At 44.9% G+C, this 1,153,433-nt stretch overlaps 5 protein-coding genes and 3 non-coding genes across 9 annotated transcripts; 2 read left to right on the top strand and 6 right to left on the bottom strand.

Moving 5' to 3' along the window:
• Positions 1–20,703: 20,703 nt before the first annotated feature.
• On the top strand, positions 20,704–38,425 carry LOC128941406 (heterogeneous nuclear ribonucleoprotein K-like). Its single transcript, XM_054283155.1, has 13 exons — positions 20,704–20,760; positions 21,614–21,712; positions 23,274–23,330; positions 24,769–24,812; positions 25,759–25,831; positions 26,416–26,529; positions 27,545–27,673; positions 28,164–28,471; positions 28,794–28,848; positions 36,754–36,775; positions 36,850–36,932; positions 37,374–37,543; positions 38,313–38,425. The coding sequence occupies exons 1-13, from the start codon at positions 20,704–20,706 to the stop codon at positions 38,344–38,346; spliced, it is 1,245 nt and encodes a 414-aa protein (XP_054139130.1). The 3' UTR covers positions 38,347–38,425.
• Positions 38,426–41,392: 2,967 nt separating this feature from the next.
• LOC128941405 (uncharacterized) lies at positions 41,393–119,033 on the bottom strand. The gene is made up of 4 exons (XM_054283153.1): positions 118,958–119,033; positions 48,926–48,981; positions 48,209–48,814; positions 41,393–41,485 (listed from the first exon to the last, which is right to left on the bottom strand). The coding sequence occupies exons 1-4, from the start codon at positions 119,031–119,033 to the stop codon at positions 41,393–41,395; spliced, it is 831 nt and encodes a 276-aa protein (XP_054139128.1).
• A 76,064-nt stretch (positions 119,034–195,097) lies between these two features.
• On the top strand, positions 195,098–682,684 carry LOC128941423 (CBP80/20-dependent translation initiation factor-like). Its single transcript, XM_054283182.1, has 18 exons — positions 195,098–195,277; positions 198,108–198,191; positions 211,576–211,647; positions 216,096–216,110; positions 220,737–220,766; positions 267,199–267,272; positions 268,200–268,304; positions 334,039–334,114; positions 363,673–363,680; positions 404,925–404,932; positions 417,138–417,159; positions 527,174–527,191; positions 528,034–528,054; positions 548,833–549,274; positions 551,012–551,341; positions 642,008–642,163; positions 680,625–680,678; positions 682,469–682,684. The coding sequence occupies exons 1-18, from the start codon at positions 195,098–195,100 to the stop codon at positions 682,682–682,684; spliced, it is 1,911 nt and encodes a 636-aa protein (XP_054139157.1).
• A 97,316-nt stretch (positions 682,685–780,000) lies between these two features.
• On the bottom strand, positions 780,001–814,472 carry LOC128941424 (mothers against decapentaplegic homolog 7-like). Its single transcript, XM_054283183.1, is given in 6 exon segments — positions 780,001–780,539; positions 807,843–807,914; positions 811,164–811,166; positions 813,373–813,426; positions 813,982–814,298; positions 814,300–814,472. Coding segments are annotated over 6 exon segments (1,158 nt in total).
• A 204,127-nt stretch (positions 814,473–1,018,599) lies between these two features.
• LOC128941422 (60S ribosomal protein L17-like) lies at positions 1,018,600–1,021,854 on the bottom strand. Of its 2 annotated transcripts, none has more exons than XM_054283178.1 (6): positions 1,021,808–1,021,854; positions 1,021,685–1,021,748; positions 1,020,416–1,020,550; positions 1,019,907–1,020,005; positions 1,019,083–1,019,274; positions 1,018,600–1,018,647 (listed from the first exon to the last, which is right to left on the bottom strand). In XM_054283178.1, exons 1-6 carry the CDS (start codon positions 1,021,852–1,021,854, stop codon positions 1,018,600–1,018,602), a joined length of 585 nt encoding a protein of 194 aa, XP_054139153.1. The 2 variants fall into 2 exon arrangements, with proteins under 2 accessions (XP_054139153.1, XP_054139154.1); XM_054283179.1 differs by having other exon boundaries at positions 1,021,685–1,021,725; positions 1,021,815–1,021,854.
• Positions 1,018,926–1,018,997, bottom strand: LOC128941441 (small nucleolar RNA SNORD58). Its single transcript, XR_008483556.1, has one exon. It is a non-coding gene; the product is annotated as a small nucleolar RNA SNORD58 (small nucleolar RNA).
• LOC128941440 (small nucleolar RNA SNORD58) lies at positions 1,019,494–1,019,563 on the bottom strand. The gene has a single exon (XR_008483555.1). It is a non-coding gene; the product is annotated as a small nucleolar RNA SNORD58 (small nucleolar RNA).
• A 113-nt stretch (positions 1,021,855–1,021,967) lies between the features above and the next one.
• On the bottom strand, positions 1,021,968–1,022,036 carry LOC128941442 (small nucleolar RNA SNORD58). Its single transcript, XR_008483557.1, has one exon. It is a non-coding gene; the product is annotated as a small nucleolar RNA SNORD58 (small nucleolar RNA).
• Positions 1,022,037–1,153,433: the final 131,397 nt, after the last annotated feature.

The raw sequence follows: 1,153,433 nt of genomic DNA, 5'->3' as shown, positions 1-1,153,433 counted from the left end.
CACTGGCCAGAACCTGAAGGAACAAGGAGTTCAAACCAATGAGAGCATCCAGACCGAGTCTTTCAAATGCACTTTATAAGGGAGGGCTTGGGAAATAAAATCTCTGTTGCCACATGAACACCGGGGTGAGTGGTCATTGTTATGAACAAAAATTCAGTTGATTTTTTTCTGTGAGAAAAAAAGGGACCACTACTGCTGGGCTGCTGCCTGTGTTATGGTAATTACAGGTCGTTGCCATTAATGGTTGTTTTTGTATTAGTAAAAGCCCTGGCTAGGGTGAGGTAATGGCCCTTCTCTGACACAGTGAAGGGTGGGAACCTTCCCTAACCGTGAGGAGAAGACACCTGAAAAGGGGAGGGGGTTATGCAAAGTGACTCCAAGACCAGAATGCAGCATGGGTCCCCCGCTGCACTGAGAAGACCCCAAAAACAACAAGCCAAATAAGAGTTGAGAGACTGGAGTGATGTCTGGACGTGAGGAGCCGAGTGCTGGGCCTGCAGAGATGCGGAACATCTTCGGAGCCTCTCGCCCTGACCATGGGAGTAGCCCCCGGAGATGAGGGCCTGCTAAGACAGCCGGCAAAAGTAGGAACATCTGGCGGGGAATACCACGCCCTAAAGGCTCCCACGAGGACTGGATTCCCCCAGCTCTGCCCCTTGTGGACAGAGCTGCGCATATCCTCCTCCTCTGAGTCGCCCTGGGAGACGACGGGACGCTGCAGACCCGCCGAGCCACCCAATCCTGAGCTGATCACTTTTAATAAAGGCATTAAAAAGGAGAAGAAGTCTCCTGGCCCTGTTTATTTCAGCTGGGCGCTCGTCCAGAATAGCCATGCCGCAAGAAGACTCAGGACTGGCCATCTTGGATCTTCAGAGGACAGCTGGCTACCAGGACCAGAGAGATCAGCTCAGGAACAGCGACGCAGAGGAGCACCGGAGCACCGGACTGGTGAGAAAACCGGTGGCGGGAGTGGGAGACGTGCTCATGTGTGTGTGAGTGAGACGCGGGCCGGCAGCCGGACCCTCGACCTGAGAGTGGACTCCTCAGTACTGCGTTTCTGGTTTTTCGCGAGAAACCCGGCCAGCAAACGGGGGGAAGCGAGTGGAATTAGTGTGAGTGAGTCTCCCAAGGGTGAATAAAGGGCCCCCCCCCCCCTCCGGGTGTGCGAAGGGAATTTGTGTTTGAGTGGCACGCACCCAAAGTAAGTCCTGACAGAGGAAGGTCAAGTACTTTTGTAAGTCTCGAGAAGGATTCGAGTAAGATTTGTCAGTCCCGAGAAGGATTCGGGTGTTTCACAAGCCCTGCAGGCAAAGTAAGTCCTGACAAAGGGAGTCAGGCACAAACCCCAGCGAAGGAGGCTGTGGTTTGCTTTTAAGTCCTGATACGGTGAAGCCTAAAAATAGGCAAACTAGAAATCAGGCGGTTGTTTTTCCTGACTGAGGGAGTCAGGCACGACCCGGACTCTTCCGCCGAGGCTTCGTGTGTTCAAGTCTCGATAGATGTAAGACCTGACATTGGGAAGTTGGGCAATCAAGAGATTGGGCAGTTGTTTCAGTATAAAGTCCTGAGCATCAGGCAGAAATTTGAAGTTCAGTGGAGGAGGCTGAAGCTCCTCAAACAAGGTTTTTTTGAAATTACCGGTCAGTAGAGGCACCTTTGGGACTTTTTTATTGAGACCTGAAAAATGGGAGGTTGTAATAGTAAAAAGACCGGCAAGAGACTGAGGTATATACATCCCTATAGTCCCTTAGGAGAACTGTTAGTAAAATGGGATTCTATAGAGGCCACGGAGGGATTAGATAAAGTGAAAATGATCCATTATTGTATGGAAGTGTGGCCAGAATTAGAGCTGCAAGGAGGATGGCCTTGGTGTGGGACAAAGGATAAGTGGATGTGCCAACTATTAAATAATTATCTGACAGCTCGAGGCGATACTGATCCTGAGCAATTACTGTATGTAGCTTGCTGGGTAAAGAGCGCTGTTGAGGATGAAGGGGTGCAAATTTGTAAGGTACAGAGGAAGAAAGAGGGGAGTGAAGGAGGGGATGATAGAACTAGTAAAAGATGGGACCCCCTGGATTATTTGCCTCCTTCTGCTCCTCCGCCTTATAATCCTCTTCTTCAAGCACCTCAAATGGCAGGTCCGGTTCTTCCCCCGGCTGCCATGTCATTACCACCTGCTCAAATTCTTTCTTCTACCTCTTCAGCTTCCGCTATGATAAACCCAGTATCTCCTCCAACCACTCCCTCACCGCCCCCTTCAGATCCTCCAGATCCTTCTGCATCACCACAAGCGCCTATTCCACCTGCTGCATTCTCCACCCCTTCTCCAGCTCCGCTTAATATCCACTCAGGCTCTTCTCCCCCTCCTATTGCTGTCCCTTTACCTCCTCCTAGTTGGGGCACAAATGCCTCCTCGCCTGATAAACAGCTATCAGCAAATAACGGAGCCCAGCTGGAACCCTAACCAGGAGGAGGGGAGGAAGGCCATGAGGGAATATAGATCTTTGATGATACGGGGGATCAAAGACTCAGTTCCCAAAGGAACTAATACCCAATTGGCATTTGAGGGTGCACAAGAGAAGGATGAAGCTCCTGCTGCCTGGCTTAATCGCCTAAGGCGGAACTTTCAGTTGTACTCTAGAATAGACCCAGACACCCCAGAAAGTCAAATGCTACTAAAAGTCCAATTTGTTACCAAATCTTGGCCTGATATAAGGAGAAAACTGGAAAAGATGGAAGATTGGCAAGAGAAGGATATTAATGAGTTATTAAGAGAAGCATTGAAGGTGTATTTAAGGAGGGAGGAAGAAAAAGCAAAGGCCAAGGCTAAGATCATGGTTGCTGTAGCTAGAGAAAGTGCAGGGTGGGCGGGTCCACCACCAGGAGGAGGCAAGGATAGGTCAGTACTGTCAGGTGCAAGAGGGAAGGAGACACCTCAAGGCCCTTTGAGAGAGCGACATTGCTCTTACTGTGGAAAGGCAGGACACGTCAGGAGGTTTTGTAGAAAGCTTAGTTTCGATGCGGCAATAGCCAGGGAACAAGATAATTTAGGGAAGATCCTTAGAGGTGACGATTAGAGGGTCAGGGGCTTTACACTATAGGGGACCCGATGCAACATCTAGAAGAGCCCTTGGAAAACTTTGAAGTGGGCCCCCTAAATGAAGAATTTGAATTTTTGAATAGATACAGGAGCAGATAAGTCCTGTCTCAACAAAGTACTAAGAAGTATAGTATAGTGAAAAAAACATCTGAAGTTAGACAAAAAACAGCTAGGTAGAAAGGATATCCAGTAGCACCAAAACTGGCCAGTAATACTAAACTTGTAATAAGTGATGTGAAAGTAAAAGGTACCTTATTGTTGTCTTGTTGTGTGTGTGAGAGTGAGTCACAAGCAAAGTCAGCCTCAACTTCCCGGGCAGGTGGGAAGGGAGCAGTAGAAGTGTGTGTATGTGTGACCTGCAAACCAGGCTTGTGTCCCCGGGCAGGTGGGGGCTGTGGCCAAAGAGTATGTGTGACCTGCAAACCAGACTAGTGCTCCCCAGAGGTGTGAGGGAGCTGTAGCTGTAAGAGTGTGAGTGACACGCAGGCAGCCTCACAGGGGACTGTGCAACAGAGGCAACCAGAGTAAGGGCCCTTCCAGGGGGCCCAGAGATGCTGAGACCTGTGGGCCAACCCCAAGGTGAGGGGGGGGGGCTACAAGACCCGTGATTATCTAGGAATAATGATCCAGTTTGTGTCTTGAGGGTGTGAAAGAATGTGTGAGAGTGAATATAGACAGAATAGAGGTGATGTATTTAAGCATTAAGTGAAAGTAAGAAACAGAAGCAAGAGATAAATAGATAAGATCTTGAAAAATAGAACAGAAAACCAGTGAATTAAATACACAGAAAAATAGGAGAATAAAAGTACTTTGGGAGTTAAGTTAGCTAACAGAAATACAACTCCTTGCAAAATACAGAGTATGTAGAGGTTGATGAGAGAAACATTCAAGCTATGGAAAAAGAGAAGTTAAACAATAACATGAGACAGAGAAACTGAGTTTTGATAAAATAATTAAATAGCAGACCATTAATGCCTGTGTTTGAAAGCCCGTTTCAGGTACTCTTCATTACTAATTCCACTGTGCAGACCAAAAGAAAAAGGTTGGACTCAGATCACTCTCTCCCCCTGGCATTGGACCAGGATTCAACATCAGGGTTTTTTCCCTCTGGCATTCTGGCATTGGACCGGAGTGCACCCCATTCTCCCTCTGGCATTGGACCGGACTGCACCCCTTTCTCCTTCTGGCATTGGGCCAGACTCCCAGTTTTTCCCTCTGGCATTGGGCCAGAGTCCACACCACTCTCACCCCCGGAGCTGGACAAGGTTCATCTGTTTCACAAGCTAAATCACCTGAGTATACTGTGGTAAAAGGACCAAAGGATTTAAAGTTGACTCTCAGAAGGCAGAGTCAAAAAGACTGAACTGTGTGGGAAAAAAATTAGGATCAAGAGTTCTAATATTGCTTAAAATGTTTCAAAACTGTTCTGTGTAAACTATGTTGGTAAAAAGTTTAAGACTGTAAATAAGTAATTCTGGTTAAGTTCCTTAATTTAATTCTAAAGATTCCAGGTTAATCCTCTACAGAGCACTCCCCTGGGAGGGGAAACCAAAATTGGTAGGGAACAGACCAAGAGGGGTTTAACCAGAGAAGCGGGTAGAAGGGACTCTAAAGAGCTTGGAAGCTTTTCCTCAGTAAAATTCCCCAAGAGGCAAGGCCGGGTGGGCAGGCTGTGCAAGATGACCCATACCGGACTCTTGGGAAGGGTAGTAATGATGGCTCTGATGGCTGGTAGTGCTCTGGGAAGCCCAGCTGAGCCATGCAGTGAATGCTACCAATCCCTCTATGAGGAGGAAGTGAGCTCCTTGTCGAGAGTCCACATCAGTTCTGACCCTGATCGTGTTAACCCCTCCCAATTGGTCCTTTATCAGAAAAATAAGAGTGTATTGGAGAGCATACAATACTGCCACTTTTAGGCAGCCACTCCTAGGAGAGTGTACTATAGGGGAAGCCTGGTTGTGCTTTGAATGTGATGCTGCTGAAACAAGCTCAGCAGAACTAGTAAAAAAGCAAAGAAATGGTGAAAATAGTAAGAAAAATTGTTTGCTACAAGTATTTATATGAGTGTACTGGAAAAGAGATAAACCCCTTTTGGAACACATTTCAGGGGAGCCCTAAACCCCTAGGTTTAATCTCGCCTGGCAGTTGCATTGCTAGAGTGATAAAACCAATTTTCTTATTACCCAAAGAAACTGGATCAAGTGTGGGAGTTCCTATATATAATGATTTGGGAGAAAATAAACAGAACCGGGAAAGTGAAATAGAAATTCAGAAAATCCAAAATTGTAAAAGCCAAATTTGGATCCCAATATCTATGTTAAACAAAGTCATCCGGCTCCAGGCAGTATTAAAAATAAAGAACTCAATTATTAAGAACATTTCAAACGAAATAAAAAGATTAGCATGTGTAAATAATCGAGATCAAACTCCTACACTTGATCCCAGTGGGTGGGAGAACCTAAAGATTTTCAAAAAGGATGTATGGGAAAAGGTAGTTTTTCTCGGTGTGTGTATACTTGGAGGATTGCTCTCTTTACTATGCTTATTTATCTGTTTTAGTAGAATAGTACTTGCCGTGCAGACCAACCTGAAGAAACCAAGAAAAGTAACAAGGTTAAGTACCCATGATTACCAAAGTGCACAAGAGATTTATAGTAGATTCAAAACGAAAAATTGTGAGTTGATGCGAGCTTAGAATTTAAGCTCGATCAAAGAAAAAGAGGGGGGACTGTTATGAACAAAAATTCAGCTGATTTTTTTCTGTGAGAAAAAAAGGGACCACTACTGCTGGGCTGCTGCCTGTGTTATGGTAATTACAGGTCATTGTCGTTAATGGTTGTTTTTGTATTAGTAAAAGCCCTGGCTAGGGCGAGGTAATGGCCCTTCTCTGACACAGTGAAGGGTGGGAACCTTCCCAAACAGTGAGGAGAAGACACCTGAGAAGGGGAGGGGGTTATGCAAAGTGACTCCAAGACCAGAATGCAGCATGGGTCCCCCGCTGCACTGAGAAGACCCCAAAAACAACGAGCCAAATAAGAGTTGAGAGACTGGAGTGATGTCTGGACGTGAGGAGCCGAGTGCTGGGCCTGCAGAGATGCGGAACATCTTCGGAGCCTCTCGCCCTGACCATGGGAGTAGCCCCCGGAGATGAGGGCCTGCTAAGACAGCCGGCAAAAGTAGGAACATCTGGCGGGGAATACCACGCCCTAAAGGCTCCCAGGAGGACTGGATCCCCCAGCTCTGCCCCTTGTGGACAGAGCTGTGCATATCCTCCTCTGAGTCGCCCTGGGAGATGACGGGACGCTGCAGACCCGTCGAGCCGCCCAATCCTGAGCTGATCACTTTTAATAAAGGCATTAAAAAGGAGAAGAAGTCTCCTGGCCCTGTTTATTTCAGTCATTGTCCCCTGTGCCGCCTTCCCCCCTCCCACCGTGACTTAATACTTGGTGACCCATGAAGTGATCAGGATTTAGCCATAGCCAGACACAAAGGAGACAGACAGCGTAATAGCCGGAACGGCGTAAAATCCAGAAATCGGTCCAGAACCAGGATATAGACAGCATAAATACTGGGAAGCGGCATGATAGCCAGAATGGCGGGAGAGCCAGCACAATGTACATCTGGGACTTTGCTAGGTAGACAGCGGAATTGTGGTCAATCTACCACAGGCAGGGGAAAACTGCAGCAAAAAATCCCCTCGGAAGACAGAGGAAAGTGCTATGTGGCTTCAAACTCTGTTTTTGTGGACTAGAATGTTATGAACAAAAAATTCAGTTGATTTTTTTCTGTGAGAAAAAAAGGGACCACTACTGCTGGGCTGCTGCCTGTGTTATGGTAATTACGGGTCGTTGTCGTTAATGGTTGTTTTTGTATTAGTAAAAGCCCTGGCTGGGGCGAGTTAATGGCCCTCCTCAGACACAGTGAAGGGTGGGGACGTTCCCAAACAGTGAGGAGAAGGGACCTGGAGGGGGGGGGGGGTTATGCAAAGTGACTCCAAGGACCAGAATGCTTTGTGAGACCCCCGACTCCAAACCCACGGAAAGACCCCAAAAACAACGAGCCAAATAAGAGTTGAGAGACTGGAGTGATGTCTGGATGTGAGGAGTCGAGCGCTGAGCCTTCAGAGATGCGAAACACCTTCGGAGCCTCTCGCCCTGACCATGGGAGTAGCCCCCGGCGCTGAGACCAGGCCGACTGGGTGGGAGGGGCACCATCTGATGGGATCAGCAGGCCCTAAAGGCTCCCACGAGGATCTGATCCCCAGCTCTGCCCCTGGTGGACAAAGCTGTGCATATCCTCCTCCTCTGAGTCGCCTTGGGAGAGCTGACGGATGCTGCAGACCCGTGGAGCCGCCCAATCCTGAGCTGATCACTTTTAATAAAGGCACTAAAAAGGAGAAGAAGTCTCCTGGCCCTGTTTATTTCATAGAATAATTATCGAGACCATGGGATCCTGGACTACAACAATAGAAAACTCCACCTTAAAGGTATGGATTTGCTTAATTTAAAAAAGAGAGATTAATTATAGTAAACGAGCTCTGTAAACTGCACACATGGTGTGAGAGCCATGAACTAAATGTGTCCGAAGAGACTGCTTTAAATTTATCCTTTTAGGAGGAGGTTGAACAATATATACTTGCTGCAGCCTCTAATGGTGAGGACACAGCCATCGGTGCTATAAAGCCTTGTCAATAGTTATGGACTTGCTAAAACAGTTGGAATATGAGAGGCAAAAGGGCAAGGGCAGCAGCGTAGCCGCTTCTTTGTACAACCCCGCGTGGGAGCCGGCACTTCCCAGGGAGCCGGCGGGACCTGGCCGCTGCGAAAACGTGCCCTGCAGCAGGACTCTGGCTGACTGCTGCAGAGCGACTGTGGGGAGCGGCACAGCTCCGGGGAGTGGGGGAATCTCAGAAAAATGAGACAATCTGAGGGCTGCCCGTGCCGCGAATGCCGGCACTGCCCCCGGGAGGCGGAGGGGCCGATTGCGCAATCCGGTCATTTGGAGATATGGCGGCCGCCGCAGCCCCGACAGCTCCGAGATGCCCCGTGTCCACTCCGGACTGCTGTAATCACAATGCAGCCAACTTGGGCCACTATATTGCCAATCAAGGCGCGCACACCATGCCGCCCTGTTGTGGAGGACCAGACCACGTGGCGGCCCGCTCGTGCCCCCCTCGGGACACCGTGCCATGCGGCCGCTGAGACCACCCCCCCACCATTTGCAACGGGGCCGCCCGCACTTCCCATCACCATGGAAACGCCAAGACTGCCCCCTCCGGAGACCGAGTGGGCTGGCTCCAAAGCCACGCCTTCATGGAGCCTGGCTGAGCCTATATCGGGGGATGTGCCTACTCCCCCGATCCCGCCTGCGTCAGGGGGTAGGGCCCCGCACCCAAGCCAGCCTCCGTGGAACACAGCCGTGCCTCTAGTGGGAGTGGCCTCATTTCCGACCCTGCCCCCAAGGCCGAGTCTGGGAACGTCACCACCTGGCGTTCCTGCACACGTCAAACCCAGAAGTGGAGCATGGGAAAAGCCCTTGCGAGGAGCCTGTCCGGCTAAAGGCAGAGGAAAAAAGCATGCAAAGATTTCGTGCCGTAAGAGCAGAAACAATCAAGTCTGCCCGAAGAGATGAGGCCGGATACATGGGATAACTGCAACACAACAGCTGAAATCAAACCAACCTTTCACCCAGTCCAGCGAGAAGCCAGCTTTTCCCTGCAAATGGATGATGAGGAGAAAAACAAAAACTGGGTTTCCGCCTCTCAGGAGCCTCACAACCACTTTGCCTCCTGATATATCAAGGTTTTCATATTTCAAAGACTCTAATAAACTAATAACATATGCCAAGAGTAAAAATATCGAAGGGTTATCACACAAGAGTTACAAAAATGCACAACTGTTTGTAAAATCTGCCTTAGAGTTCATAGTACAATATTTATTATTCTTGTTTGCATTTGCTAAAACCAAAATTGATAAGCCTGTGATTGCTAGTTCTGCTAAAGTTATTTGGAAAATATTACATTTCTGTCTCAGGCAGGTACTACTGTGTCTTAAAGAAACCCTATTATGTGTATTAACATGTCTTTTCTTAGTACTCCTAGTAATTATTCTTGCATTGCTTCAAGACAAATGGGTAAGATTCAAAGAATATCCACTGAGGTACACATAGAACATCAGTTTATCATAAGCAAATATCATTTGCAAAGTTTTTTAACTGAAATTCTGCCACTTGTCATAATTTTAAAAGTTAAAAGTCATCTATTAAAGTCAATAACAAAATTTCTAACAAAGGGAAAAAAGTATATCGCTTGCACTGTTATGTTAAAAATTCTTCTTGCACTAGGTATTAATAAAAGCTTGTTTTTAAAATATAAATACAGAAAACCTCTCCCAACCAAGTTCATGGCCCTGATCAAACCATGAACCTGGCTGGTAAAAAAAAATATATGTTAGTAAACCTAGATGAAGCTTTGCATAAGTTAAACCCTTTTCCCATTGGGATAAATGAAAAAGCCTCATCTGGAAGATGTTTTTTCAAGTCCCCATAGGGAAAAAGAGACCCCCTCAGTAACCCCCTAAGTAATAGTATTCAAATTCCATGTTTTGTTCCTATTTTTATTAATTTTACAAAGAAAAAAGGTTGAAGGTACATCCCCCTCTTTTGAGTCTTAAGTAGTATGATGTTCTCATGCTTTACAATAAATCATATAACAGTACAATAACCCTATGAGATGACAAATGATCACCTACCTCATGGACAGTTCATATAAGGACTTGATTTGTTTACAAATTATTTTTCATGTTTACAAACTCTTTTCCTGTTTACAGATTGTTTTCTGGGAGTTGGATTTTTCTCCAAGGGATAAATGGGTTACAGGTTGTTTTTTAATATTTGGGTTTTTTTCTAAGTGTGAAATGGGTTAAGGGTTAAATAGCTTTCTGCTTTTAGAGAGAAGTTGTAATTTGTAACCAATAAGCATAATGCCTGTGGCCTGAATTCTCCCCTAAGAGGTCCTGGAAGTGAATGCTGCAGCTCCAGTGCAAATTAGACCCATGCTGTCCTCTGTCACCCTGTTTGCAAAGGGCCCTTGCAGATAGGTGACAGAGAGCAATTCACAAAATTTTATAGACAAGAAGGGTGAGATATTACCGTGATTGACAGGGGTCTTGTCCAATCAAATATCTCCCAAGGCTGCAGGCATCTCACTGGCCAGAACCTGAAGGGGTGTGGAGTTCAAACCAATTAGAGCATCCAGACTGTATGTCAAATGCACTATATAAGGGAGGGCTTGGGAAATAAAATCTCTGTTGCCACATGAACACCGGGGTGAGTGGTCATTGTCCCTTGCGCCACTTCCCCCCCCCCCCCCCCCATCGTGACTTAACAGTTACTATGATTTCATTCTAAACGTAAATGTTTGAGATTATTATAGCAAGTGAAGGGGAAAGTGAAATTGTAACTGCTTGGCAGTGATAATCTGTGACCAAGAAAAGATCTGCCATGGAGGGCAAGAGGGCCCTAATGCAGAAGGGGTTGAACTGTCTGGAAGCAGGAATGCCAGAGACAGGACTCCCTGTAAGGAGTGTTCCCCTGGTGATGAGATAAACAGCTACAGCATTGTCTTGTAGCCATCCTGGAATGCAAGTGCTCAGAGGCCACCTTTGGGCAGCAGAACTGGGCAGAGGGGTGGTTCCAAGGCAGGGCTGACACCTCATACAACCGCTCATGGAATTGGTGCTGGTGCAGGGTATATAACAAATCAGCTTGTGATGCATCCTACACAAAAGATATTAAGAAATGGGGTTATATTTCTTTATAAATGTTATATTTATGTTCTATCTGTAAGTGCTCCATACTCAACTTCTGTGAAGATTCTCCTTCTGATACGACCTAAAAAATTATATTTTTTGAAGTGTGAAATCACAGTAATGGTCCTAGACTGGAAACCCTTTATCCTTTAATATTCCTAACTGGTGCTTTAAGATGATATTATTACAACTAACTGTTGCTTTCTTAGGATGTTACCTTCATTCAACAAGAAACAAGTTACTGGGTTATAAACACATGTATCACTGTGGCCAAATTGGTATCTGGAAGGATTAGGCTAATCCTCAAGCTGGTTGGGCCAGCCTAATTTATTTGGAATCTTACCACATCTTTGGTCTAGTCACTGCCTTATTTTACAATTTGAGAGTGAATATATTTAATGATAAGTCTTTAATAATATTCATAGATCTTGGGCTGCCCAGTCCTGAGTTGGAGGGCCAAAACTGCAGGAACAGTGACTTTCCGTTTGTGCACACTGAAAATGTACCAGCTGTATCAGTTGAGTGTTCATAAGTCCATAAGGCCAGATAGGATTCATCCCAGAGTACTGAAAGAGCTAGTGGATGTTACAGCAAGACCCCTCTTGATCAGCAGGACCCTGACCAAAGGTCTTTGGAGTCTGGGGAGGTCTCTGCTGACTAGAAGCTAGCCAGCATTATTCCAATTTACAAAAAGGGCTTGAGGGAAGACCCAGGAAACTACAGACCTATTAAGCTAACCCCAGTACCTGGAAAAATGATGGAAAATATCATACTGGGTGCTATTGAAAGACATGTAAAGGACAATGCAGTCATCAGGCACAGTTAACATGGGTTCACAAAAGGAAAACCCTGTCTATCTAATCTAATATCCTTCTACAATAAAGTCACCTGCCTAGTAGAATGAAGGGAAGGTGGTAGATGCAGTTTTTCTGACTTTTGGAAGGATTTGGATACTGACCCTTGCAGCATCTTTCTGGAGAAGTTGTCCAACTGTGGTATGAGCAGGTACACACAGCACTGAGTGAAGAACTGACTGAAGGGTGGGGCTCAAATGGCTGTAATGAATGGGGCTACATATGGCTGGTGACTGGCCACCAGCAGCATTCCTCAGAGCTCAATTCTGTTCAATATATTTATCAATTATCTGGATGCAGGAGTTAGTTGAATGCACCATTAGCAAGTGTGCTAGTGCCTCTTACCAGGGATCAGAGGCCTTGCAGGGGGATCTAGATAGACTGGAGCATTGGGCAATCATCAGTGGCATGAAATTAAACGAGAACAAATGCCGGCTTCTGCACCTGGGACAGAGAAACACCAGGCACAAGTATAGACTGGGAGACGAATGGCTGGAGAGCAGCCCTGCAGAAAGGGATCTGGGGGTGCTGATTGACAGCAGGCCCAATTGGAGTCAGCAGTGAGCCCTGGTAGCCAAGTGGGTAAACCATGTTCTGTGGTGCATTAAATGCAGTATAACCAGCTGGTCAAATGAGGTGATTATTGCCTCTGTAACTAGCAGTGCTTTGGCCCATCCTTGAGTACTGTGTGCAGTTCTGGGCTGTATAATTTTAAAAGGATGTGAAGGTGCTTGAATACATCCAGAGGAGGGCAACAAAGCTGGTGAAAGGGCTGAAAGGAATGTCCTATGAGGAGGTGCTGAGGGCTCTGGGTTTGTCTAGTTTGGAGAAAAGGAGGCTGAGGGGTGACCTCATGGCTCTTTGCAGCTTCCTGAAGAGAAGCAGAGGAAGCAGAGACAGGTGCTGAGCTCTGCTGTCTGGTATCCAGTGACAAGATGTGTGGGAATGGTTCAAACTGCACCTGGTTCAGACGACATTAAAAAGCCTTTATTTGCCAAGAGGGTTGTCAAGCACCAGAACAGGCTTCCCAGAGAGGTGGTCAATGCCCCATGTGTGTCAGTGTTTAAGAGGCATTTGGACAAAGCCCTTAAGAACATGCTTTAACTTTTTGACAGTCCTGAAGTGGTCAGGCAGTTGGACTCGAGGACTGTTGTAGGTTCCTTCTAACTGAACTATTCTACTCTATAGCTAATAACTGAAGAATAATAAACCTTGCTGGATGTCCAACCAAATGGAAGCAAGTCTAAAGAAATGAAACCTCTCACCAGACAAAAGCGTTTTCTGTTACAGTTCTAAATCATGCACGGACTAACACCCTCTGTCGTGGGTTGGCCTTCACTGACAGCCAGGTGGTCACCAAGCTACTCTCTCACTTTCCTTCCTCTGCTGGATGGGGAGAAAATAAGATGGTGAAACCTCTGGGTTGAGATAAAGGCAGTTTAATGAAGATAAACAAAGGTTGCATGCCAAAGTAAAGGAAACAAAAGGATTTATTCTCTACTTCCCATGAGCAGGTGATGTCCAGCCACTTCCTTGGAAGTAGGGTTTTACTATGCATAGCAGTTACTTCAGAAGACAAACACCTTAAAAATGCCCCTCTCCCTTCCTTTTCACTTTTAATTTTGGTCATTACATCATCTGGTATGGAAGATCCCTTTGGTCTTTCTGGGTCAGCTGGCCTGGCTCTGTCCCCTCCTAATCTCTTCCCCAGCCTATCAGCCTTTGGGGGCAGGGCAAGGTTGGAGAGACAGCCTTGATGGTGTGTGAGCACTGCTTAGCAGTAGCCAAAACATGCCTGAGTCATGGATACCATTCTCCCTACAAACAGAAAGCACAGCACCCTGAGGAAAGTTAACTCCATCCCAGCCAGACCCAATACAGCCTCTCAGAAAATAACCCAAAGATGCCTTGCACAGTCATGGCTTGCTTGGGTTTTCGTTTGAGAAAGAAAAGGGAGGACAAGGTAAAAGACCAAGTGTGATATGTAACGTAGTTAATTCATGCTGTATAAACAGATATGCGTGGGTATAAAATATTGTAGAAATAGTGTTTTAACCTCCCCAGCCAGGAACAGAGTTCTATTCCAATTGTAACTAATTCCTGGCAGCTCAAGATAGCATCAGGCCTGTTTAACGTCTGAATGGGACCTCCCTGGACCATCAACGATCACTTTGTTGTCTCCTGCACCTGGGAGATAACATCGGGGCCTTCCTGGCCCATAATTAATTGCTGTGTCCCAAGAATTTCACTAAATTTAGACACGTCCTGATTGCATCTGGGTACTCAGGGACCGATTCCAACATATTACATGTGAAAGCAAACCTCTCCTGTGTACCTAGACTTCTGTCTGCAGACTGGGACCCGTCTTTATCTATTTCAACATATGTATGGAAATGGATTTACATTCGAATAAGTGAATAGAAAGATGTGGTCATCTTTGCCTGAGGCAGAATAAACTGTATATAAACTGGATGCTGGAAACACTCGGTGTGAACCTTTGAGGGGAAGCGACACTCTGTCGGATGAACAACCAGCGCCTGTACCCGGGACTGACGCTGTCTTGATTGTGGTGGTTGCTTGAAATTCTATTTTTTTGTAATTGACCCAATAAATCGTTGTTAAATTTTTCATAAACTTTGCTATCGATTTGATCATTTATAACACCAAGGAATTAATAATTTATTACTTGTATGAAATAAAGCCTTTAAAGACTCATGCTTTACAAAGTTTTCTCCTCTTCTACTTCCCTCCATTTTTTCCATGGTCTAACATATATTGTTTGGATGACGAAAAGGCTTCCAAAGATACAGTCCAATAAAAAAATTTAAAAAAAAAACCCAAACTACCTCCTCTTCTAACTACCAATTTTACATTCTTTGAAAAAAAATCAAGGAAGGGAAAAAAGGAAAGAACAAAACCCAAGCAAACCATTTCTGATACTCTGTGGTAGTCTGTTATTTTACAGTTTGTTCTTCTGTAGTAGGTTTTAAATATTCCTTGTTATAAGTTTGTAATGGTTCATTCCATGTACCCCATTTGGCTTCCCTAATGGTTCAGTCCTGAGTTGTTTACCCCAAGATTTTCCCACCAAGTCTATGTCAATCCCCCTGTCTATCAAAGATAGCACAGCCTTCTGTTCTGGAGTGTTCCCTGTCTTTCATCCCTTCCTCGAAGCAAGATTGGATTGCAAGGTTTGCTCCTTCTCCTTGTTGGCTTCTATTGGATAGCCCTTACCCTGCACTCCTGCCCTAATGCCTTCCTATTGGTTAAAAGTTGTGTCCTCCCCTCATTCCCTCCCTTCCTTAAAAAGCAGGTTTTTGCCCTCAGTTATTATCACTTATCCCTGACTCCTCTGGGGAAATAAACTTTCCTTAGAACTCAAACAAGTGATCCCTCTTGTTTCCTTCGCCTCGGTCCCTCGTATTGGGTTGTTGCTGTGTCACGTGCGCCACAGCCATCTGCTGCAGGGAGCTGCGAGCCCCTGTAAGCACCTCCACCCGGGAAGGTCTCCGTAGAGATCTGGAGGCAGCCTCTCTTGTGACTGTCCATTGGTCTCAGGGAGTGAGCTGGCCGGAGAACATACTCCCTGTGACCACAGCCCACAGTTACAATACTCTATACACAGTAAGGTGTAGATTATCCTTTGAAAATTACTAAAGAGCTTCCACCAAAATGTTTTCATTTATACTTTGTTAAGCTTGTTTTTTTTTAAATACAATCTAAAAGCAGTAATTAAAAAAATTCAAAATTAAAGCCAGTGCAATTATACATGTACATCATCCTTGGAACACAACAACTATTTGACTACATTGTGAAAAGGTTAGACTAGTAAACATGAAGAGCAAATAAATAAGGATAGCTGTGGGTTCAAAATTATTAGTAATACTTAACATGCCAAAAAGTAGATCCCCTGTATGATACAATCATTCTTTTCTGATATTAAGTGATGTTAGAAACAGTTGGAGGGGTTAGGTTTGTTTTTTAAAATAAGTACATCGCTTTTAATTCCATTTATATATACACTTTTTTCCTCACATGAATATTTAGGAAATTTTAATTTCTCTACACTTCAGGTTCCTGGCATTATTGTAAGTGACTGCATCCAAACAGTTATTGTTTAAATGTACTCAACCATTTTAAGACAAGGCTGGTCATGTCCTATAGCTACCTCTTAAAAATCAGCTAAATAATCATCCTTGAAAAAAGTGTAAGAATTACCTGATTTGTTTTTTATTGTTTCCTGACAGTCCCTTAACCCATATCACCAGTCAAGAAGATAGAGGATTTTGCAGAATAAGAGTGATACATGAATATTTTAAATCAAGCCCAAAAAGTTCAAAAGTTTATTTCAATATTCTCACCATAAGAAACAAATTCCTAGCTGCTAAGACATCTCTCACTTTTCCACTAACATTTGAGAGAAAAAAGGCATACCACTTAACTTTAAAATTTAATTTTCAATAGTCTTTCAGGGAAAATTTTGCCATAAATATTTCCCAATGCATAATCTACAAGTTTGTGCATGTTATTTATTCAAACAATTCTTCAATTGTTCTAGATGCCTTGCATCTGTATCCTGTAGAATTAATACAGTGGCTTTAGACTGAAAAAGGAATCAACTCTATAGTCATCAGAGACCTATCAGTCATCCTTGACATTTCTCTAAACCATGCTTAAGCTTTGGATGTGAAATGGTATCTTTTTCAACATATTCATTTCAGGCAGTGAAAATCCAATTACACTTGTTCGAACATCATCAGCAAAATCTACTTTGAGATAAACTGAACCATCAGAAATTTTTGTGTTTATACCCCTGGACTCATTGCTGTTTGTGAGGTTTCTATTAAGACTTAAAATAAAACATCTAACTTTCAGAATTAGAAATTATTCTCTCATTTCATTAGCACTGTGAAGAGCACAAGTGAGAAGCCTTATTTACAATATAAACAGGCTGACGTCTGTATTTGTATCATAGAGGTGATTTTTACACTTTAACCACGTTAAAGCTTTGGAACTGATAACAGAAGGCTAGCCAGATCTATCAATGTTATCTAGAGACCCAGTCCAGGATTTGGCTATAATAGCACCAAATTTTGGTGGTCATTGTCTCAAGAACATCAGTGGTTAATATGCTCTAAGTTCTTGATAGTTTTGGAAGCATCTATGCACATTTAAATTGTATAACTTCACTTGGAACCTATTTATCCCCTAAAGGGGGATGACCAAGGAACTCAACCTCCCTACAGAATTACACCAAAGAAAAAATACTATAAGAAAAGTAAAAAAACCACAAGGTTTTTGTCTTCTGACATTATAACCCGCAGCTAATAAAAAAATACCCTGCCTTTAAGTTTGCCCCAAAACTCTACCACTTGGAAAAAACGGTATAGTTACTTACAGGAAATAACCCATTTGTTTACTCATTTCGATAAGTTTCTCATGTCGTCCATGCAGTCCTTAGCCTGTCACCAGCTTGGCGCTTCTACCCTGTGCCAAGACCCCCGGGGGCGGTAAGGCCAGCTGTCACCCCACATCCCGGCGGACACCGACTAGCTGCAGTGGATAGCGATGGATGCTAAGACAAGGTGGCCCGCCCCACCAGTCACATTAAGGACGACACATGCCTCCTTACTCCTCAAACAGGCTGACCAGAACCCAAGCCCCTTTCCCCACACCCTACCCTCAGCCGAACCACCCCATACACTTGTCTGAGGCAGGGGCGATGCCGAACGAGCGGGCGGGCAGAACCAGCGAGGCAGCCTGCTTCCCCTCACCTGAGTTGTAGGTGGGAAGAAAGACGAGAATACACCTACCCTCTGTACACAACCCCAAAATCACCGCGCAACTCAACAGCCAATAGGAGGCGTGGCGCCACGCGCGGCTTTAAGCATCGCAAGAACACTGCCCCGCCTCCTCCAGTACTAAGGAACAAGCACAAGACGGACTTTTCACGGACGCCATTTTTTTCAAAAAAACCTCAGCGGTCGCTCTCCTTCTCTGCCTTCTATTGTCTCCACTGTTCTTGCCGCACTTCTCGTGGCCCCCGTCAAGCAGGTAAAACAAACAACCCAGGCACACTGCAGCGGTGTAGGGTGGATAGTGCTCTTCTTCTCGTGATTACTTAGGCCTTTCTCTCCGTGGTCCACACGGAGGGCGGGGCGAACTAGAGGCCATCCCTGCCCTGATGGGCAGCTGCCTTACCCAACGGGGCCGCAGTGGGTCTCCCACAGCGGGAGGAGACGAGGTGGTTGGGCTAGTCATTTGGCGGTGCTGGTGGATGTGTGTTGGTAGTAGGAGTTGTTCGCCTTTCTCTCCTGTACGGGGTGCGTGCAGGTAAGCGCGGTTCAGAGGGGGTGTTGCTTGCACTGGGGGTGGGGTAGGGGGGAATGGGTTAAGCCGGCTTGAAGGAAACTAAGCTGTTGATCGAACCCCTCCCAACCCTGTTGTGTGACACAAAAACACGGGCGGCCTGTCGCCGCCGGGCCCCAGGATTTTCTTGGACTCTTGCAGAGACTGCGCTGGGCGGCGGAATTGAGTAGGTCTAGGAACTGCTGCGTGGAGAAGGAGGGGGCCGGGAGTATGACTCCTTAGCTAATGTGGAGTGGTTTTGTGTAACCTGCGGACCCAAGGGTCTCCCTCTACCCTAAGGGAAGGGTGTAAAGGATGATTTGTGTCTCACCCGTCGCGCTTCGGTGGCCTTAGTGCGAGCACGGCGGCCTAACTGGTGCCGTTCCCGGAGTGGCGATGTGGTGGAGGCTGGTCGCACTAGCGGGTGCGTACTAAGGCTGGGGGGGGGGGGGAGGGGGGCGGTCGCCGCCCTTTTCTGGCACCTGCCTAGGGTAGCTGTGGATGGGGTGAGTTTTTGGTAATTATGGTGGGTAGAGAGGAAGATGAGGGCACTCTGCTGCGGCCTGTGCGGAAGCAGCCGTGTCAAAACGATTGGGGAGCGTTCTGCAGCAGAGCCTGCTTTTAGGGGCCATGCCAGAGTTCTCGTGGCAGGGCTGTTGCGCTCTGTCGGCTCTGCTTGAGCTGGGGTGAGGGCTTCTGAGTGCCTCCTTTGTGTCTCTCTGGTTGGAGTGGGGGAAATCTTGTGACCGCGTGGTGGTCGTTTTTCGGCTCACGGCTCCGCCTAGCAGTGGGTAGGCGCTATCACAGTGGCCGCCATTTCTGCTGGTCCCTGCCACCGCGGAGGTGGGTCTCGGGCTGTGGGGTTATGTAACGGCGCCTTTCCCCCTCCCACCTAGGGCGCGAGCTGGGATTTCGAGCGCTCGGCGGCTGGCTGGTTTTAAAAGCTGTGCGAGGGGTAAAGGTGAACATTAGCCTGAGCAGATTGGCGCGTGGGCTGTGGAAAGGGAGGCTTTCGGGCGGGAAGGGCCCTTAGTCCCGGAGGGAGCGGGGGAGAGACACACCGGCATCTCCCAACCCTCTACTCATGTCCGTGACTGCTTTGTTCTTTAGATGTTTTTAAAAATTTTGCGTTAGCGAATTTAATCCTGCAAACTCGATCTGCACAAAAGAGCACAGCAACTAGTCGAGAGCATCTTGTCCTGAACAGTATATTACATTTCTTCCCCCGGCAGGTCTAAAATTTTTGGGAGGGTCGTAAATAGAATGGGGTCTGGAAGGGTTAACCATTTGAACCTGGTGAAATTTATCTTCCTGCCCCCATCCCTGCGTTCTAACGGCGTCTGTTTCGACACTTGGCTATTCTTTAGGCGGTGCTTTTTCTAGAAGCTCAAATTAGGGGCCTGGAAATACTAGCATGTGCTGGGGAGGTGGTGTCTCAGCAGCGACTGTAAAAGAGTGCATACCTACCGGCAGTGCTTGCTGTTAGCCTGCAAAAATAGGGTAACTTACAAATTAACGGACAATAAAAAGGATGCTTTAAAAAATTAAACATACCTCACTTTTTCTTTGTAGATATGTATATTAACCATTTGTTCAGGCTGTGAAAGTTGACCAATAAAATTCAAAGGAAGGAAAATAACGTTCTTTGTTTGGCTGTATCTGTACAAATTAATTTTTTAATAAGGTGCAAAATTATTCTGCCTGACTTCTAATTTGTTTTACAAGTATCCTTAAGTCGTGGATTTAGCAAAAACAGATCTTGTAAGAGGTACCTGTTTCACAAAGTCAAAAAAGTTTGTCTGCTTTTGAGATTCTTCATACATGTATGCAGAGGTTATACATGATAGTGTGCTATTTTTAACAGAATTTTTCAAGTGTGGCTTGTGTGTAATGTTTTGTTCATCTGTTATATTGATGGAAGGCATGCTAGTAAGTGGATAGAAAACGTCTAATCGCCAACATTAATTTTATAACTTTTGATCTAAATTGTTGAGTCTAAATTTAGAACTAAACAATTAGCATATTGAAACATAGCATCTCCTAAAAAGGAAATTCAAGATATGGTATATAACATCCTAAAAGTAGGACCCAGATAATTATTCACTTTAAATATTTGAAAGTCATTGTCAATAAATGTGATTGCTTAAAACTAGCAAATGCTTGAAAATGAGCAAGGTTGAAATAATTCAGAGTGCAATTGTGTGTCTATAAACCTTTGTACTTGATTATTGTTTCTCCTCTTAGTGATGTGTTTGGTCTTGTTGTTTTTTCATTTATAAAGAAAACCTTTGCCGCAAAATCTCAGTTCAAACTTCATTTTCAGTTGTAGCAAGATTCAGACCTGTAAGTGAACAGAGCCTGATCTATGCTGTTTTCATAGGCTTCTGAAGCAGTAGGGTTTTGATCCTGCCCAGAACACTTGGGTTTGCTCTGCAAGTATATATAAACCTGGTAAACTCTAAAAGCAGGCATTTCTTCTTGCTTTTCCCATTAGTATGATGTACAATTAACCTTTTCCCCCACAAAATAATGTACTAGCTCTTTTTTATTCTGCAACAGATTTTATCTTCACTCCTAAGAATAAAAGGTAATGGAGACTGAACAACAGGAGGAAACCTTTACCAACACAGAGACAAATGGTAAATTTTTTTATAGGGCTATTTTATTTTGGGAGGAAGGAAACTTTTTGAGTCTTGATGTTTCTAACTGTTTTGAAATGCTTTAACTGTATCAAATGCTTCATTTAATCTTTTAATTTTTAAATGTCCCATGTGGTTTTATGTAAATTTTGTATCATGAATACGTAATTTTTCTTTGGGAGTATTTTAGTCATGGTATAAGTAACTAAAAGTTATAAGGAAAGATTTGAAAATATTTGATAGCTAAATGCTCAGTATTTGTATGGACAACGTGATCACGTAAAGATACTGTTAGGCATATCTGTTACTGTATTTAATTTATAGCAGTTGTTAGTTTGAGGGAATGTATATATATATGAAATATCTCTAAATATTAGCTAAATGAAAAACCTTTTGGACATAATTAGTGAAGAAGAGTTAGAGCATTAGTATTGATTCAGGCCATTTTTTTAAAGTGACTTTAAATACTGCTTTCCTACTGTTTCACCAGTATTTCAGTATTGCACAAGCTACTTTTAATCTTTTGTGCTTTAAGGTTTTCCCAGTTGTAAAAGAAATACTAAGTAGGTGATGCAGCACTGTTGCAAACAGTGTTATTTTTTCACAAAGTTTGAAAAATTTGCATTTCAGCTGTAGTTTATAGATTTGAATAAGTCTTCACTTATTAATTGATATGTAGACTGATGAAGTAAAAACCTGTTTCTGTCCTATAGGTGCTCAGGGTAGATGTCAGAAGTTAGCATTGGGCTAATGGGAGGGAATGCTTCACTAGGAATTCAGTGCACAACTTGATATACAGTTTTATCATGACTTAGAAAGTTAAATATACATTTGTGTTTTCCCCCTATGGACCTGTCTACAGGCAAACGTCCTGCAGAAGATATGGAAGAAGAACAGGCCTTCAAAAGGTCTCGGAATACAGATGAAATGGTTGAATTGCGCATTTTGCTTCAAAGCAAAGTATGCTCTTAGTATTGCTATGTTCCTGCTTATACCATTGCTTAAGACAGTGGTGACAGTGTATGTTTAGAAAGAACTTGTGCTTTATTTAAAATTTATTTAGAAATACTTGTGTGCATGAATGACAGTAGAAGTGTATTGCGATCTTCAATAATTTTTTTCAAGGGTGAGTCTAACAATCTATGGGACTTCTTTGATTTTAAAAAAATGTACTTATTGAAAAAATAAAGACATAGAAATGATAAGCCGCTTCTCATGCTTGAATAGAACATAATTGTTTCCAAGGGAATGACTATGTATTAGTCTTTAGAAAGCAAGCAGTTTAGAAAATGATCAGCTTTTAATTGTAAATTAAATATGAGGCAAGATGAGAACTTCCTCAAAATTTTAGTAATTTCTCCAGATTTAATAAATCTATCAGTATCAACAGTAGGAAATATAAGAGTAATGTTTCATGGCTTGCAATTGCTTCATTGACTAGTATAAATAGTAAAACTGCTATTTATGAATCTCCTTTAGTATTTCCAGTTGATGCAGATGTTTGTGCTGTCTGAAGTAATTCAGTCTTTTGTCTTAGGGTAGGGGAATGTTACCTTAACTCTACATGGCATTTCTAATGAATAGTCGAGTGCTGCAAAATATTTTTAGCACTGTTAGCATCATGTATGAACTGCATAGTAAAAGTAATAATTTTGCATGTAGGTCTTGAAATAGCCTGGTAAAAAATTAGTTTTACAATTTCCCCTCTTGAATATCTTGAGTTTATTCCTCTTGATTTTAGCAACTAGAGATTAGCAATTGTGTATATTGGTTTTACATTCTTCAGACTGTACCTACCTGAGTGATCAGTTTTACGTAGGCTTCAGTCAAAAGTAGCATTTGCTCAAATGTTTGGAGTGAGAAAGTGAAATTTGCAAACATTAAAAAAGTGATCAAATAAACTAGCAAAGCTGTTGACTTACATAACATGCATGGAAACCTGTAAGCTTTTTTTTTCAGTCATATTCTAACTATGAGATGGTTGCACCCTGAGCAACCTGATCTAGCGAGTGGCATCCCTGTCCATGGGGGGGGAGGGGGTTGGAACTAGATCATCCATCTTTAAGGTCCCTTCCAACCCAAATCATTCTGTGTTTAAACATGACAGATCCCAGGACAGACCTCCGTGGTACCCCACTTCTTACCAGCCTCTAGGTGCAATAAGATCCATTAACTATTACCAATCATCCAACCAGTTTTTTATTAATCTGCTTGTCCACCTATGATTCTATGAGAATATAGGCAGAATTGCCTAGAAACTTAAATTTAAAATTGAAAAAATATTACTGAGTATTTTTATCTCTGCATTGATCTTTTTTTTACCTTTTTTTTCCTCATGATAAAATCACATCAGTTTGTTTTGATTTAATTTGAACCTTTCAAAAGGAAACAAGCCTCACCCCACCCTTAAATGCACCCCACAAGGTAATGCAGAAATAGATACGTTGTTCTTAGTCTTTGGTTCAAAAAAACAGTCTGTGCTGTTTTTAGCCTAATGTAAATTCTGAAAACTGTTTTCCAGAATGCTGGAGCAGTGATTGGAAAAGGTGGCAAAAATATTAAGGCACTTCGTACAGATGTGAGTATACATGAGTTTGAATTAATTTAACACCAATTCTTCCAGGGTACTGCATTGAAAACTTGATTGCATACATTTCTAGAAATTGAGAAATTCAAACCTAGACAACAATAATCTAATAAGCCACTTGTAATGATTGTTGGAGAAGATAACTTTAGTTTTTCAATTTGTGTTTTAATTGAAGCCCAGCTCAAGTCATGTGGGAGGAGAGGTTTATGTTAAACCTCTTTGCTTTCAAACAGGGTTCCTCTAAATTACACAATTACATGAGTTAACATCTCTTATTAGAAATATTGGTAAAACTTAAAACCTGTAACTATACCATTTCCCATTTATGTGAATCCATTATAGTGCTATTGAAAACTATCTCTGGTGGCTGGCTTAAGCCAGCAATAAAAGAATATTTGAACTTCCTTTAAAAAAAAAATCCCAAAACATAATGGTCCATCTGTTTTTGCTTTAACAGTGTGGACATAAAGCACAAAACCATTGATGTTAGGGTTGCATGATTTAGGTACAGGTATAGAACAGTAAAGAAGTATTTTATTTTACTTGGAAGAATTTTTAAATGGTCATAACTTACTTAGCTATTCGTATTTTATGTGGGTTGACTCTTGTGATTAGACACACATCCAGTGTAAATGTTATGTATTTATAAAACTTGGCAATGCTTCTTAAATTCCTTTTGTTTACACTCCTGTACTTAGGATCAGCTACAGTTTTTTTCAAGCAAGACTGTGTTCAACACAATATTTGCTAATATATCATCACAGAATCAGTTCCATCTAAGTTCACAAACTATTGCAACTAGAATTGAGGATTAAGCTGAAATGGTCAGGAATCATGCCAACAAACTTTGGCAGCTAGTGGTTTTGTTTGTTTGTTTAAGTAAATGAACACATCCCTTTACTCCAGATAATTTAACTGGTCTGGAATACTAACTTTCCCAACTTGCTCAAGGTTTCAGTAATATGCATCTCAACAGTTTTTGTGTCTACCTTCATGAGCCAGCCTGCTACTGAAACATCATTGTTAAAGTGTAGTTTAGTCAGATAACGTAACTTGTGAAGATCCATACTGTTAAGTCACATTTGATGTAGCAATCCATTATTGTGTTAGTCTTCAAAGCAACTTACGCTTGCTTCATTAACTGAAAGTAATAAGTATAGTTTGTATTAAATTAAAATTTATTGCTTTTCCCCCTTTTCCCTCTCCTTGTTTTTTTGGCCATATATCTCCGTTACCCATGTACTGGATCGACTTGCCCCTGCGTTGCCCACCATGACGTTGGCCCATCCGCCCCTGAACGCCCATGTGAAAACCCTGGTTGGCTATGCCCAAAAATGTGCTTGTTGCCAAACGGGTACCATACTTGACAACTACTGATTGAATGCCCATGCCCAATGCCAACATCCACGAACGCCAATGACCAATGCAGTACAATGCAAGTGTTTCAGTCCCAGACAGCAGTGGCCCTGAGCGGTATGTCCCAACAGTTTATGCCTCACTGCCTGATTAGAAAGAGAGAAATGTATTTTATTACCTGCCTTTGATATAAATAGTATCCCCTTATAGACCGTGTATTGTTTTTTTTAAAGTTTGCTGTCTTATTTTCCCCATTAAGTCTTTTTGTCACTGAATTTTTACGTGAGTTGGCCACCCAAACAATCCACTAATTTTATTTCAATTGAAAGAGCACAGCTTCAAGTGTTGTATATTTACTGGATTATAAATCAAATTGTTTCAGGAGTCTCTTGCTCTGGTCTTTGTGGCCCACCTTTCTCCCCCCAGCATTGTCCATTCATAATTATTTCTGCTGAAATACTAAATCTAGTTCACTTTTCTTCACTTCTCATTTGTGTTATATTTTTGTTTGTTTGTGGGGTTGGTTTTTGTTTTGTTTTGGGGTTTTCCCCCTTGTATTTATGTTGCATTTTTTGCAGAGCCCATTAGTAATCTAATTTTTAACTGGTATGTCGACCTTACTCCAGATATAATGTTGACTACTTACATATCCTCACCTTTTCTATAAAAAGGTGTGCTAGTTTTACCAATGTAATGTTAAGCGTATACTAAATTAGTGGTGGCAGGGGAAATGAATATTCACTCATACTTTAGTTTTGCGTCAATTTCTTGCCTGGTTAATCTGTCTGAGCCCTTCCAAAAGCTCTAGTGAGTTCTTTTGCTCTCTCTGCAAGGCCTGCCTAGCCTTAAATTCTTATATTCATCATGCATATGTATTGGACATAAACAAAGATGCATGTGTTGTAAATCCAGTGAACAGGTTTACTTTAAATGGAGAATATTAATTGTAAGGTCTTCTGTGTAGTCAGTCTTGTTAGAATTTTGTGTATGATTATGAATAATAAGCTTATTTCTGCTACTTTCCACCTTCTCTATGTTTTCTGACACTATGGCCTCTTAACAGTATCTTGAGTATAAGTGCAGATACAGAGACAATTGGAGAAATCTTGAAGAAGATTATCCCTACTTTGGAAGAGGTATGTCTCTTAGGTTTGTTTCTTTTTCAGAGGTATGAATTTAGATTTTAAAACAAGATAATTCTAGATGATTGTGTCCTATTTTTAATATATTAAAATAGAAAGTAAAACCTAGCTTTTTTTGAAAGAAGACCTATAGCTCTCAATGTATGTGTTGGCATTTTTTTAATAGGGGACAGAGAAAATTTCTTAAAAGAATAATATTTGGAATAGCCTCCTTCCCTTCAAACCACCTGTTTCCTGACTAGTTCCTGATTTAAAGTAGCTCTACTGTAATTTCCATTCTGCCTTTACATGGTAATCAAGTGTGTTGTGCTGTTGGATATATTAAAATTCTGTACAACAGCAATAATAATAAAATAAAGAAAGAAAGCTAATTTGACATCACCTTGTGTTGAGACAAATTACTTAAAAATGTGTTGGTTTTTTTTCTAATAGTAAATAAAGTATTACAGTTCAGCAGTAAATTAAGTCATACCATGCTGTTTGGAGAAAAATCTTGAAAAAGAAAATCAAAATTAGTATTTGTATTTTTCAATTATTTTTCCCCTGACTAATATTTTATTCTTGTATGCATCTTACAGTACCAGCACTACAAAGGTAGTGACTTTGACTGTGAATTAAGACTTCTAATTCACCAAAGTCTAGCAGGAGGAATTATTGGTGTCAAGGGTGCTAAAATCAAAGAACTCAGAGAGGTACAGTTTCCTATTCTTTTCAGATTCTGCTTTTATTCTATAAACAAATTCGTTTTTTGTGTTCATATGCTGTGAGTGTAAGCTTCATCTATGATCTATGAGATCCTTAAGAACATATTTCATACATGAAGTAGCGATTGGTGATAGAGCCCAGAACTACTTATAAAGCTTTTAAGTGTATTAGCAGTAATCTTTATAAATAAAGGATACTTTTTAAAATTAAAATGCCATTTATCAGGAACTGCTAAATAGGTTATATCGATGGTGTTAGACAAGGAAAGCTATTTAGTGTGAATAGATCTCCATAAGCTATTTAATGATAATTTAATTGATGTTTGAATATTGTTATAAAAAAGTATGGTGGAGTTTTCTTAGGGTTTTGTTTGTGGAGTTTTTGGGTATTTTAACTTTCACTTCCTCAAAGGCCATTTTTTCCTTTATGAAGGAATGAGGTTTTGTCTTAAAAAGCTAGTGGTCTCTATCAGTCTAGATTGTTCGTTTCTGTCCTTTCCTCACATTGCATCAAAGGCAATTCCAGGTCTGTTTAGGCATAACTTACTATTTGTGTGGAATGAGGGAAAGGCAAGATGAATAGACATGATCCTTGCAACATTGCTGTCTTGCATCCAAAGCATGTTTATATGAGATATGAAGGCTTATATAACCTGTAAGGTTATAATGAATATGTGGTCCTTTTGCTTGTATTTGATTAAATAACCGTGTAGATGAACCATAATTAAAAGACTTCAAAAATCTAAATTTTTCACTAGCATTTCATACCAGCTGGTGCCATTGCGTGGGTATTAAAAATATAATATTTTAAGATTAAATTTGTTGTAAGAACTTGGAAGCCAAGCATTCACTTAAAGTGACTGGAAGTTGAATGATTTGTTTGACTGTTTCTTTTCAAATGTTTTAGTGTGTGTCTTACCCATTTTGTTTTCAATAAGTTCATAAAATTGTTAAAATACTTCTATTTGAAAATTTTGGGGGTTGCTTTTCTTCTATTCAACAGAATACTCAAACCACCATTAAGCTATTTCAAGAATGTTGTCCTCATTCCACTGATAGAGTGGTGCTTATTGGTGGAAAACCTGATAGAGTTGTGGAATGTATCAAGATTATCTTGGATCTTATCTCTGAGGTAATGTGTCTTAAACTTATTCTTTCATTGGTATTTATGAAAGTCAGGATGATTTGGCTGGAAAATTATATATTTCCATTTCTATTTTTAATTCATTGCCTATTCTCCAGTAACAAAATAAGCATTGGACTGTTAGCACCCTTTGAAATTGTTCCTGCTTGCTAGAATTGGAGTGTACCTTATTGGGGAAGACATTTTTGGTACCAAGGGACTTAGTCATGCTTTACATATCCATAAAATAAGAAAATTTTATTTAGGGGAGGAAGTGAGAGAAATGTATGTGCCACCCATCGATAACAGCAATTTCTTTATCATAGATAAGCTCTCAGGAAGTCTATCACTCCCCCTGCCTTGCTTATGAGTATTGTGAAATAAAGAACATATTCAGCATGTATAAATTCATATTTATATATTTATTATATTAATGAAATATAGTTGCATCAGTGCTAACTGGTGGGAGGGGTGTTATTTTTGTTTTTGTGTGTCTTAGTCTCCAATTAAAGGACGAGCCCAGCCTTATGATCCAAATTTCTATGATGAAACATATGACTATGGTGGCTTCACAATGATGTTTGATGATAGAAGGGGACGGCCAGTGGGCTTTCCCATGCGTGGAAGAGGAGGCTTTGATCGAATGCCTCCTGGTCGTGGGGGACGACCTATGCCTCCATCAAGAAGAGATTATGATGATATGAGCCCTCGCAGAGGACCTCCACCGCCTCCACCAGGCCGTGGTGGCAGAGGTGGCAGCAGAGCTCGTAATCTTCCTCTTCCTCCTCCACCACCTCCTCGTGGCGGGTAAGCTGTTGCATAAATGCATTGTACAAGTTGAGTAACATTTACTGAATTGTGTTCATGTTTCCAGGACTTGTTTCACACTCCATGTTGCTAGTAGTTATTCAGAATTGAGTGTGTATTGCACCAGAAAATTTTGAAAGCATTTGAATTTAATTATTTCTACACTATTATCAGGACTAGTAGTTCTGTAACTTTATGTCATTCAGAACTAGGCTAAAGCATTTAGAAATTCATAATTGTGTGTAAATTGTTAAAACTTGAATTAGAATATATAAACTAGTTCATAACATGAGTCATATGCTGCTGCTTTTTCTCATTTTAGAGATCTTATGTCTTATGACCGAAGAGGTAGACCTGGAGACCGTTACGATGGAATGGTAGGAGGCTAAAATTTATTTTGCTTAGTAAATACAGTTAGCACTTTGAGGAAACTTCTTGAATACATACATTTAAGTGTGGAACATGTGTGCCTCTGATAAACTTTGATATCTCCACAATCTTTTGGCTATACAAATGGTCTCCCCAAGAATACAACTGTTGGAGGTGTAAGGAGTATTTGGGATGTGATCTGCTGTGTGGTTTTAGTTTGTGGGATTTTGTTTGTTTGGTTGGTTGTTTTTCCCTGCCTACCATCAATAATGGAATAGAAAGTTGGTAGAGCACAGTCCCTTCAGGTTTTAATTACACAGACCTTCTTGTAGACTGTTTCTTGTAAATCAGGATGACAGAAATAGAAATTGGTAGGCTGTTCAGATTAGGAAAGCATGTCAGAACAATGTTTTCCAACAAATGTTTACAAAATTTAAGAGAGCATGAATAATATCTTTAAAGGGATCTAGTTGGTTTGGCAGATAATTGCTTTTTCAATTCAGTTCTTTATGCCAATTTATATCTGAAAAAAATCTACTATGATTTCAAATGTTTTGGAGCCAGGACCACTGATAAGATGAATTTTAAATGAAATTAGATACGTTTCAACCATGTTGGGTGGTGAGGAGAATTAAAAAATGCGTAAAGATATTTTTCCATGTTGTACTCTGAAATATGACATCTCTCTTTTTTTTTTTTTTTTTTTTTTAACCTCTTCTGACTGTTTGGCACATTCTTTAAGATGACAGGTTAGATGAGATTATTTTAAATAAATGGAAGAGAAAGTAGAGGAACTATGAAATGGGCTACCTAAATGAGATTTACACATTGGTGCCTCCTGGGAGGAAGAGGCAATTACTTCCAGTAACACATACTGGAAGAACATATTGAAGCAATGTCACAATTGAGGCACTGGAAGCCTAGCAGAAATACTAAAATTAAAGACTTGCATTTAAAATTACTAAAACCAAACAAACCACCCCCACCCTCCCAAAAAAGAAGTAAACAAACCCACAACATTAAAACCAGCAAGTTGTTTATGCTACTCAGAATCTTAAGAAGCTAGGAGTTATGAACTAGACCTCTAAGAGCACTTCTTTGTATTTTCATGTTTTCAAAGCTTGGGTTTTGTGTTTTCTTATTAGCATCTGGTAAAACCAATGTCAGGGCATATAAACATAGCAATCTGCCCTTCCTTGGGTATGTGGTTGAGAACAGTCTTCAGCTTGGGGCAATAGTGTGTTCTAGTTCTGTTCCATTCCATTTAGAATAGAGAAATCTATTTGAACTCTAGTCTGACTTTGATCAGGTTGACCTTGGCTTTCTTGACACGAGTTTCTACAAATAAATAGGAGTCATCTCTGCTTGCTTGTTTTCCACGTTCTGAAAAGCAATTCTATTTCTTCCTCTTCACAGTGGAGCTGCTCGTGGCTTTGGCTGCTTTATGCATGAGTTTCATAGACAGCCTACAATGAGGACTGCTTTCTGACACAGATCTTAATTTCTACTTTTGGCTAGCCATAGTCCCAGTATCCTTAATTGTATAAGCACATGAAAAATCTTTCCATGGATTGTGAGGCTAAAACTGAAAGTGTCATACCAGAAATATAAGGTCTTGGGCTACTATACATTTCACATAGAAACCATTCTGTAGTGAAACCTTTAGAGTAAACTAACATCCTTGTGATTTGTGAAGTAATGCATGGGAAAGGCTAATTTCAGAGAGCAGGACTGCCATTTTACATAAATACATTAAAAGGCAAGAATAGTCTTTTCAGACCAACATCTTGGAGATGTTGAATCTGCAGAAATCCTCATTTTCTGCCAGATCTCTTCTCTAAAAATGAGAAAGTTCAGACTTGTAAGATGGTGAACCAAGACTGGATGGTGAAACTTGACTTTTTTGAGATGTAACAAGACTGACAGTCTTGTAAAGTTGAAGATGGGAGGAAAAAATAATTGTGTGTGTGTATATATATATATCATTTATTCTGAAGCATTTTACTGGAAAACATACATGCATTGTTTCTCTTATTTACAGTGGTATATATTTTAGGTTGTAAGTACTAAATGCCTATGGGCCATGACAGCTATTTTGATAGCTGAGAAAACACAAATGCATTTCTGCTATTTTTTTTTAACACCCCCATCCCCATGGGTGCTTTAGATAGACAAATGCACAAAAACATACCAGGGAAAAAATAAGGTGGAGAAGTACATATAAAGCTGTTTAATCTTCCACTTCCCCTTTTTTTTTTTTGTTATAATGGCCTATGCCTAATACTTTCAAAGTATTTTTAAATTGGAGTTGAACAAGAGCTAAATCAGTGTCTGTTGTAGTATATGTTCAGACACCTCATCTGGTTTTTCTCATTCAAATGATTTCTACTGCTAAATCATTATATATATATGTGTGTCTGTGTATATACATGTGTCTGTATTAGGACTTCAATAAAGGTACATACCCTAAAAAAATATTAAACATACTTTATTTTTTAAGAGACTTGATGTTAAGGAGCATGTCAAAGAAGAGAAAGTGAAGAAAATATGTTTGACACATCTACATAAATACTAAAATTACCAAAATTTCAATTTTCACTCTTCTTGGCCAAGGAATTTCCCATCAGTTAGTATTGCATGCGTATTTTTCAATTGCATGCTAAAGGCAATAAATTCTTATTAATACTAATAATTTTGTCTAATCCAGCCAGTGTTGTATTTGGTTTTGATTTAATTTGCGTTGGTTACCAGTAGTAACTAGCACAAATGAGTCTGTAGAGAAGAAAATTGTATGCGCCTAATATTTTAGGAACCATTTTTAAAGGAGCACTTATGTTTTCATAGAATCACAGAATATCCTGAGTTAGAAGGGACTCACAATGATCATTGAGTCCAACTCCTGGCTCTGTACAGGAGACCCCAACAATCCCACCCTGTGCCTGAGAGCATTGTCAAAATGCTTCTTGAGCTCTGGCAGCCTTGGGGTTGTGACCAGTGCCCTGGCTTCTAGTGCCCAACCACCCTCTGGGTGAAGAACTTTTCCTGGTATCCTCCCCTGACACAGCTTCGTGCTGTCTTCTTGGGTCCTGTCACTGGTCACCCAAAAAGAGATCAGTGCTGCCCCTCCACTTCCCCTTTTGAGGAAGATGTAGACTGCAATGAGGTATCACCTCAGTCTTCCCTTCTCCGATGACCTCAGCTGTTCCTCATATGGCTTCCCCTCAAGACCCTTAACCATCTTCATGGACTGCCTTTGGATGCTCTCTAATAGCTTAATATCTTTCTTCTAGTTTGGCACCCAAAACTGCACACAGGGCTCAAGGTGAAGCCACCCCAGTGCAGAGCAGAGCAAGAGAATCACTTCCCTTGACTGGCTGGTGATGCTGGGCCACAATTGGCCCTCCTGGCTGCTAGGGCACTGCTGCCTCATGTTAAACTTGCCATCAAGCAGGACCCCCAGGTCCCTTTATGTGGTGTCACTTTCCAACATCTTTTTCCCCAGTCTGTACATCCAGGGTTGTCCCATCCCAGGTTCAGAATGCAGCACTTTCCCTTGTTGTACTTGATATGGTTGGTGATGGCCTCTCATTTGTTGAGGTCTCTCTGCAGGGCCTCCCTGCCTTTAAAGGAGTCAATAGCTCTTCCCACTTTAGTGTTGTTGGCAAAATTACTTAGTATACCTTCAAATCTTGTATCCAAGTCATTTATGAAGATGTTAAAGAGAGCTGGCCCTAAAATGGAGCCCTGCAGAACCCCACTAGTGACAGGTCAGTAGTCTGATGTCACTCCATTCACTATAACCCTTTGTGCCTGACCTATGAGCCAGTTGTCCACCCATTGCATGATGTCGTTATCCAGCTGGACATTTTGTCTAGAAGGATCCTGAGAGAGACAGTATTGAAAGCTTTACTGAAATCTAAAATGATCACATCAACCGGCTTCCCTTGATCAAGTGGGTGGGTTACCTTGTCAAAAAAGAAATCAAGTTTGTCAAGCAGGACCTTCACCTCATGAAGCTGTGCTAGCTGTGACCAATGACTGCAACATAGTCATTATCTATCACGTGTTTTTCAGTAACTCCCAGAATAATCCTCCATAAGTTTACCAGGTACTGAAGTGAGACCGACAGGCCTGTAGTTACCATAGTCATCCTTCTTGCCCTTGAAAATTTGGACAACCATTGTCAGCTGAGACCTCTCCAGATTCCCGAGATTGTTCAAAAATCATTGAGGGGAGGTCTCACAATGACATCAGCCAGCTCTTTGGGTACTCTTGGATGAATCCTATCAGGCAGCATAGATTTATAGGGATGCACCTGGAGCAGCAGATCCTGCTGAACTACAGGGTTAACTGGGAGTTGATCGTTCTTGCAGTCATGGTCCTCCAGCTCAGAGCACTGGGACCTCCTTGGTTTGTCATCCGAGTTGAAGACAGAGGCAAAGAATGCGTTAGAGACGTTTGCCTTGTCTCTGTGAGCTGGCCATCTTCATCCTGTAACAGGCCAATGTTATTTATGGTCTCCTTTTTTGCTACTGATATATTTTTTAAAACTTTATTGTCCCCCACAGTTCCGGCAACTTCAATTCCAGTTGAGCTTTGGCTGCCCAGATTTTCTCTCTAGTGGGGCAAGCAGCATCTCTGTATTCTTCCCATATCTCCTGACCTTGCTTCCACTGGGCATACACCTTCCTCTTTTGCCTTAGCTCCAGAAAAAGATCCTTGCTCCGCCAAGCTGGCCTTCTGACTTGCCTGCTTGACTTCTGACATTTGGGAATTGCCTGTGCCCTTAGGAGGTGGTGCTTAAAAAGTGATCAGCACTAATGGACCCCAGCACCTTCCAAAGCATTTTCCCGGGGGCCTTACTTGTTCCCTGAGCAGCTTGAAGTCTCCTCTCCTCATGTCCAGGGTTGAAGTTTTGCTGGCACTTTTTTTCCTCTCACCAGAGATTTTAAACTTTATTGTTTTGTAGTCACTGTGGCCAAGATGGCCACCAATCGCCACTTCACTCTTGGGCTCCTCTCTGTTAACGAGCAACAACTCAAGGAAGGCCCCTTTCTTAGTTGGCTTCCCTAGTATCTGTACCATGATGTCATCCAGGTGTTTTTAGGAATCTTCTGGCCCTGGTTGTACCAGCTGTGTGGTGTTCCAGTTAACATCCAGCAAGATGAAGTCCCTCAAAATGTCAAGGGCAGTTGATTTGGAGGTGTCCCTTAGTTCCTTAAAGAATAATTCATCAGTGATGTCATCCTTTTTTTGGTGTGTCATCCATGTTATGTTGCATGTTTTAACTCAGCAAAGGCCTTTGCCATAATAGTAATTTGAAGTGGATACTACAAATTGTATTTCTATAATTTTGTTGAATTTTTTTTCCCAACATTTGTTAAGGAAGACTAAAGAAAAGATATGCTATATATCACACTTTAAAAAAAAAGTAATTGGATTTCCAATATAATTAGACAGTAGTAGATTATTAGTTTAGCTGTTGGCTGTATGAGGTATATGGAAAATAATAACATATGAGAAGCTGTCTCCTTCCTGCTTGACCTGTTGGTGACACAGATATATCAATGACAGTTACTTGTTTTATCAAATGCCTTTCCTGTTTTTTTTTTATGTATAAGAGAAGTAGAAGGTTTTGGTATCTGAGAGTAACATCTTTTACTATATAGTGCAGTTCCAGTACTTAGAGGTAAAAAAACCAAGTAACCAACTGTTCAAGCTTTGCTTGGCCCTTAACTGTCTGAATCCTTTGTGTAAGAGGAAAATGTGTTTATGCCACAGAAACAAGGGAAAAAGGAAGTGTGACCAGTAACAGTTCCCTAGCAGTGAAAGTAAAAGGGAGTAAATTGTGTAACTGGTCTGTTATTTACTTTTGAGCCTTTGTAGTAGTTTTAAGTAGTGCAGAAAAATGTTTCTTTATATTGCTCTGTGTGTGTTTGCCAAGTTATCTGTAAGTCTCCAAAACATGGACTTAATTTGGATTCATTTCCTCTTTTTCTTCTATTACATTGTCCCTGGAAGATGATGCAGTGTCATGTAGATGCCTGTGATGACATGCAGCCACCAGAGTTGGTGAGTGTGCTCATGCTTTTATTTGACTAGTTTAATAGTTTATTTTTGAGGAAAATAATTTGAATTGTTTAAGTGATAACTGGAATTTTTTGAGATTGAATGTAATTAGTGGCAGCTTGCACCTTTGAAAAGTCTCTAAAGCTGTCATTGTAACTCAAGTTATTAGCAGTTTATTTCATAAACAGTGAATCCTATACAGGCAGTTAATGTTCCTCAATGGAAGCATGCAGCAGCACAGCCAAGAGCTTTTCTCTAGTACTGTCTCTTTTGTACCCTATTTTACAGTTTCTGTTGTAACTTTTGCTGTAACTCTTGCTTTGTCAGCACCCTGTAGATGCATCTATTTAGGACTATGTTTTATTTTAACTTCATCATGTTGTGCTTTCCCCTGTTTCAAATGAGGAATGCTAAAAGTAATTCTTTACTTATAGTTCTGGATAAACTTGTGCATTATCTATCCATATATTTGAAATATTCCATTTGATTTGTGTTTATCAAACTTCTTACTCTTAGAGGGTTTAGGGAGGAAAGTTCAAAGGGTATCAGCAAGTGTTTATGCTGTGTAGATGTCAAAGTGCCACCAAATATTAAATGTTAGTTCCTATCTTACATAAACATTGCAGTTAGAATTACTCATCTGCTGTCAAATTAATTTGCTGTCTTGTAGTCTGGGGAGGGGAAGCAGCAGAAAGGATGAAGAAAATGATTGTTCATTACAAGTTAGCCCAAAAAAGAGATTCCCTGGGCAAAATATCAGCAGAAATAGGTAGAAGAGTATATGTGGAATATGCAGCTCTGATCAGTCTCTGAATTAAGTTCTACGCAGTGTCCTTCATTGTTTTGTATTTTGCACTCCACTACAAGCTCTTTTTATATTGTATTATGGTCAGTATTGCTAAGCAATGTGATTGCACAACACAGGTTGCTTAGAAACAGATAACTTTTTCTGAATAGCTTCCATTTTGATGTGGCTCTAAAAAGCTGACAGGTGTTTGGTTATTGTTTTGGAAAAAAATATTGCATTATAACTTCTGCAAACAAGTAGTTCACAGATTCCTGTATTTCAGTGTTATCAGTTGAGTTCTAGAGAAGTGTGCACATCTGTTTCTGCTTCTACAGGAAGATTAAAATGAATGTGTGTGCATACAAAAGGCATTAGATCAAATTAAGCACTTGATATCAAGTACCAGTCCTAAAAATAAAAACAGTCAGGAGTGCTGCAGTACAGTGATTTGGATTTGTTATATGATAGTTTTAGCAGAACAGTAGTAATAAGTGTCATGATTGTCCCTTCTAAGATGCAAAGGATTGTAGCATAGTCTAAATGGAGAGAGACAAGTTATAAAGTTATTAGAGTTGAATTGATTTTTCCTCAAGATGGAGTAGGAGGGTTGACAGTTACCGGGTAAATGTCTTGTCTCAAACTGAAACTTTAATTTCTCCTGAGCTGTATAGGTAGTAATAATAAGGCTGAACTCTGATCTTTGGATTTGAATACTAGTTTAGTTCAAGGGTCAGGAATAGATCAATATGAAGAGCTGTTTACCAACTGAATTGATAAGGTTGCTTGGTAAATTGGTATGGCTGGATCTTAATGACTTATTCTTACAGATTTTAACAGAGCTAGCTAAAAGGTTCTTGTGAGATTCCTCCCTGCCCTCTTGTTCCCGGTCTGCCCTCTTCCCCACTTTGTCTTTAATGACACTTAGATTAAGGTTGTGGGTTAGGATTTTTGCATAAAATAGGCTCAAAGTTAACAGTATAATACTTGAGATGAAAACATGTTAATGAATCACTGCTGGTTTCACTAATTAAGGTATTTCTTTCTCTTTTTCTTATAGTTTGAGGGTGGCTCTGGATATGGTAAGTTTTTATAGAGAACTTTGACATGCACTTCATTTAGTCAGTAAGAGGCTTGATGCATGTGTTTAAATCAGACTATTCTTACACAGGGGGCCGTGGTTCATATGGAGATCTTGGTGGACCCATCATCACAACACAAGTAACAATTCCCAAAGATGTAAGTAAAGCTGACTTGCTTTACAATTGTGTTTAAATAAATAAATTAAAAGTCACAGTCTTTTCTTAGGCTATGTAAGTAAATCAGAAGTATTTGGTATGCTTGATAAGTACTTTTAATATAAAGCAAGTGTTTCTAAATAATTGGAAGTTTATTCTCAAGGATGTTTGTTTTGTCTTGACTTTAGAGATTGCACTGAACTATTTTTAATTGTTAATATTCAATAATAGAGATGGTCTATATGACTTGGTTTTACAAACACTTGGTTCTTCCAACTTTATCCCACCTGTGTTTGCTAATATACATTACAGCGACTGCTTTGAGGCTGTAAAAGAGTAAGCTTCCATTGAAACTCATAAAACTAAATGGATGGAAGCTACTTGAACAGTACTGTGCAGAGAAAGTTATATCAAGAAATGAATGCTTTATTTTCTTCCCTAGTTGGCAGGTTCTATTATTGGGAAGGGAGGCCAGAGAATCAAACAAATACGTCATGAGTCAGGAGCTTCAATCAAAATCGATGAACCACTAGAAGGCTCAGAAGATCGAATAATAACTATTACAGGAACGCAGGACCAGATACAAAATGCTCAATATTTACTGCAGAACAGGCAAGTTGAAGCTTAATGCTGTCCTTACTATAATTTTTAAACTGACTTTCCTACTACTACATTCTAAAGCTCTTCTCTGTAATATAGTTTTTAGAAGACAGGATTTAAGTAACTATTGAACCTAACTTCTCTAGTGGTAGGTCTGCCTTGATTCTCTTTTCTCTGTTCTAACGAAAATGAAAATTCCCTCAAAACTAATCTTGATGGAAGACACCTTGGCCAAACAGTCCTTTCATTTCTCTGGTGAAAATTGCTGCAAAAAAATTACTTGTAATTAATTATATAGAACCTGTAGAAAATATAGAAGATTTCAGTGGATGTTGGTCTAGTTCTGTGTGGAAGACTAGTGATTTTGTTGTTTTTAGATAACCGACAACAAATCACAGTCTGCCATATGGCACAGGCCATGCCTCTACAGGACAAGTTGAAATCAATTGGTGCTGTTATGCAGCATTTCACACCTTGCTGGCATTACTTTCTCTTCTTCTGAATATTAATAATTTTGGACATAGTTTACCTAGTTTTGCTTTAATAACATGTTGGCTGTCATAGGATTATTTAATGTTTACTTGAATGTTTGGCTTTAGATTGCTAATATTTAAATGTACTTTTAAATAATTAAATGCCTATAATTATTAGTCATTACCCTTTCAAAATTATTTACTTTAAATAGTATTGGAAATTTATAGTTTAAGAATGCCATTGTAAATATTGATGTAAGTGTATGGTCAATCATTCTAATACATGCTTTTTTCTTTTTCTTTTATAGTGTGAAGCAGTATGCAGATGTTGAAGGATTCTAATGCAAGATTATTTTTTCTTTTTTATAGTGTGAAGCAGTATTCTGGAAAGTTTTTCTAAGACTAGTGAAGAACTGAAGGAGTCCTGCACCTTTTTTTTTTTTTTTTTTTTAATATCTGCTTCTGTTTAAATAGCCAACATTCCTCTGCTTCATAGGTGTTCTGCATTTGAGGTGTAGTGGAATCTGCTTTTCGCCAGATGTAATGTTTTAGTTCATTACAAATATTTGGGGTAGGAAAAGGTTGCACAAGACTAACACTGAAATTTTGAAACAGCAGCAGAGTGGATTTTATTTTTGTTCAATGGTAGTAAATTGTAATGTGGTTTTATTTTTCCTGTAGCAATTGTGAACACCCTGCTTTATGTACACTGTAATTTTTTAAATTTTTTTTTTTGAAGGGGGGAAAGGACTGGTTGTTCACATGTCCCTGGCATCCTTTGAGGGCAGTGTGCAGAATGTAATGTTCTTTTTTAAGATGTATTTTACAATTTTTAAATAAATTTAGTGAACCTATTATTGGTGGACGTTTTTTAATATATGTAAGGTAATATCTAAAATGAATACACCCTTCCCCCGCCCCCAAGAAAATGCGTAAATTAAAGTTGCTGTTAAGCTTACTCTTCTGCTTCTTTAATATAGATGGAGTTACATGTTTTTGGCAAATTAAAGAAACAGTGTGAAAACTGGCTTGGCTTTGCTATTTGGGGGAAAAAAGTAAAAAAATATTAATGCTTACATTGTGTGAAATTTGACCTTTTTTCATATTTTTGGCCCTCTGCCTTGTATATTTATCTATATATAGGTGACAAAAAATATTTTAAAACTGGGATGCCACTAAGTTAAGTGGGTTAAATACACCTGGTTCTACACAGATTGCTTAATGCAAATATAGTTAAAAATAGCAGTTGATGAAATTAATGACTGGTACTTTTCAGAGCTCATTTTTGTCAGATAAAACTTTTATGAATTGACAAATTGGCAGTATCTAACTTGATTTTCATTGTATACAGACTCAATTTCTTTGATTTCCCTGTTTCTTGAGTTCCATAGGAAATATTTGTGAGAAATTAAAAAATAATAATGTACTCCTGGATTTTTCATGTAATACCTTGGCATTTGTATTTATAGGTTACAAGTTTTATTTTCGCTTCCTAAATAAAAGCAAAAGCAAGACGTTCGAGAACTTTGTAAATCTCAGTGTGATTGATCCAGATTAAGTGGATTATTTCACTCTGGGGGGGGTTGTGTCTTGAACTTTTTTTTTCCTTATATTTTTGAACCATGTGGGGTAATTCCTGTCATAAGGAGCTACACTTAAAATGTCATAGGAAAGGGCAAGGAGCTAAGAGATTACCTACTTAGCAGAGCTGTAATAAATCCCTAGAAAACACCCAAAACCTGATTTTTACTAGGGTAAAGGAGTATGGCAGTTGTCTCAGTAAACAAACATACATGTAGAATTGGTATTTCCTTAGGAATGGCTGAACATAAATAAAGGAATTAGCAACCTAGTAAAAAGGGTCAAACAAAACTGCAAAGTTAAAACAAAATTGGTGCAGGTTTTTTTTCTATACACTTCTACACTGTGTCTATGGTTTGTGTTTTTAAAATATTTTAGCAGGGAAAAAGCTGCACAAGTCAATATACAGAAGAATGTGTTTTGTTTTTTCTTGTTAATGATTTGCATCTTTCTAGAAGCTAGCCTTTTCTTATAAACAAGTTAAGCACCGTCTCTAGCTTTAGTTGGATTTTCTTTAAGGTTTCCTTAAAACCAAGCACTTATGTTTTGAGATGAGCCTAAGGGATTCCTACTGTAAAAGGAACTGGGTTTGGGATTTGTCTTATGCCTCTGTCTCCACCCCTCTTTTACCTACTGAGTAAGGGCCAAAAAGATGCTTGTTTCTTGAGGAGGACTATGGTGATGTTCACAGGGGTCCCAGGACAAGGGAAGAGACGAGAATCTTGACTCCATGTTTCAGAAGACTGATTTATTATTTTATATATTTTATATGAAAAGAAAATTATATACTAAAACTACTAAAAGTATAGAAGAAAGGATTTCATCAGAAGGCTAGCAAGGAATAGAAAAGAATGGAATGGTAATAAAATCTTTTGACTGACCAGAGTCTCCAAGACAGCTAGACTGTGATTGGCCATTAATTAGAAACAACCATATGAGATCAATCAAAGATGCACCTGTTGCATTCCACAGCAGCAGATAATTATTGTTTTTCTTTTCCTCTGAGGCCTCTCAGCTTCTCAGGAGAAAAAATCCTAGCAAAAGGATTTTTCATAAAATATGTCCATGACAGAGGACTGCTGGGCTTTTCTGTTAGGAAAGGGATGTAGGGGAATACTGATAGCACGATAGTCCTTATACTTCTACTTCAAAAATAGTTTAGTAATACTGATTGTAGAAACTGAAACAATTTATTCTTTATGGAGGCCTTTTTTAAAGGCTGACTGTTATGCACAGAAACTGCTGGATTTGAAATGTAGCCCTTAAGGCATGGGTTCTATAGCAGCATTCAGGTCCATGTTTCTGTAGATTGTGTCTGAAATTAACTTGAAATATCTATGTGTAGAAAAATCACACTATGAAAAGCCAGTGTCCATAAAGGAGACAGAGGAGTCCAGCAACTTTATTAGAATAAAGAGAGTCCTCTGGGGCACACGTCCGCGGGGTTTTCTCTCTCAAGGGTTTGGAGGGCTCAGCCTCCTTTTACCCTAAACTTGTGGCTACATGTTGCTCTCTTCCTTTTCCCACTGGCTGAGGTACTAGGAAGGTACAGCCTTCCTGAACTGCCTACCACATATTCCCACCTTAAACATGTCATTTTACCCCAAAGTTCAGAAACTCAGTGTCCTTGGTTAGATAAGGAAGTGAGTTTTTTGGGAGGTTGTGGTCCAACCAATCAGTGCTCAGATTTTAATATTGCCACCTGGTGTGGCCACTGAAGACAAGGATACGCCTCTGAGAACACAGGGGGTTAAAAAGCAGAGAACTCCCAGGGGAACTCTCTCTTGGTTCTGGTCCCTGAAAGAGGTCAGATCTCCCCTGCGATCTGCGGGCTGGGTGGGGGAGGGGAAGCCATGCAGCGGGGGTTGAGGTAGGCCAGAGCCTTGGACAGAGAAGGCCCCTGCAGGATGGAAGGGTGGAGGAACACTGAGAGGCATCAGGCAGTCCATCTGTCTCCCCTGTCTCCGCCCCCCTCTCCCCCCCCCCCCCCCCCCCGGTAGGGAGAGCGAGTGAGAGCCTGTGCCTGTGCCACCTTGAAATTTGATATCTTGTGCTGGCAGCACGACCCTGCCGAGAAGGGGAGGGGGGACAGCGAGAAGGTGCCCGGCAGCCATAGGAGTTCTGGGCAGGCAGAGCCTGAGATTTTAACCTGTTTCTTGGACAATGAAAACTTTGCGAAACATTAAAACCTCCCAGAAGAGAGACAAACATAAAATAGAAGGAAATGGGCAACTGTGGTGAAGGTTTGAGCAAGTGAAAGATGCCACAAGAGTTGAGAAGAATCCTAGGTGGGAGGAGATGATGGAGTGGCCTTCAGCTGGAGTTTTCTTGTATAGCCATGGACAGAACCTTTTTTTTTCTGTAACACAGGGACTGCATTTGGGGCAAGGCAATGGCTTGGAGCCAAGAGAGTGTGGTGATGTTAAGTAAAGGAGTGACATGAACAGAGATGACAGATGAAGAGGGTGGTGCCCTCTCTCTTCAGTGAAGAAGAAAATCTCTGTTCTCTAGACCTCTCGGCCCCAGGGGGTGCATTTGGGGGAGAGTGGTGTCCCGAAAGTGAGAGACTGTTGCTTTTTTGGAACTGGGCAAAGCATCCTTACAAGGGGAACCCTAGAAGCAGCTCTGGTCCATGTGCAGCGGTGAAAGTGAAATAAACAGGGCAGGAGACTTTTTCTCCTTTTAATGCCTTTATTAAAAGTGATCAGCTCAAGATTGGGAAGCCCAATGGGTCTACAGTCTCTGTCGGCTCTCCCAGGGTGACTTGGAGGAGAAGGATATGTGCATCTTTGTCCACTAGGGGCAGAGCTGGGGGCCCAGTCTGTTATGAACAAAAATTCTGTTGATTTTTTTCTATGAGAAAAAGGTTACCACTACTGCTGGGGTGCTGCTTGTGTTATGGTAATTACGGGTCGTTGTTGTTAATAGTTGTTTTTGTATCAGTAAAAGCCCTGGCTGGGGCGAGTTCATGGCCCTTCTCCGAGACAGTGAAGGGTGGGGACCTCCCCGAACTGTGAGGAGAAGAGGCTTTGGAGGGGTTGGGATATGCAAAATACTCCAAGGACCAGCATGCTGTGTGGGACCCCTATTCCAAATGCACGGAGAAAAACCCCAAAAACAACGAGCCACCTAAGAGTTGAGAGACTGGAGTGATGTCTGGACGTGAGGAACCGAGTGCGGAGCCTGCAGAGATGTGGAACACCTTCGGAGTCCCTCTCGCCCTGACCATGGGAGTTGTCCCCGGCGCCGAGAGCGGGCGGGAAGGGGCTGGGAAAAGTAACATCGGATGGGATCACCACGCCCTAAAGGCTCCCACGAGGACCTGATCCCCAGCTCTGCTCCTAGTGGACAAAGCTGCGCATATCCTCCTCCTCTGAGTCGCCCTGGGAGAGACAACGGGAGACTGCAGCCCCGCCGAGCTGCCCGATCCTGAGCTGATCACTTTTAATAAAGGCATTAAAAAGGAGAAGAAGTCTCCTTGCCCTGTTTATTTCACAGTCCTTGTGGGGGCCTTTGGGGCATGACCCCAATCTCGAATTTCTAGTGCCTCCCGCTCCCGGTCTCGGTTTAAGATGATTTCTTTGCTCAGGGTGAGGGGCAATGAAGGTTTTCAGCATCTCTGCAGGCTCAGCACTCTGTTCCTCACGTCCAGACATGACTCTAAATTCTTAATTCTGCATTGGCTCGTTGTTTTTGGGGTCTTTTCAGTAAGTTTGACTCTTCCCATGGCATGCTGGTCCTGAAGTTATTTTCCATCTTCTGATGCCCCCCCCCTCCCACGTCTCATCCCCTCCCTTCACTGTCTGGGAGAAGAGCCATTAATTTAGCCCTAGCCAGGGCCTTTACTGATACAAAAAGAACCATTAACTTCAACGACTTGTGATTATCATAACAAACAGGTAGCACTGTAGCAGCAACACTGGTCTGACTGGTTTTTGTAACTCTTCTTTCACAAAAAAAATTGGTAGAATTTTGTTTATAACAAGAGCGCTGTACATGGAAGGAAGATGTCACGATAGCAAATGTTCTCCAGGCGGTGCCACGTGTGTCATGGAAGCACAAGAGGTTTCAGCCGTGTTTCCTGGGGAAGCCTATGGTACAAGAGGGACTCCTCTCTTCTTGATGAACTGAGAGTTGATTATCTGAAGGGTGGGGATGAACTGAGAGTTGGTGATCTGAGGGGTGGTAACTGGATTGAGAATCTAAGGTTCTGTTTCATGTGGTGGTTAAAACTGGGGGGAGGAGGAGGAATGTTTTTGGAAGGTTTTCAATATGACTTCTGTATGTTCCTTTTTTTTCATATTTTAAGTTAATAACTTTCTTTCCTGTATTCCCAAGCTGGAGCCTGCTTTGCTCTATTTCTGGTCACATCTCACAGCAGACACTAGGGAGAATATATTTTCATGGGGGCACTGGCATTGTGCCAGCATCAAACCATGACACTCAGGCTTATGCCAACACCCATTTGTCTATTTTAGGAGTCAAACTGTCTGGGCTCTGCAACAAATCTGCTGCCCAAAGTTAGTAGAGACACTAAGACCCATTTCAAAAACGTTAACACCCATAGCCTCACCCATTAAATTGTTTGTAAAGACATTAGCACACACTTTTCGTATCAAACCCTCCTTATTTGCCAATTTGTCTTTATAAATCTTAGTTATCATTAACTTACCTTTTTGTTAACTGCCCAGCATGATATAAAAATTTACATTTGAAACACCCCCTCCCAACTTTTCCGCATCTGGCCCCTGCACCAGGTGTTATAGGTGGCCATTGAATCTTAGTATGTATTGTATAGGTGCCCTTTGAGCCATAGTAAAATATATGTATTGTATAAGTGGCCTTGCCCCGATCCTAGTTGTTCTAAATGGGCTGCAGCTGTGATGTCCTTAATTGGGCGGCAGCTGTGGCTAATGACGATACCTGGGATAAAAGGGGGGGGGGGGGAGGCAGTCAGGGAGAGCCTTGGAGGAGCTCTGATCAAGAAGCAGGAACAACACTGCTGTGAAGAGATGATCGTGAGAAAACCACCCAGAAAGTATGGGACTCTAGAAATATGATAACAAGAAGGTGTGGCAAGTAAATACAAAGAAACAACTTCGAATAAAGTGAACAATGACAGTTCATATTAGCCCACTAATCACTAGAGGCCCTTGTAGATGATCCGTAGCTACTGATAGCTAAGGTCTCCCATCCTTGTCCTCCTACTGAGAAGTCCACGGTGGGTGGTACGGGGGCGGGTCGCACGGGGGTCATCCCTGAAAGGCATGACTGCCAGTGTAATAAACATATCACTTTTTAACTTTGATTAATTAGAGAGTCTTTGTCCATGATCTTCGGTTTAAACGATTCCATTGGCGAGCCAAGCTAGGAGGAGACTCTGCTCAGCTGTGAGACCAGCCCAGGTTGTGGAACCCCTCAGGGCGCCCCCAGGATATTCCTGGAAGAGTGGGCTCCGCTGCCCAGACTGTTGATCCAGCAGCAGACAAGGACCCTTGATTACTAAAACTCCGGACAAAATGGTATGTTTGAAAATTGAAACAGTTTTAAATAGTGACCTGTAAGGCATATGCATGGTCAAGAAAGGCCGTTTGGTAAGTCGTGGGAGACATCCCACGCACAACTTGTGCCTCTGTAGTGTGCTTGCAAGCTGAAGTTGCAGTTGAAATCGGGTTTATCTAGTTGCCAGCAGAAAGAGTTGTTGAACTGTTGTACCGAGCTCAGGCTTTTGTTGCTGGCAGAAGGGGATTTTGCCATTTGTTCTGCTGTAGAGGGCTCAGTTTGCTAACAATTTGGGGCTAGCAGTCATAAGGGCAAATCCTGGTCTAAGGTTGTTATAACTGTGTTGTGTGTGTGGAAAGAAATACCCCTTTCCCAGTTAGTTTGCATGTGTGAACTTTCTAGTTGCAGGGAACAGTATTCCCTGTGACACCTAGTACTTGACTATAACCAGTCTTTCATAACACTTAGTGTTCGGGTATTAACCAATCCTTTGCCTGTGGGACCTGGGAGGCAAGGGTCTAATGCTGTAACACGGTACATTTGTGGTCCCTCTCCTTGCAGAGTTTGCAAAGTTGCAAGTTTGGATTCATCTGGTGTAGTGTGAAATTTTGCTGGTTATTGTGTAAAACTTATAATTGTTACAAACTGGTAATTTTTGTTTTGTGTCAGCTGTGTTGTTAAGCTGTACATTAAGCTTGAGCCTGAGTTGAAAGGGTTAAGCAACCCTTTTAGAAGGGTTTTATCTTGAACCAGTGTTTGTGGGCTGTTAGAGCTGTAACAAAGACAGCTTGTTAAAAGTTGATTCCTGGGATTTGAGGCACATGGGGGGGTTGTGTGGTTTTCCCCACCGCACTGTAGTAATTTGATTCTTGGGACTGTATGGTTGTGTTTGTGGAGATTTTAAGATTTTGTTTGCAACAAATGCAGCATTTTATGTGGAAAAGACTACAGTGTGGGGATTTATGTATGTTTAAAACAAATTAAAAGAATTCCAGGAATTTCTGCTCCCCAATTTGTGTTTGTGGACATATCAGAGTTTTTGCTATAACAGGGACAGCCTTTTCATTTGTTTTAATCGTGGCTAGACAGATTAAAGGAGTCCCTTTACCTGGGAAGTTTGGATTTGATCTTTTGGAATTTGTGCAAGACGATATTATTTTTATTCTGCAAGGCAGCAAAGTAAGTGTGCCCTGTATCAGTAGAAATAACACTTTAATCGAGCTGATTTTGAACCAGAGATTTTAAAGTTAGTATGTTCAAAGTCACACTTAGTACTTGAAGATTGGATTGTGCAGGAAAAAACTAGAAAAAGACTGTAAAATTTTGTGAAACAAAGTTTAGGTAGAGTGAGTAAAAATAAGTAACTGAGGTGTCCTATAAATAAAATTAGAAATCAGAGGAGACCAAATTTGGTAGAGGTTGCTTGTCTGAAGGGCTGCCCTTGTGAACCCTGAGTTTGTTTTCACTGTATTTGGTGTAAAAAGTTGTAGTATAAATAGACATTTAGGAAGAGAAGGCCAAGACAGGCACTTTGTCATTTTAAAGAAACAAAGGCTACTCAGAGAGCTATAAAGATTTTGGTTGCAACTGGTCGTGAGGAGAAAGGAAATAACAAGTTGTTTGAGAAAAATGGAAACTAAGAAAATAGAATTTTTAGTAGACTATTACAGCGACTTGAGGAGGTCGCTGGGGTGAGAGATAGATGAGAATCTTGTTTCTTGATCAGAAGGCTGGATTTATTGATATATGATATATAATACATTATAACTATACTAAATAGAATAAAGAGAGAAGTTGCAGAGGCTTGCTAAGCTAAGAATAGAATAGAATCTATAACAAAGTTGTGTCCAGGGACTCTGTCCCCAGCTTGCTCCTGTGATTGGCCCTTAATTATAAACACATGGAACATGAACCAATCACAGGTGCACCCTATTGCATTTCACAGCAGCTGATAATAATTGTTTACATTCTTCTTCTGGGGCCTTTGCTTCCCAGAAGATGAACAAATCTGAAAGAAAGGATTTCTGTGAAAAAATGTCTGCGACATCTCACCTTTCTAAATTCTATAAATTAAAAAGAAAAATGCTGATGTGACATGAACAGGAAATTTCTTCACCTGTAAAATATACAATACTAACAAATCACTAAAACAATCCTACAATCTAAGAAAATGCAAAAACAATGCAAAGAAAATTCAAGTCCAAGCAGCTGAGTTTCAGAAACAGTCCAAGAGCTGAAGTTGTTTCCCTTGGAATATCTGAGAGTCCTTTTTGGTCCTGAAAACAAACTTGCTGCAAAAGAGTCCCATCAATAGTTATCACAAACCATTGACAGTCTTAACACAATTTCAAACAATTTCAAACAATTTGAACAATTTTGGAATGTCCTTTTCTGGCCCTTCAATGCTTCAGTGCTTCAGAGCTGCTGCCCGCTATTTTCAATCTTTTTTATTTAGTTTTAAATTTTTTTTTTTGATCGAAAAGGAAAAGAGCAGCAGCAGAGCAGTGCCAGAGAAGGAAAAGGCCCTGGGGGCCCTGGCCCATGATGGACCAGGAACCCCAAAACTGGCCCACAAAGGGGGACCGGGACCGGTAGGAGAAACCACAACTCCCAGAAACACCAAGAGGCCAAATTCTGGCCCTGGCCCAAAAACTTCGTGAGCCCAACAGGCCAGGCCAAACCCATGAAACAGGCTCTGCATTCCCACAGGCCTGCACCCTGCTGCCAGCACAATGGCAGCACGGGTGGTGACACACTTCCTTTCCCCAAAACCACTGAGGCATGCCAGCAGCAGGGAAATAGAAGCCTTCCCCAGCAATCCCATCTGGGGTCTGGAGATGTTTGTTTCCCACAGCAAACCAGCTATGGTCTCCTCCAACTGTGCCCTCTCCCTCTGCACTGCAAACGCAGCAGGTGTATCTTCCATCCGCCCCATGGCATCATCCCCACCCCCTCCAGGCTGGGGACCAAAGGCAGAACTCTCGGGACCCACCTGCCCCATGCCACTAGGGCACAAGAGAGGTGGCAGAGATGGCAGCCTCCATGGGACAATCCCCGAAAAAACACCCCCCAACCCGCCGAGAATGCTGATCTTGAACGCAGGCAAATGCACTGCCCCCACAGTCAGCTGGCGAGCACTCCCCGCTCCACGGAAGGGGAGGCCAGCCACCGGGGCCGCTGCTGGGGCAGCCAGTCCAGGATGGTCCGAGCTCGAACAAGCCGCCGGTTCCAGGGCAGTCTCTGACTCCGACACGGAGGACTGAGTCTCCGACAGAGGCAGAACTGCTGGCGCAGCCTGTGCAGGCAGCGGGAGGGAAGCCGGAACCGGGGAGGGAATCACGCTGGATGTAGGAGCAGCCGCGGGCTTTTCCGAGTGTCCCGCGGGTTCGGCGCTGTCTCCAGCACCCTCCTGAACAGGGACCGTCTCGGCTTGAGGCGACGGGAAGGCCGATGGAAGCGGCGGAGGGGCCGAAGGGGCCAGAGAGATCTCCTCCGCTGAGCCGGAAGCTGGAGACGCGTTGTCGTCGCCTGGCAACAGCGACTCAGCCGCAAGAAGGGAAGCTGGTGAAGCCGCGGGCGGGGCCGCCTGGAGAGGCGGAGACAGGATCACCCGGAGAGGCAGCACTGGCAGGGGCGGGGAGGCCTCAGAGACCGGTGCCGCCCCCATCTCTGAACGGGGCGGAGTCCGAGAGGCCGGCTGGGGAAGCACCGTCCACTCCCATCCCCCCTGCGGGGGAGAAGGGGGGGAAAGAGAGCATTCCATCTGCGCAGGCTTGGGAGAAAGAGTAAAAAAAACTTCTTCGCGTGGCGAAGTTTCGCCCCCCCCCCCCCCCCCCACCGCAAAGCAGGGGGGGCCGGGAAGCCCCAACTCATCCGCCACGGGGTCTTCTCCCACTGGGGACAGTGGAAACGGAGCCTGCCCATAGCAGTTAGAAATCCATGGAAAAGTAGCTGCTCTCCTTTTCAAAACTGGGAAGAGCTTTATAAATGCTGGGTAGATAGAAGGCAAAAGACGTCCCTGACTGTAGACGAAATAAAAGGTGGAATTCATGTACTCCCAGACGAAAACATCCAAAGCATATAGGACATCAGTAAAGAACCCAAAAAGCTTTGCCCATCGAAAGAACTCATAGAGATCTGTTTTTTCCAAAAAAAATCCGTCCTCTCTACACCAGTTTTGCCAGAGGGCAATAAGTTTCTCCTCTGAAGGAGAAAAACGAACCTCTTCTTCCAGGGCATGTGTCTGCCACACGAACAGCCACAAACTACGAAGAGCTGAATCCTCAGGGATAGAAAAATCAATAGTACCTTTTGAAAGAGTCCAGCTTGCTCTGGCCAGCTCCACGGGTCTGCTGCTCTTGTCTATCATGTTTCCTGAAGGTTTTCCAGAAGAAGGTTCTCTTTGTGGTCAGCCTTGGCTGTGAACTCTGTCCAAATCAGGATCTTCAGTTCTTCAGCTCCTGGCTTGAATCCACTTCTGTGGTCACTTCAAAGCAACCATCACATGCTACACATACAGGATTTTACCCAGTGCAGCCATTTTGCTCCTCTGGTCTTATCAAATTAATTCCTGCTCTGACACAAGGGGTCACCAAATATTACAGCAACCTGAGGAGGTCGCTGGGGTGAGAAAAAGACGAGAATCTTGTTTCTTGATCAGAAGGCTGGATTTATTGATATATGATATATAATACATTATAACTATACTAAATAGAATAAAGAGAGAAGTTGCAGAGGCTTGCTAAGCTAAGAATAGAATAGAATCTATAACAAAGTTGTGTCCAGGGACTCTGTCCCCAGCTTGCTCCTGTGATTGGCCCTTAATTATAAACACATGGAACATGAACCAATCACAGGTGCACCCTATTGCATTTCACAGCAGCTGATAATAATTGTTTACATTCTTCTTCTGGGGCCTTTGCTTCCCAGAAGATGAACAAATCTGAAAGAAAGGATTTCTGTGAAAAAATGTCTGCGACAGTAGACATGAAGGCAACCAACTCAGTGTTAAATAAAGCCTTAACGTCTATAACAGATGATTATGTTATGGTAAGGGGAGCCGCTGGCCAATCTGAAAAAGCACATTTTTGCAAACCATCAAAATATAAACTTGGAAAACAAGTGGGGATTTATAGATTTGTGTAGCAGTTAAAAGCAAAAGATGGGAAGATTATTTTGGAGGCAAAGGATCAACAATGTGTAGACATAGCTTAATGTTAATGAAATTACCAAGAAAATAATGGATCGGGTACCTCCTAAGGTGTGGGCTTCTAACATACCAGGGAGAGCAAAGAATGCACCCTCAGTGCAAGTTAAATTTAAAGAAGAAAAACACCCAGTTAGAGTTGGACAACATCCCTTAAAGAAGGAAGACAGAGAAGAGATTAGCCCAGTAATTGATTTTTTTTTTTTTTTTACAGCTAAGGCTATTAAAAGAGTGTCAGTCTGAGTTCAATACTCCTATTTTACCTGTTAAAAAGCCTGATGGATCATACTGAATAGTACAAGATTAAAGGGCTGGTAATAAGATAACTGAGGATTTATACCCAGTGGTTGCCAACCCCTGCACTTTGTTAACCTGTTTATAACCTGAATTAACCTAGTTTACCATTTTAGATTTGAAGGATGCTTTCTTTTGCTTCCCTCTCCATGAAGCCAGCCAGAAAATTTTTACCTTCGAATGGGAGAATCCCAAGAGTGGATGTAAGACTCAGCTCACATGGACGGTATTACTCCAAGGTTTAACAACAGCCCCAGGATATTTGGAGAACAACTTGCAAGAGATCTAGAGTCCTGGGAAGCTCCATCAGAGGAATAACAGCTGCTGCAGCATGTAGATGACCTCCGGATAACTACCTGAGCCCAAGAGGCATGTGTGGACTGGATGGTAAGCCTCCTTAACTTTTTGGGTTTACAAGAGTATAGAAAAAGGCTCGAGCAGTGAAGCAAATGGTCATCTACCTGAGTTATGAGGTCAGTGTTGGACAAAAGTCTCTAAGGCAAGACTGCAAGGAAGCAATATATCAAAACCCCAGACAAAAGGACTGTAAGTTTACAATTATGACCAATTAGTTAAACCCCTGTATACTCAGATCACAGAGGGAAACCGAGATCTCCAATGGAAAAAAGAAGCTACATCTGCCTTTGACCAGCTAAAGAAGGCCCTCGTGTCAGCTCCAGCTTTAGGACTTCTGGATGTGAATAAACCACTTTTTCTGTTTTCTCATGAGAAGCAAGGGATTGCTCTGGGAATACTAGCACAAGACTTAGGCCTGTATCAGAGGGCAGTTGCCTACTTTTCCAAGCAATTGGATGCGGCAGCTAAAAGATGGCCAGGGTGTCTCAGAGCCGATGCAGCAGTGGTGCTGAACATCCAGGAAGCACGCAAATTCACCCTGGGCCAGAAGATGACTGTGCTAGTGTCCCACACGGTGTCAGCAGTGCTGGAAGTAAAGGGGGGACATTGGCTCTCCCCACAGAGGTTCCTGAAGTACCAAGCCATAATGGTAGAACAAGATGATGTAGAAATTGTGGTAACTAATATTGTGAACTCAGCTTCCTTTCTCAATGGCAGTATGGGAAAACTGGTGAGCCATGATTGCCTGGAGACCATCGAAGCTATTTACTCCAGTCACCCAGATCTGAAGGACACCCCTCTCGAGGACACTGAGACCTGGTTTACTGATGGAAGCAGCTATGTGATCAGCAGAAAAAGACATGCTAGGTATGCAGTTACCACCTGCAGAGAGGTAATCGAGTCTGGACCACTGCCAAGAAACACCTCTGTGCAAAAGGCCAAAATAATTGTCTGGACCCATGCCTTAGAATTAAAAGAAATCAACATTTATATGGACTCAAGGTATGCATTTGGGGTTGTGCATGCACAGAGCGATCAAGCCATAGCAGAAAGCGAGCTTTGAATTGGAAGAAGGGAATGAGCTGGCGAACAAAGGCAAAAGGAGCAGCTAAAGATGAGGTAATTGTTAAAACAGTTAAGGCAGCCTTAATTCCAGATGGGCAGATTTCTACTGAAGTTAAATCAAGGTACAGTTAAAAAGAAAAGAGGCTTATTAAGAAAACAGAAGGGTTAATCAAGAGGGGTGGCCTATTGCAGATAAAGAGATCCCCTCTTATATGCTATAGCCATTAGTGAAAAGGGAATATAAGAAAGCACGTTGGGGAATAGATGCTTTGTATAATTATTTGAAAGATAGAATCATAACCAGAAACTTGCAAAGTACATTGATTCAGGTGACTCACCAATGTAGCCTTTGCCTCCAAACTAATCCCAAAAATATTCCTAAACCAAAGCTTGGGCAAACTGGGAGAGGATTTGGACCTGGGCAACAATGCCAAATTGATTTTTCAGAACTGCCCAGGAGAGGGGGGTATCGATACCTATTGGTGCTAACAGATACCTTTTCAGGGTGGCCAGAAGCTTTCCCTACGAGAACTGCCAAAGCGCGGGAGGTAACCAAAGCATTGTTACAAGAAATAATACCGTGTTTTGGAGTCCCAGCCACAATGTCTTCAGACAGGGAGCTGTTGGAATGTTGGGGGCCACAAGACAGATGATGGACATTGGACCTGGTTAACATAAGATATTTGATAACAGGATGCCTTGGCAATAGCAAACAGAACTTTGAAAATTAGACCTAAATAGCAAGAAGATGAAATCAAACTGGTTTACTGGAAAAAAAAAATCCTATTAAACTGTGCAAGCAAGAGATGTTGTTATATGCATAAGTTTGTGTGTGTGATTCTAACCTAATAATTGTGTTATGAGTAAAAAGAGGTTACCCATTTTTTTTGTAAAAAAGTTGCAAAGTGAACAGGTTGGACCAGTTGCTGCCAAGGTGGAGTTCTACTTGTTTGTTATTGTAATCACCAGTCATTTTCGTTAACTACTCCTTTTGTATCAGGACCATCCTGCCTAAAAGCCAGGTTGATAGCTGTGGAGGAATGGCTACATGACAGAGGTCATGTAGACATTCGCTTGTTAGCCAACCAAAGGCTGGGAAAGTACGGAGCTCAGCTAGTCTGAGTTCTTGCACCTGCAAGATATCGTGTCCTTGGGCATAGCTGGGTATGATAACAAGTAGACAGAGAGACATGGGAAAAGGGAATGTGGGCCCGAAAGAATGAGGAAGAATTGATGGTATAGCATAACCAATAGGTGGCTTGGCTTGCAGAATATTCATGAGCTTATTACTTGTTGTGTATAAACGTTTGATGCTCTTTGCAATAAACGGAGCTTGCTGATCTCATATTGAGCGTCCAAGTTTTCCCTCACCGTGACAAATGGCTGCCCGACCAGGAGACGAGGCCCTATAGCTGATTTGAACCTGCGAGCCATGGTCTGGTGTAATATTTGGTGTCGGTCCCGACGCACCACGGGAGGCAACAAAGGGCGGGCTCTGCGCCCCCAGGCAACCTTACAGAGGAGTCCTGGACAGAAGGCGAAAGAGCGGGCTCTGGTTGCCCCGGTGACCCCACAGGGGAGTCTGGCTGACTGAATGCCGTCGACGTCTTGCAAGGGCTGCAGCAGCGCGCTGAGTATCAGGTTAGAAGGTAATGGAAAGACAAGCGGGTTACCATCTTTTTAAATGCTTTTTAGAAAAGCGTGGATTACAGGGTATAGATTTAGCGAAAGACCTCCTGGGGTTACTTGAATATGGAGTTGCAAACGGGTGTTTTATAGATCCTAGTCAGGTCTATGAAGAGGTAGAGTTGTTATGAACAAAAAGATCTGCCATTTTTTTTCTGTGAGGAAAAGGTTACCACTGTTGCTGTTAGGCTGCTGCTTGTGTTATGGTAATTACGGGTCTCAGTAAAAGCCCTGGCTGGGGCGAGTTAATGGCCCTTTTCTGAGACAGTGAAGGGTGGGGTACCTCCCGAACAGCGAAGAGAAGAGACTTTGGAGGGGAGGGATATGCAAAATACTCCAAGGACCAGCATGCTGTGTGGGACCCCTACTCCAAACGTGCAGGAAGAACCCCAAAAACAACGAGCCACCTAAGAGTTGAGAGATTGGAGTGATGTCTGGACGAGAGGAGCGGAGTGCTGGGCCTGCAGAGATGCGGAACACCTTCAGAGTTCCTCTCGCCCTGACCATGGGAGTCATCCCCGGTGCCGAGGGCCGGCTAAGACAGCCAGCAAAAAGTAACTTCGGATGGGATCACCATGCCCTAAATAGCCCCCACGAGGACCGGATGCCCAGCTCTGCCCCTAGTGGAAAAAGCTGCGCATATCCTCCTACTCTGAGTCACCCTGGGAGAGATGAAGGGAAGCTGCAGCCCCATCGAGATGCCCAATCCTGAGATGATCACTTTTAATAAAGGCATTAAAAAGGAGAAGAAGTCTCCTTGCCCTGTTTATTTCAGCTGGGGCACCCGTCCGGGATAGCCATGCCGAAAGAGGACATCAGGACTGGCCATCTTGGACCTCAAGGACAGCTGGCTACCAGGACCAGAGGGATCGGCTCAGGACCAGCGACGCAGAGGAGCACCGGACGTACCGGACTGATGAGAAATCCGGTGGCGGGAGTGGGAGACATGCGCATATGTGTGTGAGTGAGACAAGGGCCGGCAGCCGGACCTTCGGAGCGAGAGCGGGCCCCTTAGTACCGCGTTTCCGAACTTTCGCGAGAAAGCCGGCCGGGAACAGGGGAAAGTGAGTGGAAGTAGTGTGAGTGAGTCGTTTCCTGAGGGGGAAAAAAGGGCCCCCCCTCTGGGCGTGCAGAGGGAATAGTTGTATGAGTGGCACGCACCCAAAGTAAGTCCTGACAGAGGGAAGTCAGGCAGATTTGTAAGTCCCGAGAAGGATTCGGGTAGGATTTGTAAGTCCTGAGAAGGATTCGGGTAAGCTCACAAGCCCTGCAGGCAAAGTAAGTCCTGACAAAGGGGTCAGGCACAAACCCCAGCGAAGGAGGCTGCGGTTCCTTTTTAAGTCCTGATACGGTGAAGCCTAAAAATTGGCAGATTAGGCAAACTAAAAATCAGGCAGTTGTTTTTCCTGACTGAGGGAGTCAGGCACGACCCGGATTCTTAGGCCGAGGCTTCGTGTGTTCAAGTCCCGATAGATGTAAGACCTGACGTTGGGAAAGTTGGGCAATCAAGAGATCGGGAAGTTGTTTCAGTATAAAGTCCTGAGCATCAGGCAGAAATTTGAAGTTCGGTGGAGGAGGCTGAAGCTCCTCAAAGGAGTTTTTTTTTTTAAATTCCCAGTCAGTAGAGGCACCTTTGGGATTTTTTTACTGTTAAATCCTGAAAAATGGGAGGGTGCAATAGTAAAAAGACCGGCAAGAGACTGAGGAATATACCTCCCAATAGTCCCTTAGGAGAACTGTTAGAGAAATGGGATTCTATAGAGGCCACAGAGGGATTAGATAAAGTGAAAATGATCCATTATTGTGTAGAAGTCTGGCCAGAATTAGAGGTGAAAGGAGGATGGCTTTGGTGTGGGACAAAGGATAAGTGGATGTGCCAACAACTAGATAATTATCTGACAGCTCGAGGGGATACTGATCCTGAGCAATTATTGTATGTAGCTTGCTGGGTAAAGAGCACTGTTGGGGATGAAGGGGTGCAAATTTGTAAGGTACAGAGGAAGAAAGAGGGGAATGAAGGAGGGGATGATAGGACTAGTAGAAGATGGGACCCCCTGGATTATTTGCCTCCTTCTGCCCCTCCACCTTATAATCCTCTTCTACAAGCACCTCAAATGGCAGGTCCGGTTCTTCTCCCGGCTGCCATGTCAGTACCACCTGCTCAAATTCCTCCTTCTACCTCTTCAGCTTCCGCTATGATAAACTCAGTATCTCCTCCAGTAACCACTCCCTCACCGCCCCCTTCAGATCCTCCAGTTCCTTCTGCATCACCACAAGTGCCTACTCTACCTGCTGCATTCTCCACCCCTTCTCCAGCTCCACCTAATACCCACTCAGGCTCTTCTCCCCCTCCTATTGCTGTCCCTTTACCTCCTCCTAGTTGGGACACAAATGCCTCCTTGCCCGGTAAACAGCTACCAGCAAATACACCTGCTGATGGGCAGAAAGTTCAGGGTAACCCAGATATCCCTCAAAGTAGTTTGGCATCTGAAGATGGGCCATACTGTAGCACCAGATCCAAGACCTCCAAGGCGGAGAGACTGTTTCCCCTCAGAGAGGTTCTTATGGGAGGAGTAGCGGGAGGTGTTGGCTTTGTGAATGCTCCCCTAACTGCTTCTGAGGTGAGAGGATTCAAGAAAGAGTTGGGGCATTTAGTTGAGGACCCAGTGGGCATAGCCAACCAAGTGGATCAATTTCTAGGTCCAAATATCTACACTTGGGGGGAGATGAATTCCATCCTGAGTATATTATTTTCCCCAGAAGAGGTCCAGATGATTAGGGCGGCTGGAATAAGAATTTGGGAGAAAGATAACAGTCCAGGACCCCAGGTGCCAACAGGTGAACAGAAATTGCCACTAACAGATCCCAGCTGGAACCCTAATCAGGAGGAGGGGAGGAAGGCCATGAGGGAATATAGGTCTTTGATCATACGGGGGATCAAAGAGTCAGTTCCCAAAGAAACTAACACCCAATTGGCATTTGAGGGTGCACAAGAGAAAGATGAAGCTCCTGCTGCCTCGCTTAACCACCTAAAGTGGAACTTTCAGTTGTACTCTAGAATAGACCCAGACACCCTAGAAGGTCAAATGCTACTAAAAGTCCAATTTGTTACCAAATCTTGCCCTGATATACGGAGAAAACTGGAAAAGATGGAAGATTGGCAAGAGAAGGACATTAATGAGTTATTAAGAGAGGCATTGAATGTGTATTTAAGGAGGGAGGAAGAAAAAGCAAAGGCCAAGGCTAAGATCATGGTTGCTGTAGCTAGAGAAAGTGCAGGGTGGGTGGGTCCACCACCAGGAGGAGGCAAGGATAGGCCTCTTGTACTGTCAGGTACAAGAGGGATGGAGAGACTTCAAGTCCCTTTGAGAGAACGATATTGCTATTATTATGGAGAGGCAGGACACGTCAGGAGGTTTTGTAGAAAGCTCAGTCTCGATGCAGCAATAGCCAGGGAACAAGATAATTTAGGGAAGATCCTTAAAGGTGGCGATTAGCGGGTCAGGGGCTTTACACTTTAGGGGACCCGATGAAACATCTCGAAGAGCCCTTGTTAAACTTTGAGGTGAGACCCCTAAATGAAGAATTAGAATTTTTGAGTAGATACAGGAACAGATAAGTCCTGTCTCAACAAAGTATTAAAGAAGTATAGTATAGTGAAAAAACATCTGAAGTTAGACAAAAACAGCTAGGTAGAAAGGATATCCAATAGCACCAAAACTGGCCAGTAATACTTAACTTGTAATAAGTGATGTGAAAATAAAAGGTACCTTATTGTTGTCTTGTTGTGTGTGTGAGAGTGAGTCACAAAGTCAGCCTCAACTTCCCGGGCAGGTGGGAAGGGGGCAGTGGAAGTGTGTGTGTGACCTGCAAAAACCAGGATACTGTTCCCCGGGCAGGTAGGGACTGCGTCCAAAGTGTGTGTGTGTGTGACCTGCAAACCAGACTAGTGCTCCCCAGATGTGTGAGGGAGCTGTAGCTGTAAGAGCATGAGTGACACGCAGACAGCCTCACAGGTGAATGTGCACCAGAGGCAAACAGACTCAGGGCCCTTCCAAGAGGCCCAGAGATGCTGAGTCCTGTGGGCCAACCCCAAGGTAAGGGCAGCCACAGGGACCTGTGATTTACTAGCAATGCTGATCCAGTTTGTGTCTTGAGGGTGTGAAGGAATGTGTGAGAGTGAATATAGACAAATTAGAATGGAGGTAATGTAGGTTGTGCATTACAAGTTTTACCACATCTCCTTAGAGGGAAGTGTTTTGTGTAGAAGAATAGAGTGAGAAAAAGTGTAAGGGGTTGAAAGAAAAGTAGTATTGAAGCTGTAAGTGAAAGTAAGAAACAGAAGCAAGAGTTAAATAGATAAGATCTTGAAAAATAGAACAGAAAACCAATGCGTTAAATACACAGAAATATAAGAGAATAAAAGTACTTTGCGAGTTAAGTTAGCTGACAAAAATACAACTCCTTGCAAAATACAGAGTATGTAGAAGTTGATGAGAGAAACATACAAGCTATGGAAAAAGAGAAATTACCAGTAACAATAAACAGAGAAACTGAGTTTTGATAAAACCATAAAATAGCAGACCATTAATGCCTGTGTTTGAAAGCCCGTTTCAGGTTCTCTTCATTACTAATTCAACTGTGCAGACCAAAAGAAAAACGTTGGACCCACATCACTCTCACCCCCTGGCATTGGACCAGGATTCAACATCACTTTTTTTCCCCCTGGCATTCTGGCATTGGACCAGACTCCACCCCATTCTCCTTCTGGCATTGGGCCAGACTCCCAGTTTTTCCCTCTGGCATTGGGCCAGAGTCCACACCACTCTCACCTCCGGGCACTGGATAAGGATTCAACCACTTCACAAGTTAATTCACCTGAGTATACTGTGATTTAAAGTTGACTCTCAGGAGGAAGAGTCAAAAAGACTGAACTGTATGGAAAAAATTGGTATCAGAGTTCTAATATTGCTTAAAATGTTTCAAGACTGTTCTGTGTAAACTATGTTGGTAAAAAGTTTAAGACTGTAAATAAGTAATTCTAGTTAAGTTCCCCAATTTAATTCTAAAGACTCCAGGTTAATCCTCTACAGAACACTCCCCTGGGGGAAACCATAATTGTTAGGGAATAGACCAAGAGGGGTTTAACCAGAGAAGCGAGTGGAAGGGACTCTAAAGAGCTTGGAAGCTTCTTCTCAGTAAAAAAAAAAAATCCCCAAGAGGCAAGGCCGGGTGGGCAGGCTGTGCAAGATGACCCATACCGGACTCTTGGGAAGGGTAGTAATGATGGCTCTGATTGCTGGTGGTGCTCTGGGGAGCCCAGGAGAGCCGTGCAGTGAGTGCTGCCAACCCCACTATGAGGAAGAAGAAGTGAGCTCCTTGTCGAGAGTCCACATCAGTTCTAACCCTGATTGTGTTAACCTCTCCCAATTGGTCCTTTATCAGAAAAATAAGAGAGTGTATTGGATGGCATACAATACTGCCACTTTTAGGCAGCCACTCCTAGGAGAGTGCCCTATAGGGGAAGCCTGGTTGTGCTTTAAATGTGATGCTGCTGAAACAAGCTCAGTAGATCTAGTAAAAAAAAGAAATTGTGAAAATGGTAAGAAAAATGGTTTGTAACAAGTATTTAGTAGTGAAGTATTCAGCTACCCAGTGGATCCCAAGAGATCCAAACAAATTAGAGACTGTTGAGAAAAGAGAAAGAGAGAAGTGTGATCACCATGAAGTTTATGAATGTTATGAGTGTACTGAAAAAGAGATAAACCCCTTTTTGAAAATGAAAGAACTATGTAAATGTTGGGAATGCCCAACAGAAGCTGAAAACACATTTCAGGGGAGCTCTAAACCCCTAGGTTTGATCTCTGATACCACAGCACACACCAAATTTTCAGGAGACTGGTCTGGTAGCTGCACCGCTAGAATGATAAAACCAATTTTCTTCTTGTTGCCCAAAGAAACTGGATCAAGTTTAGGAGTTCCTATATATAATGATTTGGCAGAAATTAAACAGAACAAGCAAAGTGAAATAGAAATTGAGGAAATTCAAAATTGTGAAGTACAAGTTCAGACCCCAATATCTATGTTAAACAAAGTCATCAGGCTCCAGGCAGTATTAAAAATAAAGAATGCAATTATTAGGAACATTTCAAATGAAATAAAAAGATTAGCATGTGTAAATAATCAAGATCAAACTCCTACACTTGATTCCAGTTGGTGGGAGAACCTGGAGATTTTCAAAAAGGATGTATGGGAAAGAGTAGTTTTTCTCACTGTGTGTATACTTGGAGGATTGCTCTTTTTCCTATGCTTATTTATCTGTTTCATTCAAACAGCATTTACCGTGCAGACCAACCTAAGGAAACCAAGGAAAGTAACAAAGTTAAGTAACCGTGATTACCAAAGTGCACAAGAAATTTGTAGTCGATTAAAAAAATTAAATATGAAACCCATGAATCAAAAAATTGTAAGTTGATGCGAGCCTAAAATTTAAGCTCGATCAAAGAAAAAGAGGGGGGACTGTTATGAACAAAAAATTCTTCCAATTTTTTTCTGTGAGAAAAAGGTTACCACTGTTGCTGTTGGGCTGCTGCTTGTGTTATGGTAATTACGGGTCTCAGTAAAAGCCCTGGCTGGGGCGAGTTCATGGCCCTTCTCTGAGACAGTGAAGGGTGGGGTACTTCCCGAACAGCGAGGAGAAGAGACTTCGGAGGGGAGGGATATGCAAATAACTCCAAGGACCAGCATGCTGTGTGGGACCCCTACTCCAAACGTGCAGGAAGAACCCCAAAAACAACGAGCCACCTAAGAGTTGAGAGATTGGAGTGATGTCTGGACGAGAGGAGCGGAGTGCTGGGCCTGCAGAGATGCGGAACTCCTTCGGAGTTCCTCTCACCCTGACCATGGGAGTCATCCCCAGCGCCGAGGGGCGGCTAAGACAGCCAGCAAAAAGTAACTTCGGATGGGATCACCACGCCCTAAAAGGCTCCCATGAGGACCGGATGCCCAGCCCTGCCCCTAGTGGACAAAGCTGCACATATCCTCCTCGTCTGAGTCACCCTGGGAGAGACGACGGGAAGCTGCAGCCCCGTCGAGCTGCCCAATCCTGAGCTGATCACTTATAATAAAGGCATTAAAAAGGAGAAGAAGTCTCCTTGCCCTGTTTATTTCAGAGTGGCGTAGGTTTGGAGATAAGTTATGGGAGACGGTGCTAGATGATTGTAAAACTGCCTAGAAGTTGTCAAAAACTTGGAGGATAGTTGTGAATGCACTAAAACAACATCAGGCCGAGCTGAAGGTTTCTCAGGCAGCCTCCGCTCAACTGAGAACGCCTTTTTCTAGTGGGGATAGCAGGGCTTCAGCGTCCACATCTCCTTATCCTCTCCCCCCAGCAAGTAACACTGTGTATCTGCCTGCGGGGACGGCCTCAATGGCAGCCGCACCCCCCACTCGCTCTGTGCCACCACTGGCCGTGGGGGCTTGCTCTCCCTCTGCTCCTCCTGTATCTCCGCTGGCCGCGGGGGATCGGCCCCCTCCTTTGGCTGAAGGGGACGGCAGGAAAAGAATGCCTGACCCAGAAGCGGTGTGAATTGCGAATGAAAGGCGTAAGGTTTGGCAAGCCATTACAGCAGGGGCAATAGTTGCAGGCGACACAGTGGCTGCTGAAGCTTTACTTGAGGTGGCTTGCCCCGTAGTTTTTGCACCAGATCCTGCTGGAGGTTTTCAAGCAACAATAACTGCCTTAGATTGGAAGTGGCTGGCGCAACTCCGTGCCACTGTAAGTGAGTGTGGTATCCACGGAGAGCCCACTTGCCAGATGCTGAATTATTTATGGGGAGGAAACATACTGTTGCCATCAAATATTAAAAGCCTCATGAGACTAGTGCTTACCCAGCATCAACAGTTGTTGCTCAATGGTCACTGGCAGGCTGCGTGCCAAGAGTCTGTGGCCACCCAGAGACAGCCGGGAGACCTGCTGTATGGAGTCACTGTAGAGGAGCTTATGGGGATAGGGGCATACCTAAGGATGGAGGCGCAAGTGTTAACCGGACTCAAGAAGCTGAGGGAGGCTATGCAGTTGGCCCAGGTGGGGCTCGATAGGGTGAAATCCCCAGGGGGTATTCCCTCATACATGGGAATTAAACAAGGGAGAGATGAGTGGGTTGTTTATTGACAGAGTGGCGAATGCTATTCAGACAGCAGGGGTCCCTGACTGTATGCACGGAGCACTATTAAAGCAATGTGACCTGCAAAATTGCAATTCTGCTACTCGGAATATACTTGTAACACTCCCTGGTACCTGGACTGTTGAGGAGGCTTTAGAACAAATGGCTCAGGTACCGGTGGGGCCGCAGGCTATGTTGGTGGAGGCAGTAAGGGACTTAGGAAGTAGTTTAAAAGAACAGGCGCAGGCGACACAGAGTCAGGTGTTAGCTGCTCTTGCCCCCTTGCAAACGTTGGTAATTCGGCCTCAGGGAAAAGGACCATCATGACCCTGATGCTTCTGCTGCAGAGGTTTTGGCCATGTGCAATGGAATTGCACAGTGAGAACTGTCTGGTGCTGGCGCTGCAAATCCAACTCACACCATGAATCAGCCTGTCATCGCGTGTCGGGAAACAGGAAGGCCAGCCGGAGGGGCCACCCCGCTCCGACAAAAGTGGCTGCCCAGAACCCGAGCGCCTTCCCAGCACAAGTGCCTCCTCCCTCCACCCCGCAACCAGTGGAAGCCTCGGCTTGGACCTGGCAACCTCAATAGACTGTACCTTAATAGACTGCAAACCACAGCGTATCCCAACGGGGATTAAGGGCCCTGTTACAGCAGACGGACAACCAGTGGGGGCTTTATTGATTGGACACTCGTCTGCCAGCATGGTGGGACTTACTATTATTACTGGATTAATTGATGCTGATTATACAGGAGAAATACAAATAATGGCACAAACACTATTCCCACCATTGTTCATTCCGGCTGGATCACGAATTGCTCAATTGGTTCCCTTATCTCAATTAACCAGAGGAACTTTGCCACTTGGTGAGCAGCAATGTGGTGAGGGTGGTTTTGGCTCAACAGGAACAATGGCATTGTTAACAGTGGACTTGAAGCATCGTCCTAAAAAGCATATTGACGTTCGGTATCAAGGCCACACCATCTCCCTGGTTGCGCTCCTAGACACCGGCGCAGATGTCAGCATCATAGGGACGCAGAAATGGCCACCTCAGTGGCCCACCCATGCGGCAAATGCTACAGTGGCAGGAGTAGGAGGACTCACACTTGCACGGAAATCCCCTCTGCTGAAAATTCTTATAGAGGGAAAGACTGTCACTTGTGCAGTTTCTGTAATACCACTCCCTGAGGGTGTCCACGCCTTGCTGGGCCGTGACGTGTTGGCACAGTTGGGAATGGTCCTTACCACAGATCTCCCTTTATAGAGACGGCCATTGCATGGACTTTCCCAATCCCACTACAATGGAAAACAGAAGAACCGGTGTGGGTTGAGCAATGGCCTTTAAAAGGGGAAAGTCTCATTCAGGCACATAAACTGGTACAGGAGCAGTTTGCCCAAGGACATCTCCGGCTATCTGTTAGTCCTTGGAATACTCCTGTTTTTGTGATCAAAAAGAAATCTGGCAAATATCGGCTCCTGCGTGATTTACGTGCCGTCAATGATCAGATGCATAGTATGGGAGCCCTGCAGCCCGGACTGCCTAATCCTGCAATGCTCCCTGAAGGATGGTCCCTCCTCATTATTGATCGAAAGGACTGCTTCTTCACCATCGCCTTGCATGAAGCAGATACGCAACGCTTTGCCTTTACCCTGCCTGCTTTGAATCAGGAAGGACCTGCCCAGAGATATGAGTGGACGGTACTCCCACAGGGAATGCGTTGTTCGCCTACCCTTTGTCAGTTGTATGTTGATGCAGCCTTGCAGCCAATTCGAAAGGCATGGCCCGGAGTTATAATTTACCATTATATGGATGACATTCTTCTTGCTTAATCATCACCGTTCTCTCCAGAGCAAAAGCAACAATTGGCTCAACAGCTCCAACTGCAAGGCCTGGAAATTGGTGCAGAAAAGGTGCAGGAAACGAGCCCTTGGAAATACCTAGGATGGAAGATCACTGACCAACATATTCAGCCTCAAAAACTCACTACTATGATTGATCTTCAAACACTCCATGATGCTCAGCGACTATTAGGAGATCTGCAATGGCTTCGCCCAGTGACTGGCATTCCTAACGAATATCTTGAGGAGCTGCGACCTCTTCTGAAGGATACGGACCCTGCAGCTAAAGTATCCTTAACTCCACAACAAAGAAGAGTACTGCAGGACATTGCCTCCATGGTTGCCCATCACGTCACTTGTTGCCGCCAGGAGGGCCTTCCATTAAATCCTACCATCCTGGCAGGAGATAGGCACCTATTAGGGGCCATCATGCAGCACAAAAAGAAAACAGGGGAGAAGCAGGCAGCCGAACAGATCATGTTAGAGTGGATTGCCCCTCCCCTACAGCCTCGAAGAATGGTGCAGGAAAAAGTACGGACATTGGCAGAGCTTATTAAGAGGGGCAGACTCCGAATTCTGCAAATTACAGGAGAGTGACTGGGTGAAATTCATGTTCCTATCCAGGAAGAAGATCTAAAGTGGTATTTGCTCAACTCCACAGCCCTCCAGATTGCATTGCTGGAAGATGAAGCTGCAATTCATATTGAGCCTTTAAAATCACCTGTGTTAGAGTGGATGGCAAATCAAGGCTGGATAAAAATTCCGAAACGGGCTGATCAACCACTGCCGAATGCTGTCACGATTTTTATGGACGCTGGGAGGTGGTCTCGAACAGCTGCCACCACTTGGAGAGACGTTGATGGATGACATCATCAAATCCTGCAGGTAGAGCAAAGTGATTCCCTGCAGACTCTTGAGCTGTTGGCAGTAGTATGGGCCCTGTCACACTGGTTGCACAAACCCTTGAACATTGTCACACATTCACTATATGTGGCAGGTGTAGCAAGTCGCATTGAGGATGCCAGTATTAGGGACGTGACCAATAAACGGTTAGGAGAGCTCCTGATGCAGCTCCAGCAGGCTACGCGGCAAAGGACTGCCGGCTATGCTGTTTTGCGTATTTGCAGTCATCAGTGGGACCAAGGGCTCGGAGAGGGCAATGCAAGGGCAGATCATCTAGTGACTCTGACGAAAGAAGCCCCATTGTTGCCTCATTGCCAAGCTAGAGAGGCTCATGCAATATTCCACCAGAACGCTCGGGGTCTCCACCGAGCATATGGTCTCTCCTTGGAAGAGGCTAGGGCCATTGTGAAGGCCTGTCCCACATGCAGCCATCATAATCAGGGTTTGGGGCTTGGGGCAGGAGTAAATCCGAGGGGGTTGAAGGCCAATGAAGTGTGGCAGATGGATGTCATGCATGTGCCTGCATTAGGTCGGTTAAAATACCTGCATGTTACCGTTGACACTTACAGCCACATGATTTGGGCCACCCTTCAGCCTGGTGAAGAGTCAAGGGATGTACAACGGCACCTTACAAGTTGCTTTGCAGTTATGCAATGCCTCAATGTATTAAAACTGACAATGGGCCTGCCTATAAAAGCAAGACAATTGTGCAATTCATGCAAACATGGAATATCAAGCACGTAACGGGCATAGCTCATTCCTCTACAGGTCAGGCAATAGTGGAACTGTGAAGAAGTATCTTGAGAAATTTCGGAGCATAGCAGACTGATGTGAAAGGGTTAATAAGAGCCTGTTTGTAATGAATCATTTATGTGTTTTTGGTGACCACCAAGAGCCTCCTGTAATTATGCATCATGTCAGCCATACAGAGAAGCAAAAAGAGCCATCTATGTGGGTCTCTTACAGAGACCCCAAGACAGGGCAGTGGAATGGGCCTGCAGAAGTGGTCTTTGTAGGCAGGGGTTATCTTTGTGTGCTTACCCCAACAGGCAACATCTGGGTCCCAAGCCAGTGGACCAAACCTGCAGTCGGCCATCCTGGATCCAGCAGCCAACGAGGAGGAAAGGCGGTTGCTCCGGCTGCACCTGGCAATCGACCCACTTCTCCGGCCAGTGAGACAGCAGATTGACCCTCAATTACTCAACTGGAGGGCTCTTGACCAGCTGGCACAGCTGTTAACTACCTTGCCTAATATAGGACCTAGTGGCCTTGTGCGCACTCTTTGTAGAATCTGTAGGGACATGCGTTGTTGCCGCTGGATCAAGATTTTCTGTGGGGGTTGTGAAAGAGATTTCTGGGTGCGGCAGAGTGTGTTGACAGGATTGTGGTGTGTTGAGTGTAATCGTGTGTGGAGAAGGAAAACAACACTTGATGCATTACAGGAGGAAACCGGATTACCTGGGATCCAGGGGTTATCCCTATATGACAGTTGGGAGCAAAGGAAGATTGCTAGGTTAAAGTGGGAAGTACGGCAGCAAGTCAGCAGAATTAAGAGCCAAGCAAAGACAAGAGTCCTGCAGGAAATTTGTGGTAAACATGTCGACCTGCCAGGGCAGTGGATGGTTCAACTAATGCAGATGGAAGAGCCATGTCATCGCCTTAGTATTCTCCCTCCTCCTAGTAGAGACAATGAGCCATGTAGAAGGCGCAATAGGAGGAGGAGGGGTAGGAATTCCCCGCAGGGCCCCAACTCAACCTAAGACCAATATTTGGGTCACTCTAGCAAAATTAACCAACCAAGAGGCCATTTGTTTGTGATTGTCTTCTCCAGGTAACCCATTTACAACCTGCTTGGTCGGGCTACCAGCCGATCGTTGGCCATGCCCCTCAAGTACACCCACCTGCCGGACCAACAATGCTAGGGCAAGTGTAGATCACTGCGACCAATGGGTTTCCCATTTTCCCATAGCACTGCAGGAATCCCAAGAATTAGAACTGTTAGGCTCAGTGATGGCAGATGCATGCCTTAATTTTCACCATATAAGCCGGCTGCCAGTCAAAAATCATTCCACTATTGTAACTTCCAGCATGGCTGTCTACCGTAATGCAACCGCCTGGTGCAATTATACAACAAAGAAAGTGTCAATCTCGTCAAATGACCCTATTCAATTGCTGGCCGGTTACTTCTTCATATGTGGAGACCGTGACTGGCCTGGTATCCCATCTATGCTGTGAGGGGGGCCATGTACAATTGGACGGCTGTCTCTACTTACACCCAACACTTCCATGATACTAAATATGAGCCGCCGCCATCATCGAAGTAAAACAATGGCCCATGCATTTACTGCTGATTGGAAGGATGATGTAAAATTTTGGTCCCCAGGGGCCATAATTGCGGCATCCTTTCTGGCTCCAGGGGTGGCAGCAGCAGGTGCCCATGCCACCCTAAATAAATTGGGATGCTGGCTTGTGAAGCAAACCAATGCCACTTCTCTGGCACTTTCTAGCCTTTTACTTAATGTTGATTCTATTCGCCATGCAATGCTTCAAAATAGAGCTGCCATTGATTTTCTTTTGCTTGCACAAGGCCATGGCTGTGAAGAATTTGAAGGCATGTGTTGCATGAATCTTTCCGACCATTCGCAGTCTGTCCACTCCCAGCTCTCTGAGTTGCAGAGGTTAACTGGAAACTTACAGGTAGAATCGGGCCTTGGTATTGATGGATGGCTCAAATCCTTAGGCCTGGGATCATGGCTACACTTTATTGTTAAGGCTGGTATTATAGTAGGTATTATAGCTTTGTTAGTAGTGTTAGTGTTGCCTTGCTTTTGTAAATGCTTGCAAAATATGGTGCAAAGGATGATATCTGCTGCATTTAATCAAACCTTGCTTGTGCAAAAAGAAACCAGGGGAATTGTGGAGGAATGGCTACATGACAGAGGTCATGTAGACATTCGCTTGTTAGCCGACCAAAGGCCGGGAAAGTACGGAGCTCAGCTAGTCTGAGTTCTTGCACCTGCAAGATAGCGTGTCCTTGGGCATAGCTGAGTATGATAACAAGTAGACAGAGAGACGTGGGAAAAGGGAATGTGGGCCCGAAAGAATGAGGAAGAATTGATGGTATAGCATAACCAATAGATGGCTTGGCTTGCAGAATATTCATGAGCTTATTACTTGTTGTGTATAAAAGTTTGATGCTCTTTGCAATAAATGAAGCTTATTGATCTCATATTGAGGGTCCAAGTTTTCCCTCACCGCGACAGATAGCTCTTCTCACAGTGAAAGGAGGGGACAGGAAGGGGAGACATCAGAGGACATGCAAATTAACCTCGCAACCAGCATGCCATGATTGTCACCCCATCAAACTTCTCGAAAGACCCCGAAAACAATGAGCCAACACAGAATTAAGAGATCCAAGTGATGCCTGGACATGAGGAACAAAGTACCGAGCCTGCAGAGATGCTGAGAACCTTTGTTGCCCCTCACCCTGAGCAAAGACCTCAGCTGGAGCCAAGACCCCAAGACGGCAAACCCAAAAAGTTGTTACAAGGGGCATATCCCCACTGCTCTCGTGAGGACGGGACCCCCAGCTCTGCCCCCTAGGAGACAAAGCTGCACATTCCTCCTCCTCCAAATCACCCTGGGAGCGATGATGGAGAGGCCGCGGACCCGTCAAGCCTCCCAACCTTGAGCTGATCACTTTTAATAAAGGCATTAAAAAGGAGAAAAAGTCTCCTGCCCTGTTCATTTCAATTGTAGTACACATTACTAGTCTCCCTGAAATAGTATATAAGCATTTGTATCCCACAGTAAAATCGGATTCTGATCACCGAGTCAGTCTCCCCGTCTCTCTCCATTGTCGACAATTGGAGCCTCCTTGTGAGGAAATGAACTGGCCTGACTGGTGGCAGTCAGCGAGCCCCTGGAACTGAGCGTGACGGTGAGAGAACCGTGTTTGGGCCCGCAATCCCTGTTTGCAGCTGACAGGTGAGCCAGGGGACCTAAAGGAATGGGAAAGAAAATGCCCAAGGAGAGAGATGTCTATGAAACCATGCTTGCTGGCAAGCATGACTCCCCCATCCTGAAGGAGGACCTTAAGTCACTTTTACTCCCATCCTGGAGAATACCTTTTAAAGATGTTGAAAAAGCGAGAGCGGCTGGATGGAGCCGGTCCCCTACCCGGCTCTGTCTCTCCTCACTTTGACTCTCCCTGCGCGCTAGAAACTGGCGCCTCTGAGACAGAGTAGGGATCCATTCTGAATTAGGTGAAGTGTCTGGAAAAGGTGAAAAGTCTGTGAGGCCAAAGCTGAAGGAAAAGCCACATTCCAGAGACAACAAGGAGACAGAGAAAGAAAAACAGAAAAGACCACGAGGTCAATTTGCCCCCGACCTAGAAATTCCTTTGATAAAGAAGAACTGGTGCTAAATGTCACGCGGAATGAATATGTATGAACTTATTGTGAAACTGTATGCATATGCATTTGGAAGGGGGATAAAAGAAGACCCGAGGTCTTCAGAGGCACGCATGCCTTTTGAGGAGAATTTTCTCCGTATGCGTCCGGCGTTGTAAATAAACATACCGGGCTTTACAACTTTTATAAAGTTGTGAGGTTTCTTCTTTTCTCTGCAAAACACCTCTGATACTGAAGAGCGGCTGCAGCCATCAACCTCGCCCCTGCCCAGACAAAGGAGGGGGAAGCATCCTTTCTCACGGTCATTAGCAGTTTATATCGCTGACCACAGCTCTAGCAGGGAGGAGGGAGAGCCCTTCGATCCAGGGCCGACAGAGTCAGATCATGAGACTGATCCATTCCCTCCTGACCCTCGTGAAAAATGGATGCAACTAAAGAAAAAAGCCCTCAAGGAGGGGGACCCCCAAACTTGCAGGAAATCTCGGCATTTGAAAAAGGACTGTTTTGAAAAGGGGGAGGCCAGATCCAAAGCTCCCGGTATTTGCCCTTGGTGCCATAATCAATGTCAGTCCAAGTATGATTTTGAAGGGTGTCCGATATTGAGAAACGGGAGCGGAAGCACAGAGCGGCATCATGTGAGACACAGATGCCCCAGCCGATGCCTCAGAGAGACCACCGCAAGCCTCAGCCCAGTCTCCCCAAGCAGCCTTTGCCGGACCACAGGCAGCCCTGGCCGGACCATCACCGACCAGCCACCCCAGTGCAGGGATGGACCTGGCAACCTCCAACACAGTAACGTTGCTTGATTCATCTGTTCATTTGATTCCCATAGGAGTCTTCACACCACCTAGACAGTGTATAAATACTTTGTTAGTTTTCCCTGGAGCTATTGACTCCGACTCATGGCATGGACCCCCCAGTCACCCTGTGTAGTCCCGGCCGCAAGCCATATATCCTAACTTGTTATGAACAAAAATTCGGTTAATATTTTTTTGTGAGAAAAAGTTACCACTACTGCTGGGCTGCTGCCTGTGTTATGGTAATTACGGGTCGTTGTTGTTAATGGTTGTTTTTGTATTAGTAAAAGCCCTGGCTAGGGCGAGGTAATGGCCCTTCTCCGAGACAGTAACGGGTGGAGACCTTCCCGAACAGTGAGGAGAAGAGACCTGGAGGGGGGGTTATGCAAAGTGACTCCAAGGACCAGAATGCTTTGTAGGACCCCGACTCCAAATGCACAGAGAAAACCCCAAAAACAACCAGCCAAATAAGAGTTGAGAGACTGGAGTGATGTCTGGATGTGAGGAGCCGAGTGCTGAGCCTGCAGAGATGCGGAACACCTTTGGAGTCCCTCTCGCCCTGACCATGGGAGTCGTCCCCGGAGATGAGGGCCTGCTAAGACAGCCAGCAAAATCAACAGCGGCAGGGGATCACCACGCCCTAAAGGCTCCCACGAGGACCGGATCCCCCAGCTCTGCCCCTAGTGGACAAAGCTGCGCATATCCTCCTCCTCTGAGTCGCCCTGGGAGACACGGCGGGAGACTGCAGCCCCGCCGAGCTGCCCAATCCTGAGCTGATCACTTTTAATAAAGGCATTAAAAAGGAGAAGAAGTCTCCTGGCCCTGTTTATTTCATAACTCATACTTTTTCCAGCAGCACCCCTCTCTGCATCCCTGATAATTGAACAGATGGAGGGGGATTTTTGGTACCACAGGAGTCCTGCAGATTTTATGGACACAACATATTATATCTGAGCGTCCAACATGCCAGTGCAAAGTGACTCTGAAAGGCAGAGACACTCCTAACAGGACTCATTGATACAAGAGCCGATGTGACTGTTATCTCAAGGAGCCAATAGCCCAATGAGTAGCCATTAACGACTCAGGAACTCTCTGGCATAAGTGGAAGGAGTGAAAGCCTGCAAAGCCAACACTCAGTGCAAATAACAGAGCCTGATAGGCAGATCGCCACAGTTAAACTTTCTGTGCTGTCTGTCCCCCTGGTTTTGTGGGAGAAAGATTTGTTAACACAGTGGAGAATTTTTATGCATTCAGATTTTGTACAAGAGTCATTTGGGACACTCGCCACCCCCACAATGGTCCCTGGCTGAAGCACCCCAAGCACTTTCAAACATTGGAAGGAACAGCCCAACTATTAAAAGCCACAGTTCATACAGATCTAAAGCCCTGAAGGACACCTAGCCTGAAATAAACAGGGCAGGAGACTTTTTCTCCTTTTAATGCCTTTATTAAAAGTGATCAGCTCAGGATTGGGCAGCTCGGACGGGTCTGCAGTCTCCCCGTCGTTTCTCCCAAGGCGACGAGGAGGAGGAGGTTATGCGCAGCTTTGTCCACTAGGGGCAGAGCTGGGGGTCCGGTTCTCGTGGGAGCCTTTAGGGCATGGCGACCCCTTCGGATGTTGAATTGGCCCCAATCTCGCTCCCTTCGAGACCCGGCCCGGGGGCTCTCAAACGCAGGGTGAGGAACAACGAAGGTTTTCAGCGTCACTGCAGGCCCAGCACTCCGCTCCTCACGTCCAGACATCACTCTAACTTCTCAACTCTGCATTGGCTCGTTGTTTTGGGGTTTTTCTCAGTACATTTGGAGCAGTAGTGTCCCATAGCATGCTGGTCCTGGAGTCACTTTGCATAGCCCCCCCAGGTCTCTTCACTATTTTGGGGAAAAGTACAACTTAGCCTCGGGCAAGGCTCTGCTAATACAAAAAGAGCAATTAGCCACAACGATCCGTGATTACAATAACAAAACAAGCAGAACTTTGGCAGCAACAGTGATCTGGCTGATTTTTGTAACCTTTTCTCACAAAAAAAAATTAGCAGAATTTTTGTTCATAACATAGCCCTGGTCAAATTTCCAGTTGCTTGTCTTTTTTTTAACAACATATTTATTGTGAATTTTTTGGTACAGCTATTTAGTACTATATAACTAAATACTAAGCCAAACATAAATCTATCCTACAAGCAATCTTTAAAGCTGCTGCAGGGGGTGCACCCCCCCCCCCTGCCTGGCGCCAGCCAGTGTTGGGAGTTACCTTCTAACTTGTGATTTGTGATTTTTAAAAAGATTGTTACTAGAAAAATTTAAAGGTGTTAGTATAGAGATAGTGTCTTTTTACATATTAGTAACATAGCAAAACTACATCGTTCACTAAGAGGAATTAGATAAGTTTTAAATTCAAGATTATTTAGCTCACATTCAACACAAACCTTGAACTTTATCTGTACTGATTTTTTTGAGACTTAATTCCACTGTCAGCTTTGTTAAGTTCTTGCTTTTTACTCCATAGTTCTAACAAGGTAATTCTATGGTGAAGATTTCAGTACAGTTGTTTACTTGCATGTTGTTTATTTTAATGTTTACCTGTTATATGACAAATTTTCAGTAACCGTTATTACAAATAGAGTTTAAATAAGTTAATTCTTGTTAAGATTGATTTTTGTTTAATCTCAGTGATGTTAACTTTAAGTTCTTTTAGAGATACTTTATTAAGGTTAAGTTTTAGTGAAGTTGATTTTAAGTTTTGTTGAAATACACCTGTTTGAGTTATATAATTCCTTTGCTGTACAAGTGAATGATATAAAGTCTGAATGAATTTTTGTCAAAATTTGCTCATTTAAATTACAAGATAACACTATCTTACTATAGAAATAAGAACAGTTTTTTGCTATTTTATTTTTTATAAGTAATACTGACGAATGAGAAACAATTCCATATTATGACTCTATTTAGGTATGAGTTATTTAATGCTTTCTTTTACTTTTTTCCTTTAATGTCATATATGTCTGGGGAAATATGACCTCAATTTCTTAAGACAATTTCTACTGATATATTAATTAACCCTGATTATACTGTTAATTTTATGATGTGAATTCACTGACTTTTTATAACAAGCATTACTTTATTCATTTGCTATTTGTCTATGGTACCATTGACTAACTAATGATAAATGAGAAAGCCAGCTACTTTACAAACCTTCCCTTATTGTTGTATAACTATTTATAAGACATATATTATTTTTCTAACTACTATTACTAAGAGGATTCTAAAATATATTAAAAAGACTCTTCCAGTTAGAAGCCTGGACCCTGGACAAGTCCTGGCCTTAACTAGCTGAGAAAATTTTCTGCACCAAAATTATATTCAAGTAAGTTTGAATTACCAAATTTGGACCTATAACAACTAAACCTCCTTTTAAGGTGAACTTAGAAATCTTACCCGGGAATGATTTTCCAAGCCCTAACTTTAAAAAATAAAGCTTGCCAATTACTACAGACTCTAAGTAATAGTACAATATTAAAGAAATTGATAAGGTATTGTTTTAAATCACCATTCTGTTTTTCACATGCTACTAATTGTATCTATTATCTGATTTATTTTTACTTAGTATAAGTTCATTGTTATGTTACATATTGTTTGCTTTGATACCTTCATGTTCATAATGACAAACACACATGTTATTAAAAAACAAAAAAATAGGGGGGAATATAGCTCCTCCAGAACTTTACACTAATTTTTTTTTTTTTGAAAGCCAATCAAATCACATTAAATTGGATCCCTTACCCTCCTGAAACACCATTGGTGGAACCCCAAGAATTAGAATTCCTGGGTTCTGTGAAATTGGATTTTTGTGTTAATTTTAAATACATGGGAAGAAATCAGTCTAAAAATGTTTCTCCCTATCACCCTGTGTATAAGAATCAAAACTTTTGGTACAATTACACTTCTGGCAGCCTTTCTAAATCGAGTAATGTGGCTGCCATCAGGAATGTTTTTAGTTTATAAAGATCAAGCCTGAGCCTTGTAGTGGCTGGAGTTTTTAACTAAAAGTTTCTCTTTAGAATAGGTACATATGTAGTAATTTTAATAATAATCGTATTAATCATGATAACTTTCAATGTGTGCAGAGATTAATTAATAAGGCCATTTAGTCAAAAGGAAAGGGGGAGATGTTGGAATGTTGGGGGACACAAGACAGATGATGGACTTTGGACCTGGTTAACATAAGAGATTTGATAACAGGATGCCTTGGCAAAAGCAAACGGAACTTTGAAAATTAGACCTAACTAGCAAGAAGATGAAATCAAACGGGTTTACCGGAAAAAGAAAATCCCATTAAACTCTGCAAGCAAGAGATGTTGTTATATGCATAAGTTTGTGTATGTGATTCTAACCTAATAATTGTAGTACACATTACTAGTCTCCCTGAAATCGTATATAAGCGTTTGTATCCCACAGCAAAATCGGATTCTGATCACCGAGTCAGTCTCCCCGTCTCTCTCCATCGCCAACAGGGGTCCACATTATATTTCAAAAATTGTGCAGCAAATTAGGCACCATTTAAGCATAGACTGGGAACTTCATACTCCATATCATCCTCAGTCAAGTGACCAAGTAGAGAAAATGAATCACTTGATTAAAACTGGGACAAGAGGTGAAGTTACCTTGGCCTTAGGCTCTTCCATTAGCATTATTATGAATTCGGACCAAACCAAGAGTAAAAGAAAAACTGAGTCCCTTTGAATTCAAGAAGGGACAACACCCACTCAAATAGGGAAGAAACCCTACACAGATATATGGTGGCCCTCAACAAACAACTCAAAGAAATTGAGAAACATGTGGCTGGGGCTCGAAGCAGAGAATTAGATGGACCAGTACATGATGTACAACCTGGGGATTATGTATATATTAAGTCTTTTACAGAAAATACTCTGGAACCGCAGTGGGGAGGAACCATTCCAAGTGCTCCTCACCACCTTTTCTGCAATCAACATTAAGGAACAAGGAGCCTGGATCCATCACTCCTGAGTAAAGGAGGCTCCTGAGGGACTTTGGAAAGTTATACCAGGTGACAACAAACTGAAATTAAAACTTTCTCGGGAAAATAAATAGTGTGTGGGTGAAATTATAAGCATAGTGTAATAATCCCCCAAAGAATAGAAAGTCTTGTAGTTGTTATGAATAATCAAGTAGGTGTAGCTTGGAGAGTTGTGACATTTATGATTATTGCTACAGCCACAGCTAATGCAGCACCACTTGCATATAATGTGACTGGTATATATAAGTGCCAAGGGAAAGCCTATGATTTTGACTCCTGTAGGTCTCTGGGTCAGATGCTAAAAGTTACAAATGCAGCTGTATGGGAAAGAAGAAATGTCTGGGGATGTGAATATGTGTTTGTCCAGGACTGATTTAATTAATTAATCTTAAATACTGTGACAAATGCTTAACTAACTGCTCTGAGTTTAGGCTCTGGATACAGAGCAAAGCACATGTCACTTTGAAATGCATCCCATTAACCAGACAACCTTACTTCTGTATGCAGGACAAGATTGTGTCTGTCTTAGGACAGCATGCCCCACTATCATGGTAGATGAGATCACTGTGAATGAAACTCAATTTAACCTGTGCATTTGTAACTTTGCTAAAATTGAAGGATGTGACTTCTATTGGGCACCTGTTATATTGTACCAACATACAAAGGCAAATTTGACTAATTATCACCTGTACCTATAGGGATGAACTTAACTTTAGTTGCCCACTTGTTGAAACATAATGAACTAAAGAAAATTCTTAGGGAAATTAAAGATGAAGGAAAGAGAACTTTGATTACAATACACCATGACACAGAGACTATACAGAGAGTGTTTAAAAGATTAGAGGAAGGTCCATCCCATCACTGGTGGGAAGCACTTTTTGGGTGGTCACCAACAGCAACCAGCTTGCTCAATACCTTGGTTCATCCAATTATTGTTTTGCTTATTTTAGTTGGTATAAGTTTGATTTTGTCTGTTATAATACTTGTTTGGAATTGGAGACTTGCAGAGAGCAGCATCTTTGACTTCAGTATTGTCCTGGGTTGACTATATGATGCTTTTATCCCAAATCATCTCATTTTGTTTATGCTGAATAATAAGCTTTGCACCTCTAATACTTGTTCCAGAGATTGAAGGGGGAAGAGAAGAAGCGCACAGTTTTTTTTCAGACACTGTACTCACTCCTCCACATTCCTGCTCCTGGACTGTTGTTGTCTGCGGATGGACAGACAGCAGGACAGAGCTCTCTTTTGCTTTTAGTTAGTTTAGCTAGCTGAGGCAAAGAAGTTCCCTGGACTGTGGGGTTTTTTTCCTTTTCTTTGGACCTGTTTAAACCTGCTCTGGACTGAACATCCAGAAGAGCACCGGCAGCTCACACCTGTGGCCCACCGGGCCTGGCCTGGCCTGCTACATTTCCAGCACCGGAGGGACTGATAAGAGACTGAGTGAGCTGAGCCGCAACCCAGGGAGGGGACTTTGTCAGTTTGTCATCTCTTTTGGAGTGGCAAGGGGTTATATTGTTTGATATTGTTTAGGTTTTATTGTTTAATAAACAGGTTTTTTCCACCTTTCGCCAAGGAGGTATTTTCTCCCGGACCGGTTGGGGGGAGTGGCCGATTGAATTTGCTTTCCTACCGGAGCCTGAGACAGAGTGAAAAATCCCCCCAGAGTAAAAATCCATTTTGAATTAGGTGAAATGTCTGGGAAGGATGAAAAGTCTGTAAGGCCAAAGCTGAAGGGAAAACTGCAGGACAGAGTTAGTGAGGGGACAGAGAAAAAAAAAACAGAAACGATTCAAGGGCAGGCCACCCTGACCCAGGAATTCTTTTTGATAAAGAGGAACTGGCGATAGATGTCACACGGAGTCCATAAGAATGAATATGTATGAACCTATTGTAAAACTGTATGCATATGTATTTGAGAGAGAGATAAAAAGAGATCTGAAGTTCTCACAAGTATGCATGCCTTTTTTTTGAGAGCAATCTCTGCATGCGTCCAGCACTGCAATAAACATACCAGCTTTAAACTTTTACAAAGTTGTGGGGTTTTCTTCTTTTCTCGGCAAAACATTATGGCAAGCCAGACAGGAGTTCTCTGTCCCTGCAGGGGCAAGGGGGATAGATGGACCTCCAAGGCGCACCCTGGGATTTTTTTCCTGGTGGGGCTCCGCTCGTCTCGACTTGCCTCCTGCGAGGACAGACAAGGACCTGCTGGCTGCGGAGGAGGATATGGTATGTACTGAGGGGCCCCCGGGGCAAAAGAGAGCTAGTGAGTAAATCACTCAGAGACGTCTGGGTGTAGCTGATGGAGCAGCTATATTTGAGACGGGGATTCATTGTTCTGATAGGGCAGACCACTAGCAACCCTGGGGGTGGGGGTGGGTCGAGCGGACCTCTATGCGTGTGTGTGTGTGGGGTCCAGACACTGTATTGGGGGTTCATTGCCTGATAGAGCAGCCACTAGTGACCCTGGGGGTGGGTCGGGAGAACCCGTGTATGTTTGTGTGTGTGTGTGTGTCCGTGTGTGTGTGTGTGGTGTCCGGACACTGTGTCGCTGTATGGTTAATGCATTGTGTGGTCATTGCATTGTGTTTGTAATCGTGCAAGTGTATAAGTGTATGGTGTATAAAAGAGAGTAGATCTACAGTGCTCTACAGTGGGGGGGGTGGGTACTACACATGTTTGAAGGAGCCGAGTGAGGCCTGAGGCGCCGGCTGCAGCAGGCTGTGAGGGCAGGGAGAGAAGTGCCCTGCGGAGAAGCGGAACGTCAGTGACGGTATTTATTGTGTTTAAATATAATGATTTGTGTAGATTTGGTACATTTTAACTATGAGTACGAGCTCAGAGAGTTTCTTTTCCCTGGATGTTTGGACTTGATCTCTGGATTGTGTGTTGTTTTTTTGTTATTTTGATTGTGTCCAGGGAAAACTGATGTAAGTAAATGCTGAATTATGGTATGATGTGTTGTGTTGAGAAGAGTGGGCACTTTGAGAGATATGCCCTTTCCCAGTGATTTTGTGTGGTGATTTTCTTCCACTGCATTGTGGTAATTTGATTCTCGGATTGTATAGTGGTGTTTGTGGAGATTTTAAGATGTTGTTTGCAATAAGAGTAGCATTTTACATAGAAGAACTATGGTATGGTGATTTATGCTTAACTATGATAAGGTGAAATAAACGAATTCCAAGAATTGTCCCCCCCACAGCAATTCAAGCCTTGGCTCTAGTGAATTTGAGATAAAGTGTGTGTGGGGGGGGTGGGGTGTGCGTGTGTCTGTGGGCATATCAGAGTTTCGGCTGTGACTAGCACAGCCTTTTTGCAAGGCAGTAAAACAAGTGTAAGTAGACACAGTACTTAATTAAATTGTGCAAGAAGAGAACTAGAAAAGACTGCTTTTTTGTAAAACACAGTTTAGATAGAAGAGACGAATGAGTTTATGAGACTTCAGCTGGTACTATAGTAAGTCTGGACTGGGAACAGCCTGCTGTCGCAGACATTTTTTCATAGAAATACTTTCTTTGGGATTTGTTCATCTTCTGGGAAGCTGAGGACCCAAAAGAAGAATGTAAACAATTGTTATCGGCTGGTGTGGAATGCAACAGGTGCAGCAGTGATTGGTCATCTGTGAGTGTTTGGATTTGCTGACCACTCACAGGAGAGTTTGTCCTTGCTTTCTGCTGGACACAGAACTTTGTTATTCATTCTTTCCTATGCTATTCTTAGCTTAGCAGCCTCTGCAACTTCTCTCTTTATTCCTTTTAGTATAGTTATAATGTATTATATATCGTATATCAATAAATCCAGCCTTCTGATCATGAACCAAGATTCTCGTCCACTTCTCTCACCCTGAAGACCTCATCAGGTCGCTGTAATAGCCTGCTGTAGGGATTTAGAGTTCTCTGTAATAAACGGAATAGCCTGCCTTTGTGGGCAGTTTCGGGGAGCCTTTGGTGCATCAAGAGGCTGGCACGCTGTGTGGGTATTATTGCAGTGCAGAGTTTGTGGGACACGTTGGTATGGCTGTTCTAATAAGCGTCAGGGCACATGCCGCAAGTGTAAATTAAAGTTTTCTGATCAAGCTGATTCAGAACCTAAGATCTTAAAGCTCGTGTGTGGGAAATCACATCTGATACCTGCCACCTGGAGCTGTGTGTGTGTGTGGGAGGAAGACTGAGAAACTACAGTGAAGCTTTGTAAAGAGAAGTTTGGGTGGAAGCGAGATAGGGCAAGGAGAAAGAGATAATGAGAACTGACCAGAGTAAAGAGGTTCCTAAATTAGCCCCTTTTAGGAGGGGCTCACTAAGAGAAGGCTGCCAGTAGGAGCAGATCAGAAAATAAAAATATTTATAATACTTCATTGCAGTTAGTACTGTTTTGAAATAGGAAGGTGAATGGGATGGGGTTTTGTATGCTGATGTGTCTTTTTGCTTTAAGAGAAAACCCAGAATGGCAAAGAGACTGTGAGATCAGACCACCCTCTGGTCTTGGCCCTTGAGAAGGAAAACAAGGCAAAGAGAAAGCAAATCAAACGTGTTGTTCAGCATGCAGCATAGGATAGCAACGTATGAAGTCAAACAAAGATTATCATGCTGAAATGCAAAGCAATCACAGTTCGCAAAATGAGTACATATGATTTGTTAAAGGCTTCTCCTAAGGTAAGGGAGGAAGGATAAGATGACCTCCTGTCCTGGGGTGACGTTGTTATGAACAAAATTCGGGTAATATTTTTTTTGTGAGAAAAAGTTACAAAAAGCAGCCAGACCACGGGTAGCTGCTGAAGTTCTTCGTGTTTTGTTATTGTAATCACGAGTCGTTGTGGCTAATCGCTCCTTTTGTATCAGCAGAGCCTCGCCCGAGGCTAAGTTGTACCTTTCCCAGAAGGGTGGGAACCTTCCCGAACAGTAGAAGAGACCTGAGAAGGTGGGGGGGGCTATGCAAAGTGACTCCAAGACCACAATGCAGCATGGGTCCCCCGGTGTACGGAGAAAACCCCAAAACAACGAGCCACCTAAGAGTTGAGAGACTGGAGTGATGTCTGGACGTGAGGAGCCGAATGCTGAACCTGCAGAGATGCAAAACACCTTCAGAGCCTCTCGCCCTGACCAAGAGAGACGACCCCGGCGGTGAGACCAGGCTGACTGAGCTGGCAAAGGTACCATCTGACGGGATCAGCAGGCCCTAAAGGCTCCCACGAGGACTTGATCCCCAGCTCTGCCCCTTGCGGACAGAGCTGCGCATATCCTCCTCCTCTGAGTCGCCCGGGAAGACGACGGAGACTGCAGACCCGTCGAGCCACCCAATCCTGAGCTGATCACTTTTAATAAAGGCATTGAAAAAGGAGAAGAAGTCTCCTGGCCCTGTTTATTTCAGCTGGGGGCTCGTCCGGGATAGCCACGCCGCAAGAAGACTCAGGACTGGCCATCTTGGATCTTCAGAGGACAGCTGGCTACTAGGACCAAGGATCGGCTCAGGACAGCGACGCAGAGGAGCACCGGAGCACCGGACTGGTGAGAAATCCGGTGGCGGGAGTGGGAGACGTGCGGATGTGTGTGTGAGTGAGACGAGGGCCGGCAGCCGGACCTTCGAAGTGAGAGGGACCCCTCAGTACTGCGTTTCCGGATTTTCGCGAGAAAACCGGCCAGGAGCAGGGGGAAGCGAGTGGACTCAGTGTGAGTGAAGCCGTCTCCCAAGGGGGAATAAAGGGCCCCCCCACTCCGGGCGTGCGGAGTGAATTACTGTGTATGAGTGGCACGCACCCCAAAGTCCTGACAAAGGGAGGTCAGGCACTTTTGTAAGTCTCGAGAAGGATTCGCGTAAGATTTGTCAGTCCCGAGAAGGATTCGGGTGTTTTCGCAAGCCCTGCAGGCAAAGTAAGTCCTGACAAAGGGAGTCAGGCACAAACCCCAGCAAAGGAGGCTGTGGTTTGCTTTTAAGTCCTGATACGGTGAAGCCTAAAAATTGGCGGGTTAGGCAAACTAAAAATCAGGCAGTTGTTTTTCCTGACTGAGGGAGTCAGGCACGACCCGGATTCTTGGCCGAGGCATCGTGTGTTCAAGTCCCGATAGATATAAGACCTGACGAAAGGTTGGCAATCAAGAGATTGGGCTGTTGTTTCAGTATAAAGTCCTGAGCATCAGGCAGAAATTTGAAGTTCAGTGGAGGAGGCTGAACCTCCTCAAACAAGGTTTTTTTTGAAATTACCGGTCAGTTGAGGCACCTTTGAGACTTTGTTATTGAGACCTGAAAAATGGGATGTTGTAGTAGTAAAAAGACCGGCAAGAGACTGAGGTATGTACATCCCAATAGTCCCTTAGGAGAACTGTTAGAAAAATGGGATTCTATAGAGGCCACGGAGGGATTAGATAAAGTGAAAATGATCCATTATTGTATGGAAGTGTGGCCAGAATTAGAGGTGCAAGGAGGATGGCCTTGGTGTGGGACAAAGGATAAGTGGATGTGCCAACAATTAAATAATTATCTGACAGCTCGAGGAGATACTGATCCTGAGCAATTACTGTATATATCTTGCTGGGTAAAGAGCACTATTGGGGATGAAGGGGTGCGAATTTGTAATGTACAGAGGAAGAAAGAAGGGAATGAAGGAGGGGACGATAGAACTAGTAGAAGATGGGACCCCCTGGATTATTTGCCTCCTTCTGCCCCTCCACTTTATAATCCTCTTCTTCAAGCATCTCAAATGGCAGGTCCGGTTCCTCCCCCGGCTGCCATCTCATTACCACCTGCTCAAATTCCTCCTTCTACCTCTTCAGCTTCTGCTATGATAAACCCAGTATCTCCTCCAACCACTCCCTCACCACCCCCTTCAGCTCCTCCAGTTCCTTCTGCATCACCACAAGCGCCTACTCCACCTGCTGCATTCTCCACCCCTTCTCCAGCTCCGCTGAATATTCACTCAGGCTCTTCTCCCCTTCCTATTGCTGTCCCTTTACCTCCTCCTAGTTGGGGCACAAATGCCTCCTCGCCTGATAAACAGCTATCAGCAAATACACCTGCTGATGGGCAGGAAGTTCAGGGTAACCCAGATATCCCTCAAAGTAGTTTGGCATCTGAAGATGGGCCATACTGTAGCACCAGATCCAAGACCTCCAAGGCGGAGAGACTCTTTCCCCTCAGAGAGGTTCCTATGGGAGGAGTAGCGGGAGGTGTTGGCTTTGTGAATGCTCCCCTAACTGCTTCTGAGGTGAGAGGATTCAAGAAAGAGTTGGGGCATTTAGTGGAGGACCCAGTGGGCATAGCCAACCAAGTGGATCAATTTCTAGGTCCAAATATCTACACTTGGGGGGAGATGAATTGCATCCTGAGTATATTATTTTCCCCAGAAGAAGTCCGGATGATAAGGGCGGCTGGCATAAGAATATGGGAGAAAGATAACAGTCCAGGACCCCAGGTGCCAACAGGTGAACAGAAATTGCCACTAACGGAGCCCAGCTGGAACCCTAACCAGGAGGAGGGGAGGAAGGCCATGAGGGAATATAGGTCTTTGATAATACGGGGGATCAAAGAGTCAGTTCCCAAAGGAACTAACACCCAATTGGCGTTTGAGGGTACACAGGAGAAGGATGAAGCTCCTGCTGCTTGGCTAAATCGCCTAAGGCGGAACTTCCAGTTGTACTCTAAAATAGACACAGACACCCCAGAAGGTCAAATGCTACTAAAAGTCCAATTTGTTACCAAATCTTGGCCTGATATAAGGAGAAAACTGGAAAAGATGGAAGATTGGCAAGAGAAGGACATTAATGAGTTATTAAGAGAAGCATTGAAGGTGTATTTAAGGAGGGAGGAAGAAAAAGCAAAGGCCAAGGCTAAGATCATGGTGGCTGCAGCTAGAGAAAGTGCAGGGTGGGCGGGTCCACCACCAGGAGGAGGCAAGGATAGGTCAGTACTGTCAGGTGCAAGAGGGATGGAGACACCTCAAGGCCCTTTGAGAGAGCGACATTGCTATTACTGTGGAGAGCCAGGACACGTCAGGAGGTTTTGTAGAAAGCTTAGTCTCGATGCGGCAATAGCCAGGGAACAAGATAATTTAGGGAAGATCCTTAGAGGTGACGATTAGAGGGTCAGGGGCTTTACACTTTAGGGGACCCGATGCAACATCTAGAAGAGCCCCTTGGTAAACTTTGAGGTGGGACCCCTAAATGAAGAATTTGAATTTTTGAGTAGATACAGGAGCAGGTAAGTCCTGTCTCAACAAAGTACTAAAAAGTATAGTATAGTATAGTGAAAAAACATCTGAAGTTAGACAAAACCAGCTAGGTAGAAAGGATATCCAATAGCACCAAAACTGGCCAGTAATACTTTACTTGTAATAAATTATGTGAAAGTAAAAGGTACCTTATTGTTGTCTTGTGTGTGTGAGAGTGAGTCACGAAGTCAGCCTCAACTTCCCGGGCAGGTGGGAAGGGGGCAGTGCAAGTGTGTGTATGTGTGACCTGCAAACCAGGCTTGTGTCCCCCGGGCGGGTGGGGGCTGTGGCCAAAGAGTGTGTGTGACCTGCAAACCAGACTAGTGCTCCCCAGATGTGTGAGGGAGCCCTAGCTGTAAGAGCGTGAGTGACACACAGACAGCCTCACAGGTGATTGTGCACCAGAGGCAACCAGAGTCAGGGCCCTTCCAAGAGGCCCAGGGATACTGAGACCTGTGGGCCAACCCCAGGGTGAAGGGGGGCTACAGGGACCCGTGATTTTCTAGCAATAATGATCCAGTTTGTGTCTTGAAGGTGTGAAAAAAATAGACAAATTAGAATAGAGGCAATGTAGATTGTGCATTATAAGTTTTACCACATTACCTTAGAGGGAAGTGTATTGTGTAGAAGAATGGTGTAAGAAAAAACCCCAAATTTTAAGTGTAAGGGGTTGAAAGAAATATTTAAGCTCTAAGTGAAAGTAAGAAACAGAAGCAAGAGATAAATAAGATCTTGAAAATAGAACAGAAAACCAGTGAATTAAATACACAGAGATATAAGAAAATAAAAGTACTTTGGGAGTTAAGTTAGCTGAGAAATACAACTCCTTGCAAAATACAGAGTATGCAGAAGTTGATGAGAGAAACATGCAAGCTATGGAAAAAGAAATTAACCAATAACATTAGACAGAGAAACTGAGTTTTGATAAAATCATTAAATAGCAGACAATTAATGCCTGTGTTTGAAAGCCTGTCTCAGGTATTCTTCATTACTAATTCGACTGTGCAGACCGAAAGGAAAAAGGTTGGACTCACATCACTCTCACCCCTGGCATTGGACCAGGATTCAACATCAGTTTTTTTTCCTCTAGCACTCTGGCATTGGACCGGACTGCACCCCATTCTCCCTCTGGCATTGGGCCAGACTCCCATTTTTTTCCCTCTGGCATTGGGCCAGAGTCCACACCACTCACCTCTGGGCACTGGATAAGGATTCATCTGCTTCACAAGCTAAATCACCTGAGTATACTGTGGTAAAAGGACCAAAGGATTTAAAGTTGACTCTCAGAAGGAAGAGTCAAATAGACTGAACTGTGTGGAAAAAATTGGTATCAGGAGTTCTAATATTGCTTAAAATGTTTCAAAACTGTTCTGTGTAAACTATGTTGGTAAAAAGTTTAAGACTGTAAATAAGTAATTCTGGTTAAGTTCCCCAATTTATTTCTAAAGACTCCAGGTTAATCCTCTACAGAGCACTCCCCTGGGAGGGGAAACCAAAATTGGTAGGGAACAGACCAAGAGGGGTTTAACCAGAGAAGCGGGTAGAAGGGACTCTAAAGAGCTTGGAAGCTTTTCCTCAGTAAAATTCCCCAAGAGGCAAGGCCGGGTGGGCAGGCTGTGCAAGATGACCCATACCGGACTCTTGGGAAGGGTAGTACTGATGGCTCTGATTGCTGGTGGTGCTCTGGGAAGCCCAGCTGAGCTGTGCAGTGAATGCTACCAATCCCTCTATGAGGAAGAAGTGAGCTCCTTGTCTAGAGTCCACATCAGTTCTGACCCTGATTGTGTTAACCTCTCCCAATTGATCCTTTATCAGAAAAATAAGAGAGTGTATTGGAGAGCATACAATATTGCCACTTTCGGGCAGCCACTCCTAGGAGAGTGTACTGTAGGGGAAGCCTGGTTGTGCTTTGAATGTGATGCTGCTGAAACAAGCTCAGCAGATCTAGTAAAAAGTAAAGAAATGGTGAAAATGGTAAGAAAAATTGTTTGTTACAAGTATTTATATAAGTGTACTGGAAAGGAGATCAACCCCTTTTGGAACACATTTCAGGGGAGCCCAAAATCCCTAAGTTTGATCTCATCTGGCAACTGCATTGCTAGAGTGATAAAACCAATTCTCTTATTACCCAAAGAAACTGGATCAAGTTTGGGAGTTCCTATATATAATGATTTGGGAGAAAATAAACAGAACCGAGAAAGTGAAATAGAAATTAAGAAAATCCAAAATTGTAAAAGCCAAATTCGGACCCCAATACCTATGTTAAACAAAGTCATCAGGCTCCAGGCAGTATTAAAAATAAAGAATTCAATTATTAGGAACATTTCAAATGAAATAAAAAGATTAGCATGTGTAAATAATCAAGATCAAACTCCTACACTTGATTCCAGTGGGTGGGAGAACCTGGAGATTTTCAAAAAAGATGTATGGGAAAAGGTAGTTTTTCTCACTGTGTGTGTACTTGGAGGATTGCCTTTTTTACTATGCTTATTTATCTGTTTTAGTAGAATCGTACTTGCCATGCAGACCAACCTGAAGAAACCAAAGAAAGTAACAAGGTTAAGTAACCATGATTACCAAAGTGCACAAGAGATTTATAGTAGATTCAAAACAAAAAAATTGTGAGTTGATGCGAGCTTGGAATTTAAGCTCGATCAAAGAAAAAGAGGGGGGACTGTTATGAACAAAATTCGGGTAATATTTTTTTTGTGAGAAAAAGTTACAAAAAGCAGCCAGACCACGGGTAGCTGCTGAAGTTCTTCGTGTTTTGTTATTGTAATCACGAGTCGTTGTGGCTAATCGCTCCTTTTGTATCAGCAGAGCCTCGCCCGAGGCTAAGTTGTACCTTTCCCAGAAGGGTGGGAACCTTCCCGAACAGTAGAAGAGACCTGAGAAGGTGGGGGGGGCTATGCAAAGTGACTCCAAGACCACAATGCAGCATGGGTCCCCCGGTGTACGGAGAAAACCCCAAAACAACGAGCCACCTAAGAGTTGAGAGACTGGAGTGATGTCTGGACGTGAGGAGCCGAATGCTGAACCTGCAGAGATGCAAAACACCTTCAGAGCCTCTCGCCCTGACCAAGAGAGACGACCCCGGCGGTGAGACCAGGCTGACTGAGCTGGCAAAGGTACCATCTGACGGGATCAGCAGGCCCTAAAGGCTCCCACGAGGACTTGATCCCCAGCTCTGCCCCTTGCGGACAGAGCTGCGCATATCCTCCTCCTCTGAGTCGCCCGGGAAGACGACGGAGACTGCAGACCCGTCGAGCCACCCAATCCTGAGCTGATCACTTTTAATAAAGGCATTGAAAAAGGAGAAGAAGTCTCCTGGCCCTGTTTATTTCAACGTTATGATGCTTGTATCCCCATTCATCTGTTCTGTGCCTTTAAGACTGGCTCTGAAGAGTGGAAGTTTTGTTTGGCTTTCTCTTATCAGGGACACAGAGACTAGCAGTACATAGGGCTGTTTTTCACTTCTTGCTTTCAGCTTGCTGCTTTGCTTGCTCTCTTTTCTGCTCTCGCTTCTGCTCTCACTTTTGCTTCTGCTTATAAGCTAGTTTAGCTAAACAGTCCACATCCCTTCCTGGACTGTTTCTCCTCTCCTGTTTCTGTGACCATCTCGAACCTGCTCCGGACTGGGACCCGGGAATACCGAAGGTTTGCACCGTTTGGCTGCAGCAGCTGGCCCAGCGCTGGAGGGACTGAGAACAGAGCAACCACCCCCGAAAGAGACTTTCTGATTTTGTCATCTTTCTCAGAGCGGTGTCATCGGGTATTGTTCATTTTGTGTGCTGGGGGGTGCTGGGCCAGTCAAATAAACAGGTTCTTTCCACCTCTCTCCAAGGAATTTTTTTTTCCCGAACCGGTTGGGGGGAGGGGCCGTGTGGGTTTTGCTTTCTGGAGGGGCCCTCCTTTGCAGATTCTTTAACAAATTTGCCCTAAACCAGGACACCTCCCCAAAAGGGAAGAAGACTTAGGCCCCAAAAGTATACCCTCTTGAACCCATCCCCCTCCGGGCAGTTCAATTTCATCCAGAACTAGGATGTAACAGACCCCTCTGCGAGAGGCAGTGAGATCAGAAGAAAGAAAAGGGTAGAATTTTAGTCGACACAAGGGCCATATATTCAGTTTTAAATAAAGCTTTAGTACCTGTGGAGAATATTTATGTTGTAGTGTGGGGAACTGTCGGAGAATGACTTAAAGAAAAGGCCATGAGACATACAATTGAGATAACAGCTTCCAGTCAAGAGCGCTAATTGTGGCTTGAATTCCTCCACCAGCCTGAGGGTTAAAGACAACCGGACAAACCAGCTCTCGAGCCGAACTTATCAGCTCCTGATCTCCCTTGTCAATTGCATCTTTGGCCAGGGCAGCCCACGCGTCCCGTCTTTCCCTTGCAATTGCCGCCGCCAAGCCGCTTTCGGACCCAGGGACCGGCTGATTGCTTGTCGGGAACGGAGTACACGTATTTGGCCCCAGCTGCTGAGACGCAGCAGGTACGGGAGAGTCAGAAGTGCTCTGTGTAGCCTGCGGCAAAGCAGACAACAAGGCACCCCGCGGAGCTTGGCTCGTTAGGGGGGGCTGCGAAGCGGGTACTAAAGCAATCTGCGTGGCCTGGTTTGTAGGCTGGCTCGTAGCCGGGCTTGTAGCCTGGCTCATTAAGGGGGGCTGCTCGGCGGGCAGTGAGGCAGACTGCGCCTGGCTCATTAAGGCAGCCCTTTTTTCAGCTTGAAATTGCAACAGTTCGGTGTTAACGACCTGCCATAATTTACCCCACTTCTTAGCAGTTTTATCATCATCTAACGTAGCCTGCCACAATAAATCACCAAATTTACGCCACTCAGACAATTCGTGAACTGTGTGAGGATTTATAAAGATCCCCCTTTCTAGGCCATAAGCTAAAAGACCCGGTAATTCTTTCTGTAAATATATTCCCTTAATTTGCCATTTTTGCAAAAGGGTAATAAAAAGTTCATACGCGGCTTGCCTTTCCATACGTATGTGCGCACGTTGCAGCTCTTCAAATCAAGGTCGCGGCCGCATGTATCGGACGAGCCTATCTGTATAGTCGCTCGCAGCACGGCGCGGGCCGGCGGGTTACCCTCCGCTTTGTCTTCCGCGCTTCTTTGCCGTTCCGGCTGCAGTTTCGATCTTACGGAACCCGAACCTGGCTTCACTTCGCGTGGCGTTTGCTTCCCCGTGGTGTTCGCTATCACGGTCGGAGGTCACCATATATTGAAGTGAAGGGGAGATGACCATCCTGGTAATGCATCGAACTCCAACTTTATTGATCAATCAATCACCTTAAATAACAATACTAACGAACTTCATGAATATTCTGTAATCCAATTTCATGATAGGCTAACAGAGAAACTTCTAACCACTCCCTTTGTTTTAGAATACCTACAATTGTTTATTAAAAACAGAAACCAAAAACAGAAACCAGAAACCAAAACAGAAACCAGTGTTCCCAAAACTTCTACATCTGTTCTCAGGATGGCAGGCCTTCCCAGAGACGGTGTTCTGCTTGTTATGGGAAGACAGTCTGAGAACTCTATTGTTTATAAAGTGATGCCTGAGAGAGTCTAATTGTTTATACAAATCAGAAGGCTGAGAACTGTTAGAAACTGCTTTACTTTTCCCTTATACTTTTCTCTCAATTGTATGTCTCATGGCCTTTTCTTTAAGTCATTCTCCGACAGGGAACAAATGAACAACTGGCCAGTCTGAGAAGGCATACTTTTGCAAACCTTTAAAGTAACATGTGTACTATGTGTACTTAAAAGCTTTTGTACAATTCGCTCAGTTTGCTAAACATTCTCAAATGAGAAAGCTTACTTTGGAGGCAAATGATATAAAGATGTTAGGCTTAACATTAACAGCCATTGAAATTAAGAAAGACATTAGTAAGGAGATATTAGAATAAATAAATAAGTGTTTCCGAGGGTATGGGCCTCTGCTGTACCAGGGAGGGTGAAAATTGCCCCCGCATAGTAATCAAGCTTAAGCAAAGAAAACAACCAGTGAGAATTGAGCAGTACCCTCAAAAGGAAGATAAGGAAGGAATCAGCCCAATAATTGATACTACAGTATTGAGGGCTGTCAAGAAGATGACACAAAATGTATACCCTGTGGTAGCAAATCCATATACTTTACTAACTTGTTTAACACCTGAGCTAACCTGGTTCACTGTTTTAGGCCTAAGTGATGCCTTCTTTTACCTCCCTATCCACGAAGCCAGCCAGAAAATTTTTGCATTCAAACACAGCTCACATAGTCCATTTGCCTGAAGGCTTCAAAATTCCCCACTCCGATTGGAGAACAGCTTGCAAAGACCCAGAGTCCCGGGAAGCTCCACAAGAGAAAAGGAGGCTGTTGCAGTACGTGGATGATCTTCTAGTAGCCACTCAGATGAGGGAAGCCTGGACGGTAAGCCTTTTGATTTTCCTAAGACTCCAAGGATACAGAGTCTCAAAGAAAAAGGCATAGGTAGTGAAACAGAAGGTAATCTACGTGGGGTAAGAAGTGAGTGCTGAGCAGCAGACTTTAAGGCAGGGAAGCCATATGCCAAACCCCGAAACCCCAGAAAATGAAAGAACTCCGAACCTTCTTAGGCATGGCAGGGTAGTGCCGGCTGTGGGTTTATAATTATGGACTGCTTGTCAGACCCCTCTATGCTCTTATTGCCGATGGAAACAGAGATTTCCAGTGGACAAGAGACGCCACACGGGCCTTTCACCAGCTAGAGAGTGCCTTCATGTCAGCTCCAGCTTTGAGACCTCCAGATGTAAGTAAACCATTCTTTCTATTTTTCCACGCAAGGAATTGCCCTGGGAATATTGGCTCAGGAAATAGGTCCATACTGAAAGGCACTTGCTTACTTCTCTAAGCAACTAGATGCAACAGCCAAAGGATGGCCAGGTTGCCTCAGAGCTGTAGCAGCAGTTGTGCTGAATATTCAAGAGGCACCCAAGTCTACCCTAGGACAAAAATGACTGTGCTAGTGTCCCACACAGTGTCCGCAGTACTGGAAGTAAAGGATGGCCACTGGCTTTCACCACAGAGGTTGCTGAAATACCAGGCCATCATGGTAGAGCAAGATGATGTAGAGATAGTAGTGACTAATATTGTCAACCCAGCTTCTTTTCTCAGTGGAATCAAGGAGAAGCAGTACACCATGATTGCCCAGAAACCATTGAAGCTACCTACTCCAGCCGCCCAGACTTAAAGGACACGCCTTTGGACGATGCAGAGACCTGGTTCCCTGACAGGAGCAGCTACATTGCCAGTTGAAAGCGACATGCAAAGTACACAGTGACTACCTGCAGAGAGGTAATAGAGTCTGGAGCCTTACCAACAGGTACCTCTGCACAGAAAGCTGAGATAAATGCACTGACCCATGCCTTAGAAACAGCAAAAGGCATTCAGAGTCGTGCATGCACATGGAGCCATCTGGAAGGAGAGGGGACTGCTGACCTCACAAGGGAAGGAAGAGACAATCCGGCTGTTGGAAGCAGTTCAGCTACCTGAAAAAGCATATTAAGGCACACCAGAGAGTGAGCTTAAAATTGGAGGAAAGAAATGAGCTGGTGGATGGAGAGGCAAAGAAAGCAGCAAAGGATGAGGTAGAGATCTCCCTCGAAGGTAAGCCATAACACAATAATACTAATCAAAAGAGATATACAACTACAAGGGGTGGGCTACCATTGAAAGAGAGCTAGTAATCCCTTCCCATTTTTGTGGTTACTAGTGAAGGAAGAGCACTAGAAAACACACTAGGGCCTAACTACTTAAAAGCTTTTTATTAAGTGTGTCTCCTTTCCCAAAATGACCAAGGCTGCCAGTGATACAGAGTTCATTGAAATGAAGTGTTGACTTTGAAGTAGTAATTTCCACAAGCTTTCTAAAACATACATCTGATTGAAAGAATCATTGTCAGGAATTTACATGCCACTATCACCCAGGTAAACCGACAATGTGATCCTTGCCTCCAGACTAACCCCAAAATACCCCCCCAGCCAAAACTCGGTCAGACTGGGAGAGGCCATGGGCCTGTACAGCAGTGGCAAATTAACTTTTCAGAACTCCCAAGGAAAGGGGGGTATCAGTATTTACTGGTATTGATAGATACATTTTCAGGGTGGCCAGAAACATTCCCCACCAGAACTGTCAAAGCTCAAGAGGTGACCAGATTATTTTTACAAGAAATAATACCATGCTTCAGAGTTCCAGCCGCAATACCCTCAGATAAAGAATCGTATTTCATTTCCAGAGCAGTGCAACAGATCAGTAGCCACCTGGGCATAGATTAGGAACTTCACACTCCATACAGCCCCAATCAAACAGCCAGGTAGAGAAAATGAATCATTTGATTAAGCAGCAGATTGTAACACTGGGGCAATAACTTAATCTACCCTAGCCCCAAGCTCTTCCACTAGCACTATTGCAAATTCGAACTAAACCTTGAGCTAAAGGAATGCTGAATCCTTTTGAAATGCCTTATGGAAGACCATATGGAATACAAAGGGAATGTCCACCCACATTAAAGTGATAACACTGGCCACCTACATGGTGGCTTTAAGGAAACAGCTCATAGAAATTGAGAAACATGTGGCTGGAACTCGGAGCAGGGAGTTAAATAGCCTGGGGATGATGTATATGTTAAGTCTCTTGCATAAAAGACTTTGGAACCACAGTGGGAGAGACCACTGCAAGTACTTCTCACCACCTTCTCTGCAATCAAAATCAAGGAGCAGAATGCCTGGATCCATCATTCTCAAGTGAAGAAAGCCCTGGAAGTCTCTTGGAGAGTGATACCAGAAGACAGTGGGCTGAGACTAAAACTTACTCGGGCAAAATGAGTATATTGCGGTCGGGAGTAGTTCATACTTTAGTTTACAGGATTTTTTTGTATGGAATTATAAGTGAAGTTTCAGAACTAAAGAGTACCTCTACCCAAAGCAATGCTGAATGGCCTTGGTCCCTGGCATTTAATCAGTATACTGGATCCATGAGACAACTTCCTGAGATAAAAGATTTAAACCTATCTACTGTAGTAATCCACGGGAATCGGGTATATGAGAAGCAAGAATGGCAGGAATGAGAACTGTGGGCACTTCAAGGAATCAGAGGAGAAGAAATCAAAGTAAGGTGCCAGGTCATCAGTAAGACGGCTTATGAGAGATCAGAGGCAATTAGTGTCTCAACTTCTCCTGGTGTATATGAACATCAAGAAGTTTGTGATAGCCTAAGTGAATCAGACTGTTGGTGTAATTTCACCTTGATACAGCCTGTAGAAGTGACCTGCTTTTGAGCTCGAGTTGCTGTCAGACTTTCATTTAAATTCAAAGTAGACACTGCACTTTTTACAACAGCAGGGCCTTATACAACCCATACTAGGACTCAAATAGTTCAGACTCTACCCAAACTTGAACCTAAAGTGCATGAAATAGGCCCCTACGTAGTAAAGAATGTGGGTGAACAACAACTGTTATTCAATCCAGCAATCCAGAATGGTCTCTCAAACGTGTAGAGTTGATAATGCAAATTAACATCTCAAAAATCCAACCAGCCTGCTCCTCCTTCCTAAAAACATCCTTTGAAGGTTAGACAACATACCTACAAAGACAAGTATATCTCAAGAGCAGAATAAGAAATGATCTAACTGAGATAATAGGGACAGGATTAGGAGTTTTAAATGGAATTGATTCAGAAATACTGATGAATAAGCTGGCCACTGCAGCAGGTAGCCTAACAAAATCCAAGCAACCTTTACAGTCATCTCTATTGGCATTAGGAACTAGCCAGTGGCAGATTTCAAAAGTACTGCCAAAATAAGGAAGTACGAAAAGGCCAGGGACCAAGACCACAAGTTAATAGTAGAAGCACTTAGTACAGTTCAAGATAATGTGTCTTTAGCTTTCAGTTGTCTACAAGCACAGTTATAGATGCAAGCAATGGCAGCTCTGATCATACAGGAAAGGGGTGAAGGTAATTTTCCAGCTGAAATTCAGAGAATTGTTTGGGATAATGCAATTGATTTTGAAAGGAAGTCTCAGTCCTGGTGGACTATGGTGAATTTCACCTATGACCCTGCTTCTAATGTGGCCACTGCCTTTGTGCTTACCGTACGTAATGCCGCTGTTTATGTTATCCATCCCATCATTGCACTAAGATTAAACCATGAAAAAACAATACTCTACCCTTCAGAACATAGAGTGTGGGCAAAAAAGATGAATGAAAAAATGGCAGACAGTAAACTTAGAATCCTGCATTACTAGAGAACAGATGAGATTCATTTGTGAAAGCAGTACTATTAATGCCCAGGATTTGTGTTTAGACACTGAACGGAGTATTTGTCACTCCGAAGTTCATCCAGTCACTGACCAGAAAACTGTGCTTGTATATACTGGAAAAGAGTGTGTGCCTGAGAACTGCTTGTGCTGCTGTAAAAATTGATAGCAATGATGTTATTTGTCTAGTAGAAATCATTCTAATTTCTGTATTTGTAATTTGTTAAGATTATAGAGTGTGGTTTTTCCTATGTGGCCCCAGTGACATCCCACCAGTTGATTGAAACCAATTACACAATGAATCACAGACTATCACCTACTCCGATTAGAATGGACCTTAGATTAGTAAAACAATTAATTAAGCACCAAGACCTACTAAGGATCTTGAAGAAAAACTGAAGGAAGCAGGGAGAACTGTCCAATGTGATACAAAAAGAAATAACTAGAATTTTGCAAAGAATAAAACAAAATGCAGATCATCACTGGTGGGATGTGGTCTTTGGGTGGTCACCAACTGCAAATGAAATCTTTAAAAAGTTGTGTCATCCCATTGTAGTTTTGTTTATGTTAGTTGGGATAAGTTTAGGATTATCTAGTCTATTGCTAATTTGGAATTGGAGAATACTACAACAAATAGCTGTATTAACCTCTTTATCAAACGTACAGGGTAAAGCATTAAGAGACACTTATTGTCGTAAGGGTTTGCATTAAGTAAAAGAATTTACTTATTTTCTAGGAAAGGGGGGAATGAGACAGAGTGAAAAATCCCCCCAGAGTAAAAATCCATTTTGAATTAGGTGAAATGTCTAGGAAGGGTAAAAAGTCTGTAAAGCCAAAGCTGAAGGGAAAACTGCAGGACAGAGATAGAGAGGAGACAGAGGGAGACAGAGAAAAAAAAAAAAAAACAGAAACGATTCAAGGGCAAGCCGCCCTGACCCAGGAATTCTTTTTGATAAAGAGGAACTGGCGATAGATGTCACACGGAGTCCATAAGAATGAATATGTATGAACCTATTGTGAAACGGTATGCATATGTATTTGAGAGAGAGATAAAAAGAGACCTGAAGTTCTCAGAGGTACGCATGCCTTTTTTGAGGAGAGCAATCTCCGCATACGTCCAGTGCTGTAATAAACATACCAGCTTTAAACTTTTACAAAGTTGTGGGGTTTTCTTCTTTTCTCTGCAAAACAAGCCCCGTTGGGGATTGTCTCCCAAATTTGCTCTAAACCAGGACAAATATCAAGAGCATATGGTACAGTTTTAAGAAACACCTGTGACGGTGGTCACAACGGTTGCAGGTAAAGAGAGATGCGAGAATGTTGACCTCATGTTTAGAAGGCTTGATTTATTATTTTATTATATATATTACATTATAACTCTACTAAAAAGAAATAGAAGGAAAAGTTCTCAGAAGGCTAGCTAAGCTAAGAATAGAAAAGAATGAATAACAAAGATCTGTGTCCCGGCAGAAAGCGAGAGCAGCTCTGCCGTGAGTGGTCAGTAAATCCAAACATCCACAGGAGACCAATCACGGATCCACCTGTTACATTCCACAGCAGCAGATAACCATTGTTTACATTTGTTGCTGAGGCCACAGCTTCTCAGAAGGGAGAAAAATCTCAAGAAAGGATTTTTCACAAAAGATGTCTGTGACAAACACCTACCTCACAGGTTGGTTAGATGAAGAAGAATCTATATTTTAGTAAAAGAATTTACTAACCTTGAAGAAGGAGTGGGGAATGAATCATGATTTTAAAAAGTTAAGATTTTAGCTGAGGGATAGAAACAATTTATCTAAGTTAGGTAGGTAGACAAAAGGTTAATGGTTGTTAGATGCTTATGCTAAAACTGATTGTTCCATTATGAGCTTGCTTATAGAAAGGAGTGGAGTAAGTGAACCGTTATAAGAACATGTTGAAACCAGTGGAACAATGGTTAGTACCTGGGCTTTACGTCAATCAATTACATAGCAGGGGGCCTTGGATTGTGCCAGAGTGTCACAGAGACCTGATGAAGACTGTCCTGACTTCATCCTTCAAGACCACTGACCCAATTTGAGACCACTGACCCAATTCAAGACAAGAATTGCACATGTGTGAAGGACTAATAACCTCATTTTAATACAGAGTGGAGATAGGAGGTGCTGGGGTTATGCATATGTATTGTATGTAAGATCTTGGGAAATAGAGGGAAAAGAACCTTGTACAGAGCGGTCATGCCTTTTGGGGACAATCCCCGTGCAGCTCGCCGACGTAATAAACATACCACTTTCTAACTTTGATTAGTTAGAGAGTCTTTGTCCGTGATCTTCAGTTTTAATGACTCACTCTTGAAGATCCATCAAGAAGCAACTTTACCCCATTTGGCGGAGGGGTATTCTTTAAATCTTCCCTATCTCGAGTTCCTTTGGCACAACCCTGTTTAACATCCACAGGCAAGTCCAATTGTTTTTCTGAGTCTGACTATAGTTTTGCTGTCTTTGTCATGTCCATACCACAACATTGGGGCTGTGTTTATGACGAGGTCTCTGGTGTCGAGATGACCCCGAGGTGTTAGAAAGTCTTTTTTTCCCAGCCCCGAGACTGACGAAGAAGACAGGATTCCTCGGCTCTTGTTCTCAAGGTTGTTTATTTTCTCTTATCTAATACATTGTCTTTCTGACCCACTGAGGTCTGTCTGGCAGGTCGGGTTGAGGCACACTGACCACTTTGGGGCGGTGATATCTTTTTATACTAAAAACTACGTGTACATAATTTACAATAATTTTCCAATACCTATCACCTAGAGACAGTTTGTCTCTACTCTAAACCAATCCAAAAGTGCCATCACAGCTGAAGATGGAGGCTAAGAAGAAGAAGGAGAAAGGCAGAACATGCCCAGATTCCTCCATCTTGCCTCCTGAACTCCCATTCTAAAAACCCCAAAATTCTACATTTTCCACCTGGTGATAAATTCACTATCATTCTATTCAAACTCTTGTGGCTTGTACATCTTCATACAAAGTTGGTAGTTTTTTCCAAGGGCTAAAATCAAAGGCGCAGGTGTCTTTGACTCTGTGCGGAGGTCTCCGAGCCCCCTGTCAGGGTCTCGAGTCCTCCAGGGCAGCCAGAGCAATGTCCTGGGTTGGGACATGTTTAAAAAGTCACAGAATAAAAAGTCCTCAACCCAAGTCCTGCAATACCCTATTAATTCTAAAAATTGTCACAGCTTCCTTTCAGTCCTGGGCAACTGCACCCCCAAGAATCCCTGGACCCCCTCTGGGCCAACACACCCCAAACCTTCAGTCAAAATCTGCCCCAAACATTCAGCCTTTCTCTCCATCACCTGTGCCCTCCCTTCAGATACTCCAAGCCCCTCTCAAGTAAAAAAATTAAGTGATTTTGCAGTGGCTTCCCCTACCACCTCCTCCCATTCTCCCAAAAGAAACAAGACCTTCACATACTGCAATAACGTAATTCCTAGGGATGGAGTAAATTAATTTAATATCTTGCCCAAATAAGACCAGTGCTTCTGTGTATTCCTGTGAAAGGACCATCCATGTCTTTACTATTTTCCCTTCTCCCTCTTGTTCCCACTGTGAGAAATGACACATCACTTTTAAAATTTCAAAGGTTTATTAAACCTTAACAAAAATACAACAAAGGACTGAATAAGGAAAAATTACAGCTCTGAGCGTCTCCATGACCAGCAGCCAAGTGCTCTCCTACAAAATGGATGCTCTGCCTTTTATACCCTTAGCCCCTCCCAAAGTTTTGTCAGTCAACTCCTTCTCTGCCATCCATCAGTGGAGATTACTTTCTTACGTCTTGATTGGAGGTCAGGTGTTGTCATGTTGCATCTCCTAGTAACAAGCTGGCCCTCCTCAAATGCCCTGACAACCAAGGCTATTGCAAGGGGGAGGGGAAAGAGGACTATGGGAGGACATATTACAATCTACATCACTATAAATCTACAAAACTTCTCTTAACATACACATAATATCTATCTCTTATTTGTGAGAGCCAACTATCACATTACTAATCTATAACAAACCCCCGTTTTCCATTTCTATAAGTCATTTGGCTCGAACAATTAACTCTCATTTTTGATTCCAATAATCTAGTCTTACTTCTCAAAAAAAAAATTCTTTTTAATGAGTCATACTAGCATTTGTTGATGTGGGAGAGGACAGTGGGAACAGAAGAAAAAATCCCAGGTTTTCCTTAGACACACTTATTTGGAATGGACAAAACGGGACATCACAGAGGTCCAGTATGGCTTTTTTTTTTTTTTACCCCCATCTACTGTGCCTATGGAGTTGCTACCCATAGCAGGTGTATTTTAGTGGCGACTACAGAGGTCAACTCGGTCTTGCCTTTTAGTCCCTGTTATATTAAAAGACAATTGAGGAATGATAGAGGTTTGGTATGGCCTTCTTGCCCCCACCTTACCATGGCTACAGGGTTGCTACTACAGGGTTGCTACCCACAGCAGGGCTATAATCTTCTTGGTGGCAAACACAGGGGCCAACCCAGTCTTGCCCTCTATTTCTTGTCTTACTCCGCTTGTTGGTTCCTAAGGAAACCCTCCCAATATCTCTTACGGTTTCCTATGTACTTCCCCTCAACAGATGCTTGTAATTCCCATCTATTAAAACAGGACAATTACATCAATAACCAATACAGTTCAAACTCTCTGCCCAAAACAGTCCTCTAGCTGGCTGGTGGAAACTCGACTCTACTTTTCGGATGTCTTTGAGCTTCTTTGGGTATCTCTCACCCGGTCTGGATGTTATAGTCTATTCTTTGGGTTCTTTCACCAGACCGTTAATTCTGTTGACATGAGTCCACTCTCGCTCTGCGGTTCACACAGCCCATTCAGTGGTTAGCAGTACCTACAAGGGACCTCCCCACTGAGGAGTTAAACTGAAGACAATGCACATAGCACAGCCTCGTATGTTTTATTATTTGAAAGGATGTCTTGGTTTGAAAAGACAGGTGTCTGCTAAGGAAGGCAGGGGAGCCTCTCTTGAAATGGAAAATGCAAACCTCTTCCTTCTGAATTACAGTTTTGAAATAAAGGGGCTGTCAGGCAAAGATATGGGAGTAGGAATAACAGTTCTTTATTAGGAAAAAAATAAAAATAAAAATGCAGTAATACAAAAAAATACTGACAGTCAGAATACGACCTGACACCCTCTTGGTCAGGGTGTTGATAGAAGTTTGATTAAATGGCTGCTGCAGTCCTTCTGGAGTGACAGATGTAGTTCTGTTGAAACAATGAGCCTGCAGGAAAGATATCGTTTTCCTTTGAAGGTCCAGTGGTGGTGTAGATGGGCCTGGTCGTCTTCTGGGAATCCAGTGGAAAAAAGGCTGATCTTCTGGGAATCCAGTGGGAAAAAGCTGCTTGTGGTGTTCCAAATTTCAGATTATATCCAGGTAGGAATGCTTTGCTCCTCCCCTTAGGCAGACCATCTCACAATGGAATGATGCAATTTTATCAGTCATGTAGTGAGACTCAATGGCCCATTAGCTGAAGTTATCTCCTGGGAGGGAGAATTGGTTGTGGAAGAGATAAAGAAAACTGCCCAACCTGGTTTTAACAGGTGGTCCAATTAACAGCAAATAACTGCCCCACCTCTAACAGATGACCATAGAATACACATCCCTGGTCACATCTTGCATTTACAACCTAAGACATTATCCACCCCTTATTCTATTGCCATCTGGATTATACCCAAATCAATAAACTCTACACAATGTAACCTTATACACAGTTCTCACTTAAGACTAGGTTTCCTTGTGGTACACAACGAATTTCTTCAGATTTCTGCATTACCCATGAAGTGTAACCAGATCTTTGAGCAAAAACAATTTCACAGATGAGTTTGCCTTTGTTTTGCGGAGAAAAGAAGAAACCTCACAACTTTATAAAAGTTGTAAAGCCTGGTATGCTTTTATTAGGACGTGCACCGGACGCAAGCCCCCAAAAAGGCAAGCGTGCCTCTGAAGACCTCGGGTCTTCTTTTATCCCCCTTCCAAATGCATATGCATACAGTTTCACAATAAGTTCATACATATTCATTCTGCGTGACATTTAGCACCAGTTCTTCTTCATCAAAGGAATTTCTAAGTCAGGGGAAAATCGACCTCGTGGTCTTTCTGTTTTTCTTTCTCTGTCTCCTTGCTGTCTCCTTGCTGTCTCGGCATGCAAGTTTTTCCTTCAGCTTTGGCCTCACAAACTTTTCACCTTTCTTAGACACTTCACCTAATTCAGAATGGATCTTTACTCTGTCTCACCTTTGCCTGAGGTGGGACTAATCTAAACAGTCTTTACTAAAATACCTTTCATGTGTGCCACAGGGACTTTATCCACTGTGTGCAAGGGTTCAGACTGGGCAGGACCAGCTCGATTGCTGGACCCTTGGGTGTTGACCATCTAGGTGGCTTTTGCTAAGCTCATTTATTAATTTTTGAAGGTTCCCCCACCAAGTGCCTTTAGGGTAGTCTTAAGTAGTTTGTTGCACTGTTCAATTTCCCCAGCAGTTGGTGTATGATAAGGGATATGATGTATCCATTCAATACTATGTTTTCTGGCCCAGGTGTTTATAAGGCCATTCTTGAAATGGGTCCCGTTATCTGACTCGATTCTCTTAGGGGTGCCATGTCTCCACAGGACTTGCTTTTCCAGGCCCAAGATGGTGTTCTGGGCAGTAGTGTGAGGCACGGGGTAGGTCCCCAACCATCCAGTGGTGGCTTCCACTATGGTTAGTACATAGCACTTCCCTTGGTGGGTTTGGGGAAGGGTGATGTCAATCTGCCAAGCCTCCCCATACTTATATTTGGACCATTGCCCACCATATCATAGAAGCTTTACTTGCTTGGCCTGCTTGGTTCTCAGCACACAACTCACAGTTATGGATAACTTGAGAAATACTGTCCATGGTTAAATCTACCCCTCTGTCTCATGCCCACTTATAAGCAGCATCTCCGCCCTGATAACCTGAGGCATCATGGGCCCATTGAGCTAGGAACAAATCCCCATTATGTTGCCAATCTAAATCTATCTGATACCTCTGTCTTTGTAGCCTGATCTACCTGATGATTGTTTCGGTGCTCCTCACTGGCCCGACTCTTGGGGACATGGGCATCTACATGATGGACTTTCACAGATAGCTTTTCTACCCAAGTGACAATGTCTTTTTACGCATTATCAGCCCAGATTGGTTTTCCCCTAGGCTGCCAGTTGGCCTTTTTCCACCTTTCCAGCCAACCCCACAGAGCATTGGCTACCATCCATGAATTGGTATAAAGGTATTGTTTTGGCCACTTCTCTGTTTCAGCAATGTCCAGGGCCAGTTGAAAGGCCTTGAGTTCAGCAAGTTGACTTGATCCACCTTCTTCTTCAGTAGTTTGTGCAACTTGCTGTGTGGGGCTCCATACATCTGCTTTTCACTTTTGTTTCATCCCTATGATGCAACAGGAATAGTGAAAAGAGTGCATTGTGTTTCTTCTGCTGGTCATTGGTTGTACAATGGAGCTTCTTCAGCTTGTGTCACTTGTTCCTGCTCTTTGTCAGTGAGACTACAGTATTCACCTTCTGGATAGTTTGTAATTATTTCTAAAATTGCAGGGCGATTCTGGTTTTCAATACAGACGCGCTGTGTGATGAGGGTAATCTATTTGCTCCATGTGGTGATGGTGGCGTTGGTGGCATGGTGGGTAGAGGGAACTTTTCCTTTAAACATCCACCCCAGCACTGGTAGTCAGAGTGCCAGGAGGAGTTTTGCTTCCATGCCAATTACCTCCGAGGTGGCTTGAACTCCTTCATAGGTGGTTAAGATTTCCTTTTCTGTGGGGGTGTAGTTGGCTTTGGACTCTGTGTAACTTTGAGTCCAAAATCTTAGAGGTTGGCTTCAAGTCTCCCCTGGCACCTTCTTCCAAAGGCTCCAGGATTAGCCATGGTTCCTGGCTGCAGAATAAAGTACATTGTTCACATTTGGTCCTGTCCTGACTAGGGCTACTGGGCTACTGTCCTGTCCAGGGGCTACTACATGAGCAATCTCCTGTTTGATCTGGGTGAAGGTTTGTTGGTGTTCAGGGCCCCAGTGGAAATTGTTTTTCTTGCAGGCAACCAGGTAGAGAGGGCTCACAATCTGGCTGTACTCAGGAATGTGCATTCTCCAAAAACTTATGGTGCTTAGGAAAGCTTGTGTTTTCTTTTTGGCTGGTTGGTGGAGACATCACGGTTATCTTATGGATGACCTCAGTGGGAATCTGACACCATCTGTCTTACTGCTTTACACCCAGGAACTGGATCTCTTGGGCAGGTCCTCTGACATTGCTCTTTTGGATGGCTGTGCTGGTTTGACCGGGAAATGGGAATTCTGGGATGCTGTAGTCAAACTAATGGGTGCTCAGATTTTAATATTGGCACCTGATGTAGCCAGTGAGGTTTGGACACGCCTCTGAGAACACACAGGGGTTAAAAACCAGAGCTGCGCCCCTGGCAAGCTCTCTTGGGACTTCGAGGGAAAGAGGCCGGATCTCCGATCCGTCCCCCGTTCAGCTGCTGCTGCTGGGCGGGGGGAGGGACAGCCATGCGGCAGGCCTGGGCCTGGACAGAGATGGGGTGTGAAGAGGCCCTTGAGGATGGCAGGGTGGAGGAGCACCAAGAGACATCAGGCAGCCACCCCCCCCCCCCTTCCCCTCAGGAGAGAGAGAGGGAGAGCTGGCATCTGAATTTGATAGCGGCCGGCCCAGGAGGAGAAGGGGGGGGGGTGCTGCAAGAAGGTGCCCGGCAGGGCAGTGTGGGAGTTCCGGAGCTCTGGGACAGGCAGAGACTGAAATTTTTAACCCTTTTCCTGCATGATAGAAACCTTGCAAATGCTAATCCTCCTGGAGCTGAATGAGAAGAAAGGTTAGAGATGAGATAAGAGGGAATGGGCCACGAGGGAAGTGCAGAAGACTCTTGAGTGGGGGGAGAGATGATGGAGTGGCCTTTTGGCTGGACTTTTCTTGTGTGGCCATAGACAGAACCATTTTTTTTTCCCCTGTGACACAGAGACTGCATTTAAGGGGAGGCAGTGCCTTAGAATCAGGAGGGTTCAGTGCGGGTACCCCTTGGCCCCAGGGGGTGAAAAAACTGGGGGGGGACAGATGTCCCAAAGGAGAGACTGTGCCTTTTTTGGAGTGAGACAAGGCATCCTTGAAAGACAACCCTAGAAGCAGCTCTGGTCCATGCACAGTGATGAGAGCACTGGGCATGGAAGGAAGGTGTCACGATGGCAAAATAATTTTCTGGACGGTGCTGAGTGACATGGGAGCACACGAGGTTTCAACGTGTTTCCAGGGGAAGCCTATGGTGCAAGAAGGAGTCCTCTCTTCTTGATGAACTGAAGATTGAGTATTCTAAAGCGTGGTGCCGGACTGAGAGTTGGTGATTTGCGGGAATGTAATTGCATTGGGAAATTTGGTGGGGGGGAGGAGGAAAATGCTTTTGTAAGGTTTTCATTTTTTCCTTATGGTTTTTTTCCCTCTTTTTTTGTAGTTTAGTTAATAAAATTTTCTTTATTTCTAAGCAGGAGCCTGCTTTGCTTATTCCTGGTCACATCTCACAGCAGACACCAGGGAGAGGGTATTCTCATGGGGGCACTGGCATTGTGCCAGGGTCAAACCATGACAATGGCGAAGCCAGCTTCCAGCAGAATTTGGATGATCCATTTTCCTTTCTTAAATATTTCCATTCCATGTTCCCCCACACAATGATGTCATTGATATACTGCAGATCTTCTGGAGCTTCGCCTTTTTCCAGTGCAGCCTGGATCAGTCTATGCCAGATCGTGGGGCTGTGTTTCCACCTCTGGGGCATTTGGTTCCAGGTGTACTGAATGTCTGTCCAGGTGAAAGCAAACTGAGGCCTGCATTCTGCAGCCAGAGGAATGGAGAAAAATGCATTGGCAATGTCAGTAGTGGCATTCCACTTTGCTGCCTTGGACTCCAGCTTGTACTGGAGTTCTAGCATATCCGGCACAGCAGCACTCAGTGGTGGAGTCACTTCATTCAAGCCACAATAGTCTACAGTCAATCTCCATTCTCTGTCAGAGTTGCGCACAGGCCAAATAGGGCTGTTGAAGGGCAAGTGGGCCTTACTGACCACCCCTTGGCTCTCCAGCTCACAGATCATTTTATGGATGGGGATAACAGCAACTTAATTCGTCTAATACTGCCAGAAGTGTACCGTTGAGGTGGCAATTGGTACTTGTTGCTCATCCACCCTCAGGAGTCTTACTGCACATGGGTTTTCTGATAGTCCAGGCAAGGTGTTCAATTGTTTAATGGTTTCTGCTTCTACTGCAGCTATTCTAAAAGCCCACCTGAGTCTCTTTGGGTGTTTGTAATAGCTGTTCCAGAGGAATTCTATGTCTAGAATACACGGGGCCTCTGGCACAGTCACAATAGGATGTTTCTGCCACTCCTTCCCAGTCAGGCTCACCTCGGCTTCCAAGAGGGTCAATTGCTGCAATCCCCCTATCACCCCATCTTGGGAGGCTGCAGTTTATTGCAGCCCCAAGACACATGAAAAGTCGGTTTCGGCCCGCACATTCAAAGAATGAGTCGGAGTTCTTCAGTTCTCGGTCTCAGAGTTGTTTATTGTAACTTATCTATAAAAATTTTTCTCCTGCCCTGCGAAGGTCTGTTCAGCAGGACAATTCCGGGCACTCTGACTGCCCTCGGGGCGGTGTTATCTCTGTATACTAAAAACTACGTATAACATGTTTACGATTACTTTCCAATACTTATCACCTATGTTAGACAGTGAGCTTCTATTCTAAACCAATCCAAAAGTGCTAACATCACAGTAGAAGATGGAGGTAGAGAAAAAGAAGAAGAAAGGCTGGACATGCCCAAGTACCTCCATCTTGTCCCCAAAACCCCTATTCTAAAAACCCCAAAATCTACTTTTTCACCTAGTGATAATTTTATTATTGCACTACTTAAACTTCTGTGGCTTTCAGGTCTTCATACAAAGCTGGTAATTTGCTCCACGGGTCATAATCAAACCCACAGGTGTTCTGGGCTGTGTGCCAGGGTCTCCGAGCCCCCTGGCAGGGGTCCCGGCAACTCTGGACACCCAGAGGGATGTACTGAGTTCTGACATCTCCCCCTTCTGTTTGCACCAAAAACACCTCTTTGGCAACTTGGTTCATGGCCCGTCGCATGCACAAAAAGATGCATGACAAGATGAGCAGAAGAACCACAAGCCCTGCTAAAATATAAAAACCTATCTTTAAAAGTTCCTTCCACAACGGTGAAAGGTTAAAAAATCCAACCACATCATCCATCCAGGATCCAGTGACCTCTCCAAGCTTTTTAATACTTTCTTGTAATTTTTTGATGTTCTCATGAATCGACTTTGAATTATCTGACATGTTCATGCAGCACATTCCCTCAAATTCCTCACATCCATGTCCATGTGCCAGCAGCAGATAATCAGTTGCTGCTCTATTTTGAAGAGTTGCTCGTCTCACACTGTCAATGTCTATTAACATGTCACTCAGTGCAACAGAAACAGCTCGAGCATGTTTGCTCAGCCAGCAACCTATATGGTCCAATTGAGTCAAGGCCACCCCCGATGCTGCCTGAGGTGAGAAAATTACAATGGCAATTCTCCGAGCCTTGTCCCATGTGTGCAGCTCATCATCACAATTTGGACTATATTGTTCCACTGATCTTTTCTCTTTATGTTTTTGCTCTTTCAAGAATTTCAAATCAGGTGATAACAATGAAATTCTTCCAATGCTGTATGGACCACCTTCGACATTTGCAGGGATGCCATGCCAAATTCTGTCCCCACAAATGAGAAAGATCCCTCCTGGTAACGGTGCTGGAGCCTGGAGTGATGCTTTGGTTGTCGTCTTGGTGTACTTGCACCAAGCAGATGCATTTCTATAAATTCCATGATTTGGAGTGACATCAATTGTCTTATTTTTTGCTTGCATCACATCCGGAAATTCAAATTTTATGCAAAATTCCATTGTTGTTGACCCGAGAATTTCCAGTTCCTGAGGTTCAGAAGAAGCCACAGGAAGGAGTTGTGTCCAAAAATGCCACTCATTCACAGGATCCATAATGACCTGTGAAACTTTTACAGGAGTGTGTTTTGGAATCGGCCATTCATCCACTGGCAAACCAAACATACATGTTGCGAATGGTTTCCCTGGTCTTGAGTGTGTCAAACAAATGCTGTCTAAACCCGCTGCTTGAGCTAAAGCTTCCCAAATGTTTTGTTTTGGTTGGACAATGGGCAAATTCGCCCCATTGCCTAAGGCGATAGGTGGAAGAATGAGGCACATGAGCAATACCAAGCTCATGGCTTCACTCCTCGCGAGAAGTTTTGCCATGTTTTGACACCCAAGCCCTAAAAGAAACCCCAAGTCCTTGGACTTTTTATGTTTTTTCCGAGTAGATGTCCACAGTCTGGTCCTCCTTCTGTCTGCGTGCTTGCCTCTCTGTTTCTGGGATCTATATCTTCTTGCGTCCAAGTCCGATAGGGCTTCACGTGTCGTGCTGACACCCACTTAAGACCTCGTCCTGTGGAAACACAAGCGAAACCCTTGCCCCATGTAATTAATTTGAAAGGGCCTTCAATCTGTCCTGTCTCTGGATTTCTGATCAAAACTAAAGGATTCTCCCTTAGTTTTGCCTGAGTGTTGTTCGAAAAATGTCTGAGAATTGGTGGATTGGGTTCTGAAAAGGAGCTGTTAAGAAAATTCAACACATACAATGCCTTATTCAATCTCATGTGAGGCGTTGCCTCTGGCTCACCCCTTTTTTGTTTATCCAAAAGGGATTTGAGAGTATGATGTGTTCTTTCAATGATTGCTTGACCTGTGGGGGAGTGTGGAATACCAAATGAATGTCTGACATCCCACTTTTTCAGAAACTTGTCAAGCACCTTCCCTGTATATGTTGGGCCACTGTCTGTTTTCATCTCTTGAGGCACACCAAATGATTCAAATGCTTGCAAAAAATGTCGACAGGCATGTTGTGCAGTTTCTCCCGCATGTAATGATGCAAAAATTGCTCCTGAAAATGTGTCAACTGAAACATGGATATTTTTTAGCTTCTTAAAAGATGGATATTTTGTGACATCAGCTTGCCACAGTTGAAGACTTTGCAGTCCTTGCGGATTGACTGCTCCTGTGGATGCAGGTGGCTGCACAAGCTGACAGTCTGGGCAAGCACTAATGATTTCCCTCGCTTGGCTTTTTGAAATGCGAAAGGATTCCATCAGTGCCTGTGCATTCTGATGAAAAAATGCATGGCTCAACCTTGCCTGCTCAAAAATATTTGGTAAAGTTTGTGAAATGGGCATTGTCAACCTGTCTGCCTGGGCATTCCCTTCCGCCAAAAATCCTGGAAGTGATGTGTGTGCTCTTATGTGAGTGATGAAATATTTATGTTCTCTGCTTTCCAATAGTGTTTTCATGCATGACAAGTATGAATATAAAACGCCATTGCTTGTCTCTTTTAAAAGTGAACCTTCCAACTGTTTGACCACATTTGCAACATATGCTGAATCTGTGATCAGATTGAGAGGTTGTTTGAACAATTAAAAGGGCCTTACCATGGCTGCCAATTCCACGATTTGTGATGAACCCTGAAATATTTATATGTCTGAGTTCCATTCTCCTGTTACTGAATTTTGCCAAGTGATTACTGATTTGTGTGTTTTTCCTGAACCATCAGTGAATACTGTGATCCTGTCCAATGGTTCCTCACTTATTCTTGGTTTTTTGCGCGTGGGCGTACACGGCCCTAAGTCCGGCTAGCTGAAGGGGTGAAGCGGCCGACGCCCCTGCGCATCGGAAGCCAGCCCCCCTTGGCGTCCTGGCCTCGGGCTGGGCTGGATTGCGGACTTGGATTCGCGCTGGACGAGACGAGAGAGGAGGCGACCACTTGCTGGGGGTAAAACGTCGGTTTATTGAAGAGCCCACATGCAGCACAGGGCAAACCAACAGGTGGAAAAACCCACAGCAAAATGGCCCCGAACACGGGGGGAGACAGAGTTTTACAGGGAAGGGGTGGAGATGGGAGGGGAAGCCCAGCTAACCAATAAGAGAACATGTGGGGAGGTACATAAGAAAACTGACACAAGAACTTATCCAATAAACATAGAACAAAGGAGGGGCCCCGGGACGCCAGCCAACCACAACCCCCAGAGAGAAGAATGTTCTCGAAAGCAGGGAGGAGTGGGGGGTGATTGGCTGGGCCCAGGGAGGAGGAAAACTTTACTTATATGGTGGGATAAAGGAGGAGCAGTTATGTAACTTGGGAGATTGACAATTAACGGGGGCAGGGGTGACCATAGTAACATAACTGCCAAAGGCTCTGTGGCGGGAAAACTGGAGGGGGAAGAACCATCTTACAAAGAACAGGGGGGGAATAATACATAAAACGGGGGAGCAAACTGAGAAACTTAAAAACACACCACAACAGTTTTTCCCTATAACATATATTTGATTGCAACAGTCTGTGACGTGGGAAATGAATTGTGCAAGTGCCTGGATAGCCTAACAACGCGAATAACAAATCTTTTGATTTTTGCATCGCCCAATCAAAATAATCTTTTTTCAATGGTAGATAAATTAGTGAAAAGTCCCTGCCTGACATTGTCAGCAACCTTGTTCTCGCTTTTATGATAATTTGAGATGCCATCTTCAGATCTGTGAGAATCGTCTTTGGAGACCTGTAAGATAAAAAGATCCACTCTATGATTAAGAGAGTCTCTTTGAGACGAATCCCACTGGAAGATCAGACCATGAAACTGTACTTTTTCCCCCAACATTGCCAATTGAAAGGGCAGTGATTCTATGAATCGATGTGCTTGTTTCTTCTGAATCATCTCTGTAACTTTCTCAAGTTCTTTTCGTGCTTCGTGTGTGAGTGTCCTGGGAGACCTGATGTCTATGTCCTCTCTCAGAAGGTCGAGCAATGATGGAATATCATCATTTTTGATTCCCAAAATTGGTCTCATCCAGTTGATCTTTCCTAGGAGCTGTTGTAAATTATGTAAATTGCTGACTTTGGAACTGACTTCCATCTTCTGTGGTCTTATTGTTCGCTCTGAAATCTTCCACCCTAGGTATTTCCACGGTTCAATCTCTTGGATCTTTGAAACACTGATTTCCAGTCCTGCCTTTTGCACCTCTGCAATCACACGGTCGCGGGTTTCTTGCAGTTCCTGTTGTGTTGGCGCTGCAATGAGCAAATAATCCATGTAATGAATGATTTTTGCCTTTGGATATTTCTTCTGCGCTGGTGACAAAGCTGCTGCCACGTACCATTGGGAAATAGTCGGTGAGTTTTTCAGGCCTTGTAGAAGAACCACCCAATGGTACCTCTGCAGAGGCTTCTCCCTGTTGATACTTGGAATGGAGAAGGCAAGTCGAGGAACATCATCTGGATGAAGCAGAATGCTAAAGAAACAGTCCTTGAGGTCAATGACCACAAGCGGCCAATCTCTGGGAATCATTGAGAGTGAGGCAAGTCCCAGTTGAAGTGCTCCCATGTCTTCGAGGACTTAGTTGATCTTCCTGAGGTCATGCAACAGTTTCCATGAGCCTGAAACTTTCTTTCGAATGATGAACACTGAAGAATTCCATGGGCTGTTTGTTGGTTTGATGTGTCCCTTTTGCAGTTTTTCTTGAACCAGGTTCTTCAGTGCACTCAACTTCTTTCGCTCAAGGGGCCACTGATCCACCCAGACAGGACTGTCTGTCTTCCAGGTTAACTTCAGTGTGGCGAGTGTCGCGGTGACCCCCACTAAAAATCCGCCTCCAATTTCGTGCTCCATTGTGCTAAAAGGTCTCTTCCCCATACTGTGATGGGCTTTTGCACAACAAAGGGACGAATGATTACTGTTTTGTCTCCTGGTCCTGTAACAACAATTGCGTTCTCACTCTGCAGACACAGGGAACTTCCCCCTATGCCTGTGAGAGAACCCAAGGGAGCAACCAAATTCCATTCTCGGGGCCAAAAGACGTATGATATAACTGTGATGTCGGCCCCTGTGTCAAACATCCCTCCGATGGCAATTGTCCTTTCTCCACAAGTCAACTGACAAGTGACAGTGGGTCGATCTCGGCCTATATGTTTTATCCAGGAAGCGTGTACTTCCACGTGTTCCCCAGAGGGAAATCCTTCTTGTTCAAACACTGGCATGACTTGTTCCATTGCATGGGGTGGCAAAGCAATAGCTTTGGCTACCGGGGTGTTTTCTGGAACAATCAGTGGTGGTTGAAGAGCCTTGGCTAAAACTGTCAACTCCTCGTTCCGATTTGCTGAAATAATTGAAGGATAAATGACGAGTCCGAGGGTACTACTCCTGTCTTTTCCAATTATCAAAAAGTCTTGTCTTTTGTGCGAAGTTCCGGTGACACCCATGGGTATCACTGCATGGCTTCCATCCATGAAGCACGTCAATTTAGAAGCTGCCAAGATGCACTGTGCCCCTGGTGGAAGGAGCTCTGGGTCACTGGGGATTCTGCTGATGGTTTTGCTGAGGGAGTTTGTTCGACGTTCTCCGATGACTGTCCTGTTTGTTCTTGTGTCAGCACCATCACTTGTGTCGACATGCATTGGCAGTGCTGAGCATTCTTTTTTGAGTTTCCTGGATACGGTAGAAGTTTCCCATCTATATCCGTTATATCCATCTGAGAATAACATTCGTTCGCAAGATGTTTTCCTCTCCTGCACCTTGGACAAAGGTCCGATGGCTTTTCCGTCTTTGGCACGTGTGCTTGTGGGCAATTCTTCTTGAAGTGTCCAGATGCCCCACATTTGTAGCATTGTCCTCCAGATGAACGGTTTTTCTTTTCAAAGTTCGCTAAAACTCTGTCAGTCCTGTCGATCTTTTAATTCTGCGTTTGAAGTATTTTCGCCATTTCTTCTCCCAATCGTCGTTACAGTTGTTCTTCTAATTGTCCTTGCAATTCTTGTCTCACGATGGATGCAACATGCTGAGGTGTTCCCACTTTGCTGCATGCCTCTACCATTTCTGCCAAAGATGGTTGACCGGGCATTGCACTGATGACCTGTTGGCAATCTGGATTGGCATTGGCATAGGCAAGACTTTTGATGAGGTGTGGCTTTGCCCCTTCATCAGGCACTTGTCAATCCACTGCTTGTGTGAGTTGATCTGTGAACGAAGAAAAGGGTTCAGTGGGACCTTGCCTAACATTTGTATAGAGGGTATCTTCCACTCCCGCTGGTGCGATCTGCAGAATTGCTCTCTGTGCTGCTTCTTTGATGTCATTCAGCACCTCTCGTGGAAGCCTCACTGCTTGATGCGTTGGATTGTCGCCTGGAGGATCACTTGCTAACTGTGCCACAGTGAGGTTTGCATTTGGTCCGCCTTGGTATCTGAGCCTCAGTTCAGTGAGAGCTCTTCTCCATCTGGCGTCCCACATGTGATTCTGCGTGTCTGTAAGAATCGTTGACACAAGACATCTGATATCATAAGGTGTTAAGTCATACATGTTGAAAGTGCCCCACAGAAGCTGCTTAAAATATTGAGAACCCAGTCCATTGTCTCTGATAGCCTTAGCTAATTCTTTGACTACTTCGTGGTCTAGTCTATCCCATCTTGGATTCTGACCCTGTGCATAGTATGTCACTGGCATTGTGATGTCTCCCGCACTTTGCAATAGATCCTTTTCTTTCTTTAGTTCTTGTCTAATATTTGCCCAATCTATTGTTGGAATTGTTTTCTCTTTGGGTACCTGCATTTCCAGGGATACTTGCATGTACAGTGGAGTCATCTGTGGAGGCTGTGACCATGCTGCAGCCTCTTCCATCTTAGAAGTCATCGGTGTCACTGGAATCTGCATTCCTTGTCTGGTTGAAGCCTTGGCCCTTGATCCTAAATTTGGAACAGGGATTTGAAATACTCGTACTGTTGTTCCCATAGCTTTGCTTAAATACTGTAAAATATATTTGGCTGCACTCCTTGGTACAGTAACTCTTGGTCCCCGGCCAGATGAGCCAGCAGCTGCTGCTGAAAGCATCCAGACTGGAACACCCTCTGAGGCAGTAATGTGTACTGTATCATCCTGTTGCTGCACCTCATCAGAAGTGTCCTGAGCCTCATGAGATTCAGGAGCTGATGGAAGCTCCATTTGCTGTGCTGGAGCTGTTTTCTTCGATCTATATTTCTTTTTATATGAAGTTGGGAAAAAACGTTGCAATGTTACAGTCCCGCCACTAGATGGCGTTGCGGTTTGACCGACCAGATCTGGCATGGTCTCCTGCAATGTGGTGGTCCCACCACAAGGTGGCGCTGTCGCCCACCTGGTTGGATCTGGCACGGCGCTTGACTGCAACACTTCTGATTTTGATTGAGGCTGAGGCTGTACAGTTTGTATCTGGGCTGACTGTTGAGATTGGATACGTGTCTGTCGCCTTGGGACCGGAGACGGGGTGGTACCCCGGGACACGACCGAGCCCCGATCACGCCCCTTCTCTGCCTGTGTTGTCACGGGGGAGCGGGCAGACCGCCCCCGACCGCTTTCAGCCCATGCCCTTCTCTGCGCATGCGCGGTCTCGGGGACGCCCCCTTCCTCCCCGAGACTGACATTCCCCCCGTCCCAGTCCAGTTCCGTCTCCGATGTTTCCTCCCTAGCTTGATCCCTTTCGTAATCCTCCTCCTCTGACACTGTATCCGCCCCCACAACCAACGGGCGCAATTCCCGTGACGCTTCAGCAATCCGAGCAGATCTCCTCTTTCCGACTTCCGAGTGTGGCATCATCACTGCGCGCCTGCCGCATTTCCCTGCGGTGGTCACCTGGGACTCTGCAGCTGTCCCGTCTAACTTGTTCCCTCCCAATGCAGCCGCTGTGGTCTGAGAGCTTTCCCCGAGTGGCTGCTTCTCGCACACCACAACTGCCTCACGAGTTCTCCCTCTTGCTCGCGTCTTTTGCACTGCACCACCCGAAACTTCCGCCGCCCTCGGCACTGCGCCCGCGCAAACCGCATTAGCTCCCGAACCTCCCACCGCCTCCGTGGCCCCCCTGGCTGGCCCCGCCACCGCCCCAGGCTGCTGCCAGCTGCATGGTGCTGCCGCAGCGGGACCCCGCCTCTCGCAAGAGGGCACTTCCCCCTCCCCCTCGGGTCCCGACTCGGCCCCCCTTCCTGCCGATTCCGCTGCTGTCCCTGCCCTGCCCTGCGACCGCTTTTTGGCTTCTGCAAATTGGGAGGACATGTCTCAAGAAAGGCAAAGTCCAAGTCTTCCAACTCGTTTGGGGAAATTTCCACCCTAAGCTCTCCCGGGAGTGACAGGGATGTGTCGGAATCAGAGTCAGATGGCCCTGAAATTTCTGGGGTTCTCGGATACCCTGGGAGTCCCGCGGACCTTTGAGGTGATGAGGAAATTGGAGGAGCCATCAGGGATTTGGTCTGCTAGACATGGTGGAAGCTTCCAGCAGCTTCCCACAGGAGTCACCTCTGTGGCCCCCTGCTACCAAAAACCAGGCTGTGCAAAACCAATACACCTCCCCATCATCCCTCACAACACTAAGCCTTGGGCCCACAGAATCAATCTCTCCAAACCATCCCAGGAAACAGACGCCTGTTTCCACTCCAGGACCCCCCTCCAGAGATCCAAAATGAGGGAATCATCCTGGAAAAACACAGAGGTTTTCATTGCCCGAGAACAGCAGGCAAAGCACCAAAAAAGGAGGGGGAGAAAACCTCACGGCAATCCGCTGTCCGTGTCTCAGCCTAGGCTGCAATACACTTCGGCGGTCACCAGATGTCGCTGAAGGACACGAAAGAACACAAGCACACCACCCCTCTCAAGGTGAAGGAAAAAAAGGAAGTTTTATTCTCTGACTCCAATATTTATAGTTTTACAAAAGTGACAGCGGATTGGAAGGTGACAGTGACACCTCTGCAATGACACTGGTCAAACCAACAGTCCATCAACTCTCTCCTCCTCCATAAAGGAATGCAAAACAATGAGTTATTTACAGAAAGTGTGTGAGAAAGTTCACTACAAGAATGTCAACATCAGAAGGCTTAGAAAATCTTAAAAAAACAGGGTGACAAAAGGGTTAAAATGTGGAACATCCATTGTGTGGATGAGCACATGGTGGGAAACATGCTTTGCTCCTGGTGCCATAATATTTTCTCTTTTCAGTCTTCTGTTGTATTTTTTATAAGGTTTTAATAAACCTTTTAAATTTTTTGGAAGTGATTATCATATCTTGTTGTGGTGTGTTTTTAAGTTTCTCAGTTTGCTCCCCCATTTTATGTATGTTCCCCCTTTGTTCTCTATAAATGGTTTCTCCCTTCCCAGTTTTCCCGCCACTATTGCCCTGAGAGTTGAGTTACTATGGTTACCCCTGCCCCCTTTAGTTGTCAATCTCCCAAGTTACATAACTGCTCCTCCCTTATCCCACCATATAAGTAAAGTTTTCCTCCTCCCTGGGCCCAGCCAATCACCCCCCACTCCTCCCTGCTTTCGAGAACATTCTTCTCTCTGGGGGTTGTGGTTGGCTGGCGCCCCGGGGCCCCTCCTTTGTTCTATGTTTATTGGATAAGTTCTTGTGTCAGTTTTCTTATGTACCTCCCCACATGTTCCCCGATTGGTTAGCTGGGTTTCCCCTCCCTTCTCCACCCCTTCCCTGTAAAACTCTGTCTCCCCCCCGTGTTCGGGGCCATTTGCTGTGGGTTTTTCCACTTGTTGGTTGCCCTTTGCTGCCTGTGGGCCCTTCAATAAACCGACGTTTTACCCCCAGCAAGTGGTTGCCTCCTCTCTCGTCTCGTCCAGCGCGAACCCAAGTCCGCAATCCAGCCCAGCCCGAGGCCAGGACGCCAAGGGGGGCTGGCTTCTGATGCGTAGGGGCGTCGGCCACTTCACCCCTTCAGCTAGCCGGACCTAGGGCCGCGTACACCCTCGCGCAATATCTCACAAATGAGGGCACTCTGCCATGGGCAGGGATGCCTTCCTCTATCCCAGGGTGCTCCAGGCCCTGTCCAACCTGACCTTTAACAATTGCAAGGATGAGGCAGCCACAACCTCCCTGGGCAACATCTACTAATTGTTTTTCTAGAAGTCTCTTTGTTTGCTGAGGCAGGGGGGACCCTCCCCTGAGGGCTGCCGCAATGATCTGCCTCAGTGCAGCACACAATCTCCTGAGCTCTGAATAGACCCCATCTGTACTGGGAGCACTGGTCCTGTTGTGGGCTGACAGCCAAGAGCCACACAGGAGCACACAGGCTTAGCTACCAGAATATTTGAACACTACAATATTTAGCTGTTACTTCCGCTTTAGTAACTGAGATTAACAAGTAACAGCTAGTCTCTCCTGGACAATCAGGGAGCTGGCTAGAACACCCAAGCTCTGCCCTGCTGCTCCACCTTGTCTTCCTCATTTTTCAGAATAACCAGAGAGCACAGACATGCCTGAGTGTCTCTAAGCAATGCCCTCTCCCTGCTGTAGGGAGGGTAGAGGAGCAGAACTGAGTAAGCTCTTCCTTTCTTCACTTGTCTTCATTCCTTCTCCTTCTATCCAGTTAAGAGGGTGGGCCTTACTGAGGGGACCTGTAGTTTGCTATTGGAGGGGTCTCCAGGGGGAAAGGGAAGATCCTCTCCTGTGGAAACCTCTGAATCCTTCCCCCTCAGGGAAATCCCCAGGGCCTTGCCTTGGAAGAATATACCATAGAGTTTTCCCCACCTAGGCTAAAAAGAGGACCTAGCCCATGGTGCTCTGCAGCACTACTGTCAATCTACATTAGATTACTTCCCCCATTGGCCAGTTGACACTATCCACCCCAATTATTCATCCCTCATCCCCCCTACAGGTTGTTGTCCTTTTCCCTGCCCTTTGCACTGCCCTGTGCCCTCAGGTCATTGGTCCTTGACCCCATATTTAAGTCTGTGCAGATCACATGGTTTCGTCTTTGTCCCTGATCCCTTTGGCGTGCTTTGGAATAAACCTTCACTGGAATCCATCATACAAAAACCCTTCTTGTCTTTCCTCTGCTGAGCTATCTGTGGGGTGTGTGTGTGTGCATGGACTTGAAATGACTGTTCTGGTGGCCTTGCTCTGAGTGGCTTCTGAAGGAGACACTTCAAACAAGGTTGCAGCATTTCTACCACCCTGCCATGCTGCAACACTCTCCCCTCTTCTCTTGCCCTCCTCTGGGCTGCTAAACCTCTGGGCTTTTCTTTGTCAAGCTTTTCATCTTGTAGTTGCCGAGGAGAAGAGGGTTAAGTGTCAGGAGGTTTGGACACAGTTGCCTTTCTCTCCTTCAGTCTGAGATGACGGGCCTGTCTGCTCCCACCCCAAGGGCACAAAAAGTGCTCTTTGAACTAAACCACAATGTCACACCCATGCTCCCCTCTTGTGTCCCCATCCTTGCCATGACATGGGAGACCCACAGGGGTGTCAGAGCCAAGAGAGCTCTGACAGGGTGCTGAACACGTGTGTACCAGTGTGTACAACTCTGTGTGCACATGTGTTTTTCTAGTGTGCCAGATATAGGTGTGCATGTCCTGCTTTGCACAGTGTGAATGTATACTAGTGTGCACAGCACTATTCACATAGATGCACTGAAGTATGCCCACAATGTGTGCACTGCTGTTTGCATGTGTGTTAAATCACATACTCTCAGGTGTGAGTGGGTCTGTGCACAGCTCTGTGCTTGAGTAAGCACAGGTTCTGCTAGTGTGAACATAGCTCTGTGTGAGACATACGTGTATTAATATGTATAACACTGCCCACATTGGTGTGCTCAAAACACTATGTGCAAACAAGTCATACTTGTAGACACGTGTGCATCAGTAGAGACTACATAAGTGAGTGTCTGTGTAACACATGTATGCTGGTGTAACCAATTAAGAGTACACAAGTGTGTGCTGCTAGCAGGTACTGCAGTGCACAAGAACTCTGTGCAAGTGAGCAAGTACCTGTGTGTATGTATACTAGCTCTGCACATGTTCCTGTGTACATACACGAGTTAGGCAGGCCCAGAGACATAGCTCTAGATACACAGTTCCGTACACCCGACTGCTGTCCCACCTGGAAAAGCAGATGGGTGTGTAAATATGTGTTTGTGTATATGTCACTACCTAGCTCTGCTAACTGAGGTAGCCCCTGGCTCTCTGTGTACACTCTATTCTTGTAAAGAGAAAAAATATGCCTGTTCATAGAAGTTTGCCAAAAAGTTTATATAAGGTTATGTACAGTGTTTTCCATCAAATTTAATAATGCTTAAGTTTCCGTTAAATCCCTATAAACAGAGGTATCTATAATTGCTGTAATTCACTACTGTTCTAACAAACGTTCCCTAGGAACTGCTTCCATCAAAACAAGATACTAGGCCAAGTACGAAACCTCTCTGTGATTGTAATACTTCTTAGACCGCACAGTTCCCTTGTGTCAGCAGTAGTAAGTTCAAATAATGAAACATATGAAGCAGTGCTATGTGCATTGTCTTTAGTTTAACCCCTCAGTGGGGAAGTCCCTTTCAGGCACTGCTAACCCGTGAGTTGTCTGTGTGAACTGCAGAGTGAAAGTGGACTCATGTAAATAGAATTCAAAACCCTGTTCAAGAACCCAAAGAATGGACTAGAGATAACCGAAGAAGCTTGAAGATGTCCAAAAGTAGAATCTAGCTTTCATCAGCCAGCTTAAAGATTGTTTTAACTAACACTTTGGGTGAGGAGTTTGAACTGTATAGTTTATTGATGTAATTATCCTATTTTAATAGATAAGAATTACAAGCATCTGTTGAGGGAAGGTACACATGGAACCATAAGGAGTATTGAGACAGTTTCCTTAAGAACCAACAAGTAAGGTAAAACAAAAAAAATATAGAGGGCAAGACTGGGTTGGCCCCTATGTTTGCCACCAAGATTATAGCCCTGCTGTGGGTAGCAACCCCGAAGACATGGTGAGGTGGGAAGAAGAAAGACATACCAGACCTCTATCATTCCTCAGTTGTCTCTTAAGCCAACAGACACTAAAGGGTAAGACTAAATAGGCTTCTGTAATCCCATATTGTTCAATTTTTCCTGTTCCCACTGTCCTCACTCACAGATGTTATTATTTATTTTTTTGAGAAGTAAGGGTAAAGTATCTGAATAAAAAATAAGAGTTAATTATTCGTGCCATATGACTTATAGAAAAGGAAAAGGGGAGTTTTCTATAGATAAGTAATGTAATAGTTGGCTCTCACAATTGGGAGATGGCTATTATGTAGATGCATAATAATGTTATTGTAATATGTCATTCCATAGTCCTCTTTCCCTCTCTGCCTTGTAATAGCCTTAGTAGTCAAGACATTTAGAGGAGGCTGGCTTGTTACCAGGAGGCACAGCATAACAACACCTGACCTCCAATCAAGATGTAAAAAGTAATCTCCGCCAACGGACGGCAGAGAAAGAGTTGACTGACAAAACTTTTGGAGGGGCTAAGGATATAAAAGGCAGAGCATCCATTTTGTAGAGGAGACACAGGACTGGTAGTCACGGGGCGGGAGGAGGAGGGGGCTCCCAGTGCTGTAATTTTTCCTTATTCAGTCCTTTGTTGTCGTTTTTTGCTAAAGTTTAATAAAATTTTAAAAAGTGAGCAGTTGTTTCTCACAAAAGGAATGCAAGGATATCCTGATAAGGAGAGCTTCTTACCCTAAACAAGGTGGAAGGAATGCAAGGCCTGCAGAGCTGTTGAAGATAAGAGAAGCTCCTTGGACCCTAAACTGGCTTCAACCAGCCTTGTGGTTTGAACTGCAACCAAGAGACTAGAGGGCATGCGCAGCCAAAGAAAGGTGAAGAGTTCACATTGATGAACACTCATTTGCCCTTCCTCTTGTGACCACAGAAAGACCACCAGAGAGCACTGCGCAAGTACAGAATGACTGCTAAGCTAATTATAAGGCAAAGCGGGGCTCAGTGGAGCAGGGAAATGAATATGCTCAGATCTATTCCAAAACTTGATGCATATGAAACATTTTAGAGAATAAAAAGTATTGTAGCAGCAAGCTCCTGAATGGGTAATAATTGGCATTGACTCCTTTTGTAGTGTGTTTTGTTAGTTTATTTAATTACTCCCCCATTTTCTGTATCACTCCCCCATTTTCTGTAATGGTTCTGCCCTCACCAGTTCTTCCTGCCATTGTATTGTCTATCATTTGGTTACCTTGGTTACTCCCACCACAGTTTATGTCAATCCTCTCTGTTATATGATTTCCCCTCCCCTGTGTTTCCTTATATGGGAATTTGTTCTCCTCCCTGGGCCCAGTCAATCACTCCCCACCCCTCCCAAGTCTCCAGAATCTTCTTCTACCTGGGAGTTATGATTGGCTGTGGCTCCGGGGCCCCTCCCTTATAATGTAACTACTGGTTTCTCCCCAGTGCCTATTATGTTAAGTCCACTCCCCTACCTTCCCCTATTGGTCCTTTGTAAACCCCTCCCTGAGATCCCTCCTCCCCTTTATAACCCTGTTGCACCCTTTGTTCGAGGTCACTCACTGGCTGACCCCTGTTAGATACCAGCCAGGTTGTCACTCCCTGGTTGGCACGTTGGGTTCTACAATAAATCTGACAAGTCCCCAGTGAGTGTCCGGACTCTTTACTCTCGTCGGCCAGCAGTGATTCCGTCTGCTGTGAGCACAGCCCGAAGCCTTCTGACGCCGAGGGGTGCTCACACATTTGCAGTTGGGTGTTGGCCGCCCTTCTGCCAGCCGGACACCTGACTTTAAGGCCACACCTCGCTCCATGATTCCAGAAGGCTGATCAATCTCTTTATTATACCATACCATACCATACCATACCATACCATACCATACCATGCCATTAAGAAAACCCATTGCCATTGCAGACAGTCCGATACAGCTTTGACCAGATTGGTCAATTGAAATCCAAACTCCATCACCAGTGGCCAATTAAGAAATTACCCTTTAGTAAAGAAATCTACATAACATATTCCACATGTTCACAACAACAGGTGCAGCAAGTGAAAATAAGAATTGTTTCTCATTCTTTTCTCTGAGCTTTCTAACAGCCTTTTTCAGCACAATGCCTGGGAAAGTTGTGCCTGCTGATCTCTGTGGAGAAAGCTGCGGCCACAATTCACCCTTTTGTGTTTAAAGAAAAAAGGGGGTGTTTGTAGTCCTCTGTAGGGCCCTTTATAGAAAGTGGAACAAACACAGCTCAAGAGGTTCCCTTAGCAATTTACTGGTTGTCAATCAAAACCTCAATCAGATGCTGACTTCGAATGATCAGGGAGATTCTTTACCTGTAGAATATCTATTTCGATCATATCATTAAAACAAGGTTTACAATATAAGAAAACCAAACAACAATGCAAAGAATGATCATTGTTTCAAAGTCCAAACAGCTGAGTTTCAGGAGAAGGTCCATTAGTTGGAGATGTTGATCTTTGACATCCCTGAATGTCCTTCTTGGTCCTGAAACAGAGAACAGCTGAAGACGGTTACTAACAACTATTAGAAATCAATCAGATAATGCACATAATCAAGAACACATGTGACATTACACAACTATCAGTCACTATAGCACTGACTGCCATTCCAGAGTCTGCAACAGCTGATAAACCTCAACTCAGCAGAGTTGGAAATCATGTCTGAATCATGATGTTCCAAACTCCCTTTGAAAGTAGGCTTAGCTGTCATATATATATGTGGTCAAATTGCCAAGCCAAAATTACTTGAATCCTTTGGATGCAGAAAACATCTGGGTTGATTGTCAATCATCCCCATCCAGGTAGAGTTAGGAGCTGGCCACAGCCCAAGCTCTAATTGGATGGTTTGCAGGATTACCTTTTCTGTGTAACACTGCTATCAAATTCAGAGGTACTGAGAAAATCTCTGGAATGCCGTGACCACAGCCTTTAATTCAACCACTTGGTCTGAGGCTGACTCGTGGCCTTCCAGCACACTGAGCTGTCAGTGAAGACGGTAGTTCTTTCCACCTTCTTTTGTTCTTCTTCTTCAGAAGGCCAGAAGCGGAGGCGGGCCATAGGACCCGGCCGGGGTGGGCGGTCCAAGGAACCCAGACCTGGCCGTTGGGACGGCCACACCGCTGCTGCTGAGGCCAGATTAATTTGGCTCGTACCCTTACCCCAGCTTTTCACTGGTATCATTTGGGGTCCCTGGATCTGGGATGCCTGGGTGTCACAGTTTGACACTGGCACAATGCCAGTGCCCCCATGAGAATACCCTCTCCCTGGTGTCTGCTGTGAGATGTGACCAGGAATAAGCAAAGCAGACTCCAGCTTAGAAATAAAGAAAACTTTATTAACTAAACTACAAGAAAAAGAAAAAAACAAAAAAGAAAACCTTACAAAAGCATTTTCCTCCTCCTCCCCCCCCACCAAATTTCCCAATGCAATACATTCCCCCAAATCACCAACTCTCAGTCCAGCACCACCCTTTAGAATACTCAGTCTTCAGTTCATGAAGAGGAGAGGAGTCCTTCTTGCACCATAGACTTCCCCTGGAAACACCTTTGTAACCTCGTGTGTTTCCATGTCACTCAGCACCGCCCGGAAATCCTTTGCCATCGTGACACCTTCCTTCCATGCCCAGTGCTCTCACCACTGTGCACGGACCAGAGCTGTTTCTAGGGTTGTCTTTCAAGGATGCCTTATCTCATTCCAATAAAAGGCACAGTCTCTCCTTCGGGACGTCTGTCCCCCCCAAATTTTTTGCACCCCCTGGGACTGAGGGGTACCCACACTGAACCCTCCTGGTTCTGAGGCACTGCCTCCCCCTAAATGCAGTCTCTGTGTCACAGGAAAAAAAATGGTTCAGTCTATGGCCACACAAGAAAAGTCCAGCCAAAAGGCCACTCCATCATCTCTCCCCCTACTCAAGAGTCTTCTGCACTTCCCTTATGGCCCATCCCTTCTTATCTCATCTCTTATCTCTCTTCTCATTCAGCTCCAGGAGGATCAGCATTTGAAAGGTTTCTATCATGCAAGAAAAGGGTTAAATATCTCAGTCTCTGCCTCTCCGGAGCTCTGGAACTCCCACGCTGCCCTGCCGGGCACCTTCTCGCCGCACCCCCCCCTTCTCCTCCTGGGCCGGCCGCTATCAAATTCAGACGCCGGCTCTCCCTCTCTCTCTCCCCTGGGGGAATGGGGGGCTGGCTGCCAGATGTGTCTTGGTGCTCCTCCACCCTGCCATCCTCAAGGGCCTCTTCACCTCCCATCTCTGTCCAGGCCCAGGCCTACCGCATGGCTGCCCCTCCCCCGCCCAGGAGCAGCAGCTGGACGGGGGAGGGAGATCCGACCTCTTTCCCGCTGAAGTCCCAAGAGAGCTTCCCGGGGGAGCAGGTCTGCTTTTAACTCCTGTTTGTTCTCAGAGGCGTGTCTGAAATTCAGTGGCTAACCAGGTGCCAATTTTAAAATCTGAACGCCTATTGGTGGCCACATCATATCCAAAAAAAAAACCTACTTCCTGTCAATGTCTCAAACCACGACACTGGGACAGCCCGTGCCCATCCCCAGATGGGCGATTCACTTCCGCCTTCTCCTTCACTGCCCGCCCCCACCACGCTGCCAATGTCTCGGCATTACTCTGGCATTCCGTCCTTTCCCCGCCCCTCCCAGGCATAGACCAAGCCATAGCCTCTTGGGACCCCGCTTCTACCGCCCTGCGAACGAGAGCGGGATGCACAGAGTGCCCCAAGGCACGTCAGGGAAGGCTTTTCCCCCAGAGGAATGTTGATCTTCAGATTTCACAGCACAGTCGGGCCAGCGCCCTGCTGCGAGGGCATGCCCCTGCTGACGGACAGGCTATTGATGCTCAGTGCTGTCCGTGTTCCCGGGAAACCCAAGGGAAACAGCAGGGGGCGGGGCAGGGGGGGTGGTCAGGCAGGCTGAAGATCTTCAGTGCCATAGCTCGCATCCCGGATGGGAGCTGGGCCGGCTGGAGGTGGCGGAGCCGGCGGGGAGACATCCCTGGCCGGTGCTGCCGGCGCCGCTACTGATGAATCAGCTTCAGGCTGCGGCGCAGGAGGGCTGGATGTGCTCTCCAGCGTGGGGCTGCCGGCTGCTGTCGCGGAACCGGCTGCTTCCCTTGTCGGCAGCAGGGACGACTCCTCCCCCTCCTGCGGCGCGGGGGGGGGGGGCGGGGGGGAACCCAGAAGCAGGGCTGATCCAAAGCTGCACGGGGGGGAGGAGGAGGAGGCGATGGTCCCCCTTGCACTGGCGAAGGCAAAGAGGCAGAAGTGATCACGGCTCCGGTTGGAGAATTGCTGACCAAGAAAGTGGAGCCGCTGAAGGCTTCAGTCCTTCCTGCCCATGCCCCGGGAAGACAGGAGAGAGCTGCTCTGAGTGCTCTGTGGGCAATGCCAGAAAGGAGCCAGCGTCAGCTGTCTGTGAAAGGATCGGTCCCCAGCTGGCCGTGGCGGAGAGGCTGATGGCAACCCACTCGGGGCCAGGCTCTCCTCCATGTCCAAGTCGGACATGCCCACCAAGGTGGAATCACTTTCCAAAGGGGTCCGGCCCCATACTACTCTGGAGAGCACTGACCAGATCGGTAGTAGTCGAGGTGAAATTGGGCAGGAGATTTTTTTCTCCTTTTAATGCCTTTATTTAAAAGTGATCAGCTCAAGACTGGGCAGCTCGACGGGTCTGTAGTCTCCGTCGTCTCTCCCAGGGTGACTTGCAGGAGGAGGATATGCGCAGCTTTGTCCACTAGGGGCAGAGCTGGGGTCCAGTCCTTGTGGGAGCTGGTTTCGGCGTGGTGACCCAGATGTTGAATTCTCAGCTTCCGTCCTCTCCGGGTCCCGGTCTGAGAGGACTCTCCCACTCAGGGTGAGGGGCAACGAAGGTTTTCAGCATCTCTGCAGGCTCAGCACTCCACTCCTCACGTCTAGACATCATTCTAATTTCCTAACTCTATATTGGCTCGTTGTTTTGGGGGTCTTTTCAGTAAGTTTGGAGTAGTAGCCTCTCATGGCATGGTGGTCCTGAAGTTATTTTGCATGTCTCCCTCCCACGTTTAGTCTTTTCTCCTCACTGTCTGGGGAGGTCCACGCCCTTCACTGTCTCGGGAGAAGAGCCATCAACCCAGCCCCGGCCAGGGCCCTCACCGATACAAAAAAGATCCATTTAACGACAACGACTTGTAATTATCATAACAAACAGGTAACACTTCAGCACCAACAGTGGTCTGCCTAGTTTTTGTAATTTTTTTCTTAAAAAAAAAAAAGGCAGGTTTTTGTTCATAACAGAGGTATTCTCGTACCTCGCCTGAGTTTCCCCAAAAGATAGAGACCCAGTGAGTCCCAGGCCCGCGGATCCAGGGTGGATTCCACATTCAAGGGGAAATCATGAACTTTTTCCCAACTGAAAAACCTGTAGAGAGCCTCTTCTGACACAGGGAGTCTGTGATGATGAATCAGAAATTTCCACATCTCAAGGGTGTCCTCTTCTAACATCTAAAATTGGACACCCAATTCTGCAGGCATCACTTCCCAAGTGCAAACCCACCCCAGGTCACAGGCAGTGCTATTGTTGGGAGATATGTTCCCTGCCCCAGCCTCTAGGCTACGGGGCCAAAACGCAGTCCCAAGAGAGAAATCTTCTCCAGGAAGACGCAGGGAAAAGTCAGTGTTACCTTTCCGAGGAAGCAAAAGGTGTCCAGTTATGAGTGGGCTGCGCAGGGTTCCACAGGTCCCAGCAAGAGTCTGATGGCGTCTCCCATCCCGCGACTCCACAAAGAGTTGCCGGACGCGATTTCTGTGAGGGTTCAGCAGACCCTCCTGTGTTCAGCCTTGGCTGCAAACTCGGCCAGATCCATTGGGGTCCTGTTTCTTCAGCCTAGGCTGCATTCAGCGTCCGGGTTCACCACTTATTGTACCAGTGAGCCCCCAAACAGGGAATAATTAGCATTGACTCCATGATTCCAGAAGGCTGATCAATTGCTTTTTGTACTATACTGTATTATACTAATAAGAAAAAACCCATCACCCTTGCAGACAGTCTGATACAGCTTTGGCCCGATTGGTCAATCAAATCCAAACACCATCACCAGTGGCCAATTAAGAAATCACCCTTTGGTAAACAAATCTCCATAACACATTCCACATGTGCATAACAACAGGTGCAGCAAGTGAAGATAAGAATTGTTTCTCATTCTTTTCTCTGAGCTTTCTCACAGCTTCCCAGGAAAATCCTGGGAGAGCTATGTCTCTCTCTGTTCAGATGATATGTGATTATCACAGTTTATGTCCAAAACGGTGACAGAGGAGTCCTTTTACTTTATTCGAATAAAGGGAGAGGCCATGGGGCATTCCCCTGGGGTGTCTCAAATTTTTGGAGGACGCAGCCTCCTTTTTATCCTAATTTCCCTGACGCATTTCCCTTCTCTCTTTCCCCATTGGTTGAGGTACTTGAGAGGTACAGACTTCCAGATATGCCTGATACCGAAGATTTCCCTCTAATGTATAACTCTCCCTTTTAATTTTTAGTTCTTATGGAATTCAGGGGTTTTCCCCATTGTTTCTTTAATCTTTCAATGTCCAATTTCATCTATCAGCAAACCTACAGTTTATTTGTAAAAGCAAATATCGTTTTCCATTCATCCATCAGTGGAATCCTTCCCATTGTTTTTTTTCTCTCTCAGTGCTAGTTTTATCTACCAGCAGACCCACAGCTTGTTTGTAAAGACAAATCCGTCATTCCTCTCACTGGTGACATAGCTGCTATTTTGTAAACCTCATGCATTGAAATCTGACAACATCCATCTTGCCATTTTACTCCTAAAAAATGGAATTTCCTGTTCAAGTCCCTTAACAACACTTTATTTTATGGTAGAACTGGCCTTAGGATCTGGATTATCTTCTCCACTTTCTCGAAAACTTCCTCTGCTGTGTTCCCCACATGATGATGTCATCAATGTATTGCAAGTGTTCTAGAGCCTCACCATTTTCCAGTGCAATCTAGATCAGTTCTGGGCAAATAGTGAGGTTGTGTTTCCCTCCCTGGGGCAGTTGGTTCCACATGTACTGCACACCTCTCCAGGTGAAAACAAACTGTGGCCTGCACTCTGCTGTTAAAAGAATGGAGAAAAATGCATTACCATTGTCAGTGGTGGCACCACTTTGCTGCCTTGGACTTCAGTTCATACTGAAGCTCCAGCATGTCCAGTACAGCAGCACTCAGTGGTAGTGCAAATTCATTCAGGCTGTGATAGTCCACTGTCAGTCACCATTCTCCATTGGGCTTATACACAGTCCATACAGGACTATTGAAGGGTGAGCGAGTCTTGCTGACCACTCCCTGGCTCTCCCATTCAGGAATAATTTCATGGATGGGGATCACCAAGTCCTGGTTGGTGCGATATTGCCGATGGTGCACTGTTGTGGTAGCAGTTGGTACCTGTTTTTCTTCAATCCTCAGCAGTCCCACAGCAGAAGGGTCCTCTAAGAGACCAGAAAGATATTCAGTTGTCTAATTTCCTCCGTCTCCACAGCAGCTATTCCAAAAGCCCAATAATGTCCTTTTGAGTCTTTGGAACACCATCTCCTGAGGTAATCTATGTTAAGGATCCACAGGGCCTCTGGGCCAGTCACAATGGGGTGTTTCTGCCACTCATTCCCAGTCAGGTTCACTTCAGCTTCCAGTACAGCCACCTGGTGGGATCCCCATCGCCCCAGAAATAGAGATGGGTTCTTCTCCCAACATATCTTGATGGCATCAGGGTACATTGTGCGCTGCTGTCAACTAAAGTCTTATATTCTTGTGGATCTAATATTCCAGGGCATCAGATCCACTCTGATGCCTTGAGAAGCTACCTAGAACAGAGGCTAGACAGTGTTAAAGGAATAAAGTAGGCATTTATTAAAAGGCCTTCAAAAGATACACCTTGGGCAGTACAAGAGCCTGGACGAGGCTACACCCAAGATGGACGATGGGATACACCTTTTCACACTTTTATAAGTTTTGGTCCATTTGCATATTGAGGTTAATTGTCCAATTACAGCTTCAGGTTATGAAGTCACATTTTCCCAGTTGCTCCCCCCAATTTGCTGTTGTTTATACTTTTTGGGCCTGAAGCTGCAACAGTGTCCGGTGTCCTTGGTTCTCGGGCTGGAAAAGGATTGTTTTGTCTAACTTAACTGTGAAGAGAACTTGCTAACACTCTATATGAAGTTCAGAGTTATATAATAATACAGTACCGAATCTGGAAAATATGAAAGCTAAAACTTAAGGCATCGACACCGTCCAATACATTTGATTATTCCTTTACTCCACCTGGCCAGACGCAGGGCCCCTCTAGTTCTGGTCACGTTACTCATTGCTCACTCCTTGTAAATATGAACTGGAGGTCCCTTCAAGAGGATCAGAGGCAACATCAGACCTATTCTGCCTGAGGGCTTTCCTGCTGAAAACTGGTGTGGCATTTATCCTTGAAGAGTTTCCTGCGGTAGTCGCTCTTTCTCTCAACTCATGCACCTGTGCTTGTAGGGCAGGGGTGGGTTTTCCATCCCACTTCATCATGTCTTCTCCATGTTCATGCAGGTAAAACCACAGATTACCTTGTGGAGCATATTCTCTCTCTCAAGCTGGGGGGCATTGTAAGGCCCCAGAACTCACTCAACGAGCACCCTAAAAGTGCTTATATTTTTATTTATATACCCTGAGTTAGACACACAGGAGAAATACTGACAAGATATTCTCAAGAGGTCAAAACAACAAAAATTTACTGGCAAAATTTAGAAAATCAGAGAACTTAGGCAAAAGCTTACAGCAATATTCAATCAACATGAAACTTTCCAAAGAGCATTAACTTAGCCTATTCAACTTAACAATCTCCAAGCCCATCTGTAGTCAAGTTACTTAAATGTCGGAGAATGACTTAAAGAAAAGGCCATGAGACATACAATTGAGAGAAAAGGATAAGGGAAAAGTAAAGCAGTTCTTAGCCTTCTGATTTGTATAAACAATTAGACTCTCTTTATAAACAATAAAGTTCTCAGGCTGTCTTCCCATAACAAGAAGAACACCGTCTCTGGGAAAAGCTGGCATCCTGAGAACAGATGAAGAAGTTTTGGGAACACTGGTTTTGTTTTTAATAAACAATTGTAGGTATTCTAAAACAAGAGGAGTGGTTAGAGTTTTCCCTGTTAGCCTATCATGAAATTGGATTACAGAATATGCATGAAGTTCGTTAGTATTGTTATTTAAGGTGATTGATTGATCAATAAAGTTGAGTTCGATGCATTATAGAATGGTTGTTTCTCCCTTCATCTCCAACACTTAAACTTAGAGAAGAGGGAATTAAAAGAAGATAAAGAAAGGGAGAAAGATATAAGAAATATAGAAAAGAACAAATGTGCCTTCCACTCCTAGTTCCAGCGGTGTTCAGTTCATAGAAATTCCAAGAGGAGATAGGGTCAAGACATGTGATCTCCTCATGCTTTGACTTTCCTTGGCCCTTCCCCCAGGTGGGACTTGTGGTCATCTGGCTACTCTGGGGCTAGATTGGAGCTCCAGGGATGGTGTATGGAGCATTGCCTCCAGTGTGCCAGTGATTGGTGGCCACTGTGGGGACTGGGGTCTAGGAGGGGTGGGGTGTGCAGAGCAGGGCATTACCTCACATGGGTAAGACCCGACCTGCCCCTTCATCCACACATGTGCCCAAAATGTTTCGAGACAGCATTCTCATACAATCTCTCACAGGCACCTGCTCCTAATAGCAGAGACTCTGCTCTGTACTGGCAGGGCATGGAAAATTTCCTATTTCATCTCCTCTTTAAGTTTCTGGTGACCCTTTTTAATTTCCTCTTAAATTCAGGCAATCCTTGGTTAGTCTTTCCATGGACAAAACATAGACCTATAAAGGGGCAGAGATAGTTTCTTCATATTTATGAAGTTTGCCAACCATAATGTACAATTTTTGTTCTCCCTCCTTCAATGACATCACTTCCAAGGAGTCGGCATATGGTGCCAGTGCATGCTGTACAAATTTCTGCCACATGCTTCCTGTATACTGGACACTGTCTGAATTATTAGGGAATTACTCGATATGTGTGTAGTGGGCTGACCCAGGCTAGATGCCAGGCATCCACCAAAGCAGCTTTCTCACTCCTCTCCGTGTTGCTGTTGTATTGAGGACGGGTGAATAAAGCAACATATAGACTCTAAGGTCTCAGAAGGCAAAATGCAAAGCTTATTCAAAACCACACATGCTTTTTATAGACAGTTACGATAAAGACGGACCTGATTGGCCCTTAATGAACATCCTTCACACCACTGGCTAACTGGGAACAACCCCTGTCTTGTAAACATTTTACAAGTAACAAGTTCAAAACACCAGCTGCAGGATTATTTTAATTCTTCCTCTGAACTTTCTCAAAACTTCCCAGAGAAATGTCTGGGAAAGTTTATGACTTTCTTCTCTGATCAGTTCTCAGCACCCACATCTCTGCAGCTGGACAGAGGAGAGAAAATTTAACAAAAGGTTCATGTGTTGAGATAAGGACCAGGAAAGATCATTCATCAAATACCATCATGGGCAAAATAGGCTTGAATTAGAGATATGAAATGAATTTATTACTAACAAAATGAGAGCAGGATAATGAGAAATAAAATAAGCCCTTAAAAACACCTTCCCAGCTCTTCCTTGTGGAGGCCCTGGAGGGGCTTCTCCTAAGTTACACCCTATTGGCTCCTTCCCCTGTTCCTATGCCTGAACATAGGTGTTCCTGAGGCTCTCCCTCCCTTTTCCCTGATTGGGCCTCACCTTGATACTGCCTGGAGGACCAAGGTCATCTGGGAGGCCCCTGGGGGAGAGAGCTGCACCTTGGGGAGGGGGGAGGGGAGGGTGTGTCTGAGGGGAGAACATCTCACCAAGCAGCTGAATTAAACATCTATGGATATTATGCAAAAGCCTTTTTTGCTTCTTTACCTTGAACTTTACTTTACTAGCAGCAATTCAGGCTGCAACAAATGGTGCCCTGAACATGGAGCCTCGGGATTAGTCTGAGACCTCTTCTCCTGGAAAACATCTGCACTAGACCACCCTGAGAATTTTCTTACCCCAGTGTGATGAGTTTGAAATTTTAGTTCCTTCCTCCTTGTACTCTCAGGTGTTGGGAAGAGACTTGGCTAAGATGGAGACAACACTCATCCATGCACAACAAGAAGTTTACCTTAAAGAGTCTTTCCTTCAAGAAAATTTTTGCTTTTCAGAGGAGGAGTTGAAGTATTTTATACAGTTGTTATTTAAGCATTTTCCTTATATGAAATGGGAATGGGAACCATTGGAAAATCTTCCACCCCCTTACCTTGTGTCCCCACAGCAGCCCCATCCCGCGCAGGCACAAGCGGCGCCAGGGATGCCTCCCGAGGCGGGAGCTCAGCAAACCCAGGCGACCGCACCGCCGCCGCCACTGGAGCAGGTGGCAGCATCCGCTTTCCCTCATGGCCACGTGGCGGCGGCACAGCCACTGCAGCAGGTGTCTTCAAAAATCAAGGAAAGAAAGGTAGACATCTCTAGGGACGTCTCTGCCCCGGCACGCCGAATGAGGTGGCGAACAAGGAGGGTGACCACGGGAAAGTGGGGAGGAGGAGGAAACACCTGGCATCTATCCCTTACGGGAGGTGCTTACAGCTCCGGGGGTGACTGGATACGTACACATCCCGATTGACACCAGTGATGTGAGGGCGTTCAAAAAGGAAATGGGAAAACTGATGGATGATCCTTTGGGGGTGGCAGAGAGGTTGGATGAGTTTTAGGGAACCAGCATATACACCTATGAGGATCTCCAAGCGATCTTAAGATCGCTCTTTTACAACGAGGAGAGAGACATGATCTTGGCAAGCCGCCATCAAGGACTGGGAAAAATGGAACCCAAATGGGGGGGACAGGGAGGAATGGTGGCCAAACCAGAATCCATCTTGGGAAGCCCAGATGGACGAGGGGAGGCAAAAGATGATTAATTTAAGAAATATGGTTATTCAAGGCGTTCGGGAGGTGGTACCGAAGGGGCAGAACATGAGCAGGGTACTCAGAGAATGTCAGGGGAAAGATGAAACCCCCACAGAGTGGTTTGAACGGCTCTGGAAGGGTCTGAGAATGTACTCAGGAATAGACCCTGATTCCCCGGTGGGAATGGTGTTTTTAAAAAGGCAGTTTGTGACGAAATCTTGGGAAGATATTCGGAAAAAGCTAGAGAAAATAGACGGGTGGCAAGAGCAGGGATTGCAGGAACTGCTGCAGGAAGCCAAAAAAAGGCTATATGCCAAGGTTTGGGTGACAGCAGTAAGGGAGGCACAGAAGCAGGAGCAAGGGAAAAATCCCGGCTCAGGGTGAGACTTTACAGCCTCACTGTTCAAGACGAGGGAAAGATAGACTTGAGGGTGTGGTATGTTCGGGGGAAGCCGGGAGGCTGGACATAGAACCAATTCGGGTTGGAATTGAAAGACCAGAAGACCCGATATGGGTCAAACAATATCCCCTCTCCATGGAAGGGAGGAGGGGTTTGAAACCAGTGATTGATGAATTAATAAAGAAAGGTACACTGTCAGCTTTTGGGGTTGTTGGGGTATTGCCAGCAGTGGATTGAAGGGTACAGTGAGAAGGTGAAGTTTCTGTAAGAGAAACTCCCCACGGACCGGATCAAATGGACACAAAAAGACGAGGAAGAATTCAGGTGAGTCAAGGAGGAACTCACGGCAGCACCAGTGCTGAGTGTCCCTGACGTGAGAAAACCCTTTCAGTTGTTTGTGGACGCTAGCAATCACACAGCACACAGGGTGTTGATGCAAGACTGGGCGGGAGGTCAGGAAACCTGTGGGTTACTTGTCTTGGCTTTTGGACCCGGTCAGCAGGAGTTGGCCCACGTGCTTGCAGGCAGTTGTGGCTGTGGCTTTGCTAGTGGAGGAGGCAAAGAAGGTGACCTTCGGGGCACCTTTGGTAGTATTCACACCACACAACAACAAATGGCTCACTGATGGCAAGGTTGCTAAAATATGAAACCATTCTGATTCAGTCGCAGGACTTGGAATTGAGAACTACCACTGCGCAGAATCCTGCGCAGTTTCTGTTTGGGGAAGCTGCAGAGAAGTTGGTTCATGACTACGTGGAGGTGGTCAAGTTGCAGACCCAGATCAGAGAGGATTTGGAGGAAGAAGAACTGGATGAGGGCGAGAAGTGGTTTGTGGATGGGTCAAGCAGAGTGATCGAAGGGAAAAGGAAGTCAGGATATGCAGTTGTGGATGGGAGAACAGGAAAGGTGATTGAAGCAGGTCCCCTGAACGCGAGCTGGTCAGCGCAAGCATGCGAACTGTACACAGTTCTGAGGGCATTGAAGGGACTGAAAGGGAAAAGGGAAGATTTTCACAGATTCAAGGTATGCCTTTGGGGTGGTTCACACATTTGGGAAAATTTGGGAAGAAAGGGGACTGATGCACACGAGAGGGAAAGGAACTGATGCACGGGGAATTAAACCGACAAATTTTAGAAGCTCTAAGGGAGCTGGAGGAAATTGCTGTGGTCCATGTAAAGGGGCACCAGACAGGAATTCAGTTCCGGACCAGGGGGAACAACTTGGCAGACCAGGAGGCCAAAACTGCGGTGTTGATGATGGTAAGTGCCCTGGAGATCGAAAGAGAAGAAATCCCTGACGATCCTCCTCAGCTCTCCCAAAAGGAGTTCGAATGCTGTGAAAAGATGGGAGGAAAATTGAAGGAGGTAAGTGGAGGTTACCTGATGGGAGGGAACTAGTTTCCAGAGGCTTTACCAGAAGAATTCTGTGGAAATTGCACCAGAAAACGCATTGGGAGGGCACAAGCCCTGGCAGAGCAATTTCTGAAATTTTTCAGGTGCAAGGGAATTTATGAATTGGCGACAGAAGAGGTACAAGGGTGTTTGATTTGTCAAAAGGTAAGCAAATCAAGGGCCAAAAAGGCTGCCCTGGGGAGTCGCCCCATTGCGTACCGACCATTTGAAAGAATCCAAGTTGATTTCACTGAGCTGCCGAAAGTGGGAAGGTTCAAATTTGTACTGGTAATTGTGGACAAATTGACTCATTGGGTAGAAGCCTTCCCCAGCTCTCGTGCAACAGCCCAGACCGTGGCCAGAAAATTGTTAGAAGAAATTGTACCCTGTTATGGGGTGGTGAATTGTATTGATTGAGATCAAGGAACACATTTCACATCGAAGGTTATTAAGCAGATGGCTGATGCACTGGACATCCGATGGGAGTACCACACTCCATGGCACCCCCAGAGTTCAGGACAAGTGGAAAGAATGAATCAAACTTTGAAGGCACAGTTACCTAAATTTTAGAAACTAAGATGTCCTGGCTGAAGTGCCTGCCTTTGGCACTGCTTAATATCCAAACCATGCCTCACTCAGAGACGGGGCTCTCACCATTCGAAATGCTATATGGAATGCCATATAGACATGGAATGCTGGTGGGACACCCCAGGTTTGAGGATGGTCAGATTCAACCATATCTGGTTGCAATCAACAGGAATTTACAGGAACTCCAAACGCAGGGAATAGTGGCCCAGAGTGTTCCTCTGGGGTTCGCTATTCACAAAATCCAACCGGGTGACAAAGTGTTTGTGAACGTATGGAAAGAGATGCTGCTCTCTCCTCACTGGGAAGGTCCTTTTCTTGTGCTCCTGACAACAGACATGGCCATTTGGACAGCGGAGAAAGGCTGGACACACGTGTCTAGAGTGAAGAAAGTCGAACCGCAGGAAGAAGTACCCGAGTGGAGGGTTACTTCTTCCCCTGGAGATTTGAAGATCAGACTCCAATGTCCTTGTAAATGACCGACGGTGAGCGGATAAGTTGTATACTGTCACATTGTGTATGCTATCCATTTGTACACTTAAAGTGTGAATATTGTCAAGGGGTTTTTGTCATTCATTGTAGAAGGGAACAGAGGCCAAAGGGACTGTGTACCCAGTGTTTAGAGGAGGACCTTGAATTAACTGACAGTATTCTGACCTTAGCCACCAATTTGGGGATCATTGAATTGGACTCTCAGGATTGGTTCCGCATTTTTCAAAATGGGGATGCATGGGAAGCTTAGATCTCAAGCAGAAATCTTGGATGTGGAGTGCCGGAAATTCATCAGGGTGCCGTGCTGTTCTGATGCAATCAGAGTGTTGTGGTGGGGCGCCTTTAAAAGGAGGCATGCGGCTAGGTCTGAGGGCGTCTTCCCTGAAGAATACTCCTGCTGCCATGAAGATGGTCTTCCTCGCTGCTGGTGGCACCCCAGGGGGCAGAGGCAAAGGCAGAGGACTACTCCTGGTGGGAATCTTGATTGGCCTGAGCCTAGTCATGTGCAGGACGCAGAGTCTGCGCACTGAGGTCCTGAGGAAAGGCAGAAGCAACAGCTCCATGGATGAGTGTGGAAAGTGCACTCAGGTGGTCCCAGTTGCAGGGGACGGTGGACACTCAGCATACCAAGCCCCAAAAGAATGTCTTAGGAGAACTGGCAGGTACTGTTGGAGGAATGGCACTGGAGTAAAATTATGTGAATTGGAGATCGGGATTTGGTGTATCTGTCCTGAGGCTGGGCTGAGGAACGGGCAGTCAAGTGAATATAAGCATCAAATGAAGAAACGAAGTGTGGAACTGATGTCAATCCCCATGTGTAACCAATGTAACTGAACCATGTGGGTCGGGGGGAAGACAGAATCTATTTTTATTGCATATCAACAGGTGAACCCATTGTGCTATGACAATGCAAGGTTGGGAATATGCATGATGAATGGGAAAATGTATTGGATGGCAAGAAATTTGTCAGCAAATTTACCTTGAACAAAGACCCACTCATATTGGACCTGGCACCAGCAAACCATGACAGGGTGTGCCTGCAATATGATCGGGTTGTTTCACAAAAAAATAAAAATGACAAGGATCCTGAGGGGAGAATGAGGGAGATAACTCAGGAACTGAGGAGAAGGGAGTCAGAAATGAGGAAGAAAAGAGTTGAACAGGAGCAATTGAAAACATTGGGCAAACAGTATGAATTGCTGGAAAAACAATATGCTGATGGCGAATTACCTTCCCCAGACAGCAACCTGTTCATTGATTTGATGCAAGAGATTGCAACTGAATTGGGATTGTCAAATTGCTGGATTTGGGGGGGGCTGAAGTCTGCAGAGAAATGGCCTTGGAAAGGGGAAGGTTTGGCTCCGGAACAGCTTCTAAAGTGGGACAATCCAAGGGTCTCAAAATTGGCACAGAGACCCGAGGGATGGATTTTGGATCAAAGGGTAATTGGCACAATCTGTGTCAATCGGGAGGGAAGAGAGTACAACGAGATGGTGGGTTACACTCCGTGCGCATCTACCCTGACAGTGAACTCAGACACAAAGAGCAGGGTCTGGCACTCAGTCCCTCCCTTGGGGTACTGGAGCCAGAAGAAGGAAACAAATTGTGAATTGGACAAAAGAATAGGATTGTGCTAGGTCAAAAGTCGAGGAGCCAACCCTTTTCAATCCTTGGAAGGTATGAGGGAATACTGGAGAAATCCAGGGAGAATAAACTTCAAATGGAAGCCCCTGATGGAATTTACTGGATATATGGGAAAAAGGCAAATGAATAATGTGGTGTATCAGGGCATCCCACCAGGGGAGTACCGAATAGTGTAAAGGAGAACTCTGTTTGTGGGGAACCCTTATCAGTGATGGGTAGATATAGATAATTAAAAATGTAATAATTGTGAGGATGAATTAAATTGGTGAAATAAATGGGGAGGGATTGTAGTATATGGTAGAGATAATTCATGCTATATATGTGTATAAAATATTGTAGAATCTAAGGTATGTCTGTGATCACCCTGGCTGGGAGCAGAGTCTCATGGTTATTCAGTTAGTTCCCGGACAATGTTAAGATAATATCAAGTCTGTTAATGTATGAAAGAAACCTTCCTGGCCCATGATTGATAGTTTCTGTGGAATGTCTAAATCACTCACGGGACTTGCACCTGGGAAGATTACATCTACCGTACTCAAGAACCATCGTCACTGTACTACATACGAATGCAGACTTCGCTGAGGTGTTCAAACATTCGTCTGGACCCCTGGACCTACCTTTGTCTATTCTTGCACATGTATGGATCCGGTTCTACATGTGAAGAGACACAAAGAAACGTTTGGTAATCCCTGCCTCAGGCAGAATAAACTGTATATAAGCTAGTTGCTTGAAGCATTCGGGGTGAGCCACTGGGGAAATGCTGCCACTTTGTCAGTCGGATCCTGGTTCACCCAGCGCCTGCACCCGGGGCTGACGCTGTCTTGGCTGTGGTGGTTTTTTGAAATTCTATTTTTGTTAATGATCTAATAAATCTTTGTTACGTTTTTATTATAAAATTGGCTGCTGATTTGATCATATATAACAATGTATGAAATGTATGAATATGCAACAGGCTATTGTTTTTAAGGGTTAATCCTTTGTTAATGGGTGTCCTTTTTCGGGCTTATGCTGCCCAGAAAATGTACCTGGATGTCTGTAATTCTTTGTTTCTATTGTCTCATATTGTCCTAATTCAAATTGTCCAAATTATTATTACTCTAATTGTATTACTATTTTTATAACCATTTTATTGCTATTAAACTTTTAAAATTTTAAAAACAAGTGATTGGCATTTTTCACAGTGAAGTATGTGTTAATAAGGTCCCAGTTCAGTGGCTGGTCTCACAAGCAGAGGCTCACCTGAAATAAACAAGGGCCAGGAGACTTCTTCTCCTTTTTAATGCCTTTATTAAAAGTGATCAGCTCAGGATTGGGTGGCTCGACGGGTCTGCAGGTCCCGTCGTCTCCCAGGGCAACTCAGAGGAGGAGGATATGCGCAGCTCTGTCCACAAGGGGCTGAACTGGGGGAATCCAGTCCTCGTGGGAGCCTTTAGGGCATGATTCCCCGTCAGATGGTGCCCCTCCCACTCAGTCGGCCTGGTCTCACCGCCGGGGTCGTCTCTCTTGGTCAGGGCGAGAGGGTCCGAAGGTGTTCCGCATCTCTGCAGGCTCAGCATTCGGCTCCTCACGTCCAGACATCACTCCAGTCTCTCAACTCTTTGGTGGCTCGTTGTTTTGGGGTCTTCTCTGTACACCGGGGGACCCATGCTGCATTGTGGTCTTGGAGTCACTTTGCATAGCCCCCCCCACCTTCTCAGGTCTCTTCACCCTTCTGAGAAAAGAACACCTTAGCCTCGGGCGAGGCTCTGCTAATACAAAAGGAGCGATTAGCCTCAACGACCCGTGATTACAATAACAAAACACGAAGAACTTGGGCAGCTACCGTGCTCTGGCTGCCTTTTTGTAACTTTTTCTCACAAAAAAAATATTACCCGAATTTTGTTCATAACATCACCCAACAGCAGAAGCATCATCTCTGGGCTGGACTACGGCCGCAGCAGTGAATTTCCTTCCCCCAGCAGCAGCTGCAACTGTTCTCCAACGAAGCTGAGAGAGAGGAAAAAGGAGAAAGAGAGAGAGAGAGAGAGAGAGAGCTGGCAGCTGCCCCAGCCCTGTCTTTTACCAGTCCAATTCTCAAGGTATCTCTGCCCCTTGGAGAGAAACTCCCAGATAGGAGAAGTGCAACCAGATGCCCTCCTCCCCTGAGCTTGGCCACTTGTGTTTTTCTTAAGTACCCAGCCGTTTCTGTTTCCTAGCAACTTATGGGAAAAAATTCCCTAAATAAAAAGGAACAAAAAGAAAGAAATCTAACCCCCAACACAGAGCAACCACCACATGTGCTAAAGCGCTGCTTCCAAGGAAGTGTCTGAACATTGCTCGCTGATGGTAAGTAGAGATTTTTTTCCCCTTTGCTTATGTGTGCACAAGCTTTCACTTGTTTTTTTCGCTTTGATTTAGTAAACTGCCTTAACTCAACCTACGAGTTATTTTCCATCTAATTTTCTCTCCCGTCCTGCTGAGAAGGGGAGTGATAGAGTGACTTTGTGTAGGAAGCAAAGCAACAGAGTCCCCAGGCAGGTGCAAAGGAGAGCCCCTTTATTGCAAAAAACGTGCCTTTTAAAGCAGTTAGGCCTTTATCAGTTACATTCCATTTAAGTATAACAAATATAATTCAACCAACCACCATAAATCACGATGTGAGCATGCAATGTTTATATAACTTGATTTTCTACCTCCAATTCAGCTGAGTCACATTCCCATAGTCATTTTCTGCTTAGCCGAAGTAGCAAGCCTGAGCCATGATTTTACAAAGGTAACAAGGCCCTTATTTTATAAGGTTTACACAACAGCTTGGTGGGCACCTGGCACCCAGCCAAGGTCAACCTGCTACAGTCCTTTTTGGTGCCCAAATGTGGGGCAAAATAGAGGCAATTATATAGACATAAACATTGCACGCTATAGTAAATGATAAATAGTAGTTATCAAGCAGCAGGCTTGTGTGCAGCAGCACATGGTGTTTCTCAGCTGCACTGCTTATCTTTCTATTGTGCTGCCTTTGGGAACATGTTAACACAAACGATGGTGAGGGAATCACTTCCTTCTCCCTGATCGAGGTAGATGTGAATGCATTTATAATGCAGGCTCCCACCGACTTTGCTCATCCTTACGTAAGCTGTTTAATACTGTTAATAATATTAGCTAATATTGTTGGCACACTATGGAGTTCATGGAATCTGTTGTCATCCTGGTGTAAGAGAAAACAAACTTTAGGTGAGGAGCTTTTGAAATCTGGCCTGAGGCATCCAGTTCCTGGGTGGCAGGGTGCGTGGAAGGATTTGGGAAGGGTTTCAAGATAGTTATGACCTCCCATTACCTGGGATTTTAGACCTGAACAGGTAAAAATCTTTAAGAAACGGACCTGTCAACTGATAGAAGGGTGCCTTACCTACCCTAACAAAAAACCAGAAGCTTCTCACCCTGTACTGGGGCCTGGTCTGTGCCTACAGAGCCACTGTTCAGTACTCTCTGAGGACTGTAGTTGAGGCAGGAAGACAAATGGTGTTTGAGGACACTATGCCTGAGACAGGGACTCAAACCACAGCAACTACAGTTATTGCCTCAGTAGTAAAAACAAAAAAATGGACAAGGCAAGTTATCAGGCCTGTACCATCAATTCGTAAAGGAGTGCCCTGGTTTGAAAGACAGATGTCTGCCAAGGAAGGCAGTAACCTTCCTGGAATGGAAAATACGACCCCTTACCTCCTTATTAGTATAAGTTTAAAATAACAGGGCTTTCAGGCAAAGATGTGGCAAAATGAATAAGTTCTTTGCTAGAATATATGTATTTATATATAAAACAAGGCAAACAAACAACAACAACAGCAGCAACAACAAAAAAACCAGACAACCCAATAACAGTCTTTTCCCACCCATCAAGCAATTTCCCCTTTGGTGTAGTCATGACCACAACCAGCAGGGGGCACTATTGGCTGGTGTTGAGGCACGGAGGCTGCAGTGATTTCCTCGCAGCTTCAGAGGGCACTGTTGTCAGAGGGGCTGTGATGGTTCCCATGGCCTCAGTGGTGCTCCAATGCAGGCTCCAAAACCTTCTGAGGGGGGCCTGGGAGCTCGGGTGAAGGGGAGGACAGGAGATTGCTCCTTTGCACAGCTCACAGGCAGTGGCTGGTTGTGATGTCGGACTACCATGCAGAGAAGTGGCCTGGTGGGGGCAGCCTCAGTCCCAGCAGCACCTCACACATTGACTCTGGACCTCCAAACAACTGGGAAACAGGGAGAAGGCGAGCAGGCTTGCAGTGTAGAAACAGTGGCAGATCATAGTCTCGGAGCCTAACACACAGGAGCAGCTATAGGGGCAGGGGCTTGGCAGAAGGTGGTCCCAGGTTTCACCATCTCACGTGCTGACTCTGAGCTCCAGAGTGGCAGGGAAGCAAGCAGGTAGGCCCTGGTTGCAGTGCCAAAAGGAAAAAACACCCCAAAAAATCCCTCCAGGGCAATAGGATCTCAGGTCAGATCCAGTCACCATGCCAACCATACAGCATTGATCCCCTCCCCCCACCGGAAAAAAGGGCCAGCCCCCGCCCCTACGTCCTCTGGATCCTGGGCTGAACCTTCACCCATAATGATATTCCCCAAGCCACGGGGGAGAGGGGACGAGACAGGACGACACAGTAACAATTCTGGGCACAAAATTACTATGGGATAACCCCATCAGCATGAGCCACCATCCCAAGACAGAGAGGAAGAAGAAGAAGAAAAGGAAGTACTAGTAGAAAAGGAGGTGTGAGATCAAGAGGCAGGTCCTTCAACAAAGGCATTGAAAGGAATGAGGTCAATCAAACAGTAAACCAAAGTTATTAGGTCCCTAACCTCATCAGAACTTCAAGACTTGCAAAAATATTACAGCTGCCAGCCAGGTGAGCAGATTCTGCCTGGCTGCTTTGATGCTGGGATAATGGGGCCAACAGTCAGCAGTTAGAGGGTCATGAAGCGCAACAGCTGGGATTCCTCGCCAAAGAAGAAGAAATTTAAAGAGGAATTGGAAAGGAAGAAGCAATTTGCGCTCTCTGGAGATGGCTTCTCTCAAGCTTGAGAGCAAGATATCCATTTAAGAAAGAGCTTCTGAACTCCACCGGGAAGTGCAACACTGCAGACAAAGGTATCCAGTACTTGAAGGAATTAGCAATCTAAAAGGTTACAGTGTCTCTAAAGATCCAGAGGACGTCCCTTGCACACTGGCCATGTGGAGGAAGGTGGTTCAAAGCACCCTTGCTTTACATTCTAGAAGCTTGGTATTCTGTCACCTACAAAAGGATATACTAAGTGTAGAGATGGTGTCGCCCTAGCTCCAAAATGTAGAAGAAACTCTGGGTACTTCCTCATCCCTATGAGTCAGCAACCCAGCTTTTAGGGGCAGCCCAAGAGATCGTTCCTCTCCTGCCCTGGTAAGAGGAAAAGGAAGCCCCAAGTGCAGGCCATGTAATGAACTCTGGTTCTTTCTGCATGAGTAGAGGGTCACCAATTGTGACCGTGGTCACAGGGGTTTTCAGGTGAAAGGAGAGATGAGAATGTTGACTTCATGATCAGAAGGCTTGATTTATTATTTTATGATATATATATTACATTGTAACTATACTAAAAAGAAATAGCAGGGAAAGTTCTCAGAAGGCTAGCTAAGAATAGAAGAGAAAAGAATGATCACAAAGGCAGCTCTGTCCGACTCTGTCCGAGATAGCTCTGTCTTGATTGACCATTAATTATAAACATTCAAGATGGCCCAATCAAAAATCCACCTGTTGCATTCCACAGCAGCAGATAACCATTATTTACACTCTTTTTCTGGGGCCTCAGCTTCCCAGAAGGGAAAATCCTAAAGAAAGGATTTTTAGTGAAAAAGATGTCTGCGACATGTCACCTTTTTTATTTAGTTAAATTAAAAATAAAAGTGTTTGTAATTTTCTCTGCTGGGCACATGCAGAGGAAAAACAAACACTTGACAGGTTTTCTGTTGCCAATCCAAACCTCAATCAAGTGCTCCTGTGGAATGAACAGGGAATTTCTTGACCTGCAGAACATAAAATTCTATCATATCAGTAAAGCACTTTTACAATATAAGAAAATGCAAAAACAATGCAAAGAAAATTCAAGTCCCAACAGCTGAGTTTCAGGAAAAGGCCATGGACTGAAGATGTTCCTCTTTCACATCTCTGAAAGTCCATTTGGTCCTGAAACAGGCTTGCAGAATCCTGAAAAACCAAACTGCTGAAGAAAAATCCATAAATGTTATCAAAAGTCCATTGACAGTCATCAAACAATTTCAAACTATTTTGAGAAAATTTCTAAAATGTCTTGGCCACAGCCCTTTATTGAACAACTTGGGCTGAAGCTAATTTTTGGCCCTTCAATGCTTCTGAGCTGCTGCCAGCTCTTTCAACTCTTTTTATTTAATTTAATTTTTTTTTTTTGGCGGAAAGAGCAGCAACAGCAGCAGAGGATTCAGAAAGAGGCCCTGGGGGGCCCTGGCCCATGTGGAAGGATCAGGAACCCCAGACCTGGCCCACAGAATGGTGGCCCAGGACCAGAAGGGGGAAGCGAAGCCCCCAAACCCAGCAGGAAGCCTGGAGGTGGCCCTGGCCCAAGGAACCAAGCCAAACAGCCCAGGCCCAGCCCCCGAGGCAGGCTCTGCATTGTCACAGACCTGCACCCTGCTGCCAGTACAATGGCAGAACGGGTCACCAAACGCTTCCTTTCCCCAAAATCACTGAGGCATGCCAGCAGCAGGGGAATAGAAGCTGTCCCAAGAATCCTCATCTTGCGTCTAGAAATGTTCGTTCCACACAGCAAGCAAGCCATGATCGCTTCCCACTGTGCCCTCTGCCTCTGCAATGCAAATGCAAAAGGTGTTACTCCCATCTGCCTCCTGGTACCACCCCAACCCTCTCCGGCCTGGGGACTGGAGGCATAACTTTCGGCAGGCACCTGCCCCCTGCCGCTGGGGCGCGCGAGGGACGACAGGGACTTCTGGAACCCCCAAGGAGAAACCCCTGACCAAACATGCACCCACCCGCCAAGAATGCTGATCTTGAAAGCAGGCAGTCAGGCTGCACCCACACCCAGCTGTCGGGCCATGCCTCCTCCACGGAAGGAGAGGCTGACACCCTCTTCCCCTGTCCCAGCTTCCCCCGCAGGGGCAGCCCTGGGACAACCCGAAAAACGGGGGGGAAGTCATGCTGGGTGCAGGAGCCATCACGGCAGCTGCCGCCGGGGGCAACGGGACCGCGGGCAGCTTCGAGGGTCCCGCGGGCTCGGCGCCTTTTTCAGCAGCATCCTGAAAAGGGACCGGTTCAGCGGAAGGCTGCGAGGCCGGAGAGAATGCGGTCGCAGAAGGCAAAAGTGGCGGAGCCGGCACAGGCGGCGGCGGCGGCGCGTCGTTGTTGCCTAGCGGTGTTTCAGAGGTCAGCCTCCCAGGCGCAGGCGGGGCTGGCACGGGAGGACCCGGGTGAGGCGCCGGGTCTCTGTCATCGCCAAGTGTGTTGCCTAGCAGGAAGCAGTGTTTCTGAGTGCTCAGGCACAGGCGGGGAAGCGGGCGGTGCCGTGGGCGGGGCTGCCGCGGCCGGACCCTCCACAAGCTCTGCTGGAGGGGCGGCCGCGGGAGGGGCCATGCAGGGAAGCGCCTGCACCCGCGGGGCTGGTTGGGACGGCGGCCCCAGGAGGCCGGACCTCCGGCACCGATGCCGCCCCCAGGTCTGGGGGGGCGGGGTCCAGGGGCCCAGCTGGGGCGGTGCCTGCAGGGCTGCCAGGGGCAGCACCACCCACTCATCATCCCCTGGAGAGAGACGAGTAGGGTTAAAAGACGGCTCCGTCTGAGCATGCTCTGAAAACACAGGGAAAAAAACTTCTTCGGCTCCGGAAAAGGTTCCCACCCCCCGCTGCGATTCAGGGGGGCTGGGAAGCAGCAGATCGCCCCCCTCCAAAGGGTCTTCTCCCGTGGGAATCAGGGGGAATGGGGCCTGCCCCTTGCAGTTAGCAATCCAGCGAAAAACAGCTGCTCTCTTTTTCAAGATCGAAAAGAGCATGCTGAACACCGGGTAAACGCGAGGTTATCCCAAACCACGGTCCCAAACAAAACGGAAAATGGATTCCATGCATTCCCAGACGAACATATCAAGGGCATACAGCACATTCGTAAAAAACCCAAAGAGCTTTGCCCATCGAAAAAACTCACATAAATGTCTCTCCAACAGCAGAATTCCGTCCTCTTCACCCTATTTTTTCCAGAGGGCAATAAGTTTCTCCTCTGAAGGGGAGAAATGAACCTCGGCCTCTGTGGGAGAGGTCCTCCACATTAGCAGCCACAAACTGCGAATGGCAGCATTTTCAGGAGGGGAAAAGCTAACAGTACCTTGTGACAGTGTCCAGCACTCTCTGGCTGACTGCATGGTGCTGCTAGGCTTTCCAGACATCTTCCTGGAGGCTTTTCAGAAGGTTCTCTTTGTGGTCAGCCTTGCTGTGAACTCTGTCAGAATCAGGATCTTCAGTTCTTCAGCTCCTGGCTAGAATCCACTTCTGTGGTCACTTGTGAAGCGACCACCAATGCCACACACTCGGGGTTTACCCAGTGTAGCACTGCTCCTCTGGTGTCTCACCAATTGATGAATGTCTTCCTCAGTCGAGGGTCACCAATTGTGACCGTGGTCACAGGGGTTTTCAGGTGAAAGGAGAGACGAGAATGTTGACTTCATGATCAGAAGGCTTGATTTATTATTTTATGATATATATATTACATTGTAACTATACTAAAAAGAAATAGCAGGGAAAGTTCTCAGAAGGCTAGCTAAGCTAAGAATAGAAGAGAAAAGAATGATAACAAAGGCAGCTCTGTCTGACTCTGTCCGAGATAGCTCTGTCTTGATTGACCATTAATTATAAACATTCAAGATGGCCCAATCAAAAATCCACCTGTTGCATTCCACAGCAGCAGATAACCATTATTTACACTCTTTTTCTGGGGCCTCAGCTTCCCAGAAGGGAAAATCCTAAAGAAAGGATTTTTAGTGAAAAAGATGTCTACAACAGGACATGAGGAAGTGGGATGGTGAACCCACCTTTATGCTGGAGGCCCATGTCTATGAACTGAGGAGGAAGAGAGCTGTTAAGAAGGGATCACCCAAGAAGACTGTCAGTGTAGTTGCTGCAGAGAGACCAGAAGGCAATCAGTGATCTCCCAGATATAAAAGAACTGCAATCACTTCTGATCTGGCATTGCAAAGATCAGATAGTAAATATTCTGTCCAGGAACAGGAATAGAGGGTCCCTGCCTTCGGCCAGGAGGAAGAAAATTATGACTGAGCATACTGGACCATTTGGATTTGATAGCCTGGCACATCAGATCCACAAAAGTATAAAGCTTTAATAGATACCAGTGCACAGCGTACACTGATGCCATCAAGGCACAGGAGTGCAGAACCCATCTGGATCTCTGGAGTGACAGGGGGATGCCAGGAGCTATCTGTAATAGAGACTGAGGTGAACTTAACAGGGGACAGATGGCAAAAGCATTGTGACTGGCCCAGAGGCCCCTTGTCTCTTTGGCATGGACTACCTCAGGAGAGGGTACTTCAAGGATCCAAAAGGGTATTGATGGGCTTCTGGTGTAGCTACAGTGAATATAGAGAAGATCAAACAGTTATCCACCCTGCCAGGTCTCTCAGAAGATCCTTTCATTGTAGGATTGCTGCAGGTTGAAGACCAGCAAGTACCAATTGCTACCAGGACAGTGCATTGTCAGAATTATCACACCAACTGAGACTCTGTAACTCCCATCCATGAACTAATTTGTCAACTAGAGAGCCAAGGAGTAATCAGCAGAACCATCTCACCCTTTAACCGTCCCATATGGCCAGTGTGAAAGTCTAACAGGGAATGGAGGCTGACAGTACACTATTGGGACCTGAATGAAGTCACACGGCCTCTGAGTGCTGCCATACCAGACATATTGGAACTCCAATATAAGCTGGAGTCAAAAGCAGCCAAATGGTTTGCCACAATTGGTATCGCTAATGCATTTTTCTCAGTCCCTCTGGTGGCAGAGTGCAGGCCACAATTTGCTTTCACCTGGAGGGGTGTCCAACTGGCCCAGGGATGGAAACATAGCCCCACCATCTGCCATGGCCTGATCCAGGCTGCCCTGGAACAGGGTGGAGGTCCAGAACACTTAGAATGTATTGATGATATCATTGTGTGGGGTGATACAGCAGAAGAAGTTTTTGAGAAAGGAAAGAAAATAATCCAAATTCTTCTGAAAGCTGGTCTTGCCATAAAAAAAAGTAAGGTAAAGGGACCTGGACAAGAGATCCAATTCTTGGGAATAAAATGGCAGGGTGGATGTTGTCATGTGCCTACAGAAGTGGTTAAAAAAATTGCAACTATGTCTCCACCAGCTGCCAAGAAGGAAACGTGAGCTTTTCTAGGCCTTGTGAGGTTCTGGAGAATGCATATTCCAGATTATAGCCAGCTTGTGGGCCCTCTTTATCAAGTGACCCAGAAAAAGAACCATTTCAAGTGGGGCCTTGAGCAACAAGGGGCCTTTGAGCAGATCAAACAGGAAATATCTTGTGCAGGAGCTCTTGGGCCTGTTAGGACAGGATCAGCTGTGCAAAATATACTCTACACTACATCTGGGGAACAGGGTCTTGTAGTAATCATATATCCTCTGAACAGAGAGAGAGGCATACCTGTCCCAGGATTTTTCTGGGAAGCTGTGAGAAAGCTCAGAGAAAAGAATGAGAAACAATTCTTATCTCCACTTGCTGCACCTGTTGTTGTGCAAATGTGGAATGTGTTATGGAGATTTGTTTACCAAAGGGTGATTTTTTAATTGGACTCTGGTGATGATGTTTTGGATTTATTGAACAATTTGGATCCATGTGTGTGTTGTGACTGTCTGGTGTTTTGCGGAGGCAAACAAAACTCCACAACTTTGTGGAAGTAGTAAAGCTGGTATGTTTACTACAGCACTGGATGCATGTGGAGATTACTCTCCTTAAAAGACATGCACACCTCTGGGAACTCCAGATCCTTTTTTATCTCCCTCTCAAATACATATGCATGCAATTTCACAATAAGTTCATAGATATTCATTTTTACAAATTTCGCATTACATTTGCCCCTAATTCTTCTTTATCAGAAAGAATTCCTAGGTCAGGCTGACCTGCTCTCACAGCAGTCTCTGTCTCTCTCTGTCTCCCCCCCTTATCTCTGTCCTTTGGCTGAAGCAGTTTCTCTGAGCACAGACTTTTTATGAGAACAGGCAGTCAGACTAAACAGCCATGTTTTCAAACTACAGACTTAACTCAAAGATGTACATTTCACCTAAATCAAAATGGATTTCTACTCTGGAAAATTTCCACTCTATCTCACTGGCAAGGGTGATGGGGTTTTCTGAATAGTATAGTATAATATAGTACAATAAAGGGATTGATCAGCCTTCTGCAATCATGGAGTCGATGCTCATTATTCCCCAGCAGGACCGCTGCTACAATTGGGTCTGTCCTGGAGCCTCTGGCAAAGGACCTCAGGAGAAACCCGAGGTCGACCATTAGGGTTTTGGAGCTGGAGTTATCAAGGATCAGAAGCCCACTGTACTCCAACTGAAAGAGAGATATTAGCAGCCTACAAGGGGGTTTGAGCTGCCTCAGAAGTTGTTGGGACAGAAGTGTGTCTCCTCTTAGCACCGTGATTGCCTGTGCTACAATGGATGTTCAAAGGAAACATCCTCTCAATGCATCATGCAACCAGTACATAGAGGAAGTGGGTAGCACTGATTACACAACAAGTCCAAATGGGAAAACTCAATTTCCCAGGAATCCTACAAGATATTGCTGACTCACCAAGAAGCCAGAGATTTTTGAGCATTGATACTAAATGGGTTAATTAAATTTTTACTGTGTCTGTGAACTTTTAGCCGAGAAACAATGCATGAAAACACTGCTTTTCCAGAAAGGACAGTTGGAAGATAAGAAGACACCTGGCTCAAAAATGCAGTAATAGACAAAACAAGGGCTGAATCTGGGAACTTGGGGTGGGAGTTATGGTAATGGGTAAATTGTAATATGCATGTGTCATGGTTTGAGGCTGGAGCAATGCCAGTGCCTCCATGAAAATATATGCTCCCTGGTGTCTGCTGTGAGATGTGACCAGGAATAGAGCAAAGCAGGTTCCAACTTAGGAATAAAGAAGAAAAACTTTGTTAACCTACAACTGTATATAAAAAGAAACACACACAGAACTCAGAATGAAAACCTTGCAAAAACATTCCTCCTCTCCCCACGAAATTTCCAATATTCACAGTAGTACAAAACCTTGGATTCTCAATTCAGTTACCACCCCTCAGATCACCACCTCTCAGTCCATCACCACTCATTAGGTAATCAATTCTCAGTTCATCAAGAAGAGAGGAGTCCCTCTTGTACCATAGGCTTCCCCTGGAAACACAGTTTAGACCTCTTGTGCTTCCATGTCACATGTGGCACCAACCAGAGATCATTTGCCATTGTGACATCTTCCTTCCATGTACAGTGCTCTCACCACTGCACATGGGCCAGAGCTGCTTCTAGGGTTCCCCTTTTAGGATGCTTTGCCCAGTTCCAAAAAAAACACAGTCTCTCACTTTCGGGACACCTGTCCCCCCCAAATTCACCCCCTGGGGCCGAGGGGTCTCAAGAACAGAGATCTTCTCCTCCACTGAAGACTGAGGGCACCAACCACCTTCCTCACCCATCGTCTCTGTTCATGCACTCCTTCACATATCACTGCACTCTCTTGGCTCCAAGCCATTGCCTCCCCCTAAATGCAGTCTCTGTGTCACAGGAAAAATGGTTCTGCCCATGGCTATACAAGAAAATTCCAGTCAAAGGCCACTCCACCATCTCCTCCCACCTAAGATTCTTCTCAACTTCTCTCGTGGCCCATTTCCTCTTATCTCATCTCTGTCTCTCTTCTCATTCAACTCCAGGAGGATCAGCATTTGTGAGGTTTCCGTCATCCAAGAAAAGGGTTAAAAATCTCAGGCTCTGCCTGTCCACCTTCTTGCCACACCCCCCCCCTCCTTCTCAGCTGGATGTGCTATCAAATTTCAAGGTGGCACAGGCCCAGGCACAGTCTCTCTCTCTTTCTCTCCTGGGGAGGGTCTGCCTGATGCCTCTCATTGCTCCTCCACCCTTCCATCCTGCAGGGGCCTTCACCTCCCTTCTCTGTCCAAGGCCTGGCCTACCTCACCCACCGCATGGCTTCCCCTCCCCCACTGTCAAGGTTTGACACTGGCACAAGGCCAAATGCCCAATGAAAATACACTTTCTCTAGTGTCTGCTGTGAGATTTTGACCAGGAATAAACAAAGCAGGCTCTCACTTGAAAAAAAGAAAAGTTTATTAACTAAACTACAAAAACAATTTCTAAACTACACACAAAAGAAAAAGAAAACACAAGGAAAATGAAAACCTCACAAAAACACTCTCCTCCTCCTCCCCCCTAAATTCCCAATACAATACATCTTCCAAAGTCACCAATTCTGGGTCCAGCACCACCCTTTAGAATGCTGAACTTTCAGTTCCTCAAGAGGAGAGGGAGTCCTTCCATGTGTCGTGGTGGCCTTTTCCGTCCTTGTTCCGGTGCTCTCACCACCGAACAAGAATCAGGGCTGCTTCCAGGGTTGTCTTTTTAAGGATGCTTTGTCCAGCTCCAGAAAAGCCCAGTATCTCACCTTTGGGACATCTGTCCCCCCCATATTTTATATACCCCCTGGGGCCGAGGGGTACCCACACTGAATCTTCTTTGGCTCTGGGACATTTCTCCCCCTGGACTCAGTCTCTGTATCACACGGAAACATGGCTCTGTCCATGGCTACACAAAAGAGTCCAGCATAAAATGCCACTTCCTCTTCTCCATTCTTCCAACATCTCTCACTCTCTCTCTCTCTGGTCCAGACCTTCATCACTCGTCTAGGAAGGGTTAATGTTCTGTAAGGTTTTCATTGAAATAAACAAGGGCCAGGAGACTTCTTCTCCTTTTTAATGCCTTTATTAAAAGTGATCAGCTCAGGATTGGGTGGCTCGACGGGTCCGTCGTCTCCCAGGGCGACTCAGAGGAGGAGGATATGCGCAGCTCTGTCCACAAGGGGCAGAACTGGGGGAATCCAGTCCTCATGGGAGCCTTTTGGGCGTGGTATTCCCCCGCCAGGTGGTGCCCCTCCCACTCAGTCGGCCTGGTCTCACCGCCGGGGTCATCTCTCTTGGTCAGGGCGAGAGGGTCCGAAGGTGTTCCGCGTCTCTGCAGGCTCAGCATTCGGCTCCTCACGTCTAGACATCACTCCAGTCTCTCAACTCTTAGGTGGCTCGTTGTTTTTTTGGGGTTTCTCCGTACAGCGGGGGACCCATGCTGCATTGTGGTCTTGGAGTCACTTTGCATAACCCCCCCCACCTTCTCAGGTCTCTTCTACTGTTCGGGAAGGTTCCCACCCTTCACTGTGTCAGAGAAGGGCCATTACCTCGCCTCAGCCAAGGCTTTTACTAATACAAAAACAACTATTAACGACAACGACCTGTAATTACCATAACACAGGCAGCAGCCCAGCAGTAGTGGTCCCTTTTTTTCTCACAGAAAAAATCAACTGAATTTTTGTTCATAACATTCATTGTCCAAGAAGGGTTAAAAACTCCTCCAAGCGGCTGGACTCCTGGCTGCACCCCCCTCCCCCATCTCCTCAGCCAGGCTGCCTGCTGCCAGCACATGTTTACTAAATTTCAAGGTAACGGCCACAAACACAGGCTGCACTCTTTCTCTGTCTGTCTCCAAGGGGGGGGGGGGGGCGGGAACAGGGGCTGCCCATTGCTTCCCGGCATTTCTTTACTTCTTCCTTCCACCCTTGGGGGGGCCAGGCCTACCTCTCCCGGGCTGGGCCGCATGGCTTTTCCCCTCCCCCCGCCCAGCCAGCAACTGGGCCTGGGGAGAGACCCAACTCCTTCCCGCCAGAAATCCAAAGAGCAACTGCCAGGGGGAGAGCCCTGCTTTTACCCTGTGTTCTCAGAGGTGGATCCAATGCCCAGTGGTTGGGCCAGATGGCAATATTCAAATCTGAGCACTCATTGGCCCTATCTACAGCATCCCAGAAATCCTGTTTCCGGGTCAAACCATGACACCCACCCAGCCAGCAGCTGGGCAGGGGAGGTCTGACCTCTTTCACAGATGGAACCCAAGAGAAAGTTTTCCTGGGAGCTCTCTGCTTTTAACCCCCCATGTTCTCAGAGGTGTATCCATGTCCTCAGTGGCCACACCAGGTGCCAATATTCAGATCTGAGCACCTATTGGTTTGACCTCAGCATCCCAAAAAACTCCCTTTTCAAACCAGGACAGCATGTAGCAATTTTATATAAGCAACACACTTGTAGAATCATGTATTACAGCGTCCTGAGTGGGTCGCTGCTGGTGAGAGAGAGACGATGAATCTTGTTTCTTGATCAGAAGGCTGGATTTATTGACATATGATATATAATACATTATAACTATACTAAATAGAATAAAGAGAGAAGTTGCAGATGCTTGCTAAGCTAAGAATAGAAAAAAAAGAAATCTATAACAAAGTTGTGTCCAGGGGCTCTGTCCCTAGCTTGCTCCTGTGATTGGCCATTAATTATAAACATGGGAACATGAACCAATCACCAATCAAAATAGGTGCATCCTATTGCATTTCACAGCAGCTGATAACAATTGTTTACATTCTCTTTCTGGGGCCCTTAGCTTCCCAGAAAATGCAGAAATCTGAAAGAAAGGATTTCTGTGAAAAATGTCTGCGACAATCATGTGTCTGCATAAGGTTAGGAGTTATGCCCCGTGTGACCTCAGACCTGAATAAATGATGCCCTCTTTAACACCACATTAGTGTTAAGGAGTGTTATTCCGATATTTTGGAAGATTTGATGACAGCATTGTCTGAGAAGGTGATTCATACCCAAAAAGCATCACCATATAACAACTTACCAGAAAACAAAAGAGGCTATGCTTTATTTACTGATAGATCCTGAAATGTCATAGGAAGACATCAGAGGTGGAAAGCTGCTATCTAGGCATCTGGGAAGGGATGCAACATACAGATGGGCTTGTGTATGATGGGTAGACCTGACCATGGAGGCCATCACACAGATCATTCATGAATGTGAAATGTGCTGCCATCAAGTGAGCCACACAAGTGAAATCTCCTTGGAAGAGAGGGCAGTGGCTGGGTTTCTGATATGGTGAGGCCTGGAAAACTGACTATATTGGACCACTGCCATGAACACGCCAAGGCAAATACTACATCCTCACCATGGTAGAGGCAACAACTGTCTGGCTGGATATATACCCAGTAAAACATGCTACTGCTTGAAACACCATCTCAGGCCATGAGAGGCACATTTTGTGGCCACATTGAGTCAAGGGGCCAGCTGGGAATATAATTAGAACAGCAGAAGATTGAATATTTTAGTTAAGATTTTAAAATTAGTTAAGAAGCTAAGTTAGTAATATAGATGGCAAGAATTAAGTACCTTAGTTAAAGAGTAACAAATACATTAGGAAAGAGAAGCTAGGAGTGACAGGGATAAATGTAGCAATTGCGAAGGAGCAGAGACCATAGAAATACCTTGCCTTAAGAATAATCAAACAGTTAGGAGAGGCTTGAACCCTGACCAGCAGATCAAAAAGTCCTGCCAACTGGTCATGGGTGAAGAGTTCACCATGAGGAAGACGGCTTTCTTCCTCCCCTATGCCCACTCCCTTATTTCAAAATCCCACCAACCCAATTAAGGGAGTACAATTGAGTAGTGGTAATGGATATTCAGCTGATCATAATACAAAGCAGGCAGGTAATGATTATGTGCTATGTGTCCTCAGAAACCGCTTAGATATGTCAAACCTATTCTGTATAAATATAGGGCAGGAGTCTGCAACTCCTTGCACGTGTATTTAGAAATGATTCCACATGTGTCCAGCGTGCTGCAATAAATATCCTTCTTTTCAACTTAATTAGTTGAAGAGTTGTCTGTCCGCGCATGAACATCGTACCCCAGAGAGAATTGAATCAGACAATGGGACTCATTTTCAGAACAATCTCATAAACTCTTAGGCAAAGAAACATGACATTGAGTGGATATATCACAACCCTTATCATCCACAAGCCTCTGGGAAGATTGAAAGGTATAATGGACTGTTGAAGATTATGTTAGGAGCGATAGGTATGGAATAAACCATGTGGTCACACCCACACAGTGCTAAAAACTCCACCCCCTTTCTCTGTCACCAGGACATGGGGGAAGGAGTCCGTGTGAGAGTCTGTCCGAAATATCCTTAATTTTTGCCTCACAATTGTCATGAAGAAAAGACCACCGAAAAGTTAAAAACTGTTCAGCCAGTGGGGAGGGGGAAGTCATGTGCTTCTCAGCTCACTGTTTCCACAGGTGTTGTTTGCAGAACACACCACGCTGAACTTGAAGGGGGCATTCTGCCCTTTCTGAACAATGGATCTGGACTTTCTCCCTACCTCCTGGCCGGGCTGGTCTGAGCTCTGGGGCGGTCCTCCCCCTCCAAGAGAAGACCCCTCTTGCCTGCCTTCAACCACCATGACAGACAAGCAGAGATGGCAGAGATGTGAGCCTCTTCATCAAAGAACCAAGACAAGAAATCCCCGTGCAAGAAAAACGCCCCTCGCACTTTCTTCTAGAGACTGGGACTGAATACCCCCCCCAGCTCTGGGGAGGTGTGCACGAAGGGGGGAAAAACTGCCCACGATAGACACACCTGCGAGCATTGGGCCATGAAAACAATGATTTTGCCTGTTGCTTGGCTTGGACTCTGTGTACCCCCCTTTTTCTGTTCTTTACCCCTCCCTGGAGACCTTTGTTTCGGCTCCCCTTCCCCCCAACGAAAAAATCGTATAATTGGAGCCCTGGTGAGGCCTGCTTTTTGAGATCTCCCCGGGCGTGACCCAGTGAGCTTTGACGGCTGGACCCCGAAAGACAAAAGCGGCACCACGTCTTGGTAGCTATAACCCCTCTGCCCTCCTTTCCTCCCTCTTTCCTTATCTTCTCCCTTTCTTCCCCATTTCCCCTCACCAACGCATTTCAGTTGTGGTTATTTCAATAAAACTGCATTTTTGTTGATTTGTTACTGCAAATCCCCTTTGCCTTGTTGGTTATTTTTGCACCTAAAAATCATGGCATTACCTGTTCACTGGGACGGATCACGACAGTCTGTCCCCACGTTTGGTGTTTCAAAACCAGCTTCTCTTCTTGGCATAAACAAGCATTGCTTCAGCTGCGGATACCCTGGTCTGAAATTTGATTATTTGATTTATTTTATGTATATATATATATATATATATATATATACACATAAATATGAGAGAGTTTTGACAGCTTTGTGCTGTTTCTTTTGCCACAAATGCCCTGGCTGGCCACATTCACACCCCATCACCTCAGTTTGTCTCTTGCTTTGCAGCTGGGATATCTCACTCCATAAGATTTGGATGGAAGAGAAACTGCTGGAGCCCCACAACCAATGAGGCCAGCCCCTCAGGCATAGACAGAAGTCTCTGGGCTCAGGAAGTAAACAGAGCTGCTCACTCAGGCTCTTTCAGGATGAGAATAAACACCTTGTCTGTCTCCAGTTCTTGCTTTTACAGTAGGTCTATTATTTGGGTTTTTAAAGGAGGTTTATTAGCTTTCAAGTCAACTGCAGCCCAGACAGACTAATGATGTCTCTGATTCTGGCAGGATGATTGCTGACTCAACTATTTTAAGGGTTTCTTTTCCTGCAGGAGTCTCTGATGAAGCATTTAAGCACCTGATGACCACAGCAGCATTTTGTAGGTCACCTGTTGAGGGCACCACCGTGTCTTCATCCTGGATGATATTCTCATCATCCCACCTATGCCAGAAGGACTTGAGGAAGAAGAAAGGAACTCTCTTCTGCTTTAGTTTATTTTGTCAGTACCTATCTGTATGTATAACTGAGCTTTCCATGCACGGGATGTAAAATTTTGAGTAGAATAAAGTATGTCAAATTTTGCCTTCAGCAAATAGCCCCTCTGAAGCAGCAGGTTCTCATCATTGCTAGGCTTCTTGCTATTTTCCTGAGACAAAACATTTGAGGTTGTGTGAAATACCTCAATGACTTGTTTTAAAATTTTAAAAGTTTAATAGTAATAAAATGGTTATAAAAATAGTAATACAAATTAGAGCAATAAGAATTTGGACAATCAGACTTAGGACAATAAAGGACAATAAATGCAAAGAATATGAATGTTCGGATGCTTTAAAAAAAAGCATGGCTCTCTAACAAAGGATTAACTCTTAAAAGCAGTAGAAGAAAGTTTTTCTTTTCTGATAATGAGGCAATTTTTCTTTTCTTGGAGCTTGTTGCTGTTATCTCTGTGCAAAGAATTCCTTGATTATCTCATTTCTTTCTTGAGCTAGTTAAAGAGTATCTTACATAGCATAGTTTCTGTTTTAACATTATGTTATAACCTAAAACTATATTTAACACACTACTTAAGAGAATTAATACAGCATAACTTTCTAACATAACACATATAATATTCATTTTAAAATTTGCGAAAAGCCAATCATATAATAAACATTTTTCACAGCTGGAGCATTTCCCATTGGCAGAGATCCACCAGTTCCCACTGAATTAGGAAAGAACTTATGGAGGCTCTTAACATCTTTCCAGAGATGCTCAGTGCTTCCCCAGAAGCAGCCCTGGGAGGATTCTGAGACAGGATACAGTCCTTCCCACACAGGTTCCAGCACCTTGTGGACTCTGTGCTTGGCAGCATAAGGAGCCAGGCAAGCTTGCCTCAATTCTCACTGCTAAGGTGATGTAGGAACTCCCCTGGCACCTCAGTATCTCCCTGAATACACACTTTTAATAAAGAGCAATTTTAATTTCCGAAACACTGAATCATCTTGTGTTATCACCTGGCATATGGTACCCAGAACAGTAGCCATAGCATCTTTTCCCTGAAAGAAGGACATTTGTGTTCTCTCCTACAATAGGATTAAGCCAAAAGCAGGGATAAAAGGATCAGGTCAAGACATGCAGCTTGGAGGGGTTGAAGCACCAGGCTGAGGGGAGCAAGGTTGCACCTGCATGGGGACAGGACCAGCGGCTCTGCTGTGCTCTTTGAACCTGGAGCTGTGCCAGATCCTTGAGAAAAATTCCCGATTACCATAAAGCTACACTTTCTTTGTTATTTGACACATTAATAATGAATGGAATGCTGTGACCAGGGTGGCCATGGAGCTTGGAACCCATGTGAGGGAGGGAGTGCAGGGGTGAGATGGCAGTGATGGCCCCTTTTCCCAAATCCCAGGCTGATGCTGCCCAGTACCCATCCCTGGGTTTATCTTTAGTCACCCTACTGTTATTCCTGTCCAAATTCCACCTCCACCTACTAGAGGAATGAATCCAATTTCCTCACACACTCTCACAGACACCATGCTTTGCTGGATGGTTCATTACCCAAAAAGCTCAGGCTAGAAGTTGTGTGCCCTGATCCAGCACTTATTTTGGCTCCTAAACCAGAGCCTCCAGCTCCCAGCCTTGCCACCTTCCAGCTTCCAGCAAGGATGGAGGGAAGCTCATAGTGGCATTTTCTGATGTCACCAGGCCAAGGATGCCTTGAGCAGGTTGGGGCAGGACCAGGATGCACAGAGAGGTCCCACTATGTGGGGCCAGGACCTGTTATGCCCACCCAGAAGCTGGATTTACACACTTCAGTGTGTTGACACCATTAATATTATGGGCCAGTATTCTCCAAAGAGGGCTATTTGCTTTAAATAGCTAGATGAGATGAATTGTTATCAGGTTAAAGTTGACAATTCCAGTTGCACTGGGATTTCAAAAAAATTATCATTAATGCAAGGGCAGATCCTGCCTTTTTCTTTTTCCCTAACCTTGCTCCTATTATATACCAAGAACATCCCTGGGAAATCCTGAGCCTGGGGGGTCTCAACTGAGAGGCTTGGGGGCTGGAGGGAATGGGAGGGAGCTGCATGAGATGTGCCACAAAAAAGAGATGCAGGCAGAGGTGTTTTCTGCCCCAGTGAGCCCTTCATGGCAGCTCAACTTTCACTGAAGCAATGCTATTTGTGCTTGGAATAATAATTAAACCATAATATGATAATAGATAAAGATATGAAAATCCAGACAGTTCCTCTTTGCTTAAAATACAACAAAATAAAAAAATCTGGAGCTAAATTAACAATGTACTCTCCTAATTATAGCCATGCTCCTGTGAATATTGGGTTGTCATGGAAACTTGCCCAGCAAACTGATATGGCCCTGGGCACAGCAGGGAGAGAGATCTTTTGAATCTGATTTTGCTGTCAGAGTAAAATTAAGGTTTATTCAGAGGCCAGATCTGGTGAATTTATGGTTGTGGTTCTTCTGTTGATGTTCATTATCATGATCCATTTATCCGGATTAATGTTACAGCAGAACCAGACAGAAAGCAACAAAGACTCCATGGTCAGAAATAAAGTTAACCTCTTGAATATTGCCCAAGAAATAAGAAAAAGGGAATGATTGTTGGGTCAGTGTTTTTGAGAGCCTGGTGGGGTAAAGAAAAAGTGGTTTAAATCCCTTGTAGGAACATTTGAGCAGGTCTGAAGGGGTTAAATGGATCCAGTTAGCTAGAAGGGTGTTTAAAAGGTGTTTGAATTATTTTTCTTTACATTTCTCAACTCAGAGTTGTGTGCATTTATATAGAAGCGCTTTGATTATTTGCTATCCAGAAGGACCTAGACAGGCTTGAGAGGTGGGCCCGTGTGAACTACATGAAGTTCAACAAGGCCAAGTACAAGGTCCTGCATCTGGGTTGGGGCAATCCCAAGTGCAAGTAAAGGCTGGGCAGAAAATGGATGGAGAGCAGCCCTGAGGAGAATGACTTAGGGGTATTGGTGGATGAGAAGCTCAACATAACCTGGCACTGTGCACTCAGGCCAGAAAGCCAACTGTGTCCTGAGCTGCATCAAAGGCAGGTCAAGGGAGGGGGATTCAGCCCCTCTACTCTGCTCTGGTGAGACCCCACCTGTGGTACTGCATTCAACTCTGGAGCCCACAACATAAGAAGGATGTAGACCTGCTGGAGCGAATCTAGAGGCAGCCACAGAGATGCTCAGAGGGCTGGAGCACCTCTGCTATGGAGACAGGCTGAGAGAGTTGGGATTGTTCAGCCTGGAGAAGGTGCCAAGGAGACCTTAGAGCACCTTCTGTGAAAAATGCATATTTTATGATTGGCTTTTTGCAAATATTAAAATGAATATTATATATGTTATGTTAGAAAGTTATGCTGTATTAATTTTCTTAAGTAGTGTGTTAAATATAGTTTTAGGTTATAACATAATGTTAAAATATAAACTGTGCTATGTAAGATACTTTTTTAAAAGAGAGGACTCACACTGAGATAGCAGCCACAGGACACCTAAATCTTTCAGAGAAAAAGAATTTATTGCTCTCTTATCAGAAGAAACCAACTTCTTCCTGCCTTGCTCAACCCTGAAGATGCTGTCAGGATTAAGAGGAAGAAGCTAACACTGACCAGACTGAATCCTTTGTTTGAATTGAATTTATTCATCATGTATGAGATGTATGAATATGCAACAGGCTATTGCTTTTAAGGGTTAATCCTCTGTTAACGTGTGTCCTTTTTTCAGGTTTATTTTGCCCAGAAAGAGGTACCCGGACTGTCCGTAACTCTTTGTTTTTATTGTCTCGTATTGTCCTAATCCCAATTGCTCAAATTTTTATTACTCTAATTATATTACTATGTTTATAACCATTTTATTACTATTAAACTTTTAAAATTTTAAAAATGAGTGATTGGCATTTTTCACACCTCCTAATACCTAGAGAGGCTACAAGAGAGCTGGAGAGGGACTTTGGACAAGGGCATGGAGTGATAGGACAAGGGGCAATGGCTTCAAACTGACAAAGGGCATGTTTAGATTAGATACTGGGAAGAAATTTTTGACTATGAGGGTGGTGAGGCGCTGGCATAGGTTGCCCAGAGAAGCTGTGGTTCCCCATTCCCCAAAGTTTTCAAGGCCAGGTTGGATGGAGCTCTGAGCAACCTGGTCTAGTGGAAGATGTCCCTGCCCATGGCAGGGGGTTGGAACTAGATAATCTTTATGTTCCCTTCCACTCTAAACCTTTCAAGGATTCTGAAACACTTGCTGTTTCCTTCTTTTAAGCTCAGTTGAAATCACTCTCCTGTAAGCTCGATGGCCATGAGGAGGAGGGATGGACCGGAGACGATGTGGTTCTAGGTCTGAATCCCAAAGGATGAGGATAGGAACATGAGACAGTGTTCAGCCCGGGCAGGGAAAGGTGTGTATGTAGGGGGAAGTAAGTAGCACCACAAAGGCTGCTCTGCGACCTGGTCGGTCTCAGTCGCCCCGCCGGGCTGGCCTCTCGGTAGTTGCGGGGGCACCGGCAGAGCCTCGGGGCCCGGGTGATCGGGCCGTGGCGGGCAGGCTGGACCCAGGTCCAGGCCCGAACTACTTCTCCCGACAGGCCCGACGGGAAGGCTGGTGGCGGGGCGGGGCGGGTCCGGTCCGAGTGAGCGGTGCGTCACTCCCTGGCCGCCCCGGCTTGTCTCTGCAGAGCCGAATTTTCTTCCCCGGTGGGTGATATTCCTAGTGTCCATCCGCATTTTCCCCGCACCACAGCGCTGCGCCCATGAACCTCCCGGCGGGGGTCTGATTGCACCCGGTGCCCCGTAGGGTAAGGCCGGGGCGGAGGGGAGGGGTCATGACAAAGCAGCGGCGAAGCGGGGGTTGAGCACGTCCGGCCTTTGTCTCCCTAGGAAAGAATCAACCCCCCACGCGCCGGGCTGCCGTGGGTCTGGGGTGTTGTTTTGCACACGGACCCGGTTTCTCATCTGGTACCAGCGACGGTGCTACCCGAGTGGCCTCGTCCCGGGTGGGTTTCCCCCTCTTCGCCGACATTCTGTGCGTGGACTTGGAGCCCTCCCTCCCTCCATGATATTCCCTCTCCTGGAGAAGGTGAGCAGCGGGCAGGGCGGTAACTGCGGCGGCAAGGTCCAGGGCCGGATTTGGATACGCTCCTGACCTCTGGAAGCTACCTGGCAGCTTCATTAGCCCTGCCAAAGGGCAGGGCTGACCTCTCTCTCCGGGTCCTCCAGCGAGCCCCCTACGGACAAAAAGGAGAGGGAGACCCATTGAGTCCCCATCGCAATAACTACTGTTCATCGTGGTCCCTGCCGCAGCAAAGGTGGCGGAGGTTCCTGTACAGCAGCATCTGCAGACACAATGGTGCCACCTGGTTTAGGCTTGAGCATCTTCACAGGGGGGACGTTCCCAGTGGGAATGCTGCTGTGAGGTACCGAGGTGGGAGTATCTCCCACCTCCTGGGAGGTGCTTTCCTTGTCTTTGGTGCAGGATTGAGTTTGGGTGTAGCAAGTGAGGACACAGCAGGGACTCAATTTTGTTGTTATTTTATGGTTATCATTTTCCTGCAGAGTCATTCTGGCTGCATGTGGTCTCAGGGGCTGTGGGTGACAGTAGGGGAAAACAGATGTTGTGGCAGCGGAGCAGTCGGCACTTGTGAGACTTTTGCCACAGCTGCCCCCAGCAATGCTGAACAGCTGGAGGCACATTTGCTGGTTATCCCTAGCATTCCAATGCCTCAAAACTCAGTCCTTGGAGTTGTTTTTCCATAAAATGAGACTAAGATTCATCTCCTGGGGCTGTTACATGTGTTAGGCTCCTCTGGAAGGGATGAGACCCCCACCAGTAAGACCCCACACTGGATAAGGTAGCAATACCATTAGATTGGAAAGGGGCAGGTGCAGTATGATGTGGAGGGCTGGAGTGCCCGGGGCCTCTCTGGAGACCTGATGACTCCTCTGAAATAGGCTGTTTCCACATGTCCATTTGTGTCGCTTTCACTCCTGCTTCAGTAATCCATTATTCTTCCTCCACCACTCAAGTAGGTATGGGATGAAGCTTGAAGTCATGGCCTTGTTAACAGAAATTAAAAAGGTGTGAAGGAGCAGAAGATATACTGAGCTTCCAGGTTGTTTCTCTCAACCCAAAGATACCAAAATAAAGCCAGGAGATTTAATAGTCACTCCCCTCCAAAATCTAGAAAGGCTTTTTGATGGTGGACTATCCTCTGAGCATCCAGATGATGGCAGGGGAGTGCCACATGGGATGGAGAGGGAAGCATCCCACTCCCCTTGCAGTTTATGTCACCCTGAAAAGCAAATATCCACACTCTGTCTCCAGTGAGTGAAAAAAACATTTTATTGTGTTGATATACATTATGTTTCCCCATAAGGACTGTACCATAAAGACTTTGCTGTGCCATTGATGATCCTGAGGTCCAAGAGCAAAACCTTGCACTGGACTTTATTCTCAAGCCTTGGGTAAAATGTGTAGGTTGTGGTTTCCCTGCTTTGTGTTATCTTTGGCAGAGAGATTGTTACCAAAAATTCAGTAAAATAAAGAAACTCCTTAACACCAACGTAGCATTAAGAAGCAGACATTCTTTATTTGGCCGGATGCATGATGGGGGGGGAAGCATAGCTCCTCCCAAATCTGTGAATACTGGGTACAGGAAAGTTTCTGTTTATATACTGTATTCTACATACATATTCATTGATTGTCCCAGACTAAACATACATATGATAATAATTTCCTCAAAATCATTAACATATTTCCCCTCCCCTTTACGCATGCCTTCTTCTGTCCTGGGGATCTCTCTGGTGGTCCTTAGTGGTCGGAGACCCCAATATTCCAGTCGACCTGGTTGAGTTGGCAAGGCACTGGTGCTAGTGAACTTACAGTTCTCCTTACACAATGGGCACTGTGTAATTCCATAGGCCAATGGTTTTGGTAGAACAAGAATTGTGTTAGCTCACCAGGTATAGACAATTTATCATCTGGTAACAAGATGAGTGGTGTCTGAGGAAGTTCAGGCTATGCTTGTATGTGACGCTTCTTCCTTCTGAGCTCTATCTGTGCCCTTCTTGCAATGTGGATACTGTACCAGAGGGCTCTGTGAATTTGAGGTGTTGTGGTTAGTGTCTTGTTGAACTTGTCCAGCTCTTAGGAAGCATTTTTTAAAACAATTTAGAAGATCTCTGGATGCTTTTAAAGGAAAGCAGAGGAGCAGTGGTTGGATGCTGAAGGTGAAAGTGATATGTGGAAGTGACTTGTCTCAGGTGACCTGGAAGGTTAAGTCTAGCACCCAGGAGCTCCCCTGCTGATGGGAGACTGGAGAAACTGTGGAGATAAATTAAACATCAGCTCTGCCACTTGCAATGGGATTTGGGAGAGGAGTGAGCTTTCTGAGGGGCTTGGCTGGGTTTGACACCTTCATTTCCATAGCTGAGTCAACCTCATCCACAAATGGGATGGGAGTGGTCTATGCAGGGTTCCTGAGAGGTGTGAAAAATAATGTGCAAAGCATGAAAACATACTTGATACTTGTTAGCCCTTGATCTAAACTGTGGGAGCTGACAAGCTGCTGAGCTTTATCTTTAGATGTCTCTCCTTCAGCACTTGATCTCGAATGAGAAAAATATTTTTTTTTGCTCTCTCAGCATCCTCACTTTGGGATGAAGCATTCCCTGGTGTTCACTCTACCAGGGTCTCCTGGTGAGGACAAATTTTGCTCACTGATTCTCCCATTTCATTTTGGGTTTCTCTCCTGTTTCCTCTTTTCATCCTTGCTGCTGCTTGGTCTTTTCCCAGCAGGAGTGGGATGAAATTGTGGTAGTTATCACTGGTTGAGATTTTGTCTGCTGATCTCTGCAGAACAGCAAGAAAACCCTCCTGGGTCTTATTTAATTTCATGTTCTTGCTGCTCAAGTGAGTCTTTGGGGTCTTGTGTATTTGTAAGGAGCTGTAGCTAAAAATATAGCAAGACCCTATGGTATCTAAGGAAGCTGGGGGCAGCAGATGAGTGTCTCATTTTAGAGACAAGTTTAGAAGAAAAACACTCTGGAATGAGTGTTTCCTTTAAAAAAAAGTGTTCCAACAATAATTTTCTGCCAATAAGAGATGAATACTAGTGGATGAAAGTGAAAAAAACCTCAACCATTTATTGTCAGTGCCCACATGGCACAAAAAAAAAAAAAAAGACGTCGGCTCCTGTCTCAAGGAAAAAAACAAACAAAAGGTTCATGCAGGAGCTCAGGCAAGCATATGAGAACCTGGTGAATCTCTGGTGTTGGTCCCCTCTTTACAGCGGACAAAGCAGGTGGATTTGGTGTCCTTTTCTCTCATCGGTTTGGCTTTTCTGAGCTCTGGGGCCGAAAGGGAGCAGCCCCATGCCTTCCCGCTGGTCCCCAGCTGATTCCTCTCCTGTCAATTGTTCTCTCTGACCTTGGACCAAAACCAAACTGTCCAATTCAAGAAAAAAACTGCCAAAGGAATGCTGTCACAGTCTCCAAGGCCAGGGAAAGAAAAAAAGAACTTGTTACCTAAGCTAACAAAACCCCAAACTAGCTAAGCAGAAAAAAAAACCACACCGCAGTCCACGAAGTCCACAAGGCACCACGGATGCCTGGGGAGTGAAGCTTTGAAGAAAGCCTGCCAAAAAGCCCCGGGGCTCCCCCCTCTCCCCCTGGACCCACCTTAAAGCTACAACAACCATTTCTGGGCATAGAGCAGACGATCAGGGAATAGAGTATCATCATTAAATCACCCCAAGACAAGAGCTATTTCAGGAGCTCTTTGGGGCACATTTAGTATATTGCCTTACTATTTCAATGGAGCAATTAAATATTGTTAATTATTTCACTGTTTTTATGTTTTGCAGAAGTATTGAGACATTTACATTACTTATGCCATTGTTTAGTTTCAAATTTAACAGTGTGGTGTTCTCTTTGGGGTAACTCATAGTCTTCATCAGGTTGGGAAAAGGACAGCTCTTCCTGTCTTGAAAATCTGGAAGCATTCAGGCTTCTGGATGAGCCTTGGGATGTTCTGAAACTTCTTGGAGAAGGTACAGTTCTGCTACCTGAGTATAATTAGCACATTACTAAGTCATCCAAAATAAAGCACTACTGTAGCTAACCAATAATTTTCTGTTTGAGACCCTGGCTATTTTATTTTTATTTTTTTATGTATGTGTGTGTGTGTGCATATATATATATATTCATTTATAGCAAAGATGCCTTGCTAGTGATCCTAAGAAAAATACATTTCCTGTTTCGTTCAGACTGAAATGGGAATAACATGGGATACTCTCAAAACTTTTGTGCATTTAGCCATCAACTTTCCTGCTAAAAAGAGAAGTTTTGTTTTTTCCACATCTACTTTGTGCTGTGCCAGGTTAATGTAGATGTACTTCAACAGTGGCCAGGAATGGGGATGGTGTCTCTATTGTGGGTGGATAGTGAAAAATTTGTTATGGAAAGTAATGGATTTTAAATCTTTACTGTTTTGAGTTAGCTTTGGAGACTCCTTTGAGGCAGTCCATGGACCTCTGAGGCTTTAGGGACCACAGCTTGACTAGATGTGGTCTTATGCTTACTTCAGAAAAGTCACTACTCCCATCTCCTATAGAGACAATCCTTGGCATCCTCTGTCCTCCAGGCATGTAACAGTTGTGGTACAGGAGAAGAAAAACCTTGTTTCTTAGGTGATAGGAGAAACTGTGGTGATAAAACTTAAACTTCTGCCTCTGCTATCTCTGTAGGACCAAATCCTACCACACCTGTGAGCTAGGAGCCTGTCACAAGAGTATTTTATAATGTGCAACCATTTATTGAGGGCATCTCCTCTGTGGCCACCAGCACTGGCTCAGCTTCATCTTCTTCCTTAGCATGGTTGTGTTCACCATGCTGTTGAGTGGTGATGGAAGTCATCTGCATCTCTCAAATGGCAAGATAGAAAGGATTATGGATGGGATGACATGTCCATGATGGGGATGTCCCTGAGATGGGGAGTGGAGCTGGGTGGCTGTGTGGTGTGCTTCATCCCTTGGTGTCATGTCATGCCTGGGTGATCTGAGGATGCATGTGGGCTTCCACAAGCTTCTAATTTCTCACCAGCAATTTTAATTTGCCTTAATGCAAAAGAAAACAACCCAACCAACCTTCCCTCTCCCTCTGGAGCTGTCCTGGCTCACTGGGACTGGTTTGTACAGCCTGTGCTGACCTGGGAAGGGTTCACCACCACTGGAGCCTGCCCCATGCTGGAGCAGAAACTACAGGGAGACACACAGCTGCCACCAGCTTTCTCAGCCACCTGTGATGGGGAACCATTAATGGGGTTCGTAATTAATTCTGAAAAATGCTTTTGAACTTACAAAATCCTGGAGGAGCTGTGTTGCTTGGCTTGTGTTCACTGGGACCTTGGGACAAGCTTGGGAGAAGTTGGTGTTCACAACCAAGCTGTCGCCATCCCTGTGCTGCTGGTTGTGTTGGGTGATCGCTGGCCTGGGAAATGAGCACTTGGGTTGGTGTGGGAATGGTGGCTTGAGAGACTGCAACATAGCGGTGTAGCATGCTGCAACAGTCCAGGTCTCTGCCATCAGGTGTGCTGTGCCACGTGGCAGGGAGGGCACCCAGTCCATCCCCAAGCTAGCACTGAGGTCTTCTGCAAATAAGTATATACAATCTCAAGTGTTTTGCATTGTTTGATTAAGTCTCAGGAGTCTGTCTGCAAGCACAATCTTTCGAGCTAGAACAGAATTGCATTGTAGATAATTCAGGGGTCTTGGCCATTCCAAGCATTGAGCACCTCCTTTGTGAAGCCAAAGCTTTGCCAACTGGCCTGGAGCTGGTCGCAGATGACATAACCTTGGGTGAGATCAGGGCTGGGGCAGCTGCTTTGCACAGCTGGGTTTGTCTGTGTCTGTGATTGCAAGCTGCTTCTTCTGCTACTTGGTCCATGGAGGCACTGTTTTAGGGGCACCATCTTCTTCAGAGGACTTTGAAGGGTGTTCATGTCTGTGAAAACACATCTTAGTGTTTGCTAATGGGGGATCTTGCATGAATTATCCTGGAGTATATTTTAACGGACTTTTTTGTTCTGCAGAGAAGCGTGCACTCCAAGTAGGGCTATGGTATGATCTAGGTCCTACCAAGCCAGCCCAAAGCAGTAGTCTGCAAATGCTGATTTGCTTTTGGGTTCTGGCATCTCCCTCTACCACCCACCCAACCAGAAGTAAACCCCCTGGGTTGGAGGGCTCCTGGGTGCCATGTTCAACTGCAATGAAGCCAGAAGGGATTTTCATAATGTTGTCAAAAATACCATGTTGGATTTCTGGGCAAGAGAGGAAAAGAAAGCAGGAAGGATTGTGGTTGTGCTGTGGTTGTCAGCTGGAGTTTAATAATAGAGAAATGTTTTATGTTTAAGGTGGTCTGCTTTACATGGTGAGAGGAGACAGGGGAAGATGCCTGTACCCACAGGAGCTGTATTCCCTTAAATCAGGGTATATTTCCAGCTGGGTAAATGCCTTGGAGACATCTTTGATTACATTTTTCTCTAGCTCAGGAAGCCAGGCTGGTGATTCTAAAACTTGCAGCAATAATTTTTAGAGCTGGAGGTTTTACAGCAGGACATGAAGGTGAGGAGTGCTTTTGAAAATTATTTATTTATTTTTCTTGCCATGTGCATATTTCATTATTGAAAAATTACTTGGAGTTTTCAGTGTCCATGGGGTCTCACCGCGATGGCTACAGATCCCTGTAAAGGAAGAGGAGGCCATGGATGGGGATGAAGAGCTTCAAGGCACTAGCTGTGACGAAGTGATGAATAGCTTTATCCAACAGTTTTTTCCCCTTCTTTTGAGACCAGCAGATTCTTGCATCCTTATGGCAGCTCTGCAATGAAATGCACGCTTCTGGAAAGCTCTTCTGGTGAACAGTGGGTTTTCCATCCCTTTCTGCATCCCTGCTCTGTCCATCCCTGTGCCGGCCTGGTGCAGGTAGAGGAGTGTTTTTACTTGCCCTTGCAGGTGCTCAGAGCAGCATCAGTGGTGGGCAGGACACTGTAACCCTGTGGAGCGCTTAGTTGTCAGCAGAATTGCAACATTCCTCCCTGCCAGGATGCTTTTTAACGCAAAGATTCACCCCAGGGTGCTGGTCTCTCTCCTTCCCTCCTGAGTTTCAGAGCATCTGTGAAGTACACATCATCTTTCTCAGAACTGGCTCTGAAAAAGGATATTTACACGTTGTTTGTTTAATATATATTTTCATTACATTGGGTGAAAAATTTATTTACTGTTTCTGTGCTTGTTTTTTTTTTTTTTTAATTAATAGAAATGAAGCTTATCTAACTCAGAGTGGCTGCCACTTGCTATTCCTCTGGAAGCTCTTTTTAACTCAGGGACTAATTTCAGCCAAATTTGACAGAGGAGTGCATGTCTCAAAGTTAAGAAATTACAGGCTGTAAGAAAGAGGGTGGAAAAGTGAAATGCAGATTTCTTCTTGCCTCCAAGGAGAGTCTGCAGCAACTGTAAGCTTAAATATCTGTCTGTGTGCAAGCAGATCAGTTAACTTAGAAGTACCTTTAGTAAATCACTACATTTTCTTTAAGGAAATAACCTAAATTGTCTTGAACATGGGGAAGAGAAGCTGGCCCCAGGGATGCTGCCAGGGAGGGTGTGATGAGATAATGCTAGATGATTTTTAAAGGTCCTTTCCAACTCAAACTATTCCATGCTGCCATGCTGTTGTCCCAGGACTTTGTGCTTGTGCATGACCACCAAGCTTGCAGTGAAAAGCTAGTGGTTGATTTCTCCCCAATCTCCTGCCTGTACTGGTATTCTGCAGTTCAAAATGCTTTTCCAGCCTTGAGCTTAGCCTCACTGCATACCTGCTGGGATGGATAATCAGGTATTATATTGTTACTGCTCTTAATAATGACATTTCAAGTTCTACCACCTCACTCACATAGAGCATTTGCACGCTGAAGACTGGATAAAATCTGTCCTCAAAAGCTTGGCTAGGCTGTGCCCACACTTGCTGCAGTTTCCTGTTGAGACCAAGGTCTTGACTGACTGCATCACCTGGAGGAGATGAGGCAGTAGTGCAGTGGCTTTTCAGCATCATCCATGGTCCATGAACTTGCCTTGAAACTGGAGCTGCTGTGTTTGGTGAACCTCCAGTTCCCAAAGGATCCGGGGATGATGCTCTGCCCCTCTCTGCTCCTGACAGCCTTTCCCATTACAGCTGCAGCAAGAGGCTTCCTTTTCTATCCCTTCCCCTTCTACTGTCACTATATGCACTTTCATTTTTCTTTTTTTTTTTAACTGTGGATTTTCCTCCTTTTTTGTCAGCTTGGAGAGTGATTTTCCTTATGTTCTTCTCTATTTAGGGCTGTGGGGGAGAAAGTGACAGCCTTTCCCATGCTCTGGTGTCCAGGTTTAGAGCAAAGTTGGGGAAGAATCCCCCAAAGGAGCTCCGGTGGGAAAAGCAGATCCAATCAGCCCCTCCCCCCAACTGGTCCGGGAGGAAAAAATACCTCCTTGGAGAAAGGTGGAAAAAACCTGTTTATTAAACAATAAAACCAAAACAATATCAAACAATGAGACCCCTTGCCACTCCAAAAGAGATGACAAACTGAGAAAAACCCCGTCCCTGGGTTGCAGCTCACTCAGTCTCTTATCAGTCCCTCCGGTGCTGGAATTGTCGCAGGCCAGGCCCGGCCCGGTGGGCCACAGGTGCAGCTGCTGGTGCTCTACTGGGTGTTCAGTCCAGAGCAGGTTTCAAGAGGTCCAAAGAAAAGGAAAAAAACACAGTTCAGGGAACTTCTTTGCCTCAGCTAGCTAACACTAACTAATAAGCAAAAGAGAGCTCTGTCCCGCTGTCTGTCCGCAGACAACAACCGTCCAGGAGCAAGAATGTGGAGGAGTGGAGTACAGTGTCTGAAAACAAACTGCGCGCTTCTTCTCTCCCCCCCTTCACTCTCTGGAACACTCTTAAAGGTGCAAAACTTATTATTCAACATGAACAGAATGAGACGATTGGGGATAAAAGCATCCTATAGTCAACCCAGGACATCTGGTTTTCATAGATATCCCTCGCTAGCTTAGCTAAGGTTTTCCTTGAGCACCTCCCATTACACTTGTTTCTTTCAGCAGAAACGTGTCTTCCTCCTCACTGCACGTTTCAGTAGGGAAGGGCATGGTGGGGGAGGATGAGCCATCAGCATGAGTTTTCCCTGTGCCAGGAGGATAGCAATGCAGCAAGGAGGACACTCTGCCAGACCTGTGGCAGCTACAGGTCTCCTGCTCTGCTCCTCATCCATGCATACAGACATCTGTAGAGAGACAAGCGAGTCTAGTCAAATGAAACTTTGAGGGTTGAATCTGTTGAATCTGATCCATCCAGTTTAGCCAGATGTTTCTGGAGAAGGCTTGGTAGCCTTGCAGGAGGTAGGTTTCACCCCAGAAAACTAAGCCTACTGTTTCTTGTAATAGTCATGTCAGATCACATTTCTTCTCCTTCCTTGAGTCCCTTGGTCCTTGACCTGGGCTAGCCCCTTGCAGCAGGTGGGGCATGAGTGCCTGGGGATATAATGTGTTTTCTGTCCAGTTCTGGCTGTTGTGAGACAATACAGGCCTTACAGTCAAGTTTTATTGGAAGTGCTTTAAACTTGCATCATGATAAGGTGATGGCTGATGTTGTGAAAGCTTGTAATTGAGGAGTTGTAGAAATTTAGCAGCCAAGGTGAATATTTGCATAAAGAAATAAGGTGTGCTGAGAAGTCTGAAGTTCACCAAGAAAAGCTTCAGTAAACCAACTTGGGTTTGGCTTTTTTGTGTTCATCTGTTGGAGATGAAGGGGAGACGACCATCCTTTAATGCATCGAACTCCAACTTTATTGATCAATCAATCACCTTAAATAACAAAGTTAATGAACTTCATGCATATTCTGTAATCCAATGTCATGATAGGCTAACAGAGAAATTTCTAACCACTCCTCTTGTTTTAGAATACCTACAATTGTTTATTAAAAACAGAAACCAAAACAGAAACCAGAAACCAAAACAGAAACCAGTGTTCCCAAAACTTTGACATCTGTTCTCAGGATGGCAGGCCTTCCCAGAGACGGTGTTCTACTTGTTATGGGAAGACAATCTGAGAACTTCATTGTTTATAGAATGATGCCTGAGAGAGTCTAATTGTTTATACAAATCAGAAGGCTGAGAGCTGTTAGAAACTGCTTTTACTTTTCCCCTATACTTTTCTCTCAATTGTATGTCTCATGGCCTTTTCTTTAAGTCATTCTTGAAAAACTCTCCAACATTTCCCCTGTTTTTTTTCTTTGAGAGAAAAGTGGTTAGGTTGCCAGGTTTTCTCTACCATCCTACCAACCATCTTTTTGAATGCAACAAGGTAAGATAATGGTGAAGTTTTTCCTCATAGAAACTCTTGTGGAGGAGGCATTACCAGATGTCAAGAGAAGTGCAGACCCCGCTCTGCCAGGGCTCAGCTGCACCAAAGGCCTGAGGATAAACAGGACACTCAGTGTCAGAAATGTGATCCTGTGGAGAAGGATCAGAACCAGTGCTCAGAGGTGGAATAATGATAACTTGCTTAAATAACAAGATCCACCCTGCGCTTGGGCTGGTGTTCCATTCCAGGCTCTATCTCTGCAAATTAAAAATATCTTAGGTGTCATAATAGTAGAGCCTTTACACTGGTTATAAAGCTGTTTGGACACTATTTCCAGGTTTAGAGATGAATCCAGAGTAGCCCATGTCTGTTTATGCTGACTCATCCTTTGAAATTTTTAGTAATCAAAGCTGTAACTCCTCCAAGGCTGAGACAAAGCAATGACTGATTAATCTGTCTAGCAAGTGTTATCCATACATTATCTCTAGGTTGACTAAAATGTGCTACCTTTAATTCTTCAGCTACTACTATACTAAGCAATATAACAAAAGTGAACCTCATTTTTCTGTTTTTGTATTGACCTTCCTTTTCATCTCAGTTTTTAACCTTACTGTTCCTGACACCTGAAAACCACACCTTTGTAACCTTCTAATGCAGTTATCTAATGCTTAATTGGGATCTCCTCTTATAGGACCTACAACAGAATGTTGTGTTAAAGGCACCAGTTTTCTACACCCTATCGAGGCTATATATGATGCACTTTGAGCTTTAACCCCTTTCAAAATACACTGTACCTCTCACCGATAATAAGCTAAGATTTACTGCTCATGAGATTCATAAAGGTCTAAAGCTGAGGCAGTGTTTAGCTCTGTCTCATTGTCTCATTCCGTAGTGCCCACTCCCAATTATATTCCCAGGTCGTCCGGCAACGGCGTGTTACGGCCTTATCAGGCATTGCACGACAGGTGGTAATTGGACTAAGAAAAGAAAGCTGTTAGCTGTTTTCATTCATGCGAACCTGGAGAGGAGGTGAAAAAGTCTGAAAATTATTCTTTTTTGTCCTTGAATTATCACATCCACCTTTTTTCATGGGTTTCTCAGAAATGTTCAAAGTCAGTTTTTAGTCTGTAATCCTTTAGTCATTTGGCTCAAATGGCATCAGCTGGGCGATTCTCAGTCCTTTGTTAATTTGGAGTGGTGAGAAAGTAGTATGCATTTAAAGCACTTAAAATATTTAACTTAAAATTTACAGAACTAACAGAAAGATGTCATACAGCAGACTAGCAAGTAGGACAGAGACACCAGTACAGAGTAGAGGGCAAACATTTGTCATTTTCTTGACTCTCATATTTTTAAAGCTGACAAACAGAGGTCACTAGATCACTAGATAATTAACTTGCACACTTCTGTAAAAGCATGATCTGAGAAACTAAAGCTATTTCCCAGTAAGGAGCAGGACTTACTGTAGTATCTTTTTTGCAACTAAATAGGACTCTAGCAAATAAAAGATGCTTAGGGTTTTTCTATTTTTATCTTTTTACTGGTGTGTTCTGTGACACAGAAAATAAATACCATTGTAAGACCTATTTTTATCTAATAGAAACACTTGGAGCAAAACTTTAACAAATCTTCCTAACAAATGAGTATGGCTTCCAGCTTTCAGCTCCCAGTAGGAAATAATATTTGATTCATATTCAGTGAATTAATAGCCTTTACAATTGGAGACAAGATGTCACTTGAAAACTCATAACTTTTTTTAAAAAAGTGTTCTGGAAGATACAGACTTAGAAAGCAGCAATAAATTAATGCTCCGAGAATTTTAGAATATATGAAAGTAATTTACAAGATTAGCTGCTTTGAGGAAATTATGCCTAAAATAAATATACTAAACAGGATTATTAAAATAAAGTTAATTTCAGTTACTCATTCATTCTCTGGGAAGTCTAACAAGGCTAATTATAGCAGACTTATTTGCAAAACATGTAAAATCACTTAAATCTAATTCAAACTTATCTATAACAAAATTTACCTGACTTTAAATTCTACACACCTTAACCCAATATAATCTAAACAGAATCTAGCTTTACCCAAACTTAATAACACTCAAACTAAACAGAAACCAATTTCAACAGAACTTAACTGGCTTCAAATCCCACACAACTTAAATCTATATATAATTTAAACTTAGAAGACCTCGAACCCAACCGAAAACAAACTCAACAAACTTAACCTTAACATTTAATGGCACTTAATTGATAACCCAACTTAAACTACTTAATAACAGATAAAACTCACTATAGAAATAATATATGGCATTCACTATAACTCACTCACGGGCCCGATTCCAAAACACTCAACTAAAACAACTTTTCTCACGCTTTTTGCTGCAGCATTTATACCAAAAAACACACTCACAACATCTCACTCATACAATCAATCCAACACATCTCAACATTTTTAAACTTTTCAAAACACAGCTTTAAAGTCTAATGTTCCACCGGCCCAGCCATCCGGGCTTCTGATGTTCAAAGTCTCTGGTAATACAGATGTTTCCAAGACAGCATAACCAATGCCGAGCCAAATCGGCTGAAATTTGACTCCTGCATTCATTTACGCTGATCTGCTTTACAGTCTGTGCTGGGGAGAACAAAAGATCTCTCTAACTTAGGTGAAAAACATCCTGACAGCAACAGTCCTTGGTGTCGCTTGTTTAGTTTCACTAGTCTTTTAATTGCAATAGGAATCTTTTCTTTTGTTGACAAGAGTCACGATTATTACGGCTGTTAGATCTCAAACTGTAGCTCCTGCCGGCTACGGGGCGGAGGGAGAAGCGCTCCCGCTCGAAAAAGCACTCTGAAGTCGGAATCCGCTAAGGAGTGTGTGACAACTCACTTGCCGAATCAACTAGCCCTGAAAATGGATGGCGCTGAACGCTCATCAGAGCCCAAAAAAGATGTCGGTCGATCTAAACAGCAGGACGAAAACTATCAATGCACAGCATGATTGCTCCTCCATCACCTGCTCTCTGATGTCCAGTCACTGTTCCCAAGCAGCAACTGGCCGCCCGTGGACATCTGGCCCCCAGTTCACACATGAGGTCGATGCGGCTCCGGTCGCTCCCCCCGCGGCGCTCTTTGTTCACTTCCGGCGCGGCGCGGCTTGGTTTCTGCGGCGGCGGCTCCGTTCTCGGGGCGGCGCGGCCGCTCCCGCGCGGCGGCTCCTGCGGCGGCGGCTTTTGATCTTCCCGCCGCTGCCTCCGACGCGCCTGTGCCGAGTTCGGAGTAGCACAGCACTGCAATTCTACCATAAATCACCGAATTCACACATTTCCGTTAATCCGTAAACTATATGGAAAATCCCTTTACCGTAACTATAAGTCCAAAGTCCTGTTAAATCCTTCTACTAATTCATCTCTGCTCTGCGCTGCGGGTCACTCCCTTCGCGGCGGTTCTGCTTCGCCCGCGGCGGCTCCCTGTGGTGTCGGGTAGAAGGCTCCCTGTTGCGGAGGGTTAGAGGCAGGATAGAATACCGATGCTGCAGCGATGACTTCTGTTGGTGCCTGGCATTCCCGGCACAAGTGACCCGTGCCTTCGCATCGGCAGCATTTCGTGCGGCCCTCTTTATTTGATGCTGCAAACGCAGCTGACGTTTGAAGAGGTGCAAGAGCGGCTAACACCTGAGTCTGAGAGGACTTTGCTTGTTCTTGTAAGCCTACTCCTAACTGTTTTATTGCGTCTACTACGAGAGCCTGTTGTCTGGTTGGTATAAGAGCCATCCTTTCTAATGCTTCCTCTACAGTCCAATTCGCACCTAAGGCATTAAGTATGTTTCTAGTAGCAGAATTACAATTTTGAAGGACACACTGCCTGAGTAGGACCTCGCGCAAATATTCTGGCACGCCTGCTTTCTTAATTGCAGCCGCAGCTCTACCAACAAAAGCATCAAATGCTTCCTCTCTGCCTTGCTTAATTCCTACAGACACTGGTATCTCTCCCGGTTCCTTCACCATGTCTATTGCGAGTCTGACTAACCGCATTGCCTCCCGGCACTTTTCTTGGCCTATTAAAGCTTGTGCCTCAGTTCGAAGGAAAGGTCCCAGACCCATAAGCTCATTTATAGTGATACCATGCAAGGGGTCGCCTGGCTGTCTCTGAACTGCTACGCACTCATTTACGAGCCCTTGCCAATGGGCATTAAACAGCAATTGTTGATGTTGGGTAAAGATTAATTTTACTATGCCACGACAATCATTAACAAGGAGAATGCTAGTGTCAAAAATATAGTCGAGCATTTGCCTGGCTGGTTCGCTTTTAAATCCAGACTGACTAACAGTAGCTCGCAATTGAGATAACATTTTCCAGTCAAGAGCACTGATCGTCGCCTGAATTCCCCCCCCCCGCCTGAGGGGTAAAAACAACTGGACAAGCCAGTTCGTTAGCCATGCTCATTAGCTCCTGATCTCCCTTTTCAATTGCATCTTTGGCCAGGGCAGCCCACGCATCTCTTCTATCCCTGGCAATCGTCACCGCCAAATCGTTTTCCGACCTAGGGACCGACTGATTGCTTTTTGGGAACGGAGTATACGTTTGTGGCCCCGGCTGCTGTGAGATAGCAGATACGGGAGAATCAAAAGTGCTCTGTGTAGCCTGCGGCAAAGCAGACAACAAGGCACCCCGCGGAGCTTGGCTCGTTAGGGGGGGCTGGCTTGTTAAAGGAGGCGGCGAAACGGGTAATACAGTGCTCTGCGAAGCTTGGCCCGAAACCTGGCTCGGAGCCTGGTCCGGAGCCTGGCTCGCAGCCTGGCTGGAAGCCTGGCTTGCTAAAGGAGGCGGCGAGGCTGGTAATAAAACCGTCTTCAATGCAGGGCCAAGGGGAGTGCCCGAATCCTTATCAAACTCCCTGTCTCGATCATAGTCCTTATTACGGTCATGAGCTGCAGAAGCCTGGTGCGCAGCCCTTTTTTCAGCTTGAAACTGTAAGAGCTCGGTGTTAACAACCCGCCATAATTTACCCAACTTCCTGGCAGTTTTATCATCATCTAAGCTAGCCTGCCACAATAAATCACCAAATTTACGCCACTCAGACAATTCGTGAACTGTATGAGGGTTTACAAAGATACCCCTTTCTACACCATAAGCTAAAAGACCCGGTAACTCTTTCTGTAAGTCTATTCCCTTAATTTGCCTTTTTTGCAAAAAAGTAATAAAAAGATCATATGCGGCTTGCCGGTCCATACCTATATAAATGAGCGCGCTCTGCAGCACCTCCGGCGTCGGCCACACGTACCAGCCAAGACTCTTCTATAAGGTCGCTTGGGGCCCGGCATGTCTCGGCGACTTTTGTCCGCTTTGTATTCGTGCTTAAAGCTGTTCCGCAGCTGCTCCTCGGAACCTGGACAAGTCCTCACCTCCCCGTGGTTTTCGTTATCCCCAAGAGCGTTCGATCGTGGTTCGGTATCACGTCCAGGGGTCAACCATTTGTTGGAGATGAAGGGGAGACGACCATCCTTTAATGCATCGAACTCCAACTTTATTGATCAATCAATCACCTTAAATAACAAAGTTAACGAACTTCATGCATATTCTGTAATCCAATGTCACGATAGGCTAACAGAGAAACTTCTAACCACTCCTCTTGTTTTAGAATACCTACAATTGTTTATTAAAAACAGAAACCAAAACAGAAACCAGAAACCAAAACAGAAACCAGTGTTCCCAAAACTTTGACATCTGTTCTCAGGATGGCAGGCCTTCCCAGAGACGGTGTTCTACTTGTTATGGGAAGACAATCTGAGAACTCCATTGTTTATAGAATGATGCCTGAGAGAGTCTAATTGTTTATACAAATCAGAAGGCTGAGAGCTGTTAGAAACTGCTTTTACTTTTCCCCTATACTTTTCTCTCAATTGTATGTCTCATGGCCTTTTCTTTAAGTCATTCTTGAAAAACTCTCCAACATTCATCTTTTTTTTTTTTCTTTTAAGAAATCCAATCAAATCATGAACCTGTCAGAGGCCATTAGTTAACCAGTGTGGTGGTTGTAGAGCATCCAGTGATGTAACTCTTGGATCCTTCTAACTGGATGTCAAGAGGTAGATCTGTTGGTGAGTTGTCCCTATCCCTTAATGCTTCTGACCTTTTCTACACATCTACTAGTGCTACACTGAGCTTGACGGGAAGTGTAAGCCAGTAAAGCCTTCATCTGCTCTTCATAGGCTAATAAGTATAAGAATATAATTTTCCACTTATTTCAGTAATTCTGTTTATCCACTTGATTACAGTAGACACATCCATCATGTGCTTCCAGCTTCTCTCTTCTCATGTCTCTTCCACATCATCCAGTGACATGAATGAAAAGCTGTAGCCTTGTTCTCGCAGCACCTACACTCAGCTGAGGCCATGTTAGCTCTCTTATGAGCATCTCTGTCTATTGATTAAAGCATTAGGAGGAATGTCATCTTGGAAGCAATGGGTTTGATCAGCCAATTATTTTAACAAAAAAGCAGTGAACTTGATTAAAAGTACATAAGAAACTGTAGCCATTGGTTTTTTAATCTGCTGGAGGGAGGTTGAAGCACATAACCAAATGAGAGCATTGGTTGGGAAGCTAATGAGAGGAGTTTGCAGGCTGAATATGAACATCATGCATGAGGTCTTCTGCAAGACCTAGGAGTATGCAAAAATGCTTATGTGTATCTAAGGGGCACTGCCATTTTTTTGCTAGTGAACTGTAGTGACTGCAGGAACTTCATGGTTCCATGAAGCATGTAGAGGTACAGTTGAGTCTGTAGGATGTTCTTGTGTGAAGATTGGGTTTAAGACAATTTACAGGGCGTAGATTCCTAAATAAGTTACCTCCCCTTAGTTTTCAAGATACAAATGCAAGAAGACATTAGTGAAAAAAATAACAGTTTACTAAAAAAGAAACAGAAATAACCACTAGATAAAAAGGTGCTGAGTCATTTGGCCCCCCAGGGACAAAGAAAACAAGATGGCAGCCACTGGGGCAGTCCATGTAGCCCAGAAGACAAAGAAAAGATGGGGGAGAAGCCCCTTCTCTGGACCACCTGGCAGAGAGAGAGAACAAAGGAAAAACAACATGGCAGCTGAGTCTCTGTGGTTCCAGAACTCCCTTCCCCTCAAAAAACAAAAACAAAACCTGGAAAAACTATTTTTTTTGTTTGGAAGGAGTCAATGTTCCCAGAACGCTGGAAGAAACTTCCTGGCAGTTGCAGAGCTGACCCCCTCAGTGGCTGGAACTCATGGAGTGGGCCATCTCCCTCCTGGCACTGCGTGGCTGGACTGGGGCCAGCGGTGAGCTGCTGGCAGCGGCTGGAAACTCGTGGAGTGGTGTAACACCCCAGACACTTAAATGTAAGGGAGTAAACCAAAGTTCCTTTGCTCTGGGTAGGTGCAAGGGAGAGATACTGACCAGATATTCTCAAGAGGTAAAAATTACACAAAAAGTTTACTGGCAAAATATAGACAATCAAGGAACTTTGGCAAAAGTTTTAGTACAACATAAAACACTTAATCACAGCATAGACTTAGCCCACTCAGTTTAGCAACCTTTAAACCCATTTGATGTTACATTCTATGAGAAGAGATTTAGAAGCCCCTGGGATATCACTGTTGGGTTTCTCAGCTCCTCAGGAATGTTGCCACTTTCGAGCAAGGCAGCAGTGCACACATGCCTGTGTGCACTGAGAAGGCTTATTGCCAACAGATCTAATTATTATAATCTCATTCTTCCTTAGATAGCACAGGTTTCCTTGGCTGTCATGAGGCTTCCCAGCTTTCTCCAAGCTGCTGTTTTGATCTCTCATCTGTCTTTTAATAATATTATTCGTTTGCTCAGGCTGAGTAAAGTCAGAGAATAAGGCTTGTAGCCAGATAGAGTGTAATACTTGTGAACTGCCCTTCCTGCTCTGATGGACATCTTACTGGGTTTGGTGGCCTCAGCCTGCCAAACCTTCCAGGCAGCCCCCTGCATGCTTTTCCTTACAACCCTGCTTTTCATTGTGACTCCCTCCTCTTTCCCCTGCCCCAACTGTACACATGCATCCTCTCTACTGTGGAAATCATCTGGCTGCTGAAGTTAATGGGTAAAAATTGTGCATTGCCACTTTCTTCCCTGCTCTTGGATGCAGGGTTGTTGCCTATCCCATTTTTTTGTCCCCTATTTCATTTTATTGTTCCCCATCCTATTTTTGTTGTTGTTCCCTATCCTGCTTTTTGTTCCCCATCCCATTAAAAAAAAAAAAATTGTTCACTACCCTTTTTTTTTTGTTCCCTATCTTATTTTTTCTTTCTTCTGCCCTGCCTTGCCTGCTGCGGATTCTCCCTTCCTTACCTGCTCCCTTCCCTGTTCACAAGGGGTTTATTTGGCCACAGATATAGGACAGGTACTTGTTAAAGGTGCCAAATTCTTTTTTTCAGCAAGACACAGATTTGCAGCATGTTAACAGGATTTTTTAGAAGAGAAAAAAAACCCACAAAACCCAGCCCAACAACCAAGTCTTGCAACCTGGTACGAGTTCCTTCCATTCATAAACTTAATTTTCTTCTTGAAAATTTTATTTGGGATTTATCCCTGTGCTATCTGAAAGCCTCTGCGTTCACTGTCAGCCAGAGAATAACCTGGTATAACATGGTGCCTCCTTGCAGGGATAGGGCTTATTGGTAAGCTTCCTGGTTAAACCACCTGATAGGATCAAGAGAGGTAAGCAGCACCCCGGAGGCTTGCTGGCAGAGGGTTTGAAAAACAAGTTGTTACAAAGCCATGCAACGTAGAGTCCCCAGGTAGGTGCAAGAGAGAGTCTTTTATTTCAAAAACCAGGCCTTTTTAAGCAGTTAGTCCTTTATCAATTACGTAGTTTTAAAACATAACAAACATAATCCAACCAACCACCATACACCATGATGTGAACATATGATGGCTATATAACTTGTTTTTCTACCTCTAATTCAGCTGAGTCACTTTCCCATAGTCCTCCTCTACTTAGCTGAAGTAGCAGGCCTGAGTCATGATTTTACAAGTGTAACAAGGCCCTTATTTTGTAAAGCTTTACCTATATGCAACATCTTCCCGTCTTTGTTTTTTGTGCAAAGGGTTCATGTACCCTAATGCCAAAAAAATCTGCACCTGTAAGACCATTATCTTATTAAGACTATTACTGGTCATCTGCTGGACTCAGGATAAGATACATGGAATACAGATCACATTCAATAAAAACCCATCAAATACAACCATGCCACTGAGAATCCTGCAGCATAGGAAAACACAAATATAGTGTTCGATGTCCCCAGGAAGTGGAAGTAAATGGCTACTGTTCCAAAGCTCACATGGCTGGATTTCAGGGGCTGTGCTGTTTAGGCAGGAGGAAGTCCATTAGCTGGAAATGCTGTCTTTGACATTACTGAATATCCTTCTGGAAGCATGGAACAGGGAATAATTAAAGGATATCAGCATGAACGCAATAACATGATGGTAGGTGCAGTGGGACCTGTTGGCAGGCTGCCTCTGTAAGCCTCCAGACACAGCCATGTTCCTGGCAGTCCTACCCCTGCTCCTGCCTGGGCTATGAGGGCTGGATAGTGATTAGATCATTTTTTTTCTCACTGGGCCTCGTCTCCTCAGAGGTGATTGATGTTTGTCCAGATGAGGTTATTACTAACAGGATCAGAGGAGGATAATGAGAAGTAAAATAAGCCCTTAAAACACATTTCCCCCCCCCCCCCCCCAGCCCCTCTCCCTCCTTCCCACTGATAGCGCAGGGAGATGGCATGGGAGTTTTGGTAAGTTCATCACTGAGATTTTCTTCTGTTGCTCTGGAAGAGGAGTCTTTCCCCTGTGAGGCCATGGGGTCCCTCCCATGGGAAACAGTTCTCTGTGAACTTCTCCAGCATGGGTCCACTCTCACAAGCAGCAACCATACCACAACTGCTGCAGTGTGAATTCCCCCCACAGGCACAGTCCTCCCAAAACTGCTGTGGCGTGGGTCACTCTTCCACAGGGTGCAGTCATCCAAGGACAGGCTGGAAGCAGGGGCTCCTTCTCTCCACCGGGTCTTCTGGATCACAACCTCTTCCAGACATCCACCTGCTTTGGCATGGGCACCTCCCTCCTGGGCTGTGGCAGATCTCTGCATTCCCTGTGGACCCATGGGCCGCAGGGGGACAGCCTGCTTCACCATGGTCCTCACCACGGCCTGCTGAAGAATCTAAGCTCCAGCGCCTGGAGCACCTCCTCCTTCTTCGCTGACCTTGGTGTTGCCATGTTGTTTTGCCTCACATATTCTCACCTCCTCTTCTCTGACTAGACGCCCAACTTGTGACTTTGTTTTGATTTCCTTCTTAAATATGTCATCACTGAGGCATTGCCAGCCTCTCTCATTGGCCCAGTTTTGGCCAGCAGCATGTCCATCTTCAGAGCCATCAGCCATTGCCTCTGCTGGACATGGTGGGAAGCTTCCAGCGGCTTCTCACAGGAGCCATCTTTGCTGCCCCCCCCCCCCCCCCTGCTGTAGCATATTAAAATGAGACTCACAAGCTGAGAGCAAAATGAATCTGTTTATTGCAGAGTTAAAACAGTACTTATACACTTAGTGTGAGAATTTTTGTTCAGTCCTTCACATGCAACCTGGTTGCAGGCCTGTAATAAATCCATCAGCCTGACAGTTTGTTAGTTTCCTCAAGGTTTGCAGGCTTCAAAGAAACAGGATGCCTTTCCTGTTCTCAGATAGCGTGTAAATCTACTTTCTCTTGTGCTTCCCAGGAATTTTCTGCAGTGCCAGACTTTGCTGTTTCCTTTCACCCTGCTACCAAAAACCAAGCTGTGCCAAACCAATACATGCCCATTATGAAAAGTCAGTGAATTCACACTATTACATTAACGACATATTCAGGTTCATTAATAGAGCAACAGTAACTGTCCTAAGAAGTTGAGGTAAGATTTATCCACACATGCATACATATATGACAATAAAGCAAAATAAAAGTAAGAAAGAAAGCACTAAGAGCCATAATTTGGAGTTGTTACTCATTCTTCTGTGCTACCTATGGATGATAAAACAGCAAAGATTGTTATGAATAATTATGTTAATTGACTGATGTAGAATAGTTATACCCATAGAATTTTCAATAAAATTAACGATCTTATAAACTGCATCTTCACATATTTTTACACAACTTATTATCTTATATTCTTAAACAGTTGCTTACCAATTCTTCATTATAATTATTTCAGTTGGTTCCATCATATCTGTATAACAAAAGAACTGTATCTTGCAATTTAAATGATCAGATTTCAACATAACTTAAACTTAACATCATTCAAACTTAATGTCACTCATCTCTGTAACAAAAAAATTGTATCTTGTAATTTAAACGAGCATATTTCAACAGAACTTAAACCTAACTTCACTGAAACTTAATGTCACTTAAACGTAACAGAAAGTACACATAACAGAACTTAGTTAACATTACTGAAATTGAACAGAAATTAATCTTAATAGAATTTAAACTTAACAGAACTTAAACTGAACTACACTTAAACTTAACTCTGCTTAGTTATCAACACTTAAGCTTGACAGAAATTAAACTTTACAGAACTTAACCTCAACAGAACTTAAATTTACCAGAACCTAAACTTAGCAGAATTCAAATGCAACAGAACTTCAAATTACCAGAATGTAAACCTAACATCACTTAAATTTAACAACACTTAAGCTTAACAGAACTTAACATCACTTAAACTTAACACAACTTAAACTTAACATCACTTAAATTTAACAAAACTAAAGTCAGAGTTGAGTGTTCCTTTAAAAGTTTCAGACACAACAGAATTTAACTCATTTTGACTCCATCGTTGCAAGAAAGGTACCGAAAATTTGTCATACAGCAGTTAAACATCAATGGACAATATACAGGCAAACAACTGATTCAAAAATGAAATACCAGCAACATGGATTTACTGGAGAGATTATAAAGGTGTGGCAAATACATTGTGATTTTATATAACTTAGTTTTGGGAATAGCTCATGGCAAATGTAAATGTTATTGAAAATACCCATTCACAGTCAGGACTTTTCTGGTGTAAGCATAACTTTGCCAGGGTATTTTAAAGTGCAGCTTTACTCAGAAAAATGACAACAGTGTCTATCTTGGCAAATTGCACTGCAAACCTGCTCAGTTCACAGATGGTAAGACAGATTTTCAAGATTTCCTGTACAGTAGATTTGAGTTGGGACTATTAAAGGTAATGGGATATAAATATTTAAAGCTAAACCAGCAAGGACCTAGTTATATAATAATGCCATGAGTTTTGCACATGTAACTCAGTTAGGTCAGTGGGTGTGTAAGATTGACACTTGTATATAAACAGCTACAAAGTCATGGTGTCAGATGATTCTAAAGGAGTGAGCTACTGTTTACAGCACTTTTGGTCCATCAATGTACTTACACTCTTTTGATGTCAAGTCCAATTTCAATTTATATGTGGCAAGGAAGAATAACTACACTTGAATCACTAAGTAGCTGTACCTATCCGAAATGCTGTCATAAGTTTCTTCATGATGAAAGAGTCACAATAAAATTACCTTATCAAAGCTGTGAAAAAGGCGAGCTAACAGGCAAAGCTGGCACAATTCTGTCTGCTTTTACAGTGGAGAGGTGTGAGCTAATTATATCTTATTCTCAAATAGCTGCTGCAGATAAAGCTCAGGGTTTGCCTTCAAGTGAGCAAAGGAGTGCCTGATTTACAAGTGGCTTGGGCCTCCCCTAGCTAATTGCTCCCTGCAGGTAAATCATGCAATGTTTTGACATCAGGCTTGAAAGTTAATTGCTGTGGTGTAATATTTTGTTCCATTAATATCCACTCAAAGTATTTCCATGGAGGGATCTATGGAATTTTCTAAGGGACCACAATATCTTACAAGTATGAATCTTGCTATCCACAAACTAAAACATTATCTACATAGTGATAAATGGTGCTCTCAGGGTACCAACTTACAAATATTTTTTCAGGTATACAAGTTTCTAATTTTTGTGGTAACAGCTAACTGAGAAAAGAATCAATATTAATTCAGTGCAATCAGACTTTTTAATCAAAATTCCTGAAAAAGCAGTATACATCCCACATGGCAAGTTTTACCAATCGTGCAATATATCAGCATTTCTGTTGAAGAATTTAGACCTTGCTATGCTACCGGTATGCAGGAAGACTCTACATTCACACAGCTAGCCTTTAATCTCTCCAATAAACAGTCCTGTCAAAATACACAGCTCACTGAAACTACAAGGTTAGTTTTAACCAAGTTCCGGTAATGATGTCACAAATATCATGAGGATAGCCCATCTGCATTCTGGGGTTTGAATACGCAGCATCACCTGCTAACTGAACTAGAAGCTGTCCTGTACCAATTTCCGCAATTTTCTGATAACAGAGTAGCCTAAGATCTCTATGTTTCAATGCGTCTTCTCAGCATTCTGACAGCGATTTGCTGTAGCTTTAGCACTCCGTGTAGGCCATAAATTTGCCGTGAGCGGTGATTTATGGTTCCGCGTTCGGGGGAGGGGGTGGGCCGAGCCAGGGTAGCTATCAAAGTAACAGCTCTCTGAGTCAGCTCGTATGCTGCTAGCTGGTGGCTCAGCTGGGGGCTCCCGAGGGGGTGGGGGACATGTAAGGTTCAGGAGGGTGACTGTGCCCGAGTTGCCAACTGAGGCCAAGAAGCCAACCATAGCCAGGGGGCTTCAAAAAGCCAGGGGGCGACTGTGCCCAGGGGACCGAAGGAGGCCGAGGGGGCTGCCCCTAGAGGAGCAGCCGCGGGGGGGCAGCTGGCGAGGGAGCCGCTGCGGGGGGAGCTGGCAGCCGAGAAGCCGCATGAATGGAAGGCACTCTGCAGAGCGGCCTGTAGAGTGGCCGCAGCAGGGGGGGAGCGTTCTGCTCTGGGGGCAGCTCCGGGGTGGCTTCGTTAATGCCCGCAACAGTGCGCGCTGAGGAGTGATTTGTTCCTTGGATCCGTGCCCTGGATCCATGCCTGGATTCGTTATTAGTATCTTTTCTAGCAGTCCCTGCCTCAGCTGCACACAGGAGTTTTTAACATCAAGGACTCTCTTACTTAGGAAAGAGTTACAGGGTTCTTTAACCCGTAATAAAAGTTGCTCCATGTGGAGAATGTGCTGCTATATCTTTGAGCTGCACCAACACTACCAGGACACCTCCCCAGTCCCAGGATACTCACAGTCCTGTGGTTCTTCATCCAGCGAACACCACTGACCTAACCTTATTGGCTGTGCCAGCATCTTGCTCTCTGTCACGCTGGTTTGCAAAGAAAGTTCCCTGTCTTTGTAGCAGGGTCTGAGCTCTGCTCTCTGCTTGCAGTCTGAGGGTCTGCCTTGCCGAGTTGCAGTCCATCTCTTCATTGCAATCTGCTATCCCAGTGTTCTGGGTCTGTGGGTCTTTGTTGTTGGCTGCAGTCCTCCCCACTGTGATCTTATCTCCTATCGTTTGTGCACCAGATGTTAAGAAGCCATGCAATGCAGAGTCCCCAGGCAGATGCAAGAGAGAGCCCTTTATTGCAAAAAACCAGGCTTTTTTAAGCAGTTAGGCCTTTATCTGTCTCTATAGAGCACGACACAGTACAATAATACACAACTCCATCAGAAGGGTGAAAGAGAGAGATTTTATTAAACCAACGTAGCTTTTATAGTTCTTCCAGATATTGACACCCATCTAACACATATACAGTGCCCATTGGCCATAAAAGAGAAACAAAGTTCTCAGTAGACAACCGGAGAGCCACGTCACTCGGCGAGCCAGCTAGAGTCCATATCTCTCACCTTTCTCTCCTTCCTCTGGTCTCCAGGGTAATGACCTTGGCGTTCCTTCAGGAGAGATATAGGGCTTCTCCTTATCTTCAGGAGGCCCTTGCTAGCTCACAGGGACAGCACAGAATGTCTTTCCCACATTTATCAGTTACATAGTTTTAAAACATAACAAACATAATCCAACCAACCACCAATACACCACAATGTGAACATGTGATGTTTATATAACTTGTTTTTCTACCTCTAATTCAGCTGAGTCATTTTCCCATAGTCCTTTTCTACTTTAGCCTGAGCCATGATTTTACAAGGGTAACAAGGCCCTTATTTTGTTAGGCTTTACCTAGATGCAACAACAAGTCCCCAGAATTATCCCGAAAACATTTGGCTTTTTATCCCCTTGTCATGTACAAGATCCAGTTTGACCTGAAAGGGAGCAGGAGAGATGTAGTAGGGCATCTGAGTGTCAGCAAGGCTTTATCTGCACTGGAGCTTTTGCAGCTCTGAGTATTATCTTGTGTGATGCCTGATAGTCTCTAGAGAGTAAATATTTTCTCCTGGGGCAGAGCAGCCTGTGGAGGAGCTGGGAGCAAGCCAAAGCAGAGGCATTACTGTAAGGATAAAGCCTAAAGTGCTGTGAGCGGGGTTGTGCCCCACATCATGCCTTGCCTCTAAAACTGGGGCTGCAGCAGTGTCCCCTCTCACTGGGGAAATGTTGGTTCCCATTTTCCTTATTTCAAAGAATCACAGAATCATTGAGGTTGGAAAAGACCTCTAAGATTTCCCTCTTTTTTAAAAAAGCCCCAAATATATATATATATATATATATGTGACCTCCCCTGAGGTTCCTATGACTTTCTAACATATATGTGGATCACAGTAGCACTTTAAATTACATCTGTCCTGGAGCACTGCTGCATCCTTTGGGTGGGTATCCCAAGTTATTCTCAGGTATTCTGAATACTCCTCAACTTCAGCCCATAGAATAAATAATTGATGCTAATTGTATTTTTTATCCAGTTAATTAGTCTGTAGAAAAATTTTGGTAGTGAAAATAGTTTTGGAGGATAAGATAATTTTTAGCTGGGATCAATGAGAATAGGTATTTTTACTTTGTTTAAACAGGAACCAAAATAATGTCAAGTCCTATTTAAATCCAAAATGAAATCTGTCTTTCAATATTTTACACCATAATGGAGAGACGTGGAAATTTAGGGTATGTCAACATAAATTAAAAGTAAAAATCCTTTGTTTAAAAATACCAGTCCTTAAAATAAACCATGAAAGAACTTCTAGCATTTTCTTCCCAGTGTTTTAGCTTCAGTGACTTGACCAAAACTATTAAAAATTCACCAAGACAAAAGTAGGCTGTTAGCAAACAAGTGGTTTTTAAAAATTATTTGATGGGTTCAGTCTTTTACTTCTGCAAAAGTGGATTGAGTGACTGTGACAGGAGAAACTTGACCCTCATCCCACACTGGAGGAGGGAACATATGGGGCTTGAGTGCTAGATGTCACCTCTGGTTCCTCATACTGAAAGGCATTGGGCTTCTCTGGACATTGTGGACATGTGGGGATACTCACCAGCAGCAGCGTGTCCCTGTGGACTAGGTGTAGTAGTTTGGCTGGAAATAAGATTTTTGAGATGCTGTAGTCAAACTAATGAGTGCTCAGATTTTAATATTAGTACCTGATGTAGCTATTGACACATTTAGATCTGCTTCTGAGAACAGAGGGTTAAAAGTAGCACTCTCTCTTAGAAAGTTCTTTTTAGATTTCTAGCAAGAGAGAGTTTGATTCCTCCCCCGGCCCAGCTGCTAGCTGGATCGGGGGAGGGGAAAGCTACACGGCTTAGGAGAAGTGGGCCTGACCTTGAGGGGCTCAAAGGTAGAAGCATCAAAAAACTACTGAGAAGTATCCCCCTCCCTTCTAGGAGATAGAGACAGAGACAGAGAAAGAAATAGAGCTGTGCTTGAGAGTTACCTTGAAACTTGATAAACATATGCGGCAGCAGGCAGCTTGGCTGAAAAAGAAGAAAGGAGGGGGGGGGGGGGAGAGGCAGAGGAAGCAGCAATGTGTCCAGCTGCTTATAGGAGCTTTTAACTTCTTTGTAAATAATGAAAACTTTACAGAACATTAACTCAGAAGAGTGAGGAAAGTATGAACAGAGAGAGAGATGTTAGAAGAATAGAGAAGATAGAGTAGCATTTTTTGCTAGACTTTTTTTGTATAGCTATGGACTGTTTGCTTGTGATACAGAGACTGCTTCTAAAGGAAGCAATGCTTCAGAACTAGGAAGGTTCAGTGTGGGTACTCTTCGGCTTCAGGAAGTGCAAAAAACATGGGGGGGACAGGTGTCTTAAAGTTGAGACTGTACTTTTTTAGAAGGAGAGAAAGCATCTTTAAAAAGAACTCTAGAAGCAGCTTTAGTCCATGCGCAGTAGTGAGAGCACTGAGCATAGAAAAGAGATATCATGATAGCAAATGATCTCTAGGCAGTGCTACGTGTGACAAGGAGCTCATAGCACAAGGAAAGACTCTTTCTCTTCTTGATGAACTGAAGATTGAATATTCTAAAGAGTAGTGCCAGACCGAGTGTTAGTGATTTGAGAGCTGTATTGTATTAGAAATTTAGTGAGAAGAAGAAGAAAATGCTTTTGTGAAGTTTTCATTTTCCTTGTATGTTTTTTTTTCTTTTCCTTTCCCTTGTAGTTTAGTTAATAAAGTTTCCTTTATTCTTAAGTAAGAGCCTGCTTTGCTTATTCTTAGTCACATCTCACAGCAAACACCAGGGAGAGGGTATTCTCATGAAAGCACTAGCATTGTGCCAGTGTCAAACCATGACACTGGGGGTCATTAGCAAGCACAAAGGTTCTTCCAGGGCTCTCCAGGAGGGAGAAGCCCTGAAGAAGGTAAAACACTGGCACAGGTTGCCCATAGAGGTCGTGGATGCCCCATCCCTGGAAACATTCAAGGTGAGGTTGGATGGGGCTCTGAGCAACCTGATCTACTTGAAGATGTCCCCCCTCATTGCAGAGGGTTGGACTAGATGACCTTTTAAGGTCCTTCCAACCCCAACACATCTATCATTCTATGAAAGCACTAGCAGGAGTGGGGAAAGCTTGCCCCAAGCTCCAGCATTCTGTGTTTATGTTGGCATTCTTGGCATCTTCCTCTGAAGTCTTCAAGTGCTGCAGAAACTCAGGGCTAGGTACAAAATTTATTTTCTTAATCATTCATATTGTATAATTTATTCCAGAAGTGTCTTTTTCAGTCCCTTGTTAAGCTCAGCTACTAAATTGCTGGGTCATAACGATTCCTCAGATGACCTCATCTGACCTGCACTGTACAGGCATCCAAGAGCCAGCAACAGAGTGGGCTTCCATCTGCAAGGCCCTTTGATGTGAGGTACCGTCCGGGTATATAGTGTTATACAGTCTCTTGATTAAACAAATTCACATCTCTTTTCTTTCCTTTTTTCCCCTCCAAAGCTATATAGTTTGAGCTCTTTATTTGCATCTTTGAATTCAGAGGTACGTCAATAGCAGTTGTCCTGCTATGATGTTTTTGCTGAAACTGCTAATGTTGCTCCCATTTGTTGCAATTATAGTCCTCTTTTCATGTTGTCATTATGACTACCTTTCACAGAATCACAGAATATGCTGACTTGGAAGGTACCTGCAAGTATCAAGTCCAGGTCCTGGCCCTGCACAGGACTATCCCCAAGAGTCACACCATATCCCCTAGAGTATTGTCCAAATACTCCTTGAACTCTGTCAGGCTTGGTGCTGTGACTACTCCAGTGAGCTTGTTCCAGTGCCCAACTACCCTCTGGGTGAAGAACCTTTTTCTAACATTCAGCGTAAACCTCCCCTGAGACAACTTCAGGCCATTCCTTCAGGTCCTGTCACTGGTGAACCAGAGAGAAGAGATCAGTGCCTGCCCCTCCTCTTCCCCTCACAAGGAAGTTGTAGACTGTAATGAGGTCTCCCCTCAGTCTCCTATTCTCTAGGCTGAACAGACTGAGTTGTTTGACCCTGGCTAAGTGCCAGATGCCCATTAAGCCACTCTACCACTCCCCTTCTCAGTGGGACAGGGAAGAGAAAATAAGATGGAAAACAACTCACAGGTTGAGATAAGGCAGTTTGCTAAAGCAAAAAAAAAAAAAAGTGAAAGTTTGTGCACATAAGCAAAGGGAAAAAGTGGGAGAGGTGCTAACACTGGAGTGGGTGGATGCCTGGAGGAGGTTGTGGTCCAGTGGAAGTCCTGGTGGAGAGACGGAGCCCCTGCTTCCAGGCTGAAGTAGCCTGTCCTTGGCAGACTGCACCCTGTAGATGAGTGACCCATGCTGCAGCAGTTTTGGGAGGACTGTCTGCCCATGGGAGGAACTCATGTTACGGCTGTTTTGGGAGGACTGCTGCTCGTGAGAGTGGATCCACACAGAAGTTGTTCATGGAGAACTGTTGCGGTATTCACATATTTTTGAACAGAGATTTAATTCTCTCCCAGGATTTTTCTGAGAAGCTGTGAGAAATCTCAGAGAAAGAAGAAAAACAATTTTATCTTCACTTGCTGCATTTGTTTTTTGGCACATGTGGAATGTGTTATGGAGATCAGTTACCGAAGAGGGATTTCTTAATTGGACACTGGTGATGGGTGTTTTGATTGATTGACCAATTAGGTCAAAGCTGTGTCGTGACTGTCTGAAAGGGTCACGGGTTTCTAATATAGTATAGTATAGTATAATATAGTATAGTATAGTATGGTATGTAGTATAATATAGTATAGCTTAATAAAGCTTTTGTTCAACCTTCTAAATCATGGAGTCAATGCATGTTACTCCCGCGTCGGGGGCTCTCTGCTACAACAAACTGTCTCCTGTGGGAAGGGACCCCACGGTACAGCAGGGGAAGGACTCCTCTCCCTAAGCAGCGGAAGAAAACCTTGGGTGACAAACTGATCAAAACCCCCACACCATCTTCCTGAGCTGTCGGTGGGAAGGAGGGAGATATTACGTGAGGTGCCACATGCCATGTGTTACATGGGGTCGGTGGGTCGGAGACAGGGACGACACACACTCTCAGAGATCCATGCAACAACAGCGAGTTTTACTGTTTGAACTCTTTATATAGGGGGTTTGAAACACCCCGGTCTAAACTGCTGATTGGTCTGATTTTCACACAGCCCAGCTTTTTGACCAGTGAGATGCCTGCAGCTTAGGATGGAACATGACTGGGTGAAGTATCTGTTTAGGTTTGAATCCAACCTATCCCTGCCTCATCTGAGGACTTGTTTTGAAGGTCTGATATGACCAAATTTATTTGGCAGCTACAGGCTAGCTGCAACTGTGACAGGGAGAGGCTGGGGGAAGAAAAGGTGTTTTTAAGGGCTTATTTTAATTCTCATTATCCTCCTCTGATTTTCTTTATAATAAATTTAATTTGTACCTTTAAGCTGAACCTGTTTTGCCCTTGGAGTGTTTTCTTGTGGTCTTTATCTCAACTCATAGACCCTTCATTTAAATTTTTCTCTCCTCTGCCCAACTGTGGCAGGGGAGGGTGAGTGAGCAGTTTTTGAGGTTGTCTGGTGTTTGGCCAGTGTCAAACCATGACACTTTCTTACATTGTGGTGCCCAAAATTGCGCACAATGCTTAAGGCGAGGCCACACAGTGCAAAGTACACCAGAACAATCACCTCCCTTGACCAGCTGGTGATGCTTTGCCTGATGCACCCCAGGACACAGTTGCCAGGGCACTTCTGATTCTTATTCAACTTTCCATCAATTGGGACCCCTAAGTCCCTTTCTGCAGCACTGCTTTCCAGTGTCTCATTCTCCTGTCTCAGTTCATCCAGGGTTGTCCCATCCCAGGTGCAGAATCCAACACTTTCTCTTGTTGAACTTCATATGGTTGGTGATTGCCCCATCCTCTAATTTGTCAATGTCTCTCTGCAGGGCATCCCTGCCTTTGAGGGAGTCAACAGCTCCTCCCAGTTTTCTATCCTCTGCAAACTTGCTTAGTATTTCTTCAAGTCCTGCGTCCAAGTCAATAATGAAAATGTTGAAGAGCACAGGGCCTAAGATGGTGTCCTGTGGAATCTCACTAGTGACAGGTTGCCAGTCTGACGTCACCCCATTCTCTGTAATCCTTTGTGCCTGACCCATGAGCCAGTTGCTCATCCATCACATTATGTGTTTATCCAGCTGTGTGCTGGACATTTTGTCCAGAAGGATACTGTGAGAGGCAGTATCAAAAGCATTACTGAAATCCAAAAAGATTACATCAACAGGCTTCCCTTGATCAACTACATGGGTTACCTTGTAATAAAAGGAAATCAGGTTTGATAAGCAGGACTTCCCTCTCATGAAGCCATGCTGGCTGTGACCAATGACTGTGTTGACTTTCGTGTGTTTTTCAATACCTCCTAGTATAATCTTCTCAATAACTTTACCAGGCACTGAAGTGAAACTGACAGGACTATAATTTCCAGGGGCCTCCTTCTTGCCCTTCTTGAAAATCGGGACAATGTTCACTAGCTTCCAGTCAGCTGGGATCTTTCCAGATTCCCAAGACCGCTCAAAGATCATTGAGAGAGGTTTTGCAATTACATCAGCCATTTCTTTGACTATTCTCAGATGAATCCCATCAGGCCACATAGATTTGTAGGGATCCAGCTGGAGCAGCAGATTCCACACAATTTCAGGTTTGGCTGGGAGTTGACCATTCTTGCATTCATGGTCCTCCAGCTCTGGGCACTGAGACCCCCTTGGTCCATCACCTGTGTTTAAGACAGAGGCAAAGAATGCATTAAATACCTCTGCCTTGTCTCTGTCCCTGTTTGTGAGGTGACCATCCTCCTCCTGTAATGGGCTGATGGTTTTTTTACACTGCATTTTGCCATTAATTAATTTGAAAAAACTCTTTTTATTGCCCCCCACAGTTCTTGCACCTTCAACTCCAGTTGGGTTTTGGCCACACAAAGTTTCTCCCTACAGTGGTGAGCAGCATTTCTGTATTTTTCCCATGTCACATGACCTTTCTTCCACTGGGCATACACCTTCCATTTTTGCCTTATTTCTGAGGGAAGGACCCTGTTCAGCCAAGCCAGCCTTCTGCCTCACCTGCTTGACTTCTGACATTTGGGAATTGCCTGATCCTGGGCCCTTAGGAGGTGATGTTTAAAAAGTGACCAGCACTGATGGACCCCAGCACCTGCAAAAACATTTTCCATGGGGACCTTACCTACTAATTCCCTGAGCAGCCTGAAGTGTGCTTTCCTCATTTCTGGGGATGAGGTTTTGCTGGCACTTTTCCTTCTGTCAACAGAGGTTTTAGACTCAATCACTTTGTGGTCGCTGTGGCCAAAACAGCTGCCAATCTCCACTCTGTTGACAATCAGTAGATCACGGAGGTCATCTTTCCAAGTCAGCTCCCTTAGGACCTGTTCCATAAAGTTTTCATCCAGGTTTTTTAGGAACCTTCTGGCCCAGGTTTTACCAGCTGTGTGATGCTCCCAGTTAACTTCTGGCAGGCTGAAGTCCTCCCTAAGGACAAGGGCAGTTTACTTGGAAGCATCCCTTAGTTCCTCAAAAAATAATTTGTCAGTGTCATTGTCCCGTCTTGGAGATCTATAGTAGACTCCCACAATGACAGCCACATTATTTGTTTGCCCCTTTATTCTTACCTGGGAGTTCTCAACTGTGCTATTGCCAACTGGGAGCTCCATACATACCCTTCTATTACATACAGTGCCACCTGTCTGCCTCTTCTGCCCTGCCTATCCCTCCTGAATAGTCTGGAACCATCCAGCAGGGCACTCCAGTCACAGGACTCATCCCACCAGGTTTCACTTATGCCAATGATGTCAAATCTCTGGGACTGGGCCAAAGCCTACAGCTCCTCTTGCTTGTTCCTCATGCTGCATGCGTTAGTGTCAAAACATTTCAGGTGTGGTACATTGTATCCAACACCTTGTGAAGTAGATTGAGGGATCTCATTAGTGCTCCTTTCCTCAAGTTTTTGCACACCATCCCATCACTCATCACTAGCAAGCCTGGTTTTATCCCTCTCCCCCTTCCAAGCTAGTTTAAAACTCTATCAACAAGCCCCACTAGCTCTTGTGCTAGAACTCTCTTGCCCCTCTGAGATAGGCGCATCCTGTCAGGCGTCAGTAGACCAAGTGTTGAGTAATTCATCCCATAGTCAACTGTGCTGGTTTGACCAGGAAATGGGAATTCTGAGATGCTGTGGTCAAACCAATGGGTGCTCAGATTTTGATATTGGCACCTGATGTTGCCAGTGGGGTTCGGACACACCTCTGAGAACACACAGGGGTTAAAAACCAGAGCTGCACCCCTGGGAAGCTGTCTTTGGTCTTCGTCGGGAAAGCGGTCGGATCTCCCTCCCCCGTTCAGCTGCTGCTGCTGGGCAGGGGGAGGGGCAGCCATGTGGTAGGCCTGGGCCTGGACAGAGATGGGGGGTGAAGAGGCCCTTGAGGATGGAAGGGTGGAGGAGCACCAAGAGACATCGGGCAGTCACCCCCCCCCCCCCTTCCCCAGGAGAGAGAGAGGGAGAGCCGGCATCTGAATTTGATAGCGGCCGGCCCAGGAGGAGAAGGAGGGAAAGTGCAGCGAGAAGGTGCCTGGCAGGGCAGTGTGGGAGTTCCGGAGCTCTGGGACAGGCAGAGACTGAAAATTTTAACCCTTTTCTTGCATGATTGAGACCTTGCAAATGTTGATCCTCCTAGAGCTGAATGAGAAGAGAGATAAGAGATGAGATAAGAAGGGATGGGCCACAAGGGAAGAGGAAAAGACTCGAGTGGGGGAGAGATGATGGAGTGGCCTTTTGGCTGGACTTTTCTTGTGTGGCCATAGACGGAACCATTTTTTTCCTGTGACACAGAGACTGCATTTAGGGGGAGGCAGTGCCTCAGAACCGGGAGGGTTCAGTGTGGGTACCTCTCGGCCCCAGGGGGTGAAAAATTTGGGGGGGACAGATGTCCCAAAGGAGAGACTGTGCCTTTTTTGGAGTGAGACAAGGCATCCTTGAAAGACAACCCTAGAAGCAGCTCTGGTCCATGCACAGTGGTGAGAGCACTGGGCATGGAAGGAAGGTGTCACGATGGCAAAGGATTTCCGGGCGGTGCTGAGTGACATGGAAACACACAAGGTTTCAACGTGTTTCCAGGGGAAGCCTATGGTGCAAGAAGGACTCCTCTCCTCTTCATGAACTGAAGATTAAGTATTTTAAAGGGTGGTGCTGGACTGAGGGTTGGTGATTTGGGGGAATGTATTGCATTGGGAAATTTGGTGGGGAGGGAAGAGGAAAATGCTTTTGTAAGGTTTTCATTTTCCTTGTGTTTTTTTTTTTTTTTGTCTTTTCTTGTAGTCTAGTTAATAAAGTTTTCTTTATTTCTAAGCAGGAGCCTGCTTTGCTTATTCCTGGTCACATCTCACAGCAGACACCAGGGAGAGGGTGTTCTCATGGAGGCACTGGCATTGTGCCAGGTCCAACCATGGCATCAACAAACCCAAATTTTTTCCCCTGACACCAATCTCGGAGCTATGCATCGTCCTGATGAATCTGCCTAATCCTATCAATACTATTTGTTGTTACTGGAAGAATTGAGGAAATCACTACCTGTGCTCCTGATCCCTCTGCCAATTGTCCCAGGGCCCTGAAGTCTCTTTTGATTGTACTTGGACTTCTCTTTGTTATTTCACCACTGCCAGTTTGAACAACCAACAGCAGATAACAATCAGAAGGACTTACCAGACTGGAGAGTTTTCCAGTGGTGTCCCTTATGTGAGCCCCTGGGAGACAGCAAACTTCTGTGAGTTGTGTCTGGTCTGTATATTAGGCCATCCGTTCCCCTTAAAAAGGAGTCTTCAATTACTCTTTTTTTCCTCCTAACAGAGGAGGTCTTGATGCGGGGTAGAGGTGGTGTTGTTTTAAGATGTCCCATGATCCCAGAAAGACCCACCTCATCAGTTGTCCGGCCTTCTAGTTCCAGAGCCTCATACCTGTTGAGCCATGGAGAAATAGTGATGTGTTACTCTTCAAGCCAGGTCGTATGAGCTCTCAGAGAAACCCATCACACCCAAGATAGCTCAGCCACCCCAAACAGCATAAAATTAGCAGGATGTCTTCTGAAGTAGTGTTGGAAACAGAAAAAAGTTTAATAAAAGGCAAAATAACAAAGCTCTTACAGAGAAAAACTGAGCCAGGGACAAGAGGTTCTTGCTTCTGCTAAAACATCCCACAAAAACAGTTATTTCCTTTGTTCTCTTCCTTTTCTAGTGAATTACCTAGGCAGGACCTCTTGGCCTCTGTCCAATCAGACAGCCTCAGGTCTGAGGTGAAGTCCCAAAGGTCCTATGAGGTATCTTTTGTACCAAATTGGGAGAGAAGCTTCTGGGTTTTTTGCCTTTTTAAGCAAAGAATAATTTGGTCACTCTGTCAACAGGGGGCACATTCCTACAAAAAAGGAAGGAGAAGAGCATCATAAAGCCTGTATATCTTCTATAGAGCCACTGTCCTGAAGAAAGAGAGGTTTTAAAAATCAATTCTAGTGGGATGTCTGTTTCACCTCCATGTGCAAACCTCCTCTCTTGACCATTTGCAGTCACATCATTGACTCAGCACCATTTACTGCCACTGTCCTAGAGAAGCTTTTCAGTTATCATCCTCTTCCTCACATCCTTGCCCAGTATCCCCAGCTACTCACCCTTATCCAGCACAGCTGATGATGTGGACTTTTCAAATTACGTTTTTTAATTTTGTTCTCCTCTTGTGCATTTCTGGAGGTTTTCAGTAGTTTAGGTTTTAAGGAGGACAGGAAAACTGTCTGTTGTCCTTAGATGTAGGAATATTACAGAAATCACTTTTTTTTTTGCACACATGAAAACGCTAAATATGACCACCTAGGATTATTATAAATATTACTGGAAATGTAGATGTACAGCGAAAAATATCCTGTCCCTGGAAACCAATAAGCTTCAGCTCCTGTTTTTTTAATCTTTTTATAATTAGTGGAAAATAATTTCTTGCTCCTTTTTATTTTGCTCTCTCAGGCCCCCTCTGTTCTTGACATCTCTCCTGAAGGGATGGAGAACTCGTTAGTGGCATCAGCCTCCTCAGAGGCAGGGAGCAGCCACTCTCAAGAGATCGAGGAGCTGGAGCGTTTCATTGACAGTTATGTCCTGGAGTACCAGGTCCAGGGGCTGCTGATGGATAAAATGGAGGGGGATGGTGAGAGCCAGAAGACGCAGTCCCACATCTCACAGGTAGGTGGACAAAGGGCACATTGTGGGATGGGAGAGGGGCTGTCAAATGCTGGTGGCTTACAGCCTGGATTGGGGATGCACATCCAGCTTAAGCAGGATGTAGTAAAACACAAGATTTGGGGCAGCTTGCTTGCACAGCTATATATGAGGTCTCTAACCAGCTGGTAGAGGTCTCCTGCCAACTGAATTTTAGGTTTTATGGTCTCAAGATGCATCATTGGAAATGTTCAAGGTCAGGTTGGATGGGGCTTTGAGCAACCTGGTCTAGTTGAAGGTGTCCCTGCCCATGGCAAGGGAGTTGGAACTAGATGAGCTTTGAAGGTGCCTTCCAACCCAGGCCATTCTAGGATTCTATGATTCTATGAATACATGAAGTCTTTCAGGACATAAGTACTTGACCAATTGATTGATCCAAGTTAAATTCAATCTTCACACAAGAAGACCATCCTACAGACTCAATTGTCCTCAACATGCTTCATGCAACCGTGAAGTCTCTGCAGTCACTACAGTTTACTGCCTTAAAGGATGCATTAAGAATGAATTCTCATCTCCCAAAGATATTTTTTTCCACCTCATATCCCAAATTTGGATAAGAAATAATCAGGAATTTTAATTTCTGATTTTGTCTTCCTGATCACTTCTTAGCAAATCAAGGAATAAGCACTCTTATATCCTGAAGCTTGCTGGAGTAACCCTGGTGGAAGCCAGCCTGATTGAAAGTGGCATGTTCTCTCTTAATGAGAGCCAGAGGAAAAAGAATGGGTTTAGAGGGAAGGCACTGGACTGAGACCAAGAAAATTGTTTTTAACTGTGAGTTTCTGCTGGCAACTTAATCTTTAATGTTGGGCAAGTTGCTTAATCTCTCTGCAGTTCTTTTCCTTCTGGCTGTAAAATGGTTTTTCCTGTCTGAGGGAGGATAAATACACTTACCCATGTGTGTGAGATGCTCAGATGGTACCACATCCCCTGATAGCCTCTCTGTGCTGGGGGAAGGAATGGAAGGCACACTGTATGCTGCTTCATCCTCCATACCGCTCACAGCAGGGCTGAATCCATCACCAGTCTAGAAAATTCCAAGGTGTGGATGTTCCCATGGTGGGGATGTCTCCAACCTTGCTCCCACCAGGAAAGAGAGGAAAGTCAGAGGGAAAATGTAATTTTCTTTTGTCTGCAGACATAATAATAGTTGAGCTGTACCTTGGGAAAACTTTCCAGGCATGTGGTTGCACTCCAAACTGTTAAAGGAGATGGGGATAGGTGTAGTAGAAGGCTCTCAAGCATGATAGTATCATGAGCTTCTCCAGGTAGGTCAGCAGAGGTAGCAGGAGAGTGATGAGCAGCTCTTTAATGAGAGGCTGAGGTCCTCCATCTGTGAGCTAGAACCAATAAGGGCAGAGCTGTGTAGGGATTATGGGTAGTTCTATTGGTGGCTCTTCCTCTTATTTTGTGGCCTCATCCATACCTGTCAAAGAGCTCTCAGGTGGTTGCTGCTTGTATGAAATTGACTTTTCATTTTCTCGACTCGTCGGCCTTGGTGATGACATCCAAGCAGTGAGTCTCTCTGGAGCAGCCAAACATTTCCAGGATGAAAGACCTCAGAAATGGGGATGGTCACCGAGGTTCAGTCTCAGCTTTGTTGGTAGGTGTGGAGAGCCATGAAGGTATACAGCTGAGGGAAAAGTAAAAAAGGTAGTTGTGAAGCATTTCCCAGGCTTGATTCTTTAATATTAGGCTCTCTCAAGCACCACTTTATAAACAATAAGATTCTCAGACAGTCTTCCCATAACAGGCAAAACATTCTGTCCTTGGGTTCTCTGGGAATAGATAGCTGTTTTGAGAACTTTTCATATCACAGTGAGAACGCTGTCCTGTTTTCAATAAACAAATCATAGGTATTGTAAAACAAAAGGAGGGGTTAGAGTTTTCTCTGTTAACCTATCGTGAGCTTGGATTTTGCAATATGCATGAAGTTCATTAACACTATTATAAAAGTGGCTGGTTTGATCAATAAATCGGAGTTCGATGTTCATCAATCGGATGGTCATCTCCCTTCACTTCAACAGGTAGGGGTGACAAAATGACTTTAGAATTAGGCAGCATCCTTTATATTTGTTTAATGAAAAATGCTTTTAAAAAATATTATGTTTTCCTCACTATGATGCAGCCCTTCCTTTCTTCGAGGGAAAAACCCCAACAAAACAAATTACCCCAAACTGAATTATTTTTGTGGAGGCACCTTGGGGGAAGCTGACCAAAGCAGCTCATGGTCCCCCATGGCCGGGAAGTCTCCTGATGTCCACGTCCTTCACCATGGGGCAAAGCCGGTGTGAGAGTAGTGCTGTCATCCAGTGGCACGTCACAGTTGCCACATTTTTTGTTTTATTTAAAATAAAACCATAGTTTTTCTAGAAGCTCAAGGCTCATATCTGTCCCTGAAGTGAATGGAGTTGGGAAAAGCAGAAATTTCCCAACTTTCCGTGGAAGACTCCATAGAAAAGAGTTATCAAGTCAAGTCACCTTGGTGCATACCACATGCCTGAGATACCAAACACTGATGGAGTCTGCTAGGAAATAGTGGGGATGGATTTTATTGCAAAGCATAATTTCAGGTGCCTTCCTGTAATCGTTCCTGCATCTTCCCTCTGTTTGCCATCAGCAGGTGGAGTGTTTCCTAGCCAAAGCCTGTGGGATGATCCTCTAAAATGAGGGAGTGTTGCACATGTACTGTGATGCCTGCAGCCAGATGGTGTTTGCTGTGTGCTGTGGACAGACACAGCAGTTTTCTCCTGACTATTATTTTATACAATGCCTTTTTTTATCCCTATTACAGTGGACAGCGTGTTGTAGTGAGCAGCTTGATGGCAGCTGTTCCCTATCCCAAGGGAAGGGCTCATCATCTCATGAACACAGTCAGGTAGGAGTTGTGTTTAGCTCTTCCTCACCAAACCTTTTCTTTTGTTCTTGTACTGTCTCATGCATCAGCATGAAGCCTGCCCATGCTGCCAACTTTCCCTTTCCCATGGCAGGGAGATGTGTCCCTCTGTTTGGCATCTGAAAGCTCATTCCCACCCAAACCATGGAAGATGAGCAACATCCCAATGTGAGGATGGATTTTTTGACCAGGAGCTTATTGCTCTGTTATAAAAGGGAAAAAATATGGAGTGTCTCATTTATTGCTGAAGAGCTTCTTGTGGCCACCTGTGAAAGCAACCTATTTGGAGCATCAAAGCTGACTTGAAAGTATGAGATGTAGCTGGGATGAGTGATCTTTGTGTAGCTGTGCTTCTTGGTTATATGTCACAACACAAGGATGATGTTATAGGGAAGAGGATTAAATAGCTGAGGGAGTGAATTGGGAAAAGCAAAATTGTATGTGTCAAGAACCTGTTTGGTGTACAATGACAGAAGCCAGGTGTAAGTTGATTTGGGTGGTTGTACATGGTGTGAACGTCAGTGAACAGTATTTACCAAGTGCTGTTGGAGGTGGCTGTCTCTCCTCTGCGTGAGCACTAGCATGGGAGAGGGTTGGGTAGGGTAGAGGAATGGCTCTGACCATTGTCATCTGGTTAAGGAGCTACTGTGCCACCATGAGACTATCGACTGTAAGAACAGTGTTTGCCTGAGGAGATTTGAGACTGAGGTGGCTGAGGAAAGGGTGAAGTGGCATTTGCAGTAGCTGTGGCTGATATATATGCCACCTGGAGAAGGGGCTTCAGGCTGGTGATTTTGGTGCTCTTGTCTTGCTTGATGTCCTCCAGGCTTCAGTCCCACAAGTGGGATCCATGAAAAGAAACCTGGGAGCCTCTTGCAAGGTGTACAAGAGGCTGTGTCAGTCAGAGCAGTGCCTATTGCAACTTTAATTTTGGGTACAATTTCTTCCTGCACAGAGACGTGATGGAAACTGCTTGGCTGTGGGATGGGGGCTCATGCATGCCCTCCCTGCCATGGGTCTGGACGCAAGGATGCTGGGAATATCTATACCAACACCTGTGTCTGACAAAGACAAGATCTTGTTGTGTAGGAAGGTGCATGCTGTATGGAAATGCTGCTTCAGATGAACCTTTGAAGGTGCCAAAAGAAATTGTGGACCTAATTTATTATAGTTTTGATCTGCTCAGAAATATTCACCATCAAAACCTCATCCATGTTCCAGCTGGCTGCTTGATATTCAGCTGTGAAGCTAGCCACTTCCATTGAACCTCCTTGGGTTGCTAAGGGTGATAAGAGGACCAGATGTTTACCCTGGGGGTAGAAGGTCCCTTGCTCTTCACCCAAAGGCTCAGCTAATGTGCTGAGCTGGTGGGTACTACAGGAGGATGCAGGAGTGTCATGGTTTAGCCCTGGCACAAAGCCAGTGCCTCCATGAGAATACCCTCTCCCTGGTGTCTGCTGTGAGATGTGACCAGGAATAAGCAAAGCAGGCTCCAGCTTAGAAATAAAGAAAACTTTATTAACTAGACTACAAGAAAAGAAGAGGAAAAAAAACTATAAGGAAAAAGAAAAAAAAGAAAACCTTACAAAAGCACCTTCCTCCTCCCCCCCCCACCAAATTTCCCAATGCAATACATTCCCCCAAATCACCAACCCTCAGTCCGGCACCACCCTTTAAAATACTCAATCTTCAGTTCATGAAGAGGAGAGGAGTCCTTCTTGCATCATAGGCTTCCCCTGGAAACACGTTGAAACCTCGTGTGTTTCCATGTCACTCAGCACCACCCGGAAAGTCTTTTGCCATCGTGACACCTTCCTTCCATGCCCAGTGGTCTCACCACTGTGCATGGACCAGAGCTGCTTTTAGGGTTGTCTTTCAAGAATGCCTTGTCTCACTCCAAAAAAGGCACAGTCTCTCCTTTGGGACATCTGTCCCCCCCAAATTTTTCACCCCCTGGGGCCGAGAGGTACCCACACTGAACCCTCCCGGTTCTGAGGCACTGCCTCCCGCTAAATGCAGTCTCTGTGTCACAGGAAAAAAATGGTTCAGTCTATGGCCACACAAGAAAAGTCCAGCCAAAAGGCCACTCCATCATCTCTCCCCCACTCGAGTCTTTTCCTCTTCCCTTGTGGCCCATCCCTTCTTATCTCATCTCTTATCTCTCTTCTCATTCAGCTCTAGGAGGATCAGCATTTGCAAGGTCTCAATCATGCAAGAAAAGGGTTAAAATTTTCAGTCTCTGCCTGTCCCAGAGCTCCGGAACTCCCACACTGCCCTGCCAGGCACCTTCTCGCTGCACTTTCCCTCCTTCTCCTCCTGGGCCGGCCGCTATCAAATTCAGATGCCGGCTCTCCCTCTCTCTCTCTCCTCTCCCCTGGGGACTGGAGGGGTGAGGGGGTGGCTGTCTGATGTCTCTTGGTGCTCCTCCACCCTGCCATCCTCAAGGGCCTCTTCACCCCCATCTCTGTCCAGGCCCAGGCCTACCGCAGGGCTGCCCCTCCCCCGCCCAGCAGCAGCAGCTGAATGGGGGAGGGAGATCCGACCTCTTTCCCTCGAAGTCCCAAGAGAGCTTACTGGGGGAGCAACTCTGGTTTTTAACCCCTGTGTGTTCTTGGAGGTGTGTCCGAACGTCAGTGGATACATCAGGTGCCAATATTAAAATCTGAGCCCCCATTGGTTTGACTACAGCATCCCAGAATTCCCATTTTCCGGTCAAACCAGCACACAGAGCGACCATCCCCGAGAGAGACTTTCTGAATTTGTCACCTTTTTCAGAGCAGTGAAAGAGTGGTATCATCCAGTATTGTTCATTTTGTGTGCTGGGGGGTGCTGTGCCTGTTAAATACACAGATTCTTTCCACTTCTCTCGGAGGAATCCTTCCCAAACCGATTGGGGGGAGGGGCCGTGTGGGTTTGCTTTCTGAAGGGGCCCCCTTTTGGAGGTTTTCTCCCAAATTTTCCCTAAACCAGGACAGACAGGTACAGGCTTCCTCCATTTGCTGAATGGTGGGTTCAGGGTCTGAAGGGAGCGCTCTTATAATTTTCTTGCATTCTGCATTCGCGTTGGACACTGCTAGCTTGCTGAGCAGCTCCTCTCCAGCCCTTGGGCAATCTATTTGCTTATCAATAGTGTCTTTTAGTCTATCTATGAATTTAATAAATGTCTCATCAATGCTCTGGTGAATGTCAGATAAAATTTGTTGTGGGGTGGTGCCATCTGGTGTTTGAAATAAAGCATTCTGGGCAGAATTTTTAATGTCCTCTAAAACAGTTCTGGGGATAAATTGTGCCTGCTCATGCTTGTTTTTGAAATTGTCATCTCCATTTAATTTCACTAAAGTCAAATGGGTCTGTCCATCCTCACCTTTGTAATTATTTAATAATGATTTTAGTTGTTTTTTCCAAATATATTCCCACAGAAAAATCTCTTTGGGTGAGAGGAGGAGGGACGTAATGTGCTGAAGGTCGTGTGGCACAAGGGCATGGCCTGAGAAAGTCACTCGTAAAAGGTTTTTAAATTAGGGTGATTTCCTCCCATAATCTTTACATAATTCCTTAAGTTCCCCATATGGAATTGACTCTCACTTAGTGTTCCTCCCTCTTTTAAATATAACTGGGGCTGCTGGGATTTGCAGCTTTCTAGCTATATCCCAATCACCCTCCCGAGCTGCTTGCTTTCATACCTCTGCCCAGTGATCTCCAGAATCAGTATCTGAATCTGAGGAATCACTGCCCTTCTCTGAGGAGGGAGATGTGCTGGCATGGCCATGAGAGCCCCGGCTGACTGGCAAGCCCTGGGGCTTGGGGTCTTTGGTATCCAAGATGGCTACCTTCTGGTCAGCTTCACTTCCGGTTCCCAAAGTGGAAGCGTGGGAACCAGGAGCGGCCAGGTTGGAGGGGGCAGGGGCTGCACAAGGGCAGGGCTTCCCAATGGAAGCAGAAAGGTCCTGATGGGAGGGCAAAGCCCGATGTGGAAGTGAAGCCCGACACGGGGGCAGGAGAGGGGAAGGGAGGAGGAGGAGGATCACAGGCGCCATTTTGTGTGGCTACGGCAGGAAATTTCGCACCAGATCATTCAAAATGGAGGGTCCACCCATGAGGCTGGTGCCATTTTGAGCCATAGAACTGAATGGGGGAATTGGGCACATGGGCATAGGAAAGAGGGTTAGGTTGGAGCCCTGGGTGGCATGGCCAATGTCATCCTGAGAAGGGGACAGGAGAGAACCAGAGACAGCAGAAGGCAGGTAGCTCTCCTGCGCCTTTAGGCGGTTTCCATCTCCAGACCTGTCCTGAGTGGCGAAGGAACAGGGACATGGGGGGAGGGACAAAACAGCTGGGGTAATAATTGGAGTACTGAACTCAACATTCCTTGAATTCCCCCCCAAACTCTCAACCACTTCATAAATAGAGAAAATTTGGATAAAATTTCCCAACCTGAAAATTCCCCTCAGATTGCAAGATATAGAACTTTTTCCCAACTTTCTCCCAGACTGCACTGGAAAAGGGCGAGGCTCCAGAATACTTGCAGTACATCGATGACATCATCGTGTGGGGCAGGACAGGAGAGGAAGTTTTTGAGAAAGGGGATAAAATAGTCCAGATTTTCCTGAAAGGTAGTTTTGCCATCAAACAAAGTAAAGGGACCTGATCAGGAAATTAAGTTCCTAGGAGTTAAGTGGCAAGACAGATGCCCAGATTCCAACCAAGGTTATCAGTAGAATAGATGCTATGTCCCTCTGATCATCAAGAAAGAAACACAAGCTTTACTAGGCACCATGGGTTTTTGGAAGATGCACATCCCCAAGTACATCCAGATTGTAAGTCTTCTCTACCTTGTGACATGAAAGAAAAATGACTTCAAGTGGAGCCCTGAGAAACAGCAAGCCTTTGAACAGATCAAGCAGGAAATTGGCCATGTGGTAGGCCTTGGCCCAGTCAGGACAGGAGAGGATGTGAAGAACATGCTCTACACCACAGCCACGGATAATGGTCCTTCTTGGAGCCTCAGCCGGAAGGTACCTCGAGAGACTCGAGAATGACCTCTCAGGTTCTGGAGTTGGGAAAACGCATATGGGCTGCCGAAGAGTGGCAAGACATCGTTACCTAGGTAGAGAAGCTGATAGTGAAAGTCTGCCATGTAGATGCACATGTGCCTGAGAGTTGGGCTAATGAGGAGCACCACAACAACAGACAAGTGGATTGGGCAGCCAAGATCCAAGTGTCATAGGTAGATCTAGACTAGCAACATAAGGGAGAGTTATTTCTGGCTCAGTGGGCCCATGACACCTCAGGTTATCAGGGAAGAGATGCAACATACTGATGGGCTCATGACTGAGGAGCGGACTTAAACATGGACACTATATCCCAGGTTATCCATAAGTGTTAAAAGTGTGCTGCAATCAAGCAGGCCAAGTGGGTAACAACCCTGTGGTATGGGGGTAAGTGATCTAAGTATGGGGATTCCTGGCAGATCAATTACATCACACCACTGCAAACCTGGCAAGGCAAGCATTACATGCTTACAATGGTAGAAGCAACCACTGGATGGCTGGAGACGTACCCAGTGTCTCACACCACTGCCCGGAACACCATCCTGGGCCTTGAAAAGCAAGTCCTTTGGTGACATGGCACCCCTGGAAGAATTGAGTTAAACAGTGGGACTAATTTCAAAAGTAGCCTCATAGACACCTGGCCTAGAGAACATGCTATTGAGTGTATTGTATTCCCTATCATGCACAAGTTCCTAGGAAAGTCGAATGATACAATGGACTGTTAAAAACCACGCTGAAGTGAATGTGCAGTGGAACCTTCAAGCAGTGGGATCTGCATTTAGCAAAGGCTATATGGTTGGTTAACTTCAGAAGTTCCACTAACTTAACTGGCCCTGCTCAATCCAAACCCCTGTGTACAGCTGATGGAGATAAAGTCCCTGTCGTGCATATGAGAGGTATGTTAGGAAGGATGGTGTGGATTAATCCCATTTTGAGCAAAGGCAAACCTGTCAGTGGGATTGTTTTTGCTCAAGGAGCTGGTTACACTTGGTTGTAGGAGTGACGAGGGGTAGGATGGTTGGGATGGAAGGAGACGAGAGATCTCTGAAGCTAGGTCTTGGAACTTGTGGTTTATTGTAAAGGGTGTGCGTGCAGGGGCCCTGCTTGGAGCTGCCAGCTGCAGCCCGGAGCAGGCCCGAAAGAGGGAGAGAGAGGTAAAGAGAGTGGTAAAGAGAAAGAAGGCAAAAGCATGGTAAAGAGGATGAGAGAGAGCGAGGTTGTTGCTATAATACTATAAGTCTTCTTCTGTGTTGAATATTCTAATTTTTATTAACTAATCTAATACTTTCAGGACTTCTGCTGGTCAGAGTGACCCCGAGATATGTTAGAAAGTCTCTTTTCCCAGCCTGGTGGTCGAAGAAGGAGTCAGAACTCTTCAGCTCTCGGTCTCAAGGTTGTTTATTGTTTCTTATCTATAAAATTCTTTCTCTGGCCTGTCGAGGTTCGTTCAGCAGGTCAGACAGAGGTACTCCAGCTGCCCTTGGGGCGGTATCTTTTTATATTAAAAACTACGTGTACATTATTTACTATAACTTCCCAATACCTATCACCTATGTTAGACAGTGAGCTTCTACTCTAAACCAATCCAGAAGTGCCAGCATCACAGCAGAAGATGGAGGCAAAGAAGAAGAAGGAGAAAGACTGGACACGCCCGGATTCCTCCACCTTGCCTTCTGAACCCCCATTCTAAAAACCCCAAAATTCTACATTTTGCACCCCGTGACAAACTAATTATTATTCTACTTAGACTTTCATGGCTTGCAGATCCTCATATAAGACTGGTAATTTTTTCCATGGGTCATAATCAAAGTCACAGGCATCTTGGGCTCTGTGCTAAGGTCTCTGAGCCCCCTGGCAGGGGTTCGGGCAATCCAGGACAGCCAGAGGGATGTCCTGAATTCCGACATAATACAAGATATAAATCTTATAGCATTTACATACAGCCTATAAGAATTATACATTACCATACTGTGTTACATTTTAAACCCTAAAAACTACTCTTTGGACCCCTTATGCCAAGTTACTAGGGTCTGCTCTGACCCTTGGATTTGTCTGCAAGCAGTGAGTATTGTTTCATCAAAAGGGGATTGCCTTCAGCCAGCCATACTATTGTTTTCCAGTTGTTCAGTAACTAAGGTATCTCAAGGCTTGCTTTCATTTCAATTTCGCTTATAGTTTCCATATTCTTAAAATTTTTTGCCAGGCAATTAGATTTATAAGGCTTTCCTGTTTCATCGTCCCCAACACTTGGTGTATAATGCAGAGGGACAAGGAAACATGTTGTGTACCTCAGGGGCATTTGACTTTGGGTGAGAACAGCCTGTAATGTTGGAATGCATATGTAACACTGGTTGCTGAATGGCACTGCCACTGCATGTTTTAACTACTATGGACAATGAGAATGGTCTGCTCCAGATACATCAGTCATGGACCAAATGAACTCCATCCATGTCCTGGGGAATGGTCAGTGGCTACTGAAATAATTGTATTTGTATGCAGTTATATGTATATCTATAGATATGTATACATCTGAAAGGTATTCATTTGGGCATGAGGTAAATGATATGGAGTAAGGTGCTGTGGTGTTGTGAGGGTCCCCAGGACGAGGTGAGAGATGAGAATTTGACTGCAAGTTCTCAGAAGGCTGATTTATTATTATGTTATGTTATGTTATGTTATGTTATATTATATACTAAAACTATACTAAAGAAAGAGAAAGGATACAGAGAGAAGGCTAGCAAAGAATAATAATAAAAACCCGTGACAAACTCAGAGTCTGACACAGCTGGCTGTGATTGGCCATTAATTAAAAACAATTCACATGTTTGGATAAACAATCTCCAGACCACATTCCAGAGAGGCAAAACATGGAAAAGCTGAGGCTTCTCATCTTCTCAGGAGAAAAAATCCCAGCGAAGGGATTTTTCAGAAAATATCATGGTGAAAGTAAGGGGTGGATAATGTCCTTGGTATCCCAAGATGTTGATGTACTCCATATCTATCTGTTCCAAAAATGTGTTGCTGTCTCTTAAAGTCCTGGCAACGCAGCCAGAAACGAAATCACAAAATCAGGAGGTGCCGGTCTTTTAAAAAAGTCAGGACACCCAAGCCAAGTCCTTTTCTGCCTGGTGGCTTTTGCTTGGGGCAGAAGCTCTACTTCGTTAAAGGTTGTCTCAGGTGGGTTTTTCTGGGTTTGCAACAGCAGCAACTCAGAAAAACTGCATTTCGCAATCAGAAACTCTTTCGGAGTGAATTTTGCAAACCCTGTCAGCGGCACAAAGCTTGAACTGGTCCCAAGGCTGGGCCATGTTGCGTCGGTGCGGAGAGACTGTTTTTTTCCACCCCCTCCCTGCCCTTCCCCAGCCAGCAGCTTGGAAGACAGCAGCACCAATACTGGTGGAGTCCAGCTGGTGGTAGGAGCAAGCGGCAGAAGATGCAGAATGGAGGGTGAGCAGTGCCACATCTCACTACCATGGGGCTTCAGCTTTCTGCTAAAGTCAAGCTACCTGTATGGGTTTGGGATGGGATTCTCATGGGTTTTGTGATGATGATGCTGGTGGGAGACTTTTGTTGTTTGGTTGTTTTTTTAAGGATTGATCATTACTTGTATACTCTTGCCTGGTCCTGGAGCATCACCCATGAGGTTTGTGTGAGCTTTGTGCCTTCCACAGAAAGGAGGTCTGTAAGGAGTATTCATTTTAGCACAAAAAGGCTTTATTAGAGGAGACAAAGCCATCAGAAATGTCTGGGAGAGTTTCTGATGGACATATTTTTGTTCTGGAGTTTTGAACCACCACTGGTAAGGTAGCATTAAAAAGTTGTTCATCTTTGTCAATTAGTCAGAAGTTTTGGGGAAATATTGAGCTTGGTTGTGCTGTTGAGTTTGAACATGAGTATATTTAAGCCATACTTGAATGGACTATTTCAGCTTCAACAGAAGTTGCAACAATTTTTAGTTTAACATTTTTTCTTTTAAAAATATTTTGGTTATATATATATATATATGGTGTGATAAAGATGAGGAACGTGAATGGGGAAAAGACCCCAGGCCATGAGTTAGAGCTAGGAGAGAAGCTGATTTAGTGAACAGGTACATGTGATTTTTATCTAACTGGTTTGTGCTGTACCTGCTGGCTTGTCTTGGTGAGTTTGGACATTGATATGTGGTGCTACCAACCTCCCCATTTATTAGAAGTGTTTTATTGTGGTCAGTCATGTTTCTGGAATTTGAAGGTTGCTTGTAGAGAACCACAACCAAAAGTTGGGTCCACTGACTATAAGTGAATGGTGATGTTTATATTCAGGGTGTGTTTTAAAGTGAAGGGTGTGGATGCTGATGTGGTCCCATGGTAGCATTTGGCACAGAAATTTTTCATACATGGATGAACAAAATGTTAAGTGTGTAGGATACAATAAACTGGTAATTAATCCTTAAAACATCTAGGTGGTGAAGGTTCATTTCTCCCAACCACCTTTTCAGTTACTGCACATCTTTCTCACATCAAATGAGATATTTCTCACTTCTCAGGATGCCTGCAAGGCTGGATCTTCCCCAAAGCTTCCTAAAGTGGCCACCTGCTTGTGTCTCACAAGTGGCATCGATCAAGTTTGTTTTCCCTCTGTGTCAATTTAACAGCTCTCTGAACTTTGTCCCACTCAGTATTTCTCAGCCATTGGAGATTGAGATCAGGGTGTGATGAGGAGGGAAAGAAGGTGCTTTCTACTGTTATTGTAACATGGTGGGAAAAACCATAACCTCTCAAATTTCATCTATATACAACTTGAAAACCAGATGACCTCCTCTTTTCAAGTCAGTACTGATTTTAGGTTATAGCAACCACAATATATTTGAGCTTGCTTGAGACTTGGTCGGTTTGAGGATGAAGAACGTGCAGCTGGAGCAATACAGACACCAGCACTGATGTGTTTTGCTTCCAGTCCCTCATGTTGGGTAAACACTTACATGTTTCTTATACACAAAGGTCAGTTCTGGACCACTGGGTAGCATGACCTTAGGTAGTTTAGGGTCTGCTGTGGAACTGTCTCCCTGACCTATCCAACCCAGGTGGCAGTAGTGGAGCTAGGACCTGGTCTGTGCCCTCAAATTAGTGACCTGGACTTGGCTGTTGTGTGCAAAGAGGAGTTTGAGTATTGAGTCCTTTTGGCTCTTGAAGGCCAAGGTTGCTGTGCCCTTGACTTAGCCCATGGCAGTGGCTGCAGGACCTCATGTAGTCCTGCAAGGATGTCTGAGACAAGAGAAGCCCTCTTTAAGTGTCAGATCTCACACCAGTCCTAAAATGAATGCTTCCCTTTGTATGTCCCAGGTTTTCAGAGTGCTTGAAACAGTTGAATATTCTGCACTCTGGGATTTCATGTCGTTTTTTAGGTCACTTCAAAAGTCTCTCCCAAGTGTCTTGGGGTGATTTTATGATGATGCTTTATTCTCTGTCTGCTTTATGCCCAGAAAACAAGTGCTGTAGCTTTAAGATGGACCCGGAGGATGGGTCAGGGAGCCTTGGGCTCCTGCGCCTGCTCGGTTCAATCTCTCCCTCTCTGGCATGATGGTCAGCAGCTACACGGAATGTTACTTCTTTGCCTTTTTTTTTTTTGGGAGGGGGGATTAATTTTCACCAATTTAGGCACGAAGCTTCTGGGAGTTTTTTTATTTTTCCTTGTCGCAGCCTGGAGGCTTTTCACTGGCAAATATTTTTGGGGGTTTTTTTTTTTGTTTTTTTTTTTGTGTTTCCTCTCCGACCCAGGGAGCCTGCAGGGTGGCTCTAGCCAGTACGAACCCCAGAAAGACTGAGTCAGCAAAAGAAAGGACGTTAAACTCCACCAACTTTGCCGGCTGCGAGGAGAACACCCACACCAGAAATCCAACAGGTGCCCAGCCGCGTCATGAACTCTGTTCTCCTCCCCTCACAGGGACAAAGATGGGCAGTCGCTGTCTTTGCCTCTTGGCCACTCGATGAGATGGGGTGTAATGTTCAATTTCCTTTTTCTGTGCCTTGTGGGCACCTTTTTTTTTTTTTGGTGTTTTTTTTTTGTTAATAAACAGGGCTTTTGCCACTTTCACCTGCTGGTATCAATTTCTCTCATGGGCAGACGAAAAGGGAGTTATTGAAGTCCTTTCCCTTTTAGAGTGCTTTCCCAGGGTGTTTTTTTCCTGAAATTTGTCTCCAAAACCAAGACACTAAGCATCTGAGCAAACCTTTTGAAGCAATTACCCTGACAATACACACCCAAGCACCTTGGGGGATATTTGGGTAGATGGGTCTGGTCTGGTGAGTTATTCTGGTTTTCAGATGACTCATCTTGCTCTTAGGGCTGCCAGCTGAACAAGAAAACTTGCAGGTTGCTTCACAGCAGATAAAAAGTGTAGGGGAATAAAGGAGAACATTTGACACAGCTCCTTAAGAGGCAAAAATAGTTATTTGTGCAATGCTGACTCCTGCTGAACTCCAAGTGTTTTCAGGTATGTTAACAGCTGGACTCCAACAGTGGGCTAAGAAGAAGGAAAAACTGACTAAGAAGTTGATTTGGTCTTGGGAGAGGAATTAAGGAGATAGGACAGGCTAGAACAGAACAGAATGTTTTGGTTGGAAGGGACCTATAGTGATCATCTAGTCCAACTGCCTGACCAATTCAGAGCTGACCAAAAGTTAGAGTGTTGTTAAGGGCGTTATGCAAATACCCTTAAGCAATTTCTAGAGGATGTGGGTTTGCTGAATATGCACAATTAATCCTCATGAAGACAGAGGAGGTAAGTATTATTTTCCCCATGCATAAACCAGAGCACTAGAGCCAAATCTTATCTTCATTGAAGCCTCATAAAATGTCATCCCTTTGAAAAGTGTAAATATGTGAGAAATGACTGCTCACTTTAAAATTTTTAAAAGGTTTATTAAACCTTAACAAAAATACAACAAAAGGACTACATAAGGAAAAATAGCAGTGCTGGGAACTGCCCTCATGGCCGCCTACCACATGGCCAGTTCATCTTCAAGATGGATGGCTCAGTCTTTTATACTCTTGAGGGTTGCATCAGCCAACCCTGGCCCTCCCAAAGTCTGTCAGTCAACTATTCTTATTGGTGGAGACTGCTTTCTTGTAACTTGATTGGAGGGTTAGGTGTTGTCATGCCACGCCACCCTAGCAACAAGCTTTTCTGTTCCCAACTGCCCCATGCAAGGGGCACATGTGCACACCTTTGTCGCTGACGGACACGAAAGAACACAAGCACACCACCTCTCTCAAGGTGAAGGAAAAAAGGGAAGTTTTATTCTCTGACTCCAATATTTATAGTTTTACAAAAGTGACAGTGGATTGGAAGGTGACAGTGACACCTCTGCAATGACACAGGTCAAACCAACAGTCCATCAACTCTCTCTTCCTCCATAAAGGAATGAAAAACAATGAGTTATTTACAGAAAGTGTGTGAGAAAGTTCACTACAAGAATGTCAACATCAGAAGGCTTAGAAAATCTTAAAAAACCAGGGTGACACACCTTCTTTCTTTCTACCTGCCCTAAGCAACCCAGGCTGTCGGATGGCAACAATACAGGGGGGAAGGGGAACTGGGGAGAGAACAGAGGACATCTACACTGAAATAACATAACTATACATCACTAAAGCTTCTCTTAATATTCACACAATATTCATCCCTTAAGGGCAAGAGCCAATAATCTCATTATCCATCCATAACAAATAGAACATATTAAAGAACTCTTGAGAAAATCCCAAAATCAGGGCATTAGGCATGGATGTGATTTTGTAAGTACTTTCACTTGTGATCTGGGAGCTGGAGCTCTTCTGCCTCACCAGGTGGGTGGTTTTTATTAGTGTGGACATTGTTGCCCTTGACTAAAGTGAACCGTTAGTTGTTTCCAGAAAGAGTGGGATTGTTGCAGCAGACCTCGCATTTGAGATACAAATGAGCTAAGACACACACTCTTATTTATCAGTGTGAAAAGGGTCCCAGTTTATTCTTCTTCACAACTCAGCCATCCTGACTAACTACTCACTGACTGACTACAGCAAACTCCCACTGTAGGCTTCCCTTGCAGACCCAGACTGACCTCACAGCAGATCCCTCACAGCAGCAAATCTCTCTCTCCTGTTTGGCCCATCCTCCAGTCCTTATGAATCATTCCTTCAGTTCCCCCCTCCTCGGAATGCTCCCCTGACTAGGCAACCCGCCCTTTTATCACACTCGTCCTTATTGGATATAGCTGTGGCTCATCAGGGGCAAGGTTGTTTTGGGTAATTAACACATCTGTGACTCATCAGGGGCATGGTCACCTGTAATCCCTTCTCCTGCATGGGATCACAATTGCAGCGGGAGCTCAGGCTCCAAGCATGGGCCCGGATCCAGGTCTGGCAGCCATGTGTTTTGTGGAGAAAAAAAAAGTACTCTACAACTTTGTGAAAGTTCTAAAGCTGGTATGTTTATTACAGCGCTGGACTCATGCGGAGATTGCTCTTCTCAAAAAAGGCATGCGTACCTCTGGGAACTTCAGGTCCCTTTTTATTTTCTTTTCAAATACATATGCATATAGTTTCACAATAGGTTCATACATATTAATTTTTATGAATTTTGCGTGACATTTGCCACTAGTTCTTTTTATCAGAAAGAATTCCGAGGTCAGGTTGACTTGCCCTTACAGCAGTCCTTGTCTCTCTCTATCATCTTCTGTCTCTCTCCCTTTATCTCTGTCCTTCACTAAAGTAACTTCACAGAGCTTAGGCTTTGCAGTCAGGCTAAATAACTATGGTTTCTAACCACAGACTCAACTCAAAAATGTACATTTCACCTAAATTAAAATGGATTTCTATCCTGGAAAATTTTTGCTTTGCTTCATTCCCCCCTTTCCTAAAAGGTGGAAGTAAATTCTTTTACTTCGTACAAATTCCTATGACAACAAGTGTACTTTAGCGCTTTATCATGTACGTTTGATAATGGATAATCTTAAACTTATTCTAACTAATATTAACAAAACTACAGTAGGATGACACAACTTATTAACGATTCTATTTGCAGTTGGTGACTACTTAAAGACTACATCTCACCAGTGATGATGTGCATTTTGTTCTATTCTTTGCAGAATTCTAGTTATTTCTTTTTGTATCACACTGGACAGTTCTCTCTGCTTCCTTGAGTTTTTCTTTAAGATCTTTAGTAGGTCTTGGTGCTTAATTAATTGTTTTATTAATCTAAGGTCTATTCTAATAGGAGAGGGTGATAGTCTATGATACATTGTGTAATTGGTTTTATGTAACTGGTGGGATGTCACTCGGACTAAGTACGAAAAACCACACTCGATAATCTTAACAAATTACAAATACAGAAATAAGAATGATTTCTACTAGACAAAATAACATCATTGATACCAATTTTTACAGCAGCACAAGCAGTTCTCAGGCATACACATTTTTTCTAGTATATATGAACACAGTTTTCTGGTCAGTGACTGGATGAACTTCAAAGTGACAAATACTACGTTCAGTGTCTAAACACACATCCTGGGCATTAATAGTATTGCTTTTACAAATGAATCCCATCTGTTCTCTAATAATGCAGGATTCTAAGTTTACTGTTTGCCACTTTTCATTCATCTTTTCTGCTCACACTCTATGTTCTGAAGGGTAGAGTATTGTTTTCTCATGGTTTAATCTTAGTGCAATGATGGGATGGATAGCATAAACAGTGGCATTATGTATGGTAAGTACAAAGGCAGTGGCCACATTAGAAACAGGATCATAGGTGAAATTCACCATAGTTTACCAGGATTGAAACTTCTTTTCAAAATCAATTGCATTATCTTAAACAATTTTCCGAATTTCAGCTGGAAAATTACTTTCACCCCCTTCCCGTATGATCAGAGCTGCTGTTGCCTGCATCCATAACTGTGCTTGTATACAACTGAAAGTTAAAGACACATTATCTTGAACTGTACTAAGTGCTTCTACTATTAACTTGTGGTCTTGGTCTCTGGCCGTTTCTCACTTTGGCAGCACCTTTGAAATCTTCCACTGGCTAGTTCTTAATGCCAATAGAGATGACTGTAAAGGCTGCTTCAATTTTGTTAGGCTACCTGCTGCAGTGGCCAGTTTATTCATCAGTATTTCTGAATCAATTCCATTTAAAACTCTTAATCTTGTCTCTAATATCTCAGTTAGATCTTTTCTTATTCTGCTCTTGAGATATACTTTTCTTTGTAACTACGTTGTCTAGCCTTCAAAGGATGTTTTTAGGAAGGAGGAGCAGGCTGGTTGGATTTTTGAGATGTTAATTTGCATTAGCAACTCCACACGTTTGAGAGACCATTCTGGATTGAATAATAGTTGTTGTTCACACACATTCCTCACTATGTAGGGGCCTATTTCATACACTTCAGGTTCAAGTTTGGGTTGAGTTTGAACTATTTGAGTCCTAGTGTGGGTTGTATAAGGCCCTGCTATTGTAAAAAGTGCAGTGTCTACTTTGAATTTAAATGAAAGTCTGATAGCAACTCGAGCTCAAAGACAGGTCACTTCTACAGGCTGTATCAAGGTGAAATTACACTAAAAGTCTGATTCACTTAGGCTATCACAAACTTCCTGGTGTTCATATACACCAGAAGAGGTTGAGACACTAACTGCATTTGATCTCTCATAAGCCGTCCTATTGATGACCCGGCACTCTACTTTGATTTTTTATCCTCTGATTCTTTGAAGTGCTCACAGTTCTCATTCTTGCCATTCTTGCTTCTCATATACTCGATTCCTGTGGATTACTACAGTAGACACGTTTAAATCTTTTATCTCAGAAAGTTCTCTCAAGGATCTAGTCTACTGATTAAAAGCCTGGGACCAAGGCCATTCAGCATCGCTTTGGATAGAGGTACTCTCTAGTTCTGAAACTTCAGTTACAATTACATACAAAACAATTCTGTAAACTAAAGTATGAACTACCCTTGACTGCAATATACTCATTTTGCCCGAGTAAGTTTTAGTCTCAGTTCATTATCTTCTGGTGCCACTCTCTAAGGGACTTCTAGGGCTTTCTTCACTCGAGAGTGATGGATCTAGGCATTCTGCTCCTTGATTTTGATTGCAGTGAAGGTTGTGAGAAGTACTTGCAGTAGTCCTTCCCACTGTGGTTCTAAAGTCTTCTCTGTAAGAGACTTAGCATGTACATCATCCCCAGGCTAACTCCCTGCTCTGAGTTCCAGCCACATGTTTCTCAATTTCTCTGAGCTGTTTGCTTAAAGCCACCATGTAGGTGGCCAGTGTTATCACCTTAATGTGGGTGGACATTCCTTTTGTATTCTATATGGTCTTTTATAAGGCATTTCAAAAGGATTCAGCATTCCTTTAGCTCAAGGTTTAGTTTGAATTTGCAATAGTGTCAGTGGAAGAGCTTGGGGCTAGGGTGGATTAACTTCTTGCCCTAGTCTTACAATCTGCTACTTAATCAAATGATTCATTTTCTTTACCTGGCTGCTTGATTGGGGCGGTAGGAGTGCGAAGTTCTCAATCTATGCCCAGGTGGCTACTAATCTGTTGCACTGCTTTGGAAATGAAATATGATTCTCTATCTGAGGATATTGTGGCTGGAACTCTGAAGCATGGTATTATTTCTTGTAATAATACCCTGGTCACCTCTCAAGCTTTGACAGTTCTGGTGGGGAATGTTTCTGGCTACCCTGAAAATGTATCAATCAATACTAGGAAATACTGATACCCCCCTTTCCTTGGGAGTTCTGAAAAGTTAATTTGCCACTGCTGTACAGGCCCATGGCCTCTCCCAGTCTGACCGAGTTTCGGACAGGGGGTATTTTGGGGTTAGTCTGGAAGCAAGGATCGCATTGTCGGTTTACCTGGGTGATAGTGGCATATAAATTCTTGACAATGATTCTTTCAATCAGATGTATGTTTTAGAAAGCCTGTGGAAATTACTACTTCAAAGTCAACACTTCATTTCAATGCACTCTGTATCACTGGCAGCCTTGGTCATTTTGGGAAAGGAGCCACACTCTATAAAAAGCTTTTAAGTAGTTAGGCCCTAGTGTGTTTTCTAGTGCTCTTCCTTCACTAGTAACCACGAAAATGGGAAGGGATTACTAGCTCTCTTTCAATGGTAGCCCACCCCTTGTAGTTGTACGTCTCTTTTGATTAGTATTATTGTATTCTGGCTTACCTTCAAGGAAAATCTGTCCATAATTACCTCACCTTTTGCTGCTTTCTTTGCCTCTCCATCCGCCAGCTCATTTCTTTCCTTTAATTTTAAGCTTACTCTCTGGTGTGCCTTAATATGCTTTTTCAGGTAGCTGAACTGCTTCCAGCAGCCGGATTGTCTCTTATTCCCTTGTGAGGTTAGCAGTCCCCTCTCCTTCCAGATGGCTCCATGTGCATGCACGACTCTGAATGCCTTTTGCTGTTTCTAAGGCATGGGTCAATGCATTTATCTCAGCCTTCTGCGCAGAGGTACCTGTTGGTAAGGGTCTAGACTCTATTGCTTCTCTGCAGGTAGTCACTGTGTACTTAGCATGTCGCTTTCTACTGGTAATGTGCAGCGTGGTGTGGCCTTAAAGTAAGGTGTCCGACTGGCAGGAGGGCGGCCAACACCCAACTGCAAATGTGTGAGCACCCCTCAGCGTCAGAAGGCTTCGAGCTGTGCTCACAGCGGATGGAATCGCTGCTGGCCAACGAGAGTAAAGAGTCCGGACGCTCACTGGGGACTTGTCAGATTTATTGTCAGCCAGGGAGTGACAGACACCCAGATGTTGAATCTAACCTGTCTGCCAGTGAGTGACCTTGAACAAAGGGTGCAACAGGGTTATAAAGGGAGGAGGGATCTCAGGGAGGGGTTTACAAAGGAACCAATAGGGGAAGGCAAGGGAGTGGACTTAGGATAATCGGCATGAGAGAAAACCCAATAGAAACAATGTAAAGGAGGGGCCCCGGAGCCACAGCCAATCAAGTCTCCCTAAGCACAGAAGATTCTGGCAAACTAGGAGGAGTGGGGAGTGATTGACTGGGCCCAGGGAGGAGAACAAATTCACATATAAGGAAACACAGGGGAGGGGAAATTATATAACAGAGAGGATTGACATAAACTGTGGCGGGAGTAACCAAGGTAACCAAATGATAGATAATACAATGGCGGGAAAAACTGGTGAGGGCAGAACCATTACAGAAGATGGAAGGAACAATACAGAAAATAGGGGAGCAATCAAACAAACTAACAGAACACACTACAACAGTAATGTAGCTGCTCCTGTCAATGAACTAGGCCTTTGCATCGTCTAGAGGAGTGTCATTCAAGTCTGGGCATCTCGAGCAAGTAGCTTCAATGGTCTCCAGGCAATCGTGGTATACTGCTTCTCCTTAATTCTACTGAGAAAAGAAGCTGGGTTGACAATATTAGTCACTACTATCTCTACATCATCTTGCTCTACCATGACGGCCTGGTATTTCAGGAAGTTCTGTGGTGAGAACCAGTGGCTGCCCTTTACTGCCAGTACTGTGGACACTGTGTGGAACACTAGCACAGTCATTTTTGTCTCAGGGTAAACTTGTGTGCTTCTTCAATATTCAGCACGACTGCTGCCTACAGCTCTGAGGCAACCTGGCCATCCGTTGGCTGTTGTATCTAGTTGCTTAGAGAAGTGAGCAACTGCCCTCTGGTACGGACCCAAGTCTTGAGCTAGTATTCTCAGGGCAATTCTTTGCATGGGAAAATAGAAAGAATGGTTTACTTACATCTGGAAGTCTCAAAGCTGGAGCTGACATGAGGGCACTCTTTAACTGTTGAAAGGCTTGTGTGGCTTCCCTTGCTCACTGGAGATGTCTTTTTCTATCGGCAATAAGAGCATAGAGGGGTGTGACGAGTAGTCTATCTTAAAGTCTGCTGCTCAGCACTCACTTTTTATCCGAGGTAGATTACTTTCTGTTTCACTACTTATGCCCTTTTCTTTGATACTCTGTATCCTTGGAGTCTTAGGAAATTCAAAAGGCTTACCATCCAGGCCACACGTACTGCAAAAGCCTCCCTTCTTCTTGTGGAGCTTCCCAGGACTCTGGATTTTTGCAAGTTGTTCTCTAATCTGAGTGGGGGAATCTTTGAAGCCTTCAGGCACATAGATCATGTGAGCTGTGTTCTAGGACTTTCTCATTTGAATGCAAAAATTTTCTGGCTGGCTTCGTGGATAGGGAGGCAAAAGAAAGCATCTCTCTCAGGTCTAAAACAGTAAACCAGGTTAGCTCAGATGTTAAACAAGTTAGTAAAGTATATGGATTTGCTACCACAGGGTATAAATTCTTTGTTATCTTATTGACAACCCTCAATCTAGTACTATCATTTGTTCGGCTGATTCCTTCCCTATCTTCTCTTTGAGGGTACTGCTCAATTCTCACTGGTTGGGTTCTTTCTTTAAGCTTGATTACCATGCAGGGGCATTTTTCACCTTCCCTGGTACGGCAGAGGCCCATACCCTCGAAAACACTTATTTACTTATTTTAATATCTCTTTACTAATGTCTTTCTTAATTTCAATGGTTGTTAATGTTAAGCCTAACATCTTTATATCATTTGCCTCTAGAGTAACTTTTCTCATTTGAGAATGTTTAGCGAATAGAGCATGTACAAAAGCTTTTAAGTACACATAGTACACATGTTACTTTAAAGGTTTGCAAAAGTATGCCTTCTCAGACTGGCCAGTTGTTCCCCACACTACAACATTAACATTCTCCACAGGTACTAAAGCTTTATTTAAAACTGAATATATGGCCCTTGTGTCGACTAAAATCCTACCCTTTTCTTTCTTCTGATCTCACTGCCTCTCGCAGAGGGGTCTGTTACATCTTTGTTCTGGATGAAATTGAACTGCCAGGAGGGGGATGGGTTCGAGTGGGTAAAATTTGGAGCCTAAATCCTCTTCTCTTTTGGGGAGGTCATCTTTATCTTTCCTTCCTTACCTTAGGAGGAGCCTTTACAAATCATATGTACTCATTTTGCGAACTGTAATTGTTTTGCCTTTCAGCACAATAATCTTTGTTTGACTTCACATGTTGCTATCTTATGCTGCATGCTGAACAACACGTTTGATTTGCTTTCTCTTTGCCTTGTTTTCCTTTTCAAGGGCCAAGACTAGTGGATCTGAGGGCAGTCTGATCCCACAGTCTCTTTGCCATTCTGGGTGGTTTCTTAAAACAAAATGACATATCAGCATTCAAAAACCCCATCCTATTTACCTTCCTCTTTTAAAACAGTATTAACTGCAATGAAGTATCATAAATATTTTTATTTTCTGAGCTGCTCCTACTGGCAGCCTTCTCCCAGTGAGCCCCTCCTAAAAGGGGCTAGTTTAGGACCCTCTTTGCTCTGGTCAGTTCTCATTATCTCTTTCTCCTTGCCGTATCTCACTTCCACTCAAACTTCTCTTTACAAAGCTTCAGAGTAGTTTCTTAGTCTTCCTCTTACACACAACTCCAGGTGGAAGGTATCAGATATGATTTCTTACACACAAGCTTTAAGATCTTAGGTTCTGAATCAGCTTGATCAGAAACCTTTAATTTACACTCAGGACATGTGCCTTGATGCTTATTAGAACAGCAATACCAGCGTCCCCCACAAACTCTGTATTGCACATAAGGTGCCAGCCTCTCAATGCACCAAAAACTCCCAGGAATTACAGAGGCAGGATATTCTGTTTTTTACAGGTTGTTCTCAGTCCAGACTTTCTATAGTACCAGCTGAAGTCTCATAAACTCATTCATCTCTTCTATCTAAACTCTGTTTTACAAAATGTCAGTCTTCTCTAGTTCTCTTCTTGCACAATGTAATTAAAGAATTGTCTCTACTGACACTCACTGTACTGCGTTGCAAAAGGCTTGTTCCAGCAAAACCTCTGATATGCCTACAAACACAGATGCACACACTCCTCTTATCTCAAATTCACTAGAGCCAGGGCTTGAATTACTGTGGGGCGGGGGGAATTCTTAGAATTCCTTCAATTCGCTTTAACACATATCACCATAATCACCATACCATAGTTCTTCTGTGTAAAATGCTACACTTGTTGGAAACAAAATCCTAAAATCTCTACAAACACTATTATACAATCTGAGACTCAAATTACCACAATGTGGTGGAAGAAAATCACCACACAAAATCACTGGGAAAGGGCATATCTCTCAAAGTGCCCACTTTTCTTAACACAACACAGCATACCATAATTCAGCATTTACCCACATCAGCTCTCCCTGGACACAATCAAAATAACAGCACACAGTAAAATTCTAGAGATCAAGTTTAAACATCCAGGGCAAAGAAGCTCTCTGAGCTCGTACTCACAGTTAAAATGTACTAATTCTACACAAATCACTACATTTAAACACAATAAATACCATCACTGATGTTTCTCCACTTGTTCCACTTCTCCGTGGGGCACTTCTCTCTCTGCCCCCACAGCTTGCTGCAGCCAGGGCCTCAGGCCTCACTCGGCTGCTTCAAACACGGGTAGTAGTCACAGCCCCCCGCGCCATGGGTGAACTCACTTGTTCTCTTTCTCTTTCATATACCACACACTTGCACGATTACAGACACATTAACATTAACCACACAATGCATTAACCATACAATGATACAGTGTCCGGACACGACACACACACACACAGGTTCACTCGACCCACCCCCAGGGTCACTAGCGGTCTTCCCTATCAGAACGATGAACCCCCATCTCTAATCCATCTGCTCTATCAGCTACATCTACAGGCCGAGCACCCAGACATCTCTGAGTGACTTACTCAGCCATCCTAGCTCTCTTTTCCCCCGGGGGCCCCTCAATACATACCGTGTCCTCCGCATGCCAGCAGGTCCTTGTCCGTCCTCGCAGGAGGCAAGCTGAGATGAGCGGAGCCCCACTAGGAAAAAACATCCTAGAGCACACCTTGGAGGTCCGTCTATCCCCCCTGCCCCTGCGGGGACAGAGAACTCCCATCTGGGGTGCCATAATGTTTTGAGGAGAAAAGAAAAAGTACTCCACAACTTTGTGAAAGTTGTAAAGCCCGGTATGCTTATTACAGCACTGGACGCATGCAGAGATTGCTCTCCTCAAAAAAGCATGCGTACTTCTGGGAACTTCAGATCCCTTTTTGTCCTCCTTTCAAATACATATGCATACAGTTTCACAATAGGTTCATACATAGTCATTTTTATGGATTTCGCGTGACATTTGCCACCAGTTCTTTTTATTTGAAAGAATTCCGAGGTCAGGTTGACTTGCCCTTACAGCAGTCCCTGTCTCTCTCTATCATCTTTTGTCTCCCCCCTTTATCTCTGTCCTTCACTGAAGTAACTTCACTGAGCTTAGGCCTTGCAGTCAGGCTAAATAACTATGGTTTTTAACCACAGACTCAACTCAAAAATGTACATTTCACCTAAATTAAAATGAATTTCTGTCCTGGAAAATTTTCACTTTGCCTCACATGAGAGAAGCAGCCAGTTCAGGCAATCAAGCAAGGTATACCTGGTACCAACTTGCTGAAGTGGTGTTCTTTGCTTGCTGTTTACTGGAGGTATCCTCCTAACAACTTGTTTGGTGTGTGTGTCCCACATAGGGTGTGAGTACATGTCAATTATGAAGGACACCCTAAAGACCTACTTAATTGCTCCATAATGCCTAACCTGGCTGCTGAGGGCTATTGCTGTCCTTCAACCTCAAGAAATCTGATGAGATGTCCTGAGCGCCTTAATAATGGGAAAGTCCCTAGTCAGCTGGTTTAGTGCAAAGGAAATTGTTTTGGTTTTTTTTCTTGATTTGAAGTCTTGGAATAATTTAATTTTGAGAAATTAAGATATGTCTGTAATTATTTTTTGTTAAGTCTTCATTAGAAGTTGATATATCGAGTGGACACCACATAGATGGAGTTAAATGGTGACAAGATATTCTCAAGAGGTCAAAACAACAAAAAACTTTACTGACAACTTCAGAAAATCAGAGAACTTAGGCAAAAGTTTAGAGCAGCATTCAATCAACATAAAACATTTCACAAAACATTAGCTTAGCCCATTCAACTTAGAAAACACCAAGCCCATCTGATTTCAGAGTTACTCAAAACTCCAAGAAAAGGTAATTAGCAGGAGAAAGAGAGGAAGATAAAAAAGAGATAGAAAAGAACAAATATAGCTACCACTCCTGGTAGTGGTGTTCACCTGATGTAAAGTCCAAGGGAGATAGGGTCATGATATACTTGCCTAATGTTCTGGATTAAGCACACTTTGGCTTTCCAGGACCATTCTCCCAGGTGAGATTTCCAGTCATCTGGCCACTCTGGGGCTAGATTGGGGCTCTAGGGCTGGGGTGTGCCAGTGATAAGTGGCTACTGCAGGGACTGGGCTCTAGCTGGATAGGGGAGAGTGTGCGTGTGTGCAAAGCAGGGCATCGCCTCACCAGGGCAAGATTCAACCTTCCCCTTTCCCCACACACGTACCCAAAATGCTTCAAGCCAACAATCCTTCTAGTCTCTCGCAGCAGCTGAGAAGGAGGAAAGATGGGTGAAGCTCCTTAAACTTGGAACTGAAAAATGCTTGGGGTAACACATGACACAGGATAATTCCTGCATTTATACCATGGATTGAGCCGAGCACTTGGTATTTTTCTATGTTGATGCCAGGCACAGAGATGAACTAACAAGGTTGTAGTCATGCAACAAAGAGCATGATTTTGTATTTGTAATGCTTTGCTGGAGGATGATAATAATGAATGTTGAGGCCGAGGACGCTGAGCTAGGCTTTGAAAAGTTGCTGCATGCATGCAAATGCAGACTTTGTGGGCAATTTGCTGTTGCATGCATGGGTAAACAGTCAGAGTCCATGTGGTTGGTAGTGTGGTCCATCCCTCCTCAGCTACAGGGGTTGGGCAGTGGTGGATGGAAGTGATGTGTACTCACAGGGGCTGAAAGACATTATAAATGTGCATTTAAACCATACTGTGTGTAGGATCTGTTTTACCAGTCCTCTGACCTCTCTATTGATGTTATTCTTGTTAGTGTGCATCTCAGTCATCATTCCCAGTGACTTAATTAATTTTCGGTTTTACTAGCTCCTTTGCAAAGAAAATTATTTTCTAAAGCTGAGGCTTGGGTCATTGGGAGCTTCATGTTAAAACTGCTTATGGTTATAATTCCAGTCCTGGGGAGATTGACAGCAAGTCACTTTCCTAAAAACTTGCAGTTTGTTGGGAGATTTTTTGTCATTGAACTTGAGAATTGGCTTTTTTAGTGTCTTGCTATTAAGTCTTGGTATCATGCTGTGAGCATTTTAGTAAACACCCTGCAGTGCAAGGCAGCAGACACACTCCCTGCCTTGTGAGTTCAGAGAGAAACCAGTTATAAAGACAGGTCAACAAAGACCAGAAGGATATCTTGAAATTACCATAGTGACACATGACTTAATTACAAGGTGTGTTATTTTTTGGCCCTGGTGCCATCTTTATGGAGTCTGGCTGATTCTTGGAGTGTCTCCAGAAGTCATAGGAATGTTGTTTACAAGGAGCAGGTTTAGGTGAGAGCATCCAGCTGCTGCCTAGAAGCCTGCACCCATCTGACCTCCTGCACCACCTGAACTTTCCCCTAAATGCTGGGTGTATTGGATTTGTGTGGAAAGGTTTTAGTAGTGGGAGGGCTACAGATGTGGCTTCTTTGAAAAGCCACTAGAAGCTTCCCCTATGTCTGACAGAGCCAATGCCAGCCAGCTCCAAGACAGACACACTGCTGGCCAAGGCCAAGCCAATCAGTGATGGCAGTAACACGTCTGTGACAACATAGTTAAGAAGGGGAAATAAATTATTGTGCAGAAGTAATTGTGGCCAGAGAAGAGAGGGGTGAAAATATGTGAGAGGAACAACTCTGCAGACACCAAGGTCAGTGAAGAAGGAGGGGGAGGAGGTGCTCCAAGCACTGGAGCTGACATTCTCCTACAGCCATGGTGAAGACCATGGTGAAGCAGCTGTCCCCCAGCAGCCCATGGAGGTCCACAGAGAATCAGAGATCCACCTGCAGTCCATGGAGTAGCCCCACACCAGAGCAGGTAGATGACCAAAAGAAGGCTGTGACCCCATGGGAAGCCCGTACTGGAGCAGGTTCCTGGCAGGACCCGTGGATCCATAGACAGAAGACTCCATGCTAGAGCAGGTTTTCTGGTAGGACTTGTGACCTTGTGGGGGACCCATGGTGGAGCAGCCTGTTCCTGAAGAACTGGACCCTGTGAAACAGGACCCATGCTAGAGAAGTTTGGGAAGAACTATAGCCTGTGGGAAGGACTCGCATTGCAAAAGTTCGTGGAGGACTGTCTTCCGTGGAAGGGACCCCAAGCTGGAGCAGGGGAAGGACTCCTCTCTGAAGAAGCAGCTGCATGAACTGACCATAACCCCTTGTCTTGGTTTAAGACAATTAAAAGGAGAACCCTGTGAGTTATCTCCTTTAGGGTTCCAATAATCCCTTTCCACCAATAAGAAATTAATAATAATAGATAAAAGTGAAAAAACAATGGTTTATTAACAAACAGGATGCCAACAGACAGGAAAAAAAAAGTAAATAATGGCTAGATATCAAACTGCTAGACCTCACCACTCCATTGGAACAGAGAGACCTGAAATGGGAGAGGATTCCCATTTTTGATACGGCCCCAAGCTGGGTGAGAGAGAGCCTGGGCAGTCAGATTTTAAAAATTGCACACACCAAAGCAAAATCCCCCTCCATTCCCTCACATACACACACAAAGTTCCCAGCTGTGGGGTCTTAAAGATACAGTAACAATTTTTGGGCTCAGATAATTTTTGGGGTACACTATCATTATGAATCACCCCAAGATACCCCTATTTCCCATCTCCCTATGTCACTGTGTGGGAGGAGGTAGAGAATCAGGAACAAAGTTAAGCCTGGGAAGGAGGGACGGTAGGGGGAATGTGTTTTTAAGATTTGTTTACTTCTCATTATTCTACTCTGATTTTGATTGGTAATAAAATCAATTAATTTCCCCCAGTTGGGTCTGTTTTGCCCCTGACAGTAATTGGTGAATGATCTCTCTGTCCTTATCCCAAATCCATTAGTCTTTCATTATATATTCTTTTCCCTGCCCAGTTGAGGAAGGGAGTGACAGAGCAGCTTTGGTGGACACCTGGCATCTGGCCAAGGTCAAACCACCATACTGGGATTAGTGCTAGATCTGACCTGACTGTGCTCACCAGTAGAGCACTAATGAGCTGATGCACGAAGGAGGTGTGGGGAACCGGGTAGGACAGCTTGTGCTACATCTACTTATGCCGCAAATTAGAAGGTATCGGTGCCAAGGGTCTCCATTCACATCCAAATAGATCTCAAGCCAAGCATCAGAAGGTAACTGCTAGATGCTTAGCTTCAGGGCTGTGGTGGTTTAAAATCCAGCTGGAAAAACAACCCACTCAAGTTGCTCCCTTTCCCTCACCCCTTCCAATAATGGAGGAACACTAGGAGAGATTATCAGTTGGAATAAAAATTTACTGAAAATTGCAATAAGCATAATAGTATTAATAAAAAGAGTACAAAAGAGAGAAATTTGTACCTATAAAAGGGTATTTACCACTGAACAAACAGAAATGCTTCCCAAAGACAGCACCTGTCATAGTTTCCAGACAAATGCCCTGCACTCAGGCCACATGGTATTCAGGAAAACAAAAGCAATATGACCATGAGAACTTCTGTGGTTTAACATTCATCTCCCCTCCCTCCCCCATCCAAAAAAACAATGAAGAACTAGAGCAAACAAGCCCTTTCGGAAGCTGGATAATCCATGTTGTGCCACGCCTCCACTTTGGACCGCTCTGCTTTTCTGGTTTGATTCCATGCAGTTGCCTCCAGGACCAATTCTGCTCTGCTAGTCTCTGCTGGGGCTTGGGCTCCATACGGCATGGCTGGGCTTTGCCCTGCACCAGCGCCTCTCTCTCCCTTTTCTTTTTCTCAGAGCAGCATCTCAGGCTCACAGTCCTTCAGCACCAAGCCACAAAAGCCGCAGCACAGAGGAATGGGAAAGGATGTGATGGAGTGGGACTAGATCTGCCAGGCTGACCCTGATACCTTCTCCCCACAGGAAGTCATGCAAAAAATGGCACAATTTCCATTTCTGGCCCCAGCTTCTTCCAGCCGAAAATCACACCCTCAGCCATGATGTGGATGGTATTGAATAGACAGCACTAAAACCTCCACTCCTTTTTCTCTATAACCATGACAAGGGCTTAAGAAAAGGCTTTTCAGAAATTCTGTACCGAGCTGAATTTGGGCAATAATTTTAGGATGCTACCTTTTGCATCAGGAACTCGCTTGAATGTTTGCTATTTAAGATCTTTGTTGCTCTTTTGTCCCAGAGTCATAGAATCATAGAATGATTAGTGTTGCAGGGGACCGTAAAGATCATCTCATTCCAAACGCCCTGCCATGGGCAGGGACACCTCATACCAGACCAGGTTGCTCAAAGTCCCATCCAACATGGCCTTGAACACTTCCAGGGATGGGGCATACTACACAGTTTCTCTGAGGAACCGATGTCAGTGCCTCACCACCCTCACAATGAAGAATTTCTTCCTAATATCTAATCTAAACCTGCCCTCTGTCAGTTTGAAGCCATTTTCCCTCTTCCTGTCACTACATGCCCATGTCTAAAGTCCCTCTCCATCTCTCTTCTAGGCTCCCTTCAGGTGCTAAAAGGCTGCAATAAGGTCACACCACAGCTTTCTCTTTTCCAGACTGTGAAAAATGCCATTCACTTGTGTCAAAATATTAGAAGTTTAATAGTAATGACAATAGTAATAAAAATAGTAATAAAAATTAGGACAATAAGAATTTGGACAATCAAAATTAGGACCATAAAAGACAATAAAAAGCAAAGAATTACAGATGTCTGGGTGCCTTGCTCTCTGCCACAAAGCACACTTTGCTAACAAAGGATTAACCCTTAAAAACAATAGCCTATTGCATATTTATATATCTCATACATGATTCAAACATTCCTTTCAAAGTAGGGTGCTTGGCTTAATTTCAGCTTCCCCCCATCTTGTAAATCAATCTTCTTAGTCTATCGAAGTCTGGGCCTTCCCGATAAGGAGGCAATAATTCTTCTCTTGAGATCTTGGTGTCTTGCTGCTGTTATCTCTATGTGAAGAATTTCTTGATTATCTTATCCATTCCTTGAGCTAGTTACAAAAAGTATCCTACATCACATAGTCTCTATTTCAATATTATGCCATAGCCCAAAAACTATATTTACCACACTATTACAGCGACCTGAGTGGGTCGCTGGGGTGGTGAGAGAAAGACGAGAATCTTGTTTCTTGATCAGAAGGCTGGATTTATTGATATATGATATATAATACATTATAACTATACTAATTAGGAATAAAGAGAGAAGTTGCAGAGGCTTGCTAAGCTAAGCTAAGAATAGAAAGAAAGAATCTATAACAAAGTTGTGTCCAGGGACTCTGTCCCCAGCTTGCTCCTGTGATTGGCCCTTAATTATAAACATGGGAACATGAACCAACCACAGGTGCATCCTATTGCATTCCACAGCAGCTGATAACAATCGTTTACATTCTCTTTCTGGGGCCCTCTGCTTCCCAGAAAATGGACAAATCTGAAAGAAAGTATTTCTGTGGAAAAAATGTCTGCGACACTACACTACTTAAAAGAGATGAATACAGCACTGCTTAAAAGAGATTAATACAGCACAAATTTCTAACATAACACATATAGTATTCATTGTAATATTTGCGAAGAGTCAATCATATAATATGCATTTTTTACAAGACTGAACAACCCAAACTCTGTCATCCTTTCCTCATAGGAGAGGTGTTCCATCCCTCTAATAATTTTGGTGGACTCCTATGTTGGTTTGCCACAGCCTGGTTTTTGGCAGCAGGGGGCCACAAACATGGCTCCAGTGAGAAGATGGTGGGAGCTTCCTACCATGTCTAGCAGAGCCAATGGCTCATGGCTCTGAAGATGGACATGCCGCTAGCCAATGCTGAGCCAATGAGAAAGGTTGGTAATGCCTCTGTGATAACATTTAAAAAGAAAATCAAAACAAAGTGGGGCACACAAATATGGGGATTTTTTCTAGCCAGAGAAGAGGAGGAGGTTGTCCACTTGCAGCCTGTGGAGATCCACAGGGGGTGCAGAAATCCATCTGCGGTCCATGGGGGGATGCTCGTGCCAGAGTGGGGGGATACCTGGAGAAGGCTGCAATTCAGTGGGAGACCTGGTGGAGAGAGGGCCCTTGCTTCCAGGCTGGAACAGCCTGTCCTTGGAGGACTGCACCCTGTGGAAAAGTGACCCACGCCGCAGCAGTTTTAGGGGGTCTGTGTGCCCACGGGATGGACTCACATTGCAGCAGTTTTGGCAGGACTGCTGTTCATGAGATTTGGAGCCACATTGGAGAAGTTCATGGAGAACTGTCTCCTGTGGGAAGAGACCTCACGGTGCAGCAGGGGAAGGATTTTTCTCCCTGAGCAGCAGAAGAAAACCTTGGGTGATGAACTGACCAAACCCCCACATCATCTCCCTGCACAGTCAGTGGGAAGGCGGGAGGGGTTGGGGGGAGAAAAGGTGTGAAAAGGTGTTTTTAAGGGTTTATTTTACTTTTCATTATCTTCCTCTGATTCTGTTAGTAATAAAATTACCTTTGCAATTTAAGTTGAGCCTGTTTTGCCCTTGAAATATTTTGCCCCTCCTTATCTCACTCACAAAGTGTTTGTTAATTTTTTTTCCCTCCTCTGCCCAGCTGTGGTAGGATGAGCGAGCAGCTCTCATGGGTGCCTGGCATTCGGCCAGTGTTAAACCAGAACACCAATGCACATGATCATTAGCAAAGAATTATAAAAGAATAAGCTAGGCAATTTGCCTAATTATTGCTACAAAAGACTGATATCTTAGGTTGCAAGATGTAGCTGGGGGTGTGTATTCTATTGCAATCTGTTAGAGGTGGGACAGTTATCTTCTGTTAATTGGGCAGTTTTCTTTATCTCTTCCACAACCAATCCTACCTTTGGGAAATACCTTCTGTTAATGGGCCATTGAGTCTCACTGAATGACTGATAAAATTACATCATCCCATTGTGAGATGCTCTGCCCAGGGGGAGGAGCCAAATATTCCTACCTGGATATAATCTGAAATTTGGAACAGCATAGTCAGCCTTTTCCCACTGGATTCCCAGAGGAGCAGCTTTCTTCTCGACTGGATTCCCAGAGGAAGACCAGGCCCATCTACACCACCACTGGAGCTTCAGAGGAAAACTACACCCTTCTACAGGATCACTGCTTCAACAGAACCACATCTGTCACTCCAGGAGGACTGCAGTCACCATTTAATTGGACTACTACAAACACCCTGACCAACAGGGTGTCAGGTTGTATTCTGACTCTGTCGTTGGCTTTTGTTTTTTTTTTTTTTTTTTTTTTGTAGTATTGCATTTGTATTTTTAATTTTCCTAGTAAAGAACTGTTATTCCTATTTCCCAAATCTTTGCCTGAGAGCCCCTTAATTTCAAAATTATAATAATTAGGAGGGAGGGGGTTTATATTTTCCATTTCAAGGGAGGCTCTTGCCTTCCTTAGCAGAAACCTGTCTTTTCAAACCAAGACAATTGCCTATAGTGATTAAGAAACCACTTACCCTGATACTTTACTCCTTCATCCAGATCCGCAATCAGCAGCTGGGGGAAGCTGTCTCAGCAAAGTATTGGAGAACCACTCCCGGTAACTGGGAAATCCTGCAATGCATCCACCTTTGCAGGCAATGAGGCTCCTGACTTCTCTGTGAGAGTAGTCCAGCTTTTATCATAAACAACCTACCATTACTTCTAATGCAGGAACATCTGATTTTATTCTTTTGTTGGATTTCTCCTAAAGCCTGGCCCGGGCCCAAGGAGGAACCAAGGGAGTTGTCTTTGATCTTGCATCCCCAAACAAGGCCAGATGTGGCCTTGTCCAGTTTCTAAATTTGGAAAGGTAAATGCATATTTCACCAATGAAAGGTTGCATATATTGTATTGCTATTAATACTTCGTTGATAAGCAGATGCCTATAACATTTGGTTGGAAGGTTCATCTAGAGGTCAACTTTGGCTCAGGGCCTGTTGTTCAGGCCTTAGTACCTGAATCAGTCCTCTGACCTATAGATGAACTACAACCTTCATAATAATTCTTTTGATAATAGAATCTTAGTTTTAGGTATTAGGCATAAAGGCATAGCCTCTTGTTCTTCAGTTAAGTGCTTTTCGAGTTCAATACTCAGAGCTATGATTTGCATTTCTTTTAAAACATGTTTAATTAGTTGCTGTTCTCTATGTATTTATGAAATACCCTTTCCTTGAGACTATATATCCTTTTAGACAAGTCTCAAGACTCCATTTTCCAGCACAAAGTGTTACAACAATTATAACATTGAATCATAATACGAGGAATTACACATACTACAATGATTACAATGACTGCCATGAATGCATTTGGCAGCAGCCTCCAATTTGGTAGCCATGAAGTATGCCAATCCCACCAAGAAGAATTTTCGTCTTTCTGCCACTCTTCTACTGCTCTTTCTATCAAGGTAATTCCTGATTGTTGGACTTCAAACTCATCACCGATAAAAGTGCAACATTCTTGTCCTGTAGTAGCACATGTTCTTCCCTGGCTAGCAAGCAGATAATCTATGGCCATGCAGTTCTGTAGAGTCACCATTTGTGTTTGCTGGAGCTCATAGGATGTGCTATTTGATATTTTACTAGTATCACTTGCTACTTCTAATAATCTATTTAGCTTTTTAATGGAAACTCCATATGATGAGGCAGCACACATGGGGCATAGGGTGAACCATAACCTTTTGCTTTCTGAAATCAAAGGCACTCTTTGGGTGGAAAATGTTCTCTTAGTAATAACTCTTCCTTCTGGTTGTTGCCAAAGTACCCTAAAGGGAGGCATTAATATTGCCTGGAAACAGGAACCAAAACATCCTTTAGGAAGCCATTTATAGGCATTGTCTCTGCATAACCAATAGGTCCCATTCCCAGTACCAAAGGTCTGATTTCCTATTTCCCACTGTTGTGCTACTGATGGATCTAGGGCTCCTACATGTTCTACTGTTGTGTCTTTGGTGCTATTAGGCCAATGGAGTTTCATAGTGGCATTGTGTCTGGGAGTGATGTAGTACTGACATTGACTCGTTTCAGCACTCCAAGTTCTATTTACATTTTGAGTAATGTTAAAGCATATGAATCCTTTCACATTGTGACCTCTAACTATAATAGGGCTAGGTTTCTCCTGACAGGAAATCTTATTGAATTCTGTAAAATTGATAATTTTATTCCTTTGTTCCACAGTACAGATTTCTTTAACTATCCTGTCACTGACTCCATTACAAGTCATAGCCCATTGACAAAGTTCTGGCCACCCCGTAGGGTGGGCCCTCCAATGCAATCCCATTCCTCCCAATATTATGTGAGAACATATCCAGCACTTAATTATATTTAGTATTTTGGCTATTTTGCTCTTTAAATTTTCATAAGAATTTTCATGACTGAATCCTTGGTGAAACTCTAGAGGTGTCTTTGGGGAAGAAAAATTCTGGTTAGCTATCAAGATAGAACTTGAAGACATAAGTAATACTTTAGTGACAAGGTTATTAATTCTTTTTCCTCAGTGTTATTTGGGTTGGGGACATGAATTCTGTTGTTCACAGAACTGATGCCTTTTTAATTCTAGAATAATGCACCCAAGGTCCTTTTCTGTTCAGCTTTACCACAGTGTATGTGGTTAACAGTACTTGGTAAGGTTCCTTTTCATTTCGGTTAGAAAGGTGACAAATTTCAGTCCTTGAGGTACACCCAGTTTCCTGGTTGGAATTCGTGCGCTGGTGTCTAAATCACTCAGTGTGCGCATCAGTCTTCATATCAAGCCACATGGACAACAGTGTTTTCAAAATGGTCCATTGTGGTAAACAGGTAGATTTAGTCACACTGGATGTGTAAAAGAATATTCTATGACATCTAGTAATTCTCACATATAACACTTGGTTGCAGGGACACATTCCACTCTTTCTTGCCCAGGTTTCCTGAATAAGACAGTATTGTCTTTCCCTAAAACTATTACTTCAGCTAGTTTGGTAGGGCCATTTGACTCCATTATTAGCACTGGTGGATCTAAACCCTTTATCTCCATGAACAGTAGTGACTGGAGGTGGATCTCTTTTTTTCTCAATTGTTTTTAAAAATGAATATCAATAATTGTGCTACCCTGTCATGGAGTTGAATAATCAAGTCTTGTTCACTATTGTTTAACAGAATGACTTTAATTTCTCCTTGATAATTACTCCTTCCATGACATGAACACTTTTCAGGGCCAAGCTCTAGCAAGCAGTTATCAAACTGTCGCGATGAGGGAGAGCTCAGACGCTCAATATGAGTGTTCAGCAAGCTTCATTTATTAATGAGAGCATCAGACATTTATGCACAACAAGTAATAAGCTCATACATATTCTGTAAGCTAAGCAATCTATTGGTTATACCATAGATATCAGCTCCTCTCTTACTTCCTCATTCCTTACGACTTACATCTTCTTTTTCTCATGTCTCTCTCTCAGCTACAGCATCTTGTTATCGTAATACAGCTATGCTTCAAGGTTACGGTGTTTTTGCAGGTGCAGGGAGTCAGATTACCTGGGTCCGGTACTTTCCCAATTCTTGGTCAGCTACTCAGAGCATGTCTACGTGCCTTTTGTCATGTAGCCATTCCTCCACATCAAATCAAAGTGTGCTGGAGGAATCTGAATTCCTGTTCCAGTACTGACAACTCTTATTTGCTTCTGATTTAACCTAATTAATTCTAATGCATCAAGGTCATGCCCTGCAGCCTCTGGAGTGGACCTGTAAGGGGCCATTGCACCTGGAACAATTTCCCAGTAAGTCAAAGTCTCACTTAATGGTTGTATTTGCAAATTGGGTGTAGTCATGCATCTCAAGGGGGTTTCCATTTCCCCAATGGGCCTATTGTTAAGGAAATGTAGCGCATCTGTGAGATAGGTTCTCCATCAGGACAGGTTCCCATCTCCTAATTTTTTTCAGCTGCTCTTTTAACAATCTGTTCATCCATTCAATCAATCCTGCAACTTGTGGATAGTATGGTATATGAAAACCTCACTGAATGTGTTGCTGCTTAGCATATTGTTGAACAAATTTGTTTCAAAAATGAGACCCGTTGTTGGCTTGGATCTGTAAGAGAATTACATAGTACAAAATTATTTGGTCTATAATACAGATGGTACTATGGTGTGTAGCCTTCTTAAAAGGATGGGGAATCAAATATCCAGAATATGTATCTACAGTGGTACAGACATATTTACACCCATGGTCCTGCAGTAAAGGTCCAATATAATCCATTTGCCAAATTTGTCCTGGCAATTTTCTTCTCCCCAACTGTCCTTTCACAAAATTTGGGACTGGGCATTTGTGAGTGTGTTGGCGCATGGGATACTGGGCAATTATGGTTTTGATCATATCAAGTGACATTGTAATGCCATGTTCTTAAGCTCCTCTGTAAGTGTCTTTTTCTCCAATATGCCCACACTTTTGGTGTGCCCATTTTGCCAAGCCTTCATGATTTTCCTTCTGAGGGAATTCCAATCCAGCTTGAGAAATCTTTGCCTGATTGTCTGCAACAGAGTTATAATGTCATTCTAAAGTGTCCATTTAACCATGAACATCAACACGAAACACAGTCAACTTGGTCCTTTGTACTATTTCCCAAATATCTTTCCTCAGATTTCCTTAGAATCTATGTTGCAATCTTTGGCTGCCCAAGTTGGTAGCCAAGTAGCTAACCCATTAGCTATTGACCAAGAATCTGTATACGAATGACATTCTCCTAGATCTTCCTGTTTTAGAGCCATATAATCAGCCTATAGTTCAGCATATTGGCTGCTTTTCCCTTCTCCAGTTGTTTCCAGAAATTTCTCTGAATGGGAATGGTAAGTTACAGATTTCTAAAACCTCTTTCCTCCTACATATTTAACTGATCCATCAGTAAACCAAGTGTGTCCCATTTCAAAGGGCATTAATTGATCTAAAGGTTTTCCCCATCATACTGGGGATTCCTGTTCAACTGTACAATTGGGAATTATTTCCTGATCCCACATGGAGGCAGTAGCCACTCACTCATTGGAGAGCAGTTAATCTGCCAACCAACCTCTGCATCATCCCTACTTCGGCTCTATCCTTAATATATTATTTCCAATTTATGATGCTTGATTCCTGAGCATGCACAATTTGATGGATTTTCAGAGAACTTTTGACCCATTGCATGATGGGAATTTCAGGGTGAAGTGCCACTTCACATCATATTGTAAGTTGTTCTGTCTCCACAAATGCCCAATAACATGCTAACAATTGTTTCTCAAAAGGGGCATAATTGTTTCCTGCCTCTGGCAGCTTTATTCCTCAAAAGCCCAAGAGAACCTTTTTCTTTCCCTGTTTTTGCCACAGGCTCCAATTGGCATGTGACCCATTTACAGATACATTAAATTCCACTTCTCCTTTCTTTGTGGGCCATTAATCTAAAGCCCTTAGAATAGCCTCTTGTCATGGTTTGACACTGGCCAAACACTAGACACCCACGAAACCCACAAAACCTACACAGTCGCTCTCCCCTACCACAGCTGGGCAGAGGAGAGAAAAATTTAAATGAAATGTTCATGAGTTGAGATAAGGACCAGGAGAAAACACTCCAAGGGCAAAACAGGCTCAACTTAAATTGCAAAGGTAATTTTATTACTAACAGAATCAGAGGAAGATAATGAAAAGTAAAATAAACCCTTAAAAACACCTTTTCACACCTTTTCTCCCCCCAACCCCTCCCGCCTTCCCACTGACTGTGCAGGGAGATGATGTGGGGGTTTGGTCAGTTCATCACCCAAGGTTTTCTTCTGCTGCTCAGGGAGAAAAATCCTTCCCCTGCTGCACCGTGAGGTCTCTTCCCACAGGAGACAGTTCTCCATGAACTTCTCCAATGTGGCTCCAAATCTCATGAACAGCAGTCCTGCCAAAACTGCTGCAATGTGAGTCCATCCCGTGGGCACACAGACCCCCCAAAACTGCTGCGGCGTGGGTCACTTTTCCACAGGGTGCAGTCCTCCAAGGACAGGCTGTTCCAGCCTGGAAGCAAGGGCCCTCTCTCCACCAGGTCTCCCACTGAATTGCAGCCTTCTCCAGGTATCCCCCCACTCTGGCACGAGCAACCCCCCATGGACCGCAGATGGATTTCTGCACCCCCTGTGGATCTCCACAGGCTGCAAGGGGACAACCTGCTTCACCATGGTCTTCACCACAGCCTGCAGAGGAATCTCAGCTCTGGTGCCTGGAACACTGCCTCCCCCTCCTTCACTGACCTCGGTGTCTCTGTGTTATTTCCCTCACATGTTCTCACCTCCTCCTTTTTTCTGGCTAGAAAAAAACCCCATATTTGTGTGCCCCACTTTGTTTTGATTTTCTTCTTAAATGTTATCACAGAGGCATTACCAACCTCTCTCCATGGCCCAGCATCGGCCAGGGGCATGTCCATCTTCAGAGCCAACAGGACATGGTGGAAGCTTCTAGCAACTTCTCACAGAAGCCATCTCTGTGGCCCCCCCACTACCAAGAACCAGGTCATGCAAAACTGACACACAGTACAATAAAAGTTGGTGCCTCATTCTTATTACAAGATGCTGCAAAATCCAAAATAATATATCAATCTTTGGTAATATTTCCCTTTGCCTGCAATGCCACTGAATTCCTAGAAATTTCACTGTTTGGTACAGTCCTTGGATTTTAGTGAGATTAATTTCCCAGACTTTCTGTTTCATATGATCCACAACTGCTTCCAGCAGCTGTTGTATTTCTTCCTCATTATTTCCTTGAAGTAGTGTCATGGTTTGAGAGGAAGTGAGTTTTTTGGGACACTATGGTGAAACCAATAGGTGCTCAGATTTGAACATTGGCACCTGGTGTGGCCACTGGGGACATGGATACGCCTCTGAGAACACAGGGGTTAAAAGCAGAGAACTCCCAGGAAAACTCCTCTTGGGTTCCGGTGGTGAAAGAGTTCAGACCTCTCCCCTGCCCAGCTGCTATGGCTGCGCGGGGGAGGGGAAGCCATGCGGCTGGGTGAGGTAGGCCTGGGCCCTGAGGATGGAAGGGTGGAGGAGCACCAAAAGGCATCGGGCAGCCACCCCCGCCCCAAGAGAGAGAGAGAGACGGTGCCTGTGCCACCTTGAAATTTGATAGCAGGCCGTCTGAAAAGGAGAAGGGGGGGGGGTGCGGCAAGTTCTGGACAGTCAGAGCCTGAGATTTTTAACCCTTTTCTTGGATGATGGAAACATTACAAATGCTGATCCTCCTGGAGCTGAATGAGAACAGAGATAGAGATGAGATAAGAGGAAATGGGCCACGAGAGAAGTGGAGAAGAATCTTAGGTGGGAGGAGGTGATGGAGTGGCCTTTGGCTGGACTTTTCTTGTATAACCACGGACAGAACCATTTTTCCTGTGACACAGAGACTGCATTTAGGGGGAGGCAATGGCTCGGAGCCAAGGGAATTCAGTGATGTTATGTGAAGGAGTGGCATGAACAGAGACGACGAGTGAGGAGGGTGGTTGGTGCCCTTGATCTTCAGTGAAGAGGATCTCTGTTCTCAAGACCCCTAAACCCCAGGGGGTGAAATTTGGGGGGGAGAGGTTTCCCGAAAGTGAGAGACTGTGCTCTTTTTTTGGAACTGGACAAAGCACCCTTAAAAGGAAAACCCTAGAAGCAGCTCTGGTCCATGCGCAGTGGTGAGAGCACTGGGCAAGGAAGGAAGATGTCATGATGGCAGATGATCTCCGGGCGGTGCCACGTGTGCCACGGAAACACAAGAGGTCTCAACTGTGTTTCCAGGGGAAGCCTATGGCACAAGGGGGACTCCTCACTCCTTTATGAACCGAGAATTGATTATCTAAAGGGTGGTGATGGACTGAGAGCTGGTGATCTGAGGGATGGATGTATTGGAAATTAGGTGAGGGGAGGAGGAAATGTTTTTGGAAGGTTTTCATTCTTTCTGTGTGTTTCTTTTCACATATAGTCGTAGGTTAATAAAGTTTTCTCTTCTTTATTTCTAAGTGGGAGCCTGCTTTGCTCTATTCCTGGTCACATCTCACAGCAGACACCAGGGAAGATATATTTTCATGGGGGCACTGGCATTGCGCCAGCGTCAAACCATGACAATTAGAATGTCATCTATATAATGAAGTACTTGCATATGAGGAGGCAGCTCTATCTCATCCAAATGCTTAGTCACTATTTGGTTACAGATTGTAGGACTATGTAATCATCCCTGAGGCAATCGAGTGAAAGTGTACTGCCGTTCCTGACCCCAGTGTTCTTCTGCAACTGGGATAGTAAAAAACTGCATTAACCAAATCAATCACAGCATACCAAGTTCCTGAATGCTTCTGAATTTTTTTCTATTAAAGTAACTGTCTGGTATGGCTGCAGTGAGAGGTGGAGTGTGCTTTTTTAATTCCCTACAATCTAGTCATTCTCCATGACCCATCATTCTTTTTGACAGTTCATAGTAGATTATGCCAAATGGTGCTAGTTGATTTTAAAACTCCAGTATCCAACAAATCTTTAATTGTCTCTGTTATTTCTTTATGCTCTTTGGGAACACTACATTGTTTTATGGTGACTAATTTGGTTGGAACATGAATCTGCGCAGGAGGCATTTTTACTTTTTCTACTAAAATTCTCCAGACATTATTATGGTTCTTTATTTGAAATTGGTATTGACTATCAGGAAGATTGAGGGTTAATCCCTTTAGACTATCTATCCCTTGTCGGAACTCATCCCTGAACAGGCCACCAATTATTGGCGTCAGTGCTTGGCACCAATCTGACTGCCGCTGTCAGTTTATCATCTTACTATAAAACTTTCATACCTTCTCTCAGTGAGTTCCCATGGGCAACTTCTCGTAACACTGACTCCTTTTCTTTTCCTTCTGCATGGCCAGCTGACTCCTTCCTGTCCCTTGCACGACCACCTAACCCTTACTGTCCCTCGCAATACATACTAACCCTTACTGTTCCTTGCACGACCGCCTTACCCTTACTGCTCCTCGCAGCACTGCCAACAAACTCTAACTCTCCAGGTCTCTTCTTGATCAACTAACTCATTCTTTTATAACACCCATCTTTATTGGACATAGCTGTGGCCTATTAACGGCAGGGCTGTTCCTACTCTTTCATAATTAGTACAGTTGCAACTCCTCAGGGGCGAGATTGCCTTCAGCACTACCTCTATTCTCCTACATTCCATCCTCCCACAATACCTATTATATATTAAGGGACAGGGAGAATCATAACTGAGTAAGAGCATTTTTGAAGATTTCCTATTTTCATTTCTATTTGTGTTTATACGGTTTTAATTTGTTTCCCTCCCAGACCTGTACTAATTACAGATCATCCTTTAAATTTCTGGGAGTTCCGATATATTAAAGAGGCCTCATCTCCAGTGTCAATTAAAGCTGTTACTGTTTGCAAGGACTGGTTTTTCAAAAAAATTGTAAGCTCTACATGGAGCAGCCAGTCTTTCTGCTCCCACTGCACTGCTGCTTGGCCACTATCTCAGTCTTGTTTATTACTCTGAACTTCTGAACTATTTCCTGACGCGTTGGTGTTCATATGTCTGAGACTTAACACATGACAGACTTCCCATGTTTTCATCAGCCAGTCTGGTTTATTGTTTCCGAACTCCTTTTATAGACAATTCAAAAACTCCCGATGCTATACAGACATTGGTCTGGTCTCTGCACCCCCTAGACTCTGAACCAATCAAATGCTGGGATTTTAGGAGAGCTGCCATTGGTTGGAACCTCTGTCAGTGTCTTGGTTTGGAAAGACAGGAGTCTGCTAAGTAAGGCAGGAGCCTGTCCTGAAATGGAGAATGTTAACCCTCCCCATCCCTCCGAATTGCTATAAATTTTAAATTAAGGGGGTCTCAGGCAAAAATACGGGAGCAGGAAATAACAGTTCTTTAATAGGGAAAAAAAAAAGATAAAATTACCAATGCGGTACACTAGAACAACACTGACAGAGTCAGAACCCAACCTGACACCCTGTGGGTCAGGATGTTGGTGGCAGTCCAATTGGAAATGGGGCTGCAGTCCTCCTGAAGTATCAGGTGTGGTTCTGTTGGAGCAAGTGGGATCTGTAGGGAAGGATGTACTCTTCCTCTGAACTGTTTTGTGGAGATAATCAAAATCTTACAACTTTTGTGAAAGTTGTAAAGCTGGTATGTTTATTACAGTGCTGGACAAAGGTGGGAATTGTTCTCCTAAAATGACATGCATACCTCTGGTAACTTCAGGTCTCTTTTTATCCCTCTCTCAGATACATATGCATAAAATTTCACAATAGGTTCATACATATTCATTTTTACGAATTTCGCATAACATTTGCTGCTAGTTCTTCTTTATCAGAAAGAATTCCTAGGTCAGGCTGACCTGCTCTCACAGCAGTCTCTCTGTCTCTCTCTATCACCCTCTGTCTCTCCCCCCTTATCTCTGTCCTTCACTGAAGCAACTTCTGTGAGCTTAGGTTCTGCAGTCAGGCTAAATAGCTATGTTTTCTAAACACAGACTCAAATAAAAAATGTGCATTTCACTTAAATCAAAATGGATTTTTACTCTGGAAAATTTCTACTTTGCCTCTTTCCCCCCTTTCCTAAAAGGAGGAAGTAAATTCTTTTACTTCATGCAAATTCTTACGACCACAAGTGTACTTTAGTGCTTTACTATGTGCGTTTGATAAGGAGGTTAACACAGCTACTCGCTGTAGTATTTTCTAATTCTAAATTAGTAACATAATGGATAATTTTAAACTTATTCTAACTAATATTAACAAAACTACAATGGGATGACACAACTTATTAAAGATTCTATTTGCAGTTGGTGACTACTCAAAAACTACATTTCACCAGTGATGATCTGCATTTTGTTTTATTCTTTGCAGAATTCTACTTATTTCTTTTTATATCAAGTTGGACAGTTTTCTCTGCTTTCAGGTGTTTTTCTTTAAGATCTCTAGTAGGTCTTGGTGCTTAATTAATTGTTTTACGAATGTAAGGTCTATTCTAATAGGAGAGGGTGATAGTCTGTGATACATTGTGTAATTGGTTTTATGTAACTGGTGGGATGTCACTCGGGCTAAGTACGAAAAACTACACCTGATAATCTTAACAAATTACAAATACAAAAATTAGAATGATTTCTGCTATACAAAATAACATCGTTGTTATCAATCTTTACAGCAGCACAAGCAGTTTTTAAGCACACACACTCTTTAAGAGTATATACGAGCACAGTTTTCTGGTCAGTGACTGGATGAATTTCGAAGTGGCAAATACTCTGTTCCGTGTCTAGACACACATCTTGGGCATTAATAGTATTGCTTTCAGAAATGAATTTCAGCTGTTCTCTAGTAATGCAGGATTCTAAGTTTACTGTTTGCCACTTTTCATTCACTTCTTGTGCCTACACTCTGTGTTCTAAAGGGTAGAGCACTGTTTTTTCATGATTTAATCTTAGTGCAATAATGGGATGGATAACGTAAATAATGGCATTACATATGGTGAGCACAAAGGCAGTGGCTACATTAAAAGCAGGATAATAGGTGAAATTTACCATAGTCTACTAGGATTGAAACTTCTTTTCAAAATCAAATGCATTATCTCAGACAACTTTCTGAATTTCAGCTGGAAAATTACTTTTTTCTCATATGATCAGAGCTGCTGTTGCTTGCATCTATAACTGTACTAGTATACAACTGAAAGCTAACGACATTCTCTTGAACTGTACTGAGTGCTAAAACAATTCTGTAAATGAAATTACAAACTACTCTTGGCCGCAATATACTCATTTTGTCTGAGTAAGCTTAATCTCAGTTCATTGTCTCTTGATGTCACTCTCTAAGGGGCTTTTGGGGCTTTCTTCACTCAAGAGTGGTGGATCCAGGCATTCTGCTCTTTGATCTTGATTGCAGTGAAGGTGGTGAGAAGTACTTGCAGTGGTTCCTCTCACTGTGTTTCTGAAGTCTTTTCTGCAAGAGGCTTAACATATATGTAATCTTCAGACTGTATGTTATGTACTGGCCTACCTAACTCCCTGCTCCGAGTTCTAGCTACATGTTTCTCAATTTCTCTGAGCTGTTTGCTTAAAGTCGCCATGTAGGTGGCCAGTGTTACCTCCCCAATGTGGGTGGAAATTCCCTTTTGTATTCTATATGGTCTTCCATAAAGCATTTCAAAAGGACTCAGCGTTCCTTTAGCCCGAGGTTTAGTTCAAATTCGCAATAGTGTCAGTGGAAGAGCTTGGGGCTAGGGTAGATTAACTTCTTGCCCTAGTCTTACAATCTGCTGCTTAATCAAATGATTCATTTTCTCTACCTGGCTGCTTGACTGGGGGCGGTATGGAGTGTGAAGTTCTCAATCTATGCCCAGGTGGCTACTAATCTGTTGCACTACTTTGGAAATGAAATGTGATCTTCTATCTGAAGATATTGTGGCTGGAACTCTGAAGCATTGTATTATTTCTTGTAATAATACCTTGGTCACCTCTTGAGCTTTGACAGTGTTGGTGGGGAATGCTTCTGGCTACCTTGAAAATGTATCTGTCAATACCAGTAAATGTCAATACCAGTAAATGCCAATACCTCTTTTTCTTTGGGAGGTCTGAAAAGTTAATTTGCTACTGCTGTCTAGGCCCATGGCTTCTCCCAGTCTGACTGAGTTTCATCTTGGGAGTATGTTTGGGTTAGTCTGGAGGCAAGTATCTCACTGTCGGTTTACTTGAGTGATAGGGGCATATTAATTCTTGGCAACGATTCTTTTAATCAGATGTGTGTTCTAGAAAGCTTATGGAAACTACTACTTCAAAGTCAACACTTCATTTCGATGCACTTTGTATCACTGGCAGCCTTGGTCATTTTGGGAAAGGAGCTACACTTTATAAAAGCTTTTAAGTAGTTAGGTCCTAGTGTGTTTTCTAGTGCTCTTCTTTCACTAGTGACCACAAAAATGATAAGGTATTACTAGCTTTCTTTCAATGGTAGCCCACTCCTTGTGGTTTCATGTTGTCCCGTTCTCAGCTGTTTTTGATGGCCTGGAAAGGCTCAGGATGGCCTTGGACAGCCCGCGCTCCAAAGGACGAAACAAGTCTTCAGGTTTTTTCTCGGTCTTCAGTGTTTATTAGTTTTTATCTACAAGATTTTCTCTCGGCCCAACAGAGGTCTGCACAGCACGCCAGCCATGAGCACACTGAGAGCCCTCGGGGCGGTCACTTATCTTTATACCCAAAACTACGTATAAGATATTGACCTATTTTCCCCAATACCTTTTACCCTTATTGACAAGTGCACTTTTAGTAAGAACCAATCCCAAAGTGCCACCACCACCACAGAAGATGGAGGCCAAGAAGAAGAAGGAGGACAGGACACGCCCCAATTCCTCCATCTTACTTCTCTAGACCCCCCTGAACCGAAATTCTAAAACCTGTGTTTCACACTATAATTAACCTATCCCTTCACCATTTATCCCAGTGAGATCCTTCCATCCTCATACAGGTGTTGTCTCCTGTGCAGGATCAAAGTCCAGCCACCAGACACTTCTGGCAACATTCCAGGACCTCCGAGCCCCCCAAGGGTTGTCTCGGTGTCTCTGCACATCAGGACTGATGTGCTGAGATCCCACAGCATGTCTCTTTTGATTAGTACTATTGTATTCTGGCTTACCTTTGAGGAAAATCTGTCCATAATTACCTCATCTTTTGCTGATTTCATTGCTTCTCCATCTGCCAGCTCATTTCTTTCCTCTAATTCTGAGCTCATTCTCTGGTGCACCTTAATATGCCGTTTCAGGCAGCTGAACTGCTTCTAGCAGCCGGATTGTCTCTTCTTTCTTTGTGAGGTCAGCAGTCTCTTCTCTTTCTAGATGGCTCCATGTGCATGCATGACTCTGAATGCATACCTTGAGTCCGTATAGATGTTTATTTTCTTTTCTTTTTGCTGTTTCTAAGGCATGGGTCTGTGCATTTATCTCGGCTTTCTGTGCAGAGGCACCTGTTGGTAAGGGTTTAGGCTCTATTACTTCTCTGCAGGTAGTCACTGTGTAGTTAGCATGTCGCTTTCTACTGGCAATGTAGCTGCTCTCATCAGTGAACTAGGTCTCTGCATCGTCTAGAGGAGTGTCTTTCAAGTCTGGGCATCTGGAGTAAGTAGCTTCAATGGTCTCCAGGCAATCATGGTGTACTGCTTCTCTTTGATTCTACTGAGAAAAGAAGCTGGGTTGACAATATTAGTCACTGCTATCTCTACATCATCTTGCTCTACCATGATGGCCTGGTATTTCAGGAAGTTCTGTGGTGAGAACTAGTGGCCGGTCTTTACTGCTAGTACTGCAGACATTGTGTGGGACACTAGCACAGTCATTTTTGTCTCAGGGTAGACTTGTGTGCTTTTTGAATATTCAGCACGACTGCTGCCTACAGCTCTGAGGCAACTTGGCTATCCTTTGGCTGTTGCATCTAGTTGCTTAGAGAAGTAAGCAACTGCCTTCTGGTATGGATCTAAGTCCTGAGCTAGTATTCTCAGGGCAATTCTTTGTCTTTTATGTGAAAATAGAAAGGATGGTTTACTTACATCTGAACGTCTCAAAGCTGGAGCTGACATGAGGGCACTCTTTAGCTGGCGAAAGGCCAGTGTGGCTTCCCTTGCTCACTGGAGATCTCTGTTTCTATTGGCAATAAGAGCATAGAGGGGTCTGATGAGCAGTCTATAATTATAAACTCACAGCTGGCACTACCTTGCCATGCCTAAGAAGGTTTGGAGTTCTTTTGTTGTCTGGGGTTTCGGGGTTTGACCTATGGCTTCTCTGCAAGCCTGCCCTCAAGTCTGTTGCTTAGCATTGACTTCGTACTTTAGGTAGATTACTTTCTGTTTCACTACTTGTGCCTTTTTCTTTGATACTCTGTATCTTTGCAGTCTTAGGAAATTTGAAATGCTTACTGTCTAGGCCACACATGTTTCTTCTGTCTGAGTGGCTACTAGAAGATCATCTATATACTGCAACAGCCTTTCTTCTTCTTGTGGAGCTTCTCAGGACTCTGGATCTTTGCAAGTTGTTCTTCAATCGGAGTGGGGGAATTTTTGAAGCTTTCAGGCACATGGACCATTTGAGCTGGGTTTTTCACTGCTTCTAGGGCTTTCTCATTCGAATGCAAAAATTTTCTGGCTGGCCTCGTGCATAGGGAGGCAAAAGAAGGCATCTCTCAGGTCTAAAACAGTAAACCAGGTTAGCTCAGGTGTTAAACAAGTTAGTAAAATATATGGATGTGCTACCACAGGGTATAAATTCTTTGTTATCTTATTGACAGCTCTCAATCCAGTACTATCAATTATTGGGCTGATTTCTTCTTTATCTTTTTTATTGAGGTGGTACTGTTCAATTCTCACTGGTTGTGTTCCTTCTTTAAGCTTGATTACTATGGGGGGCATTTTTCACTTTCCTTGGTACAGCAGAGGCTCATACTCTTGAAAATACTTATTTACCTGTTCTAATATCTCTTTACTAATGTCTTTCTTAATTTCAATGGCTGTTAATGTTAAGCTTATCATCTTTATATCATTTGCTTCTAGAGTAACCTCTTCATTTGAGAATGTTTAGCGAATTGAGCATATACAAAAGCTTTTAAGTACACATGTCACTTTAAAGGTTTGCAAAAGTATGCCTTCTCAGACTGGCCAGTTGTTCCGCACACTACAACATTAACATTCTCTACAGGTACTAAAGCTTTATTTAAAACTGAATGTATGTCCCTTGTATTAACTAAAATTCTACTTTTTTTCTTTCTTCTTATCTCACTGCCTCTCGCAGAGGGGTCTGTTGCCTTCTAGTTCTGGATGAAATTGGACTGCTAGGAGGGGGATGGGTGCGAATGGGTATACTTTTGGGGCCTAAGTCCTCTTCTCTTTTGGGGAGGTCATCTTTATCTTTCTTCCCTTACCTTAGGAGGAGTCTTTAACAAATCATATGTATTCATTTTGCGAATTGTAATCACTTTGCATTTCAGCATGATAATCTTTGTCTGACTTCATACATTGCTATCTTATGCTTCATGCTGAACAGCACATTTGATTTGCCTTCTCTTTGCTTTGTTTTTTTTCTTTTTTTTTTCAAGAGCTACACCAGTAGGTCAGAGGGAGCTCTGAACCCACAGTTACTCTGCCATTCAGGGTGATTTCTTAAAGCAAAAAATCACATCAGCATTTGGGGCTTTGTCTCATTTACTTTTTTATTTTAAAACAGCATTAACTGCAATGAGGTATTATAAATCTTTTTATTTTCTGAGCTGCTCCTACTGGCAGCCTTGTCCCAGTGAGCCCCTCCCTAAAGGGGTTAGTTCAGGAACTTCTTTGCTCTGGTTAGTTCTCCTTATGCTATCTTGTTTCTTCTTAAGCCTCACAGTGTCTTTTCTCAGTTTTTCTTCACACACAGATCTCCAGGTGGCAGGTATTAGATGTGCTTCTCCACACACAAGCTTTAAGATCTCAGGTTCTGAATTGGCTTGATCAGGAACCTTTAATTTACACTTAAGACACAGAACAGCAATACCAGCGCCTCTCGCAAACTCTGCATTGCATGCAAGGTGCCAGCCTCTCAATGCACTAAAAACTCTCGGGAATTGCTTGCAAGCTTTCTCGTTTATCACTTCGGCATTTATCATTTAACCTCTATGGCAGGTTGTTCTCAGTCTAAGCTTACTATAATACCCACTGAAGACCCATAAACTCATTCATCTCTTCTATCTAAACTCTGTTTTACAAAATGTCAGTCTTTTCTAGTTCTCATTTTGCACAATCTAATTAAAGCATTGTTTTTACTAACACTCACTTTACTGTCTTGCAAATGGCTGAGCTTGTTACAGCAAAACCTCTGATATACTTACAAACACAGACACACACACACACCTCTTTTCTCAAATTCACTAGAGCCAGGGCTTGAATTGCTGGGGGGGGGGGGGGGAATTCTTGGAATTCCTTTAATTCGCTTTACCACAGTTAAACATAAATCACCATACCATAGTTCTTCTGTGTAAAATGCTACACTTGTTGCAAACAAAATCTTAAAATCTCTATGAAGACTACAATGTGAGAATTAAATTACTACAATGAGGGGGAAGAACTGCACAAACTCCCTGGGAAAGGGCATATCTCTCAAAGTGCTTACTTTTCTCAACACAACACAGCATACAATAATTCAGCATTTACCTACATCAGCTTTCTCTGGACACAATCAAAATAACAGCACACAGTAAAATTCCAGAGATCAAGTCTAAACTACCAGGGCAAAGGAACTCCCTGAGCTCATACTCACGATTAAAATGTGTCAAATTTACACAAATCACCACATTTAAACACAATAAATACCCTCACTGACATTTCTCCACTTGTTTTACTTCTTTGCAGGGGACTCCCTGCCCCTACAGCCTGCCGCAGCCGGTGCCTCATGCCTCACCTAGCCGCTTCAAACACGGGTAGTACTCATCCTCCCGCGCTATGGGTGAACTTACTTGTTCGCTCTCTCTTTCATATGCTACACACTCACACGATTACAGACACAATACCATTAACTACACAATGCATTAACCGTACAATGATACAGTGTCCGGACACTACATACACACACACAGGTTCACTTGACCTACCCCCAGGGTTGCTAGCGGTCGCTCTATCAGACAGTGAACTTCTGTCTCTAGTCCAGCTGCTCTATCAGCTGCATCTACAGGCTGAGCACTCAGACGTCTCTGAGTGACTTATTCAGCCATCCTATCTCTCTTTTCTCCCGGGGGTCCCTCAATATATACCGTATCCTCCGCACACCAGCAGGTCCTTGTTTGCCTCTGCAGGAGGCAAGCCAAGACGAGTGGAGTTCCTCCGGGAAAATCCCAGGGGTGCGCCTTGGAGGTTCGTCTATCCCTTCTGCCCCTGCGCGGACAAAGAACTGCCATCTGGGTCGCCAAAATGTTTTGTGGTGATAATCAAAACCTTACAACTTTTGTGAAAGTTGTAAAGCTGGTATGTTTATTACAGCGCTGGGTGCATGTGGGAATTGTTCTCCTAAAATGACATGCATACCTCTGGTAACTTCAGGTCTCTTTTTATCTCTCTCTCAGATACATATGCATAAAATTTCACAATAGGTTCATACATATTCATTTTTATGAATTTCGCATGACATTTGCTGCTAGTTCTTCTTTATCAGAAAGAATTCCTAGGTCAGGCTGACCTGCTCTCACAGCAGTCTCTCTGTCTCTATCACCCTCTGTCTCTCCCCCCTTATCTCTGTCCTTCACTGAAGCAACTTCTGTGAGCTTAGGTTCTGCAGTCAGGCTAAATAGCTATGTTTTCTAAACACAGACTCAATTCAACAATGTACATTTCACCTAAATCAAAATGGATTTCTACCCTGGAAAATTTCCACTTTGCCTCAGAAGATCCTGTGGAAGAAGAAGACAGCTGCTCTTTCTCTGGGGAATCCCATGAAGAAAGCAGTGCCGATGTCTCAAAAACTTCTGGATTATATCTGGGTAGCAATGCTTGGCTCCTCCCTCTGGGCAAAGCATCTCACAATGGGATGTTATAGTTTTTATCAGTCATGCTGTTACATTCAATAGTCTGTTATCAGCAGATGTCCCCTCCCAAGGGAGGTGTTAATGTGGTCACTCAAAGAGAGAGATAAAGCAAACTGCCCACTTGACAAAGTTTATCTGCCATACAGATGGTAATTGAAAACAACTTGCATTGCAATCTTCAACAGTCAGTCAGCCCAGAAGCTAGGTAATGGAACCGGGCTGGATTTCTTATTTACAACTGGATTAATGCTATCTACAGATCAGCTTGCACAGCAACAATTTCCCTAATCTCTTTCCAAGGATAAAAATCAGAATATGGTTCCCAATCTGCTTTTTCCCCTGGAATAACTGATCCACTTGCAGAGGACCCTTTGTGAGCAGATGTGAAATCCTATTGAGTCTCCAGCAGGGATGACATAGGCTGAGTTGTTCCTGGATTGTTTGCCACAGAATTTTGCATTTTCTTACTACATTTATTCAACCTTCTCTGTTAATAGATCGGCCATCGTTATGAGTTGGAACATCATCAAGTTTCTCCCAAGACATACCATCCTTTAATAAAGCCAGAAACATTTCCTTATGAGGAATTCTGTTTTCACTCCCCTTATAGCCATCTCAAGTGTCTTGGTTTCCTGCACTTCCCCATGAGCTCCATTTAACAAGGTTACTCAACTGCTGCATTTTCTCAATTACTTCATCGAGGGGATTCCCTGTCTCCTTAATCAAGGGAGCCATGATTACATTTTTATATGCTGGTGAAGCCATCCTAATCAGTTTATTTCTGACAGTAACAGACAAAGCATTCCACATTGTAGAATCAGCATCTCCAATAAAGATAGCTGATCTCATTCCTGTTGCCTTCTGATATAAGGCAAGGCGACCTGGTTCTGAGGAACAGCATGGTGACCCAAACTCTCCAGGGTCGCTTGGGCCAAAGAGCACGCAGACACCAATGTGGTGGACGGTCAAAGGCGTTTATTATCTCTTCTCGTGGGGTTTTATAATCTAAGGGGTTCTCTTCGTCAGAGGGGGTCTGCCTTTACTATGTATGGTTAGTAAGGAGTGGAAAGTTACCAGGGGTGGAATGGAAAGTTACTGGCTCTACTGTTAGGGGGGCTACATTCCTAGGGTAATCTCTTATCTTAGGGGAAAAAGGAGTCCTGCCTTTCCGTTACATCGCGTAATCTTCCGACCGCCTGTCCCTATCTACCACATCTCCCCCCCCTTTTTCACAAATGAATGAGGTAGTCATATACATAGGCACTGAAATGAGGTATAAGGTTGTAGTTCGACAAGGAAAGGGGTTTGGTAAACCTGAGTAAGTTTTTGCCAGGCAAGTTTAGAAAATCTTGTGACTGGCAGTGTTCCCCTGTTGAATTCACAGCAATTGTTGCCGGCCTATGAACCGGATGTTGGCCCGTTCTAGGCGGGTCTGAACGAATGAGACTAGCTTGTTCAGCAGGCATGGTCCGAAGGTAACTGCTAGAAGCAGCAATGCCAATGGACCTTCTAGGGTAGAAATCAGAGTGGTTAGCCATGGTGATTGTTTGAACCAGGACTCGAACCAACCCTGTTGGGCTTCCCTGTCTTTCTTTCTCTGAGCCAGTCTGTTTCGGAGTTCCGCCATAGAGTCTCTTACGACTCCCGTGTGGTCTGCGTAGAAGCAGCACTCCTCTTTCAAGGCGGCACACAGGCCTCCTTGCTGCATGAACAGGAGGTCCAGTCCTCGCCTGTTCTGCAAGATCACTTCCGAGAGTGAGGAGACTGACTTCTCTAGAAAGGAAATGGATTTCTCGATCCTTTGCAGGTCCTCATCGATGGTCATTTGCAGCTGGGACAGTCCTTGGTGTTGGGTCGCTAGGGCTGAGACGCCCGTTGCCGTTCCTGCTGCTCCTAGGCCGAGCAGCATTGCGATAGTTATACCTGTTATTACTTCTCTTTTGTGGAGCCGGCTGGGTTCCTCAAAAAGGTGGTACACTTCTTCGTCTGAATGGTACAGGACCCTAGGAACAATCAGAACTTGGACACAAAAGTCATTAGAGTCATCGAATTTGGCAAGGAACACACAGGGACTCACTCCAGATCGCTGGCAAACCCACCTCCCAGATGCGGATGGGACTACCCACTTATTGTTTTTCCTGTTGGGCTTGACTACTTTGGTGCAGACGTTGCCTTTCCGCCTAGCTAGGGTTGCATTGCCAAAGCATCTGCCCTGGCCTGTGACTTGACTCAGGGTGATTCCTTTGTTAGGGCTATCCCATCTGCACTGGTGAGGGGCATCGGCTGTGGAGTAACTGAAGGGAGTGTTTAAAGTGACTCCTTCGTAAAAGGGGGGTTTGACATAGTAACAAAGCCAGCAGGACTCCGTTAGGTTAGGGTTGGATTCGTTCAGAGATACAAAGGTAGCTTCTAACATACGAAGGATTGGGTCTGAGTCCGACCCGGCTGTACAGCCTATCTGAAAGGCTTCCGCATGGTCGGTCGGGACATTGCTGACCCTTGTGGGTAAGGTTTTGGGGTAGGTCGCGTTTCTCCCTTTCGGCACGCTTTTAATCACTTTGTTGGGTCCGACTGCTCGGGATGCCGATGGTTGGAACCTGATAATTCGCACATTCACCCTCTCTTTTGACCCCTGAAGGACTATTGTCCATGTTTTGCCTATTGCCAAACTAGGGTGATCTGGCTGCAAGACCGTCATGTTGTAGCCTGTGCATTTCCAAATTTTTGGGACTTTATGGCGATTTCAATAAAAGCTTCCCTGGAGGAAGACGGGTGTTTTGCAGCTGCTGGGTGCCCAGGTGAACTGTAAGAATTTGTCGGGCTCTTGTGGATCCCACCCAGGCCCCGACTGTCTGGCATCTGTAACGATGGTTTCGCAGCCCCAGTGCCCACAATATCCCCACCCTGGGTGATTGCAGTAGCTTTTTCCTGGGTTTGAAGCTGGGCACCAATAGGATAGGTACATGTGTGTGGCGTGTGGGGAATTGGGGTCTACCTTTGGTTGTCCTGGAAACAGGTCGGTGATGCGGAGCACAAAGGATGGGGTGTTCGGTGTGGTGATTTCTTTGAGCACCTTGTCGCTACTAAGGTGTCGCATGACCCACCTGAATGGCCGATGGGAGTAGTGGTCTGGGCTGGCTTGCCCTCTGGCAACAAGCCCCAACAGCAAAATCACACAGAAACACCCTTGATGCTTGGGTCTCTCCCGTGCGGGTGTCTTGGGCTCTGCCTGGCGGCTTGGTGGTCTGTCTCTTTCCTCTGGAATGGGGATGTACGCGTCACGAGGACGTCCCACGACCATGTCCTGTAAACAGAAACTCGCAATTCTCGTCAGTCTCATTCTGCTCGTTGTGAAGGTCGGGCTTGATTGACTTAAGTGGACACCACCTGATTTTGCCGTCCTTTTTGACAGCTGCGTACCCTCGCCCCGTGAGCATCAGCCTCCAGCCCCGTTCCCATTCACCTAGCTCGTTTCTAATTACCACCTGCGGGCCCTCCTCTAGCGTTCGGGTGGCCCAGTGTTTTTGAACGGGACTGTTTGTTTCATCTCCCCTAGGGAATTGATTCAGTGCTAGCAAAGCGGTTTCCAACATACGTGCCTGATCTCCTGGGGGAATGGAATTGGCAAAGCCCTCTGCTTTCGCCAACACTTCTAGCTTGGTTTTCAGGGTCTGATTTGCTCTCTCAACTATGGCCTGCCCAGTACTGTTATACGGGATACCTTGCACTAATGTGATGCCCCAATTTGAGGCGGATTCTTGCACTGGTTTGGAGGTGAAATTGGAACCGTTGTCAGTTTTGATCTGCTTGGGGATACCAAGCCAAGCCATGGCTGTCAGCCAGTGCTGGATTGTGGCCTTGGAGTTTGTTTTGGGGTGCTGTGTGGCTATGATCGTTCCGCTATAAGTGTCTACTGTCACTGCAAGCCATGCTCGGGGCTTCAGCAGTTGACACCAGGTGAAGTCCGACTGCCAGATCTCTGAAGGCTTGAGACCTCTCGAGTTTACCCCGCAGGTCCATAGTGGTGACTTCTGGCAATGAGGGCAGGTGGCTACCACATGTTTTGCGTCCGCTGTCGGGATTCCGCATCTCTTCGCCAGTGCTTTGGCTCCGATGTGGAGCAACTCGTGCAGTTGACGAGCTTCCTGCAACGTCCATACACCTTTCGCTGCGGCGTCTGCTTTGTCGTTGCCGATCTGGAAGTAACCTTTGACTGGGTCATGGCTGTTGATGTGGATGACTGACACGGTGCCCTGTCGGGAGGAGAGTGCTTCTTCCAGCATTAGGGCTGCTGCAGATGTTGACACACCTGGTCCTGCCATGGCTAGGCAAAGCCTTGCCACGAATATAGAGTCCATTACTATGTTGAGGTGTTCGTCTTGGAAGAGTCCGCACGCCAAGACCACTGCTGCTGCCTCCAGTTGTTGCACTGACAGTGTGGGGTCACACGCTTTGACGCAATGCCATTGTTCTCCTGCCTGTCACACTGCCGTTGCGGTTGAAGTCGTGGAGGAAGCGTCTGTGAAGACCGTTGGTCCTGGCTGCGGTCAGTCCTTGACCTTTGGCGGCATGTCCATGTCGACTACGGTCAGCAGCTGAGTCCAGAGTGGTCTGGCAGAATAGGAGATTTCTCCTCCGAAGCCGGAGAGAGCAAGGGCTAGGAACTCCGATATTGTGGCTGACTCCGTGGTCGGTTGCTTGCGAAACGGAAGGTGGATGCTTGTCGGCTCGGTTCCTAGGTGTTTCAAGGCAAGTTTCCTGCCTTTCATGATGAGGTTAGCGATGCATTCGATTCCCGGGGAAAATGCACGAGCGGGTCTTCCGAGGACCACCCATTGGATTGGTCGGGCCTTTTCGGAAGGTCCTTGGGCCAGTGCTCCCACTCCCCCCTTCGGTGTAAAGTGGACGTATAGGTCCTGCGGCACGGCTGGGTTCCACCTGGCAAATGTGCCAGTGGACATCTGGTTTTCGATGAAGTCGAGGGAGCTCGTGGCTTGCGGTGTCCGCTCCTTGGGTTCCCAGGGGTGCTTTCCTTTCAGGAGGTCATATAGAGGGTCCATGACCTCGGGAGGAATTAGGACGATGTTGCGAAGCCACTGCAGCGATCCTACCAGGCGTTGCACGTCTGGTCCCTTTTTCGTGTGAAGTGTTATAGCCACCAGCTGGGTGCTTTTCCATGTCCGGGACTGCCCTCCCACTCCATTCACTGGAGGGACTTCTTTGAATTTCCAATGTCCAGGCCACTGTGCTTGGGGAAAAATCGTGCAGTCTGATCCCGTGTCCGCCCAAAACTGAAACCCTATGACGTGGGGATCCTGACTGCCATAAAGGCGGCATGTCCTCCACACCATCAGGGGTTCCTTCCCTATTTTCATGGCCAAGGCCACCCAGGGGTCCCGCTCTGGGGCGTCCCCTGCTGACCCTGTGACACCGGCGCGGCTTGTGGCGATGGGGGGTGTGCAAGTACTGCTGGCAGGGGTGCGAAACTGACTGCTCCCTGTGGGGGCATGGGGTATGAGGGTCCCCTGCCCCACTGGGGGTTGGCATAGATGGGCCGTCTTGCATTCACAGCGGGAGGAGGCTGAGTATGGCCCGGCTGCCCCCTCCCTCTCCCGTTTCCCCGAGGCCGGGATCTACAGTCCCTAGCGAGGTGTCTTCCCGCAGCTCCCACAGATCCCTCTCGGGCGTGCTTGGAGTGGGGATGCTGCCAGGGAAAGCTGTGCCGGCTGGGGACAGCTCGCTGAGTTTCTGCCCTTCCCCAGAAGCCTGGGCTAACGCGGTCGTCCTGCCACACCTGCCTAAATACAATCAGCCCCGCCCCATCAAAAAGCATGCGGCTTATTTGCGTAATATCAAAAGGGAGCAGATCGTCATTGCTAAAAAGGCCGTCCACAAGAGTGGATACTACAGCTGAGTTGATCCCTTTTTCTGAAATCGCTTTGACAATAGCTCGCACTTCTTTTGGGTTAACCGGGGTATATGCCCTTTGTTGATTTCCCTGCGCTCCGGTGACCCTCACCGGGAAGGCGTGTATCGTAGCTGCCGGTGCCCGGTCCGCATAAGCTATTTTTATTTTTCCCCAATCGGTGAATTTGTGTTGCGATTGTTTCCCGATATTGTTTAAAGCTTTATTCGGTTTCGCTTGAAACCGCATTAACTCTGCTCTCTCAGTTTCCAAGTCCCAGCCGGGCTCACTCGGCTCTCCCGAGCTGTCTGAGCAGCTGTTACTTGACTCTGAGCCAGAAGTTGACTGCCAGTACATTTCCTGCGCTCCGTGCCATTTTGTGCGGCTTCGACCCCGCTCCTCCCTTCGGGGGTGGTGCCGTTCCCTGCCCCTGGGCTCCCGCCGCCTCCTGCTGGGGAAGGTCCTTGCCGCATAAGGACCCAATTTGAATTGAGTGCTCTGATTGGTCTTATGCTCCTCCGAGGGGGCTGCCCCTTCTCCCCGCTCGCCTGCGCATGCGTTGTTGAGCAGGCTGACTGCATTTCCGCCCCCCTCCTCCTCCTTTCCGCCCTGACCACGCGGCTCGGCGCCATTTTCAAACGCATACGGTTTGGGGGGCGGTTTTATCGATCCCTATGGCGTCTGACAATCCGGCCGCTTCCCGCGCCTCCTCCGCGAGTCCCTGCCAAAAGGACCACGCGCGCTGCTCTGCCCCCTGCGTCGGATCGGCGACCGGCGGGGAAGGGACGGGTAGAGAGACCGCGGACTCCTCGGAAGGTTCCACGGGGGAGCCAGGACCTGGCGGGCTCCACGGGAGGGTCGGGGGGTCCCCTGGGGGCTCCGGGGGGTCTCCTGGGGGCTCCGGGGGGTTTTGGCTCGAGCTCGGGGAGGGGTGGAACGCGCCCGGCCCCCGCGTATTCCCGCTTTCCATCAGATCGCTCTCAGAGGCGGTTTGCGTCGCAGCTTCCCCCCCCAGCTTTGGTGTAGCTAATAAACATGTACGCTTGGCTTTCCACGTCTCCTGTTCTTCTAACGCCTTGCGTAGGGCCTCTTCTACTTTCCCCCATGCTTTGAGGCTTTTTCCACTGCCTGAGGACTTAGTGTCCTTCGCTGGGGCGGCAGTGCATTTCTCCCACACTTCCGAATATAATATATTTACCGGACGTTCGATTGTCCCCAGCTCTAGGAGCCTTGCAATAGCAAGATTAAAATTCCTGAGCTCACATTTAATTCCCCATTGCTCATGAGTCTGACTTACGACCTTCGCTGTGGATTCCATGGTCCACGCTGGTCCGGAGGCATCCCTCCAGCTGCACTAGGCCAGCTGTGCAGCCGCCGTCCTCTGTCCAGGCGAAATCCCCGAACCCCGGGCGCTGATTGGCTCCAGGGTTTCAGCACCAGTTGTTGCCTTCTGATATAAGGCAAGGCGACCTGGTTCTGAGGAACAGCATGGCGACTCAAACTCTCCAGTGTCGCTCGGGCCAAAGAGCACGCAGACACCAATGTGGTGGACGGTCAAAGGTGTTTATTATCTCTTCTCGTGAGGTTTTATAATCTAAGGGGTTCTCTTCGTCAGAGGGGGTCTGCCTTTACTATGTATGGTTAGTAAGGAGTGGAAAGTTACCAGGGGTGGAATGGAAAGTTACTGGCTCTACTGTTAGGGGGGCTACATTCCTAGGGTAATCTCTTATCTTAGGGGAAAAAGGAGTCCTGCCTTTCCGTTACATCGCGTAATCTTCCGACCGCCTGTCCCTATCTACCACACATTCCCTCCTTCTTTATTTATTTTATACAGTCTGGCAAAGTATACCACTGATGTTCAGATCCTATCCAATCATTTTCTGTAGGGTATTGAGTATTATAACCTTGAGCAGCCAAAACTAACAAATCAGTACTGTGAACATTATTCCAAAATGCATCCTGCACAAAAGAAGCTGAGTTCAAAACTAAAAATTTCTTAGAGTTCCCTGAGTCTAGGGTTACCCCAATGCTCCCTAATTGTGCAAATGCACCATTCAAGAGAGGAGGGGTTTTCCCACTCTTTACCTAAACCGTTCAATTATAAAATTTACTTCATGCTTAGTGTAATCCTCTGTCACATCTCTGCTAACATGCTGACCATTAGCTTCTGTCCTGTCCTCCAATTCTATCTTTTATCTCTATGCTGGTCACACATCAACAAATTCTTCTGGGGAACCAACCTGATGCCTTAAGGAGCTGGAACAGAGGCTAGATGGAGTTAAGAGGAATAAAGTGGATATCTATTGAAGTGTCTTCAAAGGCCACACCCTGGCAGTACCAGAGCCACAGTCATGGCTCTGCCCAGGTGGCTCCAAGATGGAAGCAAAAGAAGGCTTGATCACGAGATCTCACATTTTTATAAGTTTTTGTCCATTTGCATATAGGAGTTAACTGTCCAATTAATAGCTTCAAATTATGAAGTTTCATCCTCCTTGCTTACTTGCTCGCTCTCCTCTTTTCACGTTGTTTATGCTTTGGGCCCGAAGTTTGAAAAGATTGTCCGTGAGTCTCCAGCTAGAATAGGATTGTTTTGTCTTCACCACCCTGTGAAAAGATCCTAGTAACACAATATAAAGCTTAAAGCTGCACTAATATGGCCTCCTTCTGGGTTCAGGGTGTCTTCCAGCAGGCCGCACGGGTCTGGATAGCGCAGTCCTCTCCAGGACAGACTGCCCTAGTACCCAAGCAGTTCTCAGCCACTGGCAACCTAAGCAAGCTTAAGTGATATCAGCTCTTCAGTGATTATCAGCCCATCGTGATCTCAGCTCTTAGCTTGCTAGGTGCCGCAGGCAGGCAGACGCAGGGGAGAGAGAAGTCCATTTGGAGTTCCACAGTGATGTCTTTATTGAGTCTTCTGAGAAGGGTTCAAGTGACAGCTCTTCTACCAGAACCAGGCTAAACCAGCCCTTTATATAGGATACAGGGGGATCAGAAATTGTCCAATAGCAAGGGTTAAAGGAAAGTGACCTATAGGGTTACAGAGAGATAAGCAGGGGTCCAAAGGCAGAAAAGGGTCTTTCTAGCCCATTCACCATGACTTGGCATTTCCTATCTTTAGGCTTCTGCTCGCCACGGGGCCCTTGCAGGCCCTGTGCCTGCTACACTGCGCACCAAAACAGAACAGAAAAAGTTAAAACCTAAGGTATCAAGCCTCATCGGAATCCATAGAATCCCAATTATCTCCATCCCATTTATCAGGATTCCTCTGTACACCTGCCTCTGCAATCACCGTATGCACTTGCTTGTGATTCACTTGCACCCTTCTTTTCTTATACTTCTAATGAGCCACTCGAACTGCAGCCTTCTTGGCTACAGTCTGGTAAGTGTCCAACTTATCAGCAAGCAGCTTGTTTTGACACTGTGACATTACAATTTAATTCTGCAACTCAGACATCTGTTGCTTCATGTTAGAGCATTTCAACAACAACTGTCCCTTCTGTTGGTGGTTTTTTTTTTTATGTGTTCTTAACAAAATCCATCTCCGTTTTCCCAAACCCACAAGGTCTTTTACTTTTTCAGTATGCAATTTTTGGATACATTTCAATACATCCAGTGGTTTAGCTTCTTTTAACTGAATTCCCCATTGATCACACAGTCCTCCAACCTAAGCCCACTCAAGAGCCAGTGAACTATGGGGAAGATCTTTCCATCCAGGAATTTTGGAGAGGACTGATTCCTTGAATTTAGATTTCTTACATTTAGATTTAAAAAGCGGCATTTCGTTCTGATCTAGCTAACTACACCAATTTTGTTTTGCTGGTGGGTAGGGTCAACACCAAAGACACAGACACCAACTTAAGGAATAGTGTAATTTACTATGATCCAAAACTGTAAAGAATTGCAAAAGGATGAGCTAAGCTGTCCCAGACGAGTGTGCTTGTGATCGCCCGAAAATCACCAACAAGGATATGAGCAAAAGTCAGATTCAATATTAAACTACAAAGCTCAACTTTCACTCTACTTACAAAGGACAACTAAGGCACAACTAGGGAAAGCAAGCAACAACAAAACCAAACAGAATTCAGGCAATCAAACCAGAAATTAATTGAAAACTACCTAGGGGGGTGAGTGGGGGTGTGTGTGTGTGTGTAAAGACAGTGTAAACAAGGGTGAAAAGGAATGCAGTCTAAAGCTTAACAACACTTAACAGTACTTTAACTTAACTCATACCTTAATTTATAGCCTAACCTTAACAATCTAACAGAGAAATAACACTTAACAGCATTTAGCCTAAATTGTAACTATAACTTGACCTAACTTCCAGATTTGCTATAGGTGTTTTCAAAGACAAGGAGGCCTAACAATCATTTTCTCAGATCACACTGCAGCCTAGGAAGGAGTGGGGAAGTTGGGGGGGAGGGTGTCGCTACAGACCCCCAGCTGGGTAATAATTAGCATTGACTCCATGATTGCAGAAGGCTGATCAATCTCTTTCTTATACTATATTATACTATACTTGTTAAGCTCGTAACCCTTACAGACAGTCCGATACAGTTTTGACCTAATTGGTCAATCCATCAAAACACCATCCAGTGTCCAATTAAGAAATCACCCTTTGGTAAATAAATCTCCATAACGCATTCCACATGTGCACAACAACAGGTGCAGCAGGCTAAGATAAGAATTGTTTCTCATCCTTTTCTCTGATCTTCTCACAGCCTTCCCCAGAAAAATCCTGGGAAAGTCGTCTGTTGCTTTCTGTGGCCAGAGAGCTGCTGCCACAGGGAGGGATGAACCACCACATAAGCAATGCACCTTAACTTTGTACAAAAGATTGCCTATAATGATTAAAAGATACATCACTAGTGACTGTAATACTTTACTCCTTCATCCAGATCCGCAATCAGCAGCTGGGGGAAGCTGTCTCAGCGAAGTACTGGAGAACCACTCCCGGTAACTGGGAAATCCTGCAATGCATCCACCTTTGCAGGCAACGAGGCTTCTGACTTCTCTGTGAGAGTAGCTCAGCTTTTATCATAAACAACCTACCATTACTTCTAATGCAGGAACATTTGTTTTTATTCTCCTGCTGGATTTCTCCTAAAGCCTGGCCAGGGCTCAAGGAGGAACCAAGGGAGTTGTCTTTGATCTTGCACCCCCAAATAAGGCCAGATGTGGCCTTGTCCAGTTTCTAAATTTGGAAAGGTAGATGCATATTTCACCAATGAAAGGTTACATATATTGTATTGCTATTAATACTGCGTTGATAAGCAGATGCCTATAACATTTGGTTGGAAGGTTCATCTAGAGGTCAACTTTGGTTCAGGGCCTGTTGTTCAAGTCTTAGTACTTCACAGAGGAGACAATATATAATGAAAGGTTCATGAGTTAAGGACAGTGAGAGATCACTCACCAAATACTGTTACAGGCAAAATAGGCTGGAATTAGAGATATTAATTGAATTTATTACTAGCAAAATCAGAGCAGAACAATGAGAAGTAAAATAAGACCTTAAAAACATCTTCCTCCCCTTCCTTCTTTTCAGGTCTACCTCCTCCTCTCCAGTGGTGCATGGAGACAGAGAATGGGGGTTAAAATCAGTTCATCACATGTTTCTGCTGTTGCTCAGGGAGATGAGCCCTTTCCCTGCTCCAGTTTGGGGTCCCTCCCACGGGAGACAGTTGTCCATGAATTCTCCAATATGAGTCCATCTCATGGGCAACAGTTCTCCACAAACTGCTGCAACGTGGGTCACTTTTCAGTGGCTACAATCCTTGAAGAACAGGCTGTTTCAGCACAGGGCTCCCACAGGGTCACAGCCTCTTCTCAGGCATCCACCAGCTCCATCATGGGTCTCCTCCATGGGCTGCAGGTGGGTGTCTGCAACCCTGTAGTCTTCCATGGGTTGCCGAGGGACAGCCTACTTCACCCTGGTTTTCACCATGGGCTGCAGAGGAATCCCAGCTCTGGTACCTGGAGCACCTTCTCCCTCTCTCTTACATGGGGTCATTGGTTGGAGACAGGGATGACACAAACTCTCAGAGATCCATGAGACAACAGCATTGGTTTATTATGGAGGCCTGCTTATATAGGGGGTTTGAAACTCCCGGGTTAAAACAGCTGATTGGTAGAATCTCTCTCCACTCAGATCTCTGGCCAGTGGTGTGCCTGCATCTAAGCTTGAACAGGGTTGGCTGAGGGTCCCCTGTAGAGGTTTAAATCCAACCTATCCAGGGACTTGTTACTGTGACACCCTTCCTTCTCCATTGGCCTTGGTGTCAGCAAAGCTGTTCGTCTCACATATTCTCACCCCACTTTCCTCTGGCCGCAATTACATCTGCACAATAACTGCTTTTTTTCCTTCTTCTTAAATGTGTTATAACAAAAGGCAGTACCACCATTTCTGATTGGTCCGGACTTGGATCCAGATGGCATTGGATCTCCTGGACATGGAAGGAAGCTTCTAGCAGCTTCTCTCAGAAGCCACCCCTGTAACCCCCCCCACTACCAAAACCTGGCCATAAAAACCCAATACACACTGATGTCCATCAGGACTGAGCCATTGACTACTACCCTCTGGATTCAATCATCCAACCCATTCCTTATCCATTGAAAAATCTCTCCAATTTAAAGGGAAGGATGTTGTGGGGGTCGGTGTCAAAGGCTTTAGAGGAGTCAAGATAAATGACACCTCTAGCCCTTCCCTTGTTCACTGATGTAGTCACTTCATCATAGAAGGCCACTAGGTTGGTCAGGCAAGACTTGCCCTTGGTGAAATTGTGCTAGCAGTCTCAAATCACCTCCCTGTCCTCAATGTGCCTTAGCAGAGCTTCTAGCAGGATCTGTTCCATTATCTTCTCAGGCATACCAATGAGACTGACAGGTCAGTTGTTCCCAGGGTCCTCCTTTCTACCCTTTTTAAACATGGGGGTAGTGTTTACCTATTTCCAGTCACCAGAGATGTCACCTGACTGCCATGACTTTTCAAATATCATGGAGAATGACTTGACAGCTACATCAGCTAATTCCCTTGGGACTTTGGGATGCATCTCATCAGGTCCCATGGACTTATGTACAATCAAGTTCCTTGGGTGTTCACAAACTTGTGTTATGACCCATGCCACAAGGCAAGAGTAACCCAGGTTCTTGTTGATAGATCCCTTGGGGTGGATTAGAATAAAATTACACTGAATGATTGGTTTTTGTAAATATATGGATGTAGGGTTTATTTTAGAACAATTTGGTTGCAGTGGAAAGCAGGTATGTAGCCATTTTGATTATTACCATCTATAGTAATATAGCAATATGAAAACATTAAAATATCACTTAAGAAAATGCATAAGGTAAAAGAAAGAAAGAGAAAGAAAGGATAAGAGCATAAACATATGTAATATATGATATGTATAAATTCATGCTGAGGCTACAGTAATCTCACCTGATAAAAATCCTGACATACCAAAGGAGGGTTCCAGGAAATTCCCTCTGATGAGATTACAGCGATATGCACCAAAATCCTAGCCTGAATATTCATCTCCAGAAATGTTGATTCCAGAGAATTATTCTTTGGACCAAAGCCCACCAATATGCATTCAATATGCATCATCGATAAGGTAAATATGTGTCTCCTAGAATGTATATTGCAAGAGATTTTCCTCTAACTAAGTGAATTATTTACCAGTTTCAAGAAACTCTCTGCAAGAGGGACAGCAAGAAAGGAAAAACTACATGAATATGCTAAAAAGATAAGATCAACAATAAGAAAGCAAGAAACCCTCCCCGGCCACCCTCGGAGGTTGGAAATGTATAAAAAAGACTTTGTAAGAGCTGTCTCTTTGTAATGTTCAGAGGAGAGGAGCCATAGTGCCCCCTCCACACTGTTAGCCTGGTTCAGGGCAGATGTGATCTTTGCTTGTGGCGTTTTTACGATTGTATTTTAATTATAAAATAAATTCTCCTCATTAATCAAACTGGCTAATTCGTTTATAACACATATAATCACCAATGAATCTCACAATGAAACTTGGTCATTGCAATTAATATGTCCATTGGTCGAAGTGATGGTCGTAGTCTTGTCAAAGTGAGGGTCACCATCTTGATCTGTCAGGGTGGACAAAAAAGCCCATGAAACACAAAATACAATGGGTTAATATATGCTCATGCTAGGTGAGAACTCCCAGGTACTTTCCCTGGGGGGCTGAGAGCTTTCAGTCCTGTCTTGAGGTGACTTTATGATACTCTATCCCCTATTATCTGCTTTATGCCCATATGCCCAGACATGGGTACTGTAACTTTAATCTAGGTCTAGGGAGCGGGGGGGGGAAGCTGGGGGAATTCTTTCAGTGGTTTGTGTTTAAACACACATCCTCCCCTGTTCTTTCTCAGTAGAGAAGGAGTGATTTATTAAAAATATGGATATTGATCTAGTACTGATATCCAACTGTGGCGGACAAAGACTCTCTAACAGTTTTAAGTTAGAAAGTGTGTGTTTATTGTGATGCTGGGCAGCATGCGGGATAGCTCCCAAATACACACTGTGATTTACAGGTGATTACAGAATCCTTTTATCTATACAAGTATTGAATACCCAAAATACAAATGCATATTCATAACTTTGGTCCATCCCATTCCCCACTTCATATGGTAATTAGTTCAAAAGCTATTAGGCATGAGTAGTTTGATCCTTGAAATGGGTCAGTGGTCCCTTTCATGGGGAGGGGTCCCAAAATGAGGAAGTAAATTAAGTCTTCCTCGTTCTGACCTTTCTACCTTTTCAATGCAAATATGACAAATGAACTCTTGGTAGAACTCCCATTCCCGGTCTTCAATTGGTTTCAGAACAGAGGAGGCCTAAAATTGTCTTATGTTCCTAAAAGCTATTTATCAGTTTCTATATTCTTCATTATAAACCCAGATAACCAAACATTATGTTGACAAGCAATCAATTATTAGTTAACTACTAACTCTTAACTTCATCAAGGCCTACCCATTTATTTTGATTAACTCCAATAAAGCTTATCTTTAACTAAAACCTCAGATACTCTAAAATCCCTAAATTTCTTAAAGTTTATGTCTCAGGAGAGTTAATCACTTTGCTTTTAGCTAGCTTCTTTTTTGTTAGCTGAGGCAAGAAGTTTTCCCAGGACTTCATACAGCTTCTTTGTTGACTTCTGTGGCTTCTTCTGGACCTGTTCAGCTTTGCTCTGGTCCAAGAACAGACCATAGCCGGGAGCCAGTGGGGAGGCCCCGGGATGTTGGGATGTCGCATCCTGGCTCTTGACCTCGGGAAGAGCTAAGCCACACCTACAGAAAGAACTCTGAATTCACCAGCTTTCTCCACAGTAAGATGGTTTTAATAATTAACATTATTCTTTTTTTCCCGTGCCTGTGTGCACTTTGTGTGTGTTAAAAAAACAGTTTTTTTTCACTTTCCTCCAAGAAATTACTTTCATTTGGTCAGAGGAGGCAGTGCCAAAACCTGCTTTCTTTAAAGGAGACGTTCATTTCAGGATGTTTCCTCCTAACTTGTCTCAAACCGAGACAAGTCCTCTGGTGAAAGGCCTCAGAAATGAGTCTGGACACACTTTGGGAGCCTTTGATGGTTTATGATGTCATCGTTGAGTTACAGACAGCAGAATGAGCAACACATACACCCTAGGTCTCTTCAGAAGGCATTAAGCAAGCTTTATTACAAACTCCCCATATTTAGAAGCAGGATCGTTCACCCAGAACCTGGTTGGTCCTTAAAACAACACCTTTCACACCATAAGTTGATTAGGAACAACACCTTCTTGTACATCTCTTTCCATAAACATCACATACGTGCATTCCACGTGTTCAAAAACAGCAGGTGCACAGACTGAGATAAGAATTGTTTTAATTCTTTCTCATAGTTCTCACAGCTTTCCCAGAACAATGCCTGGGAAACCAATCTGTTTGGCTCTCTGACCAACTTGTCACATCCACATTATGACACCTTCTAAGACATGACAGCTGCCTCTCACCTCTGTGCAGTTGAGCCAGTTATGCCCCATCAGAAGGGATGAATACCCTTAGGCCTATGTTTAACTCTCCCATGTGAATGTGACCTTCCCCAGGGGTTGGGGGGGAGATTTTACAATTTAGCCAATTTTTGTAAGGGAGGACAGTTGTCATGGTAAAAAGCACCATCCTATCTCTGCAGGGTCTGCCTCATCTAGTTTGTAGCTTCCATGGTAGGTGTTCCTCTCTGTTTTATGCAGACCAGAGGATGTGCCACCACACATCCAAACACACCTCCTTCCCCTAAGGGAGTGCAAACCTAGCCTCAGAAAAGCACCCTGCTGCCTCTACAAAGGGCTGATTGTTTTGAGTCATTAGCCATCAACATTTCAGTCTCTCACAACCGCATCTTCACTCACAGCAGGAAGAACTTTCTTCCTCCAGTCCCCATTTTGTGGTCAATCCACTTGAGAGGTGCGGGAAGAGTGACTGCAATTGAAGACTGAGGCAAATGTCATGGTTTAGCCCTGGCACAAAGCCAGTGCCCCCATGAGAATACCCTCTCCCTGGTGTCTGCTGTGAGATGTGACCAGGAATAAGCAAAGCATGCACCAGGTTAGAAATAAAGAAAACTTTATTAACTAAACTACAAGAAAAGAAGAAAGAAAAAAAAAACCATAAGGGAAAAAATGAAAAACCTTACAAAAGCACTTTCCTCCTCCCCCCCACCAAATTTCCCAATGCAATACATTCCCCCAAAATCACCAACTCTCAGTCTGGCACCACCCTTTAGAATACTCAATCTTCAGTTCATGAAGAGGAGAGGAGTCCTTCTTGCACCATAGGCTTCCCCTGGAAACACGTTGAAACCTCGTGTGCTTCCATGTCACTCAGCACCGCCCAGGAAGTCCTTTTGCCATGGTGACACCTTTCCTTCCATGCCCAGTGCTCTCACCACTGTGCATGGACCAGAGCTGCTTCTAGGGTTGTCTTTCAAGGATGCCTTGTCTCACTCCAAAAAAAGGCACAGTCTCTCCTTCGGGACATCTGTCCCCCCCAATTTTTCACCCCCTGGGACCAAGGGGTACCCACTCTGAACCCTCCTGGTTCTGAGGCACTGCCTCCCCCTAAATGCAGTCTCTGTGTCACAGGAAAAAAATGGTTCAGTCTATGGCCACACAAGAAAAGTCCAGGCAAAAGGCCACTCCGTCATCTCTCCCCCACTCAAGAGTCTTCTGTGCTTCCCTTGTGGCCCATTCCCTCTTATCTTATCTCTTTTCTTATTCAGCTCCAGGAGGATCAGCATTTGCAAGGTCTCAATCATGCAGGAAAAGGGTTAAAATTTTCAGTCTCTGCCTGTCCGGAACTCCTACGCTGCCCGACCACTCCTCCCCCTTCTCCTCCTGGGCCAGCACCGCTATCGAATTCAGATGCTGGCTCTCTCTCTCTCTCTTCTCTGGGGCGCGGGGGGGGGGGGGGGGGGCGGGGGGGGGGGGGGGGGCTGCCTGATGTGACTTGGTCTCTTCTACCCTTCCATCTTTGGGCTGGGCCTACCTCATGGCCGAGTGGCTTTTCCCCTCTCCCCGCCCAGCCAGCAGCTGGGACAGGGGGAGAGATGCAAAGCCTTTCCCGACGGAAGTCCCAAGAGAAACTCCCAGGGACGAAGCTCTGGTTTTTAACCCCTGTGTGTTCTCAGAGGTGTGTCCAAACCCCACTGGCCACTGGCCACATCAGGTGCCAATATCAAAATCTGAGCACCCATTGGTTTGACCACAGCATCTCAGAATTCCCACTTCCTGGTCAAACCAGCACAGGCAAAAAAGTTGTTGAGTACCTCAGTCTTCTCCTCATCTGTTGTTAATGGTTTGCCAGTATTGTTTATCAGGCTTTGTTTATTTCAGCCTCATTGTAACTTCAAATATTCCATATCCATAGGAAACATTTAGGGGCATGGTTTAGTGGTGGACTTAGCAGTGCTGGGTTAATGGTTGGATTCAATGATCGTAGAGGCCTTTTCTAACCTTAATAATTCTATGATTCTATGAAGTGGAAAGAGAAATGGATTTGTCTGCAGGATGGCTTAGAAGACCTGCCCATGTGTATTTTCATTATACTGCATGAGGATGTTTCTATGGCTTTAGAAAACTAATTTATCTTCTTGGTGGGAGAAAATCATATTTGCCTAAAATAAAAAGATTGCTTTCCATCATCGATCATGAGAATTTAATATATTTCTCATGCTTTGTTTCTTGATGAAGACATGTTAACCTGCAGATCCCTGGAGGTTAAAGTCATAGTCCATAAACCCCTTCGAGGAGACCAAAAAAAGGGGGGCAATATGGCTTTGTTTGGAGTATCTGGTGTCTAAATTGATTGTACTGGGAATGGCTGTGAAGTGAAACTATCTGTGATGTGCACTGAGGATGTGCATCCTGCTCATTGGGAAAAGATTCCTCACTTTATAGGCAGATTGAGGTCTGGGACTTCATTAAGAAACAGTCGCATTTTTGAGTTTTTAGTACCTTGGTTATTAGCAATAATATTTTAAAATTATAGAAATTATACAATGGGGAATATATGGAAGCCACCTTCTCCAGCATGTTTCACCAGTGGGACTATTTGTGCTGAAGTACTTCAATAACCTGAATATGTTCAAGATAAATAATCCGAAAATGCATAAGAAATGGGAGGGGGAGAATTGGTAATATGGGATTCCCTATTTGTGATGCATTTACTTTTCTATCCTATTTAAGTCTGAGTTGTTTGTTTTCTTGAATGGTCTTGAATTGTAAAATCTGATCCGCTTTACTTCTTCCCCTGTTAAGGGTAGAGAGGGCAGCCCTCTTTCTGCAGGGACGATATGTGAGGGCTGATGACTGTAAAGAGGCCTTGAAGGATGAGTGTAAGGTCTTCACCTTAGTGTTGGTAGAATGTGTACCAGAATAACCATGTGAACCCATTTGCTAGTGTTATAAATGATCAAATGTGAGCCAAAATTATCAAAAATTTTGAAAAAATTTATTAATTTGTCTGCAAGACTGAAGTTCGGTCTTCGAAACCACCACAGTCAAAGAGCGTCAAGCCTGGGATCAGCGCCGGGTGAACGCAGATCTGACCTCCCAAGTGTCAGAGTCGCCTCAGTTCACGCTCGCGGCTTCGCTCAGCGAGGTTTTATACAGTTTATTCTGCCCAAGGCAAAGATGACCAAATTTCCTTTGTGTCTCTTCACATGCATCGCTGTTGCTTTTCATGTGCAGAGGTGGACAAAAGCCTCGTCCAGGTGTGCCATTGGTGTCAATTGGCTCCGGAGGAGCCGTGCATTCAGATGTATCAGAGTGGCGTTGCTGACTATCTTGATAGATGCAATCGGCAAGGCGATAATCGCTTTCGGGTGGCTCCCGACAACTCAGGAAACAGACAATCATCATCCTGGAAGCTTCTATTCTTACATTAAGGTGTAGATTGTTATCTTGTGTCTGGGAACTAGTTGAATCTGAATAAGACAGCTGCTCCCGGCCAGGGTGGCCAAAAGACATGGTTTGGATTTCACAATATTTTTATACCATACATTAATAGCATGAATTATCCCTACCATATATTACCCTAGTGTGCATGGCAGAGGTGGCACAGTGCACGGTTCCAATGTTCCCTGCCTGGTTTTAGAGCAAGGAGAAGTCATGACACCATGACTCCTTGAAGAAATAGGATGACTTTCCCCATCTTTTTTGGCGACAACAGGCTCTGATAGCTGCTGAGAAAGAGTATCTCCATCCTTAGAGATATTCAAAAGCCATATGGATGTCATCTTAGGCACCTGATTTGACTAGGTGACCTTTAAAGGTCCCTTCCAACCCAAACTATTCTATATTAGATGATCCTGCTTGAGCAAGAGGGTTGGATAAAATGAGCTTCAGAGGTTCCTTCCCACCTCAATGGCTCTGTGACTCTGAAGCTGTGTCTTTATGACAGGAATAGCACTGCACCCACTGGACCTTAGTGAGTTTGAAGGTTATGGAAAAGAGGGGCAGAAGTCAGAGCTGAGTCTATAAATTATCTGCTCCATGTTGTCCGCAGCTTTGTGTCCTCAAGGCTGTAACTCTCACTTCTTGCCTTCATTGGTGCACTTTTGCAGTGGGCAAGGGGACTCTGCATTGCAGTGAGCATTGATTCATATAGGAGCAGAGGAGCCCACATGCAGAGCTGGAACACTTAAGCAGCTGGCAGTGGGAGAGGCTGTGCCAGTCAGTGTTGTGGTTGGGATAGTGCTTTGTGCCTTCTGGCCAGTAACTGCCTTTCCCTCCCTCCTAGAATGGCAACAAGGAGAGCTCCCTTGACATGCTGGGCACGGACATCTGGGCTGCCAACACCTTTGACTCCTTCAGGTAAGTCAGTTTTTAAATGCTTTAAGTGAGAGATGGACTGTGGCGTCTCAGCCTTTGCCTGCATATCCACCCTGCTAGAATCCAAGCACCAGTGAATACCCTGCCAGTACTTGCATCACTGCTCCTCCTCCCCTCCATCCCAATTTAACCTGCAGCACTAAGAACAGTCAGTCTACTTAAAGTGTCCTATGTGCTTTGGAGAAGCTTCTGAATGGATTTGCAGTCCAAACATCTGAAAGTGATACTGATTAAATTACTTGTAATCATCCAAGAGCTGCACAGGCAAGACTTGAGGCAGTTTTGAGCTACTGCTCCAGGTTTTTACACTTCTATTAAATGGAGGTGTGATTATGTGTTGGCTTTGCAGCTACTGGAAAGAGCTCTTCAATTCATGCTTCAACATGGAGAAAGAAGTGAGATATGTTTTCTGTCCAGTTTTATGCATCTCTCTCTGTGTGCCTGGAGCACTGCAAGAATCTATGGGGGTTGAGTTCCCACCTGGCACTTCCTCAAGGCCATTGGAGCAGGTTGTGCAGGACCAGAGAGAATATCTCCATTGCATGGACCAGACCACTACCTGTTGCAATACCCCCTTTATATAGAGAGCAAGTATAGCTTGCAAGGTGCGTGTTGGATCACGCTGCATCATTTTACAAAACTAGGGGTTTAGATCAAGCAACAGGAGCTCAGTATCTCAAAAACAAAAAAAAAAAAGAGAAAAAAATTAAAAGAAAGGAGACAGAAGTAGGAACAGAAATATGAAGACTGGAGGCCTCCATCCATGCGTTCTGCAGCAGGGAGTGGTGATTTGTGAAATATCAACTTTCCTTGCCTGTAGGCTCCTATGTGCCCTCTCGTCTTCAGCTCAGTGGTGTTTAGTTAGTAGTGAACTTTCTTTCTTTGATTTTTCCCGTTTTTCTTTCCTAGTGGTGCGACATGGGACTTGCAGTCTGAAAAACTAGATTTCACCCAATTTCACAAGAAGCTGCAAAACAACTCCAAACACCTGTTGCCTCAAAAAGACAGAGAAGGGTGAGTGCTGTGCATGCAACACCGTGCTGAGAGGGACCGATTTGATTTTTCTTATAGATGAGTAATGAGATGGTTGGCTCTCAAAACTAAGGGGTGAACATTATATGTATGTTAAGAGAAGTTTCGTAGATGTATATGTATGTTACTGTAATATGTCCTCCCCCCCCCCACTGTTATCATGGGATCACCTTGGTAGTCAGAGCATTTGTGAGGGTTGACTTGTTACTATAGTAATACCTGACCTCCAATCAAGGTAGGAGAAAGTGAACTCCACCACTGGACAGCAAGGAAGGTGTTGACTGACAGGACTCTAGGAGGGGCTAGAGATATAGAAGGGGGAGCATCCATTTTGAAGATGAGCCACGTGGCTGGTAGTCACGGGGGGCAGGGGAGCTCCCAGTGCTGCAATTTTTCCTTATTTAGTCCTTTTGTTGTATTTTTGTTAAGGTTTAATAAACCTTTAAAATTTTAAAAGTGAGTGGTTGTTTCTCACAATTTTTATTTATGCCTCAACATATGTTATACATGAGGTGAAAAATTACTATAGGGACTGTGCATGTGCTGGGAGCCTTAACAGGTATCATATGTTAAGGGGAGACATCACCTGGCAGCCAGTCAGGGGAGAGAATGCTTTTGGGAATGGGCTGCGAGTGACCTCCTCCCCCTTTGCCAGGGGGACAGACTCCTGGATGCCTGGGAAAAAATGCCCAGGAAATCAGGCTATGGGAGGAGCCATAGCACATAAAAGCAGTTAACTCCACCACAACTGGGGGCATTTTTCCAGCTTGATCCCCCTCCCCCCTGCCTTTTCCTCCCTGCAGTCCTGCTTCCCACTCCACACCTGTCGATCTGCACTGCTTTGCTGCTTCCCTGAGGCAGCTCATCATCACGACAACCTAGTGTGTTGTGAACAAAATTCGGTTAATATTTTTTTTGTGAGAAAAAGTTACAAAAAGGCAGCCAGAGCACTGTAGCTGCCCAAGTTCTTCGTGTTTTGTTATTGTAATCATGGGTCGTTGAGGCTAATCGCTCCTTTTGTATTAGCAGAGCCTCGCCCGAGGCTAAGGTGTTCTTTTCCCAGAAGGGTGAAGAGACCTGAGAAGGTGGGGGGGGGCTATGCAAAGTGACTCCAAGACCACAATGCAGCATGGGTCCCCTGGTGTACAGAGAAGACCCCAAAACAACGAGCCGCCTAAGAGTTGAGAGACTAGAGTGATGTCTAGACGTGAGGAGCCGAATGCTGAGCCTGCAGAGATGCGGAACACCTTCAGACCCTCTCGCCCTGACCAAGAGAGACGACCCCGGCGGTGAGACCAGGCCGACTGAGTGGGAGGGGCACCACCTGGCGGGGAATACCACGCCCAAAAGGCTCCCACGAGGACTGGATTCCCCCAGTTCAGCCCCTTGTGGACAGAGCTGCGCATATCCTCCTCCTCTGAGTCGCCCTGGGAGACGACGGGAAATGCAGACCCCCCGAGCCGCCCAATCCTGAGCTGATCACTTTTAATAAAGGCATTAAAAAGGAGAAGAAGTCTCCTGGCCCTTTGTTTATTTCAGCTGGGGGCTCTCATCTGGAATAGCCACGCCGCAAGAGGACTCAGGACTGGCCATCTTGGATCTTCAGAGGACAGCTGGCTACCAGGACCAAGAGGGATTGGCTCAGGACAGCGACGCAGAGGAGCACCGGAGCACCGGACTGGTGAGAAATCCGGTGGCGGGAGTGGGAGACGTGCACATGTGTGTGAGTGAGACGAGGGCCGGCAGCCGGACCTTCGAAGCGAGAGGGACCCCTCAGTACCGCGTTTCCTGACTCCTGCGAAGGGGCAGGCCAGAAACAGGGGAAAGCGAGTGGAATTAGCATGAGTGAAGTCGTCTCCCAAGGAAGAATAAAGGGCCCCCCCCACTCCGGGCATGCAGAGTGAATTACTGTGTATGAGTGGCATGCACCCCAAAGTCCTGACAGAGGGAGGTCAGGCACTTTTGTAAGTCTCGAGAAGGATTCGCGTAAGATTTGTCAGTCCCGAGAAGGATTCGGGTGTTTTCGCAAGCCCTGCAGGCAAAGTAAGTCCTGACAAAGGGAGTCAGGCACAAACGCCAGTGAAGGAGGCTGTGGTTTGCCTTTAAGTCCTGATACGGTGAAGCCTAAAAATTGGCGAGTTAGGCAAACTAAAAATCAGGCAGTTGTTTTTCCTGACTGAGGGAGTCAGGCACGACCCGGATTCTTGGCCGAGGCTTCGTGTGTTCAAGTCCCGATAGATGTAAGACCTGACGCTGGGAAAGTTGGGCAATCAAGAGATTGGGCAGTTGTTTCAGTATAAAGTCCTGAGCATCAGGCAGAAATTTGAACTTCAGTGGAGGAGGCTGAAGCTCCTCAGACAAGGTTTTTTTGAAATTACCGGTCAGTTGAGGCACCTTTGAGTCTTTGTTATTGAGACCTGAAAAATGGGATGTTGTAGTAGTAAAAAGACCGGCAAGAGACTGAGAGATATACCTCCCGGTAGTCCCTTAGGAGAACTGTTAGTGAAATGGGATTCTATAGAGGCCACGGAGGGATTAGATAAAGCGAAAATGATCCATTATTGTATGGAAGTGTGGCCAGAATTAGAACTGCAAGGGGGATGGCCTTGGTGTGGGACAAAGGATAAGTGGATGTGCCAACTATTAAATAATTATCTGACAGCTCGAAGAGATACTGATCCTGAGCAATTGTTGTATGTGGCTTGCTGGGTAAAGAGCGCTATTGGGGATGAAGGGGTGCGAATTTGTAAGGTACAGAGGAAGAAAGAAGGGAATGAAGGAGGGGATGATGGAACTAGTAAAAGATGGGACCCCCTGGATTATTTGCCTCCTTCTGCCCCTCCACCTTATAATCCTCTTCTACAAGCACCTCAAATGGCAGGTCCGGTTCCTCCCCCGGCCGCCATCTCACTACCACCTGCTCAAATTCCTCCTTCTTCCTCTTCAGCTTCCGCTATGATAAACCCAGTATCTCCTCCAACCACTCCCTCACCGCCCACTTCAGCTCCTCCAGATCCTTCAGCATCACCACAAGTGCCTACTCCACCTGCTACATTCTCCACCCCTTCTCCAGCTCCGCTGAATATTCACTCAGGCTCTTTTCCCCCTCTCCCCCTCCTATTGCTGTCCCTTTACCTCCTCCTAGTTGGGGCACACATGCCTCCTTGCCCGATGAACAGCTATCAGCAAGTACACCTGCTGATGGGCAGGAAGTTCACGGTAACCCAGAGATCCCTCAAAGTAGTTTGGCATCTGAAGATGGGCCGTACTGTAGCACCAGCTCCAAGACCTCCAAGGCGGAGAGACTCTTTCCCCTCAGAGAGGTTCCTATGGGAGGAATAGCGGGAGGTGTTGGCTTTGTGAATGCTTCCCTAACTGCTTCTGAGGTGAGAGGATTCAAGAAAGAGTTGGGGCATTTAGTGGAGGACCCAGTGGGCATAGCCAACCAAGTGGAACAATTTCTAGGTCCAAATATCTACACTTGGGGGGAGATGAATTCCATCCTGAGTATATTATTTTCCCCAGAAGAGGTCCGGATGATAAGGGCGGCTGGCATAAGAATATGGGAGAAAGATAACAGTCCAGGACTCCAGGTGCCATCAGGTGAACAGAAATTGCCCTAACGGAGCCCAGCTGCAACCCTAACCAGGAGGAGGGGAGGAAGGCCATGAGGGAATATAGGTCTTTGATAATTCAGGGGATCAAAGAGTCAGTTCCCAAAGGAACTAACACCCAATTGGCATTTGAGGGTGCACAAGAGAAGGATGAAGCTCCTGCTGCTTGGCTAAATCGCCTAAGGCGGAACTTCCAGTTGTACTCTAAAATAGACACAGACACCCCAGAAGGTCAAATGCTACTAAAAGTCCAATTTGTTACCAAATCTTGGCCTGATATAAGGAGAAAACTGGAAAAGATGGAAGATTGGCAAGAGAAGGACATAAATGAATTGTTAAAAGAGGCATTGAAGGTGTATTTAAGGAGGGAGGAAGAAAAAGCAAAGGCCAAGGCTAAGGTAATGGTTGCTGTAGCTAGAGAAAGTGCAGGGGGGGCAGGTCCACCATCAGGAGGAGGCAGAGGTAGGCCAGTACCGACAGGTGCACAAAGGATTGAGAGACCTCAAGTCCCTTTGAGAGGACGACAGTGTTATTACTGTGGGGAGGCAGGACACACCAGGAGGTTTTGTAAAAAGCTCAGTCTCGATGAGGCAATAGCCAAGGAACAGGACAATTTAGGGAGGATTCTTAAGGGGGAGGACTAGGGGTGTCAAGGGCTTTTTACTATAGGGGACCCGATGAAACATCTAGAAGAGCCCTTGGTAAACTTTGAAGTGGGACCCCTAAATGAGGAATTTGAATTTTTGGTTGATACAGGGGCAGATAAGTCCTGTCTAAACAAAATACCACAAGGTATGGAAATTGGGAGAAAATTTTGTGAAGTATTGGGTGCAGAGGGGAGACCATTTAGAGCATCGGTGATTGAAGAAGTGAAAATAATTGGAAACTCAAGGCAGTGTGAAGCTAATTTTCTTTATCTGCCTAACTTAGAAAAAAGTTTGTTAGGAAGGGATCTGCAAGTTCATTTGGGGGTTGGGATTGTTCCAAGGGAAGGGAGAATGGTAGTACAAGTGATGAAGCTGTCTCAAGGAGATGTTGCAGAGATAAATCCTGTGGTATGGGCTGAGGGGGGGAAGAGAGGCTTATTAGACATTCCACCGATAACAAAAAAATGCAGGATGATACCTCACCCATACGTGTTAAACAGTATCCGATTTCCCTAGAAGGAAAGAAGGGACTTGCTATAGTCATTGAACAACTGTTGCAAGAGGGAATTTTAGAACCCTGCATGTCACCACATAATACCCCTATACTGGCAGTTAAAAAGGCTGAAGGGAAATATAGGCTGGTGCAAGATTTGAGGGAAGTCAACAAAAGAACCATTGCCAGACATCCAGTTGTGCCCAACCCATATAGTCTCTTAAGCAGAATTCCAAGAGAACATGCTTGGTTCACTGTTACAGATTTGAAGGATGCTTTCTGTGCGTGTCCTCTGGCAACAGAAAGTAGGGATTGGTTTGCCTTTGAATGGGAGGACCCGGGTACAAAAAGGAGACAACAGCTAAGGTGGACCCGATTACCACAGGGGTTCACTGAATCCCCCAATCTCTTTGGACAAGCTTTAGAGAGTTTGTTGGAACAATTTGTCCCTGAACAAGAAGTGCAGATCCTGCAGTATGTTGATGACCTGATGGTATCAGGAAAGGAAAAAGATCAGGTCAGACAAACTAGTATTAAACTTTTGAATTTTCTGGGGGAGAAAGGACTAAAAGTGTCCCAAGGGAAACTACAATTTGTGCAATCAGAAGTAACATACTTGGGGCACATAATAGGGGGAGGGTATAAGAAATTAAGCCCCGACAGAATTTCAGGTATTTTAGCTCTCCCGGCCCCAAAAACGAAAAGAGATGTGAGAAAACTCCTGGGCTTGTTTGGGTATTGTAAGTTATGGTTAGACCAATACACACAGAGTGTGAAATTTCTGTACAATAAACTAGTGGATCCAGAACCCCTTATTTGGACAGCTGAAGATGATCAACAATTGGAAAACTTAAAAAACAAATTGTCTTCTGCCCCGGTCTTAAGCTTACCAGACCTCAGGAAGGGCTTTGACCTGTTTGTGAGTGCAGAAGGAGGTATAGCCTATGGAGTATTAACTCAAGAGTGGGGAGGGTGCAGGAAACCTGTGGCGTACATATCCAAATTGTTAGATCCAGTGGCTAGAGGCTGGCCAGTTTGCATACAGGCAGTAGCAGCAACCGCAGTTCTGATAGAGGAGACTCAAAAATTGACCTTACAAGGAAAAATTAAAGTCCATACTCCTCATGATCTTAGGGCAGTACTGAGACAGAGAGCTCCGCAGTGGTTAACCGATGCTAGAATATTAAAATATGAGATAATACTAATAAATACAGAGGACTTAGAATTTATCACATCAAATGCCCTCAATCCAGCACAATTCTTAATGGGAGAGCCTATAGAGAATTTAGAACATGATTGTCTTGAATTGGTTTATCTCCAAACAAAAGTAAGAGAAGATTTGGAAGATCAGCCTCTAGCAACTGGAAGAAGCTTATTCATAGATGGCTCTTCGAGGGTAGTAAATGGAAAAAGAGCTTCAGGTTATGCCATTATAGATGGAGAAACATTACAAATTGCAGAAAAAGGGAAACTATCCCCAAACTGGTCAGCCCAAAGTTGCGAAATATATGCCCTGAAAAGGGGACTGGGCCTACTGGAGGGGGACCAGGGAACCATTTATACGGACTCCCAATATGCATATGGGACAGTTCACACATTTGGGAAAATATGGGAGGAACGTGGGTATTTAAGTTCAAAGGGAAAGAGCTTAGCCCATGAGAACCTAGTCTGATCAGTACTCGAAGCCCTACATAAACCTACAGAAATAGCAGTGGTCCATATAAAGGGGCACCAAAGAGGAGACAGTTTAGAAGTTAGGGGAAACCGACTGGCTGATCAAATAGCCAAAGAAGCAGCTTTAGAACCAGGAGATCCAGTAAAAATTTTGAAGACAAAAATGACGCCTGAAAAAGGAGAAGAACCTGTATTTAGTGAAGAAGAATTAGAAGCAATAAAAGATTTAAAGTTACATCAAGGACAACAGGGGGAGTGGGTAACCTCAGATGGACGGGTGTTTTTGAATAAAGCACTGGCTCGGACAGTGCTAACAGAACCACATAAATTAACTCACTGGGGAGTCCAAGGACTATGTGATCATTTCCTAAGAAATAACCTATGCATCGGTGTATATAGCCTGGCTAAGGCTGTTACCAGAGGGTGCGTCATTTGTCAAAAAGTGAACCAGAAAGTTATGAGAAAAGTAGCACCTGGAGGAAGGGAATTAGCCCTGAGACCCTTCCAAAGCATACAGATAGATTTCACTGAGATGCCTCCAGTACAAGGGTACAGATATTTACTGGTTATAGTTGATCATCTCACACACTGGGTAGAAGCCTTCCCGACCAGGAGGGAAACGGCTCAAGTTGTGGCAAAAGCAATCCTAGAGAACATTATCCCCAGATATGGTATGGTGAACACCATAGATTCAGACCGAGGTCCACATTTTGTGTCCCAAACATTACAAAATATAATTGGGGCTTTAGGAATAAAATGGAGGTTGCATACTCCATGGCACCCCCAGAGTTCTGGGAGGGTGGAGCGAATGAACAAAACTCTCAAAAATGTGTTAACTAAATTGATTGAAGAAACAAAAATGAATTGGCTGAAATGTTTGCCCCTAGCGCTATTGCGCATCAGAACAAGACCTCGGGCTGACATAAGAATTTCACCTTATGAAATGATGTTTGGGCTGCCATTCTTGTTAACACCTTATAGCACAGGAGACTATCTGGAAGGGGAAGAAGCTACCAGAAAGTATTTAGAAATAATTGGAAGAACTCTGGAGGGACTTAGAAAGAAAGGATACCTTCCTCAAACTTCCCCTCTCGACACAAAAGTTCACAATATTAGCCCAGGAGATTGGGTTTTGATAAAATCATGGAATACGGGAACATTAATGCCTAAATTTGAAGGCCCCTTCCAGGTGCTCATGATCACTAATTCAGCTGTGCGGACCAAAGAAAAAGGTTGGACTCATATTACAAGAATAAAAGGGCCAGTGTCACCCCCAGGTACGGGACCAGATCCAACATCAGCTTCCTCTGGCATTGGACCAGAGTCCACATCACTCTCGCCCCCCGGCGCTGGACAAGATTCATCTGCTTCACAAGCTAAATCACCGGAGTATACTGTGGTAAAAGGACCAAAGGATTTAAAGTTGACTCTCAGAAGGAAGAGTCAAATAGACTGAACTGTGTGGGAAAAAATTGGTATCAAGAGTTCTAATATTGCTTAAAATGTTTCAAAACTGTTCTGTGTAAACTATGTCGGTAAAAAGTTTAAGACTGTAAATAAAAAATTCTAGTTAAGTTCCCCAATTTATTTCTAAAGACTCCAGGTTAATCCTCTACAGAACACTCCCCTGGGAGGGGAAACCAAAATTGGTAGGGAACAGACCAAGAGAGGTTTAACCAGAGAAGCGGGTAGAAGGGACTCTAAAGAGCTTGGAAGCTTTTCCTCAGTAAAATTCCCCAAGAGGCAAGGCCAGGTGGGAAGACTGTGCAAGATGACCCATACCGGACTCGTGGGAAGGGTAGTACTGATGGCTCTGATTGCTGGTTGTGCTCAGGGGAGCCCAGCTGAGGGGCACAGTGAATGCTACCAATCCCTCTATGAGGAGGAAGTGAGCTCCTTGTCGAGAGTCCACATCAGTTCTAACCCTGATTGTGTTAACCCCTCCCAATTGGTCCTTTATCAGAAAAATAAGAGAGTGTATTGGATAGCATACAATACTGCCACTTTTAGGCAGCCACTCCTAGGAGAGTGCCCTATAGGGGAAGCCTGGTTGTGCTTTGAATGTGATGCTGCTGAAACGAGCTCAGCAGAACTAGTAAAAAGCAAAGAAATGGTGAAAATGGTAAGAAAAATTGTTTGTTACAAGTATTTATATGAGTGTACTGGAAAAGAGATAAACCCCTTTTGGAACACATTTCAGGGGAGCCCAAAATCCCTAGGTTTGATCTCGTCTGGCAACTGCATTGCTAGAGTGATAAAACCAATTTTCTTATTACCCAAAGAAACTGGATCAAGTTTGGGAGTTCCTATATATAATGATTTGGGAGAAAATAAACAGAACCGGGAAAGTGAAATAGAAATTGAGAAAATCCAAAATTGTAAAAGCCAAATTCGGACCCCAATACCTATGTTAAACAGTCATCAGGCTCCAGGCAGTATTAAAAATAAAGAATTCAATTTTTAAGAACATTTCAAACGAAATAAAAAGATTAGCATGTGTAAATAATGAAGAACAAACTCCTACACTTGATCCCAGTGGTTGGGAGAACCCGGAGATTTTCAAAAAGGATGTATGGGAAAAGGTAGTTTTTCTCGGTGTGTGTATACTTGGAGGATTGCTCTCTTTACTATGCTTATTTATCTGTTTTAGTAGAATAGTACTTGCCTGGCAGACCAACCTGAAGAAACCAAGGAAAGTAACAAGGTTAAGTAACCATGATTACCAAAGTGCACAAGAGATTTATAGTAGATTCAAAACAAAAAAAATTGTGAGTTGATGCGAGCTTAGAATTTAAGCTCGATCAAAGAAAAAGAGGGGGGACTGTTATGAACAAAATTCGGTTAATATTTTTTTTGTGAGAAAAAGTTACAAAAAGGCAGCCAGAGCACTGTAGCTGCCCAAGTTCTTCGTGTTTTGTTATTGTAATCATGGGTCGTTGAGGCTAATCGCTCCTTTTGTATTAGCAGAGCCTCGCCCGAGGCTAAGGTGTTCTTTTCCCAGAAGGGTGAAGAGACCTGAGAAGGTGGGGGGGGCTATGCAAAGTGACTCCAAGACCACAATGCAGCATGGGTCCCCCGGTGTACAGAGAAGACCCCAAAACCACGAGCCGCCTAAGAGTTGAGAGACTAGAGTGATGTCTAGACGTGAGGAGCCGAATGCTGAGCCTGCAGAGATGCGGAACACCTTCGGACCCTCTCGCCCTGACCAAGAGAGATGACCCCGGCGGTGAGACCAGGCCGACTGAGTGGGAGGGGCACCACCTGGCGGGGAATACCACGCCCAAAAGGCTCCCACGAGGACTGGATTCCCCCAGTTCAGCCCCTTGTGGACAGAGCTGCGCATATCCTCCTCCTCTGAGTCGCCCTGGGAGACGACGGGACCTGCAGACCCGCCAAGCCGCCCAATCCTGAGCTGATCACTTTTAATAAAGGCATTAAAAAGGAGAAGAAGTCTCCTGGCCCTTTGTTTATTTCATAGTGCTCCGCTGTTTCCCCAGTGGAACAGCTGCTGCCTGCGCCCTGCCTGCACCCACCCCACAGCCATTGCTGCTGCCATGTTTCCCATGTTGCCCGGCAACAGCCTACCGCAGCTAGCCTGCAGCTGTCAATCACCGACACCAGAGGCAGGCTGCCCGCTGCTGCTAGGGAATAGCGACCAGCTGGTCACAAGAGCAGTGCAGGCTCACCACAGCTTGCAGCACTCACCCCATCTGCCAAGCTGACGCAAACAGGGCGCCTGGGGTCCTAGTGGTAAAGCTGTTCCTGTCTTCTGTTTCTCCCTCCGTCTCTCTTTCCCCCCTCTGCTCTCTTTTCTATTTGTCTTTGGTAAGAACACTTATCTTTTGTGAAAAACACCAAATACTTGTTTTAAAATTCTAAAAGTTTAATAATAATAAAATGGTTATAAAAAAAGTAAAATAATTAGAGTAATAAAAATTTGAACAATTATGATTACGACAGTACGAGGCAATAAAAAACAAAGAGTTACGGACAGTCCGGGTGAGACAGAGTGAAAAATCTCCCAGAGTAAAAATCCATTTTGAATTAGGTGAAATGTCTAGGAAGGGTGAAAAGTCTATAAGGCCAAAGCTGAAGGGAAAACTGCAGGACAGAGATAATCCGGGAAACAAAAAAAACCCCAGAAACGACTGCAAGGGCAGGCCGCCCTGACCCAGGAATTCTTTTTGATAAAGAGGAACTGGTGATAAATGTCACAAGGAGTCCATAAGAATGAATATGTATGAACCTATTGTGAAACTCTATGCATATGTATTTAGGAGCGGAGATAAAAGGAGATCTGAAGTTCTCAGAGGCACGCATGCCCTTTTAGGGAGAGAAATCTCCGCATGCGTCCAGCGCTGCAATAAACAAACATACCAGCTTTACAACTTTTACAAGGTTGTGGAGTTCTCTTCTTTTCTCAGCAAAACATTATGGCAAGCCAGCCAGAGGTTCTCTGTCCCCACAGGGGCAGGGGGGATAGACGGACCTCCAAGGCGCGCCCTAGGATTTTTTTTCCTGGAGGGGCTCCACTCGTCTCGACTTGCCTCCTGCAAGGACAGACAAGGACTTGCTGGCCTGCCGAGGAGGATACGGTATGTTCTGAGGGGCCCCCGGGGGAAAAGAGAGCTAGGGAGTAAATGACTCAAAAATGTCTGAGTGACCCTGATGGAGCAGCTGGATTAGAGACGGGGGTTCATTGTTCTGATAGGGCAGACCACTAGTGACCCTGGGGGTGGGTCGAGTGAATCTCTATGTGCGTGTGTCAGACACTGTATCATTGTATGGTTAAAGCATTGTGTGGTTAATGTTAATGCATCTGTAATCATGCGAGTGTGTGGTATATGAAAGAGAAAGCAAAAAAGTGAGTTCACCCATGGCGTGGGGGGGCGTGAATACTACCCATGTTTGAAGCAGCTGAGTGAGGCCTGAGGTGCCAGCTGCAGCAGGCTGTGGGGGCAGGGAGTGCCCCGCAGAGAAGTGGAACGAGTGAAGGAACGTCAGTGATGGTATCTATTGTGTTTAAATGTAGTGATTTGTGTAGATTAGGTACATTGTAACCGTGAGTACAAGCTCAGAGAGTTCCATTACCCTGGATGTTTGGATTTGATCTCTAGAATTTTACTGTGTGCTGTTATTTTGATTATGTCCAGGGAAAACTGATGTGGGTAAATGCTGAATTATGGTATGCTGTGTTGTGTTGAGAAAAATAGGCACTTTGAGAGATATGCCCTTTCCCAGTGATTTTTTGTGGTGATTTTCTTCCACTGCATTGTGGTAATTTGATTCTTGTATTGTATAGTGGTGTTTGTGGAGATTTTAAGATTTTGTTTGCAACAAGAGTAGCATTTTACATGGAAGAACTATGGTATGGTGATTTATGTTTAACTGTGGTAAAGCGAATTAAAGGAATTCCAAAAATTCTCCCCCACACAGCAATTCAAGCCTTGGCTCTAGTGAATTTGAGATAAAGGGGTGTGTGTGTGTGTCTGTGTCTGTGGGCACATCAGAGTTTCTGCTGTGACAAGCACAGCCTTTTTGCAAGGCAGTAAAACGAGTGTAAGTAGACACAGTGCTTATTTAGATTGTGCAAGAAGAGAACTAGAAAAGACTGATATTTTGTAAAACAGAGTTTAGAAGAGATGAATGAGTTTATGAGACTTCAGCTGGTACTATAGTAAGTCTGGACGGGGAACAGCCTGCTGAAGGGGATTTAGAGTTCTCAGTAATAAACAGAATACCCTGCCTCTGCGGGCAATTCCTGAAGGCCTTTGGTGCATCAAGAGGCTGCCATGCTGCGTTAGTATTATTGCAGTGTAGAGTTTGTGAGAGACGCTGGTATTACTGTTCTAATAAGCATCAGGGCACATGCTCCGAGTGTAAATTAAAGTTTTGTGATCAAGCTGATTCAGAACCTAAGATCTTGAAGCTCGTGTGTGGGAAATCACATCTGATACCTGCCACCTGGAGCTGTGTGTGTGAGTGTGGGAAGAAGACTAAGAAACTACTGTGAAACTTGGTAATGAGAATTTTTGGTGGAGATGAGATAGGGCAAGGAGAAAGAGATAATGAGAACTGACCAGAGCAAAGAGGTTCCTAAACTAGCCACTTTTAGGAGGGGCTCACTGGCAGAAGGCTGCCAGTAGGAGCAGCTCAGAAAATAAAAAGATTTATAATACTTCATTGCAGTTAATACTGTTTTAAAAGAGGAACGTAAATGGGATAGGGTTTTTGAATGCTGATATATCTTTTTGTTTTAAGAAATCACCCAGAATGGCAAAGGGACTGTGGGATCAGACCGCCCTCCGGTCTTGGCCCTTGAAAAGGAAAACAAGACAAAGAGAAAGCAAATCAAACGTGTTATTCAGCATGTAGCATAAGATAGCAACGTATGAAGTCAAACAAAGATTATCATGCTGAAACGCAAAGCGATTACAGTTCACAAAATGAGTACATATGATTTGGTAAAGGCTCCTCCTAAGGTAAGGGAGGAAGGATAAAGATGACCTCCCCAAAAGGAAAGAAGACTTAGCCCCAAAAGTATACCCACTCGAACCCATCCCCTCCTGGCATTTCAATTTCATCCAGAACAAAGATGTAACAGACCCCTCTGAGAGAGGCAGTGAGATCAGAAGAAAGAAAAGAGTAGGATTTTAGTCGACACAAGGGCCATATATTCAGTTTTAAATAAAGGTTTAGTACCTGTGGAGAATGTTTATGTTGAAGTGTGGGGAACAACTGAACAACTGGCCAGTCTGAGAAGGCATACTTTTGCAAACCTTTAAAGTAACATGTGTACTATGTGTACTTAGAAGTTTTTGCACAATTCGCTCAATTCGCTAAACATTCTCAATTGAGAAACGTTGCTCTGGAGGCAAATGATATAAAGATGTTAGGCTTAACATTAACAGCCATTGAAATTAAGAAAGACATTAGTATAGTGATATTAGAATAAGTAAGTAAGTGTTTTCGAGGGTATGGGCCTCTGCTGTACCAGGGAGGGTGAAAAATGCCCCCCCCATAGTAATCAAGCTAAAGAAAAGAGCACAACCAGTGAGAATTGAGCAGTACCCTCAAAAGGAAGATAGGGAAGGAATCAGCCCAATAATTGATAGTACTGGATTGAGGGCTGTCAATAAGATAACACATATTTATACCCTGTGGTAGCAAATCCATATACTTTACTAACTTGTTTAACACCTGAGCTAACCTGGTTTACTGTTTTAGACCTGAGAGAGATGCCTTCTTTTGCCTCCCTATCCAGGAAGCGAGCCAGAAAATTTTTGCATTCAAATGAGAAAGTCCTAGAACACAGCTCAAATGGTCCATGTGCCTGAAGGCTTCAAAGATTCCCCCACTCAGATTGGAGAACAACTTGCAACGATCCAGAGTCCTGGGAACCTCCACAATAAGGGGGGCTGTTGCAGTACGTGTGTGGCCTAGATGGTAAGCCTTTTGAATTTCCTAGGACTCCTAGGATACAGAGTATCAAAGAAAAGGTCATAGGTAGTGAAACAGAAAGTTATCTACCTGGGGTAAGAAGTGAGTGCTGAGCAGCGGACTTAAGGATGGACTGCTCGTCACACCCCTCTATGCTCTTATTGCCAATGGAAACAGAGATCTCCAGTGGGCAAGGGAAGCCACACAGGCCTTTCACCAGCTAAAGAGTGGCCTCATGTCAGCTCCAGCTTTGAGATTTCCAGATGTAAGTAAACAATTCTTTCTATATTTCCATGCAAGGAATTGCCCGGGGAATATTGGCTCAGGACTTGGATCCATACTGAAAGGCACTTGCTTACTTCTCTAAGCAACTAGATGCAACAGCCACAGGATGGCCAGGTTGCCTCAGAGTTGTAGCAGCAGTTGTGATGAATATCCAAGAGGCACCCAAGTCTACCCTAGGACAAAAATGACTGTGCTAGTGTCCCGCACAGTGTCCACAGTACTGGAAATAAAGAGTGGCCACTGGCTCACACCACAGAGGTTGCTGAAATACCAGGACATCATGGTAGAGCAAGATGATATAGAGATAGTGGTGACTAATATTGTCAACCCAGCTTCTTTTCTAAGAGGAATCAAGGAGAAGCAGTACGCCATGACTGCCTAGAAACTATTAAAGCTACCTACTCCAGCCGCCCAGACTTAAAGGACACTCCTTTGAACGATGCAGAGACCTAGTTCATTGACAGGAGCAGCTACATTGCTAGCAGCAAGCGACATGCTAAGTACACAGTGACTACCTGTAGAGAGGTAATAGAGTCTGGACCCTTACCAACAGGTGCCTCTGCACAGAAGGCTGAGATAAATGCATTGACCCATGCCTTAGAAACAGTAAAAGGCATCCAGAGACGTGCATGCACATGGAGCCATCTGGAAGGAGAGGGGACTGCTAACCCCACAAGGGAAGAAGAGACTATCCGGCTGCTGGAAGCAGTTCAGCTGCCTGAAAAAGCATATTAAGGCACACCAGAGAGTAAGATTAAAATTGGAGGAAAGAAATGAGCTGGCGGATGGAAACGCAAAGAAAGCAGCAAAGGGTGAAGTAATTATGGGCAGATTTTCCTCGAAGGTAAGCCATAATACAATAATACTAATCAAAAGAGACATACAACTACAAGGGGTGGGCTACCATTGAAAAAAGCTAGTAATCCCTTCCCATTTTCGTGGTTACTAGTGAAAGAAGAGCACTACAAAACACATTAGGGCGTAACTACTTAAAAGCTTTTTATAGAGTGCGGCTCCTTTCCCAAAATGACCAAGGCTGCCAGTGATATAGAGTGCATTGAAATGAAGGGTTGACTTTGAAGTAGTAATTTCCACAGGCTTTCTAGAACACACATCTGATTGAAAGAATCGTTGTCAGGAATTTATATGCCACTATCACTCAGGTAAGCTGACAATGTGATCCTTGCCTCCAGACTAACCCCAAAAATATCCCCAGACCGAAACTCGGTCAGACTGGGAGAGGCCATGGGCCTGTACAGCAGTGGCAAATTAACTTTTCAGAACTCCCAAGGAAAGGGGGGGTATCAGTATTTACTGGTATTGATAGATAAATTTTCAGTGTGGCCAGAAACATTCCCCACCAGAACTGTCAAAGCTCGAGAGGTGACCAGAGTATTATTACAAGAAATAATACCACGCTTCAGAGTTCCAGCCACGATATCCTCAGATAGAGAGTCATATTTCATTTCCAGAGCAGTGCAACAGATTAGTAGCCACCTGGACATAGATTAGGAACTTCACAATCCATACCACCCCAATCAAGCAGCAGGTGGCCTAACAAAATCCAAGCAGACTTTACAGTCATCTCTATTGGCATTAGGAACTCGCCAGTGGCAGATTTCAAAAGTACTGCCAAAGTGGGAAGCGGCCGGGGACCAAGACTACAAGTTAGTAGTAGAAGCACTTAGTACAGTTCAAGATAATGTGTCTTTAGCTTTCAGTTGTATACAAGCACAGTTATGGATGCAGGCAACAGCAGCTCTGATCATACGGGAAGGGGGTGAAGGTAATTTTCCAGCTGAAATTCGGAAAATGTTGTGGGATAATGCAACAGATTTTGAAAGGAAGTTTCAATCCTGGTGGACTATGGTGAATTTCACCTATGATCCTGCTTCTAAGGTGGCCACTGCCTTTGTGCTTACCATATGTAATGCCACTGTTTATGTTATCCATCCCATCATTGCCCTAGGATTAAACCATGAAAAAACAATACTCTACCCTTCAGAACATAGAGTGTGGGCACGAAAGATGAATGAAAAGTGGCAAACAGTAAACTTAGAATCCTGCATTACTAGAGAACAGATGGGATTCATTTGTGAAAGCAATACTATTAATGCCCAGGATGTGTGTCTAGACACTGAACAGAGTATTTGTCATTTCAAAGTTCATCCCGTCACTGACCAGAAAACTGTGCTCGTATATACTGGAAAAGGGTGTGTATGCCTGAGAACTGCTTGTGCTGCTGTAAAAATTGATAGCAATGATGTTATTCTGTGTAGTGGATATCATTCCTATTTCTGTATTTGTAATTTTTTTAAGTCTGTCGGGTGTGATTTTTCGTACTTGGCCCCAGTGACATCCACCAGCTGGTTAAAACCAATTATACAATGTATCACGGACTATCACCTACCCCTATTGGGATGGACCTTACATTCGTAAACCAATTAATTAAGCACCAAGACCTACTGGAGATCTTGAAGGAAATCCAAGAAAGTGGAAAGAAAACCTTAATTACTGTCCAACATGATACAAAAGAAATAACCAGAGTTCTACAAAGAATAAAGGAAAATGTGGATCATCACTGGTGGGATGTGATCTTTGGGTGGTCACCGACTGCAAATGGAATCTTTAACAAGTTGTGTCATCCCATTGTAGTTTTGTTACTATTAGTTGGGATAAGCTTAGGATCATCTATTATATTGCTAATTTGGAATTGGAGAATACTACAACGAATAGCTGTATTAACCTCTTTATCAAACGTACATGGTAAAGCATTAAGAGACACTTATTGTCATAAGGGTTTGCATTAAGTAAAAGAATTTACTTATTTCCTAGGAAAGGGGGGAATGAGAAAGAGTGAAAAATCCCCCAGAGTAAAAACCCATTTTGAATTAGATGAAATGTCTAGGAAGGGTGAAAAGTCTGTAAGGCCAAAGCTGAAGGGAAAACTGCAAGACAGAGATAATCCGGGAAACAAAACAGAATTCTTTTTGATGAACAGGAACTGGCGATAAATGTCAGGTGGAGTCCAAAAGAATGAATATGTATGAACCTATTGTGAAACTCTATGCATATGTATTTAGGAGCGGAGATAAAAGGAGATCTGAGGTTCTCAGATGCACGCATGCCCTTTTAGGGAGAGAAATCTCCACATGCGCTGCAATAAACAAACATACTGGCTTTACAACTTTTACAAAATTGTGAAGTTCTCTTCTTTTCTCCGCAAAACACGGGTACCTCTTTCTGGGCAAAACAAGCCCAAAAAAGGACACACCTGTACAGTGGATTAAGCCTTAAAAGCAGTAGCCTGTCGCAAATTCATACACCTCATACATGATGCATAAATTCCATTCACACTAAGGATTCAGTCTGGTCAGTGTCAGCTTCTTCCTCTTAATCCTAATGGCATCTTCCGACCTGAGCGAGGCAGGAAGAACTTAGTTTCTTCTGATAAGAGAGCAGTAAATTCTTCTTCTCTGAAAGATTTAGGTGTCCTGTAGCTGCTATCTCAGTACAAGTCCTTTGTTTAAAAAATGTATCTCACATACATAGTACCTATTTTAACATTATGTTATAACCTAAACTATATTTAACACACTACTTAAACGAAATTAATACAGCATACCTTTCTAATATAACACATATAATATTCATTTTAATATTTGAGAAAAGCCAATAATAAAATACGCATTTTTCACAATCCCTCCTCTTATTTTTTGTAAATCATTTGGCTTGAGCAATATTTCTTGTCTACTTGCATCTTCTGGACTATGCTGGCAACATAAAACAGGGGATTAGACAAGGAAGAAATATCAAAACAGTTGTAACACATAAAAGGAAAAATCTTAATTTCTTCTAATACATTACCCTACCAGGTAGGTTTTATTATTGTTTCCTTATTATTGGACTGGTACCTGGATTATTTTAAGTAATTTTTTTTCTTTGATTTCTTTTACTTTTTCTAGAATGACTTTTCTGTGGTCATCAATTTTCAACACTCTGATATATTAAACTTTCCACAAACACCCCCTTCGTTAGCCAATAAATAGTCCATAGCCAACCTATTCTGATACACTACAGCTTTTGTTTGGCTTTGCTGGTTCAATATTAATTCCAATGCCTGAGCAGCTTTATTTGTTATCATTTCTCTAACTGCTTGGAGTCTTGTAATACAATACAACATATTTGGGGTCAGTACAGAGTTAGATTGCTGAGTTGGTTTTACTTTTTTGTTTACTAGTTGTTTTTTTTACCAAACCCTGAACTGTATCTTTAAGATTAAATGTAAAACAAATCCATCTCTCTCCTTTTGGACATTCAATTCCCCGTCTATTACCACTTTTTCATAAGTTTCTTGCAATCCAATAATTTTCTCAGTTTTGCTTTCAGGTTCTTAATTTGGATGGGTTATAACAGTGGCTGTTGACATGGGTATGTGTAATAAAAGAGGAACTTTGGTTTCTTTCCATGTGATGCTTTCTGTAGCATTTGTGACATGATCTTGCTGGTATCCCAAAAGGGAAAAGACAACAAATGAGTGCCAGAAACAGGAATAACAGAGGTCCAGTATGGCTTATAGTCCCACCTCCCATGCCTGTGAGGTTGCAACCCACAGTAGGTGGATTTGATCTTCTTGGTGGTGAATATAGAGGCCAATCTGGTCTAGCCCTCTATTTCCTTGCCACTTTATCTTAGCTAATTTCCAGGCAAATAGTTTTTGACACCCCTTAACTGTAGTTTCCCACTGTTCCTCAGGTATCTCCCATTCAACAGGCACTAATAATTCCCATCCACAGAGAGCATAAATTTTGTGAACTACAATAGTAATTATTCCCACAATTCAAACCTTTACTTATAACCCAGCTGGCATGTCCAGTATTGGGATGAGTCATATAAAGTATACAGTATGGCACTGATGGAAATGGTAATTCCTCCTCTCCCCTGTACAATTCACACGCTAAGGTCAGAATATAAGAACTCTTTGACCAAAACAGTCCTGATCCTTCTAGAAGTCTGAAGTATTTCTCCCCAAGGAGATGTTTTATTCAGGCAGTGCTTGAAACCAGTGATGCAAGCTTTGTCTTATTTCTTAATTAGGTGTAATTCTTTGTACATTCCTTGGATCATTTCGGGTCTTCCCAAACCATTACCACCCAGTCCCCGTTTGAAAGTCAATTTGATCTTACCCGGTTTAGGTGTGATAGTCCATTCCTCAGGTTCCTTCACAAGTCCTTTGATTTTGCTGGCATGAATTCACCCTCTTTCCCTGGTTCGGATTGCTGTTTCAGTAGTACCTGGAAAGGACTTCTTAATAGCATAGTGATAAAGGAAAGACAATACTGCATTAACTTTTACCATTAGCTTTCTTCAAAACTTTCTGGGTTTAGCTAAAAGCTTTCTCCACAGCCGCCTCTTCTTCTTGTATCCAGCTGTGCTAATAGCTGCAGAGGTAAATTCTTCTTTCTGTCAGCTACAATTAATTAAACAAGAAAGGCCAGGCCAATTTTAACACAAGATGAATCACATCTACTGCTTCTTACTTTTGGGGCAACATTTAATTGTTTTAGCCTTACAGACCAATTTTTCAGAACAAAACCTTCTTCTTTTTAACAGCAAACAAAACCAAAAAACCCCTTACTTACAGCCATGGGCATGGGACTCTGGGGGAATGCCTTGGGTCCTTTTCACCCCCTCTGTCCCTCTTTGTCTCTTTCTCTCTCTCTCTCTCTCAACCCACTTGCCCGGGCTGACACTGCCATCCTGAACTCAGGATTGCTATGGCCTGGGAGCCACCCTGGCAGTTCCGCCACTGAGCCAGCCTGCTCCTGGCTAGCAAACCTATGTAGTCTGCTCCCAACACTGCCACCGGGTCACCTCCATGAATCAGTCCCTGCTGCAGCCCCTGAGACCCCACTGCTCGTACAGAGGGGTCAAACACCTCCCAACCTTGACAACCCCAAATTTGGTGTACCCAGGTGCTCCTGACATTCTTTTTTCCTTAGTCAACTTATCCTCTTTTCCCTTCAAGGAGGGCCTGTTCTGCTAAACCTTTTCCGGACCCTAGTTCGGCATCAAACAACCTCCTAAAACCTTTTATGAACAAAATTCGGGTAATATTTTTTTTGTGAGAAAAAGTTACAAAAAGGCAGCCAGAGCACGGTAGCTGCCCAAGTTCTTCATGTTTTGTTATTGTAATCACGAGTCGTTGTCGTTAATAGTTGTTTTTGTATTAGTAAAAACCCTGGCTGGGGCGAGTTAATGGCCCTTCTCCTGAGTGGGGACCTTCCCGAAGCTAAATTGTACCTTTTCCAGAATAGTGAAGACACCTGAGAGGGTGGGGAGGGGCTATGCAAAGTGACTCCAAGACCACAATGCAGCATGGGTCCCCCGCTGTACGGAGAAAACCCCAAAACCATGAGCCACCTAAGAATTGAGAGACTGGAGTGATGTCTGGACGTGAAGAGCCGAATGCTGAGCCTGCAGAGACGCGGAACACCTTCAGACCCTCTCGCCCTGACCATGAGAGACGACCCCGGCGGTGAGACCAGGCCGACTGAGCCGGCAAAAGTACCACCTGGCGGGGAATACCACGCCCAAAAGGCTCCCATGAGGACTGGATTCCCCCAGTTCTGCCCCTTGTAGACAGAACTGCACATATCCTCCTCCTCTGAGTCGCCCTGGGAAATGACGAGACCTGCAGACCCGCTGAGCCGCCCAATCCTGAGCTGATCACTTTTAATAAAGGCATTAAAAAGGAGAAGAAGTCTCCTGGCCCTTTGTTTATTTCAGCTGGGGGCGCTCGTCCGGAATAGCCACGCCGCAAGAGGACTCAGGACTGGCCATCTTGGATCTTCAGAGGACAGCTGGCTACCAGGACCAAGAGGGATCGGCTCAGGACAGTGACGCAGAGGAGCACCGGAGCACCGGACTGGTGAGAAACCCGGTGGCGGGAGTGGGAGACGTGCGCATGTGTGTGAGTGAGACGAGGGCCGGCAGCCGGACCTTCGAAGCGAGTGGGACCCCTCAGTACCGCGTTTCCTGACGCCTGCGAAGGGGCAGGCCGGAAACAGGGGAAAGCGAGTGGAATTAGCGTGAGTGAATTCGTCTCCCAAGGAAGAATAAAGGGCCCCCCCCACTCCGGGCATGCAGAGTGAATTACTGTGTATGAGTGGCACGCACCCCAAAGTCCTGACAAAGGGAGGTCAGGCACTTTTGTAAGTCTCGAGAAGGATTCGCGCAAGATTTGTCAGTCCCGAGAAGGATTCGAGTGTTTTCACAAGCCCTGCAGGCAAAGTAAGTCCTGACAAAGGGAGTCAGGCACAAACCCCAGCGAAAGAGGCTGTGGTTTGCTTTTAAGTCCTGATACGGTGAAGCCTAAAAATTGGCGAGTTAGGAAAACTAAAAAACAGGCAGTTGTTTTTCCTGACTGAGGGAGTCAGGCACGACCCGGATTCTTGGCCGAGGCTTCGTGTGTTCAAGTCCCGATAGATGTAAGACCTGACGCTGGGAAAGTTGGGCAATCAAGAGATTGGGCAGTTGTTTCAGTATAAAGTCCTGAGCATCAGGCAGAAATTTGAACTTCAGTGGAGGAGGCTGAAGCTCCTCAAACAAGGTTTTTTTGAAATTACCGGTCAGTTGAGGCACCTTTGAGTCTTTGTTATTGAGACCTGAAAAATGAGATGTTGTAATAGTAAAAAGACCGGCAAGAGACTGAGGTATGTACATCCCAATAGTCCCTTAGGAGAACTGTTAGAAAAATGGGATTCTATAGAGGCCACGGAGGGATTAGATAAAGTGAAAATGATCCATTATTGTATGGAAGTCTGGCCAGAATTAGAAGTGCAAGGAAGATAGCCTTGGTGTGGGACAAAGGATAAGTAGATGTGCCAACAATTAAATAATTATCTGACAGCTCGAGGAGATACTGATCCTGAGCAATTACTGTATATATCTTGCTGGGTAAAGAGCGCTATTGGGGATGAAGGGGTGCGAATTTGTAAGGTACAGAGGAAGAAAGAAGAGAATGAAGGAGGGGATGATAGAACTAGTAAAAGATGGGACCCCCTGGATTATTTGCCTCCTTCTGCCCCTCCACTTTATAATCCTCTTCTTCAAGCATCTCAAATGGCAGGTCCAGTTCCTCCCCCGGCTGCCATCTCACTACCACCTGCTCAAATTCCTCCTTCTACCTCTTCAGCTTCTGCTATGATAAACCCAGTATCTCCTCCAGTTCCTTCTGCATCACCACAAGCGCCTATTCCACCTGGTGCATTCTCCACCCCTTCTCCAGCTCCACTTAATATCCACTCAGGCTCTTCTCCCCCTCCTATTGCTGTCCCTTTAACTCCTCCTAGTTGGGACACAAATGCCTCCTCGCCTGATAAACAGCTATCAGCAAATACACCTGCTGATGGTCAGGAAGTTCAGGGTAACCCAGATATCCCGCAAAGTAGTTTGGCATCTGAAGATGGGCCATACTGTAGCACCAGATCCAAGATCTCCAAGGCGGAGAGACTCTTTCCCCTCAAAGAGGTTCCTATGGGAGGAGTAGCGGGAGGTGTTGGCTTTGTGAATGCTCCCCTAACTGCTTCTGAAGTGAGAAGATTCAAGAAAGAGTTGGGGCATTTAGTGGAGGACCCAGTGGGCATAGCCAACCAAGTAGAACAATTTCTAGGTCCAAATATCTACACTTGGGGGGAGATGAATTCCATCCTGAGTATATTATTTTCCCCAGAAGAGGTCCGGATGATAAGGGCAGCTGGCATAAGAATATAGGAGAAAGATAACAGTCCAGGACCCCAGGTGCCATCAGGTGAACAGAAATTGCCACTAACGGAGCCCAGCTGCAACCCTAACCAGGAGGAGGGGAGGAAGGCCATGAGGGAATATAGGTCTTTGATAATTCAGGGGATCAAAGAGTCAGTTCCCAAAGGAACTAACACCCAATTGGCATTTGAGGGTGCACAAGAGAAGGATGAAGCTCCTGCTGCCTGGCTTAATCGCCTAAGGCGGAACTTCCAGTTGTACTCTAGAATAGACTCAGACACCCCAGAAGGTCAAATGCTACTAAAAGTCCAATTTGTTACCAAATCTTGGCCTGATATAAGGAGAAAACTGGAAAAGATAGAGGATTTGCAAGAGAAGGACATAAATGAATTATTAAAAGAGGCATTGAAGGTGTATTTAAGGAGGGAGGAAGAAAAAGCAAAGGCCAAGGCTAAGATCATGGTTGCTGTAGCTAGAGAAAGTGCAGGGTGGGCGGGTCCACCACCAGGAGGAGGCAAGGATAGGTCAGTACTGTCAGGTGCAAGAGAGATAGAGACACCTCAAGGCCCTTTGAGAGAGCGACATTGCTATTACTGTGGAGAGCCAGGACACGTCAGGAGAGTTTGTAGAAAGCTTAGTCTCCATGCGGCAGTAGCCAGGGAACAAGATACTTTAGGGAAGATCCTTAAAGGTGACAATTAGAGGGTCAGGGGCTTTACACTATAGAGGACCCGATGCAACATCTAGAAGAGCCCCTTGGTAAACTTTGAGGTGGGACCCCTAAATGAAGAATTTGAATTTTTGAGTAGATACAGGAGCAGATAAGTCCTGTCTCAACAAAGTACTAAGAAATTCTGGTTAAAAACAGCTAGGTAGAAAAGATATCCAGTAGCACCAAAACTGGCCAGTAATACTTAACTTGTAATAACTAATGTGAAAGTAAAAAGTACCTTTTTGTTGTCTTGTTGTGTGTGTGAGAGTGAGTCACGAAGTCAGCCTCAACTTCCCGGGCAGGTGGGAAGTGGGCAGTGGAAGTGTGTGTGTGTGTGACCTGCAAACCAAGATACTGTTCCCCAGGCAGGTGGGGGCTGTGACTGAAGTGTGTGTGTGTGACCTGCAATACGAGGCCTGTGTCCCCCGGGAGGGTGGGGGCTGTGGCTGAAATGTGTATGTGTGACCTGCAAACCAGACTAGTGCTCCCCAGGTGTGTGAGGGAGCCATAGCTGTAAAAGCGTGAGTGACACGCAGACAGCCTCACAGGTGAATGTGCACCAGAGGCAACCAGAGTCAGGGCCCTTCCAAGAGGCCCAGAGATACTGAGACCTGTGGGCCAACCCCAGAGTGAGGGGGGGCTACAGGGACCCGTGATTTTCTAGCAATAATGATCCAGTTTGTGTCTTGAAGGTGTGAAAGAATGTGTGAGAGTGAATATAGACAAATTAGAATAGAGGTAATGTAGATTGTGCATTATAAGTTTTACCACATTTCCTTAGAGAGAAGTGTATTGTGTAGAAGAATAGTGTAAGAAAAAAACCCCAAAAATTTAAGTGTAAGGGGTTGAAAGAAATATTTAAGCTCTAAGTGAAAGTAAGAAACAGAAGCAAGAGATAAATAAGATCTTGAAAATAGAACAGAAAACCAGTGAATTAAATACACAGAGACATAAGAGAATAAAAATACTTTAAGAGTTAAGTTAGCTGAGAAATACAACTCCTTGCAAAATACAGAGTATGCAGAAGTTGATGAGAGAAACATGCAAGCTATAGAAAAAGAAATTAACCAATAACATTAAACAGAGAAACTGAGTTTTGATAAATCATTAAATAGCAGACCATTAATACCTGTGTTTGAAAGCCCGTTTCAGGTACTCTTCAGTACTAATTCGACTGTGCAGATCAAAAGAAAAAAGTTGGACTCACATCACTCTCACCCCCTGGCATTGGACCAAGATTCAACATCAAGTTTTTTTCCCTCTGGCATTCTGGCATTGGACTGGACTGCACCCCATTCTCCTCCTGGCATTGGACCAGGATTCAACATCAGGGTTTTTTTTCCTCTGGCATTGGACCGGACTCCACCCCTTTCTCCTTCTAGCATTGGGCCAGACTCCCATTTTTTCCCTCTGGCATTGGGCCAGAGTCCACACCACTCTCACCTCCGGGCACTGGATAAAGATTCATCTGCTTCACAAGCTAAATCACCTGAGTATACTGTGGTAAAAAGACCAAAAGATTTAAAGTTGACTCTCAGAAGGAAGAGTCAAATAGACTGAACTGTGTGAGAAAAAATTGGTATCAGGAGTTCTAATATTGCTTAAAATGTTTCAAAACTGTTCTGTGTAAACTATGTTAGTAAAAAGTTTAAGACTGTAAATAAGTAATTCTGGTTAAGTTCCCCAATTTATTTCTAAAGACTCCAGGTTAATCCCCTACAGAACACTCCCCTGGGAGGGGAAACCAAAATTAGTAAGGAACAGACCAAGAGAAGTTTAACCAGAGAAGCGGGTAGAAGGGACTCTAAAGAGCTTAGAAGCTTTTCCTCAGTAAAATTCCCCAAGAGGCAAGGCCGGGTGGGCAGACTGTGCAAGATGACCCATACCGGACTCTTAGGAAGAGTAGTACTGATAGCTCTGATTGCTAGTGGTGCTCTGGGGAGCCCAGCTGAGCGGTGCAGTGAATGCTACCAACCTCTCTGTGAAGAAGAAGTGAGCTCCTTGTCGAGAGTCCACATCAGTTCTGACCCTGATCATGTTAACCCCTCCCAATTAGTCCTTTATCAGAAAAATAAGAGAGTGTATTGGAGAGCATACAATACTGCCACTTTTAGGCAGCCACTCCTAAGAGAGTGTACTATAGGGGAAGCCTAGTTGTGCTTTGAATGTGATGCTGCTGAAACAAGCTCAGCCGATCTAGTAAAAAGCAAAGAAATGGTGAAAATAGTAAAAAAAATTGTATGTTACAAGTATTTATATGAGTGTACTGGAAAGGAGATAAACCCCTTTTAGAACCCATTTCAGGTGAGCCCAAAACCCCTAAGTTTGATCTCGTCTGGCAACTGCATTGCTAGAGTGATAAAACCAATTTTCTTATTACCCAAAGAAACTGGATCAAGTTTGGGAGTTCCTATATATAATGATTTGGGAGAAAATAAACAGAACCGGGAAAGTGAAATAGAAATTGAGAAAATCCAAAATTGTAAAAGCCAAATTTGAATCCCAATTTCTATGTTAAATAAAGTAATCCGCCTCCAGGCAGTATTAAGAATAAAGAATTCAATTATTAAGAACATTTCAAACGAAATAAAAAGATTAGCATGTGTAAATAATGAAGAACAAACTCCTACACTTGATTCAAGTGAGTAGGAGAACCAAGAGATTTTCAAAAAGGATGTATGGGAAAAGGTAGTTTTTCTCACTGTGTGTGTACTTAGAAGATTAGTTTTTTTACTATGCTTATTTATCTGTCTTAGTAGAATAGTACTTGCCGTGCAGACCAACCTGAAGAAACCAAGAAAAGTAACAAGGTTAAGTAACCAAGATTACCAAAGTGCACAAGAGATTTATAGTAGATTCAAAACAAAAAATTTGAGTTGATGGGAGCTCAGAATTTAAGCTCGATCAAAGAAAAAGAGGGGGGACTGTTATGAACAAAATTCAGTTAATATTTTTTTTGTGAGAAAAAGTTACAAAAAGGCAGCCAGAGCACTGTAGCTGCCCAAGTTCTTCGTGTTTTGTTATTGTAATCACGAGTCGTTGTCGTTAATAGGTTTTTTTGTATTAGTAAAAACCCTGGCTGGGGCGAGTTAATGGCCCTTCTCCTGAGTGGGGACCTTCCCGAAGCTAAATTGTACCTTTTCCAGAATAGTGAAGACACCTGAGAGGGTGGGGAGGGGCTATGCAAAGTGACTCCAAGACCACAATGCAGCATGGGTCCCCCGCTGTACGGAGAAAACCCCAAAACCACGAGCCACCTAAGAATTGAGAAACTAGAGTGATGTCTAGACGTGAAGAGCCGAATGCTGAGCCTGCAGAGACGCGGAACACCTTCAGACCCTCTCGCCCTGACCATGAGAGACGACCCCGGCGGTGAGACCAGGCCGACTGAGCCGGCAAAAGTACCACCTGGCGGGGAATACCACGCCCAAAAGGCTCCCACGAAGACTGGATTCCCCCAGTTCTGCCCCTTGTAGACAGAACTGCACATATCCTCCTCCTCTGAGTCGCCCTGGGAAACGACGAGACCTGCAGACCCGCCGAGCCACCCAATCCTGAGCTGATGACTTTCAATAAAGGCATTAAAAAGGAGAAGAAGTCTCCTGGCCCTTTTTTTTATTTCAAAACCCATGTCTTAAGACACTTCCCTGCCCTTCATGGAGAAACTGCATTCACCACTCTTGTTTTCCTCCTGCACCAAGACATCATCACTCCACATTCCAACATCCCAGAGTCTGCTAACCACCCCCCTTTTTCAACTTCTCTCTTTCTTGTCTTCTTACTTTCTTTTTCTTTTCCTTTTCCTTATCTTTTTCTCTTTTCTTTTATTCAACACACCTCAGACTGTATGAAGTGTACACACAACTAGTTTACATCCAAAAGTAAGCTTACAACTTTCTTTTACTACGATTGCAGTAGCTGATATAGATACTGGCCAGCTGTGGCTTACTGGGTCTAACATCTTTGATAAATAAGCTACTAGTCTCTTTACTCCTCCCCACTCCTGAATTAAAATTCTGTGAGCTACTCCATTTTCTACATTTAAGTACAAATGAAAAGGATTTTTCTAACAAGGGTAAGCTTAAAGCTGGTACTTAGACTAGTTTTAACTTCAACTCTTCTAATTTAACATCATTTTCCTTAGTTAATTTTCTATATAAAAATTTTATTACTCATGTGTACCCATCAATCCATAGTCTGCAATATTCTAATAATCTGAGTAGTTTTCTGATTTCTCTCTTTGAAGAGGGAGGGGGAAGAGATAAAATTCCTTCGTGGTTTAGTTTCCAGCTACTCTTTTATTAAATGTCTAAAATATTTTACCTCTGGTTCTACAAATTACAGTTTCCCTCTTGATACCCTTAATCCTTTTTCCCCCAGAAAATTCAAAAGTTATATAATAGCTTTTCTAACTTTAACATGGGTTTCTCAAAAAAAAAAAAAAAGTTTCTATTGGCCTTTTTTACTGGGAGAATAGGGGTATTATGAGGAGACATACAAAGTTCTAATGTCTCATGTTTTATAAGTTCTTTTATTACTGGCTTCAAACCTCCACGTCCTTCTAAAGATATGGGATACTGACGTAAACGTATGGGACAATCTTCTCTCTCAGTTGTAACCCTTATGGGGTCAATATTTAATCCTCCCCTATTTCTTTCCCCAGCCCAAACTTTCTTGTTGATTTTTTTTTCCCTCTTGGCCTAATTTCAAAACTCTAGCTGTCATTTTCCCATCTTCTAGTATAATCCCTCTTTCTAATTTCACTTGTAAGTCTCTTCCCAATAAGTTGCTACCTGCCCCTGGGACCAATACGACATTCCTCATCCAAATTTTAGTTTCCCCCTCAATTACTACATCTTTAATAACTGGAACTGTAAAACTTTTTCCTTTTGCCCCTATTACTTTTACAGTATCTTTGCTCACACTATAACCTTTTGGAATATTTAACAGGCAGATTCTTTCTGCCCGTGTCCACCACAAGTTCCAATTCTTCTTCTTGGGGACCCACTTTTAAGGTTATCACAGGCTCCAGATGGTATTGCTTCCCTAAAAAATAAAGGCTATGACCTCCCTATTCCTCCTCTGTGCCCATCTCTTTAAAGATTTTCAGATCTTTTGCCTGCTTAGGACAATTTTTTCTATAATGCCCTTTGCCCCTACAGTAAAAACAGACATTTCTGAAATGCTCCTGAGACTTGGTTTGTATTGGGTTGCTATTCTTCTCCTGTCTCTACCACCTTCATATTTTGGAGTAGTGCCTGTGTGGTTTTGATTTTTCTGGAAATTGTTTTCTCTCATGGTGGCTACCATAAGTTGTGCTTTAAGTTTAGCCTTTTCTTCATCTCTCTCTGGACATAAACGTTCTGAGCTTCCGTTAATAAATCATCTAATGATCTATTATGCCAATCCTCAATTTTTTCTATTTTTTTTTTTTGTAATATCTGGCCAAGCATTAGTAACAAAGTTAACCCTTAACAAAGCTTTCCTCACATCAGTTTCAGAGTCTATCCCGGAATATTGTTTCATATTTCTCCTAAGTCTGTCTAACCATTCTGTTGGACTCTCTTCTTTCCCCTTCTGTGCCTCAAAAACTTTTTTAGCATTGTGCCCTCTGAGTGCTACCTCTCTTATTCCCTTGATTATTAAATGATGATAGTCATTCATTTGTTTCCTCCCCTCCTCATTATTTTGACCCCACTCAGGAGGTGCAGTTGGCATTTTGTCTTCTCCGGGGGGCTCCTGCGGATTATCTTTTTCCCAAGCCTTTATTCCAGCGGCTTTGATTAATTGCCTTTCGTACTGAGAAAATATTATTTTCAGTATGGACTGCATCTTTTCCCAAGTATAAATGTTTGGACCTAAAAATTGGTCTAATTGTTCAGCTGTGCCCATGGGATCTTCCAAAATCCCTTTGATTTATTTCTTAAAATTTCTGACCTCAGAAGAAGTCAAAGGGGCATTTACAAACCCCGTTCCACCCCCTACCATGGGAACCTCTCTTAATGGAAATAGACCAATCCCTTCATCTAACTCTTTTCCTTTTTTATCTTCTATAGCCTTTCTCCCGTGTTTTGAGAAAGAAATTGGAGAGGGCTGTCGTTTAACTGAGCTCCTAGTATTTCGATAAGGTGATTCCTCTGGAGAGAGAGAGTTTCCCTGAACAATCGGAGCTGTGGTTACCAAGGGAACAGAGCTCAGGGCAGGATGGGAGGTAAGGGGAGGATATCCTGCCAAGGCTTGGTCTTCCAAGGATGGGAGGTAGGCGTGGTCTGCTGCCAGAACCACCAGAGGAAGGAGTATTTCTGGGGGATAACAGACGGGACCATTGATAGCCTGCACGTAGTTAAATGGCGGCTGAGTCAGCGGTTCCCGGCAGAGGCAAAGCAACAGCGACAGTGCCCAACGCAGCTGGCACAGGCAGGGCAGCCGGGGATTGGGCAGTGGGGGAAGTGGTTGGGGATGGGACTGCTGCGACCGATGGGACCTCGGCGCGGTCGTGGCAGTGGTCATAGACCATGTAGCAGGAGGGACCCCAGCCATGGCTGTTAGGGTGGCCGCAGACCAGGTGGCTGGGACGGGGGCAGACAAATTCACCGGCGGGGCGGTGTCTGGGGTGTGGGCAGGGGCAGGCGGAGCTGAAGCGGGCAGTGAGTCGGGACCCCAGACAGGTGCCTTGGCTGCGAACGGACGGGACAAGACCTGCAAAGGATCCCACTCTTTTTCTGTTTTTTTTCTCTTGTTCCCCTCCCTTTCCTTTTCCCTTTTTCTTTTCTTGTTTTGTCTCTGGGGTTTCTGACACTTTAAAGATTTTTATTCTCCTAAAATCTCCTGTCCAACATATGGCATATTCTCTTTCTTCTGGATTAAACGGGTTTTTTTACAAATAAATCCAGAACCTAACAAATCTAAACTTCTGCTTGAATACGTTGAAATGGTCAACGAGCTAACTCATGACCTCCTAATGTTGTTTTTCTCATCACCTTTTTATTTTTTCTTTTGGCAAATTATACATCTTTCAGTTACTTGCTTTGCTACTCCCAAAATCCCAATGCACCCATAGTTCCTTAAAAAATGATCACACAAAGCCTGAGTACCCCAGTGGGTTTTCTGATGCATGTCTTCTAATATTTCCCTAGTGTTATAAATGATCAATCAAAAAGCCAAATTATCAAAAATGTGAAAAGATTTTATCTTTTTCCATGACCAAAATATGGTCCTCAAAACCACCACAGCCAAAGACACAGCGTCAAGCCCGGGTTCGGCGCTGGGTGAACCTGGATCCGATCTCTATCACATCGAATCCCCCCCCCCCCCACCCCGTTCACGGAGAGTCGCTTCTAGCGACGAGCTTTTATACAGTTTATTGTGCCCAAGGCGAAGGAGTCCAAATTTTTTTTGTAACTCTTCACATTCATAGTTGGTTCTTTCACTGTGCAGAGCTGGACAAAGGCCGTCTCCTGGCTGTCTCCTGGTTGATAGCCAGCGTTGATTGAGTTCGGGGAAGTCATGTATTCACATGTATGTTCCTGGCGAATCTGGCTATCTTGATTGATGTTATCTGCAGGACGATGATTGCTCTTAGGCAGTTTCCGATGACTTGAGATACCAGTGATCATCGTGTTGGGTGTGTCTATTCTTAGGCTAAGGTGCCGATAGTTATCTAGCCATCTCCAGGAATTTTGGAGTTTGAATAGACATCCCCCTCTCAGGCTGCTTGTGGTCAGAGACTCGTTTGGATTTCACAATCCTTATAAAATACATTCTTTGACAGCAAGAATTATTTCTAACAAATATTACACTAGTAAGCATTTTATTAAGTAATTGTCTTCCATGAGGAAGTTTTCATTTCCCTGATTTATCTTCTTCACCTCCTATCTTGTTTAATTGATTTTTCTTTGCTTCACTAAACTTTGGAATTTCCAATTTCTCCTCATTTAGAGTTAATATTAACATAACCCTTTCAGCTCCATTTTCTGCTGCATCCTTAGCTTCCTGATCTGCCAAATTATTTCCTCTTATTTCTGGGGTCTTTACCTTTTGGTGTCCCTTAATATGTACTATAGCTATCTCTTTTAGGTAATCATAATGCCTCTAAAACCTTTAAAATAAGTTTCTCATGTACTAATCGTTTTCCTCTTTAATTAAATAATCTTCTCCCTCTTAAATTTTTTTAGAGGTATGTACTACTCCAAAGGCATACCTTGAATCAGTATACATATTTCCTTTATTTTATGTTTAATATTCTAGTGCTCTTTTTAAAGTATATATAATTCACAAGTTTGAGCTTACTAGTTTAAGGTTAATTTCCCTTTTTCCATAGTTTGCATGTTTTTTCCATCAACTACTGCATACCCTGTATTTTTTTTTCTTCTGCAAGGAGTTGTATTTTTGTTAGCTAACATAGCTCCCAAAGGGCTATCTCTGCTAGTATGCTTTTATTCCCCCCCTTTTTCCTGTATCCAACTTACTGGTTTTCTGTTCCATTTTCAAGATCTTATCTATTCATCCCCTGCCTCTGTTTCTCACTTTCTCTAACAACCGAAACAACACTTTTCTTTCAACTACACACACAAAAAAAAAAAAAACCTTTTTTTTTTCCACACTACTTTTCAATACATACACCTCCCTCCAAGGAGATACAGTGAAGCTTAAAATACACAATCTACATTACATACACTTTCATTCATCTACATTCACTCACTTTTATTTCTCATTCACTTTCACACATTTTTTCACACTCGCAGGACACAAAGTGGATCCCTGTCACCAGAGAATCGCCGGTCCCTGTGGCCCCCCCATCGCCTTGGGGTTGGCCTCCGGGTTTCAGTATCCCCGGGCCTTCTGGAAGGGCCCTGGCTCTGGTTGCCTCCGGTGCCAGTTCACCTGTGAGGTTGTCTGCGTGTCACTCACAGTCTTTAGCCACAGCACTCTCCACACACCCAGGAGAACAATGGCCTGTTTGCGGGTCACATACACCTTTTTCCACAGCCCCCCCTTCCCATCCCCCTGGGAAGTTGAGGCTGATTTTGTGTTTGACTCACTCTCACACACACAACAAGACAACAATAAGGTACCTTTTACTTTCAAATCACCTATTAAAATTTTAGGTGTTACTGGCCAGTCCCGGTGCTCTTGGATATCCCTCAACCCAGCTGTGTTGTCCAACCCCAGATGCTCTTGGGTATTTGTTTTATATCCCTCAATTCAGCTGTATTGTCCAACCCAAGATGCTCTTGGGCATTTTTTTATCCCTCAATCCAGGTGTGTGGTACAACTGCAGATGCTCTTGGGCATTTTATATTTTTTGGCTGTGTTGTCCAACCCTGGACGCTCTTGGGAAAATTTCTATCTCTCAATCTAGTTGTGTTGTCCAACCCTGGATGCTCTTGGGTATATCCTCAACCAGGCAGAATTTTGCTCAACCCTGGATCCTCTTGGACATATCCTCAATCCAGCAGAATTTTGCTCAACCCTGGATCCTCTTGGAATGTTAATCCCTCAACCCAGCAGGTTTTAATTTTGGATGTTCTTGGGCACTCATCCCTCAATCCAGCAGAATTTTTAGGGGCCCCTTTTTCCCATTTCCTAGTGGTTTGGGCTAGGAAACTCTGCTCCCTTCCTCCAAGGAGTCCAACCCCTCCCTGAGACCCAGTCCCAGTTACCCCCGGAGATTCTCTCACTCCTTTTATCTCTCGCTTCATCTCTTTACTGGCCACTTTTCCTGGGAAAAGATGAAAACGCAGCATGGGAAACTCCTCACTCACATAGCAGGTCTGGGATAACCAGCCCACCTCTCATTCACACACACATTCATCCCCCTGTACCTGTCCCCCCGAAAAGTACTTGCCAATCCTTTTTCCTTTCAGGGTTCTTCGTGCGCACTACTAGTCTTAGGGGGCCAATTACCACTGTTGTAGGGAGCATTTTTCATTTTTCGTTGTTTTATTGCCTCCTTTTGTCCACCGATCATAACCTGTGTCTGTCAGTCACACTAGGGGAAACAGAGCGAGGCTGCCAAATTGGGCAGGGCATGCCTTCCCCACTCTGACTCTCCTAAAGCACCAGCAGTGAGGTGTTAACCATCCTCTGCTACCATAATTGTGAAAAACGCCAATCACTTGTTTTAAAATTCTAAAAGTTTAATAGTAATAAAATGGTTATAAAAATAGTAATATAATTAGAGTAATAACAATTTGAACAAATGTGATTAGGACAATACAAGACAATAAAAAACAAAGAGTTACGGACAGTCCGAGTACCTTTTTCTGGGCAAAATAAGCCTGAAAAAGGACACACGTTAACAGAGGATTAACCCTTAAAAGCAATAGCCTGTTGCATATTCATACATCACATACATGATGCATAACTCCCATTCAAACAAAGGATTCTGTTTGGTCAGTGTCAACTTCTTCCTCTTAATCCTGACAGCGTCTTCATAGCTGAGCAAGGCGGGAAGAAGTTAATTTCTTCTGATAAGAGAGCAATAAATTCTTCTTCTCTGAAAGATTTAGGTTTCTTGTGGCTGCTATCTTGGTGCGAGCCCTCTCTTTAAAAAAAAGTATCTTACATAGCATAGTTTCTATTTTAACATTATGTTATAACCCACAACTATATTTACCACACTACTTAAGAAAATTAATATAGCATAACTTTCTAACATAACACATATAATATTAATTTTAATATTTTCAAAAAGCCAACTATAAAATACTCATTTTTCACATCTTTCCTTATCTATAAACAGTTCTCAGATATAATATTTGCTACTTTGGTGCTTTATTTTCATCCGAGAAATCTATCAAAAAGAATTCTCTCCAACTCCCCCTTTTACAGTGGAGCAGGACATGTGCTCTCCAGGAAGGTGTCTAACTTCTCCCTTTTTTTAGGAATGCTAGCTTGGTGGCATGGCTCATGTGGAGAACATGGGGAAAAGGTGCTGGACCACATAGTGGGTTTGAGGATGCTACAGTCTATCTGACTCTTCTATTATCCAGTTCTGGGCTAAAGCAGAGTTGTTCAATGTATTTTTTCCTTGCTTGGTGTAGCAGTTTCAGTTCAATCAGGTGGAAACATCAATGAAGTGTAGCAGTTTTGGTTTGCTATTCCAAGTCACGGCACCAATTCAATATGGTGGTTTGAGTGCTGGCCCAAGGCCAGTGCACTCACTAGAATTATTTACTCATTTTCTGCTGTGAGATAACAATTAGAAGGGCAAAAGCAGGCTCAAAACTTTAAAGACTATAAAGAAAGCTTTATTAACAGAACTAAAAGAAGAATAATAAGAATCAGAATAAACTTTCAGAACACTTCTCCTCCCCTCAACTCTTCTTTCCCACTGACAACATAAAGAGACAAAACCTGGAACTTTCAGTCAATTTACCACCTCTAAAATAGTCTTCAGTTTACTTTGGGAGAGGAGTCTCTCCTGCCATGCCATGGAGACTTCTTCACAAGAAACAGTTCTCTCTTGGCTTTGATGTCACAGTGAAGCAGTCGCCCAGGAGATGGAAATTTGTTGCTATGTGAAAGTCCTTACCCCCAACTTAGAGCTTCCCCCATAACTGTTTTTGAGGGCTCAATCTTTAGCTAATGGGGTACAAGTTTAAGGATGAGCTGATCAGAAGCAAAGGTTCTCTTCGTCTGTCTCTGAGATTATCTTCATCTCTGGGAACAGAGGTCTTTCTCTTTTCCTCTGTGGGCAAAGGGTCTTCATTACTCTCATCTATGTTCAAGGTTCTCACTGGATCACAGCTACGTCAACATTTGCTTGCTTTAGCAGGGGTGCTTTTGCTCATGTCTATGGTTTGAACGCTCCATCCTGAAAGGAATGAGAAGGAGGTGTCTTTACAAGCAAACTGTGGGCTTGATAGTAGATAAGGCAAGATACAGAGAGGTGAAAGAAGCAATTGGGCAAACCATAAATTCCATAGGAATTCCACTTATTGACAAAGACTGTTGCTCACTCAAGACTGTGCTGCATCTCTGGATTTAGAGAAAAATAACAGAGACACAAGGAAAAAGAAAAAGGGGCAGGCACATATTAGAAGGGAATCTGTATTAGGCGTTTCAGGAAGTCTGTACCTCTCAAGTGTCTCAGCCAATGGGGAAAGAGAGAGGGAAATGTGGACCGTAAATTAGGATAAAAAGAAGGTTGCATCCTCTAAAAATTTTGAGAGACCCCATGGTCTCTCTCTTTATTCAAATAAAGTTACAGGACTCCTCTGTCTCCTTTTTGGACATAAATCTCTGGTGTTTGTGGATTAATTTTTCTGACAGTTCCCTCATGCTTTTCATGAATTACAGGGATATTTTAGTGTATCATAGTCCATCATCATGGCTTTACAAAAGAATTTCAGCCTAAGACTAAGGCATCCTTTCATTCTCCTCCTATCTGTGATTTGGCTCTTCTTTCTTTACTGATGTTGGTGTGTCTATGCTGTTTTCTTCACATACCTTCACCTTTCCTTTTCTCTGATTTGGGAGAAGTGATGCCTGGAGGTTTATCTGTTTTTAAATGGAATTCTACAGCACTGAAAGAGTTAATCTAACTTGGGCCTTGTTTTAGGTAATGGTCTTTTGCTGTTGGTCACATGATCTGTGCCCGACAGTGGCTGTGGAGGCTTGCGGCATTGATTTCGGCTGCATAATTTCCTGCGCCACCCAGACGGTTTTTTTAGCAGCGCGATTCCAGTGGAATCTCAGCAGCCTGTGCAGTGGCCCAGCCCAGCCTGGCCCAGAGCTGCTCTCAGGGCCCAGCAGACTCCTTCTCGGTCCAGGCCGGCAGCAAGGCAGGGCTTAGTGGTGACCAGATGTTGGCAGCCGTGGCCTGGTCCAGTCTCAGCCAGGACCCTGCGGCCTCCAGTCCCCCGCCTGGCCACCAAGACAGAAACAAGAGACAGCTTTTCTCACTCCTCTTTTCTTAAATATATGGATTTATAGGGCGATTTTAGCTAAATATTAGTTCTGTAAGCCACGGAGGAAGCTGTAATATTTCCACAGGGAAGGTCACTTAATTTTCCTTATCAAAAAGACTCAGTTGAGGAAGACCCAGGACACCTGGTAGAGTTCAGTCTTTAGACTGTGCTGGATCCAAGTTTTCTAGATGCAAGTCTCCTAGATTTAAATGTCTCAGAATACTGGAGTAAAGATCCTGTCTTACTGCTGATCCTGGTTACAGGTGGCTTGTCTTCTGCTGTTCTCCCAAGCAGCATTTCAGGCAAGGAGAGAGCATCAATGTGATAAATGTAGATGCAAGTGTTCATCCCCAGCGAGGTATAAAATTGTGAAAATATTAAATAGCCCCTTTTGGTGGTGACAGTGAGACAGAGTAAAAATCCATTTTGAATTAGGTGAAGGGTCTAGGAGAGGTGAAAAGTCTATAAGGCCAAAGCTGAGGGGAAAAACTGCAGGACAGAGATAGTGAGGAGACAGAGAAAAAAAACAAAACAGAACCGACCACAAGGTCGATCTGCCCTGACCTAGGAATTCTTTTGATAAAGAGGAACTGGCGATAAAGGTAATGCGGAATGAATATGTATGAACCTATTGTGAAACTGTATGCATATGTATTTGGAAGGGGAGATAAAAGGAGACCTGAAATCCTCAGAGATGCGCATGCCTGTTGAGGAGAGCAATCTCCGCATGCGTCCAGCCCTGTAATAAACATACCAAGCTTTACAACTTTTACAAAGTTGTGAAGTTTCTTCTTTTCTCTGCAAAACAACAGTCTCCAGGGGCTTTTATGGTATTGCTGGATTTCTCTTTGATTGTTGGTTCGTTAAGACAAATAAATGCATACTGGCACCTAGAGGATCACCAATATGGCTTAGATGACCACCACTGTTTCTCTGCAGATTCTTTGGAGATTAGGAAACAAACACTACCTGAAAGGGGGACCTAGCGAGGTGAGGATCAGTCTCTTCTCCCAAGTAACAAGTGTTAGGACAAGAGGAAATGACCTCAGGTTGCCCCAAGGGACATTTAGATTCAATATTAGAGAAAATTTCTTCACGGAAAGGGTTGTCAAGCCCTGGAACAGGCTTGCCAGGGAAGTGGTAGAGTCACCATCTCGGGAGGGCTTTAAAAGACATGTAGATGTGGCACTCAGGGACGTGGTGTAGTGCTGTAATTAGCAGTGGTTGGTAAACAGTTGGACTTTGTAGCAGCCTGGTAATATGGATGGTTTTAGCTGCTACCTCCCAAAAGCATCTTCTGAGAAAGCTGCTCATGTAGGCAGAGGCAGTCACTCAATCCACACTCACACCACAGATAAGTCAGTGAAGAAAGATGGAAAGGGTCTCTATATCAAGTTCCAGTGAGGTTTATTGTAGAATCGCGCCAAAGGATTCCAGGGGCAAAAGACGAGCAAACAGGACAGGGTCATGGTTTAAGTATGGGGTCAGGGACCAATCACCTGCGGGCACAGGGCCAGTACAAGGGCAGGGCAACGGGCAGTGACCTATAGGGAAAGGGCAGATTAACATAATGCTGCAGGAGCATCATGGGAGAAGCCCCTTTTGATTCACCCTAAGGATGAGGCATTTGCGAAGCCAGTGGTAAATTCTTCCAGGGCAATATACTAGAAGTTTCCCTAATAGGCTCAAAGACCTCGACAGGACTTGATCTTAGAGATCTTTTCCAATCTAAATTATTCTATTCTATTCTATTGTTTGGGTTTTCCTCTCCTTATTGTTCAGGACATATGGGAAGGAAAAAAATCAGAATGGGTCTAAAAGATGGGGTTGAGAAAATTGCAGGTGATTTATCATTGCCATGTTGCATGTGGGGATAGAAATCCTCTCTCAGAGAAGTTTTTCTGTTGATATGTTGGTTTTGCCAGAGTACTGGCCAATACCATATATGCGGGCTACACATCTTGATTAGAAACACCAGGCCAGCAATCCCACCCCAGCCCAGGCTCAGCATCTGCAGAAGACTCCCATACCATATAGTGACAGGCAGATTCACACAACTAGATAAGTATTGTGCAACAGATAAGACTTTTTTTTCAGCACTGTAAATATTTATTGTAGGTATATAAGCAGAAATTTTCAGAATATTTGAAACAGTGTGACACAATTTTTAAGTTACTATCTGCCTTAGACATGTTTATGTAAGAAATCGTGCCTGGTGGGCAGTTCGGGTCAAATCTGGCTAGCTAAGGACCCTAGCCCACAGGATCTTACATAAGACAAAAGGCAAAAAACGAGAGGCGCTCGTCTTCATGTGGGGACAAAGTCCTATTTTATTTCCTAGATAGGAGAGCACCAGGTCATCCAGGTGACTCCCCAGGTGAAAAAGAGGAGGTGGCCTTCTCCCGGGGGGATTTTGAGCTGAGGGGAAAGGGGGCAGAGAAAGAGGGCAACAGCCAGTGGGATACAAGTGAGGAGGGGCAAGACGAGGGGCAAATCAGGAAGAGACCACCAACACTGACACTTAGGGGGGAAAGGGGATGACCATGTAATGATAGGATACAAGTCATGTGAACAGTGCAAATTACCAAACACCCAGTGCAAATAACTAAATAACTATTTAGTACAATACAACATGTTTACTCACATTTTTATGGATGGTTTTGACAAATAAGATGAAGTGCTCTCTGTAAAATAAGATATAATATGTTCCATGGTTGATGGTGATTTCCGGAAAGAAAAAAACTCTACAACTTTGTAAAAGTTTGCAGCTTCAGCTTTGGTTTTTGTCTGTTTTAAAGTTCAAGGGGTTCTTCTTATCTCTCCCACATTTTTCCTTTAGCTGAGGCAGTTTTTTAAAGAGCACTTTTCACCTAAATCTAAAATGGATTTCTACCCTGGTAAATTTCTACTCTGTTTCATTCCCCCCTTTCCTAAAAAAAAATAAGTAAATTCTTTTACTTAATGCAAATCTCTACAATAATAAATGTGTCTTAATGCTTTACCATGTACATTTGATAAGGAGGTTTCTCAAGCATACACAACTTTTACCAGTATATACAAGCACAGTTTTCTGATTAGTGCCTGGATGAATCTCGAAGTGGCAAATACTTTGTTTGGTGTCAAGACACACATCTTTGAGCATTAATCTTAGTTGTTCCTTAGTAACACAGGATTCTAAGTTCACTGTTTGCCACTTTTAATTCACCTTTTGTGCCCACACCCTATGTTCTGAGGGGTAGAGCACCGGTTTTTCCATGATTTAATCTTAGTGCGATGATGGGGTGGATAACATAAACAGTGGCATTACCTATAGTAAGCACAAAGGCAGTGGCTACATTAGTAGCAGGATCATAGGTAAAATTTACCATAGTCTACCAGGATTGAAACTTCCTTTCAAAATCAATCGCCTTATCTCAGACAACCTTCTGAATTTCAGCTGGAAAATTACTTTTACTCCCTTTACGTATGATCAAAGCTGCTGTTGCCTGCATCCATAACTGTGCTTGTATACAACTGAAAGCTAAAGACACATTATCTTGAACTGTACTAAGTGCTTCTACTATTAACTTGTGGTCTTGGTCTCTGGCCTCCTCTCACTTTCTCACTTTGGCAGTACTTTTGAAATTTGCCGCTGGTTAGTTCCTAATGCCAATAGAGATGACTGTAAGGGCTATTTCAATTTTGCTAGACTACCTGCTGCAGTGGCCAGCTTGTTCATCAGTATTTCTGAATCAATTCTATTTAAAGCTCCTAATCTTGTCTCTAATATCCCAGTTAGATATTCTTATGCTGCTCTTGAGGTGTACTTGTGTTTGTAACTACGTTGTCCAGCCTTTAAAGGATGTCCTTAGGAAAGAGGAGCAGGCTGGTTGGATTTCTGAGATGTTAATTTGCATTAGCAATTATAGCATCTATATTAAATTTAAATGAGAGACCAATAGCATCCTGAGCCCAAAGACAAGTCACTTCTACAGGCTGTATTAATGTGAAATTACACTAACAATCTGATTCACTTGGGCTATCACAAACTTTCTGGTGCTGGTATACAGGAGAGGCTGAGACACTAATTTGATTAGGTCTCTCATGAGTGGTCCTATTGACCACCCGGCATTCCACCCTGATTTCTTCTCTTCTGATCTCTTGAAGTGACTACAGTTCCTATTCTTGTCACTCTTGCTTCTCATATACTTGCTTCTTGTGGATTACTACAGTGGATAGGTTTAAATCTTTTGCATTAGAAGGTTCTCTTAGGGATCTAGTATACTGATTAAAAGCTTGGGACTAAGGCCATTCAGCATCAGTTTTGATAAAGGTACTGTCTAATTCTAAGACTCTAATTATAATTATACATAAAACAATTCTGTAAATGAAATTACAAACTACCTCTGGCTGTAATATACTCATTTCACCCGAGTAAATTTTAGTCTCAGTTCATTGCCTTCTGGTGTCACTTTCTAAGGGGCTTCTGGGGCCTTCTTCACTCGAGAGTGGTGGATCTAGGCATTCTGCTCCTTGATCTTGATCACGGTGAAGGTGTTGAGAAGCACCTGGAATGATCCTTCCTACTGTGGTTCTAAAGTCTTTTCTGTAAGAGATTAAACATATACCTAATCCTCAGGTTGTATGTTATGTACTGGTCCATCTAGCTCCTTGCTCTGAGTTCCATGTTTTCAGTTTGTCTGAGCTGTTTACTTAAATGAAATGTGATCCTCGATCTGAGGATATTGTAGCTGGAACTCTGAAATGTTGTATTATTTCTTGTAATAATACTCAGGTCACCTCTTGAGCCTTGACAGTTCTGGTGGGAAACGCTTCTGGCTACCCTGAAAATGTATCTGTCAATACTAATAAATACAGATACCCCTCTTTCCTTGGGAGTTTTGAAAAGTCAATTTGCTACTGCTGTTAAGGCTCATGGCCCCTCCCAATATGACTAAGTTTTTGGTCTGGGGGTATTCTTGGGGTTAGTCTGGAGGCAAAGATCACACTGTCAGGTTACTTGAGTAATAGTGACATATAAGTTCCTGGCAATGATTCTTTCAATCAAATAGGTGTTTAGGGCATCTATTCCCCAGTGTGTTTTCTGGTGTTCTTCCCTTAATAGTGACTACAGTAAATGGGAAGGGATTTTCAGCTTCCTTTCAATGGTAGCCCTCCCTTCTTGGTTGTATGTCCCTTTTTGATCTTTGATTAGTTTTTTATCTTTCTTATTATATTCTGGCTTACCTGGAATTAGAGCTCCTTTAATAGTTACTTCACTTTTCGCTGCTTCCTTTGCCTCTCTATCTGCCTGTCGTAGGAAGGAGACCAGGACACCAGATGGTTCATCACAAGTCCAGTTTATTAAAGAAAGCATCAAACACTTATACAGCAAATAATAAGCTCATGAATATTCTGTAAGCCAAGCAATCTATTGGTTAAACTATACCATTAACTCATCCACATTCCTTTGGGCCTACGTTCTCTACTTCTCACACCTCGCTGTCCATTTCTTTATCATCCTCCGCTAGGCCCAAGGACACGTTATCTTTGCAGGTGCAAGATTTGGAATTAACCACTGTCTTGTACTTTTCCATTCTTTAGCCTGCTACTTTCTCAACAGACACCCTGCCTGCAAAAAGGCCTCTGCCCTAGTTAGGACATCTTTACCAAATCAATTTGGCTGTGTCCTCTCTCCTCAAGCCACTCTTTGACAAAACTCTCCACACTTCCCCCGTTTTGTTCTTGGGCAAGAAGGCTAGTCTGCCAGGTTCTTTCTATCATTCGGCTAACCATATTTTGAATACAATTAAAAATACAAGGCAAAATAAGCAAAAGCAGACAAAATCACACCCAGTAACCCTATAGCATATATCACAAGGTTTCTCAGCCACGGTCCAAGTCCTAAGCTTTTAAGCCATTCGTCAATTCCTAAACCCTCTTCTTCTTTGAGATTGTAAAGTCCCTGCTGTAATTCTTTTATCTTCGCATGAATAGACACAGAGTGATCAGACAAATTCATGCAACACATTCCCTCAAACTCTTCACATCCATGACCTTGTGCTAAAAGCAAAAAATCTATAGCAGCTCTATTTTGCAAAACAGCATGATTAACACTTTGCACATCTGCAGTTAGCATATCTAAAATTTGTGACGTCTTGTCTAGCTCATCCCTGGCCCAGCATCCCAACTGCTTTGCTAAGTTCATAGCTTTATTTGCAGCTCCTCCTGGCAAAATAGTTGAGACTACCACTTGTTTAAACTCACTCCAAAACCGTGGGCCTCCTATCCGGCTGCAGTCTAAGTTATGCAGGCTACGTCTCCTCCTGCTTGAATTTTGACTGAGTTGCATTAATGAAGACACACTGGGGTGAAACAATGACAATTTCCCCAAATAGCAAGGTCCACCCTGTGGCCTGACTGGTATACCATTCCAAGCTCTGTCTCCACAGATTAGAAATATCCCTGCGGGTAATTTCCTCGGTGCCCTAATGTTAGTGCCTTTACATTGGCTATAAACCTGTTTGGATACTGTATCCAAACTGAGGGATGAATCCAGGGTAGCCCATACGTCTCTAGGCCGATGTAAATTCTGTGGATCTAAGGGCTCAAAACTGAACCATCCGCCATTTGAGGTGTTAGTTATACTGGCGTTTGCACTTCCAAAGAGATCTAGTTCCTCTGGAGGAGAATGCAGGGTAGTATTAAGAGATAAGATTATTAAGCATTGGCGGTAACCGTCACTTTGACCTGCGGTGTAACCTGGCGTGGGTGGTTTAATGTTTGTCATATTGCGCATGCATAGAGTTTGATTATTGATCAGACTGCAAAATTCCCGAGGAGACCACACTGGAAGACCCACCAAACATGTTCAAAATGGATTAGTAACCCCCCCAAGGCTAAGACAAAGCGAAGATTGGTTAGTTTGATTAGCAAGCGTTATCCATATGTTATCTCTTGGCTGATTAAAGCGCGTTACTTCTACTGCCCCATCCGCCACAGCACTGAGCAGTATAACAAAAATAAGCCTCATTTTTCTGGTTTCTTTCTCGCTCTCTTTTTCTTATCTGTCTTTAACCTCACCGATCCTAACTTTCGCAATCCAAATTCCTGAAGACTCTCAATGCAGGAGTCCAATGCCTCATCGGGATCTCCTTTAATGGGTCCTATTACAGAATGCTGTGTTAAAGGCACCAATTTTCTACACCTGGCAGAAGCTATGTATGACTTACTTTGAGCCTTAACTCTTTTCACAATACACTGTACCTCCCACCGGTAGTAGGCCAAGATTTTCTGCTCAGGAGACTCATAAAGATTTAAAGCTAGAGCCGTACCTAGCCCCGTCTGTCTCCTTAGTTCCCTTTGCCAGTCTTCCCCCCATGTGTAGTCATACTTGCAGGTGTTACACCATAAACCCCAGATCCCGGACTGTTCTAACCAAAAGGTTCTACCACAACCCCCACAATATAAAGCTACCCACGCGGCACAACAGGGGCTGCGACACTCAAGGCAGCGTTCCCTCGCTGGTCCTTTTATGTGGAAGGTTGATAGTGCTTCAAATGTGTCAATCAGCTCCCTGGCCGTCTGGTAGCGGCGTGTCACTGCTCTGTCCACTGCTTTCGAGTGTCCCCTCAGTTGCAGCAATAAGGGTTTTAAGATCAGCGGCAGCTTCTTCTTCAGGCGCTCCTTGTCCCCCTCCGTAAGGTTGTTCACCAGATGCTGCATTAAAGACAGGTTTAGTCCACTTGGCAGGCACCCACAGAGGCCCTGTTGGTGAGGAAACACAAAGATATCCCCGGCCCAAATATAACACCTTTGCGGGTTTTTCCCATATCCCTGTGCTTGGGTTCTTATACTTCACCCAGGCCTCTGTTTCCTTAATAGTTTCCTGACTTGATCTCGGATGATGTTTAACTGCAGGGGGGGCATCGTCCTCCCCAAAAACACATAAATGATTGATTACATACAAAACCCTAGTCAGGCATGCTTGTGGGTCCTTTAAATCCTGGTGTTTGTCAATATATTGTTTGAGGGTACCATTTGCTCTTTCTACTATCGCCTGTCCTGTGGGGGAATGTGGAATACCTGTCACATGCTTGACAGACCATTGGTCCAAAAACTTTCGGACCCTAGCACTTGTGTAAGCCAGACCATTATCCGTTTTGATACCTTTTGGGACTCCCATAACAGCAAAGCAGCTCAATAAGTGCCTGATCACATGTATCGCTTTCTCTCCTCCCTGAGCTGTAGCCCATATGTAGTGGCTATATGTATCTATAGTAACATGCACATATTTGAGCCTACCAAACCTAGCTACATGTGTGACATCCATTTGCCATTTCTCATTCATTTCTAAACCTCGAGGATTAACTCCGCAGCCCAAACCTATGATAGCTGCATATTGGACAAGCCCCATTATGATAGCTGCATATTGGACAAGCCCTGACAATGGCCTTGGCTTCTGATAAGCCCAAATCAAAGTTCCTTGCCAACCCTTTTGCATTTTGATGATATCTACTATGGGCTTCTCTTGCTAAGGTATGCTTATCAACAGGACAAGAGTTATCAATGGGTAAGGTAACCAATTTATCTGCACGCTCATTCCCTTCTCCTAGGCCCTCGGACCACTTATGGCTCCTGATATGGATTACAGAGTACACCGCACTTCTATCCCGGAGAGCTTTCCTTAATTGAACCAGTAACTCATACAGCCATTTGTTATTCACTTCCTTAATTGCTGCTCCTTCTATACGTCTGGCTACTCCCACAACATACATAGAGTCTGTGACCACATTCAAGGGCTCATGCAGGTTGGACATTGCCCATACTACTGCTAACAATTCTAAGGTTTGTAGGCTCTCTGCAGGGTCTGCTGTAAGAAGTTGGTGCTTCCATTGTCCTTTTTCTTGCCAAGTAACAGCAGCATGTCTCGATTTCTTCCCTGCGTCTGTAAAGGCTGTGATGGCTCCTTCTATGGGTCGCTCTCTTCTCAGCAGCCGAGTGATCCAGTCCCATTCTGTCATCCATTGCAGGACCCTGGGCACTAACTTGCTTGTCTCCACCTTTGCAGATGATGTCAATAATGCTTCATGTAAATCCACTGAATTAACCAGGTACCAGTCTAGCACCTCTTTTTCCATGGGTAGCCTAATGGTGGCAGGTTCTCGACCGTCCACTTCAGTAATTCTGAGACGGCCTTTTTTAATCAACCCAGCCAATTGTTCAATTTTTGAAAATATTGTTCTTTTATGTTGTAATGGTGGTGACAGCCATTCCAATACCCGTATCTCCCCCGTTTTGTTCTCATATTGGGAGAGAGTGCCAAGCAGGTGACAAGGACTATTCCAAACAGTGAGGTCAATAGGGCAATCTAGCTGTCGACGGGACACATATCCTTGTTGTACACAATTACTGATTTGCTGTAGGGCAGTATGCTGTTCCTTCGTGAGGCATACAGGGGTAGTGGGATCAGTACCCTTTAACAAGGGTTGTAGGGTCTCCAACAAGTGATTTGGTACTCCCACAATGGGTTTTAGCCACTGTAAGTCTCCTAGCAACTTTTGAGCATCATGTAAAGTCTTAATGTCCAAGTGCAGTTCTAATTTTTGGAGTACCACTGTTTGGTCCATTAGAGTCCATCCCAAATACTTCCATGGTTTTGTGGTCTGAATTTTCTCTGTGGCAATAACAAGTGAAGATGCTGCAAGAGTGTCTCTGATGCTGTCAACCTGTAAAGGGGAAAATGGCTGTTACTGCGCAAACAAAATATCATCCATGTAATGATATATTATGGTAGCTGGCCACTGCTGACGTAATGGCTGTAATGCAGCGTCAACGTAAAGCTGGCACAACGTGGGGGAGTTCCGCATGCCCTGCAGAAGTGTCTTCCATTCAAATCTTTTGTCTGGTTCCCCACGATTTATTGCTGGTAGGGTAAAGGCAAACCTCTTCATGTCATTGGGATGCAGTCCAATAGTGAAAAAACAATCCTTTAAATCGATGATTAAAAGCCGCCAATCTTGAGGGATCAGGGCTGGATTCGGAAGACCAGGTTGCAAGGCCCCCATCGGTTCCATCTGGTCATTCACAGCTCGTAGGTCGTGTACCAGGCGGTATTTCCCTGACTTCTTCTTGATCACAAAAATGGGTGTGTTCCACGGACTCGTTGAGAGTCGTAAATGTCCTTGCTCGTATTGTTCCTTCACCAATTCATGGGCATGCATAAGACTCTCCCCTTTCAAGGGCCACTGCTTAACCATCACCGGTGTATCTGTTTTCCAGGTGAGTGGAATGGGGAAAGTCCAAGCAATGGCAATTACCCCAAAGGGTGGTGATTGGTCAACACCACCCCCAGCTGTGTTAAAACATCCCTGCCAATCAGGCAAGAGACTGTAGGGGGCAACTGAACAACTGAAAACACAACAGACACTTGTTGCCCATCAATGCGCACCGACAGGGGTGGTGTTTTGCTTGCCAAAGTGAGTCCTCCTACTCCCGTGAGCATGTTTGTTGATGGGAGCAGGGGCCAATGCTGTGGCCATGCTTCTGACGATATGATGCTGGTGTCTGCTCCCGTATCCAATAATCCATAAAGGGTTATGCTCTGATGTCCATGGGTAATTTCAACTTTTTGTTTTGGCCTCTCTTGAAGATTTACAGTCAGGAGTGCAACACCAGTAGAGCCAAAACCCTTTCCATCCCGCTTCTGTCCAGTAAACGATGGAATACCAGATGTCATCTGTGGTAGTGGTACCAATTGCGCGATGCGTTGTCCTTTGGTTATCTTTATCGGGGGATAAGGGGTGTAAGCCATGATTTGTATTTCTCGGTATAGTCTGCATCTATGACCCCAGGTAATACAAATAGTCCCAGCATGGATGTTGAGGAGCGTCCCAGCAATAAGGCTCCACATTTTTGCCCTTGTAGCGAGAGAGGACCGTTTACTCCCGTTGGTATCCTTTCAGGCCAGTTCGTCATTAATGTGACATCTACTGCTGCTGATATGTCCAAGCCGAGGCTCCCTGCTGTTGCTGGTTGCGGACAGGAGGTGGCGCTGTTGTCACGGCGGCAACTTGTGTCTGGGCGCGGCCGGCAATTGCCCTCCGCCGCCCGTTTCCCGATTGACGCCGGCAAGCCGAGGTGTTGTGGGAGCTGGATTGGCAGTTTTGGCACCACAAGCCAGTCGCTCTGCATTCTCGGCGCATGTGTCCCCCACTGCCGCATCGGTAACATTTGGGGTATGTTCTCGAGCCTCCCTGCGTGACTGCCATTGAGCCGTTTCGGAGAGGAGCAAGAGCGGCTAACACCTGATTTTGAGTGGATTCTGCTTGTTTTTGCAGCCCTACTCCTAATTCCTTTATTGCATCTACCAAGAATACTTGTGAGGCTGCTGGCTGTAACGCCATTCGCTCTAGTGCTTCCTCAATGGTCCAATTTGCTCCCAGAGTGGCTAGCACCCTTTGCGTGGCCGGATTGCTATTCTGTAAGGCACACTGCTTCAATAACGCCCCCTTCATGTATTCTGCAACGCCAGCCCGGTCTATAGCCGCAGCTGCTTTGTCGATAAAACTCCCAAACGATTCCTCTCTGCCTTGTTTTATGCCCATGTACGCCGGCAGCCCTCCTGGCTCTTTAACTCTTTCTATGGCTGCACGTACCAACCGCATGGCTTCTCTAAGCTTATCTGCTCCTGATATCAACTGTGCCTCCGTGCGCAAGTATGTCCCCAAGCCCATGAGCTCATCAATTGTCACTCCATGCAACGGGTCCCCCTGAGCTTGCTGTGTCGTGACCGACTCATTAACCAAAGCTTGCCAATGCGCATTAAACAACAACTGTTGATGCTGAGTAAATATTAGCAGCACTATTCCCCTCAAATCATTCGGGCACAAAATTTGCGTATTAAAGAAGTAATCTAGCATCTGCCTAACAGGTTCGCTTTTCACCCCGAACTGACTAACCGTGGACCGCAACTGGGATAACAACTTCCAGTCTAAAGGAGTGTACTCCGCCAGATTCTGTATGTGGTTCCCCTGAGCATCATACTGTGACGTGTATGTAACCGGACAGGCGAGAGCAGAAGCGGCCTCCACTGCCTCATGATCCCCCATTCGCATTGCCTCTTTTGCCAGAGCAGCCCAAGCCTCTCTCCTTTGTTTAGCCATCTCCCACCATGGGTCACTGAGTGCCCCTGGGATAGGATCTGACTCTTGGAGAGTTTTGCGCTGTTGCCGTCTCTGCGCAGGCCGTTCGGGTGGGGGAGGTGGCAGGCTCGGCTCACGCTCTCTGCGGGGAGGCGGCAAGCTCGGCTCACGTTCCCTGTGGGGGGGCGGTTGGCTTAGCCCGCTTTCCCTGCGGGGGGACAGCGGGCTTTGTCTGCGCTCTCCTCTATCCTCCAGCTCGTCCTCCTCCTCCGACAGAGGAGGTGCAGACGGCCCCCCCGCGCCTGTAACTGGATCCTCCATCCCAGACTGTTGTGAACCCATCGGTATTAACACCTTGTTTACCGAAGGCGCGAGAGGATCGTCCTCGTGACCATACCCTATATTTTTCTTATGAGCTTCTGTCGCCCTTTCTGCCACCTTACGCTCAGAGACATGTTGAAGTAGTGGGTTAGGAACCACGTGCCATAGCTTGCCCAATTTCTTTGCTGTTTTATCATCTTCTAATACCGCCTCCCACAATATATCCCCAAACTTTCTTCATTCAGCAAGTTCATGAACTGTATGTGGGTTACGGAAAACCCCTTTAGCATAGCCGTAGGCTAGTGTCAGGGTCTGTCCTAGTGGACAGATGACCTGATGGTGGGTAGGAATGATCTCAGAGTGCAAAACACCAACACGGTACAAGGGGGTTTGCAGTGATAATCAAAACAAATGCAGTTTTATTGAAATAACTACAGCAAAAATGCGATAGAGGGATTAAGGGAGAGAAAAAGAGAGAGAAAGAGAGAGAGAGAGAGAGAGAGTGGATACAGCTACCAACGCAGAGACGAAGTCCTTTGGTGCAGTCCAGCCGAGGGTCCGCCTGCTACGCTGGGGAGATCTCAAAGGCTCTAGCTAACTCAGAGGTTTTTATTACTGAAAATTGCGAGGGGGGGGAAACAGATACAATAGGGAACAGACGTAGCAGGTAGTCCATGTTCTCAGCAGTAAATGAGCTTGATAGATGTAACAGGTAGTCTATGTTCTCAGCAGTAAGCGAGAGCCATTGTTTTCTTGCTCCAGTGGTCACAATCTGCAGGCAAACATCTCGCTTCGGTCAGCTTGCCTCCCTACACACCTCCCCCGGGCTGGGGGGTTTCAGTCCCAGTCCTTGGAAGGAGCAGAGGAGCCTTTTAGGAGTTTCATGTCTCAGTCCTTGATGGAAAAGCTTCTCACATCTCTGTCTGTCTGTCACGGTGGTTGTAAAACAGGTGAGGGTCTTCTGTGGGAGACCACCTGGAACTCAGGAGAAGTCCAGCCAGGCCGAGAGGTGGGACAGCTTCCAAAGCTGCTATTGTTGCAAACGGGGCATGGTGCCCTCTTCTCTTTCAAGTCTCAGGGCCCGTGGCGTGTGACTTTTCTCCTTCAGAGCCAGATATTCTAGACAGGGGGGTCTTCTCTTCAGTGGGCTCCCAGGGACGATCGTGAGGCAGATGAGGGAAAATTAGGACAGACTCTCACAGCTAGCAACCCTGGGAGTTCCTTTTTTAAATCTATCCCTTTTACCCCTCGCCTTTCTAAATACGCGGCGAAGAGTTCATATGCTGCTTGCCTATCCATACCGTTTTATTCGTGAGCGCTCTTGCAGCTTTCCAGGCTCCGGCAGCACGTGAATGGCTTGAGTCACCGATGTGAACCCCAAGGGTGCTTCAAAACTCCGGCACCGTCCTGGCTGCGAACGGGACCCAGCTCCAATTTCCTCGACCGTGGGACGTTCTTTCCCCCTTTTTCTTTTAGTCGAGATGAAGGGTCAGCGTTAGGGGTCACCATGTGTCGTAGGAAGGAGACCAGGACACCAGATGGTTCATCACAGGTCCAGTTTATTAAAGAAAGCATCAAACACTTATACAGCAAATAATAAGCTCATGAATATTCTGTAAGCCAAGCAATCTATTGGTTAAACTATACCATTAACTCATCCACATTCCTTTGGGCCTACGTTCTCTACTTCTCACACCTCGCTGTCCATTTCTTTATCATCCTCCGCTAGGCCCAAGGACACGTTATCTTTTCAGGTGCAAGATTTGGAATTAACCACTGTCTTGTACTTTTCCATTCTTTAGCCTGCTACTTTCTCAACAGACACCCTGCCTGCAAAAAGGCCTCTGCCCTAGTTAGGACATCTCTACCAAATCAATTCGGCTGTGTCCTCTCTCCTCAAGCCACTCTGACAAAACTCTCCACATCTGCCAGCTCATTTCTTTCTTCTAATTCTGAGCTCATTCTCAGGTGTGCCTTAATATGCATAATTGCTACCTTTTCAGGTAGCTGAACTGCTTCTAGCAGCTGAATTACTTCTTGCACATGTTTGATGTTCTTTCCTTGTGAGGTTAGCAGTCCCCTCTCATTCCAGATGGCTCCATGTGCATGCACAACTCGGAATGCATACCTCGAGTCTGTATAGATGTTTATTTTCTTTCCTTTTGCCATTTCCAAGGCACTGGCCTGGGCAATTATCTTGGCCTTTTGCGCAGAGGTGCCTGTTGATAAGGTTCCAGATTCTATTACTTCTCTGCAGGTAGTCACTGCATATCTAGCATGTTGCTTTCCACTGATGCCGAATTTTGCCCCAAAAGGCGATAATAAGCTGCCCAGAGACTAGATTTGAGGTCTATAGGCAGGAGGTATTTATTGACAACGCGTTGGAGAAATCACCAAGTGGATTTCTGAATTAGGTACAGCAAAAGCAGGTTTTTATACAATTTTGAACAAGAATTACATCATTTATTACATGCATATTCATAGGCAGGTAGGAATATAGGCGGAGTCTTCCGGGAACTCTTGGTCTTCCTTGGTTAAATTTTAAGCTTCTCCTAATTTGGGCATTTTCCTGTCATCCTTGGCATGTTTTTCCATGACTTGGCAGAAATCACTGTTGCACTTGGCTTGATTCTGACGGCTTGGCAGGTCACCTTAACTTTTTGGCTTCTACTTTCGCTTCTTCAAATATTCTAATTCCAAAGTTTCTTTTGTGAGTGTATTTTAGATTATTTATTAACTTATCTAATCAAAGTTTTCCCAAACAATGTATTTTAGGTTATTTATTAACTTCTGTGTTTCCCTTGATAGAGTGTCTTTTAATTCTTTTATTCCTCAGATCTTTTAATTCTTTTATTCCTCGGAAACTACTGTTCATTGTAATGAATGGCTTCATTCCCCCCTTTTCTTATAACTTACGAATTCTTTCGTCAAATTCTAATCCTATAGGGCGCTGGTACGCTCGTACCATAGCCCAAAACATTTGGGTCCTTTTCATTATGATTCCTAGTAGTTGAAGACCTGTGTAGCTGTTGAGTAGTATACAGCATTGAGCAGTATAATAGGAATAAGCTTTATTTTTCTTTCTGCCTTCTCTGTTTTTCCTTTCTTTGTTGTCTTTTCCCTGGTTTGTTAGAATGTCTATTATAAGGCTGTGTCAATTTTTGAATGCACTGGTCTAATTCCAAATCTGCATCTTTGCTTACAGGTATAGCGTGAGGTAAGTTTGAAGGCAAATCAGCTTTACAGCGAGCTGCTATAATGTGGGAGGATGTAGTAATTTCAAGCTCTCTAAGTACTTGCTGTAATTTCCACCTCATATATGCTATGGCCACTTGTTCTGTACTCTCATAAAGTTGTAATCCTGACCTTCCTGGTAGACCAGTACTGTGCTCAAGAGCTCTATACCAGGAAGAATATCGAATCCATCTTCCAAAACAAGGTCTACACCATAAAAATCCTATTGATCTTTGTGAGTACCAGTAAATCTGATTACAATCAGCACAATGCAGAGCTATCCAAGCATAACACTTATCAACATCCCTTTTACAAACATAACAAGGAAGTGAATGTAAGTAAGGGCCAGTATAAAAGTCTGATTCTTCAATCCAATATAACCAATTCAATGGTGGTGACTGTAAAGCCTCTTCGGCTTTCTTACTATATGCGGCTACGAATTCAAGCTCCTTCTTTAAGGCAACATGTATCTTACTTCGTAATCGTTGTTCTTGTTCTTCAACACCTATAGCATGCCACGAAGCAGGGTCCCATGGAGCAACAGCGTCCCACAAGGCAGGGTCCCTTAGACGTGAAATTGTCCTAATCATAGGGAACTAATTAACAATTACTAATAACCTTATTTAGATGAAGTCGTTCCTTTTCTTGCCTTCTTTTTCTTATCTATTTTCAGTTTTGCTGCTCCTAACTTTACTGGTCCCGTCACTTGCAAACTCAATTTTTGCAATTTTCCAATACAATGATCTAATGCCTTTTCAGGATTTCCCCTGAAGGGCCCTACAATTGAACGCTGTGTTAAAGGTACTAATTTTCTACACCTTACAGAAACTATACGTGATTTACTTTGAACCTTAATTCTATTCACAACACATTGTACTTTCCAACGACAATAAGAAAGAATTTTCTGTTCGGGAGACTCATAACGATTTAAAGCTGCATATGCATTTTGCCCCGTCTGTCTCCTTAATTCATTTTCCCAGCTTCTACCCGACGTGTGCTCGTGCTCACAAGTATGACACCATAAATCCCATAATAATGATTGTTCTATCCAAAAAGTGTTATCACAACCTCCACAATGTAAAGCTATCCAGGTAGCACAATGTGGATCATAACAATCAAGGCAAGGTGCCTTTGCCGGACTTGACTAATGAGTCAATAAAATCATTCAAATCCTGGGCCGTTTGATAGTGACGTATCAGAGCTCTGTCTAACCCTCTCGAGTGTCCCTTCAGCTGTAGCAGCAGTGGTCGTAGGACTAGGGGCAGTTTCTTCTTCAGTCGCTCCCTGTCCTCTTCCGTGGGGTGCCAAGGCTGCATCAAAAACAGGTTTCGCCCACAAGGCCACCCATTGGCCTGTGGACAGTAAGGTGTGTGTAATTGCCATTTAATTTGTAATGCTCTGCTTATTGCTCTCACCACTTTTGCACAGAAATGTGTGCCCCTATCCGAAGATATGCTCTTCGGTACTCCAAACCGTGGAATAATTTCATTCAACAATACTTTAGTCACCTCTCTTTCCTTATTTGTCCTGCAAGGGAATGCTTCAGGCCACCCAGAAAATGTATCAGTTAATACCAACAAGTACCGAAACCCCCCCTTTTCTTGGGAGTTCAGAAAAATCAATTTGCCATACCTCACCTGGAAATTTACCTCGATTTATTGCTCCCTGGTGTATCTTAGTCCCTGTATTCGGGTTGTTCTTCAAGCATCGCTCGCACTGGGATGTGACACGTTTTATGGTGATAAATAATTTCAGTCCTGCTATCCTGGCTTGCAAATATTGGTAAAGTGGATCTAGACCCCAATGGGCCTTTTCATGCTCCGTCTTTACAATCTGCCACATTAGGTTCCCTGGTATTACCAACTGTCCTGTCTCTAATTGTCCCCATCCACTGTCTAACAGTTTACCTTTATTCCTTTGAATCCATCTATGATCTTGATTCCTGATAGTTTGGTTGGAGGTTTACATCCAGCTCTCCTGGTATCAGAGCTGCTATATTTACCTTTCCGGTCCTTGCAGCAGCTAATTTAGCTTCTGCATCTGCCTTTCTACTCCCAACTTCTGGAATAGTGTTACCTTTTAGATGTCCTTTACAATGCATTATGGCCACTTGTGCTGGGAGTTGGACTGCTTCTAGCAATCGTAGAATCTCCTCTGCATGTTTGACTGTTTTCCTTTGAGTAGTCAACAGTCCTCTTTCTTTCCAAATGGCTCCATGAGCGTGAACAACGGAGAAGGCATGCTTAGAGTCTATCCAAATATTTATTCGCATGTTCTCTGCCAATTCTAGGGCTCGAGTCAGAGCTATCAATTCTGCCTTCTGGGCTGAGGTCCCTGCAGGCAAAGGGTTTGACTCGATTACCTTTTCTGTGGTAGTTACTGCATAACCAGCCATTCTTATTCCTTGTTTTACGAAGCTGCTACCATCCGAGAACCAATCGTCTGCATCTTCGAATGGCTCTTCTTTGAGATCCGGGCGACTGGAGTAAACGGCTTCGATCGTTTCCAGGCAATCGTGCTCGATGGGTTCTGCTGAGGTTTTCCCTTCTAGGAATGAAGCTGGGTTCACAACGTTAGTTACCTGAATAGTAACATCATCTGACTCAGCCAAAACAGCTTGATACTTTAGGAATCTGGAAGGTGACAGCCAGTGATTCCCTTTCTGCTCTAACACAGCAAACACAGTGTGAGCCACTAACACAGTCATTTTCTGGCCCAGCGTGAGCTTTCTGGCCTCTTCAATGTTGATTATCACTGCGGCCACTACACTCAGGCAGCCAGGCCATCCTTTACTCACTTCATCCAATTGTTTGGAGAAGTAGGCCACAGCCCTTTTATGTGGTCCTAACTGTTGTGCTAGGACTCCTAGGGCCATTCCTTGTCACTCATGAGAAAACAGCCAGAATGGTTTTGTCACGTCTGGAAGACCCAAGGCTGGTGCTCTCATGAGTTCCTGTTTCAGTCTCTTATAGGCTCCCTTTGCCTCGGGAGTCCAAACTAGAACACCCTTACTTTCCTTCAGTAAGTCATAGAGTGGTTTGGCGAGTATTCCATATTGATAGATCCATAGCCGACACCAACCGGTCATCCCTAGGAAGGCGCGCAAATCTCTCACCGTCTGTGGTCTAGGCATTTGGCAGATGGCTTCTTTCCTGGCTGCTCCCAGGGATCGCTGTCCTCTGGAAACTTCACATCCCAGATACACCACTTCTTCTTGCACCAGCTGTGCTTTCTGTTGAGAAACTCAATATCCACTTAAACCCAGAAATTTTAACAGGGAAATAGTCCATTCAGTGCACTCTTCTTCTGTTTCTGTTGCTATTAGGAGGTCGTCTACATATTGCAAAAGAGTACCATCTCCCAGCGGCCTTTCCCACTGTTCTAATTATTTGGCTAACTGCAGATTCCCATTCAAACACAAAGATCTTTTGGCTCTCCGGAGCTAAAGGAAGGCAGAAGAATGCGTCTTTTAAATCTAACACTGTGAACCATGTCAAATTTCCTTTTAATTTAGTTAAGAGTGTGTAAGGGTTAGCAACTACCAGATGTAGCGTCTTGGTTATCTCATTTACTGCCCTCAGGTCTTGGACTAATCTATCAGCTCCATTAGGTTTCTTTACTGGCAGAATTGGGGTGTTAAAATATGATTCACATTCTATCAATAAACCTAATTCTAAAAACCTTTTGATTATGGGCTCAATTCCCTTTCTATCTTCTAACCTCAGTGGGTATTGTTTCCTAACTACCGGCCTCGCTCCAGGTATAAGTTCAATAATGATAGGTGTTGCTTGTTTTGATCTCCCAGGTATATCGGTAGCCCATACTAATGGATATGTTTCACTCAGGATACGCTCAATATTGTGGCCTTCAGGCTTCGGTTCTATACAACTGATTGTTAGGCTTAAGGCTGTAATCAGTTGCTCTTCACTTACTTGAAATTCCAATTTGTCTTTGTTGAATTTTATAATGGCTCCCAAGTTCTCCAGTAAGTCTCTTCCTAGTAGAGGCTTTGGTGAATTTGGCAAATACAGAAACTGGTGAATTCCCATTTGTTTCCCAATTTTGTATTTAATAGGTTTCAAAAGTAAGCTTTTTCTGGTTGGCCTGTTGCTCCCACAACTTGTACAAATTCATCACTCTTAGGTACCAATTCTTGATTTAAAACCGAAAATGTTGCTCCTGTATCAATCAAAAATCCAATTCCTTTTTACCTTCCCCTAGCTCCATTTTAACCAGTGGGTCTGCTAGGGTACGGCCCACCGGTCCCCCTCATTCACTGCCCTGATGTGCGATAGTAGTAGTGTCCATTGATCTTTCTCTTAATTGGGGGCACTCATGTTTCCAGTGTCCCGTTTGGAAGCAATAGGCACACTGGTTTGGCCCTATTCTAACTGGGTGGGGTTGGAACCTCCCTCCCCCTCTCACTGGGTAGCCTCTACCTCTACCCCTGGTGTTAGGCCCCAAATGGTTTGTATTTTGAGCTCCTACTGCTACAGCCACTATTCGAGCTAGCCTCTTATCTTCCTTTTCCTTTTCCTCTATTTCCCTATTATTATACACCTTCCATGCCTCATTCAGCAATGCCTCCAGGTTTATATTTGCTGGATGTTCGAGCTTTTGTAATTTCTTCCTGATGTCTGGATTACTCTGTCCCATCATTAATCCTAACAGGTGTTGCTTCCCTTCTTCCGTTGCTGGGTCCAGGGGTGTATACTGTCTCATGGCTGCCCTAAGTCTATCCAAAAACTCTGATGGGGTCTCATCCTTTCCCTGCCTGATGTCATATAGCATCGACCAACTGATAGCCTTAGGGATCGCATTACGCAAGCCCATCGCTATCAGTTTTCTATACTGTACCAGCCGCCGATAGTGCTCTTCGTTGCCCGGGTCCCATTCTGGTTTACTGCTGGGGAAATTATCTTCTAGTCTCCCTGATAATACTTGAGCATGTCGTTTCCCTGTTTCCAATACGAGTTCCCTTTCGGTATCTGTCAATTCTGAAAGCATCACCTCTATATCTTCCCAATCAATATCTAAATTCTTTGCCATTAATTCAAACCTCTTCGCTATTCCCTCTGGGTTCCTCCTGAAGTTCCTTGCCTCATCTCTCCAATTGTTCAGATCACTCGTGGAGAACGGCACCTTTACCCTAGTCCTTTCCCCTACCATTGGCATAATTTGTCGGAGAGGAGCTATCGTATGGTTACCTTCCTCTCTTTGCTTCGCTTCCCTCCGTGCCACAGATCTGGTATAATACGAGTGACTGATCCCCTCCCCGGGATCTTCTTCCTGTGCCTCAGTGTCTTCCCTATTCTTTCTCTTCCCTTTTCTCTTTCCCTTTCCCTGTTCTTCATCTTCACTTTCAATTTCTGTCAACTCTTTTCCTACTACTTCCCTAGCATGGTTTACACAGTCCAACCGCCTCTCGCTCTGCATCTGTCGCCTTTCTTCCCGCATCTGCCGGCGCCTGTCCTGTTCCGGGCTACTGTCCTCCTCAACTGTTGTCTAACTTCTGAGGGCTATGCCCAAACTTAGATTTCCACCATCATTCCGGTTCCTTTAATGGGCTAAGATCCCCTTGTTCCTCTTTTGGCCTGGGAAGGGGGCCCTTCCCATCCTGGGGCGAATGGATGATATTCCCACAGGCTTATTTCACTCTCCTTTCCACTATCCCTTCTTGTTAACTTAAGACATTGTTCCCCAATGCTACATGCATCACAGCAACGTTCTTTAGGCTTTGAACCTTTCTTATCTTTTTCTAGAGCTAGTACTAGGGGGTCCTGAGGTGCTACATAAAGAACATGTCAGCATACATCACTTCATCCCATTTATTAAGTCAACGGAGGAAAAGCATCAGTTGTAAAATAGTGTTATAATTAGTTGTTCCCTCCGGTGGCCATTTCTCATTGTCATCTAACTTATACAATGGCCACCACTGTGTGCAATATTTAAGGAGTGTCTTTTTACTTATGTTTCCCCCCGAAATCCCTCCCAAGTCCTTCCAGTGCTTAGGATACATCCTAAGGGGGTTTTCATATTTACGTCCTTACTCTGTTGACCTCCCATTGCTATTTCCCGTGTCTGCGTTTTCTGTTTAACCGGAACAGTCTCTTTTTCGCAAATACTGTATGCCAATTGATTTTAACACTTCACACACACAATTTCCAATCGCTTTGTCCGTTTCCGACCTGGCTTCTCGCGAAGAACAGGAAATGCGGAGTGGGACTCCCTCTCGCTTCGCAGCGATGCTGCGTCTCATTCACTCTCACCCACACACCTTTATGAAATAGTTCCTACCTTATGGTCTATATCAGAACGGATTGTTTACCAGGTAGGGTCACGAGAGGTCGCCTACAGACCGTGAGATACCGGTTTGCCAGATTCATGCAATCGCAAAGCACCGTAACAATTGCAGGGGGTGACAAATTTCTTCCCGGGATTGAGACGTGCGTCTATTACATGAAGAGTGACAAGACGCCTCCTGTAAGATTTTGCAACAGACACATAGAGCAGACACAAAAATACCACAAACTGACCGACCTCTCTTCCGGTCTCAGAGAACAATTTCAGTTCTTGACCCTTAATTCACAGTATTATAACATTAAACACAATGTTAAAACGGTTTCCCACATAATGAGAACAAACCAAAGATACCAAGATAAACGAAAACAAATATTCTTTCCAAAGATACCAAGATAAACGAAAAACAAATATTCCTCACAGCAGGACTCTAACCTGCGTTACTATTACCGTACCTCTAACACAACTGGGATTCTTTACCAGGGCGTCCCCCGGCTTCCCTTCGAGCGGTCACGTCTGACCCTCGTTTCCCAATAAAGCGCTTTACCATAAAACCCTTAAGCAAAGATAAATACCTCTTAATTTGGAGCAGGAGATGCAGAAAGTTCTTGTCCACCGTTGTGCGTTGGCTGGGGGATGGGGATCCCTTCTGACAGAATTCCGTCAAGGGCCCTGAAGAGATCCCGGTCCCCCGAGCCAAGGCTCGGGAGGACCCTTTCCGTCCTGCCGCGGTCGCCAAAAATGATGCCGAATTTTGCCCCAAAAGGCGATAATAAGCTGCCCAGAGACTAGATTTGAGGTCTATAGGCAGGAGGTATTTATTGACAACGCGTTGGAGAAATCACCAAGTGGATTTCTGAATTAGGTACAGCAAAAGCAGGTTTTTATACAATTTTGAACAAGAATTACATCATTTATTACATGCATATTCATAGGCAGGTAGGAATATAGGCGGAGTCTTCCGGGAACTCTTGGTCTTCCTTGGTTAAATTTTAAGCTTCTCCTAATTTGGGCATTTTCCTGTCATCCTTGGCATGTTTTTCCATGACTTGGCAGAAATCACTGTTGCACTTGGCTTGATTCTGACGGCTTGGCAGGTCACCTTAACTTTTTGGCTTCTACTTTCGCTTCTTCAAATATTCTAATTCCAAAGTTTCTTTTGTGAGTGTATTTTAGATTATTTATTAACTTATCTAATCAAAGTTTTCCCAAACAATGTATTTTAGGTTATTTATTAACTTCTGTGTTTCCCTTGATAGAGTGTCTTTTAATTCTTTTATTCCTCAGATCTTTTAATTCTTTTATTCCTCGGAAACTACTGTTCATTGTAATGAATGGCTTCACCACTGGCAACGTAGCTACTCCCGTCAGTGAACCAGGCCTCTGCATCGTCCAAAGGAGTGTCTTTTAAGTCTGGGCAACTCGAGTAAGTAACTTCAATGGTCTCTAGGCAATCGTGGTGCACTGCTTCTCCTTGATTTCCACTGAGAAAAGAAGCTGGGTTGACAATATTCATTACCACTATCTCTACATTGTCTTGTTCTACCATGATGGCCTGGTATTTTAGGAACTTCTGTGGTGAAAGCCAGTGGCCACCCTTTACTTCCAGTACTGCGGACACTGTGTGGGACACTGGTACAGTCATTTTTTGTCCCAGGGTAAACTTGCATGCCTCTTGAATATTCAGCACAACTGCTGCTACAGCTCTGAGACAACTTGGCTATCCTTTGGCCGTTGCATCTAGTTGCTTGGAAAAGTAAGTCCCTGCTCTCCAGTATGGACCCGAGTCCTGAGCTAATATTCTCAGGGCAAGTCTCTGTTTTTCATGGGAAAATAGAAAGGATGGTTTACTTACATCTGGAAGTCCCAAAGCTGTAGCTGACATGAGGGCACTCTTTAGCTGGTGAAATGCCTGTGTGGCTTCTTTTGTCTACTGGAGATTTCTATTTCTATTGGAAATCTGATGAGCAGTCCATAATTATAAACTTACATCTGGCACCACTCTGCCATGCCTATGAAGGTTCGGAGTTCCCTTATCGTCTGGGCTTTTGGGGTTCCGCATATGGCTTCCTTGCAAGCTTGCTCTAAAGTCTGTTGCCCAGCCCTAACTTCATACCCTAGGTAGATTACCTTCTGTTTCGCTATCTGTGCCTTTTTCTTTGATACTCTGTATCCTTGGAGTCTTAAGAAATTCAAAAGGCTTACTGTCCAGGCCACACATGTTTCCCTCGTCTGAGTGGTTACTAAGAAGGTCATCTACATACTGCAATAGCCTTCTTTCTGCCTGTGGAGTTTCCCAGGACTCTAGATCTTTTGCGAGTTTTTCTCCAAACAGAGGAGGGGAATTTTGAAGCTTTGAAGGCCTTGAGGCAACACAATCTATGTGAGCTGGGTTTTGCACCTGCTTTTAGTGCTTTCCCATTCGAATGCAAAAATTTTCTGGCTGGCTTCATGGATAGGGAGGCAAAACAAGGGTTCTTTCAGATCTAAAATGGTAAACCAGGTTAGTTCAGGTACCAAACATGTTAGTAAGGTGTATGGGTTTGCTACCACTGGGTGCAGATTAGGCTTTTACTGCCTGACCCTATCTGGTTTTTTTCCTTAACTTGCACAGGAGGTCTTCTCTGCCCTCTCTGGTATGTTAGAGGCCCATACCCCAGGAAACACCGGATCCATTATTTTCTTGTTAATTTTATTCTTATTTTCAATTTCAGTTTCACTAATTGTTAAAATTAAGGCTAGTACGTCTACATATTGTTGATCCTTTACTAAAATAATCTCTTTATCTTTAAATGTGATCTTTGCTTCCAGCTGCTCTAATAAGTCTTTACTCAACAGGGCCTTTGCAGAGTTGGGCATATATAAAGCCTATGAATATTTTGATGGTTTGCAAAATATACTTTTTCAGATTGGCCAGTTGCCCCCTTACCATAACATAATCAGCTGTTATAGGCATCAAGGCTTTATTTAACACTGAGTGTGTTGCCCCCGTGTCTACTAAAAACTCTATTTTCTTAGTTCCTATCTTTCTACTCCATCCCAACTCTTTGCTTTAATTCAAAGTCTTGGGGTATAAAATAGGCTGAGCACACTCAACTTTAATTATTTTTGCTGGGTTTCTTAAATTATTTGAAACTCTCTTTTCTAATAATTTAAACACCCTGTTACTTCTTTGCTTCTCGTGACTGGCTGTTACTAAGATCCTTATAGTTGTCTAAGTAGCCTTTGTTTCCTTAGAATAACACAAATGCCAAAGTGCCTGTCTTGGTCTCTTCCACTTAAACTCTGCTTTATGAAATCTTAGTCTTTTCTAGTTTTCTTCCCACATAATCTAATTAAAGCATTGTTTACACTGACACTCACTTTGCAGCCTTGCAAAGGTTGTGCCTGTTACAGTAAAAACTGATATGCCCACAAACATAGACTCTTCTTCTCACCCCTTCCCTGTATCTCAAATTCACGAGTCAGGGCTTGAATTGCTGTGGGAGGGGAATTCCTGGAATTCCTTTAATTTGTTTTACCACAGTTAAACATAAATCAGTATACTGTAGTTCTTCTGTGTAAAATGCTACACTTGTTGCAAACAAAATCCTAAAATCTCCACAAACACAACCATGCAATCCCAAGAATCAAATTACCACAATGTGGGGGAAGAATCACACAAACTCCCTGGGAAAGGGGATATCTCTCAAAGTGCCCACTTTCCTCAACACAACACAGCATACAATACTTCAGCATTTACCCACATCAGCTTTCTCTGGTCCTCACACACTCTGGACACAATCAAAATAACAGTACACAGTAAAATTCTAGGACTCAAGTCCAAACTACTGGGGCAGAGGATTTTGTCTAGCCACAGTTAAAATGTGCAAAATCTTCACAAATCACCACCTTTGAACACAATAAATGTCCTCACCCACATTTCTCCACTTGTTCCACTTCTCCCTGCTCCCACAGCCTGCCCTAGCCAGCACCTCAGGCCTCACTTGGCTGCTTCAGATGCAGGTAGAACTTCTCCCCCGCACACCGTGGGTACACTCACTCGCTCGATCTGTTTTATACACCATGCACTCACACAATTACAAACACATGTCCAGACACCACAAGCACACAAAGTTTGGTTTCACTCGACTCACCCCCAGAGTCGCTAGCGGCCGCTCTATCAAACAATGAACCCATTCCCCAAGTCGCTCTATCAATCGGGGACGTCTGCTGCTGACTGTGCTCTCGGTCGATGGCTGCCTGCAAGCACAGGGATGAGGCTGTGCACTCAGACATCTCTGAGTGACTTATTAGCAGTCCTATCTCTTTCTCCCCCAGGGCCCTCCTTTGATATACATACCGTTTGTACGCACACCAGCAGGTCGTTGTCTGTCCTCACAGGAGGCAAACCCAGATGGAGAGGAGCTCCTCCAGGGAAAATCCCGGGGCGCACCTCAGAGGTCCATCCTCCCCTCTGCCCCTGTGAGGACAGAGATGGTCTCCAGGCTGGCCTTGCCAAAATTATTTGAGGAAGGAAAAAAAACTCCACAACTTTGTAAAAGTTGTGAAAGTGGTATGTTTTTTACAGTGCTGGATGCATGTGGGGATTATTCTCCGTAAAGGACATGTCCCCCCCCAAGAATTCACGATCCTTTTTTTATCTCTCTTACTGATACATATGCATAGAATTGAATTTTACATTAAGTTCATACACGTTCATTTTACTGGTTTCCCGTTACACTTGCAGCTAGTTTTTTTATCAGAAAGTACAGAAAGAATTCCTGGGTCATCTTGCCCTGTCTTCTGCAGCTTCAGCTTTTGTTTTCATCTGTTTCAAAGTTCAAGGGGTCCTTCTTATCTCCCTTTAGATGAGGCAATTTTTAAAACAGCACATTTCACCTAAATCCGAATTGGATTTCCACCCTGGTAAATTTCTACTCTGTTTAATTGGCACTTGCCAGATGATCCTGCCAGTGACACCTGCTATGTATAGGGAGGATGTAACAGGGTCTGCTTTTTGGTTTGCTTCTGGTTCCCGGTGTACTGTGAATGCCCAGGATGAAAACAGGTAGAGAAGGCAGTGTGAAGGTGAGATATTTAATTACTCCTAAATATTATTGCTGAAAAAATGAAATAAGAATTAGTTTATATGCAGAAAAGTTAAACAGATGCTGCCAGCACAAGCAATGCATGTCCCAAAATACAGGTCATATAAGTAACCTCTGTTAGAATAGACAAAGCACTGACAAAATTGGTTTTATTTTTTAACTTTTAAAGTTGTTTGTATTGCTCAACCAAGAATCTACACCTGCTAGCTAGGCATTTTCCCTCTTGCTTGAGTGGATATTTTTAACAGGCTAACTGTGCAATGAACAAATTAATAGAAAAAAAAGAGAAAGATGCTGTTCAGTATGTTTTCTGTATTGTAAGTACCGAAGGGACCATTTTATTCCTTAGTCTGATCACTTGCCCAAGGTTGGCCATGTAGTTGCATCCAGTTGATTGACATTGTCACATTTGCTTGGCTGAAGCATTTTCCATCAGAGAGACATCTGATTTTATTGGAAGATTCTGAGTTTGGTGGTATGATGAATAATCAAAGCAGAATGGTTAAGGAATACCGGGGAACTGTACCTCATTTCTGACCTGAATTATTCTGCCTTTAATTTCCAGCATTAGCTCTTGCTCTGCTTTTACTCTTCCATTTCAAATAACCTTTTGTAACTGATATTTTCTCTTCATTCAAGATATTTCCCAAGCCCATGTATTACTTTAGTTTTTTTCTGTATTCTCTCTAACACCTCTTTGAAACATGACTGCCAGTGCTGCCTGCAGTCCTGTAGTTCAGCCTCAGATGTGCATGATGTCTCTAGAGGAAAGATACCTTCATCCCCCTAATCCCTATATCCTCATCCCCTGCCTTTATGCCGCAGTCTGGCATCAGACATTCAACCTGTGACAGTCTCCAACCTTTTCAGATAACCTTTTCCTACAATATGGTTGCACATTCTGTACCTGCAACTGATATTACTTGTCCACAGATGTTTTACTTGATTTTTCTCATATATATATATATATTTTTTTTTTTTTCCCTTTGTAAATTAAAGTCCCTATTTCATCTATGAGGGAAAGTCAGTTGTTAAACACCTCTGATTTCCCATAAATCATAGAATCACAGAATGGTTTGGGTTGGAAGGGACCTTCAAGACCATCTTGTTCCAACCCCCCTGTTATGGGCAGGGACACCCTCCACTAGATCAGGTTGCAGTTAGGATGCTAATTAAATTAATTGTTTCCCTTCAGCTTGATGCCTTTTGGGCCTAGTACTTCAGCACATGCCATTTTTCTGGATTTTTCCCCCCATTTGCTGTAATTCCACTAAAATATGCTGTGCTCTGACTTCCAGGCACTGATTACCTGGGTCTGTTGCTATCAAAGTTTCTGTTTAATATATGTTATTTAACAAGATCTTGTCATTGATCAAAAAATGCATTATCATTCTTGCATAATAAAAAAAAGATCATCTCAATTGTTTATAAATGTGGAAGGATGATATTTTATTGGCCATTTTTTCTTCTTCAGTATCATTACAAACTCTCTGCATCCAGTTAGTAATTATCTTTGAATTGTCTTAGTTACTTTCTTGATACAAGAAAGTCCTTTAGCTGCCAGGCTTCTCACCCCAATTTTTTGACTTACAAATTGTATGTTTGTATTTTTACTGATTGCTGTTTGCTGTCTGAGATGTATGCTTGTGCTTGTTTACCAACACCTTTTTCAGCCATGGAACTCGATCAGCAAATGAGAAGTGCTTCAAACATTTTTATTATTTTTGTGTCTTTTTTTTTTTTTTGGTCTGCGTGGGCTGTGCTTTCGGTTTTCCTTCAACTGGGAATTGAATCACCCAACACTACTGCTCAGGATTGCCTTTGGCTTTGGTTTTCTCACTCCTGCTATTACCAAAAGCATTTGAACGCTGTAGCAGATGGTGCAGGTCCAGGACTGAGAAAAGCATTTAATTTTGTATTAACAGCTTTGTGCCTTCGTGGGAGTGTTTTGAAGGCACAGCATACTCACTTCCGAGACTGTCTTTGTTTTCATGAGAGCCCTTCGCAGTAAGAAGTAATCTTCCCCATGTGCTATAATAATAGAAAATTAACTTTGGCTCCAGTGAGGTTTCATGTGGTTTTGTTTGTTTTCTTCTTGCCACAGGCTTGGAAAAGGGAAATTCGAGGATGGTGATAGCATCAACTTAAACGACATAGAGAAAGTCCTTCCAGTGTGGCAGGTAGGTGATGAGGGTATCTCCTGCCCATGCTATGGTGGAGACCAGCAGCTCCTTCCCTATCCTTACAAAACTCTCCACAGAAGTGGGAAAACTGCTGGATTGGATGTGCTGAGCTATGGTCCTTTGGGGTTTATGATGGAGAATTATGCCTGTGATTTTGGCAAGCCTTGCAATGACCCTTAATGCTGGGTGAGGGCAGTTATCATGTAGATTTCATTGGGAGGTGAAATGTTGAGGACAGTTGTTCTGGTTTAGGGCAAATTTGGGAGAAAACTTCCAAAAGCAGCCCCCCAGAAAGCCAACCCATGCATTCCCTCCCCCCACCTGGTTCGGGAAATAATTTCCTCATAGAGAAGTGGAAAGAACCTGTTTATTTAACAGGCCAAGCACTCCCCAGCACACAAAATGAACAATACTGGATGACAAAACACATTCACTGCTCTGAAAAGATGACAAATTCAGGAAGTTTCTCCAGTGGGTGGTTGCTCTGTTATCAGTCCCTCCGGTGCTGGGAAAGGCTGCAGAGTAGGCCCCAGCAGGCTACGAAGTGCAAGCTCTCGGTGTTTCCCTGTGTCCTGGTCTGGAGCTGGTTCGAATGGTTCCAAGAAAAGGGAAAGTAAAACAGTCCCGGGAAAGCTCGGACTGCCTCAGCTAGCTAAACTAACTAACCAACTAAAAAGCAAAAGGAGCATGGTGTTCTGCCCCGTCCGCGCCCAGACAACAACAGTGTTCCAGCAGACTGTGGAGGAGCGAGTCTCGTTCTTGATAACAAAACTCCGTGTTTCTTCTTCTCCCCGCCTGTACTCTCAGCCAGTCTTGAAGGCACAGAATATAATGTCCAGCATAAACAGAACACATGATTTGGGATAAAAGCATCATAACATCACCCTAGGACAACAGTATATATATATACACATACATATATATAGGTATATGTACACAAAGCTCATATATTTTAGGAAAGGCGATTCTGAAAAGCATCAACCCTCCTGACAGCTTCAAAATAAATTGCTGCCAGGAAGCCAGCAGTGATGGTGTGCTGACCCAGCTGTTTCCCCTTTGCGGTGTATATATGTTTAAATGCAGTGGTCATCCACTTGCTTGTTTTCTCCAGCCTGTTCCTTCTCCAGATCTCTCTATTCAGCCCAGTTTTAGTAGTTCTGGTTAAATGACCTTTAATGTTTGGATGTTGGGAAATAGCAGGATGAGACCCTCAGTTCTAAAGTCTAATTGAATAAGTCAATTTGTCAGCATCATATAATTTTTCACTTTCCAGAGCCCAAGTCCTCAATGAATCTGAGTGTCCTGGGCTGGGCAAGCTTCTGAGGATGCTCAGTATGTTTTTGCTGAAGTCTCCTCTGCCTTCAGAGGGAAGGGTGGAGACATCTCATGTGCTTTGGTAGTGTTACCCTTTTCAGTGATGAGCAAAAAGCTCATTGGGCTTTTTGCTCATGCATCATGTGAGGAAAAGCTTTGCTCATCCTGAAAAACATGGGATGATCTGCCTTATTGTTTCTTTTGGGTGAGCTAGCTGGCACTAAATACACAAATCAGTGGAAGGAGTGGAGAAGTGATGCTAACTTTGCCAGGAAGACTGCAGCTACTTCCTGCTCAGTCTCTTCCATGATTGATATGACTGGACTTTAGGTCACAGGAAGAAAACATCAGGTTCAGCTTCTACAGACCCCAGAAATTCTGCAAAATAAGGTGATTTTCCCCAAGGAATAATTGGAAATGAGAAATCAAACCATCTTTGGTGCAAGGAACTGATTTTCTTCTCTAGGGTTTAACTTTCAGTCAACAACTATTAAATAAACCAGATCCTCCTGGTCTATTTTTCATCTGATCATGTCCTAACACAAAGTTGTCATCCTGTCCTAACACCAGGTTGAGTCCATTGACTCCAGTGAATTAATTCCAACATATACATTGATATCTAGATTAATTGCTAGTGTGGCATCTCTAAGATGGAAAACCTAGCAGAAATGCTGGATTTAGTGTTTTGTTTGTGCCTCTGGGCAGATTCATGCAATGCTGTATTATTTTGGAGACATGCTTACCTAGGCATATATAGTCATATGTGCATGTGGGAACTGGGAGCTGGGTAGTTCTGTGTAAAGATTTATCTTGTTTGGCATTGACAAGTGAAATACTTGCAGACAGCTGGTTTAATCCTGACATATCATTAACTGGATTTGAATGTAATTGTGCAATGACAACAGTGATTTTGTTGGCCTTTATTCCTTGTTTCAAATGGGTCTGTGGAGCAGTGTGTGGGAGCATAAAGGAAAATATTTGAGTGAACCTATGGAAGAAAAATCCACCTTCTATGGGGCTATCCCACACTGTGGTTATCTTTGTGTCATATCCTGAAGAAGAGGTTTTTCAGGTTGGAGATATATAAACTTCTGTTCTCTGTTTAAGAACTCAGGGGTTGATTACAGCATCTGTACATGGATGGAGGGGCCAATCTGAGCATCCTCCAACGCCACTGGGGTGGTCAGAGCACCCTCCAAGCACCACTGCGGTGGTCCTAGCATGCTCCAGTGTGACTGGGCCAATCCAAGTATCCTTCAAGATGACTCAGATGAAAATGTTTTGCTGCTGAATGTGCTTCAGCAGCTATAGCAGGGTTAAGAATATAATGTTTGAGAGATATAGTGTCTTACTTGCAGGCTGCTTTGGAAATTTGTGTTCCTTTAATGATAAGGTATAATAGGACATGAATCTAGAACTAATTTGTAGTGTACATCCAGATCTGTATGTGTATCTCTACAGAGAGATACAGTGACACCTCTAACATTTTAAGCAGAATATTCTGGATATCTGTGTGTTAATATATATACATGAGTTTTGCTGCTGAAACCCATCAATATTATTTTAACAAAATATTTCAAGGAAAGCCTATAACTATTTGGCAATTAAAAGGTGAAAAATAAACAAAGCCCAAAACAACTACCCCTAAAATCCTCTTCTTTTGTTTGGAAATTTGAGAATGGGTTCATCTACTCCTCAGAGATGCTCTTGCACCGTGGCACACTGCCATCTTGTGGACATTCACAGGCAGGCAAATCTGTCTCTGCTTTGGCAGTGGGCGAATTCCTTCACCATAACTAGTATTTTGAAGCTTTCTCTTGCCCCATCTTTTCAAAGCTCATCTGAGGTGCTTGTTCTTACTGTTAAATAGGCTTTGTTTTGAAAACTTCATGGCTAGGAGCTCATGAGGTCATTGCTTTGTCTCAACTTGTTAGCTGTAACCTTTTCATCTCTCCTTACTCATAAGTCTGTAGCTGGATTTGGGCAGTAATTCACCTAAGTCCTGACAAAAAACAACTTTGGAAGAAAATAATCTTTTGAAGACAAATGTTCCCCATACATAAGATCTTTTTATTGCACCCTAGGGAGGATCAGTTATCTGCTGCATTTGAGACATGCAGCTCAGATGCAGAATGGGTCTTCATCACCTTCTCCATTTTTATCTCAGCTGGTTTGTTGGAGAAGACCACTTAACAATCTTGGCATCATGAAGACATCACAGTGAGGGCTGAGTCAGTGCATTTTTCTTTTGCTCCCTTTGGCAAATGCTTGGAAAGACTTTCATTCTTGGATGTGTCACAGCCAAATGTCCTGGTCCTAGATAGAGTCTTCAGACTGCGAGTCCTTGGCAAAGTCTACACTTACCAGAGAAAACAACCCAGGGGGCCATCTCCTACAAAATACTCTTTTGCCTCCCTGTGAAGCTACTGTAGCTCACAAAGGATAAAGGAGGCTGCATGTCATGGGGACATGCTGTAAATGCTGCTAGAAAATGAGCAGAGAGTTTTGGGACATGTCTCAAGTGGTTTGTAGACTGGCATCTTGCGTTTTTTGGCTTTCAGTTTGTTTGACTCACCTCCAGGGTGGGCTTGCCCTCCTCTGAACGGTGCGGTTGTGCCTTTGCTGGCCAGCTGCTCCTTGTCTTGTGTTACATGGCGTTTTTCAAATGCTGGGCTTTACTGGTGCTATGGTGTGGTGGTTTTGCATGGGAGGTAAAGCTTCCGACACACTTCTGTGAAAATCACATTAAAGACAAAAGAAACCCAGGAACTTTCTTTTCCAGTCGGCAAAGAGGTAATGGGCTGGGTGGCCCCTGCTGCAGGGCTGGGCCCCTTTCCCCGGGGTACCCGCCAGCTCCTCACCAGCTCCCCATCGGCTGCAGGGCAGGGGAGGGAAGGCTGCACAGCTGAGGCCAGGCCAGGCCATGGCTGTGATTTCTAACATCTTACTGCTACTCAGCCCTGCCCTACCGCCAGCCTGGGTTGAGCCGGGTCTACTGGGCCCTAAGAACAGCCCCAGACAGAGATGGTTTGGCCAGGATTCTACTACCACTGACGTTTGCCTGCAACTACCAAGCAGGGGAGAGGAGAAGCCATGCCACCAACAACCACCCCCCCCCCCCCCCCCCCACCCTTCCCCCCTTTCCTGCAGCAGCTCTGGCCGCAAGCTAGTGAGCTCAGCTGGGGTCAGATGACCATCGGCAGGCTCTGGGCAAGTTATTAACTTTTTCAGTGCTTCAATTCTCCCTCGAGTGAGAGAAGGGAACAAAATGTAGCCAGTGTAGAGGAACAACATGAAAGACATCGAGGTCAGTAAAAAAGTCAAGTCCCAGATGGGAGGGATAAGGAGATGCCTTTATCTTGGGGCTGAAATCCTCTTGTAAAGCTGTGGAGAAAGATGTAATTGATACATCAGACTCTTTCCCTGTAACACATGAAAGCACAGGGAGATGAAGAGCTCAAACTGATGTCGAGCAAAGGCCTCCATACCGAAGAAAGCAGCTGTTAAAGTAGCTGTGATCCTATGATAAGTTAGAACAGAGAAGGAGAGAAGAGTGATAAAGATCCTGTGCCCCCGAAAGAAGATTATTTCAGAGACAGATAAAGAGAATCTTTGCCTTTGAACAGCTCATCTTTAAAACAATACCCCATAAGTTAACATGGCCCATAAACACAGCTGTAGGAAAAGCTTGTGGAAAATGGGAGAGATTTCACAATGGCAGATTTCCCCGGGCGGCTGCTGTTCGTGGAGAGAACTGTTTTCTTGTGGAGGAGTTTTCATAACATTAACAAGAGGGACTTCTCTTCCTAAGTGAATTGAAGAAAGAGTATTTTAGAGGTGGTAAACTGATTGAAATTTTCAGGTTTTTTTCTTTACATTATCAGTGGGAAAGAAAAGGTTGTAGGGGGAGGAGAAGTTTTCTGAAGGTTTTGTTCTGATTCTTATTACTCTTTCTTTTAGTTACAGTAAATAAATTTTTCTTTATACCCTTTTAAAGTTTTGAGTCTGCTTTGCCTTTCTCCTAATCCTACCTCACAGAAAATGAGTAAGTACATTCTAGTGAGTGCACTGGTGATTAGCCAACACTAAACCCACTATACTCATTGGTGCATTGGCCGAGAAATCTTAAATTAGTGAACCAAAACCACAACATATGGGATAAACTTGGAAGGCAGCACTGATATAATTTGGTTTGGCATCTTAATTGCCTTGCAGCTCATGTCCTTCTGATTCCTTACTGATTTTTGACCCTTTTTGTCATATACTTGGAGTTATACACTGCTTGTTTGTCTTCAGACTACACTTGTCATCCAGCTTCCTTGTTGGATGAAAAACAAGAGAGCAGCTCCTCAGGAGAAAGACAGACTCTTTAATTGTTCATGTTCCTTTTAGAACCACGGTATTCTTGACTTTGTCCAAACAGGCTTAGAAGTGCCGGGATTCCTGACCATGCTGGGATCTCACCTGAATTTAGGCACTTACCAGGCATTGGAACACCTCCTCATTGACAAGTATTTTCAAGTCAGACATAACAGTTTGACATGAAGATCATGTGAGTAAAGCCAGGACATCTGTGTGGGCTGGTCACTCAAATTTCTTGTCCCAGGAGAGGCATGGACACATTGGGACATTATTTGTTGCATCTCAGTGTAGAGATCTAGAGAAGTATGAAAAACATAGTTCACTTTCCTGGTAAAATTTAAAAGCTTAATAAAGAACAATAGGAGATAAAGACAGTAAAGCAAAGATTACGGCTGGGTGTGTCTTGGCACTCAGCCAAGTGTGCACTGTTACCTTCGGGGATAGCCCTTAAATACTTTTTCCATTACATCAGCCCATTGCATATTCATAGGCCCTTATGCATATTAATATTTTAATAAACTAGTTTACATATTCCAGAAACTATTTTGCATGGCCCCTCCTTGGGTCCACCTTTTTAGAGTATGCGTGTTTCTTGGCTGTGGTTTTGGCTCCTTCTCTATCACTTCCAGTTTGGGCCTTGGTCCATACTTTCTTCAGATGGCAGATGCTGATAGCTGGCATATCAATAGCCGGGTCCTCATTACATGTTCACTGAATGTTATCCCGACCAAACAGACAGTTCACTCATAACTATATCAGCTACCACTACTACTATGTCTAATTTTTTTGTTAATAGCATAAATAAAAGCAAAGTTATTTTAACATTATACATATAGCATTCATCTTAATATTTGCGAAAAGCCAACAATATAATGTATATTTATAACAGAAAGTTGAATGATTCCTATCTGGGTATACCCATGTCCTTTCCCTGTCTGCTCTGCAGGAGCCCGGTGGGACCCACTCACACATGGACTTGGTCAGACACGGTAGGTTCTTTAAGAGTGATGAAGTCAATCCAGGTGTCCAGGGAAAGAAGGGTGGATCATGGGCAAGCATCACCTCTGCTGTCACTCTGAATGGGGGGGGGGGAGGGGGGAGGGGAGGAAATCAGTGTTTAGCACTGGTGTGAGGGCTTGTTTCTGGACCCTACAGATCACTGATCCTTCCAGGGTAGTAGTGGCAGGGGGACATGTCTCTTTGGAGCTCAGGGACGGCTCTTTGATGGGGTGGTGTTATTTACTATCACCATACAGAATCCTCATCCTCTCCATACCCTCTCTTGCCCACTCTTTCTGCACTTTAGGGTTGGGCAGTTGTCATTTTAACCAGCTTGGTCTGCAGCTCAGATCCTTCCTCTTTCAGTCTTGCCCATAACAACATGGCCCTCTCTCAGTAGTCTGTTCTGCACCCATTAAGCTGGGATGGGCTCATCCCTATGTCTTGCATTCCCTCTGTCCAGGTTTAGGAATGGTATTCTCCAATTTAGTACTCCCACTAAAAAGAAAATCATGAGCCATTCCCCTCCTCCCTCCAGTGAGAGACACAAAAAGCAGAGATAATGGGTTAAGATAAGAACAATCAATTGGAAACAGCAACGAGATAAGAAAAACAGTAACAGCAGCAATATTAATTACAAAAGTGTACAAAAGCAAGAGTGATTTACATGCAAAATGCTCACCATAGACCCCAGGTGATAATGAACACTGGCAGACCGGTTTCCCCCTCTAGCAATGCTTTTCTTGATCCCAAGCCATGCTCCTCTTCACAAGGGAGAGTTCCTTACTTCACCCCTGGTAATAACATGAAATTATATAGACTAACAACCTAGACACACTCACATGGCTCTAGGGTCTGCCCCCTCACAGCTAGTGTGAAAAAAATAACTTCCCCGGCCAAAACTGGGACACTACCCACCCCTTTTTTCTTTACCATCTACATCAAGCCCAGGTCCTGCTCCTGTATAGATAGATATTTATATGTTTATACACACACAAGCACCGGTGTCATTTCCATAATCAACAGCCATCCCTCCAAGATGTCTGTTGAGTTCATTTAGTCCAAGACTACTGTGGGTTCTATCTGTCCTAGATGTCTTCCAGGGCAGGGGTCTGGTGTGCTGTCAGATGGTTGCAAGCTGCATCAGGAGCTCACAACTGCTGTATCTGGAGCAGTCCCTTTTCATCGTCCATGGTAGTTATGGCACACAGTTGCAGTGCCATTCAGCAACCAATATTATACAATTCAACATTACAGACTGTTCTCACCAAAAAATCAAATCCCCCTGAGGTACACATGGTGTTTCCCTGTCCCTCTGCATTGCTGACCAAGTGCACCCAGGTCCTTGAGCAAAAGCAGTCCCATGGATGGGTTTGCCTTTGCTTGAGGCAGGACTAATCCAAACTGTCTTCCCTAACACATTCCTTATATGCACCATGGGGACTTTATTCCCTTCTAAGGTACATTCAGGTTTTGATTGGGCAGGGTCAGTTTGATTGGTAGAGCCTTGGGTGTTAACTAAGCCCATGGCCTTGGCTAAATGTAGATTCCAATATTTGAAGTTCCTACCTCCCATTGCCTCTGCTGTGGTTTTTAGCAGTCCATTGTACCATTCAATTTTCCCAGAGGCTAGTGCATGATAGGGAATATAAGACTATTTCTGAAATGAGTCCCATTGTCCAATTCAGTTCTTTCTGGGGTCCCATGTTTCCATAGAAATTGTTTTTCAAGGCCCAAGATGGTGTTCCAGGAAGTGGTGTGAGGCACAAGGTACATCTCCATCCACCCAGTGGTTGTTTCCACCATTGTAAGCATGTAACACTTGCCTTGGCAGGTTTGCGGGCGTGTGATGCAATCAATCTGCCAGGCCTCCCCATATTTATATTTTAATCATCGTCCCCCATACCACAGAGGCTTTGCCAGCTTGGCCTGCTTGATTGCAGGGCATGTTTCTGTCCCGTTCTCGGCTGTTTTGATGGCCTGGAAAGGCTCGGGGAGGCCTTGGGACAGCCCGCGCTCCAAAGGACGAGAAGAGTCTTCAGGTTTTTTCTCGGTCTTCAGTGTTTATTAGTTTTTATCTACAAGATTTTCTCTCGGCCCGACAGAGGTCTGCACAGCACGTCAGCCATGGACACACTGAGAGCCCCCGGGGCGGTCACTTATACCCAAAACTACATATAAGATATTTACCTATTTTCCCCAATACCTTTCACCCTTATTGACAAGTGCACTTTTAGTAAGAACCAATCCCAAAGTGCCACCACCACCACAGAAGATGGAGGCCAAGAAGAAGAAGAAGAAGAAGAGGACACGCCCCAATTCCTCCATTTTACTTCTCTAGACCCCCCTGTACCAAAATTCTATAACCTGTGTTTCACACTATAATTAACCTATCCCTTCACCATTTATCCCCGTGAGATCCTCCCATCCTCATACAGGTGTCGTCTCCTGTGCAGGATCAAAGTCCAGCCACCAGACACTTCTGGCAACATTCCAGGACTTCCGAGCCTCCCAAGGGTGGTCTCGGTGACTCTGCACCTCAGTCCTGAGGCGCTGAGATCCCACATCTCCCCCTTCTGTTTGCACCAAAAAGATTTCCTTTGCCACCTGACTCATGGCCCATCTTAGACATGCAAAGATGCACGGGACAACAAGTATGAGGATTAAGAGAATTATTAAGATATAGAATGCTATCTTTAAAATTCCTCTCCATATGGGAGAGATGTCAAAGAATTCTACCAGATCATCGATCTATGATCCTGTAATCTCGCCAAGTTTATTTATGCTGTCCTTTATTTTTTGAATACTTTCATGAATTGATCTTGAATGGTCTGAGAGATTCATGCAGTACATCCCTTCAAATTCTTCACACCCATGTCCATGAGCGAGCAATAGATAATCGATCGCCGCTCTGTTTTGAAGAGTCGCCTGTCTTACACCACTGATGTCTTTTAACATGTCACTCAATGTGACAGACACAGACTGAGCGTGTTTGCTCAACCAACAACCCATGCGGTCGATTTGAGTCAAGGCCACCCCTGATGCTGCTTGAGGTGAGAAGATTGCTATAGGAACTCTCGCTGCCTTGTCCCAAGTAAATATTTCGTCATTGCAATCTGCCGCATAATGTTGTATTGATCTTTTTTCTTTGCACTTTTTCTCTCTTAGCGAGTTCAAATCAGGCGATAACATTGAAATTTCCCCAATGCTGCATGGACCTCCCGTGGCATTAGCAGGAATGCCGTGCCAAATTCTGTCCCTGCAAATTAGAAACAAACCCCTGGCAATTGCACTGGGACTTGGATCGATCCTCTGGCAGTTTTCTCTGTGTATTTGCACCATGCTGATGCATTCTTATAGAATTCATGATTGGGAGTCAAATCGATAGTTTTTGCCTTTGTGACATTTGGAGTTTCAAACTGCATGCAGAGTTCCATTGTCATGGACCCAAAAATCTCCAATTCCTGAGGTTCTGCAGAAGCCACAGGAAGTAGATGTGTCCAAGCACACCACTCTTTCACAGGATCTTTAATGACCTGCGAGATGTTAACTGCAGAGTGCCCTGGAATTGGCCATTCATCCACTGGCAATCCAACCATGCATGCTGAAAATGGTCTCCCTGGCCTCGAATGTGTCAGACAAATACTATCCAAATTCGCTGCTTGAGCTAAAGCCTCCCATACATTTTGTTTTGGTTGATTAATAGGTAAATTTGCCCCATTGCTTATTGCAATGAATGAAAAAATGATGCACATGAGGATCATGAAGCTCATTACTTCGCTTTTGTGTGAAATCATTGTTTTGTTTTTCATTCAAGACCCCAAAGGAAAAATTCCCAAAGTCCTTAGTTTCTTTTTATTTCTCTTCTGAGTCATCTTTTGCAGTCTGAGTCTCGACTTCTGTCTGAGTACTCGTCTCTTTGTTTCTCGGATCAGCGTTCTCCTGTTCTCGCGTTCGAAATGGCTTCACGTGTCGCGCTGACACCCACTTCAGACCTCGATCTGTGGAAACACAAGCGAAACCCTTGCCCCAAGTGATTAGTTTGAAAGGACCCTCTATTTGTCCTGTCTCTGGGTTTCTGATCAAAACTAAAGGATTTTCCCTTAGCTTTGCCTGTGTGCTGTTTAGAAAATGCCTCACGATTGGTGGATTAGGTTCTGAGGATGAACTATTTAGGAAATTCAACACAGACAGCGCCTTATTTAATTTCATGTGAGGTGTTGCCTCTGGCTCACCCCTTCTTTGTCTGTCCAGAAGGGATTTCAGGGTGTGATGTGTTCTTTCAATGATTGCCTGACTTGTGGGCGAATGTGGAATACCAAACGTATGTTTGACACCCCATCTTTTCAGAAATTTGTCAAGCACCCTGCCTGTATATGTTGGGCCATTGTCTGTCTTTATCTCCTGAGGCACACCTAATGATGCGAATGCTTGCAGAAAATGTCGACAAGCATGGTCTGCTGTTTCCCCTGCATGTGCTGAAGCAAAGACTGCACCTGAGAATGTATCTACAGAAACATGAACATTTTTGAGCCTCCCAAAGGATGGATATTTTGTGACATCAGCTTGCCACAATTGAAGACTTTGCAGTCCCCGCGGATTGACTGCTCGGGTAGAAGAAGGTGGCTGCACAAGCTGACAGTCTGGACAAGCACTAATGATCTCCCTCGCCTGACTCTTTGTGAGACGAAAGGACTCCATCAGCGTCTGTGCATTCTGATGAAAGAACGCATGACTTAATCTTGCCTGCTCAAAAATGTCTGGCAGTGTTTGCGAAATGGGCATTGTCAACCTGTCCACCCGAGCATTCCCTTCCGCTAAAAACCCCGGAAGTGTTGTGTGCGCTCTAATGTGCGTGATAAAATATTCTCTTTCCCTGCTTTCTAGCAATGTTTTTAAGCTCGTCAGATATGAGTATAAAACCTCATTACTGACTTCTTTCAAGAGCGAACCCTCCAATCTCTTGACCACACCCGCAACATATGCGGAATCTGTGACCAGATTGAGGGGTTGTTTGAACAACTGAAATGCTCAGACAACGGCTGCCAACTCCACAATTTGTGGACTGCCCTGAACCATCTTCACGTCTGATTCCCAATCCCCTGTCGTTGAGTTTCTCCACGTGATCACAGATTTGTGTGTCTTCCCTGAGCCATCAGTGAACACTGTGATCCCATCCAAAGGTTCTTCACTTATTCTTGGTTTTGCTCTGTAACATATTTGTGATTGCAGTATTCTATGCTGTGGAAAATGGACTGTGCAAGTTCCTGGGAAAGCTAACAACGCGATTAATAAGTCTTTCGATTGTTGCATTGCCCAATCGAAATAGTCTTGCTTCAGAGGTAATCTGATGACTGAGAATTTCCGTCCTGCCATTGCCAGCAACCTCGTTCTAGCCTTTATGATGATTTGTGCTGCCATCTCTAAATCTGTGAGAATTGTTTTTGAGGGCCTGTGTGGTAGGAAAACCCACTCTATGATTATCAAAGAGTCCTTTTGTGATTCATCCCATTGGAAGATCAAACCATGGAACTGTGTTTTCTTCCCCAGCACTGCCAACTGAAAAGGCAACATTGGAACAAATCGATGTGCCTGCCTTTTCTGTATCGCGTCTGTGACTTTCTCCAACTCTTTCTTTGCTTCTGGCGTGAGAGTCCTGGGAGATCGAATGTCTGGGTCTCCTCTCAAAAGATCGAGCAACGCTGGAATGTCGCTGTTTGTGATTCCCAAAACTGGCCTCATCCAGTTGATTTCTCCCAAAAGCTGTTGAAAATCATGCAAATTGTTGATCTTAGTGCTGATCTCCATTCTCTGAGGTTTTATTGTTCTCTCTGAAATTTTCCACCCTAGATATTTCCAAGGTGCAACCTCCTGAATCTTTGAAATGCTGATTTCCAGACCTGCCTTTTGCACCTCTGCGATCACACAGTCACGAGCTTCTTGCACCTCCTGTTGTGTTGATGCTGCAATGAGCAAATCATCCATGTAATGAATGATCTTCACCTTCGGAAATTTCTTCCACGCCGGTGCCAAAGCTCGTGCCACGTACCATTGACAGATCATTGGAGAATTTTTTAGGCCTTGTGGAAGGACGACCCAATGGTACCGCTGCAGAGTCGTTTCCTTGTTGATACTCAGAACTGAAAACGCAAATCTCGGAGCATCATCTGGATGGAGCGGAATACTGAAAAAACAATCCTTGAGGTCAATGACCACAAGCGGCCATTCTCTGGGAATCATTGAGACGGATGGAAGTCCCAGCTGAAGTGGTCCCATGTCTTCTATGACTTCGTTGATCTTCCTGAGATCATGTAACAACCTCCATTTGCCCGATAGCTTTTTCTTGATGACAAACACTGGAGAGTTCCAAGGGCTTTCTGTTGGCCTGATGTGTCCCTTCTGCAATTGTTCTTGGACCAGGTTTTTCAAAGCACTCAACTTTTTCCGCTCAAGGGGCCACTGATCCACCCAAACTGGATCGTTTGTTCTCCATGTCAACTTCAATGTGGCGAGTGCCGCAGTGACCCCTATTAAAAATCCACTTCGATCTTCGCACCCCATTGTGCCAAAAGGTCTCGACCCCAGACTGTGATCGGCTTTTGGACGACAAAAGGACGAATGATCGCCGTCTTGTCTCCTGGTCCTGTGACAACAACGGAATTCTCACTTTGCAGACACAGAGATGCTCCCCCTATGCCTGAGACAGAACCCAAGGGCGCAACCAAACTCCAATTGCGTGGTCAAAAGATGTACGATATTACTGTGACATCCGCCTCTGTGTCGAGGATACCTCTGATTGCTATTGTCCTGTCTCCACATGTCAATTGGCACGTGAGCGTGGGTCGATCTCGACCTATGTGCTTCACCCATGTTGTGTGTACTTCAACATGTTCCTTCATAGGGAACCCTTCTTCGTCGAAGATTGACATGACTTCTCCAACTGCGTGTGGCGGCAAGGCAAAAGCTCTCGCAACCACAGTATTTTCCAGTACAGTCAATGGTGGACGAAGCGCTCTTGCCAGAACTGTCAATTCTGTATTTTTGTCTGCAGAGACAACCGTAGGATAAACAATGAGTCCAAGAATACTGCATTTGTCTTGTTCAATTATCAAGAAATCTTGTTTTTTGTATGAATCTCCACGGATACCCGTTGGTATCTCCGCATGATTTTCATCTAGAAAGCATACTAGTTTTGAAGCTGCCAATGCACACTGTGTCCCTGGTGGGAGGAGGTCTGGGTCGCTATGGAATCGACTAAGGGTTTTGCTGAGGGCATCTGCTGGTTGCTCACTGATGATTGCCCTGTCTGCTCTTGTGCCACCGCCAGTACTTGTGTCTGAGCGCGCTGGCGATTTACGGCCGCGCTGCGTTTTCCGTTTCCCAGATGTGGTAACGGATTTCCTTCCACGTCTGTCCGGGAATAACATTCTTTCACAGAGTGTCTTCCTTTTCCGCACCGTGCACAAATTGGCCTTTCCGCTTTTTGTGCTGGCGCTGGTGTATGTGTTCGTGGACAATTCTTTCTTATGTGTCCAAATTCCCCACATTTGTAGCACTGTCCTCCTGGGGGATTGCTCTTCTTCTTCATCGTTGCAAGAACTTTGTTGATGTTCTCATTCTGTTGATGGAGTATTTTTTCGAGCATCTTTTCTAATGCCTTGTCTTCTGATTGCCTCTCTGAGTGTCCCTTTATCTGTTCTTCCCATTCCTCTCTTAATTCGTTCTTCACAATCGATGCGACATGCTGAGGTGTCCCCACCTTGCTGCATGCCTCCACCATCTCTGCCAAGGATGGCCGTCCTGGCATGGCACTAATGACCCGTTGACAATCAGGGTTGGCATTGCCAAAAGCTAAGCTCTCCAAGAGAGGCCTCTTCGCTTCTTCAATCGTCACCTGTCGATCCACGGCTTGCATGAGTCGATCGATGAACGACATGAATGGCTCTGCGGGACCTTGCCTGATGCAAGAGAACGGAACATCCGGAGCTCCTGTTGGCGTAATCTGCATGATTGCCATTCGTGCTGCTTCTTTGATGTCACTTAACACTCATCGTGGAAGCCGCACTGCTTGTTCCCCTGGGTTGTCATCTGGAGGATCCCCTGCTGACTGCGCTTCCGTGAGATTCGCATTTGGCCCACCTTGATATCTATTCCGCAACTCAGAAAGATACTTTCTCCACCTTTTTTCCCAGACGGGACTCTGTGTGTCAGTGAGAATCATTGCCACAATGCTTCGAATATCATATGGCGTAAGGTCATACCTGGTGAATGTCCCTCTTAATAGTTTTAAATATTGTGAGTCCAGCCCAAAAGTTTGAGCCGCCTTCCCTAAGTCTTTGAGTGTTTCGTGACCCATCCTTTCCCATCTTGGATTCTATCCCTGGGCATCATATGTCACTGGCATTGTCAAATCTCCTGAACCCGGAAATAAATGCTTCTCTTTTGCCAGTGCTTTTCTGATATGCTTCCAATCCATCGTCTTCACCGGCTGTTGAAATTCCTCCTCTTGAGACTCCATTGGGATTTGCATGAATAACAGCGTTGTGAATGTCATCGGTGATTCATTGTACCTCATTTTTCGCCTTGAGGTTTTTGGCCTTGCTCCTAAATCCGAAAAGGAAACTTGAGGATCCCGTTGATATTTCTTTTTTGCTGTATCAAATGAATGCAAGAAGCTTTTTGCTGCTTCTGCTGCTGACAGCATCCATGCCGGAACACCTTCCGATGCTGTGAGCCGTATGACATCTTCTGCTTGTTGCTGTGCTTCATCTGAACTTTCATTGTCTTCACGAAATCCCGAAGTTGACGGATAATCCATTTTTTGTGTTATCATTGTCTTCTTGGAAGTACTTTTCTTTTTATATATTGTTGGAAAAAATTGCTACATTGTTGCAGTCTCGCCACGAGATGGCGTTGTGGCTCCACCGAACAGATCCGGCATGTGGTGCACTTCTGTCATCCCCCCACGAGGTGGCGATGTCACCATACTCCGTGGCTCGGATGACGGAATGAACTCGACTGCCCCTCTTCCGGTCGTTTGCCGAGTCTGTGATCTCGTTTGAGACCTGGGTTGCCTGGCTTTTAATTCAGCTGAAAATGGAGCTCGGACACCAGAACGTCTCCCTTGAAGGGAAGGGGCCTGGACTCCAAGGGTTTGGGTTAGAGGCACCGGGTCTGGAGAGGGGGTGGAGCCCCAGGATGTGGAACCCCGAGCACGGCCCCTCCTTGCCCGAGACGTCACAGGGGATCGGGCCCGCCTCCGCCCATGCTCTGCTCTCCGCGCATGCGTGCTTTCGGAGCTGCTCCCCGTCTCTCCCGAGCTAACGTCACTCTCTCCCCCCCGTTCCGCCTCCGAAATCTCCTCCCCTCGGTCTGTCCCCGACTCTGTCTCCTCCTCCTCTGACGCTGTGTCCACTCCGCCCACCGGTGCGCGCAGCCCGCCCCTCGCCGGCACCCGGGCCCGCTCTGCGATACGAGCCGACCTCCGCACCAGGTCTGACGTCACAACCGCGCGCCTCCTGCGTCTCTCTACGGTGGCCCTTTGGGGCCGTGCAGTTTCCCCCAACTCGCCGCCGGTGTCTGACGCCCCTGCGCTGGTCCGTGACTCCCCCTCGGGGTTTGGCACCGTGCCGGCTGGAGCAGCCACCACTCCCGGCGTTGTGCTGACGAAAGCCGCACCGGAACTCGTATCTCCTGTTACCTCCTTACCCGCGCCCCCCGTCTCCGCCTGCACCGCCGCAGCCGCGCCGCTCTGCTCTGCCGCCGCCGAGCCGCCTTGCACGCTGCGAGAAAGCACTTCCCCCGACCCCTTTTCTCCCCCCCGCATCCCCCCTTCCGATCTCGCTTCTGAGTAGGAGCCTGAAGCCCCTGTGCTCTCTGGGGTTTCAGGACGTTTTAGGGATTTCTTGGGGTTTCTGGGTCTTGGAATCGGAGGCTTTGATATTATTCCCTGCTCCCATTCCTCGAGAGCTTTTTCCCCCTAGCTAACTGGGGCCAGAGCCAATCTCTGCTGAGAGCCTTGCTCTCCTCCCCCTTCTTCTAAGGGTCCCGCAACTTCTTGTTGCCTTTCCAGTCTTTTTGACTGCACAGAAATGCCTTCTAACATTATTCTAGCCGGCGAGAGCAGCTTTAAAGCTGTCTCATCTTTTTTCGTGGCTAAGAGATATAAGTGCCTATTAATTTCCTGCAAAAAACCTACTTTGAAAAGCAGACGTGTCTCTGAAAATGGGTAATTAAGTCTCACCCACAATAAAAGCTGTTTCAGCTCCTTCTTTGAGATCCCGACCGTATAGGTGTGGGCTACTCCTTGCAAGGCTGACAAAATTCCCAGCTGTTCCTGGGAGAGTGTGCCCCCCATGTTCTTATTTTTGACCTTCTCACCGAATCTCTGTCGTCAGAGCAGTCCGAAGGCTCCTGATCTCCGTCCAGCAGGTCACAGGAGGTGGATCCAGAGGCGCCTTTCTGGTTCCGATCCGGGCTGTTCTGCTACGAACTTTCTTCGGCAGAAGCTGAGAGATGTAATACTCAGTGGCTGCTGTCTTTTTCAGACTCTGTCGGCCGTTTTTTTTTCTTCTGGCTTGTCTCCTCAGGAGTTATCAGTGCTCTCCTGGGAATCCGTCCAAGTTCGGAGCTGCCCTCTCAGCTCTTCAGGGCCAATACCCCCTCCTCTGTGGGAGTAGCCCACCCAGGGACGCCACTTGTCCCGTTCTCGGCTGTTTTGATGGCCTGGAAAGGCTCGGGGAGGCCTTGGGACAGCCCGCGCTCCAAAGGACGAGAAGAGTCTTCAGGTTTTTTCTCGGTCTTCAGTGTTTATTAGTTTTTATCTACAAGATTTTCTCTCGGCCTGACAGAGGTCTGCACAGCACGTCAGCCATGGACACACTGAGAGCCCCAGGGGCGGTCACTTATCTTTAAACCCAAAACTACGTATAAGATATTTACCTATTTTCCCCAATACCTTTCACCCTTATTGACAAGTGCACTTTTAGTAAGAACCAATCCCAAAGTGCCACCACCACCACAGAAGATGGAGGCCAAGAAGAAGAAGAAGAAGAAGAGGACACGCCCCAATTCCTCCATTTTACTTCTCTAGACCCCCCCGTACCAAAATTCTATAACCTGTGTTTCACACTATAATTAACCTATCCCTTCACCATTTATCCCCGTGAGATCCTCCCATCCTCATACAGGTGTCGTCTCCTGTGCAGGATCAAAGTCCAGCCACCAGACACTTCTGGCAACATTCCAGGACTTCCGAGCCCCCCAAGGGTGGTCTCGGTGACTCTGCACCTCAGTCCTGAGGCGCTGAGATCCCACAGTTTCAGTTATGGATAACCTCAGAGATAGTGTCCATAGTTAAGTCCGCCCCTTGATCACAAGCCCATCTGTATGTTGCATCTCTTCCCTGACGACCTGAGGCATCATGGACCCACCAAGCAAGAAATAATTCATTCTTATCTTTCCAGTCCAGATCTACCTGAGTCACTTTCATCTTGGCACTCTGATCTACCTGTCCATTGTTGTGATATTCTTCGGTAGCTCGACTGTTGGGTACATGTGCATCTACATGATGTACTTTTATAGCCAACTTTTCTACCCAGGCAGCGATGTCTTGCCACAGTTCAGCAGCCCAGATGGGTTTCCCTCTGTGCTGCCAATTGGTCTTTTTCCATCAGTCCAGCCACCACCACAGAGTGTTTGCTACCATCCACAAGTCAGTGTACAGGTAGACAGCTGGCCGTTTCTCTCGTTCAGTGTTATCTAAAGTCAGCTGGACAGCTTTCAGCTCTGCAAGATGACTCGATCCACCCTGTCTCTCCATAGCTTCTGCAATTCACCTCGTAGGACACCATACAGCAGATTTCCATTCTATGTATACCTATGATACAGCAGGAACTGTCGGTGAAGAAAGCGTATCACTTTTCATTTTCTGGTAGCTGATTACATGGTGGGGCTGTTTTGCGGAGAAACGAAGAAACCTCACAACTTTGTAAAAGTTGTAAAGCCCGGTATGCTTTTATTACGACGCGCCGGACCCAAGTCCCCCAAAAAGGCATGCGTACCTCTGAAGACCTCAGGTCTTCTTTTGTCAACCCTTCCAAATGCATATGCATACAGTTTTACAATAAGTTCATACATATTCATTCCGCGTGACATTTAGCACCAGTTCTTCTTTATCTAAGGAATTCCTAGGTCTGGGGCAGACTGACCTTGCGGTAATTTCTGTTTTTCTTTCTCTGTCTCCTTGCTGTCTCTGGAATGCAGCTTTTCCTTCAGCTTTGGCCCTACAGACTCCTCACCTTTTCCAGACACTTTACCTAATTCAGAATGGATCCCCACTCCGTCTCATTCCCCCCTTTCCTAGGAAATAAGTAAATTCTTTTACTTAATGAAAACCTTCACGACAGTAAGTGTCTTTTAGTGCTTCATCATGTACGTTTGACAAAGAGGATAGTACAGCTATTTGTTGTAGCATTCTACAGTTCCAAATTAACAATGTAATAGATAATCCTAACAAAATTACAAATACAGAGATTAGAATGGTTTATACTAGACAGAATAACATCATTGCTATCAATTTGTACAGCAGCACAAGCAGTTCTCAAGCATACACCCTTTTCCAGTATATACGAGCACAGTTTTCTGGTCAGTGACTGGATGAATTTCAGAGTGACAAATACTCTGTTCGGTGTCCAAACACACATCCTGCACATTAATAGTATTGCTTTCACAAATGAATTCCATCTGTTCTCTAGTAATGCAGGATTCCAAGTTTACTGTCTGCCACTTTCCATTCATCTTTCGTGCTCACACTCTATGTTCTGAAGGATAGAGTATTGTTTTTTCACAGTTTAATCCTAGGGCAATGATGGGATGGATAACATAGACAGTGGCATTACGTATGGTAAGCACAAAGGCAGTTGCCACATTAGAAGCAGGATCATAGGTGAAATTCACCATAGTCCGCCAGGATTGAAACTTCCTTTCAATATCAATTGCATTATCCCACACAATTTCTTGAATTTCAGCTGGAAAATTACCTTCACCCCTTTCTCATATGATCGGAGCTGCTGTTGCTTGTATCCATAACTGTGCTTGTATACAACTGAAAGCTAAAGACACATTATCTTGAACTATACTAAGTGCTTCTACTATCAACTTGTGGTCTTGGTCCCAGGCCTTTTCGTACTTCCTTACTTTGGCAGTACTTTTGAAATCTGTCACTGGCTAGTTCCTAATGCCAATAGAGATTCCTATAAAGGCTGCTTCAATTTTGTTAGGCTACCTGCTGCAGTGACCAGTTTATTCAGCAGTACTTCTGAATCAATTCCATTTAAAACTCCTAATCTTGTCCCTAATATGCCAGTTAGATGTTTGTTATGGGGAACAGGAACTGCTTTCTGTCCATGACCATCCCTTCCTGCCAGAGGGGCTCACACTGCAAATTCAGAAACACTTCACAAGTGTATCTGACAGAGGTTTAGGTCATATTTGAGGCAGATGTTTTTTCTGAAATGTAGAGACCTCAGGGAAGCTCCTTCCCCCTCCAAAGCACCGGATTTCCCAGATGTGTGGCAAGCAGAGATGTCTCTCCTAGTCTACAAAACCTCACCCACCTTGCCCCTAGCTTCAGGTCCAAGCCTCAAGCAAATAATGAAGGGGAAATCTGAGAGAAGAGCCTAAGTTCATTGCAGTGTTGCAGTGCCTCAGAAGAAACTGGGATCAGGTTTCTGCTGCTTGAAACACTCAGCACAAAAGTGATGCTCAAAATCCTACAGCCTGCTGCTGAGCTCTGAGGGGGGGTCTCTCTCTCTCTACCTCTTTTAAGCAGAATCCAACTGCCTCAGACTGGGATGATCACTGATCCAAATCTCAGTAGGAAAAGAGAAAGCAACTCGAGCTCAAAGGCAGGTCACTTCTACAGGCTGTATCAAGGTGAAACTACACCAACAGTCTGATTCACTTAGGCTATCACAGACTTCCTGGTGTTCATATACACCAGGGGAGGTTCAGACACTAATTACATCTGGTCTCTCATAAGCTGTCCTATTGATGACCCAGCACTTTACTTTGATTTCTTCTCCTCTGATTCCTTGAAGTGTTCACAGTTCCTGTTCCTGCTACTCTTGCTCCTCACATACCTGATTCTCGTGGATTACTACAGTAGATATGTTTAAATCTTTTATCTCAGAAAGTTTTCCCATGGATCCAGTATACTTATTAAATGCCAGGGACCAAGGCCATTTACCATTGCTTTGAATAGAAGTACTCTCAAGTTCTAAAACTTCAGTTATGATTACACACAAAACAATTCTACAAACTAAAATATGAGCTACTCCCGACCGCAATGTACTCATTTTGCCCGAGTAAGTTTTAGTCGCAGTTCATTTTCTCCTGGCGTCACTCCTCAAGGGGTTTCTGGGCCTTCTTCACCCGAGAGTGATGAATCCAGGCGTTCTGCTTCTTGATTTTGATTGCAGTGAAGGTGGTGAGAAGTATTCACAGTGGTCTCTCCCACTGTGGTTCCGAAGTCTTCTCTGTAAGAGACTTAACATATACATCATCCCCAGGCTATCTAACTCCCTGCTCCAAGTTCCAGCCACATGTTTCTCAATTACTCTGAGCTGCTTGCTTAATGCCACCATGTAGGTGGACATCCTGGACATTCCTTTTGTATTCGATATGGTCTTCTATAAGGCATTCCAAAAGGACTCAGTATTCCTTTAGCTCACGGTTTAGTTTGAATTTGCAATAGTGCTAGTGGAAGAACTTGGGCTAGAGTAGATTAACTTCTTGCCCCAGTCTTATGATTTGCTGCTTAATCAAATGATTCATTCTCTCCACCTGGCCGCTTGATTGGGGGTGGTATGGGGTGTGAAGTTCCTAATCTATGCCCAGATGGCTACTAATCTGTTGCACTATTTTGGAAATGAAATGTGACTCTTTATCTGAGGATATTGTGGCTGGAACTCTGAAGCGTGGTATTATTTCTTGTAAAAATAATCTGGTCACCTCTTGAGCTTTGACAGTTCTGGTGGGAAATGTTTCTGGCCACCCTGGAAATGTATCTATCAATACCAGTAAATACTGATACCCCCCTTTCCTTGGGAGTTCTGAAAAGTTCATTTGCCGCTGCTGTACAGGCCCATGGCCTCTTCCAGTCTGACCGAGTTTTGGCCGGGGGGTATTTTGGGGTTAGTCTGGAGGCAAGGATCACATTGTCGGCTTACCTGAGTGATAGTGGCATATAAATTCCTGACAACGATACAACGATTCTTTCAATCAGATGTGTGTTCTAGAAAGCCTGTGGAAATTACTGCTTCAAAGCCAACACTTCATTTCAATGCACTCTGTATCACTTGCAGCCTTGGTCATTTCGAGAAAGGAGCCACACTCTACAAAAGGCTTTTAAGTAGTTAGGCCCTAGTGTGCTTTTTAGTGCTCTTCTTTCACTAGTAATCACGAAAATGGGAAGGGATTACTAGCTCTCTTTCAATGGTAGCCCACCCCTTGCAGTTGTACATCTCTTTTGATTAATATTATTGTATTAAGGCTTACCTTCGAGGAAAATCTGTACCTCACCCCTTGCTGCTTTCTTTGCCTCTCCATCCGCCAGCTCATTTCTTTCCTCCAATTTTAAGCTCACTCTCTGGTGTGCCTTAACATGCTTTTTCAGGTAGCTGTACTGCTTCCAGCAGCTGGATTGTCTCTTCTTTCCCTGTGAGGTCAGCAGTCCCCTCTCCTTCCAGATGGCTCCATGTGCATGTATGACTCCAAATGCATACCTTGAGTCTGTGTAGATGGTTATTCTCCTCCCTTTTGCCCTTTACAGGACACGGGTCAGGGCAATTATCTCAGCCTTCTGCGCAGAGGTATCTGTTGGTAAGGGTCTGGACTCGATTACCTCTCTGTAGGTGGTCACTGCATACCCAACATGTCGCTTCCCATTGGCAATGTAGTTGCCCCCGTCAGTGAACCAGGGCTCCACATCATCCAAAAGAGTGTCCTTTAGGTCTGGGCGGCTGGAGTAGGTAGCTTCAATGGTCTCTAGGCAATCATGGTGGGCTGAGAAAAGAAGCTGGGTTGACAATATTAGTCACCACGATCTCTACATCATCTTGCTCTACCATGATGGCCTGGTATTTCAGAAACCTCTGTGGTGAAAGCCAGTGGCCACCCTTTACTTCCAGTACTGCGGACACTGTGTGGGACACTAGCACAGTCATTTTTGTCCCAGGGTAAACTTGCGTGCCACTTGAATGTTCAGCACAACTGCTGCTACAGCTCTGAGGCAACCTGGCCATCCTTTGGCTGTTGCATCTAGCTGTTTAGAGAGGTAAGCAACTGCCCTTCAGTATGGGCCCAAGTCCTGAGCCAATATTCCCTGGGCAATTCTTTGCGTGGAAAAATAGGAAAAGTGCTTTGTTTACATCTGGAAGTTTCAAAGCTGGAGCCAACATGAGGGCACTCTTTAGCTGGCGAAAGGCCCGTGTCGCGTCTTTTGCCCACTGGAGATCTCTGTTTCCATTGGCAATAAGAGCATAGAGGGGTCTGGCGAACAGTCCATAATTATAAACCCACAGCTGGCACTACCCTACCATGCCTAAGAAGGTTCAGAGTTCCTTCGTTGTCTGGGGTTTCAGGGTTTGGCATAAGGCTTCCCTGCCTTAAAGTCTGCTGCTCAGCACTCACTTCTTATCCCAGGTAGATTACCTTCTGTTTCAATACCTGTGCCTTTTTCTTTGAGACTCTGCATCCTTGGAGTCCTAGGAAATTCAAAAGGCTTACCGTCCAGGCTTCTCTCGCTTCCCTCGTCCGAGTAGCTACTAGAAGATCGTCCACGTACTGCAACAACCTCCTTTCCTCTTGTGGAGCTTCCCGGGACTCTGGGTCTTTGCAAGCTGTTCTCCAATCGGAGTGGGGAATTTTGAAGCCTTCAGGCACACGGACTATGTGAGCTTGTGTTTGAATGCAAAAATTTTCTGGCTGGCTTCGTGGATAGGGAGGCAAAAGAAGGCATCTCTTAGGCCTAAAACAGTGAACCAGGTTAGCTCAGGTGTTAAACAAGTTAGTAAAGTCTATGGATTTGCTACCACAGGGTATAAATTCTGTGTTATCTTATTGACAGCCCTTAATCCGGTACTGTCAGTTATTGGGCTGATTCCTTCCTTATCTTCCTTTTGGGGGTACTAGTCAGTTCTCACTAGTTGTGTTCTTTCCTTAAGCTTGATGCTCATGGGGGAGCATCTTTCACTCTCCCTGGTACAGCAGAGGCCCATACCCTTGAAAGCACTTGTTTACTTATTCCAATATCTCCTTACTAATGTCTTTAATTTCAGTGTCTGTTAATGTTAAGCCTAACCTCTTTGCATCATTTGCCTCCAGAGTAACCTTTCTCATTTGAGAATGTTTAGCAAATTGGTCAAATTGTACAAAAGCTTTTAGGTACGCATAGTACACATGTTACTTTAAAGGTTTGCACAAGTATGCCTTCTCAGACTGGCCAGTTGTTCATTCCCCACACTACAACATAAACATTCTCCACAGGTACTAAAGCTTTATTAAAACTGAAAAATGGCCCTTGTGTCGACAAAAATTCTTCCCTTTTGGGGAGGTCATCTTTACCCTTCCTCCCTTACCTTGGGAGGAGCCTTTAGCAAATCATATGTACTTATTTTGCGAACTGTGATTGCTTTGCATTTCAGCATGATAATCTTTGCCTGATTTCATACGTTGCTATCTTATGCTGCATGCTGAACAGCATGTTTGATTTGCTTTCTCTTTGCCTTGTTTTCCTTTTTCAAGGGCCAAGACCAGAGGGCGGTCTGATCTCGCAGTCTCTTTGCCATTCTGGGTGATTTCTTAAAACAAAAAGACATTTCAGCATACAAAAACTCTATCCCATTTATCTTCCCATTTTAAAACAGTACTAACAGCAATGAAGTATTATAAATCTTTTTATTTTCTGATCTGCTCTTACTGGCAGCCTTCTCCCAGTGAGCTCCTCCCAAAAGGGGCTAATTTAGGAAACTCTTTGCTCTGGTCAGTTCTCATTATTTATTTCTCCTTGCCCTATCTCGCTTCCACTCAAACCTCCTTTCACAGACCTTCACAGTAGTTTCTCAGTTTTCCTCCTACACACAAGCTCTAAGACCTTAGGTTCTGAATCCGCTTGACCAGAAACCTCTAATTTACACTCGGGGCATGTGCCCTGACAGCAAAACAGCAATACCAGTGTTTCTCATAAACACCGCACTGCAATAATACCTGCACATCCAGCTTTTGCCCACAGGCCATTCCCGTGTTCCCTGGGGAGACGGGGAAGTCAGAGCTGTCCCTGTGCCCAGGGGACAGCCACTGTCACCTCATACAGCATGCTAATCAAAAACGTGACATAGACACTATGTTCTGATCAAACAAAATATCAGTATTTTCTAGTTCTCTTCTTGCACAATCTAATTATGCACTGTGCCTACTTACACTTGTTTTACTGCTTTGCAAAAAGGCTGTGCTAGTCACAGCCGAAACTCTGATATGCCCACAGACACGGACACACGCACCCGCACCCCCCCTTTATCTCAGATTCACTAGAGCCAAGGCTTGGATTGCTGTGAGGGGGAGAATTCTTGGAATTCCTTTAACTCGCTTCGTACTATAGTTCTCCTATGTAAAATGCCACTCTTGTTGCAACAAAATCTTAAAATCTCCACAAACACTACTATACAATCTGAGAATCAAATTACCACAATGCAGCGGAAGACAATCACCACACAAAATCACTGAGAAAGGGCATAACTCTCAAAGTGCTCACTTTTCTCAACACAACACAGCATACCATAATTCGGCATTTACTCGCATCAATTTTTCCTGGACACAATCAAAATAACAGCACAGTCTAGAGATCAAATCCAAACATCCAAAGCAAAGGAATTCTCTGAGCTCATACTCGCGGTTAAAATGTACCAAATCTACACAAATCACTGCATTTAAACACAATAAATACCATTACTGACATTCCTCCACTCGCTTCTCTGCGGGGCACTTCTCTCCCTGCCCCCGCAGCCTGCTGCAGCCGGTGCCTCAGGCCTCACTCGGCTGCTTCAAACACGGGTAGTACTGACCCCCCCCCGCACCGTATAGCACTGTAGCTCTACTCTCTTTTATACACCATACACTTATACACTTGCACGATTGCAAACACAGTGCACTGACCACACAATGCACACATTAACCATACAGCAACACAGTGTCCAGACATCACACATGCACACAAACAAAACACACACGGGCTCAGCAGTTCTGCTCTATCAGAACAAGGAACCCCCAACACACACATACATGGGTTCACCCGGCTCACCCCCAGAACCGTTTGCGGTCTGCTCTATCAGAACGATGAACCCCGTCTCTAATAAGCTGCTCTATCAGCTGAACCCAGACATCTCTGGGTGGTTTACTCTCTTGCTCTCCTTTCCCTCCCCCGGGGGCCCCTCAGTACATACCGTATCTTCCTCCGCAGGCCAGCAGGTCCTTGTCTGTCCTCGCAGGTGGCAAGTTGAGACGAGCGGAGCCCCACCAGGAAAAAAATCCTAGGGCGCGCCTTGGAGGTCCGTCTATCCCCCCTGCCCCTGCGGGGACAGAGAAGTCCCTTCGTGGTCGCCATAATGTTTTGCGGAGAAACGAAGAAACCTCACAACTTTGTAAAAGTTGTAAAGCCTGGTATGCTTTTATTACGACGCGCCGGACGCAAGTCCCCCAACAAGGCATGCGTACCTCTGAAGACCTCAGGTCTTCTTTTGTCTCCCTTCCAAATGCATATGCATACAGTTTTACAATAAGTTCATACATATTCATTCCGCGTGACATTTAGCACCAGTTCTTCTTTATCTAAGGAATTCCTAGGTCTGGGGCAGACTGACCTTGCGGTAATTTCTGTTTTTCTTTCTCTGTCTCCTTGCTGTCTCTGGAATGCGGCTTTTCATTCAGCTTTGGCCCTACAGACCCCTCACCTTTTCCAGACACTTTACCTAATTCAGAATGGATCCCCACTCCGTCTCAGGGCCTCCTCAGCATGCCACCTGTTCCTCCTCCTCTTCTGATTATAGTCTGAGATTCTCAACTTCAGGCCAGTTTGTGGTGACTTCCAAGATGCCTGGGCAATTGAGATTTCCTATTTGAGCTCACTGTGTGATCAGAGCTATCCACTTACTCTATGTAGCATCAGTGGCATAATGTATGGACGGGGCTTTCCATTTGAACATCCAGCCCAGCACCAGCAGTCAGGGTGCCAGGAGTAGCTGTACTTCAGTGCCAATCACTTGTGAAGCACCTCGAACCCCTTAATAAACCGCCAGCATTTCCTTTTCAGTTGGGGTTTAACAGGCCTCAGATCCTTTGTATCCCCAACTTCAGAACCCCACGGGTGGTCCTCAAGTCTCCCCAGGTACTTTTTTCCAGAGACTTCAGAAAGAACCATTCACCCTAGCTGTGGTGTAGACCATATTTTTTACATCTTGTCCTGTCCTGACTGGCCCAAGGACTACTATATGAACATTCTCCTGTTTAATCCGTTCAAAAGCTTGTTGTTTTTTGGGACTTGAAAACTGTTGTTCTTCCATATCACATAATAGACATATCTTACAATCTGAGTGTAATCTGGAATATGCATCCTCCAGAAACCTACAGTGCCTAGGAAACCCTGTGTTTTCTTCTTGCTGACCAGTGGGGACATAGCTGCTGTTTTGTTGACCACGTCCATTGGAATCTGGTGATGTCTTGCCATTGCTTTCAGGAGGATCTGGATTATCTGCTTTCTCCAAAACTTCCTCTGCTGTGTTGCCCCACCCCACCCTTTTCCACTGCAGTCTGCATCAGTTAATGGCAAATCATAGGACTGTGTTTCTACCCCTGAGGCAGTTGGTTCCAGGTGTACTGGATGCCCCTCCAGGTGAAAGCAAACTGTGGCCTGCAGGCTGCTGCTAAAGGAATGGAGAAAAGCACATTAGCAATGTTGATGATGGCACCACTTTGCTGCCTTGAACTCCAGTTCGTACTGAAGTTCCAGCATGTCTGGCACGGCATCACTCAGTGGTGATCTGACTTCGTTCAGACAGCAATAGTCCACTGTCGGCCTCTGTGGGTGAGGGTCTGTAGTGACACAGAGTCCCCAGGCAGGTGCAAAAGAGAGACGCTTTATTGCAAAAACCAGGCCTTTTTAAGCAGTTAGCCCATTATCAGTTACATAGTTTTAAAGCATAACAAACATAATTCAGCCAACCACCATACACCATGATATGAACATACGATAGTTATATAACTTGTTTTTATACCCTTAATTCAGCTGAGTCTCTTTCCCACAGTCCTTTTCTACTTAGCCGAAGTAACAGGCCTGAGCCATGATTTTACAAGGTCTTCCTTTTGCAAAGTTTTACTTATCGGTAACAAGTCTCCACTCTCCACTGGACTTATGCACAGGCCATACAGGACTATGAAAGGGTAAGGGATTATTGCTGACTACTGCCTGGCTCTTCAGTTCACAAATCATTTATATGGACGGTGGTCACAGAGTCCTGGTTGGTGCGGTATTTTTGATGATGCACTGTTGTGATAGTGATTGGTATCTGTTATTCTTCAACCCTCAGCAGTCCCACAGCAGAAAGGTCCTTTGAGAGATCGGGCAAGGTATTCAACTTATTTCCTCTGTCTCCACAACAGCTATCCCAAAAGCCCAATGATGCCATTTTGGGTCCTTGAAATACCTTCTCCTGAGGTAATCTATGCCAAGGATGCACAGGGCCTCTGGACCAGTCACAATGGGGCGTTTTTGACATTCGTTTCCAATCAGGCTCACTTCAGCTTCCAGTACAGTCAGTTATGGGATCCTCCTGTCATCCCAATAATAGAGATGGATTCTGTCCCTACATATCTTGATGGCACCAGGATACATTGTACACCGGTATCAACTAAAGCCTTATACTCTTGAGGGTCTGATGTGCCAGGCAATCTGAACCACACAGTCCAATAGATCTGATTGTCCCTTTCCTCCACCTGGCTGGAAGCATGACCCCTCTAGTCCTGGTCATAGCACTTGTTGCTCACTTGTAAATATGACCTGAAGGTCCCTTCAAGAGGATCAAAAGTAACATTAGCCCTTCTGTTCTGTCTGAGGACTTGCCCACAGGAAACTGGAGCAACATTTATCTTTGAAGAATTTCTTATGGTTGCTGTTTTCCCTTCCAAGTCACATCCCTGTGCTGCTAGAGCTGAGGTGGGTTTTCCATCCCATTTCCTCATGTCCTCTCTGTGGTCGTGCAGGTAAAACCACAGCTTACCCCAAGGTATGGACCCTCTCTCTTGAGCAGCGGTGTGCTTGCTCCCAATAGCAGACGCTGGTCCATACTGGTGAGGCATGGGACATTTCCTCTCTTACTTGCTTGAGTTTTTCCAATCTGTCTGCAGTTTTGGACAGTCTTTCCACAGCCGAGGCGTAGGTTGGTAGGGAGGAAAAAAGATGATAATATTGCCAGAGTCGAGTAGCCACCTGAAGCACTGTCTGTTCTCCTTTCATTGACATCAATGCCAATGAGCTGGTGTACAACGATGGCACGCTCCATGTAAACTTCTGCCGCACGGATTGTGTACACCAGACCTCACCTGAATCTATAGGAGACTGCTTGTTATTTGAATTCCTATATAGTACCTCCAGCACATCTAATTGTCTCAGGTACTAGATACCTTTCTCCATGACATTCCACCTGCTTGGGCACACTACTAGATCATCCTTGAGAGAATACCTTTCCCTCACACTTGACAGGTGTCAACTCCAGAGGCTGAATTTCTGTCCTCTTCCCAATCCCCTTGTCAATGCCTGCATCCCTGGACAGGGATACCAGTTGCTTGGCTTTGCTACCATCTAGTTTCATATTGTGGGCTGTGCTATCCCAGCATCGGAGCAGCCAGGTCAATAGGGGCTTACCTAGCTGGAATCTAAAATGTTTTAGCATATCTCACAGCTCACCCAGATATAGGGATTGAGTGGTTATCACTGGCCCTGCCTTTTCCTCCTGTTGTGAGCGTCCTACTTCTTCATCCCTGACGAAGCAAACTGATTTGGTCTTGGATTTCTTCTTCTGTATAGGGGCAACTGCTACCAGCACAGGTTTTTCCTCTGGTTCAGCTGCAGTCTGAGTGGCCACAGTGCCTGTTGCTCTGCTTTTTTCCTCCTCCCCTGAGGGTGCTGACTAGTATCAAACAGTGTCTGATAAATAGTAGCCAGGGCCCAACACACCGCAATAAGTTGCTTCTCCCTGGTGTTGCCACAGCATTCTCCTTGAAAATATTCTGTCGCTTTATCAGGGTCCTATAGTTGTTCAGGGTGGACTTCCAAACCATTGGAGAAGAGAATGTCCCCAAATACTGGCCTATGTCCTCCCACATTCCATGTCACTCAGGGCTATCCGCTCTCAGGGCAGATCTCTGAAGGACCTTCCTAGAAATCTCTTTTGTAACTCTACACATGGTGTTGACCATACTTAGGAGACCTGGTGGACTTAGCAACAAGAACATGCTTTCCTTAACATCCAAAGGGAATTCAAAATTCTCAAAAGCTGTTGTAACAGGCCTGAAGGAAGAAAAGCTGGGGAAATTCATCCTCCCCTGTTCCCCTCACAGGCTGAGTATGATTATTAATGAATTCCCAGAGGCAGCACCCAAGGCAGGGGCAGGAGAGCAACACTGAATATACATCCCAAATGATCCTCATTGCCATTGATGTTAATCATGTCATAAGCTGATATCACACAGGACGTTAATGAAGCAATCCTGATTCCTTTGTCTGCTCTGATAAAGAGCACCGTGAGGAGCACATAAGGGAATATATACAGGGTTAGATGCCACAACCACATGAATAGACCAAGAAACCTCCAGTCTCTCAACTCTTATTTGGCTCGTTGTTTTTGGGGTTTTCTCAGTACGTTTGGAGCCGTAGTCCCCCACAGCATGCTGGTCCTGGAGTCACTTTGCATAACCTCCCCCCCCCAGGTCTCTTCTCCTCACTGTTTGGGAAGGTCCCCACCCCTTACTGTCTCGGAGAAGGGCCATTACCTCGCCCCAGCCAGGGCTTTTACTAATACAAAAACAACCATTAACAACAACGACCCGTAATTACCATAATACAGGCAGCAGCCCAGCAATAGTCGTAGCTTTTTTCTCACAGAAAAAAATCAACTGAACATTTGTTCGTATCACTTTGCTCAGCAAAGAAGGGCGTGCATGGAATGATCCAATACAGCAACTCTCATGCACAGCAATGTGTTCTCCCACACAGAAAGCATGTTTTGTTCCTCTGTAGAAGTTTGATTCCCCATCTTGAATGGAATCTCTTCCCAGCAGTCTGTCTAAGGAGTGGTTCAGTCCGGAACACAAACTTTCACTTGCTGGGGACCTGTCCTAATAGTCTAAACTGAGTCCATGACCTGTGGTCAAAAAAAGACCAGCCCCCTCTGAGGAGAGAGTGGGGGAATCACCGTACCTGTTGTTCCAGAGAACAGTGGGCGACTCCGAGTCTCCAGTCTTGGCTGCAGGGAACGTTGGAGATTACAAGACTCTTTGTTTGTCAGCCCCGGCTGCACAGAAGGATTGGGTCCACCAGACCCCCAGTTCTTCAGTCTTGGCTACAAAGACATCCGGAGTCCACCAGATGTCGCTGTTGTATTGAGGACGGGTGAATAAAGCAACACGACTCCTATGTCTTCTCAGAAGGCAAAATGGCAAGTTTATTAGAAACCACACATTCTTTTCATAGACAGGTATGATAAAGGTGGACCTAATTGGTCCTGAATGAACACCCCTCACACCACTGGCTAATTAGGAACAGCACCATTCTTGTAAACATCTTACAAGAAGCAACAAGTTCAAAACACCAGCTTCAGGATTGTTTTAATCCTTCCTCTGAGCTTTCTCAAAACTTCCCAGAGGAATGTCTAAGTTTATCTGCCTTCCTGCTCTGACCAGTTCTCAGCACCCACACCTGAGTATAGTTTTGGTGCAGAAAACACCTGGATCTGTTGGCATACCTCCCGACCAGATATGGCCAGGGCTTGGCCAGAGCTGAAACCTTAACTGGTAGGGTTTCTCTAACATATCCTTAAAACAAGTTTCTCATTAATAGCAGTTAGGAAAGTTTCTTAAAATGATGCATGTCTTGCAGATAGCTGTTGACGATGGAGAGACATGGGGAGACTGATTTGGTGATCAGAATTTGATTTCATTGTGGGATACAAACGCTTATATACTATTTCAGGGAAACTAGTAATGTGTACTACAATTATTTGGTTAAAATCACATACGCAAACTTATGGATATAGCAACATCTCTTGCTTGCAGAGTTTAATAGGATTTTCTTTTTCGGGTAAACCCGTTTGATTTAATCTTCTTGCTATCTAGGTCTAATTTTCAAAGTTCTGTTTGCTATTGCCAAGGCATCCTGTAATCAAATCTCTTATGTTAACCAGTTCCAAAGTCCATAATCTGTCTTGTGTCCCCCAACATTCCAACAGATAGCTACACAAAGATATGTAAAGTTTGTAAAGTAGCCAGCTTTGTCATTTATCCTTAGCCAAGTAGTCAATGGTACCATGAACAAACTGCAAATAACCAAAGGTCGGTGAATTCATGCTATGAGATTAACATATTCAGAATCATTAATATAGCAGCAGTAACTTTCCTAAGGAGTTGAGATAATATTTTTCCACACATCTATGCATATATAACATTAGAGCAGAATAAAAGCAAGAAAGAAAGCACTAAATAGCTTACAATTAATAACAGCTATAATTTGTAATTGTTATTCATTCTTCAGTGCTACCTATGGAAGATAAAACAGCAGAGATTGTTATAAATAATTATGTTAATTAATCACTGCAAAACATTTGCACTCATAGAATCTTTGATGAAAGCAAGGACCTAAAACCCCTCATCTTTGTATATTTTTACTCAACTTATAATTTTATGTCCTTAAACAGGGGTTTACTAATCTTTCATCATAATTGTTTCAGTCGGTTCCATCTTATCTTTATGTCCTAGAGTGATGTTTGTATCCCCAATCGTGTGTTCTGTTTATGCTGGATATTATGTTCTGTGCCTTCAAGACTGGCTCTGAAGAGTGAAGTTTTGTTTTGTTTTGTTATCACCCTGCTCACTCCCCCAACGGTTGGCGGGACACAGAGACGGGGCAGTACAAAGGGCAGCTTTTGCTTTTTGCTTTGCCCTTGCTTCTGCTTGTTAGTTAGTTTAGCTAGGCAGTCCGAATTTTCCCTGGACTGTTTTTCTTTCCCTTTCTTGGAACCACTCGAGCCTGCTGCAGACTAGGACCTCGGAAACACCGAGAGTTTTCACTTTGTGGCCTGCAGCAGCTATCCCCAGCGCCGGAGGGACTGATAACAAAACGATCACACCCAAGAGAGACTTTCTGAATTAGTCATCATTTTCTGAGCAGTGAAAGAGTGTTGTCATCTGGTATTGTTCATTTTGTGTGCTGGGGGGTGCTTTGCCTGTTAAATAAACAGGTTCTTTCCACTTCTCTCTGAGGAATCCTTCCTGAACCGGCTGGGGGGAGGGGCCATGTGGGTTTGCTTTCTGGAGGGGCCCCCTTTGGAGATTTTCTCCCAAATTTGCTCTAAACCAGGGCACTTCATAACAAAATAACTGTTTATTATAATTTAAATGAGCAGATGTCAACAGAAGTTAGGTTCATAGAAACTTCACTCATCTCTATAAAAAAAGAATTTAATCTTGTAATTTAAACAAGCATATTTCAACAGAACCCTATCTCACTAAAACAACATTACTAAAACATAACAGAAAGTACACTTTACAGAACTTGAAGTTAAAATTACTGAAATGGATTAGAAATTGATCTTAATAGAACTTAACATAAAATAACAGAACTTAAACTGAACAACAATGAAACTTAACTTTGCTTAAAGTCAACACTCTTAACAGAAATTAATCTTAACAGGAATTAAATTAACAGAACCATAACTTGGTAGAACTTAGATGTATCAGAACTTCAAATTAACGGAACATAAACCTAACATTACTTAAATTTAACAAAACTGTTATGAACAAAAATTCTGCCTATTTTTTCTGTGAGAAAAAGGTTACCACTGTTACTGCTGGGGTGCTGCTTGTGTGTTATGGTAATTACGAGTCGTTGTCGTTAACAGTTGTTTTTGTATCAGTAAAAGTCCTAGCTGGGGCGAGTTAATGGCCCTTCTCTGAGACAGTAAAGGGTGGGGACCTCCCGAACAGTGAGGAGAAGAGACTTGAGGGGAGGGATTTGCAAAATAACTCCAGGACCAGCATGCCATGAGAAGCTACTGCTTCTAGCTTGCTAAAAAAGACCCCAAAACAACGAGTCATCTAAGAGTTGAGAGATTGGGGTGATGTCTGGACATCAGGAATGGAGTGCTGAGCCGGCAGAGAGGCGGAACACCCTCATAGGCCCTCTCGCCCTGACCATGGGAGTCGTCCCTGACGACCGGGACTGGGCCAAGAGAGCCGGCAGGCGTAACATCTGAAGGGGTCACCATGCCCTAAAGGCTCCCACAAGGACCGGACCCCCAGCTCTGCCCCTAGTGGACAAAGCTGCGCATATCCTCCTCCTCTGAGTTGCCCTGGGAGAGACGACGGGAAGCTGCAGACCCGTCCGAGCTGCCCAATCCTGAGCTGATCACTTTTAATAAAGGCATTAAAAAGGGAAAAAGTCTCCTGCCCTGTTTATTTCAAAAACTGAACTTTATTATCACTTAAACTGTACAGAATTGAAAGACAACTGAAAATTAACATTACTTAAATTTAACAAAAGTAAAGTCAGAGTTGAGAGTGTTCTTTCAAAAGTTCCAGATGCAACAGAATATAACTCATTTTGACTCCATCATTACGAAAAAACTGCTAGAAATTTGTCATATAACAGTTAAACATCAATGAACAATATGCAGGCAAACAACTGATTCGTAACTGACATAGCAGCAACGTGGATTTACTGGAGACAATATAAAGGTGTGACAAGTATGCTGTGATTTTATGTAATTTAGTTTTGAGAATAGTTCATGGTAACTGCAAATGTTATTGAAAATACTTATTCATAGTCAGGACTTTTCTGGTGTAAGTATAACTTTGCTAGAGGTTTTTAAAGTGTAGCTTTACTCAGAAAAATGATAACAGTGTAGATTTAGGCAAATTGCCTTTCGAACTTGCTCTATTTGCAGATGGTAAGACAGCTTTTCAAGACTGTAGAATAGATTTGAGCTTGGTCTAATAAAGGTATTGGGATATAAATACTGAAGTCTAAACCAGCAAGAACTTAGGTATATAATACTGCTATGAGTTTTGCACAAGGAATTTGGTTAGATCAATGGGTTTGTAAGATTGACACTTGTATATAAACAGTTAAAAAAGCAGGGTTTTGGATTATTCTAAAAGAGTGAGTTACTGTTCACTGAACTCGTAGTCTATAAATATACTTCAACTGTTTTGATATCAAGTTTAATTTCAATTTATACGTGGCAAGGAAGAATAACTACACTTGAATGACTAAGTAGATGTACCTATCTGAAATTATGTTAGATGTGTCATCATGGAGAAAGATGCACAACAAAATTATCTTATTAAAGCTGTGGGGTAAAAAGCAAGCAAACTGGTATAGTTGGCACAATTCTGTTTGCCTTTGCAGTGGAGTTTTGTGTACTAATAGATAAGTTTCAAATAGCTGCTGCAGATAAATTTAGAGGTTTGTCTTCAAGTTGTGACGGTGTTCACAGGGGTTTTCAGGTGAGGGAAGAGACGAGAATGTTGAGTCCATGTTCAGAAGGCTTGATTTATTATTTTATGATATATATTACATTAAAACTATACTAAAAAGTATAGAAGGAAAGGTTTCATCTCAGAAGGCTAGCTAAGCTAAGAATAGAAAAGAGAAGAATGATAACAAAGGCAGCTGCCTCGGACTCTCTGTCCAAGCTAGCTCCACTGTGATTGGCCATTAATTACAAACAAACAAATGGGACCAATCACAGATGCACCTGTTGCATTCCACAGCAGCAGATAACTATTGTTTACATTTTGTTCCTGAAGCCTCTCAGCTTCTCAGCAGGAAAAAATCTTAAGGAAAGATTTTTAATTAAAAGATGTCTGCGACATCAAGTGAGCAAAAGAATGTCTGATTTATGACTCAGTTAATTGCTTCTAGTGAATCATGCAGTGTTTTGACTTTGGGCTCAAAAGTTAATTGCTGTTCTGTTAATGTCTACTCAAAATATTTGCAAGGAGGGATCCCCCAAATTTTCTAAGGGGTCACCATATCTTACAAATATGAACTTTTTGGTCCACAAACAAATATTTTCCACTTGCAAATATTTTTAGGTATATAGGTTTCTCATTGTTGTGGTAATAGCTACCACCATTGTAACTTGGCAAAAAATCAGTGTTAATTCAGTCTAATCAGACCTTTAAATCAAAATTCATGAAAAGGGAGTATACATCCCACATGATAAGTCTTCTCAATTATGTAATATATCAGCATTTCTGTTAAAGAATTTAAGTCTTGCTATGTTACCGATATGCAGGAAGACACTACATTCATACAGCTTTGAATGTCTTAAGTAAACAATCCTGTTAAAAATCACAGCTCACTGAAAATACAAGGTTCGTTTTAGGGTAGGGGGAGCTCCAGGGGGGCTTCATCACTGCCTGTAACATTGCCCACTAAAATGAGGATCGATCCATTCCCTGGATCCATTCTGTGGATCTGTTCCCAAGATCTGTGTTCTAGATCTGTGCCCAGGTTCATTATCAGTATCTTTCCTAGCACTGTCTGCTGCAGGTGCACTCAGGAGTTTTTAACATCAAGGCCTCTCTCATTTAGGAAAGAGTTACAGGGTTCTTTAACCCATAATAAAAGTTGCTCCAAAGTGGAGAAATTGCTGTAATCTCTGCAAGCTGCACTGATGCGACGGGGGCATCTCCCCAGGCCCAGGATACTCACAGTCCTGTGATTCTTTGACCAGTGAACACCACTGACCTAACTTTATCAGCTGTGCTGGCATCTTACGCTCCGTCAGATTGTGACTCACAAAGAAAGTCCCTTGTTGTTGTAGCAGGGTCTGACCTCTGCTCTCTGCTTGCAGTCTGAGGGTCATAAGGATCTTCCTTGCCAAGTTACAGTCCATCACTTCATTGTAATCTGGTATCCCGGTGGTCTGAGTCTGCGGAGCTTCATTGTTGGCTGTAGTCCTCCTCCTCACTGTAATCTTATTGTTAAGAATGTGCCACCTGTTGACAGAATGACCAAATTATTCTTTGTCTGCTTAAAAAGGCAAAAAGCCCAGAAGTTTCTCTCCCAATTTGGTACAAAGACACCTCAGAGGACCTTTTTGACTTCACATCAGACCTGGGACTGTCCGATTGGACAGAGACCAAGAGGTCCCACCTAGGTAATTCACTAGAAAAGGAAGAGAACAAAGGAAATAATTGCTTTTTTTGGGTGTTTTAGCAGGAGCAAGAACCTCTTGTCCCTGGCTCAGTTTTTCTCTGTAAGAGCTTTGTTATTTTTCCTTTTATTAAACCTTTTTCAGTTTCCAACACTACCTCAGAAGCCATCCTGCTAATTTTATGCCGTTCGGGGTAGCTGAACTATCTTGGGTGTGATGGGTTTCTCTGAGAGCTCATAAGACCTGGCTCGAAGAGTAACACATCACTTATTGCCTGTCGTTCATAGGCAGAGGAAGATAGAATGGGTTTGTGGAAACAGGGGGTGTTCAGCGGAGGGTCCCCCATGAGCTGGGCGGTGGCAGCGGGGGCAGCAGCTGCCACTTCTCTATTGGCTTTTAACTGCAGCAGTAAGTCCTGAACCAAGTGCCTTGTTGTTAGTGATGTGGCTATTTTTCCTCCCTTTGTAGCTGCCTCCCATAATGCTTGCCCTGCTTCCTCCCATGTTTCGACAAAAACAATCATCTTTACATCCATGCTCACCCCATTTATTTTGCACCACAGTAATAAAGTTTGCAGTGTCTATTTATCACATTTTATCCCTTGTTTGCCCAACATATGGGTCCATGTATTTGCTATGGCTTTCTTTTTGGTAGATACCTGCAGCCCCAGTGTCCCCAGCAGCTCACCGTGTTAAGATTACGGTCTCTCGCAGCTCTCCGTCTGCTTTCTTTTGCAACTCTCTGGCTGCTTTTCTCTGCAACAGGCCTCCATCTCCGCCACTATTCCCACAGCTGGCTATTGTCACATCGCATCAGGGGCACCAGATGTTGCTGTAGAGACGGACAAGACACCTTTTTTTTCATGCAGCAATAGCCAAGCTTTACTGTTCACAGCTCATATTTATATGGTTTTCTCAAAGCATTGTGCTTAATTTTAATTGATCAGCAACTTGTTGCTACTCAGTTTATTGGTTAGTAGTTGCTAGTGTACATTTACGCCAAAGACTTTCTTCCCTAAAGATGTTTACATGCTTATCTCACGGGTACAAGCTGATGTGCAGGCTGATTCTCATGGGTACTTGTCAGGCCAGTCGTTAGCTGTACTAAGCCAAAGCAGCAGGCCTCAGCCATGATTTTACAAGGCCTTTCTTTTGTAAGGTTTTACCTATATGCAACAACAACCAGCAACACCTCCTTGAACAGAAACAATGTTTGGTTATCGTTGCTCCATGCATTGAATTTTGTGCGTCTATGGCACTACCAGAACAACCTTTTCGCACCTGCTTAGTGGGGATACCTTTGAATGGCACACAAAGTATACAAGTAACATAAATTGTTGTGAAAATGTGACACTCTTCCCAGAAAAAAATTGTAATACCACAACCCACTGTATGGAACTATGGGATCTTTGGGATGACAATTTTGCTTCACCTGAACCCCAAGAATTAGACATTTTAAGGACATTATCAGTAGAAGAATGTGCATTTTTAAATTATACACCAGGACATGATATGTGGGACTGAATTGGAACAGGAAAGGGAAATGTTACCCCTGATAGTTTCTGAATTAGATTGGCTTGCTTTTTGGCTAAAATAGTAAATGAAACTTCCTTACTTTTGAGTGCTTTGGCTATAGGTGTAGATAGCATGTGGCACGCTACCTTGCAAAATTGTGCTGCTATTGGTTTTCTTTTTTTAGCTCATGGACATGGTTGATGAGGATTTTCTGGGATAGATCACTGTCTGGAAGAGTTAGGTTTATCAAGCTGGGTGAAGAGCCTCATTCAAACTGGGCTTATAATTTTTTGTATTATCATAATTATTTTGCTCATTGTGCTGTGTTTGTTATTCTGTCTGCAAAGGGCCCTGCAGAGGACAATAAAGACTGCCGTTGTAGTCGAAAAACAAAAAAGGGAAACTGTGATGGCTAACAGCTGGCCTGAAGGCCTCACAGACACAAGTAATCTTGACCTTGACTTGATCAGTCTACTCGTGAGGAAAGGAAGTAAACACCTTTAAGGAAGAAAGCACTGAGGAGTGGAAGGACTTAACTGCAGGGAAGGGATGTTGGGCAATCTTTGGCGAGAGCATACGTCGGCAGCTACTGGACAGTGAACTGGGTGGCAACAAGTTACTAGCCAATTGGAATCGAATGTGCGGTTTTTGAAAACCATATAAACATGAGTTGTGAACAATAAAGATCTGCTTGAACTTTGGAGTGTTGTGTCCATCTCTACTGCAACAATGGGTTGGATATTTGAAAACTTTTTTCTGAACTGTTAAGAGTTCCCTTTGTCTCTAAATCACATCATGAGCATAGACAATTCCATAAGCATATTGGGAGTCTGTCCAAATACTGATGATTTTTCCCTTGGCTAGTTTCAATGCTCAGGTTAGAGCTATCAGCTCAGCCTTTTGTGCTGAAGTTCCTGCAGGTAATGAATTTTACTTGATTACCTTAGAGACAGTGGTCACAGCATACCCAGCCATCCACATCCCTTGTTTCATGAAACTGCTGCTGTCAGAAAACCAGTTCATGGCATCTGGGAAGTGGTTCTTTTTGATCTTGGTGGCTGGAGTAGACAGCCTTGATGGTTTCCAGGCAATTGTGTACCACTATTTCAGCTTCAGATTTTCCTTGCAGAAAGGAAGTAGGGTTAACAATGTTAATTACTTGAATGTCAATGTCATCAGATTTGGCCAGAACTGCTTGATATTTCAGGAATCTTGAAGGAGACAACCAGTGATTTCCTATCTGCTCTAGGACAGCCGACACTGTGTGTGACACTAGAACAGTCATCTTTGGCCTATTGTGAATTTTCTTGCTTCCTTAGTGTTCATTATAACTGCTGCAACTGTTCTAAGGCAGGCCGGCCACCCCTAGCTCACAGTGTATAGTTGCTTGGAGAAATATGCTACTGCTCTTTTATAGGGGCCCAATTGCTATGCTAAGACTTCCAGAGCTATCTCCTGCCTCTTGTGTGAAAACAGAAAAAAAAGGGTTACTGATGTCAGGAAGTCCGAGGGTTGGAGCTCTCATAACTTCATGCTTCAATTATTTGAAGGCCTTGTCAGCTTCAAGAGTCCATACCACAGTATTTTTAGAGACCTTTACCATTTCATATAAAGGTCTTACAATTAGTCCATAATTGTATATCCGCAATCAACACCAACCTGTAATTCCAAGGAAAGTGCAAAGTTCTCTTACAGTTCGTGGCTTAGGTGCTTGTTAGATTGCTTCCTTCCATGCAGTTCCCAGGGATCGCTGTCCTCCACTGATCTCGTATCCGAAGTAGATCACCTGTTGTTGTACGAGCTGAGCTTTCTGTTGAGAATCTGGATAAGCATTTAGTCTAAGAAAATTTAACAGACTCATTGTCCATACAAGGCACTCTTCAGAAGTTTTTGTAGCAATCAACAAGATATCTACATATTGTAGAAGTGTACCTTCCTGTCCTGGTTTAGGGCAAATTTGGGAGAAAACCTCCACAAGGGCCCCTCCAGAAAGCAAACCCATATGGCCCCTCCCCCAAATGGTTCAGGAAGGATTCCTCAGAGAGAAGTGGAAAGAACCTGTTTATTTAACAGGCAGAGCACCCCCAAGCACACAAAATGAACAATATCAGATGACAACACTCTTTCACTACTCAGAAAAAAGATTACTAATTCAAAAAGTCTCTCTTGGGAGTGGTCGCTCTGTTATCGGTCCCTCCAGTGCTGGGGATGGCTGCTGCAGTCCACAATATGCAAATTCGGTGTTTCCCAGGTCCCAGTCTGGAGCAGGCTCGAGTGGTTCCAAAAAAAGGAAAGGAAAAACAGTCCAGGCAAAAATTCAGACTGCTTAGCTAAACTAACTAACGAGCAGGAAGCAAAAGCAAAGCAGAAGCGAAGCAAAAGCAAGAGCAAGAGCAAAGCAAAAAGCAAAGCAAAAAGCAAAAGCTGCACTATGTACTGCCCCGTCTCTGTGTCCCGCCAGCTGTAGGGGAGCAGGCTGATAACAGAACAAAACATTCATTCTGCAGACCCAGTCTTGAAGGCACAGAACGTAATATCCAGCATAAACAGAACACACAAATGGGGATACAAGCATCATAACATCACCCTAGGACACTTCCCCAGGTGGAGATTGCCATTGCTCTAATTCTTCAGCCAATTAGTTTCTAAAAAGCATGGGACTGTTTTTGAATCCTTTAGGTAACATTGTCCAGGTAAGATGGCTTTTCCTTCCTGTTCTAGGATTTTCCCATTCAAATGCAAAAATGATCTGATTCTCTTCTGCAAGAGGCAAGCAGAAGGCATCTTTGAGATCTATGACTGAAAACCAGATTAAATCCTCTCGTAATTTTGCTAGCAGCATGTAAGGATTAGCTACTACTGGATGAATCTTAGCTATTGGTCTGGGTCCTGTTTGTAATTCAATTTTAATAAGGTCAGCTAATTTTGATCTTCCTGGAGTATTAGTATCCCATATGCCCAGGTACACCTGATTTAATATTTGTTTCAAATAGATGCCATTATTCCTGTCTCTGACTCAATTGTTAATCCTAATGCTAAAACTTTTTTGTCATCTGGCACTTTAAATTTTATTTACACTTTTAAAAAATTCAATTGTTACTTTCAAATTTTTGAGTAAATCCCTGCCTAACAGAGATTTAGGTGAATTAGGTAAATAGAGGAATTTATGTATTACCATACTTTTCTCAGTTTTGTATTCAAGTGGTTTTAAAAAGAATGCATTTTTTGGTTGGCCCATGACTCCCTTGACTCTAATGTATTTTTCACTCTTAGGCACCAAAGCTTGATTCAAAACTGAAAATGTGGCTCTGGTATCTATTAAAAATTCAATTTATTTATCATTCCCTAGTTGCATTTAAACTAGCGGATCTGCTAGGGCCGCATCCACCAGTCTCCATCACTCATTATTATCTACAGTGGCAGTGATCGTTTCTTGCACTTGATTTGCCAAGTCAGGGCACTGTCACCTCCAGTGACCTTCCCTTTTACAAAATACGCATTGATTCAGTTTCAGTATGGATTGTGATTGATTTGAGCCCCTGTTGCAATAGGAAATGAGATGAACGACGCACTCTGAAACCTTCAAGGTAAAAAAGAAGGGAAGTTTATTTTCAAACTCCAATATTTATAGACTTTCAAAAGTGACAGTGGCTTAGAGGATGAAATTGCCACCTCTCCAATGACACTGGTCAAACCAACAGTCCATCAAATTTCTCCTCCTCCAGAAAAGAATGCAAAAACAATCATTATTTACATAAAAGTGTGTGAGAATTCCGTTGCAAAAAATGTAAACATCAGAAGGCTTAGAAGAACTTAGAAGAACAGGGTGACAAGCCCCCCCCTACCACTGCTTCCACCTTTGCCTCTGCTCTGTCTTTGACCACGCTCACCATTCTGGTGCTGATTCAGCGCAGCCACTATAGCCATGGTCAGCTTTTTCTGTTCTTGCTTGTCCCTGTTATTATATACTCTTCAAGCTTCTGCCATTAATACTTCCAGGTGCCTGGTTGCAGGCTATATCATTTTCTGAAGCTTAAATCTGATATCTGGGCATGATTGCCCTAACATTAGAGAAACTAACTGCTGCTTTCCCATGTCTGATAAGGGGTTTAGGGTTGTATATTTCTGCAAGGCTGCACAGAGTCTGTCCACAAAAGCAGTAGGAGACTCCTGGCATCCTTATTTAACCTGAAATGTCATGGACCAATTAATTGCTTTTGGGATAGCGTTTTCTGTCACAGACATTTTTTCATAGAAATCCTTTCTATGGGATTTGTTCATCTTCTGGGAAGCTGAGGCCCCAGAAAGAGAATGTAAACAATGATTATTAGCTGCTGTGGAATGCAATAGGATGCACCTGTGATTGGTTCATGTTCCACGTGTACAATTAAGGGCCAATCACAGGGCAAGCTCTCTGGAACACAGTGACAGAGAACTCTCTCGTTTTTAGATTCTATTCTATTCTTAGCTTAGCAAACCTCTGCAACTTCTCTCTTTATTCCTTTTAGTATAGTCATAATGTATTATATATCATGTATTAATAAATCCAGCCTTCTGATCATGAACCAAGATTCTTGTCCATCTCTCTCATCCTGAGAAGACCCTCATCAGGTCGCTGTAATAGTTTTCCAATACAATTTTAATCAAATTTCAGTATCCAACCAGCAGCACATAATCTCCTTCATAATTTGGATTCCATCGGGGGGTGGAAGTGGGAAACACTTGTTCCAATGTACCCTGCAGGGGTCCACTAGTAATTTGTCCCTCTACATGTGCTCAGACTGTTTTAATTACCAATTCATTTTCTGTTTCTGTAAACTCTGACAACATTAAATCAATATCACACCAATCAGGGTTCTGGTTCTTTACAACTAATTCAAGCCTTTTTGCAACTTTCCAGGATCGTCTTTGTAATTTCTAACTTCTCTCCAGCTATTCAGATTACTAGTGGAAAAGGGAACTTTCATCCACATTGCTTCTCCCCCAGGACCTATTACTTCCCTCAGAGAGGCTATCAGAGGTAAAGCCTTTTTCATTTTACTTCTCATTTGTGCTGTTATTGGAGTCCCTGAACTCATTCCCTCACCAAGATCATCCATTTCACCCTCATTACTGCTCAGGCTTGGCGGGGGGGAGAGTAGTTGGAGGACAGTGTGCAGCTGGCCTTGGATATTTCAGCTGTAAATCCTCAATGTCTATAACACTGTCTCTTTCATGCTTGTCCACTAACTTCAAACATGTCTGCCCTATACTACATGCAGAACAACATCTCTTCATCTTCAGTCTGTTATCTTTTTCTAATGGTAACACAAAGGAATCACAGAGACCCAAATTTATGCCACATTCTCTTTGCCACTCAGGCTTATTTCTCAGAGCAAAAAAAGGTCTGCATACATTGCCTCATCTTACTTTGATTCTTTCCTTAAAACAACATTAACTGAAACAAAGTATTGTAACTTAATGTACCATTCACAGACAATTTTTCCCACTGTCCAATGAATAAAGAGGCCACCATTAGTGGCAATATTTTAATAAATCAATCTTCTTTAGGTTACCTACTGGAATGCCTCCTAACTCCCTCAAATGGGCCAAAACACACCCTAAAGGGATCTTTTTGACTATTTCTTTACTGCTGGAACTACTCATTTCAATGTAACCTCAATTGTATGTGACTGAACTTTATAGAAAGAATAAAAATCCTACTTTCATCAGCTCTCAGCCCCTGCGCATGACACTGCACACACAGCGGATATCAGAGGTGTGACAGACTCCAATTTTTTTTTATGTTTTTTTTTTTACAATTAAAGCATTCAATATGTACCCAAGGGTCACACAGCCATGGGACACTGAACCGACACAATATTCCACACATGAAACAAGGATTTGGGATCTTATAAATGGAAGGGATGAAACAGGGTATTGGAGCAGGATGAGACATGGATTAAAACTGTTACCAAAGAAAACCATAAAAACTTCTGGCAAACACCCAAACAGTAACAGCTGTAAAGGCACTAACACAGACAGCAAAAATTTTTGGCAGACACACAACAGTCAGTAACAACTGTTAGCACACACATGGAAAAGAAACACAAATTTTATACAAATGTCCTAGGGTGATGTTATGATGCTTGTATCCCCATTTGTGTGTTCTGTTAATGCTGGATATTATGTTCTGTGCCTTTAAGACTGGCTCTGAAGAGTGAAAGTTTGTTTGGGTTTTCTTATCAGCTTGGCGAGACACAGAGGCAGCGCAGTAATGTGCAGCTTTTGTTGTTTTTGCTTTTGCTTTTCGCTTTGCTCTCTCTCGCTCTTGCTTCTGCTTTGCTTCTGCTTGCTTTTGCTTCTGCTTGCTTTTGCTTCTGCTCGCTTTTGCTTCTGCTCATTAGCTAGTTTAGCTAAACAGTCCAATTTTCTTCCTGGACTGTTTCTCCTTTCCTTTTTTCGACCAACTCGAACCTGCTCCAGACTGGGACCCGGGAACACCGAGAGTTTGCACCTTGTGGCCTGCAACAGCTGCCCCAGCGCCGGAGGGACTGATAACAGAGCGACCACCCCCAAGAGAGACTTTCTGAATTTGGCATCTTTTTCAGAGTGGTGTCATTCGGTATTGTTCATTTTGTGTGCTGAGGGGTGATTTGCCTGTTAAATAAACAGGTTCTTTCCACTTCTCTCAGAGGAATTCTTCCCGAACCGGCTGGGAGTAGGGGCAGTGTGGGTTTTCTTTCTGGAGGGGCCCTCCTTTGGAGATTCTCTACCAAATTTTCCCTAAACTTGGACAAATACACATACAAGAATCAAGCTCAAAATTCCAAGACCAAAACCAATAGTAAAAGTCATCAGACTTCTTTGAAGGACGCTAACTGCTTGTACTTCTTTTGGGGACTTTAATCCCTTCCTTTTGGGACTCTAAACCCTTTGTATCAACTTCAGAATTTTTTTCTGCGATACTGCACCCTGTGAGGGACATCTCCCCCATCTCACAGGAGTTTCTTAACCAAACAAACCAAGAACATTTTAAATCAAATTGCAAATACCTTGTATTTTTGCAGTCAGTCGGTCCTTGTCTACCCCCGCAGAGAGCTGGTGAAGCCCAGAGTCCCTCTGAAAAAAATCTCAGGGCTTGCCAAAGGAGTCCCCAAATCCAATGGATTTTGCAGCCGGGCAGATAGGTCCTGCTGCACTAGGTTGCCAAAACTGGTGCCTGAAAGATATTCTGGAAATAAATCCCCATAGACCGATGTCTATAGAGCAGGTATTTGTTTATTGCAGTGCTGAAGATGAGGGGGATATTGCCACCTAACTCACCCACCTTTGTCAAGGGCTGTGGTATATTTACACAGTAAGTATTGCTTAGTGTTACTATGTCACTATAACATCATCACATACGTGCCAGAACTAATTTACATAGTATGATCTCATGGTTATTAGATAGTTCTTTTGCACTGTGCTTGCACCTCCCCAATTTGGGAGTTGTTGGGGGTCTTTGATGAAGGCTTCCAAGGTCTTCTTCGTATCTGAACTTTTCAACTTTGTCTTCCAAGCATGTACAGTTCTGGTGTTCCTTGGTCTGTCTGGTCCTAACCAGTCTAAATTCTTTATTTTGTGGCTACTTTGCTTTACATTTGCCAATTTCTCATTAGTACTGTAGTTATCTATCTCTAAAGCTATCCACCTAGTGAGTTTTTTTCTTCTTTTTTTGTCTATTCAGCATTAAGCAACAAGTTAACTATATACTAGCAATTACATTGTACAGAAGGTTATTTATATCAAATTATATAGGTATAAAAAGCTATAATTCAGGTTATATAGGTATAAAAGATTATGATTCTGGTTATATAGGTATCAGGTTATATAGACATATAAAAATTCATGATTTAAGTTATATTGATATCAGATCATATAGATATATCAGGTTATATTGATGTCTTATAACTCAAGTTATATAAGCAACTTGTAACTTTTACCTAAGTTATATAGGCATCAGTAGACATGGGAACTTCTCTATCTATGCCAAAGGGGGAACAATTGTTTAAATGTTCTTTTTATAAGTGGGAAAGATGTGTGTGTTAATTTGAATTTTACTGGCAAATAAAAGTAACACGGGGATGCCGGTGAGAGTTTATTGAATATGTGAGATGAGTCTCCCTAGGACAGATGGGTTTGAAAAGCATGAGTTTCTGATTATTCCTAGTTGTGGTTGTGGTTTGCCAGTGTCAGGAAAATTAATCCACTAACATCAGAAGTTTGTGTCCAAAAAGGAGACAGAGGACTCCTCTAACTTTATTATAATAATAGGAGACGCTATGGGGCATTTCCCCTCGAGTCACGCAAATTTTTAGGGGACACAGCCTCCTTTTTATCCTAATTTCCCGGCTACATTTCCCTCTCTCTTTCCCCATTGGCTGAGGTACTTGAGAGGTACTGACTTCCCGAAATGCCTAATACTGAAAACCCCTTCTAATATATACCCCCCACTTCCCCTTTTTCCTTTTCTTTGTGTCTCTGTCCTTTTTCTCTATATCCAGAGACTTAGCACAGTCTTGAGTTAGTAACAGTGTGTCAATTAGTGGAATTCCTCTGGAATTTATGGTTTCCCTCACTGCTTCTTTCACCTTGCCATATCTGGCCTTATCTACCATCAGGCCCACAGTTTGTTTATAAAGGCATCTCCTTCTCATTTCTTGCAGTCCCTCACTTCTTATTTTCTCAATAATTGTATTTACAAATCTTAGTTATCATTGACTTAATTTTCTGTTCTTGGGTTCTTTTTGTTTTTGCAATTATTTGCAGTGACATCATTTTCTGTCTTTTTGTAGACATTTCTGGATTAGTAGTAGTCCAGATATGATGATACAAGCATCATATAGCTAACCCAGGACATTGGTAAAAAAGATTAGAGTTGCTACAGCACATAAGAGGGAAAAAAGCATTTGTTTAACCCATAGTCCACCAGGTAACCATGAAAACATGTCCCATTCCCATACTTTCCACGTTTGGACCAGTACATGAGCTGAATTTCTTATTCCCTTTGTTTTTGGTTTTACCACTTTTCCATTGTCACCTATTTGCAAACAGCAGTTAGAGTAATTTAATTTTTCCACACACTCCCCTTCTTCTGCTAATAGATAATCTAATATCATCTGATCTTGAAGCATCGCATTCCTCATCTGAGTGGATTGATCAGCAAGAAGGTTAAGAGCTGTAGCTGTTTGCTTGGTTATTATTTCTGAGACATAAACTTTCAGGAATTTAGAGATTTTAGAGGAGCTAAGATTTTAGTTAGAGATAAGCTTTATAGGACTTAAAATAAATGGGTAGGCCTTGATGAAGTTAAGAGTTGGTACTTTACTAATAATTGATTGCTTGTCAACACAATGTTTGGTTAGCTGGGTTTATAATGAAGAATATAGAAACTGATAAATAGCTTTTAGGACCATAACACAATTGTAGGCTTCCTCTGTTCTGAAACCAATTGAAGACGGGGAATGGGAGTTCTACCAAGGGTTCATTTGTCATATTTGCATTGAAAAGGTAGAAAGGTCAGAATGAGGAAGACTGAATTTACTTCCTCATTTTGGGACCCCTCCCCATGAAAAGGACCACTGACCCATTTCAAGGAACAAACTGCACATGCATAATAGCTTTTGAACTAATTACCGTACGAAGTAGGGAATAAGATGTACCAAAGTTATGAATATGCATTTGTATTTTGGGTATTCAATACTTGTATAAAGAAAAGGACTCTGTAATCACCTGTAAATATTGGTGTGTATTTGGGAGCTATCCTTCACACTGCCCAGCATCACAATAAACATACACTTTCTAACTTTAAACTGTTAGAGAGTTTTTGTCTGTCACAGTTGGATATCAGTACTAGATCAATATCCATATTTTTAATAAATCATTTAAAAGACAGCTTATAACCTAATTATCCCATTTAAATTATAAATGGGTTTGCTGCCACCTGATATTAATTCATTAGGATTCCAAGTGGCTGGTCCATAGTGTTGTATGATTTGCTCAGGTGGCCATTCATCTTTTTTCCCCATTTCGGGTGCTTCCTCCAGCCAGGGATGCATCAATTGACCACTTGTCTCTAATTAGATCATCATACACCTTGATTCGTAACTGATTTCCCTGAAGCTGTGGTAGCAGTAAGAACAACGTTCTAATCTACTATACATAACATATTCCTGGCCAGTTTGGAGGTAACTTGTGATAGGCATGTTGGCCACTGATGGCCAGTTGTCAGATCTTCCTGGCCCTCGGCAGATCCAACAATTGCTAAGGTTCAAAGTTTTTGCTACTTCTTCTCCTAGGACTAAAAAAATGATTCTTCCAAGTCTACCTAAATCTAACTGACAATATAAAGGTAAGATTATTAAGAAAAACATTCTGATGGTGTCATCTAATTTTCACGCTGTCTTCCGCACCACCTCTGATGAGTGAGGGCACAGAAACAGCTTAATATAAAGAAAACAATGACAGCGAAGATTAGCCCCCAGTGACTGGTGATTCTACAGGAGGGATGCCTATACAGACTATTTCAGCAGACAGTCTATGGGTAGGCACATGAGGCTTCCCCCAATGATGGTGCCCTGGCTGCTGCTCCAGTCCACTCCTGCGGAGTGTCTGTTGTGGCCTTCCGTCCCTCTCCTCATGCTGAGATGTCCAAATTTCTGGGGCTTCAGAGATCTTGACCCAAGTGTGAAGGGTACACCTGTTTTCAGCTGTCTTGACGTCTCTATCTGTGGTCAGTAACACTTGGGAAGGTCCACGCCACTTTGTCACCAGTGGTGCTTCTTTCCACTCCTTAACTAGGAACCAAACTCTGTGACAGTGTTCACAGGGGTCCGAGGATGAGGGAAGAGACGAGGATCTAACTCCATGTTTCAGAAGCCTTGATTTATTATTTTATGATATATATTACATTAAAACTATACTAAAAGAATAGAAGAAAGAATTTTATCAAAAGGCTAGCTAAGAATAAAAAAAGAAAGAATGAATAACAAAGGCTTGTGTCTCGGACAGAGAGTCCGAGCCAGCTGATTGTGATTGGCCATTAATTAGAAACAACCACATGAGACCAATCACAGATCCACCTGTTGCATTCCACAGCAGCAGATAATAATTGTTTACATTTTGTTCCTGAGGTCTCTCAGCTTCTCAGGAGGAAAAATCCTAAGGAAAGGATTTTTTAGAAAATATCATGGCTACAAATCTCCTGGTTGGATGCTGCGAACAGAAAAGTCCAAAGGCAGGGTCCGTGCCAGTTGAGCTTCCTGTTGAAAAGATTTCACAAGAGACAGTATTCTGGCCACATATTGTTTTTAATATACATCACTTATTTCCATCTCCCACACTAGGTTGAGAATTACAAGGGTAAGGAATTCCAAACATCAGATCAAAGGGAAATAATTTAATATCTCCTCTGGGTTCGGCCCTTATTCAAAAGGTGTTTCTTTATTTATCCATTCATTCTTTCAACCTGGCCTGAGCTCTGTGAGTGCCAGGGGGAATGGAGTTTCTATTGTATCCCTAAAGCAGTCATAACCCCTTGAAGAATTTTTTCCTGTAAAATGAGTTCCCCTTATATTAGTCTATTGCTTCTACAATGCCATTATTGGAATTATTTGTTCTAAAAATACTTTAATAACTGATCCTGTAGTTGCTGAAACAGTTGGAAATGGTTCTGTTCACCCTATTAGCTGACATACTATTACCAGAAGATATTTAAACTTTGCCACTCAGGGCATTTTGGTAAAATCCATCTGGCATCTTTGGAAGGGATGTACAGACCAAGACCTCCCTCCCCTGGCAGTTTTCTTTGTAACCCTGTTATTGGTTTTAGCTTAAATCAAACAACTCTCAACAGCTCGCTTTGCCAAAGTAAAAAGACTCACAGTTAACATACATTTTGAGGAAGGCTTCTGCCAGTTCTCGAGAGCCCCAATGACTCCTTTCATGAAGTCCTTTTTTAATATCAGTAAGGCCAGAGCTTTTGGTATCCACTGCTTACTATTTCTTGTAAACCAATTATCCCCTCTTTCTTCTGCCCCACTCTTTTTAATTATCTCAAGCTCCTCTGGTGGAAAAGACAGTTTCTCTGGCAGTGTTGGGGTTACTGGGAGCAAGGGGAGGATCTTAGAGATTTTTGGCATCAATGCGGCTTTTCAAGTTTCTTCACCAGACAGTCGGTTACTTATTGCCGCTTCTGAGCAGCCTGCCTGGTCTCCCCTAACATGTATTATTGGCATCCATTTGTAAAATTCACCACCTACAATAGAAGAGAAATTAAGCTCTCATAAGTTAACCTTTCCCCCCTGCAGGTTAATAAGCCTCTTTCTTCTTATAATTTTCCAAATGCATGTATCACCCCATATGCATATTTAGAATCAGTTAAAATATTCACTATTGCGAGAAACTATGCTCACTTTTAAAATTTCAAAGGTTTATTAAACCTTAACAAAAATACTACAAAAGGACTAAATAAGGAAAAATTACAGCACTGGGAGCCCCCGTGACTATTAGCCATGTGCTTCTCTTCAAAATGGATGCTCCGCCTTTTATACCTCTAGCCCCTCCTAAAGTCTTGTCAGTCAACTCCGTCTTTGCCATTTAGTGGTGGAGATTACTTTCTTGCATCTTGATTGAAGGTCAGGGGTTATCATATGTCCTAGGGTGATATTATGATGCTTGCATCCCCAATTGTGTGTTCTGTTTATGCTGGATATTACATTCTGTGCCTTCAAGACTGGCTGAAATCAAAGGCGGGGAGAAGAAGAGGCAAAGAGTTTTGTTATCAAGAACTCGACTCACTCCTCCACAGTCTGCTGGAACACTGTTTTTGTCTGGGCACGGATGGGGCAGAACACCGTGCTCCTTTTGCTTTTTAGTTAGTCAGTTAGTTTAGCTAGCTGAGGCAGTCCAAGCTTTCCCTGGACTGTTTTTCTTTCCCTTTTCTTGGAACCATTTGAACCTGCTCCAGACTGGGACCCAGGAAAACACTGAGAGCTTGTACTTTGTAGCCTGCCGGGGTCTGCTCTGCAGCCTTTCCCAGTGCCAGAGGGACTGATAACAGAGCGACCACCCACCGTAGAGACTCTCTGAATTTGTCATGTCTTCAGGGCAGCGAATGAGTTTCGTCATGTGGTATTGTTCATTTTTTGTGCTGGGGAGTGTTTTGCCTGTTAAATAAAAAGGTTCTTTCCGCTTGTCTAAGAGGAAATTTTTCCTCAACCAGGTGGGGGGGGGGGATGCGTGAGTTGGCTTTCTGGAGAGGCCCCTTTTGGAGGTTTTCTCCCAAATTTGCCCTAAACCAGGACACCATAGTAACAAGCCGACCCTCCCCAAATGCCCCAACTACCAAGGCCATCCCATGATAACAATGCAAGGGGAGGACATATTACAGTAGCATAACTATACATCTACAAAACCTCTCTTTACATATGCATAATATTCACCCCTTAATTGTGAGAGCCAACCATCTCATTACTCATCTATAACACTATCTTGTCCCGATATAACTCACAGGTCCTAACAAGCGCATACAGCTCTGCTGTCTGAGCTGGCCATGTGGGTGGCAACCTCCCCCCTTCTTTAACTCCCTTCCATTAGCAATAGCATATCCTGTGAATCTCTTCCCTTCTACCACCCTTGAAGACCCATCAATAAACGCATTTTCTCCCTCAGGCCAGCAACTGTCTGGTAAATCTTCCCTAGCCCGGGTCTGGCGATCTATCACTTGAATGCAGTTATGGGATTCTTCCCGACCCCCCTCTTCAGGGCCGTTCACAGAGGCCGGGTTAAACCCTTCCCACTTTTCAATTCTAAATCCTCCTGTTCCATTAAGCAAGATTCATACTGTAATAACCAAGTGCTGGTCATCAACTTAGAGGATCTTTTGGTTAACAAATCTTTAGTCTGATTTGACAATAACAATCAGATATCTTCCTACATTCAGTTTTTGGGCCTCAGTTACCATCAAGGCTGTGGCTGCACAGTTCTGCAGACAGTGAGGCCAGCCTCTTGCCACTGGGTCTAACAGCTTCGAAAAATAAGCAACAGGGTGCTGTGTTCCTGAAGCAAAGTGAAAATTTTCCAGGATAGAAATCCATTTTAATTTAGGTGAAATGTACATTTTTGAGTTCAGTCTGTGGTTAGAAACCATAGTTATTTAGCCAGACTGCACGGCCTAAGCTCAGTGAAGTTACTTCAGTGAAGGACAGAGATAAAGGGGGAGGGGGAGACAGAAGATGATAGAGAGAGACAGGGACTGCTGTAAGGGCAAGTCAACCTGACCTCGGAATTATTTCTGATAAAAAGGAACTAGTGGTAAAAGTCACACAAAACCTATAAAAATGAATATGTATGAACCTATTGTGAAACTGTATGCATATGTATTTGAGAGAGAGATAAAAAGAGACCTGAAGTTCTCAGAGGTACACATGCCTTTTTTGAGGAGAGCAATCTTCGCATGCATCCAGCGCTGTAATAAACATACCAAGCTTTACAACTTTTACAAAGTTGTGGGGTTTCTTCTTTTCTCCGCAAAACATTATGGCAAGACAAGCCGGGAGTTCTCTGTCCCCGCAGGGGCAGGGGGGATAGACGGACCTCCAAGGCGCGCCCTAGGATTTTTTCCTGGTGGGGCTCCACTCGTCTCGACTTGCCTCCTGCGAGGACAGACAAGGACCTGCTGACTGCGGAGGAGAATATGGTATGTACTGAGGGGCCCCCAGGGGAAAAGAGAGCTAGGGAGTAAATCACTCAGAGATGTCTGGGTCCAGCTGATGGAGCAGCTGGAGTGGAGATGGGGGTTCATTGTTCTGATAGAGCAGCCGCTAGCGACCCTGGGGGTGGGTCGGATGAACCCGTGTATGTTTGTGTGTGTGTGTGCGTTTGTGTCACTGTATGGTTAATGCATTGTGTGGCCAGTGCACTGTGTTTCTAATTGTGCAAGTGTATAAGTGTATGGTGTATAAAATAGAGCAGATCTACACTGCTCTACAGTGCGGGGGGGGGAGTTGAGTACCACCCATGTTGTAAGGAGCCAAGTCAGGCCTGAAGTGCAGGCTGCAGCAGGCTGTGGGGGCAGGGCGAGAAGTGCCCTGCGGAGAGGCGGAACATCAGTGACGGTATTTATTGTGTTTAAATGTAGCAATTTGTGTAGATTTGGTACATTTTAACCGTGAGTACGAGCTCAGAGAGTTCCTTTGCCCTTTGCCCTGGATGTTTGGACTTGATCTCTAGACTGTGTGCAGTTATTTTGATTGTGTCCAGGAAAAACTGATGTGAGTAAATACTGAATTATGGTATGCTGTGTTGTGTTGAGAAAAGTGGGCACATATTCCCTTTCCCAGTGATTTTCTTCCACTGCATTGTGGTAATTTGATTCTCAGATTGTATAGTGGTGTTTGTGGAGATTTTAAGATTTTGTTTGCAACAAGAGTAGCATTTTACACAGAAGAACTATGGTATGGTGATTTATGCTTAACTATGATAAAGCGAATTAAAGGAATTCCAAGAATTCTTCCCCCCCAACAGCAATTCAAGCCTTGGCTCTAGTGAATTTGAGATAAACGGGGGGAGGGGGGGGTGGGGTGGGTGGGTGCATGTGTGCCTGTGTCTGTGGGCATATCAGAGTTTCGGCTAGGACAAGCATAGCCTTTTTGCAAGGCAGTAAAACAAGTGTAAGTAGACACAGTGCTTAATTAGATTGTGAAAGAAGAGAAGTAGAAAAGACTGATATTTTGTAAAACAGAGTTTAGATAGAAGAGATAAATGAGTTTATGAGACTTCAGCTGGTACGATAGTAGGTCTGGACTAAGAACGGCCTGCTGTAGGGATTTAGAGTTCTCTGTAATCAACAGAATAGCCTGCCTTGCAGACAATTCCTCAGAGCCTTCGGTGCATCAAGAGGCGGGCACGCTGCATTAAGTATTATTGCAGTGCAGAGTTTGTGAGAAACGCTGGTATTGCTGTTCTAATAAGCATTAGGGCACATGCCCCGAGTGTAAATTAAAGGTTTCTGATCAAGCTGATTCAGAACCTAACATCTTTAGGCTCGTGTGTGGGAAATCACATCTGATACCTGCCACCTGGAGCTGCGTGTGTGTAGGAGGAAGACTGAGAAACTACTGTAAAGGTCTGTGAAAAGAGGTTTGGGTGGAAGCGAGATAGGGCAAGGAGAAAGAGATAATGAGAACTGACAAGAGCAAAGAGGTTGCTAAATTAACCCCTTTTAGGAGGGGCTCAGTGGGAGAAGGCTGCCAGTAGGAGCAGCTCAGAAAATAAAGATTTATAATACTTCATTGCAGTTAGTACTTTTTTAAAATCGGAAGGTAAATGGGATGGAGTTTTGTATGCTGATATGTCTTTTTGTTTTAAGAAACCACCCAGAATGGCAAAGAGACTGTGAGATCAGACCACCCTCTGGTCTTGGCCCTTGAAAAGGAAAGCAAGGCAAAGAGAAAGCAAATCAAACGTGTTGTTCAGCATGCAGCATAAGATAGAAACGTATGAAGTCAAGCAAAGATTATCATGCTGAAACACAAAGCGATTACAGTTTGCAAAATGAGTACATATGATTTGTTAAAGACTCCTCCCAAGGTAAGGGAGGAAATATAAAGATGACCTCCCCAAAAGGGAAGAAGACTTAGGCCCCAAAAGTATACCCACTCAAACCCATCCCCCTCCTGGCATTTCAATTTCATCCAGAACTAAGAGGTAACAGATCCCTCTGCGAGAGGCAGTGAGATCAGAAGAAAGAAAAGGGTAGAATTTTAGTCGACACAAGGGACATATATTCAGTTTTAAATAAAGCTTTAGTACCTGTGGAGAATGTTTATGTTGTAGTGTGCGGAACAACTGGCCAGTCTGAGAAGGCATACTTTTGCAAACCTTTAAAGTAACATGTGTACTATGTGTACTTAGAAGCTTTTGTACAATTCACTCAATTCACTAAACATTCTCAACTGAGAAAGGTTACTCTAGAGGCAAATGATATAAAGATGTTAGGCTTAACATTAACAGACACTGAAATTAAGAAAGACATTCGTAAGGGGATATTAGGATAAGTAAATAAGTATTTTTGAGGGTATGGGCCTCTGCTGTACCAGGGAGAGTGAAAAATGCCCCCCATGGTAATCAAGTTTAAGGAAAGAACACAACCAGTGAGAATTGAGTAGTACACTCAAAAGGAAGATAGGGAAGGAATCAGCCCAATAATTGATAGTACTGGATTGAGGGCTGTTAATAAGATAACACAGAATTTATACACTGTGGTAGCAAAACTATACACTTTACTAACTTGTTTAACACCTGAGCTAACCTGGTTCACTGTTTTAGGCCTAAGAGATGCCTTCTTTTGCCTCCCTATCCATGAAGCCAGCCAGAAAATTTTTGCATTCAAACACAGCTCACATAGCCCATGTGCCTGAAGGCTTCAAAAACTCCCCACTCTGATTGGAGAACAGCTTGCAAAGACCCAGAGTCCCGGGAAGCTCCACAAGAAGAAAGGAGGCTGTTGCAGTACGTGGATGATCTTCTAGTAGCCACTCGGACGAGGGAAGCCTGGATGGTAAGCTTTTTGAATTTCCTAGGACTCCAAGGATACAGAGTATCAAAGAAAAAGGCACCGGTAGTGCAACAGAAGGTCATCTACCTGGGATAAGAAGTGAGTGCTGAGCAGCAGACTTTAAGGCAGGGAAGCCATATGCCAAACCCTGAAACTCCAGACAACGAAGGAACTCCGAACCTTCTTAGGCATGGCCGGGTAGTGCCAGCTGTGGGTTTATAATTATGGACTGCTCGTCAGACCCCTCTATGCTCTTATTGCCATTGGAAACAGAGATCTCCAGTAGACAAAAGACACCACACGGGCCTTTCATCAGCTAGAGAATGCCCTCATGTCAGCTCCAGCTTTGGGACTTTGACATGTAAGTAAACCATTCTTTCTATTTTTCCATGCAAGGAATTGCCCTGGGAATATTGGCTCAGGACTTGGGTCCATACCGAAGGGCAGTTGCTCACTTCTCTAAGCAACTAGATGCAACAGCCAAAGGATGGCCAGGTTGCCTCAGAGCTGTAGCAGCAGTTGTGCTGAATATTCAAGAGGCACCCAAGTCTACCCTGGGACAAAAAATACTGTGCTAGTGTCCCACACAGTGTCCGCAGTACTTAGAAGTAAAGGGTGGCCACTGGTTTTCACCACAGAGGTTTGTGAAATACCAGGCCATCATGGTAGAGCAAGATGATGTAGAGATAGTAGTGACTAATATTGTCAACCCAGTTTCTTTTCTCAGTGGAATCAAGGAGAAGCAGTACACCATGATTGCCTGGAGACCATTGAAGCTACCTACTCCAGCCGCTCAGACTTAAAGGACACTCCTTTAGACGATGCAGAGACCTGGTTCACTGAAAGGAGTCAGTACATTGCCAGTGGAAAGCAACATGTGAAGTACACATTGACTACCTGCAGAGAGGCAATAGAGTCTGGAGCCTTACCAACAGGTACCTCTGCACAGAAGGCTGAGATAAATGCATTGACCCATGCCTTAGAAACAGCAAAAGGCATTCAGAGTCGTGCATGCACATGGAGCCACCTGGAAGGAGAGGGGACTGCTAACATCACAAGGGAAGAAGAGACAATCTGGCTGCTGGAAGCAGTTCAGCTACCTGAAAAAGAATATTAAGGCATGCTGGAGAGTGAGCTTAAAATTGGAGGAAAGAAATGAGCTGGTGGATGGAGAGGCAAATAAAGCAGCAAAGGATGAGGTACAAATTTTCCTCAAAGGTAAGCCATAATACAATAATACTAATCAAAAGAGACATGCAACTACAAGGGGTGGGCTACCATTGAAAGAGAGCTAGCAATCCCTTCCCATTTTCGTGGTTACTAGTGAAGGAAGAGCACTAGAAAACACACTAGAGCCTAACTACTTAAAAGCTTTTTATAGAGTATGGCTCCTTTCCCAAAATGACCAAGGCTGCCAGTAGTACAGAGTGCATTGAAATGAAGTGTTGACTTTGAAGTAGTAATTTCCACAGGCTTTCTAGAACATACATCTGATTGAAAGAATCGTTGTCAGGAATTAACATGCCACTATCACTCAGGTAAGCCGACAATGTGATCCTTGCCTCCAGACTAACCCCAAAAATACCCCCACACCAAAACTCGGTCAGAATGGGAGAGGCCATGGGCCTGTACAGCAGTGGCAAATTAACTTTTCAGAGCTCCCAAGGAAAGGGGGGTATCGGTATTTGCTGGTATTGACAGATACATTTTCAGGGTGGCCAGAAGCATTCCCCACCAGAACTGTCAAAGCTCAAGAGGTGACCAGACTATTTTTACAAGAAATAATACCACGCTTCAGAGTTCCAGCCGCAATACCCTCAGATAAAGAATCATATTTCATTTCCAAAGCAGTGCAACAGATTAGTAGCCACCTGGGCATAGATTAGGAACTTCACACTCCATACCGCCCCAATCAAACAGCCAGGTAGAGAAAATGAATCATTTGATTAAGCAGCAGATTGTAACACTGGGGCAATAACTTAATCTACCCTAGCCCCAAGCTCTTCCACTAGCACTATTGCAAATTCGAACTAAACCTTGAGCTAAAGGAACGCTGAATCCTTTTGAAATGCCTTATAGAAGCCCATATCGAATACAAAGGCAATGTCCACTCACATTAAGGTGATAACACTAGCCACCCACATGGTGGCTTTAAGAAAACAGTTCAGAGAAATTGTGCAACATGTGGCTGGAACTCGGAGCAGGGAGTTAGCCTGGGGATGATGTATATGTTAAGTCTCTTACAGAGAAGACTTTGGAACCACAGTGGGAGAGACCACTGCAAGTACTTCTCACCACCTTCACTGCAATCAAAATCAAGGAGCAGAATGCCTGGATCCATCACTCTCGAATGAAGAAAGCCCTGGAAGTCCCATGGAGAGTGATACCAGAAGACAATGGACTGAGACTAAAACTTACTCGGGCAAAATGAGTATATTGCGGTCGGGGGTAGTTCATACTTTAGTTTACAGAATTGTTTTGTATGTAATTATAAGTGAAGTTTCAGAACTAAAGAGTACCTCTATCCAAAGCAATGCTGAATGGCCTTGGTCCCAGGCATTTAATCAGTATACTGGATCCATGAGAGAACTTCCTGAGATAAAAGATTTAAACCTATCTACTGTAGTAATCCACGGGAATCGGGTATATGAGAAGCAAGAATGGCAGGAATGAGAACTGTGGGCACTTCAAGGAATCAGAGGAGAAGAAATCAAAGTAAGGTGCCAGGTCATCAGTAAGACGGCTTATGAGAGACCAGATGCAATTAGTGACTCAGCCTCTCCTGGTGTATATGAACACCAGGAAGTTTGTGATAGCCTAAGTGAATCAGACTGTTGGTGTAATTTCACCTTGATACAGCCTGTAGAAGTGACCTGCCTTTGAGCTCGAGTTGCTATCAGACTTTCATTTAAATTCAAAGTAGACACTGCACTTTTTAAAACAGCAGGGCCTTATGCAACCCATACTAGGACTCAAATAGTTCAGACTCTACCCAAACTTGAACCTGTCATGTATGAAATAGGCCCCTACGTAGTAAAGAATGTGGGTGAACAACAACTATTATTCAATCCAGAATGGTCTCTCACACATGTGGAGTTGATGATGCAAATTAACATTTCAAAAATCCAACCAGCCTTCTCCTCCTTCCTAAATACATCCTTTGAAGGTTAGACAACATAGCTACAAAGACAAGTATATCTCAAGAGCAGAATAAGAAATTATCTAACTGAGATATTAGGGACAGGATTAGGAGTTTTAAATGGAATTGATTCAGAAATACTGGTGAATAAGCTGGCCACTGCAGCAGGTGGCCTAACAAAATTGAAACAGCCTTTACAGTCATCTCTTTTGGCATTAGGAACTAGCCAATGGCAGATTTCAAAAATACTGCCAAAGTAAGGAAGTACGAAAAGGTCAGGGACCAAGACCACAAGTTGATCGTAGAAGCACTTAGTACAGTTCAAGATAATGTGTCTTTAGCTTTCAGTTGTATACAAGCACAGTTATAGATGCAAGCAACAGCAGCTCTGATCGTACGGGAAAGGAGTGAAGGTAATTTTTTCAGCTGAAATTTGGAGAATTGTTTGGGATAATGCAATTGATTTTGAAAGGAAGTTTCAATCCTGGTGGACTATGGTGAATTTCACCTATGATCCTGCTTCTAATGTGGCCACTGCCTTTGTGCTTACCATATGTAATGCCGCTGTTTATGTTGTCCATCCCATCATTGCACTAAGATTAAATAATGAAAAAATAATACCCCTCAGAACATAGAGTGTGGGCACGAAAGATGCATGAAAAGTGGCAAACAGTAAACTTAGAATCCTGCATTACTAGAGAACACATGGGATTCATTTGTGAAAGCAATACTATTAATGCCCAAGATGTGTGTTTAGACACTGCACAGAGTATTTGTCACTTCGAAGTTCATCCAGTCACTGACCAGAAAACTGTGCTCGTATATACTGGAAAAGGGTGTGTATGCCTGAGAACTGCTTGTGCTGCTGTAAAAATTAATAGCAATTATGTTATTTTGTCTAGTAGAAATCATTCTAATTTCTGTATTTGTAATTTTGTTAAGATTATCAGGTGTGATTTTTTGTACTCGGCACCAGTGACACCCCACCAGCTGGTTAAAACCAATTACACAATGTAACACAGATTATCACCTACCCCTATTGGGATGGACCTTACATTAGTAAAACAATTAATTAAGCACCAAGACCTACTGGAGATCTTGAAGGAAATCCAAGAAAGTGGAAAGAAAACCTTAATTACTGTCCAACATGATACAAAAGAAATAACTAGAATTCTGCAAAGTATAGAACAAAATGCAGATCATCACTGGTGGGATGTGGTCTTTAGGTGGTCACCAACTGCAAATGGAATCTTTAATAAGTTGTGTACATCTACAGTATAGTTTTGTTAATATTAGTTAGAATAAGTTTAAGATTATCCATTATCAAAGGTTCATGGTAAAGCACTAAAGTACACTTGTCATAGGAATTTGTACGAAGTAAAAGAATTTACTTCCTCCTTTTAGGAAAGGGGGGGAATGAAGCAAAGTGAAAATTTTCCAGGATAGAAATCCATTTTAATTTAGGTGAAATGTACATTTTTGAGTTGAGTCTGTAGTTAGAAACCATAGTTATTTAGCCAGACTGCACGGCCTAAGCTCAGTGAAGTTACTTCAGTGAAGGACAGAGATAAAGGGGGAGGGGGAGACAGAAGATGATAGAGAGAGACAGGGACTGCTGTAAGGGCAAGTCAACCTGACCTCGGAATTATTTCTGATAAAAAGGAACTAGTGGTAAAAGTCACACAAAACCTATAAAAATGAATATGTATGAACCTATTGTGAAACTGTATGCATATGTATTTGAGAGAGAGATAAAAAGAGACCTGAAGTTCTCAGAGGTACACATGCCTTTTTTGAGGACAGCAATCTTTGCACGGGTCCTGCGCTGTAATAAACATACCAAGCTTTACAACTTTTACAAAGTTGTGGGGTTTTTTCTTTTCTCCGCAAAACATTCCCCTGTGTTCTAGTACCAAAATTCCTTTAGCATGGCCCTGTTTAACATCCACATAACTCAAATTCCTTTTCTGAGATCTAATACTGGGCCATTAATCAATTTTTCTTTTAAATTTCTAAAGCTTTTGCTCTCTTTCTGGTATCCCTATCACGACATTAGGACAGTCTTGGGTTAAAAAGTCATATAAAGGTCTGGTCAAAACAGAAAAATCTTCAATCCATGCTCTGTAGTATCCCATCAACCCTAAAACTCCTTCTTTATTTGGGATAATGGTACTTGAAAAATTCCTTGTATTCTTTCAGGATCAATACACCGTAACCGTCCAGTCGACATGTCTCCCAAATATTTAACCTTTTTCTTTACCAACTGCACCTTCTTTTCAGACACTCCAAGTCCCTATCCCTATTAAGTAAGAAAATTAAGCAGCTTCACAGTAGCTTCTTCAATCACCTTTTCCTGTTCCCGTGATAAAAGCAACTCATCCACATATTGCAACAACCTGAATCCTGAGGGTGGAGTAAACTCTCAATATTTTCTGCAAGGCTTGTCCAAACAAAACCAGTGACTCTGTATATCCCTGCGGGAGGACTGTCCATGTCAATTGTTGTTTTACCATCTTCCCTGAAGCTGCCCACACTTCTGGATTTATTTCAGCATAAGCCTTCTCAGACATTTTACTCAAAGTTGCCACAGTGTTAGCTTCTGTATAATTTTTTGATAATACTAATTTGCATTCCCACTTCAGCCATCAAATCCCTTCCCAGGAAATTATGATCACAAGTAGGAACAAAGAGGAATTCATGCATTTGAAACCTATTCTCCACATCTACTAACAGCAGTTGAATAAAACGCACCCACTCATCCTTTCCACTCACCCCTTGAATAATCAATGATCTTTTTGACAATTTTCTCCCCCTAGAGATAAAATACAAAGTGGATCGAGAGGCTCCTGTGTCTATCAGGAAACACAGCTCCTCTGAATCCAGACCCACCTTAAAAGGTAGCAAGGGCTCCAGTGTGGTGGGTCTCTGGTATAATGGGAGCCCCTGACACCCCTAAGAGTCCATCTCCATTATCCTCTGGACTTCCTCCTCCTGAGGGTCCAATTGTCTATGCAGACAGTCCTGCTTCCAGTGTCCCTCTGCCTTGCAGATAGCACACCAATTCCTATCCAACTGCTGTTTGGGTTGGCTCTCCCCTGTTGCCACATTTCTCTTCACAGAGAAAAGCAAGGCAAAATTCTTCCCAAGGATTTCTGAGATTCGCATTCTCTGAACCTCAGAGAAAGGGAAAACACAATTCTTATCACTTGCTGTGCCTGTGCTGTGCCAAAGCAGAATGAAATATGGAGATTGTTCATCCAAAGTGAGGATGTTTTGTTTCCTTGGCCTATCAGGGCCAAGTGTGTGTGTGTGTGTGTGTGTGTGTGTGTGTGTGGACTGTCGGGTGACAGTCACGAGATTCAGTGCAGTGTGAGCAGGTGTGAGCAAGAGTGAGTGCATGGCAGATTCAGTATAGATTAAATGTACATGGTATAATATAATAAAGTAATTAATTAGCCTTCTGATATCAATGGAGTCAGATGCATCATTCTCTCTCCCCTATGTCAGAGTCACCTTTGATTTACAATACTCCCCTGCTGAGGAGGGAATGCTTCTGCCACTTCCTTGTGGCCAATTCTGCAATTCTGTCCTTTCTATCCTGGAGGACCCTTTGGGTCTTGAAATTTATCCCTCTGGGGCTGTAAAAACTCTTTGCCTTTGCTTTCACCTTTTCCTCATCCATTGTTACATACACTTGCTGTATCTTTCTAACCAGTTTATCCAAGGGCTTCTTCTGTTCTTCCTCTAGCTCCCACCCCTGCTACTGTCTGTAGGGACTCATTTTCTCACAGCTCAAAACCATTCAATTTTCCAGTGAACCAAGCAAAATCCTTAAAAGAAAATCCTAATCCTTCCATGTACAATCTGCATTTCCCAGATAGTTCTTCTCCTTTGTGCTCACTCTCTTAATCACACACCGTATACCAGAGCCTGTCGCTACACAGGCTATACAATGACAGGCACAACACTTCAAAGTTTCAGTGGCAAAAGCCCTACTTTAATGTTACAGCCCACTTTTATACAGTTTTCAAAGTCATCATGTTTAACTCCAATTGGCCAGCAACCTTCTTGCCACTCAATTCTTGTTGCTACCTACCCTGCCCAGGGGCGGTGGGGTCAGGCGCTGAGCCCCAGCTGCCCCACAGCCCCCATAGGCCCCCAGATCATGCTCCTGGTCCCTCACTTCCGCGCCCAGTCCTGCCACTCCTTGCCTCAACCATATCTCTCTACATTTCCCTTCACCTAATCTTTTCTCAACATAGCACCACTATTTGTCCATCTCCTGTTGTCAAGAGTTATTGCTCCCCTGGGCATGGATTGTCGAGACCCCTTCTTGACTTTCCCTTATTGCCCTCTTTGGGCATCTATGCCCTTAATTATCTCTAGGAGAATGTGCAAACCAACTCCACATTCTTCCACAGGATTCTTCAGAGATATTTTGGGATTGTCATCCCTTCTGCCGGGGCTTTACCTTTGCAACCCTCCATAGATGCCCTGTTTTACCTGTGCTACTCTTCATGGGCGCCCTCCCAGGCTTACTCCCTGAAGATCCCACTTTATTCACCGGTGAGATTTGCAGCGGTCTTTCCCTGCAGGCTCTTCACAGACCCCCTGGTCTGCCCCTTGTCTGTCTCCTGGACAGTTTCGGGAAACCAATCAATTGCCTGGTGCCAGCTGCCACCAAGTGGAGCTAATCCCCCAAACTGGATGTGGCATGCCTTTAGCTCCGCTTGCTGCCCACCGCCCCCGGACGGTGGAAATATACCAGACAAGAGCCCCCTAGATGTCAGGAAAATTAATCTACAAACACCAGAGGTTTATGTCCAAAAAGGAGACAATTGGCTTCTGTAACTTTATTCAAATAAAAAGAGAGGCCATGGGGCATTTGCCATGGGGTCTCTCAAATTTTTAGGGGATGCAGCCTCCTTTTTATCCTAATTTCCCAACCATGTGTCCCTCTCTCTTTCTCTATTGGCTGAGGTACGTGAAAGGTACAGACTTCCCAAAACGCCTAATATTTGAGACCCCTTCCAATGTATATCCTCCCGTTTGTCTTTGCCTTGTGTCACTCAGTGGAATTACTATGGAATTTAGTGTTCTTCTTATTGTTTCTTTTTTTTCTCAGTATCCAATTTTATTTATCAGCAGAACGACAGTTTGTTTATAAAGACAAGTCCATCATTTCTTTCACTTTGATGATAACTGATGGCAGGATTGTCAGTCTGGCATGAAGTTCTAGGTGGACTACCAGCACTAGGTTGTTACAGTGTGAAATGGAACAGGAGGATTTAGAATTGAGAACACAGCCTCCTGTTTAACTGGTCCCAAGAAAAGAGCCTTAAAGGAGGCTCGTGACTGTATCCAGGTAACAGATCTCCAGACTCAAGCAAGGGAAGATTTACAGGACCCCTCTGGCAAATGCAGAAAAGGTGTTCATTAATGGATCTTCAAGGATAGTAGGAGTTTGAAAATGAACTCCACTCCTCAGCTGAATTATTTAAAAATTTTAATAAAGGACAATAGGGGATAAAAACAATAAAGCAAAATGAGCAGTGCTGGGTGCGTAGCCATAGCCAGAGGCACACCGGCTAACCATAGCAACTCTTCTTACATACACTTTCTATTGCATCAGTCAAATACATAAATGATTATACATATTCAAACATTTCTTTGAACTCAATTACATGTTCCAGGAAGTTTTTAGCATGGCCTCTCCTTTGATCTGCCTTTTTAGAGCATGTGCAGTAATCTTGGATGTGATTTTGAGGGTGATGTGTCACCTCCTCACAATGGCCCCCTGTTCCATAGTTTCAGCAGGTCACAGTTGTTGATAGTCAAAGCGTCAGCAGCAGGAGCCCTCCATCATGACCATTTCACAAATGTTATCTGACCATGCAGACAGTTTAGTTGTTTCATTCATTGCAAGTTAACCACAAGTTCTCTAAATCAACATCAGCTACTTCACAAATGTGTCTGAGTTATTTAAATTATTGTCAGTCACAAAAATAAAATCATTAGGTATTATTTCGCAACTATAGCTACTGCTGCAAAAGTTAACATTATATTGTAATGCACAGCATGTTATAAATTGAGCCGACAATATGCCAAGTAAAACCAATTGAGAATTTATTAATTACAGCGGGCAAAGCAATAAGCAAATCAGCGCTGGGCGACAGGGGAGTCTCCACTCTGCCACTGTCACACTCTCCTGATTTTCCCTGGAGTTCTTATACAGTCCTTCTTCTGGATTGATGTGTAGCACTCTGCGTATTCTTCTTTTGTTACTGAGCGGATAAGCTGATACTGTGTTATCAATCATAGCAAACCCCCCACTCATATTAACAGTTTACTAAACAGATAAACAAATGTTTGTGAAACCTATTGTCCTTTTGGTTTCACCTTCCTTATCCTTTGAAGTCTGGAAATTTACTTAAACAAACTAGAGATGCAACAGTCTTACTGGAATAGCTTTGTCAGTTTTGATGAACAAACTTAAAGTTTTAACCCATTACACAGCACATAGCATCCACTTTAATATTTGTGAAAGCCAAAACTATAATTTGTGTTTGTCACAGGAGGAAAACGAGTTATCGGATATACTATGGTGATGTGCGGAAAAAGACTCCACAACTCACAAAAGTTGTAAAGTAGGTATGAATTATTCAGCCCTGAGACACATGAGTGGATAGCTTCTCCAAAATCATGCGCATTGTCAACAATACTTATCCCTCTATTTATTTTCTAAAGTATTACATATTCATTAAGTTTCATACATATTCATTACCTAGCTACCTAGCCTCGCCCAGCCTCGCTTTGCATTTTAATGAGTCAAAAAGTAATTTCCATATGCCTTGTGCTTGTGCTGTGCTCCCTGGTGGTCGTGTGATGGTTGTGTAAGATGAAGTAAATAAGTCTTCCTCAGGGTTGAACTTTTCACCTTGCGTCCTTGTGCCTGCTCCCTGGTCTTTTGGTCTCAGTACAAGCCTTAAGGCTGGTTTTGGTCAGTTTGGGGTCCAGAGAGCCGAACCAGGTCATGGTTCCTTCCTTTGAACAATAACCTTACATCCTGTCATCTTGCTTTTGCAAGCACAATAAACGTTAAGCAAGCGATATACATTGTTTAGCCAACTGCCCCTAATCAATCATTCTTCAACTCCTAATTCCTTTGCATGAATTGTAAAGGGAAGGGAATTGCAAGAAGGGGGGAGGTGACCATGAACATGGTCAGAACAAACCACAGAATCATATGCCTTAATAAAAGCCTGCAAAGTGTATCAAGGAAAGATAGTGAATATTTACAGATTCCAAGTATGCATGTGGAGTGGTATGTGAGTTTTGAGAGCTGGGAGGTGAGAGGTTTGTTAAAGTGCAGGGAAAAACATTTGCTCAATAGAGCTCAATTACTCACTTGTTGGAGGTGATGAATTTACTAAAAGAGGTAGAAATAAGAGCTGTTAAGGGACATCAGGCAGAATGCTCAGAAGAGACAATAGGTAATCAGCTGGCCAATGGAGATATTCAGAAAGCAGCACTTCTGCCGGAGGTCTCTAGGATCCTCCCTTTGCTTTCTGTGACAGCTGTTGCCAGGAGGAGGGTGGAAGTGGTGGTGGTGCTGTTTTTCACCAGAGGAGCTGGAGATAATTAAAAGCGACGGGGCAGAAGAAAGAGGTGAGAATTGAGTTGCAAAGGACAGTAAAGAGTGGATGCCAGGAGCTTTGAGTCTGCAAATATTGGGACAGCTCCATGGGGGGAGTCATTGAGACACTTGAGGATTGGCAGAGATGTTCTTCTAGATGTACTGCCTTGGGTCTTTTTGTTTTAGCAAAAGGAGCTATTGAGAGGTGCCTGGCTAAAGTTAATAGCCAGTATACAAAGGAGATTGCAAGGTAGGAAAAAGGCCTTGGGCTACACATCCTTTCCAGGGATATTTGGTGTATTTTGCTGAGATCCCCTGGGCAAGAGGGTTTAGATATCTTCTGGTAGTGATATGCCAGCTGGCAGGGTGGCCAGAGGAGTTTCTAGTCGCTTCAGCAACTATTTGATCAGTTAACAAGATTTCTGAATGGGGTGTGAAAAACGCCAAACACTTGTGTTAAAATATTAGAAGTTTAATAGTAATAAAATAGTAATAAAAATAGTAATAAAAATTAGGACAATAAGAATTTGGACAATCAAAGTTAGGACAATAAAAGACAATAAAAAGCAAAGAATTACGGATGTCTGGGTGTTATGCTCTGCCACAGGACACACTTCGCTAACAAAGGATTAACCCTTAAAAGTAATAGCCTGTTGCATATTCATGTCTCTCATACATGATGCAAGCATTCTTTTCATACAAAGGGTGTCTTCTGATTAATTTCTGCTCCCCCCCCTATCTTGTAAATCAATCATCTCGGTCCCCACAAAGTCTGGGTTTTCCCGATAAAGAGGCAATAATTCTTCTCCTGATTTCTTGGTGTCTTGTTGCTGTTATCTCTATGCAAAGAATTTCTTTATTATCTTATCCATTCCTTGAGCTAGTTACAAAAAGTATCTTACATTCTATTTTAATATTATGCTATAGCCTAAAATCTATATTTACCACACTACTTAAAAAAGATTAATATAACATACCTTTCCACCATAACATATAGGATTCATTTTAATATTTGCAAAGAGCCAATGATATAATATGCATTTTTCACAGTGGGATTGTGAAGGCAGTGGACTTGGACAGGGGCAACTCATTTTATAAGGGGATCCTTCAAAGGATTATGACTGCTCTGAGAATTCAGTGGGACCTCCATATCCCCTGGCACTCAAAGAATTCAGGTCAAATAGAAAGGATGAATGGAAATATAAAGAAACATCTTTTGAAGTTTGTGACAGAAAGTAAGATGCCATGGATATGGCTTTTGTCATTAACTTTGGCAAGAATAAAATCCAAAACCTAAGGAATATTCAGTTATTCCCCTTTGTGAAAAATGCATATTATATGATTGGCTTGTCACAAATATTAAATTGAATACTATATGTGTTATGTTGGAAAGTTATTTTGTAGTACTGTATTAATCCTTTTAAAGTAGTGTGTTAAATATAGTTTTAGGCTATAACAGAATATTGAAATACAAACCATGTGACATAAGATACTTTTTCTAACTAACTCAAGAAATGGATAAGATAATCAAGAAATTCTTTGCACAGAGATAACAGCAAAAAGACACCAAAATCCCCAAGAGAAGAATTATTGCCTCCTTACCGGGAAAACTCGGACTACTTCCACCTCCTTCCAGACTCCAAGGAGCCAACAAGATGAAGGAGGGGAATTTGACAATAAACAGAAAAATCTCTAGTTTGAAAGGAATCTTTGCATCATGTATGAGATACATGAATATGTAACAGGCCGTTGCTTTTAAGCGTTTTTCATTTGTTAGCAAAATGTGTTCTGGGACAGAGCAGAACACCCGGATGTCTGTAATTCTTTGCTTTTATTGTCCTTTATTGTCCTAACTCTGATTATCCAAATTCTTATTGCTCTAAATTTTTTTACTATTTTTCTAACTATTAAACTTCTAAAATTTTAAAACAAGTGATTGGTGTTTTTCACAATTTGGTGCCAAAACCTGGGAATTAACACCTCGCTGCGGGGGCCTAAGAGGATTCCAAGTGAGGGAGGAGCACCTTGCCAAGTTTGGCAGCCTCGCTCTGTTTCTTCTGGCATGGCTGGCAGACGCAGGTTCCAACCAGTGGACTAATAAAGCCTTGTATTTTGGCCTTATTATCATGCAAGGCTGCTCAGGAACTCAGTCCCCAGGGGAGACCGGTGCCCGATGCTCGGCTCAGGCCGAATAGCCGCGGGCCCAACCCAAGCAAGCTCAGTAGTGATTAGCTCTCTAGTGATATCAGCTCTCTTAGGATGTTCAACTCGGCTTGCTGGGTAGTGGTGCCCTTGGCATGAGGCTGCAGCAGATGGAGAGAGAGGAGAAGAAGACGACACTGGCTGGTTCCACAGAGATGGTTTATTGGGGATATCTGTGAAGGGTCTCAGCTCTTCTTCTAACTAATGGGGCCCAGTATGCCCTTTATATAGGCTTGGCTAGAATCCAAGCTTAACCAATGGCAAGGGTTTTTAGGAATATCCAATAGTAAAGGTTTAGGTGTAACATTGCCATATAGGGTTACAGAGATAGGTTATGGGGTGGAGGTCAGAAAGACAGGATATTCTTTGCTGCCTCAGCATTCCTGTTATTCAATTCTCCATGGTGCCTTTCCCAAACCTTTGGGGTTTGCTACAGTGGACAAAAACAGACAATAAAACAAAGAAAAGGGAAAAGGCTCCCTAAAACCGCGGTAATTGGCCCCCTAAGACTAGTAGTGCACAGAAAGAACCCTAAAAGGAAAAAAGGGTTGGTAAGTACTTTTCGGGGGGACAGGTACGGAAGGATGAATGTGTGTCTGATGAGAGGCAGGCTGGTTATCCCAGACCTGCTACGTGAGTGAGGAGTTTCCTATGCTGCGTTTCCGTCTTTTCGCGAGAAAAGCGGCCAGTAAAAAGATGAAGCGAGAGATAAAAGGAGTGGGAGAATCCTCCAGAGTAACTGAGACTGGGTCTCAGGGAGGGGTTGGACCCCTTGGAGGACAGGAGCAGAGGCGTTTCCTAGCACAGTCCACTAGGAAATGGGACAAAAGGGAGGGGCCCCTAAAAATTCTGCTGGGTTGAGGTATAAAATGCCCAAGAGCATCCAGGGTTAAGCAAAATTCTGCCGGATTGAGGATATGCCCAAGAGCATCCGGAGTTGGACAACACAGCTGGATTGAAGGATAAAAATGCCCAAGAACATCGAGGGTTGGACAACACAGCTGGATTGAGGGATCCCAAGAACATCCGGGGCTGGCCAGTAACATTTGAAATTGTAACAAGTGATTTGAAAGTAAAAGGTACCTTATTGTTGTCTTGTTGTGCGTGAGAGTGAATCACACACAAAATCAGCTTCAGCTTCCCGGGCGTGTGGGGGGGCTGTGGCAAAAGGTGTATGTGACCTGCAAACAGGCCATTGTTCTCCAGGCATGTGGGGACTGTGGAGAGAGAGAGAGAGAGTGACACACAGATAGCCTCACAGATGAACTGGCACCAGAGGCAACCAGATTCAGGGCCCTTCCTGGAGGCCCAGTGATACTGAAGCCCAGTGGACAACTCCAAGGTGAGGGGAGGCTACAGTATCATAGGACCTTTTTAGCACCGTGACTGTAAGGAGTAGTCATGTGGCCTATTCCTCAGGGTATGGGGGGTGAGAAGTCCAGCTCAGTCAAGGTGCAGAGGTCCGAACCCCTGACTCTGAGGCTATCTCTAGGGAAGAGGGATAGCCAAACCTCAGGGGAGGTGGAAGGGGTCAGGGTGGGGGACTCACACCGACCTGTGATTCTCTGGCAACAGCAGTCCACTTCGTGTGAGTCTAAGAGGCTTGCTAATGTTTCCTTCCTCTGTCCAATAAAATAAACGGGAAATTAACGGGACTGCTGAACCTAGGTCAGTAGGGAAACTTAGGGGTGTCAGTACTTAAAGTTCTGGGGTGTCGAGAAAAAGTACCTTACGTAGCCTGTGTGAGGGAGGCGCCAAGGACCAAAAACTCGGCTAAGCAGAAGTCGAGAAGTATGAATGAACAGGTCCGAGGATGCGAATAAATATGTGAGAATGAGTGAGAAATAAAAGTGAGTAAATGTAGATGAATGAAAGTATGTAATGTAGATTGTTTACTTCAAGCTTCACTATATCTACTTGGAGGGAGGAGTATTGTATTAAATTGTATTGTGAGAAAAAGCTTTTTTTGTGTGCGCAGTCGGAAGGTGGTATTCAGATTGCTAGAGACAGTGGGAAACGGAGGCAGGAGACGAATACATAAGATCTTGAAAAATGGAACAGAAAACCAGTAAGTTAGGTACAGGAAAAAAGGGGAATAAAAGTGTACCAGCAGAAATACCCCAACATAGCCCTTTGGGAGTTATGTTAGCTAACAGGGATACGAATCCTTGTACAAGGAGAAAAGACAGGGTATGCAGTGGTTGATGGGAAAAACATGCAAACTATTGAAAAAAAGGGAAATTAACCTTAAACTGGTAAGCTTAAACTTGTGAATTATATGCTCTAAAAAGAATACTGGAATATTTAGCACACAAGAAAGGATCTATGTAAATACTGATTCAAGGTGTGCCTTTGGAGTAGTACATACCTTTAAAAAAATTTGGGAAGAAAGGGGATTACTTAATTTAAGAGGAAAGGGATTAGTACATGAAGGACTCATTTTAGAGGTTTTAGAGGCATTAAAATTACCTGAAAAAGATAGCTATAGTACATATTAAGGGACATCAAAAGGGAAAGACATCAGAAATAAGAGGAAATAATTTGGCAGATCAAGAAGCTAAAGATGCAGCAGAAAATGAGGCTGAAAGAGTTAATTTTAACCCCAAATAAGGGGTGTAGGAACAATACTTCCCTGTTTTTCCCTATCCTGGAAGCCAGGAATACAAAAGACTTGCAGCTGGCCCTGTATTAGACTGCAGATTTTGAAGAGAAGGCAGAGACCTTCCCAATCTTCCCTTATCACATAGCCTCCTGCTGCTATTTCCTTTAACCATATTTCTCCACACTCCCCTTCTACCAATCCTTTCCTAAACAACACCATATTGCCCTCTCTGGGAATGGGTTGCCAAGACCCTTTCTCGGTACCTCTTATTGCCCCCTCTAAGCGTCCATGTTCCCCATATTGCCCTCTCTGGGCATACACCATTGTGAAAAATGCATATTATATGATTGGCTCTTTCCAAATATTAAAATGAATCCTATATCTGTTATGTTGGAAAGTTATGCTGTATTAATCTCTTTTAAGTAGTGTGGTAAATATAGTTTTTAGACTATAGCATAATATTAAATTAGAAACTATGTGATGTAAGATACTTTTTGTAACTAGCTCAAGGAATGGAAAAGACAATCAAGAAATTCTTCACATTATCCTATCTGGATAGAGATAACAGCAACAGACAACAAGATCCCAAGAGAAGATTTATTGCTTCCTTTTTGGGAAAGCTCAGACTTTGAGGAACCAAGAAGACTGATTTACAAGATGAGGGGGGAAGCTAAAATTAAGTAGAAACACCCTAGTGTGAAAGGAATGTTTGAATCATGTATATGATATATGAATATGCAAAAGGCTATTGCTTTTAAGGGGTAATCCTTTGTTAGCAAGGTGTGCTTTGTGGCAGTGCCAGGCACCTGGACATCCATAATTCTTTGCTTTTCATTGTCTTTTATTGTCCTAATTTTTATTACTATTTTCATTACTATATTCATTACTATTAAACTTCTAAAATTTTAACAAAAGTGAATGGTGCTTTTACAACCATATTGCCCACTCTGGATGTCCATGTCCTTGTAACTACCTCTGGGAGAATGTGCAAACTATCCCAACATTCTCCTAAAGGACCCTTCGGAGGTATTTTGGGACTGTCATCCATATAGTCGAGACCCTTTTTCTGACTTTCTTTTGTTGCCCACCGACCCTTTTTCTGACTTTCTTTTGTTGCCCACCCTGGACATCCTGCCATGTTTTACTCCCTGAAGTTGTACTTACCAGTGAGATTTGCCAAGACCCTTCCTGACTTTCCCTTACTGCCCCCTCTGGGCATCCATGTCCAGTGGACTCTTTCCTATAGACTCTTCACGGACGTCTGTGGTCCACCTCTCATCTGTCTCCTGGACAGTCTCGGGTACCCAATCAATAGTCTGGTGCCAGCCAGTGCTGAAGGGAGCTGATCACCAAATCTGGGTGAGGCACACCTCTTGCTCCTCTTGCTGCAAGCCGGACCTAGACAGTAGAAGGACATGGGACCGAGCCCCCAATTGTCAGGAAAATCCACAAACACCAGAGGCTTATGTATAAAAAGGAGACAGAGGAGTCTTATAACTTTATTCAAATAAAGGAAGAGAAGTCACCATGTGTCCTGATTTAGGACAAATTTTGGAGGAAACCTCTGAAGGGGTCTTTTCTAGAAAAGCAGATTTCAGCAGCCCCTCCCCCTACCAGTTTGGGATAAAATCTCCTTCAAAAAAGTGGAAAAAACTGTTTATGTAACAAGCAAAGTACTCACAAGCATGGAAAAATGAGTAATTATAAACAATAAATCCTCTCGCTGTTCTGAAGAGATGGCAAATTCAAAAAGAGTCCTTCTGTGGGTGTGGCTCAGTGTCTCAGTTTCTCTGTGGCTCAGGCCCAGTGTGCCAGGTCTGGCATGCAAATTGGGGGCCCCCCCGGGTGATTCTCCTGATGTCCTGGACCGTCTAGAAGCTGAACAGTCCCAGAAAAAGAAGGCACAAACCAGGGAAAACTTTTCCTGCCATAGCTAACCAGGAAAAACAGTGAAAAGAACAAAGAAAAACGCCCTCTCTCTCTCTGCAGAAGCTGAGAACTCAGAGAGAACTGCCACCAGCTTGGAGAGAGCTAAACTCTCATCTCTGTGTTTTGAATACAGAGCAAAAAAATTCCACCATTAGCCCCTACTTTCTCTTTCTCTGGGTCTAGCTTAAAGTTAGAAGACCCATTTCTGAGCAACAAGGTTGATGATCAGGATACCTGCATCATGAAGTCACCCCAGGGCACTGGGGCACACACCCATGGGCTTTTCTCTCTCAGATTTTCAGAGAGTGCAGCCTCCCTTTTATCCTGAACTCCAGTCCGCATGTTGCCTTCTTCCTTTCCCCATTGGCTGAGGTACTAGGAAGTTACAGCCTTCTGCCTACTCCATATGCCCCCTTGAATCTGTCATTTTACCCCAAAGTTCAGAAGTTTAGGCTTGTGCAGACCTTTGTCTATCTCAGGAGCCAACCTGTCTGGGCTCTGCAAGAAACTTGCTGCCCCAAGTATGTAGAAACATTGTGATAACTGCATGTTATAGTTTTGGCATTCGCAAATATTAAAGTGGATGCTAAGTGTTGTGCATTTTAATATAATGTTAACTTTTGCAGAAGTAGCCATAGTTGTGAAATGATAACTAATGCTTTTATTTTTGTAGCTAACTGGCAATAATTAAAATTACTCAGACATATTTGTAAAGTAGTTGATGTTCATTTAGAGTACTTGTAGTTAACTTGCAAAAACTGAAATAACTAAACCATCTGCATGGTCAGATCGTTTGAGGAACGGGCGTGATGAGGACCCCTGCTGCTGACACTGACTATCAACAACTGTCACCTGCTGAAGCCATGGAACAGGGGGCTGTTGTGAGGAGGTGACACATGACCTTGAAAACGACATACAAGATTACTGCACATGCTCTAAGAAGGTGGATTAGAGGAGGGACCATTCTAAAAACTTCCTGGAACATGTAAATGAGTTTAAAAAATGTTTGAATATGTATCATCATTTATGTATTTGACCAATGCAATAGAAAGGGTATTTAAGAAGAGTTGCTATGGTTAGTCGGTGTGCCTCTGGCTATGGCTACGCACCCAGCACTGTTAGTTTTGCTTTATTGATTTTATCCCCTGTTGTCCTTTATGATTTTTTTTTAAAAATTCAACCAAAGAGGGGGCTTAATTTCTCACTGCCATTATGACACATTTCACAGATGTTAACACCCATACTTTCACCCACCAAATTAATTTAAAAACATTAGCACATATCTTTCCTATCAGTAGCATTTGGTACCTGCTGTTCTTCAACCTTCAACAACCCCACACTAGAAGTGTCCACTGAGAGACCGAGCAAGGTAGGCAGCCACTTAATTTCCAACATTTCCTGGGCAACTATACCAAAAGTCCCCTGGTTCCCTTTTGGATCCTTGAAATATCCTCTCCTGAGATAGTCTATGCCAAGGATGCACAGAGCCTCTGGGCCAGTCACAGTGGGGTGCTTTTGCCACTCATTACGAGTCAGGCTAAGATCAGCCTCCAGTATAGTCAACTGATAGGATCCCCTTGTCACTCCAGAAATACAGATGGATTCTGCCCCTGCATAACTTGATGGAATTAGGGTACACTGTGCACCAGTGTCTACTAAAGCCTTGTACTCCTGTGGGGCTGCTGTGCCAGGCCATAGGATCCACACAGTCCAGTAAACCTAGTTATCCCTCTCCTCCACCTGGCTGGAGGCAGGGCCCCTGTGAATACTGATAAAAAGATTCCTCACTTAAATCCTGAAGAAATGGACTAGAACTTCTTTCCATGGAGTCAGTAGCATAATCGGCTCTTCCATTCGGCCTGGGAAGCTGTCCACTGGAGACTGGAGCAGAAACTTTCCTGGAAGATGCCCCATTTATGACTTTTACCCTGCAATTTCTGCACCCGTGTCTCTAGGATCAAGGTAGGGTTTTGTTGGAGGTTAGGATTTCTCCTTTTTTTTTTTCCTTTCTCTCAGGAAATTTTGTCTCCTTTGTTGCCTAAGAGATGATAAAGTGCTGTACCTAAGAGACAAAAGAAGTGGCCAAGGTGAGGAAAAGGGTGCTGGCTACTCTCTTAGCTGGCAGATTTTCTCTTGGAAAGGGCAGGGATACCATGAGATTTTGGCTGGGGGATGAGGGACTGGGCTCAGCTCCTCTCTCGCTCTTGGATCAGAGGGGAATGGTCGAGTTGCTACTACCGCAGGGAGAATTCACTGCCACCACAGAGTCCAGCCCCTGTACTACTTCTTCCTTACTGTGAGTCTTTGCTTGTAAGAGCAGCCATTGAACTGGGACCTTATTAACATGTGATTGTAGTGGAAAGGACCCTCACTATTGTGAAAACATGTATTTTATGTCTGGCTTTTTGAAAATATTAAAATGAATATTATACGTGTTATGTTAGAAAGTTAGGCTGTGTTAATTTTCTTAAGTAGTGTGTTAAATATAGTTTTAGGTTATAACGTAATGTTAAAATAGAAACTATGCTATGTAAGATACTTTTTAAAAAGAGACGAATAAGGTACTTGCACCAAGATAGCAGCCACAGGACACCTAAATCATTCAGAAAAAATAATTTATTGCTCCTCTATCAGAAGAAACGAACTTCTTCCTGCCTTGCTCAGTCATGAAGATGCTGTCAGGATTCAGAGGAAGAAGTTGACACTGACCAGACAAAATCCTTTGTTTGAGTGGAGTTTATGCATCATGTATAAGATGTATGAATATGCAACAGGCTATTGTTTTTAAGGGTTAATCCTCTGTTAATGGGGGTCCTTTTTTGGGCTTGTTTTGCCCAGAAAAAGATACCTGGACTGCCCGTAACTCTTTGTTTTTATTGTCCTGTATTGTCCTAACTGTTATGAACAAAAATTCTGCCTATTTTTTCTGTGAGAAAAAGGTTACCACTGTTGCTGCTGGGGTGCTGCTTGTGTGTTATAGTAATTACGGGTCGTTGTCATTAATAGTTGTTTTTGTATCAGTAAAAGCCTAGCTGGGGCCGAGTTAATGGCCCTTCTCTGGGACAGTAAAGGGTGGGGACCTCCGGAACAGTGAGGAGAAGAGACTTGAGGGGGAGGGGGGGAATGTGCAGAATAACTCCAGGACCAGCATGCCATGAGAAGCTACTGCTTCTAGCTTGCTAAAAAAGATCCCAAAACAACGAGCCAACTAAGAGTTGAGAGATTGGAGTGATGTCTGGACGTCAGGAATGGAGTGCTGAGCCTGCAGAGATGCTGAACACCTTCGAAGTCCCTCTCACCCTTAGCATGGGAGTCATCCTGATGCCGGGAGCGGACCGAGAGATGCGGCAGCAGTAACATCCGAAGGGGTCACTCTGCCCTAAAGGCTCCCACAAGGACTGGACCCCCAGCTCTGCCCCTACTGGACAAAGCTGCGAATATCCTCCTCCTCGTCGCCCTGGGAGAGACGACGGGAGACTGCAGACCCGTCCGAGCTGCCCAATCCTGAGCTGATCACTTTTAATAAAGGCATTAAAAGGAGAAAAAGTCTCCTGCCCTGTTTATTTCAGCTGGGGCGCTCGTCCGGGTTAGCCACGCCAGAAGAGGACACCAGGACTGGCCATCTTGGACCTCCAGGACAGCTGGCTATCAGGACCAGAGGGATCAGCTCAGGACCAGCGACGCAGTGGAGCACCGGAGCACCGGACTGGTGAGAAATCTGGTGGTGGGAGTGGGAGATGTGTGGAGGCGTGTGACTTAGACGAAGGCCGGTAGCCGGACTTTCGGAGCGAGAGTGGACCTCTCAGTACCGCGTTTCCGTACCCCTGCGAAGGGGCCAGCTGGGAACAGGGGGAAGCGTGTGGAATTAGTGTGAGTGAGTCGTCTCCTAAGGAGGAAAAAGGGCCCCCCCCCCCCCCCGCCCCGGGCGTGCGGAGGGAATAGTTGTATGAGTGGCACGCACCCCCAAAAGTCCTGACAGAGGGAAGTCAGGCAGATTATAAGTCCCAAGAAGGATTCGGGAAAGCTCACAAGCCCTGCAGGCAAAGTAATTCCTGACAAAGGGGTCAGGCACAGATCCCAGCGAAGAAGCCTGCGGTTTGTTTTCAAGTCCTTATATGGTGAAGCCTAAAAATTGGCAGGTTAGGCAAACTAAAAATCAGGCAGTTGTTTTTCCTGACAGAGGGAGTCAGGCACGACCCGGATTCTTAGGCCGAGGTTTCATATGTTCAAGTCCTGATAGATGTAAGACCTGACGTTAGAAAGTTGGGCAATCAAGAGATTGGGCAGTTGTTTCAGTATAAAGTCCGGAGAATCAGGCAAAAATTTGAAGTTTGGTGGAGGAGGCTGAAGCTCCTCAAACAAGATTTTTCTTGAAATTACCTGTCAGTAAAGGCACCTTTGGGATTTTTTACTGTTGAGACCTGAAAAATGGGAGGGTGTAGTAGTAAAAAGACCGGAAAGAGACTGAGGAATATACCTCCCAATGGTCCCTTAGGAGAACTGTTAGTAAAATGGGATTCTATAGAGGCCACAGAGGGATTAGATAAAGTGAAAATGATCCACTATTGTGTAGAAGTCTGGCCGGAATTAGAGGTCCAAGGAGGATGGCCTTGGTGTGGGACAAAGGATAAGTGGATGTGCCAACTATTAAATAATTATTTGACAGCTCGAGGAGATACCGATCCTGAGCAATTACTGTATGTATCTTGCTGGTTAAAGAACGCTATTGGGGATGAAGGGGTGCAAATTTGTAAGGTACAGAGGAAGAAAGAGGGAAATGAAGGAGGGGATGATAGGACTAGTAAAAGATGGGACCCCCTGGATTATTTGCCTCCTTCTGCCCCTCCACTTTATAATCCTCTTCTTCAAGCACCTCAAATGGCAGGTCCGGTTCTTCCCCCGGCTGCCATCTCATTACCACCTGCTCAAACTCCTCCTTCTACCTCTTCAGCTTCCCCTATGATAAACCCAGTATCTCCTCCAGTAACCACTCCCTCACCACCCCCTTCAGCTCCTCCAGTTCCTTCTGCATCACCACAAGTGCCTACTCCACCTGGTGCATTCTCCATCCCTTCTCCAGCTCCACTTAATATCCACTCAGGCTCTTCTCCCCCTCCTATTGCTGTCCCTTTGCCTCCTCCTAGTTGGGACACAAATGCCTCCTTGCCCAGTAAACAGCTGTCACCAAATACACCTGATGATGTGCAGGAAGTTCAGAGTAACCCAGATATCCCTCAAACTAGTTTGGCATCTGAAGATGGGCCGTACTTTAGTACCAGATCCAAGACCTCCAAGGCAGAGAGACTCTTTCCCCTCAGAGAAGTTCCTATGGGAAGAGTAGTGGGAGGTGTTGGCTTTGTGAATACTCCCCTAACTGCTTCTGAGGTGAGAGGATTCAAGAAAGCGTTGGGGCATTTAGTCGAGGACCCAGTGGGCATAGCCAACCAAGTGGATCAATTCCTAGGTCCAAATATCTACACTTGGGGGAAGATAAATTCCATCCTGAGTATATTATTTTCCCCAGAAGAAATCCAGATGATTAGGGCAGCTGGCATAAGATTTTGGGAGAAAAATAACCATCCAGGACCCCAGGTACCAAGAGGTGAACATAAATTGCCACTAACGGATCTCAGCTGGAACCCTAACCAGGAGGAGGGGAGGAAGGCCATGATGGAATATAGGTCTTTGATAATACAGTGGATCAAAGAGTCAGTTCCTAAAGGAACTAACACCCAATTGGCATTTGAGGGTGCACATGAGAAGGATGAAGCTCCTGCTGCCTGGCTTAACCACCTAAAGCGGAACTTCCAGTTGTACTCCAGAATAGACCCAGACACCCTAGAAGGTCAAGTGCTACTAAAAGTCCAATTTGTTACCAAATCTTGGCCTGATATACGGAGATAATTGGAAAAGATTGAAGATTGGCAAGAGAAGGATATCAATGAGTTATTAAGAGAAGCATTGAAAGTGCATGTAAGGAGGGACGAAGAAAAAGCAAAGGCCAAAACTAGGATCATGGTTGCAGTAGCTAGAGAAAGTGTGGGGTGGGCAGGTCCACCACCAGGAGGAGGCAAGGATAGGCCAGTATTTTCAGGTACAAGAGGGATGGAGAGACCTCAAGTCCCTTTGAGAGAACGACATTGCTATTACTGTGGAAAGGCAAGACACGTCAGGAGGTTTTTTAGAAAGCTCAGTCTTGATGAGGTATTAGCCAGGGAACAAGATAATTTAGGGAAGATACTTAAAGGTGACGATTAGAGGGTCAAGGGCTTTTTACTATAGGGGACCCTATGCAACATCTAGAAGTGCCCTTGATAAACTTTGAGGTGGGACCCCTAAATGAAGAACCAGAATTTTTGAGTAGATACAGGAACAGATAAGTCCTGTCTCAACAAAGTACCAGAGAGTATAGTGAAAAAACATCTGAATTTAGACAAAAACAGCTAGGTAGAAAGGATATCCAATAGCACCAAAACTGGCCAGTAACACTAAACTTGTAATAAGTAATGTGAAAATAAAAGGTACCTTATTTTTGTCTTGTTGTGTGTGTGAGAGTAAGTCACAAGCAAAGTCAGCCTCAACTTCCTGGGCAGGTGGGAAGGGGACAGTGGAAAGAGTGTGTGTGACCTGCAAACCAGGCTTGTGTCCCCCGGGCAGGTGGGGGCTGTGGCCAAAGAGTGTGTGTGACCTGCAAACCACACTAATGCTCCCCAGATGTGTGAGGGAGCCGTAGCTGTAAGAGCGTGAGTGACACGCAGACAGCCTCACAGGTGAATGAGCACCAGAGGCAACCAGAGTCAGGGCCCTTCCAAGAGGCCCAGAGATGCTGAGACCTGTGGGCCAACGCCAAGGTGAGGGGGGCCACAGGGACCCGTGATTTTCTAGCAATAATGATCCAGTTTGTGTCTTGAGGGTGTGAAGGAATGTGTGAAAGTGAATGAGAAATAAAAGAGAGTGAACATAGACGAATTAGAATAGAGGTAATGTAGATTGTGCATTACAAGTTTTACCACATCTCCTTGGAGGGAAGTGTACATGTAGAAGAATGGTGTGAGAAAAAAAAATAATTTTAAGTGTAAGAGGTTGAAAGAAAAGTAGTATTTAAGCTGTAAGTGAAAGTAAGAAACAGAAGCAAGAGATAGATAAGATCTTGAAAATAGAACAAAAAACCAGTAAATTAAATACACAGAAAAAGAGGAGAATAAAAGCACTTTGGGAGTTAAGTTAGCTAACAGAAATACAACTCCTTGCAAAATACAGAGTATGCAGAAGTTGATGAGAGAAACATGCAAGCTATGGAAAAGAGAAATTAACCAATAACATTAAACAGAGAAACTGAGTTTTGATAAAATCATAAAATAGCAGACCATTAATGCCTGTGTTTGAAAGCCTGTTTCAGGTACTCTTCATTACTAATTCCACTGTGTAGACCAAAAGAAAAAGTTTGGACCCACATCACTCTCACCCCCTGGCATTGGACCAGGATTCAACATCACTTTTTTTCCCTCTGGCATTCTTGCATTGGACCGGACTCCACCCCGTTCTCCCTCTGGCACTGGACCGAACTCCACCCCATTCTCCCTCTGGCATTGGGCCAGAGTCCCAGTTTTTCCCTCTGGCATTGGGCCAGAGTCCACACCACTCTCACCTCTGGGCACTGGATAAAGATTCATCTACTTCACAAGTTAATTCACCTGAGTATACTGTGATTTAAAGTTGACTCTCAGAAGGAAGAGTCAAAAAGACTGAACTGTATGGGAAAATAATTGGTATCAGAGTTCTAACATTGCTTAAAATGTTTCAAGACAGTTCTGTGTAAACTATGTCGGTAAAAAGTTTAAGACTGTAAATAAGTAATTCTGGTTAAGTTCCCCAATTTAATTCTAAAGACTCCAGGTTTATCCTCTACAGAGCACTCCCCTAGGAGAAACCAAAATTGGTAAAGAATAGACCAAGAGAGGTTTAACCAGAGAAGCGCGTAGAAGGGACTCTAAAGAGCTTGGAAGCTTCTTCTCAGTAAAATTCCCCAAGAGGCAAGGCCGAGTGGGCAGGCTGTGCAAGATGACCCATACCGGACTCTTGGGAAGGGTAGTAATGATGGCTCTGATTGCTGGCGGTGCTCTGGGAAGCCCAGCTGAGCTGTGCAGTGAGTGCTACCAACCCCTCTATGAGGAGGAAGAAGTGAGCTCCTGGTCTAGAGACCACATCAACTCTAACCCTAATTGTGTTAACCTGTCCCAATTGGTCCTTTATCAGAAAAATAGGAGAATGTATTGGATAGCACACAATATTGCCACTTTTAGGCAGCCACTCCTAGGAGAGTACCCTATAGGGGAAGCCTGGTTGTGCTTTAAATGTGATGCTGCTGAAACAAGCTCAGTAGATCTAGTAAAAAGAGAAGAAATGGTAAAAATGGTAAGAAAAATGGTTTGTAACAATTATTTAGCAGTGAAGTATTCAGCTACCCAGTGGATCCCAAGAGATCCAAACAAATTAGAGTCTGTTGAGAAGAAAGAAAGAGACAAGTGTACTCACCATGAAGTTTATGAATGTTATGAGTATATTGAAAAAGAGATAAACCCCTTTTGGAAAATGAAAGAACTGTGTAAATATTGGGAATGCCCAACAGAAGCTGAAAACACATTTCAGGGGAGCTCTAAACCCCTAGGTTTGATCTCTGATACCACAGCACACACCAAATTGTCAGGAGACTTGTCTGGCAGCTGCACCGCTAGAATGATAAAACCAACTTTCTTCTTATAACCCAAAGAAACTGGATCAAGTTTAGGAGTTCCTCTATACAATGATTTGCGGGAAACCAAACAGAAGAAGCTAAGTGCAATAGAAATTGCGAGGATCCAAAATTGTAAGAGCCAAGTTCAGACCCCAATATCTATGTTAAAGAAAGTCATCAGGCTCCAGGCAGTATTAAAAAAAAGAATGCAATTATTAGAAACATTTCAAACGAAATAAAAAAATTAGCACGTGTAAATAATCAAGATCAAACTCCTTCATTTGATTCCAGTTGGTGGGAGAACCTTTAGATTTTCAAAAAGGATGTATGGGAAAAACTAGTTTTTCTCACTGTGTGTATACTTGGAGGATTTCTCTTTTTACTACGCTCATTTATCTGTTTCATTGAAATAGTATTTGCTGTGCAGACCAACCTAAAGAAACCAAAGAAAGTAACAAGGTTAAGTAACCGTGATTACCAAATTGCTCAAGAAATTTATAGTAAATTCAAAAAATTAAATATGAAGCTCATGAGTCAAAAAATTGTAAGTTGATGCGAGCTTAAAATTTAAGCTCGATCAAAGAAAAAGAGGAGGGATTGTTATGAACAAAAATTCAGTCGTTTTTTTTCTGTGAGAAAAAGGTTACCACTGTTGCTGCTGGGGTGCTGCTTGTGTGTTATAGTAATTACGGGTCGTTGTTGTTAATAGTTGTTTTTGTATCAGTAAAAGCCCTAGCTGGGGCCGAGTTAATGGCCCTTTTCTGGGACAGTAAAGGGTGGGGACCTCCGGAACAGTGAGGAGAAGAGACTTGGGGGGGGGAGGGATATGCAAAATAACTCCAGGACCAGCATGCCATGAGAAGCTACTGCTTCTAGCTTGCTAAAAGAGACACCAAAACAACGAGCCAACTAAGAGTTGAGAGATTGGAGTGATGTCTGGATGTCAGGAATGGAGTGCTGAGCCTGCAGAGATGCTGAACACCTTTGAAGTCCCTCTCACCCTTAGCATGGGAGTCGTACCGACGCCGGGAGCGAGAGATGCAGCAGGAGTAACATCGGAAGGGGTCACCACGCCATAAAGGCTCCCACGAGGCCCGGACCCCCAGCTCTGCCCCTACTGGAAAAATCTGTGAATATCCTCCTCCTCCTCCTCCTCGTCCTGGGAGAGACAATGGGAAACTGCAGACCCGTCCGAGCTGCCCAATCCTGCGCTGATAACTTTTAGTAAAGGCATTAAAAGGAGAAAAAGTCTCCTGCCCAGTTTATTTCACTAACTGTTGTCCAAATTTTTATTACTCCAATTATATTACTATCTGTATAACCATTTTATTCCTATTAATCTTTTAAAAAATTAAAAACAAGTGATTGGCGTTTTTCACACCATCGACTCAGGTGCCTCAGGGGAAAACCTGGGACCCTGAACCCCTCCTCCTTCCTGAGCGCACATCTCATGGCTGTGCGCAGCTGCTGCTTGCAGAAACCTGGCTGCTGCACACAGCTGTGCTGTTTTTTGCCACTGCTTCGGGCTTTTTTGCTGCACTATAACACCCCCTGCCTGCTGGGACACCCCGCAGCTTTAGCAATGGCTGCAGAGTTTCTGCTACATTGTGTTTGTCACCTTGGATATGTATTACAGCAACCTGATGAGGTCTCCGGGGTGAGAGAAGGACGAGAATCTTGTTTCATGATCAGAAGGCTGGATTTATTGATATATGATATATAATACATTATAACTATACTAAAAAGAATAAGGAGAGAAGTTGCAGAGGCTGCTAAGCTAAGAATAGCATAGGAAAGAATGAATAACAAAGTTCTGTGTCCAGCAGAAAGCAAGGACAAAACTCTCCTGTGAGTGGTCAGCAAATCCAAACACTCACAGAAGCCAAATCACCGCTGCACCTGTTATATTCCACACCAGCCGATAACAATTGTTTACATTCTTCTTCTGGGGCCTCAGCTTCCCAGAAGATTAACAAATCCCAAAGAAAGGATTTCTATGAAAAAATGTCTGCGACATCTCACCTTTCTAAATTGTATAAATTAAAAAGAAAAATGCTGATGTGAAATGAACGGGAAATTTCTTCACCTGTAAAATATACAATACTAACAAATCACTAAAACAATCCTACAATCTAAGAAAATGCAAATAACAATGCAAAGAGAATTCAAGTCCAAGCAGCTGAGTTTCAGGAACAGTCCATGAGCTGAAGTTGTTTCTCTTGTAATATCTGAGAATCCTTTTTGGTCCTGAAACAGACTTCTGCAAAAGTCCCATCAATAGTTATCACAAACCATTGACGGTCTTACAACAATTTCAAACAATTTGAACAACTTTTAGAATGTCCTTTTCTGGCCCTTCAATGCTTCAGAGCTGCTGCCCGCTATTTTCATTTTTTTTTTTTTTTTTTTTTTTTTTTTTAGAAAAGGAAAAGAGCAGCAGCCGAGGAGAGCAGTGCCAGAGAAGGAAAAGACCCTGGGGGCCCTGGCTCATGATGGACCAGGAACCCCAAAACTGGCCCACAAAGGGGGGCCAGGACCGGTAGGAGAAACCACAACTCCCAGAAACATCAGGAGGCCAAGTGATGGCTCTGGCCCAAACCCATGAGGCAGGGTCTGCATTCCCACAGGCCTGCACCCTGCTGCCAGTACAATGGCAGCACGGGTGGTGAGACGCTTCCTTTTCCCAAAACCACTGAGGCGTGCCAGCAGCAGGGAAATAGAAGCCTTCCCCAGAAATCCCATCTGGGGTCTGGAGATGTTTCCCACAGCAAACCAGCTATGGTCTCCTCCATCTGTGCCCTCTTCCCCTGCATTGCAAATGCATCAGGTGTATCTTCCATCCGCCCCATGGCACCATCCCCACTGGGCTGGGGACCAAAGGCAGAACTCTCGGGATGCACCTGCCCCATGCCACTAGGGCGCAAGAGAGGCGGCAGAGATGGCAGCCTCCATGGGACAATCCCCGAAAAAACACCCCCCAACCCACGGAGAATGCTGATCTTGAACGCAGGCAGACGCACTGCCCCCACAGTCAGCTGGCGGGCACCCCCTGCTCCATGGAAGGGGAGGCCAGCCACCGGGGCCGCTGCTACAGAGGCAACCGGCCCGGGATGGTCCGAGCTCAAACAAGCCACCGGTTCCAGGGCAGTCTCTGACGCCGACATGGAGGACAGAGTCTCTGATAGCAGCAGAACTGCTGGGGCAGCCGGTGGAAGCAGCGGGGGGTCTGGAACCAGGGAGGGAATCACGCTGGATATAGGAGCGGCCGTGGGCCGCTCCGAGGGTCCTGCGGGTTTGTCGCTGTCTCCAGCACCATCCTGAACAGGGACTGTCTCGGCTTGAGGCGGCAGGGGGCCCGGTGGAATCAGCGGGGGGGCCGAAGGGGCTGGAGAGAACAACTCCTCCGCTGAGCCGGAAGCTGGAGACGCGTCATCATCGCCTAGCAACTCAGGAGCCACAGGAAGTGCTGTTTCTGCATTCTCAGACGCAGGCTGGGAAGCCGGTGAAGCCGCGGGCAGGACCACCTGGAGAGGCGGAGACGGGATCGCGCGGAGAGGTGGCCGTGCCGGCGAGGCGGGTCTTGGAGGCAGACGCGGCGCTAGCAGAGGCGGGGGGGCCTTAGGGACCGGTGCCACCCCCATCTCTGAGCGGGGCGGGGTCCGAGAGGCCGGCTGTGGCAGGCCCGTCCACTCCCATCCCCCCTGTGGGGGAGAAGGGGGGGGAAGAGACAGTTCCATCTGCGCAGGCTCCAGAGAAAGAGTAAAAAAACTTCTTCGTGTGGCGCAGTTTCACCCCCCCCCCCCCGCTGCGAAGCAGGGGGGGCTGGGAAGCCCCAACTCATCCCCCACTGGGTCTTCTCCTGCTGGGGACGGTGGAAATGGGGCCTGCCCATAGCAGTTAGAAATCCATGGAAAAACAGCTGCTCTCCATTTCAAAACTGGGAAGAGCTTTCTAAATGCTGGGTAGACGGGAGGGAAGTTGCACCCCTGACCCCAAACGAATTGGAAAATGGAATCCATGCATTCCCAGACAAAAACATCCAAAGCGTATAGGACATTAGTAAAGAACCCAAAAAGCTTTGCCCATCAAAAAAACTCATAGAGATCTGTTGCTGACAGAAAAAACCCATCTTCTCTACACCATTCTTGCCAGCGGGCAATAAGTTTCTCCTCTGAAGGAGAAAAACGAACCACGTTCTCCAAGGGGTGTGTCCCCCATATAAACAGCCACAATTTTCTCACGGCTGAACCCTCAGGGACAGAAAAATCAACAGTACCTTTTGAAAGGGTCCAGCTTGCTCTGGCCAGCTCCATGGTTATGCTGCTCTTGTCTACCATCTTTCCTGAAGGTTTTCAGAAGAAGGTTCGCTTGTGGTCAGCCTTGGCTGTGAACTCTGTCCAAATCAGGATCTTCAGTTCTTCAGCTCCTAGCTTGAATCCACTTCTGTGGTCACTTCAAAGCAACCATCACATGCTACACATACAGGATTTTACCCAGTGCAGCAATTTGCTCCTCTGGTCTTATCAAATTAATTTTGCTCTGACACGAGGGGTCACCAAATATTACAGTGACCTGATGAGGTCTCCGGGGTGAGAGAAGGACGAGAATCTTGTTTCATGATCAGAAGGCTGGATTTATTGATATATGATATATAATACATTATAACTATACTAAAAAGAATAAGGAGAGAAGTTGCAGAGGCTGCTAAGCTAAGAATAGCATAGGAAAGAATGAATAACAAAGTTCTGTGTCCAGCAGAAAGCAAGGACAAAACTCTCCTGTGAGTGGTCAGCAAATCCAAACACTCACAGAAGCCAAATCACCGCTGCACCTGTTACATTCCACACCAGCCGATAACAATTGTTTACATTCTTCTTCTGGGGCCTCAGCTTCCCAGAAGATGAACAAATCCCAAAGAAAGGATTTCTATGAAAAAATGTCTGCGACAGGTATGTCCACCTCTGCTGTTCCAACCACTGCTCCAAGGTTCCTGCTACAGTCCATTTTACTATCCAGATGGGCACTGAGACTAGCTGGCCCTGTGGGTTTGTAATGGAAGCACCTTTACTATCTCTCTTGCCAGCTTTCCCGCCATTACCACGTGGAGAGGTGTGGCTGACCTCTCACCACAGCGCACCCCTACAGTTGCAGGGGAATCATTGCACCACTCCTGCCAGTTGTGACCATAACTAGACCAAAATGGAAAGTGCTTGACAGCTGAGAGGAGGCTGTTATCAGGTTTCTGGGGTTTTTTTGTTTGTTGTTGCTGTCATTGTTGTTGTTTACCTTGTTATATATATACATACTACTAAAGAACTGTTATTCCTTTTCCCATATCTTTGCCTGAAAGCTCCATAATTTCAAAGTTATAATAAGAGGGAGGAGGTCATATTTTCCATTCCAAGGGAGGTTCCCACCTTCTTTAGCAGACACTTGTCTTTCAAACCAAGACAGTTTTCCATCCCACTTCCTCATGTAATCTCTCTGGTCCTACAGGTAAAACCACAGGGTACCCTGTGGTGTGTACCTTCTATATACTTTCTCTTGAGCAAAAGGACACTGGTTGTCAATTGCTGACATACAGATGATACTGAAATAAACCAGATAGAAACTTTCTAACACAGTTTTGAGTATCAGAAATCAGGCATTCTTTATTGCACTGCTGAGCACTTGGGGGATTCTTCCTCCATTTGAGAGCCTTGAGTGTTGGGTGAATAGAGATTTTATCATATGTCACAGACACATTTTATGAAAAATCCTTTTGTTAGGATTTTTTCTCCTGAGAAGCTGAGAGGCCTCAGAAACAAAATGTAAATGATAGTTATCTGCTGCTGTGGAATGCAACAGGTGCATCTTTGATTGGTCCATGTTGGTTGTTTCTAATTAATAGCCAATCACAGTCAGCTGGCTTGGACTCTCTGTGAGTCATGAGCTTCTGTTATCATTTCATTCTCTTGCCTGCTAGCCTTCTGATGAAATCCTTTCTTTTATTCTTTTAGTATAGTTTTAATATATCATTTTAATATAAAATATATAATAAAATAATAAATCAGTCTTCTGAAACATGGAGTCAAGATTCTCGTCTCTTCCCTCGTCCTGGAACCCCTGCAAACTTCCACAATCATACACACGGGTTGCATACTCATTAGCTATCCCCACTTCCTTGACTTTATTTGACATAGTCACACCCCTTATTGGAAGTCCTAATATGGTTCTTTGGGGTCTGTCTTCAGCATCCAGTGTCCTTTTTAGGTGGCAGTTCCTAGACCCCTGCTTTTGAGTGCACACAATACCGTTGTTTTGCATAACTTCTACTTTGTCAGCCTTACAGAGCTGAGCAGGCATCCTACTTGTGTTTTGCATGACTTCTGTTTGCCTAAGTTACATGCTTTATTTCTCCAAAGCTGTGCTGTTGTGTTCTATCATCCTTATCAAGTAAGTAAAATTCTGTTCTGTTCTACGGTCCTTTTAACAGGCATGAATGAACTCAGAAATTAACTCAGAAAGTATACCTGAGTTAGTCAATGAGAAGCACTGTGAGAGCATTTTGATGAAGTATAATACCAGGAAAAATGCATGCATGCAACTAACGCACAGCACAAAGTCCTGCAAGTTGTTATTCCTCATCAGAAATCACTCTATGGTCCTTCACTTTTACCTGTCTGGCAGGACAATTTATCTCTCATTGGAGCTGTTCAAGCACTTATTTATTAAGATGTTGTTCAGGTTTAGAGCAAATTTGGGGAATAATCCCCCAAAGGAGCTCTGGTGGGAAAAGCAGATCCAATCAGCCCCTCCCCCCAGGTGGTCCAGGAGGAAAAAATACCTCCTTGGAGAAAGGTGGAAAAAAAATGTTTATTAAACAATAAAACAAAAACAATATTAAACAATGAGACCCCTTGCCACTCTAAAAGAGATGACAAACTGAGAAAACCCCGTCTCTGGGTTGCAGCTCACTCAGTCTCTGATCAGTCCCTCCGGTGCTGGAATTGTTGCAGGCCAGACCCGGCCCGGTGGGACAGAGATGTGAGCTGCCGGTGCTCCCCTGGGTGTTCAGTCCAGAGCAGGTTTCAAGAGGTCCATACAAAAGAAAAAAACACAGCCCAGGGAACTTCTTTGCCTCAGATACCTAACACTAACTAAAAAGCAAAAGAAGAGCTCTGTCCCACTGTCTGTCCGCAGACAACAGTCAAGGAGGAGGAATGTGGGGGAGGGACAGCAGTGACTGGAGGAAAAAACCCTGCACTTCTCTCCCCTCTTCACTCTCTGCAATAGGTCTTAAAGGTGCAAAACTTACGATTCAGCATAAACAGAAAAAGACGATTGGGGATAAAAGCATCATACAGCCAACACAGGACAGCCCCACAACAGAAACCTAGCAACTATTCCCTGGCAAACAAAACTCACCTGCCCCAGTTCTTGATGGCAAAATGCCGGTGCCACTTGGCACCGTCACACCAGCCCAACTTGGCACTGGTGCCAGCTTGGGTCTGGGAACCATCCTGCGTAATGCAGAATTTCAGGAGCCAGCTGGCAACTCGCAGCCCCAAGCCCCCGAACAAAAACCTCGGTCCTTTTTCCTGGCAAAAAAAAAAAAAAAATCACCTTTCCATGGCAGATTGCAGGAGCCACTTGGCACTGTCTAACCAGCCCGACTTGGCACTGGTGTCAGCTTGGGTCTGGGAACCATCCTGCATATTGTGGAATTTCAGGAGCCAGCTGGCCACTCTCAGACACAGGTGCTCGAAAAAAACCTTGCTGCTTTTTCTTGGCAAACAACACTCACCTGCCCCGTTCTGTGATGATCGATTGCAGAGGCCACTCGGCCCTTTCAAATCAGCCCAAGTTTTTACTGTTGCCAGCTTGGATCTGGGAACTATCCTGCATATTGTGGAATTTCAGGAGCCAGCCAGCCACTCTCAGCCCCAGGCCCCCTAATAGAAACCTCGCTCCTTCTTCCTGGCAAACAAAACTCACCTTCCCCAGTTCTTGATGGCAGATTGCAGGAGCCACTTGGTACTGTCAAACCAGCCTCACTTGGCACTTGTAGTAAACCCCTCAGGTTTAGCCAGGGCCCCTTGGAGAATCTGAATGCTGACATAGCAGCAGAGAAGCTTCCTGACTCCAGGGATATCCGCCCTATATCCTATTCCTATAGCCATGTAAGGCAGTATCTTGTTAACCCTACTATTGGTCACTTATGGTCACTCTAACACCTTTTCCATTGGTCAGGATTGGATCCGGGCCAAGGGTATAAAAGTAGCATACTGTACCCCTACTAACTTGGAAGAAGAAGAGCTGAGACCCTTCACGGAACCCTACAATAAAGCCATACTCGTGGAACAGCCAGCGTCTTCTGCTTCTCCTCTCTCTACCATATGCTGGAGCCTTAGGCCAAGGGAAAAAGCTACCTAGCAAGCAATGCTGAAATCACAAGAGCTGCCTAATCACTAAGAGCTGAATATTCCCTGCTTGCTAGGGGCTGACCTGTGGCCTTGGTCTGAGAGCGAGCTGGCTTCTAGCACCCAGTCCCCTTGGGGACTGAGCTCTGGAGCTGTAATAGCTTGCCTAGGATAAGACCAAGTAAGGCTCATTTAAGTGGTGGCCCAAACGTGTCATTGGACCCGGGCCCCCAGGAGCAAAGCGCCACCGGAGCATCGGAGCCTTTCAGGGCCTCCTGTTATTGCCTGTTCGGGAAGCCTCTCCTTCTGCGAAAGGACTTTTCGTTTTAGAAAATCCTTTCTGCGGAAGGCTCAATTCGACCCTCAACAATACATCTGGATGAGATAAAGTCCGAGGAGAATTGAGGAGCAGACACCCTTCCACAGACCCCTGACCCCAAAGGGCGTAAGTATTAATTAAGATCGCGCGCATACCTTTGGGTGCTCTAAAAAGCTTTTTCATTTTTTTTCTTTTTTTCTCGTTTTTCTGTGGAAAGGGCTTGAAAATCATGGGTACTTGTTTAAGCACCCTAAGACTAACCACACTTGAGAGAGAGTTATATTTAACTATTGTAGAAACCTTATCTGTTAACAATTTCACTTTTTCTAAAGGTAGTCTGTCAAAAAAGACTCTTAAAAAATTTGTAACTTGGATTGTGCTGCATTTCCCTGAAACTGATAAGACCACAATTACTGAAAATTCTTTCTGGGATACAGTTGGAAACACCATTTATATGTCTCAAACAAAACAGGACTTTTCTGTTACTAACTTCTTACCTTTATTTCATATAATAACAAAAACGATTGAAGAATCGAATTCTGAAAAAAGTTCCAAACTAACAGAACTTTCCTCCTCTTATGCCAATTGCGCTGATAAGATAACAGAGGAATGTGCCTTGCAGGCCAGAGAGCCGCTGGGCTCTGAAGAGCTTCCTGCAGATACCACCTCGCAGGCAGAAGCCAAGCAGTCCCCCCCCACATTTCCCCCCCTCGCGGGACCCGCGCTGCCCAACTCCCCGTTTCCTGTAGCCCCCCATCTCCCCGGCTCCGCTTCCTTCCTGCGTCCGGCCCCGGGGGCCTCGTTCCCTGCCCCTACCACCTTAGCCTCTGCTGCGACCACCCCTCCCCCTGCGCCGCTCTACCCCCTCCTCCCTCCCCCCGCGCCCGTGCTGCCGTTGACGCCTCCCATCGCCGCGATCCCGGTCCTCCCTACCCCTGTGCCGCTGTTCCCCGCCCCCACTTGCTCCACCGTGGTATCCCCCGCTCCCGCTGCTGCCCCCACCCTGCCCCCTGCCACGCCTGCCGTGTTCCCCGGCCCTGTTATCGCTGCTGCCCCCTCACAACCCCACGCTGCTACCCCCCGCCCCTGCGACGGCCCTCCCTGCCGTCACCGCCCCCGCTCCCGCCCCTCCCGAGACCTCCCCGGCCCCTCCCACTTCTTTCCCGAGCCATGCCCACACCCTGTCCCCCCGCGCCGAGCCGCACACATGTGCAGTACCCCAAACCAGCAGCACTGTTTGCGCACCCCTATACCCCCCAGGCGTGCATCCCCAGCCTGCCCACCCCCCCTGCCCCCACACGTCCCTCCAACCCCCCACCCAACCCTCCTGCCACCCGAACGGATCAGAGACTACCAGCAGCGTCACCCCCCCACCCAATCCTGTCCCTGCTGTGCTGCAACCCCTTACCCAATAGTGCCAACTTCGGGCCAGTCACTGAAAACCTTGAAAAACACTTCTAAACGACAAAAAAGGAATTCACGGGTAGCATATCCCTCACAGCGTTCCTCAGACGATGAGAGTTCTTCTGATAAATCTGATTTTGATACGATTAATATAGACCCATGGGCTCTTATTGAGATAGAAGCTACAAAGTCTGGGAACTGGGACCTAGCACAGAAAATCACAGCCTTTCCAGTCGAGTACAGGCAAGGAAGGAATGGTGGGGAATCTAATATCAAGACATGGAAATCAATTTCTAATAAGGAACTAGTGCAATTGAGAAATATAGCTAAGGAACATGGATGTAGTTCACATATCTTTAGAAATTTCCTAGAAGCCATGTTCTCTGCACATGTCTTGCTTCCTCACGATGTAAAAAATATTTCACAATGCCTTCTGTCACCGGCAGAATATTTGTTATGGGATAGGCATTGGAAGAAACACATTATCAGATTCATATACTGCTGATGCTACTAAGACCAACTTCACAGTAGAACCGAGTGCCGGTGGAGGAGACTTTGAAAAGCCAGCTGTACAAATGGAAACACTGAATAAAGAAGCGCTGCAGGATGTAGCAATTGAGCAAAAACCTCCTTGCTTCTAATGCAGGATGAGTCAATGCCAACAATGCATTTTTCTACTATAAAACAAGGCATTGAAGAAAGCTTTATAAAATTTGTGGACAGACTTAGAGATGCTTTGGAGAAACAAATAGAGAGTGCTGAGGCAAGAAAGGAACTCTTATGTAAGCTTGCTTTCAGCAACTCACATGAGAAATGTAAGGCCATTTTGAGGTCTCTACCGGTGGATTCAGACCCTACTATAGAGCAAATGCTAGAATGCTGTACACGTCACATGTCCACTGAAAATACAGGGGCCCAAGCAGTTGCTAAGGGTATTGCTGAAGGAGTTTCGGGTGCATATGCAGTCATAACCTCTAAAGAACAAGCTAAATGCTATCACTGTGGAGAGCTAAGACATTATATAAAGGACTGCCCGGAGAGATCACCTCCCCGATACCATCGTAATTATTATCAAAGACCCCAACATCAGCAACGCTATCAACTGCGTCCTTTAAACTCCTTGAGGCGCCCGTTTGATCTTCGGGCGCAGAATACAAATCAAAGGCCACCAAGACCCAATCACGCACAAACCCAGCCTGCTCGAGACCCAAAGGAGAAGCCCCAACCCACGGGACAACCCAGAGGGGTACCCGCCGGCAACTGGTAACTGCTTTGCTCATAGACTTTAATGATAAGAATGTTCACCGTCTTCCCACAGGAAAATATGGACCTAAAGGGAGTCCTTCAGACATTCTAATTACAGGTGACTCGCTTAATACTCCAAAGGAGATCTTCATTGTTCCAGAAGTGCTGACAGTGCAGCCAGGACAAGAGATCCTCGTGCAGGTATACTGCATGGACTTAGCATTTTTTCTTTCTACGGGAACTCCAATAGCTCAGGCATTTTTACTCCCAAAGAATCACAGGGAATAGATTCCTCTCAACCCTACAGCTATGTGGGCACAAGTCATGGGACCATCCAAGCCTACCATCGAGTGCGGCCTCTCCTGCAAAGGAGAGAAGACCCACGTGCCAGGGATGCTGGACACCGGAGCAGATGTGACCATCATCGCCCGTTCAGATTGGCCAGCACAGTGGGATCTACAACCTGTTGCAGGCATGATTTCCGGGATTGGTGGAACTACAGTATCCATGAGGAGCAAGAACAACATCCTGGTAGAAGGGCCAGAAGGCAAGCTGGCAACCATCTGTCCATTTGTGGTAAAGGCCCCCATCACTGTTAGGGGCACAGACGTTTTATCCCAGTGGGGTGCTTCCCTACGTATTCCCATTCAGGATTTTTGACTGGGGCCACTGAGTTGAGCGTGCTGCCAAAAATACCCCGTCTCACCTGTAAAAGCCACAAGCCTATCTGGACAGAGCAGTGGCCCCTAAAGAAAGCCAAGCTGCGCCCCCTAAACACCCTCGTGGAAGAACAGGGACTGGTGCCAGCTTGAGTCTGGGAACCATCCTGCATTTTTCAAGAATTTAAGGAGCCAGACGGCCACTCTCAGCCATAGGCCCCGGAAACGAACCTCAGCTCTTTCCTCTGGAAGACTAAACTCACCGCCCCGGTTCTTGATGGCAGATTGCAGGAGCCACTTGGCACTGTCAAACCGGCCCGACCTGGCACTGGTGCCAGCTCTGGTCTGGGAACCATCCTGCATATTGTGGAGCTTCAGGAGCCAGCCGGCCACTCTCAGCCAAAGGCCCCTAAACAGAAACCCCACTCGTTTTTCCTGGCAAAAACTCACCATCACCGGTTCTTGATGGCAGATTGCCGGAGGCACTTGGCACTGTGAGACCAGTCTGACTTGTCACTGGTGCCAGCTTAGATCCGGGAACCCTCCTGCGTATTGTAGAGTTTCAGGAGCCAGCCGGCCGCTCCGGGCACAGGCCCTCGAGCAAAAACTTCGCTCCCTTATCATGGCAGAAAAAACTTACCTGCCCTGGTTCTTGATGGCAGATTGCAGGAGCCACTTAGCACTTTCAAATCAGCCCGACTTGACACTGGTGCCAGTGAGGGTCTGGGAACCATCCTGCGTAATGCGAAATTTCAGAAACCTTCCAGCAACAGTCAGACACATGCCCTGAAGAAAAAACTCCCTCCTTTTTCCTGGAAAACAAAACTCACCTGCCCCAGCACTTGATGGCAGATTGCAGGAGGCACTTGGTACTGTCAAACCAGCCCTACTTGGCACTGATGCCAGCATGAGTCTGGGAACCATCCTGCGTATTTTGGAGTTTCAGGAGCCAAAAGCCCATGCTCGGCCACAGGCTCCAGAAAAAAACCTCTCTCCTTTTTTCGTGGCAAATATAACTCACCTGCCCCGGTTCTTGATGGAAGATTGCAGGAACCACTTGGCACTGTCAAACCAGCCTGACTTGGCACTGGTGTCAGCTTGGGTCTGGAAACCATCCTGTGTATTGTAGAATTTCAGGATCCTGCCGGCCACTCTCAGCCCCAGGCCCCCAAAAAAAACCCTGCTTCTGTTTCCTGGCAAACAAAATTCACCTGCCCTGGTTCTTCGTGGTAGATTGAAGGAGCCACTTGGATATGTCAAATCAGCCTGACTTGGCACTGGTGCCAGCTTGAGTCTGGGAACCATCCTATGTATTGCAGAATTTCAGGAGCCAGCCGGCCACACCAACCATCGGCCCTGGAACACTAACTTCGCTTCTTTTTCCTGGCAAACAAAACTTAGATTTCACTGGTTTTTGATGGTAGATTGCAGGAGACGCTTGGCACTGTCATCCCAGCTCGACTTGGCACTGGTGCCAGCTTGGGTCTGGGAACCATCCTGAGTAATGTAGAATTTCATGAGACGGGGGGCCACTTCATGGAAAGATGCCCGAACAAAAACCTCGCTCCTTTTTCCTGGCAAACAAAACACAGCTTCCCAGGACCTGGATGGTAGATGGCAGGAGCCACTTGGAACGGGCAAAGCAGCTTGACTTGGGAAGGGTGCCAGCTTGGGCCTGGAAACCACCCTGCGTAAAGTGGAATTTCAGGAGCCTGACGGCAACTTTCAGCCCCAGGCTGCCGAACAGAAACCTCGTTCCTTTTTCCTGGCAAACAAAAGTCACCTGCCCCGGCTCTTGATGGCAGATTGCACGAGCCACTTCACGCTGTAAAACTAGCCCGACTTGGCACTGGTGTCGGCTTGGGCCTGGGAACCATCTTGCGTATTTCGGAGTTTCAGGAGCCAAAAGCCCACTCTAGGCCACAAGCCCCCAAACAGAAACCATGCTCCTTTTTCCTGGAAAAAAAAAATCACCTGTCCCGGTACTTGATGGCAGATTGCAGGACCACTTGGAACTGTCAAACCAGTCTGTCTTGGCACTGGTTTCAGCTTGGGTCTAGTAACCATCCTATGTATTGCAGAATTTTAGGAGCCAGCCGGCCACTCGGGCCAAAGGCCCCCTAATAAAATCCTCGGCTCCTTCCCCATTGCAAACAAAACTCACCTGCCCCGGTTTTTGATGGCAGATTTCAGGAGCCACTTGGCACTGTCAAATCAGCCCGACTTGGCAATGGTACCAGCTTGGGTCTGGGAACCATCCTGCGTCTTGTGGAATTTTAGGAGCCTGCCGGCCACTCGCAGCCACAGGCCCCTGAACACAAACCTCGCCCCTTTTTCCTGGCAAAAAAAACTCACCTTCCCTGGTTCTGGATGGCAGATTGCAGGAGCCAATTGGCACTGTCAAACCAGCCCGATTTGGCACTGGTGCTTGCTTGGGTCCGGGAACCATCCTGGGTATTGGAAAATTTCAGGAGCCAATCGGCTACTCTAGGCCACAGGCCCCCAAACAAAACTTCGCTCCTTTTTGCTGGCAAAAAAAACTCACCTGTCCCGGTTCTTGATGGTAGATTGCAAGACCCACTTGGCACTGTCAAACCAGCCCGACTTGGCACTGGTGCCAGCTTGGGTCTGAGAACCATCCTGCGTATTTTGGAATTTTAGGAGCCAGGCGGCCACTCCAGCCATAGGCCCCGAACAAAAACCATGGCTATTTGCCCTGGAAAACTAAGTTCACCATCCCTGTTTCTTGATGGAAGATTGCAGGAGCAACTTGGGACTGTAAACAAATCTGACTTGTCACTGGGCCCAGCCTGGGTCTGGGAATCATCCCGCGTAATTTGGATTTTCAGGAGCCTGCCATCCACTCTCAACCATAGACCCCCGAATAAAAACCTCGCTCCTTTTTCCTGGCAAACAAAACTCACTTGCCCTAGTTCTTGATGGCAGATTGCAGGAGCAACTTCGCACCATGAAACAAGTCCGACTTGGCACTGATGCCGGCTTTGGTCTGGGAACCATCCAGCGTAAAGTGGAATTTCAGCATCCAGCTGGCCACTTTCGGCGACAGGCCCCCAAACAAAAACCTCCCTCCTTTTTCCTGGAAAAAATACTCACCTGCCCCGTTTCTTGATGGCAGATTGCAATAGTCACTTGGCACAGTCAAACAAGTCTGACTTGGCACTGGTGCCAGCTTGGGTGTGGGAACCATCATGGGTATTGCGGAATTTCAGGAGCTTGCCGGCTTCTCTAAGCTATAGACCCCCGAATAAACACCTCGCTCCTTTATCCTGGCACACATAACTCACTGGGCCCGGTGAGTTAATGGCAGATTGCAGGAGCCACTTGGCACTGTCAAACCAGCCCGACCTGGCCCTGTTGCCAGCCTAGGTCTGGGAACCGTCCTGGGTATTGTGGATTTTCAAGAATCTTCCGGCCACTCTCAGCCGCAGGCCACCGATTAAAAACCTCGCTCCTTTTTCATGGCAAACAACACTCACCTGCCCTGGTTCGTGATGGTAGATTGCAGGGGCCACTTGGCCCTCTCAAACCAGCCCGAGTTGGTAGTGGTAGTGCCAGCCTGGGTCTGGGAAACATCCTGCGTATTGTAGAATTTCAGCAGCCCACCGGCCACTTAAAGCCACAGACCCCTGAACAGAAACCTCGCCCCTTTTTCCTGGCAAACAAAACTCACCTGCCCTGGTCCTTGATGGCAGATTGCAGGAACAACTTGCCATGTTCAAAAAGTCTGACTTGGCTCTGGTGCCAGCTCTGGTCTGGGAACCCTCCTGCGTAATGTGGAATTTCAGGAGCCAACCGGGCACTCTTGGCCACAGGCCCCCAAACAAAAACCTCGCTCCTTTTTCCTGGCTAACAATACTGACCTGGCTTGGTTCTTGATGGACGATTGCATGAGCGACTTGGCCCTGTCAAACCAGCCTGAGTTGGCACGGGTGCCAGCTTGGGTCTGGGAACCATCCTGCATATTGCTGCATTTCCGGAGCCAGGCAGTCACTCCAGCCATAGGCCCCGAACAAAAACCTCGGCTCTTTCCCCAGGAGAACTAAACTCACCATCCCCGTTTCCTGATGGCAGATTGCAGGAGCTACTTGGGACTTTCAAACAAGTCTGATTTGCCACTGGTGCCAGCTTGATTCTGGGAACCATCCTGCGTAAAGTGGAATTTCATGAGCCTGCCAGCAACTCACTGCCATAGACCCCCGAAAAGAAACCTCGCTCCTTTTTCCTGGTCAAAAAAAGTCACTTACCCCGTTTCTTGATGGCAGATTGCAGGAGCCAATTGGCACTGTCAAACCAGCCTGAGTTGGTACGGGTGCCATCTTAGGTCTGGGAACCACCCTGCATACAGCAGAATTTCAGGAGCCAGCCAGCCACTCTCAGCCACAGGCCCCTGAATAGAAACCTCGCCCCTTTTTTCTGGCAAACAATACTAACCTGCCCTGGTTCTTGAAGGCAGATTGCAGGAGCTACTTGGAACTGTCAAATTACCCCGACTTGGCACTGGTGAAAGCTTTGGTCTGGGAACCATCTTGAGTATTGCCTAATTTCCGGAGGCAACTTGCCACTCAAACCATAGGATCCGAACATAAACCTCGGCTCTTTCCCCTGGAGAACTAAATTCACCATCCCCGTTTTTTGATGGTAGATTGCAGGAGCAACTTAGCACTGTCAAACCAGCCTGACCTGGCTCTGGTGCTAGCCTAGGTCTGGGAACAATCCTGCGTATTGTGGGATTTCAGGAGCCAGCCGGCCGCTCTCAGCCACAGACCCCTGAACAGAAACCTCGCCCCTTTCTCCTGGCAAACAAAAATCACCTGCCTTGGTCCTTGATGGCAGATTGCATGAGCGACTTGGCCCTGTCAAACCAGCATGACTTGGCACTGGTGCCAGCTTGGGTCTGGGAACCCTCCTGCGTAATGTGGAATTTCAGGAGCCAGCCAGACACTCTGGCATCAGGCTCTCGAACAGAAACCTCGCTCATTTTCCTGGCAAATAATACTCACCTGCCCCATTTCTTGATGGCGGATTTCAGGACCCACATGGCACTTTCAAATTAGCCCAACTTGGCACTGGTGCAAGCTTGGTTCTGGGAACCATCCTGCGTATTGCTGAATTTCCGGAGCCAGGCGGCCACTCCAGCCATAGGCCCCGAACACATACCTCGGCTCTTTCCCCTGGAGAACTAAACTCAGCATCCCCGTTTCTTGATGGCAGATTGCAGGAGCAACTTGAGACTTTCAAACAAGTCTGACTTGGCACTGGTGTCAGCTTGGGTCTGGGAACCATCCTGCCTATTGTGGAATTTCAGGAGCCAGCCAGGCGCTTTGGCATCTGTGGAAGGGGCTAGCAGCGGACCTGTTAGCTAAAGGAGCGAGAAGTAAGAAGAAGAAGAAGCTGATAAGGAGCTTTCTCCAAGGCCGTAACCAAGGAGATAGCGAGAAGGAAGATAAGAGCATTCTTCAGCTGGATGAAGCATTTTTAAAAAGTTAGGTGGAGTCAGAGTAACTTTTCACCAATGGCGTGGTATTGAATAATTGCGGCCAATAGCTAAGGTAGAAGAAGGGTAGACAACTGGAAAGTGTATAAAAGATCAGCCATTTTCACTAATAAACTGTTTCCAAGTTTTGCCAACTGAGACTGCTTGTGTTCTCTGCTTTATGTCATGACAGCCTCGACTGCGACATTTTGGTGATCCCCGACGTGATAAGAACATAGTCGGTAGGGGCCCATACGGGGTCCTAGCAATTGGCAACCATGACTCACTGGGATGTAGTGGGGGAGGCGGCGTTTGTGCAGCTGAGAGTGGCAGGTGGAAGCCACAGGGAGGTCCGGACCTGATTCCCTCCAATCAAGACACCTGGAAGTAGGTGAGCCACCAACTAGTAATAATGGGACAAAATTTATCTAAAGAGGAAGAAAATGTTCTTTCTACTTTTAAAGTTTTGTTAAGAAATAAGGGAATTAATACGTCAGACTATGCGCTTCATAATATATTGCTGTGGGCTAAATCACAGAATTTTGGCACTGATCCCCACACAGCATTTAGTGTTACGGCATGGCAAAAGGTCGGGGACAGACTTTGGCAAGTCATTCGAGCGGGAGGTAAAACAGCTATTGATTTAGCAGTAACCTGGAACTCGCTCTTTGAGGCTTTAAAGGAATGTAAAATAGAGAAAGAAACGGAGCAAGATGCGGACGAAGAGTCAGGGCTGATACAGAACCTGACGGGGGGGCCTCTGTGGTAGAAGGGGGCTGTGATGGGGAACTTAGTGAAGAAAGTTCGGATGCCATGGGAGTTACCTGGCACGCTGCCAAAGCTTCTGGGAAAGCTGCCAAGGCTTCTGGGAAAGCTGCCAAAACTTCTGGGCAACCTGCCCTAGCCTCCTCTTATCAGACCCCTAAGCCTCCTTACCTCACATCTGCGCAGCAGCTCGCGATGGTGCCTGTATATACTACACCGCTACGCCAGTTAGCTGAAATGTTTCTAGCAGAGAGAGAAACCCAGCCATCTGTCCCCCCCTTCCCTCCTCTCTGGTCCAGCCGTCTGCCCCCCCGCTCCCCTCTGAGCGGCTTGAACAACCTGCAAGGCCGTAACCTCCTTTACCTGACAGTGACAGCAACAGCGAATCAAGTGATGAGTCGCCCGCAGTAACACCTGAGTTGGGGCAAGGAGCTCTGGTCCCTTCATCTCCTAAGAGCTCTAGCCTTACTGCCCCATGTACTTTGCCTCCATGCCAAGTCACTGTGTTTCCTCGACACCCTCAGGAGTTTTGGGAATTTGTTAGGAGGAAAGCAGTTGAAGAAAAGAATTGGGACATCATAGAAAGGTTAGGTGCTCCAAGAGTACCTCAGGAGAACAGCGCCATTGCAAATGTTGCTTGTGATAACCCTATGGCTTTTCCAGTTTTCAAAGCAGTTCCTGGAACAGGACAGAACGACAGTCATCACGTCTACGCCTGGAGGGTGGTACAAGACCTCCAATCGAAAGTAGCTCAGTATGGTATTAATTCCTCAGAGGTAATGAAATTAATATGTGTGATTAATGCAGATTTGCTTGCACCTTATGACATCACTCATCTTGCTACAATTCTATTCCAGCCAGTACAATATGGTGTATTTCAAGAAACTTGGAGGCGAGTGGCTGAGCGCACCGCTTTAACAAATATGCAGTTGCCTCAACACGACCCTCGTCATGCCGTGGGTGTTGATGCCCTACTGGGCACTGGGCCTTTTGCTAATCCAGATTCACAGGCAAGGTGGGATCCTTCGATTTTGGCACAAGCTCAGCAAATTGGCATGAGTGCCTTAACTAAAACAATGGAAATAGCAGTTCCAAAACAGAAATATGTCACTATACAACAAGGGACGAGAGAACCATTTTTGCAGTTTGCAGAAAAACTTGCTGCCGCTATTGAGAAACAGGTAGATGATGAAACTTTGCGAGACAAATTGTGCGTACAATTGGCTAAAGAAAATGCAAACCCAGACTGCAGAAAGATTATTGACACTTTGCCTGGGGAACCCACCTTGTCTGAAATGGTTACTGCTTGCTCGAAAGTAGGTTCAGTTGAACATAAAATGGCAGCTCTTGCTGCAGTGCTAAGACCTTCAGCGAAGTGTTATAATTGTGGACAACAGGGGCACGTAAAGTCACAGTGTACTGTCCGGAAAACAACATTTAGGCCAAGTGCAAGCAGCGATGTTGTATGCAATCGTTGTGCTAAATCTGGGCACTATGCTAAGCAATGCAGGAGTAAATATCATGCAAATGGTCAGCTATTGCCGGGAAACCCAAAGAGGAGTGCGAGGGGGCGTGTGGGGAAACAAATACCCCAACAACCACAACAGCAAATGCGGGTCTTCCCAGCCCTGCAAAGCTACCCATTTGCGAACAATACTCAGGGGCAGCAAGCGGGTCCGCAGGGATTGATATACCCACCGCTGACACAGTAACCATTTTAACAAAAGAAATATGTAAAGTGCCTCTTGATGCCTATGGTCCGATAGGACGGGGATTGAGTGCGTTTTTGATAGGGAGATCAAGTACTACACTTAGAGGTATTCATGTGCATCTAGGGCTTATTGATGCTGAATATTTAGGGCAGATTCATGCTATGGTATCCATTGATGACCCTCCTGTCACTATTCAGAAAGGAACTTGCATTGCTCAACTTGTACCTTTTGTGAGTTCTGTTCCAAATACAGTGGACTGAAGTTGCGGCACGGGAAGTTTTGGATCGACAGGAGTACCTCAAGTATTTTGGACTGAGAAAGTAACAGAGAGCCGTCCAGAAAAGACATGCACTCTCGCGGCCAGTGGATGTCATCCAGGAACTATATCAGTAACAGGTTTGATTGACACTGGAGCAGATGTCACAATACTCTCTCGACTTTGCTGACCTCAATCGTGGCCTCTCACTCGTGCAAGTTTTGGACTCCTGGGGTTGGGTGGTGCTACAACAGGTGGCCTGTCAGCCATTGTAATTAATGTGAAACATCCTGATGGCCAACAAGCTAACATCAGACCCCATGTTGCCGATGCTCCTCAAAGTTTTTGGGGACGAGATTGTTTATCTTAATGGGGTGTCAAAATTACTACGGATTTTTAATGGGGGCCACTGTGTTGCAGGGCAATGAACGTCCAGTTGTACCCCTGACATGGTTGGCAGATAAGCCTGTCCGGGTTCGCCAGTGGCCCCTGACTACTGAAAAGCTTACTGCCCTGCAAGAATTAGTTACAGAACAATTGCAAGCAGGACACATTGAGGAATCATTTAGTCCCTGGAACACCCCTGTTTTTGTAATAAAAAAGAAATTGGGAAAATGGAGACTCTTACATGATTTACGGCAGATAAATGCTGTAATGGCAACAATGGGAGCTTTGCAACCAGGCCTTCCTACACCCACGATGATTCCACAGGAATGGCAAATAGTTGTCATTGATCTAAAAGATTGTTTCTTCACTATTCCATTGGCTGAGCAGGACAAAGAAAAATTGGCTTTTATGGTGCCTTCTATAAATCATGCTGAACCTGATAAAAGATATCAATGGAAGGTACTCCCAATAGGCATGAAAAATTCGCCAACTATTTGTCAATGGTTTGTGGCACAGGCCTTGTCAAAAGTCCGGGAGCAATTTAAAAACTGCTACAGCTATCATTACATGGATGACATCTTGTTGGCATCTGACAACAAAGAACAGTTGTCAGCTCTTAAACAATGTGCTGTGACAAATTTGAAAGCCTTTGGTCTGATTATTGCCCCAGAGAAAGTGCAGGAACACATGCCTTGGAAATACCTAGGTATGTTGGTGACTAACACTCAAGTTATGCCTCAACCTGTAAAGTTGGACATTGATGTTAAAACTGCTACTGATGTACAGAAATTGGTTGGTTTAATAGGTTGGATTCGATCATATTTAGGCATAACTAATCATCAGATGCAGCCATTGTTTGATTTGCTCTCAGGCATCACTTCCTCCACTGATGAGAGGCAATTGACCTCAGCGGCAAAAAAGACCCTAGAAGAAGTTGAATTAGCCCTAGCACACAAATTTGTTTACAGGATAGATCCCTCTGTTGGTGTTACAGGCCAAATCTTATATCATTTGCCTTTTTATCCTGTTCTAACACTGACTAAAGAGATTCCTTTTGAAGGCAAGCAAATTTGTTCTCCTGTTCCAGTGGAAGGTATAACAGTTTTTACAGATGGGTCCGGGAAAACCGGAAAAGCAGCTGTGGCTTGGAGAAAGGATGATCACTGGGAATATCAGACAGTGATTCAGCAGGGATCTTCTCAACTGGTTGAACTTTCTGCTGTTCTTTCGGCTTTTACTTTGTTTCCTGGTTTTGTAAACATAGTTACTGATTCAATATATGTTGCCAATTTGGTTAAGCATTTAGATCAAGGCCATACATCATTGCCAGGATTTTTTGCTGAAGGCAATGCCTATGTAGACTCTTTAGTAGCTGCTGCTGCAATCAAAACTGTACCCAATGTGTTGCAGCAGGCAATTTTATCCCATCAATTTTTTCATCAGAGTGCTCAAGCTTTACAGCAGCAATTCAAATTGTCTACTGCCGAAGCAAAATCTATTCTTTCCTCTTGTCCCGACTGTCATATGACTCATGTCACTCAGTATTATGGTACCAACCCTAGAGGTCTTTCTGCATTAGAAGAATGGCAAACTGATGTTACAAAAATGCCAGAATTTGGTCGCTCTAAGTATGTTCATGTTACAGTTGATACTTTTTTTCATGCAATGGCTGCTTCAGCATTCACAGGAGAAAAAACTCAAGATGCTATTCGTCATTTTTATGATGCCTTTTCTATTCTAGGTGTTCCGTGTCACATAAAAACAGATAACGGCCCAGCATATGCTTCGCAGAAAATGCAAGCATTCTTTCGTGCTTGGGGCATTGAGCATTCAACAGGTATTCCACATGTCCCCACAGGCCAAGCAATTATTGAAAGAGCTCACGGACTTCTTAAACGTCAGGTTCAAAAACAAAAAGGGGAAATGCAACAGGAGTCACCTCAAGTCAGATTAGATAAAGCTGTTTATGTGTTAAACTTCTTGCGTCTCCTACCTGACTCACAGTTACCTCCAATCTTTTGCCATTTTTCTTCTTTGAATTCTAAGCAGCCAAATTTCCATAGAAATGTCAAGGTATGGGTCAAGGATTTGATTACTGGTATATGGTCTGGTCTAGTGGAACTAATAACCCCAGGGGAGGGGTTATGCTTGTGTTTTGACAGATAATGGTCCTCGATGGGTTCCTGCTCGCTGTGTCAAACCTTACCTAGAGCGTGCGGGAAAGGACACGATCGATGGTTCCGGAGCTGAAGCAGAACGTGCGGATGACACTGGCTAAGACCATATATCAGAACTTAAAGATGGATGAAGGACAGAAACGATTGTATTAAGAATGGGAAATTTTGTTGATGGTTGTGATTGTGATTTTGTGTGTCCCCTCTCTGCTTGGGTTTTTGCAAAGGGCCCTGCAAAAATCCATAGCAGCTGTATTTACAGTTCAAAAACAAAAAAAAGGGGGAATTGTGGAAGTGGTTAGCAGCAGGCCTGTTAGCTAAAGGAGCGAGAAGTAAGAAGAAGAAGAAGCTGATAAGGAGCTTTCTCCAAGGCCGTAACCAAGGAGATAGCGAGAAGGAAGATAAGAGCATTCTTCAGCTGGATGAAGCATTTTTAAAAAGTTAGGTGGAGTCAGAGTAACTTTTCACCAATGGCATGGTATTGAATTATTGTGGCCAATATCTAAGGTAGAAGAAGGGTAAACAACTGGAAAGTTTATAAAAGATCAGCCATTTTCACTAATAAACTGTTTCCAAGTGTTGCCAACTGAGACTGCTTGTGGTCTCTGCTTTATGTTGTGACCGCCTTGACTGCGACAGGCATCAGGCCCCCTAAGAGAAACCGCGCTCCCTTTTTTCTGGCAAACAAAACTAACCTGCCCTTGTTTTTGATGGCAGATTTCAGGAGCCTATTGGCCCTGTCAAACCAACCTGAGTTGGTACTGGCGATAGCTTGGATCTGGGAACCATCCTGCGTAATGTGGAATTTCAGGAGCCTGCCGACCATTCCAGCCATAGGCCCTGAACACAAACCTTGGCTCTTTCCCCAGGAAAATTAAACACACCATTCCTCTTTCTTGATGGCACACTGCAGGAGCAACTTGGCACTGTCAAACAAGTCTGACTTGGCACTGGTGCCAGCATAGGTCTGTGAACCATCCCCCGTAATGTGGAATTTCAGGAGCCTGCCGGCCACTCTCTGCCACAGGCGTACAAAAAAAAACACCCTCCTTTTTCCTGCAAACATAAATCACCCGCCTCGGTTCTTGATGGCAGATGGCAGGAGACACTTGGCACAGTCAAACCAGCCTGACCTGGCACTGGTGCAAGCCTAGGTCTGGGAACCATCCTGGGTAGTGTGGATTTTCAGGAACCTGCTGGCCACTCTCAGTCGCATACCCACGAATAAAAACCTCGCTCCATTTTCGTGGCAAAAAAACTCACCTGCCCCGGTTCGTGATGGTAGATTGCTGGGGCCACGTGGCCCTGTCAAACCAGCCTGAGTTGTCAGGGCTGCAAACTTGGGTCTGGGAACCATCCTGCGTACTGCAGAATTTCAGGAGCCAGCACGCCACTCTCAGCCACAGGCCCCCAAATAGAAACCTCGCCTATTTTTTCTGGCAAACAATACTAACGTTCCCTGGTTCTTGAAGGCAGATTACAGGAGCTACTTGGAACTGTCAAATTACCCCGACTTGGCACTGTCTCCAGCTTGAGACGGGAACCATCCTGCGTAAAGTGGAATTTCGGGAGCCTGCCGGCCACTCTCAGCCATAGACCCCTGAATAAAACCCTTGCTCCTTTATCCTGGCAAACACAACTCACCTGGCACGGTTCTTGATGGCAGATGGCAGGAGCCACTTGGCACTGTCAAACCAGCCTGACCTGGCACTGGTGCCAGCCTAGGTCTGGGAACCGTCCTGGGTATTGTGGATTTTCAGGAATCTTCCGGCCACTCTCAGCCGCAGGCCCGCAAACAAAAACCTCGCTCCTTTTTCATGGCAAACAACACTCACCTTCCCCGGTCCGTGATGGTAGACTGCAGGAGCCACTTGGCCCTGTCAAACCAGCCTGAGTTTTCAGGGCTGCCACCTTGGGTCTGGGAACCATCCTGTGTATTGCAAAATTTCAGGAGCCAGCCAGACACTCTGGCATCAGGCCCACAAACAGAAACCTCGCTCATTTTCCTGGAAAATGAAACTCACCTTCCCCATTTCTTGATGGCAGATTGCAGGAGTCACTTGTCACTGTCAAATTAGCCAGACTTGGCACCGGCGCAAGCTTGGGTCTGGGAACCATCCTGCGTTTTACGGAATTTCAGAAGCCAGCCAGCCACTCGAGGCACAGGTCGCCAAACAAAAACCGCGGCTCTTTACCCTGGGAAGCATAACTAACCTGCCCCGGTTCTTGATTGCAGATTGCAAGAATTACTTGGCACTGCCAAAACTAGCCCGACTTGGGACTCTTGACAGCTTGGGTCTGGAAACCATCCTGCGCAATGTGGAATTTCAGGAGCCAGCCGACTGCTCACAGCCACAGGCCCCTGAATAGAATCCTCGCCCCTTTTTCCTGGCAAAGAAAATTCACCTGCCCTGGTTTTGATGGCAGATTGCAGGAGCCAGTTGGCCCTGTCAAACCCGCCGGCTTGGTACTGGTGCCAGCTTGGGTCTGGGAACCATCCTGCGTCTTGTGGAATTTCAGGAGTCAGCCGGCCACTCCAGGCACAGGCCCCCAAACAAAAACCTCGCTCCTTTTTCCTGGCAAACAAAACTGACCGGCCCCGGTTCTTGATGGAAGATTGCAGCAGCCATGTGGCACTGTCAAACCCGTATGACTTGGCACTGGTGCCAGCTTGGGTCTGGGAGTCATCCTGCGTAAAGCGGAATTTCAGGAGCCCGCCGGCCACTCCAGCAACAGGCCCCCAAAAAGAACCTGTGCTCCTTTTTCCGGGCAAACAAAATTCACCTGCCCTGCTTCTTGATGACAGTTTACAGGGGCCGCTTGGCACTGCCCAACAACTCTGACTTGGTACTGGTGCCAGCTTGGGTCTGGGAACCATCCTGCGTATTGCAGAATTCCAGGAGTCGGCCGGCCACTCCAACCATCGGCCCCGAACACAAACCACGGCACTTTCCTTTAAAAAACTAAACTCACCATCCCTGTTTCATGATGGCAGGTTGCAGGAGCCACTTGGCACCATCAAAGCAGCCGGACTTGCCGCTGGTGCCACCTTGGGTCTGGGAACCATCCTGCGTATAGTGGAATTTCAGCAGCCAGCCGGCCAGTCCAGTCTTAGGCCTCGAACACAAACCTTGGCTCTTTCCCCTTTAAAATTATACTCACTATCACTGTTTCACGATGGCAGATTGCAGGAGCCACTTGGCACAGTAAAACAACTCTGACTTGGCACTGGTTTCGGCTTGGGTCTGGGAACCCTCCTGTGTATTGAGGAATTTCAGGAGCCAGAAGGCCACTCTCAGCCACAGGCGCCCAAAACAGAAAACGAGCTCCTTTTTTCTGGCAAACAGAACTCACCTGCCCTGGTTTGTTATGACCAGCTTGGGTCTGGAAATCATCCTGCGTATAGCGGAATTTCAGGGGCCAGCTGGCCACTCCAGCCATAGGCCCGAAACACAAACCTCGGCTCGTTACCCGTTAAAACAAATCTCACTATCCCCATTTCATGATGGCAGATTCCAGGAGCCACTTGGCACTGTCAAACGAGCCCGACGTTGCACTGGTGCCTGCTTGGGTCTGGGAACCATCTTGTGTATTGTGCAATTTCAGGAGTCCACCAGACACTCTCGGCCACAGGCCCCAAAACAAAAACCTCCCTTCTTTTTCCTGGCAAACAAAACTCACTTGCTCTGGTTCTTGATGGAAGATTCCATGACCTACTTGGCACTGTCAAACCAGCCGGAATTTGCAGTGGTGCCAGCTTGGGTCTTGTAACCATCCGGCGTATTGCGGAATTTCCGGAGCCTGTCGTTCGCTCCAGCCATAGGCACCGAACAAAAACCTCGGCTCTGTCCCCTTTAAAACGAAACGCACCATGCCCGTTTTATGATGGCCGATTGCAGGAGCCAATTGGCACTGTAAAACCAGCCCGACTTGGCACTGGTGCCCTCATGAGTGTGGGAAACATCATTCGTTATGTGGAATTTCAGGAGCAAACAGGCAACTGCCAGTGACAGGCCCCTGAATAAAATCCTCGCACCTTTTTCCTGGCAAACAAAACTGACCTACCTGGTTTCTTGACTGCAGATTGCAGGAGTCACCTGGCACTGTGAAACCAGCCCGACTTGCACTGCTGCCAGCATGGGTCTGGGTACCTTCCTGCGTCTTGTGGAATTTCTGGAGCCAGCTGGACACTCTCGGCCACAGGCCCGCAAACAAAAATCTCGCTCCTTTTTTCTGGCAAACAAAACTTACCCTCCCCAGTTCCTGATGGCAGGTTGCCGGAGCCACTTGGCGCTGTCAAACCAGTCCGACTTGGCACTGGTGCCAGCTTTGGTCTAGTGACCATCCGGCGTATTGTGGAATTTTGGGAGCCAGCCGGCCACTCCAGCCACAGGCCCCAAACACAAACCTCGGCTCTTTCCCCTTTAAAACTAAACTCACCATCACCATTTCTTGATGGCAGATTGCAGAAGCCACGTGGCACTGTCAAAGCAGCCCGCCTTAGCACTGGTGCCAGCTTGGGTCTGGCAACCATCTCGCGTAATGTGGAATTCCAGGAGCCTGCTGGCCACTCTCAGCCACAGGCCCCCGAATAAAAACCTCGCTCTATTTTCCTGGCAATCAACACTCACCTGCCCCGGTTCGTGATGGTAGATTGCAGGGGCCACTTGGCTCAGTCAAACCAGGGTGACTTGGTACTGATGGCAGCTTGCGTCTTGGAACCATCCTGCATATTGCGGAATTTCAGGAGAGACCCGGCCACTTCAGCCATAGTCCCCGAACACAATCCTCGGCTCTTTCCCCTTTAAAACTTAACTTACTATCCCCATTTCATGATGGCAGATTTAAGGAGCCACTTCGCATTTTCAAGCCAGCATGACTTGGAACTGGTGCGAACTTGGGTCTGGGAACCCTCCTGCGTATTGTTTTTTGGAGAAAAGAAGAAACTTTACAACTTCGTAAGAGTTGTTAAGCTTGGTATGCTTTTATTACTATGCGCGCTGGACGCAAGCTTCTCCAATAGGCAAGCGTACTTTTGAAGACCTCGGGTCTTCTTTTATCCCCCTTCCAAATGCATATGCATACAGTTTCACAATAAGTTCATACATATTTATTCTGCGAGACAATTAGCACTAGTTCTTTTTTATCTAAGGAATTCTTAGGTCTGGGGCAGATTGACTTTGTGGTAATTTCTGTTTTTCTTTCTCTGTCTCTTTGCTGTCTCTGGAAGGCGGCTTTTCTTTCAGCTTTGGCTCTACAGACTCTTCACCTCTTTTAGACACGTCACTTCATTTAGAATGGATCTTCGCTCTGTCTCATTCTTTCTTTTTTTAGGAAATAAGTAAATTCTTTTACTTAAGGAAAACTCTTATGACAATAAATGTTTTTTAACGCTTCACTATGTGCGCTTGACAAAGAGGTTAGTACAGCTATTCGTTGTAGCATTTTACAGTTTAAGATTAATAATGTAATAGATAATTTTAAACTTATTTCCATTAATATTAGTAAAACTACAATGGGGTGACACAACTTATTAAAGATTCTATTCGCAGTTGGTGACTACTCAAAGATTACATCTCACTAGTGATGAGCTATATTTTGGTTTTTTTTTTGTAGAACTTTGGTTATTTTTTTGTATCGTGTTGGACAGTAATTAAGGTTTTCTTTCTACTTTTTTGGATTTCTTTCAGGATTTTTGATAAGTTTTGGTGCTCAATTAATTGTTTCACTAATGTAAGGTTCATTTCAATAGGGGTAGGTGATAGTCTGTGATACGTCGTGCAATTAGTTTTAATTAGCTGGTGGGATGTCACTGGGGCTAAGTACGAAAAATTACATATTTTAACAAAATTATAAATACAGAAGTTGGAATAATTTCTACTAGACAGAATAACATCATTGCTATTAATATTTACTGCAGTACAGGCAGTCTTCAGATACACACACTTTTTTTTAGTATATACGAGTACAGTTTTCTGGTCAGTGACTGGATGAACTTTAAAGTGACAAATACTCTGTTCAGTGTTTAAACACACATCTTGAGTATTAATAGTATTGCTTTCACAAACGAATTTTATTTGTTCTTTAGTAATGCAGGATTTTAAGTTTACTCTTTGCTACTTTCTATTAATCTTTCGTGTTTACACTCTATGTTCTGAAGGATAGAGTATTGTTCTTTTATGGTTTAATTTTAGGGCAATGATGGGATGGATAACGTAAACAGTGGCATTACGTATGGTAAGCACAAAGGCAGTTGTTACATTAGAAACAGGATCATAGGTGAAATTCATTATAGTCTACTAGGATTGAAACTTCTTTTTAAAATTAATTGCATTATTTCACACAATTTTCTGAATTTTAGTTGGAAAATTACTTTCACTCTTTTCTTGTATGATCAGAGTTGCTGTTGCTTGCATCTATAACTGTGCTTGTATACAACTGATAGTTAAAGATACATTATCTTGAACTGTACTAAGTGCTTCTACTCTCAGCTTGTAGTCTTGGTCTTTGGCTGTTTCTTATTTTGACAGAACTTTTGAAATTTGCTACTGGCTAGTTCTTAATGCTAATAGAGATGACTGTAAGGGTTGCTTCAATTTTGTTAGGCTACTTGTTGCAGTGGCTAGTTTATTCATTAGTATTTTTGAATTAATTTTATTTAAAACTCTTAATTTTGTCTCTAATATGCTAGTTAGATCTTTTCTTGTTTTGTTTTTGAGGTATGCTTGTTTTTGTAACTATGTTGTTTAGCTCTTAAAAGAAGTTTTTAGGAAGGGCGAGCAGGCTGGTTGGATTTTTGAGATGTTAATTTGCATTATCAACTCTACACGTTTGAGGGACTATTCTGGATTGAATAATAGTTGTTGCTTACTCACATTCTTTACTACATAGGGGCTTACTCTATACACTTCAGGTTCAAGTTTGGGTTGAGTTTGAACTATTTGAGTCTTGGTGTGGGCTGTATAGGGTCTTGCTGTGGTAAAAGGTGTAGTGTCTTTTTTGAATTTAAATGAAAGCTTGATATCTTCTTGTGCTTAAAGGCAAGTTATTTTTACAGGTTGTATTAAGGTGAAATTACACTAGTAGTTTTATTCATTTGGGTTATTACAGATTTTTTGGCGTTCATGTACACTAGGAGAGGTTGAGACACTAATTTCATTTGGTCTCTCATAGGCTCTCTTATCATTTGGCACTCTACTTTGATTTCTTTTCTTCTAATCTCTTGAAGCGTCTACAGCTTTTGTTTTTGTTATTTTTGTTCTCTATATACTTGATCTTTATGAATTACTACAGTGGATAGGTTTAAATCTTTTATCTCAGAAGGTTTTCTCATGGATTTAGTATACTGATTAAATGCAATATACTCATTTTGCTTGAGTAAGTTTTAGTCTCAGTTCATTGTCTCTTGGCGTCACTCTTCAAGGGGTTTTTGGGTCTTTTTCACTTGAGAGTGATGAATTTAGGTGTTCTGCTCTTTGATTTTGATTGCAGTGAAGGTGGTGAGAAGCACTTGGAACGGTCTCTCTCACTGTGGTTCTAAGGTCTTTTCTGTAAGAGACTTAACATATACATAATTTTTAGGTTGTATGTTATGTACTGGCTCATCTAATTTTCGGCTCTGAGTTTTAGCTACATGTTTCTCAATTTCTTTGAGCTGTTTGTTTAAGGCCACTATGTAGGTGGCTAGTGTTACTTCTCTAATATGGGTGGATACTCTTTTTTGTATTCTATATGGTCTTCTATAGAGTATTTCAAAAGGGCTTAACTTTTCTTTAGCTCGAGGTTTTGTTCGAATTCTCAATAGTGCTAGTGGAAGAGCTTAGGGCTAAGGTAGATTAGCTTTTTGCTCTAGTCTTATGATTTGCTGTTTAATCAAATGATTCATTTTCTTTACTTGGTCGCTTGATTGGGGGCGGTATGGGGTGTGAAGTTCTCAGTCTATGCTCAGGTGGCTACTAATCTGTTGCACTATTTTGGAAATGAAATGTGATCTATCTGAGGATATTGTGGCTGGAACTCTGAAGCGTGGTATTATTTCTTGTAATAATACTCTGGTCACTTCTCTAGCTTTGACAGTTCTGGTGGGGAACGCTTCTGGCTACTCTGAAAATGTGTCTGTCAATATTAGCAAATATTGATACCCCCCTTTCCTTGGGAGTTCTGAAAAGTCAATTTGCTACTGTTGTCTAGGCTTATGGCTTCTCTTAATTTGACTGAGTTTTGGTCTGGGGGTATTTTTGGGGTTAGTCTGGAGGCAAAGATCACACTGTTGGGTCACTTGAGTAATAGTGGCATATAAATTTTTAGCAACAATTCTTTCAATTAGGTATGTGTATAGGGCATTTATTCTCTAGTGCGTTTTTTGGCGTTCTTTTCTTACTAGTGCCTACAATAGATGGGAAGGGATTACTAGTTTCTTTTCAATGGTAGCTCACTCTTTTTGGTTATACGTCTTTTTTTGATCTTCAATTAATTTCTTATCTCTTTTGTTGTATTTTGGCTTACTTTCAAGGGAGATTTATCTGTCTGGAATAAGGACTCTTTCAGTAGCTACTTCACTTTTTGCTGCTTCTTTTGCCTCTCTATTTGCTAGCTCATTTCTTTCTTCTAATTCTGAGCTCACTTTTTGGTGTGCTTTAATGTGCATAATTGTTACTTTTTCAGGCAGCTGAACTGCTTTTAGTAGCTTGATTATCTCTTGTGCATGTTTGATGTTCTTTTTTTGTGAGGTAAGCAGTCTCTTCTCTTTTTAGATGGCTTCCTGTGGATGTACAACTTTGAATGCGTACTTTGAGTTTGTGTAGATGTTTATTCTCTTTTTTTTTTGCTCTTTTTAGGGCTTGGGTCAGGGCAATTATTTTAGCTTTCTGCGCGGAGGTACTTGTTGGTAAGGGTCTAGACTCGATTACTTCTCTGCAGGTGGTCACTGCATACTTAGCATGTTGCTTCTCATTGGTAACATAGCTGCTCTTGTCAGTGAATTAGGTCTCTGCATCATCTAGAGGGGTATTTTTTAAGTCTGGGCGGCTGGAGTAGGTAGCTTCAATGGTCTCTAGGCAGTCATGGTGTACTGCTTCTCTTTGGTTTCTACTGAGAAAGGAAGTTGGGTTGACAATATTAGTCACGACGATTTCTGCATCATCTTACTCTACTATGATGGCTTGGTATTTTAGAAATTTCTGTGGTGAAAGCTAGTGGCTACTCTTTACTTTTAGTACTGCAGATACTGTGTGGGACACTAGTACAGTCAATTTTTGTACTAGGGTAAACTTGTGTGCTTCTTGAATGTTCAGCACAACTGCTGCTACAGCTCTGAGGCAACCTGGCTATTCTTTGGCTGTTGCATCTAGATGCTTAGAGAGGTAAGCAACTGCTTTCTGGTATGGGCTCAAGTCTCGAGCTAGTATTCTCAGGGCAATTCTTTGTTTTTCATGGGAAAATAGGAAGAATGGTTTACTCACATCTGGAAGTCTCAAAGCTGGAGCTGACATGAGAGCATTCTTCAGCTGGTGAAAGGCTCGTGTTGCTTCTTTTGTCTACTGGAGATCTCTGCTTCTATCGGCAATCAGGGTATAGAGGGGTCTGACAAGCAGTCTATAATTATAAACTCATAGCTGGCACTATCCTGCCATGCCTAAGAAGGCTCGGAGCTCTTTTATGGTCTGGGGTTTTGGGGTTTGGCATATGGCTTCTTTGCGAGCTTACCTTAGAGTCTGTTGCTTAGCACTTACTTCGTACTTCAGGTAGATTACTTTCTGTTTCACTACTTGTGCCTTTTTCTTTGATACCCTGTATCTTTGGAGTCTTAGGAAATTCAAAAGGCTTACTGTCTAGGCCACACATGCTTCTTTCGTTCGAGTGGTTACTAGAAGGTCATCTACATACTGCAAAAGCTTTCTTTCTTCTTGTGGAGCTTCTCAGGACTCTAGATCTTTTGCAAGTTGCTCTCTGAACAAAGTAGGGGAATTTTTTTAGCTTTGGGGTAGTCTGGTCTATGTGAGCTGGGTTTTGCGCTCACTTTTAGGGCTTTTTCATTCGAATGCAAAAATTTTTTGACTGGCTTCATGGATGGGGAGGCAAAAGAAGGCATCTTTTAAATCTAAAACAGTAAACTAGGTTAGCTTAGGTGTTAGGCAAGTTAATAAAGTGTATGGATTGGCTACTACTGGATACAGATCTTCTGTTATTTTATTGACAGCTCTCAAATCTTGTACTATCTGGTATGACTCATCAGATTTCTGAACAGGTAAAATGGGAGTACTGAAATTAGATTAGCATTCTTTCAGTAATCTTAACTGCAGAAAATTTTCGATTATTGGGCTGATTTTTTCTCTATCTTCTTTCTTTAGGGGGTACTGCTTGATTCTCACTGGTTGCGCCTCCTTTTTGAGTTTGATTACTATGGGGGAGGCATTTTTCGCTCTCTTTGGCACATCAGAGGCTTACACTCTAGGAAATACTTGACTTAGTATTTCTTCATCAATTTTTTCTTTAACGCTAATAGCTGTCAGAGTTAAACTTAATACTTCTATGTACTTTTGATCATTTACCTCTAGAGTAATTTCTTCATTTTTGAATGTAATGGTTGCTTGTAATTGTTCTAATAAATCTCTCTCTAAGAGTGCTCTTGGTGAATTAGGCATGTACAAGAATTTATGAATACTCTATTGTTTTCTCAATTTATACTTCAAAGGTTTACAAAAATATGCCCTTTCAGACTGGCTAGTTGCCTTCTGCACTACAACATAATCATTTTCTACAGGTACTAAAGCTTTATTTAAGACTGAATATGTAGATCTTGTGTCAACAAAAAATTCTACACTTTTCTTTTCTTTTTTCAGCCTCATTCTTATAACCAGTGGATCTGCTTCAGTTGTCTTGTATGTGTGCAGCCATCTGTTGGTCACTCTTTCTTCGTTCTGGGCATTGGCTTTTCTAGTGACCAATTCTTTTGCAGATTGCACACTGGTTCCTGCCCAGCCGAGGTGGTCTTTGTCTCGGCGGTCTTTGGTTGCATTTCTTCTGCTTTTCTTCTTGTACTACTGCCACTAACTTTTTCATTTTTTGTTTATATTTTTCTTTTCGGTTACTAAATACTCTCTAGGCTTCTTCTAACAAGGCTTCAAGATTTTTCTTATCTGGTCTCTGAACTTTCTGAAGTTTATGCCTGATATCTTTAGCAGACTGCTTTAAAAATGAATTAACTAGTTGATTTATCCCTATCTCAGACTCTGGATCTAATGATGTATGACGACGCATAGCATCTCTTAAATGCTCTAGAAATTTAGATGGAGTCTCAGAAGGCCCCTGCTTAAGGGAATATAAGGCAGACTAGTTTATGGTTTTTGGAATAGCTCTTTCTACCTTTGTTGCTATCTACTTTTGATACTCTGTTAATTTCTTTACTTCTGCTGACACATTAGGATCTCATTCTGGGTCTCGGAGGGGGAAATGTTCTTTTACATCTAGCTGTGTGGCTTTACAGTAATCTTTTGCTAAATTCTCTGCTGTCTTTAAGATCAGCTGTTTCTCTGTTTCAGTGAAAGCATCTAGTAGTAGCTGGATGTCAGCTCAGTCTGGATTGTGTTGTTTGATAACATATCGTAGGCGTTTGGCAGTGAGTATTGGGTCAACACGATAATTCTTCGCAATCTTTTCTCATGCTTCTAAATCAAGGGTGGTAAATGGCACTTTAATCATTAATTTGGCCTCTTCTGGTCTCACTGCCTGTCGCAGAGGGGCTTGTAGCACTACTTGACTCTTAGTTCTAGATGCAACTGGACTCCCACGGGTAGGGCGGGTTCTAGTAGATGTGCCTTCTCCACCTGAGTCTTCTTCTTTTTTGGGGAAGTTAACTTTTTTTTCATCTTCAGTTTCAGCCTCAACCTCCCCAGCTTCCCCCCCTCGGGGAGGAGCTGGAGGAGCTTTTACTCACTCAAATGTGTCTCGTTCCTGCTCTTCAGAACGATAGACTTTATCTGATTTCATACACTGTTGTCTTATACTGCATGCTGAACAACAGCGTTTGATTTGCTCTCTCTTTGCTTTGTTATCTTTTTCAAGGGCTAAGACTAGTGGGTCTGAGGGTGATTTAATCTCACAGTTTTTTTGCCACTCTTGGTGATTTCTTAAAACAAAAAACATATCAGCATATGAGACTTCATTTCATTTACTTCCTTGTCTTAAAAACAACATTAACTGCAGTAAAGTATTATAGTCTAGGGTTCTAGTGGGTGGCTACCTTGCTCTGTCCCCTAACTTGTATAAGGGCCACTAGCGTGTGCAATACTGGATTAGATCTTTTTTATTCTCAGAGCCCCCCCGGCTAGTGACTTCTTTCTAGTGGGCTAAGATGCACTCTAAGGGGCTGGCCCGTGGAACTTCCTTGCTCTGGTTAGTTCCCATTATTTCTTTCTTGCTTTATCTCGCTTCTACTTAAACTTCTTTTCACAGGACTTCACAGTAGCTTCTCAGTCTTCTTCCCACACACTCTAAGTGGTAGGTACCAGATGCGATTTCTCACACAGAAGCTTTAAGATCTTAGACTCTGAATTAGCTTGATCAGAAACTTCTAATCTACACTTGGGGCACGTGCCCTGTCGCTTGTTAGAACAGCAATACCAGCGTTTCCCACAAACTATGCACTGTAATAATACCCACGCAGCGTGCCAGCCTTTTGATGTACTAAAGGCTACTCGAAATTTCTCGCAAAGGCAAGCTATTCTATTTATTACAGGGAGCTCTAAATCTTCTACGGCAAGTTGTTCTCAGTCTAGACTTACAAGAGTGCCAGCTGAAGTCTGGTAGAGCCCCTCTAAATGAACTCGTTTGTCTCTCCTATCTATCTAATAATCTACCGGATTAACAAACTCCCAGAGGTTGAGTCTAAACTACTGAGGCAGAGGAACCCCTTGGGTTCGTCTAGCCACGGTGAAAGCATGCACAACCTACACTACAATTTACCACCTTTATTCAATAAACGTCTTCACCTACACTTTTCCACAGTTTACTCTGTTTTCTCTGTCGGGCGCTCCCCGCCCCCACAGCTTGCCCCGGCCGGTGTTTACTCAGCCTCTCCAGTGGCGGGTAGGATTCCCCCCCCGTGCAGCCTGTTTCGGCTGGAGTTTACTCAGCCTCTCCAGCGGCGGGTAGGACCTCCCCCCCCGCGCAAGAGAGCACTATGGCTCTACTCTCTTTTATACAACATACACTTTATACACTTGCACAATTACAAATACAGCGTGCTGATCACTCAATGCAACATATAGCAACACAGTGTCCGGACACCACTCACACACACACAAAAAAAGAAAACATACGCGGGTTCAGCTCTGCCCTGTCAGAACAATGAACTCCAATACACGCATACACGGGTTCACCCAGCTCACCCCAGAGCTGCTGGCGGTTCTGCTCTATCAGAATGATGAATTCTGTCTTTAATACAGCTGCTCTATCAGCTGAACCCAGACGTCTCTGGGTGATTCACTCTCTTGCTCTCCTTCCTCCCCCCCTGGGGGCCCCTCAGTACATACCGTATCTTCCTCCACAGGCCAGCAGTTCCTTGTCTGTCCCAGCAGGAGGCAAGCCGAGAAGAGTGGAGCGCCACCAGGAAAATCCCGGGGCGCGCCTAGGAGTCCGTCGGTCTCCCCCCTGCCCCTGCGGGGACAGAGATGGAGACAGAAAGTATCTCCTTGTCCTAACTGGCTCGCCAAGAATGTTTTGCGGAGAAAAGAAGAAACTTCACAACTTCGTAAAAGTTGTAAAGCTCGGTATGCTTTTATTACAACGCGCGCTGGACGCAAGCTTCTCCAATAGGCAAGCGTACTTTTGAAGACCTCGGGTCTTCTTTTATCCCCCTTCCAAATGCATATGCATACAGTTTCACAAGAAGTTCATACATATTTATTCTGCGAGACAATTAACACTAGTTCTTTTTTATCTAAGGAATTCTTATGTCTGGGGCAGATTGACTTTGTGGTAATTTCTGTTTTTCTTTCTCTGTCTCTTTGCTGTCTCTGGAATGCGGCTTTTCTTTCAGCTTTGGCTCTACAGACTCTTCACCTCTTTTAGACAGTTCACTTAATACAGAATAGATCTTCACTCAGTCTCATTATTGTGGAATTTCAGGAGCCAGCAAGCAACTCCAGGCATAGCTCCCGTACAGAAATCTCGCTCCTTTTTTCTGGCAAACAAAACTCACCTGCCCCGGTTCCTGATGGCAGATTGCAGGAGCCACTTGGCACTGTCAAACCAGCCTGACTTGGCACTGATGCCAGCTTGGGTCTAGTAACCATCCGGCGTATTGTGGAATTTCAGGAGCCTGCCAGCAACTCTCAGCCACAGGCCCCCGAGTAAAAACCTCGCTCCTTATTCCATTCAAACAAAACTAACCTCCCCCAGTTCTTGATGGCAGATTGCAGGAGCCACTTGGCACTGTCAAACCAGCCCAACTTGGCACTGGTTTCAGCTTGGGTCTGGGTACCGTCCTGCATATTGCTGAATTCCACGAGCCAGCCGGCAACTACAGCCATAGGCCCTGAAAAAAACCACGGCTTTTCCTTTTTAAAACAAAACTCACTATCCCCGTTTCATCATGGCAGATTGCAGGAGCCACTTGGCACTGTCAAGCCATGCCGACTTGGCACTGGTGCCAGTTTTAATCAGTAAACCATCCTGTGTATTGTGGAATTTCAGGAGCTAGCCATCCACTTTTGGCCACAAGTCGACAAGCAAAAACCTAGCTCCTTGTTCCTGGCAAAAAAAACTCACCTGTCCCGGTTCTTAATGGCAGATTGCAGGAGCCAGTTGGCCCTGTTAAACCCGCCGGCTTGGTACTGGTGGTAGCTTGGGTCTGGGAACCATCCTGCGCCTTGTGGAATTTCAGGAGTCAGCCGGCCACTCCAGGCACAGACCCCAAAACAAAAACCTCGCTCCTTTTTCCTGGCAAGCAAAACTTACCTGCCCCGGTTCTTCATGGCCAGCTTGGGTCTGGAAACTATCCAGCGTATAGTGGAATTTCAGGAGCCAGCCGGCCACTCCAGCCACAGGCCCCCACAAAGAAAGTTTGCTCCTTTTTCCTGGCAAAAAAAACTGACCTGCCCCGGTTCTTGATGGAAGATTGCAGCAGCCACGTGGCACTGTCAAACCCGTATGAATTGGCACTGGTGCAAGCTTGGGTCTGGGAACCATCCTGCGTATTGCAGAATTCCAGGAGCACGCCGGCCACTCCAACCATCGGCCCCGAACACAAACCACGGCACTTTCCTTTAAAAAACTAAACTCTCCACCCCTGTTTCATGATGGCAAATTGCAGGAGCCACTTGGCACCATCAAAGCAGCTGGACTGGGCACTGGTGCCACCTTGGGTCTGGGAACCATCCTGCGTATAGTGGAAGTTCAGCAGCCAGCCGGCCAGTCCAGCCATAGGCCCCAAACACAAACCTCGGCTCCTTCCCCTTTAAAACTATACTCACCATCCCCGTTTCATGATGGCCGATTGCAGGAGCCAATTTGCACTGTAAAACCAGCCTGACTTGGCACTGGTGCCCTCATGAGCTTGGGAAACATCATTCGTTATGTGGAATTTCAGGAGCAAACGGGAAACTGCCAGCGACAGGCCCCTGAAGAAAATCCTCGCACCTTTTTCCTGGCAAACAAAACTGATCTACCTGGTTTCTTGACTGCAGATTGCAGGAGTCACCTGGCACTGTGAAACCAGCCCGACTTGCACTGGTGCCAGCATGGGTCTGGGTACCTTCCTGCGTATTGTGGAATTTCTGGAGCCAGCCGGACACTCTTGGCCGCAGGCCCCCAAAAAAAAATCTCGCTCCTTTTTTCTGGCAAACAAAACTCACCTGCCCCGGTTCCTGATGGCAGATTGCAGGAGCCTCTTGGCACTGCCAAACCAGCCTGACTTGGCACTGGTGCCAGCTTGGGTCTAGTAACCATCCGACGTATTGTGGAATTTCAGGAGCCAGCAAGCAACTTCAGGCATAGCTCCCGTACAGAAACCTCGCTCCTTTTTTCCTGGCAAAAAAAACTCACCATCCCCATTTCTTGATGGATGATTGCAGCAGCCACTTGGCATTGTCAAACCAGCCCAACCTGGCGCTGGGCCCAGCTTGGGTCTTGTAACCATCTGGCGTATTGTGGAATTTCAAGAGCCAGCCGGCCTCTCCAGCCACAGGTCCCCGAGTAAAAACCTCGCTCCTTATTCCATTCAAACAAAACTGATCAGCCCTGTTTCTTGATGGCAGATTGCAGGAGCCACTTGGCACTGTCAAACCAGCCCGACTTGGCACTGGTGCCTGCTTGGGTCTGGGCACCATCCTGCATATTGCTGAATTCCACGAGCCAGCCGGCAACTACAGCCATAGGCCCTGAAAAAAACCACGGCTTTTCCTTTTTAAAACTAAACTCACTATCCCCGTTTCATCATGGCAGATTGCAGGAGCCACTTGTCACTGTCAAACCATTCCGACTTGGCACTGGTTCCAGCTTTGACTAGGAAACCATCCTGTGTATTGTGGAATTTCAGGAGTCAGCTGGCCACTCCAGGCACAGGCCCCCAAACAAAAACCTCGCTCCTTTTTCCTGGCATACAAAACTGACCTGCCTCGGTTCTTGATGGAAGATTGCAGCAGCCACGTGGCACTGTCAAACCAGCCCGACTTGGCACTGGTGCCAGCTTGGGTCTTGGAATCATCCTGCGTATAGCGGAATTTAAGGAGCCCGCCGGCCACTCCAACCAATGGCCCCCCAAAAAAAACTTTTCTCCTTTTTCCTGGCAAAAAGAACTCACCTGTCCCGGTTCTTAATGGCAGTTTACAGGAGTTGCTTGGCACTGCCAAACGACTCTGACTTGGTACTGGTTCCAGCTTGGGTCTGGGAACCATCCTGCATATTGTGGAAATTCAGGAGCCAGCCAGCCACTCGCAGCCACAGGCCTCGGAACAGAAACCTCGCCCTTTTTTCTGGAAAACAAAACTCACCTGCCCTGGTTTTGATGGCAGATTGCACGAGCCACTTGGGACTGTCAAACCAGCCCGACTTGGTACTGGCGCCAGCTTGGGACTGGGAACCATCCTGCGTATTGTGGATTTTCATGGGCCAGCCGGACACTCTTGCATCAGGCCCCCGAACAAAAATCTGTATCCTTTCTCCTGGCAAACAAAACTCACCTGCCCCGGTTCTTTATGGCAGATTGCAAGAGCCACTTGGCACTTTCTACTTGCCAGACTAGCCATAGGCCCCGAACACAAATTTCGGCTCTTTCCCCTGGAAAACTAAACTCACCATCCCCGTTTCTTGATGTCAGATTGCAGGAGACAATTGGTACTGTCAAACGAGTCTGAGTTGGTACTGGCACTAGCTTGCGTCTTGGAACCATCCTGCATACTGCGCAATTTCAGGAGCCAGCCAGCCACTCTCGGCCACAGGTCCCCAAACAAAAACCTCGCTCCTTTTTCCTAGCAAAAAAAACATCACCGTCATTGTTTTTTGAGGCAGATTGCAAGAGCCACTTGGCACTGTCAAACAAGTCTGACTGGGCACTGGTGCCAGCTTGGGCTTGGGAACCATCCTGCGTATTGTGGAATTTCATGAGCCAACCTGGAACTCTCGGCCTCCGGCCCCCAAACAAAACCTCGCTCCTTTTTCTTGGCAAACGAAACTAACCTGCCTTGTTTCTTGATGGCTGATTGCAGGAGTGACTTGGCACTGCCAAAACTAGCCCGACTTGGCACTGGTGCCAGCTTGGGTCTGGGAACCATCCTGCGTATTGCGGAATTTACGAAGCCGCTCAGCCACTGTCAGCCACAGGCCCCGGAACAGAAACATCTCCCCATTTTCCTGGCAAAGAAAACTCACCTGCCCTGGTTTTGATGGCAGATTGCAGGAGCGACTTGGCCCTGTCAAACCAGCCCGACTTGGTTCTGGTGCCAGCTTGGGTCTGGGAATCATCCTGCGTATTGCGGACTTTGAGGAGCCAGCCTGACACTCCGGCTTCAGGGACCCAAACAGAAAACTCTCTCCATTTTCCTGGAAAAAAAAACCTCACTTACCCTGGTTCTTGATGGCAGATTGCAGGAGCCCATTTGCACTGTCAAACCAGCCTGAGTTTGTACTGATGCCAGCTTGGGTGTGGGAACCATCCTGCGTACTGCGGTATTTCAGGAGCCGGCCAGCCACCCTCAGCCTGAGCCCCTGAATAGAAACCTCGCCCCTTTTTTTCTGGCAAACAAAGCTAACCTGCCCTTGTATTTGATGGCAGATTGCAGGAACCACTTGTCATTGTCAAACCAGCCCGACTTGGTTCTGGTGCCAGCTTGGATCTGGGAACCATCCTGCGTATTGTGGATTTGAGGAGCCAGCCTGACACTACGGCATCAGGGCCCCGAGCAGAAACCTCTCTCCTTTTTCCTGGCAAAAAACCTCAGCATCCCCGTATCTTGAGGCAGATTGCAAGACCCACTTGGCACTGGAAAATCAGCCTGACTTGGCACTGGTGCAAGCTTTGACCAGGAAACCATCCTGTATATTGAGGAATTTCAGGAGCCAGCCGGCCACTTGAGGCACAGGTCACCAAACAAAAACCTCACCCCTTTTTCTGACAAACAAAACTCACCTTCTCGGGTTCCTGATGGCAGATTGCAGGAGCCACTTGGCACTGCCAAACCAGCCCGACTTGGCACTAGTGCCAGCTTGGGTCTAGTAACCATCCAGCGTATTGTGGAATTTCGGGAGCCTGTCAGCAACTCTCAGCCACAGGCCCCGGAGTAAAAACCTCGCTCCTCATTCCATTCAAACAAAACTGATCAGCCCTGTTTCTTGATAGCAGATTGCAGGAGCCACTTGGCACTGTAAAAGCAGACATACTTCGCACTGGTGCCAGCTTGGGTCTGGGAACCATCCTGCGCCTTGTGGAATTTCAGGAGCCAGCCGGCCACTCCAGTAACAGGCCCCCAAACAGAAACCTTGCTCCTTTTTCCTGGCAAAAAAAACTGACCTGCCCCGGTTCTTGATGGAAGATTGCAGCAGGTACGTGGCACTGTCAAATCTGTATGACTTGGCACTGGTGCCAGCTTGGGTCTGGGAATCATCCTGCGTATAGCGGAATTTCAGGAGCCCGCCGGCCACTCCAGCCACAGGCCCCCAAAAAGAAACTTTGCTCCTTTTACCTGGCAAACAAAACTCACCTGCCCTGCTTCTTGATGGCAGCTTACAGGGGCCGCTTGGCACTGCCAAACGACTCTGACTTGGTACTGGTGCCAGCTTGGGTCTGGGAACCATCCTGCGTATAGTGGAATTTCAGCAGCCAGCCGGCAAGTCCAGCCTTAGGCCTCGAACACAAACCTCGGCTCTTTCCCCTTTAAAACTATACTCACCATCACCGTTTCATGATGGAAGATTGCAGGAGCCACATGGCACCGTAAAACCACTCTGACTTGGCACTGGTGTCGGCTTGGGTCTGGGAACCCTCCTGTGTATTGAGGAATTTCAGGAGCCAGAAGGCCACTCTCAGCCACAGGTGCCCAAAACAAAAAACGAGCTCCTTTTTTCTGGCAAACAGAACTCACCTGCCCCGATTCCTAATGACCAGCTTGGGTCTGGAAATCATCCTGCATAGAGCGGAATTTCAGGAGCCAGCTGGCCACTCCAGCCATAGGCCCGAAACACAAACCTCGGCTCGTTACCCGTTAAAACAAATCTAAGTATCCCCGTTTCATGATGGCAGATTCCCGGAGCCACTTGGCACTGTCAAACCAGCCCGACGTTGCACTGGTGCCTGCTTGGGTCTGAAGCCATTCATTACAATGAACAGTAGTTTCTGAGAAAGAAAAGAATTAAAAGACCTGAGGAATAAAAGAATTAAAAGACACTCTATCAAGGGAAACACAGAAGTTAATAAATAACCTAAAATACATTGTTTGGGAAAACCGTGATTAGATAAGTTAATAAATAATCTAAAATACACTCACAAAAGAAACTTTGGAGTTAGAATATTTGAAGAAGCGAAAGTAGAAGCCAAAAAGTTAAGGTGACCTGCCAAGCCGTCAGAATCAAGCCAAGTGCAACAGTGATTTCTGCCAAGTCATGGAAAAACATGCCAAGGATGACAGGAAAATGCCCAAATTAGGAGAAGCTTAAAATTTAACCAAGGAAGACCAAGAGTTCCCGGAAGACTCCGCCTATATTCCTACCTGCCTATGAATATGCATGTAATAAATGATGTAATTCTTGTTCAAAATTGTATAAAAACCTGCTTTTGTTGTACCTAATTCAGAAATCCACTTGGTGATTTGTGGGATCTCAGTCTCTCAGAACTGGGGTGCAGGGTGAACCAGACTACCCCTGGGGGGCTCGGGAGTCCTGGAATGTTGCCAGAAATGTCTGGTGGCTGGACTTTGATCCCACATGGGAGATGACATCAGTATGAGGACGGGAGGATTTCACTGGGGTGAATGGTGAAGGGATAAGTTAATTGGAGTGTGAGATACAGGGTTTAAGATCCCTGTACAGGGGGGTCTAGAGAGGCAAGATGGAGGTATTGGGGCGTGCCCTTCTCCTTCTTCTTCTTCCTCTAGGCCTCCATCTTCTGTGGTGATGTTGGCACTCCAGGATTGGACCTTACTAGGGGAACACTGGTTAATATGGGTAGAGGGTATTGGAGAAAAATGATAAATATTGTATACGTAACTCCGAGTATAAAGATAGGTGGCTGCCCCAGGGGCTCTCAGTGTGTGCCCATGGCTGACTGCTGAGCAGAACTCTGTCAGGCCAAGAGAAAATCTTTTAGATAAGCAATTAATAAACACCGAGACCGAGAACAATTCTGAAGCTTCCTCTCGTCCTTTCGAACCCCGGGGGCCCAAGGCCATCTTTGGGCTTTTCCCAGACCATCTAAACAGCACCAAAATCCAACAGTGATTTCTCCAACGCGTTGTCAATAAATACCTCCTGCCTATAGACCTCAAATCTAGTCTCTGGGCAGCTTATTATCGCCTTTTGGGGCAAAATTCGGCATCAGGTCTGGGAACCATCTTGTGTGTTGTGGAATTTCAGGAGCCAGCCAGACACTCTCGGCCACAGGCCCCAAAACTAAAACCTCCCTCCTTTTTCCTGGCAAACAAAACTCACTTGCTCTGTTTCTTGATGGAAGATTCCATGACCCACTTGGCACTGTCAAACCAGCCGGAATTTGCAGTGGTGCCAGCTTGGGTCTAGTAGCCATCCGGCGTATTGCGGAATTTCCGGAGCCAGTCGTCCGCTCCAACCATAGGCGCCGAACAAAAACCTCGGCTCTGTCCCCTTTAAAACTAAACGCACCATCCCCGTTTCATGATGGCCAATACAGGAGCCAATTGGCACTATAAAACCAGCCCGACTCGGCACTGGTGCCCTCATGAGTGTGGGAAACATCATTCGTTATGTGGAATTTCAGGAGCAAACGGGCAACTGCCAGCGACAGGCCCCCGAATAAAATCCTCGCACCTTTTTCCTGGCAAACAAAACTGACCTACCTGGTTTCTTGACTGCAGATTGCAGGAGTCACCCGGCACTGTGAAACCAATCCGACTTGCACTGGTGCCAGCATGGGTCTGGGTACCTTCCTGCGTATAACGGAATTTCTGGAGCCAGCCGGACACTCTCGGCCACAGGTCCCCAAACAAAAACCTCGCTCCTTTTTTCTGGCAAAAAAAACTCACCTGCCCCGGTTCCTGATGGCAGATTGCAGGAGCCACGTGGCACTGTCAAACCAGCCCGACTTGGCACTGGTGCCTGCTTGGGTCTGGGCACCGTCCTGCATATTGCTGAATTCCACGAGCCAGCCGGCAACTACAGCCATAGGCCCTGAAAAAACCCACGGCTTTTCCTTTTTAAAACTAAACTCACTATCCCCGTTTCATCATGGCAGGTTGCAGGAGCCACTTGGCACTGTCAAACCATTCCGACTTGGCACTGGTGCCAGCTTTGACCAGGAAACCATCCTGTGTATTGCGGAATTTCAGGAGCTAGCTGGCCACTCGAGGCACAGGTCGCCAAACAAAAACCTCGCCCCTTTTTCATGGCGAATAAAACTCACCTGCCCCATTTCTTGATGGCAGATTCCAGGAGTGACTTGGCACTGTCAAACAAGTCTGACTGTGCACTGTCCAGCTTTTGTCTGGGAACCATCCCACGTAATGTGGAATTTCAGGAACCAGCCAGCCAACTTTGGCCACAGGCCCCAAAACAAAAACCTCGCTCCATTTTACTGGCAAAAAACCCGCACCTTGCCCGGTTTAGATGGGCGATTGCAATAGTTACTTGGCACAGTAAAATCCGCCCGACTTGGTACTGTGTCCAGCTTGGGTCCGGGAACCATCCTGTGTATTGCGTATTTTCAGGAAATACCCGGCCACTCGAGGCACAGGTCGCCAAACAAAAACCGCGGCTCTTTACCCTGGGAAGCATAACTCGCCTGCCCCGGTTCTTGATTGCAGATTGCAAGAGTTACTTGGCACTGCCAAAACTAGCCCGACTTGGGACTCTTGACAGCTTGGGTCTGGAAACCATCCTGCGTATTGCAGAATTCCAGGAGCCGGCCGGCCACTCCAACCATCGGCCCAGAACACAAACCACGGCACTTTCCTTTAAAAAACTAAACTCACCATCCCTGTTTCATGATGGCAGATTGCAGGAGCCACTTGGCACCATCAAAGCAGCCGGACTTGCCACTGGTGCCAGCTTGGGTCTGGGAACCATCCTGCGTATAGTGGAATTTCAGCAGCCAGCCGGCCACTCCAGCCTTAGGCCTCGAACACAAACCTCGGCCCTTTCCCCTTTAAAACTATACTCACCATCACCGTTTCATGATGGCAGATTGCAGGACCCACTTGGCACAGTAAAACCACACTGACTTGGCACTGGTGTCGGCTTGGGTCTGGGAACGCTCCTGTGTATTGAGGAATTTCAGGAGCCAGAAGGCCACTCTCAGCCACAGGTGCCCAAAAATAAAAACGAGCTCCTTTTTTCTGGCAAACAGAACTCACCTGCCCCGGTTCCAAATGACCAGCTTGGGTCTGGAAATAATCCTGCGTATAGCCGAGTTTCAGGAGCCAGCTGGCCACTCCAGCCATAGGCCCCAAACACAAACCTCGGCTCGTTACCCGTTAAAACAAATCTCACTATCCCTGTTTCTTGATGGCAGATTGCAGCAGCCACTTGGCATTGTCAAACCAGCCCAACTTGGCACTGGGCCGAGCTTGGGTCGGGGAACCATCCTGCATATTGTGGAATTTCAGGAGCCTGCCGGCAACTCTCAGTCATCAGGCCCCCGAGTAAAAACCTCGCTCCTTATTCCATTCAAACAAAACTGATCAGCCCTGTTTCTTGATGGCAGGTTGCAGGAGCCACTTGGCACAGTCAAAGCAGCCCTACTTGGCATTGGTTTCAGCTTGGGTCTGGGCACCGTCCTGCATATTGCTGAATTCCACGAGCCAGCCGGCAACTACAGCCATAGGCCCTGAAAAAAACCACGGCTTTTCCTTTTTAAAATTAAACTCACTATCCCCGTTTCATCATGGCAGATTCCAGGAGCCACTTGGCACTGTCAAACCATTCTGACTTGGCACTGGTGCCAGCTTTGACCAGGAAACCATCCTGTGTATTGTGGAATTTCAGGAGCCCGCCGGCCACTCCAGCCAAAGGCCCCCAAAAAGAAACTTTGCTCCTTTTTCCTGGCAAACAAAACCGACCGGCCCTGCTTCTTGATGGCAGTTTACAGGGGCCGCTCGGCACTGCCAAACAACTCTGACTTGCCACTGGTGCCACCTTGGGTCTGGGAACCATCCTGCGTATAGTGGAATTTCAGCAGCCAGCCGGCAAGTCCAGCCTTAGGCCTCGAACACAAACCTTGGCTCTTTCCCCTTTAAAACTATACTCACCATCACCGTTTCATGATGGAAGATTGCAGGAGCCACTTGGCACAGTAAAACCACTCTGACTTGGCGCTGGTTTCGCCTTGGGTCTGGGAACCCTCCTGTTTATTAAGGAATTTCAGGAGCCAGAAGGCCACTCTCAGCCACAGGCGTCCAAAAAAAAAAACGAGCTCCTTTTTTCTGGCAAACAGAACTCACCTGCCCCGGTTCGTTATGACCAGCTTGGGTCTGGAAATCATCCTGCATATAGCGGAATTTCAGGAGCCAGCTGGCCACTCCAGCCATAGGCCTCAAACACAAACCTCGGCTCTTTACCCGTTAAAACAAATCTCACTATCCCCGTTTCATGATGGCAGATTCCAGGAGCCACTTGGCACTGTCAAACCAGCCCGACGTTGCACTGGTGCCTGCTTGGGTCTGGGAACCATCTTGTGTATTGTGGAATTTCAGGAGCCAGTCAAACACTCTCGGCCACAGGCCCCCAAACAAAAATATCGCTCCTTTTTCCTGGCAAACAAAACTCACTTGCTCTGGTTCTTGATGGCAAATTCCATGAGCCACTTGGCACTGTCAAACCAGCCGGAATTTGCACTGGTGCCAGCTTGGGTCTAGTAGCCATCTGGCGTATTGCGGAACTTCCGGAGCCTGTCGTCCGCTCCAGCCATAGGCACCGAACAAAAACCTCGGCTCTGTCCCCTTTAAAACTAAACTCACCATCCCCGTTTCATGATGGCCGATTGCAGGAGCCAATTGGCACTGTCAAACCCCCCTGACGTGGCACTGATTCCAGCTTTGGTCTGGGAATCATCCTGCGTAATGAGTAATTTCAGGTGCAAGCCGGCCCCTCTAAGCCACAGGCCCCCGAATAAAAACCTCGCTTCTTTTTTCCTGGCAAACAAAACTGACCTACTTGGTTTCCTGATTGCAGATTGCAGGAGCCAGTTGGCCCTGTCAAACCAGCTGACATGGTAATTGTGCCAGCTTGGGTCTGGGAACCCTCCTGCGTATTGTGGAATTTCAGGAGCCAGCCGGCCGCATGTGGCCATAGCCCCCGAACACAAATCTCGGCTCTTTCCTTTTTAAAACTAAACTCACCATCCCCATTTCATCATGCCAGGTTGCAGAAGCCAATTTTCACTGCCAAAGCAGCCCGCCTTAGCACTGGTGCCAGCTTGGGTCTGGCAACCATCTCGCGTAATATGGAATTCCAGGAGCCTGCCGGCCACTCTCAGCCACAGGCCCCCGAATAAAAACCTCGCTCTATTTTCCTGGCAATCAACACTCACCTGCCCCGGTTCGTGATGGTAGATTGCAGGGGCCACTTGGCTCAGTCAAACCAGCCTGACTTGGTACTGGTGGCAGCTTGCGTCTTGGAACCATCCTGCATATTGCGGAATTTCAGGAGAGACCCGGCCACTTCAGCCATAGTCCCCGAACACAATCCTCGGCTCTTTCCCCTTTGAAACTAAACTTACTATCCCCATTTCATGATGGCAGATTGAAGGAGCCACTTTGCATTTTCAAGCCAGCATGACTTGGAACTGGTGCAAGCTTGGGTCTGGGAACCCTCCTGCGTATTGTGGAATTTCAGGAGCCAGCAAGCAACTCCAGGCATCGCTCCCGTACAGAAACCTCGCTCCTTTTTCCTGGCAAAAAAAACTCACCATCCCCGTTTCTTGATGGCAGATTGCAGCAGCCGCTTGGCATTGTCAAACCAGCCCAACTTGGCGCTGGGCCCAGCTTGGCTCGGGGAACCATCCTGCATATTGTGGAATTTCAGGAGCCTGCCGGCAACTCTCAGCTACAGGCCCCCGAGTAAAAACCTCGCTCCTTATTCCATTCAAACAAAACTGATCAGCCCTGTTTCTTGATGGCAGATGGCAGGAGCCACTTGGCACTGTCAAAGCAGCCCTCCTTGGCACTGGTTTCAGCTTGGGTCTGGGCACCGTCCTGCATATTCCTGAATTCCACGAGCCAGCCGGCAACTACAGCCATAGGCCCTGAAAAAAAACACGACTTTTCCTTTTTAAAACTAAACTCACTATGCGTGAGGGCGTACGCGGCCCTAAGTCCGGCTAACTGAAGGGGTAAATTGGCCGACGTCCCTACGCATCAGAAGCCAACCCCCCTTGGCGTCCTGGCTTCGGGCTGGGTTGGATTGCGGACTTGGGTTCACGCAGGGCGAGACGAGAGAGGAGGCGACCACTTACTGGGGGTAAAACGTCGGTTTATATAAGAGCCCACAGGCAGCAAAGGGATAACCAACAGGTGGAAAAACCCACAGCAAATGGCCCCGAACACAGGGGGAGACAGAGTTTTACAGGGAAGGGGTGGAGAAGGGAGGGGAAACCCAGCTAACCAATAGGAAAACATAAAGGGAGGTACTAAACATAATGGACATTCAGAACTAACCAGTGAATACAAAATCAAGGAGGGGCCCCGGGACCACAGCCAATCACAACCCCCAGGGAGAAGAAAGTTCTCGAAGCCTGGGAGGAGTGGGGGGTGATTGACTGTGCCCAGGGAGGAGGAAAACTTTACTTATATGGTGGGATAAGGGAGGAGCAGTTATGTAACTTAGGAGATTGGCAACTGAAGGGGGCACGGGTAACCATGGTAACATAACTGTCAGGAGAGCTGTGGCGGGAAAACTGGAGGGGGAAGAACCATTATACAAAGAACAGGGAGGGAATAATACATAAAATAGGGGAGCAAAACAAGAAATTTAAAAACACACTACAACATCACTATCCCCGTTTCATCATGGCAGATTGCAGGAGCCACTTAGAATTGTCTAACCATTCCGACTTGGCACTGGTACCAGCTTTGACCAGGAAACCATCCTGTGTATTGTGGAATTCCAGGAGCTAGCCGGCCACTTTCGCCACAGGCCGACAAGCAAAAACCTAGCTCCTTTTTCCTGGCAAACAAAACTCACCTGTCCCGGTTCTTAATGGCAGATTGCAGGAGCCAGTTGGCCCTGTCAAACCCGCCGGCTTGGTACTGGTGCCAGCTTGGGTCTGGGAACCATCCTGCGTCTTGTGGAATTTCAGGAGTCAGCCGGCCACTCCAGGCACAGGCCCCCAAACAAAAACCTCGCTCCTTTTTCCTGGCAAGCAAAACTTACCTGCCCCGGTTCTTCATGGCCAGCTTGGGTCTGGAAATTATCCAGCGTATAGCGGAATTTCAGGAGCCAGCCGGCCACTCTAGTAACAGGCCCCCGAACAGAAACCTCACTCCTTTTTCCTGGCAAACAAAACCGACCTGCCCCGGTTCCTGATGGCAGATTGCAGGAGCCACTTTGCACTGTCAAACCAGCCCCACTTGGCACTGGTGCCTGCTTGGGTCTGGGAACCATCTTGTGTATTGTGGAATTTCAGGAGCCAGCCAGAAACTCTCGGCCACAGGCCCCAAAACAAAAACCTCCCTCCTTTCTCCTGGCAAACAAAACTCACTTGCTCTGGTTCTTGATGGCAGATTCCATGACCCACTTGGCACTGTCCAGCAGACCACAAGCTGTGTTCGAATGTTGTCTCCTTGGGCAGGTGGGCTCTGAGTTTGGCTTTTTGTTTTTCAAAAAGTTCCCAGACCCACCATTTCTTAAGTATATATTTAAGCCTTTCAAGTCAAATTGGTGCTGCACAGGGTTTCTCCAGATCCCACGGCATCCTGGTATGTCGTGTTTTGGGATGGAAGGTTTGGCTGCCCAAACCCCATGGCCTAAAAAATGTGTGAACAGAAGTTTACACCCGCCTTGTAGGAGTGATATGAAACCTTGTTCATTTTAGATAGGGTTTGCAAAGAATATATGGCGTTGCAACAGGTTAAGACAGGTGAGTTTGTACCTACTTGGTCTTCTAGTTAACAGAGTACTGAAATGGTTCTGTGTCACCTAATGTAGGGGATAGTTTTGCTGAAGACCAGGAAAACGTTGCTGGGGAAGTCTTAAAAAGTTTGTGTCATCATAATCATATTGATTCAATCACATCTTGTTGGACTCAAAAGTCGAATCAAGCTGAATATCTTATCTAAATGTATAGGTGGCCATTGAATCTTAATATGTATTGTATAGGTTGCCTTTGAGCCATAGTAAAATATATGTATTGTACAAGTGGCCTTGCCCCGATCCTAGTTGTTCTAAATGGGCTGCAGCTGTGATGTCCTTAATTGGGTGGCAGCTGTGGCTAATGAAGATAACTGGGATAAAAGGGGGTGGGTTGGCTGATCAGGGAGAGCTTTGGAGGAGCTCTGATGAAGAAGCACGAACAGCACTGCTGTGAAGAGCTGCTTGTGAGAAAACCACCCGGAAGGTATGGGACTCTAGGAATATGATAACAACAATATGATAACAACAATATGATAACAACATAAAGGGAATCCTCATGTGTGCTTAGATGCTGGCTGGTATCTCATGAGGCTTTTATTGGTCAATCTATGGGCAAGGACAGGAGAAGATGACAGAGGGAAGCACAGCTCCATGTCTTGGGGAGAATGGAGTAAAAGACTGAGTTTATCAATCCCCTCTTTGCAAAAGACATCTGATTTCCCCTTTTCACTAGAAAAAATATGGATCCCTTTTGCTTCCTCCATGTGCAGCTGGTGAGTCTCCAAGCTTTGAAATGACCAGAGCCATAAGGGGCTGCTCTGCCTGTCCCAGCCAGGGCTATTGAGGACCATGGCCAATGTCCCTGCAGCTGAGAGCAGATGCTTTCAAGGTACTTGCAGGTAAATGGTGCGGACAGAGAAGGGCTATTTCTGCTGAAGAAACACGCTGTTGTGAACAGCAAACAGTTAAAACTGGTCATTTAATTAAGATTGGGAAGCAGAGCAATGTCAGCCTTGATTGCCACCAAGGGAATAACAGATATAGGGAGCTGGAGAGGGTTGCAGTGGCACAAGGTCCTTCCTCCCCATGTTTGTGGTTACTACCACACCCTCTCATGAGGCTATTTACTATATCATTGGGACCCAGTTAGTCCATCAAGTGCTCTTTGGGCAAGGTAGTGATGGAGCAGGGCAGTGATGGTATCAGGAGGGGTCAAGCCGAAGACATCTGTAGTTCAGTCAAGTTTATACCTAGCATCAATCCTCAACTGGTTCATCTAAGAACGACTTGGCTGCCCCAGCACCATCCCCAGAGTTGCACGTGTAATCTTCACACTAGCCAAGCTGTCCATGTGTAGTAACATGGAGCAGTTGGTATGTAGCATCCGTCAGGGAGTTTGTTCTGCCTGTCACCCATGTCTCAAGCTCTGGTGAGGTGAGGTTTTTCTACCCAGCCATTCTTGTTTCTACCATTGTGATCAGTGCTAAGCCCTTACTTGCTTGGGGGTATCAGTGAAAATATGCCCAGCCATGAGTCATCCCTGAAGGCAGATGTATGGCTGTGATCCTGTCAGCAAAACATCATGAAAGGCAATGCCAAATTTACAGCTCTTTTCCTGATGCTAGCAACAACTAAAAGGCTTTTGCATTTCATGTGATGCAGGAAAAATGTACTTCTGTAAATATCAGAGCATGTTGTGGGCTCAAGGCTAATGTTAAGAGAAAGATAACCTTTTTTATTTCAACAAGATAGGTTCCACATGAGCCGGACTTAAGGAGTTGCCCATCCATTACTGTTCTCCATATCTGCTCTGTCCTCCTTTTGTGTCTAGCTAAAGGCACAGTGCGGAAGTATTAAAAGATACTCATCTAAGCAAATTTAATCCTTTCTTTTCATTGTTCCTGTTTTATTAATAGCAGGAGGCAGTGGCAGGACCAAGCCAGGTGTGTTTTCTAGCTGCAGGTTTGCCATGTCTCTATTGAGACCTGCTTTGTCATTACATAAAACTCTACAACACAAGACTTTTTAGTCCCTTTTTTATTTTAATAATCTCGGTGATCCCTGTCCTGCAGACTAAATATAGCATGATTTGCCAAGCTGTCAGTAGACTTTATAGCATCATGATGCTTTTGTAGATTGTTTTTCTCCATCTCTTCAGCTGATTGAAAGAGTATGTATCACCAGCAAAGCATGCTACTGTTATCAGACTTCTGGGCTTCACCTCCATGATCACAGGTGCTATTTCAGATACCCTAGCATATAGTAAAATCCGTGCAAGGAGCTGGCAGACACCAGACCTTGTGACACCTGCACCAAAATGGAGTGGAAGCCAGACAAGATGGCATAAAGCATTTCCAGTTACATCACCATCTGGATCCCACCCCATGTGTCTATAACTATGTTAATCATATATGAACTGAGTGCCAAAGTTCCCTTTATGCTCAGAGAGGATGTGGTCAGTGGAGTTTGGAGGATGGCTCACCCCAACACATAAAAAATTAGTCTAGAAAAAATTAGTCCAGCCATCATATAAGAACAGGTTTCCTTGATTTATTTTGCCTTTCCATGTTGACCAGAACCAAGGAAGTGTGAAAAACAAAGAGCTGTGGGAGGAGTTGAGCTAAAACATCTCGCACCGGAGGAAGCGCTGGGACAGGGATTTGTTTTTGGGGTCTTTTCAGTGAGAACAAAGACTTGAAACTGGGCATCCCATTTCTCCGTATTACGTTAGGGGTCGTTGGTTGGAGGCAGAAATGACACAGACTCACTGAGGGTCCTCAACAAACAGCCAAGAGTTTATTATGGCAGCCCCTTTTATAGGGGATTCAAAATTCCCAGGCCTGGAAAACTGATTGGTCAGAATCTCTGTACCACCCGGAACTCTGGCCAGTGATGTGTCTACATTTATGGTTGCATGTGACTGGCTGAGGTCTCGGAGTTTAAATCCTTCCTATCATTGCTTACCCAGAGACTTCTTGTTTTATTTCTAGGCTGGTCGAGTTTGGAGGTCTGATATGACCAAATTCATCTGGCAGCTACAGACTAGCGGCACTGTGACAATTCCCCCTTGGCATTTTATTTAAAAAATCAAATTGTTCTTTGTCTTCCTTTGCAGGCACCTTGCAGTTAAGATGACAAAGATAACATAATGACACAGATAATAAATCTAGTTTGAATAAGACTTTACACTCAACAAGCCTAGTCTCCCTCAGCCAGTGATGTATTTCATGTATCATTGGAGTTGTGACATTCACATTCAGGAGCTGTTAAAGGGGATTACCAGAAATACAAGTTTTTAAGATGGCATGCTGCAGGCTCATTACTGAGAAGATACAATTTTACAACTTAACACTATAAACAATAAACAATTTAATTCAAAACCTTTTCAATTAAAAGCACATATCTTTTTTACTGATGTCTTCTTAAATATTTGAGTCTTGGAGTTCGAGTAGGGTGATGTGCAAATTGTCTTACTATTGAGAATCTTCTGCTTCGGACAAGCTGTTGGCTTGCTATGTTATGTTGTGAATTGATTGAAAAATATGAGGAGAACAGAGAGCACCCACTTTTGAGGGGATGCATATCCACCCAAGACTTCTCCCCTTTTCTTTGTTTTAACTACTATAACAGGAACAAAACATGGATCTTTGAACAAAATTAATAAGGTGAAACTTATAACTGCCTATATGCTTTACCATCACCCAGGGTCTGCCATTGCTGAAGAGCCTCCTTTTCACAATGAGGACTTGGAAGCCCTCTTCTGAACCAGGCCTCCATATTTATCTCAAAGGAAAGGGGTTCAGCTTCTGCAAAGCTAAATCAGCCAAAGTGACTTCCTTTCATCTTTAGCTCAGAAATACCTAGGTTTGATAATTTTCCTGCCAGTTAAGGCCATAGCCTGGCCAGGGCTAAGACCAAGACTGGGTGGAGTTTCCTTATCATATATTTCAAAGAAATCTTTCAGTAATAACTCATAGAACAGCTGGCTTTGTCATCTATCCTTAGGTAAATAATTAATGATACTGTAAAGAACTTAGAAATAACTATATGCATATATATACAACTCTTTTGAAAGTACTATTTGGCTTTTTGTTACAAACAATACAATTTAAAACTATCAAAGGAAATCTTGTCTCAGTTAGATTTTACAGGTCATATCATGGTATACGATTAAAAGTGACACATCCTTGTGTTTGTAATGTCCTTAAAATATGATTTTTGAGGTCTTTTGAATAAAGTCATAAGTAAATTGTCATTCTAAATCTCATGGATGATGTAAGGTGTATATATGGAGTTTTCAGATTTCGTTTATGAAGGCTTTTTTGCTTGATTGTGATTTTTGCTTATTATTTGATGGGTAAATACAATATGACTGGTGGCTCAAATATCAGTATGGGGAGGCCTGGCAGAATTGCTTCGTAAAATCACAATGCTAAAAACATAGTGTAAAATTAGTTGGGTTGTGTCGAGTTGTAAGTGGGTCTTGGGTCTTCAAAGAGGCATGAGCAGTTGTTGTTTGTTGTAAAGTTGTTTATTGCATGAATACATCAGTCTTGAAGGCAAAGAGTTCAGAGTATTCAAGTCCATGTTAAAAGTTTTCTGGCATAGAGTCCCCATGTTCTGAGCAGAAAGAGCAGCAGCAGCAGCTCCCACACCCTTTTTCTTCTTCCTCCCTTGCACCCCAATACAGGGGGATTTTATTAATAAATCATCCAATCAGCTAAAACCATGATTCTAAAACATTCCTCCTAAACCTATCCGAGGTTGATTCTGTGTGTGAAAGTAGTGTCAGTTCTTACACAAAATCTACGCATATAGTTCTATCTGTTCTATCTAGAAACACAAGCAATGTTTTGCTATGTTTCTATGTCTGGAGCTAAGTTAATTTGTGAAAGGTAACACTACTGAACTTTAAACTAGGCTTTAGGGCCTTTTACTAGCTAACACAGTCTCTTAAGGCACTTAAGATATATTTCTACTTACTTAAAACTATAACTTATACTCTTATTTCATGTCTGTGTGACAATATATGAGGAAGCGAAGGGAGCCGACCCATCTTAATTGATCAGCATCGAACTCTGATTTATTGATCCAGTATGCACACTTTTATAACAGTGTTAATTAAGTTCATACATATTGCAAAACCCGAGCTCATTATTGGCTACAGATTACACACCAACCCCTCCTTTTGTTTTCAATACCTGTGGTTTCTTATTGAGACCAAAACTTGTTTTTCTCATCCTGTTATTGACTGTTCTCAAGGCCTCCATGTTTGTCATCCTGCTTTCCCATCACTATCCAAGGACAAGGTATTTACTTGTTATTAAAAAACAAGCCTGAGAACTTTGCTGTATACAGGAACGGGCCTGAGAACTTTGCTGTTTACAGGAACAAGCCTGAGAACTTGCTGCTTACAGCTGCCTTTTACTTTTCCATCAGCTGTATATTTTCATGGCCTTTTTTCCTTCAAGCCATGTCTGAGCAAAATTCTCCAACAAATATATTTCAGTTTCTCTAAAGGTTCTACTTCAATCCCTGTATTCCTTTCTCTGAGGAACTCAGAGGCTTTTATTTCATGCATTCCAACAGGGTTGCTTGTTTTTATAAATATAGATTATTTACAGTATTACAGAACACAGAAAACAAAGGTGAATAATTTTGATATCTAAGAACACTTATGAAGTTGTTTCTTGAGGTTGGAAGGAATGAAGTTACACAGTTATTGTACTATTATTAGTGTAAAAAATGCCAATCAGTTGTTTTTAATATTTTAAAAATTTAATAGTAATAAAATGGTTATAAAAATAGTAATATAATCAGAGTAATAAAAATTTGAACAATTGGGATTAGGACAATACGAGATAAAAACAAAGAGTTACAGACAGTCCAGGTACCTCTTTCTGGACAAAATAAGCCCAAAAAAGGACACACGTTAACAGAGGATTAACCCTTAAAAGCAATAGCCTGTTGCATATTCATACATGTCATATATGATAAATAAATTCCATTCAAACAAAGGATTCTGTCTGGTCAGTGTCAGCTTCTTCCTCTTAATCCTGATGGTGTCTTAATGGCTGAGCAAGGCAGGAAGAAGTTAGTTTCTTCTGAATAAGAGAGTAATAAATTCTCGTTCTCTGAAAGAATTAGGTGTCCTGTGGCTGCTATCTGGTGCGAGTACCTCATTCCTTTCTTAAAAAAAAAAAATCTCACATATATAGTTTTTATTTTAATAATATGTTATAACCTAAACTATATTTAACACAGTACTTAAAGGAAATTAATACAGCATTCCTTTCTAACATAACACATATAATATTCATTTTAATATTTGTGAAAAGCCAATCATAAAAAAAGCATTTTTCACATTAGTATACTTAACATATCTTAATGGCAGTAGTGTAAATGAGTTTTTTCCTTTTGTCAGGAGTTTTGAAATTGAGTTTGAGTTAGTGAAAATTTAAAAAAAGTAAGATGAGAATTTATAGTATACATGGGCTAATCAACAATTTCAGTTAAACTTTTTTGGGATGATTATGTATTTTCATTTAATATGTTTCTTGAAGTATAAATAATTTTTGTTTATTAGAAGTTCTTGTTTATACTTTCTTATATATAGTTTTTGACCTTTTTTGTAATCTTAAATGACCTCAGTTCTATGAATATTGCATCTGTATATTTAGCTGTAAAAACTTATTATTAAAAGCCATGGTTAGATTTTGGTTCAAAAAAAAGAAAACATGCAAATCAGTATTTTAGTGATAACAGTGATAGACTTGCTATATTTAGAAACTTTCTATTAATTTCAACAGGAGTTGTCATGAATGTTTTAGCTATGCACAAATATGAAAGGTAGTAGTTGGTGATTTTTAACATTTAGAAAATTATTTTATAGACATTGTAAACAAAAGTGACAAGAGGCAAGTACTTAGTCAGAAAACTCTGTAACTGAAAACTGTTAATGAAACACTTAATTTAAAGCTGTGAAGTTCATGCAAACTTTTAGGTAATTAAATATAGTATATATTTTAAGGACAGCATATTTAACAAAAGAGTTTATGCATTTTCAGTATTTTGCTTGAAGATGAAAGAGGGTTAGGTGTTTTATGCCAGTGGTAACCTTTTCTATATCAGGGAAGGGGCAAAGTAGAAGCTGCCCTTCCAGAAAAGGGTGCCTTGAAAAAACGTATTAGTTAATTTCTGCTTGAAAGGATAGCTGTTATAAATGATCAATCGTGAGCCAAATTATCAAAAATTGCAAAAAGATTTATTAATCTTTCTGCGTGACCGAATTACGGTCTTCGAAACCACCACAGCCAAAGACACAGCGTCGAGCCCGGGATCAGCGCTGGGTGAACCTGGATCCGACCTCTATAGCATCGGACCCTACCCCGTTCACGAGAACCGCTTCTTGCAGCGAGGTTTTATACAGTTTATCGTGCCCGAGGCGAAGGAGTCCCAATTTCTTTTCTAACTCTTCACATTCATCACTGTTTCTTTCAGTGTGCAGAGCTGGACAAAGATCATCTCCAGGTGGATAGTCAGTGTTGATTGACTTCTATCTTGATTGATGTTACCTGCAGGACAATGATCGCTCTTAGGCAGTTTCCGATGACTCGAGATACCGGTGATCATCGCCCTGGAAGCGTCTATTCTTACACTAAAGCGTTAATCGTTATCTTAGCCGTGTCCGGGAATTCGTTGGAATCTGAATAGACATCTGCTCTCAGGTCGTATGTGGTCAGCAACACATTTTGGATTTTACAATCTTTATAACATACATTCTTTAATAGCATGAATTATTACTACCATATATTACAATAGCTTATAATTTAAAATTATTACAGGAGCATCTATTCATAAAAGGTAATCAAAACAATGCAGAGGGTTATAAGGTGGTATGGTAAGAGGGTTTGGGGTAGTGGTAACACAAGCATAACAACAGTACTGAATCCTTAAATCATGTAGCAATTTCTATTTGAATAATAAAAAACCAGAAAAATTCCATGGATTAGCTGTAGAAATGACAGGCTTAGCTCGTAGCTGCTTTTGTACAAGTCTTGTGCAAATGCTGGAGTTTCCCCGAGGAAGGGATTACTTGTTCAGCTAGGTTTCCGTGTCAGTTCACGAGGGTCCACAACAGATGGAGCTTGGACTGTTGCAGAAGCAGTGGGAGTGGCTTGAAGGGCTTTGTTAGCCCACAAGATGCTGACTGTGCTTTCCCGAGCAGAGTCTGCCGTGTGTAGGGGGCAGGGACATAGTGCTGCTTTTGCCAGCGCCACTTCCGCCGGTGCCCCTGGACTCTTCGGGTCGCCCCCCTCACTGCCTACATGCAGAAAGCTGTGGGCACCCTACCAGACCTGCATTTGATGGTGGCCCGCTGCCTGCTGCTGCCTCACAGCCGTGCCATGTGCTTGGTGCCGCGGGGCGGCCATGTGCTGACACCCATGCCCTCAGTACTGCATGCTTGCCGCAGCAGTTCCTGCAGCCCCCTCCCCTCCTGCCACTTCTGCTGCCTGCGCTCCGCTTTTGCAGAGGGTGGTTTGAGAGGGGGGCACACTGCCAGGGAAGCCCCTCCAGCATCTGGCCTATCTCGCACATCTCCTTCACTAGAACCCCCACCTAATCTGGGTGGTTCATTTCTGAGGTGGGTTATGGGGCAAGGTCAGGCTCTGGGGTAGCATCTCTCTTCTTTGGGGTAGGTGTCAGAGTGGTTATCTAGGTTAATCTTCTCTTATCTCTGAATGTTAAATAGAATAGGTTTAGTGGGCATATCAGCAACACCAACTACTGTATGATATCATTAGCATTTAGAGAGGATTTGAACCCTTTGAAAAATGGTGGGGCAGACCTAAAGAGCTGGTTAAAGGGTTGCGAAAAAATTTTCCCCAGTGTCATTTCCTCACAGTAGGTACCATTATTAAAGTAACCCCAAAAACATAGATAGTGCGTGATAGCTCTGAATCCATGTGCCTGCCTTACAGAGGAAGTTAAAGACCTATGAATTTTTCACCTTATTAATTCATAAAGAAAACTGGATAATAGCTACAGTAGCTTTAGTTATAGGAACTATGTTTAGATAAGGGCCTGCAAATGGGAGAAATATAGGCATGACTACGTGCCACCTAAACCAGGGTAAGCTAGACCACATGGTGACACTTAATGAGGTTTCTATATCAGCACACAAAAATTAGGTTACTCAAGAACTGTTATTCCTTTTTCATCCTTTTTCTCTCGATGCCCTCATGCCTCATGTTGGGTACCAAAATCTGTCTTGGTTTGAAAAGACAGGTGTCTGTTAAGGAAGGCAGGAGCCTCCCTTGAAATGGAAAATGTAAACTCCCTCTCTCCAAATTATAATTTTGAAAATAAGAGGCTGTCAGGCAAAGATATGGGAATAGGAATAACAGTTCTTTACTAGAAAAATTTAAAATATAAATACAATAGTACAAACAAAAAAAACCCCACCAACTAGAGTCAGAATCTGACCTGACATCCTGTTGGTCAGGGTGTTGGTTGCAGTCTGATTAAATGGTGGCTGCAATCTTCTTGGAGTGATAGGTGTGGTTCTGTTGAAGCAGAGATCCTGTAGAAAAGTGTAGCTTTCTTTTGAAGGTCCGGTGGTTGTATAGATGGGCCTGGTCTTTTTCTGGCAATCTAGTGGAGAAGAAAGCTGGTCCTCTGGGAATCCAGTAGGAAAAGGGTATCTCTGTTGTTCTAAATCTCTGATTATATCCAGGTAGGAATGCTTGGTTCCTCCCCTTGGGCAGAGCATCTGACAATGGAATGATGTGATTTTATCAGTTAAGCAGTGACACTCAATGGCTCATTAACAGAAGATATTTCCCAGAGGGAGGATTGGTTGTGGAAGAGATAAAGAAAACTGCCCAACCAACAGAAGATAGCACACATCTAACAGATGGCAAATTAGAATACACACCCCCAGCTACATCTTTCAACTCAAGACAAGGGGCTCCTTTAGAAAGCAGATTCAAATGGCCCCTCCCCCAACTGGTTTGGGAAAATATTTCTTTGGAGAAAAGTGGAAAAAACCTGTTTATTTAACAGGTAAAGCGTTTACCAGCACAAAAAGAAAATGAACAATGGAAACAATATAACCTCTCGCAACTCTGAAGAGATGACAAACTTAGAAAGTCCCCTTTGTGGGCCATAGCTTGACTTAGTCTCTTACTAGTCTCTCCAGCACTGGAAATGCTGCAGCCTAGGCCCAGCCTGGTGGGATACAGGTGTGAGCTGCTGGTGCTCTTCTGGGTTTTTAGTCCAGAGAAGGTTTAAACAGTTCTAAGAAAAAGAAAAAACTAGTCTAGGGAACTCTTCTGCTTCAGCTAGCTAATACTAACTAAAAGTAAAGGAGAGCTCTCTCCTGCTGTCTGTGCTGCAGACAATACAGTCCAGTAGAAGGATGCGGGGGAGCAAGTGCAGTTTTTGATAACAAACTGCACTTCTTCTCTCCACCCCCTTCACTCTTAGAACTAGTCTTGAAGGTGCAAAAGTTATTATCTAGCATAAACAGAACAAACAGTTGGGGATACAAGCATCATATAGCCAATCCAGGATGACTTGACAAGCCTAATCTTTCTAGCTATTGGTGTGTCCCATCAAAATTTTTATGATCATATCCAGGAGCGATCAAAAGCACAATTGTATTGGGTGGCACACCGCAGCCTAATTACTTGAAACTTAAAACTTACAACTTGAACATTACGAGCAAACCAACTTTAAAACTATCAGAGGTATCATTTCCTTTTGCTAGTAATGTCCTTAAAGTATCCAACTTTTGAGGTCCAGGTGAAGTCACAGCTGAGTTGTCATTCCAAAGATCTCAGATTTAAATCCAGCTGGTGCAGAAGGTTGTTCTGGTTACTGTTCTATGGCATCTGCTGAGGGGCTGTCAGAGAGGTGTTGTTGGTTGCAGTCCAGAGCAGAGCGCAGAGCAGGTCGCACACACTGAGCAGGTACCCATTGAATGCCAGCATCTCCGGAAGTACATGCATACGTGCACCCCCAAGTGACAAGGTCCCAAAGGCCTTCCCATTTGTTAGTGATGAGGTCCTGTACCAATACCTTAAGTTTAGGTAACTGGATGCCACTAGAGGACTGTAATGACAAGAAATGATTTAAGATGACAGGGTTTGGGGAGGTTTGCGATATTGTTAGATGGTTTGAAGTGTACAGGGCTTTGGCCACCCTACTCTGCAGAGTCTCACCACGCATCCTTCTCTTTGATTTTTCGAGGACATGCTTTAAAGTGCCATGTGCATGCTCAACAATGGCTTGTCCTATCTTCCTTTAGCTAATACTGGAATTATAGTTTCCTGAATTCTTTCCAGCAGCTCATACAAGAAAGTACTAGATGTTCACATTCTATTCCATTTTTTATATAAACAATTCCATAATTGCTGGCTTAGTCACATCTGGTTTCTTTTAAGCATGCACTGTGTGTTCAGTTGTCTCTAGCACTCATCTGTGGTACGTAAATTGAACTGGACTGAATTCAGCTCAGGTAAAAGAACAGATCTACAGTGGTAAGGCACAATATTTCACTGCTTGATGCCCTGATTTTTCCAATAAAATGTGTATTTCTCACAAAAAGGAAGAATTTATATGTTAAAAAACATTAGGGCAGATACTAGGACAAATTTAAACTCAGTGACAATTTTCTTACTTTCTTAATTACCTTTTGCAGATGCACTTAACAGATGCTCTTTGATTGCATATCTGGTATATGCAGACCATTGGAATATGTTCAAACTTTACCAGAATTACTATAGTTTAATAGTTCTCAGTGAACTTCCTCTAACTGAGTTTGAGGAGCTGCCTGTCACCATTGAGTCAGAGATGACATGGATATATGAGTGACACACTCCATGGATTCTCAGAAAGCAATAATAGCTTTATTAAGAACCCATTCCTTTTTATACTCTAGTTTGGTCCTTTAATAAAAACACCATCACCGTTGGCTAATTAAGAAATGACCCATCTGTAAACAACCTTATGGGCAAACCAGCTTATCACAAAACACCACCTGCAGATTGTTTCCATTTGATTATCATTCTTTCTCTCCAGCTCCCTAAAGCTTCCCAGGCCAACTCATGGGAAAGCTTATCGAGCTTTCTCTCTCTCTCTGACCAGACTGTCACATCCACAGCTGACCACTGTAAACTTTGCCAGTCAATTTATCTGACATTTGCATTGACAGGTTTTCCTAAATATCTTGCTGGTCTGAACTTGCTGAGGCTGAGAGACTCACTGCTGATCCCATGGAATCGCTTGTTTCCCACTTGTGGTGGTGGGATAAGAAATCTGAGTATTGTGGATGGACAGTCAGTCTACCAAAGAGAGGAAATAATTAATGTTGTCTGTTGTAATCAAAGAGAAAATTGGTCACAGATCAGAACCCCACTGATGCTTTAATTCTTTGACAATTAAGGCAATTACCTTAAAAATTCAGTTCAATTTTAGTGTTGCAGGCAAGGAGACACTTCTCCTCATAGATAAGTGCCAAGGCAGCTGTTTCATGCATGTTCAGCTGCACAGCCTGGCCCAGGTGAGTTTGTGATAGCAGCCTACAACTCCATAAATAGTTTGGGCTGCTGAGATTAATACATATGACTTCAGAGTAAAAATTTGTTAGTCAGCCTCACTGATAAAAATTCAGTGGATTACAGTATCTTTGGACAATCTTTAAGAAGCCTTAAGCTTTTACTCAGGATGAATGCTGGCTGTCAGGCTGGAACACAATAGTTTTTTTAAGGATCGCTGTGAATATGAACAAAATTATCATAAACATCAGTGAATGATGGGTCAGACAGAATCATTTAAAGGGCTTCAATGCTTGTGCAGGCCTTGACCTGGTGAGCACTAGTCAATCAAAATGCATATTTGTAGGCATCCTGTATTTGATTTTTTTACATTTGCATCTCTGCTTTTAGACACAGAAACAGAAGATGCAGAAGGAGCATAGCACTGAGCAACCAGGCTGATAATTTTTCCAGTCTTTGATTCCCATTCCACTGTATAGTACCATTTAGATGTGTTTACATCAAGGCAAATAAGCTCTGTTTGCTGTGGCAGCTGAACAGGTTATCAGTGCCTACCTGTTTTCTGCCTTAACAACTGTGACATGAACATAATTTACCTATTAAATTCAGAAGGGTGTTGTCCTGGGTTGACTATATGATGTTTTTTAATTGCAAGAGCCAATCATCTTATTCTCCATCTATAACACAGGGATTGTCTGGCATCCAGTCTCTGTAGCCAAATCCCTCCGTCATACTTCACAATGAAGTTCCTCAAGGATTAAGTGTTCATATGCATAAAAATCCCGAGTAAAAAGTTGGTACTTACTCCACGTGCCCAAGCAGACCTGGTGGTTGCAGGGCATCACCTGAAGGGTTGGTTACAGGCAATTTAGACACAGGTCATAATTTCTTTTGGTTTGATTGCCTGCAACATTGCTGGGAGTTACTAGACTAAATTAATTCTCCGAATTGCAGGTCCTCAGGGGATAATATTATCTCAGTGGTTTGTTCCTAAAAGGGCTCAGCGGGGTGATTGCATTACTGTGGTTTAATGAATTAGAGCACGTGAGCTGAACCGCAGTAATTGCCTGTGTGTGCTGCTGGCTGTGCGTGCAGAGTGCCTTGTGCTGCAACTCCTCCACCCAGTTAGGAGATAACTCGTGGTTTCCATGCAATCTTGCATCAGCAGTGGGGCAGGAGTTTTTAATTTGCAATTAGATGTGCAAGTGATGTGCTGAGCTGGTTAGGAGATCGGTAAGATCAGGAGGAGAGCTGTTATGGGTCACGCCAGACCACCTGGCTTGGTGACCAGTAATGGACTCCAGAAGTGTGAGAATAGGGTACACATGCAATGCTGCTTCCCAGCAGTGCTCTCCTTTTCTTAATGTTTGGACTTTATATGGTCTTGAAGGGAATGATTCTCCAGGAATTTACACTTTGAGCATTTGCAGCACCACATTCGAGCACCTTTGTATACAGTAGCTCCTGATGGATTTTCCTTTCATGAATTGAGCAGTGTGCTTTTTGAAGCCTTGTAAACTCCTTGTACTTACATTTCCTATAGCATATCTCCACAGTTTATCTGTGCATTGCGTGAAGAAATATCTCCTTTTGCTTATTTTGAACAATCCTTTTCACATCATGAGAGTTAAAGTTCTCATGTGGCTGTGCCTGTAGTCTAAGTGCCTGTTGAGCACTACCTTGGCTCTTAGGTTGTGTTCAGCAAAGTGGGAGTCAGCATTTAAAACAGGTTTTGCCATTTTGAAAGCAAGACCATAAGAGTATCAACAGAAGCATTTAGCAGTGCCTGCTCTGGGATCAATATAATGGTTTGGGTTGGAAGGGAAGGGAGTCTAGTCCAAACCCCCTGCAATGAGCAGGGACACCTTCCACTAGACCAGGTTGCTCAGACCCCTGTCCAGAATGGCCTTGAATGTTTTCAGGGGCATTGTCCTGGGTTACCTGAGGGTGAGATGTAACCAAACTATGTATTCTAGACCCATCTAGGTTATTCCTGGTGAACTGTTAATGGTGGGTTGTTTGAAACAGCTCTCCAGTGCACACCCCACCCCTCAGGCTATGAGCCGGCTGTTAAATGAGATAAGGAAAAAGGGGCAACCTTGAAATGCAGCATATTGTTTCTTTTTCTTCTCACCAATCACTCAGCCCTGATAACTCCCTCCAGAAAAGCAGCAGCACAGTCCCACCCATCCTGAAGGGGTCTCTCTCTGCTAATGGGCCATAATGAACCAGAAAGGCATCAGCCTAATAGGCAGCTGGAACAACCTTTAAGGACTGCAAAAATATCCTCTGACTCATAGGATTGCATCATTCCATTGTGAAACTCGCTGCCCTGGGGAAGGTACCACCTGAACTCCACTGTATATAATCTGGGCAGTTTAGAGACTTGGGACACCACCACCAGTGGACATTCAGAGGAGGACCTGCACTTCCATGGGAGGACCAGACTTTCCTCAGGACCACCACTTTAGACAAGACTGCAACCATCACTTCAACAGCGCTACAACCACTGTTTAATCGGACTGTGACCATCACCATGACCAACAGGGGCCAGGTTGTACTCTGACTTTGTGGTTTTAAGCCAGTTTTTCTGTATCCTTGCATTTATTGCAATCTTTCTATCAAAATGTAACTCTGACTTGAAATCTCTTGGAAGGTATTTGTCTGGGGTTGTCCTGGTTTAGGGCAAATTTGGTAGAGAATCTCCAAAGGAGGGCCCCTCCAGAAAGCAAACCCACAGGGCCTCTACCCCCAACTGGTTCGGGAAGAATTCCTCAGAGAGAAATGGAAAGAACCTGTTTATTTAACAGGCACAGCACCCCCCAGCACACAAAATGAACAATACCAGATGACACCGCTCTGAAAAGATGACAAAATCAGAAAGTCTCTTTCGGGGGTGGTTGCTCTGTTAGTCCCTCCGGCGCTGGGGCAGCTGCTGCAGGCCAAATGGTGCAAACCCTCGGTGTTCCCAGGTCCCAGTCCAGAGCAGGTTCGAGATGGTCAAAGAAAAAGGAGAGAAACAGTCCAGGAAGGAATTTGGACTGTTTAGCTAGAACTAGCTAATAAGCAGAAGCAAAAGCAAGCAGAAGCGAGAGCAGAGAGAGAGAGAAAGAGCAAAGCAGAAAGCCAAAAGGAAAAGCAGCCCTATGTACTGCCTGTCTCTGTGTCCCTGATAAGAGAAACCCAAACAAAACTTTCACTCTTCAGAGACAGTCTTAAAGGCACAGAACATATGAATGGGGATACAAGCATCATAACGTCACCCCCGGACAGGGGTTCATTTCTCACACTGATTTACTTTCAAACCAGTGCAGGCATACATCACCTCTCTGGGCAACATGTGGCACTGTTTCACGACCCTCATCATAAAAATTTTGTTCCTTCTATCTAGTATCTATCTTCTACCCTCTTTCAGTTTAAAATCATCACCCCTTGTCCAATTGCAACAGGCCCTGATAAAAAGTCTGTCCCCATCTTTTTTTTCTCTTCCTTTAGGTACTGAAAGGCTGCAATAAGGTCACCCCAGAGCATTCTCCAGACTGAACAACCCCAACCCTCTTAGCCTTTTCTCATAGGAGAGCTACTCCTGCCCTCTGATCATTTTTGTGGCACTCCACCCATTGCACCTTGATCACCTTGGTTGTATTGGTGTTGCTTTGGTAGCTGATGATGTTGATGCCTAGAAAGGCTATCTGTAACAGAGGCTAGACAGTGTTAAAGGAATAAAGTAGGTATTTATTAGAAAGGCCTTCAAAGGATACACCTTGGGCAGTATAAGAGCCTGGCCATGGCTCTGCCCAAGATGGATCCAAGATGGATGACGGGTCACGAGTTTTAACAGTCTTATAAGTTTTGGTCCATTTACATATTGGGGTTAAATGTCCAATTACAGCTTCAGGTTATGAAGTCCCATCCTCACAGATTACTCTTCTCAATTCACTATTGTTTATACTTTTTGGACCTGAAGCTGCAATGGTGTCCTTGGTTCTCAGGCTGGAAAAGGATTGTTTCGTCTAAGTAAACTGTGAAGAGAACTTGCTTACACTTTATATGAAGTTCAGCGTTATATAATAATGCAGTACAGAATCTGGAAAATATGAAAGCTTAAGTTTAAGGCATCAGTGTGACATTTATTTTTAACCAACCTGGCAGCAAAATCCTCTTCAAACATAAGGTGCTGTTGGGTCAATCAGCTGTAGGAACAGTTATGGGGAAACAATGCAAAAGTTGCCCCCTGGGAAGACAGCCAGAGATGAAACAACGCTGCAGTGTTTTGTTGTCCATCAATCTCAGTATACTTTTTGGCAAAGGGCTGCTCTCAGCATTCCTCATTTCCTTGCAAGAAAACCAAGGCAAAATGGAGGGAAGAGGCTATGGTTGGACCTTCCCCCACTGCAGACCTTGCAATGAACTTGTGGCCACCAGATCCTCAAATATGTGAACCTCTTTACCAATGAAACTCCCTTTCAACTTGTCATGGTCCGGTTATTAAAGTTATTAGAAATGCCTCCACCCAAATTAAGGTACAGATGAGACCATATCCCAATGTCAATAGTATGGGTTTTATTTGATAGAAAATATGTCTTGGTTTGAAAGACAGGTGTCTGCTAAGGAAGGCAGGAGCTTTCCTTGGAATGGAAAATGTAAACCCCTTCCCTCCAAATTATTACAATTTTGAAATTAAGAGGCTTTCAGGCAAAGATATGAGAATAGGAATAAGAGTTCGTTACTAGTATGTATAATAATGCAAACAACTATGGCATTAACAACAAACAGAACCAGAAACCCAGTAACAGCCTTCTCAGCCGCAGGCACTTTCCCTTTTTGTGTGGTGATGGTCACAGCCGGCAGGGGCGCTGGTGGCTACCAGTGGGCAGGGCAGGTGTGATGATTTCCCTGGTGATGCAGGGGGTGCCCCAGCTCAAGCTCGGGGAGCATGTGGTAATGGTGGCTTGACTGAGACTGGAAGGGATGGAAGTGAGGCTTGCTTCACAATCTCTCCCCCCCCCGGGGCACCCAATCCCGGTGCTCTAGCAGGACTCTCAGAAGTGGCAAGCTGGAACAGCAGGAATGAGCAACAATCCCAGGGTGGTAGATGTGAGAGACAACTGCTCACTTTAAAATTTTTTAAAGGTTTATTAAACCTTAGCAAAAATTCAAAAAAGGACTGAATAAGGAAAAAGTGACGCGCTGGGAACTGCCCTCGTGGCTGCCTACCACGTGGTTGGTTCATCTTCAAGATGGATGCTCAGTCTTTTATAATCCTAGGGGTTGCATCAGCCAACCCTGGCCCCTCTCAAAGTCTGTCAGTCAACTCTTCTTTGCCGTTTATTGGTGGAGACTGCTTTCTTGCAACTTGATTGGAGGGTCAGGGGTTGTCATGCCGCACCCCCTTAACAACAAGCTTTTCCATTCTCAACTGCCCCATGTAAGGGGCAAAGGGCACATGTAGATGTCTTTCTACCTGTCCTAGATAACCCAGGCTGTCTGATGGCAACAATACGGGGGGAGGGGGGGGGAAGGGAACTATGGGGAGAACAGAGGACATCTAAGTTACAATAACATAACTATATATCACTAAAGCTTCTCTTAATATTCATACAATATTCATCCCTTAATTGCAAGAGCCAATCATCTCATTATCCATCTATAACAGTGGAGGAAATATATCAAACTCTGGAGCTGTAGTGGGTGTGGGAACTCAGCACAACAGTCCTGATGTGCAGAGTCACCGAGACCACCCTTGGGGGGCTCGGAGGTCCTGGAACATTGCCAGAAGTGTTTGGTGGTTGGACTTTGATCCTGCACGGGAAACAACACCTGTATGAGGATGGGAGGATCACACGGGGATAAATGGTGAAGAGATAGATTAATTATAGTGTGAAACACAGGTTTTAGAATCTCGGTACAGGGGGGTTCTAAGAGGACAAGATGGAGGAATTAGGGCGTGTCCTGTCCTTCTTCTTCTTCTTGTCATCCATCTTCAGTGGTGATGGTGGCACTTTGAGATTGGTTCTTACTGAATGTGCACTTGTCAATAAGGGTGAAAGATATTGGGGAGAAAAGGTAAATATCTTATACGTAGTTTTTGGTATAAAAATAAATGACCGCCCCGAGGGCAGTCAGTGTGCTCATGGCTGACTTGCTGTGCAGACCTCTGTCGGGCTGGGAGAAAATATTGTAGATAAGAATTAATAAACAACACTGAAGACCAAAAAACCTGAAGACTCCTTTCGTCCTTTGGAGCGTGGGCTGCCCCAAGCCCATCTCGAGCCTTTCCAGGCCATTAGAACAGCCGAGGAACGGGACAAGTGGGAGTCCCAGGATGTCTCAACAGGCAGGGGGTGCATGGCTTAGTGTAGCAAAAGCTCAGAGCAGTGCCGAAGAAGTGACGGGGGGCGGGGCAATGGCATCCTGGTTCCAAGAAGGGCTGGGAGAGGTGGGCTCAGGATCCCAGGCACCCAAGCAGATGGTGAAAAGTCCTTCTTTTAGTGAGGCGGTTGTTAATAAGGTTTCAGTTCAGTGGCTGCTCTCACGAGCCAAGGTTCACCCCACAGCAGTAGAAGCAGGACCGGGCTAGACTACAGGGATGTCAGCAAATTCCCTTCCCCAAGCATCAGCTTCGACTGTCCTCCTCCGAAGCTGAGAGAGAGAGAGAGAGAGAGAGAGAGAAAGAGAGAGTGTGTGAGTGAGAGAGTGAGGACGTGGGCTAGGGGCTGCACTGCACCTCAGGTAAAGATAGACTAGCCAACTGCACCTCTCCCCTGAGCTGACAACTTCTTTTTTCTTTGTTAAGTATCCAGTTGTCAACACCTATGGGGGGAAATTCCTTAAGAGGAAAAAAAACAGAAGGAGTACTCCTAAAACCCCAAAAATATGAGAGAAAGAGGAAGGAAGGAAGGAAGGAAGGAAGGAAGGAAGGAAGGAAGGAAGGAAGGAAGGAAGGGAAAGAGAAAGAAAGAAAGAAAGAAAGAAAGAAAGAAAGAAAGAAAGAAAGAAAGAAAGAAAGAAAGAAAAAGAAAGAAAGAAAGAAAGAAAGAAAGAAAGAAAGAAAGAAAGAAAGAAAGAGAAAATAAATAGGTAGAGGCGACAGAAAGAGAGTGACAGAGACCAAATAAAGAAAATATCACCATCCGTGGATCTCAACAATGTTCTGTTGCCCCTCTCCATCTGGTCTTGGTGGTGATGATCTCCCTTTGAAAAGCATAGAATCCAATGGGTTCATGTGAGAAACGCCAATCACTTGTGTTAAAATTTTAGAAGTTTATTAATAATAAAATAGTAATAATAATTAGGACAATAAGAATTTGGACAAAGTCAGGCCAATAAAAGACAACAGAAAGGAAAGAATTATGGAGTCCGGATGCTCTGCTCTGCCACAGAACACACTTTGTTAACAAAGGATTAACCCTTAAAAGCAATAGCCTATTGCATATTCATGTATCTCATACATGATTCAAATATTCCTTTCAACATAAGGGTGCTTCTGTTTAATGTCTGCTCCCTCCCCCCTCCATCTTGTAAATCCATTGTGTCGGTCTCCACAAAGTCTGAGTTTTCCCAATAAGGAGGCAATAATTTTTCTCTTGTGATTTTGGTGTCTTGTTGTTGTTATCTCTATGTAAAGAATTTCTTGATTATCTTATCCATTCCTTGAGCTAGTTACAAAAAGTATCTTATATCACATAGTTTCAATTTTAATATTATGCTGTAGCCTAAAAACTATATTTACCACACTACTTAAAAGGATTAATACAGCACTACAAAAAAATTAATACAGTATAACTTTCCAACACAACACATATAGTATTTATTTTAATATTTGCAAAGACCCAACCATATAATATGCATTTTTCACAGTTCATATAGCTCAGGCTAGGTAGAAAAACCCAGGCACCTCCCGAGGCAGGGGGGATTTTCTAAAGTCTCTCACAACAGACTCCGGATACATTGCATCACATGCAGTCCAGTGGTGCAAGGCTTTAGGAATTCCTCTGGGGAGCACTTCAGGGGGCATTTGATGGCTTTATGGCACCCTCTCAGCTGATTTTCACATTAATTTCCCATGGATGTAGCCTCCTCAGGGTTGGGGGTTCCATAGCCAGTTTGTGAACTTCCTCCTCCCCCACCTTGGCTGGCAGGGAAATCTGTGCAAACCTGCTCCCAGAAAAATGGGTCTGTGGGCTATGGCCTCCTCCACTCTGAAACAAATCATAGATTATTTTTAGCACAGCTTCTGGATTTGGCTGGCATTCTTTTCCTTGTTTACTTGTTTTTTTCTCCCTAGGCCTTAGGTAATTGAAGGTGATTGATTCCCTTTATCAAATCTCAGCGGTTTGACTTAAAGTTGGAAGTTCTTCAAGGAGGTTTCTGTGGTTGTGTTGGGGGTGAGGGTTTTTCCTTATGTTTCTTTCTCTTATGGAATTTTGTCTCATAAGTTGCTAGGAAACAATAACTATCGATACTTGAGAAAACAAGGATGTTGCTGGGCATTACAACATTCCATTTAAATGGCCCTGGGCGGGGGTTGCAAGTGATAACATGAGAAAAAAAAGGTGAATGGGCTACCCTGGAGGTTTGGCTGGGTTTTTGATCAGTGCACCTTCTGGGTTCAGGAGAGGAAGGAGCTGTTTGCCGTTTTCCCTGCCACCTGACCGCTCAGAGCTCAGAACCAGAATGTGTGATGCCAAAACATTGGGACCGGCTCCCACCAGACCCTCTGCCTGCGACGTGTTGCTGCGGCCACTCCTGTGTGTTGGACTCCGAGATGCCAGTCTGCTGCTGTTTTCCTGCACCGCATGTCTGCTTAATTCTTTTTTTTTGTTTCCTGGCCATTTGGAGCTGACATGTGAAGTGTCCTCGTATGGGCCACCTCTGCGTGGTAGCCCTGCAATCGAGACCAGCTGCCACCCGTGACTTCCTGTCTCGACCAAGCTGCCATTGATCGTGTGGTCTCTGAGCTGGAACCAGAGCGCCCCTGCAGCCACAGGGAAATCATTGCATCTGCCCTGCCCACTGGGAGCCCACTAATGCCCCTGCCAGCTCTGACCATCACTACACCAAAGGGGAAACTGCTTAAAGAGTGGGAAAAGACTGTATATTGGGTTTTCTGGGTTTTTTTGTTTGTTGTTGCTGCCATTGTTGCTATTTGTTTGCCTTTTTATACACATACATACTAATGAAGAACTGTTAGTCCTTTTCCCACATCTTTTTCTGAAAGCCCAAAGTTATAATAATTCAGAGGGAAGGGGGTCATATTCTCCATTCCAAGGGAGGCTCCTGCCTTCCTTGGCAGACACCTGTCTTCCTGTCATGGTTTGGGCCTCGCACAATGCTAATGATCCTATGAGAATACTTTCTCTCTGGTGTCTGCTGTGAGATGTGACTAGGAATAAGCAAAGCAGGCTCTTACTTAGAAATAAAGAAAACTTTATTAACTAAACTACAAGAAAAGAAGAAAAAAAAACCATAAGGGAAAAACTGAAAACCTTACAAAAGCATTTTCTTCCTCCCTCCCCCACCAAATTTTTCAATGCAACACATTCCTCCAAATCACCAACTCTCAGTCCGGCACCACCCTTTAGGATACTCAATCTTCAGTTCATGAAGAGGAGAGGAGTCCTTCTTGCACTATAGGCTTCTTCTGGAAACACGTTGAAACCTCGTGTGCTTCCATGTCACTCAGCACCGCCCGGCAAGTCCTTTGCCATCGTGACATCTTCTTTCCATGCCCAGTGCTCTCACCACTGTGCATGGACCAGAGCTGCTTCTAGGGCTGTCTTTCAAGGATGCTTTGTCTCACTCTAAAAAAGGCACAGTCTCTCTTTCAGGACATCTGCTCTCCCTAATTTTTTCACCTCCTGGGGCTGAGGAGTACCCACACTGAACCTTCTTAGTTTTGAGGCACTGCCTCCTCCTAAATGCAGTCTCTGTGTCACAGGAAAAAAATGGTTCAGTCTATAGCTACACAAGAAAAGTCTAGCCAAAAGGCTACTCTATCATCTCTCCCCCTACTTAAGAGTCTTTTCCACTTCCCTCGTAGCCTATTCCTTCTTATCTTATCTCTTATCTCTCTTCTCATTCAGCTTCAGGAGGATCAGCATTTGCAAGGTCTTAATCATGCAAGAAAAAGGTTAAAAATTTCAGTTTCTGCCTGTCTCAGAGCTCCGGAACTCCTACGCTGCCCTGCCGGGCACCTTCTCACTGCAATCCCCGCCCCCTTCTCCTCCTAGGCCGGCCACTATCAAATTCAGACGCCGGCTCTCCCTCTCTCTGTCTTCCCTGGGGGACAGGGTGGGGGGTGGCTGCCCGATGTCTCTTGGTGCTCCTCCACCCTTCCATCCTCAAGGGCCTCTTCACCCCCCATCTCTGTCCAGACCCAGGCCTACCGCAGGGCTGCCCCCCCCCCCCCCGCCCAGCAGTAGCAGCTGGACGGGGGAGGGAGATCCGGCCTCTTTCCCTCGAAGTCTCAAGAGAGCTTGCCAGGGGCGCAGCTCTGGTTTTTAACCCCTGTGTTTTCATAGAGGCGGATCTAATCCTCAGTGGTCATACCAAATGCCAATCTTAAAATCTGAGCATCCATTGGTGGCCTGTTGGTAGTGACCACAGCATCCCAGAAATCTCATTTCCGGTCCAACCACCACACTTTCAAACCAAGACAGATTTTGGCACCCAATATGAGGCCTGAGGGCTTCAAGAGGAAAGGGTGAAAAAGGAATTACACTTCCTGAGTAACCTAGTTTTTGTGTGCTGAATATAGAAATCTCGTTAGGCGGCACCATGTGGTCTAGACTACCCTGGTTCAGGTGGCACATGGTTGTGGCTATACTCTTCTCATTTGCAATTCCTTTTCTAAACATGGATCCTATGACTAAGACTGCTGTGGGTGTTCTCTGATTTGCACTATAGGTTAATAAGGTGAGGAAATTGATTTTTAACTTCCTCTGGAAGGCAGGCACATGGATACAAGGCTATCACACACTAAGTGTATGTTTTTCTGCTTACATTAATAATTGCATGTACTGTGAGGAAGCAATATTGGGGAAAGTTTTCTCCCAGCCCTTCAACCAGTTCTTTGGGCCTACCCCACCAGCTTTCAAAGGGTTCAAATTTCCTCTAGAGGCTAGCCATTTGCTGCTGATATGCCTATTCTATTTAGCATTCAGAGATAAGGGGAGATTGGATAACCACCCAGACACCTACCCCAGAAACTAGGGATGCTGCCCCAGTAGCTGACACTACCACACAGCCCAGCTCAGAAATGAACCACATGGATTGGATGCAGGTACTTGAAGTGAATGCCAGAACCCAGGCTAGCTCTTAGAACTCCAGCTCCATGCCAGGAGTGGGGAACTGCCTCGGTATGGGGATTTACCAGAGGCAAAACCTTTAGAGCCACTTGCTCTACGGTGCCAGACACAAGCCCCGACAGGGACCAGGAAGAGGAGAAAGGAGGAGGCTCTCTGTCTTGAGGTTCCACAAGGAAAGGTTTATTCCAGGTGAAGGGAGCAGGACAAAAAGCCCCTCTCTTCTTTGTGCAAGGGGTTTTGTACAGATACAAGTCAGGGGGTGGATACAAACAGCTAACCAATAGGGAATCCTCAGGGGCAGAGTAAGGGGATTACATCAAGTGTCTGGGGCCAATTGGGATAGGAGGGTGGAGAGGATGGGTCACATGGGCCAATGGGGCTTTGAGGAGTAGGGGAATTCCAAAGGGCTGTTGCAGACAGGGATTGGCCCGAGGTTTGAGTAGCAGAGAAGGTTTGGGAATAAAGGGCTGGGTTGCCTTGACAGGCAGGCAAAGAGCTGGAACAAGAGGCAGGGAATGGCATGAGGAGCAGCTTTGAGGGAGAGTAAAATCCAGAGGTAAACCAATTTGGGGAGAACATGGGGGTACACTAGAACAAACCACTTAACAAGGAATCAATAAAATAGATTTGAACCGCAATAGATTGTCCTCATGCAGTGGTTTTGGTTTGCTAATTTGAGATTTCTCAGCCAGCACACTAATTAATGTGGTGGGTTTAGTGTTGGCTAAGTGCTAGTGCACCCACTAGAATATATTTATTTCTTGTTGTGAGATAGGATTAGGAAGAAGGCAAAGTAGGCTTAAGGCTTTAAAAGGGTATAAAGAAAATTTATTAACAGTAACTAAAAGAAAGAATAATAAGAATCAGAATAAAACTTTTAAAACACTTCTCTTCCCTACACTTTTTTTTCCTACTAACAACGTACAGAAACAATTTTGTCAGTTTATTACTTTTAGAATGGTTTTCCTTTAGTTTACTTAGGGAGAGGAATCCCTCTTGTCATTTCATGAAGCCTTCTTTACAAGAAAACAGATTTTTGGTGGCTTTAAATTTTCATGATAGCAGCTGCTTGGGAATCTGTAATCGTGAAATTCTTATTTTTTATAGCTTTCTCATAGTTGTGTTTATGGGCTATGTCAACTTATGGGATATTATTTTAAGGATGAGTTGTTTAAGAGCAAAGATTATCTTTATTTATTTCTGTGATTATTTTTATCTTTGGGAGCAGAGGTCTTTTTCTTCTTTCCTTGTAGGTTAAGGGTCTTCAATACTCTTTGTTCTCTGTTCAAACTTCTCATGGGATCATAAGTACTTTAACATCTGTTTACTTTAGTATAAATGTTTTTGCTTATAGCTACAATTTGAACACTTAATCTCCTATACTGTTTCATGATTTATAGGGAAAAAGAGTCTGATGTATTAATTATTGTCACAATCCGCTAGTAAATGTGGGGGTCATGATGGTTCGTTTTACTGATGTCAGAGTGCAAAAGATGCACAGCAGGGGACTTTCAGTTTTAATCAAAACAAATGCACCTTTTATTGAGTGCCCACAGCAAATTCAATAGGATTAGAAAGGAGATAAAGGATAGAGAGAGAAAGAAAAAGGAGGGGGGAGGGAGGGGGTATAGCTACCAACGAAGAGATGAAATCCTCATGGTCCAGCCAATAGATCCATCTTGTCACGTCGGGGATAATCTCAAAATCTTTGTTTAACTCAGGGGTCTTTTATAGTCTACTGCCGGGAGGGGAGCAGGACAGGATGTCAAGAGAACAGGTAGAGGACAGTGGAGAATAAGTCCGCTGACAACAAAGTACAGACAGTCCAGTTCCGAACAGGACCAACCAGTCCCAGCAGTGAGTGGGGCCCATTGTTTCAGGACTGGTTCCCATGGGAAACCAGTCTTGGTCCAGAGAACACACCTGCAGGCAACACTTAGCAGGCATCCTGCTTCAGTCAGGCCAGCGCCCCCATGTTAGAATTTTAAGGGTCTCAGTCTCAGTCCTTGGGAGGGGGCTTCAATCTCCATCCTTGACAGCAGTCATGAGGCAGATGAGGGATCTTCTGTGGGGAATCACCAAAGTTCTCTGGACAAGAGGTGGGGAAATTCATGGGCTGTTGTGATGAGCGGGTATTGTGAAGCAGGTATAAGCATACAGAGCAAGCCACTAATTGCCAGTCCCTACTCGAAGCAGTGTACTGTGGCAGCACAGCAAGCACACCTGCAAACAATCACTTGGCAAGCATCCACCTCAACCAGGCCAGAATTCCAGTCAGGGTCTTCAGGGTCTTAGTCTCTGTCCTTGCGACAGTCGTGAGGCAAATGAGGGAAACTTCGGACTGTCTCTTACAATTATATTCTCTATAGTTTTGTAAGAGGAATTTAGGCTAAAACTAAAGGCATTTCTTCAAGTCTTCTATTTGGGACTTTTTCTTATTGACTTTGATGCCTCGTGTTGTTTTCTATGTCTTTACTCTGTCTTTTTTTTCACCTGAGGGAAGACTGAAGGTTTGTAAGTCTTAACTGTGTACTGAAAGAGTTAATATCTCACCCAGGGCCAGCAGATGGCCATGTGATTCCTACCGGGCAGCGGCCAAAGCAGTCACAGTGATGGATTTTTAGGCTGCATTGGCGGCTGTGTTAGAATCGGCCGTGTGGCTGGTCTTCAGCCCCTGTTGTGTTTAATTTTAGCTGCGGGGCTCTTTTTTGCACAGGCTGCAGGGCCGCCTCTGGGTTTCTTCCAGCAACCACACTGGGGGAGGGTTAGGATCTCAGCAGCTAGGCTAGGACTCAGGGGCCAATGGCCTCCCCTCTCCCTGCTTGGCAGCTGCTGGGGCCTGGCCTGGCCTTACCTTGACTGGGGGCCCCGTGGCTTCCCCTCTCCCACCCGGGCACCAGTCCAGGACGGGGGGAAGAACTTGTCTCTCCAGACGCCGGAAAAAAAGAGAGCTTTTCTCAGGGTTTGTTTGTTTTTAACATCTGTGTTCATAGAGGCGTGTTAAGCTTTCTAGTGGTTTAACCAGGTGTCAGTCTTCAAAACTAGTCACTGATTGGTGCTGTTAGACATGGAGGAAGTTCTCATCAGCTCTTCTCAGAAAAATCATTTCTGTGAGTGGCTTTTTCTTTCCTCACCAAATGTCAGTGCAAAACCAGCACACCTCATCACACAGTGCACCTGTACTGGAAAATTGAATCACCCCGGGATTTTGGAAATAATTAAAAATTGGCCTGAAGGTGAAAAGTTTAGTCTTGCTGATGAAAAGGAGCAGGAACAGGTGACCCGTGCTGAGGAAGCTCCACCATACAACCAACTGCCGCAAGAAGAAACACACTACGCTCTTTTCACTGACAGTTCCTGTTGCACTATAGAGAAAAATCAAAAATGGAAGCAGCTGTATGGAGCCCCGTGCAACAGGTCACAGAAGCTACTGAAGGAGAAGGTGGATCAAGCCAACTTGCTGAACTCAAAGCTGTTCAGCTGGCCCTGGACATTGCACAAAGCTCTATCTTTGCACTGATTCATGAATAGTAGCCAATGCTCTGTGGAGTTGGCTGGAAAGGTGGGAAAAGGCCAACTGGCAGTATAGAGGAAGACCAATCTGGGCTACTGAAGAATGGCAAGGCATTGCCACTCGGGTAGAGAAGCTACCTGTAAAAGTCCATCATGTAGATGCACATGTCCCCAAGAGTTGGGCTAATGAGGAGTACCGAAATAATGAACAGGTAGATCAGACTGCAAAAATAGAGGTGTCACAGATAGATTTGGATTGGCATCGCAAGGGAGAGTGGTTCCTAGCTCCATGGGCACATGATGCCGCAGGCCATCAGGGTAGAGATGCCACCTATAAGTGGGCACGGGACTGAGGGGTGGATTTAACCATGGACAGTATGCCCCAGGTTATCCATGATTGTGAGATGTGAGCTATGATTAAGTGGGTGAAATCCCTGTGGTATAGGGGAAGGTAGTCCAAATATAAGTATGGAGAGGTCTGGCAGATTGATTACTGTGGGATCTCAGTCTCTCAGAACTGGGGTGCAGGGTGAGCAAGACCCCCCCTGGGGGGCTCGGGAGTCCTGGAATGCTGCCAGAGATGTCTGGTGGCTGGACTTTGATCCCACATGGGAGATGACATCAGTATGAGGACGGGAGGATTTCACTGGGGTGAATGGTGAAGGGACAAGTTAATTGGAGTGTGAGATACAGGGTTTAAGATCCCTGTACAGGGGGGTCTAGAGAGGCAAGATGGAGGGATTGGGGCGTGCCCTTCTCCTTCTTCTTCTTCCTCTGGGCCTCCATCTTCTGTGGTGATGTTGGCACTCCAGGATTGGACCTTACTAGGGGAACACTGGTTAATAAGGGTAGAGGGTATTGGAGAAAAATGATAAATATTGTATACGTAACTCCGGGTATAAAGATAGGTGACCGCCCCAGGGGCTTTCAGTGTGTGCCCATGGCTGACTGCTGAGCAGAACTCTGTCAGGCCAAGAGAAAATCTTTTAGATAAGCAATTAATAAACACCAAGACCAAGAACAAATCTGAAGCTTCCTCTCGTCCTTTCGAACCCGGGGGCCCAAGGCCATCTTTGGGCTTTTCCCCAGACCATCTGAACAGCCCAGAAATCCCACAATTGGCGTCCGCTGTGCGGGCTATCTCCCACCAAACCTTTCGGGGGGGGGAAAGCCCTGAAGAGCTGAAGAGCCAAGAGAACAGCACTGATAACTCCAGAGGAGGGAAGCCTGAAGAAAGAAAGAAGAAAAAGAAAAAACCGGCCGGGAGAAGCTGCAAAAATCAGCAGTCACTGAGAAATCCCATCTCTCAGCTTCTGCTGAAGACAGCTCGTAGCAGAGCGGCCTGGACTGGGACCAGAAAGGCGCCTCTGATCCATCCCTCGTAATCTGCTGGACGGAGAACAAGGGCCTCCAGACCACGCTGACGACAGATTCGGTAAGAAGGCCAAAATAAAATTATGGGGGCAACACTCTCCCAAGAACAACGGGAAATCTTATCCACCTTACAAAGTGTAGCAGAATTATATACAGAAGGGATCCCAAAGAAAGAATTAAAACAGCTGTTATTATGGGCAAGGCTCAATTACCCACTTGCAGAAACATATCTTTTGTTCGAAGTCGGGTTTTGGCAAGAGATTAATAGGCATTTATATATTTTAGCAACAAAAAAAGATGAGACAGCGTTAAAGCTACTCTCGCCGGCAAGAATCATGTTACAAGGTATTTCAGTCCAGTCTAAAAGACTGGAAAAGCAGCGAGAAGCTGCGGTACCCTCAGAGAAGGGGGCGGAGCGGCAGAGCTCCGGGAAAAAAATTGCTCTGGCTTTGAAAGACCAGGGGGAAAGGGCTCTCGAAAAAAGAGAGCGGGAAAAAATATTAAAACCCCCGATCAAAAAATGCAACAAACCCCAAGGGCGTCCTGAAACTCCAGAGAGTGTGGAGGAGTCAGGAGCAGAAGGGGGGGAGCAGGAAGATAAAGGATCGGGGGGGGGGCCTGTTCGCGGTGAAAGCGGCGACGCGGCGGCGGCGGCAAACGCGAGCAGCGCGGGTGAGGATGAGGACACGCGCGCGGAGGGCGAAACTCGCAAAAACCGGGGTGTAGACTCACACGCGAACGCGGAAGGCGGGCTGAGGGAAAATTTGCAGCCTCAGAGGGCCGCCGCGGTGGGACGCAGGAGGCGCGCGGGTGTGACGTCAGAGCCGGTGCGACGGTCAGCTCGAATCGCGGGTAGAGCCGGGGTGCCGGCGGGAGAGGCGAACACAACGTCAGAGGAGGAGGGGTCGGATTCCGGGACAGACCGAGGGGCGGGAACCTCGGAGGTGAAACAGGGGGGAGACGATGATGACGTCACCTTGGGGGACACCGGAAGTAGCTCAGAGAGTACGCACGCGCAGAGAGTAAGACGCGGGCGGGCCCGAGCCCGGTCCCCTGTGACGTCGCGGGTGAGGAGGGGCCGTGCTAGGGATTCTACGTCCCAGGGCTCCACTCCGTCTCCAGATCTGGAGATGGCAGCACAAATCATCATAAAGGCGAGAACAAGGCTGCTGACAATGGCAGGAAGAGAATTCTCAGTCATCAGGTTACCTCTGAAACGAGACTACTTCGATTGGGCAATGCAACAATCGAAAGACCTGTTAATCGCATTGTTAGCGTTCCCAGGAGCTTGCACAATCCACTTTCCCCAACACAGAATACTGCAATCGCAAATATGCTATAGAGCAAAACCACAGATAAGTGAAGAACCTTTGGACGGGATCACCGTGTTCACGGATGGCTCGGGGAAGACACACAAGTCAGTGATCACGTGGAGAGACTCAACGACAGGGGATTGGGAATCAGACGTGAGGATGGTTCAGGGCTCTCCACAGATTGTGGAGTTGGCAGCCGTTGTCCGAGCATTTCAGTTGTTCAAACAGCCTCTCAATCTGGTGACAGATTCCGCATATGTTGCGGGTGTGGTCAAGAGATTGGAGGGTTCGCTCTTGAAAGAAGTCAGTAATGAGGTTTTATACTCATACCTGACAAGCTTGAAAACACTGCTAGAGAGCAGGGAAAGGGAGTATTTTATCACACACATTAGAGCGCATACAACACTTCCAGGGTTTTTAGCGGAAGGGAATGCTCGGGCGGACAGGTTGACAATGCCCATTTTGCAAACGCTGCCGGACATTTTTGAGCAGGCAAGGTTAAGTCATGCGTTCTTTCATCAGAATGCGCAAGCACTGATGGAGTCCTTTCGTCTCACAAAGAGTCAGGCGAGGGAGATCATTAGTGCTTGTCCAGACTGTCAGCTTGTGCAGCCACCTTCTTCTACCGGGGCCATCAATCCGCGGGGGCTGCAAAGTCTTCAGTTGTGGCAAGCTGATGTCACAAAATACCCATCTTTTGGGAAGCTCAAAAATGTTCACGTTTCTGTAGATACATTCTCAGGTGCAGTCTTTGCTTCAGCACATGCTGGGGAAACAGCAGACCATGCTTGCCGACACTTTCTGCAGGCATTTGCAGCATTAGGTGTGCCTCAGGAGATAAAAACAGATAATGGTCCAACATACACAGGCAGGGTGCTTGACAGATTCCTGAAAAGATGGGGTGTCAGACACACATTTGGTATTCCGCATTCACCCACAGGTCAGGCAATCATTGAGAGAACACATCACACCCTAAAATCCCTTCTGGACAGACAGAGAAGGGGTGAGCCAGAGGCAACACCTCACATGAAATTAAATAAGGCATTGTATGTGCTGAATTTCCTAAATAGCTCATCCTCGGAACCTGATCCACCGATCGTGAGACATTTTCTAAACAACACACAGGCAAAGCTAAGGGAAAATCCTTTAGTTTTGATCAGGAACCCAGAGACCGGACAAATAGAGGGTCCTTTCAGACTAATCACTTGGGGAAAGGGTTTCGCTTGTATCTCCACAGATCGAGGTCTGAAGTGGGTGTCGGCACGGCACGTGAAGCCATTCCGAACGCGAGAACACGAGAATGCTGATCCAAGAAACAAAGAGACGAGTACTCAGACAGAAGTCGAGACTCAGACTGCGAAAAACGACCCAGAAGAGAAATAAAAAAGAAACCAAGGACTCTGGGGGGTTTTCACACAAAAGCGAAGTAATGGGTTTCATGATGCTTATGTGCATCGTTCTTTCATTCATTGCAGTAAGCAGTGGGGGAGATTTACCTGTTAGTCAACCAAGGCAAAATGTATGGGAGGCTTTAGCTCGGGCAGCGAATTTAGACAGCATCTGCCTGACACATTCAAGACCAGGTAAACCGTTTTCAGCATGCATGGTTGGATTGCCAGTGGACCAATGGCCAGTTCCAGGGCACTCTGCAATTAACATTTCGCAGGTCATTAAAAATCCTATAAAAGAGTGGTGTGCTTGGACACACCTGCTTCCTGTGGCTTCTACAGAACCTCAGGAATTGGAGATTTTTGGGTCCATGACAATGAGACTCTGCATGCAGTTTGAAGCTCCGAAAGTCACAAAGGTGAAAACTATTGATTTAACTCCCACTCATGAATTTTATAAGAATGCCTCAGCTTGGTGTAAATATACAAAGAGAACTACCAAAGGATCGATCCAAGTTCCGGTGCAATTGCCGCGGGGTCTGTTCTTAATTTGCGGGGACAGAATTTGGCACGGCATTCCTGCTAATGCCACGGGAGGTCCATGCAGCATTGGGGAAATTTCAATGCTATCGCCTGATTTGAACATGTTAAGAGAGGGAAGGCACAGAGAAAAAAGATCAATACAGCAATATGCAGCAGATTGCAATGATGAAATGTTTTCTTGGGACAAGAAAACGAGTATTGCTACAGCAATCTTCTCACCTCAGACAGCATCGGGGGTGGCCTTGACTCAGATCGACCGCATGGGTTGTTGGTTGAGCAAACATGCGCGGTCTGTGTCTGTCACATTGGATGACATGTTAAAAGACGTCAGTAGTGTGAGACAGGCGACTCTTCAAAATAGAGCAGCAATCGATTATCTATTGCTCGCTCATGGACATGGGTGTGAAGAGTTCGAAGGGATGTGCTGCATGAATCTCTCAGATCATTCAAAGTCAATTCATGAAAATATCAAAAATATAAAGGACAGCATAAATAAGCTTGGTGAGATCACAGGATCATGGATCGATCAATTGGCAGAATTCTTTGACATCTCTCCCATTTGGAGAGGAATCTTAAAAATAGGGTTTTATGTTTTAATAGTTCTCCTAGTCCTCATACTTGTTGTCCCATGCATATTTGCATGTTTAAAACATGCAATGAATCGGATGGCGAAAAAGATCTTTTTGGTGCAAACAGAAGGGGGAGATGTGGGATCTCAGTCTCTCAGAACTGGGGTGCAGGGTGAGCAAGACCCCCCCTGGGGGGCTCGGGAGTCCTGGAATGCTGCCAGAGATGTCTGGTGGCTGGACTTTGATCCCACATGGGAGATGACATCAGTATGAGGACGGGAGGATTTCACTGGGGTGAATGGTGAAGGGACAAGTTAATTGGAGTGTGAGATACAGGGTTTAAGATCCCTGTACAGGGGGGTCTAGAGAGGCAAGATGGAGGGATTGGGGCGTGCCCTTCTCCTTCTTCTTCTTCCTCTGGGCCTCCATCTTCTGTGGTGATGTTGGCACTCCAGGATTGGACCTTACTAGGGGAACACTGGTTAATAAGGGTAGAGGGTATTGGAGAAAAATGATAAATATTGTATATGTAACTCCGGGTATAAAGATAGGTGACCGCCCCAGGGGCTTTCAGTGTGTGCCCATGGCTGACTGCTGAGCAGAACTCTGTCAGGCCAAGAGAAAATCTTTTAGATAAGCAATTAATAAACACCAAGACCAAGAACAAATCTGAAGCTTCCTCTCGTCCTTTCGAACCCGGGGGCCCAAGGCCATCTTTGGGCTTTTCCCCAGACCATCTGAACAGCCCAGAAATCCCACAGATTACATCACACTGCCTCAAACCTGCCAAGGCAAGTGCTACATGCTCTCAGTGATAGAAGCCACCACTGGATGGTTCGAGACCTACCTTTTGCTTCATGCTACTGCCCAGAACACCATCTTGGGCCTTGAAAAGCAAGTCCTTTGGAGACATGGTACCCCTGAGAAAAAATGAGTCAGAAAACAGGACTCATTTCAAGAACAGCTTTATCAACACCTGTAATGGGGTGACTTTATAATGCTGTGCATCCCCTATGGCATGATCTGCTGTGTGCCCAGAAATGAGTCCTGTAGCATTAAGCTAGGCCCAGAGGGATTGCAGGGGATGGGGGGAGGAGGGAGGGAAGTGCTGGAATTTTTCACCACTTGTATTCAAAACACAGAGAGAGAAGGCTCTCAGTTTTCTCCCAGTTCTGTGCAAGACGGGGAGTTTTTCCTTTGCTTTTTTCACTGATTTTCCTCAGGAACCGTTTAAATTCTCTCCAGTCTGGAACACAAGGGCAATTTCCTGGGGCCCCCCCAAGCTGCACTGCAGCCTGGATGCTGGGCCTGAGCCCCAGAAAGACTAGGCGAGACAGAGACAAACCCACAGAAGGACTCTCTAAACCACAGAAGGACTCTCTTAATCTACCATCTCTTCAGAGCAACGAGGAGTTTTATTGTTTAATATTGTTATAGATGGCTAATGAGATGATTGGCTCTCGCAATTAAAAGATAACTATTGTGTGAATATTAAGAAAAGCTTTAGTGATGTATAGTTATGTTATTGTAGTTTAGATGTCCTCTGTTCTCCCCATAGTTCCCCTTTCCCCCCTTTTATTGTTGCCATCAGACAGCCTGGCCTGTCTAGGATAAGTAAAAAGAAGGCGTGCACATGTGCCCCTTGCATGGGGCAGTTGGGAATGGAAAAGCTTGTTGCTTATGGGGTGCGGCATGGCAACACCTGACCTTCAATCAAGTTACGAGGAAGCAGTTTCCACTGATAAATGGCAAAGAAGAGCTGACTGACAGACTTTGGGAGGGGCCAGGGTTAGCTGATGCAACCCCCAGGGGTATAAAAGACTGAGCATCCATCTTAAAGACAAACTGGCCATGTAGTATGCAGGAGGGGCAGTTCCCAGAGCTGCAGCTTTTTCCTTATGTAGTCCTTTGTTGTATTTTTGTTAAGGTTTAATTAACCTTTTTAAATTTTCAAAGTAGGGAGTTGTCTCTCACAATAGTATTGATTTTTTTATGCTTGTGAGTACTTTTCTTGTGAAATAAACAGTTTTTTCCACTTTTCTTCAAGGAGATTTTCTCTCAAGCCAGTTGAGGAAGAGGCTACTGGAATCTAACTTTTAGAGGAGACATCCTTTGGGGAAGTTTCCTCCCAAATTTGTCTCAAACTGGGACAACACCTTGGCTAGAGAACATGGTATTGAGTGGGTGTACCATATTCCTTGTCATTGTAATATATGGTCGAAATAATTCATGCTATTAAAGAATGTATGGTATAAAGATTGTAAAATTCAAAACGTGTCTCTGACCACCCACAGCCCGAGAGCAGATGTCTATTCAGATTCCAACAAATTCTCGGACACAGCTAAGATAACGATTAACGCTTTAGTGTAAGAATCGACGCTTCCAGGGTGATGATCACCAGTATCTCGAGTCATCAGAAACCTCCTAAGAGCGATCATTGCCTTGCCAATTGCATCAATCAAGATAGCCAGCGACGCCAGAATTATACATCTGAATACATGACTTCCCCGGAGCCCATCAACACTGACTATCCACCTGGAGCCGATCTTTGTCCAGCTCTGCACACTGAAAGGAACAGGGATGAATGTGAAGAGTTACAAAAGAAATTGGGACTCCTTTGCCTCGGGCACAATAAACTGCATAAAACCTCGCCGCAAGAAGCGGCTTTCGTGAATATGGGGAATTCTGATGCGGTAGTGGTCAGTTCCAGGTTCACCAAGTGCCGATCCCGGGCTCAACGCTGCCTCTTTGGCTGTGGTGGTTTCGGAGACTGCAATTCGGTTGCACAGAAAGATTACTATATCTTTTTGAAATTTTTGATAATTTGGCTCACGATTGATCATTTATAACAATCTGGTGACAACCCGACATGATTTGAATTTGGGGTTCAGGGACCCCTTCCCAGCCAGAAGGCACCCCGCTGATTTCAGTGGTCTGAACGGGATTGGGAGTTCGCAAGACCAATCAAAAATCACTGAACCGAAACCAGAGCCACAGCCAAAGAGGGATAAAAATGGGCCCAGTTCTCGGAAACTTGGTACGATCCAGGGGGGATCTCCGAGACCAAGGTGCTTTTTCCACTCGAAAATTGACATGCATGAAGAATACACGTGGGAAAGGAACCGTGAGTATCCCGTGGTTGAGTGGGGTGTGACTGAGCGTGTGTGTGAGACATGATTCTATCACGAAGTGAGTGTGGACCCCATGATCGCATTTCCACCATCCTGCGATGGACGTGGTCGGTCAAGGGGGAAGCGGACACTTTTTCTTAACACACGTGGGACCTGGGACTCATAGGGAATTGGTCACGGTTTGGTCAGAAAGGGAAAAAAAACAATCCTGGAAAATTCCAGGAGCCCGTCTGCCTTCTGATCCAGAGGAACAGGTAAGAAAATCAGAGATCAGTCGAAAAGTCCATGGAACGGTTCTCTGCATGACTAAGACTGGCGGCGTTTCGCAAGCTCAGGAAATCGACATCAGACAGAGACTTGGGACCCACATCAAGCGTCCCAGACGGAGGAGACAAGGTGAGAAAATTCGCAGGCGGGATTTTTGGAAAAATGGGATTGGGAAAAAGCAGGTTTCAGAAAAAGCCCCAGGAAAAATCTTCCCAGGGTCCCGGGAAGGTTCTGCCAGAAATTCCAAGGGAAAGTCCATTGGGATGGATGTTAGAACATTGAGATGACAGCCCCAGGAGAGCGGGGAGGTCCAAGGAAAAAATTATACATTTTTGCATGGAAAAATGGAGAGGGAAGGAGAATACGTGGTCTGGTCAGTGTTCGGCACTTTTGAGGCATGGGCATGCGAGTCCCTGTACGACCATGTATTCGATCGCCGCCTGCAGGATTTCGAGGAAATTGAGTATGCTGAAATGTGGAGATATGCTTGTATGAGTTTATATCCAGTACGAGCTCTCAGATGTGCGGCAAACTGGGGAAAGGAGTGGGAACTGGGACAATCTTCCACCCCCCTACCTTGTCCCTCTACCCCAGCCCAGACCAGCCTGTGTACCGCTGGTGCCCACGTTGCCTCCCTAGACAGCGATCCCGCAGGGACAGGTCTCGGCGCCGCCGCTACCACCAGAGCAGACTGCGGCGCTGTTGGAGATGAAGGGGAGATGACCATCCTTTAATGCATCGAACTCCACTTTATTGATCAATCAATCACCTTAAATAACAGTACTAATGAACTTCATGAATATTCTGTAATCCAATTTCATGATAGGCTAACAGAGAAACTTCTAACCACTCCTCTTGTTTTAGAATACCTACAATTGTTCATTAAAAACAGAAACCAAAACAGAAACCAGTGTTCCCAAAACTTCTTCATCAGTTCTCAGGGTGCCAGCTTTTCCCAGAGACGGTGTTCTTCTTGTTATGGGAAGACAGCCTGAGAACTTTATTGTTTATAAAGAGAGTCTAATTGTTTATAGAAATCAGAAGGCTGAGAACTGCTTTACTTTTCCCTTTTACTTTTCTCTCAATTGTATGTCTCATGGCCTTTTTCTTTAAGCCATTCTTGAAAAACTCTCCAACACGGCGCCTTCCCTCCCACGTGAACAGGCGACAGCGCCTCTGTTCCCATGTGAGCAGCCACTGCCACCAACCCTCCCCAAGACCGAAGAAAAACAAGTAATTTTCCCCAAGAAAGTCTGCTCTCCCCTGACCCATCGAATGAGGCAGCGAACGAGGAGGGCAACCACTGGAGACAGTGAAGATGAGGAGGAGAAGCCAGGCATCTTTCCTTTACGGGAGGTGCCGACGGCTCCGGGAGTTATCGGTTTTGTACACGTGCCGATTGATACCGGAGATGTGAGGGCGTTCAAGAAAGAGATGGGAAAATTGATAGACGATCCTTTGGGGGTGGCAGAAAGGCTAGATGAGTTTCTAGGGACCAGCACCTGCACTTATGAGGATCTCAATGCGATCCTGAGGTCACTGTTCAACAATGAGGAGAGGGAGATGATCAGACAAGCCGTGATCAAGGATTGGGAACGTAGAAATCCCAATGGGGATAGCGGGGGCCAGAGGTGGCCAAACCAGAAACCGTCCTGGAGTGTCCAGACGGAGGAGGGGAGGCAGAAAATGATAAATCTAAGGAACATGATAAATCAGGGTATCAGAGAAGTGGTACCCAAGGGGCAGAACATGAGTAAGGTACTCAGAGAATGCCAGGGAAAGGATGAGATGCCCACAGAGTGGTTGGAGAGGCTCCGAAAGAGCCTGAGAATGTATTCGGGGACAGATCCTGATTCTCCGATTCGGGCAGTTTTGTTGAAAACTCAGTTTGTGGCAAAATCTTGGGAAGACATGGAAAAAGTTAGAAAATATAGATGGATGGCAGGACAAGGGATTGCAGGAATTGCTCTGAGAAGCCCAGAAGGTCTGCATGAGAAGAGATGAAGAAAAACAGAAGATTCAAGCTAAGGTATTGGTAGTTGCAGTAAGGGAAGCACAGAAACAGGAACAGGTCAGAGACACAGCGAAAGCGGCGCCGGCAAAGAAGCAAAACCCTTCTCAAGGAAAAGGACCGAACAACCAAAAGAAGGACTTCGAGTGCTATTACTGCAAGCAAAAGGGACACATCCGAAGGAATTGTCCCAACAAAGCCAAGGACCAGGCGATGTTTCAGGAAGATTAGGGGTATCAGGGGCTTTTCAGTTTGGGGTCCGGAACACTGAGGGAGCCCTTGATAAAATTAAGAATATAACCCCACAGGCAAGAGATGTGGTTTTTAGTAGACTCTGGGGCGGAATGAACCGTGGTGCAACAGCTACCGCAAGGGTGCTCTCTGAGCTACGACTCGATGGTAATTGGGGCAAAAGGGGAACCCTTCAATGTTCCGATCACAAAAGATGTTGAGATAAGAGACAGAAAACAAAAAATGTACAGGAAATATATTATTGATAAGGGACATGGACTTTAATTTACTAGGGTGGGACTTGATGGTAGCCCTAGAAATCACCTCGGCAGTGGAAAATTCCCAGCTCAGGGTGAGGATGTATAAACTCACCATCCAGGACGAGGAGAAAATAGATCCAAAGATTTGGTATGTCCAAGGGGAGGCCGGGAGGTTGGACATAGAGCTGATTCGTGTTAAATTGAGAGACCAGAGGACCCCATTTGGGTCAAACAGTACCCCATCCCCATGGAGGGGAAGAAGGGATTTAAACCGGTGATTGATGAATTAATAAAGAAAGGTACGTTGGAGCCATGCATGTCCTGGCACAACACCCCAATTCTGGCTGTGAAAAAGACAGACGGTAGCTATAGGCTAGTGCAAGACTTAAGGGCTGTGAATCAGAGAACAAAGACTTTGTTCCCCATGGTCTCAAATCCTTACACCCGTCTAAATAACATCTCTCCCGAGGACACGTGGTACAGTGTGATTGATTTGAAAGTTGCTTTCTGGACCTGTTCTTTAGCAGAGGACAGCAGAGATTATTTTGCGTTTCAGTGGGAAGACCCGGAGACGAACAGATAGCAGCAGCTCAGATGGACATCGTTGCCTCAGGGCTTCATTGATTCCCCGAACTTATTCGGGCAAGCACTTGATCAGGTGCTGAGTCACTTTGTACCAACGGAGGGTACAAAGTTGCTACAATATGTAGATGATTTGTTGGTTGCAGGTCCGAGGGAGGAGGTTGTGTGGGCGAGCACCATTGAACTTTTGAACTTTTTAGGGTAGAAGGGGTTGAAGGTGTCAAAGTCGAAGTTGCAATTCACAGAGCCTGAGGTCAGGTACTTGGGACATTGGTTAACCAAGGGAAAAAAGAAATTGGATCCAGAAAGGGTGGCAGGGATTATTGCCTTACCACCCCTGCAAACAAAAAGGGAGGTCAGACACCTTTTGGGGCTGTTGGGATATTGCTGGCAGTGGACTGAAGGGTACAGCAAAAAGGTGAAGTTTCTATACGAGAAACTCACCACGGACAGAGTCAAATGGACGGAAAAGGACGAGGACGAATTTAGGGGAGTCAAGGAAGCACTCACAGTGGCACCAGTGCTGAGCCTCCCTGATGTGAAGCGACCATTCCAGTTGTTCATGGACGTGAACAATCACGCAGCACACGGGGTGCTGAAGAAGGATTGGGCAGGGGTCAGGAAACCAGTAGATTATTATCAAGGCTTTTGGACCCGGTCAGCAGAGGCTGGCCCACCTGCTTGCAAGCGATTGTTGCTGTAGCATTGTTGGTGGAGGAAGCTAAGAAAGTAACCTTTGGGGCACCTTTGGTAGTATTTGCACCGCACAATGTGTGGGGAATACTACAACAGAAAGCAGATAAATGGCTCACTGATGCTAGATTGCTAAAGTATGAGGTCATTTTGATTCACTCACAGGATTTGAAATTGCGGACAACAACCGCACAAAACCCTGCGCAGTTTTTGTTTGGGGAAGCTTCAGAGGAACTTGTTCATGATTGCGTGGAAGTGGTTGAGTTGCAGATGAAAATCAGGGAGGATTTAGAGGAGGAAGAATTAGATGAAGGGGGGAAAATGGTTTGTAGATGGTTCAAGCAGGGTGATTGATGGGAAAAGAAAGTCGGGATATGCAGTTGTGGACGGACGAACAGGAAAAGTGATTGAAGCAGGTCCCCTGAGTGCAGGTTGGTCAGCACAGGCTTGGGAACTGTATGCAGTTCTGAGAGCCTTGAAAGGACTGAAAGGGAAGAAGGGAGCAATTTTTACAGACTCTAGGTATGCCTTTGGAGTGGTTCACACCTTTGGGAAAACCTGGGAAGAAAGGGGGTTGATCAACACCCGGGGAAAGGGACTGATGCAAAGGATATTGATCTGGCAAATCTTGGAAGCTCTAAGGGGACCGGAAGAAATTGGGGTGGTCCACGTGAAGGGACACCAGGCAGGGATACAGTTCCGAACCCGGGGAAACAATTTGGCAGACCAGGAAGCCAAGACCGCGGCACTGATGATGGTAAGTACCCCGGAGATTGAAGGGATCGAGGTCCCAGACGACCCTCTTCAAGCCTCCCAAAAAGAGATTGAAAGCTATTAGAGGATTGGGGGAAAATTGGAAGAAGGTAAGTGGAAATTGCCAGATGGGAGAGAACTAGTCTCTAAAGGTTTTACCAGGAGGATTTTGAGGAAACTGCACCAGTGAACACATTGGGGGGGCACAGGCACTGGCAGACCAATTTTTGAAATTTTTTGGGTGCAGGGGAATTTACGAATTGGCCAAACAAGAGGTAGAAGGATGCCTGATTTGTCAGAAAATTAACAAGAATAAGGCAAGACAGGCCATCCTGGGGAGTCGTCCCATTGCGTACTGACCATTTGAAAGGATTCAAGTCGATTTCACTGAATTGCCCAAAGTGGGGAGGTTCAATTTGTGCTGGTGATTGTGGACAAATTGATCCATTGGGTGGAGGCTTTCCCCAGTCCATGGGCAACGGCTCAGATGGTGTCCAGAAAATGGCTGGAGGAAATTGTGCCCCGATATGGGGTGGTGAATTACATTGATTCGGACCAAGGAACTCATTTTATGTCAAAAAATATTAAGCAGATGGCTGATGCACTAGGCATTTGGTGGGAATACCACACTCCGTGGCATCCCCAGAGCTCAGGACAGGTGGAAAGGATGAATCAGACATTGAAAGCACAGTTATATAAATTAATTTTAGAAACTTGGATGTCTTGGCTGAAATGCCTACCTTTAGCCTTGCTTAATATCAGGACAATGTCTCATTTGGAAATGGGGCTCTCACCCTTAGAGATGCTATATGGAATGCCATATAAGCATGGGGTGCTGGTGGGAAACCCCAGGCTTGAGGACAGCCAGATTCAACCATATTTGGTTGCAATCAACAAAAATTTACAGGAACTGAGAAAACAAGGGATAGTATCTCAGAGCACCCCTCTGGAATTTGCTATCCACAAAATTCAACTGGGTGACAGAATGCTTGTGAAAGTGTGGAAAGCTGTACCCCTCTCCCCTAACTGGGAAGGTCCCTTTCTTGTGCTCCTGACAACAGAAATGGCCATTTGGACTGCGGAGAAGGGCTGGACACACGCGTCTAGGGTGAAGAAAGTCGAACACCAGGAGGAAGCACCCGAGTGGAGGGTCACTTCTTCTCCAGGTGACTTGAAAATCAAACTCCAACGTCCTCGTAAATGACCGATGGTGAACAGATAGGTTGTATACTGTCTGACTGTGTATGCTATCCGTTTGTACATTTTAAGTGTGAATATTGTCAGGGTGTTTTTGTTGTACACTGCAGAAGGGGGCAGAGGCCAAAGGGATTGTGCACACAGTGTCTGGAAGAGGAGCTTGAGCTGACTGACTGCATTCTAACCCTAGCCACAAATTTAGGAATCATTGAGTTGGACTCCCAGGATTGGTTTCACATTTTTCAGAACTGGGTGCGTGGAAAGCTCAGGTCCAAGGTGGAGATTCTGGATGTGGAGTGCCAGAAATCAATCAAGGTACTGTGCAGCTCAGATGCCGTCAAAATTTCACGGTGGGGTGCCTTCAAAATGAGGTACGCGGCAAGGTCAGAAAATGTATTCCCTGAAGAATACTCCTGCTGCTGCGAAGATGGTCTTCCTCGCCGCTGGTGGCACCCCAGGGGGTGGAGGCAAAGGCAGAGGAGTATGCCTGGTGGGAATCCTGATTGGCCTGAGCCTAGCCATGTGTGGGACGCAGAGTCTGCACATGGAGGTCCCAATGAGAGGCGGAAATGAGAGCTCCGAAGACGAGTGCAATAAATGCACTCAGGGCGTCCCGATTGAATGAAGGGACAGGGAAACCTCAGCATACCAAGCCCCAGAGGAGTGCATCAGGGAGCCTGGCAGGTACTGTTGGGTGAACAGCACAAGGGTCAAATTATGTAAATTGGACAAAGGGATCTGGTGTATCGATCCAGAGGCAGGGACACGGAAAGGGCAGTCAGGCAAGCACCAACATCAGCTACGGAAAAGGAATGTGGAAATGATGTCAATCCCTGTTTGCAATCAATGTAATCGAACAATTTGGGTTGGGGGAAAAACTGAATCAATTTTTGTAGCATATCACCAGGTGAATTCATTGTGTTATGACAATGTGAGACTGGGGATGTGCGTGACGAACGGGAAAATGTATTGGGTGGGAAGAAATGTCAAATTTGATAGCAAATTCACTCTAAGCAGGGAACCAATCATATTGGATTTGGCACGGGCGAATGATGATAGAGTATGCCTACAATATGATAGAGTTGTCTGCTTTGCAAAAAACAAAGACAGTGAGGATCCTGGGGAAGAATGAGGGAAATTACTCCGGAATTGAAAAGAAGGGAGTCAGAATTGAGGAAGAAAAGAATAGAGCAAGAGAGACTGAAAACTTTGGGAGAGCAGTATGAAGTGCTTGAAAAACAATATGCTGATGGGGAATTACCTTCCCCGGATCGAAACTTATTTATTGATTTAATGCAAGAAATTGCAACAGAACGGGGATTGTCAAATTGCTGGATTTGTGGGGGATTGAAGTCAGCAGAAAAGCAGCCATGGAAAGGGGAAAGTTTGGCTCCAGAACAGCTTCTGAAATGGGACAATCCGAGGGTCTCAAAATTGGCACAGAGGCCTGAGGGATGGATTTTGGACCAAAGGGTGATCGGAACCATTTGCATCAGTTGGGAAGGAAAGGAATATACCGAAATGGTGGGATACACTCCGTGTATAACTACCCTGACAGTAAATTCGAACAATAAGGGCACGGTCTGGCAGCCAGAACCCCCTATGGGGTATTGGAGCTGTAAAAATGGGACAAATTGTGAATGGAACAAAAAGATAGGACTTTGCTGCATCAAAAGTCCTGGAGCCAACCCTTACAAATCCTTGGAGGGCCTGAGAGCATACTGGGGAGACCCAGGGAAAACGAACATTAGATGGAACGTCCCGGATGGAATCTATTGGATTTGCGGGAAAAAGGCATGGAGTGAGTTACCCCCAAGATGGAAGGGTTCATGCACTCTGGGCATGATCTGGCCAGTCTTCTTCACTCTTCCTCAAATGAAAAGTAACCTACTAGGGGCTCCATTATACGAGACCCTGAGGAGGGAGAGGAGGAGTCTGAAAAAGATAATACCGGTGATAAGTGGTAAACAAAGCTGGGGGGAGGAAGAGTGGCCGGCTGCGAGAATAATTGACTATTATGGACCAGCCACATGGGCTCAAGATGGAAGCTACGGGTGTAGGACTCCAATTTATCTACTGAACCGGCTGATTTGGCTGCAGGCAGTGGTAGAAATTGTATCAAATCACGCCTCAGAGGCCCTGGATTTACTTAGTCGGCAGCACACCCAGGTACAGGCATTTGTGTACTAAAACTGAATAGCTTTAAACTATTTGCTGGCCAAAGAAGGGGGAGTGTGTGGAAAATTCAATGAATCGGAATGTTATATCGAAATTGATGATTATGGGGAAACCATAAGAGGATTGGCAGCCGAGATCAAGAAGGTGGCCCATGTCCCAGTTCAAAAATGGAATTCGATTTTACAATCATCGTGGTGGGACAGATTGTGTGATGGGGCCTGGTGGAACAAAATAATATTCTTTGTGCTGTGTTCAGTAGCTGGAATCCTATTTCTTCCATGTCTAATTCCTTGTTTTATTAGACTAATTCATTCCGTGGTACAGGGGATGCAGATAGCAATAGTACCAATGGACCCAGAATTGGCTTCCGGAAGCAACAGATCTAACATCACGAGCCTGGGAGAGAGAAAGTATGCGAGCAATGGTGCCGAAGTATTGGCAAAGTTTGAGAAATGAGTCAAAACGAGTGTAAACAATACTGAGTATCAGGGGATTCCACAAGGAGAGCATGGAATGATTTAATAAAGTTTTGTTCTCTTTGTGAAAGACCCTTAAAGGTGGCGGGTAGAAGTAGAAATAAATAGATTTTAGCAATTTGGGTTATAGAGGGAGCATGAATTAATATGGTGATATTAAAGGGGAGGGATTGTAATATACAGTCGAAATAATTCATGCTATTAAAGAATGTATGGTATAAAGATTGTAAAATTCAAAACGTGTCTCTGACCACCCATGGCCTGAGAACAGATGTCTATTCAGATTCCAACAAATTCCTGGACACAGCTAAGATAACTATCAACGCTTTAGTGTAAGAATAGATGCTTCCAGGGTGATGATCACCAGTATCTTGAGTCATCGGAAACCTCCTAAGGGCGATCATTGCCTAGCCAATTGCATCAGTCATGATAGCCAGCAACACCAGAATTATACATCTGAATACTTGGCTTCCCCAGAGCCCATCAACACTGACTATCCACCTGGAGCCGATCTTTGTCCAGCTCTGCACACTGAAATGAACAGGGATGAATGTGAAGAGTTACAAAAGAAATTGGGACTCCTTTGCCTCGGGCACAATAAACTGTATAAAACCTCGCTGCAAGAAGCGGTTTTCGTGAACGAGGGGGATTCTGTTGCGGTAGAGGTCAGGTCCAGGTTCACCAAGTGCCGATCCCGGGCTCAACGCTGCCTCTTTGGCTGTGGTGGTTTCGGAGACCGTAATTCGGTTGCACAGAAAGATTACTATATCATTTTGAAATTTTTGATAATTTGGCTCACGACTGATCATTTATAACATCATGAACCAGCTTCTGGGAAAGTTGAACAATGCATTGGCCTGTTTAAAACCACCTTGAAGGCACTGGGTGGCAGTAGTTTCAGAAATTGGGAGATGCATTTAGTCAAGGCCACCATCTTAGTTAACACCCGAGGCTTCACCAACAGAGCTGGCCCTGCCCAATCTGAACCCCTGCATACAAAAGACAGGGATATGTTTCTGTTGATACACATGAGAGACATGCTGGGAAAAACTGTTTGGATTAATTCTGCCTCGAGCAAAGACAAGCCCATCTGTGGGATTGTCTTTGCTCAGAGACCAGATTGTATCTGGTGGGTGATGCAGAAGAATGGAGAGACACAATGTATACCTCAAGGGGACCTTGTTTTGGGGTGAACTGTCTGTTACACTGTCCCTGTTATCTAGATGTATATATGTTTATAATTAGTTTAATACATGTATGTATATAGTTTAAAAGTTTTAGTTTGATTTAACGTTGGTATGGGAAAAAATTCATGGGGGACAATGAAATAAACAGGGCAGGAGACTTTTTCTCCTTGTAATGCCTTTATTAAAAGTGATCACCTCAAGGTTGGGAAGCCTGACGGGCCTGCAGTCTCCGTCATTGCTCCCAGGGTGACTCGCAGGAGGAGGATATGCGTAGCTTTGCCCACTAGGGGCAGAGCTGGCGGTCCAGTCCTCGTGGGAGCCTTGGGCATAACCCCGATCTCAACTTTCCACTGCCTCCCGGCTCCGGGTCTTGGTTTCAGATGATGTCCTTGCTCAGCGTGAGGGGCAACAAAGGTTTTCAGCATCTCTGCAGGCTCAGCACTCTGTTCCTCACATCTAGACATCACTCTAATTTCCTAATTCTGTATTGGCTGGTTGTTTTTGGGGTCTTTTTGGTAAGTTTGACACTTCCCATGGCATGCTGGTCCTGAAGTTATTTTGCATCTTGTGATGCCCCCCTCCCATGTCTCGTCCCCTCCCCTCACTGCCTGGGGAGGTCCCCTCCCCTCACTGTCTGGGGAGAAGAGCCATTAACTTAGCCCTAGCCAGGGCCTTTACTGATACAAAAGGAACCATTAACTACAACGACTTGTGATTATCATAAGAAACAGATAGCACTGTAGCAGCAACACTGGTCTGACTTGATTTGTAACCTTTTTTTTTTTTTTCACAAAAAAAATTGGCAGATTTTTTGTTTATAACAGTCCCCCCTCTTTTTCTTTGATCGAGCTTAAACTTAAGCTCGCATCAACTTGCAATTTCTGACTGATGAACTTCATATTTCTTAAATTTTTTGTATTGATTATAAATTTCTTGAGCACTCTGGTAATCATGGTTACTTAACTTTGTTATGTTTCTTGGTTTCTTCAGGTTAGAATTTTTTGAGATCTTTAGATTGGTCTGCACAGCCAATACTACTATTTTAATGAAACAGGGAAATAAGTATAGTAAAAAAAGCAATTTTCCAAGTATATACACAGTGAGAAAAACTACTTTTTCCCATACACCCTTTTTGAAAATCCTAGGTTATCTCACCAACTTGGATCAAGAGTAGGAGTTTGTTCTTGGTTATTTACATATGCCAATTTTTTTTATTTCATTTGAGATGTTTCTAATGATTGCATTCTTTATCCCTAATACTGCTTGGAGTCTGATGATTCTTTTTAACATAGATATTGGGGTCTGAACTTGGCTCTTACAATTTTGGATCCTCGCGATTTCTATTGCACTTAGCTTCTTCTGTTTGGTTTCCCGCAAATCATTGTATAGAGGAACTCCTAAACTTGATCCAGTTTCTTTGGGTAATAAGAAGAAAGCTGGTTTTATCATTCTAGCGGTGCAGCTGCCAGACCAGTCTCTTGACAATTTAGTGTATGCTGTAGTACCAGAGATCAAAACTAGATGTTTAGGGCTCTCCCGAAATGTGTTATTAGTTTCTGTTGGACATTCCCAATATTTACACAGTTCTTTCATTTTCCAAAAGGGGTTTATCTCTTTTTCAGTACACTCATAAAATTCATATACTTCATGGTGGGTACACTTGTCTCTTTCTTTTTTCTCCACAGACTCTAATTTATTTGGATCTCTTGGGATCCACTGAGTAACTGAGTACGTTACTGCTAAATACTTGTTACAAACCATCTTTCTTACTGTTTTTACCATTTCTTTTCTTTTGACTAGATCTACTGAGCTTGCTTCAGCAGCATCACATTCAAAGCACAACCAGACTTCTCCTATAGGGCACTCTCCCAGGAGTGGCTGCCTAAAAGTGGCAGTATTCTGCGCTATCCAATACATTCTCTGATTTTTCTGATAAAGGACCAATTGGGAGAGGTTAACACAATTAGGGTTAGAACTGATGTGGACTGTAGACAAGGAGCTCACTTCTTCCTCCTCGTAGAGGGGTTGGTAACACTCACTGCACGGCTCTCCTGGGCTCCCCAGAGCACCACCAGCAATTAGAGCCATCTTTACTACCCTTCCCAAGAGTCCGGTATGGGTCATCACCTGGCCTTGCGTCTTGGGGAATTTTTACTGAGAAGAAGCTTCCAAGCTCTTTGAGTGTCTTCTACCCACTTCTCTGGTTAAACTTCTCTTGGTCTGTTCCTGACTAATTTGGTTTCTCTTAGGGGAGTGCTCTGTAGAAGATTAACCTGGAGTCTTTAGAACTAAATTGGGGAAACTTAGCTAGAATTACTTATTTACAATCTTAAACATTTTACAAACTTATTTTACACACAGAACTGTCTTGGAACATTTTAAGCTATGTTAGGGCTCTGATACCAATTATTTTCCCATACAGTTCAGTCTTTTTGACTCTTCTTTCTGAGAGTCAACTTTAAATCTTTTGGTCCTTTTATAACGGTATACTCAGGTGAATTAACTTGTGATGTGGTTGACTCTTGTCCAGTGCCCGGAGGTGAGAGTGATGTGGAATGTGGTCCAATGCCAGAGGGAGAGTGGGGTGGAGTCCGGTCCAATGCCAGAGGGACAAACTGATGTTGAATCCTGGTCCAATGCCAGGGAGTGAGAGTGATGTGGAATCTGGTGATGTGGGTCTGTTAGCATTCAGAAACACATAATCATGAAAATGATTATATGTCAGTGCTTTTATTAAGAGCTCTGGGTGTCAGGGGTATGATCCCAAATCTGACTCTGACCATACATTTGAGATGAACATGTTTATATATTCTATCATTATATAACTTTCATGTTAATTATTAAGCTTATATTGTTCTATTGTATACATAGATTTCAGCCAAGCATAGCCCCCCTTAAATTTCCAACATAGTTTCTCATTATTCTTCTTATTATTATACAATAATTAAATTACTAAACAATCATCACATCTAACAATTATATAATTTATCATACTGCTTACGCAGGTGCAATGATCTGGCAAAACACAAAGCTTAACATTTTCAGAGTCTATCTATTACATTTTCCAAGGCCCCCAATATCATTCTACCCCCTTTGAAAGCATTTTCACTTCACTATAGGTGTAAATGTTTTCATTTGATACAGTCCTTTATTTCTCAATTTATACTTGACGTTCTTCAAATCCGTGGTTGATGTAAACGTTGTCGTGGATGCTATCATGAACTGGAGAACCAGAAGATGGTGGGCGTGGATCTTGTGTCAGTGCCTTTATTATTTTCTGGTTCCAGGGCGTTTTCTTCTGTATCTCTCCTTTTAAGATGCTGTAAACTAACCAAATTGCTAAGAAGACAGTTAGTAGGATTATCACACTCTCAATGACAGATTTAATCCATGAACTCACATTCCACCCAAACCCTTTAAAGATTTTGCTAGCCAGCTCTTAGTCAAATCCTTTTGCTCTTCTTGTGCTTCATGCTCTATTTGTTTCAACTGATTGATGTCATATTCTACATCTGCAGTTACATTTGGGATGTGAACGCAGCAATGATCAATCCGTTCCTTTAAAAATCCACATACTCCATGCTCCTTCAGGAGTAACAAATCTAAGGCTAATCGATTTTGTAAAGTCATTTTTGTGGTGGCTTGTAATTGTACGTTTAATTCTTTAAATCCTTCCCGGGTGACTCTTGCCAGTCTACCTACCTGACCTGTAAGTTTGTATAGCATCTCTCTACTCTGATAGTTTGCTATAGGACCAAGCAAAGACTCTAGGACCCACCCAAATTTCACTCCACTTGAGGATTCTTGCCAAGTGTCATCTGGATTTTCATTGTCTAGAACTTCTCGTCTTGCTCTTATCTGCAGAAGTTCATGTTTTCTGCTAAATGGGGACCTTTTCCAAATTGGACATAAGCTTGGGAGGCCTAAAGTAATTTCCTTTACTTTCCCGTCTACAGGCAGATGTGTTGTCCAGGTACCATCACTTGCTGCCCATACAAATTGTCCTGGACCTCGGATTGTAATCCTGGTACACCCTATAATTACTTTATAATTCACTATGCCTTGTTTATGTTTGATCCCTCTGCAAGCACAACCAATTTGTAGGGCTATTGCCAGGGGTGGCATCTGTTTTATCTCTGCATCATCAGAAATGCAGTCATAAGTTTTATTACATGCCCACCAACTTACTTTGTCTGCCCTCGTTCTGCTACTAGTGGCAGTGTATGTTACTGCTGGATCTGTTTCATTCTCGGAGCCTTCCCACTTAATGCACCAAGGGGTGTTTGCCATATATTGGAATTTTTGAAGTATACTCACAGACCACGCACTTTCCCAAGGCTCTATCTGATCTTTCTGATCCTTGGCCTCACACTTCCATACCAGAGTGGTTTCTGTAACATTTTCTATAATCTTTTTATAGTGTGGCAAATAGCATTGCCATTATGTGATGCCTCCCGACTCTCCCATAGGGATTCCTAGTATGCCATCACTTAGAGTACAGTCTTTCTGGCTCATAGGTCTCATCCATTTTCCTATTTTCTCCCAAGTTTCCTTGACTACTTGCCTTGACTCGGGTACCTGTTTGCATGCAATTGTTTTGTTCTTTTGTATTTCAGGTAGTTTTGATGCTATGATTCCCCAATTTACTGGGTCTCCTGCTGCCTTTGGTATTGGCAGACAGGCAGTTATTCTACTGGTGTTTTGCATTTTGGCAAAATCTTTGACTAATCCAATCATTACATTCTCGGCCCGAACTGCATTAGAAACCTTTATCACCTGTGCTTCTACTTGTACCTCTCTCTTTATTCTAGAATGAAGAGTGGTAAGTTGATCTTTTTGCATTCCACATCCCAAAGACATTAATGACCATAACATTGGCACAATTACTAATAGCATTCTCAAAACAATTAAACACATCTTATCTGCAGCCTTGTTGGTTCCACAGTTTACACAGTCCGTGATCCAGGATGGATTTTCTTCACTCGGGTATAGTGAATCCAGGGGTTCACGCCGGCTACTTTGACTGCTGTAAAGGTGGTCAGCAGTACCTGATGGGGTCCACTCCACTTTTCTTTCAGTGGTTCTTCGTTCCAGTTTTTAATGTACACCTCGTCTCCTGGATGTATGTTTTGAACTGGATTCTCGAGAGTCAGTGGTCTATTCCACATGAGGATGCTCCAGAGCCGAGCTAAAGTTTTCCCGAGAGACAGAACATAATTATACACTTCTTGCTTTCCTGTGACGTGTACATTAGGGTTAGGCTCAGGAGATTCATATGGTTTCCCATACAATATCTCATAAGGACTGACTGACATCCAACTCCTAGGCTTTATCCGAATCCTCAACAGTGCTATTGGCAAAGCCTGGGGCCATGGCAGCTTGGCTTCTTGGCATATTTTACTGATTTGCCTTTTTAGTGTCTGATTCATCCTCTCTACCTGTCCACTTGACTGGGGTCTCCACGGTGTGTGGAGGTCCCAAGTTATCCCCAGCAATCTACTTACCTCTTTTACTACTGTAGCTATGAAATGGGGTCCCCTATCTGATGATACCCCTAGGGGCACCCCGAACCTGGGAATAATCTCCTGTAGTAACCGCTTAACTGTTTCCTTTGCTTGGTTTGTGCAACAGGGAAGGGTTTCTGGCCATCCAGAAAATGTGTCAACCCCCACTAACAGGTATTTTTATCCTCAAGTTCTTGACAATTCTACAAAATCTACCTGTCAATAGTCTCCTGTCTCTATTCCTATCCGAATTCTTCCTAGCTGTGCCTGTCGCCTAGCCACTGGGTTGTTTTTCAAGCAGATATCACATTTTGACATTACCGATTTTGCCATTGTAAACATCCGTACTGAAATTAAACTCTGCTTTAGCAATTTTACCAATGCCTCTGCTCCCCAGTGACATTCGTTATGTTTAATTTGTAGAACTTCGCTCATTATCAAGGGGGGTACAACTATCTGTCCTTGTGCAGTCACATACCATCCTTCTGAATTCTTTTGTGCATTTAGCAAACGTGCCAGTCTCTCATCTTCTACTGAATATTTTGGTTTTGGAGACAAATTGAATTGGGATACATTAAGCTTTAAAGGTATCAATGCCATTGTTGTTTGCACCTCTCGAGCAACCTGTCGGGCTGTCCAGTCTGCCTTTTGATTTCCCTCACAGATTTTGGAGTTTCCTGATTGGCGTGCTTTACAGTGTATAATTGCCACTTGTTCAGGTTTTTGTACTGCTTTTATCAATTGCAGGACTGCATCTTGGTGTTTAATGTGCGTACCTGGAGAAGACAATAGTCCTCTTTCTTTCCACAGTGCTCCATGTACATGCACCACTCCAAAAGCATATTTTGAGTCAGTCCATATATTTACCCTTTTCACTTCACTTAATTCTAGTGCCCTGGTTAAGGCAACCAATTCTGCCTTCTGGGCAGATGTATTTGGTGGTAATGCTTTTGCCTCCAATACTGTACTGACTGTTGTTACCGCATATCCAGCGTATCTGGTTCTGTTTTCCATGAAGCTGCTCCCATCTGTAAATAGCTCCCACTCTGGCTGCTCTAGTGGGACGTCTTTCAGGTCTTCTCTTGCTGAATAGATGTACGCTATTACTTCTACACAGTCATGTTCTAATGGGCCTTCTTCAGTTGTGGTACCTAGGAACAAAGCTGGATTCAAAAGGTTAGTTGTTTTTAATGTGGCATCATCCTGCTCAGTCAGGACTACCTGGAATTTTATCATCCTGCTTGGGGATAGCCAATGGCCCCCCCTTTTGTTCTAAGACAGTGGTTACCATGTGTGGTACATAGACATCTATGTGCCTTCCCATAGTAAGTTTTCTGGCTTCTTGTATCAGGATCACAGTAGCTGCGACTGCCCGCAGACATGGGGGCCACCCAGCACTTATGTTGTCGAGTTGTTTGGAAAAGTAGTCCACCAACCTTTTCCAACTTCCCAGACGTTGGGTCAGGACTCCTAGTGCTAGGCGCAGCCTTTCATGTACAAACAGCTGAAAATCTTTAGACAGATCAGGTAACCCTAATGCTGGAGCAGTTGTCAGTGCTTCCTTTAATTTTAGGAAGGCTTCTTTCTGTGGCTTGCCCCAGGTGAATGGCTGTGTCTTCTGAGCTTCATACAGGGGTTTTGCAATCAGTCCATAGTCCATGATCTACAGGAGACACCATCCTGCCATCCCGAGGAAGACTCGCAGCTCATGTAAATTCTGGGGCTCTGGAATAGCACAAATAGCTTGGATACGGTTAGTACCTAGTTTTCGTTGCCCTTGTGAAATTTCACATCCCAGGCAGATCACAGTCTGTTGGGAAATTTGTGCCTTTCCTCTGTGAACTTTATAACCTCCCATTCCCAGTGAATTTAAAATCTCAATGGTTACCTTTATACAGGTTTCTTTTTCTTCTGTAGCTATTAGTATATCATCAACATACTGCAACAACAGGTATTGGTCTCCTGGTATTTGCCCATTTTCGGTCCAAATCTCCAGCTCCTTTGCCAGTTGGTTTCTGAACAGGGTTGGATAGTTCTTGTACCCTGGTGGAAGTCGTGTCCAGGTGAGCTGGGTCTTCCTTCCGCTCCCTGGGTTTTCCCACTCAAAGGCAAACAGTTTCCTACTTTCTTTGTCAAGGGGTATGCAGAAAAAGGCATTTTAAAATCAATTACAGTAAACCATTTATATATCTCTGTTGCCTTCTGATATAAGGCAAAGCGACCTGGTTTCGAGGAGCAGCACGGCAACCCAAACTCACCAGGGTCGCTCGGGCCAAAGAGCACGCAGATACCAATGTGGTAGATGGTCAAAGGCCTTTATTATCTCATCTTGTGGGGTTTTATAGTCTAAGGGGCTTCTCTACGTCAGAGGGGGTCTGCAGTACCATCTATGGTTAGTAAGGAGTGGAAAGTTACCAGCATTACTATTGTTAGGGGGGCTACATTCCTAGTTACATTCCTAGGGTGATCTCTTATCTCAGGGGATTAGGGGAAAAGGAATCCTGCCGCTTTCCGTCACATTGCGTGATCTTCTGATCGCCTGTCCCTATCTACCACATATCTCTTTTACGGATGTCAGCAATGTGTAGGGATTTGTTACCACTGGATAAATGTCCTTTGTTATTTTACTTATTGCTCTCAAATCCTGCACTAATCTATATTCACCATTTGGTTTATTTACTGGAAATATCAGTGTATTAAATTCTGATTCACATTCTTCTAAAATTTGGTATTTTAAGAATTTCTCAATAATCTACTATTCCTTGCCATGCTTCTGGTTTTATGGGATACTGTTTGACTTGTACAGCCCTCGCCCCTTCTTTTAACTCTACATGCACTGGCTATGCCAATTTAGATTTTCCTGGTATATCCATTTCCCATACAGAGGGAATCACTGCATCTTCTACCTCCCTAGGGATAGAGGGAACAGGTTTTTCTTTGATCATTAAAACCTGTCCCGTCTTTGATTCAGGTATTTTCAATATAAGTTCCCCATTTTCAAAAGTTATTGCCACATCAAGTTTCACTAGCAAATCTCTCCCTGAAAGTGGAATTGGGAACTCAGGTACATATAGGAATTCATGTGTTAAAACCTTGTTCCCAAAGCACAAATCTTGGGGTTGCAAGAATGGCTGTTTTTCCTCTTTCCCTGTAGCCCTGACTATTGTTGTTTCCTTGTCCCCAATTTGTCCTTGCAAATCATTTAGTACTGAGTAAGTAGCTCCCGTATCTATTAGAAATTTGACTTCCTTATGCCTTAACTGTATATTTATGCCAGGTTCTTGAACCTGTTTTACAGGTTCCATGTCTAGTCAGCTGCTATACTCGCCCAAGACCATCGTCTTGGCAACGTTTTCCTGCTGGAACTGATTGCCCTGGTGAAATCGGTTATCTGGGTTGTCTGGGCACTCCCTTTTCCAACGCCCCTCCCGCTTGCGATACACACATTGATTTAGGCTTAACCCTTGCATAACTGGTCTTCTACCTCGACTACTTCTGCCACGTCCCCTGAAATTTGGGTTCCCTTTTCCTTGTATTACTGCCAAAAGATTTTCCTGCTGCCTTTTACTAGCTTCTCTTTCGCAATTATTATATACCTTCCAGGCTACCTCAAGTAGCTTAACCAAATTCCTTAATTCCTCCCCTTCTAATTTATTGCAATTTCTTCCGAATATTGCCTTGTGACTGGCCCAAGAATATGAGAGCGAGTTGAACCTTTGCTCGTTCTGTGTCTATTTGGAGATCTGTATATTTCCTTGCTGCCTCCTTAAGCCTCTCCTAAAATGCAGTGGGAGATTCTTTCTTTTCCTGTTGGACCTCATATAATTTAGACCAATTCATAGTTTTTGGCACAGCATTCTGAACTCCTATTTGGATCCACTCCTGATATTTCCGTAGTCTCCTCATATTCCCAGATAAATTAGGGTCCCATTTTGGATCCTCAATTGGGAAATTCTCATCTAAATTTCCTGTTACGAGCCAGTTTCTGATATTCTCCCTTGCCCTTTCTCTGGCTACCTAAGTACCATCTCTTTCTCAGTAGAACCCATTAAAGTATCTAGTATTACTTGTATGTCATCCCAGTCAGGATTCTGAGTTTTTATAACCATTTTTACTACTCGTGCCACCTTATCAGGATTTTCTCTATAAGTTCCGGCTGATTGTTTCCAAATAACTAAATATGCAGGAGAAAAAGGCACTTTTACAAATACTGGCCCTTCCACTCCTACACCTTGTCACAAGAGGGCAATCACAGTCCGTTTTTGTCTGCCTGTGTCTTTTCAAACCACGACTGGTGCAAGCTTTGACTGACTTTGAGTTCTGTGGGCTACCGGGGTCGCTGATTCATTACTACTGCTATCTTTTTTACTTGCATCCCTCCCCCTCCTTTCTATCACAGTTAGGTTTTGCTCATCTTCCGAGGAAGAGGGATTAGGTGACGATGGGAGAGGAGGATAAAGAGAGAAAGGTGTACTAGATGAGACAGGTTCAGGATTAGGTGAGGTAGGGGCAGGCAGTGGGATAGGGACAGATGAAGCAGGTGGGATAGGGCTAGGTTCTCTTGGTCTTATTGGAGCTACCTGTGAATCAATATCTGTATAATTTTCCCTACTCAGACTTTCTTTCAATGCCAAGTGTTCTAGACAATGTTTCTCACAAACCCCCCACTTATCACTTGCAGATGCTCTAAGCACTGTTAATCCACATTCATCTAGCCATTCTGGCTTTCCCCATAAATAGAAAAACAAATCAACATACGGAACTATTGGAATATGATCCCAATATTACCGGATGGAACATGCAACATGCCTGGGCTCGTCTGACCCTTGCTGCTTGACCAGAGGCGGCAACTGAGTTATTCACCTCAGAGACACCTTTGGCTAGCTGGAAATTGCAGCTAGGCACTTGAAACAAGTCCAGGCAAGCAGGAACTCAGTATTACCTCTGGTGGAAAGGCTTTAGGCGAGGTGAAGAGGAAAAGGAGATGGATTCTGCCGTAGGGTTTAATCCAGAGTTTTATTCCAGGGTCACAGATCTCTTAATTTTGTAACAGCTACAACAGAATCCCGACTGCATGATCTCAGTGTCCTTTTTAAACCGGGGAAAGGGGGGAGGGAAGGGATAGGTGTGCCACCAACCAGGTGGGAGGGAGGGAGTCTCAGGGGACAATGACACCTAGACAGGCCAATGACCCCAGGGCTGAGAAGCATCTTTTGAACTTCTGCCAATCACACTACGCCCTTGCTGGAATGTTAAGCTTGATGGACAGCACTTAGCAGGAGGCAAGAGGAGGGGAAGGGAGAAGGTATTGCCACACCTGGGGGACTGGGGTAGGTGAAACAGGATATTGCTTCACACCGCAACACGGAACCTCATTCCATTTTCCTTCTTGTTTACAAAATGACATTAACTGTGAAATAGTGTTCTATTTCAGAGTCCCTTATTTTGGCCCTTTTTCGCCATTTTCCAAGACATATTCTGACCACCATATATTACAATAGTCAATCAATTTAGCCTTAGGTAATTCTTCCACAAAATTACCCTGTTTCCAATGTGCTAATAAGCACCCCAAAGGAGAAGTTTGCAGAGTAGAGGCATTGCTGCCCAAAATCCCTTTGCGCTTCTCCATCCAAAAATACACCACAAATGCCGAACCCGCAACACTTTTAACGATTGTCTTATGGAACGGCGCCTAGACAATACCACCAGGAATTCCTTAGCCCAATCCAAGCATAGTTTTCGCTGCGTCTTATTGGCAGGCAACCAAACCAAAGCAAAACACCTTACCTTTCTTCTGGGGACATTGTGAGCGGCAGAGGCAGGTCATGGCCGATTGAGCTCCCCGAGAATCCCTCGCTGCCAATTGGAGTGTGGTCAACTCGCGAACTCACTCAGCAGCACTGACAAGTGTCCCATCTGGGTGGCCAAAATGTTAGCGTTCAGAAACACATAATCATGAAAATGATTATATGTCAGTGCTTTAATTAAGAGCTCTGGGTGTCAGGGGTATGAACCCAAATCTGACTTTGACCATACATTTGAGATGAACATGTTTTTATATTCTATCGTTATATAACTTTCATGTTAATTATTAAGCTTATATTGTTCTATTGTATACATAGATTTCAGCCAAGCATGGCTTCTTAAATTTCTAACATAGTTTCTCATTATTCTTCTTATGATTATACAATAATTAAATTACTAAACAATCATCGCATCTAACAATTATATAATTTATCATACTGCTTGCGCAGGTGCAATGATCTGGCAAAATACAAAGCCTAACATTTTCCAGGGCCCCCACTATCAGGTCCAACCCTTTTCTTTTGGTCTGCACAGTCAAATTAGCAATGAAGAGTACCTGAAACGGGCTTTCAAATATAGGCATTAATGGTCTGCTATTTTATGATTCTATCAAAACTCAGTTTCTCCGGCTAATGGTATGTATAATTGATTAATTTCTCTTTTTCTATAGCTTGCATGTTTCTCTCATCAACTTCTGCATACTCTGTATTTTGCAGGGAGTTGTATTTCTGTTAGCTAACTTAACTCCAAAAGTGCTTTTATGTTGGGAATTTAGCTGACTAGAGACTGGAAAAGTACAAGGCCGTGGCTAATTCCAAGTCCTGCACCTACGAGATAGCGTGTCCTTGGGCCTAGCTGGGTATGATAACAAGTAGACAGAGAGATGTGGGAAATAGAGAATGTAGGCCCAAAAGAATGAGGAAGAGTTGATGGTATAGTTCAACCAATAGATCGCTTGGCTTACAGAATATTCATAAGCTTATTACTTGCTGTATAAGTGTCTGATGCTCTCTTCAATAAATGGAACTTGCTTATCACTCATATTGAGTGTCCGAGTCTCCCCTCACCGACAAATGGCTCATCCCCGACAAAGGCCTCATTCTGCAACACTTTTATTCTCCTATTTTTCTGTGTATGTAACTTACTGGTTTTCTGTTCTATTTTCAAGATCTTATCTATTCATCTCTTGCCTCTGTTTCTTACTTTCACTAACAGCTTAAATACTACTTTTCTTTCAACCCCTTACACTTAAAACGAATTTTTTTCTCACACTATTTTTCAACACGATACACTTCCCTCGAAGGAGATGTGGTAAAACTTATAATGCACAATCTACATTACCTATACTTTAATTCATCTACATTCACTCTCTTTTATTTCTCATTCACTTTCACACATTCCTTCACACCCTCAAGACACAAACTGGATCTTTATTGCTAGAAAATCACGGGTCCCTGTGGCCCCTCTCACCTTGGAGTTGGCCCACAGGTCTCAGTATCTCTGGGCCTCTTGGAAGGGCCCTGACTTTGGTTGCCTCTGGTGCCCGTTCACCTGTGAGGCTGTCTGCGTGTCTCTCATGCTCTTACAGCTACGGCCCCCTCACACGTCTGGGGAACACTAGTCTGGTTTGCAGGTCACACACATACTTCAGCCACAGCCCCCACCCACTCTGGGGACAATAGCTTGGTTTAAAGGTCACACACACTTCTTTCCATTGCCCCTTCCCACCTGCCCGGGAAGCTGAGGTGGACTTTGTGACTCACTCTCACACAAACAACAAGACAACAATAAGGTACCTTTTACTTTCACATCACTTATTACAAGTTAAGTGCTACTGTCCAGTCTCAGTGCTATTGGATATCCTTCCACCTAGCTGTTTTGTCTAATCTCAGATGGTTTTGGGTATTTCACTATACTCTCTGGTACTTTTTTGAGACAGGACTTATCTGCTTCTGTATCGACCCAAAAATTCAAATTCTTTATTTAGGGGTCCCACTTCAATGTTTACCAAGGGCTTTCCTAGATGTTGCATCGGGTTTCCTAAAGTGTAAAGCCCCTGACACCCTTAATCGTCACCTCTAAGAACCCTCTCCCAGGCTTCTTGTTCCCTGGCTATTGCCTCATCGAGACTGAGTTTTCTACAACACCTCCTGACATGTCCTGCCTCTCCACAATAATAGCAGATTCGATCACTCAAAGGGACTTGAGGTCTCTCTATCTCTCTTGTACCTGACAATACTCGCCTATCTCTGCCTCCTCCTGGTGGTGGACCCACCCACTCCACACTTTCTCTAGCTACTGCAACCATGATCTTGGCCTTGGCCTTTGCTTTTTCTTCTTCCCTCCTCAAATACACTTTCAATGCTTCTCTTAACAAGTCATTTATGTCCTTTTCTTGCCAGTCTTCAATCTTTTCTAGTTTCTTCCATATATCTGGCCAAGATTTGGTAACAAATTGGACTTTTAGTAGCATTTGACCTTCTGTGGTGTCTGGGTCTATTCCAGAGTACAATTGGAAGTTCCACTTTAGGCGATTAAGCCAAGTAGCAAGAGCTTCATCCTTCTCTTGTGCACTCTCGAATGCTAATTTGGTATTAGTTCCTTTGGGAACTGACTCTTTGGTCCCCTGTATTATCAAAGACCTATATTCCATCATGGCCTTCCTCCCTTCCTCCTGATCAGGGTTCCAGCTGGGATCCGTTAGTGGCAATTTTTGTTCACCTGATGGCACCTGGGGTCTTGGACGGTTATCTTTCTCCCAAATTCTTATGCCAGCCGCCCTAATCATCTGGACCTCTTCTGGGGAAAATAATATATTTAGAATGGAATTCATCTCCCCCCAAGTGTAGATATTTGGACCTAAGAATTGATCCACTTGGTTGGCTATGCCCACTGGGTCCTCAACTAAATGCCCTAACTCTTTCTTGAATCCTCTCACCTCAGAAGCTGTTAGAGGAACATTCACAAAGCAAACACCTCCCACAATTCCTCCCATAGGAACTTCTCTGAGGGGGAAAAAGTCTGTCTGCCTTGGAGGTCCTGGATCTGGTACTACAGTATGGCCCATCTTCAGATGCCAAACTGTCCCGTTCTCGGCTGTTTTTGATGGCCTGGAAAGGTTCGGGATGGCCTTGGGACAGCCCGCGCTCCAAAGGACGAAAAGAATCTTCAGGTTTTTTCTCGGTCTTCAGTGTTTATTAGTTTTTATCTACAAAATTTTCTCTTGGCCCGACAGAGGTCGGCACAGCACGTCAGCCATGAGCGCACTGAGAGCCCTCGAGGCGGTCACTTATCTTTATACCCAAAACTATGTATAAGATATTTACCTATTTTCCCCAATACCTTTCACCCTTATTGACAAGTGCACTTTTAGTAAGAACCAATCCCAAAGTGCCACCACCACCACAGAAGATGGACGACTAGAAGAAGAAGAAGAAGGACAGGACACGCCCTAATTCCTCCATCTTGTTTCTCTAGAACCCCCCTGTACTGAAATTCTAAAACCTGTGCTTCACACTATAATTAATCTATCCCTTCACCATTTATCCCCGTGTGATCCTCCCATCCTCATACAGGTGTCGTCTCATGTGCAGGATAAAGGCCAGCCACCAGACACTTCTGGCAACATTCCAGGACCTCCGAGTCCCCCAAGGATGGTCTCGGTGACTCTGCACATCAGGACTGCTGTGCTGAGATCCCACACCAAACTACTAGTTTGAGGGATATCTGGGTTACCTTGAACTTTCTGCAGATCAGCAGGTGTATTTTGTGATAACTGTTTACTGGGCAAGGAGGCATTTGTGTCCCAACTAGGAGGAGGTAAAGGGACAGCAATAGGAGGGGGAGAAGAGCTTGAATACATATTAAGTGGAGTTGGAGAAGGGGTGGAGAATGCAGCAGGTGGAGTAGGCACTTGTGGTGGTGCAGAAGGAACTGGAAGAGCCGAAGGGGGTTGTGAGGGAGTGGTTTCTAGGGGAGATACCGAGTCTACCATAGAGAAAGCCGAACAGGTAGAAGGAGGAATTTGAGTAGGCGGTAATGAGATGGCAGCTGGGGGACGAACTGGACCTGCCATTTGAGGTGCCTGAGGAAGAGGATTATAAGGTGGAGGGGCAGCAGGAGGCAAATAATCCAGGGGGTCCCATCTTTTACCAATTCCAGCATCCCCTCCTTCATTCCCCTCTTTCTTCTTCTGTACCTTACAAATTTGCACACGTTCATCCCCAATAGCGCTTTTTAACCAGCAAGCTACATACAATAATTGCTCAGGATTGGTATCTCCTCGAGCTGTCAGATAATGATTTAGTTGTTGGCACATCCACTTGTCCCTTGTAGCACAACAAGACCATCCTCCTTTCACCTCTAATTCTGGCCAGACTTCTACACAGTAGTGGATCATCTTCACCTTATCTAATCTCTCTGTGGCCTCTATAGAATCCCATTTCACTAACAGTTCCTCTAAGGGGCTATTTGGAGGTATATTCCTCAATCTCTTGCCTGTCTTCTTACTATTACACCCTCCCATTTTTCAGGTCTCAACAGAAAAAAATCCCAAAGGTGCCTCTACTGGCAGGCAATCTCCAGAAAAATCTTGTTTGAGGAGCTTCAGCCTCCTCCACTGAACTTCAAATTTTTGCCTGACGCTCAGGACTTTATACTAAAACAACTGCCTGATCTCTTGATTGCCTAACTTTACGAATGTCAGGTCTTAGATCTATCAGGACTTAAAAACACGAAACCTCGGCATAAGAAGACAGTTTGTGCCTGACTCCCCTCTGTCAGGAAAAACAGCTGCCTGATTTTTAGTTTGCCTAACCTTCCAAATGTTAGGCCTCACCGTATCAGGACTTAAAAACAAACCCCAGCTTCCTTCGCTGGGATTTGTGCCTGACCTCTTTGTCAGGATTTAATTTGCCTGCAGGGCTTGCGAGCTTGCCCGAGTTCTCCTCGGGACTTGCAATCTGCCTGACTTCCCTCTGTCAGGACTTTTGGGGTGCATGCCACTCATACACTATTTCCTCCGCACACCCGGAGGGGGGTCCTCTCTCCCCCTTAGGAGACGACTCACTCACGCTAATTCCACGCGCTTCCCCCTGTTCCCAGCCGGTCCCCTCACAGGTGTCTGAAAACGTGGTACTAAGGAGTCCACTCTCAGGTCAAGGGTCCGGCTGCCGGCCCTCGTCTCACACACACACACACACACACACTCGCTTGTCTCCTACTCCCGCCACCGGATAGTTCTCACCAGTCCGGCGCTCCTCTGCGCCACTGGTCCTGAGCCGATCTTCTCTGGTCCTGATAGCCAACTGTCCTTGAGGTCCAAGAGGGCCGGTCCTGGTGTCCTCTTCAGGGGTGGCTATCCCAGACGAGTCCCCAGCTGAAATAAACAGGGCAAAGAGACTTTTTCTTCTTGTAATGCCTTTATTAAAAGTGATCACCTCAAGGTTGGGAAGGCTGACGGGTCTGAAGTCTCCGTCATCTCTCCCAGGGTGACTCGCAGGAGGAGGATATGCGTAGCTTTGCCCACTAGGGGCAGAGCTGGCGGTCCAGTCCTCGTGGGAGCCTTGGGCATAACCCCGATCTCAACTTTCCACTGCCTCCCGGCTCCGGGTCTTGGTTTCAGATGATGTCCTTGCTCAGCGTGAGGGGCAACAAAGGTTTTCAGCATCTCTGCAGGCTCAGCACTCTGTTCCTCACATCTAGACATCACTCTAATTTCCTAATTCTGTATTGGCTGGTTGTTTTTGGGGTCTTTTTGGTAAGTTTGACACTTCCCATGGCATGCTGGTCCTGAAGTTATTTTGCATCTTGCGATGCCCCCCTCCCATGTCTCGTCCCCTCCCCTCACTGTCTGGGGAAAAGAGCCATTAACTTAGCCCTAGCCAGGGCCTTTACTGATACAAAAGGAACCATTAACTGTTGCGGTTTTCCAGCCATTTGTCTGGTGCCGGGAAAACTCGGGGCTCAATATGAGTCATCAGCAAGTTCTGTTTATTGAAGAGAGCATCAGACACTTATACAGCAAGTAATAAGCTCATGAATATTCTGTAATTTACACCGTCCATTGGCCACACCACAACATCAGCTCTTCCCCATTCCTTAGGAGTTACATCTCTCTTTTCTCAAGTCTCTTTCACTATTTGTTATCATACTACAGCTAGGCCCAAGGACATGCTGTCTTGTAGGTGCAGGACTTGGAATTAGCCATGGCCTTGTACTTTTCCAGTCTCTAGTCAGCTAAAATCCCAACATTTCCCCCATTTTCTTTTGGAACAAGCAAAGTTCTATGGGCTAACTGCATCACACTCTTTGCAATACAAGAATAGGCAATTCCAACAACTATTACGTTACAAGCAGTATTCTCAACTAGCAAGGTTTCTCTCTTACAAGGGATCTAAGCCAGGGAGACAAACCGAAAAGGCTATCACTATTTATAGGGTATGCCATACGACAGATACAAAAAGGATTCTATGCTGCTACAAGGCTCAAACAAAATTCAGGCGTGCTAATACAACTTACAAAAATAAGCTAAAGGAGCAACATGTCTGCAGGTTTCATCTGCGTCGATTGTCTGGTAAGTTTGCTTTCCATTCTCCAACAGCAGATATACTTCAAACAGGAATGGCTCTACTCACAAATGCCTCTGATTGTCTCTTCTAACGAGAGTTTCTCTGATGTTCACGACAACACTTTTCACACAAGTCATAAAATAAACGTCTAGCATAAATCTATCTAACATCACTTGAACTTAATAGCACTTAAACTTAAAACACTTAAAATATTTAAACTTAACAGAACTTAACATCACTTAAACTTATCTTTACTTAAACTTAACAGAAATTAAACTCAACAGAACTTTAACTTAGCAGAACTTAAGTTTAACAGACCTTAACCTTAAAAAAATTTAACTTTAACAGAACTTAAACTTAAAAGATTTCCAAATCAACAGAACTTACATGTAAAATCACTTAAATTTAACAAAACTCAACTTTAACAGAACTCAACCGACTTAAAATTTTACATAATTTAAACTTAATATAATTTAAATGTAATAGAATCTAACTTCACTTAAACTTAATAACACTTAACAGAAATGAAACTTAAAAACACTTAACTTTAACAGTATTTAACATTTAATGACACTTAATAGACAATTTAACTTAAACTACTTAGCAACGGATAGAACTTACTGTAGAAATAGAATAGAATATAGAATTTACTATAACTTACTTACAGGCCTAACTCTAAAATACTAAGCTAAAACATCTTTCTTCGTGTGTTTGCTACAGCATTTTTACACTTGAATGCACCTAAACATAAGGAGTTTGTTCAAGGTATACCTGTGGAAAAATTCTTTTGAATTCAGTGCTTGCTTTTTACATCTACTACATCTAAGCAAGGCCCAAAGAATACAAAAAGCACACTTATTACATCTTACTTATACAATCACTTGAACACATCTTTAACATTTTTAAATTTTTCAAAATACAATTTCAGAGTTTGATGTTCCACTGACTGAGTTATCTGGGCTTCTGATGTTTAAAGTCTATGTTAATACAGGTGATTTTAAGGCAGCATAATGGATGCTAAGCCAAATCGTCCAAAATTTGGCTCAATGCATTCACCACACTGATTTCTCTTTCACAGTCTCTGCCAGGAAGAACCAAAAGTCTTTTTTAATCTAGGTGAGGAGCATCTTGATAGTAATGCTCCTTGGTGTTGCTTATTTATCATCACTGGTCTCTTAACTGCTTCGTGCGCTGGAAAGGCTGGGCTCATGCGGACTCTTGAGTTGTCTCTGTCGCCAAGCGCTGGCTGGCGGCACCGAGTTTTGTGCACCGGAGACACTGTGCATGGCGGCGCTGGCTCAGCAGCGGAGCTATACTTGCAGTCTGTTAAGGTACAGTCTGTTTAGGTTGCTAAGTCAAAACTAAGGCCCCCACCAGCTGTGGGGCGGAGGGAGAAGCGCTCGCACTGGAAAAGCGCTCTAGTCCGTGCTCTGCTTGTGTTGGAGTGGGGCGACCCCCCAGCGCTGGACTTCCTGTTTTGGGAGACGCACCGGCAGGCTGAATCACTGCGTGTGCCAGACTCGCAGCACAGCATCCGCGGCGGCGTAGGTTACTCCCCCCGCGGCGGGGCTCCGCTCTCCCCGCCACTGCCGCCTCAGGCGAGCTGCTCGCCGTGGCTGCTCCCCATGGCGCAGCGCCCATGCTGAGTTTGGAGTGGCACAGCCTGGCAGGCGCCCCGAGCCGTGGCTGCTGCCACCATCACAGCACGGCCGCTGATTTATTGTGCATGTACTTGCAGCGCCAGCACCACAATGCACGTTTTTGCAAGTCTATATGCAGCAATCTTGGGAATTCTCTTATCAAGTCGACAGTCTATAGTCCCCGCTTTTCTAAAAAGCACTTAAAAGTCTATACGCCGCTTGTCTCTGTATTACCTTTTAACCTGAGATTCAGTGCGCTGCAGCCTTTCCAGGACGTTGGCGGCATTCAGTCAGTTGGACTCTCCTATGAGGTCGCCAGGGCACCGCAGCCGGCCCTTTCGCCTTTCGTCAGGTCTCCTATATAGGGTCGCCTGAGATGCGAGGCCCACTGTTTGTGCCTCCTGGGCTGCATCGGGACTGAAACTGAAATACTGCACTGGACCGTGGCTCGCAGGCCAAAGTCTTCTGTAAAGTCCGTAGGGTCTGTAGGGTCCGTAGGGTCTGTAGAGTCCATAGGGTCCCTGTTCGGGCCCCAATTGTTGCAGTTTTCCAGCCATTTGTCTGGTGCAGGGAAAACTCGGGGCTCAATATGAGTCATCAGCAAGTTCCGTTTATTGAAGAGAGCATCAGACACTTATACAGCAAGTAATAAGCTCATGAATATTCTGTAATTTACACCATCCATCGGCCACACCACATCAGCTCTTCCCCATTCCTTAGGAGTTACATCTCTCTTTTCTCATGTCTCTTTCACTATTTGTTATCATACTACAGCTAGGCCCAAGGACACGCTATCCTGCAGGTGCAGGACTTGGAATTAGCCACGGCCTTGTACTTTTCCAGTCTCTAGTCAGCTAAAATCCCAACAATTAACTACAACGACTTGTGATTGTCATAACAAACAGGTAGCACTGTACAGCAACACTGGTCTGACTGGTTTTGTAACCTTTTTTTTCCCAAAAAAAATTGGCAGATTTTTTGTTTATAACAGATAATGTTGGAGGTTAGGATTTTTTTTCTCTTTTTTCCCTTTTTTTCAGGGAATTTTCTCCCATCTGTTGCCTAAGAGATAACGACCAGTACTTAAGAGAGACAAAAGTGGCCAAGGTTGGGGGAAGAGGTGCAGCTGGCTGCAGCCTCTTAACCGGGGGCTTTTCTCTTGGGAAGGGCAGAGATACTGGGAGATTTTTTGCTAGGGGGTCAGGGGGCTAGGCTCAGCTCTATGCTTTTTCTCTTGGTCTCGAGATTGGAGGGGAAAGGTCGAGCTGATACTGCTGCAGGAGAATTCGCTGCTACTGTGGAGTCCAGTCCATCACTGCTTCTTCTTTACCATGGGTGAGCCTTTGCTTGTAAGAGCAGCTGGTTAAGTGGGACCTTATTAATAGCCGATCTGACTAAAAAGAACCCTCACCATCCACTTAGGAGCCTCAGGGAAAAAACCTGGGACCATGACCCCCTCCCCCTCCCTGGAGGGGTGCATCTCCACGGCTGTATGTGGCAGCTGCTATGGAGAAGCCTGGCTGCTGCTGCCCAGCCCCACTATTTTCTGCCACTGTCTCAGGCTTTTTTGCTACGCTCTAACTCAACACCCTGTGTCTACCTGATTCCCCATGGCTCCTGCTAAGACTGCAGAGTTTTCTGTTACATTTTGTTTGACATCCCAGGGTATGCCTGCCTGTTATTCCAGCAGCCCCTCCAAGGTTCCTGCCACAGCCCACTTTGCCCTTACCCATGTTCAGAGAGGAGGCTGAGCTCATGCCCACAGCGCCCCCTGCAGTCTTGGGGGAATCATCGCACCCTCCCAGCCCAGGCAGGAACCAACTGTGCCCCTGCTGGCTGTGACCATAACTACAACAAAGGGGAATGTGCTTGACAGCCAAGAGAAGGCTGTTATTGGGTTTCTGTTTTAGTTTGTTGTTGCTGCTATTGTGATTGTTTGTTTGCCTTGTTATACATCTCTATATATATATATATATATATATACACATACTAGTAAAGAACTGTTATTCCTTTTCCCATATCTTTGCCTGAAAGCCCCATAATTTCAGAGTTATAATAATTTAGAGGGAAGGAGGTCACATCTTCCATTCCAAGGGACGTTCCCGCCTTCCTTGGCAGACACCTTTCTTTCAAGCCAGGACAGGGGTCAAGAGGAGAAAACTTCTTTAGACAGCAGTACAGAGTTAGGCAAATATTTGGAAAATGGCTTAGGATCTTCACTGGGTTGCAATAAGTCAGTGTCCAGATCAATCCTGGCTCTCAAAGCTCTACACTAAATGCTATAACATGTTGCATCATTTTAAAAGAAATTTATTTAATGTGTTTAATATAGGCTTTTGCACATCTCAATTAAAAACCTCTCTGCTTCTTGAGTTGGTGTTTTACCAAATCCCTGTGTCAAAAGTAACTGCTTGCCATTGATTTTGGGTCAGTTTTTGGACAGCTGTTGGGACAGCCTGTCAAATTTTCCCTTAGCTTCTACAGGTAAGACATTTATTTCTTGACTAGAAAGCACTAGTATAAATAGAACATGGAAAAAAAATCCTATCATGTCTCCTTGCTGTAGGTCAAAGAGTCACAAAGGTCTAAAGGAAAATGGCTGAACACAAAGACAAAAGATGGGGGCTCATGCATACTATTAAGGATGTGTGTTGAGGGACAGTATTGTGGAGCAATGGTGGTGGGCTGTGTCTGTGCATCTTGTTATTGGTTTAAAGTTTATATCTTTTGGAGGACTATCAGATCTCAGGATAACTGATCAGCCTGGCTGTATTTTTAAAAGTGGCAGTCTGGAGTCTGAAATCTAAGTTCTTTTATTGCAAAGTAATAAAAGATGAATCTGTATTCATTCAAGTCACATTCTTATCAGTAGTCCAGGATCGTTGCTGTTGAGATGGTCTCAACAAACAGAAGAACACTGTATTTAAGAAGACTTCTCTATATTTATTTTTACAGCGTGCTGTCTATTTATACCCTTTCACAAAGTTTATACTTACTCATTGATCACAATAAATCAACATAGTGTTCATTTGAGCAAGGCGGTCTCCACCACTATTTTCTGCCCAAAACCTAACTACAGGCCCCTCATTTATCGCTCCTTCTCCTTTGTTTCCATGCCAAGGGCCTTGGTAAAGCTCCTTTCAGGAGCAAAGGCGACTTTTATCATCTTCTCTCTTTAACTAGCTCTTTCTGACTCACAGACCAGCTGTGAGCCCCTTCCACACAGGATCTGTCTTTGCACTCAGCAGATGTTTGGGAAATGCTTTGTATTCCAGTTGTGTACTTTACGTTTAGACTAAACTGGATTCAATTCTTTGTCACTGTAGTTTTTAATGGTTTTCATGTAATTTTTGTAATCATGTTTACAGTGCACTAAGAATCAAAAACCATAATTCCAAGTAATGCAGTTTATGCAGAGCACCATTTTCAAGCAAATTCTACTTGAAATCACTGCAGTGATTTCTACACCAGTCTGGGCAGTCACCCTTGAATTCCAAGGGGGTGTCTTCCTATCTGGTTGCTCACTCTGTGCAACAAGGGCCTTCATCTTAACGTCCCTAATGATTTCTCTGCATCAGTGGAAGATCCAGTGTGGAAGCCCTGGGGGGGAATCTCCTAAGTTACACCTCATTGGCTCCTTCGCCTGTTCCTATGCCTGAGCATAGGTGTTCCTGAGCCGCTCCCTCCCATTTCCCGGATTGGGCCTCACCTTTGTACTGCCCTGAGACCAGGGTGAGCCTGGGGACCCCTGGAGAGAGAGACCTGGACCCTCGTGGTATGTGTATGTCTGGGACCTGAACATCTCACCGCGTGGCTCAATTAAACATCTGTGGATATGCATAGGCCCTTTTTGCTTCTTTATCCTGGAGTTTGCTAGCAGGGATTCAAGCTGCAACAATCCAGCAAAGCATTTAAAGAGCTGTTTTAGAGCTATCTTCCATGCCATCTGTACTTCGGATGTCTTTCCCAAGCTGGTGATGCGAAACAGCTACTTAAATTCTTCATGAAGAATCATTTCCATGAAGCTTATAAGAAAATAGCTGACTCAGACAGCCCATTGCAGAATGTGAGGACTTTCATTGGACTTCAGCAGTAGACGAGTTTGCTCTTCAATGTTTTGCTGAGTCTGCTCCGATGCACTTTGTACCATGTCCTTTCAGCCCAGAAGTGCTGTCTCTGCTCCTGAAGCACATCCTGGGTGCTCATCTGGTGGTCTTGTGAATGGGGTGTCCAGCACTCTTGTGGGAGAAGTATCACAACAGTGGTGTGAAGTGATGCTGTGGGAAGGCACAGGGAGAAATCAGATCCATTTATGTGTTTGGAAAGGCTGAATCAACTGGCATCCCATAGCAGAAGATAGCACATCCTATGGTGAGCCAATGCTTTATGTCAATCCTACAGCACTTTTTTGGATGCATTATTGCATGAGCACCTTGGGTGTCTCTGTGTGAAGCCCTTCCATCATGTAATCAAAGAATCACAGAATTGTTTGGGTTGGAAAGGACCTTTAAAGGTCATCCAGTTCAACCCCCCTGCAGCAAGAAGAGACATCTTCAACTAGATTAGGTTGCTCAGAGCCTTGTTCAGTCTGACCGTGAATGTTTCCAAGGATGGGACATCTATAACCTCTTTGGGCAATATGTGCCACTGTTTCACCACCCCCACTGTAAAAATCAATGCTACCCTGTTGGTTTATAGTGAGTCTAATTATGTTGTAAAGGCTAAACCAAATCAACTCTAGCAAACAAGACAGATGTAATTGTCCAGACCCAAAGGAGGATTGTCAACAGCAGCTGTACTCCAGGACCAAGGTGATGACAAGAGTTGTGCCCATATAGGTAGCTCATGTGAAGGTTTCATAAGGTTTTTCCCAGCAGCCAGATGCTGTAAGACTCATCAGAAACATCTCTACCCCCCATAGTGTTGGTTTTGTTGGCTGTGCTTTTCTGCTGGAGTTCATTGTATATTTTCAAAGATGTATACATGTAACATCTAAAGCCCACACTGCATCTCAGCTGTTCAAAGATGATTTTAAATCCTGATCACCACCATCTTGACAGGTGGATTTTCTACGCTTCCAAAATGCTGTGTCCATCCAGATGCATGGCCTCAGTCTAGTGATCAGGATAGTCTTTAACCCTAGTGACAGAAAGGCATAAATGAAGTGTGAATAACTTCATTTTTGTTTTCTGAAGTGAACATGACATCTTGTTCCCTTCTAATCTGAGGAAAATTCAGAAATTAAATTGGACCCAATTTAAACCAGTTTTAAAGAGAAAGTCAAAAGAAAAACACATGTAAGTCCCATGTTCTTCATCCTTGGAGCTGGTGGTTGTTGCTTTCTATGGGGTTTTGAGGTTTTTGATTAAATTGTGTGGACTGATACTCCCTGCACCAAAGCAATTCTGAGTTACTATTATGCATGAGTGTAAAACATCGGAGTGCCTTTGATGGATATAGGATTGGTGAAGAATACTTTTGGGGGAAGTCAGGCCTCTAGAATAGAAATTCAGACCTTCCCCCTCATATTCATAACAATATGCCCCAGACCTCCAGGACCAGTTTCAAATGCTATAAAATTCCACCAGCTCTTAACTGGGGTCCTTCAGGCCCTCCAGTTTGGACCACAGTGTCCCTTAGATGCCCAAAGCCAGTGATGATGGGCATTTTTTACTTCAGCAGCACTGCCTTGCCCAAATCCCTCTGTCAGTGCCTGCTTGGGGGTACCAGTCCAGTTATTAATGAAGCTGCATTGCACAAGGTGAAGCAGCTGGTCTGGCTGGAATATGCTTAGTTCAGAAAGGCAGAAATTGGTTTGTTACTGGTATGTTACAGAGGATTTAGTTTCTTCCTGTCCTTTCCCTTTTCAGGCTGAGTATTCTAGACAGCTAGCTAGTACAGCTGGAAAGAATCCAGCTGCTATCAATCTCTGTGAATTTAACTCTTTCAGTGGTGACTAAGAGGTTTTTATAATTTCCCTCCCTCAATGCAGAATTGCAGTGGGATTTCCAAAAAGAAGGTGGGGAAAGGTGGTCCTTTATCCCATAGAGCCAGCCCCACCAGTACTCCATTTGCAGGTACAGTTGTTGCATGACTTGTGGAAGGTCTGTTCCTCCAGCTTTGAGGGGTGTTGCACATAAGTGGGATCTTGGGTCCTTATGGGAATGGAGGGTCCCACAGAGTCCATTTCTGCAGCAGATCCTAATCTGACCCTTATAATGGCAGTTGCTACTTAATTGCAGGCATGTTAATAGCAAAGCTGATCATGAGATACTACCAAGACTTAGCATCATATTCCTGAGCCTGATCCTGGCACATAGATGAAATCCTGCCTGGGCAGAAAAGTGAAGAGAAATTTATTGTCCGCCAAATGCAGTGAGGAATGTTTTCATTCACTCACCAGAAGAATGAAGGGGATGCAGAAGGATGCCCAGATCCCATGGCCAAAGGATGCATCCCTTGGCCATAGCAATGCTCTTCATTCTCAACCTTTTGCCTGAGTAGCTGCAAGCCCAAATAAGTTATTAAATGCTGGGTGGCCCCAGCCATGCCCACCAGGTATCAGGCTCTGCAAAAAAACAGGACAAAACCAGAATCCTTTCCCTTCAAGGCATGTAATGTGCCTTGGAGAGTTTTGTCCTATGGGAGAATTGCTTGGGATTGAGGGCAAGAGTGGTGTCCAGGAAGGTTCTTCCATGTTAAGAACCAGTATGTCCAGAGCACCCAGTCCCTGAGCACATGCACAGGATCTCAGTCTGTTTGGCCATGCAGGATGCTCTGCATCATGGGGTAAAAGTCCCAAGTGTCATGGAGGATGAATACAATCACAGAATCATTTAGGTTGGAAAACACCTTTAAGAACACTGATGCCAACTGTTAATCCAGCACTGCCAAGCCCACTGCTAAACCATGTCCCCAAGTGCTGCATCTACACATCTTTTAAATCCCTCCAGGGTTAGTGACTCCACCCATGCCCTGGGCAGTCTGTTCTAATGCTTGACAGCCCTTTTGGGGAAGACATTTTCCCTAATATCAAATCTAAACCTTACCTGACTCAACTTGAGGCCATTTCCTCTTGTTCTGTTGCTTGTTGCTTGGGAGAAGAGACAGAGCCCCACCTGGCTACAACCTCCTTCCAGGTAGTTGTAGAGAGTGAAGTCTTCCTTGAGCCTCCTTTTCTCCAGGCTGAATACCCCCAGCTCCCTCAACTGCTCCTCATTAGACTTGTACTCTAATGTAGCTTCTTACCTCTCAGTAATTTTAAGAACTGCCTAACCAAATCTCCATATAACCACCGGGAGAATGTATCCCCACATTGTCTTCAAGCTCTTCACATGCTAGACAAATGGTGGGGGTTCTCAGAGGACTTGTGTCCCTTGAGGGGTGTCCTAGTCACAGGATATAGTGGTTTTGGTTTGCCAATTTAAGATTTCCCCAATTTTGAGATTTTCCCAACCAATGCGCTGATGAGTATGGTGGGTTTCAGTGCCAGCCAATCACCCATACACTCACTTCCTGCTGTGAGATAGGAAGATAGGATTAGGAGAAAGGAAAAGCAGGCTCAAAACTTTAAAAGGGTATAAAGAAAATTTTATTAACAGTAACTAAAAGGAAAAAATAAGTAGCAAGAATCAAAACAAACCCTTCAGAACACTTGTCCTCCCCCCACAACCTTTTTTTCCCCACTGACAATGTAAAACAACAAAACTTCAAATTTCCAGTCAGTTTACCACCTCTAAAATAGTCTTTTTGCAGTTCACTTAGGGAGAGAAGTCCCTCTTGTTAATGTTATGGAGACTTCTCCACAAGAGGAAAAAACAGTTCTCTCATGGCTCTCAATTTCATCACAAATAGCAGCAGCCCAGGGGAAATCTGCTATCGTGAATCCCCTCCCATTTTCCACAAGTCTTCCCACAACTTGTTTATGGGCCATGTTGACTTATGGAGTACTGTTTTAAAGATGAGCTGTTCAAAGGCAAAAGTTGTCATTATCTATTTCTAAAATCAACTCCATTCCTGGGAACAGAGATCTTTTTCTCCTGGGGGCACAGGACTACTCTTCTCTCTATCGCTGTTCAAACTTCTCATGGGATCACAGCAACTTTAACATCCACTTACTTTAGCATGGGGGTCTTTGCTCGATATCAGTTTGAACCCTTCATCTCCCCATAGTTTCATGTGTTATAGGGAAAAAGAGTCTTTTCTCCATAGCTTACAAGAGGCTTTCAGCTCCAAAATCAAGGCATCTTCTCATCCCTCCCATCTGGGACTTAACTTCTTCCTCATTGACTTCAATATCTTCATGTTGTTCCTTTACATGCTTGCATCTTGTTCCTTTCTCTCACTCGAGGGAGGGTTGAAGCACTGAAAGAGTTAACATGTCGCCTGGGCCCTTCAAATGGTCACCTGACCTGCTGGTAACTTGTGGCTGGAGCTGCGGCTGGGGCTGTGCCAGGATCGTCTTCATGGTTGGTTTTGGGTATTTTCTGTGTTCCATTCCAGCCGCAGGGCCACTCTGCACGGGCTGCAGGGCCACCTCTGGTCTCAGCTGTGCTGGGGGGAGAGGACCTGATGGCAAGATTTTAACAGCCGCAGCCAGCCCTGCTGTGGCCAGGGCTCCGCAGCCTCCCCCGCCTTCCTGCCTGGCAACTGCTGGGGCCCAGACCAGCCAGAACGGGGTTCAGCATCCCCTGGACCCCCTGGAGAGGGGCCTGGCCCCCCACGGCAGACCCTGCCCAGCCCAACCCAGGAAGGGGTCCAGCGGGCACAGGGTGTGTTAACTTCTTGCTGGCTGGGAAAGAAAGAGGAAGTTCACGGGTTTCTTTAGTCTTTAACATGTGTTTTTCACAGCTGCGTGTCCAGCTTCTCAGTGGTTCAACAGACTGTCAGTTACGCAAAAAGCTTTTGCATCACTTCCCTAAATTCCTCCCATGTCAAACTATGACACAGGAGTAGGGCACCAGTTTAGCACTATGTCGGTGTAACCAAACAGTGTATTCTACTCCCCTCTACATCAGTCCTGATAAACTGCTAACGATGGATTGTTTGCAGTAGTTGCCCAGTGCACACCCAACACCTCAGGCTACAATCTGGATGTTAAATGAGATTAGGAAAAGAAGCAAACCCTGGAGGCAGACTAGTGGGTTTTTTTCTTCACATAAATGACTCAGCTGTGATAACTCCCTCCTGGGAAGCACCAGCACATTCACACCCAGCCTGAGGGGTCATCTCTCTTAATGAGGCATAATGGACTCAATGGTTGTCTTGGTTTAAAAGACAGATGTCTGCCAAGGAAAAATGACCCCCCCCTCCAAATCATTATAACTTCGAAATTATGTGGCTTCCAGGCAAAAATATGGGAAAAGGAATAACAGTTCTTTATTAGAAAATATGTATATAGCAAGACAGAATAAGCAATGAAAAGAAATAGTGACAGAAATTCCTCACCCTTTAAGCCATTTCCCCTTTGGTGTAGTTATGACTACAACCATCAGAGGGCACTGGTGGCTCAGGCAAGGCTGAGAGGCTGCAGTAACTCTCCTGCGGCTTCAGAGGGTGCTCCAATGCTAGCCTGGAACCTCTCCAGGTGGTCAGTGGCAACTCGGAGAGAATGGGGGGAAAGGACGACTACCTCAGGGTCTCACTCAAATGGCGATCAGTCTTTGGCATCACCTACGGCAGCCAGCACACACTAGGGACGTGGGCAGGGCTTGGTCGTGATGTTGCTACTGTGCAGAAAGGGAACTGGCAGGAGTGGCCCTGGCCTCAGATGACACCCCACACATTGGCTCTGGACTCATCCAAAATGGCAAGAAAGCAGGAAAAAGCAGGGAGGCTTGCTGTGCCAAGACCGCAGTGCAACAAAAATCCCAGAACAAAGCACACAGATGCTGCTGTGGCCACCACGCCACTGACTGCTTGCTGCAGCACCATACCTCCGACTTTTTCCTCCTGCGCTCAGCAAGAGAACCACACCTCCTTCCGGCGCCAGCTCTCGCTGCTGCTTCCCTTCATGCAATATCTTTGATCCTACACCATAAAGGCAAGAAAGACTGCCTAGGCAGTGCCCCCCCTCCCCCCCCCCCCCCACCCCGTGGCCAGGAAATCTTAAAAATACAATGACAATTTTTGAGCACAAATGATCATGAGATACCTTGTCATTATGAACCATCCCCAAGACAATGGCACTAGCAGAATAGGCAGCTGCAATGACTTAGACTATGGAAGACTTCCAAAATATCCCATGACTTGCAGTATTACATCATCCCATTGTGAAACTCCCCACCCTGGGGGAGGTACTGAGCATTCCCCACCTGCACCTGAGCATATATAATCTTTAGGTTTGGGGACTTCTGGTACCACTCAATGAATCCAGAGCAGGACCAGAACTTCAATAGGACTGTGACCATTACTTCAACAAGACTGCAACCATCACTGACCAACAGGGTGCCAGGTTATACTCTGCCTTTGTGGGCTGAAACCAGTTTTCTCTGTATCATTGTGTTCATTGTAATCTCTTTAGGAGATTGTAACTCTGCCCTGTAATCTCTCTCAAGGTAATTGAGTGGGGTTCATTTCTCCTGCCAGTTTACTTGTAAACTAGCACAGGGGGCTATGAGCAGGGCTGATGGAACAGACCAATTGTGTTTTAGACCACAGCTGTCCATGTGTCTGGTGTTATTTTCTTCAGCCTTGTGTCTTCCAGCCCCTTTCCTTGGGAGGAAATCATGTTGTAAAAAACTGGCAGGAATCCTGTTTTTCTGAGCATGTAGACTGGTAATCACTAAGACAGCTAAAGCCTTAGATTTGATTGCATAAGCTCCTCTGACAGAGTAGACATTTGTCAGATATAAATTCTGTTGAAAGGTATCTCATTTAGTTAATTAAATTTAAAAATTGGTGGAGAAATGATAGCAGAAATGTCGCAGTCTTCCTCGCTGCCACCCCTGATCTGTCTTGGCCGGGGAGAACCTGGTGAAATAAAGGAATGGGTGTGATGGTCTTGCCCAAAAAATAAAGACTTTAATAACAAAATAACAAATGTGGATCCAAAGACAGGGGGGTGTGGTAAATGCCACAAGGTATAGGAGTCTTCTGAAGGCAAGGGTCCGATCATGAATGTGAACTCGGAACAAGACCTTATTTGTAACAGGTTCTGAACCAACTGAGGACAAGAACCAGAAACTCGACCAAATATAGGATAGTTCTATTAGCATACTACTAATTCCCATGACCACACTCTTCTTGCCATGACCTGAAAAGGTGTCCCCTGTTCAGTATCCTGTTTCCCATGCTCTCACGTTGATGATTCCTGTATATGACACCGAGGCCAAATCAGTATTTATTCCAGCTGGACGCGTTTCCACACAGAAACAACACCATCCTATTTCCAGCTTGGTAATCATGATTATCTCCCCTTGGTTTTTAATACTTCTGCAGGTTTTTTTTGTGACTGAATGTCTGTTTAGTTTCCACATTGACCAATGGCCGAATCCCTGGTCCTACTGAAGTCAGAGGGAGTTTTGAGCTGAATTGGAATTTGGCCTTTGAAGTGAAAATAATTAATGTTGAATGGAGTCAAGATGTTAGAGACTATTGTGCTATCTACATACTTTTTCTTCTAGCTGAAGTAGAGTTCCCCACAAGGCACTGTGTCCTTACACCAAAGGATGAGCAGAGAGGGACAGAAGAAGGGTTTCCCAGTAACTGCAGCATTTTTTATGCGGTGAATTCTTGCTTTTCTTGGAGATGTTACTGTGTGATTCAAGCTTCAGTTGTTCTTCCCTTCAGCATCACAACCTAAAAGCCTGGGTTGGAAAGTGTCTCTGGATTGCTACATTGTTTGGTTTCCTAAGCTTGGCATGTCACCCCAAGCTGCCATCTGTGCTCCTACATTCCTGCCCTTGAACAAGCATGAGGTTGTTACCATCAATTCAACCCACAGTGGGTGCATGTTGTGGGGTGCCCTGGTCCCCAACTGTCACAGGACGAGTGGGAGCTTCAGAAAGGCCCTGCATTGGCCTCAAATTTTGGCAACAGTTTGAATTTAAGGAATCACTCTGGCCCTCAAGTTCTAGTAATGGCAGATCAGGTCTATTTATAAAAAATAATTATTTATTAAACAGACAAAAGATAACAGACAAAAGATCTTAATTAGAGTTACCAAAGTATAAAACTCAAAAGAACTACTAGTAGATTACAGCGTAACATAAAACAGTGCACGATATCAAGGTACCTGTATTAAAGCTAGCAAAAGAAATAGTATTGATTAGGAGTTAAATGTAACTTACCACAGAAATTATGATAATGTACAGAGATACCCTTGCTCTTATAGTCATAAAGTGAGGCATCTCTTAGAAATCGAGCTTATCTTTCCAGATATCACTGCAACAGTAAGATGTTTATTGTCAGTTGGGAGATGCCGGACCAGTGTTAACTCCATGGTGCCAAAATAACTTACTATAAGACATCTTGTCCTGTTTGAGTTATCTGATCAGTTAACAAACAATAGATAAACTCTTGTGGGGGGCAAGATGCCCTGGTACACCAACTTATCCCTTCCTGGGGCTCTCTATGTCCCCAGGACCTTGGTTAAACGTAAGAGCAAGGATAGGTCATCCCAACCTCCCAGGCTTTGCGATGCTGTGCATTCAAAAAAGTTTCAAGATCTGGTATAGTAAAAGCAGGGCGACCCCTACGATGGGGGAGATGATGAGGAGGACTCTATCTTATTAGAAGGCTAATTAATTACTTTATTATACTTTATTATTCTATACTATGTTACACTACATCTAAACTGAATCTGCACAAGCATCCAACTCAACTGCCCAGAATCTTGTGACTGTCTGCTGACCGAGAGTCTGCACATGTACTTGGCCCTGATAGGCCAAGGAAACAAAACACTATTACTTTGGGTAAACAATCTTTATATTGCATTCTACTTTGGTGCAACACAGGAACAGCAAATGAGATAAGAATTGTTTTGATCATTCTTTTGTCTGCTTCTCTCACTACTGTTCTCAGGTTCAGAGAATGTGAATCCCACAATCTGGGTCCCGTTCTTCCTGCTTTGGCTCTTCTTCCCTGCAGATCCTGTTCCTTCTTGGCTTTTCTTCTTTGCTGGAGTGTTGGGAAGATAAAAGCATGAGAGTCTTTGCTTGAATGCTGGATAATTGTTTAGACCTCTGCCTGCTGCCAAGTCACAGACATTGATCCTTGTTTACCATTCTCCTTCCTTTGCCTTTTCTTTCTTGCAATCTTTATTCCTTAACTTTTTTAACTCTGTGGTTTTCCATCCTATGGTCAGTGACTGCAGAGCTTCAGTCTGTTTGCTCTGCCCCTTGCCATGGGTATATCACCTTTTAGCTGTCCCACACAGGGATGGAGCTGCCTGTCCTCTCTCCATCTAGTACAAAAGCCCCAAATAGAACAATCTTGCATACTCCACATTGACCTAACTAGGGCTTTTTTTAATCTTAAACATTTTTTTCTTTCACAGCCATTAAACAGAAACAGTTTTGATTATAATATCATTATGCCTTTAGGAAAAAACTTTCCCCACATGCATTTCTTGCAGAAATTCACAGCAGTTTGGTTTCCAGCTCATTTCCAGGCATTTCCCCTTACTTCTGCTGAAATTAAAGCTGTGTCTGTGTGCAACTTTTATAATTTCTGTGCAATATTTTCCATTTAAATAAAGTAACAGTCTGTCTGTTTTATAACCCAAGGCTGGAAGTGTACCCAAACAGTTAGATGCTTGAGAGAAGAGAAGAGCAAAGCCACAGAAAGCACAACTTGCATGCTTAAGCATGCGAAGGCTTAGTACTAGATAAAGGTTTTAATTAACTTGTAATTTGACATTCCTCTTTTAATAAGAGCTGATTTTTACAAAATGGTTTATGTGATTGCGTTACTGAGAGGAAACAAAGAAATGCCAGGAAAACTTGATGTGGAGAATCTGTACTCATAAACTGCTTGTAAGCTTCAGCTAACAGGAAAACTTCTCCTCCACTTTTTTTTTTTTTTTTTATTCCCTGCCATTCAACTTGCAAAAAACCAAAAAAAAACAAAACAAAAAAAAAAAAACCAAAACAAAAACAAAAACCAAAACAACAAAAACCCAAAAAACAAACAAACAAAAAAAAAACTAAACCCAAAACAACCCAAACAAAACCCCTACATTGAATATCTCAGAAAACTGGTTCTGGTCATTTGAGACTAAAGACAAATTCCTGCCACTGCCACTAAGCCTCTTCCTCCCATGTTTGCCAATTATGAACCCTCACGCTTTATGGTTAAGAGCCAGTTGGCCTCAAATATAGGTTTTAACTCCGGGGGATGCCGAGGAATACAGATTCCATGGGCAGATGGCTTAGGCAGGCAAGGTTAGCAACTGTTGACCATGAAATGTATTTGTGAATGGCCAATTCCTTCATCTGACTGAGCATTAAAGCATCTCACATGCTCTCAGAGTCAAGACTGAGCATTAAAGAGGCATTGGAAAGGCAAGGAGGTGCTGCCTTGCTTAGAGCTAACCCTGCACTGTCCTGGGTGAAAGCACACCATGTCAAGACAATTTCCTCCTTAGTTGCATCCTTGATGATGGCATTCTGTCTCTGCCTTCTCTGCTCGGGACAATCAAGCTGCAGCCTATGTGGAAATACGAAATGTCTGAGGCTGTCAGTGTTTTTTCCTTTCAACTGTTTTTTGGGGGGGAGTTATCATCTCAGCTACCAGTTCTAGCCAGCAGATGGGCTTGCTTGCCCCTTCTGAGCCACTGTAGTCTCTCTAGACAACCATTTGCGGGCAGTTCCTCCTCTTTGTGGCTGTTGAATTCCCATGTTATCTGTTTGGACCTGTATGCATTTAGCCTGCTATCTGGTGGCAATGGTTCTAGCACTCTCTGCTGCCAGAGCCAAGCATGATACTCAGCTTCTTCATTCATGCATATGTCTTGTCCTGGTGTAGCAATGACGAAGGACATGCGTAAAGAAAGGTGTATTGGGTTTACACGGCCAAGCTTTGGTAGCGGGAGAGGGAGGAGGGGGGTGCACTACAAGGATGGCTTCTGTGAGAAGCTGCTGGAAGCTTCCTCCATGTCAGCTAGAGCCAACCCCTGGTATCTCCAAAGACGTATGTGCCACTGGTCAAGACTGGGCCAATTAGAAATCGTGGCAACACCTCTGTGATAGTATATTTAAGAAGAAGACGAAGAAGAAGAAGGAAAAAAAAGTTATGGCACAGTTGTAATTGTGACCAGAGAGGAACAGAGTAAGAACATGTGAAAGGACCAACTCTGCAGACACCAAGGTCAGGGAAGAAGGACAGGGAGGAGGTGCTCAAGGCACCAGAGCTGAGATTGCTCTGCAGCCCGTGGTGAAGACCATGGTGAAGCATCTGTCTCCCTGCAGCCCATGGAGATCCATGGGGATGCAGAAATCCACCCACAGCCTGTGGAGGACACCCATACTAGAGCAGGTGGATGTCTGAGACGAGGCTGTGACCCCTGGGGAGAGAGGACCCCATGCTGGAGCAGCCTATCCTTGAAGAACTGCACCCTGTGGAAGTGACCCCCAGTGCATCTGTTTGTAAAAAACTGTTGCCCATGGGATGGACTCACATCAGAGAAGTTCATGGAGAACTATCTCCAGTGGGAGAGATCCCATGTTGGAGCAGGAGGACTCCTTTCTCTGAGCAGCCGGAGAAATAACACCTGATAAACTGACCATAACCCCCATTCCCTATCTCCCTGCACTGCTGAGAGTGGAGGTAGAGCTGGGAAGGGCAGGGGGAAAGGTGTTTTTTTAAGGTTTTATTTTACTTCTCATTATCCTGCTCTGATTTTGTTAGTAATAAATTCAATTAATATCTTTAATTTGAGCTTTTTTTGCCAGTGACAGTTTTTGCTCAGTGATCTCTCCTGGTCTCATGAACCCTTTGTTATATTTTCTCTCCTCTGTCCAGTTGTGGAAGGGAGTGATAGGGAGGCTTTGGTGGGTGGCTGGCATCCAGCTGGAGTCAACTCACTACAAAAGGCCAAACAAAGCCATTTAGTGTGGTCATCTGGTTTATTTGGCAATTTACTTTTTAGCTTATTTTTTTCCACTTAGAAATTCCTTATATGCTTTCAATGGTTCATTGCAAATCCATGCAGCAGTATGCTATGTTAGTACAGCAGAGAGGGCAGGCAAGAGGAGCAAATGATGCTGTAGGCCAGGTGTATCAGGAGGTCCTTAAGTCTTCTGAAAAAAAAAAATCTCCTGATATTTCTTGCCTGCCTGACTTCCCCTTGCTCAGCTGGGACTAACCAGATATTCCCCAGTTTGGTATAGAAGCAACACAGAAAACACAGAAGCCTGGGAGAGATTTTCCTGGTAACCAAAGCAATGTTATCTAACTGTTCATGAAAACTTTCAGCTGAAATATCTCTGTTGCTGAAAGATTGAGGTGTGAGATTGTGTTCGATGTCAAGAAATTGGCTCTCTTCCTGTAGTAGGGACACCCACAGAGCCTACCCACCAAGGACCAGTCTGGTGGGACAGATGTGTTGACCAAAAAGGCCCATGCAGAAAAGAGTGAACTAATGATCTTCTTTGACTTTCTAGGCGACAGCAGAGACTTCCTGGTGGGAACAAGTCTCAGCAGCATGCAGATCATCAGCAAGGTGGCACCAAACACAACAGGGACCACCAGAATCTTTACCAAGGAGGCCAGGCCCTTCACTCCTCAGGTAGGACAGGCCACCATGGCTGCAGTCAGAACCGGAGATGGCATCACAACCAGAAGCACTTGCCCAATGACAAAGAAACACACAGAAATGCCAAAGAGACAGAGAACTTGAAAATCAAGGACACCACCATCTGTGCAGTTCATATTCCCTTGGAGATGCACCGAGGCCTGGAGGATATGGAGAAGCAGTCTCAGCAGTACATCCAAGAGTCAGAGACCAAGCAGAAAGACAGTATTCATGATCGCATTAGGGAAAGACCCAAGATCAATTTGCTTCAGTCTTCCAAAGACAGGCTGCAAAGGAGACTAAAAGAAAAGGTATTATTTCTTATGGAAACATTGAGTTTCCCTTTTTCCAAGTCTGGCTGTTGGCTATTTTCCATACAAAGGGTGGAGTGGGCTCAAGAAAACTTTCCATCAATGCATCTTAATCTCCCAGTGTCAACACTTCTCGCAAAGTGTTTTCATGCTTCTTCAGGAGGCCTTTTATTCACTCAATTAAGTCTTTTAGCTTGACTTCTTGGTTGAGGTTGCTACCAGCTTGAGTTCTTCAAAGACTGGGAACTCTTTTCCTGCACACCCTTGGGGAAAGCTGATTCACACGTGAGCTACAATGTGGGTACACCTCCCAACTGATAGCCTTCCAGTCTGCAGAGCTCATCAACTTTGCAAAGAGGTCTAAAAAAAGGCAATTTGTGTCTCTACAATTACAGAGCTAAATCCCAAGCTTTGACTTTTGAGTGCTGAATAGCTGTAGTCAGCTACTTCAGTGTTGATATTCATTTATCTCAGCAATTAATTGAAATGACCCTATCTTTTCCACTTCCTTCCAATAATCTAAACAACAACAAAATGATTGTATGCAAGTGACAGAGGATAAATGCTTTTTTGAAAAAATATTCAGCATCAGATTTCTGAAGAATTTGTAGATCTCTTTATTTGCCCCCTGTAAAACTCAGATTCTTTCTCTAGAGATTTTTTTTGTCAGACTAGAAAATTAATCTGTAAGGGTATCTCCAATGACATTTCCAAAATAAGTAGCAAAAATAACTTGAACATATACAACTCTATGGGAGTGCATGTTGGAAATGTATACCTTTGAATGCATGAGCACTTACTATTTATGTATGTGGCATGAGGGGGAGGAAGAGATTTTGTTAGTTATTTTTATGTTCTTTAAAGCAATATCAATATAGAAGAGACTTTTAGATTATTCATTTTAATGTTCTTCCTGTGAATTTACAGTCTTATAAGAAACACATCACATAAGCACTCAATCTTGGGTGGTGAGTGGGTGTTGTCAACACAATTGGCCTCCTGATGGGAGTTTTGGACAACTCCAACTGCTGTTTGGCATTGGGGTTGTCCAAAAAATTGTTGCAGTTTTGTATTATATAGCATGTTTTAAGAGTTTTTCAAATGCTGGGATCATGTGACATCTTTAATCTCAATTTAAATGATTAAATGTATCACAGAATCACAGAATATGCTGACTTGGAAGGTCCCACAAGGATTGAGTCGAACTCCTGTCCCTGCACAGGACACCCCAAGAGTCATACCATGTGCCTGAGAGTATTGTCCAAATGCTTCTTGAACTCTGTCAGGCTTGGTTCTGTGATCACTTCCCTGGGGAGCTTGTTCCAGTGCTCAACCACCCTCTGGGTGAAGAACCTTTTTCTAATATCCAGCCTAAACCTCCCCTGACACAACTTCAGGCCATTTCCTCGGGTCCTGTCACTGCTCACCACACTGAAGAGGTCTGGCCCTCCTCTTCCCCTTGTGACTTTGACATCCTGGATCAGGACCCTTGAGGAAATCTTCTCCCTGAGCTGAGGGGGAAGACTTTGGGATTGAGTGCTGTGGGAAATGGACAAAGAGCATTTCTGGGACAGGATTCATTTACTTGTGGTTTTTAATGCTGAGATTATACCATTGTGTTGCTAAAAGATGCTTTGTTTTTTCTATGTCTGTTTAAATGTTTGTCCAGTCCCCTTCCCTCTTTTCTGTTTGTGGAAGGACAAAGACTGATATGTCTGTTTTTTCCTTGTGTAACAGACGCCTTGTCTTTCCCTTTTCATGGACCAGGATGAAGTCACAGTGGAAACCACCAATCCTGAAAAGAATAAAATGAACAAATTAATTGAAATTCTCAATAGCATGAGGAACAACAGCAGTGACGTTGACTCCAAGCTCACCACATTCATGGAAGAGGCCCAGAACTCTACCAGCTCTGAGGAAATGCTGGGGGAGATAGTCAAGACCATCTACCAGAAAGCAGTGATGGACTGCAGCTTTGCTTCCACTGCAGCTAAGCTCTGTGACAAAATGGCCCTCTTCATGGTGGAAGGAACCAAATTCCGGAGTCTACTTCTCAACATGTTGCAGGTAATGAGATAAAATTTGTTGGTTAGATACCTGCAGCATCACCCTGCCTGGTCCTAGCATGCATTAGAACAGGAGCTGAGCTGCTATCAAATTCCTTTTGAACTCAGTTGATGAGATGAGAACAGAAGTGTACCTGCAATTTTGTCTGTGCACATCTTTAATGGTTGCCATAGATAACATGGCACCGAGGGCATTGTCAAGTTGCTCTTCATTCCCATTTCATGAGCTGTAAGTGTAATTACAGTATCTCACTCCAGGGCCTATTGAAGTGATATGCGGAATAAATAGACTCCAAAACCTGATGTTATGAAGTGGGTATGTATGGTCGCGCCTGGCACAAGTGAGATAGCTCTCATGAAAGCTTGTGCCCCCCACATCGTTATTCACAAAGATGTTCCATATGCATTACATTACACAATCTCTTCATGCATATTCAACCCCTGGCCTTACCTGTCCTCTCCTCACATGGTAATTAGATCCACACCCTTCTGAGCATGCGTTGTTTGCTGCGGTGGTCGCACAGGAGTATTTGGTGGTCTCTGAGGCCGAAGGTTGTGGTCTTCATCATGATTGAACTTTTGAACTTTTCTCCTTTGCACGTGCGCTGTGGTCCCTTGGTGCTTATCTGAGTACGTCTGTCGGTTTTGATCAGCTTGGAGACAGAGGAGCTCCTTTATCTGGGTTTCTGCATTCCCTGGTCTTCTCTAGGTATTGTCCCTTATTGCAAGAAGCTTCAGAAATTTGCATTTTCCTATGCCCTTTTTACCATGGCAGAGGTTTCTTAAATAAAAGGTAAAAATTCCACACATAATTCTACAAACTAAATTTTAAATGCTTAATTCATATTGCTAATTTAAACAAACTCCCCAAAGCCTCCATTTCACTATCTGTGAAAGGAGTGGGTTGCTTGTGGCAGCATCCCCATGTCATGAAGAGAATTCAGAGGATCTTACAGTGGAGGGTCTATTTCAGCACCAGAGATACCAAGTTAAGTCATGTTCCCTGAGTAGGTTATTTCTGGCTGAGGGATTCAGTCCTGGTTTCTGATTGCAACATAGACTGAAATAATTTGTGTATTTGCTAATTATTCTGGGTAACTTTTTGTCTTGGTTTAGGGTAAATTTGGGAGAAAACCTCTAAAGGGGGTTCCTCTAGAAAACAGATTTAAGCGACCCCTCCCCCAACTGGTTTGGGAAAAGATTTCCTTGGAGAAAAGTGGAAAAAAACCTGTTTATTTCACAGGCAAAGCATTCACCAGCAGAAAAAAAAGAACAATATTAGACAATAAAACCTCTTGCCATTCCAAAAGAGATGACAAACTCAGAAAGTCCCCTCCGTGGGCTCACTCAGTCTGTTATCGGTCCCTCCAGTGCTGGAAATGCCGTCGCCTAGGCCTGGCCTGGTGGGCCACAGGTGCGACCTGCTGGTGCTCTTCTGGCTGTTCAGTCCAGAGCCAGTTTAAACACTTCCAAGAAAAAGAAAAACCACACTCCAGGGAACATCTCTGCCTTAGCTAGTTAAAAACTAACTGAAAGCAAAGGAGAGTTCTGTCCTGCCATCTGTCTGTGCTGCAGACAACACAATCCAGGAGCAGGAATGTGGACGAGTGAGTGCAGTTTCTGAAAAGAAACTGTGCGCTTCTTCTTTCCCCCTCTTTGCTCTCAGAATGAGTCTTAAAGGTGCAAAACTTATTTCTGGGCTAAACAGATGAATGAGGATACAAGCATCATAAAATCACCCCAGGACACTTGTTTATCAACGTATGCAGCATTGGTTGACTGCTTACTCCAAAACCATCACTGACAATAAAATTGGAGGGGGAGAAAAAATAGTGCCTCTGATAACTGGTCCATGAGTTTAACAGTTGAACTTGATTATCTTGGAGGTCTTTGCCAGCCTAGGTGATTCTATGACAATGGTGGATGATGGGGAAACAGAGCTGTCTTCAGCTGCCCACAATCTGCTGGGAGAAGCATGCTTTACTATAGTCCCACAGTTTGCTTTCTGGAGCGGGTGTCACACGGGCCTCCATCTTTCTGCCTCTGAAGACAGGACCTATAGAGTTGAAACCATGAATTTCTGTCCTTACCTTAATATGTGTTTCCATGTGACTATTCCCTCACACACCCATGCCATCTGTGGGGCATATTAAGCTCTTGTTTCATGTCTGTGATATCCCTTGGATTCTGTGCCTTGCTGCCTGTACCTTAAGTTGGCTTTTGGGCAACAAAGCAGGAAATAAGCAAAAAAAAGTAATGAAAATTAATATTTATCATAACCAAAGATAATTCTAGAACGTCACTGGTTGGTTTTGCTTCTCTTGCTGCTCTGGGTGCATATCAAACTCAGCATCTCTCCCTGTGCTTGCTCCTTTTCTTCTATCCCCTGCAAAGCCTTTGGGCAGCACACATATCTGCCCATTGCCTGTACCCAGCCTGGATTTTTTTTCCCCAATTGATTTATTTCCAAAGCAATTATACAGCAGGAGGAGAAAAACTGTGGTCTGCATTAGTCTCAGATTTAACAGCAAGGGTCTGGAGGGAGCTCTAAACCCTCCATGCATCTCTTTCTTCCTATGCCAAGTAACTCTTGTGTCTTCTCCCATTTGTCCGAGTGATTATAAGAAATCCAAAATAAAGTCCAGCAGCAATGGTCAAGGAGCAGCAGGGTGTTATACAAAAATTGAGGACAGTGGGTTATGAAGGACTCTTCAAACTTAGTTTCTTCTCTTGCCCCAACATTTCCACCCCTACCACCAGACCCAATAGACTGACTTATACTGAAGCATCGTGTGCAATAAATAATGCCTTCAAATTCAGCTATTCATAGCATGAATGTAGGATAAATAATACACCTCATATCTACAGATGTTGGCAATTGAAGAGATGTGGACTCCATGGTTTGCATGCATGAAGCCAATTTATTGATTCCACAAGCTCAGTATATATACCTTTTCAGCTATAGCTAAAAATAGCAGCAATCACAACATTTACATTTCTTAGTAACATTGCTTAATCATAGCTTTGTACAGACTCACATAGGCATGTACGGTCTTGCATGGTTTGTCATAAAACATACCAAGCACACCCAAGCATGCCATTGTCTTCTTCAGGGTTCTGCTTGCCAAGGCTTGTGGCCTAACAGAGTTAGCACATCTGTGTTGGTAAGCTGAGCAGTACTCTCCGTCCTGCTTTCTAGCTGTATTCCCATATACAGAGTCTCAAAGTGCTTATCAGGAACATGCAGCGGATCACGATATTATGACAGCATGATGTCCTGTCCTGGTTCCAGCCAGGACAGGGTTAATTTTTGCAGTAGCCAGGAGGAGCATGGCCAGGGCCCTGAGGTTATTCTATACCACCTCATGCCATACACAGGAAGTGGAGGGAGATGGGTCCCTTCCAGTTGGGCTGGTGTCAGAGTGAATGGTCAGGGTAGCGCTGGGTTCAACATGGTGAGCACTTGTGTGTGAATCATTCGCCTATCTTATGCACTCTGTTACTAATATTGTTGTTGTTATAGTTCAGTTCTTACTTCATTGCTGTTTGTAATATATTGTTCTTAACTCATGGTCTTTACCTTTTGTGCCTCCAATTCTCCTCTCCAGCTTGCCACATGGAGAGAGAGAGGAGGGAGGGAGTGAGTGGCACTGGTTTGGAGTGTTTCAGTGAGAACACTAAATCGGGGAATATCATTCTGTCGCAGTCGAGGCGGTCACGACATAAAGCAGAGACCACAAGCAGTCTCAGTTGGTAACACTTGGCAACAGTTTATTAATGAAAATGGCTGATCTTTTATACGCTTTCCAGTTGTTTACCCTTCCTCTACCTTAGCTATTGGCCACAATAATTCAATACCATGCCATTGGTGAAAAGTTACTCTGACTCCACCTAACTTTCTAAAAACGCCTTCCTTCTCTCGATCTCCTTGGTTACGGCCTTGGAGAAAGCTCCTTATCAGCTTCTTCTTCTTACTTCTCGCTCCTTTAGCTAACAGGCCCGCTGCTAGCCCCTTCCACAATTCCCCCTTTTTTGTTTTTGACCTGTAAATACAGCTGCTATGGATTTTTGCAGGGCCCTTTGCAAAAATCCAAGCAGAGAGGGGAGACACAAAATCACAATCACAACCATCAACAAAATTCCCATTCTTAATACAATCATTCCTGTCCTTCATCCATCTTTAAGTACTGATATATGGTCTTAGCCAGCGTCATCCGCACGTTCTGCTTCAGCTGCGGAGCCATCAATCCTGTCCTTTCCCGCACGCTCTAGGTAAGGTTTGACACAGCGAGCAGGAACCCATCGAGGACCATTATCTGTCAAAACACAAGCATAACCCCTTCCCCAGGTTATCAGTTCCACTGGACCAGACCATATACCAGTAATCAAGTCCTTGACCCATACCTTGACATTTCTATGGAAATTTGGTTGCTTAGAATTCAAAGAAGAAAAATGGCAAAAGATTGGAGATAACTGTGAGTCAGGTAGGGGATGCAAGAAGTTTAACACATAAACAGCTTTATCTAATCTCACTTGAGGTGACTCCTGTTGCATTCCCCCTTTTTGTTTTTGAATCTGACGTTTAAGAAGTCCGTGAGCTCTTTCAATAATTGCTTGGCCCATGGGGACATGTGGAATACCTGTTGAATGCTCAATGCCCCAAGCACGAAAGAATGCTTGCATTTTCTGCGAAGCATATGCTGGGCCGTTATCCGTTTTTACATGACACGGAACACCTAGAATAGAAAAGGCATCATAAAAATGACGAATAGCATCTTGAGTTTTCTCTCCTGTGAATGCTGAAGCAACCATTGCGTGAGAAAAAGTATCAACTGTAACATGAACATACTTAAAGCGACCAAATTCTGGCATTTTTGTAACATCAGTTTGCCATTCTTCTAACGCAGAAAGACCTCTAGGGTTGGTACCATAATACCGAGTGACATGAGTCATATGACAGTCGGGACAAGAGGAAAGAATAGATTTTGCTTCGGCAGTAGACAATTTGAATTGCTGCTGTAAAGCTTGAGCACTCTGATGAAAAAATTGATGGGATAAAATTGCCTTCTGCAACACATTGGGTACAGTTTTGATTGCAGCAGCAGCTACTAAAGTCTACATAGGCATTGCCTTCAGCAAAAAATCCTGGTAATGATGTATGGCTGCGAATGTGCATGATAAAGTAAGAATGTTTTCGAGCACCAATAACTGTCCACAACTTCACTAATATGGTAAACAATGGTTTCTCTTGAATATTATACAACACTGCTTGATCTAAATGCTTAACCAAATTGGCAACATAAACTGAATCAGTAACTATGTTTACAGAACCAGGAAACAAAGTAAAAGCCAAAAGAACAGCAGAAAGTTCAACCAGTTGAGGAGATCCCTGCTGAATCACTGTCTGATATTCCCAGTGATCATCCTTTCTCCAAGCCACAGCTGCTTTTCCGGTTTTCCCGGACCCATCTGTAAAAACCGTTATACCTTCCACTGGAACAGGAGAACAAATTTGCTTGCCTTCAAAAGGAATCTCTTTAGTCAGTGTTAGAACAGGATGAGAAGGCAAGTGATACAAGATTTGGCCTGTAAAACAAGATAAGGCAGATTGCAATTCATGATTATTTTGAAAGCACCATTCAAAATACCACTGTTGCACAGGTATCACAATGGTCACAGGGTCCTGCCCCAAAATCTCATGACAACGCCTGCGACCCTTGATGATAATATCTGCAAAAAGCTCATAAAGTCCTGGAGCTGTTTTCCGAGATCTGAAAGATAAAAATATCCATTCCAGAATATGCAATTGATCTTCCCAATTATCATTCCATTGACACAGTATTCCACATGGTATTTCATGGTCTTTCAGAATAAACAATTGAACACCAACAGAGGGATCTATCCTGTTAACAAATTTGTGTGCTAGGGCTAATTCAACTTCTTCTAGGGTCTTTTTTGCCGCTGAGGTCAATTGCCTCTCATCAGTGGAGGAAGTGATGCCTGAAAGCAAATCAAACAATGGTTGCATCTGATGATTAGTTATGCCTAAATATGATCGAATCCAACCTATTAAACCAACCAATTTCTGTACATCAGTAGCAGTTTTAACATCAATGTCTAACTTTACAGGTTGAGGCATAACTTGAGTGTTGGTCACCAACATACCTAGGTATTTCCAAGGCATGTGTTCCTGCACTTTCTCTGGAGCAATGATCAAACCAAAGCCTTTCAAATTTGTCACAGCACATTGTTAAGGAGCTGACAACTGTTGTTTGTTGTCAGATGCCAACAAGATATCATCCATGTAATGATAGCAGTAGCAGTTTTTAAATTGCTCCCGGACTTTTGACAAGGCCTGTGCCACAAACCATTGACAAATAGTTGGCGAATTTTTCATGCCTTGTGGGAGGACCTTCCATTGATATCTTTTATCAGGTTCAGCATGATTTATAGAAGGCACAGTAAAAGCCAATTTTTCTTTGTCCTGCTCAGCCAATGGAATAGTGAAGAAAAAATCTTTTAGATTAATGACAACTATTTGCCATTCTTGTGGAATCATCGTGGGTGTAGGAAGGCCTGGTTGCAAAGCTCCCATTGTTGCCATTACAGCATTTATCTGCCATAAATCATGTAAAAGTCTCCATTTTCCCGATTTCTTTTTTATTACAAAAACAGGGGTGTTCCAGGGACTGAATGATTCCTCAATGTGTCCTGCTTGCAATTGTTCTGTAACTAATTCTTTCAGGGCAGTAAGCTTTTCAGTAGTCAGGGGCCACTGGCGAGCCCGGACAGGCTTATCTGTCAACCATGTCAGGGGTACAACTGGACGTTCATTGCCCTGCAACACAGTGGCCCCCATTAAAAATCCGTAGTAATTTTGACACCCCATTGAGATAAACAATCTCGTCCCCACAAACTTTGAGGAGCATCGGCAACATAGGGTCTGATGTTAGCTTGTTGGCCATCAGGATGTTTCACATTAATTACAATGGCTGACAGGCCACCTGTTGTAGCATCACCCAACCCCAGGAGTCCAAAACTTGCACGAGTGAGAGGCCACAATCGAGGCCAGCAAAGTCATGAGAGTGTTGTGACATCTGCTCCAGTGTCAATCAAACCTGTTACTGATATAGTTCCTGGATGACATCCACTGGCGGTGAGAGTGCATGTCTTTTCTGGATGGCTCTCTGTTACTTTCTCAGTCCAGAACACTTGAGGTACTCCTGTCGATCCAAAGCTTCCTGCGCCGCGACTTCGGTCCATTGTATTTGGAACAGAACTCACAAAAGGTACAATTTGAGCAATGCAAATTCCTTTCTGAATAGTGACAGGAGGGTCATCAATGGATACCATAGCATGAATCTGCCCTAAATATTCAGCATCAATAAGCCCTAGATGCACATGAATACCTCTAAGTGTAGTACTTGATCTCCCTATCAAAAACGCACTCAATCCCCGTCCTATCGGACGATAGGCATCAAGAGGGACTTTACATATTTCTTTTGTTAAAATGGTTACTGTGTCAGCGGCTGGTATATCAATCCCTGCGGACCCGCTTGCTGCCCCTGAGAATTGTTCGCAAATGGGTAGCTTTGCAGGGCTGGGAAGGCCCGCATTTGCTGTTGTGGTTGTTGGGGTATTTGTTTCCCCACGCGCCCCCTCGCGCTCCTCTTTGGGTTTCCCGGCAATAGCTGACCATTTGCATGATATTTACTTCTGCATTGCTTAGCATAGTGCCCAGATTTAGCACAACGGTTGCATACAACATCGCTGCTTGCACTTGGCCTAAATGTTGTTTTCTGGACAGTACACTGTGACTTTACGGGCCCTTGTTGTCCACAATTATAACACTTCGCTGAAGGTCTTAACACTGCAGCAAGAGCTGCCATTTTATGCTCAACTGAACCAACTTTCGAGCAAGCAGTAACCATTTCAGACAAGGTGGGCTCCCCAGGCAAAGTATCAATAATCTTTCTGCAGTCTGGGTTTGCATTTTCTTTAGCCAATTGTACACACAATTTGTCTCGCAAAGTTTCATCATCTACTTGTTTCTCAATAGCCGCAGCAAGTTTTTCTGCAAACTGCAAAAATGGTTCTCTCGTCCCTTGTTGTATAGTGACATATTTCTGTTTTGGAACTGCCATTTCCATTGTTTTAGTTAAGGCACTCATGCCAATTTGCTGAGCTTGTGCCAAAATCAAAGGATCCCACCTTGTCTGTAAATCTGGATTAGCAAAAGGCCCAGAGCCCATTAGGGCATCAACACCCACAGCATGACGAGGGTCGTGTTGAGGCAACTGCATATTTGTTAAAGCTGTGCGCTCAGCCACTCGCCTCCAAGTTTCTTGAAATACACCATATTGTACTGGCTGGAATAGAATTGTAGCAAGATGAGTGATGTCATAAGGTGCAAGCAAATCTGCATTAATCACACGTATTAATTGCATTACCTCTGAGGAATTAATACCATATTGAGCTACTTTCGATTGGAGGTCTTGCACAACCCTCCAGGCGAAGACATGATGACTGTCGTTCTGTCCTGTTCCAGGAGCTGCTTTGAAAACTGGAAAAGCCATAGGGTTATCACAAGCAACATTTGCAATGGCACTGTTCTCCTGAGGTACTCTTGGAGCACCCAACCTTTCTATGATGTCCCAGTTCTTTTCTTCAACTGCTTTCCTCCTAACAAATTCCCAAAACTCCTGAGGGTGTCGAGGAAGCACAGTGACTTGGCATGGAGGCAAAGTCCATGGGGCAGTAAGGCTAGAGCTCTTAAGAGATGAAGAGACCAGAGCTCCTTTCCCCAACACAGGTGTTACTGCGGGCGACTCATCACTTGATTCGCTGTTGCTGTCACTGTCAGGTAAAGGAGGATACAGCCTTGCAGGTTGTTCAAGCATCTCAGAGGGGAGCAGGGGGGCAGACGGCTGGACCAGAGAGGAGGGAAGCAGGGGGGCAGATGGCTGGACCAGAGAGGAGGGAAGCGGGGGGGCAGATGGCTGGGCTTTTCTCTCTGCTAAAGACATTTCAGCTAACTGGCGTAGCGGTGTAGTATATACAGGCACCATCGCGAGCTGCTGTGCAGGTGTGAGATAAGGAGGCTTAGGAGTCTGATAAGAAGAGGCTAGGGCAGGTTGCCCAGAAGTTTTGGCAGCTTTCCCAGAAGCCTTGGCAGCTTTCCCAGAAGCTTTGACAGCTTTCCCAGAAGCCTTGGCACCCAGCCCAGAAGCTCTGGCAGCCTTCCCGGAAGCTTTGGCAGCTTTCCCAGAAGCTCTGGCAGCGTGCCAGGTAACTCCCATGGCATCCGAACTTTCTTCACCAAGTTCCCCATCACAGCCCCCTTCTACCTCAGAGGCCCCCTCTGCCTCAGCCCCCCCATCAGGTTCTGTTATCAGCCCCGACTCTTCGTCCGCATCTTGCTCCGTTTCTCTCTCTATTCTCCATTCCTTTAAAGCCTCAAAGAGCGAGTTCCAGGTTACTGCTAAATCAACAGCTGTTTTATCTCCTGCTCGAATAACTTGCCAAAGTCTGTCCCCGACTTTCTTCCATGCCTTAACACTAAATGCTGTGTCGGGATCAGTGTCAAAATCCTGTGATTTAGCCCACAGCAATATATTACGAAGCTCATAGTCTGACGTATTAATTCCCTTATTTCTTAACGAAACTTTCTATGTAGACAGAACACTTTCTTCCTCTTTAGATAAATTTTGTCCCATTATTACTAGTTGGTGGCTCACCTACTTCCAGGTGTCTTGATTGGAGGGAATCAGGTCCGGACCTCCCTGTGGCTTCCACCTGCCACTCTCAGCTGCACCAACGCCGCCTCCCCCACTACGTCCCAGTGGGTCACGGTTGCCAATTGCTAGGACCCCGTATGGACCCCCACCGACTATGTTCTTATCACGTCGGCGGTCACCAAAATGTCGCAGTCGAGGCGGTCACGACATAAAGCAGAGACCACAAGCAGTCTCAGTTGGTAACACTTGGCAACAGTTTATTAATGAAAATGGCTGATCTTTTATACACTTTCCAGTTGTTTACCCTTCCTCTACCTTAGCTATTGGCCACAATAATTCAATACCATGCCATTGGTGAAAAGTTACTCTGACTCCACCTAACTTTCTAAAAACGCCTTCCTTCTCTCGATCTCCTTGGTTACGGTCTTGGAGAAAGCTCCTTATCAGCTTCTTCTTCTTCTTACTTCTCGCTCCTTTAGCTAACAGGCCCGCTGCTAGCCCCTTCCACATCATTCCTAAACCATGACAGCCTTATTTGGTGCCCAATATGGGGCTCAAAGGGTTGAGGTGACAACAGATTTGCCCAGAGTGGGTTGGAACCAAATTTGATCTAAGCATTTGTTGTATTAGGTACAGAGCCAATGGTCACAAGGTTGCTCAGTCTGTTCACATGGTTGTGTTACCTAACACTGTATATACTGTATATGCAACATTTGGCTCCTCATGATGATCTTTTTCAGAGCAGGGAGAGGGATTGGGATTGCTTTGTTGCTGTACTGTGTGATATCAGCTGATGACATTATAACATCAAGGGCTGTCACAGACAACTTTTATAAAAAATCCTTTCCTTGGGATTTTTTCCTCCTGAGAAGCTGAGAGGCCTCAGAAACAAGATGTAAACAATGATTGTCTGCTGCTGTGGAATGCAACCAGGTGGATCTGTGATTGGTCTCATGTAGATGTTTGGAATTAATGACCAATCACAGTCAGCTGGCTTGGACTCTCTGTCCGAGACACAAACCTTTGTTATTCATTCCTTTCTATTCTTAGCTTAGCTAGCCTTCTGAGATGAAACTTTTTCTTCTATTCTTTTAGTATAGTTTTAATGTAATATATATCATAAAATAATAAATCAAGCCTTTTGAAACATAGAGTCAACATTCTCGTCTCTTCCCTCATCTAAGAACACCTGTGAACACCATCACAAAGGGCAATGAGTGTTATTTGGGATGTGTATTCATTGTTGCTCTTCTGCCCTCTCCCACACTACCTCTGGGAAATTCATTAATAATTGTACCCAGTCTGTAGGGAGAACAAGGCAGGGTGATTTTCCCCAGCTTTCACCCTTTTTTCCTCCTTCAGGCCTGTTACAACAGCTTTTGAGAATTTTGAGTTCCCTTTGGATGTTAAGGAAAGCATGTACTTGTTGCTAAGTCTATCAGGTCTCCTCAGTATAGTCAACACCATGTTTAAAGTTATAAAAAAGATTTTTAGGAAGGTCATTCAGAGATCTGCAGCAAGGGTGAACAGTTACGACTGGCATGGAATATGGGAGAAAATGGACCAGCTTTTGGAGAAATTCTCTGCTCCAATGGTTTGGAAGTTCACACCTGAACAACTACAGGACTGATAAAATGACAGAATATTTGCAAAGAAAATGCTGTGGCAGTTCCAGAGAGTTGCAAAGTTCTTACAATGTGTTTAACCCAGGCTACTCTTTACTGGACAAGGTTTGACATTAAACTGCACCCTCAGGGGGAGGAAAAGGAGGAAAGCAGACCAACTGGCACAGTGGCCACTCAAACTGCAGCTGAACCAGAGGAACAACTTGTGTCAGTAGCAGTTGCCTCCATACAGAAGAAGAAATCCAAGACCAAATCCATTTTCTTAGTGAGAGGTGAAGAGGAAGTAGACCCACAATTGGAAATTAGAGGGAAGTGAAGCCAAGCAGCTGGGATCCCTGTCCTGGTATGTGAGCATTGGGAAGAGGACAGAAGCTCTCAGCCTCTGAAGGTGATTCCTGTCAAGCATGAGGGAAAGGTATCCTTTCAAGGATGAGCTACCAGTGTATCCAGGCAAGTGGAACACCATGCAGACAGGTATCCAGCACCCGAGAGAATTAGCTGTGCTGGAGGTACTCTATGAAAATTCAATAGTCCATTTTCTTCCCTCCCACCCCTGCTCACTGCCCAATTGGAGCAGTGTCCTGAGAAAGCAGTACAGAGACTGAGTCCAGCAGGTGTCAGGAGGAGGCAGCATGTGGCAGGACTGACCTTACACACCCACACACTGCTGCAGTCATAGAGAAGGAGCAGGGAAACTAACCCCAGAGGTCCAGAGCTGCCCCAGACAATGTCAGCACCCCTCATCTGCCACCAGAACTGCTTCTTAAGCTCCTACCTGCACAGGGTTTTTTTGTCCAGGGGGAAGGTTGAGCCAAAAGGGACTTCTCTGCCATATTGTCTTTATCTTGTGCTTCATGTGGTCTCTGTGGTGACAGCCATCTTGGGAGGAGGGACTTCTAGGCCATCTTGTTTTCTTTGTTCCCAGGGAGGCCACAGGGTTCAACACATTTGTATCTAGCGGTTATTGCTGTTATCTTGGTTGTTGCTGTTTTTCTTTTTAGTAAACTGTTATTTTTTCACCTATATCTTCTCACATTTGTATCTATTGGTAAAAGGGGATTGGTTAAAACTAAAGGAGAGGTAACTCATTTTGGAGTCTCTGCCCTGTATAATTGTCTTTAACTAAGAAAGTATAATATTGGTTGCTGAATTACACTGCCACTGTATGCCATAACTGTTATGATCTGAATTAACACAGAAGAGTGTGGTGTTGTGCGGTCCCCAGGATGAGGTGAGATAAGAATTTGACTCCATGTTCTCAGAAGGCTGATTTATTATTTTATGATATTATATTATATTAAAAGAAATTATATACTAAAACTATACTAAAGAAAGAGAAAGGATACATCAGAAGGCTAGAAACGAATGAATAATAAAAACCTGTGACTGACTCAGAGAGTCCGACACAGCTGGGTGTGATTGATCATTAATTAAAAACAATTCACATGTTTGGATAAACAATTCTCCAAATCACATTCCAAAGCAGCAAAACAGGGAGAAGCTGAAGCTTCCCAGGAGAAGAAATCCTGGCAAAGGGATTTTCATAAAATATCACGGTGACAGAAGAGCAAGGAAAACTAAGTCTCTGTGAATAAAATGGATGGAATCCAGAAAGGTCTGAAATATACACCAAAACTCAATGAAAACCAAATGAGGTTAGATGCTAGTGCCAAAAAAATTGATATATTTTATTTAATAGTGAAAGAGGCAAAGAGAAAGAAAGAAGAAAGAAGGAAAGAAAGAGAGAAAGAGGGAGGGAGGGTGGGTGGGGAGGGTGCAGAGAGAGAGTGACTGGTTAGTAGAAACAGATCACCATTCCGAGGGTCCCAACAACATCTCATTGCTCCCCTTCACCTGGTCTGGGTGGTCAGGGTCCCCCACCGCTCACACCGCTGAAAAGTATAGCATCCAATGGATTACTATATGTTTGGACCAGGTGGGAACGCCCATGTGCCTCCCCTGGTGTCCTGGGGTGACTTTATGATGCCGGTATCCCCATCATCTGTCTTTTTGCTCAGAAATGGGTCTTGTATCTTTCAGTTAGGCCCAGAGAGATCTGAGAGCAAAAGGAGAGGGAAGTGGTGGCGTGCAGTTTGTGTGTGCAGAAGCTTCATTTTCACTCCCCCAGAATTCCTTTCTCTCAGTGTGTGTTGTCTACAGCCTGGACAATGAGTGGGAGAGAGTTCTCCTTTGCTTTTAGTTAGTTTTTTCTAGCTAGCTAAGGCAGAGAAGTTCCCAGGACTGTGGCTTTTCTTTTTCTTGGAACTGATCAGCCCTGCTCTGGACTGATAACCAAGAAATACACCGGGAGCTCACGTCTGTGGCCCACCGGGGCTCGGGATGCCACATTTTCCAGCACAGGAGGGACTGATAGAGACTGAGTGAAAGCCAAGGCCACACACACAAAAAGGACTCTGAACTACAAAAGGATTCCATCACAGATGGCAGAGATGGAGAGATGACACACATCAGGGTTTTGTGCAGTAGAGAGAGGTTATTAGTGTGTACAGCTCTTTATATAGGCTATTCAAAAGACTCTGTGTTTGAACTTGATTGGCTATGATTGGTTACCACCCAGCTCATTGACCAATAGCTACCTGCTTACATTAATGTCAGGGATTGGCTCTCTGTAGCCAAACCCCCCCTCCGCTTATGAAGCACACAATTTATCTATATCCTGTGATAATTCCCCCTTTTCTGTTATAAAATAGAAAAGCTGTGTTTATTATCTTTTTGCAGGGCCCCTTGCAAGAAGGACGACAAACACTGTATAAGGAGAATGAAACTCCTCACCAAACTGACAAAGCCAATTTTTTCAGCTATTGGTGTGCCCCATCAGCTTTTTATTATCATGTCTAAGAGCTATCAAAGGTACAATGTTACTGGGTGGCATGCTGCAGGTTACTTACTTCAAATTTACAACTTAAAATTTGAACATTACAAACAAACTGTAGTGGTTTTGGTTGGCTAATTTAAGATTTTCTTAATTTTGAGATTTTCTTGGCTAACGCACTAAAGAATTTGGTGGGTCCGATGCTGGCTAATTACTAATACACACTTCTTGCTGTGAGATAGGATTAGGAGAAAGGTAAAGCAGCCTCAAAACTTTAAAAGGGTATGTATAAAGAAAATTTTATTAAAAGTGACTAAGAGGAAAAAGGTAGTAAGGCTCAAAACAAACTCTTCAGAAGACTTCTCTTCTTCTTACAACTTTTTCTTTCTTACTGACAATGTAAAGAAATAAAACTTTAAATTTCTAGCCAGCTTACTACTTTAAAAATAGTCTTTTTTCAGTTTACTTAGGGACAGAAGTCTCTCTTGTTAAGGTTATGAAGACTTCTCTACAAGAGGGAAAAAACAGTTCTCTCGTGGTTCTCAATTTTGTCACAAATAACAGCCGCCTGGGGAACCCTGCCATTGTGAAGTCCTCCCCATTTTTACAAGCCTTCCCACAGCTTGTCGATGGGCCATGTCGACTTATGGGGTATTGTTTTAAAGATGAGCTGTTCAAAGGCAAAAGTTCTCATTATCTATCGTTAAAATCATCTTCATCCCTGGGAACAGAGACCATCTTCGTCTTCTTCCTGGGGGTATAGGGTCTCATCACTCTTCTCTTTTTCTCTGTTCAGACTTCTCATGGGATCACAGCTACTTTAAAATCTGCTTACTTTAGCATGGAGGCCTTTACTCGATACTAATTTGAACACTTTCATCTCCCCATAGTTTCATGTGTTATAAGGAAAAAGAGTCTTTTTTCTATAGTTTACAAGAGGATTTCAGCTCCAAAAACAAGGCATCTCCTTACCCCTCCCATCTGGGACTTACCTTCTTCCTCACTGACTTTGATGTCTTCATGTTGTTCTTTTACATGCTTGCATCTTGTTCCTTTCTCTCACTCGAGGGATGATTGAAGCACTGAAAGAATTAACATCATGCCTGCGGCCTACCTGACCCGCTGGTAACTTGTGGCAGGAGCTGCAGCTGGGGTTGTGTCAGGATTGGTTTCATGGTTAGTCTTTCGTTTTTTCTGTGTTCAATTTTAGCCACAGGGCCACTCTGCACGGGCTGCAGGGGCTTCTGGTCTCAGCCACGCTGGGGGGAGGAGGCTTAATGGCACGATCTTAACAGCCATGGCCAGCCCTGCTCTGGCCAGGGCTCCACAACCTCCCCTGCCATCCTGCCTGGCAGCTGCTGGGGGTCTGGCCCAGCCAGAACGGAGCCAATGAGGGCCTGGTGGATGACCCAGGGAGAGGTGAAAGGGCCTGGCCCACAGCAAGACGGCTCGGCCCAGCCTGGCCGAGACAGGGACCGGGGCTGGGGCCTGCCACCTCCTCGCCGACCGGAAAGGAAAGAGGAAGTCCCCGAGTTTTTTCGTCTTTAACATGTGTGTTTCACAGAGGCGTGTCCAGCTTCTCAGTAGTTTAATAGACTGTCAGTTGCACAAAAAATTTTACATCACTTCCTCAAATTTTCTTCCCATTCCAAACCACAACACAAACCAACTTAAACATGATCATTTAAAAGGTTTCAATGCTCGTGCAGGCCTTGACCTGGTGAGCACTAGTCAATCAAAATGCATATTTGTAGGCATTCTGAATATGATTTTTTTAAGTTTGTATCTCTGTTTTTAGACACAGAAACAGAAAATGCAGAAAGAGAATTGCACTGAGCAACCAGGCTGATAATTTTCAAGTCTTTGATTGAGATTCCACTGTAAAGTACCATTTCGATGTGTTTATAACAAGGCAAATAAGTTCTGTTTGCTGTGGTAGCTAAACAGGTTATTAGTACTTCTGTTTTCAGTCTTAACAGCTATAACAAGAACATAATTTAACCTATTAAATTCAGATAACATGCACTTATTATGAACAGTAAAGCAACACATCTAGTAAACAATAAATGCCACTGAACAAAAATACTTACGAATGCCTAAATGCTTTACCTTCACCCAGGGTCTGTCATAGCTAGACTTGGATAGCTTTTTCCAGAACAAGGCTTCCAAGTTTACCTCGAAAAGAGGGTTCAGCTTTTACAAGACCAACTTTACAAGTCAAAGTGACTTGATTTCATTTTTAGGACAAAACCACCTGGGATTCATGGCATACTTCTCTGCCAGACAGATCCAAGGCTTGGCCAGAGCCAGGAACTTGACTGAAGGACTTCCCTAACACTATCTTAAAAACAGAATTTTATAATATTTAGTGAAAAAGTTTCTTAACATAACTTATAAATAATCAAAGGAATATGGATAAGTAACATCAAATAATATTTTGTAGCTGGATGCCTGTTTGTGCCAGGCATTGAGCATAAAACTTAGTAAAAATAAACACTTAAGACACAAGGTTACATTTAGAGATTGATTTAAATTTTGTAATATGTTCCTAATTTTTGCAAATGTATCATTAGTATACTTAACAACGTCTTTCTTTGAAAACTGTAGCTGACATGATTTTACACCAAGTCCAAAAAGGATCTTTTAAAAACCTTTAGCTTATTTTTAAGTGGGTAAATATTAACACTAGTTGGCAGAGTTTAACACCAGAATTTCCAGAAGTTATTTTTGTGCAGATTTTGTGCATATAATTCTTTTGGGTCTTGTTTCATACTTGAGTACCTCTCCTTCCAGGAGCTAACTGGATTATGTGTGGGGGTGGTATCCGACAGGAGCGGGGGTGGAGCGGAGGCTTCCTCTCGGGAGTCGGCAGGAGGGCAGTAGCTCGTGTTCCCCTCTCTGGGGGTCTCGCGTATCCATCAGTAATATGGGTTCCTCAGGCTGTTTAAGCCTTGGTTGAAGGTGGGGTGGGGTGCGGTGCGGCAGCAGGGCTCCGAGAGCACGCTGCTGGCACTTCCGGGTTCAGGAGCCGTTCGACGTCCGGCTTCCGGCATTATTCCGGATTACGGCTGGCGCGACGGAGGGAGTCCTGGGCGCCACGGCGGGGCCGATCCCGGCTGCCGTGCAGGCTCCTTTGATGCCGGTGGCTCAGCAGTCACCGCGTGGGCTGCGCAGATGCATCCGGCGCCGACGGGGGCCACGGCTCTGGGGCTGCCGGCTTCTCTTCCAGCTTCCGGCGCTTCGATGCTTCCGGTTTCTCTGGGGGGCCCGGTGCCGCAGGGAATGGGTGTGTCAAGCGAAGGCCAAGTTCCAGGACTGAACCAATCAACGGGAGGCGGAGGTGGGCCGAGCGCTTCCATAGCAACACAGGGCGTGGAAAAAGTGGCGAAGGGCTCGTGCAGGCACGACGGGGACGGCCCCGGACGCCGCTGTGTGGGCGCTGCAGGGGCTTCTGGCGCTTGCGGGGGGGCGGCCACCGCGTGGGCTGTGCAGATGCCTCCATCGTCTGCGTTGGGGAGGGCTCCGGCCCCGATATCATGGCGCGCCGGCACTGCGGGGTTGGGGGAGCCTGAACAACGGCCGCTCCCCCCCTGCCGCCAGTCTTCTGATGATGGTGTATACATGGGTAGAGAAATTAGTTCAGCCCCCTCTGTATCCCCACATTCTATTGCTTTTTGTTTGTCTTAGGTTGGAAATAGAGGTATTCTATTCCTATCTGTTAGAGATGGGGCAGTTATCTTTTGTTAATTGGGCAGTTTTCTTAATCTCTTCCACAACCAATCCTCCCTCCGGGGAGATAGCTTCTGATAATGGGCCATTGAGTCTCACTGCATGACTGATAAAATTACATCATCCCATTGGTAGAAGCTCCGCCCAGAGGGAGGAGCCAAGCATTCCTACCTGGATATAATCTGAAATTTGGAACACCACAAGCAGCCTTTTCCCACTGGATTCCCAGAAGAGCAGCCTATTCCCACTGGATTCTCAGAGGAAGACCAGGCCCATCTACACTACCACCGCACCTTCAGAGGAAAACTCCACCCTTCTACAGGATCACTGCTTCAACAGAACCACATCTGTCACTCCAGAAGGACTGCAACATCCATTCAATCAGACTGCCACCAACACCCTGACCCACAGGGTATCAGGTCATATTCTGATTCTGTCAGTAGGGGTTTTTTGTTGGTATTATAATTTTTTTTTATTTATTTTTTTAGTTTTCGTAGTAAAGAACTGTTATTCCTATTCCCATATGTTTGCCTGAGAGCCTCTTAATTTCAAAATCATAATAATTCGGAGGGAGAGGGTTTACATTTTCCATTTCAGGGGAGGCTTCTACCTTCCTTAAGCAGACACCTATCTTTTTAAACCAAGACATTGTTTTACCTCCATCCAGAAGATTACAGGGTCTCGAGTGCGGATGGCTTCTGCTCAGAACATCGATGAGGCTGGAGCTGGTATCGGCAGGGTTGCAGGGGCTTCCTTGGGTTGTTGGAACCTTGACTGTAGGTGGAATGGTGCTGCGACAGCAGCAGGTGCGGGGCCAGGGCCAGGAGCGTGATTTGGCATTGTTGTGCTGGGACTTCGTGGTTCTGGTACATTTCCGGGTGTGATATAGTGACAATATCTGGGCATTTTTAGTGATGTCATCTGCCCCCCCCCCTTCCCCCCCCCCATGTTGCGGTGGCAGGCAGGCACGGCCAACGGAAGGAGGACTGTGGGCGTGGTTTCTGGGCTGAACCAAATAGCTATGGGCAGGCGCAGGCTGGGCATTTCCATGGTGATGAGGGGCATGGGTGGCTCCAGTGGTGAGGGGGTGGTCCCAGGAGCCGCATGGAGCTGCAGCATGGTCACGGGCCGCCCAGCCAAAATGGTGTCATGGTCTGACCCAAGACAGCAGCTCCACACAGCCACAAGGCGGTTTAGCTCCGCGCAGCAGCCCTGCAGCATGGGCACAGGGCGTTCCGGCAGCTCACAACATCTTGGTACAGGTGCATTCAGGGCGGCACACCCATGTTGTCCAGTTGTCTCTTCTGTGGGCTTGGAAGAGTGCCCAACTCCCCCGCTAACTCCTCCAGCACCCAGTCCTCACCATGTGCCTCGGTATTTAACATTCTCATTAAATCTAAAATAAGTTTCCGGGGCTTTATAACTTCTATTGCACTTTCGTCGCCTCTGGAAGCTGCTTGAATTATAAATCGTCCAGTTCATGCCCAAGTATTCAAATCAAGGGCAGCCTCTTTAGTTGTGTCCAATCCGTGGTCCTTAGCCCACATTAGCAAAGCTAACCATGCCTCTTCATCATAATCTATGTCCCATTCCTCAAGAAGTTGTTTCCATACCTTCGTAACTGGATGATCCTGCATGGAGACAAAGCCACCCATTTCTTCAGTGGGGTTTTTCTTCTATTTTTCAGCTTCTCCAGCTTTTTGTTTCATGCAGCTCTTTGGCTGTATTTTCCTCACAGATCACAACTGTCACTCTCTGGTGTTCTGTCCATTTTCTTTTCTTTTCTTTTCTTGTGTTTTCTTAGTTATTTTCTTAGTTATCATCCTCACACAGGGCACCATATGTTATTGATGGTGGAGAAAGTGAGACAACACCCATTGGGGTTTCATGCAGTAGAGAGAGTTTATTGGTGTGCACAGCTCTTTATATAGGCTATTCAAAAGACTCTGTGTTTGAACTTGATTGGCTATGATTGGTTACCACCCAGCTCATTGACCAATAGCTACCTGCTTATGTTCATGTCAGGGATTGGCTCTCTGTAGCCAAACCCCTCCTCCTCTTATGAAGCATACAGTCCATCTTTATGCTGTGATATCTCTCTGAATTTGCCATCTCTTCAGAGCAATGAGATGTTTCATTGTTTAATATTACTCCTTTTTTCGTGTTTGTGAGTAATTTGCTGGTTGAATAAACAGTTTTTTCCACTTTTCTTGAAGGAGATTTTTTTCCTGAACTGGTGGGGGGAGGTGTCGCTTGAATCTGATTTCTAGAGGAGACCCCTTCGGGAAGTTTCCTCCCAAATCTGTCCCAAACCAGAACACCTAGGGAGGGCAAGTTTGACACTCCCTTGCAACACTGTGGATCTGTTGCATCATGTTGCAGTGCTCTGGTGCAGGGTCCGGGGACCCCTTTGGGGCGGCCTTTGATGTGCCATGACACCCCCTCTGCTGTCCTTCATGTGGACTGCTCTGGATACCCTAGATGTGAGTTCCTGATACAGCTTATAACCAGCTGACAGCACACCTGCCCTTCTGCCCTGGAAGACATTTAGGATGGATGGAAACCACAGTCCTGGACTAAATTAACTTAACAGGCATCTTGGGGGGATGGCCATTGACTATGGAAATGATACCCATACTTTTCTGTGTGTGTGTATATATATAAATATATATATAAGAATATATATATAGTTGGAAGATGTATGTCTGGGCATGAGGTAGATGGTATATAACAAGGAGTGGATAAAGTAAAGCTGTTGTGGTTTAGGAATGATATTCCCCAATTTAGTGTTCCCACTGAAACCTTCCACAATGTGTGCCATTCGCTCACTTGTCCTCCCCCTCCAGCAGGATGAAGAGGAGAATTGGAGGCACAAAAGGTAAAGATCACAGGTTGAAATAAGAACAATTTACTAGGAACAGCAATGAAGTAAGAAATTAACAGTAACAACAATAATATAAATAACAGAGTGTACAAGATAGGCAAATGAGTCACATGCAAGTGCTCACCATGTGGAACCTGGCACTACCCTGACCATTCACTCTGACACTGCCCCAACTGGAAATGACCCATCCCCGTCCACTCCCTGGATATGGTATGAGGTGGTATAGAATAACCTCAGGGTCCTGGTGAAACAGAGTAGAAATTTAACAGTGTAGAAATCCATTTCAGATTTAGGTGAAATGTACTGCTTTGAATTATTAAGTCTGTAGCTTGCTAGCATAGATGAAATATACTGTTTTAACTTGTTTAGTCTGTTAACTCTACTGTGCTCACAAAACTGCTTAAAACAAGGAAAAATAATGTGAACTTCCAAGCTAAAAAGATAAGAGGGGCCCCTTGAACTTTGAAACAAAAGCAAGAGATGGACAAGATGACCAGAGAGTTCTCTCTGTACAAGGACTAGTTGCAAGTTGTAATGGGAAATCAGTAAAATGAATATGCATGAACCTATTGTGAAACTCTATACATATGTACAAGTAAGAGGGGGGATAAAAAAAGTTTGAGAATTCTCAAGAGTGCACGTGTCCTTTAAAAAAACCAATCCCCACATGTGTCCAGCGCTGCAATAAACATACCAGCTTTACAACTTTTACAAGTTGTGGAGTTAGGTTTTTCCACAAATCATTTTCGCAAGGCCAGCCAGGAGACTTTCTCTGTCCTCGCAGGGGTGAAGAGAGGGGCCAGACCTCCTAGGCACGCCCCGGGATTTTTCCTAGAGGGGCTCTGTTCTGTCTCAGCTTGCCTCCTGCGGAGACAGGAAACGACCTGCTGGTGTGCAGATAAACGGTATGTATATCAAAGGGCCCTGGGAAGAGAGAGATAGGGCTGCTGGTAAGTCACTCAGAGACATCTGAGTGCACAGCCTCGTCCCTGTGCTTGCAGGCAGCCATCGGCTGAAAGCACGGTCAGCAGCAGAGGTCCCCTAGTTGATAGAGGGACTGGGGATGGGTTCATTGTTCGATATAGTGACCGCTAACGACTCTCGGGTGAGTCGAGTGAACCTGAACTTTGTGTGCTTGTTGAAATAAACAAGGGCCAGGAGACTTCTTCTCCTATTTAATGCCTTTATTAAAAGTGATCAGCTCAGGATTGGGTAGCTCGGCAGGTCTGCAGCATCCGTCGTCTCTCCCAAGGCGACTCAGAGGAGGAGGATATGCACAGCTCTGTCCACAAGGGGCAGAGCTGGGGATCACGTCCTCGTGGGAGCCTTTAGGGCCTGCTGATCCCCGTCAGATGGTGCCCCTCCCACTCAGTCGGCCTGGTCTCACCGCCGGGGTCGTCTCTCTTGGTCAGGGCGAGAGGCTCCGAAGATGTTCCGCATCTCTGCAGGCCCGGCACTCGGCTCCTCACGTCCAGACATCACTCCAGTCTCTCAATTCTTAGGTGGCTCGTTGTTTTTTTGGGGTTTCTCCGTACAGCAGGGGACCCATGCTGCATTCTGGTCTTGGAGTCACTTTGCATAACCCCCTCCCATCTTCTCAGGTCTCCACTATTCTGGGAAAGGTACAACTTAGCCTCGGGAAGGTCCCCACCCAGGAGAAGGGCCATTAACTCGCCCCAGCCAGGGCTTTTACTAATACAAAAACAACCATTAACGACAACGACCCGTGATTACAATAACAAAACGCGCAGAACTTGGGCAGGGCCAGTGATCTGGCTGCCTCTTTGTAACTTTTTCTCACAAAAAAAATATTAACCGAATTTTTGTTCATAACACTTGTAGTGTCCAGACACTGTAGTTAATGTTAATGTGTTTGTAATTGTGTGAGTGTGTGGTATATAAAAGAGAGAGCGAGTGAGTGTACCCACAGCGCAGGGAGGAGTTCTACCCGCATCTGAAGTGCTCCTAGTGAAACCCAGGGCACCGGCTGGGTCAGGCTATGAGAGCAGAAGGTGCCCTGTGGAGAAGTAGAACAAGTAGAGAAATGTGAGTGAGGACATTAATTGTGTTTAAAAGTGGTGATTTATGTAGATTGTGCACATTTTAACCGTGGCTAGACAAACTCAAGGGGTTCCTCTGCCCCAGTAGTTTGGACTTAATCTCTGAGAGATTGTGAATCCAGTAAATCACTAGATCCAGTTAATAATTTTATTGTGTACTGTTATTTTGATTGTGTCCAGAGTGTGAAAAGACCAGAAGAAACTAATATAGGTAGATGCTGAAGTGTTGTATGCTGTGTTGTGTTGAGAAAAGTGAGCACTTTAAGTGATACTCCCTTTCCTGGTGAGTGTGTGTGGTTCTTCCCCCGCATTGTGGCAATTTTATTGTCAATATTGTATGGTTGTGTTTGTAGACATTTTAGGATATTGCTTACAACAAGTGTAGCTTTTTATGCAGAAAACCTACAGTTTAGTAATCTATGTTTAACTGTAGTAAAATGAATTAAAGGAATTCCAGGAATTGCCCTCCCACAGCAACTTAAGCCCCATCTTGTGAATTTGAGATACAAGGGGTAGGGGAGGGTCTGTGTTTGTGGGCATATCAGAGTTTTTGCTGTAACAGGCACAGCCTTTTGCAAGGCAGTAAAGTGAGTGTCAGTAGAAACAATGCTTTAATTGAAGATTAGATTGTGCGAGAACTGGAAAAGACTAAAATTTTGTAAAACAGACTTTAAGTAGAAGAGACCAAGACAGGCACTTTGTAATTTGTGTTATTCTAAGGAAACAAAAGCTACTCAGAGAGCTATAAAGATTTTAGTAGCCACCGGTCACAAGAAACAAAGAAGTAATATACGGTTTGAATTATTAGAAAAGAGAGATTCAAGTAATTTAAGAAACCTATCAGAAATAATTAAAGCTGAGTGTGCTCAGCCTATTTTTATACCCCAAGACTTTGAATTAAGGGAAAGAGTTGGGATAGAGTAGAAAGATAGGGACTAAGAAAATAGAATTTTTAGTAGACACAGAGGCAACATACTCAGTGTTAAATAAAGCCTCTATGCCTATAACAGATGATTATGTTATGATAAGGGGGCAACTGACCAGTCTGAAAAAGCATACTTTGCAAACCATCAAAATACTCATAGGTTTTTGTATATGCCCAACTCTCCAAAGGCCCTGTTGGGTAGAGATTTGTTAGAGCAGCTGGAATCAAAGATCACATTTAAAGATAGATAGATTGTTTTAGAGGTAAAAGATCAACAATATGTAGACATACTAAGCTTAATTTTAACAACTAGTGAAACCAAAACTGAAAATAAAGATGAAATTAACAAGAAAATAATAGATCCAGTGTTTCCCAGGATATGGACCTCTAACATACCAGGGAGGGCAGAGAATGCACCTCTGGTGCAAGCTAAGAAAAACAACCAGTTAAGGTCAGACAGTAAAAGCCTAATCTGCACCCGGTAGTCACAAACCCATACACCTTGCTAGCATGTTTAACACCTGAACTAACCTGGTTTACTGTTTTAGATCTAAAAGATGCCTTCTTTTGCCTCCCTATCCATGAAGCCAGCCAGAAAATTTTGCATTTGAATGACAAAGCCCTAAAAGCGGTGCAAAACCCAGCTCACATGGACTGTGTTTCCTCAAGGCCCTCAAGGCTTCAGAAATTCCCCCACTCTGTTTGGGGAACAACTTGCAAAAGATCTAGAGTCCTAAAAAGCTCCATCAGAAAAAAGACAGCTGCCGCAGTATGTAGACAACCTCCTGATAGCTACACAAACCCAAGAAGCATGTGTAGATTAGATGGTAAGCCTCCTGAACTTTTTGAGTTTACAAGGGTAAAGAATACCTCAGAAAAGGCTTAGATCATGAAGCCAACAGTCACCTACCTGAGTTACGAAGTCAATGCTGGGCAACGGACTCTAAGGCAAGACTGAAAAGAAGCATGCAAGTTCACCCTAGGCCAGAAAATGACTCTGCTAAGATCCCATTCAGTGTCTACAGTGCTAGGAGTAAAAAGAGGACACTAGCTGTCCCCACGAAAGTTCCTGAAGTATCAAACCATAATAGTAGAACAAGATGTAAAGATTGTAGTCACTAACCTTGTGAACCCAGCTTCTTTTCTCAGTACAATACAAGAGAATCAGTGATCCATGATTGCCTAGAAGCTATCGAGACCACCTACTCCAGCCATCCAAATTTGAAGGATACTCCCCTAATGTGGCCTTAGCTGGGTTTCGGGGGGCCCCCAGCGGGCTGCAATGGATCTGGATAGCTCAGTCCTGCTGGGCACAGGCCTGTCTGAGTTCCCAAGCAGTTCTTCCCCTCAGGCAACCTTAGCAAGCTTAAGTGATATTAGCTCTTTTAGTGATTATCAGCTCACTGTGATTTCAGCTCTTTGCTTGCTAGGTGCTGCAGGCGGGCAGACACAGGGAGAGAGAGGAGAAGGCTGTGTGAGATTCCACAGCAATGACTTTATTAAAGTCTTCTGCGAAGGTCTCAGGGACAGCTCTTCTGCTGAGCTGGGCAAAAGCAGCTCTTTTTATAGGGTACAGGGGTTTTGGAAATTGTCCAATAGCAAGGGTTAAAGGAAAGTGACCTATAGTCTTACAGAGAGATAAGCTAGGGTCCGAAGGCAGAAGAGAGGGGCTTCTAAGGTCCAGTCATCATGACTGGAAGGAAGCCTTGGAGGCCCTGGGCCTGCTACAACTCTACTTTCTGTATTTAGAAAAAAGGAGTTCCCTATAGTTCTTTTGAAACAATGAACAAGGCATGAGAACATAGCTAATACAATGACAATTACAAGAAAAATCCACAACATTCCCTTAACCAAAGATGCAACCCATCCTGTTAATCCCCATTGACTGAAAAGGTAATTGACCCAGTCTGGGTTGTTTTCTACTTTCAAGTCTGTCCTGGTTTAGAGCAAATTTGGGAGAAAACCTCCAAAAGGGGGCCCCTCCAGAAATCAAACCCACACAGCCCCTCCCCCCAACTGGTTCGGGAAGGATTCCTTGGAGAGAAGTGGAAAGAACCTGTTTATTTAACAGGCACAGCACCCCCCAGCACACAAAATGAACAATACTGGATGGCAACACTCTTTCACTGCTCTGAAAAAAGATGACAAATTCAGAACGTCTCTCTTGGGGGTGGTTGCTCTGTTATCAGTACCTCCGGCGCTGGGGTAGCTGCTGCAGCCACAAGGTGCAAACTCACAGTGTTCCCCAGGTCCCAGTCTGGAGCAGGTTCGAGTAGGTCCAAAAAAAGGGAAAGGAGAAACAGTCCAGGAAAAATTTGGACTGCTTAGTTAAACTAACTAATGAGCAGAAGCAAAAAACAAGAGCAAAGCGGGAGCAAAGCAGAAGCAAGAGCGAGAGCAAAGCGAAAAGCCAAGCAAAAAGCAAAAGCAGCACTATGTACTGCCCTGTCTGTGTGTCCTGCCAGCTGTGGGGGAGTGGCTGATAGCAAAACCAAAACAAAACATTCACTCTTCAGAGCCAGTCTTGAAGGCACAGAACATAAATTCCAGCATAAAAGGAACACACGAATGGGGATACAAGCATCATAACGTCACCCTAGGACAAAGCCCTTCACGAGTTCCTTCAGTTTCTGGATGTTTGCATGGATGGATTCTGAGTGTGAAGAGAGATTGAAGCAGCACATCTCTTCGAAGTCTTGGCAGCTGTGTTTGTGGGCAAGCAGCAGGAAGTCAATTGCTGCTCGATTTTGGAGTGATAAATATCTTGTGGTTTCTTCTTCCTTTAAGAGATTGCTCAGGGCAGCAGATGTAGCGTTGGCTTGCTTATTGAGCCAGCACCCAAGGTGATTTATTTCACCAAGGACTTTAGCTGCAGCTCCCCATGGTAGGAATAGGGAGACAGCAATCTGTTGGGGAAGATGAAACAGGAAAGCCTTATAAATATGATTGCCTGGCAAAATATTTTGAGAATATAGAAACTATAAGCGAGATTGAAATGAAAGCAAGCTTTGAGATTCCTTAGTTACTGAACAAATGGAGAACAATGGTGTGGCCGGCTGAAGGTGAAACAATACCCTCTGTTTGCAGACAGGTCCAAGGGTCAGAGCAGAACCTACTAGCTTAACAGAAGGAGTCCAAAGAGTAGTTTTTAGGGTTTATAATGTAACACAATATGGTAATGTAATAATTATTATAGACTGTATGTAAATGCTATAGGTTATGTATATTGTACTTGACTGGTTAGTGAGAATTAGAATATTCAACACAGAAGATGATTTATTGTATTGTAACGGGAACTTCACACTCTTACGCTCTTACTCTCTCACCCTCTCATCCTCTCTCTCTCTCTCTCATCCTCTTTACCACTCTTCTCTCAGGCCTGTTTTGAGCTGTGGCTGGCAGCTTCAAGCAGGGCCCCTGCACCCACGCCCATTACAATAAACCACAACTTCCATGACCTGGCTTCAGAGATCTCTCATCTCCATCCGTTCCAACTGTCCTACCCCCCGACGCTCCTACAGCAATCTTTTTTGGTTTGTCCCAATTGTATAATTTGGGATCACAATTTTCATCAAATTCCGTGTAGGATCTTTTGTGGCGTTTTAATTCACTTTCTTTTTTCCAATTATGTAACAAGGTGATATTTGGCATGAGGGTAGAAAGTTTTCCAAGGGTACAGGGACCTCTCTGGAGTCAGGAGGGGATCCCAGCCCATACTCTTTCACCACAGATGAGAAACGTTCCCTTGGGTAATACTTTGGGGTGGAGAGAGGACACAGAGATCACACAAACTGTGTAATTACACCAATCTGGATAGTTATAGGCTTTGTTAAGTGGTGATATGTCTTTTCTGTATGTGTTTTTTGTCTGGTCAATTTCTGGCCAATTATTTTTCGGACGTCTAAAGTAAAATTTGACACAGTATGTGGCCTTGGAAGACCCCAACAGGTCCAATTCTTGGGGTTCCTCTAGAGTATTGGGCAATATTTTTGTCCATTCATCCCAAGTATCTACCAGGCTGGGTCTCATACCTGTGGTGCGGAGGAGCTCTGAGTTATAGACGGGCCAATCATCTGCTACAAAGGGAATTCCTACCAGACATGTTGTTATGGTTTAGGCCTGGCAAAGCCAGAGCCCCCATAAATATACCTTTTACCTGATATCTGCTGTGAGATGTGGCCAGGAAATAAGCAAAGCAGGCTCCAACTTAAACATAAAGAGAAGTTTATTAATTAAACTACACACACAATTACTAAACTACACACACAATTACTAAACTACACACACAAAGGAAAAAAAAAAAAACCACAAGGAGAATGAAAACTACACAGAAACACTTCCTCATCCTCCTCCCACCAAATTCCCAAGCACATTTACATTTCCAAAAATTGTCCACACTCGGTCTGGCACAACCCTTTAGAAAAAAAAATCAAATCTTCAGCTCATAAGGGATAGACGGAGTCCTTCCTTGTGCCACGGACTTCTTCTCACAATCAGCAATCCGCCCGGAGTCTTGCTATCTCGTGACATCTCCTTTCCATGCCAAGGTGCTCTCACCACCAGGCATGGGATGGAGCAGGGGCCTGCCTTCGGGGCCTTTTAAGAATGCCTCGTCTCGTTCCAAGCAGAGCACAGTCACATCCCTGGGACCTTTGTCCCCCCCATCTCTTCTATACCCCCTGGGGCCGAGGGGTCTCAAAACCAAACTCTCTTGACACCGAGCCTCCGCTTCCCCCTGCAATACAGCCTCTGCATCACCAGGACAGAGTCCATGGATATACAACAAAAAAGAGTCCAGCAAAAACTGCCACTCCATCTTCCTCCATTCCTTCAACATCTCTCTTCTCCCTTTGCCAGACCCCCCTTACTGGCCTGGTTTCTTCCTTCATCTTCCACTCCTATCCCTTTCCCGGGAAAGGCAATGTTCTGCGAAGCCTTCATTCTCCACAAGGGTTAAAAGCTCTCCCAGGCGGCTGGACTGCCCGCTGCCCCCCCCTTTCTCCTCCCAGCCATGCTGCCTGCCGGCACATGATATCAAGTTTCAAGATATACAGTTCGAGCACGGGCTGCATTCTCTCCATCCCAAATGGGGGATGGGGGGGATAAACAGGTCGCTCAAGGGTCCGCCACCCTTCCTCCGAACCCGGGCCTACCGTAGATGGGCCACGTGGCTTTCCCCTCCCCCAGCCCAGCCAGCAACTGGGCCGGGGGAGAGACTCCTTCATGCCGGAAATCCCAAGAGGGCTCTGAAGGACAAGAACCCTGCTTTTAACCCCTTGGGTTCTTAGTCTCAAGAGGCGGATCCAAATGCCGCACTGGTCAAACTAGGTGCTCATCTTAAAATGCGACCACCCATTGGTAACCACAGCAAAACAACATATCCCAGATGTCCCATTTCCGGTCAAACCACGACACATGTGGAAAGTGGGTTATCAATGCTTCCCATGGATAAGCACATGTTATCCTGTTTTAATGTCTTTGCTAAGGCTCAGCAAGCATTATGGCTGGGCTGTGGGCTAATCCAGCCGAAGGCATATGGTATGGTGAAGAACATCCAGGCAGCAGTGAGGACACCACCAACAGAGATATTTTTCATCTTTGGACAGGAATAGGGCTTCTGATAGGGAATATAAGCAAAATTTGAGGGTTAGGGTTTTCTCCCTTGTTCCTTTCCTCCTTTCCTTTCCTTCCCCCCTCCCCCCCCCTTTTTTTTTTTTTCCTAAGCTAAGAGAGGAGGAGTGGGTATAAGGTTAGGGGGTTTTGGTAAGAAATGAGAAAATGGAATAATAGGGTTTTTTAGGGTAAAAAGGGGTAACAACATATAATTCTGAAAACAGTTTTGTGTTCAGGCTCTGTCTGGCTTATGGCTTGATGCAGCAGAATGTTGTTCAGCTTTCTATTTTGTCTGCTGTTGCATGATGGGACGGTCTTTTCTTCTGCATGTGGGTATGCGGCAATGTCTTCATTTCCAGGCAGAACTGGTTTGGTTTTGAGAAGGTCTTGTGTTTGACTCAGGGGAATTCTTGTCACTGTTTGTGGGAGTGGTGTTTGCGGTGCCCAGGTATGGTTTTATGTTTTTTCCTGAGTACCATTTTGGACCAGATGGTAGTAGAACACATGCATATCCTCTTCCCCAAGTAATCAACTGGAAAGACCCAGAAATTTGGTGTGTTTCTGGGTCCTTCACTGGCACATATGGTTTCTCAGTGAGCTTTACTTGGATGGTATTTGCAAAGTGGCGAAGTATTGAGGGGTCAGGCTCTGATGTTGTACAATTTAGGAAGTTGATGACATAGCCTTGTAAAGTCTTCTCACTGGAGATATGATTCTTGTTTCTCTGCGCTGCTGCTTGAGGACTCTTGAGTGTTTGATGTGTCCTTTCCACGATGGATTGTCCTGTGGGATTTGCAAGTATGCCTGTTTTGTGTTCTATTCCCCATTCACTGAAGAACTCTTTTAACTTACGAGAGATATAGGCAGGTCTATTATCTGTTTTGATCTCCTTTGGTATTCCCAGGGTAGCAAAGGCAAGGAGGAAGTGTTTTATGGTGTGCTGTCTAGTTTTTCCTATATGTCCTGATGGAAATACTGCTCCAGAAAACGTGTCGACCGATACATGCACATATTTTGACCTTCCAAAAGGTGTGAAGTGAGTCACATCTGTCTGCCACAGCTGGCAACTGTTCAGACCTCAGGTATTGACTCCTGTCCCCATAGATGGTATCTGATAGTTTTGACAGTTCGGGCATGTAACGACAATAGCTTTTGCTTGATCTTTTGAAAGCTTGAACATTCTGTTAAGAGCAGGCACATTTTGATGAATAAATGTGTGTGACAACTTTGCCTGGGCAAAGATGTTAGGGAAAATAGAAGTTTCTACTGTCATGGCCTAATGCATCTGCTTTCCTGTTCCCTTCTGCGATGGTACCTGGGAGGTCAGTGTGTGACCTCACATGCATTATATATATGGTAAGGTTGCTTTCTGCGGGAGATTGAGCGTGTTAATGTAGAAATCAATTGGTGTAACTTTGGACTGGAAACCTCTTTGAGAAGAACATGTTCTGCTCTCATGGCTATACCAGCAACATACGCTGAATCTGAGACCAGATTAAAGGGTTCATCTTTGAATTTCTCAAAGGCTCTGACAACAGCTGCTAACTCTGCTATCTGTGGAGATCCGTCCACTATTTGGATGTCAGATTCCCATTTTTGGGTCTTAGGGTCTTTCCATGTAATCACCGACTTGTGGGATGACCCTGAGCCATCTGTAAAAATGGTTAGAGCTTTGAGAGGTGTTTTACTTTGGACTTATTTTGGGATCAGATGAAAGGTTACATCACAATAAAAAAGTTTGCGTTTTGGGATATGAACTGAAATTTGGCCTGTATAGCTATCTAGGGAAAACTGGAGATTTTCATTGTTCTGGAGCAAATGCTCCAGGTCCCCAGTGGTCAGTGGCAAGTATATGCATTGAACTCACACTCTGCAAGAGAGTGGAGGCGAGTTCTAGACTTTTTTATAAGATGTGCCATGATTTCTTGGAAGGTGGTAATTGTCTTTGAGGGTTGGTTGTTTGTAAAGATCCATTCCAGTATCAACAAAGGGTCTCAAAGCTGAGTGTCCCATTGAAAAATCAGTCCATAGAGTTGAGGTGCTTTTCCCAGAATGACAAACTGGAAAGGCAGGCTGGGCTCAAAGCGATGGGCTTTGCGTGAAGACAGGGCTTCTTGGACCTTGATGATGGCATCTCAGGCTTCTGTTGTGAGAGTGCATGGAGAGCCCAGGTCTTCGTTGCCACGAAGAAGGTTGAACAGGGGAGCAAGGTCCTCTGTTGTAATTCCTAGCAGTAGATGTACCCAGTTGATGGAGCCGCACAGACTGTGTAAGTCTCTCAGATTTTTTGGGTCATCTTAGATGGCAAGCTGCTGGGGTATGATGGTCCTTTCCCGGATCTGGACTCCAAGATAAGTCCATGGGTTGGTGTACTGTATTTTGTCCTCACGGATCTCGAATCCTGCCTTTTCTATGATTTCAATGGTCTTTTTAACTGCTTTGTCTAAGTAAGCTTTTTCTGATGCACAAACCAGGATATCATCCATATAGTGGTAGATGATTGCATCTGGAAATAGGTTCTGAATGGGAGACAGGATGTGAGGAACATACCACTGGCATATAGTAGTACTGTTCTTTAGTCATTGGGGAAGAAAACACCAATGATATCTTTTGAGTGGAGCTTCTCTGTTAAGAGAGGGAGCAGACAAAGCAAACCATGGAGCGTTCTGGGGGTGCAGCGGAATGCTGAAGAAACAATCTTTAATATCTATGATGGCAAGTGTCCAGTCTCTAGGCAGCATCAATGGTGATGGCAGGCCAGGGCCCATGTCCTCGATGACCTCATTGATTTTGTGAAGGTCGTGGAGGAGCCTCCACCTGTCCATTCCAGGCTTTTGCAGTACGAAGACTGGAGAGTTCCAAGGGCTGGTGGTCTCAACGATGTGGCCTTTGGCGAGCCGTTCTTCCACGAGGGCTTGTAGTGCGAGCAGTTTGACTTTAGAGAGGGGCCACTGTTCCATCCAGATCGGGTCTTGGCATTTCCAGGTGAGCCTCTCTGTACAAGGACTAGTTGCAAGTTGTAACGGGAAACCAGTAAAATGAGTATGCATGAACCTATTGTGAAACTCTATGCATATGTACAAGTAAAGGGAGAGAAAAAAAGTTCAAAAATTCTCAAGAGTGCACATGTCCTTTAAAGAAAACGATCCCCACATGTGTCCAGCACTGTAATAAACATACCAGCTTTACAACTTTTACAAGTTGTAGAGTTATTTTTTTTCCACAAATCACTTGCCATGCTCTTCCTGGCTACTACAAAAATTAACTGCTTCCTGGCTGGACTCAGGACATGTCCATTGTGGAAACTGGGGAGAAATGAAGTGCAAAGAGTGAGTATGGTGTACATGTGACCCACTTCATTTCCTGAAGCATAGACAAATATGCAAAAGGGATTTGTTCAGCCCCTAGCTGCACAAGTTTTATAAATGTCTTGATGGGGCAAAAAGGTCAAAAACTAAATGCTATGTGAAATTAAATAACTTGACATTTCCTTTCTGATAGTAAAAGAGTTTGAGTTTCTCCAAGCACAGTTTCTTTTTTTGAGCAAAATAATCAGATGCATTCACACAGATTCATTCAATACTTCAATCAAGCCCTAAACCAGGAATTTCTGTGCTGCATTCAGTCTTGATAGCCCTGGCTGGAGATAGACCCAGGTATGAAGCCCAAAAGACTCATCACAACTGCCCTGGTGTGTAATAAGTTTGTTGATGGTAATATGATATATTATCAATATCAATCTGACATATTGGACAATATATGATATTATGAAGTAATATGGATATCATATTGATATATTAATATATATTGATATATTTTTGATTGCACAGTGTTGGTATATTTTAATAATATGATATATTGATACATGGTTGATGATATAACATTACACAGCTCTTCCATCAGCCATTTCAAGATAATTTGCTGTAAATTAAAAAAAAAAAAACCAAAACAAAAAAACAAAACAAAACAAAAAAACAAACAACTAATAAAACACTTTTTCCAGAGCTGGATTTATTTTTCTCTTGCACCTTTCAGACAAATGTGATCCTTGGACTTAAGGAGCTCAGTTCACTGGTGCCCAGAAAGCTGGGGAATTACTCTGCCAGGTTGTGATAAATCAGGATCAATGTGAATACTCCCCTCCCCCATGCTTCTGGTGCCTGGGGCTTGGCCACTTGTCCCTCTATCTGCTCCCAGCAGGTGCTCCTGTTTTGTAGGGGCTTGTTTCTCCCTTGCTCTCAGGACTGTGATGGCAACAGCTCAGTCTCACTAGAGAATCTGAGAAATTAATTCATTAATCCATTGAGCTGCCCTACCAGCATCCTGGTACCTATAGCCCACTGGACCTCAAAACAAGTAGCAAAAGTTTTTCCTGCAGAACAGGCAATAAACTCTTTTTAACCTAGCTCCTCTAATATTTTCAGCTGTTTAACAAGGTGTTCATGCTCAGGGGCTGCACGTTTCCAGCTTATCTTGGGGGATTTGTTTGTATTTGTTTGTTCCCAAAAGAGATGACAACACCGTGGCATGGGAATGTTGTCACATCATTTCCCTCTGTGTCTGCAGCTCCTCTAAAGAGCATGTCCCTGACCAGTGTTGCAGCATTTCAGTCTCTAAGGGGACCCACTGGGAAAACTGTGCTTTGAATTTATCCCTCACTCTGTGTTTTGGTCCCAAATCTTGGCTGAGTCTTGAATTTGCGTACTGAGAACCTTTCAGGAAGGGAGATGCAGAAAGAAGAGTCATGGGCTGGGCAGCTGGTAGAGCTTGGGGAGTGTTACGAGGGGTTGTGCGTTGGAGACAGACACACGACAAATCACACTGTGAGTCATCAGCAAACAGCAATGAGTTTTTTATGGCTGACCTTTTTATAGGGCATTTGAATTTCCCTGGCTTAGACAGCTGATTGGTCTGGTTTTAACACCGTCTAGCTCTTTGACAGGTGAGATGTCTGCAGCTTAGGATGGAACATGATTGGGTGAAGTCCCTGGCTGGGTTTGAATGTATCCTATCATTGTTCATCCAGGGACTGGTTTATGGAACCAGGCTGGGTTTCTTATTTGTAGCTGAATTAATTGCCCAGCCACAAACCAGCTGTGCTGTGACAGGGGAGATGCTGTCATGCAGGGTCTTGGCACTGGGAGGGTAATTTGACATCTGGGTGGTCAGGTATTGGAACAGGCTGCCCAGGGCAGTGGTGGATGCACCATCCCTGGAAGGATTTATAAGACACGTAGATGTGGCACTTGGGCACATGGTTTAGTGGTGGGCTTAGCAGTGGTGGGTTAATAGTTGGACTTGATGATCTTAGAGGGCTTTTCCAACCTAAACAATTCGATTATTTGGGTTTGATTTACTGCTCATTGAGTTTGGTTTGGTGTTTTGAGCTGTGCTAGATCTTGGAATGGACCTGGATGAATTGGACCTGGGGAGCTTGGGCATCTGGGGACATGCTAGAACATGTTGGTGGGCACAAATACAGTTTCTTCACCCATCTAGAAATACCTTCTTAATACATTGAAAGCGTGTCTCCTCTGAGAGGTTTTTGCTTGTCAGTTTCCCTTGCACTGGAGAGTTGTTAAGCAATGTACCACAAACCCTTCACATGTAACCTAAGTTGGAGTATTCCTCTGTTGAATCAGCCATGCTCTTTATAGCAGAGCTGTGTCTGCATCTGAGATATGCAGAGTCAAGTTATTATTAGAGTGGACATCACTGGGACTGTAAGTGTACACTGCTCCCCTTAGCAACCATGGCTAACAACACATCAAACAGAAGGCTGATACCTTCTTTCAATAAAAAAACCCCCTAACACTATGAAATTAACATCTCTGCCCACTTCAGAGTATCCACTGACTTGCAGGCAGAACCAGAGCCTGGTGCATCCCTGCAGTTGAAAATGCCTCAGTGACAGTGGAGAAGGGATGTTTCTGTTGCATACCCTATGGCATACCCTGCTGCATGCCCTGTTGGGTACCCTACAGCATATCCTAATGCATACTCTGTTGGATGCTGTATAGGATACTCTATGGCATATGCTATTGCATAACCTAATGCATACCCTAATGTATTCCAAAACTCACACATTATTGCATACTTGATCACATATCCTATGGTGTACCCTAATGCATACCCTGTTGCATGCCCTGCATCTCAGTTTTGAGACAATTTCAGGAGGAAAACACTATGGAATGAACGTCTTCTCTTAAGAAGGCAGGTTTCGGCACTCCCTCCCCCACTGATACAAAAGGAATTTCTTGGAGGAAAGTGAAAAAAACCTGTTTATTTAACACAGTGCCCACGGGGAAAAAACGAATAATGTTAGATATTAAACCTCCTCGCTGCGGAGAAAGCTGGTGGATTCAGAGTTCTTTATTTATTTGGCTTCCTTCGAGGTTTGGAGCCGGGATGCAGTGTCCCACGGCACCCCGCCGGTCCATGCCATTCAGCTCCTGGCGATGTTCTGGTTCTCGGACTGGAGCTAAGCTGAACAGTTCCAGAAGAAGCCACAGAAGTCACCGGAGAAATGCTATTGCAGTCCCACAAAAACTTCTTGACTCAGCTAACAAAAAGAAGCTAGCTAAAAGCAAAGAATGTGATTCCCTCTCCGCTGCAAAGCCAACCACGGGGGAGTGTGAGAGTTTGAACATAGACCTCGCAGAAGAATTCCCCCGGCTCACCCCCTTCACCCAGGCCCAGCTTAAAGCTACAGGACTCATTTCTGAGAATAAAGCAGACAATAGAGGAATACAGTGTTATCATAAAATCATCCCAAGACACCGTGTTGGATACCCCATGGGATACTCCAGTGCACACCCTATAGTATACCCTACTGCATATCCTACAGCATACTATAGTGCATACCCTATGACACACTCTAGTGCATACCCTGTGGTGTACCATAATGCATACCCTGTTGCATATTTTATTGCACACCCTATTGCACATGCTACTGCACATCCTAAAGCATACCCTATGGCATATGTTATTGTATACTCATGCAAGGTTTCTTCATTGTCTTAATTTAGCTTCTTGATGCCCCCGTGTCTTGGGGTGCTTTTCTATTCCCTAGTCGTATGCTCTATGCCTAGAAACAGTTGTTATAGCTTAAAGGGGGAGAGGCCCTGGGGCTCTTGTGCAGGCTTTTGCAAAGCCTCACTCCTCAGGCATCTGTGGTGCCCAGGAAATGGTGCTACTTTGCTGCTTAGCTAGCTTGGGGTTTTTTGTTAGCTTAGGCAAGAAGTTTTTTTTCCTTTCCCTGGCCTTGGAGACTGTAGCAGCAATCCTTTGATCCTTTGGTGCCTTTTTTTTTTTTTCCTGAACTGTTCAATTTGGTTTTGGTCTGAGATCAGAGAATCGATGGGAGAAGAATTGGCTGTTGTCTGGCTGAAAGCCAAGGGGTCACTGCCTCCTGGCCCCAGACCTTAGAAAAGTCAAACCCACAGGAGAAAGGACACCAAATCCACCAGCTTCACCTGCTGTGAAAGGGAGACCAATATCAGACATTTACCAGGTTCCCATCTGTTTTTGCCCAAGCTGCTGCATGAACCTTTTGGGTTTTTTTCTTCCCCGACACAGAAGCTGGCGCTATTTTGCTTCTTCTTGCCACATGGTTGGCCATTGTTTTTTTCTTTCCCTGGCATTTAGGGATTGTTATTTTGTTTTGTTCCGGTGTGGGTGGGTGTCTGTGTGTGTGAGGGGGTAAGGTCTGACAGTTCAATATCTAGCATTTGTGTACCCTTTTATTCCCATGCTGTGCTGTCATTCTGCTTGTTAATAAACAGTTGGGGTTTTTTTTTCACTTTCATCCACTAGTGTTAATGTCTCATTGGCAGAAAGGGATTGATGGAACCCTTTTTTAGAGGAAACAGTAATTCCAGAGTGTTTTCTCCTAAACTTGTCTCTAAACTGAGACACCCAGAAATGGCCCTTCCTTGCTTTGCTGCTGTGCTTTGTTCTGGTTGTAAATACTTGAGTCGAGTCCCATGGTTTCTGACAGAGGTTGCACTCAAGTTTCAGTGGACTGGTCTGGGTTTGAAATGGTCAAGGGGCTCAACCAGGAAGCTGGTCAAAAATCTGTTGTCAGCCCAGGCAGAGGATGGAAGAGGAGAATTTAGTGAAGTGTTTACCATGCTGAGCATGAGGATTTGGGAGGAATGAACTGAAAATTGTCCTCTCCCATAGACTTCCTCTTTATTCAAGCAACTGACTTAACATCACAATGACAGCAGCCCTTTCTGCATCCTAGGGGTTCTGAGAACAGACACCGAGGGAATACTGAAAGAATTGGGACATGGAAGTCAGTTGGACTTGATGATCTTAGAGGTCTTTTCCAATCTTAATGATTATTTGATACTCCATGATAGTCTAAGTAATACACATGGTTATTGCTGAAAGGCAATTTTTTTTTCTCCCTTAACATGATTACGATCTGCATCTTTGGTGGAGCAGTTTGTGATTTGGCACAAATGGAGGCAGGAGGATCCAAGCACAGCTGGAGAGCGTCTACCTGTACGCCATGTCCAGCACGGACTGAAAAACTCATTTACCCTCTTTATGTGGCTGTTTTAAATTTAATTTTATTTTAGATGGTCCAGGTCATGCACAGAAATCACAGTGGTTCTGATGCCTTAGGGTTTTAGCTTTTATATTTTTCAAATCCTTTACTCCTTTAGTGTATAACTCTAAACTCCATATAGAGTGTTATTTACTGTCTTCACATTTTGGTCAGACAAAACAATTCCTCTAGACCTTAAACTCAAGGACACCTTACTGCCTCAGGCCCCAAAAAGTATAAACAAAAGTGAGTTGAGGGGGAGCAAACTGGGGTTATATGACTTCATTACCTGAAGCTGTAATTGGACAATTAACCTCGATATGTAAATGGGCCAAACTTATAATTGTTTGGAAAACTCACAACCATCGTCCATCTTAGGCTTAGCCTCTGAGGCTTCTGACTGCCCAAGGTGTACCTATTGAAGGCCTTTAATAAATACCCACTTTTATTCTCTTAATCTTGTCTAGCTTTTGTTCTAGGTAGCCACTCCAAGGCATTAGTACTGTTTTGCGGAGAAAAGAAGAAAACCCCACAACTTTGTCAAAGTTGTAAAGCTTGGTATGTTTATTACAGTGCTGGACGCATGCAGAGATTGCTCTCCTCAGAAAAGGCATGCGTACCTCTGAGAACTTCAGATCTCCTTTTATCTCCCCTTCCAAATACATATGCATACAGTTTCACAACAGGTTCATACATATTCATTCCGTGTGACATTTATCGACAGTTCCTCTTAATCAAAAAGAATTCCTAGGCCAGGGCAGACTGGCCTTGTAACCATTGCTGGGTTTTTTTCTGTGTCCTTACTATCTCTGTCCTGCAGTTTTTCCCTTCAGCTTTGGCCTTACAGACTTTTCACCTCTCCTAGACACTTCACCTAATTCAAAATGGATTTTTACTCTGGGGGATTTTCACTCTGTCTCATTCCCCCCTTTCCTAGGAAATAAGTAAATTCTTTTACTTAATGCAAACCCTTACGACAAGTATCTCTTAATGCTTTACCATGTACATTTGATAAAGAGGTTAATACAGCTATTCGTAGTAGCATTTCCCAATTCCAAATTAGCAATATAACAGATAATCCTAAGCTTATCCCAACTAATATTAGCAAAACTACAATGGGATGACACAACTTATTAGAGATTCCATTTGCAGTTGGTGACCACCCAAAGATCACATCCCACCAGTGATGATCCACATTTTGTTTTATTCTTTGTAGAACTCTGGTTATTTCTTTTGTATCATGTTGGACACTAATTAAGGTTTTCTTTCCACTTTCTTGGATTTCTTTCAAGATTTCCAGTAGGTCTTGGTGCTTAATTAATTGTTTTACTAATGTAAGGTTCATCCCAATAGGGGTAGGTGATAGTCTGTGATACATTTTACAATTGGTTTTAATCAGCTGGTGGGATGTCACTAATGGCGAGTACAAAAAAACACACCCGATAATCTTAACAAAATTACAAAAACAGAAATTAGAATGATTTCTACTAGACAAAATAACATCATTGCTATCAATTTTTACAGCAGCACAGGCAATTCTCAGGCATACACTCCCTTTTCAAGTATATACAAGCATAGTTTTCTGGTCAGTGACTGGATGAATTTCAAAGTGGCAAATACTCTGTTCAGTGTCTAGACACACATCTTGGGCATTAATAGTATTGCTTTCACAAATGAATCTCATCTGTTCTCTAATAATGCAGGATTCTAAGTTTACTGTTTGCCACTTTTCATTCATCTTTCATGCCCACACTCTATGTTCTGAAGGGTAGAGTATTGTTTTTTCATGGTTTAATCCTAGGGCAATGATGGGATGGATAACGTAAACAATGCCATTACATATGGTAAGCACAAAGGCAGTGACCACATTAGAAGCAGGACCATAGGTGAAATTCACCATAGTCTACCAGGACTGAAACTTCCTTTCAAAATCAATTGCATTATCCCAGACAATTCTCCGAATTTCAGCTGGAAAATTACCTTCACCCCTTTCCCGTATGATCAGAGCTGCTGTTACTTGCATCTATAACTGTGCTTGTATACAACTGAAAGCTAAAGACACATTATCTTGAACTGTACTAAGTGCTTCTACTATTAACTTGTGGTCTTGGTCCCTGGCCGTTTCCTACTTTGGCAGTATTTTTGAAATCTGCCACTGGCTAGTTCCTGATGCCAATAGAGATGACTGTAAAGGCTGCTTCAATTTTGTTAGGCTACCTGCTGCAGCAGCCAGTTTATTCATCAGTATTTCTGAATCAATTCCATTTAAAACTCTTAATCCTGCCCCTAATATCTCAGATCATTTCTTATTCTGCTCTTGAGATATACTTCTTTGTAACTACGTTGTCTAACCTTCAAAGAATGTTTTTAGGAAGGAGGAGCAGGCTGGTTGGATTTTTGAGATGTTAATTTGCATTATCAACTCCACACGTTTGAGAGACCATTCTGGATTGAATAATAGTTTTTGTTCACTCACATTCTTTACTACGTAGGGGCCTATTTCATGCACTTTAGGTTCAAGTTTGGGTAGAGTCTGAACTATTTGAGTCCTAGTATGGGTTGTATAAGGCCCTGCTGTTGTAAAAAGTGCAGTGTGTACTTTGAATTTAAACGAAAGTCTGATAGCAACTCGAGCTCAAAGGCAGGTCACTTCTACAGGCTGTATCAAGGTGAAACTACACCAACAGTCTGATTCACTTAGGCTATCACAGACTTCCTGGTGTTCATATACACCAGGGGAGGTTGAGACATTAATTGCATCTGGTCTCTCATAAACCATCTTATTGATGACCTGGCACCTTACTTTGATTTCTTCTCCTCTGATTCTTTGAAGTGCCCACAGTTCTCATTCCTGCCATTCTTACTTCTCATATACCCGATTCTTGTGGATTACTACAGTAGATAAATTTAAATCCTTTATCTCAGAAGGTTCTCCCATGGATCTAGTATACTGATTAAAAGCCTGGGACCAAGGCCATTCAGCATTGCTTTGGATAGGGGTACTCTTTAGTTCTGAAACTTCAGTTATAATTACACACAAAATAATTCTGTAAACTAAAGTATGAACTACCCCTGACCACAATATACTCATTTTGCCTGGGTAAGTTTTAGTGTCAGTTCATTGTCTTCTGGTGTCATTCTCCAAGGGACTTCTAGGGCTTTCTTCACTCGAGAGTGATGGATCCAGGCATTCTGCTCCTTGATTTTGATTGCAGTGAAGGTGGTGAGAAGTACTTGCAGTGGTCTCTCCCACTGTGGTTCCAAAGTCTTCTCTGTAAGAGACTTAACTTATACATCATCCCCAGGCTATCTAACTCCCTGCTCTGAGTTCCAGCCACATGTTTCTCAATTTCTCTGAGCTGTTTGCTTAAAGCCACCATGTAGGTGGCTAGTGTTATCACCCTAATGTGGGTGGACATTCCCTTTGTATTCCATATGGTCTTCTATAAGGCATTTCAAAAGGATTCAGCATTCCTTTAGCTCAAGATTTAGTTCAAATTTGCTAGTGGAAGAGCTTGGGGCCAGGGTAGATTAACTTCTGGCCTCAGTCTTACAATCTGCTGCTTAATCAAATGATTCATTTTCTTTACGTGGCTGTTTGATTGGGGCAGTATGGAGTGTTAAGTTCCTAATCTGTGCCCAGGTGGCTACTAATCTGTTGCACTGCTTTGGAAATGAAATACAATTCTCTGTCTGAGGATACTGTGGCTGGAACTCTGAAGTGTAGTATTACTTCTTGTAATAATACTCTGGTCATGTCTTGAGCTTTGACAGTTCTGGTGGGGAATGTTTCTGGCCACCCTGAAAATGTATCTATAAATACCAGTAAATACTGATACCCCCCTTTCCTTGGGAGTTCTGAAAAGTTAATTTGCCACTGCTGTACAGGCCCATGGCCTCTCCCAGTCTGACCGAGTTTCGGCCTGGGGGTATTTTTGGGGTTAGTATGGAGGCAAGGATCACATTGTCGGCTTACCTGAGTGATAGTGGCATATAAATTCCTGACAACAATTCTTTCAATCAGATGTATGTTCTAGAAAGCCCGTGGAAATTACTACTTCAAAGTCAACACTTCATTTCAATGCACTCTGTATCACTGGCAGCCTTGGTCATTTTGGGAAAGGAGCCACACTCTATAAAAAGCTTTTAAGTAGTTAGGCCCTAGTGTGTTTTCAGTGCTCTTCCTTCACTAGTAACCACGAAAATGGGAAGGGATTACTAGCTCTCTTTCAATGGTAGCCCACTGTCCTGGTTTAGGGCAAATTTGTTAAAGAATCTGCAAAGGAGGGCCCCTCCAGAAAGCAAAACCCACACGGCCCCTCCCCCCAACCGGTTCGGGAAAAAATTCCTTGGAGAGAGGTGGAAAGAACCTGTTTATTTCAGGCACAACACCCCCCAGCACACAAAATGAACAATACAACGCTCTGAGAAAGATGACAAAATCAGAAAGTCTCTTTCGGGGGTGGTTGCTCTGTTCTCAGTCCCTCCGGCGCTGGGGCAGCTGCTGCAGCTGAACGGTGTTCCCGGGTCCCAGTCCGGAGCAGGTTCGAGATGGTCACAGAAACAGGAGAGGAGGAACAGTCCAGGAAGGAATGTGGACTGTTTAACTAGAACTAGCTAATAAGCAGAGGCCAAAGAAGAGCAGAAGCAAGAGCAGAAAAGGGAGCAAGCAAAGCAGCAAGCTGAAAGCAAGAAGTGAAAAACAGCCCTATGTACTGCTCGTCTCTGTGTCCCTGATAAGAGAAACCCAAACAAAACTTCCACTCTTCAGAGCCGGTCTTAAAGGCACAGAACAGATGAATGGGGATACAAGCATCATAACGTCACCCCAGGACACCTTTAGTCCTTTCTCCCCCAGAAAATTCAAAAGCTTAATACTAGTTTGTCTGACCTGATCTTTTTCCTTTCCTGATACCATCAGGTCATTAACATACTGCAGGATCTGCACTTCTTGTTCAGGGACAAATTGTTCCAACAAACTCTCTAAAGCTTGTCCAAGGAGATTGGGGGATTCAGTGAACCCCTGTGGTAATCGGGTCCACCTTAGCTTTTGTCTCCTTTTTGTACTTGGGTCCTCCCATTCAAAGGCAAACCAATCCCTACATTCTGTTGCCAGAGGACACGCCCAGAAAGCATCCTTCAAATCTATAACAGTGAACCAAGCATGTTCTCTTGGAATTCTGCTTAGGAGACTATACGGGTTGAGCACAACTGGATGTCTGGCAATGGTTCTTTTGTTGACTTCCCTCAAATCTTGTACTAGCCTATATTTCCCTTCAGCTTTTTTAACTGCCAGTATAGGGGTATTATGTGGTGACATGCAGGGTTCTAAAATTCCCTCTTGCAACAGTTGTTCAATGACTATAGCAAGCCCCTTCTTTCCTTCTAGGGAAATCAGATACTGTTTAACCTGTATGGGTGAGGTATCATCCTGCATTTTTATTGTTATCGGTGGAATGTCTAATAAGCCTCTCTTTCCCCCCTCAGCCCATACCTCAGGGTTTATCTCTGCAACATCTCCTTGAGATAGGTTCATCACTTGTACTACCATCCTCCCTTCCCTTGGAACAATCTCAACCACCAAATGAGCTTGCAGATCCCTTCCTAACAAACTTTTTTCTAAGTTAGGCAGATAAAGAAAATTATCTTTACATTGGCTTGAGTTTCCAGTTATTTTCACTTTTTCAATCACTGATGCTCGAAATGGTTTCCCCTGGCACCCAATACTTCACAAAATTTTCTCCCAATTTCCATACCTTTTGGTATTTTGTTGAGACAGGACTTATCTGCCCCTGTATCAATCAAAAATTCAAATTCCTCATTTAGGGGTCCCACTTCAAAGTTTACCAAGGGCTCTTCTAGATGTTGCATCGGGTCCCCTATAGTAAAAAGCCCCTGACACCCCTAGTCATCCGCCTTAAGAATCCTTCCTAAATTATCCTGTTCCTTGGCTATTACCTCATCAAGACTGAGCTTTCTACAAAACCTCCTGATGTGTCCTGCCTCCCCACAGTAATAACACTGTCGTCCTCTCAAAGGGCCTTGAGGTCTCTCAATCCTTCGTGCACCTGTCAGTACTGGCCTACCTCTGCCTCCTCCTGGTGGTGGACCCGCCCCCCCTGCACTTTCTCTAGCTACAGCAACCATGATCTTAGCCTTGGCCTTTGCTTTTTCTTCCTCCCTCCTTAAATACACCTTCAATGCCTCTCTTAATAACTCATTTATGTCCTTCTCTTGCCAATCTTCCATCTTTTCCAGTTTTCTCCTTATATCAGGCCAAGATTTGGTGACAAATTGGACTTTTAGCAGCATTTGACCTTCTGGGGTGTCTGGGTCTATTCTAGAGTACAACTGGAAGTTCCGCCTTAGGCGATTAAGCCTGGCAGCAGGAGCTTCATCTTTCTCCTGTGTACCCTCAAATGCCAATTGGGTATTAGTTCCTTTGGGAACTGACTCTTTGATCCCCCGAATTATCAAAGACCTATATTCCCTCATGGCCTTCCTCCCCTCCTCCTGGTTAGGGTTCCAGCTGGGATCCGTTAGTGGCAATTTCTGTTCCCCTGTTGGCACCTGGGGTCCTGGACGGTTATCTTTCTCCCAAATTCTTATGCCAGCCGCCCTAATCATCTGGACTTCTTCTGGGGAAAATAATATACTCAGGATGGAATTCATCTCCCCCCAAGTGTAGATATTTGGACCTAGAAATTGATCCACTTGGTTGGCTATGCCCACTGGGTCCTCAACTAAATGCCCCAACTCTTTCTTGAATCCTCTCACCTCAGAAGCAGTTAGGGGAGCATTCACAAAGCCAACACCTCCCGCTACTCCTCCCATAGGAACCTCTCTGAGGGGAAAGAGTGTCTCTGCCTTGGAGGTCTTGGATCTGGTGCTACAGTACAGCCCATCTTCAGATGCCAAACTACTTTGAGGGATATCTGGGTTACCCTGAACATTCTGCCCATCAGCAGGTGTATTTGCTGATAGCCGTTTACTCGGCAAGGAGGCATTTGTGCCCCAACTAGGAGGAGGTAAAGGGACAGCAATAGGAGGGGGAGAAGAGCCTGAGTGGGTATTAGGCAGAGCTGGAGAAGGGGTGGAGAATGCAGCAGGTGGAGTAGGCGGTTGGGGTGATGCAGAAGGAACTGGAGGAGCTGAAGGGGGTTGTGAGGGAGTGGTTACCAGAGGAGATACTGGGTTTACCATAGGGGAAGCTGAAGAGGTAGAATGAGGAGTTTGAGCAGGTGGTAATGAGATGGCAGCCGGGGGACGAACTGGACCTGCCATTTGATGTGCTTGAAGAAGAGGATTATAAGGTGGAGGGGCAGAAGGAGGCAAATAATCCAGGGGGTCCCATCTTTTAGTAGTTCTATCATCCCCTCCTTCATTCCCCTCTTTCTTCCTCTGTACCTTACAAATTCGCACCCCTTCATCCTCAACAGCGCTCTTTACCCAGCAAGCTACATACAATAATTGCTCAGGATCAGTATCTCTTCGAGCTGTCAGATAATTATTTAATAGTTGGCACATCCACTTATCCTTTCTCCCACACCAAGGCCATCTTCCTTGCAACTCTAATTCTGGCCACACTTCCATACAATAATGGATCATTTTCACTTTATCTAATCCCTCCGTGGCCTCTATAGAATCCCATTTTACTAACAGTTCTCCTAAGGGACTACTGGGAGGTATATCCCTCAGTCTCTTGCCGGTCTTTTTACTATTACAACCTCCCATTTTTCAGGTCTCAATAAAAAGGTCCCAAAGATGCCTCTACTGACTGGGAATTTCAAAAAAAACCTTGTTTTAGGAGCTTCAGCCTCCTCCACCGAACTTCAAATTTCTGCCTGATGCTGAGGACTTTATACTGAAACAACTGCCCAATCTCTTGATTGCCCAACTTTCCCAACGTCAGGTCTTACATCTATCGGGACTTGAACACACGAAGCCTCGGCCTAAGAATCCGGGTCGTGCCTGACTCCCTCAGTCAGGAAAAACAACTGCCTGATTTTTAGTTTGCCTAACCCGCCAATTTTTAGGCTTCACTGTATCAGGACTTAAAAGCAAACCACAGCCTCCTTCGCTGGGGTTTGTGCCTGACTCCCTCTGTCAGAACTTACTTTGCCTGCAGGGCTTGTGAAACACCCGAATCCTTCTTGGGACTGACAAATCTTACTCGAATCCTTCTCGAGACTTACAAATGCTACCCGAATCCTTCTCGGGACTTACAAATCTGCCTGACTTCCCTCTGTTGCCTTCTGAAGCAAGGCAGGCGACCTGGTTCAGACGAACAGCACGGTGGCCCATTCACCAGGGCCACTCGGGCCAATGACACACGCAGACATCAATGTGATGGACGGTCAAAAGGCGTTTATTATCTCGTCTCTTGGGTTTTTATAGTCTAAGGGGTCTCTACGTCAGCGTGGGTCTGTCTTTACCATCTATGGTTAGTAAGAGGTGGACTGTTACTGGGTAGGGGATGGAAAGTTACTGGAATTTGGTTAAGGGAGGCTACCTTCCTATGTTAGTTTCTTATCTATGGCAAGCAGATGGTCTTATCTAAGGGGATCTGAGGGTCCTGGCTTTCCGTGACATCGCGAGATCTTCCGCAGCGCCTTTCCCTGTCTACCACATCTCCCCCCCCCTTTTCACAAATGAATGAGGTAGTCATGCATATAGGTACTTAAATGAGGTATAAGGTTGTAGCTTGACAAGGGAAAAGGGTCTTGGGAGTCCTGAGTAAGCTTTTGTCAGACAAGTTCGGAGGATCTTGTGACTGACGGTGTTCCCTGGTTGAATTCTCTGGCTAAATTCTCCGGTTGAATTCACAGCAATTGTCGTCGGCCTAAGAACCAGATATTGGTCCGTTCCAGGCGGCTCTGAACGAACGAGACCAGCTTGTTCAGCAGGCATGGTCCGAAGGTGACTGTTAGAAACCTGTCTATATTTCTCTTTTGTGGATCCGGCTGGGTCCCTCAAGAAGATGGTACATTTCTTCGTCTGAGTGGTACAGGATCCTAGGAACAATCAGAACTTGGACACAGAAGTCGTTAGAGTCATTGAATTTGGCAAGGAACACACAAGGACTCACTCCGGATCGCTGGCAAACCCACATCCCAGAAGCGGCTGGGACTGCCCATTTATTGTTTTTCCTGTTAGGCTTGACGATTTTGGTGCAGACGTTGCCTTTCCGCCTAGCTAGGGTTGCATTGCCAAAGCATCTGCCTCGGCCTGTGACTTGACTCAGGGTGATTCCCTTGCGAGGGGTGTCCCATCTGCACTGGTGAGGGGCGTTGGCTGAGGAATACCTGAAGGGGGTGTTTAAGGCGACTCCTTCGAAAAAGGGAGGTTTGACATCGTAACAAAGCCAGCAGGATTCGGTTAGGTTAGGGTTGGATTCGTTCTGGGATACAAAGGTTGCTTCTAACATGCGAAGGATTGGGTCTGAGTCTGACTCGGTTAAGCGGCTCATCTGAAAGGTTTCCGCTTGACCGGTCGGGACTTTGCTGACCCCTGTGGGTAAGGTTTTGGGGTAGGTTACGTTTCTCCCTTTCGGCACGCTTTTAATCGCTTTGTTGGGTCCGACTGCTCGGGGTGCTGATGGTTGGAGCCTGATAATTTGCACGTTCGCCCTCTCTTTTGACCCTTGAAGGACCACTGTCCACGTTCTGCCTGTGGCCCAGCTAGGGTGATCTGGCTGCAAGACCGTCATGTTGTACTCAGTGCATGCCCGAAATCTAGGGACCTTATGTTGGTTTCGATGGAAGTTCCCATGAAAGAAGAGGGGTATTTTGCAACCGATGGGTGCCCAGGTTAATTGTAAGAATTTGTCTGGCTCTTGTGGATCCCACCCAGGCCCCGATGGTCTGGCATCTGTAACTATGGTTTCGAAGCCCCAGTGCCCACAGTATCCCCACCCTGGGTGATTGCAGTAGCTTTTCCCAGGGTTTGAAGCTGGGCACCAGTAGGATAGGTACGAGTGTTTGACGTGTGGGGAATAGGGGTGTACCTTTGGCTGTCCTGGAAACAGGTCGGTGATGCGGAGCACGAAGGATGGGGTGTTCGGCGTGGTGATTTGTCTGAGCGCTTTGCCCCTACTAAGGTGTCGCATGACCCACCTGAAGGGCTGATGGGGGTAGTGGTCTGGGCTGGCTTGCCCCCTGGCAACAAGCCTCCCGGCTTGCCCCCTGGCAACAAGCCCCAACAGCAAAATCGCACAGAAACACCCTTGGTGCTTGGGTCTCACCCGTGCGGGTCTCTCGGGTGCTGCTTGGCGGCTTGGTGGTCTGTCGCTTTCGTCCGGAACCGGGAAGTACGCGTCACGAGGGCGTCCCACGAGCAGGTCCTGTAAACAAATACTCGCAATTCTCGTCAGTCTCATTCCACTCGCCCTGAAGGTCCGGTTTAATCGACTTAAGTGGACACCACCTGATTTTGCCGTCCTTTTTGACCGCTGCGTACCCTCGCCCTGTGAGCATCAGCCTCCAACCCCGTTCCCACTCGCCTAGCTCGTTTCTGATTACCACCTGTGGGCCCTCTTCTAGCGTTCGAGTGACCCAGTGTTTTTGAACGGGACTGTTTGTTTCATCCCCCCTAGGGAATTGATTCAGTGCCAGCAAGGCAGTTGCCAGCATGCGTGCCTGATCTCCTGGGGGAATGGCATTGGCAAAGCCCTCTGCTTTTGCCAACACTTCTATCTTTTTTCAGGGTCTGGTTTGCTCTTTCTACTATGGCCTGTCCGGTACTGTTATGTGGGATGCCGTGCACTAGCGTGATACCCCATTTCGAGGCGAATTCCTGTACTTGTTTGGATTTGAAGTTGGAGCCGTTGTCCGTTTTGATCTGCTTGGGGATACCAAGCCAAGCCATGGCTGTCAGCCAGTGCTGAATTGTGGCTTTGGAGTTGGTTTTGGGGTGCTGTGTAGCTACGATCGCTCCGCTATAAGTGTCTACTGTCACTGCAAGCCATGCTCGGGGCCTCAGTATTTCGCACCAGGTGAAGTCCGACTGCCAGATTTCTGAGGGCTTGAGACCTCTTGGGTTGACTCCGTAGGACCAAAGGGGTGACTTCTGGCAATGAGGGCAAGTGGCTACCACATATTTGGCGTCCGCCGTCGAGATTCCGCATCTCTTCGCCAGTGCTTTGACTCCGATGTGGAGCGACTCGTGCAGCTGACGGGCTCTTTGCAAGGTCCAAACGCCTTTCGCTGCGGCGTCCGCTTTGTCGTTGCCGATCTGGAAGTAACCTTTGACTGGGTCATGGCTGTTGATGTGGATGACTGACACGGTGCCCTGTCGCGAGGAGAGTGCTTCTTCCAGCATTAGGGCTGCTGCTGATGTTGACACTCCTGGTCCTGCCATGGCTAGGCTGAGCCTTGCCACGAATATGGAGTCCGTTACGATGTTGAGGTGTTCGTCTTGGAAGAGTCCGCACGCCAAAACCACTGCTGCTGCTTCCAGCTGTTGCACTGACAGTGTGGGGTCCCTCGCTTTGACGCAGTGCCATTGCTCTCCTGCCTGCCACACTGCTGCTGCGGTTGAAGTCGTGGAGGAAGCGTCTGTGAAGACCGTTGGTCCCGGCTGCGGTCTGTCCTTGACCTTCGGTGGCATGTCCATGTCGACTATGGTCAGCAGCTTGGTCCAGGGTGGCTTGGAAGAGTAGGAGATTTCTCCTCCAAAGCCGGAGAGAGCAAGGGCCAGGTACTCCGATATTGCGGCTGACTCTGTGGTTGGTTGCTTGCGAAACGGAAGGTGGATGCTTGTCGGCTCTGTCCCTAGGTGTTTCAAGGCGAGTCTCCTGCCTTTCATGATGAGGTTGGCGATGCACTCGATTCCTGGGGAAAATGCACGAGCGGGTCTTCCGAGGACCACCCATTGGATCGGTCGGGCCTTTTCTGCAGGTCCTTGGGCCAGTGCTCCCACTCCCCCCTTCGGTGTAAAGTGGACGTACAGGTCCAGTGGCATGGCTGGGTTCCACCTGGCAAGCGTGCCAGTGGCCATTTGGTTTTCGATGAAGTCGAGGGAGCTCTTTGCTTGCTGTGTCAGCTCCTTGGGATCCCAGGGGTGCTTTCCTTTCAGGAGGTCGTACAGAGGGTCCATGACCTCGGGAGGAATCAGGACGATGTTGCGAAGCCACTGCAGCGATCCCACCAGGCGTTGCACGTCATGGAGCGTCTCGATGTCTCGGTTGATCTTCATCTCGGGGGGTGTTACGTAGGAGCTCGTGATGCCTACTCCCAGGAAGGTCACGCAGGGTCCTCTCTTGATCTTTGCGCTCGCGATCTCGAAGCCGTTGGCCTGAAGGGTTTCCGTGACTGTGGTCACCAGGTGATCCACTTGGCTTGTCGATGGTGCTGCGACCAGGATGTCGTCCATGTATTGGATGATGGTTGCGGTGGGGTAGGAGTGTCGGACTGGCGTCAGTGCTTTGTCCACGGTGATTTGGCATATGGTGGGACTGTCGACCAGGCCTTGCGGAAGTACTCTCCATTGGAAGCGAAGGTTGGGCCGCTCGCCGTTCCAAAATGCCACGGAAAAGGCAAATCGTTCTCTGTCCTCAGGGTGCAGGGGTATTGAAAAGAAGCAGTCCTTGATGTCCAGTACTGCACACGGCTGCCCTGTGGGGATGGCTGAGTTCGCGGGAAGCAGTGTCTGGACTGGACCCATGGGTCTGATCGTCTTGTTCACTTCTCTCAGGTCGTGGACGAGACGATAGCCTTGTCCGGACCTTTTGGGGACCACGAATACCGGGGTGTTCCAAGGGCTGGTGGAGGGTTCTATGTGACCCTTTTGCAGTTCTCGATCGACCAGTTCCAGCAAGGCTGCCATTCGAGGCTCTGTCAGGGGCCACTGCTCAACCCATACAGGGTCTGATGATTTCCAAGTCAATTTGATTGGCAGCGGAGGGTGTACGGCAGTGGCCCTCAGGATAAATTTGTGATCCGGAATCCTAGCAAGGAGAGAACATCCCTTCCTAACAGGGGTGGAGAATTCTGCAAAATGTAGGGGTAGATTGCTACTGTCTGTTCTGGTCCTTTTTTCGTGTGAAGTGTTATAGCCACCAGCTGGGTGCTTTTCCATGCCCGGGACTGCCCCCCTACTCCGTTCACTGGGGGGACTTCTTTGAATTGCCAATGTCCGGGCCAATGTGTTTGGGGAATAATCGTGCAGTCTGATCCCGTGTCTGCCCAAAACTGAAGGCCTATGACGTGAGGATCTTGGCTGCCGTAAAGGCGGCATGTCCCCCACACCATCAAGGGTTCCTTCCCTATTTTCATGACCAAGGCCACCCAGGGATCCCGCTCTGGGGTGTCCCCTGCTGTTCCTGTGACTCCGGCGCGGGTTGTGGCGGTGGGGGGTGCGAAGGTATTGAGGGTGCTGCACAACTCTGCCATTGTGTTGCTGGGGGGGATGCAAAGGTGACTGCTCCCTGTGGGGGCATAGGGTATGAGAGTCCCCTGCCCCACTGGGGGTTGCTGTAGCTAGGCCGCTGCATATTCCAGGTGGGAGGGGGCTGAACACGGCCCGGCCACCCCCTCCCTCTCCCGTTTCCCTGGGGCCTGGATCTGCATTCCTTAGCTAAGTGCCCCTTCCTTCCACACCCCCAGCACGGTCCCCTGCCTCCCGCTTGGCGTGGTGGAGCAGCTGCTGATAGGCGCCTTGGCTGGGGGCAGTTTACTGCCAAGTGGCCTGCCTGGCTGCACTTAAGGCATGCCATCACGCCGGTTATTGCAGTTTGAACTGCTGCTTGGATGGGAGCTAGGTGTTCCTCCTTTGCAACATGTCTGATCATGGCAGCTATATTAGACCCCTGCGGCAGTGATCTTAAAATGTCCTTAGTGGCTGAGTTGCATTGCTGGCGTAAGCACTCTGCCAGCACGGGACCCTTTGCCTCTGAAGGTAACGTCGAGGAATCTAATGCAGCCTGGAGCTTATCCACGAATTGAGTGAAGCTCTCACTCTCACCCTGTTTTATGGAAGACCATGGAGAGGGTTTGGCTACCACTTTAGAAGCGTCACGGATGGCTTCTCGGGCAGCTCGGGTCGTTGTCATGACCTCATGGGCTCGCAGGCCCTCAGCCTGTTGCTGGGGGGTGATCATAGTGGGGTCTGTGCCCATAAGCCTCTGTATGCTGGAGCCGTGCAGTGGATGGTCTGCCCCTGCTACCAAGGCTAGCTCTTTCATGCAATTATCCTCCCATTCTTGTTTGAAAACGATCATCCCTGCACCATCAAATATCATTCTACATGTCTGCTTAATATCGAAGGGAAGCATATCGTCCCCACCAAAAAGGCCGTCAATAAGTGTGCAAACCATGGCAGAATTAATTCCCTTATCCGCAATCGCTTTAACAATTGCCTGCACATCTTTCGGATTGACTGGTGAATAAGTCCTTTGGTTTCCGCCTGCCCCCCCCACACGGACCGGGAACACTAAAGTGGCAGACGGAGCCCATTCCGCGCAAGCCATTTTTATTTTCCGCCAATTTGTGAGTGGGGTCTGGTTTTTCTCTGGTAACCCCTTCACCCAAGCGGGAGCACTGTGGCTAGTAACCTTACATGCCGCTTCTCTCTCTCTGTTAAAGCCGTAATCCAGATCGGAATCCTCCGATCCTATCTCGGGCTCGGAGCTCGAGCCCGAGTCCGAGCCGGAAGTTGAATAAGGAGACGCTTCCGGGCTGCTCTGCCTTTTCCCCGGACTCCGACCCCGCCCCCTCCTGCGGGGGTCGGGCCGTTCCCTCTCCCTGGGGTCCCCCCGCCTCCTGCTGGGGGAGGTCCTTGCCCTATAAGGACCTAATTTGAACTGAGGGCTCTGATTGATCTTACGCGCCTCCGCGGGGGCCGCCCCGTCTCCCTGCTCGCCCGCGCATGCGTTGTTGAGCGGGCTGACCGCGCTTCCGCCCCCCGCCTCCTCCTTTCCGCCCGGACCACGCGGTTCGGCGCCATTTTCAAACGCATATGGTGGGGGGGCGTTTTTATCGGTCCCTACGGGGTCCGCCGATTCGGCCGCGTTCCGCGCCTCCTCCGCGAGCCCCCGCCAGAACGTCCGCGGGTGTTCCCCCCCCTCCGATGGTGAATCCGCTCGCTGAGGGGGGTTTGGCGTTTGCGCCTCCGCGCGCCCGCCCGGGTCAGGCCCCTCCGCGGTTTGTGTCACCGCGCCCACCCCCAACTGCGGCACGGCTAATAAACAAGTTCGCGCGGCTATCCAGGTTTCTTGCTCTTGTCGAGCCTTTTGCAGAGCCTGGACAACCCTGCCCCACGATTTTAGGGCTTTCCCTGAGCCCGAGGACATGGTGTCCTCCGCCAGGGCTTTTGTACAATTATCCCACACGTCCGAATGTAGGACGTCCACGGGGCTTTCAATAGCCCCAAGCTTAATCAGTCTCGGCAATGCGAGAGATAAATCCCTAAGTTTACATTCTATACCCCATTGTGCATGCATCTCTGTTACGACCTTCGCAATGGCTTCCATGGTCCACGCTGGTCCGGAGGCGTCCCTCCCGCTGTGGTCAGACCTGCTGCCAGCAGCCGCTGATATCTGGCCAGGAGAGTTCCCGAACCCCGGGGGCTGCAGCAGTCCCGGGTTCGGCACCAGTTTGTTGCCTTCTGAAGCAAGGCAGGCGACCTGGTTCAGACGAACAGCACGGTGGCCCACTCACCAGGGCCACTCGGGCCAATGACACACGCAGACATCAATGTGATGGACGGTCAAAAGGCGTTTATTATCTCGTCTCTTGGGTTTTTATAGTCTAAGGGGTCTCTACGTCAGCGTGGGTCTGTCTTTACCATCTATGGTTAGTAAGAGGTGGACTGTTACTGGGTAGGGGATGGAAAGTTACTGGAATTTGGTTAAGGGAGGCTACCTTCCTATGTTAGTTTCTTATCTATGGCAAGCAGATGGCCTTATCTAAGGGGATCTGAGGGTCCTGGCTTTCCGTGACATCGCGAGATCTTCCGCAGCGCCTTTCCCTGTCTACCACATCCCTCTGTCAGGACTTACTTTAGGTGCTTGCCATTCATACACAGTAATTCCCTCCGCACGCCCGGAGGGGGGGGCCCTTTATTCCCCCTTGGGAGATGACTCACTCACACTAATTCCACGTGCTTCCCCCTGTTCCCGGCCGGCCCCTTCGCAGGAGTCCAGAAACGTGGTACTAAGGGGTCCACTCTCAGGTCGAGGGTCCAGCTGCCAGCCTTCGTCTCACTCACACACACATGCGCACGTCTCCCACTCCCGCCACCGGATTTCTCACCAGTCCGGTGCTCCGGTGCTCCTCTGCGTCGCTGCTCCTGAGCCGATCCCTCTGGTCCTGGTAGCCAGCTGTCCTGAAGTTCCAAGATGGCCAGTCTTGAGTCTTCTTGCGGCGTGGCTATCCCGGACGAGGGTCCCAGCTGAAATAAACAGGGCAAGGAGACTTCTTCTCCTTTTTAATGCCTTTATTAAAAGTGATCAGCTCAGGATTGGGCACCTCGGCTGGGCTGCAGTCCCCATCATGTCTCCCAGGGCGACTCAGAGGAGGAGGATATGCGCAGCTCTGTCTACTAGGGGCAGAGCTGGGGGATCCGGTCCTTGTGGGAGCCTTTAGGGTGTGGTGTCCCCCGTCAGATGTTGGTTTGGTCTGAGTCTCGCTTCCTCCCAGACCTGGCCCGGGGGTTCTCGAAGACAGGGTGAGGAACAATGAAGGCTTCCAGCATCTCTGCAGGCCCAGCACTCCGCTCCTCACATCCAGATATCACTCCAGTCTCTCAACTCTTATTTGGCTCGTTGTTTTTGGGGTTTTCTCAGTACATTCGGAGCGGGGGACCCACACAGCATTCTGGTCTTGGAGTCACTTTGCATAACCCCCCCCACCTTCTCAGGTGTCTTCACTATTCTGGGAAAGGTACAACTTAGCCTCGGGCAAGGCTCTGCTAATACAAAAGGAGCGATTAGCCACAACGACCCGTGATTACAATAACAAAACACGCAGAACTTGGGCAGGGCCAGTGATCTGGCTGCCTTTTTGTAACTTTTTCTCACAAAAAAATATTAACCGAATTTTTGTTCATAACAAGGCTGCAGGAATTAAGTTTTGCAACAAACGTTACAATAAATCGCAAAGGGCTGTGGGGAAAAAGAAACCAAAGAAGCTGAAAAAGCTGGAAAGAGGCCGGGAGAGCCTGAAAATAGGCAGCAAAGGCTGCAAGGATACAAGTAGCAACAAAGGTTGCAAGAAGTCATAGCCAAAGGGCTATGTGGAAAAGAAACCAGAGAAGCTGAAAATAGAAGAAAAACCCCATAGGAGACCATGGGAGCCTGGATTTCAACACCAGAAAACCCCACTTTAAAGGTATGGAAAACCTTTCTTAAGGAGTAAGACATAGACTGTGATGAAAAACATTATCAGCATTAATTAACTGGTCTGCAAGCCACAGATTAAACCTAACTAAAGACACTGCTTTTGACTTTAATGTCTGGGAACATACGGGTAAAATTATCCTGTGAGCAGTATCCAAAGGTGATTAAAATGCAATTACTCATAAAGCCATGGAAACTTGTTTTGGATTTAATAAGACTATTAAATACTGAAATAAATGGGGAGGAAAACACATCCGATGGGTTTTCAGGGGGAATGCGTACCTTTCTAAGCCTGCAAAGGACGTGGCCGGAGACAATGGCCAGCCATGCTGCCCATTGTACCCAAGCTGCTTGGAATTCCCCTCCCGCACTGACACTGTTCCCGCGCGAGCAATCCCCCGCATGGAGAGGCACTGCTGCACAGCAAGACGGAGGGGGTGGTGGGGTCCCGGCCGACGGTGGAGATATGCCCATGCCAAAGTGCCATGCGGAGCAAGGGCGTGTGATACTGGCATCCCAGAAATATTTCTCGATGCCGGCTCCCTCGAGCTGCTGCAGGGGCTCAGACTGCGCCGCCGCTTTGGAGAGGCAGCATGTGACCATGACAGCCTGCGCCGACCGGATGCTCCTCCACCGAGCAGAAATGGGAGGCCAGCTCACACTGGGACATGCCGCTGGCAGGGCACTCCCTCGCAACTGTGGAGAACGGCACAGCCCCGGGGAGTGGGGAAATCCCGGGAAGCAGAGACCATTCCCAGGCTGTCTGTGCCATGGCTGCCGGCATTGCTCAGGGAGGCGGCGGGATGGCGGCCACCAAGGTCCCGGCAAGCTATGCAGCCCCGAAATGCCCGGTACCTACTCCAGATCCCACAGCCATGAGAACACACCATACAGTCACTGGGACTGCCCCCCCACCATCCTCGCTGGGGACGCCCACACCCCCCATCCAGCCTGCGTCAGGGGGCGGGGCCCCGCACCCAAGCCAACCTCCGTGGAACACAGCCATGCCTCCAGTGGCGGGTGGCCCCACCGCCGACCCTGCCCCCAAGGGCGGGTCTGGGAACGTCACCACCAAGAGCTGAAAACATCAAACCTGGAAGCAGAGTGTGGGAAAAGCTCTTCCAAAAACCCAGACAAACAATCTTCAAAGATACGCAGGAATACTATACCATAGGAGCTTTAGTAAACTGGCCTACCCGAAGAAATGGTTTTATCCACTGAACACAACTGCATCTCGGCAGCTAAGAGAAAAGCATCTTCTCAACAGGAAACCAGCACCCCCCCACATAGTGGAAGTGAAGAAGCAAACAGACTCTTAACAGCTCCAGCCCAGACAGAAAGCTTCTACCAATCAAACCCCAACAAACCTTCACAGACACTCTGCCTTCTGATAGTTCAACTATATGAAAGTTTCAATACTCCAAAAACTGATAAACTAATAATGTCGTAAAAGTAAAAATACTGAAGAGTTGTCACACAAGAACTACAAAATCACACAGCAGTTTACTAAATATGCCCTAGAACTCACAGTATAGTGTTTATTATTATTGTTTGCATTTACTAAAACCAAAATTATTAAGCCTGTGGTAGCTGACTCTGCTAAAGTTGTTAAGAAAGTATTACATTTCTGTCTCTAGCAAGGGCTACTGTGTCTTAATGAAGTCCTAGGATGTATATTAACAAGTCTACTCTTAGTATTCATAATGGTTCTGCTTGCATTGTTTCTAGATTGACCTAGGAGGTTCAAAGAATGCCCTTGTCCTAATACTCTAGACCCACTAAGCTTACATAGAACATTAATTTAGAAATATCATAAGCAAATTTCAGTTGCAAAATTCTTTTTAACTGAAAATTTGCCACCTGTCATCATTTTAAAAGCTAAAAGTCACCTGTTAAAATCAATAACAAATTACAAATTTCTGACTTCTAACAAAAAGATTACTTGCATGGTTACCATATTAATTAGAAAATTTAAATACCTAATTTCTTATTCATTAGCTATTCATGTTAAATTTTCTGCTTTGCACTAAATATTAACACAATCTTGTTAAAAAAAATAAAAGTAAATATCTCTCCTGACCAAAATCATTTGCCCTGATCAAGCCATGAACCTGGCTGGTGGAGAAAAATATAAGTTGTTATAAATGATCAGATCTGTAGCCAAATGTATAAGGAAAATTTAACAAAGATTTATTAGATCAATAACAAAAATAGAATTTAGAGAAACCACCACAGCCAAGACAGCGTCAGCCCCGGGTACGGGCGCTGGGTGAACCAAGGTTTGACTGACAAAGTGACAGCGTCTTCCCAAGGGGTTCACCCCGAGTGTCTCGAGCAGCCTGCTTATATACAGTTTATTCTGCCTGAGGCAGGGATGACCAAATGTTTCTTTGTCTCTCTTCACATGTAAAATTGCATCTATACATGTGCAGTAAATGAGCCTTAATTGGTCTTATCCTGGGGCAAGCTATCACAGCTCCAGTGCTCAGCCCCCAAGGGGACTGAGTGCCAGAGACCAGCTCGCTCTCAGACCAAGGCCACGGGTCAGCCCCTAGCAAGCAGGGAATATTCAGCTCTTAGTGATTAGGCAGCTCTTGTGATTTCAGCTTTGCTTGCTAGGTAGCTTTTTCCCTTGGCTTAAGGCTCCAGCAGACGGTCCAGAGAGGCGAAGGAGAAGACGCTGGCTGTTCCACGAGTATGGCTTTATTGCAGGGTTCCGTGAAGGGTCTCAGCTCTTCTTCTTCCGAGTTAGTAGGGGTACAGTATGCTACTTTTATACCCTTGGCCCGGATCCAATCCTGACCAATGGCAAAGGTGTTAGAGTGACCATAAGTGACCAATAGTAGGGTTAACACGATATTACCTTACATGGCTATAGGGATAGGGTATAGGGCGGATGTCTCTGGAGTCAGGAAACTTCTTTGCCGCTGGGTCAGGATTCAGATTCTTCAAGGGGCCCTGGCTAAACCTGAGGGGTTTACTGCAACTCCACTTTCTGTTTTTACAAAAAATGCAGTCGCGAGAGTTCTTTTGAAACAGTGAACAAGACACAAGAACATAGCTAACACAATAAGAATTACAAGGAGAATCAACAACAATCCCTTAACTAAAGATGCAGTCCATCCTGTTAGTCCCCAATGCCTAAAAATTTCATTGACCCAATCTGGGATTCTTTCTACTTTCAAGTCCTTCACGAGATCTTTCAGTTTCTGGATGTTCGCATGGATGGACTCCAAACACGAAGAGAGGTTGAAGCAGCACATTCCTTCGAAGTCCTCACATCCATGTCTGTGGGCAAGCAGCAGGAAGTCGATTGCTGCTCGGTTTTGGAGTGAAGCTTGTCTTGTGGTTTCTTCTTCCTTTAAGAGATCATTCAAGGCTGCTGATGTGGCGTTAGCTTGTTTACTGAGCCAGCACCCAAGGTGATTGATTTCACCGAGGGCTTTAGCTGCAGCTACCCAGGGTAAAAACAGAGACAGCAATCTTTTTTGGTCTGTTCCAATCGTATAATCTCGGATCACAATTTTCATTGAATTCAGTGTAGGACCTTTTTTCACGTTTTGATTCTCTTTCTTTTTTCCAATTATGTAACAGGGTGATGTTTGGAGTAAGGGTAGAAAGTTTTCCAAGGGTACAGGGACCTCCCTGGAGTCGGGAGGGGATCCCAGCCCATACTCTGTCACCCCAGATGAGAAACATTCCCTTGGGTAATACTTTGGGATGGAGAGTGGACACAGAAATCACACGAGCCATGTAATTGCACCAATCATGAGGGTTATAGCCTTTGTTAACTGGTGATACATCTTTTCGATGTGTTTTTGTGTTGGTCAATTTCTGGCCAATTATTTTTTGGACGCCTAAAGTAAAATTTGACACAATATGTGGCCTTGGAGGATCCCAAGAGATCCAATTCTTGGGGTTCCTCTCGAGCATCTGGCAGAATTTTTGTCCACTCGTCCCAAGTATCAGCCCCATTGGGTCTCTTACCTGTGGTGCGGAGAACCTCTGAGTTCTGGACAGGCCAATCATCTGCTACAAAGGGAATTCCTGCTAGACATGTAGAAAGTGGATTATCAATGCTTCCCATGGACAAGCACATGTTGTCTTGTTTTAGTGTTTTTGCTAAGGTTACCCAAACATTATGGCTGGGCTGAGGGCTAATCCAGCTGAAGGCATGCGGTACAGTGTAGAGCATCCAGGCAGCGGTGAGGACAGCACCGACGGAGATATTTTTCATCTTTGGGCAGGATTAGGGCTCTGATAGGGAATATAAGCACAATTTGTTATCTTTATGATGAGAGGGATTTCTGCCTTGTTCTTTTCTGTGTTCCCCTCCTCCCCCCCTTTTTCTTTTAATTTCTAAGCTGCACTACGGGAGGAGGAGTGGGTAGAAGGTTAAAGGGTTTTAAGGTTAGGAAGAGGGAATAATAAGGTTTTTTACAAAACACAACACAGTGTAATAACACATAATTCAGAGAATACTTTTGTGTTAAGGCTATCTGTGGCCTGTTACAGCAGACTGTTATTTAACTTTCTGTTTTGTCTGCTGCCTTGTAATAGGGCGGTCTGTCCATGTGTTTGTGAGTGTTCGGCGACGTCTTTGTCTCCAGGCTGAGCTGGTTTGGTTTTGAGGTGGTCTTGTGTTTGCCTCAGGAGAGTTCTTGTCCTCGTCTGCAGTAGTGTTCGCTTTGCCTAAGTATGGTTTTACGTATTTTCCTGGGTACCACCTTGGACCTGACGGTAGTAGCACGCATGCATAGCCTCTACCCCAGGTAATCAACTGATGAGGCCCTGAAATTTGGTGTGTTTCAGGGTCCTTCACGAGAACTGGTGGTTTCTCAGTGAGCTTTGCTTGTGTGGTATTCGCAAAGTGGCGAAGTATTGGTGGGTCAGGCTCTGATGCTGTGCAGTTCAGGGAGTTGATGACATAGAGAGCCTTGTAAAGTCTCTCCACTGGAGATGTGATTTTCGTGTCCCTTTTCTGTTGCTCGAGGACTCTTTTGATGGTTTGATGTGTCCTTTCCACGATGGATTGTCCTTTGGGGTTTACAGGTATGCCCGTCTTGTGTTCTATGCCCCATTCATTGAAGAACTCCTTAAACTTGTGGGAGGTATAGGCTGGTCCATTTTCTGTTTTAATCTCCTTTGGTACACCCAGGGTGGCAAAAGCGAGGAGAAAGTGTTTTATTGTGTGCATGGTCTTTTCTCCTGCATGTGATGATGCAAACACTGCTCCTGAGAACATGTCGACCGAAACATGCACGTACTTTGACCTTCCAAAAGGCGTAAAGTGAGTTACATCTGTCTGCCAAATCTGACAGCTATTCAGACCTCGGGGATTGACTCCCATACCCATAGATGGTATCTGGTAATTTTGACAGTTCAGGCAGGTAGCCACGATAGCTTTTGCCTGATCCTTTGAGAGCTTAAACATTCTCATAAGAGCAGGTACATTTTGATGAAAAAATGCGTGTGACAGCTTTGCCTGAGCAAAGATGTTAGGAACATTAGCAGTTCCTGCTGCCATTGCTAATGCATCTGCTTTCCTGTTGCCTTCTGCAACAACACCTGGGAGGCCCGTGTGAGACCTCACATGCATTATGTGATAGGGTTGCTTTCTGTGGGAGATCAGGTGTATTAATTTAGAGAGCAGTTGGTATAACTTTGGGTTAGAGACCTCTTTGAGAAGAGCATGTTCTGCTCTCATAGCTATTCCCGCAACATAAGCTGAATCTGTGACCAGATTGAAAGACTCGTTTTTAAATTTTTCAAAGGCTCTGACAAGAGCTGCTAATTCTGCAATTTGTGGCGATCCTTCCACTGTCTGCACGTGAGATTGCCATTCTTGTGTTTGGGGGTCTCTCCAAGTAATCACCGACTTGTGGGAAGACCCTGAGCCATCTGTAAATAGAGTTAGAGCCTTGAGAGGTTTTCTACTTTGGATTCGTTTTGGAATCAAATGGAAAGTTTCATTCTGGTTGAAAAGCTTGTGTTCTGGGATGTCTGATGAAATTTTAACCCGTATAACTGTCCAGAGCAAACTGTAGACTCGCATTGGTCTTGATCAAATCCTCAAAGTCTTTAAGGGTTATTGGCAAATATATGCCTTCAAAATCAAAACCTGAAAGTGAGCAAAGGCGAGTCCTAGCCTTTTTTAATAAGTGTGCTATAATCTCCTGGTAGGTAGTACGTGTCTTTGTAGGCTGGCTACTTGTAAAAACCCATTCCAGTATCAACAAAGGATCTCGCTGCTTAGGGTCCCATTGGAAGATCAGTCCATGGAATCTGGGTGCTTTTCCCAGGATGATGAACTGGAAAGGCAGACTGGGCTCGTAACGATGGGTTTTGCGTGAAGACAGGGCTTCCTGGACTTTGACGATGGCACCTCTGGCTTCCTCTGTGAGAGTGCCAGGGAGAGTCCAGTTCCTTGGGTCCACGAAGAAGGTTGAACAAGGGAGCAAGGTCCTCTGATGTAATTCCTAGCAGTGGACGTACCCAGTTGATAGATCCACACAGGCTGTGTACGTCCCTCAGGGTTTTTGGGTCATCGTTGATGGCGATCTGCTGAGGTACGATTGTTCTTTCCTGAATCTAGACTCCAAGGTAAGTCCATGGCTCAGTGTACTGGATTTTGTCCTCACAAATTTCCATTCTTGCCTTTTCAATGGCTTCAATAGTCTTTTTAACTGTTTTGTCCAAGTAAGCCTTGTCTGAAGCACACACCAGAATGTCATCCATATAGTGATAGATGATGGCGTCTGGAAATGATTTCCGAATGGGAGACAGGATATGAGACACGTACCACTGGCAGATAGTCGGCGAGTTTTTTAATCCCTTAGGAAGAAAATGCCAATGATATCTTTTGAGCAGAGCTTCCTTGTTAATAGAAGGAACGGAGAAAGCAAACCGTGGAGCATCCTCAGGGTGCAGTGGTATGCTGAAGAAACAGTCCTTAATGTCTATGATAGCAAGTGTCCAGTCTCTAGGCAGCATTGATGGGGAGGGCAGGCCAGGCTGAAGAGGGCCCATGTCCTCGATGACTTCGTTGATTCTGCGAAGGTCGTGGAGAAGCCTCCACTTGTTTGTACCAGGCTTTGGTAGAACGAAGACTGGAGAGTTCCAAGGGCTGTCGGACTCCACTATGTGGCCTTTTTTGAGCTGTTCTTCCACAAGGGCGTTTAGGGTGCGCAGCTTGGCTTTCTTTAGGGGCCACTGCTCAGTCCAGATTGGCTTGTGGCTTTTCCAGGTGAGATGGGGTATTTCTGGCAGCACGCTCAACTCAGTGGCCTCAGTCAGAAATCCTGAATGGGAATACGTAGGGAAGCACCTCACTGGGATAAAACGTCTCTGCCCCAAAGGGTGATGGGGGCCCTTACCACAAATGGACGGATGGTTGCCAGCTTGCCTTCTGGCCCTTCTACCAGGATGGTGTTCTTGCTCCTCATGGATACTGTAGTTTCACCAATCCCGTAAATCATGCCTGCAACAGGTTGTAGATCCCAGTGTGCTGGCCAATCTGAACGGGTGATGATGGTCACATCTGCTCCGGCGTCCAGCATCCCTGGCAGGTGGGTCTTGTCTCCTTTGCAGGAGAGGCCGCACTCAATGGTAGGCTTGGATGGTCCCATGACTTGTGCCCACATAGCTGTAGGGTTGAGAGGAATCTGTTCCCTGTGATTCTTTGGGAGTAAAAATGCTTGAGCTATTGGAGTTCCCTTAGAAAGAAAAAATGCTAAGTCCATGCAGTATACCTGCACGAGGATCTCTTGTCCCGGCTGCACTGTCAGCACTTCCGGAACAACGAAGATTTCCTTTGGAGTATTAAGTGAATCACCTGTAATTAAAATGTCTGAAGGGCTCCCTTTAGGTCCATATTTTCCTGTGGGAACACAGTGAACATTCTTATCATTAAAGTCAATGGACAAAGCAGTTACCAGTTGCCGGCGGGTACCTCTCTGGGTTTTCCTGTGGGTTGGGGCTTCTCCTTTGGGTCTGGAGCAGGCTGGGTTTGTGCGTGATTGGGTCTTGGTGGCCTTTGATTTGTATTCTGCGCCTGAAGATCGAACAGGCAGCTCAAGGAGTTTAAAGGACGTGGCTGATAGCGTTGCTGATATTGGGGTCTATGATAATAATTACGATGGTATTGGGGAGGTGATCGCTCTGGGCAGTCCTTTATATAATGTCCTAGCTCTCCACAGTGATAGCATTTAGCTTGTTCTTTAGAGGTTATGACTGCATATGCACCCGAAACTCCTTCAGCAATACCCTTAGCAACTGCTTGGGCCCCTGTATTTTCAGTGGACATGTGACGTGTACAGCATTCTAGCATTTGCTCTATAGTAGGGTCTGTATCCACGGGTAAAGACCTCAAAATGGCCTTACATTTTTCATTTGAGTTGCTGAAAGGAAGCTTACATAAGAGTTCCTTTCTTGCTTCTGCACTCTCTATTTGTTTCTCCAAAGCATCTCTAAGTCTGTCCACAAATTTTATAAAGCTTTCTTCAATGCCTTGTTTTATAGGAGAAAAATGCATTGTTGGCATTGACTCATCCTGCATAAGAAGCAAGGAGGTTTTTGCTGCGATTGCTACATCCTGCAGCGCTTCTTTTTTCAGAGTTTCCATTTGTTCAGCTGGCTTTTGAAAGTCTCCTTCGCCGGCCAACTGTTCTACTGTGAAGTTGGTCTTAGTAGCATTGGCAGTATATGAATCTGATAATGTTTTTAAGTGTTTCTTCCAATGTCTATCCCATAATAAATATTCTGCCGGTGACAGAAGGCATTGTGAAATATTTTTTACATCGTGAGGAAGCAAGACATGTGCAGAGAACATGGCTTCTAGGAAATTTCTAAAGATATGTGAACTACGTCCGTGTTCTTTTGCTATATTTTTCAATTGCACTAGTTCCTTATTAGAAATTGATTTCCATGTCTTGATATTAGATTCCCCACCATTCCTTCCTTGCCTGTACTCGATCGGAAAGGCTGTGATTTTTTTGTGCTAGGTCCCAATTCCCAGACTTCGTAGCTTCTATCTTAATAAGAGCCCATGGGTCTATATTAATCGTATCAGAATCAGATTCATCAGAGGAGCTCTCATCGTCTGAGGAATGCTGTGAGGGATATGCTACCCATGAATTCCTTTTTTTTAATTTAGAAGGGTTTTTCATGGTTTTCAGTGACAGGCCGGAAGTTGGCACTATTGGGTGAGGGGTAGCAGCACAGCAGGGACCCGATTGGGTGGGGGGAGGGTGACGCCACGGGTGGTCTCTGATCCGTTCGGGTGGCAGGAGGGTTGGGTGGGGGGTTTGAGGGGCGCATGGGAGCAGGGGGGGTGGGCGGGCTGGGGATGCATGCCTGGGGGGTTTGGGGGTGCCCAAGCAGTGCTGCTGGTTTGGGGTACTACAGGTACAGGGTGAACTGGTGTTACTGCACATGTGTGCGGCTCGGCGCAGGGGGACAGGGTGTAGGCATGACTCGGGAAAGCGGTGGGAGGGGTCGGCCCGCTCCCAGCCGCGGCCGGGAGGGCCGAGGAGGTCTCGGGAGGGGCGGGAGCGGGGGCGGTGACGGCGGGGAAGGCGGTCGCGGGGGCGGGGGGCAGCAGGGCGGGGTTGGGGGGGGCAGCGGCAATAATGGGACCGGGGCTCATAGCGGGCGCGGCGGGGGGAGTGGGGGGCAGGGTGGGGGCAGCAGCGGGAGCAGAGGATACCGCGACGGAGCAAGCGGGGGCGGGGAGCGGCGGCGCGGGGGTTGGGGGGAGCGGAATCGCAGCGACGGGAGGCGGCAGCATGGGGGCGGGGGGAGGGAGGAGGGGATAGAGCGGCGCAGGGGATTGGGTGGTCGCAGCGGAGGGCACGGTGGTAGGGGCAGGGAGTGGGACCCCCGGGGCCGGAAGCGGGGCCGGAGGAATGGGGAGCTGCAGGAAATGGGGATTTGGTCAGCGAGGGTCCCGCGAGGAGGGGGGGGGGGGTGGGGAAGGGGCTGCTTGGCCTTTGCCTGCGAGGTGGTATCTGCAGGAAGCTCTGCAGAGCCCAGGGGCTCTCTGGCCTGCAAGGCACATTCCTCTGTTATCTTATCAGCGAAATTAGCATATGAAGAGGAAAGATCTGTTAGTTTGGAATTTTTTTTCAGAATTAGATCTTTCAATCGATATTGTTATTATATGAAATAAAGGTAAGAAGTTAGTACCAGAAAAGTCCTGTTATGTTTGAGACATATCAATGGTGTTTCCAACTGTATCCCAGAAAGAATTTTCAGTACTTGTGGTCTTATCAGTTTCAGGGAAATGTAGCACAATCCAAGATACAAATTTTTTAAGAGTCTTTTTTGACAGACTACCTTTAGAAAAAGTGAAATTGTTAACAGATAAGGTTTCTACAATGGTTAAATATAACTCTCTCTCAAGTGTGGTTAGTCTTAGGGTGCTTAAACAAGTACCCATGATTTTCAAGCCCTTTCCACAGAAAAACGAGAAAAAAACCAAAAAAAAACGAAAAAGGTTTTTTAGAGCACCCAAAGGTATGCGCGCGATCTTAATTAATACTTACGTCCTTTGGGGTCCGGGGTCTGTGGAAGGGTGTCTGCTCCTCAATTCTCCTCAGACTTTATCTCGTCCAGATGTATTGTTGAGGGTCGAATTGAGCCTTCCGCAGAGAGGATTTTCTAAAACAAAAAGTCCTTTCGCAGAAGGAGAGGCTTCCCGAACAGGCAATAACAGGAGACCCTGAAAGGCTCCGATGCTCCGGTGATGCTTAGCTCCTGGGGGCCAGGGTCCGATGACACGTTTGGGCAGCCACTTAAATGAGCCTTAATTGGTCTTATCCTGGGGCAAGCTATCACAGCTCCAGTGCTCAGCCCCCAAGGGGACTGAGTGCCAGAGGCCAGCTCGCTCTCAGACCAAGGCCGCGGGTCAGCCCCTAGCAAGCAGGGAATATTCAGCTCTTAGTGATTAGGCAGCTCTTGTGATTTCAGCTTTGCTTGCTAGGTAGCTTTTTCCCTTGGCTTAAGGCTCCAGCAGACGGTCCAGAGAGGCGAAGGAGAAGACGCTGGCTGTTCCACGAGTATGGCTTTATTGCAGGGTTCCGTGAAGGGTCTCAGCTCTTCTTCTTCCGAGTTAGTAGGGGTACAGTATGCTACTTTTATACCCTTGGCCCGGATCCAATCCTGACCAATGGCAAAGGTGTTAGAGTGACCATAAGTGACCAATAGTAGGGTTAACACGATATTACCTTACATGGCTATAGGGATAGGGTATAGGGCGGATGTCTCTGGAGTCAGGAAACTTCTTTGCCGCTGGGTCAGGATTCAGATTCTCCAAGGGGCCCTGGATAAACCTGAGGGGTTTACTACAGTGCAGGATCAGACAAAGGCCAGTCCAAAGGTCCAGACAAAATGTCTGAGTATCCATGCAGAGTATGTATTCTCATGTAGTAGAGTGATGCCAGTTCCTGAGCCAGGCAGATGAGATCATTGCAGGTTTGGGTCTTGTGAGTAGCTTGAGACATATTCCAGGCTGGTTTTAGATGCTATCAGCCCAGGCGCAGAGGCCAGGGAAGTCCTTGATGATGGCCCAGGACAGTCCCATTCATACCGTAAGGGACCTGATATTATCTTAACGCTTTCCGGGAAGTAGTTGCATACAAATGAGACTATGCTCCCAGCCAGAGTGGTCAAAGACATAACTTTTAGGCTTTTACAATATTTTATACAAACATAGACATATATAGCATGAATTATCTCTACTATATACCACATAATTAAACCCTTAAACCCTTTTTCCATTGAGATAAATGAAAAAGCCTTGTCCGGAAGAGGTTTTTTCAAGTCCTCATAGTGAAAAAGAGGCCCCCTCAGTAACTCCCTAAGTAATAGTTTTGTTCCTATTTTTTCTTATTAATAAAAAGAAAAAAAAGGGGGGGAAAGGTCCGAGTGAATGTATACCCCCTCTCTTAGTTGTATACCTTTCAATAAATCATATAACAGTACTATAATCCTATGATAATTCAGCTGCCTAAACCCAAGGTAAGTGCATTACAATGGACACTGGAAACCACAAACAGCATCCTGATGTCTCTTCAACAGATATTACAGAGCCATGTAACCACAACAATTAGTAACTACCTCATAGAAATCTGTGACTTTTGAAATAACAGGTTATATAAAGACAGTGTTTGTTTACAAATTGCCTTATCTGTTGTTTGTTTTTTCTTACAGTCCTAAAGTTGAATGTTTCAAGATTTTCTAATTTTAGTTCAAAGTTAAGATATAGCTCACAACTTTGTTTACAAACTATTTTTCATGTTTACAAAATGTTTTCTGCTTACAAATTGGTTTTTCTAGTATTTAGACTTTCTTTAACAGTTTTAAGAGTTAAGTAGTTTATTGTTCTAAAGATAAGCTATGATTTATAACCTAAACCTTAAGCCTGTGACATGCTAATTTGAATCTTGCCTACAGACTCTAAACCAAAATGCTGCATATTCACTAATATATAATTCATGCAAATTAAAACCATGCTGTTTTCTGTCACCCTCTTTGCTAGGGACTCCTGCAAGGGGATGACAGAGGACAAGTCACAAATTTTGGTAAAGACAAAGGGTGAGATGTTGCACTGCAAGCTGATCTGTAGTTAGCATTAATCCGGTTATGAATAAGAAGTCCAGCCCAGCTCCATGAACTAGTCTCTGGGCTGACTGACAAAGTTTTCAACCAATGGCAGCTCTCCTAAAATGCAAGCATTTGGTTGGTTCAGAGTCTGGGAGCACACAGACCAGACCAATGGCTTTGTAGCACCGGGACTTTTTGAATTGTTTATAAAAGGGTGTTGGATTCAATGAACGCTGCTGTTTGTCTCAGGAAACATGGAGTGGTTTGTTTTATGTTGTCTCAGACATATGAACACCAACACATTAGTGGTGAGCAATGTCAGGAACATCCCTGGCTGAGCTGCTGCCTGCTGCCACTGCCTGCTAAAAGCACAGCCAAGTTCAGACCAGAGGTGGGATCCATGCACACCATGTGTGTAAACTACAGCATGGAGGCAATGCAGAGCAGAGGCTTTGCTGGGCTGTAAGTGCAGACTGCAGCTCTGGGCCAGATATAGGAAATGGGCTACTGGTGGAGTGGGATCCTAGCTGCTGATGGGTGAGTATGCTTGGGGTCCCCTGGGGCTTTGATAGGAGAGGTAGCAAAAAAGAAAAAGTGCCTCAAAATCCATGTATCCATTGATTTAGAGTTGAGGAAATGCTTGAGGATCCCCCTCCATCTGCTGCGCTAGAGGCCTGGAAGGCACTTCAGCATTGAGACCCCTCAGACCAGGCTGGACTAGCATCATCTCTGGTTCTCTGTTTTCTTCTAAAAAGCTCACATCCAGTCCTAGGATGCAGGACCATGTTCCTGCCAGCCCAGGGACTCAGCTGGTCTGAGGCACCCTCCTGCCAGACCCTCTATTCCTGCCTGCTCCGGCAAAAATCTGGCTCAGGCTGCTGCAGCTGCCACAAGGAGGGGACTTTGTGATGTTGTGGGATTGGAAGATCCCTGCTGCTGTTACCTGCAGCCACCCTGCCATCCCCAGCTGTGCTCTTAGGTGATTCCCTTTGCTTCACCTGTAGACAGGATTTTCTGAGGCTTATTGAGACCCTGCAATGCAGGGTCCCTGCCTGGGACCTGTCCTGAACACCCCCACATCCACTAGTCACTTTGATAGGGGATGAAGCATCCTTCTGGAAGAGGAGCACATGGGAGAAGCAGGTGCCAGGGATGTCACATCCTGAGCCAAGGCCAGAGCAAACACAGGTGCCAGCATCAGCCCAAAGCTGGAGTTTGGGTAGAAAGACACTGGAGAGGGCAGGACCTCCTTTTCTTCCTTGGGAAGGGGGAAAATGGGATAGCTTGTGCTTTTCCTGGGCACATAGGATACGAAGGATGCTCTTGTGCTCGCCAGCAGGAAATCTTTTTAAGGATTTCTAGTTGAGCCTCAAGGATTTGTACCATATTCAGTTTCAGACCAAATGGGCTTGATTGGTGTGCTCGAGCACCAACTGTCCCAAATGGATTTTGGCTAGTCTTGACAGCTAGCCTGCTGCGGTGATACCCCAGAGGGACAGTCCTGTGGGACCTGCAGTGTGGGTGTCACAGCATGGGCACCCTCAGCATCCCCCAACCAGGCTTTGGCTCATTTATTTTTTCACTGCTGGATGCTTTTTTATGTACCTATCTGTCAAAATCTGGGTTTGGGGAATCAGTGCTGCCCATGGAGTCCACATTACCCCTCCCCCCCCCACAGGGATCATTTTGCACAGCCTCATAATTTCCTTCTGCTGGCATTTAAACAAGCAAATGCAAAAAGATGGTGTGAAATGGCTTTGGTAGGATGAGTCCCAGGAGTGAAGGAGCCAGAGGATATGTAATGGGTGAGGAATGAGATGCATAAGAATTGTTTAAGGTCCCTGTCCCATACCTGGCCAGGGCTGATACCAGCATGAAACACAGCATGCAAGTATTGAGGACAGGAGAAAACAATGTGTGGCCTCCTCAGTGCTCTCCCCCTGTGCTGAGCATCCAAAACCAATGCTTCCTTCTACCTTCCCAGTGATTCCTTCCTTCCTTCCTTCCTTCCTTCCTTCCTTCCTTCCTTCCTTCCTTCCTTCCTTCCTTCCTTCCTTCCTTCCTTCCTTCCTTCCTTCCTTCCTTCCTTTCCTATTGCTCTACATATTACTTTTTTAATCAAGAAGGGCTAGAAGGAGCGTCTCTGGCAGCACTGGGAACCCAAATCCAGCAATATTGGCTCCAGTCCAGGAGCAGCAGGAACTAAAAGCAAAGATGGTGAGAACAAAGTTGTACTGGCTAAGGAAATAGTGTCAGGCTAGAAAAACAAAACCTTGCCATTTCTGATTTGTTAATAAGAGCAAACTGTGTTTCCTTGCATATCTTTAATATTCCTGCCCATACCATCCAGTAGTCTTACACAGAGATGCTCAGTCTACCAATATGATGTAAAATATGCCATAGCACTCATGAGCATCCTTTTAGAGAAAGTTTGGAGGGATCGAAGGTGTTGGAGATGAAGGGAGAACGACCATCCTCTAATGCATCGAACTCAACTTTATTGATCAATCAATCACCTTAAATAACAATAGTAACGAACTTCATGCATATTCTGTAATCCAATTTCATGATAGGCTAACAGAGAAATTTCTAACCACTCCTCTTGTTTTAGAATACCTACAATTGTTTATTAAAAACAGAACCAGAGTTCCCAAAACTTCTTCATCAGTTCTCAGGGTGCCAGCTTTTCCCAGAGACGGTGTTCTTCTTGTTATGGAAAGACAGCCTGAGAACTTTATTGTTTATAAAGAGAGTCTAATTGTTTATAGAAATCAGAAGGCTGAGAACTGCGTTAGGACTGCTTTACTTTTTCCTTTTACTTTTCTCTCAATTGTATGTCTCATGGCCTTTTTCTTTAAGCCATTCTTGAAAAACTCTCCAACATGAAGGCGTTTGCAGGTTAATGTTTTCTGCAGCTCTTTTCTGTAATCTCAGCTTTTCCAGCATGGACAGGCAGTTTTGGAGGCATTGTAGGATGCTCCATACCTGCATGCTTCAGGGGATGAGCAGAAAAAGTTAATGTGTCTTTTACAGCAATTAAAAAACCCCAACCAAATACATCTTTTCAACATCTTCATAAAAGACTTGGACACTGGACTCAAAGAGATACTGTGTTGATTTGGCACAGCCTGAATTTTTTTTTTTTTGTGGGAGAGGGCTACAGGGGTAGCTTCTGTGAGAAGCTGCTAGAAGCTCTCACCATGTCCAACAAAGCCAATCTCTGATGGCTCTGAAGATGGACATGCTGCTGGCCCGATTAGACAGGTTGGTAATGCCTCTGTGATGACATATTTAAGAAGAAAATGAAAACAGTTTTTTCCTCGGGGGGGGGAGAGGCTCAACGGCCACCACCATCTTGGCACAGCCGCTGCCATCTTGGCAAGGCCCGCCGCGAGTTTTGACTGCCTGGCCGCCCCTAGCTAGTCGTGCCACAGGTAGAAGGGCAGGGGTGATGGCAGTCGCTTCTCCTTCCCAGCATCCTGCATGAAGAGAAGTGTTAAACAGCACCAGTGTCGCAGCGGCTGCCACCGCCTGCACGATGGCAGCGAGACCACATAGCCAATGGTGAAAAAGTGGCATGTTCCCTGATGCAAACCTGGACAAAATCGACCTCTAAGTGCTGCAGGATCCTGCAGGAATCATTGAATTAGTGGAACTTGTTGGCAATGGTACCTAAGAGCAGCAACTTTTCTTCTAGTCAGAGAAGAGGAAGAAGTGAGAACATATGAAGGAAAACGACATGGTAGAAACAAGGTCAGTGGAAAAGAAAGAGGGAGAGGAGGTGCTCTAAGCATTGGAGCCAAGATTCCCTTGCAAGCCGTAGTGACGACTATGGTGAAACACTGTCCCCTTGTAATGCATGAAGTCCATGGGGGATGCAGAGATCCACTTGCAGCCTGTGAGAAAAGTGCTCACGCTGAAGCGGGTGGATGCCAAAAAAAGCTGTAATCTAGTGGGAGGCCCAAATGGAGAGAGGGCCCCTGCTTGCAGAAACAGAGAAAAAAAAGCCCTTACTTCCAAACTAGAGCAGCCTAGCCTTAAAAGACTACACCCTGTGGATGGGCAACCCACACCACAACAGTTTTGGAAAAACTGCCTGTGGGAGGGACTCATGGTGTAGCAGAGAACAGACTCCTCTCCCTGAGCGAAAAGAAGATCTCAAATGGCAAACTGACCGAAACCCCCACGCTCTGTCTCCCTACTCTGTCAGTGGTAAAGAGGGAGGGGCTGGGAGCAAAAAAGGTGTTTTAAAGGCTTATTTTACTTCTCATTATCCTCTTTTGACTCTGTTAACAATACATTTACCTTATACCTTTAAATTTGAACCTGTTTTGCCCTTAGAATGTTTTCTCTCAGTCCTTAACTCATGAGCCCTTCGTTAAATTTTTTCCCCCTCTCCCCCGCTCAACTGTAGCAGATGAAGGTAAGCAAATTACTTTTGTGGGTACCTGGTGTTTGGCCAGTGTCAAACCACAACAGTAAGTTTGCTGATGATACTAAATTGGAAGAAGCTGTTGACTCCCTTGAAGGCAGAGAGGGCCCTGCAGAGACCTTGACAAATGAGAGGGCTGGGAAATTACTAACCATATGAAGTTTAGCCAGGGCAAGTGGCAGATTCTGTAACTGGGATGGGGCAACACTGGTTGTGTGTATAGACTGGGGAATGAGAGGCTGGAGACCAGCACTGCGGAAAGGGATCTGGGCATCCTGATTGATAGCAAGTTGAGTAAGAGTCAGCAGTGCCCTGGCAGCCAGGATGGCAAATGGTCTTGGGGTGCATAAGGCAAAGCATTGCCAGCCAGTCAAAGGAGGTGATTGACCCGCTCTGCTCTGCACTGTGGCTGTGTGCAGTTTTGAGTGCCTCAATATAAGATAGATATAAAGGTATTAGAGAATGTCCAAAGAAGGGCAACAAAGATTGTGAATGATGTGGAAGGAAGCCATACAAGGAGTGGCAAGTGGTCATGACACCAAGACTGCCAGAGTTCAAAAAGTGTTTGGACAATGCTCTCAGGCACATTGTGTGATTCTTGGGGCTGTCCTGTGCAGGGCCAGGAGCTGGACTTCCATGGTCCTTGTGGGACCCTTCCAACTCAGGATATTCTATGATTCTGTGAACATTTCCGATAGCAGAAGATCCCTGGCTGCATAAGCTTTGAAAATATTATCCCCTGAGAAAGATTTTCTGAGCTCTTTTGGGTAATTAGCATTTTTAGCAGACTGGTACTTCACCTTCAGATCCTGGTTTTCAGTGGTTGCTTGTCCTGCATCCCAGGGAGCCCAGAACCGTATTTTCATCAGGGAGCTCCAGCACCAGTAACTGATGCCTATGGGATGCTTGACCAAAGTGGTGGAAGAGACGGTGAAAAGCAGGTGGATAAGAGAGTTCTCAGCCCTTTGGCTTTCCAGCATGTTTGCTCAGTGATGTTGAGTGTTGCACCAGAGCCACCACCTTCTTGCAGACTAAACAGTTGCAGTGTTTTCTCCCATGATGTCCTGGTTTAGGGCAAATTTGGGAGAAAACCTCCAAAAGGGGCCCCCCAGAAAGCAAACCCACACGGCCCCTCCCCCTAACTGGTTCAGGAAAAATTTCCTCGGAGAGAAGTGGAAAAAACCTGTTTATTTAACAGGCAAAGCACTCCCCAGCACACAAAATGAACAATACCAGATCACAAAACTCATTCGCTGCTCTGAAAAGATGACAAATTCAGAAAGTTTCTCTGGTGGGTGGTTGCTCTTTTATCAGTCCCTCCGGTGCTGGGAAAGGCTGCAGAGTAGGCCCCGGTAGGCTACAAAGTGCAAGCTCTCAGTTTTTCCCCGTGTCCCGGTCTGGAGCAGGTTTGAATGGTTCCAAGAAAAGGGAAAGAAAAACAGTCCAGGGAAAACTCAGACTGCCTCAGCTAGCTAAAATAACTAACTAAAAAGCAAAAGGAGCGCGGTGTTCTGCCCCATCCATGCCCAGACAACAACAGTGGAGTTCTGTGTTCCAGCAGACTGTGAGGGAGAGTGCAGCTGATAACGAAACTCTGTGCTCCTTCTTCTCCCTGCATTATAAACAGAACAGACGATTGGGGATACAAGCATCATAACATCACCCTAGGACACATGATCAAAATAATTTAGTAAAGGGTCCTGATATGACTTTGCATGAACTCTGGGTGCCATTAATATCTCTGGCAAGAAGTGTTAACTCCTTTGGTTCTCTCCTTGCATGTCCAGTACAATGTCTGGTCAAATGAAGGGAAAATCCATCCCACAGTGAATCTGGCCAGCTGCTCCCCATGCTCTCCTACCTGATGTAGTTTTGCACATCCATCAGTCTGAGTTTTTTTTTTTCCCTTTCTTTTAAAGGAGGAATCCAAGATCTCTGGTCATAACGGAGCTCTGAGGTCCTCAGTTCAGGAAAGACATGGACCTGTTGGAGTGGGTCCAGAGGAGGCCATGAAGATGCTCAGAGGGCTGGAGCACTGCTCCTAAGAGGATAGGCTGAGGGAGTTGGGGTTGTTCAGCCTGGAGAACAGAAGGTGCTGGGGACACCTTAAAGCACTTTCCAGTAGTTAAAGGGGACTTAGAAAAAAGATGGGGACAGACTTTCTAGTAGGGCCTGTGGGAACAAATATTCTGAGAGTGGTAAAACACCAGCACAGGTTGCCCAGAGAGGTGGTGAATGCCCCATCCCTGGAAATATTGAAAGTCAGGTTGGACAGGACTCTGAGCAACCTAATCTAGTTGAAGATCTCCCTGCCTGTGGCAGGGAGATTGGACTAAATGACCTTTAAAGGTCTCTTCCAACCGTAATCATGATTCTATGATGCCCCATGCCTCTTCGACCTGTTTGTAGTCCTCTGGGTGCATTGAGGTCCATCCAAAGGTTTCCCGCTTCCCTGTACCACCCAGCTCAGGGGCTTCCACTTCAGGGGCAGGTTTTAGGGATGGGATAAGCCACCAGGGCTTCATTCATCCAACAGTCCTGGCTTGCAGAGAAGCAGAGGTCCCTCTACAGTTAGTTCAACAGATTGATGGTCCCAGTCCCATCCCATGGTGAAGCACTACCAAGCACATACTTGCTAGAAAGTTCTTAGATCCCACAGGGAAAGCATCCTGCTGCCATCTTTCAGGAACCCAGGAAAATCCTTCCTAGAACCCAGATGATGCGAACCAGGAACTCCCATGCAGAAAAGCTCCTCATAGCAGATGGGATTAGCTTCCTGCTTTTTTTCCCAGCCTGGTTTCATTCATCCACAGGCAAGCTGGTGTTTCAATGGGGCAGCTTCATTTCAAATGCAAGTGGAATTTCTCCAGCCATGATGCCTGGATGAAGCAGCACCTGCATCCACATCCACTTTTCCTTCTCTTATATCCCTCTTTCCAAACTTGGCCTATCCCCATAGATCCCTTGGCACCTCTGCCTAATAAAGACAACATGTTTCATTTGAAGAGCTTAAAATATTAATATATCCTGCTGGAAAAATCCAGCTGGGCCCCCAGTGCATCCCCCCAGGCTGCAAGGCTGAGTATCTCCAGCAGCAGCATTTGCAAGCGGGATCCATCCATCCATCCATCCGTCCATCCATCCATCCATCCATCCATCCATCCATCCATCCATCCATCCATTTCTGTTGGGATACCAGTCATAGCCCCAAGTTGATGTTGGGCATTTTTTCAGGGACAGAAGTGGCCTCTAAGCAGATATGCATATGGTGTTGGGGCTCAGACCTTGCCCTAATGAGAGGAAGGGCTTGAAAACAGCCCATCAAACCATCCCCACCCATATAAAACAGCTCCTCTACACTTGTTTGAGGGATTTCTTCAAACCAGCATGGTTTTACACTGAGCTCATGCTTTGGGAAATGCTGCCTGTGGGCTAGGAGATTTATATTAATATATTTTACTATGGAATGGGAGTACCAGCACTGCTGCAGATGCTGGGATGAGCAGGGATCTGCTGTGCTTAGTCCCTTCTCTTCCTACCACCTCCATGAAGAGGGGATTACTGACCTGGGGACAGAATGCTCTTGGAGACATGGATGCTTTGCCCTGTCTCTGGGGATGGCTGCCCAGGAGAGGACTCATGGTGTCTCCCAACATCCAAAGGTAGCCTGAAGTTTTCCCACACATACTTGCAAAGACAAAGGACACATCACCACCTCAGGGTTCCTGCAGCTCTGGGACTTAAATATAACAAGGATGTTCTGACATGCTCCAGAGGAGCAAGCCTGCTGAGCGAGAGCTGCCTCATCCAGCCATTATAGCCATGGGGTGTCTGCAGGGTTGGGTCAAATGGTGCTCTGGTGACAACCCAGCAAGGAAACTGATTTGTATTTCTTCATGGTCCCTTGTCTCCCCACCAGTCCCTCTCTACAGGACTGAGAGGTTGGTTTCTGGGTCTCAAAGGTATCATTAGTTCCCTATGTCTGTGTGTCCTGTGGTCTGTTTGTGTTCCTCTGCTCACTGTAAGGTCTGGCTAGGGCAGACAATGACATTTTGCTTTGTGATTGTGTCTGGGTTCATGGGATAACAAGGCTTTTAAGTGGTGATAAACTGCTGTTATGCAGCTGAGCTGCCGTTCCTGGCAAGTGTTTGGAAATCCAGAAAGGTGCAAGATAGGAAGGGAGGCAACAAAAATAAGTAATGAGGAAGAGAACTCTATTACCTGGGTACTGCTAGAGGAGGTGCTGGTGAACATCCAGGACAAAATAATGTTTGCTGTTCGTGGTATGCAGACCATGCTACTTCCCCCTCTTGGTCAACACAGAGCTTCCACCAAGACACTGCTCCAAGATTTCTAGCAACTGCTAAGGTTAACAGCTGTGCTTTTCTATTTGCACATTCATCATTATCACAGAATCACAGAGTGAGTAAAGTTGGAAGGGACCACAGTGGGTCATCTGATCCAACCTCCCCGCTTAAGCAGGGTTGTCCTAGAGCACATTGCACAAGATTGCATCCAGATGGTTCTTGAATATCTCCAGTGAGGGAGACTTCCCAACCTCTTTGGACAATCTGTTTCAGTGCTCAGTCACTTGAACAGTTGTGCTGGTTTGACCAGGAAGTGGGAATTCGGGGATGCTGTGGTCAAACCAATGGGTGCTCAGATTTTGATATTGGCACCTGATGTGGCCAGTGGCCAGTGGGGTTTGGACACACCTCTGAGAACACACAGGGGTTAAAAACCAGAGCTGCAGCCCTGGGAGGCTCTCTTTGGGACTTCAGTCGGGAAAGGCTTTGCATCTCTCCCCCTGTCCCAGCTGCTGGCTGGGCGGGGGGAGGGGAAAAGCCACGCGGCCATGAGGTAGGCCCAGCCCAAGGATGGAAGGGTGGAAGAGACCAAGAGACATCAGGCAGCCCCCTCCAGGTAAGAGAGAGAGAGAGGGAGCCAGCATCTGAATTTGATAGTGGTGCTGGCCCAGGAGGAGAAAGGGGGGGAGTGTGAGGGCAGTGTGGGAGTTCCGGAGCTCTGGGACAGGCAGAGACTGAAAATTTTAACCCTTTTCCTGCATGACTGAGACCTTGCAAAATGCTGATCCTCCTGGAGCTGAATAAGAAGAGAGATAAGTGATGAGATAACAAGGGATAGGCCCGAGGGAAGTGGAGAAGACTGGCTGAATGGGGGGAGAGATGACGGAGTAGCCTTCTGGCTGGACTTTTCTTGTGTGGCCATAGACTGAACCAGTTTTTTTCCTGTGACACAGAGACTGCATTTAGGGGGAGGCAGTGCCTCAGAACCAGGAGGGTTCAGTGTGAGTACCCCTCGGCCCCAGGGGGTGAAAAATTGGGGGGGACAGATGTCTCGAAGGAGAGACTGCCTTTTTGGAAGGAGACAAGGCATCCTTGAAAGACAACCCTAGAAGCAGCTCTGGTCCATGCACAGTGGTGAGAGCACTGGGCATGGAAGGAAAGATGTCACGATGGCAAAGGACTTTCCGGGCGGTGCTGAGTGACATGGAAGCACACGAGGATTCAATGGTGTTTCCAGGGGAAGCCTATGGTGCAAGAAGGACTCCTCTCCTCTTCATGAACTGAAGATTGAGTATTCTAAAGGGTGGTGCCGGACTGAGAGTTGGTGATTTGGGGGAATGTATTGCATTGGGAAATTTTGGTGGGGAGGAGGAGGAAAGTGCTTTTTGTAAGGTTTTCATTTTTTTTTTCCCTTAGAGTTTTTTCTTCTTTTTTTGTAGCTTAGTTAATAAAGTTTTCTTTATTTCTAAGCAGGAGCCTGCTTTGCTTATTCCTGGTCACATCTCACAGCAGACACCAGGGAGAGGGTATTCTCATGGGGGCACTGGCTCTGTGCCAGGCCTAAACCATGACAACAGTAAAGAACATTATGTTCCCACCTGTGTGCTTTAGACCTCAGATATATTGATAATTAATTACTTGCACCTCCACAACCCCATAGGACCTCAGAGACATCTCTAGTTCAAGGTGTGAGATGCTTGTGTTGCGTGGGTAATTGCTGCTGATCCTGGATCTGGAGCCAGACAGAGAGGTCATGGTGAGACCAGGGGGCAGGAGGTTCAAGTGACCACTTGCTTGGTTACCTCAGGGTCTTTGGAGACATGGGAAGTACCCACAGCTCCTGTTGGCTCTGATTATCAGCTGCCTTGGTAACCCAAGCTGGAGGAATTTCAAATTCATGTATATTCCTAATCCTGGGAGTTTGCTCAGCATCTCCTTTAGGAGAACCGTGAGTTTTCTGATCTTGGTTTTCCCTTTCTGCCCAAATTCTTTTTAGTGAAATATGAAGTGTTTGTGTCTGTCTGATGGCTGTGAGATCTTTGGTGAGTTGTTCTTGTAGAATTGGTCAGTGGCATTTGATGCAAGTTATATATCAGCTGATGGTCAACTGATAGGTGATAGATGCTCACAGAGTGGTGGTCACAGTGCCTGGTAGCCTGGACCTTCACCACAAAATGCATTTTGGAGACCTCTGTGATTAGAAATGTTCAGAGAGCTGTGGCCATCATGGAATCAAGTCCACACTGAAGGCCACCAGTACAATTTACTGCTCTTCCCAAAGTGGCCAAAACACCCTGAAAAGAAACGAGTGAATGTTCATCTGATTTATATCCAACTTGGAGGAAATTGTGTGATGAAAGTCTGTGAGAGTGAAATGCCTCATGGCTGAGTGAAGCCAGGACCTTTGCAAGTCTCAGCACAGGGTATCATCTGTAATTTAAAAGCTTTTTCTGCTTTAAATGTGAATAGCTCATTTTTTTGAGTAATAATAATTGTTGTGATTTGCATTTATCAGTCACACACTCTAAAGCACTTTGCATAGGAAGATGAGTAAATTTTTCCCATTTGCCAGCTGGGAAATCAGGGTGCAGAGGTGATAGGACCCCACACAGGACTGGAAATAAATGTCTTCTGTCCTGTGGTTTCCCAGTCTTTTGTTGTAGCTGTTGGCTCAAAGCAGGTTGTCTATCATCATCTTACTCTGCTTTGTCCTATTGTCCCTTTGGTAGCAGTAGCACGGACAGGGATGGTGTGGTGGGATCTCAGTATGCTTCAGTTCTCAGGGCCTGTCAGTAGGGTGCAGGCAGAGAGGCCAGAAGTGTTGCTATAGGTGACTGGAGGAAGAGCAGAGGCCATGGAAGAGCTGATGGTCCCACCTCATGTCCTACCATCTCCAGTACTTTAGTATAGCAAAGGAGCTTCTGTAGTCATGTCTGTGTGAAATGAGATGCTCTTGATGAAGCTGTGACAAGTAGCTCTGATTCAGAAGCTCTTGGTGAGACCCCAGGCATCCATGGACAGAGATGTTTGATCACTCCCTGGTGCTGTCACAGTGTTACAGTCTGGTTTTTAAAGTTATTAGAAATGCCTCTGCCCGAATTAAGGTGCAAACAAGACCATATACCAAAGTCAATAATATGGGTTTTATTTTATAATAAATATGAGAGAGAGAGAAAGAGAGAGGAAGAGAAAGAAATAGAAAAGAGGTGAGGGGACAGAAAGAGAGCGATAGAGACAGATTAAAGAAAATATCACCACCCTGTTGATCCCAACAATGTTCCATTGATCCTCTCCAGCTGGTCTTCTTGGTGGTGAGGGTTCCCCAAAAAGCAGAGAATCTGATTAATTAATATTCATTTAGACCAGGTGGGAATACCCAGGTACCTTCCCAGATGGGAAGGGGGGCAGTCTCTTGCAGCAGACTTGATCTCCTGCATCATTTTGCATCACATGCAGTCCTGAGGTGCAAGGCCTCTGGGGAGCAATTTGGGGGGGTCTTTGATGGATTATGACACTCTCTTAGCTTCTTCTCAAATGAATGTCCGGTGCATGTGGCCTTTTCCGGAGTTGGGGGTTTCACCGCTTGGCCAGTTTTTGTGAGGATGGATATTCAGTGCTTCTGACCAGAGATTTTGACTCACACCTGAAACCCCCTCCTTTCCCCCATGATGATGGGGGAGCCTGTGAAAACCTGGCTTCTATGGACTGTGGTCTCCCTCACCCCAAACCCATCCAGGGATGATTTTCTGCTGCGTTTGGCTTTCTTGTGGATGCATTCCTTTTCCTCAGCCTTGTTTGCATCTCCCTAGACCTGAGATGATTGAACAATAGTGTCCCCTTTATCTTATCTAGGTGGCTTAACTCATAGTACAAAGTTCCAGTCAGGCATCTTCAAGGAAGGGTGGGCTTCTGTGGTTGTAGCTTCTTTATACAGTTTTTGCTATAATGGGCGTGCCAGTTTAAAAGCAAGCCAGTGGGAGATCTTAAGTGAGAAATACAATTTAATAGGAAAATTAAAATAAATGCAATAATACAGAAACTGACAGAGTCAGAATGCAACCTGACACCCTGTTGGTCAGGGTGTTGGTAGTAGTCTGATTAAATGGTGGCTGTAGTCCTCTTGAAGTGATAGATGTGGTTCTGTTGAAGCAGTGATCCTGTAGAAGGGTTTGATTTTCCTCTGAAGGTCTGGTGGTGGTTATGGAGCTCTTGTCCTCTGGGAATTCAGTGGATAAGGCTGCTGTGGTGTTGTAAACCTCAGATTATATCCAGGTAGGAAGGCTTGGTTCCTCCCTCTGTGCATCTCACAATGGGATGTTATAATTTTATGAGTCATGCAGTGAGGCTTGATGGCCCATTAACAGAAGATACCCTCTCCTTGGGAGGTTTGAGGGATGGGTCATGGAAGAGACAAAGAACACTGCCCCACCTGGTTTTAACAGATGGTGATATAATACATACGCTTGGTTGAATCTTACATTGTAACCCAAGACAATGGGCAAAACCCCTTCATAACAATGTTTAAGGCATGAACCATTTCATTCTCTGACACACAGTACCTCCTGAGCCTCTTCCAAATTCCAGTGCTATAAACTACTCATCTCACTAGGTTATACTCCCCAGAAAGCAAAGCTATGCTCCAGAGCTTCCTCCAAGCCAGGACCTAAACGCAAGTAGTATTTAAATTATAAACAGCGAATAATACAGTGATGTTAAGTGTTCAAAATATCATTTATGGAACCCTTTCTAGGAGGGTTTAAATGTTGTCCTGTTTGACTTTGCTGCCCACCAAAAATGGTAGAGGATGGATTTTCCTCCTCTCCCGTGGAATGGCTAGTCTTCTTGGCTCTTCTAGCTTGGCCCTTGTCTTGAAGATGTTTCATGTCCAGGCCAGGAAAGTATAACATTGCATGAGTTGCATCTATACTGAGATGAGGAGTGGGCTTTCACTTGGGTGCAAGAGTGAAGTCCTCCAAGATAAAGGCATTTTCTATTTCCATTGCTGGCAGAAGCTTCAGTCAAGCTTAGAAAAGGTCCAATGTGAGATGTCAGAGAATGGGCAGAGCCATGGCCCATCTCTATCATGCATGAACATGGGCCACCCTGACCTCCCCATCACCTGTGGTGAGGCCCAACTTGATGAACATGCTTAGCCTTCAGGTCTGTGTGATTTGCAAAAAAAAAGCTCCACAACTTGTAAAAGTCATGAAGCTGGTATGATATATTCCAGTGCTAGACGCATGCAGGTGTTAAAAATACTTATGTTGTTGGCTTTTCGCAAATATTAAGATGAATGTTATATGTATAATGTTAAAATAACTTTGCTTTTATTTCTGCTATTAACAAAAACTTAGACATCGTAGTAGTGGTAGCTGATATAGTTGGGAGTGAACTGTTTGGTCAGGATAACATCCAGTGAACATGTAATGAGGACCCTGCTATTGATATGCCAACTATCAGCATCTGCCATCTGAAGAAAGTATGGACCAAGGCCCAGACTGGAAGCGATAAGGAGAAGGAGCTAAAACCACAGCCAAGAAATATGCATGCTCTAAAAAGGTGGACCCAAGGTGGGGCCATGTAAAATAGTTCCTGGAATATGTAAACTAGTTTATGCATATGCATAAGGGTCTATGAATATGCAGTGGGCTGATGTAATGGAAAATATATTTAAGGGGTGTCCCTGAAGGTGAAGGTGTGCTCTTGGCTGAGTGCCAAGATGCACCTGGCCCATAATCTTTGTTTTACACTCTTTTGTCTCCTATTGTCCTTTATTAAACTTTTAAAATTTTCACACGAGGGTGAACTTGTTTTTCACACAGGATAGCTCCCCAAAGGACATACGCACCCCTGAGAATTCTCAAGTCTATTTTATTCTCTAACTTGTTGCAAATGCATAAAGTTTCACAATAGGTTCATGCATATTCATTTCCTAGCCCCGTATTAAAACTGTCTTATCAGTTTTTATGAACTTATGCATTTCTCCAGGAACTGTAACATTGCTGTGTCTGCAACCCAGCTTCAGTTTTTTGTCTGCTCCAGTTCCAAGGTCAGTGGGGTCCCTCCTTATCTCTCTTCAGCTTGGAAGCTTGCATTCTTTTCTAAGTAGCCTTGAATCTCCTTTGTTTCCTCTGCAGGCCTTGTTCGAGCACAGCAAGTTAACAGACTAAACAAGTTTAAACAGCACACTTCAGCTAAATCCAAAATTAGTTTCTACCCCAAGTTAAATTTCTAACCCTGTGTCTCATATGCCCCAAAATTTTCCTGTATGAAACCTCTTTAGAGGCCTCCTTGCATCCCTCAACTTGCCATATGGTTTTCCAATGAACTCTTCTATCAAACCAGGCAGAGAAGGGAGATCAACCCTGCTACCTGCTATAAACACATTTTATTTTTAGCTATAGGCACTGAAGGAAGCTCATCCATTAAATACATCCAGATTATCTACAGACCAGAGCACCCCCAAATTAGTAATGCAATTCATGTTTACAAATACAGCCAAACTAATGAAATATAATTTGTTTACTGCCCTGATATCATTACATAAGCATGGGACAAGCCAATCCACAGGTGATTTTTATATAACTCCATGAGGCATTTCCAGAGCAAATAAAGTTCACAGGGCAGGGCAGTGACCCGGCCATCTGGTTTCAGTGCTCTTCAGCCTGCTCAGGACTTCTCATCAGTGGTGCAGAGGTCTGTGGGTCAGGGTATGGCTCCTTTGGATGTGCCCCAGGCACGCAGGACATTTGTTTTGTTCTCTGCTGTGCTGCTCTTCTCTGTTGACCAGCTCTTCACCTCTCCCACACTGTTGGTCTGGCTCCTCCACTTTTATTGCACACCTTTTGGAGAAGCAATTGAGTTGCTTTTGATGTTCTCAAAGTCCAGCATGATGGGTTGCAGATCCTGCTGGGACCATGGCCAACATGCAGCCAGATGAATTGTACCCATATCTCCACTGATTTAATTCCTAGAAGACAGCAGTGGTTTCCTCAAACATGGACAACCAAGGGAGGTGGGACACCTCTGCATGGGTGACATTCAGGTTGGCTTGCCTGTCTGTGTGAGCTATGGTACTGGCCAAACCTACTGTCTAAAGGCCAAATTTAAGGACAAAGCTCCCTGGACCACCTACCTCGTGCACACCGTGACACTGGTGTAGCACCGCCCTGTGGGGCTGAAGCAGATTGGTATCTCAGGATGCTTCAGGAGAACCATAGCACTGTAAGTCCAGCTACCATAAGGGTTCACAGAATCACATGTCTGTACAAGCAAAACTCTTGCCTCTAGGCAAGCATGGTCCAAAAAATGCAATCCTTACCTCTGAAAAGGTGCTTTTTCTACTTTGTCAAAGGAAGTGATATCACACTTCCCTTTTGCAAAGAACATGCAAACAATCTCATTTTGCAAAATTGTGCCCCATCTAGGTGAAAATGTTAATGGTGACTAATATAAAATTTCAATAGCCAAACCAAATTTCATTTTTATATTTTTTATTTTAAAGAAAGCAAGCAAGCAGCCCTGGGTGGCTGGGGAGTCACCACTCCACTAACAGCACACACCACTTACAAGTTTGGCAAAGTGTATATACTTTTTTTAAGCCTACAGAGCATTTTACAGTGTGCTTGTGTTATTCCGAATCAGCAAATATCAATAAGCTGGGATCAGCAATTTCATAATCTTTCCAGGTGGTCGTTGGCTTCCTTTCCATCTTGTGGTCATCTGGAGGGAAGCCCTTCACCAGAGTCTGCTACATAATTTTAGTCTCATAGAAGTGCATCAAGATTTTTATTATATATAAGCATTTAGTTGCTTTGTTGCAATATCCCTTAGCTTTACCACAACTTCCTCTATTTTATTCTAAGCATCAGTGGTTTTGCTACCTCATGTCTTTACTATACTTCTGTTTTCTTGTTCAATGCTTTATTTGGTCAGAAAGTTTCAAAACTGTTCTTTGTAGTTATCCCAGGGAACGCGTCCACTTTCGACACAGCAGATACAAGCATTTGCTGATTCCATTGCCGATCGACACGAATCACAAAAACATTTTTCACAGTGACCTTTGAATCCATTTCACATTCCATCCCCTGCTCCTGTCCTTCATGGAGGTCCATCAAAGTCTACACAAGCAGAAAAAAAAAGACCCCAGTCCCTTTTCTTTTGCAAGGGTCTTCTTCAGATGCAAAGTTGTGGGCAGTGTTCATTGGTGTCTCTGCTTGGTGGCATCACCCACTGGGTCCCATAGGATGAAAAAAGAGGGTACTGAGTGGTGGCATTCCTTCCTGTTCAGCTCCCATCCTGGGCCTGATGAGTTTGGTTTGGTTTGAGGGTTATTTTATGGAATTTTTTTGTTGGGTTGGTTGGTTTGATGGGGTTTTTTTTACAGAAAATATTTTCTTAAAATGTTGAAGAGTCAGTTTTCTCTCTTGCAAGGCTGTGGAGAAGGGCAATGTGCTTGAAGCAGAAACAGGAGGGAAGAGAGTTTTCTGTGGTGCTTTTTATTCTTTCCCAGTAATCTGGGACCACAGAGCTCATGTGGTTATCCCAAGATGCTAGGACTTTCCTAGCATGCCCCAAGGATACTGAAATACTACACTGTTCCCTGTGTGCATCAGTGTGGACCTTCTCAGGCAGGACAGGAGAGCTGTTGGAGCACATCCAACCTGGAAGGGGCAGGATGGCTTGGGGGCCAGAGCCATGTGAGATGTTGTCCCGGTTTTGGACAAATGATGAGAAAACATCCTGAAATGAGCATGTCCTCTAATAGAAGGCAGGTTACAGCAGCCCATGTCTCCAAAGCAGGCTCTGAGGAAAGTGAAAAAAACTGTTTATTTAACAAGCAGGGTGCTGGCAGGCACAAAAAAGAGTGAATATTGTTAGATAATGAACTTTTTTGTTGTGGAGAAGAGTTGGTAAATTCAGAGTCTTTTCTGTAAGTGTGGCTCAGCTCCTTCCGGGATCCAGATCTGACCTCTGGGCCGAGGCATGGGGGGGCCCCTGGCGATGTTCTGGTGTTTCGGACTGGAGCAAAGTTTTGAACACAGGCCACCGAATGAATTCCACCACCTTCTCTCCCAGACCTAACTTAAAGGTCCAGGACTCATGTCTGGGCATAAAGCAGATGATAGGGGATACAGTATTATGAAGTCACCCCAAGACAGATGTGGAAGACAGCTCAGAGTCCGAGGAGGGAGACATCTCAGGGCAACAAAGAACAGCTCCATGGTTCAAAGGGTGTTTTTTGCGCACCTTATGGGTGGATGAAGCAGAAGATGGACATGGGATGCTATCACTCATTTTTTTAATTTCTCAGTAGTCAGGACATAATTTCTCTGACATTTTTTAAAATTAAAATACAAGTGAAAACTCCAAAATGAATAATTTGGTAACCTTGGGGTAATAACCTGAGCTGGCAAATAACTCTCTTCTCCATGGGACTGACTGGATAATAAAGGGATGAACTCTGCAAACTTCCCCAGAGAGTCTGAAAAGACCCAACAAGATCTGGCTGCAGGTTGACTTCAGAGTCACAGACACAGTTGGGCAATTGCCTTACAGAAATGAGTATAGAGATAAATTAGTCATCACTGTCTGGTTAATAAGTGCCTCAGTTATTTTACAAAGCTTTTTCCTGCAGATGTAATTTTTTTGTCCTTTTGTAATGAAACATATAAATAGCTCCTGTCTTGGATCTTCTGTTCATAGAGTTCTGTCATGTAAATAATTTTGCATCTCTTTCTTTAGCAGCTGCTTTACTTACCTTTATTTCAAAAGAAATACCTCCTATGTGTTGTCCAGGCCATGAGACCAAACTTTGGTATGGTGGCTTCATATCTCTCTGGCTTTCCAGAATACAGCAGCAGGTCAGAGCATTCACAACAGCAAAGCCCTTTGTCTCAGTCAGTAGGAATAAACAGAGATGAAAAAGATAAAGAATAACTTATTTAGTTGCTGGATTTCAAATGTCATGCAACATACACTGGGAACACACAGTGTTGATAACAAACTTGTCTTGTTTTTTAACTTTCTACTATGTAGTGTCTACTACTTTTAAATACCAAGGAATGGTCACCATGGAGACAGTCAAACAAAATCACATCGGATATCATGCGAGAAGCTCTGTAGCATTGCAGAGAGCACAGAGAAATCCTCTTGTCTCTGAGTGCAATGCATTCTCTTGTGCCATCCTTTAGAAAGGTTTTTATTTGCTTTTCTTTTTGTCACACACTCCCAACACAAACATCCCTTTTTATATCCTGCCTTTGGGAAACCCTCTTTTTTTTCTCTTGTATTGGGTTGCATGGCCTGGTTTTTGGTGGGAGGGGGGAGATGTAACAGAGGTGGCTTCTGTGAGAAGCTGCTAGAAGCAGAGCCAATCCCTGGTGACTCCAAAGAGGGACATGCTGCTGGCCAAGGCTGGGCCAATTAGAAATGGCGGTAACGCCTCTGTAATAACACGTTTAAAAAGAAATAATAAGAAAGGATGTGGGGCAGTTTTAATTATGACTTAAGAAGAGCGAAGTGAGAACATGTTGATGCCTAGAGAGGCTGACCTGGAACAGAGACTAGACAGAGTTAAAGGAATAAAGTAGGTATTTATTAAAAGGCATTTAAAGGATACACCTTGGGCAATACAAGAGCCTGGCTGTGGCTACACCCAAGATGGACCCAAAATGGACACAAGATAGATGACTGGTCATGAATCTTCACACTTTTATAAGTTTTGGTCCATTTACATATTGAGGTTAATTGTCCAATTACAGCTTCAGGTTATGGAGTCCCATCCTCCTTGTTTGCTCTCTTCAATTCGCTATTGCTTATGCTTTTTGGGCCTGAGGCTGTAATAGCTGTCCTTGGTTCTCAAGCTGGAAAAGGATTGTTTTGTCTACCTACTGATTTGCGGAAAGAAAAAAACTGCACAACTTTGTAAAAGTTATAAAGCCGGTATGTTTATTACAGCACTGGATGCATGTGGGGATCGTTGTCCCCCTAAAGGACATGTGCACCCCTGAGAACTCCCGATCCTTTTTGTCTCCCTTACTAATTTATATGCATAGAATTTAACAATAGGTTCATACATGTTCATTTTACTGGTTTCCCGTTACACTTGCAGCTAGGTTGTTTTGTTTTTCTTTATCAGAAAGTACAGAAAGAACTCCTGCGTCATCTTGCCCTGTCTTCTGCAACTTCAGCTTTGGTTTTACACTTGCAGCTAGTTACCCTTGCATCTAGTTTTTTATCAGAAAGTATAGAAAGAACTCCTGGGTCACCCGGCCCTGTCTCCCACAGCCTCAGCCACAGTCTCCGTCTGTTTCAAGTTCAAGGGGCCCTTCTTATCTCTGTCCTTCGGCTGAATCAGTATTTTCGAGCATAGGTTTTTTGTGAGAACAGGCAGTCTTGAATGCAGACCAAAACAGTTATGCTTGCAAGCTACAGACTTGATAATTCAAAGTGGCACATTTCACCTAAATCCAAAATGGATTTCTACTCTGAAAAATTTCCACTCTGTTTCACTACCCTGTGAAGAGAACTTACTAACACTTTATATGAAGTTCAGACTCACACACTAAGGCAGTACATAATCTAAAAATATGAAAACTAAAACTTAAGACATGAGTGTGAGGAGAACAGCATGCAAACACCAAGGTTGGTGAAGAAGTAGGGGGAGGAGGTGCTCCAGGCACTGGAGCTGAGATTCCTCTGCAGCCTGTAGTGAAGACCATGGTGAAGCAGCTGTCCCTCTGCAGCCCATGGTGGTCCACAGCAGTGCAGAGATCCACCTGCAGCCTGTGGAGGACCCCATGCCAGAGCAGGTGGATGTCTAGAGGAGGCTGTAATCCTGTGGGAGATCTGTGGAGAGAGGGGCCCTGATCCCATGCTGGAGCAGCCTGTCTTTGAAAGACTGCACTCCGTGGAAGAGTGACCCATGTTGTAGCAGTTTGAGGGGTACTGCTGCCTGTGGGATGGACTCACGCTGCAGCAGTTCTCAGAGATCTGTTGCTTGTGAGATTGACTCATGTTGGAGAACGTCGCAGAGAACTGTCTCCTGTGGGAGGGACTCCATGGTGCAGTAGGGGAAGGACTCCTCTCCCTGAGCAGCAAGAGAAATAAATGGGTGATTGTCAGGATCTGTCCTAGTGAACAGATGACCTGATGGTTCGTAGGAGTGATCTCAGAGTGCAAAAACCAACACGGTACAAGGGGGTTTGCAGTGATAATCAAAACAAATGCAGTTTTATTGAAATAACCACAGCAAAAATGTGATAGAGGGATTAAGGGAGAGAAAAAGATAGAGAGAAGAGAGAGAGAGAGGGAGAGGGGATATTGCTACCAACACAGAGACGAAGTCCTTTGGTCCAGTCCTGTCGAGGATCCGCCTGTTACGCTGGGGAGATCTCAAAGGCTCTAGCTAACTCAGAGGTTTTTATTACTGAAAATTGTGAGGGAGGGGAAACAGATACAATAGGGAACAGATGTAACAGGTAGTCTGTGTTCTCAGCAGTAAATGAGAGCCATTGTTTTCTTGGTTCAGTGGTCACAACCTGCAGGCAAACATCTCGCTTTGGTCAACTTGCCTCCCCCCCACATCTCCCCCGGGTTGAGGGTTTCAGTCCCAGTCCTTGGAAGGAGCAGAGGGGCCTTTTCATGTCTCAGTCCTTGATGAAGAGGCTTCTTACATCTCAGTCTGTCTGTCACGGTGGTTGTAAAACAGGTGAGGGTCTTCTGTGGGAGACCACCTGAAACTCAGGAGAAGTCCAGCCAGGCCGAGAGGTGGGACAGCTTCCAAAGCTGCTATTGTTGCAAACGGGGCACGGTGCCCCCTTCTTAGCATACAGCAAACACACCTGTGAAAACAATAGCTTAACACTGAGCTTTCAGGTCTCAGGGCCCTTGGCGTGTGACTTTTCTCCTTCAGAGTCAGATATTCTAGACAGGGGGGTCGTCTCTTCAGTGGTCTCCCAAGGATGATCGTGAGGCAGATGAGGGAAAATTTGGACAGACTCTCACAGTGATGAACTGACCAAAACCCCCATTCCCTGTCTCCTTGCACCACTCAGGTAGGAGGCAGAGCTGGGAAGGAGGGAGGAGTGGGGGGGGGAAGGTGTTTTTTTAAGGTCTTGTTTTACTTCTTATTATCCTGCTTTGATTTTGTTAGTAATAAATTCACCTTATATCTCTAATTTGAGCCTGTTTTGCCCTTGATATTATTTAGTGAGGCATCTCTCCAGGTCCTTAACTCATGAGCCCTTTGTCAAATTTTCTCTCCTCTGTCCAGTTGCAGAGGGTTTAGAGGGAAGTGAGTGAGCAGCTTTTGTGGGTGCCTGGCATCCAGCAAGTGTCAACCCACAACATGTCCCCAGCTGGAGGACTCCCCAGCTCCATAAATCATGTCACTTGGATAATCCTTTGTCATGGCAACCATCAGCTCAAGAGCAGGGTGACCTTTCAATGCCAAGCCTAGGCTGCACTGATCTTTTTCTGGTCTGTCAGGGACCCAGTATTACCATAATTTTGTGAGATCCCAGGGAGTAGCCAGGCCATTAGGATGGTTCTGGCCAGACACTGGTTGTGCTGAAGATAGAGGAATGAACAGGCTGGACAAGTTCACCTGGACCACCAAACCCCGCATGGCCACCAGCATTCATTGTCTTTCTCCTGGATTTCATTTAACCTCTTTGTTCCTGCTTTTATTTGATCTTGGTTGTGCATATGGAAAAGAGTCCCCATGTCGGTCCAGGGGGGATGGCAGGCCATGGGAGACTCCATGTCTAGCACAAACCATGACAGATATTGATAGGGTTGGTAATATTTCTACGAGTACCTGCTTTCTGGTGGCTTTGCTGTGTTGAAATTCCAGCTACTTCACATGTGTTGAGTAATCTCCCTGCTGTTACTAAAGAGACTGTCTGTCTTCCTTCTCCCCTGCCATTTCAATTTTCTCTTATTTCTCTCTCCAGACAGCCATTGCCTCTCTCATGGTGATGTGGTTTTGCTGATGTAGCCTGTTGTCTCTGTCTTTCTTGCAGAAGGACTTCACCATGCAGGAGGAGTTGCAGCAGCGGGATGTGGAACGCTGGCTGGGGTTCATCACCTTTCTCTGCCAAGTCTTCAGTACCATGAGAAGCAGCATGGGAGAGCCCTTTCGAGTTCTTGTCTGCCCCATTTATACCTGCCTCAGGGAGGTAAATGCCTTCAGACTTTGTCCTTCTCCACTGGTGAGCCAAGCTATTACGTTGCAGCTCTGAGGTGCTCATGATTCATAAATGACACTGGAAGTTGCCCAAAGAAGCTCTGGCCCCCTGTTACAAAAGGATGTGGAGGTTTAGATAAGTCCCTGACTTTTTCCCAGGCCTCCAGCAGCAGGCAGTAGCTTTATTGAGGCAGCCACCACCCCAAAACCTACTCTCGTTCCCAAGTTCTTTAATAATGGCTGATTCAGTCCATTGTAGAATGAATTATTTATTTAATAGATACAAAACTAACAGACATAAGACTTAAACTAATACCACACAGGAATAAGGACAAAAAGAGAGAATACTAGTAGATATATACAGTGCGAGGTTAAAGGTACCTATTAATTTTACAGCTAGTGAAGAAATCATACAACTTAGGATTCCATGTATCTTACCATCCCATTGTTGGTGGGGCACACATCGAGATCCTTTCCCTCAATTCCCAGGAAAGTAACCACAGAATCTGCATCCAAACTCTGGGGAGAAGTCTCAAACAATTGTCAGGGTGTGTGTTTAGAAGGCTTCTACCTCTGTGATAACTCGTGTGTCTTTTATAGTTTGCAAAACAGTGTGTCTCAGTCAAGAATATTTATTTTATCTCTTCCCACATCTGCTCTCCAGACTAAGATGGTGATTTGTAGCTGAGGCCTGAGCCCTTTTGGTGTCAGAGATGACCCCTTGCTGGGCCTTTCAGCCCCTAGGTTATCTCTTTATGCACCAACTATCTGTGGTAGAGAGGGGGAGGACACGTCCTGCCACACCCCCGATCCCTGACAGTGTTCAAGGCCAGGTTAGATGAGGCTTGGAGCAACCTGGTCTAGTCAAAGATGCCCCTGCTCATGGCTGGGGGTTTGGAATGAGATGATCTTTAAGGTCCATTCTAACCTAAGCCATTCTATGATTCTGTTTGTTTTATGATTCCTAGAGATTTGCTTTGCTAGCATCAACACTTCCCACCTCAAAAGTACCTACGCCTGCACAGATGCTTGGCTTTTCCTGCATATTGTGTTTTTGCTAAATAAGGACATGTGCTCCAAGCAAGGCCCTTTGTCCAAGGGTTTGCAAAGCCCAACAGTTGGGATTGCGAACCCAACATTTGAGTTTGCCAGTCCCAGTGTTGCAAAAATCCACACCCAAGGGGCTTAAAAAGCTTCTTAAAGTTGGTGAAGTCCCCTGAATAGATGAGATGGACCGAGGGGAGAGAAGAGCAGAGAAGTAAGGTTCTACATGTCCTTACTCCCCACCTAGTTCAGCACAAATCTAGCCCTGCCACCAGGGTTGGGAACATTTCAGAACCCAAGCTCCAGATGAGTTTGTTTCAGAGCCTGAGAATCTCATGGTTTGAGATGGTGGCAGATATCTTGGTGAGGACAAACAGAAAAGGCAACTCAAGGAAGGTTTCCCCCCATCCTGTTTTAATGGTGGTTTTGTCTCTTGTTGCTGTCTGTAGAAGACTTTCTCAGAAAAACCTGCCTCATTGCCCAGGGCTGGAGCTGTGAATCTCAAATTGTCAGTAGTGCTTCTGTTGGGCCATAAATATTTTGCTGTAAAGTAAGTTCTCTGCTAGACCCTTGCCAAAGGAAGCATAAAGAAACTGCTGACAGTGACTTTTAACATGTATGGGAAGTTTTCTTTGAATGAAAACACATAATAAACATTTTGTCTTCACAGTAATATTGTATGTAGGGCTCACAGATGGTGACTGTAGCAGTGAGAAAGAGTGCAGGCATTGTGATGGGGCCTATATCTCCAGAGGAGAAGGTAGGAGAGGGTGTTGTTTGTCAGAGAAGACTCTTAGCTGACATGGGTGCGCCTGAGTCTTCTGGCGCTCCTGCCCCAAAATGGTTGATTTGAGACTGCTCTCTCCACAGGGTTGTGACCTTGACTCATGCTGTTTCTCTTCCATGGCTCTGCAATAGGCTTTCATCTTGCCATCATTTTTTGCCACCATCAGGTAATTGTGATGCCCGGGGCCAACCCAGGAGATCACGACCACCTATTTTTTAGTAGTGATAGGTGCCAGGCTCTGAGATGGTTGCCAGAACCAAAGTCAGGCTGTAGACTCAGATGAGGAGGAGGTGGTGAGCTCCTCTAGCTTTACCCAGGAGAGGACAAGGATATTTGCACAGACTGGCTCTGCCAGGTGCTCTGTGATAGGGTGAAAATTCCCTAATCATGCAGAGTACTTGTCCTTTGATGAGCTTCATGAAACACATGGGCTGGTGTTCCAGGACAGGAGGGGGTGTTACCATGGCCTATAAGGTTTGGGTCCTCCACTTTCCTCAGGACAGGTTCACTGGGTTTTTCCCTTCCTGCTGATCAGCACATATGCCCCTGTGTACAGTTTCATCCCCTTGCCCCTAACTCCTGCCCCCTTGGGTATCCCCCAGCAAAACCCCTCTGTGTTGTCCACAATCATGCTTAGCTCTCTGCCTCCATTCACCCATCCTTTGACAATGAATCATTAGCAGAGACAAGATAACATCTCTCCCTCTGCCTGTCCTTTTAGCTCCTCTTGCTTTTTAGTTTCTCTTTTTTTTCCTTTTTTCCTCTTCCTTTTCCTTTACAGCTCTGGCAGACTCAGTCAAAGCTCAGCAAACAAGAGGAAGGGGAAAGCTGCCTGATGAATGAGCCAGGAATGTCTCTTTCCTTTCCCCTGCAAATCTTCCTCTCTCCAGCTCCTTTCCTTTCCCCACAAATAAAAACTTATTAACACCATAATTAGTTGTGGAACTGGCCCAGGTGGGAAGGAGGATGGCAACAAGGAAATTGGTGCTAGGTGTCTCAGTGAGGAATCTGTGCTGGGGACATGGCTGGGGCATCAGGTGACAATGCAGTATTATTTATTGAGAGGTATGGATGGATTGGTGTAGTGGGTTGACTCTGGCTGGGTGCCAGACACCCACCAAAGCTGCTCTCTTATTCCCCTCCACAACTGAACAGGGGAGGAAAAATATAACAAAAGGTTCATGGATTGAGATAAAGACCAGGAGAGATCATGCACCAAATACCATCATGGACAAAACAGGCTCGAATCAGAGATATTAATTGAATTTATTGCTAACAAAATCAGAGCAGGAAAAGGAGAAGTAAAATAAATCTAAAAAACACCTTCCCCCCACCCCTCCCTCCTTCCCAGCTCTACCTCCTCCCCCAGTGGCAGAGGGAGATGGGGAATGGGGCTTATGGTCAGTTCATCACATGTTGTTTCTGATGCTGCCCAGGAAGAGTAGGCCTTTGCCTGCTCTAACATGGGGTCCCTCCCATGGGAGACACTTCTTAATTAACTTCTCCAATGTGAGCCCATCCCGGGGGCAACAATTCTCCATGAACTGCTGCAACGTGGGTCACTCTCCCATGGGGTGCAGTCCTTCAAGCACAGCCTCCTCCACTGTGAGTCCCCTACAGGGTGATAAGTCCTACCAGCAATCCTGCTCCAGTGTGGGCTCCTCCCTCCACAGGTTTCCAGGTCCCTGCCAAGATCCTGCTCCAGCATGCGTTTCCTACAGGTTTACAGCCTTCTTTCAGGCATCCATCTGCTCCAGCATGGGTCTCCTCCAAGGGCTGCAGGTAGATCTTTGCATCCCCATGGTCCTCCATGGGCTACAGGGGCACAGCTGCTTCACCATGGTCTTCACCACGGGCTGTAGGGGAATCTCAGCTCTGGTGCCTGGAGCACCTCTTGCCCCTCCTTCTCCACTGACCTTGGTATCTGCAGAGCTGTTCCTCTCACATATTCTTATCGGAATAAATCAGGTGAGACTCCATTTTCTTCATGCAGGAAAAGCTAATTTTTTATTCACACAACTCATTTTTATAGAGTTTTTACAGACCTCGTGCGCAACTTTAATTGGTTAATAGTGTCCTAGGGTGACGTTATGATGCTTGTATCCCCAATCGGGTATTCTGTTCATGCTGGACATTATATTCTGTGCTTTAAAGACTGGCTCTGGAAGAGAAGGGCGGGAGAAGAAGAAGCACGGAGTTTTGTTATCAGCCTGCTCTCACTCCTCCACTGTGATGTCTGGGCACGGATGGGGCAGAACACGGCGCTCTGTTGTTTTTTAGTTGGTTTGGCTAGCTGAGGCAGAGAGGTTCCCTGGACTGTTTTTCTTTCCCTTTTTTTTGGAACTGTTCGAACCTGCTTTGGTCTGGGACCTGGGGAAACACCGAGAGCTCTCACTTTGTAGCCTGCCGGGGCCTACTCTGGGCAGCAGCCTTTTCCAGTGCCAGAGGGACTGATAAGAGAGTGACCACCCACCGGGGAGATTTTCTGAATTTGTCATCTCTTCAGAGCAACAAATGAGTTTTTTCATCTGGTATTGCTCATTTTTTGTGCTGAGGAGTGCTGTGCCTGTTAAATAAACAGGTTTTTTCCCACTTCTCTCCGAGGAAATTCTTCCCGAATCGGTCGGGAGGAGGGGCCATGTGGGTTTGCTTTCTGGGGGGGACTCCTTTTGGAGGTTTTCTCCCAAATTTGCTCTAAACCAGGACAATAGATTTCTTGCCAATTACTCTGTTGGTTAGTAAAAGGTATCTTACTTGTCCATCAAATCTCTCTATTCTTAAACTGTTTACATATTTTCTTCACTGATTCTCATGGGATAGATTTAATGTTTATGCAGGTGATGGTTGTTTTTTACCCAGGAATAGATTGTTATATTAACGAACTATTCATACCGGGTTAGTCTCCACGTGGGAACTTGCAAAGTGCTAGCTGCATGTAGAAGATGTGACAGGCTAGACACTGGTCTAACAGACCAGGCCTGATTTTATGAGGTCTTTCTTTTATAATTTTTCTACCTGACTGCAATATTCCAACAGTCTGCAAAGCTGCTAGAAAACAAACCAGAAACAAAAACGAAAAGCCTTTTGTAACTAAGGTTGAGTATCATATAACAGGCCATGCAGATTCTGGCATGCAGCCTTCTCTCTTAGGAAATCAAGCAGACTCTTTGTCTGCTTTGCAGCAGGAACTGCTCTTTTATTGACCAGATATTGGTGATGAACAAAGACAGAAAGACTCCAATTTGGTCAGAAGAATCCAAATTTATTGTGGAATACCTATACTTATGTACTATTTTAGGAAGGCTGGTAATGTTTTACTACAATGATTGGGTTAATCATCACATAAACAAACTTATGCATTTTACATTTCTTGCTTGCAGAAGTTGATGTAATTTTCTTTTCTGCTAAGTCCTGATTTAATCTTCAGCTTAGTCTTGATTTAATCCTCAAAGTTCTGTTTGCTCTTGCAAAGGCATCCTGTTATGAAATCTCTTATGCTCACCAGGTCCAAAGTCCATCATGTCATGTGCGTCCCAATATCTCCCCATTCTCTTTTCAACCAAAACCACTCCTTTTATTAATTAATCTCTGCACACATTGAAGCAAGCAAGGTATCATGATTAATACAATTATTATCAAAATCATCACATACATATCCATCTTAAAAAGAATCGTTTAGCTAAAAACCTAGCCACTAAAGGCTCAGGCTTGATCGTTATAAACTAAAAACATTCCTGATGGCAGCCACAGGGGGGGCATTACTGGATTTAGAAAGGCTGCCAGAAGTATAATTGCACCAAAAGGTTTGATTCTTATACACGAGGTGATAGGGAGAAACATTTAAAAATTTTAGACTGATTACTTCCTGGGTATTTTAAATTAACATAAAAATCCAATTTCACAGAACACAGGAGCTCTAACTCTTGGGGTTCCTAGGGTGTTTCAGGAAGGTAAAGGATCCAATTTGATATGATTTGATTTGCTTTTAAAATTTTTAGTGTAAATATTAGTGTAAAGTTCTGGAGGAGCTATACCCAGGCAATATGGGGGAAAACTGCAAAGGGCAGTTTTTCTTGCAAACAGCCCCAGCCTCTGGGGGATGATTACAGGTTAAATCTAGAAGCATAAGAGTCTTGGCTCACCTACTGTGTTCTCTGCCTCACATTCCTTTTCCAACTCCCTTGTCAACATTCATCAGCTGGTTTGAACCATGTGGGAGTCCATTAGAGAGGAATGAGATGGTGTCCATGGTGGGAGTTGGGCAGATGCCTACAGCAGAGATGAGTGGCTATGCTGTAATTCCAATAATAATTCCATTATGGGAGTACTAATTTAATGGGTTTTCATAGTTTTAAGCCCAGCTGAAAATTAAACACCATGGAACTGCTTGCTTGCTCAACTGCCCCCCCCCCCCCCTTTGGAATAGGGAGAAGAATCAAAGTAAAACTTGTATGCTGGGATAAAAACAGTTCAATAATTGAAAATTAAGCAAAATACAGTAATAATGGTAAATGATAATAATAATGATGATGATAATCAAAATGGAAAAAAACGTGATGCACAATTCAATTGCTCTTCACCCACTGACTGATGCCAGACTATCCTTCCCAAACCCAGATTGGCTGCAGTCTATATAGTGGGCATGACGTTCTATGGTGTGGAATATCTCTTTGGTCAGTTTGGGTCACCTGTCCCAGCTGTGCTTCCTCTCAGTTTCTTTAGTGAACCTCTTCACTGTCAGAGCATGAGACAAGAAAAAAACCTCCTTGACTTAGGATAATCACAACTTAGTAAAAAAACAAAACATCAGTGTATTATCAACACCATTCTCATTCTGAATCCAAAACAAAACACTGTAGCAGCTACTGAGAAGAAATTGACTCTATATCATCTGAAACCAGGACAATATCCACCCCTTATTCCATACCATTTATGTCATGCCAAGTTTCACATTTCCCAATATTCCATCACCTTCACTATTTATCTGTTTTGATAAATATACAATACAGACATCATTCCCTTAGTCTATAGAACACCTCTGCAAGTGTTCATAAAATGTCCACCAAAATAAAAAAAAAAGTTTGCTGAATTCATTTAGTCTGTGACTTTGGTCTTCATCCTTGGTAACAGTCTTTCAAGCAAGAAAGATGGTGTGAGGTGTTGGATTGTTGCATGTTGCACATTTGAGTCAGTTCCAATTCCAGTGCTGCTGCACTTGTTCAGTTTTATCAAAGTTCATTCTTCATTGGTGAGAGTGCAAAGATCACAGAAAATCAGGCTCAGATCCCCAGAACATTTGTAGTTAAGATCCATGCCATGAGGTGCTTAGTGAGGTGAAGTGCACGCAGCTGCCATAAAAGTGGCAGTACACAGTGTTGGACAGTTATTAATATAATACAATTTAATTCATTGGCTGTTCTCACCCAAAATCAAATCTCCTTGAGGCACACCCTGGACTTCCCTATCCTCTCACATTACCCACCATGTGCACCTGGCTCCTTGAGCAAAAGTAATCCCACAGATGGGTTTGCCTTTGCCTGAGGCAGGAATAATCCTGGATGTTTTCCCCAGCATGTTTTTAATGTGCACTACAGGAACTTTATCACTTACAATATGTAGAAATTTTGATTGGGCAGGGCCAACCTTGTTGGCAGATCCTCTGGTATTGACTAACAAGGTGGCCTTTTGTTAAATGTCTATCCCAACATTTGAAGGTCCCAGCACCCATTGCTCTCAGTGTAGTCATTAACAATCCATTACATCATTCAATCTTTCCAGAGGTTGGTGTATGATAGGGAATGTGATACACCCACTCAATACTATGTTCTTAGCCCCAAGTGTCTATGAGGTTGTTTTGTAAATGAGTTACATCATCTGATTCAATTCTTTCTGGAGTACCATGTCACCGTAAGACTTGCTTTTCAAGGCCCAGGATAGTTTTCTGGGTGGTGGCATGGGGCACAGGATATGTTTCCAGCCATCCAGGTTGCTTCCACCATCATAAGCACATGGCACTTGCCATCACAGGTTTGAGGGAATATGATATAGTCAATCTGCCAAGCCTCTCCATACCACAGAGGCTTTACCTGCTTGGCCTGCTTGATTGCAGTACGTTTCACATCAATTGATAACCTGTGTGACAGTGCCCATGGTTAAGTCCAACCCTCAATAATGAGCCCACCTATATGTTGCACTTCTTGATGGCCCAAGGTATCATGGGCCCACCGAGCTAGAAATAATTCACCCTTGTGTTGCCAATCCAAATCCAGCTGAGCCACTTCAATCCTAATAGCCTGATTCACCTGCTGGTTGTTCCAATGTTCTTCAGTGGCCCAATGAAGTGACTGCTGGAACCCAGGCTAGCTCTTAGAACTCCGGTGCCACACCAGGAGTGGGGAACTGCCTTGGTATGGGATTTACCAGAGGCAGAACCTTTAGAGCCGCTTGCTCTATGGGGCCAGACACAAGCCACGACAGGGACCAGGCAGAGAAGAAAGGAGAAGGCTCTCTGTCTTGAGGTTCCACAAGAAAGGGTTTATTCCAGGTGAAGGGATCAGAAACAAAGAGCCCTGGGCACTCCTGTGCAAGGAATTTTGTACAGATACAAATCAGGGGGTGGATACAAACAGCTAACAAACAGAGAATCCTCAGGGGAGAAGTGAGGGGATTACATCAAGTGTCTGGGGCCAATTGGGGTAGGAGGGTGGAGAGGATGGGTCACATGGGCCAATGGGGTTTCGAGGAATAGGAGAAATCCAAAAGGCTGTTGCAGTCAGGGAAGGTTTGGGAATAAGAGGCTGGGTTGCCTTGACAGGCAGGGAAAGAGCTAGAACAAGGGGCGGGGAATGGTACGAGGGACAGTTTTGAGGGAGGGTAAAACCCAGGGGTAAACCAACTCGGAGAGAACATGAGGGTACAACAGAATGAACCACTTAACAAGGAATCAATAAAATAAATTCAAACTGCAAAAGCCCAACTCTTGGGTACATGAGCATTTACATGACGCACCTCCACAACCAAGTTCTCTGCCCTGGCAACAAGATCTTGCCACAGTGCAGCAGCCCAGATGAGTTTACCCCTGTGTTGCCTGTTATTCTGCTTCTATTGCTGCAACCACCCGCAAAGGGCATTTGCCACCATCCATGAGTCAGTATAAAGTATCGACCATTTTTCTTGTTCAGCAATGACTAAGGCCAACTGGATGGCATTCGCCTTTGCAAAATGACTCAATTCACCTTCTCCTTCAGCAGTTTCTGCGACTTGTCATGGGAGACTCCATACAGCTGCTTTCCATCTCCAATGCTTTCCCACAAGACAGGAGGATCCATCAGTGAACAAGGCATATAGCTTCTCACTTTCTGGTAATTTATTATATAGTGGGGCCTCTTCAGCATGTGTTATCTCCTTCTCTGGCGGCATTCCAAAATCTTTGCCTACTGACCAGTCCACTTCTAAGATTCCTGGATGACTGGGGTTTCCTATCCAAGCTTGTTGTGTGATCAGTGTGACCCATTTACTCCATGCAACATTAGTTGCATGATGTATAGAGGAGACCCTCCCTTTGAACATCCAATCCAACACAGGTAACTGGGGTGCCAGACGGAGCTGGGTTTCAGTACCAACCACCTACGAAGTGGCTCAAACATCTTCATAAGCTGCCAGTATCTCTTTTTTGATTGGAATATGGGGGGCTTCAGATCCTCTGTATCCCCTACTCCAAAAACCTAGAGGTCGATCTTGAGTCTCCCTTGCCACTTTCTGCCAGAGGCTCCAGGTAGGGCCATTCTCCCCAGCTGCAGTAGAGCACATTTTTTACATCTTGCCCTGTTCAGACTGGCCCGAGGGCTACTGCATGAACTATCTCCTGCTTGATTTGTTCAAAGGCTTGTCGTTGCTCAGGGCCCCATTGGAAATCATTCTTCTTCTGGGCCACTTGATAGAGAGGGGTGACAATCAGACTCATTTGGAATGTGCATTCTCCAAAATTCCACAACACCTAAAAAAGCTCGTGCTTCTTTCTCAGTAGTTGGTGGAGACATCTCTGTTACTTTATTAATAATCTCTGTCACCGACATCTTTTGTGAAAAATCCTTTCTTTGGGATTTTTCCCTCTTCTGGGAAGCTGAGGCTCTAGAAATAGAATGTAAACAATGGTTATCTGCTGCTGTGGAATGCAACAGGTGCACCTGTGATTGGCCCATGTTGCGTGTGTACAATTAAGGGCCAATCAGAGACTGAGCTCTCTCTGGGACAGAATCAGAGAGAGCTCCTTTGTTTATTCATTCCTTTTCTATTCTTAGCTTAGCAAGCTTCTGAACTTCTCTCTCTATTCCTATTAGCATAGTAATAATGTAACATATATCATATAATAATAAATCCAGCCTTCTGATCATGAAGTCAAGATTCTCGTCTATCTCTTCACTCCTGCAACCCTTGCAAGCCCTGTAACAAATCTCCATTGGGATCTGCTGATGTCCATTCTTCCATTTTATCCTAAAAACTGGATCTCCTGTGCATGTCCCTTTACCTTACTTTGTTTTATAGCAAACCAGGCTTTTAGAAGGATTAGTTTTATTTTCTTCTCTTTCTCAAAAACTTCTGCTGTATTGCCCCATATAATGATATCATGAAAGTATTGGAGGTGTTCTGGAGCTCCACCCTCTTCCAGTGTAGTCTGTATCAGTCCATGGCAGATGGTCAGGCTGTGTTTCCACCCCCGGGGCAGTTGATTCCAGGTGCACTGGACACCTATCCAAGTAAAACTAAGCTGTGATCTGCACTCTGCTGGCAAAGGGATTGAGAAAAACACATTAGTGATATCAATTATGGCACTACTTTGCTGCCTTTGACTTCAGTTCATATTGAAGTTCCAACATGTCTAGTATGGCAGCACTCAGAGGTGGCACAACCTCATTTAGACCACAAGAGTCTACTGTCAGCCTCCATTCTCTGTTAGAATTTTGCACTTGCCATATGGGGCGGTTAAAGAGTGAGCAGGTCCTACTGATCACTCCTTGGCTCTCCAGGTGATGAATTAGTTCATGGATAGGAATTGCGGAGTCTTGATTTGTGCAGTATTGCCTCTGATGCAGTGTTGGTGATAGCAATTGGCACCTGCTGTTCTTTAACCTTCAGCAACCTCACAACAAAGGGATCATTTGAAAGACCAGGCAAGGTAGACAATTGTTCAGTGCCCTCCATCTCCATGGCAGCTATAACAATAGCCCACCAATACCCTTTTGGATCCTTTCAAATATCCTCTCCTGAGATAGACTATGCCAAGGATTCATGGAGCCTCTGGTCCAGTCACAAGGGGGTGTTTGTGCCACTCATTCCCAATCAGGCTGATTTCAGCCTCCAATAGAGTCAGCTGTTGGGATCCCCCTGTCACTCCAGAAATACAAATGGATTCTGCCCCTGCATAGCTTGATGGCATTAGGGTACACTGCACCAGTGTCTATTAATGCCTTGTAGTCCTCTGGGGCTGCTGTGCCAGGCCATTGAATCCACATATTTCAGTAAACCCAGTAATGCCTCTCCTCCACCTAGCTGGAGGCAGGGCCCCTCTAATACTGATCACAAGGTTCCCTGCTAAGATCTTCTAGAAATGGCCTATAACTTCTCTCCACAGAGTCAGGAGTATGATCAGACCTTCCATTCTGCCTGGAAAACTGTCCGCTGGAGACTGGAGCAGCAACTTTCCTGGAAAAAAAAAATTTGTGGCTGTTTTCCCTGCAATTACCTCACCCGTGCATCTAGGATTGAGGGGGTTGTTCGTCCCACTTCCTCATATCCTCTCTGTGGTCCTGTAGGTAAAACCACAGAGTAGCCCATGGTGTATACCTTCTATATCCTCTCTCTTGAGCAAGAGGATGCCTGCTGTCAGTTGCTGAAATATGGACCCGTACAGGTAGGGAATAGAACATATCCTCTCTGAATTGCTGGAATTCCAGAGTCAGTTTATCTCACAGCTTCTCCACAGCCTCAACAACACAGGAAGGTATACTGTCTTCATATTCCCAGAGCTGCCAAATCATATCACCCACTGTTGGTGGTGTGTGGTATTTTCAGGGTCCCCCACGGCAGGAAGGAAATGATGAATCTGACTCCATGTTCTTAGAAGGCTTATATTATATTATATTATACTATACTATACTATACTATACTATACTATACTATACTGTACTATACTATACTAAAACTATACTAAAGAATAGAGAAAGGATACTTACAGAAGGCTTAGCAAGATACTAATGAAAAACCCGTGACTCTCCAGAGCCTTGACACAGCTGGACTGTGATTCGTCATTAGGTAAAAAACAATTCACATGTTGCATAAACAATCTCCAACCACATTTCAAAGCAGCAAAACACAGGAGAAGCAATCAGATAATTATAGTTTTAATTTTTGTCTGAGGCTTCTCAGCTTCCCAGGAGAAGAAATCCTGGCAAAGGGATTTTTCAGAAAATATGACAGTGACAGTGGTGCATCATCTTTCCAGAGTAATATTTTCAAGGGGTTTCATGCACTGTTGGTGCACTCCATAAATTTCTGCCACATGGGTCACTGACATAAGACATCATCTGGATCCATGGGGAGCTGCGCATTGTCCAAGTCAAAATAGATAATATCTTCCATGGCAAATTCCCTCAGGTATTGAATACCTTTATTGCAGTCCATTTGCCTGAGTGACATGGAATATCATTTCTATAGGGATACCTTGCCCTCACACTTGATAAGAGTCACCTCCAGAGACTTAAGACTTGTGTCTTTTTTCCCATTTCTTTGTCAGTGTCTGGTTCCTTAGGAAGTGATCCCAGCTGCTTGGCTTCCTTACCCTCTAATTTCACACTGTTGACCCTGTTGTCCCAGCACCAGAGCAGCCAGGCGGTAATATGCTCACATGGATGACAGCTGAAATCTTCTTCTATTTCCTGCAGCTCACTCAGGGATAGGGATAGAGTGGTGGTTGTCTCTTCTGTATCCTCTTCTAGTTCCTGTGATGGCCGTGATGATGACCCTGAAAATCACCCTTGTGATGGTTCTGCTTCATCGTCCTCTTTGCTTTCCTCGTCCTCCTTGACTGTCTTTGCTGAAGCTTTTTTACAGAGTGACTTTTGTGTACATTTCTTCTGCTTCTGTACAGGGGCAACTGACAACCAGCACATGTTGATTCGCAGTTTCAGTGGCTTCAGTGGCATGGGTATAGTGTGTTTGCATCAAAATATTTTAAGTAAATATGAATTAGATTGCACATGATGAATGCAATTGGTTGAGTTCAGGTTTGTGGTCATAAAAGTGCTAGTACTTCTTTCATTACATTTTCTCTCCCCTGTCAATTTGTGGCATGAGAGTGGCTTTGGTGAGTGTCTGGCATTCAGTCATGGTCAGCTTACCACAGGCATGGACTCGGACTATGATTCCCAGAATACCAGCAGTTCTGTCTGCTGAGCCCTACTCTGCTGCCTCTGCCAGGGCTTGGTGGTCAGACTGTGGGCCTTCCCCAACCCAAATATCAAGGCAAAGGTTGAACTGTGGCCCTTGCAACTGGTATCTCTTGGTGCCGTAGTGGAGCACATAGTGCTTGAATGGATGAGGTGGAGCACATGTCTTGATGGACATGGTGGAGCACATGGTGCCCTGATAGACAAGATGGAGCAAATGCATTCTCCTTGTTCAGCTTAGTCACATCAGATGAGGTCCTGGAGGGCAGCATGACAGTGGATGGTGCCTGCTCAAGTCTGGGGATAGGATATGGTCTCTGTTTCATCATAAGTAGATAAGACTGTTCTTCAGTAGGCAAATATCTGAGCACTTGACAGTGACATATTCCTCCTCATAACTGCCTTTTGAGGTAGGGAAGTGTGTCCCAACCTTGTGAGTGGGAAGGTGGGGCAAGAAAAGCCCAAGTGAAGTTACAGACTTTCTCTGACCATGTCTTCCTGGCAGAGAGCAGGATCATCAAAGACACCACAACAGCGGAAGGACTGGAGTTGGGCCACCACAGGTCCTTCTTTATCAATCCTACATTGGGATACACAAGACAGATGATGGACTTTGGACCTGGTTAGCATAAGATATTTGATAATCAGGAAGCCTTGGCAAGAACTAACAGCTTTGAAGATTTCTAGAAGATTAAATCAGACTGACTTACCGGAAAGGAAAATTACATCAAGGCTTCTGCAAGCAAGAGATATTGTAAAATGAATAAGTTTGTTTATGTGATGACTAACCCAATCATTGTAGTAAAACATTACTAGCCTTCCTAAAATAGTATATAAGCATAGGTAGTCCACAATAAATTTAGATTCTGACCATCTCTCAGTCTCCCTGTCTGTCTCATCGTTGCTGATAATACTAACTCCACTTTATTGCTTTGAGTTCCACATTATATTCTTTACTAAAGAATAGCAAAAATAAAAAAGGTGAGTATATATTTTATTTGTAGCCCGGCTCAAAAGCTAAACACTCCAGGAGTGAATTTCTAGACTACTGCCTGTTTATATTTGTCCCTAATTTATATATTTTTTTCCTTGTTCTTGTGTTTAAAATAATTTTGTGTGTTTCTACAAAGAATCTGTGAACTGTTTGGGAGAATTTAATAGTATGTGCCTTGGGCTTAGCTAACATTTTCCAAACATCTCAGCAGAAAGATGAACTGGGGGGAAAAACCTATTGTATGTCTTGAAAACTCTGCCTGAAATTTTGGCTAATATGAGGTAAACACTGATGGACCATATGCTCATTGAAATGCTGTAAACATCATTTTCAAAGCAAACAAACAGCTCTCTGCTGAAAACAGAAGAGAGTGAAGACAAAATTTTCAGAGCAATAATAATTCTTTGAATTACTGTTCAGGTTTAAAGGACAGGTGTCTGGCAAGGAAGGCGGGAACCTCCCTTAGAATGGAAAATGTGACTCTTTTCCCTCTGAATTGTTATAACTTTGAAATTACGAGGCTTTCAGGCAAAGACATGGGAAAAGGAATAACAATTCAACAATTCTTTACTAGCCTGTATATATATGTACATATAACAAGACAAGCAACAACAATGGCAGCAACAGCAACAAACAAAAACAGAAACCTAATAACAGCCTTCTCTCAGCTGTCAAGCACTTTCCCCTTGGGTGTAGCTATGGTCACAGCCGGTAGGGGCATGGTTGGCTCCTGGCTAGGCAGGGCAGGTGCAATGATTCCCCCAAGACTGCAGGGGGCACTCTGGTGCTAGCTCAACCATCTCTCTGCATGTGGGTGATGCCTTAAGTTTTTAGCTTTTATATTTTTTAGATTCTGTACTGCATTAGTGTATAACTGAACTCGATATAGAAGACTAGTTAGCTTTCTTCACATTTTGGTCAGACTAAACAAACCTTCTGGGCCTGGGAACCAAGGTCACACCATTTGCCTCAGACCCCAGAAAGTATAAACAAAAGCAAATCAGGGGGAGAAGCTGTCTTGGTTTGAAAAGACAGGTATCTGCTAAAGAAGGCAGGAGTCTCCCTTGAAATGGAAAATGTAAACTCCCTCTCTCCGAATTATTATAATTTTTAAATTAAGGGGCTCTCAGGCAAAGATATGGGGATAAGAATAACAGTTCTTTATTAGGGAAACAATAAAAATAAAACAAAAATGCAGTAATACAAAACAACACTGACGGAGTCAGAATACAACCTGACACCCTGTTGGTCAGGGTGTTGGTAGCAGTCCCATTAAATGGTGGCTGCAGTCCTTCTGGAGTGACAGATGTGGTTCTGTTGAAGCAGTGATCCTGTAGAAGGGTTTAGTTTTCCTCTGAAGGTCTGGTGGTGGTGTAGATGGGCCTGGTCTTCCTCTGGGAATCCAGTGGAAAAGAAAGCTGCTGCTCTGGGAATCCAGTGGAAAAGGCTGACTGTGGTGTTCCAAATTTCAGATTATATCCAGGTAGGAATGCTTGGCTCCTCCCTCTGTGCAGAGCATCTCACAATGGGATGATGTAATTTTATCAGTCATGCAGTGAGACTCAATGGACCATTAACAGAAGAAATCTCCCCAGAGGGAGGACTGGTTGTGGAAGAGATAAAGAAAAACTGCCCCACCTGGTTTTAACAGGTGGCCCAATTAACAGAAGATAACTGCCCCACCTCTAACAGATGGCAATAGAATACACACCCCAGCCACATCTTGCATTTCCAACCCAAGACGTTATGCACCCCTTATTCTATTACCATCTGCATCATACCTAAAATCAATAAACTCTACAAAATAAAACCTTACACATGTTCCCACTTAGGACCAGGTTTCCCTGTGGTATTCAGCGGGCTTCACCATCTTTCTGCATTACTCACCAAGTGTAACCAGGTCCTTGAGCAAAAACAATCCCACAGATGGGTTTATCTTTGCCTGAGGTGGGACTAATCCAAACAGTCTTTCCTAAAATACCTTTCATGTGCACCACAGGGACTTTATCTCCATCCACTGTGTGCAAAGGTTCAGACTCAGCAGGACCAGCTCAATTGATGGACCCTCGGGTGTTGACCATCCAGGTGGCTTTTGCTAAGTTCATTTCCCAATTTCTACAAGTTCCCCGTGAAGTGCCTTCAGGGTAGTCTGAAGCAGTCCGATGCACCATTCAACTTTCCCAGCAGCTGGTGCATGATAAGGGATATGATATATCCATTCAGTATCACGTTCTCTCCATTTGCTCCATGTGGTGTTAGTGGTGTGATGGGTAGAGGGAACCTTTTCTTTAAACATCCACCCCAGAACCGGTAGTCAGGGTGCCTGGAGAAGTTGTGCTTCCATGCCAATCACCTCCGAGGCAGCTTGAACTCCTTCATAGGCAGCCAAGATTTCCTTCTCTGTGGGAGTGTAGTTGGCTTCTGGTCCTCTGTAACTTCAGCTCCAGAATCCCAGTGGTCGTCCTCAAGTCTCCCCAGGCACCTTCTGCCAAAGGCTCCAGGACAAGCCATTGTTCCTGGCTGCAGAGTAGAGAACATTCTTCACCTCTGGTCTCATCCTGACTGGGCTAAGGGCTACCACATGAACGATCTCCTGCTTGATCTGGGCAAAGGCTTGTTGCTGTTCAGGGCCCCAGTGGAAATCGCTCTTCTTGTGGGTCACCAGGCAGAGAGGGCTCACGATCTGGCTGTACTCGGGAATGTGCATTCTCCAAAAACCTATGGCACTTAGGAAAGCCTGTGTTTCCTTCTTGCTGGTTGGTGGAGACATCGCAGGGATCTTGTTGATGACCTCAGTGGGAATCTGACGCCATCCATCTTGCCACTTTGCTCCCAGGAACTGGATCTCTCAGACAGGTCCCTTGACTTCGCTCTTCTTGATGGCGAAGCTGGCTTCCCGTAGAATCTGGATGATCCTCTCTCCTTTCTCAAATACTTCCATTGCTGTGTTCCTCCACACAATGATGTCATTGATATACTGCAGATGTTCTGGAGCTTCACCCTTTTCCAGTGCAGCCTGGATCAGTCCATGGCAGATGGGGAGACTGTGCTTCTACCCCTGGGGCAGTCGGTTCCAAATGAATTGCATGCCCCTCCCAGTGAAAGCAAACTGAGGCCTGCATTCTGCTGCCAGAGGAATGGAGAAAAATGCATTGGCAATGTCTATAGTGGCATACCACTTTGCTGCCTTGGACTCAAGCTCATACTGGAGCTCTAATATGTCTGGCACGGCAGCACTCAGTGGTGGAGTCACTTCATTCAGTGCACGGTAGTCCACAGTCAATCTCCATTCTCCTTCAGATTTGCGCACAGGCCAAATGGAGCTGTTGAAGAGTGAGTGGGCCTTACTGACCACCCCTTAGCTCTCCAGCTCACGGATCATTTTGTGGATGGGGATCTTGATCCGATACTTCCAGTGCTGAACCTTTGATGTGGCAATTGGTACTCGTTGCTCTTCCACTCTCAGGAGTCCTACTGCAGATGGGTTTTCTGATAGTCCAGGCAAGGTGTTCAATTGCTTAATGTCCTCTGCCTCTGCAGCAGCTATTCCAAAAGGCCATCTGCATCCCTTTGGGTCTTTGTAATAGCCATTCCAGAGGAAATCTATGCCTAGAATACACAGGGCCTCTGGGTCAGTCACAATATGATGTTTCTGCCATTCCTTCCCAGTCACGCGCACCCTGGCTTCCAACAGGGTCAATTGCTGCGATCCCCCTGTCACCCCAGCAATGGAAACAGGTTCCACCTGTCGTTATAGAGCACAAATGCACAAAGTACCACGACTCCATCAGAAGGGTGCAAGAGAGATTTATTACAGCAACATGTTGCTTTTATACTTTTTCAAGATATTTACATTCACTCAACATACACATTCACTGTCCATTGGTTATAAGAAAGAAACAAAGTTCTCAGTAGGTGATCAAGGAGCCACGTCATTCTGTGAGCCAGCTAGAGTCCGTATCTTTTAACTTTCTCTCCTTCATCACATCTCCATGGTGACAACCTTGGTGTCTTCCTCAGGAGAGATATGGGGCTTTCCTTATCATCAGGAAGCCTTTGCTGGCTCACAAGAACAGCACAGAATGTCCTTTCTACATCCGTCCCCACATGTCCCAATGGCATTAGGGTACACTGTGCACCACTATCAAGTAATGCTTCATATTTTTGTGGGTCTGATGTGCCAGGCCATCAGATCCACACTGTCCAAAAGACCCGGTTTTCCTGTGCTCCTTCCTGGCTTGAGGCAGGGTCCCTCTAGCCCTGGTTAGTATTTCTTTCCTGGGCATACATACTAGAGGTACCTTCAAGGGTGTCTGACAAATCATACCCGGTAGCTCGGTCATGGGAGGTTGGGGCTACCTTCACTTTAGTAGAACTCCCTCTATTAGTGTTTCCCTCCTTGAGTTGATGCACCCGTGATGTCAGGACAAAAGTGGGTTTCCCATCCCACCTTCCCATGTGTTCCCCATGGTCACGCAGGAAGAACCACAGGTCAGCTTGTCAGGTGTACCCTCTCTCTCTAGCTGGGGGACGTTGGGCTCTGACTTTGGGGCCTGTGACTCACACTGGTGCCATATGGGAACTGTTCCTCCTCACCTCCTCCTTCATCTCCCTCATCTCCTCTTGGAGGCTCTTAATTACAGCAGAGACATGAGCCTGCATTGGGCCACTGATCATACTCTTGTAATTTCTAAGCTTTTTGGCAACAGAACCCACTGTCTCTCGGTTGGTATCAGCAATAACCGTTGCAATGAAGGTGGTGTATTGAGATGACCCTAGGTTTGCCAGACTCCACACCATTTGCCCTGTGCACCTGACCTTGTCGGGGTCATTATCATGCTGTCCATCCCTCTCAAAAAGTACCTCCAATACTGCCACTTCTCTCAGCTGTTGGATCCCTTCCTCAAGGGTCTTTCAGCACATTCTATGATGGTGCTCCTGCATTCTCTCTCTGTGGACAAACCTCTCTCTGACACTCATTAAAAGCCTCTCCCAGAGGGAAAGTGACCCCAGTTCCTTTTCCGAATACCTGATTCACACCTGAGTCCTGGGTCAAGGGTGCCAAATTCCTTGCCTCACCAGCATCCAGTTGCACACCTGTACCCATAAGGTCCCAAACCCGAAGTAACCAGGTTGTATAAGCCTCATGTCCCTGTCATACAATGTCTTTGTGCAGATTATGGAGACTTTCTTATGTCAGGGACTCAGCGATAATTGCAACCTCTGGCTCCTCTGCAGGTTGTGGGGGCCCTCCTTTCTTATCCTTATCTGGGTGCTCCAATTTCATCTTAAACTTCCTTGTTTCCACAGGGGTGACTGCTGGTGGCTGTGACTGCCCTTGCAGTTCAGCTGGAACCTGGACGGCTGTAACGTTTGTGGGTTCCACTGCTGCTCCATTAGGCTCTCCCTCTTCGAGGCAGGGGAAGGGTTTCTCACCAACTGGGGAAATGTACTCCTTCAGCATCTGGCCCATCTCATATATCTCCTTCACCAGAACTCCCACCTAATCTGGGTGGTTCATTTCTGAGGTAGGCTGTGGGGCAGGGTCAGGCAGTGGGGCAGCATCCCTAGTCTCTGGAGCAGTGTCAAGCTCTGTGGCAGCCTCCCTAGTTTCTGGGGCCATGTCAGGTTCTGGGGCAGCATCCCTATTCTCTGGGGTAGATATCAGGCTGGTTATCCAAGTCAATCTTCCCTTATCTCTGAATGCTAAATAGAACAGGAATATCAGCAACACCAGCCACTATATGATATCATTAACATTTAGAGAAGAGTTGAACCCTTCAAAAACTGGTGGGGCTGAAGGGTTGGGAGAAAATTTCCCCCGGTGTCATTTCCTCACAGTAAGTACCATTATTAAAGTAACCCCAAAAATATATAGTTAGTGTATGATGCTCTGAATCCATGTGCCTGCCTTCCAGAGGAAGTTAAAAATCCATTAATTCCTCACCTTATTGACCCATAGTTATAGTAATTGCATGGCAACCCCAACATCTGTGAATGATTGGCATCTGACTCCAAGGTTTCGGAATGCTGAACACTCGCTTTATTAAAACTATACTATATTACATTACAACTCTATTAAAGATCTACTATCCTATACTATATCATGCTTACTTCTAACTACTAAAGAATACTAAAGAAAACTCGTGACTGTCTGCCCGAGAGTCAGGACACAGCTTTTTGCAATTGGCCAAGGAAACAAAACAACCCTCAGCAGAATCCAATTACCAAAGTTCTTCAGGTAAATAATCTTCCAACACATTCCACATGTGCAAAACAACAGGAATAGCAAATGAGATAAGAATTGTTTTTTCTTTCTCTGAGGTTCCTTGCTGCGATTCCCAGGAAATATCCTTGGGAAATTGTGCCTTGCTTTTTTCTGTGAAGAGAAATGCAGCCACACATAGTGCCAACTGGATAACAGCCACAGTTGCCTTGGTCATAGGGCCCATATTTAGATAAGGAGCTGCAAATGGGAAAAATATAGCCACAACCATGTGCCAACTGAACCAGGGTATGCCAGACCCCGTGGTGCTGCCAAACAAGGCTTTTATATTCAGCTCACCAAAATTAGGTTACCCAGTAACTGTTATTCTTTTTTCACCCGTTCCTCTCAATGCCCTCAGGCCCCACATTGGGCACCAAGATCTGTCCTGGTTTAAAGGACAGGTGTCTGCCAAGGAAGGTGGGAACCTCCCTTGGAATAGAAAATGTGACCCCCTTCCCTCTGAATTATTATAACTTAGAAATTACAGGGCTTTCAGGCAAAGATATAGGAAAAGGAATAACAGCTCTTTATGTGTATATATATATATGTATATATATATGTATAACAAGACAAACAAACAACAGCAGCAACACAATTGGCTCTTTTTTCCCTAGCTACTTTCCAGTTGTTGGGGAGCTGGTAAAAAAATAGGCATTTATTTGTAAAGGAAAGGAAACATGAAAAAATAAGAGTGGAAAAGAGACATAAGGTTGAGAATTTGAACTGTGATTTTAACTAAAGGATGTGACTTTGAAACATGTTTAGTTCTGCTGAGAAAATTTTATATGGGCATCTTTAATCACTCCAAACACTTTTCAAAAGTTTGCCTTTCCCTAATGAGTTTCAGATACTAAGGAAGCCAGTTTTCCCACATTTTCTCCTTTTTCTCAGTGTTTAATGCATGCACTCATCTTGTTCATCCCAAGCTGATGAGATGGAAGTGGTTCTATGTGAAAAACACGTTCACTCTCCTGTGAAAATTTAAAAAGTTTTAATAAAGGACAATAGGAGACAAAGACAGTAAAGCCAAGATTACAGCCGGGTACATCTTGGCACTCAGCCAAGAGCACATCTTCACCTTTGGGGATACCCCTTAAATACCTTTTCCATTACATCAGCCCACTGCATATTCATAGACCGTTATGCATATCCTATTTTTTCCATAAACTAGTTCACATATTCCAGGAACTATTTTACATGGCCCCTCCTTGGGTCCGCTTTTTTAGAGTCATGCGTGTTTCTTGGCTGTGGTTTTGGCTCCTTCTCTTTATCACTTCCAGTCTGGGCCTTGGTCCTTACTTTCTTCAGATGGCAGATGCTGATAGTTGGCATATCAATAGCAGGGTCCTCATTACATATTCACTGGATGTTATCCTGTCGTAGGAAGGAGACCAGGACACCAGATGGTTCATCACAGGTCCAGTTTATTAAAGAAAGCATCAAACACTTATACAGCAAATAATAAGCTCATGAATATTCTGTAAGCCAAGCAATCTATTGGTTAAACTATACCATTAACTCATCCACATTCCTTTGGGCCTACGTTCTCTACTTCTCACACCTCGCTGTCCATTTCTTTATCATCCTCCGCTAGGCCCAAGGACACGTTATCTTTGCAGGTGCAAGATTTGGAATTAACCACTGTCTTGTACTTTTCCATTCTTTAGCCTGCTACTTTCTCAACAGACACCCTGCCTGCAAAAAGGCCTCTGCCCTAGTTAGGACATCTTTACCAAATAAATTCGGCTGTGTCCTCTCTCCTCAAGCCACTCTTTGACAAAACTCTCCACACTTCCCCCGTTTTGTTCTTGGGCAAGAAGGCTAGTCTGCCAGGTTCTTTCTATCATTCGACTAACCATATTTTGAATACAATTAAAAATACAAGGCAAAATAAGCAAAAGCAGCAAAATCACACCCAGTAACCCTATAGCATATATCACAAGGTTTCTCAGCCACGGTCCAAGTCCTAAGCTTTTAAGCCATTCGTCAATTCCTAAACCCTCTTCTTCTTTGAGATTGTAAAGTCCCTGCTGTAATTCTTTTATCTTCACATGAATAGACACAAAATGATCAGACAACTTCATGCAACACATTCCCTCAAACTCTTCACATCCATGACCTTGTGCTAAAAGCAAAAAATCTATAGCAGCTCTATTTTGCAAAACAGCATGATTAACACTTTGCACATCTGCAGTTAGCATATCTAAAATTTGTGACGTCTTGTCTAGCTCATCCCTGGCCCAGCATCCCAACTGCTTTGCTAAGTTCATAGCTTTATTTGCAGCTCCTCCTGGCAAAATAGTTGAGACTACCACTTGTTTAAACTCACTCCAAAACCGTGGGCCTCCTATCCGGCTGCAGTCTAAGTTATGCAGGCTACGTCTCCTCCTGCTTGAATTTTGACTGAGTTGCATTAATGAAGACACACTGGGGTGAAACAATGACAATTTCCCCAAATAGCAAGGTCCACCCTGTGGCCTGACTGGTATACCATTCCAAGCTCTGTCTCCACAGATTAGAAATATCCCTGCGGGTAATTTCCTCGGTGCCCTAATGTTAGTGCCTTTACATTGGCTATAAACCTGTTTAGATACTGTATCCAAACTGAGGGATGAATCCAGGGTAGCCCATACGTCTCTAGGCCGATATAAATTCTGTGGATCTAAGGGCTCAAAACTGAACCATCCGCCATTTGAGGTGTTAGTTATACTGGCGTTTGCACTTCCAAAGAGATCTAGTTCCTCTGGAGGAGAATGCAGGGTAGTATTAAGCGATAAGATTATTAAGCATTGGCGGTAACCGTCACTTTGACCTGCGGTGTAACCTGGCGTGGGTGGTTTAATGTTTGTCATATTGCACATGCATAGAGTTTGATTATTGATCAGACTGCAAAATTCCCGAGGAGACCACACTGGAAGACCCACCAAGCATGTTCGAAATGGATTAGTAAACCCCCCAAGGCTAAGACAAAGCGAAGATTGGTTAGTTTGATTAGCAAGCGTTATCCATATGTTATCTCTTGGCTGATTAAAGCACGTTACTTCTACCTCCCCATCCGCCACAGCACTGAGCAGTATAACAAAAATAAGCCTCATTTTTCTGGTTTCTTTCTCGCTCTCTTTTTCTTATCTGTCTTTAACCTCACCGATCCTAACTCTTGCAATCTAAATCCCTGAAGACTCTCAATGCAGGAGTCCAATGCCTCATCGGGATCTCCTTTAATGGGTCCTATTACAGAATGCTGTGTTAAAGGCACCAATTTTCTACACCTAGCAGAAGCTATGTATGACTTACTTTGAGCCTTAACTCTTTTCACAATACACTGTACCTCCCACCGGTAGTAGGCCAAGATTTTCTGCTCAGGAGACTCGTAAAGATTTAAAGCTAGAGCCGTATCTAGCCCCGTCTGTCTCCTTACTTCCCTTTGCCAGTCTTCCCCCCATGTGTAGTCATACTTGCAGGTGTTACACCATAAACCCCAGATCCCGGACTGTTCCAACCAAAAGCTTTTACCACAACCCCCACAATATAAAGCTACCCACGCAGCACAACAGGGGCTGCGACACTCAAGGCAGCGTTCCCTCGCTGGTACTTTTATGTGGAAGGTTGATAGTGCTTCAACCGTGTCAATCAGCTCCCTGGCTGTCCGGCAGCGGCGTGTCACTGCTCTGTCCACTGCTTTCGAGTGTCCCCTCACTTGCAGCAATAAGGGTTGTAAGATCAGCGGCAGCTTCTTCTTCAGGCGCTCCTTGTCCCCCTCCGTAAGGTTGTTCACCAGATGCTGCATTAAAGACAGGTTTAGTCCACTTGGCAGGCACCCACAGAGGCCCTGTTGGTGAGGAAACACAAAGATATCCCCGGCCCCAATATAACACTTTTGCGGGTTTTTCCCATATTCCTGTGCTTGGGTTCTTATACTTCACCCAGGCCTCTGTTTCCTTAATAGTTTCCTGACTTGATCTCGGGTGATGTTTAACTGCAGGGGGGGCATCGTCCTCCCCAAAAACACATAAATGATTGATTACATACAAAACCTTAGTCAGGCATGCTTGTGGGTCCTTTAAATCCTGGTGTTTGTCAAAATATTGTTTGAGGGTACCATTTGCTCTTTCTACTATCGCCTGTCCTGTGGGGGAATGTGGAATACTTGTCACATGCTTGACAGACCATTGGTCCAAAAACTTTTGGACCCTAGCACTTGTGTAAGCCGGACCATTATCCGTTTTGATACCTTTTGGGACTCCCATGAAAGCAAAGCAGCTCAATAAGTGCCTGATCACATGTATCGCTTTCTCTCCTCCCTGAGCTGTAGCCCATATGTAGTGGTGTGAAGGTCCGCCCGAAATGAACGGGTGACGAATGATTTTTGGGTGCAAAAATAACCAACAAAGGCACAGGGGTTTTGCAGTAACAAATCAACAAGGTGCAATTTTATTGATTATAACCACAGCTAAATATGCATTAGGTTAAGGGATCCGGGGAAGATAAGGGTAAGACAAGGAAAAAAGGGAGGAAAGAAGGTCAGGGAATGGGGTATAGCTACCAAAACGTGAGGTCTTCGGGGTCCCGCCGCCGAAACTCGCTGGTACACGTCTTGGGGAGTACTCAAAGGACAGCTGAACCGAACCCCAATATATATACTGTTCTTGGTTGGGGGAAGGGTAGCTGAAATTAGGTTTCTATGGAGGGGAGAAGCCCATTGTTTTCATGGCCGAATGCTCACAGGTACGTTAGGTTTTTCCCTCTCCCTGAGTTGGGAGGGGGTACAGTCCCAGTCTCTGGAAGGAGGTTGCCATGGGGGTGCCATGGGGGTGCCAATAGGGTGCCAGAGGGGTTCTTGGTTCCTTGATGAGGGGATTCGCATCTCTGTTGGTCCGTCACGGTGGTTGAAGACAGGCAAGAGGGGTCTTCTCATGGAGCGGGGGGGGAGCCACCCCAGAGCTCAGTCCAGCCAGATCAGGAGTTTGGAAGAAAGTCCAGTTCAATTGTCCAGAAAAGGGCAGCATGCCCCCTTCGAGTACAGCATGGCGTGTTCTGCAAACATCACTTGTGAGCACACTAGATAAGTAGGAGACTGTGGGATCTCAGCCTCTCAGAATTGGGGTGCAGGGTGAACAAGACCACCCCTGGGGGGCTCGGGAGTCCTGGAATGTTGCCAGAAATGTCTGGTGGCTGGACTTTGATCCCACAGGGGAGATGACATCAGTATGAGGATAGGAGGATTTCACTGGGGTGAATGGTGAAGGGATAAGTTAATTGGAGTGTGAGATACAGGGTTTAAGATTTCTGTACAGGGGGGTCTAGAGAAGTAAGATGGAGGAATTGGGGCGTGCCCTTCTCCTTCTTCTTCTTCCTCTAGGCCTCCATCTTCTGTGGTGATGTTGGCACTCCGGGATTGGACCTTACTAGGGGAACACTGGTTAATAAGGGTAGAGGGTATTGGAGAAAAATGATAAATATTGTATACGTAACTCCAAGTATAAAGATAGGTGGCCGCCCCAGGGGCTCTCAGTGTGTGCCCATGGCTGACTGCTGAGCAGAACTCTGTCAGGCCAAGAGAAAATCTTTTAGATAAGCAATTAATAAACACCGAGACCGAGAACAGATCTGAAGTTTCTTCTCGTCCTTTCGAACCCGGGCGGCCCAAGGCCATCTTTGGGCTTTTTCCAGACCATCTAAACAGCCCCAAAATCTGACAGGAGACTTTCTTTCCCAACTGGCTCAGCAGTTTTAACCCTTCGGTAGTCTTTTCTCATGACAATTGTGAGGCAAAAAATGAAGGATTTTTGGATGGACTTCTACAAGTGGCCATATGTATCTACAGTAACATGCACATATTTGAGCCTACCAAACCTAGCTACATGTGTGACATCCATTTGCCATTTCTCATTCATTTCTAAACCTCGAGGATTAACTCCGCAGCCCAGACCTATTCCCCCATTATGGTAGCTGCATATTGGACATGCCCTGACAATGGCCTTGGCTTCTGATAAGCCCAAATCAAAGTTCCTCGCCAACCCTTTTGCATTTTGATGATATCTACTATGGGCTTCTCTTGCTAAGGTATGCTTATCAACAGGACAAGAGTTATCAATGGGTAAGGTAACCAATTTATCTGCACGCTCATTCCCTTCTCCTAGGCCCTCGGACCACTTATGGCTCCTGATATGGATTACAGAGTACACCACACTTCTATCCCGGAGAGCTTTCCTTAATTGAACCAGTAACTCATACAGCCGTTTGTTATTCACTTCCTTAATTGCTGCTCCTTCTATACGTCTGGCTACTCCTGCGACATACATAGAGTCTGTGACCACATTAAAGGGCTCATGCAGGTTGGACATTGCCCATACTACTGCTAACAATTCTAAGGTTTGTAGGCTGTCTGCAGGGTCTGCTGTAAGAAGTTGATGCTTCCATTGTCCTTTTTCTTGCCAAGTAACAGCAGCATGTCTCGATTTCTTCCCTGCGTCTGTAAAGGCTGTGGTGGCTCCTTCTATGGGTCGCTCTCTTCTCAGCAGCCGAGTGATCCAGTCCCATTCTGTCATCCATTGCAGGACCCTGGGCACTAACTTGCTTGTCTCCACCTTTGCAGATGATGTAAATAATGCTTCCTGTAAGTCCACTGAATTAACCAGGTACCAGTCTAGCGTCTCTTTTTCCATGGGTAGCCTAATGGTGGCAGGTTCTCGACCGTCCACTTCAGTAATTCTGAGACAGCCTTTTTTAATCAACGCAGCCAATTGTTCAATTTTTGAAAATATTGTTCTTTTATGTTGTAATGGTGGTGACAGCCATTCCAATACACGTATCTCCCCTGTTTTGTTCTCATATTGGGAGAGAGCGCCAAGCAGGTGACAAGGACTATTCCAAACGGTGAGGTCAATAGGGCAATCTAGCTGTCGACGGGACACATATCCTTGTTGTACACAATTACTGATTTGCTGTAGGGCAGTATGCTGTTCCTTCGTGAGGCATACAGGGGTAGTGGGATCAGTACCCTTTAACAAGGGTTGTAGGGTCTCCAACAAGTGATTTGGTACTCCCACAATGGGTTTTAGCCACTGTAAGTCTCCTAGCAACTTTTGAGCATCATGTAAAGTCTTAATGTCCAAGTGCAGTTCTAATTTTTGGGGTACCACTGTTTGGTCCATTAGAGTCCATCTCAAATACTTCCATGGTTTCGTGGTCTGAATTTTCTCTGTGGCAATAACAAGTGAAGATGCTGCAAGAGTGTCTCTGATGCTGTCAACCTGTAAAGGGGAAAATGGCTGTTGCTGCGCAAACAAAATATCATCCATGTAATGATATATTATGGTAGCTGGCCACTGCTGACATAATGGCTGTAATGCAGCATCAACGTAAAGCTGGCACAACGTGGGGGAGTTCCGCATGCCCTGCGGAAGTGTCTTCCATTCAAATCTTTTGTCTGGTTCCCCACGATTTATTGCTGGTACGGTAAAGGCAAACCTCTTCATGTCATTGGGATGCAGTCCAATAGTGAAAAAACAATCCTTTAAATCGATGATTAAAAGCCGCCAATCTTGAGGGATCAGGGCTGGATTCGGAAGACCAGGTTGCAAGGCCCCCATCGGTTCCATCTGGTCATTCACAGCTCGTAGATCGTGTACCAGGCAGTATTTCCCTGACTTCTTCTTGATCACAAAAATGGGTGTGTTCCACGGACTCGTTGAGAGTCGTAAATGTCCTTGCTCGTATTGTTCCTTCACCAATTCATGGGCATGCATAAGACTCTCCCCTTTCAAGGGCCACTGCTTAACCATCACCGGTGTATCTGTTTTCCAGGTGAGTGGAATGGGGAAAGTCCAAGCAATGGCAATTACCCCAAAGGGTGGTGATTGGTCAACACCACCCCCAGCTGTGTTAAAACATCCCTGCCAATCAGGCAAGAGACTGTAGGGGGCAACTGAACGACTGAAAACACAACAGACACTTGTTGCCCATCAATGCGCACCGACAGGGGTGGTGTTTTGCTTGCCAAAGTAAGTCCTCCTACTCCCGTGAGCATGTTTGTTGATGGGAGCAGGGGCCAATGCTGTGGCCATGCTTCTGGTGATATGATGCTGGTGTCTGCTCCCGTATCCAATAATCCATGAAGGGTTATGCTCTGATGTCCATGGGTAATTTCAACTTTTTGTTTTGGCCTCTCTTGAAGATCTAGAGTCAGGAGTGCAACACCAGTAGAGCCAAAACCCTTTCCATCCCGCTTCTGTCCAGTAAACGATGGAATACCAGATGTCATCTGTGGTAGTGGTACCAATTGCGCGATGCGTTGTCCTTTGGTTATCTTTATCGGGGGATAAGGGGTGTAAGCCATGATTTGTATTTCTCCGGTATAGTCCGCATCTATGACCCCAGGTAATACAAATAGTCCCAGCATGGATGTTGAGGAGCGTCCCAGCAATAAGGCTCCACATTTTTGCCCTTGTAGCGAGAGAGGACCGTTTATTCCGGTTGGTATCCTTTCAGGCCGGTTCGTCATTAATGTGACATCTACTGCTGCTGATATGTCCAAGCCGAGGCTCCCTGCTGTTGCTGGCTGCAGACAGGAGGTGGCGCTGTTGTCACGGCGGCAACTTGTGTCTGGGCGCGGCCAGCAATCGCGCTCCGCCGCCCGTTTCCCGATCGGTGCCGGCAAGCCGAGGTGTTGTGGGAGCTGGATTGGCAGTTTTGGCACCACAAGCCAGTCGTTCTGCATTCTCGGCGCATGTGTCCCCCACTGCCACATCGGTAACATTTGGGGTATGTTCTTGAGCCTCCCTGCGTGACTGCCATTGAGCCGTTTCGGAGAGGAGCAAGAGCGGCTAACACCTGATTTTGAGTGGATTCTACTTGTTTTTGCAGCCCTACTCCTAATTCCTTTATTACATGTACTAAGAAGGCTTGTGAGGCTGCTGGCTGTAACGCCATTCGCTCTAGCGCTTCCTCAATGGTCCAATTTGCTCCCAGAGTGGCTAGCACCCTTTGCGTGGCCGGATTGCTATTCTGTAAGGCACACTGCTTCAATAACGCCCCCTTCATGTATTCTGCAATGCCAGCCCGGTCTATAGCCGCAGCTGCTTTGTCAATAAAACTCCCAAACGATTCCTCTCTGCCTTGTTTTATGTCCATGTACGCCGGCAGCCCTCCTGGCTCTTTAACTCTTTCTATGGCTGCACGTACCAACCGCATGGCTTCTCTAAGCTTATCTGCTCCTGATATCAACTGTGCCTCCGTGCGCAAGTATGCCCCCAAGCCCATGAGCTCATCCATTGTCACTCCATGCAGTGGGTTCCCCTGAGCTCGCTGTGTCGCGACCAACTCATTAACCAAAGCTTGCCAATGCGCATTAAACAACAACTGTTGATGCTGAGTAAATATTAGCCGCACTATTCCCCTCAAATCATTCGGGCACAAAATTTGCGTATTAAAGAGGTAATCTAGCATCTGCCTAACAGGTTCGCTTTTCACCCCGAACTGACTAACGGTGGACCGCAACTGGGATAACAACTTCCAGTCTAAAGGAGTGTACTCCGCCAGATTCTGTGTGTGGTTCCCCTGAGCATCATACTGTGGCGTGTATGTAACTGGACAGGCAAAAGCAGAAGCGGCCTCCATTGCCTCATGATCCCCCATTTGCATTGCCTCTTTTGCCAGAGCAGCCCAAGCCTCCCTCCTTTGTTTAGCCATCCCCCACCATGGGTCACTGAGTGCCCCTGGGATAGGATCTGACTCTCGGAGAGTTTTGCGCTGTTGCCGCCTCTGCGCGGGCCATTCGGGTGGGGGAGGTGGCAGGCTCGGCTCACGCTCCCTGCGGGGGGGCGGCTGGCTTAGCCCGCGTTCCCTGCGGGGGGGCAACGGGCTCTGTCTGCGCTCTCCTCTATCCTCCAGCTCGTCCTTCTCCTCCGACAGAGGAGGTGCAGACGGCCCCCCCGTGCCTGTAACAGGATCCTCCATCCCAGACTGTTTTGAACCCATCGGTATTAACACCTTGTTTACCGAAGGCACGAGAGGATCGTCCTCGCGACCATACCCTATATTTTTCTTATGAGCTTCTGTCGCCCTTTCTGCCGCCTTACGCTCAGAGACATGTTGAAGTAGTGCGTTGTGAACCACGCGCCATAGCTTGCCCAATTTCTTTGCTGTTTTATCATCTTCTAACACCACCTCCCACAATATATCCCCAAACTTTCTCCATTCAGCGAGTTCATGAACTGTATGTGGGTTAAGGAAAACACCTTTAGCATAACCATAGGCTAGCAACCCTGGGAGTTCCTTTTTTAAATCTATCCCCTTTACCCCTCACCTTTCTAAATACGCGGCAAAGAGTTTGTATGCTGCTTGCCTATCCATACCGTTTTATTCGTGAGCGCTCTTGCAGCTTTCCAGGCTCCGGCAGCACGTGAATGGCTTGAGTCACCAATGTGAACCCCAAGGGTGCTTCAAAATTCCGGCACCGTCCCGGCTGCGAACAGGACCCAGCTCCAACTTCCTCGACCGTGGGACGTTCTCTTCCCCTTTTTCTTTTAGTCGAGATGAGGGGTCAGCAGTCAGGGTCACCATGTGTCGTAGGAAGGAGACCAGGACACCACATGGTTCATCACAGGTCCAGCTTATTAAAGAAAGCATCAAACACTTATACAGCAAATAATAAGCTCATGAATATTCTGTAAGCCAAGCAATCTATTGGTTAAACTATACCATTAACTCATCCACATTCCTTTGGGCCTACGTTCTCTACTTCTCACACCTCGCTGTCCATTTCTTTATCATCCTCCACTAGGCCCAAGGACACGTTATCTTTGCAGGTGCAAGATTTGGAATTAACCACTGTCTTGTACTTTTCCATTCTTTAGCCTGCTACTTTCTCAACAGACACCCTGCCTGCAAAAAGGCCTCTGCCCTAGTTAGGACATCTTTACCAAATAAATTCGGCTGTGTCCTCTCTCCTCAAGCCACTCTTTGACAAAACTCTCCACATTATCCCAACTAAACAGACAGTTCACTTACAACTATATCAGCTACCACTACTACTATGTCTAAGTTTTTGTTAATAGCATAAATAAAAGCAAAGTTATTTTAACATTATACATATAGCATTCATCTTAATATTTGCAAAAAGCCAACAATATAATATACATTTATGACATGTACCTTCAAGTGTTGCCACCACTTGTAATTTTATCAGCTACCTCATGGTACAGTGTTTTTCATAACTCTCCCTCTCACTTTGTTGGCTTATTAGGAATCTCAGTATGTGGAAGAGCAGACAGCTATAGAAGCTGAGCTGGGTAGTGCCACCAACCTTTTGGCCTTGACACAGTGGATGCTGTGGTAAAAATAAACTCAAGGTAAGAAGAGAAGTAAAGACATCATGTCTGGTCACTCTGACCACTATGACGCTGACTGCTCTGACAAGGGAAGATGCAACAAGGACATTGCTGGTGAAAGAATGAAAGAAGGAGCAGCTAGGATCTCAGCAGCCAACATGCTGGGGCTTATGGCTTCTTCTTCCCCCTGTCCAATGGTTGCAGGAGAATCTCAACAGTGGTAGAATCTTGGCCGAGCCAGCCATGGCCAAGGACTGCTCCTGGGGCCCAGCAGACCCAGCTCGGCCCAGTACTGGTGGTGGGGAAGGGTTTAGTAGCAGCAAGGTGTTAGCAATTGCAGCCACAGCCCTGCCTGGCCTCAGCCCTGCTTGGCCTCGGCCCTGTGGCCTCCCCTCCCCCCTGCCTGGCACCTGATGGGGAGGGGCCCGGCTGGTGGCCCACAGCAGGGGCTGCCTGGCCCAGCTTGTTACCTCTTTGCTGACTGGAAAAGGAAGTGAAATTTCATGGGATTTTTTGTTTTTTAACATGGGTATTCACAGAGGTGTATCAACTTCCTCTTTGTACCACTTCCGTGAGTGCCTCCCATGCAAAACCACCACACACAGTTACTGCTGATGTAGTCTCATAATGTGAATTCACTGACTTTTTATAACAAGCATTATCCATAAGATATTATTAAAAGTTACACATATGCATTACTTTAGTTATTCGCATTTTGTTCATGGTACTGTTTGTGGATGTGACAGCCTGGTCAGAGAGCGAGAAAACTAGATAAATTTTCCCAAAATTAGCCTGAGAGACTTTAGGGAGTTGAAGATAAACCATGATAGCTTATTACCATAAACAACCTGCAGGTGTTGTTTTTTCCTACTCTCTGTTTTCTTGTTTTTCTCAAAGATTGTTTATAAAAAGGGTGTCTTGTTAATTAGCCAATCAGGGGAAATGTATTAACTAAATGACCAATCAAGTGCACCTGGATCAGAACAGTGTATTAAAAGGAAGCAGACCAAATTAAATGGCGTGTTATTCCAATCAACCTTTTGGTGAATGTGTGTCATTTCTTACTCAACAGTGGCAACCACTGACTATTTAGCTAAGGATAGATAACAAAGCTGGCTGCTTTACAAACTTTAATATATCTTTGTGTAGCTATCTGCAAGACATGTTGTGGTATTCACATTCTCTGGACAGAGAGAGACATCATTCTCTCTCCCAGGATTTTTTCTGGGGAAGGCAGTGAAAAGCTCAGAGAAGAGAAAACAATTCTTATCTCTTTGGCACATGTGGAATGTGTTATGGAGATTGTTTACTGAAAGTGATTTGTTAATTGGATTCTGGTAATGATTGTTTGGATTGATTGGCCAATTGGGTCAAAGCTGTGTCATGACTGGACACAGTCACCGGTTTTTCTTTAGTATCTCTTTAGTATAGTATCTTTTTAATATAGTATTAGTGTAATATAACCTAGCTTATTAAAGCAATTGCTCAGCCTTCTGAATCATGGAGTCAGAGCACATTATTCCCTGCATTGGGGTCACCCTGAAGCGATAACATGTACCATTTTAAGAAACTTTCCTAACGGTATTACTGTGAGGCTTGTTTGTAGAATATGTTAGGGAGACTCTTCCAGTTAAGGCCTGGGCTCTGGCCAAGCTCTGGCCCTACCTGGTCAGGAAGTATGCCAACAAACCCAGCAGTTTTCTGCACCAAAACTGTACTCAGGTCACTTTGACTTGCCAATTTGGACTTATAACAGCTGGACCCCCTTTTGAAGTGACCTTGAAGGCCTTACCCGGGAATAGTTCTCCAGGTCCTCACTGTGAAACGAGGCTTGCCAGCTGCTGCAGACTGGGTGACTGTACAGTATTTAGGGAATTGATGATGTATTGTTTTAAATCACCATCCTATCTCTCGTGTGCTACTAATTATGGATATTATCTGACTTATTTCTGCTTAGTGTAAGTTTATTGTATTGTATTGTTTTCTTTTATGTTGCCTTCATGTTCATAATGAGAGACACATGTTGTTGAAAACACAAAGAGGGGGAATATGGCTCCTTAAGAATGTTTAGATAATGCCATATTTACACTAAAAATTTTGAAAGCAAATCATCAAATTGGATCCCTGGCAGAGCGATACCATTTTGAAGATTTGCATGTGCAGAACCAATTTCTAAAAGTTTCTGCGTAAAGATTCCTGATTGAATGTACACTGGCAAGGCATAGCTGATTTACTAACCTAGGGAGAAGGTATGCATGTGTTTTATCACCAAAAGGTTCAAAGTAGTTCTCTGCTCGTCTGGACAAACATCGATCATCTCCAAGAAAATGAGTCCCAGAGAGAAGAAAAATTACCTAATTACCAGCCAACCCTTGTGGCCAAGGCAGGAGCAGGGGTAGGACTGCTAGGACATGGCTGTGTCTGGAGCCTTATGGAGGCAGCCTGCCAAAAGAGGCCTTGTGTCCTACTGCACTCACCATCATGGCATTGTGTTCCTATTGACCTTTTTCAGTTATTCCCTGTTCCATGCTTCCAGAAAGCCATTCAGTAATGTCACAGTCAACATTTCCATCTTATGGACTTCCTCCTGCCTAAACAGCATGGCTCCTGAGCTCCAACCATATGAACTTGTCTTGGTTTGAAAAGACAGGTCTCTGCTAAGGAAGGCAGGAGCCGCCCCTGAAATGGAAAATGTAAACTCCCTCTCTTTGAATTATTATAATTTTTAAATTAAGGGGCTCTCAGGCAAAGATATGGGGATAAGAATAACAGTTCTTTATTAGGGAAACAATAAAAATAAAACAAAAATGCAGTAATACAAAACAACACTGACGGAGTCAGAATACAACCTGACACCCTGTTGGTCAGGGTGTTGGTAGCAGTCCCATTAAATGGTGGCTGCAGTCCTTCTGGAGTGACAGATGTGGTTCTGTTGAAGCAGTGATCCTGTAGAAGGGTGGAGTTTTCCTCTGAAGGTCTGGTGGTGGTGTAGATGGGCCTGGTCTTCCTCTGGGAATCCAGTGGAAAAGAAAGCTGATGCTCTAGGAATCCAGTGGAAAAGGCTGACTGCGGTGTTCCAAATTTCAGATTATATCCAGGTAGGAATGCTTGGCTCCTCCCTCTGTGCAGAGCATCTCACAATGGGATGATGTAATTTTATCAGTCATGCAGTGAGACTCAATGGACCATTAACAGAAGATATCTCCCCAGAGGGAGGATTGGTTGTGGAAGAGATAAAGAAAAACTGCCCAAATAACAGAAGATAACTGCCCCACCTCTAACAGATGGCAATAGAATACACACCCCCACCCTAAGACAGAACTTTGGAACAGTAGTCATTTATTTCGACTTCCTAGGAGGCCTTGGACATTATCCTTTTGTTCTCCTATACTGCGAATCTATTTATCAGTGACATGATTGCATTTGATATGTCTATATTGATTGTGATCTGTATTCTATGTATCTTATCCTGTATCTAGCAAATGACTAGTAATAGTTGTAATAAGATAATGGCCTTACAAGTGCAAACTGTTTTAACATCAAAGTACACAAACTCTTTCCATAAAAAACAAAAAAGGGGGAGATGTGGAAGAGCAGACAGCTATAGAAGCTGAGCTGGGTAGTGCCACCGACCTTTTGGCCCTGATACAGTGGAAGCTGAGATAAAAATAAACTCAAAGCAAGAACAGAAGTGAAGACATCATGTCTGGTCACTCTGACCACTCTGACACTGACCGCTCTGATGAGGGAAGATGTAACAAGGACATTGCTGATGAAAGAATGTAACAAGTAAGTTCCTGGTGCAATAATGATAGCCAAGAAGATTGCGATGCTATGGAACAGGGGCAAAGGGGTCTGGATGGAAAGTTTTGTACTAAACGTAGTGACGTATAAATTTTGATGATCTTGTGTAATAAAATGGCTTTGCTTGCATAGCATGGTACGTGTCTCCCAATTCCTGTGTCAGTATTTTATCTACTAGAACAATTGTGTTTTTAGCAAAATACCTGAAACAGCATCTCTGTGTGTGTAACAAAGTCATAAAGATAAAAACAGTGGAAAATAGGTATTTCTGATCCCTTTTTCAGGGTCCTTGCTAATAGTTTCTGTTACTGGGCTTGCAAGGGTTTTTCAGGAGTGAAGAGAGAGACAAGAATCTTGACCCCATGATCAGAAGGCTGGATTTATTATTATATGATATATGTTACATTATAACTATACTAATAGGAATAGAGCAAAAAGTTCAGAAGCTGCTAAGCTAAGAATAGAAAAAGGAATGAATCAACAATGGAGCTCTCTCTGATTCTCCCAGAGAGAGCTCAGTCTCTGATTGGCCCTTAATTGTACACATGCAACATGGGCCAATCACAGGTGCACCTGTTGCATTCCACAGCAGCAGATAATCATTGTTTACATTCTCTTTCTGGGGCCTCAGATTCCCAGAAAAGGGAAAAATCCTAAAGAAAGGATTTTTCACAAAAGATGTCTGTGACAGGTTTCAAGGTTCGTGGGGTGAGATGCTTAGCTCCTATGCTTTGCCATTGTCAGGAAGAGGCATTGACCCTCACTGTACACCCTTGTGCTGGTTTGCAAGTAATCCAGTGTGAGAAATGAACCCCACACAAATACCTTGAGAGAGATTTCAGGTCAGTGTTAAAATTTATAGAAAGATTACAATGAATGCAATGATACAGAAAAACTGGCTTAAAAACACAAAGTCAGAGTACAACCTGGCACCCTGTTGGTCAGGGTGGTGATTGTAGTCTGATTAAGTGGTGGTTGCAGTGCTGTTGAAGTGATGGTCGCAGTCTTGCCAAATGCAGTGGTCCTGTGGAAGGTCTGGTCCTCCAGTGGAAGTTCAGGTCCTCTGGAGCTGTCCAGTGGTGGTGGTGTCCAGTCCTCAAACCCCCAGATTATATACCCTCAAGTCGAGGCATGAATGCTCAGTATCTCCTCCAGGGCAGGGAGTTTTGCAATGGAATGATGTAATCCTGTGAGTCATAGGATATTTTGGGGAGTCTTTGATGGGCATTGCAGCTGGCTGCTGAGCCATTATGGCCCATTAGCAGAGATGGTGCCTTCAGGATGGGTGTAACCATGTTGATGCTCCCCTGGAGCGAGTTATCACTGCTGGGTCATTTGTGAAGATAAAGAAACACTACCCCATCTGGCAGGGTTTGCCCCATCCAGATTGTACCCTGAGGGATTGGGTGTGCCCTGGGTAGCTACTGTGAACAACCAATCATTAACAGCTTATCAGAAATTATGTAGATGTCCCTAGAATACAGTTTGGTTGCACCCATATTGGCACCCTTTTTCCTGTAACTACGACAACCCTGAGTCTGAACCACTAGGTGAGCATCTTCCTTCGCCATCCCATGCCATGCCCAACAACATTTCGGGTCTCTATTGAAAGTTGCTGGTGCTTACAAGCTCATGTTTATAATGCAAAGTTAATGGACAGCAGAGTAGGATTGGAGTCGCTACACTTAAGACACCATAGTTTTGTTGGCACTCATTGCACTTGTATCACTATAGAATCTGTCTAGAGGGAGCCGTGTTACAGTGTATTGGATGTAATGCTTTGCCATCAGGTAATTTTATGTCTGTTATAAGTGGCCTCACAGGGATGAAAAGGTTCAGTGAGGGGGGGATGCCTCTGGGGCAGAATGCTTCCCTTCCAAATAACAAATGCTGTTGTCTGATGGCTGCATTTAGTCACTGTGTATGTGAAACTAGTGTGTTTTCTCATTGCCTGTTGTGGAATTAAAAAAGCTATGTAACGTAATGTATTGGGTCTGATGGAGGTAAAGTTCACAGCGCTGTGCTTTGCACTGGTAGCTGGACAAGTGTTGATAACCAGTGTTTTGGCCACTGATGAGCAATGCTGTCCCTCTGACATTCCTTCTCCCATCAAAGGGGATGGGAGTGGGCAAGATCCTGGGAGGGGACACAACCAGGCCAGCTGACCCAAATTAGCCAAAGGGATATTACAAACCATATGACATCAGCTCAGATATATAAGCTAAGGGAGAGAGGAGGAAGGGGGAGCATTCATGAGTTTTCAGTGTTTGCCTTCTGAAGGAACTGTTATGCATGCCGAAGTAGAGACCGACTTTTTTTCCTCTTTAGCTCTTGCATGCACAGATCTCCACTCATTTCTTTCTTTTACTGTAATAAAACTGCCTTATCTTACCCTGCTGGTTGTTCTCCATCTTATTGTCTCCCCTGTCCCAGTGGGAAAGGGAGTGATACAGCAACTGAGTGGGCACCTGGCACCCAGCCAAGGTCAACCCACTACACCTAAATAATTTGATTTTGAAAGCTGTTAATCTAAAGTCTACATTCTGTCCTACTTGCTTGCTCTCAGCAGTGGGTAGGCTGGTGATACCCTTTACCCTGCATTTTGTCACTGTTTATCTTAATTTTTTGTGTTGATTATATCTTTCCTCCTCCCTTTTCTGATTTTCTGTCCTTTCCTCCTGGAACTGGCAAAAGTCAAGCTAGATGAAGAGATGAAAGGAAGGTTGTAAGAGAGGAAGAGGAGGTCATGCATTTCTCACCACCTCTCTCTTCTCTTTTGCAGTTGTTACAATCTCAGGATGTGAAGGAAGATGCTGTGCTTTGCTGCTCCATGGAGGTAGGGAAGCACCTGCACCACCTGCCCCAGTCCTCACTGCTCTGCTGCTGCTGTCCTTTGCAACATACATGTCAAGCAGCTATTAGATGTTTCCAAACCCAAACAGCTGTGTTGCCCCTTTGCATTATGGAATCACCAAATGGTTTGGGTTGGAAGGGACCTTTAAAGAGCATCTAATCCAACCCCCTACCATGGGCAGGGACATCTTCAAATAGATCAGATTGCTCAGAGTTCTGTCCAACCTGACCTTAAAACCTGAACCTGTTTCCAGGAATAGCTCATCCACAGCTTCTCTGGGCAACCTGTGCCGGTGCCTCACCACCTTCACAGGAAATAATTTTTTCCCAATATCTAATCTAAACCTGCCCTCTCTCAGCTTCAAGCCATTGCCCCTTGTCCTATCTCTACATGCCCTTGTTCAAAGTCCCTCTCCAGCTCTCCTGTATCCCCTTTAGATAATGGAAAGTGCTCTAAGGTCTCCCTGGTGCTTTCTCTTCTCCAGGCTGAACAACCTCAACTCTCTCAGCCTGTCCTCTTAGGAGAGCTGCTCCAGTCCTCTGACCACTTTTGTGGCATCCTCTGGACCTTCTTTAACAAGTCCATGTCTTTCCTGTCCTGAGGACCTCAGAGCTGGATGCAGTACTCCAGTTGGGGTCTCATGAGAGCGGAGTAGATAAAAGACACTACTGTGAGATAAGAGATGGCCCTTGAGATTCTATCACTGGACTTGTGATGCATGTACATGGATGCAAAAGGTTTGGTAGCCAGAGTCCCATCACAAAATTATGTCATCCTGGTTCCTTCAAATCTCACCCTACACTTATATTTTAAGCACAAAAACACCTGTGTTGGAGAAAAAACTGCCTCATGGGTCACACGGACAAGTTTGTTTAGCTCAGCAGCATATTTGCAGGGAAATGCTGGTATAAATATGGAAGAGTTTCATTAGTATCTTTTTTGGGAATTGATTTGCCTGTAAGGATGGATGCTTTCCTTGCAGAGAGTGATTGAAATTATAGCCCAAATGGTTGAAATTCAGCAAAGTGACAAGCAACTGAGGAGAAGGGTTTGAATTTTTAAGGTGAGGACTTTGAGGAGCTCTGCATTCAAGACCCACTAATCTTCCATGATGGTGGACTCACTGCCGTCCAGTCCCAGCTTGGACCTTCTCTGTGGAACCACCTAAGGCTTATGCTGCTCCATGGAGGCTCTCCAAGGAGTAATTGTTTAAGAAAAACCCCTTGGCTGTCCTCAGTGAAGTAGCATGACAGGTATAAATGCAGATCTTGTCAGGGTGGGATTTGTTATGCATACAGGAGGGCTCTGCTTATTACAATTAATGACTGGGAGTTACTGTGAGCTGTGAATCAGCAAGTAAATGAAGGGCCAGGTAGAAGGCAAGAAAAACACATCACAGCCTGCAAATTGTTTTGACAATAGCATGATTTTTAGGTGGGATTATTTTTTTTTTCAAAACAATCTTCCTTTTATATCAGCAGTAGCTGGACCATTTGCTCCTCTAGCAGCCCAGTGCAGATGCTTTTCAAAACCTCGCCCTTCATGCTCTTGGAGCTTTCTGCCAGGTGGATTTGGTTTTCAAAAGTCACAATGCCTTATAACCTTGCCTGGTGGCTCTACCACACCAAGCAGGGAAGAATTGGAGGGATGGAGCATGTTTGTAAAAGCCAGTGGAGTGTCTGAATATTATAGAATGATAGAATCATAGAATGTCTCAGCTTGGGACACACAAGGATCAATAAGCCATGGCTGACCCCTTCTTTTCCTGACAGCTGCAGAGCAGCGGCTGGTTACTGGAGGAGCAGCTGCCCGAGATGATGACAGAGCTGCTGGCGATAGCACGTGACAAGATGCTGTGTCCCTCTGAGTCCATGCTGACACAGTCCCTGCTGCTGGAAGTCATTGAGCTGCATGCCAACAACTGGAACCCCCTGATGCCCACCATCACTCAGTACTACAACAAGACCATCCAAAAACTGACAGCCTGAGCGGCAGGACAAGGTGGGGTGGGAAGGAACAGGAAGAAGACATGCACCTTGACGGGATCTGGCAAAAACTTTTCTGATTTAAATTCCCCAGAAGAGCAACCCCCATCATGCTTTAGAATACATTCATGGGATGGGGATGGAGAAGTATGTTTCCTTTTCAGCTGCGTCAGGTTTCTTTTTCTGAACTCATTGCTCAAGAAGCAGCAACATGCCCACCAGGTTATTGTTTGACTTTCAAAAGAAGACAGAGAATTTGGAAATTAAAAAACACAAACAACTAATCCAAGTGGGGGCTATTATTGTTTTTATGCTGTCCTCCTGCCTTGCCCTGGCCAAGTGGCAGGAAACAGCAGGCAGCAGATGTCTTGGGAGGACAAAGCTAGATACACACTGTACCAGACACTCATAAGTGATGGCTTTTGTCCAGAGGGTCTTGTGCTAGGTTCCCATCCTGTCTTTGACTTTCTGTGTGCCCCTCCACTTACTTGCCACCCCTTTGAAAGTAGATTGGAGAGTGGGATGACTTTCTTATTTGCACTGGGGTTTTTTTTCTTTATTATTTGTGATTTCTTCTTATTTTACTGTATCATCGAATGAACAATTGCAAGCAGCTCAGAGATGAGGAAAGCAATGCCTTCCCAAAAGCTTACTAATGGTTTATGTGAGGATTCTGAAGCAGGACTATTTTAAAGGAGCCCAAATGCCACTGCAGAAGTAACATAGCCATCATCAGCTTGCCAGTAATCTTCTCGATGGATTGAAAATCATGTCCTCTGAGCTGGGAGCTCTAAGAAACAGGGAATTCTGTGGCCCTTGCTTTTCAAGTCACCATTATCCCTCAGCCACTATAACCCTTTTTTTAATGTAATAATTTTTTTTTCTATTGAAAGAGTGCTTTATTGTAGTTACTGTCATAGCTATAATTATACATTTTAATCCAGGCCTGTTACAGTCAGGCCTAATAACATACAGGGCAAGGGAGAAATGGAAGAGTTCATGTTCTTCTTTGGTGACTGGTAAAGAGAAGACAAGCAATGCATGGAAAAAAGGAGGAAAAAAGAAGAGGGGAAAAATAGAAAAAGCCAAAAATAGAGGTTTTGAGCCTGGCTTCTAACTAGCTGAATTTGCTGTCCAATGTTTCCAGGTGTGCAATGTACAAGAGCAACTCTGTCCCGTGGTTGGTGTAAGTGGCACCACATCATTGAGGGATGGGTGGCATATTCCAGGGGGAGAGTTTGCCCAGGGGTCTCCAGGTTGCTCCAGGATACCTGGGTTGCTCTGTGATAGAGCATCCCAAAGGAAAAGGCGACTGCTGGGAGGTGAAAGCAAGATGCCTCCTGGACGAGGAAATGCCCAGAGAGTAAGGGGGCTGGTACACAGAAATGCCATTCTGTTGCATCCCTCCCCGAATGATGAAGATGACTTGGTGGTCTCCTTATTTGTCGTCTACTGACACTGCTTATTAAAACACAGAATCACAGAATTAACTAGGTTGAAAAAGATCTCCAAGATCATCAAGTCCAACCTATGACCTAACACTACCTTGTCAACTAGACCATGGCACTAAGTGCCACATCCAGTCTTTTCTTAAACACCTCCAGGGACATTGACCCCACCACCTCCCTGGGCAGCCCATTCTAACACCCAAACACACTTTCTGAGAAGAACTTCTTCCTAATGTCCAACTTAAACCTTCACTGGTACAGCTTAGGTTGTGATGCTGTGGTTCAGTATTATTTGAATTTTCATCTGGTTGTCTGCAATTGTGGTTTTTATTCTGCACATGGAGTATCAGTAGGAACAAACAGGAGCTTCAGCTTTTCTGTGTACTCAGCAGCAAAATGATTGCTGGGTGCACTGGACTTGTCTAGAAAATTTATTTTCTGCTTTATGGATTCAAGCCCAGGAGATTTGCATGGTGATGGCACCCTGTGTTGGGTCAGCTTCATTAGTAGCAATGGTGCTTGATAGAATTATGAGCAGCTGAACTTGATTAAGATGGTTGCAGTGGGTTGATTCTAGCTGGATGCCAGGCACCCACCAAGCTACTCTCTCACTCCCCTCTATAGCAGGGCAGGAAAGAGAAAATATAATGACGGGTTCATGAGCTGAGATAAGGACAGGGAGACATCACTCGTCAAATACTGTCATGGGTAAAACAGGCTCAAATTAGAAATATTAATTGAATTTATTCCTAACAAAATCAGAGCAGTGTAATAAGAAGTAAAATAAACCCTTAAACACACCTTCCCTTCATCCCTCTCTCCTTCCCAGCTCTACCTCCTACCCCAGCGGTGCAAGGAGACAGGGAATGGGAGTTATGGTCAGTTCATCACCCATTGTTTCTCCCTCTGCTCAGGGAAAGGAATTGTTCCCCTGCTCCAGGCATGGAGTTCCTCCCATGAGACACAGTTCTCTGCGAACTTCTCCAATGTGAGTCCATCTCACAAGCAACAGATCTCTGAGAACTGCTGCAACATGAGTCCATCCCACTGGCAATAGTCCTCCCCAAACTGCTGCCACGTGGGTCATCCTTCCACAGGGTGCAGTCCTTCAAGGACAGGATGCTCCAGTGTGGACCCCTCTCTCCACAGGTCTCCCACAGGTTCACAGCCTCCTCTCAGGTATCCCTCTGCTCCAGCACAGGCCTCCTCCATGGGCTGCAGGTGGATGTTTGCATCCCTGTGGACGGACATCCATGGGCTGCAGGAGGACAGCTGCTTTACTCTGGTCTTCACCGCAGGCTGCAGAGGAATCCTAGATCCAGTGCCTGGAGCACCTCCTCGCACTCCTTCTCCACTGACCTTGGTGTTTGCAGAGCTGTTCCTCTCACATATTCTCACCCTGCTCTTCTCTGGTTGCAATTACAACTGCGCAATAACTTTTTTCCTTTTTTTTTCCTTCTTCTTCTTAAACATGTTGTCACAGAGGCATTACCACCATTTCTAATAGGCACAACCTTGTATTTGAAGCAGCTACAGATTGGCTCTGCTGGACATGAAGGAAACTTCTAGCAGCTTCTCACAGAAGCCACCTCTGTGGCCCTCCTGCTACCAAAAACCAGGCTGTAATAAACCAACATACCCTCCTACTACCAAAGCTTGGCCATGCAAACCCAACACAGTGGTAAAGCCCATCAGTAATATAAGGCTTAGGGTAGTGCCCGTTGCTCTTGGTTTTTCCCACTCCCTGATTTATCAGGAAGCAGAGGAAAAAGGGCTTTAACACCCATTGCAGAGCACTCAGGCACAGCATCTGTCCTCTGGGAGAAGACTTGAAAACCAATTTTGCCTTGATTTTTTTTTTCTTTAAAGAACAGAGAAGTCCTATAATCCATTACCTCTCTGGACAGCCTGTTCCAGTGCTCTGCCACCCTCAACATAAAAAAATTCTTCCTCATGCTGAGGCGCAACTTCGTGTGTTTTAGTTTATGGCCCTTGCACCTCATTTTGTTGCTAAGCACCATTGAATAGTCTGACACCATCCTCCTGGAACCCACATTTGAGATATTTATATGCATTGATGGCATCCCATCTCAATCTTCTCTTCTCTAGACTAAACAAAAAATAATTGTGGGGGGACAATAAAAAGAGGTTTTTTTAAATATGTTAATGGCAATAGGCAGTGTAGAAATAACATCAGCCCTTTTCAGGATGAGGATGGTCATCTCACAAACAGGGACATGGACAAGGCAGAGGTGTTTAACACATTCTTTGCCTCTGTCTTCAACCTGTATGACAGACCAAGGGGGTCTCAGTGCCCTGAGCTGGAGGTCCATGACTGTGAGAATGATCAACTCCCAGTTGAACCTGAACTTGTGCAGGATCTACTGCTCCAGCTTGATCCATACAAACCTGTGGGCCTGATGGGATTCAGCCAAGAATTCTCAAAGAGATGGCTGACGTCATTGCAAAACCTCTGTTGATGATTTTTGAGCAGTCTTGGGAATGTGGAGAGGTCAGAGCTGTCCTGAGGCTGGTGAACATTGTCCCGATTTTCAAGAAGGGCAAGAAGGACCCTGGAAATTACAGGCCTGTCTGTTTCAAATCCATGCCCAGTAAAATCATAACAAAGATTATTCTGGGGGGTGTTGACAAACACCTGGAGGACAACGTAGTCATTGGTCACAGCCAGGAGGGCTTGAGGGAAAAGTCCTGCTTGTCAAACCTGATTTCCTTCAACAACAGGGTAACTCACTGTCACGGTTTGAAGCTGGCGCAATGCCAGTGCCTCCATGAAAATGTGTTCCCTGGTGTCTGCTGTGAGGTGTGACTGTTTTGAGGAGAAAAGTAAAAGTACTCCACAACTTTGTGAAAGTTGTAAAGCCAGTATGTTTATTACAGCGCTGGACGCATGCGGAGATTGCTCTCCTCAAAAAAGGCATGCGTACCTGTGAGAACTTCAGGTCTCTTTTTTCTCAAATACATATGCATACAGTTTCACAATAGGTTCATACATATTCATTTTTATGGATTTTGCGTGACATTTGCCGCTAGTTCTTTTTTATCAGAAAGAATTCTTAGGTCAGGTTGACCTGCTCCCATAACAGTTTCTGTCTCTCTTTATCATCTTCTGTCTCCCCCCCCTTATCTCTGTCTTTCACTGAAGTAACTTCACTGAGCTTAGGCCTTGCAGTCAGGCTAAATAACTATGGTTTCTAACCACAGACTCAACTCAAAAATGTACATTTCACCTAAATCAAAATGGATTTCTATCCTGGAAAATTTCCACTTTGCCTCAGACCAGAAATAGAGCAAAGCAGGCTTCAATTTAGGAATAAAGAAGAAAAAACCTTTATTAACCTACAACTATATATAAAAAGAAACACACGCAGGACTCAGAATGAAAACCTTCCAAAAACATTCCTCCTCCCCCCACCAAATTTCCAATACATCACAGTAGTACAAAACCTTGGAGTCTCAATTCAGTTATCACCCCTCAGATCACTAACTCTCAGTCCATCACCACCCTTTAGATAATCAATTCTCAGTTCATCAAGAAGAGAGTAGTCCCTCTTGTACCATAGGCTTCCCCTGGAAACACAGTTGAGACCTCTTGTGTTTTCATGTCACACGAGGCACCGCCCAGAGAACATTTGCCACCATGACATCTTCCTTCCACGTACAGTGCTCTCACCACTGCACACGGGCCAGAGCTGCTTCTAGGGTTCCCCTTTTAAGAATGCTTTGCCCAGTTCCAAAAAAAGCACAGTCTCTCACTTTTGGGACACCTGTCCCCCCAAATTCACCCCCCGGGGCCAAGGGGTCTCCCAGACAGAGGTCTTCTTCCCTGAAGACGGAGGGCACCACCATCCTCCTCACCCATCGTCTCTGTTCATGCGCTCCTTCACATAATATCACTGCACTCTCTTGGCTCCAAGCCATTGCCTCCCCCTAAATGCAGTCTCTGTGTCACAGGAAAAATGGTTCTGTCCATGGCTATACAAGTCCAGCAAAAGGCCACTCCATCATCTCCTCCCATCTAAGATTCTTCTCAACTTCTCTTGTGACCCATTTTCTCTTATCTCATCTCTGTCTCTCTTCTCATTCAACTCCAGGAGGATCAGCATTTGTAAGGTTTCCATCATCCAAGAAAAGGGTTAAAAATCTCAGGGTCTGCCTGTCCAGAACTCCCACGCTGCCCTGCTGGGCACCTTCTCGCCGCACCCCCCCTTCTCCTTCTCAGCCAGCCGTGCTATCAAATTTCAAGGTGGCATAAGCACAGGCACCAGCTCTCTCTCTCTCCTGGGGGGAGGGGTGACTGCCCGATGCCTCTCAATGCTCCTCCACCCTTCCATCCTACAGGGGCCTTCATCTCCCTTCTCTGTCCAAGGTCCCGGACTACCTCACCCAGCCGCATGGCTTCCCCTCCCCCGTCCAGCCCACAGCTGGGCAGGGGAGGTCTGACCTCTTTCATGGACGGAACCCAAGAGAACTTCCGCCTGGGAGTTCTCTGCTTTTAACCCCCTGTGTTCTCAGAGGCATATCCATGTCCTCAGTGGCCACACCAGGTGCCAATATTCAAATCTGAGCACCTATCGGTTTGACCACAGCATCCCAAAAAACTCACTTCCTTTTCAAACCAGGACACCCACCTAGTTGATCTAGGAAAGCCAGTGGATGCCATCTCTTTGGATTTCAGCAAAGCTTTTGATACTGTCTCTCACAGGATCCTTCTGCACAAAATGTCCAGCACGCAGATGGATAACCGTGTTACGCAATGGATGAGAAACTGGCTCACAGGTCAGACACAAAGAGTTATAGTGAATGGGGTGACATCAGTGTCTTGGCTGGAGAGACAGGTGTCTGTTAAGGAAGGCAGGCGCCTCTCTTGGAATGGAAAATATGACCCCCTTCCTTCCGAATTATTAAAATTTTGAAAGTAAGGGGCTTCCAAGCAAAGATATGGGGAAACGAATAACAGTTCTTTACTAGTATGTATAGCAAGGCAAACAAACAACAACAATGGCAGTGACAAGAAACAGAACCAGAAATCCAGTAACAACCATCTCAACTTCAGGCACTTTCCCCTTTGGTGTAGTTATGGTCACAGATGGCAGGGGCACTGGTGGGTCCCAGCTGGGTAGGGCGAATGTGATGATTCCCCTGCGACTGCAGGGGGCGCTCTGGTGCGAGTTTGGGGACCAAGCGGTAATGTCGGGCATAGCCGGCAGGACGGGATGGAGAAGGAGCTTCTTTTACAAACCTCCAGGGGCAGTCAATCCTAGTGCCCCCTCTGGATAGCAAAAGGACCTGTAGCAGGAAACCTCCAGAGAAGCAGGCTGGAATGGCAAGACCTCCCGGCAGGCAGAGGGTGAAAAGCTACAGTGTAGCACAAATCCAGAGCAATGGCGGAGGTATGGTAAGGGTTGGGCAGTAGCAGTCTGGCTCTCAAATGCAGTAAAAGGCTCCTCAAGCTTTTCTCACCAGCACTGGTTGGTCCTTTGGACCTCGGCTGTGCGGAGGGTGGGGGCAGCCGCCCAGCGGAAAATTAGGGCGGTCCCAGGTCCTGGTGGGGCATGCACTGGCTCTGGACTTCCCAACAACAGAGCAGCAAAACAAGTTCATCCGGCAAGCTCAGTCACAGTGCCGAAGCAAAAAAAAAAAAGCAAAAAGAAGCAGGCAAAATCCACAGAAACAGCAGGATCCCTGGTCAGAGATACCGGCTGCGTGTGTGCCATTGAACTGCCCTCCGGAAGAGCAGAGACTGACGCTCACCCCACCCCCAACTCCCCTTGGAAACCCCGGCTCAGCCTCAGCTTCCATTCATCGGGACCGCCCCGGAGTCAGGGAGGATGGGGGGTGGGGCGGGGACAGCTGCCACCCCTGGGCACAAAACAAAACAGATCAAAGACCCCAAAAATGGGATGGGATAATAAACTATCTCCAAGAGAATCAGGCTGGTCACCGGTCACAAGTGGGGTTTCTTAAGCCCAGTTCTCTTCAACATCTTCATTACTGACTTGGACACAGGACTTGAAGGAATACTAAGTTCAACAGACATACTAAATTGGGAGGAGATTGGGAGGAGGTGTAGACTCCCTCAGGAGCAAAGAGAGCCTGCAGAGACACCTGTATAAATTAGAGAGATGAGCAATCAACAATCGTATGAAGTTCAACAAGAGCAAGTGCTGGATTCTGCACCTGGGGTGGGGCAACCCTGGATGTACTGATAGACTGAGGAACAAGAGGCTGGAAAGCAGTGCTGCGGAAAGGGATCTGGGGGTCCTGGTTGATGCAAAGTTGAATATGAGTAAGCAGTATGCCCTGGCCACCAGGAGGGCCAACTGTGTCTTGGGGTGCATCAGGCAAAGCATTGCCAGCTGGTCAAAGGAGGTGATTGACCCACTTTGCTCTGCACTGGTGTGGCCTCATTTTGAGTGCTGTGTGCAGTTTTGGGCACCGTAATATAAGAAAGACATTAGGCTATTAGAGAGTGTCCAAAGGATGGCCACGAAGATGGTGAAGGGTATGGAGGAGAAGCCTTATGAGGAGCGGCTGAGATCACTTGGTTTGTTTAACCTGGAGGAGACTGTGGGGAGACCTCATTGTGGTCTTCAACATCCTCACAAGGGGAAGCAGAGGGGCAGGTACTGATCTTTTCACTCTCATTGAAAGTACTTGAGGAAACATCATGAAGCTGAGTCAGGGGAGGTTTAGGTTGGACATCAGGAAAAGGTTTTTCAACCAGAGGGTGATTGAACACTGGAACAGGCTCCCCATTGAAGTGGTCACAGTGCCAAGCCTGAGTTCAAGAAGTGTTCGGAAAATGCTCTCAGGCACATGGTGTGATTCTTGGGGTGTCCTGTGCAGGGCCAGGAGTTGGACTCAATGATCCTAATGGGTCCCTTCCAACTCAGCATAATCTATGATTCTAAACAGGCACAGCTCCTGCAGTCTCTCCTCATAAGAGAAATATTCCAGACCCCTAATCAGCTTTGTGGCCTGCAGCGATGTGTGGCCTTAAAGTCAGGTGTCCAGCTAGCAGGAGGGCAGCCAACACCCAACTGCAAATGTGTGAGCACCCCTTGGTGTCAGAAGGCTTCGGGCTGTGCTCACAGCGGACGGAATCGCTGCTGGCCAACGAGAGTAAAGAGTCCGGACACTCACTGGAGACTTGTCAGATTTATTGTCAACCAGGGAGTGACAGACACCCAGGTGTTGAATCTACCGTGTCTGCCAGAGAGTGACCAGGAACAAAGGGTGCAACAGGGTTATAAAGGGGAAGAGGGATCTCAGGGAGGGGTTTACAAAGGACCAATAGGTGAAGGTAGGGGAGTGGACTTAACATAATAGGCACTGGGGAGAAACCAATAGTTACATTATAAGGGAGGGGCCCCAGAGCCACAGCCAATCATAACTCCCAGGTAGAAGAAGATTCTGGAGGCTCGGGAGGAGTGGGGAGTGATTGACTGGGCCCAGGGAGAAGAACAAATTCACATATAAGGAAACACAGGGGAGGGGAAATTATATAACAGAGAGGATTGACATAAACTGTGGCGGGAGTAACCAAGGTAACCAAATGATAGACAATACCATGGCAGGAAGAACTGGTGAGGGCAGAACCATTACAGAAAATGGGGGAGTGATACAGAAAATAGGGGAGTAATTAAACAAACTAACAGAACACACTACAACAGTGGCCTCCACTGGACCCTCTCCAGTAGTTCCTTATCTTTCTTGTATTGAGGAGCACTGAACTGGACACAGTATTCCAGATGTGGCCTCACTAGGGCCAAGTAGAGGGATAGGATCACGTCCCTCAACCTGCTGGCCACACTCTTCCTGATGCACCCCAGAATAACATTGAGCCTCTTGGCCACAAGGGCACATTGCCAGCTCATGGTTAACTTGCCATCCACCAAGACTCCCAGGTTGTTCTTCATCAGGAGGCATTCAGAGGTGGAGTATAAGCCCCAGGGCGGTATTTCTGCTTAAGTATTTCCCTACCCCTGCAAGCCATGGGGATTTATTCATTTTTCCCATTGGGGGACAATCCTGCAACCCCCATCAACCAGGCTTGGTCCATGATTTTTTCCCCCCAACACTGGGTTTTTTCCCACCAAAGAACTCTTATGTGAAATCTTATGGTTGTTAATGTCTTGCCATCTATCTCCATTATAAACATATGCTCATCCATCCATTAACTGCTTTGCTACATAACTCACCCCATTGGTTTCTGAGAATCAAAATGTACACCAACATTTTTTATTATCCCAAAATTGCATGCTGCCAGTGGTATTTTTCTGAAATCTATCAGCAGGAAGCCAGCAGGCATGTGGCATCAATGAACCATGGTACCATGTTGGGAAAAGAGACACCGTGAGGTCATTTGATGGACAGCTGGTGAGCAACACTGGGAAGTTTTGGGGGTCCCTGGTGACAGCAACTAGGAACGTCATTGAGTGTCTTCTTTTTCTCAGCTTTCTTTAGAAACAGTTGCCAAAGAGTATAATTCTCCAATGTGTATTTTTGAACATGTGAAGCCACAAACAACATCTCCCCAAATTAGCCAGATCTGATCTTTGCCGCTCAATAAAAGTATCCACGTGGGATTTTAATATGTTGCCCCCAAATTATTACATCAGCAAAGGGGAAAATAACCTTCTCGGGCTGAATATGTGGGACTGTCGTGGTTTGACACTGGCCAAATGCCAGGCACCCACAAGAGTTCCTCGCTCATCCTCTCCTGACACAGCTGGGTAGAGGAAAGGAAAAAAAATTTAAGAAGGGTTCATGAGATAAGGACTGGGAGAAGCACTTCAACGGCAAAACCAGGCTCAACTTAAGGTTGCAAAGTGAATTTTATTGCTAACAGAATCAGAGGAGGATAATGAGAAGTAAAATAAGCCCTTAAAACACCTTTTTCCCCCCAGCCCCTCCATCCTTCCCACTGACAGTGCAGGGAGACAGAGCATGGGGGTTTTTGGGTCAGTTCATCACTAAGATTTTCTTCCACTACTCTGGGAGAGAAGTTGTTCCCCTGTGAGACCGTGGGGTCCCTCCCATGGGAGACAGTTCTCTGTGAACTTTTCCAGCATGAGTCCACTCATGAGCAGCATCCCTCCCAAAACTGTTGCAACGTGAATTCCCTCCATGGGCAAACAGTTCTCCCAAAACTGCTGCGACGTGGATCTCTCTTTCCACAGGGTGCAGTCCTCCAACGACAGGCTGCACCAGCCTGGAACCAGGGGCCCTCTCTCCCCACCAGGTCTTCCACTAAATCACGGGCTCCTCCAGGCATCCACCTGCTCCAGCATGAGCACCTCCCCCATGGTCTGTGTGTGGATCTCTGCATTCCCTGTGGATCCCCATGGGCTGCTGGGAGTCAACTTGTTTCACCATGGTCTTCACCACGGCTTGCAGAGGAATCTTGGCTCTGGTGCCTGGAATACCTCCTCCACCTCCTTCTTCACTGACCTTGGTGCCTTCATGTTGTTTCCCTCACATATTCTCACCCCCTCCTCTTCTCTGACAAAATGAAAAACTGTGTGACTTTGTTTTGGTTTTCTTCTTAAATATGTTATCACAAAGGTGTTACCAACCTCTCTTATTGGCTCAGTTTTGGCCTGCAGCATGTCCATCTTCAGAGCCATCAGAGATTGGTTCTGCTGGACATGGTGGAAGCTTCCAGCAACTTCTCACAGGAACCACCTCTGTGCCCCCCCCCCCCCCACTACCAAAAACCAGGCCGTGCAAAACCAGCACAGGGACTAAACCTCGGGCTGGTGGGAAGACAAGTGGCTGAAGCATCTGCAGAGGAGCAATGCTCTGCACCACTGCGGTGCCAGTCCCCCTTGGATGCAGAGGAGGTTTGCCAACTCCCTGCCAGACACCCCAGCATCTAATTCACCTAATTTCTGGTGAAATTATTTCCAAACTGAAGATTTATGCTACCCAGAAAGTGACTTGCTTGATTTCCCCATGAGGGATTTCACCCTTGTTTGGAGAAGTTTCATGTATACGGAGGTGAAACAAAAATGGGGGGAAAACAGAAAAGTAAGTAATTTGCTTGGTTCGCTTCTTCCCTACAAAGAGATTAAGTAGTATCCATTCTTGGCATGATTGATGGCTTTGAAAGAAAACTTATCAGATTAACTTATTATTTATTTTCATGCTTATTTTTGTAACATCCCTCACTTGGAAGTCTCTCAAAATCTTAAATACTTTTTAAAAAAATTATTTCCTCAATGTGTATTTTATGGCTTTACATCAATTTTGCTCTTTTTGGTGTTAGCTATTAGCCAGACCCAGTTATATTTACAGTATTTTTTTCAGGAGAAACAATACTAAAGGTTGTAAAGTTCACTGCCAATAGCCAAGGGAGCTGCAGTGTCCTGCAGAAGATGATGTTAACAACTGTAATTTTTTATTTATTTATTTATTTGCATTAGAAAAAGCAGCATTTTTAATTAAATCATATTTGTTAAGCTAAGTGCTTTAATTTCTTTTTTTTTAAAGGAAAAAGGTGTTGTGGAGAATAAAGACTATCTGGTCTATCACTTCTGCTGGTCTGGAAGAGACCTTCCTTTTGTTTAGGATGGAAGAAAAAGAAAATGGGGGGGGCAATATCCTTAATGGTGTCTGCTTGGAAATGCTGTGTGGGGATGGATCAGCCTGTGCTCCTGGTGCTAGGTCACATCCTGTTGCAGCTTCTATTGGAGTTAGTCTTTCTCCCTGTCACTTCTCACAGAGGTGAGGATGAAGCCCATGGGAGCAGTGCAAAGGGCTTAGAAATCCATGGGTGATGGATTGGGTGCTCTCCTGGTTCTTTTACCCCATTCAACCTTTAAAAAAATCCAAAATAGCCATTTTTCTAAGTCTTCCCTGGAAAACCCTTCTCTAACCCAAGCCAATTAATTTTTGGTTAATTGAAATGTGTGCATTGTCCTGAGAAGCCACACAGGTCACTGGAAGTGAGTGGTTTGTGCTGGTCTGTCATTGGGCTCCATCCAGAAAACTGGAGGTGAAATGGTTTCTGCTTTTGAAGAAGTGTTCAAGGCCAGGTTGGATGGGGTTTTGAGCAATCTGGTCTAGTGGAAGGTGACCCTGCCCATGGCAGGGGTTTGAAACTAGATGGTCCTTAAGGTCCTTTCCAATACAAACCATTCTATGGTTCTACAGTTCTATGATGTGACCATGTACATGTGCTCAGAGCTCACTGCAACAGAGGTGGAAGAAGTTTGTGCCACGGCAGAGGGAACTCTGCTGCTGGCTGGGGGCTCAGCTAATTGCTGTAAAGCCTTGAATAAACAGGTGGGACATTAAAATGAGGTGCAGGCATGACATGACCTACCAGGCAGTGTTACTCACAACATGGGGCATCACCTGATCCATCCTTCTGCCACAAAGCAGGACCAACAACACCAGCATGCTTCCTGGGGAAGTTTGTCCAACCTGCTCATAAAACCTCTGCTGATGGAGGGCAGATTGCCCATTTCCTATACAAAATGCCTCGTGATGAACAATGGAGTCATTCCTGGATGTTTGCATAAAATAGAAATATATAACCCCCGTTTAGTCCTTCAAACAATCACCAGGCATTGCTTTGTGTTGGAACCCTGGATGCTGAGAATTTTAGACTTTCTGTGCTGATGGGGACTGACTCCCATGAGAGCACTGCATTTGACCTGAGGCTGTGGAACCAGCTTCCAAAATTGATTGATAGCACTGGGAATATGGGTGTGTAGTTGGCTAGAAGTGTGTAATATCACACGGTGGAAAACTTAGACTTGGGATCTTAGTATTGTCCGGGTTTAGGGCAAATTTGTTAAAGAATCTGCAAAGAAGGGCCCCTCCAGAAAGGAAAACCCACACGGCCCCTCCCCCCAACCGGTTCAGGAAAAAATTCCTTGGAGAGAGGTGGAAAGAACCTGTTTATTTCAGGCACAGCCCCCTTCCCCCAGCACACAAAATGAACAATACCAGCTGACACCGCTCTGAGAAAGATGACAAAATCAGAAAGTCTCTTTCGGGGGTGGTTGCTCTGTTCTCAGTCCCTCCGGCGCTGGGCCAGCTGCTGCAGCCAAATGGTGTGAATCCTCGGTGTTCCCAGTCCCAGTCCAGAGCAGGTTCGAGATGGTCACAGGAACAGGAGAGGAGAAACAGTCCGGGAAGGAATTTGGACTGTTTAGCTAAACTAGCTAATAAGCAGAAGCAAAAGCGAGAGCAGAAGCAAGAGCAGAAAAGCAAGCAAGCAAAAGCAGCAAGCTGCAAGCTAGAAGTGAAAAACAGCCCTATGTACTGCTCATTTCTGTGTCCCTGATAAGAGAAACCCAAACAAAACTTCCACTCTTCAGAGTCAGTCTTAAAGGCACAGAACAGATAAATGGGGATACAAGCATCATAACGTCACCCCAGGACATTCCACCCCTTATCCCCATATCATCAACATACTACAACGCATCATGCATTATTCATGCAAAATTTCCATCTGTTTCCCCAAAATTACAAGCAATACCCATCATGCCTTCATCACATCCCCACACTGGACCACTGAATCCAGGCCCTATATTACAGAGCTGCAGGATTCCCCCTTTTCACTTTAGTCACTTAAAGCTCCATCTATCACTTGCTCAGACCTTCGACACTTACACATTTCCTTCTATTTCATGTCTGTATGGTTTAATGTACAGACAATGGCAGTAACATCCAATGAACAGTGATATTGCATATCATTCTTACCTCACAATCCGATCTCCCTGAGGTACACATCGTGTTGTTCCATCTCTTTGCATTATCCACCACGTGCAACCTGGTCCCTGAGCAAAGACAACCCCACGAATGGGTTTGTCTGTACTCGAGGCAGAATTGATCCACACAGTCTTCCCTAACAAACCTCTGATATGTACCACTGGGACTTTGTCTCCTTCTATTACATTCAGGGACTCAGACTGGGCAGGACCTGCTCACTTGGTGGAACCTCGGGTGTTGACTAACCAGGTGGCCTTTGCTAAATGCTGCTCCCAATTCTTGAAAGATCCCCCACCCAAAGCTTTCAACTGGGTTTTTAGTAGTCCATTGTACCTCTCCACTTTCCCTGCAGCTGGTGCATGGTAGGGGATATGGTACACCCACTCAATGCCATGATCCCTAGCCCAGGTGTTGATAAGGCTGTTCTTGAAATGAGTCCCGTTGTCTGACTCGATCCTCTCAGGGGTGCCATGTCTCCACAGAACTTGCTTTTCAAGGCCCAGGATGGTGTTCCGGGCTGTAGCATGAGACACAGGGTAGGTTTCCAACCATCCAGTGGTGGCTTCCACCATGGTCAGCACGTAGCGCTTGCCTTGGCGTGTCTGGGGCAGTGTGATGTAGTCAATCTGCCAGGCCTCCCCATACTTGTACTTGGACCACCGCCCACCGTACCACAGGGGCTTCATTCGCTTGGCCTGCTTGATGGCAGCACACGTCTCACAGTCATGGATAACCTGAGAAATACTGTCCATGGTTAGATCCACCCCTCGGTCTCGTGCCCATTTATAGGTGGCATCTCTGCCCTGGTGGCCTGAGGCATCATGGGCCCATCGAGCTAGGAATAACTCTCCCTTATGTTCCCAATCTAGGTCTATTTTGGACACCCCTATCTTTGCAGCTTGGTCTACCTGCTCATTGTTCTGGTGCTCCTCATTGGCCCTACTCTTGGGTACATGGGCATCTACATGGCGGACTTTCACAGGTAGCCTCCCTACCCTGGTAGCAATGTCTTTCCACTCATCAGCAGCCCAAATTGGTTTCCCTCTACATTGCCAGTTAGCCTTTTGCCACCTCTCCAGCCATCCCCACAGAGCATTGGCTACCATCCATGAGTCAGTGTAGAGGTAGAGCTTTGGCCACTTCTCTCTCTCAGCAATGTCTAGGGCCAGTTGAACAGCTTTGAGTTCAGCAAGTTGGCTTGATCCACCTTCTCCTTCGGTAGCTTGTGCCACCTGTCGTGTGGGGCTCCATATGGCTGCTTTCCACTTCTGGTTCATCCCTACGATGCGACAGGAACCGTCAGTGAAAAGAGCGCAGCGTGTTTCCTCTGGGGGCAGTTGGTTATAGGGAGGAGCCTCTTCAGCACGTGTCACTGGTTCTTGTTCCTCTTCATCTGTGACACCAAAATTCTCACCTTCAGGCCAATTTGTAATGACCTCCAAAATCCCAGGGCGATTCAGTTTACCTATACGGGCACGCTGAGTGATGAGAGCAATCCACTTGCTCCATGTAGCACTGGTGGCATGGTGAGTGGAAGGAACCTTGCCTTTGAACATCCACCCCAGCACCGGTAGTCGGGGTGCCAGGAGGAGTTGTGCTTCAGTGCCTATTACCTCCGAGGCAGCCTGGACTCCTTCATAGGCAGCCAGGATTTCTTTTTCTGTTGGAGTATAGTTGGCTTCAGACCCTCTGTAGCTACGACTCCAAAATCCCAGTGGTCGACCCCGAGTCTCCTCAGGCACCTTCTGCCAAAGACTCCAGGACAAGCCATGGTTCCCGGCTGCAGAGTAGAGCATGTTCTTTACCTCTGGTCCTGTCCTGACTGGGCCAAGGGCTACTGCATGGGCAATCTCCTGCTTGATCTGGACAAAGGCTTGTTGCTGCTCAGGGCCCCACTGGAAATTGTTCTTCTTGCGGGTGACCAGGTAAAGAGGGCTCACGATCTGACTGTACTCAGGAATATGCATCCTCCAAAAACCTATTGCACCCAAGAAAGCTTGTGTCTCTTTCTTATTGGTGGGTGGAGACATTGCTTTGATCTTGTTGATGACATCTGTAGGAATCTGATGCCGTCCATCTTGCCACTTCACTCCCAGGAATTGAATCTCACGAGCTGGTCCCTTTACTTTGCTCTTTTTAATGGCGAAACCAGCTCCCAGGAGGATCTGGATGATTTCCTTCCCTTTCTCAAACACTTCCGCAGCTGTGTTCCCCCACACAATGATGTCATCAATATACTGCAGATGTTCTGGAGCCTCTCCCCTTTCTAGTGCAGTCTGGATCAGTCCATGGCAGATGGTGGGGCTGTGCTTCCATCCCTGGGGCAGTCGGTTCCAGGTGTACTGCACTCCCCTCCATGTGAAGGCAAACTGAGGCCTGCATTCTGCTGCCAGAGGAATGGAGAAAAATGCATTGGCAATGTCTATAGTGGCATACCACTTTGCTGCCTTGGACTCAAGCTCATACTGGAGCTCTAATATGTCTGGCATGGCAGCACTCAGTGGTGGAGTCACTTCATTCAGTGCACGGTAGTCCACAGTCAATCTCCATTCTCCTTCAGATTTTCGCACAGGCCAAATGGGGCTGTTGAAGAGTGAGTGGGTCTTGCTGACCACCCCTTGGCTCTCCAGCTCTCGGATCATCTTATGGATGGGGATCACTGCATCTCAAGTGGTCCTATACTGCCGTCGATGCACTATGGAAGTGGCAATTGGCACTCATTGCTCTTCTCCCGTCAGGCATCCTACTGCAGATGGATTCTCAGACAACCCAGGCAAGGTGTTCAATTGCTGGATGCCCTCTGTCTCTACAGCAGCTATTCCAAATGCCCATCTGAGTCCCTTTGGGTCTTTGAAGTACCCACTCCGAAGGTAGTCTATGCCCAAAATACATGGGGCCTCTGGGCCAGTCACAATAGGATGCTTCTTCCACTCATTTCCCATTAGGCTCACATCAGCTTCCACCACAGTGAAATCCTGGGATCCCCCTGTCACACCAGCAATAGAAACAGACTCTGTCCCCACATGTCTTGATGGGATTAATGTGCATTGCGCACCAGTATCGACCAAAGCTTTGTACTCTTGTGGTTCCGATGTGCCAGGCCAACGAATCCACACAGACCAGAAAACACGATTTTCCCTGGCCTCTACCTGGCTAGAGGCAGGGCCCCTCTAAGCCTGGTTATCCTTCTTTCCCTGGGCGTATGTTTTGGATGTTCCTTCGAGGGGATCAGACATGTCATCATCATCATACCTGGCCGTTCGGCTACGGGCAACTGGAGCTGCTTTCCTCCTGGTGGCTTCCTTCAGTTCACGCACCCGTCGTGCCAGAACAGCAGTAGGTTTCCTATCCCACCTTCTCATGTTTTCCCCACAATCACGCAGGTAAAACCACAGCTCAGCTCGTGGGGTGTACCTTCTCTCACCATCTGGGAAACGTCTGCCTTGGAGACCGGAACCTCTGATCTGTACTGCCGAGATTTGGAGAAGGTCTTCTTTAATCTCCTCTCTAAGCTTCTTATGGTTCTCCTCTATCTTATCCTCTAAGTTCTGCAGACGTGTTTCTACCGCTGCAATTCTGGCATGTGTCGGGCCATGTACAGCATCTGCATATGCTCGCAGCTTCCTTGCCATGTCAAGCACAGTCTCATCCCTCTCATCCCTCTTCATGATGGCTAAGGCAGAAGCATATTCGTGTGGCCCAAGTCGTACGAGTTTTCGCCACATCACAGACGTGCATGGTACTAAGTCTGGGTTCCTAGTTGTTACATCATCTGAGAAGATAATCTCTGCCACTGCCATTTCTCTCAGGCATTGGATCCCTTGCTCTATTGTCTTCCACTGAGTTTGCTGCATATAGAGATCGTCCGCACACAGGTATCTTTCTGCTACGCTTCTTAGGACCCGTTCCCAGAGGCTGTGAGGGTTAGCCCCCCTCATCATTCCTTGGTCTATGACAGGATCCTGTGACAGGGATCCCAAATGCCTGGCTTCAGTGCCGTCCAGAATTGTAGCCTCGCCTGCAGCATCCCAGAGATGGACCAGCCAACTAATTATGGATTCATCAGACCTTCGAGTGTAATCCTTCCGTAGGCCACGAAGGTCCTTCAGGGAAAAGGACTCATCTGATCTTGCACCTGCTGCTTTGACTCATGATTTTATGTCAGGAGGCACTGAGGTTCCTTCTCCTTCATCATCATCATCATCATCATCCCCTGGTCGATTGGTCCTGTCCGTGCATTTCCCACTTCTAGTGCTGGTAGCAACAGCCATGGGTTTACATGCTGGCTTTGAGCCCGGGCTGTTGGCTGCAGCCTGAGTCACCGGGACAGTTGCTGATTTATCTCCCTGCCCCCCTGCCTCTGTCTGCTGCCCAACAGTATCTAGCAGTGTGCGATAAGCATATGCCAGGGCCCAGCTCACTGCAATGACCTTCCTCTCCTTAGGCTCATCCTGGTACTTCTCTTTCAGATATTTCCCCACCTCAGCTGGGTTCTGAATTTGTTCATGGGGAAAATCCCAGACTATAGGGTCAGAGAATTCTTTCAGGATTTGGCCCATATCCTCCCATTTCCCACACCACTTAGGATTTTCCACACCGGGGTTTACTCCTGAGTCAGGGGTCTCATCAGCCCATCTAGAAATCTCAGCCCTCATTCTAGAGAAGCAGCAGGCTGTATAGAGGAAGGTTACCAGATTGAATACCAGGAAGATGGTTTCTTTAACATTGAGGGGAAACTGAACATCCTTCACTAGTGATGCAACTGATTCATAGGAGAAGGAGGAAAGCAGAGGCTGAAAAACCTCATTCCCTCCTGCTCCTCCCGCAACAAACCGGATGCATAACCATAGCCATGAACCATTCATACCGGGAGCAGACCCTAGCATGTTTATAAACTTCTTGCACATTTTTGCCACCAAGCCCAGCAAGATAGCTACTCTGGTCACTGCCCCTCTGATGTAAAAACTACGTATTAGGGGCAATACTAAAGCTATTTCTGGACAAGAAAATAAACCTAGGGACCAGAGAGGTATTAAAATCTCAAAAAACCCTAGGGACCAGAAATGCATGCAAACCTTCACCCCAATAGACATTATGAATTCAAAAAGCATGGCTATTAGCTGATTTAAATGAACACAGAGTAATAGCAACCAAAATGCAGTCAAAACAGGGTTTTTCCACTCTCTCTCGAGCCCCACGTTTGGGCACCAATATTTTGTCCTGGTTTAGGGCAAATTTGTTAAAGAATCTGCAAAGAAGGGCCCCTCTAGAAAGGAAAACCCACATGGCCCCTCCCCCCAACTGGTTCGGGAAAAAATTCCTTGGAGAGAGGTGGAAAGAACCTGTTTATTTCAGGTACAGCCCCCCCCCCAGCACACAAAATGAACAATACCAGCTGACACCGCTCTGAGAAAGATGACAAAATCAGAAAGTCTCTTTCGGGGGTGGTTGCTCTGTTCTCAGTCCCTCCGGCACTGGGCCAGCTGCTGCAGCCAAACGGTGTGAATCCTCGGTGTTCCCAGTCCCAGTCCGGAGCAGGTTCGAGATGGTCACAGGAACAGGAGAGGAGAAACAGTCCGGGAAGGAATTTGGACTGTTTAGCTAAACTAGCTAATAAGCAGAAGCAAAAGCGAGAGCAGAAGCAAGAGCAGAAAAGCAAGCAAGCAAAAGCAGCAAGCTGCAAGCTAGAAGTGAAAAACAGCCCTATGTACTGCTCATTTCTGTGTTCCTGATAAGGGAAACCCAAACAAAACTTCCACTCTTCAGAGTCGGTCTTAAAGGCACAGAACAGATAAATGGGGATACAAGCATCATAACGTCACCCCAGGACAGGTTTATATGGGATATATATGATATATGGGAGTCAAGATTGAGAATTTTGGGTGTGGGTTAGATGTCATTTTTTGTTCCTTCTTCTTTATTAATCTGGGTAGTTTTCTCTAATTGGGTGAAAGATGCCTGCATTGCAGGTTTTGGGTGATCATAATTGGGTTAGAAACATGAATAATATAGATGTCAACTGTTTACTGGATAATTGGAACTTAAATAGCCTTGAACAGACACCATTTTAGCTCACTTTTTTGACTTGTCAGAGAGAGCTCACATCTTGTGAGTTTGTAATAGATAAGGAAAATAAACTTCAGAGTGAGACTTCAAAAACAATGTCTCCTGAGTTTTATTCACCCTGACCTTGGAGCAAGAAAGAACCTGGCATTCCAACAGCTTTGGATTATTTTGCTGATAGCATGGGGAAAAACAATAAACTGGTTAATGCCATCTGTCACTGAAAAGATGACCCGGTAGAAACTGGTTTTGTTGTGTTGCTTCTCTTGGGAAGTACTCCTGGGTCCTTCCCATTATTTCTGTTGCTGCATCAGCTGGGTAGGAGAAAGCTTTGCAGCAAATGAGACAAATCACTGCTGGTAAATGAGGGTTAAAACCATCCAAATCTCTCCTCCAAAGCCACCCTCTTCAAGGATCCATCTTTAAATGTCCCCATCAACCTGCAGCCACACCCTACTGCTCCAGGATGAACTGCAGTCGGAGTTTGGCTTGTTCCACCAAATCAAGGTTGTGAGCATCTGGATAAGCTTCAGAAAGAGCTTGTCAGTACTGGAGTTGGGCTGGGATCAGCAAAGTCAACAGTGAAGACAGTCCCTGGGCCTCTGGGACCACCAAGATATATTAAATGAGAAAATAACCTGCAATAAAACAAGATTTTGGAGCAGATGGATGGGCTGAAGCTTTCAAGACGTAGAAATATTTCTGTAAATTCCTTTTTCACTGCCAAAAACCCAGACAAAAGCAAATAAAGAAACCCCATGGATGAGAGAAAGTTTGCTTCACTTTCCTAAAACAAGTCAAACCCGCAAATAGCCAGGATGTGGGATGTTCTCCTCTTCTAGCAGCTCCATTTCTAATAATGAATAATAAGCAGGGGTTTTAAATACTCATGCTAGTGGCAAAATGGGTAGCAAAGATAAATCCTAAGTGGCAAAGGATGTTCACGCTTAAGTAACAGCATTAATGCAATGTTTGCAAGATGAACTGTAGCTTAAATTATTATTTATTGGGGTGCAACAAGAAAAACAATGGTATTAAAACAATAATGAGCATTACAAGTCTGTATGGACTCTTACTTTTGAATCCTATATTGTCATCAGTAATTATAAAGCCAAATACTTTAGTGGATACATAAATGTGACTATTGAGCCTAGCTTTAAGTCTATACCACTCCTAAGGGCTTCTCTGAATTCCTAGAGAAAGATTTCTGCAAAAAAGTATTACATCCTTGGGCTAAAATGTAATGATTTAAAAATTTCTAGGGATGCAAACACTGCCTGTAACTCTTGGAGAGATACTCAGGTTATCTTCACAGGGCCTCAAGGATGGATGGTCCCAGGGCAGGACACTGAAATGGAATTTTTGTAGGGAGGTTTGTCTTTGCCCTTTGCCAAGTCATCACTCCCCTCAGAGCTGCAGCTTTCCAGGGGGATTAGCAGTGTTGCAGAGGACAAAGCCTTGGTGGATGGGTTGCTAAGCTGATGCCTTATCCCATGCCAAATCAAAGCTGGCTAACCATTTCCCACCAGTCATAGCCATGCCACAGAGTTAATGGTAAAAAATGCAAAATTCGTCTCAAGAGAAATGCTGAGATTTCAGAATTCCATTCTGTCTTAAATCTGAGTTTTTCATCAATACATTTTGTTTCAATGCATGTTATGTTGCTGCAATAATAACATTTAAACAACATGTTTGGACTTTATTAGCTCAGACTTTTTCAATAACTTCCCATAGAGCTTTCCCATCAAAAGTTTCCACTTTAAGAAAGTGATGCCAGGAGGTGGCAAAGGTCTGATGGGAGCAATCACCTCCAATGTGCATTGTGTGGACCTGGGCTTGCTCTATGCCTCTTCTCCCAGCCCTGATGGAGGGAAATGCACTGTGTTTAATTTCTATCCCCACACATGTCATTCTTGAGGCCCAAATACATGACATGAACATGTGGCCTCACAGCCAAGACAGGGAGGGAGCTGCACAGACCACACCAATGCTGCTGGTGATCTTGCAGCTGTAATCGGCAACGGAGCTGTGAAACAAGATCCTGGAGCAGATCAGTGTCTTACAACTGGTAGGGATGTGGTGAATACAGCTGGCTAAGGAACTGGGCTGCAATGAGTGTCTGCAGATGTATGAGGTGGAAAAAGTGGTTCATGAGAGTCCCCAGTGTCTAGGAGCTTTGCAAAGTCCAAGACAGTGGTTATGGAGAGCATTTCCACACTTCCACAGTCAGCACTGAGCCTGGGTTTTATCTGGGGGATGCTCACAGGGGTACTGGTTGGATCCAAGAGACAAATCTCATCAGTTTTTGCATCTTGCATGTATCAGGGAGGCGTTTTTTTCTGATTGTTGTTCTATTTGTGGACATGGGGAACAAGAAACTCTCTCTTACCTTTAAAAATAATAATAGTGAATTCTGCAGTATCTTGGGCTTTCTTGGCACACAGACATAGTCTCATGCTCCAACATCAGATATGCAATCCCCTGTGCAGGAGCTGGAGCCAAGGTGCTGTGTACAGGTGGGTCATGAGCAGCATCAGCCTGACATTCTGTGGTCAGGCATCAGCTGAGCTATGGTTTCCCCAGGTCCCATGTGTCAATCACAGCCAAATTATCTGTCAATGGCACTTACTTGTCCATGAGATAAAGCCTGAAAGAAATCCTGATCAGCATTTATTATTCCCTTCCTTGATCATACAGTCATGGAATCCCAAAATGGTTTGGGTTGGAAGGGACCTTCAAGATCATCTAGTTCCAGTTCCCCTGCCATAGTCAGGGACAACTTCCACTAGACCAGGTTGCTTAAAGTCCCATTCAACTTGGCCTTGAACATTTCCAGAGAAGAGCACCCTTCAAGATCAGAGATCAACTCTGAAATAATATTTTTTTAAAATTTTAAATGTTGAGCTCCAAAAGAACTCAAATTCACCTTTCAAAGCAAGTCTGGAAGAAGCCAGATTGGATAAATCAGAAACTACAGAGCATGAGAGGAAATAGTGCACCAGGAGATGGATTACCAAAAATCTGTCTGCTGGTAATTGCACATCTGAGGGCAAACACTGTAAAATATTTCTATGGGGAGAGAAAGATGACAAAGGTGGATTGTTTTACAGCTAAGGTAACTTTGATCCTTAGAGCTGGATTTTAGAACTTGTATAAGAAACCAACCCCTGTTTCACAGGTCTGCTCTGCTCTTCCTGTAAAGCACCAAGCATGCAGCATATTTGTTAGAGAACAAGGTTTTGTGCTGCTTTCCTAAAGATAGTCTTCTTTTTTAGAGCAATAAAACATTTGGGAGAGGCATGGTGTTGCATGTGGAGACTGCAAGTGGTTTTTATAATCATTGCATGGACACTGTATATGTTCTTTATATAAAATTGCATTTCTGTTGCTTTTCTGAGCACTTAAAAGTGGTGCTGCAGGGGCTCACCACTTTCCCAGGGGGCTAAGCCCAAATAACCTGGCTCTAGTGCTTGGGTTCTGTTTTTCAGCACAATTTACTCATTTGTTCCCCATTTGCTTTCTGTCCTGTAACTTATATTTCTGTTTGGTCCCTCTGTCTTTGCAGGTAGGGCCCCTTCCCCCCTCCATCGCTGTGCTGTCACATTTGTCCACCTTGGCTCCCTTTCCAGACCTGAGGATGTCGCCCCTTTGAGGATGAGTTCTCCTTGTGCCAGTCCCCATCTGCACTCACCTTTTTGGGTGATCCTTGATCCCTGCATTTCCCATTTAGATACCCAGAATCTTGCACAAGGGTTTTATCTCTTTTGAATACTTTCTGCAAACACTTTATCTGGAGTGTTTTGTATGTCAAAATCCCACCAGGAATTGCCACCACACATGTACATTGATGTCACCCATGGAAATGCTGTGAGGAATATGTAGGGACCCTCATCTCCCCCTGCTCCTCCTGCCCCTCTGTGTACAACCTATTGCTTCCCAATTCCTCCCCTAAATACCCTCTTCTCTACTTCACCTAATTGCTCCCATAGGGCTGGATCAAAGCACCATTCCTAAAGGAAGCAATGGGAAAAAAATCCAGAGGAGCCCTGAGCAAAGGCAAATCCAACAGCAGTTGTCCTATAGAGACCTGGCTGAGCATAGGGTGGCTCTAGCTGGATACGAATGGGGACAACCAGCCCCACAGGATGGTGATATACCATGGTCACCTCCAGATGCTCCCATGGAGTATCTGGGGCACATGGCCTCATGCTGGCTGTCCCACCTGGAGGTGGCAGCTGGTGTGCAAGGCGTTTGTGGAAAGATGTCTGTTGGTAAAATAAGAGGAAAATGAGAAATTATATTCACATCCTGACAGAAGTTATAATGGTATGGAAAATATAGGGTAGCATACAGCTGCTACTCCCTGGATAGAATGTGGTTGGCATGCTCCATGATGATTCCCCATAACAAAAGTAAGTACCTTCTAAGGAGAATGGAACAGGGGTGAAACCGAGTGGAGACACCACAGCCAGGCTCTGTTGAAATCCTTGCAGGGAGGGGAACTCAATGGTACTTTGCAGCTGAGAAACTACATAGCACCTGTCAACCAAGGGAGAGATGTCCTGCTGCTGAGCCAGGAACTGTGGCCAAATTTCTCTCCTTGAATGAACTTGGTTCATTATAGTCTAATGTCCTGGGGTGACTGTATGGTCTGGTATCCCATTGTCTGTTTTTTTTCTCTCCAGAAATGGGTCCTGTAGCTTTAAGCTAGGCCCAGAGAGACAGAGAGAGAGAGAGAGCGAAGTGGGGGAGAAGTGGTGGCACACAGTTTGTCTGCAGAACCTTCACTCCCTCCCCCGGAATTCCTTTCTCACAAACTCACGGACAGCGGGAGAGAGCTTTCCTTTGCTTTTAGTTAGTTTTTTTCTAGTTAGATGAGGCAGAGAAGTTTCCTGGACCGTGGCTTCTTTTTCTTATAACTGTTCAGCTCTGCTCTTGACCAAAAACCCAGAAAAACACTGGGAGCTCACACCTGTGGCCCACCTGGGCCTGGGACACTGCATTCCAGTCCCGGAGGGACTGAAAGAGACTGAGCAAGCCGAGACACACCCACGAAAGGACTTTGAACTACAGAAGGACTCTGAATTTGCCATCTCTTCAGAACAATGAGAGGTTTCATTGTTTTTTATTATTCATTTTTCATGTTTGTGAGTCCTTTGCTTGTGAAGTAAACAGGTTTTTTTCCACTTTTCTCCAAGGAGAATATCTCCCAAACTGGTTGGGGGAGGGGCTGCTGGAACCTGTTTTTTTTAGAGGAGACCCCTTTGGGAAGTTTCCTCCTAAATTTTGTCTCAAATCAGGACACCTAATAATAATATTAACACACACTTCCATCCCAAAGTTACCTGCCTCCAAGTTACGACCACACCTCACTAGGCATGCATTCTACATTTTTTGGACTAAATCTTTAAAAGCAAAATGAGTGAATTTTACACCAATCAGTAACAAAAGTATGTATGACTAAAGTCACTTAAGCTCCACCTAAACACAAAGAAATAGTATAAGAGGAAAGTTAGGGAAGACCCCATCCTACCTGCTGGGATCCGTCGGCAGGCTGAACCTATCTTCTGCGCCATCTTCTGCCTGCTGGGTAAGAACCATACTCATTGTGCCCTGAATACTTTTACTGGGCATAAGAGTTGCCTGTGTATTACTTTGAATACATTTTTGCAATCTGATATTATCACCATCAATCCTCGAACCTTAACCTGTCAAAATTTTATATTAATAAATAAAGAGGGTTATTCAGTGAACTGTTAGCATGAGTCCTTCACAGGCACTGGCAGTCACTGGCAGTGGGTTACATACTCAAAGGGGAAGACCTGCTGAGGGGTTTCCCGTATGCTGTTGATATGTGTCTCTGAATAAGTCAGTTGAGTCACCCTCCAATCCATCAGGACTGCTCAGTGAAGGATCCCTATAACAGGATGCTGACAGAATGGCTGGGCACAAGGGTCTTGGCTTTCCTGAAGTGCTAACAGACAGATCAAACACTGAGTGGTGCTAGCCAGTGAAGCCTCTAGGTAGCTCTTTTAGAACACCAGCAGCCATGCCAAGGTGTATGGAACAACTCCAGGATGAATTCACCAGGAGCTGAACTTCAGAGCTGTGGCTCTACAGTGGGATTAACTTTACCAGCATCAGGGAGAAAAGTAAAAGAGTCGAAGGATGCTCTCCACCTGATCTCCCAATAGTCCCTTAATCCAGATTCAGAAGCAAAAGAGGACCAGACCAGCCCTCAAGGGGTTTATAAACAGGCCAAAACTGGTGGGCGGGTACAAAGAGCCAGCCAATGGGATAACCTTAGGGGAGTGGTTTACAGAGCCAGTTCCAATGAGAGTAAAGGGGAGGAAAAGGAGAGTGGTTTACATCAGGGGCGGATACAACTTAGGGAGAAACCAACTTGGAACATAGGGAGGGATTTGGAAGCAGCCATTATCAGACAACCCGGATTATGAAACTGAAAGCTGGGGTAACATAAACACTAACTGCAACATCTCCCCCTATCTTTGTCAAAAAGAGGAAGGAACAAGGTTACACTCTGATTTTGGGCATAACTCGTACCACCATTAAGGTGGAAGGCTGTCATCAGGAGAATCCTTAGTATTGGGGTTATTGGCATTGGGGTTTTCAGAGTCAGGAGCATCAGGGGTCTCGGTAACATTAATTTCAGGAGGGAAAAAGGTGAGGTGTGCAGCAGTGGAAAGGCAACATCTTGTTAAGATAGCAAAGGAAATTACTATAAGGAAAACAATTAAAATAAACCAAACAATGGATTTAACAATGGAAGAGAGCCACCCAGTCAACCCCCACCCTGAGAAGATGTTCCCCAGCCAGTCTTCTGGGGTTTTTTTTATGTCAGTTATTAGTTCTTGCATTTTTTGCAGGGATGTGTGGGCGTCCGGTGCTTTTGATGTTAGGTGGAGGCAGCAGAGGTCTTCGAACTCTTGACATTCATGTCCATGCAGCAGCAGCAGGAAGTCAATAGCTGCCCGATTTTGTAGGGTAGCTTTCCTAGCGATTTCTTCGTCTGCTAGGAGGTCACTGATTGTGGTTTGTCGGGTGTGGGAAGACTCGGACACTCAATATGAGATCAGCAAGCTCCGTTTATTTAGCAAAAGCATCAAACTTTTATACACACAAGTAATAAGCTTCATGAATATTCTGCAAGCCAAGCAACCCATTGGTTAAGCTATACCACCAGCTCTTCCTCATTCTTTCAGGCCTACATTCCCTTTTCCCACGTCTCTCTGTCTACTTGTTATCATACCCAGCTAGGCCCAAGGACACGCTATCTTGCAGGTGCAAAAGCTCAAACTAGCTGTGTTCGGTACTTTCCCAGCCCCTGGTCGGCTAACAAGCGAATGTCTACGTGACCTCTGTCATGTAGCCATTTCTCCACAGTGGTTGTTGTTAAATTGGCTTGTTTCACTACCCAACACTCAAGGTGGCCCAATTCACATAGTGCTTTAGCAGCAGCAACCCATGGTAAAAATAGAGAGACTGCAGTTCTTTTTAGCTTAGACCAATGAATAATTTCTGATTCACAGTGTTCGTCTAAATTATCAATGCTTCACTTTTGGATTCTCAAATTGTTTTTCTGTTGTCAATCCATAATTGGGGTTTGGTTGAGCGTGAACAGTGACAACCGTCCAAACGTGCACGGACCTCCGAGCAGACGAGAGGGGATACCTGGCCAAGCTCTATCCCCACAAATGAGGAAAGTACCTTTTTCTAGTCTCTTTGGTTGGTGGTCCTCTGTGGATACCATCTTAACATGCTCAATCTTATCGCACCCCCTGTTAGCCTGGTAATCTTTTTTATACTGGAGGACATTGGTATACTGTTCTATGTGGTGCCTTGGTTTGTAGACAAACTGAATGCAATTGGCTGCACTCAAAGACCCTAAAATTTCAAGTTCTTGTGGTTCAGTTCTCATGTTGAGCAGCTTGCCTACCCACTCTCGCCACAGCACGAGGGGGTTGTAAACTGGAAATTTGTGTTCATAGGTCATGCTTGGTGTTTGGTAAACTATGTGGGTGCTTTGTTTACTATTTATGTGGGGTTTTTTTGTTTTTTCAGGATTTCAGGGTACGCCTCGGGTTTAAACGGGACCCCCACTAGGCAGGTTGACATAGGATTTTCTGCTGTTGCTGTAGACAAGCAGATATGGTCTTGCTTAAGGGCCTCTGCTAGTGTAACCCAGATGTTTTTCCTGGGTTGTGGGACAATCCGCGCATTAGAGGACTGGTTAAGGGTGAACAGGATGAAACAAATTCCAGTGAGGGCTGGCCTGGGGAACATGGCTTCCTCCTAAAATAATAAAAAGTTTAACAAAGGTTATTTAGCACTTCATAATCATCGATGAACATATTAAGTAATGGAAATTTGGGGTAGAGGGGGGAATTTGGGTGTCCTTTTCCACCCAACAGACATTCCCTTTTTTTAGCTGCTATGGCAACATCGTTTTTAGCATCAAGAGGCCTGTTAGGGTGTTTAGTGACATAGGGTTTCACCCATTTTTGTGGGATTCACTGCAGGCCTAGTGGCGTAGACACGCAGGCATACCCACATCCCGATGTTACCAGTTTATAGGGTCCTTCGATTCTGGATGTTTGTGGGTCCTGGATGTTCTTTGTATCTGTGATCTCCATGTGGCACAAAGTGTCTTACCACTGGGGGATTCAGGTTCTCAAAAGAACAGTTTAAGAAGTTAGTAGTGAAGACAGCATTGCAAAGTTTCTCCTGAGGTGTTTGTTTCTTGATGTCCTCCTGCTGACATTCTCGAACCTGTTTGAGCAATAGATGTGCTCACTCTACCACACCTGGACCCGTGGGGGAGTGAGGGGTGCCTGTCTTATGTTCAACTCCCCATACCTGCAGGAATTTGTTGAATCCCTTGGAAGTGTAGGCTGGGACATTGTCTTAATTGCTTTAGGGACCCTCAACACTGAGAAAGCCTGCAGCAGATGTTTCTTTGCATGCTCGGCCTTCTCTCCTGCGTGGGCGGTGGTGTAGGTTGCCCCAGAGAAAGTGTCAATAGAGACATGCACATATTTCAGCCTGCCAAATTCAGATATGTGGGTGACATCAGTCTGTCACAATTCACAAGTGCCCAGACCCCTGGGATTAACCCCCTCTCCTAATGATGGAATGGTGGTTGACTGGCAGTTGGGACAAGTTGCCACAATGGCCCTGGCCTGATCTCGCTTCAGGTGGAATTGGCGGACCAGCCCTGGCACATTCTGATGGAACATCTGATGGCTCATCTTTGCTTGATGGAAAATGTCAGGAAGACTCACTAGATCTACAAGGGCTGCAGCCAGGGAATCTGCTCTTTGATTTCCCTCAGCCTCTGGTCCTGGCAGGTTGGTATGCGATCTCATGCATGACGAAAAATGGATGCTCTCGGTGGGAAACTATTACAGCGACCTGATGAGGTCTTCAGGGTGAGAGAAGTGGACGAGAATCTTAATGATCAGAAGGCTAGATTTATTGATATATGATATATAATACATTATGACTATACTAAAAGGAATAAAGAGAGAAGTTGCAGAGGCTTGCTAAGCTTAGAATAGCATAGAAAAGAGTGAATAACAAAGTTCTGTGTCCAGCAGAAAGCAAGGACAAACTCTTCTGTGAGTGGTCAGCAAATCCAAACACTCACAGAAGACCAATCAGCACTGCACCTGTTGCATTCCACACCAGCTGATAACAATTGTTTACATTCTTCTTCTGGGGCCTCAGCTTCCCAGAAGATGAACAAATCCCAAAGAAAGGATTTCTACGAAAAAATGTCTGCGACAGGAAACAGCATAAATTAATTTTGAGAGCATCTCGAAGAGTCTGGTTTGAGACCTCTTTTAGAATTGCATTCTCTGCTCTAGCTACTATTCATGCTACATAAGCTGAGTTAGTAACTAAATTGAATGGCCCAGAAAACCTCTCAAAAGTTCTAAGGACAGCAGCCAACTCAGCTATCTGCAGACACCCCTCCACGTATTCTACATCAGTTTCCCACCTCTGGGTTTGAGGATCCTTCCAGGTCATTAATGACCTATGGGATGCTCCAGATGCATCAGTGAAAACTGTCAGAGCTTTTAGAGCCCTCTGGCTCCTTTTCTCTCTAGGGATCAAATTAAACTTTTCATGAAACAATTTGTGGGCAGGAGCTTGGACAGAAATCTGTCCTACATAGTTATCCAATGCTATTTGAAGGGTCTAATTTTCTCTTAATAATTGTTCAAACATATCTACTGTCAACCTCCCCAGGGATGCTGTATCCTTAGAGAGGTCAATCAGCAGATGAATGCATGCAAAATCACACCCAGCAAGTTCCAGGATCCTTACTCGTGCTTTCTTGACCAGCTGAGCCATCAGCATTTGTGGCCTTGTTATACTCTTGGACCGATGGTGACTGAGGAAAACCCACTCTATGATCAAGAGAGGGTCCCTCTGGTCCTGGTCCCACTGGAATATTAAACTGTGTAAGTGGCAATTTTCCCAAAATGATAAATTTGAATGGCAGCTTTGTTTTACAGTGGTGGGACTGTCTCTCTGTCAGAGCTTTCTCCACTTTCTCTAAGGCAAGCCTCGCCTCTGGAGTCAGGGTCCTGGACGAACTTAGTTCCTCTCCCCCTTTTAATAAACTAAAGAGGGGTGCTAGGTCTTCTGTTGTTATACCCAGCCAAGGCCTAATCCAATTTAAAGACACGCACAGGGAGTGGAGGTCTGCTAAAGTTTTGGGATCGCTGTCAATAGCCAATTTTTGAGGAACAATGGTCCTTGCAGCAATCTGAAGCCTCAGATACTTCCAAGGGGGCACCCTTTGAATTTTTTCCTCCTATAATTCAAAACCCACAGTTATCAAAACATTGACCACTCGGTCAAGTGCGTGTTGGAGCATATTGTCACTGGTAGCACACACAAGCACATCATCCATATAGTGTAGGAGGATGGTTTCTCCTACCTTGGCACATACAGGAGACAGTAACGAGGCTATGTACCATTTGCAGATAATGGGAGAAGCTTTCATTCCTTTTAGCAACACTTTTCAATGGAATCACCTCATAGGAGCTTCCCAGGTTTTGGTTGGGACCAAGAATGCAAAACACGGGGCGTCACCTGGGTCAAGAGGAATTCTGAAAGAACAATCTTTGATATCAATAACTGTTAGATTCCAATTTTGGGGAAGCATCACTGGGGAGGGCATCCCTGGTTGAAGGGGTCCCATGTTGACAATGACTTCATTTATTTTTCTGAGATCATAGAGGAGCTGCCACCTGTTTTTCCCGGCTTTCTAATAACGAAAATTGGGGAGTTCCAGGGGCTGAATGTTGGCTCAATGTTACCTCGAGCCAACTGCTCCTCCACTAATTCATTGAGCGCCTGCAATTTTTCATTGCTGAGAGGCCACTGAGCTACCCATGCTGGCTCATTAGTGGTCCAATTCAGCTTCTGGGTAAGACGCTCCACAGTGGCCGCTCTTAAAAATACCGAGGGGTTTTCGGGATTTCAGTGTGTACTCCCCATTGTGACATGAAGTCCCTTCCCCACAAGGGAACCCTGTAATCTGCAACGAATGGGCATATATTAGCCAATTGCCAGTCTAACCCCTCAAATTGTAAGACACTTTTGGATATTCTTGCCAATTGGGCACCCCCTATGCCCTGTATTTTGCCTGCTACGTTTTGCAGTTCCCAATGCGACAGCCATGCCCTTCCGGGGATGATTGTCTCATCTGCTCCCATGTCCAACAAGCCTTTCATCCCTATCCCATCCTGGCCTTGCCAAATATGGCAGGGAATCATAGGCTTCTCCTCACCCGCCACTTCTGCCCAGTAGACTTCTGGTGCTTGATTGTCTACTGGGATCTTTGCTGGAATAGGAATAGCCTGGGCGATGACCTGGTCCCTGGCTAGGTAAAATGGTGGGTGGATACAATGTGCCAAGAGAACAAGACTGCTCAGATTTGCTAAAAGCGTCACTGGAACAGTATCAATCTCAGATGATGTGTGGTTGGCATCACCCATGACAATATACTTCCCACCAGGTTCTAGAGGTATCAATGTTTTTCCCTCAGTGGTTTGACATCTAGCAGTGTCCAGCTTCAGGACCTGCAAATCTTTTTGTCAGATGTTAGAAGTAGCAGCGGTGGCTGAGGCAGCCACACTTTGCTACAACTGTTAATATCAGCTGAGTGTGTGTCAAGTCCAGTGTGGATGTCATGTCCAGTAATGTTATGTACTTTTGTTTTTATTTGTCCCACTCCCCCTTGCCCCTGGGATCCTGATCTATTTATTTTTCCATGCAAAGCAGGATCATGCTTGCCCCACTAGTTTTTTGTAGTGGGTGCCCCTCCCCCATGGTTCTCTTTTGGTTCCGTCCTAGTGCGGTGGGGTGCTGGACAGGATTTGGCCATGTGTCTAATTTGCCCTCAGTGATAACAGGTTAGTGGTCCCTGTCGAAAGGGTGGTGTGTCAACAGCGGCAGTGGTGGTCGCTGCAACAGTCCTGCCCAACGGTTGCACTCTACTCCAGTCAGTTGCTATGAAGTTCTTGGTGCAGACCTCGATAATTGATGTTTACGAGGGTGGAGGGTCTAGTGGCATCCCTCTGATGATTTGCTGGCAGGCCTTGTTGCCGTTAGCCTTTGCCATTTCCAGGAGAATCACCACGTGTGAGTCTGGGTCCTCCACCTGTCTTTCAACTTGTACTTTCAATCTATTAATAAAATCTATAAAAGGTTTGTTGAGCTGCTGCCTGACAGCAGCAAAGCTGGCATGGGACCCATGGGAGGGAATTTGATGGAATGCCCTCTCAGCAGCTCCCAGGATTAAATCTAAAGTTGGCACAGCCAGCACGTTGGCTTGTAGCCTAGGCTCAGCACATTCCCCTCACCACACAGGTGGTTCATAGTAATAACATTTCCAATTGAGTCATGGGAATGATTTGGAATCTGCAAAAGGTCAGAAAGAATTCCCCGCAACAATCTCTTACATGCCCCCTCCCACAGCAAGTATTCTGCTGGAGAGACAAGGCATTCAATCAAATACTTGAGATTGTATGACACTAAGATATCAGAGGAAAAGGTAGCTCTAAGCAAGCCATCAAAATACTCACTCCCCCTCCCAAAATCTTTTTGGGCTTTGCAGATTTCTTTTTTACTTTCGAAGGGGAAAGAGGCCCGTTCTCAGAGGAAACTTTCCCTGTCATTACTAAAGGTCACCAGTGCAACGAGAGGAAGAGCCTCTTGTTTTGTGTTTAGAGATTTTGGATTGTAGCTTTCGGTTTTCACATTGCGGGAACCGGAAGCAGAAGCCTGGGATCCAGGGAAGGGGCATGGGAAATGAAAGTAGGAAGGGGGTGGTTACCATGGAAGCTGCTGGGGGAGGAGAAGGGGGGGTTAGGGGCATGGCTAGGGGCAAAGCAGCAGCATGAAGGGGCAGTGCCTTTAGGAGGAGGGGCTGAGGTGGGGGAGGAGGGACCCAAGGGAGGAGAAAGGGGAGAGGTTGGGGAGGGGAGGATATTGGAAAAGGCTGGAAGAAAGGGGTTCCGAGGAAGAGACACACATGCCGGAGACTTGACCATGTGGCCACCGCCATTTTGAATAGGGGAAGGGAGGGGACTGGGAAAGGAGGGAAGAAAAGGATTTTGGGAAAGAGGAGCACATGTCTGGAGAGTGACCATGTGGTCATCACAATTTTATGCTCTCTGGGGACCATTTTGAGGAGCAGAGAAAGTGTGAAATATGCCAATCACTTGTGTTAAAATTTTTGAAGTTCAATAGTAATAAAATAGTAATAAAAATAAGGACAATAAGAATTTGGACAATCAAAATTAGGACAATAAAAGAATAAAAAGCAAAGAATTATGGCTGTCCGTGTGCTTTTGCATTTCTGCCACAGAAGCACACCTTGCTAACAAAGAATTAGCCATTAAAAGCAATAGCCTATTGCATATTCATATATCTCACACATGATTCAAACATTCTTTTCAAACAAAGGGTGTCTTCTGATTAATTTCTGCTCCCCCATCATCTTGTAAATCAATTTCTTGGCCCTTAGAAGTCTGGAAGAAGTCTGGATTGTCTGGATAAGGAGGCAATAATTCTTCTCTTATTATCTTGGTGTCTTGTTGCTGTTATCTTTATGCAAAGAATTTCTTAGTTGTCTTATCCATTCCTTGAGCTAGTTAAAAAAGTATCTTAGATCACATAGTTTCTATTTTAATATAATGTTATAGCCTAAAACTACATTTACGACATTACTTAAAAACATGAATACAGCACTGTCGGATTTTGGGGCTGTTTAGATGGTCTGGGAAAAGCCCAAGATGGCCTTGGGCCCCCGGGTTCGAAAGGACGAGAGGAAACTTCAGATTTTTTCTCGGTCTCGGTGTTTATTAATTGCTTATCTAAAAGATTTTCTCTTGGCCTGACAGAGTTCTGCTCAGCAGTCAGCCATGGGCACACACTGAGAGCCCCTGGGGCGGCCACCTATCTTTATACCCGGAGTTACGTATACAATATTTATCATTTTTCTCCAATACCCTCTACCCTTATTAACCAGTGTTCCCCTAGTAAGGTCCAATCCCAGAGTGCCAACACCACCACAGAAGATGGAGGCCTAGAGGAAGAAGAAGAAGGAGAAGGGCATGCCCCAATTCCTCCATCTTACTTCTCTAGACCCCCCTGTACAGAAATCTTAAACTCTTTATCTCACACTCCAATTAACTTATCCCTTCACCATTCACCCCGGTGAAATCCTCCTATCCTCATACTGATGTCATCTCCCATGTGGGATCAAAGTCCAGCCACCAGACATTTCTGGCAACATTCCAGGACTCCCGAGCCCCCCAGGGGTGGTCTCGTTCACCCTGCACCCCAGTTCTGAGAGACTGAGATCCCACATCTCCCCCTTCTGTTTGCACCAAAAGACCTTTTTCGCTTTTATGTGAAAACCCCCCAAAGTCCTTAGTTTCTTTTTATTTCTCTTCTGGGTAATTTTTCGCAGCCCGAGTCTCGTCTTCTGTCTGAGTACTCGTCTCTTTGTTTCTCGGATCAGCGTTTTCGTGCTCTCGCGTCCGGAATGGCTTCACGTGCCGTGCCGACACCCACTTCAGACCTCGATCTGTGGAGATACAAGCGAAACCCTTTCCCCAAGTGATTAGTTTGAAAGGACCCTCTATTTGTCCTGTTTCTGGGTTTCTGACCAAAACTAAAGGATTTTCCCTTAGCTTTGCCTGTGTGTTGTTTAGAAAATGTCTCACGATCGGTGGATCAGGTTCCGAGGATGAGCTATTTAGGAAATTCAGCACATACAGTGCCTTATTTAATTTCATGTGAGGTGTTGCCTCTGGCTCACCCCTTCTCTGTCTGTCCAGAAGGGATTTTAGGGTGTGATGTGTTCTCTCAATGATTGCCTGACCTGTGGGTGAATGCGGAATACCAAACGTGTGTCTGACACCCCATCTTTTCAGGAATCTGTCAAGCACCCTGCCTGTGTATGTTGGACCATTATCTGTTTTTATCTCCTGAGGCACACCTAATGCTGCAAATGCCTGCAGAAAGTGTCGGCAAGCATGGTCTGCTGTTTCCCCAGCATGTGCTGAAGCAAAGACTGCACCTGAGAATGTATCTACAGAAACATGAACATTTTTGAGCCTCCCAAAAGATGGGTATTTTGTGACATCAGCTTGCCACAACTGAAGACTTTGCAGCCCCCGCGGATTGATGGCCCCGGTAGAAGAAGGTGGCTGCACAAGCTGACAGTCTGGACAAGCACTAATGATCTCCCTCGCCTGACTCTTTGTGAGACGAAAGGACTCCATTAGTGCTTGCGCATTCTGATGAAAGAACGCATGACTTAACCTTGCCTGCTCAAAAATGTCCGGCAGTGTTTGCAAAATGGGCATTGTCAACCTGTCCGCCCGAGCATTCCCTTCCGCTAAAAACCCCGGAAGTGTTGTGTGCGCTCTAATGTGTGTGATAAAATACTCTCTTTCCCTGCTCTCTAGCAGTGTTTTCAAGCTTGTCAGGTATGAGTATAAAACCTCATTACTGACTTCTTTCAAGAGCGAACCCTCCAATCTCTTGACCACACCCGCAACATATGCGGAATCTGTCACCAGATTGAGAGGCTGTTTGAACAACTGAAATGCTCGGACAACGGCTGCCAACTCCACAATTTGTGGAGAGCCCTGAACCATCCTCACGTCTGATTCCCAATCCCCTGTCGTTGAGTCTCTCCACGTGATCACTGACTTGTGTGTCTTCCCTGAGCCATCCGTGAACACGGTGATCCCGTCCAAAGGTTCTTCACTTATCCGTGGTTTTGCTCTATAGCATATTTGCGATTGCAGTATTCTGTGTTGGGGAAAGTGGATTGTGCAAGTTCCTGGGAATGCTAACAATGCGATTAACAGGTCTTTCGATTGTTGCATTGCCCAATCGAAGTAGTCTCGTTTCAGAGGTAACCTGATGACTGAGAATTCTCTTCCTGCCATTGTCAGCAGCCTTGTTCTCGCCTTTATGATGATTTATGCTGCCATCTCCAGATCTGTGAGAATCGTTTTCGCGGGCCTGTGCGGTAGGAAAATCCACTCTATGATTATCAAAGAGTCCTTTTGTGATTCATCCCATTGGAAGATAAAACCATGGAACTGCGTTTTCTTCCCCAGCACTGCCAACTGAAAAGGCAACGATGGAACAAATCGATGTGCCTGCCTTTTCTGTATCGCGTTCGAGATTTTCTCCAACTCTTTTCTTGCTTCTGGTGTGAGTGTCCTGGGAGAACGAATGTCTGTGTCTCCTCTCAAGAGATCAAGCAGTGCTGGAATGTCGCTATTTGTGATTCCCAAAACTGGTCTCATCCAGTTGATTTCTCCCAAAAGCTGTTGCAAATCATGCAAATTGTTGACCTTTGTGCTGATCTCCACTTTTTGAGGCTTTATTGTTTTCTCTGAGATTTTCCACCCTAGATATTTCCAAGGTGCAACCTCTTGAATCTTCGAAATGCTGATTTCTAGACCTGCCTTTTGCACCTCTGCGATCACACAGTCACGAGCTTCTTGCAGCTCCTGTCGTGTTGATGCTGCAATGAGCAAATCATCCATGTAATGAATGATCTTCGCCTTCGGAAATTTCTTCCGTGCTGGTGCCAAAGCTCGCGCCACGTACCATTGACAGATCGTCGGAGAATTTTTCAGGCCTTGTGGAAGACAGACCCAATGGTACCGCTGCAGAGGCGTTTCCCTGTTGATACTCGGAACTGAAAAGGCAAATCTCGGAGCATCATCTGGATGGAGTGGGATACTGAAAAAACAATCCTTGAGGTCAATGACCACAAGCTGCCAATCTCTGGGAATCATCGAGACAGATGGAAGTCCCAATTGAAGTGGCCCCATGTCTTCTATGACTTCGTTGATCTTCCTGAGGTCGTGTAACAACCTCCATTTGCCCGACAGCTTTTTCTTGATGACAAACACCGGAGAATTCCAAGGGCTGTCTGTTGGCTTGATGTGTCCCTTCTGCAATTGTTCTTGGACCAGGTCTTTCAAAGCACTCAATTTTTTCCGCTCAAGGGGCCACTGATCCACCCAAACTGGATCATCTGTTTTCCATGTCAGCTTCAGTGTGGCGAGTGCTGCAGTGACCCCTATTAAAAATCCATTTCGATCTTCGCGCCCCATTGTGCCAAAAGGTCCCGACCCCAGACTGTGATCGGCTTTTGAACAACAAAAGGACGAATGATCGCCGTCTTATCTCCTGGTCCCATGACAACGACGGAATTCTCACTTTGCAGACACAGAGATGCTCCCCCGATGCCTGAGAGAGAGCCCAATGGCGCGACCAAGCTCCAATTGCGTGGCCAAAAGATGTACGATATTACTGTTACATCCGCCCCTGTGTCGAGCATACCTCTGATCGATATTGTCCTGTCCCCACATGTCAATTGGCATGTGAGCGTGGGTCGGTCTCGACCTATGTGCTTCACCCATGTTGTATGTACTTCAACATGCTCTTTCATAGGGAGACCTTCTTCGTCGAAGATTGACACGACCTCTCCAACTGCGTGTGGCGGCAATGCAAAGGCTCTCGCAACCACAGTATTTTCCGGTACAGTCAATGGTGGACGAAGCGCTCTTGCCAAAACTGTTAACTCTGTATTTTTATCTGCTGAGACAACTGTTGGATAAACAATGAGCCCAAGAATACTGCACTTATCTTGTCCAATTATCAAGAAATCTTGTTTCTTGTATGAGTCCCCGCGGATACCTGTGGGTATCTCCGCATGACTTTCATCTAGAAAGCATACTAATTTTGAAGCTGCCAATGCACACTGTGCCCCTGGTGGGAGGAGGTCTGGGTCGCTGTGGAATCGACTGAGGGTTTTGCTGAGGGTATCTGCTTGTCGCTCACTGATGACTGCCCTGTCTGTTCTTGTGACACCGCCAGTACTTGTGTCTGAGCGCGCTGGGGATTTCTCGCGCTCAATTTCCCGTTTCCCGGAAGCAGAAACGGATTTCCTTCCACATCTGTCCGGGAATAACATTCTTTCACAGAGTGTCTTCCTCTTCCGCACCGTGCGCAAATTGGTCTTTCCGCTCTCTGGGCTTGCGTTGGTATATGTGTTCGTGGGCAATTCCTTTTCATGTGCCCAGACTCCCCACATCTGTAGCACTGTCCTCCTTGGGGTTTGTTCTTTTTCTGCATTGCCGCAAGAACTTTGTTGACATTTTCGTCCTGTTGATGGAGTAATTTCTCGAACATCTTCTCCAATGTCTTGTCCTCCGATTGCCCTTCTGAGCGTCCCTTTAGCTGTTTCTCCCATTCCTCTTTTAATTCATTCTTTACAATCGCTGCGACGTGCTGAGGCGTCCCCACCTTGCCGCATGCCTCCACCATCTCTGCCAAGGATGGCCGTCCTGGCATGGTGCTAATCACCCGTTGACAATCCGGGTTGGCATTGCCGAAAGCTAAATTCTCCAAGAGAGGCCTCTTCACTTCTTCTGTTGTCACCTGTCGATCCACGGCTTGCGTGAGTCGGTCGATGAATGACATGAATGGCTCTGTGGGACCTTGCCTGATGCAAGAGAACGGGACATCCGGAGCTCCTGTCGGCGTAATTTGTATGATTGCCAATCGCGCTGCTTCTTTGATGTCGCTTAACACTCTCCGTGGAAGCCGCGCTGCTTGTTCCCCTGGATTGTCATCTGGAGGATCCCCTGCTAATTGCCCTTCTGTGAGGTTCGCATTCAGCCCACCTTGGTATCTGTTCCGCAACTCAGCAAGATATTTTCTCCACCTTTTTTCCCAGATAAGACTCTGTGTGTCAGTGAGGATCATTGCCACAATACTTCGAATATCATATGGTGTGAGATCATACATAGAGAATGTCCCTCTTAATAGCTGTTTGAAGTATTGTGAGTTCAGCCCAAAAGTCTGAGCCGCCTTCCCTAAGTCTTTGAGTGTCTCATGACCCATCCTTTCCCACCTTGGATTCTGTCCCTGGGCATCATATGTCACTGGCATTGTCAAATCCCCTGATCCTGGGAATATATGCTTTTCCTTTTCCAATGCTTTTCTGATTTGCCTCCAATCCATTGTCTTCACCGGCTCTTGAAACCCCTCTTCGTCAGACTCCATTGGGATTTGCATGAATAATGGTGTTGTAGATGTCATCGGTGATTCATGGTGTCTCATTTTTCGCCTTGAGGTTTTTGGCCTTGCTCCTAAATCCGAAAAGGAAACTCGAGGATCCTGTTGATATTTCTTCTTTACTGTATCGAATGAATGCAAGAAGCTTTTTGCTGCTTCTGCTGCTGATAGCATCCATGTTGGGACACCTTCCGATGCTGTGATCCTTATGACATCTTCCCCTTGTAGCTGTTCTTCATCTGAGCTTTCATCATCTTCATGAAATTCCGAAGTGGATGAATAATCCCTTTGTCGTGTTAACATTGTCTTCTTCGAGGTGCTTTTCTTTTTATATATTGTTGGAAAAAATTGCTGCATTGTTGCAGTCTCGCCACGAGATGGCGCTGTGGCTCCGCCGAGCCGACCCAGCATGTCGTGCACTTCCGCCCTCCTGCCACTAGGTGGCGCTGTCACCGGCCTCCCTGGCTCGGATGACGGAGCAATCTCGACTGCCCCACTTCCTCTTCCGGCTCGGCGTCCCCCGTGAGGGGAAGGGACTGGGACTCCGAGGGTCTGAACCAAAGGCACCAGGTCTGGAGACGGTGTGGAGCCCCGGGACGTAGAATCCCTAACACGGCCCCTCCTCACCCGCGACGTCACAGGGGACCGGGCTCGGGTCCGCCCGCGCCCTACTTTCTGCGCATGCGTACTCTCCGAGCCGCTCCCTGTGTCCCCCAAGCTGACGTCATCGTCTCCCCCCTGTACCACCTCCGAGGTCCCCGCCCCTCGGTCTGTCCCTGAGTCCACCTCCTCCTCCTCTGACGTTGTGTTCGCCTCTCCCGCCGGCACTCCGGCTCTCCCCGCGATTCGGGCTGACCTTCGCACCGGGTCTGACCACACAACCGCGCGCCTCCTGCGTCTCACCGCCCCCGCGCTGTCATGTGAGTCTAAACCCCGGTTTTTGCGAGTTTCGCCCTCCGCGCGCGTCTCCTCATCTTCACCCGCGCTGCCCGCGTTTGCCGCTGCCGCCGCGTCGCCGCTTTCGCCGCGAACGAGCGCCCCCCCCGATCCCTTATCTTCCTGCTCCCCCCCTTCTGCTCCTGACTCCTCTACACTCTCTGGAGTTTCAGGACGCCCTTGGGGTTTGTTGTGTTTTTTGATCGGGGGTTTTAATATTTTTTCCTGCTCTCTTTTTTCGAGAGCCCTTTCCCCCTGGCTTTTTAAAGCCAGAGCAATTTTTTTCCCGGAGCTTTGCCGCTCCGCCCCCTCCTCTGAGGGTACCGCAGCTTCTCGCTGCTTTTCCAGTCTTTTAGACTGCACTGAGATACCTTGTAACATGATTCTTGCCGGCGAGAGTAGCTTTAACGCTGTCTCATCTTTTTTTGTTGCTAAAATATATAAATGCCTATTAATTTCTTGCCAAAACCCCACTTCGAACAACAAACATGTCTCCGCAAGTGGATAATTAAGCCTTGCCCATAGTAACAGCTGTTTTAATTCTTTCTTTGGGATCCCTTCTGTATATAATTCTGCTACACTTTGTAAGGTGGATAAGATTTCCCGTTGTTCCTGGGAGATTGTGGCCCCCATGATCTTATTTTGGCCTTCTTACCGAATCTGTCGTCAGAGTGGTCTGAATGCTCCTGTTCTCCGTCCAGCAGATTACAAGAGATGGATCCAGAGGCGCCTTTCTGGTCCCAGTCCAGGCCGCTCTGCTACGAACTGTCTTCGGCAGAAGCTGAGAGATGGAATTTCTCAGTGACTGCTGATTTTTGCAGCTCCTCCTGGCCGGTTTTTTCTTTTTCTTCTTTCTTTCTTCAGGCTTCTCTCCTCAGGAGTTATCAGTGCTGTCCTCTTGGCTCTTCAGCTCTTCAGGGCTTTTCCCCCCCCCGAAAGGTTTGGTGGGAGATAGCCCGCACAGCGGACGCCAGTTGTCGGATTTTGGGGCTGTTTAGATGGTCTGGGAAAAGCCCAAGATGGCCTTGGGCCCCCGGGTTCGAAAGGACGAGAGGAAACTTCAGATTTTTTCTCGGTCTCGGTGTTTATTAATTGCTTATCTAAAAGATTTTCTCTTGGCCTGACAGAGTTCTGCTCAGCAGTCAACCATGGGCACACACTGAGAGCCCCTGGGGCGGCCACCTATCTTTATACCCGGAGTTACGTATACAATATTTATCATTTTTCTCCAATACCCTCTACCCTTATTAACCAGTGTTCCCCTAGTAAGGTCCAATCCCAGAGTGCCAACACCACCACAGAAGATGGAGGCCTAGAGGAAGAAGAAGAAGGAGAAGGGCACGCCCCAATTCCTCCATCTTACTTCTCTAGACCCCCCTGTACAGAAATCTTAAACTCTTTATCTCACACTCCAATTAACTTATCCCTTCACCATTCACCCCGGTGAAATCCTCCTATCCTCATACTGATGTCATCTCCCATGTGGGATCAAAGTCCAGCCACCAGACATTTCTGGCAACATTCCAGGACTCCAGAGCCCCCCAGGGGTGGTCTCGTTCACCCTGCACCCCAGTTCTGAGAGACTGAGATCCCACACAGCACTACAGCACAACTTTCCAAAACAACACATATAGTCTTCATTTTAATCTTTGCAAAGACCCAATCATACAATATGCATTTTTCAAAATCCTCCATCTATCTTTTTAAAAATCATTTGGCTTGAGCAATATTTCCTTGTTTTCTAGCCTTCATTATTCGCTCATTTTTTTTCACAAATCAATCTTGCTTCTTTTAAGGGGTCTTCGATATTATTTTATTTCTTTAACACCATAATCCTTTGCGCCGTTCTAGAGGTCGTCAACTTTTGCTCCATGGGCATGGTCACTACTTGCATGCCTTGGACTACACTGGTGATGAGACAAATGAAACAGGGGATCAAACAAGGAAGAAATATTAGACCAGCTGGAGTGCATAAAAGGAAGAAGCCTAACTTCTTCCACCATTGTATTCCCAATACATTACCTCACCAGCATTTAGCATTGATTCCCACTTTTCAAGCAGCACATGGGCAATTTTTCTGGTATCATAGACTATATCGAGGACAGCATCCCCATTGTCATCTGTTTTTAAACTACAATCTGACGTATTGAATTTTCCACAAACACCTCCTTCATGAGCTAATAAATAGTCTAAAGCCAACCTATTGTGATACACGGCAGCTCTTGTTTGGGTTTGTTGCCTTGATATTAATTCCATTGCCCAACCAGTTCTGTTTGTTATTATCTCTACAGTGGCTTGGAGCCTTATGACACGATTTAGCATATAAATTGGGGTTCCATATCCCCAACTCCCATCTTGTGCCCAGGTGGCTGGCCCATACGTTTCCAATACGCGTTCAAGGGGCCATTCCTCATCTTCCCATTTTTGGAATCTTCCAATCAAATCTCTTTTATTTCTCTTTAGGTCCTCATAAACTGGTATCCCTAATTGATCTCCATCAGGTCCCAGTAAAAGAAAAAATCCTGGTTCTATGATTCCCAGAGTACAGCTCCTTGTCCACTGAGAGGGGAGTTTTGGGTATACTCTTTTTCCACATATCCAAAACAAGCCATCTGGAGTTTTCCAATAAGCATTTTTCTGTTGATCTATATTCTCCCAAAATTTGGAGATTTCTGGGATGCCAAAGTAAGGATTCTTGCCTGTATCATTACATTGAAAAGTATAATTTTAATATTATACTTATGATTTCTTTTTTTTGTTTTTCCCTGGGTCCAGTACGGGGTTGGTTCCTCTGGGATCCACCATATAGAAGTCCCATTACTAACCTTGTATCTTTTACAGGCTGCTTTTCCTACTTCCTGAAGAAACTTTTTCCCAGTGCGCCAGACATTCTTCCCCTATCACTGTTGAACTTAAAATCCACCCTTCTGGTCGGTTTTCTCCACTTGTACTTGTTTGGTTCCACTTAAGGAGCTCAATTGGGCCTAAGCTGCTGCCTTTCTATGGCCATTCTTCTGACATCAAAGCCCCTCCACAGACCCTGTTGGGGAGGATGAAACAAGAAAGCCTTTTAAATATGACTGCCTGGCAAAAGATTTTGAGAATATAGAAACTATAAGCGAGATTGAAATGAAAGCAACCTTTGAGATACCTTAGTTGTGACCAGTTGAATGTAATCCCTCCTGGAGGAAACAATTCCCTCTGCAAGCAGGCAGGCCTAAGAGTCAGAGCAGGCCTTGCAGCTTGGCAGATGGGGCCCAAAGAATAAGATTTAGGGTTTAACACGTAAACATAGTATGGTAATGTAGTGATTCTTATAGGTTGTGTGGAAATGTTATAGGATATGCATGCTGTAGTAGATTGGTTAATGAGAATCTGAATATTCAACACTGAAGATGATTTATTGTATTGTAACGGGAGCTTCGCTCTCTTTTTGCTCTCTTTCGCGCTCTCTTATCTCTCTTCTCTCTTATCTCTTTGCTCGCTCTCACGCTCTTCTTCGCACCCTTTTTTTTTCTTTGTCTCTTTGTCTTCCCCTGCACTTCTTCACCCCCTCCTTTCTACATGCTCTCCGCTCTTAAACCTTTGCTTTTAACTCTCTTACACTTTAAGCCTCTCTTCTCTCGGGCCTGCTCCAAGCTGCGGCTGGCAGCTCCCAGCAGGGCCCTGCACCCACGCCCTTTGTAATAAACTACAAGTTATACGACTTGGCTTCAAAGAGATCTCGTCTCCGTCTATCCCAACCGTGCATGACCCCCTGCAACTCCTACAGACCCAACAGTTGGTTATAAATTCCCTACTTATTCTTTCTCCCAATTCCACAAACTGATTTTTACCCATTCTTGAGATATCTATTTCTCTTTCAAATTGCTGTTCAGGTTTTGTATACAAATTGTCAAGTGAAATTGGCATGGGATTAGATTGTTGTGCTGTCTTAGCCATTTTGTTTATCAATTGCTCTTTTACCAAATCTTGTGCTTTATTCCCAATAGCGTATGTGAAACAAATCCATCTCTCCCCTTTTGGGCATTGACTTCCCATCCTGTTACCACTTGTTCCTAAGTTCTCCGCAATCCAGTACTTTTTCCCATTGTGCATGCAATTGCCTAATTTGGATGGGTTATAACAGTGACTGCTGACACGAGTGTGAGTAATTAAAAAAGAAACCTCGCTGTCTTTCCATATACAGATTTCGATAACACGTGTGACGTGGCTTTGTTGGTATCTCAAAAGGGAAAAGATTAAAAATGAGTGACAGAAAAAGGAATTACAGACATCCAGTATGGCTTATACTCCCACCTCCAATGCCTATAGGGTTGCAACCCACAGTGAGTATATAGGATCTTCTTGGTGGCAAATACAGAGGCCAATCCGGTCTTGCCCTCTATTTCCTTGTCACTTTCTCTTAACTAATTTCCAGGCAAATTGTTTTTGACACCCCTTAACCGTGGTTTCCCACCATTCCTCAGGTATCTCCCATTCAACAGGCACTAATAATTCCCATCCACAAAACTAAGTTATTACTTTAACACTTCTTGCAGCAAGAGCATAATTTTTTTGAACTACAATGCTAATTATTCCCACAATTCAAATATTTGCATTTAACCCAGCTAGCATGTCCAGTATTGGGATTAATCAAATAAAGTTTACAGTATTCTAGTGCTCTTTTTAGAATATATAATTCACAAGTTTGAGCTTAGTAGTTTAAGGTTACTTTCCCTTTTTCCATAGTTGGCATGTTTTTCCCATCAACTACTGCATACCCTGTATTTTCTCCTTCTGCAAGGAGTTGTATCTCTGTTAGCTAACATAACTCCCAAAGGGCTATTTTGGGGTATCTCTGCTAGTATGCTTTTATTCCCTCCTTTTTTTTTCTTTCCTGTATCCAACTTACTGGTTTTCTGTCCCATTTTTCAAGATCTTGTCTATTTGTCCCCTGCCTCTGTTTTTCACTTTTCTCTAACATCCTGAATACCACTTTTCTTTCAACTACACACACAAAAAAATTAAAAAACCCTTTTTTTCACACTACTTTTTAATACAGTACACCTCCCTCCAAGGAGATATAGTAAAGCTTAAAATACACAATCTACGTTACATATACTTTCATTCATCTACATTCACTCACTTTTATTTCTCATTCACTTCCACACATTCTTTCACATCCTCAGGCCTGTTCATTCATACCTCTTGACTTCTGCTTAGCCAAGTTTTTGGTCCTTGGTGCCTCACCCACATGGTCAATGTAAGGTATATTTCTTTTTCCGACACCCCAGAACCTTAAGTACTGATATCCTTAAGTTTCTTCACTGGCCTAGGTTCAGCACTCCTGTTAATTTCCCTTTTCTTTTATTGGACAGAGGAAGGAAACATTAGCAAAGCTGTTAGACTCACATGAAGTGGACTCCTGTTGCCGAAGAATGACTGGTCCATGTGAGTCCCCCACCCTGACTCCTTCCACCTCCCCCGAGGTTTGGCTATCCCTTTTCCCTGGAGATAGAGTCAGGGGTTCCGACCTCCGCACGTGTCCCGATGTGAAAAATGCATGTATTTTATCATTGGCTTTTCGCAAATATTAAAATGAATATTATATGTGTTGTGTTAGAAAGTAATGCTCTATTATTCTCTTAAGTACTGTGTTAAATATAGTTTTAGGTTATAAAAATTGTTAAAATAGAAACTATGCTATATACGATGCTTTGTTTAACAGAAAGGGCTTGCAGCAAGACAGCAGCCACAGGACACCTAAATCTTTCAGAAAAAGGGAATTTATTGCCTTCTTATCAGAAGAAACGAACTTCTTCCCGCCTTGGAGGCACTGTTACGATTAGAAGGAAGAAGTTGACACTGACCAGACAGAATCCTGTATTTGAATGGAATTTATGCATGATGTATGAAGTGTATGAATATGCAACAGGCTATTGCTTTTAAGGGTTAATCCTTTGTTAACGGGTGTCCTTTTTCAGGCTCGTGATGCCCAGAAAAAGGTACCTGGACATCCGTAACTCTTTGTTTTTATTGTCTCATATTGTCTTAATTCAATTTGTCCAAATTGTTATTACTCTAATTGTGTTATATTTTTTTATAACTATTTTATTACTATTAAACTTCTGAAAATTTTAAAAACAAGTGATTGGCGTTTTTCACAATTTGGTGGCAGAGGATGGTTACTAACACCTCGCTGCCAGTGCTTTAGGAGAGTCAGAGTGGGGAAGGCGCGCCCTGCCCTCTTTGGCAGCCTCGCTCTGTTTCCCCTGAAGTGACCGACAGATGCAGGTTACGATCTGTGGACAAAAGGAGGCAATAGAACAAAGAGAAGGGAAAAAGGCTCCCTACAACCGCGGTAATTGGCCCCCTAAGACTAGTAGTGCGCACGAAGAACCCGAGAAGGAAAAAGGATTGGTAAGTACTTCTCGGGGGGGCAGGTACGGGGGGATAAATGTGTGTGAATAAGAGGCGGGCTGGTTGTCCCAGGCCTGCCAAGTGAGTGCGGAGTCTCCCATGCTGCGTTTTCGTCTTTTTGCGAGAAAAGCGGCCAGTAAAGAGACGAAGCGAGTGATAAGAGAGTGAAAGAATCCCCCGGGGTAACTGGGACTGGGTCTCAGGGAGGGGTTGGACCCCTCAGAGGTAGGGAGCAAGGTTTCCTAGCCCAATCCACTAGGAAACAGGACAGGAGGGGCCCCTAAAACCTGCTGGGTTGAGGGATTTATATTCCAAGAGCATCCAAGAGCAGGGTCGAGCAGAATTCTATCGGAGTGAGGATATGCCCAAGAACACTCAGGGTGGGACAACACAGCTAGATTGGGGGATGAAAATTTTGCCCAACAGCATCCGGGGTTGGACAACACAGGTAGATTTTTGCCCGACAAGATCCAGGGTTGAACAACACAGCCGGACTGAGGGATAAAAAAAATGCCCAAGAACATCCAGGGTTGGACAACACAGCAAAACAAATTAAATGCCCAAGAGCATCTGTAGTTGTACCACACCGCCGGGTTGAGGGACAGAAAATGCCCAAGAGCATCTGGGGTTGAACAACATGGCAGGACTGAAGGAAAATTACCCGAGAGCATCTGGGATTGGACAACACGGCAGGATTGAGGGAAAAATTGCCCAAGAGAATTTGGGGTTGGATAACACAGCTGGGTAGAGGGATATCCAATAGCACCGGGACTGGCCAGTAACACCTAAACTTGTAATAGGTGAGGTGAAAGTAAAAGGTACCTTATTGTTGTTTTGTGGTGTGTGAGAGTGACACACACACAAAGTCAGCCTCAACTTCCCAGGCAGGTGGGAAGGGGGAGGCAGTGGAAAGAGGAATGAGTGACCTGCACACTCACTGTAGGCTGTAGCTCCTGGGTAGGTGGGGGCTTCTGGGCCGAAGGATATGTGTGACCTATGCACCAGGCTGTAGCTCCCGGGTAGGTGGGGGCTTCTGGGCCGAAGAGGAGTGAGTGACCTGCGAACCAAGCTAGCGTTCCCTGGGCGTGTGAGGGGGCCGTAGCTGAAGCATGTGAAAGACATGCAGACAGCCTCACAGGTGAACGGACACCAGAGGCAGCCAGAGTCAGGGCCCTTCTAGGGGGCCTGGTGGAACTGAGACCTGGAGGTAAACCCCAAAGTGAAAGAGGGGGCCACAAGTGAAATAAACAGGGCCAGGAGACTTCTTCTCCTTTGTAATGCCTTTATTAAAAGTGATCAGCTCAGGATTGGGCGGCTCTACGGGTCTGCAGCATCCGTCGTCTCTCCCAAGGCGACTCAGAGGAGGAGGATATGCACAGCTTTGTCCACCAGGGGCAGAGCTGGGGATCAGATCCTCGTGGGAGCCTTTAGGGCCTGCTGATCCCCGTCAGATGGTGCCCCTCCCACTCAGTCGGCCTGGTCTCACCGCCGGGGTCGTCTCTCATGGTCAGGGCGAGAGGGTCCGAAGGTGTTCCGTGTCTCTGCAGGCTCAGCATTCGGCTCCTCACGTCCAGACATCACTCCAGCCTCTCAACTCTTATTTGGCTCGTTGTTTTAGGGGTTTCTCCGTGGGTTTGGAGTCGGGGGTCCCACAAAGCATTCTGGTCCTTGGAGTCACTTTGCATAACCCCCCCCCTCTCAGGTGTCTTCTCCTCACTGGTTGGGAAGGTCCCCACCCTTCACTGTGTCAGAGAAGGGCCATTACCTCGCCCTAGCCAGGGCTTTTACTAATACAAAAACAACCATTAACGACAACGACCTGTAATTACCATAACACAGGCAGCAGCCCAGCAGTAGTGGTAACTTTTTTCTCACAGAAAAAAATCAACTGAATTTTTGTTCATAACAGTCCCCCCTCTTTTTCTTTGATCGAGCTTAAATCCTAAGCTCGCATCAACTGACAATTTTTTTGTTTTGAATCTACTATAAATCTCTTGTGCACTTTGGTAATCATGGTTACTTAACCTTGTTACTTTCCTTGGTTTCTTAAGGTTGGTCTGCATGGCAAGTACTATTCTACTAAAACAGATAAATAAACATAGTAAAGAGAGCAATCCTCCAAGTATACACACACCGAGAAAAACTACCTTTTCCCATACATCCTTTTTGAAAATCTCTAGGTTCTCCCACCCACTGGGATCAAGTGTAGGAGTTTGTTCTTCATTATTTACACATGCTAATCTTTTTATTTCATTTGAAATGTTCCTAATAATTGAATTCTTTATTTTTAATACTGCCTGGAGGCGGATTACTTTGTTTAACATAGATATTGGGATCCGAATTTGGCTTTTACAATTTTGGATTTTCTCAATTTCTATTTCACTTTCCCGGTTCTGTTTATTTTCTCTCAAATCATTATATATAGGAACTCCCAAACTTGATCCAGTTTCTTTGGGTAATAAGAAAATTGGTTTTATCACTCTAGCAATGCAGCTGCCAGGCGAGATTAAACCTAGGGGTTTAGGGCTCCCCTGAAATGTGTTCCAAAAGGGGTTTATCTCTTTTCCAGTACACTCATATAAATACTTGTAACAAACAATTTTTCTTACCATTTCTTTGCTTTTTGCTAGTTCTGCTGAGCTCGTTTCAGCAGCATCACATTCAAAGCACAACCAGGCTTCCCCTATAGGGCACTCTCCTAGGAGTGGCTGCCTAAAAGTGGCAGTATTGTATGCTCTCCAATACACTCTCTTATTTTTCTGATAAAGGACCAATTGGGAGGGGTTAACACAATCAGGGTTAGAACTGATGTGGACTCTCGACAAGGAGCTCACTTCCTCCTCATAGAGGGATTGGTAGCATTCACTGCACAGCTCAGCTGGGCTTCCCAGAGCACCACCAGCAATCAGAGCCATCATTACTACCCTCCCAAGAGTCCGGTATGGGTCATCTTGCACAGTCTGCCCACCCGGCCTTGCCTCTTGGGGAACTTTACTGAGGAAAAGCTTCCAAGCTCTTTAGAGTCCCTTCTACCCGCTTCTCTGGTTAAACCTCTCTTGGTCTGTTCCCTACCAATTTTGGTTTCCCCTCCCAGGGGAGTGCTCTGTAGAGGATTAACCTGGAGTCTTTAGAATTAAATTAAGGAACTTAACCAGAATTACTTATTTACAGTCTTAAACTTTTTCCCAACATAGTTTACACTTAACAGTTTTGAAACATTTTAAGCAATATTAGAACTCTTGATACCAATTTTTTCCCTCACAGTTCAGTCTATTTGACTCTTCCTTCTGAGAGTCAACTTTAAATCCTTTGGTCCTTTTACCACAGTATACTCAGGTGATTTAGCTTGTGAAGCAGATGAATCTTTATCCAGTGCCCGGAGGTGAGAGTGGTGTGGACTCTGGCCCAATGCCAGAGGGAAAAACTGGGAGTCTGGCCCAATGCCAGAATGCCAGAGGGAAAAAAACCCTGATGTTGAATCCTGGTCCAATGCCAGGGGGTGAGAGTGATGTGAGTCCAACCTTTTTCTTTTGCTCTGCACAGTCGAATTAGTAATGAAGAGTACCTGAAACGGGCTTTCAAACACAGGCATTAATGGTCTGCTATTTAATGATTTTATCAAAACTCAGTTTCTCTGTCTAATGTTATTGCTCAACTTCTCTTTTTCCATAGCTTGAATGTTTCTCTCATCAACTTCTACATACTCTGTATTTTGCAAGGAGTTGTATTTCTCAGCTAACTTAACTCCCAAAGTATTTTTATTCCCCTATTTTTCCGTGTATTTAATTCACTGGTTTTCTGTTCTATTTTTCAAGATCTTATTTATCTCTTGCTTCTGTTTCTTACTTTCACTTAGAGCTTAAATACTTCTTTCAACCCCTTACACCTCGTCTATATTCACACTCTTTTTTCTCATTCCCTATCACCCACTCCTTCACACCCTCAAGACACAAACTGGATCATTATTGCTAGAAAATCACAGGTCCCTGTAGCCCCCCCTCATCTTGGGGTTGGCCCACAGGTCTCAGCATCTCTGGGCCTCTTGAAAGGGCCCTGACTCTGGTTGCCTCTGGTGCACATTCACCTGTGAGGCTATCTGCGTGTCACTCATGCTTTTACAGCTACGGCTCCCTTACACACTTGAGGAGCACTAGTCTGGTTTGCAGACCACACACACACACACTTTGGTCACAGCCCCACCCGCCCGGGGGACACAAGCCTGGTTTACAGGTCACACATACACACACACACTTCCACTGCCCCCTTCCCACCTGCCCGGGAAGTTGAGGCTGACTTTGTGACTCACTCTCACACACACAACAAGACAACAAAAAGGTACCTTTTACTTTCACATCACTTATTACAAGTTTAGTTTTACTGGCCAGTTTTGGTGCTATTGGATATCCTTTCTACCTAGCTGTTTTTGTCTAACTTCAGATGTTTTTTACTATACTATACTTCTTAGTACTTTGTTGAGACAGGACTTACCTGCTCCTGTATCTACTCAAAAATTCAAATTCTTCATTTAGGGGGCCCACCTCAAAGTTTACCAAGGGCTCTTCTAGATGTCGCATCGGGTCCCCTATAGTGTAAAGCCCCTGACCCTCTAATCGTCACCTTTAAGGATCTTCCCCAAAATTATCTTGTTCCCTGGCTATTGCCGCATCGAGACTAAGCTTTCTACAAAACCTCCTGACGTGTCCTGGCTCTCCACAGTAATAGCAATGTCGTTCTCTCAAAGGGCCTTGAGGTGTCTCCATCCCTCTTGTACCTGACAGTACTGACCTATCCTTGCCTCCTCCTGGTGGTGGACCCGCCCACCCTGCACTTTCTCTAGCTACAGCAACCATGATCTTAGCCTTGGCCTTTGCTTTTTCTTCCTCCCTCCTTAAATACACCTTCAATGCCTCTCTTAATAACTCATTTATGTCCTTCTCTTGCCAATCTTCCATCTTTTCCAGTTTTCTCCTTGTATCAGGCCAAGATTTGGTGACAAATTGGACTTTTAGTAGCATTTGACCTTCTGGGGTGTCTGGGTCTAGTCTGGAGTACAACTGGAAGTTCCGCCTTAGGCGATTAAGCCAAGCAGCAGGAGCTTCATCTTTCTCCTGTGTACCCTCAAATGCCAATTGGGTGTTAGTTCCTTTGGGAACTGACTCTTTGATCCCCCGTATTATCAAAGACCTATATTCCCTCATGGCCTTCCTCCCCTCCTCCTGGTTAGGGTTCCAGCTGGGATCTGTTAGTGGCAATTTCTGTTCACCTGTTGGCACCTGGGGTCCTGGACTGTTATGTTTCTCCCATATTCTTATGCCAGCTGCCCTTATCATCTGGACCTCTTCTGGGGAAAATAATATACTCAGGATGGAATTCATCTCCCCCCAAGTGTAGATATTTGGACCTAGAAATTGATCCACTTGGTTGGCTATGCCCACTGGGTCCTCCACTAAATTCCCCAACTCTTTCTTGAATCTTCTCACCTCAGAAGCAGTTAGGGGAGTGTTATGGTTTAGGCCTGGCAAAGCCAGAGCCCCCATAAATATACCTTTTACCTGATATCTGCTGTGAGATGTGGCCAGGAAATAAGCAAAGCAGGCTCCAACTTAAACATAAAGAGAAGTTTATTAACTAAACTACACACACAATTACTAAACTACACACACACTGGAAAAAAAAAACACAAGGAGAATGAAAACTACACAGAAACACTTCCTTATCCTCCTCCCACCAAATTCCCAAACACATTTACATTTCCCAAAAATTATCCACACTCGGTCTGGCACCACCCTTTGGAAAAAAATCAAATCTTCAGCTCATAAGGGATAGACGGAGTCCTTCCTTGTGCCACGGACTTCTTGTCACAATCAGCAATCCGCCCGGTATCTTGCTATCTCGTGACATCTCCTTTCCATGCCAAGGTGCTCTCACCACCAGGCATGGGATGGAGCAGGGGCCTGCCTTCAGGGCCTTTTAAGAATGCCTCGTCTCGTACCAAGCAGAGCACAGTCACATCCCTGGGACCTTTGTCCCCCCCCCATGTCTTCTATACCCCCTGGGGCCGAGGGGTCTCAAAACCAAACTCTCTTGATGCCGAGCCTCCGCTTCCCCCTGCAATACAGCCTCTGCATCACCAGGAGAGTCCATGGATATACAACAAAAAAGAGTCCAGCAAAAACTGCCACTCCATCTTCCTCCATTCCATCAACATCTCTCTTCTCCCTTTGCCAGACCCCCCTTACTGGCCTGGTTTCTTCCTGCATCTTCCACTCCTATCCCTTTCCCAGGAAAGGCAATGTTCCGGGTAAGTTCTCACTATCCACAAAAGTTAAAAGCTCATCCAGACGGCAGGGCTACTAGCTGCCCCTCCCCCCCACTTCTCCTCCCAGCCGTGCTGCCGGCACATGATATCGAGTTTCAAGGTAACAGTTCCAGTTCCAGCACGGCTGCATTCTCTCCGTATCCAAAAAGGGGGGGGGGATGATAAACAGGTCGCTCGATGCTCCCTCCACCCTTCCACCACATCCGGGCCTACCGTAGATGGGCCACATGGCTTTCCCCTCCCCCAGCCCAGCCAGCAACTGGGCCGGGGGAGGGAGGCCCAGCTCCTTCACCCCGGAAAATCCCAAGAGGGCTCCGAAGGACAAGAGCCCTGCTTTTAACCCCTTGGGTTCGTAGTCTCAAGAGGCGGATCCAAATGTCCCACTGGTCAAACTAGGTGCCCATCTTAAATTCCAATTACCCATTGGTAACCACAGCAAAACAACATATCCCAGATGTCCCATTTCCGGTCAAACCACGACAGGGAGCATTCACAAAGCCAACACCTCCCGCTACTCCTCCCATAGGAACCTCTCTGAGGGGAAAGAGTCTCTCTGCCTTGGAGGTCTTGGATCTGGTGCTACAGTACGGCCCATCTTCAGATGCTAAACTACTTTGAGGAATATTTGGGTTACCCTGAACGTTCTGCCCATCAGCAGGTGTATTTGCTGATAGCTGTTTACTGGGCAAGGAGGCATTTGTGTCCCAACTAGGTGGAGGTAAAGGGACAGCAATAGGAGGGGGAGAAGAGCCTGAGTGAATATTAAGCGGAGCTAGAGAAGGGGTGGAGAATGCAGCAGGCGGAGTAGGCGCTTGTGGTGATGCAGAAGGAACTGGAGGAGATACTGGGTTTATCCTAGCGGAAGCTGAAGAGATAGAAGGAGGAATTTGAGCAGGTGGTAATGAGATGGCAGCCAGGGGAGGAACCGGACCTGCCATTTGAGGTGCTTGAAGAAGAGGATTATAAGGTGGAGGGGCAGAAGGGGGCAAATAATCCAGGGGGTCCCATCTTTTGCTAGTCCTATCATCCCCTCCTTCATTCCCCTCTTTCTTCCTCTGTACCTTACAAATTCGCACCCCTTCATCCTCAACAGCGCTCTTTAACCAGCAAGATACATACAGTAATTGCTCAGGATCAGTATCTCCTCAAGCTGTCAGATAATTATTTGATTGTTGGCACATCCACTTATCCTTTGTCCCAGACCAAGGCCATCCTCCTTGCACCTCTAATTCTGGCCACACTTCCATACAATAATGGATCATTTTCACTTTATCTAATCCCTCTGTGGCCTCTATAGAATCCCATTTCACTAACAGTTCTCCTAAGGGACTATTGGGATGTATATACCTCAGTCTCTTGCCGGTCTTTTTACTATTACAACCTCCCATTTTCCAGGTCTCAATAAAAAAGTCCCAAAGGTGCCTCTACTGACCGGTAATTTCAAAAAAACCCTTGTTTGAGGAGCTTCAGCCTCCTCCACTGAACTTCAAATTTCTCCCTGATGCTCAGGACTTTATACTGAAACAACTGCCCAATCTCTTGATTGCCCAACTTCCCAACGTCAGGTCTTACATCTATCGGGTCTTGAACACACGAAGCCTCGGCCAAGAATCCGGGTCGTGCCTGACTCCCTCAGTCAGGACAAACAACTGCCTGATTTTTTAGTTTGCCTAACCCGCCAATTTTTAGGCTTCACCGTATCAGGACTTAAAAGCAAACCGCAGCCTCCTTCGCTGGGGTTTGTTCCTGACTCCCTTTGTCAGGACTTACTTTGCCTGCAGGGCTTGTGAAACACCCGAATCCTTCTCGGGACTGACAAATCTTACCTAAATCCTTCTCGAGACTTACAAAAGTGCCTGACCTCCCTTTGTCAGGACTTTGGGTGCGTGCCACTCATACACAGTAATTCACTCCGCACGCCCGGAGTGGGGGGGCCCTTTATTCCCCCTTGGGAGACGACTTCACTCACGCTAATTCCACTCGCTTTCCCCTGTTTCCGGCCTGCCCCTTCGCAGGAGTCAGGAAACGCGGTACTGAGGGGTCCCTCTCACTTCGAAGGTCCAGCTGCCGGCCCTCGTCTCACTCACACACACATGCGCACGTCTCCCACTCCCGCCACCGGGTTTCTCACCAGTCCGGTGCTCCGGTGCTCCTCTGCGTCGCTGTCCTGAGCCGATCCCTCTTGGTCCTGGTAGCCAGCTGTCCTCTGAAGATCCAAGATGGCCAGTCCTGAGTCCTCTTGCGGCGTGGCTATCCCGGACGAGCACCCCAGCTGAAATAAACAGGGTCAGGAGACTTCTTCTCCTTTGTAATGCCTTTATTTAAAGTGATCAGCTCAGGATTGGGCGGCTCGACGGGTCTGCAGCATCCATCGTCTCTCCCAAGGCGACTCAGAGGAGGAGGATATGCACAGCTTTGTCCACAAGGGGCAGAGCTGGGGATCAGATCCTCGTGGGAGCCTTTAGGGCCTGCTGATCCCCGTCAGATGGTGCCCCTCCCACTCAGTCGGCCTGGTCTCACCGCCGGGGTCGTCTCTCATGGTCAGGGCGAGAGGGTCCGAAGGTGTTCCGCGTCTCTGCAGGCTCAGCATTCGGCTCCTCACGTCCAGACATCACTCCAGCCTCTCAACTCTTATTTGGCTCGTTGTTTTAGGGGTTTCTCCGTGGGTTTGGAGTCGGGGGTCCCACAAAGCATTCTGGTCCTTGGAGTCACTTTGCATAACCCCCCCCTCTCAGGTGTCTTCTCCTCACTGGTTGGGAAGGTCCCCACCCTTCACTGTGTCAGAGAAGGGCCATTACCTCGCCCTAGCCAGGGCTTTTACTAATACAAAAACAACCATTAACGACAACGACCTGTAATTACCATAACACAGGCAGCAGCCCAGCAGTAGTGGTAACTTTTTTCTCACAGAAAAAAATCAACTGAATTTTTGTTCATAACAACAAGGACCTGTGATTTCCTAGCAATAAGGATCCACTTTGTGTCTTGAGAGTGTGAAGGAATGTGTGAAAGTGAATGAGAAATAAAAGTGAGTGAATGTAGACGAATGAAAGTATAGGTAATGTCGATTGTGCATTTTTTGCCTTACCATATCTCCTTGGAGGGAGGTGGATTGTATTGAAAAGCAGTGTGAGAAAAAGGGGGGTTTTTTTTGGGTGTAAGTAGTTGAAAGAAAAGTGGTATTTAAGTTGTTAGTAAAAAGTGAAAAAGGGAAGCAGGAGACAAATAGATAGAAAATTTAAAAATGAGACAGAAATCCAGTAAGGTAGATACAGGAAAAGAAAAGCAGAAAAAATACCAACACAAATACCCCAAGATAGCACTTTGGGGGTTATGTTAACAAACAGAAATACAACTCCTTGCAAAATATAGGATATGCAGAAGTTGATGAGAAAAAAACATGCAAACTTGTGAATTATATACTTAAAAAGAGCATTAGAAAATTTAACACAAAAGAAAGGAGTTATATATTGATTCAAGGTATGCCTTTAGAGTAGCACATACCTTAAGAGAAATTTAAAAAGGGAGATTACTTAATTAAAGAAGAAAAAGATTAGTACATGAGAAACTTATTTTCGAGGTTTTAGAGGCATTAAAACTACCTAAGAGAGATAGCAATAATACATATTAAAGGACACCAAAAAGTAAAGACCCAGAAATAAGAAGAAATAATTGGCAGATCAAGAAGCTAAAGATGCAGCAGAAAATAGAGCTGAAAGAGGTGATATTATCTCCAAATGAAGAAAAATTGGAAATTCCAAAGTTTAGAGAAGCAAAAAAAAAAGGGAATTAAAACAAGACAGGTGGTGAACAAGAAAAATCGGGGAAATTGAAACATCTTGATGGAAGACAATTAGATAATAAAACACTTACTAGGGAATAGCAGAGGACATGTATCAAAAAAAAAAAAGCCCAGTGGGATACTCAGGCTTTGTGTGGTCATTTTTTTAAAAGAACTATGGGTGCACTGAGACTTTTAGAGTAGAAAAACAAGTACCTGAAACATGTATAATTTGCCAAAAGATAAATAAAAGGGTGATGAGAAAAACAATATGAGAAGGTCGTGAGTTAGCTGGTCGACCATTTCAAAGTATCCAAGCAGAAGTTTAGATTTGTTAAGCACTGGATTTATTTGTAAAAACCATTTAATCCAGAAGAAAAAGAGTATATTACATGCTGGGGAAGGGGGAGGCTGTAAAAAAATAACATTTTTGAAAGGCAATTGTTATAAATTGAGCCGACAATATGCCAAGTAAAACCAATTGAGAATTTATTAATTACAGCGGGCAAGGCAATAAGCAAATCAGCACTGGGCGACAGGGGAGTCTCCGCTCCGCCACTGTCACACTCTTCTGATTTTCCGTGGAGTTCTTATACAGTCCTTCTTCCAGGCTGATGTGCAGTACTCTGCGTATTCTTCTTTTGTGTTTAGGTGGTCATAGTCCACCTCCCGCGGTCTGAAGATGAAGGTTGGTAATTTTCCTTTGTCTGATTCCTGGAATTTTTAGGTTCAATCTGCTGAGTTCCTGGGATCCTAGGTTTACTGAGCGGATAAGCTAATACTGTGTTATCAATCATAGCAAACCCCCCACCCATATTAACAGTTTACTAAACAGATAAACAAATGTTTGTGAAACTGATTGTCTTTTGGTTTCACCTTCCTTATCCTTTAAAGTCTGGAAATTTACTTAAACAAACTAGAGGTGATGCAGCCGTCTTACTGGAATAACTTTGTCACTTTTGATGAACAAACTTAAAGTTTTAACCCATTACAGCAATAAAAGCAAAACGGGGAAAGTATAGAGCTGAGAACAAATTACCTCATCCATTCCTGTTCGTTCCCCCACTTGTTCGCACCACCCCTCCCAGCCCCTGTGCCGGCTCCGGCACAGTCCGTCTGTCCCAGTCCGGCCGCCTGGCCCGCGGCCGCTCTGCCGCCCGTGCCAGGGGGTGGGGGTCTGTCCTGCCGTGTGCACCGTGGTTACTGCGCTGACCGCACCGAGGGGGGTCCCGTCTGTCCCATCCCCGGCTGCCTTGATTCTGTCGGCTCCCGCCGCTGCAGCCGGGGTCAGTCGGCAGCTTTGTCTCGGCCAGATCAGCCACCATGAGCCATATGGGGGCTATCCACGCTCCAGCTCGGTCTGCACCGGAACAGCCCCTCGGGCGATCCCGACCGCAGACCCCGCCTTTGGAGGACCGAGACTCTTGAGCTGTGCCGAGTCTCCCCGTCCTGCCCTGATCTCCGTTCCCTTGGTAACCACAGCTCCGGCTGCTCAGGGGAACTTTCTAAAAGAATCACTTTATCGAAACACTAAAAGTTCAGTTAAAAGAAAGCCCTCTCCTGATTCTTCCTAAAAATACGGGAGAAAGGCTATAGAAGATAAAAATCCAAAAAGAATGACATAAAGAGATTGGTCTATTTTCATTAAGAGAGGTTCTCATGGGGGGGACGGATCAGAGTTTGTAAATGCTCCTTTGACTTCATCTCAGGTCTGAAATTTTAAGAAATAAATAAAAGTGATATTTGGAGAATCCCATAGGCATAGCTGAACAATTAGACCAACTTTTAGGTCCAAACATTTGTACTTGAGAAGAGATGCGGTTGGTAATGAAAATAATATTTTTCTCAGGAAGAAAAGCAATTAATCAGAGCAACTGAAATAAAAGCTTAAGAAAAAGATAGTCTGCGGAGACCCCCAGAGAAGACAAAAAGCCAACTGTACCTCCTGAGTGGGGTTAAAATAATGAGGAGGGGAGTAAACACATGAATTGTTATTGTAATTACATAGCCAAGAGAATAAATGAGACAGCATATCAAAGGCGAAATGCCAAAACAAAAGGTTTTTGAAGGGCAGCTTTTAAAGGGGAAAGAAGAAACTCCAACTAAATAGATAAACAAACCTGAGAGAAAAAGGAAAATGGTCCTAAGTAAGCGGAAGATCTGAAAATGTTTAAAGAAATAGGCACATGAAAAAAGTAAAGTCGTAGGCTCTAATTTTTTGGGGGGGACAAATACCATCTGGAGCCTGTGATAACTTTAAAAGTGGGAGAATTGGAATTTGTAATAGACACAGGGGCAAAGAGAACCTGCCTGTTAAATGTTCCAAAAGATTATAGTGTAAGCAAACATATAGTGAAAGTAACTGTTATGAACAAAAATTCGGTTAATATTTTTTTGTGAGAAAAAGTTACAAAAAGGCAGCCAGATCACTGTAGCTGCCGAAGTTCTTCGTGTTTTGTTATTGTAATCACGGGTCGTTGTCGTTAATGGTTGTTTTTGTATTAGTAAAAGCCCTGGCCGGGGCGAGTTAATGGCCCTTCTCCTGGGTGGGGACCTTCCCGAGGCTAAGTTGTACCTTTCCCAGAATAGTGAAGACACCTGAGAGGGTGGTGGTGGGGGGAGGGGTTATGCAAAGTGACTCCCAAGACCAGAATGCTTTGTGGGACCCCCGACTCCAAACCCACGGAGAAACCCCAAAAACAACGAGCCACCTAAGAGTTGAGAGACTGGAGTGATGTCTGGATGTGAGGAGCCGAATGCTGAGCCTGCAGAGACGCGGAACACCTTCGGACCCTCTCGCCCTGACCATGAGAGACGACCCCGGCGGTGAGACCAGGCCGACTGAGTGGGAGGGGCACCATCTGACGGGGATCAGCAGGCCCTAAAGGCTCCCACGAGGATCTGATCCCCAGCTCTGCCCCTTGTGGACAGAGCTGTGCATATCCTCCTCCTCTGAGTCGCCCTGGGAGAGACGACGGACGCTGCAGACCCGTCGAGCTGCCCAATCCTGAGCTGATCACTTTTAATAAAGGCATTATAAAGGAGAAGAAGTCTCCTGGCCCTGTTTAATTCAGTAACAGGGGCAAAAAGAGAAAGTTTTACATTTCTAGTCATTAAAGATGTGGTAATTGAAGGAAGATACTAAAATTTAGATGGGAGATGTGTTATTGGTCCCAGTGGCAGGTAGCAATTTATTGGAAAGTCTTACAAGTGCAATTAAGAATAAGAGTTATATCAAAAAATAGGAAAATGACAGGTAGAGTTTGGAAATTAAGCCAAGAGGATGAAGGAAAAAAAATCAACAAAGAAGTTTGGGCAGAAGAAAGAAATAGGGGAAGATTAAATATCGACCCCATAAGGGTTACAATTGAGAGAGAAGAAAGAGAGAAGTTGAAGTAGAGAAGTAGTTAAAAATCTCTGAGATGTTAGAATGTGAAGTGATGACATCTTGGTGCTAGAAGAGAGTAGAAGTGTGAATGAAAGTTTTTTGCATGAAAGGCAGAGAACTATCCTAACACATGGTTGTTAAGAGGTTATTCAATGCCACACTGGGGTCCGGAAAAGCCTTAGCAGAACAGGCCCTGCTTGAAAGGAAAAGAGGACAAGTTGACTAGAGAAAGAAAAAGAATGTCAGGAGCACCTGGGCACGCCAAGTTTGGGGTTGTCAAGGTTGGGAGGTGTCTGACCGCTCCCTACAAGCGGCAGGGTCTCGGGGGCTGCGGCAGGGACCGATCTATAGAGGTGACCCGCGGCGGTGCTGCCAGCAGGGGACACAGGTTTGCCGGCCAGGAGCGGGCTGGCTCCGTGGCGGAACTGCTGGGGGGGCTCCCAGACTGTCGGGGTCCCCAGTCCAGGATGGCAGCATCGGCCCGGTAAGTGGGCTGAGAGAGAGAAGAAGAGAGAGAGAGAGAGAGGGCAAAAGAGACCCAAGGCATATCCCCAGGGTCCCCATGCCCGTGGCTGCTCTCCCCTGCTCCGGCCCTGCAGCCAAGGAGCAGCAGCGGGGAAAGGGCGAAGAACAGCACTGACAGCAAGGCCGTGAAGAGAGGGGGAGGGGGACTAGCACTAAAAGATAAAATCAAAGCAGAGATTGATGACTCTCCAAACCTCACAAAGCGGTTTGTTTTTCTTAAGAAATAAGTTTTTTTGCTTTTATTCTTTTGTGTGTTTTGTTTTTAACGAGAAGGTTTTTGTTATGAACAAAAATTCTGCCAATTTTTCTGTGAGAAAAAGGTTACCACTGTTGCTGCTGGGCTGCTGCTTGTGTTATGGTAATTACGGGTTGTTGTTGTTAATAGTTGTTTTTGTATCAGTAAAAGTCCTGGCTGGGGCGAGTTAATGGCCCTTCGCTGAGACTATGAAGGGTGGAGTACCTCCCGAACAGTGAGGAGAAGAGACTTTGGAGGGGAGGGATATGCAAAATACTCCAAGGACCAGCATGCTGTGTGGGACCCCTGCTCCAAACATACTGAGAAAACCCCAAAAACAACAAGCCACCTAAGAGTTGAGAGATTGGAGTGATGTCTGGACGAGAGGAGCGGAGTGCTGGGCCTGCAGAGATGCTGAAAACCTTCGTTGTTCCTCACCCTGCGTTGGAGAGCCCCCGGGCCGGCTCTCGGAGGGGGCGAGATTGGGACCAATTCAACATCGGATGGGATCACCACACCCTAAAGGCTCCCACGAGGACCTGATCCCCAGCTCTGCCCCTAGTGGACAAAGCTGCGCATATCCTCCTCCTCTGAGTCGCTCTGGGAGAGATGACAGGAAGCTGCAGACCCGTCTGAGCTGCCCAATCCTGAGCTGATTACTTATAATAAAGGCATTAAAAAGGAGAAGAAGTCTCCTTGCCCTGTTAATTTCAGTTTTTTTCCTGAAGAATGAGACAGAGTAGAGATCCATTCTGAATTAGGTGAAGTATCTAGGAGAGGTGAAAAGTCTGTGAGGCCAAAGCTGAAGGAAAAGCTGCATGCCAGAGACAGCAAGGAGACAGAGAAAAAAACCCCCCAGAAACAACCACAAGGTCAATTTGCCCCCGACCTAGGAATTCCTTTGATAAAGAAGAACTGGCGATAAATGTCATGCAGAATGAATATGTATGAACCCATTGTGAAACTGCATGCATATGCATTTGGAAGGGGGATAAAAGGAGACCTGAGGTCTTCAGGGGTACGCATGCCTTTAGAGGAGGATTTCCTCTGCGTGTGTCCGACGCGTGTCGTAATAAAAGCATACCGGGCTTTACAACTTCTATAAAGTTGTGAGGTTTCTTCTTTTCTCCGCAAAACAAGAAGAAGAGGTGGCTGTAGAGAAAGCTTTTAGCTAAACCCAGAAAGTTTAGAAGGAAAGCGAATTGTAAAAGTTAATGAAGTATTATCTTTCTTTTATTATTATGCTATTAAGAAGTCCCTTCCAGGTACTACTGAAGCAATGATCAGAATCACGGAAAGAGGGTGGATTCATGCCAGCAGAATCAAAGGACTTGGAAGAAACCTGAGGAATGGACTATCACCTTTAAACCGGGTGATACTGAACTGACTTTCCAATGGGGACTGAGTGGTAATAGTTTGAGAAAACCCAAATTATCCAAGAAATGTACAAAGAATAACACTGAATTAAGAAATAAGATAATGCTTATATCACTGGTTTCGAGCACTGCCTGAATAAAACATCTCCTTGGGGGAGGAAAACTTCAGATAGAAAGATCAAGACTGCTTTTGTATTCTGACCTTAGCCTGAGAATTATACAGGGGAGAAGGGGAATTGCCATTTCCATTAGTAAACTTTATTTGATTCATTCCAATACTGGACACACTATCTGGGTTATAAGTAAATGCTTAAATTGTGAGAGTAATTAGTATTGTAATTCACAAAATTTATGCTCTTATTGCAAAAAGTGTTAAAGTAATAACTTGGTTTTGTGGATGGGAATTATTAGTGCCTGTTGAATGAGAGATACCTGAGGAACAGTAAGAGACCACAGTTAAAGAGTGTCAAAAACAATTTGCGTGGAAATTAGTTAAGAGAAAGTGTCAAGAAAATAGAGGGCAAGACCAGATTGGCCTCTGTATTTTGCCACCGAGAAGATCAAATAAACCTGCTGTGGGTTGCAACCTCACAGGCATGGGAGGTGGGAGTATAAGCCATACTGGACCTCTGTTATTCCTGTTTCTGGCCCTCATTTGTTGTCTTTTCTCTTTCGGGATACCAGCAAGATCGTGTCAAAAATGCTACAGAAAGCATCACATAGAAAGAAACCAAAGTTCCTGTTTCATTACACACACCTATGTCAACAGCCACTGTTATAACCCATCCAAATTAAGAACTTGTAGGCAAAATAGAGTAAATTATTAGATCACAAGAAACTTAAGAAAAAGTGGCAATAGATTTAGAACTGAATGTCCAAAAGGAGAGAGATGGATTTGTTTTAAATTTAATCTTGAAGATATGGTTCAAGATTTGGTAAAAAAACAAATAATAAATGAAAAGGTAAAACCAGCACAGCAATCTAACTCTGTATTGACTCCAAATTATCTGTTGAATTGTATTACAAGACTCCAAGCAGTTATAGAAATGATAGCAAATAAGGCTGCCCAGGCATTAGAGTTAATGTTAAGCCAGCTAAGGCAAACGAAAACTGTAGGGTATTAGAATAGGTTGGCTTTAGACTATTTATTAGCCAAAGAAGGGGGTGTTTGTGGAAAGTTCAATATATCAGATTGTTGGAAATTGATGACCACAGAAAAGTCATTCTAGCAAAAGCAAAAGAAAACAAAAAGAAAAATATATATGCATATAATAACCCAGGTACCAGTCCAAAAATTAGAAAACAATGTCAAAATCTAGCTGGTGGGGTAATGTATTAGAAGAAATTAAGATCTTTCATTTTGTCTTACAACTGCTTTTATATTTCTTACTTGTGTAATCCCCTGTTTTATTTTATCAGCATAGTCCAGAAGATATAAGTAGAAAAAATATTGCTCAAGTCAAATGATTTACAAAGAATAAGAGTGGGGATTGTGAAAAATGCATGTATTTTATCATTGGCTTTTCGCAAATATTAAAATGAATATTATATGTGTTGTGTTAGAAAGTAATGCTCTATTATTCTCTTAAGTACTGTGTTAAATATAGTTTTAGGTTATAAAAATAGAAACTATGCTATGTAAGATGCTTTGTTTAACAGAAAGGGCTTGCAGCAAGACAGCAGCCACAGGACACCTAAATCTTTCAGAGAAAGGGAATTTATTGCCTTCTTATCAGAAGAAACAAACTTCTTCCCGCCTTGGAGGCACTGTCAGGATTAGAAGGAAGAAGCTGACACTGACCAGACAGAATCCTGTATTTGAATGGAATTTATGCATGATGTATGAAGTGTATGAATATGCAACAGGCTATTGCTTTTAAGGGTTAATCCTTTGTTAACGGGTGTCCTTTTTCGGGCTCGTGATGCCCAGAAAAAGGCACCCGGACGTCCGTAACTCTTTGTTTTTATTGTCTCATATTGTCTTAATTCAATTTGTCCAAATTGTTATTACTCTAATTGTGTTATATTTTTTTATAACTATTTTATTAATATTAAACTTTTAAAAATTTTAAAAACAAGTGATTGGCATTTTTCACACCCGAGCTGGGCTTTTGGGAAGGGCACTGAATCTGGTTGCCTCTGGTGCCAGTTCACCTGTGAGGCTGTCTGCGTGCCACTCACTCTCTTTAGCCATGGCCCTCTCCACACGCCTGGGAGAACAATGGCCTGTTTGCGGGTCACATACACATTCTGTCAGAGCCTCCACCTGCCCAGAGGAACAATGGCCTGTTTGTGGGTTGCATACACCTTTTTCCACAGCCCCCCCCTTCCCACCTGCCAGGGAAGTTGAGGCTGATTTTGTGTGTGACTCACTCTCACACACAAGAAGACAACAATAAGGTACCTTTTACTTTTAAATCACCTATTATAATTTTAGGTGTTACTGGCCAGTCTCAGTGCTCTTGGATATTCCTCAATACAGCTATGTTGTCCAACTCCAGATGCTCTTGGGCATATCCTCAATCCAGCAGAATTTTGCTCAATCCTGGATGTTCTTGGAATGTTAATCCCTCAACCCAGCAGGTTTTCATTCTGGATGCTCTCTGGCACTCCTATCCCTCAATCCAGCAGAATTTTTAGGGGCCCCTTCCACACTTTTATTTTTCTCAGTGAATTATGCCAGAAAAACCCTCAGCTTCCTCTCTCCAAGGGATCCCACCCCTTCCTTGAGACCCAGTCCCAGGTTCCCCGGGGGGGATTCTTTCACTCTTTTTATCACTTGCTTCGTCTCTTTACTGGCCGCTTTTCTTGCGAAAAGACGAAAACTCAGCTTGGGAGACTCATCACTCACGTAGCAGGTCTGGGTTAACCAGCCCGCCTCTCTTTCACACGCATTCACACCCCCCCCCCTCTTACCCGCCCCATCCAAACTTACCCATCCTTTGTCCTTAGGTCTTTGTTCTTTGTGTACACTTTAGTCTTAGGGGCCAATTACCGTGGTTTTAGGGAATCCTTTCCCTTTTCTTTGTTTTATTGCCTCCTTTTGTCCATTGATCGTAACCTGCGTCTGTCGGTCACACTAGGAGAAACAGAGCAAGGCTGCCTAATCGGGCAGGGTGCACCTTCCTCACCCTGACTCTCCTAAGGCACTGGCAGTGAGGTGTTAGTAACCATCCTCTGCTACCATAACTGTGAAAAACGCCAATAACTTGTTTTTAAAATTTTAAAAGTTTAATAATAATAAAATGATTACAAAGATAGGAATAAAATTAGAGTAATACAAATTTGGACAATTAGGATTAGGACAATACGAGACAATAAAAACAAAGAGTTACGGACAGTCCGGGTACCCTTTTCTGGGCAAAATAAGCCCAAAAAAGGACACATGTTAACAGAGGATTAACCCTTAAAAACAATAGCCTGTTGCATATTCATACATCTCATACACAATGCATAAATTCCATTCAAACAAAGGATTCTGTCTGGTCAGTGTCAACTTCTTTCTCTGAATCCTGACGGTATCTTCAGGCCTGAGCAAGGCAGGAAGAAGTTAGTTTCTTCTGATAAGGGAGCAATATATTCTCTTTCTCTGAAAGATTCAGGTGTCCTGTGGCTGCTATCTCCGTGGGAGCACCGCATTCCTTTCTTTAAAAAAATTTACCACATACATAGTTTCTATTTTAACATTATGTTATAACCTAAACTATATTTAACACACTACTTAAGAAAATTAATACAGCATAACTTTCTAACATAACACATATAATATTCATTTTAATATTTTTGAAAAGTCAATCATAAAATACACATTTTTCACACATAAGAAGTAAAAATTAAAAGGGAGGGTTATACATTAGAGGGAAATCTTCAGTATCAGGCGTTTTGGGAAGTCTGCACCTCTCAAGTACCTCAGCCAATGGGAAAAGAGAGAGGGGAAATGCGGTCGGGAAATTAGGATAAAAAGGAGGCTGCATCGTCCAAAAATTTGAGAGATCCCAGGGGAATGCCCCATGGCCTCTCCCTTTATTTGAATAAAGTAAAAGGACTCCTCTGTCTCCTTTTTGGACATAAACCTCTAATATTTGTGGATTAATTTTCCTGACAGTAGTAGTGGTAGCTGATATAGTTATGAGTGAACTGTCTGTTTGGTCAGGATGACATCCAGTGAATATGTAATGTGGACCCTGCTATTGATATGCCAACTATCAGCATTTGCCATCTGAAGAAAGTATGGACCAAGGCCCAAACTGGAAGCGAAAAAGAGAAGGAGCCAAAACCACAGCCAAGAAACATGCATGCTCTATAAAGGCAGACCCAAGGAGGGGCCATGTAAAATATTTCCTGGAAAATGTAAACTAGTTTATGGATATGCATAAAAGTCTATGAATATGCAAAGCAATAATGTAATGAAAAAGGTGTTTAAGGGGTATCCCGAAAGGTGAAGATGTGCTCTTGGCTGAGTGCCAAGACATACCCAGCCATAATCTTTGTTTTACTGTCTTTTGTCTCCTATTGTACTTTATTAAACTGTTTAAATTTTCACAGGAGAGTGAACGTGTTTTTCACAAATCCCAAACTTCACCTCTTCCTGCCCTGCTTGGAGCCAGGCCACCGATGTCTCGCCCCTGCTGGCTTTTCGGTACTGCTCTGGGTTTCTCCATGCTGTAGTTCACACACTCCTGCCTTGCCGGCATATCCCGCAGTTTCCAGTTACTACCGTGGACCTTCTGATACATCTCATCCATTACCACAGGATTTTTTTGCTCATTCCTGCCAGCTGTGATGGTAACTCCACCAAAGGGGAAAGTGACAGTGACCGACAAGGCTGTTACTGGGTCCCTGGTTCTGTTTGCTGCTAATGCCATAGTTATTATTGTTTTGTTTTCCTTGTTATACATACTAGTAAAGAACTGTTATTCCTATCCTCATATCTTTGCCTGAGAGCCCCTTAATTTCAAAATTATAATAATTCAGAGGGAGGGGGTTTACATTCTCCATTCCAAGGGAGGCTCCTACCTTCCCTACCAGACACCTGTCTTTCAAACCGAGACAAAAGGCTACCATGGATCACTGAGTAACTGAGAGATGCAAGGGAGAAATGGGCCAGATATCAAAAGCCAAGCTTAAAACCCAGATTTTAGGATCCTGGGATAGACCCTGAAATACGACCACTAAAGGCAAAACCACAGAGGGGCAGAAGTTTGTTGCTTCAGGACATGATAAATATAGGAGACCATGTTATAGATAAATAATTGTCAGGACTCATCCCCATACGGGCAACCAATTGTTGGCGTCGGTGCTTGGCACCAATCTGTCACCGTCAGTTTATCATCTTACTATAAAACTTTCATACCTTCTCTCTGTGAGTTCCCATGGGCAGGTTCTCGCAACACTGACTCCTTTTCTTTTCCTTCTGCATGGCCAGCTGACTCCTTCCTGTCCCTTGTACAACCGCCTAACTCTTACTGCCCCTCACAGCACAACCAACTAATTCCAGCTCTTCTCTTGATTGGCTAACCCACTCTTTTATATCACCCATCCTTATTGGACATAGCTGTGGCCTATTAAGGGCAGACCTGTTCCTACTCTTTGGTAATTAGTACAGCTGCAACTCCTCAGGGGCAAGATTGCCTTCAGCACTATCTCTATTCTCCTACAGTCCATCCTCCCACAATTAATGAGATGATTTGCTCTCACAATTAAGGGATTAATATTGTGTGAATATTAAGAGAAGCTTTAGTGATGTATAGTTATGTTATCGTAGTTTGTTGTTTAGATGTCCTCTGTTGTCCCCATAGGCCCCTTTCCCCCTCCCTCTGTATTGTTGCCATCGGACAGCCTGGGTTTTCTAGGACAGGTAGAAAGAAGGTGAGTACTTATACCGCTTGCATGGGGCAGCTATGAATGGAAAAGGTTGTTGCTAGGGGATCACGGCATGACAACACCTGACCCTCCAATCAAGTTGCAAGAAAGTAGTCTCCACCAATAAACGGCAATGAAGACTTAACTGACAGACTTTGGGAGGGGCCAGGATTTGCTGATGCAACTCCCAGGGGTATAGAAGGCAGAACAGCCATTTTGTGAGTGAGCCATGTGCCAGGCAGCCACGGGGGAGGCCGGGCAGGGCCGGGCAGGGCAGGGCAGGGCAGGGCAGCTCCCAGTGTAGCAGGCACAGGGCCTGTAAGGGCCCTGTAGAGAGCAGAAAGACAGAAAATGCTAAGTCATGGTGAATAGCTAGAAGCCCCTCTCTTCTGCCTTTGGACCCCTGCCTATCTCTCTGTAAGCCTATAGGTCACTTTCCCTTAATCCCTGCTATTGGACAATTTCTGATCCCTCTGTATCCCATATAATGGGCTGTTTTAGCCTATTCTGGTTAGAAGAGCTGTTACTGGGACCTTCACAGAAGAATCAATAAAGACATCACTGTGGAACACCAAACAACCTTCTCCTCTCTCACCCTGTGTCTGCCTGCCTGCAGCACCGAGCAAGCTAAGAGCTGAAATCACTAAGTGTTGCTGAAGGACATGAAAGAACACAAGCAGACCACCGCTCTCAAGGTGAAGGAAAAAAGCGAAGTTTTATTCTCTGACTCCAATATTTATCGTTTTACAAAAGTGACAGTGGATTGGAAGGTGACAGTGACACCTCTGCAATGACACTGGTCAAACCAACAGTCCATCAACTCTCTCCTCCTCCATAAACAATGAGTTATTTACAGAAAGTGTGTGAGAAAGTTCACTACAAGAATGTCAACATCAGAAGGCTTAGAAAATCTTAAAAAACCAGGGTGACATCTCACCCTTTTCCGTTTAAAAAGAAAAAAGAAATTAACAATGTGAAAAGAAAAATATGAACAATGTTCAGTGTCCACTTGCAGAGGAATCATCGGAGTGATCACTCTCATCATCTGCATCCGAATCATCACTCAATGATTCCCCCGCTTGATGCCTTTCAGGTTAGTCATCAGCTGGATTCTGTCTCTGCGGTCGCAGGTCAGGGTGAATACATTTTGAAGGTACCCAGCGTACCCCAGTATCTGTGGATACACAAGCATACCTGTGCCCCAAAGCGATAAGGTCATAGGGACCTTCCCACTGTTTGGTGACTAAATTCCGCACCCGAACCTTCACTCGAGGCTGATGTGCCTCATCCGCAGCCTGCAATGAGAGATGGTGATTCAAAATGACAGGGCTATTTGAGTTCTGCGGCACAGTGAGATGATTGATTGTGCACAAAGCTTTTGCCAACCGACTCTGCTTGGTTTCACCCTGCATCCCCCGTTTTTGTTTTTGAAGAACCCGCTTCAGAGTACCATGAGCGTGTTCTACAATAGCTTGACCAGTCGGAGAACGAGGGATACCAAACTTGTGCGAGACACCCCACAACTCCAGGAACTGCCACACCTTTTGCAATGCGTAAGCAGGACCATTGTCAGTTTTCACAGCAGAAGGTATGCCCAGAATGGCAAAGGCCTGCCTCCAGTGGGCAAGGACATCACAGGCCTTCTCTCCAGTGTGAGCCGAAGCCCACATCGCAGAGGAGAACGTGTCCACAGTGACATGCACATACTTGGACCGGCCAAACTCGGCAATCTGGGTGACATCGGTCTGCCAAAGCTCCAAGGCCCTAAGGCCTCTGGGATTTACCCCTGCCGGCAAAGGCGGAGCAAGTGCATGGCAGTCATCACATGACTCGACAATGTCACGAGCCTCAGTTGGCATCAGCTGAAACTGCTTCTGCAGGGTATGTGCGTTTTTGTGGAAAAAACCATGCGATGCCTCGGCCTGCGCGAGTGTATCAGGCTGAGGCGCTACCCACGCTGGGTTAGCCAACTTGTCAGCCCTCGTGTTACCTTCCACTATAAAACCTAGCAAATCGGTGTGACTCCTCACATGCAGAACATAAAATGGATGAACTCGGGCCTGAATGGCACACCACAAGGTCTTCAGTAAATGAAACAAGGCAGGATTACTGACCTCCTTCAAAGCCGAATGACCCAACCGCTGTGCGATATCAGCCACATAGGCAGAATCCGTGACCAAGTTGAAAGGTTCCTGGGAAAATTTCTCAGATGCCATGACAGCAGCCCTCAATTCAACCAATTGGGCTGACCCATCCTCATGGCCTTCCAGAACCTGCCACTCAGATCCATCCCTCCAGGTAACAATGGCCTTTCCTGTTCTCCCTGAACCGTCAGTGAAGACGGTGGGTCCTTGCACGGGTTCCTGACTATTCTTGGGTCGCAAAGAAATTTGTGTGGATTTCACCATATGCAACAGCCTATGGCTGGGCAGATGATAAGTGATCTGCCCTGAAAAATTTTCCAGAGCACTCTGCATGGACACACTGCTTGCAAAGCTCCAGTCAAAATCCTCCCGTTGCACCGGGAGTATGATCTTTGCAGAATCCTCACCAATCAATTGCAAACACTGTTGTCGGCATTTGATTATCAAGCGAGCAATCAGCTCAAACAATGTAGTTGCCGTCTTCTGCGGCTGATGGGGCAGGAAAACCCATTCTAGAACGTGCAAGGAATCAGACCATTTGTCATTCCATTGACCAATGATACCTGTGGGATGCGAATCTGGAGTGGTGATGAACACAGTGACATCAACGGAGGGATCAATGCGATAAACCTGACAAGCCGAAAAAGCTTGCTGAACCACCTCCAACGCCTTACGCGCCTCAGGGGTCAGTGTGCGAGGTGACTTGAGATCAGAGTCTCCTTTCAACAAATCATACAGAGGAGACAACTGTGCGTTGGTTAGCCCCAAGTACGGATGTAACCAAGTGATGACACCTATCAATTTCTGAGCATCATTCAGTGTCTTCACAGAATGCACAAATTGCACCTCCTGGTGACGGATCGTCCGTTCCAGAATTTTGACCCCCAAGTACTTCCAAGGTGGTTTTTGTTGAACCTTTTCTGGAGCCACCTGCAGTCCATGAGCATGCAAAGCATCGAGCAACCGAGGCTGAATCCTCAGCAGCTCATCCTCAGTGGACGCAGCCACCAAAATGTCGTCCATATAATGACACAGACGCGCATCAGGAAACTGCTTGCGAACTCCAGACAAGGCACGGGCCACAGACCACTGGCATATGGCAGGGGAATTGTGCATGCCCTGAGGCAATGTCCTCCATTGATATCTCTGTGTGGGCTCAGCCTCGTTAATCGCTGGCACCGAGAAGGCAAACTTCGGTCTGTCATCAGGATGCAAAGGAATTGTAAAGAAACAATCCTTCAGATCCGCAATGAGGACCAGCCAGCCTGCAAGAAGCATGGTAGGCGATGGCATGCCCGCCTGCAATGGTCCCATGCTTTCCATCATGGCATTGACCTTCCGGAGGTCTTGCAACAACCTCCATTTCCCAGATTTCTTTTTGATACAGAAGACAGGAATGTTCCAAGGACTGTTAGAAGGATCCAGATGACCCTGATCAAACTGCTCCTGCACCAAATTCCGAAGGGCGACTAATTTATCATCAGGGAGGGACCACTGCTTCTCCCAAATGGGTTTGTCCACCAGCCACCATATAGGAGGCGTAGGACATTCTGCGTCCTTCACTGCAGTGGCCCCCATCAAAAATCCGTCCCCATACGCATCCCCCAGGCAGACAGAACATCCCTCCCCCAGAGGTTGGCAGGAGTAGAAGTAACATGAGGCATAACCCAGGCCATCTGTCCCTCCGGGTTCGTGACCAGCACGGGCTGCTGGGCCACGTAGCATTGCGCCGTCCCTCCCAGGCCCGAGACAGACGTCCCCACCGGATCCAGGGGCCACTCCGAGGGCCAGGCGGCAAGGGAGAGAACCGTGATGTCAGCACCTGTGGGATCTCAGTCTCTCAGAACTGGGGGGCTCGGGAGTCCTGGAATGTTGCCAGAAATGTCTGGTGGCTGGACTTTGATCCCACATGGGAGATGACATCAGTATGAGGACGGGAGGATTTCACCGGGGTGAATGGTGAAGGGACAAGTTAATTGGAGTGTGAGATACAGGGTTTAAGATCCCTGTACAGGGGGGTCTAGAGAGGTAAGATGGAGGAATTGGGGCGTGCCCTTCTCCTTCTTCTTCTTCCTCTAGGCCTCCATCTTCTGTGGTGGAGTTGGCACTCCAGGATTGGACCTTACTAGGGGAACACTGGTTAATAAGGGTAGAGGGTATTGGAGAAAAATGATAAATATTGTATACGTAACTCCAAGTATAAAGATAGGTGGCCGCCCCAGGGGCTCTCAGTGTGTGCCCATGGCTGACTGCTGAGCAGAACTCTGTCAGGCCAAGAGAAAATCTTTTAGAGAAGCAATTAATAAACACCGAGACCGAGAACAATTCTGAGGCTTCCTCTCGTCCTTTCGAACCCCGGGGGCCCAAGGCCATCTTTGGGCTTTTCCCAGACCATCTAAACAGCACCAAAATCCGACAACTGGCGTCCGCTGTGCGGGCTATCTCCCACCAAACCTTTCGGGGGGGGGAAAGCCCTGAAGAGCTGAAGAGCCAAGAGAACAGCACTGATAACTCCAGAGGAGAGAAGCCTGAAGAAAGAAAGAAGAAAAAGAAAAAACCGGCCGGGAGAAGCTGCAAAAATCAGCAGTCACTGAGAAATCCCATCTCTCAGCTTCTGCTGAAGACAGTTCGTAGCAGAGCGGCCTGGACTGGGACCAGAAAGGCGCCTCTGGATCCATCTTTTGTAATCTGCTGGACGGAGAACAGGAGCCTCCAGACCACTCTGACGACAGATTCGGTAAGAAGGCCAAAATAATATTATGGGGGCCACACTCTCCCAAGAACAACGGGAAATCTTATCCACCTTACAAAGTGTAGCAGAATTATATACAGAAGGGATCCCAAAGAAAGAATTAAAACAGCTGTTATTATGGGCAAGGCTTAATTATCCACTTGCGGAGACATGTTTGCTGTTCGAAGTGGGGTTTTGGCAAGAAATTAATAGGCATTTATATATTTTAGCAACAAAAAAAGATGAGACAGCGTTAAAGCTACTCTCGCCGGCAAGAATCATGTTACAAGGTATTTCAGTGCAGTCTAAAAGACTGGAAAAGCAGCGAGAAGCTGCGGTACCCTCAGAGGAGGGGGCAGAGCGGCAAAGCTCCGGGAAAAAAATTGCTCTGGCTTTAAAAAGCCAGGGGGAAAGGGCTCTCGAAAAAAGAGAGCAGGAAAAAATATTAAAACCCCCGATCAAAAAATGCAACAAACCCCAAGGGCGTCCTGAAACTCCAGAGAGTGTGGAGGAGTCAGGAGCGGAAGGGGGGGAGCAGGAAGATAAGGGATCGGGGGGGGGCCCTGTTCGCGGTGAAAGCGGCGACGCGGCGGCGGCGGCAAACGCGGGCAGCGCAGGTGAAGATGAGGAGACGCGCGCGGAGGGCGAAACTCGCAAAAACCGGGGTGTAGACCCACATACCAGCGCGGGGGCGGCGAGCGCGGAAGGCGGGCTGAGGGAAAATGTGCAGGCTCAGCGAGCCGCCGCGGTGAGACGCAGGAGGCGCGCGGTTGTGACGTCAGACCCGGTGCGACGGTCAGCTCGAATCGCGGGGAGAGCCGGAGTGCCGGCGGGAGAAGTGAACACAACGTCAGAGGAGGAGGGGTTGGACTCTGGGACAGACCGAGGGGCGGGAACCTCGGAGGTGGTACAGGGGGGAGACGATGACGTCAGCTTGGGGGACACAGGGAGCAGCTCGGAGAGTACGCATGCGCAGAAAGTAAGACGCGGCCGGACCCGAGCCCGGTCCCCTGTGACGTCGCGGGTGAGGAGGGGCCGTGTTAGGGATTCTACGTCCCGGGGCTCCACACCGTCTCCAGATCTGGTGCCTTTGGTTCAGACCCTCGGAGTCCCAGTCCCTTCCCCTCACAGGGGACGCCGAGCAGGAAGAGGAAGTGGGGCAGTCGAGATCGCTCCGTCATCCGAGCCAGGGAGGCCGGTGACAGCGCCACCTAGTGGCAGGAGGGCAGAAGTGCACGACATGCCGGGTCGGCTCGGCGGAGCCACAGCGCCATCTCGTGGCGAGACTGCAACAATGCAGCAATTTTTTCCAACAATATATAAAAAGAAAAGCACCTCGAAGAAGACAATGTTAACACGACAAAGGGATTATCCATCCACTTCGGGATTTCATGAAGATGATGAAAGCTCAGATGAAGAACAGCTACAAGGAGAAGATGTCATAAGGATCACAGCATCGGAAGGTGTCCCAACATGGATGCTATCAGCAGCAGAAGCAGCAAAAAGCTTCTTGCATTCATTCGATACAGTAAAGAAGAAATATCAACAGGATCCTCGAGTTTCCTTTTCGGATTTAGGAGCAAGGCCAAAAACCTCAAGGCGAAAAATGAGACACCATGAATCACCGATGACATCTACAACACCATTATTCATGCAAATCCCAATGGAATCTGATGAAGAGGGGTTTCAAGAGCCGGTGAAGACAATGGATTGGAGGCAAATCAGAGAAGCATTGGAAAAGGAAAAGCATTTATTCCCGGGATCAGGGGATTTGACAATGCCAGTGACATATGATGCCCAGGGACAGAATCCAAGGTGGGAAAGGATGGGTCATGAGACACTCAAAGACTTAGGGAAGGCAGCTCAGACTTTTGGGCTGAACTCACAAAACTTCAAACAGCTATTAAGAGGGACATTCTCTATGTATGATCTCACACCATATGACATTCGAAGTATTGTGGAAATGATCCTCACTGACACACAGAGTCTTGTCTGGGAAAAAAGGTGGAGAAAATATCTTGCTGAGTTGCGGAACAGATACCAAGGTGGGCTGAATGCGAACCTCACAGAAGGGCAATTAGCAGGGGATCCTCCAGATGAAAATCCAGGGGAACAAGCAGCGCGGCTTCCACGAAGAGTGTTTAGCGACATCAAAGAAGCAGCGCGATTGGCAATCATGCAAATTACGCCGACAGGAGCTCCGGATGTCCCGTTCTCTTGCATCAGGCAAGGTCCCACAGAGCCATTCATGTCATTCATCGACCGACTCACGCAAGCCGTGGATCGACAGGTGACAACAGAAGAAGTGAAGAGGCCTCTCTTGGAGAATTTAGCTTTCGGCAATGCCAACCCGGATTGTCAACGGGTGATTAGCACCATGCCAGGACGGCCATCCTTGGCAGAGATGGTGGAGGCATGCGGCAAGGTGGGGACGCCTCAGCACGTCGCAGCGATTGTAAAGAATGAATTAAAAGAGGAATGGGAGAAACAGCTAAAGGAACGCTCAGAAGGGCAATCAGAGGACAAGACATTGGAGAAGATGTTCGAGAAATTACTCCATCAACAGGACGAAAATGTCAACAAAGTTCTTGCGGCAATGCAGAAAAAGAACAGACCCCAAAGAGGACAGTGCTACGGATGTGGGGAATCTGGGCACATGAAAAGGAATTGCCCACGGACACATATACCAACGCCAGCCCAGAGAGCGGAAAGACCAATTTGCGCACGGTGCGGAAGAGGAAGACACTCTGTGAAAGAATGTTATTCCCGGACAGATGTGGAAGGAAATCCGTTGCCGCTTCCGGGAAACGGGAAATTGAGCACGGGAAATCCCCAGCGCGCTCAGACACAAGTACTGGCGGTGTCACAAGAACAGACAGGGCAGTCATCAGTGAGCGACAAGCAGATGCCCTCAGCAAAACCCTCAGTCGATTCCACAGTGACCCAGACCTCCTCCCACCAGGGGCACAGTGTGCATTGGCAGCTTCAAAACTAGTATGCTTTCTAGATGAAAGTCATGCGGAGATACCAACAGGTATCCGCGGGGACTCATACAAGAAACAAGATTTCTTGATAATTGGACAAGATAAGTGCAGTATTCTTGGGCTCATTGTCTATCCGACAGTTGTCTCAGCAGACAAAAATACAGAGTTAACAGTTTTGGCAAGAGCGCTTCGTCCACCATTGACTGTGCCGGAAAATACTGTGGTTGCAAGAGCCTTTGCATTGCCACCACACGCAGTTGGAGAGGTCATGTCAATCTTCGACGAAGAGGGTCTCCCTATGAAAGAGCATGTTGAAGTACATACAACATGGGTGAAGCACATAGGTCGAGACCGACCCACGCTCACGTGCCAATTGACATGTGGGGACAGGACAATATCGATCAGAGGTATGCTCGACACAGGGGCGGATGTAACAGTAATATCGTACATCTTTTGGCCACGCAATTGGAGCTTGGTCACGCCATTGGGCTCTCTCTCAGGCATCGGGGGAGCATCTCTGTGTCTGCAAAGTGAGAATTCCGTCGTTGTCACGGGACCAGGAGATAAGACGGCGATCATTCGTCCTTTTGTTGTTCAAAAGCCGATCACAGTCTGGGGTCGGGACCTTTTGGCACAATGGGGCGCGAAGATCGAAATGGATTTTTAATAGGGGTCACTGCAGCACTCGCCACACTGAAGCTGACATGGAAAACAGATGATCCAGTTTGGGTGGATCAGTGGCCCCTTGAGCGGAAAAAATTGAGTGCTTTGAAAGACCTGGTCCAAGAACAATTGCAGAAGGGACACATCAAGCCAACAGACAGCCCTTGGAATTCTCCGGTGTTTGTCATCAAGAAAAAGCTGTCGGGAAAATGGAGGTTGTTACACGACCTCAGGAAGATCAACGAAGTCATAGAAGACATGGGGCCACTTCAGTTGGGACTTCCATCTGTCTCGATTCCCAGAGATTGGCAGCTTGTGGTCATTGACCTCAAGGATTGCTTTTTCAGTATCCCACTCCATCCAGATGATGCTCCGAGATTTGCCTTTTCAGTCCCGAGTATCAACAGGGAAACGCCTCTGCAGTGGTACCATTGGGTCTGTCTTCCACGAGGCCTGAAAAATTCTCCGACGATCTGTCAATGGTACGTGGCACGAGCTTTGGCACCAGCACGAAAGAAATTTCCGAAGGCGAAGATCATTCATTACATGGATGATTTGCTCATTGCAGCATCAACACGACAGGAGCTGCAAGAAGCTCGTGACTGTGTGATCGCAGAGGTGCAAAAGGCAGGTCTGGAAATCAGCATTTCAAAGATTCAAGAGGTTGCACCTTGGAAATATCTAGGGTGGAAAATCTCAGAGAAAACAATAAAGCCTCAAAAGCTGGAGATGGCAGCACAAATCATCATAAAGGCGAGAACAAGGCTGCTGACAATCGCAGGAAGAGAATTCTCAGTCATCAGGTTACCTCTGAAACGAGACTACTTCGATTGGGCAATGCAACAATCGAAAGACCTGTTAATCGCATTGTTAGCGTTCCCAGGAACTTGCACAATCCACTTTCCCCAACACAGAATACTGCAATCGCAAATATGCTATAGAGCAAAACCACAGATAAGTGAAGAACCTTTGGACGGGATCACCGTGTTCACGGATGACTCGGGGAAGACACACAAGTCAGTGATCACGTGGAGAGACTCAATGACAGGGGATTGGGAATCAGACGTGAGGATGGTTCAGGGCTCTCCACAAATTGTGGAGTTGGCAGCCGTTGTCCGAGCATTTCAGTTGTTCAAACAGCCTCTCAATCTGGTGACAGATTCCGCATATGTTGCGGGTGTGGTCAAGAGATTGGAGGGTTCGCTCTTGAAAGAAGTCAGTAATGAGGTTTTATACTCATACCTGACAAGTTTGAAAACACTGCTAGAGAGCAGGGAAAGAGAGTATTTCATCACACACATTAGAGCGCACACAACACTTCCGGGGTTTTTAGCGGAAGGGAATGCTCGGGCGGACAGGTTGACAATGCCCATTTTGCAAACACTGCCGGACATTTTTGAGCAGGCAAGGTTAAGTCATGCGTTCTTTCATCAGAATGCGCAAGCACTGATGGAGTCCTTTCGTCTCACAAAGAGTCAGGCGAGGGAGATCATTAGTGCTTGTCCAGACTGTCAGCTTGTGCAGCCACCTTCTTCTACCGGGGCCATCAATCCGCGGGGGCTGCAAAGTCTTCAGTTGTGGCAAGCTGATGTCACAAAATACCCATCTTTTGGGAGGCTCAAAAATGTTCATGTTTCTGTAGATACATTCTCAGGTGCAGTCTTTGCTTCAGCACATGCTGGGGAAAGAGCAGACCATGCTTGCCGACACTTTCTGCAGGCATTTGCAGCATTAGGTGTGCCTCAGGAGATAAAAACAGATAATGGTCCGACATACACAGGCAGGGTGCTTGACAGATTCCTGAAAAGATTGGGTGTCAGACACACGTTTGGTATTCCGCATTCACCCACAGGTCAGGCAATCATTGAGAGAACACATCACACCCTAAAATCCCTTCTGGACAGACAGAGAAGGGGTGAGCCAGAGGCAACACCTCACATGAAATTAAATAAGGCATTGTATGTGCTGAATTTCCTAAATAGCTCATCCTCGGAACCTGATCCATCGATCGTGAGACATTTTCTAAACAACACACAGGCAAAGCTAAGGGAAAATCCTTTAGTTTTGATCAGAAACCCAGAGACCGGACAAATAGAGGGTCCTTTCAAACTAATCACTTGGGGAAAGGGTTTCGCTTGTATCTCCACAGATCGAGGTCTGAAGTGGGTGTCGGCACGGCACGTGAAGCCATTCCGGACGCGAGAACACGAGAATGCTGATCCGAGAAACAAAGAGACGAGTACTCAGACAGAAGTCGAGACTCAGACTGCGAAAAACGACCCAGAAGAGAAATAAAAAGAAACTAAGGACTTTGGGGGGTTTTCACATAAAAGCAAAAAAAGGTCTTTTGGTGCAAACAGAAGGGGGAGATGTGGGATCTCAGTCTCTCAGAACTGGGGGGCTCGGGAGTCCTGGAATGTTGCCAGAAATGTCTGGTGGCTGGACTTTGATCCCACATGGGAGATGACATCAGTATGAGGACGGGAGGATTTCACCGGGGTGAATGGTGAAGGGACAAGTTAATTGGAGTGTGAGATACAGGGTTTAAGATCCCTGTACAGGGGGGTCTAGAGAGGTAAGATGGAGGAATTGGGGCGTGCCCTTCTTCTTCTTCTTCTTCCTGGCCTCCATCTTCTGTGGTGATGTTGGCACTTTGGGATTGGACCTTACTAAAAGTGTACTGGTTAATAAGGGTGAAAGGTATTGGAGAAAAATGATAAATATTGTATACGTAACTCCGAGTATAAAGATAGGTGACCGCCCCAGGGGCTCTCAGTGTGTGCCCATGGCTGACTGCTGAGCAGAACTCTGTCAGGCCAAGAGAAAATCTTTTAGATAAGCATTTAATAAACACCGAGACCGAGAAAAGATCTGAAGTCCCTTCTCGTCCTTTGGAGCGCGGGCGGCCCAAGGCCACCTTGGGCCTTTCCAGACCATCTAAACAGCCGAAAATCCGACAATCTGCATCAATGAGCCCCAGGTGCACAATGATGCCCTGCAGGGTGGCACTAGACCTCCCCATAAGGAGAGCACTCATGCCCCCACCCAAGGGACCAAAGGCATCCAGGGGAACCTTACGTATCTCAGACGAGTCTAAGACAACTGTTGCTGCGGTCCAGACATCCACGCCTGCTGATCCACGGGTGCTGGCTGCAAGTCGGCAAAGGAGACCTCCATCGGCACCTGGGTCTGGAGGGAAGCTTGTGTCTGAGTGCACCCCTCCTGCTGCGCGCTCCGCTTCACGTTTCCCGAACCCGGTAAAGCCTGGCCATTAACAGGAACAGTCGCCTTACAAACGTTAGACACGTGATTCAGCCTACCACACCGACCGCACAAGAACATGGGGAATTTGACCTTCTGCACCTTCTTCCCCCGCTTCCTGCTAGCCTGCGCATTCCCCTGCTGTGGCCGCCCGCCCTGCGGTGCTGTCCAGACTAGCTGCACAGCAGCAGCCACAGTGGTCAACTTCCGACGCGAGGGAATGATGTTCGCACAGGCTTCTGCCATCTCCCAGATACTAGGATCACCAGGCATAGCCGCTATAACCTTACTACAAGCTTCATTACAATTACACTTGACAAGGTTTGCAATCGTAACGTCCCTCGCCAGAGGATCAGGCACCTGCCTCTCCACGGACGCAATCAACCTTGCCGCAGATACCATAAAAGGCTCATCATCCCCCTGGACAACGGTTGAAAACGGCTGCTTCGGAGCAGCCATTTCCAGCGTCTGCACTATCGCTCCCATGCTCAGCATGTTGCATTGCTGAAGCACAAGGGGATCATATCCAACCTGCCCCTGAACATTCTCATAACGCCCTGTCCCCATCAGCATGTCAACAACAACTCCATGCCTGGGGTCCTCCGGCGCCAGCGCAGCATTCCGCCTCACCGCTTGGGCTGCCAGACGAGCCCACTTGATCTCAAAAACACCAAATTGCACAGGGTCAAAAAGAGAATGTGCCAAACAATGGACATCGTGAGGTGTCAGCACGTCCTGATCAAGCCTCCGAAGAATGTGCATAACCTCAGCAGACCCCAAACCATGCTGAGCAACCGCTTCACGGAGTTCCTTCTCCAGCTTATATGCAAGGGGTTCATAGGTGTTATGAGTGACACCCCTGAGCACAGAGAAAGCCTGGGGACCCCCCGGCAAAGCCACCGCACCTGCTGTGTCCCGATCCTTGGGCCCCCCAGAGACAAGAGGGAGTGATTGACCGGGAGCCGGGGCAACACCACTCGTCCCTGCGCCCCCTGCAGCACCGGCAGAGCCAAAGGAATCCGCCCCGCGACCCTGCAGATGCCGTGAGGAGAGAGGTTCATTCATCTCGTTGGTCTTGGTTTTTGCCTTTCGCCAGAAACGTTCAGGGTACCTCGGATGCATGGTCAACTGGCACGCACGAAGTGTCCAATGACTTCACGAGAAAGTGCCATGGCCCCGGGCACCCACCGGCCTCCCGCCGGCCGTGTCAGCAGTTGCACTAAAGGTAAATACCCAATCCCCTGCCGCGCTGCAGCTCCGGCAGGGGCCGCCTCGGCGGCCGCAGGTGCCGGCACAGCCCGCAAATCCGGCACGGCCCCGGATGAGACCGGCGCAGCCCCGGACGAGACCGGTGCGGGGCCCCCATCCCCCGATATGGGGGCGGGGTGGGATACCGAGGGAGGCGCGGCCCGCGGAGCCGCGTCACTGCGGGGCAGCACAAGGGAGCCGGGCAGGCCCCCTATGAGAGCCCGCCCCAAGCCGCAAGATCCCGCAGCGGGCACCGCCCCCACCGAGCGGAGAGGGGAGGGCTGCCCGCCCACCGGAGCGGGGCCGGGCGGAGCACCGACCGACGCTCCGCCCCCGGCTGCCTTCACCGGCTGCGCATGCCCAGCAGGCTGCGCAGACCCAGAGGCGGGCGAAATCGCCCCCCTCCCCCTGAGGAACCCGACTCGGGGGTGGGAGAGCCCACCCCCACCGCGCTCAGGGGGAACGTGGAGGACACACCGCAATTCGGACAAAAGGTCGTCACCGAAGAAGCCTCAAGTCGAGGCAGAGGCTGACCCTCATGTTGCCTTCTGGAGCAAGGCAGGCGACCTGGTTCAGAGGAACAGCACGGCGGCCCAAACTCTCCAGGGCCGCTCGGGCCAATGACACACGCAGGCATCAATATGATGGACGGTCAAAAGGCCTTTATTATCTCATCTCTTGGGTTTTTATAGTCTAAGGGGTCTCTACGTCAAAAGGGGGTTTGTCCTTCTTACCTTTGTCCTTCTTACCTATGGTTAGTAAGGAATGGAAAAATACTGGGTAAGGAATGAAAAGTTACTGGTATTCGGTTAAGGGAGGCTACATTCCTATGTTAATTTCTTATCTAAGGGGAACAGAGGGTCTTATCTAAGGGGATCAGAGGGTCCTGGCTTTCCGTGACATCGCGAGATCTTCCGCAGCGCCTTTTCCCTATCTACCACATCTCCCCCCCCTTTTTCACAAATGAATGAGGTAGTCATATACATAGGTACTAAAATGAGGTATAAGGTTGTAACTTGACAAGGGAAAGGGGTCTTGGGAGACCTGAGTAAGCTTTTGCCAGACAAGTTTGGAAAATCTTGTGACTGGAAGTGTTCCCTGGTTGAATTCACAGCAATTGTCGTCGGCCTAAGAACCGAATGTTGGTCCGTTCCAGGCGGGTCTGAACGAACGAGACCAGCTTGTTCAGCAGGCATGGTCCGAAGGTGACTGTTAGAAACAGCATCGCCGATGGACCTATCAGGGCAGAAATCAGAGTGGTTAGCCAAGGTGATTGATTGAACCAGGACTCGTACCAGCCCTGTTGGGCTTCCCTGTCTTTCTGTCTCTGAGCCAGTCGGTTCCGGAGTTCTGCCATGGAGTCTCTCACTACTCCCGTGTGGTCTGCATAGAAACCACATTCCTCTTTCAAGGCGGCGCACAGGCCCCCTTGCTGCATGCACAGGAGGTCCAGGCCTCGCTTGTTCTGCAAGACCACTTCTGAGAGTGAGGAGACCGACTTCTCTAGAAAGGAGATGGATTTCTCGATCCTTTGCAGGTCCTCATCAATTGTTGCCTGCAGCTGGGACAGTCCTTGGTGCTGGGTCGCTAGGGCTGAGATACCCGTGGCCGTTCCGGCTGCTCCCAGGCCGAGCAGCATTGTGATAGTTATACCTGTCAATATTTCTCTTTTGTGGATCCGGCTGGGTCCCTCAAGAAGATGGTACATTTCTTCATCTGAGTGGTACAGGACCCTAGGAACAATCAGAACTTGGACACAGAAGTCGTTAGAGTCATTGAATTTGGCAAGGAACACACAAGGACTCACTCCGGATCGCTGGCAAACCCACATCCCAGATGCGGATGGGACTGCCCACTTATTGTTTTTCCTGTTAGGCTTGACAATTTTGGTGCAGACGTTGCCTTTCCGCCTAGCTAGGGTTGCATTGCCAAAGCATCTGCCTCAGCCTGTGACTTGACTCAGGGTGATTCCTTTGCAAGGGGTATCCCATCTGCACTGGTGAGGGGCGTCGGCTGTGGAGTAACTGAAGGGAGTGTTTAAAGTGACTCCTTCGTAAAAGGGGGGTTTGACATTGTAACAAAGCCAGCAGGATTCGGTTAGGTTAGGGTTAGATTCGTTCAGGGATACAAAGGTAGCTTCTAACATACGAAGGATTGGGTCTGAGTCTGACTCGGTTAAGCGGCTCATCTGAAAGGTTTCCGCTTGACCGGTCGGGACATTGCTGACCCCTGTGGGTAAGGTTTTGGGGTAGGTTACGTTTCTCCCTTTCGGCACGCTTTTAATTGCTTTGTTGGGTCCAACCGCTCGGGGTGCTGACGGTTGGAGCCTGATAATTTGCACGTTCACCCTCTCTTTTGACCCTTGAAGGACTACTGTCCACGTTTTTCCTGTGGCCCAGCTAGGGTGATCTGGCTGCAAGACCGTCATGTTGTAGTCAGTGCATGCCCGAAATCTAGGGATTTTATGTTGGTTTCGATGGAAGCTTCCGTGAGAGAAGAAGGGTGTTTTGCAACCGATGGGTGCCCAGGTGAACTGTAAGAATTTGTCTGGCTCTTGTGGATCCCACCCAGGCCCCGACGGTCTGGCATCTGTAACTATGGTTTCGCAGCCCCAGTGCCCACAATGTCCCCACCCTGGGTGATTGCAGTAGCTTTTCCCAGGGTTTGAAGCTGGGCACCAGTAGGATAGGTACGAGTGTGTGACGTGTGGGGAATAGGGGTGTACCTTTGGCTGTCCTGGAAGCAGGTTGGTGATGCGGAGCACGAAGGATGGGGTGTTCGGTGTGGTGATTTCTCTGAGTACTTTGCCACTACTAAGGTGTCGCATGACCCACCTGAAGGGCTGATGGGGGTAGTGGTCTGGGCTGGCTTGCCCCCTGGCAACAAGCCCCAACAGCAAAATCACACGGAAACAGCCTTGGTGCTTGGGTCTCTCCTGTGCGGGTCTCTCGGGTGCTGCCTGGCGGCTTGGTGGTCTGTCACTTTCGTCTGGAACCGGAATGTACGCGTCACGAGGACGTCTCACGAGCAGGTCCTGTAAACAAAGACTCGCAATTCTCGTTAGTCTCATTCTGCTCGCTATGAAGGTCCGGTTTAATCGACTTAAGTGGACACCACCTGATTTTGCCGTCCTTTTTGACAGCTGCGTACCCTCGCCCCATGAGCATCAGCCTCCAACCCCATTCCCACTCGCCTAGCTCATTTCTAATTGCCACCTGTGGGCCCTCTTCTAGCGTTCGAGTGGCCCAGTGTTTTTGGACGGGACTGTTTGTTTCATCTCCCCTAGGGAATTGATTCAGTGCCAGCAAAGCGGTTGCCAGCATACGTGCCTGATCTCCTGGGGGAATGGCATTGGCAAAGCCTTCTGCTTTTGCCAACACTTCTATCTTGGTTTTCAGGGTCTGGTTTGCTCGCTCAGCTATGGCCTGCCCGGTACTGTTATATGGGATGCCTTGCACTAACGTGATGCCCCATTTCGAGGCGAATTCCTGTACTTGTTTGGAGGTGAAATTGGAGCCGTTGTCCGTTTTGATCTGCTTGGGGATACCAAGCCAAGCCATGGCTGTCAGCCAGTGCTGAATTGTGGCTTTGGAGTTGGTTTTGGGGTGCTGTGTGGCTATGATCGTTCCGCTATAAGTGTCCACTGTCACTGCAAGCCATGCTTGGGGCTTCAGCAGTTCGCACCAGGTGAAGTCCGACTGCCAGATTTCTGAGGGCTTGAGACCTCTCGGGTTGACTCCGTAGGTCCAAAGGGGTGACTTCTGGCAATGAGGGCAGGTGGCTACCACATGTTTTGCGTCTGCCGTCGAGATTCTGCATCTCTTCGCCAGTGCTTTGGCTCCGATGTGGAGCGACTCGTGCAATTGACGAGCTCTTTGCAAGGTCCAAACGCCTTTTGCTGCGGCGTCCGCTTTGTCGTTTCCGATCTGGAAGTAACCTTTGACTGGGTCATGGCTGTTGATGTGGATGACTGACACGGTGCCCTGTCGCGAGGAGAGTGCTTCTTCCAGCATTAGGGCTGCTGCTGATGTTGACACTCCTGGTCCTGCTATGGCTAGGCAGAGCCTTGCCACGAATATAGAGTCCATTACGATGTTGAGATGTTCGTCTTGGAAGAGTCCGCACGCCAAAACCACTGCTGCTGCCTCCAGCTGTTGCACTGACAGTGTGGGGTCATTCGCTTTGACGCAGTGCCATTGCTCTCCTGCCTGCCACACTGCTGCTGCAGTTGAAGTCGTGGAGGAAGCGTCTGTGAAGACCGTTGGTCCTGGCTGCGGTCTGTCCTTGACCTTCGGTGGCATGTCCATGTCGACCATGGTCAGCAGCTGAGTCCAGGGTGGTCTGGAGGAGTAGGAGATTTCTCCTCCGAAGCCGGAGAGAGCAAGGGCCAGGTACTCCGATATTTTGGCTGACTCCGTGGTCGACTGCTTGCGAAACGGAAGGTGGATGCTTGTTGGCTCGGTCCCTAGGTGTTTCAAGGCGAGTCTCCTGCCTTTCATGATGAGACTGGCGATGCACTCGATTCCTGGGGAAAATGCACGAGCGGGTCTTCCGAGGACCATCCATTGGATCGGTCGGGCCTTTTCTGCAAGTCCTTGGGGCAGTGCTCCCACTCCCCCCTTCGGTGTAAAGTGGACGTACAGGTCCAGTGGTATGGCTGGGTTCCACCTGGCAAGCGTGCCAGTGGACATCTGGTTTTCGATGAAGTCGAGGGAACTCGTTGCTTGCGGTGTCAGCTCCTTGGGATCCCAGGGGTGCTTTCCTTTCAGGAGGTCGTACAGAGGGTCTATGACCTCGGGAGGAATCTGGACAATGTTGCGAAGCCACTGCAGCGATCCTACCAGGCGTTGCACGTCGTGGAGCGTCTTGATGTCTCGACGGACCTTCACCTTGGGGGGTGTCACGTAGGAGCTTGTGGTCCCCACTCCCAGGAAGGTCACGCAGGGTCCTCTCTTGATCTTCGCGCTCGCGATCTCGAAGCCGTTGGCCTGAAGGGTTTCCGTGATTGTGGACACCAGGTGATCTACTTGGCTTGTCGATGGTGCTGCGACCAGGATGTCGTCCATGTACTGGATGATGGTTGCAGTGGGGTAGGAGTGTCGGACTGGCGTTAGTGCTTTGTCCACGGTGATTTGGCATATGGTCGGGCTGTCTACAAGGCCTTGCGGAAGTACTCTCCATTGGAAGCGAAGGTTGGGCCGCTCGCCGTTCCGAAACGCCACGGAAAAGGCGAATCGTTCTCTGTCCTCAGGGTGCAGGGGTATTGAAAAGAAGCAGTCCTTGATGTCCAGTACTGCACACGGTTGCCCTGCGGGGATGGCTGAGTTCGCGGGTAGCAGTGTCTGGACTGGACCCATGGGTCTGATCGTCTTGTTCACGTCTCTCAGGTCGTGGACGAGATGATAGCCTTCTCCGGACCTTTTGGGGATCACAAATACAGGGGTGTTCCATAGGCTGGTGGAGGGTTCTATGTGACCCTTTTGCAGTTCTCGATCGACCGGTTCCAGCAAGGCTGCCATTCGAGGCTCTGTCAGGGGCCACTGCTCAACCCATACAGGGTCTGATGATTTCCAAGTCAATTTGATTGGCAGCGGGGGGTGTTCGGCAGTGGCCCTCGTGATAAATTTGTAATCTGAAATCCGAGCATGGAAAGGAGGTCCCGTTTCCCCGGGCCTGGGATGCTTGGAGTGAGGGTGCTGCCAGGGAAAGCTGTGCCGGCTGGGGACAGCTCGCTGAGTTGCTGCCCTTCCCCGGAAGCCTGGGCTAACGCGGTCGTCCTGCCATTCCTGCTTAAATACTATCCGCCCCGCCCCGTCAAAAAGCATGCGGCTTATTTGCGTAATATCAAAAGTGAGCAGATCGTTATTGCTAGAAAGGTTGTCCTCAGGAGTGGGTACTACAGCTGAGTTGATCCCTATTTCTGAAATCGCTTTGACTTCTTTTGGGTTAACTGGGGTATATGCCCTTTGTTGGTTCCCCCGCGCTCCGGCAACCCCCCCCAGGAAAGCGTGCATGGAGGCTGCCGGTGCCCGGTCCCCACAGGCTGCTTTTATTTTTCCCCAATCGGTGAGTTTGTGTTGCGATTGTTTCCCGATATTGTTTTAAGCTTTATTCGGTTTCGCTCGAAACCGCATTAATTCTGCTCTCTTGGTTTCTGAGTCCCAGCCGGGCTCGGTCGGCTCTTCCGAGCTGTCTGAGCAGCTGTTACTTGACTCTGAGCCGGAAGCTGACTGCTGGTACACTTCCGGCGCTCCGTGCCCTTTTGTGCGGCTCCGACCCCACTCCTCCCTTTGGGGGTGGTGCCGTTCCCGTCCCCTGGGCTCCCCCCGCCTCCTGCCGGGGGAGGTCCTTGCCCTATAAGGACCTAATTTGAATAGAGCACTCTGGTTGGTCTTGCACTCTACCGCGGGGACCGCCCCCCCTCCCCGCTCACCCGCGCATGCATTGTTAAGCAGGCTGACTGCATTTCCGCCCTTCTCCTCCTCCCTTCCGCCCTCACCATGTGGTTCGGCGCCATTTTTAAACGCACATGGCGGGGGCGAGTTTTTCTGATCCCTATGGGGCCCGACGATCCAGCCGCGTTCCGCGCCTTCTCCGCGGGTCCCTGCCAGAAGCATCGCGCGCGCTGCTCTGCCTCTTGTGCCGGATCGGCGACTGGCGGGGAAGGGACGGATAGAGAAACCGCGGTTTTTTCGGATGGTTCCGCGGGGGGGCTAGGACCCGGCGGGCTCCATGGGAAGGTCAGGGGGTCCCCTGGGGGCTCCGGGGGGTCTCCTGGGGGCTCCGGGGGGTCTGGGCTCGGGCTCGGGAAGGGGTGGAACGCGCCCGGCCCCCGCATGTTCCCGCCGTCAATCCGATCGCTCTCAGAGGCGGTTTGTGTCGCGGCCCCCACCCCCAGCTTTGGTGTAGCTAATAAACGTATACACGCGGCTTTCCGCGTCTCCTGTTCTCCTAACGTCTCGCGTAGGGCCTCTTCTACTTTCCCCCACGCTTTGAGGTTTTTACCACTGCCTGCGGACTTAGAGTCCTCTGCTGAGGCGGCAGTGCACTTCTCCCGCGCTTCCGAATATAATATATTTACCGGACGTTCGATCGTCCCGAGCTCTAGGAGCCTTGCAATAGCAAGATTAGAGTTCCTGAGCTCACCTTTAATTCCCCATTGCTCATGAGCCTGACTTACGACCTTTGCTGTGGATTCCATGGTCCACGCTGGTCCGGAGGCGTCCCTCCCGCTGTAGTCAGACCCGCCGCTACAGCCGCCGTCCTCTGTCCAGGAGAATCCCTGTTCCCCGGGCGCTGCAACTTTCCCGGGTTTCGGCACCAGTATGTTGCCTTCTGGAGCAAGGCAGGCAACCTGGTTCAGAGGAACAGCACGGCGGCCCAAACTCTCCAGGGCCGCTCGGGCCAATGACACATGCAGGCATCAATATGATGGACGGTCAAAAGGCCTTTATTATCTCATCTCTTGGGTTTTTATAGTCTAAGGGGTCTCTACGTCAAAAGGGGGTTTGTCCTTCTTACCTATGGTTAGTAAGGAATGGAAAAGTACTGGGTAAGGAATGGAAAGTTACTGGTATTCGGTTAAGGGAGGCTACATTCCTATGTTAATTTCTTATCTAAGGGGAACAGAGAGTCTTATCTAAGGGGAACAGAGGGTCCTGCCTTTCCGTGACATCGCGAGATCTTCCGCAGCGCCTTTTCCCTATCTACCACACCCTCAAAGGCCGGGAAGGCACAAAGAGAGGGCAACCCGTCCCCCGCCCCGCCACCCGCGCAGGGCGAGGCGGGGTGAGGACGGCCCGCCGAATCCAGAGAGCCCCCCCGGACCTGGGACCAGCTGGCTGTGAGTCCAATCCACCCCGGGCGAACAATGGCCACTCCCCAGCACACCGTCCAGGGACGGGGAAGGGAACTCCACATCGCACAGGAGCTCAACCTCCTCCTCGTCCACATCCGAGATAGAAGGGCTTCCCTGGGAACTCCGAGGGGTACAAGAACCAGACCCCCACCAAAGTTCCTCACATTTCTTCCACTGCACCAGCAGCGGTCCCACGTCTACAGTGCAATCATCAAAGAGGGCGTCCATGAGGTGGACCCCCAGGAGAGACCACTCCTCCTTAGAGAACGCCTTCGCAGGGTCCGAAAAAAACCTCGCTCTCGGTCCCACAGAATCAATCTCTCCAAATCATCCTAGGAAACAGACGCCTGTTTCCACTCCAGGACCCCTCTCCAGAGATCCAAAATGAGGGAATCATCCTGGAAAACCACAGAGGTTTCCTTTGCCCCTAGAACAGCAGGCAAAGCACCAAAAAGAGGGGGAGAAAACCTCACCACAGTCTGCTGTCCGTGTCTCAGCCTAGGCTGCAATACACTTCGGCGGTCACCAGATGTCGCTGAAGGACACGAAAGAACACAAGCAGACCACCGCTCTCAAGGTGAAGGAAAAAAGGGAAGTTTTATTCTCTGACTCCAATATTTATAGTTTTACAAAAGTGACAGCGGATTGGAAGGTGACAGTGACACCTCTGCAATGACACTGGTCAAACCAACAGTCCATCAACTCTCTCCTCCTCCATAAAGGAATGCAAAACAATGAGTTATTTACAGAAAGTGTGTGAGAAAGTTCACTACAAGAATGTCAACATCAGAAGGCTTAGAAAATCTTAAAAACCCAGGGTGACAACTAAGAGCTGATAATCACTAAAGAGCTGATATCACTTCAGCTTGCTTAGGTTGCCAGCAGCTGAGAACTGCTGGGGTATTCGGGCAGTCTGTCCTGTAAGAGGGCTGAACTACCTGGACCCATGCAGCCTGCTTGGGGGCAAACCTGAACCCAGCAGGAGGCTGCATAATCCCAGCACTGTTATTTTTTTCTTATTTAGTCCCTTTGTTGTATTTTTTGCTAAAATTTTATAAACCTTTAAAATTTTTAAAAAGTGAGCAGTTGTTTCTCACAACAAGAAGGATTATTCATGGCCCAGCTTGACCTGCCTCTGCTGCAGGACAACTGCTACTTTGTGTCTTCTCCCTCCAACCAACTCTTTTCATTTCTGAGAGTGGGAACATAATTCACCCTCAGATTTCCATCAAAATTGATTGACATTGTCACAAGGTTCAGGAGTTATTTGGTGCACAGCTGACAACCAGACAGACATGTAAGCATTGGAGCCTCTTGGCTTTCAGAAACAAGTGTTTTTAAAAAGCCAAGAGGATGGTCAGATTCATCACCAGGAGCAATTTGGCAATTTATGATGCTGGTCCAGTAGCATGACAAAGAGGACATGTCCTGGGCTTTTCCACTGGAGCTGATGACAGGGACCTTGTCTGGTTATTGTGACACAGCAGTGACTTCTCTGTTAACCACAAGAGCTACACAAGCCTCTCGAGTGTTTCAGTTTTTGTTTCATTTCATCTTAAAGCCACACAAAAATGTGTACCATGACTCACTGCAGTGTTCAGGGATGTCCCTCTGGCTCTGTTGTGCAAGGCTGGGCAGGGATATCCTCCTGTCAAAGTCTGGTGACACAGTGGGGTCATAGGGGGTAGCCTGCTCCAACCATGGGCTGGGAGTTCAGGTTGAATTCTGACCTTGCTGTCATCCCCAGCTCAACATCTCTCATTGCCACTTGTGCATAGGCTCCTTGGGGCAAGGTCTTTCTCTTTATAATGCCTGGCCCAAAAAGGTTCAGTACCCCATGTGAGTCCATGCTACTGTACAAATAAATGGCACAGGAGAAGCCCCATCCATTTCTTCTTGCTGTGAACACTTCTCCCAGTCAGTTGTCCCAGCCCACATTCATCTCCTCCCTTAAGGCACCAGTGATCTGTTCCCACCTTGACATCTTGTCGCCAAACTGTGTGCCCAGTAAACCAGGTTTTATTTTTAAACACATATAGACAACACAAAGCAAATACTGTTTCCATGTATGGGTGATTTTATTAATTTATCTTAAGCCAGTTCTTCACCACTTTGCCTCCAGAAGCCCTCGCAGACCAGGACATCCATCTATGTATATAGATCCAATTGAGTTACCATTTGCTACCTGAGTTAAGCTCCACTGGAACAACTTTACACCAGTAAATAGTGAGAGCAATATACAACCAGCATAAAGCAAATACTGTTCCAAGGACTCCCTCTTTGAATTGTCTGGAGCTGCCAACCCATTACCACCATATTTGTCCTCAGGGCTGCATGGGGAGAAGGTTTCATTTACCTCATGGGCTTGCAGACAACCTTCAAGACAAGAGCCCACAGATGCCTTGGGGACAATGGGTAACGAATCAGATGCTGAGCATCACCTGAGTGAGGCTCACATCATGGCTCTGCACCACAATCCCAGTGGAAACATACTTGCAAATTATTTTCCTGTGTGGAAAACCATGATCTCAGGATGGCAGTTTTACCTCTTTCCCTGGCAGAGAACTTTTATCAGCAATTGACACTTTGAGCATGTTTCGCATATGATTTAGCAGCAAAAATTATGTAGTTTGACCCTTCTTTATTGCATACTTCAATTACTACTTGGCAACATTGGGGAAAAAAGGCCCAACTGTGCTGTAATTTACTGAGTTGCAGTATATCATTAGAAGATTTAGCACTGATGATGTTGGAGCCATGGTTCAATGCAAGAGTACAGTTAATACTGATAAATAGTGATTGTTATTAATGTTATATGAATGCCTTAAAAAGGTTGTCTTAACCCCTTCCTGTTAATAAGTCGATTATATAATGTCACTTCTCAGATTTTTATAAGAATTATTTTTAAGGTATTGTTGTAATATTTGCAGCTGGTGTTTATGTATTTTGCTATCTCTTTGTGTGATCACCTACAAGACTCGTGTCTCTTCAGGATCCTGCCTTTTTATTTCTTAACTACTCATATGTTTTTGGGGGTTTTTTAAAATCCAGATTGCCAGTCTCGTGGTTTTCTTCAGTTATTATTACAAAAGTACTCCAGCAGAGAGTTCAGTTGTAACTTGGGTTTTTTTGAGTTTCAATTTTGTACTTAGTAATCAGTCTTTCATTCAGCTGCACTTCCTCCACACTCAGTGTCCAAATCCAAGCTCACAATCCTGACTGTGACCACTTTCAAATCTCTGAAGAAGAGATTTGCTGTGTTTGAAGAATCTCTATCCTGAAAAAAAACTTCGGAGGGATTAAATTACTTAATGGTATGATTAGTTTTTAACTCTAAGGTTTCTTATTCATAACTGCTATTTTTAAGAGTCTTGTTTTAAAATGTGTTAAGTGATACCCACCAATCAGAGTTCAGGCTCTGGCCAAGCTCTAGCTTTACTTAAATGGAGTAATTGACAATCAACCCAAATGTTTTCATCATCAAAAAGTATTCAAGTCCTTTTGACTTAGCAATTTGACCATATATGACAGCTGAACCTATATTCAGAGAGAGTTTGAAGAAACATGAATCCAGACATGATTTCTCCAATTTTCTGTTGTTTTAAGGTTTATCAGCTGTTGCAGACTCTGGGATGACAGTTCAAAGTTGTAGTGCTTGGTAATTGTATGATTTCACATGTATTATTAATTATGTGTATTATCTAATTAATTCCTAATTGCTGTTAGTTTCTTCTTTACTACACACATTGTTTTGCTCTTGATGCTTTCTCCTGTTCATAACCAAAGAATGTTAGTAATAGCATCTTATGTTGATATCTTATATTTCTCTATGCAATTTTGCAAAACAGAACTGATCAATGTTTTATTTTCACATCAGGACCCATTCTTCACCTCCAGGATTTTAAGAAAATCCTCCATTCCCTGAGGGGACATAGATTTGTTTGTGTTTTAACAAGTACAAAGTCCAGGTAAATTTCAGTGAAGAGTGTGAAACTCTATCAAGTGCAAAAAACCACTAACCACTCCACAAGCAGAGAAGAAGACACACAAACGTAGACTGCACAGAGATTCCAACCCTTGTGCTTTGCCCACAGAAGATTGTGGACTTCAGGTTTTTTCATAGGTGTGGAAATCAGTAATGTTGTAAAATTTTTGTTAAATAATAGCTTAAAAGAACTATGAGGTGTAGTCAAATGTGTGTCTAACAAATAGTTAACAAAGTTATCAATGCAGTATTTATAGTTCAAACAAGAAGGGGAGTTTGGACCAAATTTCTCCCTGAGGCTCTTTATGAACCTCAAGAATTAGAAATTCTTGGCTCAGTGAAGATGGATTTCTGTATAGTATTTAGTCTTCCTGGGTCAAAACAAAATAAGGGCAAAATAACAGATGTAACCCCAAATCACATTATATATAGAAATGCGACATCTTGGTGCAATTTCACAGCAAAGATTATCACACCGTCCAACAAGGTTCCATTGCAGTTACCGCAAGGAATCTTTTTCATTTGTGGGGACAGAATTTGGCCTGCCATCCCATCCAGTGTCAAAGGTGGTCCATGCAGCATTGGGAGACTTTCTTTACTGGCACCCAACATGACAATGATAAGAGAACAAAGATGTAGAGGGAAAAGATCTGTCAGTTGATACAACCCCAATTGTGATGACAATGTTAATTCATGGAAAAAAGGCCAGAAATTTATAGCAGCTCTGCTTCTGCCACAGGCAGCTGCAGGAGCGGCCTTGAAGCAATTGGATCAAATGGGGTGTTGGTTGAGTAAGCACTCTTGTGCTACCTCTCTCACACTGAGCAATTTATTAGATGATGTTCAAGGTGTGAGACAGGTGACTGCAAAACAAAGCGGCAATTGATTATCTTTTGTTAGTGCATGGACATAGATGCGAGGAATTTGAAAGAATGTGTTGCATGAATTTGTCCGATCATTCAAGATCTAGTCATGAAAGCATACAACAATTAGAAGATGGAGTGGCCAAACTCAGGAAAGAGAATGAGTCATGGCTAAATGGTGTGTTCAGTTGATTTAATCTTGCATCAACATGGAGGGAATTTTTGAAGATAGGTGTGTACGTACTGATTAGTGTTGCAGTCCTTTTAATATTTGTGCCATGTCTACTTTAGTGTATCTGACAGATGATGGATGAGGCTGTTAAAGGAGTTTTTTTGGTTCAAAGATAATGGGGAGATGTGGAAACCCAGGGCACAGGGAATATTTCTCTGTCTGTTCTGGGGTGCCCTGACCCCCAGGGGAGCACTGACTTTGACCCTCATTCATGGAGAAAGTTTCCTAGACTTCAAGATAGACTAGAATCCACAAAAGTGTGAAATAGATTACAGAGTAGTGTAGGTGTATCACTTGGTGAGAAATTAAGGTTTTGGGATTTTTAGTATGTTGTGGATGGAAGCAAGATGGAGGGTGCAGAGTGCCATCCTGGGTTTCTTCTTCATGCTTCTTCTTCCTTCTTCTTCATGGATTTGGGTGGCATTTTGTAATTGGGCAGAAAAGTCCACATTGCGGGCTCTTTGGAATCAGTTATTGGGTTAAAAGGGAAAATAATCTAGGTGTCATTTCTTAATAGGATAGTTTAGTCTTAAAAACCCTTGTAACAAGAGATTGTTAGCCATTTTGTGCCTTCTAATGAAAAGCTGCCGAACTCACAGTAATGAGACTGTTTTACTGATAAGAAATAATAAACACTTGAGTCCAACATGAACTGCCATCTCAAGTGCCTTCAATCCAGACACAGAGAAACTGACAACTAGTACCCCTACATTCCCTGACAGAGGCCATGTGCAAGTGGGATGTGGAGCAGTAAAAATCTGAAGGCAGGCCAAGGGGGGCAAAAGGAAAAACAACCTTTATTTCCAGTGGCATGGGAGATGAAGGGGGCAAGAAATAGTTGAGGAAAACCTAGAGGACTGGCTTTTCCCTCTTCTCAGATTTTCCTTCTTGCCTGGTGGCATGGACCACTCATGTTCCAGCACAGAGCAAAAGTTTGGCCTCCCCCAGTACTTCAGGGACTGGGACAGGGCCAAATAGGAGCTGAGTCCATAGCATGGCTGTTCTTTTACGTTGAAATTATGAGAAACAGGAGTAATAACAAAAATAACCCCAGCAGATTTTGGGCAGCCAGACCCTCCAGACTTGGGCTGATGGGATACAACCATGCCAAGGACCCCAAAGCCACATGCACCACACCAGCCCAATGGAGACCAAAGCTCAGGATGACCCTATCTGGGTACTACCCACACCAGAACTGTTGACTAGGGTGGGTGGCCCCACCACCAACCCCACGTGGTAGCCACTTTGAGCAGCATCTCTCCTGCCTGCCTCATCCCTGCCACTAAAAAAGACACTTGGCACAGCCTGGGATCAAGTGTACATTTTTATTTTTTAATGGAACATAAGCTCCTTTAGAAAAAACATTCATCTGGATGATAATACCCATAGAAAAACCCAGCAATTTCATTCTTTTTTTTAATTTATTTATCATTTGTTAATTGTATTTATATTCAAGCAAAGTGCATATTTCTTTTTTTTTTTCTCATTTATACACATTGCACAATACATAAATAATCATGCTTATAAAACGTCTTTATATTTACAAGTAATAATATTTTTATATATAACATAAAATGCATTTTTTCTTTAATAAATCTCAGGGGGTCTTAAGGAGTCCTTTTTTTGTGTGTATTTCCAAAGCACTACAGTGCTAAAGTTCCAATGAGAATGCTCTCTTGTTCATTTAAACCTTTATATACAGAAAAATAGCTTATGTTAAGGTCTAAACATGCTCATTGAGCTAAGAAGAGTGCAAAAGTATCATACTAGTGTATGATTTCAAGAAGAAATGAAAGCACAACCGCATTTTCAAATTGAATGTTACTGGGATAACCCGATCTAAGAAGTTAAAACAGACCGACTATTGTGAACACTTTTTCTTTTTTCTTCCCATTTGTTTTTTGTTTGTTTTGTTGGTTTTGCTTTGTTTTGGTTTTTTTAGGCTTAGGCTTCTGTTGCTTTATATCAGCTCAAATGATAAAGTGTGGTCCATGCAAGAGGTTTCTCTGCTGTTATTTTCTCCCCTTGCATCAATTCATGACCATACAAAATTTAAAAAAAAAAGCAGTAGAAGAATAAACACAGTGACAAGGTGTCAACTCAGCAACAAGAAAAAATAAAAATTAAAAAAGATGGGTAAAGACCTGGTTGGGAAGATTTTGCACCATTCTTTGGCAACAATGTGGGGTTAGCACTTGCTGGGGAAGAGGTCTTGGTGTCACCGTCACCAGGGATGGGAAGGTGGTGCATAAAAAATATAAGTATCTTGTTCTTTTATCCAAGAGAAGGAACTGTAACATATAGCAAGTGGCTTCTGAATCCATTGATCACATAGGATAATCCTTTCAGAGGCATGAAATAATTATCATATGTGAGCCACACCCTTTTCTCATCCTTCCGAGTTATTGGCCATTTATACTTTAAAAAACTAGGTTTATCAAACTACCCCAAAGCATAAAAAAATATTTCCAAATATTTTTCTCAAAACAAAGGAGGGGACATACAAACTAAACAAAACAAAACCAGAAAGTTTGCATGAATAGCAAGCACTCAGAAGGAAATATTAGCAGCAAAGTAATATAAATGCCTTGAGTCCACTCTGTCTTGAGTTATCGGTTATTTAAAATAACCTCCAACCAGCATGGGCAACTGCTGATGAACTGTCTAGTGTAGCATTGGCCCCAGCCTTTCACAAAGCTGATCTGAAACGTAAATCCTGTCCATGGCTGCTGCATGAACTCATGGTCATTTGGTCTCTGCAAGCTGTATGCCTTCTCATAGTCAAAAGCCTTGATGGAAAAACCAGGAAACAGTTTGTGAACCAGCAACATCCTGGAGTTGGGGTTGTCCAGTGTGGCTGACTTGATGAAGATGGGGTAACTGCTGCGGTTGTACACCCACACTCCATCCACTTCCCTGGTGAGCTGGATGCCGTAGCCAATCTTGCCGCGGACCTTCTGCACCAGTTGGCTTTTGTTTTCTGAGTTGAGCTGTCCGAGGCAGAAACCATGCCCCTGAGGTAGATCATAGAAGATATCCAGGGAGGGCTCTTGGACAGAGTACAGCCGACCCACACGTGTCTTCTCTTCCCAGTATGCTACCACACACCAATGTGACCAATCCCCTGGCTCCTGAAGAACTTGGGAATCTACAGAACAGGAGAAAAAAAGGAAGAAAACCAGAAATTTAGCACCAAAAGGGGTAATACAACCCAAAAGTGACACAATGCTGGCAGGTCATTGCCTGCCAATGTGTTCATGACGCTCTCCACGTACACACCAACACCCATGGCACATCCACCATTTCCAAAAGCAATGTTATTAGGATCATTTAAGTTGACCCAGATTTGGAGAATTCCTGTGCCATTTCAGCACCTAATTCTAGTTAGAATTATGAGTCTTAAATCACCATGTCTACCTTCAAAAGTGTCTTGAGACCTACCAGCAGCAACCATGGTGCAGTCATCCTCACTCAAACCATCACCAGGACCACCTTCAGTGGCACTAGGAGAGATGAGATGCTCTAGCCAGCTGCATTTACCAAGACCAAACACCCTAAATGTCCTTATTTTCACTCACCAGATAGTGGATCCACTTCCATAAATATCTACTCGACACAGATGCTGAGAAAAAATGAGGTGCTGCTAAGAAAACCACATTGAAGGTCACCCCATGGGACCAGAGGGGGCAAGGACTCACCTACTCTAGTTCACAGGGCTTTTCCCTACCTGTAGTCAGAGCCTGGGTGGTGGAGAGAATGGAAACATTGGATGACACCCCAACTTGTGGGAAGCACTGAGACATGGTGGGGACAAAAAAATCTCATACTTCTTAACAAAAATGGCCTAACCCCTCCCGAAATTCATTCATGTAGCTTTTTTTTTTACTTCCTTGTGCATAGCTATCCTGTGCAAGAAGCAGGGATACAATGTAGCAGGAAAAAGCAAAGGGGGGGGAGGGGGGGGGGAATGTGAAAAGCCCCTTTTCCTCATGAAGGATCCCTAACAGCCTGGCACTGCTCAGCAGGTAATTTGTTCTAGCCTTGGTAGTCATGTTAAGACCTGAGAACTATTTATCTCTGTTATTGCATTTTTTAAAAAAATCAACCTTGGTATGCTAGTGAGTGCTACCAAAATAATCTCCTGCAGCATGGGAGCAGCTATGGTAATGGGAATAGTGGGTAACCCAGCACCCTAAAGCTCTTTCTGTGGACCCCCAAACCCCTTTGCCCAACATAAGCAATGGCAGGAACATGTTGGCTGCCCCGATTTCTTTATTATTTGGTATTAAAAAGCCCATTTCCCCAGTGCAGGCATTTTTCTTCTGTCTCTGAGTTGTGTTTCAAGCCCTGCACTGTGCTTTTAAGAGAACAAAACTAAAACTCAGGCACACACTTTTAATTTCCTCATTTCTATCCCAGTGGGGGAAATATTTCTCCAGTTGCTGGAGGCAGCTACTAAAAATGGGCCTGGCTGTATATGCCGCATAATAGGGACCCTCCCTCCTGGGTGAAAGTGGGGATGGGAGTTCTGGCAGTGGGGAGGCGGTCCCTGGGACAGCATTCATCAAGGTGCACCCCAGTTTGTCCTTCCATCTCCCCTTTTCAGTGCCTCCCAAGACTTTGTTGCCAATAATTTTATATCCTGCTGAAATCTAGCACCACTCAAGGGAATGAAGGGGAATAAGGTGGGTGGTTTGAGTTACCTCTCTCCTAACCCAAATGGGGTGCCCCCAGTTGGTCAAGAAACATGCCCAGCATAGTGTTTCCTCCACCCATTAAGGAGGGTAATGCTCAGGAGATAGAGGAATTTGGGGGGATGCCCCTCAGTCCATAGAGGGGATACTACTGAATACAGGAGGAGAATGCTCCTTTATCCATCCTCATCTCAACCAGCCATCACTTCCCTCCCTCCAACTTCCTGCTACACATTAAGCATACTGAAATTCTTATAGGTTTTTATTTATTTGGACATAAAAGCATCCCTTTCAGGAGGCAGCAGGGGGCAGAAGCCTTTTTCACTTGATATTTGTGCTTGCATTAGTGAAGACCACTTAACAAGTAGCTCATTGCTGCTTACAAAGAGTTATTTAATTGTCAGAACAAAAAAAAACAAACAAAACCCCAAACCACAAAAAAACAACTGCCTTGGCAATGAATGAACAGACCTTTATGGAGGGCTGAATGAATTCCACTAGGTTTTTCAATTATATGGGGTGACCAGACCTCAAGGACCAATCTTAGGTAATCCAGGATATTTTTTTTAGGAGACGATACCAGCACACAGTATAAATACGCCAGAGCCTCTTTCATTTGTGGACTTCAGCTGTTGACTGGATGTCTAGTCAAAAAGACATGAGAATATAAGGGTTGAGCTTGGATAAGTAGGCTCAGGCCTCCCTGCTACCAAAGATGCTTTTCATGGTTTTCATGGTTGTTTGGACCCCAGCAGAGCTTCCCTGCTCCCATCTGCCTCTGTGATTCTGGCATCCACTGGGAAAAGCCAGTAGCATCATTTGGGCAGCAGAGGCAGGAGAGGAGGAAAAAAGTTATGCAAAGATGCTTCCTACAGTGATGGATATTTTTTTCCCCAAAAGGCTTTTTTAGTGGCAATGAGCATGGATCCGGGCAAATGAAGCAGATAGATGGATTTTGCCCCAAAACACCCCACTGTATTCCTCCTGTGCAACCTGGAGTCATGGCAGTGACCCACTATCCAACTCCCATCTCTGTCTGCTGCCAACTCTTACAAAAGACCCAGATCCCAGGAAATTTGCAGCCACATCACTCAATGCTTTGGGATTCTTGTTTGAGTTAAAAACATTGTGTTTTACAAGCTCCTTGGAGCAAATACATCCCTTTCTAAATGACTGGAAAACTCACAGCAAACAGGGAGTGTTCCCATATTCCAGCAAACTGATAATGTTTAATGCTATAAACATCTGCACTATTATTTCATTATTAAGTATCCCTCCATTTGCTGCTATCACTAGGTTATTAAGATTTTCCATGGTTTCACAGAATCAATTAGGTTGGAAAAGACCTCTGAGATCATCAAGTCCACCCTATAACCGAACACCACCATGTCAACTAGACCATGGCACTGAGCGCCATATCCAGTCTTTCCTTAAACACTTCCAAGGATGCTGACTCCATCACCTCCCTGGACAGCCCATTCCAATACCTATCACCCTTACTGTAAATAATTTCATTATAATATCCAACCTAAACATCCCCTGGCACAGCTTGAGGCTATGTCCTCTCTTCTGGTTGCTAGTTGCCTGGGAGAAGAGGCTGATGCCCATCTGGCTACAATCTCCTTTCAGGGAGTTGTAGAGAATGATAAGGTTCCCTCTGAGCCTCCTTTTCTCCAGATCAAACACTCCCAGCTCCCTCAGCTGCTCCTCATAGGACTTGTGCTCCAGACCCTTCACCAGCCTTGCTGCACTTCTCCAGACCCACTCTAGCACTTCAATGCCTTTTTTGTAGTGAGGAGCCCAAAACTGGACACAGCACTCAAAGCGTGGCATCACCAGTGCCGAGTACAGGGAGACAATCACTTCCCTGGTTCTGCTGACCACACTATCTCTGATACAAGCCAGAAGGCCATTGGCCTTCTTGACCACATGAACACACTCTGGCTCATGTTAAACCAGCTGTCAAACAGCACTCCCAGGTCCTTTTCCGCTGAGCCACTTCCCAGCCATTCTGTCCCCAGCCTGTAGCGCTGCATGGAACTATTGTGGCTGAAGTGTAAGACATTGTTATGGTTTAGGCCTGGCAAAGCCAGGGCCCCCATAAATATACCTTTTACCTGATATCTGCTGTGAGATGTGGCCAGGAAATAAGCAAAGCAGGCTCCAACTTAAACATAAAGAGAAGTTTATTAACTAAACTACACACACAATTACTAAACTACACACACAATTACTAACCTACACACACACAGGGGAAAAAAAAACAAGGAGAATGAGAACTACACAGAAACACTTCCTTATCCTCCTCCCACCAAATTCCCAAACACATTTACATTTCCCAAAAATTATCCACACTCGGTCTGGCACCACCCTTTGGAAAAAAAATCAAATCTTCAGCTCATAAGGGATAGACGGAGTCCTTCCTTGTGCCACGGACTTCTTGTCACAATCAGCAATCCGCCCGGTATCTTGCTATCTCGTGACATCTCCTTTCCATGCCAAGGTGCTCTCACCACCAGGCATGGGATGGGGCAGGGGCCTGCCTTCAGGGCCTTTTAAGAATGCCTCATCTCGTTCCAAGCAGAGTACAGTCACAATCCTGGGACCTCTGTCCCCCCCATGTCTTCTATACCCCCTGGGGCCGAGGGGTCTCAAAACCAAACTCTCTTGACGCCGAGCCTCTGCTTCCCCCTGCAATACAGCCTCTGCATCACCAGGAAACAGTCCATGGAAATACAACAAAAAAGAGTCCAGCAAAAACTGCCACTCCATCTTCCTCCATTCCTTCAACATCTCTCTTCTCCCTTTGCCAGACCTTCCTTACTGGCCTGATTTTCTTCCTTCATCTTCCACTCCTGTCCCTTTCCCAGGAAAGGCAATGTTCTGCGAAGCCTTCATTCCCCAAAGGGTTAAAAGTTCTCCCAGGCGGCCGGACTGCCCGCTGCCCCCCCCCCCCTTCTACTCCCAGCCGTGCTGCCTGCCGGCACATGATATCAAGTTTCAAGATATACAGTTCGAGCACGGGCTGCATTCTCTGGGGGGGGAATAAACTGGTCGCTCAAGGGTCTGCCACCCTTCCTCCGAACCCGGGCCTACCATAGATGGGCCACGTGGCTTTCCCCTCCCCCAGCCCAGCCAGAAACTGGGCCGGGGGAGAGACTTCTTCACGCCGGAAATCCCAAGAGGGCTCCGAAGGCCAAGGGCCCTGCTTTTAACCCCTTGGGTTCGTAGTCTCAAGAGGCGGATCCAAATGTCCCACTGGTCAAACTAGGTGCCCATCTTAAATTCCAATTACCCATTGGTAACCACAGCAAAACAACATATCCCAGATGTCCCATTTCCGGTCAAACCACGACAGACATGGCACTTAGTCTTCTTAAACCTCATGCTCTTGGTCTCAGCCCATCTATCCAGGTCCCTCTGCAGGGCCTTCCTACCCTCCAGCAAACTGACACCCTCTTCCAACTTGGTGTCATCCACAAATTTGCTAATGGTAGATTCGATCCCCTCATCCAGATCATCAATAAAGATATTAAACTGTACTGGGCCCAACACTGATCCCTTAGGGGGCACTGCTAGTGACTGGCTGCCAACTGGATGTGGCACCATTCACCACCACTCTCTGGGCCTGGCTGTCCAGTCAGTTCTTAATCCAGCGAAGAGTACCCCTGTCCAAGTCGAGGGCTGCCAGCTTTTCCAGGAGTATGATATGGGAAACGGCTTTGCTGAAGTCCAGGTAGACAACATCCACAGCCTTACCTTCATCCACCTGGTCATAAAAGGAGATCAGGTTGGTGAAGCAGGACCTGCCCCTCCTAAATCCACGCTGGCTGGGCCTGTTCCCTTGGTTGTTCTGTAGGTGCTTGCTATGTGATCACACTCAGAATGATTTGCTCCATAACCTTGCCTGGCCCTGAGGTCAGGCTGAAAGGCCTGTAGTTTCTTGGATCCTCCTTCTGGCCCTTCTTATGGATGGGCATCACATTGGCCAGCTTCCAGTCATCTGGGACCTCCCTGATCAGCCAGGACTGATGATAAATTATGAAGAGTGGCTTGGTGAGCTCTTCTGCAAGCTCCCTTATTACCCTAGGATGTATCCCATCTTGTCCCATAGACTTGTGAGCATCTAAGTGGCCCAGCAGGTCTCTAACTGCTACCTCCTGGATTGCAAGGGGTCTATTCTGCTCCCCATCCCTGTCTACCAGTTCAGTGGGCTGGTTGTTCTGAGGATAACCGGTCTTACTGTTGAAGACTGAGACAAAGAAGGTGTCAGGCTGTCAGGCTGAATGTGCATCAGCAGTGCCCTGGCAGCCAGGAGGGCCAAGCCTGTCCTGGGGTGCATCAGGCACAGCATTGCCAGCTGGTCAAGGGAGGGGATTGTCTTGCTCTGCTCTAGTCACCTTGGTATTAGAAAGTTCCAGCAGGCTCCCCTCAGCATATTGTGCAAGCTTATTTTGAGATGACAAAAAAAAAAAAAAAAGGAAAAGGACTGAAAGAAAAGTGACTCTGCTCTCAGGAATTTAGGGAATTAGTTGTATTGATCACTCATAATTGGGTCTACAGAGAACGTCCATCTGCAGCAGAGCTCAGTTCTGCACAGAGTGGAGAAATCAAGGCAATAACTTGATGCCCCCAAAGTCTTTGGGGTAACATTGCTTGGAAATTTGGTGCAGATATTCATCACCAGTGATGCCCCAGCACAACCACATTATTCGATTTTTTCCCCATTTGTTTTATATCCTCCTGAATTTTCCTGAGTGGCTGACCTGACTTGACCAGTTATTTCCTAATACACAAGAGGTTGTGAGGCTTCCCACCACCTGCCTCAACTTTTATGAACATCAAATCCTGCCCAAAATCACTCAATAAAAGGCGACAGTCAGGATTTCTCTAGCGTTGAGCATGCTCATGCTGCCTGTGGGCTTGGAGCATCATCCTGCTCTGGGCAGAGATGCTGCAGAAACTGCTACATCCATACAGAAATCCTGGAGGATGAGACACCAAAGCAATAACCACAAAAAATATTAAAAGCTGCTGAAATCAAGAAAGTTCAGATGAAGGTGAGCGTGGGAGATTCACACCATGGAAACACTCAAATTTATCAGTAATAGCTCCATGCTTGGTTCTCCCAAGCTGTGGCAGGAGGACACATCTCCCATCAATTGGAAGTGGCAGAAAAATTCTGATATGGCTTTTCTCCTCGACACATGAACACTTTTAAGATGATGAAACCATGTCATCTGTACTTTTTTTCCCAAGCTCCACCAGTTTTATTAGGAGTTTGGAAAGAAAAAGTTCTTTTTCTTTCATTCAGGAAAAACCAAAGCATTTTATCAAAATGTAATAATAATAATAATAATAATAATAATAATAATAATAACAACACAGGTCCTATTCAGTTCTCAGCTCTCAGCCTTGTCCTGGTGCCAAGTTCATGAATGTAGAGGGGAGGTAAGCTGGATATCTTTTGTTTTGCTTGTTTTGTTTTGACATAGCTAAAGGTCTTCCTGTAATCAAGGACCTTGAGAGTGTCCTGGGGTGACGTTATGATGCTTGTATCCCCATTTATCTGTTCTGTGCCTTTAAGACCGACTCTGAAGAGTGGAAGTTTTGTTTGGGTTTCCCTTATCAGGGACACAGAGACGAGCAGTACATAGGGCTGTTTTTCACTTCTAACTTGCAGCTTGCTGCTTTGCTTGCTTGCTTTTCTGCTCTTGCTTCTGCTCTCGCTTTGGCTTCTGCTTATTAGCTAGTTTAGCTAAACAGTCCAAATTCCTTCCCGGACTGTTTCTCCTCTCCTGCTCCTGTGACCATCTCGAACCTGCTCCGGACTGGGACCCGGGAACACCGTTTGGCTGCAGCAGCTGCCCCAGCGCCGGAGGGACTGAGAACAGAGCAACCACCCCCGAAAGAGACTTTCTGATTTTGTCATCTTTCTCAGAGCGGTGTCAGCTGGTATTGTTCATTTTGTGTGCGGGGGGTGCTGTGCGTGTCAAATAAACAGGTTCTTTCCACCTCTCTTCAAGGAACTTTTTTTCCCGAACCAGTTGGGGGGAGGGGCCGTGTGGGTTTTCCTTTCTGGAGGGGCCCTTCTTTGCAGATTCTTTAACAAATTTGCCCTAAACCAGCACAAGAGAAAACATCAAGTTTAGCACACAGTGAGCTATCTCACCTGCTGGGACTACTCCCAGCCAATCAAGTCAAGAGCTGTCTAAATCATCATTGATATCTGCAATAATAACTTGTCACTGAAAATGAGAATAGAACTGTGTTCCTGATAAGGTTTTTAAATGTCTGTAATTGGATCTTTCCTCAGTGATATTAGGATTAGACCCAAACTAAATTATCCAATTGCAAAAGTGTTTCAAACTATTAATTTATATATATATATATATATGCATTTATGGATTTTTTTAAGGGCACACCTTTGACCTAAAGCACCTTCTCATGCCCTTCCTAAACTTCTCACCATGTCATCCTCTCTTCTCCTTCATTCCTCTGTGATCTCTAGGGCTGGATTTCCCACCAAACATCAACCCTGACACAACACTCACCATGGTATCATCTACCCATAATTGCTAACAAAAGTCTTCTAATTTTCATAGAACCATTGAATGGTTTGGGTTGGAAGGGATTTTTAAAGGCCATCTAGTCAAACCCCTCTACCATGAGCAAGGACACCTTCCACTAGATCAGGATGCTCAGGTTTTGTGGTACCCTCACCTTGGCCACTTGTGGAGGTGGCATTGCACACACAACCAATAATCCAGCATGAACAGGTAAAGGCAACAGATAAATTACTGTAGATGTCCACCAAGAAATCATAGCACCAAAAGTAGATTGGTCTTATGGACCTGTCCTAGAAGGGCCAGGACCCAGATGGGAGCTCCTGGGGCAGCAAGGAGATCATAGCATCCTAGAATGGTTTGGGTTGAAAGGAAACATAAAAATCATCTAGTTCAAACTCCCTGCTATGGGCAGGGACACCTTCCTCTAGACCAGGTAAGTCAAAGCCCCATCCAACCTGGACTTGAACACTTATGGTGAGCGGGTGTCTATCACCTCTCTGGGCAACCCGTGCCAGTACCTCACCACCCTCACAATCAAGAATTTCTTCCCAATATCGAATATAACCCTGCTCTCTGTCAGTTTGAAGTCATTCCCCCTTGTCCTGTCACTCCATGCCCTTGACAAAAGTCCCTCTTCAGCTCTCTTGTAGCCCCTTTAGGTACTGGAAGGTACTTTAAAGTTTCCCCAGAGCCTTCTCTTCTCCAGGCTGAACAACCCCAACTCTCCCAGCCTGTCTTCTTAGGAGAGGTGCTTCAGCCCTGTGATTACCTTCATGGCCTCTTCTGGACTTGCTCCAACAGGTCCATGACCTTCTTATGTTCCTAGGAGGCAGCTCTCTGCTGGAAAATGAATGCTGTGGGCACCACCAAAGAAGAGAAGAACCTATGGTCCTTCTTCCTTTATCCATCAGCACATTGTGCTTAAAAAAAGTTGGCTTGACTGGTGTCAGTACAACATGTTGTTTAACTGGGGCCAAAGCTGAGAGCAAGCTCAGCACATCTCATGCCCAGTAATCTCTCTTGGCTGACCTTAAGCAGCATTTGCAAGCCTGAGGCAGAGCCATGACTCCCATCTTCTCTACTTGTTGAGATGGAAGAGAAGGCGACAAAAACCCCAGAACTTTTTATTAGTTTTTGCATGCTCTTCTGGACTGTTCTCAGGACAGTTCGTGGCATTCCAGTTGCAGTTTTACCCCTCATGCTACTGGCAAGTGCTGGTTTTGCAGGATATCAGGAAAAACACCTCCTTGAACTCTTACTCAAAAGCAAACATCAAGGCAAGGAAAACACCAAGTATGATGTGCAACCACACAACTCATCAAAACAAGGAAAAACAGGCACAAGAAAGGAAATTTTACTTCCTTTCTAGTTTCTCAGATAATTTGCAGGCTATTTGGGTGGGAGAACAAAAAATAAAAAAAACAAAACAAAACAAAACAACAACAACAAAAAAAAAAAAAAACAAAAAAAAACCAAGAAAAATCCTTAAAGACAGATTTCCAGGTATGCTTAAAAAAAAAAAAACCCAAAAAAATTCAAATTAAAGAATATATCCTGCTGCAGAAAAGGATCTTTGTGCCTTTAACAGAGTTTGTGGCAGCCTAGAGATACCACCCATAGCAATATTTGCCCCAAACTTTTTATATCTCCCTACACACATTAGACACTTTCACCTCCCAGCTTTTGATGGCTGGGATGGTTTCTGAAAAAGCTAATTTAGAGGATGGGATGGTCATTTGTTAAGCTCCTGTTGTTTGCAAAGAAAATAAACCCTTACATACTGCAGGGATGCTACCACCCAAGGTGGCCCATGGGGCTCCTCCTCCACACCAACACAAGAGCCCCCAAAGAGCTGAGGCAGTCAGTCACATCAACATATACTTAGAGAGTCTTTAATCTGTGGACTATTGACATGATAGACCATAATATCTCTTTAGGAGCTATTACAGCCCATTGCGTCCATAGCTACTTATGGAGTCCTTAATCTGCAGATTGACAGGATAGACCATAAATTTGTGTCTATGTCTAACTAGGCAGCTCTTATTACTCATCATAGTAGTCATGCAGGCTAAAGAGCCTTAAGATTATTTGTTAAATTTTCTAACAACTTGTCCACTCAATCATTTAAATGGCTCCTTGCTCCTAGCAAAATCAGTCAACCTTGCATAAAAATAAATGTCCAACTGATTTCCCCCATGAATTCAGTTGGATGATATTTTCTAAAGACTGGCAGCCAGAAGCCAAGATGTTGCCAATGGATTTGTAACCTTGCAAGTCCAATGGAAACAAAGGGGATAAAATGTGGCAGAAGCCAACAGGGGAAGGAGTCTGGGATTTCCTGATATTTCTAGGGAAATATTTCTTTGGTTCAGACTCATGCTAGTGGCAACCTACAAGCTTGGGAGTACTCTGCTCAGTCCCCTTGTGACCCAACCAAGAACTTCCATCACCTTTACCACAGCTGGGAAACTTTCTTGTGAAATCAGGACAAACACAAGGTTGGGTTAGACAGTGGGCAGAGATGACTGATCCTCTCAGGTTCCCACCCCAACTTGGTGGTGCCTTGAGTCAACCTTCTCCCAACCTGGAACCCAGGCCTGACCTTTGAGGGTTAATTTAGGGATAGGATAATAATAGCAAGAAAATAAAGTGAGAAAGGGTCCTTGCAAACATGTTCTTGCAGACCTACAAAGCCTCACAAGTGGGCACGAGTATGGCAAATGCCAAGGCTGGCCCAGGAGGAATGTCCAAGATTGGAAAATATGGGGTGATTGATGTCCCCTGCATCAAAGGATGATAAAGAAAGAACCAAAGAGAAACCACTGATTTCATGGAGTCCACCAAACCAGAAATTTGATTCATAAACATCTTATTAGTCACTGCTACTGTCTAATTACAGTGATTAATCAATTACCACAGCTAAAAACAACTTGAGAAGAACCTTTTTTTTTTTTTGTGCCAGCCAAGTAAAGCTGGAGCTACAAGGTGAGGCAGAGAATACACAGGCACACACCAAAAATGCCTGTCTGCCTGTGTCCAGCAGTTAGAGAGGAGCCAGCTGACTCCAGTTTCCTCCATACCAGGCTTTGGGCCTCATCAGTTATGCAAATTATAGAGTACCATGCTGTCTGAAGGACAAATTTTGACTCAGCCCAGAGGAAAGCCTTAGAGGAAGGGTGAGGGTAAAGTAGCCTGCCAAATCCACTCATAATATTTACAGTAAATGGGCTTCTTTGCTGTTGTTTAGTATACAGTCAGTCTAATTATTTTTTAAGTTTTCATTTAAAGAACCTTCTTTATCTGCATCTCCTTCTATTCCCCTCAAAGGTGTGGGAAAACTTTTCCCTTGTTTCAAAAAAGCAGTAGGATAGGAATCCCTTCCCCAAGCCTCAACATGGCAGTCAGTTGGGATAAGGGGATGCTTCAAGAGGGAACACCCTTCCAGAAGGTTGCTGCTAACATCCACAGGGGTTTTTAAGATTCCTGGACCACCCCAATAGGCACAAGGGCATGCAGATCTATGTGGAAAATCCCCCCAAATCCTATTTTGATGTTGAAGCCACAAGAAGCCACTGGGCCATGCCAACCCTGGGGTCACAGCCCCCCTCAACACAGACACCAAGCTTGGGTTTAGAGGATGAAGACCTTAAAAAGCTTTTGAAATTAAAAATAAAGCTCCACTGTCACAAGGTTGCCTAGTACCCAGTGATGCCCTTGGGAGGGCAGGGATATAGTCCCTAGGAAAGCCACAGATCTCCACAGAAAACATATGACTGTGTGGGGGGCAAGTTAAAAACCTTGTAAAGACCTTAATAAAAACCGAAGCAGAGGAGTCTAAGATATCCAAACTGTCATGGTTATAGAGAAAAGGGGTGAAGTTTCTAGCACTGTTTGATTCCATACTGCCCACATCATGGTGGCAGCATGGTTTCAGCAGGAGAAAGCCAGGGCAGAAGGGTAGTCATCTTTTTTTGGGCTAAAGGGAAGGGTTTTCAGGTTTTGGGGTCAGCCCAGCATACCTAGTCCCTCTCTGCTACCGGCAGTCCCTTTCTTGTTTCTCCAAGCCACGTTTTTTCTGGTTTGATGTTGAAAGACAGCACTGGTGAGCCTAAGATGCTGCTCCTAGAAAAAGAAAAGGGAGCGAGCAGCAGCAGCATGGAGTGGAGCCCAGCCAAGCCATGTGGACTTCAAGCTGCAGCAGCTGCCATAGCTGCAGCCAGAACCCAAGCCACAGACAGAACCACCAAGCACTCCAGTACTGCTCCAGCAAAGTCAGGCCCAGGAGAATGGTCCCCTGACCTGTTTCAGAGCCCTGTCATGTCCCACCAGGTTTTGTCTTGTCCCTGTTTTTTCCATTGTTTTTGGCTAGGGTAAGAAAGCTCAGCAGCAAGCCTACCCAACATTTTGTCTTCCCATACACCACATGGCTCAGCAGAGGGCCAGTCGCCATTTTGCCTTTGTCTGGGAAACCATGCCAGGCGCTGTCTTCAAGAAGCGTTTTTGTTTGTTCAGTGGTGAATACCCTTTTGTGGGTAAAAAACTCTTTCTTTTGCACACTTTTTATTAATATTTTTGTTGTTATTACGATTTTCAGCAAATTGCGATTCCATCGTATAATCTCTCCTAGTGTTTCCTCCACTATCAGAAGGGGGGCAGGGGAAAAAGGGCAGCTTGAGTGGGTTTGATTTTCCCACTGGGTTTTAAACCAAAATACAAACTGATACCTAATACACAGATGTGTGTTAGAATATCCCCCCAAATGCGTTCCATGCAACACACATGGCATTACTGCCGGTCTCATTTCAATACAAAAAAAAATATCTCTGCTCAGTACACCAACCAAGAATTCTTCGCAAAGACTGAAAACAGACATAAAAACATGCTTTCCTCCCACACCAAAAAAAGCCTGCCTCCCCCATGCTGCTCCCTGTGAGCAGCATCCCTCTCAGGGATGTAAACACATGGTAAAAGCAGGGTTGAAACAAAAGTCCTTCTCATGCTTGTTGTGCCCTGATCCATAACAATTATGAAAACTGTTTAGCTGGGCTGGCATTTGGAGCATTTACTGCATTCCTGCCAATAAATTCCAGTCATGAATCTGATTAAAAGGTCTCCCTGCCACCCCCTTCTCCCTCCCTCCTTCCTTCCCTTCATTCCTCCTGGCTTTCTTTACAACCTAATACCCTGTCGATGTGGGGCCAGGGCCTACTTAGGAGAAAAAAACCACCCAGTGCCAGACTGGAGAAAGCATGCAGACTGAAAAAGTTTGACTTTATAATCTAATCACACCTATTCCTAAAGTCAGGCAGTGAAGCACGCTGGTGTACAGACAGGGTTGCTACCCAGGGATGGACCAATGGACAAACAGCATCAGCCCCTACCCAGGTAGGGAGAAAGCAAGGGATGGACAGACAAAATGGACAGTGTTTGGATGGAGTTCACAAGCTTGACCATGCACACATCCCTCCCCTTGCCTCTCACTTTGCTCTGGATTAATAACATGTAGCAATTATAGAGAATATTACATTCATTAACTAATTAACCCTCCTGATGCTCCGTCAGAGCTGGCACCCTCTTTTTGCAGATGGAGGCTGGCAGAGGTTTGCCCTGGGCTATAAATCAGGGCAGGTGGGCAGCACACAGATTAAGAAAGAAAAAAAACAACCCAAAAAGCTCTTTGTGGCTCATCCCACCCCACATTTGGGTGCAGCAGCTGAGGTGTGACCCAGCCATGGACTGTGCCACTGCCAGCCAGAGTGGCACCACCGAGACCAAGCAGCATCCTCCCATGGTGTCCTAGGGTGACATTATGATGCTTGTATCCCCATCTGTGTGTTCTGTTTGTTCTGGATATTATGTACTGTGCCTTCAAGACTGGCTGTGAAGACCGAATATTTTCTTTTGGTTTTGTTATTAGCCTGCTCCCCCACAGCTGGCGGGACACACAGACGGGGCAGTACATAGTGCTGCTTTTGCTTTTTGCTTGGCTTTTTGCTTTGCTCTTGCTTCTGCTTTGCTCCTGCTTTGCTCTTGCTTTTTGCTTCTGCTCGTTAGTTAGTTTAGCTAAGCAGCCCAAATTTTTTCTTGGACTGTTTTTCCTTTCCCTTTTTTGGGACTACTCGAACCTGCTCCAGACTGGGACCTGGGAAACACCAAGTTTGCACCTTGTGGCCTGCAGCAGCTGCCCCCAGCACTGGAGGGACTGATAACAGAATGACCACTCCCAAGAGAGACTTTCTGAATTTGTCATCTTTTTCAGAGCGGTGAGTGTTGTCATCCGGTATTGTTCATTTTGTGTGCTGGGGGGTGCTTTGCCTGTTAAATAAACAGGTTCTTTCCACTTCTCTCTGAGGAATCCTTCCCGAACTGGTTGGGGGAGGGGCCGTGTGGGTTTGCTTTCTGAAGGAGCCCCCTTTTGGAGGTTTTCCCCCAAATTTGCCCTAAACCAGGACACATGGGGGCAAAGATCAGGTAATTTGGGGTGTCACCAACACCCAGCAACATCATCCTGCGGGGACAAAGCCCCAGGGGATCTGGGGCTCAGCACCACCCTTCAGCAAACCCAGCACCAATAACACTGGCTGCTCCAGAAAATAACCTTAGTGCAACATCTCAGGTAAGCCAAAGCTTCATGCTCTTGACACCCAGGATACATTTTCTATGCTTGGCTGTGACAAAGAACAGGAAAACTACAGGTCACTGTGTATGACTTATGGGTTTGTTCCTTTATCATGAGCTAAAAAGTCTCAACATGGCTTACAAAGAAAATTAATTCATCAGTTCAAACACAGTGATGTAACTTCAGGGTCCCAACTCTTTTTCCAAATAAAACTCCTTTTATTTTATTCCCACTCAAAGGATGATTTTATGGAGTTATTTACTCTGTCTGCTTTGCCTGGGAAGGTACTGCCAGAGCCCAGCTACAGGGTCATTGGCAGCTGTCCTGTGTGGGCAAGTAGGATCTCATCTTATGGTTTAATTTCTCAACTATTTTGTCATTTCCCCTGCTTTTCTACTCAAAATCTCACCTTGTACACCAACATGCAGACATACAACCCCTCTTGTATTACTTTGCATCACTGGCAGTGATCCCCAGCAATTTTTAGTATCCATAAATTCAACCCATTGATTTCCATCACTTAAAATCATTAGATCCAGAGCCAACTTCACTGGTTGTAAAACTGAAGGATGTTTGAACTTCCACCACCTTCCCAACACCTGAGTTTCTCCAACACAAAGCAAACTCTTATTGATGCAGATTTGGCAGCTCTACAAACAAAATCTATTCAACCTTTGTATGTATTATATAGAATTCTATAAAAATATAAAATATTTTCAATATACAGTGAATATATTTAATATATTCAACCTATATAAAAATATATCATATATTCATTATATATTGAATATACCTATATATTATATATAATTATATATATAGAATATATTTATATATATATATAGGCTGAATAGATTTTGCTGAATATATAACTATCCATAGTCTCATTCATTATGTACACATATAGGTACATATTTGCAACAAGGCTTAACAGCCCAAGTGCTTCTGCATTATTCATTTAATAGCAATATTTGCCTTTCCACCTGCTCAGGAATTCAGGGAAAAAACAGGAAAGCCCATGGGAGCCAGAACTTTACCTCAAAGATAGCTCACCAAATCCCAGCACTCCACCAGGCATCTTACTTCATCCCCAAGGATGGGGCACAGAGCCGGGTATTCACCATTGCACATGGAGAAGCATCACCAAAAGCCCACTGGGCATTTTACTTCATCCCCAAGGGAGGTTGAGGAAGCACCACAGAGCCCGGTACTCGCCATTGCACATGGAGGAGCACCAGTGAGAGCATTATCAGGACCTCCTGCAACCACCCTACAGTGCTTTGGCATTGTCAGCACAAGCCAACTGGGGAGCTGAAGCCAGGAAGTTTTTTATACAGAGGTTAAAAGGGTAGAAAAGGACTGAGACAGCTCTTACAGGGTGGGAGGTTTTTCCTCCTTGCCAGTTAAAACCAAGATAATGATACTGTGTGTGGACCAATTTGAAGGGCTGAGCAGCCAAACCAAAATTAGTCTCCCAGGCAAGAGCTTCCCAAGCCTCACAGTTTAGGAAAGAAAGCTGAGGAAAAAGCACGAGAAAAAAAAAATTCCTTGGGAAGCTCGAGTTCACACTCAAGCAAAGGTGATCCAGCGAGTCAAATATTTTTCTGGCATAATAAAAATAAAATCAAGTGCTGGAACAGACTCCCTTGGAAAAGCAAGGCCTATAGGATATATTTTTCCTCCTTTTCTTTCTCCTCCTCCCCCAGCACTTTCTTTCCCTAATAACTATATTTTCTTGTATTTTCTTTTTCTTGTCTCTTTTCTCCTAAAAGACTGATGCAATTTCCTGTCTTGTCCCAATGTTTCCTGTTAATTAACAGGGTGAAAGTTATCATCAGGCATTTAAATGACTACCCAAAAGAGGAAGGGAAAAAACACAGGAAAAATAAAGAGAAAAGAAAAAAGAAAGGGGAGAGAAAGACTGTCTATTAGCAAGCACCATGTCACATCCCTAACAGCACAAAATCCCCTGGAAAAAAAATTTTGGACCCAACAACTTGAGTCCATCAACAAAGACCCCCCCCAGGGATGGCTGCCACAGCAGGTCTGTGTACAGGGGATGTGAGCCTCCACTCTTCCCTGGATGAGAATGGAAAATTCCTGCAATGCTTTCCCAGAAAAACTCTTTTCTTGCATTAGAAGGAGGACGAGGAGAAAGAGGAGAAGAAATGAAAAAAAAAAAAAAAAAAGGAAAATAAAATTTAAAAATAAATAAATAAAATAAAGTAAAATAAAATAAAATGCAGAGAAAGAGGCAGTTGGCAACATCCAAGATGTTGCTTTTATTAAAAGAAGTTAAAAGAATAAAAATCAAACAGAACAAAGTGAATAATCCAAAGCAAGTGAATAGAAATCCTGGGAGCTGCTGCGCTCCTTCCCTTCCTTGACCTTAGTCCCATGCAGGATCAGGCCACTGTCTCCTCTGTACCTTCCTCTTCCTCAGCAGCAACTGTGACTCAGCCAGTACCCCGGCAGCATCAAAGCCAAGCCAACAGGCTCAGCACGTTGATGGGGGGTGAAAACAAAGCAATTTAGGCAAAAAAGTGAGGGTGGTTAGAACAGAGACCATGCCTCAGCAGTTAATATCTCAGTGCTGAAAATAAACTGGAAAGGAAGCTCCTTTGTGACAGTAGGCAAGTGGTCAGGCAGGGGGTGGCAGAAGGACCTGGCACCTACCCGTTGCCCAGCCCATCACCCTCCTAAAGCACCTGATTGGGGCTGGGGAGGGAGCCCTTACACACCATTTATTCCATGTGCACTTGAAAATGGGGTGTATCTTTTTAAAGTCAGCATGGAGGTCTATGATCTTGGCTGCTGCAGTTCAAAATAGACATTTCCCATGCCGGCAGCAGGGAAATGCATGTGGTTAGTGGCACTGGTTCCTCTAGGGTAAGTAATATCCACTGGCAGACAGTGGAGATGGAAACGATACAGCCCACACCCCTGCCAGCCTGAGGCTGCTTCTCTACAAGTGTTTTGTCCCATCGAGTTTTAAATGTCCCCAATGATCTAGTTGCCAATGTTCATGGGGACAGCTTTTGCAAGCAGAGCATGGTCTGAATTGACACCTAACCTCCAAAATTCACCTTTTTATCCTCATTCCTCCCCAAAAAGTGTCAGGTTGCAGGATAAAACATGAGTGGTCCCCATCATGAAGGACTTGCTGGTGGTAGGGTCTTCTTCTGCATTTTATTGTCAGCTGCTCTCAAAGGACCATTTGGTTGGGAAAATCTATCAGTATCCAGAAAAATGGATTTAATGGAGCTATACAGGGATGGATTGAAATACCCAGCATTTAATGGGGGGCACCACCTCTGCCATAATTTCTGTTTAAAACCCATCATAGAGGAGTATCTAGGAAAGGTTCAAAAGGCCCTAAAGCATTTAAAAAGTAATTATTAAATGGGTCTTATTTGCTTTGGGGGAATTTTAATTGGCGAAGAGCCCGGAGCTGGCAGGAGGATAACCTCAGCATCCCCACAGCAGCACAGGGGTTATCCCAGGGTGTTCCTGGGGGGGTCACTGCAGGGTGAGAACCTCCTTAAAAAAACCTCACAAGGCTGAAGGAGCCAGAGAGGGTCACCAAGCCAAAGGTCCCAGGGTTGGTGCCAAGCTCCCAGCTCCCTCCTCCCTGTCAGCCACAGTCAGATGATGTGCAAGGCAAGTTGAGAGGTTCCTAGTCTAACCCCTGATAACTTTGTCCTTTCCAAGACGGGATGGTGGGTTTTTAGGTAAGCAGGGAGGAGAGGTTAGCTCTCCAATGAAGCTGGGAAGGAAAGGATGCAATGCCCTGTGATGCTCAAAACAAAACAAACAAAAAAACCCAAAACAAAACAAAACAAAAAAAGTAGAAAAGTATGCATGCTCAAAAATAAACTAAGAATAAGTGACTTAAAAAAAATCCCCAGCAATTGTTTATCCCTGGGACAAATATGGAATCCTAGTTCCACAGGAAGATGTCAATTTCAGATTATAATAGAATGCCAATTTGTAAAAAAAGGCACTTCACAGGTGGTTATAAACTCCATACAAAAGGGAGGTGGAAAGAGGGGAAATGGGAAAACACAGGCAGAACTCTGCCAGAGAAACTGCATGGGATCTTGTTTACATGGGGATATGTAATGAGGAGCCACTTTGGAGCACAAATAGCTCTGGATTTGGGCAAGGTGCTTCTTCCCTAGTGAGCAGATACCAGCAGGGATCAGAGCCATAGTGAAACATTTCTGACCTGTTTGCAATTTTGAAATGAAATATCATTCAGCCAAGTGGTCCCTTAAACCTGATGAGGTCCCACCACCAGAAGAACCAGAGAAGGGAGTGATGCTGATGCTTCTTCAGACTCCAGAGGTCTTTTCCTGTCTTTTTGTTTCAGAGGAGTTGGGAGGGAGAAACTGAGGCTGGGCTTGCTGCAGAAGAGCCCCATGGGTCTCCCATGGTCGAGCCTTGCAAAGCCTTGCTTGGTCCAGCATCCATCAAGAACTGTTACTCAACATCCACTGGCTCCAGGAGACCCTGGGGCAGTTCCAGAGTCAGGAAAAGTCAACAGGATTGGGCTGAAATCTACGTAAACTTCCAGGTTTGGTATTTTATGAATAACCCCTAAAGTGGAGGTGGTGAGGACATAAGCCAGTCATCTTGCTTTCCCTCTGTGATGGCTGGTTCTGGGCTTCTTGAAGAGCTTCACTTTGCCAGCAGATCCAGCACCATCCATTTATCCTGCAAGAGAGACATCTTCTCACCCACCATGAGCACCATAACCTTCCATCAGTCTCACGCAATGCATGGGTCAAGAGGAAGATGTCCAGGGCTGAGTGAAGATCATAGCATGGAGAGCCAGCATTGACACAATCAAGCACCATCAGCTCACTTCTACCCTTGCAACAGAACTTTCTCCACGGGTCATATGGGAATTCGGCTCTGACTAATCCAATGTCTCCAGACCACAGGCCAGCCACGTCCAGGGTCTCCAAGCGTGACTTTACTTGTTTGATATTACAGCGTACTGAGTGGGTCGCTGGTGGTGAGAGAGAGACGGTGAATCTTGTTTCTTGAATCAGAAGGCTGGATTTATTGATATATGATATATATTACATTATAACTATACTAATAAGAATAAAGAGAGAAGTTGCAGATGCTGCTAGCTAGGCTAAGAATAGAAAGAAAGAATCCCCAACAAAGTTGTGTCCAAGGACTCTGTCCCTAGCTTGCACTTGGTGATTGGCCCTTAATTATAAACATAGAAACATGAGCCAATCAAGGTGCCCCTGTTGCATTCCACAGCAGCTGATAATAATTGTTTACATTCATCTTCTGGGGCCCTTTGCTTCCCAGAAGATACCGAAATCTGAAAGAAAGGATTTCTGTGAAAAAATGTCTGCGACATCTCACCTTTCTAAATTGTATAAAATAAAAGAAAAATGCTGATGTGGAATGAACAGGAAATTTCTTCACCTATGAAATATACAATAACAAACAAATCACTAAAACAGTCCTACAGTCTAAGAAAATGCAAAAAACAATGCAAAGAGAATTCAAGTCCATGCAGCTGAGTTTCAGGAACAGTCCATCAGCTGAAGTTGTTTCTTTTGGACATCTGAGAGTCCTTTTTGGTCCTGAAAACAAACTTCTGCAAAAGAGTTCCATCAATAGTTATCAAAAAACCATTGACAGTCATAACACAATTTTAAACAATTTAAACAATTTGAACAATTTTTGGAATGCCCTTTTCTGGCCCTTCAATGCTTCAGAGCTGCTGCCCGCTATTTTCAATCTTTTTTTTTTTTTTTTTTTTTTTTTGATCGAAAAAAAAAGAGCAGCAGCCGAGCAGAGCAGTGCCAGAAGAAAGGGAAAAGGCCCTGGGGGCCCTGGCCCATGCTGGACCAGGAACCCCAAAACTGGCCCACAAAGGGGGACCAGGACCGGTAGGAGGAACCTCAATCCCCAGAAACACCAAGAGGCCAAATGCTGGCCCTGGCCCAAAAACTTCCTGAGCCCAACGGCCCAGGCCAAACCCGGTAGTGAGATGCTTCCTTTCCCCAATACCACTGAGGCATGCCAGCAGCAGGGAAATAGAAGCCTTCCCCAGAAATCCCATCTGGGGTCTGGGAATGTTTGTTCCCCACAGCAAGCAAGCCATGATCGCTTCCCGCTGTGCCCCCTGCCTCTGCAATGCAAATGCATCAGGTGTGTCTCCCATCTGCCTCACGGCACCACCCCCACCGGGCTGGGGACCAAAGGCAGAACTTTCGGCAGAACCCACCTGCCCCTCGCCACTAGGGCACAAGAGGGCCGGCAGAGATGGCAGCCACCATGGGACAGCAACCGACCAAACACTCCCCAACCCGCCGAGAATGCTGATCTTGAACGCAGGCAGGCAGGCTGCCCCCAGAGTCAGCTGGCGGGCAGCCCCCACTCCACGGAAGGAGAGACCCCCCGCCGAGGCCGCTGCTGCTGCGTCCCTTGGCTCTGAAAGCGGCGGCAGGCACGGCACGGGGTTGGCACCGTCTTCTGCCGCTGACTCTGGGGTCCGCTGCGGAGGCGCAGTCGCAGTCTCCGTCGGAGTGCACACGGGCAACAGTGGAGCCGGGAGAAGCGGCGGAGGAGCATCGCTGTTGCTTAGCAACAGCTCAACCCCAGGAAGTGCTGTCTCTTCTGCCTTCTCCGACGCAGGCGCTGGCAGGGGCAGGGAGGCCGGTGGAGCCGTGGGCGGGACCACCTGGAGAGGCGGAGACGGGATCGCCTGGAGTGACGGAGCTGGCAGAGGCGGAGAAACCTCAGAGACCGGTACCGCCCCCATGTCTGAAGGCGGAGTCTGAGAGGCCGGCTGTGGCAGCACCGTCCACTCCCATCCCCCCTGCGGGGGAGAAGGGGGAGGAGGAGAAGGCTCGGGAGAAAGAGTAAAAAAAACTTCTTCGCGCGGCGAAGTTTCAGCCCCCCTCGCCGCGAAGCAGTGGGGGCTGGGAAGCAGAATGTCCTCCCCCACCGGGTCTTCTCCCAGGGACGGTGGAAACGAGGCCTGTCCATAACAGGTAGAAATCCATTGAAAGACAGCTGCTCTGCGTTTCAGAACTGGGAAAAGCTTTATAAATGCTGGGTAGATAGAAGGCAAAAGACGTCCCTGACTGTAGACGAACTGAATAATCAAGTCCATGCACTCCCAGACAAAAACATCCAAAGCGTACAGGACATCAGTAAAGAACCCAAAAAGCTTTGCCCATCGAAAGAACTCATAGAGATCTGTTGCTGACAGAAAGAAACCATCTTCTCTACACCAATGTTGCCAGAGGGCAATAAGCTTCTCCTCTGAAGGAGTAAAATGAACCACATACTTCAAGGGGTATCTCCCCCATATAAACAGCCATAATTTTCTTGCGGCTGAACCCTCAGGGATAGAAAAGTGAACAGTACCTTTTTCAAAAGTCCAGCTTGCTCTGGCCAGCTCTGCAGGTATGCTGCTCTTGTCTACCATGTTTCCTAAAGGTTTTCCAGAATAAGGTTCTCTTTGTGGTCAGCCTTGGCTGTGAACTCTGTCCAAATCAGGATCTTCAGTTCTTCAGCTCCTGGCTTGAATCCACTTCTGTGGTCACTTCCAAGCAACCATCACAAGCTACTCATACAGGATTTTTACCCAGTGCAGCAATTTTGCTCCTCTGGTCTTATCAAATTAATTTTTGCTCTGACACGAGGGGTCACCAGATATTACAGCGTCCTGAGTGGGTCGCTGGTGGTGAGAGAGAGACGGTGAATCTTGTTTCTTGAATCAGAAGGCTGGATTTATTGATATATGATATATATTACATTATAACTATACTAATAAGAATAAAGAGAGAAGTTGCAGATGCTGCTGGCTAGGCTAAGAATAGAAAGAAAGAATCCCCAACAAAGTTGTGTCCAAGGACTCTGTCCCTAGCTTGCACTTGGTGATTGGCCCTTAATTATAAACATAGAAACATGAGCCAATCAAGGTGCCCCTGTTGCATTCCACAGCAGCTGATAATAATTGTTTACATTCATCTTCTGGGGCCCTTTGCTTCCCAGAAGATACCGAAATCTGAAAGAAAGGATTTCTGTGAAAAAATGTCTGCGACAGTTTGAAAGAAGAATTATAACCAAAGATATCTGCCAAGAATGAGTCAGCTTAAAATACAGGGAAAACTCCCCTCTGTCTCCCATTTACAGAATTTATTTTTATCGACAATGGGATATTTTTGCTTTTTTTTTTAACCACATTGAGGATAGAAAGGATCTGGGCTGAGCACAACCATGTCAGTGGGAGACACCATGAGCGAGGAGTCCTTACCTACCCACAGAGTGACCACCAATGAAAATAAATAAAGGTAAGGATAAGTGGAGCCAGTGCCTCGGGGAGAGCAAGGGGTACATCAGCTGGAGAATGGGATGGCTGGGGAAGAGACAGCAGAGGTGGGATGAGAAGAGGACACCAGCACAGCATGAAGGACTATCCAATATTGCATTCCTGGGCCAGGAAGAAGAACAGAAAATAGGAGGGGGAGGAAAAGAGCAGCTCAGATCAGTTATTGCAAAGGAGAAACACTTCCCATACATACCCCTGGCCTCACTGCTCCCCCTCCAAATCCTCCAGTGCCTCTGGTATCCATCAATGAAACTGCTTTCAGCCTCCAGAGATTGAGACCCCAGTAGTGGCTGGATCTCAGACTCCTGATCATCAAAGGAACTTTGTGGAGAGATGCAAGGGCACTCATTTTGATCCCCTTTTTAATGCTCCTCTTGTCATCATTCTTTCAAACCCCCCCACCATGTGGTTTCCCTGACAGAATGGCTGTGAACCCCAGTCTGGCTGCGTTCCCAAATTCTCATTGCTGAGAGCAATCTGCCTCACTAAATTGCGCCGTTCCAGCTTCAAGACATTAGAGGTCTACTGGCCTTGAACATTGCTACTACACCAGCATCCACTGCCCATCACTGGTGGTCAAAGCCTATGGTGCTATAGGAACCCACTACCACCAATTGCCCATAATGTCTTCTTCCTCGGCCACCTACTCCAGTTTCCAAATCTACCAAAATTGGCTTTTATTTTGGCTTTTATAAAGCCATCCTTTCATCAAGGAGCATCAAGAAGAGTGTATAGCCCTGGTCTGGAGAGGATGAGGGATGCTGGATTCTCCAACCGGCATTATGGATCCCAATCTTCCCAAACTAGATAAGACCAAGCCAAAGCACTCGCCACGTACCCTGCCAATAACCCATTAAAGCCCTCTTCAAAGACATTTTTCTGCTAACTAAAATATGCAGGAAGGGGTAGAAAAAAAGCAGGAGAAAGTCAGTTTTGGAGTATTGCAGCAAAGTGCATTTATTTTCCTTTCTTGACTGGGTCTCTCTAGTTGGGAATTTTCAGCTCTGCACTTCTGCTTGCAGAAGGGAGATGTCAGTAAATCAAAGCAAATTAAAAAGAAAATGCTCTTTCATGTGGAAGCATTCAGCTTTGTTTCAGGGCTTCAGTAACTAACTGTATTCCTTCATGAGTCAACTCTCCTATCAGCTCCTCATTAAATTAAATGGCTACAATTACATTTGGAGAGGAAAAAAGAGCAGGTAATGAACACAAAGAGTTCTGTTTCCAGACCTGGTGGGAAATGAACATTTCATAAGACCAAAAAAAAATGCAATACAATGAAATTATAAAAATAGAATAAGTTTAAAAAGCATTTTCAGGGCCAAATGTGCTTTCTTTTGGGGAGAAGGCTCTATTGAGGAGCTGGAGGTTCCCTTTCCAGAGGCCTTTGGGAGGCACCCAGAACAAGCCGTGTTATTTCCGGCAGCCCAAACCCTCACTCCCCACCTTCCCTTTGGGAGCAGAGCAGCCAGACAAGATGTTATCAATAGGTTCACCCTTATAGAAAACCCCCTTTTAAAAGTGTGTACTTCTTTTGCTTATTTCATGTGGTATACTGTGGAACTGAACTCTCTCCTTTGCAATGAGTGTATTTCAGAAGGAAAAAGGAAAAAAAATCTAACAACATCCTTATTGTATTGTTTTGCTTCTCGTCTTTTTTCTTTTTATAGTCTCTTTTTTAATTCCCTAAAGCTATAGGCTCCAATAACAGTAACAAAAAACCTCAAAACCCAAAAGTCTTCTGTATCAAAAAAAATAGTGTCAAGTTTCTCTTTTCCCTCTCCCCCTTCTTTTGATTAATTCTCATTAGGGCCTTTGAGCAAACAATACGCTCTTCTCTCAAATAACAGACAAGGTATATATTAGACCCAAATGAAAACAAACAAGACTCACTTAAAGACATCCACACCAAATGCAATTCCTGAAGAGAGGCAGAGGCAGATGCGTGCATGCAGTCACCAACGACCTATTTCTGAAATTTGTTTCAGGGCAATGAATAAAAATAATAAATAAATCAAGGAGACATCAGCACAAAAAGAAGGACCTTCAAACATCAGTCAGTACATACAGGTATATGGTTTCAGACACTCTAATTCTGGTAGAGACAGAGCCCATCCACCAACTTGGCCCATCCAGGATGGAAGATGAGGTGCTGAAGACATCACACCTTGGAAAAGGGGTGGGAGTTGGACTAGATGACCGTTAAAGGTCTGCTCCAACCCAAAGCCCAAGAAGGGTGGGGAAACCACCCTCCAAACCTCCATCCCATAACAGCACCTGGAGGCTAAAGGAAATGGCAAACAGAAAAATTATTAAAATCATAGAGTATCTCAAGTTGGAATAAATCCATAAGGATCATTGAGCCCAACTCCTTCTGCAATGTCCTCTGCAAAAAATGGGGTCACCTTTTGTCGTGGTTTGACCAGAAATGGGACATCTGGGATATGTTGTTTTTGCTGTAGTTACCAATGGGTGGTCGGATTTGAAGATGAGCACCTGGTTTGACCAGTGGGGCATTTGGATCCGCCTCTTGAGACTACAAACCCAAGGAGTTAAAAGCAGGGCTCTTGTCCTTCAGAGCTCTCTTGGGATTTCCGGCGGGAAGGAATGTGGTCTCTCCCCCAGCCCAGTTGCTGGCTGGGCTGGGGGAGGGGAAAGCCACGTGGTCCATCTACGGTAGGCCCAGATTCGGTGGAAGGGTGGCTGAGCATTGAGCGACTTGTTTATCCTCCCCTCCCTCCCTTTGGAGATGGAGAGAATGCAGCCCGTGCTTGTACTGTTACCTTGAAACTTGATATCATGTGCCAGCAGCACGGCTGGAGGAGAAGGGGGGGGCAGAGGGCAGTTCGGCCGCCTGGGAGAGCTTTTAACCCTTGTGGTTAGTGAAAGCATCACAGAACATTACCTTTCCTAGAAAAGGGATAAGAATGGAAGATGAAGGAAGAAATAGGCCAGTAAAGGGGTCTGGCAAAGAGAAAGAGAGATGTTGAAGGAATGGAGGAAGATGGAGTGGCAATCTTTGCTGGACTCTTTTTTGTTGTATATCCATGGACTGTTTCCTGGTGATACAGAGGCTGCATTGCAGGGGGAAGCAGAGGCTCGGAGTCAAGAGAGTTTGGTTTTGAGACCCCTCGGCCCCAGGGGGTATAGAAGAAATGGAGGGGACAAAGGTCCCAGAGATGAGACTGTGCTCTGCTTGGAACGAGACGAGGCATCCTTAAAAGGCCCTGAAGGCAGGCCCCTGGCCCATCCCATGCCTGGTGGTGAGAGCACCTTGGCATGGAAAGGAGATGTCACGAGATAGCAAGACTCCGGGCGGTTGCTGATTGTGACAAGAAGTCCGTGGCACAAGGAAGGACTCCGTCTATCCCTTATGAGCTGAAGATTTGATTTTTCTAAAGGGTGGTGCCAGACCGAGTGTGGATAATTTTGGGAAATGTAAATGTACTGGGAATTTGGTGGGAGGAGGATAAGGAAGTGGTTCTGTGTAGTTTTCATTTTCCTTGTGTTTTTTTTTCTTTTTCTTTTGTAGTTTAGTTTTTGTAGTTTAGTTAATAAAGTTTTTTTCCTTTTTTCCTTAAGCAGGAGCCTGCTTTGCTTATTCCCGGGTATCATCTCACAGCAGATGCCAGGGAGGGAGGTGTATTTTCATGGGGGGCACTGGCATTGTGCCAGTGTCAAACCTGAACACCTTTCCTTGCCAGGCACCATGAGCCTCACACAGATGCAGGATACTGGTTACCCTACCAGGAACAAAGCCCAAGCACAGCTCTCATCCCAGAGACAAGAGGTGCCACCACCACCAAGTCAAAGAGACCTTGACACCAAATCCTTCTGCAAGGCACAACTGCACCTGCTCCCATAATCCATGTATCTGAACAAATCATCAGCCAACATCACTTAGCCTTCCCCAACAGGCCTCTTCCTGCCTCGGTCCAAAAATTAATGGGGTGTAAGTCTGGAATTCAAAGGAAATATGGGCTTTCGGGGATGGAGAACCTCACCTGGGATTTCAGCACGTCCTCTGCATGAGAGGCATGCGACTGCTACTGAAATAAAACCTAATTTCCCCTTCAAGCGTGCCTTTCTCAACAAGGCACATCCCCAAAACTCCTCAGCATCACTTCGCCTTCTGTTGGGACCCTTGGTCAACTCAACCCACATCCAAGATCAAGAAAAAAAAGAGATGTCATACCTGAAAGCCTCCCAGAGGCTAGACAATTAGTTCTCCCTGTTTCAGTGGAGGAAGGCACAGAATCTGGACAATCTGATGGAGCAGAGGCAAAGAAAAAAAAATCCAGTATTTAAGCAGTTCTTCGCAGGTTCCCAGCAATGCCATGAGCAGAACACACATTCCAAAGGGCTTAGCAAAAAACAATTACTAACTGTCCAGTGCAGAGACTGTAGTTCATCAAGAAACATTCACCCTAACCTGTTGCCTCAGTCAAGTCTGCACACTGTGCTTCCTCACCATCCAACGCTGACTATAGACTGGCAAAAATTACAGACTGGCTGCCACCTCTCCGCCCAAGTCACTGGGTAACAAGATCAAGGTTGTCGCCATTCTGATGCAAGCAAGCTCCCAAAAATGTTTAAATGCATTAGATACTTAAATATAGAAATGTTTTACACTTCCAATTCAGTCAACACCTGTAACTCACCAAAATGGGAACTAAAAAGGAAATGTATCATTGCTGCACTTTTGCAGCAAACAGTCTACATTTGCATTTCTCTACTCAATTTTTGTCACCACCAGTTGCTGGTCAATCTTATACCCTGCTGTCACCTCCTAAGGCAGGTGGGCAACTGGATTTACTCCTCCATGCACCACCAAAGGGCAGAGTAAGATTGCCAGCCCTATTAAAAGTTTCTCCTGATGCATGAATGTAGTTGAGGTCAAGATTTGGAACTTTGCATCCCAAGCCTGTTCCTCCAGATGAGAACAGCCAGAAGCCAACACCAATCTCCTTGTCCTGCAGGCAAACTTCAACTTTTTGGTCACTACCATGTGTGGAACAAGCTCAAGGACAAACCTGAGAAGGCCTGTGAAGTTCACAAAACCTTCTGCTCCTCAGCAAGTTCCCAGAGACTTCGGGTTCTGTCAAATTTGGGCTCCCTAATGACATCACTTTGCTCACAGCTGTATCTCAAAGCAAGGGTCACCACCAGGAGTCAAGATAATTTTCTCCCTACTGATAAAGTAATTTTTCAAGATTTCATCCCTGAAATCCAAGTGGACAAAAAATTCCTGTCTGTAAAACCTCATTTTATCAGAGTAAAGCCCTAACAGGAATATACAGTTTAACAGAATTTACCTAATCAAACCAAAAACAATAGGGGAGACAGGAAATGGACTTACTTGCAAAATACTGTATATGATGCCTTGTCATGAGAAATATGGGTGGTTAGTGGTGTCGGGTTTTTTCCCTTTGTTTTTTGGGTTTTTAACCCTTTATATTCCGGGCAGAAGATTCCCCCTGCCCCTCTCCTGGGATGGCTGCAACTGCTTGGGCAACAGATGCTTCCTGAATGCAGGCTGGACCACCCTGCTCTGCACTGGGCTCCTGCCCCCAGCTACAGCTCCCTGAAGAGTCCCTGTGGGATAGAGGACATAATTTGTCCTTCCCATGTTGTCTTGTTCTAGGGATCATACGCAACCAGGTCCCCTGTTAGCACATCAAACAGGATGGCAGGAGAGAATCCTATCCCAAATTAAAATGCATAACCCTAGCAACGGGGTGAAGTGCTTTCATGACTTATCAGTTCCCTTCTTGTATCTCATCATCCACAGCCAGTTCTTCTCATCAATGAATTATCTTCTGAAGTTGCTTTAGAAATGCAATATTTCTCACAATATAAAACCATTGCAGAGACATACAATTAATCCTGGTGGTCACCAGCATAACTTTGCAACATCTCCAATAGCTCCTGGAAGCTGCCTAACCTTCAGGTCCCCTGAAATTCAAGGCCACAGGAAGGCATTCAGCTCTTCAATGACGTCTCAGTGGGTTTCCTGAACTCTCATACTCCAGCACCACCATGACTAGCCACCCAGGAGCATGATGGACACAGCAACTTGCAGCCCCTTGTCCCACTTAATGATGGGTCAAAATGCCTGCTTGAATTATGTGGAGGCACTGCTGTCCACCTTGCTTCTAACACAGCTGCAAGCAGCAGCTCCTGCAGGGACATCAGGGATGCTGAACGCCCACATGCCTCCAGGCTTGCAGGGTGAGACTAGCCCCGTGCAAACCACTGTCACCCATGCCTGCAAATGTCCCATGTAAAGAAGAGGGGAAGTCCTCTCCTTGATGAATGTCCTCCCCATCCCTGGAAGTGTTCAAGGCCAGGATGGATGGGGCTTTGAGCAAACTAGCCTAGTGAAAGGTGTCTCTGCTCATGGCAGGAGACTTGAAACTAGATGATCTTTAAGGTCCCTTCCAACCCAAACCATTCTAGGATTCTATGAATGAGCAAGCCAGTCTGGACCTCCAAGCTTCCCACAGGTAACCTGGCCATCAAGGGCAGATCTTTCCACTCTGCCAGATCTAGTCTGCCAATGTACAAATTGATGTGGCATTTCACTGCCTGAAGCAGACTTCCAGCTTCCTGTCCACCCCTGCTTTCCTTCAGACAGTGACACAGCCTGTATCAGCCTCCATCACCTCCAAAAAAACCAGTTGAATCCCCATCACAATGGTTCTAATCTAAAAGAGGGGAGATTCAGACTAGATAGAATAGAGAAATTTTTTACAATGAGGGTGGTGAAACACTGGCACAGGTTGCCCAGAGAGGTGGTAGATGCCCCATGCCTGGAAACATTAAAGGTTAGGTTGGATGGGGGTCTGAGCAACCTGGTCAGGTTGAAGATGTCCCAGATCGTGGCAGGGGGGTTGGACTGGATGAGCTTTAAAGGTTCCTTCCAACCCAAACCATTCTGTGATTCTATGATCATGGGCACTGGTGACCACTTTGAGAGCCCATATTGATCCTGGTATTCCTGTCTGTCTCTCCATATCAAACACAAGACATGGCACTAAATACTTAAATATTTTTGTTGCCACTATCACACTTGATGGAAAAGCAAAAGTTTCTTGCTGAATGCATATTCCCAGCTCTATCAGCAGATGCAGCTGCCCAAGTCTAAATGGAGGGACCATCCTCCCCCCAAGGTCCCAGGGGAGAAAATGGCTGAGACAGGAAACGCTTGGTCCCTCCCCAGAAGAAATGCCAAGAAACCCTGAGCTTGGAAAACCCACCTGCAACAACAGACTTCCAGGCTCCACTTCAGCCTGTTGCAGCCCAGTAAAGAGTTCAGCTGTAAAACAGATTTTTCTTTCAAAAAGGAAAAAAAAGGAGGATTTTTTTGGTGAGTAACCCAGTTGTTCCTGTGTTTCTGATAAGCAGCATTAATCACTTCCTATTGGCCAATAGGAATAACTTTTCCTTTCAAAATGGCACATTCATGTTCTGCAGCTTTTCTGTTTACACACGTTTTGCTTCTTTATGTCATCACTTGCTGATTAATAAATATATCACTGGGCTAACTGAAAATGAGGTCCTAGCAGAGGCAGATTGGATGTTTAAACCCTGCTAACAGATTTATCCTAACATCTTTGCAGGAAACTAAAATCAAGCTTTAAACCTTCTCTCCTGCAGCTCTGAAGCTCTTTACACCCCATGCCAGGATCATTGGCGAGTGGAAAGAAAAGCAATAAAGGCAGAAGAAATAGAAACTTTTGGGGAAGCACTGCAGGGATGCAGGCAAAATAATGCCAATCTCACACAAACCCACAAAATTTCGCAACCTGGCAGATCCTCAAAGTCTATTACAGAGCAACCATTCTGCATACCAGCACATGCTCAGGATGTTGAACCTACTCCAGATATCCTTCTTTCATTCATGACTCTTTATCTCCTGGCTTTTTTAAGCTGAGGCAAAATAGTTCATGCTTTGTGACCTGTTGTATTGTGTTCTTATATGTTTTAGTTGCATTAAGTTGTACTTTGGTTTATCCCAGTTTCCCCCCTGTTATAATGGTTCTGCCCCTGCTGCCTCCTCCCTTCCTGTTAATGTCAATCTCCCTACCTCCTCCCCCTGTTCCCCAAAAGTGGCTGAATCTTTCCCTTAACCCCTCCCCGGTGTCCTATCCTTCACTCGATGGCCCATCCCCTCCCTCTAGAAACTTCTACCAAGGGCATCAAGTGATGGGTTCAGGCACCGGGGCCCCTCCCTCGGGTGGCTCTTATTGGTCCCCCTACCTGCCTGTTTCCCTGGTCCCCACGCCCTCCTGTATCCCCATTGGCAGGCGGGCAAACCCCTTCCTGGTTTACTCCCCTCTTTTTAACACCCTGCAGACCCCCAAATCGGGTGTCTTCAGCTGGCTGGTTTCCCTGGGTTTGGGACCTCTTTTGAGCTCTGGAATAAACCTGGACTTTGCCCCCAACTGGAGTCCACTCTCCTTCTTCTGCCTACGTCGTGCTGCTGTCTCATCTGAAAGGGGAAAGCCTACGCCGCTCTCCTGACCTCCCAAGGAACGGGAGAGTGTCCGTAGCTGCTCGCTGTGCCAGAGCAAGCCGGGGTGGCTCCGAGCACACGCTCGGAGAGGCACTGCGACAGTAACCCAATTTTGAGTTAAACATCTTTGCCTATTTCCACAAGTCATAAAATGACTTTTAAGTGTTTCTTTAAAAGTGTGCAGAGGGGGAAAAAACAACAGTCCAGCCTCCAAAGGAACAGTATGCAAGATGGGACCCCACACAGTACCAAAACAACCTCAAAGCTGGGGTTTCTTTTAGTCCCAAAAAACTGATGAACAACAATGTAACAGAAACTGTTCTTTTAGCAAAAAAAAACCCAAAACAAAACAAACCAAAACAATAACTTAGTATTGGTCTTCTTTGCCTCCATGTACCACCATGCCCTTCCTGACTGCCATGGCCATGGGACATGATCACAGAGACCACTGTGCTCCAGCCAACACTCCAGATCCACTAATTCTTGAGGAGCCAGGAGCTGCTCCTTCCTGACCTGCTCCCCTTTCTGATTCTCCCCACATCTCCTCCTTCTTCCAGACTGATTTATCTCACACCCGGCAAGCTCACTGCCAACCAAGCGTTTATGCAATCACAAAAGAACTGGTGCCAGCCTCAAACGGGCTTCTCCCCTGGCACCCTGACATTCAATTACAAGCAACAGGCATGCAAAGCTGTGCTAAAAAATAAGAAAAGAACAAGAAAAAAACCATTTCAACCCCTTTTCCTAATTTTTTCAACCTGACAAGGTGGGATTAAGTTCCTTTAAAAAGACAAAGATTTCTAACAAGTCCATTTATCAAGGTTCATTTGGATTCCCAGGAATCAGGGAGATGAGGTGCTGGTTCCTAGCACAAATCCCTACAAAATTCACCTAGGGGTGCGGGACCACTGCCATTTCCAGCTGGGTCCCATGATTTTCCTGGCTGATTCGAGCAATGAAGGCCTGTGCTGCAGTGCAATCCCTCATAGAGTTTTTTGTCAAAGCTTTAAAATCCTACTTTATGCAGAGGGTGTCTTAGATAAATTATATGTTAATTATATGTTAATTCTTCAAGAAGTAGCAGGAAGCACAGAGGCAAGCAGCCCAAAAGCAAAATGCATGACAAAGGCTGGAGATGTTTCCCTTAGTTAAGAAAGGGATTGTTTTCCCTTTTATCTGTAGTCTGCATTGCAAAAAGTCCACTTACCACTTGGCTTGAGAAAATCCACTGAATATCTGGAGTAGGGTGGAGGGGGAGTCTCTGGAATTAGAAAAGTACAGAGAAAATAAAGGCAGAGCCATGAGAAAGAAAAAAAAAAGGATGAGAATTTATGATAAGAGTGGTATTCTTTTAGCAAAACTGTTTGTCTTAGCTCTGGGGGTTGGAGGCAGGGCAGAGGCAGTGATTGCCTTGATATTTAGCTCTTAGATAAACAAAAGGGGCCGTCTGGCGCCAACCTCCGTGCTATCTACTCGGGCTGTCTAAGCAGGGCCTCCTTGGCTCGGCGGAGCCACAGCAGCGCTTGGGCCGCTCGGCCCTTAATCCCCAGCACCGCGTGGAGACGGAGGAGAGACTGCTCCGCCCGCCGCGCCGGGGCCCCCGGGGCGGGAACTCACCCCCTCCCCTCTAAACAGAAAAAAATTAAAAAATAAACCAAGGCAATGGAAATGAGGTTTCGTGTGTTGGTTTGTTGGTTTGGTTTGTTTTGGTTTTTTTTCCAGAGGGGGAAAAAAATTGGTGGGCTGGAAGGCGAATGGGGCTTCATCCCTCCATCCCCTCCATCCTCCCGTACCCCTGCTCCCTCCGCCGCCGTACCTAGCTCGCACAGCCGACTGAGGTGGTGCGGGTTGCAGCAAACAAGCTCGGGGTGAGCCTTGCTGTAGGATTCACAGCAACATAATCGCTTCACTTCGGAGCAGTGGCGGAGGTCGGGCCAGCGGAACACCTTGCAGAGCAGCATCGGCAGAGGGTACCAGTGCTGGCCCAGCCGGGAGTCAGCCTTGGCGGGCAGCAGCAGGCAGGGAGTCCGCACCCCACCGCAGGACTCCACGGCGTGCAGCAGCTCCTCCAGCTGCCGCTCCTTCAGCCGCTTCAGCACGGCGTGGATCAGCGCCTTCAGTTCCGCCTCCGCGCCCGCCGACGCCCGCCCGCCTCAGCCCGCACCCCCTGCCGCAGGCAGGAGCCCGGGCCTCGGCCTCGGCCACGGGCGCGCCGGACTCGCCCGCCGCCACCTCCTCCTCCTTTCCGCCGGGTGCACGGCTCCGCCAGAGCCGCCGGACGAGCACAGAACGTTTGGTCCTGAACATACGGGACGAGAGGAGGGGGCTCCGGCTACAAAACGGGCATGTCGTCCGCCGAGCATGAAGGGGCCGGGAGCCGAGACGTGGCGGCGGCCAGCGGCGGGCGGCGGCAGGGCCAAGACGGGCTGTGACATGCGCCAGTCTCCGCGCTGGGGCCGCGGGTCCCACCGCCTCCTGCGGGGGGCTGCATTGGTCTCCGCAAGGGAAGAAAAAAATCAAATTAGGGAAAAACCGGGGAGGAGTGGGGAGCCGCTGCTCGCCTCGGCTTTGCACTTAAAAGAAAAAGCCCGTTTAGAACCTGCGGCGCCCGACACGGGAAGAGGGGGGCGGAGGCTGTCGGCGTCGCGCCGCCCTGTGAGACGGCGGAGCGCGGCCGAAGCCGCGGGAGAACCTTGGCTGCCCGGGAGCCGCAGTGCCCATCAACCCGTTCGCCGAGGAGGGAGTGCGAGGGGGGATAAGGAGGCAGGGATACGGCAGGGCAGTATCAAAGGATAAAAAATAAAAAGCGATTCAAAAGGGTGTGTAGTGAAAAAAAAAATTAGAAATATTTAAAAAACCTGAAACACCAACCCTAAGTTTTGGACGTCGGTTTAAGCATCTGTCACAAAAGAGACGAACAAGCGCATCCAGTGTTGTATCCCTTTTTAAAGCCCGGATCGTCTTGAGGGAGTGTTCGAGGTGGACTATTTTCCTTCTTTTTTCCAAAGATTTTAGTCCACATGGACACACACATGGAATCTTGATCCGACTGCTACGAAAAGAGAAGGGGGGGGGGAGGAGAGTGGGGCTGTGTCTCCTCCTCCTTGCCTTCCCCAGCAGCGTGCCGCAGCGGGGGGAGCCGCGCCGAGCCAATCAAGCCGCCCGCAGCTCCCGGCGGTGCTTACGAGTGCGGGGCTGCCCATCGCCTGGCGACCCTCTCCTTGCTGCCAGCGCCTCTGTTTCGGTGTTTAGGGTTTTTTCCTCCTGTCTCCTCCTTCCTGCCTGCCTTCCTTCCCCCCCTCCCACTTCTTCCTCTTTCTCCTCCTCCTCCTTTCTTGGCTTGAGTTGTTTTTGTTTTTTTTTTTTTCCTTCCCTCCACTCTCTGCAACGAGTCTCCATCCCCGCACGAGCGCCTCCGTATTGTCCTTGCTGCCGGAGAGAGGAACCCCAGCGACAGAGCGGGGCAAGGCGGGAGCGGAGCCGACAGCGGCGCGATGCCTGCGCCCCCTCTCCTCCGCCCAGTCCTCCGCTCTGCTCCCCCCCTGGCTCCGACGGCGACTCGCAGTGCGCAGCGGCTCCGCCCAGGCTTGGCCCCGGCCCGGCCCCGTCACGTGGGCGTCTAGACGACGTGTCGCTCCAGGGAAAAAAAATTTAAAAATCTATATATTATATTTACCTCCAACCGCCTTGCACAATCGACGACTGGGGTCGCTGAAAGGTTGTGGGTCCCCCCGTCCTCGTTCCCCCATCCCAAACTCCATCCGTGCCCCAGGATGAGGGAGCCCCCTCCGGGAGCACGGCGAGGGTGCGCAGCGGCTGCTCTCTCCCCTAGACCCAGTGGGGCAGAGCAGAGCCTCCGGGACCGGGGTGTGCCGGAGCCCACTGTAAGTATTGAAATTTTGAACCAAATCAGTCATAAAAATGAAAGTTTATATATATATATATATATATCTCGTTCTGGGCATCGAAAGAGGACACGGCACAAAAAGCAATAATAATACTTTCCACTTTTACAGCACTGGTCGCCAAAGGATGGGAAAATATTTCATAGAAGGTTGGTACACTTCAATTCTCACCAAATGCAAAGCAGAAATGATCAGCACATAGCACTCTGATATTCTCATACTACTAGTGGTAATAATCCCTTGCACCTTGGGAGCTCTGCAGATCTCACATTCCAATTGTGGACCTGCAGAGTGTTGAGAGTTTTTTGCAAGACAATGGACATATGCAACATAAGCACAATCCAGCCTTCATAGAACCTGAGTAAGGTCACCATGCCCTTGAAGGACATGAAAGGAGAACATGCTCAGAAGTAGACAGTTCAGGATGTAAAGGCAGACAAGAAAACCGCAGTGAGACACATGAAGAAGAAAGACTAACTAAAATTAACTGAAAGCTTAAAACGTGCGCAAAAGGATTTAACCAATCATGTATTAGCTTGAGGTGTGAGCAGTAGAACACAATATAAATATAGCTTGCTTTTTTCAATAAATCGGCTTCACTTGATCATGTTGATCATGGCGTGATGTCCCATTCCTGACCCTCTGCAGCAGAGGATGGGGAAACTGAGTCACCAAGAGGCTGTGCAGCTCTACCAGCCCTACTGCACTCTGTGGCAGAGCTGGGAAGTTCAGATAGACTTCCTAGTGCCAGGTTTCGCAGGGCAGAAGCCCCCAAGGGTCCCCATCCCACATGCACTCCCATGGAGGAGTAACTCCTTTTTCATATAATAAGTGCAGGTGCATAAGTTGCTTCAAGGTCACTCACTAAGTCAGTTATCACATTGGAAGGAAAAGCCAAGGCTTAAATCATGGCTGCTGAAAGCTAATCTAATTCTAAAACAATTGCACCCAACTAAATGCAATAAACCACATAAAACTAATACACCATGCAGGCAGGGCATCCCTGGGGTGCCTGTCCTGAATCCCTGCCTTTGGTGCTGGCAGGAGTACAGGAATAATTTTAAAGCCCAGTCATGCAAACGTTAATGTAAGCAGGTCAGTGGGAACAAACAAAGAGAATCTGGAAAGAAAGGAACCAGGAAAGAAGGAATAGGAGAAAGGCTCCAAGAGCAGGAGGTGCAGTTAGTTCAGATTTTGCCCCTGATCTCATAGGGGAAGGGTTCTTTACCGATGAGCGAGATAAAGAACCGCTTTAAATTAGAGATGCGGGTTTTCGAAAGTCTTTTTTCTGTTAGCTGTAATAAGCGGTAACATCTGTAGTGCAGAGGAAATTAGCTTGACAGGATGGCATTGGCATAATATGTGGCTTACTTGAGCCAATGCTACTGGAGTGGATTCCTTTTGTTTATCTTTAGCCATGCCCAGAGATCCTTTTCGCACATGTCTAATTGGTATCCCAGTGAGTAATTTTACTGGTTTTGCAAAGTGGGTAGGAGCTAGAGGAAAGCCATATGTAGGAACAAATCGATCAAGCGCAGAGAATCATTGGTGTAACATCACCAAAGGTGGTACAGAATTGGACATATGCTAAAGGCTGGGAATTAAGCCAAACGGCAAAGGCTTCCAAGCAGGTATGATAACACAATCACTGAATGAAACTGGACTAGAATCCCAAGAACTAGACCTGTTAGGATCAGTTCCTGGGAATTATTGCTTGTTTTTTAACTACTTTCTGGACCCAAAAACAAATAATATGAGCGATTTTCTAGTCCCACATCCCAAGAATAATAGTGTTGTTCTTAATCCCAATTCTCCATGGTATAAGAACATGGCCAAATGCAGCCACAATTGGACTTACCATGGCAGTGCTGGTGCAAATGCGACTGTAAGAAAGCTTCCACCAGGTATCTTTTTAATTTGTGGGGGTAGAGCCTGGCCTGCAATTCCGAGTAATCCATTTGGTGGACCTTGTTACTTAGGAAAACTAACCATGTTTGAACCTAGCATGCGAGAGATGCTGAATCAGACTATCTGGAGAGCAGGACATAGAAAAAGAACTAAAAGAGCAATCACAAGCTGAGGATCTAATTGTAATGATCATGTAGAGCTTTGGGGTGCTCCAGCAAGAATCATAGCATCAGTCCTTGTTCCAGGTGTTGCAGCTGCTCAGGCTTTGACTACGTTGAATAAGTTGGGATGCTGGACAGCTAAGCAACTGAACACAACTTCAGCTATTCTAAATCAAATGCTCACTGGTGTAGGTAGTATTGGACATGGCACACTTCAAAATAGAGCCGCTATAGATTTTTTGTTGTTGGCACATGGGCACGGGTGTGAGGAGTTTGAAGGGATGTGTTGTATGAACCTTTCTTACAATTCTGGATCCATTCACAAAAACCTCAAACAACTACAAGATAACATGAAGAAATTGACTGTGAATGACTAGGGTTTGGATGAATGGTTCAAGGGATAGGGAATAAGTGGATGGTTGAAAGATATGGTAAAAGGAACTTTGTTAGTTTTAGTAGTTATTATTTTATTGCTTTATGTTATTCCATGCATAATCAAGTTGGTGACCCGCTTAGTAGAAAAGACAGTAAAGAGGGTCTGGCTGGTGCAAGAAGAAGAAGGGGGAATTGTGTGACGGTGTTCACAGGGGTTTTCGAATTGGGGAAGTATTACAGCGTCCTGAGTGGGTCGCTGGAGGTGAGAGAGAGACGAGAATCTTGTTTCTTGATCAGAAGGCTGGATTTATTGATATATGATATATAATACATTATAACTATACTATATAGAATAAAGAGAGAAGTTTGCAGATGCTTGCTAGGCTAAGAATAGAAAAGAAAGAATCTATAACAAAGTTGTGTCCAGGGACTCAGTCCCCTAGCTTGCACTGGTGATTGGCCCTTAATTATAAACATAGAAAATGAGCCAATCAAGGTTCCCCTGTTGCATTCCACAGCAGCTGATAATAATTGTTTACATTCATCTTCTGGGGCCCTTTGCTTCCCAGAAGATACAGAAATCTGAAAGAAAGGATTTCTGTGAAAAAATGTCTGCGACATCTCACCTTTCTAAATTGTATAAAATAAAAGAAAAATGCTGATGTGAAATGAACAGGAAATTTCTTCACCTGTAAAATATACAATACTAACAAATCACTAAAACAATCCTACAATCTAAGAAAATGCAAAAAACAATGCAAAGAGAATTCAAGTCCATGCAGCTGAGTTTCAGGAACAGTCCATCAGCTGAAGTTGTTTCTTTTGGACATCTGAGAGTCCTTTTTGGTCCTGAAACAGACTTCTGCAAAAGAATCCCATCAATAGTTATCAAAAAACCATTGACAGTCTTACAACAATTTCAAACAATTTGAAACAATTTGAACAATTTTGGAATGTCCTTTTCTGGCCCTTCAATGCCTCAGTGCTTCAGAGCTGCTGCCCGCGATTTTCAATCTTTTTTATTTAATTTTAATTTTTTTTTTTTTTTTTTTTTTTTATCGAAGAGCAAAAGAGCAGCAGCCAAGCAGAGCAGTGCCAGAGAAGGAAAGGCCCTGGGGGCCCTGGCCCATGCTGGACCAGGAACCCCAAAACTGGCCCACAAAGGGGGACCAGGACCAGTAGGAGAAACCTCAACCCCCAGAAACACCAAGAGGCCAAATGCTGGCTCCGACCCAAAAACTTCCTGAGCCCAACGGCCCAGGCCAAACCGGGTAGTGAGATGCTTCCGTTCCCCAATACCACTGAGGCATGCCAGCAGCAGGGAAATAGAAGCCTTCCCCAGAAATCCCATCTGGGGTCTGGAGATGTTTGTTTCCCACAGCAAACCAGCTATGGTCTTCTCCAGCTGTGCCCTTTCCCTCTGCAATGCATCGGGTTTGTCTCTCATCCGCCCCGTGGAATCACCCCCACCCCCTCTGGGTTGGGGACCAAAGGCAGAACTCTCGGGATGCACCTGCCCCCCCATGCCACTAGGACGCAGGAGAGGCGGCAGCCTCCATGGGACAGCAACCGAAACACCACCCCCCAAACCGCGGAGAACGCTGATCCTAAAAACCGGCGGCGGGACTGCTGCAAGAGTCAGCTGGCGGGCAGCCCCTGCTCCACTGAAGGAGAGACCCCCCGCCGGGGCGGCTGCTGGGGCAGCCGGTCTGGGATGGTCCGAGCTCGAACAAGCCGCCGACACGGAGGGCAGGGCCTCCGACAACGGCAAAGCCGCTGGGACGTCCGGTGGAAGCAGCAGGGGGGAAGCCGGAACCGGGGAGGGAATCACGCTGAGCGTGGGATCCGCCGCGGGCTGCCCCGAGGTTCCCGTGGATTCGGGGCCGTCTCCAACACCGTCCTGAACAAGGACTGTCTCAGCTTGAGGCGATGAGGAGGCCAATGGAGTCGGCAGAGGGGCCGATGAGATCTCCTCCGCTGAGCCGGAAGCTGGAGACGCATCCTCGTCGTTGCCTAGCAACAGCTCAACCACCGGAAGTGCCTCTTCTACAGTCTCCGACGCAGGCGCTGCCAGGGGTGGGGAGGCCGGTGGCGCCATGGGCGGGACCGCCTGGAGAGGCGGAGACGGGATCTCCTGGAGAGGCGGCGCTGGCAGGGCCCGGGAGGCCTCAGAGACCGGTGCCGCCCCCATGTCTGAAGGCGGAGTCTGAGAGGCCGGCTGTGGCTTGAGCAGCGCCGCATCCTCCCATCGCCCCGGAGAGAGAGAAGGAGGGGGAGGAGAAAATCCCTTCTGCGCAGGCTCCTCAGGAGAAAGAGTAAAAAAAACTTCTTCGCGCGGCGAAGTTTCAGCCCCCCCCGCCGCGAAGCTGGGGGGGCCGGGAAGCCCAAAATCATCCCCCACCGGGGACGGTGGAAAGGGAGCCTGTCCATAACAGTTAGAAATCCATTGAAAGACAGCTGCTCTGCGTTTCAGCACTGGGAAAAGCTTTATAAATGCTGGGTAGATAGAAGGCAAAAGACGTCCCTGACTGTAGACGAACTGAATAATCGAGTCCAAGCATTCCCAGACAAAAACATCCAAAGCGTACAGGATATCAGTAAAGAACCCAAAAAGCTTTGCCCATCGAAAGAACTTATAGAGATCTGTTTTTTCCAGAAAAAATCCGTCTTCTCTACACCATTCCTGCCAGAGGGCAATAAGCTTCTCCTCTGAAAGAGTAAACTGAACCTCTTCCTGCAAGGCATGTGTTTGCCATACAAACAGCCACAGACTACGAAGGGCTGAATCCTCAGGGATAGAAAATTGAACAGTACCTTTTGAAAGAGTCCAGCTTGCTCTGGCCAGCTCCACAGGTCTGCTGCTCTTTTCCATCATCTTTCCTGAAGGTTTTCCAGAAGAAGGTTCTCTTTGTGGTCAGCCTTGGCTGTAAACTCTGTCCAAATCAGGATCTTCAGTTCTTCAGCTCCTGGCTTGAATCCACTTTTGTGGTCGCTTCAAAGCAACCATCACAAGCTACACATACAGGATTTTTACCCAGTGCAGCAATTTTGCTCCTCTGGTCTCATCAAATTAATTTTTGCTCAGACACGACGAGTCTCCAGATATTACAGCGTCCTGAGTGGGTCGCTGGAGGTGAGAGAGAGACGAGAATCTTGTTTCTTGATCAGAAGGCTGGATTTATTGATATATGCTATATAATACATTATAACTATACTATATAGAATAAAGAGAGAAGTTTGCAGATGCTTGCTAGGCTAAGAATAGAAAAGAAAGAATCTATAAGAAAGATGTGTCCAGGGACTCAGTCCCCTAGCTTGCACTGGTGATTGGCCCTTAATTATAAACATAGAAAATGAGCCAATCAAGGTTCCCCTGTTGCATTCCACAGCAGCTGACAATAATTGTTTACATTCATCTTCTGGGGCCCTTTGCTTCCCAGAAGATACAGAAATCTGAAAGAAAGGATTTCTGTGAAAAAATGTCTGCGACAGGGAAGAGACAAGGATCTGACTCCATGTTTCAGAAGGCTTGATTTATTATTTTATGATATATATTACATTAAAATTATACTAAAAGAATTGAAGAAAAGGTTTCATCAGAAGGCTGGCTAAGAATAGAATACGAAGGAATGACAACAAAGGTTTGTGACGCGGCTCTCTGTCCAAGCCAGCTGGGCTGTGATTGGCCATTAATTACAAACACCCAACATGGGCCTATCAAAGATGCACCTGTTGCATTCAACAGCAGCAGATAATCAATGTTTACATTTTGTTCCTGAGGCCTCTCAGCTTCTCAGGAGGAAAAATCCTAAGGAAAAGATTTTTCATAAAAGATGTCCGCGACATGTCACCTTTATAAAAAGAAAAGTGTTTGTAATTTTCTCTGCTGGGCTCATGGAGAGGAAAGAACAAACACATGTCAGGTTATCTGTTGCCAATCAAAACCTCAATCAAGTGCTGATGTGGAATGATCAGGGAAATTCTTCACCTGTAGAATATAAAATTCTATCATATCACTTAAAACAATCTTACAATATAAGAAAAAGCAAAAACACTGCAAAGAAAATTCATTGCTCCAAGTCTAGACAGCTGAGTTTCAGGAGAAAGTCCATGGACTGAAGATGTTTCTCTTTGACATCTCTGAAAGTCCCTTTTGGTCCTGAAACAGACTTGCAGAATCCTGAAACAAAGAACTGCTAAAGAAAATCATCAACAGTTATCAAAAATCCATTGACAGTCATCAAACAATTTTGAGAAAATTTCTAGAATGTCTTGGCCACAGCCCTTTATTGAACCACTTGGACTGAGGCTAATTTTTGGCTCTTCAATGCTTTTGAGCTGCTACTAACTCTTTCAACTCTTTTTATTTAATTTTTTTTTTTTTCGGAAAGAGCAGCAGCAGCAGAGGAGCCTGAGAGGAGGCCCTGGCCCTCTTGGAAGGATCAGGAACCCCAGACCTGGCCCACAGAATGGTGGCCCAGGTCCTGACGGGTGAAGCAAAGCCCCCAAACCCTACAGCTGGCCGGGTGGTGGCCCTGGCCCAGGGAACCGAGCCAAATGGCCCAGACCCGGTCCTAGAGACAAGCCCTGTGTTCTCACAACCTGGCACCCTGCTGCCAATGCCTGGGCAGCATGAGTGACCAAATGCTTCCTCCTCCCTTGACTACCAGGACACACCAGCACCTGGGGAAGAGGAGCTTCCCGAGAATCGTCATCTCGGATCTGGGGATGTTTTGTCCCCACAGCAAGCGAGCGATGGTCGCTTTCCGCTGTTTCTCTTGTCCCTGAAATGCAAATGCAAAAGGTGTTCCTGCTTCCTGCCCCTTGGCACCACCTCAACCCCCTCTGGGCTGGGGACCAGAGGCAGAACTCCCGGGAGCCACCTCTCCCTCGCCGCTGGGGTGCGCGAGGGGACTCAGCCACTCAAACCCCCAATGAGAGCCTCCCGACCAAACACAAACCGGCCCGCGAAAAACACTGAGTTGGAAAGCAGGCAGCCAGGTTGCGCCCACACTCAGCTGTTGGGCTGTCGGAATTCGGGGCTGTTTAGATGGTCTGGAAAAAGCCCAAAGATGGCCTTGGGCCGCCCGGGTTCGAAAGGACGAGAAGAAACTTCAGATCTGTTCTCGGTCTCGGTGTTTATTAATTGCTTATCTAAAAGATTTTCTCTTGGCCTGACAGAGTTCTGCTCAGCAGTCAGCCATGGGCACACACTGAGAGCCCCTGGGGCGGCCACCTATCTTTATACTTGGAGTTACGTATACAATATTTATCATTTTTCTCCAATACCCTCTACCCTTATTAACCAGTGTTCTTTTAGTAATGTCCAATCCCAGAGTGCCAACATCACCACAGAAGATGGAGGCCTAGAGGAAGAAGAAGAAGGAGAAGGGCACGCCCCAATTCCTCCATCTTACCTCTCTAGACCCCCCTGTACAGAAATCTTAAACCCTTTGTCTCACACTCCAATTAACTTATCCCTTCACCGTTCACCCTGGTGAAATCCTCCTATCCTCATACTGATGTCATCTCCCATGTGGGATCAAAGTCCAGCCACCAGACATTTCTGGCAACATTCCAGGACTCCCGAGCCCCCCAGGGGTGGTCTTGTTCACCCTGCACCCCAATTCTGAGAGGCTGAGATCCCACATCTCCCCCTTCTGTTTGCACCAAAAAGATCTTTTTCGTTTTTATGTGAAAACCCCCCAAAGTCCTTAGTTTCTTTTTATTTCTCTTCCGGGTTGTTTTTCGCAGTCTGAGTCTCGACTTCTGTCTGAGTACTCGTCTCTTTGTTTCTCGGATCAGCGTTCTTGTGCTCTCGCGTCCGGAAGGGCTTCACGTGCCGCGCCGACACCCACTTCAGACCTCGATCTGTGGAAATACAAGCAAAACCCTTGCCCCAAGTGATTAGTTTGAAAGGACCCTCTATTTGTCCTGTCTCTGGGTTTCTGATCAAAACTAAAGGATTTTCCCTTAGCTTTGCCTGTGTGTTTTTTAGAAAATGTCTCACGATCAGTGGATCAGGTTCCGAGGATGAGCTATTTAGGAAATTCAGCACATACAGTGCCTTATTTAATTTCATGTGAGGTGTTGCCTCTGGCTCACCCCTTCTCTGTTTGTCCAGAAGGGATTTTAGGGTGTGATGTGTTCTCTCAATGATTGCCTGACCTGTGGGTGAATGCGGAATACCAAACGTGTGTCTGACACCCCATCTTTTCAGGAATCTGTCAAGCACCCTGCCTGTGTATGTTGGACCATTGTCTGTTTTTATCTCCTGAGGCACACCTAATGCTGCAAATGCCTGCAGAAAGTGTCGGCAAGCATGGTCTGCTGTTTCCCCAGCATGTGCTGAAGCAAAGACTGCACCTGAGAATGTATCTACAGAAACATGAACATTTTTGAGCCTCCCAAAAGATGGGTATTTTGTGACATCAGCTTGCCACAACTGAAGACTTTGCAGCCCCCGCGGATTGATGGCCCCGGTAGAAGAAGGTGGCTGCACGAGCTGACAGTCTGGACAGGCACTAATGATCTCCCTCGCATCTGTAGCACTGTCCTCCTTGGGGGTTGTTCTCTTTCTGCATTGCCGCAAGAACTTTGCTGACATTTTCGTCCTGTTGGTGGAGTAATTTCTCGAACATCTTCTCCAATGTCTTGTCCTCTGATTGCCCTTCTGAGCGTCCCTTTAGCTGTTTCTCCCATTCCTCTTTTAATTCATTCTTTAAAATCTCTGCGACGTGCTGAGGCGTCCCCACCTTGCTGCATGCCTCCACCATCTCTGCCAAGGATGGCCGTCCTGGCATGGTGCTAATCACCCGTTGACAATCCGGGTTGGCATTGCCAAAAGCTAAATTCTCCAAGAGAGACCTCTTCACTTCTTCTGTCGTCACCTGTCGATCCACGGCTTGCGTGAGTCGGTCGATGAATGACATGAATGGCTCTGTGGGACCTTGCCTGATGCAAGAGAACGGAACATCCGGAGCTCCTGTCGGCGTAATTTGTATGATTGCCAATCGCGCTGCTTCTTTGATGTCGTTTAACACTCTTCGTGGAAGCCGCGCTGCTTGTTCCCTTGGATTGTCATCTGGAGGATGCCCTGCTAATTGCCCTTCTGTGAGGTTCGCATTTGGCCCACCTTGGTATCTGTTCCGCAACTCAGCAAGATATTTTCTCCACCTTTTTTCCCAGATAAGACTCTGTGTGTCAGTGAGGATCATTGCCACAATACTTCGAATATCATATGGTGTGAGATCATACATAGAGAATGTCCCTCTTAATAGCTGTTTGAAGTATTGTGAGTTCAGCCCAAAAGTTTGAGCCGCCTTCCCTAAGTCTTTGAGTGTCTCATGACCCATCCTTTCCCACCTTGGATTCTGTCCCTGGGCATCATATGTCACTGGCATTGTCAAATCCCCTGATCCCGGGAATAAATGCTTTTCCTTTTCCAATGCTTCTCTGATTTGCCTCCAATCCATTGTCTTCACCGGCTCTTGAAATGCCTCTTCGTCAGACTCCATTAGGATTTGCATGAATAATGGTGTTGTGGACGTCATCGGTGATTCATGGTGTCTCATTTTTCGCCTTGAGGTTTTTGGCCTTGCTCCTAAATCCGAAAAGGAAACTCGAGGATCCTGTTGATATTTCTTCTTTACTGTATCGAATGAATGCAAGAAGCTTTTTGCTGCTTCTGCTGCTGATAGCATCCATGTTGGGACACCTTCCGATGCTGTGATCCTTATGACATCTTCCCCTTGTAGCTGTTCTTCATCTGAGCTTTCATCATCTTCATGAAATTCCGAAGTGGATAAGTAATCCCTTTGTCGTGTTAACATTGTCTTCTTTGAAGTGCTTTTCTTTTTATATATTGTTGGAAAAAATTGCTGCATTGTTGCAGTCTCGCCACGAGATGGGGTTGTGGCTCTGCCGAGCCGACCCGGCATGTCGTGCACTTCTGCCCTCCTGCCACTAGGTGGCGCTGTCACCGGCCTCCCTGGCTCGGATGACGGAGCAAGCTCGACTGCCCCACTTCCTCTTCCGGCTCGGCGTCTCCCGTGAAGGGAAGGGACTGGGACTCCGAGGGTTTGAACCAAAGGCACCGGGTCTGGAGACGGTGTGGAGCCCCGGGACGTAGAATCCCTAACACGGCCCCTCCTCACCCGAGACGTCACAGGGGACCGGGCTCGGGTTCGTCCGCGCCCTACTTTCTGCGCATGCGTGCTCTCCGAACCGCTCCCTGTGTCTCCCAAGCTGACGTCATCCTCTCCCCCCCGTTTCACCTCCGAGGTCCCCGCCCCTCGGTCTGTCCCTGAGTCAACCTCCTCCTCCTCTGACGCTGTGTTCACCTCTCCCTCCGGCACCCCAGCTCGCGCCGCTATCCGAGCCGATTTCCGCACCGGGTCTGACGTCACAACCGCGCGCCTCTTGCGTCTCGCCACGGTGGCCCTCTGGGGCTGCACATTTTCCCCTAGTTCGCCGCCCGCGTTCGCCGCCCCCGCGCTGGTATGTGGGTCTGCACCCCGGTTTTTGCGAATTTCGCCCTCCGCGCGCGTCTCCTCATCTTCACCCGCGCTGCCCGCGTTTGCCGCTGCCGCCGCGTCGCCGCTTTGCCCGCCGCGAACAAGCGCCCCCCCCGATCCCTTATCTTCCTGCTCCCCCCCTTCCGCTCCTGACTCCTCTACACTCTCTGGAGTTTCAGGACGCCCTTGGGGTTTGTTGTATTTTTTGATCGGGGGGTTTAATATTTTTTCCTGCTCTCTTTTTTCGAGAGCCCTTTCCCCCTGGCTTTTTAAAGCCAGAGCTAATTTTTTCCCGGAGCTCCGCCCCGCCCCCACCTCTGAGGGTACCGCAGCTTCTCGCTGCTTTTCCAGTCTTTTAGACTGCACTGAGATACCTTGTAACATGATTCTTGCCGGCGAGAGTAGCTTTAACGCTGTCTCATCTTTTTTCGTTGCTAAAATATATAAATGCCTATTAATTTCTTGCCAAAACCCCACTTCGAACAACAGACATGTCTCTGCAAGTGGATAATTGAGCCTTGCCCATAGTAACAGCTGTTTTAATTCTTTCTTTGGGATCCCTTCTGTATATAATTCAGCCACACTTTGTAAGGTGGATAAGATTTCCCGTTGTTCCTGGGAGAGTGTGGCCCCCATGATCTTATTTTGGCCTTCTTACCGAATCTGTCGTCAGAGTGGTCTGAAGGCTCCCGTTCTCCGTCCAGCAGATCACGAGAGATGGATCCAGAGGCACCTTTCTGGTCCCAGTCCAGGCCGCTCTGCTACGAACTGTCTTCGGCAGAAGCTGAGAGATGGAATTCTCAGTGACTGCTGATTTTTGCAGCTCCTCCTGGCCGGTTTTTTCTTTTTCTTCTTTCTTTCTTCAGGCTTCTCTCCTCAGGAGTTATCAGTGCTGTCCTCTTGGCTCTTCAGCTCTTCAGGGCTTTTCCCCCCCCGAAAGGTTTGGTGGGAGATAGCCCGCGCAGCGGACGCCAGTTGTCGGATTTCGGGGCTGTTTAGATGGTCTGGAAAAAGCCCAAAGATGGCCTTGGGCCGCCTGGGTTCGAAAGGACGAGAAGAAACTTCAGATCTGTTCTCGGTCTCGGTGTTTATTAATTGCTTATCTAAAAGATTTTCTCTTGGCCTGACAGAGTTCTGCTCAGCAGTCAGCCATGGGCACACACTGAGAGCCCCTGGGGCGGCCACCTATCTTTATACTTGGAGTTACGTATACAATATTTATCATTTTTCTCCAATACCCTCTACCCTTATTAACCAGTGTTCTTTTAGTAATGTCCAATCCCAGAGTGCCAACATCACCACAGAAGATGGAGGCCTAGAGGAAGAAGAAGAAGGAGAAGGGCACGCCCCAATTCCTCCATCTTACCTCTCTAGACCCCCCTGTACAGAAATCTTAAACCCTTTGTCTCACACTCCAATTAACTTATCCCTTCACCGTTCACCCTGGTGAAATCCTCCTATCCTCATACTGATGTCATCTCCCATGTGGGATCAAAGTCCAGCCACCAGACATTTCTGGCAACATTCCAGGACTCCCGAGCCCCCCAGGGATGGTCTTGTTCACCCTGCACCCCAATTCTGAGAGGCTGAGATCCCACATTGGGCCATGCCTCCTCCACGGAAGGAGAGGCCGACGCCCCCTTCCCCTGTCCCAGCTCCCCCCGCAGGGGCAGCCCCAGGACAGCTCGAAAAAGTCATGCTGGGTGCAGGTGCCGCGCCACCTTCCACTGGGGGCGGCTCTGATGACAGTTCCGCGGGCTCGGCGTTGTTTTCAGCATCATCTTGAACTGGGACCAGTCCGGCGGAAGGCGGCGAGGCTGCCAGGCGGGCCAGTGGGGGCGGCAAGGCTGGAGGGAGTGCCTCCCCCGCTGGGTAGGGGACAGCAGCTACATCTACTCCGGGTTATGGAAGCTGCGGTGGAGGCACAGACAGCAAAACCGGTGGAGCTGGCATGGGAGACAGTGGGGCAGCCAGAGGCGGGGGGGGGTCGGCCCTTGGGGCGTCTGGGATCGGCCACACAGGCGCAGTCGCTGAAACAGCTGGAGCTGCAGGCGGGACTGCCCAGGGAGGCGGTCGCACCCGTGGGACGGCCCCGCGGGCCCGGGAGGCCGTGCCACAGGGACCGGCGCTGCCCGCAGTGCCGGGCAGGGCAGGGCCCGCAGTGCCGGGCAGGGCGAGACCCGCGGCACTGGGTGGGGTGGGACCTGCGGGGCGGGCTCAGATTCCCCCTGAGGGCAACGAGGGGGGGAAATCTGCTCCGTTTGATCATGCTCCAAAGGCGCAGAAAAAAACTCTTTGGCTGCAGGCAAAGCTTCGCCCCCCCGCTGCAATTCAGGGGGGCTGGGAACCAGCAGGTCTTTTTCCCGCAGAGGGTCCTCTCTTGCTGGAAAAGGGGCTTGCCCCCTGCAGTCGGCAATCCACTGAAATGAATCTGCTTTCCATTTCAAAACTGGGAAGAGCGTTTTGAATAGCGGATGTTATGAACAAAAATTCAGTTGATTTTTTTCTGTGAGAAAAAGGTTACCACTACTGCTGGGCTGCTGCTTGTGTTGTGGTAATTACGGGTCGTTGTTGTTAATAGTTGTTTTTGTATCAGTAAAAGCCCTGGCTGGGGCGAGTTAATAGCTCTTCTCTCAGACAGTAAAGGGCGCAGTACCTCCCGAACAGTGAGGAGAAAAGACTTTGGAGGGGAGGGATATGCAAAATAACTCTAAGGACCAGCATGCTGTGTGGGACCCCTACTGCAAACGTGCAGGAAGAACCCCAAAAACAACGAGCCACCTAAGAGCTGAGAGACTGGAGTGATGTCTGGACGTGAGGAGCCGAGTGCTGAGCCTGCAGAGATGCGGAACACCTTTGGAGTCCCTCTCGCCCTGACCATGGGAGTCGTCCCGACGCCGGGAGCCGGCGGGAAGGGGCCGGGAAAAGTAACATCGGATGGGATCACCACGCCCTAAAGGCTCCCACGAGGACCTGATCCCCAGCTCTGCTCCTAGTGGTCAAAGCTGCGCATATCCTCCTCCTCTGAGTCGCCCTGGGAGAGACGATGGGAGACTGCAGCCCCGTTGAGCTGCCCAGTCCTGAGCTGATCTTTTTTAATAAAGGCATTAAAAAGGAGAAGAAGTCTCCTGGCCCTGTTTTTTTCAGTGGATAAACCTGAGAGTATCCAAAATCCTGACACCGGGCCACAATAATGAATTCCATGCATTCCCATATGTGCGAATCAAGGGGATAGAGCACATTCGTGAAAAACCCATGGAACTTTGCCCATTGGAAACACTCATAGAAATGTCTCTTCACCATAGAAACTCTGTCCTTATGACCTCATTTTTGCCAGAGGGTAATAAGTTTCTCCTCTGAGGGGGAGAATGGAACCTCTGCCTCTGTAGGCACCCTCACCCACATGTGCAGCCACATTCTGCGAAGGGCAGCATCGTCAGGAAGGGAAGAGTTAACAGTACCTTGTGACAGTGTCCTCCAGGCTCCAGCAGGCTGCTTGGTGCCGCTAAGCTTTCCGGACATCTTCTCTGGAGACATTCCAAAAGGATCTCTTAGTGGTCAGCCTTGGCTGTGAACTCTGCCCAAATTCAGGATCTTCAGTTCTTCAGCTCCTGGCTAGAATCCACTTCTGTGGACACTTGTGAGGTGACCATCAATGCCACACACTCGGGGTTTACCCAGTGTAGCAATGCTCCTCTGGGGTCTAACCAAGTGATGGATTCCTCTTCAGTCACTCGGGGTCACCAATTGTGACGGTGTTCACAGGGGTTTTCAGACTGGGGAAGAGACGAGGATCTGACTCCATGTTTCAGAAGGCTTGATTTATTATTTTATGATATATATTACATCAAAACTATACTAAAAGAATAGAAGAAAAGGTTTCATCAGAAGGCTAGCTAAGAATAGAATAGCAAGGAATGATAACAAAGGTTTGTTGCTCGGCTCTCTGTCCAAGCCAGCTGTGCTGTGATTTGCCATTAATTACAAACACCCAACATGGGCCTATCAAAGATGCACCTGTTGCATTCAACAGCAGCAGATAATCAATGTTTACATTTTGTTCCTGAGGCCTCCCAGCTTCTCAGGAGGAAAAATCCTAAGAAATGGATTTTTCATAAAAGATGTCTGCAACAGAATTGTTGCAATGTATCTGAACAACTTAGGCCTCAGTGTACACCAGCCATACCATCTCTAATTGTTCTTATCAGAATTTTCTCAGGGCGCCATGGAATTCATTAAGGTTGCTAAGATATAAACTGTGCTAAAATAAGAACAAAGAAGCTGAGAGACTGCATACCAGGATCACAATGACTAGATAACAGAGGACTGTAGAGCACCTGCATGGTAACCAGTCATGGACATTGAGAAATGGAGGCAGAGAAGGAGGGAACAAGATGAAGGCACCAGTCAAGAAGTGTGATCTTAGTAGTCTGTAGAATCTATAAAAGTGTGTGTAACGTAAACAATAAAGGGCTTCGGCTTGATCATATTGGTTAGTTGTTCAGGAGTCCTGGTTTACCCACAATAATTACCTAGCTGGGTGGTATGGGGAAGGACAAAAGGTGAAGAAACCTGTTCCATAATGCCCCATCCATCCTGGAGAGGAATTTACCTCTGCATTTAAATTTGCCGAAAGGTTTATGTGAGATTGTGTGCTGTGATTTCCATCAAGTTTAACGGTGTTTAAAATGTAACTGCTCCAACAACAAGATGCTGCTTGGTGAATTTCCTGCTGAAGGTTTCCATTAAATCTCTATAAACAGGGTTATCTGCAATTGCTCTAACTGTTTTTCACGCTTGCAGCCTAAATACCAGAGTTGAGGCATAAAGGGATGATCCCTCAAACTACTACCTTGGATTTCAGAATTCATAATGTTAACCCTGGAGATTGGGTAATAATCAAGTCATGGAAAGACCAGGTTCTGACCTCTCAATGGGGAGGTCCCTTTCAGGTGCTACTCACGGTTGAATTGGTGGTGCGAACTACGGAGGGGAGATGGTCTTGTGCCCACAGAATTAAGGGTCTGGTGGAAGAACCAAAGGAATGGACCATAACATCCAGACCGGGTGAGACGAGATTGACTTTTAAGTAAAGACTGAACGGTAACCAGAAAGGCCCAGGACATCCAAGAAATAAGGTCAGGCTTCCACCAGCCATCTTAAAGACTGCTTAGATAACGCTTTGAGTGGGAGATTTGGATTGTATTGGTCACTGATGTAGTCGTCCTATTTAGTAGATGGGGATTGCTGGTGCCTGTTGAGGGGAAGTATATGGGAAACAGTGGAAAGTGCTGGGATGATTCGCTTGGGAATTGACAAGTGGAGTACGACAGGAGCTGGAGGGCAAGACCGGGTTGATCTGTGTGCTCTCCATTGAGAAGATTATATAACTCTGCTGTGGGCAGCAACCCTGTAGGCATAGTAGGTGGTGGTAGAAGCCATACTGGACCTCTATCATTCCCTTTCTGTCTATTCCTCCTGGAATCCAAACAAATTCTTGACCAATCATTTTATGTGGGTACTCTTTTCATTGCTCACACTATTGTCGATTTGCACTGTGTCCTGAATTGCCAAGCAAATTGTATTCTATTTGCCATCTGTATGGCAGTTGTCTTCTGTTAAGTGGGCAGATTTCCCTATTTCTTCCACAACTAATCCTCCCTCGGGGAGTCATCTGCTGATAATAGGCTATTGAATGTCACTGCATGACTGGTAAGAACTATAGCATCCCATTGTGAGATGCTCTGCCCAGAGGGAGGATCCAAGCATTCCTACCCAGATATAATCTTGAGATTCTGGAACACCAGCTTCTCCAATGGATTTCCCTGAGGAATAGCTGCCTCTTCCACTGGATCTTCAGAGGAAGACCACACCCTTTCTACAGAATCACTGCTCCAACAGAACCACACCTGACACTCCAGGAGGACTGCAGCCACAATTCCAATTGGACTGATACCAACATCCTGACCAACAGGGTGTCAGGTTGTATTCTGACTCTGTCAGTGTTGTTTTGGTTTACTGCATTGTTTATTTTATCTTTTTATTTTCTTCCCTAGTAAAGAACTGTTATTCTTGCTCCCATATTTTTGCCTGAGAGCTCCTTAATTTAAAATGTATAGCAAGTCGGAGGGAGAGGGTTTACATTTTCCATTTCAGGGAAGGGTCCTGCCTTCCTTAGCAGACACCTGTCTTTCCAAACCAAGACACACTGTTATGACCCATCCAAATTATGCTGAAGAAGCAAAATAAACTAGAAGACCCTCACAAAGAAGCCAAAGAGATCTATGAAAAGCATGAGTGGAAAATGAGAATTTATTGCTCTAGCCAAATGACTCTAAAAAGGAAAAGGGGGCATTGTTATAGATGATTAATATGATGATTGGCTCTCACAATTAAGGGATGAATATTGTGCGCATGTTAAGAGAAGCTTTGTTGATGTATGGTTATGTTATTGTAGTTTGTTGTTTGGACACCTTCTGTTCTCCCCATAGTCCCCTTTCCCCTCCCCCCTCTGTATTGTTGCCACCAAACAATCTTGGTTGTCAGAATTTTCAGGGACATGTGGAGGGAGGGTGTGTACATGTGCCCCTTGCATGGGGCAGTTGGGAATGGGAATAGCTTATTGCTGGGGAGGCTTGGCATGACAACACCTCACCTCCAATCAAGTTGCAAGAAGGTCTCCACCAATGGATAGCAAAGAAGAGTTGACTGGCAGACTTTGGGAGGGACCAGGGTTGGCTGATGCAATACCAGCGCTATAAAAGACAGAGCCGCCATTTTGTGGATGAACCTCTGGCAGTCAGCCACAATCCCAGTGCTGTCCCTTTTTCCTTATTCAGTCCTTTGTTGTGTTTGTTGAGGTTTAACGAACCTTTGAAATTTTAAAGTGAGCAGTCGCTTCTCACACTAGAAAAGGAGGATATAAATACCTCTTAGTCCTCACAGACCCTTTTTTGGGTTGGCCAGAAGCTTTCCCTTGTAGAACAAATAAAGCTAGAGAAGTTGTTAAAGCCTTAGTACAATAAATTTTTCCACTATTTGGAATACCTAGGGAAATTAATTCTGATAGGGGACCACATTTTGTAGCCCAGGTAGTGCAGAAAGCAAGTAATTTATTAAGAATACAAGGGCAAAAGCACAAACTTAGAAACAAAATAAAGAAGGGTACTTACTTTTAAGGCATGCAATACTTGTAAAGAATTAAAAATCAACAGAAAAAGGGGGGATTGAAAGGAGTTGATTAATAGTTAACCTGTGTAAGAATGAGTTAACTATTAAGAGTCAGCAAATATTAATCATAAGCCTAAGAAGCAGGATGTGCCTTAGCCTTGTCAAGAGAAGAGGAAAAAAAACTGTTGAAACCAAAGGGAAGAAAACCCAAACACTGAACCAGCCAGCGAAGGACTGTGCATGCTTCAGAAAGAAAGGTGGAAAGTGCAAAGTAAGGAAGACTGCCAGCCTTCATCAGAATGGCCACCGAGGAAGACTCGGAGCCTTCCTCAGTGCGACAACCAAAGTACACTGTGCTTGCACGCCACATATGCTAATGATATTAATGACTTTTAAGAAGTAATTTGTATAACCACTCCTATCCCAAGGAATGTAATGAATATGCATGAAATTTAACCATATATTGTGCTGTGTAAAGTGCTGAGTGTGTGTGTTAGGAGGAATGATCCCCCAAGTGCCAGGTGCCAAATAAAGCAAATACTTCACTGAGTCATTCTCTGAGGTGACCCTTGGCTCAGCGTTGAAGCGAATCATGGCCAGGGCCCAAGCTTTGACTGGTAAGCTTTCCCTAGAATACTTACAAGCAAACTTTTAGTAATATAACCAAAAGAATGCATATAAGTAATATAAAATAATTATCTTTGAGCTAAATCTCTTTATACATACTTTATGTATTAACATTATCTGGATCCAGAAACATATTACAATCACACAGTTAACCTTAAATCTTTCTAATAGACAGTCATGTCAAAATTTACAACTTAGCAAAAACATAAATTAAGTTTTAATTATGAAATGGAATGCAAACATATTGACTTCTTTCAATTATTTATCTCTTCACTTGCTAAATGACATATATAATAATTAAATACACCAGCAGGAAACTTAATATTTAAATTAGCCAATTTTCTTTCACAGAAGATATATATAAGTTTATAAATCCAGGTCTGGAACATTACAATTATATTAACATTAACTCCCTAAGTGGTTTCAAAAGATAGGAACATGACTTCACAAGAGCTGATCTTTCCCTGAACAGGGGGACAGATCAAAATACCCAATAACTGGTAACAACACGTCTTTCTCATGAATGGAGACAGTGATTAAACAGACAGAACCTTGGGAAACAATTTAAAATTTCCAGGGAATGTTTCTGCTTAGGGATGAAAGGAATGAGGGACTTGTCTTTACAAACAAACTGTGGGTCTGCTGATAAATAGAACTTGATACTGAGAGATGAAAGAAACAATGAGAAGAATCATAAATTCCATAAAGAATTCCACTGAGTGACACAAGGAAAAGACAAAGTGGTGGGGGCTATACATTAGAAGGGGGTCTTAGAAATTAGGCATTTCAGGAAAATCTGTACCTCTCAAGTACCTCAGCCAATGGGGAAAGAGAGAGGGACGTACGGCTGGAAAAATAGGACAAAAAGGAGGCTGCGTCCCTCAAAATTTTGAGAGACTCCAGGGGAAATGCCCCATGGCCTCTCCCTTTATTTGAATAAAGTAACAGGACTCCTCTGTCTCCTTTTTGGACATAAACCTCTGGTGTTTGTGGATTAATTCTCCTGACAATTTGGGGGCTCTTGTCCGCGATATTTCCACCAGGCAGGGGTGGTGAGCAGTGAGCGGAGCTGAAGGCGTGCCTCACCCAGTTTCGGTGATCAGCTCCCCTTGCTGGTGGCCATCACTGGGTGATAGATGGAGTTCCTAAGACTGTCCAGGAGACAGATGAGTGGTGGACTGGGGGGTCTGTGAAGAGTCCACACAGGGAAGGACCACTGAAAATCTCACCAGTGAGTAAAATGGGATCTCTGGGGAGTAAACCTGGGACAGTACCCATGGAGGGTTTCAAAGTAAAGCCAGGAAGAGGTCCCAGCAAAAGGGATGATGATCCCAAAATATCTCCAAAGTATCCCTTGGAAGAATGTGGAGTTGGTTTACACATTCTCCCAGAGGTAATTAAGGACATAGATGCCCAAAGGGGGCAATAAGAGAAAGTCAAGATGGTGTCTCAAGAATCCATGGTCCAGGGGCAATAAGGGGAGTTGAGAAGGGATCTTGACAACAGAGGATGGATGGATGGATGGATGGATGGATGGATGGATGGACGGATGGATGGGTGGATGGATAGTGTTGGTGTGTTGGAACAGAATTGGTTGAAGGGGAGTATGGAGAGATATGGTTGAGGCAAGGAGTGGCCGGACTGGGTGCGGAGGTCCAGGATCAGGAACACAGGCTGGGGATCTGTGGGGGCTGTGGGGCAGCCAGGGCTCAGCATCAGGCAGTGCCTGATCCTGCTACCCCTGGGCAGGGGCAACAGTGGCTGTGGCCCCCATGAGGCTGCGGGACACCCTGGCCCAATGAGCCCAGTGAGCCTGTGGGAGACCCTGGCTGCCTGTGATGCTGCTGACTGTGCCGACCTGGAGCACTGGGCGGGGGACCGCATTTGGACACTGCGGCAGGATAGACACCGACTCTGGTATACAGTGTGTGATAAAGAGAGAGAGAACAAGGAGGAAAAAACATCTGGGAAATGTAGATTGTACGTGGAAAGATTAGCACTTTCTTTTAAGGATTTTTTTTTTTGGTTCACTGGAGAAACGAATGGTTTTGAGCTGTGGGACAATGAATACCCATAGGCAGTAGTGGAGGAGACTGGAGGAAGGACAGAATAAGCCCCTGGATGAACTGGTTAGGAAGCTTATGTAGGAAGGGATGAGGAAAAGGTGAAAGCAAAGGCAAAGGTGAGGGCAGAAGCGCCAGGTTTAAAACTAAAAAGGGGGAATGTATAGGGAGTTACCTTAAGTGAGATTAGATAAAACTGTTTATGTGCTAAACTTTTTACATCCTTTAACTGACTTACAACTGTCTCCTATATTCTATAATTTTTCTTCTTTGAATTCTAAATAGTCAAATGTTTGTAAAAATATTAAGGTATGTATCGATGCCAGGCAACCCCAACGTAGGGAATAATGTGCTCTGACTCCATGATTCAGAAGGCTGAACAATTGCTTCATTAAGCTATACTTTATTACACTAATACAATACTAAATTACACACTAAAAAGATACTAAATATAAATCCGTGACTGTCTGAGACAGCCAGGACACAGCTTTGACCCAATTGGCCAAGGAATCAAAACAACCTTCACCGGTATCCAATTAACAAATCCCTTTGGGTAAACAATCTCCATAACACATTCCACATGTGCAAAACAACAGGAGCAGTGAATAGAGATAAGAATTGTTTTCTCTTCTTCTCTGAGGTTCTCACTGCCTTCCCCAGGAAAAATCCTTGTGAAACTTGTGCCTGTTGCTCTCTGTGAAGAGAGCTGCGGCCACAGGTATGGGTTAAAGATTCGATTCCTGGAAGGTAGACTGGCTCAGTGGAATTAATAATGCGAAGGAAAGGACATGTGTTCTGTTAGAGAATGGCCCTCATTGGGGTTTTGCTCATTGCTAAGTCTTATTTGGACTATATAGGAAGAAATAGGATAGGTGGTTCTGAGACAGAGTAGGGATCCATTCTGAATTAGGTGAAGTGTCTGGAAGAGGTGAAAAGTCTGTGAGGCCAAAGCTGAAGGAAAAGCCACATTCCAGAGAAAACAAGGAGACAGAGAAAGAAAAACAGAAATGACCACAAGGTCAATTTGCCCCCGACCAAAGAAATTCCTTTGATAAAGAAGAACTGGTGCTAAATGTCACGCGGAATGAATATGTATGAACCTATTGTGAAACTGTATGCATATGCATTTAGAAGGGGAATAAAAGAAGACCCGAGGTCTTCAGAGGCACGCATGCCCTTTTGGGGGGCGCTTGTGTCCGGCGCGCGTTGTAATAAAGGCATACCAGGCTTTACAACTTTTACAAAGTTGTGAGGTTTCTTATTTTCTCCGCAAAACATTATGGCGAGCCAGGCAGGAGTTCTCTGTCCCCGCAGGGGCAGAGGGATAGACGGACCTCCAAGGCGCGCCCTAGGATTTTTTTTCCTGGTGGGGCTCCGCTCGTCTCAACTTGCCACCTGCGAGGACAGACAACGACCCGCTGGCCTGCGGAGGAAGATACGGTATGTACTGAGGGGCCTCTGGGGGAGGGAAAGGAGAGCAAGGGAGTAAATCACCCAGAGACGTCTGGGTTCAGCTGATGGAGCAGCTGTATTAGAGACGGGGTTCATCGTTCTGATAGAGCAGAACTGCTAGAGGCTCTGGGGGTGAGCCGTGTGAACCCGTGTATGTGTGTATTGGGGGTTCATTGTTCTGATAGAGCAGAGCTGCTGAGCCCATGTGTGTTTGTGTGTGTGTGTGATGTTCAAACACTGTGTCGCTGTATGGTCAATGCATGGTGTGGTCAGTGCACTGTGTTTGTAATCGTGCAAGTGTATAAGTGTATGGTATATAAAAGAGAGTAGATCTACAGGGCCCTACAGTGCGGGGGGGAGGGGTCAGTACTACCCGTGTTTGAAGCAGCCGAGTGAGGCCTGAGGCACCGGCTGCAGCAGGCTGCGGGGGCAGGGAGAGAAGTGCCCTGCGGAGAAGCGAGTGGAGGAATGTCAGTAATGGTATTTATTGTGTTTAAATGTAGTGATTTGTGTAGATTTGGTACATTTTAACCATGAGTATGAGCTCAGAGAGTTCCTTTGCCTTGGATGTTTGGACTTGATCTCTAGACTGTGTGCTGTTATTCTGATTTTGTCCAGGAAAAATTGATGTGAGTAAATGCTGAATTATGGTATGCTGTGTTGTGTTGAGAAAAGTGAGCACTTTGAGAGATATGCCCTTTCCCAGTGATTTTGTGTGGTGATTTTCTTCCGCTGCATTGTGGTAATTTGATTCTCAGATTGTATAGTAGTGTTTGTGGAGATTTTAAGATTTTGTTGCAACAAGAGTAGCATTTTACACAGGAGAACTATAGTACGGTGATTTATGCTTAACTACGATAAAGTGAGTTAAAGGAATTCCAAGAATTCTCCCCCTCACAGCAATTCAAGCCTTGGCTCTAGTGAATTTGAGATAAAGGGGGAGGGGGTGCAGGTGCATGTGTCTGTGTCTGTGGGCATATCAGAGTTTCGGCTGTGACTAGCACAGCCTTTTTGCAAGGCAGTAAAACAAGTGTAAGGAGACACAGTGCTTAATTAGATTGTGCAAGAAAAGAACTAGAAAAGACTGATATTTTGTAAAACAGAGTTTATATAGAAGAGACGAATGAGATGAATTAGTTAATGAGACTTATGAGATTTATGAAACTTCAGCTGGTACTGCAGTAAGTCTGGACTGGAAACAATCTGCTGTCAATCTGCTGCAGGGATTTAAAGTTCTCTGTAACAAACAGAAGAGCCTGCCTTTGTGGGCAATTTCGGGGAGCCTTTGGTGCATCAAGAGGCTAGCATGCTGTGTGAGCTGACAGTGGCTGTCCCCTGGGCACAGGGACAGCTCTGGCTGCCCTGTCTCCCCAGGGAACACGGGAATGGCCTGTGGGCAAAAGCTGGATGTCCAGGTGTTATTGCAGTGCGGTGTTTATGAGAAACACTGGTATTGCTGTTTTGCTGTTCTAATAAGTGTCAGGGCACATGCCCCGAGTGTAAATTAGAGGTTTCTGGTCAAGCAGATCCAGAACCTAAGGTCTTAGAGCTTGTGTGTGGGAATCACATCTGATACCTGCCACCTAGAGCTGTGTATAGGAGGAAAATTAAGAAACTACTGTGAAGGTCTGTAAAAAAGTTTGAGTAGAAGCGAGATAGGGCAAAGAGAAATAAATAAAGAGAACTGACCAGAGCAAAGAGTTTCCTAAATTAGCCCCTTTTGGGAGGGGCTCACTAGGAGAAGGCTGCCAGTAAGAGCAGCTCAGAAAATAAAAAGATTTATAATACTTCATTGCTGTTAGTACTGTTTTATAATAGGAAGATAAATGGGAAAGAGTTTTTGTATGCTGAAATGTCTTTTTGTTTTAAGAAATCACCCAGAATGGCAAAGAGACTGCGAGATCAGACCGCCCTCTGGTCTTGGCCCTTGAAAAGGAAAACAAGGCAAAGAGAAAGCAAATCAAACATGTTATTCAGCATGCAGCATAAGATAGCAACGTATGAAATCAGGCAAGGCTTATCATGCTGAAATGCAAAGCAATCACAGTTCGCAAAATGAGTACATATGATTTGCTGCTGAAGGCTCCTCCCAAGGTAAGGGAGGAAGGGTAAAGATGACCTCCCCAAAAGGGAAGAATTTTTGTCGACACAAGGGTCATATATTCAGTTTTAAAAAAAGTTTTAGTACCTGTAGAGAATGTTTATGTTGTAGTGTGGGGAATGAACAACTGACCAGTCTGAGAATGCATACTTGTGCAAACCTTTAAAGTAACATGTGTACTATGTGTACCTAAAAGCTTTTGTACAATTCGCTCAATTGGCTAAACATTCTGAAATAAGAAAGGTTACTCTGGAGGCAAATAATATCAAGAGGTTAGGCTTAACATTAACAGACACTGAAATTAAAGACATTAGTAAGGAGATATTAGAATAAGTAGATAAGTGTTTTCAAGGGTATGGGCCTCTGCTGTACCAGGGACAGTGAAAGATGCTCCCCCATGAGCATCAAGCTTAAGGAATGAACACAACTAGTGAGAACTGAGTAGTACCCTCAAAAGGAAGATAAGGAAGAAACCAGCCCAATAACTGATAGTACTGGATTAAGGGCTGTCAATAAGATAACACAGAATTTATACCCTGTGGTAGCAAATCCATATACCTTACTAACTCGTTTAACACCTGAGCTAACCTGGTTCACTGTTTTAGGCCTAAGAGATGCCTTCTTTTGCCTCCCTATCCACGAAGCCAGCCAGAAAATTTTTGCATTCAAACTCAAGCTCACATAGTCCGTGTGCCTGAAGGCTTCAAAATTCCCCACTCTGATTGGAGAACAGCTTGCAAAGACCCAGAGTCCCGGGAAGCTCCACAAGAGGAAAGGAGGGTGTTGCAGTACGTGGGCGATCTTCTAGTAGCTACTCGGACGTGGGAAGCTGGAGAAGCCTGGACAGTAAGCCTTTTGAATTTCCTAGGACTCCAAGGATGCAGAGTCTCAAAGAAAAAGGCACAGGTATTGAAACAGAAGGTAATCTACCTGGGGTAAGAAGTGAGTGCTGAGCAGCAGACTTTAAGGCAGGGAAGCCCTATGCCAAACCCTGAAACCCCAGACAACGAAAGAACTCCGAACCTTCTTAGGCATGGCAGGGCAGTGCCAGCTGTGGGTTTATAATTATGGACTGTTCGCCAGACCCCTCTATGCTCCAATTGCCAATGGAAACAGAGATCTCCAGTGGACAAGAGATGCCACACAGGCCTTTCACCAGTTAGAGAGTGCCCTCATGTTGGCTCCAGCTTTGAAACTTCCAGATGTAAGTAAAGCACTCTTTCTATTTTTCCACGCAAGGAATTGCCCTGGGAATATTGGCTCAGGATTTGGGTCCATGCCGGAGGGCAGTTGCTTACTTCTCTAAGCAACTAGATGCAACAGCCAAGGGCTGGCCAGGTTGCCTCAGAGCTGTAGCAGCAGTTGTGCTGAATATTCAAGAGGCACGCAAGTTTACCCTGGGACAAAAATGACTGTGCTAGTGTCCCACCCAGTGTCGGCAGTACTGGAAGTAAAGGGTGGCCACTGGCTTTCACCACAGAGGTTTCTGAAATACCAGGCCATCATGGTAGAGCAAGATGATGTAGAGATAGTGGTGACTAATATTGTCAACCCAGCTTCTTTTCTCAGTGGAATCAAGGAGAAGCAGTACACCATAGTTGCCTAGAGACCATTGAAGCTACCTACTCCAGCCGCCCAGACTTAAAGGACACTCCTCCAGATGATGCAGAGACCTGGTTCACTGACAGGAAAGCGACATTGCAAAGTTCACAGTGACTACCTGCAGAGAGGCAATAGAGTCTGGAGCCTTACCAACAGGTACCTCTGCACAGAATGCTGAGATAAATGCATTGACCCATGCCTTAGAAACAGCAAAAGGCATTCAGAGTTGTGCATGCACCATGGAGCCATCTGGAAGGAGAGGGGACTGCTGACCTCACAGGGAAAGAAGAGACAATCCAGCTGCTGGAAGCAGTTCAGCTACCTGAAAAAGCATATTAAGGCACACCAGAGAGTGAGCTGAAAATTGGAGGAAAGAAATGAGCTGGCAGATGGAGAGGCAAAGAAAGTAGCAAAGGGTGAGGTACGCGAGGGCGTACACGGCCCTAAGTCTGGCCAGCTGAAGGGGTAAAGCGGCCGACGCCCCTGGGCATCTGAGGCCAGCCCCCCTTGGCGTCCTGGCCTCGGGCTGGGCTGGATTGCGGACTTGGGTTTGCGCTGGATGAGACGAGAGAGGAGGCGACCACTTGCTGGGGGTAAAACGTTGGTTTATTGAAGACCCCACATGCAGCACAGGGCAAACCAACAGGTGCAAAAACCCACAGCAAAAATGGCAACGAACACGGGGGGAGACAGAGTTTTACAGGGAAGGGGTGGAGACGGGAGGGGAAGCCCAGCTAACCAATAGGGGAACATGTGGGGAGGTACATAAGAAAACGGACACAAGAACTTATCCAATAAACATAGAACAAAGGAGGGGTCCCGGGACGCCAGCCAACCACCACCCCCAGAGAGAAGAATGTTCTAGAAAGCAGGGAGGAGTGGGGGGTGATTGACTAGGCTCAGGGAGGAGGAAAACTTTACTTATATGGTGGGATAAGGGAGGAGCAGTTATGTAACTTGGGAGATTGACAATTAACAGGGGCAGGGGTAACCATAGTAACATAACTGCCAAAGGCTCTGTGGCGGGAAAACTGGAGGGGGAAGAACCATTTTACAAAGAACAGGGGGGAACAGTACATAAAATGGGGGAGCAAAAACAAGAAACTTAAAAACACACTACAACATGTCCCCGTTTCTTAACAAATAAAACTAAATGAACGGAAAAGTCTATAATGAACTTGAAACGCAGGGACCCGCGGCTGGTCTTGCCAAGTGCTTTGCAAAGTCCATCGGCCCATGGATGGCGGACAGGTGAAGTGGTGGGCCCCTCTCCATCAGCGGCTCTCACTGCCTCCGAAGAGAGGTTACAGATGCGGGATCGCTTTTTTCCATGGGACCGAGGTTTTACGCGCTCGCACCCGGCACTGTCACTTTCTCAGGACCAGCTCGCGGATCAGGGAAGCAAAATTCAAAAGTAAATTGGGGAGATGTACTAAAAGGTAAAAAGATAACAGTTAGACATAACATACTCACAAAAATGGTTCTTCCCCGAACAGCCAATTTAAATAAAACATACGAGGGGTAAGAGCTGGAGCCGGGGGTGAATGGGAGGAAACGTGACATAGGAGGTCAAGGGGTGGAGGAGAAGCTGGAGGAGAGGGCTCTTCAGTAACTGGGGGGAGATCCGGAGAGAAGGACGAATACTGATGGTGTAGTTTCCTCCGCCGACGCCAACAAGCTTGCCGGACCTGTGGTACTGCCTCCCTCTTGGTCCTCTGTTTCGGGATGAAGGGCCTGACCCACTTAGATGGAATCCACCTGGGGCCTGAGGGAGTGGACACGCAGGCATATCCCCTCCCCCAGGTCACCAGGTCAAAGGGGCCCTCCGTCCGCCAGGTCTCCGGATCTTTTACAAGAACCGGTGGCCTGGCTTTAGGCTGCAGCTGCTGGTGACTGCCGAAGTGCCGGACCACTGGAGGATTTTGGCTGTCAAAAGAGCAATTTAGAAAGTTAAGCGTGTACAATGCTCTTGACAGCCGGACGTGGGGGGTCTCCACCTTCATTGCCGGTTGTTGCTGGGATAAGATCTTCTTAAGGCTCTGGTGGGCCCTCTCCACCATGGCTTGGCCTGTTGGGGAATAGGGGATGCCGGTCTTATGGACTATTCCCCATTGCTGCAGGAAGCTCCGCAGCTCCTTGGAGATATACGCAGGGCCGTTATCTGTTTTTAGGGCCCTAGGGATGCCCAAGACAGCGAATGCTTGAAGCAGATGCTTCTGGACATCCGCTGCCTTTTCGCCTGTGTGAGCAGAAGCATAGATAGCCCCAGAGAAGGTATCAACTGAGACATGGACGTAACACAATCGACCAAAAGATGGGATATGTGTCACGTCCATCTGCCACACCTCGCAGCTTGCCAAACCTCGGGGATTGGCCCCCGAGGCCACAGTAGGCATCTGATCATGTTGGCATTGGGGACATGTGGCCACTATCGCCTTGGCCTGATCCTGTGTCAGATTGAATTGCCGGACCAGGCCAGGCGCATTCTGATGGAAAAGTTGGTGACTGATCTTAGCCTGGCCGAATACGTATGGGAGAGGGGCCTGTGTAACAGCAGCCGCGGCCAAAGAGTCGGCACGACGGTTGCCTTCCGCAATAAACCCGGGCAGATCAGTATGTGATCTCACATGCATAACATAAAAAGGGTGCTCGCGGTGGGAGACTAGCTCGACGAGCCTGTTAAGCAACTCAAATAATCTTTTGTTGGTGACCTCTTGAAGAACCGCAGAGTCAGCTCGAGACACTACACCTGCGACATACGCAGAATCTGTAACTAAATTAAAAGGCCTAGGGAACCTCTGGAATGCCCTGACGACTGCGTCCAACTCAGCAACTTGTGGAGAGCCCTCCACAACAACAACATCGGTCTCCCACTGCTGAGTCTGAGGATCCTTCCAAGTCATCACTGACTTGTGGGATGCTCCAGACGCGTCTGTGAAAACTGTCAAGGCATCCAGCGGCTTCCTGCTCTGAACCTTTTTCAGCGATAATTTAAACTCCGAATTGAATAATTTGTGGGCCGGCCGATCTACTGCGATGCGCCCAGTGTAGCTATCTAGTGCAAACTGCAGGTATTCATTAGTTTGCAGCAGTTCTTCAAAGGTCTTTAAGTTGTCCCGATTCTAATTTAATTGGGATATGTATGCATGCGAAATCACACCCTGCCAGCTCCCTGATCCTCGATCTTGCTTTGAGGATCAGTTCGGCTACCAACTCCTGTGGCCGTGTCATTCTTTTGGACCGATGGTGGCTGAGGAACACCCACTTCATAATTAAGAGGGGGTCACCCAGCCCCTGGTCCTTTACACTGGTGTCCCACTGGTGTATCATGCCATGGAGGTGTGGCAATTTTCCCAGTATAATAAATTTGAAGGGCAGGCCCGGATGGTAACGGTGGGCCTGCCTGGCCGAAATAACTTTCTGTATCCTCTCCAAGGCCACCTCTGCCTCTGGGGTGAGATCCCTAGGGGAACTCAGCCCCTCTCCCCCTTTCAACAAATTGAAAAGGGGGGCTAGGTCCTCAGTTGAAATGCCTAGCCAGGGTCTCACCCAATTTAAAGACCCACACAGCTGATGGACATCTGCTAGGGTCTGGACTTTCGTCCTAATAGCCAATTTCTGCGGAACAATGGTCCGCTTTGTGATTTCGAGGCCCAGGTATTTCCAAGGTGGCATCCGCTGAATTTTGTCCTGCTGGAGCTCGAACCCTGCAGCAACCAACGCATTGGTTGTCAGGTCAAGCGCATGGGCAAGCAGACTGTGGTTGGGTGCACACACGAGGATGTCGTCCATGTAATGGTGGATGATGACGACATCACCGAGGGCTGTACGTATGGGTGACAGCAGCGAAGCGACATACCATTGGCAGATCACAGGGCTGTTCTTTAGGCCTTGCGGAAGCACTCGCCAATGATAGCGCTTGGCTGGGGACTCACGGTTGATGGACGGAACCGTGAACGCAAAGCGCGGAGCATCGTCTGGGTGCAGGGGAATCTGGAAAAAACAATCTTTTATATCTATAACTGCCAAATTCCAGTTTTGGGGGAGCATTGCTGGGGAGGGCATCCCTGGCTGAAGAGGACCCATGTCCATTATTTGTTAGTTAATTTGGCGGAGGTCGGTCAGGAGCCGCCACTTGTCCTTATTAGGCTTCTTAATGACAAACACTGGGGAGTTCCAAGGTGACATGGTCTCCACCAGGTTGCCTTTCAGTAACTGCTCCTGAACGAGCTCATTGAGCGCCTTTAATTTTTGCTTGTTGAGTGGCCACTGCAAGACCTGTACTGGTTTATCTGACAGCCAATTCAGCTTCCAGGTCTGGCGCTCCTCAGTGGCCACTGCCTGAAAAACCTGGGGAGCCTTTGGGAGGTCAATTCTGACTCCCCACTGGGCTAGTAGGTCCCTTCCCCAGAGAGGCTCGGTGTAATCTAAAACGAACGGGCGTATAGAGGCCAATTGCCCATCGGGCCCCTTAATTTGCACAATGCTCTTAGATTGATTGGCCAATTGAAGGCCCCCAACACCTGAGATTGTGCCCGCAGCACTTTGCAAGTCCCAATGTGACGGCCACTCCCGAGAGGGAATGATCGTCACATCCGCACCTGTGTCCAAAAGACCCCTCACGATCTTTTTGTCCCCGCCCAACGAGAGCTGACAAGTCAGGCGGGGCTTCTCCCTCCCCACCAGCTGTGCCCAGGCTACTGTCGGAGGCGATGTCCTCTCCACGGAGTTCTTCCAATGATCTTTATCTGGAACCGGAATAGCCTGGGCAATGATCTGTCCCTTAGGGAGGAAGAGCGGGGGTCGGACACAGTACAGCCCTACCGCGAAATGGTCCCGGTCGGTAGTTACCAGACCAGGGACGATGTGAATGTCTCGCGGTGTGTGCTTCGTGTCCCCAACGACGGTCCACCTGCAACGTCCAAGTTTCCTCCAGCGACCCGGGTGTTGCAGGTCGACAGACACTAGCTGGATGTCACTACTAGGGAGATAAAAGTCCCTAGTTAGCTGCAGCCTGTAGGGAGAAACAGAGGACATGGTGTTAAGCGCAGATGTAGGCTGAATACCACAGGTATGTGTCAAGTCTGGTACTAAGTAAGACAAATCCGGCAGTGTGTACGGCAGCTCTCTCTCGTCTCCTCCCTCCCCGCTTGTTGTTAAGTGACCTGCCGCATTTTTGTCTTCGCGCAGGGAGGGGCTGCGCTCCGGGCCTAGTTTTTTGTGCCCTTACTCTCCTCCCTTTCCCGCTTCCTTCTATACTCCAAATAATCTAATCGCATCGGGCATTGGGGCATCCAATGCCCTGTCTTGCCACAGAGGTGGCAGGGGTGGGTGGCTGTTGATCTTCTGCCGGACCCGGGTGTTGGGGGTCCGGCAACGGGGGCAGCTTCTATATCAAAGAAGTCCGGTTCGGGGTCCTCCGCAAAAGCCACTGAGGCTCTTTTAGGCCGCGATGGTAGGGATACCTGGCCTACCACGGCCTCTATCATGGCCTCCACCGTGGGCCGGGGACTTCGAGAGAGCCTCCTGATGGCCTTCCGACACTCTAGGTTAGCGTTGCTATACGCCATCCTCCAGAGCATCTTCTCCCTGTCGTCGTCCCTGGTCGCCTGCGCCTCCATGTATCTGTAGAGGCGCTCGATGAAAACCATGTAAGGCTCTTGCGGCCCCTGCCGGACTTCATCATCCTCCCATTGGGAGGTCACCACCTCTAGCTTATAAAAGGCCCACTCAGCTGCTTTTGCGGTCTCTACAAGCTGAGGCGGGAACAAGGCCTTTGCTTGAGCTACCCCCTCTGCCCACTGTCCCTCGCCCAAAAGATGTTCTTGGGAAATTGCCAAACCGTCCGCGTCATGAGACACTGAAGGATTCCCCCAAAGAATCGGGAGAACCTCCACTATCTCCCTCCTCCATTCCCCCACCCAGACCCTAAACTCCATGGGTCTTGTTAAACTGGAGAAGAGGGCCCTCAGGTCCGCCGGCACCAGATCTCCCTGTGCAAGGGCATTCCGGAGCATACCCCGGAAGTATTCAGACCCGCGGGAGTAGTCCTTCTGCGCCTTGCACAGTTCCTTAATCCGGGCCTGTGCTAAAGGCACCCACTGGGCCTGAGAGCTCCCCTCCCTGCTGAGGTGGTACGTAACCGGAGCGGCTTCCAATAAAGGCACCTGCCCCGGCTTCCAGTCATCCATCCCCCCCCCCCCGCCGAACACAAGGCGTGAGAACCGGAAGGGGGAGCGTGGGAACCGGAGTTGGAGGAGGTTGAGGCGGGGTCTGGCAATGGGGCAGGGCGAGGGAGTGGGCGCGGCACACCGCCCCTCTCCGCCTCCTTGATGGAGTTCGGAGGCGGAGCAGAGTATGAAGGTGGAGCAGGGGAGGAGTAAACAGGGGGCTGAACTGAGGGAGGAACCTGGGGAGGAGCCGACGGAGGATTGGAGGGCGGAGAACTGGAAGGAGCAGAGGGAAGAGATGGGGGAGGGACGACCGAAAAAGAGGTTGGGTCCAGGGGAAGGAAGGGGTTGGCATCAGGGAGGAAAGGGTTAGGAGGAGAAGAAAGAGCCCTGGCGGGAGCGGCCGCGTAGCCGCCGCCATCTCGGGCACCAAGGGACCCCTTTTGAGGGTCTTTGCAAAACCGAACAACTTTGGGGTTTGAAACCGGGGACTTGGGGACTGGGGTAGAGGGTAAGGGAAGAGAAGGAGCCTGGCCAGGGCTCCTCAAAGGGGGAGGCCAAGCCGATCGAGGGGGAGCAGGGGCAGGATGGACCCCCTGCCTCTGGTCGGCCCTCAAAATCCCCCTCGAGGGCTCCTGCCTACGGGACAAGGGAAAGGTTTGGGGGACGAGGGCAACTGAACGAGGAGAACGAGGGGACAAACCAGAAACCGCGGGACTTTTCTTAGGCTCCATAGGCGCGTGGAGTGTTGCATGCACTCTGCGCGCGCAATACGCCACGGTGGCCAGTTTTGTCTCCCCGGAATTTATGGCCTCTTCTAATTTTGCCACAATGGCTGCCCAAAACCGCGGCTCTTTTACGCGTTCCAGGGAGACCTTGGGAAACCTAGAAAATACCCACTTAACTAAACATTTTAACTCCTGCTCGCGGGCTTTTTGACCACCCCCAAGCAACAAACCCTTCACAACATAATAAACCTTCTTCTGGGATTTTACCAAGCCTGCACCCATGGAACCTTTCTAGAGCAGGAACTGCTGCCGCTAGAAAGGGGGAAAATCCTCTGATGACGCAACCGCACGCCCGGGAAACAACGAGAACTTAAACAATGAGCCGCCCGCCGCCGGCCCCTGCCCCCCTCACTGCCCCAAAGTCTGGGTAAACAGCTGGAGGGAAAAAAGGAAATTGGGTGATGGGTCCGGCCCCACGTCTGGGGAAATCCGGCACCCAAAGGGAAGAGAAAACAAAAACGGCCTGGGGGCGAGGAAAAACCTCAAGGAGAGAAGGCGGGGAGTAGGTCCCCAACGCAGGGCATATACCCCTAGGGAAAGTTAAAAAGGCAGAGGGGAAGCCGGAGAGTCCCCAGGACGGGGCCCGAACTCACCAATCATGCAGCGGCGACAAAGAAAAAACCAGACGAGGGTCGCTCGTCTCAGGGAGTCGTCCTCTGAGGGTGCGAGGAGTCCCGACTCCCTTCTGCCGGGGAGCGCTGCTCCTAAAACGAAGCCTGCTACTACCCGGGGTAGTCTGGCGTCCAGAGGGTAAGTAAATCCCAACTCCGCAGGGTCCAGTCCGTGGTCAAAAGTCCACTTAGTCGGCCCCACGTTGGGCGCCAAACTGCGCGAGGGCGTACACAGCCCTAAGTCCGGCTAGCTGAAGGGGTAAAGCGGCCGACGCCACTGGGCATCTGAGGCCAGCCCCCCTTGGCGTCCTGGCCTCGGGCTGGGCTGGATTGCGGACTTGGGTTCGCGCTGGATGAGACGAGAGAGGAGGCGACCACTTGCTGGGGGTAAAACGTTGGTTTATTGAAGAGCCCACATGCAGCACAGGGCAAACCAACAGGTGGAAAAACCCACAGCAAAAATGGCAACGAACACAGGGGGAGACAGAGTTTTACAGGGAAGGGGTGGAGACGGGAGGGGAAGCCCAGCTAACCAATAGGGGAACATGTGGGGAGGTACATAAGAAAACGGACACAAGAACTTATCCAATAAACATAGAACAAAGGAGGGGTCCCGGGACGCCAGCCAACCACCACCCCCAGAGAGAAGAATGTTCTAGAAAGCAGGGAGGAGTGGGGGGTGATTGACTAGGCTCAGGGAGGAGGAAAACTTTACTTATATGGTGGGATAAGGGAGGAGCAGTTACGCAACTTGGGAGATTGACAATTAACAGGGGCAGGGGTAACCATAGTAACATAACTGCCAAAGGCTCTGTGGCGGGAAAACTGGAGGGGGAAGAACCATTTTACAAAGAACAGGGGGGAACAGTACATAAAATGGGGGAGCAAAAACAAGAAACTTAAAAACACACTACAACATCGAGGTACAGATTTTCCTCAAAGGTAAGCCATAATACAATAATACTAATCAAAAGAGACATACAACTGCAAGGGGTGGGCTACCATTGAAAGAGAGCTAGCAATCCCTTCCCATTTTTGTGGTTACTAGTGAAGGAAGGGCACTAGAAAACACACTAGGGCCTAACTACTTAAAAGCCTTTTATAGAGTGTGGCTCCTTTCTCAAAATGACCAAGGCTGCGAGTGATACACAGTGCATTGAAATGAAGTGTTGACTTTGAAGTAGCAATCTCCACAGGCTTTCTAGAACACACATCTGATTGAAAGAATCGTTGTATCGTTGTCAGGAATTTATATGCCACTATCACTCAGGTAAGCCGACAGTGTGATCCTTGCCTCCAGACTAACCCCAAAATACTCCCCGGCCAAAACTCGGTCAGACTGGGAGAGGCCATGGGCCTGTACAGCAGTGGCAAATTGACTTTTCAGAACTCCCAAGGAAAGGGGAGTATCAGTATTTACTGTTATTAATAGATACATTTTCAGGGTGGCCAGAAACATTCCCCACCAGAACTGTCAAAGCTCAAGAGGTGACCAGATTATTTTTACAAGAAATAATACCACGCTTCAGAGTTCCAGCCACGATATCCTCAGATAAAGAATCACATTTCATTTCCAAAATAGTGCAACAGATTAGTAGCCATCTGGGCATAGATTAGGAACTTCACACCCCATCCCACCCCCAATCAAGCGGCCAGGTGGAGAGAATGAATCATTTGACAAGGCAGCAAATCATAAGACTGGGGCAAGAAGTTAATCTACTCTAGCCCAAGCTATTCCACTAGCACTATTGCAAATTCAAACTAAACCTTGAGCTAAAGGAATGCTGAGTCCTTTTGGAATGCCTTATAGAAGACCACATAGAATACAAAGGAAATGTCCAGAATGTCCACCTACATGGTGGCATTAAGCAAACAGCTCAGAGTACATGTGGCTGGAACTCGGAGCAGGGAGTTAGATAGCCTGGGGATGATGTGTATGTTAAGTCTCTTACAGAAAAGACTTCGGAAACACAGTGGGAGAGACCACTGCAAGTACTTCTCACCACCTTCACTGCAATCAAAATCAAGGAGCAGGACGCCTGGATTCATCACTCTCGGGTGAAGAAGGCCCAGAAGCCCCTTCAGGAGTGACACCAGGAGACAATGAACTGAGACTAAAACTTACTTGGGCAAAATGAGTACATTGCGATTGGGAGTAGCTCATATTTTAGTTTGTAGAATTGTTTTGTGTGTAATCATAACGGAAGTTTTAGAACTTGAGAGTACCTCTATTCAAAGCAATGCTGAATGGCCTTGGTCCCTGGCATTTAATCAGTATACTGGATCCATGGAAAAACCTTCTGAGATAAAAGATTTAAACATATCTACTGTAGTAATCCACGAGAATCAGGTATATGAGGAGCAAGAATGGCAGGAACAGGAACTGTGGACACTTCAAGGAATCAGAGGAGAAGAAATCAAAGTAGGGTGCCAGGTCATCAATAGGGTAGCTTATGAGAGACCAGATGTAATTAGTGTCTGAACCTCCCCTGGTGTGTATGAACACCAGGAAGTCTGTGATAACCTAAGTGAATCAGACTGTTGGTGTAATTTCACCTTGATACAGCCTGTAGAAGTGACCTGCCTTTGAGCTCGAATTGCTATCAGATTTTCATTTGAATTCAAAGTGGACACTGCACTTTTTACCACAGCAGGGCCTTATACACCCCATACTAGTTCAGACTCTACCCAAACTCCAAACTTAAACCTAACGTAGTAAAGAATGTGACTGAACAACAGCTATTATTCAATCCAGAATGGCCTCTCAAATAAGTGGAGTTGATAATGCAAATTAACATCTCAAAAATCCAACCAGCCTGCTCCTTCTTCCTAAAAACTTCCTTTGAGGGCTGGACAACATGGTTACAAAAACAGGCATATCTCAGGAGCAGAACAAGAAAGGAAGGAGCCAGCTCTCCTGGTGCCTAAAACCAGGAACACCAAGAAATCAGTTTCCTTAGGTCATTTTCCAAGCTGGTTGGCTGAACACTCAGGCAATGGCTGGTAAAGGGTGCTGAACTGCAGGTGGTAAATTAACCCAAGCAAGGAAGGTGATTTTCTTTATTTATAGCTATCCCTTTTCCTACTGAGATTTGGATCAGTGATTGTCCCAGTCTGAGGCGGTTGGATTCTGCTTAAAAGAGGTAGAGAGAGACACCCCCTCAGAGCTCAGCAGCAGGCTGTAGGATTTTGAGCATCACTTTTGTGCTGAGTGTTTCAAGTAGCAGAAACCTGATCCCAGTTTCTTCTGAGGCACTGCAATGAATTTAGGCTCTTCTCTCAGACTTCCCCTTCCTTATTTACTTGAGGCTTGGACCTGAAGCTAGGGGCAAGGTAGGTGAGGTTTTGTAGACCAGGAAAGACATTCCTGCTTGCCACACATCTGGGAAATCAGGTGCTTTGGAGGGGGAAGGAGGTTCCCTGAGGTCTCTACATTTCAGAACAAACATCTGCCTCAGGTATGACCTAAACCTCTGTCAGATACGCTTGTGAAGTGTGTCTGAATTTGCAGTGTGAGCCCAGCACATCCCTCTGGCAGGGAGGGATGGTCATGGACAGAAAGCAGTTCCTGTTCCCCATAACAAACATCTAACTGGCATATTAGGGACAAGATTAGGAGTTTTAAATGGAATTGATTCAGAAATACTGATGAATAAACTGGCCACTGCAGCAGGTAGCCTAACAAAATTGAAGCAGCCTTTATAGTAATCTCTATTGGCATTAGGAACTAGCCAGTGACAGATTTCAAAAGTACTGCCAAAGTAAGGAAGTATGAAAAGGCCGGGGACCAAGACCACAAGTTGATCGTAGAAGCACTTAGTACAGTTCAAGATAATGTGTCTTTAGCTTTTAGTTGTGTACAAGCACAGTTATGGATAAAAGCAACAGCAGCTCTGATCATATGGGAAAGGGGTGAAGGTAATTTTCCAGATGAAATTCAAGAAATTGTGTGGGATAATGCAATTGATTTTGAAAGGAAGTTTCAATCTTGGTGGACTATGGTGAATTTCACCTATGATCCTGTTTCTAATGTGGCAACTGCCTTTGTGCTTACCATACGTAATGCCACTGTTTATGTTATCCATCCCATCATTGCCCTAGGATTAAATCATGAAAAAAACAAGACTCTATCTTTCAGAACATAGAGTGTGGGCACGAAAAAAGAATGGAAAGTGCCAGACAGTAAACTTAGAATCCTGCATTACTAGAGAACAGATGGGATTCATTTGTGAAAGCAATACTATTAATGCTCAGGATGTTTGTTTGGACACTGAACAGAGTATTTGTCACTTTGAAGTTCATCCAGTCACTGACCAGAAAACTGTGCTCGTATATACTGGAAAAGGGTGTGTGTGTCTGAGGACTGCCTGTGCTGCTGTACAAATTGATAGCAATGATGTTATTCTGTCTAGTAGAAACCATTCTAATTTCTGTATTTGTAATTTTGTTAAGATTATTGGGTGTGATTTTTCGTATTTGGTACCAGTAACATCCCACCAGCTGATTAAAGCCAATTACACACTGTATCACAGACTACCACCTACCCCTATTGAGATGAACCTTACATTAGTGAAACAATTAATTAAGCACCAAGACCTATTGGAAATCCTGAAGGAAATCCAAGAAAGTGGAAAGAAAGCCTTAATTACTGTCCTACACAATACAAAGGAGATAACCAGGGTTCTACAAAGAATAAAACAAAATATGGATCATCACTGGTGGGATGTGATCTTTGGGTGGTCACCAACTGCAAATGGAATCTTTAATAAGTTGTGCCACCCCACTGTAGTTTTACTAATATTAGTTGGGATAAGCTTAGGATTATCTATTACATTGTTAATTTGGAACTGTAGAATGCTACAACGAATAGCTGCATTAACCTCTTTGTCAAACGTACATGGTGAAGCACTAAAAGACACTTACTGTCGTGAAGGTTTTCATTAAGTAAAAGAATTTACTTATTTCCTAGGAAAGGGGGGAATGAGACAGAGTAAAGGTCCATTCTGAATTAGGTGAAGTGTCTAAGAAAGGTGAAAAGTCTGTGAGGCCAAAGCTGAAGGAAAAACTCGCATGCCGGAGACAGCAAGGAGACAGAGAAAGAAAAACAGAAAAGACCACAAGGTCGATTTGCCCCGACTTAGAAATTCCTTTGATAAAGAAGAACTGGTGCTAAATGTCACGCGGAATGAATATGTATGAACTTATTGTGAAACTGTATGCATATGCATTTGGAAGGGGGATAAAAGAAGACCCGAGGTCTTCAGAGGCACGCTTGCCTTTTTGGGGAGGCTTGCGTCCGGCTCGCGTCGTAATAAAAGCATACTGGGCTTTACAACTTTTATAAAGTTGTGAGGTTTCTTCTTTTCTCAGCAAAACACTACCTTAATAGGCCCACTCACTATAATCTTACTAACCCTAATCTTTGGGCCTTGCATATTAAACAAACTGGTGCTATTCGTTAAAAAGCGTTTAGAAACGGTTGACATTATGTTTGTCGAGCGCCGACAATTACTTTAAGGCGTGCCAGTTACTAACACACTTACAATTTTATACTAATTTCACTAACCCATGAAATTTTGTAACGTCTACATTTTATAATCTTATACGATTTTTACTAATCATGAGGGAGGGGGGAAATGTGGAGAGTTAGGGATCTGCGTGCGGAAGAAATCGGGCTGTACGGTCAGTCAGGACATCCCCCCCCCCCCCCCCGCAGTCAGACCTTTGCTACGTACCTGGCTGCACCCAGCCGGACGTGAGCAGAAGGAAATGACACTGACTGCCCAAGCCATAAAAACCCCTGAGACCCCTCAATAAATGCCATTTGCTGTCCACCACGTTGGTGTCAGGAGCATATGGACCGAGTGACCCTGGTGTTAGGGCCACTGTGCCGGACTAAGAACCAGGTCGCCACGCCTTGAGAAGGCAACAATAAGGGTGGGTCTTTTGGAACCGTGTGTGTCCCCCCACTAACACTCTTATCCTGCCGGTTATAGTGCAGGACCTGAAAATAGGTGAAACTAATAAACCCAGGAACTCCACGGTCCTAGATCCTTGTACCATCTTGAGCTGGGTTCCCTCCTCACACAGATGCTATTCAGTACTTGATTTAATGTAGGAGAAGGGATTGCAGGCAACCTCACCCCGATGAGTCACAGCTATGTTAATTACCTAAAACAACCTTGCTTTTCATGAGTCACAGATATATCCAATAAGGATGAGCATGATAAAAGGGTAGGTTGTGTGGTCAGAGGAGGATCCTGAGGAAGAAAGGAGTGAAAGTACTGAAATAATGATCCAGAGGGACTAGAAGATTGACCAAACAGGAAAGACAATTTCTGCTGTAAAAGATCTGCTGTGAGGTCAGTCTAGGTCTGTAGTTAGAGCCTGCAGTCAGAGTCTGCAAAGAAATATCTGCAGTCAGAGTCTGCAAGGGAAGTCTACACTGAGAGTTTGCTGTAATCAGAGTCAGTGAGTAGTCAGTCTGTGTGAAAAATGCATATGTGATTGGATCTTCGCAAATATTCAAAAGAATACTATGTGTGGTATGTTCGAAAGTTATTTTGTAGTACTGTATTAATACTTTTTAAGTAGTGTGTTAAATATAGTTTCAGGCTATAACATAATATTAAAAGAGAAACTATGTGATGTAAGACACTTTTTTCAACTAGCTCAAGAAATAGATAAGATAATTAAGAAATTCTTCACACAGAAATATCAGCAACAAGACACCCAAAATCTAAAGAGAAGAATTATTGCCTCCTTATCGGGAAGAACCAGACTTCAAGGAGCCAAACTTTGATTTACAAGATGAGGAGGGAAGTTGACAATAACCAGAAAACACCCTTTGTTTGAAAAGAATTTTTGAATCATGTATGAGATATATGCATATGCAACAGGCTATTGCTTTAAGGGTTAATCCTTTATAAGCGAGCCATGCTTTTTGGGGCTTAATGCCCAGGAAGCATCCGGACATCCGTAATTCTTTGCTTTTATTGTTCTTTATTGTCCTAACTCTGATTGTCAAAATTCTTATTGCTCTAATTTTATTACTATTTTTATACTATTTTATTACTATTAAACTTTTAAAATTTTAAAACAGACTGGCATTTTTCACAGTCTGTAAACAAAGTCGTTTAAAAGAATTAACCAAGACCCTTTTCACACTAATAAACAAGAGTGTGTCTCAACTAATTTCTATCTCAAACAGGAAGTCTGCTTCAACAATTTAATGGACGCTTCCTGGGGATGCCATCTTACAGAGCATAGTAAACAATATTTTTCCTTTGAGTGGGAATGAGAGGGAGAAGAGGTTAAGTTACTCCATCCCTAGGAATTAAGTTATTGCAATATGTGAAAGGCTTGCTCCTATCGAGAGAATGGAAGGAGGTGGTAATGGAAGCCACTATAAAATTGTTCAGTTTTCCGGCTGGAGGGGAGGCTTGGAGTGTCTGAAGGGAAAGCACAGGTGATAAAGGTTGAATGCTCGGGGTGCATTTTGACTTAAAGCTTGGGGTGCGTTGGCCCAGAGGGAGTCCAGGGAATTTTGGAGGTGCTGTTTCCCAGGACTGAAGGGGAGCTGTAACAATGTTTAGGATTAATAGGATATTACAAGACTGTGGTATTCACATACTCTTTGAACAGAGAGAGACATTGTTGTCTCTCCCAGGATTTTTCCTGGGGAAGGCAGTGAGAAAGTTCAGAGAGAGAAGAGAAAACAATTCTTATCTATTCACTGTGCCTGTTGTTTGGCACATGTCGAATGTGTTATGGAGATTGTTTACCAAAAGGGATTTCTTAACTGGACACTGGTGATGATGTTTTGGATTGATTGACCAATTAGGTCAAAGTTGCGTCGTGACTGTCTGAAAGGGTCATGAGTTTTTCTTTAGTTTAGTATAGTTTAGTATATAGTATAGTATGAAGTGTAATATAATATAGTATAGCTTAATAAAGCATTTGTTCAGACTTCTGAATCATGGAGTCATTGCACGTCATTCCCCAGCTGGGGGCCATCCTGCATCAATACAAGACCTGGATTAAGGACTTTTTATTCTGTGGCTTTTTAACCCAGCATAGCCCCAATGTTGTTGTGTAGACAACAGTAGGAAAGCAGAACTTAAAAAAAATAGGGGAAAGGTTGATTAATGCCCCAGCTTTAGCTCTCCAAGGCCTGGAAAAGGAATTGGAATTGTATGTGGACTGGTTGCAAAGACTGATTTCTCCTGTGTGAATCATTCATGAAAGTGAAAATACTCTTTGCGTGATCCCATGCCCAAATTTAGGAATGGTGAAAGAATTTGCAGAGCAGAGAAAATGCATAGGCTATTTCTACTAACTTCAGGTTATGCTGAAGGTACCCAGAATGGTAGTGGACAGCGTGGTCCTCTGATATGGGGCTGTGCCAGGGGAATTCTGGTGCTGGTATGTTTGCAAAGCGGGGTGATGGCCCCATTGTTTGCTCTAAGGGTAACTGAGGCTCTGTTGTCTGCAGAATTGTGCAGCCATGGCTTTGATGATAACTGATGGCAGGATTGTGTTATAGATGAGTAATGTAATAGTTTGCTCTCACAATTAAGAGGTAGATATGATGTGGATGTTAAAATGTATAGTGACATTATTTTAAGATGTCCTCCCATAGTCCTCTTTCCCCTCCCCCTTGTAATACCCTTAATAGTCAGGATGTTTAGAGAGGGCTAGCTTATTACCAGGAGGCGCAGCATAACAACACCTTACCTCCAATCAAGATGTAAGAAAGTAATCTCTGCCAATAGATGGAAGAGAAGGAGTTAACTGAAAAAACTTTGGGAGGGGATAAGGTTATAAAAGGAAGAGCATCCATTTTGGAGATGCTCCCGTGGCTGATAGTCACGGAGACTCCTAGCACTGTAATTTTTCCTTATTCAGTCTTTTTGTTGTATTTTTGTTTAGGTTTAATAAACCTTTGAAATTTTAAAAGTGAGCAGTCATTTTTCACAATTGTTAAAGTCTGGCACTGTGAAAAACGCCAGTCACTTGTTTTAAAATTTTAAAAGCTTAATAGTATAAAATAAAATAGTCATTAAAATAGTAATAAAAATTAGAGGAATAAGAATTTGGACAATTAGAGTTAGGACAATAAAAGACAATAAAAAAGCAAAGAATTACAGACATCTGGGTGCTCTGCTCTGCCACATAACACACTTTGCTAACAAAGGATTACCTCTTAAAAGTAATAACCTGTTGCATATTCATATATCTCATACCTGATGCAAACATTCTTTTCAAACAATGAGTGTTTTCTGCTTATTATCAATTTCTTCCCTTGCAGCAATTAGCAGAATAAATAGACACTACCACCTGATGTAGTTATGAAGTGGGGATGTATTGTCGGTGCCGGGCACAAGTGAGATAGCTCTCGTGAAAACTTGTGCCCTGAGCCCTGGTCTGAACCACATCTTTATTCACCAAAGTGTTTCATATGCATTATATTGCCCAATCTTCCCATGCATATTCAACCCCTGGCCCCACCTGTTTTCATCTCTCATGGTTATTAGATCCATGCCCTTCTGAGCATGCATTGGTCACAGTGAAGGTCTCATGGGGGTCTCTTGCTGGTCTCTGAGGCTGAAGATCGTGGTCTTCTTCACGACTGAACTTTTGAACTTTTCTCCTTTGCGCGTGCACTTTGGTCCCTTGGTGCTTATCTGAGTACGTCTGTCGGTCTTGATGAGCTTGGAGACAGAGGACCCCCTTTATCTGGGTTTCTTGCATCCCTTGGTCTTCTCCTGATATTTTTCTTTATGCAAGAAGCTTCAGAAATTTGCATTTTCCTATTCCCTTTGTACTACGGCAGAGGATTCTTAAGTAAAAGGTTAAAATTCAACACATAATTCCATAACCTAAAATTCAAATGCTTAATTCATATTGCTGTTTGTCCTGGGGTGACGTTATGATGCTTGTATCCCCATTTATCTGTTCTGTGCCTTTAAGACCGACTCTGAAGAGTGGAAGTTTTGTTTGGGTTTCCCTTATCAGGGACACAGAAATGAGCAGTACATCGGGCTGTTTTTCACTTCTAGCTTGCAGCTTGCTGCTTTGCTTGCTTGCTTTTCTGCTCTTGCTTCTGCTCTTGCTTTGGCTTCTGCTTATTAGCTAGTTTAGCTAAACAGTCCAAATTCCTTCCCGGACTGTTTCTCCTCTCCTGTTCCTGTGACCATCTCAAACCTGCTCCGGACTGGGACCCGGGAACACCGTTTGGCTGCAGCAGCTGGCCCAGGGCCGGAGGGACTGAGAACAGAGCAACCACCCCCGAAAGAGACTTTCTGATTTTGTCATCTTTCTCAGAGCGGTGTCAGCTGGTATTGTTCATTTTGTGTGCGGGGGGTGCTGTGCCAGTCAAATAAACAGGTTCTTTCCACCTCTCTCCAAGGAATTTTTTCCCGAACTGGTTGGGGGGAGGGGCCGTGTGGGTTTTGTTTTCTGGAGGGGCCCTCTTTTCCAGATTCTTTAACAAATTTGCCCTAAACCAGCACAAAATATTGGCGCCCAAACGTGAGGCTCGAGAGAGAGTGGAAAAACCCTGTTTTTGACTGCATTTTGGTTGCTATTACTCTGTGTTCATTTAAATCAGCTAATAGCCATGCTTTTTGAAGTGATAATGTCTATTGGGGTGAAGTTTTGCATGCATTTCTGGTCCCTAGGGTTTTTTGAGATTTTAATACCTCTCTGGTCCCTAGGTTTATTTTCTTGTCCAGAAATAGCTTTAGTATTGCCCCTAATACGTAGTTTTTACATCAGAGGGGCAGTGACCAGAGTAGCTATCCTGCTGGGCTTGGTGGCAATAATGTGCAAGAAGTTTATAAACATGCTAGTGTCTGCTCCAGGTATGAATGGTTCATGGCTATGGTTATGCATCCAGTTTGTTGCAGGAGGAGCAGGAGGGAATGAGGTTTTTCAGCCTCTGCTTTCCTCCTTCTCCTATGAATCAGTTGCATCACTAGTGAAGGATGTTCAGTTTCCCCTCAATGTTAAAGAAACCATCTTCCTGGTATTCAATCTGGTAACCTTCCTCTATACAGCTTGCTGCTTCTCTAGAATGAGGACTGAGATTTCTAGACGGGCTGATGAGACCCCTGACTCAGGAGTAAACCCTGGTGTGGAAAATCCTAAGTGGTGTGGGAAATGGGAGGATATGGGCCAAATCCTGAAAGAATTCTCTGACCCTATAGTCTGGGATTTTCCCCATGAACAAATTCAGAACCCAGCTGAGGTGGGGAAATATCTGAAAGAGAAGTACCAGGATGAGCCTAAGGAGAGGAAGGTCATTGCAGTGAGCTGGGCCCTGGCATATGCTTATCGCACACTGCTAGATACTGTCGGGCAGCAGACAGAGGCAGGGGGGCAGGGAGATAAATCAGCAACTGTCCCGGTGACTCAGGCTGCAGCCAACACTCCAGGCTCGAAGCCAGCATCTAAACCCATGGCTGTTGCTACCAGCACTAGAAGTGGGAAATGCACGGACAAGACCAATCGACCAGGGGATGATGATGATGATGATGATGAAGGAGAAGGAACCTCAATGCCTCCTGACATAAAATCAGGAGTCAAAGCAGCAGGTGCAAGATCAGATGAGTCCTTTTCCCTGAAGGACCTTCGTGGCCTACGGAAGGATTACACTCGAAGGTCTGATGAATCCATAATTAGTTGGCTTGTCCGTCTCTGGGATGCTGCAGGCGAGGCTACAATTCTGGATGGCACTGAAGCCAGGCATTTGGGATCCCTGTCACAGGATCCTGTCATAGACCAAGGAATGATGAGGGGGGCTAACTCTCACAGCCTCTGGGAACGGGTCCTAAGAAGCGTAGCAGAAAGATACCTGTGTGCAGATGATCTCTATATGCAGCAAACTCAGTGGAAGACAATAGAGCAAGGGATCCAATGCCTGAGAGAAATGGCAGTGGCAGAGATTATCTTCTCAGATGATGTAACAACTAGGAACCCAGACTTAGTACCATGCACGTCTGTGATGTGGCGAAAACTCGTACGACTTGGGCCACACGAATATGCTTCTGCCTTAGCCATCATGAAGAGGGATGAGAGGGATGAGACTGTGCTTGACATGGCAAGGAAGCTGCGAGCATATGCAGATGCTGTACATGGCCCGACACATGCCAGAATTGCAGCGATAGAAACACGTCTGCAGAACTTAGAGGATAAGATAGAGGAGAACCATAAGAAGCTTAGAGAGGAGATTAAAGAAGACCTTCTCCAAATTTCAGCAGTACAGAACCGAGGTTCTGGTCTCCAAGGCAGACGTTTCCCAGATGGTGAGAGAAGGTACACCCCACGAGCTGAGCTGTGGTTTTACCTGCGTGATTGTGGGGAAAACATGAGAAGGTGGGATAGGAAACCTACTGCTGTTCTGGCACGACGAGTGCATGAACTGAAGGAAGCCACCAGAAGGAAAGCAGCTCCAGTTGCCCGTAGCCGAACGGCCAGGTATGATGATGATGACATGTCTGATCTCCTCGAAGGAACATCCAAAACATACGCCCAGGGAAAGAAGGATAACCAGGCTTAGAGGGGCCCTGCCTCTAGCCAGGTAGAGGCCAGGGAAAATCGTGTTTTCTGGTCTGTGTGGATTCGTTGGCCTGGCACATCGGAGCCACAAGAGTACAAAGCTTCGGTCGATACTGGTGCGCAATGCACATTAATCCCATCAAGACGTGGGGACAGAGTCTGTTTCTATTGCTGGTGTGACAGGGGGATCCCAGGATTTCACTTTGGTGGAAGCTGATGTGAGCCTAACGGGAAATGAGTGGAAGAAGCATCCTATTGTGACTGGCCCAGAGGCCCCATGTATTTTGGGCATAGACTACCTTCGGAGTGGATACTTCAAAGACCCAAAAGGACTCAGATGGGCATTTGGAATAGCTGCTGTAGAGACAGAGGGCATCCAGCAATTGAACACCTTCTCGGGGTTGTCTGAGAATCCATCTGCAGTAGGATGCCTGATGGGAGAAGAGCAACAAGTGCCAATTGCCACTTCCATAGTGCATCGACGGCAGTATAGGACCACTTGAGATGCAGTGATCCCCATCCATAAGATGATCCGAGAGCTGGAGAGCCAAGGGGTGGTCAGCAAGACCCACTCACCCTTCAACAGCCCCATTTGGCCTGTGCGAAAATCTGAAGGAGAATGGAGATTGACTGTGGACTACCGTGCATTGAATGAAGTGACTCCACCACTGAGTGCTGCCGTGCCAGACATATTAGAGCTGCAGTATGAGCTTGAGTCCAAGGCAGCAAAGTGGTATGCCACTATAGACATTGCCAATGCATTTTTCTCCATTCCTCTGGCAGCAGAATGCAGGCCTCAGTTTGCCTTCACATGGAGGGGAGTGCAGTACACCTGAAATCGACTGCCCCAGGGATGGAAGCACAGCCCCACCATCTGCCATGGACTGATCCAGACTGCACTAGAAAGGGGAGAGGCTCCAGAACATCTGCAGTATATTGATGACATCATTGTGTGGGGGAACACAGCTGCGGAAGTGTTTGAGAAAGGGAAGGAAATCATCCAGATCCTCCTGGGAGCTGGTTTCGCCATTAAAAAGAGCAAAGTAAAGGGACCAGCTCGTGAGATTCAATTCCTGGGAGTGAAGTGGCAAGATGGACGGCATCAGATTCCTACAGATGTCATCAACAAGATCACAGCAATGTCTCCACCCACCAATAAGAAAGAGACACAAGCTTTCTTGGGTGCAATAGGTTTTTGGAGGATGCATATTCCTGAGTACAGTCAGATCATGAGCCCTCTTTACCTGGTCACCCGCAAGAAGAACAATTTCCAGTGGGGCCCTGAGCAGCAACAAGCCTTTGTCCAGATCAAGCAGGAGATTGCCCATGCAGTAGCCCTTGGCCCAGTCAGGACAGGACCAGAGGTAAAGAACATGCTCTACTCTGCAGCCGGGAACCATGGCTTGTCCTGGAGCCTTTGGCAGAAGGTGCCTGAGGAGACTCGGGGTCGACCACTGGGATTTTGGAGTCGAAGCTACAGAGGGTCTGAAGCCAACTATACTCCAACAGAGAAAGAAATCCTGGCTGCCTATGAAGGAGTCCAGGCTGCCTCGGAGGTAATAGGCACTGAAGCACAACTCCTCCTGGCACCCCGACTACCGGTGCTGGGGTGGATGTTTAAAGGCAAGGTTCCTTCCACTCACCATGCCACCAGTGCTACATGGAGCAAGTGGATTGCTCTCATCACTCAGCGCGCCCGTACAGGTAAACTGAATCGCCCTGGGATTTTGGAGGTCATTACAAATTGGCCCGAAGGTGAGAATTTTGGTGTCACAGATGAAGAGGAACAAGAACCAGTGACACGTGCTGAAGAGGCTCCTCCCTATAACAAACTGCCACCAGAGGAAACACGCTGCGCTCTTTTCACTGACGGTTCCTGTCGCATCGTAGGGATGAACCAGAAGTGGAAAGCAGCCGTATGGAGCCCCACACGACAGGTTGCACAAGCTACCAAAGGAGAAGGTGGATCAAGCCAACTTGCTGAACTCAAAGCTGTTCAACTGGCCCTAGACATTGCTGAGAGAGAGAAGTGGCCAAAGCTCTACCTCTACACTGATTCATGGATGGTAGCCAATGCTCTGTGGGGATGGCTGGAGAGGTGGAAAAAGGCTAACTGGCAACGTAGAGGGAAACCAATTTGGGCTGCGGATGAGTGGAAAGACATTGCTACCAGGGTAGGGAGGCTACCTGTGAAAGTCTGCCATGTAGATGCCCATGTACCCAAGAGTAGGGCCAATGAGGAGCACCAGAACAATGAGCAGGTAGACCAAGCTGCAAAGATAGGGGTGTCCAAAATAGACCTAGATTGGGAACATAAGGGAGAGTTATTCCTAGCTCGATGGGCCCATGATGCCTCAGGCCACCAGGGCAGAGATGTCACCTATAAATGGGCACGAGACCGAGGGGTGGATCTAACCATGGACAGTATTTCTCAGGTTATCCATGACTGTGAGACGTGTGCTGCCATCAAGCAGGCCAAGCGAATGAAGCCCCTGTGGTACGGTGGGCGGTGGTCCAAGTACAAGTATGGGGAGGCCTGGCAGATTGACTACATCACACTGCCCCAGACACGCCAAGGCAAGCGCTACGTGCTGACCATGGTGGAAGCCACCACTGGATGGTTGGAAACCTACCCTGTGTCTCATGCTACAGCCCGGAACACCATCCTGGGCCTTGAAAAGCAAGTTCTGTGGAGACATGGCACCCCTGAGAGGATCGAGTCAGACAACGGGACTCATTTCAAGAACAGCCTTATCAACACCTGGGCTAGGGAACATGACATTGAGTGGGTGTACCATATCCCCTACCATGCACCAGCTGCAGGGAAAGTGGAGAGGTACAATGGACTACTAAAAACCCAGTTGAAAGCTTTGGGTGGGGGATCTTTCAAGAATTGGGAGCAGCATTTAGCAAAGGCCACCTGGTTAGTCAACACCCGAGGTTCCGCCAAGTGAGCAGGTCCTGCCCAGTCTGAGTCCCTGAATGTAATAGAAGGAGACAAAGTCCCAGTGGTACATATCAGAGGTTTGTTAGGGAAGACTGTGTGGATCAATTCTGCCTCGAGTACAGACAAACCCATTCGTGGGGTTGTCTTTGCTCAGGGACCAGGTTGCACGTGGTGGATAATGCAAAGAGATGGAACAACACGATGTGTACCTCAGGGAGATCGGATTGTGGGGTAAGAATGATATGCAATATCACTGTTCATTGGATGTTACTGCCATTGTCTGTACATTAAACCATACAGACATGAGATAGAAGGAAATGTGTAAGTGTTGAAGGTCTGGGCAAGTGGAAGATGGAGAAGGAAATGTGTAAGTGTCAAAGGTCTGAGCAAGTGATGGATGGAGCTTTAAGTGAGTAAAGTGAAAAGGGAGAATCCTGCAGCTCTGTAATATAGGGCCTGGATTCAGTGGTCCAGTGTTGGGATGTGATGAAGGCATGATGGGTATTGCTTGTAATTTTGGGGAAACAGATGGAAATTTTGTATGAATAATGCATGATGTGTTGTAGTATGTTGATGATATGGGGATAAGGGGGGGAATGTCCTGGGGTGACGTTATGATGCTTGTATCCCCATTTATCTGTTCTGTGCCTTTAAGACCGACTCTGAAGAGTGGAAGTTTTGTTTGGGTTTCCCTTATCAGGGACACAGAAATGAGCAGTACATCGGGCTGTTTTTCACTTCTAGCTTGCAGCTTGCTGCTTTGCTTGCTTGCTTTTCGGCTCTTGCTTCTGCTCTTGCTTTGGCTTCTGCTTATTAGCTAGTTTAGCTAAACAGTCCAAATTCCTTCCCGGACTGTTTCTCCTCTCCTGTTCCTGTGACCATCTCAAACCTGCTCCGGACTGGGACCCGGGAACACCGTTTGGCTGCAGCAGCTGGCCCAGGGCCGGAGGGACTGAGAACAGAGCAACCACCCCTGAAAGAGACTTTCTGATTTTATCATCTTTCTTTGAGTGGTGTCAGCTGGTATTGTTCATTTTGTGTGCGGGGGGTGCTGTGCCAGTCAAATAAACGGGTTCTTTCCACCTCTCTCCAAGGAATTTTTTCCCGAACTGGTTGGGGGGAGGGGCCGTGTGGGTTTTGTTTTCTGGAGAGGCCCTCCTTTCCAGATTCTTTAACAAATTTGCCCTAAACCAGCACACTGTTATAGATGGATAATGAGATTATTTGCTCTCACAATTAAAAGATAAATATTGTGTAAATATTAAGAAAAGCTTTAGTGATATATAGCTATGTTATTGTAGTTTAGACGTCCTCTGTTCTCCCCATAGTTCCCTTTTCCGCCCCTGTATTGTTGCCATCAGACAGCCTGGGTTGTCTAGGATAAGTAAAAAGAAGGCATGCACATGTGCCCCTTGTATGGGGCAGTTGGGAATGGAAAAGCTTGTTGTTTGGGGGGTGCAGCATGGCAACACCTGACCTCCAATCAAATTACAAGAAAGCAGGTTCCACCGATAAATGACAAAGAAGAGCTTACTGACTGACAGACTTTGGGAGGGGCCAGGGTTAGCTAATGCAACCCCCAGGGGTATAAATGCTGAGCATCCATCTTGAAGATGAACTGGCCAAGTGGTATGCACGAGGGACAGTTCCCAGTGCTGCAGCTTTTTCCTTATGTAGTCTTTTGTTGTATTTTTGTTAAGGTCTAATAAACCTTTTTAAATTTTCAAAGTGAGCAGTTGTTTTTCACAATGGGGGCTAGTAAACCGGGATAAAAAGCCTCTTCACCTGTGACCCAGGAGATTTCAGACTAATGACGCTGCTGCTGATTTTAGCAGATTGAACGACTTCTCTTGGGACCATCGGCGATTGCAGGTAAACCTGGAGACTACAAAGGACTGTATAACAAAAAAGAAGAAGGAGAAGGATCTAGAAGAATGTGAGTATAAGTGTGTGTATGCCCGAAGTGTGAGTGAAGTAGTGTTGGGAGTGTGCTTAAGATAAAAGATCCTCATAATTGTTTTGGCCAAAATATAGTTCCGTAATTCCAGTATATGAACGTGAGCTTCACGTTAGTAATATAGGGATCCATCCTGGTCTGTTAAAGCTTCAGGATAGTGGATGGTGGGAAGCAGAGTGGGACGCGTATGAGAAGAAGGGGAGGGAACCCAGTAACTGGCTGGACGCATGGAAAAGAAGGGCTGAAATGCAGTGGGCGATATGCGTAAAAGACAAAAGCAGGAACCCCCGGCTTGGCGGGACGTGTAAAATTAAGGAATTTGTAAGAGCTCAAAAGCACTTGAAAGTCACCAAGCTGAGAGCTACAGTATTAAAGTGATAGCGAAAATCACTATTCAGCAGTGTTTGCGGTCGCACAGGACACGGCGAGTTTAAAATAGCGTATGTTTTGGGACGACTAGTCTAGGTAACTTTCCCAGCCCACGGGGCGGGGGGGGGGAAGAAAGGGGGAACAACCACGTGTGTGAAAAATGCCTGTATTTTATGATTGGCTTTTCGCAAATATTAAAATGAATATTATACGTGTTGTGTTAGAAAGTAATGCTGTATTAATTCTCTTAAGTACTGTGTTAAATATAGTTTTAGGTTATAAAAATTGTTAAAATAGAAACTATGCTATGTAAGATGCTTTGTTTAAAAGAAAGGACTTGCAGCGAGATAGCAGCCACAGGACACCTAAATCTTTAAGAGAAAAAGAATTTATTGCCTTCTTATCAGAAGAAAATAACTTCTTCCCACCTCAAAGGCGCTGTTAGGATTCAGAGGAAGAAGTTGACAATGACCAGACAGAATCCTGTATTTGAATGGAATTTATGCATCATGTATGAGATGTATGAATATGCAACAGGCTATTGCTTTTAAGGGTCAATCCTTTCTTAACGGGTGCCCTTTTTCGGGCTCGTGATGCCCAGATAAAGATACCCAGACGTCTGTAACTCTTTTTCTTTATTGTCTCATATTGTCCTAATTCAAATTGTCCAAATTATTATTACTCTAATTGTATTACTATTTCTATAACCATTTTATTACTATTAAACTTTTGAAATTTTGAAAAACAAGTGATTGGCGTTTTTCACAATTTGGTAGCAGAGGATGGTTACTAACACCTCGCTGTCAGGGTGAGGAAGGTGCGCCTTGCCCTATTTGGCAGCCTCGCTCTGTTTCCCCTGAAGTAACCGACAGACGCAGGTTACATCTGTGGACAAAAGCAGGCAATAAAACAAAGAGAAGGGAAAAAGGCTCCCTACAACCTCGGTAATTGGCCCCCTAAGACTAGTAGTGGGCACGAAGAACCCCGGAAGGAAAAGGGATTAGTAAGTATTTCTCAGGGGGGGCAGGTATGAGGAGATGAATGTGTGTGAATGAGAGGCGGGCTGGTTGTCCCAGACCTGCTAAGTGACTGAGGAGTCTCCCATGCTGCATTTCCATCTTTTCGCGAGAAAAACGGCCACTAAAGAGACAAAGTGAGTGATAAGAGAGTGAAAGAATCCCCCGGGGTAACTGGGACTGGGGGTCAGGGAGGGGTTGGACCCCTCGGAGGTAGGGAGCAAGGTTTCCCAGCTCAATCCACTAGGAAACGGGACAGGAGGGGGCCCTAAAAAATACCTGCTGGGTTGAGGGATTTATATTCCAAGACCATCCAAGAGCAGGGTTGAGCAGAATTCTGTCAGAGTGAGGATATGCCCGAGAACACTCGGGGGGGGAAACACAGCTAGATTGAGGCATGAAAATTTTGCCCAAAAGTATCCGGGGTTGAAAAACACAGCCAGATTGAGGGATAAAAAAATGCCCAAGAACATCCATGTTGGACAACACAGCAAAAGAAATTAAATGCCCAAGAGCATCTGTAGTTGTACCACACCGCTGGGTTGAGGGACAGAAAATGCCCAAGAGCATCTGGGGTTGGACAGCACAGCTAGGTTGAGGGATATCCAATTGCACCAGGACTGGCCGGTAACACCTAAACTTGTAATAGGTGATGTGAAAGTAAAAGGTACCGTGTCGGAGATTGAGGGGAGAACGACCATCCTTTAATGCATCAAACTCCCCGTGGTGTTCGCAATCCCCGAAAGCGTTCGCTATCACGTCCAGGGGTCAACCATTTGTTGGAGATGAAGGGAGAACAACCATCCTATAATGCATCGAACTCCACTTTATTGATCAATCAATCACCTTAAATAACAATAGTAACGAACTTCATGCATATTCTGTAATCCAATTTCATGATAGGCTAACAGGGAAACTCTAACCACTCCTCTTGTTTTAGAATACCTACAATTGTTTATTAAAAACAGAACCAGTGTTCCCAAAACTTCTTCATCTGTTCCCAGGCTGCCAGCCTTTCCCAGAGATGGTGTTCTGCTTGTTATGGGAAGACAGTCTGAGAACTTTATTGTTTATAAAGAGAGTCTAATTGTTTATAGAAATCAGAAGGCTGAGAACTGCGTTAGGACTGCTTTACTTTTTCCTTTTACCTTTCTCTTAATTGTATGTCTCATGGCCTTTTTCTTTAAGCCATTCTTGAAAAACTCTCCAACATTTCCCCTGTTTTTTTTCTTTGAGAGAAAAGAGGTTAGCTTGCCAGGTTTTTTCTATCATCCTACTAACCATCTTTTGGATACAACTGCAGAAGCAAGGTAATATAAATAAAAGCAATAAAAGTACACCTAATATCCCTAAAGCATATATTACAAGGTTTCTTAACCATGGACCCAATCCTAAGCTTTTAAACCATTCATCAATTCCCAATCCTTCTTCTTCCTTAAGGCTGTTAAGCCCTAGTCATAGCTCTTTTAACTTAGCATGAATAGATACAGAATGATCAGATAAGTTCATGCAACACATTCCTTCAAACTCTTCACACCCGTGGCCTTGTGCTAGCAGTAAAAAATCTATAGCAGCTCTATTTTGTAAAACAGCGTGATTAACACTTTGTACATCTGCAGTTAACATATCTAATATCTGTGATGTCTTATTCAATTCACTCTTAGCTCAACACCTTATTTGTTTTGCTAAAGTCATTGCCTTGCTTGCAGCACCCCATGGTAGGAGAGCTGAAACCATCACTTGTTTAAATTTACTCCAGAACAACGGATCTCCTATTTGACTACAGTCTAAGTTGTGTAAGCTGCACCTTTGCCGGCTTGTCTTATGACTTAGTTGCATCAGCACAGATATGTTAGGGTGGAAGAATGATAACTTGCCTAAATAACAAGGTCCACCCTGCGGTTGGGCTGGTATTCCATTCCAGGCTCTATCTCCACAGATTAGAAATATTCCTGTGGGTAATTTCTTAGGTGTCATGATACTAGAGCCTTTACACTAGTTATAAAGCTGTTTGGACACTATTTCCGGGCTTAGAGATGAATCCAGAGTAGCCCATGTCTGTTTATGCTGATTCATCCTTTGAAAATTAGACTAATCAAAGCTGTAACTCCTCCAAGGCTGAGACAAAGCAATGACTGATTAATTTGTCTAGCAAGTGTTATCCATAAATTATCTCTAGGTTGACTAAAATGTGCTACCTTTAATTCTTCAGCTACTACTATACTAAGCAATATAACAAAAGTGAACTTTATTTTTCTGTTTTTATATTGACCTTCTTTTTCTTCTCAGTTTTTAACCTTACTGTTCCTGACACCTGAAAACCACACCTTTGTAACCTTCTAATGCAGTTATCTAATGCTTAATTGGGATCTCCTCTTATAGGACCTACAACAGAATGTTGTGTTAAAGGCACCAGTTTTCTACACCTTATCGAGGCTATATATGATGCACTTTGAGCTTTAACCCTTTTCAAAATACACTGTACCTCTCACCGATAATAAGCCAAGATTTTCTGCTCATGAGATTCATAAAGGTCTAAAGCTGAGACAGTGTTTAGCTCTGTCTCATTCCGTAGTGCCCACTCCCAATTATATTCCCAGGTCGTCCGGCAACGGCGTGTTACGGCCTTATCAGGCATTGCACGACAGGTGGTAATTGGACTAAGAAAAGAAAGCTGTTAGCTGTTTTCATTCATGCGAACCTGGAGGGGAGGTAAACAAGCCTGAAAATGATCCTTTCTGTCCTTGAGATTATTACATCTCCCTTTTTTTTTATGGGTCTCTCAGAAATGTTCAAAGTCAGTTTTCAGTCTGTAATCCTTTAGTCGTTTGGCTCAAATGGCATCAGCTGGGCGATTCTCAGTCCTTTGTTAATTTGGAGTGGTGAAAAGGTAGTATGCATTTAAAGCACTTAAAATATTTAACTTAAAATTTACAGAACTGACAGAAAGATGTCATACAGCAGACTAGCAAGTAGGACAGAGACACCAGTACAGAGTAGAGGGCAAACATTTGTCATTCTCGTATTTTTAAAACTGATAAACAGAGATCACTAGATAATTAACTTGCACACTTCTGTAAAAGCATGATCTGAGAAACTAAAGCTATTTCCCAGTAAGGAGTAGGACTTACTGTAGTATCTTTTTTGCAAATAAATAGGACCCCAGCAAACAAAAGATGCTTAGGGTTTTTCCATTTTTATCTTTTTACTGGTGTGTTCTGTGACACAGACAATAAATACCATTGTAAGACCTATTTTTATCTAATAGAAACACTTGGAGCAAAACTTTAACAAATCTTCCTAACAAATGAGTATGGCTTCCAGCTTTCAGCTCCCAGTAGGAAATAATATTTGATTCATATTCAGAGAATTAATAGCCTTTACAATTGGAGACAGGATGTCACTTGAAGACTCATAACTTTTTTTAAAAAAGTGTTCTGGAAGATACAGACTTAGAAAGCAGCAATAAATTAATGCTCCAAGAATTTTAGAATATATGAAAGTAATTTACAGGATTAGCTGCTTTGAGGAAATTATGCCTAAAATAAATATACTAAACGGAATTATTAAAATAAAGTTAATTTCAGTTACTAATTCATCCTCTGGGAAGTCTAACGAGACTAATTATAGCAAACTTATTTGCAAAACATTTAAAATCACTTAAATCTAATAAAACTTAACAGAATCTAACTTAACTTACTTAATAAGACTTAAACTTAACAGGAGATAAACTTAACAGGACTTAACCTTAACAGTATTTAACATTTAATGGCACTTGATAGATAACTTAAACTACTTAATAACAGATAAAACTTACTATAGAAATAATATATAGCATTCACTATAACTTACAGGCCTGATTCTAAAATATTAAGCTAAAATAACCTTTCTCATGTTTTTGCTATAGCATTTTTACACTTAAATACACCCAAACATAAGCTTACTCAAGGTATACCTGTGAAAAAATTCTTTTGAATTCAGTGCTTGCTTATACATCTATCACATCTAAACAAAGCTTAAAGAATACAAAAAATACAGCCATTACATCTTACTTCTACAATCACTTTAACACATCTTAACATCTTTAACTTTTTCAAAACACAGCTTTAGAGTCTGATATTCCACCGACTGAACTATCCGGGCTTCTGATGTTTACAGTCTCTGTTAGTACCGGTGATTCTGACAGCATAGCCAATGTCGAGCCAAATCGGCCGAAGCTTGACTCCCGTATTCACTACGCTGATTTGTCTTTCATAGTCTCTGCTGGGAAGAACAACAGTCCCTTTAACTTCGCTTGTTTACCATCACTGGTCTCTCAATTGCAACAGAGATCTTTCCCTTTTGTTGACAAAAGTTCACAATTATTACGACTGTTAGATCTTAAACTGTAGCTTTTGCCGGCTGTGGGGGGAGGGAGAAACGCTCCCGCTTGAAAAAGCGCTCCGGTCCTGCGGCGCTCGTGTCGGAGTGGGCGAAACCCCCCCCGTGCTGCGCTCTTTGTTTACTCACTGGCAGGACTGGCAGGCTGACTCCGCTGCAGACACCACTGCACCCGTGGCTCCCCCCGCGGTGGCTTCGATCGCTCCCCCCGCGGCGCTCGGCTCCCGCGGCGCCGGCTTCTTTGGTTGCTGCGGCGGCGGCTTTGATCCCAGGGCGGCGGCTCCGCTCTCGGGGCGGCGCGGCTGCTTCCGCGCGGCGGCTCCGCTCTCCTCCCAGGCCGGCGTGGCGCAGCAATTCAGGCGGTCGCTCGCCGCGACTGCTCGCCATGGCGGCGCGCCCGTGCCGAGTTCGGAGTAGCACAGCACCGCAAGCGCCATGAGCTGCGGCTGCTGTTTTGCACTCAGAGAGATAGTAACACAGCGCACCATACATCACTCGCCATGGCTTGCTTAGCTTCTTGGCAGTTTTATCACTCTCTAAAGCAGCCTCTGACGATAAATCACCGAATTCACGGCATCCCGTTAAGTCGTAAGCCTTACGGAAAATCCCTTTATCATAGCCGTAAGTCCAAAGTCCTTTTAATTCCTTTTGCCAATTCATCCCCTTAATTTGCCTTTTTTGCAAGAAAGTAATAAAAAGTTCTATGCGGCTTGCCTTTCCATACCTATGTAAATGCGCGCGCTTTGCAGCTCCTCAAGGTCATCGGCCGCATGTACCAGCCAAGACTCGTCTATACGGTCGCTTGGGGTACGGCACGTCTCGGCGGTTTTCCACCGCTTTGTTTATTCGTGCTTTTTGCCGTTCCGCGGCTGCTTCTCGGAACCTGGACAAGTCCTCATCTCCCGTGGTGCCCGCATTCTCCACCATTTGTCGGAGATTGAGGGGAGAACGACCATCCTTTAATGCATCGAACTCCCCGTGGTGTTCGCAATCCTCGAAAGCGTTCGCTATCACGTCCAGGGGTCAACCATTTGTTGGAGATGAAGGGAGAACGACCATCCTATAATGCATCGAACTCCACTTTATTGATCAATCAATCACCTTAAATAACAATAGTAACGAACTTCATGCATATTCTGTAATCCAATTTCATGATAGGCTAACAGGGAAACTCTAACCACTCCTCTTGTTTTAGAATACCTACAATTGTTTATTAAAAACAGAACCAGTGTTCCCAAAACTTCTTCATCTGTTCCCAGGCTGCCAGCCTTTCCCAGAGATGGTGTTCTGCTTGTTATGGGAAGACAGTCTGAGAACTTTATTGTTTATAAAGAGAGTCTAATTGTTTATAGAAATCAGAAGGCTGAGAACTGCGTTAGGACTGCTTTACTTTTTCCTTTTACTTTTCTCTTAATTGTATGTCTCATGGCCTTTTTCTTTAAGCCATTCTTGAAAAACTCTCCAACAGTACCGTATTGTTGTTTTGTTGTGTGTGTGAGAGTGAGATACACACAAAGTCAGCCTCAACTTCCCGGGCGGGTGAGAAGGGGGAGACAGTGGAAAGAGGAGTGAGTGACCCACACACCAGGCTATAGTTCCTGGGTAGGTGGGGACTTTTGGGCCAAAGAGAGTGTGTGACCTGCAAACCAAGCTAGTGTTCCCTGGGCGTGTGAGGGGGCCATAGCTGAAGAGTGTGAAAGACACGCAGACAGCCTCACAGGTGAACAGGCACCGGAGGCTGCCGGAGTCAGGGTCCTTCTAGGGAGCCTGGTGACACTGAGACCTGGAGGTCAACCCCAAGGCAAAAGAGGGGGCCACAGGGACCTGTGATTTTCTAGCAATAAGGATCCACTTTGTGTCTTGAGGGTGTGAAGGAATGTGTGAGAGTGAATGAGAAATAAAAGTGAGTCAATGTAGACAAATGAAAGTATAGGTAATGTGGATTGTGCATTTTAAGCCTTACCATATCTCCTTGGAGGGAGGTGGATTGTATTGAAAAGCAGTGTGAGAAAAAGGGGGTTTTTGGGGTGTAAGTAGTTGAAAGAAAAGTGATATTTAAATTGTTAGTAAAAAGTGAAAAACAGTAGCAGGGGACAAATAGATAGAATATTGAAAAATGAGACAGAAATTCAGTAAGGTGGATACAGGAAAGAAAAGCGGGAAAAAATTACCAACAGAAATACCCCAAGACAGCCCTTTGGGAGTTATGTTAGCAAACAGAAATACAACTCCTTGCAAAATACAGGGTATGCAGAAGTTGATGAGAAAAAAAAAAACATGCAAACTTATGAATACATACTCTAAAAAGAGCATTAAAATATTTAACACAAAAGAAAGGAGTTATATATTGATTCAAGGTATGCCTTTAGAGTAGCATATACCTTAAGAAAAATTTAAAAAGGGAGATTACTTAATTCAAGAGGAAAAGGATTAGTACATGAGAAACTTATTGCAGAGGTTTTAAAAGCATTAAAATTACCTAAGAGAGATAGCTATAGTACATATTAAAGGACACCAAAAGGTAAAGACCCCAGAAATAAGGGGAAAAATTTGGCAGATCTAGAAGCTAAAGATGCAGCAGAAAATGGAGCTGAAAGAGTTAATATTAACTCCAAATGAGGAAAAATTGGAAATGTCAAAGTTTAGGGAATCAAAAAAGGGGAAATAAGGTAGGTGGCGAACAAGATAAATCAGGGAAATAGAAACATCTTGATGGAAGACAATTAGACAATAAAATGCTTACTAGGGAAATAGTAGAGGACATGTATCAAAAAGCCCAGTGGGATACTCAGGCTTGGTGTGTTCGGTTTTTTTTAGGAACTATGGGTGCATTGAGATTTTTTGGAGTAGAAAAACAAGTAACTGAAAGATGTATAATTTCCCAAAGTATAAATAAAAGGGCGGTGAGAAAAACAACATGAGAAGGTCGTGAGTTAGCTCGTCGACCATTTCAAAGTATCCAAGCAGAAGTTTGGATTTGTTAAGCTCTGGATTTATTTGTAAAAACCATTTAATCCAGAAGAAAAAGAGTATATCACATGCTGGGGAGAGGGGAGGCTGTAAGAAAATAACATTTTTGAAAGGCAATAAAAGAAAAACGGTGAAAGTATAAGACTAGGAACAAAATACTACCTCATCCATTCCTGTCTGTTCCCCCACTTGTTCGCAGATGCACCACCCCCCCCCCACCCAGCCCTGTGCTGGCTCTGGCACAGTCCATCTGTCCCAGTCCGGCCGCCTGGCCCGCGGCTGCTCCCCTGGCCGTGCCGCGGGGGGTGAGGGTCTGTCCTACCGTGTGGAAACGTGGTTACCGTGCTGACAGCACCGAGGAGGGGTCCCGTCTGTCCCATCTGTCCCCTCCCCAGCTGCTCTGACTCTGGTTGGCTCCGGCCGCTGCAGCCGGGGTCAGTCGCCGGCTTTGTCTCTGCCGGATCAGCACCCGTGAGCCATGTGGGGCCATCCACGCTTCAGCTCGGTCTGCACCGGAACATCCTTTTGGGTGATTCCGCCTGCAGACCCGGCCTTTGGAGGACCGAGACTCAGAGTTATGCCGAGTCTCTCCGTCCTGCCCTGATCTCCGTTCCCTTGGTAACCACAGCTCTGGCTGCTCAGGGAAACTCTCTAAAGGAATCACCTTATCGAAACACTAAAAGTTTAGTTAAAAGAAAGCCCTCTCCTGATTCTTCCTAAAAATACGGGCAAAAGGCTATAGAAGATGAACAAACTTAAGAGAAATAGGAAAATGGTCCAAGTAAGCAGAAGATCTGAAAATCTTTAAAGAGATGGGCACAGAAGAGGAGTAGGGAGGTCATAAGCTCTAATTTTTTCTGGGGACAAATACCATCTAGAGCCTGTTGCAGTGTGTTATAATAGCCTGTTTTAAACTTCCGGGTCCCTTCCCAGGTGTGCCTATACCTCTCTCCCTTCCCCCTCGCCCCCTTGCTGAGTGAGTCCTGTCAATCAGGCTTAACATTCCAGGAAGGTCGTCATGTGGTTGGTCAAGTTCAAAAGATGCCCCTATGCCCAGAGGTCATTGGCCTGTCTAGGTGTCATCCTCCCCTGAGACCCTGCCCCTCCCACCTGGTTGGTAGCTCACCTGCCCCTTCCCTCCCCCTCGAGCTTAAAAGGTGAATCAGACCATGTGCTCGCGATTCTGTTGGAGCTGTTGCCAAGATTCAGACCTCTGTGACCATGGAATAAAGCTCTGGATATAACCCTCCGGCAGAATCCGTCTCCTTCTTCCTCACCATTAGCCTAAAGCCTTCCCTCCTGAGGTAAACGGAGTTCCTACCAAGCCTGGACTTGCTCAGCTGCCCAGCTGCAACCACCAGCAAGCTAAAGGTGTCTCTGGGGTGATACACCACAGTTGCCGCCTTTGGCCTAGCAGCAAGGGTCAGACTGGCCCAGGCACAATCTACCTGGTAATATTGGGATTCATATTCCAATAGAGCCTGTGATAATTTTAAAAGTGGGTCCCCAAGAAAAAGAATTAGAATTTGTAACAGACACAGGGGTAGAGAGAACCTGCCTGTTAAATGTTCCAAAAGGTTATAGTGTGAGCAAACATATAGTGAAAGTAACAGGGGCAAAAAGAGAAAGTTTTACATTTCTGGTCATTAAAGATGTGGTAATTGAGGGAAGAAACTAAAATTTGGATAGGAGATGTGTTATTGGTCCCAGGGGCAGGTAGCAATTTATTGGGAAGAGTCTTACAAGTGCAATCAAGAATAGGAGTTATATCAGAAAATGGGAAAATGACAGCTAGAGTTTTGAAATTAGGCCAAGAGAATGAAGAAAAAAAAATCAACAAAGAAGTTTGGGCTGGAGAATGAAATAGAGGAAGATTAAATATCGACCCCATAAGGGTTACAATTGAGAGAGAAGATTGTCCCTTATGTGTACGTCAGTATCCTGTATCTTTAGAAAGACGGGAAGGTTTGAAGTCAGTAATAGAAAGACTAATAAAGGATGGGGCATTAGAACCTTGTATGTCTCCTTATAATATCCCTAATCCCCCAGTAAAGTCTGATGGGAGTTATAGACTAGTACAAGATTTAAGGGAAGTTAATAAAGAACTCAGACTCACTACCCAGTGGTAAAATATCTTAGACGCTTAATAAATAAAAGTAACTAGAAATCCAACCATGAGAAAATTGCAAGAATTTTATTCCTTCTCCCTCCCTCTTTAAAGAGGGAGATCAGAAAATTACCTAGATTATTGAAATATTTTAGATTATAGATTGAGGGGTACACACAGGTAGCAAAATTTGTGTATGAAAAATTGACAGAAGGAGATGATATAAAACGGACCAAGGAAGATATTGTTAAATTAAAAGAGTTAAGTTAAAACTAGTCTAAGTACCAGCTTTAAGCTTACCCTTGTTTGAAAAATCCTTTATCATTTATACATAAATACAGTAAATGCAGTAGCTCATAAAATTTTTATTCAGGAGTGAGGAAGAGTAAAAAATATCTAGTAGTTTATATATCAGAGATGTTAGACCCAGTAAGCCACAGCTAGCCAGTATGTATTTAAGTTATAACAGCTACTGCAATCCTAGTAAAAGAAAGTTGTAAGCTTACTTTTGGAAATAAATTAGTTAGGTTCACGTCGTACCATCTGAGGTGTGTTGAATCAAAAAAAAAAAAAGTAACAAGAGAAGAAAGAGAGAAGTTGAACTAGGGAGGTGGTTAGGAAACTCTGAGATGTTAGAATGTGAAGTGATGACATCTTGGTGCTAGAAGAGAGCAGAAGTGTGAATGCGGGTCTTTTGCATGAAAGACGGGGAAGTGTCTTAATACATGGTTGTTAGGGGGTTATTCAAATGCCGAACTGAGGTTCAGAAAGGGTTTAGCAGAACGGGCCCTCCTTGAAGAGAAAAGAGGACAAGTTGACTAGAGAAAGAAAAAGAATGTCAGGATCACCTGGGGACGCCAAGTTTGGAGTTGTCAAGGTTGGGAGGTGTCTGACTGCTCCCTACGAGCGGCAGGGTCTCGGAGGCTGCGGCAGGGACCGATTCATGGAGGTGACCTGGCGACGGTGCTGGAAGCAGATGACGCAGGTTTGCCGGCCAGGAGCAGGCTGGCTCCGCGGTGGAACTGCCAGGGTGACTCCCAGACTGTCGGGGTCCCGAGTCCAGGATGGCAGCGTCGGCCCAGTAAGTGGGCCGAGAGAGAGAAGGAAAGAGAAAGAGAGAGGAGAGGGAGAGGGCAAAAGGGACCCAGGGCATGCCCCCAGGGTCCCCATGTCCGTGGCTGTTCTCCCCTGCTCCGGCCCTGCAGCCAAGTGGCAGCACCGGGGGAAGGGCGAAGAACAGCATTGACAGCAAGGCTGTGAAAAGAGGGGGAGGGAGCCAGCACTAAAAGATAAAATCAAAGCAGAGATTGCTGACTCGCCAAACCTCACAAAGTGGTTTGTTTTTCTTAAGTAAGAAGTTGGTTTTTTGGTTTTTTCTTTTGTGTGTTTTGTTTGCTGTTAAAGAGAAGGTTTTTCCTGAAGAATGGGTTTGTAAGGCAATAGATGTGATACATCTCGGGTTAAAATTGGTCTAGCTTTTCTTATTTAACTAACTGTAACTCACAGAAGAATTTGCCTCTGCAGCTATTAGCACTGCTGGATAGAAGAAGAGGCTTCTGTGGAGAAAGCTTTTAGCTAAACCCAGAAAGATTGGAAGAAAAGCGAATGGTAAAAGTTAATGCAGTATTGTTTTTTTATTACTATGCTATTAGGAAGTCCTTTCCAGGTACTACTGAAGCAACAATCAGAATCACGGAAAGAGGGTGAATTCATACCAGCAGAATCAAAGGACTTGGAAGAAACCTGAGGAATGGGCTATCACATTTAAACCGGGTGATACCGAACTGACTTTCCAATGGGGACTGAGTGGTAATAGTTTAGAAAAACCCAAATGATCCAAGAAATGTACAAAGAATAACACTGAATTAAGAAGTAAGACAATGCTTATACCACTGGTTTCAAGCACTGCCTGAATAAAACATCTCCTTCGGGGAGGAATACTTCAGATAGAAAGATCAAGACTGTTTTTGTATTTTGACCTTAGCCTGAGAATTGTACAGGGGAGAAGGGGAATTACCATTTCCATCAGTAAACTTTATTTGATTAATTCCAATACTGGACATGCTAGCTGGGTTATAAGTAAATGCTTGAATTGTGAGAATAATTAGTATTCTAGTTCACAAAATTTATGCTCTTATTGCAAAAAGTGTTAAAGTAATAACTTAGTTTTGTGGATGGGAATTATTAGTGCCTGTTGAATAAGAGATACCTGAAGAATGGTAAGAGATCACAGTTAAAGAGTGTCAAAAACAATTTGCGTGGAAATTAGTTAAGAGAAAGTGACAAGGAAGTAGAGGGCAAGACCAGATTGGCCTCTGTATTTCACCACTGAGAAGATCAAATACACCTGCTGTGGGTTGCAACCTCACAGGCATGGGAGGTGGGAGTATAAGCCATACTGGACCTCTGTTATTCCTGTTTCTGGCACTCATTTGTTGTCTTTTCCCTTTCGGGATGCCAGCAGGATTGTGTCACAAATGCTACAGAAAGCATCACATGGAAAGAAACCAAAGTTCCTCTTTTATTACACACACCTATGTCAACAGCCACCGTTGTAACCCATCCAAATTAAGAACCTGTAGGCAAAACGGAGTAAATTATTGGATTGCAAGAAACTTAGGAAAAAGTGGTAATAGATTTGGAATTGAATGTCCAAAAGGAGAGAGATGGATTTGTTTTAAATTTAATCTTGAAGATATGGTTCAAGATTTGGTAAAAAACCAAATAGTAAACAAAAAGGTAAAACCAGTACAGCAATTGTTCTGGTTTGACCAGGAAGTGGGAATTCTGGGATGCTGTGGTCAAACCAATGGGGGCTCAGATTTTGATATCAGCACCTGATGTGGCCAGTGGGGTTTGGACACACGTCTGAGAACACACAGGGGTTAAAAACCAAAGCTGCAGCCCTGGGAGGCTCTCTTTGGGACTTCCATCGGGAAAGGCTTTGGATCTCTCCCCCTGTCCCAGCTGCTGGCTGGGCGGGGGGAGGGGAAAAGCCATGCAGCCATGAGGTAGGCCCAGCCCAAGGATGGAAGAGACCAAGAGACATCAGACACCTCCCCCCCCCCAGGGAAGAGAGAGAGAGAGACAGTGTCTGAATTCGATAGCAGCGCAGGCCCAGGAGGAGAAGGGGGGAGTGTGAGGGCAGTGTGGGAGTTCCGGAGCTCTGGGACAGGCAGAGACTGAAAATTTTAACCCTTTTCCTGCATGATTGAGACCTTGCAAATGCTGATCCTCCTGGAGCTGAATGAGAAGAGAGATAAGAGATAAGATAAGAGGGAATAGGCCACGAGGGAAGTGCAGAAGACTCTTGAGTGGGGGAGAGATGACGGAGTGGCCTTTTGTCTGGACTTTTCTTGTGTGGCCATAGACAGAACCATTTTTTTTTCCTGTGACACAGAGACTGCATTTAGGGGGAGGCAGTGCCTCAGAACCGGGAGGGTTCAGTGTGAGTACCCCTCGGCCCCAGGGGGTGAAAAATTGGCGCGGACAGATGTCCCGAAGGAGAGACTGTGCCTTTTCTGGAGAAGACAAGGCATCCTTGAATGACAACCCTAGAAGCAGCTCTGGTCCATGCACAGTGGTGAGAGCACTGGGCGTAGAAGGAAAGGTGTCACGATGGCAAAAGGACTTTCCGGGCGGTGCTGAGTGACATGGAAGCACACGAGGTTTCAACGTGTTTCCAGGGGAAGCCTATGGTGCAAGAAGGACTCCTCTCCTCTTCATGAACTGAAGATTGAGTATTCTAAAGGGTGGTGCCAGACTGAGAGTTGGTGATTTTGGGGGAATGTATTGCATTGGGAAATTTGGTGGGGGGGAGGAGGAAAGTGCTTTTGTAAGGTTTTGCATTTTTTCCCTTATGGTTTTTTTTTCTTTCTTTCTTCTTTTCTTGTAATTTAGTTAATAAAGTTTTCTTTATTTTTAAGCAGGAGCCTGCTTTGCTTATTCCTGGTCGCATCTCACATCAGACACCAGGGAGAAGGTATTCTCATGGGGGCACTGGCTTTGTGCCAGGGCTAAAGCATGACAGCAATTTAACTCTGTATCGACCCCAAATTATCTGTTGAGTCGTATTACAAGACTCCAAGCAGTTATAGAAATGATAGCAAATAAAGCCGCCCAGGCATTAGAGTTAATATCAAGTCAGCTAAGCCAAACAAAACCTGTAGTGTATCAGAATCGGTTGGCTTTAGACTATTTATTGGCCAGAGAAGGGAGTATTTGTGGAAAGTTTAATATATCAGATTGTTGAAAATTGAAGACCACAGAAAAGTCATTCTAGAAAAAGCAAAAGAAATCAAAGAAGAAAAATATATATATGCGTATAATAACCCAGGTACCAGTCCAAAAATTAGAAAACAATGTTAAAACCTATCTGGTGGGGTAATGTATTAGAAGAAATTAGGATCTTTCTTTTCTTCCTTGTGTAATCCCGTTTTATTTTGCCAGCATAGTCCAGAAGATGCCAGTAGATAAGAAATATTGCTCAAGCCAAATGATTTACGAAGAATAAGAGTGGGGATTGTGACAAATGCATGTATTTTATGATTGGCTTTTCACAAATATTAAAATGAATATTATACGTGTTGTGTTAGAAAGTAATGCTGTATTAATTCTCTTAAGTACTGTGTTAAATATAGTTTTAGGTTATAAAAATTGTTAAAATAGAAACTATGCTATGTATGATACTTTGTTTAAAAGAAAGGACTCGCAGCGAGATCGCAGCCACAGGACACCTAAATCTTTCAGAGAAAAAGAATTTATTGCTTTCTTATCAGAAGAAACTAACTTCTTCCCGCCTCAAAGGCGCTGTTACGATTCGGAGGAAGAAGTTGACGATGACCAGACAGAATCCTGTATTTGAATGGAATTTATGCATCATGTATGAGGTGTATGAATATGCAACGGGCTATTGTTCTTAAGGGTTAATCCTTTGTTAACGGGTGTCCTTTTTCCGGCTCGTGATGCCCAAAAAAAGGTACCCGGACGTCCGTAACTCTTTTTCTTTATTGTCTCATATTGTCCTAATTCAATTTGTCCAAATTTTTATTACTCTAATTGTATTAATACTTTTATAACCATTTTATTACTATTAAACTTCTGAAATTTCAAAAAACAAGTGATTGGTGTTTTTCACAATTTGAGTCATAGACAATGAAGCAGGAGGGCCCCCAGGCATGGCCATTAGGGCGGCCGTGGACCAGGCGGCCAGAACCGGGGTAGACAAATTCACCGGTGGGCCTGGGCCGGGGTGTGGGCAGGGGCTTGGGGGGGGGAGGTGGGGCACTTGGGATCCAGGTTGGGCGGAGCTGAAGCAGGCAGCAAGCCGGGACCCGGTACAGACGCCTGGGTCGCGAAAGGAGGGGGCAAGACTTGTTAAAGATCTGAAATAAATAGGGCAGGAGATCTTTCTCCTTTTTAATGCCTTTATTAAAAATCAGCTCAGGTGGGAAGAACCAATGGGTCGCACTCACGCCGCTACTGCTTCCAGGAGTAGCACGAAGGAGGAGGAAAAGTGCAGCTCTGTCCGCTGGTCAGCACGCAGAGCTGGGGCTTCCGTCCTCAGAAGAGCACCGGGAGATTCTTGATCTTTTGGTTTCACATTCGAGGTCCTCTGTCCAGCCGACATCTTTTTAGGTTAGTGTGAGGGGTAAAAAGGGTCTTAGCGGATACTGGATTCTGTTCCTCACGTCTAGACATCGCTTTGATCCCTCGATTCAGTGTTGGCTCGTTGTTTTTAGGGGTTTTTGCTAGGTTTGGTGAGGGGTTTCTTCATTTGCATGCCAACCCCGATGTCCCCTCCTCTTCACCATCCCAGGTGCCATCCTCCAGGAAGCAGCAGGGTGCCACTCAACAAAAAGGGGGAATTCTTAACCATGAACAACAGGTAGTTTATGAAAACGACAGGTGATGATAACAACAAATAGTTAGAACTCCACCCTGGCAGCAACTAGCCCAACCTTTTAAAAAATGGGCAACTTTTCTACTCATAACAGATCCCACTCTTTTTTTCTGTTTTTTCCTCTTGTTCCCCTCCCTTTCCTTTTCCCTTTATCTTTTCTTGTTTTTTTCACAGTGGCTTCTGATAATTTAAATATTTTTATTTTCCTAAAATCTCTTTTCCAACATATGGCATATTCTCTTTCTTCTAGATTAAAAGGTTCTTTTGAATTTACAAATTCATTTAAAGCCTGACAAATCCATTTTTCAAAAGAGTTGTATTTAGGCCAATAAACATGGTCAGATCTTATTCCCTTTTTTGGCCATTCAAGCATACAGAATTGTATCATCTTTACCTTGTCCTTTTTCCTTGTACAAGGGTTTTTTTTTCCCAATTGGCTAACATTACTCCCAGAGGGCTATCTTGGAGTATTTCCGTTGGTAATTTTTTTCTCCTGTTTTTCTTTTCTGTATCCACCTTACTGGGTTTCTGTCCCATTTTTCAAGATCCTATCTATTCATCTCCGGCCTCTGTTTTTCACCTTTTTTTCAACAACTTAAATAACACTTTTCTTTCAGCTACTCACACACAAAAATAAAAAAACCCACCTTTTCCTCACACTACTTTTCAATACAATACACCTCCCTCCGAGGAGATATAGTGAAACCCAAAATATTATAGTGAAACTTAAAATATACAATCTACATTACATATGCTTTCATTTGTCTACATTCACTCACCTTTAATTCTCATTCACTTTTACACATTGTTTCATACCCTCAGGACACATATTGTAACCCTGTCACCTGAGAATCGTGAGTCCCTGTTGCCCCTCTCGTCTTGGGGTTGGCCTCCAGGTTTCAGTATCACCGGGCCTCCTAGAAGGGCCCTGATTCTGGTCACCTCAGGTGCCAGTTCACCTCTGAGACTGATTTGCGTGTCACTCACATGCTTTAGCCATGGTTCCCTCACTCATCAGGGAGGACAATAGCCTGTTTGCAGGTCACCTACACTTTATGCCACAGCCCCCACCTGTCCGGGGGAGACAACGGCTCGTTTGCAGGTCACTTGCACCTCTTCCCACAGGCCCCCCCTCCCCCCCCCCTTCCCACCTGCCTGGGAAGTTGAGGCTGATTTTGTGTTTGACTGACTCACACACACAACAGGATAACAATAAGGTACCTTTCACTTTCAAATCACCTATTACAAGTTTAGGTGTTACCGGCCAGTCCTGGTGCTCTTGGATATCCCTCAACCCAGCTGTGTTGTCCAACCCCAGATGATCTTGGGCATTTCTTTAACCCTTAATCCAGCTGTGTGGTACAACTACAGATGCTCTTGGGCATTTAATTTTTTTGGCTGTGTTGTCCAATCCCAGATGCTCTTGGACATTTTTTTATCCCTCAATCTAGCTGTGTTGTCGGACCCTGGATGCTCTTGGGCGTATCCTCAATCCAGCAGAATTTTTCTCAACCCTGGATGCCCTTGGAATGTAAATTCCTCAACCCAGCAGATATTTAGGGGCCCCTCTTGTCCTGTTTCCTAGTGGATTGGGCTAGGAAACACTGCTCCCTACCTCCGAGGTGTCTTTACTGGCTGATATTCTTGCGAAAAGTTGGAAACGCAGCATGGGAGACTCATCACTCACTTGGCAGGTCTGGAATAACCAGCCCGCCTCTCATTCACACACATTCATCCCCCTGTACCTGACCCCCCGAAAAGTACTTACCAATCCTATTTCCTTTCAGGCTTCTTCATGTGCACTACTACTCTTAGGGGGCCAATTACCGGGGTTTTAAGGAGCTTTTTTCCCTTCTCTTTGTTTTATTGCCTCCTTGTGTCCAGTGATAGTAACCTGCATCTGTCGGTCACACCAGGGGAAACAGAGCGAGGCTGCTAAAGAGGGCAGGGCGCACCTTCCTCACCCTGACTCTCTTAAAGCACTGGCAGCGAGGTGTTAGTAACCATCCTCTGCTACCATAATTGTGAAAAACGCCAATCACTTGTTTTTACAATTTCAAAAATTTAATAGCAATAAAATGGTTATAAAAATAGTAATATAATTAGAATAATAACAATTTGGACAATTTGGATTAGGGCAATATGAGACAACAGAAACAAAGAGTTACAGACGTCCGGGTACCTTTTACTGGGCAGCATATGCCCGAAAAAGGACACCAGTTAACAAAGGATTAGCCCTTAAAAGCAATAGCCCATTGAATATTCATACATCTCATACATGATGCATAAATTTCATTCAAACAAAGGATTCAGTCTGGTCATCATCAACTTCTTCCTCTTATTCCTAATGGTGTCTTCATGACTGAGCAAGGTGGGAAGAAGTTAATTTCTTCTGATAAGAGAGCAATAAATTCTCTTTCTCTGAAAGATTTAGGTGTCCTGTGGCTGCTATGTGGTGCAAGTACCTAATTCCTTTCTTTAAAAAATATCCCACATACATAGTTTCTATTTTAACTACAAAAGTTACCTTTTAACTACAAAACTACATTTACCATACTATTAAAATGTTAATACAGCACTATTAATCAATACAACAAATTACATATAGTAAATATCTGTGTAGAGCCACATAATATGCACTTTTCACATTACTATTTTCATTACTATTAAACTTCTAAAATTTTAACAAAAGTGAAGGGTATTTTTCACATTCAGGACCCCAGCTGTTGCTGCCCAGCCCTGCCATTTGTCTGCTGCTTCTCTGGGTTTTTGCTACACTGTAGCCCTGCACCTCCTGCCTGCCAGGACACATCTTGGCTCCTGCCACAGCTGCAGTTTCTGCTACCTTTTGCTTTCTACCCAGGGTAAGCCCACCATACCATTCCAGCTGCTGCTCTGAGGTTCATGCTACAGCTCATTCTGCCATCCAGCAGGGCACTGGGATCGGCTGCCCCAGGGGTTTGTAAAGAAAACCCCTTTTCTATCTGTTCTGCCAGCTGCGCCTGCCATTACCCATGTGAGACAGATGTGAATGAGCTCGCGCCACAGCACCCCCTGCAGCCGTGGGGGAATCATGGAACCCGCCCTACCTGGCCTGGGAGCCAACAATGCCCCTGCCAGCTGTGACCTTAACAACACCAAAGGGGAAAGTGCCTGACAGACAACAGAAAGCTGTTGTTGGGTTTCTGGTTTTGTTTGTTGCTGCCATTGTTGTTATTTGTTTGCCTTGTTATACATACTAGTAAAGAAGTGTTACTCCTTTTCCCATATCTTTGCCTGAAAGCCCGTTAATATCAAAGTTAAAATAATTTGGAGGGAGGGGGCTCATATTCTCCATTCCAAGGGAGGTTCCCGCCTTCCTTGGCAGACACCTGTCTTTCAAACCAAGACACATGCCATCCCAAGTTGTGGTAGTGGCACATATTCCTCATGGATTCCCGGGGTTTGGACTGTATAAGAGTGGTACCTCCAGAAAAACACTGAGGATCTCCACCACCAAGATCAGAAAAAGAACTGGCAGAATGCCACAGGGACACATGTGGTGGTGACTATCCTTCTACCTAATCTATCTCTCTGTCCTGCCCCTGCCCCCTCCCCCCTCCCCTCCATTTACTGTTAAACCAAATCCATACTATTGACTTTGGCATATGATCTTGTTTGCACCTTAATTCAGGCAGAGGCATCTTTTAATAATCAGACTCTAACATTATTTCAGGGTACCAAAACATTTATTTTGGTGTATGAAGTGGGATCATAACAGCCATTTATTTTGTTTTTCCCACTGCAGAAACAGGTATATGTCATGGTTTGACGCTGAGGCAATGCCAGTGCTCTCGTGAAAATATATTTTCCTTAGTGTCTGCTGTGAGACGTGACTAGGAATAGAGCAAAGCAGGCTGTAACTTAGGAATAAAGAAAAAAAACTTTATTAACCTATAACTATATGTAGAAAGAAACACACACAGAACTCAGAATGAAAACTTTCCAAAACATTCCTCCTCCCCCCACCAAATTTCCAACACATCACAGTAAGACAAAACTGTGGATTCTTAATTTATTTACCACCTCTCAGATCACTAACTCTCAGTCTATCACCACCCTTCAGATAATCAATTCTCAGTTCATCAAGAAGAGAGGAGTCCCTCTTGTACCATAGGCTTCCCCTGGAAATACAGTTGAAACCTCTTGTGTTTCCATGTCACACGTGGCACCGCCCAGAGAACATTTGCCATTGTGACATCTTCCTTCCATGTCCAGTGCTCTTATCACTGCACATGGACCAGAGCTGCTTCTAGGGTTCTCCTTTTAAGGATGCTTTGCCCAGTTCCAAAAAAAGCAACAGTCTCTCACTTCCAGGACACTTGTCCCCCTCAAATTCACCCCCTGGGGCTGAGAGGTCTTGAGAACAGAGATTTTCTTCTTCACTGAAGATTGAGGGCACTAACCACCCTCCTCACCCATTGTCTCTGTTCACACACTCCTTCACATAATACCACTGCACTCTCTTGGCTCTGAGCCATTTCCTCCCTCTGAATACAGTTTCTGTGTCACAGGAAAAAAAATGGTTGTGTTCATGGCTATACAAGAAAAGTCCAGCCAAAGGCCACTCCATCATCTCCTCCTGTCACTCTTGCGCCAAGGTCGGGGTAGGAACAGGCGAGAGGCAGGATCGTAGAAAAGGCAAAGAAGGCTTTATTCAAAAGAACTGCGTGGTTTTTATAGAGTGGTACTATAGATTCTATTCTATTGGCTAACTAACAGAAACATCTTTCTCACACACTGTCCTTGAGAGGAACAGAAAAATAAAGTAGAAAAACACCACCTGCAAATTGTTTATAGTCAGCAAGTTATCACATCTTTCCAGCTCCCTAAAATGACTCACAAGCTGCTGTGAGAAACACTTGCCATTTCTCTCTCTCTGTCCCATGGCATCCATATCCTCCCACCTGGGATTCTTCTCAACTTCTTTCGGACATTTTTCACTTGCACAGCCTTGCCTCACACTGGCTTATTTCTCCTTATTTCATGTCTATCTCTCTTCTCATTCAGCTCCAGGAGGATCAGCATTTGTAAGGTTTCCATCATCTCACCCGGCTGCGTAGCTTCCCCTCCCCCACCCAGCCCGCAGCTGGGCGGGGGAGGTCTGACCTCTTTCACTGACAAACCCAAGAGAACTCCCCCCTGGGAGTTGTCTGCTTTTAACCCCCGTGTTCTGAGAGGTGTATTCATGTCCTCAGCAGCCACACCCGGTGCCAATATTCAAATCTGAGCACCTATTGGTTTGACCACAGCATCCCAAAAAACTCACTTAGCTTTCAAACCAAGACATTCCTGCGGTTTGGACTGTATAAGAGTGGTACCTCCAGAAAAACACTGAGGATCTCCACCACCAAGATCAGAAAAAGAGCTGGCAGAATGCCACAGGGACACATGTGGTGGTGACTATCCTTCTACCTAATCTATCTCTCTGTCCTGCCCCTGCCCTCTCCCCCCTCCCCCCCATTTACTGTTAAACAAAATCCATACTATTGACTTTGGCATATGATCTTGTTTGCACCTTAATTCAGGCAGAGGCATCTTTTAATAATCAGACTCTAACATTATTTCAGGGTACCAAAACATTTATTTTGGTGTATGAAGTGGGATCATAACAGCCATCTATTTTGTTTTTCCCACTGCAGAAACAGGCATATCAGGAAAGGGCACCTGAAAACAACAAAAAAGAAGTATTTTACATTCAGATAAATTCTACCATAAATTATCTGAAATCCAGATAACTTCTGCCATAAAACCTTTAACAGCAAACCGGAAATTTTCAACATTGAACTTTGCCAAGGATACCCATGACACACTGTCACCATCATGCACAGTTTTACAGGACACTGGTTTTTTTTTAACCCTAAAACCATTTTCTTTGGACAGCTTTTTTTTTTTTCTTCCCTATGTGTTCAATTTCCAGAAGCAACTTTTGCACAGAAGCACAGTAAAAGAAGTCTGTAAAGGACCTGACTCTGAAAGCTGGTGTTTCTAGCCCTCTATGGAGTATTTGCCAGTCAACAACAAAAAGACTTGCTATTGAAAATCCTCCCACAAACATCTAAATCAAGCCTCAGAGATAATCTGATTAGGATGCTGCTTGCTTGGTTCACTCGGATAACAGTGTAGGCACCAGTTTAAGGGCTGCAGCCTTGATAGTGCCACTGGAATGAAGGGCTGTGAGTGAAAGCACAGGATTAGGTAACAAGCAAGCCATGGAAGAATTCAACAGATTATAAAAAGCCTGACCCAATGAAACTGCCTCTCATGAAAGAAATAAAAATACAAATGCTGCTTCCAAAACAAAGTCCACAACCTCTTTCCTCATTTTACCCTGTTAAGGCTGTTAAAAGAACAATCAGGTTTGTGGTTCGTAGGAACATCATACCCCATGCATAAAGCCTCATTTTTATCAACAAACTCTAGGTTATATGACTATAAATACAAGGTTGGATACAAACTGTCAGTTCCTCACGCCAGTCTGTTGCCACTGTGTCAATAGAAATCTGCTTCCAAAATGTTGATATTGAGCTGTTCAATAGAGTTAAGCTTCATTCTCCATAAGCTTTAGGGTCAGAGGGCGCAAACTGGAAGGAGTCATGTATTAATGTTGCAGAATGAGCCATTTGTCGGGTGCAGGGAAGACTCGGACACTCACTATGAGATCAGCAAGCTCCGTTTATTGAAGAGAGCATCAGACACTTATACAGCAAGTAATGAGCTCATGAATATTCTGTAATTTACACCGTCTATTGGCCACACTACAACATCAGCTCTTCTTCATTCCTTAGGGGTTACATCTCTCTTTTCTTATGTCTCTTTCACTATTTGTTATCATGCTACAGCTAGGCCCAAGGACATGCTATGTTGCAGGTGCAAGACTTAGAATTAGCCACAGCCTTGTACTTTTCCAATTATTAGCTACTCCCCCAACATATTAACACAGTGTGGAGTTTTGTTTTCTGTGAGAAGATGGAGTTGAGTTGGCTTGGCTGCAGCATCTCCTTCAGCTGGAGTCCAGAGGGAAGAGCTGGATGTCAGATGGGTTCCAGTACAGGGCCACAGCAGAGTTGTAGACCAAGGACCAAACACAGGGGATGAAGAACTCCTCAGGTTGCTCCTCCTCCACATACTTGAATTCAGCTAGGGGAACTTCTGTTACAAGAAACCAAAGTCCAGTGAGGGAAGGTTTGCATGTCTTTGTAAACATGCAGCCCATGTGAACACTGAAGAAAGAGGTCTGGTGAAAAAAATAATGGAAGGAACTGAACTGTTAGACCTGAAAGAAAATATTTATGAGATAAAAAAAAAAAAATATAATTTCCTCTTTGAACTGAATGCTACATTAGCATATTGTATTCAACCCTTTTACCAACAGTCACACTCAATTTGCCTGTTAACAAAGACTAAACATGTGAATCCTTTACAAAACACAAAGGTTTTAAGAAAAACTCATTTTTAGCAGCTCCTCAACAGCTTTCTTGCCTGTGCATGTACTGCCCTGTTTATTCCAGTTTTCCCTAAAAAGCACTGTGCTATTAATTGTACTCAGCTCCTTAGCAGGACAATCCTTTGTAAAGACTATAAGAATAAACACAGCCTTTGATATGCTTTCAGGAACCCACTGTTATTGCAAACTGACTTTTCCCATCTAAGTCTCAAAGCCTTTATGTATGTAGGAGTTTCCAGGAGAGGAATGCTCTTCCTCCAGGAAGCGAGGTGGGAAGCATGTTTAGGCTCTGTGGGTGGGCCACTGGGGTCCGGGAGACCACTTTCAGTTTTGCGACTGGTTCTTCTGTACTTTGGGATAAGTCATTACCTTTGTTCCTTGGTTTTCCTGTGGCTGAGGAGCATCACAATGGCAATGAAAGTGTAAAAACCCTGTCAAGTCAACTGCAATGCGTCACCCATCTATCCCACTTCAGCCTCTAAGGCTGTAGCTGCAAGACCTGTGCACATAGACCTTATTGCCCATTGTTGTGGTTTGGAATGGGAGGAAAATTTAGGGAAGTGAGGTAAAAGTTTTTTGTGTAATTGATAGTCTGTTGAATCACTGAGAAGCTGAACGCACCTCTGTGAAAAACACATGTTAAAGGTGGAAGAAACCAGGGAACTCTCTTTCCCTTCCGGTCAGAAGCGTGGTAACACAACTGGGCACCCCCTGACATGGGGCCGGCCCAGCCGGCACTGCCGCGGGGTTGAGCCCCTTCCCTGGGGTGCCTGCCGGCCCCCAACATCAGCTACTAGGCAGGGAGAGGGGGGATGCCACAGGGCCAAATGGAGCTGGCCTTGCTAACATCTAACTGTCTACTACACCCTCCCCCCCCCCCCCCCCCCCCCCCCCCCAGTCCGGGGCCCAGCCATGCCCACCGGGCCCTGGGAGCAGCCCCGGGTCAGTGCCGGGATTTTACTCCTGTAGAAACTACCCACAGTCATCAAGCAGGGGCAAAGATAATTCACCCCTGGTGTGTTGCTGCTGCTGAGTTCTAGCCTGGCTGATTCAATCCAAACCACTTCCGTAATTACAACTCCCACCATCCTGACCGGGCTCCAGGTGGGATATCAACCCTTTCAATGCTTCAATCTTCCCTTGAGTGAGAGAAAGAAACAAAATAAAAGCCTGTAAAGGAACAACATAAAAACATCATGGTCAGTGAAAAAGAATTTAAGTCCCAGATGAGAGGGAAGAGAAAATACCTTGATCTTGGGCCTGAAATCCTCTTGTAAACTATAGAGAAAAAACTCTTTTTCCCTATAACACATAAAACTATGGAGAGATGAAAGTGTTCAAATTTTAGATATTGAGTAAAGGCCTCTATACTAAAGTAAGCAGAAAATAAAGTAACTGTAATCCCACAAGAAGTTTAAACAGAGAAAAACAGAAGAGTAATCCTGTATCTCCAGGAGAAGATCTCTATTTTGTTTTGTGGAGAAAGAGAAAAAGAACTCCACCACGTTGTGAAAGTTGTAAAGCCGGTATGTTTATTATTACAGCTCCGGATGCATGCGGGGACTGCTGTCCTCAAAAGGCATGCGTACCTCTGGGAACTTCTGGCCCCTTTTTATCCCCCTCTCAAATACATATGCATACAGTATCACAATAGGTTCATACATATTCATTTTTACGAATTTCACGTGACATTTGCCACTAGTTCTTCTTTATCAGAAAGAATTCCTAGGTCAAGCTGACTTGCTCTCTCAGCAGTTTCTGTCTCTCTTTATCTCTCCCTGTCTCCCCTGTCTCTCCCCCCCCTTATCCCTGTCTTTCATTGACACAGCAAAAAAGAAATATCAACAGGATCCTCAAGTTTCCTTTTCAGACTTAGGAGCGAGGCAAAAACCTCAAGGCAAAGAATGAGGTACAACGAATCACCAATGACCTCCACAACCCCCTTATTCATGCAAACCCCAATGGAGTCTCAAGAGGAGGAATTTCAACAGCCGGTGAAGACGATGGATTGGAAGCGCATCAGAAAAGCATTGGCAAAAGACAAGCATTTATTTCTGGGTTCAGGAGATGTGACAATGCCAGTGACATATGATGCCCAGGGACAGAATCCAAGATGGGAAAGGATGGGTCACGAAACACTCAAAGACTTAGGGAAGGCGGCTCAAACTTTTGGGCTGGACTCACAATATTTCAAACAACTATTAAGAGGGACATTCACCACGTATGACCTCACGCCATATGATATTCGAAGCTATGTGGCAATGATTCTCACTGACACACAGAGTCTTGTCTGGGAAAAAAGGTGGAGAAAGTATCTTTCTGAGTTGCGAAATAGATATCAAGGTGGGTCAAACGCGAATCTCACAGAAGGGCAGTTAGCAGGGGATCCTCCAGATGACAACCCAGGGGAACAAGCAGCGCGGCTTCCACGAAGAGTGTTAAGCGACATCAAAGAAGCAGCGCGATTGGCAATCCTGCAAATTACACCGACAGGAGCTCCGGATGTTCTGTTCTCTTGCATCAGGCAAGGTCCTGCAGAACCATTCATGTCGTTCATCGATTGACTCACGCAAGCCGTGGATCGACAGGTGACGATTGAAGAAGCGAAGAGACCTCTCTTGGAGAGCTTAGCTTTCGGCAATGCCAACCCTGATTGTCAACGGGTCATTAGTGCCATGCCAGGACGGCCATCCTTGGCAGAGATGGTGGAGGCATGCAGCAAAGTGGGGACACCTCAGCATGTCGCATCGATTGGGAAGAACGAATTAAGAGAGGAATGGGAAGAACAGATAAAGGGACACTCAGAGAGGCAATCAGAAGACAAGACATTGGAAAAGATGCTAGAAAAAATACTTCATCAACAGAACGAGAACACCAACAAAGTTCTTGCAATGATGCAGAAGAAGAGCAATCCCCCAGGAGGACAGTGCTACAAATGTGGGGAGTTTGGACACATAAGAAAGAATTGTCCACGAACACATACACCAGCGCCAACACTAAAAGCGGAAAGGCCAATTTGTGCGCGATGCGGAAAAGGAAGACACTCTGTGAAATGTTGCAGTGTGTTGTAAACTTCCTTCCCCAGGTGTGCCAATACCTCTCTTCCCCTTCCCCCCTTGCCCCCTGCTGGGCTGTCAATCAGGTTTAACATTCCAGCAGGGCGTCATGTGGTTGGTCAAGTTCAAAGGATGCCCCTCAGGCCCAGGGGTCATTGGCCTGTCTGGGTGTCATCTTCCCCTGAGACCCAGCCCCTCTCACCTGGTTGGTGGCTCACCTGTACCTCCCCTCCCCCTGTCCCTGAGCTTAAAAGGTGAATCAGACCATGCGGCCAGGATTCTGTTGGAGCAGTTGCCTACATTCAGACCTCTGTAACCATGGAATAAACCTCTGGATTAAACCCTCCAGCAGAATCCATCTCCTTTTTCTCCTCACCATTCGCCTGAAAGCTTTCCTCCTGAGGTAAACGGAGTTCCTAACAAGCCTGGACTTGTTCAGTGCCCAGCTGCAACCACCAGCAAGCCAAGGTATCTCTGGGGTGATTACACCACAGTTGCTGCCTTTGGCCCAGCAGCGAGGGTCAGACTGGCCCAGGCACCATCTAACTGGTAATATTGGGATTCATATTCCAATAGTGAAAGGATGTTATTTCCAGACAGACGTGGAAGGAAATCCATTACTGCATCCGGGAAACGGAAAAATCAGCGCGGGAAATCGCCGGCGCCCTCAGACACAAGTACTGGTGGTGACACAAGAGCGGACAGGGCAATCATCAGTGAGCAACAAGCAGATGCCCTCAGCAAAACCCTCAGTTGATTCCATAGCGACCCAGACCTTCTCCCACCAGGGGCACAGTGTGCATTGGCAGCTTCAAAACTAGTATGCTTTCTAGATGAAAATCATGCAGAGATACCAATGGGTATCCGCGGAGATTCATACAAAAAACAAGATTTCTTGATAGTTGGGCAAGACAAATGCAGTATCCTTGGACTCATTGTTTATCCTACAGTTGTCTCTGCAGACAAGAATACAGAATTGACGGTTCTGGCAAGAGCGCTTCATCCACCATTGACTGTGCCGGAAAATACTGTGGTTGCGAGAGCTTTCGCCTCGCCGCCACACGCAGTTGGAGAAGTCATGTCAATCTTTGACGAAGAAGGGTTCCCTATGAAGGAACATGTTGAAGTACATACAACATGGGTGAAGCACATAGGTCGAGATCGACCCACACTCACGTGTCAATTGACATGTGGAGACAGGACGATAGCAATCAGAGGTATGCTTGACACAGGGGCGGATGTCACAGTAATATCGTACATCTTCTGGCCACGTAACTGGAGCTTGGTCGCGCCCTTGGGTTCTGTCTCAGGCATAGGGGGAGCATCTCTGTGTCTGCAAAGTGAGAATTCCGTCGTTGTCACAGGACCAGGAGACAAGACGGCGATCATTCGTCCTTTTGTCGTCCAAAAGCCGATCACAGTGTGGGGTCGAGACCTTTTGGCACAATGGGGCGCGAAGATCGAAGTGGATTTTTAATAGGGGTCACTGCGGCACTCGCCACATTGAAGTTGACATGGAGAACAAACGATCCAGTTTGGGTGGATCAGTGGCCCCTTGAGCGAAAAAAGTTGAGTGCTTTGAAAAACCTGGCCCAAGAACAATTGCAGAAGGGACACATCAGGCCAACAGAAAGCCCTTGGAACTCTCCAGTGTTTGTCATCAAGAAAAAGCTATCAGGCAAATGGAGGTTGTTACATCATCTCAGGAAGATCAACAAAGTCATAGAAGAATAAAACCTCAGAAAATGGAGATCAGCACTAAGATCAACAATTTGCATGATTTACAACGGCTTTTGGGAGAGATCAACTGGATGAGGCCAGTTTTGGGAATCACAAACAGCGACATTCCAGCGTTGCTCGATCTTTTGAGAGGAGACACAGAAATTCGATCTCCCAGGACACTCACACCAGAAGCGAAGAAAGAGTTGGAGAAAGTCACAGACGCGATACAGAAAAGGCAGGCACATTGATTTGTTCCGATGTTGCCTTTTCAGTTGGCAGTGCTGGGGAAGAAAACACAGTTCCATGGTTTGATCTTCCAATGGGATGAATCACAAAAAGGCTCTTTGATAATCATAGAGTGGGTTTTTGTACCACACAGGCCCTCAAAGACAATTCTCACAGATTTAGAGATGGCAGCACAAATCATCATAAAGGCGAGAACAAGGTTGCTGACAATGGCAGGACGGGAATTCTCAGTCATCAGATTACCCCTGAAGCAAGACTATTTCGATTGGGCAATGCAACAATTGAAAGACTTATTAATCGCGTTGTTAGCTTTCCCGGGAATTTGTACAATCCATTTTCCACAGCATAGAATACTGCAATCACAAATATGTTACAGAGCGAAACCAAGAATAAGTGAAGAACCTTTGGATGGGATCATAGTGTTCACTGATGGCTCAGGGAAGACACACAAATCGGTGATCACGTGGAGAAACTCAACAACAGGGGATTGGGAATCAGACGTGAAGATGGTTCAGGGCTCTCCACAAATTGTGGAGTTGGCAGCCGTTGTCTGAGCGTTTCAGTTGTTCAAACAACCCCTCAATCTGGTCACAGATTCCGTATATGTTGCGGGTGTGGTCAAAAGATTGGAGGGTTCGCTCTTGAAAGAAGTCAGTAATTGCGCGAGGGCGTACACGGCCCTAAGTCCGGCTAGATGAAGGGGTGAAGCGGCCCACGCCCCTGCGCATCGGAAGCCAGCCCCCCTTGGCGTCCTGGCCTCGGGTTGGGCTGGATTGCGGACTTGGGTTCGAGCTGGACGAGACGAGAGAGGAGGCGACCACTTGCTGGGGGTAAAACGTCGGTTTATTGAAGAGCCCACATGCAGCACAGGGCAAACCAACAGGTGCAAAAACCCACAGCAAAAATGGCAACGAACACGGGGGGAGACAGAGTTTTACAGGGAAGGGGTGGAGACGGGAGGGGAAGCCCAGCTAACCAATAGGGGAACATATGGGGAGGTACATAAGAAAACTGAAACAAGAACTTATCCAATAAACATAGAACAAAGGAGGGGCCCCAGGACACCAGCCAACCACAACCCCCAGAGAGAAGAATGTTCTAGAAAGCAGGGAGGAGTGGGGGGTGATTGACTGGGCTCAGGGAGGAGGAAAACTTTACTTATATGGTGGGATAAGGGAGGAGCAGTTATGTAACTTAGGAGATTGACAATTAACAGGGGCAGGGGTAACCATAGTAACATAACTGCCAAAGGCTCTGTGGCGGGAAAACTGGAGGGGGAAGAACCATCTTACAAAGAACAGGGGGGGAATAATACATAAAATTGGGGAGCAAAAACAAGAAACTTAAAAACACACTACAACAAGTAATGAGGTTTCATACTCATATCTGGCGAGCTTGAAAACATTGCTAGAAAGCAGGGAAAGAGAATATTTTATCACGCACATTAGAGCGCACACAACACTTCCGGGGTTTTTAGCGGAAGGGAATGCTCGGGCGGACAGGTTGACAATGCCCATTTTGCAAACACTGCCAGACATTTTTGAGCAGGCAAGATTAAGTCATGTGTTCTTTCATCAGAATGCACAGGCGCTGATGGAGTCCTTTCGTCTCAAAAAGAGTCAGGCGAGGGAGATCATTAGTGCTTGTCCAGACTGTCAGCTTGTGCAGCCACCTTCTTCTACAGGAGCAGTCAATCCGCGGGGACTGCAAAGTCTTCAATTGTGGCAAGTTGATGTCACGAAATATCCATCCTTTGGGAGGCTCAAAAATGTTCATATTTCTGTAGATACATTCTCAGGTGCAGTCTTTGCTTCAGCACATGCAGGGGAAACAACAGACCATGCTTGTCGACATTTTCTGCAGGCATTCGCATCATTAGTTGTGCCTCAGGAGATAAAAACAGACAATGGCCCAACGTATACAGGCAGGGTGCTTGACAAATTCCTGAAAAGATGGGGTGTCAAACATACGTTTGGTATTCCACATTCGCCCACAGGTCAGGCAATCATTGAAAGAACACATCACACCCTGAAATCCCTTCTGGACAGACAAAGAAGGGGTGAGCCAGAGGCAACACCTCACATGAAATTAAATAAGGCGCTGTATGTGTTGAATTTCCTAAATAGTTCATCCTCAGAACCTAATCCACCAATCGTGAGGCATTTTTTAAATAGCACACAGGCAAAGTTAAGGGAAAATCCTTTAGTTTTGATCAGAAACCCAGAGACAGGACAAATAGAGGGTCCTTTCAAACTAATCACTTGGGGCAAGGGTTTCGCTTATGTTTCCACAGATCGAGGTCTGAAGTGGGTGTCAGCGCGACACGTGAAGCCATTTCGAACGCAAGAACAGGAGAACGCTGATCCGAGAAACAAAGAGACGAGTACTCAGACAGAAGTCGAGACTCAGACTGCAAAAGACGACTCAGAAGAGAAATAAAAGAAGCTAAAGACTTTGGGTATTTTTCCTTTGGGGTCTTGAATGAAAAACATAACAATGATTTCGCACAAAAGCGAAGTAATGAGCTTCATGATGCTCATGTGCATCATTTTTTCATTCATTGCAATAAGCAATGGGGCAAATTTACCTATTAATCAACCAAAACAAAATGTATGGGAGGCTTTAGCTCAAGCAGCGAATTTGGATAGTATTTGTCTGACACACTCGAGGCCAGGAAGACCATTTTCAGCATGCATGGTTGGATTGCCAGTGGACGAATGGCCAATTCCAGGGCACTCTGCAGTTAACATCTCACAGATCATTAAAGATCCTGTGAAAGAGTGGTGTGCTTGGACACATCTTCTTCCTGTGGCTTCTACAGAACCTCAGGAATTGGAGATTTTTGGGTCCGTGATAATGGAACTCTGCATGCAGTTTGAAACTCCAAATGTCACAAAGGCAAAAACTATCGATTTGACTCCCAGTCATGAATTCTATAAAAATGCATCAGCATGGTGCAAATACACAGAGAAAACTGCCAGAGGATTGATCCAAGTCCCAGTGCAATTGCCACGGGGTTTGTTTCTAATTTGCGGGGACAGAATTTGGCACGGCATTCCTGCTAATGCCACGGGAGGTCCATGCAGCATTGGGGAAATTTCAATGTTATCGCCTGATTTGAACTCGCTAAGAGAGAAAAAGCGCAAAGAAAAAAGATCAATACAACATTATGCGGCAGATTGCAATGACGAAATATTTCCTTGGGACAAGGCAGCGAGGGTTGCTACAGCAATCTTCTCACCTCAAACAGCATCAGGGGTGGCCTTGACTCAAATCGACCACATGGGTTGTTGGTTGAGCAAACATGCTCAGTCTGTGTCTGTCGCATTGAGTGACATGTTAAAAGACATCAGTGGTGTAAGACAGGCGACTCTTCAAAACAGAGCGGCGATCGATTATCTATTGCTCGCTCATGGACATGGGTGCGAAGAATTTGAAGGGATGTGCTGCATGAATCTCTCAGACCATTCGAGATCAATTCATGAAAGTATTCAGAAAATAAAGGACAGCATAAATAAGCTTGGCGAGATCACAGGATCATGGATCTATGATCTGGTAGAATTCTTTGACATCTCTCCCATATGGAGAGGAATTTTAAAGATAGCATTCTATGTCTTAATAATTCTCTTAGTCCTCATACTTGTTATCCCGTGCATCTTTGCATGTCTAAGACGTGTCATGAGTCAGGTAGCAAAAGAAGTCTTTTTAGTGCAAACAGAAGGGGGAGATGTGGGATCTCAGCACATCAGTCCTGATGTGCAGAGTCACCAAGATAACCCTTGGGGGGCTTGGAGGTCCTGGAATGTTGCCAGAAGTGTCTGGTGGCTGGACTTTGATCCTGCACAGGAGACGGCACCTGTATGAGGATGGGAGGATCTCACGGGGATAAATGGTGAAGGGATAGGTTAATTATAGTGTGAAACACAGGTTTTAGAATTTCAGTACAGGGGGGTCTAGAGAAACAAGATGGAGGAATTAGGGTGTGTCCTGTCCTTCTTCTTCTTCTTCTTCTTGGCCTCCATCTTCTGTGGTGGTGGTGGCACTTTGAGATTGGTTCTTACTAAAAGTGCACTTGTCAATAAGGGTGAAAGGTATTGGGGAAAATAGGTAAATATCTTATACGTTGTTTCGGGTATAAAGATAAGTGACCGCCCCGAGGGCTCGCAGTGTGCTCATGGCCGACGTGCTGTGCGGACCTCTGTCGGGCCGAGAGAAAATTTTGTAGATAAAAACTAATAAACACTGAAGACCGAGAAAAAACCTGAAGACTCTTTTCGTCCTTTGGAGTGCGGGCTGTCCCAAGGCCATCCCGAGCCTTTCCAGGCCATCAAAAGCAGCCGACAACGGGACAGCTACACAGGCTTAAAGATGTACCTTTATCCTAAATCACGATGGATTTCTACTGTGGGGGATTTTTACTTTGCCTCATTTCCCAGAGATGATTTTAGAGATAGATAATAAGAACTTTTGCCTCTGAACAACTCATCTTTAAAATAATACCTCATAAGTTAACATACCCCATCAACAAGCTGTGGGAAGGCTTGTGGAAGAGAAAAGAGACTTCATGATAACAGGTTCCCTGGGCGGCTGTTATTCATGACAAAATTAAAAACCATGAGAAAACTATTTTTTTCCTCTTGTGGAGAAGTCTCCATAACCTTAACAAGAGGGATTTCTCTACTTAAGTAAACTGAAGAAAGACTATTTTAGAAATAGTAAACTAACTGAAAAATTTAAGGTTTATTTCTTTACATTATCAGTGGGAAAGAAATGGTTGTGGGGCGAGAAGTATTCTGAAGGGTTTGTTTTGATTCTTACTACCTTTTTTCCTTTTAATTACTTTTAATAAAATTTTCTTTATACCCTTCTAAAGGTTTTAAGCCTGCTTTACCTTTTTCCTAATCCTATCTCACAACCAAAAAAAAGTACACTAGCAATTAACCAGCGCTGAAACCCACCATACTCATCAACATATTAGTTAAAAAATCTCAAAATTAGGGAAATATGAAATTAATGAACCAAAACCACTACACCCATCCATATAGACACCTCTCCCTCCTGGAACTCACAGGCTAGACAATATAGTTTCCATGAAAGCCTAGTTTTTTAGCTTTAAGCAAAGCACGTCCAGAATTATAGCACATCAGATGTGCCAACAAAGCCCATCCTAACTGGATAGACATGCTGCAACCTCGATTTTCCAATTTTCTAATTTCTTCCCTCCCAAAACATCATATACACTGCAAGCACACGGTGTTTGCTCTCGGCAAGCATGTGTTTTGGGGAAGACATGAGCCTACTTTTGTATTGTGCTTTTTACTTCATCCACTTCTAAATGTTGACTGTCAAGAGCTTGACAGATTGTCCTGGGGTGACTTTATGATATTCGTATCTGCATTTGTCTGTTTAGCCCAGAAATAAGTTTTGCACCTTTAAGATTAGTTCTGAGAGCGAAGGGGGGGGGGGGGGGGGGAAGAAGAAGCACTCCATTTGTTTTCAGAAACTGCACTCACTCCTCCACATTCCTTTGGATGGACAGAGGGTAGGACAGAGCTCTCCTTTGCTTTTACTTAGTTTCTACCTAGCTGAGGCAGAGAAGTTCCCTGGACTGTGTTTTTTCTTTTTCTTTGGAACTGTTCAAACCTGCTCTGGACTGAACACCCAGAAGAGCATCGGCAGCTCGCACCTGTGATCAAAACCACATTACAACGATCACTGGGGTAAGATAAAACACAACCCATTTTATTATTTATAAAGTTGTGGCTAAGACCAAGAATAAACTCTATGGTGTGACATGATCAGAACAAGCATAGCAATGGCTAAGAAGCCTCTTTGCCCATTGATAATGAACGGATACCCTATCATCTTTCTTGAGGTCACAGTGTTCTCTTTCCTTGCGTTAGGGTACAAGACCCTTCTGAATGGAACTGTCTCCTTTGAAGGGACACTTCTTAGCTGCTTGGCTTTCAGGGTTATGTATTTAACATCTATGCACTCAGGTTATTTGTATTCTTGCAGTCAGGAAACATGGAAACTTGTATAAAACTCATAGAAATGGCTCTCGCTAGCCATTCAGGCATAGGGCGGAGCTTCTTCTGGCTATCGGAGGTGGGACTAAAAGAAGGCTCTAGGGAGCATGATGACCCGGAGGGTGGTGGCATGGAGTAGGCAAACAGGGGCGTGGCATGTCTCTGAGGGCGTGGCATGGCAGTTTGTGCAGCAGTTCTTGCAGGTAGGGCAAGCAGGCAGGGTTGCAGGTATCCTCCTGCTAGTGGGCTTTTTATTTTATTTTGCTTCATTTTTGGGGGGAGGGGGATGTTGAGATTGTTTGGGGGTGTTTTGGTTTTTTTTTTCAGCAATGGCCTCTAAACAACCCAAACCTATAGCTAGTAAAAGTGTACCAAGTCAAACAGAACCCTCCAAGAAGGATGCATCTGTCCAGACCCCTTCCTCTACAGAGTGTTTGAGCCTGTCAGCAATACCAGTGGCCGGTGCAAAAGATCCCTGTGTGCGGTGCGAACAGATGAAGGATCTCCTCTATCTAGTGGCCAAGCTTAAGGAAGAAGTAGAAAGACTAAGGAGTATTAGGGAAAGTGAAAGGGAAATAGATTGGTGGAGTTTCACCCTTCCATCCCTGAGAGAAGCCAACCAGGAGTTAGAGGACTCCCATGCCTCCTATGAAATAAACAGGGCAAGGAGACTTTCTCTCCTTTTAATGCCTTTATTAAAAGTGATCAGCTCAGGATTGGGCAGCTCGGCGGGGCTGCAGTCTCCTGTCGTGTCTCTTAGGGTGACTCAGAGGAGGAGGATAAGCACAGCTCTGTCCACTAGGGGCAGGGCTGGGGAATCATGTCCTCGTGGGAGCCTTTAGGGCGTGGTGTTCCTGTCAGATATTGATTTTGCTGGCTGTCTTAGCCGGCCCTCATCTCCGGGGACGACTCCCATGGTCAGGGCGAGAGGGACTCTGAAGGTGTTCCGCATTTCTGCAGGCTCAGCACTCGGCTCTTCACATCCAGACATCACTTCAGTCTCTCAACTCTTATTTGGATCGTTGTTTTTAGGGTTTTCTCCGTGCGTTTGGAGTCGGAGTCTCACACAGCATTCTGGTCCTGGAGTCACTTTGCATAACCCCCCCCCATCTTCTCAGGTCTCTTCACCCTTCTGGGAAAAGTACACTTTAGCCTCGGGCAAGGCTCTGCTAATACAAAAGGAGCGATTAGCTACAACGACTCGTGATTACAATAACAAAACATGCAGAACTTAGGCAGCTACAGTGATCTGGCTGCCTTTTTGTAACTTTTTCTCACAAAAAAAATATTAACTGAATTTTTGTTCATAACATCCTACTGTCAGGAAGGAGGAGGAGACCTAGTAGATGAAGGGGAGTGGAAATAGGTCCTTCCTCGAGGAGTTAATAAAAATTCCTCCTGACCCCCATCCCTTACACAGGTGCCACTTCAGAATAGGTATGAGGCCCTGGATCCAGAGGGTCAGCCAGATGACATCAAAGAAAATAATCTGCCTGGAGAGCCTCCCAATTATGCTTCATCTGTCAGATGGATCACTACCTCTAGGATTAAAAGAAAAGAAGGGTAGTCATAGTAGGTGACACCCTTTTGAGGGGAAGAGAGGGCCCCATATGTCAACCGGACCCATCCCACAGAGAGGTCTGCTGTCTCCCTAGAGCCCAGGTACAGGATGTCACCAGGAGACTCCCTGAGCTGATTCAGTTCTCTGGTTATTACTCACTGCTGATACTCCAGGTTGGCAGTGATGAGTCTGAAAAGAAGAGCACCAGGACAATTAAAAGGGACTTCAGGGCTCTGGGTCAAGTCGTTTATAGGGCAGGAGCACAGATAGTGTTTTGCTCAGTCCCTTCAGTGGCAGAGACAAATGATGAAAGGAACAGGAGAACCCACATTATCAACAAATGTCTCAAGGGTTGGTGCCATTGGCAGAATTTTGGGTTCTTTGATCATGAGGTAACTTTCATGGCACCTGGCCTGCTGGAGCCAGATGGGCTCCATTTCTCTGTTAAGGGCAAAATGATTTTAGCCCATAAACTGGCAGAACTCATTGAGAGGGTTTTAAAGTAGGTTTGAAGGGGGAAGGGGATGCAACTAAGCTCTCCAGAAACAAGTCCAAGGGTGGCAAGCCAGTCAGGGGAAAAATCAGCAGCCCAGCTGAAGTGCATGTATACTGATGCATGCAGCATGGGTAACAAACAAGAGGAGCTGGAAGACATGGTATAACAGCAAAGCTATGATGTAGTCACCATCACAAAAACATGGTGGGACGACTCGCATAACTGGAGCCCTGCAATGGATGTCTACAAGATCTTCAGAAGAGACAGGATAGGGAGAAGAGGTGGAGGGGTTTCTCTTTATATTAGGGAAGCTCTTGATACCATGGAAATTGAAACTAATGACGATAAAGTTGAGTGCCTATGGGTAAGAATCAGGGGGAAGGCTAATAAGGCTGACATCCTGGTGGGAGTTATAGACCACCCAACCAGGAAGAAGAGGTGGATAACTTATTCTACAAGCAGCTGGAGGATGTTTCAAGATCACCAGCCCTTGTTCTTGTAGGTGACTTTAACTTACCAGACATCTTCTGGGAACTCAACACAGCAGAGAAGAGGCAGTCCAGAAGGTTCTTAGAGTGTGTGGAGGACAACTTCTTGTCACAGCTGGTGAGCAAGCCTAAAAATGCGGTTGTTAAAGTGGTAAGCGCTGCTGCCTATCTCTTGTCCCCAGCAAGCCTCTCCTGTCAAAAGGCAGGCTGAATTTACAGTCAGGCAATGCAGTCAAACCTCCACTCAACACTCACCACAGCTGACTCAGCAGTAGAAGCAAGAAAGGCTCTTTTGCAAGGTTTTATTCCAGCAGAGTTACACAGTCGCTGGAGGACAAACCCGGGGAAAAGAGAAAAACTACATGGAGCAGGCAGCTTATAAAGGGGAAATGTCGCAGTCGAGGCGGTCACGACACAAAGCAGAGACCACAAGCAGTCTCAGTTGGTAACACTTGGCAACAGTTTATTAATGAAAATGGCTGATCTTTTATACACTTTCCAGTTGTCTACCCTTCCTCTACCTTAGCTATTGGCCACAATAATTCAATACCATGCCATTGGTGAAAAGTTACTCTGACTCCACCTAACTTTGTAAAAATGCTTCATCCAGCTGCAGAATGCTCTTATCTTCCTTCTCTCGATCTCCTTGGTTACGGCCTTGGAGAAAGCTCCTTATCAGCTTCTTCTTCTTCTTACTTCTCGCTCCTTTAGCTAACAGGCCCGCTGCTAGCCCCTTCCACAGGGAAGGGGTGGGGGGCAGAGCTAAGGGGTGGGCAGAGGGGCCTGGTCTCCAGGGGTAGGGGGTGGTCACCAGGGGTACCAAGCCAGTGACAGGGGAAGGAGAAACCCAGGGAAGTTGCGACACCAGGTCCATGGGGGAGACTGTTTTTCCCTTTGGGAGGGATGACTCTATGGTAAGTAGTTAATGTTTCCAAGCCTGAGGGCTTGGGGATTGACCAAAGGGGAAGAGTTCATGGATGCTACACAAGCCTACCAGCAGAGGGACTATGCAAGATCATCTGTTTGCAAACAGAGATGGGCTGATGGGAGATGTGGTGGTTGGAGACCCTGTGGGGCACAGTGATCATGAAATTCCTGTTTTCAATATTTGGCGAAACAAGGAGGGGCATCAATAAAACTTCCACACTGGCCTTCTGGAGGGCAGACTTAGGCCTATTCAAGAGACTTATTTGAAGAGTTCCTTGGGAAGCAGCCCTTAAGAACAAAAGAGTCCAGGAAGGATGGGCATGCTTCAAAACAGAAATCTTGAAGGCACAGGAACAGACTGTCCTATGTGCTGAAAGATGAGTCGACAAGGAAAACTACCAGTCTGGGTGGGCAAGGAGCTCTTGAAGGAACTAAGGAAAAAAAAAAGGTGTATCACCTTTGGAAGGAGGGTCAGATATCTCAGGAAGTGTTTAAGGGGGTTGCTAGGGCATGTAGGAAAAAAATTAGAGAGACAAAAGCCAGGTTAGAACTCAAACTGGGAACTTCTGTGAAGGACAATAAAAAATATTTCTGTAAATGCATTAATGGCAAAAGGAAGGGTAAGGACTACCTCCATTCTCTATTAAATGGGGAGGGAATTTAGTAACTAAAGATGAGGAAAAGGCAGAGATACTGAACACCTTCTTTGCCTCAGTTTTCAACAAAAACACAGGTTGTCTTCAGGACAACTGTCCTTCTGGGCTGGTAGATAGTGTCAGAGAGCAGAATAGGCCCCCTGTTATCCAGGAGGAAGCAGTCAGAGACCTGCTGAGCCACTCAGATTCTCATAAATCTATGGGACCCGATGGGATCCATCCTAGGGTGATGAACTGGCAGATGAGATTGTGAAGCCTGCCTCCATCATTTACCATCAGTCCTGGCTCACTGGGGAGGTCCCAGATGACTGGAAGATGGCCAATGTGACACCCATTCACAAAAAGGGATGGAAGGAGGATCTGGGAAACTATAGGCCAGTCAGTCTGACCTTGGTACCTGGCAAGGTTATGGAACAAATAATCTTGAGGGCCATCACATGGGTATCAGACCTAGCCAGCATGGGTTTAGAAGGGGTAGGTCGTGCTTGACCAACCTGGTCTCTTTTTATGACCAGGTGACCTTCCTGGTGGATGTGGGAAAGGCTGTGGATGTTGTCTATCTGGACTTCAGCAAAGCCTTTGGCACTGTCTCCCATAGCATACTCCTGGAAAAACTGGCAGTCACAGCTTGGACAGCTACACTCTTTTCTGGGTTAAGAACCGTCTGGATGGCTGGGCCTAGAGAGTAGTAGTGAATGGTGTTGCATCCAGTTGGTGGCCAGTCACTAGTGGTGTCCCTCAGGGGTCTGTGTTGGGGCCAGTTCTGTTTAATATCTTCATTGATGATTGGATGAGGGGATTGAATCCACTATCAGTAAATTTGCAGATGACACCAAGCTGGGAGCATGCATCGATCTGTTGGAGGATAGGAGGACTCTGCAAAGGGACCTGGACAGGCTGGATAGATGGGCTGAGTCCAATAACATGAAGTTTAACAAGTCCAAGTGCCGAGTCCTGCATTTTGGCCACAATAACCCTCTGCAGTGCTACGGATTGGGGACAGAGGGACTGGACAGTGCCTAGGTAGAATGGGACCTGAGGGTAGTGGTCGACAACCGACTGAACATGAGCCAGCAGTGTACTCAGGTGGCCAAGAAGGCCAATGGCATCCTGGCCTGTATCAGGAATAGTGTGGCCAGCAGAACCAGGGAAGTCATTCTTCCCCCATACTTGGCACTGGTGAGGCCGTACTTTAAGTACTGTGTCCAGTTCTGGACCCCTCAGTTTAGGAAGGATGTTGAGATTCTTGAATATGTCAACACATACACAAGCCCTATGAGGAACGGATGAGGGAGTTGGGGTTGTTTAGCCTGGAAAAAAGGAGGCTCAAGGGAGACCTTACCACTCTCTACAACTACATCAAAGGTGGTTGTAGTCAGGTGGAGGTTGATTTCTTCTCCCAGGTGACAACTGATAGAACAAGAGGACACAGTCTTAAGCTCTGCCAAGGAAAGTTTAGGTTAGACACTAGGAAAAAATTCTTCACTGAAAGAGTGATAAAGGACTGGAATCGTCTGCCCAAGGAGGTGGTGCAGTCACCATCCCTGGACATGTTTAAAAAAAGACTGGACATGGCACTCAGTGGCATGGTTTAGTTGATGAGAAGGAGTTAGGTCATAGGTTGGACTAGATGATCTTAAAGATCTTTTCCAACCTAGTTCATTCTGTGATTCTGTGAAAATATGTAGATGTGGCACTTAGAGACATGGTTAAATGGTGAGTTTGGCAGTGCTGGGTTAAGGGCTGGACTTTATGACCTTAGAGGTCTTTTCTAACCTAGATGATTCTATGATTCTACTCCTACCTTGTGTTGCTGCTGTTACTAGAGTAGTTTGGTGTAAATATTGAGCATACAATTACACCAAGCCACAAAGGTGTCACCTGCATTATGCTTTACAAGGAAGACGCCTCCATGGACAGCATCATTCAACCCCAGGTGACTGTGCCATCTCCTACATGTCTCCATAGACAGCTTTTTCAGCTTCACTCAATCACAGCCTTGGGTGACAATGTGCCATCTCCTCCATTGATCAGGATGCTAGTGTCACCTTACAGTATGCTCCAACATTCTTGTGCTGATACAGTGTGGCTTATGTGGGGGTCAGGCCCTTCACTACAGCTCTAACTTAGCTAGATGCCAATATTTAGGCTGGGAGGAACATTTTAGCCACGGGTGTAGCCATCATTGTGCAGCAATGTATCTGAATAACTTAGGCAACATTGTGCCCCAACAAAACTATTTCTAGTTATTCTTATCAGCACCCTCTGGAATTTGTCAAGGTTACTAAGACATAAACTGTGCTAAATTAAGAAAGAAGAGGCTGAGAAACAGAATACCAAAACCACAAGAACTAGATAACAGAGGGCAGTGAACCACCTGGACTGTAACCAATCACATACTCTGAAGAGTGCGTGCAGAATGGATGGACAAGATAGAGGCACCAATGAAGAAATGCGTGACTAGCGTGTGCAGTAGTTTTAGAATGTATAAATAAGTGCATAATGTAAACAATTAACAGCTTCTACTTAATCATATTGGTTAGTCATGCAGAAGTCCTGATTTCCCGCATCATTGTACTTGATTCTTTTGGTAGGTTAAACCTCATCCCAATCAAGCCTTCATGTATGTTTGTATTATTAATTTTTTTTAAGAGCTGATATTCTATTCTGCTTATCCTCAGTGTAATCTTCCCCACTTCCCTCCTGACTTGTGGTCAGACTAGACAGGAACATGTTCCGTTCAACATTACATCAGCAGAATGAATGACTAACCCTCATGATTAAACCATTGCAACATTTCTTAGAAGAGAAAAGCCCTTACACAGCTGTCATTCTTCATCCAAAAGGTGGCTGCACCCCAGTGCTGCAGCCTGTAGTAGTCCTTCTGGGATAGAATGGGAAAAAAAGTGATCAAAGATGCTGATTTGAGTTGAATTAAACACAGATAACTTTTTTTACCTTCAGGTCACAGATTCTAGCTACTGGTTTTTCAAACACTATGGCAGAAGACTGGGACCATTTGGGCTCTTGTGCAGCCTAGAAACATTGTGAGCTTTAAAACAGTAGGTAAAATTGTATTAGAAATTCCAATAGCTATATCTAAGATGTTCAGCTCTCACAGATTCAGCTCCTCGAATCTGTGAAAATTGTCCCCTTTTTCCCTTTCAGTCCCTTCAATGCCCTCAGAACAGCATAAAGTTTACATGCCTGTGCAGACCAGCTCGCATTCAGGGGACCTGCTTCTATCACCTTCCCCCATCTCCCATCCACAACTGCGTATTCTGATTTCCTTTTCCCTTCTATCACTCTGCTTGAACCGTCCACGAACCATTTCTCTCCCTCGTCCAATTCCTCTTCCTCCAAATCCTCCCTGATTTTGGTTTGCAATTCCACCACTTCCACACAGTCGTGGGTCAGCTTTTCTGCAGCTTCCCCAAACAAGAACTGGGCGTGGTTCTGCGCAGTCATAGTCCGCAATTCCAAGTCCTGTGAATGAATCAAAATGGCCTCGTATTTCAACATCCATTTGTCCACTTTCTGCTGTAGTATGCTCCGTACGTTGTGCGGTGCAAATACTACCAAGGGTGCCCCGAAAGTCACCTTTTGGCTTCTTCCACTAACAAAGCCACAGCCACAATTGCTTGCAAACACGTGGGCCATCCCCTGCTGACCGGATCCAACAACTGAGACAAGTAACCCACAGGTTTCCTGACTCCAGCCCAATCCTGTGTTAACACTCCGTGTGCTGTGTGATTGCTAGCGTCCACGAACAAATGAAAAGGTTTCCTCACATCAGGGAGACTCAATACCGGTGCTTCCGTGAGAGCCCCCTTAATTCCCCTGAATTCCTCATTATCTTTCTGTGTCCATTTGATTCGATCCGTTGTGAGCTTCTCATAAAGAAACTTCACCTTTTCGCTGTAACTTTCAATCCACTGCCGGCAGTACCCTAACATACCCAGCAGCTGCTGAACTTCCCTTTTTGTCTGCGGCTGCGGCAGGGGGATAATTCCTGCCACCCTCTCTGAGTCTAATTTCTTTGTGCCCTTCATGAGCCAATGTCCCAAGTACCTGACCTCAGGTTCCGTGAACTGTAATTTTGATTTTGAAACCTTCAATCCCCTTTCCCCCAGAAAATTCAAAAGCTCAATTTTGCTTGCCCTTACCTCCTCCTCCCCCTGACCCGTGACCAACAAATCATCTACATATTGTAGAATCTTTGTCCCCCTGCTTGGTACAAAATGACTTAAAACCTGCTCCAGCATCTGTCCAAATAGGTTTGGTGAATCCACAAAATCCTGAGGTAATGAGGTCCACCTGAGTTGTTGCTTCCTATTGGTCTCCGGATCTTCCTACTGAAATGCGAAAAAATCACGCCTGTCCTCAGCAAGAAAGCATGTCCAAAAAGCGTCCTTTAAGTCCATAACACTGTACCACGTATCCTCAGGAGAGAGATGGTTTATTAACGTGTACGGATTTGAAACGGTGGGGAAAAATGTCCCGTTGATCATCACCCAGGAAATTCCAGATGATATCTTCCAGGTGCTGGTGTCAGAGGAAATCCTCTCTGATGGCTCCAACCTGGCTCCTACATCTGATAACAGGTCTGTTATAGTCCCAGAGCTTGTCCAGGAACTGGTTACAATGTGAATACCTCTAGCCTCGACCAGGGCGATTGCAGACATCGTGGCTCAGGGATACCCTTATTCATACGATAACAGGGTTTGATTTTATCTCAACTCTGTCTGGGAATCAGTTATAATGTGAATAGGACTCTGTTCCTGGACAGAGTGGTTTCACAAGCATGGGTTTAAACTTTACTAATATTTTATACACACATATACCTATTTCTATAGCATGAATTATCTGTACTACATATAGCACTCTGGTTTGTGAAGTCATGAAATAAATTTACTCTTTGTATTTCAGACGTGTTTTTGTGTTTGTTCCAGCCATATGCCTGTGTCAATTCACACTCTACCCATGGCAGGGGGGTTTGAACTAGATGAACTTTACTGTCCCTTCCAACACAAACCATTCTAGGATTTTATGATTCTACGTACAAATACAATTCACTTTGTTGTTTAAGTTTTTAAACTCATTGCCCTGACATAAATGTGTCTAGTGGATGAAATAAACAGGGCGTGAGACTTCTCCTTTTAATGCCTTTATTAAAAGTGATCAGCTCAGGATTGGGCAGCTCGGACGGGTCTGCAGCTTCCCGTCTTTTCTCCCAAGGGGATGAGGAGGAGGAGGATATTCGCAGCTTTGACCACTGGGGCAGAGCTGGAGGTCCGGTCCTCGTGGGAGCTTTTAGGGCGTGGTGTCCCCTTCCGATGTTACTATTCGCCGCCTCCCTCTGTCCGGTCCCTGCATCGGGATGACTCCCGTGCTCAGGGTGAGAGGGACTACGGAGGTGTTCCACATCTCTGCAGGCTCAGCACTCCGTTCCTGATGTCCAGACATCACTCCAATCTCTCAACTCTTAGGTGGCTCGTTGTTTTGGAGTCTTTTTTAGCAAGCTAGAAGCAGTAGCTTCTCATGGCATGCTGGTCCTTGGAGTTATTTTGCATATCCCCCCCCCCCAAGTCTCTTCTCCTCACTGTTCGGAGGTCCCCACCCTTCACTGTCTCAGAGAAGGGCCATTAACTCGGCCCCAGCTAGGGCTTTTACTGATACAAAAACAACTATTAACAACAACAACCCGTAATTACCATAACACAAGCAGCACCCCAGCAGCAACCGTGGTAACCTTTTTCTCACAAAAAAATTAACAGAATTTTTGTTCATAACAGTGGAGCCATTATTTGCATTTCTCTCTAATTGTTACCAGAAGACATAAAACTGCAGCTAGTTTAAAACAAACCAACCTGAGACAGTACTTGAAAACCTGAGAGCTGGAGGTAACACTAGGATTTGAATTGCACAATTGAGATACAGATACCACTTATTAGCTCTGGTGAATCAACCTACCACAACACCCTATCTCCTTTTCTTCTGCCAGAGAAAGCAAAAGTCAGATTTAGTGGTCAGGATGAGGGTATAAACGAGACAGACCAAGAACTTTGTAGACTGTCTGCACTGTCAATCATGATTTGATAAAAAAACCCACAAGAAATCCAAAGAACAGATGCAGCACTGAACTTGTTTGTTTTTTGGGGGTTTTTTTGCAGGTAATGATTAGGTAGATTGCATCACAGACAGCCAGCAGCACCTGGCACTGCTCCAGGCAACACAGTGGCATTTGAGCAAGACTTGAGTAATACATTAATCAAAACATCCTCTTCCCTTCACAAATGAACCACCAGAGCTGCTTTCAGGCTTCAGTGTCACGTCAGGGAATGATCTCCACTCAGATAATGTAATCAAGTGCAGATAGAGCTGCTTCAAGAATGATGGAGTGAAGCTGTCTTTGCTTCTTCACTGATCTAGATGCTTTACTGGATGAAAAGCTGACCTCATCAAAGAAATGGGGCAGTCACTGGAAAAGAAAGGAAGCAAAGAACTGGATTAACATAAAACTTGTTATAAACAAAAATCTGCCAATTTTTTTTGTGAAAAAAAAGGGTTGCAAAACCAGTCAAACAAGTTGCTGCTAAACTGAAGTTCTACCTGTTTGTTATTGTAATCACTGGTCTTTGTAGCTAATTGCTCCTTTTGTATCGGTAAAGCCTGCCTGAGGCTAAGTTGTACTTTTCCCCAGACAGTGAGGGGGGCTTCAGAAGATGCAAAATAACTTCGGGAACAACATGCCATGGGAAGGAACCCTGCCAAACTTACTGAAAAGACCCCAAAAACAACTAACCAATAGAGAATTAAGAAATTAGAGTGATGTCTGGACGTGAGTAACAGAGTGCTGAGCCTGCAGAGATGCTTAAAACCTTTGTTGCCCCTCGCCCTAAGCAAGATGACTTCGGCTGAAGGCAAAAACCTGGCTGGGGTCACTGGAGAGTTGCAAAAGACGGGGTTACACACACTGCTCTCGTGAGGACAGCACCCCCGGCTCTGCCCCTAGTGGACAAAGCTGCGCATATCCTCCTCCTCCGAGTCACCCTGGGAAGGACGACGGAGACTGCAGATCCGTCGAGCTCCCCAATCTTGAGCTGATCACTTTCAATAAAGGCATTAAAAGGAGAAAAAGTCTCCTGCCCTGTTTATATCAAAACTGAAGAATTCTCTTTTCAAGTCCTCAGTTAGAAACATTGGTTTCTGAAACAGCAATCCAATGTGAGTCAGTATTTCCAAAACCAGATGACTGCTTAAGGAGAAAAGCACCATTTCCAAAGGAGTCAACCCATTTGAGGGTCAAATTCACATGAACTTTTCATCAATCTAAAGCTTCAAATTATTTCTGAAAATGGGATTTGGGTGCATTTGAAAAGCTTATCTTGTTTGGTAACCTAATGACATGCTGGCAAATTATGTGCCTTGTTATAGATTGAGCCTACAATTTTTCAAGTAAAATCAATTGAGAATTTATTGATTACAGCGGGCAAGGCAATAAGCAAATCAGCGCTGGGCAACAGGGGAGTCTCCGCTCTGCCACTGCCGCGCTCTTCTGATATTTCGTGGAGTTTTTATTCAGTCCTGCTTCCGGGTTGACGTGGTAGTACTCTGCGTATTCTTCTCTTGTTTCTAGGTGGTCGTAGTCCACCTCCCGGAGGTCTGAAGATGAAGGCCGGTATTTTCCTTATTTGATAAGTTTATCTGATTCCTGGAATCAGAAGAAGTAGTTAACGAAAACGACTGGTGATTACAATACCAAACAGTTAGAACTCCACCCTGGCAGCAACTGGTCCAACCTGTTCACTCTGCAACCTTTTAAAAAATATTGGCAGCTTTTTCTACATATAACATCTGGAACCCCGTTAATGGTACAGATGTACAGGTACACATGCAAACATTGACATAGTTAATTTTTCTATGAATATAAACTTTTAAGTGCTTTGACAGAACAGAACATATGGAAGAAAATTTCTCAGTGATTGTTCTAAGATACTGATAGATTGAATTTTTTGCCATTACTTAATTGTTCCATGGAGATAGCACCATTTCATCTTTCTCCAGTTCTGTTTGTGTCTACAATGCTTCTGTTTGACTTAAGACAGAAAGTCTAGGCGGTTTGGTGAAATATCTGTATGGGCTACACCACATCTGCCTGATATAATTTTTTTCTCCTCCTCAGGCTTGAAGCACTGACAGCTCAGCAGATGATGGTGGGGAAATGAAGGAAGCAAACAGGAAATCTAGAGTTAGCATGAGGCCCCACATCTCGTTCAAAGACCTGTGTAAGGAATAGGTGCAAATTCAAAGACAGAGAGGAAAACAGTGGCTTAGAGCATGCCAGGGGGTTTTGAAAAATAAACAAAAATCTCAAGGTGGTAAGAAGAGGTACAAAACAATGTATGCATGGGCTAAATATAGTAAATATAATATAATAAAGATAATATTATGTATAATAATATGTCACGATCAGCTAGTGCTAGCAGGGGTCGTGATGGTTCGTTACATGATCTCAGAGTGCAAAAACAACACAGAGGGGATTACAGTATTGATCAAAAAAAATACGCCTTTTATTGAATGACCACAGCAAATGCGATAGAGGGATTAGAAAAGAGATAAACTATAAAGAGAGAGAGGGAGAGAGAGAGAGAGAGAGAGAAAGGTGGTATAGCTACCAAACGTAGAGACAAAATCCTTTATCTCTGTCCTTCGCTGAAGTAACTTCACTGAGCTTAGGCCTTGCAGCCTGACTAAATAACACGATTTCTAACCACAGACTCAAAAATGTACATTTCACTTAAATTAAAATGGATTTCTATCCTGGAAAATTTTCACTTTGCTTCATTCCCCCCTTTCCTAAAAGGAGGAAGTAAATTCTTTTACTTCGTACAAATTCCTATGACAACAAGTGTACTTTAGTGCTTTACCATGTACGTTTGATAATGGATAATCCTGAACCTATTCTAACTAATATTAACAAAACTACAGTAGGATGACACAACTTATTAAGAATTCTGTTTGTGGTTAGTGACCACCTAAAGACCACATCCCACCAGTGATGATCTGCATTTTGTTCTATTCTTTGCAGAATTCTAGTTATTTCTTTTGTATCATGTTGGACAGTAATTAAGGTTTTCTTTCCACTTTCTTGGATTTCTTTCACGATTTCCAGTAGGTCTTGGTGCTTAATTCATTGTTTTACTAATGTAAGGTCCATCCCAATAGGGGTAGGTGATAATCTGATTTACATTGTGTAATTGGTTTAAACCAGCTGGTGGGATGTTACTGGGGCTGAGTACAAAAAATCACACCTGATAATCTTAACAAAATTACAAATACAGAAATTAGAATGATTTCTACTAGACAAAATAACATCATTGCTATCAATTTACAGCAGCACAGGCAGTTCTCAGGCATACACACCCTTTTCCAGTATATACGAGCACAGTTTTCTGGTCAGTGACTGGATGAATTTCAAAGTGGCAAATACTCTGTTCAGTGTCCAAACACACATCTTGGGCATTGATAGTATTGCTTTCACAAATAAATCCCATCTGCTCTCTAGTAATGCAAGATTTTAAGTTTACTGTTTGCTACCTCTCATTCATCTTTCGTGCCCACACTCTATGTTCTAAGGGGTAGAGTATTGTTTTTTCATGGTTTAATCTTAGGGCAATGATGGGATGGATAACATAAACAGTGGCATTACGTATGGTAAGCACAAAGGCAGTGGCCACATTAGAAGCAGGATCATAGGTGAAATTCACCATAGTCCGCCAGGATTGAAACTTCCTTTCAAAATCAATTGCATTATCCCAAACAATTCTCTGAATTTCAGCTGGAAAATTACCTTCACCCCCTTCCCGCATGATCAGAGCTGCTGTTGTTTGCATCTATAACTGTGCTTGTATACAACTGAAAGCTAAAGACACATTATCTTGAACTGTACTAAGTGCTTCTACTATTAACTTGTGGTCTTGGTTCCCAGACTTTTCATACTTCCTTACTTTGGCAGTACTTTTGAAATCTGTCACTGGCTAGTTCCTAATGCCAATAGAGATGACTGTAAAGGCTGCTTCATTTGTGTTAGGCTACCTGCTGCAGTGGCCAGTTTATTCATCAGTATTTCTGAATCAATTCCATTTAAAACTCCTAATCCTGTCTCAAATATGCCAGTTAGATCTTTTCTTATTCTGCTCCTGAGATATGCCTTTCTTTGTAACCACGTTTCCCAGACCTCAAAGGATGTTTTTAGGAAGGAGGAGCAGGCTGGTTGGTTTTTTGAGATGTTAATTTGCATTATCAGCTCCACTCGTTTGAGAGACCATTCTGGATTGAATAATAGCTGTTGTTCACTCACATTCTTTACTACGTAGGGGCCTATTTCATACACTTTGGTTCAAGTTTGGGTAGAGTCTGAACTAGTATGGGTTGTATAAGGCCCTACTGTTGTAAAAAGTGCGGTGTCTGCATTGAATTTAAACAAAAGTCTGATAGCAACTCGAGCTCAAAGGCAGGTCACTTCTACAGGCTGTATCAAGGTGAAATTACACCAACAGTCTGATTCACTTAGGCTATCACAGACTTCCTGGTGTTCATATACACCAGGGGAGGTTGAGACACTAATTACAGCTGGTCTCTGATAAGCCGTCCTATTGATGACCTGGCACTCTGCTTTGATTTCTTCTCCTCAGATTCCTTGAAGTGTCCACAGTTCCTGTTTTTGCCATTCTTGCTCCTCATATACCTGATTCTCGTGGATTACTACAGTAGATACGTTAAAATCTTTTATCTCAGAAGGTTCTCCCATGGATCCAGTATACTGATTAAACGCCTGGGACCAAGGCCATTCAGCATTGCTGTGGATAAAGGTACTCTCAAGTTCTAAAACTTCAGTTATAATTACATACAAAACAATTCTGTAAACTAAAGTATGAACTACTCCCGACTGCAATATACTCATTTTGCCCGAGTAAGTTTTAGTCTCAGTTCATTCTCTTCTGGTATCACTCTCCAAGGGACTTCTAGGGCTTTCTTTACTCCAGAGTGATGGATCCAGGCATTCTGCTCCTTGATTTTGATTGCAGTGAAGGTGGTGAGAACCACTTGGAACGGTCTCTCCCACTGTGTTTCCGAAGTCTTTTCTGTAAGAGACTTAACATATACATCATCCCCAGGCTATCTAACTCCCTGCTCCAAGTTCCAGCCACATGTTTCTCAATTTCTCTGAGCTGTTTGCTTAAAGCCACCATGTAGGTGGACATTCTGGACATTCCCTTTGTATTCTCTATGGTCTTCTATAAGGCATTCCAAAAGGATTCAGCATTCCTTTAGCTCAAGGTTTAGTTTGAACTTGCAATGGTGCTAGTGGGAGAGCTTGGGGCCAGGGTAGATTAACTTCTTGCCCCAGTGTTACAGTCTGCTGCTTAATCAAATGATTCATTTTCTCTACCTGGATACTTGATTGGGGCAGTATGGAGTGTGAAGTTCTTAATCTATGCCCAGGTGGCTACTAATCTGTTGCACTGCTTTGGAAATGAAATACGATTCTTTATCTGAGGATATCGTGGCTGGAACTCTGAAGCGTGGTATTATTTCTTGTAAAAATAATCTGGTCACCTCTTGAGCTTTGACAGTTCTGGTGGGGAATGTTTCTGGTCACCCTGAAAATGTATCTATCAATACCAGTAAATACCGATACCTCCCTTTCCTTGGGAGTTCTGGAAAGTTAATTTGCCACTGCTGTACAGGCCCATGGCCTCTCTCAGTCTGACCAAGCTTCGGCCCAGGGGTATTTTGGGGTTAGTCTGGAGGCAAGGATCACATTGTCGGCTTACCTGAGTGATAGTGGCATATAAATTCCTGACAACGATTCTTTCAATCAGATGTATGTTCTAGAAAGCCTGTGGAAATTACTACTTCAAAGTCAACACTTCATTTCAATGCACTCTGTATCCCTGGCAGCCTTGGTCATTTTGAGAAAGTATCTACACTCTATAAAAAGCTTTTAAGTAGTTAGGCCCTAGTGTATTTTCTAGTGCTCTTCCTTCACTAATAACCACGAAAATGGGAAGGGATTACTAGCTCTCTTTCAATGGTAGCCCACCTCTGGTAGTTGTATGTCTCTTTTGATTAGTATTATTGTATTATGGCTTACCTTCGAGGAAAATCTGTACCTCACCCTTTGCTGCTTTCTTTGCCTCTCCATCCGCCAGCTCATTTCTTTCCTCCAATTTTAAGCTCACTCTCTGGTGTGCCTTAATATGCTTTTTCAGGTAGCTGAACAGCTTCCAGCAGCTGGATTGTCTCTTCTTTCCCTGTGAGGTCAGCAGTCCCCTCTCCTTCCAGATAGCTCCATGTGCATGCACAACTCTGAATGCCTTTTGCTGTTTCTAAGGCATGGGTCAATGCATTTATCTCAGCATTCTGTGCAGAGGTACCTGTTGGTAAGTGTCCAGACTCTATTACCTCTCCGCCGGTAGTCACTGTGTACTTAGCATTTCGCTTTCCACTGGCAATGTAGCAGCTCCTGTCAGTGAACCAGGTCTCTGAATCGTCCAGAGGAGTGTCCTTTAAGTCTGGGCGGCTGGAGTAGGTAGTTTCAATGGTCTCTAGGCAATCATGGTGTACTGCTTCTTCTTGATTTCCACTGAGAAAAGAAGCTGGGTTGACAATATTAGTCATCACTATCTCTACATCATCTTGCTCTACCATGATGGCCTGGTATTTCAGAAACCTCTGTGGTGAAAGCCAGTGGCCACCCTTTACTTCTAGTACTGCGGACACTGTGTGGGACACTAGCACAGTCATTTTTGTCCTAGGGTAGACTTGGGTGCTTCGTGAATATTCAGCACAACTGCTGCTACACCTCTGAGGCAACCTGGCCATCCTTTGGCCATTGCATCTAGTTGCTTAGAGAAGTAAGCAACTGCATTTCAGTATGGACCCAAGTCCTGAGCCAATATTCCCAGGGCAATCCCTTGCATGGAAAAATAGAAAGAATGGTTTACTTACATCTGGAAGTCTCAAAGCTGGAGCCGACGTAAGGGCACTCTCTAGCTGGTGAAAGGCCCGTGTGGCATCTCTTGTCCACTGGAGATCTCAGTTTCCATTGGCAATAAGAGCATAGAGGGGTCTGACGAGCAGTCCATAATTATAAACCCACAGCTGGCACTACCTTGCCATGCCTAAGAAGGTTCGGAGTTCCTTCGTTGTCTGGGGTTTCGGGGTTTGGCATATGGCTTCCCTGCCTTAAAGTCTGCTGCTCAGCACTCACTTCTTACCCCAGGTAGATTACCTTCTGTGTCACTACCTGTGCCTTTTTCTTTGAGAGTCTGCATCCTTGGAGTCCTAGGAAATTCAGAAGGCTTACCGTCCAGGCTTCCCTCGTCCGAGTGGCTACTAGAAGATCATCCATGTACTGCAACAGCCTCCTTTCCTCTTGTGGAGCTTCCCGGGACTCTGGGTCTTTGCAAGCTGTTCTCCAATCGGAGTGGGGAATATTGAAGCCTTCAGGCACATGGACTATGTGAGCTTGAGTTTGAATGCAAAAATTTTCTGGCTGGCTTCGTGGATAGGGAGGCAAAAGAAGGCATCTCTTAGGCCTAAAACAGTGAACCAGGTTAGCTCAGGTGTTAAAAAAATTAGTAAAGTATATGGATTTGCTACCACAGGGTATAAATTCTGTGTTATCTTATTGACAGCCCTTAATCCAGTACTATCAGTTATTGGGCTGATTCCTTCCTTATCTTCCTTTTGAGGGTACTACTCAACTCTCACTGGTTATGTTCTTTCCTTAAGCTTGATTGCCATGGGGGGGGGGCATTTTTTACTGTCCCTGGTACAGCAGAGGCCCATACCCTTGAAAACACTTATCTACTTATTCTAATATCTCCTTACTAATGTCTTTCTTAATTTCTGTGTCTGTTAATGTTAAGCCTAACATCTTCATTTGCCTCCAGAGTAACCTTTCTCATTTGAGAATGTTTAGCAAATTGAGCGAATTCTACAAAAGCTTCTAAGTACACATAGTACACATGTTACTTTAAAGGTTTGCAAAAGTATGCCTTCTCAGACTGGCCAGTTGTTCAGTTGTTCCCCACACTACAACATAAACATTCTCCACAGGCACTAAGGCTTTATTTAAAACTGAATATATGGCCCTTGTGTCGACTAAAATTCTTCCCTTTTGGGGAGGTCATCTTTATCCTTCCTCCCTTACCTTGGGAGGGGCCTTTAACAAATCATATGTACTCATTTTGCGAACTGTAATCGCTTTGCATTTCAGCATGATAATCTTTCCGTGACTTCATACGTTGCTATCTTATGCTGTATGCTGAACAACGCGTTTGATTTGCTTTCTCTTTGCCTTGTTTTCCTTTTCAAGGGCCAAGACCAGAGGGCGGTCTGATCTCACAGTCTCTTTGCCATTCTGGGTGATTTCTTAAAACAAAAAGACATTTCAGCATACAAAAACTCATCCCATTTATCTATTTATTTTAAAAAAGTACTAACTGCAATGAAGTATTATAAATCTTTTTATTTTCTGAGCTGCTCTTACTGGCAACTTTCTCCCAGTGAGCCCCTCCTCCCAAAAAGGGGCTAATTTAGGAAACTCTTTGCTCTGGTCAGTTCTCATTATCTCTTTCTCCTTGCCCTATCTCACTTCCAGTTTCTCAGTCTTCCTCCTGCACACACACAGCTCCAGGTGGCAGGTATCAGATGTGATTTCCACACACGAGCCTTAAGATCTTACGTTCTGAATCAGCTTGATCAGAAACCTCTAATTTACATTCGGAGCATGTGCCCTGATGCTTATTAGAACAGCAATACCAGCGTTTCTCGCACTGCAATAACACCTGGACATCCAGCTTTTGCCCACAGGTCATTCCCGTGTTCCCTGGGGAGACAGGGCAGCCAGAGCTGTCCCTGTGCTCAGGGGACAACCACTGTCACCTCACGCAGCGTGCCAGCCTCTTGATGCACCAAAGGCTCTGAGGAATTGCCCGCAAAGGCAGGCTATTCTGTTTATTACAGAGAACTTTAAATCCCTACAGCAGACTGTTCCCAGTCCAGACTTGCTATGGCACCAGCTGAAGTCTCATTAACTAATTCATCTCATTCATCTCTTCTATCTAAACTCTGTTTTACAAAATATCAGTCTTTTCTAGTTCTCTTCCTGCACAATCTAATTAAGCACTGTGTCTACTTACACTTGTTTTACTGCCTTGCAAAAAGGCTGTGCTTGTCACAGCCAAAACTCTGATATGCACACAGACACAGACACAGATGCACCTCCACCCCCTTTATCTCAAATTCACTAGAGCCAAGGCTTGAATTGCTGTGAGGGGGAGAATTCTTGGAATTCCTTTAATTCGCTTTATCATAGTTAAGCATAAATCACCATACCATAGTTCTTCTGTGTAAAATGCTACTCTTGTTGCAACAAAATCTTAAAATCTCCACAAACACCACTATACAATCTGAGAATCAAATTACCACAATGCAGTAGAAGAAAGTCACCACACAAAATCACTGGGAAAGGGCATATCTCTCAGAGTGCCTACTTTTCTCAACAAGCCACAGCATACCATAATTCAGCATTTATTCACATCAGTTTTTCCTGGACACAATCAAAATAACAGCACACAGTCTATGAAAAAAACAGGGCCAGGAGACTTCTTCTCCTTTTTAATGCCTTTATTAAAAGTGATCAGCTCAGGATTGGGCAGCTTGGCAGGGCTGCAGTCTCCCGTCATCTCTCCCAGAGCGACTCAGAGGAGGAGGATATGCGCAGCTTTGTCCACTAGGGGCAGAGCTGGGGATCAGATCCTCGTGGGAGCCTTTAGGGCGTGGTGATCCCTTCCGGTATTACCCCTCCTGGCCCAGTCGGCTCGGTCTCACCGCCGGGGACGACTCCCATGGTCAGGGCGAGAGGGACTCTGAAGGTGTTCCGCATCTCTGCAGGCTCAGCGCTCTGCTCCTCACGTCCAGACATCACTCCAGTCTCTCAACTCTTATTTGGCTCGTGTTTTTGGGGTTTTCTCCATGCGTTTGGAGTCGGGGTCCCACACAGAATTCTGGTCCTGGAGTCACTTTGCATAACCCCCCCCCTCCAGGTCTCTTCTCCTCACTGTTCGGGAAGGTCTCCACCCGTTACTGTCTCAGAGAAGGTCCATTACCTCGCCCTAGCCAGGGCTTTTACTAATACAAAAACAACCATTAATAACAACGACCCGTAATTACCATAATACAGGCAGCAGCCCAGCAGTAGTGGTAACTTTTTTCTCACAGAAAAAAATCAACTGAATTTTTGTTCATAACAGTCCCCCCTCTTTTTCTTTGATCGAGCTTAAATTTTAAGCTTGCATCAACTTACAATTTTTTTTTTTTTAATCTACTATAAATTTCTTGTGCACTTTGTCTAATCACGGTTACTTAACTTTGTAACTTTCCTTGGTTTCTTCAGGTTGGTCTGCACGGCAAGTACTATTTTACTGAAATAGATAAATAAGCATAGTAAAAAGAGCAATCCTCCAAGTACACACACAGCGAGAAAAACTACCTTTTCCCATACATCCTTTTTGAAAATCTCTAGGTTCTCCCACCCACTGGGATCAAGTGTAGGAGATTGTTCTTGATTATTTACACGTGCTAATCTTTTTATTTCTTTTGAAATGTTCCTAATAATTGAATTCTTTATTTTAAATACTGTCTGGAGCCAGATGACTTTGCTTAACATAGATATTGGGGTCCGAACTTGGCTTTTACAATTTTGGATTTTCTCCATTTCTATTTCACTTTGCTGGTTCTGTTTAATTTCTCCCAAATCATTATATATAGGAACTCTCAAACTTTATCCAGTTTCTTTGGGTAATAAGAAGAAAATTGGTTTTATCACTGTAGCGGCCCAGCTGCCAGACCAGTCTCCTGACAATTTGGTGTGTGCTGTGGTATCAGAGATCAAACCTAGGGGTTTAGAGCTCCCCTGAAATGTGTTCCAAAAGGGGTTTATCTTTTTTTCAGTACACTCATATAAATACTTGTTACAAACAATTTTTCTTACCATTTTCACCTATTCTTTTCTTTTTACTAGATCTGCTGAGCTTGTTTCAGCCGCATCACATTCAAAGCACAACCAGCTTTCCCCTATAGGGCACTCTCCTAGGAGTGGCTGCCTAAAAGTGGCAGTATTGTATGCTATCCAATACACTCTCTTATTTTTCTGATAAAGGACCAATTGGGAGAGGTTAACACAATCAGGGTTAGAACTGATGTGGACTCTCGACAAGGAGCTCACTTCCTTCTCATAGAGGGGTTGGTAGCACTCACTGCACGGCTCAGCTGGGCTTCCCAGAGCACCGCCAGCAATCAGAGCCATCAGTACTACCCTTCCCAAGAGTCCGGTATGGGTCATCTTGCACAGCCTGCCCACCCGGCCTTGCCTCTTGGGGAATTTTACTGAGAAGAAGCTTCCAAGCTCTTAAGAGTCCCTTCTACCCGCTTCTCTGGTTAAACCTCTCTTGGCCTGTTCCCTAACAATTTTGGTTTCCCCCAGGGGAGTGTTCTGTAGAGGACTGAACTGGAGTCTTTAGAATTAAATTGGGGAACTTAAACCAGAATTACTTATTTACAGTCTTAAACTTTTTACCAACATAGTTTACACAGAACAGTCTTTAAACATTTTAAGCAATGTTAGAACTCTTGATACCAATTTTTTCCCACACAGTTCAGTCTTTTTGACTCTTCCTTCTGAGAGTCAACCTTAAATCACAGTATACTCAGGTGAATTAACTTGTGATGTGGATGAATCCTTATCCAGTGCCCAGAGGTGAGTGCTGTGGACTCTGGCCCAATGCCAGAGGGAAAAACTGGGAGTCTGGCCCAATGCCAGAAGGAGAAAGGGGTGCAGTCCGGTCCAATGCCAGAATGCCAGAGGGAAAAAAACCTGATGTTGAATCCTGGTCCAATGCCAGGGGGTGAGAGTGATGTGAGTCCAACCTTTTTCTTCTTGGTCTGCACAGTCGAATGAGTAATGAAGAGTACCTGAAACCGGCTTTCAAACACAGGCATTAATGGTCTGCTATTTTATAATTCCATCAAAACTCAGTTTCTCTGTTTAATGTTATTGGTTAATTTCTCTTTTTCCATAGCTTGCATGTTTCTCTCATCAACTTCTACATACTCTGTATTTTGCAAGGGGTTGTATTTCTCAGCTAACTTAACTCCCAAAGTATTTTTATTCCCCTATTTTTCTGCCTATTTAATTCACTGGTTTTCTGTTCTATTTTTCAAGATCTTTTCTATTTATCTCTTGCTTCTGTTTCTTACTTTCACTTAGAGCCTAAATACTTATTTTCTTTCAACTTCTTACACTTTTTCTCACACTATTCTTCTACACAATACACTTCCCTCTAAGGAGATGTGGTAAAACTTATAATGCACAATCTACATTATCTCTATTCTAATTCGTCTATATTCACTCTCTTATTTCTCATTCACTTTCACACATTCCTTCACACCCTCAAGACACAAACTGGATCATTATTCCTAGAAAATCACTGTGTCTCCCCTCAGCTTGGGGTTGGCCCACAGGTCTCAGTATCCCTCGGCCTCTTGGAAGGGCCCTGACTCTGGTTGCCTCTGGTGCCCATTCACCTGTGAGGCTGTCTGCGTGTCACTCACGCTCTTACAGCTACAGCTCTCTCATACACTTGAGGACCACTAGTCTCGTTTGCAGGTCACACACACACACACTTCCACTGCCCCCTTCCCACCTGCCCGGGAAGTTGCAGCTGACTTCGCTTGTGACTCACTCTCACACACACAACAAGACAACAATAAGGTACCTTTCACTTTCACATCACTTATTACAAGTTTAGTTTTACTGGCCAGTTTTGGTGCTATTGGATATCCTTTCTACCTAGCTGTTTTTGTCTAACTTCAGATGTTTTTTCACTATACTATACTTTTTAGTACTTCGTTGAGACAGGATTTACCTGCGCCTGTATCTACTCAAAAATTCAAATTCTTCATTTAGGGGGCCCACCTCAAAGTTTACCAAGGGCTCTTCTAGATGTTGCATCGGGTCCCCTACAGTGTAAAGCCCCTGACCCTCTAATCGTCATCTTTAAGGATCTTCTCTAAATTATCTTGTTCCCTGGCTATTGCCGCATCGAGACTGAGCTTTCTACAAAACCTCATGACATGTCCTGCCTTTCCACAGTAAGAGCAATGTCGTTCTCTCAAAAGGACTTGAGGTGTCTCCATCCCTCTTGTACCTGACAGTACTGACCTATCCTTGCCTCCTCCTGGTGGTGGACCCACCCACCCTGCACTTTCTCTAGCTACAGCAAGCATGATCTTAGCCTTGGCCTTTGCTTTTTCTGCCTCCCTCCTTAAATACACCTTAAATGCCTCTCTTAATAACTCATTTATGTCTGTCTCTTGCCAATCTTCCATCTTTTCCAATTTTCTCCTTATATCAGGCCAAGATTTGGTAACAAACTGGACTTTTAGTAGCATTTGACCTTCTAGGGTGTCTGGGTCTATTCCAGAGTACAACTGGAAGTTCCGCTTTAGGCGGTTAAGCCAAGCAGCAGGAGCTTCATCCTTCTCTTGTGTACCCTCAAATGCCAATTGGGTGTTAGTTCCTTTGGGAACTGACTCTTTGATCCCCCGTATTATCAAAGACCTATATTCCCTCATGGCCTTCCTCCCCTCCTCCTGGTTAGGGTTCCAGCTGGGATCTGTTAGTGGCAATTTCCTTTCACCTGTTGGCACCTGGGGTCCTGGACTGTTATCTTTCTCCCATATTCTTTTGCCAGCCACCCTAATCATCTGGACCTCTTCTGGGGAAAATAATATACTCAGGATGGAATTCATCTCCCCCCAAGTGTAGATATTTGGACCTAGAAATTGATCCACTTGGTTGGCTATGCCCACTGGGTCCTCCACTAAATGCCCCAACTCTTTCTTGAATCCTCTCACCTCAGAAGCAGTTAGGGGAGCATTCACAAAGCCAACACCTCCCACTACTCCTACCATAGGAACCTCTCTGAGGGGAAACAGTCTCTCTGCCTTGGAGGTCTTGGATCTGGTGCTACAGTACGGCCCATCTTCAGATGCCAAAATACTTTGAGGGATATCTGGGTTACACTGAACATTCTGCACATCAGCAGGTGTATTTGCTGATAGCTGTTTACTGGGCAAGGAGGCATTTGTGTCTCAACTAGGAGGAGGTAAAGGGACAGCAATAGGAGGGGGAGAAGAGCCTGAGTGTATATTAAGTGGAGCTGGAGAAGGGGTGGAGAATGCAGCAGGTGGAGTAGGCACTTGTGGTGATGCAGAAGGAACTGGAGGGGCTGGAGGGGGTTGTGAGGGAGTGGTTACTGGAGGAGATACTGGGTTTATCCTAGCGGAAGCTGAAGAGGTAGAAGGAGGAATTTGAGCAGGTGGTAAAGAGATGGCAGCTGGGGCAAGAACCGGACCTGCCATTTGAGGTGCTTGAAGAAGAGGATTATAAGGTGGAGGGGCAGAAGGGGGCAAATAATCCAGGGGGTCCCATCTTTTACTAGTCCTATCATCCCCTCCTTCATTCCCCTCTTTCTTCCTCTGTACCTTACAAATTCGCACCCCTTCATCCTCAACAGCGCTCTTTACCCAGAAAGATACATACAGTAATTGCTCAGGATCAGTATCGCCTCGAGCTGTCAGATAATTATTTAATTGTTGGCACATCCACTTGTCCTTTGTCTCACACCAAGGCCATCCTCCTTGCAACTCTAATTCTGGCCAGACTTCCATACAATAATGGATCATTTTCACTTTATCTAATCCCTCCGTGGCCTCTATAGAATCCCATTTTACTAATAGTTCTCCTAAGGGACTACTGGGAGGTATATCCCTCAGTCTCTTGCCGGTCTTTTTACTATTACAACCTCCCATTTTTCAGGTCTCAATAAAAAGGTTCCAAAGGTGTCTCTACTGACTGGGAATTTCAAAAAAAAAAAAAAAACAACTTGTTTGAGGAGCTTCAGCCTCCTCCACTGAACTTCAAATTTCTGCCTGATGCTCAGGACTTTATACTGAAACAACTGCCCGATCTCTTGATTGCCCAACTTTCCCAATGTCAGGTCTTACATATATCGGGACTTGAACACACGAAACCACGGCCTAAGAATCTGGGTCATGCCTTACTCCCTCAGTCAGGAAAAATAGCTGCCTGATTTTTTAGTTTGCCTAACCCGCCAATTTTTAGACCTCACCGTATCAGGACTTAAAAGCAAACCACAGCCTCCTTCGCTGGGGTTTGTGCCTGATTCCTTTGTCAGGACTTCCTTTGCCTGCAGGGTTTGTGAGCTACCCGAATCCTTCTCGGGACTGACAACTCTTACTCAAATCCTTCTCGAGACTTACAAATCTGCCTGACTTCCCTCTGTCAGGACTTACTTTGGGTGCGTGCCACTCATACACAACTATTCCCTCCGCACGCCCGGAGGGGGGGGGCCCTTTATTCCCCCTTGGGAGACGACTCACTCACACTAATTCCAAGCACCACTCCCTGTTCCCGGCCGGCCCCTTCGCAGGAGTCCGGAAACGCGGTACTAAGGGGTCCACTCTCCGGTCGAGGGTCTGGCTGCCAGCCTTCGTCTCACTCACACACACATGCGCACGTCTCCCACTCCTGCCACCGGATTTCTCACCAGTCCGGTGCTCCGGTGCTCCTCTGCGTCGCTGTCCTGAGCCGATCCCTCTGGTCCTGATAGCCAGCTGTCCTGGAGGTCCAAGATGGCCAGTCTTGACGTCCTCTTGTGGCGTGGCTATTCCGGACGAGCACCCCAGCTTAAATAAACAGGGCCAGGAGACTTCTTCTCCTTTTTAATGCCTTTATTAAAAGTGATCAGCTCAGGATTGGGCAGCTCGGCAGGGCTGCAGTCTCCCGTCATCTCTCCCAGGGCGACTCAGAGGAGGAGGATATGCGCAGCTTTGTCCACTAGGGTCAGAGCTGGGGATCAGGTCCTCGTGGGAGCTTTTAGGGCGTGGTGATCCCTTCCGTTGTTACCCCTCCTGGCCCAGTCAGCTCGGTCTCACCGCCGGGGACGACTCCCATGGTCAGGGCGAGAGGGACTCTGAAGGTGTTCCGCATCTCTGCAGGCTCAGCGCTCCGCTCCTCACGTCCAGACATCACTCCAATCTCTCAACTATTAGGTGGCTCGTTGTTTTTAGGGTTTTCTCCATGCGTTTGGAGTTGGGGTCCCACACAGCATTCTGGTCTTGGAGTCACTTTGCATAACCCCCCCCCTCCAGGTCTCTTCTCCTCACTGTTCGGGAAGGTCTCCACCCGTTACTGTCTCAGAGAAGGTCCATTACCTCGCCCTAGCCAGGGCTTTTACTAATACAAAAACAACCATTAACAACAACGACCCGTAATTACCATAATACAGGCAGCAGCCCAGCAGTAGTGGTAACTTTTTTCTCACAGAAAAAAATCAACTGAATTTTTGTTCATAACAGTCTAGTGATCAAGTCCAAACATCCAGAGCAAAAGAACTCTCTGAGCTCATACTCACGGTTAAAATGTACCAAATCTACACAAATCACTACATTTAAACACAATAAATGCCATCACTGACATTCCTCCACTCGCGTCTCTGCAGGGCACTTCTCTCCCTGCCCCCACAGGCTGCTTCAGCCGGCGCCTCAGGCCTCACTCGGCTGCTTCAAACATGGGTAGTACAAACACAGTGCGCTGACCACACAATGCATTAACCATACAGCGACACAGTGTCCGGACACCACACACACACACACACACACACACACACACACACAAACAAAAACACACACGGGTTCAGCAGTTCTGCCCTATCAGAACAATGAACCCCCAATACACACATACATGGGTTCACCCGACCCACCCCCAGTGTCGCTAGCGGTCTGCCCTATCAGAACCATGAACCCCGTCTCTACTGTAGCTGCTCCATCAGCTGTACCCAGACGTCTCTGGGTGGTTTACTCCCTTGCTCTCTTTTCCCTCCCCCGGGGGCCCCTCAGTACATACCGTATCCTCCTCCACAGGCCAGCAGGTCCTTGTCTGTCCTCACAGGAGGCAAGCTGAGACGAGCGGAGCCCCACCAGGAAAAAAATCCTAGGGCGCGCCTTGGAGGTCCGTCTATCCCCCGTGCCCCTGTGGGGACAGAGAACTCCCGGCTTGGCTCGCCATAATGTTTTGCGGAGAGAAGAAGAAACCTCACAACTTTATAAAAGTTGTAAAACTCGGTATGTTTATTTACGGCGCTGGACACATGTGGAGAATGCTCTCCTTAAAAGGCATGCGTACCTCTGAGAACTTCAGATCTCCTTTTATCCCCCTTCCAAATGCATATGCATACAGTTTCACAATAGGTTCATACATATTCATTTTTATGGGTTTTGTGTGACTTTTACCACTAGTTCCTTTTTATCAGAAAGAATTCTGAGGTCAGGCTGACTTGCCCTTACAGCAGTCCCTGTCACTCTCTATCATCTTCTGTCTCCTCCCCTTTATCTCTGTCTTTCGCTGAATTAACTTCACTGAGCTTAGGCCTTGCAGCCTGACTAAATAACTCGATTTCTAACCACAGACTCAAAAATGTACATTTCACTTAAAATGGATTTCTATCCTGGAAAATTTTCACTTTGCTTCACAGGCACAGACAGTCTAAGTTCCAAAGCAGGATAAGTCAATATCAGCAGGACCCATTGTTTCAGGACTGGTTTCCATGGGAAACCAGTCTAGGTCCAGTGAACACGACTGCGGGCAACACTTGGCAGACATTCCGCTTCAGTCAGGCCAGCACCCTTGGATCAGAATTATAGGGGTCTCAGTTTCAGTCCTTGGAAGGGGGGCTTCAATCTCTGCCCATCATTGTGATAGTGAAGCAGATGAAGGATTTTCTGAGGGGCACCTCCAAAGTTACCCCAGCATTTGGCCGAGAGGTGGGGAAATTCATGTGCCATTGTCATGAAGCAGGTGCAAATATAGGGCAAGCTGCTTCTTGAAGCAGTGTACCATGGCAGCAAACGCAGCTGCAAACAATCACTTGGCCGGCCAGAACTCTGCTCAGGGTCATCAGGATCTTGGTGAGCATCCACCTCAACCAGGCTAGTCCAATTAGGGTCTTCAGTGGTCCCGGTCTCTGTTCTTGCGACAGTCGTGAGGCAACTGAGGGAAACTTCAGACTGTCTCTTTCATAATAGAAATAGAAAAGTTTAAGCAATCACATGAACTATAGAAGAAAACAACATTTTTCCAAGGGAGTAAAATTCTGTAAGCCACGTAACCCTTACTCATGTAATGAGATACAATCTTCCTGGTCCAATAGGGGAGATAAATTTATCTATAGAGTGACAACTGGTTTATCAAGTTAGGATCATTGAGACGTAATTTCTGTTTTCAGATCCCTCCAAATAAAGGTTTGTACAACCACAGCTGCAGGAAAATAAATGTTTAACAGTGAATTTGCAGTATAAGATGTGAACTACCACTAGAGAAGCAGATGTGCCTCTGGTGAGAGTTCAGCAATTATAATTTTTTTTAGACAATACTGAGAAGCCAGGTCAGTTTGGGAAAAATCAACCAAATAACTGTACCTAGATGTTTGTAGGTAAAAACACAATGATTATAAGAAGTGAAATATTTGCAGTAAGCCTGCTAGGGCATAAAGCTTTGCGGAGTACCAGAAAAAGAAAATTACATTTCTTCCTGGGATAGCCTCACAAACACTGATAGCTTTAAAGTCCTAGAAATTCAGGGATGCACATGCATATGAAACAGAGTAGAAATTTACCAGGGTAGAAATCCATTTTGGATTTAAGTGAAATGTGCCACTTTGAATTATTAAGTCTGTAGCTTGCTAGCATAGCTGAGATATGCTGTTTTAATTTGTTTAGTCTGTTAGCTTTGCTGCGCTCACAAAAACTGCCTCAGCAAAATGCGAATTTCCAAGCTGAAGAGATAAGAAGTCCCTTGAACTTTGAAATGAAGGCAAGAGACAGACAAGATGACCAGAGAGTTTTCTCTATACAAAGACTAGTTGCAAGTTGTAACGCGAAATCAGTAAAATGAATGTGCATGAACCTATGGTGAAACTCTATGCATATGTACAAGTGAGGGAATGCACATGTCCTTTAGGGGGAATGATCCCCACATGCATCCAGGGCTGTAATAAACATACCAGCTTTATAACTTTTACAAAGTTGTGGAGATTTTTCTTTCTGCAAATTACATATACACTTGTTTCTTTTCTGTCCAACTAAGAAATATTGCTAATAAATGTCAATAATTCAAAAACATGCCATAGAAATTATTTTTGTCTTCATACCAAGTCATTAATCTGTACAAATTCCAAAAGCACTGTATAAAAACAGAAATTTGAGCATATGAAGAGGCCAGGTACTCACTTCAGGCTGCCCTGTGTCCACCTGTCATGGTTTGGCATGGGTGGAATTTAGGGAAGGGATGCAAAAGCTTTTTGTGTAACTGACAGTCTGTGGAACCACTGGGAAGCTAAACACGCCTCTGTGAAAAACACGTGTTAAAGACAAAACTTCCGGGAAAGCTGTCTTTCCCTTCCAGCTAGCAAACAGGTAACATGGCCACATTTATCTGGGCCAGGGTTGGCAGGCCCTGCCACGGGGACAAGCTTCTTTCCCTGGGTGCCCGCCAGGCCCCCCATTGGCTGCCAGGCAAGAGAGAGAGTGCCATGGGACCGGACCCTTTCCAGGCAGCCCACTGGGCCCCATCCTGGCCGGGCTGGGCAGGCTCTGCCACGGGGCTGGATGCCTCTCCAAGGGTCCAGGGGACTCACTGGCCGAAGCAGGGCCGCAGTTGTTAAGATCTTGCCATCAGGTCCCCTCCCCCAGCGCAGCCAGCCACCGCATGAGATCATGTGACTGGCATCAGAGGCTGCCCTGCAACCTGTGCAGAATGGCCTTGTGGCTAGAATTGAATGCAGAGAAAACCAAAGCCCAGCCATGGAGCCAATCCTGACACAGCCCCAGCCGCAGTTCCTGGGGTGCCCCAGGCGAGATGGCAACCCTTTAAGTTCTTCAATCCTCCCTTGAGTGAGAGAAAGAAACAAGATGCAAGCATGTAAAGGAACAACATGAAGACATCATGGTCAGTGAAAGAGAGGTTAACTCCCAGATGGTAGGGATGAACATACGCCTTAATTTTAGAGCTGAAATCCTCTTACACGCTATAGAGAAAAAGAATCTTTTTTTCCCTGTAATGCATGAAACCATGGGAAGATAACAAGTTCAAATTGATATTGAGCAAAGGCCTCCATGTTAAAGTAAGCAGATGTTAAAGTAGCTGTAACCCCATGAGAAATTTGAATAAAGAGAGGAGTGATGAGACCCAGTGCCCCCAGGGAGATAAGAATTTCTCTGTTCCCAGGAATAAACATTGTGACGGTGTTCACAGGGGTTCTTGGATGAGGGAAGAGACGAGGATTTGACTCAATTTTTCAGAAGGCCTAATTTATTATTTTATGATATATATTACATTAAAACTATACTAAAAGAAGTAAAGGTTTCATCAGAAGGCTAGCTAAGAATAGAATCAGAAAGAATGATAACAAAGGTTTGTGGCTCGGCTCTCTGTCTGAGCCAGCTGGGCTGTGATTGGCCATTAATTACAAACATCCAAGATGAGCCAATCAAAGATCCACCTGTTGCATTCCACAGCAGCAGATAATCAATGTTTACATTTTGTTCCTGAGGCCTCTCAGCTTCTCAGGAGGAAAAATCCTAAGGAAAGGATTTTTCATAAAAGATGTCTGCGACAAAACATGATTTTAGAAATAGATAATGTAATATATGTTATAAAGTAATTCGTGCTTAAGGCGACAATGTATAAAATAAAAATTGTAAAAAGAATCTAACATCCAGCAAGCCTCTGACCATGAGCAACCTGGAGACAGATTACTACATTGGAATTACGAAACTCCTGCTGGTAGCAGGAGAACAATGTCTCATTTAGTAATAAAAGAACGTGGCCAAGGCGGAGATGGGCTTCCTCAGGAGCCATCGGGGAACACCCAAGGGCGATCATTGCTTGGTAGATATCATCTATCAAGATAACCGAAATCCCCAAGGAACATACATCTGAATGCACTACTTCCCCTGACATGATCAGAGCCCCGCCACTACCCGGGAATCAGCAATTGTCCAGCCCTGCACAGTGAAAGAAACCACCATACATATGCAGGGTTACAAAAGAAATTGGGGCATCTCTGCCTCAGGCATAAAAACTGTATAAAACAGCCCTGCTGGAAACGGCATTGGTGAACAGAGGGAGATCTGGAGAGATAGAGGTCAGATCTCGGTTCACCTAGTGCTGATCCCGGGCTTGACACTGTCTCTTTGACTGTGGTTTTTGAGGACCGTATTTTGGTCACGAAAATAAAATCTTTTCGCATTTATTAATTTGGCTTTCTGGCTGATCATTTATAACAATAATGAGACCTTTTGCCTTTGAACAGCTCATTTTTAAAACAGAACCCCATAACTTAACACGACCCATAAACACAGCTGTAAAAAAAAAACTTGTAAAAAATGAGAAAGACTTCACAATTACAGATTTCCCCAGGTGGCTGCTAGCCATAAAAATTAAGAACCACGAGAGAACTAGCCTTTTTCTTGTAGAGAAGTCTCCATAACATTAACAAGAGGGACTTCTCTCCCTAAGTGAACTTAAGAAAGATTATTTTAGAAATAGTAAAGTAACTAGAAATTTTAAGTTTTGTTTCTTTACATTGTCAGTGAGAAAGAAAAAGTTGTGAAAGGAAAAAAAGCATTTTAAAAGTTTTGTTCTGATTCTTACTACTCTTTCTTTTTGTTACTGTTAATAAAATTTTCTTTATACCCTTTTAAAATTTTGAACCTGCTTTACTTTCCTCCTAATCCTATCTCACAACAATAAATAAGTACACAAGTAATTAACCAACATTAAACCCACCACACTAAGTGCATTAGCCCAGAAATATAAAAATTAGTAAATACAAATGGTGCACTGAACAGAGACCTTTTCTCTTAGAAAACATCTGCACTCGACCACCCAGAGAATTTCATTGTCTTACCCCAATGTGGTGAGTTTGAAATTTTGATTCCTTCCTCATTTTACTCTTGGGTGTTGGGAAGAGACTGGGTTAAGATGGAAGCAACGTTGATCCACACAGAACAAGAAGTTTACCTCCACCTTAAAAAGTCTTTTCTTCAAGAAGATTTTGGTTTTTCAGAGGGGAAGTTGAAGTGTTTTGTACACTGGTTATTTAAGCATTTTCCTTATATTTCACGGAACGTAGTCTTAACTGATAACCTTTTGGAAGTAGTTTGGGAAAGATTAAGACCTGAGGAAGAACTCCATAAAGAATTCTATCCTTTATTTATTATGATGATGACATGTGTTCGGAATCTGGAGGAACAGTTAAAAAATAGTGAACCCCAGCTGAAAACCCCTCCTCCAGGTTCTCCTGTTTTTACTCCTGCTGCCTAGGTTGGCTCTCACGACATGGCTGCAGCCACATGGTCGCATTCACATGCTGAAGATGGCGGAGACTGCATGGCAGGAGTCACGGGGTCCCCCCATTCGCCCTCTGGTCCTCACGCCTCCTTCCACAGCTTTCACAGTCCCATGAGTGAGGGAGGGGGGATCAGAGGAGCTGCCCCTGATTGGAAAATTACAGCTGCACCAGTCTCTTACAACGAAGGGGAAAGAAACCCCACGTGCACTTGCAGTGCTGGAAAGGACAGTAAACAAAAGAACGGATGTGTTTACCTCGGTTGCTATAGCACCACAAGACGGATCGAAGGTGCTGAGACCCACTCCTTGCACTGAACTGCTGCCCCCGCAGAAAACTGGTGGCTGCCTGCCGCCGCTCTGCATGGCCAGATCGAGCTGACCGATGCAACCAAGCCTGGGTCCCGGCAGCCCGCAGAACTGGGGCCGAGGGCGGGTGGGCGAGACCAGCGGGCAGGCAGCCCTGCCAGGGGATGCCTCAGAACCACAGTCCTGGCAGCGAAACTGCCGCCTCCCACCCACCCGTGGGACCTGCGCCACTGCCACTGCTCTGGAAGTCCTGCACCCGGCATCAGCTGAGAGAGATCCCCGAAAAAATCCAGGTCTCAGCGTGGTCACCAGCGCTGGGAGCAGGATGAACCCTGCACGGCAGTGCACCAATCTCAACACCAACATCAACAACAGGTCCAGCACCAGCAATACCAACACAAACCCACTGGCCAAGGTAAAAAAGTCCTTGCCATGAACGTTTTGGGGACAGTAAAATGGTTCCATGTAAAAAACAGATACGATTTCATCACCCGGCATGATAACAAAGATGTGTTTGTTCATCAGACTGCTATAAAAAAATATAACCCCAGGAAATACCTCCGCAGTCTAGGAAATGGAGAAATTGTGGAATTTAATATAATACAAGGAAGAAAAGGCCCCCAAGCAACCGATGTAACAGGACCTGGTGGAGTTCCAGTGCAAGGTAGTAAACATGCACCAAACAGCAAACCTGAGAAATATTACTCACATCATAGAAGGCCTCCACACTCCTACCAAGGAAATAAAACCCAAAACCAACAACCAAGCCCCAGGAACAGCCTAACAGCTGAAAGAGCACAGAACACCAATGAGCCGTCCTCAGTCCAAGAGTCCACCTCCATAATTCTAATACCCTTCCCCAATTCCTGTGACCTCCCTGCTCCCCCTCCCACTTTCCCCTTTTCCTTTCCATTGTCCTATTACCCCTTTTTTATGTTTCCACAAATTCCTACCACCTTTTCCCCCTTTCCATGGCCTCCCTCCACTAATCCCTTCCCCCAGAGTTCCTTCACAATACCAGAGGGAGGGTGATTGGGAAGGAAAGAAAGGAAAGTTTCCCTGAAGTAACCATCTTTTTCTTAAAAGTTAATGATTTCTATTTGGAGTTTCCAGCAGACACACCACCACCTACACTACCTTGTACAGCCAACAACACTGCGTCAGGTGGCAGAGAACCAGTCCCCTCTGAAGGAACCTTCTCCTGACTCGGTTTCCTGATAAACTGTACTAAGAAAGTCCCACATCCATCCTGCCAGCTCTAAGAAAATCTGTTTGGACATTGGGGATTCAGAATTGTTTGCATTTTGAAAATTGTCTTATGGGCACTTCTGATTGTTTTTGTCATTTTGTGTTGATTCAGTTAGTCCTTCAGAGAAGCTTTCTTAATAATATCGAAAGGAGGAATTGTGGAGACCCTGGGGGTCATTCCCTGGTTTAGGGAGACACAAGAAACTTACCTCAAAAACCTGTTAAGACCCTATTGGCTCGTTCCCCTGTTCCTATGTCCCTGAGCTACTCCCTCCCTATTCCCTGATTGGCCCTCATCTTTGTACTGCCCCGAGACAAGGGTCACCTCCAGGCCCCTTAGAGATTGATAAGCTCAGACCCTCCTTGTGTGGTGCTGGGAGACCTGATCATCTCACCGCATGGCTGAATAAAACATCTGTGGATATTATGCAAAGGCCCTTTTTGCTTCCTTACCCTGGACTTTACTAGCAGTAATTCAGGCTGCAACAGTACACTAGTAATTAACCAACACTAAACCCACCACGCTAAGTGCATTAGCCAAGAAATGTAAAAATTTGTAAAATCTCTAATTAGCAAACCAAAACCACTACACCACCTCAGAAACATCTGACTCTGGGCTGCTTCTACACAGGACATTAAATAAATTGTACCACTGGTCAGCAGCTTCTTCAGCAAATCTGTCTGGAAAGGTGCCATCTGAAGAGAAGGCTCTAGGGAGACTTTATTGTGGCTTTTCAGTATCTAAAGGGGCTTATAAAAAATATGGAGAATGACATTTTATACAGGAAGATAGTGATAGGACAAGGGGCAATGTCTTTAAAGTGACAGAGGTCAGGGTTAGATTAAATATCAGGAAGAAATTCTTTCCTGAGAGGGTGGTGAGGCACTGGCACAGGTTGCCCAGAGAAGCTGTGAATGCACCATCCTCAGATAACGAGGCCTCCGCTGGGCTTCAGGGTGTCCCCAGTGGGCTGCAGCAGGGTCCAGATAGCGAAGTCTTGTTCAGCACAGGCCTGTCCACCTGTCTGAGTTCCCAAGCAGTTCTTAGCCGCAGGCAACCTTAGCAAGCTTAAGTGATATCAGCTCTTTTAGCGATTATCAGCTCATTGTGATTTCAGCTCTTAGCTTGCTCGGTGCCGCAGGCAGGCAGATGCAGGGAGAGAGAGGAGAAGGCTGTGTGAGGTTCCACAGTGATGACTTTATTGAATCTTCTGCGAAGGTTCCCAGGGACAGCTCTTCTCCTGAGCTGGGCAAAAGTAGCTCTCTATATAGGTTACAGGGGTTTTGGAAATCATCCAATAGTAAGGGTCAAAGGAAAGTGACCTATAGTCTTACAGAGAGATAAGCAAGGGTCCGAAGGCAGAAGAGAGGGGCTTCTAAGGTCCAGTCATCATGACTCAGCATTTCCTATCTTAGGCTGCTGAACACCAGGGAGCCCTTGCAGGTCCCAGGCCTGCTACACTTGGAAGTGTTCAAGGCCATGTTGTATGGGGCTTTGAGCAATCTTGTCCCAGCACAGCTAGTCTGTAGCTGGACAGATATATCTGGCCATAAACAGAAATCCAATTCGGCTAAGCCTAGTTCATTATAAAAAATAAATAAACAAGTCCCTGGGTGAGCAATGGTGGGATGGATTTGAACTCAGACAGGGACCCCAGCCAATCTCATTCAAACCAGAATGCAGACATATCATTTGTCATTATAGAGCACGACACAGTACAAAGTACCACGACTCCATCAGAAGGGTGCAAGAGAGATTTATTACAGCAACATGTTGCTTTTATACTTTTTCAAGATATTTGCATTCACTTAACATATACATTCACTGCCCATTGGTTATAGGAAAGAAACAAAGTTCTCAGTAGGTGATCAAGGAGTCACATCATTCTGTGAGCCAGCTAGAGTCTGATCTTAACTTTCTCTCCTTCATCGCATCTCCATGGTGACAACCTTGGTGTCTTCCTCAGGAGAGATATGGGGTTTTCCTTTATCTTCAGGAGGCCTTTGCTGGCTCACAAGAGCAGCACAGAATGTCTCTCCTGGCCAGGGAGCTGGGCGGTACAGAGACCCTAACCAATTAACTGTCCAAGCACAGGAGTTTTGAACCCCTCTATAAAAGGGGACGCCAAACAATAAACTGAACTGTTTGTTGCTGACCCTTGGAGAGTCCTGTTGTATATCTGTCTCCAATCAATGACCTAATGTAATAAAATTTCATCTAGTGGAAGGTGTCCCTGCCCATGGCAGGGGGATTTGAACTATGTGATCTTGAAGACCCCTTTCAACCCAAACCATTCCAGGATTCTATGACAGTGTATGATCTGTCAATTTAAGTACGCGCAATGTAAACTTTAAAAAAGGTGTGAGAAATGACTAATCACTTTTTAAAATTTTATTAAACTTTAACAAAAACTACAATAAAAGGACTAAATAAGGAAAAATTACAGCACTGAGAGACCCCATGGCTACCAGCCACGTGCTCCTCTTCAAAATGGATGCTCCCCCTTTTATATCTCTAGCCCCTTCTAGAGTCCTGTCAGTCGACTCCTTCCTTACTGTCTAGTGGTGGAGATCACTTTCTTACACCTTGATTGGAGGTCAGGTGTTACTATAGTAACAAGCCAACCCTCCCAAATGCCCTGATACCAAGGCCATGCTGTGACAACAAGGCGGGGGAGGGGAGGACATATTACAGTAACATAACTGTACATCTACAAAACTTCTCTTAACATATATATAACGTTCAACCCTTAACTGTGAGAGCCAACCGTCTCATTACTCATCTATAACAAACCCCCCTCTTTCTTTTTATAAGTTGGCGGCGATAGAGAGAGACGGGGAAGACTGATTCAGTGATCAGAATCCGATTTTATTGCGGTATACAAACACTTATATACTATTTCAGGGAGACTAGTAATGTGTACTACAATAATTAGGTTAAAATCACATACACAAAGCTATGCATATAACAACACCTCTTGCTTGCAGTTTAATGGGATTTTCTTTTTCTGGTAAACCTGTTTGATTTAATCTTCTTGCAATCTAAGTCTAATTTTCAAAGTTCCATTTGTTTTTGCCAAGCCATCCTGTTATCAAATATCTTATGTTAACCAGGTCCAAAGTCCATCATCTGCCTTGTGTCCCCCAACATTCCAACATCTCCCCCTTTCCTTTCGACCAAAAATACTCTTTAATGGCCTTAATTAATCTCTGCACACATTGAAAGGTATCATGATTAATAAAATTATTATCAAAATTACCACATACATACCTATCCTAAAGAGAATCTTTTCGTTAAAAGTTCCCGCCACTAAAAGGCTCAGGCTTGATCTTTATAAACGAAAAACATTCCTGATGGCAGTTGCATTATTGGATTTAGAAAGGGTGCCAAAAGTGTAATTGTACCAAAAGTTTTGATTCTTATACACAGGGTGATAGGGAGAAACATTTTTAGACTGATTCCTTACCATTTCTATAAAATTAACACAAAAATCCAATTTCACTGAACCCAGGAACTCTAATTCTTGGGGTTCCACCAAGGGTGTTTCAGAAGTGTAAGGGATCCAATTTGATATGATTTGGTTTGCTTTCAAAATTTTTTAGAGTAAATATTAGTGTAAAAATCTGAAGGGGCTATATTCCCCCATAAGTTTTTTTTTTTTTAATAACACGTGCGTTTCTCATTATGAACATGAAGGTAACATAAAAGCATAACACTATGTTAACAAAAAAATAAACTTCTAGTAAATAAAAATAAATCAGATAATAGATAACAATTAGTAGCGCATGAAAAATAAAATGGTGATTTAAAACAATACATTATCAATTATCTTAAATATTGTACTATTACTTAGAGTTCGTAGTAATTGGCAAGCTTTATTTTTTAAAGTGAGGGCTTGGAAAATCATTCCCGGGTAAGATTTCCAAGTTCACCCTAAAAGGATGTTTAGCTATTATAGGTCCAAATTTGGTAAGTCAAAATTACTTGAATATAATTTTGGTGCAGAAAATTTTCTCTACCAGTTAAGGCCAGGACTTGGCCGGGGTGCAGGCTTTTAACTGGAAGAGTCTTTTTAATATGTTTTAGAAACCTCCTTAGTAATAATTGTTAGAAAAATCATATGTCTTATAAATAGTTATACAACAAGTGAAGGTTTGTAAAGTAGCTGGCTTTCTCATTTATCCTTAGTTAGTCAATGGTACCATAGACAAATAGCAAATGAATAAAGTAATGCTTGTTATAAAAAGTCAGTGAATTCACATAATAAAATTAACAACATAATCAGGGTTACTAATATATCAGTAGAAACTGTCATAAGAAATTGAGGTTATATTTTCCTAGACATTTATGCATATAAGACATTAAAGCAAAAAAGTAAGAAAGAAGCCATTAAATAACTCATAATTAATAATGGTCATAATGTTGTTAAAAACAAGACCAGACTCCTGGTACTAAAAGTGATTTCAGCATTTATTATAATAAAAAAGAAAGGCCTAAAGCATGGGGGCTTGCGGGCCGAGCAGGAGCATTCCTGTCGAGGATGCTGCAGCGCCAGCGCTTGGTCTTTTTCAGCAGTGATGTCTCCAGTGTTCCAGGTGGAGCAGCACAGATTCAGTGGGTCAGATGCCCCTTTTTATCCTGTTTTTTGTCCCTTTGGATTGGTTTTTTTTTGGATCCTTCATTTGCATGAATGTTTAAGGCACTTGATTGGCCCATTACAGTTCTGTCCAGGCTGGCTCAGTTTGCTTGGGGGGTGGTGCACTTTACTTAAGTATAAGACGATATATTGAGTACGGTATTTCTTATAACTACCTTTTAACCCCTTTTACAACATAATAACCAAACTTTTTAACAGTACATACTTAACAATTATCAACTATTTTACAATAGTTTCTGTTGTGAACAAAAATCCTGCCAATTTTTTTCTGTGAGAAAAAGGTTACCACTGTTGCTGCTGGGGTGCTGCTTGTGTTATGGTAATTACCGGTCATTGTTGTTAATAGTTGTTTTTGTATCAGTAAAAGCCCTAGCTGGGGCGAGTTAATGGCTCTTCTCTGGGACTGTGAAGGGCGGGGACCTCCCCAAACAGTGAGGAGAAGAGACTTGAGGGGAGGGATATGCAAAATAACTCCAAGGACCATCATGCTGTGGGGGAATACTGCTCCAAACGTACTGAGAAAACCCCAAAAACAACGAGCCACCTAAGAGTTGAGAGATTGGAGTGATGTCTGGACGTGAGGAGCGGAGTGCTGGGCCTGCAGAGACGCTGAAAACCTTCGTTGTTCCTCACCCTGCATTCGAGAGCCCCCGGGCCGAGTCTCGGAGGGAGCGAGACTGGGACCAACTTAACATCGGAAGGGGGTCACCACGCCCTAAAGGCTCCCACGAGGACCTGATCCCCAGCTGTGCCCCTAGTGTACAAAGCTGCGCATATCCTCCTCCTCCTTGTCGCCCCGGGAGAGACGACGGGAAGATGCAGACCCTTCCGAGCTGCCCAGTCCTGAGCTGATCACTTATAATAAAGGCATTAAAAGGAGAAGAAGTCTCACGCCCTGTTTATTTCAGTATCTAACCTATTTTTAACAATATAGAATTGCTTCTCATTCTTCAGTATTACTTATATTATAAATGAATATTCGAATTTAATAATTAAGGAAATTTATGAAATAATCAAAGTATAAATTTGGAAAAAGCCACAAGCAATTCGACTCTGAGCCAGGCGATCAGAGGTGGGGAAACCCAGTATTTGGCTTCTATCGCACCAAAGTCCCCGTGGGTGACCATATGTCATTTCTAAGGGGTTTGTTTTATGCAGTCTTTTGGGCTCTGGAAGGCGCTCTTCTTTAACGTATTATCATAGTTTCTTTCTTTCTTTCTTGCTGCCGCGTTTCCCCGGAACTGGTGAATAATTGCTGAAATCCTGTCAGGTGAAAATCTTCTGGGATAAACTTCTGGCATCTACTCTTATCTTAATGATGATGCCTATCAAATGCCTCCTGCTGGGGTCTTGTCAGATGAAAAAAATCCCTTGAAATATACATCTCTGGAGGCAATCGTCCTCCTGGCGTTTGAATCTCCATCCTTATCACTTAGCCTATTACTTCTTGTTGCCCGACACTGGCTTTAGTACACAAAATGCTGTGGTTTTTAATTTCCTTTAACATGAATTATTTTATAACATATATTTCACTTATAAAAAATAAAATAGTAAAAAATTGTTTTAATTTCTATAACAAAATAGTGTTATCTTGCAATTTAAATGAGCAAATTTTGACAAAAATTCCCTCAGACTTTGTCATTCACTTCTATAGCAAAGGAATTATATCTTATAACTCAAACAGGTATACTTCAGCAAAACTTAAAATCAACTTCACTAAAACTTAATCTTAATAAAGTATCGCTAAAAGAACTTAAAGTTAGCATCACTTGAGACTAAACAAAAATCAATCTTAACAAGAATTAACTTATTTAAAGTCTATTATTACAAAAAGGTTACTGAAAATTTGTCATATAACAGTTAAACAGCAAAGTTATCAACATACAAGTAAACAACTGTACTGAAATCTTTACAATAAAATTACCTTGTTAGAACTATGGAGTAAAAAGCAAGCACTTAACAAAGCTGACAATGGAGTTGAGTCTCAAAAACTCAGTACAGATAAAGTTCAAGGTTTGTCTTGAATTTGAGCTAAAGAATCTTGAATTTATGACTTATCTAATTGCTCTTAGTGAACTATGTAGTTTTGTTATGTTACTAATATGTAAAAAGACACCACCTCTATACCAACACCTTTGAATTTGTGGAGGTGTCAGTGTCCCAATGACTCCTATACAAAATTTGAATGCATAAAAATTCCCCACCATGTTAACACATCCCTCCCCCACAAAACCAGGGGGACAGACAGCACAAAAAGTTTAACTGTGGCTATCCGCCCACCAGGCTCTGTTATTTGCACCAAGTGTTGGCTTTGCAGGCTTTCACGATTCCCACCCATGCCTGGGAGTACCTGGGGCACAGTCATTAGTGGCCACTCACTGGGCCACTGGCTTTTTGAGATAACAGTCACATTGGCTCTTGTAGCAGAGTCCTGTTAGGAGTGTCTCTGCCTTTCAGAATCACTTAGCATTGGCATGTTGGATGCTCATATGGACTATGCTGTGTCCATAAAATCTGTGGGACCCCTGTGGTATCAAAAATCCCCCCTCCCTCTTCTCAGTTATGGGGGATGCAGATAGGGGTTGAAAGGAATAGTGGATTTGTCTTTACAAACAAGCTGTGGGTCTGCTGGTAGATAAAACTAGCACTGGGAGATAAAAGAAACAATGAGAAGGATTCCACTGATTGATGAATGGGAAAAGATATTTGCTTTTACAAATAAACTTTAGGTTTGCTGATAAATGAAATTAGACATTGAAAGATGAAAGAAACAATGGGGAAGAAAAACCCCTAAATTCTGTAAGAATTAAAAATTAAAAGGGAAGGTTATACATTAGAGGGAAATCTTCGGGAAATCTTCACTATCAGGCGTATCGGGGAGTCTGTACCTCTCAAGTACCCCAGCCAATGAGGAAAGAGAGAAGAGAAATGCAGCCAGGAAATTGGGATAAAAAGGGAGGCTGCGTCCTCCAAAAATTCGAGACATCCCAGGGGAATGCCCCATGGCCTCTCCCTTTATTTGAACAAAGCCAGAAAGGACTCCTCTGTCTCCTTTTTGGACATAAACCTCTGGTGTTTTTAGATTAATTTTCCTAACAGGGTGGTGCCAGGGAAAATATGAGTTGAGCTATATGGCTCCTGGCTGGGACTACACAGGTCAGCTGGGAGGTCCATGCCATGAGTCAGAGTCAATAGCTCCTGGGAGAACAAGCAAAGTATGCATACGCTGTCCAGGTGGTCTGAAAAACTCCAGTGGAAACCAAACGAACAGATGAATGAAGTAACATTACTGTTGTATTGTTTGATGTGTCCAGTCTGGTACTCCCTGGGATGGATCCATGTAGGTCAGCGACAGTGGTCTGGCCAGGGCTGCCTGTGGTCCGGTAAAGGCTGCCTGGGGCGGTGGCTGGGCTGAGGCTTGCGGTGGTCCCTCTGAGGCATTGGCTGGGGCATCTGTGTCTTTGCGTGGTGCTGCACTTTGCACTTTGGCTCCGGTTTCCCGATATCAGGATGCCCTTCAAAATCATACTTGGCATTGATTACAACACCGAGAGCAAATAGTGGGAGTTTTGGATCTGGTCTCCCCCTTATCAAAACAGTTCTTTTCAAATGCCAAGATTTCCCACAGGTTTGGGGGTCCCCCTCCTTAGGGGCCTTTTTCTTTAGTTGCATCCAGTTATCATGAGGGTCAGGAGGGAATGGATCAGTCTCATGATCTGAGTCTATCGGCCCTGGATCGAAGGGCTCCCCCTCCTCACTTCTAGATCTGCGGTCAGCGATATAAACTCCTAATGATCGTGAGAAAGGATGCTTCCCCCTCCTTTGTCTGGGCAGGGGCGAGGCTGATGGTTGCAGCCACTCTTCAGTATCAGAGGTGCCAGTTTCAAGCGGGCAAGGAGAGTCAGAGCGAGGAGAGACAGAGCGGGGTAGGGGGCTGGCAGTATCCAGCCATTCTCACTTTTTCAATGTCTTAATGTCCTCCTTTAGCATGGGGAAGTCATGCTTGTCCAGAAGGGCGAGCATGATTTCATAAATGTTTCTCTCTTTGGACATTTACTTTCCTATTTTTAGTTCCTTTTGTAGTTCCCCTGGCTCACCTGTCAGTCGCAGCAGACAGGTGGTTGTGGGCCCAGATGCAGTTCTCTCACCATCACAATCAGTTCCAGGGGCTTGTCAGCTGCCACCAGTCAGGCTGGTTCATTTCCTCACATGGAGGTACCAATTGTCAGCGATGGAGAGAGACGGGGAGACTGACTCAGTGATCAGAATCCGATTTTACTGTAGGATACAAATGCTTATATACTATTACAGCGACTTGATGAGGGTTCCTCAGGGTGAGAGAGATGGACGAGAATCTTGGTTCATGATCAGAAGGCTGGATTTATTAATATATGATATATAATACATTATGACTATACTAAAAGGAATAGAGAGAGAAGTTGCAGAAACTGCTAAGCTAAGAATAGCATAGGAAAGAATGAATAACAAAGTTCTGTGTCCAGCAGAAAGCAAGGACAAACTCTCCCGTGAGTGGTCAGCAAATCCAAACACTCACAGAAGACCAATCACAGATGCACCTGTTACATTCCACATCAGCAGATAATTATTGTTTACATTCTCTTTCTGGGGCCTCAGCTTCCCAGAAGATGAACAAATCCAATAGAAAGGATTTCTATGAAAAAATGTCTGTGACAATATACTATTTCAGGGAGACTAGTAATGTGTACTACAATGATTAGGTTAAAATCACATGCACAAACTTATGCATATAACAACACCTCTTGCTTGCAGAGTTTAATGGGATTTTTTTTTTCCAGTAAACCCGTTTGATTTCATCTTCTTGCAATCTAATTTTCAAAGTTCCGTTTGTTTTTGCCAAGCCATCCTGTTATCAAATCTCTTATGTCAACCAGGTCCAAAGTCCATCATCTGTCTTGTTTCCCCCAACATTCCAACATCAAGTCATTTGGCTTGAACAATTAACTCTTATTTGATAATTTACTCTTAGTTCTCAAAAGAAAAAATTTTGAATGAGTCATGCTAGCATCTGTTGATATCGATGAGGACAGAGGGAACAGGAAAAAAAATCTCAGGTTCTCCTTAGGTCCACTTATTGATGAATTGGTTGGACAGACAAAAAAGAATCATAGAGGTCCGGTACAGCTTTTTGCCCTCATCTACCATGCCTATGGGGTTGCTACACATAGCAGGTGTATCTTAAGGGCAAATAGAGGGGCCAACTCAGTCTTGCCCTCTAGTCCCTTGTCCGGGTTTAGAGCAAATTTGGGAAAGAATCCCCCAAAGGAGCTCCGGTGGGAAAAGCAGATCCAATCGGCCCCTCCCCCCAACTGGTCCGGGAGGAAAAAATACCTCCTTGGAGAAAGGTGGAAAAAAACTGTTTATTAAAGAGTTAAAACCAAAACAGTATCAAACAATTAGACCTCTTGCCACTCTAAAAGAGATGACAAACTGAGAAAACCCCGGGTTGAAGCTCAGCTCACTCAGTCTCTGATCAGTCCCTCCAGTGCTGGAAATGTCGCAGGCCAGGCCTGGCCCGGTGGGCCACAGCTGCAGCTGCCGGTGCTCTCCTGGGTGTTCAGAGTAGTTTCAAGAGGTCCAAAGAAAAGGGAAAAAAAAAAACAGTCCAGGGAACTTCTCTGCCTCAGCTAGCTAACACTAACTAAAAAGCAAAAGAAGAGCTCTGTCCCGCTTGTCTGTCCGCAGACAACACAGTCCAGGAGCAGGAATGTGGAGGAGGAGTGCAGTGTCTGAAAACAAACTTCGTGCTTCTTCTCTCCCCCCCTTCACTCTCTGGAACACTCTTAAAGGTACACAACTTATTATTCAACATAAACAGAATGAGACAATTGGGGATAAAAGCATCATATAGTCAACCCAGGGCATTCCTGTTATTAATTTCACCTGTATTGGGTGTTGAAGGGAAAAGACAGACGAGGAATGATAGAGGTCTGGTATGAACTTTTTGTCCCCACCTTACCATGCCCATGGGATTGCTGCCTGCTGCAGGGCTATGGAATCTTCTCGGTGGCAAACATGGGCCAACCCGGTCTGGCCCTCTATTTCTTGTCTTCCTAAGAAAACCACCCTAGCACTTCTTAAGGTTCTCTGTCTACCTCCCCTCAACAGATGCTTGCAATCTCCATCTATTAAAGCAGGACAATTACATCAGTAACAGATATGGTTCAAACTCCCTGTCCAAAGTATTACTTAAAAGAGTCTTCAAGCTGGCTGGTGGGAGCTTGACTCTGTGGTTTTTTTTTCTTCTTCGGGCTTCTTTGGTTATCTCTCTGTCTCTGCTTGAGAGTGGCATAGTCGATTCAGTGGTTAGCAGTACCTGGAAGGGACCTCCCCACTGAGGGGTTGGAAGCTCGTCTTTCTATTATATGATCAGTACTTAATCTCTAGGGTTACCATTATGAATTAATGCTTTAAACCCTTCTCCTTTTGTACCCACTACTTGCAAGGTATTTTGACTCTTCTCATATCCCCTTTCAATTGTATAAACACAAGTTCTTTGATTTTAATTCCCATGCTCACCACAAATTTAAATTCTTCTTCTTGGGGACTTATTTTATTAAGGGCTTCTGATGATATTCTGTCCCCAGGAGATAGAGTCCTTGACATCTCTAGTCTTCTACCTCCCCTTGTTGCCCGATTGATAAATGACACAAAACTCGGATAAGTTTTGTGCGGTGCTTTATTAAGGGCCCGGGAGCCGGTGGACTAGCGTCCCAAGTCCGAGCCCCAACTTCATGCACAGGTGCTTCCCTTTTATACATGCAATTCATAACAAGGTCTCCAAGAAACAGTTCCCCTTGCCTAGCCACAGACCCCTTGTGATACATTCCTTAGTTCACAAACAAAATCATAAATCTTCTGCTTATCTTATTCTAAGAACATTGTATGCTGCCTCCAGACAGGTTAGCATTCTTACTTTCCTACACTAGTTTAAATATTTATTAAGTTCCTAAGACTACCTGCTAGGTTACACACGAAACCCAACACATACTATCAACGGCTACAAAACTTAACAAACCAATTCACACACAACTCATAACTAAATTGTAATTAAACATTTTGCTAAATTTCATTTCTTTTCCAACATTTCCCCCCTTTTGAGCATCCTTCAGTCCTGCTGCAAGGATGCTCAATCAACCGTATTGACAGTAACATCTTCATAACAAGGTGGGGAGTGTTCTTCATTCTGCCGCCCACGGGTCATCGCCTTCAGCAACCGGAGAGATTGCTTCTTTTCCTTTTCGATCACACCCAAAAGGCATCTATATACAATCCATATAGTCACTAAAAATACTAAAAACATTAGTACATACTGTATAGCAGACGTAATCCAGCCAGACAGGTGAAGCCCCAAAGAATCAAATACTGCTCCTATCCAATTATGCTGTGCTTCCTTTTCAATTTCCTTGGTTTTTGTTTCCACTTCTGCCAGTTGAGAAATATCTTTCTCAACTTCAAGTGTAACATTTGGAATGTGTACACAGCAATGATCTATTCTCCTACTCAGGTAACCACAAACTCCATGCTCTTTTAACAGTAGCAAATCCAATGCCATTCTGTTTTGTAGGGTCATTCTTGATGTAGCTTGCAATTGCAAATTTAGATCTTTAAATCCCTTCTTAGTAGCTGCTGCCAACCTTTCTGCCTGTCCTAACAAGTTGTTGAGCATTTCCCTATTTCGATATGTCGCTACCGGAGGGAATAATGACTCTAATATCCATCCAAATTGTACTCCTGAGCCAGGTTCATGCCACTGCTCCTCTAGGGATTTTTCCCTCTTTCTGAGTCCTTTCCTTTGGATCAATCTATTCTGTTTCCAGTATGGACACAATGTGGGAACTCCTAGGGTGATTTGGGTTACTGATCCATCTAGAGGTAAATGTGTGGTCCACTGTCCGTGTCCCAACACCCAGACTAGATTTCCAGGGCTGTGCACAGTAGTATATCTGCAATCTATAGGTCCATCCATGGACTCTCTGCTAACCGTGTGATCATACCCCCTACACTCGCATCCCCACTTTAATGCCATTTTCACCGGTACCAATCCAATTTGGTCTTCTGGTGCATCACATGTAAAAACCTCAGTACAATTCCAACCCTCATTCTGCGGTCTGAACTCTCGGGAAGATGTAGACGTGATGAGGGCCCTATAATGTGACTGATTCTTTACTCCTGACCACTGGATGCACCATTGTACTTCCCCAAGGTAATTATAGTGTTCCAAAACACTGGGTCCCCATAATGTCTTCCAACTATTCCAGGTGTCAAAATTCTGTGTGACATTCTGACAACTCATCTCATTTTGGTGGAATCTCCTTCTTATTCGTACTTTATTGCATGTCTCATCTATTGGGGTTGCAATCAAGCACCTCCTGGTATTTTGAATCCAACTCTCATGAGTGGGTTTCTTTTCACATTCCTCTTTAGTCATAGCCCGAATGGTCATACACAAATCCTTCCATACCTCTACTGGTTTGGGAACTGACTGGCAGGACCATGAAACATTCTTGAATGTTTCAGGCATTTTGGTTATCAGTATTATTCCCCAGGGAATTGGTTCACCTGCAGCCTGTGGTAATGGCAGGCAAGCTGTTATTTTAGTCACGTTCTGCATGATCCCAAAATCTCTAATTAATCCTACCACTAAGTTTTCCTGTTCAGCATTTCATTCTATTGTATCATTAACCTCCCATCTACTCCTTCTACCGTGTCTCTGTGAGGATAACGTCATTCTGTCATGCTTCCACCATGCATTTCCTATTCTAGGATTAGTGACATTCGACCACCCACAACCTTTACCTTCCTTCTCCCGCCAACTGGTCCCGTCCTCTATTCTGTCCCAGGTCAGTTCCCTATTTTGCTTCCATCATTTGACCCGAAGGTTCCTTTGATATCTTGATCTTACTAGGAAGGAACAATTTATTCTGAGGGGTGGCCCATCCCACATGTCCGCTGCCATTGATACTGGATTAACCTTTATGTTTTCAGCACGATCCCCCGTCCATGGCAAAACCCTCATACTCACTCTTTTGTAATCAAAACTATCCCGTATTTTGACCAAACATGTATATTCTCCTGTATCGTTTGTGGTTACCTTGGTAAGATTCAGTACCGTGTTTCCTTGTTGTTTATCCTGATCCCAACCGACTCCTATCTTGCCTCGGCTTCTTTCAGCCCCCCGTTGCCATATTGCAATAACTTCATCGGCCTCAACTTTCTGGCTGTCAGATATAACACAAGTTAATTGAACATCCATCCCTTCCATGACTGTAACCTTTGTTTCTTCAACCTGTACTAGAGTAGACCCTTGAACGGGTACTAGTCTCATGATCACTAGCAGTAATATAATTAAGAAGGCGGCTTTGCGCGGAAGATCATCCGGGTTGGAGACACTATCTGGGTTTCCCATTGGAACGGTGCCTTCTTTATCCTGGTGTAGTGGATCCAAGCATCCATCCCCTGGACCTTCACTGCCGTGTAGGTCGTCATCATCACCTGGTGGGGTCTGCTCCATGATTCCCGTAGCGGATCCGTGATCCAATTCTTGACGTACACCTGGTCCCCAGGCTGGATGTCGTGGACAGAATTCTCCAGCGTGAGCGGTCTATTCCACTGTAACGTATTTCTTAAAGAATTCAAGATCTTATTAAGTGACATAACATACTCTGCAATCGCCTGGTCCCCACTCACATGTACCTCCCCTTTTAATACAGTTGCATGATATGGTTTGCCATATAGTATCTCATATGGACTTACGCCTACCTTTTCCCTTGGTTTAATTCAAATCCTGAGTAGGGCCAAAGGCAAAGCTTGAGGCCAGTGCAGTTTAGCTTCCTGGCAAATCTTTTTGATTTGTCCTTTCAAGGTTTGATTCATCCTTTCCACCTGCCCACTTGACTGAGGTCTCCAGGGGGTATGCAAATTCCAGGTTATATCTAACAGTCGTGCTAATTCCTGCACTACCCCGGCTATAAAATGCGGACCCCTATCTGATGGCAATCCTAAAGGTACTCCAAACCTTGGTATTATTTCTTTTAACAAGGTTTTTACCACCTCCTTAGCCTGATTAGTTCTACATGGAAAAGCTTCCGGCCACCCTGAGAACGTACATACGTACACTAACAAGTATCTGTATCCCTGTGCCCTAGGCAATTCGGAAAAATCAACTTGCCAGTAATCTCCTGGTTGTGGCCCGACTTGCAACTTCCCCATTTGTATTTGTCTCCTAACTACTGGATTATTTTTCAAACATACCGGGCACATTGTATTAACTCTTTTTGCCATTGTTAACATCTGATTAGAGATTATCTCATTCTTCAAAAATTTTACCAATACTTCTGCCCCCCAATGACATTTATTATGTTCTGATTCCAAAATAAATTTCATTATGCGAGTAGGTACCACTATTTGTCCCATTGGTGTAACATACCACCCAAGTTGATTCCTCTGTGCCCCTAGCAAGTTTATTAGTTTTCCATCTTCTATTGAATATTTGGGCTCCTGATTCAGGTATGGGGTAGCCGGATTTGTTCTTACCGGTACCAATGCCATTTGAGTCCATATTTCCCGTGCCACTTGCCGTGCTGTAACATCAGCAAATCGATTTCCTCTGTAAACGTCTCCTTCCGCAGTCTGATGTCCTTTAACATGCATTACTGCAACTGCTTTGGGACTATGTACCGCATCCAGTAGCTGTAGCACTTCTTCCCGGTGCTTGATGTTGGTTCCCTGTGAATTCAAAAGCCCCCTTTCTTTCCATAACGCCCCATGTACATGAACCACACCAAAGGCATATTTAGAATCTGTCCAGATATTAACCCTTTTGTCCTTGCTCAAATACAGGGATCTGGTGAGTCCAATCACCTCTGCCTTCTGGGCCGAAGTTCCAGGTAACAGGGCCTTTGCTTCTATTACCTGATCCAATGTTACTACTGCATACCCGGCATAGCGAGTCCCATTCTCGACAAAACTGGATCCATCAGTGTATAGTTCCCATTCAGGTTCTTCCAATGGTTCATCCTTTAGGTCGGGTCTGCTGGCATATACTTGTTCCATTACCTCTACGCAATCGTGCACCAGTCCCCCAGCCTCCTGGTCACTGCGTAAAAACTCTGCTGGATTAACATGATTAGTAGTTTTTATTTCAATATCATCCTGTTCTCTCAGGATAGCCTGGTATTGCAACATTCGACTTGATGATAGCCAGTGACCCCCCTTTTGCTCCAAAACGGCCATGACCATATGGGGAACGAACACTTTCATTTTCGCCCCCAAAGTCAATTTCCGGGCCTCTTGAATAAGAATTATTGTTGCCTCCATGGCTCGTAAACACGAGGGCCACCCGGAACTTACTGAATCCAGTTGTTTAGAGAAGTATCCCACTGGCCTCTTCCAGGATCCCACCTTCTGGGTGAGGACCGCCAATGCCAGTTTTTGCCTCTCATTCACATACAACTGGAATTCCTTGGTCAGGTCAGGGAGTCCTAGGGCTGGGGCCTCTTTTAGTGCCTGCTTCAATTCCTGGAATGCCTTCTTTTGCTGTGTCGTCCATTCCAACTGATGCTGCTTCAAGGCCTCATACAGTGGCTTGGCTAGGAGACTGAAATTCATGATCCACAGTCGACACCATCCCACCATTCCTAGAAAAGATCTCAATTCCTGATGGTTACGAGGCAAAGGAATAGCACATATTGCCTCTATTCGGTTTACTCCCAAACGTCTCTGCCCTTGTGCAATCTCACAACCGAGATAAATAACGCTATTTTTGAGCAATTGAGCTTTTTCCTTAGAAACCCGATAGCCTGCTTGGCCAAGCATATTGAGTAATTTAACTGTTAATTCCACACACATTTCCCTTTCCTTAGTAGCCAGAAAAATGTCGTCCACGTACTGCAGGACTACATACAAGGATGGGGATATTGTTACCTGGGCTATCTTCCATTCCTCCAGCTCCTTGGCCAGTTGATTTCCAAAAAAAATAGGGCTGTTTTTAAATCCTTGTGGGAGTCTTGTCCATGTAAGCTGCTTCTTTCTCCCAGAATCAGGACTCTCCCACTCGAAGGCAAAATATTTCCTACTCTCTACTGCCAGTGGGATGCAGAAGAAGGCATCTTTAAGGTCAATCACTAAGAACCATTTAAACTCCTCCGATACAGATGTTAACAAGGTGCAAGGATTAGCAACAACTGGATGTATGTCTTTCACTATTTCATTAATAGCCCTCAAGTCCTGTACCAAACGGTACTTACCATTAGGTTTCCTCACTGGAAAAATTGGAGTATCATACTCCGATTCACATTCCTGTAATATTCCTTGAACCAAAAATTGTTTAATTAACGGGGCTACTCCCCTCCTTGCCTCAAGCTTCAAGGGGTATTGCTTTACCCTCACTGGTTGGGCCCCTTCCTTTAGTTCCACCTTTACTGGCTGCGCAGCTTTAGATTTTCCGGGGACCCCTGACTCCAATAACCAGGATACTACAGCCTGCTCAATTTCTTCTGGAATAGGAGAGGCATCCACTTCCTTGATCACAAAAATGCCCGCTATTTGTTCCTCAGGTATTTCCAATTTCACCCTTCCCCCCTCAAATATTATTTTCACATTAAGTCGGGACAACAGGTCTCTGCCAAGAAGGGGTATGGGGCAGTTTGGCATGTACAAAAATTGGTGATCTAATTCCTTCCCCCCAAACCTGAGATTTAAAGGTTGTAAAAATGGTTGTTCCTCTAGCTTCCCTGTTGCCCCCACCACCTGTACCGTTGTGTCACTCAAAGGTCCCAATCGTCTATTGAGTACAGAATATGTGGCTCCAGTATCTACCATAAATTCTTGATCCTTTCCATCTATCTCTAAAACTACCCTCAATTCCCGGTCTAGTCAGCTTTGATTCTGATAGTGTCCCAAAACTAGTGCTTGAGCGACCTCTGCTGGTCCTCCCGTAAATCCTCCCACAGGAGCATTCCCCATTGGACCCGTCCTTAATCCTATGTTTCCCATGCCCATACCTCCTCTAACCAGGCATTCATTTTTCCAGTGTCCCAATTGTCAGCAAAACGCACACTGGTTTGGATCCAACCTCCCCGTGTTAGGTGCAAACCCAAATCCTCCCCGACCTCTTGCCATCCCCCTCTGTCCGCGATTAGCTCCTCCCCGACCTCGACCCCTAATGGGTCTTCCTCCTGCCCCTGTGTGTTGCATTACAGCCAGAATACTAGCTTGTTGTCTTTTTGCAGTTTCTTTTTCCCTGTTGTTGTATACCTTCCACGCTACCTCCAACATTTTATCCAAACTCCAAGTATCCTCCCCTTCCAGCTTTTGTAACTTTTTCCTAATATCCTCTTGCGATTGCCCCATAAACAACAATGCCAAATGGAGTTTTCCTGATTGATCCTCTACATCTAAATTAGTAAACTTCCGAGCCATGTCTTTTAATCGTTCCAAAAAGGCAGACGGAGACTCATTCTTGTCCTGCTTGACCGAATACAGCTTAGACCAATTCATAGTCTTAGGTATTCCTGTCCTAATTCCTTCCACCAACAATTCCTGATATCGTTTTACAGCCCTTATTCCTCCTGTAGAGTTTGGATCCCACCTTGGTTCCTCACTAGGTACCAATTCATCAACTGTTTCATTTAGTTGTCGCAATCGAATCTCCTCACGAGCCTTTTCTCCAGTGGCTCTAATAACCATTTCCTTTTCCGTGGAATCCATTATAGTATCTAATAATACCTGTAAATCATTCCAGTCCGGATTCTGAGTCTTTATAACCATTTTAACCACCCTTGCTACCCTTTCCGGATCCTCCCGATAACTCCCCGCTGATTGCTTCCATATTACCAAATCCCCTGGGGAGAAAGGCACCTTTATAAATATCCTTTCTCCCTGTGGTCCCACAGCTTCCCTTAACGGCGCAATTAACTGTGGCCCCTTCTGCCCCTTCCTTCCTTGGTGAGTCCGCCCCGCTAACGGAGTTCTTTTAACGCTCTCATTCTTTTCGCCATCACCATCACTGTCACTCTCACTAGATCCCATTTTTATAGATATATTGGCAGGGGGAGCAGGGGGCACATTAGGAGCAACCAGAACCCTCGGGGGTGCTATACAATAGGACAAATCTTCCTCGATCGGAGGATGCAAATTACCCTCCTTTCTTTCTTTACATCCAACACACTCCCTCTCATCATTCACTTCTAAAACCAAGATACCGCACTCCTTTTGCCATTCTTCTTTCCGGTATAAAACACAAAACAAATCTAAATACGGTATTTCATCCCATTTCTCATTTTTCCTTAAAAATTGCATCAGAGATTCCACTATCCCCAATTCCAGTATACCATTCACCGGCCATCCCGCTTCCCTAATCTCATATTCAGGCCACCAATGATTACAATAATCTATCATTTTACTTTTATCCAATTCTTGATAGTACCCCTCACTTTTCCATCATTTCGATATACAACCTAATGGTATATTTCCAGGTATTTTACCATTGGCTTGCACTAAGGTTTTAAAAGTTTTAAAAGACATCATATTACAGCCTTTAATTCCACCTTTAGTCCCAATAAACCGATATACCTTCTCGCCGTCCTTCCCAAAGAACAGGAGGCGAGTTCCGGTCCTGCGTACTTAGACGTCTTATGGCCGGAGCCTAGGCTTTTCCATCAACCACCAAATCCAAATCCAATTGTCACCTTTTTCCAATATAAAGCACCTTCAGGCTTACCTTATGCAGTTGTCCGACAGGCGCGGGGGTCAGGCACGAACCGATGACTCCCCGAGAAGTGCTCGGTGCCGGCTTGGAGTGGATCGAGACGCGAATCGCCCCGGCAACCCTCGGAGTCCTACCGCGGTCGCCAGAAAACTGTTGCCCGATTGATAAATGACACAAAACTCGGATAAGTTTTGTGCGGCCCTTTATTAAGGGCCCGGGAGCCGGTGGACTAGCGTCCCAAGTCCGAGCCCCAACTTCACGCACAGGTGCTTCCCTTTTATACATGCAATTCATAACAAGGTCTCCAAGAAACAGTTCCCCTTGCCTAGCCACAGACCCCTTGTGATACATTCCTTAGTTCACAAACAAAATCATAAATCTTCTGCTTATCTTATTCTAAGAACATTGTATGCTGCCTCCAGACAGGTTAGCATTCTTACTTTCCTACACTAGTTTAAATATTTATTAAGTTCCTAAGACTACCTGCTAGGTTACACACGAAACCCAACACATACTATCAACGGCTACAAAACTGCTTTTAACAAACCAATTCACACCCAACTCATAACTAAACTGTAATTAAACATTTCGCTAAATTTAATTTCTTTTCCAACACCCTCTTTGCTCGTTCTTAAAAACCTTCAGATCCCTTTCCCTTTGAAGGCAATTTCTCTTGAAGTGTCCGTTTTCCTTACAATAAAAACAAATTTGTCCTTCTCTAATGGCAGTTAGCATTACTCTGGCCTTTGCCTTCTCTTCATCCCTCCTGATGTATACATTCTGACCTTCTCTTAAGAGACCCTCCAATCCCCTTTCTTGTCAACTATCTAATTTCTCTGGTTTCCTCCGCATATCTAGACACGCATGGGTGACAAAATACGTTTTTAGTAAGATCTGTCCGGCTGCTGTTTCAGGGTTGATATATGAATATTGCTTCATATTTTTCCTCAGCCTTTCTAGCCCCTCTGTTGGGGTTTCTTCCCTCTTTTGCTGTTCATCAAATGCTCTATGAGCATTTTGGCTTAGTGGGGCCACTTCTTAATTACCCCTTATAATTAATGTTCTCTACTCCTCCATGTTTTGCCTTCCCCTGGGGTTGTTGTAGTCCCAATTAGGGCATACTGTGGGCATTTTCAGATCCCCAGGAGGTCCTTGCATGTGTTCCCATTCCCATATCCGCATCCCAGCTGCCCAGATCATCTGTCTTTCCTCTGGTGTAAATAATATGACCATTGCTGATTGCATTTCTTCCCATGTATAAATATTTGGGCCTAAAAATTGGTCTAACTGTTCTGCTAACCTGATGAGTTCTTCTAGTAATCCTTTTAATTCTTTCTTGAACATTCTCACATCAGAGGAATTGAGTGGTACAGTTACAAACCCATTTCCCCCATGCACTCCACCCAGTGGTACTTCTGTCAGAGGGTACAAGCCTATTGCTTGGTTCTGAGACAGAGTGAAAATCCCCCCCAAGTAAAGATTCATTTTGAATTAGGTGAAGTGTTTAGGAGAGGTGAAAAGTCTGTAAGGCCAAAGCTGAAGGGAACACTGCAGGACAGAGATAGTGAGGAGACAGAAAAAAAAACAAACCAGAAAGAGTTACAAGGCCAGTCTGCCCTGGCCTAGGAATTCTTTTTGATAAAGAGGAACTGGCGTCACGCAGAATGAATATGTATGAACCTATTGTGAAACTGTATGCATATGTATTTGGAAGGGGAGATAAAAGGAGATCTAAAGTTCTCAGAGGTACGCATGCCTTTTTTGAGGAAAGCCATCTCAGCATGCGTCCAGCGCTGTAATAAACATACCAAGCTTTACAACTTTTACAAAGTTGTGGGGTTTTCTTCTTTTCTCAGCAAAACAGTTCCTATTCCTGAATTTGTTCTCCTCCCCCTGTGTCATTTTGTTATTAGTATTTTGACTAGGCCCACCAGAGAGCAAGGGAGGTGCGGTCAGTGCCAGTGAAGGAGGAGGCTAATAGTCTAACTGGTCCCATTCTTTACTCTGTTATTTTAAACTCACCCACCCCTGAAGGTGGACTTTCTGCTTCCCAACAGGCAGCATAATCACTCTCTTCTTGATTAAATGGCTTCTTAGTCTTTACATAAATGTTTAAAGCGCGACATACCCACCCTTCATCTGACCCATACCTCGGCCAGTATACATGGTTGCTCCTAATTTCCCTTCTGGTTCATTCTACCATGCAGTACTGAATCATTTTGTGCTCATCTTTATCTCTAGTATTGGGGTCATATTTCCACTGGGCTAGTTTCCTTCCTAGTGGGCTATCTGGGGAGATACCTATCGGTACCTCCTCAATTTCTACTTATCCCTTTGGGTATTCCCTACTTGCCCATAGTCCCATCCTGATCAGCTGATCACAGGTCCTCCCCTGACAGACCCCGTTTTTCCAACCACAGGCCCTCCCGACAGAGCCTGCCTCTCCAATCGGCCAACTACAGGCTCTGCCAACAGAGCCTGCCTCTCCAATAGGTTAGAAAGAAAGAGAAAGTAGAAAAACAGAGAAAGGGATAGAGAAAGAAGGAAAAAAACTCCTTACTTTTACCCTGGAAGGCTGGAACAAATAAAAAACCCCGCCTGCAGTCTAGGAACTTCCGTGTGATTGGGTTGGCCCTTCTACTCTTTCACCACTTGGGTCTCATACCCCAATGCCTTTTGGTGTGCTAGGGCAACTGCTGAAAGCTCCCTCCCCCCCCCGTGGGCTCCCACTGCCCCGCGGCTTTTATGCTGGCAGATTACTGCAGAGAAGTTTCCGCAGTCCGGCAATCCCGGGTCGGTCAGTCCACCGGGCGCCACCGCTCCTGGCACCCCTGAGACACCGTGGTCAGCCCAGCGCCAGGGATTTGCCATGAGGCACCCATCACCAGCTGCGCCGCGTGCAACCGTGCCTGTGCTTCCAAGCTGCCACCCCACTCCCAGCCGAATTTGCAGAGCTGGCGATTATAGTGCTGGGTTTAGCCACTCCAATCACACTCTCGCATTCTCACACACATGCAAATACTCACAATTTTCGTCTGCTTTTTCTTCATTTAGTCCTCTATTGTCCCTGATGCTGACCTGCAATCACCGATGGTTGCAGGAGAACTTGACAGACCTGCCGAATTTGTGGCAGGGCATGCTTCTCCTTCGACATCTCCTACAGTCACGGAGACGATGTTTTTATCTGGGATGAGCTCCCAGTGTGAGAAACGACTACTCACTTTTTAAAATTTTATTAAACTTTAACAAAAACTACAATAAAAGGACTAAATAAGGAAAAATTACAGCACTGAGAGCCCCCATGGCTACCAGCCACGTGCTCCTCTTCAAAATAGATGCTCTCCCTTTTATATCTCTAGCCCCTTCTAGAGTCCTGTCAGTCGACTCCTTCCTTGCTGTCTAGTGGTGGAGATCACTTTCTTACACCTTGATTGGAGGTCAGGTGTTACTATAGTAACAAGCCAACCCTCCCAAATGCCCTGATACCAAGGCCATCCTGTGATAACAATGCAGGGAGGAGGACATATTACAGTAACATAACTGTACATTTACAAAACTTCTCTTAACATACATATAATGTTCAGCCCTTAACTGTGAGAGCCAACCATCTCATTACTCATCTATAACATAAAGAAATTGGCATTAATAAATCAGTTGGGAACATCTCACTTTTAAGTATTGTGTAAATCGGGGGGGGGAGGGGAGGGGGGGGTGGGAAATCAACTATTTGAAGGTCTCAAACTGGGCAAAAGCTTAACTTTTCCTAAATCTATATGGTCACTGTTTGGATCACTCTGCCACAGGCAGAAAAAATATATATTAAGTTTAGCAAGCAAGCAAAGGCAGGAGAAGATCAGTTATGCAGTCAACCAGCAGATCTGAAGCAGATAACCATCCCTGGAGGTTTTTAAAAGATGTGATATGGCAATTAGAGGCATGGTTTAGTTGTGGGCTTGGCAGTGCTGGGGTAAGCATTTGACTTGATGATTTTCGAGGTCTTTTCTGACCTAAATGATTCTATGATCTGCAAAATGTTGAGATGCTCAGTCCCTCCAGAGGAAGCTCATGGTGCCTTCAGAGCCCCAGTATCATCTGGTCAATGGAGAAACCCTTATACAAAATGTGAAAAACACCAATCACTTGTTTTTAAAATGTTAAAAGTTGAATAGTAATAAAATGGTTATAAAAATAGTAATATAATTAGAGTAATAAAAATTTGGACAATTTGGATTAGGACAATATGAGACAACAGAAAAAAAGAGTTACAGACGCCAGGGTACCTCTTTCTGGGCAGCATAAGCCCGGAAAAGGACATATGTTAACAGAGGATTAACCCTTAAAAACAATAACCTGTTGCACATTCATACATCTCATACATGATGCATAAATTCCATTCAAGCACAGGATACTGTCTGGCCATTGTCAGCTTTTTCCTCTTAATCCTAAAAGCGTCTTCATGTCTGAGCAAGGCAGGAAGAAGTCCGTTTCTTCTGATAAGAGAGCAATAAATTCTTTTTCTCTGAAAGATTTAGGTGTCCTGTGGTTGCTGTCTCGCTGTGAGTCCTTTCTTTAAAAAAAGTATCTTACACAGCATAGTTTCTATTTTAACATTTTGTTATAACCTAAAACTATATTTAACACACTACTTAAGAAAATTAATACAGCATAACTTTCTAACTTAACACATATAAAATTCATTTTATTATTTGTGAAAAGCCAATCATAAAATACACGTTTCACACAAAACAAAAATGGTTTGTGATGGTTTGGACTTGGCAAAGATCAAAGTAATTTCTCCCATACAATTTGATTATTTGCAACAAAGTGAAGGAGTCTAAAGCAGAGCGAAGCAGGCATGAAAAAGGCAAAGTGTTGTACAAGAGAAGCCTGATAGGTGAAGACAGCAGAGAAATAACTTGTGTATCTGGGCAACAAATTCTGTTCCAACTTCTAGATAACAGTTACAGATTTGTATTCCCTTCATTAATCTTTTTTTAAAACAAAGACAATACTATAAATACCAACCAATATTCCAGTTGTCACATCAGAGACAATTATCTGCTAATTATTGCACACTTTAAATCTAATTGATATATTAAACTTTAACAATGAAGAAAACCTAACCAGAAAATTCTTAAAAAGGCATATGAAGCTGTTGTGCTTTAGGAATGCTACTCCCTAATTTAGTGTTCCCACTGAAACTCCAAACCACACTGCTGCTCACTCCCTCCCCCTTCAGTAGGCTGGAGAGGAGAATCAGAGGCAAAAAAGGCGAAGATCACAAGTTGAGATAAGAACAATTTACTGGAAACATCAACAATACTAATGACAGAGGGTACAAGAAAAAGAAACATTATTGCTCACTTCTACTTTGGAACCCTCCCCTCCCCCCCCAGAAAATATCCAACTGCAGTCTCATGTCAACCGAACCCCTCCCTCTGGCTTGGGACCAATGTTACCCTACCACTCTTTCTACCATGCTTGCTCAACCAGAAGGAATCCCTCCTCCTCAGCAGAGACTCCCTTCTCCTCTCCCCCAGCAATGAGGTGAGGTGGGAGGTGGTATAGAATAACCTCTGGGTCATAGCCATGTTCCCTACTGGCTACTGCAAAAATGTAACGTCGTCCTGTCTGGAAACAGGACAGAAGCACATGAAAGGTTTGGAGAAAATTGTTGCAGCAGACCTCTCGTTAGGGGTAGAAATGAGCCAAGACACAGACTCTCATTTAACAACATGACAAGGATCCCAGTTTATTCTATTTTACAGCTTAGCCATCCTGACTCTGACTACAGCAAGCTCCTACTGTTGGCTTCTCTGACAGATTCTGATTACTGGCTATTTCCTGATGGCATATGACTGCAAGTATTTCCTTGCTGCCTCTGACCGCATGCTTTTAACTAGCTCGACTATGACTGCAGGCTCCAACAGCAGGCTCTATCAGACTCATACTGACCCCATAGCAGATCTTTTGCAGCAGCAACTCTTTTCCTTGTTTCGTTCTTCTTTGTGTCTCTCTGGATTGTTCCTTCTTTCTCAGAGCTCCTGTACCTCAAGATCTTCTTTCTCAAGGCACTCCCTGTCGCACCAACCGACCCCTTTTATCACACTTATCTTTATTAGTCAAGCCGTGACCCATTAAGGGCAAGGCTGTTCTTCTTCTTTGGTAATTAGTACAATTGTGATTTATCAGGGGTGAGGTCACCTGTAATCCCTTCTTCTACACCTACAAAAATAATCCTGCTAAATAATGAATGTATACTAATAAGTACAGCTACTCAAAGACATGGTGAATCTACTCTAGACAAATCTTAGAGACAACTATATATTATATATTTTGAGCAGTAAGTTTAAGTCAGAGCTTTTAATAGCAGACTAACCTAAAATAGGAGGAATGTTGCTTACTGTGGAAATGTTTTGTGCTCCAGATAACATCACAGAAAATTGCTTCACCTAGGCTAATACACCATTCAATTGTTCTGAAACAAACCCCTGATAAAACTCTCACTGTTGCCTCACCCCCTCTACTCCCATCAAAACCTCAGCCATTGATCAAATAAAACTCTTCCCATGATGTGTGCCATGCAATCAGCAATGCAAAACAAGCACAGGGTGTTGGATGCAAGTGTGGCAATGAAGGAAATACCTAAAGACCATGAAACACGTTCTTGTGTTTCATTAAGGCACCAGAGCAAGCACTCTGCCTTGCTGCAGGAGGGACTCACCTCAGAAACCCTGTCTAGGCAATGTCAAAATTCTGACCCAGTAATATTTACATATTACTCTTTTATCATTTTTTTTCATAGAAATTGTCATGCCCAGGGTTAGATTTTTCTTCCCTCACCCTGGGAAATGACCTGGAAATATCACCATCTGTCTTTACTGACTCAGTCCCACCCTATGCTTGTTGGTAGAGTTGGTCACCACCTATGAAGTCTAGCACTGACCTCCCTGCTCTTCAGGATCTAAGCTAGTGTCCTAGGGTGACGTTATGATACTTGTATCCCCAGTCATCTGTTCTGTTTATGCTGGATATTATGTTCTGTGCCTTCAAGACTGTCTCTGAAGTGCGAAGTTTTATTTTGTTTTGTTATCAGCCTGCTCACTCCCACACAGTCGATGGGACAGAGAGGAGCAGTACATAGGGCTGCTTTTGCTTTTTTTTTTGTGCTTGCTTTCACTTTGCTCTTGCTCCTGCTCTACTTTTGCTTTTGCTTCTGCTTGTTAGTTTAGCCAGGAAGTCCGAATTTTCCCTGGGCTGTTTTTCTTTCCCTTTTCTTGGAACCACTCAAACCTGCTCTGGACTGGGACCTGGGAAACATCGAGAGTTTGCACTTTGTGGTCTGCAGCAGCCATTCCCAGCACCAGAGGGACCGATAACAGAGCAACAACTCCCAGGAGAGACTTTCTGATTTTGTCATCTTTTTCAGAGCGGTGAAAGAGTTTTGTCATCTGGTATTGTTAATTTTGTGTGCTGGGGGGTGCTTTGCCTGTTAAATAAACAGGTTATTTCCAGTTGTCTCTGAGGAATCCTTCCCGAATCGGTTGGGGGGAGGGGCCGTGTGGGTTTGCGTTCTAGAGGGGCCCCCTTTGGAGGTTTTCTCCCAAATTTGCCCTAAAACGGGACAGCTAGGAAGGGACTTGCCTTAGATTAAGACAATTATACAGGGTGGAGACTCCAAAATGAGTTACCTCTCCCTTAGTTTTAATCACTCCCCTTTCACCTATCAGGAGAGACAAATATGAGAAGACATAAGTGAAAAAAGTACCAGTTTACTAAAAATAAAAAAAAACCCCAGCAATAACCAAGATAATAGATATAACTACAAGATACAAAGGTGCTGAGTCACGTGGCTCCCCTGGAAACAAAGAGAACAAGATGTTGGAGGAAACCCACTCCTCCCAAGATGACAGCCAGTGTAGCAGCTTGCACGGCCCAGAGGACAAAGACACGATGGCAGAGAAGCCCCTTTTGGTTCAACCTTCCCCTTGGAACAAAAACCCAGGAAGGTAGGAACTTACAAAGCAGTTCTGGTGGTAGATGGGGGGTGAACAGGGCAAGTGACTTCAGCTGCTCCTCATACAGATTCCCTTCAAGGCCCTTCACCATCTTTGTTGTCCTCCCTTGGATGCTCTATTATAGCTTTATATCTTTCTTATATTGCGGTAACCAAAACTGCACACAATATTCATAGTGAGGCCACACAATGCAAAGTAGAGTGGAACAGTCCCCTCCCTCAACCAGCTGGCAATGCTTTGCCTGATGCACCCCAAGACACAGTTGACCCTCCTGGCTGCCAGGGTACTGCTGACTCATATTCAACTTGCCATCTGATGCCTTAAAAGTCTAGAAACAAAACATCCCACATTTGAGACAATATTAATATAGGAAGTAATAGAAAAGATGGTCTTTAATTGGAGGCCTCCAGGTGCAAGTATGGAAAAATGCCCCCGTGACATAGACCAAGTATATTTTTATTAGTTTATCAAATTAGTCTAATTTACAAAAATCCCCAATTAGAAGCACAGTTAAAGAAGCAATTCCCCCTCTTAGTTCAACCTCTTGTGTAGACCCCCTTTCTTGCTATTAGCTTTACATTGTTTATGAGAAAGTGTCTTGGGAGGGTAGTTCGTCCTTGGTTCCCAGAAGAAGCAAGATTAGGACTGGGTCTTTGGAATGTGTTTTGTCTTTTGGTCCAATAGGGTAGGAAAATACTGGAGTTTGCTAGGAACTATATAACTATACAAAAATAGTGTGTTAGGTTGGAAATGGGGATGTGCATTCTATTCCTATCTGTTAGAAGTGGGGCAGTTATCTTCTGTTAATTGGGCAGTTTTCTTTATCTCTTCCACAACCAATACTCCCTCCAGAGAGATATCTTCTGTTAATGGGCCATTGAGTCTCACTGCATGACTGATAAAACTACATCATCCCATTGTGAGAAGCTCTACCCAGAGGGAGGAGCCAAGCATTCCTAACTGGATATAATCAGAGATCTGGAAGACCACAGCAAGCCTTTTCCACTGGATTCCCAGAGGAAGACCAGGCCATCTACACCACCACTGAATCTTCAGAGGAAGACTACACCCTTCTACAGGATCACTGCTCCAACAGAACCACATCTGTCACTCCAGGAGGACTGCAGCCACCATTTCAATTGGACTGCTACCAACACCCTGACCAACAGGGTGTCAGGTCATATTCTGACTCTGTCAGTGTTGTTTTGTATTACTGCATTGTTTATTTTTTTTTTTTATTTTCTTCCCTGATAAAGAACTGTTATTGCTGCTCCCATATATTTGCCTGAGAGCCTCTTAATTTCAAAAGTTATAACAATTTGAAGGGAGAGGGTTTACATTTTCCATTTCAGGGGAGGCTCCTGCCTTCCTTAGCAGACACCTGTCTTTTCAAACCAAGACAAATAGTCTACAGAGCTACAAATATATATGAAGAAAATATAAAAGCAAAAACCATCTTGGCATCACATCAACCAGGACCCTCAGGTCCCTTTCCGTGGCACTGTTTTCAAGTATTTCATTCTCCAGTCTGTACATATATCCAGGGTTGCCCCATCTTAGGTGCAGAATACAGCACTTGCCCTTGTTAAACTTCATATACTTGGTGATTGCCTGGTCCTCTAACTTGTCAAGGTCTCTGTGCAGGGCCTTCCTGACTTCAAGGGAGTCAACAGCTCCTCCCAGTTTTTACTGTCTGCAAACTTGCTCAGTATCCCTTCCAGTCCAAGCCATTTATGAAGATGTTGAAGAGCACAGGGCCTAAGATGGAGTCCTGTGGAATCCCACCAGTGACAGGTTGCCAGTCTGATGTCACCCCATTCAATATATCTCTTTGTGTCCAACCCGTGAGCCAGTTGCTCACCCAGCGCATGATCTGTTTATCCAGATATGTGCTGGACATTTTGTCCAGAAGGATACTGTAAGAGGCAGTATCAAAAGCATTTCTGAAATCCAAAAAGATTACATCAACTGACTTCTCTCAATCAACTAGGTGGGTAACCTTGTCATAGAAGAAAATCAGGTTTTTAGCGGGGCTTCTCTCTCATGAAGCGGTGCTGGCTGTGACTGATGACTGCATTGTCTTTCAGGTGTTTTTCAATACCTCCTAGTATAATCTTCTCCATAACTTTATCAGGCACTGAAGTGAGACTTACAGGCCTGTAATTTCTGGGGTCCTTCTTCTTGCCTTTCTTGAAAATCAGGACAATGTCCACCATTTTCCAGTCAGCTGAGACCTCTCCAGATTCCCAAGACCACTGAAAAATCATTGAGAGGGGTTTCACAATATCAGCCATCTCTTTGAGGATTCTTGGATGAATCCCATCAGGCCCCATAGATTTGTAGGGATCCAGCTGGAGCAGCAGATCCTGCACAGTTTCAGGGTTGAGTGGGAGTTGATCATTCTTGCAGTCATGGTCCTCCAGCTCAGGGTTCTGAGATCCCCTTGATCCATCATCAGTGTTGAAGATGGAGGTAAATAAAGCATTTGACACCTATGCCTTATCCATGTCCCTGTTTGTGAGGTGACCATCCTCATCCTGGAACGGGATGATGTTATTTTTACACTGTCTATTTCCATTAATATATATGAAAAAACTCCTTTTATTGTCCCTCATGTCTGGCCAGATTCAACTCCAGTTTCAAGGAGAAAAACTGTGTAGAAGAGAGTGTAGTAGGGCTTGATAAAGTAAGGATTCAACATGAGAACACAGTCAAGAAAAATCAGTCTTTGTTTGCAAGCTCAAAAGATTGTGGCTTAAAAGTTACAACCTTAGGAATCATAAACCTAGACTAAATCCCCATGGATTCAAGATTCAGGATTGAACTCATTCATCTGATTCTGCACAACCACAACCCCAGCTACAGGAAAGACATGGTGACCTAAACCAGCTGCCCTTTAAATCCTTACAGCAGAGTTCTCAGCAGCAACACTGATTTACATGAGAAATCCCCTGCTCGGCTAGGAAAAAGCCATCTACATCACTAATGATCCTAAGCAGGAACAAAAAGCCTGTAAATCAACTGGAGAGAAGCTTTGCAACTTGCAACAAAGGTTGTGACAAAATAAGTATGGTAATGTAGTGGAGGCAGCCATCAGCTGACAAAGTACATCTCTTCCTCATTCTCACTTCATGGTATAGTTGTTGTAAACATTCAAGATGTTTCTCTGATTTATGCATTTAATTAAAGATATCTGTAATATCCCAGTTGTTTACATTTAACCCTATACTGCAATGAAAGCTGTAATTTTGTCTGGGATTTATATTCTGTACTCACATTTATTACGATTCCTTGATTAAAACATTCCTACAGAAGCGAAACTGTGTCAAAATCATGAAAATGGAAAATATTATAGTCCATCATCTATTTCATTCATCAACCAGGGCAGAAATTTTCTGAGGACTGTTTTTCTCAATCTTCCACATGTTAGAGTATCCTGGGTAATCCAAAATGTTATTGTATTCCGTATCTATGTGCCCACATATTTTACTGTCTCTTTAAGACCTGGAACCACAACCAGAAACAGAACAACAAGCAATGGGGATTTGCTGGGGTTCCTTTAAAAAGTCAGATTTGCCCAAGCAGACCTCTTTTGCCTCATGGTTGTTGCTCAAGGCAAAGGCTTTGCTTATTTTTTTTTTCTTTTGTTTCTCTCTTGCATCTTGGGCCACCTCAAGATGAATTTCATGAGTACCTAACTGTAGCCACAGCATTGCACTGGGAGGAGTGGAGCAGCCTCACTCTGTGCAGTCCTCAGCCCATCAGCAGTGCCCGGATGAAGCGAGAAGGCAGTCGCCCCAGCCCAGTTTCCTTGCTTTCCCTTGCTGTCTCCAGACAAGAGTTAGGCTAAGACCCTCCATGAGTTCTAGCACTTGACCAAGTACCAGCTGCCAGTGAGCCAGCTGCATTTGCTGAATGACTTGCCACCACCAGAGATATGAGGGGTGAGGAGAGGCCTGTCGCTATATTTTCCCTTTGATTTTTGAGCCATTCAGGCAGCTGCAGAGGCTGCCCACCTGGGCAGGGGGGAGGGGGGGGTGTCACTCTGCCATTTTAAGTTTCTCTTTGTTCCGGGGGAGTCTGCAAAATTTCAGCAACTTTGTAACTAGTGACTACTACTGATATTTTTTGCCTATGGCTGCTTTTGTTATGAACAAAAATTCAGTTGATTTTTTTCTGTGAGAAAAAAAGTTACCACTACTGCTGGGCTGCTTCCTGTATTATGGTAATTACAGGTCGTTATTGTTAATGGTTGTTTTTGTATTAGTAAAAGCCCTGGCTAGGGCGAGTTAATGGCCCTCCTCTGAGACAGTAATGAGTGGAGACCTTCCCGAACAGTGAGGAGAAGAGACCTGGAGGGGGGGGGGGGGTTATGCAAAGTGATTCCAGGACCAGCATGCTTTGTGGGACCCCGACTCCAAACGCACGAAGAAAACCCCAAAAATAACGAGCCAAATAAGAGTTGAGAGACTGGAGTGATGTCTGGACGTGAGGAGCCGAGTGCTGAGCCTGCAGAGATGCGGAATACCTTCGGAGCCTCTCACCCTGACCATGGGAGTCGTCCCCAGCGGTGAGACCAAGCCGACTGGGCCGGGAAGACTAACAACTGGAAGGGATCACCACGCCCTAAAGGCTCCCATGAGGACCTGATCCCCAGCTCTGCCCCTACTGGACAAAGCTGCGCATATCCTCCGCCTCTGAGTCACCCTGGAAGAGATGAGGACTGCAGCCCTGCCAAGCTGCCCAATCCTGAGCTGATCACTTTTAATAAAGGCATTAAAAAGGAGAAGAATTCTCCTGGCCCTGTATATTTCAGCTGGGGTGCTCGTCCGGGATAGCCACGCTGCAAGAAGACTCAAGACTGGCCATCTTGGACCTTCAGGACAGCTGGCTAAAGGACCAGAGGGATCGGCTCAAGAGCAGTGGCGCAGAGGAGCACTGGAGCACCGGACTGGTGAGAAATCCAGTGGTGGGAGTCGGAGATGTGCGCGTGTGTGTGTGAGTGAGACGAGGCCGGCAGCCGGACCCTCGACCTGAGAGTGGACCCCTTAGCACTGCATTTCCGGCTTTTCGCGAGAAACCCGGCCAGGAACAGGGGGAAGCATGTGGAATTAGTGTGAGTGAGTCGTCTCCCAAGGGGGAATAAAGGGCCCCCCCCCTCCGGGCATGCCGAGGGAATAGTTGTGTATGAGTGGCACGCACCCAAAGTAAGTCCTGACAGAGGGAAGTCAGGCAGATTTTTAAGTCTCGAGAAGGATTTGAGTAAGATTTTCAGTCCCAAGAAGGATTCGGGTAGGTCACAAACCCTGCAGGCAAAGGAAGTCCTGACAAAGGAGTCAGGCACAAACCCCAGCGAAGGAGGCTGTGGTTTGCTTTTAAGTCCTGATACGGTGAAGCCTAAAACTTGACGGGTTAGGCAAACTAAAAATCAGGCAGCTATTTTTCCTGACTGAGGGAGTCAGGCACGACCCGGTTTCTTAAGGCCGAGGCTTCGTGTGTTCAAGTCCCGATAGATGTAAGACCTGACGTTGGGAAGTTGGGCAATCAAGAGATCGGGCAGTTGTTTCAGTATAAAGTCCTGAGCATCAGGCAGAAATTTAAAGTTCAGTGGAGGAGGCTGAAGCTCCTCAAACAGGGTTTTTTTTTGAAATTCCCAGTCAGTAGAGACACCTTTGGGACCTTTTTATTGAGACCTGAAAAATGGGAGGTTGTAATAGTAAAAAGACCGGAAAGAGACTGAGGGATATACCTCCCAGTAGTCCCTTAGGAGAACTGTTAGTAAAATGGGATTCTATAGAGGCCACGGAGGGATTAGATAAAGTGAAAATGATCCATTATTGTATGGAAGTCTGGCCAGAATTAGAGTTGCAAGGAGGATGGCCTTGGTGTGGGACAAAGGATAAGTGGATGTGCCAACTATTAAATAATTAGCTGACAGCTCGAAGAGATACTGATCCTGAGCAATTATTGTATGTAGCTTGCTGGGTAAAGAGCGCTGTTGAGGATGAAGGGGTGCGAATTTGTAAGGTACAGAGGAAGAAAGAGGGGAATGAAGGAGGGGATGATAGGACTAGTAAAAGATGGGACCCCCTGGATTATTTGCCTCCTTCTGCCCCTCCACTTTATAATCCTCTTCTTCAAGCACCTCAAATGGCAGGTCCGGTTCTTCCCCCGGCTTCCATCTCATTACCACCTGCTCAAACTCCTCCTTCTACCTCTCCAGCTCCGCTTAATATACACTCAGGCTCTTCTCCCCCTCCTATTGCTGTCCCTTTACCTCCTCCTAGTTGGGACACAAATGCCTCCTCGCCCGATAAACAGCTATCAGCAAATACACCTGCTGATGGGCAGAAAGTTCAGGGTAACCCAGATATCCTTCAAAGTAGTTTGGCATCTGAAGATGGGCCGTACTGCAGCACCAGATCCAAGACCTCAAAGGCGGAGAGACTCTCCCCTCAGAGAGGTTCCTATGGGAGGATTAATGGGAGGTGTTGGCTTTGTGAATGCTCCCCTAACTGCTTCTGAGGTGAGAGGATTCAAGAAAGAGTTAGGGCATTTAGTTGAGGACCCAGTGGGCATAGCCAACCAAGTGGATCAATTTCTAGGTCCAAATATCTACACCTGGGGGGAGATGAATTCCATCCTGAGTATATTATTTTCCCCAGAAGAGGTCCAGATGATTAGGGCGGCTGGCATCAGAATTTGGGAGAAAGATAACAGTCCAGGAACCCAGGTGCCAACAGGTGAACAGAAATTGCCATTAACGGATCCCAGCTGGAACCCTAACCAGGAGGAGGGGAGGAAGGCCATGAGGGAATATAGGTCTTTGATGATACGGGGGATCAAAGAGTCAGTTCCCAAAGGAACTAATACCCAATTGGCGTTTGAGGGTACACAGGAGAAAGATGAAGCTCCTGCTGCCTGGCTTAATCGCCTAAGGCGGAACTTCCAGTTGTACTCTAGAATAGACTCAGGCACCCCGGAAGGTCAAATGCTGCTAAAAGTCCAATTTGTTACCAAATCTTGGCCTGATATAAGGAGAAAACTGGAAAAGATGGAAGATTGGCAAGAGAAGGACATTAATGAGTTATTAAGAGAGGCATTTAAGGTGTATTTAAGGAGGGAGGAAGAAAAAGCAAAGGCCAAGGCTAAGGTCATGGTTGCTGTAGCTAGAGAAAGTGCAGGGTGGGCGGGTCCACCACCAGGAGGAGGCAAGGATAGGTCAGTACTGTCAGGTGCAAGAGGGAAGGAGACACCTCAAGGCCCTTTGAGAGAGCGACATTGCTCTTACTGTGGAAAGGCAGGGCACGTCAGAAGGTTTTGTAGAAAGTTCAGTCTCGATGCGGCAATAGCCAGGGAACAAGATAATTTAGGAAAGATCCTTAAAGGTGACAATTAGAGGGAAGGAATGAATCTGACTCCATGTTCTTAGAAGGCTAATTTATTATTTTATGATCTATATTATATTAAAGAATACTATACTAAAACTATACTAAAGAATAGAGAAATGACACAGACAGAAGGCTAAAAGATACTAATTAAAAACTCATGACTCTTTCCATCATTGGAAACTTGGACTCTTTCCGTCATTGGCCAATAAGTAAAAACAATTCACATGTTGGATAAACAATCTCCAACCACATTCCAAAGTAGCAAAACACAGGAGAAGCAAATGAGATATTATTGTTTTCCTTTTTCTCTGAGGCTTCTCAGCTTCCCAGGAGAAGAATCCTGGGCAAAGAGATTTTTCAGAAAATATGACAGTGACACATTTGTCTATTGGGTACAGAACTCACTGGCACTGTGCTGTTCGGTCTAATTATAGGGGTGTGGCACCTAAGCTTATATACTTCTCCATATATATGGTACAATTTGCCCATGATTTGGCTCTTTTTTGGATCAGGGGCAGAAACCAAGATTGCTTTGTTGAAACACTGCAATATCATCTTATGTAGAGATAACATCAAAGGAAATGAGGATTATCTGGGATGTGTATCCATTGCTGTGTCTGTCCTGGTCTCAGCTGCTACTTCTGGATGTTTATCAATAATCACACTCAACCTGTTGGGGGAACAGTAGGGAATGATTTTTCCCAGGCTTTCGTCTCCTTCTCCCCCTTCAGGTCTGACAAATCACCTTTTGAGAATGTTCATTTCCCTCTGAATGTTAAAGAAACAATATGTTTGTTGCTTATTCTGCTATGTCTCCTCCATATGGCCTACAACACATTTAGAATCAGGGCTGAGATTTCCAGGGAGTTTGCCCAGAGATCTGCCCCACTGGTGGAAAATCCTGAGTGGCATGGGATGTGGGAGGATATAGGCCAGGGTCTGAAGAAACACTCTGCCCCAATAATTTGGAAGTTTCCCTCTGAACAAATTCATAACCCAGATGAGGTAGCAGAATATCTGAAAGAAAATTGCAGTGGCAACTCCAAAGAGGGGGAGCTCATTGCACTGTTCTGGGCCCTGGCTAATGCTTATAGCATGCTGCTCATTACTGTACAGCAGTAGCTACAGCCAGAGGGGAAGGACAACAAATCTATAGACACCATGGTCACAGGCTAGCATAAAGCCAGAAGGGCAGCCTAAACTAATAGCAGTTGCCCCTGTCCAGAGGAGAAAATACAAGACCAAATCCATTCACCCAATGGATGACAATGGGGAGGCAGGACCCTCACAGTCAGCAGAGGAATCAGAAATAATCACTGAATCTTTATCCTTAGAAAGCCTCCACAATCTGAGCAAAGACCTCACCCCACAAACCCACAAGTCTATATTGAGCTGGTTGATTCAAGTCTGGGACAATGCAGGTAATGGTAAAATTCTGGATGGTACTGAAGCGAGGCACTTGGGGTCTTTGTTGAGTGATGTAGTTATTGACCAGGGGATTGTGAGGAGGCCAGAAGCTCTCAGTCTCCAGACACAACTCTTAGCAAGTGTGAAGGAGAGATACCTTTGGCAAGAAGATCTCCAGCTGCAGCAAGGCCCTTGGAAGACCATGGAGCAAGGAACCTAATGCTTGCAAGAACTGGCTGTGACAGAGATTGTTTTCTTAAATGTCATCTACAGCACTAAGAGTCCAGATCTTGTAAAATGTACAAAACTGATGTGGCTCAAACTCGCATTGCTCAGGACCCAAGTCTACACCCAATTCCTAGTGACATTGCAGTGAAATGAGGGAAACAAGACAGTGGGCACTATGACAAGAAGGCTCCAGACACATGAAGACCCTGTCCACACCCTGACACAAGCCCAAGTCTTGGCAGTAGAAACAGACTTGACCGAGCATATGTGGAAATTGGAAGAGAGGATTAAAGAGAGATATCAGAAAGTCAGAAAGGAGCATAAGGAGGGTATTTTCCAAATTTTGTTAGTACAGACCAGATCCCCTGTTCTCAGAAGCAGGTGTCCCCCGGTGTTGGAGAATGGCTTAAAGAAAAGGGCCATGAAGACATACAATTGAGAGAAAAGTAAAAGGTAAAAGTAAAGCAGTTCCAAAAGCAGTTCCCAGCCTGATTTCTATAAACAATTAGACTCTCTTTATAAACAATAAAGTTCTCAGACAGTCTTCCCATAACAAGCAGAACACCCTCTCTGGGAAAAGATGGCACCCTGGGAACAGATGTAGAAGTTTTGGGAACTCTGGTTCTGTTTTTAATAAACAATTGTAGGTATTGTAAAACAAAAGGAGTGGTTAGAGTTTTCTCTGTTAGCCTATCATGAACTTGGATTTTGGAATATGCATGAAGTTCGTTAACACTATTATTTAAGGTGGCTGATCGATCAATAAACCTGAGTTCGATGCATTAAAGGATGGTCGTTCTCCCTTCATCTCCAACACCCCGGCAAGGGAGAGAGACTACACCCCATGAGGTGATCTGTGGTTCTTCCTGTGTGAGCATGGGGAAGATATGAGAAGATGAGATGGAAAACCTACTTCTGCCCTGGCAGCACAGGTGCATAAACTAAAGGAGGAAACTACTAACAGAAGGCATTTTACAAGAATGAATGTAGCTCCAGTTTCCCATGACCGAGCTGCTAGGCATAACAGAAAGGAGGATGATGTCTGATGCCCTTGAAGCTGTTGCCTTTTTTGGCCCCTAAAATCAGGAGCTAGACATGATTAGGTTATAAAAATGTGGTTACCTTTTATGAAGGGTCCCCTCAGGTGCACCACGTGCTGAAATACACACTGAAAATACGCCAAAGGTGCACACATTCCATAGAGCAAGTGCAGTTTTATAAGTTTAGCAAATTAACATAATTGACAAGAATCCCCAAGTAGAAACACAGATGATAAGGTAATTCCCCCCCTTAGTTCGACCCTCTTCTGAAGTCCCCCTTTTGCTACTAGCTAAGCTTTGTTTATGAGGAAGTGTCTAGATATGATTTGCAGAAGAGAGGATAGGGCCTTAAGAATGTGTTTTATCTTTCTTTCTTATGGGGTAGGTAAAATGCTATCTACGAATCTATATAGTTATACAATAATAGGCTACAGAGCTACAAATATTTGTGAAGAATATATAAAAGCAAAAATCACTTTGGCATCAAAGGCATCTCCAGAATGCATACCCAGGGAGGGAACAATAGCCAGAATTAGAGGGGCCCCGCCTCTAGCCAGGTAGAGGCCAGGGAAAATTTGGTTTATTGGACTATTTAGACCTAATGGCCTGGTATATCAGAACCACAAAAGTACAAGGCTTTGGTTGACACTGGCACACAATGTACTCTGATACCATCAGGACATGGGGGCAGAACCTGTTTATATTGCTAGGGTGACAGGGGGGGTCTCAGCAGTTGACTGTTGGAAGCTGAGGTGAGCATGACTGGGAAGGAGTGGAAAAAACCACCCTGTTGTGACTGGTCCAGAGACCCTGTGTATTCTTGGTATTGATTACCTCAGGAGTGTGTATTTCAAAGACCAAAAGGACACTGATGGGCTTTTAAAACAGGTGCTGTGGAGACAGAAGACATTAGACAATAGAACACCTTGCCTGCTCTCTCTCAACTCTCCCTTATGTTGCCAGTCTAAGTCTATCTTCGACATGTTTATCTTTGCAGCTCGGTCTACCTGCTCATTGTTTTGGTGTTCCTCATTAGCTCGACTCTTGGGGACATGGCCATCTACTTGACAGACTTTCACAGGTAGCTTCTCTACCCAAGAGGCAATGTCTTTCCACTCTTCATCAGCCCAGACTGGTTTTCCTCTATGCTGCTAGTCAGTCTTTCTCCACCTTTCCAGCCAGCCCCACAGAGCATTGGCTACCATCCATGAACTGGTGTAGAGGTATAACTTTGGCCACTTCTCTCTTTCAGCAATGTCCAGGGCCAGTTGAACAGCCTTGAGTTCAGCAAGTTGACTTGATCCACCTTCTCCTTCTGTAGCTTGTGCAACCTGTTGTGTGGGGCTCCATATGGCTGCTTTCCACTTCTGATTCATCCCTACGATGTGACAGGAACCGTCAGTGAAAAGAGCATAGTGTGTTTCCTCTGCTGGTTGTATGGTGGAGCTTCTTCAGCACATGTCACTTGCTCTTGTTCCTCTTCATTGATGAGACCAAAGTTTTCACCTTCCAGCCAGTTTGTAATTATTTCCAGAATCCCAGGGTGATTCAGATTTCCAGTACGAGTGTGATGTGTGATGAGGGCAATCCATTTGCTCCATGTGGTGTCAGTGGTGTGGTGAATAGTGGGAACCTTTCCTTTAAACATCCAACCCAGCATCAGTAGTCGGGGTGTCAGGAGTTGTCCTTCTGTGCCAATCACCTCCGAGACAGTTTGAACTCCTTCATAGGTGGCCAAGATTTCCTTCTCTGTGGGAGTGTAGCTGGCTTCAGACCCTCTATAACTTCGGCTCCAGAATGCCAGTGGTCGGCCTCAAGTCTCCCCAGGCACCTTCTGCCAAAGGCTCCAGGATAAACCATTGTTCCCAGATGCAGAGTAGAGCACATTCTTCACCTCTGGTCCCGTCCTGACTGGGCCAAGGTCTACTGCATGAGCGATTTCCTGCTTGATCTGAGCGAAGGCTTGTTGCTGTTCTGGGTCCCAGTGGAAATCATTCTTTTTGCAGGTGACCAGGTAGAGAGGGTTCATGATCTGGCTATACTTGGGAATGTGCATTCTCCAAAAACCTATGGAGCCTTGGAAAGCTTGTGTTTCCTTCTTTCTGGTCGGTGGAGACATTGCTGTGATCTTGTTGATGACCTCAGTGGGAATCTTGCCACTTTACTCCCAGGAACTGGATCTCTCGGGTAGGTGAGACAGAGTGGAAATTTTCCAGAGTAGAAATCCATTTTGATTTTGGTGAAATGTGCATCTTTGAATTAAGTCTGTAGCTTGCAAACATAACTGTTTGGTCTGACTGCCTGTTCTTGCAAAAAACCTATGCTCTAAGAAACTGCTTCAGCTGAAGGACAGAGATAAGGGAGGGCCCCTTGAACTCTGAAACAGATGGAGAGACTGTGGGAGACAGGGCAGGGTGACCCAGGAGTTTTTTCTGTACTTTCTGATAAAAAAAAATAGCTACAAGGGTACCTAGCTGCAAGTGTAATGCGAAATAAGTAAAATGAATATGTATGAACCTATTGTGAAATTCCATGCATACAGATTAGTAAGGGAGATAAAAAAAAGAATCTGGAGTTCTCAGAGGTACATGTCTTTTTAAGGGGATCGATCCCCACATGCGTCCAGAGCTGTAATAAAGATACCGGCTTTACAACTTTTACAAAAGTTGTGGAGTTTGTTTTCTTTTTCCGCAATTCATAGGTCCCTTGACTTTGCTCTTCTTAAAGGCAAAATCTGACTTCTAGCAGAATCTGGATGATCCTCTGTTTTTTCTCAAATACTTCCATTGCTGTGTTCCCCCACACAATGATATCATTGATATACTGCAGGTGTTCTGGAACTTCACCCTTTTCCAGTGTAGCTTGGATCAGTCCATGGCAGATGGTGGGGCTGTGTTTCCACCCCTGGGGCAGTCGGTTCCAGGTGTACTGCATGCCCCTCCATGTGAAAGCAAACTGAGGCCTGCATTCTGTTGCCCGAGGAATGGAGAAAAACAGGCTAGCAATGTCAATAGTGACGTACCACTTTGCTGCCTTGGACTCCAGCTCGTACTGGAGTTCCAGCATGTCTGGCGCAGCAGCGCCCAGCAGTGGAGTCACTTCATTCAAGCTACAATAGTCCACAGTCAATCTCCATTCTCTGTGAGACTTGTGTGGAGGCCAAATGGGACTACTGAGGGGTGAATGGGTTTTGCTGACCACCCCTTGGCTCTCCAGCTCATGAATCATTTTGTGGATGGGCATCACAGCATATCGATTCATCTGATACTGCTGGTGGTGTACTTTCGAGGTGGCAATTGGTACTTGTTGCTCTTCAACCCTCAGGAGTCCTACTGCAGATGGGTTTTCTGATAGTTCAGGCAAGGTGTTCAACTGCTTAATGTTCTCTGCCTCTACAGTAGCTATTCCAAAAGCCCATCTGAGTCCCTTTGGGTCTTTGTAATAGCCATTGTGGAGGAAGTCTATGCCCAGAATACACGGGGCCTCTGGCCCGGTCACAATAGGATGTTTCTGCCACTCCTTCCCAGTCAGGCTCATCTCGGCTTCCAACAGGGTCAACTGCTGTGATTGCCCTGTCCCCCTGGCAATGGAAACAGGTTCCGCCCCCACATGTCCCTATGGTATCAGGGTACACTGTGCACCAGTATCAACTAAGGCGTCATATTTTAGTGTTTCTCTCCTTGAACTGCCAGGACAGAAGTAGGCTTCCCATCCCACCTTCCCATGTCTTCCCCATGGTCACGCAGGAAGAACCACAGGACAGCTTGTGGGGTGTACCCTCTCTCTCTAGCTGGGGGACATTGGGCTCTGACTTTGGGGCCTGTGACTTGCACTGGTGCCATATGGGAATTGTTTCTCCTTACCTCCTCCCTCATCTCTCTCATCTCCCCTTTGAGATCCTTTGGTGACACAGCCCACTGCCTCTCGGTTGGTGTCAGCATTAATTGTTGCATTGAAGGTGGTGTATTGAGATGGCCCTAGATTTGCCAGACTCCACAACATTTGCTCTGTGTACCTGACCTTGTTGGGGTCATTATCATGCTATCCATCCCTCCTAAAGAGTACTTCTAATACTGCCACTTCTCTCAGCTATTGGATCCTGTCCTCAAGGGTCTTCCAACGCATTCTATGATGGTGCTCCTGCATTCTGTCCCTGTGGATAAACCTCTCTCTGACACTCATTAAAAGCCGCTCCCAGAGGGAAAGGGACCCTGGCTCCGTTACAAAAATCTGATTCCTACCTGAGTCCTGGGTCCAAGGGTCCCAAATTTTTTGCCTCACCACCACCCAGTTGCACGCCTGTACCCATAGGGTCCCAGACCCGAAATAATCAGATTGTATAAGCTTCACGTCCCTGTCGTACAATGTCTTTGTGCAGATTATGGAGATTTTCATACGTCAGGGACTCAGTGATGATCACAACCTATGGAAAATATGAAAGTTAAAATCCTAAGGCATCAGTCTTGATGAACTTCTGGGACAAGGTGCATATGCTGCCCCCACAGCCCAAGGTAATATGTTTTGCGCAATACTACAGCAGAGCTCTGAGCTAGCCATAAAGGCTCTTAAAAGACTTCCAGAGATCAGATGAAAGGACTCTTCTTTTGCATCCATTCAGAAAGACCCTCAGGAATCATATGTTGCATTCATTGATAGGTTGCAGACAGACATTAGTAGGCAAATAGAAATGGAAGAAGCAATCACTATATTGTTAATACAACTAGCCTTTGAAAATGCTAATACAGATTGTCAGAAAGCACTGCTCTCTGTAAGGAATGAGTGTGCTAATTTACCCAGCTACATCAAAGCCTATCTGAATGTGGGGACAGAGGAGTACAGAAAATATGTTTTAGCTGCATCCTTAGAGCAAGCCTCTAATACACATCAAAAAATGGGCTCTGCTGTTTTAATTGCCGCCAAGAAGGCCATTTACTGAGAAATTGTCCCACTCATAGGAAAGGACAGCTTCGGCCCTGGTGTGTCCTGTCCCGTCTGTCCCCCCCCCCCGCGCCCCCTCCATGTCCCCAGTGAAAAAAGGTTATCACTGGAGTGCAGCTTTAGGGCAAAATTTGATAGACGGTAACCCTCTCAGCCCTCAGCAGGGAAATGGGGGAGGTGGCGCAGGACCAAGTGCCCCTCAAACCAACAGGGTCTTTGCAATCCAAACCCAAGAATCTCAGTCTCCTCCCTTCTTGCCAACACCCGTGGGAGCTCAGGTTTGGACTTACCCCTCTCAGACAATGCCCTAATTACAGACTTGACTAGTCATGTGCTAAATACAGGGGTTTATGGACCTTTACCAGAAGGATTGCTTGGACTTTTAATTGGTAGATCGTCTGCCACACAGTCTCATAAAACATGTTGGTGTAATTGATTCAGACTATTTAGGGGTGTCCTGGTTTAGGGCAAAATTTGGGGGGAAACTTCTGAATGGGGTCTCTTTAGAAAGCAGACTTAAGCAGGTCCTCCCCTAATTGGTCTGGGAAAGGATTTCCTTGGAGAAAAGTGGAAAAAAATGTTTATTTAACAAGCAAAGGGTTTACAAGCATTAAAAAAAAACTGTCTGGGGAACTTTTTTGCCTCAGCTAGCTAAAAACTAATTAAAAGCAATGGAGAGCTGTTGGGAGTTTTTTGCAGGACAATGGACATCTGCAACATATGCACAATCCAGCCTTCATAGAACCTGAGTAAGGTCACCATGCCCTTGAAGGACACAAAAGGAGAAGAACACGCTCAGAAGCAGACAGTTCAGGATGCAAAGGCAGACAAGAAAACCACAGCGAGATGCATGAAGAGGGAAGATTAACTAAAATTAACTGAAATATTAAAATGCGTGCATAAAGGATTTAACCAATCATGTATTAGCTTGAGGCGTGAACAATAGAGAACAGTATAAAAATGGCTTGTTTTTTGTAATAAATTGGCTTCACTTGATCATATTGATCATGGAGTGATGTCCCATTAATGATCCTCCACAGATAGCTCTCTCCTGCTCTCCATGCTGCAGACAACACAGTCTAGGAGAAGGATGTGGAGGAGCAAGCGCAGTTTCTAAAAACAAACTCTGCACTTCTTTTTCTCCCACTTTGACGTCGGAACTAGTCTTAAAGGTGCAGAACGTAATATCTAACATAAACAGAACAGACGATTGAGGATATAAGCATCATAAAGTCACCTTAGGACATTCCACCCTTTATCCTTATATTGTCAGCTTACTACTAAAGTTAATATATATTTTAACTCTATAAACATATACACTTTTATATATATATATGATATACAGCTAGATATAGGCAATGGAGGTGACATTTAGTAAATAGTGATATTTATATATGGTTTTTACTTAGTAAGTAGATTTTTTTGAGGTACACATTGTGTTGTTTTATTTTTTGCATTATTTACTATGTGTAATTTGGTTTTTGAGTAAAGACAACTTTACGGATGGGTTGATTTGTATTTGAGGTAGAATTTATTTAAATTTTATTTTTTAATAGACTTTTGATATGTATTATTGGGACTTTGTTTTTGTTTATTGTATGTAGGGGTTTAGATTGGGTAGGCCCTGCTCGGTTGGTGGAATTTCCGGTGTTAATTAGGTGGTTTTTGTTAGATGTTGTTATTAATTTTTGAAAGATCCCCCACCTAATGTTTTTAAGATGGTTTTTAATAGTTAATTTTATTTTTTTACTTTATTTGTACTTGGTGTATGATAAGGAATATGGTACCCTTAATGTTTTGGTTTTTAGTTTAGATTTTTTTTTAAATATGTTTTGTTGTAAATTTTTTGGGGTACTATGTTTTTAAAGGATTTGTTTTTTAAGGTTTAGGATGGTGTTTTGGGTAGTGGTGTGAGGTATAGGATAGGTTTTTGTAGCCCCACATTTGATTGGCAAGGGATAACCTCTCAAGATGTGTTTGTTCTCTCTTCTGCAAGGGCCCAGCAGAAGAATTACAAACATAGTCTCCTTTTCTTTTTATTATAGTAAGAGGGGTGAGATGTCACCCCACATTTCTCTTCACAGAGAAAAGCAAGGCACATCTTCCCAAGAATATCTCTGGGTTTCACATTCTCTGAACCTCAGAGAAAGGAAAAACAATTCTTATCATTTGCTGTGCCTGTGTTTGTGCAAAAGTAGAATGCAATATGGAGATTGTTTACCCAAAGTGATGGTGTTTTGTTTCCTTGGCCTATCAGGGCCAAGTGTGTGTGTGTGTTGGGACTGTCGGGTGACAGTCACGAGATTCAGTGCAGGAGTGCAGGGTTGAGTGCTTGGCAGGTTCAGTTTTAGATGTATAGAATAATATAGTATAATAAAGTAATTAATTAGCCTTCTGATAACATGGAGTCAGATGCATCGTTCCTCCATCATCGGGGCCTTCTCAGCACAGCAATAGGTTTTTAATTAGTGGTGGCTTTTACTATTGTGAGTATATAGTGTTTATTTTGGTGTGTTTGAGATAGTGTAATGTAATAACTTGCTAGGTTTTTTATATTTATATTTGGATTATTACTTACTATATTGCAGGGATTTTATTTGCTTAGCTTGCTTGATTGCAGCATATGTTTTATAGTTATGGATAGCTTGAGAACTATTGTTTATGATTAGATTTATTCTTTGGTTTTATGTTTACTTATAGGTGGCATTTTTATTTTGATGACTTGAGGCATTATGAGTTTATTGAGTTAGGAACAAATTTCTTTTGTGTTGTTAATTTAAGTTTAGTTTTGATACTTTTATTTTTGTGGTTTGATTTATTTGCTTTTCAGGTGTTTTGTATTTGCTTTATTTTTGGGGATATAGGCATTTACATGGTTGACTTCTATTGATAGCTTTTTTAATTTGGTAGTGATGTTTTTCTATTTTTTAGTAACTTAAATTCGTTTTTTTTATGTTGTTAATTCTCGGGACTTCTGCTGGTCAGAGTGACCCCGAGATGCGTTAGAAAGTCTCTTTTCCCAGCCCGGCGGTCAAAGGAGTCAGAACTCTTCAGCTCTCGGTCTCAAGGTTGTTTATTGTTTCTTATCTATAAAATTCTTTCTCTGGCCTGCCGAGGTCCGTTCAGCAGGTCAGACAGAGGCACACTGATGCCCTCAGGGCAGTGTTATCTTTTTATACTAAAAACTACATGTACATTATTTACAATAACTTCCCAATACCTATCACCTATGTCAGAAAGTGAGCTCCTACTCTAAACCAACCTAAAAGTGCCAGTATCACAGCAGAAGATAGAGGCCAAGAAGAAGGAGGAGAAAGGCCGAACATGCCCAGATTCCTCCATCTTGCCCCCTGAACTCCCATTCTAAAAACCTCAAAAAATCTATTTTTCACCCTGTGACAAACTAATTATTATTCTACTTAGACTTTTGTGTCTTGCAGATCCTCATATAAGGATGGTAATTTTTTCCATGGGTCATAATCAAAATCACAGGTGTCTTGGGCTCTGTGCCAGGGTCTCTGAGCCGCCTGTCAGGGGTTCGAGCAATCCAGGACAGCCAGAGGGATGTCCTGAATTCCAACAGTTAATTAGCTTTTAAAATTTTTTTATTAACCATCCCCACGGAGTAATAGTAATTATTTATGAATTAGTGTAGAGGTAGAGTTTTGGTTACCTTTTTTTTAGTGATGTCTAGGTCTAGTTGAACAGCTTTGAGTTTGGTAAGCTGGCTTGATTTAGGGGTTTTTTTGTACTTTTTTTGATTTGTTGTGTTGGATTCTATATTGTTGTTTTTTGTTTTTATTTTATCTTTATAATGTAATAAAAACTAAGTGTAAAAAGAGAGTAATGTGGGTTTTTTTGTGGGTAGTTGGTTGTAAGGTGCAGGTTTTTTACAATCTGTTATTTGTTTTTCTTTTTTGTTACTGAGACTAAAGTTTTTACTTTTAGGCTATTTTGCAATTATTTTTAAAATTTCAGGGGAATTTAGTTTTCTAATATGGGCGTGCTGAGTGATGAGAGTAATTGGCTTGCTTTATATGGTATTGGTGGTATGGTGGGTAGAGGGAACTTGTTTTGAATATTTACTTTAGTATTGGTAGTTGGGGTGCTAGGAGGAGTTGTGTTTTAATGTTTATTATTTTTGAGTCAGCTTGGATTTTTTATAGGTTGTTATGGTTTGTTTTTTTTGTTGGGATGCAGTTGGCTTTAGACTTTTTGTAGTTTTGACTTTCGAATTTGAGTGGTTGGCTTTGGACTTTGGGATAGGTTATGGGTTTTGGTTGTAAAGCAGAGCACATTTTTTATATTTGGTTTTGTTTTGATTGGGTTAAGGGTTATTGTCATAGACATCTTTTATGAAAAACCCTTTCCTTAGGATTTTTCCTCCTGAGAAGCTGAGAGGCCTCAGGAACAAAATGTAAACATTGATTATCTGCTGCTGTGGAATGCAACAGGTGGATTTTTGATTGGCCCATGTTGGTTGTTTCTAATTAATGGCCAATCACAGACCAGATGGCTCAGAAAGAGAGTCTGATACAGCTGCCTTTGTTATCATTCTTTCCTATTCTATTCTTGGCTAGCCTTCTGATGAAATCCTTTCTTCTATTCTTTTAGTATAGTTTTAATGTAATATATATCATAAAATAATAATTCAAGCCTTCTGAAACATAGAGTCAAATCCTCGTTTCTTCCCTCATCCTGAGGGTTATTGTATGAGTGATTTTTTTGTTTGATTTAGGTGAAGATTTGTTGTTGTTTAGGGTTTTATTGGGAGGTGGATTTTTTGTGGGTCATTAGGTAGAGAGGGTTTATCACTTGGCTGTTATTAGGAATATGTATTTTTTAAAAGTTTATGGTATTTTAGAAAGTTTGTAAGTTTTCTTTGTTGGTTGGTGGAAATATTGTTGCAATTTTACTGATGATATTGTTGGGAATTCGATGTTTAGTTACTTTATTTTTAGTAAGTGGATTTTTTGAGTAGGTCTTTTAATTTTGGGGTTTTTTTTGATGATGAAACTAGGTTTTAGGAGAATTTGGATAATTTTTTTATTTTTTACACAAGATTTTTGTTGCTGTGTTCTTTTACATAATGATGTTCACAGAATTCACAGAATGACTAGGTTGAAAGAGACCTTCAAGACCATTGAGTCCAACCCATGCCCTAACACCTCAACTAAACAATGGCAGCGAGTGCCATATCAAATTTTTTTTAAACACATGCAGGGGTGGTGACTCCACCACCTCCCCGGACAGGCCATTCCAGAACTTTATGACTATTTCAGTGAAAAATTGCCAAAGTCCACCGGAACCTGGACTAGCTCTGTACACTCCGGTAGCCTGGGGTTTGCCCACAGCTGAACCTGAAGAGCTGCAAGCTCTACAGTGCACGCTGTTACAGCCATGGCAGGGACCAGGCGAAGGAGGAGGCTCTTTGTATTGAGGTTCCATGGGAAAGTTTATTCCAGGTGAAGGGAGTAAGGCAGAAGAGCCCCAAGCACCTCAGTGCAAGGGGTTAAATACAGCTACAAACCAGAGCATGGATACAGAAAATCAACCAATAGGGGGATTTCAAGGGTGGAGCAAGGGGATTACATCAACACTGTAGTGTGGGAACTCAGCACATCCCTCTGGATTTCCAGAGTTGCCGAGAACCCTCTCGGGGGGCTCAGAGACTCTGGCATGTTGCCCGGAACACCTGGTGGCTTGATTTTGATTCTTCTAATGAATTGCCACCTGTCTATGAGGACATGAGAGCTACATGGGTTTGAATGGTGTGAGAATGATGTGTTCACAGGGTGAAAATACAGATTTTAGGATTTTTGGTATAGGGGTTATGGGGACAGGATGGAGGAATCAGGGCGTGTCTCATCCTTCTTTCTTCTTGTTCTCCATTTTCTGCTGTGATGTTGGCACTTGGGGATTAGTTTAGAGTAGAAGTGCACTGTCTAACATAGGTGATAGTGAGACAGAGTAAAGATCCATTCTGAATTAGGTGAAGTGTCTAAGAAAGGTGAAAAGTCTGTGCGGCCAAAGCTGAAGGAAAAACTCGCATGCGGAGACAGCAAGGAGACAGAGAAAGAAAAACAGAAAAGACCACGAGGTCAATTTGCCCCGGCCTAGAAATTCCTTTGATAAAGAAGAACTGGTGCTAAATGTCACGCAGAATGAATATGTATGAACCTATTGTGAAACTGTATGCATATGCATTTGGAAGGGGGATAAAAGGAGACCTAAAGTCTTCAGGGGTACGCGTCCGGCGGGCGTAATAAAAGCATACCGGGCTTTACAACTTTTATGAAGTTGTGAGGTTTCTTCTTTTCTCCGCAAAACAATAGGTATTGGGAATTAAAGTAAATATGATATACGTAGTTTGTAGTACATAAGGACGACACCACCTCGGGGGCGGTCAGAGTGCTTGTGGCTGCCTTGCTGAGCAGATCTCGGCTGGGCAGAGAGAAAATTTTGTAGATAAGAAATAATAAACAACCTGAAAACCGAAAAAGTGAAGAGTCCAGACTCATTCTTCAAAGTGTGGGCTGCCTCAGAACCATCCCACGCATCTCAGGGCAGAGACTAGACAGCCGACCCCCAAGACTGTGGGACCAATCAGGATAGGGGGAGGAGAGGGAAAGGTCACATGGGCCAATGGGGCATAGTGGATTAGGGGATTTCCAAGTGAGTGTTTCAATCAGGGATTGGCCCAGGGGGTGAGTAGCAGGGAACATTCAGGAAAAAGGGGCAGGGTTGCCTTGACAGGCAGGGAAGGAGGGCAGGGTTGCCTTGATAAGCAGGGAAGGGACTAGAATAAAGGGAGGGGAATAGCTTGAGGGACAGCTTTAAGGAAGGGTACAACTTAGGGAAAAACCAACTTGGGGAAAACGTGGGGGGATAACAGAATGAACCATTTAACAATAACTTAATGAAATAAACATGAACTGCAACAAAATACTTTTTCCTAATATCCAACCTGTATTTCCCTCAGTGCAGCTTGAGACTGTGTCCTCTGGTTCTGTCAGTTGCTGCCTGGTGAAAGAGACCAACCCCCACCTGACTTCAACCATCTTTCAGGAAGTTGTAGAGAGTGATAAGGTCACCTCTGAGTATCCTGTTCTCCAGGCTTAACAACCCCAGCTCCCTCATTCATTCCTCAGAGGGCTTGTGTTCCAAGCTGTCATGGTTTGACACTGGCACAATGCCAGTGCCCCCATGAAAATACCCTCTCCCTGGTGTCTGCTGTGAGATGTGACCAGGAATAAGCAAAGCAGGCTCCTGCTTAGAAATAAAGAAAACTTTATTAACTAAACTACAAGACAATAACTAAACTACAAAGAGAAAGAAGGGAAAAAAAAACACACAAGGAAAATGAAAACCTTACAAAAGCATTTTCCTCCTCCCCTGTACCAAATTTCCAATACAATACCTATTCCAAATCACCAACTCTCGGTCCGGCACCACCCTTTAGAATACTCAATCCTCAGTTCATCAAGAGGAGAAGGAGTCCTTCTTTGTGCCATGGTGACCTCTTCCTTCATGTCCAGTGCTCTCACCACTGAACACGGACCAGGGCTGCTTCCAGGGTCGTCTTTTTAAGGATGCCTCGTCCCACTCCAAAAAGGCACAGTCTCAACTTTGGGACATCTGTCCCCCCCATATTTTTCCACCCCCTTGGGCCGAGGAGCACCAACTCTGAACCCTTCTGGCTCTGGGGCATTGCTCCCCCTGGACGCAGTCTCTGTATCACAAGGAAACATGGTTCTGTCCATGGCTCCACAAAAAAGAGTCCAGCATAAGCTACTCCATCATCTCTTCCCACTAAGGCTCTTCTCTCTCTCCCTTGCTCAGACCTCCATCTCACTTACTCAGTTCCTTCTCCATCTTCTGCTCCATTTCCTCTGCAGGAAAGGTCAATGCTCTGCAAAGTTTTCATTATCCACAAAGGGGTTAAAAACTCCTCCAAGCAGCCAGACACAGCATCCCCCCCCTCTTCTCCGCTGGCGGGCTGTGCGCTGGCGGGCTGTGCGGCCAGCACAGGATATCAAATTTTGAGATAACAGTCCCCAGCACGGCTCTCTCCTCTCTCTCTTTCTCCGATGGGGGGGCTGCCCCGTACATGGCTATACAAACTCCTGGTGCTTCTCCCTCTCCTCCACCCTTGGGCCGGGCCTACCTCATGGCCGCGCGGCTTCCCCTCCCCCCGCCCAGCCGACAGCTGGGACAGGGGGAGAGATCCAAAGCCTTTCCCGCTGGAAATCCAAAGAGAGCCTCCCAGAGGAACAGCTTTGCTTTTTAACCCCTGTGTGTTCTCAGAGGCGTGTCCAAACTTCAGTGGCTACACCAGGTGCTAATATTAAAATCTGAACACCTATTGGTCACCACAGCATATCCCAAAAAAAACCCTACTTCCTGTCAGTCAAACCACGACCCTCACCAGCCTTGTTTCCCTCCTCTGAATGTGCTCAAGCATCTCAATGTCCTTCCTAAACTGAGGGGCCCAGAACTGGACACAGTACTCAAGGTGCAGCCTCACCAGTGACGAGTATAGGGGAAGAATGACCTCCTTTGTCCTGCTGGCCACACTATTCCTGATACAGGCCAGGATGCCGTTGGCCTTCTTGGCCACCAGGGCACGCTGCTGGCTCATGTTCAGCCGGCTGTCAACCAGTACCCCCAGGTCCTTTTCTGCCTGAGCACTGTCCAGCCACATCATCCCCAGCCTATAATGTTGCAGGAGGTTATTGTGGCCAAAATGCAGGACTCGGCACTTGGATTTATTAACCTTCATCCTATTAGACTCTGCCCATCCATTCAACCATTCCAAGTCTCTCTGTAGAGCGCTCCTACCCTCCAACAGATCAGCACACGACCCCAGTTTAGTGTTATCTGCAAACTTACTAATGAAGGACTCAATTCCCTTCATCCATGTCATCAATAAATATATTGAACAGAACTGGCCCCAGCACAAACCCCTGAGGGACACCACTGGTGACTGGCCCCCAGCTGGATGCAGCACCATTCACCACCACTCTCTGGGCCTGGCCATCCAGCCGGTTCTTAACCCAGCAAAGAGTGCTCCTGTCCAAGCTGTGAGCTGCCAGCTTTTCCAGGAGTATGCTGTGGGAGACAGTGTCAAAGGCCTTGCTGAAGTCCAGGTACACAACATCAACAGCCTTTCCTGCATCCACCAGGTGGGTCACTTGGTCATAAAACGAGATCAGGTTGGTCAAACATGACCTACCCCTCCTAAACCCATGCTGGCTGGTTCTGATACCCTGGCCATCCTGTAAATGCTGCGTGATGACAGTATAAACTGTTCCATAATCTTACTAGGTACTGAGGTCAAGCTAACCGGCCTATAATTAACAGGATCCTCCTTCTGACCCTTTTTGTGAATGGGCGTCACATTGGTCAGCTTCCAGTCATCTGGAACCTCACCAGTGAGCCAGAACTGTTGGTAAATGATGGAGAGAGGCTTTGCAAGCTCCATCTGCCAGTTCCCTCATCACCCTGGGATGGATCCTGTCGTAGTTGAGATGGTCATGGTTGAGACTGAGAAAATACAAAAAACACACTCCATTTTCAGAAGGCTTCAAAATCCCATTTTATTTTAGCATGCATGCTTTTTATACATTCTTACAAGACTCATAAGTTTACACTTTACTCATTGGTCAGAGGAGACAAACAAATGCTTATTGGAATAGACAGTTGCAGGTTTGTCTTATTTATCCTTCTCTCTTTCTTGGTTTCTATGTCAAAGACCTTGGTAGGAAATTCTTTCAGGGGTAAACATGGATCCTCTTATCAAACTTCTCTCTAGCTCAGGGAAGCCGCTGTAAAACCTCTTCCACAATTCCCTCTTTTTTTGTATATGAACCACAAACACAACTGCTAAGGACTTTTGCAGGGCACTTGCAAAAATCCAAGCAGACAGGGGAAACTCAAAGCAATGATTACAACCACCAAGCAAAATTAGGAGTCCACCTTTCACCAATACGCCAAACCGTTCAACAATACTCCAACTTGCAAAGAAACCACTCAACCATTTCCATCCTTCATTCACCTGCAAATTACTAACTTCTTCCTTCAAATCCAAAACTCCCGTGAACTGATCCACTATGACCTAACAAGCCCATACAACACATACCCTCAAAATCCCGATGTTCATAACCATGCACCAACAAGAAAGATGTGCCAACAAGGCACATAGAAAATTAGTTTTCAAATGCTATTACAGACCCTGCTGGGGCTGCATTTCTCTTCACAGAGAAAAGCAAGGCACAACTTCCCAAGGATATTTTCTGGGAATCGCAGCAAGGAACCTCAGAGAAAGAAAAAACAATTCTTATCTCATTTGCTGCTCCTCTTGTTGTGCTCATGTAGAATGTATTCTGGAGATTGTTTACCCGAGGTGACCAATTGCATCCACGTGTGTTTGTCGGGACTGTCGGCTGACAGTCACAAGTTTTCAGTAGTTAAGTAGTTAGAAGTGAGAAGTAAGTATGATATAGTATAGCATGTATCTCTTTAATATAGTACAGTATAATAAAGTAATTAATTAGCCTTCTGATATTATGGAGTTCTGCGCACCATTCTTCCCTGCAGCTGGGGTCGCCCTGCAAATTCGATACCCCACAGTCCCTTAAGGATACATTTATGGCAGGATGACGCTTTCACTTTTAGTTGAATAGATTTTTTTCCACACAGAATTAGAGACCAAGTCATCTGCCTAGTCACCACTTAGAACTAAGTAGTATCCACTTAACTTTAAAACTAGTTGCTGCTATCATAATGGGCAACTAACCTAGTTGTTCAAAGTGTGGGACTTTAATTACTAACTCAAAATCCCTATTCAAAGGCAACACTTCTCCCCTAGGTACATTAAATTCCCCTATTTTGGGAACGTTGGTGCCATGCAAAGGGAAATGGTACAAGACACATTACTCAGTACTACCAACCTCTCTGTAGAAAAATACAAAGAACTAAAGTAAAGGTAACATCCACCAACTTAAATTTGAGTTTTCAGTGTGAGTCAATATCCCCCATTCGCTCTGCCTTGAATTATCATCTTCACAGCATGTTCTTTGAGGGTCCGTGCTTCAATCCACCTAGAGGCCAGTGTCACCCACTCATTCTACTTCAGCTGTGAAATCACCCATCCTGTTCCTTCCTACATACTCCAAATAAGACTTAGTACAACGAGCAAAAAACCCCAACAAGGGCCATTCTCTGTCAGAAAACACATGTCCTTTCCTTCACATTATTAATTCCACTGAGCCAGTCCACTTTCCAGAAATCAAATCTTTAACCCATACCTTAATATTTTTACGAACATTTGACTATTTAGAATTCAAAGAAGAAAAATGATAGAATATAGGAGACAGTTGTAAGTCAGGTAAAGGACGTAAAAAGTTTAGCACATAAACAGCTTTATCTAATCTCACTTAAGGTAACTCCCTATACATTCCCTCTTTTTATTTTTAAACCTGGCACTTCAAAACACCATGAGCGCATTCAAAAATTACTTGGCCTATTGAAATATGGGGAATGATCAACACTCCAGGGATGAAAAAACATCTGCAGTTTTTGTGAAACATATGCTGGGCCATTATCTGTCTTTACATATGTTGAAACACCTAAAATAGAAAAGGCATGGCAAAAATGATGAATAACATTCCAAGCTGCTTTACCTGCCAATGCTAATGCAACCATGACATGAGCAAAGATGTCAATTGTAGCATAAACAGACTTTAAATGGCCAAACTCCGGCATTTTTATAACATCTGATTGCCCTTCTTACAAAGGGAGTAGGTCTCTAGGATTGGTACCATAATATTATGAAATATGAGTCATATGCCAATCAGGACAAAAAGAAATAATTGATTTTGCTTAACTTTGTGACAAATTATTGCCATAGTGCCAAAGCACCTTGGTGAAAAATTGATGAGATAACACATTAGGTATAGGAATGTGCCTCTTGTTGACAGAGTGACAAAATTATCCTTTGTCCCCTTAAAAAGGAAATAAGCCCAGAAGTTTGTCTCCTCAATTTGGTAAAAAGACACCTCAAAAGACCTTTGGGACTTCACCTCAAACCTGGGGCTGCCCAATTGGACAGAAGCCAAAAAGTTCCATCTGAGCAATTTACTAGAAAAAGAAGAGAACAAAGAAACTAATCATTTTTGTGAGGTGTTTTACCAGGGGCAAGGATCTTGCACCTGGCTCAGTTTTCCTCTGTAAAGAGCTTTGTTATTTTGCCTTTTATTAAAACCTTTTTGTTTCCAACACTAACACAGAAGCAATCCTGCTGATTTTATGCCTTCTAAGGTAGCTGAGCTATCTTGGGTATGAAATTGATCTCCAAGAGCTTGAGACCAGGCTCGAGGAGACCCATATTTCAATTAGGTACCGCTTTTACTGCCAAAGCAGCCACAAGGTAATCCATATCGACCAATTAAGGAGACACTTGTTGAATCATAAATTCATATTCCCAACAATCATCCTAGTTCCAAGGTACAGCAGCTTTTCCAGTTTTTCCGCTATTCATCTGTAAAAACTGTTATACCTTCCACTGGAACAGGAAAACCAATTTGTTTTCCCTGAAAAGGAATGTCCCTAGTCAAAGTCAAAATAGGATGAGAAGGTAAATGATACATTATTTAACCTGTAAAGTAAGATAAAGCAGATTGCAATTCATGATTGTTCTGAAAACACCATTCAAAATACTATTATACAAGTATCACAATAGTTACAGGATCATGGCCTAAGATTTTATGACAATATCTGCGACCCTTGATAATGATATCTGCAAAAAACTCATGAAGTCCTGAAACTGTTTTTTGAGATCTGAAAGATAAATATATCCATTTCAAAATATACAATTTCTCTTTCCAATCATCATTCCATTGACACAATATTCCATGGTATTTTTCTTCTTTCAAAATAAATAAACACCAACAAAAATATTTATTCTGTTAACAAGTTTGCATGTCAAAGCTAATTCAACTTCTTCCATGACCTTTTTTTACTGCATGAATCAAATATCTCTCTTTAGTAGAAGCAATCCCTGACAATAATTCAAACAAAGGTTGCATTTCATGATTAGTTATCCCTAAATATGACCTAATCCAACCTACTGCATCAACCAATTTTTATACATCAGTAACAGTTTTAACTTCAATATCTAATTTTACAGTTTGAGACATAATCTGAGTATTGGTTATCATTAACCCCAAATATTTCCAAGGCATCTATTTTCGTACTTTCTCTGTGGCAATAACTAAACCTAAAAGTTTTCAAATTTGTTACAGCAAGATCTGACAACTGTTGTTTATTATCAGAAGCCAACAAGATTTCATCCATGTAATGACTGCAATAGCAATTACTAAATTACTCTTGCACCTTTGATAAGGCCTGTGCCAAAAAACCATTAGAACTTTCCATTGTATCTTGTTCAGCCAATGGAATGGTAAAAAAGCAATCTTTTAAATCAGCGATAATTATCTCCCTTCCCTGTGGAATCACTGTAGGTGTTGAAAGACCTGATTGTAAAGCTCCCAGTGTAACCATTACAGCATTTATCTGCTGTAGATCGTGCAAAAATCTCCATTTTCCTGATTTCTTTTTTATCACAAAAACAGGGGTATTCCATGAGCTAAATGACTCTTCAGTATGTCTAGTTTACAGCTGTTCTGCTACTAATTCTTGCAGGGCAGTAAGCTTTTCAATTGGAAGGGGACACTGGTCAATCCAGACAGGTTTATCTGTCAACCATGTCAGAGTTACAACTGGACACTTAAGGCCCTGCATCACAGTCATCCCTACTAAAATTCCATAGTAATTTTAATGCCCCATTGAGATAAACAATCTTGTCCCCATAAATTACATGGGGCTTTCGCAACATAAGGCCTGATGTTAGCTTGTTGGCCATCAGCATTTTTTACATTAATCACAATGGCAGACAGACCACCTGTAGTAGAGCCACCCAGCTCCATGATTCCAAAACCGGCTTGAGTGAGAGGCCATGACTGAGGCCAAAAAAGCTGTGAAGTTATAGTTACATCTGCTCCCATGCTAATCAAACCTGTTATTATTATGGTCTCTGGATGATGTCTATTGGCTGTAATGATGCATTCCTTTTCTGGGCATTGATCTGTCATTTTTTGAGTCCAAAATACCTGAGGTGCTCCTGTAGATCCAAGAACTACTGTACCACAACTCCGATTCACTGCAATTGGAACATAACTCACAAAAAGAACAAGTTGAACAATACAAATGCATTTTGAATAGTAACAGGGGGTTCACTAACAGATACCATAGCATAAATTTGTCCCACTGTCATGGTTTGAGAGGAAGTGAGTTTTTTGGGATGCTGTGGTCAAACCAATAGGTGCTCAGATTTAAATATTGACACCTGGTGTGGCCACTGAGGACATGGGTATGCCTCTGAGAACATGGAGGGTTAAAAGCAGAGAACTCTCAGGAAAACTTTCTCTTGGTTCCAGTCAGGGAAAGGTTCAGACCTCTCCTGCCCAGCTGCTGCTGGCTGGGCGGGGGAGGGGAAGCCATGGTGCCGGGTGAGGTAGGGCCTTGGACAGAGGGGAGGTGAAGAGGCCCTCGCAGGATGGAAGGGTGGAGGAACATTGGAGAGTCATCGGGCAGCCCCCCCCCCTCTCAGGAGAGAGAAAGAGAGAGTCAGGCTGTGTCTGTGCCACCTTGAAATTAGCATGGCGGCCGAGAAGGAGAAGGGGGGAGTGTGGTGAGAAGGTGCCTGGCAGGGCAGCCATGGGAGTTCTGGACAGGCAGAGACTGAGACTTTTAATCCTTTTCTTGGATGATGGAAACCTTACAAATGCTAATCCTCCTGGAGCTGAATGAGAAGAGAGATAGAGATAAGAGGAAATGAGCCATGAGGGAAGTGGAGAAGACTTTTAGGTGGGAGGAGGTGATGGAGTGGACTTTGGCTGGACTTCGGCTGGACTTCTCTTGTATAGCCATGGACGGAACCATTTTTTCCTGTGACACAGAGACTGCATTTTGGGGGGAGGCAATGGCTCTGAGCCAAGAGAGTTCAGTGTTGTTATGTGAAGGAATGCGTGAACAGAGACATCGGGTGAGGAGGGTGGTGGTGCCCTCCATCTTCAGGGAAGAAGATCACTGTTCTTGAGACCCCTCGGCCCCAGGGAGTGAAATTTGGGGGGGACAGGTGTCCCAAAAGTGACAGACTGTGCTCTTTTTTGAACTGGGCAAAGTACCCTTAAAAGGAAAACCCTAGAAGCAGCTCTGGTCCATGCGCAGTGGTGAGAGCACTGGGAACAGAAGGAAGATGTCATGATGGCAAATGATCTGTGGGCGGTGCCACATGTGACATGAAAACACAAGAGGTTTCAACTGTGTTTCCAGAGGAAGCCTATGGCACAAGATGAACTGAGAATTGATTATCTAAAGGGTGGTGATGGACTGAGAGTTGGTGATCTGAGGGATGGATGTATTGGAAATTTGGTGGGGGGAGGAGGAATGGCTTTGGAAGGTTTTCATTCTTCCTGTGTGTTTCTTTTTACATATAGTTGTAGGCTAATAAAGTTTTCTCTTCTTTATTGTTTAGTTGGAGCCTGCTTTGCTCTATTCCTGGTCACATCTCACAGCAGACACTGGGGAGAATGTATTTTTATGGGGGCACTGGCATTGATTTCAAAAAGGGAAGATGGACATCACTATCATAGATTAATGGTCCTAGAAAATAGAAGCTGGACCCCACCATCTGGGATGCACATCTTGGGATGTACATCCTGGAATATTGAAATCTGGAATAGATCACAATAGAGTACAGAAATTGGAAAGGAATCAAACATCAACATTGTTATAAATGATCAAATCTGTAGCCAAATTTATAAAAATTCGACAAGGATTTATTAAGTCAATTAACAAAAATAGAAAATTTGAAATCCCACCACAGCCAAGACAGCGTCAGCCCTGGGTGCAGCTGCTGGGTGCCCTTGGGTTCCTAATGACAGAGAGACAGCGTTCCCCCGAAGGTACATCCTGAGTGTTTCCAGCGACCAGCTTATATACAGTTAATTCTGCCTGAGGCAGAGATGACCACATAATTCTTTGTGTCTCTTTGCATGTAAAGTTGGATCCATAGATGTGTAGAAACAGACAATGTCCAAAAGCTAGACGAATGTCTGAGTGCCCAAGAGGAAGAGCCATTCATATGTAATACATGATGCCATCTCTTGAGTAGCAGAGATTTCATCAAATCCAGGTGCATGATCTCGCAGGCTTCCTTGAGATGTCTCATCGATCATCACCTAGGAAATTCCAGATATCTTCCAGGTGCTGGTGTCAGAGGAAATCCTCTCTGATGGCTCCAGCCTGTGTCCTACATCTGATAATGGGTCTGGTATAGGCCCAGTCCGGCAGTCCGGGAACTGGTTACAGTGTGAATACCTCTAGTCCCAACCAGGATGATTGCAAACATCGTGGCTCAGGGCTACCATGTTCGTATGATAACAAGGTTTGATTTTATCTCAACTCTGTCCGGGAATCGGTTTTAATGTGACTAGGACTCTGTTCCTGGACAGGGTGGTTTCACAAGCATGGGTTTAGACTTTACTAATATTTTATACATACACGTACTTATTCCTTTAGCATGAATTATCTCTACTACATATAACAACCATCATAGATTTATGATCCTGAAGTATAGAATTGTGATGTAAAAAATTGGAAATAGAAACTGCTGAGAAAGCTTATGAATATGCATGAATATGATCAATAAATACCAGCAAGCCCAGCAATCAGTGTGCAGTTGGAGGGAAAAAACCCCACCACTGTACCCAGTGCTGGTTTTGCTCATATGTTAGCATATTAATTAATAAATTTAATTACTGCTTGATATATTGGCTGAGTCGTTTCTCATTTCTAACAGTGAGGGAGGGGTCCAGGTTCCTCTAGGTGGAGCGGCAACACAGAGCTCTGAGCAGCTAGCAAGACTTTCGAAAGTCCTGAGAGGAGCCTAAGGCCGCCATCAGCCGAAGGGAGGTAGGGAAACGGCACAGGACGCCTCCAGCCCTGCCCCTACAGATTTCCTCCAACTGCAGCAGACACGGCCCCCACTGTCTGGGCGCAGCTATCGCCCCGCCTTGCACAGCTTCTGAAAGGACAGCAAGGGCGGGGGGAGGGGGGGGCTGCCAGGGGGGTTCGAGGCGGGCCTCGAACAGTCATGTCCCTCCCCCACAGCCGCAGCACCCCATCCTGGGTGCAGGAAGCCCCTAGGCGCAGGGTGGGGAGGAGGAAGGGCAGAGGCTCCTCCAGGAGATCTTATCACCGGCTTTTCCGGCAAGGAGGAATACAGAGTTAATTAATCCATCCATCTGTTCGGGAGAGAGTGGAGGGACAGACGACTGGGGGGGAATGGGGGGACAAATAACATAGCTTGTTCTTAAATTTGTCTCTTCTTTGAATGCATTTTGGCAGAAGTAACATATTTTAACTTAGCATTAAGTTCGATTAATTGCTGTGCTAAATGTGAAAAACACCAATCACTTGTTTTTAAAATTTTAAAAATTTAATAGCAATAAAATAGTTATAAAAATAGTAATATAATTAGAGTAATATTAATTTGGACAATTTGGATTAGGACAATATGAGACAATAGAAACAAAGAGCTACAGACGCCAGGGTACATTTATCTGGGCAGCATAAGCCTGAAAAAGGACACACGTTAAAAGAGGATTAACCCTTACAAACAATAACCTGTTGCATATTCAAACATCTCATCCATGATGCATAAATTCCATTCAAACACAGGATTCTGTCTGGTCATCCTCAGCTTCTTCCTCTTAATCCTAAAAGCGTCTTCAGGACTGAGCGAGGCGGGAAGAAGTTAGTTTCTTCTGATAAGAGAGCAATAAATTCTTTTTCTCTGAAAGATTTAGGTGTCCTGTGGCTGCTATCTTGCTGGGAGTCCTTTCTTTAAAAAACGTATCTTACATAGCATAGTTTCTATTTTAACATTATGTTATAACTTAAAACTGAAATAAACAGGGCAGGAGACTTTTTCTCCTTTTAATGCCTTTATTAAAAGTGATCAGCTCAGGATTGGGCAGCTCGGACGGGTCTGCAGTCTACCATCGTCTCTCCCAAGGCGACGAGGAGGAGGAGGAGGATATGCACAGCTTTGTCCACTAGGGGCAGAGCTGGGGGTCTGGTCCTCGTGGGAGCCTTTAGGGCATGGTGACCCATTCGGATGTTGGTTTTCGCCGCTTCTCCCCGTCCGCTCCCGGTTTCAGGACGACTCCCGTGCTCAGGGTGAGAAGGACTACGAAGGTGTTCAGCCTCTCTGCAGGCTCAGCACTCCGTTCCTCACGTCCAGACATCACTCCAATCTCTCAACTCTTAGTTGGCTCGTTGTTTCAGGGTTTTCTCAGTACGTTTGGAGCAGTAGCCCCCCACAGCATGCTGGTCCTGGAGTCACTTTGCATGCCCCCCCCCCACTTCTCTTCACTATTTGGGGAAAAGTACAACTTAGCCTCGGGCAAGGCTCTGCTAATACAAAAGGAGCAATTAGCCACAACAACCCGTAATTATAAAACAAAACAGGCACAACGCCAGCAGCAACAGTGATCTGGCTGATTTTTGTAACCTTTTCTCACAAAAAAAATTGGCAGAATTTCTGTTCATAACAATAACTATATTTAACACACTACTTATGAAAATTAATACGGCATAACTTTCTAACATAACACATATAAAATTCATTTTATTATTTGTGAAAAGCCAATCATAAAATACGCATTTTTCACACCAAAGAAAGGCACATAGTCTTTCTTTCTGTGAAAAACAGAATTCACTGCTTACAGTTTTTAAAAGTTTAATAATAATAATAGTGATAGCAGTAGTAATAGGATAAAAAAGGACAATATTTCCAGTGCTGAGGTGCTCCTGGCCAACAGCCAAAAAACACACTGGGGTATACAGACAATGTTATCATTCTTCTGTTACATAGCTGAGATACATGCATTATTCAAACATTCCTGTGAACTTTCTGATGCTTTGGGAACTCCTTTGTTTGAGTTCTTCACACTCTGGCTTATCTGCATCACATCCTGGGTGTCAGGCTGAAATAGAGATTTTTGGAGTTCACTCGAGTTAGCAATATGTATTAAGCATTTAAAGTTTAGTCTGTAGAACTATGTGTTGAATTTTAACCTTTTTACTTAAGAAACCTCTGCCATGGTACAAGGGGCATAGGAAAATGCAAATTTCTGAAGCTTCTTGCATAAAAGAACAATACCAGAGGAGACCAAGGGATGCAAATAACCCAGATAAAGGGACTCGTCTCCAAGGCCGACAGACATACTCAGATAAGCACCAAGGGACCAAAAGCGCATGCGCAAAAGAGGAAAAGTTCAAAAGTTCAGTCATGAGGAAGACTACAATCTTCAGCCTCAGAGACCACCGAGAGATCCCCGTGGGACCACCACAGCAAACAACACATGCCCAGAAGGGCATGGATCTGATTACCATGCGAGGCGAGAACAGGCAGGGCCAGGGGTTGAATATGCATGGAAAAGTTGTGCAATGTATTGCATATGGAATACCTTTGTGAATAAAGATGTGGATCAGACTGAGGCTCGGGGCACAAGTTTTCATGAGAGCTATGTCACTTGTGCTGGGCGCTGACATACATACCCACTTCACAACTATATCTGGTTGTGGAGTTTATTTATTCTGCATACCACTTCAAGGCAATATATTTTATTTCTTCTTGTGTCTCTATCCTGCTGTTTCACATCCTCTGATAAGGATTCAGTATGCCGTCCTTAAATTTAATATGGTATTCTCTAATTGTCCTCAGGTGCTCTGGTTTGTGTCACAGTTATCACTTGGACAGGTTCATCAGCGGATGGCCTTACACTGTTTTTTAGTTACACAAAAGCCTTTTTTTTAATGTTTTGCTAAGGTCCATATTACAATACATTCACTACAATATTATTTCCATAAGTGATACATAGATATTATATTTATTACACTGCTATTTCTATGAGTAACACAGTGCATACTTAAGCTGATAGATTATATTAACAAGCAGCTAAAAAGAGTTATAGTTGATGCTCTTTCTAAATACTTATAATCGCTAGCAATGTGCATAAGCTAATACATAAATGCGAAAGCCAATATTATCTGGTCATTTTTCACAGCAGTTATATATTAAACCTCCTGAAGAAGCTTTTATTGATGGGATGAAAATCCCACAAACATCTTTATGTTAAAAAATTGACAGAGCTTCCATTTAACTTTGTGAAAAATGCATGTATTTTATGATTGGCTTTTCGCAAATATAAAATGAATATTATATGTGTTGTGTTAGAAAGTAATGCTGTATTAATTCTCTTAACTGCTGTGTTAAAAATAGTTTTAAGTTATAAAAATTGTTAAAATGGAAACGATGCTATGTAGGATACTTTTTATAAAGAAAGGACTTGCAGCGAGATAGCAGCCACAGGACACCTAAATCTTTCAGAGAAAAACAATTTATTGCCCTCTTATCAGAAGAAATGAACTTCTTCCCGCCTCGAAGGCACTGTTAGGATTCGGAGGAAGAAGTTGACTATGACCAGACAGAATCCTGTATTTGAATGGAATTTATGCATCTTGTATGAAGTGTATGAATATGCAACAGGCTACTGCTTTTAAGGGTTAATCCTTTGTTAACGGGTGTCCTTTTTCAAGCTCGTGCTGCCCTGAAAAAGGTACCCGGACATCCGTAACTCTTTGTCTTTATTGTCTCATATTGTTCTAATTCAAATTGTCCAAATTATTATTACTTCAATTGTATTACTATTTTGATAACCATTTTATTACTATTAAACTTTTAAAATTTTAAAAACAAGTGATTGGCGTTTTTCACAACTTTTAAAGGTAAATATGCATTTATAGCACTTAAGTACTTCTTTGTCTAATTTACACAGATGCAACAAAACATATCTCTAGTTCATTAATATAAAATTCCACAAGATCTATTAGGGACCCCTTAATTTTTTTCATGTCTAATGTTGCTAGCTATGCTTCCACACTGAAACACGGCATTTGTGGCCAAATCTCCCTAATGTTCAGAAGTCTCTAAAATTTATAATGAATTAACAAAATTTAAAGCTGCAAAAACGACATAATTTTTTCTGACTACCTACATAAGTCCTAAATAACATTTTATGAAATAATTACTGCACCAAGCCTACTGTGAGAAACAATGGTCACTTTTTACATTTCAAAGGTTTATTAAATGTGAAAAGTGCATATTATATGGCTCTACGCAGATATTTACTATATGTATTATGTTGTATTGATCAGTAGTGCTGTATTAACATTTTAATAGTATTATAAATGCAGTTTTGTAGTTAAAACGTAACTTTTGTAGTTAAAATAGAAACTATGTATGTGGGATATTTTTTAAAGAAAGGAATGAGGTACTCGGCACCAGATAGCAGCCACAGGACACCTAAATCTTTCAGAGAAAGAGAATTTATTGCTCCCTTATCAGAAGAATCTAACTTCTTCCTGCCTTGCTCAGGCATGAAGATGCCGTTAGGATTAAGAGGAAAAAGCTGACACTTACCAAACAGAATCCTTTGTTTGAATGGAATTTATGCATCATGTATGAGATGTATGAATATGCAACGGGCTATTGCTTTTAAGGGTTAATCCTTAGTTAACGGGAGTCCTTTTTCAGGCTTATGCTGCCCAGAAAGAGGTACCCGACTGTCCATAACTCTTTGTTTTTATTGTCTCGTATTGTCCTAATCCCAATTGTTCAAATTTTTATTACTCTAAGTATATTACTATTTTTATAACCATTTTATTATGGTTAAACTTTTAAAATTCTAAAAACAAGTGACTGGAGTTTTTCACATTAAGCCTTAACAAAAATACAACAAAGGACAGAATAAGGAAAAATTACAGCGCTGGAAGTCTCCATGACCAGCAGCTACATGCTCATTTACAAAATGGATGCTCTGCCTTTTATACCCTTAGTCCCTCCCAAAGTTTTGTCAGTCAACTCCTTCTCTGCTATCCATTGGTGGAGATCACTTTCTTGCATTTTGATTGGATGTCAGGTGTCATCATGACGCACCTCCTAGTAACAAGCCGGACCTCCCCAAACACCCTGACTACCAAGGCTATTACAAGGGAGAGGGGAAAGAGGACTGTGGGAGGACATATTACAATATCATCACTATACATCTACAAAACTTCTCTTAATATACACATAATATCCATCTCTTAATTGTGAGAGCCAACCATCACATTACTCATCTCTAACACTACTAAGCTGAGAGTAGAATGGTAGCATCAGTTCATCAGTTTTAGAAATACATCCTATCATAGTGGGGAAGGAGAGGTGGTATGGGAGAAATTAAAAAAAAATTACCTCTACTCTTACATCCCAAGTTTAAGTCAGAATTGAAACAAAGCAAGTGTTTTCTGGAATACATACAGAAATAATTTCTTTAATGCAATTAGAAAAACACCATTAGAAGACTTAATTTCTCTCCACCTGTTAAATAGCTATTTAAGTATATAAGATATTTTCCAAAACCTTCAAGAAGTGAACAGTCAAATACTAATTCTGCTCTTTGCAGTGGGCAGATATTTTTAAAAAGTTTTGTTTGCACTCACCAGTGAGATTCCTGATGCTTGCAGGACAGCTGTACTGGAACTGTAAAATTAGAAGAACAAACTGAATTTTAAACAAGAATCTCAGGGGAATGTGGACATTAAAAAAAAGACTAATCAAAATTATGCACAACCCATACTGAGATCTGACTTTACAGCTTAAGAATATACTGCATATCAGTACAACTACTACTGGTTTAACCATATCTTCTTCCAGTAGCCAAAGAGACTTTTATCATAACAAATACAGAAATGGTTTTCAAAATCATAATTTTACACCAGCTACCTGATAATGTATGATGGATTATATAGTGCTGGAGATTCTGTTTGATATGAAGATGTTTTATGATTATTAATTTGTCCCTTACCTAAAAACAATTCATAGTAACTGATTCAGTTTCTACCACAATTGGGCTGCTGAGCTGGATGTGACACAAGTCATACTAAACCTAGCACAATTTTATAATCTAAGTAGCTACTACCTTGGTAAAGTTAATGCTTTATGGAAGGGGTGTTAAGATTACAATTACACATGAAGATTTTCTCCCTATTTCACTCTCAAACATAAATAAAAGCTGTCCAATTGCCAATGTGATGTTTCCAAAAGAAAAATACAACTGCCTTTTAAGCCTCAAACAAATGCTTACATGTTAATTAGAAGGTCTGCATTTCTTTGTATACTGGTATATTTTGCTCTATTTCAAAGATTATACAATTGTTTTGGCATCTGTACTCTTGCACAATTGGTCATTATGCATATTTTTACAACAGAGCTACCTACCTCTGCTTTAAATGTTTCCCACAGCTAGAAATCTATGTACAGCATTAAAAATACATATTGCACAGAAGGCAAAATCCGTTTTCCATGTACACCTAATTTTGTATTATACTATATATCATGATTTATATTGCCTATCTTCAAGATCTTTTGCAAATGAAATTATACTTGCCAAAGCGTGCAATAGGCTTTCCACTCTAGAGAATACACTTTGAAGAAATATCATTATCATCTTTAACCATCCACTTGGACAACAGTTCATTGGCCAGGAAACAGAATTTCTTCCTTTGAACACCTTCAGTCAGTCATCAGCATGTTGAAAACATTCTGATATCCTCCATTAATCTGGTAAAATCACTGGAAATACCAGAGCCACTCAAGTTTAGTAATAATTTGCTATAAATACTTTTCTACTAAATTTAGCAGAAAATATTAAGCATTAGAAGCTGTGCTAGTAAAGCATCAGCACAGGACTGGAAGAGAAGGAGCTGATGGTTCCTTCAGCCAGGTGAGAGTGCTGAGCAGGGCCCATTATTCCTCGGGCTGTCCATAGGCTTTTCCTGATGCAGCAGCAATGTAAAGAGAGAAAACAGTCCAGGGAGAGAACAGAAGGGGGCCTTTCCAAGATCCTGGCAATTTAAGGAGCAATAACAATTTTTCAGTCACCCCAAATGGAGCAACTTCAACATTTTTTTACTTGGGAATTGACAGTACAAAAGAACAAACAACAGTGCTTGGCATGAAAGTATACAAGATAATACAAAGCCTAATAATTAAGATACAAATTCTCATTAAAACTATTTACCACTTTTGTTAAATATTAGCTTTCAGAAGTATGAAAACAAACTAGCAAGAATGAACAGGAACCAAAATGAGCCTGAACAGACCTGTTGTACTGCAGCAGTAACCACTGAGAACTAGAAAATGTTGTTTCACAAAAGCAGAATGGAAATTATGTCATTTTATAGTCTTTTCATTAATAATAAATGCTACTAAGAAAACAAAATGAGAAATACAGGTATGAACCCCTCTCGTTCTGTATTTGAGCACATACAAAGGGACAGCAAGCACAACCTCCAAACCCTGAAAGATTCCTGGAGTCCCTGGCAGGGAGCACCCAGGTGGGAGCACAGTATGTGCCAGTGCCCCTTAAAATAGAAACTTTCTCTTCCCCTGGAGTTGCTAGATAGAGCTTAAAGACTAGTTAGCAAAAACGATAAAAGAATGTAAAGGTGTGCACACAGGATGATAAACGTTGCTGAAATCAGTGGAGAAACAGATGAGGACTGTAGTGGGGGTTTTTTTTGCAAGTTATGTAACAAGAAGCAACAGTGCATGGCCAAAGAAAAAGTTCAAGGAAAGGTCGTCTATAATATCGAGGGATTCAGTGATTACGACGACCAGAGACCCCTTTAGATGACCCTCTAGGACCATAAAAGGACTTCCAGTAGGAGGCGGATACATGCAAATTAGTTCTAGGAAAAGTGATGTTTATGTATTAGCTAGAAGGTACATTGTAATTAATACGTATGATTATGATGGAATAAATACCCCGTTGTCAAGTTTCCGCACACATCAGATTAAAGGAGATACCCAGCGCTGATAAACAATGCCTGCTTTCTAATGCTTCAAATTGTGTTAGAAAGTTTATTGTCTGGCCGACATCAGTATCATCCTGGGAGCGGACACCCTGTAGAGCCGGCGGCACCGGGAACTCTCTGCAGCGACGGTGCTACAGCACAAGTGCAAGCCTCTGTCGTGATATGGTGCGAGCCACGAGGTAACGGTGGCCACCAGGACAATCAGGATATTGCGGGGAGTGTAGCAACTCCGTGCACTCCCGCCCCTTTCGGAGCCGGCACTGAAGGTCAGGAACGGAGAAGAAACCCGGCGGTCCACCCGCCCACGCACCTCGGCCGCCCAGCCAGCCCCTGCGCTGGGGCGGACCCAGAGGTACTGCCAGTGCCCCGCTTACCCCGTCTACGGCAGCCGTCCGCTCGTCCTGTCGCATCTCAACGCTAAGGTGGTCAATATCACGGCCCTAGTACCTCAGCAGGCCTGGCTTGCTGCCAAGACGGCTTCCACGGGTGCGGTTAGCCACGCCCCCGCCACAGAGCCGAGCCCATTCCTCGCAACGGTCGCCGCCCATAGCCCTCGCACAGCGCAGGCGCGCGCATCCACTGCTACCACCCACTTCCAACTACTACGTCTCCAGCGCGGCCCGCTACACATGCGCAGATGAGGCACGGAGGGTGAGGCAGCACCACCACGAGGCATGCCGGGAAGTGTGGTCTGGGGTGGGCCGGCTCAGTTGCCGCCGCTACGCATCTCTCCGGGCATTACCTCTCCCCGGGGAGATCGTCGTTCTCCAGATGAACCCTTCTGAGGGCAGGAGGCTTTCCTCGATAACCCTGGGAAGCTCGGGGACATGGGCTTGCGGTCATAGCCATTGGTGCTGCACCTGGGTCAGGGCAATTCCAGACATGAGTACAGACTGGGAGGAAAAGTCATTGAGAGCAGCCCTGAGGAGGACTCAGGTGTGGGTTGAGGAGAAGCTCAACATGAACTGGTAACGCCCACTCACAGCTCAGAAAGCAAATCGCGTCCTGGGCTGCATCAAAAGCAAGGTAGCCAGGAGGTCAAGGGAGGTGATTCTCCAGCTCTACTCTGCTCTGGTAAGACCCTGTCACCGAAAACTTCAGCTAGCTTTTTATCTTGGGCTTGCTATTCTGGGGTTACATTTGAAAGGTTCACACATTTTGAAGGAACAACTATTAGGATGCTTTTCTCTGCCACCTCTTTAGCAATTTTATCTGCTAATCAATTTCCTACATTAGTTGGCATATTTCCAAACTGATGAGCTACACAATGTGTGAGAGCCACTTTAGTTGGTAATTGAACACTTTCTGGTAATTGTCTAATAATGTCTCCATATTTGACAGGAGATCCTTGTGCTGGAAAGGAGCCCTCTTTCTTTTCCATGGGCATGTACTACTCCAAATGCATAGTTAGAATCAGTCCATATGTTGACCTTCTTACCTTCAGACAATTCTAGGGATCGCTACAGAGTGATTAACTCAGCTTTTTGTGCAGAGGTGGTAACAGGTTGATTTCAGTTACCTCGGTTTGGATCATTACTGCATATCCACATTTCCACTTTCCTTCACACACAAAACTTCTCCCATCTGTGAACAGTTCCCAGTCTGAATCTTCTACTGGAGTATCCCTTAAACCTTCTCTGCTGGAGTAAACCTGCTCAATAGTTAGAAGACAGTAATGTTGTAAGGCTTCTTGGCATTCTGGTACAGATTCAAGGAACATAGCTAGATTCAAGACAGTAGTAATTTTCAGTTCCACATCATCCTGTTCCAACAGGAAAACTTGATATTTAAGCATTCGACTTGAGGATAACCAGTGACCCCCTTTTGTTCTAAAACAGATATAACCACGTGTGGAACATAAACAATTATTTTCTGGCCCATGGTCAATGTCTGGGCTTCTTCTATTAAAAGGATAGTTGCCGCTACAACTCTAAGGCAGGTGGGCCATCCCTTACTTACATTGTCCAGTTGTTTGGAAAAATATCTCACAGCTCTTTTCCACGTCCCCAACCTCTGATGTAGCACACCTAATGCAAGGTATAAGCATTAATGTGCAAACAGCTCAAAAGTGTGGAGAGGGCTGACAGCTGGTCTGTGAGCCAAAAGACTGAGTTAGCAGAAGAAGTTGATAAAATTTGTGTTTACCCCAGAAAGGAAGAAGACAAGGTCATTTTCATGGGAACCGAGAGAACAGAGATAAAAAAGGATATTTGCAGTTAGAGAAACAGAACGAATATGTGCCTTAAAGATTTTTGTAAATGCTTGCCAAATATGTTCACGCAAATTGCTTTGTACCAATGAACACAATGAGCAATTTTATTGTGACCAGTGATTTAATTACACGCTTTGTTAAGAAACGTGCTTTGTTAATAAATGTATTAAAAGAGAACATGCAGCAATAAAAGAGGTCTTTAATATGTTGCTCAGTGTATGTCATGTCCGTCTCTACAACAACACAAAGGGTTTGGTCAAGTCAGGTAATACCAACACAGGGGCTCATATTAGAGGTCTCTTTAAGTCTCCGAAAGCTATATGGCATTCTGAGTCCACTGTAATACCTCCTTAGGGTTTCTCAGGGACTCATATGAAGGTCTTACTAACAGTCCATAATTAGGAATCCATAGCTGACACCAACCAGCCATTCCTAAAAATGTTCTTTACTCAGATAGTCTCAGGAAATGGTAAATCCTGGATATGTAACATGCTCTTTTGCAATTTGGCCCTTCTTGGATACCCTGTAAGCAGCTTGTCACAAAAAGTTTAGTAAACTTACAGTCATTTCAATGCATCCAGCGTGAGTTCCTGTAGCAATTAAAATATCATCTACATACTGCAGCAAGTAATTTCTTTGTTCTCCTTTTTCCCTATCTCCAATTCTTTTGCCAATTGGTTTCCAAGCAAAGTGGGACTATTTTTGAATCCTCAAGGGAGAACAGTCCATGTTAATTGGGTTTTATGTCCCATTCAAAGGCAAACAAGGGTTGACTTTCAGTGTCAAGGGATATGCAGAAGAAAGCATCCTTAAGATCCAAAAGTGAACCATTTATCAGATTCCTTAATTGTAGTTAAAAGTGTATAAAGATTTGCTACCACAGGGTGTATGTCTTGCACTATTTTATTAATAGCACTGAGATCTTGCATTGGCCTGTATTCATTAGTATGTGGCTTCTTTACCGGTAGGATAGGAGTATTATATTCTGACTCACATTCCCCTAGTACAAATGTAGCAATTAATTCCTCTAACCCTTTTCTAGCTTCTAATTTCAAAGGATATATTTTCTGCCTTACTAGTCTGGTGTTAGGTTTAAACTGTATTCTTACTGGTTCTGCTGCTTTTGATTTCCCTAGAACTCCAGCAGCCCACACCAATGGAGTGACAGTATTTTCCACCTCCTCTGAGATTCCTTGTTGCTTTTGGTTGCTGTAGGAACATAAAAAAACCTGGGCCTCCAGGGCTTTACTTACTGGAATACATACTTGTATTTGTCCATTTTCAAATATTTGTGCATTTAATCTGCTTAAAATATGTCTCCCTAACAAAGGCATTGGGCATTCAGGCATATATAGAAATTGAGGTGTTAACCACTGTCTACCTACCTTAAATTTTAAAGGCTGGAAAACCAGCAGATTTTTATTCTCCCCAGTGGCACCAATGGCATTTACAGTATCTTGCCTAAAAGCTCCTTTACATGTACTTAGAACAGAGTAAATTGCCCCTGTATCCACCAGAAAATCCACCAGTTCATTCCCCAGCATCAGGGTAACCAGGGATTCAGCTGAAGACTACTCCCCCAGTTCCCTTCATGCTTCATCTACTGTTAAAAGCCTTGCAGCCTGATCAAGGTTGTGCCTATTTCTTCATAGGTAGTCACACTTCAAATTAACTTCTTTTTTACATCTTGCACACTGATTTCTACCTAGAGGCCGACTATGAGAGCCACTCCTCTCTGGGTTCCCTTGATCCCTTATTTCATATCCTCCCCCCTGGGCTTTCAGGCTCATTAAAGCTGCTATGAATTTCCTATCCCTGCTTTCCTTGACATTCTCTCAGTTATTATATACTTTGCAGGCGGTTTCCAATAATCTGTTTATGTTTCTAGAATCTTCCCCCTCCAGTCTCTGAAGTTTCTTTTTAATATCTGGAGCCGACTGTCCCATGAATAAAGCTGCTAACTGTAACGCATCTCCCTCCCTTTCTGGCTCCAAGTTAGTGTACTTTCTGGCCACATCCATTAATCACTGGTGAAAATCAGAAGAGGATTCATCTTTTCCTTGGACCACTTGATATGACTGACATATTTATAGCTTTCTGGAATAGCATGTTTCACCCCAAATATAACTAGTCTTTGATATTGAATCAATAATTCCCTTTGACTCAGGATTTAGGATCCCACCAGGGATCTGCAAGAGGGAAATGCCAATCCACCATTCCCTGCTGAACATTCTGGGCATGCATTCTCTCAACCTCTTCCCTTGCTTTTGCTATTACTATAATTCTTTCACTCGGAGTTAGCAGTGTACCTAAAACTACCTGTATGTCGTTCCCATCCGGATCCTGAGTCTTGATGATGGTTTCAAGATTTTAGCCACCTTCTCAGGATCTTCCCCAAATAATCCTGCCAATTCTTTTCAAGATCTTAAATCTGTCATTGAGAAAGGTCCCTTAGCTGTAATCAGTCCTTCTGTCCCCATTGCCTGCTGGAGAGGGGCTTGGATCACTGCCTTTTCCTCATTCCTTCTCTTTCCTCCTGCATGTGTTCTCCCTGCCACCTGACTAAACCCTTCATTGTTTTCTGAACCCTAAATCCTTTCTTCCACTCCTCTGTCAGCTTGACCACTTGTGCTTCCTTCACCTGCAGCTGGAGAAACCTCCTCAGCTGCAGCCTCAGCTCCTCTCTACCTCCTTCCAGGGCCTACCAACAGTTCAATTTCTTCCCCTGCACAACCATGCTTCATACATCACTTCCCAGTATTACATGACAACCATGTTCAGGAGATTTCTGCCTATTGTACTGATAGTGGGGCCCTGGGAAAATGTTAAAGATAGACTCTGAAAATGTTAGGCTTTGTGTTTTGTCAGATCACTGCACCTGCGTAAGCAGTATGATAAATGATATAATTGCTAGATGTGATGATTGTTTAGTAATTAAATATAATTACTGTATAATCATAAGAAGAATCATGAGAAACTATGTTGGAAATTTAAAGGGAGCTATGTTTGGCTAAAATCTATGTATACAATAGAACAATATAAGTTTAATAATTAACATAAAAGTTATATAACTATAGAATATAAAAACATGTTCATCTCAAATGTATGGTCAGAATCAGATTTGAGTTGAAATACCCCAATTCCCAGAGCTCTTAATAAAAGCACCGACATAATAATTTTTGTGATTATGTGTTTCTGAACGCTAACAGTACTTCTCCAAAACTAACACCATAGAATCAGTCAGTTCCCTTGGTATCAAACCACACATCCTTCTCAAATCTTGACTGTTTCTCAATTTAAAGAACAGATCTACATAAGGCACTTTGTTCCACCTCTCTTTTCTCTGGCAATATTACATTAACTGTAAAACCATATAATAATCCACACTACCATTAACAGGCCACTTCTCTAGATCATCTAATGGATACTCTGGCCACCAACAATTACAGCATTCTATGAACTGTTTCCAAGTTAAAGGGCTGCCTTTAAACTTTTTTCATTGTTGTAAAATACAACTTTAAGGTGAACATCTTGGTATTCCCCCTTCTCGGGTTTGTGAAGACAAGCCTAATCCCATTATGATACCAAATCTCTATATCCCTGACAACCACTTTAGTGTCAGAGCCACAATTAATGCAAATCCAGACCTTGCATTTACTAAAAAATAACTGAAGATTAAAGACACTCTCAATAATTAACACTAAAGCAGTAAGTCTCACTGTGCCAACATTTGAGAGCACTCTAAACACACAAGCCTAGCTTAGGAGATGCTTTGACAATTTATGTTCTAACATTCACAATAAACAAACATTTAATACACATCAAATACTTTAAAACTTACACAATAAACAAGCACTTGCATTTAACACTCTTACAGCGAATGAATTTTTCTTTTTTAAATATATATACACTACGGGCATCCCCAAGTCAGGCAGGCTCAATAATACTGTAACACACATTTACAAAATAATTTACATTTAAGGCATTAATGCTTATCATAGAGTTTTAATAGGTGCAGAACACCTGGCAAACCTCTCTACAAGGTAGCTCATGTGCATGCAGCACTGTGTCCAACTAATGCAAAGGCAAGTAGGACTTGAACCCATGTGTGCACCTTCTGATTGTTGCTCGTAATAGTTTTCCAACTAGACAGTAGGACTCAAACCCACACCCTTTGACACTCACAGTTTTACAATTATATTTAATAGAAAATAGCCAATTATATCATCACTAGTGATTCCTTTTTATAACCCAAATATCGCACTCCTTTTTTACGGTTGTATCACCACTTTTATAACCCAATTGTATTATAGAGCTCAATTTCTGCAGCGATTTTCAGCTGCAGCTTATGGTTATACCTTTTATGCCTTCAGTAATGCTATAATAAAAGCCATGGGGCCTTGCCCTGAACTCACTAGATCAGGAGATCAGAGGACTTCCCTGAAAAACCTTTGGTGCATGCTAAAGCCTCTCTCAATCCCATGAATCCGTGGCACGTCACAAGCAGTTGTCCCATCTGGGTCACCAAAAATTGTCGCCAAAAACATTGGGATAAATTAAACTCTCTAACATTCTTTTTTAGTATTAGGGAGTAGGCATTACTTTATTCTGGCCAGGGTGCATAGGGATGGCTCCACCTACATGCACACGACTTTCAAAACTTTTCATTTATTTATACATTTTTCGCAAACAAAGAAATTAATGTTCAGTGGTTCTAAATTACATAATTCTCTTCATTAATTAGTATTCTGTCTTCTATTGGTTATTGATTTCTCACTTCTCGTGCTAATTAGTCCACATTTTTCATTCTTTTTATTATCTTTTTCCCAGACAGGGAGTCTCCAGCAGATAATGAATTGTCTTTGTTAGTCTCTTCTTTATCTTCTGGTTACTTCAACATATCCTTGGAGGGCTATATATTCTGGATTCCAGATGTTCAGACTTTAGCTGCCCCAGCCTTTGTTCATTGAAGCTTGTCAGGGTTAGTTTAGCAAAACCTAAAGTTTCAGTAATCTAATAACCACACTCTAGTACTCTGTGGGAAAAGCTTAGCTACATGCTGGCTAAAATGGAAAATTACACTGCTTAAGACTAATACACTGATTGTGATTAAAACAATTAATTGAAAAGTTAATTAAACAATTAATTAGAAAAATTAATTACGACGGTTATATAATTTCAAACAACCTCACCTGGAAGCATAGAGGCATTTAAGTTGGGCCCCCAATGAAAATAGCTGATTTTCAGTTGGGAGTGGCTGGAAGAAGGAGAAAACTGCACAAGGAAGATGATCCCTACTTTCATGTCTTAGGTAGATTAATGCAACAGAATTACTTCTCACTGAATGCAGATTTAGTTAATCTAAGTGTAAATTAATTTTTTCTTCATTTCCTTTACCTGCAGCCTCTGAAACAACTGTTCTTTCAGCAATAAAATTCTGCATTGTACAGAGATCAAGAAGGAATGACTACAAGGACTGAACCTTAGCGGTATGCCCAAAAGCTCCCAGAAGGCTGGGGTGTGATTGCTATATTTCAGTAATAACAACAAATTGTACTACTGTCTGTCCTGGATTGCCAAGCAAATTGTATTTTATTTGCCATCTGTATGGCAGTTGTCTTCTGTTAACTGGGCAGATTTCCCTATTTCTTCCACAACTAATCCTCCCTCGGGAGAGACATCTGCTAATAGGCTATTAAATGTCACTGCATGACTGATAAGAACTATAGCATCCCATTGTGAGATGCTCCACCCAGAGGGAGGAGCCAAGCATTCCTACCCAGATATAATCTTGAGATTCTGGAACACCAGAACAGCTTCTCCACTGGATTTCTCAGAGGAACAGCTGCCTCTTCCACTGGATCTTCAGAGGAAGACCACACCCTTTCTACAGGATCCCTGTTCCAACAGAACCACATCTGTCACTCCAGGAGGACTGCAGCCACGATTCAATTGGACTGCTACCAACACCCTGACCAACAGGGTGTCAGGTTTTGTTCTGACTCTCTCAGTGTTGTTTTGGTTTACTGCATTGTTTATTTTATCTTTTTAATTTTCTTCCCTAATAAAAAACTGTTATTGCTGCTCCCATATTTTTGCCTGAGAGCCCCTTAATTTAAAATTTATAGCAATTCGGAGGGAGGGGGTTTATATTTTCCATTTCAGGGGAGGCTCCTGCCTTCCTTAGCAGACACCTGTCTTTCTAAACTAAGACATTGTCATTAGATCAGTTTTGTGGGGAGAATTTAAATGTGTTCTATGAACACATCTGAATGAAGATAATTTTGTGCAGAATTCATTATTAGTTTAGACATCCTTAGGGGCTGATCATGTTCAATTCCTTGCTTTCAGAATCAGGCCTATGACAATAATCAGCAACATAAAACTTTCTCAACTTTTAAGATTTTTTTGCATATACTTGCAGTTTCTAAAACATGTATTTAAATTAGGTCCTTGGCATCCAGCTACCTTTGCAAACCAACACATGGAAGGTACCATGACATTTAGACCTGCCCATAAAAAATATATTCAAAATTAGTTGATTTGAATTATTTTTCAACTATTTTCAAGAACTGATTTTTTGATCCTTCCTCAATAGTATTTAAACAAAACCAGACAGCTTTAGTGCTGAAGATCTTAGGACTAGATTTGCAGAAGTACTTTGAGCCCTAAAGATGCCTACTCTGCAATTTTCTAAAAGTCTTTGGTATAAATGAAGCTGCTACATCATTATGTGCCTAAGCCCTTTTGTAAATCTTGGTTTTAGCGAGTAGTTTATTTGATATATATTATTTGTCCTGGTTTATGGCAAATTTGGGAGAAAAGCTCCAAAAGGGCCTCCCCCCAGAAAGCAAACCCACACGGCCTCTCCCCCCAACTGGTTCGGAAAAAAATTTCCTTGGAGAAAAGTGGAAAATTGTCACCCTAGGACAATTATTTTCTCATGTAATTATTTCTTTAATTTCTGTCTACTTATTTTTCTTAAACAAGGCTTTGACCACTTCTTTGCATCCCAGCAGATAATCAGGCTCAGGCAGTTCCTTTGCTGTCACCTGATTGTTTTACTATTCACAACACAATAGGATTATTGACCTATTTTTGGAAAAGAATAGGAACAGAAGAGTTGCAACACCAATCTGCCGGAACTTCCAATGAATTATCTTATTCAAGAAAGTTGCATGATGCAGAATACTCAAGGTAGAATTTAACTGCAGCTGATAAAAGTACTGAAACCTCATTCCAGAAAGCACAAAATGGTATAATTTCACTCACATTATCTTCCTGGTTTGCTTTTTGCAGTCTTTTCAGTAGGCCTGGTGTTTACAGTGCTGGCTGGCACACTGCTAGAAACTGAGTTCACCCTACAGTCTAATTTACTATACACTTTATTTTCCCATGTTAGTCTGTTGTACTTCCTCGTATAATATCCCAAATAACTCAATGAATTATGTACACTTTCTAAAATGACTGCATACATTTACAAATTGAAGGAGCCCTGGTAGAGCTCTTGCTCTACTTTTTGTTGTGCTCACATCTGTTAGGGGTGAACATACTCTAAAATTTAGGCCTGTTTATGAGATGCCCAACATTTTAAAACAGCGGCTGAGGTTACCTGCCCAGGGACAGGAAGCACAGCAGAAGGGACAATCTTTTCAGATATCCTCACAATGTCAGAACACGTATTTCTGTCCAGCTGCACACTTGCCATCAATCTCCATTTCTACAGCCATTTGAAATACATGGGAGTGACTTTCTCAGGCAGTTTATTCCTTTCTCATTGCAAGGTGATTCCAGACCCTTAGAAAGTTCCCAGTTTTCAGATTTAGAGCATAAACTGTGAGACTAGTGGTAGCAGAGGAACTTATTGTTTAGGGTGAGATGGGGGTTGATTGGTTTAGAAAACCCAATCCACACCAGCAAAGATTACACCTACCTTTTACCAGGTGAAGTTCTCATTGATAAAGGTACAATTTGTTGCAACAATGTGGGCAAAATATCCAATGATACAGAGATCAAAAACAATGGGAAAATAGCATAGCCTTTTAATACATATCTTAGGTAGGATTTTAGGGAAAATAAATCTTAAATAACAATCCAAAACTACTGAAATGGTTTTGATTTTGAATCTTTTAAAGAGCACTCTGTTTTGGCAGAGAGGACAAAGCAGGAATTAATTTTTATTCCTTACTAAACACAGGGACATCTAAAATGTTTCACAAGTGGAATGCAGGTCAGTAGCAGAATGCATCTTCTCAGGAGGAGGCAAAGCTGGTCTTTATTATGAAGTCAGTAGTTTTATGGTCTCCTTCTGCCTGGGGCCTGTCTCCAGGTTTTCAAAAACTTTGTTACCACTTTATATATTTATAGCTCAGAAGCCTAAGGACAATTTTATGAAGCAACTTATTTTTAAATAAAATCCTGGTTTATTATAATTCAAATTCCTCAAGCATGTTAAAGAGATTTTAGTTGGAGGGTGGGGTTTTTATGAAAGACAGGTCTGCAACATTCTAAACCACTGCAACACAATATAAAGCAACAATTCTCTTGCATCATGCCTCTGCTGCTTTGCTTCAGGAAAGAAAGGCACAATATTTCCAGGAAAATTATTAATGGAAGTATGATATCAAGACTTTCTGCTTTTAGTAAGTTAATTTTACATATAGCGTAACTCCTTTAGCTCATCCCCAGATTTGACATGAAAAATCTAAACTCTTCATAATTTAAATGTGACACTTCTGTCACCACAATGCAATCCATAATTCTTAAGCAAGGTCAAGAACTGCCATAGCTTTTAAGGTGAAAGCCTGAAAGATTACACTAGCAGTTAATTAAATTAGGATGCTAAGATACATTTACCTTTCCAAGCTAGATTTATTCATAAGTTATTAAACATAAACTCTAATCACACCAAATAGACGATAGATGAAAAGCAGTTCCAGTGAGAAAAATAGAAGAACTTGATTTTTCAAACATTTTAAATTAATGTGCTAGCCGTCGTTTAGTGATAAGGGGTTTTATTCAGCTAAAACAGACAAAGAAGAAAAGTCTCAGCACGAGAGGAGAAATACCACCAGTTCATATTGGACACAAAGGAATAAAATCCTTAGGATTGAATTCTTTTAATCCATTTTCTTGTTACAAACTTTTGTGTACCTCTTTGTGGCAATTCCAATTGCAACACCATTGCTTTCAAACTGCAAATAAAAGACAGCATGATAAATGGGATGTTAAAAAAGGACTTCACATGCCGAACAGTGACAGCTGGTGATGAAAATGACTTTTAGAAGCAGGGTCAGTGATCTATGAAATCTGCAGCAAAACCCAAAGTGTTGGTGTCCCTTTAGCTTTACAAATAGTTATTACTTCAGGAGGGGAACGAAGGCAAAGTCAAGATATATAAATCTTTGCATTTTGATAGAGGAGATAAATAATAAAAGCACAATTTAGATGCACTAAACATTTTCCTCCATTACAAGAGGCAGAGGTGGCTAAAGAGTGTATTTTGGGGTTTTTTAAATTCTGCTTCATGTATCTGGTGTAATGTGCCAATTATTAAACTTTTTTCTTCTCTTTTTTATTCTCTGAAAGAACAGCCAGTCATTAAAAAAAATTAACTAAGCTGTTTCAGAAAACAGGTGCAATTCCTATCTTTCCAAGACCTACCAGAAGCTGTCTTGAAGTAAATATTTCTAGTTGGCTCAGTACCAGCAACTCCCTTTCATAAGAAAATAGCCACAAAAATGTCTAAAAACATGCAACAATTTACTCTTTTGCTGTGCTCCCACTTAACTATGGCTGGGTACTTTATCTGCAGTTTCCCTGGTTAGCTAAATGCATTAATCTTACTTTATAAATACCAGATTCATCTTCCTGATCTCTTTTCGTGGCTGAAGGTGCCTGTGGATTTCCACTGCTGCCTCCTTGACCTTGTTTTGTGGCTATTGTTTCTTGCACAGCTTTCTTGGGCCACACATGCTTAATTAAAGGTGCAATAATGGGATAGATATAGGGTTCCAGGAATTTCTTGTAGACCCAGAGGAGGACCAGAATGACAATGCAAGGAATACACACCATAGCTTCCTCTTGTTCTGTGACAAAGCTGGTGAGGAAAAAAACCAAAATAACTTAGGATGACTGTTTGTATGCCATGAGCTAAAAAAAGTGTCTTTAAAAAATGAAGAAAGATTTTAGTTGATATCCAAACATAAAAGATTCTTAAATTATAGACTAGCTGTTAATGTTTCAAAAATGCTGTGTGTTTCAATTTTATAAAGTTCTCAACAAGGAAAACATTCTTGATATTTTAACAAAAAAAGAGCTTGCTATTAATTCATCAGTTCTACAGCTGCAACTCTGAAAAACAAATTCAGAAAATAAAGGTTTTTGCTTAAACCACACAAAAACAGTTTAAGCAGCAAGCTGCAGATATTAGCCCGGTTCTTACTATATTATAACAGTGGCTCCAAAAGGTTTGCTTTTCATATTCCCTTTTTATTTAAGGTGAAATTAGACAGCAGGACTCCAATCTACCCAATGGCTGACTATCACTGAAGGGCAAGTCAGTGGGAGGGGAAGAGAATCCCAGTCAAGATTTGAGAGAAGCAAAATATGGGTTACTTCCTCCTGTGCAAGAGGAATCACTTGATCCAACACCAATCCCATACAACTGGACAAATGATTAGAAAATTAATCCTTCCCTCTCTCCCCAAACCAGGAGGAACTCTTCAAAAACAGGAGCCTAAAGTCTGTGATGAAAAAAAGGGGAAAACCAAAGCACAGGAGCAGAAAAGTTCAACTGGGAGAGGAAGCAGTTAAGTAGGATTAGAGCTGTCCCTCTCAGTGCTGATGAGCAATATATATTGTATTGTATTATATATATCACTGCTGAGCAATATATACACTCTGCTGCACAGCAGCAACTCTGCCCTTTACATTCCACCTTTCTAGGCTGCTATCTGAATTCAAAACAAAAGCTTTCCAAGATGGAGAATGAAGACAGATGTGCACACTTCATCTGGGATCAGTTTAACTTTTTTTTGAGCTTTCCTAAAGATTTTTAGCCCTGTGGAAGAACAAAATATCAATTTTCAGTTGACTACTTCAGAGTGTAGCTTTGGCTGCTTCAAATATAGTTTTACAGGATCTACTTTATGAAGTCAGAGAGAAATCGTCAGTCAAAAGAACACAAATGAGTTAATCCTTTAAAACGATTCAAAAAGATAATTCAGACACTTTCTCTGCCAGAACTTCCTAGATACAAAATTTACAGCAATATCTTGTGAATTTGTCCACCAGCTAAAGAACGTGGCTGGAGGGAACACCCCAGGCTGGCCTTCTGAGCCAGCTGTACGTGTCTCTGCAGCCAGTTTCTGTGAAGATTTCAGACCAAAAAATAAGTCGTACCTCTGCCAGATGTAAAAGCAAGCCATTGGAAGTATAACACCTGTCCTAATGGAGTGAAATACCGTTTACAAGTTTCATTTGTGATTCGGTGATGCTCTGTTCCTTGATTAGCAAGAAAAAAACCAAAAACGCACAAAAAAACCAAAAAAACAAAAAAAAAAAAACACAAAAACAAAAAAATCCCCTGCGGTGGCGTTTCCCTCTCCCGCTGAATTAAAGCCGGGAGCACAAATATTTTTCCGAATCGGTGAAGTTCCACTCAAACACGTGTTGAAACCGAAGAGCTCCACACCTTAACATAGGCTATCACATTTCGGGGTTCGTCCGCTCCCGGTTAACGGAGCCGCTCTGGGCCCATAGAAGGGCAGACCCCAGCCGAGATAGAGAAACGGCAGATCACGAAAGGACCCTGGGGGAGGTCGCCCCACACTCACCTCCGTCGGCACCAATCCAGCGCTTCTACCAACACTCACAGCTTCCTCTACCACACCGGAAGTAATCCCACGCTTCCGACTCACTCGCGGCCAATAGGAGAAGGCGGCGTTCGCGTCACGTGGCCGACGCCCCGCCCCCAGGAGCCGCATTAGCGCCCGGCGGTAGCCGCTAGCAACCGCGTTCCGGCTGCAGCCACCATCAGGCGCCCCGAACGCGCCAGGACAGTGGGGCAAGAAAAGTGAATGCCTGCGTGTGTTCCAAATTATCTCGCTTTATATATGAATAATAGCGGTAAGTCAACAACATCCCCAGCGTTGCAACAACAAGCATCCCGACTACTGTGCTCAGCTGCCTGTGGCTGTCCCACAGCAGCACCCTTCTGAAGCCAAAACAGAGAAACACACAGGATAAATCTAAACTTTCTCATTTTATTTATGTACATCTGGCAGAGCAGATTTAATCCCGGGCCATTAGCTTTTGCTTCTTCAGCTTCTTCTGGGATATCTGAAAAACAAACACAGAAATGAGAAAATGGCAAAATGAGAAAACACCTTCTCAAAACATGTTACAAATAAATTTACAGTTATCTTTTGAAGGTACTGAGAACTGTTCTCCCTACAAGTACTACATTGCTTACAGGCTCGCAATTTAAATTTTATTGCGGCACATCCCAGTTTCACACACATGGACTGAGGAAGGGAAGAACAAACTCCCTGTACTATATAAACCCCTGAAAATCATTTTCTGCAGTTATCCATGTGGTGTTCACAATAAATATCGAGGTTGCTCAAAAAGAACTTAGTAGGTTTTTTCATAGGTATTCCAAAGGTGTTCTAAGATAGTCATCGCAGCAACCCTTCTGCCTGAAAAATGCCAAGTATGAACACTCAGCTCTCCTGCTGCTGACATTAAAGAGGACTTAAGGGTATGATGCTCTACCTTTTTCTTTTGAGCAACTTCCTCCTCTGGCTTGGGAACGATCTGCTCCTTCTCAGTGAGGATCATCTCGATATGGCAGGGGGAGCTCATGTAGGGGTTGATCCTACCATGTGCTCTGTAGGTGCGTCGGCGCATTTTGGGAGCCTTGTTGACCTGGATGTGCTCAATGACCAGAGAATCCACATCAAGACCCTAGCAGGGAGAGGAATAGAACTTGTGACTTGTTTTTTATCTTCAAATAAATAGTCTCCACAGCAAAATTCTGAATAATCATGCCCCCTCCCCAGACACATACCACTGCTGGCAAATAAAACACCTGAATTCTGCAGTGTCACAGAACTGAGCAAGCTCCAAAGTCAGAAAAACAGAGACCTCCCCTCTACACATCACAATTTATTTAAAATTATGCCAGTGGCTCAGAAAGAGACAATTATTATTTCACAGTTACTCCAAAGGTGTCCTAAGACAGTCACCACTGCCATCAAAATTACTAAATTAAGCACTAAGTATATTACAAAGATACAAACTGACCAAGAGTTCACGTTTTGCTTTGTTTTGTAGTTTTTAGGAGACTTAAACACCACTTAAACAGTTGATAACCACATGCAAACTATCTCCCAGTGAAAAATTATTACTCCCATTTTAACTTGAAAAACGCACACAGCCTAATTCAAACAAAGAGTATACCAACACCTTGATACAATTCAGTTTCATTGACAAAGCAGGCATTACCTGGCTTTCCATGTCAGAGACACCCAGTTCAGGAGTGCTGACACACAGCACAACATGAACACTTTGCATTCACTAGTACTGACACAGCCTACCTTGAGCTCAGCATTGCTCTCTGCATTTTTGAGCATGTGCAGCAAGAACTCTGCACTCTTCTTGGGCCAGCGTCCCTGCGTCCAGCCCCACTGCTTGGCCTGGAAGAAGACAACAATTCATCCCTTTTTGTCCCAGTACAATAAAATTTACCCTTCAGGCACCATTAACTTGCCATTACATCCCCTTCTATAAAGATTGCATACCAAAACAATTAAATTTGATCAATTACTTGACACTGCAAGTAGATGCAATGCTGTACTGGAATTAAAAGCAACTCTTTTCTCCCTCTTGAGCAACCTGGTCTAGTGGAAGGTGCCCCTGCCCATGGCAGGGGGGCTGGAATTAGATGATCTTTAAGGTCCCTTCCAACCCAAAACATCCTATGATTCTGTATTTTAATACAAAGTTATAATCAACAGTGACACACTATTCTCCATACCATCTCAAATTCATCTTTTCCTCTTAACCAGACACAGCATCCTTCTCACATTTTTATCTTGAGCCTCACCTGGGCGCATCTACCAACTCCCCCGTTGTAGCGCTGGAAGGGAACACATTGCTTCTTCAAGGTGATGTCCTTTAAGTACTTGGTGGCCTTGCGGATGTGCATGCCCTTGATGGCCTGGGCAGTTTCTCGAGTGTTCTAGCAATATAGAGTACAGTGAAGTTGTTAACACATCTGTACAAGTTACAATGTGAGCAAAACCACTCCTCTGTCCTGGATCCTATTATTTTTGCTACAAACTCAATTTAAAGGAAGCACTCACACACATACAAAAGCTCCACGCCTAAATTAAGAATGAAGAATAATTAAGAAGACTTTTTTTTTTTGATACCTACTTTTCTAACCCTTGGTGTGACTGCCATTACTGAATTTGCAGCTCTAACACATCTTGATTGTTTTTTACCTAATGCCTAGATCTTTCCAACCAACAAAAAAATTTGAGTAGTTATACTTTTCATAGCTCCTCCTTGGTCACTAATCCAAAGAAGCAGGAGCCTGAAGGATGAATTCCTACTAAAATGTCAGATATGGCACCTCAGAGGAAGTGATGAGAACACAAGATAGAAACAATCTAAATATCTCTGTAAGTGAATTATAAAGGGGAGAAACGAAAGAAAAATTAAAGGTAAAGTATTAGTGCTTAAGACATTAAATGCAGGTCAGAGAGTAACTATAAGCCTACCTGATCATAGTAAAAAAGCAAATCAAGACAACTGAAATATCTTTTCACATGAATTATGTACCACTATGGAGCAGAAAAGCATATGCTCAGGCTTGGTTTCATGGTTAGCTCAAACGTGTCCTGGATTTACTGCCACACCTAAACTTTTTCCAGAGGGACCTATGCCCTCATGCCAAACATCGCATGCCTCCCCTGCCATACTTCTTGAGCAGCAGCATAAGCAGGTGAATCCAATGTTCCTTCCAAACAACCAGAAAGGCAGAGTAAGACAAATGAAACAAATGTCACATCTCACTCTAGCCCCATTCCTCCTGGTAAATTCACTGTAACTGCTTTCCTAGTGTATTTTATTATCTGTATTAGAGGGAAAACTCTTTCGGACATGTTATCTTATTTTTGATCCTGTGGATGAAAACCATTACAAGCAGGTAAAGCAAATACAGGCCATAACCTACACTACACCACCCTAAAGTAACCATGTAATGACACAGAATAGGAGGCACTTCCTCCAAAAAATGCCCAACAAAATATAACAAAACCAAACCAAAACCAAATGAAATTGCATTTCTTACTATGCACACACTGCCTACCTTGAAATGCACTCGCAGGTTGGATCCCCGTGATTTGCATGCTGCAGAAGAAAAAAAAGATGAACTTCAAGATTTAAAATCTCAATTGCTTTGGTCAAGTTCTACTCGAATATTCATGAAAACAACTCACATTTCGTGGGATTGTCTGGATCCAGAGAGTAGCGCACCATTTTTGGATCTCAGCTGCAAAAAACAAGCAATTAAACCCCCCCATAACAAAGCTTCTAACACTGATAAGCAGAACCTGGATTGTTTACCTTACTGCCGATAACTAACTACAGGAGCTGCTCAGGAATTACACTGTCATATCACAATTTAATCCAAAGGTGTCCTAAAAAAGTCATCACTACTGCCATAGCCTCTCCCTAGGGCCTGTTTCCACCTCACACCAGACAGCTACCCCCAAGCTCACTATCTCCAACCCCTACCCGTCCTCCCCCGCGCCAGCCCTGCAAATAACAAGGGTCAAATATATTGAGGCAGACCGAGACTTCAAGACCTCACCCCCTCATCGCCTCTCCAGGGCGCCCTGAGCAGGATGGAGGCGGATTAAGACGGCTCACTAACGGCCCTAAGTCCTCACCTCCAGACAGCGGTAGGGAAGAGGAAATGTAGGTGGCGTCGCGAGCATCTAGAGCCGCCTGCTCTCGCGAGAATCCTGGCGAAATTTCGGCCAGGGAGCGCCGCGGAGGTGCTGCGCCGCGCCTCGCAGAGCGAAGAGACTCGGAGAGACTGTCGGTAAAGGCGCGGCGACGGGAGGGGTGAGGGACCGGTCAGGACGGCATATGCCCATGTGCGAGCCCGAGGTTCGGAAGTAAAACATGTGTGCGCATCAGCCAGCGTCCTCGTGTCTGTGCGCGGTTCACACGGTCTGTTCCCTCTCAGCTCAAGGTCACTGTTGTTTGCAGATTTGAAATCAGCCGAAACCAGACTCAGGAGCAAGCCCAAGGGCTGCAGCTAGATGGCAGTTTAGGATGAGAATAGTGAAGAACATAGTTTAACAGATTTCCAGGAGACGAGACCGAAGAGATTCATGTTTATAAATCAAAACTGGTATTTAGTGCACCATTATAAAAAAATTTCAATTACTTGTTAAAGTAAAAAGCTTTGGGTTTTTTGTTTTTTTTTTTTTTTTTCCATTTTAGGCAGCGTTTGCAATTAGAACTGCCTGGGAAATCTGACAAAGCAGTGGTTCAATAAAACCACAATGTTTCCTGAAAGTGGAACCCAGCTCCAGCAAAAGGCTCATAAAGAAAAAATTGACAGAGTGGGAAGAAAAAGGGAAATTACTTCCCAAGTAGCCAGTAGTCCAGGCACCTCCCTGGCACGAGAGTCTGGATTTAACTCTGTGTTTAGAAATATGCCTTACTGTCTGTATAAATGCTTTGAGCAGGAGGCTATTTTTGAATCTCTTGTTTAGGGCTAAAATCTCCCATAGCTCTGAAGCTAGAATTTCACCCAGATGGAAAAAAGAAAATATCTGAACTATGGCAAATATTTACATGGCTGGAAACTGTAGAGCTCTAATTGTGGCTGCAGCTGTCTTATTTATCTGCCTTAAAATGTGCCTTTGCTTTCAAGGGAAAGCTTTCTACAAATTACATGTACTGCCAGTGGAGGATAGGGGCCTTTTCATGGGAAGTACCTTCACATGCAGCTTCTTGTTAGCAGCAGATCACAGAAACAATAAAACATTCAGAGAAAGCTGGAATAGAGGTGTGAAACATAAGTAGTTGACAGATGGTGGGAATTATTACCTGGTCATTGTGTTCATCAATTAAGTCCAAAGCAAATGGCACATTTTTTGTTACTTAATTCTGCTTCCCCAACACAAGGAACTGTTTACACTCAGCTGCTGAGGGCTTGCAGTGGAGGAAGCATAAAGGTGGGAGCTTCTGCTGATAGTATCAGGAAATGAGATGCATGTTTTCAGCTTTGTTGGGAGGTTAACAACTGCTCTCAGAGGCAGCCTAGCACATATCTGGTGCTGAGATGAGGACTGAGTCAGCTGAGCATTCACCTTTCTTGAGATTTACCCGGATTATTCCCCTAGTGCACCAGTTGCCTTGGATATTTAGCTTGTATGAGCTGACTAGAAAAGAACTTTTGTATCTTAAGCAGAAAATATAGGCATGTAAGTCCAAAATCATGTTCCTGAAAACTGTGTAGGAGGCAGCCACCTCCTAATTCCACTGGAATCTCAATTCCACAGGCTGTGCTGTGCATGCCCAGGAAGACCTGAGTCTTTTAGCAGGCATTGAATGCAAAGATCCAACGCTGTTCAGACCTGAACTGTTCCTCTACTTTGTGTTCTTGAAGCTTCTGCCTGTAGCATCCTTCTGTAAAGGGCTCATCACAAGGGTGGTGCCGTCTTGAGTTTTGCCTTTTTTTTCTTTCTATATTCTCTGTATTCTTTACACATATATTTCTCTCTCTGTAGCCTATTATTGTAACTTAGCTTCAGTATTTTCCTAGGCAGAAAGACAAAACTAATTCCAGGATCCCTATGCTATTTCATTTCTCATTAGAAACCAAGGCTGAGAGCAGCTCTTCAGACATATTTTTTTATAAACAGTTTAGTCCTCATCTGAGGGGAGAGGACTTAGAAGGTGCTAGAGCTGGGGGGCATGACTTCACCAAGTGTGCTTCTAATTGGGGACTCTTTTCAGATGCTAATTTGCAAAATCTATGAAAATTTTACATGTATCATGCGGGGTATGCATCTTCAGCATTTTCCACCTGACGAATTGTGCACCTAAGGATCCTTATATAAAGCTAACCCCTTTTTATCACCCTGTGTCTGGCTCATATTTCTAGAACCAGAGAAAAAGGCATCAAGGGCAGTAAAGGTTTCTACCATCTCCTCATGGTAAAAAGGGACAGTGCCGATCTTAACCCAACAGCATGGTGGCCACAGCACACTACCAAGACACAGGAGACCCATTTTCAATTTTCTTCCCTTGAGAGGTTTCAAAGCTTCTCCTTAACCACAAGGCTAGAGACTATTCTATGGCAAAGATGTTCCCACCCTGCCTGCTGCAGGTTTTCTGCAAAGCAGCCCGCAATGTGTCTGCTTCAAATGTCTTCTCTGGATGTGCTCCTGGGGCTAGAAGGGGGCTGCATCCCTTAACCTGCCCTGGAAGAGCCCAGCAGGCAGCAGGGAGTATACAGATACAGGATTGTTGTCTCATATTAAGTCTTTTTGTGGCTTTAGTTGTAAATAAACAAGTGGCTTTATCAGTCCTATTGAAATTGCCAAGCCCAATGTCATCCTAAGTGACAATCAACGACCATCCCTCCTGTCCAGAGTGAGAGGTGAGCTCCTAGACTGGCCAGGATTATGTTTTCATGGCAGGTCTGGAACCAAAAGAAAACTCAGTTCCAGCCTGTCTTGGTTTGAAAGACAGCTGTCTGCTAAGGTAGGCCAGAACCTCCCTTGGAATAGAAAATATAACCCCCTTGCCTCCAAATTATAACTTTAAAATTACGGGGCTTTCAGTCAAATATATGGGAAAAGGAATAACAGTTCTTGAGTCGAATGTATATGTATAACAAGGCAAACAAACAACAGCAACAACAAACAGAAAAACCCAGAAACCAAATAACAGCCTTCTGTTTGCTGTCAAGCACTTTCCCCTTTGGTGTAGTTATGGCCACAGCTGGCAGGGATGCTGTTGGCTCACAGCCAGGCAGGGCAGGTGTGAGAGACTGAGGCACAGATTCAGACTGGCAGGGAATCTGAATCGTTTATTCAAAGAAACAAGCTGGTTTTATACACTTTTTCAGTGCACAGTATTTCCTTACATGGTAATTCTCACTATGTGACCTATCCCATTTTACCACATCAGCAACACATGTTCTAAATGTCCTTCTGTGGCGTGATCATGTGCTGTTCACCTGTCAGTCAGCTTCCAGCAGGCTTCTCTCTGTAGGGGTCTGCCACGTGACACCTCCTTCCCCCTCAATGTCAGACAGAGACAAGCCTCTCTGTGTTGCCATGTGCTTCTGCAGATGCATCCCACAGCCTTCAGCTCAATTCCATCCCACCTCTTCCTACAACTCCCTCTTTTATGTTTTATTCAAACAGGAATCATAAAACAAAACACTTCTAACATTAGAATATGTTTGGCCCACTGTCTAAACCAAACAAGCTCAATTCCTCACAAAAGCAGTATCTTTCCTATGAATAAGGGGATTAATGAAAACACCCAATAACTGGTAACCACACACATCTCCTTCCCATGAATGGAGACAGTGATTAAACAGATAGAACCTTGAAAAACAACTTAAAATTGTCTAAAAACTTTACCATCACCCAGACTCTGCAATTGCTGGAGAGTCCCATTTCACAGTGAAGACTCAGAGAGCCTTTCCTGGGGAGGACTTCCAAGTTTACCTTGAAAGGGGGTCCAGCTTTTATAAGATCAGATTAGCAAGTCAAAGTGACTTGATTACACTTTTAGGGCAGAAACACCTGGGTCTGATGGCATAATCCCCAGTCAGCCTGGGCTAGGGCTTGGCCAGAGCCTCAAGCCTTGACCGAGATGGTTTCCCTAAAATACCTACAAAATTGCCTAAAAACTTTATTAATATCAGTTAGAAACATGACTTCAGAAGCGTTATCTTCCCCACAAGATGATTATGAAGCTGGGGTATCCAAGGCTGGTCGGACTACTCTTGCAGGTACCCATCTTGGTCTGGAATCGGTGGAAACACAAGCATATCCTCACCCCCAGGTTATCAGTGGGAAGGGGCCTTCCCTTTTTTCACTTTCAAGATTCCTAACAAGTACCTTAGCTTTTTCTAATTGAGCCTGTGATTCACCAAAACATTGTTGGATGGGATTTTGGTTGTTCTGAATGCAATTCAAAAAATTGACAACATATAGGGCTTTCTGCAGTCTTTTGTGGGAGGTATATCCCATTCCCACACTCCCTCTTTTTTGTTTTACCATCACGGACTTGAGAGTGCTGTGGGCCCATTCCACAATGGCTTGATCTGTAGGGGAATGTGGAATACCCGTGACATGACATATCCTCCACAAATGAAAAAAGTTGGCCATCCATTTGGATGTATAGGCTGGCCCATTATCGGTCTTTATGGAGACAGGTATTCCAAGGGCTGTAATAGCAGACACAAAATGATGCTGGACTGTTGCATTAGCATTAATCAAGTTTTAATAAGCAGCCCAGCTGAGCTCCATGAACCAGCCTCTGGGATGACTGACAGAAACTCACAGCCAATGGGAACTCTCCTAGGATGCAGGCATCTTTATTGGATCAGGGTCTGGGGGCACATGGATAGACCAATGACCTGTCTCGACCTGGGAGTTTTGAATGGGCTATCAAAGAAAGCCCTGGACAATAAATTGTGTTGTTTGCTGATGACCAACAGGAGTTTGTCGTGTGTCATGTCTCAGACATACGAACATCACAGGAATTATTAATGTAATACGTGATGACCCCCTGATGTGAGGACAACCAGTCCAAGGACCCATGGAAATTGCGGAGAGAGACGGAGTGAAAAGCTGAAAAATCAAGAGGCCAGAAAGACCCCGGAAATAGGCAGCAAAGGCTGCAGGAGCTAACTCTTGTGACAAAGATTGCAGAAAATCACAGCTAAAGGGCTGTGTGGAAGAGAAACCAGAAAATCTGGAAAAGGAAGAGGCTTGAAAGAGCCCAGAAGCTGCAGCAAAGACTGCAGGAATTAAGCTTTGATACAGTTTGCAGAAAATCACAGCCAAAGGGCTGTGTGGAAAGGAAACTGGAGAAGTTGAAAATAGAAGAAAAAACCCACGGGAGACATGGAAAATCTCATCTTTAAGCAGGAAACCCCCATTTTGAAGGTATGGAAGGATTCTTTTATGGCATGGGATATAGATTATGATGAAAAAGCATTATCGGTATTAATTAACTGGTCGGAATGTTATGGATTTAAATTAACTAAAGACACTGCTTTTGACTTTAATATCTGGAAACATACGGGTAAAATTATCCTGCCAGCAGCATCCAAAGGGGATGAAAATGCAATAAAAGTTATAAAACCATGTAGGCTCTTTTGGGATTTAATAAGACTATTAAATACTGAATTATATGGGGAGGAAAACACACCGGATGTGTTTTCGGGGGGAATGCATACTGTGAGAAATAGCTACTCACTTTTCATAGTTTAGGAAGGTTTATTAAACCTTATCAAAAATGCAACAGAAGACTGAATAGAGAAAAAGGTTACGGAGCTGGGAGTAAAGGATTTTTCCCGCCATGTGCTCAGCCCCTTCACATCGGAGGTTTTCCCTTTTTAACCCTTTAACCCCTCCCAAAGTTCTGTCCATCAACCTGTTATAAATGATCAGCCAGAAATCCAAATTAATAAATGTGAAAAATTTTATTTTCGCAACCAAAATATGGTCCTCAAAAACCACAGTCAAAGAGACAGCGTTGAGCCTGGGACCGGCGCTGGATGAACTGAGATCTGACCTCCCTCTCATCAGATATCCCTCTGTTCATGAATGCCGTTTCCAGCAGGGCTGTTTTATGCAGTTTTTTATGCCTGAGGCAGAGATGCCCCAATTTCTTTTGTAACCCCGCATATGTATGAAGGTTTCTTTCACTGTGCAAGGCTGGACAATTGCTGTTTCCTGAGTAGTGGCAGGCGCTTATCATGTCAGGGGAAGTAGTGTATTCAGATGTATGTTCCTTGGTGACTTTGGTTATCTTGATTGATTATATCTTGATTGATTATAGCTGATCACCCTTGTGTGTTCCCTGATGGCTCCTGAGGAAGCCCATCTCCGTGCCAGCCATGTCTTTTATTAGTAAACGAGGCATTGTTCTCCTGCTGCCAGCAGAAGTTTTGTAATTCCAATGTAGTAATCTGTCTCCAGGTTGCTCGTGGTCAGAGGCTCGTTGGATGTTAGAGTCTTTTTACAATTTTTATTTTATACATTTTCCCCTTAAGCATGAATTACTTTATAACATATATTAGAGTCCCTCCCCTTCTATATAAACACATTAATTCATGCTTCCCACTACAACCCTTATATCTATTGTCTAAATTTTAGCTAAATCTACCCTTCACCTCTTGGGAGTTCCTACAAGAAGAGGGGGGACTTTTCAGACTCTTTGTGTGTCCTGTTCTCCTTGTGGGTCCCCTTGGTATAATTTGTAAATGTTTCCATCACCTTTGATTTTTTTTTTTTCAAATTTCACTAAGACTTCAGTGGCCTTACTTTCCTGTTCACCTTCCCCCATGTTCATGATTTTGGATATCTTGCTATTTTCGGAAGCCAGCTCTGGGTCCATTGGCATGGCCGCTATTTGCATGCCCTGTACCATGGAGTGTGTCAGCCTAATAAAGCAAGGTATTAGGCACAGTAGGAATTTGACCCCGGTTACTGAACACATCACAAAGAATATTATCTTTTTTCACCAGGCCCCATCAAATAGTCGGTCCCACCAAGTTGCCTGCAAGATGGAATTCCATTTTTGGACTGGGACATGAGCCACCTTTTTGATCTCTGCTGCTAAACCTCTGATGGTTTCTCCATAATCCTCAATCTCAATGCAGCACTCGGACTCATTAAATTTTCCACACACTCCCCCTTCTTTGGCCAACAAATAGTCTAATGCTATTCTGTTTTGGTACACGAAAGCCCGCACTTGAGAATGCTGCTGGCTTAACAATTCAAGAGCTTCTGAGGTGTGGTTTGAGACTATTTCTACCACTGCCTGTAGCCTAATCAGTCTGTTCAGCAGGTAAATTGGGGTCCTATATCCCCAGCTCCCATCTTGTGCCCATGTGGCCAGCCCATAATATTCTATTATCCTCTTGGCCAGCCATTCTTCCTCTCCCCATGTCTGACTGCCTCCTACAGCAGGGAATTTCTTTTTCAAACTTCTCCCTGTTCAGAGTCTCATACAAGGGAGCTCCTAACAGGTCGCTTTTTGATGGGGGGAGAGTGAAGAACGCAGGTCGTATCATACCTAAAGTGCACAACCCTTTCCACTTTGGGGGTAATTCACTATACTCTTTCTTCCCACAGATCCAGTAAATTCCGTCAGGGGCTTTCCACCTGATATTTGTTCTTCCTGGTTCCTTCGACTATTCTCTTAATTCCTCCAAGGATTGGTAAGGGTTAACTCCGGAGCCTTTGACCCAACAAAGTCCAATCTTATTGTTCCAGTCACAATTTGCTTCTCTTTTCTGACTCCAATAACCCATAGGAGGCTCTGGTTGCCAGATTTTGCTCCTACTACTTGAATTTACCGTTAACATGGATATACACAGGGTATACCCAACCACCTCGGTATATTCTTTTCCTTCCCTGCTGATACAAATCGTTCCAATCACTCTCTGGTCCAACACCCAACCCTCAAGTCTCTGTGTCATCCTAGAGACCTGGGTGTTATCCCATTTCAACAGCTGTTCTGTGTTGGGAATTTAGCTGACTAGAGACTGGAAAAGTACAAGGCCGTGGCTAATTCCAAGTCCTGCACCTGCAAGATAGCGTGTCCTTGGGCCTAGCTGGGTATGATAACAAGTGGACAGAGAGACGTGGGAAATAGGGAACATAGGCCCAAAGGAATGAGGAAGAGTTGATGGTATAGTTTAACCAATAGATCGCTTGGCTTACAGAATATTCATAAGATTATTACTTGCTGTATAAGTGTCTGATGCTCTCTTCAATAAACGGAACTTGCTGATCACTCATATTGAGTGTCCGAGTCTCCCCTCACTGACAAATGGCTCATCTCCGACAAAGGCCTCATTCTGCGACAGTTCCGGGGTTAAACTCTCACCTTTCCAAGGCCACTTCTCGGCAGATTTCAGCCCTCCACAAATCCAACAATTTGACAATCCTAGTTCCGTGGCAATTTCCTGGACAAGGTCCATCAATAAATTTCGATCTGGGGCAGGTAGTCCCCAGTCAGCATATTGTCTCTCGAGTTGCTCATATTGCTCACTCAGAGTTTTCAGCCTTTCTTGCTCCACCCTCCTTTTCCTCAACTCTGACTCCTGTCTCTTCAACTCCTGAGCTATCTGCTTCATTTTGCTTTCGGGATCTATCCCTTCCTTGTTTTTAGAGAAGCAGAAAGCCCTGTGATATTGCAGACAGACCCTGTCATCATTTGCCTCAAGGAGGTCCAAGATGACAGGCTCGCTGTTCAGGGAGAGCCTATTTTCATATTTCAAATTCTTTCCAACCCAGTACATTTTCCCATTCATTAAACACATTTCAAGTCAGGTATTATCATAATACAATGTGTTAGCTTGATAATACGCTACAAAAACCGGTTCAGTTTTTCCCCCGACCGACACAGTTCGATTGCATTGGTTACAAACAGGGACTGATGTCTTTCCCGCATCCCTCTTTTGTATTTTGTGATTGAACCCTTCTGACAACCTGCCCTTAACTCTTGCCTTTTGATTGAAACATAATGTTTCTTTGCCCAATCTGCATAATTTCAGTTGAGTGCCATTCATGATGCAGTACCTGCCTTGCTCCATGATGCAATCTTCCAGAGCCTGGTATGCTGAGACTCCCTCTCCTTCTTGTCCCTCTTGGACAATCCGAGTGCATTGTCTGCACTCTTCAACAGGATTCTGCCCTCCTGTCTGAGACAGGATCTCAGTGTGCAAACCGGTTGTTCTGCACACGACTAGACTCAGGCCCATTAGGATTCCCCATAGGCGTACTCCTCTGCCTTTGCCTGCGCCCCCTGGGGTGCCACCAGCAGTGAGGAGGACCATCTTCTTGGCAGCAGGAGTATTCTTCCAGGATCTCACTCTCAGCCTGAGCCACATACCTCCTCTTAAAGGTGCCCCACCTTGATACCTTGACTGCATCTGCACTGCAAGGAACTCTGATCGATATTCAGCACTCGACCTCTAAGACCTCAGCCTTAGAATCTAGTTTCCCTCTTATACTGTTCTTGAATATGTGATACCACTCTTGAGAATCCAAATCTATTATTCCTAAATTTGTGGCAAGAGTTAAAATGCGGTCAGTCAGTTCGAGTTCTTCCTCCAAACACCAGGTACACAACTCCTTCAGCCACTGTCCCCTTCTACAATGTATAACAAAGACTTCCAGACAGTACTTGCACTTGAAGTACATGAAGAGATAACATACACAATTTGGCAGTATACAGCTTATCCGCTCTCCATCGGTCATTTACTTGGACGGTGTAGCTTTATCTTTAGGTCTCCAGGGGAAGAGGCAATCCTCCACTCAGGAGCCTCCTCCTGATGCTTGACCTTTTTCACCCACAATGCGTGTATCCAGCCTTTTTCCGTCGTCCGAATGGCCGTGTCTGTTATCAGAAGGACAAGAAAGGGACCTTTCCAGTGAGGGAAGAGGGGAACTTCTTTCCAAACTTTCACAAGCACTTTGTCTCCCGGTCGTATTTTGTGGATAGCAAACCCCAAAGGAGCACTTTGGGATACTATCCCATGTTGCATTAGTTGCTGTAAATTCTTATTTATCACTATCAAGTAAGGTTGAATTTGACTATCCCCCAACCTGGGGTGTCCCACTGGCATTCCATGTTCATATGGCATTCCATATAACATTTCAAACAGTGAGAGCCCCGTCTCTGAGTGAGGCATAGTCCTGATATTAAGCAAGGCAAGGGGGAGGCGCTTCAGCCAGGACATTCGGGTTTCTAATATTAATTTTGATAATTGCGCTTTCGATGTCTGATTCATTCTCTACCTGTCCCAAACTCTGGGGATGCCACAGAGTGTGGTATTCCCACCGGATGCCTAGAGCCTCAGCCAACTGCTTAATAATCTTTGAAGTGAAATGAGTTCCCTGGTCCGAATCTATGTAGTTCAATACCCCATATGGGGGTACAATTTCCTCCAAAAGTATTTTGGATACTGTTTGAGCTGTTGCCCTTGAGCTCGGAAAGGCTTCCACCCAATGGGTCAGTTTATCTACTATTACTAACAAGAATTTGTACCTTCCCACCTTGGGCAGTTCAGTAAAATCAACTTGAATTCTTTCAAACGGTTGGTACGCTATGGGTCTGCTTCCCAGGATTGCCTGTCGTGCCTTAGCCCGGTTAACTTTCTGGCAGATCAAGCATCCTTGTACCTCCTGCTTGACCGATTCCTAAATTCCTGTGCACCTGAAAAATTTCAAGAACTGTTCTGCAAGGGCCTGTGCCCCCCAGTGAGTTTGTTGGCGCAACCTCCTTAAGATTCTTCTGGTATAACCCTTTGACACTAATTCTCTCCCATCTAGAAATTTCCACTTACCTTCCTCCAATCTTCCCCCAGTTTTCTCATAACCTTCAATTTCTTTTTGGGAGGGCTGTGGAAGATATTCTGGAGCCTCGGTTCCTTCGATCTCCGGGGTACTTACCATCAGTAACGCTGTGTTTTTGGCCTCTTTGTCTGCCAGGTTGTTTCCCTGGATTCGAAACTGCATTCCTGCCTGATGCCCTTTTACATGTACTATTGAAATTTCCTCTGGCTCCCTTACTGCCACCAAAATTTGCCTTATTAATTCTCCATGCACCAGTCCCCATCCTTGAGTGTCAATCAGCTCTCTCACTTCCCAGATCTTCCTGAATGTGTGGACCACCCCAAAAGCATATTTGGAGTCTGTAAAAATGGTCTCCTTTCTCCCTTTCAGCCTTTTCAAAGCTCTGAAGATTGCGTACAGTTCGCATGCTTGAGCCAACCATCCCGCATTCAGAGCACCTGCTTCTATCACTTCTCCTGTCCTGCCATCCACGACTGTATATCCTGATTTCTTTTTTCCTTCTATCACTCTCACTGATCCATCCACAAACCATTTTTCTCCCTCTTCTAATTCCTCCTCCTCCAAATCTGGTCTTATCTTGGTCTGCAGCTCCACCACTTCCATGCAGTTATGTACGAACTTCTCTGAGACTTCCCTGAACAAAAATTGGGCTGGATTTTGTGCGGTCGTTGTTCGTAGCTTCAAGTCAGGCGAGTGAATCGAAATGGCTTCATACTTTAGCAACCTAGCATCTGTGAGCCATTTGTCTGCCTTTTGTTGCAGTATATTCCGCATATTATGTGGCACGTATACCACCAACGGAGCCCCAAAGGTTACCTTCTTAGCTTCTTCCACCAACAATGCCACAGTTACAATTGCCTGCAAACAAGTGGGCCAACCCCTGCTTACAGGGTCCAGAAGCTTACATAAGTAACCTACCACTTTCCTGGCCCCCGCCCAGTCCTGCGTCAACACACCATGGGCGGTATGACTGCTGACATCCACAAACAACTGGAATGGCCGTTTCACGTTGGGGAGGCTCAGCACTGGTGCTGCCATGAGTGCTTCTTTTAATTCCTTAAATCTCTCCTCATCATTTTCTGCCCATTTTAATTTGTTAGTGGTGAGCTTTTCATATAAAAACTTTACCTTCTCACTGTACCCTTCAATCCATTGCCAGCAATATCCCAAAAGTCCCAATAATTGTCTCACTTCTCTCTTTGTGGAGGAGGCAAGGCAATGATCCCTGCCATCCTCTCGGGGTCTAATTTCTTCTTACCTTTTGTTAACCAATGTCCCAAATACCTGACTTTGGGCTCTGTGAACTGCAGTTTCAACTTAGACACTTTCAATCCTTTGTCCCCTAAGAAATTCAAGAGCACTATAGTGCTCATCCTTACATCCTCCTCCCGTGAACCAGCAATCAGTAAATCGTCCACATACTGTAATAATTTTGTTCCTTCCACTGGTACAAAGTGACTCAGCACTTGCTCAGGTGCTTGCCAAAACAAATTTAGCGAGTCCACAAACCCCTGAGGCAAAGATGTCCATCTGAATTGCTGTTTTTGGTTGGTTTCTGGGTCTTCCCATTGAAATGCAAAATAGTTTCTGCTGTCCTTAGCTAAAGGACAGGTCCAAAAGGCATCTTTCAGATCAATCATGCTGTACCACGTGTCCTTGGAAGAGACATTATTCAACAAAGTGTAAGGATTTGAAACCGTGGGGAACAGTGTCTTAGTCCTTTGATTCACAGCCCTTAAATCTTGCACTAACCTATAACTACCATCTGTTTTCCGCACTGCCAATATTGGGATATTATGTCTCGACATGCACAGCTCCAACGTTCCTTTCTTCACTAATTCTTCGATCACTGGTTTCAGCTCCCTCCTCCCTTTCCATGGGAATGGGGTACTGCTTTACCCTAATAGGGTCTTCTGGCCTCTCAATTTCAATGTGAATTGGTTCAATGTCCAACCTCCCAGCCTCCCCTTGAGTGTACCAATCTCCCTTCATCCTCAGCAGTGAGTTGGTACAACCTCACCTTGAGCTGGGAATTCTGCACCACTAGGCTGATTTCTAGTGTCACCATCAGATCCCTTCCCAGCAGATTGTATTCTGCTTCCTTGACCAGTAACATATTTCCAATGCAACGCTTATTCTCTGATTCTATTTGCACGTTTTTAATAATTGGAACCTTAAAGGGTTCCCCTTTTGCCCTGATTACCATCATAGTATCATCGCTAATAGAGCATCCCAGTGGTAATCGCTGTACAGTGGTCCGCTCGGCTCCAGAATCAACTAAAAACACTACTTCCTGCTTGTGAGGTCCCAGTCTCAACTTTATCAAAGGGTCCTTGGATGTTCCGGACCCCAAATTAAAAAGCCCCTGACATCTCTAGTCTTCCTGAAACATTTTCTCGTTCTTAACTTTCTTCAGACAATTCCTTCAAATTTGGCCCTTTTGTTTGCAGTAAAAGCTCTCAATATCCTTTTTCTGGCTGAGTCCTTACTTTGGGAAGAGTTCTGCTTCCTCGGGGACGCTGACTTTGCCAAACCCCGGACCTGTTCTTGTTTCTGTGTTTCCCTTACTGTGGCCACTAGTACTTTTGCCTGGATTTTTTGTTTCTCCTTATCCCTTCTCATGTAGACTTTCTGGGCCTCCCAAAGCAAATCCTGTAATTCTTTATCTTGCCATCCCTCTATCTTTTCTAGTTTCTTCCTGATATCTTCCCACGATTTCTCCACAAATTGAGTTTTCAACAGGACCACTCCGATTGGGGACTCAGGGTCCGTTCCTGAATACATTCGGAGGCTCTTTTTCAGCCTTTCCAGCCATTCGGTGGGTGTCTCATCCTTTCCCTGGCACTCTCTGAGTACTTTGCTCATGTTTTGCCCTTTCGGCACTGCCTCCCGTATACCTTGTATTACCATGTTTCTGAGGTTTATCATCCTCTCTCTACCTTCCTCTGTCTGGGTGCTCCAAGACGGTTTCTGGTCTAGCCATCGCTGGTCCCCTTGTTCCCCTTGTGGGTTCCTGTGTTCTCAGTCCCTGATCAAGGCTTGCCTGATCATTTCTCTTTCCTCGTTGTTAAACAACGACCTTAATATTGCATTAAGGTCATCATAGGTGTAAATGCTGGTTCCGAGGAACTTATCCAGTCTTTCTGCAACCCCCAATGGATCATCCATCAATTTCCCCATCTCCTATTTGAAAGCCCTGACGTCCCCTGGATTGATCGGCACATTCACGAAGCCGATAATTCCCGGAGCGGTCGGCACTTCCCATAAAGGGAAGAGGTTGGGCTTTTCTTCCTCGTCCTCGCTACCATCATGTTTACCTTCCTAGTTCTTTGTCTTGTTTGCCAGGCTGGGAGAGAGCTGGCTCCTCCCATGAGGAGGACTTGCTTTTCTTCCGATTTGGGTGGTGGCTAGGGCTGGGGCCGCTCCTGTGGGAGCAAAGGTGTTGAAGCCTGTTTTTGTGGGAGCAGAGGCACTGAAGCCTGCTCCTGTGGGAGCGAGGCTTCTGGAGGTGACATGGGCACTGGAGGTACCTGGACTTGCGAAGGTCCCGCAACTGCGGGCACGGGGACTTGGGCTTGCACAGGCTGGGGCAGAGGGACCAGATAGGGAGGTAGGAGGTTATCCAGCGGCTCCCATTCCCTGCCCTGAGTTGCCGCGCGTCTGTGGGCTCGTATCGGGTATAATCCCGAATAAGCATTTTTCCACATTCCAGCATATTCTAATTCTTCCAAGTCTTGTGGGTACTGGTCGGCCACATGATCATATAAAGTTTGGCATGTCCACATTTTGAATGTGCCGAAAACAGGCCAGACCACATACCTCCCGATCTCTTTTCCTCCCCATTTCTCGATGCAAAAATGGATCATTCTCTCCTTGGATTTTCCCTCCCTCCTAGGGTTGTCCTCCCAATGTTCTAACATCCATCCCAACGGACTATCCCTTGGGATTTCAGGTAGAATCTTTTCTGGGGCTTTTGAAGGTTTTTCCTGGGGTTTTCTCTGAGCCTCGCTTTTTCTCTGTCCCATCTTTGAAAACAACTTCCCCCGACCTTTCTTATGTTAAGTTTTTTCCGGCTAGAATTCTCGAAGAGAATCCCGGGTCTCCACCCAGTAGTGTTTTTTGACGTCAGCTGAAAAAAATCTACCAGCTTACTTAGCCTCATGGAGAACTGTTCCGTGCGCTTTTCAGCTGGTAACGAGCTCTCTTACCTGAAATTCCAGACCAGAAGGTTTATCAGCTCCCAAACACTTTGGGAACATCCCTTCCCTCCTGATCCAAACCTGTGATCAAACCCCTGAACTCCCCCAGAGTTTCAGGCTTCACGTGTGTAATGAGCCAAGGCGTTTGCTTCCCCCACGACTGACCACTTCCCTCATGGGAGAGTGGAACTGCGATCTTGGGGTCCACACTCGCTTCATGATAAAATCATGTCTCACACACACGCTTGATTACACCCCACTCAACCATGCGGTACTCATGGTTCCTTTTCTGGTGTGGATTCTTTGTGCATGTAGACTTTTCTGAGTGAAAAGCACTGTGGCCCTGGAGATCCCTCTCTGGATAGCTCCAAGGTCCTGAGAGCTCTGGGCCCGTTTTTATCCTCTCTTTGACTGTGGTTCTGGCTTTGGTTCAGAATCTGATTGGTTCCGCCAGTTCCCAATCCTGTCAGGCCGCTGAAATCAGTGGGGTGCCTCCTGACCGGAGGGGGGGTCCCCAGAACCCAAATTCAGATCACATCGAGGTCACCAGAATTGTTATAAATGATCAGCCAGAAATCCAAATTAATAAATGCAAAAGATTTTATTTTCGCGATCAAAATACGGTCCTCAAAAACCACAGTCAAAGAGACAGCGTTGAGCCTGGGACCGGCGCTGGATGAACCGAGATCTGACCTCCATCTCATCGGATATCCCTCTGTTCATGAATGCCGTTTCCAGCAGGGCTGTTTTATGCAGTTTTTTATGCCTGAGGCAGAGATGCCCCAATTTCTTTTGTAACCCCGCATATGTATGAAGGTTTCTTTCACTGTGCAAGGCTGGACAATTGCTGTTTCCTGAGTAGTGGCAGGCGCTTATCATGTCAGGGGAAGTAGTGTATTCAGATGTATGTTCCTTGGTGACTTTGGTTATCTTGATTGATTATATCTTGATTGATTATATCTACCAAGCGCTGATCACCCTTGTGTGTTCCCTGATGGCTCCTGAGGAAGCCCATCTCCGTGCCAGCCATGTCTTTTATTAGTAAACGAGGCATTGTTCTCCTGCTGCCAGCAGAAGTTTTGTAATTCCAATGTAGTAATCTGTCTCCAGGTTGCTCGTGGTCAGAGGCTCGTTGGATGTTAGAGTCTTTTTACAATTTTTATTTTATACATTTTCCCCTTAAGCATGAATTACTTTATAACATATATACAAACCCCTTCTTCGTTGTCCAGGAGTGGAGATCTCTTCCTCAAATCCTGATTGGAGGTCAGATGTTGCCATAGTGACAAGCCAGCCGTCCCAGATGTCCCAACCCCAGATGTCCCTCGATAATCATGCGAGGGGGTTAAACATAACTATAAATCTATAAAACTTTTCTTAACCTATATACATGATGTAATATATGGTAGTGATAATTCATGCTAATAATGTATAGTATAAAATATTGTGAAATCCAAAAGCATGTCTTTTGACCATCCCAGCCGGGAGCAGCTGTCTATTTAGATTCTACTAGTTCCCAGACACAAGTTAAGATAACGATTGACGCCCTTACGTAAGAATAGAAGCTTCCAGGGCGTTGATCACTGGTTTTCCGAGTCGTTGGGAGCCACCCAAGAGAAATTATCGCCTTGCCGATTGCATCTATCAAGATAGTCAGCGGCGCCAAACTGATACATCTGCATACATGGCTTCCTGGAGCCTATTGCTGCTGACTACACCCCTGGACCTGGCTTTTGTCCAGCTCTGCACATGGAAAGAAACAACGATGCATGTGAAGAGATACAAAGGAAATTTGGTCATCTTTGCCTCGGGCAAAATAAACTGTATAAAACCTTGCTGCAAGAAGCAGCATTTGTGAACCGAGGGGGAGAGTGACACTCTGGAGGTCAGATCCCGGTTCACCCGGCATCGACCCCGGGCTCGACGCTGTCTCTTTGGCTGTGGTGGTTTTGAAGACCGAACTTCGGTCTCGCAGACAAATTAATAAATCTTTGCTAAATTTTTGATAATTTTGGCTCACGATTTGATCATTTATAACAATGATATTTGTCTATTAATTGTGAGAGTCAATCATAGCATTACTCATCTATCACAGTACCTTTCTAAGCCCAAAAAGCACGTGGCTGAACACAATGGCCGGCTATGCCGCCTCACATGGCCGAGCTGGACTGAATAACCCCCCACATCGGCATTGTTCCCGGGAGAACCGTCCCCCGCAGACCCCCTGCAGAGAGAGACACCACCGCACAGCGAGATGGAGGGGAGCGGCGGGGTCCTGACCGGCAGCGGCGATGCGCCCATACCAAAGTGCCATGCGAAGCTGGGGTGTTCGATACCAGCATCCCGAAAATGCCACCCAGTGTCTGCCCCGCGCAGCTGCTGCAGGGGCTCGGACAGCACCGCCATTTCGGCTGGGCAGCCAGTGAGCATGACGCAGCTCCAGCTCCTTGCTGGCCCCGGGACCGCACCCCTGCCACCGGGGCCGACCGTGCCCCTCATCGCCATGGAAACAGCCGGACCGCCCCTGCCCGGAGCTGGTTGGCTCAGCCCACAAACTGCGCCCACAGCCCCGCTTCCGCAAACCACGCCTGTCTGCCACTGCAACACGGGGGTGGAATCTGAGATGACATCACTACAAATGCCCGGATGTTACCACGTCGTCACACCCGGAAGCACACCAGAACCAGGAAGCTCCAACACCATGATACAGAGCCTCGTTCCCAGCACCAGCCCCCGACATGCAGCTGTTACTGCCGCAGCACCATGGCAGCTACAGTCAAGGTCTCAACAAGGCGAGGAAGCCCCTACAACCCTGCTGACGCCAGCTCCAGCCCCTTTGATGTTCCGAGCAGGAAACATTCCCACCCGAGACCCGGTAATCTTCTGGACAGAGGTAAAATAAAAGGCTATAGATTGTGGAGATATAGAAGAGGCTGAACTAATTTCTGTACCCATGAGCTCACCATCATCCGAGAACTGGCAACAGGGTGAGGGAACAGTTACAGCATTCCCAGTGGTGCAAGGTAATGGGGCAACACCTGTCAAATACATACCCTTTAATTGGCAAATCCGCTCAGAGCTATGCCAGCTAGCTGCTAAGCATGGGTTAGGATCGCCTGCTGTTGCAAATATGCTTTGATTTATAACACCTAGTGAATTAACTCCCTATGATATGAAGCAGCTTGCAAAACTGTTTGGTAGTCCAGCGCAATATGTTTGAATTGAGCTGGCAAGCGTAGACAGAAGATCAGGGACTAAAAGGCTCAAGAGCTTTGCAGCAGAACCCATGTTTTGTGGCAGGGATCTCTCAGCTTATAGGACTGTCTCTCATGGAAGACCCACAAAGCAAAGCACGTTTAAACCCCTTTATTCTAGCCCAAGCAGAGGATTTAGCGATGAAGAAGCAAACAAAAAATCCTAACAGCTCCAGCCCAGACAGGAAGCTTCTACCAATCAAACCCCAACAAAACTTCACAGACACCCTGCCTTCTGGTATTTTGACAATAGGAAAGGTTCCGTATTCCAAAAACTATAATAAACTGATAACGTATGGTGAAAGTAAAAATATTGAAAAGGTACCACAAAAGAATTACAAAATTGTTCAACTGTTTGTTAACTATGCCTTAGAGTTCATAGTACAATATCTGTCATTACTGTTTACATTTATTAAAATCAAAATCGTTAAGCCTATGGTAGCTGATTTTACTAAAGTTATTAAGAAAGTATTATATTCCTCTCTCAGGCATGGGCTGCTGTGTATCAAAGAGATCATAGGATATATATTAATAATTAGTCTCTTAGAATTCCTAATAGCCCTGCTTGCATTATTTCTAGATCAAACCTGAAGATTCAAAGAATGTAATCATCTTAATATTCTAGGTCCATTGACACATACACAGAATATTAATTTACTAACTTCATAGGCAAATTTCAACTACAAAGTCTCTAACCAAGAATTTACCACCTATCATCATTTTACAACCTAAAGTCACCTGTTCAAGTCAATAACAAAATTTCTAACTCCTAACAAAAGGGAAAAAGTAGATTGCTTGCACTGTTATTCATATTAACAAAATTTTCTTACACTAGAATATTATTCAAAACCAATATTTTGTTCCTATTCTTATTTAGTATACAAAGAAAAAAGGGGAAAAAAGGTTGGGGTGAATACATACTCCCTTTTGAGTCTTAAGTAATATCATGTTCTCATGTTTTACAATGAATCATGTAACAGTACAATGATCCTATGATAATTCAGCTGCCTAAAAAAACAAGGTAAATGCATTACAACGAACACTGAAAACCAGACACCAGCCCGATGTCCCTCCAACAGACATTACAGAGCCATGTAACCAAAACAACTGATAACTGCCTCATAGAAATCTGTGACTTTTGAAATAACAGTTCATGTAAGGACTCTGTTCATTTACGAATTGCCTTATCTGTTAAGCTTGTTTTTTGTTACAGTACTAAAGTTGAATGTTTCGAGGTTTTCTAATTTCAGTTCAGAGTTTAGATATAACTTACAGCTTTGTTTACAAACTAGTTTTCATGTTTACAGACTGTTTTCTGTTTACAAATTGTTTTGCTAGGTTTCTGTTTACAAATTGTTTTCTCTAGTAGTTAGACTTTCTTCAACAGTTTTAGGAATTCAGTAGCTTGTTGCTGTTAAAATAAGCTATGATTTGTAACCTAAACACTAAGAAATTCTTGCCTACAGACTCTAAACCAATATACTGCACCTTCACTAATACATAAGTCATGCAAATTTAAACCATGCTGTTTCTGTCACCCTGTTTGCTAGGGACTCCTACAAATAGATGACAGAGCACAGATCACAGTTTTTAGTAAAGACAAATGGTGAATTGTTGCATTAGCATTAATCAAGTTTTAATAAGCAGCCCAGCTCAGCTCCATGAACCAGCCTCTGGGCTGACTGACAGAAGCTCACAGCCAATGGGAGCTCTCCTAGGATGCAGGCATCTTATTGGTTCACGGTCTGGGGGCACATGGATAGACCAATGACCTGTCTCAGTCTGGGAGTTTTGAATGGGCTATCAAAGAAAGCCCTGGACAATAAATTGTGTTGTTTGCTGATGACCAATGAGAGTTTGTCATGTGTCATGTCTCAGACATACGAACATCACAGGAATTATTAATGTAATACTGGACATCTTTTGCGTGTTCACCTGTATGTGTGGAGGCAAAAATACATGTCAAAAAGGTATCAATGTAACATGAACGTGTTTCAATTTAGCAAACTCAGGGATATGTGTAACATCAGTCTGCCAGATTTCTAGAGCTTGGAGTACCTGGGGATTAACTCTGAGGGCAGGTAAGGGTGCCACCTATTGACAGTTGGCACAGGTTTGCACAATTTGCCGTGCTTCTTAGTGTGTAAGCTGAAATTGTTTTTGAAGAGCTGCTGCACTCTGATGAAAAAAACCCATGTGACAGTCATGCCTGAGAAAAAGCATCTGGCACAACAACGGCCCCTGCTAACTTGTCTGCACGGGCATTACCTTCAGAGATACCAGGAAGACCAGTATGGGAACATATGTGGAGGATATAATACCTCTTAGTACATAACTGCACTGCAAAACACAAACACAGTAATAAAGAAAAGAGCAATGGGTTAGTTACTTCCTTGATAGAAGCTTCTTCTATTCTTGTCACTCTACCTGCAACATAAGCAGAGTCAGTAACAATATTAAGTTCATCTTGAAATTTTTCAAAAGCCCTAACCACAGCTGCTAATTCTACCAGTTGAGAAGAACCATGAACTACTTTTATATCTTGTAGCCACTGCCTGTTACTTTGCCACACTATCACAGACTGCCCAGTCTTTCCAGAGCCATCTGTAAACAGTGTAGGCACTGGCAATAGGAATTGGGGAACAGTAAGATTTTTCAATAAAATTAAGATAAAAAATAACGGGGATACCATCAAATTTTCTGCGAGCCTGTCAAGCACTTAACACCTGTGTGATCTGTTCTAAGGTTCCTGTTGCTCTGGGTGTCAGGGTGTGAGGGGAAGTAAGTTCAGGGTTCCCTTTCAATAACTGGAAAAGGGGGTAGAACTGTTCAGTTGTAATACCCAATTAATTGTTCTCAAGAGCTTTTGCAAATCATTCTGCATGGACACTCGAGATAATTGAAGGCACAGAAAATGTAAATCGGGGGTATTGTGTTCACAAAGTGGTACAGTAAAAAAAAGCAATATTTTAAATTAATAACTATGAGGGTCCAGAATTGCAGCAACATTGCAGGAGACGGTAGCCCTGGCTGTAGGGCTTCCATAGGTAAAATAGCATTACTGATTTTTTCAAGATCGTGCAGCAATTGCCATGTTCCCTCTTTTTCTGAATAACAAAAACAGGAGAGTTCTACGGGCTAGTTGTGGGAACGATATGGCCAGCATGAAGCTGCTCTTGTACAAGCTGGTGTAAATGTTGCATCTTTTCCCGAGATAAGGGCCACTGGTCCACCCACACAGGACGATCTGTCGTCCAGGTGAGGGCTGGGACGTGCTGCTCAGAGGTGGCCCCTATGATAAATTTGTTCCCAGCATGAGACCCCATTGGCTAAGGCATTCTTCTCCCCCCCAAAGTAACAGGGAGTGATAGTACATAAGGTTTCATGGTGGCACTGTGACTTTCAGAGCCCTCTATTGTGACAAAATTGACACTCTGCTTTGGAATAGAGAGGCCTCCAACCCCAGCTAGACCTTTAACAGCTTGAGTCAGGGGCCAATGAGTGGGCCATGCTGAGAAAGCTATAACAGTACAATCAGCACCACTATCAAGTATACCAGCAATTTGTAGCTTCTCGTTTTGATGCCAAAGAGTACATTTGAGAGTGGGTCTATGACTGGAAAGTGATTGTGCCTAGAAGATTTGTGGCTGCCTAGTGAAATCAAAGCCACTGTTATCTCTAACTTGTGAAAAACTACTGGGGGGGTTAACATGGAAATAAACAAGTTGAGCAATTTGTGCCCCTTCAGAAATTCGATATTATGTTAGAGGTCATTGGTTGGAGACAGAAATGACATGAACTTACAGAGGGTCCTCAACAAACAGCGCTGAGTTTATTATGGCTGCCTCTTTTATAGGGGGTTTGAATTTCCTAGGTTTAGATAGCCGATTGGTTGGGATTTCTTACTGCCCAGATCTCTGACCAGTGGTGTGTCTGCATCTAGGCTTAAACAGGGTTGGCCAAGGTCTCTGAGTTTGAATCCAACCTATCACCGCTTTATCCGGGGACCTGTTTTTATTTCTAGGCTGGTCGAGTTTAGGGGGGCAGCTTCAGACTAGCTGCACTGTGACAATTTGACATGGGGGTACAGGGGTCCAAACCATTATCTGAACCTCCCCAGTAAAATCCCTGTCTATAAATCTAGACAGAACAAAAAACCCTGCTTTTTGGTTGACGCTTGACCAATCAAAAGTGCACTGCATCCCCAGCCCAGCGGTCCCCAGACATCTGAAGGCAAACACTGCGCATCAATGTCCTGAAGAGTTACTGTGATGGCAGAGGCCAGGTCCATGCCAGTGCCTGCTGTCCATGCTCGCAAGGCTTTTGAGGGGATAAGTGCAGCAGGGCTTGATTTGCTATCCACGCGCAGCTCTCCCCTCTTCTCTGCTGGCAGTTTCCTGGAGCACCCATTGATGTAGCTGGGAGCAGCCCCTCTTCTTTATTAAATCTAGACCAGCATTGTTTTACATGATGCTGTCCCTTCCGGCAATGTGCGCATACACCTGAGTCCCCAGAACCTCTTTTGTTCTGGGGGCATTTGCATCTCATGTGACCCAGCTTCCCGCACAAAAAACAAACACTCAATCCGGAATGAACGCTCATCGTAGCAAGAGCCTCCAAAAGCAAAGTCATGTTATGACCAGCAGTGCCAATTCCCTGACAAGCCTTAAGCCTTTCTACAACAGTGGGGCTTGCAGGGGCTGTAAAACCTTTTGACAGGATTTGTGTTTTCCACTGCTAACTGCTTCAGTAATATTTCTCGCATGGTGATGTTGCCTATTTGCTTATCTAGGGCAGCTTTTAACTTATCTAGAAACTTTAGAAAAAGTTAATCAGCTCCCTGTCTTATGTTAACAAATGAGGTTGTAGTGAGACCACCATCTGGCACTTTATGAAAAGCCAACAGAGCAAGCTCCTTTGACTAAGAGCTTCCGCAGGCAGCCAAGACTGCATTGCGGTCGGCACATATTGACCCTCCCCCATAAGAGTTTCGTCACCAATAGGTCACAAAACATGCCCCAGAGGTTGCTGTAAATTTTCCATAGTTTTAACAGTGCAGAGCTCTCTCCACTCCGACATCCAGACAGTGAATTGTATACTCATCAGCATAAGCCGTGCTATTTGCTTCAAGTCTTGTGATGCCAAGTCATACGAGTTCACCACAGTTTCCAAAAGGTTAGTAGTGAATGGGGCACTGATGCCATTGTCTATGGCAGAGCGATGCGGCACTTTTATGACACCATAAGGCAAGCTTTCCCATATAGGTAGTTGGTGGGATTGGTAGATAACCAGGAAGGCATGCAATAAGTCCGCATCTCCTTCTGTGGCAGCCTGTTTTGTCACCACTGCCCACCGATCAGGGGGTGTAAGAGCCTAAATGAGGGATGCGGGACTCCAGGCGGCTCTTCAAAATGCAGTTTATTACATCCAAGACATTACAGCAGTCCAGGGTCGTGGGTGACAGAGCTTGTGCCTACAGCTGTCAGCTCCAGCTGCAGACAGGCCTAGAGACCCTTTAATTTTGGTTACAATGCATTATATACTTTGCTGAGCATCTTAATACAGAAGAACTAATCTATACCTTAATTTTTACCTATAGCCTATCATAACTACTATAATTACCATATTCATGTTACTGTTCTCCAATCACTGAAAGTTAGTATGTTACAGTTTAAGCTAGAAGTTATTTTTCAGTTTTCTTGCAGTGGAAAATTCTGAGACCTTTTTTCTACTTGCAACATTGGCAGACTTGTTTGCCTGTGCTTTCTGCTTGCTAAAAACATCTTCTTGTTTGAGGTGGGTTTATCCTTTGCTCTAAGTCATAAAAACTCCTTCTAACATACCCTTTGCCTTCTTAGTTATCCAGTAAGACTGGCTCAGTAATTCTTTTCTTCTATATCAAAACTTGCTTTCAATTCTGTTCCTTCTTCAGATTCTACATTCAAAAATATTTCTGCCAAGCATACATGTCTGTTAAACTTTTTTGTCAAACTTTCATCCTTCCCAACGGGAGGGAAGATGTTGAGTTCCCTTCCTGATGCAAACAGATCAAGGGACCAGGGGCCACCCACAGGTTCTCCTCCCACCGCCGGGAGACACTTACGGTTAAAGTCTTGTGTTTCGTGCAACAGCGGTGCTGAAGGAGCAGGCAATGAAGGAGCAGGCACCTGAAGAGCCTTCATGACTGTTGCAGTGCCATGAGCGTCTTTCTTTTTCCAGTTATCTGGTGATGTATACGCCACAGGTAAGGCATACACAGTCTGCCGCGAATACAAAAGCTCCACCAGCACTCTGCCGCCTCGCCTAACATGGTCCCACACAGCGTCCCCTAAAACGTTCCATGTCTGAGGGTCAAAAACATTGATACTATTCAAAGTTGGATCCCAGTCTTTCCAATCTGAAGGTTCAACTTTCCTGCCATGTTTCTGTGACATCTGTTTCAGCATCTCTGCGACGTTCTTCTGCTCCTGGGAAACACCACTCCCCATAGTTCTCGGCTACTACCCATTTGTTGCGTCACATTGCAACTGAGTTCATCGTGTCCAGGGAGGGTGCAGCTGCCAGTGCCGGGCATGGGAACAAACGAGATGGGTCTTCATTTCATAAAGCTCGAAAATCCATTTATTGCCCCTGGGGAGGAGGGGTGGGACGAAGATGAAAGATCAGGCAAAGGCAGGGTCATGGGGTTTTTATAAGGTATTGCAGGGGTGGAGTTAGGGTTTGGGTCAAGGGAGGAGTTATTAGCAACACAAGAAGGGTAAGATCAAATTCCTGCCTCTTAGGAACAGGGGTATTCCACACCCTCTGTCCTGCAGAAAGGTCAACTGGCACCAGGAGCTTCTTTTCAGCTCCTGGACTTCATTTCAGCTCCCAGGCTTCCTTTCAGCCCCTCTGTAAAGTTCAGCCAAGTCATCCTCACTGGTGCAACTGCTAGTTGCCTTTCAATCCCTGATGCAGGGCACCATTTGTGAGAGACTGTGACACAGACTCAGACCAGCAGGGAATCTGAATCGTTTATTCAAAGAAATAAGCTGGTTTTATACACTTTTTCAAGGCACATTATTTCCTTACATGGTAATTCTCACAACGTGACCAATCCCATTTTACCATGTCAGCAACACACGTTCTAAATGTCCTTCTGCAGGGTGATCATGTGCTGTTCACCTGTCAGTCAGCTTCCAGCAGGCTTCTCTCTGTAGGGCTTTACCACGTGACACCTCCTTCCCCCCAATGTCAGACGGAGACAAGCCTTTCTGTGCTGCCATGTGCTTCTGCAGATGCATCCCACAGCCCTCAGCTCAATTCCATCCCATCTCTTCCCACAGGCAGGTGCGATGATTCCTCCGCGGCTGCAAGTGGCGCTGTGGTGTAAGCTCAGATGACTCTTCACGTGGGTAATGGCAGGCACGCAGGTGGGAGAAATAGAAAAGGGGCTTCCTTTACTATGCAAACTCACAGTAGGCAGCCAGTCCCAGTGCCCCTCCAGATGGCAAAATGGGCTGTAGCAGGAACCTCAGAGTGGCGGCTGGAATGGCAGAGGCAGGCACACCCGGGATAGCAAATGAAATGTAGCAGAAGCTCTACAGCTGTAGCAGGAGCCGCAGGGTGTCCCAGCAGGCACAGAGTGCTGTGTTACAGTGTAGCAAAAAACCTGGAGCAGAGGCAGAAAAACAGCAGGGCTGGGCAGCAGCAGCGGGGTTCCTAAACACAGTCCGGAGAGGCTCCATCAGAGTGAGGAGGGGCTCGGGGTCCCAGGTTAGCCCCTGAGGCACCTGAGTAGATGGTGAGGGTCCGTTCCAGTGAGGTAGGGTGTTAATAAGGTCCCAGTCCAACAACCGCTCTTACAAGCAGAACCTCACAATAGGAGAAAATAGTAGGAGATGGACCTCCGCACTGGTGGCAAATTCTTCCCATAGCGACCGCAGCCTGTCTCACCTCTGATCCCAGGACCGAGTGCTTGGAGCTGAGCCCAGCCCCTCACCCCCCAGGCAAAATCTCTGGGTACCTCTGCCCTTCCCAAGAGAAGAGACCCCAGCTAAGGGGCTGCAATCACGTGCACCTCTTCCCCCTGTTATAGATGACTAATGAGATGGTTGGCTCTCACAATTAAGGGGTGAATGGTATGTGTATATTAAGATAAGTTTTGTAGATGTATAGTTATGTTATTGTATATCCTCCCCCTTGCATTGTTATCATGGGATGGCCCTGGTAGTTGGGACATTTGGGGAGGGTTGGCTTGTTACTATGGTAACACCTGACCTCCAACCAAGATGTAAGAAAGTGGTCTCTGTGGGAAAGACATTCTGTGCTGTCCCTGTGAGCCAGCAGGGCCTCCTGAAGATAAGGAGAAGTCTTATATCTCTCCCGAAGGAACGTCAAGGTCGTTACCATGGAGACCAGAGAAGGAGAGAAAGTTGGGAGATATGGGCTCTTGCCTGGCTCAAAAGTGACGTGGCTCTCTGGGTGTCTACTGAGAACTTTTTTTCTCTTTATGACCAATGGGCACTGTATATGTGTTAGATGGGTGTCAATATTTTGAGGAACTATAAAAGCTACGTTGGTTCAATAAAATCTCTCTTTCACCCTTCTGATGGAGTTGTGTATTATTGTACTGTGTCGCGCTCTATAGCGACATCTGGTGGCCATCCTCCGTGATTACAACAGACTGTAAAGAGAAAAAAAAAAAGTTTAAGGGTACCCTAAAAAATTAGTGAAGGCAGCAGGGACGCTGCGAAGGTCTGGACCTAATTCAGACGTCTGATTTGAGGTGAGCGACTGGGAGAATAATGGGAAATAATTTATCAAAGGAGGAAGTGACTGTTTTGTCCACTTGGAAAACTTTATTGAAAACACAAAGTGTTCAAACTTCTGATTTTGCGCTTCGCAGTTTACTGATATAGTGCAAATCACAGGACTTTGAAGCTGATGACGACACTGCCTTCGGTGTCCGGGCATGGAAAAAGGTTGGGAAGAGACTATGGGAAGTGACATCTAAGGGGAATAAGACCGTTGTTGATTTGGCTGCTACTTGGAGGCTGTTGTATGAGGCATTGAAGGAATGGAAAGTAGAACAAGAGAGAGAGGAGGAGGTGGAGGAGCAGGAATTGGAGCAAGAAACTGGAGTAGAGGAACAGAAGGAAGATAAGGCTGAGCCTGTCGATGTATCTCCCCCTGAGGAGGCTGCTGCAGCTGCTGTGGAGCTCCCCCTTCGCTCGGTCGGCTGTTCCCCCCTCCCCTCGCTCGGCTGCTCCCCCCGCACCTTCCCGCAGCTCAGCTGTTTCCCCCGCACCCTCCCGCGTGTTACGTGTCCCTCCCGTAACCGTCCTTAGGTCAGCTGTTCCTCCCCCACTCTCCCACGGATCAGCTGCTCCCCCCCCCCCGCGCTTTCCCTTGAGCCGTCCGCCCTGCCTTTGCCCTCCTTCGAGTCCTCTGCCTCCTCCTCATGTTCCCTTGAGCCAGCCACCCCCTCTCTGCCCCACTTCGAGCTGTCTGCCTCCGCTCCACCCCCCGCTGAGCCGTCTGCCCCCCCCCCCCCCCGAATTAGTCGAACAAATGCAATCTTTAACATTTTGTCCTGCCCTGTCTAGTGACAGCTCTGATGATGAACTGCCGGTTATGAGTACATCTAAAAAGACACAGGACTCTGTTTCTGTTCAACCTCCTAGCAGATCCAGGTCTGCTGTTTCTTGGACTCTGCCTCCCTGCCTGGTGGCTGTGACCCCTCGACATCCTTTGCATTTTTGGGAGCATGTAAGAATGAAAGCAGCTGAAGTAGGAGATTGGAATTTGTTAGAGAAAATAGGTCCACCTAGAAGGATGGGGATGACTGCTGCTGCTTCTGGTGGGGCTGTGGCTTTTCCTGTTTTCAAAGCTGCTCCTAATTCAGGACAACAAGATAGCCATCAGGTTTTTTCATGGAGGGTTGTACAGGACCTTCAGTCAAAAGTAGACCAGTATGGTGTTAACTCTTCTCAGGTGATGCAAGTGATTCGTGTTTTAAATGCTGATGTACTTGCACCTTATGATATTGTTCACCTTGCTAAGATTCTGTTTCAGCCAGTGCAGTATGGTGTGTTTCAAGCTACCTGGAAGCAAATGGCTGAAAGAGTAGCTTTTGACAATATGCAGTTACCTCAGCAGGACCCACGTCACGCTGTGGGAGCTGATGCCTTACTGGGAAATGGACCATTTTCTAACCCGGATTTACAAGCAAGATGGGACCCCCTGGTTCTTGCATAGGCCCAGCAGCTGGGTATGAGTGCCTTGTTTAAGACAATGGAGATGGCAGCTCCTAAAGCGAGGTATATTATCATCCAGCAAGGGGTGAAGGAACCTTTTCTGCAGTTTGTGGAGTGGATTGCTGCAGCCGTTGAGAAGCGAGTTGAGGATTGTAGGTACGTCTGCGGGAGTGTCTGTAGGAGTGATGGGGGTCACGCACGGTCGGGACGGACGGAGACGAGAGATCTCTGCAGCCAAGTTGTGAAACTATTGGTTTATTACAAAGGGCGTGGGTGCAGGGCCCTGTTGCGAGCTGCCAGCCGCAGCTCGGAGCAGGGCCGAGAGAAGAGAGGCTTAAAGTGTAAGGGAGTTAAAAGACAAAGGTTTAAGAGTGGAGAGCATGTAGAAAGGGGGTGAAGAAGTGCAGAGGTGAGCACAAAAAGAGAAGAGGAAGAGCGAGGAAAAAGAGACGTGGAAGAGAGAGGAAAGAGGGAGGAAAGAGAAGTGGAAGAGAGCGAAGTTCCTGTTACAATAGAATAAATCATCTTCAGTGTTGAATATTCAGATTCTCACTAACCAATCTACTACAGCATGCATATCCTATAACATTTCCATACAACCTATAAGAATCACTACATTACCATGCTGTGTTACATTTTAAACCCTAAATCTTACTCTTTGGGCCCTATCTGCCAAGCTGCAGGGTCTGCTCTGACCCTTGGACCTGCCTGCTTGCAGAGGGTATTGTTTCATCAAGAGGGGATTACCTTCAGCTGGCCACACCATTGTTTTCCAGTTGTTCAGTAACAAAGGGATCTCAAAACTTGCTTTCATTTCAATCTCGCATATAGTTTCTATATTCTCAAAATCTTTTGCCAGGCAATCATATTTATAAGGCTTTCCTGTTCCATCCTCACCAACAAGGATGATAAGTTGAGGCAAATTTATGCAGACAGCTAGTTCGAGAAAATGCGAATGATGATTGTAGGAGAATTATTGATTCTTTACCAGGAGAACCCTTGCTGTCTGATCTTGTAGTTGCTTGCTCAAAGGCCAATTTGGTTGAACATAAAATGGCTGCTTTAGCAAGAGTCATGAAGTCCTCACCGAGATGTTCTGCTTGTGAAGAATCAGGACATGTGAAGACCCAATGCCATCAAACTGCTGGATGATGTGTACACTCTTGGGAAGTTTGGGCCAGTAAAGTGCCTTGTCATCGATGTGGTGACTTTGGCCATATTGCTAAATTTTGTAAGTTAAGATCTTTTTCAGGTGGTCGACAAGCACAGGGAAACTGGAAGCGGAACGCGAAGGGGCGCATGGAGACACAAATCCCCCTATGACAATCACGAACCCTGCCAGCGCTGCAAAATTTTCCATTTGTGACCGATACACAGGGGCCACAAGAGGCTCGGCAGGGATTGAAATACCGGTAGCTGACACAGTGACTATTTTGACCAGAGGTATATGTAAAGTGCCTCTTGATGCTTATGGTCCTATAGGCCAAGGTTTGAGTGCTTTTTTGATGGGAAGATCTAGTAGCACTATTCAAGGTATTAATGTCCATTTGGGTCTTATTGATTCTGATTATGTGGGATGAATTCGGGCTATGGTGTCTGTTAGTGAACCTCCTGTTTTTATTCAAAAAGGTACTTGTATTGCTCAACTTGTTCCTTTTATGAGTTGTGTTCCAACTGTAGTGGACCGGAGTCGTGGCACTGGAGGTTTTGGATCTACAGGACCACCTCAGGTTCTCTGGACTCAAAAGGTGACAGATGCCATGGAAATATTTGGGGTTGATAATCACTAATACACAAATTGTGCCTCAACCTATAAAATTGGACATTGATATTAAAACTGCTGTTGACAGGCAAAAAATGGTTGGCGCAATAGGTTGGCTTAGGCCATACTTGGGGATAACCAATCATCAACTGCAACCTTTGTATGACTTATTATCGGGGATAACTTCCTCTACCGATGAGAGACATTTGACTACTGCAGCAAAAAAGGCTGTAGAAGAAGTTGAATTGGCCTTAACATCTAAATTTGTTACCAGGTTGGATGTTTCCGTTGGTGTGCAATTGTTGATTTTGAGAGATAATAATATACCATGTGGATTGTTGTGTCAATGGAATGAGAAATGGGAAGATAAACTGCATATTTTGGAGTGGATATTTTTGTCTTTCAGGTCCCGAAAAACCGCTCCAGGTCTGTATGAGCTTTTTGCAGACATCATTATCAAAGATCGCAGACGCTGCCATGAAATCTTAGGTTGCGATCCTGTAACTATTATCATACCAGTACAGCAATGGTATTTTGAGTGGTATTTTCGAAGTAATCATGAGCTGCAATCTGCTTTATCTTCTTTTACAGGTGACATAACATATCATTTGCCATCTCATCCTATTTTGAATTTTACTAAGGAGATTCCTTTTCAGGGGAAACAACTTTGCTCTTCAGTACCAGTGGAAGGCACAACAGTTTTTACAGATGGATCTGGAAGAACTGGAAAGGCTGCTCTCGCTTGGAAGAAAAATGACCGCTGGGAACATGACGTAATGGTTCAACAAGGGTCTCCTCAGTTAATTGAACTTTGTGCCGTACTTTTGGCATTTACCTTATTTCCTAGCTCCGTAAATATAGTTAATGACTCTGTTTATGTTGCTAATTTAGTGAAGTAGTTGGATCAAGCTGTGTTGTACAATGTAAAGGAGAAACCATTATTTGTCATGTTGTTGAAATTGTGGACCGTTATTCATAATTGAAAGCATTCTTATTTTATTATGCATATTGGTAGCCATACATTGCTACCTGGATTCTTTGTGGAAGGTAACGCCTATGTGGATTCCCTTGTGGCTGCCTGAGCGGTAAAAACTGTGCCTAATGTGTTACAGCAAGCTGTTCTATCTCACCAATTTTTTCATCAGGGTGCTCAGGCACTACGGCAGCAATTTAAATTATCACATAATGAAGAAAAGTGAATTATTTCTTCTTGCCCTGATTGTCATATGTCTCATGTCTCACAATATTACGGTACTAATCCTAGAGGCTTACTCCCTTTGCAAGAATGGCAAACAGATGTTACAAAAATGCCTGAATTTGGCCGTTTAAAGTATGTTCACGTCACAATTGACCCCTTTTCTGATGCCATGGTTGCTTCGGCAATGGCAGGTGAAACAGCTCAGGATGTTATTCGTTATTTTTGCCACACCTTTTCCATCTTCGGGGTTCCATCATATGTAAAGACGGATAATGGCCCAGCGTATGTTTCAAAGGAATTGAATGTGTTTTTTTTGCTTGGGGTGTTGGTCATTCTGTTGCAGGGCTTGCAAGGGTTTTTCAGGGTGAAGAGAGAGACGAGAATGTTGACTTCATGTTTAGAAGGCTTGATTTATTGTTTTATGATATATATTACATTATAACTATACTAATAAGAATAGAAGGAAAAGTTCTCACAAACTAGCTAAACTAAGAATAGAAAAGAAATGAATCAACAAAGTTCTGTGTCCAGGCAGAAAGCAAGAACAGCTCTGCTGTCAGTAGTCAGTAAATCTAAACATCTACAGAAGACTAATAACAGGTGCACCTGTTGCATTCCACAGCAGCAGATAACTATTGTTTACATTTTGTTGCTGAGGCCACGGCTTCTCAGAAAAGAGAAAAATCCTAAAGAAAGGATTTTTATGAAAAGATGTCTGTGACAGTCATTCTACTGTTATCCCTCATGCTTCGACAGGCCAAGCAATTATTGAACGTGCTCATGGTGTGTTGAAGCACCAGGTACAAAAACAAAAAGGGAGAATGCAGAGGGAGTCGCCTCAAGTGAGATTAGACAAAGCCATTTATGTCTTAAACTTTTTGTGTCCTTTACCTGACTTACAAGTCTCTCCTATATTCTACCATTTTTCATCTTTGAATTCAAAACAGCCAAACTTTAAGAAAGGTATTAAGGTTTGGGTAAAAGATTTAATCACGGGAAAATGGACTGGCCCAGTAGAATTAGTAACATGGGGAAGAGGATATGCATGTGTTTTAACAGAGAATGGCCCTCGATGGGTCTCTGCCCGTTGTGTCAAACCTTATTTGGAGCACACAGCAAAGGACAGGATGAGTTGTTCTACAGTGAGAGTAAAATGAATAGGTAATTGTATTGGTTATTAGGTAGATGGAAGCATGGACCCTCAAGAAATATGTGGTAAAGATAGTTATTTAAGACAGAGTAAGGGGAGTTATAGGCTTACACTGAAATTCCAAAAGTTAAGTTAGTGGATGTTACTTTTGCTTTGTTTTCTTTAATTCTCTTATAGAGAGGTTGGTAGTACTGAGAAGTGAGCCTTGTCCCATCTCCTTTTGCAGGGCACCAATGGTCCCAAAAAAGGGGAATTTTATGTACCTAAGGGAGAATGAGAAGTGTGCCTTGTACCATCTCCTTTTGCAGGGCACCAATGGTCCCAAAAAAGGGGAATTTCATGTACCTAAGGGAGAAGTGTTGCTTTTGCATAGGAGTTGAACTTGTAGCTGAAGTCCACACTTTGAGTAACTAGGTTGGTTGCCCATTATGATAGCAGCAACCAGTTGCAAGGTTAAGTGGATGCTACTTAGTTCTGAGTGGTAACTAGGCAGATGACTTGGTCTCTGACTCTGTGTGGAAGAAAGTTATTTGATTAGAGGTGAAGGTGTCATTCTGCTACAAATGTGTCATCTGGAAATTGCGAGGTCTGTAAGGGTATTTGAAGATCTGTCTTTATGTGCGTTGTTTGTATATGAACCTTAAGATTGTGAGGGTGTGTGTGTGTTGTGGAGTTAGTAGAAGTTGGTTGTCTGTAAGTGAATGAAGAATGAATCCTCCATCTTCTTGGATTTTTGCAAGGGCCCTGCAGAAGTCCTTAGCAGTTGTATTTGCGGGTCAAATACAAAAAGGGGGAACTGTGGGAAAGACATTCTGTGCTGTCCTTGTGAGCCAGCAGGGCCTCCTGAAGATAAGGAGAAGCCCTATATCTCTCCTGAAGGAAGGTCAAGGTCGTTACCATGGAGACCAGAGAAGGAGAGAAAGTTGGGAGATATGGACTCTCACCTGGCTCAAGAGTGACGTGGCTCTCTGGGTGTCTACTGAGAACTTTGTTTCTCTTTATGACCAATGGGCACTGTATATGTGTTAGATGGGTGTCAATATTTTGAGGAACTATAAAAGCTACGTTGGTTCAATAAAATCTCTCTTTCACCCTTCTGATGGAGTTGTGTATTATTGTACTGTGTTGCGCTTTATAGCGACAGATCTCCGCCACTAGACAGCAAAGAAGGAGTCGACTGACAAGACTTTAGGAGGGGTAGAGCTATAAAAGGCAGAGCATCCATTTTGTAGACGAGCACATGGTGGTTTATTCCGTGCTCCCAGCTCTGTAATTTTTCCTTATTTAGTCCTTTTGTTGTATTTTTGTTAAAGTTTAATAAACCTTTGACATTTTAAAAGTGAGCAGTCGTTTCTCACAAAATGGGGGGTTGTTCTGGGAGAAAAACCTCGTCTCTGTGGCCCTAGGAGATTTCGAAAGAGAAGCATACCCTGCTGCAAGTTTGGCAGCTCAGTCGGGTCTCCTGGGACGATCGGTGATTGTAGGTCAACACCCTGGGGTTGGCAGAGGACTAAATAATGAAAAACAAGAGGGGGAAGAAAAAGCAGACAAAAATTGTGAGTATTTGCGTGCGTGTGAGAGTCCGAGAGTGTGCTTGGAGTGTGTGTGAGATTTGAGAGATTTACCGGATTTGGGGGGGCTCAAGAACACCTGGTGATGCCGGGTTGAGAGTCACCAGATTTTGGGGAGGGGTTGACTGCGCTTGTGTGAGCAGCAGGGTCTCAGATACCAGGCATGAACGCACTTGGGTGACGGCAGGTGGGGACCCAACACAGCAGCTCTCAGCACCCGCTGGCCTGGCAGGAGCAGTGGCAGCAGCGGCAGCGTGAGGCACGGTTTACGTGCAGCACTGCTGAGGACTGGGACACCAAAGCCCAGCGTTGTAATCTCCGGCACCACCAACTTGGCTAGGAGCGCGGACGGCAGCTTGGAAGTGTGGGCACAGTTGCACATGGAGCAGCCGGCAATTGGTGCCTCTTAGCGAAGCTCTGGCACCAGGCTGCCTGTGGCGACTTGGGGTGCCAGGAATGGGGATGGCCAGCAAGGCTGACCCAGGAGCGCCAGACTGTGGAGACTTCTCTGCAGTATCCGCTGGCATAAAAAGCCACAGGGTCACAGGACCCCACATAGTGGGAGGGGGACCTTTCAACAGTTGCCCTAGCACGCCAAAAGGCACCGGGGTGTGAGACCCTGGTGGCAAAAGAGTAGAAGGGCTGACCCAGTCACACGGGTTTTATTTGTTCCAGCCTTCCAGGGAGAAAGTAAGGGTTTGTTTTTCTTCTTTTTATTTTCCTTTGTCTCTCTTTTTCTGCTTTCTTTTTCTTTCTAACCAATCGGGGAGGCAGGCTCTGTCGGGAGGGCCTGTAGTTGGTCTATCGGGGAAGTAGGCTCTGTCAGGAAGGCCTGTGATTGGCCAGTCAGGATGGGACTATGGGCAAGTAAGGAATCCCCAAGGGGAGAAGGAGAAATTGAGGAGATATCAGGAGGTATACCCCCAGATAGCCCACTAGGAAGAAAATAAGCCCAGTGGAGATATGACTCCAACACCAGAGATAAAAATAAGTTCAAGATGATATAGTACTGTATGACAGAATGGTCTAAAGAAGAAATTTGGCCTGATAATTTACTTTGGCCAAGGTATGGGTTGGACAAAGGGTGGATATGTCAGGTTTTAAACATGTATGTAAAGGCTAAGAAACCATTTAATCAAGAAGAGATTCACTACGCTGCCTGTTGGGAAGCAGAAATTCCACCTTCAGGGGAGGGCGAGTTGAAAGTAACAAAGAGTAAAGAATGGAACCCGTTAGACCACTAGCCCCCTCCTCCTCCACTGGCACTGACCACACCTCCCTTGCTCTCTGATGATCCTAGTCAAAATACTGGCAACGGAATGGCACAGCAAGAGGAAAAGAAGTCAGGCGACAGGAACCAAGCAATAGGATTGTGTCCTCTTGATATGGGAAACATATGTGTATGTGAAAATTCAGAATTTTAGAAGCATATAATGTACTTAGGCGGGTGGAGGAAAACAGAAATATATATATATAGCTTCTTTAGCAAGTTTGCAAAAGTACAGAACACAGTTTGTAACAGGAATGTAACTTGCTAGGTAGAGACAACTTGTAACAGAACACATAAGAATTTAGTTGCTTGGTAAAGGCCATAAAGATAAAAAACTCAGTAAAGCAAGACTCAGGTATTGCTGAAACCCATAAAGCAGAACCTTTTGCTTAAGGAGCCCGCAAGAACCAGGCTCCTGGTTTTGGCCAGGACAAACTGACCTGAGAGAAAGCCAAACCTCCACTGTGCCTGCCCAGAAGAAAGGGTCAAGCAGCGAACATTGAGGAAGATGTTACTTCATCAAAGACGCCCACCCACGACCACCAGGAGGTGTGGCACCACCAAAGACTCTGGGTGGGGAATGGGCGGGCAGGGCGGTATAGGCTTGTGAGATCAATGTGTATAAAAAACCTGTAACCTGCCTTAACAGCTACACATGTTTTTGGTGGAAATATCTCCCATCCATCCCAGCTAGAATAAAACATACCTGCTTTACAATTTCTAATTGTAAAGTCCTTACTCCGCGTATCACTCTGAGGGAAGTACCACTGGGTGGGGCGCATGGGGGAATTGGGTTTGTAACTGTACCACTCAATTCTTCTGATGTGAAGATGTTCAAGGAAGAATTAAAAGGATTACTAGAAGACCCCTTCAGATTAGCAGAACAGATAGATCAATTTTTAGGCCCCAATATTTATACATGGGAAGAAATGCCATGGTCAATGGCAATAATGGCCAGTAATGGCAATAATGGCCAATAATGGCCATGTTATTTACACCAGAAGAAAGACAGATGATCCGGGTGGCTGGGATATGAATATGGGAAAGGGACCTCCTAGGGATCTGAAAATTCCCACAGTACACCCTAATTGGGACCACAACGACCCCGAGGGAAGACAAAACATGGAGGAGTATCGAACATTAATTGTAAGGGGTATTAAAGAAGCAGCCCCACTAAGCCAAAATGCTCTAAAGCATTTGATGAACAACAAAAGAGGGAAGAAACCCCAACAGAGTGGCAAGAAAGGCTGAGGGAAAATATGAGGCAATGTCCCAGACATCTTTTCATTAAAATACTTTCATTAGGATTTTTCCTGCTGAAGCTGAGAAGTTTCAGCAACAAGATGTAAACAATAGTTATCTGCTGCTGTGGAATGCAACAGGTCCACCTGTGATTGGCCCATCTTGGATGTTTATAATTAATGGCCAATCAAGACGGAGCTATCTCGGACAGAGTCGGAGAGAGCTGCCTTTGTTATCATTCTTTTCTATTCTATTCTTAGCTTAGCTAGCCTTCTGAAGAAACCTTTTCCTTCTATTTCTTTTTAGTATAGTTATAATGTAATATATATATCATAAAATAATAAATCAAGCCTTCTGATCATGGAGTCAACATTCTCGTCTCTTCTCTCATTCAATAACCCCTGTGACCATGGTCACAAGGCAATATTCAGGTATCAACCCTGAAACAGCAGACAGACAGATCTTGCTAAAAACATATTTTGTCACCCATGTGTGGCTAGATATACAGAGAAAACTAGAGAAATTAGACAGTTGGCAAGAAAGGGGATTGGAGGATCTCTTAAGAGAAGCACAGAAAGTATATGTCAAGAGAGATGAAGACAAAAAAAAGGAAAATGCCATAGTAATGTAAACTGCCATTAGAGAAGGACAAATTTGTTTTTATTCTAAGAAAAATGGACACTTCAAGAGAAATTGCCCCCTAAGGGAAGGGGATCTAAAGTTTTTTAAGAATGAGCAAAGAGGGGAGGTAGAAGACTATACATGTCATGGGCTCTGCCTCCTGGGGACAGAAAATCATCAGTAACCACTTAATAAATCCCCAAGAAGAATAATTTAAATTTGTGGTGAGCATGGGAATTAACAAAAACAAGAAACAACTTGTGTTTATAGAATTGAAAAGGGATATGGGAAGAGTCAAAATACCTTGCAAGTAGTGGGTGTGAAAGGGGAAGGTTTAAAGCATTAATTCATAATGTTAGCCCTAGAGATTAAGTACTGATCAAATCATGGAAAGACCACCTTCCAACCCCTCAGTGGGGAGGTCTCTTCCAGGTACTGCTAACCACTGAATTGGCTGAGTGACTCTCAAGCAGAGACAGAAAGATAACAAAAGAAGCAACAAGAAGTCTGAAGAAGAAGAAAAAAAAAAATAGAATCAAGCTCCTACCAGCCAGCTTGAGGGCTCTTTTAAGTAATACTTTTTGCGGGGCATTTGAACTGTACCTGTTATTGATATAATTGTCCTGTTTTAATGGATGGACATGGATGGAGATTGCAAGCATCTGTTGAGGGGAAATACACAGAGAACCGTAAAAGGTGCTGGGGTCGTTTGCTTAGAAAGACATGAAATAGAGGTCAAGACCGGGTTTGCCCCTGTGTTCGCCACCGAGAAGATTCCATAACCTTGCTGTGGGCAGCAATCCCGTAGGCATGGTAAGGTGGAGACAAAAAGGCCATACTGGATCTCTATGATTCCTCAGCTGTCTTTTCCCTTCAATACCCAATACAGGTGCAATTAACAAGAGGGACTAGAGGGTGTCAGAAGGACGCTCAATTTTATAATTTTAAAGGGTTTATTAAACCTTATCAAAAATACAACAAAATGACTGAATAAGGAAAAATTACAGCACTGGGAGTATCTGTGACTATCAGCTATGTGTTCATCTACAAAATGGATGCTCTGCCTTTTATACCGTTAGCCCCTGTTGGGGAAGATGAAACAGGAAAGCCTTATAAATATGATTTTCTGGCAAAAGATTTTGAGAATATAGAAACTATATGCGAGATTGAAATGAAAGCAAGCTTTGAGATACCTTAGTTACTGAACAACTGGAAAACAATGGTGTGGCCAGCTGAAGGCAATCCCCTTTTGATGAAACAATACCGTCTGCTTGCAGGCAGGTCCAAGGGTCAGAGCAGACCCTACTAGCTTGGCAGAAGGGGTCCAAAGAGGAGGTTTTAGGGTTTTAAATGTAACACAGTATGGTAATGGAATGATTCTTATAGACTGTATGTAAATGCTATAGGATTTGTATATTGTACTAGATTGGTTAGTGAGAATTAGAATATTCAACACAGAAGAAAATTTATCGTATTGTAATGGGAACCTCACCCTCTTAGCCTTTTACCCTCTTGCGCTCTTACCCTTTTACGCTCTTACCCTCTCATCCTCTCTACCCCTCTCTTCTCTCAGGCCTGCTGCGAGCTGTGGCTGGCAGCTCCAAGCAGGGCCCCTGCACCTACGCCCTTTGCAATAAACCACAAGTTCCACGACTTGGCTTCAGAGATCTCTCGTCTCCATCCCTCCCGACCGTCCAACCCCCCCCCCCCCCCCCTCCCCTCACGCTCCTACAAGCCCCTCCCAAAGTTTTGTCAGTCAACTCCTCCTCTGCCATCCATTGGTGGAGATTATTTTCTTACATATTGATTGGAGGTCAGGTGTTGTTACACTGTGCCTCTTAGTAATAAGCCAACCCTCTCCAGATGCCCTGACTACTGAGGCTATTACAAGGGAGAGGGGAAAGAGGACTATGGGAGGACATATAACAATAACATCACTATACATTTTAACATCTATATAATATCTATCTCTTAATTGTGAGAGCCAACTATTATATTACTCATCTATAAAAAATCCCCCTTTTCCTTTTCCAGAAGTCATTTGTCTTGAACAGTTAACTCTTATTTTTTATTCTGATAATCTACCTTTACTTCTCAAAAAAGAAAAAAAAATATTAGCATCTGTTGGTGTGGGAAAGGACAATGGGAACAGGAAAAAAAAATTTAGGTTTTCTTTAGACACGCTTATTTGGAATGGAAAAAAATGGGATCACAGAACTCCAGTATGGCCTTTTTACTCCCATCTACTGTGCCTATGGGGTTGCTACTCATAGCAGGTATGTCTTAGAGGTGAGTACAGAGGCCAACTTGGTCTTGCCCTTTAGTCTCTGTTGTATTAAGAGACAACTGAGGAATTAGAGAGGTCTGGTATGGCTTTCTTGTTCCCACCTTACCATGCCTAGGGGATTGCTTGCCCACAGCAGGGCTATAATCTTCTTGGTGGCGAACACAGGGGTCAACCCGGTCTTGCCCTCTATTTCTTGTTTTATTTTACTTGTTGGTTCTTAAAGGAAACTGCCCCAATACCTCTTACAGTTCCCTGCTTACCTCCCTTCAAGAGATGCTTGTAATTCTTTGAAACAGGGGGGTGGAAATTTAACTCAGGTTAGAAACCAATTTTGGATTTAGCTGGAGTCTGCTTGTTTAGTCTGTTAACTTGTGTGCTCACAAAAAAGACTGAAGAGAGAACAAAGGAGATTCAAGGCTACTTAGAAAGGAATGCAAGCATCCAAGCTGAAGAGAGATAAGGAGGGGGGGCCCCACCAACCTTGGGACTGAAGCAGACAGAAAAACTGAATCTGGGTTAAAAGCACCACATTACAGCTATGTGACTGAAGAACTGCGCAGGCTCATAAAAATTGATAAGACAGTTTAATGCATATGCATATGTCTTTTATGCATATGCAACAGGTTAGGGGATAAAGTAGACTCGGGGATTATCAGGGGCGTGCATGTCCTTAGGGAGCATTCAATCAGAGCTGAAATAAATCATACTGGCTTTACAACTTTTACAAGTTGTGGAATTTTTTTCTGCAAATCATTCTTATCCACTAAAATAGGACAATTTTATCAATAAACAGTACAGTTCAAATTCCCCACCCAAAGTGTTAGTTAAGACAATCTTCAAGCTGGCTGGTGGAAGCTTGACTTTACTTTTCAGATGACTTCAAGTTTCTTTGGCTGTCTCTTACCTGGTCTGGATGTTACAGTCTATTCTTTGAGTTCTTTCACTAGGCCTTTAATTTTGTTGACATGAGTCCACTCTTGCTCTGTGGTTTGTATGGCCAATTCAGTGGTTAGTTGTTCCTGAAAGGGATTTATCTACTGAGGGATTAAACTGAAGATAATGTACATAACATTGTACATGTAACATGTAACATTCATATGTTTAACTGAGTCTTAAAGTGGTTACTTACTACTGCTGACACAAGGGGACTGTGCGGCTTAGGAAGTATTATAATTACAGAGAAGTTTAGCACTTGGCCTAGCATGCCATTTTGACAGCAGTAGTTTTTAGGGAATGAGAGTTAGAATAGTAGTGGGTCACAGTGACTGTAGATACTCCTGTTTATAGAGATTTAATTGAAACTTAAACACTATTAAATCTGATGGAAATCACTGTATACAGCTTTACATAAAGTTTTGACAAACTTATACATAGAGACAAATTCTTCTCCTTACAAGAACAGAGTGTACACAGAGAGATAGGTAATGATACACACACACACACACACACACACACACACACACACACATATATATATATACACACACACGTCTGTTTTTCCCAGGTGGCACAGCAGTTGGATGCACGGAGCTGTGTATCTAGAGCTATGTCTCTGGGCATGCCCAGCTTGTGTGTGCACACAAGGACGTGCAGAGCTAGTGTACATACACACAGATACCTGCTCACATGCACAGAGTTCTTGTGTACTACAGTACTTGCTAGCAGTACACACCTGTGTACACTCAACCTGCCACACTAGCACACGTGTTATACAGACATGTATTAATGTACAGTCTTTAATAATGCACATGTGCCTACAAGCACAAGACTTACTTGCATGTAGAACTTCAGCACACCAGTGTGCAGCGTCATACACATTAATATACACATCTCATACAGAGCTATGCTCACACTTGTAGAACCTGTGCACACTCACAAGCACAGAACTGTGCACAAGTTCACTCACACTTGAGAGTAATTTAACATACATGTAAACAGCAGTGCACATATCACATGTACACGTCGGTACATCTATGTGAATAGTGCTGTGTACACTAACACACTTGTACACTGTGCAAAGCAGGATGTGTACACTCATATTTGAGCACACTAGAAAACACATGTGCACACAGAGCTGTACCCACTGGCACATACATGTACAGCACTCTGTCAGAGCTCTCCTGGCCCAAATGCCCCCATGGGTTTCTCTTTGTGGGATCATGTCACAGTGGGGATGGGGACAGGAGAGGGGAGTATGGGTGGGACATTGTGGTACAGTTTAAAGAGCACCCTCTGTGCCTTTGGGGTGGGAACAGACAGGCTTGTCTTAAAGGAAAAGTCAAAGAGAGACTACGCTGGATTTTTGCTTTTTGCTTCTCACTCTATAACGGGCACTTTTTGCTGTCTTGTTTGCCTCAGGAGCTTGACTAGCACAAAGGAGAGGGCTAGAAGGACTTATTGAGGATTACTGCCAGTGCATAACACTCATGGTGTTTTTCACTCCTTACATTATCATGGGATGTTGGGGTAGGAACTAACAACAGCCTTATCCCACTGCCTTGGAAGCTTGTGTTTTGTTAATGGGTCTTAACTGAGGGATACTTGTGTTTTTTATTACTTTGAAGGGTAGCTAATGGTCTTCTGGTGATATGCTAAGGAAAGCTTCAGGCCTCTCTGCAGGGGTGACAGTGACTTTGAGACAAAGTTTTTATTAAGTTGCCATCTTGGACTGAAAGAGGGAAAGGTATCTGTGTCATGCATGGAAAAATATCTACGTTTTTGACACTTAAGCTCTTCTCTTAACCTGAAAGAGAAGTAGCACTTTGCCAGTGTTAAAGTTGAGTGGAGGCAGCTCAAGACTTTTAGCTAAAGGAGTTCAAAGAGTGACAAACACGTTCTAACAGGACTCTACTTATAGGAAACAAGAATATAACACATTGGGTAAATATAACCCTCTCTACTTCTAGCACGGATGGTTTTTGAGGCTGGAAATGGAAGGACTTTTTTCATTACAGGTACAGGGCTTTGCTGAAGGCTGTTCTTGCTCTTCCTAACACTTGGCAGTGTTGCAGGGAAGCAGGAAAATCTTCAGGGAAGGAAAATAACACAACAGATGAGTTGAGTGATGAAGAAGGCATCAAACTACAGGGGAGAGGGGGCTACAAACTATAAAACATAGCTTGCCAGGAGCTGTTATGAACAAAATTCGGTTAATATTTTTTTTTGTGAGAAAAAGTTACAAAAAGGCAGCCAGAGCACTGTAGCTGCCCAAGTTCTTCGTGTTTTGTTATTGTAATCACGGGTCGTTGAGGCTAATCGCTCCTTTTGTATCAGCAGAGCCTCGCCCGAGGCTAAGGTGATCTTTTCCCAGAAGGGTGAAGAGACCTGAGAAGGTGGGGGGGGCTATGCAAAGTGACTCCAAGACCACAATGCAGCATGGGTCCCCCGCTGTACGGAGAAAACCCCAAAACCACGAGCCACCTAAGAATTGAGAGACTGGAGTGATGTCTGGACGTGAGGAGCCGAATGCTGAGCCTGCAGAGACGCGGAACACCTTCGGACCCTCTCGCCCTGACCATGAGAGACGACCCCGGCGGTGAGACCAGGCCGACTGAGCCGGCAAAAGTACCATCTGACGGGGAATCACGCCCTAAAGGCTCCCACGAGGACTGGATTCCCCCAGCTCTGCTCCTTGTGGACAGAGCTGCGCATATCCTCCTCCTCTGAGTCGCCCTGGGAGACGACGGGACCTGCAGACCCGCCGAGCCACCCAATCCTGAGCTGATCACTTTCAATAAAGGCATTAAAAAGGAGAAGAAGTCTCCTGGCCCCTTGTTTATTTCAGGAGCCAGCTACCCCTTTACTCTAAAATAGCAGAGGAAGTTACAAAAAAAAGGGAAAATGTTACTGCATTAGGACTGGTATGTGCAGTGAGGTACAAACCAGGAAAGTCTCTCATTTCTTTCCCTTCTTTCTTGAGCATCTCTGCTAGAAGGAGGAGGCATACCTTTGTGCTGGCAGCTCCTTGACTTTCCCTCTCACTTCTCTACAAGTGATGACTAATTAATCTTCTTGCAGCTACTAGAGTAGGAGGCAGCAGGAGACTGCACAGTAAATCCCTGGTACGACAGGTCTCAGATGCAGGAATGGATCTGAAATTGTGCTCATTTCACAGTTTTATGCTATGATCTCTTGTAGCTCTGCTATTCTTAAGAGTGTTTGTTCTTGGTTGTGGGAGTGTTATGAACAAAAATTCAGTTGATTTTTTTTTGTGAGAAAAAGGTTACCACTACTGCTGGGCTGCTGCCTGTGTTATGGTAATTACGGGTCGTTGTTGTTAATAGTTGTTGTTGTATCGGTAAAAGCCCTGGCTGGGGCGAGTTAATAGCTCTTCTCTCAGACAGTGAAGGGTGCGGTACCTCCTGAACAGTGAGGAGAAAAGACTTTGGAGGGGAGGGATATGCAAAATAACTCTAAGGACCAGCATGCTGTGTGGGACCCCTACCCCAAACGTGCAGGAAGAACCCCAAAAACAACGAGCCACCTAAGAGTTGAGAGATTGGAGTGATGTCTGGATGAGAGGAGCGGAGTGCTGGGCCTGCAGAGATGCTGAAAACCTTCGTTGTTCCTCACCCTGTCTTCGAGAGCTCTCGGGCCAGGTCGGGGAGGAAGCGAGACTGAGACCAATTCAACATCGGACGGGATCACCACGCCCTAAAGGCTCCCACGAGGACCTGATCCCCAGCTCTGCCCCTAGTGGACAAAGCTGCGCATATCCTCCTTCTCTGAGTTGCCCTGAGAGAGACGACTGGAAGCTGCAGCCCTTTCGAGCTGCCCAATCCTGAGCTGATCACTTTTAATAAAGGCATTAAAAAAGGAGAAGAAGTCTCCTGGCCCTGTTTATTTCAGGAGGAGAGCTTGGAAGGAGAAGCAGAGTGAAGCTTTCAGGATGCAGCCCTCAGCTAAAGAAAAACTCCCAGGAGCTGATCGAAACCACTAGACATGGGCACAGAGTTGGACTCAGGGAGTAAAGGAGGGCAGGGAGTCTGGTTTGGGTATTTCACACTCTTTCAGCCCCACAGAAATTGGGCTGCACTAGTTTGGAGCAATGGGCAGGTAAAAATAAAGAGGAAACTAGCTTTTTACTATCTCAGTGTCTGCCCAACTTAGGGAGCTTGTGTAGCCCCAATGGTAAGGTGGTCAGTGGTTCTGAGAGGCAACAGGGATCTAAACTATGGTAGGAAACAACAGGCACACTCTAGTCTCTAAAACTCATCTGCCAGTGCACTTCTTAATTTGCTTGGCAACTACTACATGAAAAGCTTAAAGATGAAGGAAGAAGAAAAGCTCAGAGGTTTAGCAGTCCAGAGGAGGGTCAAGGGAAGAGGGGAGAAGATCTTCCTTCTTCTTTTGGGGACTTCTTAGTTGCTCTTGGTCTTATCTTATTTTGGTAATCACAGGCCCTCTCAGCAAGATCCGCTTTCCTAATTAGCTAGGAGAAAGAAAGAAAACAAGGAAGGAAAAAGAGGAAGAAAGGAAAGAGAAACAAAAACTTTAATTTCTGCCTGAAAAGTAAATACAAAATAACAACTTGCTTGTGATTACTACTGGGTTGGCTCTGCTGCTCTTTTCGCTGCCATGTTTCAGCTCTCTGGTGCCTCTCAGTTTACTAGCGCAGAGTAACTGCTGAAAACTACCCACATGGGCCTCTGAGACCCCTGCAGATCAGAGAGCTCTCGACTCCCAGCAGTGTGGAGGGTAAACCACGCTCCATGCACCCTGAAGCACTGCATCCAGCGGCAGCCCCTCGCTGCCCATGGGCCCTGTCATCCATGGCTCCCGTGGCCAGCAGCCCTGCGCATCCAAACCCCCCTGGTCCACAAATGCAGCTCTCGCCACCGGCAGCCTGCACTGCTGGACTAGAGGCTCTGGGCTATAGTGCTTCTGACTGCTGTGTTCACCCTCAGTATGGTCGGCACCCCTAAAAGTCACCGCACTGGGCGCCCCCAGCCCACTACCACCCATACGGGCCATGCAGTCCCTGGCCTGGAAACTCTGTGCAATCAGGCCTGCCCTGCCAGGCAACTCTGTACTCAGCAAAAGCCATATTTGTTGATGCTGGCAGCCCTCTCACTGGCCATGGCCCTCCACTGCTTCCAGGCGTTGCCACCCATGCAGCATCACGATCTCATGGCTTTATGCTGGCAGGTTTTATAGGGGAGCCACTGTGGTTCCATACCCTGGTCTGGGGGCACTCATACCTCTTGGCTGGTCCTCAACTGCCAGCAGCACACCGGGCCTCTGCCGCCTCCCCCCACCCTCGTTGGGTTGGCACACACTGGAAGCCTGCCGCGCCAAGTGCGGCCACGCACACCATTCCACATGGACCTGCTCCACGGTGTCCTTTGTGCCGACAGGTTGGGGAAACCACCACGGTTCTGTTCGGGGAAACCCGGTGCCACTGGGTACCCTGGACACTCCCATGCCCAGCATTTTTCAGTTGCTGCTACCAGTGGCAGAACCCCCTCCCATACCTCAGCTGGCAAGCTCTGGAAGTTATCATGCTAACTGAACACAAGAAGCTTACCAGGCTGAGCACTGTGCATGCTGCTGCTCCATGTGGAGCAAGTCTCCAGCCCCTCCCCCCCCGCCCCCCGCGCTGGCATTCTGGGAAAGCTGCTGCGACTCCTTGCACTGACACAAGAACAGTCCCCGCCCCGAGCAACCCCTGCCGCAAACCTGGAGACTCTCCACACGGCACCCCATGATGCTCCCTGCGAAAAATATGTATTATATGATTGGCTTTTTGCAAATATTAAAATGAATAATATATATGTTATGTCAGAAAATTATGCTGTATTAATTCTCTTAAGTAGTTGTCCTGGTTTGAAAAGGGAGTTTTTTGGGAGGCCATGGTCAAACCAATCGGTACTCAGATTTGAATATTGGCACCTGGTATGGCCACTGAGGACATGGATATGCCTCTGAAAACACAGGGGGTTAAAAGCAGAGAACTCCCAGGGGAATTTTCTCTTGGTTCCGGACAGTAAAGGGGTCAGACCTCCCCTGCCCAGCTGCTGGCTGGGAGGGGGAGGGGAAGACATGCAGCCGAGGTGAGGTAGGCCGGGGCCTTGGACAGAGAAGGGGGGTGAAGGCCCCTGCAGGATGGAAGGGTGGAGGAACACTGAGAGGCATTGGGCAGCTGTCCCTCCCCCCCAGGAGAGAGAGAGCCTGTGCCTGTGCTTGTGCCACCTGAAATTTGATATCATGTGCTGGCAGCAGGTGGAGAAGGAGAAGGAGAAGGAGGAGAAGGAGAAGGAGAAGGAGAAGGAGAAGGAGAAGGAGAAGGAGAAGGAGAAGGAGAAGGAGAAGGGGGAGATGCAGCGGGAAGGTGCCTGGCAAGGCAGCCATGGGAATTCGGGGCAGGCAGATTTTAACCCTTTTCTTGGATGATGGAAATCTTACAAATGCTGATCCTCCTGGAGCTGAATGAGAAGAGAGATAGAGATGAATTACTAGGAAATGGGCAAGTGTGATGAAAGTTCGTGCAAGTGAAAGATGCCAGAAAAAGTTGAGAAGAATCCTAGGTAGGAGGAGATGATGGAGTGGCCTTTGGCTGGACTTTTCTTGTATAGCCATGGACAGACCCTTTTTTTTTCCTGTGACAGAGACTGCACTTGGGGGGAGGCAATGACTTGGAGCCAAGAGAGTGCAGTGATATTATGTGAAGGAGTGCATGAACTGAGACGACGGATGAGGGTGTGGTAGTACCCACTGTCTTCAGTGAAGAAGAAGATCTCTGTTCTCGAGACACCTCAGCCCCAGGGGGTGAATTGGGGGGGGACAGGTGTCCTGATAGTGAGACACTGTGCTTTTTTTTGGAACTGGGCAAAGCATCCTTTAAAGGGGAACCCTAGAAGCAGCTCTGGTCCATGCGCAGTGGTGAGAGCACTGTACATGGAAGGAAGATGTCATGATGGCAAACGTTCTCCGGGCGGCACCAGATGAAAACACAAGAGGTTTCAACTGTGTTTCCTGGGGAAGCCTATGGTACAAGAGGGACTCTTCTCTTCTTGATAAACTGAGAATTGATTATCTGAAGCATGGTGATGGACTGAGAGTCGATGATTTGAGGGGTGGTAACTGAATTTAGAATCCAAGGTTTTGTCTCACTGTGTTGTGCTGGAAATTGGTTTTGGAAGGTTTTCATTCTGAGTTCTGTGTGTTCCTTTTTTTTCATATTGTAAGTTACTAAAGTTCTTTCCTTTATTCCTAAACTGGAGCCTGCTTTGCTCTATTTCTGGTCACATCTCACAGCAGACACTAAGAAGAATATATTTTCATGGGGGCACTGGCATTGTGCCCGTGTCAAACCATGACAGTAGTGTGTTAAATATAGTTTTAGGTTATAGCATAATGTTAAAATAGAAACTATGCTATGTAAGATACTTTTTCTAACTAGCTCAAGGAGAGATAACAGTAACAAGACACCAAAATAACCCAATAGAAGAATTATTGCCTCCTTATTGGCAAGAACCAGACTTTGAGCTACCAAGACGATTGATTTACAAGACAAGGGAAGAAGTTGACAATAACCAGAGAAGACCCTTTGTCTGAAAAGAATTTTTGAATCATGTATGAGATATATAAATATGCAACAGGCTATTGCTCTTAAGAGTTAATCCTTTGTTAGCGACCCATGCTTTCAAGAGGAAAGTATCCAAATGTTTGTAATTCTTTGCTTTTATTGTCCTAACTCTGATTGTCCAAATTCTTATTGCTCTAATTTGTATTATTTTTTATAAGCATTTTATTACCAATAAACTTTTAAAATTTTAAAACAAGTGGTGTTTTTCACACTCCTGAGTCCCTCCAAATCCTGCAGGTCACAGGGTCCTCGCTTCCCACAGGGCTCCCGCTTTCCTCCCCCACGTGTCCCACTGGGTTTTTTTGGCTTTTTTTCCCAACTGTCCACTATCCTCAAGCTTCAACAGACCAGGACGGGTCCCATGTATTACTTGTCTGAAGCTGACATTTATACACCCGGATTATGGAATTACAATCTGGCCAGAGCAATTATAAAGATCTTCTAAGTTTCATACCTACCCCAAGCCCACTCCTGGAACTACCCCACTCACACTTCAAGCATACTCTCCACTCTTACATGCACTAATGCTCACAATTCTTTATATTTGCAGTTTTCAGGGGCTTTTTCTCTTCTTCCCCCTCCTCTTTTTTGTTACCCAGTCTTTGTTTTTTCTGGGGTGTCGACCTGCAATCACCGATGGTCCCAGGAAATGTCGTTCAAGCTGCCTAATTTGGCAGGGGCACGCCACTCATCTGAAATCTCCTAGGGCCACGGAGATGAGGTTTTATATCCAGACCAAGACCCCAAATTGTGAGAAACGACCCTCTCTTTTATCATTTTTATAATTTCAAAGGTTTATTAAACCTTAACAAAAATACAACAAAAGGACCAAAAAAGGAAAAATTATAGCGCTGGGAGTATCTGTGACTATCAGCCATGTGCTCATCTACAAAATGGATGCTTTGCCTTTTATATCCTTAGCCTCTCCCAAAGTTTTGTCAGTCAACTCCTCCTCTGCCGTCCATTGGTGGAGATTACTTTCTTACATCTTGAAAGGAGGTCAGGTGTTGTTATGCTGTGCCTCTTGGTAGTAAGCCAACCCTCTCCAGCTGCCCTGACTACTAAGACTGTTACAAGGGGGAGGGGAAAGAGGACTATGGGAGGACATGTTACAATAACATCACTATACATTTTAACATCTTTATAATATCTATCTCTTAATTGTGAGAGCCAACTATTACATTACTCATCTATAACAAGGCCAAGACTGAATTTGTCTCTGTACTCACCACCATGATACAACTGCTATGGGTAGCAAACCCATAGGCACAGTAGATGGGGGTAAAAAGCCATACTGGCTCTCTGTAAACCCTTTTTGTCTGCCCAACCAATTCATCAATAAGTGTGTCTAAGAAAAACCTAAGATTTTTTTCTGTTCCCGCTGTCCTCACCCACATTAACAGATGCTAGTATAACTCATCCAATTTTTTTTTTATTTTGAGAAGTTGGAGTAAATTATCAGAATTGAAAATAGGAGTTAATTTTTCGAGCCAAATGACTTATAGAAAAGGAAAAGCAGGGTTTGTTATAGATGAATAATGAGATAGTTGGCTCTCATGATTAAGGGGTGAATATTATATGTATGTTAAGAGAAGTTTTGTAGATGTATAGTTATGTTACTGTAATATGTCCTCTGCCCTTTGTATTGTTATCATGGGATGGCCTTGTTTGTAGGGGCATTTGGGGAGGGTCAGCTTGTTACTATGGTAACACCTGATCTCAAACCAAGATGTAAGAAAGTGATCTCCACCACTAAACAGCAAAGAAGGAGTTGACTGACAAGACTAGGAGGGGCTAAGGATATAAAAGACAGAGCATCCATTTTGTAGATGAGCACATGGTGGTTTATTCCATGCTCCCAGCACTGTAATTTTTCCTTATTAATCCGTTTGTTACATTTTTGTTAAGGTTTAATAAACCTTTGGCATTTTTGAAAAGTGAGCAGTCCCACCTTGATCACTTCTTTTGTCTCTCTTAAGTACCATTCGTTATTATCTCTCAGCAACAAATGGGAGAAAATTCCCCAAGAGAAAAAGGAAAAAGAAAAAAAAAGGAAAAAATCCCAACCTTCAACACAGACGTAGGGCTTGTCCACCTTCCAGCAGCTCTGAAGTTCAACCATTGCCGCTGCAGACACAACAAGTAAATCTGTGCTGTCATGAGCAAGCTTGTTCAGAGGCCAAGGCATTACTCTTAGTACCTACTCTGTCACCACTCAAGTGCCTGATGGTTAGCTCAGGCACACATGTGCCTCTGCCATCTTGTTTGGGAACAGTAATTTCTAAGAGGGGCAGGTTGAGCAACAAGAGGGTCTGTGCTAAAATCCTCATGACGGATCCACTGGGGCTGATTGGCCAAGGTTAACTTTGGCTTGCTAAAACACACAACTGCCATTATGAGAAACCACTGCTCACTTTTTAAAAATGTCAAAGGTGTATTAAACCTTAACAAAAATACAACAAAAGGACTAAATAAGGAAAAATTACCATGCTGAGAGCCCCCGTGACTATCAGCCATGTGCTTGTCTTCAAAATGGGTGCTCCGCCTTTTATACCTCTAGCCTCTCCTAAAGTCTTGTCAGTCGACTCATTCCTAGCAGTCTGGTGGTGGAGATCACTTTCTTACATCTTGGTTGGAGGTCAGGTATTACTATAGTAACAAGCTGACCCTCCCCAAATGCCCCTACAAACAAGGCCATCCTGTGATAACAATGCAAAGGGGACGACATATTACAGTAGCATAACTATACATCTACAAAACTTCTCTTAATATACATATATTGTTCACCCCTTAAGTGTGAGAGCCCACCATCTCATTACTCATCTATTACATCTTAATGTAGGAGGGGGGGTTGACCTGTTCTTTGCACAGTAACAGAAGCCAATTCCTCAAACTTTTTTGTAGATTTCTTGGCATTTTCCTTACAGACCCAGTTTTTTGAGTCAGAGGGTTATGTGGGGATATTAACTGCCATTCACAGAATTACATACAAAGGGGTTGCTTTTCTTAATGGTTAAGCAGAAAACCTTGAAGACAAAGACATTTTAAATTGAAAACAACCTAAATGCTGGAAATACTGAAACTTTCCATCCTTCAGTGTCACAGACATATTTTCATTAAAATCCTTTCATTAGGATTTTTCCTGCTGAAGCTGAGAAGTTTCAGCAACAAAGTGTAAACAATGGTTATCTGCTGCTGTGGAATGCAACAGGTGGATCCGTGATTGGTCTCCTGTGGATGTTTGGATTTACTGACTACTCACAGCAGAGCTGTTCTCGCTTCCTGCCAGGACACAGACATTTGTTATTAATTTCTATTCTATTCTTAGCTTAGCTAGCCTTCTGAGAACTTTCCTTCTATTCTTTTTAGAATAGTTATAATGTAGTATATATATCATAAACTAATAAATCAAGCCTTCTGAACATGAGGTCAACATTCTTGTCTCTCTCTTCATCCTGCAACCCTTGCAAGCCCTGTAACACTTCAGACTGACAGCTGCCTAGACATTCTTTCCCTGAAATCTCCTCTCTTGACTAATTTACAGACTCCTGTGTGGAAGGGGCTAACAGCAGGCCTGTTAGCTAAAGGAGCGAGAAGAAGCTGAGAAGCAAGAAGAAGCTGATAAGGAGCTCTCTCCAAGGCTGTAACCAAGGAGACCAAGAGAAGTGAGGAACTGAAGAAAGATAAGAAGAGAACTTTGCAGCTGGAAGAAGTATTTTTAGAAAGTTAGTTGAAGTCACTGTAGCTTTTCACCAATAGTGTTATGTTGATTTATTGTTGCCAATAGTTAGGGTAGAAGAAGCATAAAGAATTGGAAAGTGTATAAAAGGTCAGCCATGTTCAATAATAAATAGTTGCCATCTGAGACTGCTTGTGGTCTCTGCTTTGTGTCATGACCACCTCGGCAGCGACACTCCTGTCCTCCTCCTTCCAGATACATGGGTCCCCCAGGGGCACAGGTCACTCCAGTTATTTGCCTTTTCTTCCCATGGTCAGCAAAACGGTGGCATTTGGACACGTGGTAGTTAAGTTCTCCAGTTAAGCCACTGTCCATAGTCACATCTTAAAATCTACTGAGGAAGGCAGTGAGTCCCAGGAGCAAGATCTGTGGACTTGAAAAAGGAGGAAATGCATCTCCAGAAGATGGACTGAACATCATTGTGGGATCTCAGCCCCTCAGGACTGAGGTGCAGAGTGACCGAGACCGCCCTTGGGGGGCTCGGGAGTCCTGGAATGTTGCCAGAAGTGTCTGGTGGCTGGACTTTGATCCTACACAGGAGACGACATCTGTATGAGGATGGGAGGATTTCACTGGGGTGAATGGTGAAGGGATAAGTTAGTTAGAGTGAAACACAGGGTTTAAGATTTCTGTACAGGGGGGTCTAAAGAAGTAAGATGGAGGAATTGGGGTGTGTCCTGTTCTTCTTCTTCTTCTTCTTCTTCTTGGCCTCCATCTTCTGTGGTGATGTTGGCACTTTGGGATTGGTTATTACTAAAAGTACACTGGTTAATAAGGGTAAAAGGTATTGGGGAAAAATGATAAATATTGTATACGTAACTTCGAGTATAAAGATAGGTGATCGCCCCAGGGGCTCTCAGTGTGCTCATGGCTGACTGCTGAGCAGACCTCTGTCGGGCCAAGAGAAAATCTTTTAGATAAACAATTAATAAACACCGAGACCGAGAAAAGATCTGAAGTCCCTTCTCGTCCTTTGAAGCGCGGGCTGTCCAAGGCCACCCCGGGCCTTTCCAGGCCATCTAAACAGCCGAGAATCCGACAAGTGGCGTTTGCTGTGTGGGCTACTCCCCACCAAACCTTTCGGGGGGGGATAAGCCCTGAAGAGCTGAAGAGCTGAAGAGCCAAGAGGACAGCTCCGACCTAGGACGAGTTCCCAGGAGAGCACAGATAACTCCTGAGGAGAGAAGCCTGAAGAAAGAAGAAAGAAAAAAAAAAAAAAATGGCCAGGAGAGTCTGCAAAAACAGCAGTCACTGAGAATTCCATCTCTCAGCTTCTGCCGAAGACAGTTCGTAGCAGAGCGGCCTGGACCGGGACCAGAAAGGCGCCTCTGGATCCATCCCTCGTGACCCGCTGGACGGAGATCGGGAGCCTTCGGACCGCTCTGACGACAGATTCGGTAAGAAGGTCAAAATTAAGAACATGGGAGGCACACTCTCCCAGGAACAGCTGGGAATTTTGTCCGCCTTACAAGGCGTGGCTGCATCATACACAGAAGGGATCCCAAAGAAGGAGTTAAAACAGTTATTATTGTGGGTGAGGCTCAATTATCCACTTTCAGAAACACGCCTGCTGTTTGAAGTAGGGTTCTGGCAGGAAATTAACAGACATTTATATCTCTTAGCGACAAAAAAAGATGAGACAGCGTTAAAGTTGCTCTCGCCAGCAAGATTAATGCTGGAAGGTATTTCGGTGCAGTCGAAAAGACTGGAGAAGCAACGACAAGTTGCGGGGCCCTCAGAAAGAGGGGGAGAGCAAAGCTCTTGGAGAAAATTAGCTCTGGCCTCAGATAGTCGGGGGGGAAAGGCTCTTGAGGAAAGGGAGCAGGAAATAGTATCAAAGCCTCCGGTCCCAAGGCCAAGAAACCCCAGGAAACTCCTAAAACGTCCTGAAACCCTGGAGAGTACAGGTGAATCAGGATCCGACTCCGACAAGAGATCGGAAGGGGGGGTGCAGGGGGGAGAAAGGGGATCGGGAGGGGCGCTTTCTCGCAAAGGGCATGGCGGCGCGGCGGCAGAGCAGGGCGGCCAGGCTGCGGCGGTGCAGGTGGGGGGCGCGGGTGAAGAGATAACGGCCGGCAGGGAGCCAGAAACGCGCGCAGCGGGCAGGACTCGCAAAGACCGGGGAGGGGAGTCACAAACCGGTGCGGGAGTGTTAGGCACGGGTGGCGAATTGGGGGAAACCGCGCAGCCCCAGAGGGCCACCGTAGTGAGACGCAGGAGGCGCGCAGTTGTGACGTCAGACCCGGTGCCGAGGTCGGCTCGAATCGCGGAGCGGGCCCGGGTGCCGGCGGGAGGCAGGCGCATACCGGTGGGAGGAGTGGACACAGCGTCAGAGGAGGAGGAGACAGAGTCAGGGACAGACCGAGGGGAGGAGACTTCGGAGGTGGAACGAGGGGGAGAGAGTGACGTCAGCTCGGGAGAGACAGGGAGCGGCTCGGAAAGCACGCATGCGCGGAGAGCAGAACGTGGGTGGGGGCGGGCCAGGTCTCCTGTGACGTCTGGGGCAAGGAGGGGCCGTGCTCGGGATTCCGCATCTCGGGGGTCAACCCCCTCTCCAGACTCGGTGCCTTTAGTCAAAAACCTCGGAGTCCAAGGCTCATCCCTTCAAGGGAGACGTTCTGGTGTTCGAGCTCCATTTTCGGCTGAATTAAAAGCCAGGCAGGCTCGGTCTCGGGCGAGATCGCGAACGGGGCAGTCGAACGGAAGAGGAGCAGTCGAGCTCATTCCGTCATCCGAGTCAGGGAGGCCGGCCACAGCGCCACCTCATGGGGGGATGACAGAAATGCACGACATGCCAGATCTGTTCAGTGGAGCCACAGCGCCATCTCGTGGCGAGACTGCAACAATGCAGCAATTTTTCCCAACATTATACAAAAAGAAAAGCACTTCAAAGAAGACAATGATAACACAGCAAAGGGATTATCCGTCGACTTCGGGATTTCGTGAAGATGATGAAAGTTCAGATGAAGCACAGCAACAAGGAGAAGATGTCATACGGATCACAGCATCGGAAGGTGTTCCGGCATGGATGCTGTCAGCAGCAGAAGCAGCGAAAGGCTTCTTGCATTCATTTGATACAGCAAAAAAGAAATATCAACAAGATCCTCGTGTTTCCTTTTCGGATTTAGGAGCGAGGCCAAAAACCTCAAGGCGAAAAATGAGGCACGATGAATCACCGATGACATCCACAACACCATTATTCATGCAAATCCCAATGGAGTCTCAAGAAGAGGAATTTCAAGAGCCAGTGAAGACGATCGATTGGAAGCGAATCAGAAAAGCATTGGCAAAAGAAAAGGATTTATTCCCAGGATCAGGAGATTTGACAATGCCCGTGACATATGATGCCCAGGGACAGAATCCAAGGTGGGAAAGGATGGGTCATGAGACACTCAAAGACTTCGGGAAGGCGGCTCAAACTTTTGGGCTGAACTCACAATACTTCAAACAGCTACTAAGAGGGACATTCACTACGTATGATCTCACGCCATATGATATTCGAAGTATTGTGGCAATGATCCTCACTGACACACAGAATCTCATCTGGGAAAAAATGTGGAGAAAATATCTTGCTGAGTTGCGGAACAGATATCAAGGTGGGCCAAATGCGAACCTCACAGAAGGGCAGTTAGCAGGGGATCCTCCAGATGACAACCCAGGGGAACAAGCAGCGCGGCTTCCACGAAGAGTGTTAAACGACATCAAAGAAGCAGCGTGATTGGCAATCATGCAAATTACACCGACAGGAGCTCTGGATGTTCCGTTCTCTTGCATCAGGCAAGGTCCCACAGAACCATTCATGTCGTTCATCGATCGACTCACGCAAGCCGTGGATCGACAGGTGACAATAGAAGAAGCAAAGAGGCCTCTCTTGGAGAGCTTAGCTTTCGGCAATGCCAACCCGGATTGTCAACGGGTCATTAGCGCCATGCCAGGACAGCCATCCTTGGCAGAGATGGTGGAGGCATGCAGCAAGGTGGGGACACCTCAGCATGTCGCAGCGATTGTGAAGAATGAATTAAGAGAGGAATGGGAAGAACAGCTAAAGGGACACTCAGAAAGGCAATCAGAGGACAAGATATTGGAAAAGATGTTCGAAAAATTACTTCATCAACAGGACGAGAACATCAACAAAGTTCTTGCAACAATGCAGAAAAAGAACAATCCCCCAGGAGGACGGTGCTATAAATGTGGGGAGTTTGGGCACATGATAAGGAATTGCCCACGGACACATACACCAACACCAGCACAGAAAGTGGAAAGGCCAATTTGTGCGCGGTGCGGAAGAGGAAGACACTCTGTGAAAGAATGTTATTCCCAGACAGATGTGGAAGGAAATCCGTTACCGCATCCGGGAAACGAGAAACGGAGCGCGGTCGTAAATTGCCAGCGCGCTCAGACACAAGTACTGGCGGTGTCACAAGAACAGACAGGGCAGTCATCAGTGAGCAACAGGCAGATGCCCTCAGCAAAACCCTTAGTCGATTCCACAGTGACCCAGACCTCCTCCCACCAGGGGCACAGTGTGCATTGGCAGCTTCAAAACTAGTATGCTTTCTAGACGAAAGTCATGTGGAGATACCAACGGGTATCCGCGGGGACTCATACAAAAAACAAGACTTCTTGATAGTTGGGCAAGACAAATGCAGTATTCTTGGACTCATTGTTTATCCAACGGTTGTCTCAGTGGACAAGAACACAGAATTAACAGTTTTGGCAAGAGCACTTCGTCCACCATTGACTGTACCGGAAAATACTGTGGTCGCGAGAGCTTTCGCATTGCCGCCACACGCAGTTGGAGAGGTCATGTCAATCTTCGACGAAGAAGGTTTCCCTACGAAGGAACATGTTGAAGTACACACAACATGGGTGAAGCGCATAGGTCGAGACCAACCCACGCTCACATGCCAATTGACATGTGGGGACAGGACAACAGCAATCAGAGGTATGCTCGACACAGGGGCGGATGGAACGGTAATATCGTACATCTTTTGGCCATGCAGTTGGAGCTTGGTCACGCCATTGGGTTCTCTCTCAGGCATCGGGGGAGCATCTCTGTGTCTGCAAAGTGAGAATTCCGTCGTTGTCACGGGACCAGGAGACAAGACGGCGAACATTCGTCCTTTTGTCGTCCAAAAGCCGATCACAGACTGGGGTCGAGACCTTTTGGCACAATGGGGCGCGAAGATCGAAGTGGATTTTTAATAGGGGTCACTGCGGCACTCGCCACATTGAAGTTGACATGGAAAACAGATGATCCAGTTTGGGTGGATCAGTGGCCCCTTGAGCAGAAAAAGTTGAGTGCCTTTAAAGACCTGGTCCAAGAACAATTGCAGAAGGGACACATCAAGCCGACAGACAGCCCTTGGAATTCTCCAGTGTTTGTCATCAAGAAAAAGCTATCGGGCAAATGGAGGTTGTTACACGATCTCAGGAAGATCAACAAAGTCATAGAAGACATGGGACCACTTCAGCTGGGACTTCCATCTGTCTCAATGATTCCCAGAGAATGGCCGCTTGTGGTCATTGACCTCAAGGACTGTTTTTTCAGTATTCCACTCCATCCAGATGATGCTCCGAGATTTGCCTTTTCAGTTCCGAGTATCAACAAGGAAACACCTCTGCAGTGGTACCATTGGGTCGTTCTTCCACAAGGCCTAAAAAATTCTCCGACGATCTGTCAATGGTACGTGGCACGAGCTTTGGCACCAGCGCGGAAGAAATTTCTGAAGGCGAAGATCATTCATTACATGGATGATTTGCTCATTGCAGCGTCAACACAACAGGAGCTGCAAGAAGCTCGTGACTGTGTGATTGAAGAAGTGCAAAAGGCAGGTCTGGAAATCAGCATTTCGAAGATTCAGGAGGTTGCGCCTTGGAAATATCTGGGGTGGAAAATTTCAGAGAAAACAATAAAGCCTCAAAAAATGGAGATCAGCTCTAAGATCAACAATTTGCATGATTTACAACAGCTTATGGGAGAAATCAACTGGATGAGGCCAGTTTTGGGAATCACAAACAGCGACATTCCAGCGTTGCTCGATCTTTTGAGAGGAGACACAGACATTCGTTCTCCCAGGACACTCACGCCAGAAGCGAGAAAAGAGTTGGAGAAAATCACGAACGCGATACAGAAAAGGCAGGCACATCGATTTGTTCCAACGTTGCCTTTTCAGTTGGCAGTGCTGGGGAAGAAAACACAGTTCCATGGTTTGATCTTCCAATGGGACGAATCGCAAAAGGACTCTTTGATAATCATAGAGTGGATTTTCCTACCACACAGGCCCGCAAAAACAATTCTCACAGATTTAGAGATGGCAGCACAAATCATCATAAAGGCGAGAACAAGGTTGCTGACAATGGCAGGAAGAGAATTCTCAGTCATCAGATTACCTCTGAAACGAGACTATTTCGATTGGGCAATGCAACAATTGAAAGACTTGTTAATTGCATTGTTAGCGTTCCCAGGAACTTGCACAGTCCATTTTCCACAACATAGAATACTGCAGTCACAAATATGTTACAGAGCGAAACCAAGAATAAGTGAAGAACCTTTGGACGGGATCACAGTGTTCTCAGATGGCTCAGGGAAGACACACAAGTCAGTGATCACGTGGAGAAACTCAACGACAGGAGATTGGGAATCAGACGTGAGGATGGTTCAGGGCTCTCCACAAATTGTGGAGTTGGCAGCCGTTGTCCGAGCATTTCAGTTGTTCAAACAGCCTCTCAATCTGGTGACTGATTCCGCATATGTTGCGGGTGTGGTCAAGAGATTGGAGGGTTCGCTCTTGAAGGAAGTCAGTAATGAGGTTTTATACTCATATCTGACGAGCTTGAAGATACTGCTAGAGGGCAGGGAAAGAGAATATTTTATCACACACATTAGAGCGCACACAACACTTCCGGGGTTTTTAGCGGAAGGGAATGCTCGAGCGGACAGGTTGACAATGCCCATTTTACAAACACTGCCGGACATTTTTGAGCAGGCAAGATTAAGTCATGCGTTCTTTCATCAGAATGCGCAAGCGCGGATGGAGTCCTTTCGTCTCACAAAGAGTCAGGCGAGGGAAATCATTAGTGCTTGTCCAGACTGTCAGCTTGTGCAGCCACCTTCTTCTACCGGGGCCATCAATCCGCGGGGGCTGCAAAGTCTTCAGTTGTGGCAAGCTGATGTCACGAAGTGTCCATCCTTTGGGAGGCTCAAAAATGTTCATGTTTCTGTAGATACATTCTCAGGTGCAGTCTTTGCTTCAGCACATGCAGGAGAAACAGCAGACCATGCTTGTCGACATTTTCTGCAAGCATTCGCATCATTAGGTGTGCCTCAGGAGATAAAAACAGACAGTGGTCCAACGTATACAGGCAGGGTGCTTGACAAATTCCTGAAAAGATGGGGTGTCAAACATACGTTTGGTATTCCACATTCGCCCACAGGTCAGGCGATCATTGAGAAAACACATCACACCCTGAAATCCCTTCTGGACAGACAAAGGAGGGGTGAGCCGGAGGCAACACCTCACATGAAATTAAATAAGGCACTGTATGTGTTGAATTTCTTAAATAGTTCATCCTCAGAACCCAATCCACCAATCGTGAGGCATTTTCTAAACAACACACAGGCAAAGCTAAGGGAAAATCCTTTAGTTTTGATCAGAAACCCAGAGGCAGGACAAATAGAGGGTCCTTTCAAACTAATCACTTGGGGCAAGGGTTTCGCTTATGTTTCCACAGATCGAGGTCTGAAGTGGGTGTCAGCGTGACACGTGAAGCCATTTCGAACGCGAGAACACGAGAATGCTGATCCGAGAAACAAAGAGACGAGTACTCAGACAGAAGTCGAGACTCAGACTGCGAAAAACGACCCGGAAGAGAAATAAAAACAAACTAAGGACTTTGGGGATTTTCCATTAGGGTCCTGAATGAAAAACAAAACAAAGATCTTGCACAAAAGTGAAGTCATGAGTTTCATGATGCTCATGTGCATCATTCTTTCATTCATTGCAGTGAGCAATGGAGGAAATTTACCTATTAGTCAGCCAAAGCAAAATGTATGGGAGACTTTAGCTCGGGCAGCGAATTTAGATAGTATTTGCCTGACACACTCGAGACCAGGGAAACCATTTTCAGCATGCATGGTTGGATTGCCAGTGGACGAATGGCCAGTTCCAGGGCACTCCGCAGTTAACATTTCACAGGTCATTAATGATCCTGTGAAAGAGTGGTGTGTTTGGACACATCTACTTCCTGTGGCTTCTACAGAACCTCAGGAATTGGAGATTTTTGGGTCCATGATAATGGAACTCTGCATGCAGTTTGAAACTCCAGGTGTCACAAAGGCAAAAACTATCGATGTAACTCCCAATCATGAATTCTATAAGAATGCATCAGCATGGTGTAAATATACAGAGAAAACTGCCAGGGGATCGATCCAAGTCCCAGTGCAATTGCCACGGGGTTTGTTTTTAATTTGCTGGGACAGAATTTGGCACGGCATTCCTGCTAATGCCACGGGAGGTCCATGCAGCATTGGGGAAATTTCAATGCTATCGCCTGATTTGAACATGCTAAGAGAGAAAAAGCACAAAGAAAAAAGATCAATACAACAATATGCGGCAGATTGCAATGATGAAATATTTTCTTGGGACAAGGCAGCGAGGGTTGCTACAGCAATCTTCTCACCTCAAACAGCATCAGGGGTGGCCTTGACTCAGATCGACCGCATGGGTTGTTGGTTGAGCAAACATGCTCAGTCTGTGTCTGTCGCATTGGATGACATGTTAAAACACATCAGTGGCGTAAGACAGGCGACTTCAGAACAGAGCGGTGATCGATTATCTATTGCTCGCTCATGGACATGGGTGCGAAGAGTTTGAAGGGATGTGCTGCATGAATCTCTCGGATCATTCAAGGTGAATTCATGAAAGTATTAAAAACATAAAGGACAGCATAAATAAGCTTGGCGAGATCACAGGATCATGGATCGATCAGCTGGTAGAATTCTTTGACATCTCTCCCATTTGGAGAGGAATTTTAAAGATAGGATTCTATGTTTTAATAGTTCTCCTAGTCCTCATACTTGTCGTCCCATGTATATTTGCATGTTTAAAACGTGCGATGAATCAGATAGCAAAAGAGGTCTTCTTGGTGCAAACAGAAGGGGGAGATGTGGGATCTCAGAACCTCAGGACTGAGGTGCAGAGTGACCGAGACCACCCTTGGGGGTCTCGGGAGTCCTGGAATGTTGTCAGAAGTGTCTGGTGGCTGGACTTTGATCCTACACGAGAGACGACACCTGTATGAGGATGGGAGGATTTCACTGGGGTGAATGGTGAAGGGATAAGTTAATTAGAGTGTAAAACACAGGGTTTAGGATTTCTGTTCAGGGGGGTCTAAAGAAGTAAGATGGAGGAATTGGGGTGTGTCCTGTCCTTCTTCTTCTTCTTCTTGGCCTCCATCTTCTGTGGTGATGGTGGCACTTTGGGATTGGTTATTACTAAAAGTGCACCGGTCAATAAGGGTAAAAGGTATTGGAAAGAATAGGTAAATATTGTATACGTAATTTTGAGTATAAAGATCAGTGACCGCCCCGGGGGCTCGCAGTGTGCACGTGGCTGGCTTGCTGTGTGGACCTCTGTCGGGCAGAGAGAAAATCTTTTAGATAAACAACCAATAAATACTGAAGTCCGAGAAAGACCTGTAGCCTCTTCTCATCCTTTGAGGCGCGGGCTGCCCAAGGCCATCTCCGAGCCTTTCCAGGCCACAAAACAGCCGAGAGAAGGGACATGGGCAGAGAGTGGAAGCAGCAGCTTTTATGGAGGGGGGTGGATTCCCAGGAGGAGACCATCTTACTAATCAAGGGCTAGATAGGAAGGGTCTGGGGGGACAAATGTAAACATAAAATGGAGCGGGAAAGGTACATACCAATGAGAGAAGGGAAATATCATAGCTGGCAGAGAATCTTCTGGATAAATGGGTGTAGCAAATTATGACAGACAAGGTGCAGGGGCAGGATTTTTGAGGATAGACAGGGAAAAATCTGGAATTATCATAACTGCCATGGGCAAAAGGCAGGAAGACAGGTGGTCAGGGAGAGACTAAACATATAATCTTCAAACCCCCACTTCCACAATTCCCCCTTTTTTGTTTAATTTTTATGATAGTGTTGAGGGGATGATGGCAGTGGCAGTTAATTAAACTTCAGATTCTTCCCACCATCACTGAAGGGGAGAAGGTTTTCGACTAGAGCTAGTACCAGTTTTAACAAACAGTTTTTTACAAATGCCAGTTACAACAGAAATTTTAAACAGAATTAAAACAACTAAACAAATGTCTTTGATGACAGATGACATCCATCCCAACAAACCCCATTCTTTAAAGACGTAAGAAAACCAGTCTCTGGTGTCCTCTTTTATCTTTTGCACAAGGTCTTTCATCTTACTGGATGCTTTGACTTTTGTCGGTGATGTTGAAGCAACACAGTCCCTCAAACTCTTGGCACCCACGCCCATGTGCCAGCAATAAAAAAATCAATGGCTGCCCGATTTTGTAAAGTTGCCTTCTTAGTCACCTCTTCTTCTAGGAGGTCACTGATTGCTGTCGATGTTAAGTTGTCCTGTTTTACCACTCAGCATTTGAGATGTCCCAATTCCCCGAGTGCTTTTGCAGCTGCTACCCAAGGCAAAAATATAGACACAGCTGTCTTTGTTGGTTTGAACCAGGTTTCTACCTTGGGATTGCAGTTTTCATCTAACTGTATTGTGTTGCGTTTACCTTTTTGAGGGGTCAAATTATTTAATTTAGATTTCCAATCAATAATTTGGGTCTGGTTGGGGCAAAACAGGGACAGCTGACCAAGAGTACAAGGACCTCCTATAAGACAAGAGGGGATCCCAGCCCAGGCTCTTTTCCCACAAATAAAGAAAATTCCTTTTGGGAGTTTCAGGGGTGTGAGGTGCCCACTGGAATAGGAGAGAGGTAGCTGGATAATAGATTTACACCACGAGGCTGCTTGAAATTCTTTACAATACATCTTAACAGAAATATAAGTTTTGGGGTGAAAACGGGGCTTATAAGGGAAATGAATGCAAAAAGGGGCTATTGTCTAACCTAACAATTCAAATTCTATGGGCTCTCTTTCCAGTTGGGGCAAACTAGAGGACCATTTATTCTACAAAACTAAAGGATTGTTGATAGGGAGGTATTTCTTGAGATTTGGGGGAGGGTTTTGGTTTGTATTGTTTACAAGACACCGGAGATGTGAAGGGTACTGATCTAATGAAAGTGGGGCCCCTACTAGGCAGGTCGACATCGGGTCATCAGCTGAGGCCATTGATAGACATAAATGGTCTTGCTGTAGCACACGAGCAAGGGTTACCCACACATTTTGCCTCGGTTGAGGGACAATCCACACCTCGAAAATCCATGACTGGAGGAATACCAGGAGTAACGTGATCAGCTATTTCCACATGTTTTCTGGTATGGATGCCACTTGAACATAAAAGAAGAAAAACACATTAGGGAACTTAACAATAACTTTCATCAGGGAATAAAGAAAAGAAATATGGGAGGTCTGAGTTTTCTTGTTCCTTTCTCTTCTTTTGGTTGGAGGCTACAGCAACATCAGCTGGGTCCTCTAACGGCGACGGGGTGATAGTTTGGTGGTCTCTTTCTTTCTCAGCTAACAGATATGGCCTGACCCATTTGCGCAGGATCCACTTGGGACCAGAGGGCACAGACACACAAGTGTACCCAAACCCCCAAGTGATCAAGTCAAAGGGCCCTTGGACTTGCTGCAACTCGGGATCTTTTATTAACACTGGCAGTTTTTCTTTGAACTTTAACATGTGATTTTGGTTAAAGTGTCTCACTACTGGTGGGTTTAGACTTTCAAAGGAACAGTTCAAGAAGTTGAGGGTGAACAGTGCCTTTGACAGCCTGAGCTGGGGGGATAACACTTTGGCATCAGCCCTCTAACGTTCTAGGGTTCGTTTCAGGTTCTGATGAGTCATCTCTATTATTGCTTGGCCAGTGGAGGAGCATGGAATTCCAGTTTGATGTTCGATTCCCCATTCAAGCAGGAAATTACCGAAGGCCCTGGAGACATAGGCTGGCCTGTTTTCAGTCTTCATGACTTTTGGAATCCCCAACACAGAGAAGACCTGTATTAGGTGTTTCGGGGCATTCATTGCCTTCTCCCCTGTGTGGGCTGAGGCACAGACTGCACCAAGAAAGGTATCCATGCTAACATGAACATATTTAAATCCACCAAACTGGGGCACATGGATTGCATAAGTCTGCCAGATTTCACAGCTTTGGAGACCTCTGGGGTTTACTTCTTCCCCCAGTGAGGGTAATATGGACCCCTGGCATTGTGGGCATGTGGCCACGATTGCTCTGGCCTGGTCACGTGGTAGATGGAATTGGCAGACCAGACCAGGCACATTCTGATGGAACTGCTGATGGCTAAGTTTGGCTCGATGGAAGACGTTGCCTTGGGCAGCCAGCTGTAATGCTGCAGCCAAGGCATCAGCTATGCAGTTGCCTTCTGTGATGAAACCTGGGAGATCAGAGCGTGATCTCACATGCATGATGTAAAAAGGTTGCTCTCAGTGGGAAACCAGCAGTACTAATCTTCAGAGCAACTTGTAAATCACTGGGTTTGAGACTTCTTTGAGCACCGTGTGCTCGGCTCTAGACACCACCCCTGCCACTTAAGCTGAACCAGTTAGGATGTTAATAGGTTCAGAAAAGTTTTCAAAGACTCTAACAACAGCATCCAACTCAGCTACTTGAGGGTAACCTTCAACAATCTTAACATCGGCTTCCCACCACTGAGTCTGGGGGTCTTTCCAAGTCATTACAGACTTGTGGGTACCCCTGGAAGTGTCGGTGAAACTGTTTAGAGCCTTAAGGGGCTTATGACTTTGAAATTTTTTTGGCACTAGATGCAATTCACTGTTAAACAATTTATGACCAGGTTGGTGAATGGTCCATTTCCCAGGGTAACTGTCTAGGACAAACTGGAGGTTCTCATTCTCTTTCAGTAGATGTTCTAAAGTCTCATTATTTAATCTTCTGATGGACAGCTGAATTGGTATGTGAATGCATGCAAAATTGCACCCCACAAGCAACCACACGCGTGCCCTAGCCTTACAAATCAGCTAGGCCATCAGTTCTTGTGTCCTAATGATGCTTTTGGACAGATTGTGGCCAAGGAACACCCACGCTGTAATCAAGATGGGGTCCCTCTGACCTCTGTCCCACTGAAAAATCAACCCATGCAAGTGCAGCAGTTTCCCTAAAATGATGAAATTGAAAGGGAGTTTGGGCCAGCAGCAGTGGGCCTGCTGACTTTCCAATGCTAATTGGATCCTTTCTAATGCAGCCCGTGCGTCCTGGGTTAATGTCCTCAGGGCATCCATCTCCTCCCCCCCTTTAACATATAGAAAAGAGGAGACAGATCACCTGTGGGTAGGCCCAACCAAAGCCTCACCCAGTTTAAGGTTCCACACAACTGTTGGAGATCTCGCAGGGTTTTTAGCTCATCTTTGATCACCAACCACTGTGGTGTTATCATGCGGTTGGTGATTTAGAGGCCTAAATATCTCCAGGGTGGCAGCCTCTGCACCTTTTCATAATTTAACTCCAATCCTGCTGTCGACACAGCAATAATAATATCATCAAGAACCTGTGTGTTGTCGTCAGGGCCACATATGAGTACATCATTCATGTAACGATAGATTATGCTCTCCCCTGCTTTGGCACGCACTGGGCACAAGACTCTGGCAACGTAACATTGGCAGATGGTTGGAGAGTTCTTCATTCTTTAGGGAAGAACACACCAATGGTAACGTTGCATTGAGGCTTCTCGGTTGATGGAAAGAACCGAGAGGGTAAAACGTGGCGCATCGGCTGGGTGTAGGGGAATTTGGAAAAAGCAGTCTTTGATGTCAATGACTGCTGAAGCAAAGTGAAAATTTTCCGGGATAGAAATCCATTTTAATTTATGTGAAATGTACATTTTGAGTTGAGTCTGTGGTTAGAAATCGTAGTTATTTAGCCAGACTGCAAGGCCTAAGCTCAGTGAAGTTACTTCAGCGAAGGACAGAGATAAAGGGGAGGAGAGAGAAGATGATAGAGAGTGACAGGGACTGCTGTAAGGGCAAGTCAACCTGACCTCAGAATTCTTTCTGATAAAAAGGAACTAGTGGTAAAAGTCACACGAAACCCATAAAAATGAATATGTATGAACCTATTGTGAAACTGTATGCATATGTATTTGAGAGGGGGATAAAAGGAGATCTGAAGTTCTCAGAGGTACGCATGCCTTTTGAGGAGAGTTTCTCTCTGCATGTGTCCGGTGCTGTAATAAACATACCGAGCTTTACAACTTTTATAAAGTTGTGAGGTTTCTTTTCTCCGCAAAACACTGCCAATTGCCAGTTTTGAGGGAGCATCCATGGGGATGGCATACCCAGCTGGAGAGACCCCATGTCGTTAATTACATCATTAATTTTTCTCAAGTCGTGAAGGAGCTACCACTTGTCTTTCCCTGGCTTTTTGATAATGAATACTGGGGAGTTCCAAGGGCTGTTGGTCTCTATGATGTGTCCTTTGACCAACTGTTCCTCCACGAGTTGATTGAACACTTTTAATTTCTGTTTACTGAGTGGCCACTGATTTACCCAGACTGGTGTTTCAGTTAGCCAATTTAACTTCTGAGTAGGGTGCTCTTTTTCGGTGGCTGCTGTTAAAAACCCAGAGGGGTCAGCAGTTCTAATTTGGCCCCCAATTGGAACATGCAGTCTCTCCCCCATAGAGTAAACTTGGTGTTCAACACGAATGGGCCTATATTAGCTAATTGCCCATCAGGCCCTGTAATTTGCACGATGATCCTTGATTGTTTTGCGAATTGTGTGCCCCCTACACCTAAGACATTGCAGTCTACGTCTTGTAATTTCCATTTTGACGGCCATTTGTGTGGTGAAATGACTGTTACATCTGCCCCCGTGTCCATCAACCATTGAAGTTGGACGTCGTGCCTCTCGCTCTTAAGGCTGCACCATAAAAGGGGCTTCTCCTCTCCCACCACTTCAGTATAGTAAACTGAAGGTCCTGGTCATCCCATAAATACTGTGATAATGGAATGGCCTGGGCGACGACCTGGCCCTTTGGTAGGAAGAGGGGGGGATGGACACAGCGTGCCATGAGAATGAGACACTCCGGGATAGGTGGTAGAAGTCCCGGAGCAATCTCGATCTCGCAGGGTGTATGCTTTGTGTCCTCTATGACAAGGTACTCACATCCCTGATGGTAGAGAGACTGGACCCATTTGCAGAATGTGATTTCCAGCTCTGGATCCACGTAAAGTTCTTTCCAGTCCAAGTCGGTAAATGCCACAGATTGGGTAAGGTGTAGCCTAAAAGGCTCAGTCACATCCTGGGTAGAAAACAAGCCAAAGGGGCTATTATTACAATATTGTTCACAATCATCCTCCCAGCTCCCTGCCTCATTTATTTCCTCGCGCGAAGCAGTATCGCGCTAGCGCACCAGTTTTTTTGTTGGTTATTTTCTCCACGCTCCCTTCCTTTCCCCCTTCTTGGTGGAACTGGGGGGGCTTTCCCCAGATAGGGACAGTCTCTTATAAAATGTCCCTTCTTCTTGCAGTGAAAGCATGGATATAGTCTTGACACTCATGGTGAGATGGGAGGTAGTTGAGTGTCTGCCACTGCTGTTGCCCATTCTCTGATGGTGACCTTCTTCGGTGCTTCTACTTGAGGAAGTCTTGCTTTCCTGGTGCATTCCTCCATAATTAAGTCTAGTGATGGTGGTGACGATGAAGGAAGGCTGAGAATGGCTCTTTTGCAGTCTTCATTTGCACCTTTGGTTACGAGGTCTATGATGATGTCATCTTGGGTGTCTGATCTAGGGTTTCTCCTTCCCACAACATCTCTGACCCTGTCCACAAAATCTAGAAACGCTTCATTGGGTCTCTGCTTTAAAGAGACAAGGCTGGGCAAACGATCTTTAGTGGGTCAGAGGTTAAAAGCTTTTTCTGCCTCTACTTTAATAATTTCTAAGATTGTCTTAGGAATTTTTTCAGCTTGAGTTGTGGGTTGCTCCCATTCACCCTCCCCCACGAGATGTCCTATAAAAAGTGATTTGTCATCTTCATCATTTGCCGCTTGTTCATTGTCCCATAAATTTGGAAGCAGGTTGACGAGCCATTCCCGCCAGGCTTTCATCCACAGCCTATATTCTGAGGGACCATATAGGCTGGAAAATATTTCTTTCAGGTCCCTGGGAACTAGGACATTTGCTGAAAGGGTGATCCTTAGAAAGCCTTTAAAATATTCACTTAACCAACCAACCTTCTTCTGGGTTTTGAATAATTCTTTGATGTCGTTGTAGGGAAAAGGTGCCCACTTGGGACGCTTCCCCCTAGAACTGTAAGAAACAGGTGCTGTGAAGTTGACTGGGTTGTCATCCAACATCCGGTCTTCCACTTCGTCCTTCCTTTTTTCCACAGTACTGTGGGAACTGGAAGGAGGAGCGTGAGAAACTGGAGGTGGGAGGTACGGTCCCGAAGGGTGAGGGGCAGAGCCAAGGCAGGGATCGGAAGCACCGAGAGGGGCAGTGGTTTGGCCAGAGGGCGGAGCAGAGGGAGATACAGGGGGCAAAGCCAGGGTATTTTGAGGATGGGGAGAAGAGGAACCAGAGCTCAATAAAGTGTCTTGGGACAGGGGAAGGGAACAAGGGAGAAAGGGATTATGGGAAGAAGAACCATAAAATGGAGGCAAAGCCATGTGGCATCCTCTACTCTGTGACTCTGGGTGAGGTGAGGAATCTGGGAGACGACCTACAGGTTTTTCTACAGGTAAAGGAGGTGAGGTATTAGGGTCTAGGGAAGGAACTGTGACAGGGTGATCAGTCTTGCCAGAGCCAGAGGGGTACCGAGGAAGATGTGGGGAGGTGGGGACACCCACAATGTGGGCGCAGCTGTGCACCTACTACAGGTGGTGTCTTGGTTTGGAAAGACAGGAGTCTGCTAAGGAAGGCAGGAGCTTCCCCTGAAATGGGGAATTTAATCCTCCCCACCCCTCCGAATTGCTATCAATTTTAAATTAAGGGGCTCTTAGGCAAAAATAGGGGAGCAGGAAATAACAGTTCTTTAATAGGGAAGGAAAAATAAAAAAGGATAAAATAAACAATGCAGTACACTAGAACAACACTGACAGAGTCAGAACTCAGCCTGACACCCTGTGGGTCGGGGTGTTCATGGCTGTCCAATTGGAAATGTGGCTGCAGTCCTCCTGAAGTGTCAGGTGTGGTTCTGTTGGAGCAAAGGGGTTGTGTAGAGAAGGATGTATTCTTCCTCCAAAGATCCAGTGGAAGAAGAGACAGCTGCTGTTCCTCTGGGGAATCCAGTGGAGAAAACAGTGCTGGTGTTTCAAAACCTCTGGATTATATCTGGGTAGCAATGCTTGGCTCCTCCCTCTGGGCGGAGCATCTCACAATGGGATTTTTTAGTTCTTATCAGTCATGCAGTGGCATTCAATAGCTGTTATCAGCAGATGTCCCCTCCCAAGGGAGGAGTGATTGTGGTCACTCAAAGAGAGAGATAAGGCAAACTGCTCACTTGACAAAAGATAATCTGCCATACAGATGGTAATAGAAAACATCTTGCATTGCAATCTGGAACCGGAGGTTTGCTCTTCTTAGTTCACCTGGTTCAGAAAGCTGGGGGTTAGGGACACGGGTGACTGGAGCAGGGGTTTCAGGAGGAACTGAGGAAGATTTATTTGGTTTTTCTTTCACTTTCTTTTCTATTTCAAATGTGATAGTTTTTAATTTTATAAAGAGAGGCTATAAATCACCTTTTAATTCACTATCTATCATTGCATCTTCTCCAAGTTTAATTCTGATTTTATCCCAAAATCTTAGTATTTTTACCTCATCAGGGGTAGTTGTTCGAAAATGAAAATAAATCCACTTAAAAAATCTCTTAACTTTTCCCTTTGATAAACGAAACCTCCCTCCCACCAGGGAACCCACAACTTGGTCATAAACTTCCTTTTCCCTAGCAGACAGTCTTGCACCCATTGTGACTGAGACTATCTGCTAGGTTCTTTGCCATCCATGCTCCGAGGTAAAATGAAAACTAAATGGAAAACACCTGAGAATCGCTGGTGGGGAGGGGGGGGGTTTAACATTGCGTGCTACGTCTCCCCTAATCTGTGGGAGTACCCTGCACCCAAAACCCAGAGTACCCTAGTCGGATCCTTCCTGACCACTGGAATACTCACAAAACTGAAAATTCTTTGAAATGAAAGTCTCGGAGGTGGTCTCTGATCCAGAGGAAAGTCCCTCTCACGTCTGGAACTGGAATGGAGGGGGTTACCTTTCCCGCCCGTCACGAGCCACGTCAACCAAAAGGTGCGCCGTCTCACCAGCGGCGCGTGATGGTCCATGAACTTCACAGGGCATCCATGCACCCTGGAGACAGTTCTTTCCGTGGGGTCTTGCTCGCACTGCTTCCATGGTGGACGCTAATCTGACATTGCGTCCCACGCGCTTCAATCTCTTTTTGCTTTCGGCACGCGCACCAGGAATGGCCGCGCCTCACCTTTGCTGCCGGCAGGCAGGATTGTGGTTCAGCCACTGGCTGAGATCCCGGACCGCCAGGAGCGGTCGAAGGGTCGAAGCAAAGGAAAAAGGAAGGACTCTTTGCTTGCTTCTCTGAGCTGCCTTTTTTTTCCCGTGGCGGAAGCAGCGCCAAGGCTACAACACCATGCAGAAGCAGGGCAGGTGATGCAGCACCATGCGAGTGCAGGTGGGGCACAGAAGCTGTGTGGCTCGAAGAGGGAGCAGCGGCAAAGAGTGGGAAACAAAGAAAACCAGCAGCTTTTATGGAGGGGGCTGGATTCCCCAGAGGAGACTGTCAAACAAATCAAGGGCTAGATAGGAGGGGTCTGGGGGGACAAATGTAAGCATAAAATGGAGTGGGAAAGGTACATACCAATGAGAGAAGGGAAATATCATAACTGGCATTTTTCCACTTTTTTCCAAGGAAGTATTTTTCCCAAACTGATTGGGGGAGAGGCTGATTGAATCTCATTTCTAGAGGAACCCCTTCAGAGGTTCTGAAGCATGGACAGACGAGTCTTCAAGTAATTAACTTGAAAAGAGGGTATTTATTACAGTGCTGGACACATGCAGAATCATTTCCAAAGGCATGTGTCAAAAAATCACAAACTCCTGCTCTCTATTTATCCAAAAAGGTTTTACATATTCAAATGGTTTCCAGGACAGTTTCTATTATGATTATTACATAAACATTAGCTCTCACCTAGTATTATAATTAGCTGAAGATCCTTTACGGCTATGCAATTGTCTCCTTTAATTGGGTCAGTGGGCTTCTGGGGAGGAAGTAAGATGTCTTCCTCATGTTAAACTCTTCACCTGTGTCAAGTTGGCAGGGCTCCTTGACTTGCTGGTCACAGTCCAAACCTCCTCTCATTCTTAGAAGTCAGTGGTATTTATGGCTCCTGCACTCTTACAATACTTCATAGATCACCTGTCACTCCCAACTTTGTTTCAGTTATCCCCACCTGGTATCAATTACTTTCCTTGTTAAGTTCTAATCACAGTATATGATCTTTGCTATCTACATTTCTAACTTAACCCCTTGACTCAGTTCTCTCCCAAATTTGCCCTGAACCAGGAAAAGCTTATAGAAATAGTGGTGTGATGAACATTTTATACTATACACCTTAGCAAAACATAAGATGTTAAAAGGCTTTTGTGTAATAAGAGAACAGTATAAAGCAATTAGCTGACTGACGTATCCAAGTGATAGGATAACCGTGACACAAACCAGAGGACCAGAGAAGGACTTGGAGCAGAGAAGGAGAAGGACTTGGAGCAGAGAAGGACTTGTAGAAGAGCTCGTTAACTCCTCTTATCAGAGAAGTGTGCAACAATGGGGATGAAACCACAGGAAGGAATAAAATATATCAACTTGATTACCAGGATGTCATGCAAATAGGATGTAAAAACCAAAACAAAAGGAGCCCCTGCAACATCAAAAGCTCTCAAGAATATTTGAATACTATATAAACTAATTGTTATAGACAAGTAATGTAATATTTGACTTTCACAATTAAAAGATAGATATTATATAGATTTATAGTAATGCTATTGTAAGATGCCATTCCATAGTCCTCTTTCCCCTCCCTTAGACTTGGTAGGGCATTTAGGGGGTGGGCAAGCTTGTTACTAAGAGACACAGCATGGCAACACCTGACCTACAATTAAGTTACAAGAAAGCAGTCTTCACCAATGGACAATGATGAAGAGTTAACTGACAGACTTTGGGAGGGCCTAGGGTTACATGATGCAGCACCAAGGGTATAAAAGGTGGAGTGGCCATTTTGTGAATCAGCCACGTGGCTGTAAAGCCATGGGAGGGGGCAGGCTCCCAGCGCTGTAATTTTTTCCTTATTCAATCCTCTGTTGTAATTTTTGTCAAGGTTTAATAAACCTTTTTCTAAAATTTTAGAAATGAGGCTTGTTTCTCACACTAATGAATATGCATGTAATCCCAGCAATGTAACCATATATAGAGAACATGATTTTAAGCTATCAGTGTGCTCTTTGGCCATTTGCCAAAAGCACCTCAGCAGTGGTTTACTTATTTGTCCTTTTTTTATCCTTTATTGAACTTTAAAAAAAAAATTAAAGACTGAACTTTGTTTTTCACAAGCAGGTGTTCCAGGTGTTACACCCCAGACACTTAAATCCAGGGGTTAAACCATAAGTTCATTTACTCTAGTTTGGCACAAGGAGAAATCCTAACCAGACATTCTCAAGAGGTCACAAATCCATAAAGTTCACTGGAAAAAATATAGAAAATAAAGGAACTTTGGCAAAGGAGTAAATAATACACCAAATTCAACATAAAACATGTATTATATTGTGACAGTGTTCACAGGGGTTTTCAGGTGAGGGAAGAGACGAGAATGTTGACTCCATGTTCAGAAGGCTTGATTTATTATTTTATGATATACATTACATTAAAACTATACTAAAAAGAATAGAAGAAAAGGTTTTATCTCAGAAGGCTAGCTAAGCTAAGAATAGAGAGGAATGAATAATAAAGGTTTGTGTCTCGGACAGAGAGTCCAAGCTAACTGGGCTGTGATTGGCCATTAATTATAAACATCCAAGATGGGCCAATCACAGATGCACCTGTTGCATTCCACAGCAGCAGATAACCATTGTTTACATTTTGTTCCTGAAGCCTCTCAGCTTCTCAGGAAGAAAAATCCTAAGAAAGGATTTTTAATGAAAAGATGTCTGCGACATTATAGCATTACTTAGCATTAATTTAGTATTAACTAAGCATTCAACCTAGGAAGGCTTTAAAATCTTGAGACGTCATGTTACCCTGATACAAAAAAGTTAATTCAATTTCTAGTGTAACTGTGAGCTTTTAGTCGAAAGACACTGTAGCTGTGAACTTTTAGCAAAGAAGACAGTGTCTGCAAACCTCTTTAGCAGAGAAAAAAGGTGTGGTGGTTTTGCATGAGAAATGGGAGACCTCCAGGGGCAAATATGGAAAAATGTCCACAGAAGCCCACCCCCCAAGGGTTAATACAATTTTATAGGTTTAGTAAATTCGCATATTTGACAAAAATCACCAACTAGGAGCATAAGTAGTGATGCAATTCCCCCCAGTTCAAGCCTCTTCTAAATCCTCCCCCTTCAAATGAAAACTGAATTTGTTTATGACAATTATGTCCTGAAGAGCTGGTTTTTGGCCTTGGTTCCTAAGGCGAATCAACATAGGATAGGGGCTTTGGAATATGTTTTGTCTTTCTGCCTATCAGGGCAGGGAAAAGTACTGGGAAAACTAGTTATGAATACAATAACAGGTTACAGAGTTACTGTCTTGGTTGATACTGGCCAAACGCCAGGCATCCATGAAAGTCTTTTGCTCATCCTCTTCTGCTGTAGTTGAGCAGAGGAGAGGGAAAAAAAATAATGAAGGGCTCATGAGTTAAGGACTGGGGACTGGGAAAAAACACTCTAAAGGCAAAACAGGTTCAAATTTAAAGGTATAAGGTAAATTTATTATTAACAGAGTCAGAGGAGGATAATGAGAATTAAGACTTTAAAACATCTTTTTTCCCCCTAGTCCCTCCCTCCTTCCCACCGACAGTGCAGGGAGACAGGGCATGGGGGTTTTGGTCAGTTTGTCACTCGCGATCTTTTTCTGCTCAATCAGAGAGGGGGAGTATTTTCTGTGCTATGCTGTGGGGTCCCTCCCATGAGCAAAGAGTCTTCCCAAAACTGTTGTGGCATGGGTCACTCATCCACAGGGTGAAGTCTTTTAAGGATAGACTGCTCTAGTTTGGAAGTAAGGGCTTTTTTCTCTATTTCTGGAAGCAGGGGCCCTCTCTCTCTATTTGGGTCTCCCACTGGATCTCAGCTTTCTCTGGCATCCACTCGCTCCAGCGTGAGCACTTTTCCCATGGGCTGTGAGTGGATCTCTGCATCCCCCATGGACGTCATGGATTACAGGGGGACAGTTTCTTTCACCATGGTCCTCACCATGGCTTGCAAAGGAATCTTGTCTCCAATGCTTGGAGAACCTCCTCCCCCTCTTTTGTTCCACCGGCCTTGGTGCCACCATATTATTTTCCCTCACATGTTCTCACTTCCTCCTCTTCTCTGACTAGAAGAAAAACTGCTGCTCATAGGTACCATTGCCAACAAGTTTCACCAATCCAAAGATTCCTGCAGGATCCCACAGTGCTGAGACATTGATCTCGTCTAGTTGCTCGCCATGTTTTTGCTGCTGGCCATGCGGCCCCACCACCACCAGGCAGACAGTGGTAGCTGCCACAATTCTGGCGCTATTTAACACCTCTCCTCATGCGAGACGCTGGGAAGGAGAAGCTGCTGACACCATCCCTGCCCTTCTGCCTGTGGTGCGGCTGGCTAGGGGTGGCCAGGCAGGAAAGACTAGCCACTGGTGGGCTGTACCAGGATGGCCCCCGGTAGCCATGCCTCCCCACCCCTGGGGAAAAATCTTTGCATGCACTGATTTGATTTTCTTCTTAAATATGTCACCCCACAGGTGTTACCAACCTCTCTAACTGGACCAGCAGCATGTCCATCTTCAGAGCCATTAGAGATTGGCTCTGTCAGACATGGTGGAAGCTTCTAGCAGCATCTCACAGAAGTCACTTTTGTGACCCTTTCCACCACCAAAAACCAGGCAGTGCCAAATCAACACAGCTGCCAATATATGCGTAAATAATACAGAGAATATATAAAATAAAAAAGACAAAAATCATTAGGCAGCAAGACAATGCCAGGATGATCCCCTTGGAATAGCAAAAAAAAAAAATCTGGGTAATTCTTAAAGCCCTGGACCCTGATTGGGAAGATGTAGATCTAATGCTAGATGCTCTAACAGACACCAGGAAAGAGCTAGTGTTAAAAACTGCATGGAATTATGGAAGAACTAGGCTATGGTTAGGAGAAGATATAGAAGAGGCATGCCCTCTCACAAAACCTTTTTGGGATTACAATAATTCCGATCAGTATCAACTCGTGCAGAGGTATCGGGAATGGGTTAGTTTTGGGTTGTAAAATTGTATCCCTAAGCTGTAAATTGGGGTGCACTATATGAAGTAAAACAAGGCCTCATGAAACTATGACTGAATTTTTGGACTGATTGCAGGAAGCCATGTATAACTATATTACCCTAGATCCGTCAGATGATTATGGTTAGAACCAGCTTGCAGAAGTGGCTGCTTCTGGTCGATGTTAACAAGCACCTTTTTCCCATGAGAAAGTGCATACCAAACATCATCTGCAGCCACAAATACTGATGTGAGAATGTTTCAATTAAGCAGCCAGATCACTGGGCAGCAAGCTGTGTGAGATGTGTGAGAGTGTCCGAGATAAAAGAGCAAGAAACATCTGCTCTGCCATTTGCATAATTGGTTAGTCTCCTAATCACTGACTGCATAGTTTGATCCTAAACTTGTACACAGAGAAAGCATATAAACACTTGTGTGTGCTTAATAAAGCTATTCTGTCAACTTAGAACAGGGTTTGTGTTTTTTCCAATCGCTACACAACTAATTTCTTTTTTCCTGGGTCAATCCTCTCATGATAACAGAAAAAACTACAAATGTTGGAAACAGAAGACCAAACAAGCATAGGATAATTGCAAGACAAAGCATGCGTGTTTATAGAAATCATAGTCGGGTAGAATGTAAGCAACTAGAAAGGACAATCGTCAATGATACAATTGCAGCCCAAGGCTCCTTCCCAAGACAAAGAAAGGCCTGAGATGGGAGGAAATGTAACCCTAAACTTCAGACCACTCAATGTGCCTATTGTAAGAAGGAAGGACACTGGAAGAGGAATTTCCTGCAATTCAAACCCAAGGTGATTGCAGAGCTTAACCAAAGCTAGGGCTGACCAGAGGGCCTGGCCCCAGAAGACCCACTGGTCAAAACAGAGCTGGGGGAAGATATGGAAAGAATTGAATGTTTGGTAGATACAGGTGCAACTTATTCAGTATTAAATAAGAAATTGGAAGAAATTGATCCCGGTAAAATTGTGAGTGTTATTGGAGCCACAGGTAAACAGCAGAAGGCATTGTTTTGAAAGCAATTATCTTATAAATTGGGAAAAACAGTAGGAATACATAAGTTCTTGTATATGCCCATGGCCCCAAAAACCCCTCATAGGGAGGGATCTACTAGAGAAATTACAGGCAGAAAATAAATTCACCCCTGAGGAGTTCAGATCAAAGTCAATTAGGAAATACTGGAGGAAGTCCTTAATCGAGTTTATCCTAAGGTTTGGGTGGATGGGGCCTCAGGTAAGGCCAAATCAGCACAACCTCTAATTATGAAACTTAAGCCTGGAACACAACTGGTAACAATTAAGCAATATCCACTTAAGGTAGAAAACATAAGATGTATTAAGCCCATAATAGACAGTTTTTTGAAATATGGGCCATTAGTGGACTGTGAATCTGAATACAATACACCCATTTTACCTATACAAAACCTGATGGTACAAATTATAGGCTGGTTCAACTGCGAGCCATTAATAAAGTAGCTGAAGATCTCCACCCAGTGGTTGCAAATCCATATATCTTATTAATCAAATTGAAAGATGAGTACAACACAGAGCACAACACAGTACAATAATACACGACTCCATCAAAAGGGTGCAAGAGAGAGATTTATTAGAGCAACATTGCTTTTATAGTTCTTCCAGATATTTACACCCATCTAACACACATACAGTGCTCATTGGCCATAAAAGAGAAACAAAGTTCCCAGTAGGCGACCAGGGAGCCATGTCACTCTGCGAGCCAGCCAGAGTCCATATCTCTTAACTTTCTCTCCTTCCTCTGATCTCCATGGCAACAACCTTGGTGTTCCTTCAGGAGAGATATGGGGCTTCTCCTTATCTTCAGGAGGCCCTGCAAGCTCACAATGACAGCACAAAAATGTCTTTCCTACAATTCCCCCTTTTTGTATTTGACCCGCAAATACAACTGCTAAGGACTTCTGCAGGGCCCTTGCAAAAATCCAAGCAGAAGGAGGATCCATTCTTCATTCACTTACAGATAACCAACTTCTATCAACTTCACAACACACACCCTCACAATCTTAAGGTTCATATACAAACAAAAGACATAAAGACAGATCTTCAAATACTGTTACAGACCTCACAATTTCCAGATGACACATTTGTAGCAGAATGACACCTTCACCTCTAATCAAATAACTTTCTCCCACACAGAGTCAGAGACCAAGTCATCCACCTAGTCACCACTTAGAACTAAGTAGCATCCACTTAACCTTGCAACTGGTTGCTGCTATCATAACAGGCAACCAACCTAGTTACTCAAAGTGTGGACTTGAGCAACTAATTCAATCCCTATGCAAAGGCAACACTTCTCCCTTAGGTACATCAAGTTCCCCTATTTTGGGACCGTCGGTGCCCTGCAAAAGGAGATGGTACAAGGCACACTTCTCAGTACTACCAACCTCTCTATAAGAGAATTAAAGAAAACAAAGCAAAAGTAACATCCACTAACTTAACTTTTGGAATTTCAGTGTAAGCCTATAACTACCTTTACTCTGTCTTGAATTACCATCTTTGCCACACATTCCTTGAGGGTCCATGCTTCCATCTACCTAATAACCAATGCAATTACCTATTCATTTTACTCCCACTGTAGAACCACTTATCCCGTCCTTGGCTGTGTGCTCCAAATAAGGTTTGACACAACGGGCAGAGACCCATCAAGGGCCATTCTCTGTTTAAACACATGCGTATCCTCTTCGCCATGTTACTAATTCTACTGGGCCAGTCCATTTTCCCGTGATTAAGTCTTTTACCCATACCTTAATACCTTTCTTAAAGTTTGGCTGTTTTGAATTCAAAGATGAAAAATGGTAGAATATAGGAGAGACTTGTAAGTCAGGTAAAGGACACAAAAAGTTTAAGACATAAATGGCTTTGTCTAATATCACTTGAGATGACTCCCTCTGCATTCTCCCTTTTTGTTTTTGTACCTGGTGCTTCAACACACCATGAGCACGTTCAATAATTGCTTGGCCTGTCAAAGCATGAGGGATAACAGTAGAATGACCAACACCCCAGGCATGAAAAAACACTTGCAATTTCTTTGACACATACACCGGGCCATTATCTGTCTTTACATGTGATGGAACCCCGAAGACGGAAAAGGTGTGGCAAAAATGACGAATAACATCCTGAGCTGTTTCACCTGCCAATGTTGAAGCAACCATGGCATCAGAAAAGGTGTAAATTGTGACGTGAACATACTTTAAACGGCCAAATTCGGGCATTTTTGTAAAATCTGTTTGCCATTCTTGCAAAGGGAGCAAGCTTCTAGGATTAGTGCCATAATATTGTGAAACACGAGACATATGACAATCAGGGCAAGAAGAAATAATTGACTTTGCTTCACTATGTGATAATTTAAATTGCTGCCATAGTGCCTGAGCACCCTGATGAAAAAATTGGTGAGATAGAACAGCTTGCTGTAACACATTAGGCACCATTTTTACTGCTGAGGCAGCCACAAGAGAATCCACATAGGCGTTACCTTCCACAAAGAATCCAGGTAGCGATGTATGGCTACCAATATGCATAATAAAATAAGAATGCTTTTGATTACAAATAATGGTCCACAGTTTCAACAACAACAAATAATGGTTTCTCCTTTACATTATGCAACACAGCTTGATCCAACTGCTTTACTAAATTAGCAACATCAACAGAATCAGTAACTATATTTACGGAACTAGGAAATAAGGTAAAGGCCAAGAGTACGGCACAAAGTTCAATTAACCGAGGACACCCTTGTTGAACCATTACTTTGTATTCCCAGTGGTCATCTTTCTCCCAGGCTACAGCAGCCTTTCCAGTTCTTCCAGATCCATCTGTAAAATCTGTTGTGCCTTCCACTGGTACTGAAAAGCAAAGTTGTTTTCCCTGAAAAGGAATCCTCTTTGTAAAATTTGAAATAGGATGAGAAGGTAAATGATATGCTATTTCACCTTTAAAAGAAGATAATGCAGATTGCAGCTCATGATTATTTCGAAAACACCACTCAAAATACCATTGTTGTACTGGTATGACAATAGTTACAGCCTAAGATTTCATGGCAGCATCTGCAACCTTTGATAAGGATGTTTGCAAAAAGCTCATACAGACTTGGAGAGGTTTTTCCGGGCCTGAAAGGCAAAAATATCCACTCCAAAATATACAATTTATCTTCCCATTTGTCATTCCAATGGCACAACAATCTCCATGGTATTTCATAATCTCTCAAAATTAATAATTGCACACCAACAGAAGCATCTATCCTGGTAACAAATTTAGATGTTAAGGCCAATTCAACTTCTTCTACATCCTTTTTTGCTGCAGCAGTCAAATGTCTCTCATCGGTAGAGGAAGTTATCCCCGACACTAAGTCATACGAAGGTTGCAGATGATGATTGGTTATCCCCAAGTATGGCCTAAGCCAACCTATTGCACCAACCAATTTCTGCACATCAACAGCAGTTTTAATATCAATGTCCGATTTTACAGGTTGAGGCACAATTTGTGTATTGGTGATTACCAACCCCAAATATTTCCAAGGCATCTGTCTTTGAACTTTCTCCGGGGCAATAACCAAACCAAAGGCCTCTAAACTTTTCACAGCACATTGTTTGAGAGCCAACAATTGTTTATTTTCAGATGCCAACAAGATATCATCCATATTATGATAGCAGTAACAATTGCTAAATTGATCTCGGACCTTAGATAAAGCCTATGCCACAAACCACTGACAAATACTTGGAGAATTTCTCATTCCTTGAGGCAAAACCGTCCCCTGATGTCTTTGGGCCGGTTCCTCATGATTTAAAGAAGGCACAGTAAAGGTGAATATTTCTTTATCCTGATCAGCCAATGGAATAGTAAAAAAGCAATCTTTCAGATCAATGATAATTATTTCCCATCCTTGTGGAATCATTGTAGGTGTTGGGAGATCTGATTGCAAAGCACCCATTGCGGCCATCACAGCGTTTATCCGCCGCAAATCATGCAAAAGTCTCCATTTACCAGATTTCTTTTTTATTATAAACACAGGTGTATTCCATAGGCTAAATGAGTTTTCAATATGTCCAGCTAGTAATTGTTCTTTCACTAAGCTTTGCAGGGCAAGAAGCTTTTCAGTAGGCAGGGGACACTGCTCAATCCAGACAGGCTTATCTGTCAGCCATGTCAGGGACACAACCAGACATTTAAAGCCCTGCATCCCAGTGGCCCCCACTAAAAATCCGTGGTAATTTTAACACCCCATTGGGTTAAGCAATCACGTCCCCATAAATTAGCCTGAGCATTAGTAACATATGGTCTGATGTTTGCTTGTTGGCCTTCTGGATGTGTTACAGTGATCGCGATCGCAGATAAAGCACCAGCAGTTGACCCACCTAACCCAAAAACTGCAAAGGTTGATTGAGTGAGGGGCCATGTTGGAGGCCAAACAAGCTGTGAAATTATAGTTACATCTGCTCCTGTGTCAAGTAAACCTGATATTGTTATAGTTTCTGGGTGATATCCCTTAGCAGTGACCAAACATTGCATTACTGAATGCTCATCTGTCACCTTTTGAGTCCAAAGAACCTGAGGTGGTCCTGTAGATCCAAAACCTCCAGTGCCACAACTCCGGTCCACTACAGTTGGAACACAACTCATAAAAGGAACAAGTTGAGCAATACAAGTACCTTTTTGAATAAAAACAGGAGGTTCACTAACAGACACCATAGCCTGAATTCATCCCACATAATCAGAATCAATAAGACCCAAATGGACATTAATACCTTGAATAGTGCTACTAGATTTTCCCATCAGAGAAGCACTCAAACCTTGGCCTATAGGACCATAAGCATCAAGAGGCATTTTACCTCTGGTCAAAATAGTCACTGTGTCAGCTACCGGTATATCAATCCCTGCCAAGCCTCTTATGGCCCCTCTGTATCGGTCACAAATGGAGAGCTTTGCAGTGCTGGCAGGGCTCGTGATTGTCGTTGGGGTATTTGTGTCTCCACGCGCCCCTTCGCGTTCCTCTTCCGGTTTCCCTGCACTTGTCGACCGCCTGAAAAAGATCTTAACCTACAAAATTTAGCAATATGGCCAAAGTTGCCACAACGATGACAAGGCACTTTACTGGCCCAAACTACCCTAGAGTGTGCACATTGTCCAGCAGTTTGAGGGCGTTGGGTCTTCACATGCCCTGATTCTTCACAAGCAGAACATCTGGGTGAGGACTTCATGACTCTTGCTAAAGCAGCCATTTTATGTTCAACCGAACTGACCTTTGAGCAAGCAACTACAAGATCAGACAGTGAGGGATCTCCTGGTAAAGAATGAATAATTCTCCTACAATCGTCATTCGCATTTTCTCGTGCTAGCTGTCTGCATAAATTTGCCTCAACTTATCATCTTCTACTTGCTTCTCAAGGGCTGCAGCAACCCTCTCCACAAACTGCAGAAAAGGTTCCTTCACCCCTTGCTGGATGGTAATATATCTCGGTTTAGAAGCTGCCGTCTCCATTGTCTTAAACAAGGCACTCATACCCAGCTACTGGGCCTGTGCCAGAACCAGGGGGTCCCATCTTGCCTGAAAATCTGGGTTAGAGAATGGTCCATTGCCCAGCAAGGCATCAGCTCCCACAGTGTGACGTGGGTCCTGCTGAGGTAACTGCATATTGCAAAAACTACTCTTTCAACCATTTGCTTCCAGGTAGCTTGAAACACACCGTACTGCACTGGTTGAAACAGAATTGTAGCAAGGTGAACAATATCATAAGGTGCAAGTACATCAGCATTTAGAACACCAATCACTTGCATCACCTGAGAAGAGTTAACACCATACTGGTCTACTTTTGACTGAAGGTCCTGTACAATCCTCCATGAAAAAACCTGATGGCTATCTTGTTGTCCTGAATTAGGAGCAGCTTTGAAAACAGGAAAAGCCACAGGCTCACCAGAAGCAGCAGCAGTCATCCCCATCCTTCTAGGTGGACCTATTTTCTCTAACAAATTCCAATCTCCTACTTCAGCTGCTTTCATTCTTACATGCTCCCAAAATTGCAAAGAGTGTCGAGGAGTTACAGCCACCTGGCAGGGAGGCAAAGTCCAAGAAAGAGCAGGCCTGGATCGTCTATGAGGTTTAACAGAAACAGATTCCTGTGTCTTTTTAGGTGTACTTATAACTGGCATTTCATCGTTAGAGCTATCACTAGACAGGGAAGGACACAATGTTAAAGATTGCATTTGTTCGACTAGTTCGGGGGGGGGGGGCAGACGGCTCAATTTGGGGTGGAGCGGAGGCAGACTACTAGAAGGGGGGCAGAGAGGGGGCGGATGGCTCAAGGGAACATGGAAAGAAGGCAGATGACTCGGAGGAGGGCAGAGGAGGGGCGGACGGCTCAAGGGAAAGCCAGGGGGGAGCAGCCGATCCACAGGAGGGTGGGGGAGGAACAGCCGACAGAGGGACAAGTATGGGAGGGGCAGCTGACCTTGGGGAGGGTGCAGGGGGTGCAGCTGACCGAGCGGAGGGAGAGGGGGGAGCAAAGGGCCCAAGAAGAGACAGAAGGGCTGATGACCCAGCCTGTTTTTCACTTTGCTTCTTCTGTGACTTCATTTTTGCTAGTTGCTGTGCAGGCGTGAGATACTTTGGTTTAGCACTCATTTCAGCTAACTGTTGAGCAGGCGAAGTATACACAGGTTTAACATAGTCTTTTGGAGATAAATACCGAGGAACAGTCTTAGTCTGCCGTTTGATTCTCACGATAGTAAACCCTGGGGGGAGTATTACAGCGACCTGAGGAGGTCGCTGGGGTGAGAGAAGGATGAGAATCTTGTTTGATGATCAGAAGGCTGAATTTATTGATATATGATGTATAATACATTATTACTATACTAAAAAGAATAAGGAGAGAAGTTGCCGAAGCTGCTAAGCTAAGAATAGAATAGAAAAGAATGAATAACAAAGTTCTGTGTCCAGGGAATCTGTCCCCGAGCTTGGTCCTGTGATTGGCCCTTAATTGTACACATGGAACATGAACCAATCACAGGTGCATCCTATTGCATTTCACAGCAGCTGATAATCATTGTTTACATTCTCTTTCTGGGGCCTCAGCTTCCCAGAAGATGCACAAATCCCAAAGAAAGGATTTCTATGAAAAAATGTCTGCGACAGGGGGAGCTCCACAGCAGCTGCAGCAACCTCCTCGGGGGGAGATACATCGACAGGCTCAGCCTTATCTTCCTTCTGTTCCTCTACTCCAGTTTCTTGCTCCAATTCCTGCTCCTCCACCTCCTCCTCTCTCTCTTGTTCTACTTTCCATTCCTTCAATGCCTCATACAACAGCCTCCAGGTAGCAGCCAAATCAACAACGGTCTTATCCCCCTTAGATATCACTTCCCATAGTCTCTTCCCAACCTTTTTCCATGCTCGGACACCGAAGGCAGTGTCGTCATCAGCTTCAAAGTCCTGTGATTTGCACCATATCAGTAAACTATGAAAAGCATTATCAGAAGTTTGAACATTTTTCTTTTCAGTAAAGTTTTCCACGTGGACAAAACAGTCATTTCCTCCTTTGATAAATTATTTCCCATTATTTTTCCCAATCGTTCACCTCAAATCAGACGTCTGAATTAGGTCCCGGACCATCGCAGCGTCCCTGCTGCCTTCACTAATTTTTTAAGGTACCCTTAAACTTTTTTTTTTTTTCTTTTTACAGTCTGTTGTAATCATGGAGGACGGCCACCAGATGTCGCTATAGAGTGCGACACAGTACAATAATACACAACTCCATCAGAAGGGTGAAAGAGAGATTTTATTGAATCAACGTAGTTTTTATAGTTCCTCCAAATATTGACACCCATCTAACACATATACAGTGCCCACTGGTCATAAAAGAGAAACAAAGTTCTCAGTAGACACCCAGAGAGCCACGTCACTTTTGAGCTAGGCAAGAGTCCATATCTCTTAACTTTCTCTCCTTCCTCTGGTCTCCATGGTAACAACCTTGGTGTTCCTTCAGGAGAGATATGGGGCTTCTCCTTATCTTCAGGAGACCCTGCTAGCTCACAATGACAGCACAGAATGTCTTTCCTACAAGTACATGTGGTTCACCATTTTAGATCTCAAAGATGCTTTTTTCCGTGTACCCCTGAATCCTGGCAGCCAAAATGTGCTTGCCTTCGAATGGGGAAATCCAGAAACTGGAAGGAGGACTCAACTTACTTGGACTGTATTACCACAAGCATTCAAGAATAGTCCAACCATATTTGGAAACCAGTTGGCTAAAGATCTGGAAAGCTGGGTAAGTCCCTGTCCAAATGGAATTTTGTTACAGTATGTGGATGATCTCCTTATAGACACTGAAACCAAAGAAGACTGTATGGAATGGACCATAAGCCTATTAAATTACCTGGGACTAAGTGGATACAAAGTATCCAGAAATAAAGCTCAAATAATCAAACAGGAGGTCACTTATCCAGGATAAAAGATATCTCAAGGGCAGTGACGACTAAGACAGGAATGCAAAGAGGCCATACATCCAACTTCACGCCCTACTAACACCAAAGAACTGAGAATCTTTCTAGGAATTACTGGATGGTGCAGAGTCTGGATTGTTAACTACGGACTGCTGGTTAAACCACTATACCAACTGTTGAAAGACAACCCCAGAGACCTGAAATGGATATCCGAAGGTAAGAAAGCCCTTCAAAAGCCGAAGAATTGAAAAGATGAAAAGAGTACAAAGAGCACCTGCTCTGGGCTTGCCAGATGTCTCAACACCATTCCAGCTTTTCTCTTATGAGAGGCAAGGAATGACATTAGGAGTACTTGCTCAAACAATTGGTCCGTATAAGACAGCAGTAGCATACTTTTCAAAACAACCAGGTGAAGTAAGTAGGGGATGGCCCAGCTGTCTGCAAGAAGTTGCTGCTGTTGTTTTAAACATCCAAGAAGCCCAAAAATTCACTGTAGCTCAGCAAATAACTCTTCAACTCACATTAGGTGGCAGCAGTTCTTGAGCAAAAGGATGGGCATTGGCTCTCACCTTCCAGGTTTCTCAAGTACCAAGCTATCCTAGTTGAACAAGATGACATTACTATATTAATATCTTCTCTAGTTAACCCTGCAGCATTTCTGGCAGCATGTCAGATGAACAATGAGCCTTTACAGCACAATTGTATTGAAACCATGGAGTCCACATATTCTAGCCATTCTGATCTTAAGGAAACTCCAATTCCAGAGGCGGGAGCAGTTTTGTAAGAGCTGGACAACGTAGGTCAGGATATGCAATTACCACTGAGACAGAAGTAATAGAGACTCATCCTCTTCCACCTGGAGCTTTGATTCAGAAAGTAGAAATAATTGTGTTAAACCAAGCCCCTCAGCTGGCTCAGGACAAGATAATTAATACATGGACCACATCAAGGTATGATTTTGTAACAGTACATGCCTATGGAGGAGTTTGGAGAGAAAGAGGGTTATTACTAACCCAAGGGAAACAAATTAAACATTCTGAAGAAATCGTAAAGCTTCTGGAGGCAGTGCTGTTACACAAGGAAGTCACAATTATGCACTGCAAGGGACACAAGAAAGGAGAAATGGACCATGAAAGAGGTAACAGTTTGGCTGACCAGGCTGCAAAAAGGGTAGCAGAACAAAACAATGCTGAAATTCAGGCATTAATTCCTGAAGGTAAGGCACAATATGACAGTAATATATCATATACTCAGAAAGACTTACAATTAGCAAAATATTTATGAGCAGAACTAAATGGTAATGTTTATGTAACTCCTCAGGGACAAATAGTAATACCTGAAAGAGCATTATGGAAATTAGTTAAGGATGAACATAATCATGTACACCGGGGAGGAGATGCCTTACACAATTATTTGGTAAGGACAATAGTGGGATGCAACCTGTACTCTACCCTAAAGCAGGTAACCCAAGGATGTGATATATGCCTTAGAACCAAGCCACAAATAACAGAGCTGAGTTTGGCAAAATAGACAAGGGACAATATCCTGGACAACACTTGCTAACTGACTTTTCTGAACTCCCAAGAAAAGGGGGGATATAAATATGTGTTAGTATTGCCTGATACCTTCTCAGCATGATCTGAGGCATTCCCAACTCAAAAAAATAAAGCCAAAGAGGTTGTCAAAGTTTTGTCAAATATTATAACACCTTGATTTGGAGTACCTTTAGGCATTCCCTCTAACTGAGGGCTGTTACGAAGCCGAGCAATTCAGAGTCCCCAGGCAGGTGCAAGAGAGAGCTTTATTGCAAAAATCAGGCCTTTTTAAGCAGTTAGCCCATTATCAGGCACATAGCTTTAAAACATAACAAACATAATCCAACCAACCACCATACACCACAATGTGAACACATGATGGCTAGATAAATTGTTTTTCTACCTCTAATTCAGCTGAGTCACTTTCCCATAGTCCTCTTCCACTTAGGCCAAAGTAGCAGGCCCAAGGTATGATTTTACAAGGGTAACAAGGCCCTTATTTTGCAAAGTTTTACCTAAACTCAACAGAGGGCCACATTTCATAGCAAAGATTGAACAGCAACTTTGGATGTCCTCCAAATCAACTGGCACTTACACATGCCCCATTGGCCTCAGGCCAGCGGCCAGGTAGAGAAAATTAATCATTTAATAAAACAACAGATAGTCAAAATTGGACAAGAGACCAACAGGTCTTGGCCCCAGGCCCTACCTTTGGCTTTATTACAAATTCAAGTAAAACCAAGAAAAAAGAAAAGCTGAGTTCCTTTGAAATATTATATGGGAGACCATATAAACATAATTATCAAGGGGAAGATATTGTACAAGTTGAGGACGGGTATTGTTGCAGTTGAGATGGACACAACACAACACTCCTCAGTTCCTGCAGCAACAACAGCAAATTTTATTGTTTACAGCTTTCTTTTATAGGGTTTTCAAAAACCTCGCATTCAGTCCTGATTGGCTACAATTTGGTTACCACCCAGCTCACTGGCCAATAGCTGCCTGCTTATGTGCTCGTCTGGGATTGGCTGGCATCTGTTGTCTGCATTTGAATGTCTCAGCCTCTCAGTGCCTTCTTTATAGAGATGTTTACTTCTTTTCCTTTACCAGTATAGGCTGGTGAAGTTAAGGTCCAGGTTACTTATGATTGTGAGGCCTCCAAGTCAGCTGTTGGCTGTCACAGGATATCCCCAAGACAGTGTTATCCAGCTAACACAACAATTGCAGAGAATAAATTGACATGTTTTGAGCACATGAGGAAGAGGATTAGATGCTCCTCTCTACAATATCCAGCTTGGAGACCAGGTGTATATAAAAGCAGTTGAGGGAAATCCCCTTATGCCAAAATGGAAAGGACCCTATTTGGTACTTCTAACCACTTATACAGACTTTAAGCTTAAAGGGCTAACTTCTTGGATACATTATTCTGGAGTTAAAAAGCTTCAGCAAGAGACAAGTGGAACCCAAAAATGGACCTTGGAAAGAACAGCAGAAAACAAAATGTCTTACACACTATATTGCTTTGGCACGGCCAGGTTTCTGGTAGCAGAGGGGCCACAAAGATGGCTCTTGTGAGAAGCTGCTGGAAGCTTCCCACCATGTCTGGCAGACCAATGGCTGATGGCTCTGAAGATGGACAAGATTGCTGGCAAAAACTGGGCCAATGAGAGAGGTTGGGAATGCCTCTGTGATGACATATTTAAGAAGAAAATTAAAACAAAGTCATGGGGGGTTTTTGCTCCTAGTCAGAGAAAAGGAGGAGGTGACAACATGTGAGGGAAAACAACATGGTGAGACCAAGGTCAGTGGAGAAGAAGGGAGAGGAGGTGCTCCAGGTGCCAGAGCCAAGATTTCTCTGCAGGCCATGGTGAAGACCATGGTGAAGCAGGCTGTCCCCCTGTAGTCCATGGAGATTCACAGGGGAAGCAGAGATCCACCTGCAACCTGTGGGGGAAGTGCCTGTGCCAGAGCAGGTGAATGCCTGGAGGAGACTGTGATCCAGTGGGAGACCTGGTGGAGAGAGAGGGCCCTTGCTTCCACGCTGGAGCAGCCTGTCAATGGAGGACTTCACCCTGTGGAAAGAGAGCCATGTTGCAGCGCTTTTGGGAGAACTATCAGCCCATGGGGGGGAGTTCATGTTTCAGCAGGTGCGGTATGGCTGCTGGTCATGAGAGTAGACCCACTCAGGAGAAGTTCATGAAGAACTGTCTCCTGTGGGAGGGACCCCACAGTCTTATAAGGGAAGGACTCCTCTCCCAGAGCAGTAGAAGAAAATCTTGATGATGAATTGACCAAAACCCCCTTGCCCTGTCTCCCTGCACTGTCAGTGGGACGGAGGGAGGGACTAGGGTGGGGGATTGGTGTTTTAAGGGCTTAAGGGCTTATTTTACATTTTGTTATCCTCCTCTGATTCTGTTAGTAATAAATTTCATTTTGCAACCTTAAGCTGAGCCTGCTTTACCTTTGAAATATTTCCAGTCCTTATCTCACTCATGAAGCCTTCGTTAATATTTTTTTCCTTTTTCCCTGCTCTTCCCAGGTGGGGGGAAAGGAGGGGGGGGGAAGTGAGTGACTCTCGTGAGTGCCTGGCGTTGGGCCAGCATCAAACCATGACACACACGATCATAGTCTTCTTGATACTTCTAATCGGAATCCAAGCTATGGTAAATGACTGCCACTATCATCAAGATATCCTTGGCCTGCAAGATCCTGGCAGATGGAACACTCAAGCATACCCAGGACCTAATGGAGTAAAAGGGACTAAAACGGTAAAAACTATTTATACCATTTTAAGAATTAATAACTGAACGGTTGAAGACTGGGGAAGACCTAATTTCATGCCTGCCTTTCTTACCCCATCTGAAAGTAAGATGTCTATGGTTTACAAATTTGAAACTCATAAACATCTTGTAGATAAGTTTACTGCAGTGACCATGCGCATCTATGACCCTCTTAATGAGCAGTGTGTGACTTCATTTTCATGTGATTTTTATCAGGATTTTTCTGTTAACCAAATTGACCTAACACAAAATAGTCCCCTTCTTCCACGATGCATAGGTTGGGTAGGTGCATGAGCATCATATAGAGATGTAATAATTGAGCCCAACGATAATTCGATCCAACCAATGTTTCTTCCAGTAGCTAACTCTCCTGTAACTAGATTAACAGATTATATTGGTTGCATGCTTAGTACATGGAATGGATCTCATGTAGAACCTGCTTTTAAGAATATAATTTCATCTTTGGGATACTCTGGGCCATCAGGAACATTAACTAGCCCAGCTGGAGGGGTAGTTCAGAACATAACCACCCTACTAGTATATATAATGCCCAATTCTATGACCTTGGAGAACGGAAATGTCCATGTAAAAAAACTTAAAATACTGGGACCCGTGGCTGGTCAGGCCAAGTGTCATCTTCCTCGAGATGGAGCCCGTCTGCCCACAGATGGTCCTCAGGTGGTGTGGTGGGCCCCTCTTCATCCACAGCCCCCTCAGCCTCCGAAGAGAGGTCCTCCATCTCAAGCGGCTGGTTGTAGGGTGTTTTGCGGAGAAAAGAAGAAACCTCACAACTTTGTAAAAGTTGTAAAGCCCGGTATGCTTTTATTATGACGCGCGCTGGACGCAAGTCCCCCAAAAAGGCATGCGTACCTCTGAAGACCTCAGGTCTTCTTTTATCCCCCTTCCAAATGCATATGCATACAGTTTCACAATAAGTTCATACATATTCATTCCGCATGACATTTAGCACCAGTTCTTCTTTATCAAAGGAATTTCTAAGTCGGGGCAAATCGACCTTGTGGTCTTTCTGTTTTTCTTTCTCTGTCTCCTTGCTGTCTCGGCATGCGAGTTTTTCCTTCAGCTTTGGCCTCACAGACTTTTCACCTTTCTTAGACACTTCACCTAATTCAGAATGGATCTTTACTCTGTCTCATTCCCCCCTTTCCTAGGAAGTAAGTAAATTCTTTTACTTAAGGAAAACCTCTATGACAAGAAGTGTCTTTTAATGCTTCACCATGTACGTTTGACAAAGAGGTTAGTACAGCTATTTGTTGTAGCATTCTACAGTTCCAAATTAACAATGTAATAGATAATCCTAACAAAATTACAAATACAGAGATTAGAATGGTTTCTACTAGACAGAATAACATCATTGCTATCAATTTGTACAGCAGCACAAGCAGTTCTCAAGCATACACCCTTTTCCAGTATATACGAGCACTGTTTTCTGGTCAGTGACTGGATGAATTTCAAAGTGACAAATACTCTGTTCGGTGTCCAAACACACATCCTGCACATTAATAGTATTGCTTTCACAAATGAATTCCATCTGTTCTCTAGTAATGCAGGATTCCAAGTTTACTGTCTGCCACTTTCCATTCATCTTTCGTGCCCACACTCTATGTTCTGAAGGATAGAGTATTGTTTTTTCATGGTTTAATCTTAGGGCAATGATGGGATGGATAACATAAACAGTGGCATTATGTATGGTAAGCACAAAGGCAGTTGCCACATTAGAAACAGGATCATAGGTGAAATTCACCATAGTCCACCAGGATTGAAACTTCCTTTCAATATCAATTGCATTATCCCACACAATTTCTTGAATTTCAGCTGGAAAATTACCTTCACCCCTTTCCCATATGATCAGAGCTGCTGTTGCTTGCATCTATAACTGTGCTTGTATACAACTGAAAGCTAAAGACACATTATCTTGAACTATACTAAGTGCTTCTACTATCAACTTGTGGTCTTGGTCCCCGGCCTTTTCATACTTCCTTACTTTGGCAGTACTTTTGAAATCTGTCACTGGCTAGTTCCTAATGCCAATAGAGATTACTATAAAGGCTGCTTCAATTTTGTTAGGCTACCTGCTGCAGCGGCCAGTTTATTCAGCAGTACTTCTGAATCAATTCCATTTAAAACTCCTAATCTTGTCCCTAATATGCCAGTTAGATGTTTGTTATGGGGAGCAGGAACTGCTTTCTGTCCATGACCATCCCTCCCTGCCAGAGGGGCTCACACTGCAAATTCAGACACACTTCACAAGTGTATCTCACAGAGGTTTAGGTCATATTTGAGGCAGATGTTTGTTCTGAAATGTAGAGACCTCAGGGAATCTCCTTCCCCCTCCAAAGCACCTGATTTCCCAGATGTGTGGCAAGCAGGAATGTCTCTCCTGGTCTACAAAACTTCACTCACCTTGCCCCTAGCTAAGATCAAGCTGTGGACTGTGTTCAGGGCAGGTCCAAGCCTCAAGTAAATAATGAAGGGGAAATCTGAGAGAAGATCCTAAATTCATTGCAGTGCCTCAGAAGAAACTGGGATCAGGTTTCTGCTACTTGAAACACTCAGCACAAAAGTGATGCTCAAAATCCTACAGCCTGCTGCTGAGCTCTGAGGGGGGGTAGTAATTCGAGCTCAAAGGCAGGTCACTTCTACAGGCTGTATCAAGGTGAAATTACACCAACAGTCTGATTCACTTAGGCTATCACAGACTTCCTGGTGTTCATATACACCAGGGGAGGTTCAGACACTAATTACATCTGGTCTCTCATAAGCCCTCCTATTGATGACCCAGCACTTTACTTTGATTTCTTCTCCTCAGATTCCTTGAAGTGTCCACAGTTCCTGTTCCTGCCATTCTTGCTCCTCACATACCTGATTCTCGTGGATTGCTACAGTAGATATGTTTAAATCTTTTATCTCAGAAGGTTTTCCCATGGATCCAGTATACTGATTAAATGCCTGGGACCAAGGCCATTCAGCATTGCTTTGGATAGAGGTACTCTCTAGTTCTAAAACTTCAGTTATAATTACATGCAAAGCAATTCTGTAAACTAAAGTATGAACTACTCCCGACCGCAATATACTCATTTTGCCTGAGTAAGTTTTAGTCTCAGTTCATTGTCTCCTGGTGTCACTCCTGAAGGGGCTTCTGGGCCTTCTTCACCCGAGAGTGATGGATCCAGGCATTCTGCTCCTTGATTTTGATTGCAGTGAAGGTGGTGAGAAGTAGTCGCAGTGGTCTCTCCCACTGTGGTTCCGAAGTCTTCTCTGTAAGAGACAACATATACATCATCCCCAGGCAATCTAACTCCCTGCTCCGAGTTCCAGCCACATGTTTCTCAATTACTCTGAGCTGTTTGCTTAATGCCACCATGTAGATGGACATTCTGGACATTCCCCTTGTATTCTATATGGTCTTCTATAAGGCATTCCAAAAGGATTCAGCATTCCTTTAGCTCAAGGTTTAATTTGAATTTGCAATAGTGCTAGTGGAAGTGCTTGGGCTAGGGTAGATTAACTTCTTGCCCCAGTCTTATGATTTGCTGCCTTGTCAAATGATTCATTCTCTCCACCTGGTCGCTTGATTGGGGGTGGTATGGGGTGTGAAGTTCCTAATCTATGCCCAGATGGCTACTAATCTGTTCCACTATTTTGGAAATGAAATGTGATTCTTTATCTGAGGATATCGTGGCTGGAACTCTGAAGCGTGGTATTATTTCTTGTAAAAATAATCTGGTCACCTCTTGAGCTTTGACAGTTCTGGTGGGGAATGTTTCTGGCCACCCTGAAAATGTATCTATCAATACCAGTAAATACTGATACCCCCCTTTCCTTGGGAGTTCTGAAAAGTTAATTTGCCACTGCTGTACAGGCCCACCTGCACCGTCCTAATTTCCTCCAGCAACCGGGATGTTGCAGATCGGCAGACACCAGCTGAAAATCGCTGTTGGGAAGATAGATTTCCCTAGTTAGCTGCAGCCTGTAAGGGGAAGCAGAGGACAAGGTGGTAAGCACAGGTTGAGGCTGTAACTCACAGGTGCTAAATGTCAAATCCGATAATAAATAAGCCAAATCCGGTAGCGCGTATGGCGGCTCTCCCTTTACTCCTCCCACCCCACTGGATGTTAATTGGCCCGCCTTATTTTTGTCCTGACGCAGGGAGGGGCTGCGCTCAGAACTTAGTCTTTTTGTTCACTACCTCCCTCCCCATCCTTTTTTCTGAACTCAAGAAACCTCTGCCGCAGAGGACATTGCGGCATCCAATGGCCTATCTTGTCACATAGGTAGCACGGGTGAATTGCCGTTGTCCTCCGGCTGGAACCTGGTGTTAAAGGTCCGTTCGCGGCAGCAGCTTCAGCTTCAGGGTATTTGATGAATGGAAACTCTGCAAAAGCCACTGATGTTCTCTTGGGGCACATCTTCGGATCCTGAAGGGGAACCCTCCTCGCACAGACTTCTATCATTTGTTCAACTGTGGGTCAAGGCCTCAGGGGGAGAGATCGGATGGCCTCCCTGCATGCCGCATTGGCATTCAGGTAGGCCATCTGCCTCAGAACCTCCTCTCTCTCCCGCTCTCCCGGAACCTGAGCCCCTACAAACCGATACAGTCTTTCAACAAACGCAAGATAAGGCTCCTGTGCGCCCTGCTTCACCTCTTCCACTTCTAGCTGTGACGTGGCAGAGGGGAGCTTGTAAAAAGCCCCCTCTGCGGCCTTGCAGGTTTCCAATAGCTGAGCAGAGAACAAAACCTTTGCCTGCACCGCCCCGCTTGCCCAAGCCCTGGTGCCCACCAGATGGTCCATGGATAGTACCAAGCCGTCTGCATCGTGAGACGTGGTCTGGCTCCCCCAGAGCACTGGGAGAACCTCCACAATCTCCCTTCCCTACTCTGCTGCCCAGATCCGAAACTCCATGGGCCCCAAAAGGCTAGAGAAGAGAGCCCTCAGGTCCGCCGGCACCAGATCTCCCAGCGCAAGGACCGAGCGAAGGAGACCCCGGAAATACTTCGATTCCCGGGAGAACTCCCTCTGGGCCTTGCACAGTTCCTTGATCTGGGCCTGTGCAAGTGGCACCCATTGGGCCTGAGAACTCCCCTCCCCGCTGAGGCGGTATGTAATCGGGGCAGCTTCTAATACAGGCGCTTGCCCCGGCTTCAGGTCATCCACCCCCCCCCCCGCCCCCCCCTACCCCCGGAACACGAAGCGTGGGAACCGGAAGGAGGAGCCTGGGAACCGGAAAGGAGGGAGGCTGAGGCGGGGCTTGGCACTTGGGAGGGGCACTGGCTTGTGCAAGTTGGTTTCCTCCGCCTCTGGGGTGGAGTTCGGAGACAGGGTGGAATAGGGAGGAGGATTTAGGGAGGAGTTTGCGGGAGGCGGAGCTGTGGGCAGAGTAGGGGGAGGAGCAGGGGGAGGAACGGAGGGAGGGGAAACAGGAGAAGGGGATGGATCAAGGGAAGGATTGTGGGAGGGAGAAGGGATAGTGGTGGGAAAAACCACAAGGTCTCCCCCATTTTGTGCTCCCTGTGAGCCATCTTGAGTCGGTTCAACGAATCTGACAAACTTCGGAGTGGCAACTGGGGACTTAGGGAGAGGAGCAGAGGGATAGGGAAGAGGGCTCCGAAGAGTCTGGCCAGGACTCTTCGGAGGAGGTGGCTGAGCCGGTCGAGAGGGAGCAGGGGCAAGGTGAACCCCCTGCTTCTTGTTGGCCTTAAGAATCCCTCTCGAGGGCTCCTGCCTGAGGGAAGAGGTTGAGGAATGAGGGGTAGGAACATGACAACCGGGAGAACTGGGGACCAAACTTAAACGCGATGGACTCTTCTTCAGTTCCCTGGGAAGTCGGAGTGAGGTTAACACCCTGCCCGCCCAGTATGCCACGACAGAGAATTGGGTTTCCCCAGAGTAGACCGCCTGCTCTAATTTTGCTACAACAGCTGCCCAAAATCACAATTTCTGGGGAAACCTCGGGGAACTGAGAAAAGACCCACTTAATTAACCTTTTCAACTCCTTTTCGGGGGCTTGAAACCCTCCCCCAAGCAACAAACCCTTAACAACACAGTAGCCTCTCGTTTGAGTCCTGCCCAGACCTGCACCCATGGTCTAACCTCTAAGAAGCACTAGACAATGCTACCCTAAAGGGAGCTAGAACTTTTGATGTTGCACTCCACCCGCCCAGGAAAACGAAAACTAAAACACTTAGGTACACGCCACCGGCCCCTGCTCCCCAAGCTGTCCCCAGGTCTGGGGTTTCAACTCCAGGAAAGGAAGGATGTTGGGTGGTGAGGTCTGGCCCCAAGTCTGGGTATTCAGACCCCACGGGAAAGGAAAAATAAAAAACGAGGGGGAGAGGGCTGTCCCCAAAAGCCGGGGCTCCGCCTCAGCACCCGGGGAGACTGGTACTGCCCCCGCTGAAAGCCGTGGCGATGCCGCCCAGCGCCGAAAAAGCCGCAGGAGCCACTCGGTGCCGAAAAGCTGCCCCGGCGCCGCCGTGCAGGGAAACCGTGCACGCAAAAAGCGGCAGAGGGCTCCGCCGTGCGGCGCCGAGACCGGGCGGGCGGCGTCTACCGGGCTTCCTGTGGCACGTGATCGCCACGTGGGAGCTGAAACAGCTTGGGATTTCAGCCCTCTAGGGAAAAGGATAGGGAGTGGTCCCCAGAGCAGGGCATAAACTCCAAGGAGGGGGGATTAAAAAGGCAGGGGGGAAACCACCAAGTCTGGGGCTTACCTGACCCAGCGGCAGCACAAAAGAAAACCCGGGCAAGTGGCTCTTGTCTGCGAAGTCCTCCACGGATGCGGGGAGTTCTGACTTCAGATCCCCCAGGAGCGCTACTCCTAAAATGGAGTCTGCTGCAACTGAGGGTAGTCCGGTGGCCAGTGGACTCTAAGGAATCCGCCCGCGGGGTCCAGTGGTCCAAACGGCTAGGCATCCGGCCGTAATCCAGGCCCCGCATGGGCACCAAACTGCAGCCAGGTGTGGCCTTAAAGTCAGGTGTCCGGCTGGCAGACGGGCGGCCAACACCCAACTGCAAATGCGTGAGCACCCCTCGGCGTCAGAAGGCTTCGGGCTGTGCTCACAGCGGACGGAATCGCTGCTGGCCGACGAGAGTAAAGAGTCCGGACACTCACTGGGGACTTGTCAGATTTATTGTCAACCAGGGAGTGACAGACACCCAGGTGTTGAATCTAACGTGTCTGCCAGAGAGTGACCAGGAACCAAGGGTGCAGCAGGGTTATAAAGGGGAGGAGGGATCTCAGGGAGGTGTTTACAAAGGACCAATAGGGGAAGGTAAGGGAGTGGACTTAACATAATAGGCACTGGGGAGAAACCAATAGTTACATTATAAGGGAGGGGCCCCAGAGCCACAGCCAATCATAACTCTCAGGTAGAAGAAGATTCTGGAAGCTTGGGAGGAGTGGGGAGTGATTGACTGGGCCCAGGGAGAAGAACAAATTCACATATAAGGAAACACAGGGGAGGGGAAATTATATAACAGAGAGGATTGACATAAACTGTGGCGGGAGTAACCAAGGTAACCAAATGACAGACAATACCATGGCGGGAAGAACTGGTGAGGGCAGAACCATTACAGAAAATGGGGGAGTGATACAGAAAATAGGGGAGTAATTAAATAAACTAACAGAACACACTACAACATCTATGGAATCCTGATGGCTAAAACACATTCTTTTATGTACCTAGGTACTCAGAATGCAAAACTATTTTTATTGGGGAACTTTATTTAAAAAGGTATCCTTTTTAATGCTACCAGAGGTCAGTGTAATTGTCCTAGACTGCCAAGCAATATGTATTCTATTTGCCATCTGTTAGAGGTGTAGCAGTTATCTTCTGTTAATTAGGCATTTTCCTTATCTCTTCCACAACCCATCCTCCCTCCAGCGAGATATCATCTGTTAATGGGCCATTGACTATCATTGTATGACTGATAAAATGACAGCATCCCATTGTGAGATGCTCTGCCCAGAGGGAGGAGCCAAGCATTCCTAGCTGGATATAATCTGAGATTCTGGGACAGCAGAACAACCTTTCCACTAGATTCCCAGAGGAACAGCTGCCTCTTCCACTGGATCTTCAGAGGAAGACTACACCCTTCTACAGGACCACCTCCAACAGAACCACACCTGCTACTCCAGGAGGACTGCAGCCACAATTCCAATTGGACTGCTACCAACACCCTGACCAACAGGGTGTCAGGTTGTATTCTGACTCTGTCAGTGTTGTCTTGATTTACTGCATTGTTTATTTTATTTTTATTTTCTTCCCTAATAAAGAACTGCTATTCTTGCTCGCATATTTTTGCCTGAGAGGCCCCCTAAATTTGAAATTTATAACAATTTGGAGGGAGGGGTTTTACATTTTTCCATTTCAGGGGAGGCTCTTGCTTTCCTTAGCAGACACCTGTCTCTTTCCAAACTGAGACAGTAATGTTTCTAAATGTTTTGCAAATGCTTGTCTAAAGTCATTCAAGATATCTGAAGAAACCATAATTACATGCTTTGGGTACTTGACGAGACAAACCGAATGGGTCAGGGTATGGGCATTTAAAATTGAAACAAATAACCATGCACTAACAAACAATTCTGTAGCATTGGATACACTGGACCCATATTGATGCCAGAATGGTTTTTGCTTTTATATTTCCTTCATATATATATTTGTAGCTCTAAAGACTTTTGTTGTATGGTTATATAGTTCCTAGCTACTTCCAGTATTTTTCCCTACCTTTCCCCTACCCTGATAGGTATTGATTCAGGGCAATCCCCATGCAGCGAATAATGTGCTCTGACTCAATGATTCAAGAATGTTGAACAAATGCTTTATTAAGCTGGATTATATTACACTATGTAAAGGTTTGACACTGGCACAAGGCCAAATGCCCCCATGAAAATACACTTTCTCTAGTGCCTGCTGTGAGATTTTGACCAGGAATAAACAAAGCAGGCTCTCACTTGAAAAAAAGAAAAGTTTATTAACTAAACTACAAAAACAATTACTAAACTACACACAAAAGAAAAAGAAAACACAAGGAAAATGAAAACCTCACAAAAACACTCTCCTCCTCCTCCCCCCTAAATTCCCAATACAATACATCTTCCAAAGTCACCAATTCTGGGTCCAGCACCACCCTTTAGAATGCTCAACTTTCAGTTCCTCAAGAGGAGAGGGAGTCCTTCCATGTGTCGTGGTGGCCTTTTCCGTCCTTGTTCCGGTGCTCTCACCACCAAACAAGAATCAGGGCTGCTTCCAGGGTTGTCTTTTTAAGGATGCTTTGTCCAGTTCCAGAAAAGCCCAGTATCTCACCTTTGGGACATCTGTCCCCCCCATATTTTATATACCCCCTGGGACCGAGGGGTACCCACACTGAATCTTCTTTGGCTCTGGGACATTTCTCCCCCTGGACTCAGTCTCTGTATTACACGGAAACATGGCTCTGTCCATGGCTACACAAAAGAGTCCAGCATAAAATGCCACTCCCTCTTCTGTATTCTTCCAACGTCTCTCACTCTCTCTCTCTCTGGTCCAGACCTTCATCACTCGTCTAGGAAGGGTTAATGTTCTGTAAGGTTTTCATTGTCCAAGAAGGGTTAAAAACTCCTCCAAGCGGCTGGACTCCTGGCTGCACCCCCCTCCCCCATCTCCTCAGCTGGGCTGCCTGCTGCCAGCACATGTTTACTAAATTTCAAGGTAACGGCCACAAACACAGGCTGCACTCTCTTTCTGTCTGTCTCCAAGGAGGGGGGGGGGGGGAAAGGCTGCCCATTGCTTCCCGGCATTTCTTTACTTCTTCCTTCCACCCTTGGAGGGGCCAGGCCTACCTCTCCCGGGCCAGGCCGCATGGCTTTTCCCCTCCCCCCGCCCAGCCAGCAACTGGGCCGGGGAGAGAGACCCAACTCCTTCCCGCCGGAAATCCAAAGAGAAACTGCCAGGGGGAGAGCCCTGCTTTTACCCTGTATTCTCAGAGGTGGATCCAATGCCCAGTGGTTGGGCCAGATGGCAATATTCAAATCTGAGCACTCATTGGCCCTATCTACAGCATCCCAGAAATCCTGTTTCCGGGTCAAACCATGACACACTAATAGTATATTAAAACTATACACTAGAGATACCATACTACAAAGATACTATACTAAAGAGATACTAATGAAAAACCCATGACTGTCTGGAGACAGTCACAACACAGCTTTGACCCAATTGGTCAATCAATCCAAACAACCATCTTCTTCAATAAACAATCTCTATAATACATTCCACATGTGCCAAACAACAGGCACAGCAAGTAGATATAAGAATTGTTTTCTCTTCTCTGAGCTTCTCACTGCCTTCCCCAGGAAAAGTCTTTGGGAAAGTTGTGTCTGCTGCTCTCTGTGAAGAGAGCTGCTGCCACAGATAGGTAGAAAGACAAAACACATTCCAGAGGCTCCAAGCCCAGGGGGGTCCACGGCTCCTATCCTATATTGGCTCTCTGGGAGTCAAGGTTGAAACCAGCTCTTCAAGACACATTTTCATAAACAAAGTTTAGTTCCCATCTAAACGGAGGCTACAGAAGAGGTGGAACCAAAAGGAGGTAATTACCTCATGATTTGTGCTCCTAATTGGGGATTCTTGTCAATTGTGCTAATTTGCTAAACTTATAAAACTGTATTTACCCCATGCGGGGGTGGGCATTTTTCCATATCTGCCCCTGGAGGCCTCCAAGAAAGATCAACCTTTATACTACCTCCTATACTAAAATTGTCTTGAAAGCATGTTGTTTAATTTCTAGGTCTTTAAGGCATCAATATACAAAACAATATAACCTTTCACTCGCAGGTCCCTATGTGGTAAGGCAAACAAATGAAGCATTGTTGCTTTTAGATCCACAATACTCTCTGAAAAAGCTGGAGGTAACAATACAGGCTAATATTTCTGAAACTAAACGAGAATGCTACTAATTTATACAGCAAAGCCTAGAAGCATGGAAGTCATGGATACATTCCAGGACACCAAAGCATAGGTATAAAAGAGACCTAATGAGATGGTTTGAATCTCAACTGGGAATATTAAATTCAATTGATCAGGAAGTCTTAGTCAATAAATTAAGCACTGTTAGTTCTTATATTGAACAGATACAGACTCCTTTCAGATCAACCCTGCTAACACTTGCCAATACCCAGAGCCTCGCAGCTGATCTATTAACCACCTTGGCCAATCATACACAGCAGGATTTTCAGGTAGTTGCTGAATTTGTGGGACGTCTACAAGGTAAAATTTCTTGAGCATTGCAATGTATATGGTGTCAGCTATGGTTACAATCTGTAATATCAGGAATTATTAGAGAAGGAGAGCTGGGAAAATTGCCACAAGAATTAAAGGAAGTCATTGCTAAAAATGAAACCACTACACAATTCGAAAATGACTTCCACATTTTGTGGAAATTAGTCAGTTTTACATATAATGAACAGAATAAAACACTGCAGTCTTTTGTATTAACCATTAAAAATGCAACAGTATATGGTATATTTCTGAGTTTGGCCCTTGGAGTTAGAAGAGCTCACATAGTTTTCAGACCCATTCAGCATAATGTCTGGGCCATTTTCAACAATAAAACTAGGAACTGGCAAACTATTAGTATTGAAGCATGTGTACTGAGGGAGGCACTGGGTTTCATGTGCAAAAATGCAGTGGTTGAAAAGGAGGATCTGTGTCTGGACGTCAGAGACAGTACTTGTGTTTTTGAAATGACCCTGGTAACCCATGCACAGTCATGGGGATATTATGCGGGAAGAGGATGTGACTTTGTGAAAACTGCCTGCACAACTATTGTAATAGATTCTCATAATGAAACTACTAATGGTATTAACTTCTACATTTATAATTTCATAATCATAAGTGGATGCGACTTCAACTAGACCACACCAATAACTTCCTCGGAGATTATACAGAGTCCATATGATGTGTATCATGAAGTATCCTAACTTCAAATTGGAATGGATATTAACATTTAAAAGCAAATGTTGAACCATCCTGATATAGAATGGGTAGTCAAAGAAGTCAAAAATTCATCTCGCTGAGCGTCAAACACGATGTCAAAGAAATTACCAAAGCCATCACTAAAATACAGAAAGAAGGGGAACATAATTGGTGGGACATCTTGGAATGGACAAATTTGAAATCACCAATGGCTACTCAGTTTTTTAACTTCCTTGTCCATCCTGTTCTAGTTTCAATAATAACAGCCCTCATCTTGACCATCAGGAATTTATGGATGTGGTGGAAGATTAAACAAGTAGCACAACAGGTTCATGTGCTGTGGACTATTAATAACGCAAGAAATTAGGCCCACTCCTGAGCTGAATTTTAAAATATTTAATAAAGGTCACTAGGGAACAAAATCGATAAAGCAAAAATAACAGTGCTGGGTGTATAACCATAGCCAGAGGCACACCAGCTAACCATAGCAACTCTTCTTATATACCCTTTCTATTGCATCTGTCAAATACGTATTCTTACCATCAGACATATTTAAACATTTCTTCAAACTCGTTTACATGTTCCAGGAACTTTTTTGCATGGCCCCTCATCTGATCCATCTTTTTAGAGCATTTGCAGTAATCTTGGATGTGGTTTTGAGGGCTGTGTGTCACCCCCCACAATGGCCCCCTGTTCTGTGGTTTCAGCAGGTGATAGTTGTTGATAGTCGGTCAGTAGCAGGGGTCCTCATCATGCCCATTCCTCAAGTGTTATCTAACCGTGCAGATGGCTTAGCTATTTCAGTTATTGCAAGTTAACTACAAGTACTCTAAATCAACATCAGCTAGTTCACAAATATGTCTGTTATTTTAATTATTGCCAGTTAGCTACAAAAATGAAAGCATTAGTTATTATTTCACAACTATAGCTACTTCTGCAAATGTAACATTATATTATAATGCACAGCACACAGAATCCATTTCAATATTTCTGAAAGCCAAAACTATAAAATGTGCTTATCACAATAAGATGTTGCAAGAGAATTTACAACAGGATAAAGGAAAGGAGGGAATTAAAACAGGAGTGAGTAATTAACACATGTGAATTAAAGTATTGACATGACTATAGTCTAAGAAAATAAAGACTTTAAATTCAGTATACCAGAATAGGTAATCAATGAGCAGGAAATTTAGTAAGGAAAACTGGTAAAACAGGAAGGCAAGCAGCTGGATGTAATGCATACCTATACCTATACCCTTCTGCAGGGAAGAGATAAGGAAGACTGGATGGTTTTGCATGAACAATAGGTTAAAAATATAGTAGCTTGATGCAATGTATACCTAACCGCTTGCTCATTGAATACTAACCAAGAAAGGAAAAAAGGAAATGTATTAAAAATGCTCTATAAACCCACTGAAATCTATATGGAACAGAGAAGCATTTTGTAGAGCTTGGGCTCTAATGCTTTCTCTCTGCCAACTTAATAAATGTGTTTTTAACAAAGTTTTTTTTTTTTGTTGACCTCTGTTTCAGTACCACTGCTTCTGGAGACACTACAGATAGTCATAAGTGCTGCCGACTGAGATTGTTGCTGCCCAGGAAGCATTATTTCACAAACTCAAACTGCCAGCTGAGATCGCTGCAGCCTGGGAAAGCCCCTGCTGGGTGGCTTGGAGCAGGACACTTGGCAGTATAATTCCTAATTACAGCTAGCTCTACAGGTTTTGTTTTGTCCCTGGTTTTTTCCATTGTTTTTGAGCTGAGGAGACAGGGTTGAGCTGGGAGAACATCTCTGCCATTTTGTCTTTGTTCTGGGCCACGTGGACTATGTGGGCTGCTTGGCAAAGCAGCAGCCATTTTGTCTTTGTGTATTGGTTTTGCACAGCCTGTTTTTTGGTAGCAGGGGAGGGACAGGCCAAGGAGGTGACTTCTGTGAGAAGGTACTGGAAGCTTCCACCATGTCCAGCAGAGCCTATCCCTGATGACTCTAAAGATGGACATGCCACTGGCCAAGCCTCAGCCAATTAGAGATGCTGGTAACGCCTCTGTGATAACATATTTAAGACAAAAACCAGAACAAAGTGGGGTCGTAGTTTTAATTCCAACTAGAGAAGAAGTGGTGAGAACATATGAGGGAAAACATGGCGACACCAAGGTCAGTGGAGAAGAAGGGGGACAAGGTGCTCCAGGCAACTGTAAGAGCCAAATAAGGCTTCAAAAATTACTTTGCCACCATGTCTACTTATCAGAATCACTCTTGAACGCCTGAAAACTATGTGCAGTATGGACTGAGTAGCCCGCCTTGAGGCCCATAAAAAGTGTTATAGATACATATTATAATATTGTTTTTTAGCAAATATTAAAATACCATTGTTATAAAGATATAGCTTTTATTTCTGTTGTTAATTGTGAAAAATGCCATTCACTTTTGTTAAAATTTTAGAAGTTTAATAGTAATGAAAATAGTAATAAAAATAGGACAATAAGAGACAATAAAAAGCAAAGAATTACAGATGTCCAGGTGCCTGGCACTCTGCCAAAATGCACACCTTGCTATCAAAGGATTACCCCTTAAAAGCAATAGCCTATTGCATATTCATATATCTCATACACGATTCAAACATTCCTTTCAAACTAGGGTGTTTATGCATAATTTTAGCTTCCCCCTCCCCATCTTGTAAATCAATCTTCTTGATTCCTCAAAGTCTGAGCTTTCCCAATAAGGAGACAATAATTCTTCTTGTGGAATCTTGGTGTCTTGTTGCTGTTATCTCTATCCAGATAGGATAATGTGAAGAATTTCCTGATTATCTTTCCCATTCCTTGAGCTAGTTACAAAAAGTAACTTGCATTACATAGTTTCTATTTTAATATTATGCTATAGCCTAAAAACTATATTTACCACACTACTTAAGAGATTATACAGCACTACTTAAAAGAGATTAATACAGCATAACTTTCCAACATAACACATATAGTATTCATTTTAATATTTGCGAAGAGCCAATCATATAATATGCATTTTTCACAATCCCTCCTCTTATTCTTTATAAATCATTTGGCTTGAGCAATATTTCTTGTCTACTTGCATTCTTTGGACTATGCTGGTAATCAAATAAAACAGGGGATTAAACAAGGAAGAAATATCAAAAGATTTGTAACACATAAAAGGAAAAATCCTAATTTCTTCTACCATCCTATTGATTTGCAGAAAAACCTAACTCCACAACTTCTGAAAGTTGTAAATCCGGTATGTTTATTACAACGCTGGACTCATGAGGAGATCATTCCCCCTAAAGGACATGTGCACCCCTGAGAACTCCTGATCCTTTTTTATTCCACCATACTGGTACATATACATAGAGTTTCACAATAGGTTCATGCATATTCATTTTACTGGTTTTGCATTAAAAATTGCAATTAGTCCTTGTACAGAGAACTCTCTGGTCACTTGGTCTGTCTCTTGCAGACTCAGCTTTGGCTCCTTGCCTTTGTTTCAAAGTTCAAGGGGCCCCTCATCTCTTCAGCTTGGAAATTCATATTCTGTTTCTTCAGCTGAGGCAGTTTTTACAAGCGCAGCAGAACTAAAAGACTAAACAAGTTAAAACAGCATATTTCACCTATGCTAGCAAGCTACAGACTTAATAATTCAAAGCAGCACATTTCACCTAAATTCAAAATGGATTTCTACCCTGTTAAATTTCTACTCTGTTTCATTCCCCCCTTTCCTAGAAAATAAGTAAATTCTTTTACTTAATGTGAATCCCTATGATAATAGGTGTCCCTTAATGCTTTACCATGTACATTTGATAAGGAGGTTAACACAGCTACTTGCTATAGTATTCTCCAGTTCCAAATTAGCAAGATAAAAATAACCCTAAACTTACTCCAGCTAATATCAATAAAACTACAATGGAGTAGCACAACATATTAAAGATCCCATTTGCAGTTGGTGACCATCCAAAGATTACATCCCACCAGTGATGATCTGCATTTTGTTTTATTCTTTGCAGAATTCTGGTTATTTCTTTTGTATCATGATGGACAGTAATTAGGGTTTTCTCTCCGCTTTCTTGGATTTTCTTTAAGATCTCTAATAGGTCTTGGTGTTTAATTGATTGTTTTACCAATGTGAGGTCCATTCCAATAGGAGTAGGTGATAGTCTGTGATACATTGGGTAATTGGTTTTAATCAGCTTGTGGGACGTCACTGGGGCCAAATACGAAAAATCACACCCAATAATCTTAACAAAATTACAAATACAAGAATTAAAATGATTTCTACTAGACAAAATAACATCATTGTTATAGATTTCTACAATAGCACAAGCAGTTCTCAAGCATACACAACCTTTACCAGTATATACAAGCACAGTTTTCTGATCAGTGACTGGATGAATCTCGAAGAGGCAAATACTTTGTTCAGTGTCAAGACACACATCTTGAGCATCAATAGTATCGCTTTCACAAATGAATCCTAGTTGTTCCTTAGAAGCACAAGATTCTAAATATACTGTTTGCACTTTTCATTCACCTTTCGTGCCCAGACCCTATGTTCTGAGGGGTACAGCACTGTTTTTTCGTGATTTAATCCTAGTGCGATGATGGGGTGGATAACACAAACAGTGGCATTACATATAGTAAGCACAAAGGCAGTGGCCACATTAGAAGCAGGATCATGGGTAAAATTTACCACAGTCAACTAGGATTGAAACTTTATTTCAAAATAAATGGCATTATCCCAGACAATCTTTTGAATTTCAGATGGAAAATCACCTTCATCCCCTTCCTGTATTGTAGTATTATGTTCTTATATGTTTTAGTTGCATTAAGTTGTACTTTGGTTTATCCCAGTTTCCCCCCTGTTATAATGGTTCTGCCCCTGCTGCCTCCTCCCTTCTTGTTAATGTCAATCTCCCTACCTACTCCTCCTGTTCCCCAAAAGTGGTTGAATCCTTCCCTTAACCCCTCCCCGGTGTTCTGTCCTTCACTCGACAGCCCATCCCCTCCCTCTAGAAACTTCTACCAAGGGCATCAAGTGATAGGTTCAGGCACTGGGGCCCCTCCCTCGGGTGGCTCTTATTGGTCTCCCTACCTGCCTGTTTCCCTGGTCCCCATACCCTCCTGTATCCCCATTGGCAGGCGGGCAAACCCCTCCCTGGTTTACTCCCCTCTTTTTAACACCCTGCAGACCCCCAAATCGGTGTCTTCAGCTGGCTGGTTTCCCTGGGTTTGGGACCTCGTTTGAGCTCTGGAATAAACCTGGACTTTGCCTGCAACTGGAGTCCACTCTCCTTCTTCTGCCTACGTCGTGCTGCTGTCTCGTCTGAAAGGTGAAAGCCTTAGCCGCTCTCCTGACCTCCCAAGGAACGGGAGAGTGTCCCTTGCTGCTCGCTGTGCCAGAGCAAGCTGGGGTGGCTCCGAGCACACACTCGGAGAGGCACTGCGACACTGTACTTTAAATTGGCTGGTTTCTCCCGGGGCCTTTTGACTCCAATCGAACTAGCTCTGGACCCTTGGCCCCTTGCAGCCTTTACAAGGACAAAAGTAAAAGACATGAAGTGCTCTCCTTCTTGGGACCAAAGTCCTATTTTTATTCCTTGATAGGTGTCACCTCGGGATTCAGGCGACATCCCAGGGAGAAGAGAGAGGTCGGGGTCTCCGCCCAGGAGACTTCAGCTCCGGGGAAGGGGGGCGGAGGAAGGGGCCCACAGCCAATGGGATACAAATGAAGAAGGGGCAAGGGGAGGAGTAAACCTGGGACAAACCATTACCACTGGGGGTTTAGGGGGAGGGAAAGATCATGTGATAAAAGAGGGGAATCCCATGAGGATACAAACATACTATTCAGTGCAATAATATGGAACCCAGTGCAAAACAACTGAATAAACTATTTAGTGCAATACAACACTGTATGATCAAAGCTACTTTTGCACATAACTGTTCTTGTATACAACTGAAAACTAAAGACGCATTCTCTTGAACCGTACTAAGCACTTCTACTATTAACTTGTGGTCTCGGTCCCCGGCCTTTTCCCACTTTGGCAGTACTTTTGAAATCTGCCACTGGCTAGTTCCTAATGCCAATAGAGATGACTGTAAGGGCTGCTTCAATTTTGCTAGACCACCTGCTGCAGTGACCAGCTTGTTCATCAGTATTTCTGAATCAATTCTATTTAAAACTCCCAAGCCTGTCCCTAATATCCCAGTTAGATCTCTTCTTATTCTGCACCTGAGGTGTACTTGTCTTGGTAACCATGTTGTCCAGACCTCAAAGGATGTCCTTAGGAAAGAGAAGCAGGCTGGTTGGATTTCTGAGACATTAATTTGCATTAGCAATTCAACACGTTTGAGAGACCACTCTGGGTTGAACAACAGTTGTTGTTGACCCATATTCCTCACTATGTATGGGCCTATTTCATATACTTTAGATTCAAGTTTGGTTTGGGCCTGAACTGCTTGAATACTGGTGTGAGTTGTATAAGGTCTTGCTGTTGTAAAAGATATAGCATCTATTTTAAATTTAAATGAGAGCCCAATAGTATCATGAGCCCAAAGACAAGTCACTTCTACAGGCTGTATTAATGTAAAATTACACCAACAATCTGATTTACTTGGGCTATCACAAACCTCCCGGTGCCTGTATAAAGGAGAGGTTGAGATACTAATTTGATTTGACCTCTCATGAGTGGTCCCATTGACCATCTGGCATCCTGTGGTATTTACATATTCTTTGAACAGAGAGAGACTTAATTCTCTCCCAGGATTTTCCCGAGAGGTTGTGAGAAAGCTCTGAGAAAGAAGAAAAAACAATTCTTATATCTACTTGCTGCATATGTTGTTTGGAACATGTGGAATGTGTTATGGAGATTGTTTACCAAAAGGGATTTCTTAACTGGACACTGGTGATGGTGTTTTGGATTGATTGACCAATTAGGTCAAAGCTGTGTCGTGACTGTCTGTAAGGGGTCATGGGTTTTTTCTTTAGTATAGTTTTAGTATAGTGGTATAGTTTTTAGGATAATATAGTATAGCTTAATAAAGCTTTTCTTCAGCCTTCTGAAATCATGGAGTCAAGGCTCGTTATTCCCCAGCTGGGGGACGCCCTGCTACTATAGCATCCTACCCTGATTTCCTCTCCTCTGATCCCTTGAAGTGTCCACAGTTCCCGTTCCTGCCACTCCTGCTCCTCATATACCTGATTCCCGTGGATTGCTACAGTGGATAGGTTTAAATCTTTTATCTCAGAAGGTTCTTCCATGGATCCAGTATACTGATTAAAAGCCTGGGACCAAGGCCATTCAGCATTTCTTTGGATAGAGGTACTCTCTAGTTCTGAAACTTCAGTTATAATTACATACAAAGCAATTCTGTTAGTGAAAGTATGAACTACCCCCGACCGCAATATACTCATTTTGCCCGAGTAAGTTTTAGTCTCAGTTCATTGTGTCCTGGTGTCACTCTACAAGGGGCTTCTGGGGCCTTCTTCACTTGAGAGTGGTGGATCCGGGCATTCTGCTCCTTGATCGTGATCGCGGTGATGGTGGTGAGAAGCACCTGGAATGGCCCTTCCCACTGTGGTTCCAAAGTCTTTTCTGGAATGTTTTGCGGAGATAATCAAAACTACAACTTCTGTGAAAGTTGTAAAGCCAGTAGTCTTATTACAGCGCTGGACACATGTGGGAATCCTTCCTCTAAAATGACATGTGTACTTCTGGGAACTTTAGGCCTCTTTTTATCTCCTTCTCAGATACATATGCATACAATTTCACAATAGGTTCATACATATTCATTTTTACTAATTTTACGTGACATTTGCCGCTAGTTCTTCTTTATCAGAAAGAATTCCTAGATCAGGTTGACCTGCTCTCACAGCAGTCTCTCTGTCTCTCTCTATCACCCTCTGTCTCCCCTCCCTTATCTCTGTCCTTCATTGAAGCAGTTTCCCTTGAGCCTAGGCCTTGCAGTCAGGCTACACAGATTCAAAGATGTACATTTCACCTAAATCAAAATGCATTTCTATTCTGGAGAATTTCTACTCTGTCCCATTTCCCCCCTTTTCTAGAAAATAAGTAAGTTATTTTACTTAATGCAAACTCTTACGACAATAAGTGTCTCTTAATGCTTTACCATGTGCGTTCAATAAGGAGGTTAACACAGCTACTCACTGTACTATTCTCTAATTCTAAATTAGCAATATAATGGACAATCTTAAACTTATTCTAACTAATATTAACAAAATTACAATGGGATGACACAACTTATTAAAGATTTAATTTGCAGTTGGTGACTACCGAAAGACCACATCCCACCAGTGATGATCTGCATTCTGTTTTATTCTTTGCAGAATTCTAGTTATTTCTTTTTGTATCATGTTGGACAGTTCTCTCTGCTTTCTTGGGTTTTTCTTCAAGATCTCTAGTAGATCTTGGTGCTTAATTAATTGTTTTACTAATGCAAGGTCTATTCTAATAGGAGTAGGTGATAGTCTGTGTTACATTGTGTAATTGGTTTTAATCAAATGGTGGGAGGTAATGAGGGCCAAGTACGAAAAACTACACCTGATAATCTTAACAAATTACAAATACAAAAATTAAAACAATTTCTGCTAGGCAAAATAACATCATTGTTATCAATTTTTACAGCAGCACAAGCAGTTCTCAGGCACACACCACTTTTACTAATGTATACGAGCACAGTTTTCTGGTCAGTGACTGGATGAACTTTGAATTGGCAAATACTCTGTTCAGTGTCTAGACACATATCTTGGGCATTTATAGTATTGCTTTCACAAATGAATCTCAGCTGTTCTCTAGTAATGCAGGATTCTAAATATACTGTTTGCTACTTTTCATTCCCTTTTCGTGCCCACACTCTATGTTCTGAAGGGTAGAGCACTGTTTTTTTATGATTTAATCTTAGTGCAATGATAGGATGGATAACGTAAACAATGGCATTACATATGGTAAGCACAAAGGCAGTGGCCACATTAGAAGCAGGATAATAGGTGAAATTTACCACAGTCTACTAGGATTGAAACTTCCTTTCAAAATCAATTGCATTATCCCACACAATTTCTTGAATTTCAGCTGGAAAATTACCTTCACCCCTTTCCCATATGATCAGAGCTGCTGTTGCTTGCATCTATAACTGTGCTTGTATACAACTGAAAGCTAAAGACATTATCTTGAACTGTACTAAGTGCTTCTACTATTAACTTGTGGTCTTGGTCTCTTGCCTTTTCCCACTTTGGCAGTACTTTTGAAATCTGCCACTGGCTAGTTCTTAATGCTAATAGAGATGACTTTAAAGGCTGCTTCAATTTTGCTAGACTACCTGCTGCAGTGACCAGCTTGTTCATCAGTATTTCTGAATCAATTCCATTTAAAACTCTGAATTTTGTCTCTAATATCTCAGTTAGATCTTTTCTTATTCTGCGCCTGAGGTATATCTTATCTTTGTAACTACATTGTATAGCTCTCAAAGGATGTTCTTAGGAAAGAGGAGCAGGCTGGTTGGATTTTTGAGATGTTAATTTGCATTAGCAACTCAACATGTTTGAGAGGCCATTTTGGATTGAACAACAGTTGTTGTTTACCCACATTCCTCACTACATAGGGGTCTATTTCGTACACTTCAGGTTCAAGTTTGGGTTGGGTCTGAACTATTTGAGTCTCAGTGTGGCTTGTATAAGGTCTTGCTGTTGTAAAAATTGCAGTGTCTATTTTAAATTTAAATGAGAGCCTGATAGCATCTCGAGCCTAAAGGCAGGTCACTTCTACAGGTCGTATCAAGGTGGAATTACACTAACAGTCTGATTCACTTAGGCTATCGCAAAGTTCTTGGTGCCTGTACATGGGAGAGATTGAGACACTCTTTGCATCTGGTCTCTCATAAGCCATCTTATTGACCACTTAGCACTTTATTTTGATTTCTTCTCTCTTGATCTTTTGAAGTGTCTACAGTTCTAGTTCCTGCCACTCCTGCTCTTCATATACTTGATCTTCATGAATTACTACAGTGGATAGGTTTAGATCTTTTTTTTCTCAGAAAGTTTTTCTATGGATTTAGTATACTGATTAAAAGCCTGGGACCAAGGCTATTCAGCATCGCTTTGGATAGAGGTACTTTCTAGTTCTAAGACTCCAGTTATAATTATATACAAAAAAATTCCGTAAATGAAATTACAAACTACTCTTGACCGCAATATACTCATTTTGTCTGAGTAAGCTTAATCTCAGTTCATTGTCTCTTGATGTCACTCTCTAAGGGGGTCCTGGGGCCTTCTTCACTCAAGAGTGATGGATCCAGGCATGCTGCTCCTTGATCTTGATTGCAGTGAAGGTGGTGAGAAGTACTTGCCGTGGTCTTTCTCACTGTGATTCTAAAGTCTTTTTTGCAAGAGGCTTAACATATACATAATCTCTAGACTTTTTATTATGTACTGGTCTATTTAGCTCCTTGTTCTGAGTTTTAGTTACATGTTTCTCAATTTCTCTGAGCTGTTTGCTTAAAGCCACCATGTAGGTGGCCAGTGTTACCTCTTCAATGTGGGTGGACATTCCCTTTTGTATTCTATATGGTCTTCCATAAAGCATTTCAAAGGGACTCAGCCTTTCTTTAGCCCAAGGTTTAGTTTAAATTTGCAACAGTGCCAGTGGAAGAGCTTGGGGCCAGGGTAGATTAACTTCTTGCTCCAGTCTTACAATTTGCTGCTTAATCAAATGATTCATTTTCTCTACTTGGCTGCTTGATTGGGGGTGGTATGGAGTGTGAAGTTCCCAATCTATGCCCAGGTGGCTACTAATTGGTTGCACTACTTTGGAAATGAAATGTGATCCTCCATCTGAGGATACTGTGGCTGGAACTCTGAAGCGTGGTATTATTTCTTGTAATAATACCCTGGTCACCTCTCAAGCTTTGACCGTTCTCGTGGGGAATGCTTCTGGCCACCCTGAAAATGTATCTATCAATACCAGTAAATGCTGATACCCCCCTTTCCTTGGGAGTTCTGAAAAGTCAATTTGCCGCTGCTGTCCAGGCCCATGGCCTCTCCCAGTCTGAACGAGTTTTGGCTTGGGGGTATTTTTGGAGTTAATCTGGAGGCAAGGATCACACTGTCGGTTTACTTGAGTGATAGTGGCATATAAATTCATGGCAACGATTCTTTTAATCAGATGTGTGTTCTAGAAAGCTTGTGGAAACTACTACTTCAAAGTCAACACTTCATTTCAATTCACTCTGTATCACTGGCAGCTTTGGTCATTCTGGGAAAGGAGCTACACTTCTTAAAATCTTTTAAGTAGTTAGACCCTAGTGTGTTTTCTAGTGCTCTTCCTTCACTAGTAACCACAAAAATGGGAAGGGATTACTAGCTTTCTTTAAATGGTAGCCCACCCCTTGTGGTTGCATGTCTCTTGATTAGTATTATTATATTCTGGCTTACCTTTGAGGAAAATCTGTCCATAATTACTTCACCTTTTGCTGCTTTCTTTACCTCTCTATCTGCCAGCTCATTTCTTTCCTCTGATTCTGAGCTCACTCTCTGGTGTGCCTTAATATGCCTTTTCAGGCAGCTTAACTGCTTCCAGCAGCCAGATTGTCTCTTCTTTCTTTGTGAGGTTAGCAGTCCCCTTTCCTTCCAGATGGCTCCATGTGCATGCATGACTCTGAATGCATACCTCGACTCAGTATAGATGTTTATTTTCTTTTCTTTTTGCTGTTTCTAAGGCATGGGTCTGTGCATTTATCTCGGCCTTCTGTGCAGAGGTACCTGTTGGTAAGGGTCTAGACTCTATTACCTCTCTGCGGGTAGTCACTGTGTATCTAGCATGTCACTTTCTACTGGCCATGTAGCTGCCCTTGTCAGTGAACTAGGTCTCTACATCGTCTAAAAGAGTGTCTTTCAAGTCTGGGCATCTGGAGTAAGTAGCTTCAATGGTCTCTAGGCAATTGTGGTGTACTGCTTCTCCTTGATTCTACTGAGAATAGAAGCCGAGTTGAAAATATTAGTCACTACTATCTCTATATCATCTTGCTCTACCATGATGGCCTGTTATTTCAGGAACTTCTGTGGTGAGAACTAGTGGCTGCCTTTTACTGCCAGTACTGCGGACACTGTATGGGACACTAGCACAGTCATTTTTGTCTCAGGGTAAACTTGGGTGCCTCTTGAATATTCAGCATGACTGCTGCTACAGCTTTGAGGCAACTTGGCCATCCTTTTGGCTGTTGCATCTAGTTGCTTGAAGAAGTAAGCAACTGCTTTCTGGTATGGACCCAAGTCCTGAGCCAGTATTCCCAGGGCAATTCTTTGTCTTTCATGGGAAAATAGAAAGAATGGTTTACTTACATCTGGAAGTCTCAAAGCTGGAGCTGACATGAGGGCACTCTTTAGCTGGTGAAAGGCCCGTGTGGCTTCTTTGTCTACTGGAGATCTCTGTTTCCATTTGCAATAAGAGCATAGAGGGGTCTGACGAGCAGTCTATAATTATAAACCCACAGTTGGCACTACTTTGCCATGCCTAAGAAGGTTCGGAGTTCCTTCGTTGTCTGGGGTTTTGGGGTTTGGCATATGGCTTCCCTGCCCTAAAGTCCATTGTCCAGCACTCACTTCGAACTCCAGGTAGATAACTTTCTGTTTCACTACCTGTGCCTTTTTCTTTGATACTCTGCGTCCTTGGAGTCCTAGGAAATTCAAAAGGCTTACCGTCCAGGCCACACATGCTTCCCTCGTCTGAGTGGCCACTAGAAGATCATCTACGTACTGCAACAGCCTCCCTTCTTCCTGTGGAGCTTCCCAGGACTCTGGATCTTTGCAAGTTGTTCTCTAATCAGGGTGGGGGAATTTTTGAAGCTTTCAGGCACATGGACTATGTGAGCTGTGTTTTGCACTACTTCTAGGGCTTTCTCATTCGAATGCAAAAATTTTCTGGCTGGATTCTTGGATAGGGAGGCAAAAGAAGGCATCTCTCAGGTCTAAAACAGTAAACCAGGTTAGCTCAGGTGTTAAACAAGTTAGTAAAGTATATGGATTTGCTACCACAGGGTATAAATTCTTTGTTATCTTATTGACAGCTCTCAATCCAGTACTATCAATTATTGGGCTGATTTCTTTCCTATCTTCTTTTTGAGGGGGTACTGCTCAATTCTCACTGGTTGTGTTCTTTCTTTAAGCTTGATTACTGTGGGGGGGCATTTTTCACCCTCCCTTTACAGCAGAGGCCCATACCCTCAAAAACACTTATTTACTTATTCTAGTATCTTTTTACTAATGTCTTTCTTAATTTCAATGGCTCCTCATGTTAAGCCTAACATCTTTATATCATTTGCCTCCCGAATAACCTCTTCATTTGAGAATGTTTAGCGAATTGAGCATATACAAAAGCTTCTAAGTACACATGTTACTTTAAAGGTTTGCAAAAGTATGCCTTCTCAGACTGGCCAGTTGTTCTCTACACTACAAGATAAACATTCTCCACAGGTACTAAAGCTTTGTTTAAAACTGAATATATGGCCCCTGTATCAACTAAAATTCTACCCTTTTCTTTCTTCTGATCTCACTGCTTCTCGCAGAGGGGCCTGTTACTTCCTAGTTCTGGATGAAATTGGACTGCCAGGAGGGGGATGAGTGCGAATGGGTATACCTTTGTGTTATGAACAAAAATTCGGTTAATATTTTTTTTGTGAGAAAAAGTTACAAAGAGGCAGCCAGATCACTGGCCCTGCCCAAGTTCTGCGCATTTTGTTATTGTAATCACGGGTCGTTGTCATTAATGGTTGTTTTTGTATTAGTAAAAGCCCTGGCTGGGGCGAGTTAATGGCCCTTCTCCTGGGTGGGGACCTTCCCGAGGCTAAGTTGTACCTTTCCCAGAATAGTGAAGACACCTGAGAGGCGGGGGGGGGGGGGGGGGGGTTATGCAAAGTGACTCCCAAGACCAGAATGCTTTGTGGGACCCCCGACTCCAAACCCACGGAGAAACCCCAAAAACAACAAGCCACCTAAGAGTTGAGAGACTGGAGTGATGTCTGGACGTGAGGAGCCGAATTCTGAGCCTGCAGAGACGCGGAACACCTTCGGACCCTCTCGCCCTGACCATGAGAGACGACCCTGGTGGTGAGACCAGGCCAACTGAGTGGGAGGGGCACCATCTGACGGGGATCAGCAGGCCCTAAAGGCTCCCACGAGGATCTGATCCCCAGCTCTGCCCCTTGTGGACAGAGCTGTGCATATCCTCCTCCTCTGAGTCGCCTTGGGAGAGACGACGGATGCTGCAGACCTGTCGAGCTGCCCAATCCTGAGCTGATCACTTTTAATAAAGGCATTAAGAAGGGGAAGAAGTCTCCTGGCCCTGTTTATTTCAGCTGGGGACTCGTCCGGGATAGCCACACCGCAAGAAGACTCAGGACTGGCCATCTTGGATCTTCAGAGGGCAGCTGGCTACCAGGACCAGAGAGATCGGCTCAGGACAGCGACGCAGAGGAGCACCGGAGCACCGGACTGGTGAGAAACCCGGTGGCGGGAGTGGGAGACGTGCGCATGTGTGTGTGAGTGAGACGCGGGCCGGCAGCCGGACCCTCGACCTGAGAGTGGACTCCTCAGTACTGCGTTTCCGGTTTTTCGCGAGAAACCCAGCCAGGAACAGGGGGAAGTGAGTGGACTTAGTGTGAGTGAAGTCGTCTCCCAAGGGGGAATAAAGGGCCCCCCCTTCGGGCGTGCGAAGGTAATTTGTGTTTGAGTGGCACGAACCCAAAGTAAGTCCTGACAGAGGGAGGTCAGGCACCTTTGTAAGTCTCGAGAAGGATTTGAGTAAGATTTGTCAGTCTCGAGAAGGATTCGAGTAAGATTTGTCAGTCCTGAAGAGGATTCGGGTAAGATTTATCAGTCCCGAGAAGGATTTGGGTGTTTCACAAGCCCTGCAGGCAAAGTAAGTCCTGACAAAGGGAGTCAGGCACAAACCCCAGCGAAGGAGGCTGTGGTTTGCTTTTAAGTCCTGATACGGTGAAGCCTAAAAATTGGCGAGTTAGGCAAACTAAAAATCAGGCAGTTGTTTTTCCTGACTGAGGGAGTCAGGCACGACCCGGACTCTTCGGCCGAGGCTTCGTGTGTTCAAGTTCTGATAGATGTAAGACCTGACGTTGGGAAGTTGGGCAATCAAGAGATTGGGCAGTTGTTTCAGTATAAAGTCCTGAGCATCAGGCAGAAATTTGAAGTTCAGCGGAGGAGGCTGAAGCTCCTCAATCAAGATTTTTTTGAAATTACCGGTCAGTTAAGGCACCTTTGGGACTTTTTACTGTTGAGACCTGTAAAATGGGAGGTTGTAATAGTAAAAATACCGGCAAGAGACTGAGGTATATACATCCCAATAGTCCCTTAGGAGAACTGTTAGTAAAATGGGATTCTATAGAGGCCACAGAGGGATTAGATAAAATGAAAATGATCCATTATTGTATGGAAGTCTGGCCAGAATTAGAGTTGCAAGGAGGATGGCCTTGGTGTGGGACAAAGGATAAGTGGATGTGCCAACAATTAAATAATTATCTGACAGCTCGAGGAGATACTGATCCTGAGCAATTACTGTATATATCTTGCTGGGTAAAGAGTGCTATTGGGGATGAAGGGGTGCGAATTTGTGAGGTACAGAGGAAGAAAGAGGGGAATGAAGGAGGGGATGATAGAACTAGTAAAAGATGGGACCCCCTGGATTATTTGTCTCCTTCTGCCCCTCCACTTTATAATCCTCTTCTTCAAGCACTTCAAATGGCAGGTCCGGTTCTTCCCCCGGCTGCCATTTCATTACCACCTGCTCAAATTCCTCCTTCTACCTCTTCAGCTTCCCCTATGATAAACCCAGTATCTCCTCCAACCACTCCCTCACCGCCCCCTTCAGCTCCTCCAGATCCTTCTGCATCACCACAAGCGCCTACTCCACCTGCTGCATTCTCCACCCCTTCTCCAGCTCCGCTTAATATACACTCAGGCTCTTCTCCCCCTCCTATTGCTGTCCCTATACCTCCTCCTAGTTGGGACACAAATGCCTCCTTGCCCGATAAACAGCTATCAGCAAATACACCAGCTGATGGGCAGAACGTTCAGGGTAACCCAGATATTCCTCAAAGTAGTTTAGCATCTGAAGATGGGCCATACTGTAGCACCAGATCCAAGACCTCCAAGGCAGAGAGACTCTTTCCCCTCACAGAGGTTCCTATGGGAGGAGTAGCGGGAGGTGTTGGCTTTGTGAATGCTCCCCTAACTGCTTCTGAGGTGAGAAGATTCAAGAAAGAGTTGGGGCATTTAGTGGAGGACCCAGTGGGCATAGCCAACCAAGTGGATCAATTTCTAGGTCCAAATATCTACACTTGGGGGGAGATGAATTCCATCCTGAGTATATTATTTTCCCCAGAAGAGGTCCAGATGATAAGGGCGGCTGGCATAAGAATATGGGAGAAAGATAACCATCCAGGACCCCAGGTGCCAACAGGTAAACAGAAATTGCCACTAACGGAGCCCAGCTGGAACCCTAACAAGGAGGAGGGGAGGAAGGCCATGAGGGAATATAGGTCTTTGATAATACGGGGGATCAAAGAGTCAGTTCCCAAAGGAACTAATGCCCAATTGGCATTTGAGGGTACACAAGAGAAAGATGAAGCTCCTGCTGCCTGGCTTAATCGCCTAAGGCGGAACTTCCAGTTGTACTCTAGAATAGACTCAGACACCCCGGAAGGTCAAATGCTGCTAAAAGTCCAATTTGTTACCAAATCTTGGCCTGATATACGGAGAAAACTGGAAAAGATGGAAGATTGGCAAGAGAAGGACATAAATGAATTATTAAAAGAGGCACTGAAGGTGTATTTAAGGAGGGAGGAAGAAAAAGCAAAGGCCAAGGCTAAGATCATGGTTGCTGTAGCTAGAGAAAGTGCAGGGTGGGCGGGTCCACCACCAGGAGGAGGCAAGGATAGGCCAGTACTGTCAGGTGCAAGAGGGATGGAGACACCTCAAGGCCCTTTGAGAAAGCGACATTGCTATTACTGTGGAGAGCCAGGACACGTCAGGAGGTTTTTTAGAAAGCTCAGTCTCGATGCGGCAATAACCAGGGAACAAGATAATTTAGGGAAGATCCTTAGAGGTGACAATTAGAAGGTCAGGGGCTTTACACTATAGGGGACCCGATGCGACATCTAGAAGAGCCCTTGGTAAACTTTGAGGTGGGCCCCCTAAATGAAGAATTTGAATTTTTGAGTAGATACAGGAGCAGGTAAGTCCTGTCTCAACAAAGTACTAAGAAGTATAGTATAGTGAAGAAACATCTGAAGTTAGACAAAAACAGCTAGGTAGAAAGGATATCCAATAGCACCAAAACTGGCCAGTAAAACTAAACTTGTAATAAGTGATGTGAAAGTAAAAGGTACCTTTTTGTTGTCTTGTTGTGTGTGTGAGAGTGAGTCACAAGCAAAGTCAGCCTCAACTTCCCGGGCAGGTGGGAAGGGGGCAGTGAGAGTGTGTGTGACCTGCAATACGAGGCCTGTGTCCCCCGGGCGGGTGGGGGCTGTGGCCAAAGAGTGTGTGTGACCTGCAAACCAGACTAGTGCTCCTCAGGTGTGTGAGGGAGCCGTAGCTGTACACGCAGACAGCCTCACAGGTGAATGTGCACCAGGGGCAACCAGAGTCAGGGCCCTTCCAAGAGGCCCAGGGATACTGAGACCTGTGGGCCAACCCCAAGGTGAGGGGGGGGCTACAGGGACCCGTGATTTTCTAGCAATAATGATCCAGTTTGTGTCTTGAGGGTGTGAAGGAGTGGGTGATAGTGAATGAGAAACAAGAGTGTGAATATAGACGAGGTGTAAGGGGTTGAAAGAAGTATTTAAGCTCTAAGTGAAAGTAAGAAACAGAAGCAAGAGATAAATAAGATCTTGAAAAATAGAACAGAAAACCAGTGAATTAAATACACGGAAAAATAGGAGAATAAAAATACTTTGGGAGTTAAGTTAGCTGAGAAATACAACTCCTTGCAAAATACAGAGTATGTAGAAGTTGATGAGAGAAATATGCAAGCTATGGAAAAAGAGAAATTAACCAATAACATTAAACAGAGAAACTGAGTTTTGATAAAATCATTAAATAGCAGACCATTAATGCCTGTGTTTGAAAGCCCGTTTCAGGTACTCTTCATTACTAATTCGACTGTGCAGAGCAAAAGAAAAAGGTTGGACTCACATCACTCTCACCCCCTGGCATTGGACCAGGATTCAACATCAGGTTTTTTTCCCTCTTGCATTCTGGCATTGGACCGGACTGCACCCCTTTCTCCTTCTGACATTGGGCCAGACTCCCAGTTTTTCCCTCTGGCATTGGACCAGAGTCCACACCACTCTCGCCCCCCCGGAGCTGGACAAGATTCATCTGCTTCACAAGCTAAATCACCTGAGTATACTGTGGTAAAAGGACCAAAAGATTTAAAGTTGACTCTCAGAAAGAAGAGTCAAATAGACTGATCTGTGTGGGAAAAATTGGTATCAGAGTTCTAATATTGCTTAAAAGGTTTCAAAACTGTTCTGTGTAAACTATGTTGGCAAAAAAGTTTAAGACTGTAAATAAGTAATTCTGGTTAAATTCCTTAACTTAATTCTAAAGACTCCAGGTTAATCCTCTACAGAACACTCCCCTGGGGGGGAACCAAAATTGGTAGGGAACAGACCAAGAGAGGTTTAACCAGAGAAGCGGGTAGAAAGGACTCTAAAGAGCTTGGAAGCTTTTCCTCAGTAAAAGTCCCCAAGAGGCAAGGCCGGGTGGGCAGGCTGTGCAAGATGACCCATACCGGACTCTTGGGAAGGGTAGTAATGATGGCTCTGATTGCTGGTAGTGCTCAGGGGAGCCCAGCTGAGCGGTGCAGTGAATGCTACCAATCCCTCTATGAGGAGGAAGTGAGCTCCTTGTCTAGAGTCCACATCAGTTCTAACCCTGATTGTGTTAACCCCTCCCAATTGGTCCTTTATCAGAAAAATAAGAGAGTGTATTGGAGAGCATACAATACTGCCACTTTTAGGCAGCCACTCCAAAGAGAGTGCCCTATAGGGGAAGCCTGGTTGTGCTTTGAATGTGATGCTGCTGAAACAAGCTCAGCAGAACTAGTAAAAAGCAAAGAAATGGTGAAAATGGTAAGAAAAATTGTTTGTTACAAGTATTTATATGAGTGTACTGGAAAAGAGATTAACCCCTTTTGGAATACATTTCAGGAGAACTCTAAACCCCTAGGTTTAGTCTCACCTGGCAGCTGCATTGCTAGAGTGATAAAACCAATTTTCTTATTACCCAAAGAAACTGGATCAAGTTTGGGAGTTCCTATATATAATGATTTGAGAGAAAATAAACAGAACCGGGAAAGTGAAATAGAAATTGAGAAAATCCAAAATTGTAAAAGCCAAATTCAGATCCCAATTTCTATGTTAAATAAAGTAATCCGCCTCCAGGCAGTCTTAAGAATAAAGAATTCAATTATTAGGAACATTTCAAACGAAATAAAAAGATTAGCATGTGTAAATAATGAAGAACAAACTCCTACACTTGATCCCAGTGGGTGGGAGAACCTGGAGATTTTCAAAAAGGATGTATGGGAAAAGGTAGTTTTTCTCACTGTGTGTACTTGGAGGATTGCTTTTTTTACTATGCTTATTTATCTGTTTTAGTAGAATAGTACTTGCCGTGCAGACCAACCTGAAGAAACCAAGGAAAGTAACAAGGTTAAGTAACCATGATTACCAAACTGCACAAGAGATTTATAGTAGATTCAAAACAAAAAATTGTGAGTTGATGCGAGCTTAGAATTTAAGCTCGATCAAAGAAAAAGAGGGGGGACTGTTATGAACAAAAATTCGGTTAACATGTTTTTTGTGAGAAAAAGTTACAAAGAGGCAGCCAGATGACTGGCCCTGCCCAAGTTCTGCGCATTTTGTTATTGTAATCACGGGTCGTTGTCGTTAATGGTTGTTTTTGTATTAGTAAAAGCCCTGGCTGGGGCGAGTTAATGGCCCTTCTCCTGGGTGGGGACCTTCCCGAGGCTAAGTTGTACCTTTCCCAGAATAGTGAAGACACCTGAGAGGCGGGGGGGGGGGGGGGGGGGGGGGGGGGTTATGCAAAGTGACTCCCAAGACCAGAATGCTTTGTGGGACCCCCGACTCCAAACCCACGGAGAAACCCCAAAAACAACAAGCCACCTAAGAGTTGAGAGACTGGAGTGATGTCTGGACGTGAGGAGCCGAATTCTGAGCCTGCAGAGACGCGGAACACCTTCGGACCCTCTCGCCCTGACCATGAGAGACGACCCTGGTGGTGAGACCAGGCCAACTGAGTGGGAGGGGCACCATCTGACGGGGATCAGCAGGCCCTAAAGGCTCCCACGAGGATCTGATCCCCAGCTCTGCCCCTTGTGGACAGAGCTGTGCATATCCTCCTCCTCTGAGTCGCCTTGGGAGAGACGACGGATGCTGCAGACCTGTCGAGCTGCCCAATCCTGAGCTGATCACTTTTAATAAAGGCATTAAGAAGGAGAAGAAGTCTCCTGGCCCTGTTTATTTCACTTTGGAGCCTGAATCCTCTTCTTTTTTGCGGAGGTCATCTTTATCTTTCCTCCCTTACCTTAGGAGGAGCTTTTAACAAATCATATGTACTCATTTTGCGAACTATAATCACTTTGCGTTTCAGCATGATAATCTTTGCTTGATTTCATACATTGCTATCTTATGCGGCATGCTGAACAACACGTTTGATTTGCCTTCTCTTTGCTTTGTTTTTTTTCTTTTTTTTTTCCAAGAGCTACACTAGTATGTCAAAGGGAACTCTGAACCCACAGTTAGTCTGCCATTCTGGTTGATTTCTTTAAGCAAAAAAACCCACATCAGCATACGGGACCTTATCTCATTTACTTTCCCATTTTAAAACAGCATTAACTGCAATGAGGTATTATAAATCTTTTTATTTTCTGAGCTGCCCCTACTGGTAGCCTTGTCCCAGTGAGCCTCTCTAAAAAGGGACTAGTTCAGGAACTTCTTTGCTCTGGTTAGTTCTCGTTATCTCTTTCTCCTTATGCTATCTTGTTTCCTCCCAAGCCTCACAGTGTCTTTTCGTAGTTTTTCCTCGTACACAGACATCCAGGTGGCAGGTATTAGATGTGATTCTCTACACACAAGCTTTAAGATCTCAGGTTCTGAATTGGCTTGATCAGGAACCTTTAATTTACACTTAAAACACAACAGCAATACCAGTGCCTCTCACAAACTCTGCATTGAATACAAGGTGCCAGCCTCTCAATGCACTAAAAACTCCAAGGAATTGCCTGCAGGCTATCCCGTTTATCACTTCAGTGTTTATCACTTAACCTCTACGGCAGGTTGTTCTCAGTCTAAGCTTACTATAATACCCACTGAACTCCCATAAACTCATTCATCTCTTCTATCTAAACTCTGTTTTACAAAATGTCAGTCTTTTCTAGTTCTCTTCTTGCACAATCTAATTAATGCATTGCTTCTACTGACACTCACTTTACTGCCTTGCAAAAGGCTGTGCTTGTTACAGAAAAAACTCTGATATGCCTACAAACACAGACACACACACACTCCTTATCTCAAAGTGATTAGAGCCAGAGCTTGAATTGCTGGGGGGGGAGGGGGGAATTCTTGGAATTCCTTCAATTCACTTCACTACAGTTAAACATAAATCACCAAATCACCATACCATAGTTCTTCTTTCTTCTGTGTAAAATGCTGCACTTGTTGCAAACAAAATCTTAAAATCTCTACAAACACCACTATACAATCTGAGAATTGAATTACCACAATGTGGGGGAAGAACCACAAAAAATCACTGGGAAAGGGCATATCTTTCAAGGTGCCCACTTTTGTCAACGCAATACAGCATACAATAATTCAGCATTCACCCACATCAGCTTTCTCTGGACACAATCAAAATAACAGCACACAGTAAAATTCCAGAGATCAAGTCCAAACTACCAGGGCAAAGGAACTCCTTGAGCTCGTACTCACGGTTAAAATGTGCCAAATCTGCACAAATCACCACATTTAAATACAATAAATACCTTCACTGACATTTCTCCACTTCTTCCACTTCTCCGCAGGGCACTCTCTGCCCTTACATCCTGCCTCAGCCGGCCCTTCAAGCTTCACTCGGCCACTTCAAACACGGGTAGAACTCACCCCCCGTGCCATGGGTGAACTCACTTGTTCGCTCTCTTTTTCATATGCTATGCACTCGCACGATTACAAACACAATGCATTAACCACACAGGGCATTAACCATACAATAATACAGTGTCCGGACACTACACACACACACAGGTTCACTCGACCCACCCCCAGGGTCGCTAGCAGCCGCTCTATCAGACAGTGAACCCCCATCTCTAGTCCAGATGCTCTATCAGCTGCATCCACAGGCCGAGCACCCAGACGTCTCTGAGTGACTTATTCAGCCGTCCTATCTCTCTTTTCCCCCGGGGGCCCCCTCAATACATACCGTATCCTCCGCAGGCCAGCAGGTCTTTGTCTGTCTCCGCAGGAGGCAAGCCAAGACTAGCAGAGCTCCTCCGGGAAAATTCTGGGGCGCACCTTGGAGGTCCATCTATCCCTTCTGCCCCTGTGGGGACAGAGACGGTCCCATTTGGGGTGCCAGAATGTTTTGCGGAGATAATCAAAACTCTACAACTTTTGTGAAAGTTGTAAAGCCAGTATACTTATTACAGCGCTGGACGCATGTGGGAATCCTTCCCCTAAAATGACATGCATACCTCTGGGAACTTCAGGTCTCTTTTTATCCCCCTCTCAGATACATATGCATACAATTTCACAATGGGTTCATACATATTCATTTTTACTAATTTCGCATGACATTTGCCACTGGTTCTTCTTTATCAGAAAGAATTCCTAAGTCAGGTTGACCTGCTCTCACAGCAGTCTGTCTATCTCTCTCTAGCACCCTCTGTCTCCCCTCCCTTATCTCTGTCCTTCATTGAAGCAGTTTCCCTTGAGCCTAGGCCTTGCAGTCAGGCTATACGGACTCAAAGATGTACATTTCACCTAAATCAAAATGAATTTCTATTCTGGCAAATTTCTACTCTGTCTCGGTAAGAGACTTAACATATACATAATTCCCAAGCTCTATGTTATGTACTGGTCCATCTAGCTCCCTGCTCCGAGTTCCAGCCACATGTTTCTCAATTTCTCTGAGCTGTTTGCTTAAAGCCACCATGTAGATGGCCAATGTTACCTCCCCAATGTAAGTGGACATTCCCTTTTGTATTCCATATGGTCTTCGATAAAGCATTTCAAAGGGACTCAGCCTTTCTTTAGCTCTAGGTTTAGTTCGAATTTGCAACAGTGCCAGTGGAAGAGCTTGGGGCCAGGGTAGATTAACTTCCTGCCCCAGTCTTACAATTTGCTGCTTAATCAAATGATTCATTTTCTCCACCTGGCTGCTCAATTTGGGCTGGTATGGAGTATGAAGTTCCCAATCTATGCCCAGGTGGCTACTAATCGGTTGCACTACTTTGGAAATGAAATGTGATCCTCTATCTGAGGATATTGTGGCTGGAACTCCAAAACATGGTATTATTTCTTGTAATAATACCCTGGTCACCTCTCGAGCTTTGACCGTTCTCGTGGGGAATGCTTCTGGCCACCCTGAAAATGTATCTATCAATACCAGTAAATACTGATACCCCCCTTTCCTTGGGAGTTCTGAAAAGTCAATTTGCCACTGCTGTCCAGGTCCATGACCATGTTTTGGTCTGGAGGTATCTTTGGGGTTAGTCTGGAGGCAAAGATGACACTGTTGGGTCACTTGAGTAATAATGGCATAAAATTTCCTGGCAATGATTCTTTCAACCAAATAGATGTTCAGGGCATCTATTCCCCATTGTGTTTTCTGGTGCTCCTCCCTTACTAGTGACCACAACAAATGAGAAGGGATTACCAGCTTCCCTTCAATTGTGGCCCACCCTTCTTGCTTGCATGTCCCTTTTTGATCTTTGATTAGTTTTCTGTCTTTCTTATTATATTCTGGACTATCTTCAAGGGAAATTTGTCCATCTGGAATTAGAGATCCTTCAATAGTTACCTCACATTTCACTGCTTCCTTTGCCTCTCTACCTGCCAGCTCATTTCTTTCTTCCGATTCTGAGCTCACTCTCTGGTGTGCCTTTGCTCCAGATTGCAAGGCAAGATGTATTCTATTACCATCTGTATGGCGGTTGTCTTTTGTCAAGTGAGCAATTTTCCTTATCTCTCTCTCTGAGTGATCACAATCACTCCTCCCTCGGGAGGGGACATCTGCTGATAACAGGCTATTGAATGTCACTGCATGACTTATAAGAACTAAAACATCCCATTGTGAGATGCTCTACCCAGATATAATCCAGAGGTTCTGAAACACCAGCACGGCTTCTCCACTAGATTTCCCAGAAGAACAGCAGCTGCCTCTTCTTCCACTGGATCTTTGGAAAAAGAATACACCCTTTTCTACAGGACTCCCTGCTCCAACAGAACCACACCTGACACTTCAGGAGGACTGCAGCCACATTTCCAATTAGACTGCTATCAACATCCTGACCAACAAGGTGTCAGGTGAAGTTCTGACTCTGTCAGTGTTGTTCTAGTGTACTGCATTGTTTATTTTATCCTTTTATTTTTTTTTCTTCCCTATTAAAGAACTGCTATTTCCTGCTCCCATATTTTTGGCCTAAGACTCCCTTAATTTAAAATTTATAGCAATTCAGAGAAATGGGGAGAGTTTACATTCTCCATTTCAGGGGAGGGTCCTGCCTTCCTTAGCAGACTCCTGTCTTTCCAAACCAAGACAGCCTTAATATGCATAATAGCTACCTTTTCAGGCAGCTGAACTGCTTCCAGCAGCCCAATTATTTCTTGCTCATGTTTGATGTACTTTCCTTGTGAGGTCAGCAGTCCCTTCTCATTCCAGATGGCTCCATGTGCATGCAAGACACCAAATGCATACCTCGAGTTGCTCCCCGCACTACAATATAATCATTCTCCACAGGTACTAAAGCTTTATTTAAAACTGAATATGTGGCCCCTGTATCAAACAAAAATTCCAACCTTTTCCCTTCTTCCCCCAGCCTCATTGTAATAACCAGTGGATCCGTTAGGGTGGAATCCCTGGGTCCTCCTCAGTTGTTTTGTATGTGCATGTCCTAGGATGATGCTTGTATCCCAAATCGTGTGTTCTGTTTATGCTGGATATTACATTCTGTGCCTTCAAGACTGGCTCTGAAAAGCGAAGTTTTGTTTTGTTATCAGCCTACTCCCCCACAGCTGGTGGGACACAGAGACGAGGCAGTACATAGTGTGGCTTTTGCTTTTTGCTTGGCTTTTTGCTTTGCTCCTGCTTTTGCTTCTGCTTGTTAGTTAGTTTAGCTAGGCAGTCCAAATTTTCCCTGGACTGTTTTTTCTTTCTCTCTCTTGGAACCATTCGAGCCTGCTCCAGACTGGGACCTGGGAAACACTGAGAGTTTTCACCTTGTGGCCTGCAGCTGCCATTCCCAGTACCAGAGGGACCGATAACAGAGCGAGCACTCCCAGGAGAGACTTTCTGAATTTGTCATCTTTTTCAGAGCGATGAAAGAGTGTTGTCATCCAATATTGTTCATTTTGTGTGCTGGGGGGTGCTTTGTCTGTTAAATAAACAGGTTCTTTCCACTTCTCTCTGAGGAATCCTTCCCGAACTGGTTGGGGGGAGGAGCTGTGTGGGTTTGCTTTCTGGAGGGGCCCCCTTTGGAGGTTTTCTCCAAAATTTGCCCTAAACCAGGACACGGTGCCACCATTGACATTGCTAATGCATTTTTCTTCATTCCTTTAGCAGCAGAGTGCAGGCCACAGTTTGCTTTCACCCGGAGGGGTGTCCAATACACCTGAAATTGTATTGGGTTTGCATGGCCAAGCTTTGGTAGCGGGGGCGGCGGGGGGGCAACAGGGGTGGTTTCGCAGCTATCCCCCTGCAGCCCATGGGTGTTCATAGGGATGCAGAGATCCACCTGCAGCCCATGGGGGGAGGTGCCCACCCTGGAGCGAGTGGATGCCTGGAGCAGGCTGTGACCCCCATGAGAGGCCTGTGGAGAGAGGACCCCATGCTGGAGCAGCCTGTCTTTGAAGAGCTGCATCTCGTGGGAAGAGTGGCCCACAGTGCAGCACTTTGAGTAGAACTGTTGCTCATGAGATGCACTTACATTGGAGAAGTTCACAGTCTCCTGTGGGAGGGACCTCGCAGTGGAGCAGGGGAATGACTCCTCTCCCTGAGCAGTGGAAGAAGCCACAGGTGATGAACTGACCAAAATCCCCCATTCTCTGTCTCCCTGTACCACTGGTGTAGGAGGCAGATCTGGGAAGGGTGGGGGGAAGGTGTTTTTGAATGTTTTATTTTACTTTTCATTATCTTGCTCTGATTTGTTTGGAATAAATTCATTTCATATCTCTAATTTCAGCTTGTTTTGCCCATGAAAGTATTTGATGAGTGATCTTTTGTGATCCTTATCTCAACCCATGAACCCTTCATTATATTTTCTCTTTCCTGTCCAGCTGCAGAGGGGAGTTAGAGAGCAGTCTTGGTGGGTGCCTAGCACCCAGCCAGGATTAGCCCACTACACCTATATTTTAGGAGGACTCACAGGGAATCAAAATTATTCACGTGGTTTAGATTAAACACTTATGATGATTTATATGCAAATGTATATACACGCAAATATTCATATAAAATTACTTTATCTGCTTGTGTAAGAGACTTTTGGCCCCCTATGGAAGTGTGTCTTCCTAAAAATCACAGGGAGAAATATATAACATAACTGAGCTCTCCAAGTAAACAAGACAATTACTGATGCAGAAAAAAAATCCTATAGTGTCTCATCCGGCTGATGATGTGTCGGATTCTCGGCTGTTTAGATGGCCTGGAAAGGCCAGGGGTGGCCTTGGACAGCCCACGCTTCAAAGGACGAGAAGGGACTTCAGATCTTTTCTCGGTCTCGGTGTTTATTAATTGTTTATCTAAAAGATTTTCTCTTGGCCCGACAGAGATCTGCTCAGCAGTCAGCCATGAGCACACTGAGAGCCCCTGGGGCGGTCACCTATATTTATACTCGAAGTTACGTATACAATATTTATCATTTTTCCCCAATACCTTTTGCCCTTATTACCCAGTGCACTTTTAGTAATAACCAATCCCAAAGTGCCAACATCACCACAGAAGATGGAGGCCAAGAAGAAGAAGAAGAAGAAGAAGAACAGGACACACCCCAATTCCTCCATCTTACTTCTTTAGACCCCCCTGTACAGAAATCTTAAACCCTGTGTTTCACTCTAACTAACTTATCCCTTCACCATTCACCCCAGTGAAATCCTCCCATCCTCATACAGATGTCGTCTCCTGTGTAGGATCAAAGTCCAGCCACCAGACACTTCTGGCAACATTCCAGGACTCCCGAGCCCCCCAAGGGCGGTCTCGGTCACTCTGCACCTCAGTCCTGAGGGGCTGAGATCCCACATCTCCCCCTTCTGTTTGCACCAAGAAGACCTCTTTTGCTATCCGATTCATCGCACGTTTTAAACATGCAAATATGCATGGGACGACAAGTATGAGGACTAGGAGAACTATTAAAACATAGAATCCTATCTTTAAAATTCCTCTCCAAATGGGAGAGATGTCAAAGAATTCTACCAGCTGATCAATCCATGATCCTGTGATCTCGCCAAGCTTATTTATGCTGTCCTTTATATTTTTAATACTTTCATGAATTGACCTTGAATGATCTGAGAGATTCATGCAGCACATCCCTTCAAACTCTTCGCACCCATGTCCATGAGCGAGCAATAGATAATCGATCGCCGCTCTGTTTTGAAGAGTCGCCTGTCTTATGCCACTGATGTCTTTTAACATGTCACTCAATGCGACAGACACAGACCGGGCATGTTTGCTCAACCAACAACCCATGCGGTTGACTTGAGTCAAGGCTACCCCTTATGCTGTTTGAGGTGAGAAGATTGCTGTAGCAACCCTTGCTTTCTTGTCCCAAGAAAATATTTCATCATTGCAATCTGCCGCATATTGTTGTATTGATCTTTTTTCTCTGCGCCTTTTCTCTCTTAACATGTTCAAATCAGGCGATAGCATTGAAATTTCCCCAATGCTGCATGGACCTCCCGTGGCATTAGCAGGAATGCCGTGCCAAATTCTGTCCCCGCAAATTAAGAACAAACCCCGTGGCAATTGCACTGGGACTTGGATCGATCCTTTGGTAGTTTTCTCTGTATATTTACACCAAGCTGATGCATTCTTATAGAATTCATGAATGAGAGTCAAATCGATAGTTTTCGCCTTTGTGACCTTCGGAGCTTCAAACTGCATGCAGAGTTCCATTGTCATGGACCCAAAAATCTCCAATTCCTGAGGTTCTGTAGAAGCCACAGGAAGTAGATGTGTCCAAGCACACCACTCCTTTACAGGATCTTTAATGACCTGTGAAATGTTAACTGTGGAGTGCCCTGGAACTGGCCATTCGTCCACTGGCAATCCAAGCATGCATGCTGAAAATGGTTTTCCTGGCCTCGAATGTGTCAGGCAAATACTATCTAAATTCGCTGCCCGAGCTAAAGTCTCCCATACATTTTGCTTTGGCTGACTAATAGGTAAATTTCCTCCATTGCTCACTGCAATGAATGAAAGAATGATGCACATAAGCATCATGAAACTCATTACTTCGCTTTTAAGTGAAAATCCCCAAAGTCCTTAGTTTCTTTTTATTTCTCTTCTGAATCGTTCTCTCCAGTCTGAGTCTCGACTTCTGTCTGAGTACTCGTCTCTTTGTTTCTTGGATCAGCGTTCTCGTGTTCTCGCGTTCGGAATGGCTTCACGTGCCACGCCGACACCCACTTCAGACCTCGATCTGTGGAGATACAAGCGAAACCCTTGCCCAAAGTGATTAGTTTTAAAGGACCCTCTATTTGTCCTGTTTCTGGGTTTCTGATCAAAACTAAAGGATTTTCCCTTAGCTTTGCCTGTGTGTTGTTTAGAAAATGCCTCACGATTGGTGGATTGGGTTCTGAGAATGAGCTATTTAAGAAATTCAACACATACAGTGCCTTATTTAATCTCATGTGAGGTGTTGCCTCCGGCTCACCCTTTCTCTGTCTGTCCAGAAGGGATTTCAGGGTGTGATGTGTTCTCTCAATGATCGCCTGACCTGTGGGCGAATGTGGAATACCAAACGTGTGTCTGACACCCCATCTTTTCAGGAATCTGTCAAGCACCCTGCCTGTATATGTTGGACCATTATCTGTTTTTATCTCCTGAGGCACACCTAATGCTGCAAATGCCTGCAGAAAATGTCGGCAAGCATGGTCTGCTGTTTCCCCAGCATGTGCTGAAGCAAAGACTGCACCTGAGAATGTATCTACAGAAACATGAATATTTTTGAGCCTCCCAAAAGATGGATATTTCGTGACATCAGCTTGCCACAACTGAAGACTTTGCAGCCCCCGCGGATTGATGGCTCCGGTAGAAGAAGGTGCCTGCAAAAGCTGACAGTCTGGACAAGCACTAATGATCTCCCTCGCCTGACTCTTTGTGAGACGAAAGGACTCCATTAGCGCTTGCGCATTCTGATGAAAGAACGCATGACTTAATCTTGCCTGCTCAAAAATGTCCGGCAGTGTTTGCGAAATGGGCATTGTCAACCTGTCCTCCCGAGCATTCCCTTCCGCTAAAAATCCCGGAAGTGTCGTGTGCGCTCTAATGTGTGTGATAAAATACTCTCTTTCCCTGCTCTCTAGCAGTGTTTTCAAGCTTGTCAGATATGAGTATAAAACCTCATTACTGACTTCTTTCAAGAGCGAACCCTCCAATCTCTTGACCACACCCGCAACGTAT

This window comes from Melozone crissalis, unplaced genomic scaffold (assembly GCF_028551555.1).
Source record: "Melozone crissalis strain CALT ecotype California unplaced genomic scaffold, PUWL_Pcris_2 ptg000035l_1, whole genome shotgun sequence".
Taxonomy (NCBI): domain Eukaryota; kingdom Metazoa; phylum Chordata; class Aves; order Passeriformes; family Passerellidae; genus Melozone; species Melozone crissalis.
The sequence above is the reverse complement of the archived record's forward strand: the minus strand, read 5'-3'. Positions and strand labels throughout refer to the sequence as shown.

Excerpts from the sequence above, each read along its gene's own strand:
- LOC128941405 (XM_054283153.1), bottom strand. The coding sequence starts at position 119,033 with ATGTGTGAGCACCCCTCGGCGTCAGAAGGCTTCGGGCTGTGCTCACAG. Across the intron at positions 48,982-118,957 it reads ATCACTGCTGGCCGACGAGA|TGGGAGAAGACCCCGTGGCG; the intron begins GTAAAGAGTCCG and ends CACTGTCCCCAG. Across the intron at positions 41,486-48,208 it reads GGAGTGCTCGCCAGCTGACT|GGGCCTTCTCTGTCCAAGGC; the intron begins GTGGGGGCAGTG and ends TCCATCCTGCAG.
- LOC128941406 (XM_054283155.1), top strand. The coding sequence starts at position 20,704 with ATGGAGACTGAACAACAGGAGGAAACCTTTACCAACACAGAGACAAAT. Across the intron at positions 23,331-24,768 it reads TTAAGGCACTTCGTACAGAT|TACAATGCAAGTGTTTCAGT; the intron begins GTGAGTATACAT and ends TGACCAATGCAG. Across the intron at positions 24,813-25,758 it reads GACAGCAGTGGCCCTGAGCG|TATCTTGAGTATAAGTGCAG; the intron begins GTATGTCCCAAC and ends GCCTCTTAACAG.
- LOC128941423 (XM_054283182.1), top strand. The coding sequence starts at position 195,098 with ATGGAGAACTCGTTAGTGGCATCAGCCTCCTCAGAGGCAGGGAGCAGC. Across the intron at positions 195,278-198,107 it reads CGCAGTCCCACATCTCACAG|TGGACAGCGTGTTGTAGTGA; the intron begins GTAGGTGGACAA and ends TCCCTATTACAG. Across the intron at positions 680,679-682,468 it reads TGCTTTGCTGCTCCATGGAG|CTGCAGAGCAGCGGCTGGTT; the intron begins GTAGGGAAGCAC and ends TTTTCCTGACAG.
- LOC128941422 (XM_054283178.1), bottom strand. The coding sequence starts at position 1,021,854 with ATGGTGCGCTACTCTCTGGATCCAGACAATCCCACGAAATGTGAGTT. Across the intron at positions 1,020,551-1,021,684 it reads ACCTGCGAGTGCATTTCAAG|AACACTCGAGAAACTGCCCA; the intron begins GTAGGCAGTGTG and ends CTATATTGCTAG. Across the intron at positions 1,018,648-1,019,082 it reads AAGTTGCTCAAAAGAAAAAG|ATATCCCAGAAGAAGCTGAA; the intron begins GTAGAGCATCAT and ends TTTGTTTTTCAG.